Here is a 1,153,433-nt window from a genome sequence, read left to right as displayed (position 1 = left end):
TGGGATAGTAACGCTGAGAACGGCGTTATCGGCACTGGCCATGTTGGTGGAGTACTCGAAACAGCGCAACAAGGAACACAGGTCTCGCATGGAGGCCCAGTCATTGGTGGTGAAGTGGTGCTGTTCCGCCGAGCGACTCACCCGTGCGTGCTGCAGCTGAAACTCCACTATCGCCTGCTGCTGCTCGCACAGTCTGGCCAGCATGTGCAAGGTGGAGTTCCACCTTGTGGGCACGTCGCATATGAGGCGGTGAGCGGGAAGGCCGAAGTTATGCTGCAGCGCTGACAGGCGAGCAGCAGCAGGGTGAGAACGCCGAAAGCGCGCACAGACGGCCCGCACTTTATGTAGCAGCTCTGACATATCGGAGTAATTTTTAAGGAATCTCTGCACCACCAAATTCAGCACATGCGCCAGGCAAGGGATGTGCGTCAAACCAGCTAGTCCCAGAGCTGCTACGAGATTTCGCTCATTATTGCACACCACCAGGGCGGGCTTGAGGCTGACTGGCACAAACCACTCATCGGTCGGTTGTTCAAGGCCCGTCCACAGCTCCTGCGCGGTGTGGGGTTTGTCCCCCAAACAGATAAGTTTTAAAACTGCCTGCTGTCGTTTACCCCTGGCTGTGCTGAAGTTGGTGGTGAAGGTGTTACACTGACCGGATGAGGAGCTGGTAGAGGATGTGGAAGCAGAGTAGGAGGAGGAAGCAACAGGAGGCAAACTGAAGCGCCCTGCAATCCTCGGTGGTGGAAGGACATGCGCCAAACTGCTATCCGCCTCAGGCCCATCCGCCACTGCATTTACACAGTGTGCTGAACCATAGTCAGGTGCACCTTGCCACAGATGGCGTTGCGCAGTGCACACCTGATTTTGTCCCCTACTTGGTTGTGCAGGGAAGGGATGGCTCGCCTGGAAAAGTAGTGGCGGCTGGGCACGACATACTGTGGGACAGCCACCGCCATAAGGCCTTGAAAACTATCCGTCTCCACCAGACAGAATGATAGCATTTCAAAGGCCAGTAATTTAGAAATGCTGGCATTCAGGGCTAGGGATCGCGGGTCGGTAGGGGGGTACTTTCTCTTCCTCTCCAGCATTTGGGAGATGGAGAACTGAATGCTTCTGTAGGACATTGTGGAGATGCTTGGTGACCCAGGTGTTGGTGATGCTGGCAGATCCTCTGTTTGCGGGGTGGCACTGTCACTCCAGAGATGGATGAAGAGGCTAAGACTGCAGCACAAGAGGAAGCAGGAGGAGCCAGAGACCTTTCTTGGTTTTTGAGCTGTCTACTCCACTGCAGCTCGTGCTTTGCACTTAAATGCCTGGTCATGCAGGTTGTGCTCAGGTTGAGAACGTTTATGCCTCGCTTCAGGCTCTTATTGCACAGCGTGCAAACCACTCGTGTCTTGTCGTCAACACATTGTCTGAAGAACTGCCACGCCAGGGAACTCTTCGGAGCTGGCTTCGGTGTGCTCGGTCCCTTGCTGCGGTGGGCAGTAGCAGGCGTACTGTCTAGAGGACGGCCGCTCCGCTTTTGCACCCTGCTCCCTCTTCTGCTGTGCTGGTGGCTTTGTGCGACCACCGCCTCTTCCTCCGAACTACATAGGTCACTCGCATGACCTTGATTCCATGTGGGGTCGAGGACCAGTCTTCACCCCTGCCCTCCTTTTTGGTCTGCACACTTTCGAAAGCCCCAGCAGTTGGCACCTGTGTTTCGTCATCATCCGAGACGTGCTGAGATAGTCCTCCCATGTACTCATCTTGAAAGATAAGTGGTTGGGCATCGGTGCACTCAATCTCTTACACTTCTGGGGCAGGGCTAGGTGGATGGCCCTGGGAAACCCTGCTAACAAAGTCATCAAAAAGCAGAAGAGACTGCTGCATGACCTGGGGCTCAGACTGCTTGGCTGATTTGCAAGGGGGTGAGGTGAAAGACTGATGGACATCGGCTGCAGGTGCCAACTGTGGTCTTTCAGCAGGAGACTGGGTGGGAGACAATGTGAAGGAACTGGATCTACTGTCAGCAACCCAATCTACTATCGCCTGTACTTTTTCAGGCCTCACCATTCGTAGAGCCGCATTAGGCACGACCAAATATCGCTGCAGGTTCTGTCGGCTACTCGCACCTGAGGAAGGGGTTTTACTTGTGCGTGTAGCTGGCACAGATCGACCACGACCTCTCCCTGCAACAGGAGCTCCACCAGCAGCACCACGACCTGGGCCACGTCCCTTATTTGACGCTCTCCTCATATTTCTCGAATTTAGGATCTTGTCCTAAATGGGTGTTTAATTAATAGTAGAATAGAACGACAGTATGTAAAGGGTGTATCTCACACGGCCTGAACCAGACTAGGCCTCAATTAAAGATTTGTTTGCCCAAAATGGCTGTATTTCAAATGCCTGAATCAAAAACCTGTATTTAAAGGGTGTATCTCACACAGCCTGAACCAGACTAGGCCTCAATTAAAGATTTCTTTGCCCAAAATGGCTGTATTTCAAATACCTGAATCAATCCCCTGTATGTAAAGGGTGTATCTCACACGGCCTGAACCAGACTAGGCCTCAATTAAAGATTTCTTTGCCCAAAATGGCTGTATTTCAAATGCATAAATCAAACCCCTGTATGTAAAGGGTGTATCTCACACGGCCTGACCCACTGTAGGCCTCAATTAAAGATTTTTTTGCCCAAAATTGCTGTATTTCAAATGCCTGAATCAAACCCCTGTATGTAAAGGGTGTATCTCACACGGCCTGAACCAGACTAGGCCTCAATTAAAGATTTCTTTGCCCAAAATGGCTGTATTTCAAATGCCTGAATCAAACCCCTGTATTTAAAGGGTGTATCTCACACGGCCTGAACCAGACTAGGCCTCAATTAAAGATTTCTTTGCCCAAAATGGCTGTACTTCAAATGCCTGAATCAAACCCCTGTATGTAAAGGGTGTATCTCACACGGCCTGAACCAGACTAGGCCTCAATTAAAGATTTCTTTGCCCAAAATGTCTGTATTTCAAATGCCTGAATCAAACCCTGTATTTAAAGGGTGTATCTCACACGGCCTGAACCAGACTAGGCCTCAATTAAAGATTTCTTTGCCCAAAATTGCTGTATTTCAAATGCCTGAATCAAACCCCTGTATGTAAAGGGTGTATCTCACACGGCCTGAACCAGACTAGGCCTCAATTAAAGATTTCTTTGCCCAAAATGGCTGTATTTCAAATGCCTGAATCAAACCCCTGTATGTAAAGGGTGTATCTCACACGGCCTGAACCAGACTAGGCCTCAATTAAAGATTTCTTTGCCCAAAATGGCTGTATTTCAAATGCCTGAATCAAACCTCTGTATGTAAAGAGTGTATCTCACACGGCCTGAACCAGACTAGGCCTCAATTAAAGATTTCTTTGCCCAAAATGGCTGTATTTCAAATGCCTGAATGAAAAACCCCTGTATGTAAAGGGTGTATCTCACATGGCCTGACCCACTGTAGGCCTTAATTAAAGATTTCTTTGCCCAAAATGGCTGTATTTCAAATGCCTGAATCAAACCCCTGTATGTAAAGGGTGTATCTCACACGGCCTGACCCACTTTAGGCCTCAATTAAAGATTTCTTTACCCAAAATGGCTGTATTTTAAATCTCTGAATCTAACCCAAATGTATTAAGGGTGTATCTCACAATGACATATGCAGCAAAGGCTGCCAAATAAACTTTTTTTTGCCCAAACAGATGTTTGTTTAATAACTCATAATGGCAGCAGTATATAACCCATTAATTTCAAATGTGCTTATGCTGCAAGGCCTGAAATATTGTGTATTCTGCCCCAAAAAAGGTGTTTATTAATGAAAGAATATAAGCCCTGTATATACAGGGTGTATCTCACACGGCCTGACCCACAGTAGGCCTGAATTAAATATTGGTGCACCAAATGGCGGTATTTCAAATCTCTGAATCTAACCCAAATGTATTAAGGGTTTATCTCAAAATGACATATGCTGCAAAGGCTGCCAAATAAACTTTTTTTGCCCAAACGGGTGTTTGTTTAATAACTCAATATGGCAGCAGTATATAACCCAGGAATTACAAACGTCTTATGCTGCAAGGCCTGAAATATTGTGTATTTTGACCCAAAAAGGGTGTTTTATTAATGAAAGAATATAAGCCCTGTATATACAGGGTGTATCTCACACAGCCTGACCCACAGTAGGCCTGAATTAAATATTGGTGCACCAAATGGCGGTATTTCAAATCTCTGAATCTAACCCAAATGTATTAAGGGTTTATCTCACAATGACATATGCAGCAAAGGCTGCCAAATAAACTTTTTTTGCCCAAACGGGTGTTTGTTTAATAACTCAATATGGCAGCAGTATATAACCCAGGAATTACAAACGTGCTTATGCTGCAAGGCCTGAAATATTGTGTATTTTGACCCAAAAAGGGTGTTTTATTAATGGAAGAATATAAGCCCTGTATATACAGGGTGTATCTCACACAGCCTGACCCACAGTAGGCCTGAATTAAATATTGGTGCACCAAATGGCGGTATTTCAAATCTCTGAATCTAACCCAAATGTATTAAGGGTTTATCTCACAATGACATATGCAGCAAAGGCTGCCAAATAAACTTTTTTTGCCCAAACGGGTGTTTGTTTAATAACTCAATATGGCAGCAGTATATAACCTAGGAATTACAAACGTGCTTATGCTGCAAGGCCTGAAATATTGTGTATTTTGACCCAAAAAGGGTGTTTTATTAATGAAAGAATATAAGCCCTGTATATACAGGGTGTATCTCACACGGCCTGACCCACAGTAGGCCTGAATTAAAGATTTGTGCACTAAATGGCGGTATTTTAAATCTCTGAATCTAACCCAAATGTATTAAGGGTGTATCTCACAACGACATCTGCATCAAAGGCTGCCAACTAAATTTTTTTTGCCCAAACGAGTGTTTGTTTAACAACTGAATTTGACAGCAGTATATAAGCCTGTAATTTCACACGTGCTGATGCTGCAAGGCCTGAAAATAGTGTTTTTTGGCAAAAAAAAGTCTGTTTTTAAAACCACAGAAAATGATGGGTATATTTCTCGCTTAAATTGCACACTGACTAATCCAGATGTTGTATATTGCCAAAAAAGTGTTTTTTTGGTAACAGAATATGAAAGCTGTGTATATATTAAACTTGAATTTAACGCTTGCAGATCAGGAAAATAGTGTTTTTTGGCAAAAAAAAGGGTGTTTTTAAAACCCCAGAAAATTATGGCTGTACTTCTAGCTTAAATTGCACACTGACTAATACAGATGTTGTATATTGCGAATAAAATAGTTTTTTTGGTAACAGAATATGAAAGCTGTATATATTAAACTTGAATTTAACACTTGCAGATCAGGAAAATAGTGGCTTTTGGCAAAAAAGTGTGTTTTTAAAACCCCAGAAAATGATGTCTGTATTTCTAGCTTAAATTGCACACTGACTAATCCAGATGTTGTATATTGCCAAAAAAGTGTTTTTTTGGTAACAAAATATGAAAGCTGTATATATTAAACTTGAATTTAACACTTGCAGATCAGGAAAATAGTGGCTTTTGACTTATTAAAGTTATTTTTTTTTCAGTCAATGGGCTCAGGGCAGGAAAAAAAAAATTGTGCCCTGCACCCACAAAACACAATGTATGTAGATCGCTGAGTTAGATTCAGATTTTGAGCAAAGATTCTCTCCTATTCTCTCCCTGAAATCACCAGCCGCATCCTCTTGCTACACTAGTAACAGCAGAGTGATGTGCAGCGCTACGTGACTCCAGCTTATATAGAGGCTGGGTCACATGCTACACTGGCCAATCACAGCCATTCCATTAGTAGGCATGGCTGTGATGGCTTCTAAGGTCAGACAGTTAAGCGCCAAGAAAACGCCGAACACCGAACCCGAACTTTTACTGAAATGTTCGGGTTCGGGGTCTAAAAATCCTAAAGTTCGGTACGAACCCGAACTTTACAGTTCGGGTTCGCTCAACCCCAATCTCTGCCTTTTAACACCTTGTATGCCACAATCAATGCTGATTGTAAGATACAAGGAAGACAGGGGAACCCCTTTAATGCATGAGCCACAGTACACCTGCAGGAGCAGCATCTGCCAGAATGAAAAATCATATTCACACTACTTCTGGTAATAAAAGCTCTGCAAAAGGTTTGTCCCGCTCTCCTTGGCAATTATGTAGCACTGTCAGCAGTTCTGCTTGGTCAACACTGCTGACAGAATCCCTTTAAATATGCAAAAGTAATGTTAAAAAAGAATGCAATATGTTTTTAAAAAAGTGTCAAAGGACCCTGCTTAAAGGACCCTGCATATAAAAGTAAAGTTACCTTAAAACTTTTCTTCTCTTACTCTTTCAATTGATGAGTCCATAATTGTAACAGCCCCCCTAGTTCCCAATATTTCGCCCCCTGAACGCTTTCCCGCCTTTATCCTCATTATAATACTTTTGTTTTCACAGCCACTTCAGCGCCTATTCCCCGCCCCCTTATGCAAATAACCTGCATTAGTTCTCAGTCTTTCTTCCTAAGTCTCGCGCATGCCCTCTCCTGAATTTTTCTGTAACCAATCATATCGTTCCTTTTCTGTATCCTCCCCCTCACGCCACAACGTCCTAGAAAGTTCACAACAATCCTGTTCCTTAGCCATAGTACATCCGGCGCGAGAGTTCCTACCTCACTGCGATCAACTGTTACGCTGGGTTCAACGTAAATGGCGTTGCGTTCCAAAACAAACGCAGCCTCGTTTTCAGGTTTGTAATTACTGCGCATGCCCGAGATTTCTGAACTGTAGGCGTTTCTCAGGCGGAGTAGAGGAACTTGACTCCAGAAAGATATGACTCCTTGCGGCTGCTAGTAGTAAGATATGACTCTTTTGGTCTCATTTACATATGTGGCGGGAAATAAATAAAAGATGATTTAATAGTTATACAGGCGGCAGATTTAAATGTAATTAAGATATTTGTTATTGGGGAGACGTACTAAAGATTTTGGAATGATTATTTAGATAGGTGAAGTCCAGGTGACAGGTTCTCTTTAAGTTCTTCCTAAAAATGTGCTGTGCTGGTGTATTATGCTCCTAATTTATAAAGAGGCACATGCCTCTTAATACTGTTAGAGCAGTCTTAGAAGGTCTGTGTGACAGACACTGAAATCTACACTAGGAGCTGGCCTAGATTTCAGTAAGCATTCTTAAATATGCTAAGTCTTCGCCTATCAGTGTATTTTCATTCATTTGAAACAATAAAAACAATTTGAAATAATAAAAAAAATATGCTAAGTCGAGTAAGGGCTCTTTCACACTTGCATTGTTCTGTTCCGGCATAGAGTTCCGTCGTCGGGGCTCTATGCCGGAAGAATCCTGATCAGGATTATCCCCATGCATTCTGAATGGAGAGAAATCCGTTCAGGATGCATCAGGATGCATCAGGATGTCTTCAGCTGCGCTTTTTGCTCCGGTCAAAAATCCTGAACACTTGTCGCAAGGCCGGATCCGGAATTAATGCCCATTGAAAGGCATTAATCCGGATCCGGCCTTAAGCTAAACGTTGTTTAGGCGCATTACCGGATCCGACGTTTAGCTTTTTCTGAATGGTTACCATTGCTGCCAGGACACTAAAGTCCTGTTTGCCATGGTAAAGTGTAGTGGGGAGCGGGGGAGCAGTATACTTACCGTCCGTGCGGCTCCCGGGGCGCTTCAGAGTGACGTCAGGGCGCCCCACGCGCATGGATGACGTGATCGCATGGATCACGTCATCCATACGCATGGGGCGCCCTGACGTCATTCTGGAGCGCCTCGGGAGCCGCACGGACGGTAAGTATACTGCTCCCCCGCTCCCCACTACTACTATGGCAACCAGGACTTTAATAGCGTCCTGGGTGCCATAGTAACACTGAACGCATTTTCAAGACGGATCCGTCTTCAAATGCTTTCAGTTCACTTGCGGTGTTACGGATCCGGCGGGCACTTCCGGCAAATGGAGTACACAACGGATCCGGACAACGCAAGTGTGAAAGAGGCCTAAGTCCCACACTTGCCCAACCCAATTTTTAAAAAAAAGTGTAAAAGTTTTTTTTTTCAAAAGATCGTGACTCTTTTCACAAGCTTTCACAAACTATTCCTATGTGTGACACTAGTGTGAAAGAGACATCTGTCAGAAAAGAGTATTTTGTTAACTAAATATTCATAGAGAAGTTTGTTATACAATTTTTGACAGTCTTTCTTTTTTATTTCAACGGTATTATACCACTGAAAATGAAATACAACATACTGTACTTCTGTAGAGAGATAAACTCCTATATAGATAGGTAAGCGATTGTTAATTTCTTGCGATTGTTAATTTCTTGCCGATCTGTTAGCGAAATAGTAGATTAGTAGTATTAGGATAATAACATTATTTATCGTCCTCTTAACAGGCCTAGATAAAAATGCCCACAGAATAACATTGCACTTTGAATGTAATCTGTAATGCTCTAATTGAGTCACTCATTCCCCTTCCCTCTCTGGTCAGAAGGATGATGTTGCTGCGAAAGTCAATCAAGGCTGTTTTTTGTGCTAAAAGTCCAAACAGGACTTCCAGGATAGGAAGTAGACAGGAAGTCGAATACATGGAGTGACTTCAAAAGATTATATTCAGAAAACTATCCACCTATTTAAAAAATAATATCTACATAGAATATTAAAGGGGACCTGTCACGTTAGACATGATGTTGAAGCTGCAGGCAGCATGTTATAGAGCAGAAGGAGGTGAGCAGATTATTTCTGCTTATTCCCGGCTTTGAAGTCCAGGAGATGGTCCTATCAGTGATTGACAGCCTTCCCTCTATTGCAGATAGCTGTCAATCACTGATAGGACCGCCTCCTGGACTTCAAAACCCAGAATGATCGGGAATATAAATTAGTTAATTACAAGTTTTGCTAAATCTTGTCCTATAGAACTATATATCAATCTAGAACATGCTGCCTGTAGCTTACATTGCATTCTTGTGGCGACAGGTGTCCTTTAGCATACACGCTGTTAATATGTAAAAAAATAAAATAAATCATGGTAGTGTCTCATTAGGGAGAAGGCAGAAAAAGTGAAAATGTATATAGGGCTGTATTCACACCAAAAGTTTTATTGCTGTTTTGTATACGGGCTGTTATGGTATATTTTATTTATATATATTGAGACTTTTATTTTGTAATTTTTATTTCATGTAAAATATGTGTTTACACCGTTTTACCTTACTTTTCACACATACACCGCATAACAGGCATTATCTAGTTATGCCCTAAATGTCTGGCAACATGGCCAGACAATTTTGGGGGTTTATCAATGGACACGGGCCTGTGAGTTTATACATTTTATGGCCGTTGATTGTGTCACAGGGACTTATGTGATGAAATCAAAGTCGGCTCCCCCCGTATTAGCCCTTGTGTGTCACAATCAGTGTAGTTCCTGACATGCAAAGAGTAAATGGCAGAGACTAGAGGTTTCTCTGATATCCACCATTAGAGCCGGACTGCAGCTGTATATTACAGCCATGGCTCTTCTTGTGATTGTGTGTGCACAACAGCAATACTCAGGCAATCAAAATTTTCTCCCTGCTGATCATGACAAGCATACTCGTCATCTCTCTTCAACTAGTTAATAATACATGCTGAAGATTTATAATTGGAGCAAAAAACAACCAACTATTTGCTGCTGAAGAAGAAAATCAAGAGCTCAGATATCACAGTTTTTCTCTGCACTGTTATTCTTTTCCCTTTGCAGCAGCTTAAGGGGCGGGGGGTTGGGAGGCACTGGCTCTCCTTAAAGGGGTTTGCCGGTTTGCATAAACATCCTTTAAAATAATCATTTTTGTCATGTATTTCCTTTGCCTTTATTGCTCCTATCTTCCCTTCTGGGCATTTGTTAGGGTCAGTGCTGGAGCTGCGGCACAGAAAAGAGAAGTGCATCATGGGTTTGGTTGGATACAACAATAAGAAAAGCTACATGCAGGATGGAAACAAACCAGAGCGATCTGTTAACATTGGGAAAACGGGTCAGGAGAGTCCAAATTGAAAAAGAAAGAGCTTGAGCATATCTGTTAGAAACCATAGTGATCCCAGAAAACCCCTTTAAGATAGTACTTCTCTGAAGCTGCATCCAAGGCATCACCCTCCGCCAGCCAGCATCTGACTCCACACAGATGTGGGACAAGCAACCTGGAATAGCTGTCGGGAGATGGATATATGGCCTGGCTATTTTCCCTTGTCATGTTCCAAGGCTTGTTAAAAAGTCAAACGTTAAAGGGGTTGGCCAATTTTTCTAACATTGTATGAGTCCATACTGTATGTTATTTAAGGTTTTGAAAATGACCTTTTTCCTGAAGTTTTTCTAATTGTTTTGTGGGGTCGCATCGCCAGATTTAAACATTGGCTGTGCTGTTTGCGGCACCTTAAAATAGCATCATATATTGGATATCTAGCTTCATCCACCCGTCCATTCCGCTAGTTTATGTCCTTCATTGTACTGCGCAGACGCCAGAGAAAGGGTTCTGTGCATGCCGATCCGACTCCTGCTCCGCTTCACGTCTGACTGCGCAGACTTCCGATGAAGCGTGCAGCTCAGGAGAGTGCGCTGGACGCAGGAGGGAGTTTACAAGGTGCATGTGCTTAAAAGCTTCATTGGGAGTCTGCGCAGTCAGACATAAAGAGGCGGAGGAGTAGACTGGGCATGCGCAGGACGCTTCCTCTGGCGTCTGCCCAGAACAATGAAGGATGCAAGTGAGCAGAGCAGAATGGACAGGTGGATAAAGTTAGGCTTCCACTATATGACGTCATTTGAAGGTGCCGCAAACATAGCCAATGTTTACATCTGGAGATGAGACCACAAAACAATTAGAAAAACTCCAGGAAAAAAGGTCATTTAAGCAATCAACACATTAAATAAGATACACTACGGACTCATAAAATGTTGGAAAAGTGTCCAGCCTCTTTAACTAATATGGAGCCAATTCCAACAGGTGGCAGTAAGAGAAGGCTCTCCGTCAGATACCTCTTTGCCTGTTGCAGCCGAAAAAGCTAAACATATCTGTAGCATACATAGATAAGAAGGGGTCCATTAATTAGTTACTATGTCAAAACAATGCATGGGATATACAGTAACTAGCCACTGCTCATATAATAGCAAGAAATCACAACCGTAGCTGTTCTCATCCTTGCTGCATGGTTTAAATAGTTTTACATTTACTGGCAATGTCCCAGATGAAGAAGCCTCAGATTGTGAGCTGCAAAGTTAGCTAACGAAGGAATTTCAATTACTCCTGATATTTTCATCAATCAAAAGGAGTTTTCTTCTCCATCAATCATTTCCGAGCGCCGTGACATAATGAAATTTAGATCACTCTGAATTACAGAGAGATCAGAATATTGTATATAGTAGCACAAGGGGAATACAGAAACTGATGGATTAATCATTCTGGTAATAATTTATGATAAAATAATTATGGTTTGTCTATGAATACTGAGATGGACAAACACAGTAATCAAAGGGGTTGTCCGGGTCCAGGGCTGAATGCGGATATAAGCTCCCCTTCACTACTGATACCCGCCTCTAAAACCACCAAGAACATCGCTACACCCCGCCCATTTGTGCTGGTGACGTCACCCGGCTCCCTGCTAGGCGGAGGGCTCCCCCTAGCACACTGATGTGAAGCCTGGTATGTCACCGGCTCACAACAAACAGACGCGATGCAGCCAAGGGGAGCATTGGAGCAAGGAAATGCTCAGATGCTCCACTCCTACATGGAGTGAAGGGGAGCTTATATCCGTGTTAAGCCCTGAACCCAGACAACCCCTTTAAGGGGTGTACTGTGGAGCAAAGGAAACAGTAAAATCATAGTATATATTGCGTCCCTGTCAATTTCCCTCCCCCACATTGATGGGTCATCTATACTCTCAATAGTTTAAAAGAGTATCATGAACTTGGACAACATGTCATCGCATCCATATTCATATAGAGTAGACTTTCCAAGAACTCCTTAAAGGGAATGTGTCACCGATCATTTTTTTCTGCCACGTAAAACCAGAGAGTGACACATATTTTCTTTATACTCATATTTTTTTCTAAGCTATTTTTATTTTCTAATTGCAGATTTTTTTGTTTTATTTCTTGAACATGATCATGGGGACGGCCATCTTGCCTGAGCTGTCCTTAACAACATTTAGAGATATGCTTTACAGCAGTCACCATGAGCCATAGACACAATAGACAGGAGTCCAATGACTATGGGAGATTTTTGTAGGCATGCCCTGTCACCTGTGCAGAGGTCAGGAGGGAGTAGATAAGCCATGATATCACCTATTGTGAATGATGGATCATGTCTTATCTATACAGAGGTGATATCTGTTATTTTAATTCTGCTTGTAATGATAAGGAGATGACTACTGAAAAGTGATCTGCACAGACCAAGAAGGAGTGCCTATTATTAGGCTTAGTGGCCAGTGCAGAAACTGCAGGACTGTATTTTTCTTAACATACAGGTAGTGACATGGAAAATAATTAAAAATAACATGACTAAAAATATTTTAAATATGTTTAACATAAAAACTTGATTAAGAAATAGTTCATTTTCGGATGACACCTTCCCTTTAAAGGGGTTGTATGCTTTTTATTATTGATGACTTATCCGAAGAATAGGTCATCAATATCAGATCAGCAGGGGGGTCTGAATCCGGAACCCCCGCCAATCAGCTGTTTGAAGAGAAGACAGCGCTCATATGAGCACTCCCTTCTCTGCTCTGTTTACCTACTCACCACAGCAATCGCAGTGGTGAACAGGTGTAATTACAAGTATGGCGTGTCCATTCACTTCTATTGGACGGCTCTGTAGTATTCTCTTGAAAAGACGGAGCTATCCCATAGAAGTGAATGAGGACGCCATACTTGTAATTACATCAGCTCACCACTGCAATTGCTGCGGCGAGCAGGTAAACAGAGCAGAGAAGGGAGTGCTCATATGTGTTGCCATCTCTTCGAACAGCTGAATGGTAGGGGTGCCGGGAATTGGATCCCCGCCGATCTGATATCGATGACCTATCCTGACGATAGGTGATCAATAGTAAAAAGCGGACAACTCCTTTAAAGCCAGGTTCATTAATGCGGTCAAAACAATGAGTGGATATAAGAGGTCTTTCCATTAGACCTTATGCACATGACAGTATAATAGATCCACATGGTCCAGATCTGTACTATATACTGAGACATGCAATGGTGCTTTATGTCGAGTTAATTTGGAATTTGCAAGGGGTAAAAAAACTTTCTAGAATGTAGACCAGGGGTCTCCAAACCCCGGCCCGCGGGCCACAACCGGCCCGCTTGTGCGTTCGATCCGGCCCGCCCGCAGCTGACAGGTTGCAGGAACGAAAGCCGCACAACCGCCCATGCTGTCACGCTGTGCTTTTTGATTGGCTGCTGGGACCGCCGATGTCCCGGCAACCAGTGACGTCACAGGTGCGGCACCTCCCCTCTTCCCGCCCGCTGTTTGAAATAACAAATCCACGTGTGTAGCAGCGGGCGGGAGTCGGGACTCAGGAGTCCAAGAAGAAAAAAAAAAGAAGAGGAGCAGAAGCCGGCTACAGCGGAGGCAAGTGTTGCACAACGCTGATGGGGACACAATGGGGAACGCTGACATTGCTGTGCTGCGCTGATGGGGACACAAGCTGCTGAGGACACATACTGATGGGGATATTGCTGTGCTGCTGGGGACACTGCTGATGGGGACTTTGCTGTGCTGATGGGGACATTGCTGTTCTGATGGGGACACCGTTGATGAGGACACGGGTGTCCCCATCAATGGTGTCCCCATCAGCACAGCAATGTCCCCATCAGAGGTGTCCCCATCAGCGATGATGGGCACACTGCTGATGGGGACAATTCTGTTCTGATGGGGACATTGCTGGGGACACCGCTGTTTGGCACACTGCTGATGGGGACATGGGTGTCCACATCAATGGTGTCCCCATCAGGATAGCAATGTCCCCATCAGCGGTAACCCCATAATCGATGTCCCCATCAGCACAGCAATGTCCCCATCAGAGGTGTCCCCATCAGCGGTGATGGGGACACATGCTGCTGGGGACACCGCTGACAGGGACATTGCTGTGCTGATGGGGATGTTGCGGTGGACACTGCTGATGGGGACATTGCTGTTCTGATGGGACATTGCTGGGGACACCGCTGATGGGGACATGGGTATCCCCATCAGCGGTGACCCATCATCGGTTTCCACATCAGCACAGCGGCGTCCCCATCAGCAATGATGGGGACGCTGCTAATGTGGAAACTGCTGATGTGAACATTGCTGTGCTGATGGGGACATTGCTGAGGACACCGCTGATTGGCACACTGCTGATGGGGACAAAGGTGTCCCCATCAATGGTGTCCCCATCAGTACAGCAATGTCCCCATCAGCGTCCCCATTCTGATGGGGACATTGCTGTTCTGATGGGGACACCACTGATAGGGCACCGGGTGTCCCCATCAACCGCGTCCCCAAAGGCAGTGTCCCCATCAGTGGTGTCCCCATCAGCTGCTAATGGGGACTCCGCTGATGGGGACATTGCTGTTCTGATGGGGACATCATTAATGGGGACATTGCTGTGCTGATGCTGACATTGCTGTTCTGATGGGGACATTGCTGTGCTGATGGGGACACCGCTGATGGGGACATTGCTATGCTGATGGGGACACCGCTGATGGGGACATTGCTGTGCTGATGGGGACAACGCTGATAGGGACACGGGTGTCCCCATCAATGGTGTCCCCATCAGTGGTGTCCCCATCAGCACAGCAATGTCCCCAACAGCAGCGTCCCCATCAGTGGTGTCCCCATCAGCACAGCAATGTCCCCAACAGCAGCGTCCCCATCAGTGGGTGTCCCCATGATGGGAATATTGTTTTTCTGATGGGAATATTGTTTTTTTGATGGGAATATTTTTTTTTTTATGGGAATATTGCTTTTCTGATGGGGACATTGCTGTTCTGATTTGGCCATTGCTGTTCTGATGGGGACACCGCTGATAGGGACACGGGTGTCCCCATCAATGGTGTCCCCATCAGCCGCGTCCCCAACAGCAGTGTCCCCATCAGTGGTGGCCCCTATCAGCTGCTAATGGGGACTCCGCTGATGGGGACATTGCTGTTCTGATGGGGACATCGTTGATGGGGACATTTCTGTGCTTAAGGGTGACACGGCTGATGGGGACATTGCTGTGCTGATGCTGACATTGCTGTGCTGATGCTGACATTGCTGTGCTGATGGGGACATTGCTGTGCTGATGGGGACATTGTTGTGCTGATGCTGACATTGCTGTGCTGATGCTGACATTGCTGTGCTGATGGGGACATTGCTGTGCTGATGGGGACATTGCTGTGCTGATGGGGACATTGCTGTGCTGATGGGGACATTGCTGTGCTGATGGGGACATTGTTGTGCTGATGCTGACATTGCTGTGCTGATGCTGACATTGCTGTGCTGATGGGGACATTGCTGTGCTGATGGGGACATTGCTGTGCTGATGGGGACATTGTTGTGCTGATGCTGACATTGCTGTGCTGATGGGGACATTGCTGTGCTGATGGGGACATTGCTGTGCTGATGGGGACATTGCTGTGCTGATGGGGACATTGCTGTGCTGATGGGGACATTGGTGTGCTGATGCTGACATTGCTGTGCTGATGCTGACATTGCTGTGCTGATGCTGACATTGCTGTGCTGATGGGGACATTGCTGTGCTGATGGGGACATTGCTGTGCTGATGGGGACATTGCTGTGCTGATGGGGACATTGCTGTGCTGATGGGGACATTGCTGTGCTGATGGGGACATTTTTGTGCTGATGGGGACACCGCTGATAGGGACACGGGTGTCTTTGCGTTGTTTTGCTAAAGTTTTTTCTCTTTTGTTCTCAGTCATATCATGCTGATTACAAAAACGATCCATGTAAAATATATACATTTAATTTAATACATAACTGATTTTTTTTTCCGGCCCCCGAATACTTGTAAAATCTTCAATGTGGCCCTCCTGTTGAAAAGTTTGGAGACCCCTGATGTAGACAGTCCGAACTAAGGGAGTAATGTATCACTAAGTCACTATTTGGCCTTTATTGGAGTGTCTGCTTGGTGTGAAGTCATTTTTTTTACAATAAATTTATAAAATGTTCAGAGCTGATAAATTCCCTTTAAATTTGTCGCACAAAATACATGGATATTTTAGTCTAAAGCAGGGGGCTGGAGAACACTTGTCTTTTCGCAAAAAGGTAGCCCTGTCCACAAAACATCTATCTGCCCCTTAGTAAATGTAAACTGCCAGGCATAGCACAAACCACAGTAAAGATATGTCATAATTTGGCACAAATGCTTACTCCATCGACAAAACAGGCAAAATCACTGGCTGTCTAAAGATGGCTCAGGCTGCATGAGAAATCTGATGCATGGCTAGACACTTTTGTCTAACTTTATATTACTTATTGTTTGGCTTACTTACTTTTAAGCCATGCCTTCTTTTCTATTAAGCTACGCTCCATTTTCCATTAAGTTATGCCCCCTTGATGGTGCAGTGGATTATTCGTTTTGGCTTTCTTCATAAATATGCCTAAATACGTTGCACCAAATTGCATCAAAAATATGCCAGTAACACCAGATTACAGGTACACCACAATAGTAAAAGAAAAAGAAAAAAAAAACAATAAATGAAAAAGAAAGAAATTTATGGGGGGTGCTTTCTTCAGTATGTACATGGATTTAACAAACTCCATCTAAAGTAGGGAGCAGTCGCAGTACCTTCTTTAACAAATCCTCCAAATGTGAACATACACTTAGCTCCTGCTCCTGATGAAGGGACGTGCCTGTCCCGAAACGCGTTGAGCCGGATTTTACATGTATTGCAATAAAGACATTTGAAGAGAAGCACCCGTGTGATTGGCTGCCTTCACCCTTTAAAATCCTTGAAGCGATCCAGGCTGGGGGGGTGTTTGGTTCACAGGTGTATTATGCTTATCCTGGTGAACCGCCCCCCTCGTGAAGTGAGTAAATAAATAAGTCTACGATACTACAGTATTTTTATTATATATACTCGTATCCTTTTAAACAGATTTTACCTGCTTTATACAAACCATTCGCCCCACTACACCACACTATGTCGTGTATGACACTACAGATTACGGTCTCTTAGGCACTTGAGACAAAATTTAGTGTACTTATGCTCATCTATTCTGAATTAGTTCCTACCTTGCGTGTATATCCTTTTATATATATATATATATATATATATATTTTTATATATTTTTATATCTTATATATCATATTTTATATTTTTTATATATATCCATACATCTTTTACTACACTCTTTTACAAATTTTAAGTGGATGTAAGATCCACTGTAGACCTAAGCAACCTGACACTGACCTACCACTATTGGCGCTAAAAAGGGTTTCCCCAAGAACAGGCGAGACTGGGGTGGTACCCTTACCCACCAGTCCCCCTAGTTCGGCATACTCTCATATCCTTTACAGGCAGACACTCTTGTCGACCTGACAAACCCCGAGCAGCCTTTAGTATCTAACACTCCACTTTCTTTCCACCCAACTCCTACAAACCCGAGGTGCCTCAAGTTTTTCAGATCTAGTGGAATCCCTTCCAACAGATCTGTCAGACCCTCAAAACTTTCTCTCTCTCTTATAGAACATACACTTAGGCCCTCTTCACAGAAGTATATTATGGGCACATTTTTGCCCTAGGTCCCTTTGATTGATGCTGTGAGTTTGGGTTAAAGGAGTTGTCCGGGAACTAAAAAAATGAAAATACTTAAATATTACTTTAGTATAAATATATTCCCAAATATATTTTATTAGCTATAATGTCTGGTTTTGTCTAGGAAGCAATCATTAGGAGAAATAAAATGGCCGCCGTCCTATTAGTACACACAGAACCTGTCCTAATCATACAGCAGGACAAGTTACTTCACAACATTGAGGTAAAGAGCTGCCTCATCCTCCTCTCTGCTCTACTTGTCAGGGGTTATGGTCCTGAATACAGATGATAAGATCTTCAGTAGGAATTGAGTTCATGAGGAGGACGGACAGGACAGACTGTGGTAATGTGGGGCTGTGGTAATGGAGACTGCACACAAGTGCTGTTGCTCATTATCTACACCCCTACCTCCTCTCTGTACCTTATGTCTTCTCATAGACTCCATTCCTACAGAGATTCATCTGAAGATCATATAAAACTGTATTCAGGATCATAATTCCTGACAAGTAAAAGAGGAAGATGGCGTAGCTCTTTAACTTGTCTTCCTGTGTAATTAGGACAGATTTTGTGTGTACTAGTAGGATGGCGGCCATTTTATTTTTCCTACTGATTGCGCCCCAGACAAAACGAGCCATTATAACTAATGAAAGGTATTGGGTAATATATTATCACGGTCGGCGTGACTATCACATACGTGACGCAGAGGGAGGGAACAAGGAAGGCCCTGCCCAAGTGAGAGGGAAGGTGGTGACCCCTGACTCACCTAGCGGCTGGCACCTGGCTGCCCTGACGTCCCTAGACGGGTTCCTCACCCGTACGCCGATCACGTGCCTAAAGCCCTGGCTTTCCCTAAGCTGAGCCCTAGATAGTGAACAGGGCGGTGGGAACACTAGTCCGCACCACTAGCTCTAAAGGAAAACACCAAGGGAAGGACAGACAATACAAACTCAACATATAATCCCAGGTGGGCGACAACAGGAGACAACAAGAAGCCCAACAGGGATCCGGAGGGTAGCACTCTGGAACGACAACCAGGATTCACAACTCCAGTGGGTCAGTATAGATGTCCAGGCAGGAAGCTCTATAACTGGCAACTAGAGAAGTGTGAGGGGAGAATATAAGGAGGTTGGGAGTGGCAGACAAGAAACAGCTGAGGAGGAGAAGCTACGGATCCCTGATTGAGACAAAAAGGATAGCAAGGCAAACACAGAAAACAATCACTAAGAAACAACGTGATCTTTAGATATAGAGCGCGCAGCCACCCGCTGCGACCTCCTGACCCCGGGTATAACGGAGTCAGACGTGGCTCTTGATACCCTCGTGACATATATTTATAATGAAGTAATATTTAAGTATTTACATTTTTTTAATTCCCGGAGAACCCCGTTGATAGCCCCGTGGTGAGGCTGATGCCATTGCCCAAAATACAAGCACATAAATATGCCTGTAAAACCCCTCTGTAAAACTAGCCTTAGGTCTCCTTCACACACACTCTATTTTTCCAGTTCTAAACACTAGTAAGCATTTTTCATGGTGTTTATATACAAAAGGTTTCAGTGGCCTTTTTTTTTTCTCTGGTATTTTGATATACTGTATGTCCTAAAGAGAGGTTAAAGGAAAACGCCTGAAAAAACATCAAGCGCTATAGCATGTTGCTTACAAAAAAGCCAGAAAGACAAAAGATGCCTCCAAATTAACAAAAAAAATAGGAGCAAAGAAAATGCTTGTGTGTCCTGCTTCTAATATTTCCCACAGACCTTTAGCTAACATCTGGACATCTGGTTGGTTTACAGCAAAAAAAGCACAAAAAGTAAAAAAAAAACATCACTAAAATTGTAAAAGTGCATGATAACGCCAGCAAAAGCAGCCTTAGGGCTCATGCACATGACTGTTGGTGTTTTTATGGTCCGCAAAACAAGGATGCCGGCCTTGTGCATTCTGCATTTTGCCTTTTCCATCTGGTCTTTTTACTGGAAACTTCAACGGAGGCTCTGAATGTAGCCTTCGATGCAGATGTGAAGGGGGACTTACAAGCGTTTTTTTCCCGTGCGGAAAAACTGCATCATTGTACTGGGACCGCAGAGTACAAGGCTTGGCTATGCCTGGCGCTCCCATAGAAAATGAATGGAGTGACAGTGTGCATGCACAACCTGCCGCTCCATTAGGATGGGGGAACAGGACCCCTGTTCTCATGATTGGTGGGGGTCTCAGCAGTCCCCAGCGATCAGCCAAAATCGGGAGTGAATCATACCAAAAGAGAGAAAGTATAAAAGACAGATACGACTTCAGTTTTTTTTTTTAACCACTTCAGATCTGCCCGTTGACTATAAACGTCTGGGTAGTGGTTGTTTATCTCTGAATGGACGTTCTGAAACGTCCATTCACAGATTGCAGCTGTCAGTGACAGCAGGGCACCCCAAGGAGAAGGCAGGGACAGTTCCCAGGTGTTCCTGCCTTCTAGATCGCTGTATACATAGCGCTCACCGAGCTATACGCTTCCTGTCCCGACCCGATGGTCATGTGACCGCAGGGGCCGTGAGAGTGCAGGAGCTGTCGGGTCTTTCACAGACCTCGATCAACTCTGCACGGAGGCTACTATGTCAGCCCAAGTTACAGGAGAAATCAATAGTGGGGGAAAAAAGTGACGTTAAATGTCCCCCAGAGGTCTTGTATGACTTAATGGGGGACGCAAAGTGTAAAATAAAAAATAAAAAAATAAAGTGTTTTATAAAAAAGAATAAAAAAAGGTTTCACATGTAAAAAAAAAAAAAATTCCCCAATTAAGTAATTTAAAAAAACGTTAAAAATAGAAAAAATAAAATAAAATAGACATATTTGGTATTTCCGCGTTCGTGACAGCCGGCTCTATAAATATATCACATGATCCACCCTGTCCGATAAACACCATAAAAAAAAAAAAAAAAAAAAAAAACTGTCTAAAAAAAAGCAATTTTTGTCACCTTACATCACAAAAATTGCAACACCAAGGGATCAAAAAGGCGTATGCCCCCCAAAATAGTACCAATCAAACCATAACCTCATCCCGAAAAAATTGGGACCATACCTAAGACAATCGGTTAAAAAAGAAGAAAACTATGACTCTCAGACAATGGAGACACTAAAATATGTTTTTTTTTTGCTTCAAAATTGCTATTATTGTGTTAAAGTGAAATAAATAAAAAAGTTGACATATTAGGTATTGCCACGTCCGTAACAACCTGTTCTATAAAAATATCACATGCCCTAACCCCTCAGATGAACACCGTAAAAAAAATTAAAATAAAAACAGTGCCAAAAAAGCAATTTTTTGTCACCTAACATCACATAAAGTGCAACACCAAGCGATCAAAAAGGCGTATGCCACCCAAAATAGTACCAATCAAACTGTGACCTCATCCTGAAAAAAATTAGACCCTAACTAAGACAATCGGTCAAGAAATAAAAAAGCTATAGCTCTTAGACTATGGAGACACTAAAACATCATTTTTTGGGGGTTTAAAAAATGCTATTATTGTTTAAAACTTAAAAAAATTAGAAAAAATATACATATTAGGTATTGCCACTGCTCTATAAAAATGTCACATGACCTAACCCCTCAGGTGAATGCTGAAAAAATAAATAAAAACTGTGCTAAAACAACCAATTTTTTGGTCACCTTGCCCCATAAAGTGTTATAATGAATGATCAAAAAATTGTACCAATAAAAACATCAACTCTTCCTGCAAAAAACAAGCCCCTGCTCAAGACGATCAGCAGAAAAAGAAAAAAATATGGCGTTCAAAAATTGGAGACACAAAAACATAATTTTTAAATTTTTATTCTTTATTATGTAAAACTGAAACAAACAAACAAAGTAGACATATTTGATATCATTGCGTCCGTAACAACCTGCTCTATAAAAGTAGCACTTGAGCTACCTTGTCAGATGTATATTGTAAAAAATAAAAATGGTGTCAAAACAGCCATTTTTTGGTTACATATGTACCCCAAAATAGTACCAATAAAACTGGCACCTTATCCCCTAGTTTCCAAAATAAGGTCACTCTTTAGGGGAGTTTCTACTGTAATGGTGCATCAGGGGGGCTTCAAATGGGACATGGCATCTAAAAACCAGTTCAGCCAAATCTGCCTTCCATAAACCATATGGCGCTCCTTTTGTTCTGTGCCCTGCCGTGTGCCCTTACATCAGTTTATGACCACATGTGAGGTGTTTACCAGGGTAATAAATATTACGTTTTGTTTGGCTGTGAACCTTCGATGTGTTAAATAAAAAAATGGATTGAAATGGAAAATCTGCCAAATAAGTGAAATTTAATCTCCATTTTCCTTTAATTCTTGTGGAACACTTAAAGGGTTAACAAAGTTTGTAAAATCAGTTTTGAATAACTTGAGGGGTGTAGTTTCTACAATGGGGTCATTTATGGGGGGTTTCCACTATGTAAGCCCCACAAAGTGACTTCAGACCTGAACTGGTCCTTAAAAAGTGGGTTTTGGAAATTTTCTTAAAGGGCTTCTGTCACCCCCAAAACCCTTTTTTTTTTTTGGGTTTGTTAAAATCGTTATTTAACGACTATTCCCTATATAGGTATTTTACCTTTGCCTGTGGCTTCTTTTCATTAAAAAACGATTTTTAAAAAAATATGCTAATCACTTCACTACCAGCAAGTAGGGCGTCTACTTGCTGGTAGCCGCCGCGAAAAACCGCTCCCTCCTCTTGTTGATTGACAGGGCCAGCAGTGCTCTCCTCCTCCGGCTGGCCCTGTCAGCATTTCAAAAATCCCGCGCCAGTCTTCATTCGGCGCAGGCGCTCTGAGAGAAGGAGGCTCGCCTCCTCAGCACTCCCTCAGTGCGCCTGCGCCGATGACATCTTCTCTTTCGGTGACGTCATTGGCGTAGGCGCACTGAGGGAGTGCTGAGGAGGAGGGGGCGGTTTTTTGCGGCAGCTACCAGCAAGTAGACGCCCTACTTGCTGGTAGTGAAGTGATTAGCATATTTTAAAAGATCGTTTTTTAATGAAAAGAAGCCACAGACAAAGGTAAGATCCCTATATAGGGAATAGTCGTTAAATAACGATTTTAACAAGCCCAAAAAAAAAATAAGGGTTTTGGGGGTGACAGAAGCCCTTTAAAAAACTTAAGAATTGCTTCTAAAATTCTAAGCCTTGTCCTAAAAAAATTAAATGATATTTACAAAATGATGCCAACATAAAGTAGACATATGGGGAATGTTAATGTCACGACAGAGGGGAGGGATACGTGCTGCCCTAAACTCCACCCCACCTCTGTCCCTGCCTACTTGCACGGCCCGTCCTAACCGACGGCGTACAACTTGGCAGCAGTACCTCACTTAGATATGTGCAGGGGCCTAAGAAGATAAGAGGAATACCGTAACAGAGTAAGGGTCCATTCATACGTCCGCAAAATGGGTCCGCATCTGTTCCGCAATTTTGCAGAACTGGTGCAAATCCATTCATTTTTAATTGGGGCCGGAATATGCTGTCCACATCCGCATTTGCGGATCCGCACTTCCGCATCCGTGCTTCCGTTTCCGCAAAAAAATAGAACATGTCCTATTCTTGTCTGCAATTGCGGACAAGATTAGGCATTTTCTATTATAGTGCCGGCGATGTGCGGTCTGCAAATTGTGGAATGCACATTGCCAGTGTCCATGTTTTGTGGATCCGCAATTTCCGGATCCGCAGAACACTTACGGACGTGTGAATGGACCCTTAGGCAATCCAAAGTCAAAGCCAGGCGGTCACGCAGGTACACAGGGAACAATACAATAACGAGGTCAAAACACAATCCGGAGTCAGAAGCCAAGAGGTCACGTCAAATCCAGGGAGGTCACAAGGTCGAGGTCAAAAACAGAGCCGAGGTCCAAGAACACAGAAATGCATAATAGGAAACTGCTAGTCTGGTTGCTATGGAGATGAGGATGCCGGCCGCATCCTCGCTCTTCTTTACTAGCGGGATGCCGGCGGCGCTGCAGAGGGGAAGCTTGTCGCCAGCTCCCCGTTACAGTTAAGTAATAAATATTTTATGAGGTATTACTTTCTGTTTTATAAGCAGTAAAATAGAAATTTTGAAAATTGCTAATTTTTCTACATTTTGGGTAATTTGGGGATTTTTTCATAAATAAGTGTAGTCTTTACTCTCAGATCTAAGTGTAGAGTCTATACTCTCAGATCTAAGTGTAGAGTCTATCCTCTCAGATCTAAGTGTAGAGTCTATACTCTCAGATCTAAATGTAGAGTCTATCCTCTCAGATCTAAGTGTAGAGTCTATCCTCTCAGATCTAAGTGTAGTCTTTACTCTCAGATCTAAGTGTAGAGTCTATCCTATCAGAACTAGGTGTAGAGTCTATACTCTCAGATCTAAGTGTAGAGTCTATCCTCTCAGATCTAAGTGTAGTCTTTACTCTCAGATCTAAGTGTAGAGTCTGGCAAAAAGAAAAAATGTAGGCGTGCTCAAACCCTGTTGCACCGAGCACGGACCATGCCGGGAACCACAGCGTAACTTAAGTAAAGGAGAGAGAAAAGTCCAGCTCGATTAAAATGTTACCTTTACTTTTCAGTGCAGATTAAAAGCCAGTTACACTCCAGTCACTGTGTAACTGCTTTTAATCTGCACTGAAAAATAAAGGTAACATTTTAATCGAGCTGGACTTTTCTCTCTCCTTTACTTAAGTGTAGAGTCTATATTCTCAGATCTAAGTGTAGAGTGTATACTCTCAGATCTAAGTGCAGAGTCTATCCTCTCAGATCTAAGTGTAGAGTCTATCCTCTCAGATCTAAGTGTAGAGTCTATCCTCTCAGATCTAAGTGTAGAGTCTATACTCTCAGATCTAAGTGTAGAGTCTATACTCTCAGATCTAAGATTAGTCTTTACTCTCAGATCTAAGTGTAGAGTCTTTACTCTCAGATCTAAGTGTAGAGTCTATCCTCTCAGATCTAAGTGTAGAGTCTATACTCTCAGATCTAAGTGTAGAGTCTATACTCTCAGATCTAAGTGTAGAGTCTATACTCTCAGATCTAAGTGTAGAGTCTATACTCTCAGATCTGAGTGTAGAGTCTATCCTCTCAGATCTAAGTGTAGAGTCTATCCTCTCAGATCTAAGTGTAGAGTCTATACTCTCAGATCTAAGTGTAGTCTATCCTCTCTGATCTAAGTGTAGAGTCTATAACTCTCAGATCTGAATGTCAACTAATTTACCTGAAGCTGATTTGTAAGATGTCATAGATTGCTAAGGCCTGAAAGCCTCACATTGCTGCTGACCTCTGTGTGGTCATTGCGGCTGACCTCTGAGCAGTTCCTCCCATCAATTGCCTGCTTGCTAGAGGAGTGGACCGCAGCTATTACATGCAGCGATCTCTTCCTCAATATAGGGATGAGCGTCCTTTTACTTATCATTGTTTGCCATGGCGTGATCTTTTACTTATCATTACATGGCGTGATCTGCTGCTGGCAAACAAGGATTTTTAAACATGTTAAAAGATCCCAATTACCACATAATCGGTGGCAGTATTACACTGCCAGATGATCGTTAATGAGCGTTATTAAAACGCTCGTTAGTGATCATTTTAGCGATTATCTATTGGTGTAATAGGGCCTTTAGGCAAATAAAAAATCAGCAACCGATTAACAAATACTTATGGTACATTAAAAACCTGTGCTATGTGGGACACCACCTTTATATATACGTAGCTTGCTGAATTTTCCAAGTGCTGATTTTATAAGTGCATTGGAGATATTCAGGAGATACTCAGGAGGTAATCTGGAGGTGGATACAATCTAAACAAGTAAGATTTATTTGTTTAAAATCTTGCCCTTCTTTACAATGGCAGACCTGGTTCTGTGCAGGAATTGTTGTGCTTTTATTTCAGATTCCACTCTTCGGAGGTTTGGATACTGTCTGATCTGGAGACAGCTCTCCATAATGCAGCAGGAAATGCCTTTTTGAAATATGAGATTTGTAAATTAACCGTTAAACAAACTCAGGCTGAGAACGTTGCAATTCCACTGCCACAGAGGCCCCCTAGAAATGGAAGATGGGTTACTGCAGGTTCTGGTAGACTGAGAGTTGTGGATAGAAGACATGTCCCACAGTCTGTGGCTCTCCATAATTCATTTGCAGCACTTTCAGAGTGCAAGAGCAACATGGAGGATGGCTCAAGCACAGTGGGTGAGGAACAATCATCTCCAATGCCTAAAGTATGCAAGACTGCAGCCAAAGACAAAAAGTGTCACGGCTGAGGATGGGGGAAATCCTCAGCCGTGCGATGCCAGGTGCTGTAGGCCTACTCGGCCAGGAGAACAGGATAGGGAGCAGGTCACCTCCTAACAGCGTCCCTACCCTGACCCTAACTCCTAACTGCATGGGCCGACCTTAAAGGTAGGAGGACCCATGCGCAGGAACCTCGGAGCCCTATCTTACCCTCCGCAGATCCCTGCGCTAGGAGTCAGGGTAAGACGACCTACTCCTCCTAGACGCGGAGGAGCAGGAGTCTCACTGGCCAAGCTGTTGGGAAAAAGGGGAACACAAACAGTTTTACGGATATGGCAGGCGAACTATAAGTTCCTCCAACCTGCCACAGCCTTGCTGACTGGATCCCTGAGCAACAGGAATCCAGAACCGTAAACTGCACAAAACACATAAGAAAGTCCCAACAAAACATCACATAGACATCACACACAACCTAACATAAAGTAAATGTGACATATGGTTTTATGAACCACAAGGGTGGCTCTCACAGGCAGTTGGTAAACACAGGAGGCTGCTATCAGCAAGCATGCTGAAGCAACCTCAAGGCCTGCAAAAGCAGTGAGGCTTTATAGGCCAAGAAGCCACACCCCACAGTCGGACACACCCAGTGATCACACACACTAGGAAGGGGATTAACCCTTCCAACACCAGGGAAGGGAAAACACCACTTAAAGGGAACGTGCACACAATAACATAAAACACAGTGCACACATCCACACATCACACACAAAACCGCATGCGCAGCGTAGCGAGCTGCATGGCACAGCTCAGCCTGCTACGCTGCCACATACATACTGTTGCCAGCGGCAACCACAGGTGAGGCCAATACCACAGCCCTCACCTGTGATTGAACACCAATGAAAACCGCTGACAACCACATGCGGTTCAGGAGTCACGGTCATAGCCATGGCCGTGACACTCCCACCCCTCAAAGCCCCCCCACCAAAAAAAGACACGTGAGGGACTCAGACAAGGGGATAGGAGAAGGGGGCGTCCACTCTCAGTGCCGGTTCTAAAAAGGGGTCGCTGTCAGCTGCATCCTCTCCCGGCTCACACTAGCCAGTCCAACGAGGACTGCAGCCCGCACCAGCAACAAAGAGAAAAGAACCACTGAGAGATGGACGAGGGGACTCTCCACTCACGTCCCCACTCCAGTCGCTGCCAGCAGACACTCCTAACCAGCAAGCAGCCGGACCACCTACGGAGTGCTGCCAGCAAACGACCAGAGATGGGAACATGGAGAGGGACGAGGGATCCCCAACACGGACACGGAAGGTAAGGTGGCGGGGAATAAGCCACCAACCGTGCCGTTAACGGAGAACCCCCAGGAACGCTCTCCCTCCGGAGAACGCGCATGCAGACCACAAGCGTATGGCACTGCATGCTGCACCCTCTTTCGAAGGTATACATAAACACCACGTGTAATAAAATATCAGGGGACGCCAAACGAACACGGTGAGGAAGTGGCGGGGAAAAGCCACTCACCGTGCCGTCAGCGGCGAAACCCCCAGAACGCTCTCCCTCCGAAGAGCGCGCATGCACCCCATCTGTAGACGGCGGTACATGCTACACCCTCTTTCGAGGGAAGCATACTCCCACCCCTCAAAGCCCCTCCCAACAACAAAAGGGGAAAGTTGGTGAGGCATAAAAAACAGTGGGAGGGGGGGAGGGGAAAGACAAACAAAAGGGGACACCAACACGGACAACGGTGAGCGAGGAATGGCGGGGAATGCCACTCACCGCGCCGTAAATGGTGAAAGCCCCATAACGCTCTCCCTCCGGAGAACGCGCATGCACCCCATCCGCAGATAGCGGTGCATGCTTTACCCTCTTTCGAGGGAAGACCATGTGAGGAGCCTTTGTGGTTCATACTGTCACGGCTGAGGATGGGGGAAATCCTCAGCCGTGCGATGCCAGGTGCTGTAGGCCTACTCGGCCAGGAGAACAGGATAGGGAGCAGGTCACCTCCTAACAGCGTCCCTACCCTGACCCTAACTCCTAACTGCATGGGCCGACCTTAAAGGTAGGAGGACCCATGCGCAGGAACCTCGGAGCCCTATCTTACCCTCCGCAGATCCCTGCGCTAGGAGTCAGGGTAAGACGACCTACTCCTCCTAGACGCGGAGGAGCAGGAGTCTCACTGGCCAAGCTGTTGGGAAAAAGGGGAACACAAACAGTTTTACGGATATGGCAGGCGAACTATAAGTTCCTCCAACCTGCCACAGCCTTGCTGACTGGATCCCTGAGCAACAGGAATCCAGAACCGTAAACTGCACAAAACACATAAGAAAGTCCCAACAAAACATCACATAGACATCACACACAACCTAACATAAAGTAAATGTGACATATGGTTTTATGAACCACAAGGGTGGCTCTCACAGGCAGTTGGTAAACACAGGAGGCTGCTATCAGCAAGCATGCTGAAGCAACCTCAAGGCCTGCAAAAGCAGTGAGGCTTTATAGGCCAAGAAGCCACACCCCACAGTCGGACACACCCAGTGATCACACACACTAGGAAGGGGATTAACCCTTCCAACACCAGGGAAGGGAAAACACCACTTAAAGGGAACGTGCACACAATAACATAAAACACAGTGCACACATCCACACATCACACACAAAACCGCATGCGCAGCGTAGCGAGCTGCATGGCACAGCTCAGCCTGCTACGCTGCCACATACATACTGTTGCCAGCGGCAACCACAGGTGAGGCCAATACCACAGCCCTCACCTGTGATTGAACACCAATGAAAACCGCTGACAACCACATGCGGTTCAGGAGTCACGGTCATAGCCATGGCCGTGACAAAAAGGAGAAGGTGAGGACTGATAGTAAGCAGCTGTTGGTGGGCGATTCCATCATAAGAGGTGTGAAGTTTGAGGAGAATGGTGTTGTGAGATGTCTCCCTGGTGCTACCGCTAGCAGGGATAGACGACGGATCCTTAATATTGTTAGGAAAGCAAAGCAGGAAAGGGAGGTGGATGTTATTGTCCATCTTGGGACAAATGATCTGGCTTGCAATGAGCTTTCAAAGGTGAAAGAAGCTTTTCACACACTTGGAAAGGATATACGGGAGGTTGCATCAACTGTTTCATTCTCTGCAGTTTTGCCTGTCCATAACCTTCAGCATGACAGCAAGATGCGCATTAAGGAATTCAATGTATGGCTTGGTGAATGGTGTCTGAACCAAGGGTTTGGCTTTGTGTCTCATGTTAGCTCTTGTTGGAATGGAAAAGAACTGTACAAGAAAGATGGTTTGCATCTTTCTCTCAAGGGAACGAATGTCCTCGGTGAACAGTTCCAAGTATTTGCTAAGGAGCATTTAAACTAGGAAAGGGGGGCAAAAGAGTGATAATCCAGCAGTCCGACTGCCCCCCGGAACAATGCCACAAGATGCCAGTAGCACAAAGGTTAAGAAATGACAAGCTCAGATTCTTGTCTACAAATGCTCGCAGTTTAGGGAATAAGATCAATGAACTTGAGGCTATAATGGCATCTGAGAATATAGATGTAGTGGCTGTTACTGAGACGTGGTTCTATGGGAGCAATGACTGGGATATAACAATACCAGGGTTCTCTCTATACAGGAAAGACAGAGAAGGCAAGAAGGGGGAGGGGTGGCCCTGTATGTGAAAGATAGCATAAAATCTAATTTGATACAAGTTAGCAAGAACAATTTAGAGTCAGTTTGGGTTACCTTGCAGCTTGATAATCATAAGGTAACTCGTGTAGGTGTGATATATAGACCACCTAGCCAAGTCAAAGAATTAGATGATCTACTAGTTGAGGAAATAGCTAAAATGACATTGAAGGGGGAAGTTATCAGTATGGGAGACTTCAATCTTCCTGATGTAAACTGGAAAACCAAAATAGCTAGTTCTGCCAGGAGTACAGATATTCTAAATTCCCTACTGGGATTATCTCTACAGCAAGTAGTTGAGGAGCCAACCCGGAAGAAGGCCATTTTAGATTTAGTATTCACAAATGGGAATTTGGTATCTGATATTACTGTAGGGGAAAGCTTGGGATCTAGTGATCACCAGTCAGTGTGGTTTACTATAAGTTCAGTGACTGAGTCACACCACACAAAAACAAAAGTTTTAGATTTTAGAAAAACAGACTTTTCTAAAATTAGATTAGTGGTATACGAGTCCCTATCAGATTGGAACAGTTTAATTGGAGTCCAGGAGAAATGGGACTACTTAAAAGTGGCACTATTGAAGGCAACAGAAAACTGCATTAGGCTTGTCAGTAAAAGCAAAAAAAGGAAGAGACCACTGTGGTACTCAGCAGAAGTGGCCAAAATCATTAAAGGGTTTCTATCACTTCGTTTCACCTATTGAGCTTTCAGACACTAGCGATCCGCTAGTGTCTGCTTTATCTAACCATCCTAATATAAGAGCTTATTGTCCTGCCGTTTAGCTAAAAAAATAACTTATATAGATATGCAAATGAGCCTCTAGGTGCTATGGGGGCGTGATTAGCACCTAGAGGCTCCGTCTACCTTAACAAACTGCCGCCGCCCAGCGCGTCCCTCCAGCCCGCCCATCTCCAGCTGAAGCGATCCTCTCCGTGCGCGTCTCTGTTCTGCGCATGCGCAGTGAATGTCTGATCGCTTCCCTGCTCAGACATCTCCACTGCGCCTGTTCCTCGGAGCACTATGACGTCATCGGCGCAGGCGCAGTGGAGATGTCTGAGCAGGGAAGCGATCAGACATTCACTGCGCATGCGCCGAATACGAGGAGCATCGCATTCCGGAGGAGATGGGCGGGCTGGAGGGACGCGCTGGGCGGCGGCAGTTTGTTAAGGTAGACGGAGCCTCTAGGTGCTAATCACGCCCCCATAGCACCTAGAGGCTCATTTGCATATCTATATAAGTTATTTTTTTAGCTAAACGGCAGGACAATAAGCTCTTATATTAGGATGGTTAGATAAAGCAGACACTAGCGGATCGCTAGTGTCTGAAAGCTCAATAGGTGAAACGAAGTGATAGAAACCCTTTAAAAACAAAAAGATAGCATTTAGGAATTATAAAAAAAACGAGGATGACAGGCAAATTTATAAGATTAGGCAGAGAGAGGCCAAACAAGTTATAAGAGCTTCTAAAGCACAGGCAGAAGAGAAATTAGGATGAGGAGTTGCAGAGGTGGCGCTTAGTGGGTGCCATATGTAAGGAGCAGCGGTATCGCGGCAGAACCACACAAATCCGCCGCAGAGGGAAGACAAGTTAATATATTAAGATACTGCGCTGAAGGACAATTTTATGCTGATGAATATTGCTATACAGGTATTGCAACTGAACACAGACTGGCATGCGAAGATGTATCACTATACAGGTGTTGAGCCGGTTCAGAGACCGCTTACCTGTAGTGAGAGCTTCAGTTTGCGTGCTTCTGTCTGTGTCCCTGTAGTTTTGGTAAAGCGATTATTTTTTCTTTTTTCCTTTCTTTCTTTTTTCCTTTGGTTGTCAGTTCGTTTTTTCTTTCTTCTTTATGCTTTGAATCAGATGAGATACTCCAGCTGCAGGATGGGTCGGCGTGCTGCCTCGTGCCCCGGCCGGTGGCGCGCTGCTGCCGCAGGTGGAGGTGTGTAAAGGGGAGTGGTTGGCGCTCACTTGGAGTTAGTTCGTGACGTCACTACAGCGGTCATACAATGACCAACAGGTACCAGGTATCTCTCCAACGCGTTTCGAACAGACAGCGCAGTATCTTAATATATTAACCAGAAGAGAAATTAGCTCAGTCAGGGAAAAAAGGCGATAAGGCATTCTTCAGATACATAAATGAAAAAAGGAAACTAAAACAAGGAATTACAAAATTAAAAACAAAAGAAGGAAGGTATATGGAAGAAGATAAAGAACTAGCTGACTGCCTCAATGAATACTTCTGTTCAGTTTTTACAAAGGAAAATGAAGGTAAAGGACCTCAGTTAGGAAAGAAGACTAATTAATCTTTTTATGCATGTGTCTTTACAGAGGAAGAGGTTCTAAGTCAACTGTCTAAAATTAATACAAATAAGTCACAGGGGCCTGATGGGATACACCCAAAGCTATTAAAAGAGCTCAGTGATGAACTAGCAAAACCATTAACAGATTTATTTAACCAATCACTGGCAAAGGGAGTCGTCCCAGAAGATTGGAAATTAGAAAATGTTGTGCCCATTCACAAGAAAGGTAGTAGGGAGGAATCGGGCAACTATAGGCCAGTAAGCCTAACATCAATAGTGGGGAAATTAATGGAAACCATACTTAAGGAGAGGATTGTGGAACATCTAAAATCCCATGGATTGAAAGATGAAAAACAACATGGGTTTACTTCAGGGAGATCATGTCAAACTAATCTTATTGATTTTTTTAATTGGGTGACTAAAATAATAGATGCCGGAAGTGCAGTAGACATCGCTTATCTAGACTTTAGTAAGGTTTTTGATACTGTCCCACATAGAAGGTTTATCAATAAATTGCAGTCTTTGGGCTTGGACTCCCATATTGTTGAATGGATTAGGCAGTGGCTGAGGGACAGACAACAGAGGGTTGTAGTCAATGGAGTATATTCAGACCATGGTCTTGTTACCAGTGGGGTACCTGACGGATCTGTTCTGGGACCCATATTGTTTAATATCTTTATCAGCGAAATTGCAGAAGGCCTCGATGGTAAGGTGTGTCTTTTTGCTGATGACACAAAGATTTGTAACAGGGTTGATGTTCCTGGAGGGATACACCTAATGGAAAAGGATTTAGGAAAACTAGAGGAATGGTCGAAAATCTGGCAACTAAAATTTTATGTTGATAAGTGCAAGATAATGCACCTGGGGCGTAAAAACCCAAGAGCAGAATATAAAATCTGTGATACAGTCCTAACCTCAGTATCTGAGGAAAGGGATTTAGGGGTCATTATTTCAGAAGACTCAAAGGTAGGCAGACAATGTCATAGAGCAGCAGGAAATGCTAGCAGAATGCTTGGGTGTATAGGGAGAGGAATTACCAGTAGAAAGAGGGAGGTGCTCGTGCCGCTCTACAGAGCACTAGTGAGACCTCATTTGGAGTATTGTGCGCAGTACTGGAGACCATATCTCCAGAAGGATATTGATACTTTGGAGAGAGTTCAGAGAAGAGATACTAAACTGGTACATGGATTGCAGGATAAAACTTACCAGGAAAGATTAAAGAACCTTAACATGTATAGCTTGGAAGAAAGACGAGACAGAGGGGATATGATAGAAACTTTTAAATACATAAAGGGAATCAACAAGGTAAAAGAGGAGAGAATATTTATAAGAAGAAAAATTGCTACAAGAGGACATAGTTTTAAATTAGAGGGGCAAAGGTTTAAAAGTAATATCAGGAAGTATTACTTTACTGAGAGAGTAGTGAATGCATGGAATAGTCTTCCTGCAGAAGTGGTAGCTGCAAATACAGTGAAGGAGTTTAAGCATGCATTGGATAGGCATAAGGCCATCCTTCATATAAGATAGGGCCAGGTGCTATTCATAGTATTCAGTATATTGGGCAGACTAGATGGGCCAAATGGTTCTTATCTGCTGACACATTCTATGTTTCTATGTAGCAGTATGGACTACTCAATGTACATGGACTACAGCACCATACATGGCCGCCATATGACTCGTTCAACTGAAAATGGGTGAGCTTTAATTAAAAACGGGTGCAAAGGAAAACTTGCCTAATTGCCCAAATCCAAACTAAACAAGTCATTATAGGGCAATTTAGATGAAAACCTGTGGGTGATCAAGAATCATGAACTAAATATACTTTCTACTTGGTACCAGCTTTTTTTAAACCTACAATTCACCTAAAGAAAAATATAACAAAAATCATCGGCATAATATTAAAATATTATTTTAGAAATCTTTGCATTGTCCTTATATTATATGTGAATAGTCATTTCTCCTTGAGCCAACCAATGGTCCTTATCCCTGGGCTTACAGTGGATATAAAAAGTCTACACACCCCTGTTAAAATGTCAGGTTTCTGTGCTGTAAAAAAAGATAAATCATTTCAGAACTTTTTCCACCTTTAATGTGACCTATAAACTGTACCATTCAATTAAAAAACAAACTGTAAATCTTTAAGGCCTCTTTCACACTTGCGTTGTCCGGATCCGGCGTGTACTCCACTTGCCGGAATTACACGCCGGATCCGGAAAAACGCAAGTGTACTGAAAGCATTTGAAGACGGAACCGTCTTCCAAATGCGTTCAGTGTTACTATGGCACCCAGGACGCTATTAAAGTCCTGGTTGCCATAGTAGGAGCGGGGAGCGGGGGAGCGGTATACTTACAGTCCGTGCGGCTCCCGGGGCGCTCAAGAATGACGTCAGAGCGCCCCATGCGCATGGATGACGTGATCCATGTGATCACATGATCCATGCGCTTGGGGCGCCCTGACGTCACTCTGGAGCGCCCGGGGAGCCGCACGGACGGTAAGTACACTGCTCCCCCGCTCCCCACTACACTTTACCATGGCTGCCAGGACTTTAGCGTCCCGGCAGCCATGGTAACCACTCTGAAAAAGCTAAATGTCGGCTCCGGCAATGCGCCGAAACGACGTTTAGCTTAAGGCCGGATCCGGATCAATGCCTTTCAATGGGCATTAATTCCGGATCCGGCCTTGCGGCAAGTGTTCCGGATTTTTGGCCGGAGCAAAAAGCGCAGCATGCTGCAGTATTTTCTCCGGCCAAAAAACGTTCCGTTCCGGAACTGAAGACATCCTGATGCATCCTGAACGGATTTCTCTCCATTCAGAATGCATTAGGATAATCCTGATCAGGATTCTTCCGGCATAGAGCCCCGACGACGGAACTCTATGCCGGAAGACAAGAACGCAAGTGTGAAAGAGCGCTTAGGTGGAAGGAAGAAAACAAAAAAACTAAAATAATGTGGTTGCATAAGGGGATGTAGCTGTGTTCAGAAGTAAGCAATCACATTCAAAAACATGTTAAATAGGAGTCAGCATACACCTGCCATCATTTAAAGTGCCTCTGATTAACCCCAAATAAAGTTCAGCTGCTCTAGTTGGTCTTTCCTGAAATTTTCTTAGTCGCATCCCACAGCATAAGCCATGGTCCACAGAGAGCTTCCAAAGCGTCAGACGGATCTCATTGTTAAAAGGTATCAGTCAGGAGAAGGGTACAAAAGAATTTCCAAGGCATTAGATATACCATGGAACACAGTGAAGAAAATATGGCACAACAGTGACATTACCAAGAACTGGACGTCCCTCCAAAATTGATGAAAAGACGAGAAGAAAACTGGTCTGGGAGGCTACCAAGAGGACTACAGCAACATTAAAGGAGCTGCAGGAATATCTGGCAAGTACTGACTGTGTGGTACATGTGACGACAATCTCCCTTATTCTTCATGTCTGGGCTATGGGGTAGAGTGGCAAGATGAAAGCCTTTTCTTACGAAGAAAAACATCCAAGCCAGGTTACATTTTGAAAAAACACATCTGAAGGCTCCCAAAAGCATGTGGGAAAAGGTGTTATGGTCTGATGAAACCAAGGTTGAACTTTTTGGCCATAATTCCAAAAGATATGTTTGGGGCCAAAACAACACTGCACATCACCAAAAGAACCCCATACCCACAGTGAAGCATGGTGGTGGCAGCATCATGCCAAGGGGCTGTTTTTCTTCAGCTGGAACTGGGGCCTTAGTTAAGCTAGAGGGAATTATGAACAGTTCCAAATACCAGTCAATATTGGTACAAAACCTTCAGGCTTCTGCTAGAAAGCTGAACATAACATAGTAACATAGTACATAAGGCCGAAAAAAGACATTTGTCCATCCAGTTCGGCCTGTTATCCTGCAAGTTGATCCAGAGGAAGGCAAAAAACCCTGTGAGGTAGAAGCCAATTTTCTCCACTTTAGGGGAATAAAAAATTTCTTCCCGACTCCAATCAGAATAACTCCCTGGATCAACGACCCCTCTCTAGTAGCTATAGCCTGTAATATTATTACGCTCTAGAAACACATCCAGGCCCCTCTTGAATTCCTTTATTGTACTCACCATCACCACCTCCTCAGGCAGAGAGTTCCATAGTCTCACTGCTCTTACCGTAAAGAATCCTCTTCTATGTTTGTGTACAAACCTTCTTTCCTCCAGACGCAGAGGATGTCCCCTCGTCACAGTCACAGTCCTGGGGATAAATAGCTGATGGGATAGATCTCTGTACTGACCCCTGATATATTTGTACATAGTAATTAGATCTCCCCTCAGTCGTCTTTTTTATAAAGTGAATAAACCTAATTTTGATAATCTTTCAGGGTACTGTAGTTGCCCCATTCCAGTTATTACTTTAGTTGCCCTCCTCTGAACCCTCTCTAGCTCTGCTATGTCTGCCTTGTTTACAGGAGCCCAGAACTGTACACAGTACTCCATGTGTGGTCTGACTAGCGATTTGTAAAGTGGTAGGACTATGTTCATATCACGGGAATCTATGCCCCTTTTGATGCAACCCATTATCTTGTTGGCCTTGGCAGCAGCTGCCTGACACTGGTTTTTGCTGTTTAGTTTGCTGTTTATTAAAATTCCTAGATCCTTTTCCATGTCAGTGTTACCGAGTGTTTTACCATTTAGTATGTACGGGTGACTTGCATTTTTCCTTCCCATGTGCATAACCTTACATTTATCAGTGTTAAACCTCATCTGCCCAAGCCTCCAGTCTATCCAGATCCCTCTGTAGTAGTATACTGTCCTCTTCAGTGTAAATTACTTTACACAGTTTAGTGTCATCTGCGAAAATTGATACTTTACTGTGCAAGCCTTCTACAAGATCATTAATAAATATATTGAAGAGAATAGGGCCCAATACTGATCCCTGAGGTACCCCACTAGTAACAGTGACCCAATCTGAATGTGTACCGTTAATAACCACCCTCTGTTTTCTATCATTGAGCCAGTTACTTACCCACATACAGATGTTTTCTCCCAGTCCGAGCATTCTCATTTTATATACTAACCTTTTATGCGGTACAGTGTCAAATGCTTTGGAGAAGTCCAGATATACGACATCCATTGATTCGCCGCTGTCAAGTCTAGAACTTACCTCCTCATAGAAACTGATTAAATTAGTTTGACATGACCGATCCCTCACGAAGCCATGCTGATATGGCGTTATTTGCTTATTTCCGTTGAGATGCTCTAATATAGCATCTCTCAGAAAACCTTCAAACAGTTTACCCACAACAGATGTTAAACTTACCGGCCTATAGTTTCCAGGCTCTGTTTTTGGCCCCTTTTTGAATATTGGCACCACATATGCCACACGCCAATCCTGTGGGACATTCCCTGTCAGTATAGAGTCTGCAAATATCAGAAATAAGGGTCTGGCTATGACATTACTTAATTCCTTTAGGATACGGGGGTGTATGCCATCCGGTCCTGGCGATTTGTCTATTTTAATCTTTTTAAGCCGCTGATGTACTTCTTCCTGGGTCAGACAGGACACTTTTAATGGGGAATTTATTTTTGCATTCTGCATGTCATCTGACAATTTATTTTCCTCAGTGAATACATTGGAGAAAAAAATATTTAACAGCTTTGCTTTCTCCTCGTCGCTCTCTGCGACTCCCCCCTCATTACTCTTTAAAGGGCCAACACCTTCAGCTTTATACTTTTTAACATTTATATAATTGAAGAACATTTTAGGGTTGGTTTTACTCTCTTTGGCAATTAATCTCTCGGTCTCTAGTTTGGCCGCTTTTATTTGTTTTTTACATGTTCTATTTTTTTCCTTATAGTTTTTCAGTGCTTCCGTGCTACCCTCCTGTTTTAGTGTTTTATATGCTTTCTTTTTGTCATTTATTGCTTTCTTTACAGTTCTATTTATCCACATTGGTTTCTTTTTGTTCCTTAACCTTTTATTACCATACGGTATGTACCTCTGACAATGAGTTTTTAGGATGTTTTTAAAGATATCCCATTTTGTGTCTGTATTTGTGAGGACTTTGTCCCAGTTAGTTTGGCCTATGGCCTCTCTTAGTTGGCTAAATTTAGCCTTTTTGAAGTTTGGTATTTTTGTTCCTCCCTGTAGAAACGCTCTTTTGAATGATAATTGGAAGGTTATTACTTTATGGTCACTATTTCCCAGGTGTCCCCCGACCTGCACGTCTGTTGTTCTGTCAGGTCTATTGGTTAATACTAAGTCCAGTATGGCCGTCCCTCTAGTCGGGTCCTGAACCAGTTGGGAGAGGTAATTGTCTACAAGAGGAACTTCATATTTCAACATGACAACGACCCAAAGCATAGATCAACAAAGGTATGGCTTCACCAGAAGAATGGCCCAGCCAGAGCCCAGGCCTGAATCTGATTGAAAATCTGTGGGGTGATCTGAAGAGGGCTGTGCCCAGGAGATGCCCTCGCAATCTGACAGATTTGGAGTGTTTTTGCAAAGAAGAGTGGGCAAATCTTGCCAAGTCAAAATGTGCCATAGACTCATACCCAAAAAGACTGAGTGCTGTAATAAAATCAAAAGGTGCTTCAACAAAGTATTAGTTTAAGGGTGTGCACACTTATGCAACCATATTATTTTATTTTTATATTTTTTCTTCCCTCCAAAAAGTTCTGAAATGATTTATCTTTGTCTAATTTTTTTTACATTACAGAAACCTGACATTTTAACAGGGGTGTGTAGACTTTTTATATCCACTGTATGTATAATATGCTATGACTTTTATACTGACTGTGCCTTTACTATTAGTAAATATCATAAAGCTAATGTTATGGCTCATAAACAAATAATAAAATGTAACATAAATGAAAAATGTCAGTGTCACTGGTTAAGTTGTGGGTTGCTGGATTTGGACGGTAATTTTACAGTTTAGCATAAAATAAGCAATAGCACCTAAGCTTTATGAATTTTACCTTGAGTCCATGAGTGTCAGTACAATCCTATAGTTAATCATTAGTATATAAATAAGGGGTCAATTTAGACTCGGAGGTGTTTGTACGCTGCACGGTTGTGAACTGCGCTTAGACTCACACATGGCATTTGGCAGAAAATTTCATGGCATCTTATGTGTTTTTGTGCCCAAAACTCTGCAGTCAGACATTAAAGTCTGTCGTGAAATATAAAACACGCTTAATACAAAGCATTTTGCTTTATGGTATTTTTGCTACGTTTTCGGGCTCAGCGGCGTCTTTTTTTTTAAAACGCAGTATAGCTTTTTTCTCTACTGAACTTGAAAAATTACAAATAAAAAAATGCATGTTACAAATGCAACAAATTAAAAAATGCCAGCAAAACATGTTGTACATAACATTAGGAGAAAAGTTGTTTTCTTTATTTATTTATTTTTACAAGCATTTAAAAACACAAAAAAGCAATAGTGAGTAGATTTACGTCAACTGTCAAAAAAAATAGTGTTCATTTTGCCAGAGCAGGTTAAGAAATTAAAGCTGAGCTATAATCGGTTGCCATGGGCAACAAAGCACTTTTCTTCTTTTAGGGTGCTTCCACACTTAGTTTTTTTGTTGCTTGTTTGTAAAAAGACAGTTTTTTGAAGTGGTGTTTTAGTCGCACAATCTTTTTACTTGCAATTTTTTTATTTAAGAAAACGCCATCAAAATGCCACACCGAGAGCATGCTGCCATTTGACAAAAATGCCAAGGAACACAAAAACGCCAGGAAACTGCCCTAAAATGCCACTACAAAAAAATTGCAGCGTTTGTAGGGCTTTTTTAATTTCCTATGGGCAAACATGTAACTTTTGGTCAGGGTGGTTTTTGCCCCCCTCCCCCCCCCCCCCCAATAAATAAATAAATATTATAAAATAAAATAAATAATAAGGCAGGTAAAAATGATTTCTGAAAAAAAAAATAAAAAAAAAATATGGGGGAGATTTATCAAAAATGGTGCAAAGGAAAACTGGCTTTGTTGCCCATCGGCAACCAATCAGATTGATTCTAAAAAATGAAATGCGGAATGTGATTGGTTGCTTTGGGTACCAAAGACAGTTTTAATAAATGAAGCTCCTTTGAATAGCCCTCATCGTTTATCTATTATGTATATTTCATATAAATCTATTATCTATATAGTCTATCATTTATCTCATTTCTATTAAGCTATTATACTTCTATATATTATCTATCTAATGTCTCTCTCTCTCTTCTTTATCTATCTCATATCTATTTGTCTCGTCAATCTCCAATCTACCTCACATCTCTGTAATCTATCTAATATCTATCTATCTCTTCTTTATCTATTATCTATCCCATATCTATCTATCTAATTTCTATTTAACATCAATCCCTCTCTTCTATCTAATATCTATCTATAATATATCTATGTGTCTATTATCTATCTCATATCTGTCATTAATCTCTAGTCTATCTCATATCTCTCTGTAATCTATCTACCCCTCTCTTCTATTATCCATCCATCTATTATCCCTCCATCTATTATCTATCTATCTATCTATCTATTATGCCTCCATATTATCCATCTATCTATCTATTATCTATCTATCTATTATCCCTCCATCTATTATCTATCTATCCTTAGATTATCTCTCTCTATGTTTGTAACCAGAAATTAAACGAGTAAATGTTATCATTTTGAATGTACTGCTATAATGTCATCCCAATTATAACAGCGCCAAATTTTCTTTCCCATTTGCCCTCAAATCTTCGTTAAGTTCCAAAACGCCCAATTTACTCATGGTAACTTTCGAGGTCATTTTATTCTTTACTTTGTGGATAATTACATCATTTCTAAAAGAATCACAGTCAACCAATCAACTACCGTTGACTTAATGATTTAAAAAAAAATATAATATGAACATCTTAAAAGCATAGAAGTCAATGCAAGTAGCACTGCAGCCCCTTGGCTCATGAATCTGTGGAGAATCAACTATTCACTTGAAATGAAATTTGCTAAAAAAAATTGGCACTTTTTTTTTTTGCCTTGCTTGGTGGAAACAGGGGGTTTACAGAAGGAATTTTCCACAGGATGTTTTGCATAAAAAAAAACCATGCAGCACATGATGAGAAATAGTGCCAGCCATGCACACTCTTGTATGCCATGAGGATTCATTCCTCCTCGATGATACTGCACAATGGCCACAAGCAGCAGGAAAGCTCCTGCAGCAAAGTGAAGAAATGAATCCCGGGCTGTGGCGTTCTAGACACGAGGCTGCCCTCACAGAACACACATTGGTTCTATGCAACAATGATTCTAGGGGAGAGCGGCCTCATCACAGACACAAGGTGGAGCGCGGATCACTCCGCCGTCTCTGCTTGGGAGTCCATTTTAGGTCTACCGAAACCAGGACAATCCCCGGATGTAACTGTCATGGCCGCCAACGGTGACTCGGGCAGCATATGAAGGGGGGAAAAAATGCAAGGTAATTTCAATTTCAGCCCGGGCGCGGGCGCCGCACCGGGGCATTGGGAGACGGCATTTGCTCGAGGGACAGGGCGGGATTTTTGCCTCAGCGGGTGAGGTGGAAAGTTCGGTTGACTTTGTAATAGTGGACGTGGGCGGAGGGGGGGAATGTCGGGCGGAGGGGGAACGGTTAAGTAGTGCCCGCTTAAAGTTAGCGAAAGTTGAGAAACTTAGCGGCGGCGGGAGGGGGTACGGGGAGGGCAGAGGGGGGACCCCGAGCGCTGCCCGCATGGCTGACGCCCCATGAAATGGCCGCACTCTTTTCTGTGTGATCAGTCACATGAGCAGGGGTTGCAGTGTCCCTCCGCCTGGCTGCTGCTCCCCACTGCTTCTCCTCTTACACTTCCCTTCTCTAATCCTTCTCTCCTTCTTCTGCTGAACCCAATCTTCTCACAATGGCTGCTTTCTGTTGCTTCTAACCCCACTTGCATGCATGGGTTGTGTTTTTGTGGTAGTCTCCCCCATGCATTGCACAATGTCAGTGCACCCCCCTCCCTCCTGCAGCCATTATTTGCTATAGCAATTTTTAACCATAAAGATGTAATTGTATGTCATTTGTGTAAACTGTATGAAGATTTTAGACATTCCAGTGCACAAGTGTTTTTTTTTTTTTGTTTTGTTTTTTTGCTATGTAGCAATGGCTGCTGTGCTGTAGTTGTCATTCTGAAAATATGTCCTGTCAAATAGTTGGTTTGCAACCTATTGAGTCATATTGGGTTGTGGGGCGCCTTTCCTTGAACCCCTCCGCCCCCCCATAGCTAAAGTCGAGAATAATGGATGCCATAGACAGCGATTGCTTTAAAATTGCATCACATCATGCTTTCCCTTGGTTTCCTTTCCCTCAAATGCAAAATTTGGGTTTCCGGCCCCCGTTAAATAATTGAGTTGGGAAGGGGGCGTCCCCTGCATTACATGTAGTGGGGAGTCTTACAGTGCCCCCCATTAGAAGGTTGAGTTGGGAAGGGGGCGTCCACTGCATTGCATGAAGGGGGAAGGGAGTCTTATAGTACCCCTCATTAGAAGGTTAAGTTGGGAAGGGGGCATTACCTGAAGGGGGAAGGGAGTCTTACAGTGCCCCCCATTAGAGGTTAGAGTTGGGTAGGGGGCGTCCCCTGCATTACATGAAGTGGGGAGTCTTACAGAGCCACCCCCCATTAGAAGGTTGAGTTGGGAAAGGGGACATCCAATGCATTGCATGGAGGGGGAAGGGAGTCTTATAGTCGTCCCCCCCCCCCCCCCCATTAGAAGGTAAGGTTGGGAAGGGGCGTCCCCTGTATTACATGAAGTGGGATGTCTTACAGAGCCCCCCATTAGAAGGTAGAGTTGGGAAGGGGGTGTCCCCTGCATTACATGAAGTGGGATGTCTTACAGAGCCCCCCATTAGAAGGTAGAGTTGGGAAGGGGGCGTCCCCTGCAAAGGGTGAAAGGAGTCTTATAGTCCCCCCTTCCCCATTAGAAGGTTCAGTTGGGAAGGGGGGGGGGGGGTGTTCCTTGCATTATGTGAAGTGTGGAGTCTTACATTGCCCCCCATTGGAAGGTTGAGGGAAGGGGAGTCACGTGCATTACATGAAGAGGTTATCCAATGGCTTGCAAGATGAAGAACGTACACTGAAGCCTCCCTCGTATCAAGACCAGATTTTTAGTTTTGCCATATATTCTGTATAACGGTCATCTTCCCCGAGAAGATCACTGTACGATGCAGTTTTGGGTGGCCTCTCAAGGTTCACTGTATCTCTTTTACCAGTTGTGACAAAAGTGTGTGTGTGTGTGTGTATGTATATATATTTATTACACCGTTGTGCAGAATTTGAGGGGGGTCTCATTTTAGGGAAAGTGAAGGATAAGCCACCCATTGATTTCCATGGCTAGTGTAGGTTATTGGGAGTGTTGTAGTGCAGGAAGTGGATCTAGGGTTCGGGTGGTGTCACCCCCTTCCCCCATTGGCCTGAAGGGTACAGCATTTATTAAAACCATTGAACACCTGTTAAGTGAAATGGCTCAGAGGAATTAACATTTGCTTCTTCTTGCATGTGTGTCAGTGTGCAAAGTGCACTTTATCTAGAACTGGCCAGGGTTTAGTGCAATAGTAGAGTCGTCTATTAATGAGCAGGCATTTTCTGTTTCTTGTTCATGGATGACGTTTCCTACTTTGCAGCTTTTGGTTTGAAAAATTAACCTGTTAATGCAGCAGCAGTCGTCGTCGGCGGCAGAAGTCTCCTTTTCTTTAGCAAAGTTTACAGCAAACTACTGGGTCTTTCAGCTTAGTATGTCAGCTAGTAATGGGTCTTACATCCCGCACCCCCATCATACATACGTGTCCAGATCGCCTCCATTTTGCCAAAATGATAACGAGTACGGTAATATAATATGATTGGCTGTGCTCAACGGGTCTCAAAATTATTTCTTGGTGACCCCCCCCCACATACATCTGTTTACATCATTATGACCCTATTCCCCAAATCCTTAGCTTCTATAGTTGGCTTTAGTAGATTCCCTTACAGACACTGAACATGCAGCGCAAGTCTTTGTACACTTAGCATTTATTTTTGGTCAAGGATGAGGTGTGATTTGAATTGGAGTTGGTCGTAGTCAAGTCATCGGCATGACATTGTTATCAAAGTCATTTCTTCGTGACCACTCAATGGATGCTTTCTATAGGATTAGTAAGCTGTTTAGAAACCCCTACATTAGTAACCTAAGGGCGGGAGGGGGGTGTATGAGGGATTTTATACATGGACTATGAAACATAAACTATATAGTAAAAGATGGTATAATAATAATATAAAATGCCTAAGTATAACATTAATAGACGATTGTAGGTGAGACTGCACTGGGGGCTTGCCCATTGTTGGTCAGTTCTGGTATAATGCCATAGTACAAACGGTCAGTATTTTGAATTAGTATTTGTACCTGACCTAGCTAGACTAGGCGGGATGTCTGACGGTGCAAGGCTAACACTAGCTTTTAAAAAATAAGTAATAAGTAAGTACGGTATAAATAATAAAATAAATACATAAATCAAAAAGATCTGTTTTCCCTTGCTAACACTGACGGCATGTGGTTACATTCCCTCACAAGACTCCGTCACAGTGCACTTGAACATAGTAATCAGGAAACATACAATGTATAATAACACCGCTCCTTTAATCATAGCCTTTGATGCCTGAAAGGTACTCTGATGATGTCACTATGGGCACTTTTTTTTTTTGTTATAAAATGAAGAGCCAATGGATATTGTGTTCCTGCGTTTTTTTATATAATACTTACAATGTAACAGTACAGACCAAAAGTTTGGACACACCTTCTCATTCAAAGAGTTTTCTTTATTTTCATGACTATGAAAAGTGTAGATTCACACTGAAGGCATCAAAACTATGAATTAACACATGTGGAAATATATACATAACAAACAAGTGTGAAACAACTGAAAATATGTCATATTCTAGTTCTTCAAAGTAGCCACCTTTGCTTTGATTACTGCTTTGCACACTCTTGGCATTCTCTTGATGAGCTTCAAGAGGTAGTCCCCTGAAATGGTCTTCACTTCACAGGTGTGCCCTGTCAGGTTTAATAAGTGGGATTTGTTGCCTTATAAATGGGGTTGGGACCATCAGTTGCGTTGAGGAGAAGTCAGGTGGATACACAGCTGATAGTCCTACTGAATAGACTGTTAGAATTTGCATTATGGCAAGAAAAAAGCAGCTAAGTAAAGAAAAACAAGTAGCCATCATTACTTTAAGAAATGAAGATCAGTCAGTCAGCCGAAAAATTGGGAAAACTTTGAAAGTAAGGGCTATTTGACCATGAAGGAGAGTGATGGGGTGCTGCGCCAGATGACCTGGCCTCCACAGTCACCGGACCTGAACCCAATCGAGATGGTTTGGGGTGAGCTGGACCGCAGAGTAAAGGCAAAAGGGCCAACAAGTGCTAAGCATCTCTGGGAACTCCTTCAAGACTGTTGGAAGACCATTTCAGGGGACTACCTCTTGAAGCTCATCAAGAGAATGCCAAGAGTGTGCAAAGCAGTAATCAAAGAAAAAGGTGGCTACTTTGAAGAACCTAGAATATGACATATTTTCAGTTGTTTCACACTTGTTTGTTATGTATATAATTCCACATGTGTTAATTCATAGTTTTGATGCCTTCATAGTCATGAAAATAAAGAAAACTCTTTGAATGAGAAGGTGTGTCCAAACTTTTGGTCTGTACTGTATGTTTTAGCCAGTTTTACATTTAAGAAACAAAAATGTAAAAATAAGAAGTTAGAAAGTGATAAAAATGGTATACGTTTTTCTAACTTTATTGACGCCTATCTCAGTCTCCACAGCATCATTTTTCCTTAGCCCACTCTCACACGGTCAGTATTTTGCATCAGTAATTGTAAGCCGAAACCGAGAGCGGAACCTGCAGAGAAAAAGTATAATGGAAAGATTTGTGCGTTCACAAAAACTGATGAAAAATACTGACGAGTGTAAGTCAGTCAAGAAAGTTATGCAGTGCAGGTTGAGGGTAGCTGTCGATGAAGTAAGAAAAATGTATAGAATTTAGATTATTTTCTAGATTTGTTTTTACATGTTTTTTTCTTGCATATAAAACTGGCCAAAACACACATTGCAAGTATAATAAAAAAACAACCAAACAATATTCATTGGCTCTTGATATAAAAGAAAAAAAAAATGACTTTGTTCATAGTGACATCATCATAGTAACTCCCAGGCAGCATAGAAGTGGTGTTATACATTGTACGTTTCCTGCTTGGGCCGAGTTCACATCACTGCTATATTTTTCCATTGTTTTCTGCTTTGTTAGAGGAGCAGAACCACGGACGTGTTGGATATAGGACAGAACTGACCCGAACAGATACCATTGACTACAATGGAGTCTAGTCAGTTTCCATTCGGAATTTTTTTTACCAGACTAAAAAGCCCTTCATGTAAGACTCTTTCATCTGATCTTTTTGATGGAATCTGCCCCGAGCGGAGCCTTCAACATGGATGTGAACTTGCCCTATGTTCAGTTGACTGTAGTGTAGGGGTGTATACTACATGCTTTGTTTTATAAAGAGCAAAATGGGTATTTTGTTAAATCCCATTTATGTATTTTATTTAAAAAATAATAATAATTTAAACCTTGCCTTAGACATCCCGCACAGTCTAGCTATGCCAACTAGTGTTATAGTTTACTTGCAAATTAGTGACCTTCAAGATGCTTAGCACGTCGTTGCTGGGTGGTGATGGCTTTGCTGGGGGGCACTCGCGTTTCTCACTGCTAAGATTTGCTTGTCGATCCAAGTGATTTCTTGGATGTTTCATTTTGCAATATGTATCCCAGTATCTCTTGTCATCCCGTGACAAATGCTTTGGCTTTGTTTTTTTTTTTTGTTTTTGTTTTTTTATTATTATGTTAGGAAATGATAATGCCTTTTCTTATTTTCTACGTTGCTGCTTTTATTTTTATATTTTTTTTTATATGAAGAACTTGTTTCAGTGAAGTTGGGCCGGTCTACCACTGCTTGTTAGTATTTCTGTCTTGCTTATTTTTTGAATTGGCCTAAGCTTTAAATGATCAATGCAAGCTTTTGAAGTCGTCAGTAAATTTAATAACAAATGCGGGGGCGAGGGTGGGGACATCCTCCTTTATAAATATGTTTAAAGCGTTAATGTCTTTCTCCCCCAACAGGTTTTCAAATGTAAAATGCGCATCTCATGATTCATTTTTTTACTGAAAGCATGTCAGTTTTTGCTGGATACTAATTCCGTCTCTGCACAGGATTGAGTTAAAAATGTAGATTGTATTTAATCTGTAAACGCAGTTTAAAGAAAAACAATAAGTCAGTGATTATTAATTTTATGATTTTACAATTCTATTCATTTAGTCTTCTCTTTTATGTCACACATACATTTTGATTATATATTTTTTTTCAGTGTATTTTGCTCTTCCATTCATAATTTTGTCACAATCTTCGTTATCGGACAATCGTGATTTAGAGTATGAATAAATTGCTGTAATTGTTATAGATATAAATCATCGCTTTACAAAATGCACCTAAGCTAATTAAGTGGATGGAGGAGAGCTTCATGTCGCTGTACCACCAGTAATCATTAAAACTTCTGCTTAAGTGTTGATGGATAAAGACTAATTTCCTTAGGCTGTATAGTTAAAATATTCTCGAAATATGTCAGCAGTAAGACATTGCTTAGTGTGGGCCCAATAGCTATAAACATTGTAATATCATTCAACTTGGTTAATTAGTCAACTTTGTCACTTAATTGATCTTCGTGTTTTGTTTCTTTCCCTATGTAGGTTCTCCATCCTTAGAAGAAGTATAACTGGAGATTTATGAAGAGCATGATGTTTTCTTAGGTAAGTGATGTTTGACTGTACAATTTTATATTTTTAGATTTTTTTTTTTTTCTTGCAACTTTTTTCTCTTATATGTTTTCTATGATTATTTATTTTACTGTTTTATACCTATTGAGTACAGTAACTTTATTTTGAATTGTATTTTATTACTGTATGTTAATATAGTATGGTATGACACTTTATTATTGTTTTAATTAATTAATTTTTTTCTTTCTTAATTTGCAAGGGTGAATTGAAATCAAGGATTCACAACACATCCAACCTTCTTAAAAAAAAAAATCAGCCTTTTTATAATGAGATCACCAAATAAAGACTTTTTTGGTGACGTGGAAGGAACTTCATCTTCAAAAGATGCTATATGGGACTTCAGCGGAGGCGCTTTTGCTACTGGGGAACCAAACACTCTGTCCTCATCGTTTTCACTAAATGAAAGGATCATGCATGGAATAGAGGAAAACACAGAAGCCTCAATAAATCTGTCACAGGAAGATGTTGCTTTAAGCGACATGGTTGAGACGGCCTCCAAGTCGCCATGCAAGAAACAGACAGCCAGAAAATCATTGGCTAAAGGAAATCTAAATGACCTCGGCAGTCTCGATGAGGAAAATGCAGACATTAAAACAGAACCAAACCTAGATGACGATTCTGTCAATACATCTGCAAAGGTCCTTCACTTCTTTTGCCAGAAATGCAAAAACGGAATTCGGTATAGTCCCAACGATCTTCAAAAACACTTTCTTATAAGTCACAACGGAGAGCTGCCACTCTATCCCTGTGAAATGTGTAACGTCACCGCAAATGATTTTCAGGCCTTTAAACAGCATAGAAAAACTCACCGGAGTGCACTGGTAAAATGTGAAATCTGTAACAATGACTATTTATATACCTTGTTGGACTTAACAAAGCATTTCACAGTCAAGCATTGTGTTAATGGCCGCTTCAACTGTTCAAAATGCAGATTTTCTACCATAGATGTTGGAACGTTTGTTCAACACATTCACAGACACAATGGAATAGAGTACGCTTGTCAAAAATGCAATCACATCAGTTACTCTAAAATAGAGTTTCAGAGACATCTTCAGGGACACAGTACCATTTTACCATTTAGCTGTCAGTACTGCAGTTACAGTGCTATGCGGAAAGACTTTATAGTGAAACACATTTTAGCAAGGCACAGAGAACAGATTCACACAAGAGACGATATTGTACACGACAGTTCTAAGGCACAGATGGCCCAGCCAAATGCCGGAGTGAAGCTGGTCTTAAAGAAATATCAGCCTGAAAGTCAGGATAATTCACCCTGGAGGCATGACCCCGTCCAGGATAAGATTGGAGACGGTAACGATAACACTAGCGGGTTTCAGCATAAATTCTTAGAGAAAAACCAACTTCCAAAAGACTTTCCAAGATATAACACTGCATCGGAGCAAACTGTAAATGACGGACTGTCTTCTGTGACCACAATCAAGTGTAACAAAGACGATGCAAGCACTCAGGGTAACATGGGCCTCTTACAAAATGCCGTCCATGGCCCAACTGTACTGATGGTGAAGAACAATAAAATTACAGTGCCAGCAAATTACACTGCAACCTTCGTGGGCTACAAGATGGTCAACGGGAAACAAAACCTTGTTATTAAATTATTGCCGACAAATAAGCAGGCAACAAATACTACCCAACCGTCACCATCACCTCAGTCATCAAACAGTTTGCCGCGTTTCTCTCAGGGCTCTATGCACGGATCATATGGGTCACCTAACACTAATCGGTCAGTGCCATCGTATAAACCACCATCAGTTCCGGCTTCTACACCTGCGGCTCCAGCAGACAGACAACCTGGGACATTACGAAACTTAACAACGGCACTTGGTTCTCTGATGGCGAGGAAAAACGAATCGATGTCTAAGCTAGCTGCTTCAGCTAGCAGGCAACATTATAATGAACCAATACATAAAAATGTAAATACTGTCAATAAAAGGAATGCGCCCTCTGCTTCTGATTTTGTGCAGAAGATTAAAGAAGAGCCGGGTGAATACAACATAAACGAGCAGCAGTTTTTCGACAATGATCACACGTATGAATCATCCAGCGATAGAATAAACCCATCTTCTGGATCATCTCGCCTAACCATAGACCCAACTACTGGTTTCTTGGTCAGACCCCAGCAGAATGACGTCAGTGGGCCAAAACCTAAGATCTTTTACGGCAACAAAAACTTTAACACAATGTTGCGTGCTTCAGCACCAAGTGGTCTTGGGAATTTCTCTGGAACAAGTCCCAACTATATTTCTAAAAATGACTTTTTACTAAGAAATGCTCAAATGAACGTCAGAATGCCAAGGTTAGCAGAGATGAATAAGCCTGAAAATATATCCTTCATGCCAAGAATTACATCAGTATTCTCTTTACAAAATCGGCCATCGGACCCAAAACCGGTTGCAAAAAATACTTACCTACACAACATGCTGCAGGACAATAAAAGGTTAAATGATAAATTTGGCATGGCTAACTCCCAAAGCCCACATCCTGTCAGTAATGCCTTTGCTTTTCCAAAGCAACCGCTGTCAAGCTCGGTACAACCCTTGTCGACCCCTATTGCAAAATTTGACAGCCATCTACAAAATGGTAATTCACCTTCAGCTGTATTTTTAAAACAGGAACCAGTATCTCCTGGATCCAGTATTAAACCTACTCACCCCTCAAGAGTAAGTGAGCTTCTGAAAACGCACTCTGATGCAATAGTTAACCAGCAACTGGCAAAAGACAAAATGAGCTGTGTGGCAAAACCTTCAAGCGGTCCAACACCTTTACAGCTATATCATAATCCACAACTTTCTGGAATGTCACAAGGAAACCCTATCTTGTATCCTTCAGGTTCTAATAGGTTTGTGCTGCCGATCGTACCGACCAGCCAATCTGGCTTGAAAATTATTTCAAGTCAGACAAATGCGTCCAGCTCTGCAACATTTTCTGCTAGCAACAGATTTAATGCTCCAGTCATGGTCAATACAAAACCTGGCATGGTATTAACCATCGCCAATGGACCTTTTGGTACCATACGAAATGTGACCAACGGAAGCCCGCAGGTGATTGGTACAGTGAACAATTTAGGCAAAATGGCCCTTCCTAGATTACCACGCCCTACTGTACCCCATGTTTTTAAACCAAATGTGAGCACTTCAAATATTCCTGCTAATATTGTTTCTGGTTCGGCTGTAGGAGGTAAGCTTCCAATAAACTTAAATGTCCTTCAGTATTGTTTAAATTCAGATGGTTCGAGAACACAAGCTGGGAGTTTAGAAGCGAATAAACATCCTGACTCACTCCAGAAACAGCCAGTGTATGCCATCTTACCTGATGGAAAACAAGCAGTACTTTTGAATTATGTTTTACCAAAAACTGTGTCTACAAATACCCAGAAACCTGTTCAACTGAACCGAACCAACCAGAAACTCCTACCAAAGAAACCTGATGACATGCAGCAACCTGCTGTCTTGAAGAGAAGAAGTGAACTAAGTCTTACTCCGTCGGCATCAGTTAAGGAGGAGGACATCAGTGCCCTTGATGGATATGGGGGTAGTGGATCTACAAACAAATTGAGCAATTTAGATTATTTGCAGAATAAGCATGCAGAAAGAAATCCTTGCCTGAGATCTAGTTCTAGTGCTCCTCAAACAGAAGAATCTTTATCAAACGATGATTCACTTTCACAACCTTCTTCATCAGGTGTTTCAAAGGTATCTAAAGTGAAATGTAAGCAAAGTAACGTGAATCTGTCAAACTTTAAAAATAAGAATTGTAAACGAAGGATATCAGATGCTGGCAGCTATGAAGCCGACTTTGAGTTTAAGACGAAGAAAAGAGTGGTTGATGTCTTGGTGGATGTACCACGAAAGCAAATGCTTCATAGAAAATGTAAGGCAAAGTCTTATGCAGGTGAAGTGGAAGTGGAGAGTCTTCCAGAGGATCTGACACCAACACCTCCTAAGGAAGTTGTAAGGACATTGAGACTTTATCCTTTCAACCCTAATCAACCTATAAAGTATCCACGAAGGGATCAGCCAGTTGTCGTGTTGAACCATCCAGATGCCGATGTTCCCGAAGTTGTTAACTTGATGAGAACCATCTCAAAATTCAATGGACATGTTCTAAAAGTGTCACTTTCCAAAAGAACACTTGAAGCCCTTTTAGAGTCAAGGCTGTTGAATTGTGCTGATGGACTAACTGGAAGACGTCATCGGCGGGCAAAACCCGTGAGCCCCGTAAAAGAGAGATTTGTTCTTAAGTTAACCTTAAAGAAAACAAGTAAGAACAATTACAAAATTGTGAAAAATACACCTCCGAACAGGCTTCAAGCAAAATTCAACTGCTGGTTTTGCGGTCGAATATTCGACAATCAGGATGAATGGGTTGGACACGGCCAAAGACATCTAATGGAAGCCACAAAAGATTGGAACACCTTGTTTTAGCAGTTTTACACTTGACTTTAAGACTACCGTTGTGGTTTCTTTCCTTTTTCTATAACTCAATGAACATTGATGTGTCCCACACAATATTTTCAGCTCGAGAATCCAGTCTGATATGTTGCTGTTCAACATGTACTGCACACATGCAGTCCCCCCCCCCCCCCCCCCCTATTTCTGCTTTGGAAGTTTTTCCCTGTTTTTTGTAATTTTTTTCCCCCCATTTTTTTTTTATGACACTTAAAATGTATGCTCTGTGAATTGTACAGTAAACAACAGATTTTCAGTCTTTTTGGCATGTGTAGTATTGAGTAACTGGAAACGACAAGGGAGAGTGTTTTAAGTATGTGGTTGATAAATCCAATGTTTGTAGATCCAACGGTGCACAGCTTGTTTACAAAGCCATGTATAAATGTGTGAAATCTGCAGTTGTGGTACATATTCAGGTGTGTACTGTGTACATTCTTACAGCATTGTCTTATAATGTCCAATGTACACGTTTCCTTTTTGAGAAAATTGTATACCAGTACTACCTGGACGGAAAGCCTTGAAAAAGACAAAGCATTCAAAAAAATTTTCACGTATAATTTTTTTTTTATACAAAATCGGGTAATCTAATGACTTTTTTTTTTTGATCTGTAAATAAAGCATGATTTGCCAATAAATTGATATGCTTACATTGATAATTTTTCATGGATATTAAAAGTGAACTATTGTGGATGGCTGTATATATGCATCTTGTTATTTTTGCCAACCTATTGTTCAAATGCATTTTTTTTTTTGTTTTTAGTTTGTCTATTAAAAATTATCATGTTTTTAGTCTTAAAAAAAATTGCCAGAGTGCTGATTCAGTATTCTGTGTGTTTTTATTTATTTTTATTGGATTCAGGTGATATTTTGTGTTTGCAAATATTTTTCATTCTGAGTTAGTATTTTCTGACATTGTTAGGCCAATTTTACAGTTAGTTTTTTTTAGTTACCAAAAGTTTGAGTAGAAACAAGCAGATTTCCTTTTCCTGATTCGAGCATTGCTGCCTACTAGGATGCATTGGGTGACTATATATGCCGTGCAGATAATCCACTGCGTGAAAAAGTGCCAAGCCCCGTTCCGGACAGCAGAGACACGGAGCATTAACATGACCTTAACACTACAAAATCACAGTGACAACTTTATCTCACTGAGATTTTGTAGTAAAAAGGTCACAAAGGCACGGAGCATTATTAATCATGTTAATGCTCCGTGTCTCTGCTGTCCGGAACGGAACTTGGCTCTCTTTCACGCAGTGGATTACTCACACGGCATCTGCTCGTGTGAAAGAACCCTTAGGAAAATCATATGGGAATAAAGTCTCCTATTCTATGGTCTCATAAATTTGCAAATCAATTGGGAATTTAGGAAAAAGTATTTACTCATTACTATTACTGGGTACTTACACTATTTAATTAGTGAAAATACGAAGACCATGTGTACTGTAATATATTGTCATAATAAAGTTAGTTGAAGTACTGACAAACATGCACATGATGTAACCTTTTAAAGGGGTTCTCCGGGAATTAAGAAAATGAAACTACTTAAATATTACTTTATTCCCAATTACCTTTCATTAGTTATAATAGCTCATTTTGTCTATAGAGCAATCATTAGGAGAAATAATATGGCCGCTGTCCTATTAGTACACACAAAACCTGTCCTAATCACACAGCAGGACAAGTTACTTCACCACACTGAGCTAAAGAGCTGCCTCATCCTTCTCTCTGCTCTACTTCTCATGGATTATGATCCTGAACACAGATAAGATGTTCAGCTGAATCTCTGTATGAATGGAGTTCATGAGGAGACATGAAGTACAGATAGGACAGACTGTGGTAATGTGTGGCTGTAGTAATGAAGACTGCATTGGCGCTGAAACAATTACTCGATTCAATCGAGTAATTCGACACAAAAAAATCCTCAATGCAAATTTTTGGCATCGAGGATTCGTTTGTGTCATGTGACCAAGGAGTGGAAGTGAAGCGCTTGCTATTACTCACGCTCCATGGTCACCTGCAATGTCTTTTGACTGCTTGTGTACTCCAATCATGGCAGGGTCTCCCTCTCGCCTTCAAGTACAATGTTCCAGAGAGCAGGCAGTTGCACGGACACCTAGGCTGTAGTCCGCACAGTGCAGGCAGTGCGCAGAACACCTCAGGATTGGAAACTGCATCTCAGAGCCAGTCTATCAGGTGGCCAGTGACACCAGCTCAGTGTTCCTCCTCCATTGCTGCCCGAGATGAAGAGCAGAAAACGTGCCCTGCCACGGCCAGAAGAGTGCGGGGTCTGGTTAGACGCTACTCTGCTTAAGAAGAAATGCCACCAGGTGACAAGCGCGTTCATATACGACAATGTTAACGGGATGTTGCTGTTCATGGCTGGTTAGGTCTGGTTGTAATGTACCAGCGGGGCCACTAGGCTGGCATGTATGTGTAGGGAAGGAAGGTGGCACCATCCTGTGGAGGAGACTGAGAGCCATGGTGTCTGGACCTATGCACTCGGCTTGCAAGTCACAGGCTGCTAAGCTGGTCTTCTGGAGATGGCAAGCAATATGGCGACCTGGGTGTATGACAAGTACAGCCTTGCATGTGGTACTCTTCACTCAGCGTTTTCCATGCTAACTAAAATTCCCCACTGGCATAGATAGCGCTGTCCTTAGTGCCCTATTGTTTCCTGTCAGTAGTTGTAGAGGTGCCCAGTATTATGGTGTACCAGCTAGATGTGCCGTACCTGAGGGCAGCAGAATCTAGTGACCCTGCACCTCAATCCGAATCTCTGTTGGCAGCATATAAGGCCAGACAGCCACTAGTGAGCGTGTATCCATAACGAAGTCCCGTGTTGACCTCGCCTTCTCTCACAGGATCGCACAGTATTAGGGTACATTCACACCACCAGATTTATGGGTCCACTAAGTGTGGAACAGGTACGGACCCATTCATTTTAATGGGGCCGCAAAAAGATGCGGACAGCACACCGTGTGCTGTCCACATCCATAGTTCCGTTGCACAGCCCCGCCAAAAATATAGAGCATGTCCTATTCTTGTTCGCAATTGCGGACAAGAATAGGCATTTCTATCATAGGGCAGACTGGTGCGTTCCGCTAAATTTAGAACGGACACAGCCGGTATCCCTGTTTGCGGACCTGTTTTGGTCTTGTGAATGTATGGGTATACTGAAGGCACTGGGGGATAGTGGAGCTGATGTCACTGGGGGAAACTGATGCACTTGGGCTGATCGCTCAGGGGGGAATGAAGGGCCGGGGGTCTGATGAGTTTTTATAAAGGAAAACAGTCTATTAATATATTTTTTATTATTACTCGATTGATTGTCATTAGGACAGGTTTTGTGTGTACTACTAGGATGGAGGCCATTGTATTTCTCCTAATGATTGCTCCCTAGACAAACCGAGCCATTATAACTAATGAAAGGTATTTGGGAATATATTTATAATAAAGTAATCAAGTATTTTCAGTAATTTTATTTTCTTAATTCCCGGAGAAGCCCTTTAATACATTGTTCAAATTTATTTTTTATAAGCAAAAACCCTTATTAAGCCAAAAATAAATAAAAAATACAAGAATGAAAAAAATCTCTTTACACATTTTATGTTACTTATGATTTTTCATTCCTTGACTAATCAAGTAACATTTTATAGAACTAGTAGGCTTAAAAATAAACTGCCTTGTACGTCATGTTTCCAGCTGTTTTTACCTGGGGCATTCTTCAAGGTTTCATTTTTCTATAAAAGACCATAGGGAAGATTTATCAAAACTGACAACCAACCGCAGCACAGCTTTAATTTTCCAAGAGCAGAGTACAGAATGAATACCGCTGTGGTTGCTATGGGCAACGAAGGGAGTTTTTCTTTTAAACAGTTTTGATACATGAGGCCTAGTTTTATTGAGAGGCTGTGAGGAGGGTATGAGTGAGTTTTTAAAAAATATTTTTTGAAATCTATTAAAATTATATGAAAAAAAAAAAAACATAGATGGCTACTGTGGATGTAATGTTTTGGACTTTGCACAGTTGTTTGACACTGTCCCTCCTGCCTAATGGGTGGAACAAGGTCTATTGGTTTAGATTGCTTAGTACCTACTTTTATTGAAACGTGCTTCACGATGGACTGTATCTAGGGAGATGTGTTGAATGGTTCCTACTCAGAATGGTCACCAGTGCTCTCGCCCAAGAATCAGTGCTGGGTCAGATATTACTTAACTTATTAATGATACAGAGGATGGTATTAATAGCACTGTTTCCATTTTTTCAAATGACACCAAGATATGTGGTAGTGTGCAATCTAAAGAAGGTGTCCATAAACTATAAGCTGACTGGGACACTTGAGTGTTTGGGCATCCACTTGGCAAATTCAGCATGGATGTAAATTTATGCATCTGGGTACTAATATTCTCCTTACATCATATGTCCAAGGGGAAGTAACACTGGAAGAGTTCATTGACTTAAGGTGGATTTAGACGGGAATATTCTGCAGCTGATTGTTGGGATGGAAGCGTTCTTTCCCGACAGTCGGCTGCTCGTTCATTACATGCAATGATCTTCACAGTACGAGGACGGGGATCGCTATAGCCATCCCTCGTCTTCGTACAGAATCATGGCTTCTGTGCAGCAGATCACTGTTTAGACCGCACGATCTGCTGCCCAGAAACTATGATCGGTGATGCCTGCATGAATGACAGGATCACCAGAAGAACAATCGCTTGTTCATCGGGTTATCGGCGGCACATTTACATGGGCAAATTGTCAGGAACGACTGTTCACACTGTTTGAAATAGTTTTTTGTCCATCCGAAAGAGGACATTTCTCCGGAAAGCAGTCGGATCCCATCGGTTCATTCCCAATAATCTGGACGATTATTGTTTTTTGTAAATGCAGCTTAAGTAAAAATGTCAATCAGCTGCTTCTAAGGCTAGCAGGATACAAAAGCGGCATGTTCTTGGGAGACAGGGATGTAATGTTAACACTTAAATGATTAGTATGGCCTCATGTACAATATACAGTTCTGAGGGCCAGGTCACACAAAGAGTGCTGTGGTGTAAGTGCGAAGAAGAGCAACTAAAGTAATAAGGGACCCAGAGGATTGTCATTATGAGAAAAAATTTAAATACAGTTTATTTAATCTCGAGAATGACGCGATTAATCTATATAAATGACCCATACAAAAAATACAGTGAAAAGCTGTCCCATATAAAATCCCCTCAGAATACATGAAGGCCCTGCCTTTGTCTGGAGGAAAAAAAGCTAAATCTCCTGAGGTAATAAAGCAACTGTGCTGTATTTTTTTTTTTCATCCGTACTATGTAATCGTACAACTTTTTATTGCAAGTAAATAACACAAATCACTGTAGGAGTTGCAGGAAAGCAGCTCCTATCGTGCCTGCGACGGCTATGACTAATTAAGGGCTCATTCAGACAGCCATATGTTTTGTTTGAAAATGCAGAACGGGTGCGGACCCACTCATTTCAATGGGGTTGCAAAAGATGCGGACAGTACACTGTGTGCTATCCGGCATCCGTTGTTCCGCTCCGCAAAAAATATAGAGCATGTCCTATTCTTGTCTGCAGTTGCAGAAAAGAATAGGCATTTTCTATGAGAGTGAAGGCCATGTGCTGTCTGCAATTTGCGGGACGCAAAACACATACGGCCGTCTGAATGAGCCCTAAGGGTAGGTTCACACTTCAGTTAAACGGATCCAGGAGGCTGTTCTGGCAGAGTGAAGTTCACCTAACTGGATATAGCTCTACACTGCCGGACCCCATTGACTATAATGGGATCCAGCCGTTTTTCAGCATACGTGCCGGTTTTCAACCAGACAAAAACCACTGTGTGCAAGGTGCTTGTCCGGCCGAATGCTGACATTTTGGTGGAAAGCAGACAGATCCCATTATGTTCAATAGGGTCTGCAGTTGAACAGCTGGATCTGGCGATCTCCGGCGGGCTGTATAGTATTTATATAGCTCTACATCAAGGTATACTTGTTTAATTATATCAATGAGATTTTGTCATAACTAGCAAGATCTCACTGCTTTACAAAGTATACAGTTCAGCATGATGGGTGTGATGTAAAATACTATTTTCTTTATTTCTATTTCTTTGTACTTTGTTTCATTTTGAGATTTTTGATATAGTGTGCATTTAAAAAGCTTTTAATATTCCAAAGTGACTTATCCCAGGTTTTTATTTGTTTGGGTCCGAGTGCTGAGACCCCCACTGATATCTAAAGCAACGAGAAAGTGCATTCAGACAGAGCTCTGTCTCTCCCCACTATTAGAGATGGACTCATAGGGGGAGATTTATCATAGATCGGCATTTTACACCCGTCTGATAACCCCTGCCGGAGGATGCGCCTAATTTATGGTGGAGTCCTTGTGCCTAAACAGAAATCTACGACAGCTCTGAGCTGTCTTGGATTTCAGTCTTCGTTTACACCATATATACAGTACAGACCAAAAGTTTGGACACACCTTCTCATTCAAAGAGTTTTCTTTATTTTCATGACTATGAAAATTGTAGATTCACACTGAAGGCATCAAAACTACATGTTGAATTATATACATAACAAACAAGTGTGAAACAACTGAAAATATGTCATATTCTAGGTTCTTCAAAGTAGCCACCTTTTGCTTTGATTACTGCTTTGCACACTCTTGGCATTCTCTTGATGAGCTTCAAGAGGTAGTCCCCTGAAATGGTTTTCACTTCACAGGTGTGCCCTGTCAGGTTTAATAAGTGGGATTTCTTGCCTTATAAATGGGGTTGGGACCATCAGTTGCGTTGAGGAGAAGTCAGGTAGATACACAGCTGATAGTCCTACTGAATAGACTGTTAGCTGCTTTTTTCTTGCCATAATACAAATTCTAAGTAAAGAAAAACGAGTGGCCATCATTACTTTAAGAAACGAAGGTCAGTCAGTCAGCCGAAAAATTGGGAAAACTTTGAAAGTAAGGGCTATTTGACCATGAAGGAGAGTGATGGGGTGCTGCGCCAGATGACCTGGCCTCCACAGTCACCGGACCTGAACCCAATCGAGATGGTTTGGGGTGAGCTGGACCGCAGAGTGAAGTCAAAAGGGCCAACAAGTGCTAAGCATCTCTGGGAACTCCTTCAAGACTGTTGGAAGACCATTTCAGGGGACTACCTCTTGAAGCTCATCAAGAGAATGCCAAGAGTGTGCAAAGCAGTAATCAAAGCAAATGGTGGCTACTTTGAAGAACCTAGAATATGACATTTTCAGTTGTTTCACACTTGCTTGTTATGTATATAATTCCACATGTGTTAATTCATAGTTTTGATGCCTTCATAGTCATGAAAATAAAGAAAACTCTTTGAATGTGCCTGGTTGCTAGCTGTGCCCTTGCAACTCCCTATCCATCGCCATGCTCATGTTTCAGAAAGTGGTGAGGGTGGAGAAGAAAGACCCCTTGTGACAATTTGTTGCAACTGGCGTTTAAAAAGTAACAAACACAGGTTTGCGACTTTTTTTTTTACACCAGAAAACTGACGTTGGGGAAATGATACATTCCTCCCATAAACATACCATTGAGTCCATCTTCAGTGGTAAGGAGAGACAGCGCTCTTTGTGACCCCTTCTTTCTCATTTTAGCAAGCAAAGAAAACCTTTCATATGTCTTTATTTTTTTAAAGTGAACAAAGATGAGGGAAGGTCATTCAGCTCAACACTAAACCACTTTGCAGGTTCCAAATCCCTGGAAAATGATAAACAGTGCACGGAGAAGCAACTCCGGAAACGGTCCAGTACCAATAGGAGAAATCCAGCACTGCGTCTTAATAAAACAATTCTTTATTGGTCACTTCTTAAAAAGATCCATAAAGTCCGAATTCACATGCATGTGAATTCACACTTTATGGATCTTTTTAAGAAGTGACCAATAAAGAATCGTTTTAGTAAGATGCCGGATTTCTCTTATCAGTATTTTTAAAAGCACAGGTACACTTTTTTAAGAACACATTGTTATTTGTAATTAAAACATACACATATGCCCCATGATAAGTTCTCTTTTTAATCTGTACTGTGTAGCTTTCATGTCTTGGAATGTCATAAGTCAAAAATTGGAGGCCTAAGAACTCTTGCTGTTTGAGCGATTCGTGCTTACCACACGTTTGAAGATCTTTGTGAATTTATACGTGTACCAGATTAGACATTGCCTTTAAGTTTGTAGCATTTGAATAATTTTCAGTGTCTCAGATTTCACTCAATGACACGGGGCCCAGACTTGTCCCAGCCGTATTATTTATTCCCAAGTGTCATACTCTGTTTGTGTTTGATGGATGTAGCAGTTTTTGTGTAAGTGAATAATGAATTGGTCTTGTTCTATAATCTTTTTGACAGATTAGATACAGTTCCTAACTTGTAAGAATAGTTTATGCTGCTGTTTGTTTCCCACAAAATGCTTTAGTACTGATGTTGTACATGAGTAGCAACAATAGTGCAGCTCTCTAAATCTTAAGTACTAATATTTACACTGGATAAAGAGGATACATTTATATCAAATAGTCTGTCAAGGGATCCAAATTGGGAATCGTGAACCCATAGAATCCTGGAGAAATCTAATTGAAAAAATAGTGCAAGTTTTAATGTGATTGAACAAATATGTTTATATGTGTTCAAAGTATAAACTTGCCTTATTTTAAATTATTTTCTTAGAATAATACAGGTTCATAACACTAAATATTATTAGTTCAGTAGAAGAAAACATTTCAAATATGTATAAATGGTTTCAAAACTGATACAAAAAAAAGGAAGCTGAACAGAGTAATGTGCTTGAAGGCTGTTTGGCTTCCTGGAACAAACAGTTCATGTTGTGTTGTACAATGTTTCTGTATACAGAACCAGATAGAGCAGAGATCTGCAACCTCCGGCACTCCCACCTGTTCTGAAACTCCCAGAATTCTCTGTTCACTTCTATTGGAAATGACAAGAACAACCGCTTAACTGTGCATGCTGGGAGTTGTAGTTTCACAGCAGCTGAAGGTTGCTGATCCTGAGATAGAGCATGCCACAAAATTTGTGCTGAATCCAATAGTAAAAAACAACAACTGAGTAGTACAATTATAAGGGCTCTTTCACAATTGCGCTTTTGTTTTCCGGCATAGAATTCCGTCGTCGGGGCTCTATGCCGGAAAAATCCTGATCAGGATTATCCCCATGCATTCTGAATGGAGAGAAATCCGTTCAGGATACATCAGGATGTCTTCAGTTCAGGACCGGAACGTTTTTTGGCGGAGAAAATACCGCAGCATGCTGCGCTTTTTGCTCCGGTCAAAAATCCTGAATACTACGCATCGACGGATCCGGAATAATAGCCCATTGAAATGTATTATTCCGGATCCGTCCTAACATCTTCAGTTGTTACGACGCAACGACTGATCCGGAAGTTGCGTCTGTGCCAGGAAGTAGGAAGGACTTGGCTGGTGCGAAAAGAGACTGATCCGGAAATCCTGAAGCCAACATCAACGTTTTTTTTCCAGATCCGTCGTACGGATCCGGCCCCATACCGGATCCGTACGACGAATCCGGAAAAAAAACGTTGATGTTAGCTTCCGGATTTCCGGATCAGTCTCTTACCAAAAAAGCCGGAAAGACGCATCCGGAAAGAAAAAAATTATGCGTTCTTATGCGTTTTTCCGGATCCGGCGTGTAATTCCGGCAAATGGAGTACACGACGGATCCGGACAACGCAAGTGTGAAAGAGGCCTTAATTTTGTGGCATGCTCTATCTCAGGATCAGCAACCTTTAGCTGCTGTGAAACTACAACTCCCAGCATGCACAGTTAAGCGGTTGTTTTTGTAACTTCCAATAGAAGTGAACAGAGAATTCTAGGAGTTTCAGAACAGGTGGGAGTGCCGGAGGTTGCATTTGGCCTCCATTGATAAAAAGAAAAACAATAATTGTATTGACCTAGGTAGGCTGTCCATTCCATACCACACCAGTTTTATTTTTTTTTAGTTTTGTATTTTATCTTTTCATAAGAAATCAGTCATTCATGAAATGTTTGCTAAATAAAATGAAATGCAAAAATGTCATTTTTAGGGTCCTTACACACATTAATGTTTTTGCTGTGTTTTTTTTTTGTTTTTTTTACAGTGATAAGTGCATGCATTTTTCAGCTACTTGTGTTATTTTGCCTCTTTCAGGGCTGGTTTTTGCAAGCTGTGTTTGCACACTAGCTTCAATGGCATTTTACCCCTATAAAGGAGATGTCAAAACACCTAAGAAATAACACAAAGAGCTCCAGCATGCTGGACAAAGGACACCACCTAATAAACAAAAACGCCAGGAGCAAAAAAAATTTATAAAATGCTTGTACATTCTGTTTTTCCTATTTCCCATAGACCTTTAGCTAACAGCTAGAGCTGGTGTTTTTACTGCAAAGAATGCACCAAAGATGCAGATCCAAACAGCAAGATGTGTGTGAATGCACCCTTGAGAAAACAATTCTAAAAATTCAAAATTAAATATACAGTATAATTGTAGTGGGCATCCTTTTTTAGTTTTTTTAGTGCTTTAGTGTGGTAAAATGACATCTTCAGGTTTTGCTTTCCAAATCCTTAAAGGGGTTGTCCAACTGTTAAGAATCTCCCCAAGCCCTAAATTTGATAAAATAAGAAAAGATCCTATACTCGCCACTTGATTCCCTGCCATTTCCAGTGCAGCTCCTCTGGTCTGTGTTTACACAGCTGCAGTGGTGATGTAGCCGTATACCTCAAATGACAGCTGCAGCCAATCGCCGGGTTCAGTGGTCTTGTGCTGTATACCCCCGACACCTATGATTTGCTGCAGCAGTGCGGTAAACAGAACATCATTGCTGCAGGTAAGTAAACAATTTCCAGCAGGGAGGATTAAGTAGTAAGAAAATGATTTTTTATTACATTTCGGGGCTTTATGAGATAAGTAAACGTTTACGTTTTTTTTTACAAATGCTTGACCTATGAAAAGTATCTATTGTTTATGGTATCAGTATTGCACAAACTGTACATCATAGTTTGTGAAAGTTTTTTTATGCACCATGCTGTACATTGATATTGTGGTGATCTGGCAGGGACAGCTGTTGTATATAAAGGACATCATGTCCTACAAAAAAAAAAACAACTAGGGATTGTAAACCATTATGGCTGTTGGAATGCAGGGATGTTGAAATGTAAAAAATAAAATAAAAGGGGTTATAGGGCAGAAATAGCTAGAAAAACATGTTAACGTGTAGAAATGGTCGGTGGAGAGAGGACACAATTTTGTCTGAAAAATGTCAGTTGGATGTCCCAACTATTAGCAGGATGTTAAAGGTCTTGTCTCACTTCAGTAAGTAGCATTTATCATGTAGTGAAAGTTAATACAAGGCAGTTACTAATGTATTGTGATTCTCCATATTGCCTCTTTTGCTGGCTGGATTCATTTTTCCATCACATTGTTCACACATCGCAATCTGTTGCAAAGAAATGAGGACTTAATTTGCTGCATGGAAGATCATTTCACTAGATGACCAAGCGTTCTGCAAGCACGTTTACACAGGCAGATTTTTGGGAACGAGCGTTCGTAATAACTTCATTTCCCGATAATCTGCCTGCCAGTTGTGCATGTAAATCTAGAAATAGTCATTTAAAAACCCTCCATTTCTTTATTCTTAGCCAATTTTGGCGGTAGGCCAATTATTTTTTTTGCATTTTTGTTTCCCCTCCACCCCCCAGCCTTTCAAGAGCAATAACTTTTATAGTTTCCCATTCACATAGACAGCTTTTTTTTTTCATTTTCTTTTTTTTTGGTGTGGGACAAGTTGTGTTTGGTAATGGCACAATGTAATTTACATTATTTTGTATTTAAAAGCAGGAAATAAATTCTCTGTGGCGTGGGATTAGAAATGACAATCTTAGGCCTCTTGCACACAAACGTATTTTCATTCCGTTTCCGTTCAGTTTTTTTTGCGGACCGTATATGGAACCATTCATTTCAATAGGTCAGCAAAAAAAACGGAAGGTACTCCATGTGCATTTATTTACGTATTTCCGTTCCGCAGAAAAATAGAACATTACGGACAAGGATAGTACTGTTCTATTAGGGCCAGCTGTTCCGTTCCGCAAAATACGGAATGTACACGGATGTCATTCGTATTTTTTGCGGATCCGTGTTTAGTGGACCGCAAAATACATACGGTTGTGTGCAAGAGGCCTTACTCTGTGGGTCAACGTGATTATGGCGATGCAAAATGATATAGTTTTTGTTTATACTACTTAAAAATCCTTTAAAAAATTTGGGGGAAGCGTGAGGTGAAAACAAAAACTATAAAAATATAACAAATTATCATTATGATTTTTTTTTGTCACCGTTCACCATTTGTGATAGTTTTATTTTTTTTAACCGTTCATTTTTTAAATTAGAGGGATAATGGTTTAAAAGTAATATCAGTAGGTATTACTTTACTGAGAGAGTAGTAGATGCATGGAATAGCCTTCCTGCAGAAGTGGCAGCTGCAAATACAGTGAAGGAGTTTAAGCATGCATGGGATAGCATAAGGCCATCCTTCATATAAGATAGGGCCAGGGGCTATTCATAGTACTCAGTATATTGGGCAGACTAGATGGGCCAAATGGTTCTTATCTGCCGACACATTCTATGTTTCTAAGTCAAAATTGACCATAGCATCTCAGGAGTTAAATGACCGGGATCGGAGTTATTCAAGATCTTAGTAATTGCGGCTAGATGTCAGCTGCCACCCACTCTTTTTAGAGCAGGATCATCTGGTGAGCTTGCTCCATACATCCCTCCCACACCTTGGTCATACAATTACATCAAGGTGTGGTTAAGGTCATTGCTGTGTGACACTGTCTACTTTAGGCGACTTTCATCTGGCTGTGTTTAGGTCTGCATTTTGCATCAGTATTTCTAAGCCAAAACCAGGAGCTGAACCTAAACAGAGAAAGTGTCATGAAAAGAATTGCACCTCTTCTGTTTTGGGCCTACTGCTAGTTTTGGCTTATAATTGTTTATGCAAAATACTGACCAAAATGCCGCATTGTAAAAGTACCTTTGGTGATGCTATCTTTGGTTTTCTCCAGACATGTGTTTTACTATATAGTAAAACTGTATGTTTGCCTTGTATGCCTGAGATTCTTTGAAAATCTTGTGTTTGGCTCTCGGGGTGAACTTGCTAAGAAGGCCTGGCCTAGGCAAGTTGGTAATTGTTGGTAAATCTTTTCAACTTTTAGATGATATTCTTACAGTAAAATGAATGTTCAATTGTTTAGCTATATTTTTAAAATCCCTTCTGCGACTTTCTTGGCTTTGTGATACTGTAACTAAATTTAAATAATAAAGACCAACCCAAACGGCCCAGATTTACTAAGTTTAAAGATGAAGTAAGCTTAAAGAGGACCTTTCATGCCATTTTTATTAAGGGAGAGGTATACCTGTACTTGCGGGGTAAAAAATCAAGCAGGGTGGCAGCGTCAGGGGGGGGGGGGGGGGGTACCACCCCGCAAGTACAGGTATATATCTCCCTTAATAAAATTGCATGAAAGGTCCTCTTTAAACAGGCTGTCAAGGCCTCTACCAGGTTTATCACAGGGGCTCAGGCTGGATAATAAATCCATTGCAGGGGTAAACACTTTCCTCTGACTCTATACCAACTATTGGTTGACAGACAGATATTTTTATTTTTTTTTAACTAAAGAATTATGTTGCAATTTTGTTGCAAAATAGCGCATTTAGGCCCTTCCCGTTTCCTGCGGAGCCCCACACCCTCATCAAATATGTCGGGGGAAAAAGTGAAGAAACCCTAGATGTGCCAAATGGCTCCACTTTTTAGACTGATTTTTGGCACATTAGTAAATCTGGGCCAATGTCAGAAGTTTTTAATCAAGATCACTAAAGCATTTGTTTAAATTGTTTCGTTTGAAAAATATTTTGCATAATCTAAAAGAGAAATTTGAAGAGGTTTTCTGGCTGCTATTTTATTTTTGTAGAAAAAAACATAGCCAGAATGCAGAATTTTTTTTTACAAAAAGGTCATACTTGCCTCACTGATCCCCCTCACTATTCCCTTTCTGATGCATGTTGGGTCCCTCTCTGAGCTCTGCTTATTGGTCCTTTTCAACACAGAAAAATGTGGCTGTTCAGCCAGTCACCGACCGCAGTGATTGGCTAAGCAGTCATGATTCTCTGTCAAGAGGGTCCGTAGGTAGAGACCTTTGTAGGAACAGGAACAGATATGACTTATCTGACCATTTAAAAAAAAAAAAATTCTTGGAAGGACAAACTAGACAAAATTTAGAGGCAAATTCCACAGGCACAAGTGGCAATTGTGAATTTTTCAAAAAAAATTTTGGGCAAAGTCAATATTTTATTTTATTTTGTTCAATTCCATAATCTTTGTCTTCCTAAAAAGTCTGGGGCTCACTCCCCTTTTCTAAAATTCACATCCCCACCTATCCCTTCTGTTGAATTTGATAGACTTATGTATTTATTTAAATTTTTAACCATATTAACTAATAATTATTATTATTTATTTGAAAACGCCATTATTTCCATCGGTTTACACATACATAATATATAAAAATCCAAATATAATAAACATGAAATGATTAATGATCAAACTGGTACAGAGGGAAAGAGGACCCTGCCCGTGAGAGCTTACAATCTACAAACTGTACTATGTATACTGTTTGATTGATGAAAAAACGTTACATGTGGTGTCTTTATGTTTTCACCATTACTATTACACCATTACTATATCTGTCTGATTCTGACTTTATTTTTGGCCTGCTCATACTTGCATTGCTGCTGAACCAAAAAAATGTGAATTCTTTTGTTAAACGAGCGACTATTATTAATTCTCTAAAGAGCTTGGATTATGTCCTAGTATTTACTGCTCTCCAGATATACTGTACATCAGTGATTATAGGAATCTCACATACAGGCCAATGGGTATAGATTTTTTAAATCCTTCTAGTGTGCTAAAGATTCATGTCTGCCATGCAACAGTGTTAAGTGGATGGCAGAACAGCCCAGAGCTGATTTATGATGAAATTATAAAGTGTTGCTCTATATTTTGAATTGAAGATAGTAGCTTCTTGACTTGTCTTCCCTTCTTCTGATATCCTCAGGAGCTGCAGTAATATAAATATTGTACTTGCTCTGAGGTTGCCATGGTAACAGAACTCCTCCGAGCATGGACATTCCTGTCATGTGACTTCTAGTCTTATAAATATGGTAGTATTAGTGGTCATGAAGCGGGGGGGGGGGGGGGGGTGCACATTTAATATGTTGATGGCGGAACGATATGTTTCAGCAATATTTGGATTATGTAGTATAAAGGAAAAACATTACTCTTAACATTTTAGAACCTCTTCCTGCACTGTGTCATAATAGTGAGGCATGGAGAGCAGGTACAAAGCTAGGGTAGGTGCATACTGTGACGAATACCACACCTCGTGCCCGCTTGACGTCACCTACGTCGAGCTCACGAGACGCGGTATGGCCATGGGTTACCAAAAATGTGATGTTACGCCCTCCAGAGGAGCAGGTAAGGTCAGCTTGGTACAGTTTACACATACACCACCTGTCCACGCTGGCACAGAGAGGCAACAAGCTGAGAGAGCCTTTTCACGGTCGCAGTGAAAACAGTGCTGTCTCAGCTCGGATAATCTGCCACCAGCTTCTCGTTTGATATAAGCCCGGTCCGCTAACGAGATTATATAGGGTGAGAAACCAACCCGCGGTAGCTTATAACTAGGCCAAAACACGGACGTGGGGATTCGTGATCGAGATACAAGACAGCACTAGATTAAATTATATATTTAATCGCCGTAAGGGCACACTAGATATAACACAATATACACAGAGAATATATACAGTGGTCTGATACAGGTTTTATGGGTGCAGCAGGGTTAAGCAGATTAAAAGTCAGTTACCGGGTAAGATGAAAGTTCCTTTGGGTTGTGAGGTGTTCTTAGCTGTAGTCACATGAAGGGCCGTGATCTCAGCTAGTTCCTGAGTCTCTCTAAACACATTACACGATGTGACCCTTCTTCAGAGAAAGACACCGCCCTCTGGCTTGCATGAGATTATGACCTGTAGCTGGCCGCTCCCCTCCCCGCCTATGGGTAGGGTCCACCCCTCCTTCTCTGGTGCTGGGAGCAAATGACCCATAGGGCTCATAGCCCCAGACCAGAATGTCGTAGGAAGATGGTTCTGGCTACAACTAGAGTCCAAACATGGTACCGGTATTTGGTTTATGTGGGGAGATATGGATAGCTCCCTTCCCTGCCACCCCCCCCCCCATCAAACAAAGACCATGGGCATGTACATCGTGGCCACCAGGACACAAATATGTATCCGGTTTGCGCCTGCGATGGCCGGGCGATTCATAATTCCTTATAATATGTGGGTGCCAACATGTCTGGGAGGTAGCATTGATCCTGGCAAGAGCTGATACCTCCTGCTGGGGGGTTTTCCTGCAGGATTTAGCTTGCCTCCAAACTGGCTGATTGAGGTGTGACATTCTCTACCTGGGGCCTCTTTGAAGCCTGGACCCCTGGGGCTTTCTTTCTTGCTAGCTGACAATCAGATGGCTGGGGGGTGGGAACTTATTTTGCATGTACACGGATGTACATGCCAAAAGGTGAATCAAATGACAATCAGGGCTGCCAGTAAATATTAATCCATTTTCCTCACACACACTTACGCCTAGATCTTAATATTCTGTTCCGCATAGAAACAGAATACCGAAATCACTGGTTCTGGCATAAGCCGGACACAGCCGCACCTGCAGATGTGCATGTAGCATAAGCAGTGGTGTGCAAGTTCAAATCCCCTACTGGGATTGAAAAGCAAAATCTTAGAGAAAAGATAAAGACCCAGATTTACTAATGTGCCCGTGCCAAAAATCTGTCTTGTAGTAAGCCAACCAATAGCTGGTATAGAGTCATAGAAAAGTGTCTATCCCTGCACCAGATTTATCCTCCAGCCTGAAACCCTGTGATAAATCTGGTGCAGGTCTAGACAGCCGGTCTAAGCTTCCACCATCTTTAGGATTGTTAAATCTGGGCCAAAGTGTATTAAAGGTTAAAAAAAAAAACAAGCCCTTTTCTCCCCGTACATTACTCTATTCATACTTCCATTGGATGGAAGTCCAATGAATCCATTGTAAGTCACTAACGTCTGTTATGGATCCATTGTAAGTCACTAACGTCTGTTATGGATCCATTGTAAGTCACTAACGTCTGTTATGGATCCATTGTAAGTCACTAACGTCTGTTATGGATCCATTGTAAGTCACTAACGTCTGTTATGGATCCATTGTAAGTCACTAACGTCTGTTATGGATCCATTGTAAGTCACTAACGTCTGTTATGGATCCATTGTAAGTCACTAACGTCTGTTATAGATCCTTCATAAGTCACTAGCGTCTGTTGGGCACTGCTGGTTGCCGTCACTGACGTTTTAGTGGAAACGTGAACAGGTCTTATTCCTGGAAAAAGAAAATCAGAAAAAAATATATATATTACTGTTGCCTGCGTAATAGTCTTAGTAATAGTTTTTAGTCCTCATTTCTACTGCGCTTTAAATTCACTATATTTAAACATCGTTGACTTTCCGGCAGTGGACGGATTCCTTGCATTGTAGCAATGGGCTCGCAGCAAACGGTGTACGGGCAGGAGCACATATAGCTGTTCCTTCCTGTGTGCCCTCAGCTTGGCTAAATGCTGTGCCAGGATTAGCGGAGCGGGCACAGGCAGAAGCAGCTATGTGTGCTCCTTCCTGTACATGGTTCACTGCGGGCCGCATTGCCACAGTGCTAGGAATCTGTACTCTGTACACTGCTGAAAAGTTAGAGATGTGCTATTTTAGTGAATTTAAAGCACAGTAGAAATCAGGACTTTGGGGGACAATTTCGTTATTAAAAAGGCAAAATCTGTTGATAAAGTATATTAGAAAAAAGATTTTTAGGGCATTTGTGACAAAAAAAAGTTAAATAAAATTTATTTTAATAATTTATTAAATTATTTAAATAATTATTAACCTCTAGGTACCCCAGAATAAAACCAATGAAAATGTCAGCTACAGGCCCTTCTAAAACTGCCAAAATGTTGATATTCATCAAGTTTTACAACATAACTGAGACTTATTGTATACAGAACCAACTATGATATATGTAAAATGTTACCTATAGATATTGTTGTCAATGCAACTTACTTGCTTTTATTGTTCTAGTATACATATATGCAAGATATGTTTTCTTTATCAATGATGAAAACACCAATAAAAATTACTTTGATCTAAAACTGCCAAAATGGGCCTTTGCCTTAGGCCTCTTTCACACGACCATTTTTTTTTCCGTTTACGGGCCGTTTTTTGCGTTCTGTATACGGTCCGTATACGGAACCATTCATTTCAATGGTTCTGCAAAAAAAAAAAGTACTCTGTATGCATTCCGTTTCCGTATTTTCTTTTTTACGTTCTGTTGAAAGATAGAACATAAAATTGAATCAGCCAGCACTCACGGGATAGGAGCAATCTCCACTAGTAATGTAGAAGAAATCCCAGCAGTCTTCGTGTCTTAAAAGTATGCTGTTTTTTTATTGCATCAAATCAAATCGATATGTCCTACACCCAGGACGCGTTTCGGCAAGCATGCCTTCATCAAGCATGCCTTCATTGTCCAAATAACTAGGATAAAAGAAATGACCGGTAGATTTGAGGAGAGGGGATAACCTCACTCAATTTTGAGGAAAACGTACAAAGAATCAGATAAAACTGTGGCTATAAAACCATCTAGATTAGCATTTGTGCACAAGTATCATCCCTGTAATCAGAGGTTTGATAATATTATATGCAAGCATTGGCACTTGTTGGGGAAAGCATACCCCTCGATTGAGGAATTTAAAAATCCACCTCTGATATGTAACAAAAGAAACCTTAGTTATAGGGATAAACTTGTGCACTCTGATTTAGGGAGTACGAAAGTGACATTAAAACAACGGGTCCCGACAACACAGCGTAGGGGCACTTTTCCATGTTTGCACTGTCTTCAGTGCTCCCATATAATTAGGGGTTCCACCTTTCATCCCCCTCATAATGGACGACCATTCCCCATAGAGGGTTTTTTCACTTGTGAATCCACTAACGTGGTCTATTTGATAAAATGTCCTTGTGGCCTGTTATATATAGGGAAGACGACACAAACAATAAGGGATCGCATTGGAAAACATAAATCAACAATTAGAACAAAAAATCTTATGTTACCTATCCCGTTTCATTTTGATCAGTGCAAGCATACTACAGCCCAACTTAGATTTCAGATACTTGAACAGATTAAAAGACCAAGGAGAGGTGGGGATATTAAGAGGCTATTACGACGCCGAGAGGCTTATTGGATCCATACGTTGGACACTTTGTATCCAAGGGGCCTAAATAGGGACTCTGAGATTATGCATATTTGAGATGCGATTTATTTATAAGACTTATGATCATATTATATTCATATAATTTTTTTCATATATATATTTTTTTCAGACATCTACGGTCCATTGAGGGATCCCACACCTGATAATATGGTATTTGGCTATATTTACTCAGGTTATTTTGGTTCATGTGTTTTCCTTGTCCTTCTATATACAGCTGAGTTAATCATGTGATGGGTTTAATTAATTAGTTCCGCCCCTATGGGCAAGACGTCATGAGAGGCGGCACATTATTTCATTATATATACCTGTATTGTCTGAGTTTATTTTCACCCGTTGATGAAGGCATGCTTGCCGAAACGCGTCCTGGGTGTAGGACATATCGATTTGATTTGATGCAATAAAAGAAAGATAGAACATGTCCTATTATTGCCCGCAAATCACGTTCCGTGACTCTATTCAAGTCAATGGTTCCGCAAAAAAAATGGAACACATACGGAAATGCATCCGTATGTCTTCCGTATCCGTTCGGTTTTTGCGGAACCATCTATTGAAAATTTTATGCCCAGCCCAATTTTTTTAAATGTAATTACTGTATATGCCATACGGAAAAACGGAATAGAAACAAAAAACGGAACAACGGATCCGTGAAAAACAGACCGCAAAAGACTGAAGAAGCCATACGGTCGTGTGCAGGGGGCCTTAAGCGGTTAAACACACAGGGGGGATTTTATCATTCCTCCTCTGCCAGATTTCTTTACTCGCAACTGGCATTTTTATGCCACCTGTGCAGGTTTCCAAAAAGGGAGTGTGGACATCACCATTGGCCCTGGCACATTTATAATTATGTATGCCAGAAATTGGCGCAAATAATCATTAGAAAATACACCAGCTACGGGCTGGAGCAGATTTCAGTCTGGCTCACAGACTGCTGGAGGAGGCATTTAATTTATGATGAGGCCTGCAACTTGTCATTAAAGTGGTTGTCCGAGTTCAGAGCTAAACCCGGACATATCCCCTTCACCCAGGCATCGTGCAGGGCAAGGGCTGTTTTGGTTATATTTTTACACTGCTACCGGTGTTTTACAAACTCGGGCAGCCCTGAAGCCCGCTCATTAGTGACACTGACATCACCAGGAGCACTACTAGGCGGAAGCCTCCACCTAGGAGAGACCCAAAACGTCCCCGGATCTGCTGAAAAAGCCTTTGCCCTGCGCGATTAAGCACAGGGCAAGGGAGAACATCGAAGCATGAAGCTGTCTAGGTGAAAAAGGGGATCTGAACCTGGACAACCCCTTTAAATGCCTGCTCCAGGCAGTGCAGTGCCCCTCAAGGGATAGGATTTTTCTTCTGTGAGCTTTTGAATGCTATTTTATTTTCTTTCCTGCGTCTGCACTGATGTTTTTTTTTCTTTAAAAATATCATTGCCTAATTATGGCGATTGTGTCAGGAACTAGGGTTTCAGGTGTATTTTTTTCCTAGTTAAGGCTACATGCACACGACCGTATGTGTTTTGTGGTTCGTCCGTATGTCATCCATTTTTTTGCGGATCAATTGTAACAATGCCTTCCCAAAATGGACAAGAATAGGACATGTTCTCTTTTTTTTGCGGGGGCTACAGAACGGACATACTGATGCGGACAGCACACGGTGTGCTGTCCGCATTTTTTGCGGACCCATTGAAATAAATGGTTTCACATCCTATCCTCCAAAAAACGGAACAGACGCGGAAACAAAATAAGTTCGTATGCATGTAGCCTAAGGGTACTTTCACACTAGCATTAGAGGAATCCGGCAGGCAGTTCCGTTGCCGAAACTGCCTGTCGGATCTGGAAATCCGTGTGCAAATGGATACCATTTGTTTCCGGATCCGTTTGAAAAATGTTTTCTTTGGCCAAATACCGTAAAAGTGACTGAACTGAAGACATCCTGATGCATCCTGAACGGAATGCTTTCCATTCTGAATGAATTAGGACAAAACTGAAGCGTTTCCTAGGACGGAACTCAATACCGGAAAACTTTAACGCTAGTGTGAAAGTAGCTATATTAGGTTTTCATATGTTTATTATTAGTTTTCTTTTTATTTAATTTTTTACTACAGTCTCCTATTGTACAGACAAGGCTCATTGAGTGTTGTGCATATAGAGGTAGGGAAGGCAAATTATAATAACACGGTCACTGCCTTCTTGACTGGGTGCGGTGCTGTCTCTGACATCCAGGTTGCTGCATGTGTTTTCCAGTGCAGCGTGAATGCCCTTTGTTCGCTTGTTATGGAGGTGAAACCTAGAATACACCTTGAGATGTTTTTAGTGGAATCAGTATTAGTAAATGTACTGTATACAACTGGAAAGGATCCAGGAAAATATATTTATGACTTAAAGGGGTTGTCTCACTTCAGTAAGTTGCATTTACATGTAGAGAAAGTTAATACAAGCCACTTACTAATGTATTGTGATTGTCCATATTGCCACCTTTGCTGGCTGGATTCATTTTTCTATCACATTGTACACTGCTCGTTTCTATGGTTACAGACAATCAGCGGTGGACATGCTTGCACACTATAGGAAAAAGCATCAGCCTCTCTGGTAGCCGGGACCGTAGGATTGCACATAGACTGGTGCTTTTTCCGATATTGCAGCGTGGTCTGTAACCATGGAAACGAGCAGTGTACAATGTGATAGAAAAATGAATCCAGCCAGCAAAGGAGGCAACATGGACAATCACAATACATTAGTAAGTGGCTTGTATTAACTTTCTCTACATGATAAATGCAACTTACTGATAAAATCTGATGCTTTACATGCTGTTATTATACTCAAAGGGGTTCAAAATGGTTGCATAAATTGTTTGTTGGTCATGAGATAAAGAACTACATTACTCCGTCCTATAAACCTAATTTCCATGTTTCCTACTTTAGTGAATGCAGCCTACAGTGTATACAGTGGGTGCTTTCACTCCGGTTGCCATGGCTACAGCTATGGTTCATGGATATATGTATGCACGTAAATCTATTTTCTCCTCTCCTCTATTCTGGATATATTAATTATTCAATACGACTTATTACATGTGTGAAGTTTACAAAGCAAGTAGATGCATTTTCTCAAAAAATAAAAATTAAAAATTAAAATAGAGATCTGTACTTGCTCCTGATGTAGCCATGAGACCTGGAAAACGATGCTAGATAGAAATTAGGGCAGGGTGATATTTATTAAAGATGGTGTAAAGGAAAACTAGCTTTATTGCCCATAGCAACCAATTAGATTCCTCCTTTCATTTTCCTAAAGAGCTCTGAAAAATTAGAGGTGGAAGCTCATTGGTTGATATGGGCAACGAAGCCAGTTTTCCTTTAAACCAGTTTTGATACCCCCCCCCCCCCCCCAGGGTTGTATTGGTTTATTTATGAACTGTTACACACATTTCTGTAAAGTGTTTTTAAATTCTATTTATATATATTTTTGTATTAGGCCATACACAAAACATATTCCCATCCCTGCCCACCCAATTATCATCACAACTGGGGGGGTCACAAACAAAGGTACTTTATTACCGAGAGTTAAATATTGATGGCCTAGCCTCAGGATAGGTCCTCAATATGACTTCCATGGTGGTCGGAACAGCTGTTTAAGGAGGCCGAATCGCTTAGACTAGTGCTGTGACCTGAACATAATTATGGGGGCGGCCATCTTGCCTGAGCTTTTCTTAACAGCATTTAGAAAGCATTAAGAAAATTGCTTTACGGCAGCCCCATGGGCCATAGACACAGTGGTCTGGAGGGGACCTCATTGACCTCATATGAGAGAATTTTCTAGGCGTCTTCTGTGACCTGAGCAGAGGTCATTGTACACAGAAAGAAAAGATAAGCTTTGACAATCGCCCATTGTGAATTGAGGATCCCATCTTATCTATTCACAGAGGTGATATCATTACAGGCAGGATAACAGTGACAGATAAGCACATAACTGCAGTTAAGTGATCTGTACAGACCAAGAAGTGGCGCCTATTATTAGGCTTAGCGGCCAGTACGAAAACTATGATTTTATGTTTTTTTTTTAGGTACTTATTATATTTTATTGACATAAATAACATCAATTTTTTTTTTACATTTATTTAAAAACATAATAATGTGATTTAAACAATAGGTCATTTTCTATTGACACATTCCCTTTAAGAGAATGGCCTGGTACTTCTGAATTTGTGTTTTTTTTTTTTTTTTTTATCTCTGCATTTTGAACCCCTTACTTTTTTCGTTGTTTTGTCAACATAACTTTATGAGGGCTTGTTTATTGTAGGAAGCATGTTTTTTTTTTGTTTTTTTTTAACGGCGCCATTCTGGGGTTCATGCAATGCATTATTTAACTTTTTATTTTTTTGGGGGGTGGAAAACATTAGCAATACTGCCATTGTTTTTTAGGTTTTGTTTTTATAGTGTACAGTATAAATTTATTCTGAAGGTCATTATGATAAAGGTAAATGTATCGTTTTTTTCTTTCTAATTCATGGGATAACTTTATTTTATTTTATATTTTGTTGTAAAATAACTTTTATTTTTCTGTCAGTGAGGCTGGGGAGACTACTTGTAGTTTTCATCGGTACCATTTTGGGGTACAGGTTTTTGGACCACTTTTTTATTCAGTTTTTTTGGTAGGCAGGATAGCTATTGTAATACAGTGCAATACTTCTGTATTGTAGTGAATTATGACAGTGTAAAACTAACAGGCAGCCTGTTAGCATCTGGTTCTGCTATTGTTAAGCCTTTGGATGTTATAACAACCCATCAGTACCCAACAATCATCTTGTGGCAGTCAGTGAGGAGGTATCTCATTATATTGCATCATTGCATTATATACAAGAAATAATGCTTTTTTTATCACAATTTGATGGAAAGCATATACAATGGGTTCCTGAATGGTCAAGTATAGTCCAATAAAGTGCTATATTACTGCCCCATACAACTGGTAACGTGCATGGAACTGCAGTACAGGTGGATGCCTGAGCCGTTAGGGTTTTTTCTCATTGCTGATATAAGGTTCTCTATGGGAGACTGTATCTTAGAGGAGAAAAATAAAATTTTTAACCTGGATCCAATCCTTTCCTATGACTAAACGTACTTGTCAAGGACTTTTAAAAAAAAGCTATGTCAATGCTAAATATCATCTGCCAATGGACCTGGGAAAGAGAGGAGCCCAGGTCATGTCTGGCAGATCACCCAATTACATCTTTAAAAGTAGTCGGCAGTAGAGAGCTAAAGGTGGTCATAAATGCTCAATATTGTGTTTGGTCTACAGCCATCTAATCCAACTCCCCCATACACACTCATTTTGGCTGACAGTGTATGTGTTTTCAATGGGGAGAGAGAAGAAAGCTGCTGTCAGAAAAAAAGGATTGGCCGGATAAATTCAGTTCACATGATCCTTCTCTTCACCGACATCATCTGTTGGCTGAGAGCCTGGATCTCCCCATATTCATTAGATTGTTGGCTAGTCCGGCCAAAAAACAATTAATGTATGCAGTGCAAAAATATTACACTCTTCTGAAATATGCACGTTATGTAAATGGTATGCTTTCTGTGAAGAAGTCTTTTACCTTGTAGGTTATTATGTAATGTGTTTTTAACAGATGCATCTGCAGGCTGCGACGCTAAAAACAGCAGAGAAAATGCCATTCAGATATTTGCCTTTTCTTCCTCACATCAGTAAATCAGAAAGTTGGTTTGCATTTAATTACATGTATTTGAGAAAAAGAATAGGATATTACCATTGATTATAAGTTGTCACACTTTGTCCCAGATCTTACCAGTCTCTTTATCGATAAGCTGCTTCTTAGAAAAGGGAAATTTACACTGATCAGAAAAGTAAATTGTTCTTATTTTTGGGAAAGTTTTCATTATTAGCTGAACAAATGAAATAGGATGGCCGATTATTAAAAAATGGCAGGGACAGAATAATAAAAAGTTATTCTCAGTCTTGAATCCCCTCCATTTTAGCAGCATCTTCTTTGCTGGGCTTTGTTGTTCTCAATGCAGCGATGACACTACTGTATATCACATGTGACTACTACAAGCTGTCACTGGCCTCAGTGGTGTTGTGCCATGTATCGCCGAAGCATGGCTGCATTGTTTAAAAAGTTTTTTCAAAAATACAAAAATGTAAAATAAGATAAAACTAAACAATAAAAAATAAACACTATAGGCATCACTGTGTCTCAGAATACATTTTCTATTAAAGTATTATTTCCATACAGTGAATGGAGTAATGGAAAAAAAAAAATCAAAATAGCTGATTTGCTATTTTTTGTCACTTTACCTTCCCTAAAAAATTAAATAAAAAGTGATAAAAAATTTATAGACTCCAAAATGGGATTTCAATAAAAAAATACACGCATCTGTAGACCTAACTATAAAAAACTTATAGGGGTCAAAGCTGTGGTATTGTTGTCATTTTATGGACCTAGAGATATTTAAGGGGGAGGTACAGCATTTAGGTCACCGCATGGAAGTAGCGGAAAAGACTGAAGGGGCCAGATTTATCATTACTCTGACAGCTCACTCCACTTTAACAAATGGCTAAAGGTTTTAGCCAAGTCAGATTTATGATCGGCCCTTTAAGACTGTGATAAATGTGGTTTGACGGTAGCAGTTTATCCGTCAGTAAGCAGCTTTACAAAAGTCGCACGTCTTTACTAAAAGTCGCATGTTCTTGTAAAAAGTCGCATAAGATAAGCATGGTCCGCACTGAAGTGGTTTTGCGCATTTTTTTGTGACTTTTTGCGACTTTTTAAATGGTCTCAATAGTAAATCTGTCTAAAGATTAATTTACATAAGAAAACACACCCACTTTCAGAAAACTGGCGAGCATAGTGCAGAGCCAATAAAAGTCGCAAATTTATGCGCAGTTTAAGTGATTGCGCAAAATTTTGCAACTTTTTCACTCCATTATTCTGACTTGAGCTAATGATAAATCTGGCCCAAGATCTTTTGGAGAACCACCTTGATGACCATCAAAAGGTGATTGAAGCTCACTTCCACCATATCTCTCAGCTTTTGTTTCATTTGCATGACCTTGACAACTACTACTGAAGGAACAACTTGCGGATCCGGTGTGTACCTAACAGCATATCCGCTGGGGATTTAGTCTACTGTAAAGACTTTATTTGGCTTTCTTTTGAATGATTCCCTACCTCTGTCTATTGAATCGGATTGTTTACACAGGGCTTTGGGCCCACAACCGGCAGATAACCCAGGGTTATTGTGTGTCAGGTCCATTTTTTTCAAAAAGAAGCAGGCTATTTTGAGGGCTGCAAGACAGTCTGACAATATGGAGGTAGGGGGTGCTAAAGTCCATCTTTTTCTAGATCAGGCGTGCTCAACCTGTGGCCCTACAGATGTTGAAAAACTACATTCCTGCACCGCCTACTGCTATCAGTCTTCAGCAGGGCATTGGGGGAGTTGTAGTTTTACAACAGCTGGTGGGCCGCAGGTTGGGCATCCCTGTTCTAGATCTATCACGGAGAACCCTATAGCATTGCAGAGCCATTCGCCCTATCCTCACACTCCAGATGGAGTTACCTCTTTTAACTTTCCACAAGAAGGATGGCCTAACTTTGATATTTTGTGACCTCGATGGCCGTCCCTAAATTTCATGGGTCATTTTAATTTCTTATGGCTGCTCTACCTGATAGGCCTTCCTTGCCTGCTCCCATCTTTCCTCCAGTTAGGGAGCAATGGTAAGAAGTCTCCCCCCGTACCTACAAGCAGAAAAATAACCCATGAGACCATCTTCTCCTGTCGTTGTGAGCACCTTGCTTTGAGATCCCCCTCTAGGAGGCTGACAGACAGTCATTGACTACTTGTTTGAATGTGACTACTTAATCCTTTTGTGTGAGAAGGTTTTTTTATGTTGCAATGGTTAATATGCTCCTCGTGACACCTCCTCAGAGGTTTCGCAGGTGTAGGTCATGATAAGAGGTACATACAGAACATGCCTTGTGCTCCTTAACTCTCTAGGCTATGTTTCATATAAAAAGTTTTTATCAGATCTGCACTGTGCTATCAGTTTTACAGAAATATGCTTCTGGAAAACTTGTACCGTGGATCTTCTCTCAGGTCTTCAGATTTGTACAAACATCATGTACAAACCCTGCAGTCAGTCACTGGAATCCATTTACACAGACGGCCAAATACATCCAGATCCCTTCCTGAAGTCGCTTCTAAATAAACCAGAACATAGATCTCATAGTGAAGTACTACCACTCTAGAATAAACAAAAAAGGATTTATTATACTCACGAATATGAAAAATTTATGCGCATATCATAAAAGTCTGTAATCACAGCCTTTTAATCCAGACTCAACAGACTTGGGTTTTGCATCGCTTCATAAAAAAGGCATTCCCATTCCTCTGCCTGTTAAATTCTTTAAAACCTTTAGATCCATCAATTTTATTCGGGCTGGGTCATCCCCTCAGTTGGGTTTTAAGTTCCTTGGCCAGAGGTGAGTTGGGTCTACCTGAGCTTCTGTCATACCATAAAGCTACCATGCTTTCTTATGTCTTGGACTGGTTGCATAATGGGTCCTCTTAGAGTTGGGTTCAATTTGAGAGAATGGAGGTGGGATCCCCTTTAACTGAGCTGCTTTGGATGAACAAAGTAGATAGACCTTGGACTTTGCCTCCACTGGCAGTGAGCGTATTGTGGGATAAATTTGTGGTTTGTTTGGGTCTCACCACTTTCCCTGGCCCTATGACTCCTATTGTTAACAATCCTAGTTTCCCTTTGTTAATCAGATGAGCCAATCTCTTAGGTCTCTGATTGTCAGAAGGGCCTTGGGTGCAGCATTACACCCAATGGAGTCATTACCAGGAGAAGAGGATGGGGAGTCTGGTTGCAATATGCCAAACTTTGTAGTTTTCGCTTGTCCCTGTGCCCAGTATCTACATTGTATATGGATCTCACAGTATTTGAATCCTTATGTTTACAGTCTTCTCCTCCTGTTCATATCGTGTCTCTGATATACGGGCTACTCCAGGGTGATGTGGGATCTCCTGTATCTCTACCTTTTGTGGCTTCTTGGGAGAGGGAACTGAATAGGTCCCTTTCTCCTGAGAAACGGTCCAAGGAGTTAATACTGGTATATATGTTCTCTATAAGCTGTTTGTAATAAGAAAAGATGTTTAAAATGCTATCTTGCTGGTACAGGATCCCTGCGGTCTTACATTCTTTTTACCCAAATTACCTGTATATTTGTTGGAGATGGGTACAATGACTCATATTTGATGACAGTGCAGCTGGGTTGAGTTTTTTTCTACAGAAAAACCCTTTGGTCATCCCTAGACATTGGAAATCCCCTATCGTCCCCCCACTAGGGAATTGGGTTATATTTTCAAGATGAATTAACCCCTGAAGATCTGGGGCAGGTTGACCAGTATCTTAAAGAGGACCTTTCACCGATCCTGACATTGTGAACTAAGTATCATGACATATACAGCGGCGCCCAGGGATCTCATTGCACTTACTATTATCCTTGGGCACCGCTCCGTTCTCCCGTTATGTCCTCCGATATGTTTGGGGACTAAGTTGGTTATAGTAGGCGGAGTCTGCCCCTGTTCTGCGGGCTTCTCCTTCTCCTAGGCTGTAGCGCTGGCCAATCGCTGGTTGGAATCTGGGTGCTTTCAGAAAGTTCCTAGGACCACCACATTGTCCTAGAATTTTATCTTATGGTCCTCAATGCCTGTTTTCTTCCTTCCAGTCCCCGTGTTTTTCTTGACCTCTTGTCCTTTCTCTTGTGTCCTGTCCTTTTCGATTGTTTTTTGTTTTGTTTGTTGCATACCATAAATGTTTAATTACATACAGCTTTGGATACTAATCATTCGTCTGTATGTTCAAGTCCAATCTGCTGTTATGCCATATACTTTTTGGCTATTGGATGTATATTCAGTTGTCATTCATTGTATTTGTACAATAAAAGCTATTGAACAACGTAATATTTTGGCCAATTTCCTTTGGATTATGACAATCTAGAGGATGTGTGGCATATGGTACCATGGACCCATTGCCCACCATCTGCTCATCTTGCATTCAGAATAACTCCCGCCAAAGAAGACACGAACTGTGTTGTGTCACGGGTAATAAAGGGGACATCCTGGAGACTAATTCCCCATTTTATACAGAAGTAGCTGAGTTGAATTATTAATTTGACAGAACTGTTTCTGATTTAGGGATTTTTTTCATGGGAGTGTAAGTAATGTAATAGAGTTATCTTTAGTAAAAAAAAAAATGTAAATGGAAAAATCTGCTCTGTTACATCATTATGTGTAAGGAATCAACATTTTTAGGCCTCTTTTACACGAGCGTGACGGATTAGGTCCGGATGCGTTCAGGGTGCCTTCACTGAAACTCGCACCATTTTGCAAGCAAGTTCAGTCAGTTTTGTCAGCAATTGCGTTCAGTTTTTTCTGTGCAAGTGCAATGCATTTTGATGCGTTTTTCACGCGCGTGATAAAAAACTGAAGGTTTACAAACAACATCTATGAGGCCCCATTCACTGAAGCCCCATTCACTTCTATGAGGCCAGGGCTGCGTGAAAAACGCAGAATATAGAACATGATGCGTTTTTCACGCAACGCAGAACTGATGCGTGAAAAAAACGCTCATGTACACAGACCCCATGAAATGAATGGGTCAGGATTCAGTGCGGGTGCTATGCGTTCACATCATGCATTGCACCTACACAGAAAACTCGCTTGTGTGAAAGGGGCCTTGTTCTTTTTTTTTATGTTTATTTATTGGTTTACTTATTCTTTCAGCATGAAGTTTGCATTTGATCCAAGATTCAGTTCACCAAACCTCATACCATATGTCATGTGGTCAAACAATGTTGGCCCCTTGCCTGGTGGCAACTTTCTCTGTACAAAAGGCCTCCTCTGGCACAATGACGTGATGAGTCAGATGTTTAAAATGTTTCCAGAGAGGGTGTGGGACCTGCTACTGTGTGAATGACATGAAAATGTTTGGAAGTTCAGACATCATGAAGCACTCATGCTTCCAAAGTCATCTGCCCTGTAAAATATGCTATGTATGGACATTTTTAAATCATATTTTGTGGTTACATATATATATATTTTTTGGATACATATATTATTTTTTTTGCCCTCTCCTTCCAACCGCACATCCAAGCCCTTTCCACCGCCTCCAACTGAAAAACATCTCCCGCATCCGCAGTTTACTCAACTTTGAGTCTGCGAAAATGCTTGTGCATTCCCTCATCATCTCCTGTCTAGACTACTGCAACATCCTCCTCTGTGGCCTTCCATCTAGCACTATCCCATCATCTATTTATCCCCAGGACTGTGACTGTGACGAGGGGACATCCTCTGCGTCTGGAGGAAAGAAGGTTTGTACACAAACATGGAAAAGGATTCTTTACGGTAAGAGCAGTGAGACTATGGAACTCTCTCCCTGAGGAGGCGGTGATGGTGAATTTACTAAAAGGAATTCAAGAGGGGCCTGGATGTATTTCTGGAGTGTAATAATATTACAGGCTATAGCTACTAGAGAGGGGTCGTTGATCCAGGGAGTTAGTCTGATTGGAGTCGGGAAGGAATTTTTTATTCCCCTAAAGTGAGGAAAATTGGCTTCTACCTCACAGTTGTTTTTTTTTTGCCTTCCTCTGGATCAACTTGCAGGATGACCTGCTGAACTGGATGGACAAATGTCTTTTTTCGGCCTTATGTACTATGTTACTCTCGCACCCGTCCAATCTATCCTCAACTCTACTGCCCGGCGAACCACCTCTCACCCTGGTATTCCTCTGCCTCTGCCAATCCCTTCACTGGCTCCCCATTGCCCAGCGAATTCAGTTCAAAATACTAACTAATACATACAAGGCCGTCCACAACCTGTCCCCTCCCTACATCTCTGAGCTACTTTCCCGATACATCCCCACACGCAATCTCTGATCCTCACAAGACCTCCTTCTCTCCTATTATCATCTCTTCCCGCAATCGCCTCCAAGATTTCTCTTGTGCATCCCCCACACTTTGGAACTCGCTACCCCAACATATCAGACTCTCACCTACAGTGGAATCCTTCAAAAGAAACCTGAAAACCCACCTCTTCAGACAAGCCTACAACCAGTGACCCTGCTGCCTCTATACCGCCATGACCAACTTCACCCTCTCCTACTGTGTCCTTCTCCCATACCTTGTAGATTGTAGGCTCTTTCTCCTTCTGTACCAGTTTATAACTCGTCTTATTCATGCTTAGTGCAGTTGTCTGTATTATGTACAGGTGAAACTCGAAAAATTAGAATATCGTGCAAAAGTCCATTTATTTCAGTAATGCAAATTAAAAGGAATTGCATTAATGCAGCTTAAAATGAGAATTTTGTGAAAAGGTTCAATATTCTAGGCTCAAAGTGTCACACTGTAGTCAGCTAATTAGTCCATACCCCCTGAACAAAGGGTACCTGAAAATTGTGACTTTGGGGTTTCATAAGCTATAAGCCAAAATCATCCAAATTATAACAAATAAAGGCTTGAAATATCTCGCTTTGCAAGTAATGAGTCGATCTCATATGTTAGTTTCACCTTTTTAAATTGCATTACTGAAATAAATGAACTTTGCGCAATATTCGAATTTTTCGAGTCTTACCTGTATGTCCACCCCTTTTCATATGTACAGCGCTATGGAATGAATGGCGCTTTAATAATAATAATCCTGGGGACTCACATTGTCCACCAGCACATATAATTACGGACCTCTCAGAAGGACTGGCAGTGACATTGCTCCACTCCAGTCTTCAGTTTCTATATACAGTACCTATCTGAATGGGTTTTGTAGTGGGTACTCTTTTCCATGCCCTGAAGTTTTGAAAATAGAACCACTGCAAACTATAAAGCCTGATTATTTGATATTGTGCAGTTTGGATTAGACTCTTTTTGTTAAGTTTCCAAATCATGCCCCTTTCACACGTCTGGAATAGTGACAAGATGTTCAGTGGAGGGAGCTCGAAGTCCATTTTTTTTCCCTCTGTCATCCGTATTCCACGGGCAATGCTAAGCTGAAAATTAATTTCAAGAGCATCTCCTACCAATGGTCCATAAAAACCAAGGACCAAATACGGATGGCATCCATATTGCGTATGTGCTTTTCACAGACCCATAGACTATAATGTGCATGACAAAAATACAGTAGGCCATGCTTCCGTGGTGTTACTGCAGACTCATGGTCCATGGAAAACCACTGATGTGTGAATACACTTATTAAAGTGAATGGATGCGTGAGTGTCATGTGTGACATAGGCTCTGGAAAAGCATGCAGTACCGAGGCTGGATGCCTCAACATTTTACAATGCAGAAAAACTATAAAACAAAATCAGATTTAATGCTACACACAAGACTACAAAAAATAAGCATGCCATGTAACTACATTCAAAGCAAAAATTAAGGTAAGGTGGATTCTCCATAAGACTGGTTTCACAAATAGCGTTCTTTTTGGAAAAAAGCTGCAGTTTTTCATGCAGATTTTTAAGCCAAAGCCAGACGTGGGTTGGAAGGGAAAGAGAAATATAAAGGGTGGACTTCTTCTTGCTGGATCCACTTCTCGCATTGGACCAGACTGCGGTTTCTTAAAAACCTGTGTAAAACCACTCTTTAGAATAGGGTTGTAGCTGCCAAACCTTATTGTTCTCTCTTATTTGTATTGTGCCAGCTGATATTCTTAAAGAGTAACTAAACTTTTGAATACATTTTTGTTAACATGTCCCTAATGCCCGAACAACAGTTTTTGTAATATACTTTATTAATGTATTTTTAATACACTTTTCCCTCCATAAAGCGCACATTTCTTTGTGCGCTTAAAATTGACCTTTTAGTACACCGCTGACACTTTATCAATGGGGCCGCAGTGCAGGGAGTACGGACAGGAGCGCATATTGCTGCTCCTGCCTGTGCCCCCTAGAGGTTTACTAAATGCTGGCATATCACATGGGTACTCTGTAACCATGTGCTATGCCAGGATTAGCTGAACGGAGCGGCGCCTGCTTAGCTAAGCTAAAAGTTCTGCATGTCAGCTCCTAGCTTAGTGAAGCAGGCACAGGCAGGAACTGCTCCACTCAGCTAATCCTGGCATAGCACATGTTTAGTAAACCTGGGGGGGGGGGCACAATGTGTGCTCCTGCCTGTACTCACTGCGCTGTGGCCTCATTGAGAAAATGTGTTTCCCATACGCCGCTGAGAAGTCAGCGGTGTACTGAAAAGTCAAGTTACTCTTTAAAAGGTGACATGACAACCATTTTTCGAAGTTAGTGATTGATGTGACACTGCCGGCCTGCCCGCTTCTTTGATAGTGAATACTGTTGGTGATTAGTTTAGCAAAGTAGCACCACTGCTGGTCCTGAATTGAACAAATTTTACATGTGACTGCCACTGTGACCGGGCCCGATGTAGTGGGGGCATTAATGACTGTAACCCACAGGGACAAAAATACCACCATAAGGTAGCATGTGTGTGTCATCCACAAATCCCTATAACAGTGCATCAACCTCAGATCCCCCATAACTGAGTCCTCCGCAGATCCCCCTATAACAGTGCATCATCTGAAGATCCCCCATAACAGTGCATCATCCACAGATCCCACATAACAGTGCGCCATCCACAGACCTCACCCGCATTTTGGTGCATTCCATTTTGTTCAGTTCAGTTTTGTCCCCATTGACAATGAATGGGGGACAAAACTGAAGCGTTTTCTTCCGCTATTGAGACCCTATGATGGATCTCAATAGCGGAATTGAAAAAGCTAGTGTGAAAGTAGCCTTACACTGTCAGCATTGATTGCATAGTTCCAGATTGGGTAGGGACATACCCCCAAGTGGTGACACCTAGATGGACCTTTATTGCAGACCTCTGGCAGTTCATTAACTTCTAGTAGGATTGCTAGAGGATTGGCACAACAGAGTTATAAGAATAGATGCTCCAGAATTGTTATTTCATGGGGAATGTAAGTAATTACTAAAACAGACATGTTAGGAGATTTTATAGGTGAAATGTGTAACTAGCAAGTTTCTAAATCACTTCATTTTAAAAACATCTACCTGTAAAAAAGCTGTAAAGTCGTGGTCACTAGCGATCTCATTTCCACCTAAGTTGTCAAGTTATAAAGATCTACCTCTGTTAACAAAGACAGAGAAGATGGCTGAGAGGAGGTGGGGACTTGCCAGAGCTAGCTAAGATCGTGAGCCTGATAAAACTGCTTCTATACTTCTTCAGAATATCACAGGAGCCTATTGCTTTTCTGTAAGTGTGATCTCTCCATCCTTTTCAGCTTTCTGAGCTCCCTAGACAAAAACATAGTGGGAAGTGAGGTCACTGCATACAGTACTGGCAGAAGGGAGATGCCCTTGCTTCTACGAGAAATGCATCTAGCTGTGCAGCTGAATCAGGGAATAATATGGCTAAAAGAGACTTTAGGGAAGCCCAAACATAACTGTGATAACTTATGATTGTACAAAGAAGCCATTATGCAATTATTTTTTTTGAAAACTCAGATATGTTTTAAGTTTCTTGCTCAATCATATGAAGTATCCTGAGAACCATTATACTTGGTACAACAAAACTGATTTTGTTAAATTACTGTAGATGATATCACTTTAAATCAGGCATGCTCAATCTGCGGCTCTCCAGCTGTTGCAAAACTACAACTCCCATCATTCCCGGACAGCCGACAGCTATCAGCCTACAGAAGGGCATGGTGGGAATTGTAGTTTTACAACAGCTGGAGGGCCACAGGTTGAGCATCCCTGCTTTAAACCATCACTTTAAACCACTTTTAAGTACTAATGTTTAATTACTGTAGATGATATCACTTTAAACCATTTTAAGTACTAATATTTCAGACACTGCACAGTTTTTTTTTCTTCTTGTTCCTGGCGAACTATAGTAATATGGTCTATATGGTTATTTATATACCTGTTTTGTGTATACCTACCTAGGCCGTGAACAAGGCCTAGGTATTGGACCGAAACGTTGGCCGAATTACGAGATGTTGCATGGATAAAGAAACACAAAATTAAGCACATTTATGAGTGCCATGGTTATTGCATTAATATTTAACGGAACTTATCCTACCGCAGAGCGGTATAGATAATAATTCCAAAACGGTAAACAACAATTCCTGTGGTTAGCACTGGTGTCTTGCGCTGGGGTCCTGGGTTCGAATCAGACCTAAGACAATATCTGCATGAAGTTTGTATGTTCTCCCCGTGTTTGTGTGGGTTTCCTCCGGGTTCTCCGTTTTCCTCCCACACTCCAAAGATATACTGACCTTAGATTTTGAGCCCCATTGGGGACAATGTGATGCTAATGTCTGTAAAGCGCTGCAGAACATGTCAACGCTATATAAGTGAATATAATAAATAAATCACACAGTGCAAAAAAGGGGATGAGTAGGATGCATCAGTATAGGCCCAACGGCCGTTTGGGTTTCTCCGAAACTTTTGAGGGTTCACCAATAAAACACACACGGCTTGCTTTAAATTGGATTTATTGTGCGCACAAAAGGAATATGTTAGAAAACGTATATACAGAAATCTAGGTCAACCGCCCTTGCTCTTGGACAAATACATATATATATATATATATACACGAATCAAGGGGCCGTTTTGGCATATTTCCAGTTTCACAAATCCTTTGAGGCTTCTCTTGTCGACATATAAAGTTTCCTCTGTGACGTAACAGTTCTGCAAATAGCTTAAGAAATTCTAACACCCTGTTTTAACCTTGTTGAGTCTTTTGTGTTGTTTTGGCTGTCAATTAGTACCAGAGGAGTCTGCCGGTGATTTTCAATAATTTCTGCGACGCTGTGAAATTTCTGTACAAAGAAAGAAAAGGCAGCTAACATTACAAAAGTGCATTTATGACCGCCAATAAAATGCAAAGTCAGATCTTATCTTACTATTACATCTTACCATGTAGATGCTTAACCCCCCCCCCCCCCAATTGTTAACAGGTTTTTTTCCATTAAGAGGGCCTGCCACTACTCCTGACTTGCCTATTCTAGTGAATTCGTATCTCCATGAAATAACAATTCTGGGGTATCTTGTTTTAGTACAATGCACTGCGCCATCCCTCTGTTATTCCTCCTGAAAATGTATGAATAAATTGACAACTGTGTGTTACCATTGACCATGTCCTTACTCAGTCTGACAAGGTTAGTCTGAATAAAGACACAGTCCACCGACAAGACGTGAAGCCCAGATGTGAGTGTGGTAATACATTTCTCAGGATGAGTAACATAGGGATGGCCCAGTGCAAAGTTCTAAGTAATTCTACTCAGATTGTTTTTTCACGGAGAACTCAAGTTTTTATAAAAACAGACATGTCAGATGTTCTGCCTGGTTCTCTCTAAGCACGTTGTCTGGTTTTGAAACTCTTAAAGTGCTCATGCACACAAACGTATTTGCTTTCCGTGTCAGTTACGTTTTTTTTGCGGACTGTATGCAGAACCATTCATTTCAATGGGTCTGTAAAAAAAAAACTGAAGTTACTCCGTGTGCATTCCATTTCCGTATGTCCGTATTTCTGTTCCGCAAAAAAAATAGAACATGTCCTAAAATTGTCTGCATTATGGTAAAAGATAGTACTGTTCTATTAGGGGCCAGCTGTTCCGTTTTGCAAAATACGGAATGCACAACGGACGTCATCTGTATTTTTTGCAGATCCGTTTTTTTGCGGACTGCAAAAGACATACGGTCGTGTGCATGAGCCCCTATTTAAATTCTCTATTAGATAATGATCACTGAATTACTTGTGGAGGGTTGCTAGTGTATTTTATTTCTTTAAAAAAGCACAGATGACTTCAGTGATCACTATGCAATGCCCCATTTTGCCTGCGGGGGTGCTGCAGTGGATTTAAAGGGGTTATCCAACCCCTGAAATGCCCCCTCCCATATGCTCGGGCCCCTCATACACAATGTACTAACCCCCCTTCCCAGGACCTGCGTCGCTTCTGAAGCCCTCACGACCTCTGCTGCGGGCCTGGACATATGGGGAGCATTTCAAGGGTTGGATTACCCCTTTAAACGCTTTCTTCTAGGTTTCCTCATGGATTACAGATAATTGCTGGTGGTCCCAGCAGCAGGACAGCCTGTAATTGCTTTCAATAAACTCTTGAAAAGCCAAAAGTTATAGTAAAAGCAGACAACCAATTTAAAGAACGCTAACATTAATCCATTATTAAAGCTGTCAAAGGTCTGTTTCCTTGCCTTGTTACATACACCACCTACTGTCAAACAGTATATGTGATCAAGGGCCTGATCCTCTATTTGTTCACTAGGATAAGTGGTGCCAGAGGTGTCTAGTAGCTACTCATCCCTTCGCCCACCATTGAAACAGAATAGAGGTTGGTTCTGTGACTCCTAGTCAAGCAGCTTGTAGCCATCCATCATAGGTCAGTCTTGATCTAGTTATCACTGGAGTGAGATGTGCCTGATTTTTTAAGAGATGTGGTTCTCAATAAATTTGGTGCATCTCAGGCCCTAGCCATGGAGATGAGCTATTATTTATTTCAGATTCTGGTATAAGTTATAGTAAATTTGCTGGGCTGTGGAAGGTCATGCTCCTTCTGCTAAGCCTCGCCCATACCATGCCCGTTTTTCCAGAAACATGGCATGAACCCACAATCAGGGTGTTGCACGGTATTTGCACTGGGGTAGAGAGGGTTTCTGTAAGGATAGATGGACCCCTCCCCCGGTCTGAACCACTCTTAATATATACATTTACATTTGGCTTATTATTATTGTTTGTTTGTGAGGGCCCATTTCTTGATTTTTCTAAATTTCGTTTTTACCTATTTATGATAAAAGTTACATTTTAGAGTTCATGCCGTCTGTGCCTCATTCTAAAATAGCATGACTCCAATTATCTTGGCATAATGTACTCAGTGATTTTGACGTGGCGTGAACCCCCAAAAAGTTACACATATTTTGCAGAAATGGCGCTTGCACACAACATTTTGACGCCACTGATAAATTTGGTTGTTAAAATCCCCCCTCAATGTGCTCAGCTGCTCTAAGCAATTTACATTAAACTGATTTTCTTTAACCCGTAGAGTACCCCCGCCCTCGTGACTTAAGGACCAGTGCCGTAAATGTATGGCGGGCTGATCGGGCAGGTGCAGGAGCTGCGCCCACCCGATCAGCGGCACAGACCCAGCAGTTACTGACAGCCGGGCCCCTGCTGCATACGCTGGCATTGGTGAAAACAAAGCTGACCGTGGCATGCAGTGGTGGGGACCCGATGGCAGAGAAGGCAAGCTCGATGCCTTCCATAGGCATTGGGGCTTGCCTTCTATGGAAGCCTGTGAAATCCAGCCACTTAGGCTGGGTCTCACAGGCAGGCTGTCAGCATAAAAGCTGACAGACAATGCATTACAATACAGATTGTAATGTAATACATTGCAGAGGGGATCAGACCACAGAAGTTGAAGTCCCAGAGTAGGACAAAAAAAAAGTGTTTTTCATAATAATAAAAAAAAGAAAGTTTCAAGTAAAAAAAAGAAGAAGAATCCCAAAATAAAACACCTAAAATTGTAAAAAAAACAAAAACACAAAAAAAACCCAGACATATTGGGTATTTCTGCGTCCAAAATGACCAACCGGCTCTATAAGAATATCACATGATCCATCCCCTCACCTGAACGCCGTAGAAAAAATAAAATAAAAACTGTGCTAAAACAATCATTTTTTTGTCACCTTACACCACACAAAAAGTGCAACACCAAGGGATTAAAAAAGCGTTTGCCCCCCAAAATAGTACCAAACAGTCACCTCATCCCACAAAAAATAAGCCCCTACATAAAACAATCTGGCAAAAAATAAAACCATGGAGACACTAAAACATGATTTTTTTTGTTTCAAAAATGCTTTTATTGTGTTAAAAGTGAAAAAAATATAAAAGTTGAGGTATCGCCGTGTCCATAACAATCAGGTCTATTTAAGTATCACATGATCTAACCCCTCAGGTGAAAACCGTAAATAAAATGAAAACTGTTTCAAAAAAGTGAAAAAAGTGTAATACCAAGTGATCAAAAAGTCACACGCACCCCAAAATAGTACCAATCAAACATTCATCTCATCCCACAAAAATTGAGACCCTACCTAAGACTATCACCCAAAAAAAAAAAAAAAATATGGCTTTCAGAATATGGAGACACAAAAAAAAACTTTTTTCGAAAATGCTTTATTATGTAAAACTGAAACAAACAACAAAAAAAGTTGTCATATTTGGTATTGTCGCGTCCGTAACAACCTGCTCTATAAAAGTAGCACATGATCTAACCTGTCAGATGAAAATTGTAAATAACAAAAAAGAAAAACAGTGCTAAAACAGCTATTTTTGGTTACCTTGCCTCACAAAAAGTGTAATATAGAGCAACCAAAAATCATATGTACCCTAAAATAGTACCAACAAAACTGCCACCTTATCCCGTAGTTTCCAAAATGGGGTAACTTTTTTGGAGTTTATACTTTAGGGGTGCATCAGGGGGTCTTCAAATGTGACATGGCAACTTAAAGGATAACTGTCATATTTTCACTCAAAATAAAATTTTCATATATGTTGTTGCTGCTGAGGTGATAATCCATAATCACTAATTATTGTGTTCACATACCACTTGTTTAATAAGATTCTGTCCAAAGCAACCCCTCCTCAACAGACTTCTTTCTGACTATCTTCTCAAGATGGCCGCCGATGCCCTTACCCTGAGGCTAAGACCTCCCTCCCTAACTACCCAGAATTCAGTCGGCTCTTCTCGGGAACGCGCAGCCTCACTCCAACCAATCGGCTTTCTCCAGACTTAAACACGCCCTGTTTCTCCTGAGTAGTGTCGATCGCGAATATTCTAATTGCAATTTTTTTTTAAACGAATATCCTAATCGCTAATTTTTATCGTGAATATTGGCACTATCCCAGTCCAACGGGAGCGCGCATGCAGCGTTCGGGGCTGCCCACTACTACGTCCTGCGTCTTCTGTATATAGAAGATAGAGAAGATAGGAGACGGAGGACACCTAGCAATACTGTTTTAGCTGCTCCTCTTAAATGCCTAGGGGAGGAAATAACATGCTGCAATTACTAGGTAATTCAATACCTATACAAAAGTATTAACTAGGGAACTAAGGTAAACTTAGTCAAATCCATCCAATTACATAAAAAAAAGACAGTTACCCTTTAAAATTATCCCAGTGAAATCTGCCCTCCAAAAACCATATGGCGCTCCTTTGCTTCTGTGCCCTGCCGTGTGCCCAGACAGCAGTTTACACCCACAAATGGGGTGTTTCTGTGAACTACAGAATCAGGGTAATAAATATTGAGTTTTGTTTGGCTTTTAACCCTTGCTTTATTACCCGAAAAAAATGGATTAAAATGGAAAATCTGCCAAAAAAGTGAAATTCTGAAATTTCATCTACATTTTCCTTTAATTCTTGTGGAATACTTAAAGGGTTAACAAAGTTTATAAAATCAGTTTTGATTACCTTGAGGGGTGTAGTTTCTAAAATGGGGTCATTTATGGATGGTTTCTATTATGTAAGCCCCACAAAGTGACGTCAGATCTGAACTAGTCCTTAAAAAGTGGCTTTTGGAAATTAAGAAAACTTTCAAGATTTGCTTCTAAACTTCTAAGCCTTCTAACGTCCCCAAAAAATAAAATGGCATTCCCAAAATGATCCAAACATAAAGTGGACACGTGGGAAATGTAAAGTAATAACTATTATATGATGTATCAATATCTGTTTTCAAAGCAGAGAAATTGAAATTTGGAAAGTTGCAAATTTTTCCAATTTTTTTGTAAATTTGCTATTTAAAAAAATTAAAATTAAAAATAGTAACTGAAATTTACCACTATCATGAAGTACAATCTGTCACAAGAAAAAAAATCTCAAAATGGCTTGGATAAGTAAAAGCGTTCCAAAGTTATTACCACATAAAGCGACATGTCAAATTTCCAAAAAACAGCCTGGTCCTTAACCCTTTCATGACCAAAGGTCATTGATGCCCCAGTGTCCAGGTCAAAATTTACAAATCTGACATGCGTTACATTATGTGGTAATAGCTTTGGAACACTTTTATTTATCCAAGCCATTCTGAGACTGTTTTCTCGTGACACATTGTACTTCATGACAGTCATAAATTTGAGTCAATATATTTCACCTTTATTTATGAAAAAATCCCAAATTTACAAAAAAAAAAGTAAAATTCGCAATTTTCAAAATTTCTATTTCTCTGCTTCTAAAACAGAAAGTGATACCTCATAAAATATTTATAACTTAACATTCCCCATATGTATACTTTATGTTGGCATCATTTTGGAAATGTCATTTTATTTTTTTAGGACGTTACAAGGCTTAGAAGTTTAGAAGCAATTCTTAAAATATTGTGGGGCTTACATAGTGGATAACCCCCATAAATGACCCCATTGTAGAAACTACACCCCTCAAGTTACTTAAAACCGATTTAGCAAACTTTGTTAACCCTTTAGGTGTTCCACAAGAATTAAAGGAAAATGGAGATGAAATTTCTAAATTTCCCTTTTTTGGCAGATTTTCCATTTTATTACATTTTTTTTATTTAACACATTGAGGGTTAACAGCCAAACAAAACTCAATATTTATTACCCCGATTCTGCGGTTTACAGAAACACCCCACATGTGGTCGTAAACTGATGTAAGAGCACGCGGCAGGGCGCAGAAGGAAAGGAGCGCCGTATGGTTTTTGGAAGGCAGATTTTGCTGGACTGGTTTTTAGATGCAATGTCCCATTTAAAGCCCCCCTGATGCACCCTTACAGTAGAAACTCACAAAAAGTGACCCTATTTTGGAAACTACAGGATAAGGTGCTAGTTTTATTGGTACTATTTTGGGGTACATATGATTTTTACAAAAAAAATTGCTGTTTTGGCACCGTTTTGTTATTCTTAATATTTTACAAGATTTATCTGACAGGGTAGATCATGTGCTATTTTTATAGAGCAGGTTGTTACGGACGCAGTGATATCAAATATGTCTACTTTGTTAGTTTTTTTGTTTCAGTTTTACATAATAAAGCATTTTTTTCAAAAATAAATTACGTTTTTGTGTGTCCATTTTCTGAACGCCATATATTTTTTATTTTTCTGCCGATCGTCTTGTGCAGGGGCTCGTTTTTTGCAGAAAGAGTTGAGGTTTTTATTGGTACCATTTTTGGGTACATATGATTTTTTGATCGTTCATTATTACACTTTATGGGGCAAGGTGACCAAAAAATTGGCTGTTTTGGAACAGTTTTTATTTATTTATTTTTACAGCGTTCATCTGAGAGGTTAGGTCATGTGACATTTTTATAGAGCAGATTGTTACGGACATGGCAATACCCAATATGTATACTTTTTCTTTATTTAAGTTTTACACAATAATAGCATTTCAGAAACCCCAAAAATTATGTTTTAGTGTCTCTATAGTCTGAGAGCCATAGCTTTTTTTATTTTTTGGGCGATTGTCTTAAATAGGGTATCATTTTTTGCGGGATGAGATTTTTTACACAGTTTTTATTTTTTATGGTGTTTATTGGACGGGGTCGATCATGTGATATATTTATAGAGACGGTCGTTACGGATGCAGTGATACCTTTATATGTGTGTTTTTTGTTCGTTTTTTTGCATTTTTTTATAGGAAAAATTTAGGATTTATTTTTTTAATTTACATTTTTATTTATTTATTTTTACTTTTATTATTTTCACATTTTTTTTATCAAGTCCCTCTTGGATCTTGAAGATCCAGTGGGGCTGATGGTTGTACTATACTTTGCAATGCGCTTGCATTGCAAAGTATAATACTACCAGATTTCCTGTAGGTGGCAACACCGGACGCCTTTGCAAAGCGCCCGGTTGCCATGGCAACCATCGGGCGCTGTAATCGCAGCGCAGCAGCCCCCATTGTGGAGAGAGGGAGTCCCCTCCCTCTATTAACCAGGGATTACAGCAGAGTGTCAGCATAGAGCTGACACTCGCTGCGGATGGCGGCAGCTCAGGAATCGAGCCGCCGCCATCAAACACAGCAGGGGGACCGCATCGGGGGCAGGGGGCACAAATGGGGCATGGCTGGAAACGGTGGGTACGGCCAGCATGGAGGGGGCACAGATGGGGGCAGGATAAATGTATTGGGGGCAGGGAGGGGGCAGGGCACGATACATGGATGGGGGGGCGGGGACGAATCGCATCAGGGGCAGGCAGAGGCAGGGCTCACGGTGGTGGTGGGGGCGGTTGGAGGCGCACAGGAAGGGGGCACAGATCGGGGGCACCAGGACACATTACCTGATTTCAGGCTCTGATCTGCAGAGTGCAGATCAGAGCCTGAAACCGGCATTTTAGCACTGCCGCGATCCGATTGGTTAGTCTGCACAGACTAACCAATCGGATCGATTGCCGGCAAGGGGCCACTCTGATTGGTCCCTTGCCGGCATTACTGGACTGTATGATGTCCGTGACAGCAGCAGAGCAGGGGCAGGAGCTTTAATCCAAGCGCTTTGCAGTGCTTGGATTAAAGTACTGGCTTGACGTTTGTACACGTGGAAGCTGCACGGGGCATGTGCAAATATCACGTATATAAACGGATTGCAGTCGTGAAGGGGTTAAGGTGAAAAATGGCAGGGTTCTGATGGGGTTAATTTACCAATATCATTTTGGAAAAACAAAGTAAGTATTGTATTGGACTGTAGCTAGAAGTAGTTCTTAGATCTTATAGAAATATAGAAGTTTATGTACCTCTTCTCCGCTCTTCTCTCTCCCCAGAGCATACTGTCGTGTAGCTTCAATGTATCGCACTGGAATGTTATACACTCTCCTGTTGTAAAATACTACAAGGGTGAAGGGCTGCTTGGAGTCTTGTCCACTGCTTTTTCTCACAAGGAAAGACCCGTCCTGTTAGAAATTAAGACATCGCTGTAATAATCTTTCATTATTTTTGCTACTTAGAATCTTAAAGTGAACCTATCACCACCCCTGACGTCTGTTTAAGGAAACCTTTCCCCGTTATATAACAATTCTGGACTATGTTTTCTTAGAACTCTGTGTTGTGATGTTCCTCTCTTATTCCTCCTGGATAAAAAACGGTCCTCAGTAGCTGATGCCTTTTAACCCCTTAGTGACCGGCCTGCTTTGGACCGCGTGACCAAGCAATTTTTTGTTTTGTTTTTAATGGCACCATTTTGGGGTATACAAATCTCTGATTAACTTTTATTAATTCTTTCTGGGGGGATGGAAAAACACAGCATTTCTACTTTTACATTTAAAATTTTGCAATGGTCACTTTGCTCCACAAGTAACAAGATAACGTTATTCTTTGGGTCAGTATGATTACAGCGATACAACCCTTTTTTTTCTTTCAACAAAAAAGTGGGGAAGTTAGATTTTTGCAGGCTAAGGCCTCATGAACACGACCGTTGTTTTATTCCGTGTCCATTGTGCCGTTTTTCGTGATTTTCGCCGCACCCATTGATTTTGAAAACTCGGCTAATGCACCGTTTGCCATCTGCGTCCGTGATTCCAGTCAGTCAAAATAATATATAATGTCCTATTATTTTCGCGGAAAACGGTTTGCGGACCCATTCAAGTCAATGGGACCGCTAAAAAACGCGGAGGCACACAAGATTGTCATCCACGTCCGCGTCCGTTTTTTTCCTATCATTTGCATGGCAAACCTGTCTTAGACTTTTTTTTACTTTCCTTTATGTCTGGTGATCTTCCAAAAATAAAGGAAGACACACGGAAACAAAAACAGAAACGGATCACGGAACAACGGAACCCCATTTTGCGGAACAGAACACAACAACGGTCGTGTGCATGAGGCCTAACTTGTAGTTTTCATTGGTATCATTTTGGGCAATATTTTAAAATTTGAATAGCTTTTTATTCCATTCTTTGGGTGATACAGCAATTTTGGCTTTTTTTTTTTTCTGTGTTCACTGTGCAGGATAATCTGTATGATAACTCTATACTCTGGGTCAATACATATATATTTTTTTGTTATATTACTTTCGCAGAATGAAAACTTTTTAAAACTGAAAAAGTTTTTTGCATCATCACTTCTCAAGGCCTATAACTTTTTTTAATTTTTCTTTTGACAGAGCTGAGTGGGGGCTTGTTTTTTGTCAGACAACTTGTAGTACCATTGGTACCATTTTGGGGTACACAAGACATTTTGATTGCTTTTATTCCATTTTTTTGTGTGACATATAGACAAAAAACAGGAATTCTGGCTTTTTTTTACAATGATCACTGTGTGGGATAAATTGTGATTATATAGTTCGTGTCATCATACCAAATACGGGGGGCTGTTATTTTTTCATTGTAAAACTTTTTTTTTTTCAGGAAAAAAGGTGGAATTATCTTAGGAATTTTTTTAATCCACTTCATTAAATTTTTACCACTTAATAGTTCTAAAAGGGGGACTCTGACATGCGATTGTTTGATCGCACACATAATACACTGTACTACTTATATAGTACAGTGTATTAAGAGCTATTAAGCCATGCATTCACTGAAGGTAGACCTGGGAGCCTTTAAAGGGGTTATCCCATGACTAATGTTAAAAATGAAAATCAGACATCATATTTTACATGACAATCTCCAAATAAATAAAAAACAAAAACAAACAAACAGCAGGTGGCGCTATACAGAGACATTTTATTGAATAACTCAGTGGCTATGCTAAATTTTTAATTACATGCAATTACAAAAGTATTCATATCCAGGTGCTGGTTTGAAAACTGTAGAATATTTTACGTGGGACAACCCCTTTAACAGAAACCATGCAAAGAAATTGGCACCCCAAATGTACCTTTGAGGACTCACACTTTTTATCTTCTTTAGTTATCTACTGGCTACCACAGTAAACAGATTTTTTTCCTTATTCCTCCTAGATACTTATGAATAAATTGACAACTGGGAATTTCCATTTTCCTTGTCAAAGTTTTTTTTTCCCCACAACACTTGAAAATATATTCCTAACATTTTTTGTAAGAACAACAGAGGGAATGGTACACAGTTCTAAGAACAGATGCTCCAGAATTATTGTATAAAGAATACTAGTGTTTACTAAAATAAAAGATGACAGGTTCTCTTTAAAATGCACCTAAACTTTTTTAAATATATTTCATCTTTTATTAATATAGGTAAAAATAGCGAACTCTGTAATATATTTTAATAAAGAAGTTCTAGACTTGACAGCGGTGAATCAATGGATGTCGTATATCTGGACTTCTCCAAAGCATTTGACACTGTACCACATAAAAGGTTAGTATATAAAATGAGAATGCTCGGACTGGGAGAAAACGTCTGTATGTGGGTAAGTAACTGGCTCAATGATAGAAAACAGAGGGTGGTTATTAATGGTACATACTCAGATTGGGTCACTGTCACTAGTGGAGTACCTCAGGGGTCAGTATTGGGCCCTATTCTCTTCAATATACTTATTAATGATCTTGTAGAAGGCTTACACTGTAAAATATAAATTTTTGCAGATGACACTAAACTGTGTAAAGTAATTTACACTGAAGAGGACCGTATACTACTACAGAGGGATCTGGATAGATTGGAGGCTTGGGCAGAGAAGTGGCAGATGAGGTTTAACACTGACAAATGTAAGGTTATGCACATGGGAAGGAATAATGCAAGTCACCCGTACATACTAAATGATAAAACACTCGGTAACACTAACATGGAAAAGGATCTAGGAATTTTAATAAACAGAAAACTAAGCTGCAAAAACCAGTGTCAGGCAGCTGCTGCCAAGGCCAATAAGATAATGGGTTGCATCAAAAGGGGCATAGATGCCCATGATGAGAACATAGTCCTACCACTTTACAAATCGCTAGTCAGACCACACATGGAGTACTGTGTACAGTTCTGGGCTCCTGTAAACAAGGCAGACATAGCAGAGCTGGAAAAGGTCCAGAGGAGGGCAACTAAAGTAATAACTGGAATGGGGCAACTACAGTACCCTGAAAGATTATCAAAATTAGGATTATTCACTTTAGAAAAAAGACGACTGAGGGGAGATCTAATTACTATGTATAAATATATCAGGGGTCAGTACAGAGATCTCTCCCATCATCTATTTATCCCCAGGACTGTGACTGTGACGAGGGGACATCCTCTGCGTCTGGAGGAAAGAAGGTTTGTACACAAACATAGAAGAGGATTCTTTACGGTAAGAGCAGTGAGACTATGGAACTCTCTGCCTGAGGAGGTGGTGATGGTGAGTTCACTAAAAGAGTCCAAGAGGGGCCTGGATGTATTTCTGGAGTGTAATAATATTACAGGCTATAGCTACTAGAGAGGGGTCGTTGATCCAGGGAGTTATTCTGATTGCCTGATTGGAGTCGGGAAGGAATTTTTTATTCCCCTAAAGTGAGGAAAATTGGCTTCTACCTCACAGTTTTTTTTTTGCCTTCCTCTGGATCAACTTGCAGGATAACAGGCCGAACTGGATGGACAAATGTCTTTTTTCGGCCTTATGTACTATGTTACTATGTTACTAAGTGCCTGTTTTTGCATTTATTTCCCTCCTCTCTGCCCCTGCGCTCTTCACCGTCTCTGAATTGACTAATCAAATTTATACATGGGTGCATCATCTAGTGATAGATTTATCTAACCCCAGAGCTGGATAATATTTCACCTAATCATCTAGATCTGGGGTGAGATAAACCACTCAATAGTAGCTGCTGCTGTGTCTCATATGTTTCTTCCTTTTGTCTTCCTGCAATTACCCTCTTCAAAGATGTAAGGAAAGGGTTGTGTACTTTAGGTTGGGGGGGGGGGGGGGGGGTAAATGCAGATATTTGTATTTAATTAATTATATTACAGAGTTCACTATTTAGGACTATACTTTTAAATCATCATCATCAAAAAAAAAAAAAGTTTAGATATGATGTAAAGGGAATCTGATTTTTCTGATATGCAAATGAAGCCTCAAGGTGCCCAGAGGGGCGTTATTACTCCCCTCTAGTGCCCAGTGACGCCCCCCTGCAGTGCCAGCCCGCCTTTCTTCCAAGCCCAGCACGCCTCCTAAGAAATAAATGTAATCCTACATACTTGCCGAACGGCGCCGCCCCCTCCACTACGTCATGTAATTTATTCACCGCACCATCCTTGCGTCCTCCTTTCTTGGCCTCCGGAATTCCGCGCAGCCGCAGTATCGCTGAGTGCCTGCGCCTGTACAATACTCCTGCTCCTGAGGGCAACAGCGCTCGGATTACGTCACTGGGCTCGGCGAATGCTCAGTGACACTATTGAGGCTGTTGCCCTCTGGAGCAGGAGTATCGTACAGGCGCAGGCACTCAGCGATACTGCGGCTGCGCTGGATTTCGGAGGCCAAGAAAGGAGGACGCAATGATGGTGCAGTGAATAAATTACATGACGTAGTGGAATAAAATAAAGAAGACACATGCTGGAATGAAGGTACTTTATTGCACATTACTATGTTAACAGTTGCTCAAAATAGGTGACAGATTCCCTTTAAAGTGGTTGTCTCCCTTCAGCAAATGGTATTTATCATGTAGAGAAAGTTGATACAAGGCACTTACTAATGTATTGTGATTGTCCATATTGCCTCCTTTGCTGGCTGGATTCATTTTTCCATCACATTATACACTGCTCGTTTCCAGGGGTTGCAGCCACCCTGCAATCCAGCTTCAGTGGCCAAGCTTACATTCTAAAGGAAAATACTTTTTCCAATAGTGTGCAAGCACGGCTACCACTTCTGGATTGCAGGGTGTCCGTAACCCCTGGAAACAAGCAGCGTATAATGCAATGGAAAAATGAATCAAGCCAGCAAAGGAGGCAATATGGACAATCACGGCACATTAGTAAGTGCCTTGTATCAACTTTCTCTACATGATAAATAGCATTTGCTGAAGTGAGAAATCCTCTTTCAACACACATAGAACCAATACCTTGGAAGTAGCAGTCAGAGCATCTTCTGCTTTGCGTCGGTCACATGATGAAACATACCACTCTTTATTGAGGACATCAGCATCCTGCAAGGCAAGAACATACCATATTTATTGGGCTACGTTATAAATATGGGCACAATGTGACCAATATGCTATATGAGGCATACCAGGACATTAATATACCACATTATTAGATGTTGAAAATGATCTTGCATATGCATATTAAATATATCATATATTGCTGCCTTTTACAGTGTTTCAAGGCCCTTGGGTAATGTGTAAAACTCAATGACTGTGCCCCTTTCAAGTAGGCGTTCAGTAGAAGTCTAAGCTCATGTTAGAAAATGTATGTAGGAGTACTCCTCTTGGGAACGTATGCCTGTACACAGGTTTCTTTGGTAAAAATATTCACAAACAACTATAATTATTCAAGTTTCCTCCCAAGGAGTTAGTGGTGTAGTGACATATTAATGCTGTTTATGTGCTCAGTAAAAGCAAGAAACCAATGCGTATGGTTAATCATTATCGAGCCCGACGTAGACCTGTGAGAGTGGAGAACATCTTACTTGCACTGGACTTCTAAAGGGCAACGAAGGAAGATGCGGAAAGTCACAAGATATGCATTCAGTTATTAGGATTGATTTGTTTTTATAGTAGTGGACATTGAGGCAAAATGCAGGTCTGTGGTGCTGCTTATATTCGTTTTTTCTTTTTCTTTTTTGTCTTCAGGAGATCTGGTATTTTTTACAGAAAGAATTGTGTAATCTGTGGCTTTATTCCGTAAGGACTCATTGGGAAAGAGTTAGGTAGCGGGGTGGTCGTCTCTGGGATCGACGAGCACACTATCGAGCACAGATTCCAGGCAACCTCAGTTTTCCATCAACTGTCCAGATTTATTGTCAGCGGGTGGTACATAAAATAAAAACATAAAACAAAACAAAGTTCTATGCCTGTCCGGCTCTAACAATCAGGGACTCCTGACTAACCTGGTGCCAGCCTAACACTGGGCACCAAATATAACCATATTATTTGTACCACCTGCTATGCTCTCGGAGACTCCCAGCAGTCCTGTGTAGAGATGGCCTTACGGTTCGCCAGGCGGTCGTTTTGCAGCGAACTTTGCTCGTTCGCGGTTCGCCCGAACATGCGAACATATGGCGATATTCGCGCCCGCCATATTCTTTTACATTGTGAAGAACTTTGACCCATGGCACATCCACCAGGTGGTACAGGACAGCCATTTGAGACGTTTCAGCACATGGACATACCCCCTACCTTATAAATAAACCTGATCTGGCCGCCATTTTACATTCAGTCTTTTGCCAGTGTAGGGAGAGGTTGCTGTGTGGAGCTAATAGGGCCACAAAAGTCATTTTAAGGACTGGTATAGGTGTGCTATCGATAGGTGTGATACACAGAGGGGTGTGATATACTTATAATATACTTTTATAATGAGTCAAAAACACATAGATAGATCTATATAGTGATCACTGATCATCGTATGCCACTCTATGCCTGTACAGTGGCATATGTCAGAGGTATAAGTCGTGACATCCTCCTGACATATACCTCTGATGCACACTGCAGTTTGATTGCACTCTTAATTCTCCACATTTTCTTTTCTTACTTGTTCCACTGTACTGCCATGACGACTTGGGCCAGGTATATAACGCGTTGAAACCTCAGGAGGTTCTGCATGATATGAAGTATAAATATGTTAGCATTTTAATACATAATTTCTGACTACATTAGATACCTTTATGAATCAACTAAAGTGTAACTAGACAAAAATTTTCATGAATTTAAGTGAAACAACTTTAAAACGTATTTCTAAGTAATGCATTGATTGATGTAAAAACAAAAAAAGACATCATATAATACATGACCATCTCTTTCAAACAAAGCTAGAACCAGCCCTGTACCTTACATGGACCCAGAGATCTCCCCATTTATTGCTCTACTAATACAATACAATACAAAAAAAAAAGAAAAAAAAAAAAGTAAGATTTGTTTGATTTAAAGTTACAAATTTTTTTTTTTTTTTTTTTTCTCCTCTTTAAAATGGCAGACTTGGTTCAGTGCAGGAATTGTTGTGCATTTATTTCATGTTCCACTCTTTGGAGATTCGGATGCTGTCAGATCTGTAGACAGTTCTCCTTACTACAGCAGGAAATTGCATTTTTGAAAGCTGAAATATTTAAATTATCTGTTAAACAAACTCCAGCTAGGACTGCTGCAATGCCACTGCCACAGAGGACCCCCAGAAATGGCAGATGGGTTACTGTAGGTTCTGGAAGTCTTAGAGTGGTGGATAGAAGACATGTCCCACAGTCGGTGGTTCTCCATAATTCATTTGCAGCACTCTCAGAATGTAAGGACAATATGGATATGGACTCAAGCACAGAGGGTGAGAAACCATCGACTCTTATGTCTAATGTATGCAACAAAAAAGATAAAGTGAAGTCTCAAAGGAAGCAGCTGTTGCTGGGTGATTCAATCATAAGAAGTGTGGAGCTTAAAGAAAATGGTTTTGTGAGATGTCTCCCTGGGGCTACTGCTAGAAGAGATAGAAGACGTATTATTAATATTGTTAAGCAAGCAAAGCAGGAAGGGGACGTGGATGTTCTTGTCCATCTAGGGACAAATGACCTGGCTTGCAATGAAGTGTCAGAGGTGAAAAAATCTTTTATCACACTTGGTAATGACGTACAGGATTTTGCATCCACCATTTCATTTTCTGAAGTTCTGCCTGTGCATAATGTTCAGAATGATAGGCAGAGGCGCATAAAGGAGTTCAACATATGGCTTGGTAAATGGTGTCAAGAGCAAGGATTTGGCTTTGTTTCTCATGATAGCTCTACTTGGAATAGAAAGGAACTGTACAAAAAAGATGGTTTGCATCTTTCTCTCAAAGGAACAAATGTACTTAGTGAACAACTCCAAGAATTTGCGAAAGAGTATTTAAACTAGGAAGGGGGGGCAAAAGAGTGAAAATAAAAGAGTCCAATTGCCCCCCGAAACAATGCCAGAATAGGTCAGAAGCACAGAGGTTAAGAAATGATAAGCTCAGAGTCCTGTCAACAAATTCTCGCAGTTTAGGTAAAAAAATCAATGAACTTGGGTCAATAATGGCATCTGAGAATGTAGATTTAGTGGCTGTTACGGAGACATGGTTTAATGAAAGAAATGACTGGGACATAACCATACCAGGGTACTCTTTATACAGAAGAGACAGAGAAGGCAAGAAAGGAGGAGGAGTGGCCCTGTATGTGAAAGATAGCATTAAATCTAACCTAATACAAGTTGGTGAGGCCAACATAGAACCAGTTTGGGTTACGTTGCAGTTTGCTAACCATGCAGTAACTCGTGTAGGTGTGATATATAGACCACCTGGTCAAGTTAAAGAACTAGATGATCTACTAGTTGAAGAAATAGCTAAAATGACAATGAAAGGAGAAGTTATCATTATGGGAGATTTCAATCTTCCAGATATAAACTGGAAAACCAAAATAGCAAGTTCTACCAGGAGTACAGGTATTCTAAATTCCCTACTGGGGTTATCTCTACAACAAGTGGTTGAGGAGCCAACCCGGAGGGAGGCCATTTTGGATTTGGTATTCACAAATGGGGATTCGGTATATGATGTCATTGTAGGCGAAACCTTGGGATCTAGTGATCACCAGTCAGTGTGGTTTAATATAAGAACTGTGAAAGAGTCCCACCACACAAAAACAAAAAAGTTTTAGATTTTAGAAAAACAGACTTTTCAAAAATGAAATTAGTCATAAATGAGTCCTTATCAGACTGGAACGGATTACATGGAGTCCAGGAGAAATGGGACTACTTAAAAGGTGCATTATTAAAGGCAACAGAAAATTGCATTAGACTTGTCAGTAAAAGCAAAAAAAGGAGGAGACCACTTGGTACTCAGCAGAAGTGGCCCAAATCATTAAAAATAAAAAGCTAGCATTTTGTAATTATAAAAAAACCCAGAGCAATGAAGATAAGGAAATTTACAAGATTAGGCAGAGAGAGGCCAAGCAAGTTATAAGAACTTCTAAAGCGCAGGCAGAAGAAAAACTAGCTCAGTCTATGAAAAAAGGGGATAAGACATTCTTCAGATATATAAATGAAAAAAGGAAATTAAAACAAGGAATAACTAAATTAAAAACAAAGGACGGAAGGTATGTAGAAGAGAATAAAGGGCTAGCCGACTGCCTTAATGAATACTTCTGTTCAGTTTTTACCAAAGAAAAAGGAGAAGGACCTCCACTAGAAAGAATGACTAATAAATCGTTTGATGCATGTATCTTTACAGAGGAAGATGTTCTAAGTTTGCTGTCTAAGGTGAAGACAAATAAGTCACAGGGGCCTGATGAGATACACCCAAAATTATTAAAAGAGCTTAGTGGTGAGCTGGCAAAACCGTTAGCAGATTTATTTAACCAATCATTAGTAACAGGAGTCGTCCCGGAAGATTGGAAATTGGCCAATGTCGTGCCCATTCACAAGAAAGGTAGTAGGGAGGAATCGAGCAACTATAGACCAGTGAGTCTGACATCAATAGTAGGCAAATTAATGGAAACCCTATTAAAGGATAGGATTGTGGAACATCTAAAATCCCATGGATTGCAAGATGAAAAACAACATGGGTTTACTTCAGGGAGATCATGTCAAACAAATCTTATAGATTTTTTTGACTGGGTGAATAAAATAATAGACGGTGGAGGTGCAGTAGACATCCCATATCTAGATTTTAGTAAGGCTTTTGACACTGTCCCACATAGAAGACTTATCAATAAACTGCAGTCATTGAGCATGGACTCCCATATTGTTGAGTGGATTAGGCAGTGGCTGAGTGACAGACAACAGAGGGTTGTAGTCAATGGAGAACATTCAAAACAAGGTCATGTTACCAGTGGGGTTCCACAGGGATCTGTACTGGGACCGATTTTGTTTAATATCTTCATAAGTGATATTGCAAAAGGCCTCGATGGTAAGGTTTGTCTTTTTGCTGATGACACAAAGATATGTAACAGGGTTGATGTTCCTGGAGGGAAACGCCAAATGGAAAAGGATTTAGGAAAACTAGAAGAATAGTCAGAACTCTGGAAACTGAAATTTAATGTGGATAAGTGCAAGATAATGCACCTGGGGCGTAAAAACCCAAGGGCAGAATATAGAATATTTGACACAGTCCTGACCTCAGTATCTGAGGAAAGGGATTTAGGAGTAATTATTTCAGAAGACTTAAAGGTGGGAAGACAATGTAATAGAGCAGCACGAAATGCCAGCAGAATGCTTGGATGTATAGGGAGAGGTATAAGCAGTAGAAAGAGTGAAGTGCTTATGCCGCTGTACAGAACACTGGTGAGACCTCACTTGGAGTATTGTGCGCAGTACTGGAGGCCATATCTCCAGAAGGATATAGATACTCTAGAGAGAGTTCAGAGAAGAGCTACTAAACTAGTACATGGATTGCAGGATAAAACTTACCAGGAAAGGTTAAAGGACCTTAATATGTATAGCTTGGAAGAAAGAAGAGACAGAGGGGATATGATAGAAACTTTTAAATACATAAAGGGAATCAACTCGGTAAAGGAGGAGAGCATATTTAAAAGAAGAAAAACTACCACAAGAGGACACAGTTTTAAATTAGAGGGGCAAAGGTTTAAAAGTAATATAAGAAAGTATTACTTTACTGAGAGAGTAGTGGATGCATGGAATAGCCTTCCTGCAGAAGTGGTAGCTGCAAATACAGTGAAGGGGTTTAAGCATGCATGGGATAGGCATAAGGCCATCCTTCATATAAGATAGGGCCAGGGGCTATTCATAGTATTCAGTATATTGGGCAGACTAGATGGGCCAAATGGTTCTTATCTGCCGACACATTCTATGTTTCTATGTTACTAGATTTTTTTCAGACTGGTAGCTCAAGGGGATCTCTCCCTGTAACCGTCACAGCTTCTAGCAGAAGATATGGCTGCTGGCAGTTGAAGGATAGAACTGAGCATGTGCAAGCTCCTCAGTAAGTGGACGTGCACATTACTATACAGATTATTAATATCACAAATGAAGCATTTTTGTAACCGAAAGTAAATAGCAAAATTAACAATTTACATACTAAATTAAAGAGGTTGTGCAGGCAGTTTCTATTAATGACCAGTCCTCAGGATAGGTCATCAGTATCTGATCGACAGTGGTCTGACACCCGGGACCCCCACAATCAGCTGCTTGTAGAGGAGCACTACTGCCTCTTCACTACACTGCACATCTTCTCGAAAATGCAGTGTAATCACAAGTACTCACTCCATTCACTGGAGTGGAGCGAGTACTTGTAATTACACTGCGCCACCGCTGTAAGGGAGACAACGTGTAGTGTAATGAAGAAGGAGCATCGCTTGCATGGAGAACCTCCTCCTCTTCAAACAACTGATCAATGGGGATGCCAGATGTCGGACCCCCACAGATCAGATGTTGATGACCTATCCTGAAGATAACTCATCAATATATACCGCCTGCACAACCCCTTTAAGTTAAAATAGCATTTTATGATAGCACAACCCTTTAAATTAAAGTTTCTCCTAGTTTGTCCTACTTTTTTCTTGTACACATTAAAATTGGGTTTCATTTGTGTAGAATTGTGAATTTTAAATGGAGCATTTTTTAGAATTTTAAATAAAGTCTTGACTTTATTATATGCATTAAAAGAATATTGCTTAGATATTTTTTCAGTTCTTTAGGCCGACCAGAGGAATCCACCCTCCATCTATGGAGCACACGACCACTTTGTTATCGTAGGACATATCATCAATAAGGTTATTTGTAAATAACCCAACAGAACCTAGGTGCAGATAATTGGCTCCATAAACATTCTAAATAGAAGCATCTTCTCCTGGAGCTTTCAGCCCATTATTATGTCAGTACCTAAGCCCGCCCATGTTTGTGACTGCTAGATTGAAAGTAGAGCTTTTTCTTAAAAAACAAAGAGACAAAAAAAAACACACACAACAACCAAAGGATCGGTGGCTCATTTGTTCTGGTGGTCCCAGCAGTTGGACCCCTGGGTCCAGACATTGATAAGCATTTATAAGCTATATTTTTAGCGAATCCGCAAAACACGGATCGTGTCCGTGTGCTTTCCGCAATTTGTGGAACGGCACGGACAGCCATTAATATAACTGCCTATTCTTGTCCACAAAACAGACAAGAATAGGACAGGTTATATTTTTTTTGCGGACCACAGAACGAAGCAACGGATGCGGACAGCACACGGAGTGCTGTCCGCATCTTTTGCTGCCCCATTGAAGTGAATGGGTCCGCATCCAAATCGCAAAAACTGCGGCTCGGATGTGGACCAAAAAAACATTTGTGTGCATGAGGCCTTTTTCATCAAAAAACCTCTGTACATGGAGATTTGTCATAGATTTCACCCTGTGCTTAGCATCCGTGTTAGGAATCTGCACCATAAAATGACATTGAAACCCACACCACAGATCAGTTTCCAGTGCAGAATTTCCTTTGCTGTGTGGATGAAATGTTATCTACTTTCCCTGAACTGTAATGAGCCACAGACAAATAGGGATATATGTAATAATCATTGAGATTAACACAGACAATACGGTGTTAACGTGTGCAATTTGACAACATATGACATGCAACAAAACATATTACAATGTGTTACAGCACATCACAACAGTTCTGGCAGTTTTTTCTTTGAAGTCTGAGTCACTGGAAACTACGTTGTGATGTCATATATTATGTAACGGTTGTATTGCTTCCTGTTATGCTGTTTGCTCTACAAGTTAGACCTGTCTTCTAGAATCTCCTGACATTTAGGCTGCAATATTCTGGAATGCAACAGGATTTTATTTTGCAGATGCATTATTATTATTATTATTATTATTGTTTACTATAATCCGTACTGCCAGAGGTCCGCTCCGACCCCATTCACTATAATGGGGCGGGCCAGAGGTCCGGCCACAGCTCGGCAAACATGCCGAGAGGCGGCCGGAATAAAAGTACAACAATGTGAAAGTAGCCTTAGGGTACTTTCACACTAGCGTTATTCTTTTCCGGTATCGAGTTCTGTCCTAGGGGCTCAATACCGGAAAAAAACAAATCAGTTTAATCCTAATGCATTCTGAATGGAGAGCATTCCATTCAATATGCATCAGGATGCTTTAGTTCAGTCACTCTTACGGTATTTTGGCAGAGTATATACCACAGCATGCAGTATTTTCTCCATCCAAAATTCCAGAACACTTGCCGCATCTGCGCAAACCTTTAAAAATGTGAAAATAATAAATACCGGATCCGTTTTTCCGGATGACACCGGAGAGACGGATCCGGTATTTCAATGCATTTGTCAGACGGATCCGCATCAGTCTACAAATGATATCCGTTTGCATACAGATTTCCGGATCCGGCAGGCAGTTCCGGCAACGGAACTGCCTGCCGGATCCTCACAACGCAAGTGTGAAAGTACCCTTACTCTAGTCTGGGACGTGTTTCAGAGCTGAATACACAGCCTGATAGAACGTTGAAAAGAAAATAATAAAGGTTTTATTAGAGTACTTGGTTAAAATTGGGGTAAGTATATATCAAAAAAGGGTTAAAACCAAGCGATACCCACTGTAGAGAGGGGAAAGTAAATGACCATCTACATGTGAGGAAGCCTGGAAAAAGAAGCCCGTGTATGATGGCACATGCAGTGCTGTTGAGGACTACAAACAGGGGCTTGAAAAAGGTTCACTAGCGGCAGAGGAAAGGATTAGTAGCTAGTATAATATCCTGCTCCTCTGCCGAAACGTTATAAACTAGATAGGAGGAGCGACGTGTCTTGTGAGAAGCTAAACGAGACTGTGTATACAGCGTGTATAGGTGTAGGTGGAATAAAGCCCTCAAAAGGGACAGTATCCACTGAATATGCAAAAGAGCCCTGCTTCGCGAGCCAATGCCAAGGCAAATACTGAAACTTGCCCTGCCTAGTGAGCTATGTCTACAGTTTACGTAAGCTCAACGCGTTTCTACGTGGCCCAGGTGCACCACGTGTCACCAGGAGTGATTTAACTAGAGTAATGCCTTTAAACAACATAACAGCCGCACTGTTGCGTGCCGGCTACCGGCGCTGTGATGGCCGTGTTTCAGAGCTGACAGATCCCCTTTAAGAACAGATGCTAATGTGAACAGGGCCAGCGCATAGCTCCATTTTTTTGAGTAATGGCACCTGTCCCATCATGGTTATCTCAGCTCCTGAATTACCCAGAATGTTCCTTGCATCTCTCCATGCCCGAATTCAGATCGGGTGGGAGAACAAAATGACACGGACATGATAAACTAGTTTGTACATGTTCTGTACAAGTCATATCATGTCATTTTAGTCACAATATAAAATAGTGAAAAGGCACTTACTTTGTATTGTTATTACATTGGGTTTATGGAGAGGTAATGGTAACCTGGAATAAAAAATGTATGCATTTACTACATTTATTAATGCTCATGAAAAGTAAAAAAAAGAAGACTTTTGTTCCGTTTCCCACAGTTTTCTACATCTGTAATACATCAAGTTGTAGCCCCGTTACATGGAGAGTGAATAAAGCCGGGGATTTCAAGATTTATTAATACCAGATTAATGGAATTTCACACATTAAAATTGGACAAAAATACAACTCTTTTATTCTAGATTTGATTTTATGTCTCCAGTAAATATAGTCGGTGCATAGCTCATGTCTTAAGTGCATTTTAAGCCCCTAGTGATGCAATTAAATTTAGGACAAGCTACATTTCCCCCCCTCTGTGTTCCAGCAGTCATAACTTATAACTTTCTTTCCCCCTTCAATGTAGCTGTAGGAGACCTTACGTTTTACAGAATGAGCTGTAATTTGTATAGGAACCATCCTGGAGGTATGTACTGTAATGTATTTGTATTTATTTGTGGGGGAGGGTAGAATGAAAATCTACAATTTCCCTACTGTTTTGAGATTTATTTTTACAGGATTCACTGCGAGGTATAAATAAAGGGGCAGAGTTACTAATTGCAAGACACTGTAAGCTTAGACAGTCTGAAACTGCGCTCAGGTTTGCTACAAGAGAAGAAGGCATCACAATTTCGGAGTATTGTTTTGGCACCCAGAGGTGCACTTAGGCCACACCCATTTCCAGTGAAGTCATTCCCCTTTCTGCTGAGTGCAATGCATGGACGCTGTACCAAAAAACCTTTTAATAACAAATCTGCTCCAATATGTAAACTTTATTCTGTTTGTCTTTATAATTACAATAGCAAATTTATATAGTTTTAATATGTTTTGCTACACAATAAAAACATTTATTTTTAACAAAGTAATTTGTATTCTTGCATCATTGGTACCATTTTGGCGAACATACGACTTATTCTTGTATTTGAAAGGCATGACAAACAGAAAAAATCTATTCTTTGGTTTGTTTTTACATATTTTAGTACAAGTTGCAGTGACACCAATTATGTGGATTTTGTTTTTCTTTTCAGTTTTTCCCCCCAAATTATATATATATATATATATATATATATATATATATAATTTTTTATTTATTTATTTTTTACTGTAAAGGGCATCTGTCAGCAGATTTGTACCTATGACACTGGCTGACCTGTTACATGTGCACTTGGCAGCTGAAGGCATCTGTGTTGGTTCCATGTTCATTTGTGCTCGCATTGCTGAGAAAACTGATGTTTTATTATATGTAAATGAGCCTCTAGGAGCAATGGGGGCGTTGCTGTTACACCTAGAGGCTCGGCTTTCTCTGCAATTGCTGCACAACTCCATCTTGATTGACAGTGCCAGGCATGATGACATTTTCACTGCCTAGTCCTGTCAATCAAAGTGCAGAGGGTACGACAGTTGCAGAGATCGCTGAGCCTTGTAATGGCAATGCCCCCGTTGCTCCTAGAGGCTTATTTGCATATATTAAAAGATAACACCGCGCAACAATGATTTTGCTACTGAGAGAAAAACCATGTGATTTATACTAACATGAGCGCGCCGATTCCAAATATGAACTCGGAATTTGCCTGACACGTCTAGATTTTAAGTTATACATGCAAAGCCTATTCAGTTATAATATTAATGCATTATACTGGAGATAATCCAATGGACATGTCCAGACCTGTCCGGACGCACTCAGGCGGATGTCAGCAGTAAGTATATAAGGCAAGCTGGACAGATTTTGATAAAGTGATCTGTTATAGTGCTATCAGTTTTGAAACTTAAGGTGGATAAACGCAAATGTGTTAATGATTCAGACAATTTCTGCTACATATGTGGCAAATACACTACTTATGATCAGCGCAAGAATCTGACAAAGCGAATGGGTCTTGCTTACAAGTATTACTTTGACTGTAAAATTGGAGATCAAGATAAAAGCTGGGCACCTCATGTTTGTTGCACTGTGTGTTACTCTGGGCTAACGCAGTGGCTGAATGGTAAAAGGAAAGGAATGGCTTTTGCAGTACCTATGGTTTGGCGTGAGCAGAAAAATCACCATTCAGACTGTTACTTTTGCATGACTAAAATCGCCAGATATTCAAAGAGAAACAAGTCACAAATTGTGTATCCTGACTGAGTCTGCTCTTAAACCAGTACCACACAATGTAGAGAATCCAGTGCCTGCCCCTCCCACAGCAGGAACGGCAATTGAAACAGACGGTTCTGATCCTGATGAAGAAGAAGATGTTGATTGTCACAATGTATTTCCTGATCCAGAACAACTGGAAGGTCAGCCGCACTTGCTGAGCCAATCAGATTTAGATGATCTGGTAAGAGATCTGTCACTATCTAACAAAAAGTCAGAACTGCTAGCTTCTAGACTTTAGGACTGGAATTTGCGACAACGAGGCACCACAACTTCACACTTTCGGCATCGACACACCAAGTTACCTGCATACTATGCAATGGAAAGCGATGTCTGTTTCTGTACTGATGTAAATGGTCTTATGATGGAGTTAGATGGTACACATGTTCCCGATGAATGGAGGCTATTCATAGACTCTAGCAAAACAAAGTTTGAAAGCTGTCTTGTTGCACAATGTAACGAAAAAGCATCTGTTCCATTGGCTCATGCGGTTGGAATGAAAGAGACCCATGCTTCTATGGAGTGTGCTGACCTGAAAGTGGTAGCACTGCTGCTTGGCCTACAGTTAGGGTACACAAAGCATATGTGTTTCTTGTGCCTATGGAACAGTCATGATGACAACCATCATTACAAAATGAGACAGTGGCCTCTCAGAGTCGACTTTTTCCCACCCAATTTGAGACACGTAAGTGACGGACATGGAGAGCGGTTTCATAAAGATATTTCTACAATGGGGAACAGGTATTAAGACCACTGGAATCCCAACATGATGGGGGACTACTGCTAGTTTTTGCAATGGGAAAATATGACCGTTCACAAACGCAAAAGCAGATACCTGAAGTACTTTTAACAGTACTGGGCCTTGCTCAAATAAGACTTTTAAACTGAAAAACTAGACTTTTTTTAACGTTATTCCATTACATTTTCATACACTGTTTACTTACACAAACTCTGATGTAGATCAGGTAATTGTTGGAGTAAAACTCGTTCTGTTCAAAATTATTCAATGCTTTCCAAGTGCTTAATTCATTTAGGCATAACTTATGCATAGCAAAATTTTGTGACGTGTTACAACCATTCTGACTTCGGATTTGTAATCTGCACACTCGATTTAGTATAGGACAAATGTTTTTTGCCCAGTAGCTGACGAAACGTTTTTTTTTTTGTTGCATGGTGTAATTTTTCGCAGCAATGCGGGCATAGGTGAACATGAAACCAACACAGATGCCTTCACCTGCAGATGCAACAAGTCAGCCAGTTTCATAGGTACAAATCTGCTGACAGATACCCTCTAAAACCACTTAGATGCCACAGTCAGCATTGACAGCGGCATCTGAGGGGTTAAACAACCTGGTTGTGGAGTCAATTCTAGGTAATGGGAGCTAAATGTCATGTATTTACCAATCCTAGCGGTTGCACTATTCGTGCTCCACTGGCATTCCTCTATCGCTGTGCCAACCAGCCCTCCTGACAGTGAAGCTGGCCGTCCTATCAGGGAGCAAGGATGCCGGACCAATCAGTATAGTCACCGATGTCATGTGCTTCCCGAAGGCAGGCCATTTAAATAGAGAACTGCTGGCCACAGTTGCCTATGATCTGTTTTTTTGCCTCACGTGCTTAGTTTGTGTTTCTTGTGGATTCCTGGACTTCTGACCTTCTGCTCATTGGTGATTTCACTTCAGACTGCTGATTCTGGTTCTGATGTTACCTCTTAGTTAGCCTTGCTTGATATATGACGCTGCATTTCTTTCTTGTTTTGAAGGTGTTCTCTGGTTTTGCCTTAGCCTGTCTGACTTCCTCTTTTGTCTTCCCTAAGTAGGGCCTACGTATTTAGGTCAGGGACTGTTGCCCATTTGGTGGTCGGCGTTTACGGCTGATTGTCCAAGTATTTAGGGACAGTGGTGTGAGTGGAGGTCAGGTCTGCACTGTTCCCTATCTGACGTGACACTGAACTGCAGTAAGCCGACACAGGCACTTCACAGTGGATGGATTCTTCTGCTTCTGGCCCTGTCCACTGTGTTCCGGTGCTAGCAACTGCTGAAAATAGCTGTACCACGTTCTGAAGCACCACTGAATTAATATTGATGACCTATCCCCTTTAATATTTTGTGTTTGTCACAAATGAACATCAGTACAGGTTTCGGGTATGATTTTACTGTGGTGACAGAATGACTTACTTATGCGGCATTGGTGGCACCGGTGGAGGCTCATTTCCTGCACTATGTATTCTTTGGCGTTGCATAACTTGGGGCTTGTCTGTAATAGAAAATTTCTGTTGATTTACCTTATTCTATGAAAACACATTACGAAAAAACGAAAAAAAAATTCTAAAAGTAACTTGACATCCAGGAGGAAATGGGTTGACAATGATGTCCTTCTTTATTTTGACCAATTCCACATATCGTTGAATCTCATGCTATACTCTAATGACCTGTAAGGAGTTATGTGGAAAAAACTGCTTCTCAGAAGTCACACTATTCTGACAAGTATGTTATTACATGCCACCTCCAGGAGCATCCAACACGTGTGCAGTGAGGAAAGGTGTACTCGACTTAACTTCATGAGAGCATACTTTGGAGATGGCTTGTGATGATGTCAAGTTGTTACTGTCCTGGATAACAATATAGTGGTGGTTTGGGGACTTCATGTAATGGTTTTGGTTATGGAAGCAGGTCTCTCAAAGTAAACTAACGTCTCGACTAAACTAGATGGCATCTTATGAACATCAGATTTGTGTCTATTATAGTTTAGTTTGCCGGATACGGCACTTTTAAAGGTTGGTGGATTGTTTCTACATACTCTTATTTTATATAGCTAGACTATATATAAAGGTTATTCAATATACAAAGAAAGAGCTATGGCTTAATATGTAGAAAATACAGTATGAATTTAAAAAACACTTTGTAGTGACTCTCTCCCCTGTCATTTACTTTATAGGACAGGGCTAGAACACTAGTTTCTCTAAAAACCACTTTTATTTCTATTAGTTGAGGATTAGATTTTCCTTGTTTAAAAGAGTTGCCCAGGATTTTGAAATTGATGGTCTATCCTGAGGATAGGTCATCAATATCAGATCAGCTGGAGTCCCTCATCCCACACCCCTGCTGATCAGCTGTTTTGAGCAGTTCTGATGCAGGAACTACACAGCTACATCCATTGTATAGTAGACGGAGATGGTAACTGCAGCACTTCCCCCATTCTCTTCAATGGGAGTTGTGCTGCAGTTACCAGCTCTAGTCACTACACGATGGACGGAGCCGTGTAGTGCAGTTGCTGGAGCTACAGCTAAACAACTGATCGGCGGGGTTTTGGGATGTCAGACCTCAGCAGATCTGATATTGATGACCTAGCCTGAGGATAATCAATAAAACCCCTTTAAGGGTGGAGAGCAGCTGCAAAGATTGTTACTCACTCTAAAGCACTCAATAGGTTTCCCTTTAATTCATTTCATTATCAACCAATACTTCATATCCATTAAGTGCTGCTGGGAAATTTTACAGTTGCTGTCAGGCTCCCCCCACAGATAACTCTTGTTTGCAGCAGAAAAACATAGTGTGGTCATCTTATTATTGGGGGATCCATCTAACAGAAATGGATTCCCAAGGCAGCATGTTACAAAGCATGAGCACAATAAATACCTGTTATTTGAGACCAATTGTTCTAAAATTAAACGGGTTTTGCACCTGTTCGGGAGGTTATGCAACCCCCTTCTTTGGCAGACCTGCTAAGGGAAGCATACTAAGCTGCTTCCAGGAGACAGGCTTCCCGGCTTTGAAATCTCTGCTTGGCTCCCAGGATGTAAACTTCCATTTTGATGTTGTTGCAGCCAATTGCCCTTCTTGTGTCATGTGACCATTTGACTCAAGGGGAGCAGGTCACTGCTGAAGCCAGCGATTGGCTGCAGCAGTGTCAAACGGAAGTCAACATCAGAGCAGAGCAGCAGAGAGGCCGAGACTGGGAAGAGAAGGAGTGGGAGCCAGCACCGGGAAGCAAGTAAGTATGCTTTCCTTCACAGGTCTACCGGGAGGGAAGGGGGGGGGGGGGTTGTTTGTCAATGCACACACACACCCTTTCCCGAAGATGCACAACCCCTTTATGGTGGTTTTGAAGTGAAATATTGCAAATACACTCAATCCATGTGAGCACCACTTTAATTGAGAGTTAGGGCAACAGAAAATAGTTTATTTTAAAAATATTTCATATTAATATGTATACCATTTGTTCGGTTAGTAAATAGGCAGAAACATGCCTAGCTAAATATTGAAAATTAACTTACCAATATTGCTATTAATTTCCCTTTGGGGTAAAACCGGCACCATGTTCTTAAAATAAAGAAATACAAATTTATTAATTTTTTTTTCAAGTGTAATTCTTGCCATTATACATACAGTACATGTATACCTGTATATTGCTGGCAGCTCTGAAACTACTACTCCCAGAGAGTCGGCACAGCACAATGGGAGTTGTAGTTTGAGAACAGCCATACAGCCAGTGGTTGCAGATCTCCATTTTTCATCAGACGCTGAGCACTGCAGTGCTGGAATAGTGGCCGTGTTCATAATGGCAGCCTATTAATATCAAGGCACGCATCCTTTCAGAACATTAGTACATTGCTTGGTTACAAAATCACCATGGAAACCTCTGCCAGAAAAGCAGGGAGGGGTGACCACCAGCCAATCAGAACTGCCGAGGTCTTCACTGGCTACATATTTAGAATTCCGTGCAAGACAGTGGATTTTTTTTTTCTTTTTAGTAAATACTTTACACTCACTTTTCAGAGCAAGTAGCAATTAGAATTTTTTTAAATAAATCGATCAAGAATATTTTACATTTAGATAAAAAACTAATCTAAATAATCACTGTAGTCTGTGGTTTGATGTACATTAAAGCAAGACAATCTTAGGCTCTGTTCAATCTGATTTTCAGAAGTATATGCTATAGGCATAAAAAAATAAAATAAAATAAACAAGGTAGACCAGAATGCATGCTTTTTTTAAAGGGAATGTGCCATCTTTATTTTTTTCTGCCAGTTAAAACCAGATAGCGACACATATCTTTTTTTTTTCTAATCTGTTTTATTTACTGATTGTCGTTTTTTTATTCTACTTTCTAACGATTATCATGGGGGTGGCCATCTTGTCCGAGCTGTTTTTTAGAGATGCTTTACAGCAGCCACCATGGGCCATAGACACAAGGGACTGGAGGGAACTCATTGAGTCTTCTATGCATGGTCTGTGACCAGAAGTCAATGTATAAGGAAGCTATAACCATCACCTGTTGTGAATGGTGGATCCTGTGTTAGCTATATCTCGCTATATCTCTGGTGGATCCTGTGTTAGGTATTATCGGTGATTGTATTCATGCCTTTGATGATAATGAGGGTTTGGCTCCTTTGAGAAAAGGAACATATTTTATTCCACTGTGGAAAGCCTTTTCTTATTTCAGCATAAAACTTGCACAAAGTGAGGTCTAATCATATCAAGGTTAAAACAGCAGAAACCTGGGGGCTATGGCGCCCGCTCAGCTTCTGAGTGGGTGCCATGTTTAAATCTTGGACTTACGCTGTACATGTATGATGGAGGTCTGGAAGGAGTTAAGAAAGACCATCTAAGTTTACATTGTCTTACTATTAGTATCCGCTATGCTGACTTCCAGCTCTCTCCTCAGTTTGTGGCAAAAATACTACTACAGCCCATAAACTTCAACAGAATTTTGGCGCAAGGATAACATTTTGATGCATGAACAGAATTCTGGTGCACAGACGGATTTTTTGGCACATGGACATCATTTCGGCGTAAATCTTGCATAAGATTTATGACATGCCAAGCTTATAAGGGTCAGTTGCCTGCACTGGATCTCTCCATTTCTCCCTGGATCTCTCCGTGCCAACATCTGGTTTGTAGTGGATTTTGGGATGTTACTGGGTCACATGCTGCACGGGTGACCACTGCATGTTGATGTGGGGAGAACCAGGACCTGCAGAGCCTGCAGTGTAGCGATGGAGCCAGAACTTAGCAGCGGGGATCAGGTAAGTATAAACAATGTGGATCCACTCTGGGGTCTGTAGAAAATCTCTACAAAAGGTGAACAACTCCTTCAAGACTGATTCGTATTCTTAGACAGTGCAAAGTTCGATAGTATTAGTAAATCTGCCCCAATGTTTTTTTTTTGTTTTATATATAAAAAATGCCTACAATATAGTAACTTGTATTAGGCTGCTAGAGGTTTTATTTAAGGCGCACTGTGCTTCATATATTATCACCTTTAGATGGGTGCCAGGTTACTATGAACTTTTAATATAATAATAATCTTACCGGTTTCTGTAGAAAGTTTGTAGGTGGTTTAGGCCTTCTAGAGAAAAAAAAGGGACAAAACAGTGTAGTAACTCTAAATCTAAAGTATTTTATTTGTGTTTCATTCCTTTTTTTATCTTCTCATTTATGCCAAACTTACACATTTCGGGGAGAAGGTGAAGGCTTGGGTTTAAAGGGTATTTCTGGTACTATTTAAAAACATAATATATTAGTTCAATGGTACAAGCAAATCATAATAATAATAATAATAATAATAATAATAATTAAATTAAAAAAAAACACAAACAGGCTGCATATGCCCAATTGCTCAGTGTATGATCAGGTACTGGACTATCAAAATATCTATTTTTTCAGGACTGCTGGAGTTTTTAAAAAAAAAATTGTATTCCAAAATAAATACAATTTGACCCAGTGGATGCCAGATTAGAGAACGTTGCTGCATCTATGTTTAAAAAGATATAGATATAATGCTGTTATAAACTCTTTGATTGCTTACTCTAGAAAGCCCTAAAAAAAAAATCAACAGCTAGAAATACCAGTATTTTCTATCCCAGCAAAAAATTAAGCTCTATCTCATGATATAAAATGGGTTAAAACAGTATAAATTATGTAAGGAAAAATAGAAGTGCAGAGAGAGCCATCACAAAGAGTAGCAGCTAGGTAAAGGACTCTGCAGAAGAAAAATGGGGAATTTTTAATAAAGACTGTTTAGAAAGTTGCTTAATTTTGCAATTAGGAAGCAAATAAAATAATAAAAAAGTGCCCATCGCCATGAATTTAAAACAGAGTTGGGATACTTACAATCTTCACATACTTCATATTCGTCCTGATCCTTAAAAAAGTTGAAGATATCCTGATATTACATTTAGGAATTTTATGAAACTTTGAAGGAACATATACAATGTAAACATGCAAGTACAAACGTGATTAGTAAAACGTCATGGCTGTTTGTGCAGGCAATCATTTCAAGTCACGTGCAGATGGTTAACCCTGGTAAAGGAACATTTTATAGTGTACCTCCAGTAAAAAATTAACAGTTTCTTTTAAAAGCTCAAATGTTGTGTTGCACATTGTTCCTTTTTTACCTAATTCACTAAAAGGAAGTTGTAATCATTGTCTGTCTTGCTACATTTAACAGCTTCAGCCTGGTCACAGTCACTGTTTCTACAAGCCTGCTAGCTCACATTAGTACATTCCTATACAATGCCTGCTAAAAATGTCATGTAATTACAGCAGCATTGGCACCGAGTCAAGCAAAGTTCCCTCTACAGACAGACAGTTTGCAATTCCCAGGTGGGCAATATGTTCCTGCTATATTATCAACCTAGCTATCTGCTCATGCATTTGAGCTCAGCGGGGAGGAAGTAAAGGGCTGCAGTAATTAAAGACTTCTCCTTTGAAATAGAGTGTGTACCTACAACTGCGTGAAGCCACCAAGCAGCATAGAAAAACAACAATGTAGATATACAGGGGCAGAATTACAATTGGAAATGCACCTGTTGTACACTTTCTTGTAAGCATTTTACTTTGACAAGGGATATGTCTTCACTGTAAAGGGGCATAGCTTCATGGGAAAGGGCATGGCCTAAATGCAGCTCTGAGGCAAAATTTTGGTGAATGTGTATAAAAAAGGCAAAATCACCTTCTGCATTTCCCTTGTGCTATATAATATATATATATATATATACACACACACATACATACAGTGGGATGCGAAAGTTTGGGCAACCTTGTTAATCGTCATGATTTTCCTGTATAAATCGTTGGTTGTTACGATAAAAAATGTCAGTTAAATATATCATATAGGAGACACACACAGTGATATTTGAGAAGTGAAATTAAGTTTATTGGATTTAAAGAAAGTGTGCTATAATTGTTTAAACAAAATTAGGCAGGTGCATAAATTTGGGCACCATAAAAAAGAAATGAAATCAATATTTAGTAGATCCTCCTTTTTCAGAAATTACAGCCTCTAAACGCTTCCTGTAGGTTCCAATGGGAGTCTGGATTCTGGTTGAAGGTATTTTGGACCATTCCTCTTTACAAAACATCTTTAGTTCATTCAGGTTTGATGGCTTCCGAGCATGGACAGCTCTCTTTAAGTCACACCACAGATTTTCAATTATATTCAGGTCTGGGACTGAGATGGCCATTCCAGAACGTTGTACTTGTTCCTCTGCATAAATGCCTTAGTGGATTTTGAGCAGTGTTTAGGGTCGTTGTCTTGTTGAAAGACCCAGCCCTGATGCAGCTTCAGCTTTGTCACCGATTCCTGGACATTGGTCTCCAGAATCTGCTGATACTGAGTGGTATCCATGCGTCCCTCAACTTTGACAAGATTCCCAGTCCCTGCACTGGCCCCACAGCCCCACAGCATGATGGAACCACCACCATATTTTACTGTAGGTAGCAGGTGTTTTTCTTGGAATGCTGTGTTCTTTTTCCTCCATGCATAACGCCCCTTGTTATGGCCAAATAACTCAATTTTAGTTTCATCAGTCCACAGCACCTTATTCCAAAATGAAGCTGGCTTGTCCAAATGTGCTTTAGCCCACCTCAAGCGGCACTTTTTGTGCTGTGGGCGGAGAAAAGGCTTCCTCTGCATCACTCTCGCATACAGCATCTCCTTGTGTAAAGTGCGCCGAATAGTTGAACGATGCACAGTGACTCCATCTGCAGCAAGATGATGTTGTAGGTCTTTGGTGCTGGTCTGTGGGTTGACTTTGACTGTTCTCACCATTCGTCGCTTCTGTCTATACGAGATTTTTCTTGGTCTGCCACTTCGAGCCTTAACTTGAACTGAGCCTGTGGTCTTCCATTTCCTCAATATGTTTCCTAACTGTGGAACCAGACAGCTGAAATCTCTGAGACAGCTTTCTGTATCCTTCCCCTAAACCATGATGGTGAACAATCTTTGTCTTCAGGTCATTTGAGAGTTGTTTTGAGACCCCCATGTTGCTACTCTTCAGAGAAAATTAAAAGAGGAGGGAAACTTACAATTGACCCCCTTAAATACTCTTTCTCATAATTGTATTCACCTGTGTATGTAGGTCAGGGGTCACTGAGCTTACCAAGCCAATTTGAGTTCCAATAATTAGTTCTAAAGGTTTTGGAATCAATAAAATGACAACAGTGCCCAAATTTATGCACCTGCCTAATTTTGTTTAAACAATTATAGCACACTTTCTGTAAATCCAATAAACTTCATTTCACTTCTCAAATATCACAGTGTGTGTTTCCTATATGATATATTTAACTGACATTTTTTATCGTAACAACCAACGATTTATACAGGAAAATCATGATGATTAACAAGGTTGCCCAAACTTTCACATCCCACTGTATTTATAAAAAAAATGGTACCCTAACAAAGTACAACTTGTCTTGTTAAAAACAGGACCATATACAACCATGCTGAGATAAGAATAAAAAAATATATAGCAAAAATGCAGAAAGTCAAATAATAAAGTATCTAGGTTCCAAAGGCCAAGACTGGGTCCTGGAGGTGTAAAAACACAAGCAAAGAGATGCAGTCTTTAGGTAATAATTTCAGTGAGGTTACCTACTTAGCTTCTGGTACAGCTATTAGTTTAAAACACATTGTCAGAATCTCAAGGTAAGATTGAATGGGGTTAAATGAAACAACGTGATACCATTGTCTATGATAAATGAAGCCAGTGGCTTGTATACATACCAAATATGATGGAGAAGTTACTTTAGGGAGCAGTCCCCTAAAAATACATAGAAATTGAAAATTTGGTTTTATTCAGTTATACTTGGATTTTGATTATTATTGTATAACTAGATTAGGCTCTTTTCTCATCCGTGTTTGAGGCTCCACCAACCATAGTGTAGAGATGAACAGAGCCTTGTGCTCCGCTTTCATATCAGCAGTAATGATTTCTGTAGTTTTCTATCATAAAATAATGGAAGCACCAGATCTGATACATAAACTAATGGCGTCAGATGGACCCCATTGGCTATTATGGGGCGTGATGGGTTTCTGTTAAGGAGTCTGGCATTTTACTGGACAAAATGGTCCTGTAGGGTATGTTTGACGGAGGCCCCTAATGGAGCAGGGGATGTGATCTCAGCCTTAGATCTTAAAAATAGATCTTAAAAATAAAAATTTAAAAGAATTTTTTTTTAAAAAGTGCAATCAAAACTTTCCTAAGTTTTAAGCAATATGCTATGGAGCAAGAGAGTGGTACAGTTATAGGGGCACTAAGAGTAAGGCACCATTTGCAGAGCTGTTCATCACAATCTATTATGCTCTGTTATCAGCCATTAATTTTTTTTGGAGATGTATAAACTCCTAGTCAGAATGTGCCTTTATTTCCATCCACAGGCAGCATTCTGGTGCACATGTGAGGCCCGGGCTATATCAGCCAGTCTTGGGTGGGGCTCAGAGCTCTCTCTCTCTCCTCCCACTGTATGCATGGTCACATGCTGGAGGTTACTGGGAGATTGCTTTGAGTCTGACCTTGCGCGCCTGTAATTCGCCCACTGGCTCCTGGTATTGCCCATACGGGCCAGGTAGGTTTAGCGTTAGGTCCCGAGCTACTTGAGAAACCTTGGCGCGGTGCTCGGGCTCAGACATGTCCTCCACCATAGGATATGTTGGCTAATCTCTCAATTTTACACCAGTACGGGGGTTAGTAAGACCGCAGAGTGCACCTGTCTTTGTTTTTGTTATATTATTTTTACTGTTTATCACATCCACACATTTGCTATCCTGTGTAGGATGTCCATTGTGGTTCTTGTGGTCTGCTGCATTCATCCTCCATTGTATGCATTTTTGCTGGGGATTGCCATTAGCAGCGGACCACAAGTGCAGGATCTGCCCCCCCTGTATAGATGCACTACTGCATATGGGGTTGAGCACTTCCTGCTTTTTAGTTAGCACCCATCTTATGTCTATCAATCCTCCAATACGAAGCTGTGTAGAGACTCTAAAAGGTGTCCATACACCTTCCATAGCTGTCAGCTAAACTCTCTCTCTATATATACACATACATGCATACATACATACATACACACACACACACACTTGGCTTTACCTAGCATGCATGTGTTTTTAATGGGGAAAAAGGAGACAGAGGCGGCCAGATGCCTCCGGAGAACAAAAGGATTGGGTGATTAGATTCAACATATTTGATCCTTCTCTCCCCCCCGAACATCAACTGTCAGAGGAGTTTCTGGAACTCCCCATACACAATAGATTGTGCACTACCCCAGACATGTACATGTCATGTTCTGGCCATTCACTCCAGATAGAGAAGGTATGGTTGGCAGGAACAGGGCTAACCACTTTGTTCCTGTTCTCTTGATAGGTGTGGGCTGAACCTATTTCCTGCCAGGAGATTGAGTTTCTGAGTAGAGAGTGTGGAATTAGGAAGCACATGCCTGAGCTCCTACTCCAAGAGACTGTATCCAGTTCCCCTGTGAGATTAACACTCCAAAGAGAACATCAAATCAAGAACACTGCTTCCAAGAAGCCCCAGTGTACTTAGACAGCAGAGTGATCAGCGAAACCACAGCTTTACAGACACTGCTGCACGTGAGGGACTACAGATCAGACTACCATCACCTAGCTAATAACCAGGCCATACTACCTTCAAGCCTGAATCCCACAGTGTATTATACCTATAACCACAAGTGCTTGCTAGTGCCATTTAATAGCCACACAACCAGCCACCATACCTCCTCATCTGATGCCAGAATCTGCACTTTGTACTTAATACTGCTGGATATGCCACAAGTTATATTTTGCACTACACTGCGTGCAGAATTATTAGGCAAATGAGTATTTTGACCACATCATCCTCTTTATGCATGTTGTCTTACTCCAAGCTGTATAGGCTCGAAAGCCTACTACCAATTAAGCATATTAGGTGATGTGCATCTCTGTAATGAGAAGGGGTGTGGTCTAATGACATCAACACCCTATATTAGGTGTGCATAATTATTAGGCAACTTCCTTTCCTTTGGCAAAATGGGTCAAAAGAAGGACTTGACAGGCTCAGAAAAGTCAAAAATAGTGAGATATCTTGCAGAGGGATGCAGCACTCTTAAAATTGCAAAGCTTCTGAAGTGTGATCATCGAACAATCAAGCGTTTCATTCAAAATAGTCAACAGGGTCGCAAGAAGCGTGTGGAAAAACCAAGGCGCAAAATAACTGCCCATGAACTGAGAAAAGTCAAGCGTGCAGCTGCCAAGATGCCACTTGCCACCAGTTTGGCCATATTTCAGAGCTGCAACATCACTGGAGTGCCCAAAAGCACAAGGTGTGCAATACTCAGAGACATGGCCAAGGTAAGAAAGGCTGAAAGACGACCACCACTGAACAAGACACACAAGCTGAAACGTCAAGACTGGGCCAAGAAATATCTCAAGACTGATTTTTCTAAGGTTTTATGGACTGATGAAATGAGAGTGAGTCTTGATGGGCCAGATGGATGGGCCCCTGGCTGGATTGGTAAAGGGCAGAGAGCTCCAGTCCGACTCAGACGCCAGCAAGGTGGAGGTGGAGTACTGGTTTGGGCTGGTATTATCAAAGATGAGCTTGTGGGGCCTTTTCGGGTTGAGGATGGAGTCAAGCTCAACTCCCAGTCCTACTGCCAGTTTCTGAAAGATACCTTCTTCAAGCAGTGGTACAGGAAGAAGTCTGCATCCTTCAAGAAAAACATGATTTTCATGCAGGACAATGCTCCATCACACGCGTCCAAGTACTCCACAGCGTGGCTGGCAAGAAAGGGTATAAAAGAAGAAAATCTAATGACATGGCCTCCTTGTTCACCTGATCTGAACCCCATTGAGAACCTGTGGTCCATCATCAAATGTGAGATTTACAAGGAAGGAAAACAGTACACCTCTCTGAACAGTGTCTGGGAGGCTGTGGTTGCTGCTGCACGCAATGTTGATGGTGAACAGATCAAAACACTGACAGAATCCATGGATGGCAGGCTTTTGAGTGTCCTTGCAAAGAAAGGTGGCTATATTGGTCACTGATTTGTTTTTGTTTTGTTTTTGAATGTCAGAAATGTATATTTGTGAATGTTGAGATGTTATATTGGTTTCACTGGTAAAAATAAATAATTGAAATGGGTATATATTTGTTTTTTTGTTAAGTTGCCTAATAATTATGCACAGTAATAGTCACCTGCACACACAGATATCCCCCTAAAATAGCTAAAACTAAAAACAAACTAAAAACTACTTCCAAAAATATTCAGCTTTGATATTAATGAGTTTTTTGGGTTCATTCAGAACATGGTTGTTGTTCAATAATAAAATTAATCCTCAAAAATACAACTTGCCTAATAATTCTGCACTCCCTGTAAGTAAAGATAGACTTTTATAGGTTTATATTCTTCGCCTTTCCGTGATACAACATCTCATCAGGGCCACTACCACTCCCATCCTCTATGTCAGCTCCTCACGGGCTCGCTGCATTTGTTAGCCGGCAGGGTCAGCCAACAATATTCTAATGTGTATGAAGGCATTAAGTCTTTCTTATCTTAGGTTTCTTTCTATTGTCCCCAGGCTGTGGAGAGGCTAACTGTGTTGTTCTTCAGTTTTTGCCTCCGTGATCAAATTGTTGTTTAGTTTTTTTGATTGCCAACCATCATTTCACTAATGGTGACCAATGTCGGCTTTAATATTCCTTCACTAGAACATTGAAAGCAAGTGCAAACAAAGGAGTTTTTTTTTTTTTAATGCTATAGGCGAAAAAGTTGTCAGCATCATACAAGACCAGTTGCAGTAACTACATATTTAATAGCCTTATGTACCTTTTAGGTGGAGAAGGAGTTGTCTGAAAAAGAAAATGGCAATTTTCCATTATAGAAAGCATCAATCATGAACACAATTATATGGCTGATGTACTTTTCAATATATTACCTCATTTTCCGGGACTACATACAGCTCTGAAAGAAAAATCTAATTGTGAGTAGAAGCAAATAAGAAACCACCTTGTTTTAGACAAGAGAATCTCCATGATGGAAGCTCAAATACATCCAGTATTAGCTATTAATTTGCTGTCTGATCCCTGGTTTATGCACGATAGACATCCAGACCTGTTATGGAATTGCTACAGAAGCAGTTTCCTAATATACACCTAGAACCAGAGATGTTTTTCAGTACAGTAGCCTACTGCTCATACTGAACTGGTAACTGCAGAAAGATAGCATTCACAACTGTTTCCCATCCCTTCTACCAAATACAAGTTGACCGCGGTGGTTTACGCCAGCCTCTTATCAGTTAATGAAACAGTGAAAGCGGGTGCCATCAATTGTACTAGAAATGGGGCACTAATATGTGCCAAAACTGCTGTTAGGCCTCATGCACACAATGGCATGTACTTTGTGGTCTGCAAATTGCAGATTCTCAAAATGCGAATACTGTCCATGTGACAGCCGCCTTTTTTGTGACCCTTTGACTTCAATGGGTCCATGGCCTGCACAAGTATAGGACGTGTTCTATCTTTGTGCGGAATGGACATAAGGATGCAGAAAGCTTGGATCAACCTCAGGATAGGTCATCAATATTAGATCATCTGTTTGAAGAGAAAGCTTGTGCGCTGCCTTCTCTGCTCTGTCGGCCTGCTCGCCGCTGACCGCGGCAGTGAGCAGGTGTAATTATGTTTCCACCTTCCTATTCACTTCTATGGGACGACTCTGTCCTACGCACTTGAACAGGAAGGAGCTGCCCCATAGAAGTGAATGGGATGGCTGAGATGTAATTACATCTGCTCACCGTTACGATGTTGATGACAAGCAGGTAAACAGTGAGGAGAAGACAGCGGACAACCCTTTTAAAAGGCACATTGTACCCCATCACCATTATAAGTAGCTTGGGCAAAACCAGTTGATAGTACAAAGAACATTAAACCCAGAATTTTTTGTAAATCCAGAAATTGCAATCTCACTCCTCAGTGGTGCACTACGTTGTTGCCTATTGTGCCTACCCGTCATCCTGGCATTTGAAAATGCTTTGACGGTTTTTTGTCTCTAAAAGACAAATTTATAGCTAATAATAAAAGGAGACTCCACCGCTTGTATTGTATGGATGAAAATATAAATACAAACGTATTTTTCAATCCTGTATCTGTAACACTATTGGTATATGCGAATAGAGTAAAATACTTTATTCAGACCCCACGAGGGGGAGCTCTTGATTCAAATATAGAAAGGAATTACTGTGGGCTGCCATGTTCACACAGGGAAACAGACTGCAGGAAAGAAACTTTGCATCTAAAATCCAAGATTTTGTACTTTTGTGACCGCCGCTGATCAGGTGTGCAATATTTCCACTGTACAGACTATGCTCAGATGAAATCATTTGTGATCTTACCATCTTCTGTTTCAGGTGGTTGCATGGTGGGAGACCTTATAGGAGTCTGGGGCATGGGTTTGGTCTGTCTGTTCACTGCTGGAGCTATAATTATATAATAAACAAGTATTATTTGTACATTGCATGTCACTTATGGGTTAATCTTGGGGTATGGTACAGTATAGTAACGGTATGTTATTTTGAAGTATAATGGTAGTATTTTTTATTTTGTCTAATAAAACAGTGCAAGGACCATTTTCTAGGGATCCATGGGCCTTGAACAAGCAGTGATTGCATACTTACCAACATTTAAGTTGGTAAATTCTGGGCATTTAAAACACGCCCCTGGGAACATCCAATTCCACCCAGGAACGCCCACTTATGGATGAGGTTAACATTAGCACCATCCATTTTCGACCTGGTACAGCCTGAATTTGCCAGGACTGTTTCTGACAATCAGATACAGTCCTGTCATATTCAGGACAGGGGGAAACTATGTGAATGTAATAAATAAAGGGATTGCCCATCAGTTATATGTGGTGGTGGAGGTGCAAATTTACAAAAAGAGGTCATCTGCATTGTCCAAGGACCATATTACAGCTCATAGAGTCATGCGCTCCATGCAATGAATACGTACATATGTTCATGCTGGAGAACTGTGAACTATGTACCGTACATATGCCTATTTAGGGCAAATAGATGTCAAAGTATGTCATCTCCTGCCTAGAACTCCCCTCTGTGAGTGAGATAACAGAACTCAACTCAATCATATGTAGCATGACCGCTATGACAAAGTGTGCCTTGTTATACTTGTCTATAGTTCCCTGCATCTTTCGATATTCTGCCCATTAAGGGCAACACAAAGTTGACGAAATTAAAGTGAATTTTACAATTATGCATAATTTACTTGTCAGGGTGTAGAAAGCTCTTACGTTTTTTCACGGGTTCCTTGGTCGGTTCAATATAACTTTCCGATTCTGGTACAATGTAGTTTTCCTAAAGCAAAATCAATACAAACAATCAGGGAAAGAGGATAAAAAAAATTATTTAAAAAAAATAAGTATATATATATATATATATATATATATATATATATATATATATATATATATATATATAAAAAAAAACAATGGCAGCACCGTCCTAGATGTAAGCTGGTGGGTGCAATACAAAATAGAAAGGATGGGCAGCACTCCAAAAAGTAAAATATAAGAAAACTTTATTTACCCCAGTGGGAAATGCGCGACGTTTCGGCTCCAAAGGTTCTGGTTTGGAGCCGAAACGTCGCGCATTTCGCACTGGGGTAAATAAAGTTTTCTTATATTTTACTTTTTGGAGTGCTGCCCATCCTTTCTATTTTATATATATATATATATATATATATATATATATATATATATATATATATATACACTGCTCAAAAAAATAAAGGGAACACTTAAACAACACAATGTAACTCCAAGTCAATCACACTTCAGCGAAATCAAACTGTCCACTTAGGAAGCAACACTGAGTGACAATCAATTTCACATGCTGTTGTGCAAATGGGATAGACAACAGGTGGAAATTATAGGCAATTAGCAAGACACCCCCAATAAATGAGTGGTTCTGCAGGTGGTGACCACAGACCGCTTCTCAGTTCCTATGCTTCCTGGCTGATGTTTTGGTCACTTTTGAATGCTTGCGGTGCTTTCACTCTAGTGGTAGCATGAGACGGAGTCTACAACCCCAACAAGTGGCTCAGGTAGTGCAGCTTATCCAGGATGGCACATCAATGCGAGCTGTGGCAAGAAGGTTTGCTGTGTCTGTCAGCGTAGTGTCCAGAGCATGGAGGCGCTACCTGGAGACAGGCCAGTACATCAGGAGACGTGGAGGAGGCCGTAGGAGGGCAACAACCCAGCAGCAGGACCGCTACCTCCGCCTTTGTGCAAGGAGGAACAGGAGGAGCACTGCCAGAGCCCTGCAAAATGATCTCCAGCAGGCCACAAATGTGCATGTGTCTGCTCAAACGGTCAGAAACAGACTCCATGAGCGTGATATGAGGGCCCGACGTCCACAGGTGGGGGTTGTGCTTACAGCCCAACACCGTGCAGGACGTTTGGCATTTGCCAGAGAACACCAAGATTGGCAAATTCGCCACTGGCGCCCTGTGCTCTTCACAGATGAAAGCAGGTTCACACTGAGCACATGTGACAGATGTGACAGAGTCTGGAGACGCCGTGGAGAACGTTCTGCTGCCTGCAACATCCTCCAGCATGACCGGTTTGGCATTGTGTCAGTAATGGTGTGGGGTGGCATTTCTTTGGAGGGCCGCACAGCCCTCCATGTGCTCGCCAGAGGTAGCCTGACTGCCATTAGGTAACGAGATGAGATCCTCAGACCCCTTGTGAGACCATATGCTGGTGCGGTTGGCCCTGGGTTCCTCCTAATGCAAGACAATGCTAGACCTCATGTGGCTGGAGTGTGTCAGCAGTTCCTGCAAGACGAAGGCATTGATGCTATGGACTGGCCCGCCCGTTCCCCAGACTTGAATCCAATTGAACACATCTGGGACATCATGTCTCGCTCTATCCACCAACGTCACGTTGCACCACAGACTGTCCAGGAGTTGGCAGATGCTTTAGTCCAGGTCTGGGAGGAGATCCCTCAGGAGACCGTCCGCCACCTCATCAGGAGCATGCACAGGCATTGTAGGGAGGTCATACAGGCACGTGGAGGCCACACACACTACGGAGCCTCATTTTGACTTGTTTTAAGGACATTACATCAAAGTTGGATCAGCCTGTAGTGTGTTTTTCCACTTTAATTTTGAGGGTGACTCCAAATCCAGACCTCCATGGGTTGAAAAATTTGATTTCCATTTTTAAATTTTTGTGTGATTTTGTTGTCAGCACATTCAACTATGTAAAGAACAAAGTATTTCAGAAGAATATTTAATTAATTCAGATCTAGGATGTGTTATTTTTGTGTTCCCTTTATTTTTTTGAGCAGTGTATATATATATGTATTAATGCGGTACACCTATCAAACCGTAATGTAGGGTTGGCCTGGCCCTCCTGACTACCAGAGGATCCTCCACTGAGAATAGGCTCTAATACTGTAATGGGCCCCAAAGGTCCAGAAGGCAAAAAACCTATTTGGATGTTTTTGGAGCCAGTCACTTGACACTAGGGTCTATTACTCGAATTCAAAACCTATTAGACTTTAAAGATAGATAATGTAGGGATTGACCCACGAGAATAATTTCCTCTGGTAGGCCTAAGGAACCCCTGTCCAACACCACTGTAATCCCGGTGCAGTAAGGTGAGCTCCAGGAGGACAAAAATCTCTCTTAGAGCAGAAGGGCAAGAAAGATTTTTATTTTGCAGTGCTGCAACCTTGATGGCATCCATTTCTTATTGCTCAAAGAACTTTGCAAAAATAGTTTATTACGCAGCTCCTATGCAGACCAGTGTGTCGCCATGGTTACAACAATCCCCTGTGTTATCTGAGCCTGCAGTCACGTGATGTTCTCTACCACCTCATTTGCTCTCTTCCATGAAGGGACATATCTCGTGCATAATTGCTGTCAATGCAAAACTGATTGCTATTACATGATTTTCATATGTACTGTTTTGTGAGGGTTATGCTATAAAGTTTGATTAAATAAAATCAAGTTTATTGTATTTTTTCTTTTGTGTCTTTAAAGGGATTTTCAGGGACTTTGTACATGATAGGTCATCAATATCAGATGGGGAGGGGGGCGGGTATGCCAGTTGGCAACATTTTTTACAAGGTGCAGTACTGAAACTACACTGCGCCATCCACTGTGTAGTGTCCGGGCCTGGGTACTGTAGCTCAGCAAGAAGTCAAGCATATGGCCTTTTTGATTGAAATAAACATGCAGTCTCTGATAAAAGGTAAGACTGATGGCCGAACCAACAGTATTATTATTGCTACTATTATGGATATTAGGGTATTTCAGTTCTAGTAAAGTCATTATTAGAGTTGAGTGGACACCTGGATGTTCGGGTTCGACGGGTTCGGCCGAACTTCAGAAAAAAGTTAGAGTTCGGGACCCAAACTTGACCCCGAACCTGAACCCCATTAAAGTCAATGGGGACCCGAACTTTTGAGCACTAAAATGGCTCTAAAAATGTCATGGAAAGGGCTAGAGGGCTAGTGGTTAAGACCATGGCAAGTGCTCTGCAAACAAATGTGGATAGGGAAATGACTTAAAATAACATAAAATACGTACAAATAAAAAATAATCATCTTGATCTAGGAGGAAGAGGTCCATATGGAGTAGGAGGTTGAGGAGGCGGTGGATGTGGTGGTATAGGTGGAAGCGGCGGTGGAGGAGGAGGAGGTAGCCTACACTGCTTTTTGGTTTTAAATTTATTTTTTAAATTAGGGTACACCCCAAAACATTGGGAAATATAACCTGTGATAATCCCCTCCAGTCGTGCTAAACACACATTCAGACAATACACTGGCTGCAGGGCAGACCAGCACCTCCAAGGCGTAAAGGGCAAGCTCAGGCCATGTGCCAAATTTGGAGACCCAGAAGTTGCAGGGGGCAGACCCATCAGTCAGTTCGTGTAGGCGTGTGCACACATACTGCCCCACCATGTCGCACGTCCCCGTGATGTTCACGATCCAATTGGATATCTGCTCTATCAACTTTCGATGTTCTTTTCTGCGCCTACCATGTTGATCACGGTTAGCGGCGAATCAGGGTTCCACGCCGGAGAGGGAGCGTGAGAAAGAGAGACCACATCCAAGGGAGATCAATAGATGAAATTTTATTGTGATCGAGCGGAAATGTGGGAAAAGTTATTAAAACTGAAGAATCGAAGGAAAGGAGGGGGGCGTGCGGCAATTACCCACTCCCGACTTGGGGAGGTAGTGACGATAAATAACAATACAGGACTCTTAATATGCCCTGTTATTGGAATGATTAATAAAAAATTATAGTGACTGTCACTGGGGTATTTAGGATTTTGAAACGTTAGACAGGAGAGGCCCTGCTGCCGCTTTGTTAACTCTAGATGACTTCTGCCTGATCGCACGTCACCGTGACGTCCACGATCCATTTGGATATCTTCTCTATCAACTTTCAATGTTCTTTTCTTTTCATCTCTACCATGTTGATCACGGTTATCGGCAAATCAGGGTTCCACGCCGGAGAGGGAGCGTGAGAAAGAGACCACATCCAAGGGAGGTTAATTTTTTTTAAATTAAATATGATCGAGTGGAAAAGTGGGACAAATTATTGAAGCGCAAATGTGGGACAACTTGTTAAAGTTTAAGCATTGAATGAAAGGAGGTGGCGCGCATCAATTAAAAAACAATTTTTAAAATTTAATTCCGTCACCTATGCAGAGCAGAGGTTTCTATACGTAAAAATTGGTAAAATGTCACCTGACAATGTAACAGACGATTTTTTTAAATTTATGTCCCTATCACCTATGCAGAGCAGGGGTTTACAGCAAAAATGGTCAAATGTCACCCAAGAATGTAAGACAAATTAGTGAAATGTTTTTACCTGTCTACTAGGTAGAGCAGGGGTATATCACACCCAAAAATTGGTGAATTTCACCAGAAAATGTATCAGACAAATTAGTTAAATTACATCAAATAAAATAAAATACGTACAAATAAAAAATAAAATAAACTTGATCTATGAGGTGGAGGTCCATATGGAGTAGGAGTTTAAGGAGGCGGTGGACGTAGCGGTGTAGGTAGAAGCGGCGGTGGTGGAGGACGAGGTAGCCAACACTGTTTTTTTGTTTTAATTTTTTATATATATTTTTTAATTAGGGTACACTCCAAAAGAGTGGAAAATATCCAAAACACAACAATGAGCAATTGCGCTGTAGTATAACAATGGCTGGTTAAGGCCGGTATACATGTCTATTCTGCACAAGGTACGGGCAAGTTCTGTGGGGTCCATGCCTGGTTCATTTTAATGAACGTGAGCTTGTCCACATTGGCTGTGGACAGGCGGCTGCGCTTGTCTGTGATAACGCCCCCTGCCGTGCTAAACACACGTTCAGACAATACACTGGCTGCAGGGCAGGCCAGCACCTCCAAGGCGTAAAGGGCAAGCTCAGGCCATGTGCCCAATTTGGAGACCCAGAAGTTAAAGGGGGCAGAACCGTCATTCAGTACGTGTAGGTGTGTGCACACATACTGCTCCACCATGTTGCTGAAATGCTGACTCCTGCTAAGACATTCCATATCAGCTGGTGGTGCTGGTTGTTGTGGCGTGCTGACAAAGCTTTTCCACATTTCGGCCATACTAACCCTGCCTTCTGAGGTGCTGGTGGTGCCCCAGCTGCGTGGGCGACCTCTTCCTCCTCCTCTGCCTTCACCTTGTGCTTCCACTGTGTCCCCGCTGTCAGGTGGGAATGACACCAGCAGCGCGTCTACCAGCGTGCGCTTGTACTCGCACATCTTACGATCACGCGCCAGTGACGGAATTAAGGACGGTACGTTGTCCTTGTAACGGGGATCCAGCAGCGTGGCCACCCAGTAATCAGCACAAGTTAGAATGTGGGCAACTCGGCCTAGACACTGCAGCATGCAATCGCTCAGGTGTGCCAGGCTGCCCAGAGGCAACGAAAAGCTGTCCTCTGTGGGAGGTGTATCGTCTATGTCCTCTGTATCCCCCCAGCAATGCACCAGTGATGGCCATGAGCTGGTTAGGGTGCCACCCTGCTGTGAGCACAGTTCCTCCTCCTCATCCTCCACCTCATCATCCTCCAGAACTGTGCCCTGGCTGGACAATTGGTACCTTGGCTTTGTGGGTGCAGGAACCCACCCTCGGAGCCACTTGTGAATGACTGGCCGGAAACCCTATGAAATGATCCCTCTTCCTCCTCCTATGCCACATCCTCTTCCATCATCGCCAGCAGCGTTATTTCAAGGAGGCATAGAAGTGGGATAGTAACGCTGAGAACGGCGTTATCGGCATTGGCCATGTTGGTGGAGTACTCGAAACAGCGCAACAAGGAACACAGGTCTCGCATGGAGGCCCAGTCATTGGTGGTAAAGTGGTGCTGTTCCGCAGAGCGACTCACCCGTGCGTGCTGCAGCTGAAACTCCACTATCGCCTGCTGCTGCTCGCACAGTCTAGCCAGCATGTGCAAGGTGGAGTTCCACCTTGTGGGCACGTCGCATATGAGGCGGTGAGCGGGAAGACCGAAGTTACGCTGCGGCGCTGACAGGCGAGCAGCAGCAGGGTGAGAACGCCGAAAGCGTGCACAGACGGCCCGCACTTTATGCAGCAGCTCTGACATATCAGGGTAATTTTTAAGGAATCTCTGCACCACCAAATTCAGCACATGCGCCAGGCAAGGGATGTGCGTCAAACCGGCTACTCCCAGAGCCGCTACGAGATTTCGCCCATTATCGCACACCACCAGGCCGGGCTTGAGGCTCACTGGCACCAACCACTCATCAGTCTGTTGTTCAAGGCCCATCCACAGCTCCTGCGGGGTGTGGGGTTTGTCCCCCAAACAGATAAGTTTTAAAACTGCCTGCTGTCGTTTACCCCTGGCTGTGCTGAATTTGGTGGTGAAGAGGATGAGGAAGCGGAGTAGGAGGAGGAAGCAACAGGAGGCAAAGAGAAGCGCCCTGCAATCCTCGGTGATAGAAGGACATGCGCCAAACTACTATCCACCTCAGGCCCAGCTGCCACTGCATTTTCCCAGTGTGCTGTTATGGAGATATAACGTCCCTGACCGCGCTTACTGGTCCACGTCCGTAGTTAGGTGGACCTTGCCACAGATGGCGTTGCGCAGTGCACACCTGATTTTTGTCCCCCACTTGGTTGTGCAGGGAAGGGATGGCACGCCTGGAAAAGTAGTGGCGGCTGGGCACGACGTACTGTGGGACAGCCACCGCCATAAGGCTTTTAAAACTCTCTGTCTCCACCAGACAGAATGACAGCATTTCAAAGGCCAGTAAATTTGAAATGCTGGACTCAGGGCCAGGGATCGCGGATGGGTAGGGGGGTACTTCCTCTTCCGCTCCAGTGTTTGGGAGATGGAGAGCTGAACACTTCCGTGGGACATTGTGGAGATGCTTGGTGACCCAGGTGGTGGTGTTGCTGGCAGATCCTCTGTTTGCGGGGTGGCAGGTGCCACTGTCACTCCAGAGGTGGATGAAGAGACCGAGACTGCAGCACAGGTGGGGAAGGGTAAACAGATACACACCAGTGGGGACAACAGACAGAGCAAGGTACACAAAATAATAAATAAGGGTGGCTCACACAGACAGTATTATTCAGCCCAGGAGCAGAGCTCCACACCAAGCTGACTAACAAAACCAAACTGACACTCAGGCTCCACCACACCAACATATAGGAGGCCTGAGGTCACACCCACCACACCTACCAAGCACACCTTAACCCCGTGCACACCAGAATGGGAAGGGACACACAACTTAAAGGGGAAGTGTCTAAACAACATGTTGCCACCGGCAACAAGCATGCACGGCAAAAGTGTCACGGCACACACCAAAGGCCGTGACACCACCTAACTAACAGACTGATGAAAGTATTTTTCTGGGTGACTGGGCTCAGGGCAGGGTAAAAAGATTGTGCACTGCACCCACAAAACAAAATCCTGGTAGATCGCTGAGTTAACAAGCACTTCTAATTAAAGATTCTGTCCTATTCTCTCCCTCACAGCAGCAGCATCCTCTCCCTACACTAAGCACAGCAGAGTGACGTGCAGCGCTATGTGACTCTAGCTTATATAGAGGCTGGGTCACATGCTGCACTGGCCAATCACAGCCTTGCCATTAGTAGGCATGGCTGTGATGGCTTCTAAGAGCACAGAGTTAAACGCTTGTTGATTGGCTGCTCTGCAGACTTTCAAAAAGCACCATAAAATAGCCGAACACCGAACCCGAACTTTTACTTAAATGTTCGGGTTCAGGTCCGGGGTCCAAAAATCCTAAAGTTTGATACCAACCCGAACCTGATTGCCTTGCATTTTGTCATGACAGGTCCTCTTTAAACATCCAGTATTCATACCAGTTATACCAGTAATGAATAACTTAATTGGGAATGTGATTTAGCATAGGGCAAGAGAGGAAAACTTCCTTTTACCTAGAGGAGCACCTTCTATGTCCGAGAGTAAGGGGTCAGTGGTAGAGTCTCCATGGATATGGATAAATCTATTTATACTAGTGTAGTCATTGTATACTACTACACTCTGCCTAATAAACAAGTTCCCTGACCAGGCCCTAGAAAGACCCTTTAAGCCAATTGAGAACAAGGGTAATTTTAGTCTTTGGACCAGCCAGTTTAGTAATTTTTCACATGCGTCAGTTTAATGGACATAAAAAAGTGAAATCTGATTAGTTGCTATGGGCAACTACTTTACACCAGTTTGATAAATGTGCCCCTTTATTTTCCAAAGGAACTGTCCACAATGAAAGGAGGAATCTGATTGGTTGCTATGGGCAACTAAGCCAGTTCTACTTTACACCAGTTTGATAAACGACCCCCAAAGTTTTGATATGTTGGGCTGACTAGCATTTATTTTGCCTGAATAATGTAGATTTCTTTTAATCTTATTTTTATATCCATGTTTTTTTTGGCTCATAGACAGAAAAAAATTACTTATTTTTCTAGCAATCATATAGGATTAAAGTGAACCTGTCAAGTTGAAAATTTTATTTGAGCAGCAGGCAGATTGTTATATAACAGGAGGAGCTGAGCAGATTATATATTATATATATATATATATATATATACATATATACACACAGGGTGGGCCATTTATATGGATACACCTTAATAAAATGGGAATAGTTAGTGATATTAACTTCCTGTTTGTGGCACATTATTATATGTGAGGGGGGAAACTTTTCAAGATGGGTGGTGACCATGGCGGCCATTTTGAAGTCGGCCATTTTGAATCCAACTTTATTTTTTTCAATAGGAAGAGGGTCATGTGACACATCAAACTTATTGGGAATTTCACAAGAAAAACAATGGTGTGCTTTAATGTAACTTTATTCTTTCATGAGTTATTTACAAGTTTCTGACCACTTATAAAATGTGCTCAATGTGCTGCCCATTGTGTTGGATTGACAATGCAACCCTCTTCTCCCACTCTTCACACACTGATAGCAACACCTCAGGAGAAATGCTAGCACAGGCTTCCAGTATCCGTAGTTTCAGGTGCTGCACATCTCGTATCTTCACAGCATAGACAATTGCCTTCAGATGATACGAGATGTGCAGCACCTGAAACTACGGATACTGGAAGCCTGTGCTAGTATTTCTCCTGCGGTGTCGCTATCAGTGTGTGAAGAGTGGGAGAAGAGGGTTGCATTGACAATCCAACACAATGGACAGCACATTGAACACATTTTGTAAGTGGTCAGAAACTTGTAAATAACTCATGAAAGAATAAAGTTACATTAAAACCAAGCACACGATTGTTTTTCTTGTGAAATTCCCAATAAGTTTGATGTGTCAAATGACCCTCTTCCTATTGAAAAAACAAAAGTTGGATTCAAAATGGCCGACTTCAAAACTATATATAGTTTTATAGGAAAAGATTCAGTAAAACTTGTCTTAATTTATTTATTTACATTCCTGCTCATTCGGGGCTTCGAAGTCCAGGAGACGGTCCTATCAGTGATTGACAGCTTTCCCTATATGACTGTGTATACAGAGAGAGCTGTCAATCAGTGATAGGACCGCCTCCTTGATCTCAAAGCCCAGAATGAGCAGGAATTTAGAATTAATAAGTTACAATTTTACTGAATTTTTCCCCCACAAAACTATATATCAATCTGCTCGGCTTCTCCTGCTCTATATCATGCTGCTTGCAGCTTAAACACCATGTTCAACTTCCCTTTAAGCTCAAATATATTTTTCTTTTCTTTTTGTCTCATGTAAATGTTTATATAATGACATGTCCAATTTAGCAAAATCAGGATTTGGCTAGCGCTGCGACAGCAATTTGGATGGGGAACATTTTTTTGGGGGTCAGTTATTTTTATTTTTTATTTATTTTTTTACTTTTTTTTATACTCTGTTCTTCAAAAGGTCATAAAAGAACATTAGAGGACCTTAAAATTATTTTCCACTGTATTTTTCAAGGTAACTGCATTTTTTTTGTGTTTGTTAAACGGGAAAAAGGAACGTTTAACTTTTATTTATTTAATCTTTTTAAACACTTAATAACTTTCTTAAGGTTTTGTAAAACCTTTTTTTTTACTAGTCGATCTTTTCATTGCTTACACAGTACACCGCAATTTGGACAAAGCTGCAAGATGGCATGCAGGTAGACGGATCAACGTGAACAATGAAGAGGCCACAGCACTTGCACAAGCACTGCTGTCTCTTCAAACAACTGATTGGGATGGGGAAGGAAATGTGCTGATAGCTGGACCCTCACTGACTTTATAGTGCCTTGAAAAAGTATTCATACAGCTTCAGCTTTTCCACATTTTTTCACGTTACACACACAAACTTAAATATATTTTATTGGGATTTTATGTGATAGAACAACACAAAAGTAGAAAGTATGTGTGAAGCGAAAAAAAAATACATGGTTTTCAAAATTTGTAATAAATACAAATCTAAAAAGTGTGGTGTGCATTTGTATTCAGCCCCCTGTACTCGGATACCACAAAAAAAAAAAAAAACAGTATGACCAACTGTCTTCAGACATCACCCAATTAAGCCTCATTCACGCATCAGTGTTTCATGGACGTGTGCTGTACGTGTTCTCCTCGGACAGCACACATCCCTATTCATTTTAATGTGTGTATTCACACATCAGTGTTTTAGCACTGTCCGTGGATTCTTGTTTTTAGCACAGATGCATACTCTGTTTTGTTCGTGTTCACAGATCCATCACGCCTATTATAGTCTATGGAACAATGAAAGAAAACCGGCACTCCCACAAATCTTTGCTGGTGATAGATTTATTGGTCACTCATATGACGCGCGGCGTTTCGGCACTCACAGGTGCCTTTTTCAAACAAGAAGTGAGCAGCAGTGCCGCGCGTCATATGAGTGACCAATAAATCTATCACCAGCAAAGATTTGTGGGAGTGCCGGTTTTCTTTCATTCTTCTGATTTTGGTATTACCTCCACACAAACCGAGCACCCCTCAACCAGTACGCTGTGCCGCCTGACTTCATTACACAGTATTATAGTCTATGGGTCCGTGAAAACCATGGATGACATCCGTGTTGCATCCGTGTTTCACGATGAAAAATTATTTTTCATCTGTTTAGCGTCAGTGAAACACGGACAGCAAAAAACGGACACATGGACCCTTCACGGACAGCTTCACGGATGCATCACTGACCACCTGCTCACGGATTTGAGCATGAACACGGACGTGTGAATAAGGCTTTAGTAAATAGAGTCCACTTGTGTGTAATTAGTTCTCAGTATACCTACAGCTGTTCTGTGAAGGCCTCAGAGGTTTGTTAGCAGGGGCATAGCTATAGGGAAAGCGGCTGCTTTGGGGCCGAAACTCAAAAGGGACCCACCCAGGAGCAGGGAGGACTAAAAGATTTTATTGTCAGGACCCCCTTAAACAGTATTATACAATAAAATTATATATAGTGACGCTGTAGGAAACATACTGAGTGGTTGCCAAGCCTTGTCTGAGAGAGCGATCAATACTAGCCACAAGAGTGGGAGCAGCATGGGAGTGGGGGTTGCAAAGAAGTTGCTGAGGAGGGGGCTTCAAGATTTTGCTGTGGGGCCCAGTCATTTCTAGTTACACCACTGTTCGTTAGTGAACATTAGTGATCAAACAGCCTCATGAAAACCAAGGAACATACCAGACAAGTCAGGGATAAGCTTGTGGAGAAGTGTAAAGCAGGGTTCGGTTATAAAAAAAATATCTTAAGCTCTGAACATCTCATAGAGCACTGTTTAATCCATCATCTAAAAATGGAAGGAGTATGGCACAACAGTATACCTACCAAGACATGGCAGTCTACCTAAACTGATAGCCCAGGCAAGGAGAACACTAATTAATTAGAGAAGCAGCCAAGGGGCCCATGGTCACTCTGGAGGAGCTGCAGAGATCCACAGCTTAGGTGGGAGAATCTGTCCACAGGACAACTATTAGTTGTGTACCCTACAAATCTGGCCTTTAAGGAAGAGTGGCAAGAAGAAAGCTATTTTTGAAAAGCAAGCCATAAGAAGTCCTGTTTGCAGTTTGCCATGTAGGGGACACAACAAACGTGCGGAAGAAGGTGTACTACTCAGATGAGACCAAAGTTACACTTTTTGGCCTAAATGCAAAACGCTATGTGTGGCAGAAAAATAACACTGCACATCACCCTGAACACACCATCCCCACCATGAAACATGGTGGTGACAGCATCATGCTGTGGGGATGCCTTCTTCAACAAGGAGAGTAAAGTTGTTAAGAGTTGAAGAGAAGATGGATGGAGCTAAATACAGGTCAATCCTGGAGGAAAACCTGGAGGAAAACCTGGTAGAGGCTGCAAAAGACTTATGACTGTGGGAGAGGTTCACCTTCCATCAGGACGACCCTAAACATCCAGCCAGAGCTACAATGGAATGGTTTAGATCTGAGCACATTCATGTGTTAGAATGGACCAAGACTATTTCCACCAAATCTGACGGAGCTTGAGCGATTCTGCAAAGAAGAATGGGCAAATATTTCAGCCTCTAGATGTGCAAAGCTGGAAGAGACATATCCCAAAAGACTTGCAGCTGTAATTACAGTCTTACAAAGTATTGTACTGAATACAAATGTAAGCCACACTTTACAGATTTTTTTTAAATTTTGAAAACCATGTATCTTTTCTTTTCTCCTCACACATACATTTTAGTTTGTAGGGGTAGCATGAAAAAAATTGAAAAAGTTTAAAGGGGTATGAATACTTTTTCAAGGCACTGTGTATTGATCGCCTGACCTGAGGAGTGGCCATCAATATTCTGAAGACCTCTTTAAAACCCTCTGCGTGTAGCAGATATTTAAAATTTTGACGCAGGACATGCATAAAACCTTCATTATCTTATAATTGTACCAATTGCTGTAGAGCTCGTAGCCTTATACCTCGTCATCACAGTCCGGTTGTGGTGGTATGCTTGCTGGTTTTCTTAAGACTGGTGGTGGCATTGATGTAGGGGGATGTCTGGGCTTCGGCAGTGGTTTGTTTGCTGTAGGCAGTCGATTGGTAACTGGTGGTGGAGGCTGCTGGTGCCTTGAAAATAGCTCATGTGGTTTGGGTGGTGGCCTCATATGCATGTTCATTGGTTCTGTTTTTTGTTTATCTGTTCAGGAAAGAGGTAAAACGGAGTTATTGCTACAAGTTAACTGAAACAGCACAACAGCTAATGGTCTATAAAGTAAATTATGCAGAAAAAACAACAATATAAATCAAAAAATGCACCAAACGGATATGCCACTGACTATACTGGCTAGTCATAAATACAGATATTAAAAGCTGAGACTTTCGCCAATATATTCCTGTCAGGAAAATATCGGAGCCCTTCATGCACCACGTCACGGTCACTCAGCATGGCAAAGGGTCCTACCACTACGCTAACTATGGTGTGAACAAGGTCTGAAGGTGATGTAATCCAGCTCACAGCCAGGCTTCCACACAAACGCCTAGCAGGACAACTAGTGCAACGTGAACAAAGCCAGGCTGCAAGCCACACCCATATCAGACCCTGTGATGGAGGTGCAAAAGAGTGTTTAAATGCCAGGTGAAGGCACATACACTACATATAAAACAAGACAAAAACACAGAAATATAGTGGCAATACTGGAGGAGCTGCTCCATCACAGGGTCTGATATGGGTGTGGCTTGCAGTCTGGCTTTGTTCACATTGCACTAGTTGTCCTGCTAGGCGTTTGTGTGGAAGCCTGGCTGTGAGCTGGATTACATCACCTTCAGACCTTGTTCACACCATAGTTAGTGTAGTGGTAGGACCCTTTGCCATGCTGAGTGACCGTGACGTGGTGCATGAAGGGCTCCGATATTTTCCTGACAGGAATATATTGGCGAAAGTCTCAGCTTTTAATATCTGTATTTATGACTAGCCAGTATAGTCAGTGGCATATCAGTTTGGTGCATTTTTTGATTTATATGATTGTATTTACATCCGTACAATGCTCCGTTTTGTGTAGGATGCTCTTGTGGTGCATGTGGACCGCGCCGACATCCTCCACTGTATGCATTTTTTGCTGGGGATAGTCGTTCGCTGCGGTCCACATGCGGTGGGGCTGCTCCCCCAATGAAAAACACGCTACAGTGTTAGGGGTTGAGCCGCTCCTACAGAATTGCCACTATATTTCTGTGTTTTTGAAAAAACAACAAAACAAAAAAAAAATTACCTGAAATGTGCTATGGACATCTTTGAGGGCATTTCTTTATGATTGCATTGATAAGAATTTAGCTGAAATGAGTGCCTATGAGCGGTCAGGAAAGTACAGATAAGGGCCACAGCAGCTCTTGCGCGGATTTCAGCGAGAAGGGGACAGAACAGTTTGCAGTGTCAGAGAAAACTGCATTAAAAAACACAGTTTTTATGGAGTTTTTTGTTGCAGATTTGCTGTTTAAATTAATAACCCCATAGAAGTCTATGAGAAAAAACACCATATACAAGGTGCAATTGACATGCTGCAGATTATAAAATCTGCATGGCACGTACATTTTTTCACATGTACGAAATACGCTACATGTAAATGAAATTTGGCAAATCTTTTTCACTTTTGTACTACACCGTGTTTTTTTCTGCATAAAAATCAGTGCGGAAAAACCACACAATCTTCAATGTGTGTTCGCATGTAGCAGATATACTGTACTGCAGATTTGCATGCGGCATATCCTCAATGTTTTACAGTACCGGCAAAGTGGTTCCGATTTTCAAAAATATCTGGAGTGCAGTTTTAAATATGCAGCATGTCAATTTATGCTGTGGATTGCCATCGTGGATTTCACCCTTTGCAATGCGTAATGTGAAAACTGCACCAAATCCGCGACAAATCCTCGTGCAACGCGTGGATGTTGCCAAATTTTGCTGCGGAAAAAGAGGAAATCCACAGAGGAAATTCCTCCTTATTTGGCCATATCTTAAGGCTATAGAGGTCAAACAGGTGAACCTTATTAATAAAGACCAACTGGAAAATTTGTTTTAGCCCAAAATAATTACAACTTAGGCTACTTTCACACCTGCGTTCAGGTGTCCGCTCGTGAGCTCAGTTTGAAGGGGCTCACGAGCGGTCCTGAACGCAGCCGTCCGGCCCTGATGCATTCTCAGTGGAGGCGGATCCACTGAGAATGCATCCGCCTGCCAGCGCTCAGCCTCCGCTCCGCTCAGTGAGCGGACACCTGAACGCTGCTTGCAGCGTTCGGGTGTCCGCCTGGCCGTGCGGAGGCGAGCGGATCCGTCCAGACTTACAATGTAAGTCAATGGGGACGGATCCGCTTGAAGAGGACACCATATGGCTCAATCTTCAAGCGGATCCGTTCCCCATTGACTTTCAATGTAAAGTCTGAACGGATCCGCTCAGGCTACTTTCACACTTAGAAAATTTTCTAAGTTATAATGCAGACGGATCCGTACTGAACGGATGCGAATGTCTGCATTATAGGAGCGGATCCGTCTGATGAAACATCAGACGGATCCGCTCCGAACGCTAGTGTGAAAGTAGCCTTAATAAAAAAATAAAAAAAGGCCTTTAGGGTCCATTCACACACGCGGGCAAGAATAGGACATGTTCTATTTTTTTCGAGAACGGAATTGCGGACCCGGAAGTGCGGGTCTGGAAATGCGGATCCGGACATCACAAAGTGTGGCCCCATAGAAATAAATGGGTCCGCAATTCCGTTCCGCAAAATGCGGAACGGAATTGCGGACGTGTGAATGGACTTAAACCTGTCACTTGGATTTTGTGTATAGAGCTGAGGACATGGGTTGCTAGATGGCCGCTAGCACATCCGCAATACCCAGTCCCCATAGCTCTGTGTGCTTTTATTGTGTAAAAAAAATAAATTATTTAATACATATGCAAATTAACCAGAGATGAGTCCTGTCCCTGACTCATCTCACATACAGGACTCATCTCACATACAAGACTTATCTCAGGTTAATTTGCATATGTATCAAATCGGGGTTTTTTACACCATAAAAGCACACAGAGCTATGGGGACTGGATATTGCGGATGTGCTAGCGGCCATCTAGCAACCCATGTCCTCAGCTCTATACACAAAATACCAGTGACAGGTTCCCTTTAAAGGGGTTCTTCAGGTCTCTCTAACTTTTGATCATGAGGGTAAAATCTCTTCCGATTACCTCAGTGCAGAAGCACATGGCATGCTGGGAGATGTAGTTTTGCAATAGCTGGAGAGCCTTAGCTTGGCCATCCCTAGTATAGACAGAGGGGCTCATCAACTCATTGGCACATCAAGTGGCTGCTCCTGGTACTGCAGCTCATCTCATGCACTTGAACCGTGCACAGCGGCTAGTACTGACAGTATTAGCAGATATGAAAAAATAAATAAATCAGGGGACCTTACACCTACAGCATGGTCAGCTTCTCAAAACTAGATCATGGGAGAAGCTGGAAGGGGTATGATAGCAGATAGGGAGTCACATATTGTATGCATAGTGTTCATTGCTTAGAGTAGATAACTGTACGGGTCTATAGAAGCAGACCATATTGGTGGGAATAGTGGTTTTAGCTAGTATCTGATTGGGGACCCCCCGCCGATCAGCTGTTTGAGAAGCAAGCGGCGCGGCCTTCTCTCTGTTCACCAAGCACAGTGCCATACATTGTACAGTGGCTGCTGTTGGTACTGCAGGCCATGAGACCGATGAACATAATGTCAGTGGCCGAGGCAAAGCTTTGAGAAGGCCGTGGCAATACTGCGGACCCCCCCCCCCCCCCTCCCCCTTCCCGATCAGATATTGATGAACTATCCAGAGAATATCTCATCATTTCAAAAATCTCGGAAAATCCTTTTAAATAGAATACATTGTGTATTAATTTTTCTCACTGAAGATACCTGCATATCCATTATTCGCCATCATGACCTTAAAAGATGGCGTCACATGCTTGTCATTGGGTGGAGGTTCATAGCTGCTATCGTCAGCCTCCTCTGTGGGCACGACATACTGTTCTGTATCAGAGTGCTCATCGGGGCTGTCATAGTCACTTCCCTTTATGAAAGACAAAAAATAAAATAGCATTTCAAATTCTGAAGATTGAATAAGAGAAATGAGAAGTCGTAAGACCCATTAATACAACCACCTAGTAATCTGGTAATTCAGTCCCATGTTATTCCTCCTAGAAATATATGCATAAATTGACAACCGGGTGTTGCCAGTTGGGTCTGTGTCCCTATACATTCTCACATGGCCAAATCAGTGCTGCCAGTACGACAAGGGGAAAGGTAACATCCAATTGTCCATTTAGTCCTATGTTTCCAGGAGGAATGGCACAGCAGGAATTACTGAAATATACGTCAGGAGTGCCGATAGCTTCTGTTTAAATGAGAATATCAGTCTAACCGCCGTGAATTACAAATATGAACAGTACATTTATGTGCTGCAGTTTATTTTTTTTAGCCCTCAGATAAGGGGCCCAGATCACTATGTTTTATTTTCCTACTGCCCCCTGTTCGCCCGCTATCAGCGCTTAGAGCTATGGTGAAATACACGGTCAGGACTTGTGTGCCATGCAAACATCATGGGGAGGACTCATGAGCGCATGCACAGCAGTCCTGACAATGGATTTCAAAGCGGCTCTGTGCCCTGACAACGGGGCAAAGGGTGCCAGTAGGAAAATAAAAAGAGAGATCTGGACTCCATATCTGCAGTACTTCTCGTGTAATACTGTGGTACTAATGGTCCAAAATCGAGGTGACAGATTCCCTTTAAACTGGTACTTGCTTTCCTGCAGTTCAGCCTCTTCTTTGCTCCTGATCAGGTTTACTTTAGAATATCTTCAACTGCTAGGCTCATATTTTTAACTCCTGGAAACCCCTTTAAAGTTTTTGGTCATTTTAGGACCAAAAGGTTAATTACAGCAAAACACCTTTTAGGCCTTTTTGTACCAGGTCATTTCTTACTTAAAGGGAACCTGTCACTGGTATTTTGTGTATAGAGCTGAGGACATGGGTTGCTAGATGGCCGCTAGCCCATCCGCAATACCCAGTCCCCATAGCTCTGTGTGCTTTTATGGTGTAAAAAAACTGATTTGATATATATGCAAATTAACCTGAGATGAGTCCTGTATGCGAGATGAGTCAGGGACAGGACTCATCTGAGGTTAATTTGCATATGTATCAAATAGTTGTTGTTTTTTACACAATAAAAGCACACAGAGCTATGGGGACTGGGTATTGCGGATGTGCTAGCGGCCATCTAGCAACCCATGTCCTCAGCACTATACACAAAATCCCGGTGACAGGTTTGGAAAAAGATGGATGCTTTTATCAAAAAAAGTGCCCTACCTGTCCCTAGGTTGTGTATGGCATTGCAGTTCAGCCCTGTTCACTGCAAATGCTGTTTCTGGAAGAAAACAATGTTTTTCTCGAGTCTTGTCTATTAGAGATAGTACTTTAAAGCTAAAAATCTAATTATGTTGGCAGAACATGTGAAAATCATTCCAGCCAGTGATTTGCTGCTGTGGTCACATGGTTCTGGACAACACGTTACTACTTGTATAAAGAAGTAAGCCTTGGGCAGCATAAGAAAGAGGTGCCTGGCACATGTTCCAAATAACAAGTGACTTCCCTCCATTTGCCTGAGATACAATACATACTTTACTGCAAGCTACAACAAATAGACATTTCAGCTGCAATAGATATCATTCGGCATCTTCACTGCGATTTGCCTAAGATACACCGCAAGTTATATAATATATACTTCATTGCAAGCTACAAAAAAAATATATTATACTTTGTCTGCAATACATATCCTTTGGCATTTATACCATATATGCGAGCTCTGCATCAATAGTAATGTTAAGACGTTTCTTATTGATTTTTTGATCACAGATTATTGATATCATTTAGGCCTCCTGCACACGACCGTATGGCTTTTTCAGTGTTTTGCGGTCCGTTTTTCACGGATCCGTTGTTCCATTTTTGTTTCCGTTGTGTTTCCGTTTCTGTTCCGTTTTTCCGTATGGCATATACAGTATACAGTAATTACATAGATAAAATTGGGCTGGGCATAACATTTTCAATAGATGGGTCCGCAAAAAACGGAACGGAAACGGAAGGCATACGGATGCATTTCCGTATGTGCTCCATTTTTTGGCGGACCCATTGACTTGAATGGAGCCACGGAACGTGATTTGCTGGCAATAATTGGACATATCTTTAAACGGAACAGAAAAACGGAAATATGGAAATGGAGAGCATACGGAGTACATTCTGTTTCTTTTGAGGAACCATTGAAATTAATGGTTCCGTATACGGAACTCAAAAAACAGCCAGTAAACGGGGGGAAAAAACGGTCGTGTGCAGGAGGCCTAACAGTATTATTGCTGATTTTTACATAGAAAAACAGACCATAAATGACCCTATTACAAAAGGGGTAAGTACCCACCCAAAAATTTGGAACAAAGTAACGGGCCACCTAATCAAATAACTCGGTACAAGCTCCTGAGTATATTCAGCAAAAAACAGAAAAATGGAGCTCATACAGTACCATTATAAAAATATATACATTTTTATTGTAACCTGATTAAAAAAAATATATAAGCCATTAAAAAGAGGAAGGAAAGTGACAGAAATAACGTCCGGACGAAAGCACGCCAAAACACGCGTCGGGGTAGCGCCATCCTGGTTAGTTCTGCACACTACCTATTGGAGGCGAGTCTCTTCTCTAGCTTTGCTGGTTCCGGGTTATTTTTGCACTTGGTTATTACTTTATATTCACCCCAGCTTAGGTACTCCTTTGTGCTAGAATTTTTAACATCTTAGGTAATATGGTTAGCATTACTGAGACTCATGTCTTATATGAATAACTTATCTACCATAGCTTAAACGTGCTGTAATTATATTGTATTGAGATACGCTTATTACCTTTTTGGTATGTGTCCAGGATGGCGTTTTTCCTGTCACTTTCCTTTCTCTTTTTAATGGCTTATATATATTTTTAATCATGTTACAATAAAAATTTATATATTTTTAGAATGGTACCGTGTGAGCTCCATTTTTCAGTTTTTTGCTGATTTTTACAATAGATTTATTCACAGAAACGCCTTTTTACAGAGACATTTTAAAATATGGATTGATAGACACTCAATAATTGCTACATCAGTATTATCCGTTATCCAGTATTATTATAAGATTATGTTACATATAAAGAATCAATTATATGTTTAATAATAATAATAAATATATATATATATATATATATATATATATACATACATACACACTGCGTGCAGAATTATTAGGCAAATGAGTATTTTGACCACATCATCCTCTTTATGCATGTTGTCTTACTCCAAGCTGTATATTTCCTTTGGCAAAATGGGTCAAAAATGGGTCAAAAGAAGGACTTGACAGGCTCAGAAAAGTAAAAAATAGTGAGATATCTTGCAGAGGGATTCAGCACTCTTAAAATTGCAAAGCTTCTGAAGCGTGATCATCGAACAATCAAGCGTTTCATTCAAAATAGTCAACAGGGTCGCAAGAAGCGTGTGGAAAAACCAAGGCGCAAAATAACTGCCCATGAACTGAGAAAAGTCAAGCGTGCAGCTTCCAAGATGCCACTTGCCACCAGTTTGGCCATATTTCAGAGCTGCAACATCACTGGAGTGCCCAAAAGCACAAGGTGTGCAATACTCAGAGACATGCCCAAGGTAAGAAAGGCTGAAAGACGACCACCACTGAACAAGACACACAAGCTGAAACGTCAAGACTGGGCCAAGAAATATCTCAAGACTGATTTTTCTAAGGTTTTATGGACTTATGAAATGAGAGTGAGTCTTGATGGGCCAGATGGATGGGCCCCTGGCTGGATTGGTAAAGGGCAGAGAGCTCCAGTCCGACTCAGACGCCAGCAAGGTGGAGGTGGAGTACTGGTTTGGGCTGGTATCATCAAAGATGAGCTTGTGGGGCCTTTTCGGGTTGAGGATGGAGTCAAGCTCAACTCCCAGTCCTACTGCCAGTTTCTGGAAGACACCTTCTTCAAGCAGTGGTACAGGAAGAAGTCTGCATCCTTCAAGAAAAACATGATTTTCATGCAGGACAATGCTCCATCACACGCGTCCAAGTACTCCACAGCGTGGCTGGCAAGAAAGGGTAAAAAGAAGAAAATCTAATGACATGGCCTCCTTGTTCACCTGATCTGAACCCCATTGAGAACCTGTGGTCCATCATCAAATGTGAGATTTACAAGGAGGGAAAACAGTACACCTCTCTGAACAGTGTCTGGGAGGCTGTGGTTGCTGCTGCACGCAATGTTGATGGTGAACAGATCAAAACACTGACAGAATCCATGGATGGCAGGCTTTTGAGTGTCATTGCAAAGAAAGGTGGCTATATTGGTCACTGATTTGTTTTTGTTTTGTTTTTGAATGTCAGAAATGTATATTTGTGAATGTTGAGATGTTATAATGGTTTCACTGGTAAAAATAAATAATTGAAATGGGTATATATTTGTTTTTTGTTAAGTTGCCTAATTATTATGCACAGTAATAGTCACCTGCACACACAGATATCCCCCTAAAATAGCTAAAACTAAAAACAAACTAAAAACTACTTCCAAAAATATTCAGCTTTGATATTAATGAGTTTTTTGGGTTCATTGAGAACATGGTTGTTGTTCAATAATAAAATTAATCCTGGGGGGCGGAGCTTGCCAATGGCAGAGCGAGCAGTGCGCATTCAGAGCTCCTGACCATCTCCGGCAGTTTTTCAGACTACAGGTCACAAGCGACTCACCTTCCGCCATGAAAAACAGAGGGAAAAGAACCTCATCCACACCAGCACCGGTGGACCGAAAATCAGGCGCCATGGAGCGATATTTAGCGTCCAGCTCCCAGCCGGCAAGTGGCGCCAAGACAGCCATGAGACCCAAGATGGCGGACGCACCTCATGGTGAGAAAACAGCGGCGGCCGCCGCAGCAGCATCCCCTGCCCCAAGCCGATCACCGCCGGGCACACCGATCACACGGTCATATGCAGGGGCAGTTCGCAGCCCGTCCTCAGCGGCTCCTTCCTCGCCTGCCATGACAGAGAGCAGGCTCTCCTCACCCAGCTCCTCACCGCAGTCCCACCGCTCACCAAGCTGCCCAGACACTGACATGCAGGCGATACCGTCCTCACAAGAGGAGGAATGGGACTGGAAAGTCCATCTTAAAGCTCTGCCCACAAAGCATGAGCTGAATGATCTTTTTATTAAGCTTGAAGCCTCACACAAGCAAGATATTGCTGGCTTACATACAGATATCAAGCAAGTAGGCCACAGAGTGGAGGATGTGGAAGCTATCCAAGAACAAACCCTCCAGACATTGGAGTCTCACCAACAGATCCTGCAAGATCACACAGGTCAGATACAGGACATACTAAGTCACCTTGATGACATAGAAAACAGAAATAGGAGAAATAATCTCCGCATAAGGGGAGTCCCAGAATCTGTTCTCCCACAGGACCTGGATCACTGGGCTCAAGATCTATTTGCCAAGTTACTTAACAGAAGCCCAGATTCTCTGGTCGAAATTGACAGGATTCACAGAACCCTGGGTCCGAAACTTGCAGATCCAGCTCGCACACGTGATATAGTGTGCAGAATTCATTTTTACAAAGAGAAGGAGGAGATCCTTAAGGCCTCAAGAAATATGATGCCAAGTCTTCCGGATTACCCCGGAGTACTCATTCTGCCAGATTTAGCTAGGCGTACGCTTATGTTAAGGAAAGCTCTCAAACCTTTATTGATCCTCCTTAAGGACAATGATATTATATACCGCTGGGGCTACCCCTTCCAGCTCTTCGCCAGAAAAGATGGTAAGTCCGCCACTTTCAAGTCCATCACTGACCTTCAGAAGCTATTGGACGTTTTCAATTTACCATCTGTCAACCTTCCAGATTGGCCCAGACAAAAGGAATTGGTTCCTGTGCCGCGCAGAGACTCTTGGCAGACGGCGCTCCCAAAACAGCAGAGGCCACCTAGAAGATCCCGTTCACCTAAAGACTGAACTGTCTAGCTATTGTGAGGTTCCAGCCTCTAGTTGCAATCTGTTTTTCTTTCCAAGGAAGCCTAATTACATAGGCTCTTTAGAATGCTTCTAACATAATACTAAATGTTCTCACAGTTTAATTGTGACCTGTTATAACCACTTATCTCATTGCTTACCCGGAGACAAGTCGGGCAGCCGTAGCGCCCTTGTCTTCTCTTACCCCCACTAGGTTCTACAGCACCCACTGAGTGTTGTATATGACGAATAGTCATAACTTAGTGACCGTTGAACCGATTGTTTGGTTCCTATTACCCCTCAGATCATTATTGTCTGTTCACTGAAACCTAAGCGTTTCCTAATTGTATTATCTGTTTGTCTTACGTCTTCCCTCTACTTTCCCCCTTGTGTGTAATCTTTCCTTGCATCCTTAACCCTTACTCCTTTCATTCATCATGGCGGGATTGTTATCGTTTAGCTCCTTTAATGCCAGGGGCCTCAACAAGCCTGAGAAACGCAGTCAAATCTTATACCGGTTTCATAAAAAAAGGATCATGATAGCGATGATTCAGGAGACTCATTTCAAAACTTCATCCATCCCAAATTGCAGAAACAGGTACTACCACACCTGGTTCCATAGTTCACACCCAGATAAAAAAGCAGGTGGAGTCTCCATAGCTTTCCACAAAGCCTTCCAGCACAAGGTTTTGGCCTCTGACATTGACACTAAGGGGCGCTATATATTTCTTAAGCTTGCATTTAATGATCAAGTATTTACTGTTGCTAATTTGTACTTCCCTAATCAGGGCCAGGCCTCCTTTGGAACCAAGATGTTGAGAAGACTTGCTAGCTTCGCCGAGGGCTCACGTATTATTTTAGGAGGTGACCTCAACATGACCATGAACCCAGAGCTTGATTCTTCGGTGGGTAAGTCCACGATCTCTCCCACGTCGTTACGTAAGTTCAGAACAGCACTCACATCCCTCAGGTTGGTTGATCTTTGGAGGGTCTTGCACCCGGGTGTCAGAGATTACAGTTACTACTCTGCAGCACATAACACATACAGCAGACTAGACCACCTCTTCGTATCGCAGAGCTTCCTGGATCTTGATCCCCGATGCTCGATCGATTCTATGATATGGTCGGATCATGCGCCGGTATTTGGATTATTGTCTCCAATTCACACATCTCCTCGCTCATTTACTTGGAGATTAAACGATAATCTACTAAATGATGCGGTTTGCTCGGCAGCTATAAAAAAGGCCATTGCTGATTTTGATGCTGACCATCGATCGGATACCACTGCTTCTCCTCTAAAATGGGAAGCACTCAAATGTGTGGTAAGAGGCGTGTTTATGTCCCATGGGTCTCGGCTTAAAAGAGAAAGGACACATAAGTTAACCACGCTTTTTAAAGAACTGGAGGCCAAAGAGTCCATTAATAAAACCTCTGCGTCAGATTCTCTTAAAGCTGAACTTTCCTCCATTAGACAACAGATATTAAAAATTCTAGATCAGAAATCTCTTTGCATGAGAGATAAGATTAAACGAGGTTACTACGAGTTCGGTGACAAATGTGGGAAATGGTTGGCGAAAGCTTTACATCCACGTATCCCGCTCACACATATACCCTCTTTGAACATAGGCTCGAGGGGTCAGATACATGCACCGCTTGAAATTGCTAGTGAGTTCCGGTCATATTACTCAGACCTATACAATTTAGATCACACACATACATCAGGCCCGAGATCGTCATCCCAAAACATACAAAATTATCTATCCCAATTTGGCCCCCCGAATTTACCGAATGATGCATCTACTGGTATGGAGGAGGATTTTTCTTCATCAGAGCTCTTGCATGTCATTAAGGACCTCAAAAATGGGAAGAGCCCCGGCCCTGATGGGTTATCTGCACGTTTCTATAAATTCTTCATAGAGGATCTGGCCCCCATTCTCCTAGATGCATTTAATTCTATATCAGCCACATGCCCCTTTCCATCTCAAACCTTACAGGCCCATATTACAGTCATCCCCAAACCAGACAAGGACCATTCCCTTTGCTCCAATTATAGGCCCATTTCCCTTCTTAATATCGACCTGAAATTATTTGCTAAAATTCTGGCCTTAAGATTACATCCCCACATACCAAAATGTACCCATAGAGAACAAGTGGGATTTGTCCCAGGACGAGAGGCCCGTGACAACACCATCAAATCCATAAGCCTGATATCTAAAGCTAAACAACTAAAGATTCCCATGTGCCTTCTTTCAGTAGATGCGGAGAAGGCATTCGACAGGGTCAGTTGGCACTTCCTAGAAAGGACCCTGATTCATATTGGGATTGGTCCTAAGATGATAAATAGAATCATGGCCTTGTATTCTGGCCCTACCGCGCGGGTTCGTGTCAATGGTGTCCTGTTGGATTCCTTCCCTATCTCAAATGGAACACGGCAGGGATGTCCTCTCTCTCCGTTTCTTTATATTCTTGTTATGGAATCTCTAGCGAATGCCTTGAGAGCCAATGACGCAATTAAAGGCCTTCACATTGGCAATATAGAACATAAACTATCACTGTTTGCAGACGATCTCTTGATGTACTTAACAAACCCTAGAATCGGCCTTCCCTCAGTACTAAAGGAATTTCAGATTTTTGGGAAGTTATCCAACTTCAAGGTCAATGTCCAGAAGTCTGAACTTTTAAATATTTCTCTCCCTTCTCGAGATGTCACTGCACTCAGAGATTCATTCGCTTTTAAATGGGCCTCAAGTAAGCTTAAACACCTGGGAACTTACATCTCTTCTGACACTTCCCACTTGTTTAAACTCAACTTCCTCCCTATACTCCACACCATTGAAAATAACTTACAAACTTGGTCAGCTTTAAATGTTTCATGGTTTGGCAGAATAAACACCTTAAAAATGGACGTTCTACCCAGACTTCTTTATTTATTCCAGACAATCCCCTGTCGGATCCCAGCCTCTTACTTCACACGTTTAAGGAAACTCACTTCTCGTTTTATATGGGGTAGATCCAAAGCCAGGTTGAGCTACAATCTTATGATCAAGTCCAAGGAACACGGAGGCACAGGCTTGCCTAACTTCCTATCATACTACAGAGCAGCTTTCGCCAACTGCGTGATTGACCTTACCCATAATCTTGAGGGAAAACTTTGGGTTGAACTAGAACACACTCTAGCCCCTGGTCTTATCCCAGGCGTTTTCTGGTATCCGACAAGTACACTGACTCAAATGCCCATTCAAAGGTTATCACCTTTTCTATCTTCTCTAGTACACATTTGGATCAGGTTCGCCTCTACAACTCGAATGGTTACGATCCCTGGCCCTCTCACAAAACATATCTGGTCATCCGTTGATGCCAGCCGCACTGTTAGCTCTACCAGCCCTCAGCTTACATGCCAGACCCCAGATTAGAGTCAAAGATATATACTCAGTTAGAGGGTTGAAAGATCTTAAAGACCTAGGCCATATTATACCTGACTCACCAGGGCGATGGTTTCACTACCTACAATTACGCAGTTTCACTGGATCTTTGGCACCCGGTATGCAACTTCAATCCTCAGTGACTGATTTTGAGAAACTATGCCTAGCTTCCTCTGCTCCTGGGCATTCTATATCTCTTATATATGCCATTCTGAACTCGGGAGAGATCGGGGATGACACAGAAGAGTTCCCTTCCCCAACTAAGAAAATTATGCTTTCATGGGAATCTGAGTTGGGATATCCTCTCACACCTGATCAATGGAAAAGATCTCTCCTTTTCACCCATAAATCTTCAATTTCCTGCAGGATTCAGGAACTTAATTATAAGATTTGGTCTAGATGGTATAGGACCCCGGTTAAACTTAACCAGTTTTATCCTTTGGTTCTAGACACGTGTTGGAGGTGTTCGAAAGATAGAGGCACTATGCTACACATCTGGTGGGAGTGTACGGGAGTAGCAACACTATGGAATGACATCTTCAAGCTACACGAATATTTGTACAAAATCCATATCCCTATGTCGCCCCAGATAGCTCTCCTTTCAGTTTACCCGGGCAGAATTAGGATAGTCAAGAAGGGCATTCTTAGATTTTTTGTTATAGCAATGCGTCAAATAATTCCCAGAGCGTGGAGATCACCAGATAGTCCCCTTAGGATCACTTGGGTTAATGCTTTGGACTCTCTAGCACGTCTAGAGGAGCTGGGAGCCGAGGATCAAGGTCTTGGAGTCGCTCACTCTAAACAATGGGAGGCCTGGTACCAGTTCCGTGCATCAGCAGGTTTCTCGGGTTGGTTGTCCTCAGGATCTACCACTTAAAATATTCTATCCAGTCTGACTGCAGTCATAGCTTATATAGATTGCCAATTCAATCTCATTCCCCCCCCTCCCTCCTTACCCTTACCCCCGGATCCCTTGTCTTGTCTCCCCCTGTTCTACCTCATCCGTCTAATATTGATGTTTGATGACTCTTTTTTCTTTGTACTGACTTGATATGTACTATTGTAATACCCACAAAATACATATACTCAAATGTAACTAGCTCATACTGCATGTTTTAAAATGTATATGGTTTTCAATAAAAACAAATTGAACCATAAAATGAATCCTCAAAAATACAACTTGCCTAATAATTCTGCACTCCCTGTATGTATGTGTGTATATATATATATATATATATATATATATATATATATATATTATATATATATATATATATATATATATATATATATATACACACACACACACACACACACACACACACACACACACATATACATACATACATATACACACACACACACACACACACACACACACACATTTCACTTTATGTTTTAAAGTGTAAAGTGTTTGCGAACCGCACGTTCGAGACGGGCCCCATTGACTTTAATGGCAGGCAAACCTGAAAAACCTTCAGGTCATATTTGCAGCCACCAAATACTTACTAGAACAAATAGTCCCACAACATGAACAGTGACATACCAGAGGGGGATCATTGGCAAAAATTCCCATAAAAAAATATGTATTTTAATTCAGGGGCCATTTTTATGCGTCTTAAAAGGGAAACTCTTAAAAATGTGGCCTTCTGGAGCCTAGAAATTTTTTATTTTAGGCCACGGGACTACAGGCCCCAAAAATAAGGCATTCACCTGACAGAAAAGAACTTGTGATGAGGTGGCTGGAGGTACATTAGGCGGTCACTGGATACAAATTGTACTGTAGGCCAGTATAGGCCCCAAAAATTAGACATTCACCTGACAGAAAAGGCCTTTTATGCCGCTGTATATACATAAGATAAGGACTTCTGTGTGGTGGCAGATAGGTGTACACTAGCATGAGGAAATTCAATTACACGTGGTCGTCACAGGTGTCGAATTCCTCCGAGATCCATGCCTCATTCATTTTTAGAAATGTGTAGTAGTCCACACTGTCGTGGGCTAGGCGAGTTCGCTTATCGGTCACGATTCCCCCTGAAACGCTGAACGTCCTTTTGGACAGGACACTCGACGAGGGGCAAACCAAGAGTTCCATGGCAAATTATGCCAGCTCTGGCCACAGGTCAAGCCTGCACACCCAGTAGTCCAGGGGTTCCTCGCTTCTCAGAGCATCCACATTAGCCGTTAACCCGATGTAGTCGGACACCTGTCTGTCTAGGCGCTCCCTGAGGCTGGATCCGGAGGGCGGCTGTGGGTTGGCTGCAAGAATGATCTCATATTCGAAGTGACCAACACCTCTTCAAACGCCCTCTTTTTGCAGGCGCGGTAGGATTGGTACCCGCACCTGTTTCGCTGTGGGTGGAAATTCCTCTGCCAGCACCCGCAACAGCAGAATGCAGCATCTCTCGCAGCAAGGCTTTGAAATGCTGCATTCTGCCAGCCCTCTGTGATGCTGGTAACATGTCCGCCATTTTGTGTTTGTATCGGGGGTCTAAGTATGTTGCCACCCAGTACTGGTCCTTGCCCTTTATGCTTTTTATACGGGGGTCCCTCTTCAAACACTGGAGCATGAAGGCCCCCATTTTCACTAAATTGGTAGCGGTGGAGCACCCTGGCTCCTGCTCATTGCCCAGGAGAATGTTGTCCTCGATCTCCTCCCCCCTGCTACGGACAACACCAGGGATCCACAAAAAGTTTATAGCCTGCTCTTCTTGCTCCTCCTCCTCCCCCCAGCCACCATCCTCCTCTGACTCCTCTTCAGACTCCTGCTGACTTGTCTCAGATGGAGTTAGCCCCCCCTGGGAATTCATTCAGCATTGCCACTTCCTCATCTTCCTGCTTCTGGTCGGCTTGATCAATGACACGATGCAATGCACGCTCCAGAAAGAAGGCGTAAGGAACAATGTCACTGATGGCACCCTGGCTGTGACTGACCAGTTTGGTGATTTCATCAAATGGCCGCAGAAGTCTGCAGCCACTGGCGCGGTGAAAAGAAACCAAGCTCCCCAGACCTGTCCTGCTGCAGAGTTCGTACAGGTAGTCGTTAATGGCATGTTACGGCTGGAGCAGCCTATCAAGCATATACAAGGTGGAGTTCCAGCGCGTGGGGCAGTCACAAATCAGACGTCTTACGGGCAAGTGGTGTCGACACTGAATGTCAGCAAGGCGAGTCATGGCCATGTAAGATCTTCTGAAATGGCCAGAGATATTCCTGGCCTGCCGCAAGACGTCCTGGACCCGGGGTATTTGGCAACGAATCGCTGCATGACTAAGTTCAGGACGTGTGCCATGCGCGGCACTTGTTTTTGCCCTGCTTCAGTGCGCTCAGCAGATTGGCACCGTTGTCGCACACCACTTTACCAACTGTCAAATTGAGCGGGGTTAGCCACTGATCGGCCTCTGACCGCAGAGCTGAAAGCAGTGCAGGACCAGTGTGGCTCTTGTATTCCAGGCACAACAGCAGCACAGCATGGCAACGTCTCACCTGGGATGTCGAATAGGTTCTGGGGAGCTTGGGGGCGCAACGGAAGAGGTGGTAGCAGTGGAAAAGGAGGAGTCAGCTGAGGAGGCGATGGAGGATGGAGTAAGAGGAGGAGGAGGAGAAGTAGAGGCAGGCCTGCATGCAATCCTTGGCGGTAACACCAAATCCACACAGGTGCCATGGGTTACATGCTTGACGCTAGTCAGAAGGTTCACCCAGTGGACAGTAAAAGTTATGTACCTTCCCTGCCCGTGTTTACTAGACCACGTGTCTGTGGCCAGATGTATCTTGGCACGACACTGTGTGCCAGAGATATATTCACTTGCCGCTTATTGTGGCCATATAGCTCTGGGATGCCCTTCTGGGAGAAATATTTCCTTCCGGGGACCTTCCATTGCGATGTGCCAACGGCCCAAAATTTTCTAAAGGCCTCTGAGTCCTCCAGTTTACATGGCAGTAGTTGGCGGGCTAGCAGTTCCGACAAGCCTGCTGTCAGCCATTGGGCAAGAGGGTTATCCGGCGTCATCAACTTTTTACGCTCAAACATTTGGGCGACAGAAGCCTGCCTTCTGCCAGATGAACACGACGACGGCACGGTGGAAGGTGAAGTGGAGGACAAATGGGAGGAGAGAGGAGAAGGAGAAGAGGCAGGACGTGGAGCGCCACGAGTGTGGCTTTGTGGGTTCTGACAGCGTTGCTCCCACTGGGCTCGGTGATGGGAGGCCAGGTGCCTTCTTAAGGCGGTCAGCCCTAGGTTAATGTTGGGCTTACTGCGACTTATGTGTTGACAGCACAGGCTGCAGATGGCAACACTATTGTCAGCAGTTAAAAACACGTTAAAAAAAAGCCCACACTGAGGAGCCATGTGCCGGCATCCTGGGAGCGCCAGAAGTTACCATGCATGGTGGATGGCTCGCTCCAGATACATTTGCAGTCTGCTTTTTGCCTCCTGTGCCCGGCGAGCTCTGCCTGCTTCTCCTCATTCTCCTCCCTCTCTGCTGCTCCGTCTCTCCCTCTGAACTCCCCTCCTCTTCCTCTCTTGTGGGCACCCACGTGATGTCCATCGACACGTCATCATCGTCACCTTCACCACCACTAATATTTGAGAACTCGGAGTAGGCAGCAACAGAAGGGACCTTCCTCCTTGGGCTGATCTGGGTACTGTCGTCAGACCGCTGGGTGGCGGCTGTTGCTACCTCCTCTTCCTCATCCGATGTCAAAAATGTCTGTGCATCGGTAAGGTCTGGGAATGGATGGGAAAACAATTCCTCTGACTCGAGTGGAGGGGCTATGGTGGTGGTGGTTCTGGTGTATTTGGGGGTGCACACAGCAGAGTGAGGAGGGTGCAGATACAGAGGATGAGGAGGGTGCAGAAGCGAAAGGGTGAGTAAGCCACTCAACCAACTCTGGTGCGCCCTTTGAAGTTATCGTACGCACCTTCTCCAACTTCCCACTTAGGCTCCGGCCTGGTGCACCTGCCCTACCACTAGCACCCCTGCGGAACGGCCTGCCTCTTCCTCTCCCGGTCATTTTCAAAATGACCTTGTGCCTAAGTCCCTAGAGATGAGCAGTATTTTGTGGAAGCAGGTATATAGAAGGCCTCAATCAATATTTTGTGGAAGCAGGTATATGGCCCCCCTTAATCAGTATTTTGTGGAAGCAGGTATATCGCAGCCCTCAATCAATATTTGGTGGAAGCAGGTATATCGAGCCCCTTAATCAGCATTTTGTGGAAGCAGGTATATCACACCCCTCAATTCTTTTTTTTGCCACAACAGTTATATCACACCACCCTGTTTATTTGGGGCAACAGGTATATCACAGCCCTCAATCAGTATTTTGTGAAAGAAGGTATATCACACCCCTCAGTTTATTTTTGGGGCAACAGGTATATCACACCCGTTGCAAATAGTTGTTCCAATAGCGCTTGTCCCTCTATATAGCTGCGGTATCGCATCAGAACCGCACACAACTGGTGCACAATACAAATGCACTATAATATACTTTTTATGTTAGAAAGTATATTATAAGTATTTCACACCCCTCAGTATAGAACACCTATCGATAGCACACCTATAACCAGTCCTTAAAAGGACTTTTGTGGCCCTATTAGCTAGCGTTTGGTGTCCCTAACAGTCTGTCCCTGCTCCACAAAGCAACCTCTCCCTACACTGGCAAAACACAATGTAAAATGGCTGCCAGATCGGGTTCTTTGATAGGGTGGCGGTGTGTCCATGTGCTGAAACGTCTCAATTGGCTGTCCTGTCCCACCTGATGGATGTTGAAATAGATTGTTAAGGTTGCACTCGTTGTCCAGTCTCTGAGGTGCTTCAGTGGAGTGGATATGATCTGGTTAAATAGTAGTAAGAGAAAAACCACCGCACACTCAAGGTTATCATGCAAATAACAATTCTTTTATTCTGACATATCCTACAATGGGTACATAAGTAATAACTGAGAGATGCCAATATTGTCACGAACGCGCATTCCCACTGTCCAACGGGGGTCCTCCTTTCTGCCTACACTCTTCTTTCGTGACTTATGTGACCAAGGGCGGGAGCGACCGAAACGTCATTAAGACTTGGAGTCACAATATTGGCAGCTCTACATTATTACTTATGTACCCATTGGAGGATATGTCAGAATAACCCAAAAATTTTTTGCATGATAACCTTGAGTGTGCGGTGGTTTTTCTCTTAATACCACCTGATGGATGTGTCATGGGTTAAAGTTCGGTGTAATGCAAAAGAATATGGCGCAGGCGGACATCGCCATATGTTCGCATGTTCGGCGAATCGCGAACGCACAAAGTTCAGCGCAAAAAGACCGCCGGGCGAACCGCAAGGCCATCTCTAGTAATGTCTAAGTGCAACTTCTAGGTGGAGGTGTGCCTGTTGTAGGAAGGCGCAAGGGTCCGTCATTGATGGAAGGTACGGGTCACTGAGGTTCCTGGCCTCTGTGAGATAGGAACCGGTAATTTTGTGTGTCAGCGGCATCTAGTGCTCGCTGACACTGTTTTACTTAGTGTGGCTGTAAAGCTAATCCGGGCCGGTTCTCATTGGGAGCAGCCAAAGATCAGGGTGGGTGGCTGTTCCCCACGTCCAGGCCAGGTTTTGGGCTAGGTTTAAAAACCCAGCCAGCAGCTCAGCTGGGTGTGGTATGATCCTCCAAGTGATAGTGGAGCTGTGGAAGCTCTGTGTTTTTGGAAGCTGAGGAAGATCCGCCATGCTGCAAGGCTGAGAGCCACATGAGAGCTGCCTGCTGGGAGTCAGGCGCCCTAAAGCCTGCTGTGGTCTGCCAGGTGATTTATGTTGTTCTGGGGACTCTTTCTGTGTGAATTAACACCAGGACCCTGTAAAGCATTGTTTTTTCTTTTCTGTGTGAATAAACACTGGACTTTTGTTTTTCAACCGTGGTCTTGCCTCTGTATTGCGTCCGCTTACCTTGCCTACCAGAGCAAATCCCTACACTGTCACTATCCATACATTTAATTTACTTTTGGCAGTGGGTGATCCAATTGTCAGAGCACCTTCTGTGAATCCAGAGTTTTAGAAGGGTAAGCCACTATAACGTGTATAAACTTGTATCGGTTTCAATATATAAGAATTGTTCTTACAAAGTCATCGCCCCATTCGTCATCGTCTCCATTTGGTGGACCTGGAGATAAAAACCACAATATGTTATAGCGAGAAGAAGAATAGAGAAAAAAAAATCAATGAAAGATTCTTTTACCTGTCTGGTAGTCTCTTTTTGGGACAGTCGGTGGAGTTGGCTTGCTTTTCATACTACAATAAGACATAATGGATTAAAACCAGCAAATTCATCAAAGTAAGAGAAAAACCGGCAAAAGTAGCATAAGAACATAAAAATGCTACATTATATGGTTTAGGCCAAATGCCAGACAGATACACAATCAGTGCAATGCGAAGCGTGTTAAATATGCGGTTAGTACAGTAGGTGAGGCTAGTAAAACAAATAGACAATGAAGCAGATTTATCAACATTGGAGATGACCTTCCGATCATTATCAGTTCTCTCCTTAGGCCTGTATTGCACCAATTTGTATTACACATTTTCTGACCAATCATTGGTCAGATGGCCTATTGCACACACACACACACACACACACACACACACACACAACTATTGGTCTGATTGGACAGATAATCTGTTGGTGTAATACAGGCCTTAGGAGAATACTGGCAATTATCAGCGGGTGGGTAGGGAGAGCTGGAGCTCAAAATAACCTTGACTCTTTTCAGGCAGCCATGGCTCTTTTCAGACCTGGACTACAATAATGATGGCTTTCTATCAGCTACACTTATTTTGGCCACTATTAAGTGACTGTTACTACCTTATGCTGTCAAATAGAAGAAATTTTGTAATATATCTTATCTGAAAAAAAGCCTCTCTCTCTGACTCTCCATTATTTACTGCTAAATCTGTTTTCAGAGACCGAGATGGACTGTCTGGTCACTGAAGGATCAGATTACATGCTGCCCATGAAAGTCTATGGAAACGGGAGGGGAATAGTGAGCTGCTAAAGAGAGAAAGAAGCATTTTTCTCTTCAAACACATTACAAAGTTTTCCATAATTTTCCTGTATCATTTATTTATGCAAAGTTCATTGAAAGGTTTGTGACTATTTAAGATTTTTTTTACTTCTGTTTTTCTTATTTTTAGTCATAACCACATGGCTATTGTCTAGTAACTTGCACTGTTGTTATAAAAAGCGCATCAAGTGTCTGCATTGGCCTCCACTCATAATCACATGATTCTAAATCCTACAACCTTTACATGATTACAGCGTGGCATTATACACTCATTGACAGAAAAAATGCACCAAGAAGGAATTGTTGGAATGGAATGAAACTTTCTAGGTTTGAATGTAATGATGAGATATGTACAGTATGTGATTACAGTATTATAGCAAGTTTATTGGAGAAAAGGAGGCTCTAGGACCCTGTTGGACTGCCTCTGGCCTGGATACAGGATGAGATATGGTTGGACATGAAGGCATACAGTTTCTGTATGGTATCCTGCTGCACATTTGCCCATAGATGTTTTAGCTGGGCCTGTAGATCCTGTGCACTAATAAGTTGCACAGGATTGAAACACCTCCTTGACCTGCCTGGTTGCCAGATTTATCGCCAATCCAGCATTTGTGGGACCAGCTGGGATGCCAGCTTCAACATGAGGCTTCCATACTCAAACGTTGTCAGATCACTAACAGAACCTGGATTCATCACTAAAGAGGATTTTACGATTCCAGTCTGTAGCAGGCCAGTTTTCTCATTTACTATACCACTGCAAACAAACGAGACGGTGGTTGGCTGTCAATGACAGGACACATAATGGGCACCATGACACCAAATTTCCTTCTGCTAAGCACCTGGAAATGGTTTGGTCAGAGATAGCTGTGGGTAATGATAGTGCCGCCTGCGTGTGAATAGTGGACAACGAAACTGTGGGAGCTGCTCATGCTTGTCAGAGGATCAAATGATCTTCACTACTGGTGGTTGCCAAGCCTTCTCACCATGTGTCCGTGCCCTCATGTAACCACTGCTCCCAACATCTAACAGCTAGGTCAGAACGGCCTAGATGGCAGGCAATTTATCGAAACAACCATCCTGCTGCTCTCAGTCCAATGATGCCTCCATCTTAAAATCGATCAACTGGACAAAATGTCTTCAAGTGCATCTGTAATAGAGGCATGTCTAGCAGTCGATGATTTCTCACAAAGAGGTACACTACCCAGAAGTAGCCTCCGAAAGCCTTCTTACAGAGCAGCAGGGGAAGCACTTTTATGCCCTGATGTGGCAAGACCCAGTGTCTAATCAGTCCACACCTGTAATAAATTACATATCTGCCTGAGACATTATTGCAGCAATCTGATATTTCTACTTTTCACAGTCTTCATGAGACCACAGTTGTTTCAAACTGGGATTCCTGTGGCCCTCCAAGAAATATTTTTATCCGCTATCTATACAGGACAGTATATACAGTGGACATGTTCTCTTTCAATTACCGTACCTCTTTACCTTTGTTGTCATTATTGTACACAGGACATATCATTAAGATCTATTATTTATACCAACCCCATGAGAAATAGACCCTAGTGGAAAGTAAATGGCTCTAGCTCCTGCTTCATATGGGGTCTTCTGTTGGACCTTTGTGGCCCATTATTGTGCCAGAGACTGGACATTCTGGAAGATGTTCATATGTATGGGAAAGCACACCTTAGTTTTGTCTGGTGGAAGATTATTTGGACTCCAATGTTATCCTTATTTGTTCACGAGATCAGAGGCCTATACAAGAGCAGGGTAGGCCTATTGCAACCCAAATATATCCCCACTCGTGTTTTATGTCAGCTTGCATCACACTCTTCACATTGAGACTGTGCTTATTCATCCCTTCCTTCCCATCATTTGAAGGATAGAAAGCAGAGTAGCCAACATCTCTTTTTGCCATCAAATGCTTTTGTAGATGAGAAGCCATGTACCTTAGTAGGGGTCCACCTTTCACTAGACCCCAGAGCAGCTGCCTATATAAATCTCTCCAAAAGAGCACCCCTTTATATACCCCATATTTCCTGTGATAGATTATTAGTCCACTATATATTATGCCTACTGGCCAGTTTCTTCTCATCCCCAAAGAAGACCACTTTTCAATGTCATTTGGGTGGTCGTCTCAAACAGGTTTTAGTGTATGTAGCATACAGTACTTGCCAACTTTTAACCAGAGTTGTTGACAAGACGACCCTTTTCTTGGACCACGCCCCTTTTTTACAAGTCATGCTCCTTTTTGTGATAAACCCCCCCAGCACTCATTGCCCATTGGGGGCTGGCATTGCACCTGATGATTCAGCAACCCGGAGTGCATACTAGTAAAGTGCATGGAAGGCTTCTCCGTTGAGAGCCTCCTGGACATTCCGGGAGAGTTAGCAAGTATGTTACATAGGATCCACATTTGTAGATGAAATAAAACATTTAAGTGCACCGGTTTCTTACAAACAACACAGAACACAAAAAGAGGAGGAGGTAAAGCAATCAAAGTGCAGATTGAAGCATGCAAGGATTGATTTTCCATACCGATCCCATGTATCTTTCCCAGTTTTACAAATTAACGCCACCTGATCATTTTGGAACCTAAATATTGAGGGACAGAGACAGAGCTTACACCCATAGACTGCAGAACCATGGATCAAATTAAGACTAAGAAAAGATAGTAAACAATAAGGAGCAGCGTTATCAACTTTCTTAAATTTTTTTTTTTTTTTACTAAATATCATTGACACCCAACAATTTTTTCTACCAGCAAATGGGAAAAATAAAAATTGTGACAACTATAAGCAATATGCATTTATAGCTCAGAATACTAGAAATAACTGTCAAGTGCATAATAATAAAAAAAACTCTTAATAATCTACAGACAGTCTTCCATAAATCTAGAGGCAATCATTTTTATGGCCAATCCTTGAATTCATGGTCTGATGACAACCCTATTAACTTGATGCTGAGTAAATCAGTGGCTGTTCAAGAATACATTTCTCTGCGAACACTATTTTAGAATGGTCATAAAGAGAAGATTTACGTAAAAATTATCTTTTACTGGTTCTAAGTTCCACCATACCCTTTGTTACCTACTGAGTTCCGATGGCAAGGTATCTCCTGCTTGTTCAGTGACTCAAAAGAGCTTGGTCTGCTGATTTGCTTTTTGGGAAGTTAAAGGGGTATTCCGGCTACATTAACATTCCCTATCCACAGGATAGGGGATAACTATTAGATTAGTATTGGTTTAAGATTAGGATTAACTATTAGGATTGATGGGGGTCCCAGCAGCGGCAGAACCCTCACCGATCTAATAGTCATCCCCTAACCATGTCCCCCATTTACTATAGTATTAACATTTTATAAACAGGGTCAGTACCAGTTTAAGAGCTTGAAGTATAGCAAATCCTTTCAGAAATATATTAAAGTGGTGCACTGGGTTTTTGACTAAATTCTAACTTTCAGAAAAGCTGTGAAAGGAAGATAATTTCACTACTACTCATCATTCCTTTGCACTGCCGATTCTGCAATCTGCCCTGGGCTCACATGACTGCCTGACCGGCTGCAGGTTTTCCCGCTGATGTCTTGAATTAATCTGTTGCTGTGTTTTCCTGTACAGTTGCATAATGGGCATGCAGCTGAACAGGAATAACAGCTGCATAATGGGCATGCAGCAGGAGCACATCCGGTTGAGACATCAGTGGGGGGCCTGCAGCCAGTCTGATTGGTGGGGTCTGACTCAGTATCTCCGCCAATCGGTTCTTGAAAGAGGCTGCTGCATTTGGACGCGGCAGCATCATCCTTTACCTGTGATATCATGTTCAGTGGTCGCATGGCATTTGTGCATCTCCGTCCTATTCAAGTCAATGGGATTGAGCTCCAGTACCAAGCACAGCCGCTATACAATGTACAGTGCTGTGCATGGTATACTATGAAGTAGCCTCAGCGCTTGTTTGAGCACTATAGCCCCTTCAAACAGCTGATCAACCCGGATGCCAAGATTCATACCCCCAGATCAGATATTGATGACCTATCCTGACTAAAGGACATCAATATTTAAATTCTGGAAAACCCCTTTAATTAAATCAATATACGTAAATAATCACTTTCACTGCGAGTGCAAAGCACAGTTTGTTCTATTTTGGTTCTATCAGAACAACACTCTGATTATTCGATATTTTTGGGATTTAATGTAAAAAATGCTACATGGAGATTAAAAAGGGCTGGTTGTGAAATTACATAATCCTAAAAAACAGCACTAAGAAAGGAAATGAAAAGTGATACATACATGAAATAATGTTGATACGTAGTACAAGGCAGAATCTGAACAGAACTGCTATTTACATCTTATAGATGGAATTTTTGTATTTTGACCAACATGATGTGTTTCCAACATTTTGGATTTCAGGAGAACATATATATTTTAATCTATTATCTCATATCTATTTAACGAATCTAGCTCATTATCTCACTCTCGCTACAAAAAAAAAAAAAAGAAAAAAAATCTTCAGCACTCCCGAAAAGGAATTTTGTGGTTATGCTTTTGGGGCACACTACCTATTGTTGGCCAAATACATATAAACCAATGCTGATTTGTGTGGTACTCTATAAATTAATTCCACACAAAAGAAAAAATGGCACCACACATTTATTTTGTACAAAATTTAAAAACATCTTTAGTCTATCTAAATATCATAAATAGTTTAAAAGCATACCCACAGCCTGGGACATAAACGACATGTCATAAACTGATGCTGCTTCTCTTCTAAGATCCCTTCTAATACAAAAGAAAAAAAAACAAAAAAAAACTATCCGCAGTGGAAAAACCCATCCGTCTAAGGAAATTGCAAGGCTATGAGGGCTTTGCATAAATAAATCAGAAAAAAAACTATAAAAAAAAAAAAATTTGATTGACAACCTCTCAAATACTGTTGCATCAGATCCACAGACACCCGACCTCTACCCTAAGTACATGCATAAAATAGCAGCTACTAAATAAGCAATTAGCAAAAGATGCCTAGAAAGGAGAATACACACCAGGGTGCTGGGAGCAGTAGTACCCCGCAGGGTGCTATTATATGCACGTACTTGGGGTCATGGTTGCCAACCAAAATGTTTCTTCTTTCTGGACAACTTATCCAAAAATCACGGATAACCGACATTTTTTACGGGCAAAATGGAAAGCCATATTAAATGATAAAGATTATAAGTAATACATGTCTATAGCATATAGTGATAACACCTCATTACCAGTATTTATTGTGAGCTGTAAAATGATGATAATTACCACCAAAATAATCTAGTGAAGTACCACCAGCCTTAAAAAATAAATAAATAACAGAAACATGTATTTTTTCTCACAGACACAGCAAAAAAGTCGTCTATTTTTGTGGACTGTCCTGCTTAGGGCTGAGGTCGGGTGCCTGTGGTTCTGACGCAAAGGTATTTGAGAGGTTGCCAATACTTTTGGATTCAATTAATGGTGCCCCAAAAATTGAATTTGCATAAAAATAAAAAGAAGCATTTCTCAAAATAAGAAGACTACATGGTGGAATGCTTACTTTGAATCTGATTTTGGAGGTAACAGACTCCCTCCTGGGATTTCCTGGGCTACAGATACTGACGACTTACCCTCGCGACTCCCGGCATCCCTACCGATCAGCTGTTTTGGGCAGACGCAGTTTTGGAAACGATAGAGTGAAAGCAGAAGGTTCCGTACATTGCGTATTTCCCGGCATCTGTGTGCGTACTAATCAGCAGTACAATGGCATGGCCATCACAACAGGTATAAGGCTGTGCTCAGTAGACTATATAGTTTCCGGCATTGCAATTGCCTGAAACAACTGATAGGTGGGCGTGCTGGGTGTTGGACGCCCACTGATACAACCCCTTTAATAACAGTTTTTATACTACTGGTTGTATTAATGTAATTCATACTATGGCCAGTATATAATGAGGAAGGGGGGGGGGGGGCTTGTCTAATGTGGGGCTATAGGAATTCTAGCTACGGATCCGGCTAATACTTGAAACAATGCCATAGAGAGGATTATGAAAATTGTTTTTTCTACTTTGATATTGATCCCATTCCTTTGTACCGTTTGGTTGATCCCTATAGAGTAGGACAAAATGAATTCCGTATGTGTATTTTCAGTGTATTTTAGTTGTGATACTTCTGCTCCAAAAATTGCAACATAAATCTGTTTCGCACGAAGGACCAGCAAGATAAGACAGGAAATGTGGTCAGGGCGATGGCGCTCCCATTCATATTACTCACTGCCTGACATAATTTTGCAGCCTTAAAAACATGGACTCATTATCAGGCGGATATATAGAAACGAATCCGCCCTGCAATGTACTGCCTGCATTTGTTATCAAAAGCCACATTCAAATAGACTATCAATAAAAGAGGATCGCCCTGTAACCTAAATGTATTCTTAAAACAAGAGCATGTGGACATCATAGTTTGGGTTCCCAGTTTCAGGATATATGAGAGACTGAAATGCTAAAATGAGTTGACATCTTGTAACATAGTACATAAGGCCGAAAAAAGACATTTGTCCATCCAGTTCGGCCTGTTATCCTGCAAGTTGATCCAGAGGAAGGCAAAAAAAATACCACATTTATCCTGTAGAGGCCACTGCAGGACAAACGTGCAGCTGCTGACTGGTCACCAGTGAGTCCTCATTTAGAAGCAAGGTTATCTAGAACTGATCCTGTTTAGTAACATTATAGTAATATAATAACGGAGATCCCATGTTGAATGAAAAGTAAAAGAAAAAATATTTCTTAGTTCGGACATTATTTGATAAAATGACTTACTTCTTCTTGATTTTTTTAAATAGCCCGGATTCATTTTTCTTTATGTCACTGACAATTCTCTGGAGCTGCCTACGAGGAGAAGAAAAGAAAAATCTGATCAGTTGCTGTTATCATTAGATTATGGGTTTATCACCTGTGGACAAACTGAGTTGCGGCAGATATGTGAAGAGATTTATTTTGCGGCAGTTTTAGTTTGCACTAAATTTATGATTTGTTAAATGGGTCTAAGGGCTCTTGCACACGACCATGTGCCCCCCCAGTGGCCGTATTGTGGCCCGCATATGGCGGGTCCGCAATACACGGGGCACTGGCCGTATGTATTCCGCATCACGGATGCGGACCCATTCACTTGAATGGGTCCGCAAATCCGGAGATGCGGAACGGAAGCACGGAACGGAACCCTACGGAAGCACTACGGAGTGCTTCCATGGGGTTCCGTTCTATGCTTCCGTTGAGCAAAAGGATAGAACTTGTCCTATCTTTTTGCAAAACGGACGGATCGCAGACCCCATTCAAGTAAATGGGATTGCTATCCACATGCGGTTGGCCCACGGTCGGTGCCAGTGCATTGCGGACGTTCGTGTGCAAGAGACCTTAATCTGTGATGTTCAGAGATGAGCAAGTTGACTCAGCGAATTTCCAAAAATTTGGGTCGAAAACTGAATCCAAAATGGGTGAATTTCTCAAAATGGTGTCAGCCATTTTTCAGATTAGAAGACAGGAAGCCGGGAGATCACATGAACCCATAGGGTTAAAAAAAATTAGATAATGCTGTGCGTTATTACATAATAATAATAATAATAATAATAATAATAGTAATGTTTATTTATATAGCACCAACATATTCCGCAGCGCTTTACAGTTCAGGGGTTCATGTACAAACAGTCAATAATTGCAACAAGAGGAATGAGGACCCTGCTCACAAGAGCTTACAATCTAATTAAATTGGCTGTTTGTTACCATTTTATCACTTTGACATTACTTCGCATTAAAGAGCTTAGAAAGGATTTGGATAAAATCTTAGGCTATGTTTTTTTTTTGCGAATCCGCAATTTGCGGACCGCAAAACACATACGGTCGTGTGCATGTAGCCTTAGGAGAAGCCTGGTAGAGTCCTGGGAGTCAAAAAATTAAGAGTTGGACAGCGCACCTAATAAGGAGATGGTGGATTCACACCTCCTAGGAAAGTGGTAAGCTTTCCTTAAAATAACGGATAATCCAAATAAAAAAAGAAAAATGGAGATAGCATGTACCGTTGAGGTGGTCAGGACGTGCTGTCCAGGGGCAGATTTGCCATAGACCTTACGGGGACATTTTTAGAAAATGGTGAAGGGAAGATGCAGCAAAATACACCACTAAAATCCCTATTTGCAACGCTCTGCAGCATAGGCCTTTATACCATCAGAATGAGACGCATCTTTTTGTAGCACCTTATAGCTGGTATAGTGTTTGCCCAAAATAGGCGCCAAAAACTGTCTAACACTGTGATAGAAAAAAAATGCAGAAAGTAGACGCAGACAAAAATCTGGTGCAATTGTTGCTGAAAAAACCTTGGGCCAGATTTATCATTACTCTGACAGCTCACTCCATTTTAACATATGGCTAAAGTCAGTTTTAGCTAAGTCAGATTTATGATCGGCCCTTTAAGACTGTAATAAATGTGGTTTGACGGTAGCAGTTTATCCGTCAGTAAGCAGCTTTACAAAAGTCGCACGTCTTTACGAAAAAGTCGCATGTTCTATTAAAAAGTCTCATAAGATAAGCATGGTCCTCACTGGAGTGAAATTGCGACTTTTTTGCGACTTTTTAAATAGTCCCAATAGTAAATCTGTCTAGAGATTCATTTACATAAGAAAACACGCCCACTTTCAGAAAACTGGCGAGCATAGTGCAGAGCAGAAAAAAGTCGCAAATTTGTGCGCAGTTTTAGCGTTTGGGACTTTTTGGGGGACTTTTTCACTCCATTATTCTGACCTGAGCTAATGATAAATCTGGCCCCTTGTGTCTAGATTGTTGTAATTGAAAGAAAATTAGGGCCAATTCACTGTATATTTGGTGCAATATACCCAAAAAGTACACATCCAGCTGTGCAACATGTGACATTAGATTAATATATATATATATATATATATATATATATATATATATATATATATATATATATATATATATATATATACACACACATACATACAAAAAATTAAAAAAAACATTACGTCAAAACCAGGACAGGACTGAAAAAAAAGTGAAAAGTAAACTCTTTCCTAGATGCTGCACTCCATTTACAATCCAATCCAGACAATGGCTCCAAAAACTGCATCGAAATGGCACATGAGAAAGTACCCAAATGACATGAAAGATCGGTGGAGAGCATGCCTAATGGACATAAAGCGTGTATGCACAATTGCACACTGTGCTTATTAAGAGTGGAATTTTGCGTTATACGGTACCAGGTAGGTAGACAAGATTTTCTAAATCTCATGAACACGATCCAGAAATTTTCCATGCAGATATTGACTTGCGGAGCAGATTTTGAACTTTACAGCATGTAGATTTCACCCTTTGCAATGCCTCAAAATCAGCAAGTAACGTTTGGTGCGGAAATGCAGTGAAAACCACAAAAAAATCCACTCGCAAAATCTGCATAAAACTACACTGCCATGTGCATACGCCCAAAACCTAGGTTTACAAGTTTTTATAAACTGTAGTTTTGGGCATTTCTCTTTTCTGGCTTTGGCTTAAAAAACTGCACCAAAAAACCTGAATGTGGAAACACCGCCTGAGAAGAAAGCTGCCTTCATGACAAACATCTGGCAGCGTGCAGGAAATATATTTTTGGAAATGAAAGAAAACCATTCAGTTATAGTTGATGGTCAGAAGCAGACTGCTCTAAGGCTTCCTTCACACATGCTTTTTTTTAAATCACTGAAAAAGGCCATAAAAACTGGTTGCATTAATTTTTCACAATGCCTGCTTTTTATGGCTTTTTAGGGGCAAAATATGTTTAACCCCTTAAGGACCTAGGACGTACCGGTACGCCCTATTTCCCGAGTCCTTAAGGACCTAGGACGTACCGGTACGCCCTATTTCCCGAGTCCTTAAGGACCGAGGACGTACCGGTACGTCCTGACTTAAAATCGGAACTCCGGCGCCGCAGGGGTTAATCGGAACGGGATTTCGGCTGAAATCATTCAGCCGGCATCCCGTAACAATGCAGGGGGGGGTCATTTGACCCCCCCGTATCGGCGATCGCAGAAAACCGCAGGTCAATTCAGACCTGCGGTTTTCTGCGTTTCCGGTCCATTCGGGTGTCCTGTGACCCGATGAACCGGAAAAAGACTGCGATCGGTGGCGTAATTATACACCACCTATCGCAGTCCGAGGATTTGGAGAGGCGGTGCTGGCCCTGGTGCTGAATGCCGCTGTCCAGGGTGCTGATTGGTGCAGGGGAGAGAGGCGCGAGATTCAAACTTCCTGCGCTCCTCTCTCCCCTCCTCTTCCTGTCCAGCACCCTGACCGTGCAGCACCGTCCAGAACGAGCTCCTGTGTCCCCCTAATCGGCATCCATCACCCTCCTGCACCCATCGCCACCCAGGTAGGTTAGGGTCAGTGAGGGAGAGGCACCGTTAGGCAGGGAAAGAAGGGAAAAGTAAGTTAGAAAAAAAAAAAAAAAAGTACTTTTATTCCAAACTTCCAAACTTCCATCTAACCCTAACCCAGACCCCTCCTGCCACTTGCCCCCCCACCCACCCCCCACCAGCCACTTCCCCCCCCCCCACCTGCCTCCCCCCCCCCACCTACCCCCCACCAGCACCCCCCACCCCCCACTCACCACCACTTTTTTTTTTCTGCGTGCGCTGACTGGCCGGCACTTTTTAGCGTCCGTCCACTGTTAGCGCATCGCCCGCCCCACCACCCCACCGACCGCTGATCAGCGTTGTACCGCTGATCAGCAAGTTTTAACTTTTTTTTTTTCTAACACTTGCCCATTTTTTTGCCTGGACTTTTTAGTACGCGAACACCCGTTGCCCCCACACACACGCACATATAATAAAGTTTGCCACACACGCACACCTACACGCACACACACCCATGGCCCACCGGATGTTCTCGGCCGAGGAGGCATACGCCCAGATTGCCTCCGACTCTGAGAGCCCCAGTGAGGATGAGGATGACCCCACATTCCTTTTGTCATCCGCATCCTCCTCATCATCATCTGATGACGATGAGCCACCAAGGCGGCGGAGACGCCGCCAGGCGGAGCCAGGGGCCCCACATGCTAGGGATCCTGTGGCCCACCCTAGTACGAGCCGCCCTGGGGTTCGTACTGGTTTCCCGGCCCACCAAATAAGTCCACCGGAGCCCCCTGCCGATGAACTTAGCTGGTGTCCCCCAGTGGACTTTGAGCCTGAGATTCCGGATTTTGCTGGCAATCCTGGAATCCAGATTCCCACAGTGGGGTTTACTGAAATAGACTATTTTAGTTTTTTTTTCAGTAACTCACTGGTGAATTTGATGGTGGAGCAGACGAATCTGTACGCCCAACAGTTCGTCGCTCAAAACCCAGGCTCAGTTTTGGCTAGACCCGGTGGCTGGACGCCGGTCAGTGCAGCCGAAATGAGGACATTTTGGGGCCTCGTGCTGCATATGGGTCTAGTCCAAAAACCCAGTGTCAGGCAATACTGGAGTGGGGACATACTCTACCAGACCCCACTGTACAGTATGGTCATGATACGTCACCGGTTTGAGGCCATCCGGAAATGTCTGCATTATTCCGATAATGCAGCATGTCCCCCCCGAAGTGATCCTGCCTATGACCGGCTGTATAAGATACGGCCGGTCATCGATCACTTTGGGGCCACATTTCAGCAGGCCTACGTACCTGGAAGGGAGGTCGCGGTTGATGAGTCTCTCGTTGCGTTCAAGGGGAGACTCAGTTTCCGCCAATACATTCCCACAAAGCGGGCGAGGTATGGCGTGAAGCTATACAAAATTTGTGAGAGTGCCTCAGGGTACACTTACAAATTTCGTGTGTACGAGGGGCGAGATTCCCGTATTGAACCCCCAGAATGTCCCCCCACTCTGGGTGTTAGCGGGAAACTCGTGTGGGACCTTATGTACCCACTGCTGGATAATGGTTACCACTTGTACGTGGATAACTTTTATACCAGCATTCCCTTGTTCAGGTCCCTTGCCGCCAGATCCACGTTCGCTTGTGGGACCGTGCGGAAAAATCAACGCGGCCTCCCTGCCTACCCCCTCCAGGTACCTATCCCCAGGGGTGAGACCCGTGCCCTTACCAGTGGAAACCTGTTGCTGGTCAGGTATAAGGACAAGAGGGATGTCCTTATGCTGTCCACAATCCACGGTAACGGCACCACCCCTGTCCCTGTGCGAGGTACCGCGGCAACGGTCCTCAAGCCCGATTGTATCGTCGACTACAATCGGTATATGGGAGGAGTTGATCTCTCTGATCAAGTCCTCACGCCATATAACGCCATGCGCAAAACCCGGGCATGGTACAAAAAAGTTGCGGTCTACTTGGTACAGGTTGCCATGTACAACTCTTTTGTACTATCCCGAAGCGCTGGCAGCACAGGGACATTCCTCCAGTTCTATGAGGCAGTCCTCAAAGACCTGATCTTTTCGGACCGGGAAAGAGCAGGCCGGAGTACCTCGGGAATTGGAGGCGCCCGGATCGTCCCTGGCCAACACTTTCCAGGTGTGGTCCCCCATACTGGAAAGAAGGGACGAACCCAAAAAAAGTGCAGAGTGTGTCACAAGAGGGGGATACGGAAGGACACCACTACTCAATGTGACACTTGCCCCGATCATCCGGGCCTCTGCATTATCAATTGCTTCAGGGAGTATCACACTTCCATGGAGTACTAAATTTTTATAATCCTCAACAGTCCACTAGAGAACATAAAACACTATGGCTCTCAGACTTTGGAGACACGGAAACAATTTTTCTTTCCCCAAAAAATATTAGTTTTAGAGCAGGCATCCTCAAACTGCGGCCCTCCAGATGTTGTAAAACTATAACTCCCAGCATGCCCAGACAACCTACAGCCATCAGCAGGGCATGGTGGGAATTGTAGTTTTACAATATCTGGAGGGCCGCAGTTTTAGGATGCCTGCTTAGTGTCTCCAAAGTCTGAGAGCCATACATATTGGGCATCGTCGCGTGCGTAAAAGTCGTCGCTATAAAAATAACTTTTGACCAAACGCCTCGGATGAACGGTGTTAAAAATATAAAATAAAAACTGTGCCAAAACACCAATTTTTGGGCAAAATTTCAATTTGAATCCATTTTGCCGGTAATAAAGCAAGGGTTAACAGCCAAACAAAACTAAATATTTATTGCCCCGATTCTGTAGTTTGCAGAAACACCCCATATGTGGTCGTAAATGGCTATATAGCCGCACGGCAGGGCATAGAACGAAGGGAACTCCATATGGTTTCTGGAAGGCAGATTTTGATGGACAGTTTTTTTTTTGACACCATGTCCCATTAGAAGCCCCCCCTGATGTAGCCTAGACTAGAAACTCCAAAAAAGTGACCCCATCTAAGAAACTACACCCCTCAAGGTATTCAAAAGTTACTTTACAAACTATGTTAACCCTTTAGGTGTTCCACAAAACCAAATAGTGAATGTAGAAACAATTTTAGAATTACATTTTTTTGTTACATTGCCTCAAAAAAGACTAATATAGAGCAACCAAAAATCAAATTTACCCCAAAAATAGTCCCAAAACAACAACCACCTTATCCCGTAGTTTCCTAGATGGGGTCACTTTTATGGAGTTTCTACTCTAGGGGTGCATCAGGGGGCTTGAAAGGGTACATGGTGTCAATAAACCAGTCCAGCAAAATCTGCCTTCCAAAAATGACGTTCCCCTTCTTCTATGTCCTGCCGTTTAGCCAAATAGTAGTTTACGACCACATATGGGGTGTTTTTGCAAACTACAGAATCAGGGCAACCCATTTTGAGTGTTGTTTGGCAGTTAACCCTTGTTTTACTCCTGGAAAAAATTGATTATATTGGAAAATTTTCCAAAAAATAGAAATTTCAAAATTGTTTCTCCATCTGCCATTAACTCTTGTGGAACACCTAAAGGGTTAACAAAGTTTGTAAACCCAGTTTTGAATACCTTGAGGGGTGTACTTTCTTAGATGGAGTCACTTTTTTGAAATTTCTATTCTAGGGGTGCAACAGGGGGCTTCAAATGGGACATGGTATAAACAAAACCAGTCCTGCCAAATCTGCCTTCCAAAACCCATATGGTGTTCCCCTCCTTCTATGTGCTACCGTTCGGCCAAACAGTAGTTTACGACCACATATGGGGTGTTTTTGCAAACTACAGAATCAGGGCAACCCATTTTGAGTGTTGTTTGGCAGTTAACCCTTGTTTTACTCCTGGAAAAAATTGATTATATTGGAAAATTTTCAAAAAAATAGAAATTTCAAAATTGTTTCTCCATCTGCCATTAACTCTTGTGGAACACCTAAAGGGTTAACAAAGTTTGTAAACCCAGTTTTGAATACCTTGAGGGGTGTACTTTCTTAGATGGAGTCACTTTTTTGAAATTTCTATTCTAGGGGTGCAACAGGGGGCTTCAAATGGGACATGGTATAAACAAAACCAGTCCTGCCAAATCTGCCTTCCAAAACCCATATGGTGTTCCCCTCCTTCTATGTGCTACCGTTCGGCCAAACAGTAGTTTACGACCACATATGGGGTGTTTTTGCAAACTACAGAATCAGGGCAACCCATTTTGAGTGTTGTTTGGCAGTTAACCCTTGTTTTACTCCTGGAAAAAATTGATTATATTGGAAAATTTTCCAAAAAATAGAAATTTCAAAATTGTTTCTCCATCTGCCATTAACTCTTGTGGAACACCTAAAGGGTTAACAAAGTTTGTAAACCCAGTTTTGAATACCTTGAGGGGTGTACTTTCTTAGATGGAGTCACTTTTTTGAAATTTCTATTCTAGGGGTGCAACAGGGGGCTTCAAATGGGACATGGTATAAACAAAACCAGTCCTGCCAAATCTGCCTTCCAAAACCCATATGGTGTTCCCCTCCTTCTATGTGCTACCGTTCGGCCAAACAGTAGTTTACGACCACATATGGGGTGTTTTTGCAAACTACAGAATCAGGGCAACCCATTTTGAGTGTTGTTTGGCAGTTAACCCTTGTTTTACTCCTGGAAAAAATTGATTATATTGGAAAATTTTCAAAAAAATTGAAATTTCAAAATTGTTTCTCCATCTGCCATTAACTCTTGTGGAACACCTAAAGGGTTAACAAAGTTTGTAAACCCAGTTTTGAATACCTTGAGGGGTGTACTTTCTTAGATGGAGTCACTTTTTTGAAATTTCTATTCTAGGGGTGCAACAGGGGGCTTCAAATGGGACATGGTATAAACAAAACCAGTCCTGCCAAATCTGCCTTCCAAAACCCATATGGTGTTCCCCTCCTTCTATGTGCTACCGTTCGGCCAAACAGTAGTTTACGACCACATATGGGGTGTTTTTGCAAACTACAGAATCAGGGCAACCCATTTTGAGTGTTGTTTGGCAGTTAACCCTTGTTTTACTCCTGGAAAAAATTGATTATATTGGAAAATTTTCCAAAAAATAGAAATTTCAAAATTGTTTCTCCATCTGCCATTAACTCTTGTGGAACACCTAAAGGGTTAACAAAGTTTGTAAACCCAGTTTTGAATACCTTGAGGGGTGTACTTTCTTAGATGGAGTCACTTTTTTGAAATTTCTATTCTAGGGGTGCAACAGGGGGCTTCAAATGGGACATGGTATAAACAAAACCAGTCCTGCCAAATCTGCCTTCCAAAACCCATATGGTGTTCCCCTCCTTCTATGTGCTACCGTTCGGCCAAACAGTAGTTTACGACCACATATGGGGTGTTTTTGCAAACTACAGAATCAGGGCAACCCATTTTGAGTGTTGTTTGGCAGTTAACCCTTGTTTTACTCCTGGAAAAAATTGATTATATTGGAAAATTTTCCAAAAAATATAAATTTCAAAATTGTTTCTCCATCTGCCATTAACTCTTGTGGAACACCTAAAGGGTTAACAAAGTTTGAAAAAACAGTTTTGAATACCTTGAGGGGTGTAGTTTCTAGAATGGGGTCATTTTTGGGAGGTTTCTATTATCTAAGCCTCACAATATGACTTCAAACCTGAACTGGTCCATAAAAAGTGGGATTTTGAAGATTTCTGAAAATTTCAAAATTTGCTTCTAAACTTCTAAGCCTTGTAACATCCCCAAAAAATAAAATATCATTCCCAAAACAATTCAAGCATGAAGTAGACATATGGGGAATGTAAAGTCATCACAATTTTTGGGGGTATTACTATGTATTACAGAGGTAGAGAAACTGAAAATTTGAAATTTGCTAATTTTTCAAAATTTACGGTAAAAATTGTATTTTTTTATGCAAAAAAATTAACTTTTTTGACCCAATTTTAGCAGTGTCATGAAGTACAATATGTGACGAAAAAACAATCTCAGAACGGCCTGGGTAAGTCAAAGCGTTTTAAAGTTATGAGCACTTAAAGTGACACTGGTCAGATTTGCAAAAAATGGCCTGGTCCTTAAGGTGAAAATGAGCCTGGTCCTTAAGGTGAAAATGAGCCCGGTCCTTAAGGGGTTAAAAGGGTTTTTGTTTAATTTTTCTCATATAGAGGAGGGTGCCTGGAGGAAGCCAAAGGTGAAATGCACGTTGGGATATTTGATTTCTGTACTATTGGAGCCTCTCTTTATGCCATTTGTAAAGATTTCTTTTCACCTTACAGCACGTATTTCTCCATATGTATTTTCAGATAGAGTCATAAAATACTCCAGACTTATTATGGTTACGGCCAGACGTTCAGGTTTCCTGATGCAGTTTTGGAAGCCAAAATCAGAAAGTGGATCATAATATGAAAAAAAAAAAAAGGGTTTAAAAAATGGTTTTGGCTTCTAAAACAGCATGCAGAATCCTGAACACGTGGCCGTACCCAGTGGCGTACCTGCATGAGACTGCGACTGCTATAAGACCCGGAGGGGGGGGGGGGGGGGGACAGAACTTGCTCTTCTCTACCATGTGTGAAAACACTGCATTTTCACACAGCCGCCACTGGGGAGCTCAATACAAAGATTATTATAGCTCCTATGGTAGAGGTATAGATTCCTAGTCACTGAGCTCCCCCTAGTGGTGGCTGCAGGCAGCCAGCTAGCTTTGTAATGGATGAGAAGGAGGAGATTTATCAAGGTATTTTTCTGGTGTAAAGACATGGAGAAATATGGTGGTCAGAATGAGTGCCATATATTTGAAGCGTCTGTTCCACTTTTTCTGACATAAAAGTTGGATAAAGTGGTCAAAGGCCAAAGGGAGGTATAGGATAAGCTCAAGACACCTATACCTCAGCCTCCCTTGCCGAGGTCGCTTGTAGATGGTAGGTCAGGCTTCTTGGTCCCCAAAAGGATGGTACTGAGGCTTCCCAGGTAAATTAGAAGTCTTTTTAATGAGAAATAAAAGCCCAACGTGTTTTGGGGTGAAATCCCTTTTTGTCGGTTTGCTCTTGAAAAAGGGATTTCATCCCGAAAGACGTCAAGCTTTTGTCATTAAAAAGACTTCTAATTTACCTTGGAGCCTCGGTACCATCCTTTTGGGGACCAAGAAGCCCGACCTACCATCTACAAGCGACCTTGGCGGGGGAGGCTGAGGTATAGGTGTCTTGAGTTTATCCTATACCTCCCTCCCCGGTAAAGTCAGTCTTTTACCATTTTATGAAAATCCTTCTATACACCAACGATCATCGATCGTTTTATAGTGGTGTATACGAAAGGAAAAATTTTATATATTTTTTTTATATATATACCTACTTTTATTTATACCCAAATATCCTGATTGGTTTATAGATTCTCGCCTTACCCTCCATTGTCAATAATCGTTGACAACTATAATTTTATAATCTCCATCCTAAAAACAGTCCTTGTGGCGCCCCCTCGGTACTCTCAGGATCCCCCTGAAAGAGCACCGCAGACCATTCTCTCACTCATTCAGGTCAAGGAGGCGGTCCTATAAGTGATTGACAGCCATCTCTGTATACACAGTCATAGAGAGGAGGGTGTCAATCACTGATAGGACCGCCTCTTGGACTGCAAAGCCCAGAATGAGCAGGAATATAAATGAATAAATTACAAGTTTTAATGAATCTTTTCCCATAAAACTCTATATCTATCTGCTCAGCTCATCCTGCTCTAAAACATGCTGCCTACAGCTCAGACACCATGTTGAATGTGATAGGTTCCCTTTAAACAGTATTAGAAGAATCTGCTCCCATACATTTAGCCAAGAAAAAGTTTTGCCCAATGTAGGCTTGGCCATTGTGAAGGCTTAGTCATCAAAGTGTATGGTCACAGGATCAGGTTTCCAGATACAGTTTTGGAAGCCAAAATCAGGAATGGATCATAAAAGAAGTGAAAATATAAAGGACAAATACAACCTTTCCTCTTTTTGAATTCAGTCCTGGATTAGGCTTCCAAAACTGCATCACGAATCCTGACTGGTGGCCGTACCACCCTTAGGCCTCTTTCACACGGACGTTGTGGGAAAAGGTGCGGGTGCATTGCGGGAACATGCGCGATTTTTTTCGCTCGAGTTCAAAACATTGTAATGCGTTTTGCACTCGCGTGAGAAAAATCTAGCATGTTTGGTACCCAAACCCGAACTTCTTCACAGAAGTTTGGGATTGGGATCGGTGTTCTGTAGATTGTATTATTTTCCCTTATAACATGGTTATAAGGGAAAATAATAGCATTCTGAATACAGAATGCTTAGTAAAATAGCGCTGGAGGGTTTAAAAAAAAATAAAAATTAAATTAAACTCACCCTAGTCCACTTGCTCACGCAGTCCGGCATCTCCTTCTGTCTCCTTCTTTGCTGATTGCAGGAAAAGGACCTGTGGTGACGTCACTCCGGTCATCACATGGTCCATCACCATGGTAAAAGATCATGTGATGACCGGAGTGACGTCACCACAGGTCCTTTTCCTGCAATCCTCAAAGAAGAAGACAGAAGGAGATGCCGGGCTGTGCGAGCAAGTGGACTAAGGTGAGTTTAATTTTTTTTTATTTTTTTTTAACCCCTCCAGCGCTATTTTACTAAGCATTCTGTATTCAGAATGCTATTATTTTCCCTTATAACCATGTTATAAAGGGAAAATAATAATGATCGGGTCTCCATCCCGATCGTCTCCTAGCAACCGTGTGTGAAAATCGCACCGCATCCGCACTTGCTTGCGATTTTCACGCAACCCCATTCATTTCTATGGGGCCTGCGTTACGTGAAAAACGCACAAAGAGGAGCATGCTGCGGTTTTCACGCAACGCACAAGTGATGCGTGAAAATCACTGCTCGTGTGCACAGCCCCATAGAAATGAATGGGTCATGATTCAGTGCGGGTGCAATGCGTTCAACTCACGCATCGCAGCCGCGCGGAATACTCACCTGTGTGAAAGGGGCCTTAGTGTTCTTATAAATCGGAGTCCATCACGACGTAAGGGTAAGCAGGTCGTACATGAGACACAGAGCGACACATTGCAGACGATCAGTCATTAGTCAGAATAAACGAACCAATTAGAACCAGATTATAAAAAATAAATAAAAAAAGCCTGGTCCTTAAGTAAAATGGCTAATGACCAGCCAGTTGTACCATAAACATCTCATTTCGGCCTTCAACTCGCAAAATTTTCTAGCTAGTAATCAGTTTTTCGATAGGCAGAAGTCTCCTGTTTGCTCTAGTTTTTCAAACAATAGTGGGCCTAAATCGTCCTCTGGGACAGGGTTTCTTCTTATGGTGAACCCCCCCATTGATGTTAAAGAGGTTGTCTGTTTTCAGAAGGAAGGACCAGACAACATTTGGGAAGTTCCTGCAATAAGGAGTAGTGATTGGCTGTAGTGATCACGTGTTGCTAACATGACTTTTCTGGAGTCAGGTAAACAGAGCCCAGATGAGAGAACCAGAACCGTGGCGAAGGGTCAGCTAGATAAGCGATGATCTATTCTTTATTGCAGGTACATCCCAAGTGTCATCTGGTTTCCTCCTGAAACTTGACTTCCCCTTTAATGCTGTCTGAACAGGGTTCAATTTTTTTTCCTCCCGTCTAAGCTATTCTTGCTCTCAAAATTTGCTTCACAGAAACCCAAAATGGTAAAGTGAACTGATACTAATACGCTTATAGGGGGGGGATTTGCTGTAGGGGGATTTTTAAAGTACGCCTTGTTATAGCACGCCTTGCCATAATTTACGCCAAGCTTATCAAACAATTACACACTGATAAGTTTGGTACATCTAACACTTTTTCTAGGGGTGTTACTGTAGTTTTTTTCACCACCCCCGTACTGAAAACAGATAACGATTACACCATTTTCTGTGGCTTTTCAAAAAGTTACATTTCGTAAGTCTGGTGAACACCTACCTGTCTAGCAAACTACGCCCGCTGTCCTACCTACTTATTAAAAGTCGGGAGAACATTGTCAAATTACACGTCACATTTTCTTGCAAAAATGATATATGGTCAAATATACTATGTTCTTACGGCAGAAAACCAGTGTGCAAGCATCGATAAATTCTTTACAGAAGCAAATATAAATATTAAAAAATGATGCCAATTTTCTTATTTATATATTTGCATCTCTCAGAGATTTCATAAAAAGTTCCAGTGAGTGATATCAGTAGATTATTAGAATTCATTTATTACAGTATGAGGGTATTTATATCTATCGATGGTTACACTACAAACATGAGGATACAATAGAGATATTCTGCAGACTGTTGCCACTACATACAAACCCAATGAACCATGATCTGAAGTCCCCATCTGCGGGCCGTTTACGTACAGCACTCACTGTGGTCCGGCAATACAACTGATGGCAGCATTCTGGTTTGAAAACACTGGTATATTTTCAGAAGACACAACAGCTGTCATCAACCTAAAATGCTATTATCACTGTGCAACGAGTCGTGTTTCGTCAGGTTTTTTTTTTATATTCCAGGAACATTAGCAAATAAACAAGTTCATGCGAAGGTTGTGGAAATGACAAACCATACATACAGTCAGTGTTGGACTGGGGTGCCTAGGGCCAACCAGTAAAATTTATTTTGGGGGCCCACCGTACAGATACATTTAAATATTACCTGCTCACACAGCAGCAAGATGCTGCCAGATGATTGAATGTGGGGGTCCCTGCAGCAACTTTGAGAAGGTAGGTCCTGGGGAGAAGAGGATACTGCAGCTTTCCTCTATACCAGGGGTCAGCAACCTTTGGCACTCCAGCTGTTGGGAAACTACAACTCCCAGCATGCTCCATTCACTTCTATGGGAGTTCTGAGAACAGCCAAGCAAGTGTGCATGCTGGGAGTCATAGTTTCACCACATCTGGAGTGGCGGGTTGAGGGGCTGTACATTGAATATATGTATGTAGTGCAGTAAGTCTACTTTGTTATGTGCCACTTGTGCAGGGGGTGGGGGGACTAGGGGCCAACCTTGCTCAGGGGCCCACCGGGGGATTTTACCTGTACCCCTGCGGGCCAGTCCGAGTCTGCATACAGTGCAGAATGGTGTATTCAAAGGAGATAACATTCACATCTATTTTACCAAACTGAAAACACTAACACTTAAAGGGGTTTTCTGGGTTCAGAGCTGAACCCGGACATAGCCTTATTTTCACCCAGGCAGCCCCCCCTGAGGCTAGCATTTCATGCTCCGATGAGCCCTTGCCCTGCATGATCTAGCGCAGTGCAAGGGAGCGCTTTTGTTTATCATAACACACTGCGGGGCGGAAGTTTGTTCGGTGACGTCACCGGCTCTGATGGGCGGGCTTTAGCGCTGCCCTAGCCGTTTTACTGGCCCGCCCATCAGTGCCGGTGATGTCACCGGGCTTCCTGGCAGCCCCATGGAGAGCCCCGGTACGTCACCGGAACTCCTGAAAATGCTGACTCCAATTAGGATAATAGAATCAACACCTTTGACCCCATGCTGGGTATAATTACCAGATGTTGATTCAGTTACATATTTATTCCCAGAGAATTCTTGTACAGTCACTCAGAATTGAGAAAGCTCGTTGGAAGAACGAGTTAAATGTTTTCAAGAAATCTACAGTAAGTCCAGTTGCCTTGATTTATTATTTACAGATGTACGGCGTCATAGCAACCAATGATGCTGTGCACTCCTGCACTCGGCAGGGCGGGTTTTCACGAACCGTATGTGTGAATGTGGCCTAAGACAGAAAGATGTGCACAGGACGTACAGATTTCACCTTTATGTATGGCCAAATAGGGAACTGATCCCACTACTAGGGTTCTGTGCTATGTACCTACAGTCGTGGCCAAAAGTTTTGAGAATTACATAAATATTGGAAATTGGAAAAGTTGCTGCTTAAGTTTTTATAATAGCAATTTGCATATACTCCAGAATGTTATGAAGAGTGATCAGATGAATTGCATAGTCCTTCTTTGCCATGAAAATTAACTTAATCCCCAAAAAAACTTTCCACTGCATTTCATTGCTGTCATTAAAGGACCTGCCAAGATCATTTCAGTAATCGTCTTGTTAACTCAGGTGAGAATGTTGACGAGCACAAGGCTGGAGATCATTATGTCAGGCTGATTGCGTTAAAATGGCAGACTTGACATGTTAAAAGGAGGGTGATGCTTGAAATCATTGTTCTTCCATTGTTAACCATGGTGACCTGCAAAGAAACGCGTGTAGCCATCATAAAGGCTACACGCATGTAGCGTTGCATAAAAATGGCTTCACAGGCAAGGATATTGTGGCTACTAAGATTGCACCTCAATCAACAATTTATAGGATCATCAAGAAGGAAAGAGGTTCAATTCTTGTTAAGAAGGCTTTAGGGCGTCCAAGAAAGTCCAGCAAGCGCCAGGATCGTCTCCTAAAGAGGATTCAGCTGCGGGATCGGAGTGCCACCAGTGCAGAGCTTGCTCAGGAATGGCAGCAGGCAGGTGTGAGCGCATCTGCACTTTTGGAAGATGGCCTGGTGTCAAGAAGGGCAGCAAAGAAGCCACTTCTCTCCAAAAAAAACATCAGGGACAGATTTATCTTCTGCAGAAAGTATGGTGAATGGACTGCAGAGGACTGGGGCAAAGTCATATTCTCCGATGAAGCCTCTTTCCGATTGTTTGGGGCATCTGGAAAAGGGCTTGTCCGGAGAAGAAAAGGTGAGCGCTACCATCAGTCCTGTATCATACCAACAGTAAAGCATTCTGAGACCATTCATGTGTGGGGTTGCTTCTCATCCAAGGGAGTGGGCTCACTCACAATTTTGCCCAAAAACACAGCCATGAATAAAGAATGTCACCAAAACACCCTCCGACAGCAACTCCTTCTAACAATCCAACAACAGTTTGGTGAAGAACAATGCATTTTCCAGCACGATGGAGAACCGTGCCATAAGGCAAAAGTGATAACTAAGTGGCTCAGGGACCAAAACGTTGACATTTTGGGTCCATGGCCTGGAAGCTCCCCAGATCTTAATCCCATTGAGAACTTGTGGTCAATCCTCAAGAGGCGGGTGGACAAACAAAAACCCACTAATTCTGACAAACTCCAAGAAGTAATTATGAAAGAATGGGTTGCTATCAGTCAGGAATTGGCCCAGAAGTTGATTGAGAGCATGCCCAGTCGAATTGCAGAGGTCCTGAAAAAGAAGGGCCAACACTGCAAATACTGACTCTTTGCATAAATGTCATGTAATTGTCGATAAAAGCCTTTGAAACGTATGAAGTGCGTGTAATTATATTTCACTACATCACAGAAACAACTGAAACAAAGATCTAAAAGCAGTTTAGCAGCAAACTTTGTGAAAACTCATATTTGTGTCATTCTCAAAACTTTTGGCCACGACTGTATATAGGTTCTGGTGTGATTCTGGAATGTATCATCTATATATTTTTATTTTAGGATTGTAGATTTTTTTATTCCATTTTCTGTTCATGATTTTTTGCTCTGCTTGAGAAAACGCAAATGTCAGCGTGCAAAGCATTTTTTTTTTATTGTGTTTTTGCATGGCGTTTTTTGTACCAATGTATTTTCCCTGACTGATCTATAGAGGAACTGACGTTACATACTTTCTTTAAAAAAAAAAATAATAATAATATAGAAGGCATACAAAAAAATGTCATGATAAAAAGGTCAGGTGGTAAAACACACTATATGGGCAAACATGGTCCTTTACACGGTGACCTCTCAAATCAATGTTTGTGTAATTCTACATGGTAGAATGAGAAAGACTCCGTGTGCCCCCATCTATTGGCTCAGAATTTTCAGAATTGTGTAAACTAGACAAAAGCAGCAGAATTGAAGTAAAATATACTTTTGACACAGTAACATGTATTATGTGAATCCTTGGCCAAACCTGTTATGTCTACGTCACTGCATGAAATATCATGACTATACTTCCTTCTAACATTTCAGACCACGTTACACTCAAAATGTCATTATAATACAGTATGACTAAAGGCCCCTTTACATTGCTTAAATTTAGCAGATGATTGTTTGGAAAGAAGCATTCCTTCTGGGTTTTTGCACTCCTAGATGTCATGATCACGTTTGACTATGACCTCTGAGGAGTTAAAGGGAACCTGTCACCAGGATTTTGTGTATAGAGCTGAGGACATGGGCTGCTAGATGGCCGCTAGCACATCCGCAATACCCAGTCCCCATAGCTCTGTGTGCTTTTATTGTGACTCATCTGACGTACAGGACTCATCTCAGGGTAATTTGCATATGTATAAAATAGTTTGGTTTTTTTACACAATAAAAGCACACAGAGCTATGGGGACTGGGTATTGCGGATGTGCTAGTGGCCATCTAGCAACCCATGTCCTTAGCTCTATACACAAAATCCTGGTGACAGGTTCCCTTTAAGTGTATGCGATCGAGGTTATCGTTGATCGCATACCTTAACCCCAGTGTCTGCTATTTAAAACAGCAGGCACTCGGTGGCTATGGCACCCGCAAGTGGGAGCCATCTTTAAAGACCTGACCTGCGCCGTACATGTACAACAATGAACGGTAAGGGGTTAACTGATCTGGCAGGCTGTAACAGCATGCCATAGTTTACCAGATGGCACAACAGGACACTGTGATGCACCGTCAGAGCCCATTGACTATAATGAGATGAATGAGTCAATGGGCATCGGATCCATTTAAAGGGTTTCTATCACTTCGTTTCACATAATTAGCTGTCAGACACTAGCGATCCGCTAGTGTCTGCTCTGCCAAACCATCCTAATATAACAGCTTTTGGGGCAGCCGTTTTGCTAAAAAAAAGAACTTTTATTAATATGCTAATGAGCCTCTAGGTGCTATGGGGGCGTCATTAGCACCTAGAGGCTCCGTCTACCTTCACAAACTGCCGCCGCCCAGCGCGTCCCTCCAGCCCGCCCATCTCCTCCAGAATGCGATCCTCCCTGTGAGCGTATGTATTCGGCGCATGCGCAGTGAATGTCTGACCGCTTCCCTGCTCAGACATCTCCACTGCGCCTGCGCGATGACGTCATAGTGCTCCAAGGAACAGGCGCAGTGGAGATGTCTGAGCAGGGAAGCGGTCAGACATTCACTGCGCATGCGCCGAATACAGGCGCTCACAGGGAGGATCGCATTCAGGAGGAGATGGGCGGGCTGGAGGGACGCGCTGGGCGGCGGCAGTTTGTGAAGGTAGACGGAGCCTCTAGGTGCTAATGACGCCCCCATAGCACCTAGAGGCTCATTAGCATATTAATAAAAGCTCTTTTTTTTGCAAAACGGCTGCCCCAAAAGCTGTTATATTAGGATGGTTTGGCAGAGCAGACACTAGCGGATCGCTAATGTCTGACAGCTAATTATGTGAAACGAAGTGATAGAAACCCTTTAAGTGAATGGGTCCGCATCCGTGATGCAGAATGCCCACGGAACGGCACCCGTGTATTGCAGATCCGCAAATGCGGTCCGCAATACGGCAACGGGGTGCACACGCCCGTGTGAAAGAGTCAGTTTCCAATTTTGAGATTAATCATGTATTAGGGACTTTTCATTACTAGGTATTGATATGTGATTTGGCTTTTTGATTCCCTATTAGCAGTATATTATTTATTATGTATTTTAATCAAGTTTAATAAAATTGGATGTATTAAAGGAACTTAGTCTACTCTTGTTTTTTGATAGTATCATTGAGATATAGAGTGTTTCAGTTAGCTGTATTAACTTTATATTTGGATCGATTTTGGTGATAATTACTGTATATGTGAACAGAATATTAAAATCAATGGGTACGTGTCACGACCTATCGCAGACCCTGTGGTGCCTGAGGTCAGAAGGTCGCAGCGGGTGGCTACTCACCCGATTTCAAGGGATCGCTCCATGACCTAGTTGTGGGAATGGATTCCGGTCCAGGTTTTCCTGTTTTGGTTTACTATCCTTTTTGTCCTTTCTAGGTTTCGGCAGTTTTTCCTTTCAGCTGTTCTTGGTCTGCCACTATTTAGTCTCTTTTCCTACTTCCTTTGTTGCCAGATATAGACCTTCCTTTCTGGGTATCTATTCTGACCTCAGGTGGCGTTGCTGTCGAGCTTTCTGGAGCTGTTGGAACAAGTGCGGTTGGATCTCCTGTTCTCTCCAGTTTCTGTCCTATTGTCTGCTGTCTCCCTTCGGCGATTATATGTGGTGTTTGTATTGTTTGTCCTTTGCCTGTTGTTACCCTAGGTGTCAGTGGTGAGGACTAGCGCTCCCACCGCCCTACTCACTACCTAGGGCTTATTTCAGGGTAAGACAGGGACGAGGCACATGATTGGCATACGGGTGAGCAACCCGTCTAGGGACGTCAGGGTAGCCAGGTGCCAGTGTTAGGTGACTTAGGGGTCACCACGCCTCCCTCTCCCTTGTGTTAGGGCACCCGGTCTCCCTTACCTCTGCGCCGCACGTCTGGTACCTGCCTTACCAGACGTGATAGTACGTGTACTGTCTGCAAAAAATGTAAACAAGGCCTTAGATTAAATACTGCATGCCTACAAGAACTGGATTCTATATATGGGAGTCTACACAACCAAACACCAGACAAATCCAACCGGTTTTGTTGACCTTTCCTGAATTTGCAGGTGCTCATTAAAAAAAAACAACACACTTGTCACTGTAATTTTTCTCAGTTTATATAGTTTTAAATGAACTTAAGTGTTGCGAGATAACTGTGCGGTCCCCGGACTATGCAGAGATTGCAGCTTTGTAATCTTTCTGATTTTCTCTCTCAGTGCCAGCAGATTCGTAATTATATATAGTCTGGCACCGAAAAAATGTGTGGCCTCAGTTAGTATAGAATTCCCCTGCCTCTCTTTCGGTTGAGAATCACAGCTGCAAAATTCTTACAGTTATTACCAGTATCACCAAACCTACGTCATGATGCCGGTTTAGGTTCATAAATGAGAATATTGGAAAGTTAATTTATTTTTTTGCTACTGAGGAAAAAAAACAAAAAAAACTTATAAGATTAAAAAAATAATAATAATTTCCCCTTCTTCCCCAAAACAACACCATGAGCTGATTCTGTATAAGGGATTATCCAGTGATCGATAATGATGACCTATTCCAGTGATGGCTAACCACCCGCACTCCAGCTGTGGTGAAACTATGACTCCCAGCATGCTCCACTCATTTCTTTGGAGTTCTGAGAACAGCCAAGCAAGTGTACATCTTGTGTATACATCACATTGGCAGGGGTCTGAGTTGGAATGTGACCAGGGGCCGATTATCCATAGACCTTACAGGGAAATTTCCCGGTTGGGCCAACGACCACGGGGCCGCCTGAGCCCTCCTCATGGCCGGGCCGGTGAAAGTTTTTCGGGATTTTGTTTTGTTGTGCTGCTGCGGCAGTATTTTGTGATTGACTGTGATATTTGGCTCTGTTGGGGTGGTATAATGTGCCACAATGTGGTATTGCTTGCCCTGCCTTTCATCAATTTGGACCCAACTACAAAGCGGTGCCACTTTAAGTTCCCAGTCCGTCCTTGTGCGTGACATCCACTTTATTTTCTTCTGACCATGGGTCAGTGGAAAAAGAATGGAGACATTTCCTACTTCATTCATTTTACGCACTTATATAGCACTACTATATTCCACAGCACTTTACAGACATTATCATCACTTGCTGTCCCAGTGGGGCTCGCAATCTAAGTTACCTATCAGTATGTCTTTGGAGTGTGGGAGGAAACCGGAGAACCCGGAGAAAACCCACTCATACACAGGGAGAAGATACAAACTCCATGCAGATGTTGTCCATGGTCAGATTTGAACCTAGTACCCCAGTGCTGCAAGACACCAGTGCTAACCACTGGGCCACCGTGCTGCCCTACTTTGGTCCATATTGCAGACCAAACACCCCCAATGAAGTCCACGAGTCCGTGAAAACCACTGACAGAACATGGACATTGTTAGGAGATGCTCAGATGAAACACTGACCATTTTGTCACAGACATAATCATTGACAGGGACGTGTGAAAGGCCTTGAGCTGCTGCCATGCTATACTGTACTTTGTCAGTTTCGACTTGAAAAAAAAAAAAGACCATGAAATTCTGTTGAGTTTTCAAGTATTTTTGAAGTTGTATTTTTTGTCACATGACAATTTACTTGCATTTTTTTTTCAAACATTTCCTATACATTTTCCTATAGAGAAGTCTATTCGAAGACATCTGCAAAAACATCACATCCAGAGCATGCATATTTATAGGGCATTTTAAAATTTCCTATTGGCCAACACATAACATACAAAAGTGATGTTTTTGCAAAAAAGATGTAGTGTGGAACCACCCTCAGAGGGTTTTCTAGGAATTAAATATTGAATGTGTCCTAAGGCTAGGTCATCCATATCATATCAGTGGTGGTCTAACTCCTGGCATCCCTCTGCCAATCAGCTGTTTGAAGGGACAGCAGTGTTTGAACAGTATATCAAGCACAGTGCCGCACATTGTATAGTGGCTGTGCTCGGTATTGCAGCTTAGTCCCATTCACTTAAATTAGACAGCGCTGCACAAAGGCCATGTTAAGAATGGATGCGACATCGCATGTCGAGAAAGAGGTCGCGGCACTCACCCAATTGCTGTGATATCTTCAAACAGCTAATAGGAATCGCCCCCCGACGATCACATATGGATGACCTATCCTGAAGATAATCAGTAAGGCCTCATGCACAGTATGTATTTTGCAGCCCGCAAAAAATGGATCTGCAAAAAAATACTGATGACATAATAGGACATGTTCTATTTTTTTATGGAACGGACATATGGAAACGGAATGCATATGGGAGTACCTTCCATTTTTTTTGCGGACCCATTGAAATGAATTGTTCCGTATACGGTCCGCAAAAGAAATGGAACGGACACGGAATGAAAATACGTTCATGTGCATGAGGCCTAAGGGTGCCTTCACATGTTGTGGAAAATTCTGCAAGAAAATCAGCAGGATTGTTCCAGATCTTTTGGTGTGAAGTACGATGCAGATTTCCTTTGTTGCTGTTACACCTAGAGGCTCTAATCTCTCTGCATCCGCTGCACCCTCTGCACTTTGATTGACAGGGGTCCGCGATCTGCTTCCGACGGTCCACGCATCAAAAAAGTAGTGCATGCAAGTAAACAGGTCAGCATCCATGATGCGGTGCACAAACGGTCGGGGCCCATATATTGCGGACCTGCTGTTCGTGGGCTGCAATATGGGCACAGGATGACAACGGTCATGCGCATCTACGGTAGTCCGTACCCCTTGAGTGAAACTCTGAGTAGAGTATATATTTTTACCATCTTTTATGCCCAAGGGCTCATGCACACGAACGTATTTTCTTTCTGTGTCCGTTCCGGGGTTTTTTGCGGACCGTATGTGGAACCATTCACTTCGATGGGTCTGCAAAAACAACGGAAATGACTCAGTTTGCATTCTGTTTCCGTATGTCCGCTTGGCAGTTCCGCAAAAAAGTAGTGCATGTCCTATTATTGTCCGCAAATCATGGTCCGTGGCTCCATTCAAGTAAATGGGTCCGCACAAAATACGAAATGCATACGGAACACATCCGTATGTCATCTGTATTTGGCGGATCCATGCCTACTTTGCCCATGTGTTTACTGTTTGTAAACATTACTGTACATTACAGTAATAACAAAGTTCCTGTTTCCGTTTGCGATCCGCAAAAAAAAAGGATCGCATAATGAAACCATACGGATATGTTTTGTGGCATAACTGAAAGAATGTGGCCACAAAACAGAAAAAAAAAAAAAACTCAGATACTGAACAACGGATCCGTTAAAAACGGTCCACAAAACTACAATGGTCGTGTGCATGAGCCCTAAGGGTGCGTTCACACTTTATTTATTTGATCAGTTATTTCCATCAGTTATTGTGAGCCAAAACCCGTATTGAAGCCTCCTCAGAGATAAAGTATAATGGAAAGATCTGCACCTGTTCTGTGTTTTTGACCCTCACCTGATTTTGACTCACAATAACTGACCAAATAACTGAAGTGTGAACTCAGTCTAAGGCCTCATGCACACGACCGTGGTGCGTTTTGCGGTCCGCAAATCGCGGATAGCGTCCGTGCGCCTTCCGCAAACGGACAGCCTTCAATGTAAATTCCTATTCTTGTCCGCAAAGCGCGGACAAGAATAGGACATGTTATATTTTTTTTTAGCGGGGCCACGGAACGGAGCAACGGATGCGGACAGCACATGGAGTGTGAATGGGTCCGCATCCGAGCCGCCAAAATGGTGGCTCGGATGCAGACCCAAACAATGGCCGTGTGCATGAGGCCCTAAGGCTACATGCACACGAACGTATTTTGTTTCCATGTCCGTTCCGTTTTTTTTTGCGGAAAGGATGCGGACCTATTCATTTCAATGGGTCCGCATCAGTATGTCCGTTTTGTAGCCCCACAAAAAAAAAAAAAATAGAACATGTACTATTCTTGTCCATTTTAGGTATTGTTACAATGGATCTGCAAAAAAAAATAAAAAAAATGAAAATGATGGCATACGGATGTCATCCGTTTTTTTTTTTTTTGCAGATCCGCTATTTGCGGACCGCAAAACACATACGGTCGTGTGCATGTAGCCTAAAACTGGTAAATGTAAGTGAATATGGCCGGGCTGATGAATGATGTTAAAATGCAGTGTTCAACAATATTTTTGCACAGGTGTTAAAAAAACAAAACAAAAAAAAACCACTGTCTTGTGACTTATGCCAGTTTTGCATTCGTAAATGACCCCAATGGTTTCAGTTATTTCAATGGGGAATGTAATCTACACAGAAATCCACAACAAAATCAGCGCCTGTGTATTTTCTGTAGGGCAGTACCGCAGCACACATATGAAGCTGTAGGTACTGCACACAGTGCTGTGCACAGCTCTACCACCTATTGCTGTATTAACTTTTTTTTTTTTTTTTTTACTAGCATTCCCACACACTGCAAATCATTACACTTCCGCAGCAATTCATGGTAAAACCGAAAGCATTTTTTTTTGCCACGTGATTCACAAGCATGGCACATCCACACCATCTGAATATCCACTTACTACATTGTTACATAAGGACTAGTGTTGAGCGAACTTCTGTTTTCAAGTTCGGCGTACAAGGCTCGGGATATCTAAGAATTCTGTTATGGATTCTGCTACCACGGAATCCATAACGGTGGTAGCAGAATCCATAATGGAATTCCTAGATAACCCGAACCTTGTACGCTGAACTTTGAAACAGGAGGAGTTCGCTCTTCCCTGATAAGGATGTAAGATAAAACAAATTAAGAAATAAAATGCAACAAAGTGCAATAAATAATAGAATATATAAGACACAAAAGTGGAGGAGGTGAGGAATGAATTAAAACAATTTTATATTAATAAAAATGCTGAAAATCATCACATGCCTTATCAAGTATGTGCGCTACCTTGCAACCAAAGAGAAAATCTTATCACGCTGGTACAGGACTCCAGATAAGACCTGTTTCTATAAACCTGGAGCCCCAGATGTTTGCTGGAGATGTCACAAGGAAAGGGGTACATATTCTCATATCTGGTGGTTTAATATAGTTAAAATCAGTAATCAGATCTGCCAGACTTTCTTCCCCTGCACCCCTGAATTACCTTTACTCCCTCCTGGTGTTGAGGGAGTGAGCCCTCATAAAGCATCACTCTTTTCTGCTCTTAATGGCAGCAGCCAGAATACTTCTACCAACCCACTGTCTCTCCTCTGAGACCCCCAGCGTGGAACACTGGGTTTACAAAGTAGACCAGATTTATAGACTCGAAGAAATTTCCCATTGGGAGCAGCGTTCTAGATCCACCTTTCTTCAGATCTGGACCCCCTGGAGGAGTTATAGGCAATTCTCTTAGTATTCATTTCTGATTTATCCTTCACCTCATCTACCTGCATCACGGTGACCATACATTAGAATTTATCCAGCTCATAACACACTATAAACGTTCCTAGCTATCCATGCCTTACTTTCATTTCTGGTTTTACAGTAGATTGTATCTGTTTATTGCCTGACCTGACTAGCTTACACCGGTCACTCTATGTATTTGCCATTTTCACTTGTAATTGTACTTTTCCTATTCATATTTGTGATGTGTAATTGCACTGTCTATGGCTATTTACAAACATATGATAAAACAATAAAAATTGTTAATTGAAAATAAATAAATAAACCTTTACAGTACGCGATTTGTCAGCCTATTGTGAAAACTCTGCGATATCATTGCAATATCTGAATATTTTTAGTAAATGGAAAAAAAGAAAAACTTTAAAAACACAATTACAAATCAACGTTACCTTTCATTCACACACCTGACTTTTAGGGTCCATTCACACGTCCGTTGTTTCTTTCCTGATCTGTTCCGTTTTTTGCTGAACAGATCTGGACCAGATCTGGACCCATTCATTTTCAATGGGTCCTGAAAAAAAACGGACAGCTCAATGTCAGATTTCTTTTCAGGACCCATTGAAAATGAATGGGTCCAGATCTGTTCCGCAAAAAACGGAACAGATCAGGAAAGAAACAACGGACGTGTGAATGGACCCTTAGGCTACGTCCACGCGACGTCATTTGTCGCGCGACAGATAGGGCACAACTACACTGCAGCATTTGTAGCGCAACATTTTGTTGCACTAATGTCGCGCGACAATTTTTATAATGGCAGTCTATGGTGTCGCACTGCAACATACTGCGACGCAACAGTCGCAGAAAAATCCATGTTGCAGTGCGACACCATAGACTGCCATTATAAAAATTGTCGTGCGACAAATGTCGTCGTGTAGACGTAGCCTTACCAGAGGCTTTCAACCCTACATCCAAGGTCTTTCCACGTATCGTTACTGCTCATTAGGCTCCGCTACTCACTTGTACGCTGATGGACATGCTGAGTCCTTCTAGACCATGCAGCTAACGATTGAATAGTAAAATCCAAATCTCCTCACCTGAACTTATCTCCAGCTGGGGCAGTGATCCTATTCAGTTTTTCCATATTACTATGAGCTGTAAGAACCATAGACTATGACTGTCGGTGTCCTACAATGGACCGGGAGCTCCTGAAGAAGGTCCCATACACGGTGTGAGCTGCTGGGTGCTCTCCTCTCAGTAGCGTTTAGAACTCACATTTCATGGGAGAAGTAAAACTTGCTCGTTCACATCGTCAGGTCTCAAGTTTCTATTGTCACATGACTTTTTTTTTTTTTTTCCCCAGCTCATGAATAATCCTAGACAAACATTCAGGCTTTTACCTTTGTGGGTGTGAGCCTGGAGAGGTTTTTTTTTTTCTGCTGGTGCATAATTATGGACTGGTTTCCTCATACAATTCTCACATCGGCAACGCCCCAATTCTGTTTAATATATCGGGTAAAGGTTCATTTCTCATTACAGGAAAAGTTTTATAAAGATACAAATAAACAATGTGCTAAAATATTTTATTTGATCTAATTTAGGGGGCGTCTGTCAGCAGATCTGTACCTATGACACTGGCTGACCTGTTACATGTGCGCTTGGCAGCTGAAGGCATCTGTGTTGGTCCCATGTTAATATGTGCCCGCATTGCTGAGAAAAATGGTGTTTTAATACATGCCATTTCTCCATTCTCTTCATGCAGAAAATCCGCACGCAAATCCACACCAATTGATGCGGATTGTCCACACGGATTTCCCTGTGAACACCTGTGGTTTTCAGTGCGGATTGCCCGCACATAAATCCTGAACACGTGCATTTACTCTTGAGGGTGTGTTCACATGGCTAAAATCTGGCACTAATCTGCTACTGATTCAGCAGCAGAAAATGAGCATTTTCCACAGCTAAATCCACAATCAAAACTCACCAACAGTTTCCCCATCGGGGGAGATTTATCAAAACTGGTGTAAAGGAAATCTGGCTGAGTTGCCCATAGCAACCAATCAGATTCCACCTTTCATTTTTCAGAGCTCCTTTGGAAAATAAAAGGAGGAATCTGATTGGTTGCTATGGGCAACTAGGCCAGTTCGACTTTACACCAGTTTGATAAATCTCCCCCACAGTGTAAAATGGTGGTGGGGTTTTCAGTAGCTGATTTGAAAAAGGCTTGAGAAGTGACATGTTAGTGGATTTCATAGAAGTCTTTGGGGAAGCAGAGAATCTTCAACCAAATACTCTTCTATAACAGATTTTTTTGCCACTAATTTTGCTGTGTGAACTTACCCTTAAACAGCTGATTGGTCTGACCCCCACGATCAGATATTGATGGCCTACCTTTAGAATAGGCCATCAATATTAAAATCCTGCACAATCCATTTAAGGGGTTCTATGCGCATACTGAATTTTTAGCAAGTACCCGCAGCTGGCTTCCATAAACAGAATATTCATACTTTCCTGCTGGCTGCCACTCCGGCCCTCTACGATGCCTCCGCTGTGTCAAAGTTTCTGTGCTGTCATTGGCTGCAGCTGAGCATATGACCACGCCCATGCAGCGCCAGATGTAAACTCTCCAGCGACTGGAACTTGAACACAGCGGAGGCGCCGCAGAAGACAAGAGCGGCGGGGAGCAGTTAAGTAGGAGTCTTCTGTTTACAAGAGCAAGCTCTGGACACTTACAAAAAAAAAAAAATCTGTATTTCCGGAGAATCCCTTTAAGGATCTGCTTATTTTTCAAGAAACAGCACCGTGGATATGTCAAATATGTCTGAGATAACAATACCCCTTTATATATGGCTGTATGCATGAGACCTTAAAGGGGTATTCTAGGATATTAAGGGCTCATGCCTGTGGCCGTTGCCCTGCCATGCTCGTATTGCGGCACACAAATGGCAGATCCGCAAAATATGCGGGCACTGGCCGTGTGCTCACCGCATCACCAATGCGGACCCATTCACAGAGAGAAACGTTCTATTTTTTTTTTTTCAAGTTGAATAGGTCTGGATCCATCTGCGAAATCTGCATGGATGTTGCCTGTGCATTGGGGACTGCAACGCCCGTGTGCATGAGCCCTAATAGTGATGGACTATCCACAGAATAGGCTGGGAGAACTGCATCCTTCTCAATGTTTACCTGCATGCCTTCACCTTTTTATGCCACTCGCACACGTCGCAGAATACGTGCATTTTTTCTGCGAGGATTCCCGTGCGGAAAAAAACGCAGCGTATTACAGTACCAGCAAAGTGGATGAGATTACACTCATCTCGTGTACACTTTGCAGATTTTTTTATGTGCTAGAATTGCAGATTTCCCGTGTGCGTGAGGCCTTAGTCATCAATGTCATAAAACCGGACATCCCCTTTAAAAGAAAGAAAAGGCTTACTAGTTTCGTCCTGGTGCCTGGTATTGCAAGGCCGCAGCCATACAGTATATACAGTCGTGGCCAAAAGTTTTGAGAATGACAAAAATATTAGTTTTCACAAAGTTTGCTGCTAAACTGCTTTTAGATCTTTGTTTCAGTTGTTTCTGTGATGTAGTGAAATATAATTACACGCACTTCATACGTTTCAAAGGCTTTTAGCGACAATTACATGACATTTATGCAAAGAGTCAGTATTTGCAGTGTTGGCCCTTCTTTTTCAGGACCTCTGCAATTCGACTGGGCATGCTCTCAATCAACTTCTGGGCCAATTCCTGACTGATAGCAACCCATTCTTTCATAATCACTTCTTGGAGTTTGTCAGAATTAGTGGGTTTTTGTTTGTCCACCCGCCTCTTGAGGATTGACCACAAGTTCTCAATGGGATTAAGATCTGGGGAGTTTCCAGGCCATGGACCCAAAATGTCAACGTTTTGGTCCCCGAGCCACTTAGTTATCACTTTTGCCTTATGGCACGGTGCTCCATCGTGCTGGAAAATGCATTGTTCTTCACCAAACTGTTGTTGGATTGTTGGAAGAAGTTGCTGTTGGAGGGTGTTTTGGTACCATTCTTTATTCATGGCTGTGTTTTTGGGCAAAATTGTGAGTGAGCCTACTCCCTTGGATGAGAAGCAACCTCACACATGAATGGTCTCAGGATGCTTTACTGTTGGCATGACACAGGACTGATGGTAGCGCTCACCTTTTCTTCTCTGGACAAGCCTTTATCCAGATGCCCCAAACAATCGGAAAGAGGCTTCATCAGAGAATATGACTTTGCCCCAGTCCTCAGCAGTCCATTCACCATACTTTCTGCAGAAGATAAATCTGTCCCTGATGTTTTTTTTGGAGAGAAGTGGCTTCTTTGCTGCCCTTCTTGACACCAGGCCATCTTCCAAAAGTCTTCGCCTCACTGTGCGTGCAGATGCGCTCACACCTGCCTGCTGCCATTCCTGAGCAAGCTCTGCACTGGTGGCACTCCGATCCCGCAGCTGAATCCTCTTTAGGAGACGATCCTGGCGCTTGCTGGACTTTCTTGGACGCCCTGAAGCCTTCTTAACAAGAATTGAACCTCTTTTCTTGAAGTTCTTGATGATCCTATAAATTGTTGATTGAGGTACGATCTTAGTAGCCACAATATCCTTGCCTGTGAAGCCATTTTTATGCAACGCAATGATGGCTGCACGCGTTTCTTTGCAGGTCACCATGGTTAACAATGGAAGAACAATGATTTCAAGCATCACCCTCCTTTTAACATGTCAAGTCTGCCATTTTAACCCAATCAGCCTGACATAATGATCTCCAGCCTTGTGCTCGTCAACATTCTCACCTGAGTTAACAAGACGATTACTGAAATGATCTTGGCAGGTCCTTTAATGACAGCAATGAAATGCAGTGGAAAGTTTTTTTGGGGATTAAGTTAATTTTCATGGCAAAGAAGGACTATGCAATTCATCTGATCACTCTTCATAACATTCTGGAGTATATGCAAATTGCTATTATAAAAACTTAAGCAGCAACTTTTCCAATTTCCAATATTTATGTAATTCTCAAAACTTTTGGCCACGACTGTACACATATTATATGAGTCATATGACGCAATCATACCCGTGGGCTGTGTACCCATTCCCATACATTTCTAGGTTTACATTACTTTAACCTTGAGGTATTTGTTCACCGTATCTTGTTCTGACGCAATCCAGGACAATAGATAAAGAACAAATAATAACACCATATCAGTTCAGAAACTACTTAGGCGAGGCTCACATCTCCGTTACATAAATCTGGCAGTCTATCCCAGGAGAGGAACGGACTACTAGAAATCCCGTATCCACTATAATGGGATCCAGCGGGTCTGCCGTAAATACTGGCTTTCTGCCAGAAAAATACCACTGCATGCAATCCTTCATGTAGGAAACCCACCAGATCCTCGCTGGATCCCACAATAGTAAATGGGAATCTGGGGAAGCCCAGCAGTGTCCAGCTATGCCAGATACTGGAAATCTGTTCCTCAGCACACAAGTAATGCCGATTGTGTCAGGATCTGTTCTGGAAAAACTTGATGTTTTTTCATGAAAGTTCAATAAATTTTTTCTGCAAATGCATTGTGTTTCCATTTTTTCCTTCTGGATTGCATACGTTTATAGCAGTGAAGGCTATACGGTACAAAGAATATATTAATGTGAAAATCATCTTTGCTGTAAAAAAAATACAAAAATATCCTCTTTGTTGCCCGTAGTAACGAATCAGAGTGCAACTTTCATTTTCCAAGACTACTAAAAGAAATGAAAGCTATGCTGTGATTGGTTGCTCAGGCGAGACGACTATGCAGGACCCTGTCCCTGCCTATCAAGAAGGAGATGGAGGGGCTGGCAGAGGAACTGGGGGAGCAAGGGTGCACAGAGAGGCTTGGGCCCACCCTTGGTGCACTTAGCTGCTTATTTGCATATGGATTAGAAGTACTTCTGCTCCAGAATGAAGCAGGTATCATTACATTTAGATGAGCTAGTCCTCCAAGGCACGGTGCCTGGTTTAACAGTGAATTTCCCAATGACAGATTTCCTTTAGGATGGCTGTAGATTGTGGGATGACGCATACTGGTTTGACTACATTTAATAATAAGACGTCTTCAGCAATTCCAGAATGTGAATCATCATGAAAATATATAAGTGGAAGTTAAAGGAACACTCCAGGCAGAACCAATATCCTGTGCTATGCCTAGTACCCTTAGAGGGTGGAGCATGACACAGATTGTTCATTTGAATCTCTGCCCCTTGGGCCATGCACTATGCACAGTATATCAGTCTTGCCTACAGTATTAGGCTACATGCACACGACCGTATGTGTTTTGCGGTCCACAAATTGCGGATCCGCAAAAAATAACGGATGACGTTCCATATGGCATCCGTTTTTTTTTGCGGATCCATTGTAATAATGCCTATCCTTGTCCGCAAACTAGAAAAAAATAGGACATGCACTATTTTTTTTGCGGAGCAACGGATCGGACACGGAAACAAAATACGGTCGTGTGCATGAGGCCTTAATAGAATAAAAAAATCCGTTGCTTTGACTTTTTGTTTGTGGGCTAAAAAGATAGAACAGGTTGCCCATTATGGTCTATCTGCCCAGCCTTGTAGATAATGAATTGCCCAAAAATATCATGGTATAGTCCATTTATTAAGAATATATTAAACATGATTTTTGACTGTCTATGTGCAGGCCTGTTGCCGTGAGCTAGGGGCCCTATAGTTGCCGGTCAGCTAGGGGCCCTATAGTTATAGGGGGAGATTTATCAAAACTGGTGTAAAGGAAAACTGGCTTAGTGCCCCTTAGCAACCAATCGGATTCTACCTTTCATTTTTCTTAGCTCCTCTGGAAGATGAAAGGTGGAATCTGATTGGTTGCTATGTGCAACTAAGCCAGTTTTTCTTAACACCAGCTTTGGTGAATCTCCACCATAGAGTCTAGAAGGTAAAGGAGCTTAACCTCTTACGGTACAGGTACGCCCTGTGTATTTCCGATCACTGCCGCGCGGCGTGCGGTGATCGGAACGGGGTTTCTGCTGAAATCATTCAGCAGGCACCCTGTGACAATACCGAGGGGGGTCCTGTGACCCACCCGTATCGGCGATTGCTGCGGATTAACCCCTTCTATGCCGCGGTCCGCGCTGACCACGACATAGAAGTTGTTTGTGGTTGAGGGAGCGCATCGAGTCCCCGCGCTGCTGTGACGGGGACCCGATGCGTGACAAGGCAGCCCGATTCGGTGCAGAGGTTGCCCAATGCCTTGCACGGCATCGGGACCTGCCTTCTACGGGAGCCGAGGAGATCCACCTCAGGCTGGGTCTCCTAGGCAACCTGTTAGTGTATGACTCAATGTCATACACTAACAGGCAATGCATTACAATACAGATGCATTGTAATGCATTGCAGAGGGGATCAGACCCCCAAAAGTTGAAGTCCCAGAGTGGGACACAAATAAAGTAAAAAAAAAAAGTAAAAAAAAGTGTTTTCAATAAAAAAAAAGAAAGTTTCAAGTTAAAAAAAGAAAAAACGCCCCTTTCCCCTAATTTTATTTTAAAAAAACAACAAAAAAACCACACATATTAGATATTACCGCGTCCGTAACGGCCGGCTCTTTAAATATATCACATGATCTACCCCGTCCGATAGACACCATAAAAAAATTAAAAAAAACTGTCAAAAAAAGCCATTTTTGTCACCTTACATCACTAAATCACTAAATCACCTTACATCCCCCAACATAGGACAATTGCCCTATGAGACTATTGAGAAACTAAAACATGATTATTTTTTTTTTTTTAAATATTAGTATAAATAAAAAAAAGTAGACATATTAGGTATCGCCGCATCCGTAAAAACCTTCTCTATAAAAATATCACATGACCTAACCCCTCAGGTGAACACTGTAAAATAAAAATTATAAAACGGTGTCAAAAAAGCAATTTTTTTGTCACCTTACATCACAAAAAGTGTAATAGCAAGCGATCAAAAATCCATATGCACCCTAAAATAGTACAAATCAAACCGTCATCTCATACCGAACAAAAATTTGCCCCTACATAAGACAGTTGCCAAAAAAACAAAAACAAACTATGGCTTTCAGAAAATGTAGACACTAAAATATTTATTTTTTCAAAAATGCTTTATTATATGAAACTGAAACAAACAACAAAAAAAGTAGTCATATTTGGTATTGTCGCGTCCGTAGCAACCTGCTCTAAAATACCACATGATAAATGTTGTAAATAACAAAAAATAAAAACAGTGCCAAAACAGCTATTTTTTTGTTACCTTGCCTCACAAAAAGTGTAATATAGAGCAACCAAAAATCATCTGTACCCTAAAATAGTACCAACAGAACTGCAACCTTATCCCATAGTTTCCAAAATGGGGTCACTTTTTTGGAGTTTCTACTCTAGGGGTGCAAAATTATCCCAGTGAAATCTGCCCTCCATATGGTGTTCCTTTCCTTTTGTGCCCTTCCGTGTGCCCGTACAGCAGTTTACGACCACATATGGGGTGTTTCTGTAGACTACAGAATCAGGGCATTAAATATTGAGTTTAGTTTGGCTGTTAATCCTTGATTTGTTAGCGGGAAAAAATGAATAAAATGGAAAATCTGCCAAAAAAGGGTTAACAACGTTTGTAAAATCAGTTTTTAACACCTTGAGGGGTGTAGTTTCTATAATGGGGTCATTTCTGGGTGGTTTCTGTAATGTAAGTCTCACAAAGTAACTTCAGACCTGAACTGGTCCTTAACCCCTTTAGGACTCAGCCTTATTTCACCTTAAGGACCAGGCCATTTTTTGCAAATCTGACCAGTGTCACTTTAAGTGGTGATAACTTTAAAACGCTTTGACTTATCCAGGCCATTCTGAGATTGTTTTTTCGTCACATATTGTACTTCATGACACTGGTAAAATGAAGTAAAAAAAAAATCATTTTTATTTATAAAAAAATACCAAATTTACCAATAATTGGTAAAAAATTGCAAATTTCCAAGTTTCAATTTCTCTAATTCTTTAATACATAGTAATACCTCCAATAATAGTTATTACTTTACATTCCCCATATGTCTACTTCATGTTTGGATCATTTTGGGAATGATATTTTATCTTTTGGGGATGTTACAAGGCTTACAAGTTTAGAAGCAAATCTTGAAATCTTTCAGAAATTTTCAAAAACCCAATTTTTTGGGACCAGTTCAGGTCTGAAGTCACTTTGTGAGGCTTACATAAAAGAAACCACCCAAAAATAACCCCATTCTAGAAACTACACCCCTCAAGGTATTCAAAACTGATTTTACAAACTTTGTTAACCCTTTAGGTGTTCCACAAGAATTAATGTAAAATAGAGATACAATTTCAAAATTTCACTTTTTTGGCAGATTTTCCATTTTAATAATTTTTTTCCAGTTACAAAGCAACAGCCAAACCAAACTCAATATTTATGGCTCTGATTCTGTAATTTACAGAAACACCGCATATGTGGTCGTAAACCGCTGTACGGGCACACGGCAGGGCGCAGAAGGAAAGGAATGCCATACGGTTTTTGGAAGGCAGATTTTGCTGGACTGGTTATTTTGACACCATGTCCCATTTGAAGACCCCTGATGCACCCCTAGAGTAGAAGCTTCATAAAAGTGACCCCATCTAAGAAACTACACCCCTCAAGGTATTCAAAACTGATTTTACAAACTTTGTTAACCCTTTAGGTGTTCCACAAAAGTTATTGGCAAATGGAGATGAAATTTCAGAATTTAAAGTTTTCGCAAATTTTCCATTTTAATCCATTTTTTCTAGTAACAAAGCAAGGGTTAACAGCCAAGCAAAACTCAATATTTATGGCCCTGATTCTGTAGTTTACAGAAATACCCCATATGTCATCGTAAACTGCTGTACGGGCACACAGCAGGGCGCAGAAGGAAAGGAATGCCATACGGTTTTTAGAAGGCAGATTTTGCTGGACTGGTTTTTTTTACACCATTTCTCATTTGAAGCCCCCCTGATGCACCCCTAAAGTAGAAACTTCAAAAAAGTGACCAAATTTTAGACACTACGGGATAGGGTGGAAGTTTTGTTTGTAATAGTTTAGGGTACATATGATTTTTGGTTGCTCTATATTACACTTTTTGTGAGGCAAGGTAACAAGAAATAGCTGTTTTGGCATCATTTTTATTTTTTGTTATTTACAACATTCATCTGACAGGTTACATCATGTGGTATTTTTATAGACCAGGTTGTCACGGACGCGGCGATACCTAATATGTATACTTTTTTTAAATTTATGTAAGTTTTACACAATGATTTCATTTTCAAAGCAAAAAAATATCATGTTTTAGTGTTTCCATAGTCTGAGAGCCATAACTTTTTCAGTTTTCGGGCGATTACCTTGGGTATGGTATGATTTTGGGGACATGGCACTTCTTCTTTACAATGACTTCTCAAGCCACAGGCCAAATTGTTAGGTCAGTTTTGCATTCTAGTCTGACTATTGTAGTAACCATATGTTGGATGGATTTCAGGGAATTAAGTGTCTTAGGAAAGTGATAGTTCTGTATTCCATTTTGCATGTTCCACACAGTGCCTTATTGTTTGTACCTATGAGCAATGCTGTTTTCATAGCCAGTATAAACATGAATCTCTTCCGTCTTTTAAAATCCCTTCTTGTTGCATTAAACATGACTTTATTTTTGGATCGTACACTGATGCAGTACTGTTCCAGCATGATTTCCATCTGAAATTATACTTGATACATCTGTAAAACTCTTTATTAGAGATAGGAAAGTAAATTTTAAAATTTGGGAATTCAAAACAAAATTTCCAAAACAAATTTTTATGTGATTCACTTCAGGAGAATCGAGAGAGAGAGACTTTTGCAGGCGTATGTTTCTTAATAATTGGCACATCTCACGCCAGTGCAGGACAAATTAAGACGGGCATACACAACACCTATCTTAATAAGTTTCCCCTAAAAACTTGATTTAAATAGGTAATTTTTTGATGACACACTCCCTTTAACCGCTTAACACACCATGACCTGTACGTCATGAGAATTAAGGGTTGTATGGTGCTGCCCTGAGCTCGCTCCATACTAGTGATGAGCGGGAGGTGCCATATTCGATTTCGCGATATTTCGCGAATATTCGAATAAATATTCTTATTATTTTCGTCGAAATCGAATATTCGTAATTATTTAATTTTTCGCGAATAATATGCGATTAAAATAATCGTACGATTATTTTAATCTTATGATTTTTTTTTTCTTTTCCTATGGCTAGGCTAATATGTGTACTTTACGAAATTTCTTAATATTGCTCTAACTTCGTCTTTTAGAATATTCGGAATATTGCTCTAACTCCGTCTTTTAGAATATTACGAATATTCTAAAAGACGAAGTTAGAGCAATATTAAGAAATTTCGTAAAATACACATATTAGCCTAGCCATAGTCATAGGAAAAAAAAATAATCATAAGATTAAAATAATCGTACGATTATTTTAATCTTATGATTATTATTTTTTTTTCTATGGCTAGGCTAATATGTGTATTTTACGAAATTTCTTAATATTGCTCTAACTTCGTCTTTTAGAATATTCGGAATATTGCTCTAACTCCGTCTTTTAGAATATTACGAATATTCTAAAAGACGAAGTTAGAGCAATATTAAGAAATTTCGTAAAATACACATATTAGCCTAGCCATAGTCATAGGAAAAAAAAAAAAAATCATAAGATTAAAATAATCGTACGATTATTTTAATCTTATGATTTTTTTTTTTTTTTCTATGGCTAGGCTAATATGTGTATTTTACGAAATTTCTTAATATTGCTCTAACTTCGTCTTTTAGAATATTCGGAATATTGCTCTAACTCCGTCTTTTAGAATATTACGAATATTCTAAAAGACGAAGTTAGAGCAATATTAAGAAATTTCGTAAAATACACATATTAGCCTAGCCATAGTCATAGGAAAAAAAAAAAAATCATAAGATTAAAATAATCGTACGAAATTTTTTTTCGAATAAAAATACGAATATTCGATTTCGCGAATATTTGGAGCTATATTCTAAATATTCGCGAAATCTCGAAATTGCGATATTCGAGAAAAAAATTCGAAATTCGAATATTCGCGCTCAACACTAGCAGTGACTGGGAATGGATATGACTCAAATCCCTCTGCTCTCTGACCAGAGCCCCGTGGTGAAATTCAGTTACCATGACAGCCTGGGTCTTAGTGAAGTCTGTCAGTGCTTAGAGGCATCCAATAAAATTCCCTAAACTGCAAAAGTATTCTAGAAGAATGCATATCCCCTAAGGCAGTGATGGGGAACCTTTTAGAGACCGAGTGCCCAAACTGCAACCCAAAACCCACTTATTTATTGCAAAGGGCCGACATGGCAATTTACCCTGAATACCACAGTCCAATATAGTGTATCTTCCATGTACTTTATCATTTAGCTATAACAACCTGCCTACATTCAGTGCGCTGCCTGCGCTGTTCATAGTGCGCCCTGCACTGATGAATGGCAGGAAAAGTCTAAGGCATATTGGTACACCATAGACTTTTTTCAGGGTTCGGGTGCCCACAGAGAGGGCTCTGAGTGCCGCCTCTGGCACCCGTGCCATAGGTTCGCCATCACTGCCCTAAGGGAACTAAAAAGTACAGTAAAAAAAAGTTTTTTAAAACCCCCCACAAAAATATAAAAATTTGAAATCACATCCCTTTCAGAATTTTATATATATATATATATATATATATATATATATATATATATACAGTACAGACCAAAAGTTTGGACACACCTTCTCATTCAAAGAGTTTTCTTTATTTTCATGACTATGAAAATTGTAGATTCACACTGAAGGCATCAAATCTATGGCATCCACACATGTGGAATTATATACATAACAAACAAGTGTGAAACAACTGAAAATATGTCATATTCTAGGTTCTTCAAAGTAGCCACCTTTTGCTTTGATTACTGCTTTGCACACTCTTGGCATTCTCTTGATGAGCTTCAAGAGGTAGTCCCCTGAAATGGTTTTCACTTCACAGGTGTGCCCTGTCAGGTTTAATAAGTGGGATTTCTTGCCTTATAAATGGGGTTGGGACCATCAGTTGCGTTGAGGAGAAGTCAGGTGGATACACAGCTGATAGTCCTTACTAAATAGACTGTTAGAATTTGTATTATGGCAAGAAAAAAGCAGCTAAGTAAAGAAAAACGAGTGGCCATCATTACTTTAAGAAATGAAGGTCAGTCAGCCGAAAAATTGGGAAAACGTTGAAAGTAAGGGCTATTTGACCATGAAGGAGAGTGATGGGGTGCTGCGCCAGATGACCTGGCCTCCACAGTCACCGGACCTGAACCCAATCGAGATGGTGTGGGATGAGCTGGACCACAGAGTGAAGGCAGAAGGGCCAACAAGTGCTAAGTATCTCTGGGAACTCCTTCAAGACTGTTGGAAGACCATTTCAGGGGACTACCTCTTGAAGCTCATCAAGAGAATGCCAAGAGTGTGCAAAGCAGTAATCAAAGCAAAAGGTGGCTACTTTGAAGAACCTAGAATATGACATATTTTCAGTTGTTTCACACTTGTTTGTTATGTATATAATTCCACATGTGTTAATTCATAGTTTTGATGCCTTCATAGTCATGAAAATAAAGAAAACTCTTTGAATGAGAAGGTGTGTCCAAACTTTTGGTCTGTACTGTGTATATATATATATATATATATATATATATATATATAAACTATAAACAAAAATATAATAGGTATCACCACATCCAAAAATGTTTGAGCTATTAAAATCTAACAATATTTATCATGCATGGTGAACGTCGTAACTAGGGATGAGCGGACCCGTGGATGTTCGGGTTCGGCCGAACTACGGGTCAAAGTTCGGGTTTGGGACCCGAACTTGACCCGAACTCGAACCCGAACCCCATTGAAGTCAATGGGGACCTGAACTTTGGTGCACTAAAATGGCTGTAAAATAGTCGTAGTAAGGGCTAGAGGGCTGCAAAAAGAAGCAAAAACAGGGGTAAGAGCAGGACAGTTGCCCTGCAAACAAATGTGAATAGGGAAATGACTTAAAATAACAAATCTTGAACTAGGAGGCGGAGGTCAAAGTGGAGTAGGAGGTTGAGGAGGCAGTAGACATGGCGGTGTAGGTGAAGGAGGTGGCCAACACTTTTTTTTTTTAAATAAATTTGGGAAGACCCGAAAACATTGGGAAATAGAAAAGAGAATGCAAAGAGAAAGTGCGCTGGAGTATAACAATGGCTGGGTGCAGCCGGTATACTCGTCTACTCAGCACAAGGTACAGACACGTCCTGTGGGATCCATGCCTTGTTTATTTTAATGAACGCGAGCTTGTCCAGGTTGGTTGTGGACAGGCGGCTGCGCTTGTCGGTGATCACCCCCCCTGCCGTGCTAAACACATGTTCGGACAATATACTTGCTGCAGGGCAGGCCAGCACCTCCAAGGAGTAAAGGGCAAGCTCAGGCCATGTGCCCAATTTGGAGACCCAGAAGTTGAAGGGGGCAGAACCGTCATTCAGTACGTGTAGGCGTGTGCACACATACTGTTCCACAATGTTGCTGAAATGCTGCCTCCTGCTAAGACGTTCCATATCAGCTGGTGGTGCTGGTTGTTGTGGCGTGCTTACAAAGCTTTTCCACATTTCGGCCATGCTAACCCTCCCTTCTTAGGTGCTGGTGGTGCCCCGGCTGCATTGGCGACTTCCTCCTCCTCCTCTGTCTTCACCTTGTGCTTCCACTGAGCCCCCACTGTCAGGTGTGAATGCCATCAGCAGCGTGTCTACCAGCGTGCGCTTGTACTCGCACATCTTCCGATTACACTCTAGTGACGGAATTAAGGACAGCACGTTGTCATTGTGGCGGGGATCCAGCAGGGTGGCCACCCAGTAATCAGTACTGGTTAGAATGTGGGCAACTCGGCGGTCGTTGAGCAGGCACTGTAGCATGTAGTCGCTCATGTGTGCCAGGCTGCCCAGAGGCAACAACAAGCTGTCCTCTGTGGGAGATGTATTGTCTGTGTCCTCTGTATCCCCCCAGCCACACTCCTATGATGCACATAAGCTGCTTTGGGTGGTACCCTGCTGTGAACACGGTTCATCCTCCTCATCATCCACCTCCTCCTCATCCTGCAGAACTGTGCCCTGGCTGGACAGTTGTGTACCTGGCCTCTGTTGGTGCAGGAATCCACCCTCCGAGCCACTTGTGAATGACTGGCTTGATAACCGTGGAAATTATCCCTCTTCCTCCTCCTTCCTCCTGTGCCACATCCTCTTCCATCATCACCCGAAGTGTTTTTTCAAGCAGACATAGAAATGGGATAGTGACAGCGTCATCGGCACTGGCCATGTTGGTGGAGTACTCCGAAACAGCGCAACACAGCACACACGTCCTGCATGGAGGCCCACTCGTTGGTGGTGAAGTAGTGCTGTTCCGCAGAGCGACTCACCTGTGCATGCTGCAGCTGAAACTCCACTATTGCCAGACAGACGAGCAGCAGCAGGGTGAGAAGGCTGAAAGCACGCACAGACGGCCCGCACTTTCTGCAGCAGCTCTGACATATCAGGGTAATTTTTCAGGAGCCTCTGCACCACCAAATTCAGCACATGTGCCAGGCAAGGGATGTGCTTCAAACCGGCTAACCCCAGAGCTTCTGCGAGATTTCACCCATTATTGCACACCACCAGGCCAGGCTTGAGGCTCAGCGGCACCAACCACTCATCGGTCTGTTGTTCCATGCCCGTCCACAGCTCCTGCGCGGTGTGTTTCCCCTTCCCCCAAACAGATGAGTTTCAAAAGAGCCTGCTGTCATTTCCCCCTGGCAGTCTTGAAGTTGGTGGTGAAGGTTTTACGCTGACCGGATGAGGAGCTGGTAGAGGAGAAAGCGGAGGAGGAGGAGGCAACTAGAAATGTCCTGCAATCCATGGTGGAGTTAGGACATGCGCTAAACTGCTATCCGCCTCAGACCCAGCTGCCACTGCATTTACCCAGTGTACAGTTAGGGAGATATAACATCCCTGCCCGTGCTTACTGGTCCACGTATCGGTAGTTATGTGGACCTTGCCACAGATGGCGTTGCTCAGTGCACACCTGATTTTGTCCGCCACTTGGTTGTGTATGGCAGGGATGGCTCGCCTGGAAAAGTAGTGGCGGCTTGGAACCACGTACTGTGGGACAGCCACCGCCATAAGGTTTTAAAAGTCGCTGTCAGAAGGAATGATGGCATTTCAAAGGCCAGGAATTTTGAAATGCTGGCATTCAGGGTCAGGGATCGCAGGTGGGTAAGGGGGTACTTCCTATTTCTCTCCAGTGTTTGAGGGATGGACAGCTGAACGCTTCCATGGGACAGTGTGGACATGCTGGGTGACGGTGGTGGTGTTGCTGCCACATCCTCTGTTTGCGGGGTGGCAGGTGCCACTGTCGCTCCAGAGGGGGAGGAAGAGGCCAAGACCACAGCAGAAGACGGAGCAAGAGGAGCCTGAGATCTCTTGTGGTTTTTCAGGTGTGTACTCCACTGCAGCTCGTGCTTTGCATTTAGATGCCTGGTCATGCAGGTGGTTCTCAGGTTTAGAACATTTATACCTCGCTTCAGGCTCTGATTGCACAGCGTGCAAACCACTCGTGTCCTTTAGTCACCACATTGTCTGAAAAACTGCCACGCCAGGGAACTCATTGGAGCTGGCTTTGGTGCGCTCAGTCACTGGGTGCGTTGGGCAGTAGCAGGCATACTAGCTAGGGGACGGACACTCTGCTTTTGCACCCTGATCTCTCTTTTTGCTGTGCGGCTGGCGCCTTTGTGACCTTCCTCTGAACTGCACACGTCACTCACATGACCTTGATTCCATGTGGGGTCTAGGACCTCATCATCCTCCACATCATCTTCCACCCACTCTTCACCCCTGCCCTCCTTGCAGGTCTGCACACGGCAGAAAGCACCTGTGTTTTGTCATCATCAGAGACGTACCCCCAAGTGGCATTACCACTCCTACATCCTGCTTCTGTCTGTATATGCAATAAGCATGTCATCTTGTCTGGACTCAACTTTATTTCTACACTATCCAGGTAAGGCGCACCTTGACACGTGCAACACAACATCTTCAGGGATATTGTGGCAACTTCTGCACCACCCTGGCAATCCTACACCTGGGTACCAACAGTTCACTTAGAGGGAGCCTTGTGCTTCAGTTGCTGGAAGGCAACTGGCGTCACGACTATTTGCTCTAACAGAGGGACATATAATCGTAAAAACCCCTTAAAGGGTAAGGGATACCACAAACGCTGAACCCGTCCGTTGCAATAAGTGGTTGGGCATCAGTGCACTCAATCTCTTCCACTTCTGGGGCATGCTAGGTGGATGGCCCACGGAAACCTCGCCAGCAGAGTCATCAAAAAGCATAAGAGACTGCTGCATGACTTGGGGCTCAAACTTCTTGGCTGATTTGCAAGGGGGTGAGGTAAAAGACAGATGCCCATAGGCTGCAGGTGCCAACTCTGCGGTTTCAGCAGGGGACCGGGTGGGAGACAATGTGAAGGAACTGATGGCATCCAATCTACTACCGCCTCTACTTGTTCTGGCCTCACCATTCGTACACCGGTATTTGAGTCTACAAAATGACGCTGAACATCCTGTCGCCTACATGCACCTGAGGAAGGTGTTTCATTTGTGCGTGTAGTTGGCACAGATCGACCACGTCCTTTCCCTGCAACAGGAGCTCCACCAGCAGCACCACGACTGGTGCCACGTCCCTTATTTGATGCTCTCCTCATTCTTTGAGGTACCCACCGAACTAACAGACAGATTAACTATATTAATTTCCCTTTCATATATGCAGTGCAAGTGTACCTCACACCAAAAATGGGAATATGTCACCCACTAAACTAACCAACCGATTAACTATATTAATTTCCTTTTCACATATAAAGTGCATGTGTATCTCACACCAAAAATGGGTATATGTTACCCACCGAACTAACAGATGGATTAACTATATTAATTTTCCTGTCATGTATGCAGTGCAGGTGTACCTCACACCAAAAATGGGAATATGTCACCCACCAAACTAACAGACGGATTAACTACGGTATATTGATTTCCTGGTCACGTATGCAGTGCAGGTGTACCTCACACCAAAAATGGGTATATGTCACCCATCGAACTAACAGACGGATTAACGATTATATTTTTGTATCAGGGGTACAAAAATGCTGCATTGCGCCCACAAAAAATTACTATAGGTCACCCACAGAATTAACAGCCAGATTTATTATTATATTTTTGTGTCAGGGGTGCAAAGCTGGTGAGATGCACCCACAAAAAATAATTATAGGTCACCCACAAAACAAATAACCAGATTCCTAAAACTCTCCCTCGCTTCAGCTGCCTGCTTACCATCCCTGCACTACTCATAGCTGATGGGCAATGCTACACGTGATCCAGCTTTTATAGAGGCTGGGTCACATGATGCACCGGCCAGTCACAGCCATGCCATTACTAGGCATGGCTGTGATGGCTTCTAAGTGCCCACAGCTTAAAAGCTTGTTGATTGGCTGCCCTGCAGCCTTTCAAAAGCTTTATTAAGTGCCCGAACACCGAACCCAAACTTTTCCGGAAAAGTTCGGGTTCGGGTACGAGTACTGAACTCGCAAAGTTCGGTACGAACCGGAACTTTACAGTTCGGGTTCGGTCAACACTAGTCGTAATAGAAAAAAAAATTGCCAATTTGTTGTTTTTTGGTCGTGTTGCCGCCCAATAAAAAGGGATTAAAAAGTCATATGGTACCAATAAAATCTACAGCCCTCACACAGCTCTGTAGATTGAAAAATAAAAAGATTATGGCTGTCAAAATATGATGATGTAAAGAAAAAAAGTTGTAAAAAATATTACAAAATAGATAAATTTAGTATAGATGAAATTGTATCGACCCGCAGAATAAAGTTATCATGTCGTGAATACCGTAAACACAAAACCTAAAAAACAATGGGAAATTTTTTTTTCCAATTTAATTCCACAAAGAATGTTTTCACCGTTTTACATTAAAAACGATGGTAAATTAAAATGGTGCCATTAAAAAATACAACTTGTCCATTAAAAAATAAGCCCCATACAGCTATGTGAACGGAAAATTAAAAAAACATTATGGCTCTTGGAAGGTGGGGAGTAAAAAACGAAAATGCAAAAAAGGAAAATTGGCCTGGTCTTTAAAGGGGTTGTCACAGCTCAGCAAAAGGCATTTATTAGGTAGAGAAATTTAATACCAAGGCACTTACTAATGTATTGTGATTGTCAATGTTGCTTCCTTTGCTGGCTAGATCCATTTTTCCATTACATTATACACTGCTCGTTTCCATGGTTATGACCACCCTGCAATCCATCAGTGGTGGTCGTGTTTGCACACTATAGGAAAAAGCGCCGGCCTATTTAGTGGGCGTGCACATAAGCTAGTGCTTTTTCCTATAGTGTGCAAGCACTACCACCACTTCTGGATTACAGGGTGGTCGTAAACCCTGGAATCGAGCACTGTATAATGTGATGGAAAAATGAATCCAGCCAGCAAAGGAGGCAATATGGACAATCACAATACATTAGTAAGTGGCTTGTATTAACTTTCTCTATATTATAAATGTCATTTGCTGAAGTGATTCAACCCCTTTAAGAGGTTAAGGGACTCTCAAAGTTTCTAATTGTATTGCTAAAACTCTGTTAGAGAGACTGATGCCCTTTGGCCAATCAGAATGGCCTTAAGAGCTTAAGATTTTATTTCTAGTTTTGTTAATTTTCACTGCTAGTGGGTCCAGCATTCCTTAAAATGGTTGTATCACCTCAGACATGGTGGCATGTCACTAGGATATTGCAGGTACAGTAGGTGTGATTCCCACCTCTGGGACCTGCATCTATTTCTAGAATGGGGCCCCCAAAGTGAACGAGACCACGCCACACAAGCGACGCCAACGTTTCATTCACCTCTATGAGACTGCCTGAAACTCCCATAGAAATGAATAGAGGGCAGCCACGCATGCACTGTGCACTCTCCTCCACTTTGGGATCCCCACTGTAGAGATAAGTGGCACCCGCACCTATCTAACATTATTGTCATATCCTAGCGAGGTGATACAACCCCTTTCATATTCTTTTTTTTAGGGCAATGACTGCAAATATGCAGCTTCCAGTGCTTCAGAAATGGAGAATGTGACACTTTAGTCATCAGGAGAGGTGAGGGTGCTGACAGTCAGACCCCCTCAAGTTAGGCTGAGTTAACATCACCCTTTATTTTTCTGTTCTTCTGATCTGTCAGAAAAAAAATAAAGAAAAAACGGATCCTGTAAAAAAAAAAAAAGAAAAACGATCCTGAGCATAAGTTATGCACATTTGGCATCCGTTTCCGTCTGAGATCCGTTATTTTAGAAAAAAAAGTCATAATAGAAGAACCAAAATATAAACATGCACACGACCGGTTGTATTTTGCAGTCCAGAAAAAACGGATCTGCAAAAAATACGGATGACGTCCGTGTGCATTCCGTATTTTGCGGAACAGAACAGCTTGCCCCTAATAGAACAGTCCTATCCTTGTCCGTAATGCGGACAATAATAGGACATGTTCTATTTTTTTTGTGTAACAGAAATACGGACATACGGAAACGGAATGCACACGGAGTAACTTCCATTTTTTTTTGCGGACCCATTGAAATGAATGGTTCCGTATACGGTAAGAAAATACGTTCATGTGCAAGAGGCCTAAGACATTTATGGCATATTCAGTTGAGATGCCTTAAAGGTCTGTAAATGGAAAACCCCTTTAAGAGCCCTTACCTCCCTTTGCATGCCCGTTTAAACCCATTATAATGAAATAGCTATTTTAAAGAAATTCTTTCTTTTTAATGGAATGGGTTTTACTGGCAGGAAGGTATTGGACTTGCAGTAATGGCTACAGGTCAGGGCTTACATCTTCTTATCAGTGATGCAGCTGGTTGTGGAGCCGATGATGCCGTTAGCAGCTCTTTCTGAATCCACGGCTCACTGACCACATCAACTGAACATTATTTTTCTCATCCTGTCTACTCCCAGGTGTAAAGCTGAAGTTTTCAATAGCGGAAGGGAAACCATTGATGCAAAACTCGCCCAAGTAACTGCGAGCACTACCTGAAGAAAGCAGAGGTGTAAGACAGTTTCACTGGAGTAAAAATACTTCGTACTCATACATGTATCAGTCAGACTGGCCCTGTCCGCTCTCCTGACATGTCTGTTTTTAGTAAATAATTTTTCAGCATTCACTGAAAAATAAAAAAATAAAATGTGGTGCATCTTGTCTTAACCCTTTCAGGACTATTATTATTTTTTCATTTTCATTTTTCCTTCCTCATCTTCCAAGATTTATCTTTTTTTTTTTCATTTTGTGTTCACACAGCCGTACAAGGGTTTGTTTTATTGTGGAGCATGTATTTTTTAATGACCCTTTTTGTTTTATCAGCTTTTGTATTGGAAAATGGAACAACAAATGGGCGTGAAAATGGAAACAGATGGCAATTGTGCCAAGCATTTTTGGGTTTTATTGTACGAGTTTCACTGTTCGCTAAAAATTACATGACAACTTTATTCTGCAGGACAGTACGATTACAGCAATACCAAATTTATATCATTAATTTAATTATGTTTTAGGCCTCTTTCACACGACCGTATGGCTTTTTCAGTGTTTTGCGGTCCGTTTTAAACGGATCCGTTGTTCTGTTTTTTGTTTCCGTTGTGTTTCCGTTTCGTTTTTCCGTTCCGTTTCTCCGTATGGCATATACAGTATACAGTAATTTCATAGAAAAAATTGGGCTGGGCATAACATTTTCAACAGATGGTTCCGCAAAAAACGGAACGGATTCGGAAGACATACGGATGCATTTCCGTATGCATTCCGTTTTTTTTGCGGACCCGTAGACTTTAATGGAGCCACGGAACGTGATTTGCGGCCAAATATAGGACATGTTCTATCTTTCAACGGAAAAACGGAAATACGGAAACGGAATGCATACGGAGTACATTCTGTTTTTTTTGCGGAACCATTGAAATGAATGGTTCCGTATACGGACCGTATACGGACCGTATACGGAACGCAAAAAACGCCCCGCAAAACAGGAAAAAAAAACGGTCATGTGAAAGAGGCCTTAATCTTTAAAAAAATAAAACCTTTGAAAAAAATAACTGTTTTCTTTTAACCCCTTCAAGACCAAGCTAGTTTTTACTATAAGGCCCAAGCCACATTTTGCAAATCTGTTTCATTTTATGTGGTAATACCTCGAACGCTTTTACTTATATAGGCGATGCTGAGATTGTTTTCTCGTGACATATTGTACTTCATGCTAGTGGCAAATTTGAGTCAATATGTTTCACCTTTATTTAAAAAAAAATTCTAAATTTACAGACAATTTGGAAAAATTCACAATTTTTGAAGTTTGAATGTCTCTGCTTTTAAAGCAGATTATGATACTTCATAAAATAGTTGTTACTGTACACTCCCCATATGTTCACTTTATGTTATAAATGTAATTTTTTTTTTTTTTAAGACGTTAGAATGCTTGGAATTTTAAAAGCAATTCTTAAAATTTGTAAGAAAATTTTCAAAACCCACTTTTTTAAGGACCACTTCAGTTATGAAGTCACTTTGTGGGGATTACATGGTAGAAACCACCCATAAAATTACCCCATTTTAGAAACTACACTCTTCAAGTTAAGCCTCTTTCACACTACCGTATGGCTATTTAAGTGTTTTACGGATCCGTTGTGTTTCCGTTTCCGTTCCCTTTTTCCGTATGGCATATACAGTATACAGTAATTACATAGAAAAAATTGGGCTGGGCATAACATTTTCAATAGATGGTTTCACAAAAACTGAACGGATACGGAAGACATACGGATGCATTCCCGTATTTGTTCCGTTTTTTTTGCGGACCCATTGACTTGAATGGAGCCACGGAACCTGATTTGCGGGCAATAATAGGACACGTTCTATCTTTCAACGGAACGGAAAAACGGAAATACGGAAACGGAATGCATATGGAGTACATTCATTTTTTTTGCAGAACCATTGAAATGAATGGTTCCATATACGGAACGCAAAAAACGGCCCGCAAAACTGAAAAAAAAAAACGGTAGTGTGAAAGAGGCCTTATTCAAATCTGATTTTACAAACTTTGTTAATCCTTTAGGTGATCCACAAGAATGAAAGGAAAATGGAGGTGAAATTTAAAAATTTCACCTTTTTTGCAGATTTTCCATTTTCATATTTTTCCCTGTAACACAGCAAGGTTTAACAGCCAAAGAAAACTCAATAATTATTACCCTGATTCTGCAGTTTACAGAAACACCCCATTATATGGTGGGTGGTAAACTGCTGTTTGGGCACACGGCAGGGAGCAGAGGGAAAGGAGCGCCATATGGGTTTTGGAGAGCAGATTTCACTGGGATAATTTTAAGTTGCCATGTCACATTTGAAGACCCCCTTATGCACCCCTAGAGTAGAAACTCAACTACGAGATGAGCTGACAGTTTTGTTGGTACCATTTTGGGGTACATATGATTTTTGATTGCTCGATATTACACTTTTGTGAGGCAAAGTAACCAAAAAATTTCAGTTGCGGCACAGTTTTTATTTTTTGTTTTTTATGGAGTTCTCCTGACAGGATAGATCATGTGTTGCTTTTAGAGAGCAGGTTGATACGGACACGGCAATACCAATAATGTGTATTTTTTTTGTTGTTTCAGTTTTACATAATAAAGCATTTTTGAAAACAAAAATAATGTTTTTGTGTCTTCATTTTCTGAAAGCTAAATTTATTTTCTTTTTCTGCTGATCGTCTTGTGCAGGGGCTGACATTTTTATTGGTTCTATTTTTGGGTACATATGATTTTTTGATAATTCAATATGACACTTTTTTGGGGGCAAGGTGACCAAAAAATTGCTATTTTGGCACAGGTTTTTTTTTTTTAACAGTGTTCAACTGAGGGGGTAGATCATGTGATATTTTTATAGAGCAGGCTTTTACGGATGTGGAAATACCTAATATGTCTACTTTTTTATGTATTTCAGTTTCACACAATAAAAGCATTTTTGAAAAAGAAATCATGTTTTAGTATCTCTATTTTCTGAAGGCCAATTTTTGGAGTTTTTGGGCGATTGTCTTATGTAGGGGCTCATTTTTTGCAGGAAGAGATGAATGTTTGATTGGTATTATTTTGGGTTGCATATGACTTTTTGATCGCTTGGTATTACACTTTTTGTGATGAAAGGTGACAAAAATTTTCATTATTTTTTAAGTTTTATTTTAATGGTGTTCACCTTAGGGGGTAATTCATATAATATTTTTATAGAGCAGGTCATTACGGACGTAAAGATACCTAATATGTCTACTTTTTTAAATTTATTTCAGTTTTACACTATAAAAGCATGTTTTAGCATCTCCATTTCTGAAGGCCATATTTTTTTAACGTTTTGGACCATTTGGGGCTCATATTTTGTTGGAAGAGATGACGGTTTTATTGGCACTATATTGGGGTACATGTCTTTTTGTTAGCTTGGAATTACACTTTTTGTGATGTGTGGTGACAAAAAAATTGCATTTTTGGTACATTTTAATTTTTTTTATTTACGGCGTTCATCTGAAGTGGTAGATTATGTGACATTTTTATAGAGCACGTTGTTACGGATGCAGCGATACCTAATATGTCTGTTTTTTTAATTTATTTTTGCATACACTATTTTATGGTGAGGGGGCTTTTTTTTTATGGTGTTCACCTGAGGGGTTAGGCAATGTGATATTTTTTATAGAGCTGGTTGTTATGGACATGGCAATACCTAATATGTATACTTTAAAAAAAAACAAAACAGTTTTACACTATAAAAGCACTTTTGAAGAAAGTGTCTCCATTTTCTGAAAGCCATATTTATATATTTTTTTTTGGATGATTGTCTTAGTAAGGGTCTCATTTTTTACTGGAAGAAATGACGGTTTGATTGGTACCATTTTGGGATGTGTATGACTTTTTGATCGCTTGGAATTACACTTTGTGATGGTGACAAAAAAAATTGAATTTTTGGCACCGTTTTTTTTTTTTTTACTGCTTTCATCTGAGGGGATAGATCATGTGAAGTTTTATAGAGCAGATGATTACGGACGTGGTGATACCTAATATGTCTACTTTTTTTTACATTTATTTCAGTTTTACACAATAAAAGCATTTTTGAAGAAAAATAAATCATGTTTTAGTGTATCCATTTTCTAAAAGCCATATTTGTTTTATCTTTTGGGCGATTGTCTTTGACAGGGTCTCATTTTTTGCGGGAGACAAGGGTTTGATTGGTACTATTTTGGGGTACATATTTCTTTTTGATCGCTTGGAATTACACTTTTTTTCTCAGTTTTTTTTTTTTTAAGGCGTTCACCTGAGGTGGTAGATTATGTGACATTTTTATAGAGCACGTTGTTACGGACTTGGCGATACCTAATATGTATGGGTTTTTTTTGTTTGTTTTTAAACACAATTTTATGGTGAGGGGGCTGTTTTTTTTTTACTTTAAAATAAAAAAAATAATTTTATATAAAAAACACTTTTTTCCCCACTTTTTTTTTACTTTTTATATTTGTCCCACTGTGGGACTTCACCTTTTTAGAGTTTGATCCCTGTTTCAATTCAGTACAGTACATTCTGTATTGTACTGAATTGAACTGTCAGCGTCTTATATAGTAAGACGCTAACAGTTGCCTAGGAGACCCAGCCCTCAGGCTGGATCTCCTGGGCTTTAGTAGCTGGCATTGGGACTGCCATGGCAACCATCGTCCCCCTGTCAGCGCACCACGGGGGGCCGATGGAGTCAAAGGCAGCCCTCTCCCTCTGTAAACCCTGCACGTGCCGCTGTCATCACTGCATGTGAAAGGGTTAATCCGCCGGCATCACTGTATACAGCGATCCCGGCGGATGCAGCAGGGGCCCATCTATCAGTAACAGCCGGGCCCGTGCTGCGAATCGTGCACCCACCCGATCACATCACGTACATGCGCGTGACGATCCGGCAAGAAGCCGCATTCCCTAATGTACATGTACGTGAAAATGCGTGAAGGGGTTAATAACGATTTTCTGAGAGCCATAATTTTTTTTACTGTCCACAGAGCTGTGTGAAGGCTTGTTTTGTTTGTGGGACAAACTGAAGTTTTTACTAGTACCTTTCTGAGGTACATATCACTATAACTTTTTGATCACTTTTTATTAAATTTTTGGAGTTTGGGGGCAAGGTGATCAAAAAACAGCAAGTAGGCCATTTTTATTTTTTTTCTATTATGGCGTTTACCACGCAGGAAAATATATTTTAATAGTTAGGACATTTTCAGAAGCCTCAATACCAATGAGGTTTTAGTTTTTTTACATTATTTTACATTGTAATTTTTAGTCCCCTCTGGGGACTTGAATATGTGATCTTCTGATTGCTTATCCCATAGACTTAATTAGTATTCTATTGCATGTGCTGAGACCCTTTTAAACAGCTGATCAGCAGGGGTGCTGGAACCCGGACCCCTGCCAATCTGATATTGACGACCTAATTTGAGGATAGATCATTGCTATAATCAATCACATTGCACAACCCCTTTAGCAGCCCTATACTGTAGATTATGTGAGGGTTTGCCTCTATGACCTGATTTCAGGTATGTAACAGAAAGTATCCAGGAGGGAAACATAGTGTCTCGTGTGAATGCTGTCACGTGTTAACATAAGGCATGCTATTTTTCACCCCCCCCCCCCTACACAAACAAATTAGTACTTTTGGGGCATTGGTGTAATTGCACCACCAGTTCATCTTCTCTACATAGCCCTGTCTCATTAACATAAGTGCAAATCAATTTCCCTATCTGGAAAAAAAAGTTAAATATTATCTTATTTAACTAGTGTGTGCAAACAAAATGACCCTTGGGAGTGAGCTGCTTGCCTTCATATGACTATATTTGATGTCTGGAGGCTGGGTACAGAAGTCATTATGTGATATGCTGGAAAATTTCAAGTCTTGTGCTTCCTGCATGCATGAAATGCGTTCTAGAATCAGATTCTTAAAGGGAACCTGTCACCGGGATTTTGTGTATAGAGCTGAGGACATGGGTTGCTAGATGGCCGCTAGCACATCCGCAATACCCAGTCCCCATAGCTCTGTGTGCTTTTATTGTGTAAAAAAAAATCTTAATTTAAGGTTTAGAGTGGTATAAAACAAAAAAGAGCCGGACTTGCCTTCATCGATTCTAATCTGTTGCTTCCGAGTCCCTGCTTGTCTTTGCTTCCTGGTCCCTCTCAACACACAGGAAACGTCCACTCAGCCAATCACTGTTGGCAGTGGTGACCCATTCCCGCTTTTGATTGGCCGAGCAGGTATTTCCTGTGTGTTGAGGAAGCAAACACCAGAGTGGATCCGAGGAGTCTTGGAACGGGTGGGGATTGGTGGAGGTGAGTATGACTTCTTTTGCTTAATTTATGTACTCTGAGCATTTTAAAAATATTTCCTGGAGAATACCTTTAAGATAGGAGTGGGAAAATGCACAAGAATCAAAGGGGCTATCAGGAGTAAAATATTGATGACCTTTCCTTTTCAATATTGGATCGGTGGAGGTCCAACTTGCTCTGGTGAGAGTTGTGGCCTCTTAGGCCATTGATGTCATGTTCCTTGGTCACATGGCCTATGTGCATCTCAGTCCCATTCCAGTCCTGGGCTTCAATACCAAGCACAACTACTATATAACTTATGGCTTTGTGCTTGGTATGCTGTGAGGAGACCGCTGTTCTCACCAGAGCACCAAAGTCTCTTCATACAGCTGATCAGCATCAGCATCAGATATCAGGATAGGTCATCAATATTGTATAGCCAGAAAACCACTTTAACTTGTCACCATGGGTAAAAGAGTACCATCTAATGCCAGCTGGCATCTGGGTCACAGTCATACGACAGATACTTGACACTTGATACTGTAATTAGTGGAAGGAGTTTTTCCAGCCTTATGTAAATAATAAGAGTATAATGAAGTTAGGCAAAGTGCTGAGAGCGTTATCCTGACATAGCCCCATATTATAGGTCTACCACAACAGATGCCTTTGCCTTTTCTTTGCACAGTCCGTAATGCGGTGGAATACACTGGTATATTATAGGTGCAGTAGTATAATAAGAAAAGTTAATAAAGTTTAATAAAAAAAAAAGCCTGGATTCCTTTTACACTAGCTATTCTGCCCATTAACAAGCACTGATTGATGATCACAACTTGACGATCAGCACTCATCAGCCACATTTATATGCAACAGGGGCAAACAGTCGGTAATACGACTGTTTCTTGCCATACAGCATAGTAGGCAACAGTGTCGAATTTGTAGGTACTTTCCCTAATATTAAGAGACCCTTCTTGCAAATTTGGGCTGTCCCACACCAAAAATGGATTACATGCCCCAAATTGACCAATGATAATGTTGGTAGGTATGATACAGTATCCATTTGTCAGCAGCATGTCTGCAGGGGGGCGAGGATTTTTAGTGCCGCCTATAACGTGGTCAGCGGCATGTTTACACAGGGCAAAAATTAGACTTATGATCGTTCGTTCCTTATCACTGTCCCATGTAAGAGGGCCCTGAGACACATTTTCATTACTAACACTGATGTTTTTTTTACCTAGTGTTTCCGTGTCCAGACATTATCAGTATTAGGCCTCATGCACACGAACGTTTTTTTTCACGGTCCGCAAAAACAGGGTCCGTAGGTCCGTGATCCGTGACCGTTTTTTCGTCCGTGGGTCTTCCTTGATTTTTGGCGGATCCACGGACATGAAAAAAAAGTCATTTTGGTGTCCGCCTGGCCGTGCGGAGCCAAACGGATCCGTCCTGAATTACAATGCAAGTCAATGGGGACGGATCCGTTTGACGTTGACACAATATGGTGCCATTTCAAACGGATCCGTCCCCATTGACTTTCAATGTAAAGTCCGGAGTCCCTTTTATACCATCAGATCGGAGTTTTCTCCAATCCGATGGTATATTTTAACTTGAAGCGTCCCCATCACCATGGGAATGCCTCTATGTTAGAATATACTGTCGGATATGAGTTAGATCGTGAAACCTCATTTCCGACAGTATATTCTAACACAGAGGCGTTCCCATGGTGATGGGGACGCTTCTAGTTAGAATATACTACAAACTGTGTACATGACTGCCATCCGATCTCTTACAGGGGGCCGTGATCAGCACAATTAACCCCTCAGGTGCTGCACCTGAAGGGGTTAATTGTACTATCATATCCCCCTGTAAGAGATCAGGGCTGCCAGGCAGCAGGGGGCAGACCCCCCCCCCCTCCCCAGTTTGAATATCATTGGTGGCCAGTGCGGCCCCCCCCCCCTTCCTCCATTGTAATAAATCGTTGGTGGCACAGTGTGCGCCCCCCCTTCCTCCCTCTATTGTAATAATTCGTTGGTGGCACAGTGTGCCCCCCCCCCCCGCCTCCCCCCCCCTTCCTCCCTCTATTGTAATAATTCGTTGGTGGCACAGTGTGCGCCCCCCCCCCCCCCTTCCTCCCTCTATTGTAATAAATTGTTGGTGGCAATCATTGGCCCCCCTCCCTCTATAGCATTAACAACATTGGTGGCCAGTGTGCGGCCTCCCATCTTGCGCCCCCCCCCCCCCCCCGATCATTGGTGGCAGCGGGTTACTAGCAATAGTACAAGATTCATACTTACCTGGGAGCTGTCATGTTCGTGTCCGGCCGGGAGCTCCTCCTACTGGTAAGTGACGGTTCATTTAGCAATGCGCCGCACAGACCTGAGGCTGTCACTTACCAGTAGGTGGAGCTCCCGGCCGGACACGAACATCGCAGCAGCAGGTAAGTATTAATCTTCTACTATTGTACTATTGCTAAGTAACCATGGCAACGAGGACTGTAGTAGCGTCCTGGTTGCCATGGTTACCGATCGGAGCCCCAGCGATTAAACTGGGACTCCGATCGGAACTCCGCTGCCACCAATGATGATGGGGGGGAGGGGGGGGGAGATGGGAGGCTGCCCACTGGCCACCAACGTTGTTAATGCTATAGAGGGGGGGGGGCAATGGGGGGCGCACACTGTGCCACCAACGATTTATTACAATAGAGGGAGGAAGGGGGGGGGGGCGCACACTGTGCCACCAACGAATTATTACAATAGAGGGAGGGGGGGGGGGCCGCACTGGCCACCAATGATATTCAAACTGGGGAGGGGGGGGGGGGTCTGCCCCCTGCTGCCTGGCAGCCCTGATCTCTTACAGGGGGATATGATAGTACAATTAACCCTTTCAGGTGCCGCACCTGAAGGGGTTAATTGTGCTGATCACGGCCCCCTGTAAGAGATCGGGTGCTGCCAGGCAGCAGGGGGCAGTCTTGTACACAGTTTGTAGTGTATTCTAACTAGAAGCGTCCCCATCACCATGGGAACGCTTCTGTGTTAGAATATACTGTCGGTTCTGAGTTTTCACGAAGTGAAAACTCAGCTTTGAAAAAGCTTTATGCAGACGGATCTTCGGATCCGTCTGTATAAAAACTAACCTACGGCCACGGATCACGGACACGGATGCCAATCTTGTGTGCATCCGTGTTCTTTCACGGACCCATTGACTTGAATGGGTCCGTGAACCGTTGGCCGTGAAAAAAATAGGACAGGTCATATTTTTTTCACGGCCAGGAAACACGGATCACGGATGCGGCTGCAAAACGGTGCATTTTCCGATTTTTCCACGGACCCATTGAAAGTCTATGGGTCCGCGAAAAAAAACGGAAAACGGCACAACGGCCACGGGTGCACACAACGGTCGTGTGCATGAGGCCTTATAAAAACATGGGCGATTTCTTCCAAAAACAGTGCCACGTTTGTCCAATGGCTATGTATGGCATTACAGCCCAGACCCACTTCTATGCAGCTTAGCTGCAACACCAGACACCACTGATAGAAGATGTAATGCTGTTTTTGGAAGAAAGAAGTCATGTTTTTCTAATTCTTAACTTTAAGGAGGTTTTCCGGGACTTACAGTGCCTTGAAAAAGTATTGATACCCCTTGAACTTTTCCATATTTTTTAACATTACACCCACAAACTTAAGTGTATTGTATTGGGATTTTATGTGATAGACCAACACAAAGTAGAAAGTACCGTATTTTTCGTCCTATAAGACTCATAAGACGCCCATAAGACGCACCTAAGACGCACCTAGGTTTTTGAGGTGTGCTTTTGGTTGGTTTTGAACTAATGGTGGTCTGTGGATGACACTATTATGGGGGATCTGTGGATGACACTGCTATGGGGGATCTGTGGATGACACTGCTATGGGGGATCTGTGGATGACACACTGTTATAGGGGATCTGTGGATGACACTATTATGAGGGATCTGTGGATGATACTGTTATGGGCAATCTAGGATGACACTGTTATGGGGGATCTGTGGATGGCACTGTTATGGAGAGGGGGATCTGTGGATGGCACAGTTATGGGGATCTTTGGATGGCACTGTTATGGGGAGGGGGATCTGTGGATGGCACAGTTATGGGGGATCTTTGAATGGCACTGTTATGGGGAGGGGGATCTGTGGATGGCACTGTTATGGGGGACCTCTAGATGGCACTGTTATGGGGAGGGGAATCTGTGGATGGCACTGTTATGGGGAGGGGGATTTATGGGTGGCACTGTTATGGGGAGGGGGATCTGTGGATAGCACTGTTATGGGAGGGGGATCTGTGGATGGCACTGTTATGGGGGATCTGTGGATGACACATATTAGCATCATGCTGTATATGTGTCATCCACAGATCCCCCCCATAACAGTGACCCCCAATACACCGGGCCCCTCCTCTCACAGCAGTATTTATATGTAAACTGTAATCCTTAACCTCTTCTTAACTTTAGTTAAAGTAGCGCTATCCCGTGTACTACTACTTACTATCAAGCTACCGTACCGTAGCAGGCAGAGCGGCCGGCAGCGAAACGTCACTCACGTCACGCGCCGGCTCTGCCTGCTTCATTCATAAAGTGGGAGGAGCATGCGCGGGACGTGATTGAGTGATGTTACAGCTGCCGGCCGCTCTGCCTGCTATGGGAGCTTGATAGTAAGTAGTAGTACACAGGATAGCGCTACTGTAACTAAAGTCTAGAAGAAGATAAGGATTACAGTTTACATATGAATACTGCTGTGAGCGGCGGGGCCCGATGTAAGAGTACAGTGACTGCACCGGGCCCCGCCGCGATTCCAGCAGTTGCCGGCCTCCAGCCCCTCCTCCCTCCCCCTGATACATCGCCGCGCTGTGCACCATCACAGCTGGTGATGTATCAGTGTTAGCGATGTAAAAATTGCAGCATTCGCCCCATAAGACGCACACTCATTTCCCCCCCACACTTTTTTTTGGGGAAAAAGTGCATCTTATGGGGCGAAAAATACGGGTATGTGTGAAGTAAAAAGAAAATCATACATGGGTTTTAAAATTTATAATAAATAAAAATCTGAAAAGTGTGGTGTGCATTTGTATTCAGTCCCCCCTGAGTCAATACTTTGTAGGACCACCTTTCACTGCAATTACAGCTGCAGTTCTTTTGGGCATTCAGTTCAGGTGGACAGCCATGTCTTAGTAGGTTTGCAGCTGTGCCATGCTCCTTCCATTTTTGGATGATGGATTGAGCAGTGCTCCATGAGATGTTCAGAGCTTAAAGGGTTTCTATCACTTCATATGACATAATTAGCTGGCAGACACTAGCGATCTGCTAGTGTCTGCTCTGGCCAACCATCCTACTATAATCACTTGTGGGGCAGCGGTTTTGCTAAAAAACTAACTTTTATAAATATGCTAATGAGCCTCTAGGTGCTATGTGGGCGTCATTAGCACCTAGAGGCTCCGTCTACCTTCATACACAGCGGCCGCCCAGCACGTCCCTCCAGCCCGCCCATGTCCTCCTCCGTGTGACGCAGCGGCCGAATTCTCGCGCATGCGCCGTGCGCGGCTGTATTCGGCGCATTAGAGATGTCTGAGCTCGGAGCGGTCAGACATTCAATGCGCAGGCTCATTAGCATATTTATAAAAGTTAGTTTTTTAGCAAAACCGTTGCCCCACAAGTGATTATAGTAGGATGGTTGGCCAGAGCAGACACTAGCAGATCGCTAGTGTCTGCCAGCTAATTATGTCATATGAAGTGATAGAAACCCTTTAAGATATTTTTTATAACTTAATCCTGCTTTACACTTCTCCACAACTTTATCCTTGACCTGTCTGCTGTGTTCCTTGGTTTTCATAATGCTGTTTGATCACTGTTGTCCGCTAACAAACCTCTGAGGCCCTCACAGAACAGCTGTAGTTATACTGAGAATAAATTACACACAGGTGGACTAATTATGTGACTTCAGAAGGCAATTGGTCACATTGGATTTTATTTAGTGGCATCAGAGTACAAGGGGCTGAATACAAATGCATGCCACACTTTCAAACTTGTATTTATTAAAAAAAATTTAAAACCATGTATCATTTTTTTTCACTTCACATACACTTGCTACTTTCTTTTGGCTTATGACATAAAATCTCAATAAGATACATTTAAGTTTGTAGGTGTAATGTAAAAAAATGTAGAAAAGCTTAAAGGGTATGAATACTTTTTCAAGGCACTGTATATACTAATACTCTATCCTTAGGACAAGTTATCAATATCTGATCATTTGGGGCTGACTCCTGGATGCTGTTGGTAAGGATCTCTTTATAGTATACCGTGCGCAGCGCCATAGATTGAATAGTATGCTTGGTATTGCATCGCAATCCCGTTCAATTAAATGGGACTGAACTGCGCAAAGGCCATGTAATCAATATATGTGACATTAAAATCAGAGGAAGAGGTCACAGCGCTGTCCTGAGCAGCTTGGCCCCTTCCAACTGTGCTGGAAGTTGGACCCCCATAATCTGATATTATTAACCTATCCTGATCCTGAAAAACCCCTTTAACAGTAATCAGGTAATGGTGGAAAAGTAGCTGTCAGAAATTTCTGGCTTTTCTGCAAAGTTCTGAAGTTTCTGAACACTTTATGACATTTTAAAGAACATTAGAAATTCAAACATTCCAGTAAGATTGATGGTCTAGACTGCAGTGCTAATCAGATGGAAATGAAATGCTAATGAGGCATCAGCAGATCGATGCATATTCATTCCATATTTACTTCCGTCCCTTATTCTTAATTCAGCTGTTAAGAGCAGTAAGACATTTCCACTTATACTTTAACCCTAAATGTGGCTAATGTAGTAGAAATGTTTGAACGAGTTTTAAAGAGCAGCTGTCCCCTCTCCTGACATGTCTGCTTTAGTAAAACCTTGTATTTCCCCATGTAATCACAATTCTGCAACATCTATTCTTATGATTTTATGTTGTGCCATTCCTGCTAGAAGTTATGAATGAATTGCTAGCAGTTTACAATGATGGTCCAGCTGGGTGTTACCAGTTGGGGGGGGGGGGGGGGGGGGTCCATGCACAGTATGACACTGGCAGCACTGATTGGATAGTGACAGACTATGCAGGAACACACCCACAACTGGTAACACTTACCTTGACCTTCACTGAAAATTCATAACTTCTACCAGAATGGCACAGCATAGAGTCATACAAATAGTTGCTCTAGAATTATTAACTGTAGCAGTACCTAAAACAGACATGTCAGGAAAGGTGACAGGCCCCCTTTAAAAGTTTTGTACCAGGGGCGTAATTTTTTTTTTAAAAATGAAAAACTTTGCAGGGGACCCAAACCTCACAGACAGCTCTGACAAATTTGATCCCTCCTGATCCTGCCACCTCATACAACCCCTCTCCATGCAAAAACATGGTGCATATACCTGCTGATTAATCTGGCTTAGGATACAAAATGCCCTGTGTTGTTCGAAGTAGAGAGGTGGAAGGAAAAATAGTGGCGCTAGACACCACCGAACATCTTACTTTATTATGCATTTATGGAAGATAATTGGTGTAAATACATGGATGAAACTATCCCATACAGCTCAGAATCCCAGGCTTTCCTTCACACAGTACACAACAAATTTCTAGCTGCCTGCAGCCTCCATTTGAGGGCCTATTACATATGAATATAGACAGCTACTACTGATTTTATAGAGGACCTTTCACCTGGATAGCTTTAATCTAATTATTATCCTACCTTATAGTGTGGCCCCCACTGATGTCTTGGCACTTCTTATTTTTTCTAAAGAACCCCTCGTTGTCTACAACCTCTCCAGTGGACAAGATATTGAAGGGATCCACGGAAAACTCGAGAGTCAACTATTTTCATGATCTCAAATTTCAAATTATTGGCTGTAAAGGTTCCACATATTTTTTCAACAAAGACCTATGGACACATTATGAATTTTCAGAGCCTGAGGAAGCTCAAGACGAAAAGCTACAGGATTAATAATGGCCATGATCTTATATGTGCCGATAAACCTTGGACCCAACTTCCAGGAAGGTACCTTCAACTTAATGTTTCTTGTGGACAGCCACACAGAATCTCCCACACTTAGGTCCTGACCATTCATACGTTTCCTGTCAGCCACACGTTTATATTTGTTGCCCATATTTTTCAAGTTATTTTGAATTTTTCGCCATATAGATGACAATGATGACCATAAACGTTGTTCCTCAGGGATACCAGAAGTATTAGAACCAGAAAATGTGCCAAACTGCGGGTGAAATCCATAGGCCTCCAAAAAAAGGGTGACTCACCAGTGGACTCCTGACTACGATTGCTTATGGCAAACTCTGCCAACGACAAAAAGGAAGACCACTCCTCCTGGTTCTCAGATACAAAGCATCTCAAGTAAGTCTCCAGACTCTGATTAGTGCGCTCCGTCTCTCCGTTCGACCGAGGATGAAAAGCCAAAGAAAAGGACAGTTGAATTCCCAGACGAGTACAGAACGACTTCCAGAATCTGGAAACAAACTGAGTCCCACGATCTGAGACCACGTCAGAGGGAATGTCATGAAGTTTCACAATGTTGTCAACAAATACCTGTGCAAGGGTTTTAGCAGTAGCGATCAACTACCACCAGAATAACAGTCTTTCCTGAAGAATTAGGTATATCAGTGATAAAGTCAATGGATACATGAGTCCATGGTCTGGACGGAATGGGTAAAGGAAGTAAAGATCCAGAAGGTCGAGTATGTGTCACGAGTCCGGTACGTCTCCCTGTGCCTCTAACAACTTCACCTCAAGGTCCGGGTAGAGGGTGGATATCACCACCCCTTTAGACAGTATGGGACTCAGGTTTTTAAAATCACCACCTCCAAAGCGTCCGCCTTGACATTCTTAATCCCAGGACGATAGGTGATAGTGAAATTGAATCTGCTGAAAAACAGGGCCCATCTGCATTGTCTTGGATTCAGTCGTTTCGCCGACTCCAGATAAGCCAGATTTTTGTGATCAGTGAATACCGTGATCGGATAAATCGCCCCTTCCAACCAATGACGCCATTCCTCAAAAGCCAATTTAATGGCCAGCAACTCTGTTACCCACATCAAAAATTTTCTCAGCGGGGGATAGTTTTTTCGAGAAAAATGCACATGGTCGCTATCAGGTGATGGACCCTGTGACAAAACTGCTCCTACCCCCACCTTGGATGCGTCCACTTTCACAATAAACCGTTGTGACACATCTGGCTGCACCAATATGGGAGCAGAGGAGAAGCATTCGCAGAAAAGGCTTGCAATGCCGAATCAGACCATACAGAGACATCCGTCCCTTTCTTAGTCATGTCCATTAAGGGTTTTACTATTGTCGAATCATTCTTAATACATTTTCGGTAATAGTTGGTAAATCCTAAAAAACGCATAAAAGCTTTCAGATTTTTGGGTCGATCCCAGTCCAATACAGCACAGACTTTGTCAGGATCCATTCGAAAACCCGAAGATGGCAGCAGGTAGCCCAAGAACTGCATCTCGTGTACCGCAAAAACACACTTCTATAATTTTGCGAACAATTTATTATCCCTTAGAATCTGTAACACCTGTCTCACATGATTATAATGTGTTTCCATGTCAGGAGAATAAATAAGAATGTCATCCAAATACACGATCACAAATCTCCACACCAGGTGATGAAAGATGTCATTCACAAAATTTTGGAAGACCGCGGGCATTGGTCAACCCGAAAGGCATGACCAGGTTCTCAAAGTGCCCCTCAGGAGTTATAAAAGCCGTCTTCCATTCATCCCCTTCCTTGATCCTAACCAGATAATATGCCCCCCTAAATCCAACTTGGAGAACACATTGGCACCAATAATCTAGTTTAAAAAATCGGGAATCAAAGGAAGAGGGTAAGGATCACGGATAGTAATCTGTTTGAGTTCACGAAAATCCAGACATGGCCGAAGACCTCCCTGCAGCCACTGGAGACATATGTGCCCTTTCTTCAAACTCTCGGCAATATATTCTCTCATCTTTCAGGTTCAGAAAGATTATACAACCTAGATTTAGGCAATTTAGCCCCGGGAATAAGATTGACAGGGCAATCATTTTCCCGATGGGGAGGTAAATCCTGACATCCACTCTCAGAAAACACATTGGCAAACTCTGATATAAAAGAGGGTTCAGCCTTAGTAGTAATCACAGAAAAGGATGTATTGAGACAATTATCAATGCAATAGTCCCCCCAATCCAGAATCTGCCTAGCTTGCCAATCGATAGTTGGATTATGCTTGGTAAGCCACGGTAAACCCAGAACCATAGGTGCAGGGAGACCTTCCAAGATAAAACACAAGATAACTTCTTGATGAAAGTCACCCACTCTTAATCTGATATCATGCAAAACTTGTAACAAGCACCTCTGAGTAAGAGGGGCAGAATCAATAGCAAATACAGGAATGTCTTTTTTTTAATGTACTTGGTCCCCGTGCATGCGGACAAACTGAGCATCAATCAGGTTCACCCCGGCCCCACTGTCGACAAATACCTCAAGTCCCACTGTTTTTGACTCTAGCGCCACCTCGGCAGTCAGGAGAAATCGGGTACTACCAGCAAAGGACAAATGCACATTCTCTGACTCCCCACTAACACCTCTGATAGTCAGATGGGATTTAGACGCCCCTTTTTGTTTCTCTTTTTGCTGCTGAATGCTTGGACATATATTGACAAAATGTCCCCTATGACTGCAGAAAAAACATACTCCCTGCTTGCGACTCCTACTTTTGCAAGCAGATCCCGGAGTCGCTCCCCCTAATTGCATGGGTTCATCCCCAGGTATAAGTTCAGGAGTCTCTTCACCCAAAGCTTCAAAGGAATGCGGTACGTTATGTAATAGAACGTCCTGAGAGAGTGGACCCTCAGATCTCTCTCTCAGGTGTCTATCAATACGTACAGCCAAAGACATAGAGGCTTCCAAAGGGTCAGGATTCTCATGAAAGGCCAAAGCATCCTTTAGCCTCTCAGATAATCCCTGACAAAACTGGCTACGGAGAGCTGGATCGTTCCACTCAGTATCCGTAGCCCACCTCCTAAATTCGGAACAATAGATCTCTGGCGAACGCTCTCCCTGACGCAGGCCATGTAATTTAGTCTCAGCCAGGGAGGTTAGGCCGGGTCATCATAGATGAGACCTAACGCTCCGAAAAATGCATCTACTGATCAGAGAGATGTGACCCGGTCGGCAGAGAAAAAGCCCAAGACTGGGTGTCCCCTTTAAGCAACAAAATAATCATACCCACTGTCTGTCTCCCGTCCCCAGATGAGTGTGGACGCAACTTAAAGTACCATTTGCACGCTTCCCTGAACCAAATAAAATTATCACTCCCCCCCCGAGAATCTATCCAGGAGAGCAACTTTAGGTTCAGGACAGGTCAGGTAACCACTACTAGGATCAGCCAACAGTGGTCTCTGCATCTGTGAGACGGTCGAGCAGAGGTCATCCACCTCCAGAGACAGCCCCTGTAGCTGTCCGGTCAGTGCAGCGATAACATCCATGGCTGAACTGATACAGACAACAAAATGACGGTCATTCGGCGGTTTATAATGTAACAATCAGTGTGGGGGAAAAACTCCACACTAAACACAGGATGGAAGGGGAACAGTAACTGGGCCTGGAAACTAGGGAAGGAACAGGTGACCTTCTGCACAACCCTAATCCGGGCCCTAACTACCTATCAATATGAATAGACCTTAAATGTAGGAATATCCATATGCTGTATACCTAGGCCCTTATAACCCTATAAGGCCCTGGAATGAGGTTAGGACCAGAGAAAACCAATTCCTCCCCAAATGGACGAATGGAAGTCTCTGTCTCAGGCCCAGATACAAACAACAGGGAATATAACAAACACAAAACAATAAGAAAAGACAAGACTTATCTGAAAGTAGAAAACTGGCAACTCCAGAAGCACCACAGAGTACATCCGACCAGCTAGTTAAATAGCAGGAAGAAAATCTATAAACCGCACCTCCAAGAGTGAGAAGCGGCTACTTATGGGAAAGGCAAATCACCAACAAGCAACACCTGAAACAAGGGGTGTGGCGTTCACCAAAACACAGACACAATAAGATCCACAGTGAACTTGTCAATTTAACCCACGAGTTGACAGTCTCTCTGATCTCCTGGTACCTGCCACGGGAATGTCCGTGACAGTATGATTGCTACTACCAAATATACACTTAGTCCTATTTACAGATTCCTAGTCACAATGCGCATCGTCACTATTTATGGTTCGGATTCCTTGGATCCGGCTTTTCCCTTCTTTATGTGTTAGGCTACTTTCACACTAGCGTTTTTATTTTCCGGCATAGAGTTCCGTCACAGGGGCTCTATACCGGAAAAGAACTGATCAGGCATATCCCCATGCATTCTGAATAGAGAGTAATCCGTTCAGGATGCATCAGGATGTCTTCAGTTCAGTCGATTTGACTGATCAGGCAAAAGAGAAAACCGTAGCATGCAGTCTCCACTATTCCCGCAGGTGCAGTCTCATTAAGCTCTCACGTGTATATGATGTAGATGTGCATGAATGTGTAGTGGCGCGCTCTTGCATGTGAGATTGAGCCGCTGAAAACTAGCACACAGCAGCGGGGCACTGGAATGGTGGGGACTACGTTCTGGGGTCCGGCATTGAGGGAATGAAAAACTATCATGCAAATGAGAAAAGGCGGGAAAGGGGGAGCGGCAAGCTTGACTTCAAGTGAGAAAGCTGCTGCCCTCTTGGCTTGAAGGCCACAATTTGTATAGCGCAGGCAGTTATATATAATAATAAATCAGACTTTTCAGTCATCAAACAGCAAAGACGCTAAAAACTTTGGAATCATTCTACAGATGACAATAAGGTCATGTTGACGGTTTAATATACGTTTTCTAGGTGACAGGTTTCCTTTAAAAATGCCATGCGGCAAAACACGTTATATCGGCAAAAACTACCCAAAATACCTCTGGCATTTTAGTAGCCATTTTTTGCCAAAAGAAAGACACACAGCACAAAACTACATGTGGTATCACCCTAAATGGAGCAGGAAGTTTACTTCTCTCCTGGGTTGCTCCCGGTGGTCACATCCTTGCGGCTACCTAGGAAGTGGGTTGCTCAATTGACTACTGCAGTATATGAAACTAGCCCTGATATTTTTTCTCCTCATGCTTCCTACTTGATATCCTGAATTGTCCCCTGACTCACAATTGTCATTAATAAACCATAATGATAAAACAAAGTCTAGTAATAATCTGATATAGTCTATGGCCTCATGCACACGACTGTGGTGTGTTTTGCGGTCCGCAAATCGCGGATCCGCAAAACACTGATGGCGTCCGTGCGCATTCCGCAATTTGCAGAACGGCACGGACAACCTTTAATATAAATGGAGAACAAGATGCAAAAATAAGCCGCACTCACCATTCGTGTTCACGCTTCTTTATTGCAGGGCATGTTGCGGGGGCAGACTCACATGGAGTATCAATCCACAGCGACGGCCGTTTCGCGGTATGACCGCTTCCTCAAACAGCCGGAGGAAGCGGTCATACCGCGAAACGGCCGTCGCTGTGGATTGATACTCCATGTGAGTCTGCCCCCGCAACATGCCCTGCAATAAAGAAGCGTGAACACGAATGGTGAGTGCGGCTTATTTTTGCATCTTGTTCTCTATTTCATTCTGTTCAAGCCCTGCACCCCGATTTCTTGGACGGTCGGATTAGGCCAGGATTGCGTTCCTTCAATTCCAGGTGGGAGGACGGTGCCCTCAGTACCTCTTGTTATGTGCTGTTTAATATAAATGCCTATTCTTGTCCGCAAAGCGCGGACAAGAATGGGACATGTTATATTTTTTTAGCGGGGCAACGGAGTGGAGCAACGGATGCGGACAGCACACGGAGTGCTGTCTGCATCTCTTGCGGCCCCATTGAAGTGAAAGGGTCCGCATCCTAGCCGCCAAAACGGTGGCTCGGATGCGGACCAAAACAACGGCCGTGTGCATGAGGCCTATTGCTGAAGTCTGCATCTAGTTTTTCCTGCACTGAAGCTTGATATACTTGGGCCATTGTTCAAAACTGAGCTGATTTTAGGATTTAATATTTTTATCGTTGACTTTGAAGTTGAAGAAAAACCATTGAAAGGCCAATGAATTGAACAACTTCCTTTTCTTCAAATAGGCTTTCTTAGATGGTAATTGAAGACAGACTTGAAATGAAAGAACATCTGTTGAAGATGCAGATCTGATTTGCCTGTTGTAAAATTGCTGAGACCGATAGACCAAAGAGTGTCTACAATGACCTAGATATGGGCAGAGAACCATGGCAGATGTGGCTGTAATATAATCAAAGTCAAAATGCTGATGTCGAACAAAAATTTAATCTTGAGCTTATACTTGTTAAATGCTATGTTTAGCCCAAACCAAGCGTCTTCGATGGACCTAAAGATCAACCCACCATTCCCTGTATTTAATGTGAAGCTCTCTGTGAGGGGAACTACCTTGGTCCAGGGAAGGAACCCCAGAGTCTCACAGAACCATGGCTGAAGAGCACTGAGATAGAACCTACAAATTGTCCTATAACCCAAATGTACATCACTGGGGGAGTATTTTATTGTTAATGTCCTTTCTAACTTTTTTCTGTCTAGTTCTCGTCTATTACCACAACACAACGACAATTTTATGTGTAAACACATTGAAGAATATATAACATTCAGGGTGAAGGCCATATCTATGAAGCCCCAATGCCATTCTTCTTGACACAAATTAATATACTGTATTAAGAAATATATGTGGGACTTCAGAATCGCACAAATCGCAAATCATTTATGAACATTTTCCACCACTTTAAAGGGGCTGTCCACTCTTTTACCATTGATGGTCTATCCTCAGAGTAGCCCATCAGTCTCTGATCGGTGGGGGTCTGACACCCTGAACACCCACTGACCAGCTGTTTCAGAGTAGCTCTGGCACTGGAAGTCAGCACTTAAACTATGCAGCTCAGTCCAAAGTGTATTGAAGAAAATGGGAGCAGCGCTGCAGTTTCACAATGGGTGGAGTTGTGTAATGCTGGCACTACTGGCTGAAGTGAAGGGTGTCGGACCCCCAGCGATCAGTTATTGATGGACTATCCTGAGGATAGGCCATCAATAATAAAGGAGTGGACAGTCCTTTCAAGATTTCTTTTTCACACATTTAAAAAAATTAATAAAAAAACACTCAAAAACATTAAAAAATGCATGAAACTTTTTCAAGCCAAAGAAATCGCAAGAAAAAGCAATGTGTGAAGAAAGTCTTATACTTAAAAAAAAAAATGCCAGAAAATTACCATTGTTATTAACCTATGCAAGATTTATCAACAGGTTGTGTATCCTGTCGATTTTGGCACATGCTGCACCCTGGAGATATTTATTAAAACTGGTGTAACGGAAAACTGGCTTAGCTGCCCATAGCAACCAATCAGATTCCACCTTTCATTTTCCAAAGGAGAACTAAAAGTGGTCCCCATGTTGTAGGTGGATTTAAATTGACACAAGGCAAGGCCAACACATGTAGGCAGGGGCAACAGAAGTAGGCGGGGCCAGCAATACTGTAGTGTAGAACAAAATACCGCCCCTGCAGAACCAAATACCACAGTGCTGCACAATATACTGCCACCCATGCCATAGTATGAAAGGGTATCAACGATGGCAATACAGTTTAATCCAGGAGGGCACCAGCGGCAGCTGGCCAGATGCATAAGTGTCTGATGCTCCTAGATTAATTAATGATGAGAGCATCAGATCTTTGTGTACCTGGCTGGTGGCCATGAGGAGGGCTCGGGTGGCGCCGTGAGCAACGGCACACTGGGAAATTTCCCTGTAGGGTCTATGACCAGTTCACTCCTACAAATATATTAGGGATTCATTTTATGCAAATTACTTATATTATGTGTAAAATAATTTTAATTAAAGGCTCATGCACACGCCCCATCTCAATGGGACTGCACACCCGTGTGTTGCCACATCTTTTTTACGGCCCTGCAAAAAAATAGAACATGTCCTATTCTTGTCTGTTTTGCGGCCAAGGATAAGACATTTTTACAGAAGTAAAAAAATGGTGCCTTGCAGTTGGCTGGGATCCTTGTTTTGCGAATCCACGATTTGCGGACTGCAAAACACGGCCGTGTGCATTAGCCCTAAGGGTCCATTCACACGTCTGAAGATGGGTCCGCATCCGTTCCGCAATATCGGGAACGGGTGCAGACCCATTCATTCTCTATGGGTCCGGAAGAGATGCCTAAAGCACACTATGTGCTCTCCGCATCCGCATTTCTGGAGCGCGGCCCTGAACTTCCGGGCCGTGGCTCAGCAAAAAAATAGAACATGTCCTATTCTTGACCGCAATTGCGGACAAGAATAGGCAGTTCTATGGAGGGTGCCGGCCGGGTGTATTGAGGATCCGCAATACACTACGGACGTGTGAATGGTAAGTCTGTAATTAGACCACACATTTGCCGATTTTATCTCCAGAAACATTAGTAGTAAAAAAGTATTTTTTCTTATAAATTTACTTTCATGTGCGTTTCTTCTAAATATGAGATGAACTTCCTCTTTCTACCACAAGATAGAGCTATATGCTTTGTAAAAAGTCCATGTGTTGAAATGTGACTTCAAATTGTTGACTTTTGGATTTTATTCATTAATTTTAATTTTACGCCGCAACCCGCAGCATACAGAGCAATCTATATTTTTTACATTATTTTTCATAATACAATGCTACAGGTGGAATCACACAATTTTGGGGCTGATAAATTGATGAGACACGGGTGAGCCTGGAATCACGCACTGTATAGATGTGTTTGCTGTTTTTTTTTTACATGTCTGGGGCCAGATGTTGCTGTCTTAATTCATTTTTCCATTGCATTATACACGGCCTGTTTCCAGGGGTTACGGCCGCAGCTAATGCGCAAATGCGAGGTAGCCAGGACAGACGCTGCTGCGCATGCGTGCCTATATGTTCTTCCATAGTCCCAACCACCAGAGAGGCTGACACTTTTTCCTATAGTGTGCAAGCACGACCATCACTTCGGATTACAGGGTGGTCGGAAACCCTGGAAACGAGCAGTGTATAATGCGATGGAAAATGGATCCAGCCAAGAAAGGAGGCAATATGGACAATCACAATACATTGGTAAGTGCCTTATATTAATTTTGTCTACATGATAAATACCATTTGCTGAAGGGCGACAACCCCTACTTTCACACCTGCGTTTAGGTCGGATGCGTCTGGTATGTGCCCAGACGGATCCGCACCTATAATGCAAACGCTTAGATCCGTTCAGAACGGATCCGTTTGCATTACCATGAACAAAAAAAAAAAAAAAAAAAAATTTTTATTTTTTTTTGTTCATGATAATGCAAACGGATCCGTTTTGACTTTACATTGAAAGTCAATGGGAGACGGATCCGTTTGAAAATTGAGCCATATAGTGTCATCTTCAAACGGATCCGTCCCCATTGACTTAGGCTACTTTCACACTAGCGTTCGGGTGTCCGCTCGTGCGCTCCGTTTGAAGGGGCTCACGAGCGGCCCCGAACGCATCCGTCTGGCCCTAATGCATTCTCAGTGGAGGCGGATCCACTGAGAATGCATCCGCCTGCCAGCGCTCAGCCTCCGCTCCGCTCAGTGAGCGGACACCTGAACGCTGCTTGCAGAGGCGAGCGGATCCGTCCAGACTTACAATGGAAGTCAATGGGGACGGATCCGCTTGAAGATGACACAATATAGCTCAATCTTCAAGCGGATCCGTTCCCCATTGACTTTCAATGTAAAGTCTGAACGGATCCGCTCAGGCAACTTTCAGACTTAGAAAATTTTCTAAGTAATAATGCAGACGGATCCGCTCCGAACGCTAGTGTGAAAGTAGCCTTACATTGTAAGTCTGGACGGATCCGTTTGCCTCCGCACGGCCAGGCGGACACCTGAACGCTGCAAGCTGCGTTCAGGTGTCCGCCTGCTGAGCGGAGCGGAGGACAAACGGTGCCAGACTGATGCATTCTGAGCGGATCCGCATCCATTCAGAATGCATTAGGGCTGGACGGATCCGTTCGGGGCCGCTTGTGAGAGCCTTCAAACGGAACTCACAAGCGGAGCCCCGAACGCTAGTGTGAAAGTAGCCTAGTGCTGGAATTTTTTTTCCTGTTTTTATGTTGTGAGTTTTCTATGTTTAGTATTCCTATGATATTAGCAAATTATATCTGTCTATGAACTTGCTTACTATGATCCTGAGTTTTATAATTCTTTCTATTGTATTATTATCATTAAAGAAGACCTTTCACAGGACACATTTAACTTCATTTACACCAGTTTTCTGTTGCAAATGAAGCCAGAAATCTATGGAAGCTCAGAGCTGCTGTAGATTTCTTTTTAGGCGTACGGATTCCATGGATTACCAGAGGATGCGGCTAATTTATGACGAGGTGCAGCACAGGGGAGATCAAGCGCCAGTCTTGATAAATCTCCCCCATAGTATTTCATGAGAATAAAATACCAAAGTAAGGGCACATGCACACAACCCTATGTATTTTGCGGTCCACAAAAAATGGATCCGCAAAAAATACAGATGACGTCCGTGTGCATTCTGTATTTAGCGGAACGGAACAGTCCTATCCTTGTCCGTAGTGTGAACAATAATAGGACATGATCTATTTTTTTGGCGGAACTGACATACGGAAATGGAATGCACAAGTTGCAAATTGCGGTCCCCAGTGCACGGAACGGCCGAGCAATGGCTGTGTGCGTGAGGCCTAAACCAGGTGTGGGTTAAAAAAGCAGAACAGGTGCAGATCTTTCCCTTATTCCTTATCTCCGTGTAGGCTTCACTACTGGTGGTAGGCTCACAATAACTGATGGAAATAACTGATCAAATAACTGAAGTGTGAACTCGGCCTTACTTGTCTTGCACATTCCACTAGTTACCTTGTACTTCTGAGTTACACAGAATATCATAATTCAAAGCTACGTCCTGTATGTGAACTATCAGCATCAGATTACTTGTCTTGTGAAGATTATTAATTATCTCAGCTCCGAAGCCTCCAAAGTTGTGAATGCAGTTCTGTAATACAATGCAAGCTGGAGTTCAGGACTGATAAAAGATAAGTGGGGTCATTTATCAAACTGGTGTAAAGTAGAACTGGTTTAATTGCCCATAGCAACCAATCAGATTCCACCTTTCATTTTTGTTAGCTCCTTTGGAAAATGAAAGGTGGAATCTGATTGGTTGCTATGGGCAACTAAGCCAGTTCTACTTTATACCAGTTTGATAAATAACCCCAAAGGATTGTAATATCAGATCCCATAGGGCCCATAAGAAAACGTAGTTAGGGCCCCCATTAGATTTGTGACAAATTTACAACTTTTTTTTATTATTAAAGAGCATCTGTCAGCAGATTTGTCCCTATGACACTGGCTGACCTGTTCCATGTGCACTTGGCAGCTGAAGACATCTGTGTTGGTCCCATGTTCATATGTGCCCGCATTGCTGAGAAATATGATGGTTTATTATATGCAAATGAGCAATGGGGGCGTTACTCTTACATCTAGAGGCTCTGCTCTCTCTGCAACTGCCACGCCCTCTGCACTTTCATTGACAGGACCAGACAGTGAAAATGTCACCACCTCTGGCCCTGTCAACAAAAGTGCAGAGTACACCACTGTTCAATATATTTACAAAGTGACCTGACTTTTTTTTTTATTTAGATAGATGGTTATGTAGATGAATATAAATTTTAATGTTTTGAAAAATAATATGCTTGAGAGACCGTAGTTAGAGAGCAGCTTGTGGTCATCTGCCTGCAAAATATATAATCTTTTTTAGATCAAGAGGAAGTAGCACTTCCGATAAGTGATTCTTAGGTGAGGTCACTAAGCCTGAATATAAGGCCGTGATCACTTAGTGTCTGCAATAAATAAATTATACATGTAAATTGTAAAAATTGTGTTCCGTTAAAGGGACAGCGCCCTTCTGTGTGTGTGTGTGGGGGGGGTTTGCACCTCTTGGCTGCACCCAAAAATTACCTTATTTTTCTGTTTCTGTTCCCCTGCCTTGTTCCACAAGCCATAATTCTTTGGTGTTTTGTAGGGCGAAATGTACTTTCTAATTACACCGTTTCACATTGCATACGACGTAGTGGGAAGCTGGTAAAAAAATATCTGAATTGGGGAATGACATCCTAACTACATTCTCTGGATCAGTACGATTACAGCAATACCACGTTTCTTTAGTTTTTCTTGTTTTTTTTAAAAAATTTTCTTTGCATCGCCCTTTTCTGACCCCAATAACTTTTATATTCATATATCTACTAGCAGAAGGACCTGGCTTTGCATGGGTATATTTCATCTTTTTCATTTAATGTTTGTGTGTTTTGTTAAAAGATATCGACAGTATCCACTATATCAGTGACATCTACAGTACCCCGTTCCTTTAGGCCTCTTTCACACGGGCGTTGCGGGAAAAGGTGCGGGTGCGCAATTTTTCCGCGCGAGTGCAAAACATTGTAATGCGTTTTGCAGTCGCGTGAGAAAAATCGCGCATGTTTGGTACCCAAACCCGAACTTCTTCACAGAAGTTCGGGCTTGGGATCGGTGTTCTGTAGATTGTATTATTTTCCCTTATAACATGGCTATAAGGGAAAATAATAGCATTCTTAAGACAGAATGCATAGTACAATAGCGCTGGAGGGGTTAAAAAAATTAATAAATAATTAAACTCACCTCAATCCACTTGCTCGCGCAGCCGGCATCTCTTCTGTCTTCTTTTTTGCTGTGTGCAGGAAAAGGACCTGTGGTGACGTCACTCCGGTCATCCCATGGTCCGTCACATGATCTTTTACCATGGGGATGGATCATGTGATGACTGGAGTGACGTCACCACAGGTCCTTTTCCTGCAATCAGCAAAGAAGGAGACAGAAGAGAAGCCGAGCTGCGCGAACAAGTGGATTAAGGTGAGTTAAATATATATATATTTTTTTAACCCCTCCAGCACTGGGTCCCTATTCAGTGCAGGTGCAATGCGTTCACCTCACGCATTGCACCCGCGCGGAATACTCGCCCGTGTGAAAGGGGCCTGAACAGTGACCTCCACAGTGGCCTGACCCTTAACAGTAAGGCCCCTTTCACACGAGCAAGTTTTCCGCGCGGGTGCAATGCGTGACGTGAACTCATTGCACCCGCAATGAATCCGGACCCATTCATTTCTATGGGCTGTGCACACGAGCGGCGATTTTCACGCATCACTTGTGCGTTGCGTGAAAATCGCAGCATGTTCTATATTCTGCATTTTTCACGCAACGCAGGCCCCATAGAAGTGAATGGGGCTGCGTGAAAATCGCAAGCATCCGCAACCATGTGCGGATGCGGTGCGATTTTCACGCACGGTTGCTAGGAGACGATCGGGATGGGGACCCGATCATTATTATTTTCCCTTATAACATGGTTATAAGGGAAAATAATAGCATTCTTAATACAGAATGCATAGTACAATAGGGCTGGAGGGGTTAAAAAAAATAAAAAATAATTAAACTCACCTTAATCCACTTGTTCGCGCAGCCGACATCTCTTCTGTCTTCTTCTTTGAGGAATAGGACCTTTGATGATGTCACTGCGCTTATCACATGGTCCATCACATGATCCATCACCATGGTAAAAGATCATTTAATGGACCATGTGATGAGCGCAGTGACCTCATCAAAGGGCCTATTCCTCAAAGAAGAAGACAGAAGAGATGCCGGCTGCGCGAACAAGTGGATTTTGGTGAGTTAAATTATTTTTAATTTTTTTAACCCCTCCAGCCCTATTGTACTATATATTCTGTATTCAGAATGCTATTATTTTCCCTTATAACCATGTTATAAGGGAAAATAATACAATCTACACAACACCGAACCTAAACCTGAACTTCTGTGAAGAAGTTCGGGTTTGGGTACCACATTCAGTGTTTTATCACGCGTGTGCAAAACACATCGCACCCACGCGATAAAAACTGAACAACGGAACGCAATCGCAGTCAAAACTGGCTTTGCCGCAACGCATCCGGACACGATCGTCTGCAAGGGGCTTAAGGGTGGAAATAGGTCAGGCTTTCAGACTCTGTCCCCTGTCTGGCGCAGGGCCCAAATGAACATAGGGATGTCTTTTTGAACAACTCACTCTCAGACAGCAGCACTGTGCTGTCTGAGCGTGAGCTGCAGGGAGAAAGTCACCCTCCCTCCCACCCCTGCAGCTGACAGAAATAGATTTTTACCTTCATTTTTTTCAATGAAAAAATCCCATCGGCTGTGGAGTGGGAGGGGGCATGGCCTAACCGGGTCGGGGCTTAGCGGTACTTAGGGGCGGGGTTTTTAAGCCCGTCTTTTGAGGGTGGCCTGAATGGTCACCCTACCTACCCCCTTAACTGTCACCTTTACAGCTCTCCTCTCCCTTAAGAGTGTCATCCACAGCTCTTTAAAGATGACCTACAGCAGTGAAGAAAAATGGCTGGGTTGTTATGGAAACCTGGTGTAAAACTGTGTGTATGTGGAGACTAAGGCCCTGCGAGCTTCTATTGGCTGATAAGGGTCATGTGACCAGGCTTCTAATGGCTAATGCATTTTTTTGGGAATATCTCAGGAACTGTACGTACTAAAGAGCTGAGACCTGGTCTAAAACCTTTCCAGACACCTGATGTACCTGTGTGCCAAATTTCGTGATTGTAAATGCGACGGTGCAAATTCCTTTAGCGGACATACACACATACATACACTTAGCTTTATATATTAAATGAAGCTGTGTGAGGGTTGTGTTGGATGATATGTATTCTTCATTGATACCATTTTGGAGTATGTGCGACTTTTTGATCAAGTTTTATAAAAAATTTTGGGGATGGTGAAATGACAAAAAGACAGCAAATTGTCCATTTTAATTTTTTCCCCCCATTATGCCGTTCACCGGATAAATACTTTTATATTATGGGCATTTTGGGATGCAGCAATGCTAATGAAATTTATTTTTTTGGGCTTAATAGGAACTGTGCTATGGGTGGCCTCGGTGCCTTCAGAAGGCATGAGGCTGCCATAGCAATCAAACGTCTCCCTAGATCTCATCGTCGGTGAGCCGCTCAGTCCCGTGAATTGACTGCTCAGATGCTGTAGTCGAGATAATATCGATCACGGACTCTGTTACCAAGTGCTTGAGGGTACTTTCACACTAGCGTTTTTCATTTCCGGTGTTGAGTTCCGTCACAGGAGCTCAATACCAGAAAAAACTGATCAGTTTTAGCGTAATGCATTCTGAATGCAGAGAAATCCGTTCACTATACATCAGGATGCATCAGTTCAGTCCCTCTTACGTTTTTTTGGCCGGAGAAAATACTGCAGCATGCTGCAGTTTTCTCTCCGGCCCAAAATCCTGAACACTTGCCGGAATGCATTAATTTCCATTGAAATGTATTAGTGCTGGATCCAGCATTAAGTGATCCAGCAAAACATGCGCAGACCTTTAAAAATGCAAAAATAGATAAATACTGGATCCGTTTTTCCGGATGACACCGGAGAGATAAATCTGGTATTTCAATGCATTTGTCAGACGGATCCGCATCTGGATCCGTCTGACGAATGCCATCCGTTTGCGTCAGGATTGCCGGATCCAAAAGGCAGTTCCGGAGACAGAACTGCCTGCCGGAATCCTCTGCCGCAAGTGTGAAAGTACCCTTAGACAAAAATTTTAACTGCACCGCCCATGCCAAATTCTTCCCTCCAGTCAGAGGTGTAATTTGACCAGCATGTACTTTCTTTGGTAATGGTGTCTTCTTACGTGGCCCAATGGTCTTTGGGCCCTCTCAAGCTCCTGAGCCCGGTAGTGACTGCTACCTCTGCACCCCCTATAGCTACGCCCATGGGGCTATGTCAATCTGAGGATATTTAAAAAGAATGGTAAAATATAACATAATGATAAGTGCAGCACAGATTGAAAACATTAGACTTTACATTATTTTTAAGTCTACTTCTTTCTACGAAGATAGATATAATAGCCAATGGGGATCAACTAAGAATAGTTTCTCTTTTCTGTTTGTTGAAATGTCTGCCTTTTAAAGGCTATTAATAGCTGAAGCCATTTTTCATTATTGATTAACATGTATTTTGGCCTAAAACATATTTGTAAAAGACTTTTAGTACAGATTTTACTTCTTTGGCTTCTGTAGCTTCTATGTTTTACAGTATAAAACAAGCTGCAGAAAGCATTCTGTGAGAAATCTTTAAAGCTTGCTGTTTGATGGCTCATTCCCCAGTCCCGCTATGACCTTTCTAATGATCTTCTAAGCTGATTTACGCCCACATCAAACATCAACCTGTTAATTATTTTTTAATGTAAATTAACCCCCTTAAGAACCACCCACTGTCTTTTGTGGTCTCTGTTTTAGATTGGGCTGAACCCTTCTGTGAGAACTCCTGCTCCACCAATGAACTGCAACTAATTGCTCTGGTCCCTAGAGCAGTATTTTGATCTACAGCTAGGATCAGAGGTAGTTCCAATCCTAACTGTTAACCCTTTGATTGCTATAGTCAGTAATCCTAGCATGATCAAAGGGGATTTCCCTCTCTGAGTGGGTGTCAGTGATCTGATCAGAGGCTGGGTAAGACCTCTGCAGTCAGCCCTGGGGACCCAAAAAGGGCGCCAGGACTATAACTTCAGCTATCCTGCTGTTAGGGCACACTAGTGTTGCCCTAACCAGTCTGTGCCTTAGAGACCATACAGGAGTATGCTAATACTTTCTAAGTATAAAATAATTTTGCAAGACAGTAATTCCTTAATGGTATTATTAAAAAAAAAAAAAAAAAAAAAAAGTTATAAGCAATTTTGAAATAAAAAAAACTTGCAAAATAATAAAAAGACTCTGTTTTAGAAAAAACAAGGTGCACACTTTACATAAAAACAACCCCCCCCCCACACTTAGGTATCTACCTGACTGAAATAACCTTAACAACTCATTTGACAGGTTATTCAGTGTGAAATATGTACAGTGTAAACAATAATGTAAAAAAATGTCAAAAATAGTTTTTTTCTACTGTATATTTACAATGCAAACAATGTATATAAAATACAAACAGGACCAAAAAATGCAATTTCTCTCACATAAGGCTACTTTCACACTTGCGTTGTTAATTCCATTAGATTTGGCAGAGGATCTCTATACCGGAATTATACGGATTTTGCACATCAGGATGCATCTATTCCGTTAGGATACGGTTGTGAGAAATCATAACAGAAAAAAATGGATCCGTCACTAAATTAATTCAAAGTCATTGGGTGACAGATCGATTTTTTTAGGCTCCATAAAAAACGGATCCTTCACCATTGACTTAGGCCTCATGCACACGACCGTTGTTTGGGTCCGCATCCGAGCCGCCGTTCTGGAAGCTTGGATGCGGACCCATTCATTTCAATAGGGCCGCAAAAGATGCGAACAGCACTCCGTGTGCGGACAGCATCTGTGGCTCTGTTCCGCGGCCCCGCTAAAAAAATATAACATGTCCTATTCTTGTCCGAGCTTTGCTGACAAGATTAGGCATTTATATTGCCGGCGCCCGTTCCGTTCCGCAAATTGCGGATGGCAAAAACGGGCGCCTTCTGTTTTTTGCGGATCCGCGGTTTGCGGACCGCAAAAAAGGCACGGTCGTGTGCATGAGGCCTTACATTGTTTTCAGTTCCAGATCCGTTTTTTTTTTTCCATTTTTATGACTGGACATAAAACCGCAGCTTGCAGTGGTTTTGTGTCCGGTCAGAAAACGGAATGCTGCCAGAACGGAAGACAACCGGATGCATCCTGAACGGATCTCTTTCCATTCAGAATGCAGGAGGACTAAACGGAAAGTTTTTTTTTTTTACCGGTATTGAGATTCTCTGCCAGATCTCAAAACTGGAAAACAACAACGCAAGTGTGAAAGTAGCCTAAAACTATTCCTTTCACAGACATGTCAATGAAAAAAATTAAGAAAATTTAACTTGGAGAGGCAAAAAACTGAAAAAAATATCTGACATTAAATTGTTAATAATAGTAAAATGGCTTGGAAGCTATCCCTCCACTTTAAATTATGAAGCGCAAAAATTAATGTAAAAATGTTTAAAGGGAACCTGTCACCTGCAAAACGCATATTAAACCGACCACAGTACCTTACAGTATCCCCCAGTGTGTTGCTAATCATATTTTTCTTTGCTCTTTGCGTTTCTTCATACTTGTTAAAAACGTTGTCTTAATGCGCGGTACGCTGCCTGTTACAGCGCGATCCTCACTCACCCGCCTACATTTTGCTGACTGCGGATGCTCCAGTTTGATTGCGCGCGCGCACGGCCGTCACGCTGTAACAGGCAGCGTACCACGCATGCGCTAGAAGAGCGTGATCCCGGCAGCATGTCCATCTAATTGTAGAGGAGGGGTAAGGGGCAGGCTTAGCTTTACCTGAAGCAAGGAGGCTGCTGCCCCCTTGACTTCAAGCCTGACTCAGAGACAGCGCCAACCGACATTAAAACAATGTTTTTAACAAGTATGAAGAAACGCAAAGAGCAAAGAAAAATATGATTAGCAACACACTGGGGGATACTGTAAGGTACTGTGGTCGGTTTAATATGCATTTTGCAGGTGACAGGTTCCCTTTAAGTAAGCTCGTAGATAAGCTTACCGACAATCCCTGTCTGTATGTCCTGTTAGGGCATATGGACATCTTAGAAGAGGAAGGATCCTACCTCTAAGGGCCCATTCACTTCATTTACCATCTGCGGATTTATAAGATCTTGCAGATGCCGTGACATTCCTATGAAGTTATAAAAAAAAACACAAGCATGCAAGGCTGCAGTACCATTCATATCTTACTAGATAAGAGCAGGACAAAAGCCATCCTATTCTCTATTCTCAGGGTTCAGATAACAGTGCAGCTCCTCTTGTAAATGTATGAGAAGAAGGAAGAGAGAGGGAGCATCACACAAACCTAGGAAAGGGAAGAGTGATCTGAGCCCGCACCTCTACCCAACAACTGTACTGCTGGAGGACCTAACCTGGGGCAACCAAGTCAGTGAGTGCCCATTGACTTTAAAATTGGCAGAATCATTGTCACCCATGCATTTTTAGATACCTGTATTTAAGAACATGAAGTAAAGAGGAAGTCTATGCTGAGACAACCCCATTAAATAATATAATTTTGGCTCCCTGGAGCCACCTCTAGGTGGCGCTTAGAAGCTAACTGCATTCTTTTCCCACTGAAACGAATAAAACATCTGTATGCAGTAAGCTCCGATACTTCTCCCACTGAGGACAGTACAGAGAATTTGGAGCTCTTGTATCAGAAAAAATAGATCTCTGACTACTGTAGATCTATACACACTTCTTCACCAAGAGGGGGCAGGATTATATATTTATCATTTCTTTGTAAGACAGAACGTAAGGAACTTGGGGGTCATTTACTAACCAGAAATATGCCTATATTAGACATATTTCTGGTGCAGATAGCAGCGCAAAAATCCTTTGTGCCCCTGCAACTTTTCCTCACTCATGCCAGGTCTAAAAAAAGTGGACGTGGCATGGGTGGGGAAGGGGATGGGCCGGTAGGCTTGTCTTATTTACCGTTTTATATGCCTGGTTTAGGCGTAGAAAATGGTCGAAATCTATCTAATTTTAGAGAACCCCTTTAGGTGTGAAGGTAGCCTTGGAACCATGACCCCTGTTAAAAGCCTACTGGGCACCATTGGAGAATTCAGTGTGCAGTGACACATATGATGGTAGCCGTAGATTTTCTAGTATTTGTTGATAAGAGAGATATATTCGCTCAGCTGTTTCAGCTAAGCCATTACCAGACCACATAAAAACTATTTAACATAAAAACATGTAAAATGAAATGATGGCTCCGTGTTTAATCCCATGACCTCATCTACATCTCAGGCGAAGATGAAGGGGCAAAGTAATTGGTTTAAATTACAGCTTGCAAGAGCAATCATTTTATGTTTAATTCCGTACATGCATTTCTACCCTTCCGCTCACTTTTATGAGCAGAAGCTGTTTGATGGCAGGATGGCAACATAATAGTTCTCAAATAAATAAAATTATTATAAAATACGAGCGCTATTGCATATCAAACAGGGATTTCAAATTGGTCTTGTCTATATTAACCCACTTGTAATCAGGTTAATCTACCATTAGGAAATGGTTGCACCTGAATAATTACTGTCAATGGATATGACTCAAAAGAGCTAAATTCATCTAGGGCTTAAAATTTTATTATTTGGTGGGGGTCTACGTTCTTACAGAACACAACATAAATGGTATTGGTCTCCTCTTTTTACTGAGTTGTTTTACAGTACAAAACAAGCTGCAGAAATCATTCTGTGATACATTTTTAGGCTAGCTGTTTGATGGCTCAGTCTCTAGTCCCTCTGTGACCTCTCCTGAATGATCTTCTAAGCTGATTTGTGCCCAAATCAAAGTTCAACCTATCAAAAATGGTAATTAACATGGAAAATAATGGCGGAGAAAAGACATGTCCATCAAGTTCAACCTGGAGAGAGGACATAGCTAAAAGGAAGGGGAAGGATAAATTTAAAATGTTTTTCTGAGATTTTTTTAACTGATAACCTATTCTCTGGATAGTAATAATTGGAAAAATGCACAGCACTCCTCCGTTTTCATAGAAAATTCCAGTGACTTTATTTAATAAAGCAGCATACAATTGCGACGTTTCGACTATAATAAGTCTTTATCAAGCAGCTGCTTGATAAAGACTTATAGTCAAAACGTCGCAATTGTATCCTGCATGCAATCTGTGACGGTAACACCAAATCCACACGGGTGCCACGGGTTGCATGCTTGACAGCCGTCAGAAGGTTCACCCAGTGGGCAGTAAAAGTTATGTACCTTCCCTGTCCGTGTTTTCTAGACCACGTATCTGTGGTCTGATGTATCTTGGCACCAACACTGTGTGCCAGAGATACATTCACTTGCCGCTGAACAGGGCCATATAGCTCTGGGATGCCCTTCTGGGAGAAATATTTCCTTCCGGGGACCTTCCAGTGCGGTGTGCCAATGGCCACAAATTTTCTAAAGGCCTCTGAGTCCACCATTTTATATGGCAGTAGTTGGCGGGCTAGCAAGTCCGACAAGCCGACGGTCAGCCGTTGGGCAAGAGCGTTATCCGGCATCATCAATGTGCTGGCATTTTGGGAGCACCAGATGTGACTGTGCATGGTGGATGGCTCGCTCCAGATACATTTGCAGTCTGCTTTTTGCCTCGGGTGCAGTGCGAGTTCTGCCTGCTTCTTCTCCTCCCAATCTGCTGCTCCATCTCTCCCTCTGAACTCCCCTCCTCTTCCTCTCTTGTGGGCACCCACGTGACATACATCCACACGTCATCATCCTCACCTTCACCACCACTGACATTAGAGATCTCGGAGTAGGCAGCAACAGCGAGGACCACCCTCCTCGGGCTGATCTGGGTACTGTCATCAGACCGCTGAGTGGTGGCCATTGCTACCTCCTCTTCCTCATCCGATGCCAAGAATGGCTGCGCATCGATAAGGTCTGGGAATGGATGGGAAAATAATTCCTCTGACTCAAGTGGAGGGGCTATGGTGGGGGTGGTAGTGGTGGTGTCTTTGGCGGAGCACACAGCAGAGAGTGAGTAGAGTGCTGATACAGAGGATGAGGAGGGTGCAGAAGCAGAAGGCTGAGTGAGCCACTCAATCAACTCTGGCGTGTCCTTTGATGTAATCGCATGCACCTTTTCCAACTTCCCACTTAGGCTCCGGCCTGGTGCACCTGCCCTTCCCCTACCACCCCTGCGGAATGGCCTGCCTCTTTCTCTGCCTGTCATTTTCAAAATGAGCCTGTAACAAAGTCCCTATAGAAGAGCAGTATTTGTGGAAGCAGGTATATAGAACCCCTTAACAGGTATATCACACCAGTTGCAATTAGTTGTTCCAATAGCGTTTGTCCCTCTGTATAGCTGCGGTATCTCAGCAGATCCACACACAACTGTTGCACAATGCAAATGCACTATATTGAAATAATATTATAGGTATATCACACCCCTGCCTCAATCAGTTTTTTTGTGGGGAAACTGGTATATCACACTAGTTTCAATTAGTTGTTCCAATAGCGTGTGTCCCTCTATATAGCTGCGGTACCTCAGCAGAACCGCACACAACTGCTGCACAATACAAATGTACTATATAGAAATTATATTACATGTATATCACACCCCTGCCTCATTCAGTTTCTTTGGGGGCCACTGGTATATCACACCAGTTGCAATTAGTTGTTCCAATAGCGTTTGTCCCTCTGTATAGCAAGCGGTATTGCAGCAGACCTGCACACAACTGCTGCACAATATAAATTCACTATAAAGAAATTATATTATAGGTATATCACACCCCTGCCTCAATAATTTTTTTGGGGGGGCAACTAGTATATCACACCAGTTGCAATTAGTTGTTCCAATAGCGTTTGTCCCTCTGTATAGGTACGGTATTGCTGCAGAACCGCACACAACTGCTGCACAATATAAATGCACGATATAGAAATTATATTATAGGTATATCACACCCCTGCCTCAATCAGTTGTTTTGGTGGGCAACTGGTATATCACACCTGTTGCAATTAGTTGTTCCAATAGCGTTTGTCCCTCTGTATAGCTGCGGTATCTCAGCAGAACCGCATACAACTGCTGCACAATACAAATGTACTATATAGAAATTATATTATAGGTATATAACACCCCTGCCTCAGTTTTTTCGGCGGGCAACTGGTATATCACACCAGTTGCAATTAGTTGTTCCAATAGCGTTTGTCCTTCTGTATAGCTGCAGTATCGCTGCAGAACCGCCCACAACTGCTGCACAATACGAATGCCCTATGTATAAATTATATTATAGATGTTTCACACCCCTGCCTCAATCAGTTTTTTTGGGGGGCAACTGGTATATCACACTAGTTGCAATTAGTTGTTTCAATAGCGTTTGTCTCTCTGTATAGCTGCGGTATCCCTGCAGAACCGCACACAACGGCTGCACAATACAAATTTACTATATAGAAATAATATTATATGTATATCACACCCCTGCCTCATTTAGTTTCTTTGGGGGGCAACTGGTATATCCCACCAGTTGCAATTAGTTGTTCCAATAGCGTTTGTCCCTCTGTATTGCTGCGGTATCTCAGCAGAACCGCACACAACTGCTGCACAATACAAATGCACTATAAAGAAATTATATTATAGGTATATCACACCCCTGCCTCAATCATTTTTTTGGGGGGGCAACTAGTATATCACACCAGTTGCAATTAGTTGTTCCAATAGCGTTTGTCCCTCTGTATGGCTGCGGTATCTCAGCAGAACCGCACACAACTGCTGCACAATACAAATGCACTATATAGAAACTATATTATAAGTATATCACATCCCTGCCTCAATCCGTTTTTTTGGGGGGCAACTGGTATATCACACCAGTTGCAATTAGTTGTTCCAGTAGCGTTTTTTCCCTCTGTATAGCTGCGGTATCTCAGCAGAACCGCATACAACTGCTGCACAATACAAATGTACTATATAGAAATTATATTATAGGTATATCACACCCCTGCCTCAGTTTTTTACGGCGGGCAACTGGTATATCACACCAGTTGCAATTAGTTGTTCCAGTAGTGTTTGTCCCTCTGTATAGCTGCGGTATCTCAGCAGAACTGCACACAACTGTTGCACAATACAAATGCACTATAATATACTTTCTATGTTAGAAAGTATATTATAAGTATATCACACCCCTCAGTATGTCACACCAATCGATAGCACACCCATACCAGTCCTTAAAAGTACTTTTGTGGCCCTATTAGCTAGCGTTTGGTGTCCCTAACAGTCTGTCTCTGCTCCACACAGCAACATCTCACTACACCAGCAAAAGATTTTATGTAAAATGGCGGCCAGATCGGGTTTATTTATAGCGTCTCAATTGGCTGTGCTGTCCCACCTGACGGATGTGTCATGGGTCAAAGTTCGGCGCAATGCAAAATAATATGGTGCCGGCGGACATCGCCATATGTTCGGCGAATCACGAACGAGCAAAGTTCGCCGTAAATCGACCGCTGGGCAAACCGCAAGGCCATCTCTAGTAAGCATATAATAGTTAAAGCAACTTAATTCCAGCTAATTTGCAGGAGTATTATACTTTAAATACAGTAAAGTAGAAAAGAATTTCAATACAAGTTGAAACATAAAACAGTGTACACAAGTCAAATGTATACAATACAAGTTATTAAGTATAAGACAAGCAGTTTTCGAAGGAATTTAACTTATTAGTTGCACGTGCAAACATCCCTTAATGCCATTAATTGTTATTAACTTCTCTAATAATACTTTGAAGTGTAGGTACCCTTTCTTGTTTCCAACAGGAAGCAATTTTTATTCTGGTGGTAAAAATAATATGAGCAGTTATAGTTTGTAAGTGAAAAGGAAGATTGTTTAAGCCTATAGAAAGTAAAGCCAACAAAGAAGATGGCGGAATTTGTTGAGTACCCAGGTAAGATATAAGGCCAAAGACCTGTTTCCATAGCTTGAAAAGAACTGGAGAAAACCACCATATATGCATATAGGTGCCATTAGATGAGTGACATCTCCAGCGTTTGGGTGAGATATCTGGAAAGATGTTATTCAAGAAAACTGGTGTATAATTCCAAAAATTGAATATTTTTATAGCATTTTCAAAATGTGCTATATTTTTAGACATTATAGAGGTGATTGTAAAAGATTCAAGCCATTGATCGGATGTAATGGATAGTTGTAGTTCTAATTGCCATTTATTTTTTAAGTGGCTTAGAGGATCTACATATTGCTCTTTTAGAAACTGACATCCTCTGGAAATACCTCTATTACATAAGTTGTTAGATAGGATCCAGATTTTTAGTTTGAAATTATCAATGTTAGTGTTGGGGACCACATATGAACATAAAAGATGTCTAATCTGAAGTTATTTAAAGAAATCTTTTGTTGGTATGTTGAATTGATCTCTAAGAGAAGAAAAGCTAGCAAACACTTCTATTTAGAAAGACCTTCTGATTTCCACAGCGAGAGAGATAGTTTAGGTATAGCAATTTCACAAATATCTAGAGGAGAGTCTTGTAGTGTACGGGGTAATAAAGAGGCATTGTTTGGGGTGATTCTCCAAATATGGAATATTGCTTTGAGAGTTAGGAGATTGGTTGACATTGAAGTTTCAAAGAAAGCTATAGTAGTCAAATATTGTAAGAGCGTGTGGGTATGCATAATGTGTGATTCAATTTGAACCCATTTTTTAGATATGTCTTTGGAGAGGAGAGCTCTCATTTGATCTAGAATTATGGCTTGGTGATAGTGGTGAATAGAAGGCGTATTTATACCTCCCAAACTATTATGGAATATAAGAATAGAGGATTTGATTCTGGGTTTTCTTTCCCCCCATAAAAAATTGGAGATGAGGGAATTCAATTTAGCAGTATATGGTTTAGGAAGACAGATTGGGATGTTTCTCATGAAGTAGATGATCTTGGGAAATATATTCATTTTTATAGCTGCTTGTCGACCTAGCCAGGAGAGGTTTTGGAGTTTTAAGGATGATAAGCTAACTTTAATGGTGTCCAGTAGAGGGATAAAGTTATGTTTGCATAAATTAGATGTGGGATAGGCAAGTTTAAATCCTAGGTACGGTATGGAAGTTTTTGCCAAGGTGAAATCGAATATATTTTTAATATAAGAAAGGGTGGAGTTTGGAAGACCTAAACTTAGGATCTGCGATTTATTCATGTTGACTCTGTAATATGAGGCTGAGCTAAAGGAATTAATAATATAGTTAATAACTTCTAAGGCTGTCATAGGGTTAGATGTAATGATTATTACGTCGTCGGCGAATAGGTCAATACAGTGTTCTATGTGGCCAGTTTTGATCCCCGATATCAGAGGGGACGATCTAATATGTTCCGCAAAGGGCTCCAACACCATGGCAAAAATAAGAGAGGATAGGGGGCATCCTTGGCAGGTACCGTACCATTGGATATAGGGAAATGGCAGGAGAGGAAGCCAGATGAATAAACGAATGCAGAAAGCGTTGTATAGAGTGACCAAATTGCTGTCAGGAATGCACCTGAGATGCCAAGTTTTGTCAGGACAGCTCTGATGTAGTTCCAGTGCACTCTATCGAACGCGTTCTCCGCATCCAAGGATAGAAGCAGAGAAGGCGCCCGTGAGCTCCAAACCACATCCATCAGATCGATAAATCTGAGGACTGAAGATTTTTATGAAACCTATTTTGTCTTTATTTATAATTTTGGGTAAAATTTAAGCAAGTCTGCAAGCTAGGATTTTAGAAAATATTTTTAAGTCTGTATTTAGTAAGGATATAGGTCTAAAGTTTGAGGGTCTATCAGTAGATTTGTCGGGCTTGGGTAGGGTTATAATTAAAGCTTGAAGCATGTCAGTAGGTATGCGACCAAATTGTATAGTGTGGTGAAAAGTACGTTGGAAATAGGGGGTAAGTATGCTAGCATAATGTTTGTAGTACTCATTAGTCAGACCATCAGGACCCGGGGTTTAGTTTAGTTTTAGAGTTGAGATAGTTTGCAGTATTTCGTTCAGGGAAATTTCTTTGTTGAGAGTGTCTAGCTGACTATCAGTAATCTTAGGGAGGGATATGTGGTCAAGAAATGTATTGATATTTTCAGCTCTTGGGTGTGGGCCAGAGGAGGAATCTCTGAGATTGTATAATTCTCGATAGTATTTTGCAAATTCCTCAGAGATTTGTTTTGGATTAGGAATTTTATTGCCTTGACTATCAAGGATAAAGGGAATTCTAGATTTAACTTCCTTAGCTTTAATTCTTCTGGCTAGTTTATTAGCTTTGTTTCCTTGAATGTAATGGTTTGCTTTTATCCTACGTATTTGGAAATCATAATAGTTTTGGAGGGGTAGGTACAATTGGAAACTGACTTTTTATTTATTTCAGGAGGGTATCATTGTGAAATGTATTTTGGAATTCCTCTTCTAGTTTATTAATTTTGGCGGTTAGGGAATCTATGATTTCTGATCTTTTCTTTTTCTGAATAGAAACCATTTTTAGGAAATGACCCTATTATATACTTTATGGGCACCCCATAGGGTCGTGTCTGAGATCATGTTGTTGTCATTAATTTGAAAGAACTCCAATAGAGTTGATGTATTAGTCTTTTGTAAATTGGTATTGTTTAGGAGGGAATTATTTAGGCGCCAGGGAGAAGAATACGGGAAATTAAACTGTTCCTTTATATCTGAAGTAATAGGAGCGTGATCAGACCATATTATGGAAAGAATAGATACTTTCATTACTTTTTGTAAAAGCCATTTATCAGAAATAAATAAATCTGTTCTAGAATAAGATCTGTGAGGGTTTGAAAAAAAAATTGTGAAATCTTTCTCATTGACATGAAAAACTCTCCAAATGCCAAATAATCCTTCAGAATGAAGTAGGGTTTGACATTTTAATGGGGCTTCATCAGGATGCGAGGGTTTTTTGTCTAGCATAGGATCGGGAGTAATGTTAAAGTCTCCACATATTAGTAGCGATCCTTCTTCGATTTCTTCAGTTATATTTAGTACTTTTCTAATAAAACGTAGTTGGTTTAAATTGGGAGCATATACGTTTACTATTGTGTAAGCCTTATTGTTAAGGGAACAGACCAAGATGATAAATCTGCTCTCCTCATCAACAATCTGTTTATGCAGGTGAAATGCAATGTTATGTTTGAATCCTATAGTCACCTCTCTGTCATGCCTTGCCCTGTGAATGTGCGGAGATCTGCCAGGCTGGCTACACATGTCTGACTCTTCTCTTTGTTTTGGTTTGGGTTTGAGCTGGATCCACCTTCCCTCAGGTGTACTGGGTTGATTGATAGCGGGGCTATTTATTCCTCCTTCTCCCAGTGGCCTGTGCGGGTTATAGTTCATTCCTGTGGGCTTTGGATGTGTTGTGGATCGTCTGCTCCAGCTCAGCTGGTGTCTTTTATCTAGGCCTCTAGGGAGACGCTTGCTTCCTCCTGTTTGAAGAAGCAGGTCGCCTCTTCCCCTTTCCCTACTGCTCAGGGTTTTCCCAGGGTATATAGATTTAGGCACGAGGGCATGTGCATATCCACCATAAGGGTATGCACATGTGCACAGCAGTATAGAGAAAGCCTTAGGGATCGCTAGGAGGTGACCCTTTTCTCCCTAGCTTTTGGGCCTACTAAATTGTTCTGGTTGTTTTCCCTCTGTTTGGTTATTTCCCTGCTTACCTACCTACCGTGACACTCTCTTTTTGTGGACAGCATGGGAACAATAGATGTGAGGAAATTGTGGATTTTGTAAACGGTGGGAGTCAAGTTTGTTGAACTGGATCACACAAATTTCACACTTTTGCTTTTTTATTTCAGCCCATGTGAAAGATCTTTTAAAGGGGCTATTGAGTCCCTTCACATTAAATGATAGAATTTTGATACTCATTTTGTCCAAAAAGCGAAGGGTGCCAAGACACATGAAAAAACAACATTTGACATAAAATATAAAATATAACCTTGAAATGAGATATTAATATAGACGATAAGTCTCAAAAAATGTAACTGATGATTTTTCCTTGAGTTCCAGGAATTAAAGGTAGGGTGAGCTGATGTCTTCGGTTTCCTTAGATGGATACCTGGATCTTACTGAGTCGTTGACTTGCAGTTAGAAAACTGAGGAGAAAAAGCAAACAAACAGAACCACAAAAACCATAAAACATGTAGAAAGTCAAGTCTATAGATCATCTTCACGTTGTGGAGGGAGTGAAATAATGGATATAAAGCACTGGTAATAGTAAGTGTTGAGTTCTTCACGAGGGGAAATTAAGGTGATGTTTCTCACCAAGTAAGTGCATTATAAGCAGAACCTGCATATTGCAAGAAGGTAAAGAACATAGAAGGAAATTACACTAATTTCTTGGATGATGAGCCCACTTTTGTCCACTCTTGGGATAGTGGGGTATGTTTTTTCTTAGGTGGAGATCTAGTGGATGACTTGTTCTCTTCCTCTAGGTTTTCCAATTCCCAATTTTGATGGTTGCATCTGCCTCTTTTGGAGTAAGGAAAGTGTGCATAACTGCATTTCTGCGTACAATTAGTTTTACCGGAAAACCCCATTTGTAGGGAATATCATGTTGTCTCAGGATTTTAGTGCTGTTTGCAAACTCTCTGCGTCTTGACAGTGTGGCAGGAGACAGGTCTGAGAACAGAGATGGGATTTTTCTGGGAAAAAGTTTTCAAGAGAGTTTCTTTTACATGATAATAATGTAATCTTGCCAAGACATCACGTGGAATATGTACTGACAGGGTTTTGGGCTTGGGAATTCTGTGAGCCCTGTCTATTATTAGGTCCCTGTCTGATGAATCCGGCAGATATGCCACTATTAAATCTTTTAAATATTCCTGTAGTTGTGAATCTGGTACTGTCTCTGGTATATTTCTAAAGCGAACGTTGTTCCGCCTAGAGCGGTCTTCTAAATCAGCTAGTTTCAATTTGATAGTAGCGATTTCCTCTTCCATTGCATTATTAGAGTCCACAAGATTGTTATGGGCTGTAACAAATTCTTCCATTTTATCTTCTAAATGCGCAGTGCACTCACCTATTGCCACAATGTCCACATGTATAGCAGATATAGCTTGCAATAGCTTGTGTCAGGGCCAGATATTGGGAAAAATATTAGCGAAAACAATTATATTTTTTCCATAATTTATCCACACTTTGCCTATAAACGGTGTCTGCAGTGAATTGTCACATCTGTGCTGCAATAGCGCGTGTCAGGGCCAGATATTGTAAAAAATGTTAGCAAAAACAATTATATTTTTTCCATAATTTATCCACACTTTGCCTATAAACAGTGTCTGCAGTGAATTATCACATCTGCGCTGCAATTGTGTGTGTGTGTGTCAGGGCCAGATATTGTGAAAAATATTAGCGAAAACAATTATATTTTTTCTATATTTTATCCACATTTTTCATATAAACGGTCCCTTATAACATAACATTTATTTGAAGAAGGCGAGCATTAAGGGATGGGAAAGTGGCCGTGTTGCTGATGGTGCACGCAGAGGCCGTGGCCCTGGGCGTGGTGAAACTGTGCCTGCTGCCAGAGCACAAGAAAAACAATCATCCAAGATACCTAGCTTTATGTCCCAGTTTGCAGGGCGGCGCAGGACACCACTCTTGAAGTCAGCCTAGTGCGAGCAGGTGGTCGGTTGGATTGCTGCAGATAGTGCTTCCAGTCGGTTAAGCACCACCCTGTCTTCCACCAAGTCCAGTCTCAGTAGCCAGGAGTTTGGTCCACACAATCCTCACCCTGATCCTCCTTCCTCCCAACATTTACAGTCTGGCCAAACAAGTGATCACACACTCGGATATTCCGAGGACCTCTTTGCATCGCCATTAATTGATTTGGCCCTCTCGCCAAGCACGCTTGAAGAGGGACCTGAGATCTTGTGCCCCGATTCCCAACCTCTTGAGCATCCAGAGTCACAAGAACATGACGCTGGGGAGCGGCAATTTGTGTTTAATGAGGTGGATGATAATGAGACATAGTTGCCAATGACTCAACCGCAATTATTGTCTCAAGAGGTTGAGGAAGAGGATGAAACACAGTTGTCAATCACTGAGGTTGTGGTTAGGTCAACAAATCAGGAGGATGATCAGAGTGAGAAAGTGGAAGAGGAGGTGCTAGACAACGAGGTCACTGACCCAACCTGGGACGGTGGCAACAAGTCGAGCAAGGACAGCAGTACAGAGGGGTAGGGATCTGCAGCACTGCAACAGGCTGAAAGAGGCAGTGGGGTGGCAAAAGGTAGAAGGCGGGCACCACCGAACAGGCCCACAACTGTTCCACGGAGCACACCCTTGCGTAAATCTCCCTTGCCAAGGCAGTATGGTGCTTTTTTGAGGAAAGTGCGGACGACAAAAAATAGTAGTTTGCAAACTGTGCCACACCAAAATGAGCCGGGGTGTGAACACTAGCAACCTCACCACCACCAGCATGATCCGCCACATGGCATCAAAGCACCCTAATAGGTGAGCCGAACGCCTGGGTCCACAATCTGTGTCTGCGGGTCACACCACTGCCTTTTCTTCCCCTGTGTTACGTGCTGGCCAATCCCCTATACAAGACCAGACCCGGATGCCTCTCGCCCTGCACCTGGACCTTTGCAAGCACTATCAGCAACCACATCCACTTCCCTGTCCCAGCGCAGCGTCCAAATGTCATTACCCCAGGCATTTGAACGCAAGCGCAAATACCCAGCCACCCACCCACAGGCCATTGCACTAAATGCGCAGCTTTCCAAATTACTGGCCCTGGAAATGTTGCCATTTAGGCTTGTAGACACTGAGGCCTTCCGCAGCCTGATGTCGGTGGCCGTCCCTCGTTACGCAGTCCCCAGCCACTATTTTTCAAGGTGTGCCGTGCCAGCCTTACACCAACATGTGTCCCTTAACACCACACGTGCCCTGACCAACGCAGTTACTGGGAAGTTCGACCTAACCACGGACACATGGACAAGTGCTTTCGGCCAGGGACACTACATTTCCCTGACGGCACACTGGGTAAATGTTGTGGAGGCCGGGAGCGACTCATACCCTGCGAAGGCACAGGTGCTACCGACACCAAGGATTGCGGGCCCCAATTCCATCAGGGTTTCCACCACCACCTATGTTAGTGGCTCCAACCCCCACTTCTCCTCCTCCACTTCCACCTCTGAAGTATCCGCGTTCAGCACCAGTCAGTCATCAGTTGGTAGCTGGAAGCAGTGTAGCACTGCAGTGGGGAATCTGCCTAGGTGACGAACAGCACACCGCCGCAGAGCTGTGGCAGGGGATAAGAGACCAGACTGAGCTGTGGCTCTCGACACTCAACCTAGAACCAGGCATTGTTGTGTCTGATAATGGCCGCAACTTGGTGGCGGCTTTGGAGCTGGGCAACCTTAGACACATCCCATGCCTTGCCCACGTATTCAACCTTGTGGTTCAGCAGTTTCTAAAAACATACCCCAATTTGCCTGAGCTACTGGTGGAGGTGTGCCGCGGGTGTGCACATTTCCACAAGTCACCGACCACTTTAGCCGGTCTGTCAACGCTGCAGCAGCACTAGAAATTGCCAGCTCACCGGCTGTTGTGCAATGTGAGCATGCGCTGGAACTCCATGTTCCATATGTTGGCCAGGCTTTGTGAGCAGCAGAGGGCAGTGGTAGAATATCAGCTGTAACATGGTCGTTGCCTTTCCAGTCAGCTTCCGCTATTCACAAGCGAGGAGTGGGCATGGATGTCTGACCTCTGTGAGGTTTTACGCAACTTTGCAGATTCAACACAGATGGTGAGCGTCGATAACCCTATTATCAGCGTCACCATCGCACTTCTGTGTCTTCTCAAACACTCATTGCTCACACTTAACGACGACGCTGTGCATGTGGAAGAGGTGGAAATGGGGGAAGACATTACACAGGTTGATGATAGCCAGACCACCCTAAGTTCGTCTTCTCACCGCAAATTGGAGGCTGAAGAGGAGGAGCAGGAGACGGTTGCCTCAGCTACAGAGGGTGTTCTTTCTGCGTGGGTGGCAGAAGAGGAGGAAGAGGATGAGGAGATTGGGAGTGATCCTCCTGATGACAACAGCGAAGTCTCGCCTGTTGGTACTCTGGCACACATGGCTGACTTTATGTTAGGCTGCCTTTCCCGCGATCCGCGCGTTATACGCATTTTAAACAAAACGGATTACTGGTTGTTCACCCTTCTCGACCACCGCTACAAAGAGAACTTCTCATCTCTCATTCCTCTGGTGGAGAGGACGAGAAAAGTGGTGCAATACCAGAAGATCCTTGTTGGAAAATTGCTCCAAAAATTTCCATCTGACAATGCTGGCGGCAGAGTCCGTACTTCCTTGGCCAATCGAGGAGGGGAGACAAGGGGAACACACAGCAGTTCCAACAGAGGCAGGAAAACACTCTCCAAAGCCTGGGACAGTTTAATGACACCCCGCCAGCAACCTTACCCTGATGTGCGGCCTACTGCCACAAGGACAGAAAAATTTTGGAAGATGGTGAAGGAGTACATAGCAAACCGTGTCAGCATCCTCAATGATCCCTCAGTGCCTTACTGGGTGTCCAAGCTGGACACGTGTCACGAACTTGCGCTCTACGCTTTGGAGGTGCTGGCCTGACCTGCCGCCAGTGTTTTTTATGAGCGTGTATTTAGTGCTGCTGGTGGTGTATCAACCTGTCAACTGAAAATGCTGACAGGTTGACTCATATAAAAATTAACAAGGCCTGGATTGACCATGACTTTTCGACTCCACCAGAGGAATGCTGATGAACATAAAGGCACTTTACATGTGTTGTTTTTAATGTAGTTAATAGACTGTATTCCCATGTTTCCCTTCCACCTCCTCTTACTCTTCCGTCATATCAACATGCATTGCTTATTTGTCACATATAATGCCCTCGCATATATGTCCTTCGAATAAAATTTTTTTTAGAGGGTCCGCTCACCATTAGGCCCTCAGATCTAATTTTTTACAGGGTCCGCTCACCAGCAGGCCCTCACATATAATTTTTTAGAGGGTCCGCTCACCAGCAGGCCCTTACATATACTTTTTTAGAGGGTCCACTCCCCAGCAGGCCCTCACATCTAATTTTTTACAGGGTCCGCTCACCAGCAGGCCCTCACATATAATTATTTACAGAGTCCGCTCACCTGCAGGCCCGCAAATCAAATCTTTTACAGGGTCAGCTTACCTGCAGGCCCGCAACTCAAATCTTTTAAAGGGTCAGCTCATCTGCAGGCCCAAACCTAAAGTCTTTTACAGTGTCAGCTCAACTGCAGGCCCGCAACTCAAATATTTTACAGGGTCAGCTCACCTGCAGGTCCGCAAATCAAATCTATTACAAGGTCAGCTCACCTGCAGGCCCGCAACTCAATGTGAATGAGGCCCTTCTTTATGTGATATACAGGTTGTATCGGAGTGCCTCTTCCTTGAAATTTTTGGCAGCACCTGCACTATATACAAGTAAATATACAGGAAAGAATGTTTTCAATCAAGTTTTCCTATAAAATCTATTTTTTACTTTGGTTTTGTGCGTAAAACCTTAATTAGATTGTGCGCCTGGTGATCACTTTAAGGCCCTTTAAGCAGCATCAGCAGCAGCATGGTGATAAAAATTAGTGGCAAGGTGACATTGTGTGGAGATGGCAGCATGAGGAGGCCACATAGTGGCACAATGACTGAGTCTGGATAAAAGACTAAGGCCACAGATTGTTTAGAAAGATGCAGATGGAAAGAATCTGTGGAGCTGTATCACGGTCACCTGCAGATTAATGCAGACCAGGGGCGTAGCTATAGGGGAAGCTGCAGATTTGGGTCCCTGACTCAGAAGGGGCCCATCCATGAGAAGGAGGACTAAAGGATTTTGTCAGGGCCCCCTCAACAGTATTACACAATGAAATTATATACAGTGATAGTATAGACAGTGTATAAAACTGATGGAACAGCTGCCGGCCATGGTCAAAAAAATTACTGTGGGATGGAGCCCCATTCAAAAATTTGCTCTGGGGCCGAGTCATTTCTAGCTACGCCACTGATGCAGCCCACCCAACCCAGTTGGGTTTATCGATTCCAAAACCTTAATTAAATTGTGGGCCTGGTGATCACTTTAAGGCCTTTTAAGCAGCATCAGCATTAGCATGGTGATAAAAATGAGTGACAAGGTGAAATGGTGTGGAGATGGCAGCATGAGGAGGCCACATAGTGGCACAATGACTGAGTCTGGATAAAAGACTAAGGCCACAGATTGTTGAGAAAGATGCAGATGGAAACAAATCTGTAGAGCTGTATGACGGTCACCTGCAGATTAATGCAGCCATCAAAATCAAGTTGGGTTTGTTGTTTCCACCTCAGCTCACCAGCAGGCCCTCACCTAAAATCTTTTACTGGGTCAGCTCACCTGCAGGCCCACAACTCAAATCTTTTACAGGGTCAGCTCAGCTGAAGGCCCTCAACTTAAATCTTTTACAGGGTCAGCTCACATGCAGGCCCTCGCATAGAATTTTTTAGAGGGTTAGCTCAGCTGCAGGCCCTCGCATATAATGTTTTACAGGGTCAGCTCACCAGCATGCCCAAACCTACAATCTTTTACAGGGTCAGCTCACCTGCAGGCCCGCAACTCAAATATTTTACAGTGTTAGCTCATCTGCAGGCCCACAACTCATGCTGCCTTGCTTTGAAGTAACTCCAACATTAAACAAATCGCAGCCAATAATGTGTGATAATGCAACAACAAACACCAATTTGAGAGCACACATATTCAAAATATCAAATTTTATTATATACCATGATTACTTTTAGACACAATAAAACCCATAAGTGACAGATTATGCAGGAGAGAATATGGAAACAATGTGTGTCCCCCGATTGCACTGAACTGGTAAGGACACAAAGGCAATAACATCAAATTATAACCATCATGGTTAAGTAACAACAAACACTGCCCGAATCCTACACCCACCCAGCATCCATCAATAACACTCAAACTCAGAGGGCACAATGCCTAACTGTGTAATAGAGACAAGTGCCTGCACCCCCGGCCGGGAATGCTAACAGCAAGTCCCCAACACACTATTACTCTTGAGTAGCCTAATAGCATAAACATACATGGACACAACTGTGGGGATACCAACCAGTGATCAGGAGACACACTACCCCGATGTTATTGCCTTTGTGTCCTTACCAGTTCAGTGCAATCGGGGGACACACATTGTTTCCATATTCTCTCCTGCATAATCTGTCCCTAATGGGTTTTATTGTGTCTAAATGTAATCTTGCTTTGAAGTAGTAGCCTTAGCAGTTTATCAGGCTCCCTCTCCGAAATCGAACAATGATTCCCCGTTACCTGTGGTCACCATGTTAGGCGCATAAAAGAACATTGAAAGTTGATAGGGAAGATATCCAAAATGATTGTGGACGTCACGGGGACGTGCGATCAGGCAGAAGTTATCTAGAGTCAACAAAGCAGCAGCAGGGCCTCTCCTGTATAACGTTTCCTCATCCAAAATACCGCAGTGACATTCCCTGTAATTTTTTATTACTCATTCCAATAACAGGGCATCTTAAGAGTCCTGTATTGTTATTTATTGTCACTACCTCCACGAGTCGGGAGTGTGTGATTTGCGCGCCACCCGCTTGCCTTCCTTGGATGTGGTAGCCATTTCTCAGGCTCCCTCTCCGGAATCAAACACTGATTCCACGTTACCCGTAGTTTACAATGGTTTTGAGCTAACAATTACATCAAAAGTTGATAGCCCAGACATCCGAATGGATCGTCGCCGTCTTGGGGACGTGCCATCCGCCCCAGGTTAACTAGAGATATCAAAGCGGCAGCAGGCCACCGCCCATAATGTTTTAGATGGTCAGATCAGCAGGCCCTTGCTCCTAATGTTTTTGAGGGTCACAAGCAGGCCATCAATCATAATTTTTAAAGGGTGTGTATGATGCCCTCCTTTTTGTGTATCGGAGTGCCTCTTCCTTGTAATTTTTTGCAGCACTTGCTCTTTTTATACAAGTAAATATTCAGGAAAGAATGTTTTCTATCAATTTTTAATCTAAAATAGTTTTTTTCCCCTTTGTTTTGTGCGTATTATTGCCATTATGTAAAAGTGGCGTACTTTTTGGAAAACATAGTTCTCAGCAGCGACCAGAGAGTCCAAGATGCATCCATACATCCTCCCCATGTTGTCACAGAACCATTTTGGTGGTGTTACCAACAATTTCTGACATTTTCTTATGAACCAGGCACCCTTCCCTATTGAGAGCAGGGGGTACCTGGTTTAATGCTCGGGTTCTCCCATTGACTTCCATTATACTCGGGTGCTTGGTCGAGCACCCGAATATCACGATGTGTTCGGCCCGAGAACCCAAGCACTACGGTGCTCGATCAACACTAGTAAAGGTCTATCATCAGGTTAGACAATCACTAGCTGACTGCAACACTCCACACCCCCACTGGTAATTTTTCTGCAGTAGCTCTGGTGCTGTAAATCGGTGTTGGAACTACACAGCACTATCCATTCTGTAGTGGGGATGGTTACTGAGAGCAGAACTGCAGTAACCAGCTCCATCCACTACAGAATAGATGGAACTACTGTATGAAGTTCTGGCACCAAGCTATCGCAGACTAACTAATTGGTACGTGTACAGAGTGCTGGACCCCCACCAATCAGATATTGATGGCTTATCCTTAGGATAGGCAATCACTTTTAAAATCCTGGACAACCAGTTTGACCATACATATTGTTTGATATTAGTCAGTGAATAGGTTTATGTGTGTAGTAGATACTACTATTGAAACTTTTTGAAGGGTGTACCCTTCCAGTACATTGTTACAATGGTTTCCTCCTCCATTCCTAATGTATAATACATACTTGGAGTGAGGACAACTCTCGTCTCGAGCTATCTGGAGGCCCCCTTCAAACGTAGTAGCCACATACTCTGTCTACATTACAAAGTTGTTAACTTCAAGGAAATGAAAGATCAGCAGACATATAGGAAACATACCATGAAGTCTTTTCTTTGGCTTGAATTTTATGCATGGTCTCTATGTCCGTCATATGTCAGTATTCATGAGATTAAAGTTGCTGTAATATCCCACCGTTGTCAGCCTCGGTGCACTATGATCCTCTCGACCGTCACAAATAAATGAGTGCCAGATTCTCTTGATAAATTTGTAACTAGATTCAGTGGAGCTTTGCTTCATACTTCCTCATTTTGGTATGTTAATGATTAAGTGAACCCAAACTAATTCTATCATGAATGGAGCTCTATTTAATCTACTTGTCGGTTTTGCTGTAAATTTAATTCCTGGTAAATCTCTACTGTCTCAGTTGGTGTTTCTTCTAATTACAACAAAATAATAATCTAAAAAATTTGAGCTGACTGGCTTATCTACCGTGGACCTTATCATAGTGCCAGGTAGGAGTGTGTAAGCGAATTGCTTTGACAATGAACAGTGCTATTCAGATGGTAATAGTAGAGCCCTCCATCTTCAGTGTATGCGCTAGCCCATACAAAATTATGTGAGAGTCATTTTATTGTGTGTGTCCACACCTCTGATTTGGTACCCCACTCGAAGATGGCACAGTAATTGAAGTGGACACAGCAGAGTTTAAATGAAAATAACTTTACTCCGACTGTGGCACCATGTGTAATGGTTACTGACATTGACACTTGGATTAGTGGTACAGGCTCAACTGGGTACAACTGGTGGCTACAATTAATGGCACACAGCTTGGCAGTTACAGGCTCTAATGGAAACACCATTTTTTGGGTTACAATTTCTATTAGGCATACCACTTAACTGTTACATCCTCTGTGGGACTCGCCAGATAAATCATGGTATATAGTAACTATTGGCACTCTCTGGTTACTTGGTCACTGTTACAGGCAAGGGTGACTCAGCTTCCAAACATGCCACAGTACAGGACCACACTGGAAGTGTGGTAAGAAAGCAGTCCAGTTCCAGGTGAAGGAGCTGGAAGTTGTTTGCAACTGGTCCTCAGGAACTACTGACTCACAGATCTCCTCCAGATGTTCACTGTCATGTTTGTATAATCTATTACTTGTCTCACACTTTTCAGGTTCTCTGTACAATCCCAACATTTGCAACAAAAATGTCCAGTTAACTCCACCGGTGCTTCAACAGTTCAAGAGCACAGCAACAAGTGGAGAGTTAGTTAAAAGTAAAAATTGTCAAAGGTCACATTTACTAACAGGGTGTATACTGTTTTTGTTGTGACTATGTGGCTGCTAATTCAACAGTTAATCATTCCAAAAATATTTGCTGTTGTAACACAGACCATTAGGATCCAAAACTTTTTCAAAAATACAGAAAAGCTTTCACATGATCCAAATGAAAGCATAATTCAGGTAATATATTTCTCTATGACAAAGTCTCAGTAAATGGATTGGACATGCACAGCTAGTGACTGGTTGACTGGCCCACCAGAGTACCAAGAGGGTTCTCTGGTGGGCCCATGTTCTGGTACCATAGTGGGCTCCAAAGGACCAGGAGAAAAAAAAAACATTTGGAGCTGCCTTTGGAGATAATCACTTCCCACCAGGGTCTATTGCTTTAAATCAAAACCTATTAGACTTTATTGGCAATACAGGGGTTGAACCCCTCCCAAAATTTTTTCCTCTAGTAGGCACCAGGAATCTCAGTCCAACACTGGCTAGTGATGTCACTCGCCATTGCTAGTTTGCCACCATTCTGAAGATATGTTAAGGAAAAGGAGTTGCAAGAGTTGGATTAGTATTTTTTTTTTATGTATACCAACTAATCTTTAGTCAAGGCTGAGGCTGGGGGTAGAATTACGGATTGTGACAAACAATTTGGTCACCGATACAGCTTCAATAGGCATTTTGACTTCATAGACTATTAAATGGTAAATATGCCCAGTTATAATGTGATAAGTCCCATACTCAAGTGATGAAAAACTAGGTAGAGTTCAGTTTAGACAGTGGGCTGAAATACTCTGTGGGAGCAACTTTAGGACCAATAGTTACTACTGATGTTTCCCTTAATTTTAGGTCAGTGTATAAATGTAAAATGGCTTCACTAGCTTTATTAGGATAAATGAATCAGTCACTAATGAAGTGCAAAGTGCTATAATTCACATTATTGTTCACTTGCTAATGATGATTCAGCATTCACCTATCTGACTGCAAAAAGGACTGCAGTCTTGTGGTTAACACCATTGACATACCTTAAGGAACGTCAATCCAACACAGGGAATTAGGTACAACTGGCCTCAATGAGTTTTACTCATAGTCCACATGACAAACAGGTGGTCACATCTCATCGTATACCCCGCAGTTCTACTAGTAAGTATTCCTATACAGCAGAAGTCTTATATATATATACACTGCGTGCAGAATTATTAGGCAAATGAGTATTTTGACCACATCATCCTCTTTATGCATGTTGTCTTACTCCAAGCTGTATAGGCTCGAAAGCCTACTACCAATTAAGCATATTAGGTGATGTGCATCTCTGTAATGAGAAGGGGTGTGGTCTAATGATATCAACACCCTATATTAGGTGTGCATAATTATTAGGCAACTTCTTTTCCTTGGGCAAAATGGGTCAAAAGAAGGACTTGACAGGCTCAGAAAAGTCAAAAATAGTGAGATATCTTGCAGAGGGATGCAGCACTCTTAAAATTGCAAAGCTTCTGAAGCGTGATCATCGAACAATCAAGCGTTTCATTCAAAATAGTCAACAGGGTCGCAAGAAGCGTGTGGAAAAACCAAGGTGCAAAATAACTGCCCATGAACTGAGAAAAGTCAAGCGTGCAGCTGCCAAGATGCCACTTGCCACCAGTTTGGCCATATTTCAGAGCTGCAAAATCACTGGAGTGCCCAAAAGCACAAGGTGTGCAATACTCAGAGACATGGCCAAGGTGAGAAAGGCTGAAAGACGACCACCACTGAACAAGACACACAAGCTGAAACGTCAAGACTGGGCCAAGAAATATATCAAGACTGATTTTTCTAAGGTTTTATGGACTGATGAAATGAGAGTGAGTCTTGATGGGCCAGATGGATGGGCCCGTGGCTGGATTGGTAAAGGGCAGAGAGCTCCAGTCCAACTCAGACGCCAGCAAGGTGGAGGTGGAGTACTGGTTTGGGCTGGTATCATCAAAGATGAGCTTGTGGGGCCTTTTCGGGTTGAGGATGGAGTCAAGCTAAACTCCCAGTCCTACTGCCAGTTTCTGGAAGACACCTTCTTCAAGCAGTGGTACAGGAAGAAGTCTGCATCCTTCAAGAAAAACATGATTTTCATGCAGGACAATGCTCCATCACACGCGTCCAAGTACTCCACAGCGTGGCTGGCAAGAAAGGGTATAAAAGAAGAAAATCTAATGACATGGCCTCCTTGTTCACCTGATCTAAACCCCATTGAGAACCTGTGGTCCATCATCAAATGTGAGATTTACAAGGAGGGAAAACAGTACACCTCTCTGAACAGTGTCTGGGAGGCTGTGGTTGCTGCTGCACGCAATGTTGATGGTGAACAGATAAAAACACTGACAGAATCCATGGATGGCAGGCTTTTGAGTGTCCTTGCAAAGAAAGGTGGCTATATTGGTCACTGATTTGTTTTTGTTTTGTTTTTGAATGTCAGAAATGTATATTTGTGAATGTTGAGATGTTATATTGGTTTCACTGGTAAAAATAAATAATTGAAATGGGTATATATTTGTTTTTTGTAAGTTGCCTAATAATTATGCACAGTAATAGTCACCTGCACACACAGATATCCCCCTAAAATAGCTAAAACTAAAAACAAACTAAAAACTACTTCCAAAAATATTCAGCTTTGATATTAATGAGTTTTTTGGGTTCATTGAGAACATGGTTGTTGTTCAATAATAAAATTAATCCTCAAAAATACAACTTGCCTAATAATTCTGCACTCCCTGTATGTGTGTGTATATATATATATATAATTTATTTTTTTATAACTGGCCATGCATCTCTATAGTGTAGTGGTTAAGGTTCTTGGCTGTAATGTAGAAGGTTGTGAGTTCAAATCCCGCCAGAAGCTTTTCATAAATAGAGGCTAAATTAGATTTAAATACACTGGGTGTCCCAAAGCACTGACTCCATATATGGACATAGCTATATATAGAGTCAGAGCAGGTACTCCTAAGCTGAACTAGAGTACCGACACCCTCCCCTCTTCAGAGCAGGGGGTACCTGGTTTAATGCTTGGGTTCTCCCAAGCAAAGTGTTCTACTCGAGCACACAAGCACTTTGGTGCTCGATCAACACTAACTAAAATGATACTAATATATAGAGGGGGTTAACCATATTTCACAATTGATTTATGTACTGAGTTTGGTTCTGGTGCTCTATTTATGTCATGAGTTTAGTTCCGTCATGATGAGGTAAATTACAAACCAGGATAATCACTACCCTGATTTTACAACCCAGGCCTTTTACTATACTCAAGATCCTATATGTTATTCTGGATTGCTATTTTCACCTTCCCTTTCATATAAAACTCACACAAGTACTAAACACCTTTACCATTACTGAATCATATATGAAAGATATAGTTTTATACATACAGTAGCTATTCTCCAATATGTGACTATGGTAAAAGTTCTATTAAAAGTACAATTTTTGTAATCTAGGTTATATACACATTTCATAATAGATGAATCCTAGAAATACATAGCAAAATGCTTTGTTCCATAGTCTGGAATCTACTGACGTTTCAAAATGCAAAAATAAGCTCCTGCCTATGCAGCTGCTAGACACTCACATCCTATTGTACCAGGAGCCCAATTACACAGTACTAGTTGTTGACATAGCCTAACTGAGTCACACACATGAAGACAAGGCCTTTTATATGTATTAGGGCCTATGAACGTCATAGAGGAGAGTGCTCTGCTTGGAAGCAACTTCTATGAGCCAGAATGCTCTTGCAGGTTTGCACCATCCAGGTATTATGTTATCTGAATGGTCAGCATGTAGTAGTGTCCACAGCTTCAAAAACAGCATGGTTATAAAATCTTCTTTATATGGCGTAGGGGGAAGGACACACTGTTCTAATAGCAAATTGAATATGATACTTCAGCCCTATGAACATTATATACCTCATACAGCATCAACTAAGGCAAATACTTTTACCATTAAGTGAGCAAAACAGTTTTTGCTCAGACTAGAAATTTTAGATTAATGATAGGAAGAAAAATGAAAATCTATTTATTGAAGGCAGCAACTGGAATCTGACCTTGATACATAAACTTTCATGTCATTGCATTGTATTGTGTTCTTTGAAAAGTGTGTTTTTTAGACACTGTTCTGTTTCTGGTTTTGTTCTGTTGGACTGTCTATAGACGTTTTGTTGAGTCATTCTTCTTTAGGACCAACTTGTGGCACAATTGATGTTTTTCTGATAATTTTACTTAGTAGTCATCTACAGAAAAAGGTTTTATAGCAGGACTATGAATGAACTGGTTCTGTGGGCCGTTCCCTACAGGCTACGGTAAAAATATCACAGTGCACTTAGATATAAGTTTTTAGATCAACAAGGTGGGAAAAAATAATCAGAAATGCTTCACAGTATAGTGATTTAGTTATTGTTTGTGTTGATGATCCTTTAGATTATTTTACCATTGACTATTACTATTTACTGCTAATATTTTAGTTAGATGCACAGGATGGTTGATGCACCAGACAGGGTGCTCTCAGTTTTAGCAGCGTCACCCCGCTGCTGGGAGAAGAGAAATATGGAAAAAGAGTAGACTGGGCACACCTTGGATATTGGAAACTCCTATTTATTAGTTAATGAGTATTTAGGGATAAGAACACCAAAATATAATAGAAGTCACTATCACACTATTGGACAACATACATATTGAGACTTCTGCGTATCAGTGATCGGGATGAAGCTGAACTGGTCACCGCCGCGATGTTGGCAGACCCGACAGCCTCACTCCAGTCCCTGCATAGGCAGAAAGTATAAATTATATAAATATTTGGATTTTAATAAAAAACAGTGTATTAACAGTATAATATGATAATAAAATGCAGTGGCAAATAAAATACGGTGTGGTATCGATATAATATAATTCAGGTGACAATATAAGAATTTATGAATATATGAATATATAAAAAAGGAAATTCGTTGATCCTGAGGATTTCCCAATGTCCAAATGGGCCAAGATGCCCACAGGTTCGTTATGGCGATGTAAATGGACAAGGTGATGTTGTAATTAATACCAACATAAAATCACTTGATTTGTTCAGTCATTAGACCAGCGGCGTCCCGCTAGCGGTCTGAAATAAATCCGACAATTGGACAGTAGTACAAATAGGAACGTTCTTACCGATGCTGGAGGTTTCTCGCAATGGAGAGAACCCTCTGCCGTCTGTCGAAACTTGATCCCGGTTTAACTGCAGTCGGGTAGAACTCACAGTGGGTACTATGGATCACCTGTTAGCAGTCGAATCACTGCACGAGGTCCCGCTTGTTTGAGTCCAAATGAAGTATCCCAACCTTCCGGGTAGAGGTTTCAGATCAGCTGTGTTTGGTAACTCGGCTCAGAATTGTTCCTCTATGAAGTCAATGCGGTGCACTCGCATGTAGTAGAATTGGGGGGTCAGACCACTGTGAGTTCTACCCGACTGCAGTTAAACCGGGATCAAGTTTCGACAGACGGCAGAGGTTTCTCTCCATTGCGAGAAACCTCCAGCATCGGTAAGAACGTTCCTATTTGTACTACTGTCCAATTGTCGGATTTATTTCAGACCGCTAGCGGGACGCCGCTGGTCTAATGACTGAACAAATCAAGTGATTTTATGTTGGTATTAATTACAACATCACCTTGTCCATTTACATCGCCATAACGAACCTGTGGGCATCTTGGCCCATTTGGACATTGGGAAATCCTCAGGATCAACAAATTTCCTTTTTTATATATTCATATATTCATAAATTCTTATATTGTCACCTGAATTATATTATATCGATACCACACCGTATTTTATTTGCCACTGCATTTTATTATCATATTATACTGTTAATACACTGTTGTTTATTAAAATCCAAATATTTATATAATTTATACCCTCTGCCTATGCAGGGACTGGAGTGAGGCTGTCGGGTCTGCCAACATCGCGGCGGTGACCAGTTCAGCTTCATCCCGATCACTGATACGCAGAAGTCTCAATATGTATGTTGTCCAATAGTGTGATAGTGACTTCTATTATATTTTGGTGTTCTTATCCCTAAATACTCATTAACTAATAAATAGGAGTTTCCAATATCCAAGGTGTGCCCAGTCTACTCTTTTTCCATATTACTATTTACTATTATTTTTTATGATGAGTACTGTCTAACATACTAAACTGGCCATAAAATATTGGATGCAGGGATTCTGGGTTATTTCGTGTGGTAATGAATTGATGCTATAGTGTTAAGCTTATAGGAAAACGTATCTCAGCTTGTCACTAAGAAGTGATCCAGCTGATAGACGATCATAAGGCGCAATTACCACAACCCGGTACAGGATACATCAAAATTTATTATGAGACAACGCGTTTCGGGGTCTAGACGGCCCCTTTATCAAGTCTGTGTCACCCTAATTTTATGTGCAGCTGGGTGTATACTGCCTGGTTTCTTTTAAAAATGGCACATGTCCGTACCTTGTCCTAGTTGCAATAGGTGTAGCGGTGTTACCGCTATGGTCCTGTGTGCGGCACGTGTGGAAAAGGCGCGTAGGCAGAGACCTCTGTACCGGGTTGTGGTAATTGCGCCTTATGATCATCTATCAGCTGGATCACTTCTTAGTGACAAGCTGAGATACGTTTTCCTATATATATATATCCGAGTGGCAACCTGGCCTTCGCCTCAAGGGGTCTCCTGACGCATCTGGCAGCACCGACCTGCGACTTTTATACCTTACAGCCCACCTGCAATACGGTTGCACTCAACTCCGGTGCAACCAAAACAGGTGAGTCTATCGTATCCACCAGCTCTTTGAAGCAAGCTGTTGTACCTCGATTTACTTACCCTATGAGCGCCTCTCTCACCCTTTGGCCGTTACTTCACTATAGTGTTAAGCTTGACAGGAATTATTTTATATGCTGACCCGAGGATTATGAGGATGGAAAAAAGAGCAAGGGTCCAGGGCCCCCACCACATATGGTCTAATATTCCTGCAGTTGGAATGTATGCACTGGTTTCATGGCTGGAGAGAATAGGAGGCAGTGAGGGGGCCCCTAAAAATACATAGGCAGAAAGTGACAGCTAAAGTGAGAGAGAAAGTAATTACATATTCTGCAAAGAATGCCGGGGATTGCAATTTAGGACGCTATACGAACCACTTATAAACCAGAAATTAAATGGTCACTGTTATTTCACACAGCTTTTCATAAATCCATAGTACAGGTGAATATAGGAGATTTTGTAATATATCTTATCAGAGAATAATGCCTACTTCTCCAGTGATCAGCTGTTTTCTTCATACCACTTTCCTAAACTAACTTTCTCTCTGAAATTTGTGATAAATCTGAAGGATCAGATTACATCTATGGCAAAGGGAGACAGAAAGAAGCAAACAGAGAGAGAAAGACACGACAGAGCAGATTACACAGGCAATAGTAAGTGTTATATTTGCCACAAGTGCTTTATTCACATCAATACTACTCAGTTCTTCTCAGTTATGTCCTATATAGTACTTCTAAGTGATTCTTAGTGAGTGAGAGAGTGTTAGGGAGTATAATCTCCTGTTCCTATATGTAGTCTATGGGCAGACATGATGAGCAGCTCAGAGGAAACTGAGAATTAGAAAATGGATCAGAGAACTGGAAAATGGATCAAAGAACCAACAGTTCCAATGAATAAAAATGCTACTAAAACATAACATGGAGAATGAAGAAAAACTAATTTCAAAATATTGAAGGTGTTTTTAATTTCTGTGGGGATCTTTAGATTAAAAAAATAAACAGAACTGGTGGGTAACCTCAAATAAGACTTAACTAATCATTAAAAATACCCAAAAAGATTGCTCACCACAGTACAGGACACTTATAGCAAATCACTCAATGGTGAAAAAGTACAAAATTGCTATATGTAGTGCCAACAAACCTAAATGGGAGCAAAGGAGTGGGAGGGGAAGGGAGACTGGGTCTCTTTCTCCTATTGATCCCTCCCTATATGTTTACACCTCCTAAGTTGTCGACACCAATAAATGACTTACAAAAGTGAGTGCCCGTGCCAATTCTGCACGCAAAGTAGAACACCGAAAAAGGGAGGAGGCTGGCACAAATAGATAAATAAATATAAACTTTATTGAGGTCTCAACACGAGACAATATAAGATAAAATACAGATGAAGGATGGTATAATGGTGGGTATAAAACACACTGGACAAGATATATATATATACACGGCACCACTAGTATAAGGACATATTTCATAAGATTAAAAGTATCCAGACTCATTGAATCATATAAATAGCATAATAAATAACATGAACTAGATACCTACAGAATATATAGAGGCCAAGCCACGATTAACAAGCCAGAATGAAGATCCAAGAAAGGTACAAGGAATGTAAAGTGCATAGTGCAATAATACATAGGACCTGGATAACTACAAATAAACTGACCACAATGGAGCCATGGCATAAGTACCTGAGTGGTAAACCGGAACCCCAACGCGCGTTTCACGTAAAGCTTCTTCACGGGGAAGGTATGTGTGGGTGTGTAGTGCCAACAAACCTAAATGGGAGCAAAGGAGTGGGAGGGGAAGGGAGACTGGGTCTCTTTCTCCTATGGATCCCTCCCTATATGTTTACACCTCCTAAGTTGTCCCTAAGTGTCCCTACGCTGCGCCATGTGACGGCCCAGTTTCGTCAGAGAAGGGAGCAAGCGAGGGAACTATGTTTGCACACTAAGGGAAATACTATAAATGAGCCCACAATAGCAAGCAAAATACAGCTATATCCCAAAAACACACTGCCTGACGCGTTTCATTGGCTTAGTGCCAATTCATCAGGGGACTTGAATAGATGAAGTACAACAATACAAAGTAGTCAATAAAGTGCACAAAGCAAAATAGTTAAGAGATAAAGTGCAAACAGCAGCCAAAACTTAGCTTAGCAGCAGCGGCAGAGGTGCCATCTGATCAAAATAATGGAGTGTTTCGTCCTCATAGCACAGACCTCTAGTTTCTTTGAAGCTGATAGTCATCCAGCCGGGCTTGTGGCAGCAGCGTGTGGCAGCAGCGCATATGCTAGTGTGCAAATGAGCCTTTTAAAGGCAAACAAATTGCACATAAGCCGCATCCCATCCGGCACATGACCCGTCACGTGATTAGAAAGCCGTGACCTCACAGTCACATGGGCAATCACGTGATCAATGTAGGTTTCAAAGAGTTAACAAAGGTATACAAGGAGCACACTACTTCCTGGTGGGAGGTTCAGTCCCTGGAGAACTACATTAAACATCAAATAGTTCCCAGGGGCCTAAGAATAACACTTACACCAGCAAGTAGATGTAGAAGCTTGAGTTTAATCAGTAAATGGGAGGAGGAGGCTACAAATTGTTCCCTCCGATTTATGCAATTACTTCTGGAAGAGGAGAAAGTCACTTTTGAGACACTTGAGAAAACCCTAAAGGATCAAATAGAAATTACACAGAAATTTAAACAGGAACCTGAGTATGCAACTAAGAAATCACAATTGAAGAGCTCTCTGGAAAAATGTCAGTATCATTTGAAGGAGCGGAAGCACAGACAATTTAATCGGGATCTACTGGACTTCCGCGACAATAGGGTCTATACAACTATTGTTCGGACTCCTAAGCAACAGAATAAAAAACAAGAGTCTGATATCTCAACAAGTGATACTGAGATTTCCAAAGGACAAAGGGGAAGAGGAATCGAGGCAGAGGGAGAGGTCGGGCAAGGGGTAGGGGGGTAGAGGGGGACAAGAAAATAGCAGCCAGTGTTTTTTAGATCAAGGGCTGCCTTAAGACCTGCGGGGATGCAACTCGCAGAAATCTCGCCGACCCATACCTAATCGATACCTTCCATCAATCTAGCCAAGTATTAAATCTGTCCTCTGTTATTTTGCAACCCGCTGAAATAGGGGTCCTAAGTAAGGGTCTGTCGTATGTACCCACTCAGGCCTTTAATCTCTTCAATTGGATAAAAGATCTTTATTTATTTGCTAGAAAACTGAGATGGCACAAGCACTTTCAGCTAGTGAATAAAAGGGAAAGCAGGGAACTAGGGGTCCCACAGGACATCCTATAGGACGTACGTCTCTTGTATAGCTTAGTGGATAGTGCCCCCCAGGAAGGTAGGGGTCATTTCACTTCACTGAAGAAAAAAAGTACAAGGATACCACCGATAGGGGACCCTTCCTGTATTGATGCATTTGTAAATCAGGTTTCTGTTGATCTTGAAAGACTTTCACTAACTCAGGGGAGACTCAACTGCACAAAAGAGGAATCCAGGGCCCTAGGGAACTTGGAAATAACATGTGCGAGTATATAGGGCCCGCCCCCTTCTTGCCATACTGTACTAAAAATAATTAAAACAATAAACACTTATACTTACCTCCTCTTCCGGCCTGTGTCCCACTCTGTACGGCTCAGGCGGCGTGCTGACGTCATCGTGCCGCCTGCACTGGCCTGGAGCCTATCAGAGGAACAGGTACTAGGCCTGCAGCCTATCAGAGGAACGGGCAAGGGAGACGCCTCTCCCCTGCTCCTCCGCATCATTCATCTGTATCGCTGTCCTGAGGACGGCGATACAGATGAATATGGAGATGAGTGCTTCCACAATGGAAGCACTCATCTCTCCCTGCCACTGCCACCGCCGCCTAGCCTGGAATGTTTCACTGGCCCCCCGCCCACCTGGATCCGCCAATGCATACATCAGAGATACGGGTGACCTATTAGCTAGATTGGAGGGGGTCTTTTTGGATGAAGACTCCCTGCTTGTGTCTATTGATGGAGAGGCCGTGTAGTCCTCTATCCCACACCACCTTGGGTTAAAAGCGATTGAGTCTTTCCTGAGTACCAGGGGTTGCCAGTTCCAGGCACATAACATTTTCATGTTACAAATACTTGAGTTTACCCTCACTTGCAATTATTTTCTTTTTGACAGCACCTACTTCCACCATCTCAGGGGCTGTGCGATGGGGAGTCCTTGTGCCCCATCGTACGCGAATCTGTTCCTGGACTGGTGGGAGAGATGCATAGTCTTTTCTGAAACCCCCCACCCACTTACAGTGGATATTGTAATGCGGGTGAGATTTATAGATTATATCTCTGTCATTTGGCGGACGACTAAGGAGGTATTTAGAGATCTGCTAGTCACCCTCAATACGAAAAATATAGGTCTTGGTTTTACCTCCGAAATTGTATCTAATTCGCTCCCCTTTCTGGATATTTTGATAGAAAGGGACCCAGGGGGGCAAATTCAAACCAAGACCTTCAGGAAACCTACATCTACAAACTCATTCTTGAAGTGGGATAGTTATCATCCACAACCTCTCAAAAGGGGTATCCCTGTAGGGCAATATCTGAGAATGAGAAGGAATTGTTCTACATTGAGGGATTTTAAAGAGCAGGCAGCATATTTACGCATAAGATTCCGTGAAAGGGGTTACCGGGATCAGGACCGGCGCTTCCATAGAGGCAAGGTGGGCAATTGCCCCCGGGCCCCCGAGTCCTTAGGGGCCCCCCTGCGTCGGCCCGCAACTAACTTTAGGCAGGACAGTCACACGGAGATGAGCGCTTCCATTATGGAAGCGCTCATCTCCAGTCATCTGTATTGCCGTCCTCAGGACAGCGATACAGATGGCTGTGCGGCAGGGGAGGGAGAGGTGTGCCCCTTTCCCTTCCTCTGATAGGCTGCAGGCACTAGACCGGAAAAGGCCTGCATCGCATCGCTGCCAAGGAGGTAAGTATAAGTGTTTTTTTTCTTTTTTTTTTTCTGTACAATACTGGTGGCTACTGGCAAATGATAGGGGGGGCCCTATGGCTAGTGGCACATGATAGGGGGGGCCCTATGGCTAGTGGCACATGATAGGGGGGCACTATTGCTAGTGGCACATGATAGGAGGGCCCTATGGCTAGTGCCACATGATAGGGGGGCCCTATGGCTAGTGGCACATGATAGGGGGGGCCCTATGGCTAGTGGAACATGATAGGGGGGGCCTTATGGCTAGTGGCACATGATAGGGGGGCCCTATGGCTAGTGGCACATGATAGGGGGGCCCTATGGCTAGTGGCACATGATAGGGGGGGCCCTATGGCTAGTGGCACATGATAGGGGGGGCCACCTATGGCTACTGGCACATGTTGACGGGGGGCTCAGGCTACTGGCACATGATAGGGGGGCCCTATGGCTACTGGCACATGATAGGGGGGCCCTATGGCTAGTGGCACATGATAGGGGGGGCCGCCTATGGCTACTGGCACATGTTGATGGGGCTCAGGCTACTGGCACATGATAGGGGGGCCCTATGGCTACTGGCACATGATAGGGGGCACCTATGGCTACTGGCACATGTTGATGGGGGGCTCAGGCTACTGGGACATGATTGGGGGGCATCTATGAGGGCACATTTTACTGGCACATTATTGGGGGACATCTATGGGGGCACTTCTTACTGGCACATTATTGGTGGCACTATAGGGGCATCTACAGTCGTGGCCAAAAGTTTTGAGAATTACATAAATATTGGAAATTGGAAAAGTTGCTGCTTAAGTTTTTATAATAGAAATTTGCATATACTCCAGAATGTTATGAAGAGTAATCAGATGAATTACATAGTCCTTCTTTGCCATGAAAATTAACTTAATCCCCAAAAAAACTTTCCACTGCATGTCATTAAAGGACCTGCTGTCATTAAAGGACCTGCTGAGATCATTTCAGTAATCGTTTTGCTAACTCAGGTGAGAATGTTGACGAGCACAAGGCTGGAGATCATTATGTCAGGCTGATTGGGTTAAAATGGCAGACTTGACATGTTAAAGGGAGGGTGATTCTTGAAATCATTGTTCTTCCATTGTTAACCATGGTGACCTGCAAAGAAATGCATGCAGCCATGATTGCGTTGCATAAAAATGGTTTCACAGGCAAGGATATTGTGGCTACTAAGATTGCACCTCAATCAACAATTTATAGGATCATCAAGAACTTCAAGGAAAGAGGTTCAATTCTTGTTAAGAAGGCTTCAGGGCATCCAAGAAAGTCCAGCAAGCGCCAGGATCGTCTCCTAAGGAGGATTCAGCTGCGGGATCGGAGTGACACCAGTGCAGAGCTTGCTCAGGAATGGCAGCACGCAGGTGTGAGCGCATCTGCACGCACAGTGAGGCGAAGACTTTTGGAAGATGGCCTGGTGTCAAGAAGGGCAGCAAAGAAGCCACTTCTCTCCAAAAAAAAAACATCAGGGACAGATTGATCTTCTGCAGAAAGTATGGTGAATGGACTGCTGAGGACTGGGGCAAACTCATATTCTCCGATGAAGCCTCTTTCCAATTGTTTGGGGCATCTGGAAAAAGGCTTGTCCGGCGAAGAAAAGGTGAGCGCTACCATCAGTCCTGTGTCATGCCAACAGTAAAGCATCCTGAGACCATTCATGTGTGGGGTTGCTTCTCATCCAAGGGAGTGGGCTCACTCACAATTTTGCCCAAAAACACAGCCATGAATAAAGAATGGTACCAAAACACCCTCCAACAGCAACTTCTTCCAACAATCCAACAACAGTTTGGTGAAGAACAATGCATTTTCCAGCACGATGGAGCACTGTGCCATAAGGCAAAAGTGATAACTAAGTGGCTCGGGGACCAAAACGTTGAAATTTTGGGTCCATCGCCTGGAAACTCCCCAGATCTTAATCCCATTGAGAACTTGTGGTCAATCCTCAAGAGGCGGGTGGACAAACAAAAACCCACTAATTCTGACAAACTCCAAGAAGTGATTATGAAAGAATGGGTTGCTATCAGTCAGGAATTGGCCCAGAAGTTGATTGAGAGCATGCCCAGTCGAATTGCAGAGATGTCATGTAATTGTCGATAAAAGCCTTTGAAACGTATGAAGTGCGTGTAATTATATTTCACTACATCACAGAAACAACTGAAACAAAGATCTAAAAGCAGTTTAGCAGCAAACTTTGTGAAAACTAATATTTTTGTCATTCTCAAAACTTTTGGCCACGACTGTACTGAGGCCACAAAGAACGGTTATTTTATATGGGGGCTCTGTATAGGGGCATTTTATACTGGGATACATTGTGGTGGGTACTATGGGGAAGGGGGGAGAGGACTACTATGGGGTCATCTACGGGGGCACTGAGAAGGGGTATTTTATGCTTACAAATTATGAGGGACACTGAGGGCATCTACTGGTGCACTATATATCGGGCATTTTATACTGGTACATTATGGGGGGCACTAGGGAGGAGAGGAGCACTATGGGAGCATTTACTGGGGTCACTATATAGGGGTATTTTATACTGGCACATTATGGGAGCACTATGGGGACATTAGCTCAACTAGGGGCATTACAAGGGGGTATTTTTTGCACTGTCACATTATAAGGAGAATTATTTCTACTGGGGGGGCATTATGGTGGGCTTTATTACTCCCCCATGGTATGACCCCCTAGTAGCAGCACCATCCTCTCCCTGCTCTGCTATTCCTCTGCCCCTTCTCCAAATTCTTATTATGAAATCTTTCTCATTAGGATAAAACGCAACATCAGCTCCGCCGAGCCCCCGGCCAAAGTGTGGAAGTGCCGTCCGAGATCACCAAGGGCCAAGCCAAGTAACTGTAAGTTTTCATATGAATTATGTTTATGTTATACACATATAGCCTACACTGTGCCCCACAACATACAGTTTACCGCTACACTGTGCCCCAAAATATACAGTTTCTTCTGTAAAAGTCATCAAGTGTCATGGGGGGGCCCCTTATTGTTTTACGCCCCAGGGCCCCATTTCACCTAGAACCGGCCCTGACCGGGATTATATTTTGAGGAAGGCGTACCCGAGTGCCTTAACTAGTGATCGCACGGAACTCCTGCACCCCAAGAAAGATCAGAAGGGGAAATACTCTATTCGTCTGATAGGTACATATGATGGGGTACTGATGAGGTGAGGAAGATAATCTCCAGACATTGGGGTATCCTCAAAGTTGATACTGACATTAGTGATATGATAGTGAAGGCACCACAAGTCACTTACAGGAGAGGACGCAATTTACGTGACCATTTTGTTCACAGCCACTACAGTGGGACACCCAGAAATAATGAGGGATGGCTACATCCAGTCCGTGGGCGTTACAGCTGTAGTGGCTGTGTAGCCTGTCCACACATTATCCAAGGTCGCACCTTCACTAGTAATGTTACACATAAAAAATATACCATCAGAAGTTTCATTAATTGTCGATCAAAGAAGAGTGGGCGAACACCTGGAGATATGCGTCATAAAAGAGATACTCCTCTGGCCAAACATGTTCAATTTGTACATGGAGGTGAGTTTTCTAAGGCATTGTTCATGGGGATTGAATCTATCCCCCCCTTCAAAGAGGTGGCGATTGGGAGAGGAGGGTACTGCAGAGGGAGACCTGGTGGATTTTTTTAGCTCAAAACTATACAACCTAAGGGGTTTAATGACCAACTTCTCTTTGGTTGTTTCATTTGACTTCACCAGGTGCTCCCCCTGTGGTGCTGTCCAAAGTTGGTGTTTCACCTCACTGGAATCCCTTTGATTCACTTTGCTATAAGGACTGTTTGGTCCTATTATATTGAGTATTCCTGCCATACTAAGCCTTTATTCAGACCGGGCAGTAGTTACTGTATACTGCCTTGGTCTATTTGTGTTTGGATTGGCGCTGGAATTTATTTAGCGCCACTTTGCAGCATCACTGAAGGGGAGTGCCTGGTATATTACAGACACTCCCTATATTCATCCTGTGATTGCTGCTCTGGCCCCCGTTTGATCACGTGATGGCCCATGTGACTGTGAGGTCACGGCTTACTAATCACATGACGGGTCATGTGCCAGATGGGATGCAGCTTATGTGCAATTTGTTTGCCTTTAAAAGGCTCATTTGCACACTAGCATATGTGCTGCTGCCACAAGCCCAGCTTCAAAGAAACTAGAGGGCTGTGCTATGAGGATGAAACACTCCATTACTTTGATCAGATGGAGCCTCTGCCGCTGCTGCTAAGCTAAGTATTGCTGTACTTCATCTATTCAAGTCCCCTGATAAATTGGCCATAGGCGAATGAAACGCCTTGAGCAGTGTGTTTTTGGGATATAACTGTATTTTGCTTGCTATTGTGGGCTCATTTATAGTATTTCCCTTGGTGTGCCAACATAGTTCCCTCGCATGCTCCCTTCTCTGACGAAACTGGGCAGTCACATGGCGCAGCGTAGGGCCACTTAGGGACAACTTAGGAGGTGTAAACGTATAGGGAGGGATCAATAGGAGATAGAGACTCAGTCTCCCTTCCCCTCCCACTCCTTTGCTCCCATTTAGGTTTGTTGGCACTACATATAGCAATTTTGTACTTTTTCACCATTGAGTGATTTGTAATAAGTGTCCTGTACTGTGGCGAGCGTTCTTATCGCCTCCTTTTGGGTATTTTTAATGATGTATTAAAAGTTACCGTATTTTTCGCTTTATAAGGCGCCGCTCCCCCCCCCAAAAGAAGTATCAGTGTGGAGGGAGGAGGCGGGGACACTCATGGCTGGGCCGGTGCAGTGACTCTACTCTAATACACCGGGCCTCGCAACTGTTAAATACATTCAATCCGATCTATATCTAAATGTATACCGCACTGTTCGGTACTTACTGTCCGGCAGCTCCCTCGGTCATGCGCCGCCTGCCCCGCCTGCCGCAGCTCCATCCTCATGCGCCGCCTGCCGCAGCTCCCTCGGTCATGTGCCGCCTGCCCCGCCTGCCTGTTCATTCATAAAGTGAGATAAGGGGGCAGGTGGCGCATGAGGAGGGAGCTGCCGGTCTGCGCCGTCTTAATGCTATACTTACGGTACTACAGTAAGTACTGAACAATGCGGTATACATTTAGATATAGATCGGATTGAATGTATTTAACAGTTGCGGGGCCCGGTGTATTAGAGTAGAGTCACTGCACCGGCCCCGCCATGAGTGTCCCCGCCTCCTCCCTCCTCCCCCCATCAGTGTCATCCACAGATCCCCCCCATCAGTGTCATCCACAGATCCCCCCCATCAGTGTCATCCACAGATCCCCCCCATCAGTGTCATCCACAGATCCCCCCCATCAGTGTCATCCACAGATCCCCCCCATCAGTGTCATCCACAGATCCCCCCATCAGTGTCATCCACAGATCCCCCCATCAGTGTCATCCACAGATCCCCCCATCAGTGTCATCCACAGATCCCCCCATCAGTGTCATCCACAGATCCCCCCATCAGTGTCATCCACAGATCCCCCCATCAGTGTCATCCACAGATCCCCCCCATCAGTGTCATCCACAGATCCCCCCCATCAGTGTCATCCACAGATCCCCCCCATCAGTGTCATCCACAGATCCCCCCCATCAGTGTCATCCACAGATCCCCCCCATCAGTGTCATCCACAGATCCCCCCCATCAGTGTCATCCACAGATCCCCCCCATCAGTGTCATCCACAGACCCCCCCCATCAGTGTCATCCACAGATCCCCCCCATCAGTGTCATCCACAGATCCCCCCCATCAGTGTCATCCACAGATCCCCCCATCAGTGTCATCCACAGATCCCCCATCAGTGTTGTAACGGACCGTTTCAGCAGACAAGGGGTTAAAATCCGTTTAGGCGATGTGCCCCTTTCTGAGAGACAGAGCACAGCTACTGCAGAACACCAAACCCCCGAACTGGATACAAAATAGCACTCCAAACTGGAACCTCACGAATAGCTGCTAGCAGACGAATAGGAATCAGCTTACACTCCTGGCAATCAGTCTCTAACAGCATACAGCGGATCCCCCCCAATAACGAGACAAGGCTCCGTGTTGAGGGTCAAGCAGTGGTCTGAGGTGCTGGCAAACCCAGCCTGTTTTTTATTACAGTTTTTGCAATTACAGGTCCGCCCACAGGGAGGTATAAAACAACCAAGCCCATCTGGTGTACACGCCCCTAGGGGACCAGAATGAAGACTTGTGACATAGGACAGATATGCAGCACTGTAGGATACACAGAGACAATACATCCCCACAATGCATCATGGTTTCCTCCTCTCTGCCCTGGAGACACCCGAGGCGTAATCCAATTATCTCTCAAGACAAAGAGAAATCACCAATACACATGTGCAGACAACAGGACAGACATCACCCTTTAAACACACAATGGGACAATGGCACAATAGAAACACACCCAGCATTTTCCTCCCAAGCTGACAAGTTACACTTATTATAAATTGTTACAACTTTGTGAGTTTACATTGGCCATACATATAACTTACATCAATTTAAACAGTATAACTTGGGGACAAACCTATCCAAAATTCACTTGAATAGGTTCAGGGGTTTAAAAGTTAGTATGGGCCATAATCCTGAGGCAAGAGGCTGATAAACAGGCCTCTCCAAAACCCAGTGGCGAGGTTGGTTTCGCCACAAGTGTCATCCACAGATCCCCCATCAGTGTCATCCACAGATCCCCCATCAGTGTCATCCACAGATCCCCCATCAGTGTCATCCACAGAGCTCCCATCAGTGTCATCCACAGATCCCCCATAACAGTGCATCATCCACAGATCCATCATAACAGTGCGGCATCCACAGACCACCATTAGTTCAAAACCTACCAAAAGCACACCTTTTGGTTCAAAATATTTTTTTCTTATTTTCCTCCTCAAAAACCTAGGTGCGTCTTATAAAGCAAAAAATACGGTAAGTCTTATTTGAGGATACCCACCAGTTCTGTTCATTTTTTGTATTTATAATTGGGTACCCAATATTTTTCCTTGGTTATCATTAGTGCCCATTATACTGCTGTGGTTAATTCAAGATCTTTAGATGAATCCTTTAACACATTATTTGAAACAGTTACTGGTAATAGCTTAAAAGTAAGTCTGTCATTCCTGTAGCCTGTTTTTAACTGTTTGCATCGCTGTCCTAATTTTTGTCATTGTCAAATATTCCTTTATGTCCTGATCCCTCTTCTTTTGGCCCACAAAACAGTTTTTTTTATAAATATGCAAATGAGAGTAAAAGAGCCAAAGGGGTTGTACTTATGTACAAAATGTCACAGTGCGGTTCACTGTGACAGTTTTGACCGTGTAGGCTAGCTGCATGCCCTCTCGCGTACTGGCTGCAGGCTGTCTCCTGTGTATGCTGGTTGCTTGGGGCTGCGTGCTGGCTGTGGTGTCTTGTGTGAACTATGCCCGTGTTTGTGTGTACTCCCCGTGTCTGCATCTCTGTGCAGTTCCTGTCACTGTTGCCGTGTATGCTGGTTCTGCGATGGGCGCTGGCTGTGGCCTTGTGTGTGAACTGTGGCCTGTATTGTTTGTTCTATGGTTCTGGTTATCCTAGTTCTGATGGGGTTAACATTCCCTTATCTGTTCCTGGGTGTTTCTTATCAGGTGCCCTCGTTAGGCAGCTATTTCTATCTGTGTGCTGTGCGGCTTGTGGTCAGTCTATCTTATGCTTTTTTTGGGTGTAGCCACTTGCTGCTGACCCAGGGGGTTTTGCCAGCTGCCCTTCTGTGTGGTGTTGCCTGGTATTGCATTGTTGTTGTTGTCTTGTCCAATGTTCTGTACCTGTTTTGTGGTGATGTATAACCACAGATGTCCATGCCTTGTACCGGGACCTTCCTGGAGGTGTGACCAGTGAGCCCTCCGCCCAGTTCATCCCCCACCACCAGGGGCTCTGTGAAGAACGGGGCCGATGCACTTGGTTCTGTGGTAGTGCTACCATTATTGCCTAACCTGCATATATTTTACTATCATGTTCCTTTATTACATGTGTAATAAAGTATTCTGTTGGTTTCTGGTCTGAATCTTGCCTGTGTCCTGTTTGCAAGACGTCCCGAAGGTCTGCATTGGGCCTCCAGCACATGACACAAAGGAGCCCAACCATGTTCATTAGAACGGAGCCCTGCTTCTCTCCATGTCCTACCGTACTCAACATTATCATGCCTTGTGTGGACACACATCTCCTTACTGCCTGCGCAGTCTGTGCCCTTCTGTGGCCAGTAGTTTCATCTACTGAACTGCACATGCTCCAGAAGGATATACAGTTCAGTGGATGAAGTCACTGACCGCAGAAGGGAGCAGACAGCGCAGGTGCAGACATAAAGGTGATGTGTATCTATGCAAGGCATGATGATGAAGAGGAGGGTAGGAGGTGGGGAAAGGAAGAGGAGGGGAGGAACGGTGCTTCAATCTAATGGGCTTTTTTTATCCTCATTTGTATATTTATACAACCTGTTTTTTGGGGCCATAAAAAAAGAGGGATCAGGACATAAAGGTATATTTGGAAATGACATTCGGAGAGGTACAGTGGGATGCAAATGGTTAAAAACAGGCCGCGGTGGTGACAGACTCACTTTAAAGGAAAATTCTCTAATGGTACGGCATGTTGGATTTCCACATGCCTGATATTTTTGTTCTCACAGGAGATAAGATTCTGCAAGAGGTGTCTCACAGAGACTTTTCTTCCCTCTCCCCATTGAGAACCTATGCAAGTTCCCTCAAGCTGAGCATGCATATATATGGGGGAGTCAACCGGAAGAGCTGTCTTTAGTGTTGATCGAGCACCAAAGTGCTTGGGTGCTCGAGTAGAACACTTTGGGATGCTTGGGTGCTCTACAATGCACCTGAGCACAATGGAAGTCAATGGGAGAACCCGAGCATTAAACCAGGCACCCCCTGCTCTGAAGAGTGGAGGGTGCAGGATCCCACTGAGGTCTATGCTGTACAGTGGGGGAATCCCCCAGTTTGAGTCCGTGCTTAGGAGTCCCTGATCTGACTCTATATATTTTAAATTAATATTTTATTTTTTAAAAATACAAAAAGAACATACATGTAATAACTACATATAAGATTAATACATCTATCTTTACAGAATTGTATATCACCAAATCTATATCACCGTTTATAATTTTCCTCATACCGGCCCCCTCCCGCCCAAAAAAAAGAAAATGGAACTCTCTCTCTCGTCTCTCCCCATCCCCTCCCCTCCACACCCCATTCCAACCTCCATCTTAATAAATTTTTTAGCCATTCAGCCCACATACTCTCAAACCTCCACCTTTTAGCATTTGTGGTTATATGTAGTCTCTCACAAGCCAACGAGCATTTGATCAGACTGGACCACATATTTATTGTTGGTACTGTTTTCTCTGTCCATTTTCTTACAATACATCTCCTAGACTGAAATAAAAGTTTAGTTATTAAAAATTTCCCGGAATCGCCTATATGCTCCACCAAACCCAGCACACATGCCCTAAAGGTTCGGGGATGTCTACTTTAAAAAGTAACTTAATATGGCTAAGTACTTAGTTCCAGAAATTTTGGAGAGATTGGCACTCCCACAGTAAGTGTACGTCATCAACTCCAAATACCAATACCGTCATCAACACCTAAATACCTTATTCTTATAATATTTCATAAGTTTGGCAGGGGAGTAGTATAGACGATGTACTAAAAAAATATTGGATAAGCCTATGTGCTGAGTTCTGGGAGGTCTTAATTATTACTTGGAATATTTTACACCACCCTTCAGAATTTATCTGTTCCACTCTCCCATCCCATTTTCCCATATTAATCTCCGCACCTTGTCTTTCCCTTATTTCTTTGGACAAGATATACATATTTGAAATTCTTCTCCTACCTTTAATCATTTTTGAAATTACCTCGACTGTTGATGGGGGTGATGTAACTATTCTTTTTCCTATCAAAGATTGTCTAAGAGCCGCTCTAAGTTGAGAATAATAGAACCAATCTTTATTTACAAGACTATTTTTGCATTACGGTCTTCAAATCCCATTATTTCGCCATTTCCCCATATCTGGCCAAGAGTGCTGATTCCGTGTAACTGCCAGAACCTCTTATCAATACCTAATAATTCTTTTAAATAATAGTTTCCCAAGAGCAACGTGTCATCATAGTAATCTATCTTTTCCCATAGTTGTCTAATGGTTTGCCATGTTTTGTACATGAGTTTCATAGTAGGGGATTTATTAAACTGGGGATGCAGGTGTATACCAGCTTCTAGTATTTGGCATATTCCAGGAGGGGTAACGTTTTTATATAGGCACTTTAAGACTGAGTTATAAAGTTGGGATTTACTCCAGTCCAGACAATTTTTAAACTGTTCTGCCAAAGCATATGCTTGTAAATCAGGAATTGCCAGACCACCTTCTCCCACCGGCAACTGTAACAGTTGTAATCGCATTCTTGGCCTTCTACCCCTCCAAATTAAATCACTCAAGAGACTCTGTATTATCTTATAGTATTTTTTTAGGAATTTCAATTGGGGAATTCCATAAGATATGGTTTATCATTGGAAGTAGACACATCCGAATCAACGATATTCTACCAGACATAGACAGGGGTAATTATTTCCAAATACGTGTCTTATTTCTAATTTTAGCTGTTGTAGGAACTAAGTTTAGTTTTATATAGTCTTGCGGGTGAGATGATATCTGTATTCCCAAATACTGCAGACTCTCTCCCTCTTTTATAATCTTTAGGCAGCCAGGGATAAAATCCCAAATTGGGTCTAACGGGATGCAGGCTAATTTGTTCCAGTTAATGGACAGGCTGGCCACCTTCCCGTAACGCTCAAATGTCGCAATTACTCGGAGCAAGGAGTCATGAGACCCTGTAAACAACATTAAGTCGTCCGCATACAAAGAAATTTTTTCCTCGTGCTGACCAAATTTAAAACCCACTATATTCTTATCCTGTCTTATCAGGGCAGCAAGAGGTTCCATTACAATAGCAAAAAGAAGCAGAGATAATGGACACCCTTGTCCTACCCCTCTCTTGATTGGGTCTGATATCTCTCTGTTTACTGTAATTCTTGCTTTTCTGTCTGTATACAGAAGCTCAATCCAGGCTATGACGTTATTCCCAAAACCCATTTTCTTTAAGGTGGCTACCATAAAAGGCAATTCTACTGTGTCAAAAGCCTTACTCACATCTAGTGAAACCACTAATCGTTGACCCGTATTGGTGACTCTTATTTGCATATTTATATAACACCTTCTGATATCCTCTGATATAGATTTATCTGGCATAAAGCCTGTTTGATTGCCATGAATTACCGTATATATCACTTCTTTCAATCTAATAGCTAGGATCTTCACCAAAAGTTTATTATCCGTATCTATTAGAGATATCGGACGATACGAGTCAAGTTACTCTGGGCTTTTCCCTATTTTCAGGATCAGAGTTATCAGAGCTTCTCGTAGAGAATCAGGTAATGTCCCACTCTCCCTTGAAACTTCCCACATTTCCAGGAGCATGTGGGACAACACTCCACTGAAAGTTTTATAGACCTCAAAAGGGATTCCATCTAGACCTAGAGACTTGTTCTTCGGTATGGAACTAAGGGCCTCATTGATTTCTTCCAACGAGATCCCTACTTCCAATAGTTCTCTCTGCGGCTCCGAAAACTGTTTCAATTCCCCAGAAACCTATTTATTTTCACTATATTACCTTTCCTTTGTACGAATAGATGTCCGCAAAATATTCTCTAAAGAGCTGAATTATATCGTCTTGTTCCAAGACTACCTGTCCATTGTCATTCTCCAGTTGGAAAATATAGTTGTTACTTCTCTGTGTTTTTATCAATGATGCTAACCGTTTCCCTAGTATATGTCCCTGAGTATAGTATTTTTTTTAACATAATTTAGTTTTTGATGTTCTGCTAACAGATATAATTCATTATTATAATTAGTCAAAGGAGGAATGTAAATGTTAGCGATTATGCAGGGTTTATTTTCTAGTAGTCAGTCAAGCAACAAATATCTACCTTCATTATCTACTACTACATCATTTATTTTTATTTTAATAGCCTTATGTATCAAGATACTTACATCCCTAGAATAGGATGAGTATAGAGTATGGAATGCGTGCTGTATCCATGGCTTATCCACAGTGGTAACAGTATATTTAGTCAAGTGCATCTCTTGAAGACAAATAATAGCAGGGAGAATTTTTTTAATAACATTAAATATTGCCATTCTTCTCACCCCCGTACCTAATCCTCTAACATTCCAAGAAACAATCTGCATATTATATCAATTCAATGTATAATCAGATAGGGCAGGGTGTTCAAGAGGGAAGGGGAGGGAAGGAGAAAGAGAGAGAGAGAGAAAAAGAAAAAAAAGGAAAAAACCTTTGACCCAGTGGGCACTAGCCCCTGACTCTCTTCCATGGCGTTAGCCCCCCCTCATCCCCAATCCCATCCGTATAATTAGACAATTTATCCTCAATCCATGCTTTGCTATCTTCCGGGGAGTCAAAAAACCAGACTTTATCCTGCCATTGAACACGTAACCTGGCCAGGAACATCATTGAGTAATTTGCATACTTACTACGCAATTCTTTTTTAATCTCTAAAAAGCAGGTTCTCTCTTGCCTAGTTTCCTTCGCATTGTCTGGAAATAACATGACTGTAGCCCCATTGCAATCTAACTTTCCCTTCTTCCTAGCTCTACGTAAAATGTCATCTCTATACTTAGCCGACAACAGCTTGATTAATATTGCTCTGGGTTTTGTAACCGGAGGGGGCGGTTTGGAGGGGAATCCTTTAATGTTGAAACCTCCTGACCAAATTGGTCTATAAACCAATTCTGGACAAATATAGACACATCCCCTCCCTCCACTCCCTCCAGAAAACCCACACATCTCAAGTTAGTCCTTCTGGATCTTTTTTCCATGTCCAGTAGTTTATTTTTGATGTCCCTATTCTCTGTTTGTAACTTATCTTTATTTTGGGTGATTTTCTGTAACAAATCCTTTGTACCTGATATTCTTTTTTCGGCCTCTTCCAATCTATCCTTATATTTGTGCAAATCTGCCCTGAGCAGGCTGACCGACTCTCTGACATTCCCCACCTGGAGAGAGAGGTCCATGATTGACGAGTTACATTTTTTGATTTCTTGAAATATGTCCTGTAAACTAGGGGTATACGCTCCTTTGTGCTGACCATCATCTACTGCGAGCGTGTCCACTGCAGATCCTCTTTCCCCAAATGGGGAGGCCCCCTCCAACTCCCCACAGGCAATATCATGTCCTTCATCCTCTTCATACTGAGTCGGAGAGCCCTCCCTTTCTTGGTTCACATCTCCCTTCTGTATCACACTTTTAGGTGAACAGGATAATCTGTTCATACTGATTATAAGTCTTCATCCCCGGAGAAACAGAGGCATCAATTTTGGCAGGAGCCTTCCCTTTCCTACTCCCCCCTTTATTTGCCATATTGAACTGATATCACTTCCTACTTCCTATCTACTTAACCCCTTCCCTCCACATGTATACCACTGTAATAGACAATTCTAACCATAAGAAATGTTTGGGAAACCACGACATCAATTCACTTAAATGTGTTTACTTCTGGCTCAGTCACAAATTAAAATATCTGAGGTTGTCTAAGGCTGTTGATACAACCTGTGACTAAACCCCCCAAAAAAAGGGAAATAAAAGGGCCACACAAGATGCTCAAAGCACGTCCAGGCACATTACATGGGGAGGAAGCAGATTAAAGGGGCCGTTATACACAAGGACAACATTCCAGTATGTTCCAAAAATCAGCCCCCTTCCAAAGAAAACCATATATGGGGAAGTGTTCTCCAGCCTCTTCCCTCGAAAATCCTCCTCCATCAGTCTTTCCTCTCCTCCTGCAAACCAAGTTGTTAGTTTGTTAAGAAATAATAGTTAGCAGGTTATTCGGCTCTCCCCTATGGCCTATATTAATAGTTCCACTCTTCCACAATCCAACATGCGATATAAATAGGCCTTTATTCCCATCCACCATGGATCCTGAAGGAGCAGAAGGTTAACTAATACATGTTACAGGGCATAGGCACATCTCAGCTCCACTCGTTACTGCCGTATCATACAACAGAGAGGCGTTAATTGTCTAGTTTAAAAATCAACTTATTGAATGGAGAATTAGAGGTTAATAGTTGTTAGTCAGATGCCTGGTTTTAGCAGAAGCAGAAGATTTATTCATTGGGGTAAAGCCAAAGTTCACAGACAGAGAATCAATTCTCAAAAGCGGGGTAGTGATGAATTACCGATCTTTCACCGGACACTCAAATAGATGAATCCAGCAGGCAGCAAGGGTGACACATTTATGACCAGCTCTAGTTTCACAGACTCGGAACAGATATGAGCCCGCATCAGAGCCCCTGTCTCTTTAAGCAAACACTGAAAACACCGGTCCATTAACCAGCCACCATTGAGGTATCTTTAACTCCTTTCACCCGACAAGGCATAACTCAGCACGGCAGCCAAACTCACTGTGAAACCGAAAACCCACCCCGCTCCTTCCACATTCAAATAATCTCATCACCACCGTCCGTGCAGGGGGATCGCAGGTCCAACACAGAACCAGATAGGATGTTCATTCCGCCCGATCTTCTACTTATTCAAGCCCCACATGAGCGGGTGTACGGCAGACACTCCATAGCAGAGGCGGCCCCCCACCTCTGAGCGGCTTAACTACTGGCAGTCTCTCTGCGTATCTTCCAGATGACTGTCATAGCTCAGGAGGTGCTGCGCTCCAGGGAACGAGTGGGGAGGTGGAGCCTAGCATCAGACGTCCGACGCTCTCACGCACATCTCTGTCTGACTCCATATATAGCTATGTCCATATATGGAGTCAGTGCTTGGCGACACCCAGTGTATGTAAATCTAATTTAGCCTCTATTTCTGAAAAGTTTCTGCCAGGATTTGAACTCACAAGCTTCTAGATTAGAGGCAAGAACCTTAACCACTCAGCTATAATGCTGAATGATCAACTGTGTCAAAAAAAACTCATAGTAGTTTCTCATGTAGTAAGTATTCCTATACAGCAGAAGTATTATCTTATATTTTAACCGCAGGTTAACATGCAGCTCTATAGCGTTGTGGTTAAGGTTCTTGGCTCTAATGTAGAAGGTTGTGAGTTCAAATTCTGGCAGAAACATTTCAGAAATAGAGGCTAAATTTATTTAAATATATATACAGTACAGACCAAAAGTTTGGACACACCTTCTCATTCAAAGAGTTTTCTTTATTTTCATGACTATGAAGGCATCAAAACTATGAATGAACACATGTGGAATTATATACATAACAAACAAGTGTGAAACAACTGAAAATATGTCATATTCTAGGTTCTTCAAAGTAGCCACCTTTTGCTTTGATTACTGCTTTGCACACTCTTGGCATTCTCTTGATGAGCTTCAAGAGGTAGTCCCCTGAAATGGTTTTCACTTCACAGGTGTGCCCTGTCAGGTTTAATAAGTGCGATTTCTTGCCTTATAAATGGGGTTTGGACCATCAGTTGCGTTGAGGAGAAGTCAGGTGGATACACAGCTGATAGTCCTACTGAATAGACTGTTAGAATTTGTATTATGGCAAGAAAAAAGCAGCTAAGTAAAGAAAAACGAGTGGCCATCATTACTTTAAGAAATGAAGGTCAGTTACTCAGCTGAAAAATTGGGAAAACTTTGAAAGTAAGGGCTATTTGACCATGAAGGAAAGTGATGGGGTGCTGCACCAGATGACCTGGCTTCCACAGTCACCGGACCTGAACCCAATCGAGATGGTTTGGGGTGAGCTGGACCACAGAGTGAAGGCAAAAGGGCCAACAAGTGCTAAGCATCTCTGGGAACTCCTTCAAGACTGTTCGAAGACCATTTCAGGGGACTACCTCTTGAAGCTCATCAAGAGAATGCCAAGAGTGTGCAAAGCAGTAATCAAAGCAAAAGGTGGCTATTTTGAAGAACGTAGAATACGACATATTTTCAGTTGTTTCACACTTGTTTGTTATGTATATAATTCCACATGTGTTAATTCATAGTTTTGATGCCTTCAGAAAACTCTTTGAATGACAAGGCGTGTCCAAACTTTTGGTCTGTACTGTATATATATATAATGTGTTTTCAACCATAATATATTTACATATATTATTATATATTTAGAATATATGTAATATATTATTATATATAATTATAATATATGTAAATATATTATGGCTAAAAACATAAGTAGTAGTTTCCCACATATTATGAATTCATAGATATCAGAAGTATGAATATATATACATTATTTTATTTATTATATATTTTTTGTAATTACACATTTATTTTGTGCCATACATTTTTTACAATTACAAAAAAAAATATTAAATATATAAATTTAATTTAGCCTTTATTTCTGAAATGTTTCTGCTGGGATTTGAACTCACAACCTTCTACATTAGAGCCAAAAACCTTAACCATTACGCTATAGAGCTGCATGTTAAATATAAAATGATACTTCTGCTGTATAGGAATACTTACTACATGAGAAACTACTATGAGGTTTTTCTGACACAGTTTATCTTTCAGCTTTATAGCTGAGTGGTTAAGGTTCTTGCCTCTAATGTAGAAGGTTGTGAGTTCAAATCCCAGCAGAAATAGAGGCTAAATTAGATTTAAATACACTGACTCGAGCATCACGCTTGAGCACATGCGGTGTTCGGCTGAACATCACGATGCTCGAGTCAAAATGGTGTTCGGCCGAGCATGCTTGATCAACACTAGCTGTCTTCTAAATGAGCATTCAGATAGCAATTATACAGGATGTATGGTCACCGTTGGATATCCGAAGGATATTGCTAGGTATATTTATGGTGGGATTGCTGCCTACAGAAACTTCTGTTATATCTACACTGCGTGCAGAATTATTAGGCAAATGAGTATTTTGACCACATCATCCTCTTTATACATATTGTCTTACTCCAAGCTGTATAGGCTCGAAAGCCTACTACCAATTAAGCATATTAGGTGATGTGCATCTCTGTAATGAGAAGGGGTGTGGTCTAATGACATCAACACCCTATATTAGGTGTGCATAATTATTAGGCAACTTCCTTTCCTTTGGCAAAATGGGTCAAAAGAAGGACTTGACAGGCTCAGAAAAGTCAAAAATAGTGAGATATCTTGCAGAGGGATGCAGCACTCTTAAAATTGCAAAGCTTCTGAAGCGTGATCATCGAACAAATCAAGCGCTTCATTCAAAATAGTCAACAGGGTCGCAAGAAGCGTGTGGAAAAACCAAGGCGCAAAATAACTGCCCATGAACTGAGAAAAGTCAAGCGTGCAGCTGCCAAGATGCCACTTGCCACCAGTTTGGTCATATTTCAGAGCTGCAACATCACTGGAGTGCCCAAAAGCACAAGGTGTGCAATACTCAGAGACATGGCCAAGGTAAGAAAGGCTGAAAGACGACCACCACTGAACAAGACACACAAGCTGAAACGTCAAGACTGGGCCAAGAAATATCTCAAGACTGATTTTTCTAAGGTTTTATGGACTGATGAAATGAGAGTGAGTCTTGATGGGCCAGATGGATGGGCCCGTGGCTGGATTGGTAAAGGGCAGAGAGCTCCAGTCCGACTCAGACGCCAGCAAGGTGGAGGTGGAGTACTGGTTTGGGCTGGTATCATCAAAGATGAGTTTGTGGGGACTTTTCGGGTTGAGGATGGAGTCAAGCTCAACTCCCAGTCCTACTGCCAGTTTCTGGAAGACACCTTCTTCAAGCAGTGGTACAGGAAGAAGTCTGCATCCTTCAAGAAAAACATGATTTTCATGCAGGACAATGCTCCATCGCACGCGTCCAAGTACTCCACAGCGTGGCTGGCAAGAAAGGGTATAAAAGAAGAAAATCTAATGACATGGCCTCCTTGTTCACCTGATCTGAACCCCATTGAGAACCTGTGGTCCATCATCAAATGTGAGATTTACAAGGAGGGAAAACAGTACACCTCTCTGAACAGTGTCTGGGAGGCTGTGGTTGCTGCTGCACGCAATGTTGATGGTGAACAGATCAAAACACTGACAGAATCCATGGATGGCAGGCTTTTGAGTGTCCTTGCAAAGAAAGGTGGCTATATTGGTCACTGATTTGTTTTGGTTTTGTTTTTGAATGTCAGAAATGTATATTTGTGAATGTTGAGATGTTATATTGGTTTCACTGGTAAAAATAAATAATTGAAATGGGTATATATTTGTTTTTTGTTAAGTTGCCTAATAATTATGCACAGTAATAGTCACCTGCACACACAGATATCCCCCTAAAATAGCTAAAACTAAAAACAAACTAAAAACTACTTCCAAAAATATTCAGCTTTGATATTAATGAGTTTTTTGGGTTCATTGAGAACATGGTTGTTGTTCAATAATAAAATTAATCCTCAAAAATACAACTTGCCTAATAATTCTGCACTCCCTGTATACTATATGTCAGATAATTCTCATGGTATATATTTACGAAGATGGCATCCCGTTAGATGCACTTTTTTTTACACAGATATACAGATTTGACTTATATAATTTTATAACCAGCTGAGCATGCGCACTATAGCAGTCATACAGTGATGGGTACTCACGGTTGGTAAAGTATGTTGAACTTATTCAGCTCATCAGTTGTCATGTTCTAAAAGAAAAAAAAATGGAAGGGTTACTTACAGGGTTCACAGAGTGACACACACTCACACTCACAGACCTAGGCACATGTTCTCAATCCAAAAAGAACAGAATGAAAGCTTCAGTGGTCACCCATGGTATCATAGGGTACAGGGCACTGTCCTGCTCCCAGGCTAGCTTGTTCTATTCCTTGCATGTCCTGAAGCTCAGGTTGGCACTGTCCTTTTTACTGTCCTTTTCCATGGACACAATAACCTTGCACAGGGATATCCATCTCCTTAAAGGGGTTATGCCTATAGTGCATGGCAATACCTTTATAACAAAGCTAGAACCGTGCCTGTATCTCAGATGGATCCAGAGATCTTCTCATTCATTGCTCAAATTGCTCTGCTAAATTTATTTCAGCCTGGCAGCTCGAGGGATATGTCCTTTCTGCAGCAGCTCTCTCCCTGTAACTGCCACAGCTTCTAACAGAACATATGCAATGAGCAGGACCGTGGTACGGTTAGGCGGACGCCAAAATTATGCAGTGGGTCCGGATATGAGTATAATAGTCTATTGTTTTTGTTCGTGACGCCAATTGCAGCGTGCGCAGGGTACAGTCTCAGGGCCCTTTAAGGTGTTGCAACTCACGTACCAGGTGAGGAATGCCAGAGTGGTATAATGTCTCTGTGTAGTAGTAGGTATAGTGTCAACGGTGTCTCCTACCTTGGTACGGCTGGACTCCTGGATCCTGGCTCACTTGCAATAAATGAGTGTGTTGCTAGTAGGAGTAATTGAGGGTTTTGGTAGCAATGAATGAGATCCAGACTTCAAATATAATTCAACTTGTCTTTACTGGAGGCAGTATTAATCCATTTGAGGTACAGCAATAGTCTTTGGGTCCCAGCAGGTATTGGCAATGTATGGCAGGGATCAATATCTCTTCTGCTCCTACCATGTGCCTGGAGAATATGGCAGGAATCTATATCTTCTGCTCTGTCTATCTTCTGCTGTGTATGGGACTGACTTGCTGAGGAGGAATTTGTCTTCTCCTGGTCTCTGGATAGTACACAGTTATGCTCACAGGGAATGGTTCGTCCTGGAGATCTGGAGATGGCTGCTTGCTTGTCACCAGTTGAGGCTGAAGGCTCAGACTGGGAATGGTGATCTTTGGTCTCAGCCGAGACTCGATCCTGGGTTGGGATCCCTAGAACTGGGAGCTCCTACCAGCACAGCCTTCCCCTAGCAGGGGTGGCTGGCACACTAACTGTAACTTTCTTTTCCTCCCGATGAGGCAGGATGTGGGAACATTCCACACCTCCTCAAAGAGGGGGGAGCTAAACTGGAATGTACTATTCCAGTCTAGAAATGCTAAACTGTTACTAAGGACCTGCTGACACATTGCTGCCACCTGCTGGTGTACATGGAAATCACAGCAAAATACATGTAACAGGCTTAGAAAATGCACATTTGTGAGGAATATTAAATAAAATCACATTAGATGACAAGGCACATGTTACCAACAAATAGTAGCGGGGAAAAAGAGTTTAGTAACATAACTCTGGGATGTTACACATACAGCTGATGACAGTTGAAGATTTAAACTGAACTTGTGCCACAGCCAAAGTGAGGTGGACAAAAAAATAAGGAAAAGAACAAACAGCAGGTGGCGCTTTACAGATACATATTATTGAATAGCTCAGTGGCTATAATAATTTTTTTAATGACATGTAATTACTAAAGTATTTAGAGCCAGGTGCTGGTTTGAAAAACGTGGGATATATTACTTGTGGCACAACCCGTTTAAGCACTGCAACATTAGCAAACAGCGCACTTTTGCCTTATAACATATGGCAGTATTCTCAGGAGCCACATTTGCTTACTGTAAATATTATTGTGCTCTAGTGGCACCAGGGATGTCATAGCATTACCAGAACTTGGTGCTAGTGTTACAACCATATCACTTCATATCGGTGGCAAACTAGAGTTATACGCTGTTGTTTTGGTCATATTATTACTAGGCATCTACCTCTTTAATATCCAGAATTGCTACAATCTGCTTTTAGTAAAGGTGGCTTGTGACCTACACAAGATATCTGCTATGAGGTGATTATACAGTATATACTATCACTGCGGGGGGGGGGGGGGGGGGGGGGGCATTATGCTACAGTGGTCTAATTGGGGGGAGGGCATTATATCTACTACCACTATGGGGAGGGACCATTATATATACAACCACTATGGGGGGCATAATATATACTACCACTATGGGGGGGCATTATATATACTACCACTATGAGGAGGAGTTGAAAGCATTATAAGTACTACCATTATACTTCTAGGGGGAGAGAATTAATCCATGTGCATTAGAGAAAAACGCCTGGCACAATATGGAGATGTGGAAAAATGTTCATGTTCAAAGCAAAGTGGGGCCCGTCATTAGGGTTGCTACGGGCCCTATGGTTACTTATTGAGTGCTTCAGTGCATTAGATAATATCTTACACATACATGGAGTCACATCGGCGCATATATTGTCACATAGATGCACATACTATCTCTGTATGGCTGTGTTCCTTAATGTGTGACTCTCCAGCCGTTGGAGAACAACAACTCCAAGCATGTAATGTCACATCAGGTATTGTTGTGAGGTTTTATAACTCAGAAGAGAAGATAGATAAAACAATTTCCACGCGGTTCAGAATTATCCAGTATTTGGGCTCCTGAACTTTAGAACGTTACAGTTTCTAATAAACTTGAACTATGGACTGGGAATTTCCGCTTTGCGATGTCAGTTTATGGCAGCCCAGACGCTTGAAATTTCCTCAGTGTTTTTACATAATGGGAAGGAAATTGTAAGTACTAATGTCATGCAAGTTTACAGTAGCAGCTGCTTGCCCCAGGGAGAAGACGCTCAAGGCGTCTTGTACCACATTACAAATGCTTCAATGATTAGATCCAAAGAACAACAGATGGGATACAAACTTTAATTAATCTCAGGTGGCTTTTTTTTATGTTTGTTAACAAAGATGTAAAAACTCCATTCCGCAGCTAAAAGTAAATCTCACAATGGCAATGGAAGGCCCTCGCCCTCCCGGCTCCGGTCTGACAGCTGTAATTGAAGTTTATATAATGTTTATGATGCATGGTGACAAGTCAGCAGTTCTGAAATCATAATGGAGGCTTTGTGGGAAGGATTGTCTTTTACATTTTTAGATTTTGTACATTAATTGTGCAGCTTTCCAACTCAGTTAGAGGTTTTGGAGGTGGTATAATTACCTTGCAGTCTGCAAACATCGCACTGTCAGGAATGAAATATGATGTAGTAGGAGTAATCGCTCTGTATTGCCTTCCTTAAATGGTTGCTAATAAACCCGGCGATACGTTCCTTGAAGAACAGTGACTATAATGGAGCTACACCTTTAGGTATTGATGACTTATCCTCTGGATAGGTCCTTGGTATAAGATCGGTGGGGGTCTGACACTTGGAATGGAACTGAGCTCACTCCATTACCACTGCACGGTTGACGGAGCCCTATGCTTCCAACTCCATCTACTGTTAAAGGGCATCTGTCAGCAGATTTGCACCTATGGCACTGGCTGACCTGTTACATGTGCGCTTGGCAGCTGAAGGCATTAGCGTTGGCCCCATGTTCATATGTGTCCGCATTGCTGAAAAAAAATGACGTTTTGATATATGCAAATGACTCTCTGGGAGCAACGGGGGCGTTGCCATTACTACTAGACGCTCTGCATTCTCTGCTGCTGCCCTCTGCACGTTGATTGACAGGACCAGGCAATGAAAACGTCATCGTGTATGGTCCTGTCAATCAAAGTGTAGTGGGCACTGCGGTTGCAGAGAGAGCAGAGCCTTTAGGTGTAATGGCAACACCCCTGTTGCTCCTAGAGGCTCATTTGCATATACAGTACAGACCAAAAGTTTGGACACACCTTCTCATTCAAAGAGTTTTCTTTATTTTCATGACTATGAAAATTGTAGATTCACACTGAAGGCATCAAAACTATGAATTAACACATGTGGAATTATATACATAACAAACAAGTGTGAAACAACTGAAAATATGTCATATTCTAGGTTCTTCAAAGTAGCCACCTTTTGCTTTGATTACTGCTTTGCACACTCTTGGCATTCTCTTGATGAGCTTCAAGAGGTAGTCCCCTGAAATGGTTTTCACTTCACAGGTGTGCCCTGTCGGGTTTAATAAGTGGGATTTCTTGCCTTATAAATGGGGTTGGGACCATCAGTTGCGTTGAGGAGAAGTCAGGTGGATACACAGCTGATAGTCCTACTGAATAGACTGTTAGAATTTGTATTGTGGCAAGAAAAAAGCAGCTAAATAAAGAAAAACGAGTGGCCATCATTACTTTAAGAAATGAAGGTCAGTCAGTCAGCCGAAAAATTGGGAAAACTTTGAAAGTAAGGGCTATTTGACCATGAAGGAGAGTGATGGGGTGCTGCGCCAGATGACCTGGCCTCCACAGTCACCGGACCTGAACCCAATCGAGATGGTTTGGGGTGAGCTGGACCGCAGAGTGAAGGCAAAAGGGCCAAAAAGTGCTAAGCATCTCTGGGAACTCCTTCAAGACTGTTGAAAGACAATTTCAGGTGACTACCTCTTGAAGCTCATCAAGAGAATGCCAAGAGTGTGCAAAGCAGTAATCAAAGCAAAAGGTGGCTAGTTTGAAGAACCTAGAATATGACATATTTTCAGTTGTTTCACACTTGTTTGTTATGTATATAATTCCACATGTGTTAATTCATAGTTTTGATGCCTTCATAGTCATAAAAATAAAGAAAACTCTTTGAATGAGAAGGTGTGTCCAAACTTTTGGTCTGTACTGTATATATATTAGACCTATTGGCCTAACATTTCCCCTGATGTAGGACTGTTTATAGTATAAAACATTTGGCCTCTGAGGAGAACCATAATGCCTAATGTGCCCACTAAGACTTGAACCACCAAGCTTTGTACCCTCACTAACATACTGCAAATACATTTCTGATGTTACCATGCCCTCCTGTGGAGTGACTGCATGTATATATTGTACGCTGCACAGTAAAGTTATGTGTTTGCTGCAAATAATTCACAACCCTATGTCTGCCTTTTAACTTGTCATCAAAAGAACCCATGGGGGGAGCACCCCCCTCCCCACCCTCTAGGCGTTCTTCTTTATGGATTACATGCCAGATCAATGGCGGACCCACCAGCAGGATAATCTGTCATCAATCTCTCATTGGGGTCCTTCTAACAAACAGGGACACCTTTTACTTTGAAATATACTGTGCCTATATCTACATGATACAATGTATCTAAGTTTTGACACTATTGCAATTTAATTTGACTTTAATTTAATTAGTCCTAGCCTTATAGTTATCATTTATTTTTGGTTGTACATTATGGTTTTAGAACATATTATTGTTATTATTAGAAACTGCATAAAGATGCTCAGTTATTTTGTATCTTTTCACTGTATTCTTGCCCCAAACATTGCACACTGCTGACATCTAGTGGTCAATTACAGATATGGAATTGATGTTCACTGAATACGTATTTGAGACTAGTTCACACTTGCCTGCAACCCATTCAGTAAACGTAGAGGTTGTGCAGTGCTACAATACTGAGGATAGGTCAACAATATCAGATTGGCGGGGGTCTGACTCCCGGCATCCTCGCCCATCATTCACTTTAATGGGACGAATAGTTAAAATTACACTGCATCACTTCTACAAGTGAGATGACACGCAGGTAATTTTTGAAGCTGAACAGTGCTTGCACGAGCGCCCCTACAGCTTCAAACAGCTGATCGGCAGGGGTGCTGGGGTTCGGACCCCAGACGTTCTGATATTGCTGACCTATCCAGACTAGGATAGCTCATCAGTATTGTAACACTGCACAACCCCTTTAACATAGAACCTGCAAACTCAATAATTGAAATTTCAGGTGTCACTATCCCCACTATGTCCCTATATTAAGGATCAGCAACCTTCGGCACTCCAGCTGTTCAGAATCTACAACTCCCAGAATCCTCCTTTCATTTCTATGGGAGTTACTAGAGCAGCCGAGTAAGTGTGCATGCTGGGAGTTGTAGTTTTGCAACAGCTGGAGTGCCGAAGGCTGCTGATCGCTGCGCTATATGATACTCACAGAGGTCGAAGAAGGTGAGATATGGGGGGCTGCTTGGTAGATGTGTAAGAAAACTGGTTGTCACCTGCTCCTCCACAGGGTGAAAGGAAAAAGTATGGTAAACTGCTAGGATATACCATCACTTACTGATTGGTCCCACAGCTGCCCCTCCTCCAATCCTTATAATAAGCTCTAGTAAATGGAGCAGCATTACAGATCTCTTCACCAGTGGCCACAGGTGCCATTATGCTGGAAAAAAAGTGTGAAGAAGCACCAGTGCTGTGGTGTTGTCATTCTTAGGGTAGGTGGGGGTTTGCGCGGTGGACTAACCATAGGACCCCCAACCAGTATGTGTGCATAATCTATCATTTTCCAGCCAATGCAGAATACAAAGCACAATGCCCCCAGATTTCTGATGAATTAACTTTTTTTAAGTGCAAAACATTTAACAAAAAAAATTGGAATAAAAAAGCCATCCTTGGCCTAACTTTTTTTCTGACTTTAGTGCCAGTAAAGTGTTATGGGCGCTTCATAAATATGGCTTTCATTCTGAACACCATATTTCTCAAGGTATTCATGCTATACAACTGGAATAAATACATTGATAAATCTGCTTGCCATCTACAGTATTTCCAAGCTGGCTGCCTCCAGCCACCACTAGGGGGAGCTCAGTGCATAAGAATTTGGGCACAGTCAATCGACTGAAATGGAAGCTGTAATAATCTGTTTGCACTGAGCTTCTCCTAGTGGTGGCTTTATGAAAATGCAGTGTTTTCACACCAGGAAGGAGTTCAGCACTGGGCTGTCCCTCCCCTCCAGCTTTTTTTTTTTTTTTTTTTTTTTTAAGCAATGTGGCATTTACATTGTGTAATGTGAATAAAGCTTTAAGGAGTCAGGATGGATTTGCTTCAGCCTGCAGGGCTGAATTTTGGTATGGAAAGAAGATCCACAATTATCACTGATGACCTCCATCCAGGTGTAACTACCATAGTGGCAGATCATGCGACTGCTATGGGGCCCAGGGTAAGAGGGGACCCAGTCTTAGTTGGGGATATCTCCTTTTCTACTTGAGGCGAAAACTTGGTCAGGACTCTAGCCTCTAAATCAGGCATCTTCAAACTGCGGCCCTCCAGCTGTTGTAAAACTACAACTCCCACAATGCCCTGCTGCAGGCTGATACTTGTAGGCTGTTCGGGCATGCTGGGAGTTGTAGTTTTGCAACAGCTGGAGGGCCGCAGTTTGAGGATGCTTGCTCTAAATGAACAACTTCTAGCAAATAAGGCAGTGGAAAAATGGCCCAAGGGTCATTAAAAATGGTTTAGGCAGAAACCCTTCTGTCCTGTGTGGGGGGGCCTGGTGTGATCTTTACTATGGGGCCCTTACTTCTCTATGTACGCCACTGCCTCCATCATTAGCAAGATGAAGATTCTGCCAAACTCTTCCTCCTATCTCAGCTGCCTGGTCCTGGGAGGAGTGGAATATTGAGAATATCTATGGTTACATTTAATAGTATTCTGCGTACAGTGTTTAACACGTAATGATTTTCTTACTCTAAAGCCATGCCTTTTACATGAGCTGATCAATGGCCAAATGGAACATTCATCGCCCTTAGACATAATGGGGCACATGTATAAAAGGTATTGCAGACTATCGGTGTAATACACAGTACAACCTGCAATAATATCTTGAACTGTGTACAGGCTATAGATCCACTATGTAAGGCAATTGTCCAAATAAAATATCAATTTTATTCATTTTCAAAGCTTATGAACACCTGCAGTACAGCATACAGAGCTATAACAGGATAGAATTCATAATACTCCAAATTCATCTGAATTAGGTCCCATATGAAAGAGGTTTTCAGGGTTACTGATTATGATGACCTTTCCTTAGGATAAGTCATCAATATCAAATCGATGGAGGTCCAAAATACGGCACCAGCAGTCAGATTAAAGGTTCCAAGAGTTTGGAGCAGTCAGTTTTTTGGGGGGCTCCAACTAATGTGAAGGCCTCCTCCACCACATACCAGGAGTCATTTAGTAAGACTCGTACACTGCCACCGAGTGCGGATAGCACACAGACATTCATTTCTATGGATCTGCAAAAAAATGTGCTATCTCAATCCCTATGTTCATTCCATAAATTATAGGACATGTCCTATTCTGTTCCATATTGTGGATGAGAATAGTCCTTTCTATTAATGTGACTGAGAAAAATACAGAGCTCATAGCATAAATGCAATGCAGCACCAGAACCAAATTCATAACATAAATCCAGCACCAGAACCAAGCTCATAGTATAAATCCAGCACAAGAACCAAGCTCATAACATAAATACAGCACCAAGCTCATAACATACATACAGCACCAGAACCAAGCTCATAACAAATCCAGCACCAGAACCAAGCTCATAATATAAATATAAATACAGCACCTGAACCAAGCTCATATTATAAATATAAATACAGCACCTGAACCAAGCTCGTAACATACATACAGCACCAGAACCAAGTTTGTAACTAGAGATGAGCAAAATTTTAAAAAATTCGATTTGGTCAGTTCACCGAATTTTCCAAAAAGATTCGATGCAAATTTATTTGTGGCTATTTCCTGGCTGCAGAGAGCCTTTATAGTGGTGTAGAACCCTGTGCTTTGCAGTCACACGCATAGGGAGTCTGCTGTGGTATTGAAACAATACTGTGAGTCAATATGACATGCAGATGACAGGCGTAGCTCTTAGAATCACTGCACACTTCACTTATTTGGGCAGTGACGGGGCCAAAACTGACCAAATAACTCAAGTGTGAACTCAGCCTTACAGGTCGATGTTAGCGTCAAGAAAAAGCACACTCCTTTTACACCATCATAAGCTGATTCCACATAGATGTCTACAGAACCTGTTCTATTAAACGCTTATACAAGTAGAGCCCCCCGACAGAGTGGAGAGGGTGTCAGCAGTAAGTTTGTGCTGACGTCACTGATTATTTTGCCCTTCCTCTGATCTGTCAGAACAATAACCCACAAAAAACTGATCCTGTCTGTTGAGCATCCGTCTTCACTCGGTCAGCATTTTGTCAGTAATCCATCAGTATTGCTAAAGCCAAAAAAAACAGGAGTGGATCCAAAACAGAGATGACATGTGAATAGAATTCTGATGGGACCATACAGGACTTACAGCTGCTACATAGACAGGATTCAATGTGCGTCTCATTTTTTCTTCTTTCTGACAGATCAGAAGGAGGGTCGAATAAATGATGAGGTCAACCAGGCCAAAAAGGCAAAATAGTGGCCCAGTCATGAAGTGGGGAGGGTGGAAACAGCATGAGAAGTCCACAGAGTGGCCCAATGACATAGTGGTGAGGTGGTGGCAGCAGCATGAGGAGACCACAGAATGGCCCAGCGACATAGTGGTGATGTGGCAGCAGCATGAGGAGACCACAGTGTTGAGGTGGCAGCAGCATGAGGAGACCACAGAGTGGTGAAGTGGCAGCAGCATGAAGAGTAGAGATGGCCTTGCGGTTCGCCCGGCGGTCGTTTTGCGGCAAACTTTGCTCATTCGATTCGCCAAACATGCGAACATACGATATTCGCATGCGCCACATTTTTTTGAATACTGCCGAACTTTGACCCATGACACATCCATCAGGTGGGACAAGACAGCTAATTGAGATGTTTCAGCACATGGACACACCCCCTACCCTATAAATAAACCCAATCTGGCAGCCTTTTTACATTATGTTTTTTGCCAGTGTAGGGAGAGGTTTCTGTGTGGAGCAGGGACAGACTGTTAGTGACACCAAACGCTAGCTAATAGGGCCACAAAAGTCCTTTTAAGGACTAGTATAGGTGTGCTATCGATAGGTGTGACATACAGAGGAGTGTGATATACTTATAATATACTTTCTATGTTAGAAAGTATATTATATTATAGTGCATTTGTATTGTGCAGCAGTTGTGTGCAGTACTGCAGCTAGATAGAGGGACAAACGCTATTGGAATAACTAATTGCAACAGGTGTGATATACCTGTTGCCCCCCCCCCCCCAAAAAAAATGGATTGTGGGGTATGATATACCTATAATATACCTTCTAACATAGAAAGTATATTAAAGTGCATTTGTATTGTGCAGCAGTTGTGTGCGGTTCTGCTGAAATACCGCAGCTATACAGAGGGACAAACCCTATTGGAATAAGTAATTGCAACAGGTGTGATATACCTGTTGCCCCCCCAAAAAAATTGATAAAGGGGTGTGATATAACTGCTTTCACAAAATACTGATTGAGGCCTGCGATACACCAGCTTCCACCAAATATTAATTAAGGGGTTTGATATACCAGGTTCCAGCAAATACTCATTATTAGGTTCTATATACCTGTTACGGTAGGTGAGGGAAGGGAAGCAAACCAAATACAACAAAAGCAACAAAACACCAGGCTAGGCCCCAAAGCTAGGGAACAGGGAAAGGTCACCACCTGACAATCCCTGAGCCTTTCCCTGACTGCTGACGACATGAGCAAATCCTTAAGGTGTAAGTGCTCATGCGCTGGAACCTTAGCCTAGCTGAAACTGTAACAAACCCTCAACTAGGGAGCTGGAGATAAGACGACCGGTTCCTAGCGCTAGGTGCAGGAACCAGCGTCTACCTGAGGCCTAGCCAGAACACACAACAAAAGAGAAGGAGTAGGCCTTAGCTTAAGACGGACGGGGAGCAGGAGATCCACCAAACACCAGCTGAGAACTCCAGAAGCAAATTTAAACCACAAGAGCTATAGTGAGAGGCGGGTATAAATAGTACCACTAAATAGCTAATGAGCAGAACCTGTGGGGAGGTGGGATCCTGCCCAAAACCACAACAAAGAGAAACAGAACAATCTGTCAGACTCACATGCAGCAAGTCTGTCAGATCTTCTGAGGCCTCTCACAGGGCAGGGCATGATAATACCTGTTTCCACAAAATACTGATAGAGGGTATTGATATTCCGGCTTCCACCAAATATTGATTGAGGCCTGCGATACACCGGTTTCCACCAAATATTGGTTAAGGGGTTTGATTTAACGGCTTCTAGCAAATACTCATTATTGGGTTCTATATAACTGTTTCCACAAAATACTGATACAGGGTATTGATATACCGACTTCCACCAAATATTGATTGAGGCCTGCGATACACCTGCTTCCACAAATACTGCTCTTCTATAGTGACTTTTTCACAGGGTCATTTTGAAAATGACAGGCAGAGGAAGAGGCAAGCCATTCCACAGGGAAGGTACGGGTCGGGCAGGTGCACCAGGTCGGAACTTATGTGGGAAGTTGGAGAAGGTGCGTGTGATTACGTCAAAGGAAACACCAGAGTTGGTTGAGTGGCTCACTCAGCCTTCTGCTTCTGCACCCTCCTCATCCTCTGTATCAGCACCCTCCTCACTCTCTGCTGTGTGCACCCCCAAAGACACCACCACCACCATAGTCCCTCCACTCGAGTCAGAGGAATTATTTTCCCATCCATTCCCAGACCTTACCGATGTGCAGCCATTCTTGGCATCGGATGAGGAAGAGGAGGTAGCAACGGCCGTCACCCAGCGGTCTGACGATGGTACCCAGATAAGCCCAAGGCCGGTGGTCCCCGCTGTTGCTGCCTACTCCGAGATCTCTAATGTTAGAGGTGGTGAAGGTGACGAAGATGACGTGTCAATGGACGTCACATGGGTGCCCACAAGAGAGGAAGAGGAGGGGAGTTCAGAGGGAGAGACGGAGCAGCAGATAGGGAGGAGAAGGACGAGAAGCAGGCAGAACTCGCAGTGCACAAGAGGCAAAAAGCAGACTGGAAATGTATCTGGAGCGAGCCATCCACCAAGTCGCGGTAAGCCCAACACTCACCTAGGGATGACCGCCTTAAGAAGGCACCTGGCCTCCCATCACCGAGCCCAGTGGGAGCAACACCGTCAGAACCCACAAAGCCACACTCCCGGCGCTCCACATCCTGTCTCTTCTGCTTCTCCTTCTCCTCTCTCCTCCCATTTGTCCTCCACTCCACCTTCCACCGTGCCGTCGTCGCATTCATCTGGCAAAAGGCAGGCTTCCGAACGTAAAAAGTTGATGACGCCGGATAACCCTCTTGCCCAACGGCTGACCGTCGGCTTGTCGGAACTGCTAGCCCGCCAACTACTGCCATATAAACTGGTGGACTCTGAGGCCTTTAGAATTTGCTGCCATTGGCACACCGCAATGGAAAGTCTCCGGAAGGAAATATTTCTCCCAGAAGGGCATCCCAGAGCTATATGGCCATGTTCAGCGGCAGGTGAATGTATCTCTGGCTCACAGTGTCAGTGCCAAGATACATCTGACCACAGACACGTGGTCTAGCAAATACGGACAGCGAAGGTACAAAACTTTTACTGCCCCCTGGGTGAACCTTCTGATGGCTGTCAAGCATGCAACCCGTGGCACTCGTGTGGATTTGGTGTTACTGCCACGGATTGCATGCAGGCCTGCCTCTTCTTCTTCTCCTCCTACTCCATCCTCCGTCTCCTCCTTAGCTGACTCCTCCTTTTCCACTGCTACTGCTTCTTCCGCTACACCCCCCCCAGCTCCCCAGAACCTATTCGACGTGCCAGATGAGACGTTATCATCCTGTGCTGCGGCTGTTGTGCCTGGAAGCCAAGAGCCACACCGGTCCTGCACTCCGTGTAGCTCTGCGGTCACAGGCCGATCAGTGGCTAACCCCGCTCAGTTGGTAAAGTGGTGTGCGACAACAGTGCCAATCTGCTGAGCGCGCTGAAACAGGGCAAAATGACACATATGCCGTGCATGGCACACGTCTGAACTTAGTCGTGCAGCGATTCGTTGCCAAATACCCCGGGGTCCAGGACATCTTGCGGCAGGCCAGGAAAATCATTGGCCATTATAGAAGATCTTACACGGCCATGGCTCGCCTTGCTGACGTTCAGCAACTACACCACTTGCCCGTCAGACATCTGATTTGTGACAGCCCGAAGCACTGGAACTCCACCCTGTAAATGCTTGATAGGCTGCTCCAGCAGAAATGCTCTGTTAACAACTACCTGTACAAACTCTGCGGCAGGACAGGTTCTGGGGAGCTTTGTTTTTTTTTCACTGCGCCAGTGGCTGCTCATGCACGACGCATGCAGACTTCTTCGGCCATTTGATGAGATCACCAAACTGGTCAGTCGCAGCCAGGGCACCATCAGTGATATCGTACCTTACGCCTTCTTTCTGGAGCGTGCATTGCGTTGTGTCATTGATCAAGCCATCGAGGAGTAGGAGGATGAGGAAGTCGCAATGCTGAATGAATTCCCAGGGGGGCTACTCCATCTGAGACAAGTCAGCAAGAGTCAAAGGAGAATGGTGCCTGGGGGGAGGAGGAGCAAGAAGAGCAGGCTTTAAACTTTTCTGGGATCTCTGGTGTTGTCCGTGGATAGGGGGGGGAGACCGAGGACGACATTCTCCTGGGCGATGAGCAGGAGCCAGGCTGCTCCACCGCTTCCAATTTAGTGCAAATGGGTGCCTTCATGCTCCACTGTAAAAAGCATAAAAGGCAAGGACCAGTACTGGGTGGCAACGTACTTAGACCCCCGGTACAAACACAAAATGGCGGACATGTTACCAGCATCACAGAGGGCTGTCAGAATGCAACATTTCCAGGCCTTGCTTCGAGAGATGCTGCATATCATTTGTGCTTTATTCAAGAGGGGGGATTTCGTTAGCCATGTTTTAATCCAAAATTGAGTAATACGTATATATTACGTATATGTTTTTAATCCAATTTTATATTTTTAGTTCTTTTAAACATATGTATTTGACATGTATTTGTACTGGCCTGCAGTAAAATTCATATCCAATGACCATCTAATATACCTCCAGCCACATAATCACTTGAGGTTTTCTGTACTGTGAATGCATAATGTTTGGGGCCTGCACTCCACTGGCCAGCAGTAAAATTGATATCCATCGACCATCTAATATACCTCCAGCCACATAATCACTTGATCTTTTCTGTACGGTGAATGCATAATTTTTAGTGCCTGTAATTAATTGGCCAACAGTAAAATTGTTATACGGTGACCGCCTAATGTACAACCAGCCACATTATCAATTGTTCTTTTCTGTACGGTGAATGCATAATTTTTGGGGCCTGCAATCTAACTGGCCAACAGTAAAATTGTTATACGGTGACCGCCTAATGTACCTCCAGCCACATAATCACTAGATGTTTTCTGTCCGGTGAATGCCTAATGTTTCGCCTCATTAAAATACATATTTTTTGTGGGAATTTTTGCCATATTGTCACAGTCCATGTTGTGGGACGATTTGTGCACTTCTAGTAAGTATTTGGTGGCTGCAATTGCGTTCACGAATCGTCCCGGCCGATGTTCATCCATCACTAATGAAGAGACCACAGAGTGGTGAAGTGGTAGCAGCATGAGGAGACCACTGAGTGGTGAAAAGGCAGCAGGATGAGGAGACCACAGAGTGGCCCAGTGACATAGTGGTGATGTGACAGCAGCATGAGGAGAACACAGAGTGGTGATGTGGCAGCAGAATGAGGAGACCAAAAAGTGGACTAGTGACATAGTGGTAATGTAAAGATGCTTGACTTTATCAGTCTAACGGGTGGACAACAGGAGGCGCACTTACGCAACTGGGTATTTTGCAATATTCAGTTTATTAGTAGACAACGCGTTTCAGGGTACTTCTGACCCCTTTATCAAGTCAAAATATTTTTTTTATATATCAATTTTTTTTATCTTTTTATATATCAATTTTTTTATCTTTTTAGATTCTCACACGGCTGTTGTCTGGTATCTTGTACATCATGATACCAGACAACAGCCGTGTGAGAATCTAAAAAGATTAAAAAAATGCATAAAAAATGAAATGTTGACTATATATATATATATATATATATATATATACAGTACAGACCAAAAGTTTGGACACACCTTCTCATTCAAAGAGTTTTCTTTATTTTCATGACTATGAAGGCATCAAAACTATGAATTAACACGTGGAATTATATACATAACAAACAAGTGTGAAACAACTGAAAATATGTCATATTCTAGGTTCTTCAAAGTAGCCACCTTTTGCTTTGATTACTGCTTTGCACACTCTTGTCATTCTCTTGATGAGCTTCAAGAGGTAGTCACCTGAAATGGTCTTCCAACAGTCTTGAAGGAGTTCCCAGAGATGCTTAGCACTTGTTGGCCCTTTTGCCTTCACTCTGCGGTGCAGCTCACCCCAAACCATCTCGATTGGGTTCAGGTCCGGTGACTGTGGAGGCCAGGTCATCTGGCGCAGCACCCCATCACTCTCCTTCATGGTCAAATAGCCCTTACTTTCAAAGTTTTCCCAATTTTTCGGCTGACTGACTGACCTTCATTTCTTAAAGTAATGATGGCCACTCGGTTTTCTTTACTTAGCTGCTTTTTTCTTGCCATAATACAAATTCTAACAGTCTATTCAGTAGGACTATCAGCTGTGTGTCCACCTGACTTCTCCTCAACGCAACTGATGGTCCCAACCACATTTATAAGGCAAGAAATCCCACTTATTAAACCTGACAGGGCACACCTGTGAAGTGAAAACCATTTCAGGGGACTACCTCTTGAAGCTCATCAAGAGAATGCCAAGAGTGTGCAAAACAGTAATCAAAGCAAAAGGTGGCTACTTTGAAGAACCTAGAATATGACATATTTTCAGTTGTTTCACACTTGTTTGTTATGTATATAATTCCACATGTGTTAATTCATAGTTTTGATGCCTTCAGTGTGAATCTACATAGTCATGAAAATAAAGAAAACTCTTTGAATGAGAAGATGTGTCCAAACTTTTGGTCTGTACTGTATATATATATATATATATATATAGTTGCAAGAAAAAGTATGTGAACCCTTTGGAATGATATGGTATTGCAACAGGACAACAACCCAAAGCATAGAAGTAAATCAACAACAGAATGGCTTAAACAGAAGAAAATACGCCTTCTGGAGTGGCCCAGAGTCCTGACCTCAACCCGATTGAGATGCTGTTGCATTACCTCAAGAAAGCGATTCACACCAAACATCCCAAGAATATTGCTGAACTAAAACAGTTCAGTAAAGAGGAATGGTCAAGCACTATTCCTGACCGTTGTGCACGTCTGATCTGAAACTACAGGACATGAATCTCTGAATAAATGAATGCATAAAATATAATATACACAGAGTGGTGAAGTGGCAGCAGCATGAGGAGACCACAGAGTGTTGAAGTGGCAGCAGAATAAAGAGACCACAGATTGGTGAGGTGGTAGCAGCATGAGGAGACCACAAGGTGCTGAAGTGGAAGCAGCCTGAGAAGACCACAGAGTGGCTCAGTGACATAGTGGTGAGGTGGCAGCAGCATGAGGAGACCACAGAGTGGCCTAGAGACATAGTGTTGAGGTGGAAGCAGCATGAGGAGACCACAGAGTGGCCCAGTGACAGAGTGGGTAGGTGGTGGGCAATACCAGCACCAGCTGATGATGGTGGCTGAAAGTAGGAGCACCTGGCTGCAGGTGTGGCATTAGGCAGTTGGCAGCATCAGAATAGTAGCTGAATCAGGTAGCCAGAAGAGACAGGTTGTGTGGCACCATGGATGATCTAGTCTGATGCATCAGGCATTGGTGTTTGAAAATCCTGGCTTTTCCACGCCTGATTCATTTTTGACAGGCGAGTTCTCCTTGGGGTAACTATGGCCCCTGCCACACTAAACAGCCGCTCTGATGCCACACTGCTGGCCAGGCAGTTTGGCTGCCCAATAGTCCAGGGGATCTTTGATGTGGGGTGGCAGGGTGCACTCCAAGTATGCCACAACCTGCTGGTTTAGGTTCTGCTCTATGTCTACCTGCTGCTGCTGGTGAGTAGTTTCTTCAGTAGGCGTGAAAACTGCTCATTAGCGACTCTAGACTTTAGTTGCTGCTGATAGGGCTGGAACTGCTCCTGCCCCGCCAGCAGCCATGGCAGTGGAACGTGAGCGCAGAGGGAAAGTTTGTCCTCCCTTTCAGTGGTTGTGAAAAAGACCCCCATTTTGGTCCAGTAGCGAGGGTCTAACGTGGTGGAGAGCCAGTAGTCATCCCTCTGGCAAATGGTGACACTTCGACTATCACTACGCAAGCAAGTGAGTATGCATCGGGCCATTTGCGCAAGTGACTCTGAGGGACTCCCTGCCTCCATCTCCACTGCATACTGCCATGGTGAGTCTGCGTCCTCTGCCTCATCTTCCTCATCACCCTGTAGCTCCTCTGGCTGCTTTTACTGCTCCTCCTCTCCTGCCACCTGTGTAGAAAGACCACCCATTTCTCTACATATTGCTTGTGCTCGAATGTCCTCCTCCTCTAGTTCAGCCTCCACAGAGCTTATGTGGCCATGAGATGTAGTCGCCACGTCTCCTGTCCCCTGGCCAGCCAGATTTAGCAGCATCTGTTCCAGGACATGAATCAGTGGAATGACATTGTTCATCCCATAGTCCTGTCGACTGACAAATAAAGTGGCCTCCACAAATGGCCCGAGCAAACGGCAGGTGTCACGCGTGAGCTGCCACTGGCTAACATCGAAGTTACATAGGGGAGTACCTCTGTCCACCTGTATCATCAAGAAATGGTTTATGGCCTTTCTCTATTCATATAGTCGGTCCAACATATGGAGGGTGAAATTCCAACAGGTGAAAATGTCGCATATAAGCCTATGTTGCGGGATGCCGTTCTGCAGCTGCAGCTCAAAGAGGGTGTGCTTTGTGGTGTATAAGTGGCTAAAGTGCATGCAAAGTTTCCTGGCCATTTTTAGGATGTCTTGCAGATGGGCAGAAGACTTCAGGAACCGCTTGACAACCAGATTAAACACGTGTGCCATGCAGGGCGCATGGCTCAGCCCTCCTTGACGCAGCACCGATACCATGTTCTTCCCGTTGTCGGTCACCATGGTTCCGATTTTGAGTTTTCGAGCAGAAAGCCAGGATTCGATTTCTTGATGAAGGACGAGGAGCAGTTCCTCCCCTGTGTGACTCAGTTCGCCCAGGCAAACGAGGTGCTGTGCCCTGCATATGTGGCATGCTTGTGGGGCACTATGAATTGTCCCTGCAGTGGAGGCTGAGGACACAGTGGAGGATGATTAGGCAGAGGCGGACATTGTCGCAGGACCAACAGCGTGAGATCATGGAGGCTGAAGCGGCGTCACCTGGCCAAGTTGCTGGTGTGGCTGGGCAGGAACCACATTTACCCAGTGGGCCGTAAAGGACATATATTGTCCTTGACCGTAGTTACAGCTTCATACGTCGGCGCTGCTGTGCACTTTGGCAGACACCGACAGGCTTAAGGACTGGCCCACCTTCTGTTCTACGTGTGTGCAGGGCTGGTACTGCCTTTATGGCAAAGAAATGACAGCTTGGGATTCTCCATCTCAGCTTGGCACAAGCCATCAGTTCTCTGAAAGGTGCAGAGTCCACCACTTGGAAAGGGAGTGACTGCAGCACCACCAAAATGAAGCCTATTTAGGCTAATAACCTCACTTGTCCCATATATTAAAACTTAAAAGCTCACATTCACTTATATCTAGTAAGTTTTTAATCTTAGTTTAAAAACTTACTAGATATAAGTGAATGTGATTTTTTAAGTTTTAATATCTGGGACAAGTGAGGTTATTAGCCTAAATAGGCTTCATTTTGGTGATTTATATAAACCCTTTCCAGATAGGGTCGTGTTTGTTTATTGTAAGACTGCAGCACCAGCAACTTGGCCAGGAGAACATTCAGCTTCTGTGTCGTTGGATGAGTGCATGAATACTGTTGTCTCTTGGCAATCGCTTTGGTGATCGAATGCTGATGGAATGACTGACGAAGAGTAGGAGGAGGAGCAGGAGCATCAGGACCAGCAGATGACGTTAAGGACAGACAGCTCCCTTTGGCTGAGGTGTTGGAGCCTTGACTGCATGAAATTGGATGCATGCCACTGGGTGATGCAGCTGTTGCTGCGGCAGGCTGGACCACCACATCGGAGCCAAGGTTCTCCCAGGCCACTTTATGGTGATGCTGCATGTGTTGACGCAGGGCCGTGGTGCCAACATTGGCACCCTAGCCACGCTTAACCTTCTGTTCACAAATCTGGCAAATGGCCATGTTCACTTCCTCTGGCGGCCTGAGAAAAAACTGCCACATCGCCGAGTATGGCATTTTTTCCACCAACACTCCACACTGACAGCCTGCTACCACTGCCTCCATGAACCGCTACTTTCTGGGTCGCAAGGCTCTTGAGAATCAGGTGGTCTACCCTGGGCATGTTTGGCTCCCGACCTCCCACTGCTGCCACCATGGTGACTCACAGCCACTCTGCCCCCCTGCTGGCTCAGCTGCTGCCTCACGCGCAGGCTGCCACCGTCTTCTCCTGATGATGATGATGAAGCCCCTTCTTCACCCGGCTCCCAAGTACGATCAGCTACATCATCATAATCATCCGCTACTGTCTGCACGTCACTGATGTCCCCGCCCCAACTGTCTCAGGGCCAGGAGCCTAACCGCTTGCAACACCTGCTCCCATGCGCCTCTCCTCATCACTACTTGCCCGCCTCCCGGAGGAAGAGGCGGATGTCTCCTCCAGATCCTCCAGTAGCTTCTGACTGTCCTCTAGTAGCTCGTCCTCACTGAAAAGTGGAGCCAAGCCTACGGCATGTAATACTTCTCGCGCTGAGGGAACTGAAAATGACAGAGGAAGGTTCAGGACAGGTGGGATTACAAGGCCTGCTCCTGGGCCATGCCAACAAAAGCGTAGTGTCAGATGAACTCACCGACTCTTGGCTGGGGGTGTTTGATGCCACTTGCGACAAACTCGAAGACCAAGTCAACCATTCAAGCACAGCTGCTAGATGACACCGGGAGCTCAGGCTTCTCGCTGCGACTACTGCTGCCATCCCCCCTTCTTCTGCTGCCTGCGACAGAAACATTTTGGCCACTGCCCATTCCCTTTGAAGGGTCTGTCATCTGTCTGTCTGACATATTGTATGATAAAAGAATTAAGTTAATTAAAAAATAATACCCCCCAAAAAAGGCTGTAGTACAATGTTACTTCACCGCTGAACAGCAATTAAGACATATATATATATATATATATATATTTGTTTCTGATTAATAAACCCCCCCCCAAAAAAAACACAATTCACTGCAGAATGGCAATTAAGACGTATTCTTTTTCCTATTTCTATACCCCCAAAAAAGAAATATAACAATTACAATTCACCGCAGAACGGGTGATGGGACGTACGTATATTTTCTTTTTCTACATCACATAAATGACTGTAGTATAATGTAACTTCACCGCTGAGATTATATATATATATATATATACACACACACACACACACAGTGTATATCTACAGTAGATACATTGAAGCCCAAAGGCTTAAATGTTGAATTTAGGGTAACTGGAGGTATGGTGGATTAATGCCCTATCCTCTGTTGCTTATGGCTTTGCATATCCATATTGCGATTTTAAGTGAATCTAATATATGTTATATATAATCACAAGTTTGTAAATAATGCCACAATATGAATTAACTTTGTGATATATTTGTAAACAGGAAGGCTGTTATGCTGGGTTATAGATTGGCTGGACACAAATGTATGTAACAAGGAAGATGCTTAATATATTTGCATTTGCCCACAAGATTGCCCTTAGATAAAATGGTGGAGATCTGCTGCGCGTCGGCAGAAAGAGGATGCTCGATGACGCATGGGTGAGCTGGGTGCTGATTGGTCCACGGGCACTTTCGAGTGCGCTGGGCCGACGCTGCACAGGTGTCCGGCGTCGCGATCGTGTGGTCTCCGCCCTGAGTGACGCGCATCAGATATGTGCCGCCTAGTAGGAGGGAGATGGGTTTACACATGCGCATCAGACATTGGAAGACGCGCTGAATGCAGCGTGAGTTACCGCGACTTAAGATGAAAGTTTAGTCTTCCTTAGTCGACATTTGCAATATAGCTATAATCTCCCAGCAAGGTATTTTTTAACATATAGCTTTTTAATGCACCTTGCACTTTATTATATTGTTATTATAATTGCATAAAGCTAATGTCAAAATCACTGTTAGGATACATGGATTGTTATTGTATGCACATGGGGCGTTTTGTGTCCCTGTTCACATTAGAATGTGGTTTGAAAATAAATGAATTGTAACATTAGCAAAGGGGGAGTGCACATTTTTTATAGGATGTTTAATTAATTGTAATTGATTACAATATGCATATATACCAGCACTATTGCACTTTATGTTTCACTTGGCTTGAAAAAGGTTCTGAGAGAGAACCGAAACGTTGCTACTAGGGATGAGCGAACCCACACTGTATAGTTCGAGTTCGTACCGAATTTTGGGGTGTCCGTGACACGGACCTGAACCCGAACATTTTCGTAAAAGTCCGGGTTCGGGTTCGGTGTTCGGCGCTTTCTTGGCGCTTTTTGAAAGGCTGCAAAGCAGCCAATCAACAAGCGTCATACTACTTGCCCCAAGAGGCCATCACAGCCATGCCTACTATTGGCATGGCTGTGATTGGCCAGTGCAGCATGTGACCCAGCCTCTATTTAAGCTGGAGTCACGTAGCGCCGCACGTCACTCTGCTATGATCAGTATAGGGAGAGGTTGCAGCTGCGACGTTAGGGCGAGATTAGGCAGATTAACTCCTCCAAAAGACTTCATTCTGTGATCGATCTGCAGCTGTGGATCATTGAAGTGCTATTATTGACTTGCTCACTTTTTTGAGGCTGCCCAGAGCGTTTTTAGATCACTTTTTTTCTGGGGTGATCGGCGGCCATTTTGTGACTTGTGGTGCGCCAGCACAAGCTATCACCAAGTGTATTTAACCATCGATAGTGTGGTTATTTTGTGCTATATCCTACATCAGCTGCAGGCTGAGCCTGTGTCACCGAAGTGCATTTAACCATCAACAGTCTGGTTATTTTTTGGCCATATACTACATCAGCTGCAGGCTGAGCCTGTGTCACCGAAGTGCATTTAACCATCGACAGTCTGATTATTTTTTGGCCATATACTACATCTGGTGCAGGCTGAGCCTGTGTCACCCAAGTGCATTTAACCATCAACAGTGTGGTTATTTTTTGGCCATATATTACATCAGGGGCAAGTTGAGCCTGTCACCCAGCGCCTAAAAAATAGACCTGACATTTCTATTCAACCAAATCTGTACTGTTTTAGCTGGTCAAGTTATTTGTAGTGACCGTAAAAGCACACTTTTTTTTTTTCTGGGTTGAAAAACCATTCCCAAATTTGCCATTCTCAAAATAACTAGTTTCTGGTATTTGAGGCCTACTTGAAATCTATCCCAAAAAGAATATCTTACATTGAAGCTAGTGATAGTGTCATTCAGAAAAACCTAAGACACACGCTAGCGTGCTGATAGAAATCTGATTCTGTGATTAAACCTATACCTGTCACACAGCGCAAAAAAAAACAGGCCTCACATCTCTATTTAACCAAATCTGTACTGTTTTAGCTGGTCAAGTTATTTGTAGTGACCGTAAAAGCACACTTTTTTTTCTGGGTTGAAAAAACATTCCCAAATTTGCCATTCTCAAAATAGCTAGTTTCTGGTATTTGAGGCCTACTTGAAATCTATCCCAAAAAGAATATCTTACATTGAAGCTAGTGATAGTGTCATTCAGAAAAACCTAAGACACACGCTAGCGTGCTGATAGAAATCTGATTCTGTGATTAAACCTATACCTGTCACACAGCGCAAAAAAAAACAGGCCTCACATCTCTATTTAACCAAATCTCTACTGTTTTAGCTGGTCAAGTTATTTGTAGTGACCGTAAAAGCACACTTTTTTTTCTGGGTTGAAAAACCATTCCCAAATTTGCCATTCTCAAAATAACTAGTTTCTGGTATTTGAGGCCTACTTGAAATCTATCCCAAAAAGAATATCTTACATTGAAGCTAGTGATAGTGTCATTCAGAAAAACCTAAGACACACGCTAGCGTGCTGATAGAAATCTGATTCTGTGATTAAACCTATACCTGTCACACAGCGCAAAAAAAAACAGGCCTCACATCTCTATTTAACCAAATCTCTACTGTTTTAGCTGGTCAAGTTATTTGTAGTGACCGTAAAAGCACACTTTTTTTTCTGGGTTGAAAAACCATTCCCAAATTTGCCATTCTCAAAATAACTAGTTTCTGGTATTTGAGGCCTACTTGAAATCTATCCCAAAAAGAATATCTTACATTGAAGCTAGTGATAGTGTCATTCAGAAAAACCTAAGACACACGCTAGCGTGCTGATAGAAATCTGATTCTGTGATTAAACCTATACCTGTCACACAGCGCAAAAAAAAACAGGCCTCACATCTCTATTTAACCAAATCTCTACTATTTTAGCTGGTCAAGTTATTTGTAGTGACCGTAAAAGCACACTTTTTTTTCTGGGTTGAAAAACCATTCCCAAATTTGCCATTCTCAAAATAACTAGTTTCTGGTATTTGAGGCCTACTTGAAATCTATCCCAAAAAGAATATCTTACATTGAAGCTAGTGATAGTGTCATTCAGATAGCCTGATTCTCTGCTATAACATGAAGACAGATTCTGCGCTGACATAGGGCCAGATTCTCTGTTACGGGACCGCTCTCCTCTGCCTGGGTGCCTGGGCCTAAATGTGTGACAGTGGCCTGTTCCAGTCGTGGGTGACGTGAAGCCTGATTCTCTGCTATTACATGAAGACAGATTCTGCGCTGACATAAGGCCAGATTCTCTGTTACGGGACCGCTCTCCTCTGTCTGGGTGCCGGGGCCTAAATGTGTGACAGTGGCCTGTTCCAGTGGTGGGTGACGTGAAGCCTGATTCTCTGCTATGACATGAATACAGATTCTGCGCTGACATAAGGCCAGATTCTCTGTTACGGGACCTCTCTCCTCTGCCTGGGTGCCTGGGCCTAAATGTGTGACAGTGGCCTGTTCCAGTGGTGGGTGACGTGAAGCCTGATTCTCTGCTATGACATGAAGACAGATTCTGCGCTGACATAAGGCCAGATTCTCTGTTACGGGACCTCTCTCCTCTGCCTGGGTGCCTGGGCCTAAATGTGTGACAGTGGCCTGTTCCAGTGGTGGGTGACGTGAAGCCTGATTCTCTGCTATGACATGAAGACAGATTCTGCGCTGACATAAGGCCAGATTCTCTGTTACGGGACCTCTCTCCTCTGCCTGGGTGCCTGGGCCTAAATGTGTGACAGTGGCCTGTTCCAGTGGTGGGTGACGTGAAGCCTGATTCTCTGCTATGACATGAAGACAGATTCTGCGCTGACATAAGGCCAGATTCTCTGTTACGGGACCTCTCTCCTCTGTCTGGGTGCCGGGGCCTAAATGTGTGACAGTGGCCTGTTCCAGTGGTGGGTGACGTGAAGCCTGATTCTCTGCTATGACATGAAGACAGATTCTGTGCTGACATCAGGCCAGATTCTCTGTTACGGGACCTCTCTCCTCTGCCTGGGTGCCGGGGCCTAAATGTGTGACAGTGGCCTGTTCCAGTGGTGGGTGACGTGAAGCCTGATTCTCTGCTATGACATGAAGCCAGATTCTGCGCTGACATGAAGCCAGATTCTCTGCTATGGCATGAAGAGACTGATTCTCTGCTGACATGAAGCCAGATTCTTTGCTATGGCATGAAGAGACTGATTCTCTGCTGACGTGAAGCCAGATTCTCTGCTATGGGACCTCTGTCCAATTGATATTGGTACATTTTTATTTTTTTTATTTTTATTTTAATTCATTTCCCTATCCACATTTGTTTGCAGGGGATTTACCTACATGTTGCTGCCTTTTGCAGCCCTCTAGCTCTTTCCTGGGCTGTTTTACAGCCTTTTTAGTGCCCAAAAGTTCGGGTCCCCGTTGACTTCAATGGGGTTTGGGTTCGGGACGAAGTTCGGATCGGGTTCGGATCCCGAACCCGAACATTTCCGGGAAGTTCGGCCGAACTTCTCGAACCCGAACATCCAGGTGTTCGCTCAACTCTAGTTGCTACATGACATGTGTGAAAAAATAGCACATTTTTTTCATCTTTAAAGGAGTGCTGCGGATTTTTATTTTTTTATTATTATTAATATATATATATATATATATATATATATATATATATACACTGCTCAAAAAAATAAAGGGAACACAGAAATAACACATCCTAGATCTGAACCAAAGTGCTTGTGTGCTCGAATAGAACACTTTGCTTGGGAGAAGCCAAGCATTAAACCAGGCACCCCCTGCTCTGAAGAGGGGAGGGTGTCGGTACTCTAGTTCAGCTTAGGAGTACCTGCTCTGACTCTATATATAGCTATGTCCATATATGGAGTCAGTGCTTTGGGATACCCAGTGTATTTAAAGGGCTTCTGTCAGCCCATTAAAGCGTTTTTTTTTTTTTTTCTTTACTAATAATCCCTACACTGCGATCTCAGCATACATAAGCTAATTAATGATTTTCGTTCAGTAGAATTTGCTAAAAATCGATTTTTATAATATGTAAATTACCTTGCTACCAGCAAGTAGGGCGGCTACTTGCTGGTAGCAGCCGCATCCTCCGATCGTAATGACGCCCCCTCCGCATTGTGATTGACAGGGCCAGGGAACGGAATCGTTCTCTGCTGGCCCTGCCTGTTTTCATTCAATATCTGGCGCCTGAGCCGCGGCCGTATCTATCTTCAATCTGCGCAGGCGCACTGAGAGGTGGCCACTCACTCGGCCGCTCGCTCCTCAATGGGCCTGCGCCGGGTGTAGATGTGACGTCATCAGCGCAGGCGCATTGAGGATGGAGCGGCCGAGTGAGTGGCCGCCTCTCATTGCGCCTGCGCAGATTGAAGATAGGTACGGCCGCGGCGCAGGCGCCAGATATTGACTGAAAACAGGCAAGGCCAGCAGAGAACTATTCCGTTCCCTGGCCCTGTCAATCAACAAGCGGAGGGGGCGTCATTAGGATCGGAGGATGCGGCTGCTACCAGCAAGTAGCCGCCCTACTTGCTGGTAGCAAGGTAATTTACATATTATAAAAATCGATTTTTAGCAAATTCTACTGAACGAAAATCATTAATTAGCTTATCTATGCAGAGATCGCAGTGTAGGGATTATTAGTAAAGAAAAAAAAAAAACGGTTTAATGGGGTGACAGAAGCCCTTTAAATCTAATTTAGCCTCTATTTATGAAAAGCTTCTGGCGGGATTTAAACTCACAACCTTCTACATTACAGCCAAGAACCTTAACCACTACACTATAGAGATGCATGGCCAGTTATAAAAAAATAAAATAATATACACTGCTCAAAAAAATAAAGGGAACACAAAAATAACACATCCTAGATCTGAGTTAATTAAATATTCTTCTGAAATACTTTGTTCTTTACATAGTTGAATGTGCTGACAACAAAATCACACAAAAATTAAAAAATGGAAATCAAATTTTTCAACCCATGGAGGTCTGGATTTGGAGTCACACTCAAAATTAAAGTGGAAAAACACACTACAGGCTGATGAACTTTGATGTTATGTCCTTAAAACAAGTCAAAATGAGGCTCAGTACTGTGTGTGGCCTCCACGTGCCTGTATGACCTCCCTACAACGCCTGTGCATGCTCCTGATGAGGTGGCGGACGGTCTCCTGAGGGATCTCCTCCCAGACCTGGACTAAAGCATCTTCCAACTCCTGGACAGTCTGTGGTGCAACGTGACATTGGTGGATAGAGCGAGACATGATGTCCAATTGGATTCAGGTCTGGAGAACGGGCGGGCCAGTCCATAGCATCAATGCCTACGTCTTGCAGGAACTGCTGACACACTCCAGCCACATGAGGTCTAGCATTGTCTTGCATTAGGAGGAACCCAGGGTCAACCGCACCAGCATATGGTCTCACAAGGGGTCTGAGGCTACCTCTGGCGAGCACATGGAGGGCTGTGCGGCCCTCCAAAGAAATGCCACCCCACACCATTACTGACCCAATGCCAAACCGGTCATGCTGGAGGATGTTGCAGGCAGCAAAACGTTCTCCACGGCGTCTTGAGACTCTGTCATGTCTGTCACATGTGTTCAGTGTGAACCTGCTTTCATCTGTGAAGAGCACAGGGTGCCAGTGGCGAATTTGCCAATCTTGGTGTTCTCTGGCAAATGCCAAACGTCCTGCACGGTGTTGGGCTGTAAGCACAACCCCCACCTGTGGACGTCGGGCCCTCATATCACCCTCATGGAGTCTGTTTCTGACCGCTTGAGCAGACACATGCACATTTGTGGCCTGCTGGAGGTCATTTTGCAGGGCTCTGGCAGTGCTCCTCCTGTTCCTCCTTGCACAAAGGCGGAGGTAGCAGTCCTGCTGCTGGGTTGTTGCCCTCCTACGGCCTCCTCCACGTCTCCTGATGTACTGGCCTGTCTCCTGGTAGTGCCTTTATGCTCTGGACACTACGCTGACAGACACAGCAAACCTTCTTGCCACAGCTCGCATTGATGTGCCATCCTGGATAAGCTGCACTACCTGAGCCACTTGTGTGGGTTGTAGACTCCGTCTCATGCTACCACTAGAGTGAAAGCACCGCCAGCATTCAAAAGTGACCAAAACATCAGCCAGGAAGCATAGGAACTGAGAAGTGGTCTGTGTTCACCACCTGCAGAACCACTCCTTTATTGGGGGTGTCTTGCTAATTGCCTATAATTTCCACCTGTTGTCTATCCCATTTGCACAACAGCATGTGAAATTGATTGTCACTCAGTGTTGCTTCCTAAGTGGACAGTTTGATTTCACAGAAGTGTGATTGACTTGGAGTTACATTGTGTTGTTTAAGTGTTCCCTTTATTTTTTTGAGCAGTGTATATATATATATAGATAAAATCATACTTCTGATATATATGAATGCATAATATATGGGAAACTACTACTGATGTTTTTAGCCATAATATATTTACATATATTATAATATATTATATATTCTAAATATATAATAATATATGAAAATATATTATGGATAAAAACTTACATACAGTCAGGTCCATAAATATTGGGACATTGCCACAATTCTAACATTTTTGGCTCTATACACCACCACAATGGATTTGAAATTATGCGCTTTAACTGCAGACTGTCAGCTTTAATTTGAGGGTATTTACATCCACATCATGTGAACGGTGTAGGAATTACAACAGTTTGCATATGTGCCTCTCACTTGTTAAGAAACCAAAAGTAATGGGACAGAATAATAATCATAAATCAAATTTTCACTTTTTAATACTTGGTTGCAAATCCTTTGCAGTCAATTACAGCCTGAAGTCTGGAACGCATAGACATCACCAGACGCTGGGTTTCATCCCTGGTGATGCTCTGCCAGGCCTCTACTGCAACTGTCCTGACAGTTCCTGCTTGTTCTTGCGGCATTTTCCCTTCAGTTTTGTCTTCAGCAAGTGAAATGCATGCTCAATCAAATTCAGGTCAGGTGATTGACTTGGCCATTGCATAACATTCCACTTCTTTCCCTTAAAAAACCTCTTTGGTTGCTTTTGCAGTATGCTTTGGGTCATTGTCCATCTGCACTGTGAAGCGCCGTCCAATGAGTTCTGAAGCATTTGGCTGAATATGAGCAGATAATATTGCTCGAAACACTTCAGAATTAATCCTGCTGCTTTTGTCAGCAGTCACATCATCAATAAATACAAGAGAACCAGTTCCATTGGCAGCCATACATGCCCACGCCATGACACTACCACCACCATGCTTCACTGATGAGGTGGTATGCTTAGGATCACGAGCAGTTTCTTTCCTTCTCCATACTCTTCTCTTCCCATCACTCTGATACAAGTTGATTTTGGTCTCATCTGTCCATAGGATGTTGTTCCAGAACTGTGAAGGCTTTTTTAGATGTCGTTTGGCAAACTCTAATCTGGCCTTCCTGTTTTTGAGGCTCACCAATGGTTTACATCTTGTGGTGAACCCTCTGTATTCACTCTGGTGAAGTCTTCTCTTGATTGTTGACTTTGACACACATACACCTACCTCCTGGAGAGTGTTCTTGATCTGGCCAACTGCTGTGAAGGGTGTTTTCTTCACCAGGGAAAGAATTCTTCGGTCATCCACCACAGTGGTTTTCCGTGATCTTCCGGTCTTTTGGTGTTGCTGAGCTCACCGGTGCGTTCCTTCTTTTTAAAAATGTTCCAAACAGTTGTTTTGGCCACGCCTAATGTTTTTGCTATCTCTCTGATGGGTTTATTTTGGTTTTTTTTCAGCCTAATGATGGCTTGCTTCACTGATTGTGACAGCTCTTTGGATCTCATCTTGAGAGTTGACAGCAACAGATTCCAAATGCAAATATCACACTTGAAATGAACTCTGGACCTTTTATCTGCTCATTGTAATTGGGATAATGAGGGAATAAAATGGGGGGGCAGAGAGTAAATAAATTGTGTTTTAGCCAGCGTGAGCCATGCTAAGCAGAGCAATTTGATATAGGAATCAAGTAAACACTAGAGGAGCAGTCACTGCTAGGAGCCAGCGCACTGTGGAATTAACAATGTGCACTAAAACAAAGCACGGAAGACTCTAAGTGGCAACATTGCAAATAGACATACAGTTAAAACTGAAGGTCGCCCTCTAGTGGTATTACTTAAGTATAATATCCTAATTACAGATGGATGATAGCCAGTGACATAGCAGGCACAGCTGATAATTTTAATGTAGTTCCAGTTAATTTTATGGACAAGTAATAAATGTTAAATTTTAGTATCAAAATCACAAGTGGTAACCTAGAGACATTAATGGTCTAGTGACCAATTGTAAATAAGTAGATTGCCACGTCTCAACACTTGTTATAGGGTCAAATGTAAATTGAGTAAATGAGGGAATAACACACACCTGGCCATGGAACAGCTGAGAAGCCAATTGTCCCATTACTTTTGGTTCCTTAACAAGTGGGAGGCACATTTGCAAACTGTTGTAATTCCTACACCGTTCACCTGATTTGCATGTAAATACCCTCAAATTAAAGCTGACAGTCTGCAGTTAAAGCACATCTTGTTCGTTTCATTTCAAATCCATATATATAGAGCCAAAAATGTTAGAATTGTGTCGATGTCCCAATATTTATGGAACTGACTGTATATGTTTCTGCTGGGATTCAAACTCCCGACCTTGTACATTAGAGGCAAGAATGTTAACCACTACACTATACAGCTACATGTTAACCTGCACAGAAATATAAGATAAGTCTTCTGCTGAATAGGAATACTCACTACATCAGAAACTTCTATGAGGCCCCCCAATCATGTGCCAGTAGTAGTACCATATAAAAAAAATAAACACTTATACTTATCTCTATCAGGCTGGCAGCGATGCGATGCAGGACTCTGTATAGCTCAGGCGGCGCGATGGCGTCATCATGCCGCCTGCACTGGCCTCTGATAGGCTGCCGCAGCACTTCCATCTGTATCGCTGTCCTGAGGACGGCGATACAGATTACTATGGAGATGAGCGCTTCCACATTGGAAGCGTTCATCTCCCTGTGCCCTGCCGCCGCCCCCCACGTCACCAGTGGCCAGCCGGGCTCAAGAGGCAGCTGCCTTGGGCCCCCTAGGAGCAACTGGGCTCGGGGTAGCTGCCCCTTTTGCCCTGCATTAAAGACGGCCCTGCTCATAACATAAATCCAGCAGCAGAACCAAGCTCATAGCACATTCTAGCACCAACTAACTAACCTCATACCCTGGGACAGTAATGAATCCAGTTCTCATAAACTCAAGGACACTTGTTATCACTGAAACTAGGGTTTCAACCTCATAAGTTCCCCCTCCCCACCGTAGACCTAGGTACTGTGAATTAAGACATGAAATGAAAAGGACATATCGGAGATAGTGACATTGTTGTACGTGCAGCGTGAGATTTGATCAGGTACATCTGGCACTATGATAAAGATCTAGAAAGAAGAACACCTATTACAAGACAACAGAACGAGATAATCTTCTATATTATGCATTTTACAGTCCAGTCAGGTACGAAGGAGAAGAATTTCGGACAGCAGACACAGCTAGTGCCCTTTGGCTGCCCTTCGGGTGCACACAGCATGGTGTAAGACACAAGAATGAATCCATCCTAATACATTCAAGCTGTTAGATAGTGACTACTGATGGGCATCGGAGAAGGCTTTAACTCCACATTGTCTGTAGAGATGTGTTTGTTGGCTCAGTATTTTCACCTTGTCCTCAAGGATGACACACAAGCACTGGTATTACCTGCTAGGTATAGTATGTAGATCGTGCTCCCTCACTGTAATAGCATCTGCACTTTCTCCATGAGACAGTCCAGGATCTAACGCGTTCTTCGGAGGTTAGCAAGTAATATTTTATAGCAAGTCAGGATATAGAGATCTGCTGTATATGCAGAATGTATTCCTTATTCCTGGTCAACACAAATACTACCCTCATGTTGCTACAGCCCAGTAGGTTACTGCTTTGGGATTATTTATGTTACTCACAAGTAGCCTATGGGAATGCATTACTTTATTTTCTTTTACCCATTAAAAATCTATACTAAAACTTATTATTTTCTGATTGTGTATTTTTAATGATTACAGGGACTACCATCTAGCCTAAATAGCCACAACACATGGACATCTCAGGCTCATGTAGGGTCCTTTGATACGGACCATTGTTCAGACTGGCCTGTGTAAAAGGTGCTGGTAATCACCCAATGAACTAGCAGATGTTTGCAGGTGATCCTGTTGATCTGCTGGCACCAAAAATTCTGTGCAGTAGATTGTACTGTCTAAACAATGATAGGTTGTCCAAGAATAATGATTTTCTATGGAGACAAATACAGTGGAGGTGATTGCTGCATGTAAATGCCACCTTCATCTCCGTTGTTGATCAGGCAACACCTGCTTTATTCAAGATAATCTGCTTGATCATCGGTTTATGTAAACTAGTGTTGATCGAGCACCAAAGTGCTCGGGTGCTCGGGTCAACCACATCGGGATGCTTGGGTGCTCTACCAAGCACCTGAGCACAATGGAAGTCAATGGGAGAACCCGAGCATTAAACCAGGCGCTCCCCGCATCTGAAGAGGGGAGGGTGTCTGATTCATAGGAAAAGGTCAGAAATTGAGGGAAACGCCACCGAAATGATTCGGGAACAGCATGGGGAGGATGTCTGGATGCATCTTGGAATCCCAGGTCGCTGCTGGGAACGATATTGTCCGAGTAGTACGCCACTTTTACAGACTGACAATAATACGCACAAAACGATCAATTTTAGAGGAAAAATTGTTAGGAAACATTCTTTCCTGTATATTTACTTGTATATAAAGTGCAAGTGCTGCCAAAAATTACAAGGAAGAGGCACTTCGATACACCCTGTATATCACATAATGGAGGGCCTCATTCACATTGTGGTACAATTGTTCAGGTAGTGGGACTCCTACACTCATAAAGCCTATGCAAGTGAAAGGGCTGCCAAAAATTACAAGGAACCGGCACTCCACTACACCCTTTATTACACATAATGGAGGGCATCATACACCCTTGAAAAATTATGATAGATGGCCTGCTGGTGACCCTCAAAAACGTTAGGAGCAAGGGCCAGCTTGGTGACCCTCTAAAACATTAGGGGTAAGGGCCTGCTGCATATCTGAGCTGACCGTCTAAAACATTATATGCGAGGGCCTGCTGGTGAGCTGGTCCTCTAAAAGATTGTAGGTGAGGGCCTTCTGGCAAGCTGACCCTCTAAAACATTATATGTGAGGTCCTGCAGGTGAGCTGACCCTCTACAACATTAGGAGAGAGGGCAGACTAATAAGCATGTTGATATGATGGAGGAGAAGGATGAGAAAAGAAAGATTGAACCATATACCCTTTTTTGTGGTGAAAGGGGTACATGGGAATACAGTGTATTCAGTACATTATAAAAAACACATTTAAAGTGCCTTTATGTTAAGCCGCTTTCCTCTGGTGGAGTAGAGAAGTCAGGGGCAATCCAGGCCTTGTTCATTTTTACAAGAGTCAACCTGTCAGCATTTTCAGTTGACAGGCGGATGCGTTTATCAGTTATTATGCCCCCACCAGCATTAAATACCCGCTCTGACAAAACGCTGGCGCCAGGGCAGGCCAGCACTTCCAAGGCGTAGAGCGCCAGTTCGTGCCACGTGTCCACCTTGGACACCCAGTAGTTGTAAGGCACAGAGGGATCATTGAGGATGCTGACACAGTCTGCTACGTACTCCTTCACCATCTTCCAAAATTTTTCCCTTCTTGTGACACTAGGCCGCGCATCAGGGTGAGGGTGCTGGCGGGGTGTCATGAAACTTTCCCAGGCTTTGGAGAGTGTTGCCCTGCCTCTGTTGGAACTGCTGTGTGTTCCCCTCGTCTCCCCTCCTTGGTTGTCCAAGGAACTACATACTCTGCCGCCAGCATTGTCAGCTGGAAATTTTTGGAGCAATTTTTTCACAAGGACCTTCTGGTATTGCACCATTTTGCTTGTCCTCTCCACCACAGGAATAAGAGATTGAGAAGTTCTCTTTGTAGCGGGGGTCGAGAAGGGCAAACAACCAGTAATCGGTGTTGTCCAAAATGCGGAAAGCGCGTGGGTCACGGAAAAGGCAGCCTAACATAAAGTCAGCCATGTGTGCCAGAGTCCCAACAGACAAGACTTTGCTGTCCTCATCAGGAAGATGACTCTCAATCGCCTCATCCTCTTCCTCCTCTTCTGCCCATCCACGCTGAACAGATGGAATTAAACCTCCATGGGTACTACCCTCTGTAGCGGAGGCAACCGTCTCCTGCTCCTCCTCCTCTTCATCATCATCCAATTTGCGCAGAGGAGACATTTCCTCCTCTTCCTCATCTTCTACATGCAAAGCGTCAGCCTTAATTGCGAGCAGCGAGCGTTTGAGTAGACACAGAAATGGGATGGTGACTCTGATAATATCGTTTATCGCCGCTCACCATCTGTGTTGATTCCTCAAAGTTGCGTAAAAAAAATCACAGAGGTCAGACAGCCATGCCCACTCCTCGCTTGTGAAGAGCGGAAGCTGACTGGAAAGGTGACAACCATGTTACAGCTGGTAATCCACTACTGCCCTCTGCTGCTCACAAAGTCTGGCCAACATGTGGAATGTCGATTTCCAGCGCGTGCTCACGTCGCAAAACAGTCGGTGAGCTGGCAATTGTAAGCGCTGCTGCAGCATTGACAGACCGGCGGAAGCTGTCGATGACTTGCAGAAATGGGCACACACGCGGCGCACCTTCACCAGTAGCTCAGGCAAATTGGGGTAGGTTTTGAGAAACCGCTGAACCACTAAGTTGAAGATGTGGGCTAGGCATGGGATGTGTGTGAGCTTGCCAAGCTCCAAAGCTGCCATCAAGTTACGGACATTATCAGACACAACAATACCTGGTTCTCGGTTGAGTGGCGAGAGCCTCAGCTCAGTCTGGTCTCTTATCCCCTGCCACAGCTCTGCGGTGGTGTGCTGTTTGTCACCTAAGCAGATCAGCTTAAGCACGGCCTGTTGACGCTTCCCCACTGCAGTGCTACACTGCTTCCAGCTACCGACTGATGGCTGACTGTTGCTGCAAGAGGATAATTCTGAGGTGGAAGTGGAGGAGGAGGCGGAGGAGAAGTGAGGGTTTGAGCCACTAACTTAGGTGGTGGCGGAAACCCTGATGGAATTAGGGCCCGCAATCCTTGGCATCGTTAGCACCTGTGCCATCCCAGGGTATAACTTGCTCCCGGCCTCCACAACATTCACCCAGTGTGTCACTAGGGAAATGTAGCATCCCTGGCCGAAAGCACTTGTCCATGTGTCAGTGGTTAAGTGGACCTTCCCAGTAACTGCGTTGGGCAAGGCACGGGTGATGTTACGGGACACATGCTGGTGTAAGGCGGTCACGGCACACCGTGAAAAACAGTGGCGGCTGGGGACTGCGTAATGAGGGACGGCCACCGACATCGGGCTGCGGAAGGCCTCAGTGTCCACAAGCCTAAATGGCAACATTTCCAGGGCCAGTAATTTGGAAAGTTGCGCATTTAGTGCTATGGGCTGTGGGTGGGTGGCTGGGTATTTGCACCTGCGTTAAAATGCCTGGGGTAAGTATATTTGTATGCTGCACTTGGACACAAAAGTGGATGTGGTCGCTGATAGTGCTTGCAAAGGTCCAGGTGCAGGGCGGGAGGCATCCGGACCCGTGCCTTCGACAGGGGATTGGCCAGCCTGTAACACAAGGGAAGAGGAGGCATTGGTGTGACCCGCAGACACAGATTGTGGACCCAGGTGTTAGGCCCACCTATTACGGTGCTTTGATGCCATGTGGCGGATCATGCTGGTGGTGGTGAGGTTTCTAGTGTTCACCCCCCTTCTCATTTTTGCTCGCCTTCTTCATATTAAATGTTATATCTGCTTGAAAGTATGTCACGTGTACAGTAGCGTAGGATTTGTAAGTGTATGCACAAAAAATAAAAAAAGGTATTTGGGATGTGGAAATGTCACACAGGAACTATCCTGCAGATAATGTTGCTGATGTCAGCAGCCACTAATAAAAAATTACAGGGAATGTCACAGGTATTTGGGATGTGGAAACGTTACACAGGAGAAATACCGCAGACAATGTCGCTGATCTCAGCAGCGGCTAATAAAAAGTTACAGGGAATGTCACAGGTATTTGGGATGTGGAAACATTACACAGGAGAAATACCGCAGATAATGTCGCTGATGTCGGCAGCGGCTAATATAAAATTACAGGGAATGTCACAGGTATTTTGGATGTGGAAACGTTACACAGGAGAAATACCGCAGATAATGTCACTGTCCGCAGCGAACACCGTCGACAGAAAAAGTACACTAGATGTCACAGATATTTTTGGGATGCGCACACGTTACACTGGAGAAATACCGCAGATAATGTTGCTTATGTCAGCAGCGGCTAATATAAAATTACAGGGAATGTCACAGGTATTTGGGATGTGGAAAGTTACACAGAAGATGTACCCCAGGTAATGTCACTGTTTCGCAGTGGACACCGTCTACGAAAAAAGTACACTGGATGTCACTGATATTTTTGGGATGTTCACACGTTACACAGGAGATGTAGCGCAGCTAATGTCACTTTCTGCAGCGGCCTAACTATTGCTGATGTCAGCAGCGGCTAATATAAAATTACAGGGAGTGTCACAGGTATTTTGGATGTGGAAACGTTACACAGGAGAAATACTGCAGATAATGTCGCTGATGTCAGCAGCGGCTAATATAAAATTACAGGGAATGGCACAGGTATTTGGGATGTGGAAACGTTACACAGGAGACGTAGCGCAGATAATGTCGCTGTCTGCAGCGGCCTAACTATTGCACGCTATTTAGCGCAGGAAGCACTAAAAATAGATATTGCTGCCACACACAACAGTCCTTAAAAGGATATTTGGATCTGTAAAGTTTTAGTAATTTAGCGCAGGTTGTGCTAAAAATATATATTGCTGCTGCCACACAACAATAGTCCTTAAAATGACTTTTGGGTCTCTGACAAGTTTTTAAACTTACAAATTTTTTTTTACTCCCTACACTATCTTTCCCTGCAGCACAGCTCTCCCTGACTAATACTGAGCCGAACACGTGTCATCGGGTGCTATATAGCACCCGATGACGCATTCCGGCCAGCCAATCACTGTAATGCCAGTAACCAACATGGCTACAGCATTACAGTGAAGGGCAGTACTTACCTGCACGTTTATTGGCTGCATAGCAGCCAACATACGTGCGGGGTGGAGACTCAAGCATTGCGCTCGAGCACATGCAGTATTCAGCCGAATACCGCTATGTGCCAAGCATCGAGATGCGCGAGCCGAACTGGTGTTCGGCCGAGCATGCTCGATCAACACTAGTGTAAACAGCTCATTAATCTCTTTGAGTCCGTGTTGTGGGTATACTCTGTGATGTCTGCAGTAGACACTGTTCAGAGAGGAGTAGTGATGATCGAGCATGCTCGGCCGAGTACCGGTTTGGCTTGAGCATTGCTATGCTGGGCAGATCCGAGCGCTCTGCCGAGTACCACATGTGCTTGAGCGCCATGCTCGAGTCTCCTCCCCGGACGTTTGGCGCCTTCTAAGCAGCCAATAAACATGCTGGTAAGTATTGCCATCACTGTTATGCCATTAGACATGTTTTCTACTGGCATTACAGTGATTGGCTGGCCGGAACACGTCATCGGGTGCTATATAGCACCCGGTCACGCGGGTTCGGCTCATTGCGAGTCAGGGAGAGCTGCTTTTAGGAAGGGACAGAGCGAGTGTAGAGCGAATTTGATCTCAAACCTTTCAGAGACCCAAAAGTCCTTTTAAGGACTATTGTTAGAGGTGGCAGAAAAATTTATTTTGGGGGAATTATTTTTTTGTGTCAGGGTGACCGTTAGTGACATTCATTTTCTGCATTCTACAAACTCTGCTTGCTGTGACCAGTGAGAATCAAATCAGCACTGATATCTAACTTAATATACAAGCAGTCTCTAATCTTTGTGGTTACTTATCGGCGCTGCAGATCCACCAAGCGACGTGGGTAAAGTTCGCTTCACAGTCAAAGTTCCAATAAATGTTGATCGCGCTGCCTATGAGTGTAGGGTTCCAATCGCAGATTCTTATTCCAAATGCGCAGTTGTTTCACCTTGTAGCCAAACAATCGGTTACCAGAGGCTGGTGCACTCACGTACACCTGCACCCTAGAGGGAAGTTATAACACAAAGCCGGCAAGGGCCAGCAGTATTCTGACACAAAATTTTGCCAACCTGTGCCACACCAAAATGAGCCGAGGTGTGAACAGTAGCAACCTCACCACCACCAGCATGATCCGCCACATGGCAGCCAAGCACAGCAATAAGTGTGAGGAACGCCTGGGTCCACAATCTGTGTCCGCGGGTCACACCACTGCCTCCTCTTCCCCTATGTTGGGTGACGACCAATCGCCTGTCGAAGGCGCAGGCCCGGATGCCTCCCGCGCTGCACATGTATCAGCGATCACATCCACTTCCCTGTCCCAGCGCAGCGTCCAAATGTCTTTACCCCAGGCATTTGAACGCAAGCGCAAATACCCAGCCACCAACCCACTTCTGTGTCTACTCAAACGCTCGCTGCTCACAATTAAGGCCGACGCTGTTCGTGGGGAAGAGTTGGAAATGGGGGAAGAAGACATGACCCTGGGTGATAGCCAGAACACCCTCAGTTTGTCTTCTCAGTGCGTATTGGAGGAGGAGGAGCAGCAGGGGACGGTTGCCTCCGCTACACAGGGTAGTAGCCATGGAACTTTAATTCCATCTGTTCAGCGTGGGTGGACAGAAGAGGAGGAAGAGGATGAGGAGATGGACAGTCATCCTCCTGATGACAGCGAAGTCTTGCCCACTGGTACTCTGGCACACATGGCTGACTTCATGTTAGTCTGCCTTTCCCGTGACCCCCGTGTTATATGCATTTTAGATAACAGGGATTACTGGGTGTTCACCTTCTGGACCCCCGCTACAAAGAGAACTTCTCATCTCTCATTCCTCCGGTGGAGAGGACGAGCAAAATGGTGTTATACCAGAAGTTCCTTGTTGACAGATTGCTGCAAAAATTTCCATCTGACAGTGCTGGCAGCAGAGTCCGTACTTCCTTGGGCAACCCGAGGTGGGAAGACAAGGGGAACACACAGCACTTCCAGCAAAGGCAGGGCAACACTCTCCAAGGCCTGGGACAGTTTTATGACTCCCCGCCAGCACCCTCAACATGATGCACGTCCTGGTGTCACAAGGAGGGAAAAGTTTTGGAAGATGGTAAAGGAGTACGTAGCAGACCGTGTCAGTGTCCTCAGTGATCCCTCAGTGCCTTACAACTACTGGGTGTCCAAGCTGGACACGTGGCACGAACTGGCGCTCTATGCCTTGGAGGTGCTGGCCTTCCCTGCCGCCAGCGTTTTGTCTGAGCGGGTATTTAGTGCTGCTGGTGGCATTATAACAGATAAGCGTATCCGGCTGTCAACTGAAAATGCTGACATGTTGACTCTTATAAAAATGAACAAGGCCTGGATTGCCCCTGACTTCTCCACTCCACCAGAGGAAAGCCACGACTGAACATAAAGGCACTTTAAATGTGTTGTTTAGAATGTACTGAATACTCTGCATTCCCATGCACCCCTTCCGCCACAAAAAAGGGTATATGGTTGAATCTTCCGGGGGGCACTTGATACTGGCACATGGGGGGAGGGGGGTTGGTACCTGACCTGATACTGGCACCTGGGGGGGGGGGGAGGCACCTGATACTGTGGATGGCACTGTTTAGGGGAGGGGGATCTGTGTATGGCACTATTTAGGGGAGGGGGGATCTGTTGATGGCACTATTTAGGGGAGGGGGATCTGTGGATGGCACTGTTTAGGGGAGGGGGGATCTTTGGATGGCACTGTTTAGGGGAGGGGGATCTGTGGATGGCACTGTTTAGGGGAGAGGGATCTGTGGATGGCACTGTTTAGGAGAGATGGATCTGTGGATGGCACTGTTTAGGGGAGGGGGATCTGTGGATGGCACTATTTAGGGGAGGGGGATCTGTGGATGGCACTGTTTAGGGGAGAGGGATCTGTGGATGGCACTGTTTAGGGGAGGGGGATCTGTGGATGGCACTATTTAGGGGAGAGGGATCTGTGGATGACACTATTTAGGGGAGGGGGATCTGTGGATGGCACTATTTAGGGGAGGGGGATCTGTGGATGGCACTATTTAGGGGAGGGGGATCTGTGGATGGCACTATTTAGGGGAGGGGGATCTGTGGACGGCACTGTTTAGGGGAGAGGGATCTGTGGATGGCACTGTTTAGGGGAGGGGGATCTGTGTATGGCACTGTTTAGGGGAGGGGGGATCTGTTGATGGCACTGTTTAGGGGAGGAGGATCTGTGGATGGCACTGTTTAGGGGAGGGGGATCTGTGGATGGCACTGTTTAGGGGAGAGGGATCTGTGGATGGCACTGTTTAGGGGAGAGGGATCTGTGGATGGCACTGTTTAGGGGAGGGGGATCTGTGGATGGCACTATTTAGGGGAGGGGGATCTGTGGATGGCACTGTTTAGGGGAGAGGGATCTGTGATTGTCACTATTTAGGGGAGGGGGATCTGTGGATGGCACTATTTAGGGGAGAGGGATCTGTTGATGGTACTATTTAGGGGAGGGGGATCTGTGGATGGCACTATTTAGGGGAGGGGGATCTGTGGACGGCACTGTTTAGAGGAGAGGGATCTGTGGATGGCACTGTTTAGGGGAGGGGGATCTGTGTATGGCACTGTTTAGGGGAGGGGGGATCTGTGGATGGCACTATTTAGGGGAGGGGGATCTGTGGATGGCACTGTTTAGGGGAGAGGGATCTGTGATTGTCACTATTTAGGGGAGGGGGATCTGTGGATGGCACTATTTAGGGGAGAGGGATCTGTGGATGGCACTATTTAGGGGAGGCGGATCTGTGGATGGCACTATTTAGGGGAGGGGGATCTGTGGACGGCACTGTTTAGAGGAGAGGGATCTGTGGATGGCACTGTTTAGGGGAGGGGGATCTGTGTATGGCACTGTTTAGGGGAGGGGGGATCTGTTGATGGCACTGTTTAGGGGAGGAGGATCTGTGGATGGCACTGTTTAGGGGAGGGGGGATCTTTTGATGGCACTGTTTAGGGGAGGGGGATCTGTGGACGGCACTGTTTAGGGGAGGAGGATCTGGGGATGGCACTGTTTAGGGGAGAGGGATCTGTGGATGGCACTATTTAGGGGAGGGGGATCTGTGGATGGCACTATTTAGGGGAGGGGGATCTGTGGATGGCACTATTTAGGGGAGGAGGATCTGTGGATGGCACTATTTAGGGGAGGGGGATCTGTGGATGGCACTATTTAGGGGAGGGGGATCTGTGGATGGCACTATTTAGGGGAGGGGATCTGTGGATGGCACTGTTTAGGGGAGGGGGATCTGTTGACGGCACTGTTTAGGGGAGAGGGATCTGTGGATGGCACTGTTTAGGGGAGGGGGATCTGTGTATGGCACTGTTTAGGGGAGGGGGGATCTGTGTATGGCACTGTTTAGGGGAGGGGGGATCTGTGGATGGCACTGTTTAGGGGAGAGGGATCTGTGGATGGCACTATTTAGGGGAGGGGGATCTGTGGATGGCACTATTTAGGGGAGGGGGATCTGTGGATGGCACTATTTAGGGGAGATGGATCTGTGGATGGCACTATTTAGGGGAGGGGGACCTGTGGATGGCACTATTTAGGGGAGGGGGATCTGTGGATGGCACTATTTAGGGGAGGGGGATCTGTGGATGGCACTATTTAGGGGAGGGGGATCTGTGGATGGCACTATTTAGGGGAGGGGGATCTGTGGATGGCACTATTTAGGGGAGGGGGATCTGTGGATGGCACGGGGGGGGGGGGCCCATACATTTTTTTTGCTATGGGGCCCATGCATTTCTAGCTACGCCCCTGTATGACATTCCCTGTAATTTTTTTGTACTCGTTCCAATGACAGGCTCTCTTAAGAGTCCTGTATTGTTATTTATCGTCACTACCTCCCTGAGTCGGTACTGGGAAATTTGCACGCCCCCGACTGCCTTTCTTGGAAGTGGTAGCCGTTGCCATCCCTCAGGCTCCTTCTCCGGAAGCGAACCCTGATTCCCCATTACCCATGGTCACCATGGTAGGCACAAAAAAGAACATCGAAAGTTGATAGAGCAGACATCCGAATAGATCGTCAACATCATGGGGACGTGCGATCAGCTTAGAAGTTATCTAGAGTTAACAAAGCGGCAGCAGGCCCTCACCTACAATTTTTTACACGGTCAACTCAACGTCCGTTCCTCTTCCAAGTTCATTATCATCAGATGATAGTCTGGTCAACACAATCGTAATCACCGGGGGTCACGTAACTAATTAGCACGGAGGAGTGTCTTTTGTAATCGGAATGAGCCACACAAATCGACTTGATCCACGCGCTCAAAACGGCCATGCACCACCACCCACAGAATCGCGAAATAGGTATCAATCTGTCAATCCTTTCTGTGTCCGGGCCGGGTGAGGCTTCTTGTGCATAGTCAAATTAAGCCGCAGGCTCCACTCCTGGTGGTGCCCTTCCATCAATTAGTTTAAGTTTCAGCTTTGCAACCATACTCCCCCAGAACCCAAAGACTTTAGTTTCCCAGAAAATGCTCGGCGGGAAATGGGAATAAGTTGTTGATTAATTAAAACGTTCGTGGAAAAAAAGGTTTCGGCTATGGTTCGGCTTGCGCCAGTACAAGAATTTCACCTCTACAGGTACAATACGGATGCCACCGGCCGTTCCTCTTCCAATGAGTTTAGTTTGATCGTCCAAGAGTCCGGTCAACACAATCGAAACCACAGGCCGTCCCTCTTATTCATGGCCCCAGTTCCGAAAATCACGAAAATTTTTGTCTGAACTTGCTCTTTATATAAAAGTAAATATACAGGAAAGAATGTTTCCTAACAATTTTTCATCGGGGTGCTCGATCATCACTAGAGAGGAGGAGAGAGAGAGCTGACCTGTATTCATCCATATTGGTAAAGCTTACCTGAGGTTTCAGAAGTTTGCCTAACGGCTGTGCTTCTTTGTACAATCATAACTGTGAAGGAAAAGTCCTTTTTTGGCCTTCACTAATGTATTTTCAGTCTAATTATTCACCTTTTTCGATGCACAGTTAGATCTATTTCTCTCACAAGCAGAGGGCAGCTCCTATCTGTTGAATCTGCCAGCCCTGTCCTGCTGTGACACTCTTTCTCTTACTTCCCACTACTTTTGTTTTAAGCTCCTGAGCTCACAGAACAGATAAAGAGGCGGAAATCACACTTACAGAAAAGCAGGACATTCCTGTTATTTTCAGAAGCAGTTCTTTCATCAGGCTCAAGATCTCAGCTAGCTCTGACATGCCTACACTTCCTCTCTGCTGTCTTCAGTGTCTCTATTACTAGGGACGGACCTTGCCTGATAACATGCGGTGGATTGCTAATTAGGTGGAAGTGAGACCCCTAGTGGCCATGACTTTACAGCTTTTTTTCAGGTGGATGCAGGCACATTTTTTAAATGATATGATATAGAAATTTGCTACATACACCACTCTATATTGAATTAAATGAAATTGTGTCAAAGTACAGTGACTATTTAAGATATCATCCTGTTTTATAATTGAAATATAGTCCTGCAGTTGGAGAATAATGAGATGACAGCTGACCTGACCTCAGTGTATGCAGCACAAGCTGAAAAACTATCTCTACAGATTGAGAAGATTGGTTGAGCAGGCATCTCCTGCCATTTTTGTGTGTAGAGCCAGGGCCAGGTACCAGAAAACTTGATTTTGATTTTCTGATGATGCTTTCCCTGTAAGATTTGCCTTTCATCAAAACCATTGTACTATACTGTATGTATTGTATGCCTTTGTATGTACATTATATAGAATATAGAATTATATATTATATATAAGTAAATCATTTATTTTAGATATTTGTATCTATAACCTGACTTCTAACTAATCTGCCAATCATCACTGTAAGCACTGTATTATGAACAATAATTGTGGTTGGGGTGGCATTTAAAGCAAACATAAAGTACAAATCCTGAAGAAGTAAATCTTATAGTATATGCAACTAATAGACTTTACAGGGGTTTTCCGGGAATTAAATCTTGATCACCCATCCTCCCGATAGGTGATCAGATTGGGATGGGGGGGGGGGGGGGGGGGGTCTGACTTCTGACTGTACATACTATACCAAGAACTGCACCATGAATTGTATAGTGGCTGTGCTTGGTATTGCAGCTCAATCCTATTCACTTGAATGGGACTGAGCTGCACTATGGCCATGTGACCAATGGACATGAGGTAGTCAAAGGCATAGGAAGAGGCCTATTTAAACATTTGATTGTCAGGGGTGTGAGGGGAGTTGGATTTCCAAAGATCTGATATTAAACTATCCTGAGAATAGGTCCTCAATATGTAAATCCTAGAAAAACCAAAGAGTTTGTTGAATGGTAATTAAATTGTTCATTCTGATCAATGGAAATATGTTTTATCCATCTGTGCATGGATATAGTATTCTAGTTTATGAACTCTGATTCAAGAATGTAGCTAAGCGTCCATGTGATAATGATAATTTCAATTATGAGAATTATTTCCCCGTAGAAAATCATTCACATCATTGCAACCATATGTCCATGCAATCACTTATCCAACAAGCCTCTGGGTAATGAAAATTATTGGAACAGTCATCGGACAAGGGAGATGTTCCACCTCCACCAGTTTCTGCCTATCGTTGATGCATCTTCTATAATTGAAGGGCCCATTATATTAATTTTCATGTTGTGAGATAATAACATATCATCAGCCTGATCGTTAAGCATTTAAGGTGCCTCACATTAAGCTTTGCATCCTGTGTATATGAAGAGGGTTCATGATTTTTTAATTTCAGTGAGCACTTCATGCCTGACATATATAGACATAGTGACCTAGTTGACAAGAAAATGTATATATAAATGATGTGCCTATATTTGTTCTCAGTGATAGAAGTCTAATGGCTGATGTGTCCTAGTTCTTCAGCTCAGTTCTCAATTTTACACTTAGCATGAAACATTGATTATTACTCTGAAGCACTGCAGTATATATGTCGTGGTTTTATTTCCAAACAGTTCAATGGAATGAATCAACCAAAGATGACATTTTGTTAATCGTATATTTTTTTTTTATATATTTACTTTTTTTTTTTTTTTTTTTACTATTCACGCCAAAAAGAACGTTGAAATATTGCAGTTTACACACTGGCCACTAGAGCAGACACAGCAGGCTGACACTGTTTTCTGTAGCTCTCTTATCAGGTTTGCTGTATAGATTGGGACAGATTGCACAGAGTCATCTCATTTTTATTAAAGGGTTGGTGATATAATGACAGCACTATTGTAAGGTGGAGACAGAGCCCTCCTTTAAAGAGGTTTTCTGGGACTTAAAGGGTTTATCTCGCACTTACTAATGTATTGTGATTGTCCATATTGCTTCTTTTGCTGGCTAGATTCGTTTTCCCATCACATTTTTCACTGCTTGTTTCCATGGTTATGACCACCCTGTAATCCAGCAGTGGTGGCCATGTTTACACAATATAGAAAAAAGCTCAGGCCTCTCTGATGGCCAGAACTGTGGGAGTCCGCACTTTCCCCTATAGTGTGCAAGCATGGCCACTGCTGATGGATTGCAGGGTAGTTGTAACCATGGAAACAAGCTTTTATACCGCCATCGCTGAAAAGGGGGTGGGGCGTGGGAGGGTCCACATGTTTGTAATAATTGAAGCCACTTTTCTGGCATTAACAATGACTGAAATCTATGCCACGTATGAGCTGGAGTAAATCTCAATTTAGGTAAATGTACTGCCAGAGGATATGATTAATTTATAATAGGGTGTGCGCCTCTGACAGCACAGAGGGGATAGCAAGATGCTGGTTTTGATAAATCTCCACTTTTGTGCTTTGAATATTCAATATTTCAAGACCTCTGCTTTTTGCCAGTAGATGAAAGTATAAGTGTACTAGCATCATTAATCACTCTCCTGATACAACCAGGGGCCTGGCCAGTGAAGAGCTGATAGGGTATGTTTCTTGAACGTTGGGTTCCAGGGGGCTAGTGGGGCATGTTCTGCAGATGTTGGGTACCTCTAAGCCTTGGCCATTTTATTTAGATACAGGACTAAAGGAGTGAGGGGGGTCTTTGCCTTAGGTGAAAGACTAGGATACTACTACGTGACGAAACTCATGGTTCTATTGGCGCAGTAAAGTAAAATGCAGAGTGTGCTCCCAGTTTTCATATAGACAACATTTTGTGCTTCATTCTTATGGAAAGACTGTGGCTATTCCTTTTTTCTGCCTTTATATCAAGCTTATAGGTTTAAATAGGAGTGACAAAGTGTTTTAATATTTTCAGGTATAATGTAACCGGTAAGACCCCAATGAGTTCATTGACCCAATCTGGATATTGCTGCAATCTATCTATTGTTGTGGAGGCGACTCTGTCCTGATACCAACAAGAAGGAGTTTATAGACTATGTGGTCTGCTATTCTAATAAGGAAACGAGGGGAAAAATCACATATGGAGCATCTATCTACTATCTATCTACTGTCTATCTATTTCTGTTTGTCTATCTATCTTTCCATCTATCTGCTATCTGGAAGCAGATCGGCAGTTGTGTTGCCAAGAAATGGTGCCTTTTTATTTCATGGCATTACCGTCTTTTAGTTTAATTTCTTATACTCCTTGAATACCCCTTTAAATGACAGCTATTGGCTTTGCATATATTTATTTTTTGCACTTGAAAATGTTTCATGTGTCTTTATGGGATGCCATTAGTGTAGGATGTATCTCTATGTGACCACCGTTGGTAGCAGAGTACAGCATTCAACTATTTCTGGCAGTCCCTCGGAGAATGAATGGAGCGGCAGGGAGCATGCTCAAATCTGTCGCTCCATTAGGATTCTCAGGATCACTGGTCGGCTCCCAGCAATCAGTTAGCTATTCCCTATCTTATGCGTAGAGGATAACTAGCTTCCATTCTTGGCACAACAATGTAGAACAATGTAACTACGCTTCACATCGCTTTAGCTTTCCGTTCGATGGTTCCTTTATAGTGATAACATTTCCCACCATCAGCTTTCTACGTGCCCACCCATCTGTGCACATGGGAGATATTTAGGGTAGGTAAATATTTTGCTGTGTGGTTTGGACAGAGGATGTTGTCTGCAGATTACCAGTAAATCCATGCAAGAATACTGTCATTCTTACTCAGTGCTACGCTTCACTGCAGACAAAGCAGGTGCATGCAAGATAGTAGTCAAACTAGTTCCTCCTACAAATGACCTTCTTAGGGTTTAGCTTATTAGAGAGGTAATGACTAATGGGGCAGTTTTGGACTGTTGTTCCTGGGGCCCAGCAGAGGTCATTATTCTTGAGACCCAACCCAAAGTTTTACAGGTTTTGAATAAAAGAAATGGACCCTAGTGACAAGTGATTGGCTCCAAAGGCAGCTCCAAATTAGTTTTTTTTCTTTTCTCCAGGATTTTTGGGGCCCATTATGGTACCAGAGCTTGGGCCCACCGGAATGTCCTCTGGTACTTTGGTGGGCCAGACCGACCTTGAATGGAGGTAAAACAGAAACCGACTGGGCATTAGATGAATTTTAGCAGATTTAGGCAATCTAATCTTATTAGAATGAGCATGCTCAACATTAGGCCAAAAAGGGATTGGTTTGTTGGATTTCAAGATGGCTGATCCTTTGTTTCCTTGGTAAAGAAGTGGCATCAGAAGTGTCTAGCAGTGGCTTATATTAGCAGTAAAGAAGCAGCTACTGTATCTCATGGCCATAAACTAGTGGAGCCTAGAAGAGTGTTCCATTTCTCTTCTTAAGGCCCCCTTTATTGGGGCAATTATCAGGAAGGAACATTCCCAGGAACACTTCTTCCTGACAGGGGCAGATTGGCCATAGACCTTACAGGAAAATTTCCCGATGGGGCGATAGCCCTAGGGCCGCCCAAGCCCTCATCTTTGCCTTTGGCCAAGTACATAATAATCTCTCTCAGTGGTAATTGACTCTGTGAGAATCAGGTACTCATGTACCCAGCCAGAGACCGCACATGCCCTCCTGAATTCTTCTGATGTAGCTCACATCTCACTTCCTAAGCCCCTGGCCCATATCTTAATCAGAGACAAATGGAGAAGGACAGACAGTGCAGGTAAGTATAATGCTTCTAAAATTGCTAAGTAACCATGGCAGCCAGGACTGCAGTAGCGTCTTGGCTGCCATGGTAACCGATCGGAGCCCCAGCGATTAAACTGGGACTCCGATCGAAACTCTCCACTGCCACCAATGATGGGGGGGGGGGATTTTAATTAGGGGGGGGAGAGGGGAGGCCGCACTGGCCACCAATGAATTTAATACTGGGGAGGGAGGGAGGGGGGCCGCACTGGCCACCAATGAATTTAATACTGGGGAGGGAGGGGGGGCCGCACTGGCCACCAATGAATTTAAAACTGGGGAGGGAGGGGGGTCTGGCCCCCTGCTGCCTGGCAGCACCTGATCTCTTACAGGGGGCTATGATACGCACAATTAACCCCTCAGATGCGGCACCTGAGGGGTTAATTGTGTGGATCACAGCCCCCTGTAAGAGATCGGGTGCTGCCAGGCAGCAGGGGGCAGTTATGTACACAGTTCTTAGTATATTCTAACTTGAAGCGTCCCCATCACCATGGGAACGCCTCTGTGTTAGAATATACTGTCGGATCTGAGTTTTCACGATGTGAAAACTCAGATCTGAAAAAGCTGTTATGCAGACGGATCCGTTCTGAACGGATGCAAGCGTTTGCATTATAGGTGCGGATCCGTCTGTGCAGATACCAGACGGATCCGCACCGAACGCAAGTGTGAAAGTAGCCTAAATCACCTTTTCTGGGCAGAAGATCATGCTATCTAAAAACAGCGATCTACTGCCCAAAAACATTGATTCTTTATTGGGACAAGCGATCACATGAGCATTCCCTCATCCACATACAGTGGAGGTGATTGCTGCATGTAAACGCAGCAGTCATCTCCTCCGATGAGCAGGCAAATATCGAGAACTACCAAATCGCTCCAGAAAATTGCCTGCTGTGTTGGCCTATGTAAAGGTGTTTTTGGGTATGTTCGCATGTTGGATTAAATTAGATAATTCATGGTTTCAGACCCTATTTTCTAATCTTATGCATGGCATGCTTCAGATTGGCATGCTTCAGATTAGTTCTCAAAGGATAGCCATAAAAGAGTTATTATAGATAATATAGTAACTGCCAGCCTAATTATACCATTTTTTCCAGATTAGTGTTTCCGACTCTAGATGTCACAATATGATGGGTGTTGTTGTCCGGATAGAGATTGGAACTCTTCCTATTCTATCAAGCTGCTAAATAACAAAGGCTTATTTTATTCTTATTTGCGGCTATTTTTACTAATTAATTTGTTTCCTGCTTCTGCTGACTACTACTCAGTTTGTGTCCTTTTTGTATATTTAATGGGACTTGTTTCCGTTTGCTGAGCTTTGAATGCCTTTATTAAATGACATCAAAACAATTCATTAGTAATTTCTCTTAGAACAGGGATGAAAGGAGTCAGCGTACCCGCAATGCTCCGGTGCTGCGTATAATATCTCGCTATCGAATTTTAAGTGTCAGATTCTTGGACCAAAAATTTATATTTTGCAGAAATTAAGCATTAATCTGTTATATACGGAAGTAGGAATTTCAATGGTAATTATCATAATAACAAATGTTAATATGGAGTGTGCTGCGATGAAACAGCATATACCATCTGTTGGCGGGGAGAGTGCCAGCTTATGGAGGGAGCCCACGTGACCCATTCTTTTGTATCAAGCTGCTATGCAACAAATAAAGTATTACCGTGGAAAATGCTTTTTATGAAGCAGATGATTCAATTAGTGGCTGGATCAACATAGAGATCAGATTCTGCACATAAACATCATGGACGGTAATGGGCAACTGTACAAAGACTATAAAAAAAATCTTGCAGCCCTTAAAAACAGGAAGTGTTTTGTGCAATCCAGTATTTTTCAGTTTGTAACCCTTACTATACAGGAATAACACTGAATGTGAATTACTGATGAACCCATGGACGCAAGAGGTGAGCAAAGATTACAACGGGACCCCGTTTTGGTGTTAGTTAAAGAGAGACTATCACCATGTAATTCACTGTTAATGCATTGTCGGGCTACTTCAACTGAATGTAATGATGGCTTTCACTTTTCTGGAGAAAAAATACTTTTAATCCATATGTAAATGAGCAGTACAGTGCACTGAGAGCAGGTGCACCCTTGCTTCTCCTGCTTCCTCTGCTATCCCCGGGAGGTCCAACAGTGGGTAATACTGTGGTCAGCTTGTCATCAGTGAAGGTTTCTGCCCAAGAGTGAATGGTGGACAAGGGGCTTGTTTGTCCCTTATTTTCAGGATCTTTCCGTTAATTCCCCACACTGTTGTACCTGTGCAGAAAGGACCATTGTACATGTTCTCAAAACCCAGGATGCAGCCAATCATGGCTGTGGTCTCTTTATCCAGGGACCTCATAAATGAGCCAAGTTCTGCCGCATTATTACATTGTCATAGATTACAACAATTAGCAATAATATTATAACCTCCTAATATTATGTAGGTCTCCTCATGCCATAAAAACAGCTCTGACCTATTGAGCTACGGACTCTGCAGAACTTTTGAAGGTGTCCTGTGATATCTGGCATCAAGATGTTAGCAGCAGATCCTTGGAGGCCAAGTTAACAACTTGAACTTTCTGTTGTGCCTTCAAGCCATTCCTAAACAATTCACATGATGTTTGTGATGAAAATGTGATTTATCAGACTAGGTCACCCTTTTTATGTTGCTCCATGATTCAGTTCTGATTCTTATGAAGAGCATAGGCATTGTGACTGGTCTGAGGCTACGCCTGACCAGCAAACACTGGGGGGGGATTTTATCAAGCCCCGCACTACAGAACTCTGGTCATAAAATAGGGCCTTGTGACCCGTTTGTGCAAATATGTTTTGACTTTAATTTTTTTTTACACCTTTCACTCCTGTACTGAAGCATGGGTGGGAAAGTGGACATGTTTAGCTATGGCAACTAGTTTCACTCTAGATTTAGCACTTTGACTTACAAAAGTTACAAACTCACTCCAGTAGGGGGTGGAGTAGAAAAATTGGAGTAGCATCTCTAGACAAAAGTGTTAGGTTTAAAGATTTCACTAATTTAACAATGTGCGACATTTAATAAATTTGCCGCAAAGTACTCAAGCAAAGCTGAATTCTAATATTATCTTCATGATAACTTTCCTCCTACATGTTCGGACACCTTTCTATCACAGCCATCAGTAACATTTTCAGCAATTTCTGGTACACTAGCTCTTTTGAGTCTTTGCTCCCTACACACATGAATGAACAGTGGGTAACCAATATCCCATTGCCGGTTTACCAGTTCTCCTTCATTATACCCCCTTTTAGTAGGTATTAACCACTGCATACTGGGAAAACTCCACAAGAACCTTGAATGACATGAACTTCGATTACTACCATATACAGTACAGACCAAAAGTTTGGACACACCTTCTCATTCAAAGAGTTTTCTTTATTTTCATGACTATGAAAATTGTAGATTCACACTGAAGGCATCAAAACTATGAATTAACACATGTGGAATTATATACATAACAAACAAGTGTGAAACAACTGAAAATATGTCATATTCTAGGTTCTTCAAAGTAGCCACCTTTTGCTTTGATTACTGCTTTGCACGCTCTTGGCATTCTCTTGATGAGCTTCAAGAGGTAGTCCCCAGAAATAGTTTTCACTTCATAGGTGTGCCCTGTCAGGTTTAATAAGTGGGATTTCTTGCCTTATAAATGGGGTTGGGACCATCAGTGGCGTTGAGGAGAAGTCAGGTGGATACACAGCTGATAGTCCTACTGAATAGACTGTTAGAATTTATTATTTAATTATAATATTATGGCAAGAAAAAAGCAGCTAAGTAAAGAAAAACGAGTGGCCATCATTACTTTAAGAAATGAAGGTCAGTCAGTCAGCCGAAAAATTGGGAAAACTTTGAAAGTAAGGGCTATTTGACCATGAAGGAGAGTGATGGGGTGCTGCGCCAGATGACCTGGCCTCCACAGTCACCGGACCTGAACCCAATCAAGATGGTTTGGGGTGAGCTGGACCGCAGAGTGAAGGCAAAAGGGCCAACAAGCGCTAAGCATCTCTGGGAACTCCTTCAAGACTGTTGGAAGACAATTTCTGGGGACTACCTCTTGAAGCTCATCAAGAGAATGCCAAGAGTGTGCAAAGCAGTAATCAAAGCAAAAGGTGGCTACTTTGAAGAACCTAGAATATGACATATTTTCAGTTGTTTCACACTTGTTTGTTATGTATATAATTCCACATGTGTTAATTCATAGTTTTGATGCCTTCATAGTAATGAAAATAAAGAAAACTCTTTGAATGAGAAGGTATGTCCAAACTTTTGGTCTGTACTGTACATTCCACCTTGTCATGGCTAAACAGTATCTCTCTCTCTCTCTCTCTCATATATATATATATATATATATATATATATCTGTCTGGACGTTCTTTATGCATGACCAAACGATTGGACCGATCTTCACGAAATTTGGCACACAGGTACATCAGGTGTCCGGGAAGGTTTTAGACCGGGTGTCAGCTCTCTAGGACGTACTGTTCCTGAGATATTCCTAAAATATGACCTGCATTAGCCAATACAAGCCCCCAACTGCCATGCACACGGTCACATGTCCCTTATCAGCCAATAGAAGCTTGCAGGCTCTTAGTCTCCACATACACACCGTTTTATTCCAGGTTTCCATAACAATCCAGCCATTTTTCTTCACTGCTATAAATCAGCTTTAGGCTAGGGCTACACGACGAAATGCACAGCTCAGCAGACAGTATCACACAATAGACTTAGATACACAGCAGACAGTATCACACATGATAGGATTAGATACGCAGCTCAACAGACAGTATCACACAGGATAGGATTAGATACACAGCTCAGCAGACAGTATCACACAGGATAGGATTAGATACACAGCTCAGCAGGCAGTATCACACAGGATAGGATTAGATACATAGCTCAGCAAGGATTAGATACACAGCCCAGCAGACAGTATCACACAGGATAGGATTAGATACACAGCTCAGCAGACAGTATCACACAGGATAGGATTAGATACACAGCTCAGCAGACAGTATCACACAGGATAGGATTAGATACACAGCTCAGCAAGGATTAGATACACAGCTAAGCAGACAGTATCACACAATTTAGGATTAGATACACAGCTCAGCAAGGATTAGATGCTCAGCAGACAGTATCAAACAGGATAGTACTAGATGCACAGCTCAGCAGACAGTATCACACAGGATAGGATTAGATACACAGCTCAGCAGACAGTATCACACAGGATAGAATTAGATACACAGATCAGCAGACAGTATCACACCGGATAGGATTAGATACACAGCTCAGCAGACAGTGGGGCGGGGTGCTGTAGAGATCACTGTATGGGGGAAACTGTCGATCTTTTAATGACACACAGAAACATTAAATGAAATAGATTAAATATACCCATGCGAAGCCGGGTCCTTCTGCTAGTCTCTTAAATACATAAAAAGAAGTTTGTCTATCTGTCTAGACGTCTCTCTGGACGTTCTTTATGCGCAATCAAACGACTGGACCGATCTTCACCAAATTTGGCACACAGATAGATCAGGTGACAGTGAAGGTTTTAGACAGCTCTCTAGGACTTACCGTTCCTGAGATATTCCTAAAAAATGACCTGCCTTAGCCAATAGAAGCCAGCGAACCTTTCACTTAAATCCGATCTGCCATTTACATGGTCACATGTCCCTTATTAGCCAATAGGTCCTACTCTAGGTTTCCATAACAACTGATCACAGGTTTTAGCAGTTTGCAGGTCCTTAAATATTCAGTCATATGATGTATGACTGTACAACTACACTGCTACATGCATGGGGGGCAGAGGCCACTATAACGGACGGGCGCTGTGGCGTTCACTGTTAAAAGGGCAGTCACTATGAAGGTCACTGTTAAAGGGGTGGTCACTGTTAAAGGGGCAGGCACTGTGGAAGTCACTGTTAAAGGGGCGGGCACTGTGAAGATCACTGTTAAAGGGCGGCCACTATTAAAGGGGCAGGCACTGTGGAGGTCACTGTTAAAGTGGGGGGCCACTGTGGAGGTCACTGTTAAAGGGGCGGTCACTGTTAAAGGGGCGGGCACTGTGGAGGTCACTGTTTAAGGGGCGGACACTGTGGAGGTCACTGTTAAAGTGGCGGACACTGTGGAGGTCACTGTTAAAGGGGCGGACACTGTGGAGGTCACTGTTAAAGGGGCGGACACTGTGGAGGTCACTGTTTAAGGGGCAGGCGCTGTGGAAGTCACTGTTAAAGGGGCGGCCACTCTAAAGGTTATTGTTAAAGGGGTGGTCACTGTTAAAGAGGCAGGCACTGTGGAAGTCATTTTTAAAGAGGCGGGTACTATAGAGGTCACTGCTATGGGGGAAACTGTTGATATCTTTTTACGACACACAGAAACATTAAATGAAATAGATTAAATATACCCATGCGAAGCCGGGTCCTTCTGCTAGTCTCTTAAATACATAAAAAGAAGTTTGTCTATCTGTCTAGACGTCTCTCTGGACGTTCTTTATGCGCAATCAAACGACTGGACCGATCTTCACCAAATTTGGCACACAGGTAGATCAGGTGACAGTGAAGGTTTTAGACAGCTCTCTAGGACTTACCGTTCCTGAGATATTCCTAAAAAATGACCTGCCTTAGCCAATAGAAGCCAGCGAACCTTTCACTTAAATCCGATCTGCCATTTACATGGTCACATGTCCCTTATTAGCCAATAGGTCCTACTCTAGGTTTCCATAACAACTGATCACAGGTTTTAGCAGTTTGCAGGTCCTTAAATATTCAGTCATATGATGTATGACTGTACAACTACACTGCTACATGCATGGGGGGCAGAGGCCACTATAACGGACGGGCGCTGTGGCGTTCACTGTTAAAAGGGCAGTCACTATGAAGGTCACTGTTAAAGGGGTGGTCACTGTTAAAGGGGCAGGCACTGTGGAAGTCACTGTTAAAGGGGCGGGCACTGTGAAGATCACTGTTAAAGGGCGGCCACTATTAAAGGGGCAGGCACTGTGGAGGTCACTGTTAAAGTGGGGGGCACTGTGGAGGTCACTGTTAAAGGGGCGGGCACTGTGGAGGTCACTGTTTAAGGGGCGGACACTGTGGAGGTCACTGTTAAAGTGGCGGACACTGTGGAGGTCACTGTTAAAGGGGCGGACACTGTGGAGGTCACTGTTAAAGGGGCGGACACTGTAGAGGTCACTGTTTAAGGGGCAGGCGCTGTGGAAGTCACTGTTAAAGGGGCGGCCACTCTAAAGGTCATTGTTAAAGGGGTGGTCACTGTTAAAGAGGCAGGCACTGTGGAAGTCATTTTTAAAGAGGCGGGTACTATAGAGGTCACTGCTATGGGGGAAACTGTTGATATCTTTTTACGACACACGGAAACATAAAATGAAATAGATGAAATATACCCGTGCGAAGCCGGGTCCTAATGCTAGTCTCTTATATATATATATATATATATATGAGTTTCTGTCTGTCAGTCTGGACGTTCTATATGCACGATCAAACGACTGGACCGATCTTCACCAAATTTGGCACACAGGTAAATCAGGTGTCTGGGAAGGTTTTAGCTCTCTAGGATGTACCGTTCCTGAGATATTCTCAACAAATGACCTGCATTAGCCAATAGAAGCCAGCAAGCCTTTCACTTAAATCCGAGCTGCCATTTACACGGTCACATGTCCATTATTAGCCAATAGAAGCTCGCAGGTCCTACTCCAGGTTTCCATAACAACTGATCACAGGTTTTAGCAGTTTGCAGGTCCTTAAATATTCAGTCATATGAGGTGTGTCAGTTAATATAAGTTTATATTTAATTTATCCAGGTTTTCATAACAACACGGCCATAAATAGACTGTACACATGGTCACATGTCCCTTATCAGCAATACCTGACCAAGTAGAATACATAATGAAAGGGGTACAATACATTCTAACCCATAATTATTTTGTATATGATTCAGATTTTTTCCTCCAGATGAGGGGTACCGCCATGGGCACCAGGTTCGCCCCCAGTTATGCCAACTTGTTTATGGCACAATGGGAGGAGCAATATATAGCACCCATACTGGGGACGGAGCTGGTGCTCTGGCGAAAATTTATTGATGATGTGATCTTCATCTGGCAGGGAACAGAGGAACATCTAGTATCATTTCTGGATTATATAAATCAGAATGAAAATATAAAATTTAGTTCAAAGGTTGATAAAAAACAAATAGAATTTCTGGATCTGACTATCATAGTGGAAGATGAAAAATTGATTTGTCAAACATATCAAAAAGAGATAGCTAAAAATAGCTATATTCTCTATACAAGCTGCCATCTACCAAGATGGCTGCTGAATATCCCTAAGGGACAATTTAGGAGGCTACGGCGCAATTGTACAAAGGAAGAGGACTATATTAAAGAAGCTATATCCATGAAGGAACAATTCTTGACAAAAAAATATCCCTTACAACAGGTCGAGAAAGCCTTAGTGGAAGTGAAAAACATGGATAGAAAAATATTCTTTGAGGAAAAAACAGGGACCAGAACAGAAATTGACCCCAAAATAGGGGATCCAATTAGGATTGTCTTACCCTATAGTGGACAATATAGGAAGATTGAAGCCATTATTCAAAATCACTGGCATCATATTACAAATGACAAACTAATAGGACCATATCTAACTAATGGCCCACAAATAGTATTTACAAAAGCACCTAACCTGGCCCTTAAAATAGCACCGACTGTAAAAAATAAAAAGAACAATACACAAAAAAATGATTTTAACCTAAAGGGATTTTACAGGTGCAATACTTGTAGCAATTGCAAAAATACAAAATTTCCCGAAAAAGACAAGTATAATCTCCTCCACATCCAATACATTCTCACATGAAATTGACACATTTCTATCATGCAACACATCAAATGTCCTGTACATAATCGAATGCCCCTGCAAAAAACAATATATAGGGCAAACGAAAAGGTTACTAAAGGTCAGGATTGCAGAACATATGACTAAGATCAGAACAGGATATGAGAAGCATTCATTGTCCAAGCATTTTAAATATCACCACAATCAGGACCCCTCCCAATTAAGGTTTATGGCATTTGAAAAAATAGATATACATTGGAGGGGAGGTGATCACATCTCCAATATGTCAAGACAGGAAGCGAGACGCATATATGATTTTAACACCCTGTTACCTGAGGGTCTTAATGCAGATTTTGAAATATTCGGTTTCCTGTGATTCAAGGGGTGGGTGCCCCCTGCGGACGAGACATCGGTGTTTAGCTGTATTATCAGCACCCCAATCTCTCCTTCGCTGGGGGCCCCCACCTCCATACAACATTATGAATATGAATCACAGATGAATTCTGATTAATTTTAGCTAAATTATTATTTTAGTCAGATTTTAGTATTACATACAGAAGAGAGTCGTAAATAAAATATATATTTTAATGATCTTATAATAATCGTATAAAATTCTTATTGATTTTTAATAATCTTATAATAATCTTATAGAAATGTTTATCGATGTAGAATAATCTTACGAAAATTTTATCGAAAATTTTTATTATAGAAATATGTAATGCATCCCAATTAGGTCTGTTTAATGTAGATATTGTGACATAAAAGGAATAAGAAGTATATTTAAGTTAAGGAGAAACAATGTTGAATATCCCAGTTTAAGAATATAAGGAAGAATTCGAAAATCACCTCATTCCAAACCAGATTTTGAAATGAGCCTTAATTAAGTAAAAGAGGTGTAACCCGTCAGGGTATATAAGGAAGCAATGGAGGATCTCATAACCAGCTACTGAGGAAGAGGTCAGAGACCTTGAAACGCGTATAGCGGATGGGATCCTTATATTGAAAAAGACACCTCATCATATTGGAAATATCAGCTGATCAACACGCAAAGTTACGGACAAAACCGCATAGACGGCAGTCGATACCATCCCTGACTCCTTACAGGAACCTTGAACCAATTAACAAGCAAAGATTCCTCTGACGTCTTGATCACGAGGAACGCTGGTAAGACGCAGGACGCCAGCAACACGTGGGACGCACATCAGCAAGTTGTGAGCAGGCTTTCAACTACCGTAACGACACTGCGGATACTAAGCATCGGAAGATACCCCATACTGTTGCAAGGAAGCCGGGTGAGTGTACTGACCTGTGGTGGGACGCTGCCACAGGCAGAGACGTACAAGCCGGACCTCAAATAGTGAGTACTTGATTGCTTATACTCACTGATACACCGCATAAGACTGAGGATAGTCCTTCCCAATAGTGTATTATAAGATTGAGACTCTCTGAAGCACCAGGAACAAGGCTTTAGCACTTATATGAACACATGTGATTTTTATATATATGTTTTAAAGGTTTTTTGATATATATCTGAAATCATTATTCTCAACAGACCGTGATATTTTACAACAGACCGTGATATATTTTTTATTTTATTGTAGGTATGGCATATTGTTATGAATTATTGTAATGACTGTTTAATAAATGAGTTATGATTATAACAAACCAGACCTGATGTATAGCGACAGATATTGAGTGCCAACTATAATACATACATTTCTAAATTTACTATTGTGGTTAGGGTGAACCACACCTTAGTGAGAGCACCTGCCCTGGTAATTAGAAGGGTGAGCCACTATAAATCCCTACAATTTACCTTATCAGCAATAGGTCACAGTTACAGTGGCAGACACTGTGGAGGTCACTGTTAAAGGGATGGGCACTGTGGAGGCCACTGTTAAAGGGGCGGGCACTGTGGAGGTCACTGTTAAAGGGGCGGGCACTGTGGAGGTAACTTTTAAAGGGGCGGGCACTGTGGAGGTAACTTTTAAAGGGGCGGGCACTGTGGAGGTAACTTTTAAAGGGGCGGCCACTGTATAAATCACTGTTAAAGAAGCATGCACCGTGGAGATCACTGTAAAAGGGGCAAGCACTGTGGAGGTCACTGTTAAAGGTGTGGTCACTATTAAAGGAATGGCCACTGTGGAAGTCAGTGTGAAAGGGGCGGCCACTGTGGAGGTCACTGTTAAAGGGGTCGGGCATTGTGGGGGTCACTGTTAAAAAGGTAGACACTGTGGAGGTCACTATTAAAGGGATGGGCACTGTGGAGGTCACTTTTAAAGGGGCGGGCACTGTGGAGGTCACTTTTAAAGGGGCGGGCACTGTGGAGGTCACTTTTAAAGGGGCGGGCACTGTGGAGGTCACTTTTAAAGGGGCGGGCAATGTAACTTTAAGTCAAAATATGCCAGGGGTATGAATAATTATGGGCAGCACTGTACGTAGATCGTGACGATGTGCTCCCTCACTGTAATAGCGTCTGCACTTTCTCCATGAGACAGTCCAGGATCATTCATTGACAAGAAAAACATAATGCACCCAGATAGAAATGTCAATGTCATGGCAGGACTTCCGCCATTTATCAGCAACCTACGAGTGTGCAGGATCTACAGGCCTAGCTGTAATGTCTGTGGGTAAATGTGCCGCAGGATACCATATAGAAACTGTATGTCTCTGTCACGGGGTAGCGTCACGGATATAAAGATAGAGCGGAGGTGCACCCCCTGAGCTGCCACCCGGTCCCCTGTCCCTGCCTACTTGCACCACCCGCCCTAGGAGAGAACTTACGAGAGAAGAAGGCGCATGGCCTTAAATTAGTGAGGTTAGAAGACCCCTGAGAAAGGATGGCCCCCACACCATCCTCTGAGGCATCAACCTCCACCACAAAAGGTTCCTCGGTAACGGGCTGAACCAAGACTGGAGCCATCTGAAAACAATTTTTAAGGGTATCAAAGGCCCGACAGGCCTCCAACGACCAGTTAACCAGATCAGAACCTTTTTTAGTTAAGTCAGTAAGGGGCTTTGCAATAACAGAAAAATTCTTTATGAATTTACGGTAAAAATTGGCGAATCCTAAAAAGCGTTGGAGTGTCTTACCCAGTCTTGGATAGCCTGAACCTTACTGGGATCCATTTTAAATGAATGAGGAGTAAGAATATAGCCGAGATAAGGAATCTCTTGAACTCCAAACACACATTTCTCTAATTTAACGGACAGATGATTCTCCCTGAGGATTCTAAGAACAGATCTGATGTGAGACACATGAGAATCCCAGTCAGGTGAAAAGACAAGAATATCATCAAGATAAACAATCATAACTTTGCCGATGAGTTCTCTAAAAATGTCATTCATGAAATTCTGAAACACAGCTGGGGCATTGCAAAGACCGAATGGCATAACAAGATACTCAAAGTGTCCCTCTGGAGTATTAAAAGCAGTTTTCCACTCATCTCCCTCCTTAATACGAACTAGGTTATAGGCTCCTCTCAAATCAAATTTAGAAAACCACGAAGCACCCAAAATCTGGTTAAACAAATCAGGAATCAACGGGATGGAATACTGATTCCTAATAATGATTTTATTCAAATTTCTATAGTCAATGCAGGGCATTAGAGACCACCGTCCTTCTTTTTAACGAAAAAAAATCCTGCTTCCAGGGGAGAGGTGGAGGGCCTAATATGTCCCTTCTTGATATAGTCTTTGATGGCCCTGTGCTCAGGACCGGAAAGATTATAAATCCGTCCTTTAGGAAATTTGGACTCGGGTACCAAGTCGATAACACAGTCATAAGACCTATGGGAGGGAGAGTATCTGTCTCAGTGGTGGAAAAAACATCTGAATAATCAGAAATAAAATGAGGAATAATATCAGAAAACCCCAGCTTGAACTACGGTTAAGCAAGAACTACAGTTAGGCCCCCATCTCTCTAATTCGCCCGAACTCCAGTTAATGACCAGATTGTGTTGCTGAAGCCAGGGCATACCAAGGACTACCTGAACAGGAAGATTCTCTAAAACAAAGAAAGAACATTTCTCTGAGTGGCAGACCCCCACAGACAGGGTAACCTCCGGAGTACAGAGTTTTACCGTGCCCCCTAGCAGGGGGGTAGAATCGATGGCGACAACCTGGATCGGGGTGGACAATTCTAGTATAGGAATTCCCATTCGTTCAACAAATTTGCAATCAATAAAACTAAAAGCTGACCTTGAATCCACAAAGGCATTTCCTGACCCCTTTAAGACTCCAAAGGCAATAGAAACCGGCAACAATAATTTACTTCTTACCACCTCCGGGAGTACCTTGTCCTTAGATCCTTCAGACTTGGATGACTTTCCAGAAGGCGGAGCTTTAGGACACTGACGGATCCAGTGGTCGGGATCCCCACAATAAAAACAAGAGCCCCGACGAAGGCGTAGCTCTCTCCGCGTCATCCCGAGTTGCATGGGCTCGTCCGAGTGGGCCTCCATCTTGGGTTCAATGGGGGAAACCTCAGGTTGAAGAAGGGTATGAGGAGAAAACAAATGCTCTCGCTGTCTCTCTCTGATCCGTCTATCTAGTCTGATGGCTAGCGTCATGGTCTCCTCTAAAGAGTCAGGACAGGGATAACAAACCAACATGTCTTTTAACTTCTCAGTCAAGCCTGCCCTAAATTGACATTTGAGCGCTGGTTCGTTCCAACCCGAGGGAACGCATCACTTGCGGAACTGCGTACAATAATCCTCCACGGGACGATTCCCCTGAGTGAGGGCCTTAAGATTAGATTCTGCCACAGAGGCTCGGTCTGGTTCATCATAAAGAACCCCTAACGCCTGGAAAAAGAGGTCCACAGAATTAAGACAAGGGGAATCCGTAGGCAAAGAAAAGGCCCATTTCTGGGGGTCCCCTTGAAGCAGGGAGATGATAATACCAACCCTCTGTGGATCAGGACCAGAGGAGTGAGGACATAGTCGAAAATAAAGTTTACAGCTTTCCTTGAAAGCTAAAAAACTTCGGCGGTCGCCCGAAAACGGATCGGGTAATTTAATGTGTGGTTCCACCTGAACGGTGGCGGGAGCAAGAATGGGGGGAGTTCGCATGGTCTCCTGAACCTGTAGTCTCTCCCCAAGTTCCTGTATTATTTGAGCAAGACCCTGCACATCGGTGAGGCTCTGTAGAGGGTCCATGCTAAATTAAGGCCTGTGATTCTGTCACGGGGTAGCGTCACTGATATAAAGATAGAGCGGAGGTGCACCCCCTGAGCTGCCACCCGGTCCCCTGTCCCTGCCTACTTGCACCACCCCAGGACGCAACTGGGCGACAGTCCCTGACCTGAGTAAGTGCAAGCAGAGAGATAGACATAGCAGGGAAGCGGACAGCCAATGAGAGGTAGCACTCGAGCGGACAGAGAGGTGGAACAAGCAAGGTACCACCAAAAACAGAAGGGTGAGGTGGGTCAACTAGCCGGGGTCAGTCCAGGAGGTCACGTCAGTACGAGGGTGGAGACAGAGACAGATCCGAGAGCGGGACGAGGTCAAAATCCGGGAGGTCACGTCAGTACAAGAGAAGAGGCAAAGACAAAATCCAAAAGCAAGCCGAGGTCAAAATCCGAGAGGTAGCGTCAAGGTTCAGGGAGCAGGCAGAAGAGGTGTCAGGAAGCAGATCAAGGGTCAAATCCAAAGGTAAGCTTAATAACAATAATAATACACAGCCTAAGGGACCAAAATCACAGGCAACCTGTAGCCAGCAGGTTGCCTGTATTTATAGTAGGGAGTGAGGGTCATTTGACGTGGCCAGCGTCACATGACCGACAGACAGACAAGTCGAGCACCAAGTGATCAGCTCGGCGCTCAAGGCAGACCTAGGAGCAGGGAGCCTCCCAGCTAGCAAAAGCAGCCCTGGAAACGAGGCCGAACACAGATCCTCGCTTCCGAAGCTAAGCAGCAGGTCTGCGGCTGATGGGAGACCGAGTGCGCCTTCGGCGTCCCGTTACAACCTCCATGTCCAACCATGTCTCATTTTGTATCCTGACTAGAAGCAGCCCAACAGGGTCCCAGAGCCTCCTTTCAATTGTACAGTTTTCCCCAAAAAATTTCTCCTTTTGCCCTAATATTGTATCACTTTCATATCTCATCATAACATTAACACTTAGAAAGTTTCATTCTATAACAACAAGCAACTACTCCTTGGTGCATTATTTATTATCCGGGGTCAGTAAATCATTCTCATCACTGACTATACAGTATGTAGTTCATCATTTGGATGCCAGAAATTTCTTCTCAGCCACACGGTAGAACCACCTGTGGTGCAGAAGCTTCATTTACATTTGGCCCTTAGCCGCTGAAGGCCCAGAAGCTATCCTCTACCATAATAAAAGTGCTGCGTTATGAGTGACCTCTCTGGAGCTATCACTTTATATAAGCTCATTATATAAATCAATTCTTTGTGTTTATAGTGTAGTTTTAAGAAATTTTGTATCATGAAAAGAAATTATTTTTACAGTCCAGTAAATAGTGACAACCAGAACACTACTACTATGCTCCTGCATTGGTTCATCATAAAAAGTAGGGTAACATAAAAGCAGATGGGTTACCCTAAGAAACCATTCAGGTCTTTGCGATCATTTTTAATAACACCCAAAAATACTTCCACCTTTAGATGGACTGTCTCTACTTTTGGTACAAACTCCACCATATCTTTTTTGCCCTTAAAATATTCCTTGGCGAAGACTGATCAAAAGATCTCCATTATATCCGCCATGTACCTGAATGACCAGACTGGTTACCACCTGCATATTAGACCATATAGTTAATAATATGACCCTCTTTGATCATCAGAAATAATGGGAAGCATCTCATCTAACATTACTCTTAAGATTTCTCCTAAATTAAGTTCTATGAATGAATTATAGAATACCAGAAATACTTGCTATAAGTAGCATGATGGCAGACCTCCCAAGTGTCCCTCTTTTGGAGGAACAGTCCCTCTTTTTGACCCAAGTCCCTCTGTCTCTCTTTGCTCCTTATATGTCTCTTTTTTGATGTTAGATATATATTTGCATTATTATATTCACAATATTGACCCAGAAAGTGTTTCTCTGGTTCCTCTCTGTATATTTGAGCCCATTCAGGTATATTATTTTATTTTTTGATGCAGTTGGGAGTTTTGAAATCTCTATATTCAAATTATTTTGAATATAGAAAACTATTGAAGTGTATAGATTTGCAGGGATAATATAGATCTTCTACACAATGAACCATAAGTGTGCCCCTTTGCCCATCTAAAAAGCTGGGAATCGGAGGTATGTGATGGGTCAGTGCTTTATACTATTACTTAGCAGTACTGGGGTCCTGGGTTCAAATCTGACCAAGAGTCCATTTATTTGGGCCAATGATCGCTTCTTCCTGATCATCAGCCATTTGTTGGGCATATAAAATGTCAGCATATCTCCCAGTGTATACAGGGAATGTACTGGCAACAATAGGATGAATTGGGAGTGAATGATCATTCATAATAACGATCGTTCATCCCCCTTTTAGTTTGCAAATGTAATTTCCACTGTGCAGATCCACTTGTTATAGCGTTGATCAGCACTCGTTTTGTGACTCCCTCTGGAGACAGTATTTTATATGAGTGGTGATAATTATAGATGAGCGAACCGAACTTGACGAAGTGGAATTCGATCCGAATTTCAGAATAAATTCGATTTGCACCGAAGTCGAATTTCCTCGAGCTTCGTGGTAACGAATCATATTTTTTCCTAAAATGGCTGCTGCACGTGTGTCACGAGGGTGTCAAGAACCACGCCTGACTCCGTTATACCCGGGGTCAGGAAGTCGCAGCGGTTGGCTGCGCGCTCTATGTAAGATAGGGCTGTTTCCTTATGGTAGCTTTCTGGGTTTGCTTTGCAACCCTTTTTGGCTCACTCAGGGATCCGTAGCTCCTTCTCCTCAGCTGTTCCTTGTCCAGCACTCCCAACCTCCTTATATTCCCCTCTCACACTTCTCTGGTTGCCAGATATAGAGCTTCCTGCCTGGACTTCTATACTGACCGACTGGAGCTGTGTTGCTGCGTTCTCTGGTTGTTGGTCCAGAACGTTACCCTCCGGATCCCTGTTGGACCTTTGTGGTCTGCTGTGGTCGCCCACCTGGGTTTATGTGTTTGTCTGTATTGTCTGTCCTCTCCCTGGTGTTTCCCTCTTAGTGACAGTGGTGCGGACTAGCGATCCCACCGGCCTGTTCACTATCTAGGGCTAATTTTAGGGAAAGCCAGGGTTTAGGCACTTGATCGCCGCACGGGTGAGGAACCCGTCTAGGGACGTCAGGGCAGTCAGGGGCCAGCCGCAAGGTGAGTAAGGGGTCACCACCTTTCCCTCTCCCTTGGGCAGGGCTTTCCCTTTTCCCTCCCTGTGCGCGACGCCGGTCATTACAACGTGTTAGGACATGGAGCAAAGAACTCTGGGAATGAGGGATCACCCACAATGCCATGCATGCAGTCAATCAGTAGCCATCCAGCCCCTGTGATGTCACAGCCCTATAAATAGCCACAGCCATCTTGAATTCTGCAATTTTGCAGGGAGAGACGTCAGCAGGCGCTAGGGACATTGCTAGGAAAGACTTCATTGTGCTGAAAAATCGATTTACAAGTTCAGGGAAAGATTATTCAAGGTGTAGGGAAAGGATAGGGAGGCATCATCTACACTATACAAGGAGAGCAAGGTGCAATAAGAGAGTATACAGCCTGGGTAATAGGAGATATTCTTTTACACCTTGCTGCACTTACTGGGGATCCAAATTGCAGCTATACAGCTGCTTTTAGGTTGTTTGCACTATATGATACATCATTAATTCTAGCAAACCTTGCTTGTGATTGAGGTGCAAGTTCTGCATGATACAGCCATTTATGGGGTGTATTAACAGGAAAGATAAGTGCGTTCTATTAGCTGTTCTGCGTTGATTTTACATAGTTTTACTTTTTTTTGGGGGGTGTATTAATAATAATAATAAAAAAGGAAAAAATATGTTATAATTGCTGTTCAGCGGAGAAGTTACATTGTACTACAGCCATTTACTTGGTGTATTAATAGGATAAGATACGTATGTCCTATTAGCCGTTCTGAGGTGAATTTTGATTGTTTAACTTTTTTGGGGGGTTTATTAATAGTAAAAACAATATGTCTTGATTGCCGTTCTGCGGTGAAGTTACATTGTACTACAGTTATTTACGGGGTGTATTAATAGGAAATATACCTCCTACTGCCACATCACCACTCTGTGGTCTTCTCATGCTGCTGCCACCTCACCACTTTGTCCCTGGGCCACTCTGTGGTCTCCTCATGCTGCTGCCAGCTCACTGCTATGTCACTGGGCCACTCTGTGGTCTCGTCATGCTGATACCACCTCACCACTCTGTGGTCTCCTCATGCTGCTGCCAACTCACCACTCTGTGGTCTCCTCATGCTGCTGCCACATCATTACTCTGTGGTCTCCTCATGCTGCTGCCCACGGACGTACCAAGACATATAGACGTCCCCGCGACAGTGAGGTGGCTGTGTTGTTTCTGGTACTGGCCACACCCTTAACCTCCAGGTGTTGCAAATGTGGTCATTTAACTTTCCCTATTAGTAGTTGTTTCTCACACAATGCTGTGCAGTTTATAGCTTCAGTTGGACCTGTGGATAGCTGGTGTTTTGATCTCAGCTGAGTTCCTGGTGCTGCCATAGCTTCTTGGAAGTAAGGTGTTACCTTTCCCTTTGTATTTTGGCTTTTCTGTTTGTTGCATTTCTTTTTTTTTTGTATTAGGCCTTAGGGAGACTCCCGTTCATCCTTCCTTTTGGAGGAACAGAATGTCTCTTTCCTGTCATTAGTACCAGGGTCCTTTCGGGTTAGATGGAACTTTAGGTATTCCTGTGTATGAACTCGCCTACCACTGGGGTCTGGTCATACTGGTAGTCAGTTAGGGATTTCATTAGGGTTTTCACTAGGAGAAGTCCATCTTCCGTCCCTAGTTTTCAGGCTTTATTTCCTTTTACCTTTCCCTCCTATGTTCAGTGTGGGGTTTCCCTCCCACACTAGAGCAAGACACCGCCTCACCACTATGTCACTGGGCCACTCTGTGGTCTCCTCATGCTGCTGCCACCTCATAACTATGTTATTGGGCCACTCTGTGGTCTCCTCATGCTGCTGTCACCTCACCACTATGTCACTGGGCCACTCTGTGGTCTCGTCATGCTGCTGTACCTCACCACTATGTCACAGTGCCACTCTATGGTCTCCTCATGCTGCTACCTCAACACTCTGTCATTGGGCCACTCTGTGGACTTCTCATGCTGTCCACACCCTCCCCACTCCATGACTAGGCCACTATTTTGCCTTTTTGGCCTGGTTGACATCATAATTTATTTGTCAGAATGAAGGAAAAATGAGACACACAACGGATCCTGTCTATGTAGCAGCTGTAAGGCCTGTATGACATGGTTCCATCAGAATTGGCTTATGATTTGGTAGCCAAAAGCAGGAGTAGGTACAAAACACAGAATACATGCAAATATTCTCTGTTTTGGATCCACTCCTGTTTTTTTGGCTTTAGCAACAGTGATGGTCAGTTCGCAGTGTTCGGCAGCGAACACATGCGAGCTGCCATCTTTAGTAAGGTAGACTCACCCGTCCGGCAATGCACAGGTAAACCCTTACCTGTGCCTGTGCTGGGAGCAGGTCTGAAATCAAATGCAGTCACAGGGATCAGGCAGTTCCGAGAACAGCCCGATGAAGGCCCCCGGCGGCTGTTATGGAACTGCCTGCTCCGGGTGACTGCATTTGATTGATTACTGACATAATGCTGACCGAGTGAAGGCGGATGCTCAACAGACAGGATCCGTTTTTTGGGGGTTATTGTTCTGACGGATCAGAGGAAGGGCAAAATAATCAGTGACGTCAATACAAACTTACTGCTGACACCCTCTCCACTCTGTCAGGGGGCTCTACTTGTATAAGCGTTTAATAGAACAGGTTCTGTAGACATCTATCTGGAATCAGCTGACGACGGTGTAAAAGGAGTCCACTCTTTAACACGATAGCAGGATCTTGGGCCTCTGCACGGTTCTTTATACCTGGCGCTAACATTGACCTGAAAGGCTGAGTTCACACTTGAGTTATTTGGTCAGTTCTGGTCCCATAATTTCCCAAAGAAGTGAAGTGTGAAGTATTTCTTAGGCTACTTTCACACTAGCGTCGGGGTTCCGCTTGTGAGCTCCGTTTGAAGAGTCTCACAAGCGGCCCCGAACGCATCCGTACTGCCCTAATGCATTCTGAGTGGATGCGGATCCGCTCAGAATGCATCAGTCTGGCAGCGTTCAGCCTCCGCTCAGCAAACGGACACCTGAACGCTGCTTGCAGCGTTCGGGTGTCCGCCTGGCCGTGCAGAGGCAAGCGGATCCGTCCAGACTTACAATGTAAGTCAATGGGGACGGATCCGTTTGAAGTTGACACAGTATGGCTCAATTTTCGAACGGATCCGTCCCCCATTGACTTTCAATGTAAAGTCTGGACGGATCCGTTCAGGCTACTTTCACACTTTTCACATTTTTTTTAAACTATAATGCAGACGGATCCGTTCTGAACGGATCCAAATGTCTGCAATATAGGAGCGGATCTGTCTGTGCAGACATCAGACGGACCCGCTCTGAACGCTAGTGTGAAAGTAGCCTAAGAGTGTCATCTGCAGGTCATACTGACTCACAGTATTGCTTCACTTCCACAGCAGACTCCCTCTGCGTGTTTCTGCAAGGCACAGTGTTCTACACCACTATACAGCCTCTCTGCAGCCAGGAAATAGCAGTTTTTTTTTTAACACGATTTGCCACAAATAAATTCGGATCGAAACAAATCCTTTTGGAAAATTCGGCGAACTGACCGAATCGAATTCTTGAGAAATTCGCTCATCTCTAGTGATAATTTCTGTGCTGCGCTGCAGAATATGTTGGTGCTATCTGAGCAAAAGGAAATACAGTATATAACTAAGATTACAGAAACAACCCCTCCTGAAAATTTACATAGCTCAGTCCTTTGAATCCAGAGGAAAAAAAGCAGACTGGTTTGGGAGCTGCACTTATACAAACAACGCGAGTGAGCATTCGCATGTTTGATTTCAAATGTGTGTTTGTATTAAGTGTGTGACTTTAGATTACGTGACTTGAGATTCAGCGACTTTTGGAGGGGACTACAGTAAGTTAGATTCTTATCACTGCACTACCGTATTTTTCACCCTATAAGATGCACCGAGATTTTTGAGGAGGAAAATAAGAAAAACATTTTTTTGAACCAAAAGGTGTGCTTTTGGTGGGTTTTGAATTAATGGTGGTCTGTGGATTACACTATTATGGGGGATCTGTGGTTGACACTGTTATGGGGGGATCTGCGGATGGCACTGTTATGGGGGAATTTGTGGATGGCACTGTTATGGGGGGGAATCTGTGGATGACACATATAGCATCTTATGCTATGTGTCATCCACAGATTCCCCCCCATAACAGTGTCCCTGTGTAGTGTGAATGACCCCCAATACAGAGGGTGGGGGCCGGCATCTAGTTTTGTAATGTCAGCGGTGCCCGGTGCAGTCACTGTATTCTATTGCATCGGGCCCCGCTCACTGTAGTAATCCTATCTATAACTGTAGGCATTGTTTAACAATAATCTTCAATACATCCATTAACCATTAATCTTTACTTACTAACGTCCGTATCAGGCAGGAGGCCGGGCCGGCACTGGCAGCGTAACTCACTACGTCACGCGCCTGCGCCGCCTGCGCCGCCTGCTTCATTCATAAAGTGGGCGGAGCAGGTGCGTGATGTAGTGAGTTATGCTGCCAGAGACTGCCCGCCCGGCCTCCTGCCTGATACGGACGTTAGTAAGTTAAGATTAATGGATGTATTGAAGATTATTGTTAAACAATGCCTACAGTTATAGATAGGTTTTCTACAGTGAGCGGGGCCCGGTGCAATAGAATACAGTGACTGCACCGGGCCCCGCTGCCATTCAAAACTAGATGCTGGCCCCCAGCCCCTCCTCACTCACCACTGATACATCCGCTGGCTGTGCTGTGCTGCATGCGGTCGGCGGTGTATCATTGTAAACTGCAGCATTCACCCCATAAGACGCACTGCAATTTCCACTTTTGGTGGGGGAAGTGCGTCTTTTCGGGTGAAAAATACGGTATATTGTATTTTTTTCTCTTTTTTTGCGTAATCCCCATTTAGTTTGTGTTCCATTATTGACTGCGCAGTCCAGTGCACATTTTTCTAATGTATTCAGTCGTGGAACAGCTGTTTGAGGGTGCATATCTTTGTTCAAAATGTGAGCAAATTGCCCATTTGAAATCGCACATCGTGTATCTAAGCGGGCAAGTTTTGAACACTGAGAAGCATTGGCAATTTGGAACAGAGTTTGCTGCTCACTGAGCAAGCACTCTATAGGGTAGATGTGGGGGAGGGTGGTAGCGAGGAGGCTTAGGAAAGTGAGGTAGCTAGCTGGGTAACAGTTAGAAAGCGGGGTAGAGGGAAGAGTGCCAGGGAGGCTAGCCATGATCTGACACACCCCAACAAATTTGCAAGGTTGGCAGATGAGGCGGATGTCAGTTCAGGGAGAGCACTGCTGCAGCCAGACACTTCCTCTGCCAGTCAGGGGAATGTCAGCTCCAGTAAGCAGGGAACCAGGAGAGCAGGGCAGGCCAGACAGGTACTGGTAGTGGGAGACTCCATTAGTAGGGGTACAGATAGGGCGATCTGTGACAAAGACCAGTATTGTTGAAAGGTGTGTTGTCTTCCTGGCGCTCGAGTTCGATACATCGCGGATCAGGTTGACAGATTACTGGGATGGGCTGGAGAAGATCCAGCGGTCATGGTCCATATCGTAACCAATGACAAAGTTAGAGGAAGGTGGAGCGTCCTGAAAAATAATTTTAGCGATTTGGGTCACAAGCTTAGGGCAAGAACCTCAAATGTAGTATTTTCAGAAATACTACCTGTACCACGAGCCACACAAGAACGGCAGCGGGAGATTAGGGAGGTTAACAAGTGGCTCAAGAACTGGTGTAGGAAGGAGTAGTTTGGTTTCCTGGAGAACTGGGCCAACTCCTTTGTCGGCTACAGGCTCTATTGTAGGGATGGGCTGCACCTCAATGGGGAAGGGGCAGCTGTGTTGGGGGAGAAGATGGCTAGAAGGTTGGAGGAGTGTTTAAAATAGGGACAGGGGGAGGGTAATTACCCTATAGGAGGGGAAGATAGTGCAGATAGAGACTGGGGCAAGGTAATGGGACTGGGGGAGGAATGGAAGGAGGGACTAGAACAGTTCAGAAGGAAAAGTGTACGGTAAAAAATATACATAAACCTCTTAATTGTATGTATACTAATGCTAGAAGCCTGACTAATAAAACTGGGGAACTGGAATTAGTGATGTGTGAGGAGGACTATGACATAGTGGGAATAACTGAGACATGGCTGGATGATAGCTATGACTGGTACAAGGTTACAGTTTGTTTAGAAAGGATCAAAACTGGAGAGGAGGAGGGGTTTGACTTTATGTAAAGTCCTATCTAAAGCCCACAGTCCGAGAAGATATACAGTAAGTGAGGGACATGAACATGTGGAGTCACTGTGGGTAGAAACACATGGAGGCAAAAACAATAATAAAATGCTGCTAGGAGTTTATTATAAACCACCTAATATACCAGAGTCCACAGAAAATCTACTACTAAACGAGATAGACGAGGCGACAGATCATAATGAGGTGGTTATTATGGGGGACTTCAACTACCCAGATATAGACTGGGAAACTGAAACCTGTATATCTCATAAAGGAAACAGGTTCTTGGCAATAACCAATAACCATTACCTTTCCCAACTAGTTCAGGACCCGACTAGAGGGACGGCCATACTGGACTTAGTATTAATCCAATAGGCCTGACAAAACAACAGATGTGCAGGTTGGTGGACACCTGGGAAATAGTGACCATAAAGTAATAACCTTCTAATTGTCATTCAAAAGAGTGTTTCTTCAGGGAGGAACAAAAATACCAAACTTCAAAAAAGCTAAATTTTGCCAACTAAGGCTACTTTCCCACCTGCGTTCAGGTGTCCGCTCGTGAGCTCCGTTTGAAGGGGCTCACGAGCGGCCCCGAACGCATCCGTCTGGCCCTAATGCATTCTCAGTGGAGGCGGATCCACTGAGAATGCATCCGCCTGCCAGCGCTCAGCCTCCGCTCCGCTCAGTGAGCGGACACCCGAACGCTGCTTGCAGCGTTCGGGTGTCCGCCTGGCCGTGCGGAGGCGAGCGGATCCGTCCAGACTTATAATGGAAGTCAATGGGGACGGATCCGCTTGAAGATGACACTATATGGCTCAATCTTCAAGCGGATCCGTTCCCCATTGACTTTCAATGTAAAGTCTGAACGGATCCGCTCAGGCTACTTTCAGACTTTTCTAAGTAATAATTTCTAAGTAATAATGCAGACGGATCCGTTCTGAACGGATGCAAACGTCTGCATTATCGGAGCGGATCCGTCTGATGAAACATCAGACGGATCCGCTCCGAACGCTAGTGTGAAAGTAGCCTAAGAGAGGCCATAGGCCTAACTAACTGGGACAAAGTCCTCAAAAATAAAAATTGGATATTTTTAAAACCATCCTAAAATCTAATTGTGAGAGGTACATACCTTATGGAATAAAAAGTTAAGAAACAAAAAAAAAACAATGTTGATAAATAGAACTGTAAAGAAAGCAATAAATGACAACATTTAAATCACTAAAACTGGAGGGTAGCGAGGAAGCACTGAAAAACTATAAGGAAAAAAATAGAATATGTAAAAAACAAATAAAAGCAGCCAAACTGGAGACCGAGAGCTTAATTGCCAAAGAGAGCAAGACTAATTTAATCAGTTTCTATGAGGAGGTAAGTTCTAGACTTGACAGCGGCAAATCAATGGATGTTGTGTATCTGGACTTCTCCAAAGCATTTGACACTGTACCACATAAAAGGTTAGTATATAAAATGAGAATGCCCGGACTGGGAGAAAACGTCTGTATGTGGGTAAGTAACTGGCTCAATGATAGAAAACAGAGGGTGGTTATTAACGGTACACACTCAGATTGGGTCACTGTCACTAGTGGGGTACCTCAGGGGTCAGTATTGGGCCCTATTCTCTTTGATATATTTAATAATGATCTTGTAGAAGGCTTGCACAGTGAAATATAAATTTTTGCAGATGACACTAAACTGTGTAACTTAATTAACTCTGAAGAGGACAGTATACTACTACAGAGGGATCTAGATACATTAGAGGCTTGGGCAGATAAGTGGCAGTTGAGGTTTAACACTGACAAATGTAAGGTTATGCACATGGGACGGAAAAATGCAAATCGCCCATACATACTAAATGGTAAAACACTGGGTAACATTGACATGGAAAAGGACCTAGGAATTTTAGTGAACAGCAAACTAAGCTGTACAGGGAGTGCAGAATTATTAGGCAAGTTGTATTTTTGAGGATTAATTTTATTATTGAACAACAACCATGTTCTCATTGAACCCAAAAAACTCATTAATATCAAAGCTGAATATTTTTTGAAGTAGTTTTTAGTTTGTTTTTAGTTTTAGCTATTTTAGGGGGATATCTGTGTGTGCAGGTAACTATTACTGTGCATAATTATTAGGTAACTTAACAAAAAACAAATATATACTCATTTCAATTATTTATTTTTAATAGTGAAATCAATATAACATCTCAACATTCACAAATATACATTTCTGACATTCAGAAACAAAACAAAAACAAATCAGTGACCAATATAGCCACCTTTCTTTGCAAGGACACTCAAAAGCCTGCCATCCATAGATTCTGTCAGTGTTTTGATCTGTTCACCATCAACATTGCGTGCAGCAGCAACCACAGCCTCCCAGACACTGTTCAGAGAGGTGTACTGTTTTCCCTCCTTGTAAATCTCACATTTGATGATGGACCACAGGTTCTCAATAGGGTTCAGATCAGGTGAACAAGGAGGCCATGTCATTAGATTTTCTTTTTATACCCTTTCTTGCCAGCCACGCTGTGGAGTACTTGGACGCGTGTGATGGAGCATTGTCCTGCATGAAAATCATGTTTTTCTTGAAGGATGCAGACTTCTTCCTGTACCACTGCTTGAAGAAGGTGTCTTCCAGAAACTGGCAGTAGGACTGGGAGTTGAGCTTGACTCCATCCTCAACCCGAAAAGGCCCCACAAGCTCATCTTTGATGATACCAGCCCAAACCAGTACTCCACCTCCACCTTGCTGGCGTCTGAGTCGGACTGGAGCTCTCTGCCCTTTACCAATCCAGCCACGGGCCCATCCATCTGGCCCATCAAGTCTCACTCTCATTTCATCAGTCCATAAAACCTTAGAAAAATCAGTCTTGAGATATTTCTTGGCCCAGTCTTGACGTTTCAGCTTGTGTGTCTTGTTCAGTGGTGGTCGTCTTTCAGCCTTTCTTACCTTGGCCATGTCTCTGAGCATTGCACACCTTGTGCTTTTGGGCACTCCAGTGATGTTGCAGCTCTGAAATATGGCCAAACTGGTGGCAAGTGGCATCTTGGAAGCACTATTTTTGACTTTTCTGAGCCTGTCAAGTCCTTCTTTTGACCCATTTTGCCAAAGGAAAGGAAGTTGCCTAATAATTATGCACACCTAATATAGGGTGTTGATGTCATTAGACCACACCCCTTCTCATTACAGAGATGCACATCACCTAATATGCTTAATTGGTAGTAGGCTTTCGAGCCTATACAGCTTGGAGTAAGACAACATGCATAAAGAGGATGATGTGGTCAAAATACTCATTTGCCTAATAATTCTGCACTCCCGGTAGAAACCAGTGTCAGGCAGCTGCTGCCAAGGCCAATAAGATAATGGGTTGCATCAAAAGGGGCATAGATGCCCATGATGAGAACATAGTCCTACCACTTTACAAATCGCTAGTCAGACCACACATGGAGTACTGTGTACAGTTCTGGGCTCCTGTGAACAAGGCAGACATAGCAGAGCTGGAGAGGGTCCAGAGGAGGGCAACTAAAGTAATAACTGGAATGGGGGGACTACAGTACCCTGAAAGATGATCAAAATTAGGGTTATTCACTTTAGAAAAAAGACGACTGAGGGGAGATCTAATTACTATGTATAAATATATCAGGGGTCAGGAAAGAGATCTCTCCCATCATCTATTTCTCCCCAGGACTGTGACTGTGATGAGGGGACATCCTCTGCGTCTGGAGGAAAGAAGGTTTGTACACAAACATAGAAGAGGATTCTTTACGGTAAGAGCAGTGAGACTGTGGAACTCTCTGCCTGAGGAGGTGGTGACGGTGAGTACAATAAAGGAATTCAAGAGGGGCCTGGAGGTATTTCTGGAGGGTAATAATATTACAGGCTATAGCTACTAGAGAGGGGCCGTTAATCCAGGGAGTTATTCTGATTGCCTGATTGGAGTCGGGAAGGAATTTTTTCCCCCCTTAAGTGGGGAAATTTGGCTTCTACCTCACAGTTTTTTTTTTTGCCTTCCTCTGGATCAACCTGCAGGATAACAGGCCGAACTGGATGGACAAATGTCTTTTTTCAGCCTTATAAACTATGTTACTATAAAATGGAAATATGTTTGTCATACAAGGAGCAGAGGGCTCCTTATAACACAAAGTGGCTCATCAGCACTGTATATAACAGGCTAATTGCCCCATCTCTTCTCCACAGGGAAGCCAGAATGCAGGCAAAACGGAAAGTAACTGAAAATTGTTTAAATACCAGATTCTGTAAGAAATGTGAATTTGTTTGAGGATGTTGCACATTTTTTTCAGCATTACATTTATAACAAAATCGCTGTTTTTAACTTTTGTTTCCTCAACCTCATCTGTAGAGATGCGGGGCTCTCTGCTTACACATCAATTTTAACTTAAAGAGGACCTTTCGCCACTCCTAATATGTCTGTTTTACAATATAATTTTATTTCCCATGCAATAACTATTCTGGAGCATATTTTTATATAACTCTATTTTCCTCAGTTATTACTACTATAAGTTTATTAATTAAACTGCCACTGGGTGTTACCAGTGAGGTTTATGTAGCCTGCAAAGTCTGGCATTGTCCAATGAGCGCTACCAGTGTGCAGGGACATACTGTATCGCCAACTGGAAACAGCCAGATGCAGGTTCATTGACCCCTTAGTGACAAAACAAATGTTTTTTTTTGTTTAGTTTTTTTTCCTCATCAAATTCCAAGAGCTATAACTTTTAAAATCTTCCATCAATGTAGCTATATGATGTATATTTTTTGCAGGACAAGTTGTAGTTTTTAATAGCACCATTTTGTGGTACACATAACTTATCAATTAACTTTAATTAACTCTTTGTGGGAGGATGGAAAAAAACAGCGATACTGCTACTGAGTTTTTATGTTCTAAATTTTGTGGCATTCGTTTTTTTTTTCCATCAATAAAATGATAACTTTACTGTTTGGGTCAGTGCAATTACAGTCAATCTTCTGATCACTTTTGTAATACACTGTACTGCATATGCAGTATAGTGTATTATACTGTCAGCATACTGACAGGCATTATTAGGCTGCGCCTCTGGCATGCATCGCAGGCAGGCCTGGGAGCCTTAATTAGGTCTCCCGACTGCAGTCTACAGACATTGGTACCCCACAATCTCATTTAAACCACAGGGTGTTGATGCCTGAGAAGGAGAGCCTTTTGTGTATGGAAAAAGGAGAACCCCCTTCCTCTAAACCACTAACATGCGGTGGTCGCTATTGACTGCAGCACCTAACCTAATCGGCACGGATCGTTGCTTCTGCTGATCCAGGCAATTAAAGCAGGAGCCCGGCTATCATGTAAGAGCCATGCTCTTGCTCTGCACTGTGCAGTGCTATGACTGGGCTGCCATAAAAAGGTGGCGGCCTAGCCTATCACCGTTAGTGACCACCAATGTGCCTTTTTACAGTGGTCACTAATGAGTTAATAAACTTTTAGTAAAAATAAGTAAGGAACAGAAAAGCAGAGTAATGAAAAGATGCTCTAGAATTGTTGTTGTACAGTTCTTTCTCTCTGCTTTTGCAAACCATAGTACTGTCTGGGTTATTGTGTCTGAGTGCCCTGAAATAAAAACACTTCTCAGTCTATTTGTAACATGCCACCCAAGAAACGTGCTTTTGAAATACGTTCGTTTCTTTAGGCCTCGTGCAAATAGCAAAGCCATGTGCACAGAGGCTCTCCAGCGGCACTCAGAGTCCCTGCCTCTGTACCACCATATGGTGCTTTCTTATGGCACTGTCTTTTAGGACAGAATACCCCCGTAGTGCAACATCTGATGGACAAGGGTGCACCTAACCTTTCTGCTGCCTGAGGCGAAAACTGAAACGGCGCCCCAACCCCCCAATGCCAATTTCCTAACCTAACCCCTTCCCTCCAGCCCTACTGTTAAAGACATACTTGGAAAACATTACATACAGAGCTACAGAACATACAGGGTAATACAGCGCCAGATACTTTGCCTACTGTGCTTCCCAATACTATACTGCAGAAACAGGTAATCCCCCTTCCTCTTGCCCCTACCTGGTACTGCCTGAGGCAATCGCCTCACCTCGCCTCATTTGTGGTGCATCCCTGCTGATGGAACATGCTATGGTTCCATAGAAACTCACGAAAAAAAGTATGTATTCCTCTGTATGAAATCGGATTTCACCATGCTCCATTAAAACTAACATGGACGTTTAGGAAAAATATCTGATGGCTTCTAATAATTGTAAATCCGCAGAACAGAAAAGTCGTAAGATCATTTGCAAACGGTAAAGAAAATTAAAGTACATTGGAGTAGAATTAGTGCATACGGCACTGCTGCAGATACATTGTATTTCTCCCTAGTAGCAGTTAAGAAGCGATCCGTTCTGTCAGTGTTCTTATATCATCTCCAGAAGTCATCCAGTATGTTACCAGTGCCCCATGCATTATGTATTACCCGTCACACACTTCCCAATAGGCTGACAGCGGGATCTGACCTTGTTTCTTCTACTTGTAATATAATGCTTTTCAATACATAATAGTTTTAGTGCTGGAAATGAAGTGATTGGGTCACAGGAAACAACATGTTTATACATTGACGAGTTCTTCCTGAGGTCCGGAGAGGGGGGTGGGGATCGCTTCGTCCTGGTAAACGCTTACATTAGCTGCCTCTTTAATGCGGATAGCCCCTGCACGCCCGGGGCATGGGAACTGTTTGGAGAATGTCTGAATTGACAGACGCTGTATAAGCAGCTGCTGGATTATATACTAACCGCTGAGAAAATCTCATTCAGAAAATTGCAGAAAGAAAATAAGCTAGGCAAAGGAATTCAGGATACGTACTGGTCACAGCTAAGTATTTGCCAATGTTGGCAAATGCAAATGTATTTCCGACGAGAGCAAAAATCATTGACATTGCATTTTACTTAAAAGCATAATTAAAAGAGTTTTACAGGTGTTCAATATCGATGCACTTTCCCCAGGATAGGTCAATATCTGATCGATGGGGTCTGACTCCCGGCACTCCCACCGATCGGCACTTTGAAGAGGTGGTGGCCTCCTCACAGCTCACCATTCGTAGCGCCGTTTATTTTTTTTAGCGGCCCAAGCCCATTCACTTGAATGGGACTAACGTGCAAGTGGGCTACGTGACCAATGAACGTGATGTCACTGACCTCGGAGCAGACTGCATGCTGACGAGTGCCACAGCCTCTTCAAACAGCTGATCGTCAGGAGTGTCAGGAGTCGGACCCCCAACAATCTGATATATATATATATATATAACCTATCCTAGTTTGCATACAAATATAATTAAAGGGGTTTTCTGGGTGTTCAATATTGATAGACTGTTCTCGGGATGTCATCAATATCTGATCGGTGGGGGCCTGATTCCTGGCACTCCCACTGATCAGCTTTTTGAAGAGGTTGTGGCCTCCTCGCAGCTCACCAAGCTCACCAACCCTCTCCAATTCCCTACCATTGGCATACAGACACAGAACCGGTCCCCATTGATCTTCCTTTTTATGGCCCAGACTCAACATGCAGGAAACACCAGGAAAGGTCCCTTTCACTCAGCCAATTACTGTCTATAAAGCAGGTCACCGCTAGGGGCAGCAATGGTGGATTGGTCAAGGTAGGTATGTTTTTTTTTCTTTTCCTTTTTTTTTTAACCCTTTGTGACCTTTTTTAAAATTCCCCTGAAAACCCCTTTAAGAGTCTTTTTACGTTAGGATTATAATGATAAATGTGGCCTTTGTGCCTTATGGGGTGATTGTACTCCATTTCTACTGCTTGCATAGTATCACCCCAATAGTACTCTATGTAATATTAAGGAGATTACCCTGCACTGTATAAAAAATGCTGTTGCTCCTGGGCTGTATATAGTATTGCAGCTCAGTCCCATCCACATGAATACCTGATCTGGCCATCTATACTCACAAGGGGCCATACCAATAGAATGTATTCCTACAGCACTAAAAGTATATGTCCTTTAAGAGGAATGTTAACACTTAGCTGCCAATTTTATTATGCATTTTCAGGAGGAATAATAGAGGAGTGGCACAATACATAGTTTTAAAGAAAGATACAATACAAAGGTCTATAGGGTATGGGTTTCCAGCACAGATTCTTCAGTAGAACCAAAGTAGAGACAACAGTAAAAGCTCTCAATTTCCTTGTTGTTTATCTAATTTATACATTTAGGGGGAAAAGGAGCCTGCAGAATCCAGCAAAACACAAAAAAGTATAATTTTTTTTTACAATGGAACACTATGGTGATGGATAACACCGTATGAAACATCCATTTAATGTATATGTTTTTGTATATGTTAAACGTAAGGCAAAAACGTCATGTGAATGCAGCCTTAGCTGGTTAATGCCGGTATTCACAAGTAGTGATTGCATCCATAATACTCATTGCATATATAGCGTACTTATAGATGGCATAGCAACAATGAGTGGAACCCAGAAATGGAGAAGACACACGAGTAAAAAACCACTGTGGGCGGTATGCAAAACAATACAAGGGAAAGTTCATGATGTGTGACCTGAATGCAGTATTTTAATGAGTAGGTGGCATCTAAGGCATAGGTTAGAACCATTGTGGTTGTCAGCCTCCAGGCCGGACAACCCCTTTAAGTGTATAAAATGAATCAGCATATGAATTATGGGCAGTAAGGTGGCTCAGTAGTTTAGCACTTGTTCCTTGCAGTGCTGGGGTCCTAGGTTTGAATCTGACCAAGGACAACATCTGCATGGAGTTTGTATGTTCTCCCCATGTTTGTGTGGGTTTCCTACGGGTTCTATGGTTTCCTCCCACACTCCAAAGACATACTGATATGGAACTTAGATTGTGACCTCCATTGGGGACAGCGAGTGATGATAATGTCTATGCTACACTGAACAAAAATATAAACGCAACACTTTTGGTTTTGCTCCCATTTTGCATGAGCTGAACTCAAAGATCTGAAACATTTTCTACATACACAAAAGACCCATTACTCTCAAATATTGTTCACAAATCTGTCTAAATCGGTGTTAGTGAGCACTTCTCCTTTGCCGAGATAATCCATCCCACCACACAGGTGGGGCTTATCAAGGTGCTGATTAGACAGCATGAGTGTGCCTTAGACTGCCCACAATAAAGGACACTTTGAAATGTGCAGTTTGATCACACAGCACAATGCCACAGATGTCGCAACGTTTGAGGGGCCGTACAATTGGCATGCTGACTGCAGGATTGTCTACCAGAGCTGTTGCCCGTGCAATGAATGTTAATTTCTCCACCATAAGCCGTCTCCAAAGGCGTTTCAGAGAATTTGGCAGTACATCCAACCAGCCTCACAACTGCAGACCACGTATAACCACACCAGCCCTGGACCTCCACATCCAGCGTGTTCACCACCATGATCGTCTGAGACCAGCCACCCGGACAGCTGCAGCAACAATCGGTTTGCATAACCAAAGAATTTCTGCATAAACTTTCAGATACCGTCTCAGGGAAGCTCATCTGCATGCTCGTCGTCCTCATCGGGGTCTGGACCTGACTGCAGTTTGTCGTCGTAACCGACTTGAGTGGGCAAATGTTCACATTCGATGGCGTCTGGCACGTTGGAGAGGCGTTCTGTTCACGGATGAGTCCCGGTTTTCACTGTTCAGGGCAGATGGCAGACAGCGAGTGTGGCATTGTGTGGGTGAACGGTGTACTGATGTCAACGTTATGGATCCTGAGGCCCATTGTTGTGCCATTCATCCATGACCATCACCTCATGTTGCAGCATAATAATGCACGGTTCCATATTGCAAGGATCTGTACACAATTCCTAGAAGCTGAAAACATCCCAGTTCTTGCATGGCCAGCATACTCACCGGACATGTCACCCATTGAACATGTTTGGGATGCTCTCGATCTGCATATATGACAGCGTGTTCCAGTTCCTGCCAATATTCTGCAACTACGCACAGCTATTGAAGAGAAGTGGACCAACCTGATCAACTCTATGCGACGGAGATGTGTTGCACTGCGTGAGGCAAATGGTTGTCACACCAGATACTGATTGGTTTTCTGCCCCCCCCCCCATTAAGGCAAAATGGTGCACATTTCAGAGTGGACTTTTATTGTGGGCAGTCTAAGGCACACCTGTGCAATATTCATGCTGTCTAATCAGCATCTTGATACGCCACACCTGTGAGGTGGGATGGATTATCTCGGCAAAGGAGAAGTGCTCACTAACACAGATTTAGACAGATTTGTGAACAATATTTGACAGTAATGGGTCTTTTGTATATGTGGAAAATGTTTCAGATCTTTGAGTTCAGCTCATGCAAAACTGGAGCAAAACCAAAAGTGTTGCGTTTATATTTTTGTTCAGTGTATATATGTGAGTAAAGTTGCTCCAACAAAGCAGTCATTTATTATGCCGTATGGCCCTGTCTAGAAATCTGCCAAGGTTTAACAACCAGAGAGTTCACAGTGAGAGACTACATGTACACGTCAGGGACATCATGTCATCAAAAACAAAAGACTGAAAACTTCAAACTTATTCTGAGGCATTTTAAAATGCATCAAGAGTGTGACCCTGAATTATTGAGAATTAGAGTCGCTGACTGTGTTAATGTGGGAATCCAAGGAGGCGAAACAATGAAACGGCATGCTCAATGTGAGATTAAGTGGATTTGAGTTTCACTACATTCTTTTGATCATTGATCCAATCAGACTCTATTCTATATACTTTTATCATGTTTTTGGTTTATTGTTTATCTGTTTGTTACTTATTTATGACTTTATTATTATTTATTTTTACCTATTTATTACCTAATTATTATTACTTATTTATTACTACTTATTATTACTGATTATTACTTATTATTACCTAATTATTATTACTTATTTATTATTAATTATTTTGTGTTCTTTCATATGGATTTTGAAGGTTTGGATTATTTATATGGATGATTCAAGAGGAGAAAAAAATGGATCAAGAAGATAACTTTATCGTGCAACTTCTTTTCCTCAAGTCAATTTTTGTAGTTTTATTTATTCTGTCTTTTGTCACATTTTTTAGCATCTAGTTTCAATTGTATTCTCATTTTTACGCACATGGAGTGTATTTTTTGCTCGCATTGCTGTGTACTATGGGGCACATTTATTAGGACCGGCCTTTTAGACAATATAGATTGTGTCTGGATCTGTTCAGGGAAAAACTGAAGGTTTTGCACGCTAGTGCAGTCAGTTTTGCCTGCGATTGTGTTCAGTAGTTCAGTTTTTTCTGCGCGGGTGCAATCAGTTTTGATGCGCTTTTCACAATTACAAATCTCCTAGCAACCATCAGGAAAAACGCTTTGCATTCAGACTGCAATACATTTTTCACGGAAGCCCCATTCACTTTTATGGGATCAGGGCTGGGTGAAAAACACAGAATATAGAGCATGCTGCGATTTTCACGTAACGCAGAGATTATGCGTGAAAAACAATGCTCATGTGCACAAACCCATAGAAATGAATGGGTCAGGATTCGTTGGGGGTGCTATGTGTTCACTTCACGCATTGCACCCGTACGGAAAACTCGCTTGTGTAAAAGGGGCCTTATAGTTAGGGACACATATACATATTTTTTTTCCTCATTGCTTAAAAAAATGTTCTGTAATATTAGGAAGTATTATACATTCATTGAAGATTTAGCATCATAGGGCTGACGGTGTAACTGATGAAATTGTTCTTCCACATGCATAACTATTTATAATGTTCTAACATCTTATTATTGACCTATCATTGATGGTTACTTGTGTGCTTTGCATGGTTGGGTATAAGTGCTTGTGGTTTAAAATGCATTATATGCAACCAGTCACCTGTACTTTTGTCTGAGTGGTTCCTGGACAGATTCTCAAAAACCTTTTAAAACTCTGTAGCTATGGAAACATTACATGGGCCGCCTGTACGGACAGCGTGTCATGTGACATGCTAATTTTATCTTATGTTATACAGTGGTGCCTGAAAGTATGTGAACCCTTCAGATTTTTCTGTATTTCTGCATGAATTTAACCTAAAACTGCATAAAATTTTCACTAAAGTCCTAAAGGTAGATAAAGATAACCAAATCAAACAAATGAGTCAAACATATTAGGATTGACAATTTACTTATTGAAAATGATCCAATATCACATGTCTGTGATTGGCAAAAGTATGTGAACCTTTAGGATTGGCATGTTAAATTGGAGCCAGGCATTCTGATGACAATGGGATGACAATCCGGTGCGAGTGGTCGACCTGTTTCACCTAAAGAACTGTCTTCACAACACATTGGTGGAAATGCATCATGGCATGAACAAAGGATGTTTCAGAGGACCTCAGAAGAAGTGTTTTTGATGCTCATCAGGCTGGAAAAGGTCACCTCTAAAGAGTTTTAGGTCAAATGTATGCAAAAATTTAGAAAATTCTGAAGGGTCGGGAAACTTTCAAGCACCACTGTATATATCCATTTTTTTAAAGGTGAGATCTGGCTACTCCTTGCATCCCCCCAGCTCAATTTTGTCACTGAACTAACAGATCATAGTCCAAAGGTGGGTGGATTGGCTGCCTGTATCACTAGTCACATTTTCTGCACCACATTTGTTAGCACGTGCTGCAACTCTGCCTGTAGTGTTAGTTATAATATCCTGCCATCTATGCCAAGTTGTAACTTGCGGGGAAGGGCATGATGCCTTCTGTGGGATCTTTGGATGACATGGAATGTAATGGCAAGGAGGCAAAGGCAGTTCAGCAACTTAAACTCAGTACTCAGACATGAAAAGCAATAGACCGTATTTACACAGCTCATATGCTTGCTGTCGCAGTTGCATATGCTTGGCAGTTACTAGTGTTGAGCGAATTGAAGTTAACGAAGTGGAATTCAAACTGAATTTCAGGAAAAATTTGATTCGCCACAAATCTAAACTTCTTGATGCTTCGTGGTAACAAATACATTTTTCCTGAAATGGCGGTAAAAAACAAGACAACACCTCATCCATTTGATCGCGGAGAGGCATTCGCTGTAATCTTAATTGAAGAATGAAGTAAAATAAAGAAAACGCATCAATTCTCACGTGCGCTGACGTTTAATGTCACCACATCATCACGCTGGGCGGGCGCAGTGACGCCAACAGTGATGATGTCACTGAGCACGTCCAGCGCCAGGATGTGGTGACATTATCACATCAGTGTGCACGAGAATTGGCTCGTTTGTTACGAAGTAATTCGTAACGAATCAAATATCTTTTAGAAGTTTGGCGAAGCATCCAAATCGAATTTTTGAAAACATCGCTTATCACTAGTAGTTACTCAATTATGCTCAATCCTTAGTTACTGTATGTACAGCACATGACAGAAGTAATGCAGAAGATGGCAGAAACAGCTCAGGATCATACTTGTAGCATAGACACTAAACTAAGATCTGGTCAAGCAGCCAAGGGGTTATCCTCAGAATAAGTGGTAAATGTATGATTGCTGTGAGTCGCACAGCTGAGATCCCCCACTGATAACTAGAATGGTAGTCCCTCAACCCCATTCTGGAATGGAGTGGTGGTCACACCTATCTATTTAGTGTCTAGAGGGAAGGAGACAGCTGAGTACTGAAATTGTCATTCCCATAGACCTTGAATAATAGAGCAGTAATGTGCATGTTTGACCACTTCTCCATTGAGAGCTCGAGACCCCATTTCTAGTGATTAGTGGGATCCCAGCAGTTGGACAATCAGCGATCATCCATTTATCACTTATACTCTTCATAGGTGATAAATATTGGAATGGTAGAATGACCCCTTCATATCATTCCTTAAAGGGAACCTGTCACCTGGATTTTGGGTATAGAGCTGAGGACATGGGCTGCTAGATGGCCACTAGCACATCCACAATACCCAGTCCCCATAGCTCTGTGTGCTTTTATTGTGTAGGTAAAAAAACCGATTTGATACATATGCAAATGAACCTGAGATGAGTCCTGTCCCTGAGATGAGTCATGTACAGGACTCATCTCAGGTTAATTTGCATATGTATAAATTCGTTTTTTATACACAATGAAAGCACACAGAGCTATGGGGACTGGGTATTGCGGATGTGCTAGCGGCCATCTAGCAACCCATGTCCTCAGCTCTATACCCAAAATCCAGGTGACAGGTTCCCTTTAACAAACACCTCCTTGTCTATAATAATGGGTTCTGAGAAGGATAGTACCTCACATTCTGAATTTTGGAGTCAATAGTTGATAAGTCTCTTTCTTTTGATATCATACTGAGAATCGAGTTCTGAATGAATACATCGTAGTTAGCATCTCATCAGACTTACCAAAAAGGTGTAGCCATTTAATCCCAATTTCTCCAGCACTCCTATACATTCCTGGATTCCACACTGAAATATAATCACACACAAGGATCGTCGGTCAGTCTGTGCTCCTTCTCAGAATTTGATTATAAGTATTTTTATTGTAATGACTTTTTTCAAATAAAGCTTATTGCAGATAGGACCCAACTCAACAACAGTGCAACGTTGATAGGGCCTGCGCTGCCGGAGGAGACATTTAATTTATACGTTTCTTGGCTCCTCTAGTCCTCCATGCATCGGAAAGAAATCTGTGGAAATTTCAGTCATTATTTACTCTGGCATAAATAATGATGAATTAGCTGGGGCCGATGGTCCCACCCTCGCAATGCCCTGACTCTGCCATCGCTGTGTGCCCTTTTTGAAGACTTTGCAAGGACGGAGTAAAATGAAGATTGTGACTAGAAAAGTCATAACTGCATTGAAAAGGCAGAAATACACAGTTTTTTTGCACACTAAAAAGAGGAGTAAGGGGAATGATGAATTTCTCCCCTAAGTCTTATTAAAGGAAGACAGGCAAAACTGATATACTGTGGAGATTTGTCTAGTTCACGCCCTGACACAGGGATTCTCTATATAGTGTTTTTTGAATTCATGCAAAGGCCTTGCACTTGGCATAACACAGTGTATAAAACTGCCCAGAGAAGAACAATACAATATGCAAAATGCTTACAAATTGCCATGTTCCGTTCCTTCTAAATGAGAAATGAAGGTGATAAAGGCAGGAACAATTGACTTATCAACATAGTGTGCTTTCTGAAAAGTGATTTCTGGAAATAATACTGTACATTATCATATTGACTGACATTATATGTTCTTCTGGACTTGATGTGAGCTGTGTCATAGTCAAGTTATTAACTTTTACTCTAGTTTATTTCCACTGAAAATAAATGGGATCTATTGACTGGTTATCATGATCTTTTTTTTTTTTTTTTTTTCTTTAAATAAAGGGTACCTGTCACGTTGAACATGCTGTCTGATCTGCAGGCATAATGTTAAAGAACAGAAGGAGCTGAACAGATTAAGTTTTGTGGGTAAAGAAAAAAACAGGATTTTTTTTTTCATTGTTCAATTTAATTAAACTAGCATATACAGGTGAAACTCGAAAAATTAGAATATCGTGCAAAGTTTATTTTAGTAATACAACTTAAAAGGTGTAACTTAAATAATATATGAGATAGACTCATTACATGCAAAGCGAGATATTTCAAGCCTTTATGTGTTATAATTTGGATGATTATGGCTTACAGCTTATGAAACCCCAAAGTCACAATTTTGAGGTACCCTTTACTCAGGGGGTACGGATTAATTAGCTGACTACAGTGTGACACTTTGCGCCTAGAATATTGAACCTTTTCACAAAATTCTAATTTTAAGCTGCATTAATGCAATTCCTTTTAATTTGCATTACTGTGAAATAGACTTTTGCACGATATTCTAATTTTTCGAGTTTCACCTGTAGGTGATCTGCACTCCAATACACAGGGTTGAGCAATAAGTTAGGGTACTTTCAATAAGTTAGGATTACCAAGTTAGGGTACTTGGGGCGGAGGATTCTGGCAGGCAGTTCCGTCACCGGAACTGCCTGCCAGATCCGGCAATCCGAACGCAAACTGATGGCATTTGTCAGATGGATCCGAATGCGGATCCGTCTGACAAATGCATTGAAATACTGAATCCGTCTCACCGGTCTCATCCGGAAAAAAGGATCTGGTATTAATTTTTTTTGCATTTTTAAAGGTCTGCGCATGCGCACACCGAAAAGCTGGATCAGTTTTGCCGACACACTTAATGCCGGATCCGGAACTAATACACTTCAGAGTAAATTAATGCCGGCAAGTGATCAGTATTTTTGGCCAGAGAGAAAACTGCAGCATGCTGCAGTATTTTCTCCGTACAAAAAACGGGACTGAACTGATGCATCCTGAACGTAATGGTCTCCATTCAGAATGCATTAGGATAAAACTGATTAGTTTTTTCCGGTATTGAGCTCCTGTGATGGAACTCAATACCGGAAAACAAAAATGCTAGTGTGAAAGTACCCTTACCTGTGAGTATTTACCTTTTCTATTTATGCTATATCCACACAGTTGGAATTTTTTTGTTATTGTTCTATTTAATTAAACCAGAATATAGGTATTAGTACACCAATACACAGGGTAGAGCAACAATTTACCTGTGAGTGTTAACATGAAAATAAGCATCAGACCTCAATCGTCCCTTTCTGTTTATTCTATATCCATGCAGTTGGAATTTTATTTTTCATGGGATTATTCAATTTAATTAAACCAGCATATAGGTGATCAGTTCACCAATAAACAGGGTAAGGCAACAATTTACCTGTGAGGGTTAACGTGATATTAAGGGCCAGGTCTTAATCGTCCATTTCCATTTATTCCATTTACACACAGTTGGAATTATATATATTTTTTTATAGGTTCAATTTAATTAAACCAGTATATAGGTGAGGTGATCAGTACACCAATACATAGGGTGGAGCAACAATTTACCTGTGACTGTTAACATGATATTAAGGATCAGGTCTCAATCGTCTGTTTCTGTTTATTCTATGTCCACATAATTGGTATTTAATTTTATTTTGGTGGGTTTAATTTAATTAATCCAGCATATCGGTGATAATTACACTAATACACAGGGTAGTGCAACAACTTACCTGTGAGTGATAACGTGAAATTGATTGTCAGGCCTGGCCTAGAATTTTTTTTTTTTGGGGGGGTTGTTCAATTTAATTAAACCAGCATATACGTGATTACTACACCAATGCACAAAATTATCTGTGAACTAATTTAGGCCTAAATCCCTTTCCGTTTAATTCTGTTCCCACATGTTTCCAATCCAAATTTTTTTTTGGGGGGTTGCTGAAATTATTAAAATCAGCATATACATGATTACTACACCAATGCACAGGGTAGCGCCCAATATTATCTGAGGGGGCTGGCTTTGGAAAGGCGCAACATTATCATTGAGGAGAAAGATGATGAGATTGTGGATTGGATGGCTCAGTCCTCCTCTCAGTCGCAGTAGGATGAAATGGTGACTTTGGAGTCTGATACCGTGCTGTGGAGCAAGGGGTCACAGCGTTCCTCCTGCTCCTCCTCTTTGCAACCCCAGAGAAGGATTTCAGTGAAGCCCTCTCAGTCATCACTGCCTCTTACTATTGGGGGTGCCTTCTTTTTTCCTAAGAAGTGTCCAGAAAACCCTGCCACATTCTACAGCAGATAGTCAACAGAGTCTCCCTTTTGACAACTTGTGTGAGAGCTGTGACTGTTTGGGCTGCCCTGAGGAGGAGGTTGGGGAGGAGGATGGTGACCTCATGTATAGCTGTGTTGCCGTTGGTGGTAATAGTGGCACCTGTATCCAGAAAGGTTGAGGACTCTGATGACAGTTTTGTGCTGGATAGGACCTGGGAGCCGGATCAAGGTGCTGAGGGGGAGGCAACATCAGTGAAAAAAGGCAGTGGGAGAAGCAGCAATAAAGAACAGAGGCGATGTACCTCCCAAAGAACAGCCAGGGCCATGTCTGCTGTGGGATCTGGTGATGCCGTTGACACAGTGGGTAGGTTAGGCCCAAAACGTGCCAGAGCTAAGCCAAGCTTGGCTGCCTGTATCTCTGTGCAAGAAACTCCAGTATAGAATTTTTTCTCCACAAGGCAGGCACATAAAAGCCATGAAAAAACTTTTCTTCACCAGCATCAAGTTATCTAGAAGCTGAACTCCTACCTGGCCACATTGCTGGTGGCACACTCGTATATTGTAAAAGTGCCTTGCACTCTTACATGGCAGAGAACTGGGGGCACTTCTTGCGATTCTCTCACTGTGCGGCAAACTGCACTCCATGGTGGACACCTGTAGCAGTTGTTAAGGGCAGAGACAGTACATGTCTTTCAAGGTCCAGCAAAATGAACAGGTCCCTTTGACCCCATCCATTGTATCGGCCTGACTCCCACAGCAAGCACTTATCCACCTCCTCCATGTCATGTTCATGCTTATGTAATAGGTGGCAATGAAGAAGGAGTAAGAAGAACAGATAACGCATCTTGCTATCCGCCCTGTAGCTGTTGGGGACCCACAATGAGCAACTCCCATAGGGAAGGAGGAGGTGCTGCCACTTGAGGAGGAGGAGTTGGAGGAGCAATAAGATCATGATGATGAAGGTGACACCAACCACTACACCCAATCGTCTCAGTGAGGGGCAGGTGTGGAAAGAACTGGCTCTTTGGGCATACTGGCTAGAATGGCGACCTGTATGCTCTCTTGCTTACGCAGTGACAGGCGGATCGGTGACATCAAGCAGTCTGATGATTACTCTTAGGCCTCCTGCACACGACCGTATGGCTTTTTCAGTATTTTGCGGTCTGTTTTTCACTGGTTCGTTGTTCCGTTTTTTGTTTCAGTAGTGTTTCTGCTTCTGTTCCGTTTTGCCGTTCCGTTTTTCCGTTTGGTTTCTGTTTCTGATCAGTTTTTTTTTGTGGATCGCAAATGGAAACGGAAGCATACAATAAAGTTTAAACAGTAAGTACATAAAAAAATTGGGCTGGGCATAAAATTTTCAATAGATGGTTCTGTAAAAACGGAACGGATACAGAAGATATACGGATGCATTCCGTATGCATTCCTTTTTTTTTTGCGAACCCATTGACTTAAATGGAGCCACGGATCTTTATTTGCGGGCAACAATAGGACATGTTCTATGTTTGAACGGAACGGAAGTATGGAAATACGGAAACAGAACGCATACGGAGTACCTTGCATTTTTTTTGCGGATCCATTGAAATTAATGGTTCCGTATACGTAATGCAAAAAAAGGAATGTAAATAGAAAAAAAAAACGTTTGTGTGCAGGAGGCCTTAAAAGGAGGACGCATTATTTTATAACCAGGAAACACTGTGTACCCAGCTTGCCACAGGTCACGGCGAGCAGATGTCTGCCGCCAGCATTTCTGAAAGGGATGCCCCTCTCCGCCCCCTGCAGAGTCGCCAACTTCTCCTCAATATGATGCAGCAGTCTTTCCACCTGCCATGCCAGGCTGAGGCCAGTCAACAAGACAACAGCTCCTGCCTCAATGCCCTGGTTCGGGCTTACCTAAACTATGGCCAGTTTCTGGCACCTACCATGTTCCCTGACTGACCCCATGGATTTCTGGGCAGGCAGACTGGAACAGTGGCCCAACTGGTACTGAACACTCTCTTTCTTCTTTGGTAGTCATGGTGACACCCAAATGGATCAAGTTGTCCTCCGCCAGTATCCAAAACATTACTTTTGTCAAAATTAACCAAGCCTGGATTGGGGAGGACATTCACACTCCTCTGGCTGAGGCCTATGAATAGATTTGGCCTTGCTGGCGGTGCCCCATTTTGCCACTGCTGTGACCTGCCAACCTTCATGTTCTGCATGGTTGCTGCCTCCATCAGGCCACCACCTCCAAGAGTCTGATATATTGAAGAGCTTTCAAAAGAATGGTCTGATGCATAGATGAGCTGGAGAATGAGTGGTCTAATAGATAACAGAGCTGGAGAATGAGTAGCCTAATAGATAACAGAGCTGGAGAAAGAGTGGTTCATGTAATGCATGGAAAGACATAGTCTACCAGAGTGACTCAATGTACATATGTTGCAAAACTCAGAGCTTGCTGGAAAATGCCTGTGTTTAGGTTACATCACTGCTAAAATGAAAGAAGGCTCTTACATTTCTACATTCAACGGCTCTTAGCTGTGCTTGGTTAAATCAATAGTAATGTTTGAAAATTGTGTGTTATTGCTTTGGCGGTTAGCTTGGGGCAGGTCACGAAAATGCAATAACTCAAATGTAGATATTTTTGGAGAATCTGAGTGTAGGTAAAGTGCAACAATACATAGTAATAGAGCCAAAGACCCCATGCATATAACTGTGTGTAGATCTTAGCTGCAATGGCAAGGGTCTGCTATATAGTTCCCACTCACTGCTATAGAAGAACTTTTTTCCTCAATGTTTTTTTTTAATGAAAATCCATCATAAATGTAGTATGCACGATTGCAAGCAAAATTAAAAAAAGCATTGCTTCAAATGCAGAATACTCTGCTTCAGGGAAGCACCACGGAGTGCCTATGTGCCCATATGCAGATATATACAAGTACAAGGTCATCTGCTTCTTGCAGTTTTGAACTAATGTGCAAAGAGGTATCTCCTAGGGAAAGAGAATCATCTTGCTAGCGCTACTTTCTGAAATGGGTTCCCTCTGAGTCAGTCCGACTGTATATATTTTTTCCCATGGAAAATTGCTAAAAAGTCTCCATACATGGCTGATCTGACACAGACAGAATCCCCCCATGCAGGACCAATACATGGGTTCCTGCTTTTCAATAGTTAAGAATAGAGCACACCCTTATGGTAAGTTTGTTCCTGGTCATGACACACCATGTAAATACTTTACTCTGTAACCCTGTATGTGCCATTAGCCATTTATCTCCTTTCCTAAGGAACATAATAAGGTGACAATAATAGTAAATACTGTCAAAGTCTTCCTTTTTCTAAATAAAATCCAGAATGGGTTAATAAAAATGAAGCATTTTCCAATCTCAATAATCCCCAGCCGGGCTACTCCTGCCACTTCCTCTATGTCAATATCAGATTGGTGGGGGTGTTGGAACTCCACCAGTCTGACACTGATGATCCTAAGATAGGCTATCAGTGTCAGATCAGTGGGGGTCCACCACCCTGCACCCCTGCCAATCAGCTGCTCGGAAGTAGCTCCAGCACCAGAAATAGTCACCAGAACTAGACAGCTCTGTCCATTGTGTAGAATTGGCTGCAGCGCTGCAGTAGCCAGTTCCGTCCACTACACAGTGGATGAAGCTATAGAATTCAGGTGCTGACACTACTGCTAAACAGTTGGCAGGCGTATGGGATTTCGGAATAGGTCACCAATTTTTAAATCCCAGAAAACCTTTTATAGGAAAGGTAATTTACATTTGTTCGATGGATATCCCAACCCCTGGTCCCTCTGGTGAGCTGAATGAATAGTCTGTAGCACTCCAAGGAGATTCAGTTTTGTAATGTTAGGAAATTTAAATCCCTAAGATACCCTTTCTAATTAAAAGGGGTATTCCCATCTGAGACATTGATGGATTACCGCTAGGACATGCCATCAATGTCAGATAGGTGCAGCTCCTACCTCTAGGACCTGCTCCTCTTTCCAGAATTGGGCCCCTAAAGAGCGAGGAAAGCATCCTATTCTCTGTTCTCCACTATAGGACTTCCAAAAATAGCCTTACCTACTTACCTTAAGGCCCCTTTACACTGCCCAAACATCGGGCAGATCATCGCTACCAAGCATTCATAGGAACACTCCTTGGGGATGATCTGCCAGTATAACGATGCCACTGTTTACCCATTCGCTCATTCATATTTGGATCTTTTATATGGTCACCCAAATTATTGCGCTGTTTAGACAGCACAATCTGCTGCCAAACAATGATTCTGTATGTGGATGAGCGATGGCATTAGTGATCACTCCTCCCCATACTGTAGAGGACATCACTGCATGTAAAAGTAGTGTTCTCCTTTACTGATGAGCAGGCGACTGCCGGGAAAGGCACGCTTCCCGACAATTGTCTGCTTCATTGAGCAGTGTAAAAGGGCCTTTACTTAACAAAAATTCTAAAATAAATATTTTTGACAAAAACAGGATTTAAACAATAGGTCATTTTCTGATGACACATTCCCTTTAGGTCTTTCAAAAGCACAATGGGTTAATGGGTTTTAACAATGTATATAACTCAAGTATCCAAAAAAACTGATGTGTGAATAAAGCCATTGACTTTATAGGTCAGTGCACTGAGAGTACGGCCACACTGTCAGGTTCCTGTATACACATTTGGAAGCCAAAATAAGGATTGAATAATAAAAAGAGAGAAAGTATACAGGACAGATACAACTTCTCCTCCTTTTTAATTCACTCTTGGTTTCGGTCTCCAAAACTGCATCAGGAAACCTGACCGTGTGTCTGTACCCTAAAATGGCTAAAAAGCTGAAGAAAAATACATGTGAATAACCACAAAGGGTCTATTCAGATGCTAAGGTACGGTTAAAGACTGCCTCAAAACCGAAATTGAACAAATAAAAATGAGTGCGGTTCTACAGCGATTCGCCTTGGTTTTGTGATTTTCTGTAGTGGAACATATTACTGGGCCATAGTCTTTAACTTGCCGATAGCATCTTCCTTTGGATTACCTATGTATATGGTAGGTCTTAGGCCCCTTTCACACAAGCGAGTTTTCCGCGCGGCTGCAATGCATGACGTGAAAGCTTAGCACCCGCACTGAATCCTGACCCATTCACTCCAATGGGGCTGTGCACATGAGCGGTGGTTTTCACGCATCACTTGTGCGTTGCGTGAAAATCGCAGCAAGCTCTATATTATGCTCTTTTAACGCAACGCAGGCCCCATAGAAGGCAAGCAAGTGCGGATGCGGTGCGATTTTCACGCAAGGTTGCTAGGAGACGATCAGGATGGATCTTTATTATTTTCCCTTATAACTTGGTTATAAGGGAAAATAATAGCATTCTTAATACAGAATGCTAAGTAAATTAGGGATGGAGGGGTTAAAAAAAAAATTAAAAAATTAAACTCACCTCATCCACTTGTTCGCGCAGCCCGGCTTGTCTTCTTTCTTGTTCTTTGAGGACCTGGGAGGAAAAGGACCTTTGGTGATGGACCATGTGATGAGCGCAGTGACTTCATCAAAGGTCCTTTTCCTCCCAGGTCCTCAAAGAAGAAGAATGAAGACGAGCCGGGCTGCACGAACAAGTGGATGAGGTGAGTTTAATTATTTATTTTTTATTTTTTAACCCCTCCATCCCTAATTTAAGCATTCTGTATTAAGAAAATAATACAATCTACACCACACCTAACCCAAACCCGAACTTCTGTGAAGAAGTCCTGGTTCAGGTTTGGGTACCAAACATGCAGATTTTTCTCACGTGCATGCAAAACACATTAAAACGCTTTGCACTCGCGCAGAAAAATTGTGCAATTTCCCGCAACAAACCCGCATTTTGTCCGGCCCTCACACGTGACGCCTGTGTGAAAAAGGCCTAAGACTGATCAGGATCCTGATCAGTCTTAAAAATGCCTGATCAGTCAGAAAAATGCATTGAAATGCCGGATCCGTCTTTCCGGTGTCATCCGGAAAATGGATCCGGCATTTATTTTTTTCACCTTTTTTTCGGTCTGCGCATGCGCAGACTGGAAGGACGGGTCCGGCATTCCAGTATTTTGAATGCACTAATACATTCCTATGGATAAAAATGCCGGATTCGTCATTCAGGCAAGTCTTCAGTTTTTTTCGCCGGAGATAAAACCGTAGCATGCTGCGGTATTATCTTTTGCCTGATCAGTCAAAAAGACTGAACTGAAGACATCCTGATGCATCCTGAACGGAATGCTCTCCATTTAGAATGCATGGGGATATGCATGATCAGTTCTTTTTCTGCATTGAGCCCTTTTGACGGAACTCAGTGCCAGAAAAGAAAAACACTAGTGTGAAAGTACCCTTAGAGATGTTGTTTTTAAACCTTCTGTTTTTTATCACACCCGTGAAAAACGCATCAACATGCATTGCACCCGTGCGGAAAAAACTGAACGCAATCGCAGACAAAACTGACTGAACTTGCTTGCACAATGGTGCGAGTTTCACTGAACGCACCCTGAACGCATCCGGACCTAATCCATATTGTTCGTGTGAAAGAGGCCTTATCATTTGTGTTGACTGCTAAAAAAGGACAATGTTTTCTATTTCAATGAAAACAGCAACAAATTTAAAAAAATGTTTTCTATGAATTTTTAGTTACCGGATGGAGTAGAGTTAACACTCCTGTTTTCTGAGATTTCTGAGTTGTGTTATCTAATCTAAGCAAACACCTTCAATTGCTTTTCAATGCCTTTTGTCTCAAGATAACGCGATGAGTTAAGAAATTTGAGTTAAGAGCCGGAGTGCTAACCCTGCTCCATCTGTAAACAAAATACCCCTTTGCTGTAACGTGTAAGTCCTATCAGTTATATGAACTATGATGAAATGCGAGCAGTAATCTCTGGACCGTCCATTCGATCATTTATGCATATCAATATAACGTCAATGCGTTCTCTTTGGATACTTGAGTTCTATACATTGAGTTCTATGACTGTTCTATTTCCAGAAAGGTCGCTGTATGGTTTAAAGGACTAATTCATGGGCCCAGTGGATCATGAACCTAGATCTTTGGCATCATTACCTTACAAAGTTACAGCATGGTTACTGCAGTGCTACAATGTATCGGCTCTGTTTACAATACAAAGTTCAGATCTCTCTAATGCAAGCGGCATCCGACCTTCATTCCCATAATTCTGGGCCTCTTGCAGTAGGCAGTACATCACGTTCTTACCTGCTTAAAAAGATCTGCAACTTGTGAAGTTGTCCAACTTTCAAAGTCTTCCCGGAATGGGAGTTTAAAAGCCATGGTCTAATCTAGAGATTTGAAGGGATTCTATTAAATACAGTAGTATGTGCTCAGCTGCTCTTAGAGATTTACTAATTCTCAAAGAGGAAGTGTCCTTAGCTGTCTAGCTGTGTGAAACACAACTTAACCCCCACGCTGCCAAAGTGCTAGCCCCAAGTCAAACATTACGTTAAACCAGTTAAACAACATAATTTCGAGAGAGCTCAGATTTCAGAATATTTATGTTTTCAGAAACGAGTCACAATAAACTCCAAATGTTACAAGAACGTCTTGTAAAAGTCATGTTCTCCTTTGCAATCATTGACTTGATCTAATTAATCTAAAATAAAGCCAAAGCAATTTTCCAAATAAGCTTGATTAAATATATCCTATCATAATGTGTACACAGCTCCCATGCAGACTTATGCATTACAAACCTTTTGTAATCGGATTCTCCAGTCCTGGGTTACTCTGCTACTTCTGCTCCCCTACTGCATGTGAGTTTAGCAGACTCAGTAGTCTAATTGAGTGAAGTAAGAGCGCATTCTCATGGCTGTGTAAAGACAGATCCATGAATAATGAATAACACAAGGATGGCTTCCATGCTCTATCCGTTTTTTTATTTTTATTGAATGGATGAGACATACAGATCTGTTTAAAAAAAAAAAACAGATGCGTGAATAGCCCCATTGACTTTATAGGCCAGTGCACTAAGGGTACGGCTACACGGTCAGGTTTCCAGATGCAGTTCTGGAAGCCAAAATCAGGATTGGATCATAAAAGGAGAGAAAGTATAGAAGACAAATACGACTTCGCCTTCTTTTTTAATTCACTGGTTTTGGCTTTCAAAACTGCATCAGGAAACCTGACTGTGTGTCCATACCCTAAAATGGCTAAAAAAATGAAGAAAAATACATGTGAATAACCACAAAGGGTCTATTCATATCCTGAGGTATGGTTAAAGACCGCCTCAAAACCGAAATTGAACAAATAGAAATGAGTGCTGTTTTTTAAGCGATTCGTCATGGTTTTGTGATGCAATTTGCTGTAATGCGTTCCATCAGAGTGGCCAGTTACCTCATCACCAAATTGTGAAAGCCACAGACCAAACAAGGATAGCATCTTTGTTGTATCTGAGATTTTCGCAGACCTAGGCGCTATAATGTGTGTGAGGGATACGTAATCGCGGACAAAAATAGGGCATGCCCCGTTGTGTCGCCACAAACCCAGAGTCTGTGGAAAACCACTGATGTGTGAAAGAGGCCTAAGACTTCATAGTTATGTTATTATTTAAAATGTAAAAAAAAATATTAAATTCTTAAAATCAATTAGAAAAATGTAACATTAAAAACTGAATGTAAAAATCACAGCATGGATAATATATTTTAATTACAAAATTTCCGTAGGAACTACCCTCAGGCAATTGCAAAATTGTTAGATTCTCCATTTTACTTTATCATTTTGGATTTTTTTGCAGTAAGGAGAGTAGCTTTGTGAAGCAGCTCTCATTCCCCCTGCTCAGCACTAAATCCCAGCATAATCTCAAGCACCTATAAACAAACATCTCAGTTACTTAAATTAAAGGGGTTTTCTAACTTTTTTGTATTTTGATGACTTATCCTCAAGATAGGTCATTAGTATCTGGTCGGTAGAGGTCCAAGACCTGGGACCACTGACAAACAGCTGTTTGAGGAGTGCTGTGGTCTCCTCACAGGTTATGAAGGCTGTGCTTGGTATCGCAGCTCAGTCCCATTCGCTTGAATGGGACTGAGCTGCCCCTAGGCGACGTGACTGATGAACATGATGTCACTGGCCTATCATGGTAAGCTGTTAGAAGGTCACGTACTCGCTGAAGTGCCGTTGCCTCCTCAAACTGCTGACGCCGGATGAGATACTGATGACCTATCCAGAGGATAGATCATCCATATAAAAAAGTCAGAAACCCCTTTAAGTTAGCTGAGTGCAACCAAATGCTCTAAGGGTGCTACTACAAGTTCAGGTTTTTTAATGCAAGACCAGGTGCCGATTTAAAAAAACAGGAGAAGCTTTATATGTCCCTAATACTTTGTCTTTTTTTTTATGATCCACTCCTGAATAGTTCTACTCATTAGTGCTTTGTCCTGTCTGTCAGAGCTTTTACAATCTTTCCTGCTTACGGTTTTTGCAAATAATAATAATAATACACTATTAAATTGCAAAATGTACAAAGTGTTATACAATCATTAATTATGCCTCAGGACATGAAGGTGTTGAAAACCATTACACGTGAATTATAAAATGCACGGATGTCACATAAAATTATGTTCATAGACTCCTAAAGCAATACAAAGCGGATATAGTTCTATAAGATGTATCCTGCAGTGGTGGCTGTAGCTCCCATCCTGAGAATCTGCCATGTCCACATTTCACATAGAAAACAGTAGTTCCTCTATTTGATGTCACCGAAATAAAGAGTGAAGCAAAGACAAGTGCAGTATGAGTCAGCAAAAGGGAAATCCGACATCAGGTGCTACTAGTTAATACAAGATCTTCGTATGGTTGTATGATATGACATATACTGTGATCAACTTATACAACGGTAAGTTGATCACAGCAGCCTTTACTTACATGCACTTTACTCACGCATGCTCCTCACATATTGGTGGCACCCCTGTAGATAACCAGTGCTAAGGGCGGAAATATACCATAGTTGTATAAGTTCCTACTCCCCATTTGTAACCTCCGCTGCTCCTGTGCTGACAGTTCTGTAGTCACCGCTTAGCCTTTGTTTTCAATGATGGCGGATATGGGCTTTATTCTGAGTTTGTGTATGGAGTCATTCGATTTCTTTGTACAATCTTGCACTTCACTAACCTATTTAGGTGGTTTGTGAGGCTGTTTAACTCCTTCACCCACCTGGATGTATAGTTACATTACATGCGAGGAAGGATTATGTGGAGCACGCTCAGGAGCTAAGCTTGCTCCATATATGGTGGGTGGTGGCTGTGTTATACAGCTGACATGTAGGATTGGAGAGAACGCCGTCCTTAGCCATTTAACCAATTGCCACTGCGACCAGAGCAATTAGACCTCTGACTACCCTCCATTCTCATTCCTTAGGAGACAACGTACAAACCCTCAGACAGAAAAATATAAAAACTATGGGGCACATTTATTAAGACCGGCATTTTAAATGCCGGTCTTAATAAACCTCTAAGCTGGAGGAGGATCCGCTGACGTTCTGAAGAGGTGCTGGCCTCTTCATAACTTCGGCAGATCCTCGGCCAGTTCTAAATGTAAGACAGCTTCCTTGTCGTCTTACGTTTAGACCTTTTTCTACGCCTAAACCACCGCCTTCACCTCCCACACCACGACCACTTTTTTAGACCTGGCATGAGTGGGGAGAATTTAGGCATACTTCAGATTAATAAATGACCCTTGGAAAGTAGGGAGGAAGAAAAAACAAAAACGTTAAAGTTGGCTTAATTCTGAACGTCTTTGTAACACCCACCAGGGTTTACCCTTAGGCTCCATTCAAACGTCCGTGGTGTGTTGCAGACCCGCAACACACCCGCCCGGCACCCCTATAGAAATGCCTATTCTTGTCCGCAAAATTGCGGAACGGATGCGGACCCATTTGCGGACGTGTGAATGGAGCCTTAGGCCTCATGCACACGACCGTTGTGTGCACCCGTGGCCGTTGTTCCGTTTTCCGTGATTTTCTGCGGACCCATTGACTTTCAATGGGTCCGTTGAAAACTCGGAAAATGCACCGTTTGTCATCCGCCGCCGTGATCCGTGTATCCTGTCCGTCAAAAAAATATGACCTGTCCGATTTTTTTGACGGACAGCGGTTCACGGACCCATTCAAGTCAATGGGTCCGTGAAAAAACACAGATGCACACAAGATTGGCATCCGTGTCCGTGATCCATGTCCGTAGGCTACTTTCATACAGACGGATCCGAAGATCCGTCTGCATAAAAGCTTTTTCAGAGCTGAGTTTTCACTTTGTGAAAACTCAAATCCGACAGTATATTCTAACACAGAGGCGTTCCCATAGTGATGGGGACGCTTCTAGTTAGAATATACTACGAACTGTGTACATGACTGCCCTCTGCTGCCTGGCAGCATCCAATCTCTTACAGGGGGCTGTGATCCGCACAATTAACCCCTCAGGTGCCGCACCTGAAGGGGTTAATTGTACGTATCATAGCCCCCTGTAAGAGATCAGGGGGGCTGCCAGGCAGCAGGGGGCAGACCCCCCTCCCTCCCCAGTTTTAATTTCATTGGTGACCAGTGCGGCCCCCCCCCGGCCCCCCCTCCCTCTATTGTATTAATATCATTGGTAGCCAGTGTGCGGCCCTCCCTCTATTGTATTATCATTGGTGGCCAGTGTGCGCCCCCCCGGCCCCCCCTCTATTGTATTAATATCATTGGTGGCCAGTGTGCGGCCTCCCCTCTCCCCCCCGATCATTGGTGGCAGCGGAGAGTTCCGATCGGAGTCCCAGTTTAATCGCTGGGGCTCCGATCGGTAACCATGGCAACCAGGACGCTACTGCAGTCCTGGTTGCCATGGTTACTTAGCAATATTAGAAACATCATACTTACCTGCTGCGCTGTCTGTGACCCGCCGGGAGCTCCTCCTACTGGTAAGTGACAGATCATTAAGCAATGCGCTGCACAGACCTGTCACTTACCAGTAGGAGGAGCTCCCGGCCGGTCACAGACAGCGCAGCAGGTAAGTATGATGCTTCTAATATTGCTAAGTAACCATGGCAACCAGGACTGCAGTAGCGTCCTGGTTGCCATGGTTACCGATCGGAGCCCCAGCGATTAAACTGGGACTCCGATCGGAACTCTCCGCTGCCACCAATGATCGGGGGGGGGGGGAGGGGAGGCCGCACACTGGCCGCCAATGATATTAATACAATAGAGGGGAGGCGGGGCACACACTGGCCACCAATGATAATACAATAGAGGGAGGGAGGGGGGCCGGGGGGGGCCGCACACTGGCCACCAATGATAATACAATAGAGGGAGGGAGGGGGTCCGGGGGGGGGCGCACACTGGCCACCAATGATAATACAATAGAGGGAGGGATGGGGGGCGGGGGTTAGGGGCGCACACTGGCCACCAATGATATTCAAACTGGGGAGGGAGGGGAGTCTGCCCCCTGCTGCCTGGCAGCCCCTGATCTCTTACAGGGGGCTATGATACGCACAATTATCCCCTTCAGGTGCGGCACCTGAGAGGATAATTGTGCTGATCACAGCCCCCTGTAAGAGATCGGGTGCTGCCAGGCAGCAGGGGGCAGTCATGTACACAGTTCGTAGTATATTCTAACTTGAAGCGTCCCCGTCACCATGGGAACGCCTCTGTGTTAGAATATACTGTCGGATCTGAGTTTCTCGATCTAACTCAAATCCGATGGTATATTCTACCATAGAGGCGTTCCCATGGTGATGGGGACGCTTCAAGTTAAAATATACCATCGGATTGGAGAAAACTCCGATCCGATGGTATATTAACTCCTGACTTTACATTGAAAGTCAATGGGGGACATATCCGTTTGCAATTGCACCATATTGTGTCAACGTCAAACGGATCCGTCCACATTGACTTGCATTGTAAGTCAGGACGGAATCCGTTTGGCTCCGCACGGCCAGACGGACACCAAAACGACTTTTTTTTCATGTCCGTGGATCCTCCAAAAATCAAGGAAGACCCACGGACAAAAACACGGTCACGGATCACGGACCAACGGAACCCCGTTTTGCGGACCGTGAAAAAATACTGTCGTGTGCATGAGGCCTTAGAGTTATCTTTTAGATGCATCTGTTAAAAGTTAACCAGAGAAGGGGTTAGTGAGAGAAGGGGCGCTCTAGGGTTTTATTCAATATTTATGGTGTAAAATATTCACTCTTTGGTCCCTGAGTTGGGATCTGAGTGACTGCAGCTGTATTGTGAAGCTGTGATCATTTACACATCTCCTGCAAAAACATTTTGTGATGTCATAAATCCTCTTAAATGCATGTTGTTCCCAGTGAATGCATCTTTCACATTGCACCACCAGAGGAAAACTTGACATGTCAGTTTTCTTCCTCCAGGTTGTGACTCGGATGAATCTGTTTCTAACACTCCTTGTGTAAACAGTCATAGACTGTCAACCTCAGTAAGTCTTCTCTGTGCAAGCATCACCAAAGAGTACACGCACATCAATTGTTTACAGCCCTTGTACCCCAGAGCAGCCGTCTTCCATCATTACCAGTGCTGTTCACTAGATGCGATGTTCACTGCCATCACTTACTGAACGGGAGAAGTAGTTCATTTATCTGTATAGCACTTTGCTCTTCTATTAAATTGTTCATGGGTTACTATGAGAAATTGCACCAAACCTGGCAACCTATATTAACCCAAACTCTGCTCTCTGTTAGGCTCGGTTCATTCACATTCAGCATAAAAGATACATTTCCAGATGTGCCCATAGACTTTCATTAACCCAATGATTTGCATACATTTGGCTAGTGTATAGCAGGCGGTGGCCAGCGTCTGGGGTATCCCTTACTTTTTAAGAGGTTTTTACGATATATGTAACATTGATAGAGCAAGTTGTCGTGACGCCAGTTGCATTGAAGCAACGAGGGCATGGATTGCCAGAGTGGTGTAGCGTGAACTACAATCTCCCTGAAGGTGTTGTATGCACGTGTCACGGTGCTCCTACCTGGATATTCTTGGATCCCAGACGTGGTCGTCCGAAGCAGTGCAAAGGGAGTGATTAACTTGGATGATGAAGGAATAATTGAGTCCAGACTTATTAACGTTGAACACAGCTTTACTTGAATAAACTTGTATCAAGGAACAATCTTCCAAACTTTATCTTGGTCATCAGCAGATTTAGGCTTAACTTCTGGCAGGCGAACACAATCAGCTCTGCTAAATCTGTACTCACTCAGCTCTGCTATGTTGGCTGGATTAAATAGGAACTTTTCCTTTCTGCTTTCTTCTGTAGGCTGCAACTTAGCTTTCTGTAGTCTGACTCTGTTTCTGTCTTGATCTGTATATTTCTCTTATCTTTGTCTTTAGTTCTGACTCTCTTTATCTTTATCCAGGGAACCTTTCTTCCTGGCTTAGGCCTCATGCACACGGACGTTTTTTTTCACGGTCCGCAAAAACGGGGTCCGTAGGTCCGTGATCCGTGACCGTTTTTTCGTCCGTGGGTCTTCCTTGATTTTTGGAGGATCCACGGACATGAAAAATAAGTCGTTTTGGTGTCCGCCTGGCCGTGCGGAGCCAAACGGATCCGTCCTGAATTACAATGCAAGTCAATGGGGACGGATCCGTTTGACGTTGACACAATATGGTGCCATTTCAAACGGATCCGTCCCCATTGACTTTCAATGTAAAGTCTGGAGTCCCTTTTATACCATCGGATCGGAGTTTTCTCCAATCCGATGGTATATTTTAACTTGAAGCGTCCCCATCACCATGGGAACGCCTCTATGTTAGAATATACTGTCGGATATGAGTTAGATCGTGAAACCTCATTTCCGACAGTATATTCTAACACAGAGGCGTTCCTATGGTGATGGGGACGCTTCTAGTTAGAATATACTACAAACTGTGTACATGACTGCCCCCTGCTGCCTAGCAGCATCCGATCTCTTACAGGGGGCTGTGATCAGCACAATTAACCCCTCAGGTGCCGCACCTGAAGGGGTTAATTGTACTATCATATCCCCCTGTAAGAGATCAGGGCTGCCAGGCAGCAGGGGGCAGACCCCCCCCTCCCCAGTTTGAATATCATTGGTGGCCAGTGCGCCCCCCCCCCCTTTCTCCCTCTATTGTAATAATTAGTTGGTGGCACAGTGTGCGCCCCCCCCCTTCCTCCCTCTATTGTAATAATTAGTTGGAGGCACAGTGTGCGCCCCCCCCCCCTTCCTCCCTCTATTGTAATAAATCGTTGGTGGCACAGTGTGCGCCCCCCCCCCCTTCCTCCCTCTATTGTAATAAATCGTTGGTGGCACAGTGTGCGCCCCCCCCCCCTTCCTCCCTCTATTGTAATAAATCGTTGGTGGCACAGTGTGCGCCCCACCCCCTTCCTCCCTCTATTGTAATAAATCGTTGGTGGCACAGTGTGCGCCCCCCCCCCCCTTCCTCCCTCTATTGTAATAAATCGTTGGTGGCACAGTGTGCGCCCCCGATCGGCCCCCCCTCCCTCTATAGCATTAACAACATTGGTGGCCAGTGTGCGGCCTCCCATCTCCCCCCCCCCCCCCCGATCATTGGTGGCAGCGGGTTACTAGCAATAGTACAATAGTAAAAGATTCATACTTACCTGGGAGCTGCGATGTCTGCTTCCGGCTGGGAGCTCCTCCTACTGGTAAGTGACAGTTCATTTAGTAATGCGCCGCACAGACCTGTCACTTTCCAGTAGGTGGAGCTCCCGGCCGGACACGAACATAGCAGCAGCCGGTAAGTATGAATCTTCTACTATTGTACTATTGCTAAGTAACCATGGCAACCAGGACTGTAGTAGCGTCCTGGTTGCCATGGTTACCGATCGGAGCCCCAGCGATTAAACTGGGACTCCGATCGGAACTCCGCTGCCACCAATGATGGGGGGGGGGGAGATGGGAGGCCACACACTGGCCACCAATGTTGTTAATGCTATAGAGGGAGGGGGGCCGATGGGGGGCGCACACTGTGCCACCAACGAATTATTACAATAGAGGGAGGGAGGGGGGGCGCACACTGTGCCACCAACGAATTATTACAATAGAGGGAGGGAGGGGCCGCACTGGCCACCAATGATATTCAAACTGGGGAGGGGGGGGGAGGGTCTGCCCCCTGCTGCCTGGCAGCCCTGATCTCTTACAGGGGGCCGTGATCAGCACAATTAACCCCTTCAGGTGCCGCACCTGAAGGGGTTAATTGTGCTGATCACGCCCCCTGTAAGAGATCGGGTGATGCCAGGCAGCAGGGGGCAGTCTTGTACACAGTTTGTAGTGTATTCTAACTAGAAGCGTCCCCATCACCATGGGAACGCTTCTGTGTTAGAATATACTGTCGGTTCTGAGTTTTTACGAAGTGAAAACTCTGCTTTGAAAAAGCTTTTATACAGACGGATCTTCGGATCCGTCTGTATAAAAACTAACCTACGGCCACGGATCACGGACACGGATGCCAATCTTGTGTGCATCCGTGTTCTTTCACGGACCCATTGACTTGAATGGGTCCGTGAACCGTTGGCCGTGAAAAAAAATAGGACAGTTCATATTTTTTTCACGGCCAGGAAACACGGATCACGGATGCGGCTGCAAAACGGTGCATTTTCCGATTTTTCCACGGACCCATTGAAAGTCAATGGGTCCGCGAAAAAAAAACGGAAAACGGCACAACGGCCACGGGTGCACACAACGGTCGTGTGCAGGAGGCCTAAAGAGGCACTTGACTTAGACCTGTGGGCCCAGCAGAGCAAACAGTTCACTGCTGGCTGGAACACAATCTTCCCCTTGCAGTGGGTGCTCTAGGCTTCTGCAGGCTCCTCTAGGAGGGACGAGGGCCTGCTGCTTCCCCTTACCGGGGGTAAGCTGCACACACAACCTCTCCCCAAGGAAGGGAAGGCTAGACACAACCTCTCCCCTAGGAGAGTAGATTAGACTGACCTCCTCTCTAGAGGGCTTGAATGGACTAGAAGGCTCCACTCCAGGGAAACTGGCTCTGCCAAGATTGCTGCCATCTGCTGGTAGACCAGGCACATTACACTTTAACAGTTTTTTGCAAAGAAATACATATACATTAAGCAGGATATGGCAATAAATATGCAAGATGATACAGGATCAACCGTAGGAGATAGTAGAGGGGGCACAAAAGGTGGTAATGCCACTCTGGGGCGTTACAAGTGTATATGCAGTGAGACCCTGAGGAGACGGGAGTGGAAATGGCCCTGATGAGGTGTTGTGTTAGGGTCTACTGCTTCAGGCTGTTGGTCCCTGGAGATCAATGCAGTGGAAAGGTGGTTTGAAGAATCAGGCCAGAAGTAAAAGTATGAAAGTGTCTCTTTACTTATTTTACATCTGGCAGTCGTAGGGACAAAGTGCAGTTTTGGTCACCAGGTGATGAGGTTAGGTGGCTGGTTAGGTGTTTGACTGGCCTGGAAGAGGTCTAGGTGATGGATATTTGAGCCGTAGTCCCTCACCTGCAGCAGGGTTTATAAAACTCTGTTTTTGCTGATCACTCTGCTGTCTATGCACACTGAAGCTTTCTTGAAAGCAGTGTTCTCGATTCTGATACTCTTCCTGGAGTGAAGGTCTTACAGGAGACCCCTTGAAGTAGGAGCTCTGGCATGTGCTTGATCTCTTCTCCCTTTCTAGACTCAAACTCCCCATGCTAGCAGGAAGTAGGACCAACCCACTTATACCAAGAGGGGAGGAACAGGGTGGTTAGGAACCATCGCAACCATTGCCAACCATACCTCCCATGCTGGTATATACGGCAGAACATTACATTATACATAATGCTGATACCCCCAGGTCTGGGGTACTGCATATACCTTTGCCTGTTTTGAAAAGTTGTAGTTGTAGTCAACTATGATTTTTAATACAATGTAAAAAATATACTGTACTATGCAATGCATTGTCTATTATTTATTCCATTGGTGTCAATGTCCAATATAAACAGTTTAAGGCCTCTTTCACACTACCGTATGGCCATTTCAGTGCTTTGCGGTCCGTTTTTCACGGATCCGTTGTTCCATTTTTTGTTTCCGTTGTGTTTCCGTTTCTGTTCCGTTTTTCCTTTCCGTATGGCATATACAGTAATTACATAGATAAAATTGGGCTGGGCATAACATTTTCAATAGATGGTTCCGCAAAAAACGGAACAGAAACGGAAGACATACGGATGCATTTCTGTATGTGTTCTGTTTGTTTGCGGACCCATTGACTTGAATGAAGCCACGGAACGTGATTTGCGGGCAATAATAGGACATGTTCTATCTTTAAACGGAACGGAAATACGGAAATGGAATGCATACGGAGTACATTCCGTTTTTTTTGCGGAACCATAGAAATTAATGGTTCCGTATACGGACCGTATACGGAATGCAAAAAACGGCCCGCAAGACGGAAACAAAAAACGGTAGTGTGAAAGAGGCCTAAACCTGTTATTGGTGTATACTGCACCCGCAAAAGTTGCTAATTGTGATTTGCTAATTAGTTCATATTTTTCTCAAATGATGGAAAGGTAGGTGTGGTCATCAAGAAGATGTAGTATAAGCAACATTTATCAAGATAAAAGGTAATGATGGTGCACATATTGCACCAGATATCTGATTGGTGGACGTCTGGCACCCCCACCGATTAGCACTTCGTGGCAGCTGCTGACACCGGAAACTAAACAGTAGATGGAGCTGAAGGCAGAAGGCTCCATCCACAGGGTAATGTCATTGCCAGTGTACTTCAGCTCAAATCACTCCAGCTATCTTCTTTACTTGCACTGGCATAAGATACACTACTCACAAAAAGTTAGGCATATTTGGCTTTCGGGTAAAATGTATGGAAAATGTTAAAAGTTCACACTACAGTGATATTATATCATGTTTAAGTAGAAGCAGCAATAGTGATTTCCTCATCTCAAACAATTTATTGAAACAAAAGCCAACACCATGTCAGGAATCATCCTGCTACGTCTCTTTAGTTCAGATTGTCTTGCCCTCAAGTTCTCCCTCAGTTAAGATGGTGGATTGTGTCTCAGCTGGGTGCCATCTTACTTCCTGTTTCACATTTAAACCTCTCAAGCCTGTTACTAATTGCTTGAGTATTGTGTTTAGCTTCTGCTCGTGCAGTCCTCTTGCTTGGAACTAGCTCTCTGGTTTGTTCCTCCTACTTGCGGTTTACCCTGCTACTTTGTGAAGACCCTGCTACCTCTTGTTGCCGACCCGGATTGTTTGACTACATTCCTGTGCCACCTGCCCTGACCCATTGCTCGTCTGACCTTGGCTCTGCTGCATTCTTCAGTCCTGCACCGTTGCTACCGGTAACGGCTCCCCCTGCCTGGCTCTGCTGCATCCTTCAGTCCTGCACCGTTGCTACTGGTAACGGCTCCATCTGTCTGGCTCTGCTGCATCCTTCAGCCCTGCACCGTTGCTACCGGTTACGGCTCTGCTACATCCTTTAGTCCTGCAACCTCCTATTCAAGACTCCAGTGTTTCCTATGTACAGGCCTCGTCCCTGCCATTGGATTCCAGCAGTATTCCACTGGTATTGTGACACACCAGTGGTGGGTATATCCCCACCAAAAATGTCAATGTCTCAAAAACATGTCATGTGGCCTTGAGCATCAATTACAGCTTGACAACGATGTCTCACGCTGTTCACAAGTCGACTTATTGTCTGGTGAGGCATGGCATCCCACTCTTCTTGAAGGCCCTCAGGTTATTGAGGTTCTGGGGTACAGAGTTACGAGCCACTTCACGGTGACTCAGCTGATCCCATAGGTTTTTAATGGAATTCAAGTCTGGAGAAAGTTCAGGCCACTCCATTTGAGGTATCCCTGTTTCCAGCAGCCATCCCTAATCATCCCTAGTCATCCATGAAGATGAAATTAGGCCTGTGTTGTTCATGCAGAGGCACAATGACTGGATTAATGATGTTATTCAAGTAGTATGGGCTTGTCACTGTACCATTCACAAAGTATAGGGAAGTTCTGTTTGACTAGACCAGTGATAGGCAAACTGCGGCTCTCCAGATGTTGCAAAACTACAACTCCCACCATGCCCTGCTGTAGGCTGAAAGCTGTAGGCAGTCTTTGCATGCTGGGAGTTGTAGTTCTGCAACAGCTGGAGAGCCGCAGTTTGCCTATCACTGGACTAGACACACCTGCCCACACTGTAACACCACCACCACCAAAGGTTCATCTAGTGACAACAGTGGCTGATGCATAGCTCTCCCCTTGATGTCTCCAACATCATTGGTGGCCATTAGTGTTGAGCGAGTACCAAAGTGTTTGTGTGCTCAAGTAGAACACTTTGCGATGCTCGGGTGATCTACTCACTCACGACATTCTGTATTAGAGGCAAGGCACTTAACCACTTAGCTATAATAGCTGCATAGCCAGTTACAAAAATAAAATAAAAAAATATATATATATATATATGACTTCTACTGTACTGTACTTCTACTGAGACCTATACAGTAGAAGTCTCATATTATTATTATTTTTTAAGTGACTGGCTATGCAGCTATATAGTGTAGTAGTTAAAGTTCTGGGCTGTTATGCAGAAGCTATGAGTTAAAATCCTGTCACAAACTGTTTTTTGTATAGGTCTTAGTAGAAGTACAGTACAGTAGAAGTTATATATATATATATATATATATATATATATAATATATACAGTACAGACCAAAAGTTTGGACACACCTTCTCATTCAAAGAGTTTTCTTTATTTTCATGACTATGAAAATTGTAGATTCACACTGAAGGCATCAAAACTATGAATTAACACATGTGGAATTATACACATAACAAACAAGTGTGAAACAACTGAAAATATGTCATATTCTAGGTTCTTCAAAGTAGCCACCTTTTGCTTTGATTACTGCTTTGCACACTCTTGGCATTCTCTTGATGAGCTTCAAGAGGTAGTCCCCTGAAATGGTTTTCACTTCACAGGTGTGCCCTGTCAGGTTTAATAAGTGGGATTTCTTGCCTTATAAATGGGGTTGGGACCATCAGTTGCATTGAGGAGAAGTCAGGTGGATACACAGCTGATAGTCCTACTGAATAGACTGTTAGTATTTGTATTATGGCAAGAAAAAAGCAGCTAAGTAAAGAAAAACGAGTGGCCATCATTACTTTAAGAAATGAAGGTCAGTCAGTCAACCGAAAAATTGGGAAAACTTTGCAAGTAAGGGCTATTTGACCATGAAGAAGAGTGATGGGGTGCTGCGCCAGATGACCTGGCCTCCACAGTCACCGGACCTGAACCCAATCGAGATGGTTTGGGGTGAGCTGGACCGCAGAGTGAAGGCAAAAGGGCCAACAAGTGCTAAGCATCTCTGGGAACTCCTTCAAGACTGTTGGAAGACCATTTCAGGGGACTACCTCTTGAAGCTCATCAAGAGTGTGCAAAGCAGTAATCAAAGCAAAAGGTGGCTACTTTGAAGAACCTAGAAAATGACATATTTTCAGTTGCTTCACACTTGTTTGTTATGTATATAATTCCACATGTGTTAATTCATAGTTTTAATGCCTTCATAGTCATGAAAATAAAGAAAACTCTTTGAATGAGAAGGTGTGTCCAAACTTTTGGTCTGTACTGTATATATATTTATTTTATTTTTATTTTTTTGTAACTAACTATACAGCTATTATAGCTGAGTGGTTAAGTGCCTTGCCTCTAATGCAAAAGGTTGTGAGTTTGAATCCTGGCAGAAACTTTTCTGAAATACAGGCTAAATTAGATTTAAATACACTGGGTGTCCCAAAGCACTGACTCCATATATGGACATAGCTATATATAGAGTCAGAGCAGGGACTCCCAAGCCGCCGACTCACACTGAGGGATTCCCTCACTGTACAGCGATCTGCTGCATAGAAATAGAGGCTAAATTAGATTTAAATACACTGACTCGAGCATCGCGGTGTTTGGCCGAGCATAGCAATGCTTGAGCCGAACTGGTGTTTGGCCGAGCATGCTCGCTCAACACTAGCGGACATCATTTCTGCTCAGCGTGAATCCAGCGTGAACAGCACTGAGGCCCACTGGTTCCTCGTCGAGCCATGCAGATGATGCCTGTGGTCAGGTACCCATGCAGGTCGTCTAGCACGCAGACCATGCTGATGTAAATGGTTTTAAATGGTCTGACGTGACACTTGGGTGTCTCTCACCTCCCTTAAATGTGCCTGTGGCATTCATCATCCGGTTCCACAGGGCATTGTTCACAATGAAGCGGTCATCAGTATGGAATGTGGCCAAAGGACACCCACTTCTACTATATGCTTTCTGTGACTCTTCCAGTCCTACTGTATCTCTGTTGCAACCTACTGATGACAGTCTGTGACACTCTAAGCTCAGTGGCCACTTCCGTCTAAGAACATCCTGCTTGAAGCATCGCAATGGCGAGGTACTGTTGATCAATTGTTAGGTGCCGTCTTGGTCTCATGATGTAAAATGTGAACAGCATGATAAGGAAGGACTGTTTAAATACCAATTCTAAATGAAACAGGAAATTTATTGGGCGATTCATGGATCAAGCACCTGTTATTAATTTTGCCATTAAGCTCCTTGTTAGAGAACAGCAAGTTGTGCAAAAAGTATTGAAACATTGAACAGTTGGACATGTGCATTCAAAAGTTTAGAGATGGTCACATTAAGTTCACCTGTAAAGGTTAGAATGCATTTTAGGTTTATCCTGAAATTTCACCCACAAGCCAAATATCCCTAACTTTTTGTGAGTATTCAGTATATACAGCATTGCAGTGTGGAACCTAGCAGGCAAGGCAGTAGATGTATGGCTGTGTAGGGGTAGCAGTAGTGGCACCAGTAGCAGCGGCAGCAGCTGTACAGTATGTGACCTGATGTGCCGTATTTGTAACCGATTTTGGAAAAAGGGCACAATTGCCCACAATATCTGAGGCAAAAAAATACACTGCTGGTGGCACAGAAAAATAAGCTAATTTCTATACTAAATAAAAAAGATTGGGAACTGCACATAGAGTACTGTTTCCTTCAAAGCTGATGTGCAGTGCAACACAGTCTGTATACACTCACCTAAAGAATTATTAGGAACACCTGTTCTATTTCTCATTAATGCAATTATCTAGTCAACCAATCACATGGCAGTTGCTTCAATGCATTTAGGGGTGGGGTCCTGGTCAAGACAATCTCCTGAACTCCAAACTGAATGTCAGAATGGGAAAGAAAGGTGATTTAAGCAATTTTGAGCGTGGCATGGTTGTTGGTGCCAGACGGGCCGGTCTGAGTATTTCACAATCTGCTCAGTTACTGGGATTTTCACGCACAACCATTTCTAGGGTTTACAAAGAATGGTGTGAAAAGGGGAAAACATCCAGTATGCGGCAGTCCTGTGGGCAAAAATGCTTTGTGGATGCTAGAGGTCAGAGGAGAATGGGCCGACTGATTCAAGCTGATAGAAGAGCAACGTTGACTGAAATAACCCCTCGTTACAACCGAGGTATGCAGCAAAGCATTTGTGAAGCCACAACACGCACAACCTTGAGGCGGATGGGCTACAACAGCAGAAGACCCCACCGGGTACCACTCATCTCCACTACAAATAGGAAAAAGAGGCTACAATTTGCACGAGCTCACCAAAATTGGACTGTTGAAGACTGGAAAAATGTTGCCTGGTCTGATGAGTCTCGATTTCTGTTGAGACATTCAAATGGTAGAGTCCGAATTTGGCGTAAACAGAATGAGAACATGTATCCATCCTCTGATGGCTACTTCCAGCAGGATAATGGACCATGTCACAAAGCTCGAATCATTTCAAATTGGTTTCTTGAACATGACAATGAGTTCACTGTACTAAAATGGCCCCCACAGTCACCAGATCTCAACCCAATAGAGCATCTTTGGGATGTGGTGGAACGGGAGCTTCGTGCACTGGATGTGCATCCCTCAAATCTCCATCAACTGCAAGATGCTATCCTATCAATATGGGCCAACATTTCTAAAGAATGCTATCAGCACCTTGTTGAATCAATGCCACGTAGAATTAAGGCCGTTCTGAAGGCAAAAGGGGGTCCAACACCGTATTAGTATGGTGTTCCTAATAATTCTTTAGGTGAGTGTATATGTATGTATCTAACTGATCCTATCCTATTCTATCCTATCCCTAGTGCTAAAAACCCATCTTTGTTTTGAGTAATTCAATCTGATGTAAATGTATCTACCCATTCCCAAATTCTGTCCCTTTAAGGCCCTCAAATGGCTGGCATGTATGTCTAATTGGTGTGTATGTGAAAGACATATCCTATCACATCAGTGGCTGAACTCAGAATGGCAGCTCCGCTTGATACCTTACATAGTGCCTAATAGACCAGTCAATATCCTCCCTCCTGATTGCTGCGAGGCTGAGTGCAAGTCAGCCGGGGCCCTGCCTGGGCCTGTTATCCTCTGTCTTCATCTTCCCTGCCCTGTTTCCCTCATAAGTGTACTGAATTTAATATGTAAAATGGCAGGCACTGTCTTGCGTGATTCACCCAAACCGAATCATCAAAACTTTGGCTTCGTTTGGAAGTAGAATTCTTTATTTTTTAAGTCTCTTTTTTGAGAAATTCTTATTTTTTTTAAAAAGTCTCTTTTTTTGAGAAATTCTCAAAGAATCAGATTAGTTCATAATCAATTAGCTCATCTCTATTTGTGTACATTTCTGTTTGATGATATTTGTCAAATGGAATGGCGTCACTTTTGCCACCTCCCATGGTGATTTTTGCGGCTATCCATATTGACATCTTCAAAGCAAGTAGTGTTTGCCGATTACTAGTGATGAGCGAAGTTATGAAAAATTACTTTGTCACGAAGCGTATTCCTTGGTATGTAGTTGGCGCAATGTCAGGGAACAGCGATCGCACTGCCCCCCCCACATCGTTGAACCCCCATCAGATGTCTCATTCATCTCTGATTGCGGCATCTGATTCTACAATTGTGGGCTTTCATCGTTAATCCGGTAAAACCCCCCCAAAAATCATACACACCTTATCCATTTGCTCTTGGAGAGACTGTTGCGGCCATCTTGATTGAAAACACTGTGCGAAATCTAGCGCGGTGACGTGATGACATCATCACGCTGGGTGCAGTGATGTCATCACTAATAATGTCACCATGCCCATTCAGCGCACTGGTTTGGTGATGTCACACGTCAACCTACGGGAGATTTTACATGGTATCTTTAATCAAGATGGCTGCAATGGCCTCTCCTCAAGCAAATGGATAAGGTGAGATGTTTTTTTATGCCACCATTTCAGGAAAAATAGTTTCGTTACCATGAAGAGCTAGGAAATTCAACTCTGCGGTGAATCGAATTTTTCCTGAAATTTGGATCGCAGTCAATTCAATTCGTTCAACACTACCAACTACAATAATGTATTGTCCAAAAAAACATTGTTTAGGAATGTACATAGACGATGTCATGGGAACCGAGCAGATCAGAAGCATGTAGGGTGTGCTCAGGCATACAATGTTTGAGTTGTGCACTGTTTGCCCTATATATTGCAGTATTTATGTTATATATGTTGCACTGGTGTGATGACTACATTATTAGGAAGGTGAAAGGTCACTGCTATTGATTTTGTGCTGTGCAGCACGGATTACGCTGCTATTGTGCAACATTATTAAGCCTGCCTTAATCCTTTGCTTTTTTGAAGTTACTGATGATGGCTGTTATTATGTCTGTTTATCTGTAGTACTGTTTGTATTGTTATATTGCATGAGACACTGTAATGCTAGATTGAGGCCACTAGATAGCTGGGAAGAGAAAGGGAAGGCAGTGTGTGGAAGAATGCCACATGGTGTGCAAGCGCAATTTGCTGAACACAGTCCTTGGGTTTTAAGTCCTGGAGAGCACATTCGTGCCTCAGCTGAAAGGTCCCGTAGAGTAGGGATGCAGTTGGAGTGAGTGTCACACTGAGAAAGTGACTAGCTAGAAGGCTAGGAGTCCTAGAGGTGGTGATGCTGGCAGGTAAGGTTGGGAGCTCCTACGTTGCTGAGAAGGGTGAGAGCCACCAAGGTGCCAAGCCGGTTGGAATCTGCTGGAGGAGTGTGAAGTAGGGCAGAAGGTGCCAGATACACAGAAACTGTATCTCCACAGAGACAGTGCATTGTGTTCCTGTGCTGCATTACAGCTACTGTATATCACGGACTGAATGCTGGTTGGAATGAACATTTCCTTCTGCCTCAAGCCAGAGACCATTGCCATCATGGTACATCATGTTTTTTTGCATCAAGCAGGATAGCAGGAGTTGTAACTGTTAAGAATCTGTGCTGTACATTTCGTAACCGCCAAGCTCGTGCCTAATCAGAGATGATGTTTGCTGTTCTGCTACCAGCCTTGTGTATGCTGTCCATTACTGTGCCAACCTTAGCAGGTTAGGCCTAACACCACACCTGACTTACCAACTTGCCTAGAAATGTGCAGGAAAAGTTGGAAAATCAGGAGTTACTGTGGTGGGTGCAAAGATAACAGTGACACCTAGTTCCTTGTGCCTAAGGGCCCCCAAACACCACTATTATAAATGACATACGGTAGATGGGGGGACCTGATACCAAAGCACATGAGCTTCAAATGGTAAGGTAAGTATATAAGTTTTTTATTTATTTTATAGGTTTAGGTCTACTGAAATATTGGTTATTCCTCTCTAAAGACTAGCTACACCTTTGAAGGCATTTTTATGATTGCATTTTTACTTATTTTGGGCTAAAAATACGTTTTTCAATTGGTCTTTATTAAAAATGTTTTGTCATTTCTGGGATACAAGGGTTAAAAATGAGTCTGTTTGCAAGCTGTCATGGTCTGTTTTCTCTGAATCCCGTTAGTGTTGGTAAATTCAGTATTAGGCCTCATGCACACGGACGTTTTATTTTGCGGTCCGCAAAACGGATTTCCATTGTTTCGTGATCCGTGACCGTTTTTTTGTCCGTGGGTCTTCCTTGAATTTTGGAGGATCCGCGGACATGAAAAAGTCGTTTTGGTATCCGCCTGGCCGTGCGGAGCCAAACGGATCCGTCCTGACTTACAATGCAAGTCAATGGGGACGGATCCGTTTGACGTTGACACAATATGGTGCAATTGCAAACGGATCCGTCCCCCATTGACTTTCAATGTAAAGTCAGGAGTCCCTATTATACCATCGGATCTGAGTTTTCTCCAATCCGATGGTATATTTTAACTTGAAGCGTCCCCATCACCATGGGAACGCCTCTATGTTAGAATATACCATCGGATTTGAGTTAAATCGTTAAACTCAGATCTGACAGTATATTTTAACACAGAGGCGTTCCCATAGTGATGGGGACGCTTCAAGTTAGAATATACTGAGAACTGTGTAATAACTGCCCCCTGCTGCCTGGCAGCACCCGATCTCTTACAGGGGGCTGTGATCCGCAGAATTAACCCCTCAGGTGCCGCACCTGAGAGGTTAATTGTGCGTATCATAGCCCCCTGTAAGAGATCAGGTGCTGCCAGGCTGGAGGGGGCACCCCCCTCCCTCCCCAGTTTTAAATTCATTGGTGGCCAGTGGGCCCCCCCTCCCTCCCCTGTATTACTGTACATTTATTGGTGGCCAGTGGGCCCCCCCTCCGTCCCCCTCCCCCTCCTAATTAAAATCCCCCCCCATCATTGGTGGCAGTGGAGAGTTCCGATCAGAGTCCCAGTTTAATCGCTGGGACTCCGATCGGTAACCATGGCAACCAGGACGCTACTGCAGTCCTGGTTGCCATGGTTACTTAGCAATTTGTAGAAGCATTATACTTACCTGCGAGCTGCGATGTCTGTGACCGACCGGGCGCTCCTCCTACTGGTACGTGAAAGGTCTGTGCAGCGCATTGCTCATAGCACAGACCTGTCATTTACCAGTAGGAGGAGCACCCGGCCGGTCACAGACATCGCAGGTAAGTATAATGCTTCTAAAAATTGCTAAGTAACCATGGCAACCAGGACTGCAGTAGCGTCCTGGTTGCCATGGTTACCGATCGGAGCCCCAGCGATTAAACTGGGACTCCGATCGGAACTCTCGCTGCCACCAATGATGGGGGGGATTTTAGTTAGGAGGGGGAGGGAGGGGGGGCCCACTGGCCAGCAATGAATGTACAGTAATACAGGGGAGGGAGGGGGGGCCCACTGGCCACCAATGAATGTACAGTAATACAGGGGAGGGAGGGGCGCCGCACTGGCCACCAATGAGTTAAATACAGGGGAGGGAGGGAGGGGGGCACACTGGCCACCAATGAATGTACAGTAATACAGATCCGACAGTATATTCTAACACAGAGGCGTTCCCATAGTGATGGGGACGCTTCAAGTTAGAATATACTACGAACTGTGTACATGACTGCCCCCTGCTGCCTGGAGTGAAAACTCAGCTCTGAAAAAGCTTTTATGCAGACGGATCTGCGGATCCGTCTGTGTGAAAGTAGCCTACGGCCACGGATCATGGACGCAGATGCCAATCTTGTGTGCATCCGTGTTTTTTCATGGACCCATTGACTTGAATGGGTCCGTGAACCGTTGTCTGTCAAAAAAATAGGACAGGTCATATTTTTTTGACGGACAGGAAACACGGATCACGGCCGCGGATGAACAACGGTGCATCTTCCGAGTTTTCAACGGACCCATTGAAAGTCAATGGGTCCGCAGAAAATCACGGAAAACGGAACAACGGCCACGGATGCACACAACTGTCGTGTGCATGAGGCCTTACACAATGAATCCAAAACTGGATTTGTTGTGGATTGCGGCGCAATCAATGAATCCGGGTTCAGATTCATTGTGTAATACAGTTTGGCATGCCCCACTAATTACAGTAGCAGCACATCCGTGAGACTCGCATAGTCCTGTGTTACTGGTGGATATCTTGACGCAGCTACAGCAGAGCCAATACTGTATAATACACCAACGGAGATTGGAAACTCATGATTTTTATTGAAAAAATCACAAAGATTCGGATTCGTCCAAAGCAGGACAAATCCGAATCTACCAACACTAAATCCCATCATCTGATGGCTCATGTCTAGATCTTATCTCTAATCTCTTGACCTCATAAACACTTGTTTAAGCCATGTTCTTATCAGTTTAAGAATTGAGCTATAACGAATGTGATAAGAAGAGCTGCACATGAGCCGTCAGATGATGGCATTCAAAGAACAGACTAGGACACCTTGCAAAGAGATTGGTTTTAACCCTTGTATCTCAGAAATGGCTGAACATTTTTAATAAAGACCAACTGAAAAAAATGATTTTTAGCCCAAAATGATTAAAATGCAACCATTAAATAAATTGCCTTAAAGGTGTCCACAGCCTTTAATAGACCAAAATAGTGGGGTAAGATGGCAGTAAGGTGACTGAAATAAAGTTAGTTCTCCAAGAGAATAAATAAATCACTGCAAAGGTGCACTACAATATATGCAAATGAAAATACAAGGCTAAACCCTCACGCTAGATGTTAAAATGAGACTCTAGCCAATATATTCAGTTCAAGAACATATCAGAGCCCGCGCACCCCATCAAGGTATCTCAGTGTAGCGCGGGACCTACCGCTAAACCTACCTATAGTGTATGAACACTGTCTGATAGGTGCTAAGGTCCGACTCACAGCCAAGCTTCCACAAACCTCCAAAGTAAGATCACAAATATAATGGGAGTAGGGAGGAGGCTGTGAGCCCCACCTATAACAGGCTAGTGTGACACAGGCTATCAGGTGAACCAGAATGTTACCAAAGATAATAAATGGCACATTCCATACATATGGAGACAAATCACTCAACAAAGTGGCCTAAATGGGAGGAAATGCTCAGAACCCCAAATAATGTAGCGTATTTATAACCGGGGGAGCAAAACCTCCACATGTGATCTGCTGCAAATGGCAATCCCCAGCAAATAATGCATACAATGGAGGATGCCGGCAGCGGGCCACATGTGTCCGCGCCAACTGAAATACCTTGACGGGGTGCGCGGGCTCCGATATGTTCTTGAATGGAATATATTGACTAAAGTCTCATTTTAACATCTAGCGTAAGGGTTTAGCCTTGTATTTTCATTTGCATATATTGTAGTGCACCTTTTCAGTGATTTATTTATTATCATAGTCTAATCCTCACATTATTCCATATTGTGTAGGATTTTCTTGTGCCACATGTGGTCCGCTGCCGACATCCTCCATGGTATGCATTATTTGCTGGGGATTGCAGTTAGCAGTGGATCACATGTGGAGGTTTTTCTCCCTGGTTATAAATACGCTACAGTATTTGGTGTTCTGAGCATTTCCTCCCATTTAGGCCACTTTATTCAGTGATTAGTTCTCTAAGAGGCCAAGACAGTAACTATTATCAGTCATGGCTGGGTAGTTTTCTTAACAACATCTGCTTTTGTTTACTTTTCACTTGACTTTACTACAAAAGTGAGAGGCTTTTAAACTTCTGTACTTTTGGACTGGTTCCCAGTGCTACTGGGCTCATAGCGCTTGCATGTTTTACTATGATTGTAGCAATGTCAAAAACTACAGGAAGTTTGTGTGCCCCTCGGCTGTGGAGCACGGCTTGTCTGACGAAATCTGGTTTGGGAAATATCACTGCTAGTTTATACACTCAGCTATTTGTGTTTGCACAATATTCTGTGGTAAAATGCAAATTTTACAGATGGGAATAAATTACAGAGGAAAATTCTTTTAGGAAGTTTATGATTCATGTCGGCTGGTTTGCCTATTTCCACTTTTGCATGACCATGTGAGGAAGTCAGTGTTGGACTGACAAGCCTTAGGCCCTCCGGAGGAAACAATTCGAAGGCCTCTTTCACACGGGCGTCGCGTGTGAGGGCCGGATAGGATGCGGGTGCGTCGCGAGTGCATTGCGGGAAAATCGTGCGATTTTGCCTGCGAGTGTGGTGAGTTTTGTATGCGATTGCGTTGTGTTCTTCAGTTTTTTCCGTGCGAGTGCACCCAGACTTCTTCACTGAAGTTCGGCTTTGGGTTTGGTATTCTGTAGATTTTAATATTTTCCCTTATAACATGATTATAAGGGAAAATAATAGCATTCTTAATACAGAATGCTTAGTAAAATGTAGATTGAGGTGTTCAAAAATAAAAAAAATTAACTTACCTGTTCCAATTGATCGCGCAGCCGGCATCCTCTTCTTGCTTCTTCTTTCAGGACCTGCAAAAGGACCTTTGGTGACGTAATTGCGCTCACCACGTGGTGAGCGTGGTGATGTCAGCGTAGGTCCTGCTGAATCTATCTTCATTCAGCAGGACCTGCGCTGACGTCACCGTGCTCACCACGTGGTGAGCGCGATGATGTCACCGAAGGTCCTTTTGCAGGTCCTGAAAGAAGAAGCAAGAAGAGGATGCCGGCTGCGCGATCAATTGGAACAGGTAAGTTAATTTATTTTTATTTTTGAACACCTCAATCTACATTTTACTAAGCCTTATTAAGAATGCTATCATTTTCCCTTATAACCATGTTATAAGGGAAAATAATACAGTGAATACACTTTAATGGGGCCCGGGGTTGCTTTCATCCCTATCATCTCCTAGCAACCATGCGTGAAAATCGCACCGCATCCGCACTTGCTTGCGGATGCTTGCGATTTTCACGCATACCCATTCATTTCTATTAGGCCTGCGTTGCATGAAAAACGCAGAATATAGAACATGCTGCGTTTTTCACGCAACGCAGAACTGATGCATGAAAATAAACGCTCATGTAGACAGACCCATTGAAATGAATGGGTCAGGATTGAGTGCGGGTGCTATGCATTCACGTCACGCATTGCACCCGTGCGGAAAAATCGCTCGTCTGAAAGGGGCCTAAGTCTCTCTCTGTGCACATCCACTTTTCTCTACATCCTAAACTACGCTGTTAACATTGTTCACGCAGGTCAGATCATTGATACATTCTGTTACTTATGAATCTTCCCAAAATAATTGTCCTTCCAGATCTTCTGCAATTCGGACAGTCTTCTGCTGGACCTTTTGGGGCCCGTTATCGGCACTGAACTTGGCCTGTGCGTGCACGGTTCTCTCCATTTGCTTCTTTAAAACTTCTGAAAATAGCAGAGTTTGCATTCTAGGCAATTTTTGACTAACATTCTATGGATATGCCATAAATGTCAAGGTGGGAATATTCCTTTAAAGAATCTGCTGCTAGTATCTTGGTGCCTGATCCTACAGGGCACCTTCAGAGATCTTTTGGAGTCAATGCCTCAACATGTTAGAAGTTTGGCTGCATGAGTAAGATAAACACAATATTGGGCAGATGGTTTTAATGTTATGACTGATGAGTGTATGTACTAAATATGTATACATATTGTACATGTAAGTTTTGTAGCGTGTCGCTCATAGCAACAAATTATTTCACATTTCCAATCATGCGCTGAACAAAATGGAATGTGATTGTTATGGGGAACACCAACTTTCCCTGCTTGAGGGTTAAAGGGGCTCTCCAGGATAAGGCCCCATTCGCATTACTGTTTTTTTGGTCTGCGTCTGATCCGCATTTCTTGGGGCAGCAAAAAGCGTGGAAGCACACTGGGTGCCGTCTGTATCTGTAGGTCTGTTCTGTGGCTGCACAAAAAAAAAGAACATGTCCTATTCTTGTCCATTTTGCAGACAAGAATAAGCATTATTACAGTGGGGGGGGGGGGGGGCCTGCGAGAAATACAGGATGCACATCCATATTTTGCAGATCTGTGATTTGCATAACCGCAAAATAGACACAGTTATGTGAATGTAGGACAAATATAGTCAATGGTCTGAGATGGATTCAGTTGATTAAAATAGGTAAAAAGTTAGTACAAAGATCTAAATTGTGACAGGTTTAAAAGAATATATCAGCAGCATTCCAGATCCGATGTAAGTGTATACACAGCTATGCGAGAGTTATTTTCAGCGAACCAGTGCCTGCTGGCGTCCCACCTAAAATTGGCTATCTGGTCGCTGTTACCTTTCTGGAGGATCGTCGGTTCTTCTATGTGGGTGTCTCCGCACAGGATCCTCTGTGTGCTGTGGATGCTTAGTGCGGTTATGGATAGACAGGGCCGGCAGCGCGGTTGCAGATGGATGCGATGACCGCGAAGGGCTGCTGTTTGTGGATCGGTCTGTCGATGCGAATGTTGCTGTCTTTTCCTATGGTCAGAGGGCTGCTGACTGTCTGGCGTTCTTGCCACGTGCGGTAGTTTAGCGTGCGCTTTAATTCCCGGTGTTGTCAATGGACGGAGGCAGCCTGATGGTGCAGGGGAGTTTGGAAGTGCTTCCCAGGGCTTGGATAACCATACGCGTTTCGAAGGATTGCAGCCTTCTTCATCAGTCTGTCGCATCGACAGACCTATCCACAAACAGCAGCCCTTCACGGTCATCGCATCCATCTGCAACCGCGCTGCCGGCCCTGTCTATCCATAACCGCACTAAGCATCCACAGCACACAGAGGATCCTGCGCGGAGACACCCACATAGAAGAACCGACGATCCTCCAGAAAGGTAACAGCGACCAGATAGCCAATTTTAGGTGGGACGCCACCAGGCACTGGTTTGCTGAAAATAACTCTCGCATACCTGTGTATACACATACATCGGATCTGGAATGCTGCTGATATATTCTTTTAAACCTGTCACAATTTAGATCTTTGTACTAACTTTTTACTTATTTTAATCAACTGAATCCATCTCAGACCATTGACTATATTTGTCTAATATTTAAAGTTCTACATACCATGATTCTGGACTTATAGCCCAATACAGGGTGTTTTATCATCACATTTTCACATTATTTTTCTTTTTCTTTATTCATTTATCCATTCATCTATTTTACACCACCCACTCCTCTCCCTGTACATTGGGAGTGACCTATATTGATAACTTTTTTATTACTACCCAAATAAATATAGTTTTTTATCATATACACACTATCCCTTGTCCTTTGTTGATATCTGCTGGTGACCTCATATAGAGTGCCTGTCTTCCTATGTTCCTATACGCCTGCCTTTTCTGACTGGGTGAGTCAGCTTAGACACGTGCACCTTGCATATTGCCCAGACAGGAGAGCCACCGTATTCCCTCCAAACAAGTTATGTGAATGTTGCCATTAAAAAACATGGAAGCTTAATTCCAAAATCAGCCCCATTCCTGTCCATAGGTTATGTCTGGTATTAAAGCTCAGCTTTATTGAAGTGAATGGGGCTGAGCTGTAATACCGCATACAACCTGTAGACACATGTGGCGCTGTTTTTGGAAGAAAACAGAAATGTTTTTCTAGTCCTGGAAAACTCCTTTAACATATCAGTGGGACAGTCACATGCTCAAGTTTTCCTTCCATCCATATTGCTCGGATAGTTTCTCAAGGTCAGAAAAGGAGATTTTCGTTTTCAGTGTCCGTACCTCTGGACTGTGTCATATAAAACAACCACTACTTGAATTTATTGGCGGTATGTGATACTTTAAATTGCCCAAGTTGTGATGACTGTCGATAATTTTCTGAATTCTTGTATTTTAATGTTGCCATCTGTGAAGTTTTATCATCTGCTGGAAGTGCGTCATGTGATTCAGTGGTCCTGGGTGTATGAAAAAAAATATGCTGTGTCCTCTCAATAAAAGGTTATGGCGCAGCTGAAAACAAATTACAAACTGGAGGACTATTAAATGTATGCAGAGCTGACGTCGCATATAAATGAAAATTCTTGACAATTTCATCCAGCCTATCAACCTTTTATAGGTGTGTCATTATAGTGTTCCTAAGTTCCAAAAAGTTTGTTCAAGGTTGGCACGGTCAACAGATAAGTTACCACAACTGGTGTCATTACCCTTTGGAGTCTTGTAGAATTGCAAACAATTTTATGCAGTAATTGAAGTGAAATCACAATTATATAAAAAAAATGCATGTAAGATTAAAAACTCAAAATTCACAGAATTAAAAATAAAATTTTGGACTGTACTGTATTTCTTTTACATTTCAGCAGTACTGTACTGTTGAAAATGAAATACCAAATCATTGTTCTTCTCCAGCAGTTGGCACAGAGAGAAAAAACTCCTGTATAGACAGGTAACCAATTATCAGTTTATTGCTGCTATTAGTTGAAGATGTTATCTGCAAGGTAATCCTCATAATGGTAGATGTAGAATTGGGATAACAGGATGACAGCTCTATCGTTCTCTTGATAGGCTTAGATAAAGAGGTCCACAGAAGAACATTGAACTTATTAGCGTAATGTGTGATACTCCCATTGAGTCACTCATCCTTTCCCTCTGTGGTCAGAGTGAAGGGTCTGTGTGTCATATATCATTAGATAACCTATTGTTTAAATCATGTTTCTATGTTACACATTTTTTTAAAGAATTTGTAATTTTCATGTCACTACATTAAAAAATGTATATACTCCTGCAATTTTTACAGTGGCTACTAAAGGATTTTCTGTTCTGAACAGGTAACTTTTTAGCAGTCATCTTATTATTATCACAGGCAGAATTACAATGATTGATATCACCTCTGTATAGATAAAACAGGATTCACTATTCACAATAGTTAATATCACAGCCATAAGTAGAAATTTCTGTGCCTCATAACAATTTTTTGAATGTTGCCCCCCTCCAGCAACTTCATCGCAACCCCAGCAGGTATCTGCCAAAAATGGCGTGGGATCACCTTATGACCAGACCTGCGGTGGTGATCATACTTACCTGATCCGCAACACTGGGTTCCTGCTCCACCGTCGACTCTGCAGGTCCCAGGTCTCCGAGGAAGTATGGACATATTTAAGACTTAGTGGTCAGTTTGAAAACTGCATTTTAGAATTTTTATTTTATATAGATAGTGGTATGGGGGAAAAAAATAAAAAATTCTAAAAAGGGTTAATTACTCTTACCGGTAATTGGATTTTCCAATAGTCTCCCCAACGGCGCTCAACAGGAGGAGGGTGTCCCCGCCCCCTGGGCAGGAAACAACACGGAAGCTGAAGTTTAAAAGGCCTCCTCTCCTTACCTAAGTCAGTAAATAACAAAGTACATGGTAGAGATGCCAAACAAAAGTTCATATATTAATTCATATACAAAAAAACTAAGAGACTGAAACTTCAGAGGAAGTTTTGTATAAGGGAGGGAAATCCCAGTGCCGTTGGGGAGGCTATTGGAAAATCCAATTACCGTTAAGAGTAATTAACCCTTTTCCCGGCGCCGCCCCAAAGGCACTCAATAGGAGGATTTACAGAAAAATAAACTAGAGAGGGGGGGGGGCTACTGCAGAAAGGATTCTCCGTGCCACTTTTCGGTTGGCTTTGTTTGCAAACAGATCCATGATAGGCATGCCCCATTTCTCTGTGATTTGATGAAATACCTTGGTGTGTAAAGACCACTCGCCCTCCTTCAGAGTTTGTCTGCTGAGGAAGTCTGCTATTAAATTGTTGCTCCCTTTCAGGTGCCGTAAGAGACAGCAGGTGGTTTTCTGCCCACAAAAATATTCCTCTTGCCACTGATGCCAGGGCTTTGTTTTGGGTACCGCCCTGTCTGTTTAGGTACTCCACGTAGGTAGTATTGTCCGAGAGGACTCTTATGTGACCAAGGGGCCTTTTTGCTTGAAGTGGTAGAAGGACCTTGTGAACCGCCGTGAGGTCTCTTAAATTTGAAGAGGCGTTTGACATGGATTGGTCCCAGATACCTTGAACCACCAAGTCTTTGGTATGACCTCCCCAGCCTCGACTGCTGGCGCCTGTAGTAACCACGAGCTGATCTTCCTGACGCCAAAAGACTCCTAATTGTAGATTTTTCTTTACCTTCCACCAGGCCAGAGAGTACTTCACTTGAGGTGGAATAACGACTTTTTTGTCTAAAGTCCTTTTGTTGCCGTCCCAGGAATCCAGAAGAAAAGCCTGTAGAATTCTGGTGTGGCTTTTTGCCCACCTGACTGCGGGAATTGTTGTTGTTAGCGATCCCAATATGGTCATAACATTCCTGATGGTCGAGGTTCTTAACTCGCTGAAACGACTTACTTTTTGATACAGGGTTATCTGCTTCTCTTCGGGGAGGAAGGACATTAATGAGCAGGAGTCGAGGAGGACTCCTAAAAAGACCTTTCGCTGAGAAATAGCGAAATCAGATTTTTTAAAATTTTTAACCCATCCTACTTCTGAGAAAGTAGTTTGAACAATGCTTAGATAGGAGATGAGACGGTCTTCTGAGTCTGCTGCAATCAAAAAATCATCCAGGTATGGGACTATAAGGATACCTTGTAGATGTAAATGAGCTGTTACCTCTGCGATAACTTTTGTAAAAATTCTTGGGGCTGATGCTAAGCCAAAGGGGAGAGCCTGAAATTGGAAGTGACTGAGTTGGCCTCTTAAAAAGACTTCAATTCTTAGGAATTTCTGATGGTCTCTGGATATGGGCACATAGTAGACAACTTGCAAGTCCATAGTTACCATGTAACAAAACTGAGGCAGAAGATTTTCTGTCGATCTGATGGTTTCCATTTTGAACCTCTTGTAGGTCAAGGATCTGTTTAGATTTTTTAGGTTTATGATTAGTCTGAAAGAGCCTCCTGGTTTCTGGACCAAAAATACTGGGGAATAAAATCCCTGTTGATGTTGGTGCTCCGGAACAGGAAGCAGGAGTTCTTTTTGGATCAGGCTCATTATTTCGGATTCCAGACAGTTGTTCTTCCTTCCTGGGTAATAGATTGTTTACAACGAAATGATGTGGTGGGTAAGAATAGAATTCTAGCTTTAATCCTTCTTGAATGGCGGCAAGTATCCAAGGAGAGGTTCCCATTTTTTCCCAGCTTGGAGCAAAAATTTTTAGTCTTGCCCCCACCTGACCTCTGGCATCATTGGGAGGATTTTGATGACTTCTCTGGATTGAAAAGGAAACCTTTGCCTCTACCTTTCGAAGCCTGCCATCTTCCTGAGGATTCTCTCCTTTTCTGGTCCCCTCTGGACTTGTTTGGGAACGAAAGGACCGTCTCTGGTGAAAATATTTTGGCTCCGATGGGAAACCTCTTTTCTTATCGGATGCTTTTTCTAATATGTTGTCCAAGACTGAGCCAAAAAGTCTATCCCCCTCGCAAAGGATCGAGCAAAGGCAAACTGCCTCTTCGAACCTGTATCCCCTGACCAGGATCGAAGCCACACAGCTCTGCGGGTGGCATTCGATATAGCTGCAGATCTTGAAGAAAGCTTTACCAAGTCTGCTGAGGCATCCGCTAAAAACATTTGAAGCTTGTTTAAGTACTGGGATGCCAGGATCTCTTCTCTGGGAGTACCTGCCGCCAAATGACCTTCTAGTTGAGATAACCACACAGATAAGGACCTTGTGGTGCTAGTTGCTGAAATACTAGGCCTGAACATGGCTGTGTTCGTCTCCCAGGCTCTTTTCAGCAGGCACTCGCATTTCTTATCCATCGGGTCCCGGAGTAGACCCATGTCTTCAAACGGGAGTGATGACTTCTTTGAAATCCGAGCCACTGGTGCATAAATTTTTGGGGTCTTGTCCCAAAGGCTGGAATCAGACTCTGCAAACTGGTATTTTCTTTTAAAATAACCTGAAATAGGCGTACGTTTTCCAGGATCCTTCCACTCTCTGGATATGAGTGATTTTATATTATTGTGGATTAGAAATACCCGTCTTTTCCTCTCCCCCAGACCCTGGAACATCTGGTCTTGTAAGGATACGCTTTCTTTGGTATCTTCCAGGTTCATAGTGGCTCTTGTAGTTTTCAAGAGACCCTGGGTGTCTTCTGGGAGAAATAATGGTCTGCCCGACTCATATTCTGAGGAGTCAGAATTGTTACTGGAGGTAATCTCTCCTTCATCTAACTCCAGCCCATATGACAGGGAGCCAAAAGATCTATGGGAAGTAGAGGCCTGAGGAGATAAAGGCGGCAGCCTGGATTCCACTGCTGCATTCACTTCTTCTTTAATAATATTGTTCATAAAATCCAAAATAGAGGGGATTCTTTGGATACAATCTTTTCCGTACACTTTGTACATGATGATTTCTTGCCCTAAGGGAGAAAGGATTTCCGGCAAATAGCAAATTTTTTGCGGCTTGATTAAGCCCCTGGTGCCTTGGCAATGGAGGTTTCTCTGCCCTAAGAGTAATCACAAGAAGGGATTAAATGGAACTAGGTTTAATATAAGAGATTCCCCCAGCACCAGGCACCCAGGGTGAAAAGTGCATAACCCAGATACAGAGAGGAGGCTTACCGGGCTAAGGGCGACTGAGGCTGGATCCATTGGCTTGCGGGCAGCATCCAAATCGATAGGAGCCGACATCACCAGAGCCGGACACACCGCAGGAAATGCCAGCGTTCCCGGCTCTTTCAAATGCTGGCATTTGGCGTGACGTCACGGCGCACGTCCGCACCTGATGCCGTGAAGATGTCATCACACAAGCCATTTTAGCCAATAAGGAGACTCTCCCTGCTCTGGACACGGGAAGTCTCCGCCCACAGCACGCCTACTAAGATCATGCCTTGCTCCGCCTTCAGGGAGCAAGCGACTGGAGCCCGGGGCTGCCTTGCAATGAAGGACTTAAGCCGGAGGATGGAGAAGGCAGGCACCGCGTCCCCGAGGCCCCCTATCCTGTGCATGGCCCTCCCAGAATCTGGGGAAGAGACCAAACCGTGCACCAGGGGCGTAGCTAAAAATGACTGGGCCCCATAGCAAAAAATTTTTACGGCCCCCCCTCCCGGATCTCCCATCCCCACATACCTCTCGGACCTCCCACCCCTTCCAGAGCTCCCACCCAAACACCTCTCCAGGACCTCCCACCCCAACATCCCCACACCCATCCTAAATCTCCCGTGTATCAGCACTAGATACAGTATATACCCCTTACTCTCCCTAATACCCAAACTACACAAGATACATATCCCTACCTTCTGTCTAATACACATACACACCCCACGATATGTACTTTCACCTTCTTGTGTTACAGACCCCTGTACAATTTAACAATCTTCTTTAATACACAGACATTTAGATTCATACATTTCCTACACTGGCATAAATGTACTAACCATCTGTTAGCTATCTTCAGAAATAAACAGCTCAGGAATGGCTCCGGTGAATAAGGTTACAAGCTGCTGGGGACTACACCCCGGTCATGAGGAGCGAGCGGGAGCCGCCGCCGGCCGTACTGAGGGGAAACAGAAGCAGCCAGTGACAGTGACTGTCGAGATATGGAACTGAGCGGAATGGCGACCACAGTGAAACAACGGGAATAACGGAAGGCGACTCTGAGCAAGGTGAAGATAGGTGGCTGTGTCTTCGCCATCAACCACACTATTAAATAATGCAGCTGCCAGCTGGTATCCTGGCTAAATATCGTACATGGGCTTTGGACACACCGCTACAGTCCACACTCCCCAGCCAGAGCCAGCCCTCACCTCTGTCACTTGAACTGTACATCTGCGCGCCAGCCGTCCACACTCCAGCAGCGCGCAGCTTTGCTGTACACTCCCAGTCCACCTCCTCCACTTCCGGCCAGTAGGACTAGTCAGAACTGCCGCCCAGACTGCGGGACCACTCCATCTCTGCCTCCGGCCGCCCCTATCGCACCGCCACTCACCACATGATTTTTATTTAAAAGGGCCCCATAGCCATTGCTATGGCTGCTATGGCGATCCCTACGCCACTGGGTATGTCCTTTCTGCTGCAGCCCTCCACCTGCAGCTATCACTGTTTCCAACAGTAGATAGGGCTGATGGCAGTAAAAGGATCCATGAACAAGTCTGACCACCTCAGTAGGTGGACGTGCACATTACTATACAGATTTAACAGCAGAGGGCACCATGCTATTTATTTTTTTACTCACTTATTTTCATGATAAATACTCGTTAAATTAAAGTAAAGAGAGTATCTCAACGGAAGCTTTTTTTTTTTTTTTACAAGAGAATGTAAATGACAAAAGGCACTAGTTTTGTGTGTTTAATTATTTTAATATAACATTTATTGGTGGCAAAACACAATTCAAAGGCATCTACTCCAATCCTCTCTGCCTCCCCTGTGGCTTGCTGCATTAAACTGACTGAGCCGCTTTAGGACACCCCCACAGAAGATGATTTGCAGTGAAAAAATCCACAACAAATCCATGACAATATCCGTATGATTTACATGGGTGTTCGTTTAGGATTTTGCTGCAGATTTGCCACAGATTTTACCTTGTGTATTTCATAGGGTTAAATCCACACCATAAAGGGACATGCTGCAAATTAAATATTCACATTGCAGCTAAGCTTACGCTGCAATTTTTTTTTCCATAGTGCGTGTACAGTGGCTTAACTAGAAATGACTGGGCCCCACGGCAAATTTTTGAATGGGGCCCCCCCACAGCAACTTCTTTGCAACCCTCTCCTCCTGTGCAACCCCACTCTTGTGGCTAGTCAAGATCGCTCTCTCAGGCGAGGCCAGGCAGCCACTCCGTCCCATTCCTACAGTGTCATAGTATAATGCTGTTGAGGGGGCCCTGACAAAATCTATTAGCCCTCCTTCTGTGTGGACCCCTTCTGAGTTTGGGCCCCAAAGCAGCTGTTTCCCCTGCTTCCCCTATAGCTATACCCCTGTGCGTGTATGAGATTTCTTAAAGCCACCATAAAGAAAAATGTATTGCATATTAATAACCAGTGGCGTACATAGAGAAGTAAGAGCCCCATAACAAAGATCAAACCAGCCCCCCCCCCACACAGGACAGAAGGGTTTCCGCCTAAACCCCTTTCAAATACCCTTGGGCCATTTTCCCACTGCTAATTTGCTAAAAGTTGTTCGTTTAGGGAGTAGAGTCCTGACCAAGTTTTCACCCCCAGTAGAAGAGGAGTTGAACCCAATTAAGACTGGGCCCCTCCCGGCACCTCCCCAACGGCACTCAACAGGAGGAGGGTGTCCCCGCCCCCTGGACAGAAAACAACATGGAAGCTGAAGTTTAAAAGGCCTCCTTTCCTTACCTAAGTCAGTGTTGTTTCCTGTCCCCGGGTCGCGCGGAAGCTCCTCCTGTTGTGTTCCAGGAACTTTTTGTTGGTGCACGGCAGTGGCGTAGGGATCGCCATAGCAGCCATAGCAATGGCTATGGGGCCCTACGCCACTGGGGGCCCAGGCCGCCGGCTGAGGATGTTTTTTTAAAAAAATCATGTGGCGAGTGGCGGTGCGATAGGGGGCGGCCGGAGGCAGAGATGGAGTGGTCCCTCAGTCTGGGCGGCAGTCCTACTGGCCGGAAGTGAAGGAGGTGGACTCGGAGTGATCAGCAAAGCTGCGCGCTGCTGGAGTGTGGACGGCTGGCGCGCAGACATACAGTTCAAGTGACAGCGGTGAGGGCTGGCTCTGGCTGGGGAGTGTGGACTGTAGCGGTGTGTCCGAAGCCCATGTACGGTATTTAGCCAGGATACCAGCTGGCAGCTGCATTATTTAATAGTGTGGTTGATGGCGAAGACACAGCCACCTATCTTCACCTTGCTCAGAGTCGCCTTCCGTTATTCCCGTTGTTTCACTGTGGTCGCCATTCCGCTCAGTTCCACATCTCGACAGTCACTGTCACTGGCTGCTTCTGTTTCCCCTCAGCACGGCCGGCGGCGGCTCCCACTCGCTCCTCATGACCGGGGTGTAGTCCCCAGCAGCTTGTAACCTTATTCACCGGAGCCGTTCCTGAGCTGTTTATTTCTGAAGATAGCTAACAGATGGTTAGTACATTTATGCCAGTCTAGGAAATGTATGAATCTAAATGTCTGTGTATTAGGGCTCATTCAGACGGCCGTATGCTGTCCGCAAAAATACTGAATGCTATCCGTTTTTTTGCGGATCCGCAAAAAAACGGATAGCATTCAGTATTTTTGCGGACCCATAGACTTCAATGACGGGGCCATGTCCTGATTTTCACGGACAAGTATAGGACATGTTTATTTTTTTTTTGCGGAACTGTGGAATAGAAAAGGGCCCCATAGAAGTGAATGGGTCAGCATCTAATCCGCAAAGAAACGGATCCGCATTTTTGCGGATAGCATACGGCCGTCTGTATGAGCCTTTAAAGAAGATTGTTAAATTGTACAGGGGTCTGTAACACAAGAAGGTGAAAGTACATATCGTGGGGTGTGTATGTGTATTAGACAGAAGGTAGGGATATGTATCTTGTGTAGTTTGGGTATTAGGGAGAGTAAGGGGTATATATCTAGTGCTGATACACGGGAGATTTAGGATGGGTGTGGGGGTGGGAGGTCTAGGAGGGGTGTGGGGATGTTGGGGTGGGAGGTCCTGGAGGGGTGTTTGGGTGGGAGCTCTGGAAGGGGTGGGAGGTCCGAGAGGTATGTGGGGGTGGGAGATCCGGGAGGGGGGGCCCGTAATTTTTTTTTGATATGGGGCCCAGTCATTTCTAGCTACGCCCCTGGACATTCCCTTTAACAAAGGCCCCCTGAGTTCTGATAGGGAGAACTGCAGCAGAAAGGACACACTCCCTGAGCAGCCAGCTTGAAAGAAATCTAGCAGAGCAACTGGAGCAATGAATGGAGAGAGCTATGGATTCATGTGAGCTTCAGGGCTGGTTACAGCTTTTTTTACATCAATCATGGCATGACCCCTTTAAATGTAGGTTTAGCGCTTCTTTAATTGGGTGTCTGTGGTTATAGAACCCTATGTTCTATGTGTCTGTGGAGGCGTATGCAAATCTGACAAATTAATCATATGCAGATTTCGATGTAACTTACAATAGCCACATGCCACATTTACAATAGCCGGATAATAGGTGAAATGAAGAAAAACATGTAAAATAAAACTATCATTTGCCAGGGTATTTCTGCATGGTAACCTCCCCGCTTGTGACACAGATACATGACCCAGATTGTCCGTCTTGCTGTTGCAGGAAGCTGCTCCGTTTTGGTACATAGGGGAAAACAGAAAAGCGTAAAAAGAGCTAAAGTGCACATTGAGATGAATGTATAGAACAGATGAGCTTTGTTTCCATGAAGCAGCAGTTGAATTTCACATTCGACAATCTGTCTCCTCCTTCTCAGAATCTTCTGTTTTCTTACCATCTGTTGCTAATCTTCCCTCTGTGGGCTTGTAGCGCTAGTCTGTTTCTGGATTTTGAACTAGATAATAATTAGAGATTTGGGACCCTGTACAGAAAAAAATAACATTTTCAAATCATAAAAGTTGAGAGGAGGATGGGCCGAGCAAGGCACAAAAAAAGAATGGCAAAGACCATGTAAAGGTTAGGCGTCCAAATTAGGCTCCTCTCACATCTGTGTACTTTAAATCTGGCAGACCGTTCCGGTAGAGGATCAGCCTAGCGGAGTTCACCGAATCTGGCATAGCTGAATAGGGCCGTGTATTACCAGATCCCCATTGACTACAATGGGATCCAGCTACGTTCCGTCATAAATGCCGACTTTTGCCGGGCGACTTTTTGTTGACATTTATGCAAAAAGCAGCTGGAACCAATTGCAGTCAATGGGGATTCGGTGGTGCACAGACCTATACAGGGAGTGCAGAATTATTAGGCAAGTTGTATTTTTGAGGATTAATTTTATTATTGAACAACAACCATGTTCTCAATGAACCCAAAAAACTCATTAATATCAAAGCTGAATATTTTTGGAAGTAGTTTTTAGTTTGTTTTTAGTTTTAGCTATTTTAGGGGGATATCTGTGTGTGCAGGTGACTATTACTGTGCATAATTATTAGGCAACTTAACAAAAAACAAATATATACCCATTTCAATTATTTCTTTTTCCAGTGAAACCAATATAACATCTCAACATTCACAAATATACATTTCTGACATTCAAAAACAAAACAAAAACAAATCAGTGACCAATATAGCCACCTTTCTTTGCAAGGACACTCAAAAGCCTGCCATCCATGGATTCTGTCAGTGTTTTGATCTGTTCACATCAACATTGCGTGCAGCAGCAACCACAGCCTCCCAGACACTGTTCAGAGAGGTGTACTGTTTTCCCTCCTTGTAAATCTCACATTTGATGATGGACCACAGGTTCTCAATGGGGTTCAGATCAGGTGAACAAGGAGGCCATGTCATTAGATTTTCTTCTTTTATACCCTTTCTTGCCAGCCACGCTGTGGAGTACTTGGACGCGTGTGATGGAGCATTGTCCTGCATGAAAATCATGTTTTTCTTGAAGGATGCAGACTTCTTCCTGTACCACTGCTTGAAGAAGGTGTCTTCCAGAAACTGGCAGTAGGACTGGGAGTTGAGCTTGACTCCATCCTCAACCCGAAAAGGCCCCACAAGCTCATCTTTGATGATACCAGCCCAAACCAGTACTCCACCTCCACCTTGCTGGCGTCTGAGTCGGACTGGAGCTCTCTGCCCTTTACCAATCCAGCCACGGGCCCATCCATCTGGCCCATCAAGACTCACTCTCATTTCATCAGTCCATAAAACCTTAGAAAAATCAGTCTTGAGATATTTCTTGGCCCAGTCTTGACGTTTCAGCTTGTGTGTCTTGTTCAGTGGTGGTCGTCTTTCAGCCTTTCTTACCTTGGCCATGTCTCTGAGTATTGCACACCTTGTGCTTTTGGGCACTCCAGTGATGTTGCAGCTCTGAAATATGGCCAAACTGGTGGCAAATGGCATCTTGGCAGCTGCACGCTTGACTTTTCTCAGTTCATGGGCAGTTATTTTGCGCCTTGGTTTTTCCACACGCTTCTTGCGACCCTGTTGACTATTTTGAATGAAACGCTTGATTGTTCGATGATCACGCTTCAGAAGCTTTGCAATTTTAAGAGTGCTGCATCCCTCTGCAAGATATCTCACTATTTTTGACTTTTCTGAGCCTGTCAAGTCCTTCTTTTGACCAATTTTGCCAAAGGAAAGGAAGTTGCCTAATAATTATGCACACCTAATATAGGGTGTTGATGTCATTAGACCACACCCCTTCTCATTACAGAGATGCAGATCACCTAATATGCTTAATTGGTAGTAGGCTTTCGAGCCTATACAGCTTGGAGTAAGACAACATGCATAAAGAGGATGATGTGGTCAAAATACTCATTTGCCTATACGCAGTGTACAGCTATGCTGGATATGGTGACCTCCAGCAGGCTGTTCCTCTGCTGGAAGAGCCTGCCAGATTCATAAATGCAGATATGAAAATAGCCTTAACGGAGACCCCCAAATGACGGGAAAGGAGTTGTGTTTTCAAAACTACATTTTTAAAGGGCACCTGTCAGCAGTTTTGTACCTATGACACTGGCTGACCTGCTACATGTGCACTGTGCTGAAGGCATCTGTGTTGGTCCCATGTTCTTACAGATGTAGCAGGGTTAACACACAAACTCTTAACTCAAATTTCTTAACTCATCGTGTTATCTTAAAACAAAAGCCATTGAAGGAGTTTGCTTAACCCATTTAGTTTAGATAACACGTCTCATAAAGCGTGTGTGTTAACTCTACTACATCCATATGTGCCTGCATTGCTGAGAAAAATGCTGTTTTATTATATGTAAATGAGCCTTTAGGAGCAACAGGGGTGTTGCCATTGCACCTAGAGGCTCTGCTCTCTCTGCAACTGCTGTGCCCTCTGCACTTTGATTGATAGGACCAAGTAGGATGATGTTTTCGCTGCTTGCCCCTGTCAATCAAAGTGCAGAGGGCGCAGCAGTGTGACACCCATCATCTGTTCAATAAAAGAGAGAGACTTTATTTTTACATAACCCCACCGTCCTGGTTATTGGCCTCCATTCAGGGCCGGTGCAAGGATTTTTGCCAACACAAGCGAAGCTACATTTTGGCGCCCCCCCCCCCCTCGCATCTCACCTGGCCCTGGTCCCGTCTGCAGCAGCTGGCTTCTCCTCTGTGTGGTCCTGGTATCTTCTCTCTGCTTCAGACAATTGCTGGTTTGAGGACCGTATTTTTCGCCCTCTAAGACACACCTAGGTTTTCGAGGAGGATAATAAGAAAAAAATATTTTCCATTACACCTCAGGTCAGCTAACAGCCCCAATCAGACCCCCAATGTTAATCAGACATCAGATCAGACCCCCATGTCAGACATCAGCCCCCCATGAAAGCCATCAGCCCCCCATGTAAGCCATCATGCCGCCATGTAATCCATCATGCCCCCATGTAAGCCATCATGCCCCCCATGTCAGCCATAAGCCCCCCATGTCAGCCCTCAGCCCCCCCATGTCAGCCCTCAGCCCCCCATGTCAGCCATCAGACCCCCATGTCACATTTCTCCCCCTCCATGTCAAATCACCCCCCTATGTCACATCAGCCCTCCATGTCACATTTTTACGCCCTCCCCTAGGGTGCGCCGTAAGGCAGCCGCTTGGTCTGCCTTATGGTAGCACCGGCCCTGCCTCCATTCCCGACTGGAACCCCTGTTCTCCTGTCTTGCTCCCTGCTGCTCCCCGAACATCAAGGGCAGTGGTGTAACTAGAAATGACTGGGCCCCACAAGAAATATTTGAATGGGCCCCACCCAACAGCTTCTTTGCAACCCCTTTCTCCCGTGCAACTCTCACTCCTATGGCTGGTCTCTCTCTCTCAGACAAGGACCGGGCAGACAAGGCAGTTACTCCGTCTGTTTCCTACACATATATACTGTATGTCATGTATATAGTGTCACTGCATATAATGTCATTGTATAATACCGTTGAGGGGGCCCTGACAATAAAATCTTTTAGTCCTCCTCCTGGGTGGGCCCCTTCTGAGTTCAGGCCCCAAAGCAGCCTCTTCCTCTATAGCTACGCCCCTGATCAAGGGCATCCCAGCCATCACCAGGCAGTAGACTCCAAAGTCTAGGCTGTGCTCCGAGGAGGAGAAGAAGGATTGTGCCCTTCACATTACTGCACGCACGGCCTACAACGACCCTCATTGCCACCTCCATCACTCCTATCCTTCTTTCCACCCTTCACTCCCACGACTCCCCTGCTGTTTGGCGCACCGCACATTCATCATGGGATAACCCGCTTTAAGTCCCTCTAAACAGCACTAGTTCACGTAATGTGGTTGGAGTAACAGGCATGAGGCAGGAAGAGTAATGGCGTGGTCACATTAATCAGGGTGAGAACAAACACATCACTGATACATGAAATGTGAATGATACTTGATAAGGATATTACAGCTCCAGAGCTACGTTCTTGCAAAGCTTTTACATCAAAGATCCTGCTCAGGTATGAGGTGAATGATTTCTTCTGGGTCTACCAGCATGGAGCAGAGGCGGGCGTCTTGTAATGGGATTTCTGCTAGTTCTTTTTTTTATCCTTGTACAAATTTACTATGCTGTGTACATTAAAAACACCCCAGAAACCCACAACCACAGCCGTGGAGCTATATTTTAGCATTCATTTAAATTATGAATCTGTCCCACAGAGACAGTTCCCAAAAGGATGAGGAAGAACATTCAAAGTTATTTCTAAGCCTTCAGACACCATGGAGAGAGTGAAGCAATAATAGGCGAAACACTTAGCAACAAACAGAAAGCGGAGCCTCCACGAGAAATCACAAGCATCTCCAAGGAGTCATAAATAACAGGGAGACTGTACAAAGTATGACAGTGAGAAGAAAGGGAACAACATCAGTGAAATGGAGAGGCGCTCTTTATTTTATCCTGCGACAAGGACAACGCATTCTCAAACAAACATGCTTTTACCTTACAACAATCTTAGACGCATCAATCTCTCCTCTGACAAATTATCAGCATGCTCAAAGGGGTCATAACCTAGCAAAAAGTACAAAGGCGCCGCAGGAGCATAAAACTTGAAAAAGAGCACAATGTATTCAGTGATAAAGTATTCGGAGGTGGAATACAAATTATGTTTTTTTTTTTTAGAGGACCATGCTTATGCTTGTTAAACACTCCTTTATATGGCACTGAATGCGGTCAGGTAGACTCCTGATCCTTGAGGTGGGATGGGGAACCCACCAATTTTTTACTATCCTTAATTCACAAAACTTTGGACATTACAGTAAAATTTCAGAAGCTTTGATCAGTGGACGTCCAATTGCTGAGACCCTCATGATCTTTGAAACCAAGAGGCAGAAGCGCTCATTCGAGAGCTGTGCCCCTTTGGCTGTGATTGGATCACTCGAATCTCCTTGGTTAGACGTGGTCAATGGTGTATGGGATAGTAGAAGTCTACGGCTAAGGCCTCATGCACACGAACGTTTTTTTTCACGGTCCGCAGGTCCGTGATCCGTGACCGTTTTTTCGTCCGTGGGTCTTCCTTGATTTTTGGCGGATCCACGGACATGAAAAAAAAGTCATTTTGGTGTCCGCCTGGCCGTGCGGAGCCAAACGGATCCGTCCTGAATTACAATGCAAGTCAATGGGGACGGATCCGTTTGACGTTGACACAATATGGTGCCATTTCAAACGGATCCGTCCCCATTGACTTTCAATGTAAAGTCCGGAGTCCCTTTTATACCATCAGATCGGAGTTTTCTCCAATCCGATGGTATATTTTAACTTGAAGCGTCCCCATCACCATGGGAACGCCTCTATGTTAGAATATACTGTCGGATATGAGTTAGATCGTGAAACCTCATTTCCGACAGTATATTCTAACACAGAGGCGTTCCCATGGTGATGGGAACGCTTCTAGTTAGAATATACTACAAACTGTGTACATGACTGCCCCCTGCTGCCTAGCAGCATACGATCACTTACAGGGGGCCGTGATCAGCACAATTAACCCCTCAGGTGCCGCACCTGAAGGGGTTAATTGTACTATCATATCCCCCTGTAAGAGATCAGGGCTGCCAGGCAGCAGGGGGCAGACCCCCCCCCCCTCCCCAGTTTGAATATCATTGGTGGCCAGTGCGGCCCCCCCCCCCCCTTCCTCCATTGTAATAAATCGTTGGTGGCACAGTGTGCGCCCCCCCCTTCCTCCCTCTATTGTAATAATTCGTTGGTGGCACAGTGCCCCCCCCCCCCGCCTCCACCCCCCTTCCTCCCTCTATTGTAATAATTCGTTGGTGGCACAGTGTGCGCCCCCCCCCCCCCCTTCCTCCCTCTATTGTAATAAATCGTTGGTGGCAATCATTGGCCCCCCTCCCTCTATAGCATTTTCAACATTGGTGGCCAGTGTGCGGCCTCCCATCTTGCGCCCCCCCCCCCCCCCCCCCGATCATTGGTGGCAGCGGGTTACTAGCAATAGTACAAGATTCATACTTACCTGGGAGCTGTGATGTTCGTGTCCGGCCGGGAGCTCCTCCTACTGGTAAGTGACGGTTCATTTAGCAATGCGCCGCACAGACCTGTCACTGTCACTTACCAGTAGGTGGAGCTCCCGGCCGGACACGAACATCGCAGCAGCAGGTAAGTATTAATCTTCTACTATTGTACTATTGCTAAGTAACCATGGCAACGAGGACTGTAGTAGCGTCCTGGTTGCCATGGTTACCGATCGGAGCCCCAGCGAATAAACTGGGACTCCGATCGGAACTCCGCTGCCACCAATGATGATGGGGGGGAGGGGGGGGGGAGATGGGAGGCTGCACACTGGCCACCAACGTTGTTAATGCTATAGAGGGGGGGGGGGGCAATGGGGGGCGCACACTGTGCCACCAACGATTTATTACAATAGAGGGAGGAAGGGGGGGGGGGCGCACACTGTGCCACCAACGAATTATTACAATAGAGGGAGGGGGGGGGGGCCGCACTGGCCACCAATGATATTCAAACTGGGGAGGGGGGGGGAGGGTCTGCCCCCTGCTGCCTGGCAGCCCTGATCTCTTACAGGGGGATATGATAGTACAATTAACCCTTTCAGGTGCCGCACCTGAAGGGGTTAATTGTGCTGATCACGGCCCCCTGTAAGAGATCGGGTGCTGCCAGGCAGCAGGGGGCAGTCTTGTACACAGTTTGTAGTGTATTCTAACTAGAAGCGTCCCCATCACCATGGGAACGCTTCTGTGTTAGAATATACTGTCGGTTCTGAGTTTTCACGAAGTGAAAACTCAGCTTTGAAAAATCTTTTATGCAGACGGATCTTCGGATCCGTCTGTATAAAAACTAAACTACGGCCACGGATCACGGACACGGATGCCAATCTTGTGTGCATCCGTGTTCTTTCACGGACCCATTGACTTGAATGGGTCCGTGAACCGTTGGCCGTGAAAAAAATAGGACAGGTCATATTTTTTTCACGGCCAGGAAACACGGATCACGGATGCGGCTGCAAAACGGTGCATTTTCCGATTTTTCCACGGACCCATTGAAAGTCAATGGGTCCGCGAAAAAAAACGGAAAACGGCACAACGGCCACGGGTGCACACAACGGTCGTGTGCATGAGGCCTAACTCTGCCTCTCTGTGGAGAGCTGAGCAGAGCCCTTCACAGTGACTGGGGTACTTTCACACTTGCGTTTTTCTTTTCCGGCACTGAGTTCCATCAAAAGGGCTCAATGCCGGAAAAGAACTGATCAGGTATATCCCCATGCATTCTGAATGGAGAGTAATCCGATCAGGATTCATCAGGATGTCTTCAGTTCAGTCTTTTTGACTGATCAGGCAAAAGATAAAACCACAGCATGCTACGGTTTTATCTCCGGCCAAAAAAACTGAAGACTTGCCTGCGCAGACCGGAAAAAAGGTGAAAAATATAAATGCCGGATCCGTTTTGCCGGATGATACCGGAAAGACGGATCCGGCATTTCAATGCATTTTTATGACTGATCAGGCATTTTTAAGACTGATCATGATCCTGATCATTCTTACAAATGCCATCAGTTGGCATACGTTTTGCCGGATCCGGCAGGCAGTTCTGGCGATGGAACTGCTTGCCGGATCTCTCTGCTGCAAGTGTGAAAGTAGCCTAAAAGCACGTCTACCTGTTTGTTTAAACAACTGGTGAAGGGTTTAGCACCTGGATCCCCACTGATCAAGGCTTCTAACAAGTTACTACATACAGTATGATGTCAAAAGGTTTATGAAATGGTAATTAGGAGTGAATTAAGATTGGTTTGGATGGGAAAAACTTGCTAGGGGTCCCTATGCCACTTCAAGGACCACCCCTATCACAACCACATAAAAGAGAGTTTGACATGCATAATATTTCCCTCTCTTCTGACATCCATTGAAACATCAGTAAAGGGAGCTATGCTTATGCATGTCCATTCTCCTACTCTTTTTGTCGTAGGTTGAAGGATAGAACTGTGCATGTATGACCGCCTCAGCCAGGTGGACAGAGAAATAAGGCCGGGTTCACATCAGCGTTATTGAATTCCGTTATAGATTCCGTTATAACGGAATTCTAGGACAGAATGCAAAACAGAAGCCTTTAAGAGGCATTCCGCTTTGCTCCGTCCTAATACATGTCTATGGAGACACATAACGGTTCAGTTTGTTTCCGTTATACATTACAGAAAAAATAGTCCTATTGACAGGACTATTAAAGGCTTCCGTTTTGCATTCCATCCTAGAATTCCTTTATTTTCCGTTATAACTCAGTTATAACGGAACCTATAACGGAATACAATAACGCCAATGTGAACCCGGCCTCAGGAAAATACAAAACAGCAGGTGGCGCTATACTGATACATTTTATTGAATAGCTCAGTAGCTATACTAAGTTTTTAACTACATGCAGTAATACAAAAGCATTTAGAGCCAGGTGCTGGTTTGAAAACTGTAGAATATTTTTTTTGTGGGACAACCCTGTTTTGCTAGTAAAATAACTATTCCAGCAAAATTGAACCAAAGTTGTTCCAATGCCACTTTGTGTGGCCTCAACCTAAAGGTATGTTCACATGAGGCATATTTTTTTACATTTTCCAAATCGAAATCTGCATCAAGAAATGCTTATCAACTGCCCGCTAACTATAAGTAAAGCATAGGGTGGGGATTTTTGACCACATGGATTTGGAAAAATAGGATGAGCATGTTCGTTCTTGGCGTGGAACCTGCAACAAGTGTCCACCGGGTGGTGCTAATCAGTACTTAACTTCATGTAACTGAAAAGTTACTGACACGGTGGGAACTGGACAGAATTTAGGTCCCACCATGTAGAAAAATGGCACAGCAGTCAGTCTGCAGTGGGATTTCACAAATTACAGGCAAGCAGTGGCGACTCTAGGATCAATATATAGGGGGGCACAGAAGATACACAGTCAAAAATGGGGGGGCACTAATAATTTTCACCAGCTAATACTACTGAAAAATACTAAAGCAGCCGCTTCCCCTGCACCCGTGGGGGCAAGGAATGACCTGGGGGCAATTGCCCCCCCTTGCCCCCCTGTAGTGACGCCACTGCAGGCAAGGCTGTGATCAAGGTCAACTTTGAAGTGCCATGTAGGGATGATTATTTCATCCGAGTTCTTCAGTAGCGAGGGACTGGCCCTGCTGCTCAGGAGGTCCCCCCTGTCAATCTCGTGCCTATGCCACTGCTCCGAATAGCTCTGAATACCCCGAGGTATACTGGTGCATGCACAGTCGCTGCCCTGGTAGCAGCATCTGAGCCTCTACACTTGCGTCGCTCCTCTGAGCAGTGGCGCAGGCTGAAAATTGACAGGACAGGCGAGATAACCGAGCGGGAGGGGGGACCCTCTTGTACGAATCAATTTGATCCTCTCTAGTGCTGTGGGTTTCTCTATCATCTTTGAGGGACCACCTTAACACTGCTTGAAGACCAGGGTGTCGATCATGAAGAATACTAGTTTGTAAGTAATATGATAAGAGATATGTGCATAGACAGAAGGACAACAAGGCAAACTATTGCTCTTTTGGATGCCTTAGGGTACTTTCACACTTGCGTTGTTTGATGCTGGCAGGCAGTTGCCTGAACTGCCTGCCTGATCAGGAAAACTGTATGCAAACGCATGTCATTTGCAGACTCATCCGGAAAAACGGATCCGGTATTTATTGTTTTTCACATTATTAAAGGTCTGCGCATGTGCAGACATGGAAACCGGTTCCGTTTTACCGGAACACTTGATACTGGATCCGGCATTAATACATTTCAATGGCATTCAGGCAAGTGTTCCGGAATTTTGGCTGGAGAAAATACCTCAGCATGCTGCAGTATTTTCTCCGTCCAAATACCGTAAAAGGGACTGAACTGAAGACATCCTGATGCATACTGAACGGATTGCTCTCCATTCAGAATGCATTGGGACAAAACTGATCAGTTTTTTTCTGGAATTGAGCCCCTAGGACGAAACTCAATACCGGAAAACTTTAACGCTAGTGTGAGAGTACCCTTAGCTCTGCAAGGATTTTCAGACATTCTCAATTGTGGTATATTAATATAAATGCATATCAGGACGTATCTCCAATGGACACAAGCCACACAACTGCTATTGGGGCCCGGTGGATGGAGGGCCCAGCGCTGAACTCCTTCTTTCTCTTCAGGACGTAAAAGCACTCAATTTTCATATAGCATGGGGGAACTCAATGCAAAGAGATTATTTCAGCTTTCAGTGAATGGTAACTGTTAGGGCTGCAACGATTAATCGAAGTTATCGATAATATTCGATAACGGGATTCATTGTCAACGAATTCAGTTATCGAATAATCTGCCGATTCGTTGTTATCTGGGGCGGGAGCGGGCGGTCAAGGTCCTTAATCGGCAGTAACTTTTACTTCAACTTTAAATCAGCGCATCTTTATTAACTTACAATGAAGCTCCGGTAACAGGCAGAGCGGGCGGCGGCGTTACGTCACTTAATCATAAAGTGGGCGGAGCAAGCGCGTCACATGAGTGAATGACGTTACGCTGCCGCCCGCTCTGCCTGTTACCGGAGCTTCATTGTATTTGTAAGGTAATAAGGATCATAGAGCTGATTTAAAGTTCAAGTAAAAGTTACTGCCAGTTAAGGAATAGTCTGAATACTGATGTGGCCGGTGTATTGGGAGATCTGTGGATGGCACTGTTATGAGGAGGAGGATCTGTGGATGGCAGTGGTACTGTTATGGGGAGGGGGATCTGTGGATGACACATATAGCATAAGATGCTATATAGTGTCATCCATAGATGCCCCCATAGCAGTGTCATCCACTGATCCCCCTCCCCATAACAGTACCACTGCCATCCACAGATTCCCCTCCCCATAACAGTGTCATCCACAGATCCCCTCCATAACAGTGCCATCCACAGATCCCCCATAACAGTGCCATCCACAGATCCCCCATAACAGTGCCATCCACAGATCCCCCCATAACAGCGCCATCCACAGATCCCCTATAACAGTGTCATCCACAGATCTCCCATAACAGTGTCATCCACAGATCCCCCATAACAGTGTAATTCACAGATCCCCCCATAACAGTGTGTCATCCACAGATCCCCCCCATAACAGTGCCATCCACAGATCCCCCATAACAGCGCCATCCACAGATCCTCCATAATAGTGTCATCCACAGATCCCCCATAACTTGTCTTTTTTACATTGTAATGCTAAATTTTAATAATTATGTAACTCCTAAATTTGTTTTAATATGGCCTTTGAACATCATTTTTCAAGTAAAATCATATAAACCCCTTTTTTGTCATTTAGGTGTTTTTCCCAATTAATCTATGAAATTATCGACAACTGATCAATTATTCAAATAATCGTTAGCTGCAGCCCTAGTAACTGTATAAATGCACTGAGCTCCCTCTAGTGGTGGCTGCAGGCAGACATTAATGAAGGGAAGCAGATTTATCAATGTGAATACATTGAATAATATGGGGGTCAAAATAAACGCTATGTTTATGAAATACCTGTTCCATTTATTATGAAAAAATTTGTCAGAAATCATAGGTATTACACTTTGACTTGCCTGGGAGTGATTGTCATATGCCTATAGGAAATTGGGTGGGGTGAGGGTGAACATACTAAATTTTGCTATGGGGCCCTATGAGATCTGTGTACTCCCCTGTGTCTTGCTGCTTGGCCATGATTTAGATGCATTTTTAAAATGTTTTAAATATTAGGACAAAACCACTCCAGGAGGTCGATGGTATAAAAACGAAAAAAAAAAAAAAACATCCCTAAGCATGCAATATTTAAAGAGCTAACAAAATGATCAACATCGTGTGACCTTTTGATAAAAGCAAATAACAGCAACATTACCTCAGGCAAAACTGACTTAAAAAATAACTCAGATGAAAGAGTCCCCTCATAAACCTTCAAAATGGGGCAAGTGGGCTAGGAAGAGGTCGATGGCTGATCATCTACTGTGGATCATTGCGGTCTGGTTCTTGTTGGAAAGCGATGGAGCTTCTTTCATCATCATTTGTCTAATTGCATCAATTTGCAAATTTTTGGGATTTATGCTCATTACCTACGCATAGGAAACACATTACACATTACATTACTAAACACAAAAATGTTTGATGTACAGATTTCCATCGTGTGCTTACATGTAACTGGGGCGAGAGTCTTACTGTTGCTATAGAATTGAAAGAACATCTGTTAAGACATTTGCTGTTATAAAATATTTCTGGTAAATGTAGAAAATATCTTTGCAGATGTACAGGATCTGGTACAAACAAACCACCAACTTGGCAGGAAAACACGAATAAATGGGTGGTGTTAATATAAAAAAAAAAAACAGCTGCCAGTGGAAGAGTTGGCACAGTTGGCATTACAACTGATATCATGGAACTAGTCAGAACACCACTGTTGGTTCCTATCAAAAAGAAACCCAAACTGCTCCATATTTCCTCTTCCTTTTACCACTATGAGGTTAAATTTAAAGGAATAGTCTTGTATCTTTTGGAAAGGAAGATGGGGGCAAGCCGGAGAAATTTCCTGATGGAACTTGGCAGGAAAAGGGGCTTCCAAATCGAAAGTGAATTAAGGTAGGAAGGAATGTTGGGTGCGTGTTTCTGCAGGTCTGAAGGCCATGTATATATGTCTGTATTGGATCAATTAGCAGACTGCAGGCTTAAGTTTAAGGTAAAAATGAAGAAAAAATCCAGCCTCTAAAACTTTCTTGGATGTCACTTAAATTACAAAACAGGACGCAAACACAAATGACTTGTTTCGATCAGCAACGTGGTCTTAGTGATAACATATGATTATGTTATGACTAAGACCACGTTGCTAGTCGAAATGTGTCAGTTATATTTCTATGATGTTTTGTTATTCATGTGACCACCAAGAAAATCTTCTTCATCTTTACTTGCAATGGTAAGCCAGACAATTGCGTTCTTCTATTGGACTTGGTGAGCTGGATTGACATTTTTCTTTGCTTAAGTTTATAGCAGTTTACATTCTGTCTATAAAGCAGCAGACACAGATGAGGCAAATGTATCACATACCGGCGTTTTCTATGATATATCCTGCGCTGCCGGAGAATGAGCCATGACCCTTGCGCACCTTCACCGTGCCCCCTTATCAGGAAAGTGGTGAGGGCTGTGTAGAAACACCACTTGCACCTAGATGTACAGTACAAAATTTTGGACACACCTTCTCATTCAAAGAGTTTTCTTTATTTTCATAACTATGAAGGCATCAAAACTATGAATTAACACATGTGGAATTATATACATAACAAACAAGTGTGAAACAACTGAAAATATGTCATATTCTAGGTTCTTCAAAGTAGCCACCTTTTGCTTTGCACACTCTTGGCATTCTCTTGATGAGCTTCAAGAGGTAGTCCCCTGAAATGGTCTTCCAACAGTCTTGAAGGAGTTCCCAGAGATGCTTAGCACTTGTTGGCCCTTTAGCCTTCACTCTGCGGTCCAGCTCACCCGAAACCATCTCGGTTGGGTTCAGGTCCGGTGACTGTGGAGGCCAGGTCATCTGGTGCAGCACCCCATCACTCTCCTTCATGGTCAAATAGCCCTTACTTTCAAAGTTTTCCCAATTTTTCGGCTGACTGACTGACTGACCTTCATTTCTTAAAGTAATGATGGCCACTAGTTTTTCTTTACTTAGCTGCTTTTTTCTTGCCATAATACAAATTCTAACAGTCTATTCAGTAGGACTATCAGCTGTGTATCCACCTGACTTCTCCTCAACGCAACTGATGGTCCCTACCCCATTTATAATTCAAGAAATCCCACTTATTAAACCTGACAGGGCACACCTGTGAAGTGAAAACCATTTCAGGGGACTACCTCTTGAAGCTCATCAAGAGAATGCCAAGAGTGTGCAAAGCAGTAATCAAAGCAAAAGGTGGCTACTTTGAAGAACCTAGAATATGACATATTTTCAGTTGTTTCACACTTGTTTGTTATGTATATAATTCCACATGTGTTAATTCATAGTTTTGATGCCTTCAGTGTGAATCTACAATTTTCATAGTCATGAAAATAAAGAAAACTCTTTGAATGAGAAGGTGTGTCCAAACTTTTGGTCTGTACTGTAGGTGCAATGGCATTTAAAAAGTTGCAAACAGAGTCCCCCTAGAGCAGGCATGGCCAACCTGTGGCTCTCCAGCTGTTGTAAAACTACAACTCCCACCATGCCCTGCTGTAGGCTGATAGCTATAGTCAGTCTTGGCATGCTGGGAGTTGTAGTTTTGCAACAGCTGGAGAGCCTCAGGTTGGCCATCCCTGCCCTAGAGTGTTCTAATACCAAATATTGACCAAGTGAAGGAAAGAAAAAAGGGTATAAAAAAAAAGAAGGAAAAGGGAAGAGTTACTGTCCTTTCACTGATTTTTTGAGAATTCATAGTGACATGTCGGAAGTTTGGATTGTGGGGATCCCACCAATAGATGAAATGCTTAGCTGAGCGATGTGCCCCGTCAACTCTTATTGAATTCTCATAGACTCTTAATCAATGGGGTCATTGGCTGCCATTGTTTTCCACTGTATAACATATTTGGCGGAGCGTTGAGGTTTTCAGAGCCAACAAAGTTACAGTGAATGTAGTCTAAATTCGTTTTATTATCATTTAGTTTTTATCTGTACTATACTAGCATTCCTGTTAACAAAGGTACGTTCATCAATACTTTGTCTACTAACTGGGGATTGGATCCCAGAAGGAGGAGAGTAAATTTTTTCATTACCCTTCGGCAATCTGCATGTTACTCTCTACAAGCCAGAAAGAAAAGCTGCTGGAAACAGTAACATTTCTTCTGAATGACTTGGTTCCCGATCTGTAATACTGTACAACTGTGTGACCACCCACAGCTTCCCTAAGCAAAAACAGCTGGGAGTTTCAGCAGTCAGACCGGCGGCAATTAGCTGATCACCACAGGGGTTGGGGTTGTTGGATCAACGCTTTTAAGTAATTTATATAATTTTTTGAACAGTAAATAATTTTGGAGATAGACACTTTTTTAAAAATCGGTTTTTAGTATAATGATCCTTATGACTTCCAATATAAATATCTTAAACATTTCCAGACTTTGGCTCAAGGATGAATCAAAAACTGCACCAAAATTCAGAACAAGGGCTAAATCCCATTAGTAGTTTTTACCTGTCAGAACAATAACCTGAAGAAAGCAGGTCAAGTTGTAACTTGCTGTTTATAATGTTGCAGCATCTGTTATTTTGTACATTTTTATCTAGAGTTTTGTCTTTTTTTTGCTGTGTTTAGCTGAAGGAGCTTTATATATTTTGTTCTTTGTGCCAAATAGCAGACACAGCTGTACAGGTATCGGGGGAGCACTGCGATCAGCAACTCTAGTGCTTCTCCTACCACAATGTTAGATCTGGATATGGCAGTATTCCCAGTCTTGCCGCCTGTGTAACGAATTAACAATTAATGTGAATATTTTATATAATGTAGACAAACCACAGGAAACAGCCGTTCTATCTTCAACTGATGTCTTACAACAGGAAAAATCATAACGGGCTGTGGTACTTACTGGAGAATGTGACAGGAATACATGTCCGTTCTTAACAAACAACAAACATTAAACTGAAGCTGAACATCTTTCGATGTGAATATGTGTGTATATATAGATATATATGGTGGGGTTTCGCTCTGGTAGATAGGGTAAGCGGGCGCAGTACAGAGGCAAAATACAAGTTCTTGAATAAAAACATCAGTGTTTATTCACACTTGAGGCAATTGCACAAAACAGCACGTAACTTTGAAGTCTTTGTGTTAATTCACACGCAATGGAAAGTTCATATAACATAAGTCACCTTGCTGGCAGTTCTGCCTCCAGTAGTCCACAGCAGGCTTTAGGGGGTCTGTTTTCCCAGCGTGCGGCTCTCAGCCCTCCAGCACGGCACAAAGCCTCCGATCCCAAAACAGAGACATCCCTGCTGAACCCAGCTGCCAATTTAAGGACAGCCAGGTGCTGCCAAAACCCGGACCGGCACTTAAACTCCGGTCCGGTATTAGACCTCACCTGGCTGCCCAGGTAATGGACATCTTGCCGTGATGCCGGGACCGTGCTCTTCTCTGTTACAGCGCGATCCCGGCTCCCTCACTCACCGCCTTCATTTTGCAGACTGCGCATGCGCCGTTCAGTTCCATCGAGCTCGCGCCTCGTCTTTAGCGTGAGTGTGATCACTGGCTTGCATTCTCCAGCGCCTGAAGCCAGTGATGGAACTGAACGGTGCATGCACAGTCTGGAAAATGAAGGCGGTGAGTGAGGGAGCCGGAATCGCGCTGTAACAGGCAGCGCGCGGTGCATGCGCGAGAAGAGCGCGGTCCCGGCATCGCGGCAAGATGTCCATTACAATGTAGAGAGGAGGGGTAAGGGGCGGGGTTATCGTGCCTTGAAGCAAGGAGGCTGCTCCCCCCTTGACTTCAAGCCTGACTTGGAGTAGGCGCCAACAGACATTAAAACTGCGATTTTAACAAATATGAGGTCCGGTATTTGACCTCACCTGGCTGGAAACCAGCCCAGCCGCACATGCTGGGAGGAAAATACCTGCGTTGCCAGACACAATCCCTCACTGTGTCACAATATATATACAGTGGATATAAAAAGTCTACACACCCCTGTTAAAATGTCAGGTTTCTGTGATGTAAAAAAGTGAGACAAAGATAAATCATTTCAGAACTTTTTCCACCTTTAATGTGACCTATAAACTGTACAACTCAATTGAAAAAACAAACTGAAATCTTTTAGGTAGAGGGAGGAAAAAATATAAAAATAAAATAATATGGTTGCATAAGTGTCAACAACCTTAAACTAATACTTTGTTGAAGCACCTTTTGATTTTATTACAGCACTCAGTCTTTTTGGGTATGAGTCTATCAGCATGGCACATTTTGACTTGGCAAGATTTGCCCACTCTTCTTTGCAAAAACACTCCAAATCTGTCAGATTGCGAGGTCATCTCCTGTGCACAGCCCTCTTCAGATCACCCCACAGATTATCAATCAGATTCAGGCCTGGGCTCTGGCTGGACCATTCCAAAACTTTAATCTTCTTCTGGTGAAGTCATTCTTTTGTTGATTTGGATGTATGCTTTGGGTCGTTGTCATGCTGAAAGATGAAGTTCATCTTCATGTTCAGCTTTCTAGCAGAAGCCTGAAGGTTTTGTGCCAATATTGACTGGTATTTGGAACTGTTCATAAATCTCTCTAGCTTAACTAAGGCCCCAGTTCCAGCTGAAGAAAAACAGCCCCTTGGCATGATGCTGCCACCACCATGTTTCACTGTGGGTATGGTGTTCTTTTGGTGATGTACAGTGTTGTTTTTGCGGCAAACATATCTTTTGGAATTATGGCCAAAAAGTTCAACCTTGGTTTCATCAGACCATAACACCTTTTCCCACATGCTTTTGGGAGACTTCAGATGTGTTTGCTTGGCTTGGATGTTTTTCTTCGTAAGAAAAGGCTTTCATCTTGCCACTCTACCCCATAGTCCAGACATATGAAGAATACGGGAGATTGTTGTCACATGGACCACACAGCCAGTACTTGCCAGATATTCCTGCAGCTCCTTTAATGTTGCTGTAGGCCTCTTGGTAGCCTCCCAGACCAGTTTTCTTCTCTTTTTATCAATTTTGGAGGGACGTCCAGTTCTTGGTAATGTCACTGTTGTGCCATATTTTCTCCACTTCACTGTGTTCCATGGTATATCTAATGCCTTGGAAATTCTTTTGTACCCTTCTCCTGACTGATACCTTTTAACAATGAGATCCCTCTGATGCTTTGGAAGCTCTCTGTGGACCATGGCTTTTGCTGTGGGATGCGACTAAGAAAATGTCAGGAAAGACCAACTAGAGAAGCTGAACTTTATTTGGGGTTAATCAGAGGCACTTTAAATGATGGCAGGTGTATGCTGACTCCTATTTAACATGATTTTGAATGTGATTACTTAATTCTGAACACAGCTACATCCCCAGTTATCGGAGGGTGTGCACACTTATGCAACCACATTATTTTAGTTTTTTTTTGTTTTCTTCCCTCCACACAAAGAGTTCAGTTTGTTTTTCAATTGGGTGGTACCGTTTATAGGTCACATTAAAAGGTGGAAAAAGTTCTGAAATTATTTATCTTTGTCTCATTTTTTTTTACATCACAGGGGTGTGTAGACTTTTTATATCCACTGTATATATATATACTGTGGGATCCCTCCTGTATGGAAATTATTATGCTTTCATCTAGTGTTGTGCCTAGGATGCACAACATTATCTGGTAAGGTGCTATTACCTTTATCCTCCAATCTACACACCTAGGTATTACACTAGGAGAGTCCCCTATATACTTTTTTTTTTATTATCTATAATTGTGTTTATTATCCCTGTACTGTGACATCACTGTGTTTATTATCCTGTACTGTGACATCATTGTATTTATTATCCTGTACTATGACATCACTGTATTTATTATCCCTGTACTGTGACATCACTGTGTTTATTAGTGATGAACGGCAGGGGCAATATTGGAATATCGCGAATATTTGGGCAAACATTCGTCATATATTCGCGAATTCGAGATTATTTTCTTGATTGCGAAAATCGGCAATGTAATATGCGCGTATTGTGCGCGCAATACAGGCATGGGTCACTGTTGCTACATTTTTCAAGCTGCTAGAAGTTTCCTGAGACTGGAGAAAATGGTTGGCATGGCAGAACATTACAATAGTTTATATGCAGATAGAGTGCTCCAATATATTCACGATTGCGCAAATCGGAAATTAATGATGCGCATATTTTGCGCAATACGTGGAACTTCACATTTTAGCAGGTCTGACTACATATTAGTGATTGGTGCACTAAGTATTGTTGTGAACTTGTGACATCACAGCACTATGTCTGTAACATGTATGTATAGACAGCAGAATCTATCACCTACACTATACAGTCAGGTCCATAAATATTGGGACATCAATTCTAACATTTTTGGCTCTACACACCATCACAATGGATTTGAAATGAAACGAACAAGATGTGCTTTAACGACTGTCAGCTTTAATTTGAAGGTGAACGGTGTAGGAATTACAACAGTTTGAATATGTGCCTCCCACTTGTTAAGGAACCAAAAGTAATGGGACAGAATAATAATCATAAATCAAACTTTCACTTTTGAATACTTGGTTGCAAATCCTTTGCATTCAATTACAGCCTGAAGTATGGAACGCATAGACATTACCAGACGCTGGGTTTCATCCCTGGTGATTCTCTGCCAGGCCTCTACTGCAACTGTCTTCAGTTCCTGCGTGTTCTTGGGGCATTTTCCCCTCAGTTTTGTCTTCAGCAAGTGAAATGCATGCTCAATCAAATTCAGGTCAGGTGATTGACTTGGCCATTGCATAACATTCCACTTCTTTCCCTTAAAAAACTCTTTGGTTGCGTTTGCAGTATGCTTTGGGTCATTGTCCATCTGCACTGTGAAGCCCCGTCCAATGAGTTCTGAAGCATTTGGCTGAATATTAACAGATAATATTGCCCGAAACACTTCAGAATTCATCCTGTTGCTTTTGTCAGCAGTCAAATCATCAATAAATACAAGAGACCCAGTTCCGTTGGCAGCCATACATGCCCACACCATGACACTACCACCACCATGCTTCACTGATGAGGTGGTATGCTTAGGATCATGAGCAGTTCCTTTCCTTCTCCATACTCTTCTCTTCCCATCACTCTGGTACAAGTTGATCTTGGTCTAACCGGTCCATAGGATGTTGTTCCAGAACTGTAAAGGCTTTTTCTAGATGTCGTTTGGCAAACTCTAATCTGGCCTTCCTGTTTTTGAGGCTCACCAATGGTTTTCATCTTGTGGTGAACCCTCTGTATTTACTCTGGTGAAGTCTTCTCTTGATTGTTGACTTTGACACACATACACCTACCTCCTGGAAAGTGTTTTTGATCTGGCCAACTATTGTGAAGGGTGTTTTGTTCACCAGGGAAAGAATTCTTCGGTCATCTACCACAGTTGTTTTCCATGGTCTACCGGGTCTTTTGGTGTTGCTGAGCTTTTGGTGTATAGAGCCTCAAATGTTAGAATTGTGTCGATGTCCCAATATTTATGGACCTGACTGTATCACTATTTAACTTACACTGACTATCTCCCACTAACTATCTGTATTATATATATAAGCTAACTAACTAACTAACTAACTAACTATCTAATGTAATTAAACAGTAAAGCACAGAGCACAGCAATAACACTGCTGTCTCTCTCCGAACTCCATAAAACTACAGAAAATGGCTGCTGGGGAGGTTCTTATATAGTAAGGGGTAGGCAACTTTCCTATTGGTTGCTAGGATGTTGCTAAGCTCAGACAAAGACATTGCAGCCTTCTCATTGGCCCAAAAGCAAGAAGGGAGCTTACTGATGAAAAAAAAAATCTAGAATATTTGAGAATACGAATATATAGCACCATATTCTAAATCTTCGCAAATTCTCGAATTGGCGACATTTGCGATTAAAATTCAAGATTCGAATATTCGCGCCCAACACTAGTGTTTATTATCCCTGTACTGTGACATCACTGTGTTTATTATCCTGTACTGTGATATCACTGTGTTTATTATCCTATACTGTGACATCACTGTGTTTATTATCCTATACTGTGACATCACTGTGTTTATTATCCTGTACTGTGACATCACTGTGTTTATTATCCTGTACTGTGACATCACTGTGTTTATTATCCTGTATTGTGACATCACTGTGTATATTATCCCTGTACTGTGACATCACTGTGTTTATTATCCTGTACTGTGACATCACTGTGTTTATTATCCCTGTACTGTGACATCACTGTGTTTATTATCTCTTTACTGTGATATCACTGTGTTTATCCCTCCGCAGGATTTTTGTTGCTAGTCTTCCCAAGCTATTGTTTTGTTTGAGTAGTCTCCTAGGCATTGCTCCCGGTTGGCCAGAATCCTATTCCACACTGATGAGAGGCAACATCCCGAAACAGTTGTCTGTGGATAGATTACTGGCTTAGGTTCTTTCCGTTGTCACGTCCTTAAAGTTTGTAACATAGGGATCGATATGGTGGATTTGGTGATCACTTAAATGGGGACACCCCTTTGCTTGGTTTTCCTTCCCTGGAGGGATATCTGGCTTTTACTGTGTTGAAGACCCATAACTGGGGCTCAACAGTTATTTATAATATTACAGTTTCCCAGAGAGCTTTGCACTTTGGATTGCTGCGTCAAGACTCTTAAATGAGGCTCCACAGTATTTTTTTTTATAGCTGGTACTCCCATGATCAGCCATTGTTTTGTTTCAGTATTATCCCTGTATTCGAACATCACTGTGTTTACTATTCCTGGACTTTGACATCATTTTACCATTGTACTGTGACACTGCTGCAGCCAGTCACGAGCCTCAGTGCTATATGGCACATGACCAGTGATTGGCCGTAGCTGTGACATTAAGGCCCCTTTCACACGAGCGTGACGGATTTGGTCTGGATGCGTTCAGGGTGCGTTCAGTGAAACTCGCACTATTTTGCAAGCAAATTCAGTCAGTTTTGTCTGCAATTGCGTTCAGTTGTTCAGTTTTTTTTATGCGTTTTTCATGCGTGTGATTAAAAACTTAAGGTTTACAAACAACATCTATTAGTAACCATCAGTGAAAAACACATTGCATCCGCACTTGCTTCACTGAAGACCCATTCACTTCTATGGGGCTAGGGCTGCGTGAAAAACTCAAAATATAGAACATGCTGCGTTTTTCACTCAACGCAGAACTGATGCGTGAAAAAAACGCTCATGTACACAGACCCATTGAAATTAATGGGTCAGGATTCAGTGCGGGTATTATGCATTCACGTCACGCATTGCACCCACACGGAAAACTCACTCCTGTGAAAGGGGCCTAAGTGTATGGGTTTTTCATCAATAGAACCAAACAAACAAAGCCCAGTGGGCAACCTCTGTGATAACTGGCCCAGACTGAAGCAAACTGATGATTCATATAGAGCATTCAGATTGGCTGAGCAGTAATGTGCTACATTATTACTGTCTGAGTAGGAGTGTGCTATGGTTGGCTGAGCAGTAGTGTGCTATGACTGGCTGAGCAGGAGTGCACTATGACTAGCTGAGCAGTAGTGTGCTACATTATTACTGGCTGAGTAGGAGTGTGCTATGACTGGTTGAGCAGTAGTGTGCTACATTATTACTGGCTGAGTAGGAGTGTGCTATGACTGGCTGAGCAGTAGTGTGCTATGACTGGCTGAGCAGTAGTGTGCTATGAATGGCTGAGCAGTAGTGTGCTATGACTGGCTGAGCAGGAGTGTGCTATGACTGGCTGAGCAGGAGTGTGCTATGACTGGCTGAGCAGGAGTGTGCTATGACTGGCTGAGCAGTAGTGTGCTACATTATTACTGGCTGAGTAGGAATGTGCTATGACTGGCTGAGCAGTAGTGTGCTATGACTGGCTGAGCAGTAGTGTGCTATGACTGGCTGAGCAGTAGTGTGCTATGAGTGGCTGAGCAGGAGTGTGCTATGACTGGCTGAGCAGGAGTGTGCTATGACTGGCTGAGCAGGAGTGTGCTATGACTGGCTGAGCAGGAGTGTGCTATGACTGGCTGAGCAGGAGTGTGCTATGACTGGCTGAGCAGGAGTGTGCTATGACTGGCTGAGCAGGAGTGTGCTATGACTGGCTGAGCAGGAGTGTGCTATGACTGGCTGAGCAGGAGTGTGCTATGAGTGGATGAGCAGTAGTGTACTATGATTGGCCAGACAGCTATGTAGACAGGTGAATAACTGAGATCTATACAGTTGTAGGAGAGGTTTAGTGTTTGTTCAAGGAAGTGTCATTTCAGTGGTGTCATGATTACTGCTTATAGGCTTTGTCCCATCAGGGACAAAGCCTGCTGAGACAAAAACAAAGATTTCCTACAGCAAATGCACCAGAATACTGGCTGAGACCGAGTAACAATTCTGTGCAAACGCCTTACACCACGTATATTAGGGATTTTGGACACTTTTGCCTTTGTGTTCACAAAGAGCACGGCTTAGTGGAAAGTGGGAGTTTCTAAAGATGTGACAATATGGCACAAATTAACCTAACTAATAGGTGTATAGCACACTGTGTTTTTTTGCTGTTTTACGATAATTTTCATGTGGTTTCTGCTATGGTCAGTGGTTTGTATTTAGTAATGGCTGGCCAGATGTTTTGTGTGCAATTTTAACCATATTTATTGCAGCTTTTTAAAAAGTCACAAAAAAAGTTGTTATCGTACTCCAGTAACATCCAGTCCAGTGGTAGCATCAAATATTTGCTAAATTTGCATTATACATTACCCCCAAAATCTCCATTTAAATATTAGACATTATTAGTAAATCCACTCAATGGTGTGTTATTTCACTATTTGTTCTGTGGAGCAGAAAGGACTAAAATTGGGCTAATTTCTGTCCAGTGCATTCTTTTCTCTCTTTCTTAGGCCTCATGCACACGACCGTTGTGTGTTTTGCGGTCCGCAAATTGCGGATCCGCAAAACACAGATGGCGTCCGTGTGCGTTCCGCAATTTGTGGAACGGCACGGACAGCCATTGATATAACTGCCTATTCTTGTCTGCAAAACGGACAAGACTAGGACAGGTTATATTTTTTTTGCGGACCGCATTGAAGTTAATGGGTCCGCATCCAAGCTGCTAAAACTGCGGCTCGGATGCGGACCAAAACAACGGTCGTGTGCATGAGGCCTTACAAGAAATGAACATTCTCTAAACTTAGAGTCTAAAGCAACTGCAGAAAAAAATTGTTATTTGTGAGAAAAGCTTTTTAAAAACATCACCCAGGATTGAAAGCGTTGCCTAGGAGGAATAAATATATAGTAAAATATTAATATTTTCATGACTTTTTACGAACTCATTAAGAATAAGAGAAATGTGCCCAATTTGTTCTTGCTGGCAGGTTAGATTTACTCGACAAGAGAGATGGTTGAGGAGAAATAGAAGCTCCTTTCAATAATAAAAAAAAATCAGTACAAAAGTTTAAAAAATTCTATTCGGAATCTGCAGCAGCTACACATCTTAGTTGGATGTGGGAGATTCATAAATTAACAAGGACTCCTGTTGTCCAAAAGCTGTTCTGTTAATTATTCATTATTTACTAAGAAATTCGCTTGTACATAAAATAGCAGCGTACAATTATCCTGGCTCAGTAATCTGCTGTTTAAAAAGAGGGAAATTATAGAGATTAGAAATACGTGTGTTGCCAGCTGCTGATTTAAAGCCTGTAACTCTCAGAAAACTCTTCCACCAATCACACCTGCTGTCGATTTGCACGGCATTATGGGACTTTTGCATATATAAAGTGAACACAATTTTAAGTTAGTGGTACATAGTAAGAATGCAAAGTGCAGATATGGAAAATCGACTACAATAAGTAAAAAATAGCGTTAATGTAGCTGTTAACTTTTTTTTAATCAAAGATAATGGCCGATCATTTGGTAGTAATTTTACCCTCTCTTCTCCAGTAGAACCAAATGGGTTTTGTTCAGGGGAGTTCAGATGTCAAATATATCAGAAAAATCCTGTCAGTTTTGGAGGTGGGGGCCATGCTTGGTTTGCCGAAGTCAAGGTCGACCATTACTACTTTTGATGCTGAAAAAGCCTTTTACAGTGTGTTTTGGTCATGGCTTTTTCAAGCACTGGTTTGTTCAGTCAGCAGGGTTTATGCAAATGAGGAATTCCTGCTGATTATACAAATCAATTCTAACAGCCCTGCTGATTGGACAAATTTATTCTGTAGAATCTCTTCACTAGTGAAAAGGAAGTACGTTTAGGACAGATGTTTTTTTTTTTTATTCCACTGATGATTTGATTTTCTTCATAGATCCATTTATCCTCGTACTAGTGACCCAGAAGAAATTTGAGGAATATTCAGGTTACAAAATAGACAGGTTTAAGTCAGAGGTATTTTTTTGTTTTCCTTTTGGATCCAGCAAATAATGTAAGGTGGGTGCCAACAGGGAGCTTTGGAAATTGGCACTAATTATTTCACATATTTGGGAATCCATATTGCATATTCTAAGATATATAATTTGATTTTATTCAGATAACATTTAAAATTAAATACTAATTGACTAGTTATACTTTGAATTCAGATTCAAGAATAAAATATGCTTAACAAGGCTAAGTGAATAAAATATTTACTAAATGTGATAAACACATTTACATACAGGGTAAAAGTAGGTAACAAACAATCACTTGGCCTATAAGAACAATGCACTCCCATTGCCACGCTACTAACATGGTACATGGCCAACGCCCCATGATGATACAGAGAGAGAGAGAGATAGTCAGATGACACCATATTATCTGATTGATGCTATCAGTGGAGCTTAGAGCTTTGTCTTCTGCATAAAACTTTTCTAACTGAATAGCCCCTTCAATTCAGGATGTCCAGTGTGCAGTATGCATGTTCTAAGCTATCTAACCACTCAGGAATACAGGGTTTACAGAAAAATATGGGTCTTGTGTATGTTATACTACATAACTCACTACATTAAAAGGAATATCATTACATTAAAGGGTACACTAACAAATACTAATTAAAGAGAACTAACCAATAAGAATTATTACTAAAATAACACTTATAAAACCTCCCCTTATTGCTTTTGCAAAATTTAACTAACTGATTAAATGAATCAATTAAAATGATTAGCTTTGCTTGATTTCTATAGCCCTTACAAAATCTGTAAATGCTACTATATATAATCTGTCATGCATTTGGAGGTACATCTGTGATTGGGCTTTAGGTTATAACAGGTTTTCTAATGTTCAGCTGTCTAAATTTTCTTATGTTGTGTAGATTGGGCTTCTTGTTGTTTCATGGTTTATATGGCGTTTTCTCAGTAGCTTTACTTGGTAGTCTATTTTGAATATAGGAAGCTGTCATTATTGCTTCAGCCCAATATGTTGTTGGTAGATCTGCGTCAAACAGCATACTTCTGCTTTCACAGACAGTTCAATTCTTTGTTAGAGATGGCCTTGCGGTTCGCCCGGCGGTCGTGATTCGACGAACTTATGGCGATGTTTGCCGGCGCCATATTCTTTTGCATTGCGCCCAACTTTGACCCATGACACACACATCAGGTGGGACAGGACAGCCAATTAAAATGTTTCAGCACATGGACACACCCCCACCCTATAACAGAACCCGATCTGGCAGCCATTTTACATTCTGTGTTTTGCCAGTGTAGGGAGAGGTTGCTTTGAGGAGCAGGGACAGACTGTTAGGGTCACCAAACGCTAGCTAATAGGGCCACAAAAGTCCTTTTAAAGACTGGTATAGGTGTGCTATCGATAGGTGTGATATACCGAGGGGTCTGATATACTTATAATATACTTTCTAACACAGAAAGTGTATTATAGTGCATTTGTATTGTGCAGCAGTTGTGTGTGGTTCTGCTGCGATACTGAAGCTATATAAAGGGACAAATGCTTTTGGAGTAACTAATTGCAACTGGTGTGATATACCTGTTGCCCCCCAAAAAACTGATTGAGGGGTGTGATATACTTATAATATACTTTCTAACATAGAAAGTATATAGTACATTTGTATTGTGCAGGAGTTGTGTGCGGTTCTGCTGCGATACCGCAGGTATATAGAGGGACAAGTGCTATTGGAACCACTATTTGCAACGGGTGTGATATACCTGTTACCCCCCCAAAAAAACTGATTGAGGAGTGCAATATACCTGCTTCCACAAAATACTGATTAAGGGGTTTGCTATACCTGCTCCCACAAAATAATGATTGAAGGGTGCTATATACCTGATTCCACCAAATATTGATTAAGGGGTTCTATATGCCTGCTTCCACAAAATACAGATTGACAGGTACGATATATCTGCTTCCACAAAATACTGATTAAAGGGTTTGATTTACCTGCTTTCACCAAATACTGATTAAGAGGTTTGATATACCTGCTTCCACCAAATACTGACTGAGGCCTGCGATACACCTGCTTCCGGAAAATATTGATTAAGGGGTTCTATATACCTGCTTCCACCAAATACTGATTGAGGCCTGCGAGATACCTGCTTCCACAAAATACTGATTGAGGGGTGTGATATACCTGCTTCCACAAAATACTGATTAAGGGGTTTGATATACCTGCATCCACAAAATACTGATTGAGGGGTGCGATATACCTGCTTCTACCAAATATTGATTAAGGGGTTTTATATACCTGCTTCCACAAAATACTGATTGAGTGGTGTGATATACCTGCTTCCACAAAATACAGATTGAGGGGTGCGATATACCTGTTTCCACCAAATACTGATCGAGGCCTGCGATATACCTGCTTCCACAAATACTGCTTTTCTCTAGGGACTTTGGCACAGGGTCATTTTGAAAATGACAGGCAGAGGAAGAGGAAAGCCATTCCGCAGGGGTGGTAAAGGTCGGGCAGGTGCACCAGGCGAGAGCCTAAGTGGGAAGTTGGAGAAGGTGCGTGCGATTACGTCAAAGGAGGCACCAGATTTGGTTGAGTGGCTCACTCAGCCTTCCACTTCTGCACCCTCCTCATCCTCTATATCTGCACCCTCCTCACTCTCTGCTGTGTGCACCCCCAAAGACACCACCACCACCACCACCATAGCCCCTCAACTCGAGTCAGAGGAATTATTTTCCCATCCATTCCCAGACCTTACCGATGCGCAGCCTTTCTTGGCATCGGATGAGGTACCTAGATCAGCCCAAGGAGGGTGGTCCCCGCTGTTGCTGCCTACTCCAAGATCTCCAATGTCAGTGGTAGTGAAGGTGACGATGATGACGTGTCGATGGACTTCACGTGAGTGCCAACATGAGAGGAAGAGGAGGGGAGTCCAGAGGGAGAGACGGAGGAGCATATAGGGAGGAGAAGGAGGAGAAGCAGGCAGAACTCGCAGTGCACAGGAGGCAAAAAGCAGACTGCAAATCTATCTGGAGCAAGCCATCCACCATACAGGGTCACTTTTTGCACTCCCAGAACGCCGGCACATGGCTCTGCAGTGTGGGCTTTTTTTAACGTGTCAGCTGCTGACAATAGTGTTGCCATTTGCAGCCTGTGCTGTCAACGCATAAGTAGCGGTAAGCCCAACACCTGGGCTCCCATCACCGAGCCCAGTGGAAGCAACGTCATCAGGACCCACAAAGCCACACTCCCGGCGCTCCACGTCCTGGTTCTTCTCCTTCTCCTCTCTCCTCCCATTTGCCCTCCACTCCTCCTTCCGTAGTCGCGTTCATCTGGCAGAAGGCAGGCTTCCGTGGCCCAAATGTTCGAGTGTAAAAAGTTGATAATGCCGGATAACCCTCTTGCCCAACGGCTGACCGCTGGCTTGTCGGAACTGCTAGCCCACCAACTACTGCCATATAAACTGGTGGACTTGGAGGCCTTTAGATAATTTGTGGCCATTGGCACACAGCAATGGAAGGTCCCCGGAAGGAAATATTTCTCCTAGAAGGGCATCCCAGAGCTTTATAGCCATTTTCAGTGGCAAGTGAATATATCTCTGGCACACAGTGTCGGTGCCAAGATACATCTGACCACAGACATGTTGTCTAGCAAACACGGGCAGGGAAGGTACATAACTTTCACTGCCCACTGGGTGAACCTTCTGACGGCCGTCAAGCATGTAACCCATGGCACCCGTGTCTATTTGGTGTTACCATCACAGATTGCATGCAGGCCTGCCTCTTCTTCTCCTCCTCCTACTCCATCCTCCATCTCCTCCTCGGCTGACTCCTCCTTTTCCACTGCTACAGCCTCTTCCTCTGCACCCCCCAAGCTCCCCAGAACCTATTTGACGTGCCAGGTGAGATGTTGCCCTGCTGTGCTGCGGCTGTTGTGCCTGGAAACCAAGAGCCACACCGGTCCTGCACTGCTTTCAGCTCTGCAGTCACAGGCTGATCAGTGGCTAACCCCGCTCAATTTGACAATTGGTAAAGTGGTGTGCGACAACAGTGCCAATCTGCTGAGCACGCTTAAACAGGGCAAAATGACATGTGCATGGCACATGTCCTGAAGTTAGTCGTGCAGCGATTCGTTGCCAAATACCCCAGGGTCCAGGACGTCTTGCGACAGGCCAGGAAAGTCTCTGGCCATTTTAGAAGATCTTAAACCGCCATTGCTCGCCTTGCTAACGTTCAGCGGCGACACCACCTGTCCCTCAGATGTCTGATTTGTGACAGCCCGACGCACTGGAACTCCACCTTGTATATGCTTGATAGGATGCTCCAGTATCAACGATCCGTTAACAACTAACTGTATGAACTCTACAGCAGGACAGGTTCTGGGGAGCTCATGCGCGACGCATGCAGACTTCTGCGGCCATTTGATGAGAACACCAAACTGGCCAGTCGCAGCCAGGGCGCCATAAGTGACATCGTACCTTATGCCTTCTTTCTAGAGCGTGCTTTGTGTCATGTCATTGATCAAGCTGTCGAGGAGCAGGAGCTGGAAGATGAGGAAGTCGCAATGCTTAATGAATTCTTAGGGGGGTTGACTCCATCTGAGACAAGTCAGCAGGAGTCTGAAGAGGAGTCAGAGGAGGACCGTGCCTCGGTGGAGGAGGAGGAGCAAGAAGAGAAGGCTTTGAGTGGGACTTTTCGGGGATCCCTGGTGATGTCCGTGGCTGGGGGAAGGAGACCGAGGACGACATTCTCCTGGGCGATGAGCAGGAGCCAGGGAGTTCCACCGCTTCCAATTTAGTGCAAATGGTGGCCTTCATGCTCCAGTGTTTGAAGAGAGACCCCCATATAAAAAGCATAAAGTGTAAAGACCAGTACTGGGTGGCAACGTACGTAGACCTCCGGTACAAACACAAAATAGCGGACATGTTACCAGCATCACAGAGGGCTTGCAGAATGCAGCATTTCCAGGCATTGCTGTGAGAGATGCTGCATTCTGCTGTTGCAGAGGAATTTCCACCCACAGCAAAACAGTTGCGGGTACCAATCCTACCGTGCCTGCAAAAAGAGGGCGGTTTGAAGATGTGTTGGTCACTTCGGATATGAGATCATTCTTGCAGCCAACCCATCGACAGCCACCATCTGGATTCAGTCTCAGGGAACGCCTAGACCGTGTCCGACTACATCGGGTTTACGACCAATGTGGACACTCTGGGAAGCGAGGAACCCCTGGACTACTGGGTGTGCAGGCTTGACCTGTGGCCAGAGCTGGCACAATTTGCTATGGAACTCTTGGCTTGCCCCTCGTTAAGTGTCATGTCTGAAAGGACGTTCAGCGCAGCAGGGGGGATCGTGACCGATAAGCACGCTCACCTAGCTCACGACAGTGTGGACTACCTCACATTTCTAAAAATTAATGAGACATGGATCTCGGAGGAATTCAACACCTGTGACGACCACATGTAATTGAATTTTCTTATGCCAGCCCACACATATCCACCACTACCCAGAACAAAGAATGGTCCTTGTAGTATGTATATACAGCGGCATAAAAGGCCTTTTCTGTCAGGTGAATGCCTAATGTTTGGGGCATCTACTGCAGTGGCCTACAGTAAAAATTTTATCCAGTGACCACCTAATGTACCTCCAGCCACATAATCGAAAGTTCTTTTCTGTCAGGTGAATGCCTAATTTTTGGGGCCTGTACTGTCCTACAGTAAAATTTTTATTAAGTGAACGCGTAATGTACTATGAGCCACATAATCAGGTGAATGTCTAATTTCTGGGGCCCGTACTCCCATGGCCTAAAATTTTATTTTTTCTAGGCTCCAGCAGGGCACATTTTTGAGAGTTTCCTTTTAAGACGCATAAAAACGGCCCCTGATTAAAAAAAAAATTTTGTGGGAATTTTTGCCATTGATCCCCCTCTGGTATGTATCTGTCCATGTTGTGGGACTATTTGTGTACTTCTGTAAGTATTTGGTGGCTGCAAATATGACCTGAAGTTTTTCAGGTTCGCCTGTCATTAAAATGAATGGGGTCCGGCCGATGTTCGTCCATCACTATTCTTTGTTTCTGCAACACCGTTTTGTTCGGGATTGTATGGTACAGTAGTCTGGAATAAGATTCAATATTTTTTTTAAATGATTTGTGTATTCTCACTTGTGTATTCAGTTTCATTGTCTCCACCTACAATCTTTGGCTTTTCCCCCAAACTTGTTACTTACTTCAGAGAGATATTCTTCGAGTTTCTGTGGAACGTAATTTTTACTATGAAGCAAAAAAAATAAAAAAATAAAAATTGTATACCTTAAATAATAATTAAAAGTGAGAAAATATCTTTTCTTTCCGGGGTTACTGTAGTCATCTGTGTATTAAAGGGGTTCTGGAGCGACGCTGCCTTCTCAAACAGCTGATCGGCGGGGGTACCGGGTGTCGGACCCCTGCCGATCAGATGTTGATGATCATAGGCGTGCGCAGCCTATTGCATTTGGGTGTGCACCCTAAAGCACAAACACACACCGCGCGCGTGTGTATATGTATGTATGTATGTATATATATATATATATTATATATATTCACACACAAATACACTAAGGGGTATCAGGGTACATTATTATACAGGGGTGATAGAACTAAGGGGTATCAGGGTAAATTATACAGGAGTAATATAACTGAGGAGGGCTATCAGGGACATTATACAGGGGTAATATAACTTATATTATATAAGTTATATTACCCCTTCATCATGTCGCCTGAGATAGCCCTCCTCAGTTATATTACCCCTGTATAATAATGTACTCTGATACCCCTTAGTTTTACCCCCTGTATAATTTACCCTGATCCCTCAGTTATATTACCCCCTGTATAATGTCCCCGATAGCCCTCCTCAGTTATATTACCCCCTGTAATTTACCCTGATACCCCTCAGTTATACTGTATCATATAACTGAGGGGTATCAGGGTACATTATACAGGGGTGTAAATTAGGAGGGGTAGCAAGCAGCAGGGAACATACAGGGCAGAGTTCCAGTGGTGTAGCGTGGGTTGTCAGCACCCGGGGCAAGCCAAGTATTGCTCCCCCCCAACCTTTGGACACGCCCCTTTTTACAAATAATACAGTACATGTCACCTACAGTCCTATGTAACACCACAGATGACACAGTGATCTCTCTGAGTACATATAATGTAGTAGATGGGTATGAGGCCCCAGAATTCAGAACACGTACAGTATGACCTGAAGTCTGGGGCCAGGCTTCGGCAGTGTGGGCCAAATCCTAGAGCAGTGATGGCGAACCTTTTAGAGACCGAGTACCCAAACCGCAACCCCAAAACCCCCTTATTTATCGCCAACACGGCAAGTTAACCTGAATCCTACAGTCCAATATAGTATATCTTTCATGTACTTTATCATGTAGTAGCTATAATAGCCTGTCTACATTCAGTGCGCTGCCTGTGCTGTTCATGGTGCGTCCTGCGCTGATGAATGGCAGGAAAGGTCTAAGGCATATTGGTACACTCAGACTTTTTCCAGGGTGTGGGTGCCCACAGAGAGGGCTCCGAGTGCCGCCTCTGGCACCCGTGCCATAGGTTCGCCACCACTGTCCTAGAGCCACCGCCTGCTCCAAACAGATATGTGGATGGACATTAATGTATGGTGTCAGGGGCGTAACTAGAAGTGACTGGGCCCCACAGCAAATATTTGTAAGGGCCCCTCCAGCGCGCTTCGCACCTCCCTCCTCCTTTGTAAACCCCACTCCTTTGGCACAGTGTAGCGGTATACTGTATATTGTGGGGTACAGTGTAGCGGTATACTGTATATTGTGTGGCACAGTGTATGCTATGTGTGTATAACAAATATATTCTACATGATAACTTACAATTACTTGGCTTGGCCCTTGGGGATCTCGGACGCCACTTCAACACTTTGGCCGCGGGCTCGGTGGAGCTGATGTTGTGCTTTATCCTAATGAGAAAGATTTCATAATAAGGATTTGGAGAAGGGGCAGAGGGATAGCAGAGCATGGAGAGGCTGGTGCTGCTACTAGGGGGTCATACCATGGGGGAGTAATAAAGCCCACCATAATGCCTCCCCAGTAGAAATAATTCTCCTTATAATGTGACAGTGCAAAAATACCCCCTTGTAATGCCCCCAGTTGAGCTAATGTCCCCATAGTGCCCCCATAATGTCCCAGTATAAAATCCCCCTATATATTATGCCCCCAGTAAATTCCCCCATAGTGCTCCTCTCCCGCCTTCCTGCTAGTGCCTCCCATAATGTACCAGTATAAAATGCCCCATATATAGTGCCCCAGTAGATGCCCCTCAGTGTCCGGCCTCTGATAGGCTGCCGGCCTAGTGTCCCCCATAATGCCCCCCAATAATGTGCCAGTAAGTGTCCCCATAGATGCTCCCCCATCATGTGCCAGTATCAAGTGCCTCTCCTCCCCCCACATGTCCCAGTATCATAGTGCCATCTCCCCCCCTGATTTGTTAGTATCATAGTGCCAAACCCCCCCATGTGACAGTATTAAGTGCCTCTCTCTTCCCCCCCCATGTCCCAGTATCATAGTGCCATCTCCCCCCCAAAAAAGTGGCAGTATCAAGTGCCTCTCCCCCCCATGTGCCAGTATCATAGTGCCAAACCCACCCATGTGCCAGTATCAAGTGCCAACCCCCCCACATGCCAGTATCAAGTGCCTCTCTCCCCCCACCCATGTGCCAGTATCAAGTGCCAAACCCCCCCTCCCACGTGCCAGTATCAAGTGCCTCTCTCCCCCCCATGTCCCAGTATCATAGTGCCACCCCCCCCCCCAAAAAAAAAGTGCCAGTATCAAGTGCCTCTCTCTCCCCCCATGTGCCAGTATCAGGTGCCAGTCAACCCCTCCCCCCCATGTGCCAGTATCATAGTGCCAAACCCACCCATGTGCCAGTATCAAGTGCCAAACCCCCCCTCCCACGTGCCAGTATCAAGTGCCTTTCTCCCCCCACCCATGTGCCAGTATCAAGTGCCAAACCCCCCTCCCACGTGCCAGTATCAAGTGCCTCTCCCCCCCCATGTCCCAGTATCATAGTGCCATCCCCCCCCCCCCCAAAAAAAGTGCCAGTATCAAGTGCCTCTCTCTCCCCCCATGTGCCAGTATCAGGTGCCAGCCAACCCCTCTCCCCCCATGTGCCAGTATCAGGTGCCTCTCTCCACCCATGTGCCAGTATCAGGTGCCAACCCCACTCCCCCATGTGCCAGTATCAAGTGCCTCCCGCTCCCCTCATGGCAGTAACAGTCAGGTATTAAAAAAAAATATTAAACACTTATACTTACCAAGTTACCTCCATGTCAGCGATGCGATGCAGCCTCTTCCTGTGTCCTGCCCTGTATGTCCATATATGGAGTCAGTGCTTGTATTTCAGAAAAGTTTCTGCTGGGATTCGAACCCACGACCTTCTGTACCAGAGGCAAAGCAGCTAACCACACAGCCATAAGAGCTGCCTTGCTGTTGCTGACTGAAAAAATATGAGACTTCTACTGTTATAGCAGGCTAAGTGTACATCTATACACATGATAGCTGCCCCAACACACCCAGCACTGCTATATCTATATATGACAGCTGTCCCAGCACACTCAGCTCTGCTATATCTCTATATATGCTAGCTGCCCCAGCACACCCAGCTCTGCTACATCTAATACACATGACAGCTGCACCAGCACACTCAGCTCTACTATATCTCTATATATGACAGCTGCCCCAGCACACCCAGCTCTGCTACATCTATATATCTATATACAGTAGATAGATATATAGAGATATAGCAAAGCTTAGTGTGCTGGGGCAGCTGTCATGTGTATTGATGTAGCCGAGCTGGGTGTGTTTGGGCAGCTGTCATGTGAGATATAGTAGAGCTGAGTGTGCTGGTGCAGCTGTCATGTGTATTAGATGTAGCAGAGCTGGGTGTGCTGGGGCAGCTATCATATATAGAGATATAGCAGAGCTGAGTGTGCTGGGACAGCTGTCATATACAGATATAGCAGTGCTTGGTGTGTTGGGGCAGCTGTCATGTGTATAGATGTACACTTAGCCAGCTATAACAGTAGAAGTCTAATTTTTTCAATCTATAGCAATGCAGCCCTTATAGCTGTGTAGGTAAATGGTTTGCCTTTGATACATGGTACATGGAGGTTGTGGGTTCGAATCCCAGACACATCAGGAGACAGTAAGATTAGATCACATTAGCGAGGGGGCCTGGTCCGCTGCAGCTGCTGCTGTGAAGGGGCCCTGAATCAATCATATTTAACTAACTTGAAAATAAACTGTTACACACTGCCGGGGCGCCGGGCCCCTTGGCAGCCGCTTCCCGGTTAGTTACGCCACTGTATAGTGTATACCATTATATGTAGAGTACAGCAGCACATACCTGTTACATCCAGTGACGTCTCCTGTGATGTAGACCTTCCTCAATGTCTTCATTCGGAGATAAGACCGCCATGATACCTTCTTTCAGCCGCGTCTCTCCAGAGTTTCACAGAAAAATGTTTAGATTTCTCACTTTGGCTATCATCCTCAGATAACAGACCTCCCCTCCACCCGTAGTGCCCATAAGTATAATGCCCTCTGTATAATTATAATATATACTGGCCCCTCTGTGTAATTATTATTCTTAATATTATAATGGCCCCCTCTGTATTAGGCTCCATTCACACGTCCGCAGAATGTGTCCGCATCCTTTCCGCAATTGTGCGGAACGGGTGCGGGCCATGCATTCTTTATGGGGACAGAATGGATGCGGAAAGCACACAGTGTGCTCTTCGCATCCGCATTTCCAGAGCAGCCTGCTGAACTTCCGGTCCGCGGCTCTGGAAAAAAATAGAACATGTCCTATTCTTGTCCGCAGCTGCATGTAAAATAATATCACCCCTGCTGCCTTCAGCCCCTCCAGTATACAGTCCCATGTAAAATACATCACTCTCTCTGCCTTTAGCCCCTCCAGCATACAGTCCCCATGTAAATAATATCACCCTTCCTCTCTTCGCCGCCTGCCTTCAGCCCCTTCAGCATACAGTCCCATGTAAAATACATCACTCCCCGCCTTCAGCCCCTCCAGCATACAGTCCCCATGTAAATAATATCACTTCACCCCCCTCTCTTCAGACCCCTCTAACATACAGTCTCCAGTACAAGGATTATTCCTCCTCTCTTCAGCCCCTGCAAAAAGACCCCCAAGTACACATAACAGTCAATCTTCTCCTCCACATACTGACCTGCAGCTTCTGCTCCTCTCTCCAACAACGTGCTCTGTTGAATCTCCTGCACATCTTGAGGAGCTGCCCCCTGTATGATGAGACTCCGCCTCTTCCTCCGATCATCATACCTCCCTGGAGCAAATCCATTCTAGTGCTGTACTGTCTCATAGGCTTCAGACCACTCACCTGAAGCCTATGTAAAGGATGGGATCGGGAGTTGGCAGATGGCAGTGCAGCATGGAAGTGATGATTAGGGTGTGCCCAGGCACACCCCGTGCACACCCCCGTGCATATGCCTATGGGATAGATCATTAGTTTAAACAAACTGCAGAACCCCTTTAAGTTAAGTGGCTGCTCTGATCCTGTGGCACTATTTTTAGGAAATGTTTTTCTGGACATTTTCCATTTAAGCCAGCTTGTACATTTCATCACCTGATTGCATTGGTCTATTTTAACACCTTCAGCATGCTGCTCTTGTTTGGCTGTACACACACTATCTTTGCATTTTATTTTTTGTGTTTTTAATGTTTTCCTTCTGCAAGTGTGTACCCTTGTTTTGAGATGACGCAGTGGTTATTCTTAAATGTGACATCAATGCCCTGTCCCGTGAGTTTCTTCACAGACAACAAATTACTTTCAAAACTAGGGAGTATACAGCACATCCTTTACTGGAATCCTTCTGCTTTGTGTTGGGGAGACCTAACCATGAATGTAGCCATCTCCTATTCCTTCTGGAGTCATATACTGACCATTAGCTAGGATCACTCTGTCTTACTTTGGTCAAGGTAAGAGAAGAAGTTTTTGCCATTTGTCGTGACTAGTTGCCCCAGAGTCTATACACCATGCATGTTTTGATGTACTTGAATTGATAATATAGGCAGCTAAAGTGCTTGGAGTGGAACTTTCTTTGCTGACAGCACTTTTAACTCTTTGTTGATCACTCGGCCTTTTTAGCTGATTCATTCGAGCCTTCCAACTTCTGCAATCAGCTTTCAGATTACCTGTTTTCATGCACACAAAGCACTGATTTGTCTTCTTTAATTGAGTTTTGCTTGAGACTAGATCATGTGTCTTTAATGCAGATTCTGCTCTGTGATTGTTATTTACGTTTTCTGATTTTCTCTTGGACTCATCTACAAGCTTTCCTTTAGCATACTCCAGAGTGAGCTCATTATCTGGACGTGCATCTATTGTGGTCATAAGTGTGTCATAAGTTTCTGGAAAACCGCTGAGCAACAGTGCAGCAGCATGAAAAACTTTTTTTTTTTTTCTTCAGTACCTCGCAGGTGCTCTACAATTTCTAAGGTATTTCTTATGTAGTCCTACATGTTCTGGCCCTTGCTTTGCTTAAAATTCTACAGTTTAATCATTACATAGAGCTTGTTGCTGAGATTCATTCTTTCATGCACTTTCTGTAGCTCCTCCCACATCTCTTTTGCAGTTTCACATTTACATATGTGCACAATCTGATCATCATCTATACTGAGGGAGAAAGTGCAAATGTGGAGCGGCAAATTTGTAACATTTACGATAAACATGGGAACACACCCTGAAAGTAACTAACCAGTCCTGCAGCATTAGAATTTGATCTGGTAGTGGAAGGATGGGAACTAGGTGAAATGATTGGTTCCCAGTGGGGAGCCCAGCATTTCAAAGCATGGTAATACTTGCCTTTTGGTTCAATTTTTCATTTAGATAGACATTGCTTGGCCTCCAGAAGGTCTTGTTGTAATGTTCTTGCAGGGTGCTTCCAGCAGAGGGAAGCATCACTCTTGCTGCACAGTGCTCGATGAATATAGTCAGAACAAACCACTTTGAATCTTCTGGAAGTCTGTGGATTCTTCTTTTTCTGTCTACCCAGGACCCTGGATCAAGTTCAAATTTGCTGGCGCCTTGTACAGTTACCCTTGAAGTGCTGCTTTCCTCTTTTTGTGTACATATACTGTACAATGAGAGAGATTTACAAAGCTAAATGTGCCAGGATTCTGCCTTAATTTGTGCCCAAAAGCTGGTGTACAGTCGTGGCCAAAAGTTTTGAGAATGACACAAATATTAGTTTTCACAAAGTTTGCTGCTAAACTGCTTTTAGATCTTTGTTTCAGTTGTTTCTGTGATGTAGTGAAATATAATTACACGCACTTCATACGTTTCAAAGGCTTTTATCGACCATTACATGACATTTATGCAAAGAGTCAGTATTTGCAGTGTTGGCCCTTCTTTTTCAGGACCTCTGCAATTCGACTGGGCATGCTCTCAATCAACTTCTGGGCCAATTCCTGACTGATAGCAACCCATTCTTTCATAATCACTTCTTGGAGTTTGTCAGAATTAGTGGGTTTTTGTTTGTCCACCCGCCTTTGAGGATTGACCACAAATTCTCAATGGGATTAAGATCTGGGGAGTTTCCAGGCCATGGACCCAAAATGTAAACGTTTTGGTACCCGAGCCACTTAGTTATCACTTTTGCCTTATGGCACGTTGCTCCATCGTGCTGGAAAATGCATTGTTCCTTCACCAAACTGTTGTTGGAAGAAGTTGCTGTTGGAGGGTGTTTTGGTACCATTCTTTATTCATGGCTGTGTTTTTGGGCAAAATTGTGAGTGAGCCCACCCCCTTTGATGAGAAGCAACCCCACACATGAATGGTCTCAGGATACTTTACTGTTGGCATAACACAGGACTGATGGTAGCGCTCACCTTTTCTTCTCCGGACAAGCCTTTTTCCAGATGCCCCAAACAATCAGAAAGAGGCTTCATCGGAGAATATGACTTTGCCCCAGTCCTCAGCAGTCCATTCACCATACTTTCTGCAGAAGATCAATCTGTCCCTGTTTTTTTTGGAGAGAAGTGGCTTCTTTGCTGCCCTTCTTGACACCAGGCCATCTTCCAAAAGTCTTCGCCTCACTGTGCGTGCAGATGCGCTCACACCTGCCTGCTGCCATTCCTGAGCAAGCTCTGCACTGGTGGCACTCCGATCCCGCAGCTGAATCCTCTTTAGGAGACGATCCTGGCGCTTGCTGGACTTTCTTAGACGCCCTGAAGCCTTCTTAACAAGAATTAAACCTCTTTCCTTGAAGTTCTTGATGATCCTATAAATTGTTGATTGAGGTGCAATCTTAGTAGCCACAATATCCTTGCCTGTAAAGCGATTTTTATGCAACGCAATGTTGGCTGCACGCGTTTCTTTGCAGATCACCATGGTTAACAATGGAAGAACAATGATTTCAAGCATCACCCTCCTTTTAACATGTCAAGTCTGCCATTTTAACCCAATCAGCCTGACATAATGATCTCCAGTCTTGTGCTCGTCAACATTCTCACCTGAGTTAACAAGACGATTACTGAAATGATCTCAGCAGGTCCTTTAATGACAGCAATGAAATGCAGTGGAATGTTTTTTTTTGGGATTAAGTTAATTTTCATGGCAAAGAAGGACTATGCAATTCATCTGATCACTCTTCATAACATTCTGGAGTATATGCAAATTGCTATTATAAAAACTTAAGCAGCAACTTTTCCAATTTCCAATATTTATGTAATTCTCAAAACTTTTGGCCACGACTGTACATGCCTTGTAACACTTTAATTGTGTGTGTTTTATGCATTTTTGTGCTTCACTAGACAAAAGGGTGTGGCTTATGAATTTGGTGCACAGTTTGGCATACTTTTTCTAAGTTTTCACAGTGTAAATATTAGACATTTGGAAATGTGTCCAAATATATGTAAAAAAAAAAAAAAGCAGTTAGCTTAGGTGCATAATTTAAAGCTTACCAGAACTGCAATAATATTATCAGATCTGTACAGGCTTGACTCTGACTAAGTTAATTGAAGAGGTCATTCTGTACTTTTGGTAGTGCTAGTGCATGGTTGTGCAGTCCAGTCCCATTCACTTGAATGGGATTGAGCTGCATTGAGTTGTAATCCTCCTGGCTACCAAATCAACCAAACAGTTCCAGAGATTTTGTCATAGGTGGAGGTGAGGGGCATTCAGCCACCAGAGGGAGACCTCTCTCTCCAATTGACCGCTCACATGCTATGCTCTCAATTGAATATGACATCTGAGGCATTAAACATCCGTTATCAGAGTTGTCTCCGATCATGGAAACTGGCAGCAGGCACGTGTCATCTATGGTGTTCACTCAGCCAGGCACAGCCACTACAAAAACAGTGGTGCTGTTCCTGATGAACAACAAAGGGAGCGCAGTTGCTGTATACATATACTAACCCCTTCCTGACATCCACCATATATATGCACAGCTTATGCCGGATCTTTAAAGATGGCACCCACTCAAGAGCTGTGCAAGCACAATAGATGATGGTGGGTACCTGCTGGCAGTTCCCATGATCAAAAACAGCTCCATCTAATACCTCAGATGCCATATTCAATTGAGACCATGACAGAATGGACCCCTGTAAAAAAAAAAATCGCAGGAGCTGTTCAGTTGCTTTGGCAGCCAGCAGCCTTGTAAAGGCTCCCAGGCCTGTCATAGTAAAGTTCATACTGAGCCCTGCTTCAAGAGGGCTTAATAGGACTAGAGAGATTTTACCACAGACTGCAATGGTAATATGCGGTCTAAAGATTGCGTGTTGAAGTCCCCTAGGGGGTATAAATATGAAAGTTAAAAAAAATATATAAGAAAAACTTACTTTAGAAATATTGCTCTTCTTGCACCCAAGCTCCAATCCTTTCTGGGGCTCGCTGCTTTGATTGACAGGGTCAGGCAGTGGTAAAGCAGCCAGGTAGGATCTGGCCACAGAAATGAGTGGAGCATGTGTGCAACAAGAGCAATAGTGATGTTTTCATTGCACCAAAGGCCTAATTTGCATATTAAAAAAGCATATTATAACTCTGGAATGAAGGTTTGGATCAAGATGAGAGAGAGGGAGAACCTAACACAGCAATATGTGTTTCTCAACAATATATATGCATTGTCTAAGTGGTATTCATTTTCATTATGAAGAGCCCATGGTATGCTGAGTTTGTGTGTGCAGTATTGTAGGCCAGGCGATGTCCTTCTAAGTTGCTGGGAGAGATATTCAAATTTGCTTTTCTAAACCTATCTGATGCCGGCAGATGCTAGACATGATAATTTGCATATATTTTGCTTAGAAATCCAGAGGGGTGTTGTCTAAACTACAATACTTGTCATGTGTATCAACTGATCTCCATAATATAAATACTACCTACTCATAGGTTCTCCTTGAGGCATTGCAACTTGAAATGCTGTTCTCATCTGCTTTGTACTGTTTAAGGGCTTTTGTCCGGAAAGAACTAGTTATAGTTGTGAGACTGACTTAGCTTTTTTTTTTTTGCATTGCTGATTAACCACCTCCGGACCGCCTAACGCAGGATCGCGTTCCGGAGGTGGCAGCGCTGCGCACAGTCACGCATAAACGCGTCATCTCGCGATGGCCGAGATTTCCTGTGAACGCGCGCACACTGGCGCGCTCACAGGAACGGACGGTAAGAGAGTTGATCTCCAGCCTGCCAGCGGCGATCGTTCGCTGGCAGGCTGGAGATGTGTTTTTTTAACCCCTAACAGGTATATTAGACGCTGTTTGATAACAGCGTCTAATATACCTGCTACCTGGTCCTCTGGTGGTCCCCTTTGTTTGGATCGACCACCAGAGGACACAGGTAGCTCAGTAAAGTAGCACCAAGCACCACTACACTACACTACACCCCCCCCCCCCCGGTCACTTATTAACCCCTTATTAGCCCCTGATCACCCCTGATCACCCCATATAGACTCCCTGATCACCCCCCTGTCATTGATTACCCCCCTGTCATTGATCACCCCCCTGTAAAGCTCCATTCAGATGTCCGCATGATTTTTACGGATCCACTGATAGATGGATCGGATCCGCAAAACGCATCCGGACGTCTGAATGAAGCCTTACAGGGGCGTGATCAATGACTGTGGTTATCACCCCATATAGACTCCCTGATCACCCCCCTGTCATTGATTACCCCCCTGTCATTGATCACCCCCCTGTAAAGCTCCATTCAGATGTCCGCATGATTTTTACGGATGCACTGATAGATGGATCCGATCCGCAAAACGCATCCGGACGTCTGAATGAAGCCTTACAGGGGCATGATCAATGACTGTGGTGATCACCCCCCTGTCATTGATTACCCCCCTGTAAAGCTCCATTCAGATGTCCGCATGATTTTTACGGATGCACTGATAGATGGATCCGATCCGCAAAACGCATCCGGACGTCTGAATAAAGCCTTACAGGGGCATGATCAATGACTGTGGTGATCACCCCCCTGTCATTGATTACCCCCCTGTAAAGCTCCATTCAGATGTCCGCATGATTTTTACGGATGCACTGATAGATGGATCCGATCCGCAAAACGCATCCGGACGTCTGAATGAAGCCTTACAGGGGCATGATCAATGACTGTGGTGATCACCCCCCTGTCATTGATCAACCCCCTGTAAAGCTCCATTCAGATGTCCGCATGATTTTTACGGATGCACTGATAGATGGATCGGATCCGCAAAACGCATCCGGACGTCTGAATGAAGCCTTACAGGGGCGTGATCAATGACTGTGGTGATCACCCCATATAGACTCCCTGATCACCCCCCTGTCATTGATTACCCCCCTGTCATTGATTACCCCCCTGTAAAGCTCCATTCAGACGTCCGCATGATTTTTACGGATCCACTGATAGATGGATCGGATCCGCAAAACGCATCCGGACGTCTGAATGAAGCCTTACAGGGGCGTGATCAATGACTGTGGTGATCACCCCATATAGACTCCCTGATCACCCCCCCTGTCATTGATTACCCCCCTGTAAAGCTCCATTCAGATGTCCGCATGATTTTTACGGATGCACTGATAGATGGATCGGATCCGCAAAACGCATCCGGACGTCTGAATGAAGCCTTACAGGGGCGTGATCAATGACTGTGGTGATCACCCCATATAGACTCCCTGATCACCCCCCTGTCATTGATTACCCCCCTGTCATGGATTACCCCCCTGTAAAGCTCCATTCAGACGTCCGCATGATTTTTACGGATCCACTGATAGATGGATCGGATCCGCAAAACGCATACGGACGTCTGAATGAAGCCTTACACGGGCGTGATCAATGACTGTGGTTATCACCCCATATAGACTCCCTGATCACCCCCCTGTCATTGATCACCCCCCTGTCATTGATCACCCCCCTGTCATTGATCACCCCTCTGTAAGGCTCCATTCAGACATTTTTTTGGCCCAAGTTAGCGGAATTTTTTTTTTTTTTCTTACAAAGTCTCATATTCCACTAACTTGTGTCAAAAAATAAAATCTCACATGAACTCCCCATACCCCTCACGGAAACCAAATGCGTAAAATTTTTTAGACATTTATATTCCAGACTTCTTCTCACGCTTTAGGGCCCCTAGAATGCCAGGGCAGTATAAATACCCCACATGTGACCCCATTTCGGAAAGAAGACACCCCCAGGTATTCCGTGAGGGGCATATTGAGTCCATGAAAGATTGAAATTTTTGTCCCAAGTTAGCGGAACGGGAGACTTTGTGAGAAAAAAATTAAAAATATCAATTTCCGCTAACTTGTGCCCAAAAAAAAAAATTTCTATGAACTCGCCATGCCCCTCATTGAATACCTTGGGGTGTCTTCTTTCCAAAATGGGGTCACATGTGGGGTATTTATACTGCCCTGGCATTCTAGGGGCCCCAAAGCGTGAGAAGAAGTCTGGTATCCAAATGTCTAAAAATGCCCTCCTAAAAGGAATTTGGGCCCCTTTGCGCATCTAGGCTGCAAAAAAGTGTCACACATCTGGTATCGCCGTACTCAGGAGAAGGTGGGGAATGTGTTTTGGGGTGTCATTTTACATATACCCATGCTGGGTGAGAGAAATATCTTGGTCAAATGCCAACTTTGTATAAAAAAATGGGAAAAGTTGTCTTTTGCCAAGATATTTCTCTCACCCAGCAAGGGTATATGTAAAATGACACCCCAAAACACATTCCCCAACTTCTCCTGAATACGGCGATACCACATGTGTGACACTTTTTTGCAGCCTAGGTGGGCAAAGGGGCCCACATTCCAAAGAGCACCTTTAGGATTTCACAGGTCATTTACCTACTTACCACACATTAGGGCCCCTGGAAAATGCCAGGGCAGTATAACTACCCCACAAGTGACCCCATTTTGGAAAGAAGACACCCCAAGGTATTCCGTGAGGGGCATGGCGAGTTCCTAGAATTTTTTATTTTTTGTCACAAGTTAGTGGAAAATGCTGATTTTTTTTTTTTTTTTTCATACAAAGTCTCATATTCCACTAACTTGTGACAAAAAATAAAAACTTCCATGAACTCACTATGCCCATCAGCGAATACTTTGGGGTCTCTTCTTTCCAAAATGGGGTCACTTGTGGGGTAGTTATACTGCCCTGGCATTCTAGGGGCCCAAATGTGTGGTAAGGAGTTTGAAATCAAATTCTGTAAAAAATGACCTGTGAAATCCGAAAGGTGCTCTTTGGAATATGGGCCCCTTTGCCCACCTAGGCTGCAAAAAAGTGTCACACATCTGGTATCTCCGTACTCAGGAGAAGGTGGGGAATGTGTTTTGGGGTGTCATTTTACATATACCCATGCTGGGTGAGAGAAATATCTTGGCAAAAGACAACTTTTCCCATTTTTTTATACAAAGTTGGCATTTGACCAAGATATTTATCTCACCCAGCATGGGTATATGTAAAATGACACCCCAAAACACATTCCCCACCTTCTCCTGAGTACGGAGATACCAGATGTGTGACACTTTTTTGCAGCCTAGGTGGGCAAAGGGGCCCATATTCCAAAGAGCACCTTTCGGATTTCACAGGTCATTTTTTACAGAATTTGATTTCAAACTCCTTACCACACATTTGGGCCCCTAGAATGCCAGGGCAGTATAACTACCCCCCAAGTGACCCCATTTTGGAAAGAAGAGACCCCAAGGTATTCGCTGATGGGCATAGTGAGTTCATGGAAGTTTTTATTTTTTGTCACAAGTTAGTGGAATATGAGACTTTGTATGAAAAAAAAAAAAATAAAAAAATCATCATTTTCCACTAACTTGTGACAAAAAATAAAAAATTCTAGGAACTTGCCATGCCCCTCACGGAATACCTTGGGGTGTCTTCTTTCCAAAATGGGGTCACTTGTGGGGTAGTTATACTGCCCTGGCATTCTAGGGGCCCAAATGTGTGGTAAGGAGTTTGAAATCAAATTCTGTAAAAAATGACCTGTGAAATCCGAAAGGTGCTCTTTGGAATATGGGCCCCTTTGCCCACCTAGGCTGCAAAAAAGTGTCACACATCTGGTATTGCCGTACTCAGGAGAAGGTGGGGAATGTGTTTTGGGGTGTCATTTTACATATACCCATGCTGGGTGAGAGAAATATCTTGGCAAAAGACAACTTTTCCCATTTTTTTATACAAAGTTGGCATTTGACCAAGATATTTATCTCACCCAGCATGGGTATATGTAAAATGACACCCCAAAACACATTCCCCACCTTCTCCTGAGTACGGAGATACCAGATGTGTGACACTTTTTTGCAGCCTAGGTGGGAAAAGGGGCCCATATTCCAAAGAGCACCTTTCGGATTTCACAGGTCATTTTTTACAGAATTTGATTTCAAACTCCTTACCACACATTTGGGCCCCTAAAATGCCAGGGCAGTATAACTACCCCACAAGTGACCCCATTTTGGAAAGAAGAGACCCCAAGGTATTTCGTGATGGGCATAGTGAGTTCATAGAAGTTTTTATTTTTTGTCACAAGTTAGTGGAATATGAGACTTTGTAAGAAAAAAAAAAAAAATCATCATTTTCCGCTAACTTGTGACAAAAAATAAAAAGTTCTATGAACTCACTATGCCCATCAGCGAATACCTTAGGGTGTGTACTTTCCGAAATGGGGTCATTTGTGGGGTGTTTGTACTGTCTGGGCATTGTAGAACCTCAGGAAACATGACAGGTGCTCAGAAAGTCAGAGCTGCTTCAAAAAGCGGAAATTCACATTTTTGTACCATAGTTTGTAAACGCTATAACTTTTACCCAAACCATTTTTTTTTTACCCAAACATTTTTTTTTTATCAAAGACATGTAGAACTATAAATTTATAGCAAAATTTCTATATGGATCTCGTTTTTTTTGCAAAATTTTACAACTGAAAGTGAAAAATGTCATTTTTTTGCAAAAAAATCGTTAAATTTCGATTAATAACAAAAAAAGTAAAAATGTCAGCAGCAATGAAATACCACCAAATGAAAGCTCTATTAGTGAGAAGAAAAGGAGGTAAAATTCATTTGGGTGGTAAGTTGCATGACCGAGCAATAAACGGTGAAAGTAGTGTAGGTCAGAAGTGTAAAAAGTGGCCTGGTCTTTCAGGGTGTTTAAGCACTGGGGGCTGAGGTGGTTAAGCATGTTTAAAAGACAGGAAAGCATCACTGCCCATTTGATGTGTTAAAGTAATTAATTTGTGCTGTTACACAGCAGCAAGTAGGTATAATTATAGTTCTCTACTGTTCACTTGACCATACATCAACTGTATAGGAAAAACAGACAACATCTTTAGCAATTTTTTTTCACCATTTTGATTTAACATCATATGAACCAGAGAAACCTCCAAAGTAACAAAGTAACATTCAACTGAAAGCGAGACAAGAGAATCTCAACATCCCCAAAAACTTATATCTCTCTCAAAAAAATTCAAGCTAGTTCTCACTATAGAAGAACAAGAGAACCAAAATTCCTCAAGAGAAACTTATGCATGGTTGACGTGCCTTGTGGGGTTCTCTTTGGGGTGCTCTTTATCATTAGGGAGACCAAAAAAACATGCATGAGTATTGTATGCCTGGCAACACTACTCTTGGTTTCTGGGAAGAGAATATCGCATATCTTAATTCTTCTGGCATTAGATAGGATATGCCCTCTTTTCTTTTTTTTGTCAGGCAAGCTAATTTGCATAACTTAACTTTCTGTGAAAGATATTCAAATTAGCTTTTCTTCCAAAACAGCAAAGAATGCTAATTGTTTCTCATGCCTGCTGAACTAAGATATGTGATTTGCATATACTTTTCCTAGAAACCAAGGGTATTGTCGCCTGGCATACAATACTCATACTTATTTCTCTGTCTCTCTAATGATAAAGATCACCTTAAGAGTACCACACAAGGTCAAGTAAGATAAGTCTTTCTTGAGACATTCTAGTTCTTTTGTTCTAGAAAAAAAAACTAGTGTGCATGTTTCATTAAGAGAGGTATAAGCTTTCTCTCCCTTTCAGTTGAAAGTTGCTTTGGAGGTGTCTTTGTCTTAAGTTGATCCAAAATAGGGAAATTAAGTTGACGAAGGTGTTGTTTGTTTGCTATACTCATGATGTTTCCTCAGGTGAACAGGAAGGAGCTATAATTATACTTGCTACTGCACAGCAAGTAGGTAAGCAGAACACAGCAGACTGGCAGTAATGCTTCCCTGCCTTTCAAACAGGCCTATGGAGCAAAGCTAGAAAATAGCTAAGCCAGCCTCACATCTTCAACTAGTTATTTCAGGACAAAATCCCTTAATCAGCAAAAAGCACATGAGAACAGCTTTTCTAGTTGCAGACCTCAGGGGAAACCTCTAGGTGGGTACTATTTATATTATGGAGACAAGTTGATATAAGTGAAGACTATTGTAGGCTAGACAATGTGCCTCATGATTTCTGGGTAAAGTATATGCAAATTATCATGTCTAAATTAAATATCTTTCCCAGAAACCAGTAGGTGCATCGCCAGGTCTACAATACTGTGCACACATACTCAGAGTAACAGGCGCATTGCCTGGCCTATAATACTGCGCAAATGTACTTGGCATAGTAGGGGCACCATCTGGCCTGCAATACTGCATATGAGCTCTCCATAATGAGAAAAAGTACCACTTAAACAATGCATATATATTGTTGAGAAACACATATTTGCATTCTAGGCTCTCTTCTCTCTCAGGGGCATTGCTCGCTCTACAACTACCATGCTCTCGGGACTTTTGACAGGGCCAGGCAGTAAAAACAACGTGATCCAGTGCCATTCCTGACAGGCAGCCACATCATGATAATAGACCGCAGAAGAAGGCCTTCAAGGGCCGAAATGTTCGGTCGCTATATCTATTGAATGTGATCACTTTAAATATCCTATGCTATAACTGGATCATGAACTTTATGTGATGTAATACCAATAAAACATTATTAACTGCAGATAAAAGAGACTGTGTGCTGCAATTCTCTACTATGTGAAAACAACGTTACACCTGGTCCTGTGAAAGTGCAGAGGGACGCGGCAGTTGTAGAGAGAGCTGAGCCTCTAGGTGTAACTTAACTCCCCTGTTGCTCCTAGAGGCTCATTTGCATATATATTAAAGCATAATTTTTCGCGGGAAATGCAGACACATATGAACATTGGACAAAGATTGATGCCTTCAACTGCCAAGCGCACAGGTCAGCCATTTTCATAGGTACAAATCTGCTGACAGATGCCCTTTAACCCCTTAGGGACTTAGGACGTACCGGTACGCCATGTTTGCCGAGTCCTTAAGGACTCAGGACGTACCGGTACGTCCTAACTTTAAAACGGCATTGCGGCGCGGCGGGGGTTAAACGCAACAGGATGTCCGCTGAAATCATTCAGAGGGCATCCTGTCACAACGCCGGGGGGGTCATGTGACCCCCCCGCATCGGCGATCGCCGCAAACCGCAGGTCAATTCAGACCTGCGGTTTGCGGTTTTACCTTATCCGGCGGGCGGCGGTGCCATCGAGTCCCCATGCGACTGTAGGGGAAACCCGATGGCATGGAAGGCAGCGCGATGCCTTCCTGAGGCATCGCCGCTGCCTTCCTGTGACGTGCTTGTGAGATCCAGCCCCCTGGATCTCACAGGCCGGAAGCTGTATGAGTAATACACACAGTATTACTCATACATATTGTTGAGCGAACACCTGGATGTTCGGGTTCGAGAAGTTCGCCGAACTTCCCGGAAATGTTCGGGTTCGGGATCCGAACCCGACCCGAACTTCGTCCCGAACCCGAACCCCATTGAAGTCAATGGGGACCCGAACTTTTTGGCACTAAAAAGGCTGTAAAACAGCCCAGGAAAGAGCTAGAGGGCTGCAAAAGGCAGCAACATGTAGGTAAATCCCCTGCAAACAAATGTGGATAGGGAAATGAATTAAAATAAAAATAAAAAAAATTAAAATTAACCAATATCAATTGGACAGAGGTCCCATAGCAGAGAATCTGGCTTCGCATCAGCAGAGAATCAGTCTCTTCATGCCATAGCAGAGAATCTGGCTTCATGTCAGCACAGAATCAGTCTTCATGTCATAGCAGAGAATCAGGCTTCACGTCACCCACCACTGGAACAGGCCACTGTCACATATTTAGGCCCCGGCACCCAGACAGAGGAGAGAGGTCCCGTAACAGAGAATCTGGCTTCATGTCAGCACACAATCAGTCTTCATGTTATAGCAGAGAATCAGGCTTCACGTCACCCACCACTGGAACAGGCCACTGTCACATATTTAGGCCCCGGCACCCAGGCAGAGGAGAGAGGTCCCGTAACAGAGAATCTGGCTTCATGTCAGCACAGAATCAGTCTTCATGTCATAGCAGAGAATCAGGCTTCTTGTCACCCACCACTGGAACAGGCCACTGTCACATATTTAGGCCCCGGCACCCAGGCAGAGGAGAGAGGTCCCGTAACAGAGAATCTGGCTTCATGTCAGCACAGAATCAGTCTTCATGTCATAGCAGAGAATCAGGCTTCACGTCACCCACCACTGGAACAGGCCACTGTCACATATTTAGGCCCAGGCACCCAGGCAGAGGAGAGAGGTCCCGTAACAGAGAATCTGGCTTCATGTCAGCACAGAATCAGTCTTCATGTTATAGCAGAGATTTAGGCTTCACGTCACCCACCACTGGAACAGGCCACTGTCACATATTTAGGCCCCGGCACCCAGACAGAGGAGAGAGGTCCCGTAACAGAGAATCTGGCTTCATGTCAGCACAGAATCAGTCTTCATGTCATAGCAGAGAATTAGGCTTCACGTCACCCACCACTGGAACAGGCCACTGTCACATATTTAGGCCCCGGCACCCAGGCAGAGGAGAGAGGTCCCGTAACAGAGAATCTGGCTTCATGTCAGCACAGAATCAGTCTTCATGTTATAGCAGAGAATCAGGCTTCACGTCACCCACCATTGGAACAGGCCACTGTCACATATTTAGGCCCCGGCACCCAGGCAAAGGAGAGAGGTCCCGTAACAGAGAATCTGGCTTCATGTAAGCACAGAATCAGTCTTCATGTTATAGCAGAGAATCAGGCTTCACGTCACCCACCACTGGAACAGGCCACTGTCACATATTTAGGCCCCGGCACCCAGACAGAGGAGAGGTTCATTCAACTTTGGGTTGCCCCGCAATATAATGGTAAAATGAAAATAAAAATAGGATTGAATGAGGAACTGCCCTGGAGTACAATAATATATTGTTAAGGGGAGGTAGTTAATGTCTAATCTGCACAAGGGATGGACAGGTCCTGTGGGATCCATGCCTGGTTCATTTTTATGAACGTCAGCTTGTCCACATTGGCTGTAGACAGGCGGCTGCGTTTGTCTGTAATGACGCCCCCTGCCGTGCTGAATACACGTTCAGACAAAACACTGGCCGCCGGGCAGGCCAGCACCTCCAAGGCATAAAAGGCTAGCTCTGGCCACGTGGACAATTTGGAGACCCAGAAGTTGAATGGGGCCGAACCATCAGTCAGTACGTGGAGGGGTGTGCACAGGTACTGTTCCACCATCTTATTGAAATGTTGCCTCCTGCTAACACGTTCCGTATCAGGTGGTGGTGCAGTTAGCTGTGGCGTGGTGACAAAACTTTTCCACATCTCTGCCATGCTAACCCTGCCTTCAGAGGAGCTGGCCGTGACACAGCTGCGTTGGCGACCTCTTGCTCCTCCTCTGCCTTCACCTTGGGCTTCCACTTGTTCCCTTGTGACATTTGGGAATGCTCTCAGTAGCGCGTCTACCAACGTGCGCTTGTACTCGCGCATCTTACTATCACGCTCCAGTGCATGAGGTAAGGTGGGCACATTGTCTTTGTACCGTGGATCCAGCAGGGTGGCAACCCAGTAGTCCGCACACGTTAAAATGTGGGCAACTTTGCTGTCGTTGCGCAGGCACTGCAGCATGTAGTCGCTCATGTGTGCCAGGCTGCCCAGAGGTAAGGACAAGCTGTCCTCTGTGGGAGGCGTATCGTCATCATCCTGTGTTTCCCCCCAGCCACGCACCAGTGATGGGCCCGAGCTGCGTTGGGTGCCAGCCCGCTGTGAACCTGCTTCATCCTCATCCTCCTCCACCTCCTCCTCATCCTCATCCTCCTCGTCCTCCAGTAGTGGGCCCTATCTGGCCACATTTGTACCTGGCCTCTGCTGTTGCAAAAAACCTCCCTCTGAGTCACTTCGAAGAGACTGGCCTGAAAGTGCTAAAAATTACCCCTCTTCCTCCTGCTCCTCCTGGGCCACCTCCTATTCCATCATCGCCCTAAGTGTTTTCTCAAGGAGACATAGAAGTGGTATTGTAACGCTGATAACGGCGTCATCGCCACTGGCCATGTTGGTGGAGTACTCGAAACAGCGCAACAGGGCACACAGGTCTCGCATGGAGGCCCAGTCATTGGTGGTGAAGTGGGGCTGATCCGCAGTGCGACTGACCCGTGCGTGCTGCAGCTGAAACTCCACTATGGCCTGCTGCTGCTCGCACAGTCTGTCCAGCATGTGCAAGGTGGAGTTCCACCTGGTGGGCACGTCGCATATGAGGCGGTGAGCGGGAAGGCCGAAGTTGCGCTGTAGCGCAGACAGGCGAGCAGCGGCAGGGTGTGAACGCCGGAAGCGCGAACAGACGGCCCGCACTTTATGCAGCAGCTCTGACATGTCGGGGTAGTTGCAAATGAACTTCTGCACCACCAAATTCAGCACATAAGCCAGGCAAGGGATGTGCGTCAAATCAGCTAGTCCCAGAGCTGCAACGAGATTTCGCCCATTATCGCACACCACCAGGCCGGGCTTGAGGCTCACCGGCAGCAACCACTCGTCGGTCTGTTGTTCTATACCCCGCCACAACTCCTGTGCGGTGTGGGGCCTGTCCCCCAAACATATGAGTTTCAGAACGGCCTACTGACGTTTACCCCGGGCTGTGCTGAAGTTAGTGGTGAAGGTGTGTGACTGACTGGATGAGCAGGTGGAAGAAGAGGAGGAGGAAGCTGAGTAGGAGGAGGAGGAGACAGGAGGCAAAGAATGTTGCCCTGCGATCCTTGGCGGCGGAAGGACGTGCGCCAAACAGCTCTCCACTTGGGGCCCAGCCGCCACTACATTTACCCAGTGTGCAGTTAGGGAGATATAGCGTCCCTGGCCGGGCTTACTGGTCCACGTATCTGTGGTTAGATGGACCTTGCCACAGATGGCGTTGCGCAGTGCACACTTGATTTTATCGGACACTTGTTTGTGCAGGGAAGGCACGGCTCTCTTGGAGAAGTAGTGGCGGCTGGGAACAACATACTGTGGGACAGCAAGCGACATGAGCTGTTTGAAGCAGTCTGTCTCCACCAGCCTAAATGACAGCATTTCATAGGCCAGTAGTTTAGAAATGCTGGCATTGAGGGCCAGGGATCGAGGGTGGCTAGGTGGGAATTTACGCTTTCTCTCAAATGTTTGTGAGATGGAGAGCTGAACGCTGCCGTGTGACATGGTTGAGATGCTTGGTGACGCAGGTGGTGGTGTTGGTGGTACATCCCATGTTTGCTGGGCGGCAAGTGCCAACGTCCCTCCAGAGGCGGAGGAAGAGGCCGAGGCGGCGGCAGCAGCAGAAGAGGCCGAGGCGGCAGCAGCAGAAGAGGTAGCAGGGGGAGCCTGAGTGACTTCCTTGTTTTTAAGGTGTTTACTCCACTGCAGTTCATGCTTTGCATGCAGGTGCCTGGTCATGCAGGTTGTGCTAAGGTTCAGAACGTTAATGCCTCGCTTCAGGCTCTGATGGCACAGCGTGCAAACCACTCGGGTCTTGTCGTCAGCACATTGTTTGAAGAAGTGCCATGCCAGGGAACTCCTTGAAGCTGCCTTTGGGGTGCTCGGTCCCAGATGGCGGCGGTCAGTAGCAGGCGGAGTCTCTTGGCGGCGGGTGTTCTGATTTTGCCCACTGCTCCCTCTTTGTCTTTTGCTACGCTGTTGGCTCGGTCTCACCACTGCCTCTTCCTCCGAACTGTGAAATTCAGTGGCACGACCTTCATTCCATGTGGGGTCTAGGACCTCATCGTCCCCTGCATCGTCTTCCACCCAGTCTTGATCCCTGACCTCCTGTTCAGTCTGCACACTGCAGAAAGACGCAGCAGTTGGCACCTGTGTTTCGTCATCATCAGAGACGTGCTGAGGTGATATTCCCATGTCCTCATCATCAGGAAACATAAGTGGTTGTGCGTTAGTGCATTCTATCTCTTCCACCCCTGGGGAAGGGCTAGGTGGATGCCCTTGGGAAACCCTGGCAGCAGAGTCTTCAAACAGCATAAGAGACTGCTGCATAACTTGAGGCTCAGACAGTTTCCCTGATATGCATGGGGGTGAGGTGACAGACTGATGGGCTTGGTTTTCATGCGCCATCTGTGCGCTTTCTGCAGAAGACTGGGTGGGAGATAATGTGAACGTGCTGGATGCACTGTCGGCCACCCAATTGACTAATGCCTGTACCTGCTCAGGCCTTACCATCCTTAGAACGGCATTGGGCCCCACCAAATATCCCTGTAAATTCTGGCGGCTACTGGGACCTGAGGTAGTTGGTACACTAGGACGTGTGGCTGTGGCAGAACGGCCACGTCCTCTCCCAGCACCAGAGGGTCCACTAACACCACCACGACCATGTCCACGTCCGCGTCTGCGTCCCTTACTAGATGTTTTCCTCATTGTTACCATTCACCACAATAAGAAAATATTATTCGGGCCAATGTATTGAATTAAAATTCAGGCCTTTTTTTACAGACACCTAACACTGTCTGGCTATCTATTTAGGTACCGTATTACACTAATACAGGCACACCAGTAATGACAGATTTAGCTGAATACAAATGTGAGGCCTATTTTTTAGGCGCTGTGTGACAGGTATACGTTTAATCACAGAATTAGACTTGTATCTGCACTGTAGCGTGTGTGTTAAGTTTTTCAGAATGACCCTATCAGCACCTTGAATCTAATATACCCTTTTAGGGATAGATTTAAAGTAGGCCTGATATAGCAGAAACTACTAATTTTGAGAATGGCTAATTTGGGAATTGTTTTTCAACCCAGAACAAAAACTGTGCTTTTACGGTCACTAAAAATAACTGGAACAGCTAAAACAGTACTGATTTGGAGGAATATAAATGTCAGGCCTATTTTTTAGGCGCTGGGTGACAGGCTCAACTTGCCCCTGATGTAGTATATGGCCAAAAAATAACTACACTATTGATGGTTAAATGCACTTGGGTGACACAGGCTCAGCCTGCACCTGATGTAGTATATGGCCAAAAAATAACCACACTATTGATGGTTAAATGCACTTGATGAAAGCTTGACCCTGATGTAGGATATAGCAAAAAATAACCACACTATTGATGGTTAAATGCACTTGGTGGTAGCTTGTGCTGGCGCACCACAAGCCACTAAATGGCCGCCGATCACCCCAGAAAAAAGTGACTGAAAAACGCTCTGGGCAGCCTAAAAACAATGAGCAATTGAATAGAAGCAGTTCAATGATCCACAGCTGCAGATCGATCACAGAATGAAGTCTTTTGGAGGAGTTAATCTGCCTAATCTCGCCCTAACGTCGCAGCAGCAACCTCTCCCTATGCTTGAATCAGCAGAGTGACGTGCAGCGCTACGTGACCCAAGCTTATATAGAGGCTGGGTCACATGCTGCACTGGCCAATCACAGCCATGCCAATAGTAGGCAAGGCTGTGATGGCCTCTTGGGGCAAGTAGTATGATGCTTGTCGATGCTATGATGCTTTGCAGCCTTTCAAAAAGCGCCAAGAAAGCGCCGAACACCGAACCCGAACCCAGACTTTTACGAAAATGTTCGGGTTCGGGTCCGTGTCACGGACACCCCAAAATTCGGTACGAACCCGAACTATACAGTTCGGGTTCGCTCATCCCTACTCATACAGCCAATGCATTCCAATACAGAAGTATTGGAATGCATTGTAAAGGGGATTAGACCCCCAAAAGTTCAAGTCCCAAAGTGGGACAAAAAATAAAGTGAAATAAAGTTTTCCCCAAAAAAAATCAAAAGTTTCAAGTAAAAATAAACAAAAACTTAATTTTCCCCAAATAAAGTTTTAAAAAAATTGTAAAAAATAAGAAAAAAAAAAAAAGTATACATATTAGGTATCGCCGTGTCCGTATTGACCGGCTATATAAACATATCACATGACCTAACCCCTCAGATGAACACCGTTAAAAATACAAAATAAAAACTATGCTAAATAAACCATTTTTGGGCACCTTACATCACAAAAAGTACAACAGCAAGCGATCAAAAAGGCGTTTGCCCACCAAAATAGTACCAATCTAACGTCACCTCATCCCGCAAAAAATGAGCCCCTACCTGAGACAATCTCCCAAAAAAAAAAAATAACTATGGCTCAGAATATGGAGACACGAAAACATCATTTTTTTTGTTTTAAAAATGATATTATTGTGTAAAACTTACCTAGTATGTATACTTTTTTTTATTTATGTAAGTTTTACACAATATCATTTTTAAAACAAAACAATTGATGTTTTAGTGTCTCTATATTCTGAGTCATATTTTTTTTTATTTTTTGGGAGATTGTCTCAGGTAGGGGCTCATTTTTTGCGGGATGAGGTGACGGTTAGATTGGTACTATTTTGGTGGGCAAACGCCTTTTTGATTGCTTGCTGTTGTACCTTTTGTGATGTAAGGTGACAAAAAAAATTGTTTATTTAGCACAGTTTTTATTTTTTATTTTTTACGGTGTTCATCTCAGGGGTTAGGTCATGTGATATTTTTATAGAGCCGGTCGATACGGACGCGGCGATACCTAATATGTATACTTTTTTTTTTATTTATGTATCGCCGCGTCCGTATCGACCGACTCTATAAAAATATCACATGACCTAACCCCTGAGATGAACACCGTAAAAAATAAAAAATAAAAACTGCTAAATAAACCATTTTTTGTCACCTTACATCACAAAAAGTGTAATAGCAAGTGATCAAAAAGTCATATGCAACCCAAAATAGTGCCAATCAAACCATCATCTCAGCCCGCAAAAAAATGAGACACTACCTAATATAATCGCCCATTTTCTTTTGTTTCAAAAATGATATTATTGTGTAAAACTTACATAAATAAAAAAAAAGTATACATATTAGGTATCGCCGCGTCCGTATCGACCGGCTCAATAAAAATATCACATGACCTAACCCCTGAGATGAACACCGTAAAAAATAAAAAATAAAAACTGTGCTAAATAAACCATTTTTTGTCACCTTACATCACAAAAAGTGTAATAGCAAGCGATCAAAAAGTCACATGCACCCCAAAATAGTGGCAATAAAACCGACATCTCATAATCGCCCAAAAAACTTAAAAAATTATGGCTCTCAGACTATGGAAATACTAAAACATGATTTTTTTTTGCTTAAAAAATGAAATCATTGTGTAAAACTTACATAAATAAAAAAAGTATACATATACATAGGTATCGCAGCGTCCGTGACAACCTGGTCTATAAAATTATCACATGATCTAACCTGTCAGACGAATGTTGTAAATAATAAAAAATAAAAACGGTGCCAAAACAGCTATTTCTTGTTACCTTGCCTCACAAAAAGTTTAATATAGAGCAAGCAAAAATCATATGTACCCTAAACTAGTACTAGCAATACTGCCACCCTATCCCGTAGTTTCTAAAATGGGGTCACTTTTTGGGAGTTTCTACTCTAGGGGTGCATCAGGGGGGCTTCAAATGGGACATGGTGTCAAAATAAAAGGTCCAGCAAAACCTGCCTTCCAAAAACCGTATGGCATTCCTTTCCTTCTGCGCCCTGCCGTGTGCCCGTATAGCGGTTTATGACCACATGTGGGGTGTTTCTGTAAACTACAGAATCAGGGACATAAATATTGAGTTTGGTTTGGCTGTTAACCCTTGCTTTGTAACTGGAAAAAAATTATTAAAATGGAAAATCTGCCAAAAAAGTGAAATTTTGAAATTGTATCTCTATTTTCCATTAATTCTTGTGGAACACCTAAAGGGTTAACGACGTTTGTAAAATCAGTTTTGAATAACTTGAAGGGTGTAGTTTCTTAGATGGGGTCACTTTTATGGAGTTTCTACTCTAGGGGTGTATCAGGGGGGCTTCAAATGGGACATGGTGTCAAAAAAAAATGTCCAGCAAAACCTGCTTTCCAAAAACCATATGGCATTCCTTTCCTTCTGCACTCTGCCGTGTGCCCATACAGCGGTTTACGACCACATATGGGGTGTTTCTGTAAACTACAGAATCAGGGCCATAAATACTGAGTTTGGTTTGGCTGTTAACCCTTGCTTTGTAACTGGAAAAAAATTATTAAAATGGAAAATTCTGCCAAAAAGGTGAAATTTTGAAATTGTATCTCTATTTTCCATTAATTCTTGTGGAACACCTAAAGGGTTAATGACATTTGTAAAATCAGTTTTGAATACCTTGAGGGGTGTAGTTTATAGAATGGGGTCATTTTTGGGTGGTTTCTATTATGTAACCTCGCAAAGTGACTTCAGACCTGAACTGGTCCCTAAAAACTGGGTTTTTGAAAATTTCTGAAAAATTTCAAGATTTGCTTCTAAACTTCTAAGCCTTGTAACTTCCCCAAAAAATAGAATATCATTCCCAAAATGATCCAAACATGAAGTAGACATATAGGGAATGTAAAGTAATAACTATTTTTGGAGGTATTACTATGTGTTTTAGAAGTAGAGAAATTGAAACTTGGAAATTTGCAATTTTTTTTACAAATTTTTGGTAAATTTGGTATTCTTTTATAAATAAAAATATTATTTTTTTTTACTTAATTTTACCAGTGTCATGAAGTACAATATGCGACGAAAAAAACAGTCTCAGAATGGCCTGGATGTTAAGAGACACTGACCTGAGAAAATAGGCATGGCTTTGTTGGCATAGCTGGGTGCATATTAGGGTTGTTTGGAGGGTTGCAGATTTGTTGTGGTCAATATTTTTTTTTATTAACATCTCTTTAATATATGTCTTTCAGAGATTCAGTGACTCATATTGTGGCTGAGAACAACTCTGGGGATGATGTGCTGGAGTGGTTGCAAACTACAAAACTGACTAAAGCAAATCCATACCAGATTCTGGATATCTCTTGGTTCACAGAGTGCATGGGAGCTGGATACCCCATAAATATTGAATGCAGGCATCGGCTGCAGGTAAAGCTCATTACCATAGATGTCCCCAGTATCAGTGACATTTCTATCATATTTCTTTTCTCCTTTTTATATCAGTTTTCACATTTTGCGCATTTGTAAAGTTACCTAGAGATGACGAGTGTAGTATCCATGCTGTAAATCTAGATGAATGAATTTTTCTGTTAAGCCATGTTAACATGATGTGGATTTCCCATAAGTACATCCAGGCTCGGACTGGCCCACTGGGGAGGCGGGGGATTCCTCTGTAGGCCCCCAGTCTCCTGCGGAGGAGTAATTATTTCTCTTGTTTCTCAGGAGAGATTATTGTAGCCACTAGGTGGCAGTATCGCACAGTGTTGCAGCCACCTACTGGTGTAAATTATATAGGAGGCCCCGCAGCATCTTCTAAACTTCCCAGCTGCTGGCAGAGAGGTAGGAGAGAACATGTCTGGCCATCATCCTGCCCTCCCTGCTGTCAGAATACTGTGGTTGCTGGAGAGAAGGACTAATTTGCGGTGCTGGGCTGATTTCTCAGGTGTGTGACAGTAGTGAGCTCTAGGAGACTGTAAGGGGGAAATAGGGGATTCGTTAAGGTAGACTCAGATCTGTGTATGTGTGCTGCTCTCTGCAGAGTTCAGAGTGACATTGGGGGGACTCTGCCCTAGGTCCCCCCAATGCCTCTGCTTTAGGTGCACCCCCATTAGTGCCACAGCTCCAGATGCCCCCCAATGCCCCCACTCTAAATGCACCCCTAATATTGCCTCTTCTCCAGTTGCCCCCCTAATACCTCTGCTCCAGGATCACCACTATTACCCTGCCTCAGGCAACCCCATAAATGCTCCAGATGCCTCCACTTTAAATGCACCGCTAATATTGCCTCTTCTCCAGTTACCTCTGCTCCAGGATCCCCACTATTACCCTGCCTCAGGTGACCCTAATGCCTCTATTTCAGTTATGACCCTCTGTTTGTGCCCTTTGCTTACGTTGCTCCTCTAGCACCTTTGCTGGGGCTTTGTTAAAGGTTATGACCTGCAAAGGGGGTTGGATTTATGACAGAAAAATTCTGCACAGTGCGTCACATTCTCCAGTATTAACATGTATGGCTTGCATGGCGGCAGTGATGATATTCCGTATTTACAGGCATCACTGCTGCCATGTAAAGAGATACTGGTGGAGTGGTGGAGGATTTAAAGGGGTTGTCCAGTTATCCTCTCCACACCATAGGGCATAACTATATGATTAGTGGGGTTCGATTCTGCGACACCCACTGATCCCCCTTTTTGATGGTGTGGCAGGCCACACATATGCCCTGCTGCTCTATTTATTCTCTTTAGGACCACTGGAAATAGCCAGCGCCGTACTCTGCCATCTCCAGTGACCCCATAGAGAATGGATGGAGAGGCAGGGCTTATGCTCAACCTGCCACTCAATCAAGAAGGGGGATCAGTGGGGGCTACAGCGTTCAGACCCCCACATATCACTTAGTTATCCCCGATCCTGTGGATAGAGGATAACTAGAAAAGTGGACACAGATCCTTTAACAGGCGAGCATTTCTATTTTGGTTTGATACATATTTTGGGCCAGATTTTTTATTTTTTTATTTTTATTTTTTACACCCAAAGAAAACCTTTAAGGATAGGGAATGTGAAAAGGTCCAACAGCTATGACACGACAGGTGATAAGCAGTGATGGCCAGTTCGCAGTGTTCGCCGACGAACACATGCGATCTGTCATCTTTATTCCCAAGTCCTTTCCTCTGCATCGCCAGACTTGGGAATAAAGATGGCAGATCGCATGTATTCGTCGGCGAACACTGCGAACTGGCCATCACTGGTGATAAGTGTCTGATTGATGGGAGTCTGACTGCTGGGACCCCCATGATCAAGGGAACGTTGTCTTAAGACCCTTGTGTACATAGATTGGTGGTAATGTAATTGAATGTCTCAGGACCCCTTTTTTTTATGATCAGTGGATGTTCCAGCAGTCAGACCCCAGCAATCTGATATTTATCACCTATCCTGTAGATAGGCAATAGGTCATTACGGTAGGACAACCCTTTTAATTATAATGTAGATTATGTACAATATGAGGAGGTTAAAATTTGGTAAATTTCATGCCAGACATTTATGTTTAAAGGGGTTAAAGGGTTTGTCTCACTTCAGTAAATGGCATTTATCATGCAGTTAATACAAGGCACTTACTAATGTATTGTGATTGTCCATATTGCCTCCTTTCCATCACATTATACATAGCACGTATCCGTGGTTATTACCACCGTGTAATCCAGCAGTGGTGACCGTGCTTACACACTATAGGGAAAGGCTTGACATGCTCATAGGCCAACACCTTTACCTATAGTGTGCAAGCACGGCCACCGCTGCTGGATTGCATGGATAAATGCTGTGTATAATGTGAAGGAAAAGAGTCAATATGGACAATCACAATACATTAGTAAGTGCCTTGTATTAACTTTGTCTACATAATAAATGCCAATTGCTGAAGTGAGACAACCCCTTTACGTGCTACACTTAAAGGGGTTGTCCGGGTTCAGAGCTGAACCCGGACATACCTCCATTTTCACCCAGGCAGCCCCCCTGACTTGAGCATCAGAGTAGTTCATGCTCCGATGCTGTCCTTTGCCCTGCGCTAAATCGCCGGTGACGTCACCAAACACACCGGTGACGTCACCAAACACACTGCTGGGCGGAAGCTTCCGCCCGGCAGTGTGTTAACTTATTGCAAACAAAAGAGCCCTTGCCCTGCGCGATCTAGAGCAGGGCAAGGTAGTGCATCGGAGCATTATATGCTCCACTGCTAACGTCAGGGGGGCTGCATGGGTGAAAATATGTCTGGGTTTAGCTCTAAACCCAGACAACCCCTTTAACAGGGTTAGGCATAAATGTCTTGGTGTGTGCATTGCTTGTTTCCTATGTGTGATTGGTGTGTGCTATATATGATCTATGTATCAGTGGTGTATGTGTAGCATGTGACATATGCATCAGTGGCATGTGAGCCATGTATAAGTTTCTTGTGTGCCACATGTGTCCAATGAGTGATTGGCATGTGGGTTGTTTATGACTGACTTAAGTGCAGATATCCATATATGTGTAAATTCTGCCACATGTATGTTTGTGCATTTTGCTGTGAATGTCTGCCATCATACTTCATCTTTAATATTTCTGTTATCACTGTATAACTGGATGTTTTGCAGTCTGCAAATTGCTGTTCTGCAAAACATGGATTCAGGGTATGTGCATTCCACATTCTGCGGAACAGAACAGCCGGCCTCTAATAGAACAGTCCTATCCTTGACTGTAATGCCGGCAATAATAGGACATGTTCTATCATTTTGCAGAACGGCCATGCGGACAAACAGACACGGAGTGCACACGCAGTCTTTTTTTTTTTTTTTGCGGCCCCATTGAAGTGAAGTGAACGGTACAGACATGAAAAAAAGTTAGTGTGCAGGAGCCCTAAGGTGGGCCCCCAGAATGAGTTACACTGGTGGGCCCTAAGTACCCCAGTCCGACACTGAGTACATCTGTCATAGGTTTTGCTAAATACGAGCAGCAGAAGTTTGAATCTCAGATATTTGTGAGGATCACTCAGCAGATCCACATGCAAGTTAGCCGCAATGTAATTCAATGGAACTAATCTATACATGTTTTGTGTGCAGAATCCGGGGTCTTAATGCACATACTGTGGAATTTAAAGTGTTTGTTTTTCCTTGCAGATTTTTTTTTTGGGGGGGGGGGGCATGTAAACAGATGTCAGAATCCTAAATGTATAAACATAGCCTTAGGCCTGTTTCACACAATCAGTATTTGGTTAGTATTTGTCAGCCAAAATCAGGAGTGAACCTACAGAGAAAAGGTATAATAGAAATATTAGTGCCTCTTCTGTGTTTTGGACCCACTTCTGGTTTTGGCTTACACAAATACTGATGCAAACATACTGACCAAATACTGACCGTGCGTCACCAACTTACCTGCGCCGCAGTCTGGGGCTCGGGGACTGCTCACTGTGTAAGACGCGCTGCCCAGCCATGCCCTGCTGGTAATGTGCCACCTAGGCCACGCACCTTAGCGAGGTGTCACTTAGGCCACACCCTCTTATTGCCTGATTAAGCCATGCCCCCTGGTGATGCTTTGCTTAAGACACACCCTCTGGGGATGCGAGTGCACATGCTGACTAGTGGAGATTAGTAGTTATTTGTATCACCCGTGTATGTTTGTGGTGCAGGAAGAGTTACTGCTCAGCCTGACTATCTCAGGACTCCTTGTTTTAGTCTAATGGACCTATCAGGTTCTGATCCAGGCACTTGGTGCTCTATTTAAACCACCTGCTGGCAATAAACCCTTGCCAGTTATAGGTTTTCCCTTGCTGTGCTCCTGTGAGTTTTTGGATTGTTGCCATTTGGATTTGACTTCGGCTTGACTTGGACCTCTCTCTCTGCAATTTTGTACCCTGTTTCCTGTCCAGTTTTGACCTTGGCTATGTGTGACCACCCTCCTTTCTGTTATTTGGTACTGTATTGACCTCCCTGATTTGACCTACTTCTGTACGACCCTTCTCTGTAAGCTTGTCTGTTTTGGGTTCCAGTTGTGTGAACAGGTCCCTGCAGTTTTTACCATGGGTGCTTGCTTTGGCTCTCTGCACTTACCAGCATAGGGATGGTCGACCAGTTGTGGATTCCCTGCTTAGGGTTTGTTCTGCAAGTTGGCAGGGATAGCAGGTTAGGTTCCAGTTAGGGCTCACTGTGTGAGTGTGTCTCCCTGTCTTCTTCAGTCATGACACAGTGTGAAAGAGGTATTACTGTAACCCCCCTACCCCCCTCCTATAATGCACAAGGACTATCTAAATGGACAAGCACAGTGCACAACAGAACTATACGAAACACACACAATGTTGTCTGGAGTTAAAGGTTTAACACATCAGAGCCAGGCCCTCAATCAGAAGTTTTGGAAAACCCCTTTAAGGTCTGGTCACTGCTATAAAGCATGGTCGATAAATCCTGGCCATTAAAGAGGTTTTTCAGGATTTTGTTATGATAGGCCATTAATATGAGATCGTCACCCCCATCGATCAGCTGTTTGAGGGCTCTGTGGCACTCACCAGAGCTCTGGTGACTGTTGTGGTCTCCTCACAGGTTACCAAGTGCAGCACTGTTCATTTGATAGTCGTTATGCTTGGTATCACATCTCAGCCCCTATCACTATCGAACTGAGCTACGCCTAGGCCATGTGACCGATGTACAGTGACGTCACTGGCCTGGGAGGAGTCTTAAGCACTAACGGAGCGAAGTGGCCTTGACATACAGCTGATCGATCGTCAGAGGTCCTGACAGCAATATAAAACCATGGTGTTACTGCTTTCATAGAAACGTTATAACATCTTTAATTACAAGCATGTTATAGACATTACTATTATTTTGTTCACTTTGTTCTTGCATGACCTGAAACGTGACACGTCCTAGAGATCGTCTAGTACAGACTCACATGTCCTCCAAGTGTTACTGTACAGACTGTTTTGTACAGTCCAATTAGTGATTATAGTTCCAGGCTGTGTAGACTACCAGTAGACTACCTACCAGCAAGGAGAAAAGTCTGTTTTTTCAAACATATACAGGAGGAATACCAGAGAAACGCCACAACATGTCATGAAGAATATAATTATCTACTAAACCAGACATGGAGAGCTGGTCTACCTGATGGGGGAGGCTAAAGAACCAGCCTCCTGGTTCCTTACAGGCTCCTGAGATGTTACACAGTACTGAATATCATCCAACCTTCCAAGAATTTCAGATAATACATTTACTTATTTGAGTGCTATATGACTGCTAACATACTGTTGCCCATTGACTGTATTCATACATAAATGTTCCCTTCAGCAGCTGCTCTTCCCACAGGTCCCATATAGGCAGAGGTCTACTGTGCCTACAGGTAAAACCAGTCATGGTAGACTGTAAAACATCCGGTGTAACTAAAAGCTGGCAGAAGACATACCGTAACTGAATGAAATATATACCGGTGTTTTCTTGTTTTATATTTTAGCCCTTGTTCTTCTTTCTATTCTTCTCCTCCCTTTGATATCATGCTCCTATTACTGCTATACTGGCGAAACCTTTGTGCTCTACTTCTCCAATGGAATATTTGCAAACAAAAGGTTTTTTACAGTCGGTAAAAGAGAAAGAACACACCATATGGAGCCATCGCTTTCAGGCTTAGAACAATTGTGAGCCTTGAAATGTGTTTTATTTCTTAGCTACATGAAGCTGCGTTTCACACTTGTGTAGGACCCGCTGAGGAGAAAATAATTTAAATACATTCATGCAAATGGAGAACAAAACTGTAATCTGAATTCACCTTAATATGTCGATGAGCAATTGTGTAGAAATTCAGGCAAATACGCCGAACATTGTCAAAAGAACGTGCAAAGATCTTTCTGGGACTTTAAGCATCACCCTCTGGCCTTGCTGTCTTTGGATTTACCGTGTCTTGTCTGTTCTTTTTGAAGTTTGTAAACTTTCAATACTCGGAGGACCATTGTGCCAGAAACACTGGATAGCATCATATGCAATGCAAATTAACAGTGGATCTTCATTTCCCTACAACAGCCGGTCTTATTAATATGGTAATAAGGTCAGTAGTCCCATGCAGGGTTGGCACATGCCTTAAGAAAGTTTTGAACATAACTTTATTTTTTTTTACCAGTTTGGTTTGAAAATTTAATGCAATATTTATATGCAAGATATTATGCAAATATGTTACGTGAAATAATAAAACAAATACTACTACTGTCTTATGATCAATAGAGTATCCTAAATTACTCGCATGTAGAAGTGGGTGTCAGGGGCCGATTGGCCATAGACCCTACAAGGAAATTTCCTGGTGGGCCAATGCCCAGGGGTCCCACCAGCTCAACTCATGGATACCAGCCAGGTACATAAAGATCTAATGATCTCAGCATTAATTAATGTAGGAGCATCAAGCACTTAAGCACCTGGCCAGCAGCTGTAGGTGGTCTCCTGAATTCGACAGTTTTATATTGTACCATAGGCGGCAGTATTTTGTTTGCGTTGCATTGTGGTACTTTGTTCTGATGGGGCAGTATTTTGCTCTGCACTACAGTACTTCTGGCCCCGCCTACTTCTGTTGTCTCTGCCTGTGTGGCTCCTATCTGCTTGTGCAGCCCTGCTTTCTGTCAATTTGAACCCTATTTCATATAGAAGTAATGGGCCATTGTATATATAACATAATCATTGGGCCCTTCTGAGGGTAAAAAGGGATCAATTCCCATCCCTTGCAGAAAAGAATGTTGGGGTATACACTAGTATTTAGTTCTCTTCCCCTACGCTAATGTTGGTGAACCTGAATCCATGTGCAAGTTTCATTGACTAGTTCGGCAGTGGGGCTAATCCAAGCTTGGTCCCATAGCGGCTGCATGTTTATTTTCATTTATTTTATTTTATTCTGTTCTTGTGTGCAACTGTCCTATGGCTTTCCAATACAGAACCTTCACTGACACCTACCCTGAGTTGCATTGTGCACTGCTCCCTGGGGGTCAGCACTCTGGTTCAGTTCTCTTCTGAATGGCAGCAATTTAGATGGTTGTCCTTACAGTTATCACCACAACTACCTCTCCACATTATATACAATCTGTACAGTCTCCTACAGACCGTGGTATTTTTTTTCCTTGCCACACACACAGTATGGCTAATAGTATTACAAGCAACAGACTTGCCTCTCGTAGGCATTTCAGGGGATGTCTAGTCTTTATCATATGCCCAGGCTCTTTCCCAGGCAAAGTTTGTTTCCAGGATACATTAGCTAGGCAGCTCTTTTCTACCCCTATGCTTATGTCTAAACTCCTCTGTGGTGGTCAAAAGTTTTCCTATCTAAGCTTTGAGGTTGCACACCTCTACTTATAACTAGCTGCATGCAGGAATAGTAGTGTCTGTCAGGTTCAGCTTTCTCTCATGTCAGGCATCTCTGGTATCTCCTGAGTCTGCCATAATGCTTCCCAGCATTCCTGTTCATCCTCTCTGGGGAGCATGTATTGTAGCTAGTAGAGGCTGCCAGCCATGTGGCCCTCATGCTGACCCCATGACTCAGCCCAGCAATCCAGGCAGTTATCTCTTTCACTGCCACCAATGTGCCAAAACATACCACACTAGATACTTTTGTAACAGTGGAGCCCAATTTTAACAGTGCATTTCTCACTGTCTCCAGTGGAGCTCATCTTCAGTGCCCCTCACATCCTGCCCCCAAAGAGGTTACTCACCGTCTCAGGCTGACTGCAAACTTTCCCACCAATATACAACTTTGTTCAAGGCCTATGTGTAACATCCCAGAGTTATGTTACGAAACTCTTTTACCCCGCTACAACCTGTTAAGTGTATCTGCAGCACGCCAGACCTACAGGGTATTGCGATTGTGATGTCACTGTTATGGGCAATCGAGGGTTACTCCCTGTATTGGAGGACCCTGGGAAGGCATGCGGCAGTGAAGGAGAGGCTGACACAAAGTTCCTCTGGGGCACACTCTGTATGTAGGGACCAGGCCTGATGGTGGATGAGGTGCCCTGGATGTTACAGGTATTTTGAGTGCCTGGGGCAAGGTCCCTTTTAGGATCGTGACGCCAGTGCCTGTAACGGTGGCACACCGATTTATAGGAGCAGTAATTGACGTACACAGATGGTATGATGAACCAAACGTTGCTTTACTTAAAACAGTCCAAACTTTGTACATACAGTTGGTAATGATGCAGTCCCTTTTATCATATATTCCACAAGCAGGCTTACTTTCAATAATGGCAGGTATAATCTTGCAAGATACTTGAAGGGTATACAATTAATGCTTCACAGACCAGGCTGCACTATCTCCACAGCTATTCTGTCTGGCTGTATCCCAAGGCCCGGATGCCTAAATGCTGGCTTTAATCCTTGGTAAAATAATATTCCTCCCGTATTGACCCTTGCTTCTATTTTATAGTACCTCTGCCCATCAGCTTAATTATCTGAGCTGGTTGTACTGTCCTTGCTTTATATGCCGGTGTCTGCAGGTTTCTCCCAGGTTTCTCCCTCTTCTCTTGGGGTAATCTTCTGAGCTAACTGTGGCTCACTTTATCAACAGAAGGCTAGAGTTCTTCACTAGCCTCCTGGTAGCAACTAGAAGCGTGGACTATCTAGCTGCATGTCAGGAGGAGGCCCTCAGCATATCTCTGGCTAAGATGCCCTCTCACTTCTGTCTCCACAGACTCCTGACTACAGACTTCTGACCCCTCCCTGTCTGGGCCTGAACATTTATACTAGGGGCTCTCTATCTCCCTCTAGTGTCTAGGATGCCTAACTACACCCTCATAGGCCTGCTATGCATGACACAGGGGAAACATTGCATACAAAAACACACAGAAAATACAGTAAAATGCATGGTTAAATATAACATCACTGTTCCTTAGGAGTAGGAGTAACACATGACCCTTGTGTAGTGCCCACCCCTACCTAGTGGGACACTACATATCTGCATTCTCATCCTGTGTAATTTAACATCACATCCTCACTAATGTGCATTGAAAGCCTTGTAAATCATACTTTTCTGTAATTTCCATGTACACCAGCAGGTGGCAGCAATGTGTCAGCAGGGCCTTAGTTCAGTTTAGCATATCTAGACTGCAATAGTACATTCCAGTTTAGCTCCCCCCTCTTTGAGCAGAGTGGGCTCGCCCATGTCCTGCCTCATGGGGAGGGAAGGAAGCTCAGTTAGTGTGCCAGCCACCCCCGCTAGGGGAAGGCTGTGCTGGTAGGAGCTCCCAGTTCTAGGGATCCCAACCCAGGATCGTGTCTCGGCTGAGACCAAAGATCTTCATTCCCAGTCTGAGCCTTCAGCCTCAGCTGGTGACAAGCAAGCAGCAACCTCCAGAACTCCAGGAAGAACCACACCCTGTAAGCTAACTGTGAGTACCGTCCAGAGACCAGGAGAAGCCAAATTCCTCCTCAGCTAGTCAGTCCCATACACAGCAGAAGATAGACAGAGCAGAAGATACAGATTCCTGCCACATATTACAGAGCCATAAGCAGACGACTAATCCTGCAAGAGAGCTCCAGGCACATGATAGAAGCAGAAGAGATAGTAATCCCTGCCATACATTGCCAATACCTGCTGGGACCCAAGACTATTGCTGTATCTCGTGTGGATTAATGCTGCCTCCAGTAAAGACAAGTTGAATTATATTCCAAGTCTGGATCTCATTCATTACTACCAAGTACCTCAATTACTCCTACTAGCAACACACTCATTTATTGCAAGTGAGCCAGGATCCAGGAGTCCAGCCGTACCAAGGTAGGAGGCACGTTGACACTATACCTACTACTACACAGAGACATTATACCACTCTGGCATTCCTCACCTGGTACGTGAGTTGCAACACCTTAAAGGGCCCTGAGACTGTACCCTGCGCACGCTGCAATTGGCGTCACGAACAAAAATAAAAGACTTCTATATCCATATCCGGACCCACTGCATAATTTTGGCATCCGCCTAACCGTACCACGGTCCTGCTCATTGCATATGCACATAGGAAATTTCATCTACTTCAGTGCAATAGTGAAACAAGGCACATTATCTTGCTGGCATCTCATACTAGCTTAAAGGCACAGTACATACAGTATAGGGAGGCATAATGCAATAAACATAACATAATATATACAGTATATTATAGGGGCATTCTTCATAGTTGCATACAGTAACAGTTCAACATCCACTCCACAACCAACCCTTTCCTCCCTTATATTAAAGGGATTCTGTCACCAGGTTTTACCCCTGACAGCTAAACATATGCTGATGTTCAGGGCGTCTTCACGATTCCTAATGTGGGCTTATAAATGTCATCTGTGGGCTTATTTAGCTAAAAAACAGCTATTACTACCCTGTCAGTCAAACAAATAAGGTGCCCAAGGGGATGTTAATGGATGCAAGGTGCCAGCCGCACCCGCCGCCCTTCGTGCCCAGCGCCGCCTTTCCAGACTTCTGCGCCGCCTCCTAATCCTCTGTGCCGCCTCTCACTCTCCCTCCCTTCCCCCTCCTTCTGACGCCCTGAACCTCAGCATATGTTTAGCTGACAGGGGTCAAACCTGGTGACAGAATCCCTTTAAGTTATACCTGAGGTATGTGGATGATGTGTTCAGGGCATGGTCAGGGACCGAGGTCCTATTTATGGATTTCGTCAAACAATTTAACACCGTAAATGCCATAAACATGAAATTCACATACACATATGGAGGTGACAGGTTAGAGTTTCTGGATGTCCTCATATCCACACGAGGGGGGGGGGAAATAGTTGGTTGCCGAGGGCTATCGCAAGCCCACGGCAACTAACTCTCTGTTACAGTTTTCTAGCTACCACCCGATTCACGCAAAACGGACTGTCCCCTATGGTCAGTTTGTCAGACTGCGGCACATCAATGGGACCGAGGAGGGTTTCAGGAGACAGGCTCTGGACCTAAGGGGCTATCCCTCAGCCCTATTGAATGAAGCCCTTTCTAGGGTTAATAATGTGAGTTCAGGAAAATCAGCAGAAAGACAACAAGTTAAAAAAAGAAGGGCGTATTACTTCAAAACCTTTTGTTTACTCATTTAAGTTCAGTCCGATGGCGGACCTTATTAAAAAAGTAGTGAGGACCCACTGGGAGTCGCTGAAACAGGACGAGAGCTTGGAGAGTATATGGGATAGTCGCCCATTAATTGCGTTTAGAAAATGTCATACTCTGAAGGACAGGTTGGTTCGTAGTCGCTTCACTGTACGTGGGGCGACTACGTGGCTAGACAGCTTTCAGCCTAAGGGCAATAGACGCTGTGGAAACTGTTCGTTCTGTGCCTTTAACCCCCAGTGGGACGTGTTGTCCTTTGGGGGTTTGAGGCACAGGGTGAACACATTGATTATTGCCGAACAAAGTTTGTGGTGTATGTAATATCTTGTATATGCGGGAGATTCGCAGTATGTTTGAGAGGTTCCGTGAACATCTAAATACCTTAAGTACTGGCAGAGGGGTCCCCCGTCTTATACAACATGTGAACGAGGCCCACGGTGGAGATCGTAGAGTCCTGAGGTTTGCAGGAGTGGAGGTAGTGCCACCTCCACCACAAGGGGGCGACAGAGAGCGGGAACTACTGAGGAGATAAGCGACAGGACCCCTGGGACTTAATGAAAAATTGGACATGGGAGTGTTTTTGTAGATTGTTTTTCTGTGTGGGTTTTGGGTATCAGGCTGGCATTCTTTTGTGTAAAGGGTCTGTGGATATATGTGGTGCACTCTGGTCTTTATTGTTAGTATCCTCCCAGTATAGGGAATGACGACCTCACCTGTGGGCAGGTTGAGCACCAGGTGTGGTATTAAGACCTGCATTGCACTCACATACAGACTGAGGCCAGAGGAAGCGCATACAAGCGCGAAACGGCTGTTGCCGATTTTTTACATTTGAATTCTATGTTGTCTGTCCCGCTGACCCAGTTTTTAACAATGGAAGAATAAAGAAAGTTTTGTACATCCAAAGGTAAGTGCCGCAATTTCCTTTCTGTTGTCCACTGGATTCTTGAAGATATTTGCCTGTCAATGCAGAGCACCACTGGACGATTCATTATATAGCAGGTAGTGAAATATGTCAGATGAAAACAATGGGAGTCAATTGACAGAGCAATTTCAAAATTACAGTTTATTAAGTATATAATAAAAACCTAGTTTAAAATATACGTAGTTTTCTGATGATACTTTCATCATTTTTTTAAAATAAATTTATAGTTTAATGATCAGAAAGCTGAGTATTATATCACTTGCATAATATGTTTCCTCAAAAGTAATTAACATATGAAGTGTTTACACCATAGAAGCCTTTGTAAAGGACATTCTTCAATTTTGCTTTTCGGCTTTCGATCCTTGGTGAAGAACTCTATAAATTCTTGACTGCTTTTTAATCTTGAGAGGTCATAGCACCCAGTGCACATTATGAGTACGGTCCCAAGGTTCTATTTCATTTCTATGATCAGTTCATCAAAGCAATGTTTTTCAATGCTACCTGGGACTTTTTTCATTTCCTTTGATTTTTCCTAAACGGCACAAATAATTTTTTGTGTCCCTGAAAGTTTTCATTACAATAGCTGGGTTGCACGGTTTTATAACAGATGGTTGAGATTTTCACAGATTGTATTATACCAATTCATAGGATTTATTGGACCCTGTTTTAGGACACAATAAGCCATGAAAATATAAGTTTGAAATATTATTCAACTTAGTAACTTTACTAGCAGAATGGCTGTGCAAAAAAATCTGAAAAAGTTTATTGTTCAGTGGTGAAAATGTGGATGTGTTCTGTTTCCCTTAGTTATAGGGGGTGACCTATGTGTATCTGTGATAGAGTTCTATAAGTTGAGTGTAAAATTGCAATGTCTACTGTATGTGGCCAATATTATATTTTGAAAGGACAATCCTTTAGAAAGGGATTTTCCCATTGAAGAAGTGGCATATTTATTTAGATAGGTGGTCATTACTCACATTGGTCTTGGTCCCATTTAGGCTCACAATTTAAGTCCAGCCTATCAGTATAGTTTTCTTGGAGAACAACTGATGTACCCAGAGAAAACCCTTAGAAAACAAGAGGAGAAAATACAAACTCCATTCATAGGTTGACCTTGTCTACATCAGACTCAGGACCTGGGTACTGCAAAGCAACAGTGCTAAACCTTAAGCCACCGCACTGCCTGCAGGGTATGCCATAAATGTCTGATAGGTACTGTAGGAGAACTTGACCCCTACTGCACCAGAAGAAGTAGCTGCAGGTTGTTTCATCCAGATGCCTATATTTTCTAATTTATTTTTGTATGCTGATGGATACATTGGCCCTTGTATAGGTTTTTGGGCCCCACATATACCATATTTTTTGCATCATAAGAAGCATTTTTCCCCCCCAAAAGTGGGGGAAAATGCCCCTGCGTCTTATGGAGCGAGTACTAATGAGCACTTCCATTATGGAAGCGCTCATTACTACCGAAGGACGAGGAAGCGGTAAAGGCTCTGTACTCACCGCTTCCTGGTCCTCGGCTGTCGGCTGTGCAGTGGGTGCGCACAGCGTGAGGGTGCTCTGTGACCTCATGCTGTGCGCGCCAGTACACTGCACAGCAGACAGCAGGAAGAAAAAGATCACGGACGGTGAGGAGCAGCGGTGGCAAGGAGCGGTAAGTGTTTTTTTATTTTATAAAACATGAGGCTGCTAGGGGCTGATCTGAGGCAATGGGGGTGATGGGAGACATAATGGCTGAATGGGGGCTGATGAGAGGCATAATGGCTGATAATGGGGGCTGATGATAGGCATAAGGGCTGATAATGGGAGTGATGAGAGGCATAATGTTTGATAATGGGGGCTGATGAGAGGCACAAAGGATGATAATGGGGGCTGATGAGAGACATAAGGGATGATATCGGGGCTGATAAAAGGCATAATGGGTGTGATGAGAGGTATAATGGCTGATAATGGGGGCTGATGAGAGGCATAATGGCTGATAATGGGGGCTGATGAGAGGCATAAGGCTGATAATGGGGGCTGATGAGAGGCATAAGGGATGATATTGGGGCTGATAAAAGGCATAATGGGTGTGATGAGAGGTATAATGGCTGATAATGGGGGCTGATGAGAGGCATAATGGCTGATAATGGGGGCTGATGAGAGGCATAAGGCTGATAATGGGGGCTGATGAGAGGCATAAGGGATGATATCGGGGCTGATAAAAAGCATAATGGGAGTGATGAGAGGCATAATGGTTGATAATGGGGGCTGATGAGAGGCATAAGGCTGATAATGGGGGCTGATAAGAGGCATAAGGACTGATATGGGGGCTGCTGAGAGGCATATGGGCTGATATGGGGGTGATGAGAGGCATAGGGGATAATATGGGGGCTGATGAGGGGCATGGAGGCTGATGAAAGGCATGGGGCTCTTATCTGAGGTCTAATTGGGGGTCATTTACATTGGGGTCTGATCTGAGGTCTTATTGGGGTCTGATTAACATCGGGAGTCTGATTAGTGGTCTGATCTGAGGCGTAATTAAAAATATTTTCTTCTTATTGTCCTCCTCCAAAACCTGCTGCTAGCACATCTGCAATACCCAGTCCCCATAGCTCTGTGTGCTTTTATTGTGGAAAAAAAACAATTTAATACATATGCAAATTAACCTGAGATGAGTCCTGTCCCTGAGGTGAGTCAGGGACAGGACTCATCTCAGGGTAATTTGCATATGTATCAAATCGTTTTTTTACACAATAAAAGCACACAGAGCTATGAGGACTGGGTATTGCAGATGTGCTAGCGGCCATCTAGCAACCCATGTCCTCAGCTCTATACACAAAATCTCGGTGACAGGTTCCCTTTAAAAAATTATCCTTATGATATATCCTCTTTTTGTGCCTCGCTCAACATGTGGCATAGCTTAGCAGGAAGAAGGCTTGGCTTTAAGTGCACCAACAAGGGCCAAAAGTGCAGCAAAATTTTGGCACAAGGTCAGCCAACCACTAGGTGGTGTAAAGTTAGTCTGTGTCTAAAGATATACAAAATTTATCATCCAGCATGAGCCACTTTGTTAAATTTGGTGCATCTTTGAATCAGATTATTTTTATAAATAATTTTGAATACATACAAAGAAGTAAAATTATGGATTATGGAACTTCAAAAATTACCCTCATGAAAATTACCCCAAATAGCAGAAAACAGAAAAATAGAAAACTGTAAAAAAGAAAAACTTGAAAAACACTCACAATAGTGCACACATTCCACAACACCACCCCTTTTCTGTAATATTACTTTTCACATGCATTAAAATGGCCAACCACTATTTTGCTGTGTGTTTTCCATATTTCCTAAAATACATATCTTAGGGTCACTGGTCAAGAGTGCAGACAATGCCTCATTAATAATTCCTATAATCTCGTGCAGAGCCTGCGGGGCAGCGATAAAGCCGGAACCCAGCAGGGAGGATCAGGTAAGTATAATCACCAATCTGGCTCTGGCCACGCTATGGGGGTGGTGGTGGTGGGTTCTGTAGAAAAGCTCCTGGCTCCAATTCATCTGGGAATCTAACTTCTGTTCGTTCTGTTGTGTGAACATACTCAGAGTTTAAAAATTATTTCTTCTAAGCCAAACAACCACTTTAAGGTGTGAATTTGACAAACACCTACCTGTATAGGGAAGAGATCTAACAGTAAGTAATAAACAAGTCATGTATAATATATGGTATGAAGTGACCTATTCATTTACTTTATCCTGCATCTATATATGTATAATATGATAGACAATTGTTGTAGAAGGAAAAAGCACATCAAGTACATTCACACAAGTGAGATACATATAATCTTCTTGTTATATGCTATATTCTAATTTCTTCTACTATATTTGTCACATTACTATATTAGTTCATTTAAGAGATAACTGGGAATCACTGGCCTTTCAAATTTCAGATTTCTGTCACTAGTGGCGGTAACAATGTTGCAGGCTGAGAAGTTGGTGTTGATTTTAAAGGTGTTGATTAGTGACAAGAAGGTGTTGGAAAAGTCACATTTACTTCTGCTATAGCCATATGGGCATTGAATGCTCTGTGTGCCCCAATAGAATGCCGTGAAACTGCAAAGCCAAACATTGAGTATTTATATGTAATGAGTACAGACATCTTGAGCTTTTTTAACTATACTGTGCTTGAAGTTGACTTAAAGGTGTTGTCCAATGCTGGGGCTGTTATCTTTTATTTTTTTTGAAGAGGCAGAGAAGCTATTAAAATAACAAAAAAAAGTAATACTTACCATTTTTAACCCCTCCGTTCCAGAGCCATCTCTCTGATCCTTCACGCTATAAAAAAAATCATTGTCCTCAGTGGTCTCTGCTCCATATAACTCTGAAAGCAGTGATTGGTAAAGCCAAAAATATGATGTTGTGAGGCAGTGGTTGGCAAGTAGTAACAACAATGGTGAGAGGAGAGGTAATCTGCTTCGTAGCCAAAGTGCCAGGGGAGAAGCTGGATCCCTGAGAAGAAGAATCAGTAGGGTTAGGCCTCTTTGACACGGGCGTTGCGGGTGACGTGCAGGAAAAGATGCGAGTGCATTGCGGGAAAACGCACGATTTTTCCCCGCGAGTGCAGAGCATTTTAATGCGTTTCGCATGCGCGTGAGAAAAATCGGCATGTTTGGTACCCAGACCCGAACCCGGACCGGGTTTGGGTTAGATGTTGTGTAGATTTTATTATTTTCCCTTATAACATGTTATAAGGGAAAATAATAGCATTCTTAATACAGAGTGCTAAGTAAATTAGGGATGGAGGGGTTAAATTTTTTTTTTTAATTAAACTTACCTCATCCACTTGAGCCGCAGGCGCAGCCCGTTTTCTCTTCTTTCTTCTTCTTTGATGACCTGGGAGGAAAAGGACCTTTGGTGACGTCACTGCGCTCATCACATGGTCCTCAGCCTCAATTAAGGAACTCAAATTAGAAGTGTGGGTTTTGCAGGTACTTTCACATTAAATAAAGGCACAAAAGTCATGGTTACTGACACATCTAGCCCATCCTGAAAGAGGTAAGAAAGAACCCAAGGGTGACAGCAAAAGACTTACAGAAGACTCTACAAACAGGAAATACCTCTGTTCATGTATCCACTATTTGAAAACCCAAACAAGAATGCTGTTCATGGAAATACACCACAAAGGAAGTCCATGGTTATCCAAAAAAACATTGCAACCTATCTCAGGTTTACACAAGACCATCTGGATGTTCCACAATACCTCTGTAGAAATGTTCTATAGATGATAACAATAAAAGTGGAACATTTAAGCACAAATGTGCAATGCTTTGTTTGGTAGTAAAAGAAAGGTGCACACCAATGCCAAAACCTCACCCAAACTGTGAAGCATGGTAGAGGGAGCATCATGGTTTATGGTTGCTTTGCTACCTCATGGCCTGGAGGCCTTCTGATCATTGAGTGAGCAATAAATTGTATGGTGTGTAAAAACTTTTTACAGGAAAATATTAGGACAGGAGTCCATGACCTCAAATTGAAGAAACATTGGGGAAATGTATGACAATCACCGAAACTAACACAAGCATATCAACTAAAGAATGATTGAAAAAGAAGAAGATTTGTGTTTTGGAATGGCCAGGTCAGAATTATGACTCTAACCCTATGGAGATGCTGTGACATGACATGAAGCTATTCCAAACGCTGAACATGAAGTGAGACAGCTCTACTCTCACTAGCAGCACGCTCCCAGGAGAGCGCTCCTCACACAGACTTGAAAAAGGGGCCCTATGTACCCCGAAACGCGTTGTCAATAAAAGATTAATACTAACGTTCAATCGTCCGGTCGTGTTTTGTGCCTACAAGCTATTAATCTTGAATCGAGACAGAAACAACACTGCTGTTCCCTCCTGTATGACATGAAGAGGACTGTGCCCACAAGGGATTCCAGAAATATTGGTGAATTAAAGGATATTTGCAGGGAGGAATGGTTTAAAACTACTACTCAACATTGTTCCAATCTGATTTTCTGTTACAGGAAATGTTTAGTGAAGGTGATTGCTGCTAAAGAGGATGCAAAGGTCATAAAATTCAAGGGTTCAGTTACTTGTGCTCAATAAAAGACATGAACGGTACAACTGTTTGCGTGTTATTAGTTTAGTTCGATGGTGTTTTTCCTCTATTTGTCACTTCCCAAGGGTTCACTTAGCTTTTCTTGCAACTGTAGCATTGATCACATACAGTTGTGTTCCAAATTATTCAACCCCCAATGCTGTAAAGGGTTTTAGGGAATTTAGTGTACATTTGTAATTGTGTTCAGAATGAAATCTTACAAGGACTTTTTAAAGAACCAAATGCAACTAAAATTACATCAATTGTTTTTGTAATACAGTATTAAATGTTTTTTTTTGTGATTTCTTCATTGACACAATTATTCAACCCCTTAAAGACTACCACTCTTAAGAACAGAGGTTCATTCAAGTGTTTTCGATCAGGTATTGAAAACACCTGTGGATGTCAAGGAGCAGCAATCAAGCATAATAAGCACCAATTAGGCAGATTTAAAAGGACTGTGATACTCAGCTCCTTCTAGACATTTACTGGTGTGTTTACAAACATGGTGAAGTCAAGATAATGGTCCAGGAAGACAAGAGAAGAGGTGATTTCTCTTCACAGGAAGGGCAATGGCTATAAGAAGATTGCAAAGATGTTAAACATACCAAGAGACACCATAGGAAGCATCATTCGCAAATTCAAGGCAAAGGACACTGTTGAAACGCTACCTGGTCGTGGCAGAAAGAAGATGCTGACTTCGACTGCTGTGGGCTACCTGAAGCTCAAAGTGGAGAAAAGTCCCCGTGTGACTGCTGAGGAACTGAAAAAAGATTTGTCAGATGTGGGTACTGAAGTTTCAGCTCAGACAATAAGGCGCACACTGCGTAATGAAGGCCTCCATGCCAGAACTCCCAGGTGCACCCCCTTGCTGTCTCCAAAGAATAAGAAGAGTCGACTGCAGTATGCCAAAAGTCATGTGGACAAACCACAAAAGTTTTGGGATAGTGTTCTGTAGACTGATGAAACAAAATTAGAACTGTTTGGGCCCATGGATCAATGCTATGTTTGGAGGAGGAAGAACAAGGCCTATGAAGAAAAGATCACCTTGCCTACTGTGAAGCATGGCAGGGGGTCAATCATGCTTTGGGGCTGTTTTGCTTCTACAGGTACAGGGAAGCTTCAGCGTGTGCAAGGTACCATGAATTCTTTTCAGTACCAGGAGATATTGGATGAAAATGTAATGCAGTCCGTCACAGACCTGAGGCTTGGGAGACGTTGGACCTTTCAACAAGACAATGATCCCAAGCATACCTCCAAGTCCACTAGAGCATGGTTGCAGATTAAAGGCTGGAACATTTTGAAGTGGCCATTGCAGTCACCAGACTTAAATCCGATTGAGAACCTCTGGTGGGACTTAAAGAAAGCAGTTGCAGCGCGCAAGCCTAAGAATGTGACTGAACTGGAGGCTTTTGCCCATGAAGAATGGGTGAAGATACCCGTAGATCGCTGCAAGACACTTGTGTCAAGCTATGCTTCACGTTTAAAAGCTGTTATAACTGGAAAAGGATGTTGTACTAAGTACTAAGATTGAAGGTCACTTGGGGGTTGAATAAAACTGATAATGATGTGAGCACAGAAAAGACATTTGTGGTTATTTCATTATAAATGTTATGTTATATTTGTCTGACTTACAAGTGCCTCTTTGATTTAATTGTAAACAAGATGACTGAAATGATCAAAATCAATGTCAAACTGGCCAAAACACTCAATTTCAGTGGGGGTTGAATAATTTTGAACACAACTGTAAATATAGTTGCAAGAAAAAGTATGTGAACCCTTTGGAATTATATAGATTTCTGCACAAATTGGTCATAAAATGTGATCTGATCTTCATCTAAGTCACAACAATAGACAATCACAGTCTGCTTAAACCAATAACACACAAAGAATTAAATGTTACCATGTTTTTATTGAACACACCATGTAAACATTCACAGTGCAGGTGGAAAAAGTATGTGAACCCCTAGACTAATGACCTCTCCAAGAGCTAATTGGAGTGAGGTGTCAGCCAACTGGAGTCCAATCAATGAAATGAGATTGGAGGTGTTGGTTACAGCTGCCCTGCCCTATAAAAAACACACACCAGTTCTGGGTTTGCTTTTCACAAGAAGCATTGCCTGATGTGAATGATGCCTCACACAAAAAAGCTTTAAGAAGACCTACGATTAAGAATTGTTGACTTGCATAAAGCTGGAAAGGGTTATAAAAGTATCTTCAAAAGCCTTGCTGTTCATAAGTCCACGGTAAGACAAATTGTCTATAAATGGAGAAAGTTCAGCACTGCTGCTACTCTCCCTAGGAGTGGCCATCCTGTAAATATGACTGCAAGAGCACAGTGCAGATTGCTCAATGAGGTGAAGAAGAATCCTAGAGTGTAAGCTAAAGACTTACAAAAGTCTCTGGCATACGCTAACATCCCTGTTAGCGAATCTACGATACATAAACACTAAACAAGAATGGATTTCATGGGAGGATACCACAGAGGAAGCCACTGCTGTGCAAAAAACACATTGCTGCACGTTTACAGTTTGCACAAGAGCACCTGGATGTTCCACAGCAGTACTGGCAAAATATTCTGTGGACAGATGAAACCAAAGTTGAGTTGTTTGGAAGAAACACACAACACTATGTGTGGAGAAAAATAGGCACAGCACACCAACATCAAAACCTCATCCCAACTGTGAAGTATGGTGGTGGGGGCATCATGGTTTGGGGCTGCTTTGCTGGACGGGTCTGGACGGATTGCTATCATCGAAGGAAAAATGAATTCCCAAGTTTTTCAAGACATTTTGCAGGAGAACTTAAGGAAATCTGTCCACCAGCTGAAGCTCAACAGAAAATGGGTGTTACAACAGGACAACGACCCAAAGCATAGAAGTAAATCAACAACAGAATGGCTTAAACAGAAGAAAATACGCCTTCTGGAGTGGCCCAGTCAGATTCCTGACCTCAACCCAATTGAAATGCTGTGGCATGACCTTAAGAAAGCGATTCACACCAGACATCCCAAGAATATTGCTGAACTGAAACAGTTCTGTAAAGAGGAATGGTCAAGAATTACTCCTGACCGTTGTGCACGTCTGATCTGCAACTACAGGAAACGTTTGGTTGAAGTTATTGCTGCCAAAGGAGGTTCAACCAGTTATTAAATCCAAGGGTTCACATACTTTTCCCACCTGCACTGTGAATGTTTACATGGTGTGTTCAATAAAAACATGGTAACATGTAATTCTTTGTGTGTTATTAGTTTAAGCAGACTGTGATTGTCTATTGTTGTGACTTAGATGAAGATCAGATCACATTTTATGACCAATTTGTGCAGAAATCCATATAATTCCAAAGGGTTCACAAACTGTATATAAGATATGCATATATAATTATTTCTCCCTGTATACATATATCTTTCTACATACATTGCATGGTTTTTATTTATTTTATTTTATTTTATTATTTTTTGACCTTTTTTTTTCTAATAACACTTTCTGGAAATCCCTAGAGCAAAACGTAGGCACATTTTGTACTCTTTAATATCTGTACATGTGGAACATATCCAAAGGGATTTTGAGCAGCTAGTTAAAATGGTCTGTCTGAATCCTAAAAAGGGATTTAATGGAACCGTTTCTTGATTTTAGTTAAATATCAGTCATAAGCTACTTTTCCTAAAACGGTTTAGATCCTAAATTCCCTGGGAAGTAATGAAGTATTTCGCATGAGGGATATGAGCATATATTTCTGTTTTAGGACTTCTGTATAGATGACTGAGGTCTAAGTTTTATGTTTTTTTTTCCAATATACGATCAAAATGAAAGTGGAATGGTGTGCTAGGCAAGGATTTATAGAGAAGCCATATTTTAGAATGTGTAGTGCTTTTCTGTGGTTCGAGCAATGGGGCACACAAATAAAATCTTCCAGCATCTTATGTAGAACTGGGAACAGTACATTGCTTTGAAATTATGTTAATCCTGAAACCTCCTGTGTTCTCTCCTCCGCCCTTTCTCTCTCTACTCATTTCCATACACTTTCAATCCTTTCACACATAAATACCCATTGCAGTGAATTTTAGGGTTTGAGAAGAGCTGCATTAAACATTTAAAATTGTATTTTGCTTTTTCTACTAGTCTTAGTGGCATTTTCATTTTTATTTGATTTTTATAGGACGCATTAGATTTAAATGAATGATCATAAAATTATAAAATTGAACTAAGGCTGTATGCTCACTGTATGGTGGCAAGTGAAGTACCCAGTGGCTCTCTTCTGTGGAGATATTCTCCTTAACTTCTATCTGTCCAATGCACAGAAGAGGACTCAATAGTGGAAGTGGTCATGTGAGTAAATCACATGACCGCCACCATCTTGAAGGCCAAGGGGGCGATGCCATCCGCAGGACTTGAAATGAGGTGCTTCAGTATGGAATAAGGGGACTAATATTTTTATTGCCAGTACACAACAGTTTATGGCACTTTAGAAATTTTAGCAAACCCTTTTAACCAGGGTTAAAAAGCTAGGCTCTCAAAAGATTTGAAGTCCGAGCCCCAATGCATGTGTGCCAAATTTTTGATCTGACGATTTCCCCCACCCCAGCACCAAAGGCCCACTATAGTGCCCCCAATAATATTAAGGCCCCCTATAGTGCCCTCAGTAATAATAAGGTATATACTAATAATAAGACTTTCCTATAGTGCCTCCAGTAATAAGAAGGCCTCCTTATAGTGTCCCCAGTAGTAATACAATCTTCTAGAGTGCCCCCAGTAGTAATATAGCCCCCTATAGTGCTCACCAGTAGTAATAAAGCATCCCTTTAGTGCCCTCTAATTATAATGCCCCTTATTGTGCCCTCAGTAGTAATAATGCCCCATTTAGAACCATTAATAGTAATAAGCCCCTTATAGTGCCAAAAGTAAAAATTAGGTGCTCCTGTTAGTGCCTCCAGTAGTAATAAGCCCTGTATATATGGTCCCCAGTAGCAAGTAGGCCCACTCATGGTGCCCTAGTAGTAATAATAAATAAGGCCCTCCTATAGTTCTGCCAGTAGTAATAATAAATATGGCCCTTCTATAGTGCCCTGAGTAATAATAAGGCCCCCCCTATAGTGCCCCCAATAGTTATTAAGTTTTGGAATTCAGTTTTGGGCTCCAAATACTATAAGTTATATAGAAATGCTAGAAAGGGTTCAGAGTCTGGTGACCAGATTATTAAATGGGATTGTGGACTGTCTTATAACGAGAGGCTTAAAAAAATCGGCCTTGTTCAGCTTAGAAAAAAAGACACCTTAGAGGTAAACTCATTTACATGTATAAATATATGTGTGGTCAGTGCAAAGAACTGGCACCCAATTTATTTGTACTAAGAACTTTATAAAGGATCAGGAGACATTCTTTACATGTGGAGGAAAAGCAAATTAGACATCAAGACAAGAAAAGATTCTTTACAGTATGAGCAGTCAAAACTATAGAATGTCCAACCCCAAGATGCAGTAATGGCAGATACTATGCCAACATTTTAAAAACAGCTACTTGCTTATCTAATAGCAGATAGCATAACGAGTTATAATTCATCAAGATAGGTTGAACATGATGGACTTGTGTCTTTTCAATCTATGTAAAGCCGAGTTCACACTCCAGTTATTTGGTCAGTTATTTCCATCAGTTAGTGTGAGCCAAAACCATTAATGAAGCCTAATCAGAGATCAGGTGTAATGTAGCTGTTCTGTGCTTTTGACCCACATCTGGTTTTGGCTCACAATAACTGATCAAAATAACTGAAGTGTGAACACAGCCTTACTATGTAATAAGGACCTCTTGTTGTGCCCTCAGTAGTAATAAATAGTGATGGACAAACATCGGCCGGGACGGTTCGCGAACGCAATCAAATGTTCGCGAACCGCAAGTTCGCGGCGGGCCCCATTCACTTTAATGGCAGGCGAACATGAAAAACCTTCAGCTCATATTTGCAGCCACCAAATACTTAGAAGAAGTGTACAAATAGTCCCACAACATGGACAGTGACATACCAGAGGGGGATCAATGACAAAAATTCCAACAAAAAATATGTGTCTTAGGCTACTTTCACACCTGCGTTAGGTGCGGATCCGTCTGGTATCTGCACAGACGGATCCGCTCCTATAATGCAAACGCTTAGATCTGTTCAGAACGGATCCGTTTGCATTACCATGAACAAAAAAAAACAAAAAAAAAATGTTTTTATTTTTTTTTGTTCATGATAATGCAAACGGTTTGAAAATTGAGCCATATTGTGTCAACTTCAAACGGATCCGTCCCCATTGACTTACATTGTAAGTCTGGACGGATCCGTTTGCCTCCGCACGGCCAGGCGGACACCCGAACGCTGCAAGCTGCGTTCAGGGGTCCGCCTGCTGAGCGGAGCGGAGGACAAACGGTGCCAAACTGATGCATTCTGAGCGGATCCGCATCCACTCAGAATGCATTAGGACTGGACGGATCCGTTTGGGGCCGCTTGTGAGCCCCTTCAAACGGAACTCACAAGCGGAGCCCCGAACGCCTTAATCAGGGGACATTTTATGTGTCTTAAAGGGAAATGTGCCCTGTTGCGCTACCTAAATGCACTATATAGAAAGTATATTATTGGTATATACCACCCCTTCAATCACTTTTTTTTTTGGGGGGGGGCAACTGGTATATCACACCAGTAGAAATTATTTGTTCTAATAACGCTTGTCCCTCTATATACCTGCGGTATCGCAGCAGAACCGCACACAACTGCCGCACAATACAAATGCACTATAATATACTTTCTATGTTAGAAAGTATATTATAACATTGTACAAGGAAGGCAATCCATTAGAATATACATAAAGACAAAACATAACCTTTAATAATGTTACTATTAAATGATATCCCACAAAATGAAAATAAATTAAATGATTAAAGCAAAAAGCATAGATGTGGAGGCAATAACAAGTGCTCGGCGGCACTAAATCAGGTGCTTGGTGGCACCAAATCAGAAACCATATGTCCTACCACAATCCGGGGGGTTCCAGTGCACATCCATGAATCCCGGAGGGAAAGCAAAAAACATCTATCCCTAGGCTAGATGATGATGTGGTATTGAAGGACAGGGTTGGCAAAGAACTGTCCCTGATATTGCCCTACAGGGGGGTGCTATTCTGGCCCTGATAGCCTAATCACAGACCACCTGCCCTGATAAGAGTGACCCTGTCCGGAACCTTACTCTATATAAAAATGGCCCTAGTAAGCCCCTAGCCCCTGACTTCCGGGTGATCACTATATAGATCTATCTATGTGTTTTTGACTCATTATAAAAGTATATTATAAGTATATCACACCCCTCTGTGTATCACACATATCGATAGCACACCTATACTAGTGCTTAAAAGGATTTTTGTGGCCCTATTAGCTAGTGTTTGGTGTCCCTAACAGTTTGTCCCTGCTCCACACAGCAACCTCTCCCTACACTGTCAAAACACTGAATGTAAAATGGCGGCCAGATCAGGTTTATTTATAAGGTAGGGGGTATGTCCATGTGCTGAAACTTCACAATGTAAAAGAATATGGCGGGCGTGAATATCGCCATATGTTTGCGTGTTCGGTGAATCGCGAACGGGCAAAGTTCACAGCGAAACGACCGCCGGGCGAACCGCAAGGCCATCTCTAGTAATAAAGCCAACCTTCAGTACCCCTGGTAATATTAAGGCCTCCCTATAATGCCCAAGTATTATGGAACCCCTAAATGGCAAGGGGGAAAAAAATCACTCACCTGACTCCCGTTCCACCAACTGTGACGTGGTGCATGTCTAAGGCCTCCTGCATCCACCTATCACGCTGCCTGCACCATTGATATGTCTTCTCGTAGGCTTTAAGCCTAATGGTTGTGGCCTCTGAGGGTGAACCGCAGAGCAAGGAGCCATCGGCTACCCACGCCCAACCACAGTATTCCACTGTATCAACGCTGTGTGTATGCCGAATCAGTTAATTGTAGAGCTTTGGTTTGGAGCCCTAGACAAAACTTATGGGGCTCAAGAACAAAATATTTGAGGCTAGGGAAGTAAGTATATAAATCACAGAAAAAAATGCACCAAACGGATATGCCACTGACTATACTAGCTAGTCATACAAGTAGATATTAAAAGCTGAGACTTTTGCCAATATATTCCTGTCAGGAAAATATCGGAGCCCATCATGCACCACGTCACGGTCACTCAGCATGGCAAGGGGTCCTACAACTACGCTAACTATGGTGTGAACAAGGTCTGAAGGTGATGTAATCCAGCTCACAGCCAAGCTTCCACACAACCGCCTAGCAGGACAACTAGTGAAATGTGAACAAAGCCAGACTGTAAGCCACACCCATATCAGACCATGTGATGGAGGTTACCAGGTGCAAAAGAATGTTTAAATGCCAGGTAAAGGCACATTCACTACATATAAAACAAAATCACAGAAATATAGTGGCAAATATGGGGGAGCTGCTCAAACCCCAAACACTGTAGCGTGTTTTTCAGGAATATATTGGCAAAAGTCTCAGTAGTATATCCGTTTGGTGCATTTTTTTCAGTGATTTATATAATTATATTTTCATCCGCACAATGCTTCATTTTGTGTAGGATGCCTTTGTGGTGCATGTGGACCGCGCCGGCATCCTCCATTGTATGCATTTTTTTTGCTGGGGATAGTCGGTTACTGCGGTCCACATGCGGTGTGACTGCTCCCCCAATGAAAAACACGCTACAGTGTTTGGGGTTTGAGCAGCTCCCCCATATTTGCCACTATATTTCTGTGATTTTGCTAGGGAAGTAAGGGAAAATTTCTATTCAATGCAATATGGGTTGCACATCTTAAGCTCTAAGTACCTCAACCTATTTACACACATATGCATCACTATAGTCTGGGTACCTCATATGCCGCCATCATCCCACTGAGTTTACTGTTGATTTAGTTCAAGTGTCTATCAGGTTCAACGGCCATTTCTGTCCCATACTCATTGAAATTTGCAGCCAACTAGGTCTACACCAGCCTAATTACCTGTCAAAATCACACCTGGGCACCTTTATTCTACTCTGTATTCACCAAGAGAATTAGTTACCTAATGAGGTATCCAAGTGCTTGGAAATATGCAGAAGAGCAGGTTGTCTTTGGTGTGTAGATGGAGTCACCTGTTCCTGAGGTGAAGAAAGAAAAAATACTTTATTCCCTCAGTATAGTGTCGTACTAATTGGCTCCCAAGTGCAAACAGCCTGCAAGCTACAGAAAGAGCATTTAAATATTGAAAACGTAGCGGAATGTTTATAAGATATATAAGATGTCCCTAGAAATTAGGGTAGCACATAAGGAATTTTACAGGGTGGCACAAATAGTGGCATTATTTCTGAAAAATATAAGTTTTTATAGAAAAAAAATGATAACATTTAAAGGGATTGTCCCATGGAAAATATTCTACAGTTTTCAAACCAGAACCTGGATCTCAATACTTTTGTAATTGCGTGTAATTAAAATTGTAATATAGCTACTGAGTTATTCAATGAAATCTATCTGTACAGTGCCACCTGCTGTTAGTTTTTTTCTTATTTCCTTGTCCGTCTTACTGAGAAGTCCGCACATGCTCAGTTCCATCCTACTGCCTCCTGAGCTGTGATAGGGAGAGAGCTACAGAAGAAAGACACGCCTGAGAAAGGACACACCCCTTGAGCTGTCAGCTTGATGTAGTAGGGCAATTGGAGCAATGAATGGGGAGATCTCTGGATCCGTGTGAGGTACAGGGCTGGTTCTAGCTTTGCTTGAAAGAGCTTGTTGCGTACTATGATGGTTTTCATTTTTTACATTAATCAGGGGATAACCCCTTTTAGAATAAACAGAATAAAATTGCTCCATGTATCAATAATAGCAATATTTTGCTTCGAACATTGCAAGCTCCACAACCATTTATACTCCCATAGAGAATTAATCCAATAATAAATGAATGGAGCAGCATTGCCTATGCTATCCATTTCTTACCAGGCCCCAGTTTTTGTGATTGGTGGGGATCCAAGAGGTAGGACAACCATCAATTTGTTATCTCTATCCTTCATTTATTGACCTAAATGTTAAAAAAGAAAGCTCTATTCCCATATTTTGGATGGGAAAAAGGAGTTCTGTAGACGAGAAGTGATGAGCGGCAGGGGCAATATTCGAATTTGTGATATTTTGCAAATATTTGGGCGAATATTCGTCATATAATCGCTAATTCGAGAATTCACGATTATTTTCTTGATTGCGAAAACCGGCAATGTAATATGCACGTATTGCATGCGCAGTACAGGCTTGGGTCACTGTTGCTTCATTCTTCAAGCGGCTAGAAGTTTCATGAGACTGGAGAAAATAGTTGGCACGGCAGAACATTACAATGGCTTTATATGCAGATAGAGTGCTCCAATATATTTGCAATTGCGCAAATCGGCAATTAATGATGAGCATATTTTCGCGCAATACGTGCAACTTCACATTTTAGAAGGTCTGACTACTGTGGGGATTCGCTCTGGTAGACAGGACAAGCAGATGCAGTATAGAGTCAAAAAAAACTTCAGTGTTTTATTCACACTTATAGCAACAAAACAGTATGACAACAGTTTTGGTGTTCGTTCACACCTAGACAGTTCATACAGCAACACAGTCACCTGTTATCCTAGGTGTTAGTTCACACCCGATCGGCATTGCTCAGGACAGAGCAATTCTCCCAAACTCAGGCCTCCAGCCTATCACACGGCTCAGATCCCAATCCAGCGATTGCCAGAGCTCCTCTGTCAGAGAGAGGAAATCACACCCAGCTGACACTGATGGCTGGGTTTTTTATAGGACAGTCAAGACCTGGCCTGGAACGTGGGGGATAGTCACCCACCCAGCACTTTGACTACTCCCAGTAAGACCCATCCCGGATCAGCTATACAGCTATACTAAATAGCTAGGTGTCAAACAGCAACTGCTGCTGACACATGAAAACTGGCTCTTACTCCACCAAGGCCAGGAACCTCTGTGACACATACCTTCCATCAACAATGGACCGTTGCGCCTTCCTACACTACATATTACTGATTGGTGCACTAAGTATTGTTGTGAACTTGTGACATCACAGCACTATGTCTGTAGCCAGTGGCGTACCGCCCATAGAGGCAGACCACGCCATTGCTATGGGGCCCGCGGCACTGGGGGGCCCGGAGCTCAGAGAAGGCTCCGCCCACACTATTTGGCCCCGCCCACTCATGGCAGCCTATAGCGCTATGCGGCTGCTCTGCTTTTATGACGAGCCAACTATTCTTCCGCAATCGGCCCTGGAGCGCATGAAAGGCCCCGTCCCCTACTATTTTTATGTACGCCCCTGCCCCGGGCCACTTCCCTGCTCCCTCCAGTATCTGACCTGACCGCTGTCTATTTCCGGCCTGAGCGCGGTGAGTCGCTGTCACGATGAGCCGCATCTATCATGAGGGTGTCGGGAGACTGACAGCTGGGCTGTTCTAGAGGTATGGCTGTGTGCTGGGGCAGCTGGGCTTATAGGAGGAAGTGTTGTCTGGGCGAGGGGGCTGTACACAGGGGAGAACTGGCCCTGCCCTGTTGACTGGGCACATATAGCTAAGGAAGCATCCAGCCATACACTGTAGTGTAACCATAGTCTTCTGTAGTGCAGACCTGTGCCAAAGATGTGTGTTTGCCCACTGGCATTGTGTTACATGGACACCTGCTGCAGCCCACCACCCTCCAGTCTGTATGCTTATGCTTCAGATGCATGGCCCAGAGGTTTGCTGAACTTAAAGGGGTATTCCAGTAATAAATTGTCCCGGATGTGGGTCCTGGTGACTTTGAATTTAGCTGCAGGGTACATGCTAATCCCCCACCCTATTCTGGTGATCAGTGACCACACCATTCCCAGCAGTTATCGCCTGTCCAATGAATAGGTTATAATTTATCACTGGAATACCCCTTTAAGCCCCTTACACACCATGTTTTATGATGTGTGTGAGTATAGGAAAGTGTTTTTTTTGTACATTTTTCAGAAAAAATTGTTGTTAAGTCCAGCTTCCCATAAAAGAAGTTCTTTATTGATATGGAATAAAATCCAGACATCAATTACATGTACAGTGTGTACAGTCTACGCGTCTCTGACTCCAAACATTTGGATCCTTCTTCATGTCATGAGGAAGGATCCAAATGTTTGGGGTCCGAAACGCGTAGACTGTACACACTGTACATGTAATGTGCTGGGGGTGACGCTAGGGATGCTAATTTCCGACACTACCTACTATTGGCTGCACCCCCCCACTAGGCATAAGTATTATCTGTATGCGGTGCCCGGGCATTTTGGTAGGCATAATAGGGGTTAGATAACCCCTTTGACCCTTAGGATACCGGAGTTTTTTTCCTTTTTTTCAATTTTCATTTTTCTTCCCTATCTTCCTTGAGCCATAACTTTTTTATTTTTCCATTCACATAGCTGCATGAGGGCTTATTTTTTGCAGAACAAGTTGTACTTTAATATGGCATACAATGTAGTGGTAAGCGGGCAAACAATTCCAAATGGAGTGGAATTGGCAAATGGGGATGTGGTGGGGGAGTGGCCAGGACAGGAGGTGGGAGGGACCAGGTGTGGGTAGTGGGTGGAGTTAGGGGGCCCAATTCAGATTTTTGCTATGGGGCCCAATGATTTCTATGTACGCCCCTGTCTGTAGCATTTATGTATGGACAGCAGAACTTATCATACTACCTAACACCCTGCACTGGAACCTACCAGCTACACTATATCACGATCTAACCTACCCTGACTATCTCCCACTAACTATCTGTATTATATATATAAGCTAACTAACTATCTAATGTAATTAAACAGTAAAGCACAGAGTACAGCAATGACACTGCTGTCTCTCTCAGAACTCCATAAAACTACAGAAAATGGCTGCTGGGGAGGTTCTTATATAGAAAGGGGTAGGCAACTTTCCTATTGGTTGCTAGGGATGTTGCTAAGCTCAGACAAAGACACTGCAGCCTTCTCATTGGCCCACAAGCAAGAAGGGAGGTTACTGATGAAAAGAAAATCTAGAATATTCGAGAATACGAATATACAGTATAGCACTATATTCAAAATCTTCGCAAATTCTCGAAGTGGCGATATTCACGATTAACATTAGTGATTTGAATATTCGCGCCCAACACTAGTGTTTTGTTTGCGAATATTCTAATTGCGAATTTTTATCGTGAATATTGGCACTTCGAGAATATCTAGAATATAGTGCTATATCTTCGTAATCGTGAATATTCTAGATTTTTTTTCATCAGTACCCATGATCCCTCATTGCTTCTTGCTTGTGGGCCAATGAGAAGGCTGCAATATCTTAGACTTTAGGAGTAGTGTTGATCGAAAATTTTTGTATTTTGAATTTTCCGATTTGCCGATTTTTGCAATCAAGAAAATAATGACTGGAGATCACAAATTCTCGAATTTGCAAATATATGACGAATATTCTCTGGACACACATCATTATATATGTGGAGTTGGTGCTGTAAGTATTCGATGAGACACCGTGAAAAGTTTTCGCTAATGCTGGGTTTTACTGGTAATATTCTACACGCAGGACATGCATTTCAATTAAAGATGAAGGAGACGGAACATCCAGAATCTTTTCTGCAATCGGCTGCAATATTAAAGGAATACCATCAGTGAAAACTTCAAATATAGGAGATGATAATGAAACAGAATGGAAAAAGCTAAGACACAGCTGAACCCAAACTTGAACTGAAAAGTCTGCTGGTTCAACTTTTTGTCTAAAATGTATGCCTTCATTTTCAAGCAGATAGTTATAGATAAAATGCACAAAAAGCTGACATTTTGCCATGTGTGCCATTTAAGCGCGGCTTAATGGGCAGACAACATATATTCATGGGATGAAGCAGCAGAAAAAGTGGGTGCTATTGAAGGGAATATATAATTATTGGAAAGTTTTTTTTTTTTTCCTTTCATAGACATTCATACCCAGAGCACAGGTATATGCCAAACATGTCTGATAGATGTAGAACTCTGGGATATGCACCTATCTCCAGATCAGGAATCCCGGTTGGGCTCAGTGATCACGTACCGTTCCTGTAAAGGTCAAGGTCACTGCAATATTGTAATAGGTTCCTATTAAAGGGGTGTCCGGTTTGCATTTACATCCTTTAAAATAATCATTTATGAAGGCAGCTGTAATTTTGTAATGTATTTTTTTTTCCTTTTATTGCTCCTATGTCCCGTTCTGGGCTGTGGTCACATGACCATGACCATGCAGCTCTTTCTTGTTTCCTGTGATGATATTTTCATGGGCGGGGCAGTGATAGTGGAGTGTCTATATAACTATCTGGGTGGGAGGAGCTATAAACTAGCTAGGCGTTGTTAGGGGCGGTGCTGGAGCTGGTGCAGAGAAAGGAGAAGTGCATCATGGGTTTGGTTGGAAATAGCAACAGGAAGTTTTACATACATAATGGAAACAAACCAGAGCAATTTGTTTACATGGTGAAAATGGGTCTGGAGAGTACAAATTGAAAAAAAAAAAGAGCATGGAGAAGTACTGTAGACAAGGTAAGCAACTACATGAGTATATTTGTTAAAAACCATAGTAATTTCAGAAAACCCCTTTAAGGTCAATGCACTAATAATTTCTTCCTAAATTTATGGATTATTTCTTAAAAACTGTTTTCACTTATTAACCTACTGTATTGTCCAAATCTAACCGTAATAAAGGTGTCATCCTATACGATGTCCTGCTATGAAATTGCCCTTTAACGAAGGCCTTGACATGGTTGATTATATAAATAATTTTTAATTGGCTTTCCACTTTTAAAGGTCACCCAATATTTACAGCCATATTATTAGCCATTTTTCCTGTGCTGCAGATCACTTGTTTTTGAAGGTTAAACAAGTTATAATTTTATTCATTTTTTCAGAGTCCGTGCACATTTATTCTGTATTATTTGATCCTCACTACTCACTAAATTTTCATTGTTGCACTTGTACTCAAGCAGCATGCAGCCATGAGTAATATTTCTAATGCAGTATATTACTGAAGTCTCAAGTGCTCCTTAAGGGCCTTTTGTTATTTTTCTTCCATTTATTTAAATGAAAAGCTGTTCTACCTTTCTGATTTTCTGCATGATTAAACTGCCTTTAGCTAAATTCACAAAAAAGCCAATCATTTAAGTAAGAAATAATTTCTAGATTAGGTGTAAATGTGATTAGTATCATGTCATTATAATTTCCAATAATTAGCAGAGTTGATTTAGCGCTGCACCATAGGCATATGGGTACATTATGCAGTGTCCACCTGTGGCCAAACATGCGGTTGTGATACTGGCTCAGCAGAACCAATTAAAACAGTGCAGCATAAAATACTGCTACCCACTCCACAATATGTATCATTGTTCTGAGGACTGCAATACAGTTGAATTCAGGAGCGATGGTCAGGTGCATATGTGCTTGATTCTCCTACATAAATTAATGCTGAGAGGCTGAGAGCAACAGATCATTATGTACCTGGCTGATGGCCATGAGGAGGTCTTGGGTGGCCCTTTTTTTCCAGGGCCAGTTTAAGTTCCCAGCCTGCCCCTTCACATGGAATGCCCAATGTTTGAGCCACAGGCCCCCGAAGAGTGGAACAGAGAATGGAAGTGGTAGTGGCTCTGGCTGCAATAATTTTTCACTATGGCAATCACAGGGAACACCCTTTCGTTTCACACCCTAATGTTGGGTCCCCTGCCTGATGTTAGTTGGGGTGCCCTTGGTGTTGTGATTTTGATGTGGGTGTAAGCCAGGAGATGTAGGGGCAGGGGCCAGTGAATGGTGGTGCAGTTAGTAACCAGGTCAGTTGTAGAACATAAACAAGTCTTTTTTTTTTTACCAAAGTTAAAGTGGGAGTTGTAGTACATATGTGTTGAGAGGTCCAGGAGCCTGTAGGTGGAGGAAAAGAACAATCTGTGGTGTCAACTATTATTTACACTTGTAGAATGACCTACTCCACAGGTTGGTGTCAGCACTGTGAGGGAAACTATTCAAACTTGGTGGAAGGGTTTGGAGAGAGATATTGAGAAGCAAGTCAGAGGTCTCATTTCTAAGTGGGCAATATACAACAGGCAGAAGGCAGGAGGGGCTTCATTGGATGATATATGTAAACAGCGCTTGTGGTGCTCATTCAGTATGATACAAAAGAAGTATGGAAAGGAGGCTTTTGATGCTTTCAGCACATATCAAGGGAGCATTATCCTTTATACATAGGGAATTACCATTGGGGTACTCACCTAAGATAGTAGTAAACTAAGATACATGCGAGACTGGGAAAAGCATCTGAGATGGGAATTTGGTAAACGTGAATGGGATCAGGCTATTGACTGGACCTGTAAGAACCAGATTGCAGTAATTAAGAAAATACACATGCACTTATAATCTCTCCACTAAAGATGAGTAGATTTAGCTCACGGAACACATCATTTTGTTAGAAAGTTTGTGGACTATACACAGACTTGTTCCACATGTTTTGGACATGTGAGGAGATCAAAGGTTTTTAGGATTATATCTTTGGGTTGATCTCTAAAATTGGAGAATGGGAGGTGTTCCCTTCAACAGAGGTGGCTCTTTTAATGTTGATTGTCTGCAACAGGGCAGGGAGTGGGTATCTATGGTATTTGCATTCTAGATGACGATAGGAGCTCTTTATTGTCATGCTAGAAATGCATCTGGTTCCAGAGAAAATACTTACGCTCAATATGAGTCAGGACTCGGTAGTCCCAAAAGGCAATTTATCAAGATAGATAGAAACCTTGGACTACGGCAAAGTCATTGATCGGTAGCTACATGCCCCTGGAGTGAGCATAATTTTTTTCTCTTCTTTTTCTGTTTCTCATCTTTAGGATAGTAGGTTGATGATTAATAAGGATTCTTAAATTGTCTGTGGTACATGTGATTTAATACTGTTGTAATATACAATTATATTTAAAAAAGTTTGCCATGTTAGTTTTTTTTTTTACTTACGAGTGAGCGACTTCTTCACTGCGACCCTTCTTGTGTCCTGTATGGGGACCATCTACGATACTTTGACAAGATCGCAAAAAATTAACCTACTGTAATTTTATTTTTTATGTTCACCAGAACATAGACTGGGAGCAGCTACTGTCACATAATAATACAGAGGATAAATGGGAGAGCTTCAAATCCACATTGAGTAATTGCACTACAAAATGTATCCCTTTAGGTAACAACAAGTATAAACGGCTAAAATTAAACCCCCCATGGTATACAGCTACTGTAAAAAGAGCAATAAAAGACAAAAAGAGGGCATTTAAAAAATACAAATCTGAGGGGTCAGCTGTAGCGTTTGAAGATTACAAAGGGCTTAATAAAATCTGCAAAAAGGAGATAAAATGAGCAAAGATACAAATCGAACAGCAGGTAGCAAAAGAAAGCAAAAGAAATCCCAAAAGGTTTTTAAATATATAAGTGCTAAAAAAAATAGGTCTGGGCAGGTAATGGTAAAGTCACTGAAGATAAGAAAAAGGCCGAGTTTCTAAATAGGTTTTTTAGCTCTGTATATACAAAAGAAGAGAAAGGAGCTGATATCTGTGGCGCCGGGGTTGTTAGTACATCCAGTGATATACTCAATTGGCTAACTGTAGATATGGTCCAAGAGAAGTTAAATAGGTTAAATGTGACCAAAACTCCGGGTCCAGATGGATTACACCCAAGAATGCTTAAAGAGCTCTGTTCAGTCATTGCTGTGCCCCTGTTTATAATTTTTAAGGATTCTCTAGGGACTGGTACAGTGCCAAGTGATTGGCGCAAGGCAAACGTGGTCAAGGCAAACGTGGTGCCCATATTCAAAAAAGGATCAAGGTCCTCAACAGGTAATTATAGACCAGTTAGTTTAACTTCTGTTGTGGGAAAAATGTTTGAAGGAATATTAAGGGACCATATACAGGAGTATGTGACTATAAATAATATTATAAGTGATAACCAGCATGGGTTTACCAAGGACAGAAGTTGTCAGACTAACCTGATTTGTTTTTATGAGGAGGTGAGTAGTAGCCTGGACAGAGGGGCAGCTGTGGATGTAGTGTTTCTGGATTTTGCAAAGGTTTTTGATACTGTCCATCATAGACGCTTAACCTCTTCAGGACACAAGGCGTACCGGTACGTCCTGTGTATTTCCGATCACCGTCGCCCAGCGGGCGGTGATCGGAACCCGGTACCTGCTAAAATCATTGAGCAGGCACCTTGGCTAAATGCGCGGGGGGGTCCCATGAAACCACAGGTCAATTCAAACTTGCGGTTTGCGGCTTTACCTGCGGATTGCGGCGGCCATCAGGTCCCCATGCGGCTGTAGGGGGGACCCGATGGCATGGAAGGCAGCCCGATCCATGAAGTATTGGAATGCATTTTAAAGAATTAGACCCCCAAAAGTTCAAGTACCAAAGTGGGAAAAAAATTAAGCGAAAAAAAAAGTTGAAAAAAGAAAGTTTTCCCCTCAAAAAAATCAAAAGTTTCAAGTAACAATAAAAAAAACGTCATTTTCCCCAAAAAAAAAAAAAAAAATTGTTAAAAAATAGGGGAAAAAAAAAAAGTATACATATTAGGTATCGCCGCATCCGTATCGACCCTGCTCTATAAACATATCACATGACCTAACCCCTCAGATGAACACCGTAAAAAATAAAAAATAAAAACTGTGCTAAATAAACCATTTTTTTGTCACCTTACATCACAAAAAGTACAACAGCAAGCAATCAAAAAGGCGTTTGCCCACCAAAATAGTACTAATCTAACCATCATCTCATCCCGCAAAAAATGAGACCTTACCTAACATAATTGCCCAAAAACTGAAAAAACTATGGCTCTCAGAAAATACTACACTAAAACATGTTTTTTTTTTTTTAAATGATATTATTGTGTAAAACTTACATAAATGAAAAAAAGTATACATATTTGGTATTGCCGCATCCGTATCAACCGTTTCTATAAAAATATCACATGACCTAACCCCTCAGATGAACACCGTAAAAAATTTTAAATAAAAACTGCTAAATAAACCATTTTTTGTCACCTTACATCACAAAAAGTGTAATAGCAAGCGATCAAAAAGTCACACGCACCCCAAAATAGTGCCAATAAAACCGTCATCTCATCACGCAAAAATCATACCCTACCCAAGGTAATCTCCCAAAAACTGAAAAAATTATGTCTCTCAGACTATGTAAACACTAAAACATGATTTTTTTGTTTAAAAAAAGAAATCATTGTGTAAAACTTACATAAATAAAAAAAAGAATACATATTAGGCAACCTGGTCTATAAAAATATCACATGATTTAACCAGTCAGAGGAATGTTGTAAATAACAAAAAATAAAAACGGTGCCAAAACAGCTATTTCTTGTTACCTTGCCTCACAAAAAGTGTAATATAGAGCAACCAAAAATCATATGTACCCTAAATTAGTACCAACAATACTGCCAACCTATCCCGTAGTTTCTAAAATGGGGTCACTTTTTTGGAGTTTCTACTCTAGGGGTGCATCAGGGGGGGCTTCAAATGGGACATGGTGTAAAAAAAAACAGTCCAGCAAAATCTGCCTTCCAAAAACCGTATGGCATTCCTTTCCTTCTGCGCCCTGCTGTGTGCCCGTACAGCAGTTTAAGACCACATATGGGGTGTTTCTGTAAACTTCATATTGAGTTTTGTTTGGCTGTAACCCTTGCTTTGTTACTGGGAAAAATGGATTAAAATGGGAAATTTGCCAAAGAATTGAAATTCTGAAATTTCATCTCCATTTGCCAATAACTCTTGTGGCACAACTAAAGGGTTAACGACGTTTGTAAAATCAGTTTTGAATACCTTGAGGGGTGTAGTTTCTTAGATGGGGTCACCTTTATGGAGTTTCTACTCTAGGGGTGCATCAGGGGGGCTTCAAATGGGACATGGTGTAAAGAAAAACAGTCCAGCAAAACCTGCCTTCCAAAAACCGTATGGCATTCATTTCCTTCTGCGCCCTGCCGTGTGCCCGTACGACCACATATGGAGTGTTTCTGTAAACTACAGAATCAGGGCCATAAATAATTTTTTAATAGAAAATCTGCCAAAAAAGTGCAATTTTGAAATTGTATCTCTCTTTTCCATTAATTCTTGTGGAACACCTAAAGGGTTAACAAAGTTTGTAAAATCTGTTTTGAATACCTTGAGGGGTGTAGTTTATAGAATGGGGTCATTTTTGGGTGGTTTCTATTATGTAAGCCTTGCAAAGTGACTTCAGACCTGAACTGGTCCCTAAAAATTGGGTTTTTGAAAATTTCTGAAAAATTTCAGATTTGCAAAAAATGGCCTGGTCCTTAAGGTGAAATAAGGCTGTGGTGTCCTGAAGGGGCTAATAAGTATAATAAGGTCTATTGGTTTGGAAAATATAGTTTGTAATTGGATTGAAAACTGGCTGAAGGACCGCGTCCAGAGAGTTGTGGTCAATGATTCCTATTCAGAATGGTCCTGGGTTATAAGTGGTGTACCCCAAGGCTCAGTGCTGGGCCCTTTATTATTTAATTTATTTATTAATGATATTGAGGACGGGATTAATAGCACCATTTCTATTTTTGCAGATGATACTAAGCTGTGTAGAACTGTACGGTCTATGGAATATGTCCACAAACTACAAGCTGACTTGAACACTCTGAGTGATTGGGCATCAACTTGGCAAATGAGGTTCAATGTGGACAAATGTAAAGTTATGCATCTTGGTAGTAACAATCTCTGTGCTTCATATGTCCTAGGTGATGTAGCACTAGGAGAGTCACTTATAGAGAAGGATTTGGGTGTCCTTGTGGATTGTAGATTAAATGATAGTATACAATGTCAATCAGCTGCTTCTAAGGCCACCAGGATATTGTCATGCATTAAATGAGGCATGGACTCGCGGGGCAGAGAGGTAATACTACCACTTTACAAAGCGCTGGTGTGGCTTCATCTGGAATATGCAGTCCAGTTCTGGGCACCAGTACATAGAAAGGATGCACTGCAGCTGGAAAAAGTACAGAGGAGAGCGACTAAAATTATAAGGGGCATGGAGTGTCTTAGTTATGAAGAAAGATGAAAAAAAATGAATTTATTTAGTTTTGAGAAGAGACGTCTAAGGGGGGACATGATTAACCTGTACAAGTATATAAATGGGTCATACAAAAAATACGGCGAAAAGCTGTTCCATGTAAAATGTGCTCAAAAGACAAGGGGGCACTGCCTCCGACTGAAGAAGAAAAAGTTCAGTCTCCAGAAGCGTCAAAGCTTCTTTACTGTAAGAACTGTGACTCTGTGGAATAGACTTCCTCAGGTTGTGGTCACAGCAGGAACAGTGGACAGTTTCAAAAAGGGTTTAGACAAATTCTTAAAAGTAAAAAACATAAATGCTTATGAAAACGTGTAGAAATCTGAGTCTCACTTCCTTCTGGGATTCGCGTCCCCATCTATCCCTTGGTTGAACTTGATGGACGTTTGCCTTTTTTCAACAGTATTAACTATGTAACTATGTAACCATTCCCTTAAAGGGGCTGTGAAAGAATTCAAGGGGGTGTTTTGGAAAACCCTCTTACTGGGCTGAACCTCTAAAGGAAAGATTAGTTAACTGCTTCTTGGGGCCAGCTCCATGTTCCATTTCCTCCAGGCCTGCAATGCTCCTCTGGGATCCCTCAGTGACAACATCTGGTTTGACATTGCCAGTGCCCGGCTTTCTTTTACTTCATGACAAATTGTCACATGACATTGGGGAGCCGGTCACCGCCAGTTATTGGCTGTGGTAATGTCAAACTGGATGTTGACAACAAGGGAGCCAAGAGGAGCATCGCAGGCCTGGAGTAAAAGAAACTGGCAGCCAGCGATTGGAAGCAGGTCGGTCAGCTTTCCTTCAGAGGTCCAGTCCAGTAGGAGGGCTTGCCAAAACTCCCCCCCTTCTTGCACAACCCCTTTAAGTATAACAAACCCATTCTACTAATCTGTAAAATAACACACTCAACTGACTGTAACTTGCTGCCATTCATTTTCTATCACACGCTTTACCACATATCAGTTTTGAAAAGCTCCAACATAAATATATTTAAGGGCAATCACCAGTGATTGTCCTGTCTCATAAGTGTAGTTAATTGCGTGAAATTGCAAACCTCTTCTCTAAGCCCACGGGGATTATAATTGGAGCAGATTCATAGAGAATCCATTCTATTTGAGACGTTATCCGGGCATTGGTGAATTTCTCTACGACAAGGAGAACAGGTTACAAAACATTCGATTTTTATAACATTGCTGTTCTTAGGTGTATTTATTTTTTTCACTTCAGGTTCAGCAAGATTGTTCTGCCAGCTTCAATCCGCCTCTCTCTTCATCATGCGTCCATGTGTCTCCATATGCGTGTCAGAGACGGACTCCGCTGCAAGACATCAACAGAATATTCACGGTAATAATTATTGGCTACATGGTCATCAAAGCTGCCTGCTAAAAATAATGATATAGCAGGCAGCGGAGTGGAAAAAAAGCGAACTCAGGGGTCAGGTTTATACTGGTGAAATAGAATTTCATTGTGATTTTCTAAGCCACGTCTCAGCTGTGACTGGTACTGGCAGAAATATTCCATTTAATTGCATAAGGCTTATCTGGGCAGGATTTTAAAAACACTTGGGAATCAATAGCGAAAATGATTTCTGCATTGTTCCACTACGTTGTTATTATTCTACAGTCATATAAAATTTGATATTTGCTTGTCCCTAATCTTATTGTAATCATTCCAACATGTCAACTTTTGAAATGACATTTAAATTCAAGCCATAGAACGATTTTCCCCCACCCAGTGGTTTTTCTGCATCCTGATGGGCTTCAAAACCATAGGTAATGTTCGACTGTAGCAACATGGAATGGTGTTCCTTGTCAAACGTATACTTATTACAGCTATCTGGATCATTTTACAGTTATTGAGTGCTTGCAGAAGGCAATGGTTCAGCCACTGATAATCTGGAAGATTACTACTTTAAGACGTCCTGGTGTTCAGGCTTCTGAAAGACTGTGGATAAGTAGTCGTACTTGCTATGCAAAGCTGGGACATGTTCTGCGTTGCGGGATATTGAGGTCACAGCACGCATGATTTGCTTTGCAAATAAAAACAGATTTATGGGGACAAGACCAATTTTCCTATTCTCTAGTAAATGCACCCAGAGCCATTTATATTATTATCGGGTTGTACATTAGATGCTTTATGTTGGCACATGATAGACCCGCCGAGTAGGAGTTCAAGGCAACGGCAAGCAATCGTCCTGTGGCCATAACACCTCATCAAAGAATTTGATGCTGCTATCTTCTAAGCAATTTAGCATTTATATATGATGTAAAATTTAATTACAGACATAAAAGGGCAATTTATTCCAGCCTTTGTGAGCTCCTTGGTATATTTTGTTCTTTCAATAAACTGATTTTGTTTAATTCTAATGTATTGTGCGGACCATGTTACATTATAATGAGCGGCATTGATTTCCGACAGCTTGACTCATTACTGTGCTGTACCTTTTTAGTAAAACCAGCGCGAGCACTTGAAAAAAGCCATGCAATAAGTGGATGACTTGGAAAATAGTAGATTACTGCTGACAATTCTTGCCAAATTATAATTGCAATGACTGTAAAGGCAATATACTGTATACACAGTACATCTGATCTCGTATGTGATGCATCGTTTGGATATTTCATCGAGAACTGACATATTCTAACTCCCTTTGGTCCATCACCAAAATACTGAGCGGGACTTGGGCAAATCAGTAGACAGTCAATGTAACTTTAATAACTAAGGCAAGCAGAAACTATCAAGGCAAATAAAATCTACGGATACAAAATGAGGGCCGGACTGGGATTATGAAGCAGCCCTGGCACACAAACCGTACCAACCCGCATATGAGATAGTGTGAAAAAAAAAGAAAAGCGCAAGAAAGAAATGCCTAATTACTTGGTCAGGGACATACGTTACTCACCCCAACAGCAACACATGCTGAAACCAGGCTGCAGGGGCGTGTGAGTGGCAGGATGATATAAGGCTACTTTCACACCTGCGTTTAGGTCGGATCCGTCTGGTATGTGCCCAGACGGATCCGCACCTATAATGCAAACGCTTAGATCCGTTCAGAACGGATCCGTTTGCATTACCATGAACAAAAAAAATAAAAATAATAATAATTTTTTTTTTTTTCATGATAATGCAAACGGATCCGTTTTGACTTTACATTGAAAGTCAATGGGAGACGGATCCGTTTGAAAATTGAGCCATACTGTGTCAACTTCAAACGGATCCGTCCCCATTGACTTACATTGTAAGTCTGGACGGATCCGTTTGCCTCCGCACGGCCAGGCGGACACCCGAACGCTGCAAGCTGCGTTCAGGGGTCCGCCTGCTGAGCGGAGCGGAGGACAAACGGTGCCAGACTGATACATTCTGAGCGGATCCGCATCCATTCAGAATGCATTAGGGCTGGACGGATCCGTTCGGGGCCGCTTGTGAGAGCCTTCAAACGGAACTCACAAGCGGAGCCCCGAACGCTAGTGTGAAAGTAGCCTTAGTAGTTGCAGTACTCACAGTTTTGACCGTCCCTGGGATTCAGTGATGGGAAGGGTGCACCTTTTCTTCCCTATGGGGACACTCCGGGTTTGAGGTCATCCTGATGACGGTTGAGGTGCCTTTGGTTTTGATAGTTTTGAGGTGCAAGGAAGGGTCCTGGTTGTCGTGATGCCAACACTTTCTAGTGTAGTGTTTGTGCAGGAAGTAATAATGAGGCAGTGGTGCAAAAAAACTGTTCTTTACTGAAGAATTCAAATGCAAACATATCAGGATGGATCTTATCATGCAATTGACTGGCAGTTGTTCACAAAATGCACTTTCCACAGATGTTATAGGTTTCACGGCTGCACAGGTAGTTAATAGGCCACAATGTCTCTTTAAAGTAGTCTTCCTTACTCTGTATTTCACTAGCTGACTCTGACATAAGCTTCCAGACATAGGTGTATAATTTAGATAATATGATGCAACTAGAAGCCAGTCACTTCATGGGAGGGAAACTCTTCGGAACCTATTTTGAACAGGTTGGGGTACTTACAGTACACATCCACAAAACCTACCCTTTCTCACAGTGGGCCAAACTGTTATTTGGTATGCTCAGACACTCCTGAAAATCAATGCCATAGAGTCAAAAAGTCCTTCTAGACAGGTTATCTCTACTGAGCTTTCTCTACACCTCCTTCTTTAAAAGGGTTGTCCGAGCTATTTTTACTTATGGTAATGTGACTTATAACTTACTTAAAAATACATTTGTAATTTATGCAGTGTTTCTGCATGGCCGATGTGGATCACGTGACCCCTGACGTCATCCACCAGGCTCCTGTGATGATGTCTCGTGTACAGGCTTATCCCTGCCTTAGGGTGTGGCCCAGCTCTGTACATGAAACGTCAGAGCTTGTGTGCCTGCCCTCCTCTCCCTGCCTCTGGCTGCCGGCCGGCTCCTGTGAGGGATCGCACATGCGTGATTCCTACCAGTGTCGGCAGCCATGTGAAATCATTACTGCAGACAGATACTGCCAATCAGTCACCAACCCCCCCCCCCACGTAAATTGATGCTCTTGAGGGAATATATATAGATGATCATCTATATATATAGAATATATATATAGATGATATATATAGATATATACAGTATGTATATATGTATATAGAGAGATAGATCAGTAAACATATATCTCTATATACATATATACAGATGATATATATATATATAGATATATATATATAGATATAGATCAGTAAATATATATCTCTATAAACATATATCGATGATATATGTGTGTGTATATATATATATATGGACTTGGGAAGGGTTCTGTGAGAGGACCGAAACGTTGTCTTTTTTGACATGTGTGAATAAATTGCACATTTTTTACTTGAAGGAGTGCTGCGGATTTTCTTTATCCATTGATTCCGTCCTACATCGAGGGACTACCGCGGGCACCCATACAATTACAGCTGTATCTGAAGGAGTGCTGCCTGACCTTCTCCATGAATGTATATATATATGTATATAGAGATCTATATTTACTGATCTATATCTCTATATACATATATACACTGCCTGTCCAAAAAAAGTAGCCACCAAAAACATAAAGGTCGAATTCGCTGTGGCATTGTTTCGATAAGCTTCTGCAATGTCACAAGATTTATTAGCATCCAGTGTTGCATTCATTTTTCACCAAGATCTTGCATTGATGATGGTAGAGTTTGACCACTGCGCAAAGGCTTCTCCAGCACATCCCAAAATTTCACAATTTGAGCCAGATGAATCCTGGCATTGTCATCTTAGAATATGCCCATGCCATCAGGGAAGAACAAATCTATTGATGGAATAACCTGGTCACTCAGTATGTTCAGGAAGTTAGCTGACCTCATTCTTGGAGCACATATTGTTGCTGAACCTAGACCTGACCAACTGCAGCAACCCCAGATCATAGCACTGCCCCCACAGGCTGGTACAGTAGGCACTAGGCATGATGGGTGCATCACTTTATCTGCTTCTCTTCTTACCCTGATGCGCCCATCACTCTGGAACAGGGTAAATCTTGACTCATCAGACCATATGACCTTCTTCCATTGCTCCAGAGTCCAAATGTTTATGCTCCCTAGCAAATTGAAGCCTTTTTTTCTGGTTTGCCTCACTGATTAGTGGTTTTCTTACAACTATACAGCTGTTCAGTCCCAATCCCTTGAGTTCCCTTCGCATTGTGCGTGTGGAAATGCTCTTACTTTCACTACTAAACATAGCCCTGATTTCTACTGTTGTTTTTCTTTGATTTGATTTACCAAACATTTTAGAGATCACCGATCACGATCATTCAGGATTTTTTTTCCTGCTACATTTCTTCCTCGAATACGATGGGTCCCCACTATCCTTCCAGTTTTTAATAATGTGTTGGACAGTTCTTAACCCAATTTTAGTAGTTTCTGCAATCTCCTTAGGGCTCTTTCACACCTGCGTTCTTGTCTTCCGGCATAGAGTTCCGTCGTCTGGGCTCTATGCCGGAAGAATCCTGATCAGGATTATCCTAATGCATTCTGAATGGAGAGAAATCCGTTCAGGATGCATCAGGATGTCTTCAGTTCCGGAACGGAACGTTTTTTGGCCGGAGAAAATACTGCAGCATGCTGCGCTTTTTGCTCCGGCCAAAAATCCGGAACACTTGCCGCAAGGCCGGATCCGGAATTAATGCCCATTGGAAGGCATTGATCCGGATCCGGCCTTAAGCTAAACGTCGTTTCGGCGCATTGCCGGAGCCGACATTTAGCTTTTTCAGAGTGGTTACCATGGCTGCCGGGACGCTAAAGTCCTGGCAGCCATGGTAAAGTGTAGCGGGGAGCGGGGGAGCCGCATACTTACCGTCCGTGCGGCTCCCGGGGCGCTCCAGAGTGACGTCAGGGCGCCCCAAGCGCATGGATCACGTGATCGCATGGATCACGTCATCCATGCGCATGGGGCGCTCTGACGTCATTCTGGAGCGCCCCGGGAGCTGCACGGACTGTAAGTATACTGCTCCCCCGCTCCCCGCTCCTACTATGGCAACCAGGACTTTAATAGCGTCCTGGCTGCCATAGTACCACTGAACGCATTTGGAAGTACCACTGAACGCATTTGCTTTCAGTACACTTGCGTTTTTCCGGATCCGGCGGGCACCTCCGGCAACGGAAGTGCACGCCGGATCCCAACAACGCAAGTGTGAAAGAGGCCTTAGGGTACTTTCACACTAGCATTTTTTTTTTTTCCGGCGCTGAGTTCCGTCCTAGGGGCTCAAATCCGGAAAAGAACTGATCAGTTTTATCCTAATGCATTCTGAATGGAGAGTAATCCATTCAGGATGCATCAGGATGTCTTCAGTTCAGTCTTTTTGACTAATCAGGCTTTTCAGAAAACCGTAGCATGTTGTATTTTTACCTCCGGCCAAAAATCCTGAACACTTTGACTGAACGCCGGATCCGGTTTTTTCCCATTGACTTGCATTAAAGCCGGATACGGCGCCGTGTGTTCAGTCAAACCGGATCCGGCTTTTGCATGTTAAACCCGAAAAATTTGAAAAAAAAGTTAAAGTCCATAAATGGCGGATCCGTTTTTTCCAATGCATTTTTTCATTGTGATCAAAATCCTGATCAGGATTCAAATGTAATCTGTTTTCACACGTTTTTCCGGATCCGGCGGGCAGTTCCGGTGTCGGAATTGAACGCCGGATTTAAACAACGCTAGTGTGAAAGTAGCCTTAGATGTTTTCTCTGCTTGATGCATGCCAATGATTTGACCCTTCTCAAACAGACTAACATCTTTTCCACGACACCGAGATGTGTCTTTCGACATGGTTGTTTAAGAAATGAGAAGCAACTCATTGCATCAGTTGGGGTTAAATAACTTGTTGCCAGCTGAAAGATAATCGCCCATGCAGTAATTATCCAATAGGAGGCTCATAACGATTTTCTTAGTTAAATCCAGGTGGCAACTTTTTTTTGGGACAGGCAGTGTATCTATATATATCATCTGTATATATGTATAAAGAGATATATATTTACTAATCTATATCTCTATATACATATATCGATGATATATATATATATATATAGAGAGAGATATAGATCAGTAAATAAATATCTCTATATACATATATCAATGATATATAGATATACATGTATATAGAGATATAGATCAGTAAATCTCTCTCTCTCTCTCTCTCTCTATATATATATATATATATATAATCAATATATGTATATACAGATAGATCAGTAAATATATATCTCTATATACATATATCGATGATATGTATATAGACATATATATTTTCTGATCTACAGTACAGACCAAAAGTTTGGACACACCTTCTCATTCAAAGAGTTTTCTTTATTTTCATGACTATGAAGGCATCAAAACTATGAATTAACACATGTGGAATTATATACATAACAAACAAGTGTGAAACAACTGAAAATATGTCAAATTCTAGGTTCTTCAAAGTAGCCACCTTTTGCTTTGATTACTGCTTTGCACACTCTTGGCATTCTCTTGATGAGCTTTAAGAGGTAGTCCCCTGAAATGGTCTTCCAACAGTCTTGAAGGAGTTCCCAGAGATGCTTAGCACTTGTTGGCCCTTCTGCCTTCACTCTGCGGTCCAGCTCACCCCAAACCATCTCGATTGGGTTCAGGTCCGGTGACTGTGGAGGCCAGGTCATCTGGCGCAGCACCCCATCACTCTCCTTCATGGTCAAATAGCCCTTACTTTCAAAGTTTTCCCAATTTTTCGGCTGACTGACCTTGATTTCTTAAAGTAATGATGGCCACTCGTTTTTCTTTACTTAGCTGCTTTTTTCTTGCCATAATACAAATTCTAACAGTCTATTCAGTAGGACTATCAGCTGTGTATCCACCTGACTTCTCCTCAACGCCACTGATGGTCCCAACCCCATTTATAAGGCAAGAAATCACACTTATTAAACCTGACAGGGCACACCTGTGAAGTGAAAACCATTTCAGGGGACTACCTCTTGAAGCTCATCAAGAGAATGCCAAGAGTGTGCAAAGCAGTAACCAAAGCAAAAGGTGGCTACTTTGAAGAACCTAGAATATGACATATTTTCAGTTGTTTCACACTTGTTTGTTATGTATATAATTCCACATGTGTTAATTCATAGTTTTGATGCCTTCAGTGTGAATCTACAATTTTCATAGTCATGAAAATAAAGAAAACTCTTTGAATGAGAAGGTGTGTCCAAACTTTTGGTCTGTACTGTATATAGAGATATATATTTTCTGATCTATATCTGTGTGAGCTAGGAGATGATCATGTGATCAGTGTTTGCATGCAAGGTTAGGTTGTGCAGAGCAAGCACTGCAGTGCAGGGGGCGGGGAAGGGTAGATTATTCACGCCCACAAATATTCATGAGGCAGAGCTCAGGCATGGTTGGTACACGCCCCCACAGCTTTGCTGCAGCATGTAAACAAAGCATGAATAACAGAACTATGCACTATAGGTGTAAGAAATCAAGCTAAACTACTGTATATGTAAGTCCTGATGAGTTTTATAATGTTATTTTTTTCATTACTCGGATAACCCTTTTAAACCTGGTTTGCTTCTGTAGATGTTCTGAACCTGTCCTGGTCTTGGTTAGGTAGGTTTTTGTCAGCACTACATCTTTGCATCTCTTCTCTTTGTTCTGACTCCATGAGACTCATTAGACTAAATTCTGATTTCTGACTAGAATGTTCCTCCCTCTCTATATATAGAGGGTGATACCAACACCATCTAGTGGTGGCTGTGGATATGGCCTGTTATTACTATATATATATATATATATAGATATAATCGTGTGAGTACGGATGGGTGGCGCATGCACGCACCATGTTTCTTGCCTCCGAACCAGATCTCGTGGTTTTCCAGCTCCTGGTGAGACTTGACTATGGACTACAAAGAGATTTTTAATTTTTTTTTTATGCACAATTGATTTTTTCTGTACACTTGATTAATTCACTAATGATGATCATACCACTTTATGGATTTTATGAACTAGATAACTCAAAACAAATGATGACTTTTTGTAATCATGTCACAAATTGAAGAGACACTTTATAATCATGCATTTTTAAAAATTTTTAACTGTAATCATGTTTTATTTGATTTGTTTGATAATCATGCAATTATGTTACACGTGATTGACACCAGTATTTATATATCCTATATGGCACATGTTATCACAGCTTGACAAAGGCTCCATTGAGTAGAGCTGAAACGTTGCTGCTAGATGGGTTAATAAACCATCCACTTTTTTTCAATCAACATATTCTAAACCCTATAACTTTTCATATTTACATCTATGAAGCTGTATGAGGACTCTATTTTTGCAGGGCGATCTGTATTTTTTAATGATACCATTTTGGGATGTGTATGACTTTTTAATCACTTTTAATTACATTTTTTGAGAGTAACAGTGACCAAAAATCAGCAAATCACCCATTTTTACTTACTACAGTCCTCGGGGCCCACCTACCAGTCATAATTTGAGATAATCCCACAGAATGAATAGCTTTGGTAAATCCTGATACATTGAAACTAATTATATCACCTGCTCAATACTAAGGAAATCCTGAAAACCTGACCTTTAGGTGGCCTCTGAGGACTGGAGTTGAGGGACACTGCCGTACAGGATAAACACTTTTATATTTTAATAGTTTGCATGTTTTGCAACACAACAATACTAATCACCTTTACATTTTTTGTGAAAGGGGGTGATTAGAATTTTTATACCTTTCTGACTTTATACATTTTTTATAAACTTTTTTTTTACTTTTTGTTTTTTTACATTTATTGTTAATCCCTCTAAGGGACTTTAACATCTCATGTCTGCTTCTGCTATAGACAGCAGTGATTTATCATTGAAGTCTATGGGAGAATCACTATGTTCCTTTTAAACCCCGCCACAGGCATCGCTTGATAGGAACTTACAGTATCTATGACAGGCCTCGGAGCCTTCAGAAGGTCTAAGGCTGCCATAGCAACCAAACTGCTGAGTGGTCATCATCTTAAAAGATCCAACATCTGCCGTACAAGGGGTTCATTTTCTGACCTTTCTTCCAGAGTAACAGTATAGAAGCAATGAGGCTGGTTGTGACTGGAATGTTTGGGCTTCTGAGAGAATCTAGCCCTGCCCTCACATCATTCTAAGTACTAATATTGTCCACCAAAACAACCCTTACTCTAAATTCAACACACATACTGTTCTGTTACTGTATTGTTAGATGGTTTAGGACCTGTGATGACATCATCACAGGTCCCTGAGCACTCTTAACATTGGAACTGCACTTCTATCAGTGTTGTGTCCTGTACTCCAAGGTGGGTAAGGACCTGTTATGATGTTATCATGGGTCCTTGAGCGCTCCTAACCTTGGAAGTGCACAGTGCAGTTCATTTACTCAGAGGGGTTAAAGGTGGTAAGAACCTGTGATGATGATGTCATCACAGGTCCTTGAGCTGTCATATACTTAGAACTGCACTCATATTGCAGGATTTGTATCATGAGTGCAGTTCCTGTTTATTTATGTCAGAAAGGCCTGTACAAAATCGTATAACAATATCATGCTAAGGGTGGTGCATGTATGCAGGGAAGTGGGCAACAGTGAACTCTAGTGCAAACAGGAAGCCACAAGGTGATATATTGTTCTATTTTTTTTTATAAAAGAGGTAAACATTTATGCCAAAGTTGGCCCAGTTTACTGGATATATTAAAATACTTTATTTACTTAACTTTATTAACTTAACTTTCAGATATACATTCTATATTTGTCACCATCAAGCGATGGCGGCAAATATATTGGAGTAGCAACAAAAATTGAATCTCTCATCCTTCACTTAGTCATTTTTACTCCTTCTGGATCTTTATCTTGCAGTGAAAATTTAGGAAAGACGTAGATTAAATACAGCCGTGATTATTTACCAAATACTTTCTTTCATTTATCATTTTAATATGTACGTGTGTTTTCTAAGGCTTTGAATATTTTACGCTACACTGCCAAGATAATTTATACTTTCTTAGTTGGCATCAAGGATTTAGATTTTACACATGAATCACTGCCAATTACCAATATTACCTGTAACTATAGCATTCTGCTTGGCACATGGATGTTTTATGTGTACTTCTCTGATTTGATCTATTCTCTATAAATGCCATGTTTTGTTACTTTACACAAGCAATAATATACGTTTTGTCCTATTATGTGTATCAAGGATCCTATATGCATTATAATAATAATAATAGTTATTTATATAGTGCCACCATATTCTGCAGCACTTTTTAATTCACTTTATAATACAGAAGAGCAAAGTCAGCTGAACCAGCCATTTTTGGCTAGACCATCTATCTGATGTGTATGGGGATGTTTCACGTAAAAAAGGATCATGCATTTCTTATTTCAATATCTGATCCTTTTCTTCTTAACAGAGATAAGTTGCCACTGGAGGTGTTGTTGAGGTGGTGGCCTGTGTCCACCTCTGCCACGCTCTCCAGAACTGGCACGGGTGGAGTGCTGCATTTCTCACCCGACCCTGTATCCTGCTTTACCTGTGATCTGGATTCGCGGGTCCTTTTCTGCCATCTGCTGTGGCCCAGGCCGCTGGAGCTCCAGGTACCAGCTGCTCTTCTCCACTGTTGCAGGTTTAGGCCTCATGCACACAGCCGTTGTTTGGGCCCGCATCCGAGCCGCCATTTTGGCGGCTCGGATGTGGACCCATTCACTTCAATGGGGCCGCAAAAGATGCGGACAGCACTCCGTGTGCTGTCCGCATCTGTTACTCCGTTCCGTGGCCCCGCTAAAAAAATATAACATGTCCTATTCTTGTCCGCGCTTTGTGGACAAGAATAGGCATTTATATTGAAGGCTGTCCGTGCCGTTCCGCAAAACACACCACGGTCGTGTGCATGAGGCCTTAGGTCTGCACTCATCTGCCAACCCTGCTCCTTAGGCAGCCTATGGCTGGCTATTCCTGGCTATTTAACCCCTTCTACCCCAGACCTGTTTTCACCTTCCTGCCCTGCCCATGTGTCAATTTATGTGATAATAATTTTGGAACGCTTTTACTTATCCAAGCCATTCTGAGACTTTTTTCTCTGACATATTGTACTTCATGACAGTGGTAAATGTGAGTCAATATGATTCACTTTTTATTTATCAAAAAAATCAAAAATTTACCAAAAATTTTGAAAAATTCACAATTTTCTAAATTTGAATTTCTCTACTTTTAAGACACTTAGTAATACCTCATAAAATTGTTATCAGTCAACATTCCCCATATGTCTACTTTATGTTGGTATCATTTTGTAAATGTCTTTTTATTTTTTTAGGCACCAATTCAGTTATAAAGTGATTTTGAAGGGCTTACGTAATGAAAATCACCCATAAATGATCCTATTTTAGAAACTACACCACTCAAATTATTCAAAACTGATGTTACAAACTTTGTTAACCCTTTAGGCGTTCCACAAGAATTAAAGGAAAATAGAGGTGAAATTTCAAATTTTATTTTTTTGGGCAGATTTTTCATGTTGATCAATTTTTTTTCTTGCAACACAGCAAGGATTACAGTGCCCCCTTAACAGTGACATCCACAGTGCCCCCTTAACAGTGACATGCACAGTGCCCCCATAACAGTGACACCCACAGCAGCCCCATAAGTGACAACCACAGTGCCCTATAACAGTGACATCCACAAAACTCCCATTACAGCGACATCCAGAGAATCCCCAGTGCCATCTAGATTGCTTCCAGCGCCAGAGTGTCCCCAGTGCCATCCAGAGTGCCCCCAATACTATTTACAGTGCCCCCAGTGACATCCACAGCATAGCAATCAGCCTCTGTGACTCATGCACAGCGCTTACATTGCACTGTGAACGAGTCAGTACAGACAACACAGAGAAGGCTGTACACTCAGAAAACGGCAGGTGGTCCCAGCGCATGTGCACTAGTGTGCAGACGTCGGGACCAGGTAAGGCTGGCAGGAGGTTGTGATGTCAGTGATGACGCACCGTCTCCTGCTCCAGAGAGGAAAAAAAGAAGACTGCGAGTGACCGGAAGAGCAGAAAAAGGCTGAAGGAGCGATCACATGACAGTAAAGAGGATCCAAAACAACGCTGCTGATCCTGGGGGTTAAGTATTACTGTAATGTTCTTCCCTCCACAGGTAATTTTAATGGGCTAAATTTCAAGTAGGGGCCAGAGAACCCCTTTAAGGCACCTTTACTAGTGGGAGGGTGCCTGAGCTTGGCTTCCTAGTTTCTAGTTATCGGTGAATGTGCAATTATCTTTCTGACTACCCATGTACTCCTTCCTGACTACCGACTCTGACTCTCCCCTTCCTGCCCTAACCTTTGACTGTTCCACGTATTACTCCATTTCCCCCCTGACTCGACCTTGGACTTGACTCTTGGATATGCTAGTACACTGCCTGCCCTGACCTCAACCCATCTCCAGACTATGCATATGGCCTGACCCTTTGGTGCTTCACACGGGTGGATTTGACCACCGTGGGTAAGCTGAAAACGACACCAGGACCATCTCAAGAGGTGGATCACCATCTGCAAAGACGCAATCTCTGTATAGAAGTTACAGGGTGCGGACCCATTCCCTTCAATGGGGCTGCAAAAGATGTCCTATTCTTGTCCGTTTTGCGGAGAAGAATAGGCATTTCTACAATGGGCCGCCTGTTCCGGACCGCAAAAAACAGAATTGTCGTGTGCATGAGGCCTATCTGTTTCTAAGATTTGAACATTGTTGTCATTAACCCCTTCCCGAACTGCACCGTAATAGCACTGCGCTGCGGGAAGTGACTTCCTGACCAGCGCCGTACTGCTACTGCGCGCTGATCGGGTGGGTGCTGGGGTCCAGCAGTCACTGACAGTGATGGCCAGTTCGCTGTGTTCGCCCGAGAACACATGCGGGCTGCCATCTTAAATCACAAGTTCGGCGATGCACAGGTAAGTCCTTACCTGTGCCTGCGCCGCGAGCCGGTACAGCCCGATGAAGGCCCCCGGTGGCTGTTCTCGAAACTGCCTGCTCCCGGTGACCGCATTTGTTTCAGACCGGCTCACGGAGCAGGCACAGGTAAGGGCTTACCTGTGCATCACCAGACTTGTGATTTAAGATGGCAGCCCGCATGTGTTCGCGGGCGAACACGGCATACTGGCCCATCACTAGTCACTGATAGCTGGGCCCCTGCTGTATGCGCTGGCATCGGTGAAAACACTGATGCTGGCGCATTAACCCTTGCTGTGCTGACTGACTACGGCATGTGTGGGGTGTGTGGAGAGAGATCGCTCCCTCCCAGTCCCCATCGGGTCTCTGTGCTGCGGTGACGAGGTCTGCCTTCCATGGGAGCCTGTGAGATCCAGCCCCCTGGATCTCACAGGTAAGCAGGCTGTAAGTGTATTACACTGAGTAATACACTTACAGCCAATGCATTACGATACAGATGTATTGTAATGCATTGCATAGGGGATCAGACCCCCAAAGGTTATAAAACAAAGTTAAAAAAGTGTTTTACATAATAAAAAAATAAATGTTCCAAGTAAAAAAAAACACCCTTTTCCCATAATTAAGTTATAATTAAGTTATAAAAAATTGCAAAAAATAGAAAAAAAATAACCATAGACATATGTCCGTATCGACTGGCTCTATAAAAATATCACATGATCCACCCCATCAGGTGAATGCTAAAAACTGTGCCAAAACAGCCAATTTTTGTCATCTTCCCTCACAAAAGTGTAATATCCAGTAATCAAAAAGTGATATGTCTCCCAAAATGTTACCAATCAAACTGTCATCTTATATCTCAAAAAATGAGACCCTACTTAAGACAATCGCCCAAAAAAGAAAAATAAATTTCTCTCAGAAAATGGCAACACTAAAACAAAATGTTATTCTTTTCAAAAATGCTTTTACTGTGTAAAACTTAACAAAAATGAAAATAATAGACACATTTGGTATCGCCGCATCCGTAACAACCTGCTCTATAAAAATATCACATAAAATGCCCCCCCAGGTGAATGCTGTAAAAATAAAAAATAAAATGTTCCAAAACAGCCATTTTCTGGTCACCTTGCCTCACAAAAAGTGTAATACCAAGTAATACCCAGTGTAAGGGTACTTTCACACTTGCATTGTGAAGATCCGACAGGCAGTTACGTCGCCGGATCTGCCTGCTGGATCCGGAAATCCGTGTGCCAACGCATAGCATTTGTAGACGGATCCGGATGCGGATCCATTTAACAAATGCATTTAAACACCGGATCTATCACTCTGGTGTCATCCGGAAAAAAGGATCCAGTATTTTTTTCTTTTGCGTTTTTAAATGTCTGCGCATGCGCAGATCGTAAAACCGGATCCGTTTTGCCGGAACACTTGGCGCCGGATCTGGCATTAATGCATTTCAATGTAAAATAATGCTGGATCTGGCATTCCGGAAAGTGTTCCGGAATTTTGGACTGAGAAAATACTGCTGTGGTATTTTCTCCGGCCAAATACCGTTAGAGTGACTGAACTGAAGTCATCCTGATGCATACTGAACGGATTACTCTCCATTCAGAATGCATTAGGATAAAACTGATCAGTTTTTTTCCGGTATTGAACTCCTAGGATGGAACGCAATACCGGAAAAGAATAACGCCAGTGTGAAAGTTAAGTGTTGATAAAGTCGTATATACCCCAAAATGGTACCAATAAAACCGTCACCTCATCCTACAAAAAAATGAACCTCCACATAAGACAATCTCCCAAAAAAAAACTAATGGCACCCGTAAACCAATTCATCAAAATCTGCGCTGCAAAAGCCATATGGTGCTCCTTCTTTTCTGAGTCCTGCCATGTGCCCCCACAGCAGTTTACCACCACATATGGGGTGTTGCCGTATTCAGGAGAAGATGGGTAACAAATTATGTGGTGCCTTTTCTCTTGTTACCTCTTGTGAAAATGAAAAATTTGGGGCTAAATCAATACTTTATTGGAAGAAATAAGACCTTTCATTTTCACCGCCAAGTGTTTCTAAATTAAGTAAAACTCTTCTGGGGTAAAAGTGCTCAGTACATCCCTTAATAAATTCTTTGAGGGGTGTAGTTTTCAAAATGGGGTAACTTTTTGAGGGTTTCCACTGTAGCGGTACGTCAGGGTCTCTTCAAATATAAAATGGTGCCCAAAAACCATTCTAGCAAAATCTGCCTCCAAAACCATATGGTGCTCCTTTCCAGTGGTGTCCACAGCAAATTTTTGATTGGGCCCCCCATCCCTCCAGAAACTTGGAAACCCCCTTCTCCCGTGCAACCCCCACTTCTGTGGCTAGTCAAGATCGCCCTCTCAGACTAGGCCCGTCAGCCGCTCCGTCACTGTATATATCGTCATTGTATAACATTGTTGAGGGGGCCCTGACAATAAAATCTTTTAATCCTCATCCTGGGTGGGCTCCTTCTCAGTTTGGTCCCCAAAGCAGCCGCTCCCCCTGCTTCCCCTATAGCTATGCCCATGCTCCTTTCCTTCTGACCACTGACACATGCCCCTAGAGCAGTTTACCACCACATATGGGGTATTACTGTAAACTGCAGAATCAGAGTAATGCATATTGAGGTTTATTTGGCTGTTAATCCTTGCTGTGTTGCAAGAAAAAATTCAACATGAAAAATCTGCCAAAAAAATGAAATTTGAAATTTCACTTCTTTTTTCCTTTAATTCTTGTGGAACGCCTAAAGGCTTAACAAAGTTTGTAACATCAGTTTTGAATAATTTGAGTGGTGTAGTTTCTAAAATGGGATCATTTATGGGTAATTTCCATTACGTAAGCCCCCTCAAAATCACTTTATAACTGAACTGGTGCTTAAAAAATGGTTTGGGAAATTAGAAAAATTGCTTCTAAATTTCCAAGCCTTCTAACGTCCTAAAAAAAACCAAAAGACATTTACAAAATTATGCCAACATGAAGTAGACATATGGGAAATGATGACTGATAACTATTTTATGAGGCATTACCATCTGTCTTAAAAGTAGAGAAATTCAAATTTAGAAAATTGTTTCCAAATTTTTGGTAAATTTGGGATTTTTTCATAAATAAAGGTGAAATATATCGACTCAAATTTACCACTGCGATGAAGTACAATGTGTCACGAGAAAACAGTCTCAGAATGGTTTGGATAAGTGAAAGCGTTCCAAAATTATTACCACATAAAGTGACACATGCCAGATTTGCAAAAAATGACCTGGGCTGGAAGGTGAAAACTGGCCCTGGGTGGAAAGGATTAAACAAGTGTCGTTTGTCCTTAAGATGTAGGTACACAGCTGAGTCCTGACCGCAGGTGTATTTCCATCAGCTGGTGCAGCTGCATTTTTTCCCCCAATGTACAGGTCTTGGCACTCCTCACTGCACTGGACTGCATACAAGATATTGCACTTCTTGCTCTGCGTTGCAGCGTTGGGTCTTCTGGGTGAACCAGTTCCTGCTGCCTTAGTATATTGTTGGGTTTAAAGCAGACAGTGATGCAATGTTCATAAAAAATTATTTTGAGTTTTTCAGACACTCCAGCTCAGGGGTGGACTGGGAACTTAATGTGGCCCTGAAAAACCTAAAAGGGACCCCATGTTGTAGGCAGGTCCAAATTGTCAGAAGACAGGGCAATCCAAGCAGACAGTTTCTGCAATACCACAGTGTAGCACAAAATACTGCCCCACCAAATATCACAGTGCAACAGAAAATACCTGTGCCACAGTATTCAATGGTATCACCGTCCAGATGATTAAGTTATATTCAGGAGGGCACCTGTGTCCGTTGGCAAGGTGCATAAGTACATGATGTTCCTAGCATTAAATAATACTGCGGGCATCAGATCGTGAGGCCCATTGGGCATTTGCCTAGCGGGAAATTTCCCTGTAGGGTCTATGGCCAGTCCGACCTGGCCCCAGCTATATACATAAGAACCAAGTTCTTCCATCTGTCCTGCTTTGCACCTTCACTGGACATTCGTTCCTCCTCTTTTCTCAGTTTCAACAGGCCCAGTTCTAAATCAACACTATCCGACTATTGTGTCTGCTCTAGTGACCAGTGTGAAAAAGTTATGGATAGTCACAATAAAAAATCCCATTAGTAATGCATTTTTATATCATTTACATCTAAGGCTAATTTCACATCTGCATTTTCCTTTCCAGTTTTAAGATCTGCCAGAGGATCTCAAAACCGGAGTAAAACGCTTCAGTTTTGCGCATTCCATTCCGTTTCGCGTTTTCCCATGCTGCACACAAAAACTCTGTAAGCGATACTGATCAAGACGAATCCCAATGAGACACAATGTAAGTCAATGGTGCCGGATTAGTTTTTTCGACTGTCTTGTTTATTTTGGAGATAATACAACTGGATCCGTTATGAACGGATGCAAACGATTGTATTATTGAATGGATTCATTTTTGCTGATCCCCTGACGGATCCAGCAAAAACACAGATGTGAAAGTAGTCTAATCTCATTAACAACATACTGTTAGGGCCCTTGCACACGACCGTATGCCCTCCGTGAGTGGGCCATATGCCCCGGAGCGGCATTGATCACAAAGATGCTGTGCACGTCGGGCTGCCCGCGGGACTATTGTCCTGCACTCATATGATCTTATGAGTGTGGGACAATAGCCCCGTGGGCGGCCCGACGTGCACAGCATCATTGTGATCTATGATGCTGTGTGATCCTGTGCGATACGGTCGTGTGCACGGGCCCTTAAAGAGCACTATAGTAAAAGTAACAGTGTGCTTCAGCTGAACAGGGCGGAGGCGTTCATTCTGTCACTCCGCACTTATTCCTGGTCTCCTCATTATACAAACAAATTTAAAAAAATCTGATTAAACCTCCAGTCATTTTAAGAGCATAAGGTGCAATGTGTTTGTCATGTATAACTGCTAGTTCAACACACCGGGTACGTATAAACCTGGCATTGATTTGGCAATGCTATTTTATTGCAGCTATATTTTTCGGAAATCTATTTCTAAACTAGTGTGCCCTCTGGACATAGAAATGAAAGATGCCTAAAGAAGGCCCAGATTAACATCACCCCTGTGAAAACTGACAAATCTGAGCTGTAAAAAGTTGTTACTGTTCCCATCACCTTAGAGACATGATTCATAGGCTGGTATTCACAAGGCTGACCTCCGGACACTGCACATCCGTGAAACATATGTTTACTCTAGGAAAGGTCATAAGCATCAGTGCGAATTCAATCCTACCTGCTCACCTTCAGCTTGACATCTGCAGGTAATACAGGCGTGATTAATTGTACAACCTTTTACGTGACAGATGATATTTTTATTATTTTAAGGAAAAAATTGGAATATAAGTTGTTAAAATATGATATTTAATATATTAATGTAACACCCCTTTTGACAGCCCACGGTAGGCTTGGTGTATGGTGGTTCTCACTTCACTACGGTGCAGTGTTTCCACCCAAATCTTGCTTGGAGCTCTATGGGATAGCAGGAGGGTCTTCCTCTTCTGCCAAGGGTTGACTTGGGAAACCGCTGCCCAGCTCAGTACACACTCCCCCCAGGAAGGAGCTAATTAATCAACAGGTTTATTTTGGAAAAGGTGAACAATGGTGAAGAACATAAAGATAATATAACAAAAAGAACAGAGCACAGATGCAATTCTGTCTAAGGGAGACCCCAGGTGAAGGGGCTTGGTTAGCTTTAACAGTAAACAGTGATGGTGAGCAAACTCCCTCCTTTAATGGACAAATACAGTATAACTTCCCAGCTATCTACTCCTAGCACTCATATGCTATTAAATGAGTTATCAAATCCCTATAATGATCCCCAGAATGCCCAGCATACTTAACTGATCCCCGGCACCCGACTCCCTCCGGATCCCTGCACGGCTGTGGCTGCATCTTCCCGTCGCACAGATCAAAACATCTGCTGACGGGGGGAGCAGCCAATGCCAGGCTGTAACGGTGACCAGCCTCCCTAGAGTCACCCATGATGACCCGCAGGGAGATGCAGTGGCAGCCGTGCAGGGATCCGAATGGACGCATGTGCCGGAGAACAGGTAAGTATGCTCTAGAGGTGGGGCCAAGGCATTCTGGGGGTCATTATAGGGATTTAATTACCCCTTTAACTCATGTCTAACAATAAACCCAGTCTGAATTTCAGGGGCTGGTTGCGGAAACCTTGGCGCACCAATGTTGGTGCACTTACAATTGTCCTGTCCGAGAACCATCTGAGGGCTGCAGCATTCTGAGGCTTGGATGGATGTGGAGTTAGTGGCAGGATCCTCCTGGGATGCAGGGCAATTCTTCTCCTGGAATGCAGGCTGTATTGTGGATGTAACACAGTAGCTGGACTCTCTTCTTGCACACAAGATCCACATATGATGTCTGGGCTGGATTGTACTGTCTTTCCTTAAGCAATGCTCACATCTGTTTGTGTCTCTCTATCTCCTGGCCATGCTGCTGTCTCTAAGATGGCTGCTGCTCCACTTCATTCTTTAGCCTTTCCTCCTGGTCGCCCTGCTATTGGCTGCAGGGAGGGTCAAGTGCTCATTGGATTTGTAGTCCACTTCACCTCCAGAGAATCAGCACTAATGCCTGCTGCTGTGAGTCTCTGCTTGTAACTGACAGAAACAGCATTTGCTTTCTCTGCAGGGTTTACACTCTCCCCCTGGTGAGTCACAGGTAGTGCCAGAGCACAAAGTGAAGACTCACCATCTCAAATGCCACCATGTGGGAAAGCACCCTGATTAACAATGCAATCAGTCACACACACACACACACACTGTTTCCAGGTCACATAGGCACAGGAGTGAAATATGGCCACATGTTAATACAATTTGGGTGTATCACTCTGGGGACATCAGTAGTATGCCCCATTCTATCATAAGTTAGCATTATTGGGGGCCTAGGGTTCAGTCTGGGATGAATGTGTAAAGAATCCTCCTCCTCGACCCCTAACTCTTGACTACAGATGAGCGAATCAAATCCCACGAAGTGGAATTCGATCCGAATTTCAGGATCGCACAGGATTTCGGCTGATATCTTCAAGCAAAATGGCGGCAGCCGACCCGTCGCTAGCAAATAGAGGTGGTATGTTTGATTAAAAAAAAAATGTATCGTTAATTTTACACTCAGATGCCGCGATCATGTATGAATGCGGCATCTGAGGGGTACAATGATGGGGGCGACGCTATTACAAAAAAATGCGCTTTGTGACGAGTAGTTCGTCACGAAACAAATTTTTGGGTGAAATTCGGCGAATCAGCTGAATTGAACTTTTAAGAAATTCGCTCATCTCTGCTCTTGACCTTAAGGCTCGGGCTCCATCATGACTATTTCTTCATCTGGTGGCTCTGGTGGAGCTGAAATCTGGTGGAGCTGAAATCTGTACTTGTGTTTTCCGGATAGTCCGCATCAAGCGAATTGTAACGGTCACGTCCACACACACACAGGGGGAAGGGTAGTGACCACTGCGCTCCACCCTCACCCCTGGCCCTGCCTACTTGCCTCACGAGTCCTGATGACAGGGGACAACTGGACGGCAGTCCCTAACTTAGGATATGTGCAGGGAAGACAGACAAGACAAAATACGGAACATGAACGGACCGGGTCAGAACCAAGAGAGCTACGCAGTACAACGGATTAAGCAAAGAATGGTCAGGAGAAGCGGGGGTCAAATACCAGGAGAGTAGCGAAGTACAAGAGGAGTCCTAAGAGAGTAGTCAGGTGGGAGCCGAGGTCACAATACCAGGATGTATGCGCGGTACAGGAGGAGCAGGCAGAGGATCGTCAGGGAACAGGATCAGGTAAATATTCAGTAGTCCAACAAATAGCCAGGAACCTAGAAATTAACAGGCAACCTGTAGCCAGCAGGCTGCCTGTATTTATAGTGGGGAGTGAGGGTCATGTGACGTGGCCAGCATCACATGACCGACAGACCAACCAGTCGAGCACCGAGTGATCAGCTCGGCGCTCAAGGCAGACTAGGAGCAGGGAGCCACCCAGCTAGTAAAGCCGCCCTGGGAATGAGGTCAAACACAGAACCTCATTCCAAAAGCTAAGCAACAGTTCTGCGGGCAATGGGGACCGAGTGCACCTTCGGAACCCCGTGACAGTACCCCCCCTTTTACGAGGGGCCACCGGACCCAAGACTTCAGGCGATGGCTTTTCAGGGTGTTCTAAATGAAATTTACGAACCAGTCTAGGAGCATGAACCTCCCTGGCAGGTACCCAAGATCTCTCTTCAGGTCCATACCCCTTCCAGTGAATCAGATACTGCAAGGAGTTACGCACCTTCCTGACATCCACTATTTTAGACACGACATACTCGACAGCATCATTAACAAGAACCGGCGGAGGCGAGGCTTTCGATGGTACTACCGGTTCAAAATATTTTTTAAGTAGAGATTTATGGAACACATTATGAATGTGGAATGACTCGGGCAGCTCCAACCTAGATTATACCGGGTTAATCACCTCCGTGATCTTATATTGACCAATAAAACGAGGAGCAAATTTTCTAGAAGCTACCTTGAGAGATAGATTCTTGGAGGACAACCATACTTTATCCCCAACCTGAAAGTTCACCCCCCTTGAACGTCTCCTATCGGCCTTGAGTTTTTGAGAACTTTGAGCCTTTTCTAGGTTTGATTGAACCCGGGCCCAAACTGTGCACAGTTCAGAGGAGAGTTTATCAGCTTCAGGGTTAGAGGAGGAGACGGACGACCCAGAATGAAAACGGGGATGAAAACCATGGTTACAAAAGAAAGGGGAGACCCCAGCAGAAGAATTGACACGGTTATTCAGAGCAAATTCAGCCAACGGAAGGAATTTGACCCATAATTGCTGGTCATCAGCAACATACAACCTCAGGAATTGTTCCACAGACTGATTAAGGCGTTCATTACTGATTAAGGCGTTCCCATTACTCTCAGGATGGTAGGCGGAAGAAAAAGACAACGAAATTTTACATCTTTGACAGAAGGCCCTCCAGAATTTGGACACAAACTGCACACCCCTGTCCGAAACAATATTTTCCGGGATGCCATGTAAACGAACAATCTCTCTCACAAAAATAGACGCAAGGTTTTAGCATTCGGAAGTTTAGACAGGGGAATGAAATGAACCATCTTGCTAAACCTATCGACCACTACCCAAACCACAGTCTTACCCTCCGCCAGCGGTAGGTCAGTTATAAAGTCCATCGAGATATGGGACCAGGGTCTACTGGGAATGGGTAAGGGTCGTAGGTTACCAGCAGGGCGAGTCCTAGGTGTCTTAGACCTGGCACAAACCTCACAGGCTGACACGTAGGACTTGACATCCCTGGTCAGAGTGGGCCACCAATAAGATCTAGAAACCAGATCCTTAGTGCCCTCAATACCCGGATGTCCACAAAAGGCAGAATCGTGACACTCACCCAACAGCTGGAGACGAAATTGTACGGGAACAAACAACTTATCTGTTGGGGTGGATGCCGGTGCCAGATGTTGTTTAGCCTTAATGCGAGCCGAGATATCCTGGGTTAGAGCCGCTAAAAAGATGTTTGCTGGTAGGATGGATTCAGGCGGCGTCTCAGTGGGTTGAAAAGCATGGAAGCTCCGAGATAATGCGTCTGCCTTCACATTTTTACTTCCCGGCCTGAACGTAATGGAGAAATCAAAACGGGTAAAAAACAGAGCCCATCGGACTTGTCGGGGATTCAACCTCTTAGCGGACTCGAGAAACATTAGGTTTTTATGGTCAGTGACAACAGTTACTCGATGCCTTGCCCCCTCCAAAAAATGTCTCCACTCCTCAAATGCCCATTTAATGGCCAACAGCTCCCTATTCCCTATGTCGTAGTTTCTCTCCGTGGGAGAGAATTTCCTAGAGAAGAAGGCACACGGTCTCAGGTTAGTGAGGCTAGCAGGACCTTGTGAAAGGACTGCTCCTGCGCCGTCCTCGGACGCATCCACCTCCACAATAAAGGGTCTCTCCTGATCAGGCTGGATCAGAATGGGAGCGCTACTAAATGCCTTTTTTAATGTTTCAAATGAAGAAATGGCCTTGGTAGACCAATTCTCCAAATCCGCCCCTTTCTTAGTAAGGTCGGTCAATGGCTTAGCAATTACAGAAAAATTCATGATAAATTTACGGTAGTAATTAGCGAAACCCAAAAACCGTTGTAAAGCCTTTAAGGATGAAGGCCTTACCCATTCCTTAATTGCTAAATCCTTACCAGGATCCATCTTAAAGGAGTGAGGAGTCAAAACATGCCATAGAAACAGTATCTCCTGTACACCAAAGACACATTTCTCTTGCTTAGCGGATAGCTGGTTCTCCCTCAACACCTCTAATACTTGTTTGACATGGGACACATGAGATTCGAAATCAGGAGAGAATATCAAAATGTCGTCAAGATAGACAATAATAAATTTACCTAAGAACTCCCTAAGAATATCGTTCATTAAGTTTTGGAACACAGCTGGGGCATTGCTGAGTCCAAAAGGCATCACCTGATATTCAAAGTGTCCTATCGGAGTATTGAACGCTGTCTTCCATTCGTCTCCCTCCTTGATTCGGATTAGATTGTATGCCCCTTTCAGGTCAATCTTGGAAAACCAGGTTGCCCCCAAAACCTGGTTAAATAAATCCGGATTCAATGGGAGAGAGTATCTATTTTGGACAGTGATTTTATTTAATCTCCGGTAATCAATACAAGGCCTAAGACCACCATCCTTCTTTTTAACAAAGAAAAACCCTGCTCCCATAGGAGAGACTGAAGGTCTAATATGCCCTTTAGCAAGGCTCTCTTTAATATAATCCTCCATAGCCTTGCGTTCGGGCCCTGAAAGATTATAAATTCGACCTTTAGGAAATTCGGCACCCTCAATTAGCTCTATGGCGCAATCATAAGGTCTATCGGGGGGTAGAACCTCTGGAGTAAGGGACGAGAACACATCAGAATATTCCTTAATAACAGAGGGTAATGTATTAGACCTTACTGAAACCCCAGCCTGGACCACGGACAAGCATGAGTCACACTTGGGTCCCCATTTCACCAACTCTCCTTTGGACCAATCAATTGTGGGGTTATGTAAACGGAGCCAAGGCAACCCTAGTACCACCTCAACCGGTAGGTTCTCCAGGACTAGAAGAGAACATCTCTCAGAGTGGCACACACCCACGGACAGAGAAATTTCAGAGGTACATGACCTCACCGTACCACCAATCAGGGAAGTAGCATCAATAGCCATGACATGGATAGGTGTAGGTAAAGCAAACATTGGAATACCCAATTTACAAGCAAACTCAAAGTCAATAAAGCTGGCCGCTGAACCGGAGTCAATAAAGGCCTTACCCGGCCAATTATTAACCCCCAGAGAAATTGTTATGGGTACCAAAAGCTTACCTTTAGAAAAATCAGGGTGTACCTGGTCTTTAGGTTGTCTTGCTTTAGAAGACTTGTCAGAGAGATCCCTCTTAGGACACTTGTTGATCCAATGGCCAGGATCTCCACAGTAGAAGCACTCTCCGCGTCTGCGACGAAGATTACCCCGGGTCATGCCGACCTGCATGGGTTCCTCGGTGGAGACCTCAGTGTTGTCCCTGGAAAAGGCCTCTGGCTGGACCACCATCTGAGAACAGAACTGTCGTTCTTGTCGTCTCTCTCTAACTCGTCTGTCAAGTCGGACAACTAGGGTCATCATCTCCTCTAAGGTCTCAGGAATTTGGTAATTGACCAATAGATCTTTTTAATTATCAGATAGACCAGACCTAAACTGACTCTTCAGGGCTGGTTCATTCCATCCTGAGGGGACACACCACCGTCTGAATTGGGTGCAATACTCCTCCGCAGGGAGATGGCCCTGAACCAGTGCCCTAAGAGCTGTCTCGGCTACCAGGGCCCTGTCTGGTTCGTCATAGAGGGTACCCAGGGCCTGAAAAAACCCCTCCACAGAAGTTAGACAACTGGCCCCAGGAGGTAACGAAAATGCCCAGTCCTGGGGATCACCCTGTAGTAGAGAAATGATAATCCCCACGCGTTGGCTCTCGGGACCGGAGGACACGGGGCGCAAACGGAAGTAGAGTTTGCAATTCTCCTTAAAGGAGAGAAACCTCTTCCGGTCTCCAGAAAAGGGTTCTGGGAGCTTGATCTGGGGTTCAAAATATGGACTGGAGGACAGAGGAGTGGAAGAACCTTGCCCTAACTCACAAGAACGGAGTTTCTCTCCTAGCTCCTGCACCCTCTGTGTAAAGTTAGAGACATGGTCAGTCAGGGTAGTAAGAGGATTTATGATACAGTGGTTATTGGGCCTGTTAATCTGTAACGGTCACGTCCACACACACACAGGGGGAAGGGTAGTGACCACTGCGCTCCACCCTCACCCCTGGCCCTGCCTACTTGCCTCACGAGTCCAGATGACAGGGGACAACTGGACGGCAGTCCCTAACTTAGGATATGTGCAGGGAAGACAACAAGACAAAATACGGAACATGAACGGACCGGGTCAGAACCAAGAGAGCTACGCAGTACAACGGATTAAGCAAAGAATGGTCAGGAGAAGCGGGGGTCAAATACCAGGAGAGTAGCGAAGTACAAGAGGAGTCCTAAGAGAGTAGTCAGGTGGGAGCCGAGGTCACAATACCAGGATGTATGCGCAGTACAGGAGGAGCAGGCAGAGGATCGTCAGGGAACAGGATCAGGTAAATATTCAGTAGTCCAACAAATAGCCAGGAACCTAGAAATTAACAGGCAACCTGTAGCCAGCAGGCTGCCTGTATTTATAGTGGGGAGTAAGGGTCATGTGACGTGGCCAGCATCACATGACCGACAGACCAACCAGTCGAGCACCGAGTGATCAGCTCGGCGCTCAAGGCAGACTAGGAGCAGGGAGCCACCCAGCTAGTAAAGCCGCCCTGGGAATGAGGTCAAACACAGAACCTCATTCCAAAAGCTAAGCAACAGTTCTGCGGGCAATGGGGGACCGAGTGCACCTTCGGAACCCCGTGACACGAATGATCAAGACTGTCCTGAACAAAGGGTCTGTGGTTGCTTACCCATCCATAGTCTAGACTCCATTCGTCACTTGAATCACTGTCACTTCCTTGAGTGGGAACACTTGGACTGATCCCTCGTTGGTGATGATTTCTCCTCCTCGGAGGCTGGGGGGGTTGACTTCGATCCCTCTGGTTGTGATCGTTGCCATTAGACAGTCTGACCCACAGGTAACAGGTGCTTGCGATGATAGGTTTTGATGGTCCTACTTTCACTCTCAGGCTTCACTCAGTATGCTGGAACACCAGGCAGCTTTTCTACCACTACATAGGGTTCTGGTCAGCCAATCTGTAAGGATCCTTCAATTCCTCCTTTAATTGAGACATATATTTCAGCTATGTCTCCCCAGATGATTGGTCAGGTGATACTTCTAAAGTAATATCCACTAGTCTAGCTTCCTTCCCGGACATGAGAAAGTAAGAGAAGTACCCGAGTCCCGACTAATTTTTGGTGCAATTGTAGGCATATAGAACTAGCTGACTTATGTGCCATTTCCAGTGCCCTTTCTGCATCGGGTCTACTGTGCCCAACATGTTGAGAAGGGTATGATTGAACCTTTCCACTTGAGGATCCCCTTGAGGGTGGAAAGGTATGGTTCTAGACTTCTTGATCCCGCAGATCTCATGCAACCCCTTAATCAGTCAGCTCCCAAGGTCTCTTCCTTGGTCAGTATGGATGTGGTCTGGCAGTTCATAATGTACAAAGAACTTCTCCTACAATGTTTTGGCCACAGTGACTGCCCTCTGATCTTTGGTGGTGTAGGCTTGGGCATAACGTGTGAAGTGGTCAGTGACCACCACCAATACATTAGTGACATTACCCTTGTCGGGCTCAATAGAGAGGAAATTAATGCACACTAGATCTAGCGGACCCTCTCTGGTGATGTTGACAAGACTGGGCAGAGTCTTTCTCAGAACACACTATGCACAGGACTTGCAGTAACCCCTTAATGTTGTCTTCCAATTTTGGCCAGTAGAATCTGCCTTGAGACCAGTTGTCTTCTCAACCCCAAGAATCATTCAGAGCCTTCAGGACCACGTTCCTGAAACAAGCGTAAAGCACCAGCTGTCTTCGGATCTCTCCAGTCCGCCGTTTGGTCATCTGATAAAGTAGACCATTCCTCACTTCTAGGAACTCCACATGGCGGGTAACCAAGATGGACTCCTCTGTCTTCAGAGCTTTCCTCTCAGACCCCTTTTTACTGACCAGCGGACCAACCCCACAGACGAATCTTCCTTTTGTGCCTTCTCCATCTGGTCTCTGGCAGGGACTCAGCATTCATGCTGGAAAAACAGGGGTGGAAGGGCTTCTGCTGAAACCCCTAAGAATCTGAGACAGCCACGTTTGGGGATAGTCTTGATTTGATGTTGGAGACACGCTTTCAAATCAGGGGCTGGGACCTCATCCATGCTTCCTCTTCATAACATGGTAGGGGCTTGGGGAAATGGCATATGGCATTAGCATCAATGAGTGGATCCTGGACGGTACTTCAAGCTGAAATCATACACAGGTGTTCCATAGCATCCAGCTTGACTGTGGTTCTCACGTAGGTTAATGGGTTGTTGTCTGTATGGACTTTAAAATGCACTCCATAGAGGTAGTCATGCAGCTTGTCCACTACTGTCCACTTTAACACTAGGAACTACAGCTTGTGAGCTGGGTAGTTGCGCTCACTGAGAGTCAGCCCTCCACTGATGTAGTAGTTGATTGCAGAGAACCATTATGTTCCTGATACAGGACGGTTCTGAGCCCCTCAAAGGAAGCATCCACATGCAGCACATATGGCTTGTTGGGGTCTGCATAAGCCAACACCGATGCCTGTGTTAGGCAGGACTTCAGCTTCTCAAATGCTTCATCACAAGCAAGCGTCCACCTTTCTCCAAAGGTTTTTTAACCTTGAAGTAGGCCTGCCTAGCAGTCTTTTTGGAATGAGTGGTCCCTCTTGGATGAGGATATCCCTGGGTGAGAGAAGTCAGAGGTTTCGCAATCTTCAAATACTGTGACACAAATCTTCGGTAGTACCCACAGAATCCTAGAAAAGACTTGAGCTCCCCCAACTTGGTAGGCTTGGGCTTTTGGACTACAGCTTCCACTTTGGCTCTGTAGAGATTCCCGCTAATGATGAGTCCCTATTTCACAGCGTTCTGGCAGAACCAACATTTGTCGAGGGAGAACTTGACCCCAGCTTTTTTAACCTGATCCAGCACCTTGAACAGTTTCTGGTTGTGCTAGGGTTTGCCCAAACACAATCAGGTCATCTAAGTAGAGAAGTACTTCCTGGAAGTTGATATCTCCCATCACCTTATTCATGCACCTTTGGAATGTGGCAGGAGCACCCTTAATTCCTTGGGGCATCCTCTCGTACTGGTAGAACCCTATGGGGCAAATGAAAGCAGCCTTCTCTTGATCCTCTTTACTCATAGGTATCTGTTAGTAGCCACTCCGGAGATCCAACACAGTAAACCACCGAATGCTCTATAAGCAATCAAAAGCTTCATCAATCCTGGGCACCGTATATTGGTCAGGGACTATGCATTACTCCTTGTGCAAGGCCCAAAGCCCAAAGCCCAATCTCTCAATGAGAAAGCAGCACCATGTTCCATCATGCCTGCTACTAGCAACTCCTTTTCTTCCTCTGTCAGGTCACTACCTTCAAAGCAGGGATGAAAATATTCAAGGAGGATCTCCACTCTCTTCGCCTCTTCCTTTCTCACATAAGCTGCTAGACAGGCTGGGTAAATAGTGAGAATCTACGAATAATTGTCTCCCCGACTTCTCGGCACCACTATGCTAGTGTACAGAAGATGTTTGAATTCGTCCCCACTCAGGGGCGACTAAGGTTATGATAGGTATCTCTTTCTCCACTCCAGCAACTGTCTTCTGGGAACTGTAACATAACAGACACATATAATCAGTATGGTTAGCTATGTTCACTCAGTGCCAGAAGTCTAGCTAGCAAAATGGGGGAGCTGGAGGCTATGGTACTAGAAGAACACATAGATGTAGTTGGTGTGGCTAAGACATGGTTGGACTCTTCGCATGACTGGGCTGTAAATATTGAGGGTTGTACACTATTTAGGAAAGACAGGGTCAATAGAAAAGGTGGTGGCGTGTGCCTGTATGTGAGGAGTGATCTGAAGACAAGTGTGAAAGAGGCAATTGTGGGTGAGGATGGTGAGGATGTGGAAACCTTATGGGTGGAATTTCAAAGGGATATAAACACTGAAAAAATAATACTTGGTGTAATCCATAGAACCCCTAACATCACAGAGGAGATAGAAACACAACTGTATAACCAAATAGAGCGGGCTGCATAGGCTGGTACAGTGGTCATAATGGGAGATTTTAACTTCCCAGACATTGACTGGGGTCAGGATTCTGCCTCAAAAGCTAAGGGGCAATGCTCTGTTGAATCTGGTAATTTCTAATGATGCAGAGCTTGTTGGAAATGTTACTGTTCAAGAAACACTAGGTAATAGTGACCACAATAAAATTATATTCCCCCTAAACTATAAGAAGCAAACTCTGTCAGGCAGAGCAAAAACAATGAATTTTAAAAAGGCTAATTTCCCTGGGTTGAGGGCAGCATTTCAGGGCATAGACTGGGAGCAGCTACTGTCACATAATAATACTGAGGATAAATGGGAGAGCTTTAAATCCACATTGAGTAACTGCACTAAAAAAAATTATTCCTTTAGGTAACAAGTATAAACGTCTAAAATTAAACCCCTCATGGCTTACAGCTACTGTAAAAAGGTCAATAAGAGACAAAAAAAGGGTATTTAAAAAATACAAATCAGAGGCGTCAGCTGTAGCATTTGAAGATTACAAAGGGCTTAATAAAATCTGTAAAAAGGAGATAAAATTTGCAAAAATACAAAACAAACAGCAGGTGGCAAAAGAGAGCAAAAAAATCCCCAATTTTTAAAAAATATATATAAATGCTAAAAAACCAAGTTATTTGTAGTGACCGTAAAAGCACAGTTTTTGTTCTGGGTTGAAAAACTATTCCCAAATTTGCCATTCTCAAAATTAGTAGTTTCTGCTATATCAGGCCTACTTTAAATCTATCCCAAAAAGGATATCTTAGATTTAAGGTGCTGATAGTGTCATTCTGAAAAACTTAACATACACGCTACCGTGCAGATACAAGTCTAATTCTGTGATTAAAGGTATATCTGTCACACAGCGCGTAAAAAATAGGCCTGACATTTCTATTCCTCCAAATCAGTACAGTTTTAGCTGGTCAAGTTATATTTAGTACACCGTAAAAGCACAGTTTTTGTTCTGGGTTGAAAAACTATTCCCAAATTTGCCATTCTCAAAATTAGTAGTTTCTGCTATATCAGGCCTACTTTAAATCTATCCCAAGAAGGATATCTTAGATTCAAGGTGCTGATAGTGTCATTCTGAAAAACTTAACACACACGCTACCGTGCAGATACAAGTCTAAATCTGTGATTAAAGGTATATCTGTCACACAGTGCGTAAAAAATAGGCCTCACATTTCTATTCAACCAAATCTGTCATTACTTGTGTGCCTGTATTAGTGTAATACGTACCTAAATAGATAGCCAGACAGTGTTAGGTGTCTGTAAAAAAAGGCCTGAATTTTAATTCAATACATTGGCCCGAATAATATTTTTCTTATTGTGGTGAACGGTAACAATGAGGAAAACAACTAGTAAGGGACGCGGACGTGGACATGGTCGTGGTGGTGTTAGTGGACCCTCTGGTGCTGGGAGAGGACGTGGCCGTTCTGCCACAGCCACACGTCCTAGTGTACCAACTACCTCAGGTCCCAGTAGCCGCCAGAATTTACAGGGATATTTGGTGGGCCCCAATGCCGTTCTAAGGATGGTAAGGCCTAAGCAGGTACAGGCATTAGTCAATTGGGTGGCCGACAGTGCATCCAGCACGTTCACATTATCTCCCACCCAGTTTTCTGCAGAAAGCACACAGATGGCGCATGAAAACCAAGCCCATCAGTCTGTCACATCACCCCCATGCATATCAGGGAAACTGTCTGAGCCTCAAGTTATGCAGCAGTCTCTTATGCTGTTTGAAGACTCTGCTGCCAGGGTTTCCCAAGGGCATCCACCTAGCCCTTCCCCAGGGGTGGAAGAGATAGAATGCACTAACGCACAACCACTTATGTTTCCTGATGATGAGGACATGGGAATACCACCTCAGCACGTCTCTGATGATGACGAAACACAGGTGCCAACTGCTGCGTCTTTCTGCAGTGTGCAGACTGAACAGGAGGTCAGGGAGGAAGACTGGGTGGAAGACGATGCAGGGGACGATGAGGTCCTAGACCCCACATGGAATGAAGGTCGTGCCACTGACTTTCAGAATTCGGAGGAAGAGGCAGTGGTGAGACCGAGCCAACAGCATAGCAAAAGACAAAGAGGGAGCAGTGGGCAAAATCAGAACACCTGCCGCCAAGAGACTCCGCCTGCTACTGACCGCCGCCATCAGGGACCGAGCACCCCAAAGGCAGCTTCAAGGAGTTCCCTGGCATGGCACTTCTTTAAACAATTGCAGTATCCCAGGGGGTCAGTAGCCGCTTTGGGTATGCGGGGAGTCGTAGTGCAGGGCAACCCACTAACCTGGGATTCACTGTCGTCTTCAATCTGGGTAAATACTGGAACAGGCAGTTCATAAATGTCGTGACGCCAGTGCCAATTGAACGGTGACACACCGTGTAGTGATAGGTGGAATAATGGAGGAGTCCAGGTATTCATACAACAGGTCAACTTTACTGCATGGATTTGTAGTAGGCTGAACAGCCAGAGAATACAGTTCCAAAGTTATTCCACACTTTACCATACAGTTAACAGTAGTGGTTCAGGCTTTTACTTACAACAAGGTTAACTTCGAGACAGGCCTACTAGGTTCAGGGATTCCCTCTTATGCTACTTGCAGCAATATCCTCAAGGTCCGGACACCTAATTCCTGGTGATAACCCTTGAGCAAATAATTGGTAGAGGTCTTCTTCCCTCCTGATGGCAGGCTCTATCTCTTGAGTTCTTCAGGTATAACTAACCTGGGAAGCTGGGTGGGTATGACCCTCCACACCAGTAGTGCAATCTCTGCACTCTTAACTGAGCCCTGAATCTCTCAGCACTCTCTCCAGAAACTTCTAACTGACTTCCTAGGCTAGGCCCTAGCCTATTTATACTGAACTGGGGGCTCCCTCTGCTGGCTGGAATAAAGATTTCCTGCAACAGGCCTAACTGGCTTAAAGGGAAATACACATTACATTCTAGCAGTGTCGGGTAACCTACCCGTATGCTGCACACCCCCAGACTTTAACGTGAGTAAGGCCTCGTACTCACACACCTTCCTGAACCGGCATAACATAGTACATAACTTAAGCATTACATTATAAATATAATAGATAATTATTTCACACAGAAAAACATAACATTAGTAACTTCATGACCAAATGACGCAAGGGAAAGGGGCGTCTTCTTGCTTCTTAGGCACGGCCGCTGACCTGGCACAGCGGACTTAAGGTGAACCAGGTTAGTCCATTTTTCTTTGGTTGCAGTGTAGTAACGGAACTACCCAGGGGTTTCCTGTGGGTGTATCACAGGCAAGGGCTCACGTGGAGGAGTCCATTCTTGCGCACAAATGTCAAGCAAGGTATTACCAGTAGCAACTGCTCGGGAGGAGACACCACCAGTATAGTCAAAGTCTCCTAAACGGACTGGCGGACGTCCCCTGGTCATCCGGGTGGACCTTCTCAACACAGGGGTCTCCTCCTCCCTTAGCAACGAGGTAGAAGAGAGAGGAGCAACAGGAGGGTCTCCATCAGTGAGACCTTGGTCAGGAACAACAGGAACAACAGGAACAATAGGAACAACAGGAACAACTAGATCCACTAGAGGGGAAACTGGATCCGGGGCATCTTGAACCGGCTCTTCTGGAGGTGAAGATACAGTAGGTGCCGGAGCAGGCACCAGCAAGTTCAACCATGGTGTCAGAAGCCAATGCATGGGATCAGCGTCATACCTTAGATTACTGACAGCCTGCATAGGATCCTCGGGCTGTATTGATGACTCTGACACAGGGGATTCAGATCTAGAACTCTCGGCACTGGGTTCTGGTGTCAGGCAGAGCTTTAACCGGTTTCTGTGTACAATTTGGGATCCCTTGCCTTCCCGGGTGATCTCATAAGTATGAGTCCCAACATTTGGGATTGCAGTGACAACATAGGGACTTTGCTCCCATTTACTGTCCAGTTTACTTGTACGGCGGTTATTTTTTAACCATACCACAGCCCCTATTGTCAAGGGTTCGGCATGGGCTGCCTGATCATAGTCTCTCTGCTGTCGGTCTCTAACATTGTCCATCCGTTCCTGAACAATGGCTTTGGCTGCATTCAATCGCCTTTGGTGCTCAGCAACCCAGTCGGTATTAGGTAATGGGTTGATGCAATCAGGTACATGTATGTCCAAGGAGTGATCAGCAGGCAATGTCCCTTGGCGCCCAAACATCAAATAAAAAGGGGTATACCCAGTGGAACAATGGATGGTATGATTGTACGTGAACATGAGCTGTGGCAACAGATTAGGCCAATCTCCTCTGGTTTCAGGAGGTACGGCCCTCAGCATCTCTATCAAGGTCTGATTTATTTTTTCACATAATCCATTACCTTGAGGATGGTAGGCCGTTGTCCGGATCTTCTTACAGTTGTGTAAGCGGCACAGTTCATGGAACAGATGGGACTCAAAAGCAGGTCCTTGATCGGTGAGGATCTTTTCTGGACATCCGTAGGGCAAGAGGAAATGCTTCCAGAACAGTTCGGCTGTAGTCTTGGCTGTCTGGTCTCTCACAGGCACCGCTACAACAAACTTAGTGAAATGGTCAATATTAGTCATGGCATAAGCATACCCTGAGCGACTAAGCTCCAGTTTCACATGGTCGATGGCGACAAGTTCAAGAGGACGGGTACTTACAATGGGTCTCAGTGGTGCCCTCTGATCATGGTGCTCACTTCGTTTTAAGGCACAGGCTACACACTCCCGACACCACTTCTCAATGTCTTCTCTCATGCCCACCCAGTAAAACCGCTGGCGGATATTAGCCTCAGTCTTTTGGACCCCAAAGTGACCGGATTGATTGTGGTACATCTCCAACACCATACCTGCATCTCGTCGGGGTATGAGAATCTGGTGTACTCTTTCGTTGGACACTGGGTCTAGGCTTCTCCGTAGCAATAGGCCCTTTTGTATGAAGAGTTGATGGCGCTGTCTCAACAGTTTGATGAGCTCAGGATCTGCACTCTTACGCCGAATCCTCTCAGGGGCTCTGCCACTAGTAATGAAGTCCAACAACTCACCCAGCACTCTACTTTCAGACTGTAGTTTCACCCACCTTTCTTCTTTAGGTTCAGGCCTACTGGAGGGTGAAGGAACTGCAGCTCTGTCATTGGTAGCTCGAGCCTGATCCTGTTGAGCAAATTTGTTATAGAAGGCCGGCATCTCTACATCTTCCCAAGCATCTCGCACATCATCAGGAGCTGTCTCTGTGGGAAGCCTGGATAAAGCATCAGCATTATCATTAGTACGTCCAGCACGATATTTTACAGAGAAATCATAGTTGGCGAGGCGAGAGGCCCATCTCTGCTCCAAGGCCCCTAATTTAGCTGTATTTAGATGTGCCAGAGGGTTATTGTCAGTGAATGCAATGAACGGGGTGGCGGCTAGATAATCTTTGAATTTTTCCGTCACTGCCCACACTAATGCCAGGAACTCTAGTTTGAAGGAACTATAATTCTGGTCATTTTTCTCAGCTCCTTTCAGGGAGCGGCTTGCATATGCTATCACTCTCTCTTTTCCCTCTTGGATTTGGGCTAACACAGCTCCCAGGCCTCGCTTGCTAGCATCGGTATAAAGATGGAAAGGCTTGCTATAATCTGGATAACCTAACACAGGAGGCTCGGTCAGTTTCTTTTTTAGCAATTGGAACGCTATCTCTCTTTCCTCATTCCACTCAATGGGCACAGGAGTTCTAGGACTTTTCTTGGGTTGCCCCCTCAAGAGTTCCTGGAAAGGATCAGCTATTTGAGCAAAATGGGGGATAAACCGTCTATAGTAGCCTGCAAAACCAAGGAAACCCCTCACTTCCTTGACGGTAGTAGGAACCGGCCAATTACGGACAGCCGCTAACTTATCAGGGTCAGGTTGCACGCCCTCTCCGCTTACCACATGCCCCAGGTATTTTACTGCAGGTTTGAGCAAGTGACACTTGGATGGCTTTACCTTCAAGCCATATTTGATAAGGATTTCAAATAATTCTGCTAAATGTTTCAGATGGTCTTCATATGTTTCTGAGTACACAATGACGTCATCTAGATACAGCAGCACTGTTTCGAAGTTTTTGTGACCCAAACACCGCTCCATTAGTCTCTGGAAAGTTCCTGGGGCATTACATAGCCCAAACGGCATACAATTGAATTCGAACAGGCCCATGGGAGTAGTGAAAGCAGTCTTTTCCCTATCTGCAGGAGCCATGGGTACTTGCCAGTAGCCACTGGTCAAGTCCAAGGTGGAGAAATAGGCAGAGGAGCCCAGAGCAGTTAGTGACTCCTCAATGCGGGGCAGTGGGTATGCATCTTTGTGGGTTATTTGATTAATTTTCCTATAATCCACACAGAAACGGATACCACCATCCTTCTTCTTTACAAGGACCAGGGGTGCCGCCCACGGGCTACGGCTGTCCCGGATTACATTAGAGTCTTTCATCTCTTGGATCATTTCCTTTACAGTCTGATATGAAGTAGGCGGTAAAGGTCTGTATCTCTCCTTGATAGGAGGATGAGAGCCAGTAGGTATGGTGTGTTGTATGGCACTCACCTCTCCATAATCAGTGGCATGCTTACTGAAGGCCTGGTGGTGCTCCTTGACAAGCTGAAGAATCCCTTCTTGTTGATGTTGGGGGGTAGTCTCGTCCCCTACATAGAGCTCTTCCCACCAGGGCACTTGTGGCTGGGTCACCGGCGAATGTCCGCTGACTGCAGCTGGCAGCTTTTCTGTCACTGGAAGACGAATGATGTCTTGGAAGGACACCTGGGACAGCTGAGCAACAGGGTAATGCTTAGTAAGCGCAACAGGATGATCACTCAGGTTAATCAGACGGACAGGTACTTTACCTTGGGAGACGTTCACCAGGCACTTGGCAGCTCTCACATAAGGGTAATTCTCCATCTGGATTGGTTCCACCAGGGCTGGATAATCTCGGCCTTGGACTCCCAGGACAGCACGACACCATAAGAGAGTTTGAGAATTAGGAGGCAAAGTCACAGGCTTAATATCACGAATCTTGGCAGTACAAATTTCTCCTTTCCCATTAGCAAACCTCTGCTGGGCACTTAACACAGTAATAGTCTTCTGAATCACCCTCTTGGTTGCAGAGGAAGCAGTGGGCAAAGTCTGGTGTAATACGGCCAGTATTTCCGAATAACAGTTTTTGAAGACATTAGTGCCTAGAATGACAGGGTGTCCTCTTCTGTCGCCGGCCTGTACTACTATCACACCCTGTTGCGGTAAGGTTACTTCTCCCACCTGCAGGGTGGGTTCCCAGTATCGATTGCTATTTAGAATTAGTGACTTTTAAAAATACCTTTATTAGTGATAAAGTGGGTATAGGTATGTATATATAACAACAGAGTGTGCTACAATTTCAAAAGGATTAAATATAAATTTCTTTTGACAGGGGAGTAGTGACCCCTAAACAGAACATATATTAGTGATACAAAATGTCGGTAGACTTAGACAGTTCGAGGATCATATCAAAAATGAGACAGGGTCTGAGGAAAGGGCAGGGCAGACACAATGCTTACCCTAAAACAGCCCTAAAAGACTGCTCAGCCCAGGGTAACCTCCTGATGGTGGGGGTTCCCTGTCCCCGAACCTAAGACTAACAAATCCCTAGATTGACCCTAGCCAGGGAAAAAATAGATGGTATGCAAAAACAGTAATGGGGATAAATCGGGAATGGAGGGTGGTTCAAAATAAATGTGGTCACCACCTGCCCATTTCCGAGAATCAAAAATACAGGTTATACAGACAGTATCAGAGTGGAAGGGGGTCCAGATACTGAGGAGATCACCATTCCACTCCAAAATACAATACGCACGTTTTAAAATATGCACATCTTATTACATCCACCTCGACGCGTTTCACCTGTAAACAATCAGGCTCATCAGGAGGTAGGTAGAAATTTGGACTAGGTCCAGCTAAGATATAGATGTGATCGATGATACAAGGGCGATAGTGTAAATAGAATGATACTTAGCTACAGATGTTCAGTAGGGAAGGCTTAGATACAGCATTACCAGAAGGCATGATGATTATAGCCACAATGGAGATACCTAAAACAATGTATATATAAAAAGAGGACACTTAGATATAGAGAAAAAAACTCATCACAGCTCAGGGGATAGCAGTCACAATAAACAAAAAAAAATTTATTTCGAGATCTATAAAGACTTACATGATATTAATGCTGGCCATTAGCTCCCCCAGTAGCCTGTGTTGGGCCCAGGTGCAGAGCCAGTGGAAATTCAACCCATTTATACGGTCTGATTCATGCGTCCGGGCGCCGGAAGAACACTTCCGGTTTCCTGGAACGCATGGTGGAACGCAATGGGGCTTCCGGCCTACGTCACTTCCGGCGCCGTGGAACGCATCGTGAACCGCATATGGCTCGATGCCGGCGCCGGAGGACAGCAGGGGCCATGCTGTTCAGGTGAATAGGAGCACAGGGGGTTTGTATATTGTTATTAAGAGCTATGAAAAACCATGTCCAGAATACAAAAAAGTGCCAACCGATAAATGATGTAACCTGGGGGCACAGGAGACCCTCAGGAACAGCCCCCCCCAAAAGACAAATATGTATCACACAACGAACGATATATAATAATAGCAGATGTCAATCATGATACAGACTACATAGAAACCTGCCTCTAGAATAATATTGATAAGATTAAGAGGTGACAGGTAGTATTTAAAGATATGGGGAGTCAATTTTTTATACCCCATTAATAACATAGTGCTTTTCGCACTGATAGGCGCAGAAGCCATGGGTCACATACCAGTAATACTGAAAACAATTACTCAGGACCGTCAATATTAACACAGACAAGGAGGATATTAAATAAAACATGCAAAATTGAGTCTTTCATTGAGACCGAGGGGGGACTGGGATTGAAAACGATAAATCCAGGAGGACTCTTTTTGAAGAATCCTTCTGTCCCAGTCGCCCCTCCTCTCAGAAAAGGGGACCACCTCCAAAACCGAAAAACGAGCCAGCCTCACATCACCTTGGTGGCAACTATTAAAGTGATGGGCCACAGGAGTATCTTTGGATTTTTTAATATCATTTAGATGTTCACAGATTCTTCTCCGTAATTCCCTCTTAGTCTTGCCAATGTAGTCCAATGGGCAACTACACTGGCAAATATAGACTACGCCTTTGGTTTTGCAGTTGGCGAAGTCACGGATCGCAAAGGATCGTTGAGTCACCGAGCAAATTATTGATCTAGATGTGTTGATGGAATTGCAAGCTTTGCAGGAACCGCATTTGAAAACACCGAGGGGCCTACGGTCTAGCCAAGTGCCTTCTCTCTTTGGGCCCTCATAATGGCTATGGACTAGCCGGTCTCGTAGGCTTCTCCCTTTGCGGTAAGTTACCTGAGGATAACTCCTAATTACCTGTGTGAGGTCAGGGTCCATAGTTAAAATTGCCCAGTGCCTTCTAAGTATGGATACCACTTCCCCGTTCCCAGAGTCAAAGGTGGAGATGAGACGTATCAAATTATCATCCGTGTCTCTACTTCTTGGTATTAGAAGTTCTTCTCTTTTCTTTGACTCTGCGAACTGAAAGGAGTCCCTCAGGATCTTGGAGGGATAACCCCTTTCTCTCAATCTCTTCCTGAGTTTTCCTGACTCTTGATAAAAGTTACCTCCCGAGGAACAATTCCTACGAACCCGCAGGTATTGTCCCCTTGGGATCCCCTTTTTGACCGCGGTAGGGTGGTAGCTCTCCCAGTGGAGGATACTATTGGTTGCCGTGGGTTTCCGGAAAACCGAGGTGTTTAAGGTACCCTCCACTTTAGTCACCACCACGTCCAAAAAGGTGATCTGTTCTAGTTGGGTTTCATAGGTAAAACTCAGGCCGATGTCATTATGATTGAGGGTATCGATAAAGCTGTGAAAAGCTGGAATGCTTCCTTCCCAGATCAAAAAGACATCGTCAATATAACGAGTCCAAAAAGAGATGTTTTCACTAGGGGTGCACCGAAATGAAAATTCTGGTCCGAAACCGAAACCGAAAATTCAGGATGCCCTTGACCGAAAACCGAAACCGAAACCGAAACTGCCTTTTTGCACAAATACTTTTAAAATACTTTTTTTTTAATGATTTTATTAATAATTCTTTTTCATGAATGAAATTCATCTGTGGGTGGCGCTGTTATGGAGAGGGGGATCTGTGGGTGGCGCTGTTATGGAGAGGGGGATCTGTGGGTGGCTCTGTTATGGAGAGGGGGATCTGTGGGTGGCGCTGTTATGGAGAGGGGGATCTGTGGGTGGCGCCGTTATGGAGAGGGGGATCTGTGGGTGGCGCTGTTATGGAGAGGGGGATCTGTGGGTGGCGCCGTTATGGAGAGGGGGATCTGTGGGTGGCGCCGTTATGGAGAGGGGGATCTGTGGGTGGCGCCGTTATGGAGAGGGGGATCTGTGGGTGGCGCCGTTATGGAGAGGGGGATCTGTGGGTGGCGCTGTTATGGAGAGGGGGATCTGTGGGTGGCGCTGTTATGGAGAGGGGGATCTGTGGGTGGCGCTGTTATGGAGAGGGGGATCTGTGGGTGGCGCTGTTATGGAGAGGGGGATCTGTGGGTGGCGCTGTTATGGAGAGGGGGATCTGTGGGTGGCGCTGTTATGGAGAGGGGGATCTGTGGGTGGCGCTGTTATGGAGAGGGGGATCTGTGGGTGGCGCTGTTATGGAGAGGGGGATCTGTGCACTGTTATGGGCATAACAGTGCACAGATCCCTTTCCCCATAACAGTGCACAGATCCCTTTCCCCATAACAGTGCACAGATCCCCCCTCCCCATAGCAGTGCACAGATCCCCCCTCCCCATAGCAGTGCACAGATCCCCCCCTCCCCATAGCAGTGCACAGATCCCCCCTCCCCATAGCAGTTCCATAGACCGATCCCCCCTACCCATAACAGCCCCGGCCCTGCTGCTCACAGCATCTTTATTTTACCTTACAATCGTGAGGCTCCAGTAACTAACAACTCTGCAGGCAGAGCGGAGGGCGGCGTAACGTCACTTACTCACGTGACGCACCTGCTCCGCCCACTTTATGAATGAAGGAGGCGGAGCAGGCGCGTCACGTGAGTAAGTGACGTTACGCCGGCCTCCGCTCTGCCTGCAGAGTTGTTAGTTACTGGAGCCTCACGATTGTAAGGTAAAATAAAGATGCAGTGACAAAGTAAACCGCCCGCCCGGCGCCCGCCCGCAGATGGTGGGTGACAAATCCCACACCCCATATTTTCGGCCGATATGTAACAATATCGGCCGAAGTGGATTAGGTGCATTTTCGGCCGATATTTTCGGCTGCCGAAATTTCGGTGCACCCCTAGTTTTCACTCCACCAGGGGTGCTGATCTGGGAAGACGACGGTATCCTCCCACCAGCCCAGGAGGAGATTCGCATAGGTGGGGGCACAGGAATTCCCCATTGCGGTCCCCCTGAGCTGGTGGTAGAAGGAGCCGTTAAACAAAAAGAAGTTATGAGTAAGGATATATTCCAGTAATTGCAAGATAAAACCATTATGTGCAATAAACTGGGTTCCTCTCGTATTTAAAAAATAATTCACAGCTATGATTCCTTTATCGTGTGCAATAGAGCTTACACCACTCTGAGCACTAAAGTCTCGGTGACTGATTCTGAGATATCATCCTCTGATCAGGAATTCTCTGATTCAGAGACTACCGGTGTATCCTATACACGAGGAACTATTAGAGGAGGTCGTTATTCAAAAGGGAGAGGATCAGGTCAAAGATGGAGAGGACCAAGGGGGCAGAGAGGCAATTACTGGGGGGGACGGGGATCCGGAAACAAAGGATCTGGACCACCAGGACCTCAGTATCGTACGCAAATGGACAATCCCTCCCAATATATTTCCTATCAAGGCCTGCCTCCAAACAATACTGCAACTGTTGTCGCCCCTATAGTGGATCTCAACCCTCCTTCATCTTCCTCTTCATCTTCCTCTGCTTCTTTTTTAGCCAAGGGCCAGGCCGCCTACCAACTAAGGGACCGCAGTCGAAACAACTAACAGATCAGCTGCAGGTAATTAATCTGTCAGAGTACAACCTGACCCCCACTGAGACCAGTTTACTCCAGAAGGGCCTGTCCTTTGTGCCGACAACCAAATATGACACCTTTACCTGGGTAAAGGACCTGAATTTATTCGCCAGAAAATTGAAATGGCACAAATTCTTTAAAAATTATAATAAAAAAACATGTCTGGAGCTGGGAATCAGCCCAGATGATTTCCCAGACCTTCAAAATCTGATGGATCTCTATGAAGAGGGAACCAGGGTCCCGGGAAAAGGTCCTTTTACTGAATTACGGCCACGAAGCACCAGGTTGCCACCTCCTGTTAGTACAGAACATATTGATATCTTTTTACGTCTCGTCATTGCCGACATCGAGAAAATACAGGGTATGCCCCTTCACTCAAATCTTTCGGCACCAGAGTTTCAGGCTCTGAGAAACCTTGAAAACAACAAGGATTTGATTATCAAACAATCAGATAAGGGTGGCAATTTGGTGCTTCTGGACCACCACAAATATCAATTAATGTGTTTGACATTACTGAATGACAAAAACAACTATAAAAAAATCCCTGTGGACCCTACAGAGGTATTCCTCATTGATCTTGCGGGAATCCTCAATCAGGGCCTTCAACAGGATGTCATCAGTAAGACTGAATTTGATTTCCTCCTTCCAAAAACCCCCCAAACGGCCACTTTTTATTGCCTTCCCAAAATTCATAAGGGGATACATCCCCTGAAAGGCCGCCCCATCGTTTCGGGCATCAACTCTTTGACACATCACGGTGGAATCTACCTTGATAAGGTACTCCACGACTTTGTCTCGAGTTTACCATCGTTCACCCGTGATACCATGGATTTTCTCCGTAAAATTGAAACCCTCACGATAAATCCGAAAAGTATCTTGGCAAGCATCGATGTGGAATCGCTTTATACCTCGATTCCACACGATAAAGGAATCATAGCTGTGAATTATTTTTTAAATACGAGAGGAACCCAGTTTATTGCACATAATGGTTTTATCTTGCAATTACTGGAATATATCCTTACTCATAACTTCTTTTTGTTTAACGGCTCCTTCTACCACCAGCTCAGGGGGACCGCAATGGGGAATTCCTGTGCCCCCACCTATGCGAATCTCCTCCTGGGCTGGTGGGAGGATACCGTCGTCTTCCCAGATCAGCACCCCTGGTGGAGTGAAAACATCTCTTTTTGGACTCGTTATATTGACGATGTCTTTTTGATCTGGGAAGGAAGCATTCCAGCTTTTCACAGCTTTATCGATACCCTCAATCATAATGACATCGGCCTGAGTTTTACCTATGAAACCCAACTAGAACAGATCACCTTTTTGGACGTGGTGGTGACTAAAGTGGAGGGTACCTTAAACACCTCGGTTTTCCGGAAACCCACGGCAACCAATAGTATCCTCCACTGGGAGAGCCACCACCCTACCGCGGTCAAAAAGGGGATCCCAAGGGGACAATACCTGCGGGTTCGTAGGAATTGTTCCTCGGGAGGTAACTTTTATCAAGAGTCAGGAAAACTCAGGAAGAGATTGAGAGAAAGGGGTTATCCCTCCAAGATCCTGAGGGACTCCTTTCAGTTCGCAGAGTCAAAGAAAAGAGAAGAACTTCTAATACCAAGAAGTAGAGACACGGATGATAATTTGATACGTCTCATCTCCACCTTTGACTCTGGGAACGGGGAAGTGGTATCCATACTTAGAAGGCACTGGGCAATTTTAACTATGGACCCTGACCTCACACAGGTAATTAGGAGTTATCCTCAGGTAACTTACCGCAAAGGGAGAAGCCTACGAGACCGGCTAGTCCATAGCCATTATGAGGGCCCAAAGAGAGAAGGCACTTGGCTAGACCGTAGGCCCCTCGGTGTTTTCAAATGCGGTTCCTGCAAAGCTTGCAATTCCATCAACACATCTAGATCAATAATTTGCTCGGTGACTCAACGATCCTTTGCGATCCGTGACTTCGCCAACTGCAAAACCAAAGGCGTAGTCTATATTTGCCAGTGTAGTTGCCCATTGGACTACATTGGCAAGACTAAGAGGGAATTACGGAGAAGAATCTGTGAACATCTAAATGATATTAAAAAATCCAAAGATACTCCTGTGGCCCATCACTTTAATAGTTGCCACCAAGGTGATGTGAGGCTGGCTCGTTTTTCGGTTTTGGAGGTGGTCCCCTTTTCTGAGAGGAGGGGCGACTGGGACAGAAGGATTCTTCAAAAAGAGTCCTCCTGGATTTATCGTTTTCAATCCCAGTCCCCCCTCGGTCTCAATGAAAGACTCAATTTTGCATGTTTTATTTAATATCCTCCTTGTCTGTGTTAATATTGACGGTCCTGAGTAATTGTTTTCAGTATTACTGGTATGTGACCCATGGCTTCTGCGCCTATCAGTGCGAAAAGCACTATGTTATTAATGGGGTATAAAAAATTGACTCCCCATATCTTTAAATACTACCTGTCACCTCTTAATCTTATCAATATTATTCTAGAGGCAGGTTTCTATGTAGTCTGTATCATGATTGACATCTGCTATTATTATATATCGTTCGTTGTGTGATACATATTTGTCTTTTGGGGGGGCTGTTCCTGAGGGTCTCCTGTGCCCCCAGGTTACATCATTTATCGGTTGGCACTTTTTTGTATTCTGGACATGGTTTTTCATAGCTCTTAATAACAATATACAAACCCCCTGTGCTCCTATTCACCTGAACAGCATGGCCCCTGCTGTCCTCCGGCGCCGGCATCGAGCCATATGCGGTTCACGATGCGTTCCACGGCGCCGGAAGTGACGTAGGCCGGAAGCCCCATTGCGTTCCACCATGCGTTCCAGGAAACCGGAAGTGTTCTTCCGGCGCCCGGACGCATGAATCAGACCGTATAAATGGGTTGAATTTCCACTGGCTCTGCACCTGGGCCCAACACAGGCTACTGGGGGAGCTAATGGCCAGCATTAATATCATGTAAGTCTTTATAGATCTCGAAATAAATTTTTTTTTGTTTATTGTGACTGCTATCCCCTGAGCTGTGATGAGTTTTTTTCTCTATATCTAAGTGTCCTCTTTTTATATATACATTGTTTTAGGTATCTCCATTGTGGCTATAATCATCATGCCTTCTGGTAATGCTGTATCTAAGCCTTCCCTACTGAACATCTGTAGCTAAGTATCATTCTATTTACACTATCGCCCTTGTATCATCGATCACATCTATATCTTAGCTGGACCTAGTCCAAATTTCTACCTACCTCCTGATGAGCCTGATTGTTTACAGGTGAAACGCGTCGAGGTGGATGTAATAAGATGTGCATATTTTAAAACGTGCGTATTGTATTTTGGAGTGGAATGGTGATCTCCTCAGTATCTGGACCCCCTTCCACTCTGATACTGTCTGTATAACCTGTATTTTTGATTCTCGGAAATGGGCAGGTGGTGACCACATTTATTTTGAACCACCCTCCATTCCCGATTTATCCCCATTACTGTTTTTGCATACCATCTATTTTTTCCCTGGCTAGGGTCAATCTAGGGATTTGTTAGTCTTAGGTTCGGGGACAGGGAACCCCCACCATCAGGAGGTTACCCTGGGCTGAGCAGTCTTTTAGGGCTGTTTTAGGGTAAGCATTGTGTCTGCCCTGCCCTTTCCTCAGACCCTGTCTCATTTTTGATATGATCCTCGAACTGTCTAAGTCTACCGACATTTTGTATCACTAATATATGTTCTGTTTAGGGGTCACTACTCCCCTGTCAAAAGAAATTTATATTTAATCCTTTTGAAATTGTAGCACACTCTGTTGGTATATACATACCTATACCCACTTTATCACTAATAAAGGTATTTTTAAAAGTCACTAATTCTAAATAGCAATCTATATAAAACCCACGTGATAAAAAAATCTAACAAAAATCTAATTATAAGACAATGGGTTCCCAGTATCCATGAATCTTTACTGGTTTGCCATTGCTGGCGATAATCTCCACCCAGGATTCAGGCGGCTGGGTTAATTGGTCGGTGTCCCAGAATCTTTCAAAGGCGGGCAGCTGAATAGTAGTGACCTGAGACCCAGTATCTAATAGGGCTTCAAAGGGGACCCCATTGATCTCTATATTGATTTTAGGATGGGATCCTACATACCGGGGCATCCAATTTGGATCCTTTGGACCTATTGTTCTACCTCCCGAGGGGTGGTCCTCAGCCTCGAGGGTAGCCCGTTTAACTGCCAGCAAGTGGATTCTGTGTGTCCCACCTTTTTACAGTATTTACACACGGGCCGCTTGCGATCTCTATTACGCCTCCCAGGATCCCTGGGGTGAGTCTCTTGGTATGGAGGTGGGAACGGCCTAGGAGGTGACAAGAACTCTTCCTCTGACATTATGGGTTTTTCCCATTCCTCTATTTTCTGCACACTCTCTCTAGACTTTTAGTGAGGTGATTTACTTGCTCTGTCAGCATGGCGATAGTATCGGTAGCTGAAGCTTGAACAGCTTGACCGGCCTCAGCTTGGTTAGTGATAAGCGGTTTTGGCCTGCAGGCTGATGACTCAGGTGGGGTGCTCAACTCCGTAGATACTGCTGACCCCAGAATTTTTATTGCCAGTTCTTTAAAGTCCAGAAAGGTACTGTTAGGGTGCTGGGCGGACAGCATCTTTAATTGGGTCCTTATTTGCTCACTCGACACCCCGGTGATAAATTGTTCCCTCAGGGTCTGGTCCTGATTATCAGCCTCCTTGGGATCTATCTGGATTACAGCCCCTAAAGCCTCCTGAAGTGATAGGGCATAGTCACGGAGGGACTCACCGGGCTTCTGTTTCTTGCTAAAGAAGTGCATCTTTATCTCTGAGGCAGTCCTGGTTTCAAAAGTGGCCCTGAGGCGGGTGAATATCTGCTCTAGAGTACTCCGCTCAGCAGCAGGCCAGGATAATACTTCTCTGCGGGCAGCTCTCTCCAGTTGTGCTAGCAGGATTTCCATTTGCTGGTCGGCATTTATGGGGTACAGTTTGAATAATGCCAGCAGCTTTTCTTTAAAGTCTCTTAGGGTATGGGTCTCTCCTTTATAGCGGGGAAACCATGGGGCCCCAAAATAGTAAGGCATGGTAAAGGGCATCATGCTCGGGGCTATAGGATGATTAGGAGCCGCAAGCTCTCCCGGGGCCGGCTGCTCGGGAACTCCCGGTTCTGACATGTTAGCTTATTACGATGTGGCCGCTGGCGACTAAAGGGGCCGGAACAATCCCCTTCCCTCCGTTTACAAGTCCTTACCGGTATCGCCGGGTTTGCGCAGTCCAAATCTCGAGAGACTCCGGACGTCCTGAGTACGCGGTGACGTAAAAGAAGCAGTGCCGCGGCGGTGCGATGATGAAGAGGGGCGGGATTCTCTGTGTCTTTGAAGGGATCCGCCCACGAAGGTCCTCAGCAGCGCGGGAAACTTTACTCCAGGCGGCCGGTGGCCATCTTGGTCACCATTCCCTGACAGCAAGCAGGGTTGTTGACAAGTGAATAAATTGTAATCCACAACACAATTTTCTTTTCCTGGGGGTAGCGCAACACAGCACAGCGCCTCCGAATCCTCCCAGGCACACTTGTAATCCACCGACTTGGGAATAAAGGGTACGGTCCTTGCAATACGGTGGTGGAATAGTTAAAGCACACAGTTCACACTTCTCTGCACTCCAGAAGCATGCGGATTCTGTTCGTGACGCCAAAAAGAGCGATGCAGTATCCCAGGGGGTCAGTAGCCGCTTTGGGTATGCGGGGAGTCGTAGTGCAGGGCAACCCACTAACCTGGGATTCACTGTCGTCTTCAATCTGGGTAAATACTGGAACAGGCAGTTCATAAATGTCGTGACGCCAGTGCCAATTGAACGGTGACACACCGTGTAGTGATAGGTGGAATAATGGAGGAGTCCAGGTATTCATACAACAGGTCAACTTTACTGCATGGATTTGTAGTAGGCTGAACAGCCAGAGAGTACAGTTCCAAAGTTATTCCACACTTTACCATACAGTTAACAGTAGTGGTTCAGGCTTTTACTTACAACAAGGTTAACTTCGAGACAGGCCTCCTAGGTTCAGGGATTCCCTCTTATGCTACTTGCAGCAATATCCTCAAGGTCCGGACACCTAATTCCTGGTGATAACCCTTGAGCAAATAATTGGTAGAGGTCTTCTTCCCTCCTGATGGCAGGCTCTATCTCTTGAGTTCTTCAGGTATAACTAACCTGGGAAGCTGGGTGGGTATGACCCTCCACACCAGTAGTGCAATCTCTGCACTCTTAACTGAGCCCTGAATCTCTCAGCACTCTCTCCAGAAACTTCTAACTGACTTCCTAGGCTAGGCCCTAGCCTATTTATACTGAACTGGGGGCTCCCTCTGCTGGCTGGAATAAAGATTGCCTGCAACAGGCCTAACTGGCTTAAAGGGAAATACACATTACATTCTAGCAGTGTCGGGTAACCTACCCGTATGCTGCACAATGTGCTGACGACAAGACCCGAGTGGTTTGCACGCTGTGCCATCAGAGCCTGAAGCGAGGCATTAACGCTCTGAACCTTAGCACAACCTGCATGACCAGGCACCTGCATGCAAAGCATGAACTGCAGTGGAGTAAACACCTTAAAAACAAAGAAGTCACTCAGGCTCCCCCTGCTACCTCTTCTGCTGCTGCCGCCTCGGCCTCTTCTGCTGCTGCCGCCGCCTCCGCCTCTTCCTCCGCCTCTGGAGGAACGTTGGCACCTGCCGCCCAGCATACATGGGATGTACCACCAACACCACCACCTGCGTCACCAAGCATCTCAACCATGTCACACGGCAGCGTTCAGCTCTCCATCTCACAAACATTTGAGAGAAAGCGTAAATTCCCACCTAGCCACCCTCGATCCCTGGCCCTGAATGCCAGCATTTCTAAACTACTGGCCTATGAAATGCTGTCATTTAGGCTGGTGGACACAGACAGCTTCAAACAGCTCATGTCGCTTGCTGTCCCACAGTATGTTGTTCCCAGCCGGCACTACTTCTCCAAGAGAGCCGTGCCTTCCCTGCACAACCAAGTGTCCGATAAAATCAAGTGTGCACTGCGCAACGCCATCTGTGGCAAGGTCCACCTAACCACAGATACGTGGACCAGTAAGCATGGCCAGGGACGCTATATCTCCCTAACTGCACACTGGGTAAATGTAGTGGCGGCTGGGCCCCAGGCGGAGAGCTGTTTGGCGCACGTCCTTCCGCCGCCAAGGATCGCAGGGCAACATTCTTTGCCTCCTGTCTCCTCCTCCTCCTACTCAGCTTCCTCCTCCTCTTCTTCCACCTGCTCATCCAGTCAGCCACACACCTTCACCACCAACTTCAGCACAGCCCGGGGTAAACGTCAGCAGGCCGTTCTGAAACTCATATGTTTGGGGGACAGGCCCCACACCGCACAGGAGTTGTGGCGGGGTATAGAACAACAGACCGACGAGTGGTTGCTGCCGATGAGCCTCAAGCCCGGCCTGGTGGTGTGCGATAATGGGCGAAATCTCGTTGCAGCTCTGGGACTAGCCGGTTTGACGCACATCCCTTGCCTGACGCATGTGCTGAATTTGGTGGTGCAGAAGTTCATTCGCAACTACCCCGACATGTCAGAGCTGCTGCATAAAGTGCGGGCCGTCTGTTCGCGCTTCCGGCGTTCACACCCTGCTGCTGCACGCCTGTCTGCGCTACAGCGTAACTTCGGCCTTCCCGCTCACCGCCTCATATGCGACGTGCCCACCAGGTGGAACTCCACCTTGCACATGCTGGACAGACTGTGCGAGCAGCAGCAGGCCATAGTGGAGTTTCAGCTGCAGAACGCACGGGTCAGTCGCACTGCAGAACAGCACCACTTCAACACCAATGACTGGGCCTCCATGCGAGACCTGTGTGCCCTGTTGTGCTGTTTCGAGTACTCCACCAACATGGCCAGTGGCGATGACGCCGTTATCAGCGTTACAATACCACTTCTATGTCTCCTTGAGAAAACACTTAGGGCGATGATGGAAGAGGAGGTGGCCCAGGAGGAAGAGGAGGAAGAGGGGTCATTTTTAGCACTTTCAGGCCAGTCTCTTCGAAGTGACTTAGAGGGAGGTTTTTTGCAACACCAGAGGCCAGGTACAAATGTGGCCAGACAGGGCCCACTACTGGAGGACGAGGATGAGGAGGTGGAGGAGGATGAGGATGAAGCATGTTCACAGCGGGGTGGCACCCAAAGCAGCTCGGGCCCATCACTGGTGCGTGGCTGGGGGGAAACACAGGACGATGACGATACGCCTCCCACAGAGGACAGCTTGTCCTTACCTCTGGGCAGCCTGGCACACATGAGCGACTACATGCTGCAGTGCCTGCGCAACGACAGCAGAGTTGCCCACATTTTAACGTGTGCGGACTACTGGGTTGCCACCCTGCTGGATCCCCGGTACAAAGACAATGTGCCCACCTTACTTCCTACACTGGAGCGTGATAGGAAGATGCACGAGTACAAGCGCACGTTGGTAGACGCGCTACTGAGAGCATTCCCAAATGTCGCAGGGGAACCAGTGGAAGCCCAAGGCGAAGTCAGAGGAGGAGCAAGAGGTCGCCAACGCAGCTGTGTCACGGCCAGCTCCTCTGAGTGCAGGGTTAGCATGGCAGAGATGTGGAAAAGTTTTGTCACCACGCCACAGCTAACTGCACCACCACCTGATACGGAACGTGTTAGCAGGAGGCAACATTTCACTAACATGGTGGAACAGTACCTGTGCACACCCCTCCACGTACTGACTGATGGTTCGGCCCCATTCAACTTCTGGGTCTCCAAATTGTCCACGTGGCAAGAGCTAGCCTTTTATGCCTTGGAGGTGCTGGCCTGCCCGGCGGCCAGCGTTTTGTCTGAACGTGTATTCAGCACGGCAGGGGGCGTCATTACAGACAAACGCAGCCGCCTGTCTACAGCCAATGTGGACAAGCTGACGTTCATAAAAATGAACCAGGCATGGATCCCACAGGACCTGTCCATCCCTTGTGCAGATTAGACATTAACTACCTCCCCTTAACAATATATTATTGTACTCCAGGGCACTTCCTCATTCAATCCTATTTTTATTTTCATTTTACCATTATATTGCGGGGCAACCCAAAGTTGAATGAACCTCTCCTCTGTCTGGGTGCCGGGGCCTAAATATGTGACAGTGGCCTGTTCCAGTGGTGGTGACGTGAAGCCTGATTCTCTGCTATAACATGAAGACTGATTCTGTGCTGACATGAAGCCAGATTCTCTGTTACGGGACCTCTCTCCTCTGCCTGGGTGCCTGGGCCTAAATATGTGACAGTGGCCTGTTCCAGTGGTGGGTGACGTAAAGCCTGATTCTCTGCTATGACACGAAGACTGATTCTGTGCTGACATGAAGCCAGATTCTCTGTTACGGGACCTCTCTCCTCTGTCTGGGTGCCGGGGCCTAAATATGTGACAGTGGCCTGTTCCAGTGGTGGGTGACGTGAAGCCTGATTCTCTGCTATGACATGAAGACTGATTCTGTGCTGACATGAAGCCAGATTCTCTGTTACGGGACCTCTCTCCTCTGTCTGGGTGCCGGGGCCTAAATATGTGACAGTGGCCTGTTCCAGTGGTGGGTGACGTGAAGCCTGATTCTCTGCTATGACATGAAGACTGATTCTCTGCTGACATGAAGCCTGAATCTCTGTTATGGGACCTCTCTCCTCTGCCTGGGCCTAAATATGTGACAGTGGCCTGTTCCAGTGGTGGGTGACGTGAAGCCTGATTCTCTGCTATGATATGAAGACTGATTTTGTGCTGACATGAAGCCAGATTCTCTGTTACGGGACCTCTCTCCTCTGTCTGGGTGCCAGGGCCTAAATGTGTGACAGTGGCCTGTTCTTGTGGTGGGTGACGTGAAACCTGATTCTCTGCTATGACATGAAGACTGATTCTCTGCTGACATGAAGCCTAAATCTCTGTTATGGGACCTCTCTCCTCTGCCTGGGTGCCTGGGCCTAAATATGTGACAGTGGCCTGTTCCAGTGGTGGGTGACGTGAAGCCTGATTCTCTGCTATGACATGAAGACTGATTCTGTGCTGACATGAAGCCAGATTCTCTGTTACGGGACCTCTCTCCTCTGTCTGGGTGCCAGGGCCTAAATGTGTGACTGTGGCCTGTTCCAGTGGTGGGTAACGTGAAGCCTGATTCTCTGCTATGACATGAAGACTGATTCTCTGCTGACATGAAGCCAGAATCTCTGCTATGGCATGAAGAGACTGATTCTCTGCTGATGTGAAGCCCGATTCTCTGCTTTGGGACCTCTGTCCAATTGATATTGGTTCATTTTTATTTTTTTTATTTTTATTTTAATTCATTTCCCTATCCACATTTGTTTGCAGGGGATTTACCTACATGTTGCTGCCTTTTGCAGCCCTCTAGCTCTTTCCTGGGCTGTTTTACAGCCTTTTTAGTGCCGAAAAGTTCGGGTCCCCATTGACTTCAATGGGGTTCGGGTTCGGGACGAAGTTCAGGTCGGGTTCGGATCCCGAACCCGAACATTTCCGGGAAGTTCGGCCGAACTTCTCGAACCCGAACATCCAGGTGTTTGCTCAACTCTAGAAGAGACGTCTAAGGTGGGACATGATTAACCTATACAAGTATATAAATGGGCCATACAAAAAATACGGTGAAAAACTGTTCCATGTAAAATGCCCTCAAAATACAAGGGGGCACTGCCTCCGACTGGAGAAGAAAAAGTTCAGTCTCCGGAAGCGTCATAGCTTCTTTACTGTAAGAACTGTAAATCTGTGGAATAGACTTCCATAGGACGTGGTCACAGCAGGAACAGTGGACAGTTTTAAAAAGGGTTTAGATTAATTTTTAAGAGTAAACAACATTAATGCTTATAAAAACGTGTAGAAATCTGAGTCTCACTTACTTCTGGAATTCACGTCCCCACCTATCCCTTGGTTGAACTTGATGGACTTGTGTATTTTTTCAACCGTATCAACTATGTAACTTCCCAAACCACGAGTCCAGATAATGGTATGGTCACATCCGATCGGTGTTTCTTGTACGCTATCCACTGCAGCTTGATACGCCTAAGTTATGTAGAGGTGCCAGCATCTACATAACTTAGGGGCACGATCTGGCGGCCGTTCAAGATTAAATCTATGCCAGCTCCCTTGCAGGCATAGATTTAAATCATTTTGTATGCCAAAAACAGAGGTAGAAGATAGTGAATGTAACAGGCCCATGCCACATTCCCTTTTCTCGGAACTCGAGAAAAGAGGTGTAAGTGGTGTACACAGGGAAAAGGCACATATTTTGCAGCAAAACAACGTTGCAACAAAATCTGCGCCTTAAATACGCTACAAAGTGGCGTATATTTGTTTAGAAATGACCCCCCATGTGTAGAGCATATGTGCTTTTAGCACATTTGGGGTTACTGGCGGTGATTTTGTGTACCTTCAACCCCTTTAAATTTTATTGCAACTGTGAAAATTGAAAGATACTTCCTTCTCTAAACCAGGAAATGCTGAGTTTTTTCATTGACTGGAATTTGATTCACCTTTTGCTGAACTAACAAATTTAGCAGTCTCTTGGAGCTATATCTACCGCAAGGGGGACTGGAGCCCTCTTGATCATTGCCAGATGCTACATGAATGCCCTTCGTCCCCATTAACTATAATTGGGACCAGCGAAGATCCGGCCGCAACCTGGCAAATATACAGAGAATCAGCAGGACTAAAATTGTCAGTATCTCTGCTGGTCCCCATTATAGTTAATAGGGCTGTGAGGCTTTCAGGTAGCGTCTTGCAATGCCAAATCCAGATCCCTGCTGGAACAGCCTGACAGATCTTTTTGCCGCTAGTGTGAAATTAGCCTTAGAGGGGGTTGCCATTTGGACTTTTAAGTCCCCAGTGTACCGAAGTATGCTGTCACCTTGGTGAAATAAAGATCCAAGATCCATGGAATAATCTATCAAAACCTCTATCGTTACTAAAGTAAAATTGGAGCGCTCCAAAGGACATTATATAAGAGCTGCGCTACCCGAGCGACGTTCAAGCCAAATAACATGCACCGTCAAGAGCAGGCGACCACGTGGGACGCCAGCACCGGAGATCACAGCGAGTAACGGCAATTTTTTTATATAGCAAACACGGAGGTAAGATGCATCATACTGTCACCCTATGAGCAGAGGAGACGTATTTCCACACTATACCACCAACTGTGAGTAATATATGGAAAGACTGGCCATAGCGAGTGACAGAAAGCCGCTTTACAATTTATGATTGTCCACAAGTGTGGAACATATGATATATATATATTGTAGGAGAGTACCTGGGGTGGTGGTAAACGGGAGGTACGTGCCAGCGGGGGTCCTGGCCCCGCTGGAGTAAGAGCCGGAAAAGTGCATTTTGCAGCGGTTACGCTGTTAACAACGGATCCGGGCCGGCTCTTATTGGGAGCAGGCAGATATGCGGGCGGGTGCCTGTCTCCCCACGGTCCAGGCCAGGTTTTGCAGGGAAGGGTTAAAACCTGACCAGCAACAAGGGTGTGGTGCACAGTGTGGAGCTTCTGTGTTCTCTGGCTGTGAGAGTGAGGAGTGGAGGTGAGCTGGGCTGCGTGCTGAGGCCTGTAAAGGAGTGTGCAGGGACCCGCAGCTGAATCCAGGAGGGATCCATGTCCTGTGGCTAGGAGCCGGACCCATGGACTTACTTCCCCAAGGAGAAAAGGTGACATTACTCCTGGCTTTAAATAGACTTTGCTTTATGTGACTGAAACAGGCCTCAAGCAGCCTGCAGCAGGAACTTGCTGTGTTTGAACTATTATTTTGCTGTGTGTGACCACCCTCCCTGTGAACGGCACCGTCTTTCACAAATATGCACCGTGTGAATAAACAAAGCATTGTGTTTTACACTAAGACCGGTCTGTGATGCCTCTATACTGCACTCGCTACCACTGCCTACCAGAGCGGATCCCCACAATTGGTGGCTTCAGCGGGCAAACAGCAGTGAGGCCGAAAAATTGTGTTGTTTGAACTGTACGTCATATATTAAGCCGGCAAGTTTTGTGGCTCCAGATAAGATGGAGGAAGCCATTAGACACTTGGTGCAAAGTAATGAGGAGGCTACTCGGAGACATGAGGAAGCCCTGAGAGACCAGCGGCAGTTAAATAGTCTACTGGCCCAGCAACTGGCGACTATGCAGGAATCCATGCGTGTGTTACAACAACAAGCCGTCCCAGGGGGAACCGCAGTCCTACCTGCTGCCCGGGATAAGGTGCGCTCAGCGTTAAGAAAGATGGGCCCCGAGGATGATATCGAGGCGTTCCTGATGGTCTTCGAACGCACTGCGGAACAGGAAAGGTTACCTGCAGAACAGTGGGCCGAAGTAGTAGCACCATTTTTAGTGGGAGACGCACAAAAGGCCTACTTCGACCTCAGTCAGGAGGAAGCCAAGAGCTATAAGAGGCTGAAGGGGGAGGTGTTGGCTCGTCTTGGGGTTAATACCTATGTGCGTGCACATCGAGTCTACCAGTGGGCCTTCTCTGAGTCCCGGCCTGCTCGGTCCCAGGCCTATGACCTGTTACACCTAGTAAAAAAATGGCTGCAGCCTGAGACATTGAGCCCCTCGCAGATGGTGGAACGGGTGGTGGTCGATCGTTTGGTGCGGACCCTGCCAAGGGCCATACAGCGCTGGGTTGGTCAGGGAGACCCCGGCAACCTGGATCAGTTAGTAAGCCTAGTCGAGAGGTATGTGGCGACCCAGGACTTGGTGCGGGACTCAACGCAGGTACGGGAATCCCGTCAGGCTCCCTCACAGGCTAGGGATCCGGAAAAAGGGACCCAACCACAAAGGGGGGGGGGGGGGGAGGCTAGTCCTACTCCAGGGAAGAGAGACCGGGGAGGGACCACGGGGATTCAATGTTGGCACTGCCACGGCCTGGGACATAGGGCAGCGAACTGTCCTCAAACACCTGAACCCATGGACTGCGGGTTCGCTCGCCGGTCCTCTTTCTTTGCCCGGCCTGTATGTACCGCAGATGCCTGGCCGGACGCCGATATGCCACCTCTGTGCCAAGTCTTGATCGATGGGCATCCGATTAATGCTTTGCTGGACTCTGGGAGCCTGGTAACCCTAGTGCATGAGTCCTTAGTGTCTGAGACACTCCCAGAGAAGCAAACCCTGTCCATTGTCTGTATCCATGGGGATCGCCGGGAGTACCCCACTGCCAGGGTTACCATGTCCGTGTTGGGCAAAGAGGTGCAGCATGTCGTCGGAGTGGGACGCCAAATCCCTTATGCCGCCATACTGGGAGGGGATTTTCCTTTATTCTGGACTCTATGGAAGAGCGATATGCCTTCCCTTAGGGACAGACGACAATCTGGCCCAGTGCCCGAGGATTCCGATGCGGGGATACCAGCCGTAGGGGTCACCACATCACCTGTAGAGTGTCATCCCGATAGGTTTCCCCTAGAGGTGTTGGCAGGCGAATCCGTGGAAACCCCGTCCATCCCGGACCTGGAGGTATCCCGTGACACGTTCGGGACCGCCCAGCTCCAGGATCCGACATTATTGCGGGCGAGGGAAGGGGTGACAGTGGTAAATGGGGTGGCTCAGCACCCAGGGGCCGACTCGGTGTTTCCCCATTTAGCTTTTAACCAGGACCTGCTGTATAGGGTGGACAAAGTGCAGCACGAGGTAGTGGAGCAGCTGGTGGTACCCCAGCCATACCGCCATGTGGTACTGGACTTGGCCCACTCCCACGTGCTGGGAGGACACTTGGGCGTAAAAAAAAACCAAGAGCGGATTCTGCAAAGGTTCTATTGGCCCGGGGTTTATGAGGAGGTCAAAAGGTTTTGCCAATCCTGTCCAGTGTGTCAGATGACGAGCCCCCAACCCCACTATCGCAGTCCCCTAGTACCCATGCCCATCATTGAGGTCCCCTTCGAAAGAATAGTGATGGATCTGGTAGGCCCCATAAACAAGTCGGCCAGAGGGCACCAGCATATCTTGGTGGTCTTAGACTATGCCACCAGATATCCTGAAGCGATCCCACTACGTCATACTTCAGCTAAGCTCATAGCTAAAGAACTCATGGGCATGTTCGCAAGAGTGGGGATTCCAAAAGAGATCCTGACCGACCAGGGGACACCCTTCATGTCTAAGGTGACGAGGGAGCTCTGCAAGCTTTTAGGGGTTAAACGGTTACACACATCCGTATACCATCCTCAAACCGACGGACTAGTGGAGCGCTTTAACAAAACCCTAAAAACTATGCTTAAAAGAACCGTAGCCAAAGACGGAAAGGATTGGGACTTGTTGCTGCCGTACGTATTGTTCGCAGTGCGAGAAGTGCCCCAGGCCTCTACGGGATTCTCGCCCTTCGAGCTATTGTACGGTCGACGGCCAAGAGGGTTGCTGGACATCGCTAAAGAGGCGTGGGAGCAACAGCCCACCCCACACAAGAGTATTATAGAGCATATAGAAAAAATGCAGGACCGTATCGAGACAGTCCTACCAATCGTCCGGGAACACATGGAGGCCGCCCAACTGGCACAGAGCCGGGTATACAACCGGAGTGCCCAGGTCCGGACATTTAACCCGGGTGACCGGGTACTGGTGCTAGTCCCCACCATTGACAGTAAGTTTTTGGCACGGTGGCAAGGTCCCTACGAGGTGAAAGAGAAGGTAGGGCCAGTGAATTACAAGATATCCCAGCCAGGCCGGCGGAAGCCAGAACAGGTATATCATGTAAATTTACTGAAATCGTGGAGAGATAGGGAGTGTCTCATTGGGGACGGCCCAAGCACTGTCTTGTCTGCGGGGAAGATCCCAGCTCCACCCGAGGTCCCGGAGGGCACCTCCACGGTAAAGATAGCGGGTGGTCTGTCGACCAAACAAGCTCAGGAAGCCAAAGAGTTGGTGAGTCGAAATAGGGACGTGTTCTCTGAGCTTCCTGGTCGAACTTCGGTAGTCCGACATGACATCGTCACCGAGCCCCACGTCAGGGTACGGTTAAAGCCGTATCGTGTACCGGAGGCCCGGCGACAGGCCATTTCAGAAGAAGTAAGGTCGATGTTGAGGTTAGGGGTGATTGAGGAGTCAAGGAGCGAGTGGGCCAGCCCCATAGTCCTCATCCCAAAACCTGACGGTACTCTGCGCTTCTGCAATGACTTTAGAAAGCTCAACGAAGTGTCGAAATTCGATGCCTACCCCATGCCCCGGGTAGACGAGCTCATAGAACGGCTAGGGAAAGCTCGCTATTTCTCGGTCCTCGACCTCACAAAAGGATATTGGCAGGTGCCTCTCACGGAGGCGGCAAAGGGGAAGACTGCCTTTGTCACCCCCGAGGGGTTATTTCAGTACCAAGTTTTGCCCTTTGGCCTGCATGGCGCTCCAGCCACCTTCCAGCGATTGATGGACGTCATACTACGGCCCCATCGTCCAAATGCTTCGGCATATCTAGATGACATCATCGTGTTTAGCCAGGACTGGGAGAGTCACCTGCCCAAGGTACAGGCCGTAGTCGATTCACTTAGAAAAGCCGGACTGACGGCCAACCCAAAAAAATGTTCGATCGGGTTCGAGGAGGTCCGGTACCTGGGATACGTGATTGGGCGGGGAGTTGTCAAACCCCAGGTAGACAAGGTTGAGGCGATCAAGAGCTGGCCCAGACCTCTTACCACCAAGCAAGTACGTTCGTTCCTAGGGATGATAGGATATTACAGGCGCTTTATCCCCAACTTTGCCACAGTAGCGGCCCCATTGACAAGACTTTTAAAGGGGAGGAAGACTGTGATGGTCCGCTGGGATGAGCAGGCGGAAGAGGCGTTCTCCCGTTTGAGGTCGGCTCTGTGTGGGTCCCCGGTTTTGGTGACACCAGACTTCACACGGGAATTTGTCGTTCAGACGGACGCCTCTGGAGTGGGCCTAGGGGCAGTACTCTCTCAGGAAATCAGTGGGGAGGAACACCCTGTTGTCTTCCTGAGTCGCAAACTCACCCCAGCGGAAACCAGGTACAGCGTGATAGAGAGAGAATGCCTGGCCATTAAGTGGGCCCTCGAGTCCCTTAGGTACTATCTGTTAGGGAGAAGGTTCCGTCTGGTGACCGACCATTCCCCTCTTCAGTGGATGAGCCGGGCCAAGGAGGGGAGTGCCCGGGTCACCAGGTGGTTCTTATCCTTCCAGAATTTTAGGTTCAGTGTCGAACACAGGGCAGGCCGCTTACAGGGGAATGCCGATGCCCTGTCCCGGGTACACTGTTGTACGTGTGTCCAACCGCTCAGGATTGAACAGGGTGTGCAACCCTTCAGGATTGAACAAAGGGGGGGGGATATGTAGGAGAGTACCTGGGGTGGTGGTAAATGGGAGGTACGTTCCAGCGGGGGTCCTGGCCCCGCTGGAGTAAGAGCCGGAAAAGTGCATTTTGCAGCGGTTACGCTGTTAACAACGGATCCGGGCCGGCTCTTATTGGGAGCAGGCAGATATGCGGGCGGGTGCCTGTCTCCCCACGGTCCAGGCCAGGTTTTGCAGGGAAGGGTTAAAACCTGACCAGCAACAAGGGTGTGGTTGTCAGTGTGGAGCTTCTGTGTTCTCTGGCTGTGAGAGTGAGGAGTGGAGGTGAGCTGGGCTGCGTGCTGAGGCCTGTAAAGGAGTGTGCAGGGACCCGCAGCTGAATCCAGGAGGGATCCATGTCCTGTGGCTAGGAGCCGGACCCATGGACTTACTTCCCCAAGGAGAAAAGGTGACATTACTCCTGGCTTTAAATAGACTTTGCTTTATGTGACTGAAACAGGCCTCAAGCAGCCTGCAGCAGGGACTTGCTGTGTTTGAACTATTATTTTGCTGTGTGTGACCACCCTCCCTGTGAACTGCACCGTCTTTCACAAATATGCACCGTGTGAATAAACAAAGCATTGTGTTTTACACTAAGACCGGTCTGTGATGCCTCTATACTGCACTCGCTACCACTGCCTACCAGAGCGGATCCCCACAATATATATATATATATATATTATATCACCAAAGTAGCTTTAAGCACATGAACTTTTACTCTGTTTCCTAGGAAAGGACGGATTGAAGAGATCTTTAAACTGAATAAAGAATGGACATTATATATTAAAGTGTCTTCCGTCATCACTCCATACGTTATAGATAGGTGACTTTATTAATATTTGACCAAATATTACAATACAGCAAATATATATTGGGTTCTGAGCGAATCATCGCTTTTGCTGTTTGCCATTCATGTAAAATATCACCAATCCAGCAACCATTGCTCCAAACTATAGCAATATTGGGGTGGCTGCATAACCGACAAACAACATATTACGATGATTTCAGTCATTTTATAATATACTTTACCTTTTTTGTTTTAGTTTTTATATTTTTATACGGTATATTTTTTGTTGTGTAATCTTGATGCTTCAAGTATTTTAATGGGGATGTGTATACCTGAAATGTGATAGAATACATAGGGTGTTTACAATAAACAGTTTGCAAATTTATAAGTCTCTGGGTAATCCTAGATGAAGTGTGCCTATCTACAGATTTATATACTGGTGACAAATTATGTTCCTGACCTGTTGTGATAATTTGAACCATGGAGATAGTAAAAGATTTTTAAAAGCTAGGGCTTCAGTATAATTTTTTCAGAGTCACTAAAACCTCAAGTTTAGTGAAAAAAATTATGATATTTGTTTTTCTCTTCTTCTTTGTTTAGGATGCCCTTGATACTTTGGCAGAAAATTATGAGTTTTGGGAAAATAAAGGTCCCCTTGTGGCTTTCCGGAGAGCCTCTTCAGTTCTGAAATCACTTCAGTCTCCTATTGTGTCCATTAAAGACTTGAGAGGTTTGCCACTCTTAGGGGATGAGATGAAACATATCATTGAGGTAATTTTTAACAACAGGTTTCCTACTCAACGGCGGACACGCAGAGTCACAACACATGTTTACATATACATACACCATATATATGCAACACACATATACATCATATACATGGTGCACATACATAAATACAGCATATATACACTGCACACACATACCACCCAACTTTTAAAAAGCCGTCTGTGAAAGACGTGAACAGTCTTACCAGACCCTTTGTAGATACTGGGATAGGTCCGTGATGACAGGAGCCGGAGACACTGGATGTATGCCGTGCGGGAGCTTGTGGATCTGCCGTGTGGCCGTGTAGATGGAGCACTAGGACTGGTCCTATGTGACCCTACCAAAGGTGGAGAGGGCTATTATACTTCTACCTATCTACACGGAGCACTCGCCTTAGAAAGGGCGACCCCGTCCGATTTGCCAGTGCAAAAAATAAAATTGCTTCCAATGGTCTCCCGACGTGGCGCGTTTCTGTCCGTGACTCTTCAGGGGAGTGAATGCAGGAAGATGACGGATAGATAGCCACAGGTATCAGACCTGAGGCTAAGTAAACACTGGGAGGGGAACAAGCAGTAGAGGCTTGTATCCGCTATCCCAGGGTGGTGGGATGCAGTCTTGCACAGGAGGTGTAGTCCTATGCTGGACGGTCAGGGGGATGCAATGATCCACTATCAGATGAGTCCCCTCTGGTTGGGGGAAACAACAATATAAACCAGCCGCAGTAGTATACCTAGGTAGTGGGCTTTAAATATTCGCGCTCCGTCTCCGTCGCACCTCCTCCTCACTGACGTCATCAGAGTGCGACGTCACACTGGAGCGGCGCGACTTACCCGGTCACGAGACCCGCGCGTCAGGAGAACCTGGGCCGGAGCATCGCGCACAAGGCCAGACACGGACGCAGCCAGTGACGTCACACGCCGGCGACACCACGTGGGATGGGCGGTACTAGCGGCAGAGGATGGGCGGAACTATGGATCTCCCAGCCAATGTCAATGGGCTGGTGATCACGTGGGATGCAAAGTGTATGCATCTCCCTGGTAACGATGAGGATATAATGCCGTGAGTCGGCTAATGGCATTTAGCGCAGGAAAAGAGGTGACAGGTTGAATAAGATGCAGACAATGTTAAAATAATTGCTGACTGGGTCACATAAAGTAAGGTGATCCGCAGACAATGGTGCGCATAAGTGATATAAACGGCGTGCAATCAGAGCACAGCAAATAGTCGTATATTGCGCAGTTGGGATGGCATAAATGCATGTGGATGCGCATTAGAGGCGCAGCCACAGCATGATGTACAGTCAGGTAGTGCGCAATAGGGTTATACAGATATCAACCCCAAGTCGACTGTGGAGACAATGCGTCTCTGAGGACGCATGCGCACATATTTTGGTGGAGATATGCGCAAGGGAGGACGCATGCGCACATTTAGGGATAGAAATATGCACAAAAAGCATGCGCAGAGGCGCATGCGCAGTTTGAGAGATGGAGATATTAGCGCACTTATGCGTGTAAACCCCCCCCCCAATATTTAGTAGACAGACGAGGCATTGCAGTGGACATGAACGTAATATATCAGAGGAAACAAGTGTAGTTTAATCTTTCGTTCATGCCACCTGGTGCTGCTGTCTTCAGATTAAAGATCCAGCGTGCTTCACGTTGGAGGAGGTTCTTGTCCCAGTCTCCCCCTCTTGGTGGGGGTTTCACGAGGTCAATGCCCATGAACTTTAGCCGAGCATTACCGTTGTGATCGGTGTGCACATGTTTAGACACCGGGGTGTCTCTCTTGTGTATGACATCCCCCATGTGTTCACCAATCCTCCTCCGAAATTCCCGTATGGTCTTGCCAACGTATTCCAGACCACATTCACAGAGGATGCGATATACACACCTCTAGATTTGCAGTTGATGAAGTGTGGAATGGGTAGATGTATCCAGTTCCCCCCTATAGTTCTTGGTGATTTTGATATCCAAGAACGGTAGACTAGTTGGATGTGTATCCATAGGAAACCCAATGCAACAAACTCTCTTCTGAGATGGGAGAGCAGCCATCCTCTCCCACTCAGGAGAGGGATACCAAGAGGGCAGTATCTTCGTCTGCGCAGAAATTGCTCAGACAAGAAAGATTTTGTGGCACAGGCAGCTGACCTGAGGGCCAGATTCTACAAAGGGGCTATCCTTATTATACCCGGAGATCCGCCTACAAGGCAGCTCTTGCGCGACAGAGACCCACCTTACTAACCACTAAACAGCCGAGTAACTCTGTGACCAAACTGTCACGAGTAATTACTACTTTTGACAGAGGTTCAAGCCAGGTCAAAAAGTTTTTACAATGTCATTGGGGGATCCTTAAAATGGACCTCGACCTTCAGGATGTACTAGGAGGCAACCCGCAGATTACGTACAGACGCGGCACTAACCTACGTGATAAATTGGTCCGCAGTCATTTCTCGTCTATCGGGACACATTCAACATTGCTGCGGTCCAAATTAGTAGGCAGTCACAAATGTGGCAGCTGTGTTGCCTGCAAGCATATCATGACCACTAAATCCTTTACCAGCTCGGTCACGGGCAAGACGTATCCCATTCCACACTTCATCAACTGCAAATCTAGAGGTGTGTATATCGCATCCTCTGTGAATGTGGTCTGGAATACGTTGGCAAGACCATACGGGAATTTCGGAGGAGGATTGGTGAACACATGGGGGATGTCATACACAAGAGAGACACCCCGGTGTCTAAACATGTGCACACCGATCACAACGGTAAAGCTCGGCTAAAGTTCATGGGCATTGACCTCGTGAGACCCCCACCAAGAGACAAGAACCTCCTCCAACGTGAAGCACGCTGGATCTTTAATCTGAAAACAGCAGCACCAGGTGGCATGAACGAAAGATTAAACTACACTTGTTTCCTCATATATATTACGTTCATGTCCACTGCAATGCCTCGTCTGTCTACTAAATATTGGGGGGGGTTTACACGCATAAGTGCGCTAATATCTCCATCTCTCAAACTGCGCATGCGCCTCTGCGCATGCTTTTTTGAGCATATTTCTATCCCTAAATGTGCGCATGCGTCCTCCCTTTGCGCATATCTCCACCAAAATTTGTGCACACGCGTCCTCAGAGACGCATTGTCTCCACAGTCGACTTGGGGTTGATATCTGTATAACCCTATTGCGCACTACCTGACTGTAATGCGCATCCACATGCATTTATGCCATCCCAACTGCGCAATATACGACTATTTGCTGTGCTCTGATTGCACGCCGTTTATATCACTTATGCGCACCATTGTCTGCGGATCACCTTACTTTATGTGACCCAGTCAGCAATAATTTTAACATTGTCTGCATCTTATTCAACCTGTCACCTCTTTTCCTGCGCTAAATGCCATTAGCCGACTCACGGCATTATATACTCATAGTTACCAGGGAGATGCATACACTTTGCATCCCACGTGATCACCAGCCCATTGACATTGGCTGGGAGATCCATAGTTCCGCCCATCCTCTGCCGCTAGTACCGCCCATCCCACGTGGTGTCGCCGGCGTGTGACGTCACTGGCTGCGTCCGTGTCTGGCCTTGTGCGCGATGCTCCGGCCCAGGTTCTCCTGACGCGCGGGTCTCGTGACCGGGTCAGTCACGCCGCTCCAGTGTGACGTCGCATTCTGATGATGTCAGTGAGAAGGAGGTGCGACGGAGACGGAGCGTGAATATTTAAAGCCCACTACCTAGGTATACTACTGCGGCTGGTTTATATAGTTGTTTCCCCCAACCAGAGGGGACTCACCTGATAGTGGATCATTGCATCCCCCTGACCGTCCAGCATAGGACTACACCTCCTGTGCAAGACTGCATCCCACCACCCTGGGATAGCAGATACAAGCCTCTACTGCTTGTTCCCCTCCCAGTGTTTACTTAGCCTCAGGTCTGATACCTGTGGCTATCTATCCATCATCTTCCTGCATTCACTCCCCTGAAGAGTCACGGACAGAAACGTACCACGTTGGGAGACCATTGGAAGCAATTTTATTCTTTGCACTGGCAAATTTTTGTAGTTTTAGGGATTAGGTCCAAGATAGGGGCAGGCTACCGGACGGGGTCGCCCTTTCTAGGGCGAGTGCTCCATGTAGATAGGTAGAAGTATAATAGCCCCCTCCACCTTTGGTAGGGTCACAAAGGACCAGTCCTAGAGCTACATCTACACGGCCACACGGCAGATCCACAAGCTCCCGCACGGCATACATCCAGTGTCTCCGGCTCCAGTCATAACGGACATGTCCTATCCCAGTATCTACAAAGGGTCTGGTAAGACTGTTCACGTCTTTCACAGACGGAGCAGATTTATTGTCTCTACCAGCCACAGGGTACCATTAAGTTGGCCCGTTTTTGTATCTATGTCTGTATTGTGTAGTGAGTCTTATTATTCTGCATATTCAAGACCTCATTAAAAGTTATATTTTAAAATAATCATACTCCCCCCTCCCCTTCCGCAGGGGCCCATTTTCTGCTAAGTATTATACATGTAGTTTTTGGCGGAAAGGACAAGCGGATGTGGAAAGCATATAGATCTTCCATGTGCTTTCTGCATCCGTATATATGCCCGTTCCGCAAAAAAATAGAACCTGTCCACATAATGCGGACCACTGACCCATTGAAGTCAATGGGCTCACAAACAAAAAATGTGGACAGCACACAGACCACATCAGTTTTTTTGTAGATTGCCGTTTGCGGACCACAAAATGGATACAATTGTGCGCATGGGACCTTAACAAGATTGTGGGATTGGAGGAGGCCTACACTTATTGTAAAGTATATACAAGGCCAATATTAGGAGCAATCCAAAACTGAAGCTTCTTACGGATGTTTAAAGGGTGTTCACTTTGATGCTGACTCTCATATATTAAGGAAACCTTAGTAGCAAATGCTTCTAAAAGAGATTATCTCCATTATATGGCATCCATTAGAGAATGCCAGAACTGTTCTCTGCTTCTAGGATTAACCTAAATTCCTGGGTCCCAATGTAAATCTTCTACATAGACCCATTCTACCATAATCCATGTATAATGCTCTTGTCTCTTTATGTTGGAGAGATACCTTTAGCTCCAAGATCCATTTGCATATGCTACCAGTGCACCCCTTATAGCTACATCTACCTGATCTTGATTTAATATGAAGGTATGCATGGTTACAGCATGGGCTCACTGACTGCAATGGGTGCCATATTATGGCTCCATACACCTTGGGGAATATATAGAGCTGTAATATGTCCATGTGCAATAGGCTTTTCCGAGATTTTGATACTGATCGGTGGGGTTCCGACACCCAGGAACCCTGGCAATCAGCTGGGTGAGAAGGCACTGGCGCTGCGGCCTTATCCATGCTTACCAAGCACAGCGCCGTACATTGTATACTGGCTGTGCTTGGTATCGCACTCAGGCCCACTCACCTCTATGGGGCTGAGAGCGATACCAAGCACAGTCGCTATACAATGTACGCATTGTGCTTGGTAAGCACGCAGAAGGCAGTGACGCTCACAGGAGAGCCGGTGCCTTCTCAATACAGATGATCGGTGTATAGGTCCTCAGTATCAAAATCTCAGAAAATCCCTTTAAGGTTTCCTAAAATTTGTGCAATGGCAGACTACAAAAAGCAGAAGACTACCTTTAATTGAAAATTCATGATCATTTTTTATAAAGTAACATGTTGGAACTTTTTATTTTTACATTTTTTATTTGTCACTAAATATTATGAAAGGATAATATAGAGCAGTTCACCTTTTGATATTGATGACCTATCCTCTGGATAGAAGATTGGTGGGGTTGATGGATGAAGCCTAGAAGTCGAAGGCTCCATCCACTGTGTAGTGGCCATGCCAGGGTACTGCAGCTCAGCTCCGCCCCACCAATCTGATAATGATGACCTATCCAATGAATTCCATCGATATCAAAAAGGTGGACAACCCCTTTAATTATGTGACTGAATAATATGTTTTATATTGTTAGGAAATCCTCGAAGAGGGAAAATGTTGGCGAGTTCTAGAAGTGGTGAATTCGGAACGATATAATGCATTTAAGGTATTCATTCAATTATTTATCATTCATTATCATTAATTTACTAGTAAATGTAATTAAGTTTAGTCATATATTGGCAGGTTATATTTGATAAAGTGTCAGGAGGTTTCTGATTTCTAAACATGATTATTAACGACTGTGCCGAAGTTAATTCCGAAAAAAATGTCTGTCATTCAGGGAATAGTAATATCATAATTTGTACAGTGAAAAGCTGCGTGGACATATTACAGGTCGATGCGTTTATAATATAATAAATAAATAAAAAATAATATATATATATATTAAATATTTATTGCTGGAGGGTAGAATGGATCCTGTCCTGTTACAGGAGAAAAGTCTTTCCCAAAGCTTGGATGGAGATATAATGCACCCATATGCATGTGTCCTAAGGGCGAGTTGACACAAAATATTTTCAATGGGAATTTTGATGCCAATCTCCCATTGATTCCACCAGCAAAACTGCATGGTAATTTACACAACGGTTGTGATTTTAAAAACTGGGTGTGAAAAAAAAGCTACATGTTCATGTTCCATCATTAGTTATGTGTTCCACATCGAATCCAAAGCTGCCATGTAAATAGGATCAAAAACTGCACCAAAAGACACATCAAATATCATGTGACCTTATTTTTTAGTACTGAAAGAATTCTCAGTGTGAACTCACCCTGAGGCCTCATGCACATGACCATATTTTTTTGTGGTCCGCAAACCACGGATACTGGCTGCCATTTTTTTCCACTATAGAAATGTCCTATCCCTGTCCACAAAACGACTAGAATAGGACATGTTCTATCTTTTTTTGTGGGCGGCAGAACGGTTCTATAGATGCAGACAGCACATGGTGTACTGTCCACATTTTTTGCAGCCCCATTAAAATTAATGGGTCCGCAATCGGTCCTTCAAAATGTGGTTTGGATGTGGATAGAGATGAGAGGAGATCTCTAAAATTCGATTCGGCTGCTTTCGCAGAATTTTGCAAACAAATTCTCTTTGCGACTAATTACTTTGTCGTGAAGCACATTGCTTAGTAAATAGCGGGTACAATGACAGGGAACAGCGATTGCGCCAACCCCATCATTGAACCCCTCAGATGCTGCGTTCATAGCTGATTGCGACATCTGAGATCCGTATTAAAGCATTTTACTATTTGCAAATTAGAAAAAAAAAATCACACTTACCTCATCCATTTTTTATCGTAAAGAGGCCGCTGCCACCATCTTGCTTGAATATCCAGCGCGGAATCTCACGCGGAGCGTGATGACGTCATGGGATCTTCACGCAAGATGGCCTTGGCGGCCTCTTTGTGCGCAAATGTATGAGGTAATTATGATTTTTCAAATTTTTTACCGCCATTTCAGGGAAAATGTATTTGTTACCACGAAGCATGAGGAAATTTGGCTTTGCAGCAAATCAAATTTCTCATAAAAAATTCGGATCGAAGTCCACTTCGTGAACTTCATTTCGCTCAACACTAGATGTGGACCAAAAATACGATCTTGTGCATGGGGCCTAAGCAGTCTGGACTAGCAGTAAATGGACTTCATTCACTTAAAGTGTAGCCAACACAAAAATTGGCAAAATTTGGTCATTCCATTTTATCTCTTTCTTTAAATGCTGTGTGCCAACCAGTATGGATCCTAGCAGGGGTGTAACTACCATAGCGGCAGACCATGCGACTGCTATGGGGCCCAGAGTAAGAGGGGGCCCAGTCTTAGTTGGCATTATCTCGTCTTCTACTGGGGGTGAACTTGGTCAGGACTCTACCCACTAAAGGAACAACTTTTTGAAAATAAAGCAGTGGAAAAATGGCCCAAGGGTCATTGAAAAGGGTTTAGGCAGAAACCCTTCTGTCCCGTGGTGCAGCATGGTTTGATCCTTGCTTTTTTGTTATTTGCATTTTATGGAACCTATGTAAAAATGATCACATGAACAGGAAATATACAATTGTAGATCATTTATTGACTCAATGATAGATGTCAAAATGCCCTATTAGGACACATGGAAAGCAAGAATTTGCAAGGAAAAAAATAAAAAAAGGAAAAAAATATGAATGTAGAGGAAAATCTCAAAAATTAAAAACAACTTTATAGTGATTTCAATTTACATGGCGGTCTAGCCCTTTATTTGAATGCTTTCATGTTCTGTATGACAGAATTAGTTCCAATATTATTTTCTCTGCTGATGTTAATGAAACTGCGTGCTGTATTCTGATGGAGCCTTAAAAAATAATAAGTGGAAAATAATTAAAAATACCAGATATAAATCTCTCTTAATGAGAAATGCAATAACGTGTCTGGAGGAAATGTACCAAGCCTTTCTTAATAAGGATGGCCAGTATTATGGTTAAATTACTTTGGAACGTTGTCACTTTTTTTATTGCAGTCGACTCCTGCCGTCTACTACAAAGAAAATATTACTTTGCAGACAATCACTGGAAATACTGCATCCGTAGCATAAAAATTTATTGACTCTGGCTTTTGAAACTATAAGAAACATATTGAGAAAAGTAAATTTGCATCTGATCATTCTTGGATATGATCCAAGTGCAAGTAAAATCTATTTTTTGGCAAAATAAAGTGTTTCTATTTTCATATCTTGTTATAGAATGAAAAGGAAATTCCATCCATGGAGACGTTTTTAAGAAAATTGTAGATGACTGTTTAAAAGAAATGTAAAAATATGTATTAAAAAAAATGTATTACTTTTTTATGTATGACTATTCACATAAAAAAAATCTATCCACACTGCCCACTAAAGCAGTCACAAAAACCCTAATTAGACTTACCGGTAATTCTGTTTCCTTGAATCCACCATGACGGCCACAGCTGGATTGACCCCTTGACATCTGTAGGGGCAGGAATACACAGAGACAGAAAGTTTAAAAGCCCCCCACCCACTCTCTTCCCTCAGTGTTTTTTTTTTTTTGAGTATTCTGGTTTTTCTGGTGGAGTGGACTTTGACTCTGATAGGACCTGAGAGACCCATTAAAGAAAGCCTGTCACCTGGATTTTGGGTATAGAGCTGAGGACATGGGCTGCTAGATTGCCGCTAGCACATCCGCCATATCCAGTCCCCATAGCTCTGTGTGCTGTTATTGTGTCAAAAAAACGATTTTATAGATATGTAAATTAACCTGAGATGAGTCCTGTCAGAGATGAGTCCAGCGTTCTCGGACTTTGAGCCCAGCCTCGCCCACTGTGAAGGAGCCCAGCACCGCCCCGCATCCTCCGAATCTCCTCCTTGCTCCCCGACGTCACAAAGCTAGAGAGCCATAATCTTGCGATGCGCGAGCTAGCGCATGCGCAGTTCGTTCCCTGATGCTGTGGCACAGGGAAGGAACACTATGCTGCCACTGCGCATGCGCTAGATCGCGCATCGCGACATTACGGCGCTTATAGCTTTGTGACGTCGCTCTAGCTTTCTGATTGGGGTACATTTACTATTACGCCTGTTTCTTTTTATCAACTGTAGCACACTCTGCAAGATTTTTGATAAAATAGCGGGACTGTAGAAAGTGGTCTAAAACCGTCTTAGGGGAGTTGAGGAAAATTCTATTTTGTAACCATTTTCCACGATGTCTAAAGCCCAGGGATTGGATGTTATGAATTTCCACTATGTCAGAAATTTTCTCAACCTCCCTCCTACTCTGGCGTCATTGTTTTTTGTCCTGCTTATTTTGGGCATTAAGGAGGAACCCCCTATCTTTACCTCCTTTCTGATAGCTCCAGCACCCTGTTTTTCCTTTTCCCCTATAGGGTTTGGACTGCGAGTTTAATGGACGAAGGGGTCTCTTTTTACTCTCCCTTTCATCTGGAAACCCATTCTTTTTATCAGCCGCTTTCTCAAGTATTTTATCTAGTACAGGACCGAATACACATTCGCCTGAAAAAGCAATGAAGCACAAATTCGCTTTGGAAGTCCTGTAACCCCCAGGATTTCATCCATAGGTCCTGTTTAGCTGAATTAGAAAGAGCCGCATCTTTGGCTGCGAATCTAACTGATTCAGCGGAGGCGTCTGCTAAAAAAGCAGTGGCGGACCTAAGAAGGGGAATGGAGTGTAAAATCTCCTCCTTAGGTGTCTTGTTTTTTATGTGATTTTCTAGCTCATTGAGCCAGAAATACATGGCACTAGCCACTGAAGTTGCGGCAATATTTGTCTTTACTCCAAACATGGAGGCTTCCCAGCATTTTCTCAGGAGGGCAGCTGCTTTCCGTTCCATTAGGTCATGTAACTGCGATGAATCCTCAAATGGCAGGGTAGTTTTCCTAACAACTTTTGCCACCTGGATATACATTTTTGGGGTGTCATTAAAAGTCTTAGATCAAAGAGTAGTCTATTTATAAATTCTTTAGAAACTCCCAACCTCTTAATAGCGTTGATTGAACCCGAACTGTAAAGTTCGGGTTCGTACCAAACTTTAGGATTTTTGGACCCCGGACCTGAACCCGAACTTTTCAGTAAAGAAAAAACGCTTTGGGCGATGATGGAAGAGGATGTGGCACAGGAGAAGGAGGAGGAAGAGGGATCATTTCCAAGGGTTTCAGGCCAGTCATTCACAAGTGGCTCCGAGGGTGGGTTCCTGCACCCACAAACGCAGGTTACACAATTGTCCAGCAAGGGCAGAGTTCTGGAGGATGACAAGGTGGAGGATGAGGAGTAGGAGATGGAGGAGGAGGAACCGTATTCACATCAGGGTGGCACCCAAACCAGCTCATGGCCATCACTGGTGCGTGGCTTGGGGGATACAGAGGACACAGACGATATACCTCCCACATAGGACAGCTTGTCGTTGCCTCTGGGCAGGCTGGCACACATGAGCGATTACATGCTGCAGTGTCTCCGCAACGACCGCCGAGTTGGACACATTCTAACTTGTGCTGATTACTGGGCACCCACGTTGCTGGATCCCCGTTACAAGGACAACGTACCGTCCTTAATTCTATCACTGGAGCGTGATCATAAGATGCGCGAGTACAAGCGCACGCTGGTAGACGCGCTGCTGGTGGCATTCCCACCTGACAGCGGGGGCACAGTGGAAGCATAAGGCGAAGGCAGAGGAGGAGGAAGAGGTCGACAACGCAGCTAGGGCACCACCAGCACCTCAGAAGGCAGGGTTAGCATGGCCGAAATGTGGAAAAGTTTTGTCAGCACGCCACAACAACCAGCTGATATGGAACATCTTAGCAGGAGGCAGCATTTCAGCAACATGGTGGAGCAGTATGTGTGCACACGCCTACACGTACTGAATGATGGATCTGCCCCCTTCAACTTATAGGTCTCCAAATTGGGCACATAGCCTGAGCTTGCCCTTTACGCCTTGAGAGTGCTGGCCTGCCCTGCAGCCAGTGTATTGTCTGAACGTGTGTTTAGCACGGCAGGGGGTGTTATCACAGACAAGCGCAGCCGCCTGTCCACAGCCAATGTGGACAAGCTCACGTTCATTAAAATGAACCAGGCATGGATCCCACAGGACTTGTCCGTACCTTGTGCAGAATAGACATGTATACCGGCTTTACCCAGCCATTGTTATACTCCAGCGCAATTGCTCATTGTTGTATTTTTGATATTTCACACTCTTTTGGGGTGTACCCTAATTTAAAAAAAATAAAAAAAAATAATAAAAAATTTATTAAAACCAAAAACGAGTGTTGGCTACCTTCTCCTCCTCCACCGCCGCTTCCACCTTCACCGATACGTTCACCGCCTCCTTAACCTCCTACTCCATATGGACCTCCACCTCATAGATCAAGATTATTATTTTTTATTTTTACGTCCTTTCACTAATTTGTCTGATACATGGTTGGGTTACATAACCCAAATTTTTGCCTGTGATATACCCCTGCTCTACATAGTGGAAAGGGAAATACATTTCACTAATTTGTCTGTTACATTGTTGGGTGACATTCACCAATTTTTGGCTGTGATATACCCCTGCTCTACCTAGTGGACAAGGAAATACATTTCACTAATTTGTCTGATACATAGTTGGGTCACATTCACCAATTTCTGGCTGTGATATACCCCTGCCTGGGGCCGCCATGCATCCTATCCGCATGGGGGTCCAGGCAGTTACTGGTGTGCTTGATTCAGTTGTGGTGGTGTGGACTGACGGTGTTCCTTCCAGCAGCCGTGGCAGGTAAGTGACCATGGATCCCGGTGCCCTTGATCCTGTGGGTATTATTTGCCTCTGTGTTGCTTTTCACTGTCTTCCCTTTTCCTTGCATCTAGGCCGGTGGAGACTCCTGTTCACCCGTATCTTGGATGAACAGGTCATCTCAGTCCTGTCTCAGGGATCATCAGGGCGACTCAGGGTCCTAGGTTCCTATGTATGAGCCCTCCTAACATCTGGGTCCGCTCATACGGTTAGGAGTCAGGGCTAGGATTAGGGTGGAAGTAGGAGGTGCTCTGCTCCCTAGGCCTAGTTGTTATCCCCGTTTTCCCATCGGTGTTCAGTGGAGAGTTTTCCCCCACTCCCCACCGTGACAGGGTGCCTCCTCATCCATGTCCTCTGCGTCAGAGGAGGTTGGAGCAGATAATCTTGGTTTTCTAGAGGAAGGCATATGAGGAATTGGCATATGGGAGGCCAGGGAAGATCTAATTTCATCCTGAATCATTGAATTTACTTCCATGAGGATAGATGGTTGCTCTTCCTTTAACAAATCATTGATGCAGGATTTGCATAATTTCTCTTTGGAACTCTCTGGGAATTTTTTTTGCACAAGTGAAACATTATGTGTATTTAGATTTAGGTTTAGATTCCATCACTCCCTATAGAAAAAAGAAGAGCAACCAGGTATCAGACCCAAAATAATTTGCAAAAGCTTGGTAAAAACAAAGAACTTCTAGATTCCCCACAGGGGTACTCACAGAAGGAGTAGCTGAAGATGGGGCTAAGCTAACCATACGGGTTCCCGGAGCCTCTGGAACTGACATGCTGCCTGAATCTGTGAGGACAGCAAAGCCAGGATCGCCTGCTCCCTTTCACATGGAGCGGCATCAGACGTCATCAGTTAGTGCCAAAGGCACGCTGACACGCGCGCGTATGTCCCAAAGCTTCTTGATCCGGCACAAATGTCAGCTGGCCCAAAAAAACGTTGCATGCAATGTTTTTTGTTCGACAGAAAACTGGCATTTAGGCCTCATGCACATGACCGTTGTGTGCATCCGTGGCCGTTGTGCCGTTTTCCGTTTTTTTTCGCGGACCCATTGACTTTCAATGGGTCCGTGGAAAAATCGGAAAATGTACCGTTTTGCAGCCGTGATCCGTGTTTCCTGTTCGTCAAAAAAATAGGACCTGTCCTATTTTTTTGACGGACAACGGTTCACGGACCCATTCAAGTCAATGGGTCCGTGAAAGAACACAGATGCACACAAGATTGGCATCCGCGTCCATGATCCGTGGCCGTAGGTTACTTTTTATACAGACGGATTCGAAGATCCGTCTGCATAAAAGCTTTTTCAGAGATGAGTTTTCACTTCGTGAAAACTCAAATCCGACAGTATATTCTAACACAGAGGCGTTCCCATAGTGATGGGGACGCTTCTAGTTAGAATATACTGAGAACTGTGTACATGACTGCCCCCTGCTGCCTGGCAGCACCCGATCTCTTACAGGGGGCTGTGATCTGCACAATTAACCCCTCAGGTGCTGCACCTGAAGGGGTTAATTGTGCATATCACAGCCCCCTATAAGAGATCAGGGGCTGCCAGGCAGCAGGGGGCAGACCCCCTCCCTCCCCAGTTTGAATATCATTGGTGGCCAGTGTGTGCCCCCCCCCCCTCGGCCCCCCCTCTATTGTATTAATATCATTGGTGGCCAGTGTGCGGCCTCCCCCCCCGGCCCCCCTGGCCCCCCCTCTATTGTATTAATATCATTGGTGGCCAGTGTGTGGCCTCCCCTCCCCCGCCCCCCCTCTATTGTAATATCATTGGTTGCCAGTGTGCGGCCCCCCCTCTATTGTATTAATATCATTGGTGGCCAGTGTGCGGCCTCCCCTCCCCCTCCCCCCCTCTATTGTAATTTCATTGGTGGCCAGTGTGCGGCCTCCCCTCTCCCCCACCTTCCTGCCCGATCATTGGTGGCAGCGGAGATTCCGATCGGAGTCCCAGTTTAATCGCTCTGGGGCTCCGATCGGTAACCATGGCAACCAGGACGCTACTGCAGGCCTGGTTGCCATGGTTACTTAGCAATATTACAATATTAGAATCATCATACTTACCTGCTGGGCGGCTGCTGCGATGTCTGTCTCCGGCCGGGAGCTCCTCCTACTGGTAAGTGACAGGTCTCTGCGGCGCATTGATCTGTCACTTACCAGTAGGAGGAGCTCCCGGCCGGAGACAGACATCGCAGCAGCCGCCCAGCAGGTAAGTATGATGCTTCTAATATTGTAATATTGCTAAGTAACCATGGCAACCAGGCCTGGGTCCTGGTTGCCATGGTTACCGATCGGAGCCCCAGCGATTAAACTGGGACTCCGATCGGTACTCTCCGCTGCCACCAATGATCGGGGGGGAGCTTTTAATTAGGAGGGGGAGGGAGGGGGGAGGGCCCACTGGCCACCAACGAGTTAACTACAGGGGAGGGAGGGGGGGCCCACTGGCCACCGAGTTAACTACAGGGGAGGGAGGGGGGGCCCACTGGCCACCAATGAGTTAACAACTACAGGGGAGGGAGGGGGGCGGGCCGCACTGGACAACAAAGAGTTAACTACAGGGGGGGAGGGGGGCCGGCTGCACTGGCCACCAATGAGTTAAAAACAGGGGGGGGGACTGCCCCCTGCTGCCTGGCAGCACCTGCCAGGCAGCAGGGGGCAGTCATGTACACAGTTCTTTTAGTATATTCTAACCTGAAGCGTCCCCATCACCATGGGAACGCCTCTGTGTTAGAATATACTGTCGGATTTGAGTTTCACGATCTAACTCATAACCGACAGTATATTCTAACATAGAGGCGTTCCCATGGTGATGGGGACGCTTCAAGTTAAAATATACCATCGGATTGGAGAAAACTCCGATCCGATGGTATAATAGGGACTCCTGACTTTACATTGAAAGTCAATGGGGGACGGATCCGTTTGCAATTGCACCATATTGTGTCAACGTCAAACGGATCCGTCCCCATTGACTTGCATTGTAATTCAGGACGGATCCTTTTGGCTCCACACGGCCAGGCGGACACCAAAACTACTGTTTTTTCATGTCCGTGGATCCTCCAAAAATCAAGGAAGACCCACGGACGGAAAAACGGTCACGGATCACGGACCAACGGAACCCCGTTTTGCGGACCATGAAAAAATACGGTCGTGTGCATGAGGCCTTATGCTGGAAATCTTCCGGATCACCAACAGACCTCATTGCATTCAATGGGGATCCGGCAGTAAAGTAGAGGATTCGGCTCTGTGCCGGAACAGCCTGCCGGATCTCCTAAACAGAGATGTGAATGCAGCCTTGCTGTGCAGCCTAGATAAGGTAGGATAACACCACTATAGAAAACGCTTGGTATGCATCTCCTCTGGTCTATGGGGAAGGGGCACCCTGCTGCACTGTTCATACAGGAAATGCATGAAGTGTATGTCAATATGGTTGCCCAAAATTAAATAGCTACGATATATATATATATATATATTTTTCAAATCCAAGCACATTACTTATCATCTGTATTTTAAAAAATCAAATTAATAAAACTAAAATGAAATCACACATAACGATCCCTTTAAAAGTACAGTACATCACAAAATAGGTAGAGTGGCCTTTGGGCCCCTTAAGGCATTAGGGCTTGGGTCCTTTGTTCTTCTGTACAAGCTTTAGCTACACACCAGAATACGGTAACCTGCAAGAGTGTTCGACTCTTTCCAAATATCCCATTGAGATGTGCAGAGCAGCAGCATGTATGCCCCACTTTCATTCTTCTCAGCAGTGAGTTGTGTAAAGTGGGACTTGGGTCTCCCATACTAGTGATAGTGTCCCAGCTTTGGGGACCCTAGAAATCTATAATTTATCACCTAAGTAATAAATATTGTTAGTGACAAAACTATTTTAGTGCTCCAGTCAGGGGCGTAACTATAATTCATAGGGCCCTATAGAAAATTAAGATGGAACCCCTATCACCTAGGCCAGTGATGGCCAACCTTCGACACTCCAGCTGTGTTGAAACTACGACTCCCAACACGCTGCATTCATTTCTATGGAGTTCTGATTACAGCCAAGCAAGTGTGCCTCTTGGGAGTTGTAGTTTTAACACAGCTGTTTTGGCGGAGGTTAGCCATCACAGACCTAGGCTAAGAAAATTAAACCAAGTAAGTAGAAAAAAATTAAAGGTGTGTAATAGCACAATATATCAGAAGATCCACATTATAGCAAAAAGTCACCATATTGTTATTCCCCACAAAAAGCTACAATGTTCTTGCACTTGATTGGGCCCCCCAACCTCTCAGATCCATAGGCAGTACTTTGGCTATAGTACACGCCCTTGGCTCCCACCACCGTATATAAGTAAATGAACAGTTAAAGGGATTTTCCAAGACATTTTATAACTGATGACCTATTGTCTGGATTGGTCATCAGTATCTGATCAGTGGGGGTTTGATACCCAGAACCCCTGCTGATCAGCTGTTTAAGAAGGCAGCGGTGCTTGCAGTAGTGCCATGGTCTTCTCCTAGCTTTTCCCAGGCAATGTGACATCACGTTCATCGGTCACGTGGCCTAGGTGCAACTTGGCGATGCCAAGCACAGCCACTATACAATGTACAGTGCTGCGTCTGGTAAGTAGAGAAAAGGCTGTGGCATTACTGAGAGCGCTGCTGACTTCTCAAACAGCTGATCAGTGGGGGTCCCAGGTGTTGGACCCCCCCGATCAGATACTGATAACCTATCCATGGGATAGGTCATCAATACAAAAGCTCTTGGAAAAGAGAAACACAAGAGACATTCATTCACGCAATATCCCTCACACTTTATCACCGGGGGATTTTCATTATTCTCCTGACATGTCTGTTTTAGTAACTACTTGAATTCCCCATGTAATAAAAAATCTGGAGCTTCTATTCTTATGATTCTATGTTTTGCCATTCTTCTATTATTCCTAATCGAAGTTCAAGAATAAATTGCCAGCAGTATACAATAAAGGTCCAACTTGGTGTTACCAGTTGGGTGTGTGTCCCTGCACAGTTTGCCACTGGCAGCACTAATTGGACAATGTCAGACTTTGCAGGGAGACACCCCCAATTGATAACACTCAGTTGGACCTTTAGTAGGAATAATAAAGGAATGGTGCAATATAAAGTCATTAGAAGAGATGATCCTGAATTGTTATTACTTGGGGAATGCAAGTAGTAACAACAACAGACACGTCAGGAGAGGCGACAGGTCCTCCGAGATACTCTAAAGGATATAGCACTCGGAGTAATAAGCTAGTGGGTGCCTGTCAGTGGCAAAGCTAGAACTTAATGGGCCCCACAGCAAATTTTCTACGCCCACCCTCCCCCCTCTGATATTGATGACCTATCCTGAGGACAGGTCATCAATAGTAAAAAACTTGTATAGCTTACCGTATATACCGCAGCTATATAGAGGGACAAGCGCTATTGGAACAACTAATTGCAATGGGTGTGATTTAACTGTAGATAAAGAAAAAAAAATGATTGAGGGGTGTGATATACCTATAATATACTTTCTAACATAGAAAGTTTATAGTACATTTGTTTTGTGCACCAGTTGTGTGGAGGTTCTGCTGTGATACCGCAGATATATAGAGGGACAAGCGCTATTGGAACAACTATTTACAACAGGTGTGATATACCTGTTGCCCCTAAAAAAACTGATTGAGGGGTGTCATATACCTTCTTCCACAAAATACTGATTGAGGGCTGCGATATACCTTTTGCCCCAAATAAACAGGGTGGTGTGATAAAATAATTAAGGGGTGTGATATACTTGCTTACACAAAATATTGATTGAGGGGTGCGATATACCAGCTTCCACAAAATATTGATTAAGGGGTTCTATATACCTGCTTCCACCAAATATTGATTGAGGGCTGCGATATACCTGCTTCCTCAAAGTACTGATTAAAGGCTTTGATATACCTGTTTCCACCAAATATTGATTGAGGCCTGCAAGATACTGACTTCCACAAAATACTAATTATGGGGTTCGATATAACCTGTTTCCACCAAATATTGATTGAGGCTTGCGATATACCTGCTTCCACAAAATACTGATTAAGGGGTTTGATATACCTGCTTCCACAAAATACTGATTAAGGGGTTTGATATACCTGATTCCACAAAATACTGATTGAGGGCTGCGATATACCTGATTCCACACAATACTGATTAAGGGGTTCGATATACCTGCTTCCTCAAAGTACTGATTAAAGGGTTCGATATACCTGTTTCCACCAAATATTGATTGGGGCCTGAGAGATACCGGCTTCCACAAAATACTAATTAAGGGGTTTGATATACCTGCTTCCACCAAATATTGATTAAGGCCTGCGATATACCTGCTTCCACAAAATACTAATTAAGGGGTTTGATATACTTGATTCCACAAAATACTGATTGATGGCAGCGATATACCTGCTTCCACAAAATACTGATTAAGGGATTCGATTTACCTGTTTCCACCAAATATTGATTGAGGCCTGTGAGATATCATCTGCTTCCACACAATGCTGATTAAGGGGTTCGACATGCCTGTTTCCACTAAGTATTGATTGAGGGGTGTGATATACCTGCTTCCACAAAATACTGATTAAGGGGTTTGATATACCTAATTTCACAAAATACTGATTGAGGGCTGCGATATACCTTCTTCCACAAAATACTGATTAATGGGATCAATTTACCTGTTTCCACCAAATATTGATTGAGGCCTGTGAGATATCTGCTTCCACACAATACTGATTAAGGGGTTCGATATACCTGCTTTAACAAAATACTGATTGAGGGCTGCAATATACCTGTTTCCACAAAATACTGGTTGAGGGCTGCGATATACCTGCTTTCGCAAAATACTGATTAAGGGGTTTGATATACCTGCTTCCACAAAATACTGATTGAGGGCTACAATATACCTGCTTCCACAAAATACTGATTAAGGGGTTCGATATACCTATTTCCACCAAATATTGATTGAGGGGTGCGATATATACCTGCTTCCACAAAATGCTGATTAAGGGGATTGATATACCTGCTTCCACAAACTACTGATTGAGGGCTGCAATATACCTGATTCCACAAAATACTGGTTAAAGGGTTCGATATACCTGCTTCCACCAAATATTGATTAAGGCCTGCGATATACCTGCTTCCACAAAATACTAATTAAGGGGTTTGATATACTTGATTCCACAAAATACTGATTGAGGGCTGCGATATACCTGCTTCCACAAAATATTGATTAAGGGATTCGATTTACCTGTTTCCACCAAATATTGATTGAGGCCTGTGAGATATCATCTGCTTCCACACAATACTGATTAAAGGGTTCGATATGCCTGTTTCCACAATATACTGATTGAGGGCTGCGATATACCTTCTTCCACAAAATACTGATTAATTGGATTGATTTACCTGTTTCCAACAGATATTGATTGAGGCCTGTGAGATACCTGCTTCCACACAATACTGATTAAGGGGTTCGATAAACCTATTTCCACCAAATATTGATTGAGGGGTGCGATATACCTGCTTCCACAAAATACTGATTAAGGGATTGATATACCTGCTTCCACAAACTACTGATTGAGGGCTGCAATATACCTTATTCCACAAAATACTGATTAAGGGGTTTGATATACCTGCTTTTACAAAATACTGATTGGGGCTGCAATATACCTGTTGCCCCAAATAAACAGGGTGCTGTGATATAACTATTGTGGCCCAAAAAATTATTGAGGGCTTCGATATACCTGTTTCCACCAAATATTGATTGAGGCCTGCGATATGCCTGCAAAATATTTAGGGGTTTGATATATCTTCTTCTACAAAATACTGATTATGGGGTTTAATATACCTGTTTCCATAAAAAATTGATCGAGGGCTGCGATATGCCTGCAAAATATTTAGGGGTTTGATATATCTTCTTCAACAAAATACAGATTATGGGGTTTGATATACCTGCTTTAACAAAATACTGATTGAGACCTGCTATAAACCTGCTTCCACAAAATACAGATTAAAGCGTTTGACATACCTGTTTCCCCCAAATATTGATTGAGACCCGTGATATACCTGCTTCCACAATATACTGATTAAGGGGTTTGATATACCTTCTTCCACAAAATACTGATTGAGGGCTATGATATACCTGCTTCCACAAAATACTGATTAAGGGGTTCGATATACCTGTTACCACCAAATATTGATTGAGGGGTGCGATATACCTGCTTCCACAAAATACTGATTAAGGGGTTCGATATAACTGTTTCCACCAAATATTTATTGAGGCCTACGATATACCTGCTTCCACAAAATACCAATTAAGGGGTTCAATATACCTGTTTCCACCAAATATTGATTGAGGCCTGTGATATATTTGCTTCCAAAAAATACTGATTTAGGGCTGCGATATATCTGCTTTTACAAAATACTGATTAAGGGGTTCGATATACCTATTACCAGTGATCATTTTAAAAAGAAAGATTACAGTGATCGGTATAGGTTTGCTTTTTCCACCACTTACTCTGTCCACTGCCCCTGTATTAGTGATATTATTAACAAAAATTGGAACGTCCTTAAGAACGATGGTGTAATAGGGGATCTGATTCCACACAAACCCCCCTCATATTCAGAAGGGCTCCAACTGTTAGGAATAAGATCGTACATGGATGTCCTAATAAAGAAAAGGGATCCCGCATCCATCGGGATGTGTTCACATGGTGAGGCTTTTGCATAGGATGTATAAATAGGGCCAAGGAAGACAAGAAAAACATCAATACGAGTATGTTGACGTCAACATCAAAACATAAGGAGTGTAAAATAAAAGGGAATCTGTCATGTGAAACAGCGGGGGTAATCTACTTGTTAGAGTGCCCCTGCAAGACACAGTATATAGGTCGTACTCTAAGAAAATTAAAAACCCGCATTGCTGAACACGTCCGAAACATTAAGAAGGGTCTGGAGACCCACAGTGTTTTGGCGCATTACAAAAAAGTGCACCAGAAAAATCTGAGCGGTTTAAGATTCTGTGCCGTTGAACTGGTGCGGAGACACTGGAGAGGGGGAGACCCTGTTAAACAGATAAACAAAAGAGAAGCAGAGTGGATATATGAGATGGGCACCCTCCTACCACACGGCCTTAACATAGAATGGGATAATAAGGCAGCTTGTATGTCATAATCGCAGGCTGCACAGTTTGTGCAAACTCTGTCATATTTTAACTTTTTTGTATTGCCAATGCGAAGCGCATAGGGATAATGTTCGCAATTTGTTTTTTATCTGATATTGTGTATGATTGTGTATGACACATTCTATGTTTCTATGTTTCTATTGATTTTTGTATTATGGATGTTTTTAGTGTTGTTTGTATTTAATGCATGTCACCCGCCCTCCGGACCAATCGGAAGTTGGGTGTTGCCCTAGAGCAATTTAGGAAGGATATTTATCACTGAGTCTGAGGGAATTCAGTTCCTCAACCCCTGACGAAGCCTTAGGCGAAACCCGGGTCGGGTGTGATTTTATGAAATGTCTTTTATCACATGGACTTTGTAAGTACAATAAATTGGATACTTACTTTTACCACTTGGGTATTGCGCTATGTGTCTCTTTGTCTTGTGAAGGAATTGGTGCCGTATATATTGAAGTTTTCGGTTGGTATCAAGACGCTGCAGGAGACGTCCATAGGAGTGGATTTATAACAGCTGCCTGCTGGAGCGTGTGTTGAAGTCTGCATTGTGTCTATTACTGCTGGTATCAGCGCGGTCCCTGCAACTACTTGTGAAGGAGTTTGATATACCTGCTTCCACACAATACTGATTAAGGGGTTCGATATGCCTCTTTCCAACACATATTGATTGAGGAGTGCGATATACCTGCTTCCACAAAATACTAACTAAAGGGTTTGATATACCTGCTTCCACCAAATATTGATTATGGCCTGCGATATACCTGCTTCCACAAAATAATGATTAAGGGGTTTGATATACCTGCTTCCACAAAATACTGATTAAGGGGTTCGATTTACCTGTTTCCACCAAATATTGATTGAGGCCTATGAGATGCCTGCTTCCACACAATACTGATTAAGGGGTTCGATATGCCTCTTTCCACCAAGCATGTTTTTCAACAGTTTATTTTCAGCTTTTCGCACAAGCTTGTGGGAAGTGCCCCGCTTTTGGGCATCCGGTTTCAGCTGCTCCTCGCTCGGCTCTGCTGCAGCAGATGTAGGAGTATCACCATTCTCTTTCTGGCTCTCCTCCTTTGACCCTTCTGAAGCCTTCTTCAGTTGCTCTGTGAAGACAGCTAGTCCCTTCTCTAACATTTCTAGGGAGCGTGTGGAGAAAGAGAGACACCATCCTCCTTTTTGCAGATGTACTGTCTTGTCAGGTCATCTACAACTGTCTGGATATGGGCTTCAGACAATCTGCTGACGTCACCCGACTTATTTCTCATCTCGTCAGATATAACTGTCTGGTCACTACTAGCAACCACCTTAGTTTCGCAGGACCTTGACATGGTAGCTTCACTCTCTGAGTTGGTCACAGCACATACGTCACATATACTGCTTGTGTCATTATTAATTCTGACCTCTAGGGGCACCGATGAGCTAATCCCCACCTGGGACACTTCCTTAGTTACCATAAAACACTGTGGAGACTGCATATCCAACTCTGGTACGTGCAGTGCACCCTCTTGCCCTACCATATTTTCCTGCATATTCAAACACTGAGTTGGAGCTGTGCTTTGCTCCACACTACTTATATGCACTTCTTCAAATCTTTTGATCAAGTCATATAGATCTTCATGAAAAATAGCAGATGAAGAAAATAAAGCTTCATCATCTTTTACATTTTTACCACCAGGGGGCGCTTCTCCCCTGGCCACAACCTGCAACAGAAAAGGCATGTTATCAACATCAAATATTTCACATGACATCCCCCTTTCATTATGCATTTCCGCCAACTTGGCACAATCACCTTGCACCTTATCTGCACCATTGTTTTTAATGGTCACTTCACTTAAAGGATTAGGTACCAGTTCTGCAGGAATTTTGTCACTGACTGCAGAAGTGTTTCCACTTCCCCACAAGTCACGGAACAATGAGAAATCAAGGCCTAAAATTCACTCATATATGAGCATATACTGTATATAACATCAAGTTCACAAGTCCCAGTTCTCACTGGAGTCTCACACTGAGTGAGAACCACCGGATAGTCCTTATTATCCTCATGACTGTCCAGCCCCTTTATCACTTTATCAGTCTCAGGTTTCACTATCGTGCTACCTCTTACCCGGGCTAGCATAGGATCTCTGAGTTTTGCCAGCCCAAACCTAGCTTTTGTTAAGGGCAATTTAGGCAACACAGTAACCTTCTCCCCTGCAGACTCCTGTGGGGGAGCAACCACAACAGGCTTACCCGCCTGTTCAGACACTGCTTTTTTCACATTGTCACATATTTTTGTAGCAGTTTCTCGACTGTGTGTCTTACCCCATACCGGCCCAGCAGGTAGCAACTGCCACCGGCCCACTGTCACAGGGTCTGCCACACAATCAACAGGAATGTTCTTACCCCCTAATGTCACGGGTTCGGCAGTCTCGGGAGACGAGGACACTCCAGGGACATCTCTACCGAGATCACCATCCTTCTTCTGGACTTTGGAAGCCTGCTCCTGGTTCCTGGTACCACGATCACCTGCAGAATCCATGATGCAACCGTTGCTACTGGAAACGCCCTGGCCTTGAGTCCAGACTATTCCCGGATGGTCACTCCAGCCACACCCTTTAGGACTCTGTGCACATTTGCAGGAAATATTGGAACTCCGGAGAGCCAAACCGCTCTCCACCTCCTTTTCTACCCGTTGGTTGCACATATCTTTGTCTCCGAAACTCCAACCACAGAACTTGAAGCACTCTTGCCGCTCCATATCTGCCAAAAGAATGGAAAGTTCTTGCCCAGTATGAACTCTACCCTCAGGGTCTCGCATTTCAAGAGCTCCCACTTTACGGAGCCATAGTCCGTCACAAAGGTCAGTGACACCGTAGTTTTTGTCTCTGGCCCCCTTGTTACAAAGTCCAAAATTTCAGGCAGGACCCGAAACACTTGCTGGCGGGAGTCTAGAATGACCCCCAGCGGGATTCCCCCGATCACTAACTCGCAGGATTTCTCCCACGGGCTATACCATTTTGCAGCCATTTTCACTGATCAGTCTCTCGTACTGGGCTTCTGGCCCTTTAAGATCCACACAGCAATTTCCTTTGCAACCCAGCAAAAGAATGTCCAGAACAGCAAGGTTGCTGCCCTTTGCTGCGATGTTGTTGCTCCTAGCAACCACTTTGCCTCTTACTTTAATCTTCTACATATACACAGTGAATATAAAAAGTCTACACACCCCTGTTAAAATGTCAAGTTTCTGTGATGTAAAAAAATGAGACAAAGATAAATAATTTCAGAACTTTTTCCATCTTTAATGTGACCTATAAACTGTACAACTCAATTGAAAAACAAACTGAAATATTTTAGGTAGAGGGAAGAAAAAATATAAAAATAAAATAATATGGTTGCATAAGTGTGCACACCCTTAAATTAATACTTTGTTGAAGCATCTTTTGATTTTATTACAGCACTCAGTCTTTTTGGGTATAAGTCTATCAGCATGGCACATTTTAACTTGGCAAGATTTGCCCACTCTTCTTTGCAAAAACACTCCAAATCTGTCAGATTCTGAGGGCATCTCCTGTGCACAGCCCTCTTCAGATCACTCCACAGATTTTCAATCGGATTCAGGTCTGGGCTCTGGCTGGGCATTCCAAAACTTTAATCTTCTTCTGGTGAAGCTATTCCTTTGTTGATTTGGATGTATGCTTTGGGTCGTTGTCATGCTGAAAGATGAAGTTCCTCTTCATGTTCAGCTGTCACCGCCAGCTCTCTGAGAAGCTGTGGCAGACGTTCTTCTGTACCTCTTGCATGATGTTATTTGTTTTGGTTTCACTTTGTTATCTCTTTTCCTTCTCCCAGCTGTCATCTATTTACACTGATTGCCTCCCTTTTATATTCCCTCCCATACTGCCTCACTTTGCGGTTTATACTACTTCCTGGATTGTGTTCACTGCAAGAGGCTGCAACTGCTGGTTCCTCAGATAAGTCTTTTCCTTTATTTGTGTTTCCGTGCTGGCTTGATTCTAGGTGACCCTGACTCCCTTCGTATTAAGTGCAGGGAGCCGGTGGTCGTGTCTCCTCACTGTTATAGGGTTTTCAGGTGTCACTCAGTCTAGGTACGAGGGCATGCAATTATCTATCATAAAGATCTTTGCATGGGCAAAGCAGTCAGGGAGAGCTCTAGGGGTTTTCTAGGGCTCACCCATATGTTCCTTAGTTTGGGATCAAGTCAGTCGGATGTTTATTTATAACTTCCAGTTTTCTGCAACACCATCCGTGACATTATAAACCGCCATAACCGTCTTAAGCATGGATCCGGTTTCAGCCTTGATTGACCACATGCAGGGTCTTTCACTGGAGGTAGCAGATCTCCGTAAAACTGTGTCTCAGTTTCAGGTGACCGGTTCTGCTTGCGTTCATGGAGTTTGTTCCGAGCCTAAGATCTCGCTTCCGGATACGTTCTCCGGGGGTAGTGAGAATTTTGTTAGTTTTAGAGAGGTTTGCAAACTCCATTTTCGCCTACTTCCCTATTCCTCTGGTGATGAGGAGCAGAGAGTGGGGATCATCATCTCGCTGCTCAGGGATAACGCTCAGTCTTGGGCCCCTTCGCTGCCGGTGGGGGCACGGCCCCTCCGATCGGTGGATGAATTTTTTGTAGCCCTGGGGCAGATATATGATGACCCGGATCGTATTGCTCTGGCTGAATCTAAACTGTGTCTTTTATGCCAGGGTAAACAGTCTGCAGAGATATATTGTTCAGAATTTCGGAGATGGGCAGCTGATACTGGTTGGAATGATGCTGCACTCCGAAGTCAATTTTGCCATAGTCTTTCGGAGGGATTAAAAGATGCATTTGCCTTTCATGAGAGACCTGCCTCCTTGGAGTCTGCCATGTCTCGAGCTGTTCGTATTGACAGGCATCTTAAAGAGAGAGGAGAGATCACTCCTTCCTGTCATATTCAGTTCAAGGACAGTGGGGCGGTCTCATTCAGTGCGCAGGGGCCTCAGCCTCTCTCAATCCCCTCTGAGGAGGAGGCCATGCAGCTGGGTTTGCTTGCCTCTGATAGTAGAGGATTCAGCTCTCAGAAGAGGGTTTGTTTCTGTTGTGGAGGTATAAATCATTTGGCAAATGTTTGCCCCTCTAGGAGATTCAGGGAGTTTTCTGAGGGTAATAAAGAAACAAAAAGAAAAAAAACCCTCTTAAAACTTTCCATCTGTTACTATTGGCAAGGTTTAATGCGGAAATTGAAGGTTTGCCATTTGCTTGTAGTTCCCGTTTTGTCCTACCTGCCAGGGTGGCGCTAGATAGCAAGAACATTGTTTGTGAGATTTTTGTAGATAGTGGAGCAGCTGTCAATCTCATTGATAATCAATTTGCTATAACACATGGTTTCCAGGTATGCACTTTGGGAAAGGATATACCTGTTTTTGCTATCGATTCCGCTCCACTTTCTCAAAAATCGTTAAAGGGTATAGTTCACAATATCCGTTTGACTGTGGGTGATGCTCATGTTGAGGATATGTCATGTTTCGTCCTAAGCGGATTACCTACTCCTCTAGTGTTTGGGGATACCCTGGCTCACTAAACATAACCCCACTATTGATTGGCAAGCAAAGCAAATAAATGGTTGGAGTGACTTTTGCAGAGAGAATTGCCTCATGGCGTCTCTTTCAGAGGTTTCTACCAAGACTGTACCATCTTTTCTCTCTGAATTTTCGGATGTGTTTTCAGAGAGTGGTGTCCAGGAGCTGCCCCCTCACCGGGAGTACGATTGCCCTATTAATCTCATCCCAGGCGCCAAGCTGCCAAAATCACGTTTATATAATCTCTCCCAACCTGAAAGAGTCGTTATGCGTACTTATATCTCTGAGAGCCTGATAAAGGGACACATCCGACCCTCAAAGTCACCTGTTGCCGCTGTTTTTTTTTTTGTTAATCCAAACCATGTCTGGATTTCAGGGAGCTGAACTGTATCACAATTCGTGACCCTAATCAGCTTCCTCTGATCCCGGACCTGTTTAACCAGATTGTTGGGGCTAAAGTTTTTTCTAAGTTGGATTTAAGAGGGGCATACAACCTAGTCAGGGTCAGGGAAGGGGACAAATGGAAGACGGCCTTCAATACCCCTGAGGGCCATTTCGAGAATTTGGTTATGCCCTTTGGTTTGATGAATGCTCCAGCCGTCTTCCAACATTTTGTGAACAGCATTTTTTATCATTTAATAGGGAAATTTGTACTGGTGTATCTAGATGACATTTAGATTTTTTCTCCTGATTTCAAAACTCATAGGGACCACCTACATCAGGTCTTGCTCATTCTGCGGGAGAATAAATTGTACGCTAAACTGGAAAAATGTGTGTTTGTGGTCAATTTCTGGGTTTTCTTCTCTCCGCTTCTGGTTTTCGCATGGACCCTGAGAAGGTCCGCGCTGTGCTTGATTGGGAGCTTCCTGAGAATCAGAAGGCGCTGATGCGGTTTTTGGGTTTTTCCAATTATTACAGGAAGTTAATTTTGAATTATTCCTCTGTTGTTAAGCCTCTCACTGATATGACTAAAAAGGGGGTAGATTTTTCCTCATGGTTGGTAGATTCGCTTAAGGCCTTTTCTAGTATCAAAGAGAGTTTTGCTTCCGCTCCCATCTTGGTACAACCTGATGTCTCTCTGCCTTTCATTGTTGAGGTGGACGCTTCTGAGGTGGGTGCGGTCTTGTCTCAGGGTCCCTCTCCTGCCAAATGGTGACCGTGTGCCTTTTTCTCAAGGAAACTCTCCTCCGCAGAGAGAAATTACGATGTGGGAGATAGGGAGTTGTTGGCCATCAAATTAGCTTTTGAGGAGTGGCGTCATTGGCTAGAGGGAGCCAGACACCCTATTACCGTGTTTACCGACCATAAGAATCTGGCCTTCTTGGAATCAGCCAAGCGTCTGAACCCGAGACAGGCCAGATGGTCTTTATTCTTTTCTAGGTTTAATTTTGTTATCACGTTCCGCCCTGGGGTTAAAAATGTGAAGGCTGATGCCCTGTCACGTTGTTTTCCGGGAGGGGGGAACTTTGAAGACCCGGGTCCCATTTTGGCTAAAGGGGTGGTCGTCTCTGCTCTTTATCCTGATTTGGAGGCAGAGGTTCAGGCAGCCCAGGCAGAGGCTCCTGATCTTTGTCCTCCTGGGAGGTTGTTTGTGCCTCTCGCTTTACGACACAAGGTTTTTAAGGAGCGCCACAATACTGTCTTTGCTGGGCACCCATGGAGTAGAGCCACAGTGGATCTCATTGTTCAGAGATTCTGGTGGCCGGCTCTTCGTAAGACGGTTGAGGGTTTTGTGGCAGCCTACGAGACCTGCGCTCGTGCCAAGGTCCCTCATTCACGGCCATCTGGTTCTCTCCTCCCGTTACCCATTCCTTCCCGTCCTTGGACGCATCTGTCCATGGACTTCAATACGGACCTGCCTCGTTCCTCGGGGAAGACTGTGATTCTGGTAGTAGTGGACTGTTTTAGCAAAATGGCGTATTTCATTCCCTTTCCTGGGTTACCCAATGCTAAAACGCTGGCGCAAGCATTTGTTGATCACATTGTCAAATTGCATGGCATTCCATAAGGCCCCCCAGTAGAAATAATTCTCCTTATAATGTGACAGTGCAAAAAATACCCCTTTGTAATGCCTCAAGTTAAGCTAATGTCCCCATAATGTGCCAGTATAAAATACCACTATATAGGGCCCCCAGTAAATGCCCCCATAGTGCTCCTCTCCCCCCTTCCTCCTAGTGCCCCATAATGTACCAGTATAAAATGCCCCATATATCGTGCCCCAGTAGATGCCCTCAGTGTCCCCCATAATTTGCAAGTATAAAATACCCCTTCTTAGTGCCCCCGTAGATGACTCCATAGTACTCCTCTCCCCCCTTCCCCATAGTACCCACCATAATGTGTCCCAGTATAAAATGCTACTGTACAGATTTCCCCATATAAAATACCCCTTCTTTGTGGCCTCAGTAGATGCCCCTATAGTGCCCACCCATAATGTGCCAGTAATAAGTGCCTCCATAATGTGCCAGTAATAAGGCCCCCATCATGTGCCAGTAATAAGCCCCCCATCATGTGTCAGTAATAAGCCCCCATCATGTGCCAGTAATAAGCCCCCCATCATGTGCCAGTAATAAGCCCCCCCATCATGTGCCAGTAATAAGCCCCCCCATCATGTGCCAGTAATAAGCCCCCCAATCATGTGCCAGTAATAAGCCCCCCAATCATGTGCCAGTAATAAGCCCCCCATCATGTTCCAGTAATAAGCCCCCCCATCATGTTCCAGTAATAAGCCCCCCCAATGTGCCAGTAACAAGAGCCCCCCTAATGTGCCTGTAAAACTATTGTAAAAAAAACAAACACTTATACTTACCTCCATGTCAGCGATGCAGGCCTCTTCTGGCCTGTGTCCTGCGCTGTATGGTTCAGGCAGCGCGATGACGTCATCGCGCCGCCTGCGCCGGCCTCTGATAGGCTGCCGGCCTAGTGCCTGCAGCCTATCAGAGGAAGGGGAAGGGACACGCTTCTCCCTCCCCTGCCCCGCCGCAGCACAGGCAGATGACTATGTAGATGAGCGCAATGGTAGCGGTCATCTCCCTGTGCCCGGCTGCAGCCGCTCAGTTGGGGGGGGCACAGTGTGATGTAGGGCGGCCGTGGCCCCCCATGGCCCCCCCCTGGCGACACCACTGGAAGCCACCGACCCATTCTGGAAGTCCTGAAGATGCGAACATCTGCAGAACTTCCATAGGACCCAATATCTACAATTATAAACCTGTAGTTTGTGTCAGCCAAGGCCAACAAAACTTCTGAGATTTTTTTTTATAATTATAGAGTCGGGACCCTGAGTTCGGTGGCTTCTTAACCCGTATGTGCTTCCCATCAAGGTCACCTATACAATTTGGGAATTGCGCCCTCTCCTGGAAGACCTGGGCTATATCAAGTCACTGCTGCCTGGTTGGATGTGGCAGCACCGAAGCTTTTGGTCTTAACCAAATGGTGGCACATGTAGCCTGTACCACGCCAGAAATTGTGGAGGTCCCCATTCTAAACTCAAAATGTGAGCATGAAAAAGAATAGCCAGTCACCAGATATCTGAAAAACAAAACAAAAACAAAAAAACATTAGCACCAAGAATACACAAAATATTACATGTTGAAAAATCTTCAGCATTACTTATAAATATTTCATGGCAATGTGTCTTGCAAGTTGAAATAAAATTATACCATACAACAAGATTGGGACTCAATACATTATATTCAAATACACTTTAAAGTAAGGAAAATCGTTTAGCTATATCAACTTCCAGACTATTAGCATATACACACAGGTGACATATCCTCATCATTACAGACAGGATAAAAAACAAACAAAAAAAACTGCGGAACTTTAATATGGTCTGACAAAGAAATTACTTGGTAGTACACCAAAGTACACTATAAAAATTGACAATGGGAAAAGCACACACAGTTTCTTACTGTAAATTTACAATATATAATACATGTTGTAATACTATTAAGTACTTATACATAGAACATGTAATGTTCAGAATACACAGGCCATAGACCAAACAGCTAGGTATTGGTAAACAGTCGGTCATTCATGTATGGGTCTGATAATATAGTCTTACCTTAAAGTAATAATTAGACGTTCTTCAGGTGACACACTCTGCCGCATCTTGGTGTCCTGGAAAGTCAAGGCAGGCTGCAACTCCCCCAACAGCCGATCAAAGGTAAGCCACCGACATGCGGCAATAATTAAAGAACTTAACAGTGTGCGCACGGAGGTAACAAATTGACCTTTGCAGGCCCGCTGTGAAATTATAGGATGCACCCACATCCGCTTCCTCCGCGGTTCCTCCTCTATCATTTCTGGCCGCTCTCCAAAACAACGGACCAGCCAGTGCAAGAACACATGGTCAGTCGATAAGGAGAAAGTGGACATCCTGCAAAGGAAAATCCAAAAACCCAACACACAAGCAAGCCAAACAATACAATCTCCACCAAAAATGGAGCTTTCCCAACAAAGAAAATGCATGCTGGGGATTTTTATATATGTTTGCAGTGACCAGGTGACTCTAGAGGATGGTTCCGTTTTTTTTCACTCGCGTTAAAAACGCATGTAATCCGCATGTCACCCGCACTGAAAAAAATGCAATAACGCAACACAATCGCATACAAAACGGTCAGCATACGCAAGCATATATCAAAAGGAGAATCCCTGCATCACTCCCTGCCTCATCAGGTCCTGCCTTAGACATTTTATCAGGCTATTTCTAGTGTTTTTTAATCTTTTATAATGATTTTTATCCAACAGGTGTTCACATCTATCTTTGGAGTGGGACTGAAGACTGCAGAAAAGTGGCACAGAATGGGTTTTAGGACATTAGAAGATATCAAAACTAAAAAGGATTTAAAGCTTACAAGAATGCAGAAACATGGTAATCTTCGCTTATTGTAAATATTACTTGCTACTTTCCATATGGGGTCCACAATTAAAAAACATCTAGTAATGTATAAGCAAAGCCTTTAGTGCAACAGTTGGTATAGTGTCAGAGGTGAAAATGAGACATAAATATGGCTCTCATCCCTGCATCACTTTATTTCTCACAACTTTTAAAAATTATTCCACAGTTCTGAGACTTTTTATGCAACTTCGAAAATTGTGTCCTGCAGAACGTCATGCTGTGCCTTTCAGTAACCTCGCAAGACACATCCTACAGCTGCTTTGACAGCTTATAACTATATATAAGTGCCCATTTAGTTTTCCATATCTTAAAGTGTATCTGTAATGTGGTGCTGAAAATTCACACATCCATCACTCGTCCACTAAACATATATCATTTTATCAACTTCTTAGTCTAGCATAATGGCATGTAGAACATAAGCTACAACAAGAAAGAACAAATACGACGTCAGTGACTTCAGATCTGCTCATACTTCTCTGGTTCAGGTGTAGCGGTCAGGGGATGAAGTGACTGCAGGGCAGGGTTCAAATACAGCACAGCAAACGAGGAGGCTGAAGCAGATACCAACTTTATTAAATAACAGAATATAACGGCCGGAAAATTGGATTAACAGTATTGTGCCGATGCACCAGGGGCGCAATCCACAAATGACAGGAACAGTGTTAATAAGTTTACATAAATTTACAGGAAGGATAACTGAACTTTGCATCTACCAAATATGCTACAACCAGCAAGCACATAAAAATACAGGCTACTCTCCTCTATTATTTTCCTGTCTGAACCCTGACGCTCTGACTAAAGTATCCTGTTCTATGACCTATCACAGATTAGCACCGGTGCACACTCACAGTTCTGTGGGCAGCTGCTTGTCTTGGTCTGGTACGTGGAGGCAGGTGTAGACTGGCTCCTGATCCGGTCACTTGCTTGTACCAGCGCGGTCTTTTCCTCTCTCTGTCTAGATTACAGGTACAGGCATCCACATAGTTCGGCTCTGACAGAAGTACCTGTCCTAACACTGGTCTCTGAATTGAACGATATCACTCCTCTCGGACACACTTTACAGTCTCTGTTGTCCTCTCCCACAGCAGCCAGAATATCTATGTTGTTCTGTCCCACAGAAGCCTGGAATAATCACTTTACAGTCTCTGTTCACATCAGCAAGGACACCACACTCCAGCCAGGAAGACACACACCAGACTGAGCCTGGGAACTTGAAACTCCTCCTACATCCTCTGGAAAAAACAACTTCATTTCTCTCTTACTCAACGACACAGCGGCCTCTTGTGACTGGAGGAAGGTATCACAGTCTGTGTGAAACCTTATCACTAGCAATACAGGGCAATGTAAATTGGTGTTTCTAGGGGCTGACCCTTACACAGGTAATTTTGGGCTTCAGGACATCACACAGTTTAGCTAACTTTTGCACACATTTGTTGAATGTGACCCTCTGGTTCAAGAAAATAAAAATTACATGAACTGAGAAACTAACAGAACACTTACACCGTGACCTCTTCATCTTTTTAGTGGCAGACCCAATGATTCCTGGGCTCCTCTTTTGTCATCCACTGCTTCTGTGACTATCTGGTGCACACTGGACATCAGTAGTCCAATTCACTTCCTACTTCTCCAGCCCTGCTCTTGGATTGACTAGCACTGTTTTCACGTGAGCAGTGCCGGCCAATCCAACGTCAGCAGGAAGTGTCTTGGACTACCAAGGCACTCAGTGAAAAGGTGCAGCCATTTTAGGTGGCAGAAGAGGAGCCCTGACATTGACAGATCTGAAAAAAAAAAATAAAATGGGGGGAACCAGGTAAATATTTGTTCCCTAGTTAATGTGATATTTTTTTTCATGAGCCAGAAAATCACCTTAAAGGGGTTATCCCATGACTAATGTAATAAATTAAAATCAGACAGCATATAGTACATGATGACCTCTTTCTAAAAAGCTAGAACCAGCCCTGTACCTCACATGGGTCCAGAGATCTCCACATTCATTGCTCTACTAGATTTATATCAAGCTGAAAGCTCAAGGGGAGTGTCTTTTCAACTGTAGCTAGGGGGTGTGCCTATGCCCTCCCTATCACAGCTCAAGAGGCAGTTGAAGGATGAAACTGAGCATGTGCGGCCATCTCAGAGAGCAGGACAAAGAAATAAGAAGAAAAACAAACAACATGTGTTGCTATACAGATACATTTTATTGAATAATTCACAGGCTATACTGAATTTTTTATTATATGCAATTACAAAAGTATTCAGATCCAGGTGCTGGTTTGAAAACTGTGTAATATTTTTTGATGGACAATCCCTTTAACTGCTGTAACTTAATAATTTGTTAGGCTAGCAACATGTGGCTTTTTTGGTAATATTAAAAAAAAAATTCATATCATATGGCAGGCCCGTCTCATTCACCATTTTCTACACCTGTTTTAGGCATAGAAAAAAGGTCTAAATGTAAGACAGTTCGGAAGCAATCCACTATAATATCAGTATCGGTATTGTAGACATAGTTAAAAGAAGATGGTATGTTCCAGCATCCAATTTCCAGATAAATGCAGTCTTTATTTCACCCAGTAAAAACAATCCAAACAGCAAAGGATACAGAACACACCTAAGCGTTTCAGGGGTATAGCATGCCCTTACTCATGGTTACATGCTGGAATATACCCTCTTTTTTCATTTCATCCATTCATTGGGTCCAGAGGAGCCTGCAGGTGATCTGTACTTTTTGTGTCTTGTAAACATAGTTGAATTTTATCTCCAAAAACTGAATAGAAATCATGATCAGATAACCCATCAAACTTTTAGATTTTAGATAAGGCACAGTCTGTATGCCTCTGGCGGTCATCAAATACCTCTAATTGACTGATCTGGAGGGAAATTATGAAAATTCAGCTTTTGACAAAGCTTAACTTACCTAAACACTGGCATTCTGGAGATACTTCACTCTCCTCTACTATCCCACGGCTAAAGCCTTTGCTGATCATGACATGACTATCATTGGCATACCATTTGACAAGCAGCCTAAGAAATACTATAGTAGTTGATGCTTCTAGTAATTGCTATGCTGGCTGCAAGGTTGTTAATATCAGAGACACCCAGTTACCATGTTACCCTGGCCCAAGCAGGCTTCAGACACTGCCTAGTAATAAACCAAAATGACAATGTTCAGGTAAATAAAACTTTTTTGGCAGTGTTGAGGTACACATGGTACATGGTTATCCCAAAATAGAAACCTAGCACCTATCCAGAGGATAAGTGATGTCTCTGTTCAGTATGGGTCCATGTCCATCATCTGACCGGCATGCCACGCCATACAAAGTCTATGGGCCTCCTGAAGAAAAGCTGAGTGCACTGCTTGGCTATCTCTGAGAGCCCCATAGAGCTAAAAGGAGGAGCAGCACACGTGCTCAGTCGCTGTTCCATTCATATCTCTTTATTCAGAATTTTCATTCTTTGCCCACAATTATACTTTAAGAAGTCATATCACCGTGTGACAAGTAGGATCATGACTCAGCCTCCCATTATATCTTATTCACTTGCAGGACTACTTTACTATGAGGACATCACTAGCCATGTATCAAAGATGGAAGCGGATGCGGTAGAGCACCTGGTGAAGAATATTATTTGTGAATTTGTGCCAGATGCAATTGTGACAATCACTGGCGGCTTTCGAAGGTAATGTGATACTGACAAGATTTTCATTGCAACAACAACAGACATATTTCCAGAACTTGGCAGCAATTTATTAACCTTGTACATGCGCCGCTGATGAACAGATGTTTCATAACAATATTATTCAACATTTGCACATAGCAATTCTAGAATACATAAAACCCGTTCAGGTTGTTTACAAGGCCAGAATACAATATTGTTCTGTTCTGCATGAAAGGGCATCTTCTGTTAAGCAAATAACCCCAAAACAACATAAACTTATACGGGAAAAAAATTAACAATTAAATCAATTTCCTAGATTAAAATATTTGCAAAATATCCGGAACATGTATATTGTGTTTTCGATGAGCAATTTAAATTTACAGAATTTAGTGGTCACCAAAGTTGGCTTCAGTGAGGCCCAATTTCCTACTCTGTCAATGTCAAACAGGTGTCTAGGAAGCTGGGATAGGGGGTTCTTATACTGCGGTGTGATTATAAGCGGTCCCTGCATCAGGGTGGTCCCAAAGATGTTTTTTTCCCCTAACAAAATAAATAAATAGAGGTTGTCCCATAGCAAACGGCTCTGGCAATCAGCTAATAAACAACAGTATTTCTGTGGAACGCTATAAATGGCCACACATTTTCCATTTAACACCCACTTTAAATACATTGTCTAGGATGGTGGCCATTCAATTTAATGTCTAAACATAGTAACATAGTTTATAAGGCAGAAAAAAGACATCTGTCCATCCAGTTCAGCCTGTTATCCTGCAAATTGATCCAGAGAAAGACAAAAAGATCCCTGTGAGGTACAAGACAATTTTCCCCACTTTAGGGGAAAGAATTTCCTTCCCGACTTCAATCAGGCAATCAGAATAACTCCCTGGATCAATGACCCATCTCTAGTAGTGATGAGCAGCACAGGCAATATTCGTTTTTTCTATATTTCGTGAATTTATGGCCTAATATTCGCCATAAATTAGCAAATTCTAGAATTTGTGATCTCCAGTCATTGTTTTCTTGATTGCGAAAATCAGCAATGTAATATGCGCGTATTGCGTGCGCAATACAGGCATGGCTCACTTTTGCTACATTTTTCAAGAAAATAAAGAAGGACTTTGGGAATACTTTATTTGGGTTTGGGACTATGGGGCAAATAGGGATTCAGAAAAACAGACAGCAAATGACATTTTTTTTCAAAGACGAAAGACAAAGACACTAATTCTTATCACAGCACACTAATCCCTATCACAGCACACTAATTACTATCACAGCACAGTAATCCCTATCACAGCACAGAAAAACAGACAGCAAATGACTTTTTTTCCTTCAAAGACAAAAGAAAAAGACATTAATCCCTATCACAGCACAGTAATTCCTATAGATGATGGGAGAGATCTCTGTACTGACCCCTGATATATTTATACATAGTTATTAGATCTCCCCTCAGTCGTCTTTTTTGTAAAGTGAATAACCCTAATTTTAATAATCTTTCAGAGTACTGTAGTCCCCCTATTCCAGGTATTACTTTAGTTGCCCTCCTCTGAACCCTCTCCAGCTCTGCTATGTCTGCTTTGTTCACAGGAGCCCAGAACTGTACACAGTACTCCATGTGTGGTCTGACTAGCGATTTGTAAAGTGGCAGGACTTTGTTCTTATCATGGGCATCGATACTTGATTGTGTCAATTTTTATAGAGAGGGAGCTGCTTTTTGCATCTAATGGATGGGGTCTAAAGTGCACATGGCTAGGGGTCTGTTTTTGACTAAGTTTGCCACTCAGTGGGTAACTAACGTTTCCAATAACTGATTCCAGGAGACCACATTAAATTTTCACTTACAAAAACAATTGCCCTGGGCCACCAGAGACGCTTCACTTACAGCAATAGAACAGAAATACAGTAGTTTTTATTCTCAATTATATCCTTTTTTTTTTAATGGACAATGAATATATGTTACACGACAATTATTTCATGTTCAATGGGGATTTTTTTTCTATCGGATTAAGGGAGCCCCAATGGGCTTAAAATTATTTCCTTCTATGGCTATTTCATTTGTGGTCTGGTGGGGATAGAATTTTATGATTTAGCCCCAATAATCTTTTTTGTTCACAGATGGTCTAGTGCAATCGTAACATTGATGACCCTCTTCTGGTGTGGACCATCTATGTGACGGTCGTACCAGACATCATACCGTACATCAATAATAACAAAGTTAATTCAAGACTTCAGAGGACTTGAGTGCATTTTGCATTTTTATAGCCAATTTTTTTTATTGCTGGTTTTATGGAACCATACTGCCAGAAAAGATTAAGTGGCTATTTTGACCCCCCTAAGGAATTCATCTTTCGAAAAATTTGACATTTTAAGCTTTTGACTTTACATTTTTCTTTATAAAGGAAAAAAAAAAAAGAGTGTTTTTATCTTTCACGTGCAAAAAAAAAAATGCTAAATATAACTGAAATTAATACCTATATTTTGTATGTACGTTTGTATATTTTACACACACAAAGTCTGCTATACTATTGCCAAAACTAATACATTTTTTATTTTATTTATTTTTAAATTCCATTGCTATAACTCACAATTATAGTTATAACTGTTTGTTTGAGTCTTTATATATTAATTCTTTTAATTTTTTTAATACCAAAAAGTGAATTAACCCCTTCCTGCTGCAGTCAGGGCAGGGAGAGGTTCATTTGCAAACAGCAGGATCACAGTTCACTGTACAACCAGCAGGGATTGTGCCCATTGTCACGGAACCATGAACCAGACGTACAACAAGGGATAAGTGAAAATAAGAAGGCTTTATTGAAAATAAAGCTGTAAAGCAAAAGTCCAAACGGATGGCGAAACCGAAGCAGAGTCTTTGCGAAGCCAGAGGTCAGGAACCAGAAGGGTAGTCAGACGAAGCCAGGATCAGGAACCAGCAGGGTAGTCAGACGAAGCCAGGATCAGGAACCAGCAGGGTAGTCGGACGAAACCAGGATCAGGAACCAGCAGGGTAGTCGGACGAAACCAGGATCAGGAACCAGAAGCAGCAGCAGTCTAGAAGCATGTGAACACAGGAGGACCAAGCAAGGAACTGAAGCCACAGACCTCCTATATATATGAGCTAGGCATCCAGCTCCTCCCAGTGGGAAGGAGGAGCCGCAGGGTGGGAGGCTACAAGAAACCCAGAAACCAAGATGGCCGCCAGCACATGTCAAACGAAGGAGAACAGCAAGAAGGTAAGACCATGACAGTACCTCCCTCTCAAGGGCCCCTCCTCCGCGGAGTAAAGAACGGTTTCTGATGGAAGCGTGCGTGGAAGGCTCGGAGCAAGGCAGGAGCATGGACATCTGCGGAGGGAACCCAGGAACGCTCCTCTGGACCATAACCACGCCAATGGACCAAAAACTGCACCCGACCGCGGACCAGGCGTGAGTCCAGGATATTGCTCACCTCATACTCCTCACGATTACCCACTTGGACCGGACGAGGCCGAGGAACCGAGGAAGTGAAACGATTACACACCAGTGGCTTCAACAGGGAGACATGAAACACGTTGGAGATCCGCATGCCAGGAGGAAGCGCAAGGGCATAGGCTACCGGGTTTACCCTGCGAAGCACTCGGAAGGGACCAACAAAGCGAGGCGCCAGCTTGGGAGTGGGCACTCGAAGGTTGAGGTTGCGGGTGGACAACCATACACGGTCTCCGACCTGGTAGGAAGGAGCAGGCGCTCGTCTGCGATCAGCCTGGAGTCTCTGGCGCTGCGCAGAGACCTCAAGGGACTTCTGGATAAGTACCCAAGAAGCACGTAGGACTGAAAGGTGATCCTCCACAGCTGGAATATCCTGGGGAGAGAATACCTCCGGCAACACGGCAGGTTGGAACCCATAATTGGCCATGAAGGGAGACGTCCCAGAGGAAGAGTTCACCGCCGTGTTCCTGGCAAACTCAGCCCAAGGCAGGAGGTCAACCCAATTGTCTTGGTGATCGGAGACATAGCAACAAAGGAATTGCTCCAAGGCCTGATTGGATCGTTCTGCGGCCCCATTGGACTGAGGGTGGTAGGCCGAGGAGAAGGAGAGATGAATCCCCAACTGGGAGCAAAAGGCGCGCCAGAACCTGGACACAAACTGACTCCCCCGATCCGACACAATCTCCTTGGGCAAACCGTGCAACCGGAAGACCTCCCTGGCAAAAATCGTGGCCAACTCTTGTGCAGAGGGTAACTTCTTGAGAGGAACACAGTGGCACATTTTGGAAAACCGATCCACAATCATGAGAATGACCGTATGGCCTCGGGATGCAGGGAGGTCCACAATGAAATCCATCCCCAGGTGTGACCATGGGCGCTCCCCGGTGGCTATGGGTTGCAGAAGGCCCAACGGAAGGTGCCGAGGGGACTTACTCTGGGCACAAACGGAGCATGCCGCTACATATGCGGCGATGTCGGAACGTAGGGAAGGCCACCAGAACAGACGTGAAACAGCCCAGGACAGCTGATTCTTTCCAGGATGCCCCGCGGTCTTGGAGTTATGGTAGGTTCGCAACAACCGAGTGCGCAACTCCTCAGACACAAAACATCTGCCGTTGGGTCTCCCAGAGGGAGCACCAGATTGAGCCGCCAAAATCTGCTCACCCAGGGGAGAGGTCAGGCTGGTGCGAATGGCGGCCAAGATCTGATTCGGAGGTATGACCGAAGTCGGAATCGACTCCTCCCTGGACAGCTCGGAGTACTGCCGTGATAAGGCATCCGCCCTGATGTTCTTGGAACCGGGTAGGTAGGAGACCACGTAATTAAAACGTGACAAGAACAGAGCCCATCTGGCCTGACGTGGTGTCAATCTCTTGGCCTCAGAAAGGTAGGTCAGATTCTTGTGGTCCGTCAGGATGAGGACCGGAACCACCGAACCCTCGAGCAAGTGCCTCCATTCTTTAAGGGCCTGCACGATGGCCAATAACTCCCTGTCACCAATCTGATAGTTGCACTCCGCGGAAGACAGTTTCCGGGAGTAAAACCCACAAGGAAGCAGAGGACCCTCTGGTGTTCTACGCTGAGACAGAAGGGCGCCTACTCCCGTCTCAGACGCGTCCACCTCGAGGACAAAGGGCAACCCAGGGTTGGGATGCGACAGAATCGGAGCCGACACAAAGGCGGACTTTAGAGCCTCAAAAGCTCGGATGGCCTCGAGCGGCCAGACCTGGGAATTACTGCCCTTCCTGGTCAGATCCGTGAGAGGCTTGGCTAGCATGGAAAAGTCCCTGATGAACTTCCGATAATAATTGGCGAAGCCCAAAAAGCGCTGCAGGGAACGAAGACCACTGGGCTGGGGCCACTGTAAGACAGCCGAAACCTTCTCAGGATCCATGGAGAACCCCGCAGCGGAAATGATGTAACCTAAGAAGGTTACCTGGGATCGGTGAAATTCGCATTTCTCAAGCTTACCGAACAGCTTGTTCTCTCGTAACCGTTGCAACACTCGTCTGACATCCAGAATGTGGGCCTCCATGGATTCAGAATATACCAAGATGTCATCCAAATAGACCACCACACACTGCTGCAACAGGTCACGGAAAACATCGTTGATGAATTCCTGAAAGACTGCGGGCGCATTGCACAACCCAAAGGGCATAACCAAGGATTCATAATGACCGGTCCTGGTGTTAAACGCGGTCTTCCACTCATCGCCCGCCTTGATCCTTACCAGGTTATATGCCGCCCTCAGGTCGAGTTTGGTAAAGACCGTGGCCCCCTTTAAGGCGATCGAACAGCTCGGAAATCAAGGGTATCGGGTAAGCGTTCTTGATCGTGATGCGATTGAGACCCCTGTAATCGATGCAAGGCCTCAACTCACCGCCCTTCTTTTTCACAAAGAAAAATCCAGCCCTGCCGGGGACGAGGATTTGCGAATGTGTCCGCGTGAAAGCGCCTCCCTCACGTACTCCTCCATGCCTCATTCTCCGCTACCGACAGTGGATAGACTTTGCCACGAGGAGGAACGGCACCAGATTGTAACTCTATGGCACAATCGTATGGGCGGTGCGAAGGTAGGGCAACCGCGCGCACCTTATCGAATACATCCCGGTACTCCTCGTATTCAGGAGGCAACAGAGAGTCCGAGGAAGTACACAGCAACTTGACAGACCCATGGATGCAACTAGCCCCACACTGCGGTGACCACGAGAGGATCTCGGCCGATCTCCAATCGAAAGTCGGATTATGCTTCCGGAGCCAGGGGTACCCCAAGACCACCGAGTAGTGTGGAGACGAAATAACCTGGAGGCAGACCGACTCTCTGTGAACGGCACCAATGGCTATCCCCACTGGAAGGGTCTCATGAGTCACGCGTGGCGGCAGAAGGGGTCTGCCGTCTATCGCCTCAAGAGCCAGTGGGGAACCTCGAGCCTGCAGAGGAATGGAATTGGCGGCAGCGAACACATTATCAATGAACAAACCACCAGCACCAGAGTCCACCAACGCCTGGGTCGTCACCGAGCCCCCGACCCAGGAGAGGACAACAGTGATCAGTGGTTTGTCAACACGGGAAACCGGGGACGAGGAGACTCCACCCAAGATCTGCCCCCGACAGGATCTCAGGTGCGAGCGTTTCCCGGACGGTTCGGACATGCCAACCGAAAATGCCCACCGAGACCACAGTACATGCATCGGCCCTCGCGTCTCCGGAGTACCCTCTCCCCCTCGGACAGGCGAGCAAACCCCAGCTGCATGGGTTCACCCCCAGACAAGTCATCCCCAGGAGGCGTGGGAGGAGAGGGAGGCACGGGTGGGACAGCAAACGTAGGCGCCAATCTGTTAGAAAACCTCCGAAGGCTCTCCTTAACCACCTCCGGACCGCCTAACGCAGGATCGCGTTCCGGAGGTGGCAGCCCTGTGCAGAGTCACGCATATATGCGTCATCTCGCGATGGCCGAGATTTCCTGTGAACGCGCGCACACAGGCGCGCGCGCTCACAGGAACGGAAGGTAAGAGAGTTGATCTCCAGCCTGCCAGCGGCGATCGTTCGCTGGCAGGCTGGAGATGTGTTTTTTTTTAACCCCTAACAGGTATATTAGACGCTGTTTTGATAACAGCGTCTAATATACCTGCTACCTGGTCCTCTGGTGGTCCCATTTGTTTGGATCGACCACCAGAGGACACAGGTAGCTCAGTAAAGTCCCACCAAGCACCACTACACTACACTACACCCCCCCCCGTCACTTATTAACCCCTTATTAGCCCCTGATCACCCCTGATCACCCCATATAGACTCCCTGATCACCCCCCTGTCATTGATCACCCCCCTGTCATTGATTACCCCCCTGTAAAGCTCCATTCAGATGTCCGCATGATTTTTACGGATCCACTGATAGATGGATCGGATCCGCAAAACGCATCCGGACGTCTGAATGAAGCCTTACAGGGGCGTGATCAATGACTGTGGTTATCACCCCATATAGACTCCCTGATCACCCCCCTGTAAAGCTCTATTCAGATGTCCGCATGATTTTTACGGATGCACTGATAGATGGATCCGATCCGCAAAACGCATCCGGACGTCTGAATGAAGCCTTACAGGGGCATGATCAATGACTGTGGTGATCACCCCATATAGACTCCCTGATCACCCCCCTGTAAAGCTCCATTCAGATGTCCGCATGATTTTTACGGATGCACTGATAGATGGATCCGATCCGCAAACGCATCCGGACGTCTGAATGAAGCCTTACAGGGGCATGATCAATGACTGTGGTGATCACCCCATATAGACTCCCTGATCACCCCCCTGTAAAGCTCCATTCAGATGTCCGCATGATTTTTACGGATGCACTGATAGATGGATCCGATCCGCAAAACGCATCCGGACGTCTGAATGAAGCCTTACAGGGGCATGATCAATGACTGTGGTGATCACCCCATATAGACTCCCTGATTACCCCCTGTCATTGATTACCCCCCTGTCATTGATTACCCCCCTGTAAAGCTCCATTCAGACGTCCGCATGATTTTTACGGATCCACTGATAGATGGATCGGATCCGCAAAACGCATCCGGACGTCTGAATGAAGCCTTACAGGGGCGTGATCAATGACTGTGGTGATCACCCCATATAGACTCCCTGATCACCCCCCTGTCATTGATCAACCCCTGTCATTGATCACCCCCCCTGTCATTGATCACCCCCCTGTAAGGCTCCATTCAGACATTTTTTTGCCCAAGTTAGCGGAATTATTTATTTTTTTTTCTTACAAAGTCTCATATTCACTAACTTGTGTCAAAAAATAAAATCTCACATGAACTCACCATACCCCTCACGGAAACCAAATGCGTAAAATTTTTTAGACATTTATATTCCAGACTTCTTCTCACGCTTTAGGGCCCCTAGAATGCCAGGGCAGTATAAATACCCACATGTGACCCATTTCGGAAAGAAGACACCCCCAGGTATTCCGTGAGGGGCATATTGAGTCCATGAAAGATTGAAATTTTTGTCCCAAGTTAGCGGAACGGGAGACTTTGTGAGAAAAAAAATTAAAAATATCAATTTCCGCTAACTTGTGCCAAAAAAAAGAAATTTCTATGACTCGCCATGCCCCTCATTGAATACCTTGGGGTGTCTTCTTTCCAAAATGGGGTCACATGTGGGGTATTTATACTGCCCTGGCATTCTAGGGGCCCCAAAGCGTGAGAAGAAGTCTGGTATCCAAATATCTAAAAATGCCCTTCTAAAAGGAATTTGGGCACCTTTTGCGCATCTAGGCTGCAAAAAAGTGTCACACATCTGGTATCCGCCGTACTCAGGAGAAGTTGGGGAATGTGTTTTGGGGTGTCATTTTACATAACCCATGCTGGGTGAGATAAATATCTTGGTCAAATGCCAACTTTGTATAAAAAAATGGAAAAGTTGTCTTTTGCCAAGATATTTCTCTCACCCAGCAAGGGTATATGTAAAATGACACCCCAAAACACATTCCCCAACTTCTCCTGAATACGGCGATACCACATGTGTGACACTTTTTGCAGCCTAGGTGGGCAAAGGGGCCCATATTCCAAAGAGCACCTTTAGGATTTCACAGGTCATTTACCTACTTACCACACATTAGGGCCCCTGGAAAATGCCAGGGCAGTATAACTACCCCACAAGTGACCCCATTTTGGAAAGAAGACACCCCAAGGTATTCCGTGAGGGGCATGGCGAGTTCTAGAATTTTTTATTTTTTGTCACAAGTTAGTGGAAAATGCAGATTTATTTTTTTTTTTTTTTTCATACAAAGTCTCATATTCCACTAACTTGTGACAAAAAAATAAAAACTTCCATGAACTCACTATGCCCATCAGCGAATACCTTGGGGTCTCTTCTTTCCAAAAATGGGGTCACTTGTGGGGGTAGTTATACTGCCCTGGCATTCTAGGGGCCCAAATGTGTGGTAAGGAGTTTGAAATCAAATTCTGTAAAAAATGACCTGTGAAATCCGAAAGGTGCTCTTTGGAATATGGGCCCCTTTGCCCACCTAGGCTGCAAAAAAGTGTCACACATCTGGTATCGCCGTACTCAGGAGAAGGTTGGGGAATGTGGTTTTGGGGTGTCATTTTACATATACCCAGCTGGTGAGAGAAATATCTTGGCAAAAGATAACTTTTCCCATTTTTTTTTATACAAAGTTGGCATTTGACCAAGATATTTATCTCACCCAGCATGGGTATATGTAAAAAGGACACCCAAAACTAGTGTTGAGCGAACAGTTTCGAGCATTAGTTCGGGGTCCGTACCGAATTTTGGGGTGTTCGTGACACGGACCCGTACCCGAACTATTTTCGTAAAAGTTTGGGTTCGGGTTCGTCGTTCGGCATGTATTTTGGCGCATTTTGAAAGGCCTGCAAAGCAGCCATTCAACATGCATCATACTACTTGCCCTAAGATGCCATCGCAGCATGCCTACTATTGGCAAGGCTGTGATTGGCCAAGTGCAGCATGTGACTCAGCCCTCTTTATAAGCTTGTGCGCACGTCGGGACGTGCTCACTCCCTCAGGTGAATAGAACAGGGATAGACGCAGCTGATGCTAGGGCGAGAATAGGCAGGGATAATTGAATAACTGGAAGCAAATTTCTCTCCTCCACCTGTGATTCATCTGAACAACTGCAGCTGAGCTGCTTTTTTGATAGGGATTGGCTATTTTTAGAGTGGCCAGAGTGATTTTTCCATCCACATGTACCTGGGCTGATAGGCGGCGGCCATCTTGGGACTAGTGCTGCAGCACAATCTCTCCCAACGTCCATCAATCACTTGTAATAGTGGTCTGTGCCATAGAAATCCTACATCAGGGACTTGGGTGTGCTTGTGTCACCCCTACTAATACCAGTCCACCTGTAATCAATACAGTGAAAAGCCATAAAGTATTCCAGTGAGGGAATTTTTTTTTTATTTAAAAAAGGCCAAGTTAGTTTATCTGGCGTTCAATATACTAGATACAGTTAGGCCTGCGTTTCATACATCTGGAATTAGCAAACTAATGTGCTGGGGTTGGGAAAACATATATGTACCCATACTAGAATCTGTCAAAGAAAGCGGTACTCACATATAACAGTCATTCCATCTGTAATCCATACAGTCAAAAGACTGAAAGTATTCCAGTGAGGGAATTTTTTTTATTTAAAAAAGGCCAAGTTAGTTTATCTGGCGTTCAATATACTAGATACAGTTAGGCCTGCGTTTCATACATCTGGAATTAGCAAACTAATGTGCTGGGGTTGGGAAAACATATATGTACCCATACTAGAATCTGTCAAAGAAAGCGGTACTCACATATAACAATCATTCCATCTGTAATCCATACAGTCAAAAGACTGAAAGTATTCCAGTGAGGGAATTTTTTTTATTTAAAAAAGGCCAAGTTAGTTTATCTGGCGTTCAATATACTAGATACAGTTAGGCCTGCGTTTCATACATCTGGAATTAGCAAACTAATGTGCTGGGGTTGGGAAAACATATATGTACCCATACTAGAATCTGTCAAAGAAAGCGGTACTCACATATAACAGTCATTCCATCTGTAATCCATACAGTCAAAAGACTGAAAGTATTCCAGTGAGGGGATTTTGCTTATAAAAAATAATATATTTCATTGTGGTGCGAGTTGAATCGCAACAATGAAGAAAAATACTATTAAGGGACGAGGACGCGGTCGTGGTGGTGTCCGTGGAGCCTCTGTTGCTGGTAGAGGACGTGGCCGTTCGGCCCCAGGCGCACACAGTAGGGAACGAACTCCCTCAACTAGCCGGCAGAATGTACCGCAATATCTCGTGGGGCCCAATGACGCTCTTAGGATGGTAAGGCCTGAGCAGGTACAGGCATTAATCGATTGGGTGGCCGACAGTGCTTCCAGCACGTTCACCACATGGTCTTCCACCCAGTCTTCTGCGGAAAGCGCACAGGTGGCACCTGAAAACCAAGCCCATCAGTCTGTCACATCACCCCCAAGCATATCAGGGAAACGGTCTGAGCCACAAGTTATGCAGCAGTCTCTTCTTCTGTTTGAAGACTCTGCTTCCAGGGTTTCCCAGGGGCGTCCACCTAGCCCTTCCCCAGTGGAGGAAGACATACCATGCACTGACGCACAACCACTTATGTCTCCAGATGAAGAGGACATGGGAATACCACCACAGCAGAGTCACCGACTCTCTGATGATGACGAAACACAGGTGCCCACTGCCGCGTCTTTTTGCAGTGTGCAGACTGAACAGGAGGAGGTCAGGGAGGGAGACTGGGTGGAAGACGATGCAGAGGACGATGAGGTCTTAGACCCCACATGGACTGAAGGTCGTGGCGATGACTTTCACAGTTCAGAGGAAGAGGTAGTGGTGAGACCGAGACAACAGCGAAGCCAAAGAGGGAGCAGGGGGCCAAAGCAGACGAGCCGCCGCCCCCAGAGTTCGCCTGCTACTGGACATCGCCAACAGGGACCCAGCCCCACAAAGGCAGCTTCAAAGAGTTCCCTGGCATGGCACTTCTTTAAACAATGTCCTACCGACAAGACCCGAGTGACTTGCACGCTCTGCCATCAGAGCCTGAGGCGAGGCATTAACGTTCTGAACCTCAGCACAACCTGCATGACCAGGCATCTACATGCAAAGCATGAACTGCAGTGGGGTACACACCTTAAAAACCAGGCACTCGCTGAGGCTCCCCCTGCTCCCTCTACCGCTGCTGCCTCGGCTTCCGCCTCGAGAGGAATGTTGCCACCTGCCGAGCAGCAAACAGAGGATGTGCCACCGACACCACCACCACCGCCACCGTCAACTAGCGTCTCCACTATATCACACAGCAGCGTTCAGCTCTCAATATCTCAAACCTTAGAGAGGAAGCGCAAATTCCCCCCGTCACCCTCGAGCCCTTGGCCTGAACGCCAGCATTTCTAAACTGCTGGCCTTTGAAATGCTGTCATTCCGGCTGGTGGACACAGACAGCTTCAAACAGCTGATGGCCATGGCTGTCCCGCAGTATGTGGTTCCCAGCCGCCACTACTTCTCCAAGACAGCCGTGCCTTCCCTGCACATGCAAGTGTCCGATAAAATCAAGTGTGCACTGCGCAACGCCATTTGTGGCAAGGTCCACCTAACCACAGATACGTGGACCAGTAAGCACGGCCAGGGACGCTATATCTCACTAACTGCACACTGGATGAATGTAGTGGCGGCTGGGCCCCCGGCGGACAGTTCCTTGGCGCACGTCCTTCCGCCCCCTAGGATCGCAGGGCATCATTCTCTGCCTCCTGTAGCCTCCTCCTCCTACTCGGCTTCCTCCTCCACTGCTTCCACCAGCTCATCCGGTCAGCCACACACCTTCACCACCAACTTCAGCACAGCCCGGGGTAAACGTCAGCAGGCCATTCTGAAACTCATATGTTTGGGGGACAGGCCCCACAGCGCAAAGGAGTTGTGGCGGGGTATTGAACAACAGACCGACGAGTGGTTTCTGACGGTGGGCTCCAAGCCAGGCCTGGTGGTATGCGAGATAATGGGCGAAATCTCGTGGCAGCTCTGGGACTAGCCGGTTTGACGCACATCCCTTGCCTGGCGATGTGCCTGAACTTGGTGGTGCAGAGGTTATTCACCACTACCCCAACATGACAGAGCTGCTGCATAAAGTGCGGGCCGTCTGTGGCGCTTCCGACGTTCACATCCTGCCGCTGCTCGCAGGTCTGCGCTACAGCGGAACTTCGGCCTTCCCGCTCACCGCCTCATATGCGAGTGCCCACCCGGTGGAACTCCACCTTGCATGCTGGAGAGACTGTGCGAGCAGCAGCAGGCCATAGTGGAGTTTCAGTGCAGCACGCTCGCGTCAGTCGTACTGCCGAACAGCACCACTTCACCACCAATGATTGGGCTCCATGCGAGACCTGTGTGCCCTGCTGCGCTGTTTCGAGTACTCCACAACATGGCCAGTGGCGATGACACTGTTATCAGCGTTACAATACCACTTCTATGTCTCCTTGAGAAAACACTTAGGGCAATGATGTTAGAGGAGGTGGCCCAGGTGGAGGAGGAGGAGGGGGATGAGGGCTCGTTTTAACACTTTGGGCCCAGTCTGTTCGAAGCAGTGGCTCAGAGGGAGGTTTGTTTTAAGCAGCAGAGGACAGGTTCACAAGTCGCCAGCCAAGGCACTGTACTGGAGGACGAGGAGGAGGAGGAGGTGTGAGGGGGACGAGGATGACGCAAGTTCACAGCGGGGGTGGCAGCCCAGGCCCATCACTGGGTGCGTGGCTGGGGGATACGGTGGACGATGACGATAGCCTCCCACCGAGGACAGCTTGTCCCTTACCCATGGGTAGCTGGCCCACATGAGCGAATATATGCTCCCAATGCCTGCGCAAAGACAGCAGAGTTGCCCACGTTTTAAGTGTGCAGACTACCTGGGTGGCCACCTGTGGATCCCCGGTATAAGACAATGTGCCCACTTTAATTCCTGAACTGGAGCGCGACCGTAAGATGCGCGAGGTACAAGCGCACGCTGATAGAGGCGCTCTTGAGAGCATTCCCACATGTCACAGGGGGGAACAGGTGGAAGGTGAAGGCAGAGGAGTGGCAAGAGGTCGCCAACGCAGCTGTGTCACGGCCAGCTCATCTGAGGGCATGGGTGGTTTGCCATGGCAGAAATGTGGAAAAGTTTTGTCTCCACGCACAGCTATCTGCACGAACCTGATACGGAACATGTTAGCAGGAGGCAGCATTTCACTAACATGGTTTTGAACAGTATGTCGACACCCTCCACATCCTGACGGATGGTTCGGCCCCATTCAACTACTGGGTTTCGAAATTGTCCACGTGGCCAGAGTTAGCATGTTATGCCTTGGAGGTGCTTTCCTGCCCGGCGGCCAGCGTTTTATCTGAACGCGTATTCAGCACGGCAGGGGGCGTCATTACTGACAAGCGCAGCCGCCTGTCCACAGCCAACGTGGACAAGCTGACCTTCATAAAGATGAACCAGGCATGGATCCCACAGGACCTGTCCCTCCCTTGTGCAGAGTAGTCCTTATTAACTGCCTAAAACATGTCTTGTTGTGCTACGGGCCACTTCTTTATTTGATACAAATTTTATGAAACCCACAGTTGAATGAAACTCTTCTCTGTCTGGGCGCCGGGGCCTAACCAGATGAAAGTGGCCGGTTAAACTAACGGGTGACATGAAGCCATAACCTCTGCCATGCTACCTCTGTCTTCTGTCTGGGTGCTGAGGCCTAAGTCAAATAAAGCGGTCTTCTGCTGTGCTGGGGGATATGAAGCTAATCTCTGACCTCTCTCCTCTGTCTGGGTCCAAAGGCCTAAATCACTGAAAGAGGCCTTCTCCTGTGGTGTGTGATATGATGCCAGAATATGTGCTGTGGGGCCTCTCTCCTCTTCCTGGGTGCAGGGGTCAAATAAACTAAATTGTGGCCTACTCCTGTGGTGGTTGATATGATGCCTGATTCTCTGATGTGGAACCTCTCTCCTCTGTTTGGGTGAAGGGGTCAAAGTAACTAAATGGTGGCTTCTCCTGTGGTGGCTGATATGATGCCAGAATATGTGCTGTGGTGCCTCTCTCCTCTTCCTGGGTGCAGGGGTCAAAGTAACTAAATGGTGGCTTCTTCTGTGGTGGCTGATATGATGCCAGAATATGTGCTGTGGGGCCTCTCTCCTCTTCCTGGGTGCAGGGGTCAAAGTAACTCAATGGTGGCTTCTCCTGTGGTGGCTGATATGATGCCAGAATATGTGCTGTGGTGCCTCTCTCCTCTGTCTGGGTCCAAAGGCCTAAATCACTGAAAGAGGCTTCTCCTGTGGTGTGTGATATGATGCCTGAATATGTGCCTGTGGTGCCTCTCTCCTCTTCCTGGGTGCGGGGGTCAAAAGTAACTCAATGGTGGCTTCTCCTGTGGTGGCTGATATGATGCAGAATATGTGCTGTGGTGCCTCTCTCCTCTTCCTGGGTGCGGGGGGGTCTAAAGTAACTCAATGGTGGCTTCTCCTGTGGTGGCTGATATAGATGCCAGAATATGGTGCTGTGGTGCCTCTCTCATCTTCCTGGGTGCAGGGGTCATAGTAACTAAATGGTGGCTTCTCCTGTGGTGGTTGGATATGTCTGGTGCTGTGGTCAAAATAATAGTAAGTGACCTTCTCCATTGGTGGGTGACTTTGAAGCCTGATTCTGTGCTATGGGACCTCACTCAATTAATATTGTTTAATTTTTAATTTATTTTATGTTAACTCATCATTTCCCTATCTACATTTGTCTTTGCAGGGGAATTTAACTACATTTTGCTGCCTTTTGCAGCCCTCTAGCCCTTTCGGGTGTGTTTTACAGCCTTTTTAGTGCCCAAAAGTTCGGGTACCCCATTGACTTCTATGGGGTTCGGGTTCGGGATGAAGTTCGGGTCGAGTTGGATCCCGAACACCCGAACATTTTTCGAAGTTCGGCCGAACTCGTCGAACCCGAACATCCAGGTGTTCGCTCAACTCTACCCAAAACACATTCCCCAACTTCTCCTGAGTACGGAAGATACAGATGTGTGACACTTTTTTGCAGCCTAGGTGGGCAAAGGGGCCCATATTCCAAAGAGCACCTTTCGGATTTCACAGGTCATTTTTTACAGAATTTGATTTCAAACTCCTTACCACACATTTGGGCCCCTAGAATGCAGGGCAGTATAACTACCCCACAAGTGACTCCATTTTGGAAAGAAGAGACCCCCAAGGTATTCGCTGATGGGCATAGTGAGTTCATAGAACTTTTTATTTTTTGTCACAAGTTAGTGGAATATGAGACTTTGTACGAACAAAAAAAAAAAATAATCATCATTTTCCGCTAACTTGTGACAAAAATAAAAAGTTCTATGAACTCACTATGCCCATCAGCCGAATACTTAGGGTGTGTACTTTCGAAATGGGGTCATTGTGGGGTGTTTGTACTGTCTGGGCATTGTAGAACCTCAGGAAAAGGACAGGTGCTCAGAAAGTCAGAGCTGCTTCAAAAAGCGGAAATTCACATTTTTGTACCATAGTTTGTAAACGCTATAACTTTTACCCAAACCATTTTTTTTTTACCCAACATTTTTTTTTTACTCAAAGACATGTAGAACAATAAATTTAGAGCAAAATTTATATATGGATGTACGTTTTTTTTGCAAAATTTTACAACTGAAAGTGAAAAATGTCATTTTTTTGCAAAAAAATCGTAAATTTCGATTAATAACAAAAAAAGTAAAAATGTCAGCAGCAAAGAATACCACAAATAGAAAGCTCTATTAGTGAGAAGAAAAGGAGGTAAAATTCATTTGGGTGGTAAGTTGCATGACTGAGCAATAAACGGTGAAAGTAGTGTAGGTCAGAAGTGTAAAAAGTGGCCTGGTCTTTCAGGGTGTTTAAGCACTGGGGGCTGAAGTGGTTAAAGGAAGGTCTCTCCCTGAGTCTGGTGTCAATCAAAATCAGGAAAGAAATAAGAGACTCGAGCTCCACTGGTAGGTCCTTAGCTGCAACCTCATCTTCAAGGCATCCGAGAGACCATGAGAGAAAGCAGCGACCAGAGCCTCATTATTCCAGCCCACCTCTGCTGCCAGGGTACGAAACTCAATGGCGTATTCAGCTAGGATCGTGAACCCTGTCTGATGGACATAAGGAGCTTCGCAGCAGAGGCAGCACGAGCCGGCACATCGAATACTTCCGAAGAGAAGCAACAAAACGGAAAACTCGGCAACCACCGGATTGTTGTTCTCCCATAAAGGGCTGGCCCAGGCCAAGGCCTTGTCCGAAAGCAGCGAGATCAAGAAGCCCACCTTTGATCTCTCAGTGGGAAAGGCATGTGGCAGCAACTCGAAATAACTGCCCCACCTGGTTAAGGAAACCTCGGCACTGAGTTGGCTCTCCCCAAAGCGCTGTGGAAGAGGGGGCAGAACGGTCATACCCCGAAACACGCAGGTGCAACAACAGGTGTCGGGGTAGACTCTGGCGCAACCACCCGGAGCGGCAGTAGGAGCGGGCCAGGAGCGACAACCGACCATCGGCAAGGGAGCCGAAATGAGCCGTGCGTTCAAAGCAGGGTTTGCCACGCCACAGCGAACGACCCAACAGGTGATCCTGCTGATCAAGTCTGGCAACCAGCGTGGGGTAGCGAGGATGGCCCTGTACCGTCAGAAATCTCATGGCTAGGTCTAATGTCACGGAACCATGAACCAGACGTACAACAAGGGATAAGTGAAAATAAGAAGGCTTTATTGAAAGATAAAGCTGTAAAGCAAAGTCCAACGGATGGCGAAACCGAAGCAGGTCTTTGCGAAGCCAGAGGTCAGGAACCAGAAGGGTAGTCAGACGAAGCCAGGATCAGGAACCAGCAGGGTAGTCAGACGAAGCCAGGATCAGGAACCAGCAGGGTAGTCGGACGAAACCAGGATCAGGAACCAGCAGGGTAGTCGGACGAAACCAGGATCAGGAACCAGAAGCCAGCAGCAGTCTAGAAGCATGTGAACACAGGAGGACCAAGCAAGGAAACTGAAGCACAGACCTCCTATATATATGAGCTAGGCATCCAGCTCCTCCAGTGGGAAGGAGGAGCGCAGGGTGGGAGGCTACAAGAAACCCAGAAACAGATGGCCGCCAGCACATGTCAAACGAAGGAGAACAGCAAGAATGTAAGACCATGACACCCATATTCCAGGATAGTCTGCCTCTGCTGACTTTCTTAGTTGACAGGCCTGTCAATGTGATTTCATGCCAGGAGACCACTTCAGCTAGCCTCCAGAATCTTCACTGTGACCACAGCTGTCTATTGACAGCACGATCACAACAATCTGCAGCACCAGAGGGCCCCAGCAGATCATAATATAACTGCCTCTTTTATACAGCGGTTTACAGTTAACATCTTACAACCCCGATCTATGAAGCTGTGCATCTGTAAGCTTTATTCGCTCACCACCATCTGCTGTAGTATATTTTTTTGATTTGGAGTTGAGTTGCAACTTGTAAGGTGTAGACCTCTATGTTCTGGAACCACTGTCTTGCAATACTAATGCTGCCATCTGCGCCAGAAATACACCTAATATAGGCGTATTTCAGTATAATAAATGACCCTAGTAGTATATACAGCAGTGTACTGATATGTGAGGTACGAGCTATAATTTATACCTCATACCTCACGTATCAGTACACTGCTGTATATTTTATATATCTTAACATACTGCATTTATTATAACTCGTACCTCACATATCAGTACACTGCTGTATATTTTATATATCTTAACACACTGCATTTATTATACCTCATACCTCACATAGTACACTGCTGTATATACAATATACCTGTACACATTGCATCTATTATACCTCATACCTCACATGTCAGTACACTGCTATATATACTCTATATATCTTAACACACTGCATGCATTATACCTAATACCTCACATATCAGTACACTGTTGTATATACTGGCCAGGAACGGGTAATGGGAGGGGCTATGAATGGGGCATGGGGGCCCATTTTAAATTCTTGCTATGGAATCCAGTGATTTCTATGTACGCCTCTGACTCCACATCATGGACCTCAATCCCTTTTGACAGAAAGCAAAATAAAAGTAAAACCACTGACACTAGCTGTCCTGTTTTCAGTACTGCATAGATCCAACTATGTAATGACATAAAAAAGATCACTTACAGATATGTACATATTTTGAATCATCAGGATCCAACTTTAGAAAATATCCTGAGGGAGAGCTGCAGTTGTGGCAAGAAGAGGGCACACTTGGGTAACTCTCTCACTAGTCTCTATTCAGACAGTGTTCATACTACAATGCAGTTTTCTCAAAAAGGACTTTGACAAGCGTCGAGGTAAAACATGCAATCTTTTTAAATTCCCTGTAAAAAAAAAAAAAGACTAATTTGGAAATTCACTAAATGATCACCATTTGACTGCTAATCCCATCACACCGTAATAAAGGAATCATTTTATTGAAAAGTGCTGTAATCAACTCATCTGTCTATTGAGATGCTGATTTTGACCCTTTACCGCCCTAAAAATTCTTTTTTCACTGGACATTATGTGGTATTGAGGGCAGAATGATGGGGGAAAATTTGATTTAAAAAAAAAAGAAAAATAATTATCAAAAGGCCACCACATACTAGAACAAACTGAAAAGGTCTGAAGACTTTCCATATGCATTGTATAATATTACTGTATATTACTGTATTTTTTTTGTACTTTAAACCAGGGGATGGATTTCAGAATAGTACATTGTGGTAGTTTGGTAAATATTTATAAAACATGCAAAAATAATGATGTACTATTACTATTCCTCCATAACAATAACGCTCATTTATTTATTAGTACAGAGGCTCGGTCTTTCCTTGCCAACAGATGTGTGTGCATTATTTAGTAGCTTATCATCTACTTGCTCAGAAGTAACGTTGGCAACTGATGTTTATTTACCTCTGCTCGATAACGGGGACTAATATTACATCTATGTTTTGCCTTTCTATTATCTTGATAGATCATGTTGATTTTCTCTACTATTACAGAGTTGAGCTGTAACTGGCAATGAGGGAATGAATATATACAATTGGAGATTTCTGTTGATACATATTATTCAAATTTATAAGGACTTGGGACCAAAGCGAGATCCACACACACAGAAACATTCTCATTCTAGCTTTTTGAACCTTTGCCAATAGTATCAGTATACATGAGTAAACTACTAGAAATGTCTCTCCAAAGGCTAACACGGGACATAAATGCTGCATGTATAATTTGTTATTCAGTATTTGTTCCTATCAGTATGGAATTAGATATATGAAAAAAATGCAGAATCGTAAGGGGCCCATAGTGAAACAAACGTGGGTCCCTATCCTCGGTTTACTTTTAAAGGGAAAGTGTCACCGGAATGTTATACTCTTCCAGTTAAAACCAGATAGTAACACATATCCTTTTTTTATAATCTGTTTTCTGATTAAAATCTAATTTTCTGATTAAAGATTGAGGATTATGTGGGTGGCCATCTTACCTGAGTTGTTCTTAACAGCATTTAGAGATGTGCTTTACAGCAGCCAAGATGGGCCATAGACACAATAGACTTGAGGGCCATAGACACAATAGTCATTGACTTTTATGGAAGAGTTTTTAGTAGGCAAAACGCCAGTAATGTAATATGCGTGTCAACACCCAAAAGACCACCAAATACATAACCACAGAAACATATATTATATTAAATTCAATCTTTATTGATAAAAAATGTCTGGCGACATAATTGTGGACAGATTGTATACATAGCAGTGATTACAGGATAATTCTGCGACAATAAGAAGGGGTCACTCCTTACAAAAACTCCTGCTGGCGGTAATACAGGTTTTACAAAAAATATGCGTAGTGGCAATAATATACTGGTCAGGTAAGTGTAATTTGCCTATACTGGTCTAAATAATACTGTGTCATGTACACTTGAGCCATAGAGTCCAACCTTGGAAATTCAATGACCATGCATGCCATAATGTAGTAGCTAAATGCATGGTACAAAAGTATGTACTCTATGATTCAAACTCCACACAAAATACAAATTGTAAAAACCTATGTCTGTAGGCTTAGATAATAAAAAAAAAGTAGTGTCTGCGCCAATGGCAGCACCGCAAATGACCTGCAAAAAAGACCCCTCTGGTAGTCTATAGCTACACTAGTGGACCTCTGTAGAGGTCTACACTATAGCACCAACCATGCTGAGTTATATATTAACATAATAAACCTAATGCATACTTAAATAAGGGCAGGGGCGCAACAGCCATATTAGAACAAAAGATAGACACTTACATGCCACAGAATAAATGCCAGGAGTGCAAGGAGATCACCCACCCCGATGCGCGTTTCGCTAATGCTTCCTATTGTTAGGCAGAGGTCAGGTGGGAGTAGATAAGCTGTCATATCACCTATTGTGAATGGCAGATCCTGTTTCAATGGGTGATACCTATGTGGGTGATACCTGTCATTGTAATCTTGTCTATGATGATAAGCAGATAACTGCAGTATAAAGTGATCTGCGCAGACCAAGAAGTGACGCCTATTATTAGGCTTAGTGGCCGTTGAGAAAAATGAAGGATTGTATGTTTTTTAATATACATATTGACATGGGATATTAAAAATAACATTACTAACAATTCTTTAAAAATATGTTTAACATAAAAACATGATTTATACAAAAGGTCATTTTCTGATGACATGACACATTCCCTTTAAGTTTTTCAATATTAATAACATACATGCTGTTTCTTTAAGATTTGCCAATTTATTCTTTGTGCCCTTGGCTGGATGAAGGAAAAATTGACCACGTATGTTCTGCATAACCTGGATATAGAGAGTCTGGAATTTAGTAATGCATGTAACCATGTTGAGTGAAGCAAAGCATTCAAATCCGAATCAGTTTTTCCTAAAATGGTGGCTGCACGTGTTACAAAGTAAAAGTAAGAAGCCTGGGAACGTGAGATCACTCATAATGCTGTGCAGCCAGCCAATCCGCAGATAGCCATTGTAATGGATCTCCTGGCACCCCGACTGGGTACCTCCGTTGATGGATGCTCCTAGTGCTTCCCGAGGACTCCAAGCACTCCACTTGACACCGTAAGCACTGCCGTCTTCTACCCACCCTGGACCTATGGCAAGGTTTCCAGGTTCCAGTGGGTGAACCTCTCTTCTTTCAGAGAGTGATGCAGGAACAAGCTCTTACAAGAGCTAGGGATTATACTCTGGAGAGTATAAGGATTATAGCAATCCCCAGAGTGTAGTTCTCCAATCCTCCAAACATGAGCCCAGACTTCATGAAGGGTAGAGCAGGACCCTTTAATGGGGCAACATGTTAGCCTTTTATGCAGGTCTTCCAGCAAGGGACACTCCCATAGGGGACCTTGTGGAAGACTGAGACAGTTTCTTACATAAACCAATCACATGCAGTTACAGGCAGAAAACACCCACCTGTGATACAATTAATCAACACAATGGGATAACATAATCACTAACAGGCAGAAACTACCCATTTTCCCTTTGCAGAATAATTAGCCGAAGGAGGGGGGGAGGGGTCTCCATGGTTCCGTCACAGCCATCTAGTGATGGACGAACATCGGCCGGGACGGTTCGCGAATGCGATCAAATGTTCGCGAACCGCAAGTTCGCGGCGGGCCCCATTCACTTTAATGGCAGGCAAATCTGAAAAACCTTCAGATCATATTTGCAGCCACCAAATACTTAGAAGAAGTGCACAAATAGTCCCACAACATGGACAGTGACATACCAGAGGGGGATCAATGACAAAAATTCCAACAAAAAATATGTATCTTAATGAGGGGACATTTTAGCTGAGGTAACGCAGCAAAACCGCAAACCAATGCTGCACTACCCAAATGCACTATATAGAAAGTGTATTATTGGTATTTACACCCCTGCTTCAATAATTTTTTTTTTGGGGGGGGTCAACTAGTATATCACACCAGTAGAAATTATTTGTTCCAATGTCGTTTGTCCCTATCTGTAGCTTAGGTAACACAGCAAAACCACGAACCAATGCTACGCTACCCAAATGCCCTATATAGAAAGTATATTATTGGTATATAACACCCCTGCTTCAATCAGTTTTTTTGGGGGGCAACTGGTATATCACACCAGTAGAAATTATTTGTTCCAATGGCGTTTGTCACTATCTGTAGCTGCGTAAACAAATGCTGCACTACCTTAATGCACTAAATAGAAAGTATATTATTGGTATATCACAACCCTGCTTCAATCAGTTTTTTTTGGGGGGGGGGGGGGGCAACTAGTATATGACACCAGTAGAAATTATTTGTTCCAATAGCGTTTGTCAGCAAAACCGCACACAACTGCTGCACAATACAAATGCACTATAATATACTTTCTATGTTAGAAAGTATATTATAAGTATATCTCGCCCCTCAGTATGTCACACCTATCGATAGCACACCTATACCAGTCCTTAAAAGGACTTTTGTGGCCCTATTAGCTAGCGATTGTTGTCCCTAACAGTCTGTCCCTTCTCCACACAGCAACGTCTCCCTACACTGGTAAAAGACTGAATGTAAAATGGCGGCCAGATCGGGTCTATTTATAAGGTAGGGGGTGTGTCCATGTGCTGAAACGTCTCAATTGGCTGTCCTACACCACCTGATGGAAAACCTACAAAAGGGCACTGAAAGCTGATGAACTAGAAAAATATTATTTTATTGGGTACATAATTAAAAGCATACATGGAGATAACAGTCAAATGCACGAAAGTGCAGCACAATCCTGGGAGAGCTGGTAGAGTACAAAAAATAGTAAAAAGACAGAAGTGACCCGGGTAGGGATGTATCTAAATAAGGCAAGGTTACCATATAAAATATATGTTGAAGGGATACCCACTATTGATGGGAGTATATATAATCTCGTCAAATATAAAGTGCAAGTGCAAGCCTATATCTAAGCAAAGGAGAGGAGAAATAACCCTTCAATGTGGGTCCCTGAACACATATATATGCATATACCTATTCAAGTAGTCTGAGCGGGTAAATAAAGTGCATGTGCAAATCACATAACAATTTATAAGAGAAAACACTTGGTGAGTGTTTGGTCAGAAAAACACAAGACAACCGCAGAAGTTTAACAGGTAAGTAGATGAACAGGAATGAGGTCACATACCGTATGTAAAGTGATGGTAAGTCCACAGGAAGACTGCACACCCCGACGCGCGTTTCGATTTGAAACCTTCCTCTGGGGGTACAGTCTTCCCACTGGAGTAGTCCCTCTTAAACAGGTGTTCCGCCAATCAGGATCCATTACTCGGACACGTGAGTTCTGAGGCACAGGTGGACCGCGCGGTGGCCAATCGCGCAGGTACAGCTGCGCCTATTCGCTCAAGGACCTTACGTGACGTCAACAACGTCATAATCTCGCGGTATGTTCAAAGGTAGCCGATATTACAACTACATCTATTGCTCAAGGACCTTCCATGACGTGATAAACGTCATGCTCTCGCGAGATACTCAGCGGTCACGTAGTAGTCAGTATTATAACCAACAGGGTCATACAGGCGGATCACATGATCGTGAATTACAGTCACATGTTTCTACAATGGTTCAAAACGTCATCCAGAAGGGGAGGACACAAGTAGGCACGTCACGAAGTGTAAACAGGTGAACATAGGCACACGATAATGCACCTGTGTATTCATAAAATTATGATACACAGTAAGTGCATAAAGAAAGATGATAATTTGGCGAGGTCACGTGAGTCGCGGCTGCATAGTCTCTCCAAAAGGGTGGCAGCCTATACCGGATACCCACACAAGGAGAGACCATGGCCGCGAGTCACGACCTCAACAAATAAAATTACATATATCAAGAAAAATAGTGCAATTATATATGTGTATGTATAATAGTGCAATGTGCACAACGTAATAAACAAAGTGAAGGGTTGAACTAGGTAAAATGAGTCACAGCGATATAATCTCCCAGCAGTGCGGCAGCCCAAATAGGTCGCCCAATGGGGGGAGAGTGCATGGCAAGGAGTCAAAACTAAGCTCTGAAAAAAATGATTTTTTGCTAATATATTTATAAATGCATAGTGCGAATTCATAAAAAATTGGATGAAGTAAAATGAGTCACGGCCACGCAGTCTCCCAACAGGGAAATACCCAATAAAGGGAGACTGTATGGCCGGGAGTCACAACCAAACCCAAAGTGGAGAAAAAAAGGGGAAGAGTTATTAATGTACTGAATAAGTGCATTGTGCAAGGTACAAAATATTATAGGTGATGGAAGAAAAGAGTAATCAATAGGTGAAAATGGTACACATGTGTGACATACATATATGGACCTAAGGGAACAATACATATATGTCATTCGTAAACCATAGAGAATGATGATATAAAAACACTGGAAAAAGAAAAACGTGAAGTGACATTTCGATCCTTCAGATTGCATCATTGATGACGTAGATGGTCCAATAAAGCATGCTCAAGATACTTATGGAGAGCGTAGAAATACATTTAATGACCTATGATAGAAAAACATTATTAATAGCGGGACTCGCCAGTGGGAAGATACATAAAACATACTTATGAACATGGGATCCTATCAAAGGAAAAAGAGTTAAAAAACAAAAATGTATAAAACATTTATGTTGTTAAAATGTAAAATTACATGTTCACTGTAGGAAAGGGGCATACGACAGGGCATCATTGAGGCCCTTTGGTTGTTTAGTATCCAGGGTCCAAATCCACTTTGTTTCTAATTGGGCCAATCGTTTCATTAAGTTACCACCGCGCATACCTAAATCAATGTGGTCAATGCCACAGACTTTCAGGGATGAGGGGTCGCTATCGTGAAAGCTCTTAAAGTGTCTGATGGATGTGTCATGGGTCAAAGTTCTTCACAATGTAAAATAATTTTGCCCCGGCGGACAGCGCTATATGTTCGCCCGTTCGGCGAATTGCGAACGAGCAAAAGTCGCGGCGAACCGCAAGGCCATCTCTACAGCCATCCCCTGTGATGTCACAGTCCTATAAAACCCTCATCCTGCACGGTCTCCGCCATTGTCCTGTGAGCTGAGCATAGGTAGAGATGTGGCAAGTTCTCATTCACTAGGGACAGTGTTGCTGAAAATGAATAATAGAAGAATATTGGAGGACAGTGCAGGGAGACTTATTCTGCGTCAGTTTTATTTATTTATTTCTACATTTCCCTATTCCTACATTAGCCGGATATGTAATTCAATACCAATAAGATGGAAGCCTTTATTTTTCCAGAGCCAGCGTGCGAATAAATACCATACAGTCTGAACAGGTCCTAATGATTAGAGATGGCCCGAACTATCCGACGGCGAACAGTTCCCGGCGAACATAGCTTGTTCGCGTTCGCCTCTGCCGGGCGAACACATGCGATGTTCGGTCCGCCCCTATACATCATCATTGAGCAAACTTTGACCCTGTACCTCACAGTCAGCAGGACACATTCCAGCCAATCAAGCAGCTACCCTCCCTCCCAGACCCTCCCACCCTCCCTGCACTCATCCATTTTTAGATTCATTCTGAAGCGGCAGTCTTTAGTGAGAGGAGGAGACTGTAAGCTGCTGATTTAATTGGGAAATATCGATGAGCTATGCTAGTGAATTCAGTTGTCCACACTCCAGTCCTGAAAGACCTCATCTTGATCTTCTGCTGTAAGGACAGCGTCCTGACAGCACCCCAAAAAGCCCTTTTTAGGGCTGTCAACATTAGTCTGCTTTTTTTTTTTTTCCTTTATACATATTGCAGTTGCCTGGCCTGCCTGTGTGTGAGGAGCTGCAGGCCCACAGACTGTAGTGTGCCCACTGCCAGTGCTCACCCCTGTCATTCCGTGTGGCACAGGACTTTGCTTAAAAAAAGGCACTTAATTTTTACACTTTAATCTAAGGTTAGTTGCCTGCCAGTGTGTGTCAGGCTGACTTCCACTGACTGTAGTGTGCCCACTGCCAGTGCCCACCACTCATACCGGCTGGCACAGGACTTTGCATAAAAAAGGCATTTAATTTTTACACTTTAGTGTAATTTCAGCTGCTTGCCTGCTGCTAGTGTGTGTCAGGCCGACTTCAACTGACTGTAGTGTGCCCACTGCCAGTGCCCACCCCTGTCATCCCGTGTGGCACAGGACTTTGCTTAAAAAAAAGGCACTTCATTTTTACACTTTAATCTAAGGTTAGTTGCCTGCCAGTGTGTGTCAGGCCGACTTCAACTGACTGTAGTGTGCCCACTGCCAGTGCCCACCCCTGTCATCCCGAGTGCACAGACTTTGCTTAAAAAATAGGCACTTAATTTTTACACTTTAATCTAATGTTAGTTGCCTGCAGTGTGTGTCAGCTGACTTTCCACTGACTGTAGTGTGCCCACTGCCAGTGCCCACCACTCATACCGCTGGGCACAGGACTTTGCTTAAAAACGGCATTTAATTTTACACTTTAATGTAATTTCAGCTGCTTGCCTGCTGCTAGGTGTGTCAGGCCGACTTCAAACTGACGGTAGTGTGCCCACTGCCAGTGCCCACCCCTGCCATATCCGAGTGCACAGGGACTTTGCTTAAAAATAGGCACTTAATTTTTACACTTTAATCTAAGGTTAGTTGCCTGCCAGTGTGTGTCAGGCTGACTTTCCACTGTACTGTAGTGTGCCCTCAGCCAGTGCCCACCACTCATACCGGCTGGCACAGGACTTTGCTTAAAAAAGAGCATTTAATTTTTTACACTTTAATGTAATTTCAGCTGCTTGCCTGCTGCTAGTGTGTGTCAGGCCGACTTCAACTGACTGTAGTGTGCCCACTGCCAGTGCCCACCCCTGTCATACCGAGTGGCACAGGACTTTGCTTAAAAAATAGGCACTTAATTTTTACACTTTAATCTAAGGTTAGTTGCCTGCCAGTGTGTGTCAGGCTGACTTCCACTGACTGTAGTGTGCCCACTGCCAGTGCCCACCACTCATACCGGCTGGCACAGGACTTTGCATAAAAAAGGCATTTAATTTTTACACTTTAGTGTAATTTCAGCTGCTTGCCTGCTGCTAGTGTGTGTCAGGCCGACTTCAACTGACTGTAGTGTGCCCACTGCCAGTGCCCACCCCTGTCATACCGAGTGGCACAGGACTTTGCTTAAAAAATAGGCACTTAATTTTTACACTTTAATCTAAGGTTAGTTGCCTGCCAGTGTGTGTCAGGCTGACTTCCACTGACTGTAGTGTGCCCACTGCCAGTGCCCACCACTCATACCGGCTGGCACAGGACTTTGCTTAAAAAAGGCATTTAATTTTTACACTTTAATGTAATTTCAGCTGCTTGCCTGCTGCTAGTGTGTGTCAGGCCGACTTCAACTGACTGTAGTGTGCCCACTGCCAGTGCCCACCCCTGTCATACCGAGTGGCACAGGACTTTGCTTAAAAAATAGGCACTTAATTTTTACACTTTAATCTAAGGTTAGTTGCCTGCCAGTGTGTGTCAGGCTGACTTCCACTGACTGTAGTGTGCCCACTGCCAGTGCCCACCACTCATACCGGCTGGCACAGGACTTTGCATAAAAAAGGCATTTAATTTTTACACTTTAGTGTAATTTCAGCTGCTTGCCTGCTGCTAGTGTGTGTCAGGCCGACTTCAACTGACTGTAGTGTGCCCACTGCCAGTGCCCACCCCTGTCATACCGAGTGGCACAGGACTTTGCTTAAAAAATAGGCACTTAATTTTTACACTTTAATCTAAGGTTAGTTGCCTGCCAGTGTGTGTCAGGCTGACTTCCACTGACTGTAGTGTGCCCACTCTGCCGGGCCACCACTCATACCGGCTGCACAGGACTTTGCATAAAATAAGGGCATTTAATTTTTACACTTTAGTGAAATTTCAGCTGCTTGCCTGCTGCTAGTGTGTGTCAGGAGCCGACTTCAACTGACTGTAGTGTGCCCACTGCCAGTGGCCAACCACTGATACCGGGTGGCACAGTACTTGCCGATAAGATAAGGCATTTAATTTTAGACAGTAGTCTAAATTCAGTTTGCTTGCCTGCTGCCAGTGGGTGTGTCAGGGCCTCTTCCACTGACTGTAGTGTGCCCACTGCCAGTGCCAACCACTGATACCGGGTGGCACAGTAGCTTGCCGATAAATAAGGCATTTAATTTTTAGACAGTAGTCTAAATTCAGGTTGCTTGCCTGCTGCCAGTGTGTTTCAGCCCTCTTCCACTGACTGTAGTGTGCCCACTGCCAGTGCCAACCACTCATACCGGGTGGCACAGTAGCTTGCCGATAAATAAGGCATTTAATTTTTACACTTTAGTGTAATTTCAGTTTGCTTGCCTGCTGCCAGTGTGTGTCAGCCCGCTTCCACTGACTGTAGTGTGCCCACTGCCAGTGCCAACCACTGATAGACCGGGTGGCACAGTAGCTTTGCCGATAAATAAGGCATTTAATTTTTAGACAGTAGTCTAAAATCAGTTGCTTGCCTGCTGCCAGTCAGTGTGTCAGGCCCTCTTCCACTGACTGTAGTGGTGCCCACTGCCAGTGCCAACCACTCATACCGGGTGGCACAGTAGCGTTGCCGATAAATAAGGCATTTAATTTTTACACTTTAGTGTAATTTCAGTTGCTTGCCTGCTGCCAGTGTGTGTCAGGCCCGCTTCTACTGACTGTAGTGTGCCCACTGCCAGTGCCAACCACTGATACCGGGTGGCACAGGCAGCTTGCCGATAAATAAGGCATTAATTTTTACTCTTTAGTGTAATTTCAGTTGCTTGCCTGCTGCCAGTGTGTGTCAGGCCCGCTTCCACTGACTGTAGTGGTGCCCCACTGCCAGTGCCAACCACTGATACCGGGTGGCACAGTAGCTTGCCGATAAATAAGGCATTTAATTTTAGGACAGTAGTCCTAAATTCAGTTGCTTGCCTGCTGGCCAGTCAGTTGTGTCAGGCCCTCTTCCACTGACTGTAGTGTGCCCACTGCCAGTGCCAACCACTCATACCGGGTGGCACAGTAGCTTGCCGATAAATAAGGCATTTAATTTTTACACTTTAGTGTAATTTCAGTTGCTTGCCTGCTGCCAGTGGTGTGTCAGGCCCCGCTTCTACTGACTGTAGTGTGCCCACTGCCAGTGCCAACCACTGATACCGGGTGGCACAGTAGCTTGCCGATAAATAAGGCATTTAATTTTTAGACAGTAGTCTAAATTCAGTTGCTTGCCTGCTGCCAGTAGTGTGTCAGGCCCGCTTCCACTGACTGTAGTGTGCCCACTGCCAGTGCCAACCACTGATACCGGGGTGGCACAGTAGCTTGTCGATAAATAAGGCATTTAATTTTTACACTTTAGTGTAATTTCAGTTGCTTGCCTGCTGCCAGTGTGTGTCAGGCCCGCTTCCACTGACTGTAGTGTGCCCACTGCCAGTGCCAACCACTGATACCGGGTGGCACAGTAGCTTGCCGATAAATAAGGCATTTAATTTTTAGACAGTAGTCTAAATTCAGTTGCTTGCCTGCTGCCAGTGTGTGTCAGGCCCGCTTCCACTGACTGTAGTGTGCCCACTGCCAGTGCCAACCATTCATACCGGGTGGCACAGTAGCTTGCCGATAAATAAGGCATTTAATTTTTACACTTTAGTGTAATTTCAGTTGCTTGCCTGCTGCCAGTGTGTGTCAGGCCCTCTTCCACTGACTGTAGTGTGCCCACTGCCAGTGCCACCACTGATACCGGGTGGCACAGAGCTTGCCGATAAATAAGGCATTTAATTTTTAGACAGTAGTCTAAATTCAGTTGCTTGCCTGCTGCCAGTGTGTGTCAGGCCCACTTCCACAGACTGTAGTGTGCCCACTGCCAGTGCCAACCACTCATACCGGGTGGCACAGTACCTAGCACGCGTAGTACCACTTATCTAAAAAAAAAATGACAGGCAGAGGCAGGCCACCCCGCAGGGGCCGTCGTGGTCGTGGTGCTGTGATTTCCACTGTCCCTGGAATAATGCCCAGTTTTCAGAGGCCACGTACCCTGAACCCGAAAAATTCAGAGGACGTAGTTGACTGGCTTAGACAGGACACCCAATCTTCAACAGCTTCCGCTAAGAACCTTGACGCACCATCCTCCTCCAACTCAGCTTCGGTCCACCTGCTCTCAAGTTACCACGCACCCGCCCGTCGCCACTACCACCACAGCCACCACAGCCGCTTCACTTGATCCGTCAGAGGGAGTTATTTACACATCAGTTGGATGCAATTAGTGATGCGCAAACCATTATTGCCAGATGATGTAGATTACGGGGATATGTCTCAGTCAGGCAGGGATTACACACATGGACGTACAGTGTGATGATGATGATGTTGTACCCGCTGCTGCTTCCTTTGCTGAGGTGTCAATACAAGTGAAGCGTTGATGATGACGATGTGTCCACGATGCCACTTGGGTGCCTGCTCGAAGAGAAAAGAGGGGGAAAGTTCTGAAGGGGAGACAGAGAGAATGAGGAGACAGTTGGGAAGCAGGGGGAGGGTCGTCGCAAGGAGTTAGTGGCACAGTCAGACAGCATGTATCGGCACCTGGGGGGTCAGCCAGACAGCACGCCAGTCAACGCATGCTGTTGCCACCACTAGAATGCCGTCCATTGCAAAGCTCAGCAGTGTGGCATTTTTTTTTGTGTGTCTGCCTCTGATAAAAGCAATGCCATTTGCAACCTGTGCCAAAAGAAACTGAGTCGTGGAAGTCCAAACACCCACCTTGGTACAACTGCTTTGCGAAGGCACATGATCTCACATCACAAACGCCTATGGGATCAACAACATGAGTACAAGCAGCACACAAACTCAAAGCCACCATGCTCCTCCTGGTCCTGCATCTTCAGCCACGTCAACCACTGCTGTCCTCCCTGCCCCCTCTCAACCACCCGCCACTCCATCTCTCACCTTCAGCAGTTCCTGCTCATCTGCCCACAGTCAGGTGTCTGTCAAGGACATGTTTGAGCATAAGAACCAATGTCACAAAGTCACCCCCTTGCCCGGCGACTGACAGCTGGCTTGACGGAACTCTTAGCCCGCCAGCTTTTACCATACCAGCTGGTAGAGTCTGAGGCCTTCAAAAAATTTGTCGCTATTGGGACACCACAGTGGAAGGTACCCGGACGAAATTTTTTTTCAAAAAGGCAATCCCAAACCTCTACCATGTCATTGAAAAGGAAGTCATGGCATCTCTGGCATACAGTGTTGGGGCAAGGGTCCATCTGACCACTGATACCTGGTCTGCAAAGCACGGTCAGGGCAGGTATATCACGTATACTGCGCATTGGGTCAACCTGCTGACGGCTGACAAGCATGGAATGCGTGGCTCTGCAGCGGAGTTGGTGACACCACCACGACTTGCAGGCAGACCTACTGCCACCCTCCTCTACTCCTTCTCCATCCTCTTTAATTTCCTCCTCGGCTGAGTCCTCTTCTGCTGCGGCGTCTGGCTGCACATCAACTGATTCCCCCCAGCTCCCCAGGGGCTATTCCACATCCCGGATACGACAGTGTAACGCTATCTTGGGTTGACTTGCCTGAAAGCAGAGAGCCACACAGGACCAGCACTCCTGTCCGCCCTGAACGCACAGGTGATCAGTGGCTGACCCCGCACCAACTGGAGATCGGCAAAGTGGTGTGTGACAATGGAAGCAATCTGTTGGCGGCATTAAATTTGGGCAAGTTGTCACATGTGCCGTGCATGGCACATGTGTTGAATCTCATCGTACAAACGTTTTGTGTCTAAGTACCCAGGCTTACAGACGTCCTCAAGCAGGCCAGGAAGGTGTGTGGCCATTTCAGGCGTTCCTACACGGCCATGGCGCACTTTTCCGATATTCAGCGGCGAAACAACATGCCAGTGAGGCGCTTGATATGCGACAGCCCGACACGTTGGAATTCAACACTCCTAATGTTCGACCGCCTGCTCCAACAAGAAAAAGCCGTCAACGAGTATTTGTATGACCGGGGTGCTAGGACAGCCTCTGCGGAGCTGGGATTCTTTTTGCCACGTTACTGGACACTCATGCGCAATGCCTGTAGGCTTATGCGTCCTTTTGAGGAGGTGACAAACCTAGTCAGTCGCAACCGAAGGCACCATCAGCGACCTCATCCCCATTTGTTTTCTTCCTGGAGCGTGCCCTGCGAAGAGTTCTGGATCAGGCTGTAGATGAGCGTGAAGAGGAAGAGGAAGAGTTGTGGTCACCATCACCACCAGAAACAGCCTTGTCATCATCGCTTGCCGACCTGCAGCAACGCTGGAAGAGGAGTATGAGGAAGAGGAGTCAGAGGAGGAATGTGGCGGCTTTGAGGAGGAGAAGACCAACCACAGCAGGCACCCCAGGGTGCTCGTTGTTGTCACCTATCTGGGACCCATGGTGTTGTACGTGGCTGGGGGGAAGAACAGACCGTCAATGACATCAGTGAGGACGAGGAACGGGAAATGAGAAGCTCTGCATCCAACCTTGTTCAAATGGGGTCTTTCATGCTGTCATGTCTGTTGAGGGACCCACGTATAAAAAAGGATAAAGGAGAACGATCTGTACTGGGTGACCACGCTACTAGACCCCCGGTATAAGCAGAAAGTGGCAGAAATGTTACAAAATTACCGAAAGTCGGAAAGGATGCAGCAGTTCAAAACCAAACTAAAAAATATGCTTTAACACAGCTTATAAGGGAGATGTCACAGCACAACGGGAATCTAACAGGGGAAGAGGTGAGTGTAATCCTCCTCCTACCACGGCGGCAAGGACTGGACGATTTAACAGATGTGGTTGTTGATGGGAGGACATGCGGAGCTTTTTCAGTCCTACTCATCGCCACAGCCCTTCGGGATCCAGCCTTAGAGAACGACTCGACCGACAGGTAGCAGACTACCTCGCCTTAACAGCAGATATCGACACTCTGAGGAGCAATGAACCCCTTCACTACTGGGTGTGCAGGCTTGACCTGTGGCCTGAGCTATCCCAGTTTGCGATAGAACTTCTGGCCTGCCCTGCTTCAAGTGTCCTGTCAGAAAGGAGCTTCAGTGCAGCAGGAGGCATTGTCACTGACAAGAGAAGTCGCCTCGTCAAAAAAGTGTTGATTACCTCACCTTCATAAAGATGAATGAGGCATGGATCCCGAAGGGACTGACAGTGGGGGATACGTTTGACTAACAAAAGGCCTGATTACATGCCTTGGCCTCAAAATGGTCCCCACGCTGCTGTATTTAATGTCTGCATACCGGATGACTTTCGTGAATTCTCCACCACCAACTAGGGTTCAAGCCGTAATGTTTTAGTCACTTTTCTGCCTGGAAAACATAAATTTTTCCAGGCCGCTGCTACAATAGCGTCTGCAACAGTGCCATTATTTTTCAGGCATGTGTACATGCCTAATTTTTCTGTCCTATGGTGCAGCACTGTGGCTGCAAAAACAAACCAAAAAAAAAAAGGCACATACAAGTGTCAATTCCCTTCGTGATCGTTACCTTGTTGTGGTGAAGGGGCTTGCGTATCACAATGAAGCAATCATCATCACCTCTATAAAAGTGTGTTGGCAATGTTGCCACACCCCAGATGATAAGGCCGTTGCTTCATTATGGTCAGACCAAAAGCGATCGGGTGGCCACGCTACTAGACCCCCGGTATAAGCAGAAAGTGGCAGAAATGTTACCAAATTACCAAAAGTCGGAAAGGATGCAGCAGTTCAAAACCAAACTAAAAAATATGCTTTACACAGCTTATAAGGGGGATGTCAATGGGGGATTCGACAATGGTTAATCAATTCGACCGGATAGGGTCCGTAACAGGGATTAAACTGATAGCAATAGTACTAGTTAAGACACCACTCATATAGGGTGTCACAGCACATTGCTCTGTGCACGCGCAGTGCCCCAATTTGGGAGTAAGAGGACCGACCAAGCTGCTTTTTCCATCTCCCCGGTTCCTGAAATCAATTCAGTTTAGTGTATGAGAGTTTGGTCTGTCACTGTGAAGGCAGTCGAAGGTACCCGGCCTAAATTTTTTTCATAAAAGGCAATTCCTGATATGGGACGTAACAGGGATTAAACTGATGAGAATAATACTACAGAAAATACCACTCATATCGGTGGAGGGAGCCAGCGTTTTTTTAACCATCTCCCCGTTCAAAAAATCTATTTAATAAATGGCCCCCAGATTGGGGATGTTAGAGGGATTAAACTGATGAGAATAGTACTACAGAAAATACCACTCATATCGGGTGTGACAGTAAATTGCACGGCGCAGATGCAGTCACCGTGGTTTAAAACAGAGTGGAGGGAGCCAGCGTTTTTTTAACCATCTCCCCGTTCGAAAAATCTATTCAATAAATGGCACCCAGATTGGGGACGTTAGAGGGATTAAACTGATGAGAATAGTACTACAGAAAATACCACTCATATCGGGTGTGACAGTAAATTGCACGGCGCAGACGCAGTCACCGTGGTTTAAAACAGAGTGGAGGGAGCCAGGTTTTTTTTTAACCATCTCCCCGTTCGAAAAATCTATTCAATAAATGGCACCCAGATTGGGGACGTTAGAGGGATTAAACTGATGAGAATAGTACTACAGAAAATACCACTCATATCGGGTGTGACAGTAAATTGCACGGCGCAGACGCAGTCACCGTGGGATTAAAACAGAGTGGAGGGAGCCAGCGTTTTTTTAACCATCTCCCCGTCCGAAAAATCTGTTTAATAAATGGCCCCCAGATTGGGGAGTCGGGGACGTTAGAGGGATTAAACTGATGAGAATAGTACTACAGAAAATACCACTCATATCGGGTGTGACAGTAAATTGCACGGCGCAGACGCAGTCAATCGTGGATAAAAACAAAGGGGAGGGAGCCAGCGTTTTTTTAACCACCTCCCCGTTCGAAAAAATCAATTCAATTGACCTTTCGGGGACCCTTGGTGTTGTACGTGGCTGGGTGGAGGAAGAAACCTTCAATGACATCACCGGGAACGTGGCTAGCTTGGTATCCAACCTTGTGGCAAATGGGGAGTTTGCGGTTGTGCAAATGAACTGTTTGCGGTGCATTAAAAGGGGAGTTTGGTCTGTCAATGTCTGTGATGCGGGCGTAACCCTTACACTACCTGATCGATACAACATCATACCTGATCGTATACACACACTGGATGTTTTAAAGCACGTTATTCCAAACAATTTAGGAATGTTAGTTGATTTTATGCCCTTTATGGATTAAAACCCGACTCTGCGTCCACTACGTAATTTTCCATGGGAGTTTTGCCATAGATCCCCCTCCGGCATGCCACAGTCCAGGTGTTAGACCCCTTGAAACAACTTTCTCATCACTATTGTGGCCAGAAAGAGTCCCTGTGGGTTTTAAAATTCGCCTGTCTATTGAAGTCTATGGCGGTTCGCCCGGTTCGCCAGTTCGCGAACATTTGCGGAAGTTCGTGTTCGCTGTTCGCGAACTGAAAATTTTATGTTCGCGACATCACTACTAATGATGGCCATCCTCATCTTTTGCTGGCTTTCCTTCTTCCAAATCATCCTTCAAAGTCTCCCTGTCCTAGAAAAGTTAGCAAGATGGAGAGAGAGGAGGAGCTGGATGTTCCTGATATATTCTTACCAATATTAGATGATGCGGAAAAGGAGGAAAAGCAGATGGCAGAAGAAGGGCTCCCACCTTTAGGGCAGGAGAGCGCTGGGGTTGGAGAAGTGGGTATGCCAGAGCTGATCAATATTCTCTTTTTACTGTTAAATAACCTGCAGGAGATTGCAGGCAAGAACGGCAGCAATATGCATATTGTCCCCCCATCTAAAGGTGCATTAAAGGTTCTACCCAGCCATTAACAAAGAAGACTGACTATACAATGCAGTCTTTATTATTATTATCATGAAAGGCAGCTGTGGGCTAATTGGCCACGCAGTTCTTCACTTCAGCATGTGTGGGCCATACCCTAAGGTCTCTTTCACACTGGCGTGCACGGCCCGTGGTCGTGCTGCGGCCCGCAAAATGCGGGCCGCAATGCACGAGCACAGCCCGTGGGGCAGCCGCAGCGGATCGCGGACCCATTCACTTGAATGGGTCCACGATCCGGCCGTTGCGCAAAAAGATAGGACATGTTCTATCTTTTTGCGGAACGGAAGTACGGGACGAAACCCCACGGAAGCACTCCGTAGTGCTTCCGAAGGGTTCCGTTCCGTGGTTCCGTACCGCACCATTCCGCATCCGTGATGCGGAATGCCCACAGAACGGCGCCCGTGTATTGCGGCCCGCATTTTGCAATACAGCAACGGGCTGCACACGCCAGTGTGAAAGAGGCCTAAAGCAGAGTGGCCTGGGTATACCTGATTTATAGTGAATTGCTAATTTATTTGAGAAGTTGCCCAAAACTTCGCTCATCTGCAATGATTTACGTGGTTAATGTAAACATAGAATGGTTGCAAAAAGATATGTGTCCAACAAGTTCAACCAAGGGATAGAAGAAGATGTGGTTGAAGGAAAGGTGAATGAGAAGCCACAATTTTACCTGTTTCTATAAGCATAAACTCTAAGCATAAACTCTAAGCACCCAGCCTGTTCCTAGGCCAGTGATGTCATGTTCAGCGGTCACATGGCCTAGATGCAGTTCAGTCTTTTTCAAGTGAATAGGGTTGAGCTGCAATAACAAGCCGAGCCTCTATACAATGGATGGCTGATCGGCGGGCGTGCCTGGTGTTGGACCCCTGTCTAATCTGATATTTGATGACCTATCCTGCTAATAGTAATGAATGCATCATGCACTTCACAAAAAGCCTGAATGTGACCGTTATAGCCTCATAGCTTCCTATTGATTTAATAATATGCCAAGATGCTTTGACTGGGGCTTTCAATACACCACACATGATTTTAACGGTAATGTAGCCCAGCCCGACCTTTCTTCCATTAATCCCAGACCTTCTGCCTTGTCTCCATTTAAAGCATAACACAACCATTATTAATATTGGATTCTAAGTTATGTCTGCTATCTGTTCTGTCATTTCTGTGGCATCCTTTGGAAACTAACTTATTGAGCTATGGCATTTTTAGATAGTGTGTTTTTTCTTAAGCAATAGCAAAAAGTTTAAAGGGGTTCTCTGGTAATGATTTAAAATGTTCGCAAGCAACCTGTCCTAGAATGGGAGTAGGACTGGTTACCTCCACTTGCAGAGCTGCCTGATTGGTGGGGCCTCGCTACACCCTACACTGCTGTGAAAGAAATGGTAATGATGTGATCCTGCCTACAATATACCATTATGGCTGAGCAGCCTGACAGGAAAACCAATGTAGTACATGCAAGTCCTGGAGTGTAGTGTTTAGCGAGGACCCGCACCCTCACCCCCATAGGCAGCTCTGAACATGGTGGCAAACAATCCTGCTTACTTTCTAGATGAGGTTCCTGGCTGCCATTTTAAATCATTCCCAAAGAACCTCTTTAAGGTGTGGAGAAACTTTTGTAAAAGCTTGAAAATTTTTACTGAAAGCTTAGCAATTTTTCTAATGTAAAAAATGTGTCAGCTAAATCTCTAATAAATTATTTTTTTCTTCTCCTGGATGTGGTGTCTGTCTGTCTCAGGCTATTTACAAAATGCTTCAGTTTTGTTCGGCACCAAAAACCATGTAAAGCAATGGCGCCTGATCCGTTTGATTAACAATGGTTTTAGTGACGGTTCCGTTTTCTTCATTTTCAATATAATACAATCGGATCCTTTCTGACTGGATGCAGCCAGTTGTATTATTATAATGGAAGCATTTTGCTGTGGTTTTGCGATCTGAAAACCAGAAAGCAAAAACACAGATGTAAAAGTAGCTTTACCAGGCAGAACAGGAGTCAGGGGAGAAAAAATATGTCTGATGCATATTATTATTGTTGCATAATAACATTGTGAATACGATAATATTTTTATTAGTCTGTATATATATATATATATATATATATATATATATATATAGAGAAGAAAAAGTCCAGTGGGAGCACCAGCCAGCATGTGGGTGCAAGGTCCAACGTAGGGTAACGGCAATCCCCAATGGTATAGAGAACAAAGAAGTAGGACTGCACTCCAAGATAGTGATAAAATCAGCAAGTGGTTTATTCACCCATAAAATGGCAAGTCTTGCGACGTTTCGGCTCACAAGAGCCTTCCTCAAGCATGGTAACAGTGAAAGTGAGAGCATTATAAAGGCATTTACAAAGTGTCCAACCCATAAGGGTGTGGTTACAATCAATTACAATTGCAAACATACGATGCATAGCAATACAAATAAAGTGCATGTGCATAAAGTGAGCAGTGGTATACAATTCATGACTAAGGGATGCCATCCCTACAAAGTGTATTAAAATGTATGTGATACTTCATCTAAGCTAAAATCACAATTATATAGGTGATAATATGATGAAGGTGGATCACAGAAGTCAAACCGTAGGAAGCAATGGGGCCCGCACATACCATGGCGTTCTTTGTGCGTCTCCAGGTCCTCATTGCGCATGACCACACTGACATCATCCGATGCATCACAGTGTAAAGGTCAAGCGCTCGCGCTCTGCCTGGGTCGACATGAGAGCGCCATTTACATAAGGGAAAGACACCTAAGGTTACGTACAGGTTATCTATTTAACTGTTGTCCACACGGAACAATCATATCTCCGACCGCTGCAGGGATCTCCTACATATATCAGCAAATGGACAGGGGTCCCGTCCAAATGGGCGGGACACCTGACCAAAGCGCCACTAAAAGCACAATTGCCAAAAAAATAGCAGTCGTAGAGGGATGATCCCTCAATTGTACCAACAACCTTATCTTGTTAAAATATAATGACATATCTGGAGTAACGCATTGATAAAAGAACGCTGATGTCCACCTCGGGTCGCATAGCTTCCAAAGGGTCTAATTCTAGGATCCACATCCAATTTAGTGAAAATATAAAATCCTAAAAAGCAGAGAAAAAATATTTTAGTTTCAAAATAGATCTTTTTCATAATTGTAGATAAATCTTTCACGGTTATCAAGCACCAATATACAAAAATGAGAAAGACAAAGCGCAAACATTCCAAGGGACCGGGGGTCAGCCACAGATCCTAGGTCTCTCACCTGAACTCAATATTGAGACCCCTGGGATGCAGGCTATCCAGATCATATATCCAGCGTAACTCTCTTTTCTTCAAGAGTGTCAGGCGATCACCACCTCTTCTAGGAAGCCTGACCTGATCAATAATCCAGCATCTTAGATCACGCTCGGAGTGTCCGAGGGATCCAAAATGTCTGGACACTGGTAGGTCAGTACGTTTCTTCCTTATAGAATTCCTGTGGTTATTCAACCTTACTTTCAATTCTGTGGAAGTTTCCCCGACATATAATAGGTTACAGGGACAAGCCAACACATAAACTACATATGACGAGGAACAGTTTAGATGGAACTTTATCGGATACTCTTTGTTGGTAAGCGGGTGTGTGAAAGATCTAGTTTTACATATATATCGACAATTGACACAACCGAGACACGGATAACATCCAAGTCCCGGCTGTGTCAATGTCCGCTGTATGCTGGTTTTCTTTGGACCTGCATCCGCTCTGACCAAGTGGTCTTTAAGATTTTTGTTTTTACGGTACGATAAAAGGGGGCGGAAGCTTAAACTCTGGTACATCTTTAATAGACCTGCTTAGGATACCCCAGTTGTCCTTCAGGATACGTCCTATCTCCATACTACATCCAGAATATGTGGACATAAATGGTATCCTCTGAGTTTTTTTAGAGGTGGTATGTGTTATTTCAGTATTCATATGTAGGATTTTGTTCTTATGTGCATCTAATAATCTGCGAGGATAACCCCGCTCCCTAAACTTATCTGACATCGTATCCAGTGTAGTCTCCAACTCAGTGTGGTCTGAAACAATGCGTTTCGTACGGAGGAACTGCGAATGGGGGAGGTGTTTAACCAGGCTGCGTGGATGATTGCTTTCATAACGTAGGATAGTATTTCTATCTGTCGATTTGACATATAAGCCTGTGCCAACCATACCATCAATTAGCTTGACGTTCGTGTCTAGAAATGACAATTGCGTTTTAGAGTATGATATAGTATACTGAAGATCAGGATCTATATCATTCAAATATGTGTGAAACTCCCTCAATTGTAGTTCAGTGCCCGACCACAGTATACTATATCATACTCTAAAACGCAATTGTCATTTCTAGACACGAACGTCAAGCTAATTGATGGTATGGTTGGCACAGGCTTATATGTCAAATCGACAGATAGAAATACTATCCTACGTTATGAAAGCAATCATCCACGCAGCCTGGTTAAACACCTCCCCCATTCGCAGTTCCTCCGTACGAAACGCATTGTTTCAGACCACACTGAGTTGGAGACTACACTGGATACGATGTCAGATAAGTTTAGGGAGCGGGGTTATCCTCGCAGATTATTAGATGCACATAAGAACAAAATCCTACATATGAATACTGAAATAACACATACCACCTCTAAAAAAACTCAGAGGATACCATTTATGTCCACATATTCTGGATGTAGTATGGAGATAGGACGTATCCTGAAGGACAACTGGGGTATCCTAAGCAGGTCTATTAAAGATGTACCAGAGTTTAAGCTTCCGCCCCCTTTTATCGTACCGTAAAAACAAAAATCTTAAAGACCACTTGGTCAGAGCGGATGCAGGTCCAAAGAAAACCAGCATACAGCGGACATTGACACAGCCGGGACTTGGATGTTATCCGTGTCTCGGTTGTGTCAATTGTCGATATATATGTAAAACTAGATCTTTCACACACCCGCTTACCAACAAAGAGTATCCGATAAAGTTCCATCTAAACTGTTCCTCGTCATATGTAGTTTATGTGTTGGCTTGTCCCTGTAACCTATTATATGTCGGGGAAACTTCCACAGAATTGAAAGTAAGGTTGAATAACCACAGGAATTCTATAAGGAAGAAACGTACTGACCTACCAGTGTCCAGACATTTTGGATCCCTCGGACACTCCGAGCGTGATCTAAGATGCTGGATCATTGATCAGGTCAGCTTCCTAGAAGAGGTGGTGATCGCCTGACACTCTGAAGAAAAGAGAGTTACGCTGGATATATGATCTGATAGCCTGCATCCCAGGGGTCTCAATATTGAGTTCAGGTGAGAGACCTAGGATCTGTGGCTGACCCCCGGTCCCTTGGAATGTTTGCGCTTTGTCTTCTCATTTTTGTATATTGGTGCTTGATAACCGTGAAAGATTTATCTACAATTATGAAAAAGATCTATTTTGAAACTAAAATATTTTTTCTCTGCTTTTTAGGATTTTATATTTTCACTAAATTGGATGTGGATCCTAGAATCAGACCCTTTGGAAGCTATGCGACCCGAGGTGGACATCAGCGTTCTTTTATCAATGCGTTACTCCAGATATGTCATTATATTTTAACAAGATAAGGTTGTTGGTACAATTGAGGGATCATCCCTCTACGACTGCTATTTTTTTGGCAATTGTGCTTTTAGTGGCGCTTTGGTCAGGTGTCCCGCCCATTTGGACGGGACCCCTGTCCATTTGCTGATATATGTAGGAGATCCCTGCAGCGGTCGGAGATATGATTGTTCCGTGTGGACAACAGTTAAATAGATAACCTGTACGTAACCTTTAGGTGTCTTTCCCTTATGTAAAATGGCGCTCTCATGTCGACCCAGGCAGAGCGCGAGCGCTTGACCTTTACACTGTGATGCATCGGATGATGTCAGTGTGGTCATGCGCAATGAGGACCTGGAGACGCACAAAGAACGCCATGGTATGTGCGGGCCCCATTGCTTCCTACGGTTTGACTTCTGTGATCCACCTTCATCATATTATCACCTATATAATTGTGATTTTAGCTTAGATGAAGTATCACATACATTTTAATACACTTTGTAGGGATGGCATCCCTTAGTCATGAATTGTATACCACTGCTCACTTTATGCACATGCACTTTATTTGTATTGCTATGCATCGTATGTTTGCAATTGTAATTGATTGTAACCACACCCTTATGGGTTGGACACTTTGTAAATGCCTTTATAATGCTCTCACTTTCACTGTTACCATGCTTGAGGAAGGCTCTTGTGAGCCGAAACGTCGCAAGACTTGCCATTTTATGGGTGAATAAACCACTTGCTGATTTTATCACTATCTTGGAGTGCAGTCCTACTTCTTTGTTCTCTATATATATATATATATATATACACTCACCTAAAGAATTATTAGGAACACCATACTAATACGGTGTTGGACCCCCTTTTGCCTTTAGAACTGCCTTAATTCTACGTGGCATTGATTCCACAAGGTGCTGATAGCATTCTTTAGAAATGTTGGCCCATATTGATAGGATAGCATCTTGCAGTTGATGGAGATTTGAGGGATGCACATCCAGGGCACGAAGCTCCCGTTCCACCACATCCCAAAGATGCTCTATTGGGTTGATATCTGGTGACTGTGGGGGCCATTTTAGTACAGTGAACTCATTGTCATGTTCAAGAAACCAATTTGAAATGATTCGAGCTTTGTGACATGGTGCATTATCCTGCTGGAAGTAGCCATCAGAGGATGGGTACATGTTCTCATTCTGTTTACACCAAATTCGGACTCTACCATTTGAATGTCTCAACAGAAATCGAGACTCATCAGACCAGGCAACATTTTTCCAGTCTTCAACAGTCCAATTTTGGTGAGCTCGTGCAAATTGTAGCCTCTTTTTCCTATTTGTAGTGGAGATGAGTGGTACCCGGTGGGGTCTTCTGCTGTTGTAGCCCATCCGCCTCAAGGTTGTGCGAGTTGTGGCTTCACAAATGCTTTGCTGCATACCTCGGTTGTAACGAGTGGTTATTTCAGTCAACGTTGCTCTTCTATCAGCTTGAATCAGTCGGCCCATTCTCCTCTGACCTCTAGCATCCACAAGGCATTTTTGCCCACAGGACTGCTGCATACTGGATGTTTTTCCCTTCTCACACCATTCTTTGTAAACCCTAGAAATGGTTGTGCGTGAAAATCGCAGTAACTGAGCAGATTGTGAAATACTCAGACCGGCCCGTCTGGCACCAACAACCATGCCACGCTCAAAATTGCTTAAATCGCCTTTCTTTCCCATTCTGACATTCAGTTTGGAGTTCAGGAGATTGTCTTGACCAGGACCACCCCCCTAAATGCATTGAAGCAACTGCCATGTGATTGGTTTACTAGATAATTGCATTAATGAGAAATAGAACAGGTGTTCCTAATAATTCTTTAGGTGAATGTATATATATGTATATTTTAGCCTAGTCAACAGTAATCAACATTTGCATTCACCGATACAGATGGAGAGCTGATTATTTTCTAGATTTTCATATTAACAATATTTTCTAGGTTATGGGATTAACCTGGTCATTCGGAGCACTGACCATTAATGGGGTTATCCAGGAATTATCCTCAGAATAGGCCATCATTATCACATCAGCGGGGGTCCGAGTCCCAGCATCCCCATCGATCAGCTGTTTCAGGGAGCCACCGTGCTCACTTCAGAACTGCTGAGCGCTGTGGGCTCCCGGCAGCTTTCCAAGCACAGCATTGTACATTGTATAGCGGGTGTGCATGGTATAGCAGCTCAGGCCCATTGACTTGAATGGCGTTGAGCTGCAAGTAGGTCATGTGACCAATGTACGGTGACATCACATGTAACAATAACGCCTTTAAGCACACAGAACCCCCATGATCATAGGTCTTGGGCAGCTGCCAATGCTGCGAACTATACAGTGGATGAAGCCGGAAGCAGAAGGTTCTGTCTATTGTGTCGTGGGTCATACCAGAGTACTTAAGCTCAGCTGCCGTTCAATCGAATGTGAGCTGGGCTACAGTATGCTGGCATCGAAAGCTACATGGAGGACAGAGCCTTCCATTAACTGTATAGTATCTGGCCCCAGCCCAAAACAGCCGATCATGAGGGCACTGAGTGTCAGACCCCCACCAATCTGATACTGAAAACCTATCCTGACGATAGGTCATCAATATCGAAGTCCCGTAAAATACTTTCAAGGAAGAAGCATGTAGTACCTGTGTCTCTTTACTTCTGAAATATGGTGCCTCTATGTGCCACTTTGCCACTAGGGGAGACTACCTCTATGGAATACCTCTAGGTTATATCTTACATATTTTTTTCTGAGTCCTACAGAAGTACAGTAGGCCTCCATAGACTTCTTATTATGGCTCTGTAACAAGTTGTAAGGAGCTATAATTTGGCTGTGTGCATGAGGCTAAGGCAGCTCTTGGTGCAATTCACCAATGCCGTGGAGTAATTTGGTGCTATATAAAAGGAAATAAAGAGAAAGATAACTAATATATAGTATTAGGGTACTTTCACACTAGCGTTTTTCTTTTCCGGCGCTGAGTTCCGTCCTAGGGGCTCAATACTGGAAAAGAACTGATCAGTTTTATCCCCATGCATTCTGAATAGAGAGCAATCCGTTCAGGATGCATCAGGATGTCTTCAGCTCAGTTTTTTTGACTGATCAGGACAGAGATAAAACCGCAGCATGCTACGGTTTTATCTCCGGCCCAAAAAACTGAACACTTGCCTGAATGCCGGATCCGCCATTTTTTTCCATAGGAATGTATTAGTGCCGGATCCGGCATTCAAAATAAATGTAAAAAAAAATAAAATGTCGGATCCGTTTTTCCGGATGACACAGGAAAGAAGGATCCGGCGTTTCAATGCATTTGTAAGACGGATCAGGAGCCGGGAAAATCGCCTGCATGGAAGAAGATAAGAGGCTGATAATCTGAGCCAAATGACGTAGGGAGATTCGGGGAAGCCTCAGCGTATGCCGCAACTCCTTGCAGATGGCTCTGACCTTCGGTCCTGGAAGACAAAGAGTCTGTGTGGTGGAATCCACCACGAAGCCCAAGAATTCCATGGATCTGGAAGGTCGAAGAGATGACTTCTCGGTGTTGATAATAAAACCTAGGTCCGTGAGTAGGGAAATTGACATTTGCAGCTGAGTCAGAAGGATGGAGGGGCACTGGGCCAATATAAGAATATCGTCCAGGTAAATTACCAGACGAACACCCTGGAGACGGAGCCACGCCACCACCGGTTTCATCAGCTTGGTGAAACACCAAGGAGCTGAGGAAAGGCCAAACGGGAGGCAAGTGAACCTCCAAACCTGTCCGTTCCACAGGAATTGAAGCAGATCCCTGGACGGCGGAGCAATAGGGACCGTCAGGTAAGCATCCTTCAGGTCCAACTTCACCATCCAGTCATCTGGGATAAGAAGATCCCTGAGCAGGTGGATGCCTTCCATTTTGAAATGGCGGTACCGAACAAAACGGTTGAGGTTTCTCAGATTTATCATGGGTCGAAACTGACCCCCTTTCTTCTCCACCAAGAAGATGTCGCTGATGACTCCCCCATCGGGGTTTAGGGCACGTTCCACAGCCCCCTTCCGAGAGACTGAAGCTCCGCGTCTAAGCAATGTTGGGCCCGTCCCGAAAGAAACCTTGGGCGTGGATTTGGGAGGAACAAAGGTGTGTCTATTAACTCTATATGAAAACCCCGGACCGTGGAGAGGACCCACGGGTCGGACGTGATATGGGACCAAGCATTCAAAAAATGATGGAGTCTACCCCCTATGCAATGGGTTGAAAAAGACAGTAGATTCTGGTGACTCACCGAGAGGGCGTCTTGATCCTGAATAACCTCTAAAGGACCTGGATCTTCCGGCGGATCCTCTGGACGGAAAGAACGAGGACTGTTGTCTTTGGTCCTGGAACGCCGGGCGCTGATTGAAAGGGCCTCAACCGCTGCCACGGGTCTGGAAGTGGGCACGGCCGGACAGACGGCCCCTGAAACTGCCGGCCCTGGAAGAGACTCTCCCATGAAATACTTTCCGCATGGAACTCTGCGCCTTATCCAAGGCTGTAAAAGCACCGACAAATTTGCCCAGGTCTTTTATAAAGGTATCACCAAACAGGAGCCCCTGTGCCTCCTTGCCAGACTCAGTAAGAGCCATGTTGGATAACTTAGGTTCAATCTTAATGAGGATAGCCTTGCTCCGTTTAATGGAAAGTGAAGAATTCACGTTTCCTACCATACAGATGGCGCGCTGCGTCCAGCCACGAAGCTCATCTGGGTCAATGGGAGTGCCCTCCGATCTGGCCGACTCAGCCAACTCACAAATTTTGGTCAAGGGACCTAAGCAATCTAATAGCTTGTCCTGGCAGGCACGTAGTGCTGAATCCAGGCCCCTGCGGGGATTAAAGCCAGTTTTGGCTAAAAACTGGACCATCTTGGGGTCCACATTAGGGGTTTCACAAAACTTGTTTGGGACAAGGGGGCGTGGGCACTCCGCCCTCAATTTGTTACGTGTCTCCTTAGACAGAGGCTTCCTAACCCTGTCCTCCAAATAACGAGCCACATGTGGGGTGGGCAACCACTCCGCTGACCTCGGGTGATGTAAGCTGTCCGGGTCAAATAAGGGTTCGCCCAAAGGGTCCGTAAGGGAAGTAAGAGCCGACCCATTGGCCTCCAGGGCAGCACTAGTTGACGGGCGTGACAGAGGGGCTTCAGATATGAAATCGTCATCCTCCACTAGGACCCCCTCAAGGTCAACATCAGAGGCACTCTGGCCGTCACTCAAAGCCTCCTCCTCGGACTCTAACTCTGAGTCGGAACTAGGGACGGGCTGAGCCCGAGCGGATTTCCAGGGGCGCGCTTTTTTTCGCCTGGCGTGGGCAGGCTCTTTTGCGTGAACTAAGCACGCCATCCTGTGATAGAGCTAAGCTATCGGATCTAGTATTTCTGGAGACATCAGTGGTAGGAAGGATAGGGGCAGGGGTCTGAGCCCTTAATGCTTGGGAGATAGACTGGGAGATAATGGAGGACATGGAGCCCATAGCATTACTAATAGCATCTGCAATGGATTTTTGCAAGGCAGAAGACTGGGGCAGAGCAGGAGAGGGGCTGGAAATGGTACCTGTCGGTGCAGGGGTAGGCACCAGAGCAGAGGAAACCTGCAAGGAGGAAGGCACAGAGGGGGGGGACCTGTACTGGTGAAGACATGGTGGGAGTTAGTCACTCCAGTAGAAGAACAGTACCGGAATGAACCGTAGCAACGAACAGCCGATGGCAAGATGGCGCCGATGCAGAGACTCCGCCTCCGGCGCTCGCAAGAACAAGGTCACCACACCCCCTTCGCGGCAAACACAATGAAGCCGGCGCAGAAGGGAGTACCAAGATGGCGCCCGAGAATCCCGGCCACCGAGAGGACGGGAGCAGCAGCCGAAATCTCGCAACTCGCGAGATTTCGGGAAGAGGAGCGCACGGAGCTAGAACTAAGAAGCAATGGCGCCGGAGGCGCCGAGGTAAGCTACACCAAAGGGGGGGGGGAGAACGGCCGGATACAAGAAATCCCGCACAGGGCGGGTGGGAAAGGACGGCAAGAGCGGCCGGAATTAACCCAGGGGATCAAGAAGAAGAAGGGCAATCAAATAATAAGACAATAGAAATATGAGAACAATGGCAATAAAACAATATATAACAATAGAAATAAAAATATCCAATTAGAATACAGGAAAAATTACACAAACCCCCCTGAAGAACAAAATTCTAGGAGAAAAAACAATAAAAAAGGTGTAGAAAAAACGATAGGCCTGAGCCAAAAAGTTATACTTATCTGCCATGGACAGCAGCAAAGAAAGAGGAAGAGTTCCGGTGGGAGGTTCTATTTATGGACTGGACTATGGGAGGGGTTATCCCTTTGGGATGGTCTGTTGGTTCATTTTTTTGTGGGTTTTTTCTTTGCTGCTGTGGATTTCAGTAAAGAATGAGAATGCAATATGAGCCTCCGGGTCGTGACATAAAATTAGAAACCAAAGTAGCCAACTGAATATACCACATACATAAATACAGTCATGGCCGTAAATGTTGGCACCCCTGAAATTTTTCAAGAAAATGAAGTATTTCTCACAGAAAAGTATTGCAGTAACACATGTTTTGCTATACACATATTTATTCCCTTTGTGTGTATTGGAACAAAACCAAAAAAGGGAGGTAAAAAAGCAAATTGGACATAATGTCACACCAAACTCCAGAAATGGGCTGGACAAAATTATTGGCACCCTTAACTTAATATTTGGTTGCACATCCTTTGGAAAAAATAACTGAAATCAGTCGCTTCCTATAACCATCAATAAGCTTCTGACACCTCTCACCCGGAATTTTGGACCACTCTTACCTATCAAACTCCCCCAGGTCTCTCTTATTGGAAGGGCGCCTTTTCCCAACAGCAATTTGAAGATCTCTCCAATGGTGTTTAATGGGATTTACATCTGGACTCATTGCTGGCTCCTTCAGAACTCTCCAGCGCTTTGTTGCCATTCATTTCTAGGTGCTTTTTGATGTATGTTTGAGCTCATTGTCCTGTTGGAAGACCCAAGATCTCGGACTCAAACCCAGCTTTCTGACACTGGGCTCTACAGTGCGACCCAAAATCCGTTGGTAATCCTCAGATTTCATGATGCCTTGCACACATTCAAGGCACCAAGTGCCAGAGGCCGCAAAACAACCCCAAAACGTCAATGAACCTCCACCATATTTCACTGTAGGTACTGTGTTCTCTTCTTTGTAGGCCTCATTCCGTTTTCGGTAAACAGTAGAATGATGTGCTTAACCAAAAACCCTATCTTGGGCTCATCTGTCCACAAGACATTTTCCCAGAAGTATTTTGGCTTACTCAAGTTCATTTTTGCTAAATGTGGTCTTGCTTTTCTATGTGTTTGTGTCAGCACTGGGGTCCTCCCGGGTCTCCTGCCATAGCGTTTCATTTCATTTAAATGTCAACGGATAGTTTGCGCTGACACTGATGCTCCCTGAGCCTGCAGGAGAGCTTGAATATCTTTGGAACTTGTTTGGGGCTGCTTATCCACCATCTGGACTATCCTGCATTGACACCTTTCATCAATTTTTCTCTTCTGTCCACTCCCAGGGAGATTAGCTACAGTGCCATGGGTTGCAAACTTCTTGATAATGTTGCGCACTGTGGACAAAGGAAAATCTAGATCTCTGGAAATGGATTTGTAACCTTGAGATTGTTGATATTTTTCCATAGTTGTGGTTTTCAAGTCCACACACAGTTCTCTTCTCCTCTTTCTGTTGTCCATGCTTAGTGTGGCGCACACAGACTCACAATGCAAAGACTAAGTGAACTTATCTCCATTTTATCTGCTTTCATGTGTGATTTTTATATTACCCACACCTGTTACTTGCCCCAGGTGAGTTTAAATGAGCATCACATGCTTGAAACAATCGTATTTATCCACAATTTTGAAAGGGTGCCAATTATTTTGTCCAGACCATTTTTGGAGTTCGGTGTGACATTATGTCCAATTTGCTTTTTTTCCCTCCCTTTTTTGGTTTTGTTCCAATACACACAAAGGGAATAAACATGTGTTTAGCAAAACATGTGTTACTGCAATACTTTTCTGTGAGAAATACTTAATTTTCTTTAAAAAATTCAAGGGTGCCAACATTTACAACCATGGCTGTATATACCTGAATATACCACACATAAATATATACCAGAAGTGAATATACTGTACACACCATCATATAACAGCAGTGAGTATACCCGGGGTGGGTTTGGTATTTCTGGGGCCTCAAGCAAAATTGCGTGGGAGCCCTGATCCAAAAATATTTTTTTAGAGCAAAATACAACATTTACCCACCTTGTTCAAAGGCCACGTGATGTCAATAAGCTTAGCTAGCCTAGTAGATGATGGGACAGTCTGCAGTCACTTGGAGTGTTTATGCATGAATTGGCTGGGCTTATCCTCTGCTCTGTGCTTCAGGTATGGTCAGGGACTGCAGGCAACATCTATCACATTACCTGTGCTCAGAAAGTTATCACTGTGTTATCTGTGGTTTTACATAGGACTGAAGATAACATATAGTACATTATCTGTACTCAGAGAGTTATCACCGTGTTATCTATGGTGTTACATAGGACTGCAGGTGACATCTACTACATTATCTGTACCCAGAGACTTATTAATTTGTTATCTGTGGTGTTACATAGAACTGCAGGTTAACATCTACTACATTATCTGTACTCAGAGAGTTATCACTGGGTTATCTGTGGCTTTACATAGGACTGCAAGTGACATCTACTACATTATGTGAATTTTGGTCATGATGCTACATTGCTTCATGAACAGAATGCAGATAGTGTATTATCATGTATCTGAAGTCATATGCAACACCACAGATACAGATACAAATACAGAGAGCATTCTCTATACAAATAATGTAGTAGATGTCACCTGCAGTCCTATGTAACACCACAGTCATAACTCTAGGTATAATCACTGTGTTATGTGTGGTGTTACATAGGACTGCTGGTAACATTAGCTACATTATTTTTACAGAGAATAATAACTTGTTACACTTGTTACATAGTACTGCAGATACCTACATATGGCAGTTAAAGGGACCTCCGCCAAGATATTACCAGTGACGGTTCCCTGACAGTCCACAACTAAGGACACAGATACAGTTGTAAATTATGGCGGAGCCCCCTGACAGGCGGAGACCCCATGCAGTTGTGTAGTTTGTGTGGTGGTAAAGATTTCCACAAAATATACCACACACATACTGTAAATACTGTATATACCAGCAGTGAATATACTGTAGCACACACACCAATATACTGTACACCAGCAGTGAATATACCGCACACATCAATATATACTAACAGTGAATATACTGCACATACCAATGTAATGTATACCAGCAGTAAATATACCGCACACATCAATATCTGCCAGCAGTGAATACAGTATATTGCAGAGGCCAATATATTTTGTAGCAGTGAATATACCACACACATCAATATCTACCAGCAGTAAATATAACGCAAATACCAATATATGCCAGCAGTGAATATACCACACACGAGTATCAGTTAATATACCACACACAACAATATATACTAGCAGTGAATATAATGCACACATCAACATATACCAGCATTGAATATATCACACACATCAAAAATATACCAGCAGTGAATATACCACACATGTCAATATAAACCAGCAGTGAATATACCCCATAAATCAATATCTACCAGCAGTGAATATACTGCAGAGGCCAATATATACCAGCAGTGAATATACTACACACATCAATATCTACCAGCAGTGAGTATACCACAAACACCACTATATACCAGCAGTGAATATACCGCACACATCAAAATATTCCAGCACTTAATAAACCGCACACATCAGTATATACCAGCAGTGCATATATTGCAAGTGAATATATATGAGCAATGAATACTGTATATTGCACACGCCAATATATACCAGCAGAAAATATTCTATACATGAATATACACTCACCTAAAGAATTATTAGGAACACCTGTTCTATTTCTCATTAATGCAATTATCTAGTCAACCAATCACATGGCAGTTGCTTCAATGCATTTAGGGGGGGTGGTCCTGGTCAAGACAATCTCCTGAACTCCAAACTGAATGTCAGAATGGGAAAGAAAGGTGATTTAAGCAATTTTGAGCGAGGCATGGTTGTTGGTGCCAGACGGGCCGGTCTGAGTATTTCACAATCTGCTCAGTTACTGGGATCTTCACGCACAACCATTTCTAGGGTTTACAAAGAATGGTGTGAAAAGGGAAAAAGATCCAGTATGCGGCAGTCCTGTGGGCGAAAATGCCTTGTGGATGCTAGAGGTCAGAGGAGAATGGGCCGACTGATTCAAGCTGATAGAAGAGCAACGTTGACTGAAATAACCACTCGTTACAACCGAGGTATGCAGCAAAGCATTTGTGAGGCCACAACACGCACAACCTTGAGGCGGATGGGCTACAACAGCAGAAGACCCCACCGGGTACCACTCATCTCCACTACAAATAGGAAAAAGAGGCTACAATTTGCACGAGCTCACCAAAATTGGACTGTTGAAGACTGGAAAAATGTTGCCTGGTCTGATGAGTCTCGATTTCTGTTGAGACATTCAAATGGTAGAGTCCGAATTTGGCGTAAACAGAATGAGAACATGTATCCATTCTCTGATGGCTACTTCCAGCAGGATAATGCACCATGTCACAAAGCTCAAATCATTTCAAATTGGTTTCCTGAACATGACAATGAGTTCACTGTACTAAAATGGCCCCCACAGTCACCAGATCTCAACCCAATAGAGCATCTTTGGGAAGTGGTGGAACAGGAGCTTCGTGCCCTGGATGTGCATCCCTCAAATCTCCATCAACTGCAAGATGCTATGCTATCAATATGGGCCAACATTTCTAAAGAATGCTATCAGCACCTTGTTGAATCAATGCCACGTAGAATTAAGGCAGTTCTGAAGGCAAAAGGGGGTCCAACACCGTATTAGTATGGTGTTCCTAATAATTCTTTAGGTGAGTGTATATGAGCACTTTATATACCGCACATACTCATACATACCAGCACTAAAAATATCACAGCAGCAACTCAGACCAATTTCCACACCCACTTTGCTTTTTCTAGAACAATATCAGCCTGCCACATTGGCACTGGCTGTCACATGTGACTCAAATGTCCTTCCCTTTGTCTTTGCCCACCCACTTCTCATTTCTCGTTAGAAGATTTCAGGAGCCAGATCATAGAGTACAGGGAAATAATGCCATCCTATTGGCCACTGCACCTGTCACCCCTGTGATCATGTCTAAACTACAAGTCATAGGTGGACCATGAACAGCAGGTTTGCCTGACTGCTGGACTTGCTCTGTGCACAGGCTCTAATAGAGGCTACCAATCCCTCAAACTCATTATAATTAAGATGCCTATATCTGCTGGTTTGCACCTACCTGCCAGGTAATGGGCATAAGGGTTTGTGGTCTAATTGAGAGATAAGTAACCAACAAGCCTGTTCAAGCACTGAACTCTTGCTGCACCTGGCCTGCAACCCCTGACTTGACCACATTACAGGCATACAGAAGTACAGTGGAGGCTTATGGCCGGGTGCTGTGCCCTTATACAGTATCCTAATATTCTTCTTCTATATATTATATACATATATGTGTATGAACAGATGACAAGCTAGGTAAAAGCCGGCATATTTTGCTCTACTGTATATGTAATGTATTATTCTTTATGATTGGCGAGCACCATAGTGGCGACCAATATTTGATAAAACAATCTGTTATCGCTACCATAAATTTTGAGCTCTTACAGAAAATATTGCAAGAGGAGGAAAGTTAGGGCAAATCTTGCAAACTTGTTTTACCGTATTCCTGCACCATGTGAATATTGTAATTATTTCTCTACCTTTCCCGGGACTCCTGCGGTGAGAGATCCCTACTGTTTGTTTCATGTACACAGTATGAACTCCAGATACTCCTGAACAGAATTTTTTTAGGATGCGAAATATCTCATGCAGAAAATAAATTCAGCACGGACTGGCCACTTTTATGTGCTGCCATGAACATCGGGTTAATGTTTTGTAAGGATTGTATAGAGATGCCCTTTAAAACTTTGCTCTTTGGCTTTACATAAGTAGAGTGCTGGCCAGAAGTGACAGAATTTTTCTACCGCTGATCTCGATGCAGATCCTTGGCAAATGCTCTGCAAAATCAGGAATTTTCTGCAGATTCACTGTGGGATTCACACCTATACATTGAAAGGGTAGAATAGTATTTAGATGACATAATGAGCATGCTATGGATTAGAACACCTGCAGCAGTCTCGTTTTCCAGCTACATGTGGATAGCATTTTTAAACACCTATCCGCTAGTGATGAGCGGGAGGTGCCATATTCGATTTCGCGATATTTCGCGAATATTCGCATGAATATTCGTGTTATATTCGTCGAAATCGAATATTCGCAATTATTCCAATTATCGCGAAATTATTTTTTCGCATATTTCGAAAATTTATCTTGATAGTATAAGGCAACGTTCCTATGCTAATGACTATGGCTAGGCTAATATGTGTATTTTACGAAATTTCGTAATATTGCTCTAACTTCGTCTCTTAGAATATTACGAATATTCTAAAAGACGAAGTTAGAGCAATATTAAGAACATTTGCAAAAGTCGAAATTGCGATGCGAGTAATATAACACGAAATAGTCGCATGAAGATTTCAACTTAGCACAGCTATATTCCATATTCTAGCCTAATATGGAATATAGCTGTGCTAAGTTAGCACTGCTATATTCCATATTAGGCTAGAATATGGAATATAGCTGTGCTAAGTTGAAATCTTCATGCGACTATTTCGTGTTATATTACTCGCATCGCAATTTCGACTTTTGCAAATGTTCTTAATATTGCTCTAACTTCGTCTTTTAGAATATTCGTAATATTCTAAAAGACGAAGTTAGAGCAATATTACGAAATTTCGTAAAATACACATAGATTGTATTTAAGCTAATATACTGCTATAGTAATAATTTTTAATAGTGTACATATTTTACAAAACTTAAGTTCAGAAGAGGCAAAAAAAAATTACAGGAAAAAAAAGGGATTATAGCACTATATTAGCTAAATTACAATCTATATGTGTATTTTACGAAATTTCGTAATATTGCTCTAACTTCGTCTTTTAGAATATTCGTAATATTCTAAGAGACGAAGTTAGAGCAATATTACGAAATTTCTAAAAGACGAAGTTAGAGCAATATTAAGAACATTTGAAAAAGTCGAAATTGCGATGCGACTAATATAACACGAAATATTCGCATGAAGATTTCAACTTAGCACTGCTATACTCCATATTCTAGCCTAATATGGAATATAGCAGTGCTAACTTAGCACAGCTATATTCCATATTAGGCTAGAATATGGAGTATAGCAGTGCTAAGTTGAAATCTTCATGCGAATATTTTGTGTTATATTACTCGCATCGCAATTGCGACTATTGCGAAATTTCGTAAAATGCACATATAGATTAGATTGTAATTTAGCTAATATGGAATATAGCAGCAAGTTGAAAACGCCACTGACTGGAGCAGCCAGGAAGCCAGGAATCCAAAGGACAGGTAAGAACAACTTTAGGGAAGTGGGAAAGAAAAAAATATAATAAAAAAAAAAGAAAAAAAAAGAATATTCGATTTCGCAAATATATAGAACTATATTCTAAATATTCGCGAAATCTCGAAATTGCGATATTCGAGAAAAAAATTCGCAATTCGAATATTCGCGCTCAACACTACTATCCGCATACATTGTACTATTTTTTGCATCTGTAACACAAATCTGCAGCAATCTGCCATGCCTGAACTCACTCTTACAGTGACCATCTGGTTCCTAGGAGGCAGTGAGAATCTTTGGGGCACCTTGTTGATTTTAGTGGTTCTGGAAATATACAAGGGACATCATGATAATAAACCTTTTATATTAACACTAGAGATGAGCGAATTGAAGTTGACGAAGTGGAAATCGATCCAAATTTCAGGAAAAATTTAATTTGCACTGAAGTCGATTTTCCTCACGCTTCATGGTAACCAATCACATTTTTTCCTAAAATGGCTGCTGGACATGTGAGGACATGAAACAAGGAACTCTGAGAACGAAGGATCACCCACAATGCCATGCATGCAGCCAATCAGCAGCCAGCCAGCCCTGTGATGTCACAGCCCTATAAATAGCCTCAGCCATCTTGGATTCAGCCATTTTCCAGTGTACTTAGTGCAGGGAGAGACGTGACAGGCACTAGGGACAGTGCTAGGAAAGACTTTATTGTGCTAAAAAAAACGATTTAGAAGTTCAGGGGAAGATTATTCATAGTGTAGGGAAAGGATAGGGAGGCATTATCTACACTATGGTATGCTGACTGTGTAGTGGTCAGGGGAGGAAGAGACCGCAGGGCAGAGTTCAAATACAGTATAGCAGACGAGGAGGCTGAAGCAGATACCGGCTTTATTAAATAACAAAATCTAACGGCCGGAAAATCGGTTTAACAGTATTGTGCCGATGCACCAGGGGTGCAATCGACAAATTACGAGAACAGTGTTAACAAGTTTATACAGATTTACAGGAAGGGTAACTGATACGTGATATACTAAATGCTCTCCAACCAGCAAACACATAAAAATACAGGCTACTCTCCTCTGATATTTTCCTGTCTGACCCCTGCTAACCAGGGCACATTTCTATAACGCTCTGACTAAGAAATCCTGTTCTAAACCCTATCGCGGATTAGCACCGGTGCTCACTCACAGTTCTGGGCAGAGATCAGTCATGTCACATTCTCCCACGACGTAGCTGCTTGTCTTGGTCTGGTAAGTGGGAGCAGGTGTGATCTGGCTCCTGATACAGTCGCTTGCTTGTCCCAGCGCGTTGTCTTTTCCTCTCTCTTTCTCTTTCTAGATTGCAGGAACAGGCATCCACATCAGTTCAGCTCTGCCAGGAGTCTCCGTCCTCTGCCTCGGCCTCGCTAACCTATAGCACATTAGCCAGGCCCCATGTCCTGTCACAAGTCTCTCAATTGGACGACAGCACTCTTCTCAGAATTACTTTTTAATCTCTGTGGCTCTGTCCAACAGCAGCCCATGTCCCAGCTCACATCAACCAGGAAAAACACACACCAGCACAAGCCTGGGAACTTGAAACTCCTCCTACATCCTCTGGGACCAAAAACTTCATTTCTTCATAACTCAAAGACACAGCGGCCTCTTGTGGCTGAAATAAGTAATCTCAGTCTGTGTAAAACATTATCACTAGCAAGGCAATGTAACTTGGTCAGTCTAGGGACTGACCCTTACAACTGTCCCTCACAGATGATGTTAGGGGAAAGAAGGATTGGGCATGTTGCATTTTAATGCCTGATCCTTTTGTTCTCAAAAGAGCAGAGAAGTTTGCCAAGGGATTTCTCCCCTACCCCCAAGCCAAACATGCATGAGTACAGGGGAATCAGTAAGACTCCCAGTCGAGAGCTATTAAAGGTGTATGGGTACATTGATTTAGAAGTTCAGGGAAAGATTATTCATAGTGTAGGGAAAGGATAGGGAGGCATTATCTACACTATAAAAGGAGAACAGGGTCCAATAGGAGAGTGTACAGCCTGGGTAATAGGAGCGATTCTATTACACCTTACTGCACTAACTGGGGATCCAAATTGCTGTTATACTGCTGCTTTTAGGTTTGCACTATATGACAGATCAGTAATTCCAGCAAACCTTGCTTGTTATTAGGGTGCAAGTGCTGTGTGATACAGCCATTTATGGTGTGTATTAATAGGAAATATACGTATGTCCTATTAGCCGTTTTGCTGTGAATTTACATTGCTATACATTTTTTTGGGGGTGCATTAATAGAAAAAAAATTGCCGCTCTGCGGTGGTTACATTGTATTACAGCTATTTAAGGGATATATTAATAGGAAATATACGTATGTCCTATTAGCAGATCTTCGGTGAATTTCCATTGTTATCCATTTTTTGGGGTGTATTAATAGGGAAAAAATTTCTTAATTGTCGTTCTGCAGTGAAGTTACATTGTACTGCAGCCCTTTACAGGGTGTATTAATAAGAAATATACGTACGTTCTATTAGCCATTCTGTGGTGAATTTCCATTGTTCTACATTTTTTGGGGGGGATGTATTAATAGGAAAAAAAAAAAGTCTTATTTGTCGTTCTGTAGTGAAGTTACATTGTTCTACAACCATTTACGGGGAGCATTAATAGGAAATATACGAACGTCCTATTAGCCGTTCTGTGGTAATTTTACATTGTTATGCATTTTTTTGGGGGAGTTGTATTAATAGGAAAAAAAATACGTCCTAATTGCCATTCTACGGTGAAGTTACATTGTACGACAGCCATTTACGGGGTGTATTATTTTACTTTTAGTATAATTATTTTATTATACAGTATGTCAGACAGACTAGTGACTAGTAGCAACAGAAGAAGGGGGGTGGCAGCAGGAGTCGCAGTGAGAGGCCAGAGCTCCCAGTGTCATCTAGTGGTGTCTTGGCCAGCTTGAATGGTTGACTCGGTCTTCGACTTCGTCGCAAGTGTCATCAGACACTCCAAGCCAAGAGTTTGTGGGTTCCTCTTATACAACGCTTAGTTGGCATACCCCGTGAGCAGGCCCTGTGCCCCCAACTGTCCTCAACCTGCCTCTGTCATTTTCTGTTCCCTCAGTGCGAAAAGTATTATATGTCATCGGCTTGGCTCCACTTTTCAGTGAGGACGAGCTACTAGAGGACAGTCAGCAGCTACTGCCCAACCAAAATCTGGAGGAGACATCTACCACTTCCTCCGGTAGGCGGGCAAGTAGTGATAGTGAGAGTCGCGTGGGAGCTGGTGTTGGGAGCGGTCAGGCTGCTGTCCCTGAGACCATTGAAGGGAACATCAGTGACGTGCAGACAGTAGCGGATGATGATGTAGCCTATCGCACTTGGGATCCAGGTGACGAAGGGGCTTCATCATCATCATCATCATCAGGATAAGAGGGTGGCAGCTTGCGCATGAGGCAGCAGCTGAGCCAGCAAGGTGGTAGCGTGGCCGTGAGTCAGCAGGGTGGCAGCAGTGGGAGGTCGGGATCCAAACGTGCCCGGGGTAGACCACCCGCTTCGCAGGAGAATACCTGCCCGGAAAGTAGAGGTGCAGGGGCTCACGGAGGCAGCGGTAGCAGGCAGTCAGTGGGGAGTGTTGGGAGCTGAAGGTGCTCCTGGCCAAGTTGCTGGTGCTGCTATCTCTCCCTTTCCAAATGGTGGACTCTGCATCTTTTAGAGAACTGATGGCTTGTGCCGAGCCGAGGTGGAGAGTCTCAAGCCGTCATTTCTTTGCGAAAAAGGCAGTACCATATGTAGAACAGAAGGTGGGCCAGTCCTTGAGCCTGTCAGTGTCTGCCAAGGTGCACGGCAGCGCCGACGTGTGGAGCTGTAACTATGGTCAAGGACAATAAATGTCCTTTATGGCTCACTGGGTAAATGTGGTTCGTGCCCAGCCACACCAGCAACTTGGCCAGGTGACGGCACTTCTGCCTCCACGTTCTCATGCCGTGTCCTCAGCCTCCACTGCAGGGACAATTCACAGTGCTCCTCCAGCATACCACATGTTCGGGGCATGACGGTGTCACGCTGTTCTGCACCTAGTTTTCCAGGGCGAACTGAGTCACACAGGGGAGGAACTGCTCCGAGTCCTTCATCAAGAAATCGAATCCTGACTTTCTGCTCGACAACTCAAAATCACCATGGTGTCCGACAACGAGAAGAACATAATGTCGGCGCTGCTTTAAGAAGAGCTGAGCCATGCTCCCTGCATGGCGCACGTGTTCAATCTAGTTGTAAATCGGTGCCTGATGTCTTCACCCCATCTGCAAGACAAAACTTTGCATGCACTTCAGCCACTCGAACACCAGAAAGCATACCCTCCTTGAGCTGCAAAGGCAGAACGGCGTCTCCCAACATAGGCTGATATGCAACGTAACCACCGGTTGGAATTACACCCTCAATATGTTGGACTGACTATATGAACAGAGAAAGGACGTAAATGATACAGGCGGACAGAGGTACTCCCCTGTGTAACTTCGATGTTACCCAGTGGCAGCTCCAGCGTGACACCTGTCGTTTGCTCAGGCCCTTTGAGGAGGCCATTTTATTTGTTGACGGGATGAACAATGTCATACCACTGATTCATGTCCACTCTGTGGTCTTCTCATGCTGCTCACCCTTCCACACTCTGTCTATGGGCAACTCAGTGGTCTCCTCATGCTGCTGCCACCTCAACACTCTTTATTGGGCCACTCTGTGGTCTCCTCGTGCTGCTGCTACCTCACCACTATGTAACTGGGCTACTCCATGGTCTCCTCATGCTGCTGCCACCTCACCAGTCTGTGGTCTCCTCATGCTGCTGCCAACTCAACACTGTGTCACTGGGCAACTCAGTGGTCTCCTCGTGCTGCTGCCACCTCAACACTCTTTATTGGGCCACTCTGTGGTCTCCTCATGCTGCTGCCACCTAACCACTATGTAACTGGGCTACTCTATGGTCTCCTCATGCTGCTGCTACCTCACCACTCTGTGGTCTCCTCATGCTGCTGCTACCTCACCACTCTGTGGTCTTCTCATGCTGATTACTCACCAAATGCTGACCGGGTGAAGGCGGATGCTCAACAGTTTTTTGGGGGTTATTGTTCTGATGGATTAGAGGAAGGGCAAAATAATCAGTCATGTCAACACAAACTTACAGCTGACACCCCTTGTCCACTCTGTCAGTGGGGCTCTACTTGTATCAGCGTTTAATATAACAGGTTCTGTAGAAATCTATGTGGAATCAGCTGACAACAGTGTAAAAGGAGTGTGCACGGTTCTTAATACCTGGCGCTAACATTGACCTGAAAGGCTGAGTTCACACTTGAGTTATTTGCTCAGATTTGGCCCCGTAACTGCCCAAATAAGTAAAGTGTGCAGTGATTCTAAGAGCGACACCTGTCATCTGAGTGTCATACTAACTCACAGTATTGTTTCACTACCACAGCAGACTCCCTATGCGTGTTTCTGCAAGGCACAGTCTTCTACACCAATATACAGACTCTCTTCGGCCAGGAAATAGCTGTTTTTTAACAAGATTCGCCACTAATAAATTCAGATCAAATCAAATCTTTTTTGAAAATTCGGCGAACCGACCAAATCAAATTTTTTTGAAATTCACCCATCTCTAATTAACACATTAATTTGGTCCCTACAGCTGGCTGTCCACATAAGATAGCTGTCAGTGGAAAGCCAATTTGTTTGACAGCTATTTCTGCCGACATAAATGTATTCTCGGTCAAGTGTTCGTGTTTATTTCAGTGGAGAGAGGGAAAAAAACTTCTGCCAGTCACCTCTGGCTTTTCTTCCAGCAGAGCATATTATGGGACATGTCATTTCCCTGTCATCTGCCCTGAACTGGCTGAATCCAACCCCATGTAATCACCGAGGTGGGTAGCTGGGTGCATTTCAAACCAATTGGAGAGTAAGTAAAACATGTAGTTGCGGCAAGTCCTTCAGATCTGGAGGCTTTTTTTTTGCAGCAGCAGCAGCAACAGCTTTCTCACTGGGAAAATATTTGTAAGGAAGATCATGGGACCCTCACTGTTATGTCCATGTACCTTAAAGGGAGTCTGTAAGCAGTTCTGACCATGCAAAACTGCTGACAGTTAGTTTTGAACTAAGGACAACAGTACAAACATACCTTTCGTGGAGCTTTTATCATCAGGAGTAGTGAGAATATGAACTTTTATTCTGCCAGATTCTGCTCCTGCAAGTGTCAAGTGCTCCCTTACATTGAGCTGCTTCACAGTCTCTCTGCTCTGAGTTACAGCTGTAGGGCTCTCCTAGCTAGATGCTACAGCTGTCATTCAGGGCAAAGGGTTTGGCGGTGAAACAACCCAGTGCAGAGGGTACTACCGGTCAGTTGCAGGAGCAGAACCTGGCAAAATAAAAGTTCATATTTTCACTACTGATAATAAAAGCTCCACAAAATATTTGTCTTGCTCTCACTGCTATTTAACAAGCCATTTGACATGACAGGCTCTTTAGAAGTATAAAATATATAAAAACACATTATTAAAACTTTGTATGGATTCTAGTTTACAAAATCATTGCTGCTGATGTAACATTGCCTTATGCAAACTGTGCATAGCTATCATCCACACTGCTGATATTGTAAATCCTTTACTTTTCTTGTGCTGCAATATATAGACTTTTCACCAATTTTCCCACCATTCACTCCCAAAGTGAAAATTTACTTTGCTCCTTTTTGGAACCTGTATATGGTTCATATGTACTACACAGTCCTGTGAACTGACAGCTCGGCTGTGAGGCCTCATTCACACTTCCGTGTCAGTGCTCAAATCCGTGAGAAGGTGGTCAGTGATGCATCCGTGAAGCTGTCCATGAAGGATCCGTGTGTGGTCCGTGTGTCCGTTTTTTTGCTGTTCGAGTGTCACTGACCTTGCAAGGCTGAATTTTTATTTTCTAAGCATCTCTTCCTAATGATCAATGAATCACAGATGCAACACAGATGTCATCCGTGTTGCATCCGTGGTTTTCATGGACCCATAGACTATAATGGGCGTGATGGATCCGTGAACACGGACAAAATAGAGCATGCATCCGTGCTGAAAACACAATGGTGGTAAAAATTGTGGCCTCCCTGTGCAGCAGAACATTCAGTGGCCAATAATCACATGATCTTGAAATTTCGACCTCAGTTTTACTTACAAAATTGTGCGACCATCTGGAATCCAGCTCAGTTCTGAATATATCTTTATGTCTAGAAGGAGAACAGAACGTTTCCTGGAAATTTTCCTTTAATCTTCATCTTTCTTCGAATTTCATCTCAACATTGCCCAGGATTGGAGATGATGTTTGTAAGCCAGAAGCATGAAGATCATGTTTTATGCTGAAAACACTTGTCTTGACTAACAAAATACCTATCTTTACCGCATCCAGTTATTGCCCCTTTTCTGAAATTGCTGCTTTGATTTGCTTTTCAAAGAAAACACGTTCCCTCTTGACAAGGCATCAGTTTCATTGAAATCTCTAAGAGGGTCTCCAGGGGTGAAGTTTGGGCTGGGGCTCCTTTAATGTAATGTCAAGCACTTAAAAAGGTCCGTGTCACCCGCATGTCACTAATTGTTTCAACTAGCCAGCTGAACTCTGGAGATTAGGCTCCATCAAAACTGCATTATGCATCAATTTGTCCCTAATATCCATTATACATGCTCACTTTGAATCTGCTTCGTCTTGATCCCAGGACAAATATAATTGATTCTATCGCATTGAAAATGCCAGCATTTCAAGAATAAACAGGATTTAATAAGCAATGATGCTGTACATTGAAACTCCATTTGTAATGTAGCCGGGTGCTGAAGACATGTGGACTCCAAGCCTCTGTGCAAGAACAGATTTTGAAAGAACTTTGCCTCAGGCGATAGAATAAAACAAAATATATCTGAGGTTTCTTCTGTAGGAAATGTAGGGTGAACAGCTGTATTGCCTAATTAGGGAATAGGAGGAGAAACCCTCGCGTGCATAAGAAAATAACATTTTTGTAATCTTTCTGCTTCGATAATCAATTAATTACATTCTGTGTGTTTTTTTTTTTTTTTTTTTACAATTTTACATTCCAATACTTTAATCTGCTGGTGTGCTTAGAAAACCATTGTAAATAGACTAAGCGGAGGGAATTAAGGTTGCAAGACGGCGCACGCAATCTGTTCTGGATGCTGATCTGTACGTGAAACATATGGATGGTTTAGCATTGGTGCATTGATAGAAATATGAAAACTTGGAGTAAAAAACTTTGTATGGAGTTAAAGAGGACCTTTCACCGGTCCTGACATGCCTGTTTTAATGTAGTAACAATTCTGGAGCATCTATTCTTATGTCTCTATGTTGTGCCATTCCTTTATTATTTGAACTAGACGTTATGAATGAATTGCTAGCAGTCTGCAGTAAGGGTACAGAGGGGCGGTAACCAGTTGGGGGTGTGTACCTGCACAGTCTGAAGTAAGGGTACAGAGGGGAGGTAACCAGTTGGGGAGGGGGGTGTACCTGCACAGTCAGAAAATGGCAGCACTGATTGAATAGAGTGAGTCTTTGCAGGTACACTCCCCCAACTGGTTACCGCCCCCCTCCTACCCTGAGGCCTCTTTCACACGGGTGTTGCGGGTGACGTGCGGGAAAAGATGCGGGTGCGTTGCGGGAAAATGCGCGATTTTTCGCCGCAAGTGCAAAACGTTTTAATGCGTTTTGTACGCGCGTCAGAAAAATTGGCATGTTTGGTACCCAGACCCAAATCCGGACTTCTTCACAGAAGTTCGGTTTTGGGTTAGGTAGTCTGTAGATTTTAATATTTTCCCTTATAACATGGTTATAAGGGAAAATAATAGCATTCTTAATACAGAATGCTAAGTAAATTAGGGATGGAGGGCTTAAAAAATAAAAATTAAACTCACCTCATCCACGCTGCACAGCTTTTCTTTCTTCTTCTTTGATGACCTGGGAGAAAAGGACCTTTGGTGATGTCACTGCGCTCATCACATGGTCCATCACCATGGTGATGGAGCATGTGATGGACCATGTGATGAGCACAGTGGCGTCACCAAAGGTCCTTTTCTCCCAGGTCATCAAAGAAGAAGGAAGAAGACGAGCCGAGCTGTGCGAACAAGTGGATGAGGTGAGTTTAATATTTTTTTTTTTAACCCCTCCATCCCTAATTTACTTAGCATTCTGTATTAAGAATGCTATTATTTTCTCTTATAACCATATTATAAGAAAAAATAATAATGATCGGGCCCCCCATCCCGATCGTCACCTAAAAACCAATGCGTGAAAATCGCACCGCATCCGCACTTGCTTGCGATTTTCACGCAGCCCCATTCACTTCTATGGGGTCTGCGTTGCTCGAAAAACGCACAATATAGAGCATGCTGCGATTTTCACGCAACGCACAAGTGATACGTGAAAATCACCGCTCATGTGCACAGGCCCATAGAAATGAATGGGTCCGGATTCAGTGCGGGTGCAATGCGTTCACCTCACGCATTGCACCCGCGCGGAAAACTCGCCCGTGTGAAAGGGGCCTTACTGAAGGCTAATATCAATTCATTCATATCTTCTATTAGAAATAACAAAGGAATGGAACAATATAGAGCCATAAGAATAGAGGCTCCAAAATCGTTATTACATGGAGAATGCATGAAGCTATTAAAACAGGCAGGTCAGGAGTGGTGACAGCCTCAGGTCCTCTATAAAGTAAAAAAGAAAAAAAGAAACATAGTGTAGTTTTCTCTCCACAAAAACAGTCCCACTCCTGTCTATGGGCTGTGTTTGGTATTGCAACTCATCTCCATTTACTTGAATGGAGAATTTCTGCAATACCAAACACAGCCCGTGGGCAGGGGTGGTTCTGTTTCCGTGGAAAAACTTCTCTTCTAACCCCAGATAATCCTGATAAATGAATATGTTTGGAGATAAGTGACTCAGTTCTAAAATTTGGTAATTCTACCTGAATTTTCCAAAAAGCTCTGATTCGAATGAACCCACATTTTTGTGATTTGATTCAGAGAAATAAGAGAGAGAGAGAATTTTCTAGGCAATTTACTCAGACTAAAATTGAATTGGCCCGGCCCATTTGGCTGAATCAGACAAGTATTGAACTTTAAAGGGCATCTATCAGCGGATTTGTACTTACAGTATGAAACTGGCCGACCTATTAAGGCGGGTTCTCATTAGCGCTAGGAATTCCGTCGTAGTGTTCCGTTATAACGCAATATAATGGAATTTTAGGACGGAATGCAAAACGGAAGCCTTTTTAGAGGCATTCCGTTTTACTCTGTCCTAACACATGTCCATGTCAGGACTTTCTTTTCCGTCATGTATGAAGGAACAAAACAGAACATTTATTTGTGCCCATAGACATGTATTAGGACAGAGTAAAACGGAATGCCTCCTAAAGGCTTCCGTTTTACATTCCGTCCTAAAATTCCGTTATAGTGCGTTATGACGGAATTCCTAGCGCTGGTGAGAACCCGCCCTTACATGTGCACTTGGCAGCTGAAGGCATCTGTGTTGGTCCCATGTTCATATGTGCCCGCATTGCTGAGAAAAATGGTGTTTTAGTATATGCAAGTGAGCCTCTAAGAGCAACGGGGGCGTTGTCATTACACCTAGAGCGCCCTCTCCCTCTCTCACCATTTAAAAGGGCTGATCAGCTATCTGAAGGGGCTGCTGCGCTAGTGTGACAGCTGCATTCTCTTCAATGTTTACCTGCATGCCGTCTACATTGTGGTGGCGGTGCAATGTAATTACAAGTGTTCTTCCCATTCATGTGAATGTGAGATAAAGCTGTGACTTCCTGTGATCATGTCATCGTACGAGAACCGGCGTAGGAGGTCATGGTGATATCATCATGACTGTCTGCACCAGGACCCAGCAACTCAGTCCACAGGCTGGAGAACGCTTGTGGCCTGCTGTGCAGAGGATGGAAAACAGGGAAGTATTCTATATTTGTTTTTTAAATTGTCAGCACTACTGGACAGATTTTCCCCCCAGTCTGATATTGATGACCTATCCCGAGGTTAGGTCATCAGTATCATAAAACTGGAATACCCCTTTAAGGATCGAGCTCATTGGTAAATGTGCATATATGAAATGGCAGAAGAGACTCTGCCCGAATATATTTGAGAAGTTGCTTAACTCTTAAAAACAAAATGAGGTTTGTAGATCTAAGAAGACACAAGGCAATAAAGCTCCTCACACTAATGTAAATCCCCTTATCCCATTTTCTTGGGCACAAAATAACTATAATTTTTTAGTTTCTGCATTTTATAGTGAAATAAATGTCGGACTATATTTTGCTCCTTTAACTAAATATTTGTTGCGCCTACGTTCATGCTTGTCACAGAGGAACAGGCGTTCACATTTTAGATTCCTCAGCAGATTATTATTATTATTTTCATCTATCTAACAAATTCCACTGATAGCAATAAATGTCAGAAAGTTATTTCAGCAGAGACAAGAGAATCTTTTGTACAAGAAGCAGGATATTGCCTGGATTAATATGCTCCCGTTTCCTGGCCTGAACGCTACATAATACCTTGTTCCCAATGAGACTGTTTTGGGGCAAAGAATATTTACTAGGAAAGTTTCAGAATAGTTGTAAATGACATTTAGTACATATTGGGCTATTATGGTGTAAGGCCGGTGCCATCAAGTATTTCTGGGCCTCATACAATCATAGATTTTGCCCCCTCCATTCCTTAATGACCAATAACTTAAGTATGTCATAGCTTTCAAGGGAGTATATGGGGTCAGCTCAGGAGCTCCACATATGGTGGGTACACAGCTGACATCCACCTGCAGCAATTGGTATCGGAGTTAGCTCTGATCCTGGGCATTTAACCTGGTCAATAGTGACCACAGCATCAGAGATGGGAGACTGAGAGAGGGAGCTCTCTATGTCCCCTGATTGCTCCCCCCTTCCACGCAGTCATGGGTGCATATTAGTTGTCATTGCAGCCAAAGGCCTTCTGAAGGCAGAGTGTAATAGGATGTTGGTAAAGTCTGAATTGGGCCCCATGCCGTGCCCTTTAGCACTACCCACCTCTAGCCCCTCGCACTACCTGCCTATCTTCTCCCTCCCTCTTCTTTTGCACCAACAAAGAAAAAAAATCTTCTCAACCACCAACCAGCTATTCATGCATTGCAAGTCCGAATTTTTATCAACAGCCTTTACTCACCCCATTATAGACTGCTACCTACCAGACACTTTCCCTCACCCACCATCATGAACTACTGCAGTCTTGTCTTGTTCCTCCATGAACTGTATCTGACTGCAACTGTGTCAGGCCTCCCATGAACTAGAACCCCTTAGACTACATGCACATCCATCCGCATAGGTTCCGGCAAAAATAAAGGGCAAAAAAAAAAACGCTGCAAGGAACGGTATTTCATCTGGCATACTACCTGTACTCATGCCGGATCCCGACGGACCCAATTATTGTGAATGCAGGATTAGGCAATTTCTGATTACCTTACCCCATTAACCGTACCCCCTGCTGTTGCCATTTCTATAGTGTGCCATCCTTCCCCCATGGACTGTGCCTGCCTCATACCTTCTCCCTCAAGAAATGCTGTCTGCATCTATTTCGCCCTTTTCTCTTTCTCCTCTCCCATTGCTGACTTACTGCTGTGTCTCTGTATCAAGCTGTTACTGTGGTAGAGAGCAGTCAGGGCCTGGGGCAGATCATTACAGCGCTGGACTGGTGACGCTGCTGGATCAGGTCAGGTTGGGACCATTCAGTCACAATGTGATGCATGCTGGCAGAGAACCAGATGCTGGATCCTGGTAGAGAACAGCACCCTAGAACTACTGCCGGCAGTGTAAAACAGGCCTAAATGCTGAAAATGAGTGGGCAATATATGTAGAGGGTAAAAGAGGAGAGGACTACAACTCCCAGCATGTTCAGGCTGTTATTATGGAACACAAGTTGACATTACAGGGAGAGGGTATAAGAGAACTAGAACCGCCAGCATTACCAGACTGTTATTATATGGTATTACTGGACATTATAAGAGGAGAGAACTACAACTTCCAGACTGTTATTGCAGGGCATCAGTGAACATTACATAGAGAACAGTAGAACAGAACTACAACTCCCAGTTTTTCTAGGATGTTTTGGGCTTTCCCAGGATACCAGGAACAGCAAAGAAGCTCCTCCCCCTCACATCATGACATCTCACAGGTCCTTCACCACTTTTCCTTCTCCACTGCTGAGGTCCTCTTTCTGTACTGGTCACATGATGATGACATCATCACAGGTCCTTTAACATACCTCCCAACCATCCCAGATCCGGCGGGACAGTCCCGGATTTCAGTGGCTGTCCCGGTACGGGGGAGGTATGTCCCGCTTTCTGGCAGCTGTCTCTGCGTCCATAGAAAGCAGAGACAGTTGCCTGTATTATGATGAAGCAGAGAGCCGGAATCGGCTTCCGACTTCATCATTCCTCCCCCCTGCCAGCTCTCCACTCCTCTGGTCAGTGTGGGGGCGGGGGCGGCTGGCAGTCAGCCTTGGCTTCGCCTCCTTTACAGACTAGAGCAGCCGAAGATCTCCTGCTGCTGCTTGGAAGAAGGTAAGTATGTGGTGTTATTTTTTTTTACTTCCTGAGGGGCACAATGTGGGCATATTACTGGGGGCATAGTGTGGGCATATTACTAGGGGCACAGTGTGGGCATATTACTGGGTGGCACAATGTGGGCATATTACTAGGGGGCACAATGTGGGCATATTACTGGGGGGGGCACAATGTGGGCATATTACTGTGGGCACAATGTGGGCATATTACTGGGGGGGGGCAATGTGGGCATAATTCTGTGAAGACACAATGTGGGCATAAATACTGTGCGGTGGCATAAAGCGGAAATAATTACTATGTGGGGGCATTGAGGGGACTGGGTAGGATTAGGTGTATAGTTATGTTTTGGGCAGAATTAGAGGCGTGGCATAGTGCAGAAAAAATTTGCGCACTATGTGTCCCTCTTTATTCGTTTGCAAAGTTGGGAGATATGCTTCAACTAAAAATCAGTAGTTTAGATGTCGCACTAAGGAAACTTGGACACCAAAATAGGTGCACCTGTCCAAACGAGAACACTTACTCGAATAAAAAGGTGGAAAATTGATAGTAATGCGCAGAGCACTCCAAGAAATCCGGGACCATGTGATTTTACAGATAATACAATTTAATTTGTTTGTGCTATTGGTCAGCAATCTATAAAATCAATAAAAGGGTAGCAGCATAGAGTGTAGACAAATATTTAACTCTATATATAATAGCAACACAATAAAGATATTAACAATACATTAAGTAGCAGCCTAAGTAGCAAAGATACGAGACAGTGCAAATGATCAAAAAATGACAGATAATATTCGATAAAATATTCGACCCAATGTCCATATAAGGGGTATAATACCCTAGAGAAAGTCGATGGAAAAATCGATCCTATCGAAAGTTCTGCAGAGCAACGTTCAATTAGCTCCAATAAATTTCGAGACCAAGACCAATATTCATATGATGGTTTCCCCACACCTGAAAGCAGCGGCGTCCCGCTAAAGCAGGGTGGGTAGCGGCGTCCCGCTACTAAACAACTTGCAAGTAATTTTTACCTTTAAGTCGACTTAGACTACATCCCCCACTTTTGTTGCACTGAAAGACCTATTACCAACCATCGACTGCCATTGACCAGAGGTGAACTGTTTTAAATCGACGAAAGTTAACAACACAGCACTTTCGTGGTTTAACAAACAGAAGGCCGGTAACCATTGGCCTAGGTGGTGACGAAAAATCCACCAGCGTGGTCCTTACCAGCAAGAACCTCCCGATAATACAGTGCTGCAACAACGGAGGCACGTTTGGGGAGCGATAATATCCCGAGGTCTGGCCGAAGGTCTAAGTCGATTTAAAGGTAAAAATGACTTGCAAGTTGTTTAGTAGCGGGACGCCGCTACCCACCCTGCTTTAGCGGGACGCCGCTGGTTTCAGGTGTGGGGAAACCATCATATGAATATTGGTCTTGGTCTCGAAATTTATTGGAGCTAATTGAACGTTGCTCTGCAGAACTTTCGATAGGATCGATTTTTCCATCGACTTTCTCTAGGGTATTATACCCCTTATATGGACATTGGGTCGAATATTTTATCGAATATTATCTGTCATTTTTTGATCATTTGCACTGTCTCGTATCTTTGCTACTTAGGCTGCTACTTAATGTATTGTTAATATCTTTATTGTGTTGCTATTATATATAGAGTTAAATATTTCTCTACACTCTATGCTGCTACCCTTTTATTGATTTTATTGATTGCTGACCAATAGCACAAACAAATAAAATTGTATTATCTGTATAATCACATGGTCCCGGATTTCTTTGAGTGCTCTGCCCATTACTATGAATTTTCATGCTTCAAAGAGGCTGAGCTCTGTATTCCTGCCCTGATCACATGAGGATGACATTATCATAGGCCCTTTTCCACATCATTCTTGTCGTTTTCACAGTTAGCTATGTAAGTGGAATATTGAGGGGTGAGCCTTTCACAGCAGGGCCCCTCCCTCCATGGGTCCCATACCAGCTGCATGGTCTGCCTCTATTAGAGGTACACGATACCAGGAGGAAACCCATGCAAACACAGGACTAACATGCAGACTCCATGCAGATGTTGTCCTTGGTTAGATTCGAAGTGAACCTAGGATCCCAGTGCTGCAAGGCACCAGTGCAAACCACTAAGCCACCATGCTGGTACTTATGTTATTTACAAAAATGTTTATACAAAAGTATTTTCAACAAGCGATCACAGATTCAAGTCTCTTTAGTGAGACTAGAAGTTAAAAATTATTTTATAAAGTTTTTTTTATTTTTTATTAAAAGCCTCACAGTGTTTAAAAATGAAAAAAGAAAAATTCAATTTATCATGTCATAAAAGTAAATAAAACAAACATAAGTATGTAAACTACCTTACTAGTATGTAAACATAATTAGTATAGAAACTGTGCAGTATCTGAAAATATCAGGTTATTATTCACATGCTGCACTGAACACCATTGAAAAATAAAAATAAAATTCCAGTGCCAAAACTGATGTTCTCTGGTAACCTCGCCTCCCACTCCCCCCAAAAAAAAACTTGGTAAAAAGGGATAAAGGGTTGGAAAAAAAACTAAACTTCACCTCACGCTGTGAGCTGGTGAGCCGTCACACAGCTCAGTTATTGGAAAAATTATGGGTGTCAGAATATGGCTACACAAAGCAAATTTTTTAAAAGAATTTTCATTTTTAAGTGTTAATATGGAGTGAATACTTTTTTTGAAAACGGTTACCTACTACAAATTATTGCTTTGTTCACCTAGCAAAGAAACATAAAGACATAAAAAGCTCCACATAGGGCAAAAACATTTTCCTCAAGCCAAATACAATCATACACAAAGGTGTCGGCATGAACTTCATGTCTAATAACAATCACAAGGTGCGTCTTATCAATAGAGCTGAGTGGGGAGAAGCTGGAGGGCTCAGCTCAGCAGACTCTTCTCTAATGCCTGACTCTATACAACTATAAAGGAGAATAAATAAAAATCTAGAAAAGAAAAACTGTCTTTGTTACCCATAACAACCGATCAGAGCACAACTTTTGTGTTGTGATTGGGTGCTATGGGAAACAAAGAAAGTTTTTGTTTTAGACAGTTTTGTAAATCTTTCCCCATGTTTTTTTCTGAAACATCACAGTATTTCAAATGTGGTTTTTTTTTTGGACGGAGGCTGTCATCATTTCATCCTGCCTGTAGTTAAGGCCGCAGACTCCTTTTTGCACGTCCACAGCCTAGTCACTAACACTGGAGTGGGGCAGTGCATGTGCAAGTTCAAGCAACAAAGTATTGGTCCAACAACAGGATAAAAACAGCTCCTTTTATTGAAAAATCACATAAAACAATTCCTGTACTGCACTGCCAGATACTACTAATGCGTTTCTATCATACAGTTGATCTTACTCATGGTAATTGTATGATCGAAACTCATTAGTAGTACCCGGAAGTGTGGCACATGGATTTTTTAAATGTGATTTTTAAATAAAAGGAGTTGCTTTTATCCTGATGCTGAATGAATACTTTCTGGCTTGGATTCATCAGGTTGTTGGAACAGGATCCGTGCATTCGATTTGCAACCAGCTGGTGATGGACAAGATCCTCCATCAGTGGCCATTTTCAGGGCGCAGCTATGGGAAGCAGGTAACCAGACTTGCAAATAAACATAAATTAGGCATATTAAACCATCGGACGTTGCCACTGATGATGTCTTAATAATGTCTATTACTAGCTGCATGTATGTGCTGTTGCGCAGTGAACCGCTGGTTCACTGCTGAAGGGTTAATGCTATCGTTCACACTTAAAAAACAAAAATGTTGAAATGTTTACTGAGATGATCCGTGCACTGTGTATCCTAAAAGGTCATATATGGGTGGGAGATGCTTAACTGGCAGTTCTTAGTTGTCAGGAGAAAGGCTAGCCCTGCCCTTCCCCCAGCTTGTAGCATAGAGAGTTCATAGAAGAGGTAGAGTGAAGACCTACTTTGGCGTGTTCTGGCATGTAGGCCCTGCTGAAAATTCTTGTCCAGGAAAACACCATTCCTGAGAGTGGAAAACTGCCTGAGGGCAACTTTGCTAAGGACTATCCCTTGTGAGAGGAAAGTATTGAATTATTACAGAGAACAATAAAGGCCATGTTGGATGGACAGTAAGCTAAATGTACATTTTTAGACTTTAAAGAGTAACTAAAACTTCTAATATATTTTATTAATCAATTTTGTATTTTTACTACACTTTTACTTCCCTAAAGCGCAGAAAAATGAGTAATCACACAACCGGGGTGTATACCAGTCAAAAATGTGTAATATCAATAGGCACCAACTAGAAAATTGTCAAAATTGTCAAATGACGACATTTTTCTGCTATGGAAGGGGCACATTGATGAATTAGAACACTTTGTTAATACCCTTAACATCAATACTGTGGGACTGAGATTTACATCAGATATAAGAAAGGACACAATTAATTTTTTGGATATCACTATCACTAGAAGTGCCGAGGGGGAAATACAAACCAAAACCTTTAGAAAACCCATGGCTACAAATTCCCTCCTGAGCTGGGATAGCCATCACCCCTTTCCCTAAAAAAGGGTATCCCTACCGGGCAGTACTTGCGACTGAGGAGGAATTGTTCCACCCTGAATGACTTCAGACAGCAAGCAGGTGACCTACGGGAGAGATTTCGGAATAAAGGGTACCCTGAACCTATCCTAAAAGAAGCATATCAAAAGGCCCACTCCAAAAATCGAACGGAGCTTTTGCACCCTAAAAAAGGACAAGATATACCTAACCTTATACGCCTGATAGGGACCTTTGATGGTGCGACAAAAGTGGTGACAGGTGATATCCAAACACTGGGGCACCCTACAATTGGACCCAGATATCAAACAGGCCATCGCAATAACCCCACAGATCACTTACCGAAGAGGCCGTAGCATACGGGACCGTGTAGTCCATAGCCATTATAGTGAAACCAATGAGGGAATGGGCATGTGGCTAAAACCACTGCTGTGATGTCATCATTGCAGCGGATGTGTTGCATGCCCATATGTCACCAAGGGCCGCGTCTTTAGAAGTAATGTCACGGGCAAGGTCTACACAATTAGGTCTTTCCTCAATTGTCGCTCGAAAGGAGTTGTCTACAAGGCCACTTGCCATATGTGGGTAAAACCACTCAACTCCGCAGACGAATTGGGGAACACCTTGGAGATATGAGACATGGGAGGGATACTCCCCTAGCAAAACACATTGAGCTTAGCCACAATGGCGATCTCTCTGGAATTTCCTTCATGGCCATTGAACAGGTTTCCCCCCTCAGAAGGGGGTTGTGATCAAGATAGGAAAATCCTGCAGAGAGAGGCCTGGTGGATTTTCGAATTAAAAATGGTCCAACCCTTGGGTTTAAATGAGCAACTAACATTCAGTTGCTTTATTGAAGAAACTAAGTCATTTCGGCAGGAGTCCTAGCGTGTGAAACTCACACCTTCACAGGCTGTGGACCACTGCCTGGACCCTTGATGGTACAATATATCTCTTATGTGTCTTGTACTGTAACCAACACTATTATATATCTTTTTGATCTGGGTGAGTGTCCTTGGCTACGGCTAACTAGTTATCCAGATGAGTTACAATTTTTCTTCATCAGTTGGCTGTCATGTCAGCCTGCTACTGTAATACCCTAATGCGTTCTTTCTGACAACCCAGAATCAATGATGATCTGGCCTAAGATTTGGGCATTGAAACGTGTTGGGTAAGTGCGCCTGGTATCTTTTATGTATGTACCCGGGGTGTTTGCAATTCCCTGACGAAGCTGGGCCATCATCGCCGTTACTGTTGAAGGGACACCCAGGGACATACAGAGAGGGTTTGAATGAGAGTTAGAATATAGGGAGTTATAGGGGAAGAGACCCAGTATCTGTCTCCCTCTTGACCTGCACCCCCATTCTTCTAACTCTACCTCTCAGCAATTGTTTATCTTACAACTGCCTATATCTTTACCATTCTGTGTGGCATGGACACTGAAGCATGCATGCTTTTTAATTATTTCATTTGTATATGGGCCTATTATATTCGGTTTTATTTTAAAAAATTACGTTTTAAAGGCAACCTACATTCTTGTGATTTTTACACAAAAAGAAGAACCCCTTTCTTGAAATTAGTTTTGGGTTAGATTTGAATGAATAGACCTGCAGATTTGATTTGGGTACGAATAAATTCGACCCGAATTGAAAGTGTGCGCAGATTGTCCTGAAAAGTGGTATATGACACTGGTTTAGGTGGCCTCCTAGAACCGTATCTAGCCCCTTTCAAGCTCTTTAATGCCAAGACAGCATTTGTAATGTCAAGATGACAATGGCTATGGGTAAACGGTTGTAGACGGTGGTAACAACCTGTTTAATAACACTCTGCACTGTCGGATTCTACTTTTAAATTAAAACATGGTACACAAATGATCCCTTTTTTGGTGGCAGATGCCTTCTTCTCTGTCTTCTAACCTGTAAAATGATGACCATTATTCAAGAGATTTGTCCAAATCAAAACACAGAAGATTCTGATTCATCCGGAATCTGAATGTTTGGGAAGTTCAAGATAAATTTAAATAGTTTAGAAACAATTCACTAGTTGTGTGCAATATTTTAATGGCAATTTTGCCCCATGTGGCCACACCCTGATAGCATTTTTCTGTGAGGGGCTCAGCTGCAGTACCAAAGACAGTCCATAGGCAAGAGTGGTGTTGTTTCGGGAAGAGAGGGGACATGGTTACCAAATCTTATAAAACCCCCTTAGAGGCTATGTGTGATGTCACAGCGGTGAATTACGCTACTGAGTTTATTAATTTACCCCATAAAGTCACATTCACCAATTTCTGAAGACAGAATTATGTTAAATTACTCCCACAGTTTTCCAACACCCCAATATTTCATAATACAATTGCTATCACCACCTATACTTGTCTAGGCAATAGGGGACACGTTTCCACATTTTCTCAGTACCAATTAGTCACAATAAAACAGGTCATCTTAACGGAACATAAAATTCTGTTAATCAATACAGGTAAAGATTTTCCCTTCGAAAGAGTAAGGTCTGCACGACTTCAAGGAAGAGACTTATGAATATTTTCGATTTAATACACAATAGTGCAGTGCGATACTAAAAGTAATTGTCAGATAAAAAGACAAAAAAAGATACGTACAGTTACAATGCATTCAACAGTTTGTGAAAATAAAGGGGATAAAAGAAACAGAATAATAGCTTACTGATGTGCAGCTGTGATATCCTGGCTGACAGCTGAAATATGGATCCCCAACGACTGACAATGACCCTCAGTTTTCCGGGCAGTTTAAAGAGGACCTTGGGTCCAGACATTATGAAATAAGTAGGGGGTTGTGTAGGACATAGTGCAGACATGTAAGATCACTTACTAGCTTATCTGTCCAGCGCTCCATTCCCCCGCTGTGCCCCCCTTTTCCCGCCTGTTATGGAAAGGGATATCATCGGTACAGGGAGGAGGAGACTGCCCGGTTTGGGCGCCTCCTTCTCCCTGACTGTAGCGCGGTCTAATCACAGCCAGGGAGAAAAAAAAAGCTCAATGCCATTAGTATTTCAAAGATATACGTTGCCTGATGATAATTGCTCAAAGTGAAAGTAAGATGTTCACATCTAGGCAAACAGTTAACCCTTTATGACAAAAATGGCTGAATATTTTTTAACAAAGATCAGCTGTTCAGGCAGTACGAGGTCTCTTTAAATCAGAGAGCCCGCGCCGCCGCCAGGACAAGCTGCCGCCTGCTGCTCGCTCTGCCCTGACGGAGTCTGGCTGGCTCACAGTTAGACAGTGAGTGAGTCGTGCAGGAGTCGGGCACATTGTGTGGAATCTGGCCGGCATGGACACACAGGGGTGACTGAGGTGGCGGGGGGGGGGGGGGATGTCTGATAAAGTGGGGGGGATGTCTGGTGAAGGTGGGAGGGGGGGGGGACTAAATAATCCACTGTCCACTGGAACAGGGGAGGGGGATCACTTAAAATTACACAGGGGGATCAGAGGGGGGAATCAAAATGACACAGGAGGATCAGAAGGGGGTACTAAAATGGTAATGCTCCACTCTGATTCTCCTGTGCCATTTTGATTCCCCCTGCTGATCCCCCCGTGTCATGGAAAAATAAGACATCCCTGAAAATAAGACCTAGCGCATCTTTGGGAGAAAAAATTAATATAAGACTGTCTTATTTTCGGTGAAACAGTGGTAAATACTGTAGGTCTATAATATGTTGTTGTAGGTGGTCCAAAAGCGAGTCGATTAATTATAATAATTGGATACCGGTAAATAGAAGGATAACTGAGGTATTTAGAACTGCTAGTTTGGAGTGGTCGCCTGATATACTGAAGTCAAATATGGCCACCATCAGCTTCAGGATTTTTAATCAAGGAAAAATACTTAAAATTTCTACCACCTTTTTCATAGAATGTAAAGTCCATTGAAGTTTCCAGTAATTAAATACATCATCTGCAGATAAATACCTAGCTCAGGCAGCTTCAATAACATGCATTATTAAACATCCCTCAATTCCTTTCTTCTAGTTCTTATTTCAGCCATTATTTAATTACATCAAAGTTATGCACACCTCCTTCATAGAGCAGAGCAGCGCAAATTAAAACTGGAAGCCAGCTTTCATAAAGGTTTTTAATTCTCTGTTAACCAAATGTGTAATGGCAGCAAGCTGGACGTTGATTTGTCTGGGGCCCACATTTCTTGCATTTCGTTCATAATAAAGATGAATGACGCAGGATTTTCTGTGCATATGGCCTATGTTTGGTTTTTACTTCATGGGGTTATCCCATTGAAATTATATACCACCTTTCAATGTCAAGGTAGGTGAAAAATGTTAGACTAGTGGGGCCTCGAGAACGAGGGGTCCCAGAGTGCCCTCTCTGAATGGAGCAGTAATACCGGTGGTTAGCTTGTCAGTCCACGGCTTCATTCCCTTCTATATGACTGCCATAGACGGCACTCCATCAAACCTATACAAGTGAATGACGAGGTGGTTTGACATTAATAATAATTTTTCCGGATAATCCATTTAAACGAATGCTAAACCTAGAAATGGATCCCACTGTTTGTCACTCTGCAGCATGCTCCTAGAAATCCAGTCCTGTAGAAATCTGCAGAAAACATCAGTTACTCATCCGTTCCATTTTTGGCTGGTGAATGGGTGAAGGGGTTATGGCTCAAATATCTTTTCGTTCTACTGCAGACAGGACCCAGGATTGTGGGGAGGAAGAAAGTGGGGGAGCATGGCTGAGCTCCTGGGACACAAAAGTGTAGAGTGTTATGGCAGCAGGTGTGGAACCACTGGGTCAACCAACAGATATGACATAGGGCTACCCCTGCATTATCCTGCCAGTACCCTGATATTCACCTTTAACTCCTATACAGACATCTGAACCTCTCTGCCGGGGAGCCATCAGGCTGCTACCACCTGGAGTAATTTCTGTGTGGTTCACAGCTGACCCCCAGGGGTCAGAGACACTGGTGAGGGGTTCTGATCGGGTAAAACCATAGTCAGGGACAGGCCGAGGTCAGGGCAGGCAAAGTACCAGCAATCTGATACACAATACAAGTTCTGGGTCGGCAGCTCAGAGTCAATGTTAAAAGGGGTTATGCCATGATTAATGTAAAAAATGAATTCAGATATCATATAGTACATGATAATATCTTTGTAACAAACATATAACCAGCCCTATACATACCTCACATGCATCCACTGATCTCCCCATTCATTGCTTCGATTGTTCTGGTAGATTTATTTCTAGTGGGCAGCTTAGGCTACTTTCACACTAGCGGCAGGACAGATCCGGCAGGCTGTTCGCCCTTTCAGATCCGTCCTGTCACTATTTTGCCGTGCCGCCGGACTGCTGCTCTATCCCTATTGACTATAATGGGGACGGGGTGGAGCTCCGGCGCAGCACGGCAGTGCATGGCGAGAGGCCGCCGGACTAAAAGTACTGCATGTCTGACTTTTTAGTCCAGCGGCCTCTCACCGCGCACTGCCGTGCTGCGCCGGAGCTCCTTCCCCGTCCTCATTATAGTCAATAGGGACGGAGCCGCAGTCCGGAGGCACGGTGAAATAGTGTCAGGACAGATCCGACAGGGTGAACAGTCTGTCGGATCCGTCCTGCCGCTAGTTTGAAAGTACCCTTAGGGAACATGCACTTTCACAGGGGTGTGTCCTTTCTACTGTGGCTGATGGTAGTTAAAGGAAGGAACTGAGAATGTGCTTCAATCTCATTGAGCAGGACAGAGAAATTAGAAAAAGAGCAAACAGCAGGTGGCGCTGTACAGATAGATTTCAGTGAAAAACTCAGTGACTATACAAAATGTTTAAATTTAGTATGCAATTACAAAAGTATTCAGATCAAGGTGCTGGTTTCAAAATTTTTAAATATTTTTTCATGGGACAACCCCTTTAAGTGAGATGCAGGTCAGACAGTGGAGGGTCAATATTCAGGAAACAGGCAGAAGTCAGTACACAGGCAGTTGGACAAATAAAGCACACCTTTGAAGGAACTAGACAGGCTAAGTAACCTATTGCTCAGGCACCCTCACTGCCAGTATTCTAGCAGTGTAATTTGTTACACCCTAACTCAGTTGCATCTATATATTTGGAACTTTTTCATTATGGGAAACTGGTCATATGATCTCAAGACTAACTCCTTGCTCTAATGTGTAAACAGGAACTTGGTCTCTCCCCTGTGGCTGACTTCCTGTGAACTACCAAATGGCATCATCACCAATCAAATCCCTCCTGGCAGCTCTCAGGCCCCTCACCTCCTTTCATGTTACTCTATAAATCACTGTATTCTGTTAACGATATCATGTATCCCCTATCTAAAGGACCAGGAGTGCAGAATATAGTAGGTATGTGTATACAGTGATTAGCTGCAGTTATATTAACCTACTGACTCCCACTGCCTGTCTATACTGTCTGTGTGTACTGACTCTCAAGTGTCGCTCTATGGGATGTAGTTTCACGCTGGTCTCCCTGCCTCCTGCATGTACTGTGAGAGCTGACGGGGGAGAGAGGGCAGACGGGCACAAGCTGCATCACCTAGAAGAACATGGAGACCCTGCAGTGTGAGGGGATCGCAGCTGTGTCACTAATCTGTCATGGCTGCCATTACAAAGAGCAGTGCATTGTGCTCGGGCTCCACCCACTCTGAAGGCATGAAGGGGAAATATAGGATTCAGTAAAAAAAAACATATCTGAGGGGAGAAGGAATCAAAATGGCTGCCAACCTACAAATTACTCATCAATTTAAACAGGGCTTACACAAGGCACACACAAAAGACTCTATATGGTTCTTTACTAATGGCCTATCTGGCAGTGTATAGGTACATTAAAAAGTACTTCTTTAAGTTGCCTGAGGTGGCCAGCAGCCATAGGCAGGGGTGAACTAGGGTGCATGTGCGCTGGCTCCGCACGTGCACCCTATAGACAACGGGAAGAGCTTGCTGAGACCTGCAAGAAAACAACACATATACGATTCTGGCGGCTGGTGGATAGCTGAGGAAGGCCAGCAGGTCCAGACTGTGCCTGCCCAGGGGAACATAGAGAAGATTTCTTTATAGTTTTCTAATTTTCATTTTACAATTTTTTGTGCATTGTCTTTAGAATATCTATCTATCTATCTATCTATCTATCTATCTATCTATCTATCTATCTATCTATCTATCTATCTATCTATCTCATATCTATCTATCTCATATCTATCTATCTATCTATCTATCTATCTATCTATCTATCTATCTATCTATCATGCATACAGTATACACCTACACATGTTCTTGACATAAGGCCCATTTACACGGGCCAACGTTAATGGAAGGGCCAACTATCAGATGGTCATAAGGAGATGTACCGTTTTCCCATGTACAGTTTTCCCATGTAAAGGGACTTATAGACAAAAAAATAATTAACATCTTTCAGCCAATAATTACGAGGCCCAATTTCCTCATTCACTTGAATGTTTGGTTTTGCAAAAATTGCACGTTAGTTTCCTGTGAAGTCTATCTTAGATGTGATCTGATCCTTTTTTAATCCTGATGACTTCCATAGGTATTAGGCTACTTTCACACTGCCGTTTCTGGGTCCGCCTGTGAGATCCTTTTCAAGGCTCTCACAAGTGGCCCAAAATGGATCAGTTCAGCCCCAATGCATTCTGAATGGATAAGGATCCGCTCAGAATGCATCAGTTTGCCTCCGTTTAGCCTCCATTCCGCTCTGGAGGCGGACACCAAAACGCTGCTTGCAGCGTTTTGATGTCCGTCTGACGAAACTGAGCCAAACGGGTCCATCCTGACTTACAATGTTAGGCTACTTTCACTTTCCTATAATGCAAACGCTTGTATCCGTTCAGAACGGATCCGTTTGCATTACCATGAACAAAATAAAAAATAAATTATAATACATTTTTTTTTTTTATTCATGATAATGCAAACTGATCCGTTTTGACTTACATTGAAAGTCAATGGGAGACAGATCCGTTTTCAATTGCACCATATTGTGTCAGTGAAAACAGATCCGTCCCCATTGACTTACATTGTAAGTCAGGACGGATCCGTTTGGCTCCGCATCGTCAGGCGGTCACAAAAACGCTGCAAGCTGCGTTTTGGTGTCCACCTCCAGAGCGGAAAGGAGGCTGAACGGAGGCAAACTGATGCATTCTGAACGGATCCTTAGGGTACTTTCACACTAGCGTTTTTCTTTTCCGGCATAGAGTTCCATCACAGGGGCTCTATACCGGGAAAGAACTGATCAGTTTTATCCCCATGCATTCTGAATGGAGAGTAACCCGTTCAGGATGTCTTCAGTTCAGTCATTTTGACTGATCAGGCAAAAGAGAAAACCGCAGGATGCTACGGTTTTATCTCCGGCGAAAAAAACTGAAGACTTGCCTGAATGCCGGATCCGGCATTTATTTTTTATTTTTTTTGAAACATGAAATTTTTATTGAGTTTTTCCAAGTTTAAGAAATAATGACATTTGGTACAAATCAAGCAAAGATTACATACAAAGTCATAAGGGAGTTTGGGGAGGGGAGAGGGAAGGGGAGGGGATGAGGGGGAGGGGGAGGGAGGGAGGGGGGGTTGAGAAGGAGGAGGGGGGGGAAGGGGGGGAGGGACAGAGGATAATAAAATCACATGAAATAGATGAACCAGATATAATGATGTTATCGCGCTGCAGGAAAATATGTATTCCGGTCCCAGGTGGATGATACAAGGGTGTCAGCCCCTCTCCTCGACAGCCCGAGGGTACGGTCCTCCTAGACCCCCTCCTCTAGAAAATTTAAGGAGATAGGCAAGATAGTGAAGCACCCTTGAGAATGTTATAGTAAAAAGGTTTTATTCTACTTACAACAGGTCAGTAGACAAAAGGCATAAAATTACAAAATGATCGTCACGTTCCTGCCCGACCCGGGTTTCGCTACCTCGCTTCTTCAAGGGCGATGACTGAGCATGCTCACACACGAGCCCTTTAAGTAGCCCAGCTGTCTCATTATTCAAGCGGGTGTGGTTCCGATCCATATAAAGTGTTTTCAATATAACAGTTTTACAACATATAACACAGAGTTCCATTCATTAGTTCATTAATACAATCACTTTTAAAATATAAAAATACACATAAAAATACATACTGGTGTAATTGTTATTGCCAATTCATAAATAAGCCCTTTCGGGTTACCGCTCATAGCCAAACTCAATATATAATTTAATTAATAAATAAATACAGCCCCTTTATATGCATATATCCCCCACAAGATCTTCTATTGTCCTAAACCTATTCCAACTCATTCTGTTATAGTAGTCCTATCATCCTATGTATGTCATCCACTCTTACAATGTTGTACAGGTATTCTCCCCCTACTCCCGGAGCGTCATTCATCTGGTCTCCGCCCCCTCCTAGAGCGTCACTCCACAAGACGCCATCCGATCCTGGGGCGTCACTCAGGTAGTCTCCACCCACTTTTGGAGCGTCACTCAGAAGGACGCCACCCACTCCGGTAGCGTCATTCAGGTGTTCTCGACCCCGCCTCCACCTCTGACGTTCCTATCACAAGACGTCATGGTCCAATGGAGCAGCCAGAATAACTGACGTCACCCAAAGGTCCTTAGGAGGCCGGGTAGAGAACAGCAAAAAAACGCCACCGGTAAGATCGTTTTACAGTAAGCATGGTTTAAGGTCAAATTCAATGTTAAGCCCTCTGGGTTGTAGGGTTCCTAGCTGGTAAATCCACTCCACCTCTTTTCTATTGATTTGTGCCAGCGAGTCCCCTCCGCGCCAGTGGGGCTTAACAGTTTCAACTCCGGCAAATTTTAACCCTTGCGGATTCTTTCCATGTAATAATTTGAAGTGTGCTGATACACTGTGGGTCATTAGGCCTTTTTTGATGTTCCGTAGGTGTTCTTGTATTCTGACCTTCAACTTCTTAATTTTCCGTCCCACGTACTGGAGCCCACAAGGGCATTCCAGTACGTAGATTATGCCCTCATTTTCGCACGAACAATTGTTCTTTATACGGAATTCGACCCCATTATTTTTGGACATAATATGTTGGATATTTATTTGACGATCTTTGGAGTTCCGATTCCTACAACCTGCACAAAATCCACACCAGGTAAATTTTCCTTCTTTTTTCACCTTTACATTAGCTGGGGGTATGGCACTACGTACAAGTTTCTCTCTAATGTTAGTTGCTTTTTTAAAAATAAAAGAGGGATTCGCGGGTATCATTTTTCCTATTGTTGGATCATTTTTCAAAACTCCCCAGTTCTTTTTGACCATTTTTTTGATATCATCTGACATGGAGCAGAATTTAGTCACAAATGAAAATCTGTAGTCCCGATTTTCCTTTTCCACTATTCCTTTTGTATGTTCCTTTTTTCCCCTTGTTTCTATCTCTACATTATGTATGCATGCATCCAAATCAGCCTCATCATATCCTCTCTCCACAAATCTATTTTTTAACACCCCACATTGTGTTCTATATTCACTCTGTTCTGTACAATTACGGGACATCCTCTTGAACTGTCCTTTCGGAATGTTCCTGAGCCATGGGCCGTAATGACAGCTCTTCATATCAATATAGGAGTTCACATCTGTTTCTTTAAAATAGGAGCTAGTAAGAAAACGCCCATCTTCCATCCGGATGCATAGATCAAGAAAATTAACGCTGGTATTGCTGATTTCCCCCACAAATCGTAGATTCCAACTATTATGGTTCAATTGGGAGATGAACGACTCGAGTCCCTCCCTCCCTCCCACACTAGGAGACAGTCATCAATATACCTCCTCCAGAAGGTCAATTTGCCCCCTGGAGTGTCTGCTCCCAGTGTGGGAAGGATGAAGCTCTCCTCCCAAGCCCCCATAAAAATATTAGCAAAGCTGGGGGCGAATTTCGCCCCCATCGCAGTGCCAATGCACTGTACATAATATGAGTCTTTGAACCAAAAATAGTTGTAATCGAGGCAATAGCTGAGGCATTCTAAAATAAAGTTACCCTGTTGGTTCCCCATTTTTACATCATTTCTGATTCTCTTCTCCACCGCCTCCATTCCCAATTTTTTGGGGATAACTGTGTACAGGGATGCCACATCAATTGTGGCCATCCATGTGTTCACAGTGGGGGGATTTAGATCTTTGATAAGCTCCAGCACAGACCCAGTGTCTTTCAAATGGGAGGGGTTCTGCAGGACGTATCCTTGTAAGTAAAAGTCGATGTATTCCGTGACTCTGCACGTCAATGAATTAAGCCCCGAAATTATCGGTCTCCCCGGGGGGTCTACTGGATTTTTATGGACCTTGGGCAGATGATATATCACCGGCACCAAGGGAAAAGGGATGGTAAGATAGTTAAACTCTTTTTTATTTAATATTCCTTTAGTGAGGCCCCCTGTTAGTATACCATCAAGAACCCGTTTATATTCCTGGGTGGGGTTGTTTTTCAGTTTCTTATAAGTGGTTATATCGGACACCAGTCTTGCCATTTCGGCCTCATATTTTTCTTTGTTCATTATGACCACCCCTCCCCCTTTGTCTGCCGGCTTTACAATTATATCCGGATTTTTTTCCAGATCTTTGAGAGCTTTTCTCTCTTTGTAGGTGAGATTATATGTCACCTTCTCCATATTCATCTCTTCCAGCTCTTTAAACAATCCAGTTTTAAATGCCTCCACACATTCATTGTTTGGGTTTTTCGGAAAAAACTTTGATTTTTCTTTCATTTGAGTATGCAGAATCACTTCCTTGTTGTCATCTGAGTTAGCAATCCCCACCACAGGGTTCGCACTCTGAGGTGCGGGGTTGTTAATCCAGTATTTGGCCATATTTAATTTCCGGATAAATTTATGTATATCCAGAAATGCCTCAAATTTGTTAATTTTCTGGCTAGGTGCATATTTTAGGCCCTTGTTTAGGACACTCATTTCCCCCTCTGTTAGGATATGGCTGCTTAAGTTGAAAATTCCTTTTAGATCTCCTTGCTCCTTTTTATTTTGGGGCTTATTCTTCCCTTTTCCCCGTTTTCCTCTACTAGACTTCTTTTTTGTAGGGTCCTCATTATCTGTTCTTTTATTTCTCCTTCTCTCTGTACTCTTTTTATGCTCTGGTGGGGAAAATTCTGCTCACCTTGTGGTTTTGGATTTGGTCTACTCCCCTCACAGTTATCCCTTTTTAATTCATCTCCGTAGCTACTACCTCCGTAGTGGGCTCCTTTATCAAAATGGCTAGAATCATAGTTACCATTATAACCATAACTATAGTCATCTTGTGATCTCCATTTCGGTTTTCCTTTGTACCCTCCCCCTTGGTATGGCTGTCTGTACGGTTGTCTGTATTGTTGTTGTCCCCTATATCCATTATTTTGTCCATAATTTCCACTGTATTGCCCTCCTCTATATCCATAATTTTGACCCCAACCTTGTTGACCTCTTTGGTTATATTGATAGGACTGAGTTTGCTGGTACCTATTATCGGACCATTTTCCAAACTGTGGCTCATGCATTTGTTCATTATCCCTATTGGGCTGATAAAGGCGCTCTTGGTTCCTAGGTTCATAACCAAAATTGCGCTGCGGTATATACTCATTGGCTTGTTGATTATAATTATTTTTAAAAACCTTTTGTTTCCCAACTCCATTTTCTGATTTCCTAAAACCTCCAGTGTAGTTTCCTGGATTAGGATTACTTTCACTGTTTTCACCCACAGGTGCCGGATTTGACATAGTTTCCTCTACATTTTTTTGTTTATTTTTCCATTTATATACCATATTCATTTTATAATCATTACAGATTTTGGCATATTTCTTTTGTTTCTTACTCTTTATATCTTTTTCAGATTTTAAAACGGATTCTTGACATTGTTTGCTGCATTTCTCATATAACTCCTTATTTGCACTTTTCATCGGTTTAATCTCTTCTTGTAGTTCATCTATAGCATTATTAATCTTCCTTAGTTTGCCTTTGCGAACTATAATAATATATTGCATAACTTTCCATGCACATTCATTCATTACTTTCTCCCAGCCCACTAGGTCTTCCTCCTCTTCAGTTACTAAAGGCAGTTGCCATCTCAGACCCTCCGGGATCCTGCCTTCCATAAGAAACCGTTCTAAGGAGGCAATGTCCCAGGTGGTTCTAATTTCTCTAGTGAACTCCCTTTCTAATTTCACAAACAGTGCTCGCATGCTATCTGACCCATTATCGGTATCACTAGGAGTATCACAAAAAGCATCAAGATCACATTTAAAAGTCGCTCTGAAATCAAAAATGTCCATGTTGCTAGCAGGACTTGACAACCTACAAACACAGGTAAAATACAGATAAAACAGAAAGTCAGTCCTGTGTCCCAACACGGACAATTACTTGCGCTGCTGCTGGTCCCGAGATAGTGTGGTAGGTTTCACACAGGCAAAATCAAAGTCAATAGGTTTTGGAACCGCGCTGCAGGAAAATATGTATTCCGGTCCCAGGTGGATGATACAAGGGTGTCAGCCCCTCTCCTCGACAGCCGGAGGGTACGGTCCTCCTAGACCCCCTCCTCTAGAAAATTTAAGGAGATAGGCAAGATAGTGAAGCACCCTTGAGAATGTTATAGTAAAAAGGTTTTATTCTACTTACAACAGGTCAGTAGACAAAAGGCATAAAATTACAAAATGATCGTCACGTTCCTGCCCGACCCGGGTTTCGCTACCTCGCTTCTTCAAGGGCGATGACTGAGCATGCTCACACACGAGCCCTTTAAGTAGCCCAGCTGTCTCATTATTCAAGCGGGTGTGGTTCCGATCCATATAAAGTGTTTTCAATATAACAGTTTTACAACATATAACACAGAGTTCCATTCATTAGTTCATTAATACAATCACTTTTAAAATATAAAAATACACATAAAAATACATACTGGTGTAATTGTTATTGCCAATTCATAAATAAGCCCTTTCGGGTTACCGCTCATAGCCAAACTCAATATATAATTTAATTAATAAATAAATACAGCCCCTTTATATGCATATATCCCCCACAAGATCTTCTATTGTCCTAAACCTATTCCAACTCATTCTGTTATAGTAGTCCTATCATCCTATGTATGTCATCCACTCTTACAATGTTGTACAGGTATTCTCCCCCTACTCCCGGAGCGTCATTCATCTGGTCTCCGCCCCCTCCTAGAGCGTCACTCCACAAGACGCCATCCGATCCTGGGGCATGAAGACTACCTGAGTGACGCCCCAGGATCGGATGGCGTCTTGTGGAGTGACGCTCTAGGAGGGGGCGGAGACCAGATGAATGACGCTCCGGGAGTAGGGGGAGAATACCTGTACAACATTGTAAGAGTGGATGACATACATAGGATGATAGGACTACTATAACAGAATGAGTTGGAATAGGTTTAGGACAATAGAAGATCTTGTGGGGGATATATGCATATAAAGGGGCTGTATTTATTTATTAATTAAATTATATATTGAGTTTGGCTATGAGCGGTAACCCGAAAGGGCTTATTTATGAATTGGCAATAACAATTACACCAGTATGTATTTTTATGTGTATTTTTATATTTTAAAAGTGATTGTATTAATGAACTAATGAATGGAACTCTGTGTTATATGTTGTAAAACTGTTATATTGAAAACACTTTATATGGATCGGAACCACACCCGCTTGAATAATGAGACAGCTGGGCTACTTAAAGGGCTCGTGTGTGAGCATGCTCAGTCATCGCCCTTGAAGAAGCGAGGTAGCGAAACCCGGGTCGGGCAGGAACGTGACGATCATTTTGTAATTTTATGCCTTTTGTCTACTGACCTGTTGTAAGTAGAATAAAACCTTTTTACTATAACATTCTCAAGGGTGCTTCACTATCTTGCCTATCTCCTTAAATTTTCTAGAGGAGGGGGTCTAGGAGGACCGTACCCTCCGGCTGTCGAGGAGAGGGGCTGACACCCTTGTATCATCCACCTGGGACCGGAATACATATTTTCCTGCAGCGCGGTTCCAAAACCTATTGACTTTGATTTTGCCTGTGTGAAACCTACCACACTATCTCGGGACCAGCAGCAGCGCAAGTAATTGTCCGTGTTGGGACACAGGACTGACTTTCTGTTTTATCTGTATTTTACCTGTGTTTGTAGGTTGTCAAGTCCTGCTAGCAACATGGACATTTTTGATTTCAGAGCGACTTTTAAATGTGATCTTGATGCTTTTTGTGATACTCCTAGTGATACCGATAATGGGTCAGATAGCATGCGAGCACTGTTTGTGAAATTAGAAAGGGAGTTCACTAGAGAAATTAGAACCACCTGGGACATTGCCTCCTTAGAACGGTTTCTTATGGAAGGCAGGATCCCGGAGGGTCTGAGATGGCAACTGCCTTTAGTAACTGAAGAGGAGGAAGACCTAGTGGGCTGGGAGAAAGTAATGAATGAATGTGCATGGAAAGTTATGCAATATATTATTATAGTTCGCAAAGGCAAACTAAGGAAGATTAATAATGCTATAGATGAACTACAAGAAGAGATTAAACCGATGAAAAGTGCAAATAAGGAGTTATATGAGAAATGCAGCAAACAATGTCAAGAATCCGTTTTAAAATCTGAAAAAGATATAAAGAGTAAGAAACAAAAGAAATATGCCAAAATCTGTAATGATTATAAAATGAATATGGTATATAAATGGAAAAATAAACAAAAAAATGTAGAGGAAACTATGTCAAATCCGGCACCTGTGGGTGAAAACAGTGAAAGTAATCCTAATCCAGGAAACTACACTGGAGGTTTTAGGAAATCAGAAAATGGAGTTGGGAAACAAAAGGTTTTTAAAAATAATTATAATCAACAAGCCAATGAGTATATACCGCAGCGCAATTTTGGTTATGAACCTAGGAACCAAGAGCGCCTTTATCAGCCCAATAGGGATAATGAACAAATGCATGAGCCACAGTTTGGAAAATGGTCCGATAATAGGTACCAGCAAACTCAGTCCTATCAATATAACCAAAGAGGTCAACAAGGTTGGGGTCAAAATTATGGATATAGAGGAGGGCAATACAGTGGAAATTATGGACAAAATAATGGATATAGGGGACAACAACAACACAGACAACCGTACAGACAGCCATACCAAAGGGGAGGGTACAAAGGAAAACCGAAATGGAGATCACAAGATGACTATAGTTATGGTTATAATGGTAACTATGATTCTAGCCATTTTGATAAAGGAGCCCACTACGGAGGTAGTAGCTACGGAGATGAATTAAAAAGGGATAACTGTGAGGGGAGTAGACCAAATCCAAAACCACAAGGTGAGCAGAATTTTCCCCACCAGAGCATAAAAGGAGTACAGAGAGAAGGAGAAATAAAAGAACAGATAATGAGGACCCTACAAAAAAGAAGTCTAGTAGAGGAAAACGGGGAAAAGGGAAGAATAAGCCCCAAAATAAAAAGGAGCAAGGAGATCTAAAAGGAATTTTCAACTTAAGCAGCCATATCCTAACAGAGGGGGAAATGAGTGTCCTAAACAAGGGCCTAAAATATGCACCTAGCCAGAAAATTAACAAATTTGAGGCATTTCTGGATATACATAAATTTATCCGGAAATTAAATATGGCCAAATACTGGATTAACAACCCCGCACCTCAGAGTGCGAACCCTGTGGTGGGGATTGCTAACTCAGATGACAACAAGGAAGTGATTCTGCATACTCAAATGAAAGAAAAATCAAAGTTTTTTCCGAAAAACCCAAACAATGAATGTGTGGAGGCATTTAAAACTGGATTGTTAAAAGAGCTGGAAGAGATGAATATGGAGAAGGTGACATATAATCTCACCTACAAAGAGAGAAAAGCTCTCAAAGATCTGGAAAAAAATCCGGATATAATTGTAAAGCCGGCAGACAAAGGGGGAGGGGTGGTCATAATGAACAAAGAAAAATATGAGGCCGAAATGGCAAGACTGGTGTCCGATATAACCACTTATAAGAAACTGAAAAACAACCCCACCCAGGAATATAAACGGGTTCTTGATGGTATACTAACAGGGGGCCTCACTAAAGGAATATTAAATAAAAAAGAGTTTAACTATCTTACCATCCCTTTTCCCTTGGTGCCGGTGATATATCATCTGCCCAAGGTCCATAAAAATCCAGTAGACCCCCCGGGGAGACCGATAATTTCGGGGCTTAATTCATTGACGTGCAGAGTCACGGAATACATCGACTTTTACTTACAAGGATACGTCCTGCAGAACCCCTCCCATTTGAAAGACACTGGGTCTGTGCTGGAGCTTATCAAAGATCTAAATCCCCCCACTGTGAACACATGGATGGCCACAATTGATGTGGCATCCCTGTACACAGTTATCCCAAAAAAATTGGGAATGGAGGCGGTGGAGAAGAGAATCAGAAATGATGTAAAAATGGGGAACCAACAGGGTAACTTTATTTTAGAATGCCTCAGCTATTGCCTCGATTACAACTATTTTTGGTTCAAAGACTCATATTATGTACAGTGCATTGGCACTGCGATGGGGGCGAAATTCGCCCCCAGCTTTGCTAATATTTTTATGGGGGCTTGGGAGGAGAGCTTCATCCTTCCCACACTGGGAGCAGACACTCCAGGGGGCAAATTGACCTTTTGGAGGAGGTATATTGATGACTGTCTCCTAGTGTGGGAGGGAGGGAGGGAGGGACTCGAGTCGTTCATCTCCCAATTGAACCATAATAGTTGGAATCTACGATTTGTGGGGGAAATCAGCAATACCAGCGTTAATTTTCTTGATCTATGCATCCGGATGGAAGATGGGCGTTTTCTTACTAGCTCCTATTTTAAAGAAACAGACGTGAACTCCTATGTTGATATGAAGAGCTGTCATTACGGCCCATGGCTCAGGAACATTCCGAAAGGACAGTTCAAGAGGATGTCCCGTAATTGTACAGAACAGAGTGAATATAGAACACAATGTGGGGTGTTAAAAAATAGATTTGTGGAGAGAGGATATGATGAGGCTGATTTGGATGCATGCATACATAATGTAGAGATAGAAACAAGGGGAAAAAAGGAACATACAAAAGGAATAGTGGAAAAGGAAAATAGGGACTACAGATTTTCATTTGTGACTAAATTCTGCTCCATGTCAGATGATATCAAAAAAATGGTCAAAAAGAACTGGGGAGTTTTGAAAAATGATCCAACAATAGGAAAAATGATACCCGCGAATCCCTCTTTTATTTTTAAAAAAGCAACTAACATTAGAGAGAAACTTGTACGTACTGTAGTGCCATACCCCCAGCTAATGTAAAGGTGAAAAAAGAAGGAAAATTTACCGGGTGTGGATTTTGTGCAGGTTGTAGGAATCGGAACTCCAAAGATCGTCAAATAAATATCCAACATATTATGTCCAAAAATAATGGGGTCGAATTCCGTATAAAGAACAATTGTTCGTGCGAAAATGAGGGCATAATCTACGTACTGGAATGCCCTTTGGGGGTCCAGTACGTGGGATGGACAATTAGGAAGTTGAAGGTCAGAATACAAGAACACCTACGGAACATCAAAAAAGGCCTAATGACCCACAGTGTATCAGCACACTTCAAATTATTACATGGAAAGAATCCGCAAGGGTTAAAATTTGCCGGAGTTGAAACTGTTAAGCCCCACTGGCGCGGAGGGGACTCGCTGGCACAAATCAATAGAAAAGAGGTGGAGTGGATTTACCAGCTAGGAACCCTACAACCCAGAGGGCTTAACATTGAATTTGACCTTAAACCATGCTTACTGTAAAACGATCTTACCGGTGGCGTTTTTTTGCTGTTCTCTACCCGGCCTCCTAAGGACCTTTGGGTGACGTCAGTTATTCTGGCTGCTCCATTGGACCATGACGTCTTGTGATAGGAACGTCAGAGGTGGAGGCGGGGTCGAGAACACCTGAATGACGCTACCGGAGTGGGTGGCGTCCTTCTGAGTGACGCTCCAAAAGTGGGTGGAGACTACCTGAGTGACGCCCCAGGATCGGATGGCGTCTTGTGGAGTGACGCTCTAGGAGGGGGCGGAGACCAGATGAATGACGCTCCGGGAGTAGGGGGAGAATACCTGTACAACATTGTAAGAGTGGATGACATACATAGGATGATAGGACTACTATAACAGAATGAGTTGGAATAGGTTTAGGACAATAGAAGATCTTGTGGGGGATATATGCATATAAAGGGGCTGTATTTATTTATTAATTAAATTATATATTGAGTTTGGCTATGAGCGGTAACCCGAAAGGGCTTATTTATGAATTTGCAATAACAATTACACCAGTATGAATTTTTATGTGTATTTTTATATTTTAAAAGTGATTGTATTAATGAACTAATGAATGGAACTCTGTGTTATATGTTGTAAAACTGTTATATTGAAAACACTTTATATGGATCGGAACCACACCCGCTTGAATAATGAGACAGCTGGGCTACTTAAAGGGCTCGTGTGTGAGCATGCTCAGTCATCGCCCTTGAAGAAGCGAGGTAGCGAAACCCGGGTCGGGCAGGAACGTGACGATCATTTTGTAATTTTATGCCTTTTGTCTACTGACCTGTTGTAAGTAGAATAAAACCTTTTTACTATAACATTCTCAAGGGTGCTTCACTATCTTGCCTATCTCCTTAAATTTTGTAGAGGAGGGGGTCTAGGAGGACCGTACCCTCCGGCTGTCGAGGAGAGGGGCTGACACCCTTGTATCATCCACCTGGGACCGGAATACATATTTTCCTGCAGCGCGGTTCCAAAACCTATTGACTTTGATTTTGCCTGTGTGAAACCTACCACACTATCTCGGGACCAGCAGCAGCGCAAGTAATTGTCCGTGTTGGGACACAGGACTGACTTTCTGTTTTATCTGTATTTTATAATGATGTTATCGATTACAAAAGGTACAGTTTCATAAGAAACATCAGTATTTAGTGATAATAACAAAAATCAAGAAAAAATAAAGTAAAGTGGTACACTAATATGGATACTTCACAGCTATAAAATGATTCATAAGTTTGACATCACAAGATGTTATATATAAGATATGTTTTCTTGTGGAATGCCAGTTAGGTCTCAGTTATATAACTAAGGAGTTTGCTGGATAGGATCCAGCATGGAAGATGCTATTAAGCCAGGTTTCCCAGTGTTTGTAAAATTTATCTTTTTTAAATAAAGCAGAGGCAGCCACTCCTTCGTACCAACAGTTATCTTCAACCTTTTTTATAATTTCAAGATTATTAGGAATGTGGTTGGATTTCCAATGGGAGGCGATAAGTTGGCGTGTTGCAATACATAGATGGCCAAAAACAGTTCTAAAATGAAGAGGAATGGTCTCAATACCTATAAAAAGAAGTGCCAATTGTGGTGAAGGTGTAATTGGTATTTGACAAATTTTTGCAAAGATGTGGAAAGCTTTTAGCCACAAGGAATTGATCGGGGGGCAGTCCCACCAACAGTGGAGGAAGGTTCCTTGTGGGTGTCCACATATCCAACATTCAGGGGAACTATCTGGGAATAGCCTATTTAATTTTGTCGGGTGATAATACCACCTGTATAGGATTTTCCTAGATATTTCTAAATGGGAGATGCATCTTGAGATATTAGATATTACATCGAATGTGGGGGACCATTGTTCTGTGGATAAATTAATGGATAGATCTTGAGACCATTTGGACTTGATTTCTTGTAAGGGGTCTACTGATGGAGTGATAAGGACTTCGTATGTTTTGGATATCCCTTTTCGATTAATGTTTTGATTTAAGAGCCATCTTGTGAAAAAAGTTGAGGATGGATTATTGTTGTTCCGTTTTTGAGGTTGGGTGAATATTCTGTTAGCAATGGCGTGTCTGATTTGGAGATATTTATAAAAATCTCTTGCGGAGAGTCCATAGCACTGTGAGAGTTCCGAAAAGGGTTTAAGAATGTCATTTGTGAGAAGATCATTGATGTTACATAAGCCCTTCTCTTTCCACGTGGAAATGTCTAGATCTGGAATATAGGATTCTAATATTGAGGTGTTATACTCTTGAAGGGGTATATCAAATAATTGACGTTTATTGGCGACTGTGTCCCAAACATTGAAGATAGTCTTAATAGTTGCCAAGGTACTATTAGGGTGAAACTTGAAAAGAGACATAGCTGTAAGAAGGTCTTTTAGAGGGTGTTTACCAAAAAAATGTTTTTCTATACGAGACCATTCTTTTTGCTGATCATTGTGCCATAGGTGTTTTAATTGGTCTAGGATTGTGGCCCTGTAGTATTGTATGATTGATGGACAATTTAGACCACCTTCTTTTTTAGGAAGGTAGAGAATGTCAGCTTTTATTCTGTGGTATTTACCCCCCCAAATAAAATGTAAAAGGGATTTTTGCAAATCCTTAAGATATTTGATGGGGATTGGGATAGGAAGATTTCTGAAATAATATAAGATTTTGGGCAAGATGCTCATTTTTATAACTGCAATTTTGCCTAACCCGGAAATACCTTGTGTCTTGAGATTTGTTAGTTTAATCTTGATATCCTGAAATAAGGGGATGTAATTAAGAGTAAATGTTTCACTAGGAAGTGCTGTCAGGTTAATCCCTAGATAGGGTAGAGATTTTTTAACCCATTTAAATTGAAAGGTTAGTTTTAGAGTCTTAACAATTTTCTCCTGTATTCCCAAATTTAGGATTTAAGATTTTGTGGTGTTGATTTTGTAATAGGATGCCTTCGAGAAGGATGTTAATATATTACAAGTGTAGGGAAGAGAGGTGGTGGGATTGGATAATAGTAAAAGAACGTCATCAGCGAAAAGGCCTATGCGATGGTCTTTATCTGAAATTGAAATGCCACTAATATGGGGGGATGATCTGATATGACTGGCTTGTGGCTCCATTAAAAGGGCAAAAATTAAAGGGGAGAGGGGGCATCCCTGTCTGGTACCATTTGAGATGGGAAATAAATGGGATTTAAATCCAGAGGAGTAGACAAAAGCTTGGGGTGATGAATATAAATTTAATATACCAGATAATAGGGGGCTATTAAATCCAAATTTTTTCAAGACTGAGTGGAGGAATCCCCAGTGAACCCTGTCGAACGCCTTCTCCGCGTCCATCGAGAGGAGCATGGAAGGCGTACGACGGGTATGGGCTATTTCAATTAGGTCCAAAAAACGTCTCATTCCATCTGATGTTTGTCTATGTTTGACAAACCCGACCTGATCTGAATCTATGAGACTTGGTAATATATCTGCTAAGCGATTAGCTAAGATTTTGGAAAATAATTTTAGATCAGTATTTAAAAGAGATATTGGTCTAAAATTGGCGGGTGTGTTAAGGGCCTTCCCAGGTTTGGGCAAAGTAATTATTATTGCTTGAAGCATTTCTGTAGGGATTCCCTTATCGTGCATCATGTGTTGAAAACAGGAAAGTAAGTGGGGAGTTAAGATATGAGAAAAGGATTTATAATATTCATTTATAAAGCCATCTGGGCCCGGGGATTTGTTTATTTTGAGGGTGGAAATAGTGTCAAGTATTTCTTGTGAAGAAATAGGTTTATTTAAAAATGAAAGTTGATCTGGGGATAAAAGGGGAAGTGATAAGTTATTCAAAAACAAGTTAATGTCTTCTGTGGTTGGTTGGTGGGAGTTTAGGTCATTTTTTAAATTATAAAGGGAGTGGTAATAGTTAGCAAATTCTTCAGCAATTTTAAGAGGGTTAATTATTTTATTCTTATTGGAGGACCACAAGAAAGGAATTCGGGAATTTGCTGCTTTGTTTTTAAGTTTATTGGCTAGCATTTTGGAGGCTCTATTCCCTTGTCTGTAAAATTGTGCCCTGGATTGTCTGAGATGTCTTTCAAAGTTGTTTTGCATGAGTAGATATATTTCATGTCTGATGCTGATTTGTTGAGAGATATGGGAGGTTGGGGATTTTTGGTTATCTTTTTTCCAAAATTCTAAGTCTGTCATGTATTTCTTCTAATTTGAGCATTCTTTTCTTTTTTTCCTCTGAAGAATATTTGATAAAAAGACCTCTGATTACCGCTTTGTGGGCGCACCATATTGTTGTTGGGTTAATCTCAGAATTAGTGTTAAGTTCGAAGTAATCTGTTAGTGCCTTAGATATTAATTCCTTGTAATGTTTATTTGATAGTAAAAGGTTATTTAATCTCCATGGTGAAGAATGTTTGAGATTAAAAGTTTCTTGAATGGAGAGTGTAATAGGGGCGTGGTCAGACCAAGTAATCAGGCCTATCTTGGAGTCCACTACCTTTTGGAGTAGCCATTTATCAACCAAAAAGAAATCTATCCGGGAATATGAGTTGTGTGGATTTGAAAAAAAAGAGTAGTCTGATTCCGAGGCATGAAGTGACCTCCAGGCATCAAACAGCTCTTCCTTGTGGCATAGATCTTTAAGTTTATAGTTGTCTTTCTTACTTACAGGAGTAGATTTGTCAATACGGGGGTCCATTACCAGATTAAAATCTCCGCAGATGATGATGGAACCTTTCCTTTGGGTTGAGACGGACTCCAAGATAGACCTAATAAAACTTTTTTTAGAATTAGGGGCATATATAGACACTATAGTGTAAGGTGAGTTGTTAACCAAACATGTAACAATAATAAATCTACCCATTGGGTCTACATCAAGAGATAAGGTTTGAAAGGCGATAGCAATTAATACACCCCTTTTCTTATTGAAGGCATGTGAAAACATAATAGTAGGAAAGTCTTTATGACTAATTCTGAAGCTGTCTGCTTCATTTAAGTGCGTTTCTTGTACGCAGAATATATCACAACCCAATCTGTGGGCTTCTTTCCATAGAAATGAGCATTTGGCAGGGCTGTTAAGGCCCTTAACATTTAAGGAAGCAATTCGTAAGACCATAATGTGTTATCAGGAAAGAAGTCCGCAGAGGGGACCCAAGTACAAAAAATACCTGCAGTAGCGAGATGATCAGTAGAATATTAATGTACCATAAACAAGTAGTATTAAACAAAACTGTGAAATAGTGTAAAACTAAAAAAAGAAATATAAGAGTAAGGTAGTAAAGTCCGGTTCTAAGTGAACCAATGCGACCCCAGGTCGCTAACATGACATGGGAGGTGGTGGTAAAGATTAAAGTGTTAATCTTCTTTTAACATTTTCAAACCAGTCTATTACTATTATTAGAGTCAGACTGATAATAGAGCAGCTGTAATGGCACTAGCCAAAATTTGAAATGGTTTCTCATTTTGGAGATGTAGAAGATTTTGGAGAACCAACTACTGTCCATTCCTGGGCAAGTGTGTGGTGTTTTTTCTTTGGTGGGCTTCTCGGTTCTTCTGGATCCTTAATGAGAGCGTTTTTGGATAGGAAGTTCATTGCTTCTTTTGGAGAAAGTAGCACCGAGGTGCGTCCGTTGAAGTGAACTATAAGCTTGACTGGGAATCCCCATTTATAGAGAATTTTTTGCTCTCTTAGAATTTGTGTGGTTTTAGTGAATTCCCTGCGTCTAGCTAGGGTGGCAGGTGAGAGATCTGTGTATAGGGAAATTTCTTGAAAGCGTTCAGGAAGATTAGGCTTTTTGGCTGCAGCTTTGAGAATTGAGTCCTTGATGTGGTAATAATGGATCCTTGCTATAGTGTCCCTGGGCAGGGAAGCTGGGATAGACTTAGGCTTAGGAAGCCTGTGGGCTCTATCTATTAATAGATCCGCATTGGAAGCTTGAGGTAGAAGAGCTGAGAACAAATCAATCAGGTATTCCTGCAGCTGTTCGTCTTTTACTGCTTCTGGTATGTTTCTGAATCGAATGTTGTTCCTTCTGGATCTGTCTTCAATATCTGCCAGTTTTAGCTTAATAGCAGCTATATCCTCTTCGGCAGAGTTATGAGCGTCCACAAGGCAATTATGAGCTGTTGTAAACTACTCCATCTTCTCCTCTAGATGTGCCGTGCGGTCGCCTATAGCAGTAATGTCTGCCTTAAGATCATTGTTAAGGGACGCTTTAAGATCAGACAGTAGCTCTTTCATTACTTCTAGAGTTATAGGGCCCGCATTAGATGATTTCTCTGCACCCATAAAATCTGGGTGTACAGGGGATGAGGTAGAGGAGTGTGACTTGCCTTGCGATTTGTTCGATATACAGGACGGTGATCGGTCGGCTGGTGAGTTATGAAGAGGACCGCAGGCAGGAGCAGCTTCATCCCGCGTGGGGCTTAGGGACTCCCGCGATCTGGCGCCATTTTGGAGCGATGCCGGGCTGAAGAAGCTTGTAAGTTTAGCCGGAGTTCCAGGTCTTCTTTTGCCCCTCGGCATCTTGAGCATGACGTTTGACCCCTTTAGCTGATAGGGAAGTAGTAAGGCTAGTTATTTCTTCTGTAAAGAAGTCCTTTGAGCCGCTTTTAGACTGTAGGTCACGGAGCTACACAGACATGTGACCGCTCCTGGTGCGCTCCAAGCCACCCCATTCGCATTTTTTTCCATAGGAATGTATAATGCCGGATCCGCCGTATTTTTTTTCTCTTTAAAAATGAGAAAAAAATAAATACCGGATCCGTTTTGCCTGATGACACTGGAAAAACGGATCCGGCATTGCAATGCATTTTTCTGACTGATCAGGCATTTTTCAGACTGATCAGGATCCTGATCAGTCTGAAAAATGCCTGATCAGTCAGAAAAATGACATGCGTTTGCATACAGCAACGCATGTCAACTGAACTGCCTGCCGGAATCAAACAACGCAAGTGTGAAGGTACCCTTATCCATTCAGAATGCATTGGGGCTAAACTGATCTGTTTTGGTCCGCTTGTGAGAGCCCTGAAACGGATCTCACAAGCGGACCCAGAAACGCCAGTGTGAAAGTAGCCTAAGTCAATGGGGACGGATCCGTTTTTACTGACACAATATGGTGCAATTAAAAACGGATCCGCCTCCCATTGACTTTCAATGTAAGTCAAAACGGATCCGTTTGCATTATTTATTTTTTTGTTCATGGTAATGCAAACGGATCCGTTCTGAGCGGATACAAGCGTTTGCATTATAGGTGCGGATCCGCACCTAAAGGCAGGTGTGAAAGTTAGGTATACTGAAGATCGCCGGTCCCTGCCAAAGTTTCCCAAAGCCACCTAAAAATCTTTCTATTGACAGCTTAATATTGTACGTTGTGTTGCATTGCAGCTTCTGAGGCAGGGCGACTTTTCAGGTTGGTATGGTCTGCAGAGGATATATTATCAGCAATTTCCTCTTTGTCTACATTTAAGGTGTTCAGAAATGATAAGATTTGGACAGCCAAATAGAATGTGTTTTGTGCAGTAAATTGTAATGAGCATCAAGAGCCACCCCTAAACAAAGAAAGCCATTACACGACTAGTTACTGTAATTTTATTTCCAATTTGACCTGACAGGCAATGTTCTTTACCTAACTCTTGAAAAAAGCTTTCTGAACGGTAAACTTTAAACTTTCCATTTCCTATTGTAAAGATTTTACATGTGTCTAGGACCTCAAAGAATGCTAAAAATTTGATATTTTCTTGCTCTCCATTATATCTGTTTCTCGGCAGAGCACTTCATATTTGTCATTAGATGGCATGGTTTCTTTATGTAAATACGTGTCATTTTCTGTCTGCTGGAAGAAAAAGTAACATCGCAAAAAGCACTTTATTTCGGTACTATTTATCTACAAAAGAATGGAGCAGTCATTGACTAAACTCTCAATATTGCCTCAATTGACGGAATGATGGAACTTTCTGCGCCTTTCAATCTTTCAGCGGAACACAATCAATTTTGTTTGCTTTGAACATTTAACATTACAATTCGTCAGAAACGCAGTCCCAGGCAATTTCACTTTTTCTGTTGTGTAGGGCCACAAGTGTTAGAAAACCCAGTCAGGTACCTTCTGGCGGTACAGAGCAGTCTCATGCCTAATAACTGTTCTGTCATGGATTTGCACAAACGCATCCATTCAGATAAGGCTACTTTCACACTGGCGTTTCTGGGTCCTCTTGTGAGATCCGTTTCAGGGATCTAACAAGCGGCCCCAAAATGGATCAGTTAAGTCCCAATGCATTCTGAATGGATAAGGATCCGCTCAAAATGCATCAGTTTGGCTGCGTTTGGCCTTAGTTGCGTTTTTTAGACGGTCACTAAAACGCAGCTTGCACGTTTGACGCTGCACGGATCCGTCTAGACTTACGATGTAAGTCAATGGGGACGGATCCGTTTTTCACTGACACAATATGGTGCAATTAAAAACGGATCCGTCTTGACTTACATTGAAAGTCAATAGGGGACGGATCCGTTTTGACTTAGACTTTTTTTTGAATGAATAATGCAAACGGATCCATTATTAACGGATACAAGCGTTTGCATTATTCGTGCGGATCCGTCTGTGCAGATACAAGACGGATCCGCACAAAACGCGAGTGTGAAAGTAGCCTTATACAACCGTCTGCATCCATTCAGAACGGATCCGTTTGTATTAATTTTAACATAGCCAAAACGGATCTGTCTTGAACACAATTGAAAGTCAATATGGACAGCTTTACTGTACATCAGGGATTGGTTGGCAGATCCCTCTGCTATCTAGTGTCTATAAAGGTTGTCATACTCTGGCATCTTTTATTGTATGACAGATCTATCAGATAATTTTTGCCTTCATATTGGATGAAAGCAACAAACCTAGTGTGAACAATACCTTACAAGTCACTGTTTAAAGAAACCAGCAACCTGGATGTTCTAAAAAAAAAGAACAAAAAAAAAAATCAATTGTGTCACTTCAGCCTGTTCTGAATGAACACTGTGCTGTGTAGTCCAACTGTATAGAAGAATTCTGCGGCCTATGGTCCATTTTAAGTCAATGAGATGCATCACAAAACTGATATCATAGCCATCATGGATCCTTTAATAAACAGAAGCCAGGATGTGAAAGCTAGGCACCTTTGGTATACAAATAGAGATGGCCTTGCGGTTCGCCCGGCGGTCGTTTTGCGGCGAACTTTGCGCGTTCGTGATTCGCTGAACATGCGAACATATGGAGAAATTCGCACCCGCCATATTCTTTTACATTATGAAAAACTTTGACCCATGACACATCCATCAGGTGGTACAGGACAGCCAATTGAGACATTTCAGCACATGGACACACCCCCTACCTTATAAATAAACCTGATCTGGCCGCCATTTTACATTCTGTGTTTTGCCAGTGTAGAGAGAGGTTGCTGTACAGGCTGTTAGGGACACCAAACGCTAGCTAATAGTGCCACAAAAGTCATTTTAAGGACTAGTATAGGTGTGCTATCTATATTTGTGGTCGAGGCCACAGAAAAATAGGATATGCGAGCTGAGGGGGAAAGAAGCTTAGTAAGGAAACTAACTGATAGCTGGTGGTGTGCCCTTAGCCATGAGCGCGGGTAGGCCTATAAGGGGGCATACCCTAGGAGAAAAGGAATAAATAAGGGAGGGAGGGAGGGGCACCGGAAGCACACGCAGGGTGTGAAACACCCCGTGCGAGTTATAAGCGCACCTGCGCCCCTCCCACAGATGCGGGCTGATTAACTCAGCCCTCTAATTTGTGGTCGAAGCTACGGAAAAATAGGATATGCTAGCTGAGGGGGAAAGAAGCTTAGTAAGGAAACTAACTGATGGCTGGTGGTGTGCCCTTAGCCATGAGCGCGGGTAGGCCTATAAGGGGGCAAAAAACCAAACGTAGGAGAATATATATATATATATATATACATATATATATTATTATTTTTTTATTGTAAATTCAGAGAGCATGCAAGCTCAAAGGGCCAGATGACAAAAGGCTTTTGATATCTCAGCATGAGGATTAGGAATGTACCGGGAAAAACAGGACTTCCAACGACCCATTTTCTTAATGACATGTCCGGGCACCCCGTGCTTCGAAGCCGTGGAGGCAGCTCCGATTCTGAAGGAATGCCCGGATATGGCGGCAGGATCGAAGCCTAGGCCGGAGGCTAAGGACCGTTCGTGGGAAATGAATTGGGAAGAGGTTAAAGGACTGAAGACGGGAGACGGAAGATAAAGTGGTTGTGCTGCCATTCTAGCTGGCCCTTTGATGGACCCCTGTTTCTAGAGAAGGTGCTGGTAAACTCTCCTGGTCTCAGGAAGCCGTAAAAAATTAAATATATGGCGGCTTTGATGATGATGATAGGTTATGGCCCAAAAGGATTCCCGTCTAGTGAGGTGGACAGTTTCCTGAAAAGGTCACCTGACGGGGGCGGTCTCCTTACTAGATTTCTGAATACCCCCAAGGGTAGCTTTAACTGCGTGGGAAGAGAATATTGACGCGCTACCAGGGCACTCGAGCATGGAATAATGCTATACTCCCGACAAGTACAATCTAATGGTGCTATAGGAAAGCTTGAGTTCCGTTTGACAATAAGCCAGAAATGCCAGAATGTAGGAGATTTTGTCGGTGTTGTTCCCGGAATAAGAAAGCGAGAATTTGGTGAAAACTTTCCATGCGGTTGTGTAATTTCTGGCTGTATTGGCCAACAGGGATTTGTGGATGAGGGCCTTGGCGGCTTTGAAGTGCCTGCTCAGTCCATTGTCAGTGTGTGGAAGGCTGGTGGGGTTAATCCTATTCGGTCTGCTTCTGGCACCACCTGAAAGAAAGCGGGAAAGTAGAATCATGACAGAGGATCGGCTGCTAGATTCTTGGAACCCTGAATATGTTGACAGAGGACATGGAAGTTGTGATACAAGGAGAGCCAGACCAGTTTGCGTACAAAGGACATGACTCTGGGGGATTTGGACCTACCTTTGGCGAGGATTTCTACTAAGGACTGATTATCAGTCACAAAAACAACTGGGGAATTGGCCCAACAACTGCCCCAAAGCTGAGCGGCTGCAACTATGGGGTCAATTTACAAGAGGGGCAAAGATCTAAGGGCTTCCTTGTCTAACAGGATTTCGGACGGCCATGGACCTGCGAACCAATGTTTGAAAATTGCGCTGGAGGCTGCGGCGTCCGAAAAGACAGTAGGAAAGGCGGGATTCTATTGTGGCACAAACAGGGAAACACTGTTCCATTGGGACAAGAATTCGTCCCACATGGACAGGTCGGCTAAGGCCTGGGAGTCCAAGTGCACTGGGGAGTCCTGATCTATGGCCGTGGGCAATAGCTGAAGCAACCTAGAGATGAAGGCCCTACCTTGGGGCATAACTCTTGTGGCAAAGTTTAGCATGCCTAGCAAGGATTGTAACTCTGTTTTAGTGAGGGTATTAGAAACTAGCGATTTGGAGATGGCATCTTTGATTTTTGTGAGCTTCTCCTCTGGCAGCCGTGCCTCCATTTTTACAGAGTCCAGGACGATGCCTAGGAAGGTTACAGCCGGGGCGGGGCCCTCTGTTTTTGAAGATGCAACTGGAACATTTAGATTTGAAAATAATTGTAAAAGGAACGCTAGCCTGTCAGGTAGACGACCCGGTGCTTTAACTAAGAGAAAATCGTCCAGATAGTGGATAACCATTGGGCAGTGGCAATGGTTAACCAACATCCAGTGAAGCGCTTGGGCGAACTGGTCAAACAAAGGACTGTTCTTGGAACCGAAGGTCAACCTGTTGGCGAAATAATACTTATCCTGCCACTTGATACCGTAAAATTTCCAGAGCTGAGCCTGGACAGACAGGAGCTTGAAGGCATCAGCGATATCGACTTTTGTTAATCAAGCTCCCCTGCCTGCCAGCAGGATCAGCTGAATGGCTTCATCCACTGAGGAATAACGCATAGAAAACTCCTCGGATGGAATTAGGGAGTTGAGGCTGGGTATATGAGAACCATGAGGTGCGGACAGGTCGTAGATTAAACGCTTTTTATTTGTAAATTTTTTTGTGACAAACCCGATGGGACTGACTCTCCAGTAATCAAAAGGCACTGAGGATAGATCATCAGTTAAAACAAAGTGCAGAACCCCTTTAACTTTAATAATTTAATTTATTTTCATTTTGAGGGATATCTTTTCCATTCACACGTCCGCAAAATGGGTCCGCATCCGCTCCGCAATTTTGCGGAACGGGTGCAGAGCCATTCATGTTCAATAGGGCCGGAACGTGCTGTCCGCTTCCGCATTTGCGGATCCGCACTTCCGCATCTGTGCTTCCGTTTCCGCCAAAAAATAGAACATGTCCTATTCTTGTCCGCAATTGCAGACAAGATTAGGCATTTTCTATTATAGTGCCGGCGATGTACGGTCCACAAATTGCGGAATGCACATTACAGACTTGTGAATGGACCCTCATAGTAAAATTATTAAAGGTTACGTTTTATCTTCATGTATATTCTAATGGATTGCCTTCCTTGTACAATGTTATAATATACTTTCTATGTTAGAACGTATATTATAGTGCATTTGTATTGTGCGGCAGTTGTGTGCGGTTCTGCTGCGATACTGCAGGTATATAGAGGGACAAGCGTTATTGGAACAAATCATTTCTACTGGTGTGATCTACCAGTCGCCCCCCCCCCCAAAAAAAAAAACCTGATTGAAGCGGGGTGTTATATACCAATATACTTTCTTTATAGTGCATTTGGGTACTGTATAGTGCATTTGCGCATGTGCGTACGCGAAAATTATATTGCTGATATTTCGCATTAAAAAAATAATAAATGGAGATCGCAAATTCGAATAATACATCTGGCATGTTGTGGGACTATTTGTGCACTTCTAGTAATTATTTCTGGGCTGCAAATATGAGCTGAAGGTTTTTCACGTTCGCCTGCCATTAAAATGATTGGGACCCGCCACGAACTTGCGGTTCGCGAACATTTGATCGCGTTCGCGAACCGTCCCGGCAGATGTTCGTCCATAACTATATACAAATGTGTTTACGCTAGGCATATTGACTAATGGAGATTACAGAAGAGGTACAACGTGAAGCTGTTATTCCTCAATCCAAAGCTAAGCGCTACATAAACACTTCAGGGACCCTCTTCCTGTCTGGTACTTGAACTGATCGCACGGCTACATTTACTTTGTTGAGTTTCTAGAGACTTGAGGTACACTTGGCATATCTGCTGGAAAAAAAAACACACAGATGGACCCTATTCATGTTCTTTAGTATTTTGCCTGCAGCCATTAGCGTTAACAAAGCGTCTAGACTCAGGAGTACTAAGTTTATTCCTAAAATCCTTTATATTGTTTGCTGTCCTTATTTTACAGACTTTGGCATTCAATCTTAGTGAAAAATGAGATCCAAAGAAGTAATTGATTTTTGTTTATCTAACACTACAGAGGAAAGACATTTATTTAAGCCACCATTAGGAACCATTGATAAACCTCCCAAATTATCTGCCTCCCAATGCCTTTGAAGTACTGTACAGTATGTTTGTGCCGTGCCATAGAACTAATCAATAATGCTATATGAAAGGATTGTCCAACATTTTGCAAGGGATGGCCTATCCTCAGGATAGATAAACACCAAAAACGAATTTCACTAAACGATATAATTGTTAACCATATACTGATTGACACAAAAAAAACAATAAAGGTATATAGAAATAAACAATGATATACAATACCGCTGCCACTAAATAATCATGGTTCAATAATCAATGTTATTAAAATCAAAATTCATATATGTGATTGACAAGACACAGACATGTTAAAAACAATATAAAAACACAGAGGTGGTGGTCTGTAGACAAAAAGGAGAACTAAAGTGCTTGTGCATACGGTACATAAGTGGTGGTTGGGGCAGTTGTAATCACAATATATGAAAACCAAACCAGTTAAGGAATAGGTAAGAGTTCAGATCAGTAACATGATTGTATAAGGTGACTGTACTATGACATGATAAAGTAAAAATACTAGTGTATAAACATGATTACTGGAGAACTGGAAATCAATAGGTTAAAATATGGAAATATAATTAAATACAGATGGAATAAGTGATACCAACCAGCAAAATAAGTGCTTTACACAGGCAGACCACCACCACACCCTGATGCGCATTTCGCGGTCAAGCTTCCTCAGGGGGCTTTCATCCTCCACTAGGCATATAGGCCACCACTATCTAATCAGCGGGGTCCAAAACCCTGCACCACCGCTGATCAGATGTTTGAGTATAGCTCCTGTACTACACAGCTCTGTCTAATGTGTAGAGGACAGAGATGGTTACTGCAGTGGAAGTGCAGCGAATCCTTGTGGGAGGCGGTGTAGAGGATGGGAGTGGGAGTGGCCCTGAAGTCATGTCATGGTGTCCTACCTCAGGCCTTGCTGCCTGGGGTCTGTTGCAGTGAGAGTTATAGCACTGAAGTATGAGGCCAGAGTTGAAAGTAACTAAGTCCTTTTACCATAATGTAGAACTTGAAAATACATACAGTAGCAGCAGGCTTCATTGCAATTCTTCGCTAGCACCAGCTCAGGAGGTATGGTGGCAGGTTGGATGGCTGCAGTTCTGCACTTCTATGTTGCTGGCTTAATGTTGGTTGTTTGGTGGTCAGGGTGTTTTTAGCTGTAGTCCCTCCCCTCACAGCACTGTCACAGTTCACTCTAGGATCCCAAGGCTTCACTTGAGTCCTTCAGTTCTTGAGAGTTGGTGCTTTACGAGCTACTTCCAAACTCTATGGCAGGACAGGCATAATTTGGATCCTACACTTTTTGGGAGCCGATTCTCTATAAGCTGCTTCCTCACTTCCCTACTATCTGGACAGGACCTTTCTCTTCCCCTCTTCACCTAACTCTGGACTATAGATTCCTGAACTACACCAGACTTACCCCTCCTGGAAGGTAGTCGGAACAGCTCACTCTATTAGGAGGGGTGGAATAGGGTGGTTAAACCCTGTCACAGCCAGCCATTGCCAATCAATACCTTCTCCTGCTGGATAAAATGACATAGTACATGTGACATACATAAAATTACATAGAATTGCATATAAGAACACAGCAATTAAAGAAAACAATAGTAATACCCACAGGTTTGGGGAATTACACAGTGGACAGAGCTGTGTATTTCCAGCACCAACTTCCAGTGCCAGAGCTACACTGAAATAGCTGATCAGTGGTGGTGTGTCACACCCCGGAGCTGCCCTAAAATAGCTTTGGTGCGCAGTGTCGGACTAAGCGTAGGTCATCAGTATTAAAATCCTGGAATGCACCTTTAAGGTTCTTGCACACAAACTTATTTTTTGTCGGCATTCAATCCGCATTTTTCAACGGGGCTGCAAAAGAGGCAGACAGCACACTATGGTGTGCTGTCCGCATCCGTATGCCCGTTCTGTTGCATCCATAAAAATATAGAACATGTCCTATTCTTGTCCGCATTACGGACAAGGAGAGGACTGCTCTATTATGGCGCGGACGTTACGTTCTGCAAAATGCGGAACACACCTGGCCGGTATCCATGTTTTGTGGATCTAGAATGTGCGGACCGCAAAACTGGCTGTGGTTATGTGCATGAGCCCTAATTCAAAAGTAAAGATCCTTGCATGTGTCGTGTACTACCATGATTCCCCTCCGTTTCAGCTCCTGGACCCATGGTAATGAGACAATCTCCAGTAGATGCTCATTTTAGGTAAGAACATAAAACACAAATCCAGCTCTCCCAAACTTTTTCACAGTGAAGTGTCTATTAGACCTACCAATCATGCAGGTGATTGTCAGGAGAGAATCATTCCTTCCTAGCAATCGCCTGCTCGCTAGCGAAGGAGATTATTGCTATTACATGCAGCAATCGTTATGCCATCACTTGTCCCCAGACTCCCCACACTGTCTAGTTGTTTGCCGGCAGCAGATCGTGATTAGACGGCACAATCTGCTGCTGGCAAATTGTGATCTTTTAGCATGCTGAAAGATCACGAATGCCCGATGAACATTTGCTCAATAATCGGGTAATTGGCAGCAGTATTACACTGCCAGATGATCGCTAACAAGCGTTACTGCGAACACCCGTTAGTGATCATCTGGCAGGAAATGCAAGTGTAATACAGCCTTAACGGAGCATGCTTACTCCTGGAGGATCAGGTTTCCAGAAATGTAGCACAACAAAACCGGCACCAGAAGCAGTCTAATAAAATCCATGATTTATTTTTTGAAATAAAAAGTTAGAAGGGTTTTCCAGGATTTTTTGTACTGATAGATAGATCTGGATAGATCATCAGCAGTGATGGTCAGTTCGCAGTGTTCACCAGCGAACACATGCGGGCTGCCATCTTTAGTAAGGTAGACTCACCCGTCCGACGATGCACAGGTAAGCCCTTACCTGTGCCTGTGCCGGTAGCCGGTCTGAAATCAAATGCAGTCACCGAGAGCAGCTCGATGAAGGAGCCCGGCAGCTGTTCTCGGAACTGCCTGCTCCCGGTGACTGCATTTGATTTCAGACCGGCTCCCGACACAGGCACAGGTAACGGCTTACCTGTGCATCGCCGGACGGGTGAGTCTACCTTACTAAAGATGGCAGCCCGCATGTGTTCGCTGGCGAACACTGCGAACTGACCATCACTCATCATCAGTATCTAATCAATGGGGCTCCGAAATCCCAGGACTCACCATCAGCTGTTTTGAGAAGGCTCCTTAAATATACAGGAGCCCACTCCCTGGTGTTTGTGTTTTGGCTACAAGGCCTTAGGATCCATTCACACGTCCGTATGTGTTTTGCGGATCCGCAAATTGCGGATCCGCAAAACACGGACACCTGCAATGTGCATTGCTCATTTTGCGGACCGCACATAGCCGGCACTCTCATGGAAAATGCCTTTTCTTGTCCGCAATTGCGGACAAGAATAGGACATGTTCTAATTTTTTGCGGAACCGAAGTGTGTGGATACGGAAGTGCGGATCCGCACATGCGGATGCGGACAGCACATTCCGGCCCCATTGAAAATGAATGGGTCCGCACCTGTTCCGCAAAATTGTGGAACGGATGCAGACCCATTTTGCGGACGTGTGAATGGACCCTTAGGCCCCATTCACACGTCCGCAATTTCGTTTCGCATTTTGCAGAACGGAATTTCGGACCAATTTCATTTCGCATTTTGCGGAACGGAATTTCAGACCCATTCATTTCTATGGGTAACAAATCGTTTTCCCTAAAATGACGGCTAGAGTTATCTCACCACACCACATCCTCTTGTTCGCACAGAGGCAGTCAGTTTCTCTCTTGAGTGGAAAAGTCCTGCCCAAGGACCTGCGCTGAGCGTGATTGCTAGCAATTCGTGACAAATTAATTTGTAACTAATCAAATTTTAAACAATCTATATTACCTCCATTTATTTCTTTAAATGGCATATTTGTACCTATGAGACTGGCTGACCCGTTGCATGTGTCTTAGCACACTCTATCTCTCTATGTGTAACAGCAACGCCCCCATTGCTCCTAGAGGCTCATTTGCATATATTAAATCCTCATTTTTCTCAAAAATGCAGGCACATATGAACATGGGACCAACACAGATGCCTTCAGCTGCCAAGCGCACATGTAACAGGTCAGCCAGTGTCATAGGTACAAATCTGCTGATAGATGCCGATTAAAATGTCATGAAAGTATAAAAATGTTAGAAGTTTTTTTTTCTCCTTTACTATTAGACAAGTGCTTTCTTATCCGCAGTTTTAAGTGGGTTGGATATACACCCACATTTCTTATTATACTGTAGGTACCATAAGTGGCTAAATATCCTACATAGGAGGTATTACAGTTAATGTAGCTTGTGAGAAAGCTACATGACACTTATGAACCCTTTAAACATGGCGCCCACTCGCGCATGCAGCGGGTGCCATAGCCGGCAGGTCTCTGCTGTTTCAATAATGCCGATCGCAGGCACTTAACCCTTTAGATTCCATGGTCAAGCGTGACCACTGCATATAAATAATGAAAAACCTGGAAGCCTGCGCTCTAAAGAGACCCAGCTTATTAGAGTTGCAGTTCCTATGTTGGCCTGCAGACCACTGGTTGTTCAATTTTAGAGGATAAATTGTTAGGAAACATTCTTTCCTGTATATTTACTTGTATATAAAGTGCAAGTGCTGCCAAAAATTACAAGAGGCACTCTGATACAACCTGTATATCACATAAAGGAGGGCCTCATTTACATTGTGGTACAATTGTTTAGGTAGTGGGACTCCTACACTCATAAAGCCTATGCACTAAGAGAAAGGGCTGCCAAAAATTACAAGGAACCGGCACTCCAATACATCCTTTATTACACATAAAGGAGGGAGTCATACACACCCTTGAAAAATTCTGATTGCTGGCCTGCTGGTGACCCTCTAAAACATTAGGGGCGAGGGCCTGCTGCTGATCTGACCATCTAAAACATTAGGGGTGAGGGTCTGCTGCTGAGATAACCATTTAAAAAATTGTGTGGGTGAGTGCCTGCTGCCGAGCTGACCATCTAAAACATTATGGGTGAGGGCATGTTGATATGATGGAGGAGGAGGAGGATGAGAAATGGGAGATTGAACCATATATCCTTTTTAGTAATGGAAGGGGTGCATGGGAATACAGTGTATGCAATACACCATAAAGACCACATTTAGAATGCCTTTATGTTCAGCCACTTTCCTCTGGTGGAGTGGAGAAGTCAGGGGCAATCCGGGCCTTGTTAATTTTTATAAGAGTCAACCTGTCAGCATTTTCAATTGACAGGCGGATGCGCTTATCAGTTATTATGCCATCAGCAGCACTAAATACACGCTCTGACAAAACGCTGGTGGCGGGGCAGGCCAGCACCTCCAAGGCGTAGAGCGCCAGTTCGTGCCACATGTCCAGCTTGGACACCCATTAGTTGTAAGGCACACAGGGATCACTGAGGACGCTGACACGGTTTTCTATGTACTTCTTCACCATCTTGGTTGGCCAAGGAACTACATACTCTGCAGCCAGCGTTGTCAGCTGGAAATTTTTGGAGCAATTTTTCCACAAGGACCTTCTGGTATTGCACCATTTTGCTCTCCACCACAGGAATGAGAGATAAGAAGTTATCTTTGTAGTGGGGGTCGAGAAGGATGAACAACCAGTAATCAGTGTTGCCAAAATGCGTACAACGCGAGGGTCACAGGAAAGGCAGCCTAACATAAAGTCAGCCATGTGTGCCAGAGTCCCAAAAGACAAGACTTTGCTGTCCTCATCAGGGGGATGACTCTCAATCTCCTCATCCTCTTCCTCGTCTTCTACCCATCCAGGCTGAACAGATGGAATAAAACTTCCAACTTCCTCTGCAGCGGAGGCAACCGTCTCCTGCTCCTCCTCCTCCTCATATCCAATTCGCACTGAGAAAACGAACTGAGGGTGGTCTGTCTATCACCCTGTGTACTTTCTCCCCCAATTTCCACTTCTTCCACATGCAAAGCGTCCGCCTTAATTGTGAAAAGTGAGCGTTTGAGTAGACACAGAAGTGGGATGGATACTCTGATAATAGCGTTATCGCCGCTCACCATCTGTGTTGATTCCTCAAAGTTGCGTAAAACCTCACAGAGGTCAGACATCAGTGCCCACTTGTCGCTTGTTAAGACCGGAGGCTGACTGGAAAGGTGATGACCATGTTGCAGCTGGTATTCCACTACTGCCATCTGCTGCTCACAAAGCCTGGCCAACATGTGGAACGTTAAGTTCCAGCACGTGCTCATGTCGCGCAACAGTCGGTGAGCTGGCAATTGCAAGCGCTGCTGCAGCATTGCCAGATCGGCAGAAGCTGTTGATGACTTGCGGAAATGGGTACACACGTGGCGCACGTTCCCAAGTAGCTTAGGCAAATTGGGATAGGTTTTGAGAAACTGCCTAACCACTAGGTTGAACAAAAATGCACATGGTCGCTATTTACCAGGTGATGGGTCCTGTGACAAAACTGCTCCTACCCCCACCTCGGATGCGTCCACTTCCACAATAAACAGTTGTGACACATCTGGCTGCACCAATATGGGAGCAGAAGAGAAGCATTCCTTAACAGCAGAAAAGACTTGCAACGCAGAATCAGACCATACAGAGACATCTGTCCCTTTCTTAGTCATGTCCGTTAAGGGTTTTACTATTGTCGAATAATTCTTAATAAATTTCAGTAATAGTTGGTGAATCCTAAAAACCGCATAAGAGACTTCAGATTTTCGGGTCGATCCCAGTCCAATACAGCATGGACATTCTCAGGATCCATTCGAAAACCCGAAGATGACAGCAGGTAGCCCAAGAACTGCACCTTGTGTACCGCAAAAACACATTTCTCTAATTCTGCAAACAATTTTTTTTTCCCTTAGAATCTGTAACACCTGCCTCACATAATTCTGATGTGTTTCCATGTCAGGAGCATAAATAAGAATGTCATCCAAATACACGATCACAAACCTCCCAACCAGATGATGAAAGAGGTAATTCACAAAATGTTGGAAGACCGCTGGGGCATTGGTCAACCCGAAAGGCATGACCAGGTTCTCAAAATGCCCCTCAGGATTATTAAAAGCCATCTTCCATTCATCCCTTTCCTTGATCCTAACCATATTATATGCCCCCCTTAAGTCCAACTTGGAGAACACCTTGGCACTAATAATAACGTTAAACTAATCGGGAATCAAAGGAAGAGGAATAGTAATCTGATTGAGTTTGTGAAAATACATGGCCGAAGACCTTTCTTCAAACTCTTTGCAATATGTTCTCTCATGGCCTGCCTTTCAGGTTCAGAAAGATTATACAACCTAGATTTAGGCTATTTAGCCCCGGGAATAAGATTGACAGGGTAATCATATTCCCGATGGGAAGGTAAATCCTGGCATCCACTCTCAGAAAACACATCGGCAAACAATATAAAAGAGGGTACAGCCTTAGTAGTAACCACATTAAAGGATGTATTGAGACAATTATCAATGCAATAGTCCCCCCAATCCAGAATCTGCCTAGCTTTCCAATCGATAGTTGGAGTATGCTTGGCAAGCCACGGTAAACCCAGAACCATAGGTGAAGGGAGACCTTCCAAGACAAAACATGAGATAACTTCTTAAGTCACCCACTCTTAATCTGATATCATTTAAAACTTGCGACAAGGACCTCTGAGTAAGAGGGGCAGAATCAACAGCAAATACAGGAATGTCTTTTTTTAATGTACTTGGTGATAAACCGTGCATGCGGAACAAACTGAGCATCAATCAGGTTCACCCCAGCCCCGCTGTCGATAAATACTTCAATTCCCACAATTTTTTACTCTAGCGCCACCTCGGCAGTCAAGAGAAATCGGGTTCTACCAGCAAAGGACAAATGCACATTCTCTGACTCCCCACTCACACCCCTTTTTGTTTCTCTTTTTGCCGCTGAATGCTTACACATATATTGACAAAATGTTCCCTTTGACCACAGAAAAAACATACCCCCTTCTTGCGACTCCTACTTTTGCAAGCAGATCCCGGAGTCGCTCCCCCTAATTGCATGGGTTCATCCCCAGGTATAAGCTCAGGAGTCTCTTCACCAAAAGAGTCAAAGAAATATGGTACGTTATGTATTAGAACGTCCTGAGAGAGTGGGCCCTTAAATCTATCTCTCAGGCATCTATGAATACGTACAGCCAAAGACATGGCTTCCAAAGACTCAGGATTCTAATGAAAGGCCAAAGCGTCCTTCAGCCTCTCAGATAATCCCTGACAATACTTGCTATGGAGAGCTGGATTGTACCACTCAGTATCCATAGCCCACCTCCTAAATTTGTAACAATAGATCTCCGCCGAATGCTCTCCCTGACGCAGGCCGCATAATTAAGTCTCGACTAGGGAGGTTCGGTCTGGGTCATCATAGATGAGACCTAAAGCTCCGAAAAATGCATCTACTGATCGGAGAAACTGTGATCCGGTCGGCAGATAAAAAGCCCAAGACTGGGCGTCCCCTTTAAGCAACCAAATAATCACACCCACTCTCTGGCTCTCGTCCCCAGATGAGTGTGGACACAACTTAAAATACCATTTGCACGCTTCCCTGAACCGAATAAAATTATCACAACCCCCGAGAATCTATCTGGGAGAGAAACTTTAGGTTCAGAACAGGTCAGGTACCCACTACTAGGATTAGCCAACAGTGGTCTCTGCATCTGTGAGACGGTCGTGCGGAGGTCATCCACCTCCAGAGACAGCCCCTGTAGCTGTCCGGTCAGTGCAGCGATAACATCCATGGCTGAACTGATACAGACAACAAAATGACGGTTATTAGGCGGTTTATAATGTCACGATCAGTGTGGGGGAAAAACTCCACACTAAACACAGGAGGGAAGGGGAACAGTAACTGGGCCTGGAAACTAGGGAAGGAACAGGTCACCTCCTAAACAACCCTAATCCGGGCCCTAACTACTTATCAATATAAATAGACCTAGAAGGTAGGAATATTTATATGCTGGATACCTAGGCCCTTATAACCCTATAAGGCCCTGGAATGAGGTTAGGACCAGAGACAACCCATTCCTCCCCATATGGATGAATGGAAGTCTCTGTCTCAGGCCCAGATACAAACAACAGGGAATATAACAAACACTAAACAATACGAAAAATCAAGACTTATCTGAAAGTAGAAAACTCACAACTCCAGAAGCACAGGAGTACAACCGACCAGCTAGTTAGAAGGCAGGAAGAAAATCTATAAACTGAACCTCCAAGAGTGAGAAGCCGCTACATATGGGAAAAGTAAATTACCAACAAGCATCACCTGAAGCAAGGGGTGTGGCATTCACCAAAACACAGACACAATTGGATCCACAGTGAACTTGTCAATTTAACCCACGAGTTGCCAGTCTCTCTGATCTCCTGGTACCTGCCACAGGAACGTCCATGACAGTGTGCTAGGCATGATATGTGTGTTAGCTTGCCGAGCTCCAAAGCCGCCACCAAGTTACGCCATTATCAGACACAACCATGCCTAGTTCTAGGTTGAGTGGCGAGAGCCACAGCTAAGTCTGGTCCCTCATCCCTGCCACAGCTCTGCGGCGGTGTGCTGTTTGTCACCTAAGCAGATCAGTTTAAGCACGGTCTGTTGCCGCTTCCCCACTGCAGTGCTACGCTGCTTCCAGCTACTTACTGATGTCTGACTGGTGCTGCAAGATGATAATTCAGAGGTGGAAGTGGAGAAGGAGGCGGAGGAGGAGAAAAGTGGGTTGCAGCCACTAAAAGTAGATGGTGGCGGAAAACCCTAATGGAAGTAGGGCCCGCAATCCTTGGTGTTGGTAGCTCCTGTCCCATCCCAGGGTACAACTCGCTCCCGGCCTCCACAACGTTCAACCAGTGTGCCATCAGGGAAATGTAGCGTCCCTGGCTAAAAGCACTTTTCCATGTGTCAGTCGTTAAGTGGATCTTCCCAATAACTTCGTTGGTCAGGGCACGGGTGATGTTACGGGACACATGCTGGTGTTAGGCTGGGACTGCACAGCGTGAAAAATATTGGCAGCTGGGGACAGAGTACCGTGGGTTAGCCGCCTCCATCAGGCTGCGGAAAGCCTCAGTGTCCACAAGCCTAAATGGCAACATTTCCAGGGCCAGCAATTTGGAAAGGTGCGCATTTAGTTCTATGGTCTGTGGGTGGGTGGCTGGGTATTTGAGCTTTCATTCAAAGCCCTTAGGTATAGACATCTGTTTGCTGCGCTGGAACACAGAAGTGGATGTGCTAGCTGATGATGCTTATGAAGGTCCAGGTGTTTGGCGGGAGGCATCCGGCCTGGCCTGTTTCTTGGACAGGGGATTGGCCAGCACGTAACACATGGGAAGAGGAGGCAGTGGTGTGACCCGCAGACACTGGTTGTGGACCCAGGCGTTCAGCCCACCTATTAGGGTGCTTTGATGCCATGTGGCAGATCATGCTGGTGGTGGTAAGGTTGCTAGTGTTCACTCCCTTGCTCATTTTGGTACGGCACAGGTTGCAAATGACAATTCTTTTATCGTCTGCACTTTCCTCAAAAAAGCGCCAGACTGCAGAACACCTACCCCTTGGCAAGGGAGATTGCCGCAAGGGGGTGCTCCGGGGAAGAGTTGCAGGCCTTCTCCCTTTTGCCACCCCACTGCCTCTTCCAGCCTGTTGCGGTGCTGTGGATCCCTTACCCTCTGTACTGCTGTCCTCGCTCGGCTTGTCACCTTCCCAGGTTGGGTCAGTGACTTCATCGTCCCGCACCTCCTCTTCTACTTCCTCACTCTGGTCCTCCTCCTGACTTGTTGACCTAACAACAAGCTTAGTTATTGACAACTGTGTCTCATCTTCATCATGAACCTCTTGAGACACTAATTGCGGTTGACTTATTGGCAACTGTGTCTCATCATCATCATCCACCTCGTGAAACACTAATTGCCGTTCCCCACCGTCATCTTCTTCTGACTGTGGATGCTCCAGAGTTTGGGAATCAGGCAACAAGATCTCCTCATGTCCCTCTTCAAGCAGGTTTGGCGAGAGGCCCAAATTAAGGAATAGCGATGAAAACAGCTTCTCGGAATATCCGAGTGTGGGATCACTTGTTTGCCAAGACTCTCCATGGTGGGTGGAAGGAGTATCAGGGTGAGAATTCTGTTGACCAGACTCTTGGCTACTGAGACTGGACTTTGTGGAAGACACGGTGGTGCTTAACCTGGTCGCACTGGTCTGTCTTCGAGAGTGGCGTCCTGTGCCGCCCTGCAAACTGGGACATGAAGCTAGGTATCGTGGATGAGTGTGTTTCTTGTGCTCTGGCAGCAGGCACAGTTTCACTGCACCCAGGGCCACGGCCTCTGCGTGCACCATCAGCAGCACGGTTACTTCCTCATCCCTTACTGCTCTCCTTGCGCATATTAAATAGTATATACTGTATGCTTGCAAGTATGTCACGTGTACAGTAGTGCAGGTTTTGTAAGTGTATGGGCAAATAAAGTGCACAGAATGTCACAGATATTTTTAGGATGTGCACTTGTTAAACAGGAGGTATAGCGCAAGTAATGTCGCTGCCACCACCACCTAATAGAAAATGACACTGAATGAATGTCACTGATATTTAGGATGCACACACGTTAAACAGGAGGTATAGCACATGTAATGTCGCTGCCACCACCACCTAATAGAAAATGACACTGAATGAATGTCACTGATATTTAGGATGCGCACACGTTAAACAGGAGGTAATTAATGTCACTGATATTTCGGATGGGCAAACGTTATACAGTTGATGTATCAGAGGTAATGTTGCTGCCACCAGCAGCAAAACAATTAGACTGAATGTCACTGATATTTCGGATACGAAAACGTTATACAAGAGATGTAGCGCAGGTAATGTAACTGTCCGCAGCGGACACCGTCTACGGAAAAAGTACACTGGATGTCACAGATATTTTTAGGCTGCGCACACATTACACAGCAGATGTAGCGCAGATAATGTCGCTGTCACCAGCGGCAAAAAAATGACACTGAATGTCACTGATATTTTGGATGCGCTAATGTTATACTGGAGATGTAGTGCAGGTAATGTCACTGCCACCAGCAGCAAAAAAATTTGACTGAATGTCACTAATATTTCGGATACGCAAACGTTATACAGGAGATGTAGCACAGGTAATGTCACTGTCCGCAGCAGACACCGTCTACAGAAAAAGTAAACTGGATGTCATGGATATTTTTAGGCTGCGCACACGTTACACAGTAGATGTAGTGCAGACAATGTCACTGTCTGCAGAGGCCAAACAATTGCAAGTTATTTAGCGCAAGTTGCGCTAAAAATATATATTGCTGCCAGATACAACTATAGTCCTTAAAAGGAATTTTGGGTCTCTAACAAGTTTTAGCAATTTATCGCAGGTTGTGCTAAAAATATATATTGCTGCCACACACAATAGTCCTTTAAAGGACTTTTGGGTCTATAACAAGTATAAAAACGAAAATATTGCTATTTCAATCCCTACACTATCTCTCCCTTCTGCTGCAGCTCTCCCTAACTAATACTGAGCCGAACACGTGTCACCGGGTGCTATATAGCACCCGATGACGTGTTCCGGCAAGCCAATCACTGTAATGCCAGCAGCCAACATGGCTACGGCATTACAGTGAATGGCAGCACTTACCTGCAGGTTTATTGCAATTTTGCCCAATCTTTTCAGATCACTGGCTTTTTTTCCAATGCGTCATGCAGGAGACCATCAGCATAACTTTTAGATCTCAATCTTTCATATAGAACCTTTACATTACATTACAGAATATCCCATATTGGAAGTAGTTGAGATTAAGGAGAAATTTCTCTAATGATATTATGTTTTCCAAAGAAACACAGATGCGTCACAGGCACTACAACCTCCAATATCTTCCCCAGTAGTCAGAGCAAGCCCTGCTATTCTCAAAGAGTCACAACATCCTATTGTCACACTAATCACTGCAAGCGACCCACAACTCTTCAAGTAGTCATAACAAGCCCCTCTCATAACTTTCCCAGTAGCCTTAAGAGGCCTTTCATCCACTCAGGGCCAGTACCCAGCATACCTGGGCAAGTGCCAGGGCGCACTGCCACTGGAGTAGCTATAGGGATCGCAGTGGTCGCAGTTGTGACTGGGCCCCTAAACCAGGGGGCCCCACAGGGCACCAGTGGCACTGTAATTTTCGCATTATAAGATGAAGTGCATCTTATAAAGTAAATACTAGTGAGGTCTTCCATTATGGATGCATTAACTAGTCTGCAGGAAGTGGGGAAGTGAAGTGTTGCGAGCGCTGTACTCGTCCTTCCTCCGGGCTACGCTCCTCTGTCCGGACTGCCTATAGCCTCATGATGTAGCACATGCACTATGACCAGACGCTGCAGGCAGTCAGGTGATTGGGCAGTGCGGGCTCAGAGAAGATGAAAGAGAGTGACTGTAGGGGAGAACGCCAAATCGGGAGAATGGCGGCGGAGCAGGAGAGGTAAGTTAATTTATTTATTTTAAAGTCTGATCTGAGGTCTGATACTTGGGAGGGTCTGACATGGAGGTCTAATGCGGGTCTGATCTGAGGTCTGAAATGGAGGCCCCGGCTCATACGGAGTCCTGATCTGAGGTATCGTATGGAGGTATAAAGTGGGTCTGATATGACTGACATCTGATATGGGGGTCTGATCTGAAGTCTGAAACTGGGTTCTGATCTAAATTCTGATATGGGGGTCTGACATGGATGTCTATAGGGGCTCTGATCTGAGGTCTGATATGGGGGGGTCTAACATGAAGGTCTCATGTGAGGTTTAATATGGTTGTCTAATCTGAGCATCTGTTATGGGGTGTGAGGATCTTATATGTACTTATACACATTATAAGGGGGTAGTTTTTGTACTGGTGCACATGCTCTGCCCATTGTATTTGGCAACATCTATAATACACACATTTTTATTGTCGTTTTTGTAGTGCAAAATGCCACAAGGTGGCCCACTGAGACTTTATCTCCCAAGGGCCCACATAAACCTGGAGCCAGCCCTGCATTCACTTCCCTGGTAGTAGCAGTAGGATCCTGTCTTCATCCTCCCTAGTAGTCACAGCAGCCGCACATCTTCAGGAGTTACATCAGACTCTCACCACACTAATGACAGCAGCCCTGCACTTTCCCAGTAATTTCCCATAGTATTCACAGCAGCTTCCCAATTGTGAGCATAGAAGGGCCATCGCCTTTTTGGGGCAGGACTTCTCCAGCCCTCTTCCCTCCCAATAGTCACAGCAAGTCTCCTCCAGCCTTAGCATAGTACACCGCTAAGCCCTTTGCTAGCAGAAGTCTACATGTAAAAAGCCTGTTGTTGACTGATGTTTGTTACTTCTTGCATCATTCTCAGCTTACAGACTTGTCATTATCAGTGCTTCTACAGTGAGAAAAGGGGCTTGCTTCCAGAATTCAGCACTATGCATTCGCCACCAGGTGAGCACTGAATGCACACATGGCTGGGAATAAAATGCATCTGACAGGTTTCCTAGTCGCTATAATACTTTTAGGTCTTCTATGGTTAAACCAATCCAAAGTATATTCTATGTTCTAACTGGACTTAACCAGTACATAATATTGTTTCGATAAAATTAATATCCAGAATAAGTGTAGACACATCCAGTGCTTATTAAACGTTGCATTCTGTGACATGGCACCCAACAGTAAAGGTGAAGCAGGATGTAGCAGAACATAAAAGAAGAATAACTGTGGAACAGGTTGTACACAAATAAAACCGTTTTGTCAGCTGGAGCATTACGGTGACAATGTGTGTACTAAATCCTAGCATTAAACAAAGATTTACATGGATACATTTTCACACCGCTCTGCCGATGAATATTTTTGCAATAAAAGTCATCTGCCTCCTTGCCCACATGATTAATAGATTCCACTTCACTAGCTCATATTTTAGCTTTCAGTGCAGAAAGAATTCAGAGTGCATCTAAGGAATACAAGGAACGGCTTGTGATTCACAGCCATGGAGCGCATGCATGATAGTGAACATCTTCTCTTCCATTCCATGCTCACATACATCAAAGTTTATATAGTAGAGCCGGAATGAGTTGCAATCCATACTAGACGTTATCTTGCTTAAAAGTACTGCTTTGTAAAACATCTTTATTTGATCTGGGCAGCAGGCTAGCTTATAAAGGTCTTCTGCTAAAGGTCACTCCTTTCCAGCACCGTGGGTCCGGTCCCTGGGGCTTCAAGTCCCTGTTGGACCAGAAGTGATAACGTCATGATGTCTGTCATTCACATGACCACTCAGCCAATCATTGGCTTCAGTGTTCATGTGTGCATGATCAGCATGGGATCGCTGAGGCCAATGATTGACTGATCGGTCATGTGAATGATGGACTTTATATAATCACTAGAGATGAGTGAACTTTTCAAAAATTCGATTCACCGGTTGGCCGATTTTTTTGGGAAAAATTCGGTTTGATCAGAATATATTCGCGCCGAATTTAGTAAAAAAAACTGCTATTTCCTGGCTGCAGAGAGCCTTTATATTGATGTAGAACACTGTGCCTTGCAGTAACGCGCATAGGGAGTCTGCTTTGGTAGTGAAATAATAGAGTGATAATACATAGAGTGAGCAGATGACAGGCATTGCTCTTAGAATCACTGCACACTTCACTTATTTGGGTCACGGGGCCAAAACTGACCAAATAACTCAAAATTAAGGGACATTAGGCTACCCGACACCACTCTGGCATTCCTACACCTGGGTACCATCTATCACTACATCACTAAAAGGGGCCCTGTGCCCTTGTTGCTTTACTGCAACTGCGTCACGACAAATATGTACTTCAAGGGACCCCAAGTAGTGCGCCCGACGACTGCATTTTGTGTTCACGAACAGGACTCAAACAGGTTAAGAACAGGAACAATCTACAGTATGTGCCCCTACCAGAAGTACAAAAAAACCTTTAAAAATGACTTTATTACATTTACTGCGGAACGGCAGGCGCAAAACTGTGCACGCCGGCATCCATAGGGTTAATCCGCCATTTGTATGAGCTACGGCGCAGTTTCTTCTTGACCCAGTCAGCGCAGGAAAGAAGCGGAACGCCCCTATCTGGAGCGGGAAGGTCTAACCCTGCCCACAGGGAGCGATATTACGGTTCAAGTAGAGGAAGTGGAAGCCACTCCTTCATCACCAGTGTGTGCTAGCCAGAGAGGAAACAAGATGGCACATCCTTGTCAGCCAAAATAAGGCGGCATGTGTTAGGGTGATGAAGTGCCCGAGATGCTGGCAGCACCCAAAGAGATACGCGTCTCTCAAGTGCAACGGCCCCTGAAAGGTAAAGAGGTGGAATTGCCTGTGCCAGCTGGCGGAACAGATCGGACAAGTCCTTGGTGAAAACACAGAAAAGAAGTTCCAGCATCCAGGGTTGTATATGTTGCCGTTATCTTTATTTGTCTTCGGTTAAAATACAGCTATAGAGACATAACCCAGGTTATGAGTAAGAACTAAGTTCGAAACATGTTAACCAGGCGGTGGAGGGAGTTCATGTCTGTATAGCTGTATTTTAACCAAAGACAAATAAAGATAACGGCAACTTTTTTTCTGTGCTCTCTTGTCATGTCTTGTGTGCTGAGGAGATCGAATGCAGATGGAGAAGATGAAAAAACACATGAATGTTTTCAACTTACTGAAGCTGCTTGATTTAATTGTGAATAGATGGTAAAGGCAAAGTCTGCTGGTGTGTTGTCATCAGCGTCTTCATTATGTTTACTGCTGGACCCACGACAATGTAATTCGGTCCATACCGCAAAAGGAGGTCTACAATCACCCAATTTTCCCGAAGAAAACATGGTTGAAATAAAAAAAATTCACCAATGAAAGGATAATGGAATTCGGTTCATACAGAAGAAAGTCTACAATCACCCATCAATTTTCCCCAAAAAAGCCTGTTTCACATAAAAAATGTCACCACAACCTAAATTCGGTCAATACCGCGAAAAGGGCTTCACCACATATAACTGCAGCGCTGAATGGCAATTAGGCCCTAATGTTTCTCTACTTTTACACAACACAAAAGGCTTTTCAACAGATTAGTGCAATGCTGGATGGCGAATATATTTTTATTTTGCCACAAATACACGGCAAACAAGGCTGTAGAATATATCACTGCACCACACAAGGGCAATTAGGCCCTAATTTTTTTCTAATTTTACACAACACAAAAGGCTTTACAACAGATAAGTGCAATGCTGGACGGCGAATATATATTTTTTCCCGCCACTAATATACTGCAAACAGGGCTGTAGAATATATCATTGCACTGCACAAGGGCAATTAGGCCCTAATTTTTTTTATATTTTTACACTACACAAAATGCTTTTCAACAGATAAGTGCAAAGCTAAACGGCGAATATATTTTTATTTTGCCACTAATACACGGCAAACTGGGCTTTAGAGTATATCACTGCACCACACAAGGGCAATTAGGCCTTAATTTATATCAACTTTTACACAAAAGGCTTTTCAACAGATAAGTGCAACGCTGAACTGCAAATATATTTTTATTTCGCCACTAAATACCTGGCAAACTGGGCTTTAGAATATATCACTGCACCCCTGAGCGGCAACACGCTTTTCAACAGATAAGCTGGACGGCGAACATATTTTTATCTCGCCAGTAATACACAGCAAACTGAGTTTAGAATATATCAGGGCACCGCAGAACGGCAATTAGGCCCTAATTTTTTTCTACTTTTACACAAAAGGCTTTTCAACAGATAAGTGCAACGCTGAACTGCAAATATATTTTTTTTTCGCCACTAAATACCTGGCAAACTGGGCTTTAGAATATATCACTGCACCCCTGAGCGGCAAAGATATTTTTCCTTTTTCCACTAATACACGCCAAAAAGGGCATTAAAACAAATAACTGCACCACTGAGCGGCAAAGATATTTTTCTTTTTTCTACTAATACACGGAAAAAAGGACTTTAGAACACATAACTGCACCACTGAGCGGCAAATATATTTTACTTTTGTCACTAATACAGGCCACAAAACGCTTTACAACACATAACTGCACCTCTGAGTGGCAAATACAGGTAAACCTGGAAAAATTAGAATATCGTGCAAAGTTCATTTATTTCAATAATACAACTTAAAGAGGACCTTTCATCAGAATCAAGTATGTAAACTGAATATACATACATGGAGAGCGGCGCCCAGGGATCCCCCTGCACTTACTATTATCCCCGGGCGCCGCTCCGTTCTCCTGTTATAGGCTCCGGTAAAGTCATAGTTAGGCTCCACCCATTTGAGCCTGCCGGCGTCTCTTTCTCCTATGTTGTAGCGCTGGCCAATCGCAGCGCTCAGCTCATAGCATGGCTAAGAGCTGAGCGCTGCGATTGGCCAGCGCTACAGCATAGGAGAAGGAGACCGCGGCAGGCTCAAATGGGTGGAGCCTAACTATGACTTTACCGGAGCCTATAACAGGAGAACGGAGCGGCGCCCGGGGATAATAGTAAGTGCAGGGGGATCCCTGGGCGCCGCTCTCCATGTATGTATATTCAGTTTACATACTTGATTCTGATGAAAGGTCCTCTTTAAAAGGTGAAACTAACATATGAGATAGACTCATTACATGCAAAGCGAGATATTTCAAGCCTTTATTTGTTATAATTTGGAAGATTATTGCTTACAGCTTATGGAACCCCAAAGTCTCAATTTTGAGGTACCCTTTGCTCAGGGGGTATGAATTAATTAGCTGACTAGAGTGTGACACTTTGAGCCTAGAATATTGAACCTTTTCACAAAATTCTAATTTTAAGCTGCATTAAAGGGAACCTGTCACCAAAAGAACGCTTACTAAGCTGTTAATAGTACCTTATAGTGCTGCATAGTAGTTTCCTAATGCACTTTTTCATAGTTTAGCCGCATCTAGCCTCCTTGACAAATCAATGTTTTATTCAGCCGCTGCCCCCTGCTTCAAGTCAGGTTTGAAGTCAAGGGGGCAGCAGCCTAGGCGTCTCCAATGCTGCTCTCCCCGCCTCCCGCTGCCTTTATTGACACGCCGGATCTCAGTGCCGGGACCGTGCTCCCAGCCCGCATGCGCAGTAAAGGGCTGCTGTAGTGCAATTCCTTTTCATTTGCATTACTGAAGTAAATTGACTTTTGCACGATATTCTTTTCGAGTTTTACCTGTATATTTAACTTTTGCCACTAATACACGACAAAAAGGGCTGTAATTTTTGCCCTTAACCACACAACGGTTAATAAGCCCTTTTTTCCCACTAATACAAGCCAAAAAATGCTTTAGAACATATAACTGCACCGCACAAGGGCAAATAAGACGTAGAAGTATTTCCTTGTAATAATCCCTGTTAATGCCTGTATCAAACAGCACTTGCACCCTAATAAGTACGGTCTGATGGAATTACAGAGCTGTATAATGGCAATTTAGATCCCCAGTCAGTGCAGTTAGGTGTAATAGAAATGTTCCTACTACCAAGGCTGCAACCTCCCCGAGTGAACCCTGTTCAACAGAAATGCTGTGCAATGATTCCTACCTATCCTTTCCCTACACCTTGAATAATCTTTCCCTGCACTTGTAAGGCTACTTTCACACTTGCGTTCGGGGTTCCGCTTGTGAGTTCCGTTTAAAGGCTCTCACAAGCGGCCCTGAACGGATCCGTACAGCCCCAATGCATTCTGAGTGGATGCGGATCCGCTCAGAATGCATCAGTTTGGCACCGTTTGGCCTCCGTTCCGCTCAGCAGGCGGACACCCGAACGCAGCTTGCAGCGTTTTCGTGTCCGCCCTGGCCATTCGGAGCCAAATACAATGCAAGTCAATGGGGACGGATCCATTTGACGTTGACACAATATGGTGCAATTGCAAACGGATCCGTCCCCCATTGGCTTTCAATGTAAAGTCAGGAGTCCCTATTAATATACCATCAGATCGGAGTTTTCTTCAATCCGATGGTATATTTTAACTTGAAGCGTCCCCATCACCATGGGAACGCCTCTATGTTAGAATATACCATCGGATTTGAGTTAGATCGTGAAACTCAGATCCGAAAGTATATTCTAACACAGAGGCGTTCCCATGGTGATGGGGACGCTTCAAGTTAGAATATACTAAAAGAACTGTGTACATGACTGCCCCCTGCTGCCTGGCAGCAGGAGGCAGACCCCCCCCTCCCTCCCCTGTATTTAACTCATTGGTGGCCAGTGCGGCCGGCCCCCCCTCCCTCCCCTATATTTAACTCATTGGTGGCCAGTGCAACCGCCCCCCCCTCCCCCCCTGTTTTTAACTCATTGGTGGCCAGTGCGGCCGCCCCCCCCCTCCCTCCCCTATATTTAACTCATTGGTGGCCAGTGCGGCCGGCCCCCCCTCCCCCCCCTAATTAAAATGACCGACCCCCCATCATTGGTGGCAGCGGAGAGTTACGATTGGAGTCCCAGTTTAATTGCTGGGGCTCCGATCAGTTACCATGGCAGCCAAGACGCTACTGCATTGCTGGCTGCCATGATTACTTAGCAATTTTAGAAGCATTATACTTACCTGCGATGTCTGTGACCTGCCGGGCGCTCCTCCTACTGGTAAGTGAAAGGTCTGTGCGGCGCATTGCCTATAGCACAGACCTTTCACTTACCAGTAGGAGGAGCGCCCGGCAGGTCACAGACATCGCAGGTAAGTATAATGCTTCTAAAATTGCTAAGTAACCATGGCAGCCAGGAATGCAGTAGCGTCCTGGTTGCCATGGTTACCGATCGGAGTCCCAGCGATTAAACTGGGACTCCGATTGGAACTCTCCGCTGCCACCAATGATGGGGGGTTGGTCATTTTAATTAGGGGGGGAGGGAGGGGGGGCCGGCCGCACTGGCCACCAATGAGTTAAAAACAGGGGGGGGAGGGAGGGGGGTCTGGCCGCACTGGCCACCAATGAGTTAAAAACAGGGGGGGGAGGGAGGGGAGGCCGGCCGCACTGGCCACCAATGAGTTAAAAACAGGGGGGGAGGGGGGGGCGCACTGGTCACCAATGAGTTAAATATAGGGGAGGGAGGGAGGAAGGGGGGGCCGGCCGCACTGGCCACCAATGAGTTAAATACAGGGGAGGGAGGGGGGTCGCACTGGCCACCAATGAGTTAAATACAGGGGAGGGAGGGGGGGGGGTCTGCCCCCTTCTGCCTGGCAGCACCTGCCAGGCAGCAGGGGGCAGTCATGTACACAGTTCTTTTAGTATATTGTAACTTGAAGAGTCCCCATCACCATGGGAACGCCTCTGTGTTAGAATATACTGTCGGATCTGAGTTTTCACGAAGTGAAAAATCTGATCTGAAAAAAACAGTTATGCAGACGGATCCGTTCTGAACGGATGCAAGCATTTGCAGTATAGGAGCGGATCCATCTGTACAGACACCAGATGGATCCGCTCCTAACGCAAGTGTGAAAGTAGCCTAAATCATATTTTTTTTAGCACAATTAAGTCTTTCCTAGCACTGTCCCTAGCACCTGCAGACATCTCTCCCTGCACTAAGTACACTGGTAAATTGCAGAATCTAAGTTGGCTGCCGCTATTTATAGGGCTGTGACATCACAGGGCTAGCTGGCTGCTGATTAGCTGCATGCATGGCATTATGGGTGATCCTGCCTTCCCAGAGTTCCTTTCTGCATGTCCTCACACATGCAGCAACAATTTTACGAAAAAATGTGATTTGCTACCACGAAGCGCGAGGAAATTCACATTCGGTGCAAATCTAATTTTTCCTGAAATTCGGAACGAATTACACTTTGTCAGTGTCGGGGGGAATCCGAAGACCCTTTCCATCTCCGCGCTCCATCATATGTGGTAAAATCTTTATTGAAGTATTTTGGTGGAAAAATAAATTTTATTCAGCGTTCAGCGCTGCATTTATATGCGTTAAAATCTTTTGTCACTTATTTCGGTGGAAAATAAAATTGTATTCAGCGTTAAGCGCTGCACTTATATGCAGCAAAATCTTTTGTGACTTATTTATGTGGAAAAAATAATTGTATTCAATGTTAAAGAGGTTCTACAGTTTGTTTAAACTGATCATCTATCCTCTGGCTAGATCATCAGCATCTGATCGGTGGGGGTCCGACACCCAGGACCCCCGCCGAACAGCTGTTTGAGCGCCGCGGCCTTCTCATTGTTTACCGCAGGCCCAGTGACATCACGACGTCACATTCAAGTGAACAGAACTTAGCCGCGCCCAGGCCAGTTGATACAAATCGTGACGTCACTGTTCCTGCGGCAAACAGTGAGAAGGCCACGGCTCCTGGAGCACCGCTGCCTTCTGAAACAGCTGATCGGCATGGGTGTCGGACCCCCGCCGATCAGATGCTGATGATCTATCCAGAGAATAGATCATCAGTTTAAACCAGGGATGCTCAACCTGCGGCCCTCCAGCTGTTGCAAAAGCTATCGTCCTACAGCAGGGCATTGTGGGAGTTGTAGTTTTACAACAACTGGAGGGCCGCAGTTTGAGCATCCCTGGTTTAAACAAATTGCAGAACCCCTTTAAGCGCTGCACCTTTATGTGGTAAAATCTTTTGTGACTTATTTTGCTGGAATTTTTTTTTTTATTCAGCGTTAAGCGCTGCACTTATATGCGGTAAAATCTTTTGTGACTTATTTCAGTGGGGAAAAAAATTGTTTTCAGCTTTCAGTGCTGCAGTTATATATGGTAAAATCTTTTGTGAATTATTTTGGTGGAAAAACTAATTTCATGCAGCGTTCAGCGCTGCAGTTATATGTGGTAAAATCTTTTGGGACTTATTTCAGTGGAAAAGCTAATTTCGTTCAGTGCTCAGCACTGCAGTTATATGTGGTAAAATCTTTTGTGAATTATTTCGGTAGAAAAAAAAATATTCCACCTCCTCCATTAACTTCCTCCTCTCTTCATGCTCATTCACAAAACACACACTGACTTGACACCACACCCAGCTATATACTGTATATAAGTGGTGCCAGAACCACCTAGGGGCGCAAAAAGGTAAATGACACTGCCAGCCTGTTAACTCCTTAACTCCTTTTTTTTTTTTTTGTTTCGACGCACCACAGGTATGGGGAGGGGGGTGGGGGGATAAGGGGAAAGGAAAATGAAAAAAACTCTTTTTGTACTGTAATTTGTTTTTATATCTCAAGTAATAAAGATAATTAATTAATAACTCCTTAAGGACCGGGCTCATTTTCATCTTCAGGACCAGGCCATTTTTTGCAAATCTGACCAGTGTCACTTGTGGTGATAACTTTAAAACGCTTTGACTTATCCAGGCCATTCTGAGATTGTTTTTTTGTCACATATTGTACTTTATGACACTGGTAAAATGGAGTAAAAAAAAAATCATTTTTATTTATAAAAAAATACCAAATTTGCCAAAATTTTTGAAAATTAGCAAATTTCCAAGTTTCAATTTCTCTACTTCTATAATACATATTAATACCTACTAAAATAGTTATTACTTTACATTTCCCATATGTCTAATTCATGTTAGGATCATTTTGGGAATGGCATTTTATTTTTGGGGGACGTCACAAGGCTTAGAAGTTTAGAAGTAAATCTGGAAATTTCTCAGAAATTTTCAAAAACCAACTTTTTAAGGACCAGTTCACTGAAGTCACTTTGTGAGGCTTACATAATAGAAACCACCCAAAAATGACCCCGTTATAGAAACTACACCCCTCAAGGTATTCAAAACTGATTTTACAAATGTTGTTAACCCTTTAGGTGTTCCACAAGAATTAATGGAAAATAGAGATACAATAAAAAAAATTCACTTTTTTGAAAGATTTTCCATTTTTAGATTTTTTTTTCCAGTTACAAAGCAAGGGTTAACAGCCAAACAAAACTCAATATTTATGGCCCTGATTCTTTGGTTTACCGAAGCACCCCAAATGTGGTCGTAAACTGCTGTACGGGCACACGGCAGGGCACAGAAGGAAAGGAATGCCATACGGTTTTTGGAAGGCAGATTTTGCTGGACTGTTTTTTTTTTACACCATGTCCCATTTGAAGCCCCCCTGATGCACCCTTAGAGTAGAAACTCCATAAAAGTGACCCCATCTAAGAAACTACACCCCTCAAGGTATTCAAAACTGATTTTACAAACGTTGTTAATGCAATGAGCAGGACACTGGGTCATTGGGACTGCTATGCAGTGGGTCAGATTTAGGTGTAACTAAGTTCGTGACGCCAGTTGCAGCTTGCGCAGGTACTGTAGAAGGGCCCTTTAAGATGGTATGAGCACACATACTAGGTGAGGAATGCCAGAGGGGGATATTGTCTCTGTATTGTGTCAACGGTGTCTCCTACCTGTAGTACGGCTGGACTCCTGTATCCTGGCTCACATGCAACAAATTGAGTGCTGTAAATAGGAGTAATGGAGGAATGATGGAATTCCACACAGAAGATAGGGTCCAACTTGTCTTTACTGGAGAGTATCTTATGCAGCTTTAGATCCATACAATTTTACAGCAATAGTCTAGGGTCCCAGCAGGTATTGGCAATATGTGGCAGGAATTATATCTATATTCTGCATCTGAACATACACCTTTAAGAATCTGGCAGGTATCTGTCTTCTGCTCTCTCTATGTTCTGCTTGGTTTGGGCCTGACTAGCTATGGAGGTACTTATCTTCTCCTTGAATTTTGGAATCTGTTACTTACAGGACTGCTCGCAGGGAATGATGGTTTCTTCCTGGAGATCTAGTAGTTCTGAAGATGGCTGCTTTCTTTGTCATCCAGCTGAGGTAAGGAACTCAGGCTGGGAAGGTTGCTTTGGGCCTCAGGTTAGGCCTGAATCCTTGGTTGGGATCCCTGTTTCTGGGAGCTCCTATTCACACAGCCTACCCCAACAGGGGGTGGCTGGTACACTGCCTAGAACTTTCTATCCTCCCTCTGAAGTAGGATCTGGGAACATTCCACTCCTCCTCAGATAGGGGGAAGATAAACACTGGAATGGTATATTCCAGTCTAGGTATACTAACTGGCCTTATTCTGTCTACATATTGCTGCCACCTGCTGGTGTACATGAAAATTACAGCAAATATATAAAATACAGACATAGACATGGCAATGTACATTGAGATTGCATCAGATGGAAATACATTAACACTGGACATTCTTGTAGCAGGGATACAGAGATTTTAGTGACATACTCTGGGATGTTACATTAACACTTTAGGTGTTCCACAAGAATTAATGGAAAATAGAGATACAATTTACAAATTTCACTTTTTTGGCAGATTTTCCATTTTAATATTTTTTTTCAGTTACAAAGCAAGGGTTAACAGCCAAACAAAACTCAATATTTATGGCCCTGATTCTGTAGTTTACAGAAACACCCCATATGTGGTCGTAAACTGCTGCACGGGCACACGGCAGGGCGCAGAAGGAAAGGAATGCCATACGGTTTTCGGAAGGCAGATTTTGCTGGACAGTTTTTTTTTACACCATGTCCCATTTGAAGCCCCCCTGATGCACCCCTAGAGTAGAAACTCCAAAAAAGTGACCCAATTTTAGAAACTACGGGATAGGGTGGAAGTTTTGTTGGTACTAGTTTAGGGTATATATGATTTTTGGTTGCTCTATATTACACTTTTTGTGAGGCAAGGTAACAAGAAATAGCTGTTTTGGCACCGTTTTTTGGGGGGTTATTTACAACATTCATCTGACAGGTTAGATCATGTGTTATTTTTATAGAGCAGGTTGTCACGGACGCGGTGATACCTAATATGTATACAATTTTTTTATTTATGTAAGTTTTACACAATGATTTCATTTTTGAACAAAAAAAATCATGTTTTAGTGTCTCCATAGTCTGAGAGCCATAGTTTTTTCAGTTTTTGGGCGATTATCTTATGTAGGGTCTTATTTTTTGCAGGATGAGATGACGGTTTCATTGGCACTATTTTGGGGTGCATATGGCTTTTTGATCGCTTGCTATTACACTTTTTGTGATGTAAGATGACAAAAAATGGCTTGTTTTAAAACGTTTTTATTTTTATTTTTTTACGGTGTTCACCTGAGGGGTTAGGCCATGTGATATTTTTATAGAGCCGGTCGATACGGATGCGGCGATACCTAATATGTATACTTTTTTTTATTTACGTAAATTTTACACAATGATTTCATTTTTGAAACAAAAAAAATAATGTTTTAGTGTTTCCATAGTCTAAGAGCCATCGTTTTTTCCGTTTTTGGGCGATTATCTTGGGTAGGGTATGATTTTTGCGGAATGAGATGCCGGTTTTATTGGCACTATTTTTGGGTGCGTATGACTGTTTGATCGCTTGCTATTACACTTTTTGTGATGTAAGGTGACAAAGAATTGTTTATTTAGCACAGTTTTTATTTCTTTTTTTTATGGTGTTCATCTAAGGGGTTAGGTCATGTGATATTTTTATATAGCCGGTCGATACAGACGCGGCGATACCTGATATGTATACTTTTTATTTATTTATGTAAATTTTACACAATGATTTCATTTTTTAAACAAATAAAATCATGTTTTAGTGTTTCCATAGTCTGAGAGCCATAGTTTTTTCAGTTTTTGTGCGATTATCTTAGATACTGTAGGATCTCATTTTTTGCGGTATGAGATGACGGTTTGATTGGCACTATTTTTGGGTGCATATGCCTTTTTGATCGCTTGCTATTACATTTTTTGTGATGTAAGGTGACAAAAAATGGTTTATTTAGCACAGTTTTTATATTTTATTTTTTACAGTGTTCATCCGAGAGGTTAGGTCATGTGATATTTTTATAGAGCTGGTCGATACGGACGCAGCGATAACTAATATGTATACTTTTTATTTTTATTTATGTAATTTTTACACACTAACAGCTTTTTTTTATTTTTATTATGTTTTAGTGTCTCCATAATCTGAGCCATAGTTTTTTTTATTTTTTGGGCGATTGTCTCAGTTAGGGGCTCAATTTTTGAGGGATGAGGTGACGGTTAGATTGTTACTATTTTGGTGGGCGTACGCCTTTTTGATTGCTTGCTGTTGTACTTTTTGTGATGTAACGTGACAAAAAAATGTTTTATTTAGCACAGTTTTTATTTTTTTTACTTTATTTTTTGTCCCACTTTGGGACTTCAACTTTTGGTGGTCTAATCCTTTACAATACATTCCAATACTTCTGTTTTGGAATGCATTGGCTGTATGAGTAATACTGTGTGTATTACTCATACAGCTTCCGGCCTGTGAGATCCAGGGGGCTGGATCTCACAGGCTCGTCACAGGAAGGCAGCGCGCTGCCTTCCATGCCATCGGGTCCACCCTACAGCCCCACGGGGACCCGATGGCACCGCTGCCGCCGCCGCCCGCAACATGGAAAGCCTCAAACCGCAGGTCTGAATTGACCCCCCCTGGCATTTATCCAAGGTGCCTGCTCAATGATTTGAGCAGGCACCTTGTTCCGATCACCGTCCGCCGGGTGGCGGTGATCGGAAATACACAGGGCGTACAGGTACGCCCTGTGTCCTTAAGTACCAGGACATCAGGGCGTACCTGTATGCCCTGTGTCCTAAAGAGGTTAAAGGGAATTACGGCATGATACCACAATACATTTGATATGACATTTAGCAACAGTTCAAAGTGCCCACATATAGCACATAGTGGGACACTGCATCAAGATGAATCAGGTGTGGATCAGCCAGGATTTCCACACACCAATGCCTGATGCATTAGACTAGATCATCCATGGTGCCACACCAACAATTTGACAAAAGAGACCGCTTTCTTCTGGCTACCTGCCTCAGCTACTATTCTGATGCTATAACAAAAAAAAATGTGGAACCAGTTATCACAAAATATACAAACTTTATTTCAATAATGTATATAAAAACTGGAGAAAAAAAGGGCAAGCTGACAAAGGATATACAGAGAAACGAGGGGCAACACCTCATTGGACGGCCATGTACCTCTGCAGAACTGTGATAACAGTCTCCGGATACCAAGTTGTATGCTGTGTCTCGAAATATGCCTCACAATAGAGGATCATAAATCTCCTAAAATTAGGGAGTATACAGTCAGGTCCATAAATATTGGGACATTGACACAATTCTAACATTTTTGGCTCTATACACCACCACAATGGATTTGAAATGAAACAAACAAGATGTGCTTTAACTGCAGACGGTCAGCTTTAATTTTAGGGTATTTACATCCAAATCAGGTGAACGGTGTAGGAATTACAACAGTTTGCATATGTGCCTCCCACTTGTTAAGGGGACAAAAGTAATGGGACAGAATAAAAATCATAAATCAAACTTTCACTTTTTAATACTTGTTTGCAAATCCTTTGCAGTCAATTACAGCCTGAAGTCTGGAACGCATAGAAATCACCAGACGCTGGGTTTCATCCCTGGTGATGCTCTGCCAGGCCTCTACTGCAACTGTCCTGACAGTTCCTGCTTGTTCTTGGGGCATTTTCCCTTCAGTTTTGTCTTCAGCAAGTGAAATGCATGCTCAATCAGATTCAGGTTAGGTGATTGACTTGGCCATTGCATAACATTCCACTTCTTTCCCTTAAAAAACTTTTTGGTTGCTTTTGCACTATGCTTTGGGTCATTGTCCATCTGCACTGTGAAGCGCCGTCCAATGAGTTCTGAAGCATTTGGCTGAATATGAGCAGATAATATTGATTGTTGACTTTGACACACATACACCTACCTCCTGGAGAGTGTTCTTGATCTGGCCAACTGTTGTGAAGGGTGTTTTCTTCACCAGGGAAAGAATTCTTCGGTCATCCACCACAGTTGTTTTCTGTGGTCTTCCGGGTCTTTTGGTGTTGCTGAGCTCACCGGTGCGTTCCTTCATTTTAAGAATGTTTCAAACAGTTGTTTTGGCCACGCCTAATGTTTTTGCTATCTCTCTGATGTTTTTTTTTTTTCAGCCTAATGATGGCTTGCTTCACTGATAGTGACAGCTCTTTGGATCTTATCTTGAGAGTTGACAGCAACAGATTCCAAATGCAAACAGCACACTTAAAATGAACTCTGGACCTTTTATCTGCTCACTGTAATTGGGATAATGAGGGAATAACACACACCTGGCCATGGAACAGCTGAGAAGCCAATTGTCCCATTACTTTTGGTCCCTTAACAAGTGGGAGGCAATTATGCAAACTGTTGTAATTTCTACACCGTTCACATGGTTTGGATGCAAATACTTTCAAATTAAAGCTGACAGGAGGGGCGTGGCCTAGCGGAGTATGTGAGTGGACGTGCGGCACGGAGCTCCTCTGCTACCTCGGCCATTTATCCGGATAAACTCCTGAATCCAGTTGATTTTTTAGGTATACCCTATCAGTAGAACCGCGGAGGATTCATCTGCGCTGGTGTGAAGGCGAAATCCGAGCACCATGACCCGCAAAAAAGAGCAGAAAAGTTTGGAGAAGGAGAGCCAAGATGGCGCTGGCGCCACTCCGGGACGCCCAGGCCGCGTCATGGATCTCCAGAAAGGTGCGGCAGCTAAGCTAGAGAAATATGCCCGGCTGTCATCTGAGACCCCTGTGAAAAACACCCAGAGAAGGCCTGCAACTAAAGGTGGGCTATCTGAGGAGGACTCTGATATTGAGGGACATGATCCTGGAGACATTGTGGCGGCAAGATCTAGCCGTTTTGACATCCTGGCTACTGTGAGTGACTCCCTAGCCCCAGCAGCACATGATTCTGATACAGAGGAACCTACCTTGAGGGATGTCATGAAGGCTATATCCAGGTGTGGCAGGTCGCTTAACACCCTTAACATGCAGGTGGGGGCAATTAAGGAGGATATCTCCATAGTAAGACACGATATGCGGAAGTTAGCAGACCGCACGGCTGCCCTGGAAGGTCGGATGGGTGAAATGGAGGATACCATAACACCTCTGAATGCAAGCATGAGGAACTATTCCATGAGACTGGATGCCATTGCTGCTAAGCAGGATGATCTCGAAAACAGATCCCGGCGAAACAATGTGCGTGTGGTGGGGGCACCGGAGAAAGTGGAAGGGGGAAACCCAACTGAATTTTTTGAATCCTGGCTGAGGGACAACTTTGGCGCAGACGTCCTAACCCCTTTATTTGCTGTGGAGAGGGCTCACAGGGTCCCTATGCGTCCGTTACCACCAGGTGCCCCGCCGAGGACAGTTCTGATCAAAATCCTGCATTTTAGAGACCGGGACATTATTCTGAGAAAAGCACGAGAAAAGCCAGATCTGTCAGTGGATGGACATAAAGTAGCACTCTTCCCGGATTATTCCCAAGAAGTCCAGAAGCGGAGAGCTAAATTTGCGGATGTGAAGAGACGTTTAAGGGCGCATGGGGTGTCATACTCAATGATGTACCCGGCCAAGTTGCGTGTAGCTGCAATGGGGAACACGCATTTTTTCGAGGATCCCAAGGAGGCGGCAAGATGGATAGACCAACACGAGAGGCAGTTGGCGGCGGATCATGAGTGACACAAATGTTGAGGAGAGCTGTGGTGTTTACTGAATCAGGTTATATGATTGATGTGGCCTGGTTGTGTCTGGGTGTGAATGCTCAGAAATGCTGTTAAACGGGATGTGGATATGTAAATGGAGATTCTGTTGTAATGTCATTGGAAAACATAATGTTAGGGGTATAATCTTCACTTATTCTGGTCACACTTATGTCTGTCCGAGGAGCAAAGAGAGGGGAGGTTTTTGTGCACACGTTTAATGTGCTCATTGTATGGTAATTGTATACCCACGTTCTGTTATATCGGGTAGGAACTACTCCTGTCTATCTGAGACAAAAGAAGAGAGTTTAGACACTCGTCTGCCTTTAATAACGGGTTTTGTGTTTTCTTCCCACAGGCCTTTTATAGGTGATATAGTGGGGCCCGTTATAGAGGTGGCCGTAGTGTTAAGTACTAACGTTTACAATGTTGAGGGGTTTTTTTTCAGGGAGGGGGGGAGGGAGGAGGTTATGTTTTATTTGAAAGCACACACTGTATATGAACGTAAAGGTATTGGTCTGCTGACTGTATGTAAGATGGGCTACTGCTGTATAGGCTCACCGGGTGCTAGAAACCTAATAGATATATTTGTGTACTTCCTGATATCTAAGTATGGCGGGGAGGGTTAATGTGCTCAGTTGGAATGTGCGCGGGGTTAAGGATGTCATAAAAAGACGAGCAGTTATGGATTGTTTAAATCAACATCAGCCGTTGGTTTGCTGCATGCAGGAGACTCATCTCACCTCTGACCAGATTCATCTGCTTACTCCTAAGTGGGCAGGACATTGCTATCATTCCACTTTCTCGTCCTATGCAAGGGGGGTGAGTCTCCTGATACACAGATCAATTGCATTCTCTTGCATCAATAAAAAAGTAGACAAAGAGGGGAGGTACGTGTGTTTACATTGTGTGATATATGCAACTACTTGTATTCTGGTGGGTGTGTATATCCCGCCGCCGTATTCACCTGGGGTGCTTAGAGAAATATTGCAATTTATAGCGGATATGCCTGACGCTCCTGTATTATTAATGGGGGACTTTAATAATGTTATTAATTATAACTTGGATAGGATGGGGGTGGGTCAAGCTTCCCATACAAATGGAATATCTCCTTTTGGAGTTTTGATGCAGGAGGCTATGATGTTAGATTTTTGGAGGCTAAAGAATCCATCTGTGAAACAATTCTCTTGTTGTTCAAGTACTTATAATTCACTATCTAGGATCGACCTCATTGTTGGAAATGCACTTATGGGGCAGTATATGGGAGCCATACAATATCTGCCGCGCAGGGTTTCAGACCACTCACCGGTGGTAGCGGCGCTGGACTTTAGTGCATCACGTAAACGTGGTGGTGGGGGTTGGAAGTTTAATCCTTACTGGCTGCCTCTCCTGCCGGATGCTGGGGGAATTGGTGTAAAACTGGTAGAATTTTTCCAAATTAATCTTCCGTCCGCGTCTAGATTGATAGTATGGGAGACTATGAAGGCATTTTTGAGGGGTCTGCTCATTGCAGAAGTCAATAAAAAGAAATCTGAGTCTAGAGCGCGCACGCAGAAGTTAATTGCGGAATTGGAAGGAGCAGAAGTAGAATATATTTTGAGACCACAGGAGGAGACTAGGGATAAATTGAAGGAAGCCCAGCAGAAATTAAATGACCGGTTATTAGAACAAGCAAAAAATAAACGTTTTTTCCAGAAGCAGTCCTTCTATGAGGAGGGGGAGAGGGCAGGTAGACTTTTGGCATTGGTATCTAAGGCTCAGTTGCAGTCTACGTACATTGCGGCCCTAAAAGACGTACATGGTGTTGTTCAGAAAGAACCGCCTAATTTGCTCCAGGTCATGCACTCATTTTATTCTACACTGTATAAATCACGGCTGAGTGTTTTAGACACAGAGATCGATCTTTTTCTGCAGCCCCTGAAATTAGGCACGTTATCAAATGAACATAGGGCGCAGTTGGATGGCCCAATTACCATGCAGGAGTTGGAAACCGCATTAAAAACAATGTCCAATAATAAAGCCCCAGGTAGGGACGGCCTGCCGGCTGAAGTATACAAGCGATATTCTGACATTTTACTTCCCCAGTTGCTGGAGGTCTGTAATGAGGCTAAGCTGCAGGGACGGCTCCCTGGATCCATGAATGAAGCAGTCATTGTTCTCTTGCCTAAACCAGGTAAAGATATACTTGAAGCCGAATCCTACAGACCCATTTCTTTACTCCCAGTTGATGTTAAACTTTTAGCAAAGGTGTTAGCAAATCGTCTGAACTCAGTGATAACTACTCTAATATGTCAAGATCAAGCAGGTTTTATGCCAAATATGTCAACAGCGGTTAATATCAGGCGTCTGTTCCTGAATATTCAAGCAGCACATGTCCACACCTCGACCGCGGCGGTCGCATCTCTTGATGCGGCCAAAGCGTTTGACAGTGTGGAATGGCGCTATTTATGGCTAGTGCTCAAGAAAATGGGTTTTGGAGCCGAATTTATTTCCTGGGTTCAACTGTTATATGCATGTCCTAGAGCGACTGTGAGGGTTAATGGCGATTTGTCTGACCCATTTATGCTTTTTAGAGGTACGAGACAGGGGTGTCCACTGTCGCCGTTACTTTTTGCGGTGGCAGTGGAGCCCCTGGCAGAGGCACTGAGAATGTCAGCTACGGTCAAAGGTCTCCAATACGGACATAGAACAGAAAAAGTGGCGTTATACGCTGATGATTTGCTCCTATTCATAGATGACTGGAGGACTTCTCTTCCTGCTGCGATGGAAATCATTAATCGATTTGGGACCATGTCAGGATTAGTCATCAATTGGTCAAAATCCGCCCTTCTACCCCTAGATAGTGAGAGTACTAGGCCCTTATCTGATACAGGAGGGTTGCAAGTAGTGTCATCCCTAAAATACTTAGGAGTGTGGGTTACTACGAATCTGAATGATTATGAGCGTCTGAACTTAGTACCAATGCTAGGTGAATTCAGGATGAAGATAAAGGCCTGGAGCAAATTACCTTTGTCAGTCATTGGTCGTGCCAACCTCTTGAAAATGATACTAATGCCAAAACTCCTATATCTCCTTCATAACGCGCCGGTTTGGATTCCGTTAAGGTTCTTTCATACTATAAATGCAATTTTCAGAGACTTGATTTGGAGGGGAGGTGTGCCGAGGATTAAACTTTCAACCCTGCAGAGACTTAAAACACAGGGAGGTTTGGCGGTGCCAGATCCATGGTCCTACTATATTGCAGCCCAGTTGCAACATCTTAGGGGATGGGGAGACGAGTCTAGACTGAATAGTTCAGGCCGTATTACTCAGCATTTAACATTACGCACTTGCTTATTGTCTGCTTTGGAGGATGGATCTTTTAGTTCCCATGGTGCTCAATACCCTGTGTTATCCATGATACATAAAATATGGTGGAAAGCTAAAGAGAAATTGAATATTTCGGGGTATATTACACACACGCCTATATGGCCAAACCATTTATATCCTGAATTGGATAAGGTTAGTGGAGTACAGCAGTGGAGTCAATATGGGCTGAGTAAGATGGCTCAACTGTTTGTGGGTGGGGCACTGAAAGGTTTTGAAGTGTTAAGGCAGGAGTTCAGCATCCCCCATAGATGTTTCTATGTATATCTACAGTTGAGACATGCTATTCAGACCCAAGAAAAGAGGGGAAAGATACGGCAGGCAGCTAGATGTGTTATCAATGAATATACTGCACGAGCAGGGACCACTGGTGGGGTGATTTCACTTTATTATAGCGCGCTCAGGGAGGAGATTGATAAATCCAATCCATTACAGCTGTATGACAAATGGAAAAAGGATATTGAGGGCTTGACGGAGGAGAATTGGGAGAAGACACTCAAGGATTTACCAACATTGTCACTGAGCGAATCTTCTAGGATTTCTCAATTGTATCTTCTACATAGGGTTTATAGAACACCTACATTACTGTTAAAAATGGGCTATAGGAATGATGATAAGTGTCCACGTTGTAATGTATCGGGTGCAAACTTGATCCATTTAATGTGGAACTGCCCACGGTTAAGGAGGTATTGGGTGGAGGTAATGGAATTCATCAATAGAGTCTTTCAGGTGGATTTGGAGGTTAACCCGTTAATTTGTTTAATGGGCCTTGTGGAAGTGCCTAGGGCTATGGGAAAAAGGAGAATGGCTATTAAGAGAGTACTATACCAGGCAAGAAAGTGTATAGCATTTCACTGGATAGATGAGATGGCGCCCACCAGCCAAGAAGTAGTGAATAGGGTACATGCATTGATTAAATTGGAGGAATATGTCTACTTGAAAAGGGATTCAAAAAAAAAATTTGAAGCAGTTTGGTCTCCATGGATCTCATATTATGAGCTGTCTTAGAGATGACTGTATACTTTGAATGGAATGAAAGGTTTAAAGGATAATTGATATGGGTGAATGGTAGACTGTTGGATGATGATTGATATTCAAATGCTTACGTCATAGAGTTATGTGTGGATAATAAGAATCTATGAAGTTATACGGTCCGCCCCAGAAGATGAAAAGGTGATGCCTTAAAAAAGAATACCATGAACTTGCATTTATGGACCATACCTTGAACTCTTCTTTCAAGTGACTGTGCTTTGGGAAAGGGGGATGGGATGGAGGGTGGGGGGGAGGAGGGGGGAGGGGTTATAGTTGTGTATTTGTTTAATGCACTTTCTTGTAAAACCAAAATAAAAATTACTTGATTAAAAAAAACAAATTAAAGCTGACAGTCTGCAGTTAAAGCACATCTTGTTCGTTTCATTTCAAATCCATTGTGGTGGTGTATAGAGCCAAAAATGTTAGAATTGTGTCAATGTCGCCACCTCCAGACTCTATCATTGTGCCACTCTATCGCCTACTTATGCTGACCCCACCTCCAGACTCTGTCATTGTGCCACTCTGTGGCCTACTCATGCTGCTGCCACCTCCATACTCTGTCATTGTGTCACTTTGTGGTCTCCTCCTTATGCTGCTGCTGCTGCCACCTCCAGACTCTGTCATTGTGCCACTCTGTGGCCTCCTCCTTTTGCTGCTGCTGCCACCTCCAGACTCTGTGATTGTGCCTCTCTGTGGTCTCCTCTTGATGCTGCTGCTTTTGCCGCCACCTCCAGACTCTGTCATTGTGCCGCTCTGTGGCCTACTCATGCTGCCGCCACCTCCAGACTCTGTCATTGTGCCGCTCTGTGGTCTCCTCATGCTGCTGCCACCTCCAAACTATGTCATTGTGCCACTCTGTGGCCTCCTCCTGATGCTGCTGCCGCCACCTCCAGACTCTGTCATTGTGCCACTCTGTCGCCTACTCCTGCTGCCGCCACCTCAATGCTGTGTCTTTGTGACGCTCTGTGGCCTACTCATGCTGCTGCCACCTCCAGACTCTGTCATTGTGCCACTCTGTGGCCTTCTCCTAATGCTGCTACTGAACCACCTACAGACTCTGTCATTGTGCCACTCAGTGGCCTCCTTATACTGCTTCCACCTCCAGACCCTGTCATTGGGCCACTCTGTGCTCTCCTCATGCTGCTTTCACCTCACCACTATGTCATGGGTCCACTCTGGGGACTTCTCATGCTGTTCCCACCCTCCCCACTTCATGATTGGTCCACTATATGGCTTTCGACCTAGCAGGAGTGGGTAGAAAGCACAGAAGACATGCAGATATTCCATTCACGTCTCATCTCTGTTTTAGATCCACTCAGTTTTTTTTGCCTTTAGCAATACTGATGGATTATTGAGTAAATGCTGACCGAGTGAAGGCATATGCTCCACAGACAGGATCCATTTTTTCTGGGTAATTGTTCTAACAGATCAGAGAATGGGGAAAATGAATCAGTGACGTCAACACAAACTCACTGCTGACACCCTCTCCACTCTGTCAGGTGGCTCTACTTGTATAAGCGTTTAATAGAACAGGTTCTGTAGACATCTATGTGTAATCAGCTGATGACGGTGTAAAAATAGTGCGCTTCTTCTTGGCACTAACATCTACCTGTAAGGCTGAGTTGATACTTGAGTTATTTGGTCAGTTTTGGCCCCGTGACCACTGTGACACAGTTAGAGATTTGGTCTGGGAAAACAGGTATTTTCCTCCCAGCATATGCTGCTGGGCTGATTTACAACCAGGTGAGTTCAAATAGTGGACTGGATTTCAGTGCCGGTCCGGGTTTTGGCAGCACCTGGCTGTCCTTAAATAGGAAGCTGGGCTCAGAAGCTATGTCTCTGTGTTGGGATCGGTGAGCCTTGTATCTGGATGAAGGCTTGCTACCTGTTTGGCATGAAAACAGGTTGGTGCTGCTATGCTCACGGACTCTTTAAGGCAGAGTTGCCGCATAGTGTGAATTACCACCAACAACGCAAGGTGACTTTTTGCTTGTTTATGACTGCTTGTTTTGTCACTTGCCTAAAGTGTGAATAAAACACTGAACTGTTTGATCCAAAGAACTTGTTGTTGCTTCTATACTGCATCTGCTAATCCTGTCTACCAGAGCAAAACCCCACACCGCCCAAATAAGTGAAGTGTGCAGTGATTCTAAGAGCGACGCCTGTCATCTGCATGTCATACGGACTCACAGTATTATTTCACTAACAAAGCAGACTCCCTATGCATGTTACTGCAAGGCACAGTGTTCTACACCACTATAAAGGCTATCAGCAGCCAGGAAATAGCCGTTTTTTAACGCGCTTTGCCGCAAATAAATTCTGATCAAAGCAAATTTTTCTGAAAAATTCTGAAAACTGCCCGAATCGAATTTTTGAAAACTTGTGAACTTGTTTCAAAGTGACTGCATAACTTTGACTGCTGTTAGATTGTTTTGGATGAAATAAATGGTGTGTTCTGTCTTCATACACGTTCACACAGTGTGCAGTCTGACATTCAACATAAACCATTCTTGTCTTCCAAATAAGAGGGCTGTTCTTTGTAGTCTAACTTGTTTATTGGTAAAACAGTAAGAATACAAATAACATGAATAAGTATATAGCATAGCATGTACTCTAACATTTGCATAACACTGAAGCACATGGTAAAATGGCTACCTAACATAGGACTTCATGTCTAACACCTAACAGTTATAATAACTTCCCTGAGTAACAATGATTACTAGCTGAACAGCTCTGCATAACATAATGTCCCTGAAACAAAGATAGATCTCTCACCAGATATGATTTCACAAGGATGCTGGAGTTTAAGAAGGAGATATGCAGAAGGACAGCTCTGCTGATGTTTCCTGGTGACTACATGGTTCTCTTTCCCAGGATGCTATTCACTCCCACAATGCTTTGCACCACCCACAATGCAACAGTCTTTGTAACAGGAAAAACAAAATGTAATATAACTTAACACCGCTAGATGGGTGCTATAACCACACTAATCACTGCAGAAATAGCAAAATTCTGGCAGATGTGATTTAGAGTCATTTTCCCTAACACAGTGATTTTGACTTTTAATCCCTGAAATCTGTGAGTCTGTCATTGCCAACCCCACCACAAGCACACGGTCCGGGGACAGCAGTTTATAATTACTACTCCAATATAGGGGGTCATTGGCTCGGATGGTTGCACATAAATTTTTGACTATATGATATTTCATTCATAATGCCATTAAGTAACCCAAACTTTTCCACTATGCAGCAACATCCCTGGTCAAAATAGCATAATTAAAGGGAATGTGTCATTAAAAAAATAGCTACTGTTTAAATCAACTTTTTATATTTTTTTTGGTGATTTGTATGCATTTTATTTATATTAAAAAGAATCCTAAAAGTTTGCAGTGTTCACTTTTGACACTGATACTAATTAACAAATTTTCAAGCACCTTGCTCCAATCTGTGGTATATGGGAGAAAGCAAAGTTCTTTAGCCAAATGAAACCTTTTACATTGGATCACGTCATGTGGGATGATTGTGCGATGCCTTCTGTTCGTTGACATTCCAGTTATAGCCTCTTGTGGCAAATTGAGATAGACATAATACATGAACTGATAGACCTTGGTTTATCACTCTGGTAGATCACTATCTGCTTAGGTTCAGATGTCAGTACTGTTCAACATTGCCTGTTCTGCTGGTTTGTAGAACAACAATGAACTGGAATGCCAGTAAGAGTGAACAGAGGCAAACCTCTACACGGACAGAAAGTCTGATTAGAGGAATGGCACGTAGTGAATCATTCTGTACTGCAAGTGAAATTGGACTCTACATCCTGAGCAAACAGTATCTACACAAACCATCAGACGGCATTTGCACAACATTGAGCTATGAGCCAGATGTCCTACTACAAGTGCTCCATTGACTCAACACCCCGCTCTCAAAAGATATCATAGTGCTCAGCAAGATGGCCTTGGAGGCTGGAATAGAGGTCTATCCTCTTCAGAGATGAGTCTCATTTTTGTCTCAGATGCAATAACAGCTGGAGATCTGTCTGGAGAAGAGGTCTTCACAAGGGAATGTCACACCCGTCCTACTCCCAGGATTATGATGTGGGATGGCATAATGTACAGTAGCCAGACGCCTCTAGTCTTCATTTCAGTTAGACCAGCAGATTGGCATTGCATTGATTTGGTTGTGAAACCAGTGGTACAGCCATTTCTCCAAAGTCTCCAGTTGTACAGCCATTTCTCCAAAGTTTATCAACAGGACAATGCTCTGCTGCATGTTGCATTACTATTATGAGCAGCCTATGTGGCCTAAACATGCTATCATGGTCTGTAGCTTATTTGGACTTGTCTACCATCAGGCATTTCTGGGATGTCATTGGTTGGTAATTGCGAAGGGAGCTGCCAGCAGCGGTTCTTAATGATTTGCATACCCATCTGCATTCAGTATGGTAGAACATTCCTCAGACAACCATTAATAACCTCATTGATAGCATGTACATGTACATGCTTGTATTTCTACACGTCACTCTCATTCCTGATCCTGAATTAATCAAGATGTTTTGAATATTTTTCTTTCTATATATATATTTTTAAATAATTTGCATATCATTACCATGTATTGATCCTGTGATTACCATAATTCCACGTCTTTTCCTTCTTGGTTGCAATTTCAATGTTTACCAGTGTATGATTATATAAAATCACAACATTCCAAATAGGTGATGTACCACAGCTCCCCCTTTCCCCTTCCCTGCAAAGTGACCTATGCATAGGTCACAGAGCATGTCCACAACACTTTCTAATAGAGTCATTTCCAGCGTACAGTTTTGTTTTGTTCATCTTGCTTCTGTAAAGCATATCTCTGAATGTTGTTAAAGAGGACCTTTCACCACTCCTGACATGCCTGTTTCATGCATTCCCCATGTAATAACAATTTTGGAGCATCTAGTCTTATGTCTCTATGTCATGCCATTCCTTTATTATTTCTACTAGAAGTTATGAATGAATTGCTAGCAGTCTGCAGTAAGGGTACAGAGGGGCGGTAACCAGTTGGGGGTGTGTACCTGCACAGTCTGAAAATGGCAACACTGATTGGATAGAGTGAGTCTGTGCAGGTACACCCCCCCCAACTGGTTACCGCCCCTCTGTACCCTTACTGCAGACTGCTAGCAGTTCATTCATAACTTCTAGTAGAAATAATAAAGGGATGGCACAACATAGAGACATAAGAACAGATGCTCCAGAACTGTTATTACATGGGAAATGTATGAAACTATTAAAACAGACATGTCAGGAGTGGTGAAAGGTCCTCAGCAACTTAGGGAGAATGGTCGCCTCGTAATCATGTACAGAAAATAAAGTACACATGTCATGATCTAGTTTTAGATAGTAAAATACTGTAAAGATCAGTTATACATTCCTTTTAAGATACAGTCCACTTTAGATGGTTTCTAGTGCAACCCTGTGGACCAATTGACTACTAGTCATTGTGTAACCCACTTTTTGTACTATAAGGGTTGATATTTGCCTTAAAATGTGTAAGAATTACCTAGTATTACAAAGTGTTTGCCTTCCTCTGCTTCTCTTTGTGTCGAAATCTCCGACTGTGTTTTTCAGGTTCAAAAGCTGCTTTGACATATACATTATTTGATGTTTTCTTTATTCTTCTCTGGATAACATTAAGTGAAAAATGTGTCTTTTACGCACGAATTCCAGCCTAACTTAAGAGCCGAGAAACCTTCTGATAACGGGTCTCAGCAGGACAGAGAGAACGGCATAAGGACATGTTATGTACAGTACATGATAATGGAATACAAATAGTACATTGGTTGCAAGAATGCCGCATGCTATCGTTCTTTATATACAATGACTGTGTATAGAGGACATGGAAGTAATTTCCAAGGGACGACTTCACCTTGTCTCTCCCTCATCCACTTTTGTTTCCTCTAGATGCAATTAAAGTCCTTCAACCGCTTTGTCTTCCATTTAGCTTTTCCTCATTTGTGCCACTTGAGAAGCTTGATATTCAATGGCATGCGCAAAATGCTCTCAAATGAGTGTTCATCTCGTCCTAGCTACTTTGCTAGACTGATGTTTCAGTGTTAATTACCATCCTGGCATTTTCTGAACTGACTGACAGTGCAGCAGAGTACAAGGAAGTTCTTGCTTTGTACTTTCTAAACCTCTTTGCGTCTAGTAAAGCAGCAGCAGCAAATGACAGAAATTCTGTTACGTTGCCGTAATTAGAGGCTCCATTTCTCTCACAGACATAACATATGCAGAAAGTGGAAGAGAATAAAATGAGACGGCAGTGAAAGGAAGTTCTGTGAAGCTTTTTGAAGCATGCAGAGGTAGAAAGGCTCATAATCAAAGACTGACAATGAGAGAGCAGTGTGAACCATTGAAGCTTCGAGTTGCTTGCATGGATGGCCTGTTGACAACTACAACATCATAACTTAATTTCAGTAGATATATTGATTTTAATTAAAAAATAAGCATCTACTTGCAAGATTACATTAATTGTACAGTGAAATATAAGCAGAAAATATAGCTGGTACCATAAGTAATGCATATGCAGCTAGACCATCATTGGACCCAACCAAGGGTGCTTCTAGGCTATTTGCAGCCTGAGGATAAAAAGTTAAATCCTCCCCTCATCTTCCGTAAAATGGGTCTGGAAAATACTAGTAGATGCGATTTGTCAAGATTTCACCCACTGTAAGAACACGAACACAAGGCACGTTCATGTCCCAGTCAGGTTGCGGGCGTACTGTGGTCAAGAACCGTGTGGTCAATTAGCCTGCAGCTGCCTTTTATTTAACTAATGAAGACTGCACCTTTTATACAGCGGCGCCTTTAACAGTGAAGACTGACTAAATAGGGTGTTCTTCATAAGTTAAATGAAAGGCAGCTACAGGCTAACTGGCAGTGCGGTTCTTGACCGGAGCATGGCCGCAAAACTGACCAGATCACGACCGCGCTGTGTGGTCATACCCTAATACATTGCAGATTTTTCATCTGCAATTTCACAACAAAAATCTGGAGAGTGTCTTCCACTTGTGAACATATCCTAAGGGCCACTGTATACAGGGCCTTGAAAAAGTATTCATATCTCTTTTCCACATTTTATCACATTACACCCACAAACTTAAATGTATTTTATTGGAATTTTATGTGCTAGACCAACACAAAGTTGCAAGTATGTGTGGAGTGAAAAGAAAATTATACATTGTTTTCAAAAGTTTTAATAAATAAAAATCTGAAAAGTGTGGTATGCATTTGTATTTAGACCCCTGTAATCTGATACCCCTAAATAAAATCCAGTGTGACCAATTGCCTTCTGAAGACACCTACTTAGTAAATAGGGTCCACCTGTGTGTAATTTATTCTCAGTATAACTACAGCTGTACTGTGGAGGCCTCAGAGGTTTGTTAGAGAACATTAGTGATCAAACAGCATCATGAAAACCAAGGAACACACCAGACAGGTCAGGGATACAGTTGTGGAGAAGTGTAAATCAGGGGTAGGTTATAAAAATACCCAAGCTCTGAACATCTCATGGAGCACTGTTCAATCTATCATCCAAAAATGGAAGGAGTATAGCACAACAGTAAACCTACCAAGACATGGCTGTCCACCTAAACTGACAGCCCAGGCAAGGAGAGCACTAATTAGAGAAGCAGCCAAGAGATCCCCACCATGAAACAATGTGGTGGCAGAATCATGCTGTGGGGATGCTTTTCTTTAGCAGGAACAGGGAAGCTGGTCAGAGTTGATTGACAGATGAATGGAGCTAAATACAGGACAATCCTGGAGGAAAACCTGGTAGAGGCTGCAAAATACTTGAGACTGTGGTGGAAGTTCACCTTCCATTAGGACAACAAACCTAAACATAGAGCCAGAGCTACAATGGAATGGTTTAGATCAAAGTATATTCATGTGTTAGAATGGACTAAAGTCCAGACCTAAATCCCATTGAGAATCTGTCGCAAGACATTAAAAAAATTACTGTTCACAGAAGCTCTCCATCCAAATTGACTGAGCTTGAGCTATTTTGCAAAGAAGAATGAGAAAGGTATCAGCCTCTAGATGTCGAAACCTGGTAGATACGTACCCCAAAAGACTTGCAGCTGTAATTGAAGCAAAAGGTGGTCCTACAAACTAGTGACTCAGGGGGGATGAATACAAATGCATGCCACACTTTCCAGATTTTTATTTATTAAAAATTTTGAAAACCATGTATCATCTTCTTTTCACTTTAAACATACTTGATACTTTGTGTTGGTCTATCACATAAAATCCCTACAAAATACATTTAAGTTTGAGGGTGTAACTTGAAAAAAATTTGGAAAAGTTTAGGGGTTATGTATATTTTTTCAAGGCACTATATATAAGCTCTTTTTGGTGTGGTTTTATAACAGTTGACAAGGTTTTGCCTGATGGTGTGTCATGGTGTATTCCCTCTTGCCATTGCTCTCTTTGGTCAGTGCAGTGAAGGAATGACACCCAATATTACCTGTAGCTACCTGTAGCTAGGGCTCCTTCCTGATCGAAGTTTTGGTGCCCTTGATGTTAAGTGTCCATGTGGGTGCAAGGCAGATCTTTAAATGGTGCATGCACATGGTGTTAGGAGAGTCAGTAATCAGGCCACATTAACCAAATGAAGGTGTATCTTTACTGTGTACAAAATAGGAGTTGAAGTACATTGAGCAATTAACAAATTTTTCCAGATTTCCAAGCATGAGCTAAACAGATGTTTACAACAATGACCCTCAGATTACTCTCTTGCTACAGTCTCTAGTACTGGGAGCTCTGTCACAATGTCCACAATCTGCACAACAGCGTGCGGTTAAAAATTATATGACTGGCCAAAATAGTAGCTGAAATGTACAGGATATCTGAACTTGTAATTCTCCACTGCAGAATGGTCTGAAATTCTGTATGCTGATCACCTTGCTGGCTAAAACATTCAAGCTTCTGTGATCACTAATCTGTGGTGCATTGGGTGTCTTAACTTGTTTCCCCTTTGCAGCAGCAAAGTCTGTAATGCTTTACTCTGGTTACTTTGCTGACACTCTCTCTCACTGCAACCATGACAATTATTCAAAAGATTCCCTCTCTTTCTGTGATGGTAGCAGAGGACATACGGGGATATGTTAATCTCCAAAAGCATTGAAGCTGAATGCCTGAGAAGAGGAGCACATAATGTCCACTCCCTGCCTCCTCCATGCTCGTCCTCACACTCCCTACTCCAAGAACATTAACTAGAATATTTTTCTGAAACTTGGACTGGACCAGGATAGTTAATCCTGGAACATTCTGAGCACACAGTGCATTACATTAAATGAAGTGCAGAACACTACCATAACAGAATTGCAGAGTCCCCTTTCCACTGGGGTACTGCACTTGCAATCAGAGAAGGCAATTCTCACCTCATAGATGGCGCAAACCTTAGAGTCAGTTTCCACAAGACTGACCTATTGCATGCTAGGAGATACATATTTTGCTTTAGGCACATGCTATGAGTACCTTTACCATTTGATGCTATGAAGTCACTAAATGCCCCCTAGAGAAGCATTGCCAAGTTGTTGACACTGTGAGTGGCCCACAATGAAAGAGTGTGGGGAAATATCCTTATAAAATATAACCTTTATATGATATACATTAAAATATACACCTGAAGATGCATCACAATACAAAACATATAGTCAAGGGGTTCTGGGTGGATACCCCACTGCTGGTAGAGAAAAAAGACAAAACTTAGCACTGATACGCATAGGTGAATGCTAACAGTATAACCCAACCAACACAAGTATAACATGTATTGGGGTTCCAGGACGGATACCCCACTTCTGGTAGGACAAGAATATTAGATGTAACTGCTGCGCCGGTGTGGACACAGACAGTCTTACCTGACCGACCAGATGACTAGGATCAGCGTGGTAGGGGAGTCAGGCCTGACGGAAGGGAGTGTAGACAAGAAATACAGTCATGAGAGTATGGATGCTGTGCCCTATATCACCCTATATACTTGGTAGGATTGGGGCCTGCTCCCATGCTGCCTGTCTACACAGAGCACTCGCCCTGAAAAGAGCGACCCCGTCCGGATACCTGTCCCTAGTTATGGACCTGAACCCTAGTCTAGTAAACAAACATAAAAAACACAAAGCGACTACAGGCCTCCCGACGTGGCACGTTTCTGTCGTGTCGACTCCTCAGGGGGATAAAATGCATGTAGAGACAAAACGAAAAGTATACCGTCTATGACCGCAAGTAGCAGTCAAACATATGCTGCAGTTGGACGGTTACATGAAAGACTAGACCCAAGGTTCAGAGTCAAAGTCTAGGGGCAGGCATCCATGGTGCAGGATTGCCATGCTACAGAGGAATAGATGCTTCTCTGCTCCTTGGTGTGTAAGGATCTGGTGGTCCTCACTGAAGGTAGTATCCCTAATGTTAAGGGGGTTCATCAACCTATACCAGCCACACTGACACATACCTTCATGGTGTTTAAATAGATCCCCAGCGCGCCTCTTCCAGGGAGACCGCCCTGTCAGCATCGGCGTCGGCGTGTGACGTCATGCGCATGCGCCGTGACGCACCAGACGCCGCCGCCGATACCACATGATTACGGCGACCAATCGGATCAGGAGGCGGAGGGAGAGAGCGGTTACCACGGAGAACATGTCAACACAAGGTAACCTCACAGTACGTCCCACGATGGAGGCGTCCGTGACAACGCTACAAAGCAAGATCGTAGCAAATTGAAACTGACATTTCTTGCAGATTCGCAGCAACAAGAACTAGATAGAAAGAGCTGGACACAATACCAGGTTGTTTTGGAAAATTGTGAATTAGTAGTATGTCTCCTATATGTGCATCCCTTCCAGAGGAATAGGATGCCACCATAGGATTGAGCATTACTATTGTTGAGGAGTAAGCTTAACCAATATCTATATAAAGCACCCATAGTCCAGCCTTTCATTCAGGCCCAGGGGTGCAGATGTTTTAAGGTGGAATATCCATCGGGATTCTTGCTGAAGCAGACATTTGTCCCAGTTGCCCCCTCTCACAGGCGGTTTGACCACATCAAAACCGAGGAACTTCAGAGAGGCTCTACCATTGTGCACAGTATGGACGTGTTTAGAGATTGGGGTATCTCTTTTGTGTGAGATGTCCCCCAAGTGCTCCCCTATCCGCCTCCTGAATTCCCGTATCGTTTTGCCTACATATTCAATCCCACATTCACACTGGATCCGATATAGGACCCCTCTGGATTTACAGTTAATGAAATGCGGGATTGAATATGTCTTGCCTGTGACATTGCTCACAAATGACTTGCTAACCTGTATGCGTTTGCACGCTATACAATTTCCACATCTATAACAACCCACAGTTCTACATCGCAACCAGGTGGTCTTGGTGCGATCGGGTGCATAGTGACTATGCACTAGCTTATCACGTATGTTCGGCCCCCTACGATAGGTTATTTGTGGTTGGTCACCTAAAACGTCTTTTAAGTCAGGGTCCATTTTGAGGACTTGCCAATGGCGCCCCAAAATCTGCCTGACTTGTTTAGACCCCCTATCGAAATTGGTGATGATTCTCATGACCTTAGTGGGTGGAGTGGATAGTTGATTGGAAGTGAGCAGTGAGCATCTTGGTCGGGACAGGGCTTTCTGGAATGCCGATCTCAACACAAAGTCGGGGTATCCCCTGGACAAAAATCTCGTCCTCAGATCAGCTGCTTGGCGAATAAAATCATGCTTGTCTGAGCAGTTGCGTCTCAGACGCAAGTACTGACCTCTAGGAATTCCACTCCTGAGTGGGAGAGGATGGTTACTCTCCCACCTCAGGAGGGAATTCGTAGAGGTGGCCTTCCTATAGATCGACGTGTCCAGTTCACCCTTCGCGTTCCTGGAGATTTTAATATCCAGGAATGGCAAGGTCGTGGGGTGCGACTCACAAGTGAAGTGCATGCCAATATTGTTCTGATTGAGATGCTGGACGAAGGCTTCAAAGGTCCCCTGATCTCAATTCCAGAGTATGAAGATGTCATCTATGTATCGCGCCCACAAGCCAATTTCATAAGTGTCAAGAGCCTCGTCTTCCTTAAAAACGATGGTCTCCTCCCACCAGCCCAGGAATAGATTAGCGTACGATGGGGCGCAGGGACTCCCCATCGCAGTACCCCTGAGCTGGTGGTAGGTCCTCCCATCAAAGGTGAAGAAATTACGTGTTAACGTAAACTCAAGAAGACGCAGGACAAATTGGCTGTGGGCGCGATACTGACATCCCCGTGACCGAAGGAAATGTTCTACTGCCCTGAGGCCCAAATTATGTGGTATCGAGGAATAAAGGGCCTCAACGTCAATACTAGAAAGGAGACAGGTCTCCTCCAATGTCAGACCCTCCAAACGCTTAAGGAGGTCGGTGGTATCTCTGACATGGGAGGGGAGAGCCGTGACAAACGGTGCCAATATCCGGTCGATGTAAATACCCAGATTCTGGTTAAGATTGTCCACCCCCGAAACAATGGGTCTCCCCTTCAGAGGACTAACCCCCTTATGCACTTTGGGGAGACTGTAAAATGTAGATTTACGGGGATGCAGGGGAAAGAGAAAAGCAAATTCCTCAGCATTAATGATATTGGTAGCTTTCGCTTCATCCAAAATAATTTTAAGTTCACGCCTATATCCCTCGGTGGGGTCATTATACAGAACTTCATACGTCCCTGTGTCTGATAGTATATTCCTACACATATTCTCATATTGCGCCGCGTCCATGACCACGACATTCCCCCCCTTGTCAGCGGGTTTGATGACTATGTGGTGGTCATCAGCTAGTGAAGAAATAGCAGTGGTCACGGACTCGGCGCAGTTGGAATGATGCGTGGACACTCTGAGGTCCTCTAGATCCCTGGTGACCATGTTTAGAATACATCTATACATGACACTTCGTTCGCAGTGGGTGGCATCTTGGTACTTTTCACTTTTAGATTAGTAAATGGACCGTTACCCTTGGTAGTGTCCTCATTGGAGTTCAAGGACTGTAGTAGTTGTACATCCTTAAGTAAGTCAGTAGGAATCCCCAATTCAAGACATTGGCGACGGTCCATTAATCTAAAGTGTTTATGCCACCTTAACTTGCGAATAAACAAATTAATATCTTTGACAGATGCAAATCTGTCAAATTTTGGGGTGGGTACAAACGTCAGGCCTAGTTCTAGGGCTTTAGTCTCATCGATACTGAGGACACGTGATGAAAGGTTTAAGACTTGTGGTCCCAAAACTAATTCGGAGGTTTCTGTGTGCGACTGCGTAGCGGATATTCCATAGTTTGATTGAACTGGCCTAAAAAACGGTTATCCTGGCCTCTGTATGAGCCACGACCTTTACCCTTCCTGTACCTGCCCCTATTGGGGTGTTGACTCACTTTAGGGACAGTTTCTCTCTCCGAATCGGAGTGGTCAGTTTCAGTAGAAGATCTCTCAGAATTGCTTGGTACAGTATCTCTTCTTGTGTTACCAAGAGAGGAATATATACGGTTTTCTTTAAAATCTGAGAGATCTCTAATAAACTGCCGGTGTTTCCTTTCTTTTAGGTGATATTGATATTTTTCTAGGGTAAGTTGGAGCTGCTTTTCTTTGTTCTGGAATTCCGCTTCCTGTGAAAAAGTCTGTACAACCTCCGTGTATTCTATCAATTTCTGACTAAGGGTGGCTAGATTAGCTCTCTCCTCATCCAGCAGAAGCCTCATAAGCCTGAGGGAACTATTTGTGGCTTCCTGCTCCCACTTAGTTAAGAAGCCGGGATGTTGTCGTAGACGAGCCGCTGGGAGGAGAGAGATACGCAGCCCCCTTGGGACAATGTTATTTTTAATGTAATTGTCCAGACTTTGCACCTCCCACCAGGACGTAATCTGTTCTTTATAGACCTGGGTAAGATCTACAAAGGCGGTTTGAAAGGATGGTAAGTACTTTTTCTGATTGAACTGTTTATCAGAGAATATATCCTTGGCCTCATGTAACCAGTTCTCTGCATCAAATCCTGTCGCTAGGAATCCTGCCATATCAGTGGGGATGATAGATATCTGATTGAGACTATTTGTGACAACAATCCCATTGATATTTCAAGATTTCAAAGCTGTGAGTGGCCCACAATGAAAGAGTGTGGGGAAATATCCTTATAAAATATAACCTTTATATGATATACATTAAAATATACACCTGAAGATGCATCACAATACAAAACATATAGTCAAGGGGTTCTGGGTGGATACCCCACTGCTGGTAGAGAAAAAAGACAAAACTTAGCACTGATACGCATAGGTGAATGCTAACAGTATAACCCAACCAACACAAGTATAACATGTATTGGGGTTCCAGGACGGATACCCCACTTCTGGTAGGACAAGAATATTAGATGTAACTGCTGCGCCGGTGTGGACACAGACAGTCTTACCTGACCGACCAGATGACTAGGATCAGCGTGGTAGGGGAGTCAGGCCTGACGGAAGGGAGTGTAGACAGGAAATACAGTCATGAGAGTATGGATGCTGTGCCCTATATCACCCTATATACTTGGTAGGATTGGGGCCTGCTCCCATGCTGCCTGTCTACACAGAGCACTCGCCCTGAAAAGAGCGACCCCGTCCGGATACCTGTCCCTAGTTATGGACCTGAACCCTAGTCTAGTAAACAAACATAAAAAACACAAAGCGACTACAGGCCTCCCGACGTGGCACGTTTCTGTCGTGTCGACTCCTCAGGGGGATAAAATGCATGTAGAGACAAAACGAAAAGTATACCGTCTATGACCGCAAGTAGCAGTCAAACATATGCTGCAGTTGGACGGTTACATGAAAGACTAGACCCAAGGTTCAGAGTCAAAGTCTAGGGGCAGGCATCCATGGTGCAGGATTGCCATGCTACAGAGGAATAGATGCTTCTCTGCTCCTTGGTGTGTAAGGATCTGGTGGTCCTCACTGAAGGTAGTATCCCTAATGTTAAGGGGGTTCATCAACCTATACCAGCCACACTGACACATACCTTCATGGTGTTTAAATAGATCCCCAGCGCGCCTCTTCCAGGGAGACCGCCCTGTCAGCATCGGCGTCGGCGTGTGACGTCATGCGCATGCGCCGTGACGCACCAGACGCCGCCGCCGATACCACATGATTACGGTGACCAATCGGATCAGGAGGCGGAGGGAGAGAGCGGTTACCACGGAGAACATGTCAACACAAGGTAACCTCACAGTACGTCCCACGATGGAGGCGTCCGTGACAACGCTACAAAGCAAGATCGTAGCAAATTGAAACTGACATTTCTTGCAGATTCGCAGCAACAAGAACTAGATAGAAAGAGCTGGACACAATACCAGGTTGTTTTGGAAAATTGTGAATTAGTAGTATGTCTCCTATATGTGCATCCCTTCCAGAGGAATAGGATGCCACCATAGGATTGAGCATTACTATTGTTGAGGAGTAAGCTTAACCAATATCTATATAAAGCACCCATAGTCCAGCCTTTCATTCAGGCCCAGGGGTGCAGATGTTTTAAGGTGGAATATCCATCGGGATTCTTGCTGAAGCAGACATTTGTCCCAGTTGCCCCCTCTCACAGGCGGTTTGACCACATCAAAACCGAGGAACTTCAGAGAGGCTCTACCATTGTGCACAGTATGGACGTGTTTAGAGATTGGGGTATCTCTTTTGTGTGAGATGTCCCCCAAGTGCTCCCCTATCCGCCTCCTGAATTCCCGTATCGTTTTGCCTACATATTCAATCCCACATTCACACTGGATCCGATATAGGACCCCTCTGGATTTACAGTTAATGAAATGCGGGATTGAATATGTCTTGCCTGTGACATTGCTCACAAATGACTTGCTAACCTGTATGCGTTTGCACGCTATACAATTTCCACATCTATAACAACCCACAGTTCTACATCGCAACCAGGTGGTCTTGGTGCGATCGGGTGCATAGTGACTATGCACTAGCTTATCACGTATGTTCGGCCCCCTACGATAGGTTATTTGTGGTTGGTCACCTAAAACGTCTTTTAAGTCAGGGTCCATTTTGAGGACTTGCCAATGGCGCCCCAAAATCTGCCTGACTTGTTTAGACCCCCTATCGAAATTGGTGATGATTCTCATGACCTTAGTGGGTGGAGTGGATAGTTGATTGGAAGTGAGCAGTGAGCATCTTGGTCGGGACAGGGCTTTCTGGAATGCCGATCTCAACACAAAGTCGGGGTATCCCCTGGACAAAAATCTCGTCCTCAGATCAGCTGCTTGGCGAATAAAATCATGCTTGTCTGAGCACTTGCGTCTCAGACGCAAGTACTGACCTCTAGGAATTCCACTCCTGAGTGGGAGAGGATGGTTACTCTCCCACCTCAGGAGGGAATTCGTAGAGGTGGCCTTCCTATAGATCGACGTGTCCAGTTCACCCTTCGCGTTCCTGGAGATTTTAATATCCAGGAATGGCAAGGTCGTGGGGTGCGACTCACAAGTGAAGTGCATGCCAATATTGTTCTGATTGAGATGCTGGACGAAGGCTTCAAAGGTCCCCTGATCTCCATTCCAGAGTATGAAGATGTCATCTATGTATCGCGCCCACAAGCCAATTTCATAAGTGTCAAGAGCCTCGTCTTCCTTAAAAACGATGGTCTCCTCCCACCAGCCCAGGAATAGATTAGCGTACGATGGGGCGCAGGGACTCCCCATCGCAGTACCCCTGAGCTGGTGGTAGGTCCTCCCATCAAAGGTGAAGAAATTACGTGTTAACGTAAACTCAAGAAGACGCAGGACAAATTGGCTGTGGGCGCGATACTGACATCCCCGTGACCGAAGGAAATGTTCTACTGCCCTGAGGCCCAAATTATGTGGTATCGAGGAATAAAGGGCCTCAACGTCAATACTAGAAAGGAGACAGGTCTCCTCCAATGTCAGACCCTCCAAACGCTTAAGGAGGTCGGTGGTATCTCTGACATGGGAGGGGAGAGCCGTGACAAACGGTGCCAATATCCGGTCGATGTAAATACCCAGATTCTGGTTAAGATTGTCCACCCCCGAAACAATGGGTCTCCCCTTCAGAGGACTAACCCCCTTATGCACTTTGGGGAGACTGTAAAATGTAGATTTACGGGGATGCAGGGGAAAGAGAAAAGCAAATTCCTCAGCATTAATGATATTGGTAGCTTTCGCTTCATCCAAAATAATTTTAAGTTCACGCCTATATCCCTCGGTGGGGTCATTATACAGAACTTCATACGTCCCTGTGTCTGATAGTATATTCCTACACATATTCTCATATTGCGCCGCGTCCATGACCACGACATTCCCCCCCTTGTCAGCGGGTTTGATGACTATGTGGTGGTCATCAGCTAGTGAAGAAATAGCAGTGGTCACGGACTCGGCGCAGTTGGAATGATGCGTGGACACTCTGAGGTCCTCTAGATCCCTGGTGACCATGTTTAGAAATACATCTATACATGACACTTCGTTCGCAGTGGGTGGCATCTTGGTACTTTTCACTTTTAGATTAGTAAATGGACCGTTACCCTTGGTAGTGTCCTCATTGGAGTTCAAGGACTGTAATAGTTGTACATCCTTAAGTAAGTCAGTAGGAATCCCCAATTCAAGACATTGGCGACGGTCCATTAATCTAAAGTGTTTATGCCACCTTAACTTGCGAATAAACAAATTAATATCTTTGACAGATGCAAATCTGTCAAATTTTGGGGTGGGTACAAACGTCAGGCCTAGTTCTAGGGCTTTAGTCTCATCGATACTGAGGACACGTGATGAAAGGTTTAAGACTTGTGGTCCCAAAACTAATTCGGAGGTTTCTGTGTGCGACTGCGTAGCGGATATTCCATAGTTTGATTGAACTGGCCTAAAAAACGGTTATCCTGGCCTCTGTATGAGCCACGACCTTTACCCTTCCTGTACCTGCCCCTATTGGGGTGTTGACTCACTTTAGGGACAGTTTCTCTCTCCGAATCGGAGTGGTCAGTTTCAGTAGAAGATCTCTCAGAATTGCTTGGTACAGTATCTCTTCTTGTGTTACCAAGAGAGGAATATATACGGTTTTCTTTAAAATCTGAGAGATCTCTAATAAACTGCCGGTGTTTCCTTTCTTTTAGGTGATATTGATATTTTTCTAGGGTAAGTTGGAGCTGCTTTTCTTTGTTCTGGAATTCCGCTTCCTGTGAAAAAGTCTGTACAACCTCCGTGTATTCTATCAATTTCTGACTAAGGGTGGCTAGATTAGCTCTCTCCTCATCCAGCAGAAGCCTCATAAGCCTGAGGGAACTATTTGTGGCTTCCTGCTCCCACTTAGTTAAGAAGCCGGGATGTTGTCGTAGACGAGCCGCTGGGAGGAGAGAGATACGCAGCCCCCTTGGGACAATGTTATTTTTAATGTAATTGTCCAGACTTTGCACCTCCCACCAGGACGTAATCTGTTCTTTATAGACCTGGGTAAGATCTACAAAGGCGGTTTGAAAGGATGGTAAGTACTTTTTCTGATTGAACTGTTTATCAGAGAATATATCCTTGGCCTCATGTAACCAGTTCTCTGCATCAAATCCTGTCGCTAGGAATCCTGCCATATCAGTGGGGATGATAGATATCTGATTGAGACTATTTGTGACAACAATCCCATTGATATTTCAAGATTTCAAAGCTGTGAGTGGCCCACAATGAAAGAGTGTGGGGAAATATCCTTATAAAATATAACCTTTATATGATATACATTAAAATATACACCTGAAGATGCATCACAATACAAAACATATAGTCAAGGGGTTCTGGGTGGATACCCCACTGCTGGTAGAGAAAAAAGACAAAACTTAGCACTGATACGCATAGGTGAATGCTAACAGTATAACCCAACCAACACAAGTATAACATGTATTGGGGTTCCAGGACGGATACCCCACTTCTGGTAGGACAAGAATATTAGATGTAACTGCTGCGCCGGTGTGGACACAGACAGTCTTACCTGACCGACCAGATGACTAGGATCAGCGTGGTAGGGGAGTCAGGCCTGACGGAAGGGAGTGTAGACAAGAAATACAGTCATGAGAGTATGGATGCTGTGCCCTATATCACCCTATATACTTGGTAGGATTGGGGCCTGCTCCCATGCTGCCTGTCTACACAGAGCACTCGCCCTGAAAAGAGCGACCCCGTCCGCATACCTGTCCCTAGTTATGGACCTGAACCCTAGTCTAGTAAACAAACATAAAAAACACAAAGCGACTACAGGCCTCCCGACGTGGCACGTTTCTGTCGTGTCGACTCCTCAGGGGGATAAAATGCATGTAGAGACAAAACGAAAAGTATACCGTCTATGACCGCAAGTAGCAGTCAAACATATGCTGCAGTTGGACGGTTACATGAAAGACTAGACCCAAGGTTCAGAGTCAAAGTCTAGGGGCAGGCATCCATGGTGCAGGATTGCCATGCTACAGAGGAATAGATGCTTCTCTGCTCCTTGGTGTGTAAGGATCTGGTGGTCCTCACTGAAGGTAGTATCCCTAATGTTAAGGGGGTTCATCAACCTATACCAGCCACACTGACACATACCTTCATGGTGTTTAAATAGATCCCCAGCGCGCCTCTTCCAGGGAGACCGCCCTGTCAGCATCGGCGTCGGCGTGTGACGTCATGCGCATGCGCCGTGACGCACCAGACGCCGCCGCCGATACCACATGATTACGGCGACCAATCGGATCAGGAGGCGGAGGGAGAGAGCGGTTACCACGGAGAACATGTCAACACAAGGTAACCTCACAGTACGTCCCACGATGGAGGCGTCCGTGACAACGCTACAAAGCAAGATCGTAGCAAATTGAAACTGACATTTCTTGCAGATTCGCAGCAACAAGAACTAGATAGAAAGAGCTGGACACAATACCAGGTTGTTTTGGAAAATTGTGAATTAGTAGTATGTCTCCTATATGTGCATCCCTTCCAGAGGAATAGGATGCCACCATAGGATTGAGCATTACTATTGTTGAGGAGTAAGCTTAACCAATATCTATATAAAGCACCCATAGTCCAGCCTTTCATTCAGGCCCAGGGGTGCAGATGTTTTAAGGTGGAATATCCATCGGGATTCTTGCTGAAGCAGACATTTGTCCCAGTTGCCCCCTCTCACAGGCGGTTTGACCACATCAAAACCGAGGAACTTCAGAGAGGCTCTACCATTGTGCACAGTATGGACGTGTTTAGAGATTGGGGTATCTCTTTTGTGTGAGATGTCCCCCAAGTGCTCCCCTATCCGCCTCCTGAATTCCCGTATCGTTTTGCCTACATATTCAATCCCACATTCACACTGGATCCGATATAGGACCCCTCTGGATTTACAGTTAATGAAATGCGGGATTGAATATGTCTTGCCTGTGACATTGCTCACAAATGACTTGCTAACCTGTATGCGTTTGCACGCTATACAATTTCCACATCTATAACAACCCACAGTTCTACATCGCAACCAGGTGGTCTTGGTGCGATCGGGTGCATAGTGACTATGCACTAGCTTATCACGTATGTTCGGCCCCCTACGATAGGTTATTTGTGGTTGGTCACCTAAAACGTCTTTTAAGTCAGGGTCCATTTTGAGGACTTGCCAATGGCGCCCCAAAATCTGCCTGACTTGTTTAGACCCCCTATCGAAATTGGTGATGATTCTCATGACCTTAGTGGGTGGAGTGGATAGTTGATTGGAAGTGAGCAGTGAGCATCTTGGTCGGGACAGGGCTTTCTGGAATGCCGATCTCAACACAAAGTCGGGGTATCCCCTGGACAAAAATCTCGTCCTCAGATCAGCTGCTTGGCGAATAAAATCATGCTTGTCTGAGCAGTTGCGTCTCAGACGCAAGTACTGACCTCTAGGAATTCCACTCCTGAGTGGGAGAGGATGGTTACTCTCCCACCTCAGGAGGGAATTCGTAGAGGTGGCCTTCCTATAGATCGACGTGTCCAGTTCACCCTTCGCGTTCCTGGAGATTTTAATATCCAGGAATGGCAAGGTCGTGGGGTGCGACTCACAAGTGAAGTGCATGCCAATATTGTTCTGATTGAGATGCTGGACGAAGGCTTCAAAGGTCCCCTGATCTCCATTCCAGAGTATGAAGATGTCATCTATGTATCGCGCCCACAAGCCAATTTCATAAGTGTCAAGAGCCTCGTCTTCCTTAAAAACGATGGTCTCCTCCCACCAGCCCAAGAATAGATTAGCGTACGATGGGGCGCAGGGACTCCCCATCGCAGTACCCCTGAGCTGGTGGTAGGTCCTCCCATCAAAGGTGAAGAAATTACGTGTTAACGTAAACTCAAGAAGACGCAGGACAAATTGGCTGTGGGCGCGATACTGACATCCCCGTGACCGAAGGAAATGTTCTACTGCCCTGAGGCCCAAATTATGTGGTATCGAGGAATAAAGGGCCTCAACGTCAATACTAGAAAGGAGACAGGTCTCCTCCAATGTCAGACCCTCCAAACGCTTAAGGAGGTCGGTGGTATCTCTGACATGGGAGGGGAGAGCCGTGACAAACGGTGCCAATATCCGGTCGATGTAAATACCCAGATTCTGGTTAAGATTGTCCACCCCCGAAACAATGGGTCTCCCCTTCAGAGGACTAACCCCCTTATGCACTTTGGGGAGACTGTAAAATGTAGATTTACGGGGATGCAGGGGAAAGAGAAAAGCAAATTCCTCAGCATTAATGATATTGGTAGCTTTCGCTTCATCCAAAATAATTTTAAGTTCACGCCTATATCCCTCGGTGGGGTCATTATACAGAACTTCATACGTCCCTGTGTCTGATAGTATATTCCTACACATATTCTCATATTGCGCCGCGTCCATGACCACGACATTCCCCCCCTTGTCAGCGGGTTTGATGACTATGTGGTGGTCATCAGCTAGTGAAGAAATAGCAGTGGTCACGGACTCGGCGCAGTTGGAATGATGCGTGGACACTCTGAGGTCCTCTAGATCCCTGGTGACCATGTTTAGAAATACATCTATACATGACACTTCGTTCGCAGTGGGTGACATCTTGGTACTTTTCACTTTTAGATTAGTAAATGGACCGTTACCCTTGGTAGTGTCCTCATTGGAGTTCAAGGACTGTAATAGTTGTACATCCTTAAGTAAGTCAGTAGGAATCCCCAATTCAAGACATTGGCGACGGTCCATTAATCTAAAGTGTTTATGCCACCTTAACTTGCGAATAAACAAATTAATATCTTTGACAGATGCAAATCTGTCAAATTTTGGGGTGGGTACAAACGTCAGGCCTAGTTCTAGGGCTTTAGTCTCATCGATACTGAGGACACGTGATGAAAGGTTTAAGACTTGTGGTCCCAAAACTAATTCGGAGGTTTCTGTGTGCGACTGCGTAGCGGATATTCCATAGTTTGATTGAACTGGCCTAAAAAACGGTTATCCTGGCCTCTGTATGAGCCACGACCTTTACCCTTCCTGTACCTGCCCCTATTGGGGTGTTGACTCACTTTAGGGACAGTTTCTCTCTCCGAATCGGAGTGGTCAGTTTCAGTAGAAGATCTCTCAGAATTGCTTGGTACAGTATCTCTTCTTGTGTTACCAAGAGAGGAATATATACGGTTTTCTTTAAAATCTGAGAGATCTCTAATAAACTGCCGGTGTTTCCTTTCTTTTAGGTGATATTGATATTTTTCTAGGGTAAGTTGGAGCTGCTTTTCTTTGTTCTGGAATTCCGCTTCCTGTGAAAAAGTCTGTACAACCTCCGTGTATTCTATCAATTTCTGACTAAGGGTGGCTAGATTAGCTCTCTCCTCATCCAGCAGAAGCCTCATAAGCCTGAGGGAACTATTTGTGGCTTCCTGCTCCCACTTAGTTAAGAAGCCGGGATGTTGTCGTAGACGAGCCGCTGGGAGGAGAGAGATACGCAGCCCCCTTGGGACAATGTTATTTTTAATGTAATTGTCCAGACTTTGCACCTCCCACCAGGACGTAATCTGTTCTTTATAGACCTGGGTAAGATCTACAAAGGCGGTTTGAAAGGATGGTAAGTACTTTTTCTGATTGAACTGTTTATCAGAGAATATATCCTTGGCCTCATGTAACCAGTTCTCTGCATCAAATCCTGTCGCTAGGAATCCTGCCATATCAGTGGGGATGATAGATATCTGATTGAGACTATTTGTGACAACAATCCCATTGATATTTCAAGATTTCAAAGCTGTGAGTGGCCCACAATGAAAGAGTGTGGGGAAATATCCTTATAAAATATAACCTTTATATGATATACATTAAAATATACACCTGAAGATGCATCACAATACAAAACATATAGTCAAGGGGTTCTGGGTGGATACCCCACTGCTGGTAGAGAAAAAAGACAAAACTTAGCACTGATACGCATAGGTGAATGCTAACAGTATAACCCAACCAACACAAGTATAACATGTATTGGGGTTCCAGGACGGATACCCCACTTCTGGTAGGACAAGAATATTAGATGTAACTGCTGCGCCGGTGTGGACACAGACAGTCTTACCTGACCGACCAGATGACTAGGATCAGCGTGGTAGGGGAGTCAGGCCTGACGGAAGGGAGTGTAGACAAGAAATACAGTCATGAGAGTATGGATGCTGTGCCCTATATCACCCTATATACTTGGTAGGATTGGGGCCTGCTCCCATGCTGCCTGTCTACACAGAGCACTCGCCCTGAAAAGAGCGACCCCGTCCGCATACCTGTCCCTAGTTATGGACCTGAACCCTAGTCTAGTAAACAAACATAAAAAACACAAAGCGACTACAGGCCTCCCGACGTGGCACGTTTCTGTCGTGTCGACTCCTCAGGGGGATAAAATGCATGTAGAGACAAAACGAAAAGTATACCGTCTATGACCGCAAGTAGCAGTCAAACATATGCTGCAGTTGGACGGTTACATGAAAGACTAGACCCAAGGTTCAGAGTCAAAGTCTAGGGGCAGGCATCCATGGTGCAGGATTGCCATGCTACAGAGGAATAGATGCTTCTCTGCTCCTTGGTGTGTAAGGATCTGGTGGTCCTCACTGAAGGTAGTATCCCTAATGTTAAGGGGGTTCATCAACCTATACCAGCCACACTGACACATACCTTCATGGTGTTTAAATAGATCCCCAGCGCGCCTCTTCCAGGGAGACCGCCCTGTCAGCATCGGCGTGTGACGTCATGCGCATGCGCCGTGACGCACCAGACGCCGCCGCCGATACCACATGATTACGGCGACCAATCGGATCAGGAGGCGGAGGGAGAGAGCGGTTACCACGGAGAACATGTCAACACAAGGTAACCTCACAGTACGTCCCACGATGGAGGCGTCCGTGACAACGCTACAAAGCAAGATCGTAGCAAATTGAAACTGACATTTCTTGCAGATTCGCAGCAACAAGAACTAGATAGAAAGAGCTGGACACAATACCAGGTTGTTTTGGAAAATTGTGAATTAGTAGTATGTCTCCTATATGTGCATCCCTTCCAGAGGAATAGGATGCCACCATAGGATTGAGCATTACTATTGTTGAGGAGTAAGCTTAACCAATATCTATATAAAGCACCCATAGTCCAGCCTTTCATTCAGGCCCAGGGGTGCAGATGTTTTAAGGTGGAATATCCATCGGGATTCTTGCTGAAGCAGACATTTGTCCCAGTTGCCCCCTCTCACAGGCGGTTTGACCACATCAAAACCGAGGAACTTCAGAGAGGCTCTACCATTGTGCACAGTATGGACGTGTTTAGAGATTGGGGTATCTCTTTTGTGTGAGATGTCCCCCAAGTGCTCCCCTATCCGCCTCCTGAATTCCCGTATCGTTTTGCCTACATATTCAATCCCACATTCACACTGGATCCGATATAGGACCCCTCTGGATTTACAGTTAATGAAATGCGGGATTGAATATGTCTTGCCTGTGACATTGCTCACAAATGACTTGCTAACCTGTATGCGTTTGCACGCTATACAATTTCCACATCTATAACAACCCACAGTTCTACATCGCAACCAGGTGGTCTTGGTGCGATCGGGTGCATAGTGACTATGCACTAGCTTATCACGTATGTTCGGCCCCCTACGATAGGTTATTTGTGGTTGGTCACCTAAAACGTCTTTTAAGTCAGGGTCCATTTTGAGGACTTGCCAATGGCGCCCCAAAATCTGCCTGACTTGTTTAGACCCCCTATCGAAATTGGTGATGATTCTCATGACCTTAGTGGGTGGAGTGGATAGTTGATTGGAAGTGAGCAGTGAGCATCTTGGTCGGGACAGGGCTTTCTGGAATGCCGATCTCAACACAAAGTCGGGGTATCCCCTGGACAAAAATCTCGTCCTCAGATCAGCTGCTTGGCGAATAAAATCATGCTTGTCTGAGCAGTTGCGTCTCAGACGCAAGTACTGACCTCTAGGAATTCCACTCCTGAGTGGGAGAGGATGGTTACTCTCCCACCTCAGGAGGGAATTCGTAGAGGTGGCCTTCCTATAGATCGACGTGTCCAGTTCACCCTTCGCGTTCTTGGAGATTTTAATATCCAGGAATGGCAAGGTCGTGGGGTGCGACTCACAAGTGAAGTGCATGCCAATATTGTTCTGATTGAGATGCTGGACGAAGGCTTCAAAGGTCCCCTGATCTCCATTCCAGAGTATGAAGATGTCATCTATGTATCGCGCCCACAAGCCAATTTCATAAGTGTCAAGAGCCTCGTCTTCCTTAAAAACGATGGTCTCCTCCCACCAGCCCAGGAATAGATTAGCGTACGATGGGGCGCAGGGACTCCCCATCGCAGTACCCCTGAGCTGGTGGTAGGTCCTCCCATCAAAGGTGAAGAAATTACGTGTTAACGTAAACTCAAGAAGACGCAGGACAAATTGGCTGTGGGCGCGATACTGACATCCCTGTGACCGAAGGAAATGTTCTACTGCCCTGAGGCCCAAATTATGTGGTATCGAGGAATAAAGGGCCTCAACGTCAATACTAGAAAGGAGACAGGTCTCCTCCAATGTCAGACCCTCCAAACGCTTAAGGAGGTCGGTGGTATCTCTGACATGGGAGGGGAGAGCCGTGACAAACGGTGCCAATATCCGGTCGATGTAAATACCCAGATTCTGGTTAAGATTGTCCACCCCCGAAACAATGGGTCTCCCCTTCAGAGGACTAACCCCCTTATGCACTTTGGGGAGACTGTAAAATGTAGATTTACGGGGATGCAGGGGAAAGAGAAAAGCAAATTCCTCAGCATTAATGATATTGGTAGCTTTCGCTTCATCCAAAATAATTTTAAGTTCACGCCTATATCCCTCGGTGGGGTCATTATACAGAACTTCATACGTCCCTGTGTCTGATAGTATATTCCTACACATATTCTCATATTGCGCCGCGTCCATGACCACGACATTCCCCCCCTTGTCAGCGGGTTTGATGACTATGTGGTGGTCATCAGCTAGTGAAGAAATAGCAGTGGTCACGGACTCGGCGCAGTTGGAATGATGCGTGGACACTCTGAGGTCCTCTAGATCCCTGGTGACCATGTTTAGAAATACATCTATACATGACACTCCCATGTCAGAGATACCACCGACCTCCTTAAGCGTTTGGAGGGTCTGACATTGGAGGAGACCTGTCTCCTTTCTAGTATTGACGTTGAGGCCCTTTATTCCTCGATACCACATAATTTGGGCCTCAGGGCAGTAGAACATTTCCTTCGGTCACGGGGATGTCAGTATCGCGCCCACAGCCAATTTGTCCTGCGTCTTCTTGAGTTTACGTTAACACGTAATTTCTTCACCTTTGATGGGAGGACCTACCACCAGCTCAGGGGTACTGCGATGGGGAGTCCCTGCGCCCCATCGTACGCTAATCTATTCCTGGGCTGGTGGGAGGAGACCATCGTTTTTAAGGAAGACGAGGCTCTTGACACTTATGAAATTGGCTTGTGGGCGCGATACATCGATGACATCTTCATACTCTGGAATGGAGATCAGGGGACCTTTGAAGCCTTCGTCCAGCATCTCAATCAGAACAATATTGGCATGCACTTCACTTGTGAGTCGCACCCCACGACCTTGCCATTCCTGGATATTAAAATCTCCAGGAACGCGAAGGGTGAACTGGACACGTCGATCTATAGGAAGGCCACCTCTACGAATTCCCTCCTGAGGTGGGAGAGTAACCATCCTCTCCCACTCAGGAGTGGAATTCCTAGAGGTCAGTACTTGCGTCTGAGACGCAACTGCTCAGACAAGCATGATTTTATTCGCCAAGCAGCTGATCTGAGGACGAGATTTTTGTCCAGGGGATACCCCGACTTTGTGTTGAGATCGGCATTCCAGAAAGCCCTGTCCCGACCAAGATGCTCACTGCTCACTTCCAATCAACTATCCACTCCACCCACTAAGGTCATGAGAATCATCACCAATTTCGATAGGGGGTCTAAACAAGTCAGGCAGATTTTGGGGCGCCATTGGCAAGTCCTCAAAATGGACCCTGACTTAAAAGACGTTTTAGGTGACCAACCACAAATAACCTATTGTAGGGGGCCGAACATACGTGATAAGCTAGTGCATAGTCACTATGCACCCGATCGCACCAAGACCACCTGGTTGCGATGTAGAACTGTGGGTTGTTATAGATGTGGAAATTGTATAGCGTGCAAACGCATACAGGTTAGCAAGTCATTTGTGAGCAATGTCACAGGCAAGACATATTCAATCCCGCATTTCATTAACTGTAAATCCAGAGGGGTCATATATCGGATCCAGTGTGAATGTGGGATTGAATATGTAGGCAAAACGATACGGGAATTCAGGAGGCGGATAGGGGAGCACTTGGGGGACATCTCACACAAAAGAGATACCCCAATCTCTAAACACGTCCATACTGTGCACAATGGTAGAGCCTCTCTGAAGTTCCTCGGTTTTGATGTGGTCAAACCGCCTGTGAGAGGGGGCAACTGGGACAAATGTCTGCTTCAGCAAGAATCCCGATGGATATTCCACCTTAAAACATCTGCACCTCTGGGCCTGAATGAAAGGCTGGACTATGGGTGCTTTATATAGATATTGGTTAAGCTTACTCCTCAACAATAGTAATGCTCAATCCTATGGTGGCATCCTATTCCTCTGGAAGGGATGCACATATAGGAGACATACTACTAATTCACAATTTTCCAAAACAACCTGGTATTGTGTCCAGCTCTTTCTATCTAGTTCTTGTTGCTGCGAATCTGCAAGAAATGTCAGTTTCAATTTGCTACGATCTTGCTTTGTAGCGTTGTCACGGACGCCTCCATCGTGGGACGTACTGTGAGGTTACCTTGTGTTGACATGTTCTCCGTGGTAACCGCTCTCTCCCTCCGCCTCCTGATCCGATTGGTCGCCGTAATCATGTGGTATCGGCGGCGGCGTCTGGTGCGTCACGGCGCATGCGCATGACGTCACACGCCGACGCCGATGCTGACAGGGCGGTCTCCCTGGAAGAGGCGCGCTGGGGATCTATTTAAACACCATGAAGGTATGTGTCAGTGTGGCTGGTATAGGTTGATGAACCCCCTTAACATTAGGGATACTACCTTCAGTGAGGACCACCAGATCCTTACACACCAAGGAGCAGAGAAGCATCTATTCCTCTGTAGCATGGCAATCCTGCACCATGGATGCCTGCCCCTAGACTTTGACTCTGAACCTTGGTTCTAGTCTTTCATGTAACCGTCCAACTGCAGCATATGTTTGACTGCTACTTGCGGTCATAGACGGTATACTTTTCGTTTTGTCTCTACATGCATTTTATCCCCCTGAGGAGTCGACACGACAGAAACGTGCCACGTCGGGAGGCCTGTAGTCGCTTTGTGTTTTTTATGTTTGTTTACTAGACTAGGGTTCAGGTCCATAACTAGGGACAGGTATGCGGACGGGGTCGCTCTTTTCAGGGCGAGTGCTCTGTGTAGACAGGCAGCATGGGAGCAGGCCCCAATCCTACCAAGTATATAGGGTGATATAGGGCACAGCATCCATACTCTCATGACTGTATTTCCTGTCTACACTCCCTTCCGTCAGGCCTGACTCCCCTACCACGCTGATCCTAGTCATCTGGTCGGTCAGGTAAGACTGTCTGTGTCCACACCGGCGCAGCAGTTACATCTAATATTCTTGTCCTACCAGAAGTGGGGTATCCGTCCTGGAACCCCAATACATGTTATACTTGTGTTGGTTGGGTTATACTGTTAGCATTCACCTATGCGTATCAGTGCTAAGTTTTGTCTTTTTTCTCTACCAGCAGTGGGGTATCCACCCAGAACCCCTTGACTATATGTTTTGTATTGTGATGCATCTTCAGGTGTATATTTTAATGTATATCATATAAAGGTTATATTTTATAAGGATATTTCCCCACACTCTTTCATTGTGGGCCACTCACAGCTTTGAAATCTTGAAATATCAATGGGATTGTTGTCACAAATAGTCTCAATCAGATATCTACCAAGTTGTTGACAACAACGCTATTCTATGCTTGCTGTTTTGTTCTTACCTATATTGTCAGCAGGTAGTTTTCTTTACAGGTAGTTTTCTTTTCTCACCAGGTTTTGCTGGAAAGGGGAGTCCTGTGTTGGTTCTTACTATCCAGTAGCAAGGGGATGGAACCAACCAAGACTGAGCCCCCTTTCTCCAAAAGTCTCATGGCAGCCGAATTGTTTCTATCAATAAAGCAGGCGATGTTTGCTAACTAACTGGACCCTAGGAGGATTAACATTGGAGGAAGAGCCACAACAGGCCCTGACTGTGACCGCAATCAACTAGCCATCTACTTTTGGCCGGCGTCTACCTAATGAGTGGCATATCTGAGCTACACTCATCTATTGCACGTGGATGATCGTCCTGTCGGACACTATATAAAATGAATGCTGGTCCATGACCTATGTGGTCTTGTTGCATTATATACTGCATTCAGATTTACACCAAGTACCCCCCTGGACACAAAACCGTCCTTGAGTCCTTGATTGCATGAAACAACTGTTCACCCAATCTGGGGGTGCGATACTTGATCTGCCTCCTCCTCCTCTTAGTAATATCATCTGGTTCATTTTAATCATTGAATGTGAATTGACACCATTATATCCCGAACAGTGATTTACACCCGCCTCACGGAGGCCTCATTATATCATGGGTCCCCGTCCGTTCTGTTTTTGCTTTAACATCTATTTAAATATATAGACTCATTTACCCCCTGATGATCCCACACCGTGGGGGAAACGCGTTGGGGTTTACTGTATAATATTGTTTGTGATATCAAATATTATCATAATAGGGTGTCTTTTAGTTGTCCGTCAAGTGCACCGTGTACCTCTTGTTGTCTATACATCATCAGGGTTGTATACATAGGGCACTTTTTGTGTTTGTCTTGTCTGTCTGTCCATGTAGGAGTCCACCATTAGGCTCTAATCCACCAGCTGACACAAAATTTAGGGTATAATAGGAGCTGGTAGCCAAGATTCGAGGACAGGGAGTCCCCACCATTAGGGGCCCTCCCTGGGCAGAGGGTATAGCTTTAGGGTGTTTATATATAGGGAGAGTCTCCCCACCCATAACTAGCTTACCCAGCCTTCTTGTGGATTTACCTACTATAGGTAAATATTGTACGTCATTTTTGTATAATTATGATTAAAAGTATAATTTTCTTTATAAGGGTTACCTTCTTAGCTGGACTTTAATACTATTCACCTGTTGACCCACCGTATAAATACCTTATCCATATTTGCTGGACTATTAGATGTTTGCTAACTAAACAGAGAAAGGCAAGTATGATGAATAAGTACGAAATGAATAAATATATAACTCCAAGTGGAGGCTCACCTTAGTGGGTTGTGCTGGAAATAGGCACTACTCTATTATAAGCTTGTCAAGAAGAATCCCAGACGGTAGATATGCACCCACGGATGTAAAACTTCTCACTAGAGGTGCTTGGGCTCCCAAAAAAGGTTAGACATGCCTTGGAGAAATCATCCCTTGGCGAAAAGAACCAAACCTAACTCGCATTCTGTCAATAAATTGCTCGGGTCGCATTTTGGAATATTCTTATGGGTGTATTAGCAATAAAACGACGCATTTCGGGGATTTACGTCAGCATTTTATTACCTGATGAAGGGGAAGTAAATTCCCTAAAAGCGTTGTTTTCTTGCTAACAAAACCCAGAAGATTATTCCAAAATATGACCCAAGCAATTTTTTGACGGAACATGAATTAGGTTTGGTTCTTTGCGCCGAGGAATAATTTAACCAAGAATTGTTTCTATAGTATGTATTGCCTTGTTGGTAGTTCAAAAAAGTATTGGACAGAAGTCAACATATCTGCAAAAAAAAAATCTTCTACTTTGTTTGATCCTACTGGCGTGCTACATCTGGAAGTCATTACACTGCCATTCCCTGCCATTAGCCTGCAGTGCGGTATAATATACCAGTGGGTTTGGTGATAACGAATGTAAAGTAAATCTATAGGAACAGAATTTACAAGACTATAATTGGAACACTCATGTTTCCTCAGTTATATCACACTTGGAGGAAACTGTGTCACAGATGTACGAATTTCCTGCAAAGAAAAAAGACCAAACGTTTTGGCACCAAAAAGTACAATGAAGGAAACCAATAAAGCTTCTGTGACTTGATTGGCAAAAGTAAAGAGCACAACACGACTTTGTCAAGTATTGTTCAAAGGAATCTGTGGGAGGTGATCCAAAGATATCCAAACTCAAAGTTTCAGGTCAGGAGGTAAATCAATAGTTGCAGAAAGTTGGCAAAACAAACTTGATGGAATCTATATAGAAAAAGTCTCTCTGTGGCACAAAGACCTCTCTGCTGTGCTACGCACTGGGAAGCTCAGGTTCATGAAGAAATCCTACGTGTTTACAGTGATGAAAAAAGTGATGAACTGATGAGCATGTCAGATGGGCTGCTCTCCAAGAGGGCTTCGATGCCTTAATGCAATGGATTTATTTCAGAATCACAGCAAGGCTGAGCATTTGCCAGGTGTAGACTCCCATAGTCATTGCAAGGGGCGCAGCTGCCAAGATGTGAAATCTATTTCCAGGCATACTTTGCTGCCAGGCAGGTATCTCTCCATGTGTCACTCACAGCTCAATCTACATCAGCGATTCCAGCCAGGATACAATCATGTGTCCCAGTACAAGGCTGGATGTGTCACAATGTATAGGTTAAAAAAAGTCTAAAAAGTGAAAGAAAGACTATTTTGGCAAGGAGGACGTAAGGTGGAAACCATCATGTAATGAAACAAATCTCAGCAGAACGTATCTAATAGCTGCAATACAACTGTAAAAATTTTATATACGGTACTATATTAACCACTAAAGGACAAAGCCAAGTTTGGACTTAAATGGATTAAAAAAGATTAAGAGGCACATTTATTAAGACCAGCGTTTTAGACGCCAGTCTTAAAACCCCCCATAGCTCGTAGAGGAGCCGCCGAGCTCGTAGAGGAGCCGCAAGCAAGTGCGGATGCGGTGCGATTTTCACGCATGGTTGCTAGGAGACGATCGGTATGGGGACCCGATCATTATTATTTTCCCTTATAACATGGTTATAAGGGAAAATAATAGCATTCTTAATACAGAATGCTTAGTAAAATAAAAAATAATTTAACTCACCTCATCCACTTGTTTGCGCAGCTCGGCTTCTCTTCTGTCTTCTTCTTTGATGCCCAGGAGGATGCTCACTGCGCTCATCACATGGTCCGTCACATGCCACACCCACAATTTTAGGCCTGGCGTGAGCCGGGCGAAGTAGGGTCTGTGCCTGAAATACGCCTAATTTAGGCGATTTCAGTATAATAAATGTCCACAGGCTGTATGTGGTATTGCAACTTAACCCCATTTACTTCAAAGGAGCATAGCAGCAATATCAGACCCAGATGAAGGGCAAGTATGAAGCTGTTTTTGGAAGAAAGTAGGTATGTTTTTCTAACCGTACTCAACGTCTTTAATCTTTTTATGCATTTTCATATACATTAATTTGTGCTTCATGGCTGCACAATCACCACGGGAGACTGGCTGTAACAGACAGGCGGGGTCCCACTGCAATGGGCAGGATTTGTAGATAACTCTGACCCTGGTCATTTAATCACTTAGATACTATGGTCAAAAGCGACTGTGGAATCTAAGGGGTTTGTCAGGGGTTTGTTTTTTCAGGGAAAATTCGATTCGCAGTAAAGCCAAATTTCCTCATGCTTTATGGCAATTAATCAATTTTCCCTGAATGGTAGTAATGCAAAATCCCGTGCTCAATGACCTATGACGTTACCACGCAGGCCACGCGTGATTTAGCACTAGATCTTCAATCAAGATGTCGGCAACGGGCTCTTTGTGGTAAGTATAAATTTATAATTTTTTTTTATTTACAATGTATTATTGCTTTCAGATGCCGCAATCAGCTATGAACGAGGCATCTGAGGGGTACAATGACGGGAAGTGGTGCAATTGCCGCTCCCTGTCATTGCACCCACTACTTACAAAGAAATGCGCTTCATTACAAAGATTTTTTTTTTGTAACATTCAGCAAAGCAGCCAAATAGAGTTTTTCAATACTTCTCATCTCTACTTATTAGGCCATGTCAGAGTAATTCTGACAGGTACAATATACTTTATATAAGTGATCAGTGTAATAGAGGTTCAGGTCTCCTGATGGAACAAAAAAAAATTAATTGATAAATTGTGTAAAAATATTTCTTAAAAAAAAAAGGAAAAAAACAAAAAAAGTTTTACTCATTTAGGCTGGGTTCAGACCTGAGCGTCTTTGATATGCGCGTTTAACGCGTTTTTGACGAGCGTTTTTTGCAATAGTAAACGCGCGTTTGACGCGCGTTTGTGTGATTGACTGCAATGTCCTATGGCCACAAACGCGCGTCAAAACGCCCCAAAGAAGCTCAAGTACTTGTTTGAGCGTAGGGCGTTTTACAGCGCGTTTTTCAGCGCTGTAAAACGCTCAAGTGAGAACCAGGGCCATAGGGAAGCATTGGTTTTCATGTGTTGAGCGTTTTACAGCGCGTTTGAACGCGCTGTAAAACGCTCAAGTGTGAACCCAGCCTAAAATGCTTTCTTGTGACAAAAGTAAAAATAAAAAGGTACACATAATTGGTATTTAATTAGTATGTCTATAGCCAGCTAAGCTAAAAAAAATTATGATATTAATCAACCTGCAGGGTGAACACAGAAAAAAATTTAAAAACAATAACAGAAATTCTGTTTTTGCCCACCCTGCCTCCCAAAAAGTTCTCCTGTCCATTATGTCTGTGGTCCATGTAGCAGCTCCTACACGGGGTTGGCGCGTTCCATGGAGTAGGGTTTTGGATGCATCAGCATGCCATTAGTCCATGTAATTTAGGCACAGCCATAAAATACCACCTATATACAACTTCTGTGTATGCAACTTCGCAAAGAGCCTTGATTACAATATTCTATTGTTTTGTAAATCCAGGTCCTATGCAGTTCTAAGTATCTCCACGGCAACAGACTTCAAACAAACGCTATGTAGACTGATTCTGCAAGTTTGTTAAGAAGAAGTAAGAAACAGATGCAAGGATGTATGACTGCAGGGCCAGACTAAATATTGTTATTTGTAGCATGCCACTAGGCGGAAAGACATGTCCATATAACAAAGTCTGCATAGGACCTGTACACATGGTGGTAATCATACTTATCGCTGTTGCTTGGTTCCAGCTCCATAGTTGTCCCTCTGGCTCGGCAGGTTCTGGGTCTCCCCACATTAACATCTGGCTTGATGCCGGGTCACATGACCACTGCAGCCAATGACTAGCCGCATCTGTGACATGTCACTGGGTCACGTGTTGAGTGGCTGGTCACTAGTGTGGTCAGTCATTGGCTGCAGTGGTCACATGACTTGGTCTCAAAATGAATGTTGACACAGGGAGACCTGCAGAACCAGAGAGCAGTAATGGAGCCGGAGCACAGCGGTGGGGATCGGGTAAGTATGATAACCACTGCGTGAACAACCCCTTTAAATTTGTATGTATGAGCATATTTTTTTCAAGCAATTTTTGTGGCCAGAGAACCTTTTAGTAAATATGCAACAATGTATTCTCGGACTGGAGCCTATGTAAGTAGATAGGATCTATTTGATCGTCTGTATTTCGTGTTAACCCCATTGGGGAGGAATTTTCAAATCTAACGGTGAATTGATCTCCAATAGCAGCCAATCAGATTAAATTTCTCATTTTTCTGGGGGGGGAAAAGAAATCTTATTGGTAACTCTCCACGTTTCCATTGTAGTATAAATCCCCCTCATTGTGTATGTACATGTTGCCACTTGCTTTCCCAGCAATGGTATGTAGTATAATCCTCACCTCTTGAAATGTCAAAGAAGATTATGTAGTTAGGTCAGTAATCAGAAAAAATCCTGTGTATTCAATCTTCTATAGTTTCTATATATTGCGCGTCTGGTGTGTCATTTCATTTCCTCTGCAGCCTCATGCAAAATGAAGCCTTGAAAGTATTTTTCCTTGAGATCTAGATTACTTGCTTTGATAAAACACAGAATTCACATAAACAATTTCACACTTAGCGACCCATAGTCTTCGGGGAGAAGAAATGTAATTTCTTATTTCTTGTATTCTTGTCGATTTATATGTCAATGTAACAGCTTCCTGTTAAAATGATCTAACAATAGAGCCTGTTGTCCTTCCCTATAGCGGTTTTATACATGTTTATCTCCTAGCTAGAGCTGTCACGCACCCATGAGAGACGTCGATACAGCAGATTTAATTTATTTTATGCATCTCCATCTTCCAGACACTATAAGCGGCTTCATTTCCAAATGGTCATTCACACCCGTTAAATGCTCTCTTGATGTGCCTATTGTTTGTGTTTGTGCCATCAAGAAGAACTTGAGGAATGGAAGGTAGACATTTGTTTGGAGATGAAGGCAGAAGATATTTGCTAGAAACAATATTTTTGGGCTGTTTGATCTATAGTGTGTTGCTTATTTATTTGTATCTTTATATAAGATTCTTACAAAATATTTTTGAAAATTTGAACTTCTAAGTCTACTTTCACACTAGCGTTGTTTTAATCCGGCGTTCAATTCCGACACCGGAACTGCCCGCCGGATCAGGAAAAACGTGTGAAAACGGATTACATTTGAATCCTGATCAGAATTTTGATCACAATGAAAAAATGCATTGGAAAAAACGGATCCGCCATTTATGGACTTTAACTTTTTTTTCACATTTTTTGGGTTTAACATGCAAAAGTCGGATCCGGTTTGACTGAACACACAGCGCCAGATCCGGCGTTAATGCAAGTCAATGGGAAAAAGACCGGATCCGGCGTTCAGTCAAAGTGTTCAGGATTTTTTGCCGGAGGTAAAAATACAGCATACTACGTTTTTCTGAAAAGCCTGATCAGTCAAAAAGACTGAACTGAAGACATCCTGATGCATCCTGAAGGACGGACTCTCCATTCAGAATGCATGGGGATAAAACTGATCAGTTCTTTTCCGGATTTGAGCCCCTAGGACGGAACTCAGCGCCGGAAAAGAAAAACGCTAGTGTGAAAGTACCCTTAAATGGTTTTCTTTGCTAAAAACTAGAGAGGAGCGAATAGTTATGATGACAAATATATCTGACAACACCAGACACTGCAATTGTCATGGCTAGTGATGAGGGAATCGGTTCTACACAAGATTCGACCTGAATTTTATAAAAATGATTAATTTTGGGGAGTGAGAGATAGAGAGAGAGTGGAAGAGGAATAATATTAATATATATTTTTCAAAAAAGTGAAAGAGAAGAGAGAAATATATGAATCCTAGGAGACCTCAGAGTGTCATACACAAATTTTCAAGCCAATTGAAGCACTTTTGATTCGGGTGAATTTTGGGGAGAGATGGAGAAAGAAAGAAAGAAAGAAAGAAAGAAAGAAAGAAAGAAAGAAAGAAAGAAAGAAAGAAAGAAAGAAAGAGAGAGGGAGAAAGATAATATTAGTAAAAAAAAATGTAAAAAGTGAGAGACAAGAGAGAACATAAATGCGTTTTAGAAGATTTCAGAGTGTCATACATAAATTTTCAGGCCAATTAGAGCACTTTTGATTCAGGTAGAATCAATTGGGCGCATATTGTCGAATCAAACCGAAGTTAAATTTTGAGCGATTTGCTCCTCTCTGCTGAAAACTTTTCTACAGTCTTTCCCATTGGTCACGTGACTACATCAGCACTTTAGCCTGCCAGTTCAGTCATTCAGCACTCTGACATTAGGGACTGGTGATCATTGTCTCTCACCATCAGTCCCTGAGGTTACAGTACTAGACACACGCACAGTAGTCAGCGTCAGTGATGGCCAGTTCGCATTGTTCGCCCGCGAACATATGCGTGCTACCATATTTTTTCACAAGTCCGGCGAGGCACAGGTAAGCCCTTACCTGTGGCTGTGCGCGAGCCGGTCTGAAAACAAGTCAGCGGGAGCAGGCAGTTCCGAGAACAGCTACCGGGGGCCTTCATCGGGCTTTTCTCAGAACTGCTTGCACCCGGAGACCGCATTTCATTTCAGACCGGCTCGCGGACAGGCACAGGTAAGGGCTTACCTGTGCCTCGCCGGACTTGTCAGTAAAGATGGCAGCCCTGGTCAGCGTGTCACAGCAACATGTGACTAAAATACCTCCCCATCCTGGTTTCTCTTCTTCCTCTCCCTGTTCAGTGCATGTGCAGTGCAGTCAAGATGTATACAACGTACACACCTGTGCCCTTCAGTTTCTACATGACACAGTGCAGTTAGCCTAAGCAACGAAAGTGAGGGGAATGCAGGGAAAAGAAATGGAAGAATTTTTTAGAAGGAAAAAATGCCCCTGTAACATGCAGAGAATATTTAGACCTGTTCACTTCATTGGCATTAGATTGGAGAAGAGAATCCCGTGGTCCTTTTACTATATTCAAAAGCAGGGGGCAGCACATCTGATCTCTGGAGCTGCTGTCTACCTGGTTACATGTAAGGCTACTTTTACACTGGCGTTTTGGCTTTCGGTTTGTGAGATCCGTTCAGGGCTCTCACACGCGGTCCAAAAACGGATCAGTTTTGCCCTAATGCATTCCGAATAGAAAAGGATCCGCTCAGAAAGCATCAGTTTGCCTCCGTTCCGTCTCCATTCCGCTCTGGAGGCTACTTGCAGCGTTTTGGTGGCCGTCTGACAAAACTGAGCCAAACGGATCCGTCCTGGCACACAATTTAAGTCAATGGGGACGGATCCGTTTTCACTGACACAATCTGGCACAATAGAAAATGGATCCGTTCTCCATTGACTTTCAATGGTGTTCAAGACGGATCCGTCTTGGCTATTTTAAAGATAATACAAATAGATCCGTTCTGAACGGATGCAGACGTTTGTATTTTCTTAATGGATCCGTCTGTGCAGATCCATGATGGATCCGCACCAAATGCGAGTGTGAAAGTAGCCTAAGATGATCTGACCTTACATTTAAGGGAGCTAAAACAAGTTTTTACATGAAAAACCCCTTTTATTAGCTAAAAATCAAGTACATTTTTTATTTTCTAATTGTAGAATTTTTTTAATTTACTTTATTTTAATGATGATGGGAAATCTGTGTAAAATTGACAAAAGTGATGCACACTTTTGATAAATTCACTGTGTAGTTTTTGTCCATGCACCAAGCTACCTCTAGGGATGTGTGCACATCAACAACAAGAATTTGTGGTATAATATGAGATTTGAACCCAGGACCCCGGCACCGCAGGACAACATTAGCCATGGACCCATGGTACTCAGAGAACCAACATGTCTATGTGTTGCGTATTCTGTATATACTAGCTAAAACCCAGAGAGGTACACAGAAATCAGCCATCATTGCATAACTTTGCTTGAAGGGGGCTCCTTCTTCCTCAGTAAATTCTATTGCTGTGCAGCTGTTCTTTTGATGCATCACACCCTTTGTGCTTGTGCAGTACTCCAACAGAGGGTCACCGCCAGGGGCAGATTGGGAATTTAAAGTGGCCCTGGAAAAAAATAATAAAATGGCCCCATTTTTTAGGTGGGTTCAAACTGACAGAAGATGGTCCGAAACAGGTAGTCGAGGACAACCGAAGTAGATGGGCCCTGCAATACTGTAGTTCAGCACAGAATACCGCCTCAGCAGAACCAAATACCACAGGACAGCACAAAATACTGTCGCCATCACCACAGTATTCAACTGTATCACTATACAGGACAGGACAGTAATACAGTTGAGTTCAGGAGGGCACCTGTGGCCATTGAGCATCAGATCATTTTGTACCATCCATGGGGCTTGAGTGACCCCCTGGGCATCGGCCCACCTGGGAATTTCCCTGTAGTGTCTATGGTCAATCTGCCCCTGATGACCGCAAAAAGGTTGGTTGTTCTAATGTTGAATTGTTAAGTGAAAAGTTGAAATTTATTGCATTTGTGTACTCAGTAGTATTGTATGGATAGGTCACGGTTAACAATCTTGACAACCCTTTAGGTTGCAAAGAGATGCACATGAGTCCACCCCTAGTCAATGTTGGGAGTAAGCAGTAAAGAGTCTAGGCTAGCTGTTCTACAGAGAGAGCTCCTCAGTTCTAGGCCTGAGTCCCAGAGAACCATCATCTCTGAGACAGTTGCAGCTTTATCCAAAGTGCTCCAGAGAGAGAGAAAAAGAGAAGGAAGGCTATTAAGACTACTTTCACATTAGCGTTTTTAGCAGATCCGTCATGGATCTTCAAAAATGCTTCAGTTACAATAATAAAACCGCATGCATCCGTCATGAACAGAACCGGTTGTATTACAGTATGTCTTCTATAGCCATGTCTTGAACATCATTGAAAGTCAATGGGGAACGGATCCGTTTTCTATTGTGCCAGAGAAAACGGATCCATCCCCATTGACTTACATTGTGTGCCAGGACGGATCCGTTTGGCTCCGCTTCGTCAGGCGGACAGCAAAACACTGCAGGCAGCGTTTTGGTATCCGCGTCCAGAGCAGAATGGTGACTGAACGGAGGCAAACCGATACATTCTGAGCGGATCCTCTTCCATTCAGAATGCATTAGGGCAAAACTGATCCAGCCTAAGGTTGTGCAAAGAGAGTTTAGAAAGACAGAAAGGAGTACCTAAAGCCCCTACATTGCTGCTATTGTGGAAGGACTGTACTGTGTTATATGCCTTGGAACTGCCTTGATACTATTGAATTAACTACTGCTCCTATTCTACACTTAAGTAAAGAGACATCTACTGTATTTATTTGCACCAACTGCACCATTTGAACAACTTTTATGTTCCTGTACTGCATTCTGAAAGCCAATCTTTATTTTTGGGGTCTCGTCTGGCTTCTGAATGACAGTTTCAATGTAACTACTAGCATTGAGGGAATCCGATTTTAGGATAAATTCGATTCACTGCGAAGCCGAATTTCTTTGTCTTTTGTGGTAGCAAATCGATTTAACCTGAAATAGTGCAAAAACAAAAAAGATCATACTTACCTGCTCAAAGGGCTGGCCACCGCCATCATGCTTGAAGATCTCGGCCGATATTCTGTTAGCGGTGACATACGACGTGCCCGTTGCGAGCAAATGGAGCAGGTAAGTATGATTTTTTATTTTACACCATGTTATGTACATCAGATGCCACAATCATGTATAAACATGGCATCTGAGGGGTAGAATGACAGGGGTGGGGGTATGGCGCTCTAAGCAACAGAATGAGGGGGGCGTTGTGGCTAGAGATGAGTGAATTTCTTAAAAATTCGATTTGATCAGTTCGCCAAATTTTCTGAAAAGATTCGATCCGAATTTATTTGTGGTAAATCGCGTTAAAAAACTGCTATTTCCTGGCTGCATAGAGCCTGTATAGTGGTGGAGAACACTGTGCCTTGCAGTAACACGCATAGGGAGTCTGCCGTGGTAGTGAAATAATGCTGTGAGTCAGTATGACATGCAGATGACAGGTGTGGCTCTTAGAATCACTGCATACTTCAGTTAGTTGGGCAATCATGGGGCCAAAACTGACCAAATAACTCAAGTGTGAACTCAGCCTTACAGGTCGATGTTAGCGCCAAGAAGAAGCGCACTCCTTTTACACCGTCGTCAGCTGATTCCACATAGATGTCTATAGAACCTGTTCTATTAAACGCTTATACAAGTAGAGACTCCCGACAGAGTGGAGAGGGTGTCAGCAGTAAGTTTGTGCTGACGTCACTGATTATTTTGCCCTTCCTCTGATCTGTCAGAACAATAACCCACAAAAAACGGATCCTGTCTGTTGAGCATCCGGTCACATATATATATATATATATTTTTTTATTTCTACACCCCAAAAAAAGAAATATGACAATCACAATTCACCGCAGAACAGCTAATGGGACGTACATATATTTTCTTTTAATACACCACATAAATGGCTGTAGTACAATGTACAGTACCTTCACACCTGAATGGCAATTATGAGATATATTTTTTTTATTTTTTTTTCATATTAATACACCCCCTAAAAAAAGTAAAACAATGTAAAATCAACACAGAACAGATAATAGGACGTACGGATCTATCCTATTACACCCTGTAAATGGCTGTATCACACAGAACTTGCCCCCCAATCACAAGCAAGGTTTGGTGGAATTACTGATGTGTCATATAGTGCAAACAACCTAAAAGCAGCAGTATAACACCAATTTGGATCCCCAGTAAGTACAGCAAGGTGTAATAGAATCGCTCCTATTACCCAGGCTGTACACTCTCCTATTGCACCCTGTTCTCCTTTTATAGTGTAGATGATGTCTCCCTATCCTTTCCCTACACCTTGACTAATCTTTCCCTGAACTTCAAAATCGATTTTTCAGCACAATGAAGTCTTTTCTAGCACTGTCCCTAGCGTCTGCTGACGTCTGGCAGAATCCAAAATGGCTGAGGGTATTTTTAGGTCTGTGACATCACAGAGCTGGCTGGCTGCTGATTGGCTGCATGCATTGCATTTTGGGTGATCCCTCATTCCTAGAGTTCTTTGCTCCATGTCCTAACACGTGCAGCAGCCATTTTAGGAAAAAATTCGATTTGTTACCAAGAAGCGCGAGGAAATTCTGATTCGGTGCAAATCAAATTTTTCCTCAAATTCAGATCAAATTCCACTTCGTCAACTTCGATTCGCTCATCTCTAGTTGTGGCGCAATCGCCGCTCCCTGTCGTCATTGCACCCACTATTTACAAAGAAATGCGCTTTGTCATTTGTCACAAAGCAATTTTTTTGTAAAATTTGGCAGCAATTTTTCAATACTTCACTCATATCTAGTAAATACACAAATGCTTAGACTATTGAGATGTAGCAGAGTGCATCAGATTACTACATGGAAGTTCCCACATGGCTTCTTCAGTGATCCCTCCTATAATAATGGCTGTATTTTTCTGATTATTGGAAAACAGATCTGAATCAAATAAAATAAAAATAACCCCTAAATCACTTAAAAACGGAGAGCAGTATAACAGCGCACTCTATTAGAATTATAGCTGGGAGATTATAGCTCCTGGCCTAACTTCATAGCTCTGCAACCTTTATATCTGTGTCAGCATTGTGCTGCATTTCCAAAGACAGCTAGATGAGTTACTGTCTTTATATTTTTACAGGGGCTATGCAGGCGGAAAAAAAAATGCAAGAAAATAATATTTTTATTTATATAAGCATCTTTTACTAATAGCTGATATATGTCGGCATATGTATAATGGATTTTCTCAGATATCATCAATTGTCCCTTTTTAATACTGTTTTTGAGTTATGGGTATGGTAATATAGAGTTTCCTATTTAGCTCTCCCTTTCCGATCTAATAGCTGAAATCAGCTGCTTCATTGGTATTTCCTGTTAGCCCCAGGCTTCTAGAGGCGCTACTGTATAATATAAGTCATCAGAAGAAACATGGTTTCCATTGGAATATATTGTTCTGGGTGTGCGACCTTTACTCAATCCAAGCAAGTTGCAGATGATTGCATTTCTAACGTTATGCTGATGCTAGGAAAGTTTTTTGTTCAAAGACCCCCCACCAGCGCTAAAAGGGGTATTCCCATTTGTATGCTCTAAATTGGTTCGGGTTTCGCAACTGTGACCTGCTCCTATCTGAAGAACAAGGCCTAAAGGGAATGAAGAGTAAGCCACACATGGTCAACTTACTCCTTGGGGACTATCAAGAATAGCCGAGTGTGCTTGCTTGGTTATTATCATATGTCCCATTGCAGTTAATGGAGAGGACACCACTTGTATGCAGTGTGCTCGCTTTTCACAACAGGGCGCCATTTTTGAGATAGGAGCATTGGACATTTGGACTATTGGACATTTATGGCATATCCCATCGACATCTCATAAATGTCCCAGATGCGAATACTCCTTTAATCCTGCCCTGCTCCTACACAGCAATAGAGCAACAGTGATTCTGCCTCATGTGCTAGAGGCGCCATGCTGAATGGCCATCATGGTTCAGTTATTCTATGAACAGGTAATGGCTCTTGTGGAAAGGGGGTTCGATGAACATTGAAGGTCTATGACAACTCCACGCTAGTCATTAGAAAAATAGCACTTCCCAAAGTCTTGACATGTAAAGTTATTCCATCGTGACCATCCATTTTCAGATTAAAGTCTTATGGGCAATAAGTTGGTTGCAGATGTTTCAGCTTTAGAAACCCTTGATGATGAGGTGTTGTGTGTCACCAGTTGACTCTGTGACCAGCCATACAATTTTCCTCCAGCAGCCTCTATTTTAGTAGTACTCAGCTCTGGGTTATGGAGGGGATCAAAAGCAGATAACCTTCTTTACGATGTCCACCTTCCCTCATAATGGTTATTGGTATAAAACAGCCCTTTTAAAAAGTGTGGAAATCCAATAGCGTCACCCAGCAGCTGTGGCTACTGCTTCTTAGTGGGGAATCCAACTTTTCAGTGTTCATTGGGGTACATCATTAATAATTTAGTTTGAAAGTTCCCTTAAATGGTTAATTTTTCAGATTTTTGCAAATTTTAACATTTGAAACCAAGTCTGGTGTACCTGTTGAATACCATGTCTGGTGTACCTGCTCCCCACTGGCTCCCTTTCGCAGTCTTCTGGTCCTTGTTTGTAAACTTCTAAAAGGACGGGGTCATATGGAGCCAATGACTGGCCTCAGCAGTGACGTGTCTCCAAGCAGCATGTGACCCAGCAGTAATATGTCGGACAGGGACTGCTGCAGCAGTGCACGCAACCAAGTCCACCTAGAGTCTACAAACAGGGACTGGGAGAGCAGTGAAGGGAACTGGAACGGAACGGTGGGGAGCAGGATGTTTGATTTTTTTTTCTACAGGTACATCAGGCTGGACATCAAATTTAAAAATGTGCAAAAACCTCTTTAAAATATACTTACAGTGGGGGCTATTTATATTATTGGAGTTTTATGAAGGATGGGCAACCTTGTTTACTTCTCATAGAAAAAAATAATTACGGTAATATTTGTATTGTAATAAAGTATTGTGCTTTATGCTTACATGATCCCCCAGAAAAATCCACTCGTCCTTTACCAATGTACAAAATAGCCATTTATAGACTGAGCCGTTTTATGAAATCATTATAACTTAGCTGAGCTGTCTATTTTCCCAGGCGGGAATGTAAAAAAGATTCACAATGTTGGCTTTGTTCTATTCTGGAAATCTATAGTCACTTGTGTTACAACTTCATCCTCTTTTATTTTCTGCTTTATAAAATATATATAGAATATGTTTTATATTTAGATTAGAACTAGTGGGTATTTTCATGGGCCTTGGTAATTACATTTATGAGGGTCCTTAAATTTTCTTTTTTATTTGGTTTTAGTACCAGCTGTGGTCACTTCCACAACTTCACCATCAGACATGCAATGAGGACTATAAAGTAGAGGTGATTTGTGCTTAGTATAGGAAGTACAGGGCTTTATGCTCAGAATCAGCACATTCTTTAGGAAGCATTGTAAATATGCCTTGAACCCCTACTGTGCTCTCTCTTTCGATAATGTGTTTTTCATGATGTACCTTTATTATATTTGTTTTGTGCATTTTTCGCTGTTATTAAGAATAGAACATGAAATAAACATAAGATATAACTAGAGGATTGTATAAGAGTTCGGAGTTGTAGAAAATATTTTTTGTCTATTATATGATAGTATTATTTCATTGTTCTATGGTATTTTTTACTACGCCATTGCATGATTATATCATCCAGTCACTTCATGCCTGTATCATTTGGTTACTGTCTGGCAGTATTATTTATGCACTGCATGGTGGCATTTTGTGACCCATGTATGGCACTATTATGCCGTCATTATTTAGTAGTATTATTCTTCCACTGTAGGGTGGTTTTTTGTCTTTCACTATATTATTTAGTCATTGTATGGTGGTATTTTTCATTCTCTATATGGTGGAATCATTCAGTCACCGAATGCTGGTATTATTAATTTATTGTTTTAAAGAGGACATTTCACCTCTCCTGACATGGCTGTTTTAATAGCTTAATACATTCCCCATGTAATAACAATTCTGGAGCATCTATTCTTATAGCTCTGTGTTGTGCCATTCCTCTATTATTTCTACTAGACGTTATGAATGAATTACTAGCAGTCTGCAGTAAGGGCACAGAGGGGCGGTGACCATTTGGGGGTGTGTACCTGCACAGATTCACTCTATCCAATCAGTGCTGCCATTTTCAGACTGTGCAGGTACATCCCCCCAACATGTTACCTCCCCTCTGTATCCTCACTGCAGACTGCTAGCAATTCGTCCATTAATATTTGTCTATGATTTGACTGTATTATTTAATTGTTCTACTTAATTTTTTTGCCACACCATTGCATGCTTGTATTATCCAGTTATTGTATGACACTATCATTGCGTTACTCTATGGCAATATTATGCAGCCACTGCATGGTAATATTTTTTAGTACCTGTATAGTGCTGTTATGTGGTCATTATTTTAAAGTACTGTATAGTAACATAGTACATAAGGCCGAAAAAATACATTTGTCCATCCAGTTCGGCTTGTCATCCTGCAAGTTGATCCAGAGGAAGGCAAAAAAAAAAAAAACTGTGAGGTAGAAGCCAATTTTCCCCACTTCAGGGGAATAAAAAATTCCTTCCCGACTCCAATCAGGCAATCAGAATAACTCCCTGGATCAACGACCCCTCTCTAGTAGCTATAGCCTGTAATATTATTACGCTCCAGAAATACATCCAGGCCCCTCTTGAATTCCTTTATTGTACTCACCATCGCCACCTCCTCAGGCAGAGAGTTCCATAGTCTCACTGCTCTTACCGTAAAGAATCCTCTTCTATGTTTGTGTACAAACCTTCTCTCCTCCAGACGCAGAGGATGTCCCCTTGTCACAGTTACAGTCCTGGGGATAAATAGATGATGGGATAGATCTCTGTACTGACCCCTGATATATTTATACATATTAATTAGATCTCCCCTCAGTCGTCTTTTTTCTAAAGTGAATAACCCTAATTTTAATAATCTTTCAGGGTACTGTAGTTGCCCCATTCCAGTTATTACTTTAGTTGCCCTCCTCTGGACCCTCTCCAGCTCTGCTATGTCTGCCTTGTTTACAGGAGCCCAGAACTGTACACAGTACTCAATGTGTGGTCTGACTCGAGATTTGTAAAGTGGTAGAACTATGTTCTTATCACGGGCATCTATGCCCCTTCTGATGCAACCCATTATCTTATTGGCCTTGGCAGCAGCTGCCTGACACTGGTTTTTGCAGCTTAGTTTGCTGTTTATTAAAATTCCTAGATCCTTTTCCATGTCAGTGTTACTGAGTCTTTTACCATTTAGTATGTACGGGTGACTTGCATGATTCCTTCCCATGTGCATAACTTTACATTTGTCAGTGTTAAACCTCATCTGCCACTTATCTGCCCAAGCCTCCAATCTATCCAGATCCCTCTGTAGTAGTATACTGTCCTCTTCAGTGTTAATTACTTTACACAGTTTAGTGTCATCTGTGAAAATTGATACTTTACTATGCAAGCCTTCTACAAGATCATTAATAAATATATTGAAGAGAATAGGGCCCAATACTGACCCCTGAGGTACCCCACTAGTGACAGTGACCCAATCTGAGTGTGTACCGTTAATAACCACCCTCTGTTTTCTATCATTGAGCCAGTTACTTACCCACATACAGACGTTTTCTCCCAGTCCGAGCATTCTCAATTTATATACTAACCTTTTATGTGGTACAGTGTCAAATGCTTTGGAAAAGTCCAGATACACGACATCCATTGATTCGCCGCTGTCAAGTCTAGAACTTACCTCCTCAAAGAAACTGATTAAATTAGTTTGGCATGACCGATCCCTCACGAAGCCATGCTAATATGGCGTTATTTGCTTATTTCTGTTGAGATGCTCTAAGACAGCATCTCTTAGAAAACCTTCACAGGTTTACCCACAACAGATGTTAAACTTTACCGGCCTATAGTTTCCAGGCTCTGTTTCTGGACCCTTTTTAAATATTGGCACCACATTTGCCATGCGCCAATCCTGTGGTACATTCCCTGTCAGTATAGAGTCTGCAAATATCAGAAATAAGGGTCTGGCCATGACATTACTTAATTCCCTTAGGATACGGGGATGTATGCATTCCGGTCCTGGCGATTTGTCTATTTTATTCTTTTTAAGTCGCTGATGTACTTCTTCCTGGGTCAGACAGGGCACTTTTAATGAGGAATTTATTTTTACATTCTGCATGTCATCTGACAGTTTATTTTCCTCAGTGAATACATTGGAGAAAAAAAATTATTTACCAGCTTTGCTTTCTCCTCGTCGCTCTCTGCGACTCCCCCCTCATTACTCTTTATAGGGCCGACACCTTCAGATTTTTACTTTTTAACATTTATATAATTGAAGAACATTTTAGGGTTAGTTTTACTCTCTTTGGCAATTAATCTCTCGGTCTCTAGTTTGGCCGCTTTTATTTGTTTTTTACATGTTTTATTTTTTTTCTTATAGTTTTTCAGTGCTTCCGTGCTACCCTCCTGTTTTAGTGATTTATATGCTTTTTTTTTGTCATTTATTGCTTTCTTTACAGTTCTATTTATCCACATTGGTTTCTTTTTCTTCCTTAACCTTTTATTCCCATACGGTATGTACCTCTCACGATGAGATTTTATAATGCTTTTAAAGATATCCCATTTTGTGGCTGTATTTTTATCTTTGAGGACTTTGTCCCAGTTAGTTAGGCCTATGGCCTCTCTTAGTTGGCTAAATTTAGCTTTTTTGAAGTTTGGTATTTTTGTTCCTCCCTGTAGAAACGCTCTTTTGAATGATAATTGGAAGATTATTACTTTATGGTCACTATTTCCCAGGTGTCCCCCAACCTGCACGTCTGTTGTTCTGTCAGGCCTATTGGTTAATACTAAGTCCAGTATTGCCGTCCCTCTAGTCGGGTCCTGAACCAGTTGGGAGAGGTAATTGTCTTTGGTTATTGCCAAGAACCTGTTTCCTTTATGAGATATACAAGTTTCAGTTTCCCAGTCTACTGTATATCTGGGTAGTTGAAGTCCCCCATAATAACCACCTCATTATGATTTGCCGCTTTGTCTATCTCGTTTAGTAGTAGACTTTCTGTGGACTCTGGTATATTAGGTGGTTTATAGTAAACTCCTATTAGTAATTTATTACTGTTTTTAGCTCCATGTATCTCTACCCACAGTGACTCCACATGTTCATGTCCCTCACTTATATCTTCACAGAGTGTGGGCTTTAGACAGGACTTTACATAAAGGTAAACCCCTCCCCCTCTCCGGTTTTGACGATCCTTTCTAAACAGACTGTAACCTTGTACATTAACCGCCCAGTCATAGCTATCATCCAGCCATGTCTCAGTTATTCCCACTATGTCATAGTTCTCCTCACACATCACTAATTCCAGTTTCGCAGTTTTATTAGTCAGGCTTCTGGCATTAGTATACATACATCTGAGAGGTTTATGTATATTTTTTACCCTACACCTTTCCTTCTGAAATGTTCTAGTCCCTCCTTCCATTGCTCCCCCAGTCCCATTACCTTGCCCCTGGTCTCTATCTGCACTATCTTCCCCTCCTATAATGTAATTACCCTCCACCCCAGTCCCTAGTTTAAACACTCCTCCAACCTTCTAGCCATCTTTCTCCCCAGCACAGCTGCCCCCTCCCCATTGAGGTGCAGCCCGTCCCTACGATAGAGCCTGTAGCCGATAGAGAAGTCGTCCCAGTTCTCCAGGAACCCAAACTCATCCTTCCTACACTAGTTCTTGAGCCACTTGTTAACCTCCCTAATCTTCCGCTGCCTTTCTTGTGTGGCTCGTGGTACAGGCAGTATTTCGGAAAATACTACCTTTGAGGTCCTTGCCCTAAGCTTTTGATTATAATTATAATTATAGCACTGTACAGAAGCATTTTTTTCTTTCACTGAATGATGGTATTATTCAGTCATTGTATGGTGGTGTTTTTCAGTCTCTAAATGGTGACATCATTCACTCACTGTATGGTGGTATTACTCAGTCATTATTTTGTTCAGTCATTTTATCTTGGTATTATTCAGTCATTAGACTGTTAAAGTAATGGGTGAGCACACTGCATTTGGACTTAGCAATAAAAATTTTTTAAATCAAACAATGGGTTTACACGTGTATGTCTTAAAATAAGAATATAAAACACTATAAAATCCTGGAAAATAAAATACAATGGAATACAGTATACTCGGTAAAACTCGGCTCAATAAGGTCCACACAATAGATGGATACTTGTCATTAAGGTCAATTTCCAATACGATCAACTGTTTGTATGATTGTGGGTGTCCTAATGTGGATAAATGTAGCATACAGATGGAATCCTATATGGATGTGAACCAATATATGCAGTATGTCTCCGTTTTCCGGTTCCTGAGCCTTTCTTAAATTGTTTCAAGATGTTATTATATTGCCGGCAGTTCTTAAGTATTCATTCAAAGTCACTGCATTAATGGGTAGAGTTCCTCTTACCATCCTCGATGTTTGTAGTGGTTCGGGCGAGGGTCTGGCGGCGCACGATAATGCCGGCGTCACGCTCAGTTCACCTCAAGCCTACTGCCCCGAATTCTCGCGGGAGTTAGGAAGAGACTCACGTGTCTATGTCGTCCGTACCTTTTAGTCTTCCGGTACCAGAGGAAGGTGCCTTTTTAGTCCGTGTATGGTTTGTTCCAATGGTCTTTCCTATATCACGAGGTTCCAATTTTCATAGCGTGGCCACGCTTATGGTTGCGGAGGTGCTCTGTACAGGTGTCCGATCAAACCCAGACGTGTTTCGGGAACAGCTTTCCCTTCATCAGTGGTATCGAGACACCTGTTACCCTCCGCCTTTTATTTCCCAAGGAGCACCCAAACTGTGGAGAACTGGATTTCCTATTTAGAATGAAGGCTCTGCATGCGGTTTTGTGTATGCGTTTTTCATGCGGTTTTTCCGTATATATGCGGTTTTTGGGATACATAATCCTTTCATTATTGTGGACTTATGGTATGAATATATTTCTTGTTCATGATTGCTTTGCCAAGATATACCACTTTAAAATTTCTCATTATATATTTTCACGATTTTAGCTAAATAACCTTATGGTTATGCTTTGACTCTATTTATGGATTTATTTAAAATGTGATACAATTATCATATACATTTATTAAATGATGAATAAAAAAACTAATAAAATAATTAAAATAGTTAAAATAGGCAGATAAATACATCTTATATCACATATACATGGAGTCTGTCCCATATTCCAATACCATAACACGTTTAGATCTTACATTCGTGGTCTTTAAACAAAGTCGATACATGATATAAGTGAAGTGAATGGATGGGATCGGATGTTAGTTGAGTTGTATGGGGCTGGGGGCCCCAGTTCGAGTCACCGACGCAGTGCCGATAAACAGCCAAACTGCGGCGATGAGTCAGCTCTGGGGCACCCAGCCTACAAAAACCCAAAAATCTCAAGTTCGGCGTTGAGACCCGCTGGTAGCATTGATCCGAACTCATAGATACGTCTTGATTCTGTCATGGACATCTGCTTGATATAATTTCCTCCACGCCAGTGTACATCTACCTTCTCCAGTGCCATAAAAACCAGATTGGACTGATCCTTGTTGGGGACATCTCTATAATGTTTAGATAAACAATGTTTATCATATTCTTTGCGTATATTGGATATATGTTCCGCCAGTCTGGTTTTTAAGGGTCTTTTTGTCCGTCCTATGTACTGTCTTTTACATGGACACTGGATCAGGTAGATGACACCTACAGTATTACAAGTAAGACATTCCTTAATCTCCCATTTATAGGTATTTTGAGTGGAGGAAATTGTTGTCATTTTTAGGTATTTGACAACAATTTCCTCCACTCAAAATACCTATAAATGGGAGATTAAGGAATGTCTTACTTGTAATACTGTAGGTGTCATCTACCTGATCCAGTGTCCATGTAAAAGACAGTACATAGGACGGACAAAAAGACCCTTAAAAACCAGACTGGCGGAACATATATCCAATATACGCAAAGGATATGATAAACATTGTTTATCTAAACATTATAGAGATGTCCACAACAAGGATCCGTCCAATCTGGCGTGGAGGAAATTATATCAAGCAGATGTCCATGACAGAATCAAGACGTATCTATGAGTTCGGATCAATGCTACCAGCGGGTCTCAACGCCGAACTTGAGATTTTTGGGTTTTTGTAGGCTGGGTGCCCCAGAGCCGACTCATCGCCGCAGTTTGGCCGTTTATCGGCACTGCGTCGGTGACTCGGACTGGGGCCCCCAGCCCCATACAACTCAACTAACATCCGATCCCATCCATTCACTTCACTTATATCATGTATCGACTTTGTTTAAAGACCACGAATGTAAGATCTAAACGTGTTATGGTATTGGAATATGGGACAGACTCCATGTGTATGTGATATAAGATGTATTTATCTGCCTATTTTAACTATTTTAATTATTTTATTAGTTTTTTTATTCATCATTTAATAAATGTATATGATAATTGTATCACATTTTAAATAAAGCCATAAATAGAGTCAAAGCATAACCATAAGGTTATTTAGCTAAAATGGTGAAAATATATAATGAGAAATTTTAAAGTGGTATATCTTGGCAAAGCAATCATGAATAAGAAATATATTCATACCATAAGTCCACAATAATGAAAGGATTATGTATCCCAAAAAACGCATATATACGGAAAAACGCATACACAAAACTGCATGCAGAGCCTTCATTCTAAATAGGAAATCCAGTTCTCCACAGTTTGGGTGCTCCTTGGGAAATAAAAGGCGGAGGGTAACAGGTGTCTCGATACCACTGATGAAGGGAAAGCTGTTCCCGAAACGCGTCTGGGTTTGATCCGAGACCTGTACAGAGCACCTCCGCAACCATAAGCGTGGCCACGCTATGAAAATTGGAACCTCGTGATAGAGGAAAGACCATTGGAACAAACCATACACGGACTAAAAAGGCACCTTCCTCTGTTTGGTACCGGAAGACTAAAAGGTACGGACGACATAGACACGTGAGTCTCGTCCTAACTCCCGCGAGAATTCGGGGCAGTAGGCTTGAGGTGTACTGAGCGTGACGCCGGCATTATCGTGCGCTGCCAGACCCTCGCCCGAACCACTACAAACATCGAGGAAGGTAAGAGGAACTCTACCCATTAATGCAGTGACTTTGAATGAATACTTAAGAACTGCCGGCAATATAATAACATCTTGAAACAATTTAAGAAAGGCTCAGGAACCGGAAAACGGAGACATACTGCATATATTGGCTCACATCCATATAGGATTCCATCTGTATGCTACATTTATCCACATTAGGACACCCACAATCATACAAACAGTTGATCGTATTGGAAATTGACTTTAATGACAAGTATCCATCTATTGTGTGGACCTTATTGAGCCGAGTTTTACCGAGTATACTGTATTCCATTGTATTCTATTGTATTTTATTTTCCAGGATTTTATAGTGTTTTATATTCTTATTTTAAGACATACACGTGTAAACCCATTGTTTGATTTAATTAAATTTTATTGCTAAGTCCAAATGCAGTGTGCTCACCCATTACTTTAACAGTCTTTGCACCTATTTACTTAGAGGGTGGGTGTCCCTCTTATTTGGGTTAGTAGCACCTATTCCATTAATTCTCTTGGAGTCAGCCACCATCTTGAAACTTATTATTCAGTCATTATTCATGCAAGGTAGTATTATGGTGTTTTTGGTAGGATGGTATTATTTGGTTAATATTAGTTTAAAGGTATAATCCGATATGTCTCAGACAAGATAAAAAATATTTGAAGGTGTGGAGAAGGTGGAGCTCATACAAAAAAAAAAGGATGTCTAGTCTTGAAACTGTAAAGGGGTTATCCCACAAAAATTACCTGTCATACACAGACAGGGTGATAAATATTGAATTGTGGTGTGAGGGTCAGAGCCCCTCTCTGAATGAAGCGGTAGTATGGATGTTGGTACAACGCTTCATTCCCTTTTATGGGGCTAACATAGACACTGGTCCATCAGTCCTATAGAAGTGAATGGAGGGGTGAACTGATCCATTCAGACTCGGTGACCCCAGCATTTGGTCCTAATGCAATCCATTATACTGTGGATAGGTGATGTCATTTTTGCGGAGTAGGTCCTTTAAGGAAATTTGCATATTAACAGAGCAACTCAGTACACCAGCCCATTGTGTAAAATCTAGTTAGATTTTTACAGTCCCTCTTTACTGCTATAATTAAGGAAAGCGATCCAGTAAAATTGTAGAAAGCCAATTATTGATTATTATGTTAACCTTATGCACGTCAGTGTTTAATGTATAACTTCCAATAAAACATTCATCCGTACAAGTTTTCCCGACCATTCAAGATATTTTACACCCATCAGCACATGGTGTAAATCATTTTAGAGAATGCTGAGTGGGGCTCTTCGTGTGGATCAATGTGATGCATTTTATGTACTACTCATCTCACTATCTACGGAGAATCATTGCAAACACCATCCCCTGAGGATACTCGTATCTGCTCACCTCCAGTCTAAGAATAGATTGCTCAGAAGGATCCTACTGAAATATCTTGGTACACGGCGCTTGGCTACAAGTTCTTTGTAGGTCCCTGTTTAACGTTCTAATTCAGTTTGTTACATTAAATTACTAATCTGAACCTTGGTTGAAAAAATAAATCTTACATAAAGATAGGGAGAATGGTTGGTCATATATGTTTACTTGCCACCAGACTATTTGGTGCACCGGTCTGAGAACTTCCTCTGGAGATTACTGCTGATGAACACCCAATCCTTAGACAGGGATTTTTTTCTCTAGAGGATCTGTTTGCTCTCCTCACATATTCATTCTAATAAATACTTGCAAATCTCATAACATAGTAATTCTAAAGCACCTAGTCTAAGAACTCTAGAGTTGTGCCATTCCATTCTTATTCCTCTTGGAAATGTATCAACAAATTGACAGCTGTGTTTATCATTTACTTTGTCTGTTGTGTGCGTCCCTACACAGTCATACACTGTACAATCAGTGCTGACAGTGGCAGACTATTAAGGGGCACCCTTATACATATGAACATAATATATTTTAAAGGGAACCTACACATTGAACATTGGTGTATAATTTGCAGGTAGCATGTTATAGAGCAGCAGTTGCTGAGCAGATTAATATATAGTTTTGTAGGAAATTATTCAGTATAATGTGTATTTTATTAATTTCCTTGATCTTTCTATACTTATCAGTTCAGTGGGGGCTCCAATACAATGACTTACAGCCTTCCATGTATGACTGTACATACAGAGATAGACTTTAGTTACTAACAGGACTGCCAACTGGACTCCTAAGCCTAGAATGAGCAAGTATTTAAATCATTAAATACAAGTGTAACTCTTATAGATAGGGACAGAAACAGAAAGTGAGCCCTGACCTGGAACACATACCGCTTTCCCTACCTACTTGCAGTACGAGCCCTAGGTAGCAACACCGCAACTAGTCGACGGTCCCTACACTACTAAGGTGCAGAGACACACAAACACCAAGAGACAAACACAACACACAGGAATAGTCGTACGTAAATGGGTCAGAACCAGGCGTACAATGCAGTACCAAAACGGGAGACAGAGAGAAGTCAAAAGACAAGCCAAGGTCAGAACCAGACGGATGCACAGTGCAAATCACGTGAGACAGAGAGTGGTCAAAAGACAAGCTGAGGTCATCGGAACGAGCAATCCAATAAGCACAGGAACCAATCTAACGAGTCAGCGACTATCACTGGCACTGGTTATAGCCAGGAAGGGGTTTAAATAGAGCTCAGAGTTCCAGGATCAGAACCTGATAGGTCATGATTCGGAGCTCCAATAGAACACTAACATAGTATATAAGTTTATAAGGCTGAAAAAAGACATCTGTCCATCTATTTCGGCCTGTTATTCTGCATGTTTATCCAGAGGAAGGCAAAAAAAAAAAAATTGTGAGGTAGAAGCCAATTTTCCTCACTTTAGGGGAAAAAAATTCCTTTGCGACTCCAGTCAGGCAATCAGAATAACTCCCTGGATCAACGACCCCTCTCTAGTAGCTATAGCCTGTAATATTATTACACTCCAGAAATACATCCAGGCCCCTCTTTAACTCTTTTAGTGAATTCACCATCACCACCTCCTCAGGCAGAGAGTTCCATAGTCTCACTGCTCTTACCGTAAAGAATCCTCTTCTATGTTTGTGTACAAACCTTCTTTCCTCCAGAGGCAGAGGATGTCCCCTCGTCACAGTCACAGTCCTGGGGATAAACAGATGATGGGAGAAATCTCTGTACTGACCCCTGATATATTTATACATAGTAATTAGATCTCTCCTCAGTTGTCTTTTTTCTAAAGCGAACAACCCTAATTTTGATAATCTTTCAGGATACTGTAGTCCACCCATTCCAGTTATTACTTTAGTTGCCCTCCTCTGAACTCTCTCCAGCTCTGCTATGTCTGCCTTGTTCACAGGAGCCCAGAACTGACTAGATCACGTGTGGTCTGACTAGTGATTTGTAAAGTGGTAGGACTATGTTCTTATCACGGGCATCTATGTCTCTTTTGATGCAACCCATTATCTTATTGGCCTTGGCAGCAGCTGGTTTCTACAGCTTAGTTTGCTGTTCACTAAAATTCCTAGGTCCTTTTCCACATCAGTGTTATCGAGTGTTTTACCATTTAGTATGTACGGGTGATTTGCATTATTCCTTCCCATGTGTATAACCTAACATTTGTCAGTGTTAACCTTATCTGCCACTTCTCTGCCCAAGCCTCTTATCTATCCAGATCGCTCTGCAGCAGTATACTGTCCTCTTCCGTGTTAATTACTTTACACAGTTTAGTGTCATCTGCAAAAATTTATATTTTACAGTGCAAGCCTTCTACAAGATCATTAATAAATATATTGAAGAGAATAGGGCCCAATACTGACCCCTGAGGTACCCCACCAGTGACAGTGACCCAATCTGAGTGTGTACCGTTAATAACCACCCTCTGTTTTCTATCACTGAGCCAGTTACTTACCCAAATACAGACATTTTCCCCTAGTCCAAGCATTCTCATTTAATATACTAACCTTTTATGTGGTACAGTGTCAAATGTTTTGGAGAAGTCCAGATATACGACATCCATTGATTCGCCAAGGTCAAGTCTACAACTTACCTCCTCATAGAAACTGATTAAATTAGTTTGACATGACCGATCCCTCATGAAGCCATGCTGATATGATGTTATTTGCTTATTTTAATTGAGGTACTCCAAGATAGCATCTCTTAGAAAACCTTCAAATAGTTTACCCACGACAGATGTTAAACTTACCAGCCTATAGTTTCCGGGCTCTGTTTTTGGATCCTTTTTGAATATTGGCACCACATTTGCTATGTGCTTGTCAGTATAGAGTCCTTAAATATCCGAAATAAGGGTTTGGCTATGACATTACTTAAAGGGGTTCTCCGGTCCAAACCTAATAATTGCTGGCAAAATCTAACCTGTGGAGAGAAGGTTAGTGCCCTTATACTTACCTTCCACAGTGCAGTCAGTTTGGAGATCCACCTCCCGGTCACGTGGTCCTGATGGATTTTCTATCTTCCGGCCAAAGTCTGTCTTCTTCTCTTCCTGTCTTCTCTTCCTTTCTCCAGCAGGAGACGGATCGTCACGAGTGACGTCACTGCCTCCTGCTGAAGAAAGCGCCAGCCGGCAGTCTTCACAGCGCACTAGGCTGAATGCTAGTGCGCATGTGCAGGACCACCGACTGGCCGTCAGTCTCTGTATCGTACAAGCTTCTATGTGAAGCCTGTACTGACTCCTGCACAGCGCGATGTAAGCGCTGTGCAGGAGTGACAGCATAGCGATCAGCCACAGAGGCTGATCGCTATTCTGTGCATGTCACAGGGGGCACTTTGGATGGCTAACAGGGGGCACTGGATGGCAAACAGGGGCACTGGATGGCACAAGGGGTACTCAATTGCAAACGGGGCAATGGATGGCACAAGGGGGCAATGGATGGCACAGGGGGCAATGGATGGCAAAGGTGCAATGGATGGCAAACAAGGGGGCACTGGATGGCACAATGAGGGCACTGGATGGCACAAGGAGGGCACTGGATGGTACAATGGGGGCAGTGGATGGCACAAGGGGGCAATGGATGGCACAAGGGGGGCACTGGATGGCAAACAGGGGCACTGGATGGCAAACAGAGGCACTGGATGGCAAACAGAGACACTGGATGGCAAACAGGGGCACTGGATGGCACAAGGGGACAATGGATGGCAGAATGGTGGCAATGAATGGCACAACAGGGGAACTGGATGGCACAAGGGGGCAATTGATGGCAAACAGGGGCACTGCATGGCATAGTGGGGGCACTGGATGACACTAGGAGCACTGTTATGGGCGCACTGTGGATGTCACTGTTATGGGGGCACTGTTTATGTCACTGTTATGGGGGCACTGTGGATGCCACTGTTATGTGGGCACTGTGGATGTCACTGTTATGTGGGCACTGTGGATGTCACTGTTATTGGGGCACTGTGGATGTCACTTATGGGAACACTGTGGACGTCACTGTTATGGGAACACAGTGGACGTCACTGTTATGGAGGCGCTGTGGATGTCACTGTTATGGGGGCACTGTGGACATTACTGTTATAGGGGCACCGTGGACGTCACTGTTATGGGCGCTGACTATAAGTGATAGGGCTCATGGATCCACTAAATAAGGTTACTGTCCGTGTGAGATTCACATATTTTTTGCAGTCTATGGGTTTTAGATCTGCATTATGCGGACCAGAATAGGACATGTTCTATCTTTCACAGAGCTGGCATACGGATGTGGAAATCACATGGACGTCATCAGTGTGTTTTTTACATCTGTATGTCAGTTCCAGTAAAGACAGAACATGTCCTATTCTGGTCTTCAAAATGAGTACCCCAAATCCATAGAACTCAATAGGACTGCAAAAAATGTGGATCGCAAAATGGATACACGGTCGTGTGCTTAAGGGTTTAGATACACAGCTCGCCAGGCAGGATGATACAAGATGGCATTAGATACACCACTCAGCAGGTAGTATCATACAAAATGGGATTAGATACACAGTTTAGCAGGCTGTATCATAGAAGATAGGATTAGATATACACTTCAGCAGGCAGTATCATACAAATTGGGATTAAATACACACTTAAACAGGCAGTATCGCACACAACTGGATGTGTATCAGCAACATATACAGGATAGGATTAGATACATATATGTTTGGACACGCTTGCTGATTCTAGCTGTTTATCACACTCTGGAGATAGTGAGGGAAGAGCCTGTGGATGGTCAGTGATGGTATTAGATACAAAGCTTAGCAGGCTGTATCACACAGGATAGGATTAGATACACATGTGAGGGCAGAGCCTGTGGACAGTCAGTAATGGGATTTAGACACTAGGTGAGAAGTAGATTCATGTCTGGGTATTAGGGGCATATGTATGCATGGTGAGGGGTGTTAGGAGCACATAAAAAGAATTTCGATTTTGGGACTGGACAACCTCTTTAATTCTCTTAGGATACAGGGTGTACACCATCTGGTCCCAGTGATTTGTCTATTTTAATCTTTTTAAGATGCCGTTGTACTTCTTACTGGATCAGACAGGGCACTTTTAATGGGGAATTTACTTTTATATTCAGCATTTCATCTGACAGTTTATTTTCATCAGTGAATACCGTGAAGAAAAAAATATTTAGTAGCTTTGCTTTCTCCTCATTGCTCTCTGCAACTACCCCCTCATTACTCTGTAAAGGGCTGACACCTTCAGATTTATACTTTTTGCCATTTATATAATTGAAGAACATTTTAGGGTTAGTTTTACTCTCTTTGGCAATTAATCTCCCGGTCTCTAGTTTGGCTGCTTTTATTTGCCTTTTAAATAATCTATTTTTTTCCTTATAGTTTTTCAATGCTTCCTCGCTATCCTCCTTTTTTGTCATTTATTGCTTTCTTTACAGTTCTATTTATCCACATTGGTTTAGCACAAATAAATAGAACAGTTGAGCACTGAGCCCACTGCTAGTCTCCTCCAGTACACTCTGGCTGTGAGGAGAAAGACCATTGCATCCTGTTGCTAAGGATGCTGTCGTGTCACCATGAGGGTGGCTTAGCAGTATGTCTCTCCCAGCGTGGCCGCCTCGAAGCCAGAGATTGCACGACTTGAGCCTGTACAAGAGAGTTTGTGACAACAAGTTTTATGAAGTTTTCAACTTAATAATGGTATAAAAAATTTGATCCTTAATGGTTGATAACTTTTAATGGGTAATTGAAAAGATGACAAAACTGCAAACTTTTAAGACTACTCAGGTCTCTTCTTCAGGCATGTTATACCAAACTATTTGCAGATGTACAAATTTCTACTACAACATAACACAGGAATAATGAGGTAGTTGAGACAAGTGATGTAAAGCAGATCAATATGAGTAGAGGAGTAAACTGTTGTATCAGTAAACAGTTTTATCAGCTACAGATAAGGAGTGGGAAAGTTTTATTGTCCTTTGATGTATCCAATCCATGAATTTAAAGAACCCTGATACATAAATTCCTTAACAGATGTAGAAGGACATAAAGTCATGTGCCATGATGCAAAGATATTTTTAATTTTATTATTTAAATATCTGCTCATTTTAAGCTTAGGAGTCCAGGACCACCCACTGGAATCATAAGCAGAGAAAGAGCAAGGAAATAAAGGAAATACAAACTATACTGATTTTTTTTCCCTTCAAAACGATATATCTGCTCAGCTCTTCCTGCTCCATAACATGTTGCCTGCATTTTGGACTGCATGTGGAAAGTGACAAGGAAAGTAATACTAGTAACTTTCACATGAAAATTTGCTGAACTTTTTATGACTATTTTGTGCTGTACTTGATGAGTTTAGGAAAATTAACAGAAGGGTTAGAGAAAAATAACTTTTAGTCAAGAGAAGTAAAACACAATATTTCTTCAGAATGCTCTGTGGTTCTGAGCAATTCCTTCTCAGAATGGAGTTTAGCAGATAGTAGTATCCTCAGAGGATGGTGATTAAGATGATTCTGTGTAGATGTGTACAAGTACATAACACGCATTATATCGATCCATTCCTAGAGAGCCTCTCCCACGGTTATCTACAATGAATACGCTATGTGTTGATAGATGTATAATATCTTCAACGGTCAGGAAAGAATGCTGAAACTAATGTTTATTGTAAATTATACATGAAATACACACATGCATAAAAGTTAACCTAGCAATCAATAAAAAAAGGGCCAGCATCCAGCCACGGTCAACTCCCTGGACAAGTGCAGTACATACATTTTTCTATAGGGGTAGACATAAACATGCAAAGCTAATGCAGCGCACACAATACCCAGTTGTGTTACACTTGTATGAACCATAGGCTGGTGTTTGTGTCTAGTGTCTTCAATGTGCCCTATGCTTCAAAGCCAACAGGCAGTAGCCTTCCATCATAGTAATAAATACAATATGGGGAGCAGACCATCTATAGTTTAGTATATGGGGTCTAGGACACACAACTCCCACCAATGGTTTATACCTGTTTAGACCCCCTAACCCAATACTTTGTACACCACTGTTTACAATGAATATATTTTTATTTATTTTTTTAAAAAGGGAAAGAGCAACATTTTATAATTCTAAGATGAATTGTCAGTCCATGACGGGCTATCATTTGATATATAATTTATAAAAAGTATTCTAATAAATCTTTGGTCTGCCTAAATGTCAAGCCTATAAGAACCGTAGCCCAACTCATTGATGCATTTGATGATCCCATCCTTTACCATTGGAATCTTCATACATAACGACTTGAAATTACTATTGGTGTCCTCATCAATCTTATTTTCGCGTCCACAGTTGGCAGTTCTTGATTCTGAGAGCATACATTTCTGAGCTGTATGCAATGCTGCCTGTGCTGACATCAATATTTCATCCTTGTCACACTATCTGTTATATGCACCATCCCCTGTTATATTTCTGTGAAAGGCATAAAATGAACACACAGAAGATAAAGCAGCATTAAATTCTATTATTCACTCTGCCTCCCTTAAAATTTCTCGGGGTCACTGTGTTTATAGAGTCCTAGATCACCAGCCTTTGCAGACGAGTAATTCCATTTGTTTCAAGTAATACTGAAAACTCTAAATTCGGAGCAGAAATCCAGGAGTATTTAATGCAAGACTCTTCAGCTGGTCATAAAAGAAAGGACTTTTTTTATAGAATGAAAATGTTGAAGCAATGGTACATAATACAAGACAGTTAATCGTAACAAGTAATGATGTGGTCTACAGAAATATTCTCATCCAGGGTGCTTTATGTGTCTCTCATGAACTGTGGTCCATGCCCTATGAGACTGCAGGTCTCAAGTGGAGGATAATGGTTGGGGATGAAGATAATGTGCAGATGAAATGCAGTTTTACATCTCAACCACATAAAACTGCAATGTGGCTGGAAATGTCGCATCCCCCCCATACGCCTGGGCCCCTCACACTAATTCTACTTACCTAGCTCACCACTCCCTGCGCCGCTCCTGGTGGGGGGGGGGGGAGGGCAGCCAATGGCAAGCGGTGACATATACGAGCCTCCCTAGCATCACTCATGATGCTAGGGAGCCTCGTCCCCATCTCCGCCTGCCATTGGCTGCTTCCTCCCGACACTGGATGTTTTCATTTGCGCATGGAGAGAAGCAGAGGCGGCTGTTCGGGGACCCAGTGTGAGGGGCCCGGGCATATGGGGGGGGGGGCATTTCTAGCCTCGGATAACCCCTTTAAAGGCTATGGACACCTTTCGGGGAATTTTGGCCTAAAAAATATATTTTTTCAATTGGTCTATATTAAAAGATTTTTAGCCGTTTTTGAGGTACAGGGGTTAAAAATCTGTCTGCAGAGTATCACTTCTCAGTCTCATCAGCTGAAGCATTATCTCTGGTCTCTTGACTTCCTAAACACTCATTTAAGCCATATTCATATCAGTTTGATAAGAGTTTAGCTATAAGAGTGTTTATGAGGTCAGGAGATCAGAGATAAGAACTCCACATGAGCCAACTGAGAATTGATTTTTTAACCCTGTTTTCAAAAAACACTGAAACTTTTTAATAAAGTCCAATTAAATAATGATTTCAAGCCTAAAATGAGTAAAATGCAGCAAGATAATGCCCTGAAAATATTCATAGCCATTAAAAAGGTTTTCCCAGAAGCTGCACTTATCACATACAGTATCCACAAGATAAGTAATACATGTAAGTGTCTGATCGCTGGAGGTCTGACCACTGAGTCCCCATCGATCAAAAGAATAAAGGTTCCTTTTTCCTGTTAGAACAAAGGGGTCAAACATGCAATGTGCAGTTCCTTTTAAAGTCTGTCAGACTGCTAAAGATATCCGAGTCCTGTATTCGAATATCGAACAGTCCATACCATAGACTTTGCATGGAGCAGCATCTATGTTTGACAACCATCAGTTCAACAATTTGACATAAGAACTCCAATTCTTTGTTCTTCTGATTGTGGGGATCCGAGCGGTTGGACACCTAGGGATCAGACACTTATCACTTATCCTCTTTCTGGGAAAATCTCTTTAAGGAAGTTTCAGATCAATTCTATTCCGTTGATTTGGCATCATAGATACGAGTACCAGTAAGGCCACACATATTGACTGCTTTTTGGACATTTCATTGGAAAAATGTTCCTTCAATTAAAATTGTTCCTTTTTTTCCCCAAATGCTTGATTATGATTGTGTGATTGCTGCAGCTAAAGCCACGTGACAGTGCTAGTTTCCATTTTATTAGCCTAACATAGTCAAAATAGTGACTTAATCTTAATTGTGCCAATTGTAATATGTAGCATGTGATATCAATAGTACACATGACTGCATTACTGTGGTGTTTCTCGACATGCATTGCTTCTAGACATATACTACTCTGAATGCCTTGTTGCCAGGGGTGGGGTTCAAATTTTTAACAACAGGTTCCCTTTCCTGCCTACTCATACCCTACCCTGCCAAATGATGAAAGATTGTACTAACAATGCAGTCACTGTAATACATTTGTTCAAGTCAGAAGACACGGTGCAGAGAGCTGCAGAGCTGATCACTGTTAGGGTCTTAGAAAATCAGGAGAACAAGCCTAAAGGTATTGTATATGCCCCCGTCCCACACCAAAAAAAATGTTGTATACAAAGACCAATACTACCAATGATACCTATCACGGTCAGCGTGACTATCACATACGTGACACAGAGGGAGGGAACAAGGAAGGCCCTGCCCAAGTGAGAGGGAAGGTGGTGACCCCTGACTCACCTAGCGGCTGGCACCTGGCTGCCCTGACGTCCCTAGACGGGTTCCTCACCCGTACGCCGATCACGTGCCTAAAGCCCTGGCTTTCCCTAAGCTGAGCCCTAGATAGTGAACAGGGCGGTGGGAACACTAGTCCGCACCACTAGCTCTAAAGGAAAACACCAAGGGAAGGACAGACAATACAAACTCAACATATAATCCCAGGTGGGCGACAACAGGAGACAACAAGAAGCCCAACAGGGATCCGGAGGGTAGCACTCTGGAACGACAACCAGGATTCACAACTCCAGTGGGTCAGTATAGATGTCCAGGCAGGAAGCTCTATAACTGGCAACTAGAAGTGTGAGGGGAGAATATAAGGAGGTTGGGAGTGGCAGACAAGAAACAGCTGAGGAGGAGAAGCTACGGATCCCTGATTGAGACAAAAAGGATAGCAAGGCAAACACAGAAAACAATCACTAAGAAACAACGTGATCTTTAGATATAGAGCGCGCAGCCACCCGCTGCGACCTCCTGACCCCGGGTATAACGGAGTCAGACGTGGCTCTTGATACCCTCGTGACAATACCACTGCACAAGGCACAAATATTACTGTTACACCCTGAACAATTACATGGTGACCATTACTGAAAGACCAGAGACCAGTACTACCACCATATAGTGACCAGTGTTGAGCAAAGTTAAGCATTTGAAGAAGAATTAACGAAGCCGATTTTTCTCACGCTTCCTAAACTGGAGGCTGCATGTGTTACAAAGTAAATGTAAAAAGCCTGGCAACACGAGATCACCCATAATGCCGTTCAGCCAGCTAATCCACAGGTAGCCATCCCCTATAAAACCCTCATCCCGCGCGGTCTCCGCCATTGTCACTGTGTGCTGTCCACATCCGTAGTGTTCTGTTCCACAGCCCCACAAAAAAAGATAGAGCATGTCCTATTCTTGTCCTCAATTGCATTTCTATCACAGTGCCAGCCATGTACGGTCCGCAAATTGCGGAACGCACATGGGCCGGTGTCCGTGTTTTGCAGATCTGTCTGAATGAGCCCTTAATCTGTTATTTTAGTGATCCAGTTAGTATACCTCAGTATTAAAGGCAGGTGTAATATATCGCAGCGTGCATCACTGTGAAGTGCACAAACATTCATAGCTACGGTAATCCGTTCTGTTAGCGAAACAGTTACTGTGTACCACTATTAAAGGCAGGTCAAATATACCTCCATGTGCATCACTGCTTTTTCAGTGTCACCATATACCAATTGCAGAGGCCAGTAGTACATAGAACCTGTTGCAATGTTGGCTACTGCCTACAACAGTCCCGCTGTTTTGGGTGGAAACGGGCACCATATGCCTTAGGCTACGTTCACATCACCGTTCAGCCTTTCCGTTCTCCTGCTCCTAAACGGAAAGGACGGAAAAGGCACATAACTGACGCCAAACTGAGTCAAACTGAGCCCTTAGGACCCCATAGATTATAATGGGGTCCGTTATGTTTCCGCTCAGAAGATGATTTTTAAGCGGAGACAAAAGTTGTGCATGCAGGGCTATCTTCTGAGCGGAAACATAACGGACCCCATTATAATCTATGGGGTCCTAAGGGCTCCGTTTGAATCAGTTTGGCGTCAGTTATGTGCCTTTTCCGTCCTTTCTGTTCTCCTGCTCCTAAACGGAGCAGGAGAAAGGAAAGGCAGAACGGTGATGTGAATGAAGCCTTAGCCCTCTTCTCCTTTCCTGCCCGTGTCCCACATTGCTTCTGAAGGCCTCAACCTGCACTTCCCAGGGAAAGTCTTCCCAGCTCTTAAAGGGCCAGTGTGCGTCCTAGTTTCCTCCAGCCAATGCTTTGTCACTTGAGGGTATTTTAGGCAATCAGAGATGAACGCGTCATTGCAGATGCTACTTACAAAGAAATGCCCTTCGTGGCGAAGTAACTCGACAGGAAGTGTATTTTTTGTAAAATTCGGCAAAGCAGCCAAATCGAATTTTTAAGAACTCTAACATATTATCTTCAACCCCTAACTAGTTTTACCCCATGTACATACTGTATGTTCTCTTGAATCCCCTATAGCTGTACATTTCAAAAATCTATTTAATTAGTTCTATAAGAAATTATATATATTATTATTATTTAATTTTTTTTATCATTGAAGACATATTGACAAATGGATACAAGGACCAGCGAGCTTTAATTGTTTCAAGTTTATATGACCTTTTCACAATTCTAAGTGCTGGGTCAAATTTATGCCAGACTGAGACACCGGTCTACAATGATTATATCAGTTTATTGCTTCTGTCATCCCCAGGGAAACATATTATAATTCCCAGCTGAAGACCTCTTTTTAGGGCTTGTCACTGTTAATCCAGGATTAGTTTTATCAGATGATTCTTGTTCTAGAGAGAATTAAATGCTCATTTGTCTCTGAGAAAAATAATTCCCTAATAAATGTTATTATTAACACCGGGCACGTAGAAACTAATTGTTCGATTTTCTTGTTTCATTATTTTTTTTTAAAACAGACAAATTAAAAACTGAAATTACCAGAAATTATTAAATCAATACCAGTTAGGGTGGGTTCACATCAGCGTTATTGATTCCGTTTTTGTTTTTCATTATAACATGGTTATAACGGAAAATAACAGCATCCATAAGACGGAAGTCAAAATGGAAGCCTTTAAGAGGCATTCCATTTTTATCCGTCATGATAGAAGTCTATGGGAATCATAACGGATCCGTCTGGTTCCCGTTATGCAATACGGAAAATGAAGTCCTGTCCGTTATGATTCCCCTAGACTTCTATTACGCCTTTTAAAGGCTTCCGTTTTGCATTCCGTCATAATACAAGTCTATGGGCAGCATAACGGATCCGTCCTGGTTTCCGTTATGCAGGACTGGACTCCTGCTTAATGGAATCCAGGATGGATCCGTTATGCTGCCCATAGACTTGTATTATGAAGGGTCAAAACGGAATCCATAATGCTGATGTGAACCCACCCTTAGTCTTTTTTCTACTAACATAATACACACGTCAGTAAGAGGCTTTAGAAACAGCCCAAAAATTCTATAAATTTGGTCTTGCTGTAATTGCAGTGCCTTAAAGGGGTTCTCTCACTTCAGTTAGTGGCATTTGTCATGTAGATAAAGTTATTACAAGGCAGTTACTAATGTATTGTGATTGTCCATATTGCTGGCTGGATTCATTTTTCCATCACATTATACACTGTTCGTTTCCATGGTTACAGACACACTGTAGGAAAAAGCGTCAGCCTCTCTTGTGGCCAGGACCATGGGAGCGCACATAGGCTGGTGCTTTTTCCTATATTGTACACGTTCACCACTGGTGGATTGCAGGGTGGTGTGCAACCATGGAAACGAGCTGTGTATAATGTGATAGAAAAATGAAAGAAGCCAGCAAGGGAAGCAATATGGACAATCACAATGCATTAGTAAGTTCCTTGTATTAACTTCTCTACATGATAAATGCCACTTACTGAAGTGAGACATCCCCTTTAAAATGCTAAAACCATAGTGGAATTATGTTTTTTTTTACGTTTCACCTCAAAAAGGTTTTATTCACATTTTTTAGTACAAGATATAGAAAACTAAATGGTGCCATCAAAAATACAACTAGTCCCACAAAAATGAGACCTTATAAGGTTATGTGAACGGAAAAGTTAAATAAGTTATAGATCTTGAAAGACAGAGGAAGCAAAAACCAAAAAAGCAAATATGAAAATGAACCTGGTCCTTAAGGGGTTCATCTACTTTGGGGCAGGAGAATCCTCTGCTTTAGGCCTCGTCCACATTTTCGTGTCATTGATACGTCCGTGAAAAAAAGCGTACGTGTTTCATCCATGAAGATGTCCGTGAAGGATCCGTGGTTGGTCCGTGTATCCGTTTTTACCATCCGTGTGTCAATTCACTGACGTTGCTCATCTGAAAATGTATTTCCAAAGTCTTCCGTGAAAAACGGATGCACCACGGATGCCATCCGTGGTGTGTCCGTGATTTTCACGGACCCATAGACTTTAATGGACGTGCTTGGTCTGCATCACGGATCAAAGTAGTGCATGTCTCTGTGATTTTTTTACGGACCCACGGTCAGTAAAAAAATATTGAAATGTGAACAGACACATTTAAATCAATTGGTATGTGTCCTGTCCGTAGAAAATGCGGCAGGACGCGTCAGTGAAAACCGGAAATGTGGACGAGGCCTTAGGTTTGAACTTGTTATAAGATTAGGTAACTAGCTAGTCCATTCCTTTATAAAAGATTTGGGATTTTCAATAATTACTGCACTAGTTTTGGTTTCTTCGGGATTTGTCTCTTCCTAAAACTCTCATTGTTGTTGTTTTCCCTTGGCAGCAAGCCTACAGCCTCTGCATCTCCGGCAACTCTGTCTTTGCAGACCTTTTTTCAGTTTCTTCCACAGCTCTTTATTTCAACTTCCAAATATTTTGTTTTTGCTGTTGACTTCCACTAACCACTTCGGCTATTTCACTTGATGTTTAGTCTTGTGTCTCTATTTTTGAAAGATTCTGGGTTATTGACACTACCGTAGCTATGTACATCTCAGGCACATGTAGGTAAACAACCTCATTATGTTCTTTCTGGGAATAAGGAAATAATGATAAGCAAATATCATTAAAAAAGCACATTTAAAGGAAATATGTCATCAGAAAATAACATACCGTATTTTTCGCCCTATAAGACGCACATGGGTTTTTGAGGAGGAAAATAAGAAATAAAAATTGAACCCAAAGGTGTGCTTTTGGTGGGTTTTGAACTACCGTAATGGTGGTCTGTAGATGACACTATTATGGGGGATCTGTGGATGGCACTGTTATGGGGGTATCTGTGGATGCCACTGTTATGGGGGCATATGTGGCTGGCACTTTTATGGGGGATCATTGTGGGGGCAACTGTGAATGGCACTGGTATGGGGGCATCTGTGGATGACACATATATAGCATCTTATGTGTCATCCACAGATCCCCCATAACAGTGTCCCTGTGTAGTGAATGGGGGTCGGCATCTGTTTCTGTAATGGCAGCGGGGCCCGGTGCAGTCACTGTATTCTACTACACCGGGCCCCGCTCACTGTAGTATACGGTAATCATATCTAACTTGTGGGTATTGTTTAAAGTATTCCAATCATCTTAAATCTAGCGCTGTACTACTTACAACTAACTTATTGGCAGTCAGGAGGCCGGGCGGGCGCTCGCAGCGTAGCTCACTACGCTCACTGCGCCTGCGCCGCCTGCTTCATTCATAAAGTGGGAGGTGCAGGCGCAATGAGCGTAGTGAGCTACGCTACGAGCGCCCGCCCACCCAGTGGGGTTGCAAAAGGGAGAAGTCAGCCCACACCAAACAGTCCCGCAACTGAGCACCCCTATGCGTAAATCTACCTTGCCAAGGGGTAGGTGTTCTGCAGTATGGAACTTTTTTAAGGAAAGTGCCGACGACAAAAGAGTGGTAGTTTTAAACCTGTGCCGTACCAAAAGGAGCCGGGGCGTGAACTCTAGCAACCTCACCACCAACAGCATGATCCGTCACATGGCATCCAATCACCCTAATAAGTGGGCCTGGGTCCACAATCTGGGTCTGCGGGTCACACCACTGCCTCCTCTTTCCCTGTGTTACACACTGCTGGCCAATAGCCTGTCGAAGGCGCAGGCCCGGATGCCCCTCACCCTGCGCCTGGACCTTCGCATGAATAGTGATGAGTGGAAGGGGTCATATTCGAATTCGCGATATTTCGCGAATATTTTGTAGAATTTTTTTTTTCCAATCTGGACTTCAGATGAGAAAAAAATTACAACTATTAGACAAAGAAGATTATAGCACTATATTAGCTAAATTGCTCTATATTCGTTTTTTTCGAATATTTGCTATATTGCTATATATTCTTGTTTTATAATATTACGAATATTTGAAAAAAAATTATATATTCGATATAGTGCTATATATTAGTTTTTTAGAATATTCATAATTTTTCCCATTTAAAGTTGATTCCTCCCTGCTTCTTGCTTGTGGGCCAATGAGTCATTGGCCCACAAGCAAGAAGCAGGGAGGAATCATGTTTTTACTAGGAAATTGAAAAATTTGTGATAAAAATTTGCATTACAGAAATTCGCAATAAAAAATCTTGAATATTCGGTAATACGAATATATATCACTATACTCTAAATATTTGCGAATTTTCAAAGTACCTATATTCGCGATAAAAATTCGCAATCCGAATATTCGTGATCAACACTACGCATGAACCATCTGCAACAACATCCTCTTTCCTGTCCCAGTGCAGCGTCCAAATGTCCATAACACAATCATTTAAACGAAAGAGAAAATACCCACCCACCCACAGTCCATAGCACTAAATGCGCAACTCTCAAAATTACTGGCCCTTGAAATGTTGCCATTTAGGCTTGTGGACACTGAGGCCTTCCGCAGCCTGATGTCGGGGCCGCCACTATTTTTCATGGTGTGCCGTGCCCGCCTTACACCAGCATGTGTCCCAGAACATCACCCGTGCCCTGACCAACGCAGTTACTGGGAAGGTCCACTTAACCACGGACGCATGGACAAGTGATGGTGGCCAGGGAAGCTCAATTTTCCTGACGGCACACTGGGTGAATGTGGTGGAGGTCAGGAGTGAGTTGTACCCTGGGATAGCACAGGTGCTACCCACGCCCAGGATTGTGGGCCCTATGTCCATCAGGGTCTCCGCCAGCAGCTATGTTACTGGCTCAAACCCTCACTTCTCCTCCTCCTCCACTTCCACCTCCAGCAGCAGTCAGCCATTAGTCGCTAGCTGGAAGCAGTGTATCACTGCTGTGGTTAAGCGTCAACAGGCCGTGCTGAAGTTGATCTGCTTAGGGGACAAACAGCACACCGCCGCAGAGCTGTGGCAGGGTATGAGGGACCATACCTAGCCCACGTCTTAAACTTGTGGTTCAGCGGGTTATCAAAACGTATCCCCATTTGCCAGAGCTACTAGTGAAGACACGTGTGTGCCCATTTCCGCAAGTCATCCACAGCTTCAGCCGGTCTGTCAACGCTGCAGCAGCACTTGTGGCTTCCAGCTCACCGACTGTTGTGCGACGTGAGCATGCGCTGGAACTCTACATTCCACATGTTGGGCAGGCTTTGTGAGCAGCAGAGGGCAGTTGTGGAATACCAGCTGCAACATGGTCGTCGCCTTTCGAGTCAACTGCCACTAATCACAAGCGAGGAGTCGGCATTGATGTCAGACTTCTGTGAGGTTTTAAAAACTTTGATGAATCCACACAGATGGTTAGTGGCGATAACGCTATTATCAACATAACTATCCCACTGCTGTGTCTACTCAAACAATCGCTGCTCACAATTAAGGATAACGCTCTCAATGTGGCAGACGAGGAAATGGGGTAGGACATTACACAGGGTGATAGCCAGACCACCCACAGTTCGTCTTCTCAGCGCAAATTGGACCATGAAGAGGAGGAGCAGGAGGAAGACAGTTGCCTCTGCTACAGAGGGTAGTACCCATGGAACTTTAATTCCATCTGTTCAGCGTGGATGGGCAGAAGAGGAGCAGGAGGATGAGGAGATGGAGAGTCATCCTGATGTCGACATCGACATCTTGCCTGTTGGTACTCTGGCAAATTCATGTTACGCTGCCTTTCCCGCGACCCTCGCGTTATACGCATTTTAGATAACACGGATTACTGTATGTTCACCCTTCTTGACTCCCGCTACAAATAGAACTTCTCATCTCTAATTCCTGTGGTGGAGAGGACAAGTAAAACGGTGCAATACCAGAAGGTACTTGTTGAGAGATTGCTCCAAAATTTTCCATCTGACAACGCGGCAGGCAGAGTCCATACTTCCTTAGGCAACTGAGGAAGGGAGACAAGGGGAACATACAGCTGTTCCAACAAAGGCAGGGCAACACTGTCCAAGGAATGGTACACTTCCATGACACCCCGCCAGCAACCTCACCCTGAAGCGCGGCATAGTGGTACAAGGAGGGAAAAGTTTTGGAAGATGGTGACGGAATATATAGCAGACCGTGTCAGCGTCCTAAATGATCCCTCAGTGCCTTACAACTACTGGGTGTCCAAGCTGGACATGTGGCACGAACTTGTGCTCTACGCCTTGGAGGTGCTGGCCTGCCCTCCTGCCAGCGTTTTGTTTGAGCGTGTATTTAGTGCTGCTGGTGGCATTATAACAGATGAGCATATCCGCTTGTCCACTGGCAATGCTGACAGGTTGACTCAGATAAAAATGAACAAGGCCTGGATTGCCCCTGACTTCTCAACTCCACTAGAGGAAAGCTGATCTGATGATGGACATAAAGGCAATTTCAATCTATCATTTATAATGTACTCAATTTACTGTAGTGTATTCCCATGCACCTTTTCCACCACAAAAAAAGAGTATATGGTTGAATCTTGTTTTCTCCTCCTCCTACTCATCCAGATTGTATATATTCCCTCCACTCTCATTTTTTTAATAGGGTCAGGTCAACTGCAAGCCCTCAACAAAAATTTTTTTATTGGGTCAGCATGCACTCAGATATAATGTTTTAGAGCGTCAGCTGTACAGCATGCACTCGCATATAGTGTTTTAGAGGATCAGCTCACCTGAAGGCACTCGCAAATAATATTTTACTGCATCAGCTGAACAACATGCACTTGAAAATAATGTTTTAGAGCGTCAGCTCACCTATAGGCACTTACAAATAATGTTTTAGAGCAACAGCGGAACAACATGCACTTGAAAATAATGTTTTAGAGCGTCAGCTGTACAGCATGCACTCGCATATAATGTTTTAGAGCATCAGCTCACCTGCAGGCACTCACATATAATGTTTCACAGTGTCAGCTCACCAGCAGGCACTCGCATATAATGTTTTAGAGCATCAGCTGACCAGCAGGCCCTCGCCCCTAATGTTATAGAGGGTCAGCTCAGCAGCAGGCCCTCGCATATAATGTTTTACAGGGTCAGCTCAACTGCAGGTCCTCGCATATAATGTTTTACAGGGTCAGCTCACCTGCAGGTCCTCGCATATAATGTTTTACAGGGTCAGCTCAACTGCAGGACCTCGCATATAATGTTTTGCAGGGTCAGCTCAACTGCAGGACCTTGCATATAATGTTTTACAGGGTCAGCTCACCTACAGGCCCTCACCTAAAATCTTTTACAGGGTCAGCTCAACTGCAGGCCCTTGCATATAATGTTTTACAGGGTCAGCTCACCTGCAGGCCCTCACCTACAATCTTTTACAGGGTCAGCTCACCTTCTGATGACGACAGCAAAGTCTTGCCTATTGGTACTCTGGGCACACATGGCTGACTTCATGTTAGACTGCCTTTCCCATGACCCACGCGTTATACACATTTTAGACAACACGGATTACTGGGTGTTCACCCTTCTCGACCCCCACTACAAAGAGAACTTCTCATCTCTCATTCCTCTGGTGCAAAGGACAAGCAAATGGTGCTATACCAGAAGGTCCTTGTTGAAAAATTGCTCCAAAGTTGATAGGGTAGACATCCAAATGGATCGTCGCCGTCACGGGGACGTGTGATTGCCTAGAAGTTATCTAGAGTCAACAAAGCGGCATCGGGCCCTCACCTACAAGTCCAGTCTCAGTAGCCAAGAGTCTGGTCAACACAATCCTCACCATGATGGCACACTGGGTGAAAGGGATTTAGGAGTAATTATTTCAGAAGACTTAAAGGTGGGAAGACAATGTAATAGAGCAGCACGAAATGCCAGCAGAATGCTTGGATGTATAGGGAGAGGTATAAGCAGTAAAAAGAGTGAAGTGCTTATGCCGCTGTTCAGAACACTGGTGAGACCTCAGGAGTATTGTGCGCAGTACTGGAGGCCATATCTCCAGAAGGATATAGATACTCTAGAGAGAGTTCAGAGAAGAGCTACTAAACTAGTACACGGATTGCAGGATAAAACTTACCAGGAAAGGTTAAAGGACCTTAATATGTATAGCTTGGAAGAAAGAAGAGACAGAGGGGATATGATAGAAACTTTTAAATACATAAAGGGAATCAACTCGGTAAAGGAGGAGAGCATATTTATAAGAAGAAAAACTACCACAAGAGGACACAGTTTTAAATTAGAGGGGCAAAGGTTTAAAAGTAATATAAGGAAGTATTACTTTACTGAGAGAGTAGTGGATGCATGGAATAGCCTTCCTGCAGAAGTGGTAGCTGCAAATACAGTGAAGGAGTTTAAGCATGCATGGGATAGGCATAAGGCTATCCTTCATATAAGATAGGGCCAGGGACTATTCATAGGATTCAGATATGTTGGGCAGACTAGATGGGCCAAATGGTTCTTATCTGCCGACACATTCTATGTTTCTATGTTTCTATGTTGTGGAGGCCTGGAACAAGTTGGCTGCTGGCACCAAACTTGCCCTCCAATAGATCCTTGTTAACGGAAAGTGTACTCATTCCAATAACAGGGCCGCTTAGGAGTGCTGTATTGTTATATATCGTCACAACCTCCCCGAGTCGGGAGTGGGTAATTGCAGCGCGCCTGCTGCCTTCCTTGCATGCTTGAGCTTTAATAACTTGACCCACCTTCTTGACGAACCCTGATTACCCGTTACCCATGATCACTATGGTAGGCGTAGAAAAGAACATCGAAAGTTGATAGGGCAGACATCCAAATGGATTATCGCCCATAGGTTATCAAGAGTCACCAATGCGGCAGCAGGCACTTGCCCCTATGTTTTTAGATGGTCAGATGAGCAGGCCCTTGCTCCAAATGTTTTTGAAGGTCACCAGCAGGCCATAAATCATAATTTTTCAAGGGTGTGTATGATGCCCTCCTTTATGTGTAACAAAGGGTGTTTTGGAGTGCCGGTTTCTTGTACCACAATGTGAATGAGGCTCTCCTTTATGTGATATACAGGCTTTTTGAGAGAGCCTCTTGCTTGTAATTTTTTTCAGCACTTGCACTTTATATACAATTGAATATACTGGAAGTAATTTTTCCTAAAATATTTTCCTGTAAAATTAATTTTTTGGGGGGTTTTGTGCGTATTTTTGTCAGTCTGTAAAAGTGGCGTATGTCCCCATGCTGTTCCCGATCCATTTCGGTGGTGTTTCTTTCACTTTCTGACTTTTTTTTAATGCACCAGGCACCCTCCCCTCTTCAGAGCAGGGGGTGCCTGGTTGTCTCCGATTGACTTCTATTATACTCGGGTGCTCAACCGAGCACACAAATTTAGCAATGTGTTCGGGCCGAACACTCGAATACTTTAGTGCTTGATCATCACTAGTGATTATGTGGCTGGAAGTATATTAGGCGGTCAGTGGATAACAATTTTACTGCAGGCTAGTGGAGTACAGGCCCCAAACATTAGGCATTCACCGGACAGAAAAGAACAAGTGATTATGTGGCTGGAGGTAAATTAGTTGGTCAGTGGATCACGATTTTACTGTACGCCAGTACAGGCCCCAAAAATTAGGTATTCACCTGACAGAAAAGAACAAATATCTATGTGTCTGGAGCTACATTAGGCAGTCACTGGATAAAATTTATACTCTAGGCCACTGGAGTAGAGGCTCCGAAAATTAGGCATTCACCTGACAGAACAGACCTTTTATGCCGCTGTATATATATATAAGACAAGGACCATTCTTTGTTCTGGGTGGTGGCAGATATGTGTGGGCTGGCATGAGGAAATTCAATTACACGTGGTCGTCACAGGTGTTGAATTCCTCCGAGATCCATGCCTCATTCATTTTTAAAAAGCCAGGTGAGTGATCAGTCACGATCCCCCGTGCTGCACTGAACGTCCTTTCGGACAGGACACTCGATGAGGGTCAAGCCAAGAGTTCCATGGCAAATTGTGCCAGCTCTGGCCACAGGTCAAGCCTGCACACGCAGTAGTCCAGGGATTCCTCGCTTCTCAGAGTGTCCACAGTTAACCCGATGTAGTCGGACACCTATCGGTCTAGGTGTTCACTGAGGCTGGATACGGAGGGTGGCTCTCGATGGGTTAGCTGCAAGAATGATCTCAAATCCGAAGTGACCAACTCATCTTCAAACCGCCCTCTTTTTGCAGGTGCGATAGGATTGGTACCCACACCTGTTTTGCTGTGAGAGGAAATTCCTTTGCCAGCACCCGCAACTGCAGAATGCAGAATCTCTCGCAGCAAGGCCTGGAAATGCTGCATCCTGACAGCCCTCTATGATGCTGGTAATATGTATGCCATTTTGTGTTTGTACCAGGGGTCTAAGTACGTTGCCACCCAGTACTGGTCCTTGCCCATTATGCTTTTTATACTGGGGTCCCTCTTCAAACACTGGAGCATTAAGGTCCCCATTTGCACTAAATTGGAAGTGCCCTGGCTCCTGCTTATCGCCCAGGAAAATGTCGTCCTCGGTCTCCTCCCCCCAGCCACGAACAACACCAGGGATTCCGGAAAAGTTTAAAGTCCCCCTCAAAGAATTCTCTTCTTCCTCCTCCCCCTCCCCCCAGCCACCATCCTCCTCTGACTCCTCTTCAGGCTCCTGCTGACTTGTCTCAGATGGAGTAGCCCCCCTGGGAATTCATTCAGCATTGCGACTTCTTCATCTTCTAGCTCCTGCTCCTCGATGGCTTGATCAATGACACAACGCAATGCATGCTCCAGAAAGAAGGTGTAAGGTAGGATGTCACTGATGGTGCCCTGGCTGCGACTGACCAGTTTGGTGATCTCATCAAATGGCCGCAGAAGTCTGCAGGCGTTACGAATGAGCAGCCACTGGCGCAGTGAAAAGAAACCAAGCTCCCAGAACCTGTCCTGCTGCAGAGTTCATACAGGTATTCAGTAACGGCACGTTGCTGCTGGAGAAGCCTATGAAGCATATACAAGGTGAAGTTCCAGTGCGTCGGGCAGTCACAAATCAGATGTCTGACGGGCAGATGGTGTCATCGCTGAACGTCAGCAAGGCGAGCCATGGCCATGTAAGATCATCTAAAATGGCCAGAGAGTTTCCTCGCCTGCCGCAAGACATCCTGGACCCCGGGGTATTTGGCAATGAATCGCTGCACGACTAAGTTCAGGACGTGTGCCATGCATGGCACGTGTGTCATTTTGCCCTGTTTCAGCACGCTCAGCAGATTGGCACCGTTGTCGCACACCACTTTACCAACTGTCAAATTGAGTGGGGTTAGCCACTGATCGGCCAGTCACCGCAGAGCTGAAAGCAGTGCAGGACTGGTGTGGCTCTTGGCTTCCAGGCACAACAGCTGCAGCACAGCATGGCAATGTCTTACCTGGCACATCAAATAGGTTCTGGGGAGCTTGGGGGGGGGGGGGGGGCAGCAGAAGAGGCGGTAGCAGTGGAAAAGGAGGAGTCAGCCGAGGAGGAGACGGAGGATGGAGTAGGAGGAGGAGAAGAAGAGGCAGGCCTGCATGCAATCCGTGGCGGTAACACCAAATCCACACGGGTGCCACATGTTACATGATTGACAGCCATCAGAAGTTTCACCCAGTGGACAGTAAAAGTTATGTACCTTCCCTGCCCGTGTTTGCTAGACCACGTGTCTGTGGTTAGATGTATCTAGGCACCGACACTGTGTGCCAGAGATATATTCAATTGCCGCTGAACGTAGCCATATAGCTCTGGGATGCCCTTCTGGGAGAAATATTTCCTTCCGTGGGCCTTCCATTGCAGTGTGCCAATGGCCACAAATTTTCTAAAGGCCTCTGTGTCCACCAGCTTATATGGTAGTAGTTGGAGGGCTAGCAGTTCCGACAAGCCAGCGGTCAGCCGTTGGGCAAGAGGGTTATCCGGCGTTATCAACTTTTTAGGCTCAAACATTTGGGATACTGAAGTCTGCATTGTGCCAGATGGATGCAACGACGGCACTGTGGAAGGTGGAGTTGAGGACAAATGGGAGGAGAGAGGAGAAGGAGAAGAGGCAGGAAGTTGAGTGCCGGAAGTGTGGCTTTGTGGGTTCTGACGGTGTTGCTCCCACTGGGCTCAGTGATGGGAGGCCAGGTTTCTTCTTAAGGCGGTCGTCCCTAGGTGAGTGTTGGGCTTACCGCGACTTATGCATTGACAGCACAGGCTGCAGATGGCAACACTACTATCAGCAGCTGACACGTTAAAAAAAGCCCACACTGCGGAGCCATATGCCAGTGTCCTGGGAGCGCTAGATGTGACCGTGCATGGTGGATGGCTCGCTCCAGATACATTTGCAGTCTGCTTTTTGCCTTCTGTGCACTGCGAGTTCTGCCTGCTCCTCCTCCTTCCCCTCTTTATCTGCTGCTCCATCTCTCCTTCTGAACTCCCCTCCTCTTCCTCTTTTTTGGGCACCTATGTGACGTCCATCGACAAGTCATCATCGTCACCTTCACCACCACTGACATAATAGATCTCGGAGTAGGCAGCAACAGCGGGGACCACCCTCCTTGGGCTGATCTGGGTACTGTTGTCAGACCGCTGGGTGGCGGCCGTTGCTACCTTCTCTTCCTCATCCGATGCCAAGAATGGCTGTGCATTTGTAAGGTCTGGGAATGGAGATGAAAATAATTCCTCTGACTCGAGTGGAGGGGTTATGGTGGTGGAGGTGTCTTTGGGGGTGCACACAGCAGAGAGTGAGGAGGGTGCAGATACAGAGGATGAGGAGGGTGCAGAAGTGGAAGGCGGAGTGAGCCACTCAACCAACTCTGGTGCGCCCTTTGAAGTTATCACACGCGCCTTCTCCAACTTCTCACTTAGGCTCCGGCCTGGGGCTCCTGCCCGACCCCTACCATCCCTGCGGAAAGGTCTGCCTCTTCCTCTGCCTGTCATTTTCTAAATGACCCTCTGTTAAGTCTGTAGAGAAGAGCAGTATTTGTGGAAGAAGGTATATCGCAGCCCTCAATCAGTATTTGGTGGAAAAAGGTACTGTATTTTTCGCCCTATAAGACGCACCGGCCCATAAGACGCACCTAGGTTTTTGGGGAGGAAAATAAGAAAAAAAAATTGTTAACCAAAAGGTGTGCTTTTGGTGGGTTTGGAACTAATGGTGGTCTGTGGATGACGGACACTGTTATGGGGGGGATCTGTGGATGATGGACACTGTTATGGGGGGGATCTGTGGATGACGGACACTGTTATGGGGGGATCTGTAGATGACGGACACTGTTATGGGGGGATCTGTGGATGACGGACACTGTTATGGGGGGATCTGTGGATGACGGACACTGTTATGGGGGGATCTGTGGATGACGGACACTGTTATGGGGGATCTGTGGATGACGGACACTGTTATGGGGGGATCTGTGGATGACGGACACTGTTATGGGGGATCTGTGGATGACGGACACTGTTATGGGGGGATCTGTGGATGACGGACACTGTTATGGGGGGATCTGTGGATGACGGACACTGTTATGGGGGAATCTGTGGATGACGGACACTGTTATGGAGGATCTGTGGATGACGGACACTGTTATGGGGGGATCTGTGGATGACGGACACTTATGGGGGATCTGTGGATGACTTGACACTTATGGGGGGATCTGTGGATGACGGACACTTATGAGGGGATCTGTGGATGACAGACACTTATGGGGGGATCTGTGGATGACAGACACTTATGGGGGGATCTGTGGATGACAGCCACTGTTACAGGGGGGGGGGGTCTGTGGATGGCAGTGTTATATATGTGCCATCCACAGACCCCCCACCCCATAACAGTGCCATCCACAGACCCCCCACCCTATAACAGTGCCATCCACAGACCCCCACCCCTTAACTGTGCCATCCACAGATTCCGTGTAAACCCCCCCCCCGCCGCCGCCGCCCCCCCCCAGTATACAAATATAAAATGTATTATTGAATTAAAAGTTATTAAACATGCCCCCCTCACTCCTAATTGTACCGTATATCCGAATTGCTTGTGTATAATGCCGGCAGGCAGGACGGGCGGCCGGCGCATCACTCACTGACGTCACTTGCCTGAACCGCATGCTTCATTCATAAAGGAGGCGGTGCAGGCACGTGACATCAGGGAGTTACGCTGCCGCCCGCCCTGCCTGCCGGCATTATACACAAGCAATTAGGATATACGGTACTATTAGGAGTGAGGGGGGCATGTTTAATAACGTTTAATTCAATAATACATTTTATATTACAATACCGGAGCGGTGGGGCGGGGCTATAGTACAGTGACCGCACCGCCCCACCGCTATTGCCGGCCCCCAGCTCCTCCTCCCAGTCCCTCCCCCGGCCCCCGCTCCGTACATCGCATCCAGCGATGTAAAACTGCCAGCATTCGCCCCATAAGACGCAGGGGCATTTTCCTCCCATTTTTGGGGAGGAAAAAGTGCGTCTTATGGGGCGAAAAATACGGTATATAGCAATAGCACCCCTCAATCAGTATTTAGTGGAAGAAGGTATATAGCACCCCTCAATCAGTATTTGTGCGCCCCCAGAAGAAGGCAGACGCCGAAAAAACGTGCGTTGGGGTGTACGGCTCTCCTGAGGAATCATCTCCCCCTTACTTCATGGGTAGGTTTATGGGATTCTATTGTCAGTAATATGAGGGCATTGTGTTTGCTTTTGCACTTTGCACTTTATCTCTGTTAGGAGGTTTGGGAAGCATACATTGATAGTGATTCACTGTGACTGCCAGTTTATTGTTTTACTTTTCTGTATACAATTTAGGTAGTTGCATATGCTTTTTGACATTTTCCCTTATTTTAGGGTTTAATATATATCTTACCTTTGTGTTGCACTACCTCTTTGTATTGCTACCTTTCGATTTAACACTAACAAGACAACTTCTGGTGCAATTTATTTATTTATTTATTTTTTGTGTCAGCCCCACCTGATCACTTATCTTCCCTTCCACCTCCAGGGACGTTTTAGCATTTTATTACAAGCCTCCTTTTATATACATCTGTGTTATACTATTCCTCAGGAGTGATTCGTACCACATCTTTTGATATACTTTTGTGTCTTTTGTCATATTTATGTATTTAACAAAATTACTGATTATTTTAGCCTGTTTAGTCTCAGTTTGCTTTTTAGGATCACTGCTATACCTAGTAGGTTAAAAAAATTCACGAATTTGTCTGTTAGATTTTCAGGTGAAATTTACCAATTTTTGGGTGTGATATACCACTGCTATACATAGTAGACAGGTAAAAAAAAATCACTAATTTTACTGTTACATTTTCGGGTGAAATTCACCTATTTCTGGGTGTGATATACCACTGCTATACCTAGTAGAGAGGTTAAAAAAATTCACAAATTTGTGTTACATTTTCAGGTGAAATTCAACAATTTTTATATACCACTGGTCTACCTAGTAGACAGGTTAAAAAAATTCGCTAATTTGTCTGTTACATTTTCAGGTGAAATTCACCATTTTTTGGGTGTGATATACCACTCCTATACCTAGTAGACAGTAAAAAAAAACAACAGGAATTTGTCTGTTACATTTTCGAGTGAAATTCACCAATTTTTTGGTGTGATATACCACTGCTATACATAGTAGACAGGTAAAAAAAATCACTAATTTGTCTGTTACATTTTCGGGTGAAATTCACCTATTTCTGGGTGTGATATACCACTGCTATACCTAGTAGACAGGTAAATGGAGCTACATTCCCCTGATGAAGCCACGTTCAGTGGTGAAACATGTTGGGGGAGCTCTAGCCTTGAAATTTTAGATTAGGTTAGGCAGGATTTCTGTCGCGGCGAGGAGTAACTGCAGACTCCTCTAAACCGCGACCATAAATGGTGGAGAGTCATGTTTAAGATAGACAAAGACGAAAATAATGATTGGAAACGACTGATTAGGTGACCTCTTAACATAAATTCCATCAAGGCGGAAAAAGCGTACCGCTAAAATACAAAGTAAAAGGTTGATGGATGTATGTTATGGAGGCAGAATATATGGGTGAATTGAACCCTTAGCTCTGCCTATAGAATCCTGCTATACCTAGGATTTTAAAGTTTTCCTTTGTTCTCCCGTTTTATGTTATATTACTTTTAATAAATGAAACTAAATAAACGTTATGTCTTAAGATGACCAGAAACGGGAGCTTACTAGTCTAGGAAACTAGACTATTTGAATTATATAATTTGAATTTCCTGGGTCTAAAGGGTCTTTGAAATACTGTGAATACATCTAATGTACTTTTTAGTAGTTAATGATTGTATATAATTAATTAGATTATAATCAAATATCCACATGACAGGTTCCCTTTAAATTTCATCCATTGATCTCCCTTGCATTTTGTCTCTCTTTCTCACCGCCTCCTCAACCTCCTACTCCATATGGACCTCGTCCTCCTAGATCAAGATTATTATTTTTTATTTTTACGTATTTTATGTTATTTAAAGTCATTTCCCTATCCACATTTGTTTGCAGAGCACTTGCCATGCTCTTAACCACATTTTGATGCCATTTGCAGCCCTCTAGCCTTTTTCATTTTTACAGCCATTTTAGTGCTCAAAAGTTCAGGTCCCCATTGACTTCAATAGGGTTCAAGTTCAGGTCAAGTTCGGGTCCCAAACTCGAACTTTTTTTGTGAAGTTCGGCCGAACCCGTCAAACTCGAACATCCAGGTGTCCGCTCAACTCTAGTGTTGAATATTCTAATCGCAAATTTATCGCAAATTTTATCGCAAATATATTACATTGCCGATTTTCGCAATTAAGTAAACAATGACTGGAGATCATGATTTCTCGAATTTGCAAATTTATGGCGAATATTCGGTCAAAAATTTGCAAAATATTGCGAATTCGATTATTGCCTATGCCGTTCATCACTACTCATTTCTCCAGATCCATTATTCCTGTCTTTATAGCACAGATTAGACTCCTGCTTCTAACGAGATGTAAGTGAGACTTGAAGTAGAAATGGAAATAAACAATTCTTGTACCGCTTGCTGATGTTAATACAAACATAATTACAATGACATTGGTATTATATTCATGCAAACTGCATATACGCACCAGAGGCCATACACAATACTTTTTGCACTGCAGGGGTTGCTAAGACTATTTGAAAGCATAATTTATCTTGCTACAAAGGTTACATAAATTAACATATAAATGCCTATAAACTAGCAGACAGTGGCTTCTCAGTATTTTCTAAAGACAAAATGGAGTCCCCTGAGCAGTGTACAAAGAACCTATTTTTCTTTTCTAATTTCTGGTGTACTTAAGACTTTATTCTGCTTTATCTTATTCCTCCTACCTGGTACAAGTGTATAAGCATTAATAAGAGACAAGAAAATTGCATCGATTTCATTATATTCCCATAAGGTTTGGTGCTGTAATGCTTAAAGGCTATACTTAAATAAGAAGATTATTAGGGATTTGAGCATTTCTGAAATAAAACCTTATTAAGCAGCAAATAGAGATGAGCGAATCGAAGTTGACAAAGAGGAATTCGATCCGAATTTCAGGAAAAATTTAATACGCACAGAATCCGAATTTCCTCATGCTTTGTGGTAATAAATCGTATTTTTTCCTAAAATGGCTGCTGCACGTGTTAGGACATGGAGCAAGGAACTCTGGGAACGAGGGATCACCCACAATGCCATGCATGCAGCCAATCAGCAGTCAGCCAGCCCTGTGATGTCACAGCCCTATAAATAGCCTCAGCCATCTTGGATTCAGCCATTTTCCAGTTTACTTAGTGAAGAGAGAGACATTAGCAGGCGCTAGGGACAGTGCTAGGAAAGACTTTAAAACTTTTATTTTGCTGTATAGAAGGATAGGGATAAATCATTCCACAGTATTGAAGCAGAACAGGGTTCAGTAGGGGAGTTTACAGCCTTGGTAATAGGAACAATCCTATTACACCTTTCTGCATTGACTGCGGATCCAAATTGCCATTATACAGCTCTGTAATTCCAGCAAACCGTTCTTGTTATTGGGGTGCAAGTGCTGTTTGATACATCCATTAACAGGGTTTATTACAAGGAAATATTTCTACATATTATTTGCCCTTGTGCGGTAAGGTTATATGTTCTAAAGCATTTTTTGGCTTGTATTAGTGGGAAAAAAAGGGCTTATTAGCCGTTGTCTGGTGAAGTGAGAAAATTACAGCCGTTTTTGGTGTGTATTAGTGGAAAAAAATATATATATTTGCCGTTCAGCAGTGCAGTTATATGTTCTAAAGCCCTTTTTGGTGTGTATTAGTGGCACAAAAAAAGTATTTGTCGTTGTGTGGTGAAGAGAGAAAATTACAGCCTCGTTTGGCATGTATTAGTGGCAAAAAATATATATTTGCCATTCGGCGGTGCAGTTATTTGTTCTAAAGTCCTTTTTGGTGTGTATTAGTGGAAAAAAAAAACAATATATTTGCCGTTCAGCGGTTGTCACGGTCTCTCCTGTGAGAGAGGTGAGAAGATCGGATAGATTTGCTGCACGTGTGGCTATCTGACAGGTCTCTCTGTTTTCCTCTATGTATGTTGTTTGGCAGGATCTCACCTCTCCTCAGGTGCCGCTCGATATCAGTGATGAGGCTCTATTTAGATCCGTCTCACACTGCTGACCATGCGGTTGATAGTTGCTAGTGCTGGTTTGTCTTGGATCTCCTGTTTCTCCATACATCTCTAAGCTAAGTACTTGTTGCCTTCACTGTTTCTTATTATCTGGTGTGTGCTGTTTCTAGGCCTCAGGGAGACGCAGGTTCCTTCATTCTGGAAGGAACCAGCTGTCTCATCCCCTGCTACCTATCCTAGGGCTCGTCAGTTTAAGCAGGGCTTTAGGTATCCCGTGTATGAGTATTTCCACCATCAGGATCTGCTCATACTGGCAGGAGTCAGGGAAAGCCTAGGGATTACTAGGAGGTCACCATCCCTCTTTCTTAGCTTTTGAGGCCTAGATTGTTGTCTATTCGTTGTGGTGTGTATTTGGTGTTTTCCCTTCCTCTTAACTTGTGACATTATCAACCGTCCAAACTGTTATCCTTTGTTTTATCAGTGTAGCTGTGGATACTAAGCACTAGAAGGGATGGTGGCTCACCTGACTGAATCTATGGAAATAGGTGCTCAAATCTTGGACTGACACCCTAAGTCAAATGGAGAGATTAAATAAAGAAGGAATAAGATTGGCACACTGGTATCTGGAGGTTGATAAATAGATACAATATTTATTTAATGGGTATAGATGTGGTAATTAAAAATGTTAAAAAAAAGTATTTTAATAAAAAATATGGTGAAAAGGTAAAAAGAAGAAGGTGGACAAAGTTGGTAAGTCAATGGATCTCTGAGTGTAATCAGAGAATCAAAAGGTCCAAAGCAGAATCAATTGTTCTTAGATGGTGATCTGAAAATAGTCCGGTATCTGATAATTCCAGAGAGGTAATAGAGATGGCTGCATAAAAATGAAAGTCCCTCAAATATGGAAATGAATAATAAGTATAGTTCCACAAGGATGTATACAGTTGATATAGATGTTAAAAAATGAACAGTTGATATAGATGTTAAAAGATGAACAGTCTTTTGCTGGTATGGATAAAGTGCTTATGCTGATGGTATTTAGTCAGAGATCTCATGTATAAATATATATACAGTCAGGTCCATAAATATTGGGACATCGACACAATTCTAACATTTTTGGCTCTATACACCACCACAATGGATTTGAAATGAAACGGACAAGATGTGATTTAACTGCAGACTGTCAGCTTTAATTTGAGGGTATTTACATCCAAATCAGGTGAACGGTGTAGGAATTAAAACAGTTTGCATATGTGCCTCCCACTTGTTAAGGGACCAAAACTAATGAGACACTTGGATTCTCAGCTGTTCCATGGCCAGTTGTGTGTTAGTCCCTCATTATCCCAATTACAATGAGCAGAAAAAAAGTCCAGAGTTCATTTCAAGTGTGTTATTTGCATTTGGAATCTGTTGCTGTCAACTCTCAAGATGAGAACCAAATAGCTGTCACTATCAGTGAAGCAAGCCATCATTAGGCTGAAAAAACAAAACAAACCCATTAGAGAGATAGCAAAAACATTAAGCGTGGCCAAAACAACTGCTTGGAACATTCTTAAAAAGAAGAAACGCACCAGTGAGCTCAGAAACACCAAAAGACCTGGAAGACCATGGAAAACAACTATGGTGGATGACCGAAGAATTCTTTCCCTGGTGAAGAAAACACCCTTCACAACAGTTGGCCAGATCAAGAACACTTTCCAGGAGGTAGGTGTATGTGTTTCAAAGTCAACAATCAAGATAAGATTTCACCAGAGTGAATACAGAGGGTTCACCGCAAGATGTAAACCATTGGTGAGCCTCAAAAACAGGAAGGCCAGATTCGAGTTTGCCAAATGACATCTAAAAAAGCATTCACAGTTCTGGAACAACATCCTATGGACAAATGAGACCAAGATCAACTTGTACCAGAGTGATGGGAAGAGAAGAGTATGGAGAAGGAAAGGAACTGCTCATGATCCTAAGCATACCACCTCATCAGTGAAGCATGGTGGTGATAGTGTCATGGCGTGGGCATGTATGGCTGCCAATGGAACTGGTTCTCTTGTATTTATTGATGATGTGACTGCTGACATAAGCAGCAGGATGAATTCTGAAGTGTTTCGGGCAATATTATCTGCTCATATTTAGCCAAATGCTTCAGAACTCATTGGACAGCGCTTCACAGTGCAGATGGACAATCACCCAAAGCATACTGCAAAAGCAACCAAAGAGTTTTTTAAGGGAAAGAAGTGGAATGTTATGCAATGGCCAAGTCAATCACCTGACCTAAATCCGATTGAGCATGCATTTCACTTGCTGGAGACAAAACTGAAGGGAAAATGCCCCAAGAACAAGCAGGAACTGAAGACAGTTGCAGTAGAGGCCTGGCAGAGCATCACCAGGGATGAAACCCAGCGACTGGTGATGTCTATGCATTCCAGACTTCAGGCAGTTTTTGACCGCAAAGGATTTGCAACTAAGTATTAAAAAGTGAAAGTTTGATTTATGATCTTTATTCTGCCCCATTACTTTTGGTCCCTTAACAAGTGGGAGGCACATATGCAAACTGTTGTAATTCCTACACCGTTCACCTGATTTGGATGTAAATACCCTCAAATTAAAGCTAACAGTCTGCAGTTAAAGCACATCTTGTCCGTTTCATTTCAAATATATTGTGGTGGTGTATAGAGCCAAAAATGTTAGAATTGTGTTGATGTCCCAATATTTATGGACCTGACTGTATATGTTAGCGGGCCATACATCTACCAGCAGTGGCGTCCCACTGTAGCTGGGATGTGCTCCGCTAGAGTTACCTGTCTGGAGGGTGTTCTGAAGCTCCAGGCGGCCCGTGCAAGGATGTCCTTTTCGCACAGCTTGGAATGTCGGCGTCCCACGTGTTCTATGTGCGCGCTTGAGGTCCGTCAGCGGTTGAATAGGGAGAATGGTCATGTGTGCCGTATCTTTAGACGTTGGCGGAGGTACGCTGGCAGGGAATAGTCCTTACAGCGGTGATCATCAGGCAAAGTTGCGCTGAGCCTTGTAGTCCTCCTGTTGATTTTGTAGATTATTTGGCAGACTGGCAGGGCAATCCAGACGCGTTTCAAAGTCACCTGACTTCTTCCTCAGTGGTAACCCGTATCTTCTGCCAAAATCTCTAAAATGGTTTATCCTGGAGGTGTGGAAAAAATGGAATGGATTCCATATAAAATAGTAACGTGGAATGGATTCCATATAAAATAGTAATGTGGCCCCCAGTCTGCCAATAGTTTTCTATGTCGGAATAAATGTTGGGAAACAGATAAAAATACTAAAAATCATATATACAGAGTGGGAGTATATGAACAACAATGTATGTAAAAAGATGATGTTCTTTGTTTTAAAAAATATATATATAATTTTTGTTGTTTTGAAGAAATAATAAAATGTGGTTCATATGGGAAATAGCTAATAAGTAAAAGTGGTGTAATATTCTTCTAGTATTCTAGGTAAATTTCATAGTAGGGATTGATAGAGGTTCAGAAATTGATAGTGTGATGGGGAGGGCCCATAGTTGAGGGAGGATCAGAGTGCTGGTAAACAGCAGGACTCTGATCTGCCATCAGGCACAGGACCCCCACCCAGGGGGTCATAGAAAGCCAAAAAGTTCCAGTTCAGCATTTAGGCCCTCAGGTAAGAGTGTGTTAAATTCGAATATGTGTTTAGATTGCAGGCGAGACATCTTCATAATTGTAACAGTCCTACAAGCTCACCTGAGTCTGAGGACCGCTTGCTGGGGGTAGGAGTGGAGCCCAGTGGCAAGGACCGCAGGCAGGTAGTAGGTGCAGGAAGTCTGGCAGAGGCGTAGTTGGTAGGCAGGCGGTGGGTCAGGGCAGGCGGCAGTAAGCGTGGTCAGACAATCCGGATGGCAACGGTGGTAGCAGTTCAGTAGGTAGGGATAAGGCAGAAGAGAAGTCGGTAGGCAGGCGGTGGGTCAGGGCAGGCGGCAGTAAGCGTGGTCAGACAATCCGGATGGCAACGGTGGTAGCAGTTCAGTAGGTAGGGATAAGGCAGAAGAGTAGTCGGTAGGCAATTCCTGGTCAGCAGTGGACTTCCAGCAGTAGCAAGAGCAACAGATGAGGAGAAGCTTGATCAAGGCTCAGGAGCTCAATAATCAGCAAACTGGAGTGCAAGGGGCTGGACTTATATAGGGAAGTACCAGGTGTGGGGAATCAAGGGTAATGAGCAAGGCTTGGCAAGACTGAGGTTAACTAATAGGCTTCAGGGAGGAATGTCCAGAGAAAACGGTAGCCTAGTAAGCAGGGCTACCGCCTGGGACGTGGCTGGTCACGGGTTCGAATCCCGACAGTACTCCCCCCCTTCCAAGGTGACCTCCGGGCACCGCAGGGGCAGGCTTACCGGGGTGCCGTTGGTGGAACTCTTTTACCAGTCTGGGGGCGTGGACATTTTCTTCTCGCTCCCAGGAGTTATCCTCGGGAGGGTTACCCTCCCACCCAATTAGGTATTGTAGTCTTCCCCGGTGGATCCTGGAGTCGAGAATCTTTGCGACAACGTATTCTTCTTCACCCTGTACCCTCACGGGTGGTGGAGGGGGAGAGTGGCGGCCTGTGAAGGTGTTCTCCACGTATGGCTTGAGGAGAGAGCAATGAAAGACAGGGTGCACCCTAATGGAGTCCGGAAGGTCGAGCCGGAAAGTGACCTCATTGATTTGTGCGGTGATCCGGAACGGACCCATGTATCTTTGGGCAAATTTTTTGGAGGGGACCTTCAATCTGAGGTTCCTGGTGGACAGCCACACCTTGTCTCCCACATGGAAGCCCGGGGTGGGTTTGCGACGTCTGTCTGCTCCCTGTTTAAAGCGCCTCTGGGCAAGCTGGAGGTTGTCTATAATGTTCTTTTGTGCCTCCTGTAGGGTTGTTAGGCGTTCGGCCACTGCTGGGAGGGTGGAGGCGACGGGTAGGTGGGGAATGAACACCGGGTGCGAGCCTGTGTTAGCAAAGAAGGGGCTGTGCTTGGTTGAGCTGTGCTCAGCATTGTTGTAGGCGAACTCGGCCGTGTGGAGATGATCAAGCCAGTCATCCTGCAGGTGGGAGCTGAAACAGCGTAGGTATTGCTCTAGGGTCTGATTAGTTCTCTCCGTCTGCCCGTTTGACTGAGGGTGGAAAGCATAGGACAGGTTCACTTTAACCCCGAGCGCCAGGCAGAAGTTCTTCCAGAACTTTGAGGCAAATTGTACGCCTCGGTCGGAGACCACGTCGTCCGGGATCCCATGCAGCCTGAAGACCTCTCTGAGAATAAGATCGGCCGTCTGTTTGGCTGTGGGTAGGCCTTTGTAGGGGATGAAATGGGCCATCTTGGTGAGACGGTCGACCACGACCAGGATGGTGTTCATCCCTTTTGAAGGAGGAAGGTCTACCACAAAGTCCATGGAGATCGAGCCCCAGGGGCGGGAGGGAATCGGGAGGGGTTGTAACAGACCCACGGGAGAGGAACGAGGAGTCTTATTGCGGGCACAGACCGTGCACGAGGAGATGTACCTCTTGATGTCCTCCTTGTATGTTGGCCACCAGAAGGAGCGGGAGAGAAGCTCCTGGGTCTTTCTTGTGCCAAAATGGCCGGCCACCTTGGAGTCATGGTTGAGTTTGAGCACTTCGAGCCGTGCGATTTCTGGTACATATAGTTTCAGGTCCTGATGAAACCAATGACCGTTCTTAAACGTAAGGCTGACATTGCCTGTGGGGTGGGGTGCCTGTAAGGCTGACATTGCCTGTGGGGGTCATTTTCATATCCTTCTTTGATTGTGCCCAGGAGTTCTTTAGAGTAGGTGGCCCCTACGACCCTTCTCTCGGGTAAGATGTTATTTTGGCCCTTGTTATTCTGTGAGGGCTCGGAAAACATTCTGGAGAGGGCGTCAGCCTTGCCGTTTTTTGATCCAGGGCGATAGGTGATGAGATAGTTGAAGCGGGAAAAGAATAGGCTCCATCTGGCCTGTCTGGCTGAGAGTCTCTTAGCGCTGCGGATGAACTCGAGGTTCTTGTGGTCAGTTAGTACGATTATGGGGTTGGTGGCTCCCTCCAGCAGGTGTCTCCACTCGGAGAAGGCATCCTTGATCGCCAGTAGTTCTTTGTTCCCGATGTCATAGTTCTTCTCGGAGGGGGACATCTGGCGGGAGAAATATGCGCACGGGTGTAATAGCATCCTCTCCCCTGTCCGTTGTGACAAAACTGCCCCCACCGCAGAGTCTGATGCATCCACTTCGACTGTAAATGGGAGCTCGGGGTTCGGGTGGATTAGGATTGGGGCAGAAGTGAAGAGGAGTTTCAACTTGGTGAAGGCCTCCTGGGCCTCGGGTGTCCAGGAGAAGGGGACTGCCTTCTTGGTGAGTTGGGTGATTGGTGCTATGACATTGGAGAAGTACCGGATAAACTTCCGATAGAAGTTGGCGAAGCCAATGAATCTTTGTATCTCCTTCTCGTTTTTCGGAACGGGCCAGTTCATCACAGCTTGGACCTTCCCCGGGTCCATACTTAGGCCCTCTGGTGAGATGATGTATCCGAGGAACTGAGTGGTGGTTCGCTCAAACTCGCATTTCTCTAGCTTGATATAGAGAGAGTTCTGTCTGAGTCTCTGCAGTACCCTGCGGACGTGTTCGCGGTGCTGCTCGAGGTCTTCAGAGAAGATCAAGATGTCGTCCAGGTAAACGACAACAAACAGATCCAGCATGTCCCTGCGGACGTCGTTAATGAAGTGCTGGAAGGTGGCGGGAGCATTGCAGAGTCCGAAAGGCATGACCAGGTACTCGAAATGACCATAACATGTCCGGAAGGCGGTCTTCCATTCGTCCCCAGGGCGGATTCGGACGAGGTTGTAGGCCCCTCGAAGGTCGAGTTTGGTGAAGATCTTCGCTTCCCGGAGTCTCTCAAGGAGTTCAGAAATCAGTGGGAGCGGGTACCGGTTTTTTACGGTTATGTCATTAAGCTTTCTGTAGTCTATGCAGGGACGCAGGGAGGAGTCTTTTTTCTCTACGAAGAAAAAGGGGGCTCCCGCGGGGGAGGTGGAGGGCCAGATGAACCCCTTCCTCAGGTCCTCGTCCAGGTACTCTTTCAGAGCCTTGAGTTCAGGCTCTGAGAGGGAGTAGATACTGCCAAAGGGTATTTCGGCCCCTGGCAACAGTTCTATAGGGCAGTCGTAGGGTCGGTGTGGTGGCAGCTTGTCTGCGTTTTTCTTGTCGCAGACATCCTGGAACTCGCGGTATTGAGTGGGTAGCAGATCCTTGACAGATAGTTTAGAGATGGTGGTGTCTTCGGGTGGAAGGACGGGTTTGTGGGAGCAATTTAGCGTGCAGAACTCGGATGGGAATCGTATGCAGCGGGTTTCCCAGTCCACCAAGGGGTTGTGGGTGGCCAACCATGGGATGCCCAAGATCACTGGGAACTTCGGGGAAGCGATCAGAGAGAAGTGGATCTTTTCACGGTGATCTGGTTCTATGAGGAGTTGTAGTTCGGTGGTCTCGTGAGTGGCCGGCCCCGAGGAGAGTGGGGATCCGTCGACGGTTTCCAGGTCAACGGGGGCTGCCTTGATTGTCAGTGGAATGTTCTTTTCGCGGGCGAAGGTTAGGTCCATGAAGTTGCCTCCCGCCCCGGAGTCTAACATCGCTGAACAGGGGAGTTGTCGCCCCTCAATGTCGATGAGGATGGGGATGATGAAGTGGGATCCATGAGCCGCCGTGTTGTTATTTTCAGGGGCTGCTGGCGGGGTTGGAGTCTGTGGTTGCTCCTTTAGCTCCGTGACGGCAATAGTCTTTCGGATCTTATGAGGACATTTGATGGCAAAGTGACCCGGCTCCCCACAGTAGAGGCAGAGGTTTTCGGCCAGCCTTCTCTCCTTCTCAGCTGTGGATAGAGACCTACGTAGAGCGTCGACCTGCATAGGTTCAGTTACTGACTGGGGGTCGCGCTGGGCGGTGGAAGAGAAGCAGTAAGTGGGTCTGTGGTCCGAGGACCAGAGTCTTTCTTTTTTCCTCTCGGAGAGTCTTTGATCTTTCCGGATGCATAACTGAATGAAGTCATCCAGATCGTCCGGGGCCTCAACTCTGGCGAGTTCGTCCTTTATTAATTATGACAGGCCTCGCCGGAGTTGGCTTCTCTGTGCCGCTGGGTTCCAGGTGGTGTCTGTGACCCAACGGCGAAACTCGGCGGTGTATTCGGCGACGGAGCGTCTCCCTTGCCGCAGACCATGTAGTCGCGCCTCGGCTGTCGCACAGCGGTTGGGGTCATCGAAGACTTGGCTCATGGCGGTGATGAAGTTGTTTAGGTTGTCCAGGAGCTGACTGTTAGTCTCCACGTATGGTGATGGCCATGCTAATGCTTCATCCGTCAGGAGATTGACCACGAATAGCACCTTCTTTTTCTCGGTGGTGAAGGGGGCCAGGTACATCTGAAAATAGATGCGGCATTGGTTTAGAAACCCCCGATACTGGCGTCTGTCGCCGCCGAATCTTGATGGGAGTGGCATGCGGGTGTCTGCGGCCGCGCCGCGGACGTCCAGGTGTTGCCTCTGTAGTTCAATAATCTCCCTTTGCTGGCTTTGGACTACGCCTTGGAGCTGGGCAAATTTCTCCTGATATGTAGTACCAAATTCTTGAAGTTCGGAGACCTGCTTACGCAGAGTGGCCATTGCGGACTCTATAGTGGGGCTGATTATTCTGTAACAGTCCTACAAGCTCACCTGAGTCTGAGGACCGCTTGCTGGGGGTAGGAGTGGAGCCCAGTGGCAAGGACCGCAGGCAGGTAGTAGGTGCAGGAAGTCTGGCAGAGGCGTAGTTGGTAGGCAGGCGGTGGGTCAGGGCAGGCGGCAGTAAGCGTGGTCAGACAATCCGGATGGCAACGGTGGTAGCAGTTCAGTAGGTAGGGATAAGGCAGAAGAGAAGTCGGTAGGCAGGCGGTGGGTCAGGGCAGGCGGCAGTAAGCGTGGTCAGACAATCCGGATGGCAACGGTGGTAGCAGTTCAGTAGGTAGGGATAAGGCAGAAGAGTAGTCGGTAGGCAATTCCTGGTCAGCAGTGGACTTCCAGCAGTAGCAAGAGCAACAGATGAGGAGAAGCTTGATCAAGGCTCAGGAGCTCAATAATCAGCAAACTGAAGTGCAAGGGGCTGGACTTATATATGGAAGTACCAGGTGTGGGGAATCAAGGGTAATGAGCAAGGCTTGGCAAGACTGAGGTTAACTAATAGGCTTCAGGGAGGAATGTCCAGAGAGGACGGTAGCCTAGTAAGTAGCCTGTTTTGTGATGAGAGGGTGACTTTTGTGCTGGTGGATTGTGTCTCTGATTTTTGTAGTCCTGGTTCAGTTGGGGGTGTCTGTGTCTCAAATTGTATTGGTGGGCAATTGGGGAGGGTGAACGTTGTATTTGTTTCAATGGTGATCGTGATAGTTGTCGAGTTCGTATTCTGTGATGTGGTGGTGTGCGGTCTAAAAAAGGCTCCTCCCTAAGTGTTTTAAATCGATTAGTGACTGGAACCCTATATCTTAATTGAGTGTCAGGATCATTGGGTTCATAATTTTGTGTCGAGTATTTGTCATTATTCTTGTGGTGCTGGGAGGTTTCTGTATTGTTTTTATTTTTCTTAATTTTTTTGTCCATGATTTCCCACTCCAGTTTATCCAGACCATTACATAGTCTGTCTTGCCAGATATTAAATTCCTCATTTCTTGGTAATTTTTCCATTTTCTCTTTCATTTGGTTAATTTTTAGTGAGATTTCTTCTAGAATCTGGGTTCTCCTTTTAATTACCAATCTGGTTAATGTTTTTGATTGGTCCAGTAGGAGAGCGTCCCATTCTCTATTAAAATCGGTATTCTGAATAGTCTTGAGCAGGGTTTTTAATTAAACGTAGACCTTTTGGGACTCTGTCTTGGTCTAAATATTGCTGTAATGATCTAATTTCCCATCTCTGTTTCAATTGTCGATGTAGGAGTGTTTCTACTTCCCTGAATAGGTCTGACATAGATCTGTTTCTGGTTATGTCTTCTTGTGTTGCATCAAAGATAAATGTTTCTACTTTAAGTCATTTATTTTCGGCATGATTACAGATATCCATATTTTCAGATCAGGGAGCACACCACAGATTGGGTGATGTAATAAATAAGCACTAGAAGGGATGGGGACTCACCTGACTGAATCTATGGAAATAGGTGCTCAAATCTTGGACTGACACCCTCAGTCAAATGGAGAGATTAAATAAAGAAGGAATAAGATTGGCACACTGGTATCTGGAGGTTGATAAATAGATAAAATATTTATTTAATGGGTATAGATGTGGTGATTAAAAATGTTAAAAAAAGTATTTTAATAAAAAATATGGTGAAAAGGTAAAAAGAAGAAGGTGGACAAAGTTGGTAAGTCAATGGATCTCTGAGTGTAATCAGAGAATCAAAAGGTCCAAAGCAGAATCAATTGTTCTTAGATGGTGATCTGAAAATAGTCCGGTATCTGATAATTCCAGAGAGGCAATAGAGATGGCTGCATAAAAATGAAAGTCCCTCAAATTTGGAAATAAATAATAAGTATAGTTCCACAAGGATGTATACCGTTGATATAGATGTAAAAAAAATTACAGTTGATATAGATGTTAAAAGATGAGCAGTGTTTTGCTGGTATGGATAAAGTGCTTATGCTGATGGTATTTAGTCAGAGATCTCATGTATAAATATATATATGTTAGCAGGCCATACATCTACCAGCAGTGGCGTCCCACTGTAGCTGGGATGTGTTCCGCTAGAGTTACTTGTCTGGAGGGTGTTCTGAAGCTCCAGGCGGCCCGTGCAAGGATGTCCTTCTCAGAGGCATTGAAAGAAAAATTTGTTGCCAAACAATACCCCATAGGAAATATAGAAACTTCCCTCTCTAAAGTGAACAAATTAGATAGAAAGTCCTTCTTTAAAACATCAGGCATCACTCAACATACCAGTGAAAAGGAAAATAACATTAGTCGAATCATCCTACCATTCAATGCTAATTTCAAAAAAGTAGAACAGGTCATTAAAAAACATTGGCATCACATCTCTAAAGACAAAACAATAGGCCCATATTTAAGAGATAACCCACAGATCATATACACAAAAGCCCCTACCTTGGTTTAAAGATAGCCCCCACCATCAAACCACACAAGAAACAGGAACACTCAATAAACAGTTGGCTAAAATTGAAAGGCTTCTATAGATGTGACAAATGTTGTAATTGCAAAACCACAACATTCCCAAAAAAACAGAAAGTATCCTATCCACAACCAATACACACTCACACGAAATAAGGGACTTTATGACTTGCAACAGCACGGACGTTGTGTACATTATACAATGCCCGTGCAAAAAACAATACATTGGAAGGACCAAGAGGACTTTGAAAAGACGAATATCAGAACACATCAACAACATAAGAAAAGGCTATGAGAAACACACACTTTCCAAACACTTTAAAATATTCCACAACAAGGACCCCAGTGGTCTGACGTTTGCAGCACTAGAAAAAGTAGAAAGACACTGGAGAGGAGGGAATCATATTATGAAGATGTCTCGCCTGCAATCTAAACACATATTCGAATTTAACACACTCTTACCTGAGGGCCTAAATGCTGAACTGGAACTTTTTGGCTTTCTATGACCCCCTGGGTGGGGTTCCTGTGCCTGATGGCAGATCAGAGTCCTGCTGTTTACCAGCACTCTGATCCTCCCTCAACTATGGGCCCTCCCCCCATCACACTATCAATTCCTGAACCTCTATCAATCCCTACTATGAAATTTACCTAGAATACTAGAAGAGTATTACACCACTTTTACTTATTAGCTATTTCCCATATGAACCACATTTTATTATTTCTTCAAAACAACAAAAATGATATATATATTTTTTAAAACAAAGGACATCATCTTTTTACATACATTGTTGTTCATGTACTCCCACTCTGTATATGTAATGCTGCAGAACCCCAAGCAACCAGGCAAAGATCTGAACAAACGTGGATTTATTGAAAACACAGCAGTAAAGTCCAAGCCAGAAATCATACAGAAATAACGTAGTCCAAATAATAACCTCTGTGGAAAAACGTCAGAGAAAAGCCAGACCAAGCTAAAGTTCATACAGAAGAGTCCGTGAAACCAAATACCTAAGGATGAGACGGTGAAGTATCCAAGGATCCTAAATACTGGAGAGATCTCTGGACAAAGCGGGAATCCAAAATCTTATTGACCTCAAATTCCGGCTCCCTTTGAACCTCCACCGGAGATGGAGTTCGAATGAAGGGAGCTGACTCAGCCGCCGATTTGAGCAGTGAAACATGAAAGGTGTTCACTCCTCGAATCGACGGAGGAAGAGCAACCTTGTAAGTCACCCGGTTAATTTTTTGTATAACCGGGTATGGACCAATGAATCTAGGCCCCAGTTTGGCAGATGGTTGACGTAACGGGATGTTTCGGGTGGAGACCCACACTTGATCTCCTACCTTAAACTCTTGCTCCGTAGTGCGATGGCGGTCAGCGAATTCTTTCTGTTGCGCCACCGCCTTACAAAGATTCCGCTGCGTCAACAACCAAATAGGCTGTCTATCCTGGAACCATTGATTCACCACTGGACAGTCAGTGGAGGCCCCTGCCAGAGAGGAGAGTCTTGGATCCCTGCCCCCCACGCACCTGAACGGATACATCTTGGTAGAGGCATGTTCAGAGTTGTTATAAGCCACCTCAGCAAAGGGGAGGTGAGCTACCCATTGCTCCTGGCAGTCTGACATGAAACACCGGAGATACTGTTCCAGGGTCTGGTTCGTTCTTTCTGTCTGCCCGTTAGTCTCTGAGTGAAAACCAGATCAAAATGACAGCCTAATCCCTAGATGGGAGCAGAAGGAACGCCAGAAACGGGAAATAAACTGAACTCCCCTATCTGAAACAATATCCTCCGGAGCCCCGTGTAATCGGAAGACATGTTTCACAACAGATCTGCCAGCTCTCCAGCCGACGGCAATCCAGAAGGTGGAATAAAATGAGCCATTTTACTAAAATGATCTACCACTACCCAAATTACCATATAGCCGGAAGACCTAGGCAGATCCGTTATGAAATCCATAGACACGTGGGTCCACGGGGCCGAAGGAATGGACAGAGGAAGCAAAGTACCAGAAGGGGCGGACCGAGACGGTTTACAGCAAGCACAGACTCTACATGCTTGGACATAGGCTTTGACATCAGAAAGCATCTTGGGCCACCAGACATGACGTTTACAAAGGGATATGGTTTTCTTTATCCCCGGGTGCCCAGCCGACTTAGAATTATGCAATTGTTGCAAAACCCTGAGTCTGAAACTTGGCTGGAGAGCGCTTCCGAGAGAAAAAGACACAAGGATGAAGCCTCTCAGGATCTCCAGAGTACTGAGACAGAACCGCCCCCACTCCGACCTCAGAGGCGACAACCTAGAGGAAAAAAGGTTGAGAAGTGTCTGGATGAGTGAGGATTGGAGCTGAGCAAAAGGCTTGCTTTAGCGTCTCAAAGGCTTCGCTAGCCTCTTTCGTCCACTCAGAAGGGTTAGTGAGAGGCAGCACTACCGCAAAAAACTTCTTAATAAATTTGCGATAGAAATTGGCGAAACCTAGGAAACGCTGTAATCCCTTCAGATCTCTAGGCTGAGGCCAGTCCAGGACAGCTAAGAGTTTGGAGGGGTCCATCGCCAATCCTCGTTCAGAGACTATATACCCTAGAAAAGGCAATTCTTTCACTTCAAACAAGCATTTCTCGAGCTTGGCGTACAAGTGATTCTCTCTCAGCCTCTGGAAAACCTGACAAACATGATCCCGGTGAGTCTGCAAGTCTGATGAGTAGATTAGTATGTCATCTAAATAGACAACCACGAATCTTCCCAAGAAATCCCGAAGGACATCATTGATGAACTCCTGGAAGACTGCGGGAGCATAACAGAGACCAAAAGGCATCACAAGATACTCATAATGCCCGTCTCTAGTATTAAATGCGGTCTTCCATTCGTCACCCTTACAAATACGTATTAAGTTGTACGCACCCCTCAAATCAAGTTTGGCAAAAATCCGGGCCCCTGCCACCTGAGCAAACAAATCTTCAATAAGTGGAAGGGGGTACCGATTCTTCACCGTAATTCGATTGAGGGCGCGAAAATCAATGCAGGGTCTCAATCCGCCGTCTTTCTTCTCCACGAAAAAGAATCCTGCCCCTGCGGGAGAAGTGGATGGTCGGATGAAACCCTTATCGAGATTCTCCTTTATATGTTCCCGCTGGGCCTGAATTTCAGGCCCAGTCAGATTATACAGATGCCCTCTGGGTGGCATGGTACCTGGCAACAAATCAATAGGACAATCATATGGCCTATGAGGAGGTAACACATCATCCCCTTGTGGGCTAAACACGTCTTGGAAGTGATAATTGCATTTGGGTAAAGCACTCAGCACTTCCGTGGATGCAAGTGGCAACACCGGGCAAACACACCTGGTGAAGCAGTCAGAACTCCACTTGCAAATTTGTCCGGAACGCCAGTCCACAACTGGATTATGAAGTCTCAACCAGGGGAGGGCCAAAATCACAGGAGTGGATGGCATGTCCAGGGTTAAAAGGTTTAAGACTTCCCGGTGACCAGCCCCTACCGTTACCTGCAACCCAGGTGTCATCCACAACAACCACCCTTCTTGAAGGGGAGACCCATCCACAGCGGTGACGGAAATGGCTTCTCCAGGTTTGAAGACTGGGATCTGTAGTCGTTGGACCAGAGAAGAGTCAATGAAGTTACCGGCAGCTCCCGAGTCGAGTAAGGCGGAGATAGGATGGTTCTTCCCTTGCCACTCAATAGTAATAGGTATGAGAAGACGACTTCTTTTAAGAGGAGGCAGCAGAGTACCTAGTGGATTCTCCTCAATCTCCACTAGGCTTTGTCGTTTCCCGACAATAGTAAAGGACATTTCTTTAGTCGGTGCCTAACTCCTCCACAATATAAGCAAAGACCCTCGTTCTGCCGACGAGCCCTCTCTGTAGGGGTAAGACGCGAAGACCCCAGTTCCATGGGTTCCTCAGACAGTTTACTGGGTCGTGGAGATGGGGTGGAAGAAACTGAATGAGAAGCCCGCTCCAGACGACGTTCTCAAATGCGACAATCAGCGTCGATTGCTTGTTGGATTGCCACATCTAGAGATGATGGAGATGGTAGAGATAATAGTAGACCTTTAGCCAGTTGGTAAAGGTGGCCCAGCGACGGAACTCTGCAGCAAATTCTTCCGTTGTGCGTCGTCCTTGTTAGAGGTGTTCCAGTTGAGTCTCAGCAGTTCGAGTGCGATCTGGGTCGTCATACAAAACCCCCATAGCATGAAAGAAGGCCTCTACTAAGTCAAATGCTGGATCCCCTGTCTGGAGGTTAAAAGCCCAGCGTTGCGGGTCCTTCCTCAAAAGAGACATCACTATGCCGATCCTTTGTTTGGTATTACCCGAGCATACAGGGTGCAGTTCAAAGTATAAGCGGCAGGAGTCACGGAAGTTGAGAAACTCCTGCCTATTACCTGAAAAAAACTCAGGTAGGGGTATCTTGGGTTCCACTGGGCGTTCTGCTGAAGTTGGGTGGGGCAAACCCTGGCCTCCCTGGAGGAGGATTTAAGCTCGTCCCCCGACTGTTGCCAGTTGTGCATGGATCTTATTAATATTCACAGCAGAGATGTTTGTCCTGTGTTGGACCAAGCGGTTCGCTGCTCCGGTCAATTCCACTAGCTGCTGTTGGATACGATCCATGATAACTGAAAGTTGGGGCTCACTGTTCTGTATTGCTGCAGAACCCCAAGCAACCAGGCAAAGATCTGAACAAACGTGGATTTATTGAAAACACAGCAGTAAATTCCAAGCCAGAAATCATACAGAAATAACGTAGTCCAAATAATAACCTCTGTGGAAAAACATCAGAGAAAAGCCAGCCCAGGCTAAAGTTCATACAGAAGAGTCAGTGAAACCAAATACCTAAGGATGAGACGGTGAAGTATCCAAGGTCCGATCCGAGGCCACACACGGTGCAACTGTAGAGCAGAGACGAGGTTTCCAGAGGAATTCACTAGATGGAGACACACAGAGTTCATGCATGGAACAAACTTAGTGAATCTGAGCCAGTATACTGCCAGGTTCTAGAGACAACAGTGAGCACTGAGCAGCCAGGGAGATCACCTTTTAAACACCTGCTGGCCAATCACAGAGTGCTGCTTGTCAGAACCTCATAGGTCATGCGATGATCCTACTCATTAGCACCTGCGCAGCAAATCCCTAATCAACTTTGAATTTGTGCACAGATGCTTTACCTGCCAGTGGCCGACGTAGCGCATAAAATGCACGCACACTCGGCTGCGCATTCCTTTGTGAATCACCCCTTGGGCATGCACGCGGACGCCCAACAGACTCGGCACGGGCACGGGATTGTGCCAGCATGGACGCCAGAACTGAACCCGCAGGAGACACCGGAGGCAGGACCGGCCGCGACGTATTGCCATCAGCCCGGCAAGTCTGCCTCGGAGATCCTCAGAGATCCCCTCGGCCCTCCCCTCCAGCGCCCATGCGGACGCCCCACCGTATCTGCCCGCAAGGGAACCAAAACCGCAGACTCCCTTACAGTATATATGATTTTTAGTATTTTTATCTGTTTCCCAACATTTATTCCGACATAGAAAACTATTGGCAGACTGGGGGCCACATTACTATTTTATATGGAATCCATTCCACATTACTATTTATATGGAATCCAGTCCACTTTTTCCACACCTCCAGGATAAACCATTTAAGAGATTTTGGCAGAAGATACGGGTTACCACTATTTATACATGAGATCTCTGACTAAATACCATCAGCATAAGCACTTTATCCATACCAGCAAAAGACTGCTCATCTTTTAACATCTATATCAACTGTTAATGTTTTAACATCTATATCAACTGTATACATCCGTGTGGAACTATACTTATTATTCATTTCCATATTTGAGGGACTTTCATTTTTATGCAGCCATCTCTATTACCTCTCTGGAATTATCAGATACCGGACTATTTTCAGATCACCATCTAAGAACAATTGATTCTGCTTTGGACCTTTTGATTCTCTGATTACACTCAGAGATCCATTGACTTACCAACTTTGTCCACCTTCTTCTTTTTACCTTTTCACCATATTTTTTATTAAAATACTTTTTTTAAACATTTTTAATCACCACATCTATACCCATTAAATAAATATTTTATCTATTTATCAACCTCCAGATAACAGTGTGCCAATCTTATTCCTTCTTTATTCAGCTATGGATACTGTTTCTGCACTGGTTGATCGTATGCAGGGGCTGTCTTTGGAGTTGGCTGTTGCACAGTTTCAGAGACCACAGGCGGTGGGTACCAGCTAGGTTTTCCGGGGGAAGTGACAACTTTGTTCGATTCAGGGAATCGTGCAAATTATATTTCAGACTGTGTCCTAGCTCTTCTGGGGACAAGAGTCAGAGAGTGGGGATTATTATTGCGTTGCTGAAAGGTGACGCTCAGTCTTGGGCTTTCTCTTTGCCGACTGGTTCACAATTCCTCCGGTCGGTAGATTAATTTTTCAGAGCTCTGGGACTTATCTACGATGACCCAGATCGGGTTTCCCTGGCTGAATCTAAGTTGCATTGCTTGCGTTCAGCTGAGTCCTATTGCTCTGAATTTAGGATGTGGGCAACTGATATGGAGTGGAATGACCCAGTTCTCCGTAGTCAATTTTGTCAAGGACTGTCTGAGAACCTGAATTTGCACGCAAATCCAGAGTCATTGGAGGCAGCCATGTCTCTGGCGGAGCGTATTGATAGACGCCTGAGGGAGAGATCTAAAGTTCCTCTCGCTCGGGACGTAATATCATACAGGGAAGCGGTCTCTTCTGACACTCTGGGTAAAGAGATACTCAAGCTTGTGCCTGGTGATTAGCCAATGCAATTGGGTCAGGTCACACCTGGACCAGGTGATAAAAACTTTAGGGTTAATATAAGACTTTGCTTTTTCTGTGGTCAAGGAGGACATTTTGTTAACGTATGTCATTATGTTAAACATCAAGGTGAAAAGGGGAAAAAAACTTCCAAATGTGTCTAGTCCCCTTCTCACTCTTGGTAGTGTGGATGGGGAAGTTGCGAATGTACTTTTGTCTTTTATCGGTAGTACCCGATTTCTCTTGTCGCAGGGTTCTTCTCCCTAGCAAATGGCGCCTTTGTGCTTTTTTATCTAAAAAACTCTCTTCTGCCGAAAGAAATTATGATGTAGGTAATAGAGAGTTGTTGGCCATTAAATTGGCTTTTGAAGAGTGGCGTCTTTGGTAGGAAGGAGCGATTTATCCCGTTACGGTAATTACTGATCACACAAATCTGGCCTACCTGCAGTTGGCTAAACATCTGAACCCAAGGCAGGCCAGATGGTTGTTGTTTTTTACTAGATTTAATTTCATTGTCACTTATCGTCTGGGATTAAAAACGTCAAGGCGGATGCCTTGTCGCGTAGCTTTCCCGGTTCCTGGGGGGGGGGGGGTGATTCAGAGGATCCTGCTCCAATATTGGCTGATGGGGTGGTTATATCCGCCTTTTATCCTGAACTTGAGGCAGAAGTGTTGGAGGCCCAGGAAGAGACACCCAATTTCTGTCCTCCAGGGAAGTTGTTTGTCCCTTCGGAACTACAACACAAGGTGTTTAAGGAACATCACGATACTGTTCCTACGGAACACCCTGGGAGCAGATCCACTGTGGATCTCATTTATTGAACATTCTGGTGGCCAGGGTTACGTAAATGTGTTGAGGGCTATGTGGCAGCTTGTGAGACTTGTGTGCGTGCTGAGTTGGCTCATACTCGGCCTTCAGGATCTCTACTTCCCTTGTAGGCGGGCAACTAGTGGTGAGGAGAGTGGCGTGGGGGCTGGTGTTGCGAGCGGTCAGGCTCCTCACCCAGGGACCATTGAGGAGGACATCAGTGACGTGCAGACAGCACTCAATGATGATGATGTAGCTGAATGCATTTGGGAGCCAGGTGAATTAGGAGCTTCATCATCATCGGGAGAAGAGGGTGGCAGCTTGCCCGTGAGGCAGCGGCAGAGCCAGCAAGTCGCTAGCATGGCCGGGAGTCAGCAGGGTGGCAGCAGTGGGAGGTCAGGAGCCAAACGTGCCTTGGGTAGACCACCCGCTTCGCTGGAGCCTACCTGCCCGGAAAGTAGTGGTGCAGGGTCACAGGGAAGCAGCAGCAGTAGCAGTCAGTCAGTGCGGAGTGTTGGGGGTAAAATCACCTACTTAGCGGTGTGGCAATTTTTTGTTAAGCTGCCGGAGGAGGTGAACATGGCCATTTGTAGAATCTGTGTGCAGAAGGTGAAGCGTGGCCAGGGTGCTAATGTTGGCACCACGGCCCTGCGTCAACATATGCAGGGTCACCATAAAGTCGCCTGTGAGAACCGTGGCTCTGATGTGGTGGTCCAACCTGCCCCAGCAACCGCTGCATCACCCAGTGGCACGCATTCAGGCAGTCAAGGCTCCACCACCTCAGCCGTCAAGGCTCCACCACCTCAACTTTATCTTGGTTCCAGCAGGCGTTAGCATTAACTCTGGCAGGCAAACAATCTCAACTCTGCTACATCAGTGGCTCCCTGGCTCTGCTGTGCTAACAAGCTTAAATGGAATCTTTGCTTCTTACTTTATGCTGCAACTTCACTCTCTGTAGTCTGACTCTAGATCAATACAGGGAAGTATTCCGCCTTGCTGATGAGGCCTTAGGCTTTGGCCTCAATATCCAGCAGAGCTGAAGGTTCTCTAGCTGGCTTAGGCAGGACACGTCCAGCAGGGACGAGGACCTGCTTCCTCCCTTGGCAAGGGATGACTCTCAACTCCACTCTAACTAACTAGTCTCCTCCTCTCCTTAGAGAGTAAGTTTAGAATGGAAAGAAGGGTTCCATCCTCTGCAACATTAGCACTGCCATGTTTGCTGCCACCTCTGGTGAACCAGTCACATTACACCTGAACATAACCTTTACTTAATCACTTGCCTCAGAGTCATCAGTACAGTTCATTTATATGGTAAAGATGATAATCCAAATATTATCTCAGCTGTAATCCTAGTAACAGGCTTTACAATGGGTTTCTTAAGATTTTGCTACAATAGGCAGGAATGGTTCTTTTTTATATCTGTCTACACTAAGTCCACACTCTAGCACTCAGGTACTGGATATAATAACTTGTTAATCAGCAATCCACAGGGCAGTCTCCCTAACAGCACTCAAAAACCTCCATTATTTGTACAGGATGCTTTCATATACTCTAGTTCACAATGTCCATAGAGGCATGTGGTAATAGACAACTTTGCGCCTAGTTGTCCGGCTGTGTCCAGGTGCTTTTAGGCTTCTCCCGGTCACTGGTGCTGTGGAGTCCATGAACTAATGCTGCTTCTACCTCCACTAGATTTGCTCTATATCCATACATTGACTCTTTGGTCCATGCTAGGTATCTGTAAGGAATTTGTCCACACTCCCTCAGCTTGATCAGGGCCAAGTGGCTAAAGTGGCAGCTACATATTGGACTTTTCCTGTTCACACCTACATTATTAGCAAATCCCAAACTATATATATATATATATATATATATATAGTGCAAGCACCACCTAGGGGTGAATGGATGTAATGACACTAAAACAGCCTGCTATGAGGAATTGATACAATAATACATTTGAAATATATATATATATATATACAGTACAGACCAAAAGTTTGGACACACCTTCTCATTCAAAGAGTTTTCTTTATTTTTTTATGACTATGAAGGCATCAAAACTATGAATTAATACATGTGGAATTATATACATAACAAACAAGTGTGAAACAACTGAAAATATGTCATATTCTAGGTTCTTCAAAGTAGCCACCTTTTGCTTTGATTACTGCTTTGCACACTCTTCGCATTCTCTTGATGAGCTTCAAGAGGTAGTCCCCTGAAATGGTCTTCCAACAGTCTTGTAGGAGTTCCCAGAGATGCTTAGCACTTGTTGGCCCTTTTGCCTTCACTCTGCGGTCCAGCTCACCCCAAACCATCTCGATTGGGTTCAGGTCCGGTGACTGTGGAGGCCAGGTCATCTGGCGCAGCACCCCATCACTCTCCTTCATGGTCAAATAGCCCTTACTTTCAAAGTTTTCCCAATTTTTCGGCTGACTGACTGACCTTCATTTCTTAAAGTAATGATGGCCACTCGTTTTTCTTTACTTAGCTGCTTTTTTCTTGCTATAATACCAATTCTAACAGTCTATTCAGTAGGACTATCAGCTGTGTATCCACCAGACTTCTCCTCAACGCAACTGATGGTCCCAACCCCATTTATAAGGCAAGAAATCCCACTTATTAAACCTGACAGGGCACACCTGTGAAGTGAAAACCATTTCAGGGGACTACCTCTTAAAGCTCATCAAGAGAATGCCAAGAGTGTGCAAAGCAGTAATCAAAGCAAAAGGTGGCTACTTTGAAGAACCTAGAATATGACATATTTTCAGTTGTTTCACACTTGTTTTGATGCCTTCAGTGTGAATCTACAATTTTCATAGTCATGAAAATAATGAAAACTTTGAATGAGAAGGTGTGTCCAAACTTTTGGTCTGTACTGTATATATATATATATATATATATATATTTATATACAGTGGATATAAAAAGTCTACATACCCCCTGTTAAAATGTCAGGTTTCTGTAATGTAAAAAAATGAGACAAAGATAAATTATTTTAGAATTTTTTCCACCTTTAATGTGACCTATAAACTGTACAACTCAATTGAAAAACAAACTGAAATCTTTTAGGTAGAAGGAAGAAAAAATATAAAAATAAAATAATATGGTTGCATAAGTGTGCACACTATTAAACTAATACTTTGTTGAAGCACCTTTTGATTTTATTACAGCACTCAGTCTTTTTGGGTATGAGTCTATCGGCATGGCACATTTTGACTTAACATGATGTGCCCACTCTTCTTTGCAAATACACTCCAAATCTGTCAGATTGCGAGGGCATCTCCTGTGCACAGCCCTCTTCAGATCACCCCACAGATTTTCAATCGGATTCAGGTCTGGGCTCTGGCTGGACCATTCCAAAACTTTAATCTTCTTCTGGTGAAGCCATTCCTTTGTTGATTTGGATGTATGCTTTGGGTCGTTGTCATGCTGAAAGATGAAGTTCCTCTTCATGTTCAGCTTTCTAGCAGAAGCCTGAAGGTTTTGTACCAATTTTGACTGGTATTTGGAACTGTTCATAATTTCCTCTAGCTTAACTAAGGCCCCAGTTCAAGCAGAAGGAAAAACAGCCCCTTGGCATGATGCTGCCACCACCATGCTTCACTGTTGGGATGGTGTTCTTTTGGTGATGTGCAGTGTTGTTTTTGCGCCAAACATATCTTTTGGAATTATGGCCAAAAAGTTTAACCTTCGTTTCATCAGACCGTAACACCTTTTTCCCACATGCTTTTGGGAGACTTCAGATGTGTTTTTGCAAAATGTAGCGTGGCTTGGATGCTTTTCTTCGTAAGAAAAGGCTTTCATCTTGCCAGTCTACCCCATAGCTTTGACATATGAAGAATACGGTAGATTGTTGTCACATGTACCACACAGCCAGTACTTGCCAGATATTTCTGCAGCTTCTTTAATGTTGCTGTAGGCGTCTTGGTAGCCTCCCAGACCAGTTTTGTTCTCGTCTTTTCATGAATTCTGGAGGGACGTCCAGTTCTTGGTAATGTCACTGTTGTGCCATATTTTCTCCACTTGATGATGACTGTCTTCACTGTGTTCCATGGTATATCTAATGCCTTGGAAATTCTTTTGTACCCTTCTCCTGACGAAGGCATGCCAAAATGTGCGTCGTGGTAGCGCCATCCTGGTTTGCACACAGTATCTTGGGTGAGTTTCATGTAGCAGTTTCTATGACTTTTATGTATGGGAATGCATGTGATTTTGGTACTATATTACTTCAACCTCCTATTTAACCAGTGTTGATTGTCATTATGGATACTTGACACTTGTTATTGCTGCATCATATATATTATTTGGGACATACCCGTATAATAAATAAAAAAATTCAGCATGATTTTGCAATATACTCTCATATTTATTCTGTGTGCTGCCAGGATGGTGTTTTCTTCTGCCACCTTTCCTTTTAATGTGACATTTGTTTTACATATTTTGTGATTAATAAAATACTATACTTTTTATGTGCACTTTTTGAGCTATATTATTTGCTTAAGTCTTTTTCTCTGCTTGGGAGCTTGTACCAGGATATTTAGTAGCTGGCCCCCCTAATTAGCCACAATACTTATTGGTGTACTACGGGTGAAGTTTTGGCATGTGGGCCACTCTTGGTCTTCGTTCTGCATTTATTTCTGTCATTGGGACACTCTGTGGTCTCCTCATGCTGCTTCCACCTCACCACTATGTCATAGGTCCACTCTGTGGACTTCTCATGCTGTTCCCACCCTCCCCACTTCATGACTGGGCCACTGTTTTGCCTTTCGGCCTGGCTGACATCATCATTTATTTGACCTTTCTTCTGATCTGTCAGAAGGAAGGAAAAATGAGACTCAAACGGATCCTGTCTATGTAACAGCTGTAAGGCCTGTATGACATGGTTCCTATTTTGCATCAGAATTGGCTTATGATTTGGTAGCCAAAAGCAGGAGTGGGTACAAAACACAGAATAGATTCAAATATTCCATTCATGTGTCATCTCTGTTTTACATCCACTCCTGTTTTTTTGGGCTTTAGCAATACTGATCGGTTACTGACCAAATGCCGATCGAGTGAAGGCGGATGCTCCCCAGACAGGATCCGTTTTTTGGGGGTTATTGTTCTGACGGATCAGAGGAAGGGCAAAATAATCATTGACGTCAACACAAACTTACTGCTGACACCCTCTCTACTCTGTCGGGGGGCTCTACTTGTATAAGCGTTTAATAGAACAGGTTCCGTAGACATCTATGTGGAATCTATGTGGGACGACGGTGTAAAAGGAGTGCACTTTTTTTTCTTGACGCTAACATTGACCTGAAAGGCTGAGTTAACACTTGAGTTATTTGGTCAGTTTATGGCCTATAACTGCCCAAATAAGTGAAGTGTGCAGTGATTCTAAGAGCGACACCTGTCATCTGCATGTCATATTGACTCACAGCATTATTTCACTACCACAGCAGACTCCCTATGCATGTTACTGCAAGGCACAGTGTGCTACACCACTATACAGGCTCTCAGCAGCCAGGAAATAGCCGTTTTGTTAACGCGATTCGCCACGAATAAATTCTGATCCAATCAAATTATTATTTTTTTATTCGGCGAACCGGCCGAATCGAATTTTTTTGAAATTCGCTCATCTCTAGCAGCAAAGTAACAGACTTTTCTTGCCTTCAAATCCTGTTATTTAGGCTTTGTCCCATGACAACTGAATCAGCAGTAATATCAACATAAGTTAAAAGAAAAACAAACTTTATAATCTATTTAAGGAACCTGCAAGTTCTCAAACTGCAGCTTCATTAGATCATTTGCTGATGTAGCCTTCATAAAAATACAAAAGAAAAGTGGACTTAAAGGGAACCTGTCACCGGGATTTTGGGTATAGAGCTGAGGACATGGGTTGCTAGATGGCCACTAGCACATCCGCAATACCCAGTCCCCATAGCTCTGTGTGCTTTTATTGTGTAAAAAAACCAATTTGATACATATGCAAATTAACCTGATATGAGTCCTGTCCCTGACTCATCTCCTGAGCAGGACTCATCTCAGGTTAATTTGCATATGTATCAAATAGTTTTTTTTACACAATAAAAGCACACAGAGCTATGGGGACTGGGTATTACGGATGTGCTAGCGGTGATCTAGCAACCCATGTCCTCAGCTCTATACACAAAATCACGGTGACAGGTTCTCTTTAAGGGCATCTGTCAGCAGATTTGCACCTATGACACTGGCAGACCTGTTGCATGTGTGCTTGGCAGCTGAATGCATCTGAGTTGGTCCCAGGTTCATATGTGCCCACATTGATGAGAAAAATGATGTTTTAACATATGTAAATGAGCATCTAAGAGCAATGGGGGCATTGCCATTACACCTAGATGCTCTGTTCCCTCTGCAACTGCCACACCCTCTGCACTTTGATTGACAGGACCAGGCGTAATGGCATTTTCTCTGCCTGGCCCTGTCAATCAATTTGCAGAGGGCATGTCTTGGGTCCCTCAATGTAAACCTTCAGTTTGACACAGTGGTGGTCTGCTCCCCTTGTGACACATGACCATATGACATAAGTGGATGCCGGTCAGTGAATGAGCCGGGACCCATTGTTGTCTCAGATGTCTAGAAATCACTCCACAACCCCTTTCCCTTAACCTTGTACTGACATCACTGTGTTTATTATCCCTGTACTGTGACATCGCTGTGTTTATTATCCCTGTACTGTGACATCGCTGTGTTTATTCACCCTGTACGGTGACATCACTGTGTTTAATATCCTTGTAACATAATGCACAAAGGGGACGCTGCCTAGTGTACTAATATCCAAGGGAACCTCAGATAGGCTATAAGGTGAATAGTGTTGTGCAGACCAGTCACAACACTAATAAAGAGAGAAGTGCATCCCGGCTGGGAAAGTGTCCAGGCTGCTACGTTTGTTTGCCAGATACAAAACAAGGGAATCTGGAGGAGACAATAAAGGAACTCTGAAGAGAAGCAAACAACAGCAAGCTGCACTGACAACTTCGATAAAAAAGTTTATTTAAAAAAAGTACAAACAAATAAAATAAAAAATAAGTACTAGTAAATATGTACAAAGTACAGGCTCTGATGAAGGTAGCGGCCCCTTACTGAAATGTGTAGCTAGTACTTATTTATTTATTATTCCTGTACTGTGACATCACTATGTTTATTATCCCTGGATTGTGACTTCATTGTGTTTATTAGGGATAATAAACACAATGCAGTCACAATACAGGGATAATAAACACAGTGATGTCACAGTACAGGAATAATAAATAAATAAGTACATCACTGTGTTTATTATCCATGTACTGTGTGTCTGAGCACCTTCAGCTCAGCTGGATGAAGAAAGCAGAAACTACAACCTCCAGAGTTCCAGGAAGAAAGCATCCCCTGAGAATCTATCTGTGAGTCAAGTCCAGGGACCTAGGAGAAGCCTATTCCTCTTCAGCTAGTCTGTCCTCCACACAGCAGAGGTCACATTTAAAGCAGAAGTATTTATTCCTGCCAATCATTGCCAAAACCTGCTAGAACCAGAGACCAAAGCTGTATACTGTTTGGATTCAAGTTACTCCAAGTAAAGAAACGTTTGAACTTCATCTAAATGTCTGGATCTCATTTACTCTGCAAAATTCCTCTATTACTTCTACTATCACTACACTCAAATTTATTGCAAGTGAGCCAGGAGCCAGGAGTCCAGCCGTACCCAGGTAGGAGACACCATTGACACAATTATCACTATCCTACAGAGACATTAGAGGCCATAACACCACTCTGGCATTCCTAGTCTGGGACGTGATTTATAACACCTTGGAAGGGCCCTGGGATAGTACCCGACGCACGCTGCAATTGGCGTCATGACAAATACCGAATTTTAATAACCCGTATGCTGGCCATTGCATATTTTGTCGTCACGAACAGGATCGAATTGTGTGCCTAAGAGGATCGAATTGTGTGCCTAAGAGGGTCGAATTGTGTGTCTAACACTACTACAAGGCCTAAGAATTGTGTTAAAATCCCGAAAATTGACTTTTATTACTTTTGCTGAGGGACCAAAAATGCTGCATTGTGCACGTCAGCACTCCAAGGGTTAATCCGCAATTTTTCCCTAATGGCGCAGTGTCTTCATTGCCTTCAAGAACGCAAAAATGATGACTACGCACTCCTAGAAGCGGGAAAACTAAAGCCTGCCCACCAACAACTTTGCAATGTGAGCCAAGGGAGTGAAGACTCCTCCCCATGGGCTCCACCCTCACTTCCTGCATTCATCCTGACTGAGGAGCCGTGGAAGATGGCGCTCCCAAAACCAAAGTGGGATCAAATGGCTGTGCGAGGAGAACTTGTCTATGAGACTCACCCACCGGAGATCGGGGTCTCCCAACTCGTGAGGAGAGCTGGCCCCAGTACCTTTGGATTACCCCCAGAGGCTGTGGATTATTCGTCTGGTGGCGAGATGGCCACCGCCGCTGATGTAAAGATGGCCACCGTTCTCAAACCTGCTCCTGCGAAAGATGACATCCATCCAGCAGTCCAGATCCCAAAGGCTGTGGATCCATCCGTGACGGCTGAACCTACAGACAAAACGTCCTCCAAGATGGCCGCCACCCTCAAGCCTGCTCCCATGGAAGCCATCGACAAGGCTACGCAAGCCCTGGAGACATCACCGTCAAGAGCTCTATTGTCATCGCCAGCGACCGACGTCCCGGCCCAGGAGCCAGCTGCGTCCTCGGAGGAGTTGACCGCAGTTCCGAAGACAGCCGCGACCGCCAAAGATGACCTGCAGGAGGCACCGGAACCGGCCGCTCGGCCGTGACATCAGGTAGTAGCCATCCCACTCCCTGAGACCCCGGTCCAACCCTGTAGCTGCCCCTGCACCACGCCCTGTGGTACCCGACTCATGCATTAGGCCCAGAGAGGCCCTGCTCTACATGCACGCTGGCGCAGCGGAGGCGGCAGGAGTTATCACTCCTCCGCCCAGCAAGACCGAACCCAAACCAAGTCATCTTTCTTAACCCCAAAGTCCCCCTCGAAATCACTTGCCATGTCCAAAGTCAGTGGGAAAATTAGACGGCAGTGGAGGAATGGGTTAAGCAAGTCCTGGACGACCCCCAGCCCGGCAATCCTAAACTCGCCCGGCGCACCGAAACGGTGCTGTGGTTTTCCGTGGAAAGTGGAGTGGGCTTCCTGCATGACAATTATTTGGGAGCCAAATTATTCGTGGGCCGCCGCTCTGTCAAGCGTAACTATCTGCTGCAGGCCCACCACAATCTCTATTTTGGGGTTAGAATATACCTCGATGCGGTCCGCTCAAGGCCCATTTGCCGCAGGAGTGACCCTTTAGGCAAAACCTCTAACCCCTGCTACTACCCCAGAGACCTGGCAGGAAGACCCAGGCTCTGCTGGGAGGGTCCGGTGCTTACAAGAGGCCCCGGATGGCCAATTGCATTTCAGGGAACGGGCACAACCTGACCCAGAGCTCCTCTTCCCTGACCTGGCTGCACCCCCAACACTACTGGTGGGTCAGATCAATAACTCTATACTAACTTTTAACCCCAGGGTGCAACCCTATGTTTTACCATGGAAGCTCCCACAGGCACCCCCAGTTTGCCTTCCAGAGCCTCTTCAGGCAGAGGTTTTACCCACCTCTGCACCGGCAAGGGATTCCGGCTTGCAGGATGTTGCAGCTGCAATCTCTAAACTAACTGCTCAGCTAGTACCAAAAAACCCCACCAGAGGGCAGTGGCACACAACAACAGCTGAAACACTTAATTATCAAAAGCAGGAGCGCCCTCTAGTGAGCTTCAGCAGCTCTAGCAGTGAGGTGGACCTGCAAGTCCTTCTCTAAATTATTTGATCCTGTTTAGAGATGGCCCGAACTATCCGACGGCGAACAGTTCCCGGCGAACATAGCTTGTTCGCGTTCGCCTCTGCCGGGCGAACACATGCGATGTTCGGTCCGCCCCCTATACATCATCATTGAGCAAACTTTGACCCTGTACCTCACAGTCAGCAGACACATTCCAGCCAATCAGCAGCATACCCTCCCTCCCAGACCCTCCCACCTCCTGCACAGCATCCATTTTAGATTCATTCTGAAGCTGCAGTCTTAGTGAGAGGAGGGAGACTGTAACTGCTGCTGATTTAATTGGGAAATCGATAGCTAGGCTAGTGAATTCAGTGTCCACTCCAGTCCTGAAAGACTCATCTGATCTCTGCTGTAAGGACAGCGTCCTGACAGCACCCCAAAAAGCCCTTTTTAGGGCTGCAACATTAGTCTGCTTTTTTTTTTTCCTTTATATACATATTGCAGTTGCCTGGCCTGCCTGTGTGTGAGGAGCTGCAGGCCCACAGACTGTAGTGTGCCCACTGCCAGTGCTCACCCCTGTCATTCCGTGTGGCACAGGACTTTGCTTAAAAAAAGGCACTTAATTTTTACACTTTAATCTAAGGTTAGTTGCCTGCCAGTGTGTGTCAGGCTGACTTCCACTGACTGTAGTGTGCCCACTGCCAGTGCCCACCACTCATACCGGCTGGCACAGGACTTTGCATAAAAAAGGCATTTAATTTTTACACTTTAGTGTAATTTCAGCTGCTTGCCTGCTGCTAGTGTGTGTCAGGCCGACTTCAACTGACTGTAGTGTGCCCACTGCCAGTGCCCACCCCTGTCATCCCGTGTGGCACAGGACTTTGCTTAAAAAATAGGCACTTAATTTTTACACTTTAATCTAAGGTTAGTTGCCTGCCAGTGTGTGTCAGGCTGACTTCCACTGACTGTAGTGTGCCCACTGCCAGTGCCCACCACTCATACCGGCTGGCACAGGACTTTGCTTAAAAAAGGCATTTAATTTTTACACTTTAATGTAATTTCAGCTGCTTGCCTGCTGCTAGTGTGTGTCAGGCCGACTTCAACTGACTGTAGTGTGCCCACTGCCAGTGCCCACCCCTGTCATACCGAGTGGCACAGGACTTTGCTTAAAAAATAGGCACTTAATTTTTACACTTTAATCTAAGGTTAGTTGCCTGCCAGTGTGTGTCAGGCTGACTTCCACTGACTGTAGTGTGCCCACTGCCAGTGCCCACCACTCATACCGGCTGGCACAGGACTTTGCATAAAAAAGGCATTTAATTTTTACACTTTAGTGTAATTTCAGCTGCTTGCCTGCTGCTAGTGTGTGTCAGGCTGACTTCAACTGACTGTAGTGTGCCCACTGCCAGTGCCCACCCCTGTCATACCGAGTGGCACAGGACTTTGCTTAAAAAATAGGCACTTAATTTTTACACTTTAATCTAAGGTTAGTTGCCTGCCAGTGTGTGTCAGGCTGACTTCCACTGACTGTAGTGTGCCCACTGCCAGTGCCCACCACTCATACCGGCTGGCACAGGACTTTGCATAAAAAAGGCATTTAATTTTTACACTTTAGTGTAATTTCAGCTGCTTGCCTGCTGCTAGTGTGTGTCAGGCCGACTTCAACTGACTGTAGTGTGCCCACTGCCAGTGCCCACCCCTGTCATCCCGTGTGGCACAGGACTTTGCTTAAAAAAAAGGCACTTCATTTTTACACTTTAATCTAAGGTTAGTTGCCTGCCAGTGTGTGTCAGGCCGACTTCAACTGACTGTAGTGTGCCCACTGCCAGTGCCCACCCCTGTCATCCCGAGTGGCACAGGACTTTGCTTAAAAAATAGGCACTTAATTTTTACACTTTAATCTAAGGTTAGTTGCCTGCCAGTGTGTGTCAGGCTGACTTCCACTGACTGTAGTGTGCCCACTGCCAGTGCCCACCACTCATACCGGCTGGCACAGGACTTTGCTTAAAAAAGGCATTTAATTTTTACACTTTAATGTAATTTCAGCTGCTTGCCTGCTGCTAGTGTGTGTCAGGCCGACTTCAACTGACTGTAGTGTGCCCACTGCCAGTGCCCACCCCTGTCATACCGAGTGGCACAGGACTTTGCTTAAAAAATAGGCACTTAATTTTTACACTTTAATCTAAGGTTAGTTGCCTGCCAGTGTGTGTCAGGCTGACTTCCACTGACTGTAGTGTGCCCACTGCCAGTGCCCACCCCTGTCATACCGAGTGGCACAGGACTTTGCTTAAAAAATAGGCACTTAATTTTTACACTTTAATCTAAGGTTAGTTGCCTGCCAGTGTGTGTCAGGCTGACTTCCACTGACTGTAGTGTGCCCACTGCCAGTGCCCACCACTCATACCGGCTGGCACAGGACTTTGCTTAAAAAAGGCATTTAATTTTTACACTTTAATGTAATTTCAGCTGCTTGCCTGCTGCTAGTGTGTGTCAGGCCGACTTCAACTGACTGTAGTGTGCCCACTGCCAGTGCCCACCCCTGTCATACCGAGTGGCACAGGACTTTGCTTAAAAAATAGGCACTTAATTTTTACACTTTAATCTAAGGTTAGTTGCCTGCCAGTGTGTGTCAGGCTGACTTCCACTGACTGTAGTGTGCCCACTGCCAGTGCCCACCACTCATACCGGCTGGCACAGGACTTTGCATAAAAAAGGCATTTAATTTTTACACTTTAGTGTAATTTCAGCTGCTTGCCTGCTGCTAGTGTGTGTCAGGCCGACTTCAACTGACTGTAGTGTGCCCACTGCCAGTGCCAACCACTGATACCGGGTGGCACAGTAGCTTGCCGATAAATAAGGCATTTAATTTTTAGACAGTAGTCTAAATTCAGTTGCTTGCCTGCTGCCAGTGTGTGTCAGGCCCGCTTCCACTGACTGTAGTGTGCCCACTGCCAGTGCCAACCACTGATACCGGGTGGCACAGTAGCTTGCCGATAAATAAGGCATTTAATTTTTAGACAGTAGTCTAAATTCAGTTGCTTGCCTGCTGCCAGTGTGTGTCAGGCCCTCTTCCACTGACTGTAGTGTGCCCACTGCCAGTGCCAACCACTCATACCGGGTGGCACAGTAGCTTGCCGATAAATAAGGCATTTAATTTTTACACTTTAGTGTAATTTCAGTTGCTTGCCTGCTGCCAGTGTGTGTCAGGCCCGCTTCTACTGACTGTAGTGTGCCCACTGCCAGTGCCAACCACTGATACCATCTCCCCGTTCGAAAAATCTATTCAATAAATGGCACCCAGATTGGGGACGTTAGAGGGATTAAACTGATGAGAATAGTACTACAGAAAATACCACTCATATCGGGTGTGACAGTAAATTGCACGGCGCAGACGCAGTCACCGTGGATAAAAACAAAGGGGAGGGAGCCAGCGTTTTTTTAACCATCTCCCCGTTCGAAAAATCAATTCAATTGACCTTTCGGGGACCCTTGGTGTTGTACGTGGCTGGGTGGAGGAAGAAACCTTCAATGACATCACCGGGACGTGGCTAGCTTGGTATCCAACCTTGTGCAAATGGGGAGTTTGCGGTTGTGCAAATGAACTGTTTGCGGTGCATTAAAAGGGGAGTTTGGTCTGTCAATGTCTGTGATGCGGGCGTAACCCTTACACTACCTGATCGATACAACATCATACCTGATCGTATACACACACTGGATGTTTTAAAGCACGTTATTCCAAACAATTTAGGAATGTTAGTTGATTTATGCCCTTTATGGATTAAAACCCGACTCTGCGTCCACTACGTAATTTTCCATGGGAGTTTTGCCATAGATCCCCCTCCGGCATGCCACAGTCCAGGTGTTAGACCCCTTGAAACAACTTTCTCATCACTATTGTGGCCAGAAAGAGTCCCTGTGGGTTTTAAAATTCGCCTGTCTATTGAAGTCTATGGCGGTTCGCCCGGTTCGCCAGTTCGCGAACATTTGCGGAAGTTCTCGTTCGCTGTTCGCGAACTGAAAATTTTATGTTCGCGACATCACTAATCCTGTTGTATAAAGACCACAGTGTGGACTGGTCCTGAAAACTGAGAGACCGTTGGCCAGTTTTGTTTTACTCCGTTGCCGTTAGTTACAGTCTCAGCTGGATGGCCACATTTGTCAGGACTCCCCCCATCTTCAACAATTGTTTACATCCCAGTTTGCATATTGTTTTATCCCCTTTCTCAGGTTATTTGAGAGCCTCATGGAACTAAGGTTCTCAGTTTTGCTGCTATTTTATGTGCTTTTATCTACTGTTTTATACTGGATTACAATTAACTCTGTTGTTACCCGTGGATTACAATTAACTTTTGTTTGTTTCCAGAGGATTCCAACTTTAAAGCACTTCAAGAAAAAGGACTCAAGTTTTATTCGAGCATATTATGATAATATTGATTGCACTAATAAAAGCAAAATGTTTTTGCACTGTTTTTCCCAACAGGTTTACACGTTATGCACTGTTCAAGTACTTATGCCCATTGTATGGACTCTTTTACAGGTGCCAATTTTGAAATTGCACTAACTTTTGCACTTAGCCAGATCAGTAGCACCTTGCTTCTGTGTCACTTCGCTTTGCAGCTCTGTTCTCTTTATACAGACTGCCTCTGCGGACGCTAATACTTATGGCCCACTCTTGGTGCGCGGGTAGGACAAGTGGTAAGTCCCAGGCAGGTCCAGAAACTACAAGGGTATCCCCCCTGCTTCGCAAATAGTTAGGGGAGTAATATACCCCTCCTTCCTGTTTGTTATGTGTGCCAGGATTTGTAATGGGAATACTAAAGCCCCCATCCTGGTATGTCTTCCAGGAGTTTCATGGGATTATTATACCCTCCTCCTGTGACTGCCAGAAGCGTTTGGAGAAGCTGATATCTCCCCCTTCTGTGTCTTTGCCTATGGTATGGTGCCTCCGCCTTAGAGCCATTTAGCTACCCTTAGTCACCATTAGTGTTGAGCGGAAGGTGCCATATTCGATTTTGCGATATTTCACGAATATCCACATGAATATTCGTCTTATATTCTTCGAAATCGAATATTCGTCATTATTGTATTTATTGCGATTAATATGCGATTTAATCATTCGCAAATTGCGATTTTTAAGCTTAGAATTAGAAGTTATATATATAACTTCTAATTGCCTTATAACGTAATAATAAGGCAACTTTCCTATTCTTTAATCTTGGAGATGTAGATTTAACACGAATATAGCGCTATATTCTTTGTCTTTGTTAATAAAAGAATCAAGATAGCGAAGTATTCTTTATTCTACATCAACGAAGATAGCGAAGTATTCTACATCAACGAAGATAGCGAAGTATTCTACATCAACGAAGATAGCGAAGTATTCTACATCAACGAAGATAGCGAAGTATTCTACATCAACGAAGATAGCGAAGTATTCTACATCAACGAAGATAGCGAAGTATTCTACATCAACGAAGATAGCGAAGTATTCTACATCAACGAATATAGCGAAGTATTCTACATCAGCGAAGATAGCGAAGTATTCTACATCAACGAAGATAGCGAGTATAATTGCATTTGCAATGTGCCGGACCGTGGGTGCAGTTACACGGACACCAATTATGCAGTGGGTCAGGATATGTGTATAATAGTCTATGGTTTTTGTTCGTGACGCCAATTGCCGCGTGCGCAGGGTACAGTCACAGGATCCTTTAAGGTGTTGCAACTCACGTACCGGGTTAGGAATGCCAGAGTGGTGTAATGTTACTGTTTGATAATGGTAATAATGTCAACGGTGTCTCCTACCTTGGTACGGCTGGACTCCTGGATCCTGCTCACTTGCAATAAATGAGTGTGTTGCTAGTAGGAGTAATTGAGGAACTTGGTAGCAATGAATGAGATCCAGACTTCGAATATAATTCAAACTGGTCTTTACTTGATGCAGCAGTAATCCATGTGAGATACAGCAATAGTCTTGGGTCCCAGCAGGTATTAGCAATATGTGGCAGGAATTACTATCTTCTGCTCTGTCTATCTTCTGCTGAGTATGGGGACTGACTAGCTGAGGAGGAATTTGGCTTTTCCTGGTCTCTGGATGGTACTCACAGTTATGCTCACAGGGTATGGTTCTTCCTGGAGTTCTGGAGGTGGCTGCTTGCTTTCCACCAGCTGAGGCTGAAAGGCTCAGCCTGGGAATGGTGATCTTTTGTCTCAGCTGAGACAAGATTTTGGCTTGGATCAATAGAACTGGGAGCTCCTACACGCACAGCCTTCCCCTAGCCGGGGTGGCTGGCACACTAACTCTAACTTCCTTCCCCACCCATGAGGCAGGATGTGGGCGAGCCCACTCAGCTCAAAGAGGGGGGAGATAAACTGGAATGTACTATTCCAGTCTAAAAACACTAAACTGAACTAAGTCCCTGCTAAACACATTGCTGCCACCTGCTGGTGAACATAGAAATTACAACAAATACATTTAACAAGGATTTTAATGCACATTAGTGAGGATGTGATGTTAAATTACACAGGATGACAATGCAGATACACTTAACAGGTTGTAGCGGGGTAAAAGAGTTTTGTAACATAACTCTGGGATGTTACACATTGCAATTCCAGCTTTGGCGATTTTGCTATAGGTGGTATTGGTAGAATTAACTAATAAAGCAAATATAGTACTGTATGTCAGAATAGTGCATTATAAAAGTTGGATTCGCAATGCGGTTAATAATAGCAAATATTATCGCATTGCGATTACAACTTAGGCGATTTTGATAATGGTGGTATTGGGAGAATTAACGGTCGGATATAACGAATATAGTACTATATCTAAGAATAGTGGATTATAAAAGTTGGATTCGCAATGCGGTTAATAATAATAGCAAATATTATCGCATTGCGATTACAAATTTGCACTGCTAGATTCCATATTCGTTAACTTCGTTAATTCTAGCAAGCTGACCCATTCCATTAGAGACCCAGCAGCAGCTACAAGTTAAAATCGCAATGCGATTAATATAACTTGAATTAATCGCATTGCAATTTCAACTTAGACCTGATTTACTAAATTACTTTAAATTAGCGACGATGACGAATATATTTATTAGTCAAAACTAAATATTCTCCATCTTCGGTAATTCAAGAAAGCCAACCATTGTAAACCAGGTACAAGTTAAAATCGTTATGCGATTTATTCAAGTTATATTATTCGCATTGCGATTGCAACTTGATTCTAACATCCGACAGTACATTCTAGCATGGAGGCGTTCCCATGGTGATGGGGACGCTCCATGTGCACGGGAAGTAGATAGAGGCGGCAACGGGCACTGACTTGAGCAAGCAGGGAGCAAGGAATCCTCTCTTAAAGGTACTGCTTTTGGACAAAGCTAGGGTAACAATAAAAAAAATACTTTTTTCGAAATAACGAATATATAGCACTATATTTCAAATATTCGCGAATTAGCAAAGTGCCGATATTCGCTTAAAAATTTCGATATTCGAATTTTTGCGCTCAACACTAGTCACAATAGTGATCGTGCTATAAACCTTAATTTTTACTTTGGTGCAGGGAAGGGAATACAGGATAAAGCCACCCTTCTATTTGCGGGCACTTCATTACACAATAGTGGGATTACAGAGTAAAGATGCCCCCATGCTTTCTTTGGTATCGTTGGACAATACTTCAAAGTCAGTCAGTAGTGATTGCTTAGTGCAGACTGTTGGTTCACTGGGTATACCGAGAGGGAAACTGTTAATAAGACACCCTACTCATGCGGGCAGGAACCTTAGGGTAGCCGTTATATGTTTGTCTTTGTATGTCTTTATGTGTACTTCATGCAGCACTTTGTATTAAATTGGGTACCCCAGAGCTTAATCCTCTTATCCTAAGCACAAGCCGAGGTCGTAAGGGGGAATGTAACACCCCAGAGTTGTGTTACTACACACCTCTACCCCACTACTATCTTCTAAGAGCCATTATAATGTCATCAGATGTAATTTATATTATGTCTTCCACAAATGTGCATATACACCTATGTTAAATGCAATTGTTCCTGTAACTTGCCTGGTTACCAGTAGGTGGCATCAACACCTTGGCAAGTACATAGCTTAGTGTTTAGTGAATCTAGGCTGAAATGGAATATTCCAGCTTAGCTCCCTCTCTGTGAGCAAAGTGGGCTGTTCCCGCATCCTGCAGCATGGGTGGAGAAGGAAGTTAGAGTCAGTGTAGCCTCCCCCTGCTAGGGGAAGGCTGTGTGATAGCATTCAGGAGATCCTCCTGCATAGGGACGATAGCAAGGACCTTGTCTCGGCTGAGACTTGGTCATATACCCAGTCTGAGCACCTTCAGCTCAGCTGGATGAAGAAAGCAGAAATTACAACCTCCAGAGTTCCAGAAAGAAAGCATCCCCTGAGAATCTATCTGTGAGTCAAGTCCAGAGACCTAGGAGAAGCCTATTCCTCCTCAGCTAGTCTGTCCTCCACACAGCAGAGGTCACATTTAAAGCAGAAGTATTTATTCCTGCCAATCATTGCCAAAACCTGCTGGGACCAGATACCAAAGCTGTATACTGTTTGGATTTAAGTTACTCAAAGTAAAGAAACGTTTGAACTTCATCTAAAGGTCTGGACATAATTTACTCTGCAAAATTCCTCTATTACTCCTACTATCACTACACTCAAATGTATTACAAGTGAGCCAGGTGCAGGAGTCCAGCTGTACCCAGGTAGGAGACACCAATGACACAATTGTCACTATCTTACAGAGACATTATAGGCCATTACACCACTCTGGCATTCCTAGTCTGGGACGTGATTTATAACACCTTGGAAGGGCCCTGGGATAGTACCCTGCGCACGCTGCAATTGGCGTCATGACAAATACCAAATTTTAATAACCCGTATCCTGGCCATTGCATATTATCCCTTTAATGTGTTTATTATCTCTGTACTGTGACATCACTACAGTATGTTTATTAGTCCTGTACTGGGAGATTACTGTCTTTACTATGTCTGTACTGTGATATCACTGAGTATATTATCCCTGTGCTGTGACATCACTGTGTTTATTATCTTTGTACTGTGACATCACTGTGGTTATTATACCTGTACTGTGATATCACTGTGTTTATTATCCCTGTACTGTGACATCACTGTGTATATTATCCCTGTGCTGTGACATCACTGTGATTGTTAACCCAGTACTGTGACATCACTGTGTTTATTATCCCTGTACCATGACATCACTGTGTTTATTATCCCTGTACTGTGACATCACTGTGATTATTATCCCTGTAATATGACATCACTGTGTTTATTATCCCTGTACTGTGACAACACTGTGATTATTACTGTGAAAACACAGTGATTATGATCCCTGTACTGTGTTTGTCATCCCTGTACTGTGACATCACTGTGTTTATTATCCCTGTACTGTGACATCACTGTGATTATCTCTGTACTGTGACATCACTGTGTTTATTTTCCCTGTTCTATGACATCACTGTGTTTATTATCTGTCAGTTTCCATTGTATTGATTTCAGATTAAAAAAAAATTGTACTGCTGACAATCACAGATTTTAGGTGCTTGTTTTTTGGGTAACTGGTGGCATCTTTCACATTGTTATTCCTGGATATTTACCCCAAACTTTGGTCTGTGTAAATGGCTAAACATTCCTAGCTTTATTATTTTTGCTTCAAGTCAGCTTTCTATATTGTTTATGGTTGAAAAATGTATTTTTCACCAGCCTACAAGATTTATATAGCTGTTAAAAACAGGAGAGGTTTCATGTGACAAATACTCCATTATTTAAACACGTTTCCATTTGTTAAAAAATAATTACCCTGTTCAGCCCTATTGTTAATTGTAAGCCTGGGCTTTTTATATGCTCCGGTAATGATAACTGTGGTCTAACTGAGATAATTTTAGCACTAGGGCTGGAAATGTAATCATAGGTTTGTGATAATTTGTTCATGCTTTAGTGGTGGTCAACCTGAGCTTACAAATGTGTTATACCCGTATTTCCCATTGTAATCATTTTCATTACGCATGGGACATTACTCATGGTATATTATTAAAATGAACATTTTCTGCAATACGGAAAGTACAAAACTAAACCAATAAAAAAGGACATTTTCATTCAATATTTAAAAAATTATATAGAATAACTTCTGATAGTCCAGGATTCTAATAATCTGTTTTTTTATCTATATATATCTGAAGATAAGGGCTTATGCACATGACTGCATCCGTTTTGCGGTGCATGCTGCCATTTTTTTTTTCACACTCCTGTAGAAATTTCCCATCCTTGTCCGCAAAATGGACAAGAGTAGGACCTGTTCTATTTTTTTCTGAGGCTGCGCAACGGACGTGCAGATGCGGACAGCACACAGAGTGCTGACCACATCTTTTGCGGCCCTGTTGAAATGAATGGGTCCGCCTCCGATCCGCAAAAAATGCTGATCGTATGTGGACAGAAACTACAGCCGCGTGCATGATGCCTAAAGGACGAGATTTATCAAGACCTGTCCATGCTTTGCTGCTATTGATATCCCCAGTGTTGCCAAAGGATTGGGCCTAATTCATGTCGTACAGGCCTCGTCATAAATTAATCACAAACTTCAGCAGTCCATGTGCCTAAACTGAATTGTATGGCACCTCCAAATTGGCTCCCCTTATGTCATGACAAATGGTCAAATGATGCAAAGGGATGCAAAAGTCTTCGTTGTGGCCAGTGATTGGCTGTGGCGATGTCAAACCGGAAGTTGACATCGAGGGAGCCCAGCAGAGCATCACAGGCCTGGAAGAGAAGGAGCGGGGAGTCAGCACCAGGAAACAGGTAAGTCATCTTTCCTTTACAGGTCCGGCCAAGTGTGTGTGCGGGGGGGGGTTGCCAAATAAAAAAAAAACATTCTTGCACAACCCCTTTAACTAATCCATCTCTGGTAATATAGTTAATGAAAAACAGAGAAGAGGGGAATGCAGCTGCACGTTCTCTCCTCAAGGCTACATGCACACAGTGTCATTTTTTCATGGCCATTTTACAACCAATTGTGCATCCATTTTCTGCTCATCTGTACGTTTTTAATGGCCGTTTTGCATAAATTTCTTTAATGACCATTAAAAATGGATAAATTTCATTGTAATTATTTTTTTTGCAGCAAAAAAAATCACTCACCTCATCCACTTGCAGACGCAGAGGCAGTCGCTCCTCTCTTGATTGTGAAGGATCTGTGCTAAGCATCACAGCGTCCTCCAAGCATGATCACGTGGTGACGTCATCACGCTGAGCGCATGTCCTTCACAATCAAGAGTGAAGTAACTGCCTCTGTGTCTGCAAGTGGAGGAGGTTAGTGATTTTATTACTCGGGCTCGGGCTCAGACATGTCCTACACCGTAGGATATGTTGGCTAATCTCTCCATTTTAAAATCAGTTTGAGGGTTTAGTAAGACTGCAGAGTGCACCTGTCTTTGTTATTATTTTGTTATATTGTTATATTGATTTTATTACACTCCTAAAAGGCCATATTGAACTAGCGTTCCCGTTTTTAACGGCTGTTGAAAACGTTCCGATTGATTTCAATGGGGTCCGTCTGGCCGCTATTCACTGACTGTTAAAAGTCCATGTAAATAGCACCATGAACTTAAATTGTTGCTAAAAATGGACATTTTTAACATTCATGTGCATGTAGCCTAATTATGTGTGTGTGTGCAAGGTTGCCTGTTTTGAGAAAGAGAGAAATCTGATTGTTTCCCATCTGTAACCCTTTGTTTCCACATGCTCTGTGTATGATCTCTCGCTCTTTCTCCGTCTTTTTCATCATATCATTAATCTCTACCCTGTACTGTATAACCTTCTTGTGGCTATAACTGCGACTATAAACCAGTAGCCTGGTGCCGATGTCCTCTTTATCATCCCAATAGGAAATTATTTTCAGAAACACTAAATGATATCTATTTTGCATTCATATCACGCTTGCAAATAATTGTACGTACAAAAAAAAAATTCTCACAAACAGGCTTCTGACAGAAATAGCATATTCTAATTATTTTCAGATGGTACCGGAGCAAATGATCTGCACTCGAGTGAATCTGATTTGAAAATGGGCATCTAAAAGCGATGATGCTGATCCTCTTCCCAGTTGAAGCAAAAGCAAATGTTTTTAAGAGAAAAAAAAAAGCCCCCCAGGAATCTATGTTCAGGAATATCACAATGCCTTCTGATGCCGTACTCTCTTACCCATGAATGGTCTGTTAGCAATAAATTTAAATGAAGTAATAATTTCCTTAGTGTTTCGTTATCTCATTTTTATTTGTAACTATTTTTAATTGCGGTCAATTGAGCCCTTGTCACTAAAATCATTGGATAGTGTAGCAAAATGCCTTACAATCACCTATTAGGTGCCGGATTTTCAATTATTCTGGATTATAAATGGTTCATAGAACTTTATTATTAAAGGAGTCAGGATAGGCCATCACTATCAGATTAGTGCTTCTACTAAGTAGACAGCATGCAGACAGACGGACCTAATAGGTCACAGTGCTCTAGCGACTGTTGATCGGTGGGGGGTGCCAGTCTGATTTTGATGGCCGAACAATATTCTTAAACCAGAAAACTCTGTTCTCATTTCGTCAGAACCTCACGTGGTATTCCCTGACATATACCATTGACAGAAGGCTCCAATGTATTCTACCGACCCTCCCTTTAACCACTTAGATGCTACAAACAGCTTTAAGTGCAGCATCTAATGGGTCAGATCTTAGTTATCTCAAGTCCCGGTTATTGGAGACAGTGTAATACAGGCTGGCACCTGCAACTGATGCGTGGGCGCAGCTCCTGACTGCACCGTAATAGCACGGCCGCTCGTGCGCACCACTGCCCTGAATGTAGTTCTATAGAGAAATATTCAGGACTGTAAAGGGTTAAATAAATAGATTACAAGGTATTCTGTGTCTGCTCCTACAGAACTATATGTCCATCTGCTCAGCATCTCCTGCTCTGTAACCTGTGACTGCAGATCAGACAATATGTTCAATGTGACACTTTCCCTTTAAATAAACTTAAAGGGGTTCTCCCGGAATAATGACATTTTGTCAAGCGTCAGCAGCCAGCCTATCGGAACAAAATATTAATACTTACCTGCTCCCTGACGCTCTGGTTCCCCGCTCTGCCTCTGATGTGTCCTTGTTCCGATCCCCGCAGTGTTGACATCCGCAGCTGCATGGGCATGGTCACATGCTCTGCTGCAGCCAGTTACTGGCTTCAGAGGTGACATGGTCACATCAGCTACGTCACTGCTAAAGACCTTTTTTTTTTTTCATTCATATACATATACAGTGCTGTGGAATATGTTGGCGCTGTATAAACGAATAACTAAATGGTCTAAGCGCAGTTCAGTAAAACAGAAGCAACTATGGTGTTATTCAGGCACTATGTAACACTCTTAGATAAGCACAGTGAGATACTGTCATGCTGTCACCGCCGGCCCTGGGAGAGATCTTAGAAGTTCAAATACAGGGAGTGCAGAATTATTAGGCAAGTTGTATTTTTGAGGATTAATTTTATTATTGAACAACAACCATGTTCTCAATGAACCCAAAAAACTCATTAATATCAAAGCTGAATATTTTTGGAAGTAGTTTTTAGTTTGTTTTTAGTTTTAGCTATTTTAGGGGGATATCTGTGTGTGCAGGTGACTATTACTGTGCATAATTATTAGGCAACTTAACAAAAAACAAATATATACCCATTTCAATTATTTATTTTTACCAGTGAAACCAATATAACATCTCAACATTCACAAATATACATTTCTGACATTCAAAAACAAAACAAAAACAAATCAGTGACCAATATAGCCACCTTTCTTTGCAAGGACACTCAAAAGCCTGCCATCCATGGATTCTGTCAGTGTTTTGATCTGTTCACCATCAACATTGCGTGCAGCAGCAACCACAGCCTCCCAGACACTGTTCAGAGAGGTGTACTGTTTTCCCTCCTTGTAAATCTCACATTTGATGATGGACCACAGGTTCTCAATGGGGTTCAGATCAGGTGAACAAGGAGGCCATGTCATTAGATTTTCTTCTTTTATACCCTTTATTGCCAGCCACGCTGTGGAGTACTTGGACGCGTGTGATGGAGCATTCTCCTGCATGAAAATCATGTTTTTCTTGAAGGATGCAGACTTCTTCCTGTACCACTGCTTGAAGAAGATGTCTTCCAGAAACTGTCAGTAGGACTGGGAGTTGAGCTTGACTCCATTCTCAACCCGAAAAGGCCCCACAAGCTCATCTTTGATGATACCAGCCCAAACCAGTACTCCACCTCCACCTTGCTGGCGTCTGAGTCGGACTGGAGCTCTCTGCCCTTTACCAATCCAGCCACGGGCCCATCCATCTGGCCCATCAAGACTCACTCTCATTTCATCAGTCCATAAAACCTTAGAAAAATCAGTCTTGAGATATTTCTTGGCCCAGTCTTGACGTTTCAGCTTGTGTGTCTTGTTCAGTGGTGGTCGTCTTTCAGCCTTTCTTACCTTAGCCATGTCTCTGAGTATTGCACACCTTGTGCTTTTGGGCACTCCAGTGATGTTGCAGCTCTGAAATATGGCCAAACTGGTGGCAAGTGGCATCTTGGCAGCTGCACGCTTGACTTTTCTCAGTTCATGGGCAGTTATTTTGCGCCTTGCTTTTTCCACACGCTTCTTGCGACCCTGTTAACTATTTTGAATGAAACGCTTGATTGTTCGATGATCACGCTTCAGAAGCTTTGCAATTTTAAGAGTGCTGCATCCCTCTGCAAGATATCTCACTATTTTTGACTTTTCTGAGCCTGTCAAGTCCTTCTTTTGACCAATTTTGCCAAAGGAAAGGAAGTTGCCTAATAATTATGTACACCTGATATAGGGTGTTGATGTCATTAGACCACACCCCTTCTCATTACAGAGATGCACATCACCTAATATGCTTAATTGGTAGTAGGCTTTCGAGCCTATACAGCTTGGAGTAAGACAACATGCATAAAGAGGATGATGTGGTCAAAATACTCATTTGCCTAATAATTCTGCACGCAGTGTAGACGGAGGACTTAGGAGTCTATTTGACAGATCTCTCTTGTTTTCATTGTTGCTGACAGGTTTCCACCCCTTTGCAGATGCTGCTCATTATCAGTCAGGTGGCTCTTTATATGTTCAGCCTCTCACTTGTTTCCCTGCGGCTGATAGCTCTTCTGTGGAGTGCTCTGCTTGTGTGGTGGTTCTCCTTTTCCCGTTCATCTCAAGCTTAGTCCTTTCCCTTTTCTTGGTGTGTCTGTCCTGACTAGGCCTCAGGGAGACACTAGCTCCTTCAGTTTGGAAGGAGCCGGTTGCCTCTTTCCCTGTTCCCTAAGCTGAGGGTTTGGTGCAGTGTTTAGCAGTCTCATGTTCCGGTGAATGTGTATTTCTACCATTGAGACTTGCACATGTTGTTAGCAGCTTAGGGAGAGTTTCAGGGAATGATAGGAGGTGACCTCTTTATTCCCTAGGTTTGGGGCCTAGTCTGTTGTTGTTTAGTTGTGGTTCCCTTTTGTTGTCTTTCCTTCCCCGTACTTCCCGTGACACATGCTGGTGACAGATTCTCTTTAATTAGCAATCTCTTTACACGGGACAACGATCTAGCAGATTGACAGGATAGAAGCGTTTCTTCCCGACAATCTGCTGATTGCTAGCGGAGGGGACCGGTGCATTTACATGCAGCAATCTCCTCCAGAGTATGGGGAAAAGCGATCGCTAATGCCATCGTTCTTCCCCATACTGACTCATTGTTTCCCAGCAGCAGATTGTGGCTACCCAGCACAATCTTCCACTGGGAATTAATAATCTTTTGTGCTGAACAAAAGATACAATTACCTGATGAACAAGCATTTTGCCTGTTCATTGGGTAATCGGCGGTGCATTTACACCGCCAGATCATTGCTAATGAGCGTTACTAGTAATCTGTTCAATTGTTGGCCCGTGTAAAGGGTACTTTACTGTAAAGAATCCTTTCTCATATTGAAATCACCTTTCCTCCAAACATAAAGAATGTCCCCTAGTGCTTTGTAACATGTTTGGCATAAAATTGGTTATGCCAGATCCTTGTATTGACCACACATGTATTTATACATGTTAATAAGATCAACGGCAGAAGTTTAATGAGAGCTGAAGAAGATCACTATGGGATCTGATTTATTGCTTTGTTCTGCATTGGCCAAGTACTTCTTCCCCACAGTGTGTGTTATTGATGAATATGCTTTTTAGGATTAGGGCACTAGGGTGTTACAAAGTCCTCTTCAGCCTTGGCATCAGGGTATTTGTCATGTGCTGTCTGTGTGCACAATCTATTGACACAGGGGCTGTTTGTTTAACATAACCGTTCAGGACGTAACCAATGATTCAGGAAATAAAGGCCTACTGACATGAGCTGACTGATTGAACCATAAAATCACAATCATTGCCTGCTCACCAACAGAGGTGAATACTGCATCTACATGCAGCAATTTCCCCCACTGTATAAGGATGACAGATCACTACTGTAATTAGTCGTTCCATAAAGAACAATTGTATCTGAGCAGCAGATCCCTGTGTACACAGGACAATCTGCTGCCAAGAAAATATGATTTTGGTGTCCACGTTAACTGTGATTTCACATGAGCGTTTGCTCATTCATCAGGTAATTGCACCAAATTTGCATGGCCCAATTGTCAGGAATAAGTATTCCTGCAAACATTTATTCCCAATAATTGGCTCTTGTAAAGGAAACTTAACAAAATCAAGACAAGGGAGAGAAGTGCAGGAACAAGAACAACTAGAAAAGCTACAATTTCTGGGGAAATTGTGTGAAGTGTTCTTGCCTCCACCAGTAGTCTACTACTGGAGTGGGAGGAGTAACTGGGTGGAGTGGCTGGAGTAACTGTGGAAAGGTTGGACTAGGCAGAGTAACTTTATGGAGTGGGCAGAGTAACTGTGTGGAGTGTTTGGAGTGAGTAAAGATAGTAAACATTACACTAACCAATTGATTGATCAAATTTAAAAAGTGCATATTGAAGCTTGATAGAGTGAGAAATGCATTTCAACTTTTATTTATTTATATAGCACATTTAATCGCAATGTTGTTGCCCAAAGTGCTTCACAGTTACATTAAAACATACATTTATAAAAACATTAGCAGACAATTTGTGTAGGTGGGCTTGAAAATGAGGGAGTGGTAGCAGATTAGAAATCATGTCCTGATTTTTCAGCTCACACTCTAGCTTTTGTCACTCTGCTGGCTGATCACACACCTGGGTTCCTATGGCAACTCACTCTACAACAAGGGCAGAGAAGAGCAGTTAAAAACAAACTGCTCCAATTTGCTCACTTCACTGGCGGTTGTCATCTTTAAACTATAAATCCTACAGCAAAGAGCTTTATATTGTGAGAATCACAAGACCCATACCTACATTTTGATGCATAGTATGTCTCTTAAATATTAAAAATGAAGGCACAGTCACAGTTTAGAAATTGCAATTCAAATTGGAGGTGGCTAGAGTGGAGTTTCAATGAATGTCAATGGGCGGCGTGAGTTGCAAATAAATGCTCATATTGTGAAAACTTTTTAGTGATTTAAGATTTGTGTAGGTGGGCTTTAAAATGAGGGAGTGGTGGCAGTTTAGTAATCATGTCATGATTTTTCAGCTCACACTCTAGCTTTTGTCAGCTCCCACTCTAGTTTTGAACATTCCACCATTCATTCCTATGGGACCAATTTCGCCACAAAAATGCTGATATTTCGTAAACCATTAATCGAAACGTTCCACAAAGTAATAGCACACCGTTTGGGAACAGTCCACACGTTTCGGTATATTACTGTCTATGTAGTGTAAAAACTGTGGCTATAATAAGAATATATATGTGAGATAACAGTAAGTGGTCTTGCCATGCAAGAACACTTAATAATAAGGTATATGTCAGCAAAGCTTGTTTTTACAGAGTTCGATTTTTACTTCAGCATTTTTTTTTCAATTCATCATGTTACATATGAAATAATACATATGGAAATGCACTTCATGCAATCAAACATGACAAAATATTTGTAGTAGAGGAATTAATTGTTCCCTTTAATCAACAGGGGTAAGGATGTTGGCCACGATGTGGATCTCTTAATTACATGTCCTAGAAGAGGAGCTGAGAAAAATATTTTGCACAACACCATCAATGTACTAAAAAATCAGGTAACACATCCAAAGTATCTATCTATTTATCTATCTAGAAAAACCAGCAGCACAGTCAATAAGGAAAAGGGTGAAATCCCTCAGGGGCCCTGGGCAACTGGTCCACTGAATATCCAACAAGCGAAAGATGAGGCAGCACAGTAATCACATGATTAAAGGTCATATACAGTAATGATTACATGATTGTATAAAAAAAAAAAAATCGAAAGAAGTGCATAATCTGGATCATAACAATAAATCATTTAGGACGTGATCTACGTGTACATGATTCCCATAGGGTGATGTTAAAAACAGTGAAGTATGTATATCAGTTCATAAAAACAATTCATCTGAGGCAAGATGATGTAATCAGCAGCATTAGCTAACATGATTACATAGTGAATAGAAAGGCATATATACATACATCAAAGTGTCACCATGTTGGTTCTATAGACTAAGGGGCACAATTATTAAAACCAGCTTTAGTTTTTAATAAAGTTTAGTTTTAGATGCCAGTTTTAATAAAGCCTCTTCGCTGGCTGTGGATCTGTCACAATTATGTAGTGACACCGGCCTCTCCAAAACTTCGGCACATCCAGCGCCAGTTCTAAATGTAAGACAGCTTCTGAGCTGTCTTACATTTAGACAATTTTCTACGCCTAAACCAGGTGTAGAAAATTATGAATGAGACAGGCCTCCCGGCCCTTCCCCGCCCACAGTTTTAGACCTGCCGTGAGTGGGGCAAAGTCACAGATATAAGTGCAACTAACCATTGCCCCGCCATCTGCACCTGATATATGCCTAATTTAGGCATATTTAAGTATAGTTAATGACCCCCTAAGCTCGTAGTGTGGTGTATAGCCACACGCATGCGCAGGTTATGCCAGCGTGTAAGATAATGCGCCAGGCATGTCACCCGCCCACCGCACATACGCGGAGTCACCTGGTGCATCACAAGAGTATCCAAGAAGCGGTGTCCATGGTGACCGTAACCAATATCATTAGTCCATAATGAGACCATCGCCTATGAATTACAGAGCCTGTATATAAGGGACAGCAGCAGAGGTTAGGATTAGAGGGTTGCCATGGAGAACACCATGAGCGGGGTATATCATAGGCAGCAGAAATAAAAACCGATACCAGTGAGGGGTGTAAACCCCACTATTCTCCCTTTGTCCTGCAGCACAAAAGGTGGTCATAGGAACCATAGCCACCTATCAAGTACAGACCCATGTTTAATTGGCAGTGCTGTTTAATTGGCAGTGCGGGGCAGTAGAGACACTGGGCAGATTCCCTCATGACACTAGTGCCCATAATCCAGTCTGGTGGAGGGGCACATTTATATGTACCCACATCAGGTGAAAGGCAACACCGCTTAGATGATAAAGAGAAGAAAGATGTGAATGAAACCGCTCCTGGGCCAGGGGACACAGGGTCCGGAAAAGAATAAAAAGGGTAAGTATATTGTAACAATAAATACAAAACAGGAACCCTTCTGATGGTGTTGTCTACAGAACTTGACACTGATTAAAAATGGAAAAATAAATAAACAAATAAACATGAGAGATTAAGAATGAGGACCTGGCATGATATATTACATCCTAACAGCTCAGAGGACTAGGGAGATTACCATACATGGACCGCCGAGAGACGCCCCACTAGTCATACACCCCAAGTTTAAAATCCACATTTAACCCATGTGGCTTAAGCGTGTTGAGTTTAAAAATCCATCTAAGCTGTCTGTGAAGCTACCAGCTGTCTCCGGCACGCCCATAGACATGAATGGGGCGCAACGCCGATGAGGCGAGGTGAGGCGATTGTCTCAGGCAGCACCAGATAGGGAGAAGTGGGGGGCAGCTGAAAGGACTTGGGCAATGAGTGTTTTCATTGTGGAAGCATTCATGTCTGCATATTCAACTGTATCGCTATATTAACCAGTATGTTTTGTAGCACTATATGTAATGTTTTCCAAGTATGCCTTTAACAATAAGACTGAAGGAAAGGGGTTAGGTTGAGAATTTGGCAGCAGAAAAGCTAGATGGACCCCTGGGTGCACATTTACAGCCAACTGCTTCTTCCATTTCACGGGGCCTGTACGGAGTACAGGACCACTGTTCTAATGATCACTGGGGGTACCAGCAGTAGGATCCCTACTGATCTAATAGTTATCCCCTATCCTAATGACTTTCTCTAACCAGAATAGCCCTTTTAGTTATTAGGTCATATATTGTATCTTGGGAGCCAGCAGAAGCTTGAAAGCAGCTACGTAATGTGGGTTAATGGAGAAAATAATGTAAAATAACAAAAACAGCAAAGCAGAACAAAGTAGAAGCAGAATGTCATGTTAGGTTTCACCTGTTCTCTCTCCCTGCTTCTAGTAGTAAGCTGCCATGCACAATTAATTTTCTGTGAACTAATTTCTTTCCAAGGGTCGTCTTCTTTTTTATGATATAATTGAATCAACATTTGATGACACAAAGCTCCCTAGCAGGAGAGTGGATGCTCTCGATCATTATCAGAAGAGTTTTATAATACTGAAACTTTTGAAAAAAGAAGTTAAGGCTCAAATCCCAAGAGATTATGGCTGGACAGAGCCTGAAGATACTTATCCTAGAGACTGGAAGGCTGTTCGGGTTGACCTAGTAATATCTCCACAAGAACAATACGCCTTTGCACTCCTTGGATGGACAGGCTCTCCGGTAAGTTATAAAACTGTATTATTTTATGTACACTTGAAACATCAGATTAGTACACATTATCCAGCTGAATTAAGAACATCCATGATCAGTAATTGAACAGTATAAGCAATCTATTTGCAGTTGTAACCCTCCTATACATGTTTATGTGATTGATAAGATCATCTTTCAGTAATATTTTCACCACACACTTTGAGTTATGCATAGAGGGAGTATACACAGTACTATTAAAAGAAAAAAAAAATTCATGAACCCTGAGTTCACTTTGCTACAGCATGAGGACTAACTTCTCACTTGCTACCTTCAACTTTAGTTTATTTCCAAGTAAACATTACAGTTGCAGCAAACGTGATATGTTTACTATTCACAGGAACATTGATGAATATGACCCAATCCACTCATGACTCAAGGATAAGGAACAATCTCAGCAAACCTGAGATCTACAATCTATTAAATCTCTACATCATTAGCGATAGATAGTTATTTGATCAGCTGATATAAGGGTTGGAATAGTGGTGCAGAACTATAATGAATTCATAAAGGAGGCAGAAAACTGACCTTCTGTCCAAAAGTATTACTGAAGGGTCAAGGGAGCCCAGTTTCCCGAAATATAGAAGAAAAAAAATTGCTCCATAATTAAAATGGTTGTCCAGCACTATTATTTTTTTAATATATGGCTCATGGGGGTGGGTTAAAAAATAAAATAAACCATACTTACCCGTTAACAATCGAATGCCAGGAAAGGCTTGGCCAATTACTGGCTGCACTGTTAATGCATCAAAGCCAAAGGTTGGCATTTCCATTGTATTGAGCCGGGACCAGGAAGTGGAGAGCAGTGGGGACCAGAGTAAGGACCAGGAAGTGGACAACAGTGGGGACCAGAGTTAGGACCAGTAAGTGGAGAGCAGTGGAGACCGGAGTTAGGACCAATAAGGGGAGAGCAGTGGGGACCAGAGTTAGGACCAGGAAGTGGAGAGAGCAGTGGAGACCCAAACAGAATTAGACTGACAGTGGTGGGGAATCACAAAGAGTGGTCATGTTTTTTTTGTTAGTTTTATTTTTTTTCTCAACTTCCCATAAGCCACTTAAGCCCCATATAACTGGACAACCCTTTTCCTAATTTTTTTCTGACTCTCTGTTAACAGAAACATGACAAAAAATGCCTTGTGATCAACAATCCTTCCAAACCATTTTTTTCATCTACCGAAACATTACAAATCCTTAGCTAACCCTCCAGGTGACCCAATAATTTCAGGTATAAGCTCCATTTCCAGCAACCTGCCTCAGTATCTAGACATCATTTTAGAGTAATTGGTCACCTCCCTCCACAGATACCTTAGAGATCTGGACAACCTATACAGGGATTGCAAGAATACACCAGAAAGATTACATCTTGGTCACTCTAGATATTAAACAATCAATTGGACTGCAATGCATTCATTACTTCCTCAGGGATGAATCCTGGAAAACCAGATAAATTTTGAGCTCATATTATTGAGCAATTATTTCCTCTTCTACAGTGAAATTTTCGATGTAGCAGTTGGTACCACAATGAGTACCCAAGTAACACCAAGCTTCGCAAATTTATTTATGGGTCACTTCACAGCTCTACATAATCTAGAAAACTTATACTGTAATAACATTGGATCTGTTATTGATGACAAGGGATGAGCGAACCCGAACTGTATAGTTCGCGTTCGTACCGAATTTTGGGGTGTTCGTGACACGGACCCGAACCCGAACATTTACGTAAAAGTTCGGGTTCGGTGTTCGGCGCTTTCTTGGCGCTTTTTGAAAGGCTGCAAAGCAGCCAATCAACAAGCGTCATACTACTTGCCACAAGAGGCCATCACAGCCATGCCTACTATTGGCATGGCTGTGATTGGCCAGTGCAGCATGTGATCCAGCCTCTATTTAAGCTGGAGTCACATAGCGCCGCACGTCACTCTGCTCTGATCAGTGTAGGGAGAGGATGCAGCTGCTGTTAGGGCGAGATTAGGCAGGGATTAACTCAGCAAAAACACTTAATGAAGTGATCGATCTACAGCTCTGAATCATTCAACTTCTGCTAGTTAATTGCTCACTGTTTTATTTTTTTTATTTTAATTCATTTCCCTATCCACATTTGTTTGCAGGGGATTTACCTACATTTTGCTGCCTTTTGCAGCCCTCTAGCCCTTTCCTGGTCTATTTTACAGCCTTTTTAGTGCCGAAAAGTTCAGGTCCCCATTGACTTCAATGGGGTTCGGGTTCGGGGCGAAGTTCGAGTTGAGTTCGGATCTCGAACCCGAACATTTCCGGGAAGTTCGGCCAAACTTCTCGAACCCGAACATCCAGGTGTTCGCTCAACTGTATTGATGACCTATCCTGAAAACCGGTCATCAATATCTGTAGCCCAGTTAATCCCCTTTAATTCTGTTACTGTACATATTAGCAATCAAATAAATTTCAGAAAGAATTACAGTATTTTTCATTCTCACTCCCTAGAATAATATAATGTAAAGTGAAGCTGACTAAACAAATTACTTTTGCATGAAAAATTGCCTGTGTAGAAGAAACATGTCTTCATTTAGGACATACCTGGTGCAACCCATCTTTGTCTTATGTTATTACAAGGAGCTGTTTAGAAACACAAATATAAGGCAATCAGTATATACCCCATTCTATTACCATCAAGAAACCCTGATTAAATTGTAAGTTCTTGCAAGAGGAAATGGAATGTGCCTCTAGAGCTCTGTCTTACACAATGTTATTATCATTTACTCCATAAAAATGAAATCCTGCACATGTACAGAATCGCACCCTCCCCTAAACAGATGCAGAACTGTGCAGGCTGTAATAAGCAGAATACACTCCACAATTAGACGAGAGCAGGCAGGCAGGCAGAACTAACATGAGCCAGCAAAAGTGATATTGTGTTTTCCACAATCAATTTCCATAGTTATTTACATCGAAATAACTATAACTGCTGTTTGTTTAGGGAAGGAGGGGAAGAAAATCAGTGAAATATTCATTTTAATCAGTGCAGCGTTGTACTGTGATCTTATTTTTATGTATTTTAGTATCTATCTCATCTATCTATCTGTCTGTCTTTCTGTCTATCTATCTATCTATCTATCTATCTCTCTAGCTCTCTCATATCTATCTCTCATATATATCTCATATCTATCTATCTATCTTACTAAAATAGAAAATGAGGCAGCACTCCGATTATAGTGAAAAAAGCAGTGACCTTATTTTTCACCCATAGCAAAGAAGGTTACCGCTTTTTCGCAATTTTTTGAGTGCTTTCTAATTTTTTGTTCTATTTTTTTTGGAAATTTAAAATCATGTTCTCTGAAGGATTTTGCACCCACAATTGTTTTTTTCTGGTGCTGCTTACATATTCTTATCTATCTATCTATCTATCTATCTATCTGACTATCTATCTACTGTATCTGTCTATCTACACAAAATGACAACACTGGAAAAGGAAAAGAAAAAAAAAACAAGGTGCAACCCAAAGGGGCCTTGACTATATCCCAACAGATAAAAAAAAGCAAGAAGGCAGCACACTCCGAAGTGCAAAAAAGTAAGCAAAAGGTATTTTATTCACCTATGTGATCGCGACGTTTCAGCTCAACAGTCTTGAGAAAGGCTCTATCTATGCACAAATTTTTTTTTTTGCAGAACTCCAAAAAGAGAAAAGTTTATTTATTCTTCCATATACAGAAAATGGCAGTGTTTCAGTCCTATCACAGGAACTTTCTGAAATTCTGCCATATTTTGCATTTTTGTATGGATTGGGAACCTGGGATATAGATAGATAGATAGATAGATAGACACAATTTGAAGCTTTAAGAAGGTCAGAATTCTTGCCAAGAGCCACAAACAGGATATTAACATTTAGGAATAAGTCACATTTATTAATATTCTGGCAAAAAAATTTACTGGCAAAAAAAAATAAAAAATTACGATGTGGATGTAGTGAATTTTACCTAACTTGACTGTTCTAGTATAGCAAAAGAGAAAATTAAATAAAAAATAAACTCCCTCTAGGTTCTATTTTTTTCTCCTCTGAACTTATCTCCTCCATGACTGCCACTATGGTCAAGATTAATACATTTTACACCACTCTATTGTTGATGAGGTCCTAAGACATAGAATGAATTAGGACAGTGCTTAAAGGAGTATTTCCACCTTAGACAATTATGTTATCCACGGGATATGCCATAAATGTTTGATAGATGCAGGCTTAACCTCTGGGACCCACACCTATGTTCAAGATCTTCTGACCCATGTAAAGACTGGATGGAAAGTTGGCCAAATATGAGCCTCTCTTTCTGTTTTCTCTTTGTGGGAGTTTTGAAAACAGTTTAACTTGTCCCAGAGTTAAAACCATCATCTATGAGACATTTATGGCATATCCTGCAGATAAGAGTAAGCCTTTCCTAATTTCTACTTCTAAAACCTAATGTACTTACACAATCATGTTTATTCTAAGTTCTAACCTATAATACATTGCTGGGTCACAACTCTGAGTGAGGGTCCATTTCACTAATTATGTTTTCTCTTAGAAACACTGATTTCTCAAAGACGTGGGGGATGTCTCATTGTAAATATTTCGATTGTCCGAAGTACTGGTGACTTCCATACTGTACTGCTTTACAGAAAGGGTTAACAACTAAAATACAATGTGTAATATGTAATTTAGTAAAGTTACTTACCTAGTTACTGTCCATATAGGGTTGGAGAACTAAGGCTAGTAACAACCAGTACCAGAGGCTAAGGAGGCCAAAAGGTCCCTCTAAGAAGACCAGTGCTGTAAATGATGCATCATAGTTGAAGGTCTTGATAGAGAGTTATGGTCTCTGGTTGTTATACCATAGAAATCTCTTGGCTACTGCATCATCAAACACAGCCCCAAATCTGCATTGAGTGAAATTCAAAAAGGGGAGAGTAGGTTCACAAATGGGGGTGTCCCTATGGGAACATGTGGTAGTCCTCATAAAAGGGAGATATCAATGACAGGAAAAAATGTTTCTGCACCAAGATGCCACCTCTCAAAAGTTTGCAAGCATGGTGTATTTACTTTAAGTACCTTTTGCGAATAGCAGCCTAATCCCCTATACAATATACTCATCACCATCATCAAAAACTTCATAATTATTTTCTTCAAGGAAGTTTAATTTTCCCTTAGCAAACATTAATTCATTGTCTTGCAGTTATTTCCCAGCCTCCGTGACACACCATCCATCATTAACATCTATTTCTGCTCCCTGGACTGCCTACAGGAATCTGCAAGCCTCTCTGATATCAAGAGGTTATAATATTCAGCTAATTAATTTCATTTTAAATGAGATTTTCACCTTGGAACACAAGTCTTAAATGAATGTTTAGTTTTTTTGTAATTTTTTAAATTTTTGTAAAATTGTAATTAGAAGTAGATAAATATATTAGGTCCTTAGGTCATTGCCGTCTTTCTAATAGTTTGTAGCTACCTCCAAGTGCTACCAAAAGTGAATTTGTATTTAATTTAATATTTTTGTGTTTGATCCTCCTGTAGGTAATTTTTGCTCCTTAGCACTTTACTGGAGAGCTATTTAAAGTTATAGAGTTCCATCTTCTTTTGGTTGTCACGTGTAACATGGTACAGAAGTATAAGAAAAAACTGCTAGTGCAAAAACATTTCCATTTCCCAGCCAATGTTTTAGAATTTACTTATATATTTCGAGGATTTTTACTATGTCACCTATCTTGTGAAAGGACAAGGGTAGGTGACAAGAGTGGAGAAACCTCCTAGACGTGGACAACCTGCTAAAATGATGCCAAATTTAAAAATCTAAATAACTGTTGACTTCTCTAGTCTGAACTGAAGTAATTTCTCATGACTTTGATACAACAAACAGACTTCACAATATGGAATACAAGAGCATAAACCAATCGTCTCAAAGAATATATCATACAGGCAATAACCGGCTTGATAATGTACAAGCCTTTTAGGTATTGGAAAATATGTTCAAGTAGAACACATTAAACAGGCCCCGTCATCTCTCTTTTTTTTTTTTATATATTTTATTTTTTATTCCTTTCATAATACAAAATTAAAATGCAATTTGACAATACAAAATCTGAGTTCATCAATATACACTCTACAAAGACAGTCATCATAATAAATATAAATCACTATAAACAGAAGCAGTACAAAAATAGTAAGTAATCTGTTCTATTTTGGGGGATTACCAAACTCCCCTCTAAGCTCCATATTACTTATGCTCAGACCTCTCATTGTCTATTCAAATTATCCCCCACCTTAAATCCACCCCCCCGATCCCCCCACCCCATGATGGCTGTCTCGGTGGGCATGGTAAACGATCCCCCCTAAGGGGTATACATTATTTTTCATCTCTCTCCTCCCCCCACCACCCCATCCCCGGCCGGGCGATGGCACCGCCCATCAGCGACTGATTCTGCTACTTATTGCATATTCCTCAAACCTCTCGATCTTTACCAATAGATTTTTCCACTCAATAATATTGGGTGCTCTTTTGGAGCCCCACTCCCTTGCGATAATAACTCTTGCCGCCATAAGACCTCTTATCCAGACCCTTTTATTCCTTTTTTCCCTAATTGATAATGGGATACTGCCCAGGACAGCCACTTCCGGTTTCAGTGAGAGGGATATTAGGGACTCTGCACTTAGGAGACCAAAAACCTCTCTCCAAAAGGATTGCATTTTTGAACAGCTCCATATCAGATGCATATAGTCGGCAGCCTCTTCTCTACATTTCCAACTGCTTGATTTTTGTTCTTTGTAAATCTTACTTAGCAGTAATGGTTTCATATATGTTCTATGGATAATATTAAAGTAAATTATCCTAAAATTACTAGAAATCGTTGCCCTTTTTATATTTTTATATATATTCCCCCATTCTAATGTGTTTAATCCTATATCCTTTGCCCATTTTTACTCACTATTAAACTTTACTATTTTACCCAACCCCTTACTTATTATCCTATACACTTGATAGATAGTGACCCTGGTTATCGTGCGTTGATAACAAAAATCTATAAATTCATGTTTTGTTGTGGTAAAATATTCCCTATTTTGTGTAGCTTCAAAAGCGTGTTTTAGTTGGTAATACCGAAACCGACTCATTGAGTCTAAATTTATTCCCGGGCATAACTCTTTTAGTGCTCTTATTTCCCCATTCTTAACTAACTGTGATACATAAATGATACCATACTTCTCCCAATACTTGTATTCTGCAATTAATTGAAATTCTCTCATATTGCTATTACACCACAAAGGTGAAAAATGTGAAGTATTCAAGATTCCTAGTATTCTTTTAATTTTTCCCCTAGCCAAATCAACCATTCGACATATTGCGCACTTTTTCCCTTTATTTTTAATAAATCCTGTCTCTAATATGCTAAATATATTATATTTTGGGCCGTTAAAGCCCCTTTCTAGATATTCTTTTATATTATTTACCCCGGATTTTAGCCACTGGACTTGAGAGGCCAAATAATATCCCTGAAAAAAGGGAACCGATAGCCCTCCATCCTCTTCCGCTAACCAAAGATATTTTTGTTTTAGTTTTACCCTTTTTCTTTCCAAGATTAAGTCATTCAGCAGCCTTTCCAGATGGTTGAAGTAACAGTCCTCTATCCAAACTGGACAAGCTGCCAAAATATACAAAATCTGGGGAAGTAACACAATTTTTATTAATGCAATTCTGTCGATAACCTTCTGCCAAACGCTTATTTTACTTTTACATCTAATTAACAAAGGAGAGACCTTTAATTTTGTAAAGTCTAGGATACTTGCACTCAGTTTACACCCAAATATTCAAAGGAATCCATAGGTTTTAATACCCTGATTTCTGTAGAATTCGGTAGGGGTGCCTGATCAAGCGGTAACAATACTGATTTGGCCCAGTTGATTTTATATCCTGAGATATCACTGAACTTATTTATTAGTTCAATAAGATGAGACAGCTGAGATGTTGGATTCTCCAAGAAAATTAAAATATCATCTGCATACATACTTATCTTATCAGAGGTCCCATTCATACCAATACCTTTAATCGTTTCATCCAATCAAATTTTAGCTGCCAGCGGTTCTATAAATAGAGCAAAAAGTAAAGGGGAAAGAGGACATCCCTGTCTTGTTCCTCTATACAACTCTATTTGCTCAGACCATACTCCATTAATATTTATTCTAGCTTTGGGGTGGTTATATAGAATCTGGACCCACTTGATAAAGTATTGGCCCAGATTCATCCTATGCATTACTTTCCATAGATATTCCTACTCCACCCTGTCAAACGCCTTCTCCGCGTCTAATGACAGGATGGAGCGGGAGCCTCCCCCCTCTTCGACCTGCATATTCAAAAAATCTCTACGTATGCTGGATTGTACCAATTTCTTGGGTATAAACCTAGTCTGATCTGGATGAATTAGCCTGTCAATAACTCCCTTTAATCTATTAGTGAATATTTTTGCGCAAATTTTATAGTCTGTATTTAACAGAGAGATCGGGCGGTATGCCCCTATCTCTCTTTAATCCTTACCCTTTTTTAGAATAAGTGTGATCACATCTTCAGATAGAGATAAAAGGAGTTCACCAGTCTGATAGGTTTTGTTTAAGACCTGTAGTAACATTGGCAAGATTATGTCTCCATACTGGCGATAGATTTCAAACGGGAGCCCGTCAGTCCCTGGAGAGGAATTTCCCCGGATGGTCTTGACAGCCTCAGATAATTCCTTTAAATCTATAGGCCGATTTAGTATTTTACATTTCTCCTCTGTTAGTTTAGGGAGATTAATGTTCTCCAAGAACTTTTCAATGTCTCCATCCTGCTGCTTATTGTTATTTATATATAAGGTTTTATAGTACTTAACGAACTCCCGCTCAATCTCCTCCGGGCACATAGTAACCACCCATTTTCCAATATGATATTTTTTATTCTATTGATATTTTTGGGGTTTTGGATCAAAGATGATAAAAGATTTCCAGGTTTCCCAGCCTGAGAGAAGTATTTGGCTCCTGTAAAAAAAAACTATGTTGTGCTTTTTCTAATAGATAAAGATAGAGTTCGTATTATTGACTATCTCTCCCTGTAGGGACTGGACCCTTCTTTTAAAGGCTAGTTATTTTGCCGCATATTTTTTTTTTTCCAGTTAATTTTGGCTATATAAACTCCACGCAAAAACGCTTTAAAAGAATCCCATACAAACTGCATAGCTGCCGACGGAGCATTCTTTTTTTTTTTTAATCTGTTATATAGAAGACATATACAAAATCAGACCATCCAAAGGTCCATATTACAATGATCAACAATGTACTAACATTTTACCCCAAATACCCACCCCCCCACCCATTGGAGAAAGAGAGAGAGAGGAGAAAATAAAAAAATAAAATAAATGAAACACCTCGGCCCTAGTTCAACCATTTTTTCCATATTTTGTCAGTCTTTTCAGTTCTATCACTATATCTCTCGGACACCCGTTCCAGTTTAATCAAGTTAACAACTGCTTCTTGCCACTGTCCCACTGAGGGGGATCTTCATTTACCCATTTCCGAAGTATGAGAAGTCTAGCTTGAAATAGTACTTTACTTAAAACCAGTCACATTTCTTTGTTTAGTTTAAGATGTTCTGCAGCCCCTAGAATACAAATTACAGGGTCTTCAAAAACTTGAACACCCAGAAATACTGATGTAATCTCTACAATCTCTTTCCAATAACTAAAAAGTTTAGGACATCTCCAAAAACAATGTATAAGACCAGCCTTCTCACCCTTACATTTTGGGCACTTATCCGAAGTTGTAACCCCCATTTTCTTTAACGCCCAAGGAGATCGATGTGACCTATGAACTATAAAAAACTGGGAGATTTTGTGTGAGGCCCTTTCCAACACCTTAATAAAGCTTCTAAGGGCATCATTCCATTTTTCTTCCGTAAAAGACGGGAGCTCTTTTTCCCATTTTCCTCTGGCAAGTATTGTAATCCGTTCTTTTTTTGCATCCATCAAAATCCCATATCTTTTTGCCGATGTTCCTCTTTTTTCTCCTCCATTAGTAAATTTATCTATTCTATTTGATTGTTCCCTTCTATATTTATCTAAATTTGCTGGTATCCTAACAGCCTTTTTAAGCTGAAGATATTTATAACTATCCTTTTGGGGGATCCCAAACTCCATTACCAAGGTGCCAAAATCCTACAGTTTATCTTCCTCAAATACTTGACCTAAATATTTTACACCCTTTTTATCCCAGTCTATATAAGGCCTAATCCTTTGCACTTACTTTAAATTAATATTTTTCCAAATGGGTGTATACTGCAAATACCCTTTACTATCCAATATATGTTTAACTTCCACCCATATGTATTCCATTATATTCAGTATTCTATTTCCTATAATATTTTTCCCCAGTATTCCTGACTCCAACACCTCTAAGTGATTCATGTCCCCACTCCACCCCATTTCATTAATTCCTCCCTCCCGACTAAACCATTTAACCTCTTCAGGACATAGGGCGTACAGGTACGCCCTTATGTCCTGGTACTTAAGGACACAGGGCGTACCTGTACGCCCTGTGTATTTTCGATCAGCGCCGCGCGGCGGGCGGTGATCGGAACCCTGTGCCCGCTCAAATCATTGAGCAGGCACTTGGGGAAAATGCGCCGGGGGGTCCTGTGACCCAACCATGTATGCGATCGCAGAAAACCGCAGGTCAATTGAAGACCCGATAACCCGGAACAGGATGGTGATGGTGGTGTGATTTTACCCCACCAATCACCATCCTGCGATCCTGAGTGGTGATGGTGACATCACCTCTCAGGATCGCCTCTGATTGGTCTGTGGGCGGTCCGGCGGGAAATTCAAAAGATGCAGGCGCTCCTCTCCTCCTCCTTTTGTGTTCCGGAGCCGGAGGAGAGAGGAGCTGCCTGCACGTCGTCCATCGGTGCCAGAATCACCCCATCTGTGCCCCCCAGGACCCGATTTGTGCCCCAGCACCCCCCATTTGAACTTCAGGTACATAGGGAAAGCATAGGGAAAGTTTGGGTTGGACAGGGAAAATAAAGGGAAAGTTAGTTTGTAAAACTTTTATTGCATCACCCTAAGTTAGGGTGTCTGGGGTCCACAGCACAGCTGTGTGACCCTAGACCCCCCAGGGGTGCTGCCGCTTGCCCCCCCCCTGCCCCCCCCCTGCCCCCCCAAACTTTTTTGGGGTGCAGGATTTTTTTATTTATTTTTGTGTACGCTGACTGTGGCCGGCACTCTTAGCATCCGGCCACTGTTAGCTCATCGCACACCCCACCGCTGATCAACTTTGGACGGTTGATCAGCGGTTTTGAATTTTAGAATTTTTTTTCCCACATTTCCTGCCCTTTTTTTTAGTTAGTTTTTTTTTTTCCTGTTAGTTTTAGGGTGAGTTCGTGAACACCGGTGCCCCCACATACACGCACACCAAATAAAGAGTTACACACACGCACATACAGACACACACTCCCCTATGGCCCGCCGGACGTTCTCAGCCGAGGAGGCATTCGCCCAGCTTGGCTCCGACTCCGAGAGTCCCAGTGAGGACGAGGATGACCCCACATTCCTGTTGTCATCTGCGTCCTCCTCATCATCTAGCGATGAGGATGAGCCCCCAAGGCGGCGGAGACGCCGCCAGGCGGAGCAAGGGGACCGCCATGTTAGGGACCCTGTGGCCCACACTAGTACGAGCAGCTCTGGGGCTCGTACTGGTTTCCCGGCCCACCAGTTAAATCCACCGGAGCACCCTGCCGGTGAACTAGTCTGGTGTAGCCCAGAGTGATACAAGCCCGTGATTCCTGATTTTGTAGGCCAATCAGGAATCCAGATTTCCACAGTGGGCTACACTGAATATTACTTTTTTTGTCATTTTTTCAGTGACCCACTGGTAAATCTGATGGTGGAGCAGACGAACCTGTACGCCCAACAGTTCGTTGCTCAACACCCGAGCTCCTTTTTGGCCAGGCCCGGTGGCTGGACGCCGGTCAGTGCAGCCGAAATGAGGACATTTTGGGGCCTTCTGCTTCATATGGGCCTGGTCAAGAAACCCAGTGTCAGGCTGTACTGGAGTGGGGACGTCCTATACCAGACCCCACTTTACAGTTCGGCTATGACACGCTCCCGGTTTGAGGCCATCCGGAAATGTCTGCATTATTCCGATAATGCAGCATGTCCCCCCCGAGGTGATCCTGCCCATGACCGTCTGTATAAGATACGGCCGGTCATCGATCACTTTGGGGCCAAATTCATGGAGGCCTATGTACCTGGAAGGGAGGTCGCGGTTGATGAGTCTCTCATTGCGTTCAAGGGGAGACTCATTTTCCGCCAGTATGTGCCCTCCAAGCGGGCGAGGTATGGCGTGAAGCTATACATAATTTGTGAGAGTACCTCAGGGTACACTTACAAATTTCGTGTGTACGAGGGGCGAGATTCCCGGATTGAACCCCCAGAATGTCCCCCCACTCTGGGTGTTACCGGGAAACTTGTGTGGGACCTTATGTACCCACTGCTGGATAAGGGTTACCACCTTTACGTGGATAAATTTTATACCAGTATCCCCTTGTTCCAGTCCTTTGCAGCCAGATCAACGTCCGCTTGTGGGACCGTGCGAAAAAATCAACGCGGCCTCCCTGCCCACCCCCTCCAGGTACCTATCCCCAGGGGTGAGACCCGTACCCTTACCACTGGAAGCCTGTTGCTGGTCAGGTATAAGGACAAGAGGGATGTCCTTATGCTGTCCACAATTCATGGTAACGGCATCACCCCTGTCCCTGTGTGAGGTACCGCGGCAATGGTCCTCAAGCCCGATTGTATCGTCGACTACAATCGGTATATGGGAGGAGTTGATCTCTCTGATCAAGTCCTCAAGCCATATAACGCCATGCGCAAAACCCGGGCATGGTACAAAAAAGTTGCGGTCTACTTGGTGCAGGTTGCCATGTACAACTCTTTTGTGCTGTCCCGAAGCGCTGGCAACACAGGGACATTCCTTCAGTTCTATGAGGCAGTCCTCAAGGCCCTGATCTTTTCGGACCGGGAAAGAGCAGGCCGGAGTACCTCGGGAACTGTAGGCGCCCGGATCGTCTCTGGCCAACACTTTCCAGGTGTGGTCCCCCATACTGGAAAGAAGGGACGAGCCCAAAAAAAGTGCAGAGTGTGTCGCAGGAGGGGGATACGGAAGGACACCACTACTCAGTGTGACACGTGCCCCGATCATCCGGGTCTCTGCATTGACGGTTGCTTCAGGGAGTATCACACTTCCATGGAGTACAAAATTTATATCCCAATTTAGCACTGGCATTGGATAAAAAAAACTGGTTCTCAGACTTGAGACTATTAAAAGTAGACATATTAGGTATCGCCGCGTCGGTAATAATCTCCTCTATAAAAATACCCCATGACCTAACCCCACAGATTAAGACGGTCCTGAAAAAAAAAAAAGAAAAGTGCAACAAAAAAAGTTTTTTTTTTGTCACCTTACATAATAAAAAGTTTAATAGCAAGCGATCAAAAAGTCATATAGCCCCCAAAATAGTGCCAATAAAACCGTCCGCTCATCCCGCAAAAAATGAGCCCCCACATAAGATAATCGGATAAAAAAATAAAAATAAAATGACTCTTAGACTTTAGAGATACAAAAATATTTTTTTTGTATCAAAAAGGATAATATAGTCTAAAACCTAAATAAATGTAAAAAAAGTAGACTTATTAGGTATCGCCGCGTCCGTAAGAATCTCCTCTAAAAAAATACCCCATGACCCAACCCCCCAGATTAACACGGTCCAAAAAAAACGGTGCAAAAAAAAATTTTTTGGTCACCTTACATAACAAAAAGTTTAATAGCAAGTGATCAAAAAGTCATATAGCAAAAAAAAACATATGTTTTTTCATCTTCTAGTTAAAAACATGTACAAAAACAAGGTGGATAGAGACCTTTAATCATTGCATAACAGCATGGATATTTAGTCCACAATTTTTATGCCAAATAATGTTACATCAGTTCCTTCTAGTGTCCAAGTACTAATAAAATGTCTGGGGCCGCAGGGGCAATATGTGAGTGTTGGTGGGCCAATGGAGGTAGTAGTAGTTTAACTGACGGTTAGCAGCGCTCCCTGGGCTGGCGTGCAGTGAATTGAAGGACAGCACCAGTTCCATCGGGGCACACTCGGTTGTCCAGGGAATCCCACCAGATGAGGTGCCCTTGGTGGTGTGAGTTTAAGGTGCCGTGGAGGCAGGGTCCCTGGTGTTCGTGACGCCAGCCCTGTAAGGTGCAAAGAGGTGATAAGTTCGTACAATAAGGAGACCAGTTCTCTTAACAAATTTTCAGTACTTTACTGAAGCTGATCCCAAAGTGTCACGGCCTTTGATGTGGTGGCTGGTGTGTGCACTTCCCCTTTAAGTTGTAGGCTTCCCCTGTCTGGTGCTGTAAGGGTTATCTCCCTGATTGGGTGTGGTCGCTTTGGGCTATTTAGCTTCTACTTGAAGCTTGTAGCTCAGTGTTCCTCCAGGCTTGGTGTGTGCTGGTGGTTCACTGCTCCTGGCTTTCCCATCTGTCCAGTGAGGGTCACCCTTGTGGTCATCAAGGTCATCTAGGTCTTCCCAGCTCATGTGTGTTTCCTCCTTGTCTTCGTTCCCCTTCTGGTGTGTTGTTTATGGTGAGGGTTTGAGTTGGAGGTTTGTTGTACGTCTTGTTTATTGTTGCATGTCTGGGATGTTGTTGATGTTTGTCCCTGCATGTGTGCAAGACGTTTCCCTTTGTGTGTGTTTCCTCCGCTAGGGGGCTGGTTTCCTGGAGGGGTGAACCATAAGCCTGTATGCAGCTCTGCTTGGGGCTGCCATGCACTGTGTGAGCATGGGGGGGCTCTGGCAGAGTTGGTATACTGGATTCCTGTGTGGGTTGTTTTTACTGTGACCTGCTGTGTGTTCGGGCTCCTATACTTATGCACGGGTTCCAGTTGTGGAGGCTTCGGCAGGTAAGTTAGTAGTCTTGTTGTTCTTACCTGCCGATCTTCTAGCTCTGTATGGGCTTCCCTTTTCCCTGCTGCTAGGCCATTTGAGACTCCTGTTCATCCTGGTCTGGGAAGAACAGGTTGTCTCTCCCCTGCTCCTATGTGAGGGATTATCAGGGCGACTCAGGGCCATAGGTATCCTGGTATGAGCCGTCCTACCATCCAGGTCCGCTCATACGCTAAGGAGTTAGGGTGAGGATTAGGGACGTTATAGGAGGCAACCTGCTCCCTGATTCCGGCGTCCTGGCCTAGGTGCTTACCCTTTATCCCTTTACATTGTATGGTGGGGGGTTTTCCCCACTCCCCACCGTGACAAAAGGTCATCAATGTGCGCAAAAGATCTCCTGTCTTTGGTTATAGTGGGCAGCTGGTAGCTTAGAATTTCTCCACCTAATGCAAAAGAGACTGATAAATGACAATTACCTTCCTTTGCAAATAGTCTCACTCCCTCTCTGTGTTGCCTGGATCTTCTGTAATATATGGGCTGGTACATGGAACTAACTCTGCAGTTTTGATAACTGCAAAATGGCTGCTGAGATGCAGCTTTTCCTCAGACATCACACTATCCTATTACTTCTTCTTCTCAGTGTGCAGGGCGGAGTCAGCACTGGGAGGTTTGTTAGAACCTCCTCCTCCCTGTGCAACTTTATGGGAACTCAGGCACAAGCACATTTTCATGAAACACAATTAGAGTTGAGCGAACACCTAGATGTTTGGGTTTGGGGAGTTCGGCCGAACTTTTAAAAAAAGTTCGGGTTCGGGACCCGAACTTGATCCGAACTTGGACCCGAACCCGAACCCTATTGAAGTCAATGGGGACCCGATCTTCACTTTATTTTTTTCCGTTCATTATTTTTCCAGGCAGCAGGGGGCCGTTATGTCCACAGTTTTCAGTATATTCTAACTTGAAGCGTCCCCATCACTATGGGAACGCCTCTGTGTTAAAATATACTGTCGGATCTAAGTTTTCACGATCTAACTCAAATCCGATGGTATATTCTAACATAGAGGCGTTGCCATGGTGATGGGGACGCTTCAAGATAAAATATACCATCGGATTGGAGAAAACTCCGATCCGATGGTATATTAATATTACCCGAACATCGAACCCGAACTTTTACTGAAATGTTCGGGTTCGGGTGCCGAACACCATAAAGTTTGGTACGAACCCGAACTTTACAGTTCGGGTTCGCTCAACCCTAAACACAATCACAATATTAAGCAGTGTGTTTCAGGATGCTGCAGTCCCATGTTCATATGTTCCCACATTGCTGAGAAAAATTATGTTTTAAAATATATAAATGGACCTCTAGGAGCAACGGGGGTGTTTCTGTTACTTCTTGAGGCTCAACTCTCACTGCAACTGCTGCGCCCTCTGCACTTTGTTTGACAGGACCAGGCAGTGTAAATGTGATCACTCCTGCCTGGCCCAGTCAATCAAGGTGCAGAGGATCCAGCAGTTGCAGAGACAGCGGAGTCTCTAGGTGTAATGGCAACGCCCCTGTTGCTCCTAGAGGCTCATTTGCATACATTAAAACTTCATTTTTCTCAGCAATGTGGGCATATGTGAACATGGGACCAACACAGTGCCAAGCGCACATGTAACAGCACAGCCAGTTTCATAGGTACAAATCTACTGACAGATGCCCTTTAAATGGGTTATCCCCTGATTGATGTAAAGAAAATAAATGTACCTTACATGGACCCAGAGATCTCTCCCCATTTATTGCTTCAACTGCTTTGCTATTTATTTTAAGCTAGCAGAAAAATTTGCATGTCTTTCTCTGGGAAGGGGGGGTCTTTTCTCAAGGGACATGTACTATCTGCTGCAGCTCTCTCTCTCTCTCTGTAATTGTCACACCTTCTAACAGAATATCCAGCTGGTGGCATTTGGAGGATAGAACTGAGCATGTGCAACCACCTCATTGATGTAAACTTTAGAAATAAGGAAAAGGGAAAACAGCAGGTGTCGCAGTATACTTGCTAATTATTGAAAAAACAGTATTCATTTTCAGGTTCTGGATTGAAAAATTTCAAATATTTTAATATTTTTTGTGGGGCAATCCCATTACAAAAAGGACTATTAGGACACATATATCACCCTTAAATAATAAAATTTGCATGTAAATAGCAATAGTGCTAAAATGCTGAAAAATATTGTTTAACCAAGTAAAGACATCACACCAGGATAATTCTGATTTATTTCTGAGCCTTGTAGAAAATGCACAAAGTAGGTATGAGATGGGATTAAAATGCATGAAATAACTGTGGCTCTCCTCCGATTGCTGCTTTTTAATGTTCTAAATTAAGAGTGAAGAGGCGAATCGTCTTGTCAAGTGTTAATCCTTGCAGTCCAATTATTTTTAATACAGAGCTCAGACAATTTATCAGGTATGGTATTTAATCCGGGTTTATATGCTCATCTATAATCTAAACCGCTTCCCTAATACCCACATTCTAACGCTGTGAAGACAGAAATTGTATATTCTGTGACATTTGTTTGGTGGAAACTCATCATATTACCGCTGCTGATAAGCCGTACAATAGCTTTAAGAAAAATGAAATGTGTTCTTTGTTTTTCCTTAACAGCAGTTTGAACGAGATTTACGGAGATATGCTTCCCAGGAGAAAAAGATGATGCTGGATAACCACGCTCTGTTTGATAAAACCAAGGTAGTAAGAAATAAAGAAATAAGTATGTTTTTGCTTGGTTCTCATTTTATTCTGTGAAGTGTTAAATGTAATTAATGATTGCTAAAAAATTCTCTTAAAGGGGATGTGTCATCAGAAGATGACCTATCGTATAAAACTTGTTTTTATGTTAAACATATTATTTAAAGGGGTTCTCCGGGAATTAATAATATAAAATTACCGGAAAAAAATTAAATATTACTTTTAAAATAAATATATTCATAAATACCTTTCATTAGTTATAATGGCTCGTTTTGTCTAGGGAGAAATCATTAGGAGAAATAAAATGCCTCCGTCCTATTAGTACACACAAAACCTGTACTGATCACACAGGAGGACAAGTTCCTTCCCAACACTGAGCTAAAGAGTGGTGTTAATCGAGCATGCCCAGCTTAACACCAGTTCGGCTCGAGCATCTTGATGCTCGCCACATGGCGAATACTGCATGTGCTCGAGCGCAATGCTCGAGTCTCCTCCCCATATGTTTCTTGGGTACGCAGCCAATAAACATGCAGGTAAGTACTGCCCTTCACTGTAAGGCCGTAGCCATGTAGGTTACTGGCATTACAGTGATTGGATGGCCGGAACGCATCATCGGGTGCTATAAAGCACCTGATGACACATGTTCGGCTCAGTGTTAGTCAGGGAGAGCTGTGCTGAAGAAGGGTAAGATAGTGTAGGGAGTGATTTTTTTTTTTTTGCATGTTAAAAAACTTGTCAGAGACCTAAAAGTCCTTTTAAGGACTATTTTTGTGTGTGGCAGCAGCAATATATATTTTTAGCGCAATCTGCGCTAAATTACTAAAACTTTACAGACCCAAAAATCCTTTTAAGGACTATTGTTGTGTGTGGCAGCAGCAATATATATTTTTAGCGCAACCTGTGGTAAATTGCTAAAGATTTACAGACCTAAAAGTAGAGATTGCCTTTTGGTTCGCCCGGCGGTCATTTGCTCGTTCGCGGTTTGACGAACAGGCGAACATATGGCGATGTCTGCCAGTGCCATATTCTTTTGCATTGTGCCGAACTTTGACCCATGACACATCCATCAGGTGGGACAGGACATCCAATTGAGACATTTCAGCACATGGACACACCCCCTACCCTATAAATAAACCCGATCTGGCTGCCATTTTGCATTCAGTCTTTTGTCAGTGTAGTGAGAGGTTGCTGTGTGGAGCAGGTACAGACTGTTAGGGACACCAAACGCTAGCTAATAGGGCCACAAAACTCCTTTCAAGAACATAGAAAGTATATTATAATGCATTTGTATTGTGCAGCAGTTGTGTGCGGTTCTGCTGTGATACCGCAGCTATACAGAGGGACAAATGCTATTGGAACAACTAATTGCAACTGGTGTGATATACCAGTTGCCCCCCAAAAAAACTGATTGAGGCAGGGGTGTGATATACCTATAATATACTTCCTATATAGTGCATTTGTATTGTGCAGCATTTGTGTGCGATTCTGCTGAGATACCACAGCTATAAAGAGGGACAAACGCTATTGGAACAACTAGTTGCAACTGGTGTGATATACCAGTTGCCACCCAAAAAAACTGATTGAGGCAGGGGTGTGAAATAACTATAATATAATTTCTATATAGTGTAATTGTATTTTGCAGCATTTGTGTGCGATTCTGCTGAGATACCGCAGCTATACAGAGGGACAAACACTATTGGAACAACTAATTGCAACTGGTGTGATATACCAGTTCCCCCCCCCCTAAAAAAAAAATGATTGAGGCAGGGGTGTGATATACCTATAAAATACTTCCTATATAGTGCATTTGTATTGTGCAGCATTTGTGTGCGGTTCTGCGAGATACCTCAGCTTTACAGAAGGACAAACGCTATTGGAACAACTAATTGCAACTGGTGTGATATACCAGTTGCCCCCAAAAAAACTGATTGAGGCAGGGGTGCTATATACCTATAATATAATTTCTATATAGTGCATTTGTGCAGCAGTTGTGTGCAGTTCTGCTGAGATACCGCAGCTATACAGAGGGACCAATGCTATTGGAACAACTAATTGCAACTGGTGTGATATACCAGTTGCCTCTGTAAAAAAAAAAATGATTGAGGCAGGGGCGTGATATACGTACCTATAATATAATTTCTATATACAGTCCTGATCAAAAGTTTAAGACCACTTGAAAAATGGCAAAAAAATCATATTTAGCATGGCTGGATCTTAACAAGGTTCCAAGTAGAGCTTCAACATGCAACAAGAAGAAATGAGAGTGAGACAAAACATTTTTTGAGCATTCAATTTAATGAAAACAACAAATAAACTGAAACAGGCTGTTTTTAAGCTGATCAAAAGTTTAGGACCACATGCCTTTAAAAGGCCAAATCTGTGCAAAGATGTGGATTCATTGTCATTTTCTGTCAGGTAGTCACACGTTGTGATGGCAAAGGCAAAAAAACTCTCCCTTTTTGAACATGGTCGGATTGTTGAACTGCATAAGCAGGGTCTCTCACAGCGCGCCATCGCTGCTGAGGTGGGACGCAGTAAGACAGTCATTTGGAATTTCTTAAATTCTTAAATGATCCTGAGGGTTATGGAACAAAAAAGTCAAGTGGAAGACCCAAAAAATTTTAATCAGCACTGAGCCGGAGGATCCAATTGGCTGTCCGTCAAGACACTGGATAATCCTCGACCCAAATTAAGGCCCTTACTGGTGCTGACTGCAGCCCCATAACTTCAGACGGCATCTGAGACTGAAGGGCTTCAAAAACAAAAAACGTCTTCAAAGACCTCGTCTCCTTGAACGCCACAGAACTGCTCGTTTGGACTTTGCAAGAGAGCACCAAACATGGGAGATTCAAAGGTGGAAGAAAGTTTTATTCTCTGATGAGAAAAAATTTAACCTTGATGGTCCTGATGGTTTCCAACGTTACTGGCATGACAAGCAGATCCCACCTGAGATGTTTTCTACGCGCCACAGTGGAGGGAGCACCATAATGGTCTGGAGTGCTTTTTCCTTCAGTAGAACAATGGAGCTTCAGGAAGTGCAGGGGCGTCAAACGGCCGCTGGCTATGTCCAGATGTTGCAGAGAGCATTCCTCATGACTGAGGGCCCTCGTCTGTGTGGTAACGACTGGACAACACTACAGTACACAATGCCTGCAGGACAAGGGACTTCTTCCAGGAGAATAACATCACTCTTTTGGCCCATCCTGCGTGTTCCCCTGATCTAAATCCAATTGAGAACCTTTGGGGATGGATGGCAAGGGAAGTTTACAAAAATGGACAACTGTTCCAGACAGTAGATGGCCTTCGTACGGCCATCTTCACCACTTGGAGAAATGTTCCCACTCACCTCATGGAAACACTTGCATCAAGCATGCCGAAATGAATTTTTGAAGTGATAAACAATAACGGCAGAGCTACTCATTACTGAGTTCCTGTTTGGAAGTTGGATTTCTGTTTTGGGGGGGTTTAGTTTTTTTTTGGAGGTGTGGTCCTAAACTTTTGACCAGCTGAAAAACAGCCTGTTTCAGTTTATTCGTTGTTTTCATTAAATTGAATGCTCACTCCCATTTCTTCTTGTTGCATGTTGAAGCTCTACTTGGAACCTTGTTAAGATCCAGCCATGCTAAATATGATTTTTTGCCATTTTTCAAGTGGTCCTAAACTTTTGATCAGGACTGTAGTGCATTTGTATTGTGCATCATTTGTGTGCGGTTCTACTGAGATACCGCAGCTATACAGAGGGACCAACGGTATTGGAACAACAAATTGCAACTGGTGTGATATACTAGATGCCCCCCAAAAAACTGATTGAGGCAGGGGTGTGATATACCTATAATATACTTCCTATATAGTGCATTTGTATTGTGCAGCATTTGTGTGCGGTTCTGCTGAGATACCGCAGCTATACAGAGAGACAAACGCTATTGGAACAACTAATTGCAACTGGTGTGATATACCAGTTGCCCCCCAAAAAAACTGATTGAGGCAGGGGTGTGATATACCTATAATATAATTTCTTTATAGTGCATTTGTATTGTGCAGCATTTGTGTGCGGTTCTGCTAAGATACCGCAGCTATACAGAGGGTCCAACGCTATTGGAACAACTAATTGTAACTAGTGATATACCAGTTGCCCCCCAAAAAAACTGATTAAGGCAGGGGAGCTATATACCTATAATATAATTTCTATATTTCTATATAGTGCATTTGTATTGTGCAGCATTTGTGTGCGGTTCTGCTGAGATACCGGGAATAATTTTTTGGCCCTATAGTCCACTGGCCTGCAGTAAAATTGATATCCATTGACCATCTAATATACCTTCAGCCACATAATCACTTGATCTTTTCTGTACTGTGAATTCCTAATTGTTGGGGCCTCTGAGAAATTCAACTCCTGTGTCGACCACGTGTTCTTAAATTTCACCTATTGTCATTTGGGGTTTATTCAAGAAGGGGCATTTCATTAGCCATGTTTTTTATTAAAATGTTATATTTTTAGTTCTATTGAACATATGTATTTGACATTTATTTGTAATGGCCTGCAGTAAAATTGATATCCAATGACCGTCTAATATAACTCCAGCCACATAATCACTTGTTCTTTTCTGTACATTGAATGAATAATTTTTGTGGCCTGTATTCCACTGGCCTGAAGTAAAATTGTTATCTAATGACCATCTAATATACCTCCAGCCACATAATCACTTGATCTTTTCTGTCCGGTGAATGCCTAATGTTTGGTGCCTGTACTCCCGTGGCCTAAAATCTAACTTTTCTTGGCTCCAGCAGGCCACATTTTTGACACTTTCCCATTAAGATGCATAAAAATGGCCCCTCATTAAAATACATATTTTTGGTGGGAATTTTTGCCATTGATCCCCCTCTGGTATGTCACTGTCTATGTTGTGGGATGATTTGTGCACTTTTTCTGTAGACGGTGTCCGCTGCGGACAGTGACATTACCTGGGGTACATCTCCTGTGTAACGTTTTCACATCCGAAATACCTCTGACATTCCCTGTAATTTTTATTAGCCGCTGGTGACATCAGCGAAATTATTTGTGGTATTTCTCCTGTGTAACGTTTCTACATCCAAAATACCTGTGACATTTCCTGTAATTTTATATTAGCCGCTGCTGACATCAGCGACATTATCTGTGGTATATCTCCTGTGTGACGTTTCCACATCCCAAATACCTTTTTTGCGCATACACAAATCCTATGCTACTGTACGTGTGACATACTTTCAAGCATATATAACATTTCATATGAAGAAGGTGAGCAGTAAGGGACAGGGAAGCGTCAGTGATGCTGATGGTGCACGCAGAGGCCGTGGCCCTGGGCGCATTGAAATTGTGCCTGCTGCCAGAGCACAAGAAAAACAATCATCCACGATACCTAGCTTAATTTCCCATTTTGCAGGGCGGCGCAGGACAATGCTCTCAAAGTCAGATAGTGGTCGGTTGGAATGCAGCAGATAATGCTTCCAGTCGGTTAAGCACCACCCTGTGTTCCACCAAGTCTCAGTAGCCAAGAGTCTGGTCAACAGAATCCTTACCCTGATTCTCCTTCCTCCCACCATGGAGAGTCTTGCCAAACAAGTGATCCCACACTCGGATATTCAGAGGAGCTCTTTTCATTGCCATTCTTTTATTTGGGCCTCTCAACAAGCCTGCTTGAAGAGGGACATGAGATCTTGTACCCTGATTACCAAACTCTTGAGCATCCACAGTCACAAGAATATGATGGTAGGGAACGGCAATTAGTGTTTCACGAGGTGGATGCTGATGATTAGATACAGTTGCCAATAAGTCAATGGCAATTAGTGTCTCAAGAGGTGGATGTTGAGGATGAGACACAGTTGTCAATAACTGAGGTTATTGTTAGGTCAACAAATCAGGAGGATGACCAGAGTGAGGAAGTGGAAGAGGAGGTGATGGACGATGAAGTCACTGACCCAACCTGGGAATGTAGCAAGCCGAGTGAGGACAGCAGTACAGAGGGGGAAGGATATGCAGCACCGCAACAGGCTGGAAAAGGCAGTGGGGTGCTAAAAGGGAGAAGGCAGGCCACACCAAAGAGGCCCGCAACTGTTCCCCGGATCACACCCTTGCATAAATCTCCATTGCTATGGGTTAGGTGTTCCGCAGTCTGGTGCTTTTTTGAGGAAAGTGCGGATGATAAAAGAATTGTCATTTGCAACCCGTGCTGTACCAAAATGAGCAGGGGTGTGAACACTAGCAACCTCACCACCTCTAGCATGATCCGCCACATGGCATCAAAGCACCCTAATAGGTGGGCCGAACGCCTGGGTCCATAACCAGTGTCTGCGGGTCACACCACTGCCTCCTCTTCCCCTGTGTTACGTGCTGGCTAATCCCCTGTCCAAGACGCAGGCCCGGAGCCTCCCACCCTGCACCTGGACCTTTGCAACCACCATCAGCGACCACATCCACTTCCGTGTCCCAGCGCAGCGTACAAATATCCTTACCCCAGGCATTTGAACGCAAGCGCAAATACCCACCCAGCCACCCACCCACAGGCCATAACACTAAATGCGTAACTTTCCAATTTACTGGCTCTGGAAATGTTGCCATTTAGGCTTGTGGACACTGAGGCCTTCTGCAGCCTGATGTCGGCCGCCATCCCTCATTACGCAGTCCCCAGCCGCCACTATATTTCACGGTGTGCCGTGCCCGCCTTACACCAGCATGTGTCCCGTAACATCACCCGTGCCCTGACCAATGCAGATACTTGGAAGGTCCACTTAATCACTGACACATGGACAAGTGCTTTTGGCCAAGGATGCAACATTTCCCTGATGGCACACTGGGTGAACGTTGTGGAGGCCGGGAGTCAGTTGTACCCTGGGATGGCACAGATGCTACCGAAGCCAAGGATTGTGGGCCCTAATTCCATCAGGGTTTCCGCTACCACCTACGTTAGTGGTTCCAACCCCCACTTCTTCTCCCCCACTTCCACCTCAGAATTATCCTCTTGCAGCAACAGTCAGCCATCAGTCGGTAGCTGGAAGGAGTGTAGCACTACAGTCGGGAAGAGTCAATAGGCTGTGCTTAAGCTGATCTGCTTAAGTGACAAACAGCACACCGCGGCAGAGCTGTGGCAGGGGATAAAGAGACCAGACTGAGCTGTGGCTCTCGCCATTTAACCTAGAACCAGGCATGGTTGTGTCTAAAAATGGCTGTAACATGGTGGAGGCTTTGGAGCTTGGCAAGCTCACACACATCCCAGTCCTAGCCCACGTCTTAAACTTAGTGGTTCAGCGGTTTCTCAAAACCTACCCAAATTTGCCTGAGCTACTGGTGAAGGTGCGCCGCGTGTGTGCCCATTTCCGCAAGTCGTCGACAGCTTCCGCCGCTCTGTCAATGCTGCAGCAGCGCTTACAATTGCCAGCTCACTGACTGTTGTGCGAAGTGAGCACGTGCTGGAATTCGACGTTCCACATGTTGGCCAGACTTTGTGAGCAGCAGAGGGCAGAAGTGGAATACCAGCTGCAACATGTTCGTCGCCTTTCCAGTCAACTTCTTTACAAGCTAGGAGTGGGCATGGATGTCTGACCTCTGTGAGGTTTTAAGAAACTTTGAGGAATCAACACAGATGGTGAGCGGTGATAACGCTATTATCAGTGTCACCATTCCACTTCTGTGTCTACTGAAATGCTTGCTGCTCACAATTAAGACCGACGCTTTGCATGTGGAAAAGGTGGAAATGGGGGAAGACATTACACAGGTTGATAGCCAGACCACCCTCAGTTCATCTTCTTCTTCGCAAATTGGATGATGAGGAGGAGGAGCAGGAGACGGTTGCCTCCGCTACAGGGGGTAGTACCCATGGAAGTTTAATTCCATTTGTTCAGCGTAGATGGGCAGAAGAGGAGGAAGAGGAAATTGAGAATCATCCTCCTGATGACGACAGCGAAATCTTGCCTGTTGGGTCTCTGGCACACATGGCTGACTTTATGTTAGGCTGCCTTTCCCATGACCCACACGTTTGGACAACACCGATTGCTGGTTGTTCACCCTTCTCGACCCCCACTACAAAGAGAACTTCTCATCTCTCATTCCTGTGGTGGAGAGGACGAGCAAAATGGTGCAATACCAGAAGGTCCTTGTGCAAAAATTGCTCCTAAAATTTCCAGCTGACAACGCTGGCGGCAGAGTACATAATTCCTTGGGCAACCGAGGAGGGGAGACGAGGGGAAGACACAGCAGTTCCAACAAAGGCAGGGCAACACTTTCTAAAGCCTGGGACAGTTTCGTGACACCACGCCAGCACCCTCACCCTGATGCGCGGCCTAGTGTCACAAGGAGGGAAACATTTTGGAAGATGATGAAGGAGTACGTAGCAGACTGTGTCAGCGTCCTCAATGTTCCCTCTGTGCCTTTATAACTACTGGGTGTCCAAGCTGGACACGTGGCACAAACTGGCGCTCTACGCCTTGGAGGTGCTGGCCTGCCCAGCTGCCAGCGTCTTGTCAGAGCGGGTATTTAGTGCTGCTGGGGGCATAATAACTGATAAGCACATCCGCCTGTCAACTGAAAATGCTGACAGGTTGACTCTTATAAAAATGATCAAGGCCTGGATTGCCCCTGACTTTTCTACTCCACCAGAGGAAAGCGGCTGAAGATAAACGCACTTTAAATGTGTTTTTTATAATGTACTGAATATACTGTATTCCCATGCACCCCTTCCACCACAAAAAAGGATATATGGTTCAATCTTTCTTTTCTCGTCCTCCTCCTCTTCCATTATATCAACATGCTTATTAGTCTGCCCTCGCTCCTAATGTTGTAGAGGGTCAGCTCACCTGCAGGCCCTCGCATATAATGTTTTAGAGGGTCAGCTCACCAGCAGGCCCTCACCAACAATCTTTTAGAGGGCCAGCTCACTTGCAGGCTCTCACATGTAATGTTTTAGAGGGTCAGCTTACCAGCATGCCCTCACCTACAATCTTTTAGAGGGCCAGCTCACCTGCAGGCCCTCACATATAATGTTTTAAAGGGTCAGCTCACCAGCAGGCCCTCACCTACAATATTTTAGAGGATCAGCTCACCTGCAGGCCCTCGCATATAATTTTTTGAGGGTCAGCTCACCAGCATGCCCTCAACCATAATGTTTTACAGGGTCAGCCCACCAGCAGGCCCTCGCCTACAATCTTTTAGAGGGTCAGCTCACCAGCAGGCCCTCGCATATAATGTTTTTGAGGGTCAGCTCACCAGAAGGCCCTCAACCATAATGTTTTAGAGGGTCAGCTCACCTGCAGGCCCTCACCTACAATTGTTTAGAGTGTCAGCTCACCGGCAGGCTCTCACCTACAATCTTTTAGAGAGTCAGCTCACCTGCAGGCCCTTGCATGTAATGTTTTAGAGGGTCATCTCACCAGCAGGCCCTCAACCATAATGTTTTACAGGGTCAGCGCACCAGCAGGCCCTTACCTACAGTCTTTTAGAGGGTCAGCTCACCAGCAGGCCCTTGCATATAATGTTTTTGAGGGTCAGCAAACCTGCAGGCCCTTAAACATAATGTTTGACAGGGTCAGCTCACCAGCAGGCCCTCACCTACAATCTTTTAAAGGGTCAGCTCACCAGCAGGCCCCCCGCATATAATGTTTTTGAGGGTCAGCTCACCAGCAGGCCCTCAACCATAATGTTTCACAGGGTCAGTTCACCAGCAGGCCCTCACCTAAAATCTTTTAGAGGGTCAGCTCACCAGCAGGCACTCACCTACAATCTTTTAGAGGGTCAGCTCACCTGTAGGCCCTCACCTACAATCTTTTAGAGGGTCAGCTCACCTGCAGGCCCTCGCATACAATGTTTTTGAGGGTCAGCTCACCAAGCAGGCCCTCAACCATAATGTTTTACAGGGTCAGCTCACCAGCAGGCCCTCGCCCATAATTTTTTCAATGGTTAGCTAAGCAGCAGGCACTTGCCCATAATTTTTTCAATTGTCAGCTCAGCAGCAGGCACTCGCCCCTAATGTTTTAGAGAGTCAGATCTGCAGCAGACTCTCACCCCTAATGTTTTAGATGTTCAGCTCAGCAGCAGGCCTTGGACTTCGCAGCAACGACTTGGGAGTCCAAGATGCATCCAGACACTCTCCCCATGCTGTTCCTGAACCATTTTGGTGGTGTTTCCATTAATTTCTGACCTTTTACTATGAACCAGACACCCTCCCCTCTTCAGAGCAGGGGGTGCATGGTTTAATGCTCGGGTTCTCCTATTGACTTCCATTGTGCTCGGGTGCTCGGTAGAGCACCCGAGCATCCCAAGGTGTTCGACCCGAGCACCCGAACACCCGAGCACTTTGGTGCTCGATCAACACTAGTAAAGAGCTGCCTCATCCTCCTCTCTACTCGGCTTGTCAGGGATTATGATCCTGAATACAGATGATAACATCTTTAGCTGAATCTCTATAGGAATGGAGTTCATGAGGAGGCATGAAGTACAGAGAGGAGGGTGGGGGTAATGAGCAGCAGCACATACATGCAGTCGGCTACATTACCATACCCCCACATTACCACAGTTTGTCTTGTCCGTCCTCTCTTTACTTCAGCTGTATCCACATGAACTCCGTTCCTACAGAAATTCAGGTGAAGATCTTATCAGCTATATTCAGGATCATAATCCTTTAGGGTCACGCTCACACATGGAACATCATTACAGCTTCTGTGAAATGCTACGTTTCGGGGCAACCCCCCCTGTATTCTCAGGCATCATGATGCTAATCCCCTCCGGATGCTGTGTCTCTAAAGTTTGTCACTTTATAAGTACTTTTCTGGACATTATGCACTTCATGGACTAATCCTGGATCTGTGTTATAAGTCTTCATTACATTGTTTTCTATAAGGATTAAAGTAAAAACTCGTATGTAAATTGTTGCAGTTTTGACACATATTTTCGTATATTAGATGGACTGTCATTTGTGGGTTAGAGGGAGCCCATGCACGACGCAGAATGGGTCCCAGTGGTAAAAGTTGTCCAACCACTTTACCACTAGTGTTGGGCGCGAATATTTTAATCGCAAATATTAATCGCGAATATCGCAACTTCGAGAATTTGCGAAGATTTAGAATATAGTGCTTTATATTTGTATTTACGAATATTCTAGATTCTTTTTCATCTAAACCCATGATCCCTCCCTTCTTCTTGCTTGTGGGCCAATGAGAAGGCAGCAATGTCTTTGTCTGAGCTTAGCAACATCCCTAGCAACCAATAAAAAAGTTCCCTTACTATATAAGAACCTCCCCAGCAGCTATTTTCTAAAGTTTATTGCAGTTATGAAAGAGACAGCAGTGTTATTGCTGTGCTCTGTGCTTTGTTGTATTACATTAGACAGTTAACTTATATACACTCACCTAAAGAATTATTAGGAACACCATACTAATACGGTGTTGGACCCCCTTTTGCCTTCAGAACTGCTTTAATTCTACGTGGCATTGATTCAACAAGGTGCTGATAGCATTCTTTAGAAATGTTGGCCCATATTGATAGGATAGCATCTTGCAGTTGATGGAGATTTGAGGGATGCACATCCAGGGCACGAAGCTCCCGTTCCACCACATCCCAAAGATGCTCTATTGGGTGGAGATCTGGTGACTGTGGGGGCCATTTTAGTACAGTGAACTCATTGTCATGTTCAAGAAACCAATTTGAAATGATTCGAGCTTTGTGACATGGTGCATTATCCTGCTGGAAGTAGCCATCAGAGGATGGATACATGTTCTCATTCTGTTTACGCCAAATTTGGACTCTACCATTTGAATGTCTCAACAGAAATCGAGACTCATCAGACCAGGCAACATTTTTCCAGTCTTCAACAGTCCAATTTTGGTGAGCTCGTGCAAATTGTAGCCTCTTTTTCCTATTTGTAGTGGAGATGAGTGGTACCCGGTGGGGTCTTCTGCTGTTGTAGCCCATCCGCCTCAAGGTTGTGCGTGTTGTGGCTTCACAAATGCTTTGCTGCATACCTCGGTTGTAACGAGTGGTTATTTCAGTCAACGTTGCTCTTCTATCAGCTTGAATCAGTCAGCCCATTCTCCTCTGACCTCTAGCATCCACAAGGCATTTTTGCCCACAGGACTGCCGCATACTGGATGTTTTTCCCTTTTCACACCATTCTTTGTAAACCCTAGAAATGGTTGTGCGTGAAAATCCCAGTAACTGAGAAGATTGTGAAATACTCAGACCGGCCCGTCTGGCACCAACAACCATGCCACGCTCAAAATTGCTTAAATCACCTTTCTTTCCCATTCTGACATTTAGTTTGGAGTTCAGGAGATTGTCTTGACCAGGACCACCCCCCTAAATGCATTGAAGCAACTGCCATGTGATTGGTTGACTAGATAATTGCATTAATGAGAAATAGAACAGGTGTTCCTAATAATTCTTTAGGTGAGTGTATATAATTCAGATAAGGTAGGGGGAGATAGTCATTGTAGGTTAGATTGATCTATAGTGTTAGCTGATGTCCATACATACATGCTACAGACATAGTGCAGTGATGTCACAAGTTGCACGTATTGCGAAAAAATATGCGCAACTTTAATTGCCGAAAATTCGCAAGCGCGAATATATTGGAGCACTCTATCTGCATATAAAGCTATTCTAATGTTCTGCCGTGCCAACGATTTTCTCCAGTCTCAGGGAACTTATACCAGCTTGAAAAATGTAGCATAAGTGACCCACGCCTGTATTTCACGCGCATTACGCGAATATTACATTGTCGATTTTCGCAATCAAGAATATAATCGAATATTTTTGATTGCAAAATATATGAAGAATATTCTACAAAATATTTGCGAAATATCGCGAATTCGAATATTGCCCCTGCTGCTCATCGCTATTTACCAAATGTCTTTCATGCCTTTGATATACCGTATTTATATTTTTTTGAGTGTGAAAACATAAATCCTAATAGACCCTAACAATGCCACAGGGGCCTGAATATCCAAACAACAAGCTGATGGGGATGGCCCAGGTCCTATATTTGTCCCTGGTCGGATGGCATCATCTTTTTTTGCTGTCATATTCGTAAAGATTTAAAAAAAATATATAAAGTTTGACACAAGAAAATAATATTTATTGGCTATTATGCAGATTGAAAAGTAGGCTTTGTAAGGCAAATGAACACTTCACCATAATAACATCCTCACTGAAGAAAGTATATTGAAGACACTAAACTTCATTTGTGCATCTTGATAACTTTCTGTTTAATTGACAACCTTAGCTCTGCTACATTTGTAGATAAACGATCCATTACTAGACTCTTTATTGGTGTAGCAAGACTAATTGGTTTATCTATAGACTCTTTTTGTGATTTAAGAAGATAATTATGGTTGCTAATGAGGAACAAGCGATTGACAAGATGCACTAAAAGCATTTTACAGCTTATAATGTATTTGATCCCTGCCCTTTTTTATTGTGATGGCATACAGAGTTTCTGATTCATAAATTATTATAATATGCCAACAATCAGAGCTGCGTACTCGACAAGCTTGACTAACAGATTTGCTGATAAAACAATATGGGAATTTTTGTGGCATTACGGAATAGAAAGCAGAATACTTTCATAATTAGCTATACTGAATCCTGCCCAAAAGAAAGAAGTCACTGTGCTGAGCTGGTCAGTTAATCAAGGCCTCGCTTGCTATTGGAGAATGGGCACCAGCTTGTCTACATCCAAAGGGTTAGAATTCGTTAAATTAATAAATAAGCATTGTTCCCCTCACCAATGCCCTGCCTCTGCTGTTGTGATGCTGATCCAATCCCCACTATTCTCCACTTCCTGGACCTAATAGCAAGCACGCGCTGTAAAATGTAAATCATTTTGAATTGGTAGTGGCCAGGGTACAATTGGGCCATAGACCCCAGAGGCAAATTTCCCAGTGGGCTGCTGGCCGGGTACACATGCAGCTGGCAGGCGTCCACAGGCTCCCACCTGAATTCAACTGTATCAACATCCTCTGAATAAAGATACAGTTAAATAGTGCAGTAGGGGGTGGCAGTATTTTGTGCTGCACTGTGGTATTTGGTTCTGCTGGGGCAGTATATTATGCTGCACTAAGGTATTGCTCGCTCTGCCTTCTGTTAATTTTGACCATCCTACAACATGGGGCCACTTTTATTTTATTTTTTGGCAGGGCCACTTTAAAGGGGTTGTCTAGGTTCAGATCTAAACCCAGACATATCCCTGTTTTCACCCAGGCAGCCCCTCTGATATGAGCATCGGAACATTTCATGCTCCGATAAAGCCTGCCCACTAGTGCCGGTGATGTTACTGGGATCACTGCTAGGCGGAGGCCGAAGTCTAGCAGAGACCCGGTATGTCACCAGATCGCTTTTTCATCTGAATGAAAAGTTGAATAAAAGAAAGAGGACACATGCTGGAATGAAGGTACTTTATTGCACATTGCTATGTTAACGGTTTTATATGGTCAAAATAGGTGACAGATTCCCTTTAAGTTCCCAGTCTGCCCCTGGAACATTGCCCCCCCACCTCCCCCTTCTTGCTTTCTGTATAATACATCACTATGTATGACCCCCAGAATGTAGCAAAGAACTCCTCAATCTGCATAATGGTGTCACATTGTTATAAAAGGATTAGATAATACATTGTAACAGCTGCTTGTCAGAAAGGTATAGGGGGTGATAATTGGAGGACAATAAAAGCAAGATAACATAGTCTTTTAAGGACTTCATGGACCAATACACAGGGCAATGACCAGGAATAGAGTTGAGCGGACACCTGGATGTTCGGGTTCGGCAGGTTCGGCCGAACTTGAAAAAAAAGATTCGGGTTCGGGACCTGAACTTGACCCGAACTTGACCCAGAACCCCATTGAAGTCAATGGGGACCCGAACTTTTGAGCACTAAAATGGCTGTAAAAATGTCATAGAAAGAGCTAGAGGGCTGCAAAAGGCAGCAAAATGTGCTTAAGAGCATGGCAAATGCTCTGCAAACAAATGTGGATAGGGAAATGAATTAAAAAAACATAAAAGACCTTAAAAAAATAAAAATTAGGAATGATGTAGGAGGAAGAGGTTGAGGAGGTGGTGAATGGGCGGATGTGGCCGTGTAGGCTCACGTGGCGGTCTAGGTGGAAGCGGCGGCGAAGGAGGAATAGGTAGCCAACACAGATGTGTGTTATTTTGCATTTTTACATAGGGGTATCCCCCAAAATATTGGGACATATAAAAAAAAATAAAAAATAAAAAAAGAAATGCACTTGAGTACAAGGATGGATGGTTGAGGCTGTTAGAACTGTCTATTCTACACAAGGTACAGACAAGTCCTGAGGGATCCAAGCCTGGTTCATTTTAATGAACGTGAGCTTGTCCACGTTAGCTGTGGACAGGCGGCTGCGGCTGTCTGTAATGACACCTCCTGCCGTGCTAAACACACGTTCAGAGAGTACACTGGCTGTTGGGGCCGGTTGTTGCGGCGAGGTGACAAAGCTTTTCCACATGTCGGCCATGCTAACCCTGCCTTCTGAGGTGCTGGCGCTGACACAGCTGCGTTGGCGACCTCTTCCTCCTCCCCTGCCTTCGCATTGTGCTCTCATGAGCGCGTCTAACAGCGTGTGCCTGTAGTCGCGCATCTTCCGATCACGCTCCAGTGAGGGAATTAAGGACGGCACATTGTCTTTGTAACGGGGATCCAGCAGGGTGGCCACCCAGTAGTCAGCACACGTTAAAATATGGGCAACTCTACTGTCATTGCGCAGGCACTGCAGCATGTAGTTGCTCATGTGTGCCAGGCTGCCCAGAGGTAAGGACAAGCTGTCCTCTGTGGGAGGCGTATCGGCTGCATCCTCCGTATCCCCCCAGCCACGCACCAGTGATGGGCCCGAGCTGCGTTGGATGCCACCCCGCTGTGAACATGCTTTATCCCATCCTCCTCCTCCTCCTCCTCCTCCTCCTCCTCATCCTCCTCCTCCTCCAGTAGTGGGCCCTGGCTGGCCAAATTTGTACCTGGCCTCTGCTGTTGCAAAAATCCTCTTTCTGAGCCACTTCTAAAAGACTGGCCTCTTCCTCCTCCTCGTCCTGGGCCACATTCTCTTCCATCATCGCCCTAAGTGTTTTCTCAAGGAGACATAGAAGTGGTATTATAATGCTGATAACGGCGTCATCGCCACTGGCCATGTTGGTGGAGTACTCGAAATAGCGCAACAGGGCACACAGGTCTCGCATGGAGGCACAGTCATTGGTGGTGAAGTGGTGCTGTTCCACAGTGCGACTCGGCCGTGCGTGCTGCAGCTGAAACTCCACTATGGCCTGCTGCTGCTCGCACAGTCTCTCCAGCATGTGCAAGGTGGAGTTCCACCTGGTGGGCACGTCGCATATGAGGCGGTGAGCGGGAAGGCCGAAGTTACGCTGTAGAGCAGACAGACGAGTAGTGGCAGGATGAGAATTTCTGCACCACCAAATTCAGCACATGCGCCAGGCAAGGGATGTGCGTCGAACCGTCTAGTCCCAGAGCTGCAACAAGATTTTGCCCATTATCGCACACCACCAGGCCGGGCTTGAGGCTCACTGGCAGCAACCACTCGTCGGTCTGTTGTTCTATACCCCGCCACAACTCCTGCGCGGTGTGGGGCCTGTCCCCCAAAGACATCAGTTTCAGAACGGCCTGCTGACGTTTACCCCTGGCTGTGCTGAAGTTGGTGGTGAAGGTCTGTCGCTGACCGGATGAGGAGGTGGTAGAAAAGGAGGAGGAAGCCGAGTAGGAAGAAGAGGCAACAGGAGGCAAAGAATGATGCCCTGGGATCCTTGGTTGCGGAACGACGTGCGCCAAACAGCTCTCCGCCGGGGGCCCTGCCGCCACTACATTTACCCAGTGTGCAGTTAGGGAGATATAGCGTCCCTGGCCGTGCTTACTGGTCCACGTATCTGTGGTTAGGTGGACCTTGCCACAGATGGCGTTGCGCAGTGCACACTTGATTCCATACGATACTTGGTTGTGCAGGGAGGGCACGGCTCTCCTGGAGAAGTAGTGGCGGCTGGGAACGACGTACTGTGGGACAGCAAGCGACATGAGCTGTTTGAAGCTGTCCGTCTCCACCAGCCTGAATGACAGCATTTCAAAGGCCAGTAGTTTAGAAATGCTGGCATTCAGGGTCAGGGATTGAGAGTGGCTAGGTGGGAATTTACGCTTTCTTTCAAAGGTTTGTGAGATGGAGAGCTGAACGCTTCCGTGGTGGAGATGCTTGGTGACGGAGGTGGTGTTGTTGGTGGCACATCCTCTGTTTGCTGGGCGGCAGGTGCCAACGTTCCTCCAGAGGCGGAGGAAGAGGCCGAGGCAGCCCTTTCTTGGTTTTGAAGGTGCTTACTCCATTGCAGCCCGTGTCTCGCATGTAGTTGCCTGGTCATGCAGGTTGTGCTAAGGTTCAGAACGTTAATGCCTCGCTTCAGGCTCTGATGGCACAGCGTGCAAACCACTCGGGTCTTGTCGTCAGCACATTGTGTGAAGAAGTGCCATGCAGGGAACTCCTTGAAGCTGCCTTTGGTGTGCTCGGTCCCTGGTGACGGTGGCCAGTAGCAGGCGAACTGTTTTGGCGACGGCTGCTCTGCTTTTGCACCCTGCTCCCGCTTTTGCTACGCTGTTGGCTCAGTCTCACCACTGCCTCTTCCTCCGAACTCTGAAAGTCAGTGGCACGACCTTCATTCCATGTGGGGTCTAGGACCTCATCATCCCCTGCATCGTCCTCCACCCAGTCTTCCTCCCTGACCTCCTTTTCGGTCTGCACACTGCAGAAAGACGCAGCAGTTGGCACCTGTGTTTCGTCATCATCAGAGACGTGCTGAGGTGGTATTCCCATGTCCTCATCAGGAAACATAAGTGGTTGTGTGTCAGTGCATTCTATGTCTTCCACCCCTGGGGAAGGGCTAGGTGGATGCCCTTGGGAAACCCTGCCAGTAGAGTCTTCAAACAGCATAAGAGACTGCTGCATGACTTGAGGCTCAGACAGGTTCCCTGATATGCACGGGGGTGATGTGACAGACTGATGACCATGGGTTTCAGGCGCCACCTGTGCGCTTTTTGCAGAAGACTGGGTGGGAGATAATGTGAACGTGCTGGATCCACTGTCGGCCACCCAATTGACTAGCGCCTGTACTTGCTCAGGCCTTACCATCCTTAGAACGGCATTAGGCCCGACCAAATATCGCTGTCGATTCTGGCGGCTACTGGGACCTGAGGTAGTAGGTTCAGTAGGACGTGTAGCTGCACCAGAGGCTCCACCAACACCACCACCACGACCATGACCGCGTCCCTTATTAGATGTTTGCCTCATAGTTAGCGTTCACAAAGCAAATTAAAATTGGTTAAGTCTGTTAAAAATAATTAACAGCCAATAAAAACCCTGATGTAGGGTATTGCACTCAATTATTTTTTTTTAAACTCTACAGTCGTGGCCAAAAGTTTTGAGAATGACACAAATATTAGTTTTCACAAAGTTTGCTGCTAAACTGCTTTTAGATCTTTGTTTCAGTTGTTTCTGTGATGTGAAATATAATTACACGCACTTCATACGTTTCAAAAGCTTTTATCGACAATTACATGACATTTATGCAAAGAGTCAATATTTGCAGTGTTGGCCCTTCATTTTCAGGACCTCTGCAATTCGACTGGGCATGCTCTCAATCAACTTCTGGGCCAATTCCTGACTGATAGCAACCCATTCTTTCATAATCACTTCTTGGAGTTTGTCAGAATTAGTGGGCTTTTGTTTGTCCACCTGCCTTTTGAGGATTGACCACAAGTTCTCAATGGGATTAAGATCTGGGGAGTTTCCAGGCCATGGACCCAAAATGTCAACGTTTTGGTCCCCGATCCTGCAGCTGAATCCTCTTTAGGAGACGATCCTGGCGCTTGCTGGACTTTCTTGGACGCCCTGAAGCCTTCCTAACAAGAATTGAACCTCTTTTCTTGAAGTTCTTGATGATCCTATAAATTGTTGATTGAGGTACGATCTTAGTAGCCACAATATCCTTGCCTGTGAAGCCATTTTTATGCAACGCAATGATGGCTGCACGCGTTTCTTTGCAGGTCACCATGGTTAACAATGGAAGAACAATGATTTCAAGCATCACCCTCCTTTTAACATGTCAAGTCTGCCATTTTAACCCAATCAGCCTGACATAATGATCTCCAGCCTTGTGTTCGTCAACATTCTCACCTGAGTTAACAAGACGATTACTGAAATGATCTCAGCAGGTCCTTTAATGACAGCAATGAAATGCAGTGGAAAGTTTTTTTGGGGATTAAGTTAATTTTCATGGCAAAGAAGGACTATGCAATTCATCTGATCACTCTTCATAACATTCTGGAGTATATGCAAATTGCTATTATAAAAACTTAAGCAGCAACTTTTCCAATTTCCAATATTTATGTAATTCTCAAAACTTTTGGCCACAACTGTATATGACAGCGGTATTTTTGGCCTAAATTTCACAGTAATTTCTGCACGTCTAATCCCAGATGTGCAGTATATCAGAGGGTTTTTTCACCCCAGTAACCAAAAAGCCGTATTTCTGGCCAAAATGTGACAGTCACTTATGCACGTCTAATCCCAGATGTGCAGCATATATTAGAGGGTTTTTTCACCCCAGTAACCAAAAAGCCGTATTTCTGGCCTAAAAAAGACAGTCATTTATGCACGTCTTATCCCAGATGTGCAGTATATCAGAGGGTTTTTTCACCCCAGAAACCAAAAAGCCGTATGTCTGGCCTAAATGTGACACTCACTTATGCACGTCTTATCCCAGATGTGCAGTATATCAGAGGGTTTGTTCACCCCAGTAAGCAAAAAGCCGTATTTCTGGCCTAAATGTGACAGTCACTTATGCATGTGTAATCCCAGATATGCAGTATATCAGAGGGTTTTTTCACCCCAGTAAACAAAAAGATGTATTTCTGGCCTAAATGTGACAGTCACTTATGCACGTCTAATCCCAGATGTGCAGTATATTAGAGGGTTTTTTTTTCACCCCAATAAGCAAAAAGATGTATTTCTGGACTTGCAGACATGCAGATAGCCTGTGCTGGTGCACTATCGTTGCATAAAATGGCTGCCGATTATGTATTGATATTGACAAACTGAAGTAAAAAAAAGTTCGTTTTTAGCAGTAGTTGGCTCAGGGCAGGCTTAAAAAAATTGTGCACTGCACCCACAAAACACATTTGCTGTAGATCGCTGAGTAAAAAAAGCAGTTCTTGATAAGATTTCTCCCTGATCTCTCCCTCACAGCAGCTGCAGCCTCTCCCTACACTAATCCGAGCAGAGTGACCGGCGGCGCTACGTGACTCCAGCTTGAATAGAGGCTGGGTCACATGCTACAGTTGGCAAATCACAGCCATGCCAATAGTAGGCATGGCTGTGATGGCCTTTGGGGCAAGTAGTATGACGCTTGTTGATTGGCTGCTGTGCAGCCTTTCAAAAAGCACCAAGCAAGCGCCGAACACCGATCCCGAACTTTTACGTAAATGTTCGGGTTCGGGTCCGGGTGCCGAAAAACCTAAAGTTCAGTACGAACCCGAACTTTACAGTTCGGTTTCGCTCAACTCTAACAAGGAACAAAACGCTCATTTCTGATCATTACTGTAAGAACAGTAAAAAAAAAAATGCATCAAAGCGCAGTAACCCAAATACACCAGTAGGGTGATAGAATGCTGTAGGTATTGCCCTCACCTTTAGGAGTGGTGCATGTCCCAGGCACAACTCTGATTAGAGCATGTAGATTTGAAAATCCAGCTGCTGCACCTTACCCTCGGCTGACAGCAGGAAACCCACCCCTTGTATATGGAAACAGGTTCAAATGGAAAAAACATGAGGCGCTGCTGGCAGGAGGTACCTCAAGATTATGCAAGATGATTGAATTAATTTTGTTTTTAATGGCTATGCGTTTCAGCACTGAACCTGTGACCCAATGAAGGCACTAGTTCAGTGCCAAAATACATTGTCTGTAAAGATATAATTTATTTAATAGAAGAAATAAACATAGTTCCAGCACTTCAGTTGCATTGTGTTGCCTTCTTCTTTATTATGGTGACCAATTTGCAACATGTAGAAAAATCAAAACATTCCAACACCAGTTAACGCGTTTCGGACAAACCGTCCTTAGTCACAACTTATAAAAAAAATGACTAACTTAAAGGTGTATATATATATATATATATATATATATATTGTATATATACCTTTGAGTTATATACCTTTGAGTTAGGCATTTTTTATAAGTTATGACTAAGGACGGTTTGTCCGAAACGCATTAACTGATGTTGGAATGTTTAGATTTTTCTTCATGTTGTAAATTGGTCACCATAATAAAGAAGAAGGCAACACAACCAAACTGAAGTGCTGGAACTACGTTTATTTCTTCTATTACCAAAGGTCGTACCTGACTTGCTCCGTGCACTGGGGGTTAAGGACTATTATCAGGTGAGCTGGAGTTTAATTATAAATAATTTATTTAATAACTTCTGGACCGGTTTGAAGTTCCTTTTCCCATTAACGCCCATTGATTTTGACTGTTTTTCCTTTTGGACTCCATTACCTGCACACTTACCTGCAGTTTCACTTCCCCATGCAAATTCATTGTTTCTTGGCAGCATATCCCTCCTTACACAGGGCGATATGCTGCCAACAAATTATTATTTTTTCATACCTCATCGGAAGGATCGGAATGGGTTTACTAGTTTTTGGATGTTCTGTGATTTTGCATAGGGCAATTATCAGGAATGAGCATTCACATGAAGGCTTGTTCCCAATAATTGGCCCAATAGTCTGCCTATGTAAAAAAAATGGCCCTTAGAATAATAAAAAATAAATAAATGATAAAATCAATGTCATTGAAATCTAGTCAAAATTAATTGAATTCACTGAATAGTGGTGAATCAACTAAAACATAATTACATAGACCAGGCTAAGGGTACTTTCACACTTGCGGCAGGACGGATCCAACAGGCTGTTCACCCTGTCGGATCCGTCCTTCCGCTATTTCGACCGTGCCGCCGGATCGCCGCTCCGTCCCCATTGACTATAATGGGGACAGGGGCGGAGCTCCGGCGCAGTACGGCAGTTCGCGGTGAGAGGCCGCCGGACTAAAAAGTCGGACATGCAGGACTTTTAGTCCGGCGGCCTCTCACCACGAACTGCCGTGCTGCCCAGGAGCTCCGCCCCCGTCCCCATTATAGTCAATGGGGACGGAGCGGCATTTCGGCAGCACGGCGAAATAGCGGAAGGACGGATCTGAAAGGGTGAACAGCCTGTCGGATCCGTCCTGCCGCAAGTGTGAAAGTAGCCTTAAAGGAAGTCTTTTAGCATTTTTTATTTTATTGTTTGCATTCCATAGCATCGTTGTGGGAAAAAAATATCTTTGATCAAATACACAAATTAGCAGTTTCGAGCACTAACGGTGGATCAGAGCCCCTCAGAGCTCCAAAGTGCCATCCATCTGTAAATTTAGCCACCCTCTTCTGAATCCTGTTCATGCCTAGCCCCATAATCTTGCACAAGCGTCATTCGCCAGAGTTCTGATGAATGGCCAGTACAGCCTTTTGTTCTTGCCCAAGAGCTATAATGCGTATGTGCCAGAATTCTAGTGCATTCCCATACAGACAAAAGCTGGAGTGGGCAGGCACCAGAATTCTGGAGCATGGAGCTTACACAAAATTATTAGGCTAGCCGTGAGCAGGATTCAGAATCCTGACCCTGTCAATCACAGGGAGAAGTGGATAAATTTGCAGAAGAACGGCATTTCGGCATTCTGGGGCTCCAGACTGCTCATTTGCATTTTTGAACAAAGATGTTTTTCTCCACAATGCTGTAACAGATTGCCAAACAAGAGGCACTGCTTGGAATATTTCGGAAAGCCCTTACAGCTGCTGTGCTTAGGTTCATGGGCTGAAAACAGCTGGAAGACTCCCTTTGAAGTGCTTTTTAACAGGCTTAGGCCTCTTTCACACTACCGTTTTTTTTCCGTTTTGCGGGCCGTTTTTTGCGTTTTATACGGTCCGTATATGGAACCATTCATTTCAATGGGTCCGCAAAAAAACCAGAATGTACTTTGTATGCATTCCGTTTGCGTGTTTCCGTATCTACGTTCCGTGCAAAGATAGAACATGTCCTATATTTGGCCGCAAATCACGTTCCGTGGCTCCATTAAAGTCAATGGGTCCGCCAAAAAAATGGAATGCATACAGAAATGTATCCGTATGTCTTCCGTATCCGTTCCGTGTTTTGCGGAACCATCTATTGAAAATGTTATGCCCAGCCCAATTTGTTCTATGTAATTACTGTATACTGAAAAACGGAACGGAACAACGGAACCGAAACGGAAACACAATGGTAACAAAAAAAGGGACAACGGATCCGTGAAAAACGGACCGCAAGACACTGAAATAGCCATACGGTAGTGTGAAAGAGGCCTTAGGATAAGGGCACTTTTTTCAGGGGATAAGCTTTCATATGCTCATTCCCAATAATTGCCCTGGATAAATGTGCCTTTGAACACCCAATAAATGATCAAACGTTTATTCCTCAGGCGATTGCATCTTTCATGTGGCACATAAAACATACTTTCTGGGCAACACATTGTCCTATATAAACAGGGATCTGCTGCTGGCACAATGAAGCCATATGGAGATGAATGATCACAGTAGAGATCATTTATCCCCAAAGTGAGAAGATGATGAATAGTGTTGATCACGAATATTCGAATTGCGAATTTTTATCGACAATATTTGGACTTTGAGAATTTGAGAATATTTCGAATATAGTGCTATATTCGTAATTTCAAATATTCGAGATTTTTTTTTAAACAGTACACATGATCCCTCCGTGCTTCTAGCTTGTGGGCCAATGAGAAGGCTGCAATATCTTTCATTTTAGGAGTAGTGTTGATTGCGAATTTTCATAATGCGAATTTTCGCAATCAAGAAAATAATGACTAGAGATTACGAATTCTCGAATATATAGCGAATATTCACCCAAATATTTGAATTCGAATATTGCCCCTACCGCTCATCACTAATGATGAAATACAGCTATCACTTACACTCACAAACAGTTATTGGGAATGTTTGGTTTGTTTCTGATAATTGCCTGAACATCAGCTGATGTATAAGGACCTTTATACCCGAATGTTAATTAAAGGGGTTATCCCCTGACCAATGTAAAAAATGAAAATCAGACATCATATAGTAAATGACAATCTCTTTCTAATAAAGCTAGAACCAGCCCTGTAACTCCCATGAATCCGGAGATCTCCCCATTTATTGCTCTGCTAGATTTATATCAAGCTGACACCTCAGGGGGAGTGTCTTTTCTGCTGCAGCTCAGGGGGCGTGTCTGTGCTCTCCCTATCACAGCTCAGGGGGCGTGTCCATACTCTCCCTATTACAGTTCAGGAGGCAGTTGAAGGATGAAACTGAGCATGTGCGGCCATCTCAGTGAGCAGGTCAGAGAAATAATAAAAAAAAAACAGCAGGTGGCGCTGTACAGATATATTTTATTGAATAACTCTGTAGTTATGCTAAACTTTTAATTACACTCAATTACAAAAGTATTCAGATCCAGGTGCTTGTTTGAAAACTGTGGAATATTTTTCATGGGACAACCCCTTTAAGGCCCTCTTACATTCACTGATGCTCAAACGATTAACCGAATGTTCACGAAATTTGTCTGATCATGAGTCAAGCAGATGGCACCACTTACCTGCAGCTATTTTACAAAAATTGAACACTTACTGCAAAGTTTCTCTGCACAGTACAGCTGATAGCTGTGGTTTATTACCGTACCTAGGGACAAACTGTGATCAGTTTATTTTCGGGGTATTATTCCAACAAAAAAAGATTGTACTAAATTGATAATTGCCCATAATTTTGAATAAAACAGTTTGTTTTTCAAGGGGGATTCAAACCACATAAGAGAAACATATGACTGATTTTAGCTCTTTCTTATCTAAAATGTCCAATAAGAATATCATCAACAACAACAACAACCAAGAGAAGCTGAGTAGATAGAAGCTGAGAAATAAAAATAACTGCATATTAATCCAGGCTTCATCTAAACCACAGGGAATTGAATTTTTAGCGATAAGGCTTTTATTAGATTATTTCTCAGGTTGTAAGCAGCAGACTCCAACTTTTTCTAATATATTTTTGTGTAGGAGTAAGGAGGAAAGAGGGTATGGGAGGTATTGCCGCAAGTCAAACTGGATACTGCGGATAGTGTCTCTGCTATTATTCTGTTTGTTAGATCTGCAGATTGCTGTATTATTGGATCACTTACTGCTCACTGACAATTTTACCATGGATACAGAAATACAAGCCCGGCCTAAAACATTGGTACTCAATAAAATGTATCAAGTCCTGTAAACTGATTTTCTTCAATTGAAAAAATGGGGGTGGCAAAAACTGGAGTAACATCTCTAGACAAAAGTGTTATCTTTAAAGATTCATCCAAATGATCAAAAGATGTGTGACGTTTAATAAATTTGAGACAAATTACGGCAAGGCAGACTAAAACAAAACTGACTTCAAAAATTCCCCTCGTGATAAATCTGTCCCCAGAAAATTTTGCCCTGGTTGACACTAACTAACAAGAATAGCGTGGTGTTAAACAGGCAGGAAGTGCTCAAACCCACATGCAGTTGTGCATATATATACAGGGGAGCAAATCCCACACTTGTGGCCCGTTGCTAATGGCGATCCCCAGCAAAAATGCATACAATGGAGGATGCCCGCAGTGGACCACAAGTACCACAAAAGACATCCTACACAAGATAGCAATTATGTGGATGTGATAACCAATATAACAATCTAATAAGGTGCACTCTGCGATCTTCCTAAGCCCTCAAACTGATGTTAAAATTGAGAGATTAGCAAACATGTCCTACCAGGAGGACATGTCTGAGCCCGAGCACCGCGACAAGGTTTCTCAAGTAGCTCGGGTCCTAACACTCACCTACCTGAGCCGTATGGGCAATACCAGGGGCCAGTGGGCGAATTACAGGAGTGTGAGGACCGACTCACAGACAACTCACCAGTTAAGGCTACTTTCACACTAGCGTTATTCTTTTCCGGCATAGAGTTCCGTCAAAAGGGCTCAATACCGGGAAAGAACTGATCAGGCATATCCCAATGCATTCTGAATGGATAGAAATCCGTTCAGTTTGCATCAGTATGCCTTCCATTCAGTCACTGTCAGGCGTTTTGGCCGGACATAATATCGCAACATGCTGCGGTATTACGTCCGTCCAAAATGCCTGATCAGTCGCCGGAATGCCGGATCCGGCATTAATTCCCATTGACTTGCATTAGTGCCAGATCCATCATTGCAAAACAACTGAAGGACGGAAACTGTGAAAGAGACTGCAAGACGGATCCGTCCCCCCGCATGACAAGCGGAGAGACGGATCCGTTCTTGCAATGCATTTGTAGACGGATCCGCACCCGGATCCGTCTACAAATGCTGTCAGTTGTCACACTGATCGGCGGATCCGGCAGGCAGCTCCGACGACGGAACTGCCTGCCGGATCCGTAAATCCATATGCAAATGGATATCTTTTTTTTCCAGATCCGGATACGAATCCGTTGAAATACCGGATCTGTCTTTCCTGTATCATCCAGAATAATGGATACGATATTTAATTTCTTTCAAAGCTAGAAAGAACTGCGCATGCGCAGACCGGAAAAACAGATCCGGTGATGCGGCAATTTCCGGAAGACTTGGTACCGGATCCGTCATTAATAAATTTCAATGAAAATTAATGCCGGATCCGGCAAGTGCGGTAGTGTTCCGAAATTTTGGCCGGAAAAAATACCACAGCAAGCTGCGATATTTTGTCCTTTCATTCCTGATGCATACTGAATAGATTGCTTTCCAGTCAGAATGCATTGGGACAAAACTGAAGGGACTGTAACAACCCTAAGGCCATTCTAGGACATTTTGTTAATTTCATAACCTTATAAACAACCCTCAGAAATTATGCTTGTAATGTGTTTAAGTGGTGTTGAAATTATTCTAAGTGCACCTTCCACTGACTTGTAGATTCCTCACTTAATACATAAATGGTGCTGAAAGCTTCCAATGTTGTCCATCAATTATCTTCTCAAGTTTGCACCTTATGCAGCGTGTTCTGTTTAACCTCAAAACCAAAACTCTTTCTGTGAATTTTTTATACTAAAAAATCAGTCTAATGACATAACTATTTAACACATATTGCAGGATTTACAACCTTTATCTCCAAGTGTCACTGAATCAAAAATAATTTCTTAAGAAGGAGCGTGAAATGAGTATTGTATTTACACTTCAAAGCATTTCAAAGGAGGACGGCATCTACCTTGAAGAAATTATTTTTTTTACATTTCATTTGATTTGCAAAATATACTGTTCTTTAAAGTTTACAATGATTAGTTCAGTCTTAACCTAGAAAGGCAAAGGCAGTTTCCGATGTTCTCTTCAATTGTTGTGTCATAGGATGACGGTTGACTTGGCCATACCCTTATATTGTTCCACAATCACATACTATATTTTGTTAGCCTTAAGGTCCCTTTACATGGTGTTTATCTGGTCAATTATTGGGAACAATGCTTGTTCCAGAAAATAGGCTGCTGAACACAAAATTAATGAGCAAACGTTCAAAATACTTGAGATTGCAAGAGACAAGAGATTAAGGTAGTCATCCCTTGTCCCCATCCCAATTATTGCCTGATCTATCTGCACATGTAAATAGGATAAAATTTGACCACATGTGCAGATTTTAGCATGAACAAACAACAATCAAATGTGCACAGGAACCTCTTGACTGCACATGGTGTTCAGTGTTAAAATCCAAAATGGTCCATTCTTTGTTTCCATTAGAGATACAGTCACTGCCAGAGGTTTTGGTAGCAGTGTATTCTGCACCTAGCATGCTCAGTTGGCTGAGTGAGCTGTTCATGCTTGTCACAGAGTTGGTAAAAATGCGGTAGCTGCTGGCTGAACAAGCTATTTCAAGCACTCCAGTTGATTTGGTTATCACAATTATTTACAAGTAATACCTGGACCAGTCACCACTTCAAAGACCTAGTTATTTCAGCATTTCAGCTATATTTTTAGGTCCGTTACAAAATTATATGCCCTAATGAAAAAGTATTCAATCACGAATCTAACTCCCTGGTTCATTGTACCTGCGGAAATTGATTAGTAGGCTACACATCCTGTCCAAACATACACATTTGAACACCTGGGTGGTGCTTACCAATGACTGTGTCACGACCATGCTCATGGTCGTGACTCCTGGACCCGCATGCTGTTGCCGCGGTTTGGTCTTGTTTTAATTTACAGATGAAGGCTGAAGTATGTGGCCTCACGTGTGGTTGCCGCTGGCAACATGATGTTATTTGCAGTATAGCGGTCTGAGCTGTTGCTAGGCAGCTTGCTGTTTAGGGCATGCGGTTGCACCTGGCAACCTGTCTTTGTAGGTGTGCCTTTTGTCTGTATGGTGTGCACTGTGACATTTTCCCTTCACTTGTGGTTGCTCGCGGTAACGTGTGGTGTTGTGTGCATGTGGTGGCAGTGTCTCGGCCTTCTGGCTGATTCCCAGGACATGGTTGCCACGCATGCCGTTGCCGGCGGTAACAGGTGGAGTGTGTTGTTTATGTGTAGATTTCGTTCTTTGCCTGGTGTAGGAAGGGTTAACTCCCTTCTTAGTGTGTGAACACTGGGTGTGTCTGTGTGTGGGTGTGGCTACTTGGGCTATTTAGCCTCTGCTGGATGCCCTCTAGCTGAGGGGTACTTAAGCCATGTTTATGCTTGAGTCATCCTCCTGGTCTCATATATCATCTATCCAGTGAGGGCCACCCTTGTGGTCATAAGTTATGTTTAGACATTGATCTTCTTATGTTATGCTATGTCTAGTGGTGTCTCTATGTTATTGCAGCTTATGGTTTCTGGGTTCCTGTGTGCTTTGTGTGTGTGCTGTGTCTTTTTGTGTTTGGTATGGACATTAGCACTTCTGCACGGGTTCCAGTGTGTGTGTCTGTGGCAGGTAGGTGTTGTACTAGTTTCACTACCTGCCATTGCCATCTGCTGTATTTAAGACACCATTCCCTAGTAGAAGGTGCCAGAGCTTTAGGTTCCTAGTCTATAATTAACCATTGAATGTTCCCCATTCCTTGCAGCTTAGCCAGTGAGACTCCTGTTCATCCGTGCCTAGGAGGAACAGGTCGTCTTACCCTGCTCCTAGTTCCAGGGCTATCCTGAGGGCTAGTAGGGACCCTAGGTTCTGGAGTATGAGCCCTCCTACCATCAGGGTTGGCTCATACAGCTAGGAGTCAGGGTCAGAAGTAGGGATGCATTAGGAGGTGACCTGCTCCCTGTTTCCTGTCCTGGCCCAGCAGCTACCCTTTATTATTGATACCGCACGGCTGAGGGTTTCCCCCACCCTCAGTCGTGACAGACTGAGACTTTATTACTGTACCTTATTCATGAGGTTTAACTGATAAACCGTGTCCTAAAAAATACTATGAATAACATTTCAATAATACAACATATTCAGATCTAAATGGATTATCAGATCTGTCAGAATATTGGATGTTCAGAACCTAAAAGTACCCATATTTCGGCGTCAATAGCTGTTGATCAGACACTTGTTTATTCGACAGCTATCTGTCCTCATGCACATATACACTGTCCGATGCTTCTTGGGGAGAGTGGGGACCTCTCCATAAATCTAATTAAACCTCCATTACATTGCTGGTTGACCCTGCCGAAAATGGTGGGTTTGGGCAATAATACACTAATGTGTACTGGGGGGCCTTTAAGGTAACCATACACATTAGATGAATGCAGAACAAACTGCCAAATTTTTTGGGACCAGCCGACCATCTGATTTGTCTAGGAGTGTCCTGACGTGGCAGATGGAGCAATAGTTATTAAGTTAACCAAACAAACATTTGAAAATATTGAAGGTGTATAGCCAGCTTTAGAATGCTGGATAAGAGGGTAATTTTATGTCTAGAAATTTGTAGTATTGTTGTGTGAAGTGCTTTGTGCTAGATTACCAGATGTAATGGACAGGGGGTGTGGACCCACTGTACCAACTAATCTATTTGGCTTTGGGCTAACTCTAAGTTCATTATCCTGGCTGTCCATTGGTTTTCACCCTTTAAGCCACCAGGCCACTACCTCTTAAAATAGTCCCGGTGTAGTCAGGCAATATTCATAGTTAGCAGGAAGGCCGAGGTCAGATCAGGCAGAGTTGAAATGTAAAACAAAACACTGCAAAAAATTGGTGCACTACAATGGTAAATGCAATTGACAATATATGGCTAAACCCTCACTCTGATATAAAAAATTTGACTTTCGCCAATATATTCTTATATCAAGAACATACCAGAGCCCGCGCACCTCGCCAAGGTCTCTCATAGTGGCACGGGATATAAGATATAAGAATATATTGACAAAAGTCTCATTTTTAATATCAGAGTGAGTGTTTAGCCATATATTGTCAATTGCATTTACCATTGTAGTGCACCAAATTTTTGCAGTGTTTTGTTTTACATAATCAATCACATCCACACATTTAGCTATCCTGTGTAGATTGCTCTTGTGGCACATGTGGTCCATTGCAGGCATCCTTCATTGTATGTATTTTTGCTGAGGATTGCTGTTAGCAATGGATCACATCAGCATTTGGGGTTTTGAGCATTTCTCTGCCTCTTGAGTCCACTTTGCTTTGTCAGTTTGTTTGTATATGTGTACCTGGAGTTGTGAAAACTCCAGATTGAGTATTATTTAGGTGCACCCGTGTAGGCTGCGTCACATGACTCAGTGATAGGTAGGACTCATAGCCTCCTCCCTCCTCCCATTGTATGTGTGACTTCATGCTGGAGGGAACTGTAAGTCGATTGCTGTGTGTCGGACCTTATGCTCCTGCAATAGCCCATACGGCCCCTGTAATTGCCCATATGGCACAGGTAGGTTAGCGTTAGGTGCCGTGCCACTATGAGAGACCTTGACGAGGTGCGCGGGCTCCGGTATGTTCTTGATATAAGAATATATTGGCGAAAGTCTCATTTTTAATATCAGAGTGAGAGTTTAGCCATATATTGTCAATTACATTTACCATTGTAGTGCACTATTTTGTTTTACATAATCAATCACATCCACACATTTAGCTATCCTGTGTAGGATGTTCTTGTGGCACATGTGGTCCATTGCAGGCACCCTCCATTGTATGTATTTTTGCTGAGGATTGCTGTTAGCAACAGATCACGTGGGTAGGATCTGCTCCCCCAGTTATAAATGCGCAACAGCATTTGGGGTTTTGAGCATTTCTCTGCCTCTTGAGACCGCTTTGCTTTGTCAGAGTTCAAATGTATCCAAGAAAAAGTCTAAGGTCAGGTGGTAATAGATCAATATGGGAAACAGGCTAAGGTTATGGCAAGCTGCGGAGAATCGGTTGTCAGTCAGAAGTTTGGTGCATGGGCAATCAGAAGAATGCACCTTCAATGGTTAATTAGAGACTAGGAACCTAAAGCTCTGGCACCTTCTCCTAGGGAATGGTGCCTTAAATACCCAGAAGGGAGCTTTGATAGGATGGGGAAGACTAAAGACTAGAGTTGAGCGAACACCTGGATGTTCGGGTTCGACGAGTTCGGCCGAACTTTCGAAAAATGTTCGGGTTCGGGATCCGAACTCGACCCGAACTTCATCCCGAACCCGAACCCCATAGAAGTCAATGGGGACCCGAACTTTTGGGCACTAAAAAGGCTGTAAAACACACCCGGAAAGGGCTAGAGGGCTGCAAAAGGCAGCAAAATGTAGTTAAATCCCCTGCAAACAAATGTAGATAGGGAAATGATGAGTTAACATAAAATAAATAAAAATTAAACAATATTAATTGGAGTGAGGTCCCATAGCACAGAATCAGGCTTCAAGTCACCCACCAATGGAGAAGGTCACTTACTATTATTTTGACCACAGCACCCAGACAAAGGAGAGAGGTCCCACAGCAGAGAACCAGGCATCATATCACCCACCACAGGAGTAGGCCACCATTTAGTTACTTTGACCCCTACACCCAGACGGAGGAGAGAGGTTACACAGCAGAGAATCAGGCATTTAGATCACCCACCACAGGAGTAGGCCACCATTGAATCAGACCCCGGCAACCATGTCAGATGGCACAAGCATAAGCTTTATATCAATCAGCACAGGAGAAGGCGACTTTGACAGACTTTGACCCCTACACCCGGACGGAGGAGAGAGGTTTCAAAGCAGAGAATCAGGCATTTAGATCACCCACCACAGGAGTAGGCCCCAATTTAATGGGACCCCGGCAACCATGTCAGATGGCACAACCATCAGCTTCATATCAATCAGCACAGGAGAAGGCGACTTTGAAAGACTTTGACCCCTACACCCAGACGGAGGAGAGAGGTTTCACAGCAGAGAATCAGGCATTTAGATCACCCACCACAGGAGTAGGCCCCCATTGAATCAGACCCTGGCAACCATGTCAGATGGCACAACCATCAGCTTTATATCAATCAGCACAGGAGAAGGCGACTTTGAAAGACTTTGACCCCTACACCCAGATGGAGGAGAGAGGTTTCACAGAAGAGAATCAGGCATCATATCAACCACCACAGGAGAAGCCACCATTTAGTTACTTTGACCCCTGCACCCAGGAAGAGGAGAGAGGCACCACAGCACATATTCTGGCATCATATCAGCCACCACAGGAGAAGCCACCATTGAGTTACTTTGACCCCCGCACCCAGGAAGAGGAGAGAGGCACCACAGCACATATTCTGGCATCATATCAGCCACCACAGGAGAAGCCACCATTGAGTTACTTTGACCCCCGCACCCAGGAAGAGGAGAGAGGCACCACAGCACATATTCTGGCATCATATCAGCCACCACAGGAGAAGCCACCATTTAGTTACTTTGACCCCTTCACCCAAACAGAGGAGAGAGGTTCCACATCAGAGAATCAGGCATCATATCAACCACCACAGGAGTAGGCCACAATTTAGTTTATTTGACCCCTGCACCCAGGAAGAGGAGAGAGGCCCCACAGCACATATTCTGGCCTCATATCACACACCACAGGAGAAGGCCTCTTTCAGTGATTTAGGCCTTTGGACCCAGACAGAGGAGAGAGGTCAGAGATTAGCTTCATATCCCCCAGCACAGCAGAAGACCGCTTTATTTGACTTAGGCCTCAGCACCCAGACAGAAGACAGAGGTAGCATGGCAGAGGTTATGGCTTCATGTCACCCGTTAGTTTAACCGGCCACTTTCATCTGGTTAGGCCCCGGCGCCCAGACAGAGAAGAGTTTCATTCAACTGTGGGTTTCATAAAATTTGTATCAAATAAAGAAGTGGCCCGTAGCACAACAAGACATGTTTTAGGCAGTTAATAAGGACTACTCTGCACAAGGGAGGGACAGGTCCTGTGGGATCCATGCCTGGTTCATCTTTATGAAGGTCAGCTTGTCCACGTTGGCTGTGGACAGGCGGCTGCGCTTGTCAGTAATGACGCCCCCTGCCGTGCTGAATACGCGTTCAGATAAAACGCTGGCCGCCGGGCAGGAAAGCACCTCCAAGGCATAACATGCTAACTCTGGCCACGTGGACAATTTCGAAACCCAGTAGTTGAATGGGGCCGAACCATCCGTCAGGATGTGGAGGGGTGTGCAGACATACTGTTCAACCATGTTAGTGAAATGCTGCCTCCTGCTAACACGTTCCGTATCAGGTGTCGGTGCAGATAGCTGTGGCGTGGAGACAAAACTTTTCCAAATTTCTGCCATGCTAACCCTGCCCTCAGATGAGCTGGCCGTGACACAGCTGCGTTGGCGACCTCTTGCCACTCCTCTGCCTTCACCTTCCACCTGTTCCCCTGTGACATGTGGGAATGCTCTCAAGAGCGCCTCTATCAGCGTGCGCTTGTACTCGCGCATCTTACGGTCGCGCTCCAGTTCAGGAATTAAAGTGGGCACATTGTCTTTATACCGGGGATCCAGCAGGGTGGCCACCCAGTAGTCTGCACACGTTAAAACGTGGGCAACTCTGCTGTCGTTGCGCAGGCATTGGAGCATATATTCGCTCATGTGGGCCAGGCTACCCATGGGTAAGGACAAGCTGTCCTCTGTGGGAGGCGTATCGTCATCGTCCACCGTATCCCCCCAGCCACGCACCAGTGATGGGCCTGGGCTGCCACCCCGCTGTGAACTTGCGTCATCCTCGTCCCCCTCCACCTCCTCCTCCTCCTCGTCCTCCAGTACAGTGCCTTGGCTGGCGACTTGTGAACCTGTCCTCTGCTGCTTAAACAAACCTCCCTCTGAGCCACTTCGAACAGACTGGCCCGAAAGTGTTAGAAACGAGCCCTCATCCTCCTCCTCCTCCTCCACCTGGGCCACCTCCTCTAACATCATTGCCCTAAGTGTTTTCTCAAGGAGACATAGAAGTGGTATTGTAACGCTGATAACAGTGTCATCGCCACTGGCGATGTTGGTGGAGTACTCGAAACAGCGCAGCAGGGCACACAGGTCTCGCATGGAGGCCCAATCATTGGTGGTGAAGTGGTGCTGTTCGGCAGTACGACTGACGCGAGCGTGCTGCAGCTGAAACTCCACTATGGCCTGCTGCTGCTCGCACAGTCTCTCCAGCATGTGCAAGGTGGAGTTCCACCGGGTGGGCACGTCGCATATGAGGCGGTGAGCGGGAAGGCCGAAGTTCCGCTGTAGCGCAGACAGGCGAGCAGCGGCAGGATGTGAACGGCGGAAGCGCGCACAGACGGCCCGCACTTTATGCAGCAGCTCTGACATGTTGGGGTAGTGGTGAATGAACCTCTGCACCACCAAGTTCAGCACATGCGCCAGGCAAGGGATGTGCGTCAAACCGGCTAGTCCCAGAGCTGCCACGAGATTTCGCCCATTATCGCATACCACCAGGCCTGGCTTGAGGCCCACCGGCAGAAACCACTCGTCGGTCTGTTGTTCAATACCCCGCCACAACTCCTGTGCGGTGTGGGGCCTGTCCCCCAAACATATGAGTTTCAGAATGGCCTGCTGACGTTTACCCCGGGCTGTGCTGAAGTTGGTGGTGAAGGTGTGTGGCTGACCGGATGAGCTGGTGGAAGCAGTGGAGGAGGAAGCCGAGTAGGAGGAGGAGGCTACAGGAGGCAGAGAATGATGCCCTGCGATCCTAGGGGGCGGAAGGACGTGCGCCAAGGAACTGTCCGCCGGGGGCCCAGCCGCCACTACATTCATCCAGTGTGCAGTTAGTGAGATATAGCGTCCCTGGCCGTGCTTACTGGTCCACGTATCTGTGGTTAGGTGGACCTTGCCACAAATGGCGTTGCGCAGTGCACACTTGATTTTATCGGACACTTGCATGTGCAGGGAAGGCACGGCTGTCTTGGAGAAGTAGTGGCGGCTGGGAACCACATACTGCGGGACAGCCATGGCCATCAGCTGTTTGAAGCTGTCTGTGTCCACCAGCCGGAATGACAGCATTTCAAAGGCCAGCAGTTTAGAAATGCTGGCGTTCAGGCCAAGGGCTCGAGGGTGACTCGGGGGGAATTTGCGCTTCCTCTCTAAGGTTTGAGATATTGAGAGCTGAACGCTGCTGTGTGATATAGTGGAGACGCTAGTTGACGGTGGCGGTGGTGGTGGTGTCGGTGGCACATCCTCTGTTTGCTGCTCGGCAGGTGGCAACATTCCTCTCGAGGCGGAAGCCGAGGCAGCAGCGGTAGAGGGAGCAGGGGGAGCCTCAGCGAGTGCCTGGTTTTTAAGGTGTGTACCCCACTGCAGTTCATGCTTTGCATGTAGATGCCTGGTCATGCAGGTTGTGCTGAGGTTCAGAACGTTAATGCCTCGCCTCAGGCTCTGATGGCAGAGCGTGCAAGTCACTCGGGTCTTGTCGGTAGGACATTGTTTAAAGAAGTGCCATGCCAGGGAACTCTTTGAAGCTGCCTTTGTGGGGCTGGGTCCCTGTTGGCGATGTCCAGTAGCAGGCGAACTCTGGGGGCGGCGGCTCGTCTGCTTTGGCCCCCTGCTCCCTCTTTGGCTTCGCTGTTGTCTCGGTCTCACCACTACCTCTTCCTCTGAACTGTGAAAGTCATCGCCACGACCTTCAGTCCATGTGGGGTCTAAGACCTCATCGTCCTCTGCATCGTCTTCCACCCAGTCTCCCTCCCTGACCTCCTCCTGTTCAGTCTGCACACTGCAAAAAGACGCGGCAGTGGGCACCTGTGTTTCGTCATCATCAGAGAGTCGGTGACTCTGCTGTGGTGGTATTCCCATGTCCTCTTCATCTGGAGACATAAGTGGTTGTGCGTCAGTGCATGGTATGTCTTCCTCCACTGGGGAAGGGCTAGGTGGACGCCCCTGGGAAACCCTGGAAGCAGAGTCTTCAAACAGAAGAAGAGACTGCTGCATAACTTGTGGCTCAGACCGTTTCCCTGATATGCTTGGGGGTGATGTGACAGACTGATGGGCTTGGTTTTCAGGTGCCACCTGTGCGCTTTCCGCAGAAGACTGGGTGGAAGACCATGTGGTGAACGTGCTGGAAGCACTGTCGGCCACCCAATCGATTAATGCCTGTACCTGCTCAGGCCTTACCATCCTAAGAGCGTCATTGGGCCCCACGAGATATTGCGGTACATTCTGCCGGCTAGTTGAGGGAGTTCGTTCCCTACTGTGTGCGCCTGGGGCCGAACGGCCACGTCCTCTACCAGCAACAGAGGCTCCACGGACACCACCACGACCGCGTCCTCGTCCCTTAATAGTATTTTTCTTCATTGTTGCGATTCAACTCGCACCACAATGAAATATATTATTTTTTATAAGCAAAATCCCCTCACTGGAATACTTTCAGTCTTTTGACTGTATGGATTACAGATGGAATGACTGTTATATGTGAGTACCGCTTTCTTTGACAGATTCTAGTATGGGTACATATATGTTTTCCCAACCCCAGCACATTAGTTTGCTAATTCCAGATGTATGAAACGCAGGCCTAACTGTATCTAGTATATTGAACGCCAGATAAACTAACTTGGCCTTTTTTAAATAAAAAAAATTCCCTCACTGGAATACTTTCAGTCTTTTGACTGTATGGATTACAGATGGAATGACTGTTATATGTGAGTACCGCTTTCTTTGACAGATTCTAGTATGGGTACATATATGTTTTCCCAACCCCAGCACATTAGTTTGCTAATTCCAGATGTATGAAACGCAGGCCTAACTGTATCTAGTATATTGAACGCCAGATAAACTAACTTGGCCTTTTTTAAATAAAAAAAATTCCCTCACTGGAATACTTTCAGTCTTTTGACTGTATGGATTACAGATGGAATGACTGTTATATGTGAGTACCGCTTTCTTTGACAGATTCTAGTATGGGTACATATATGTTTTCCCAACCCCAGCACATTAGTTTGCTAATTCCAGATGTATGAAACGCAGGCCTAACTGTATCTAGTATATTGAACGCCAGATAAACTAACTTGGCCTTTTTTAAATAAAAAAAATTCCCTCACTGGAATACTTTCAGTCTTTTGACTGTATGGATTACGGATGGAATGACTGTTATATGTGAGTACCGCTTTCTTTGACAGATTCTAGTATGGGTACATATATGTTTTCCCAACCCCAGCACATTAGTTTGCTAATTCCAGATGTATGAAACGCAGGCCTAACTGTATCTAGTATATTGAACGCCAGATAAACTAACTTGGCCTTTTTTAAATAAAAAAAAAATTCCCTCACTGGAATACTTTATGGCTTTTCACTGTATGGATTACAGATGGAATGACTGTTATATGTGAGTACCGCTTTCTTTGACAGATTCTAGTATGGGTACATATATGTTTTCCCAACCCCAGCACATTAGTTTGCTAATTCCAGATGTATGAAACGCAGGCCTAACTGTATCTAGTATATTGAACGCCAGATAAACTAACTTGGCCTTTTTTAAATAAAATAAAAATTCCCTCACTGGAATACTTTCAGTCTTTTGACTGTATGGATTACAGATGGAATGACTGTTATATGTGAGTACCGCTTTCTTTGACAGATTCTAGTATGGGTACATATATGTTTTCCCAACCCCAGCACATTAGTTTGCTAATTCCAGATGTATGAAACGCAGGCCTAACTGTATCTAGTATATTGAACGCCAGATAAACTAACTTGGCCTTTTTTAAATAAAAAAAATTCCCTCACTGGAATACTTTCAGTCTTTTGACTGTATGGATTACAGATGGAATGACTGTTATATGTGAGTACCGCTTTCTTTGACAGATTCTAGTATGGGTACATATATGTTTTCCCAACCCCAGCACATTAGTTTGCTAATTCCAGATGTATGAAACGCAGGCCTAACTGTATCTAGTATATTGAACGCCAGATAAACTAACTTGGCCTTTTTTAAATAAAAAAAATTCCCTCACTGGAATACTTTCAGTCTTTTGACTGTATGGATTACAGATGGAATGACTGTTATATGTGAGTACCGCTTTCTTTGACAGATTCTAGTATGGGTACATATATGTTTTCCCAACCCCAGCACATTAGTTTGCTAATTCCAGATGTATGAAACGCAGGCCTAACTGTATCTAGTATATTGAACGCCAGATAAACTAACTTGGCCTTTTTTAAATAAAAAAAATTCCCTCACTGGAATACTTTCAGTCTTTTGACTGTATGGATTACAGATGGAATGACTGTTATATGTGAGTACCGCTTTCTTTGACAGATTCTAGTATGGGTACATATATGTTTTCCCAACCCCAGCACATTAGTTTGCTAATTCCAGATGTATGAAACGCAGGCCTAACTGTATCTAGTATATTGAACGCCAGATAAACTAACTTGGCCTTTTTTAAATAAAAAAAAAATTCCCTCACTGGAATACTTTATGGCTTTTCACTGTATGGATTACAGGTGGACTGGTATTAGTAGGGGTGACACAAGCACACCCAAGTCCCTGATGTAGGATTTCTATGGCACAGACCACTATTACAAGTGATTAATGGACGTTGGGAGAGATTGTGCTGCAGCACTAGTCCCAAGATGGCCGCCGCCTATCAGCCCAGTAACATGTGCCACAAAATGGTCTGCACAACCTTTTAAAAAAATAGCCTTGGACTGTGCTGCTAAATCGCTATTGGTCTGAATCCCAGGTGTAGATGTCTGACTTGTTTGGAGCTTTGGAATGCACACTGTGGCAGCTTCTGCTGCAGCACTACAAGTCGCAAAATGGCGGCCGGCGGTCAGCCCAGGTACATGTGGATGGAAAAATCACTCTGGGCACTCTAAAAATAGCCAATCCCTATCAAAAAAGCAGCTCAGCTGCAGTTGTTCAGATGAATCACAGGTGGAGGAGAGAAATTTGCTTCCAGTTATTCAATTATCCCTGCCTATTCTCGCCCTAGCATCAGCTGCGTCTATCCCTGTTCTATTCACATCGGGAGTGAGCACGTCCCGACGTGCGCACAAGCTTATAAAGAGGCTGAGTCACATGCTGCACTTGGCCAATCACAGCCTTGCCAATAGTAGGCATGGCTGCGATGGCATCTTAGGGCAAGTAGTATGATGCATGTTGATTGGCTGCTTTGCAGCCTTTCAAAATGCGCCAAAATACATGCCGAACGACGAACCCGAACCCGAACTTTTACGAAAAAGTTCGGGTTCGGGTCCGTGTCACGAACACCCCAAAATTCGGTACGGACCCGAACTATGCTCGAACTGTTCGCTCAACACTACTAAAGACGTGTGTGCGCTGGCCTTTTAAAAACTGAAAGGAGAACACAGTTTTCTCTCTGCAACAGATGAGCTGGGTAGCAGCAAGCACATGGGACACCAGTGGCTCAGCCCGTGTGGCAGAACCATAACCAGTGGCAGAAGAGACCACGAGGGTCCGGGCCTCTGGTGAAGCTAAGAGAACTAGGTAAAGTGAGGCGGCACCCATGCCTACTCAGGGGAGTGGGACAGCAGCGGGAACAGGCCATCATAACACCAGGAATGTTGAACAAATAGGTCCTAATACAAAATTATTCTTGTTTTAGTTCTTTTCCTAATGGGTGTTTTCTTGTCCTTCCTTTTTTTATATTTTTATTCTTTACTGCCAGATCATAATGTGGTTCATTTTTTTCCCCCTGTAGGTTAAAACATTATATTACTTGTTTTTTCAACCGTGAGAAAAGCATTCAACTGAATAAAATAATTTATATTAACACTGGTCGGGAGTGCATTTACTCAGCAGTATACTTGTAGTAACAAAGGACAAGGGCACAAGCAATAAATAAAACCGTTGCCTTGTGCTGGTATTTAATGCACATGTATTTCATAGAAAAAAGGTCACGTGCACTTGAAAGGCCTGCAACAAAATGCATTTGACATAAGCTTAAAAGGCATTCCTAAAGGAATACCATATTCTGCTTTAGTAAGTGTACAGGTGTATATTAAAATTTCAGCAATTTCTGTTTCATTCCTATCTTAAAGAGCTTTTTCGATCTTAGGTCAAATATTAAAGGATATTAGAAAACAGTAATTATAATTTTTTCCCTGCTTTCTTACAAACCTCGCATTTCTCTGACTTTCTGGCTGCAGAAACGCCCTCCCTCACTGGCTTAAATCATACATGCGCTTTTAGTTCTACCCTAATTGTATCAATTTCTAACTGGTAAAGCTTTTCTTTTTGTCTTTCCATAAAGTTGACAAGGTAGACATCCTGGATATTCCTCAGTGTTCCGCACCAGAGTCTTTGACACACAGAGACTACTCCAGTAGGTAGTGGCCCGGTGGTTCCCCTGCAGCAAAGTCCAGAAACCAGTATAGGGGTTCAAGGGTGAATACTAGTACCACCCCAGAGCTCCCACATTCCAAACACATACTTGGAGTCTTGGGTGACATTGAGTGAGTAAAGGCCCCGTTACAAGCGCTAATTATAGGATATGAATGTTTCCCCATCACCTGATGAATGAGCATTGTTAAAATGGCAGCCAAGATCAACATTTCTGAGCAGCAGATCACCCTGTGTAAACAGTGATCTGCTTCCTAGAAACAATGAATCTGTATGGGGACAAGGAGTCGAGGTGGTTGATTGCTCGTTCCCAGCGGAGGTGATTGCTACAGGCAAGTGTCTGGATTACACTGTCTGTTCCCGATAATTGCCTGGTCAGTCAATGGGTGCAAAAGGGTCTTAAGTGTGTGTTTTAGATACAGAGATGATGTGACTGATGTGAATGATAGCTCTATGCAATATATAGGTAGTAAAAAGAAATAAAACATTTAATCTATACCTGTACTCCACTGTTCTGGATGTCTCTATTCTCACTGTAATTTTGCTAGTCAAATGGTTAACCACGGGAGAAGGACCTTATATTCAGACACCCTAGGTGACCCATGGTATTCATGTAAATCCTGTTATTTTCCAATGTCCTAAAATGATGATGGAGTTTGTTCTTAGAATAACTTTTTTTTTGTATATATGAGATATTACTGATGAGAACAATTCATATATTTGCTTTTCGTCTCCAACCTGCCTACAGTGAGAGTCAATCTATTTGCTTTGCTTGTGAGTTGAGAGGCTAAATTGGAGCCCCACAGAGTTTTATATATATGAGTTGTAAGCTTATTTACTGAGATCATGCCAGTAAATGTATTTTATGCATTCCCCCACTTTATAGTAAAGGCCTGAATACAAGATCATGCATTTTGTTCATTCGCACGAAAACATATTGAATATTTTTTTTTTCCCAGTTCTATTAACATTTTATGGCACCATCTGTCAATTCAGAAACAACTTCAAAGTTGTGATTCCCAATGATACATACATACATACTGTATAGCATCTGTACCATGTAAAGCTTTCCAAGGTAGACATTTGAAGCATGTATACCCCATACAGTGAAGTTGTCTGTGCCCTTTGGACTTCATAACTGTTTTCCTCTTCTCTGACTTGTACCCCATTGTGTACATTTGATGGGCACATTAAATTAGGAGAGGAGATTTTGGTAATAACTTGATCTCTTATAGTAGAATGTAAGAAAATTATATGATCTATACATACAGGTGCATATTTATTAAGACCGGCGTTTTAGACACCGGTCTTAATAATGTCCCATAGCTGGCGGTGGTTCCGCCGAAGTTATGAAAAGATGCAGGTCTCTCCATAACTTTGGCGCATCCAGCGCAAGTTGTAAATGTAAGACAGCTTCCAAGCTGTCTTACGTTTAGACCTTTTTCTATGCCAAAAACAGGTGTAGAAAATGGTGAATGAGGTGGGCCTGCCGGTCCGTCCCCTTCCCTGCCGATGCCATTCCCACAATTGTAGACCTGGCATGAGTGGGACGAAGTCGCTGATATCGGCGCAACTAACTGTGCCTGAAATACGCCTAATTTAGGCATATTTCAGCATAGGAAATGACCCACACAATGTTTAGTAGAACCCTTAAAATCAGAACAGAAAATGTTCTTTTTCAGACTAATTCTCCTGAACTACTGACATCAAGAAAACTGGTAGTGCTCTCCTAGTGTCCCTGATGTCAGGCAATCTCGGCAGCTTAGTAAATAGAGGCGGAGCTTAGTATGCAATTTTCTAGGTTTTTATTTTAAACAGCACCCAAACCTTTTACAGGGCAAAGTGTATCTATTAATGATCTACAGAACTGAGCAGTAACAGATTCAACACAACCTAAACGTAGGAGATGCAACCATCGAAGACAGGCAAAGTACTCATTCATCTGGTGAAATGATTGTTGGTGCAGACACCTCAGTCGTCCTTTCTGGGCAGCAGAATGTGCTATTTAAACAGCACTCTCCTGGCCAAAAACTATGGCAGTTGCCATCGCTCATCCCCATACAGTGGAGGTGATCGTTGCATGTATATGTAGCTCTTCACCTCCACTTATGAGCAGGCAATTGTCAGGAAGGAAAGCCCACCCATAGATAGTGTTGAAGATGCCCTCAATCGGGGCTAATTACGTTTGCTCTACTGCTCCAAATTGTTCTGATCCTAGGATTTTACATGCATGGAAGAACCCACACTGACACCAGGCAAGGGTCAAAGCAGTTCTCCTTTATTACAGGAAGTAGAGCAGTTTATATAGACATCAAAGAGGCATTCCCCCTGAGGTTCGTGGCAATGTTACAATGGCTGAAATATGAAAATCTGAAAAGAAATAACACTTGGCATCTGCGCATTGTGCATTGTTTTACTAACTCTCGTATGTTAACTATGTAAATATCTAACTATAGGGGCCATATTGTAATGGAATCTTCACTAACATTCTGTCACCTCACATTCTGTCAATGATTTGGCCACATATAGACAGCAAAATACCATTGAGCTGTGAACCTATAACTAGTAGAAGTGAATAGTTATATGTATAGAAATTGCTAACATGGAAACTCATTTTTTTACTGCCTATAAAATGGTTGCAGCTCTTTTTCAAGTCACAACACCATCTACCTAACAAGCCTTCTAAGCACTATCAAACTCTCCTGAGATTTTGTCTTATATGCTCCAGGCTCACTTTACATCAGTAGCGGAAATATGGGTTGAGAGTGCAGATACTGTGAGAAGCTATGAAATTCTGATAAGTAAGAAATACAGTAGTCTATAAGTTAATGTAACACAATAAGCATACCCAAGTATTAGCAGAACTCAACTGGAAGCTTGCTAAACAGCAGGCAGGTTCTTATAGGAGGTAATCTGACTGCCAGAAAGACCAAGTTAGCATGTGACAAGTACTGAAGTGAATGATGACTGTGCTTCTCCCATCATTCCTGCAGAAGAACATCTCCAGAACCTCATATCATCATCATTACAATCCTCTTAAACTTGTAGACTTGATTGCACAGTTATGTCTTCAGATGGCACCCAAGGGTCTTAGGCTTTATCTGAGCTATATCTTCAAATGGCTTCCAGGAGCCACATACGATATCTAACGTATGTCTTCTAAGGTCCATATAGTGCAACTGATTAGTTATTTTTGACAATTCCGTATTCCTTATACCACCTCATATCTGGTGGTACATTACACCAACATTTTGAACCAAATAAAATTGTTGTATTTTATGACTTTTCTTAGTTCTACAGGTACCCCTTTTTCTAGACTCTTTTACACAAATTACAACATGATTTTTAACAGATTTGCTCATGTAGTTGCTTACATTATGTCATCTTTTCCATATTTTTTTTAATTTTTGACGGTCCTGCCCCGTTTTCACCATGTAAACCAATCCTTCAGGTTTGTTACATCCGGTAGGTAGCACTTCCTGTTGTTGCATCCAACCAAACCCATGATGCACTTCTCCTTTCTCTAAAATCACCGAATATTCAAACACACACATATAATGTAATTTGATGATTTATTGATGCAATTTAATACAAAACTCGTTGAATAACATTATAAAAAGTTTAGCAGCAATACATGAGATGCCATGACAAAGATACTCTCCCCAAGGTTATGGTCACATGTTAACTATAACTCACACGAGTATACACAAAAGTCCTCCTGGAAGCGTCAGCGAAACGTGCGTCGGGGTTCCGTGGTCTCTCCAAGTTTTCGGTCTATATATAAAACTCCTCATAATGATCTGGTGTTATTTTTTGGCATTTTATAACATATGTAGCAGTAGCCTGGTGCCCAAGTGGGGTGTGTTATGGTAATTTTTTTTGCCTTAAATATTTGGGCTACTTTTTGAATGTGTGTTCCTAAAGCCATGTACAGAATCAGGGTGGAGTATATAAGTGTAGCACACTACCGATTATAGTGGTCACTATACATTGACTTTTGTCTATACCCGTGTGAGTTATAGTTAACATGTGACCATAACCTTGGGGAGAGTATCTTTGTCATGGCATCTCATGTATTGCTGCTAAACTTTTTATAATGTTATTCATTGAGTTTTGTATTAAATTGCATCAATAAATTATCATTTTACATTATATGTGTGCTTTTGAATATTTGGTGATTTTAGGTATGGTGTCGCACATATTGCACCAATTGGGGTTTTGTAATATTGGAGATTCTTTTTTACTTCTCCTTTCTCTGTCACAACTCCAGCACCGCCCCTAACAACGCCCAGATAGTTTATAGCTCCTCCCACACAACCAGCTACATAGATACTCCCTTATCACTGCCCCTATTGCTGCTTTGCCACGCCCATGGACATAACATTACTGGAAATAAATAAAAAGCTGCATGGACATGGTCATGCGACCACAGCCCAGAACGGGAGATAGGAGCAATCAAGGTAAAAGAAATACATTACAAAATTAAAGCTTCCTTCATAAATGATTATTTTTACAATATATTGATACTCATTGGAAACCCGTTTTAAAAGTGTTAAAGTAAAAAAAAATATTGAACATCGATATGCAGATTCCTTTAGCTTGTCTATGAGCATCATATTACTACTGTATTTTGTATCTTTACTGTAGAGACTTATCATATTGTGGACAACATGGAGTCTTGGATCTCACTGAAACCCTTTACAATTCTCCTTTAAGTCGTCATAATTTTCATATTCAACATTATTAATTTGCCTGCTATATTAAATAGTTGGGAGGGCGCATCCTTCATGATTAGGTGGTGAAGAGCTTGTTTCTCTGGTTGTCTTTCATTGCCTAAGCCTCGAGCTATTTGCTTGCACAGTTAAACAGACTTTTTATGCCTTTTTAAGTTAGATGTAATAGTCTTGTTTTGGCAGTCTCCGCTCTAAGATTATATGGTTATAACAGGGAAATAGTCCGCCCCGAGAACATTTTGATAAATTAAACATTCCACATCTGCAACGCTTCCTTCAGATGTCTGCAATAATGACTGAGACGGGCCATAAAGATATACGCAGGTTATAATATTGATTTCCAACTTGATATGTGTTGCTCATGTAGCTCGTTGCCACAATTAAATACTATCACATTGCAGACATAATAGCAGATGCATATTCCTTCATTACCTGAGTGATTCCCCGGCCTTTATCATGTTTCTGCAGCAAGCAGTTGTGCTTTGAATTGAGTTATTTGTTTGTCTTCGCACCTGGTTGAAGGGAACATTACTGTAATTAGTTTACGTTCCCCCTTGAAGTGAGAAATGTGTTAGAATTCCAAGACAGTTTGGTCTCTTATCTTAATTTATTCATGTATTAATTTTCAAAGGAGAATGTTAAAGGAGCCCTCTACTTTTGGACAACACATTTTTAAAGGGGTGTCCAAGATTTGAACAGTTTGGACAACCCCAAATTTTAATGGGTTTTCTCCTTGCTGCAAGTTTCCCATATGAGTCTTTATTATAATGAAGTCTTTGTGTCTATAAATATTTTTTCAGTAAGTGTTGCAGGCATCCAGCCGGCCCTCCATCAGTCTGTGCTACATATGCGTAGAATGGAGGCCTCAAAAGTATTTGAATCAGCCCGCCTCTGAAGTGTGGCTTATAACTTCTTCAACTTTAACAAAGGTGTAAAGATACTGATGCGTTTCAGCTCTATACAAGGCTTTTTGTAATTTACAGGTGGAGCTGAAACGCATTGAGCAGTGATCTTTGACTTGAAAATGTTGCAAGTTACATGTTAGTGCCTGTCTATTTTTTGTCCTATTTAGGGACCTGTAGGATATACAAAATCAGGGAATGCTTCCATTGTGATCATCCAGCATTTAGTCACCTTTGATATATTAATAATAAAGACTTAACTTTTTACTAATGCAATAGAGCACAGCAGCCCAGGATACGGGTGTTTAAAGTTCTGTATTTTGTCGTGACGCCAATTGCAGCGTGCGCAGGGTACTACCCAAGGGCCCTTCCAAGGTGTTATAACGTACGTCCCAGATTTGGAATGCCAGAGTGCTGTAATGGCCTATAATGTCTCTATAGGGTGATGATAATTGTGTCAACGGTGTCTCCTACCTGGGTACAGCTGGACTCCTGGCTCCTGGCTGACTTGCAATAAATTTGAGTGTAGTGATAGTAGGAGTAATAGAGGAATTTTGCAGCAGAAATGATGTCCAGACCTTTAGGTGAAGTTCAAACTTTTCTTTACTGAAGATAACTGGTATCCAAGCAGAATACAGCTTTGGTCTCTCGTCCCAGCAGGTTTTGGCAATGGTTGGCAGGAATAAATCTTCTGCACTTTAAATGTGAGCTTGCCGGATAATTTGTCTGCTTAGTAGCTCTGTAATCATTGGCAGGAATTTATCTTCTGCACTTCTCTTTATCTTCTGCTTTGTGGGGACTGACTAGCTGAGGAGGGATATGGCTTCTCCTAGGTCTCAGGACTTTAATCACAGATAGTGTAACGGTCACGTACGGGAGGATAGTGACCACTGCGCTCCACCCTCACCCCTGGCCCTGCCTACTTTCCTCACGAGTCCTGATGACAGGGGACAACTGGACGGCAGTCCCTAACTTATTATACGTGCGGGAAGGACAAACAATACAAATAACGGATAGTGAACGGACCGGGTCAAAACCAAGAGGACAACGCAGTACAGAGGGATAAGCAAAGAAAGGTCAGGAGAAGCCGGGGTCATAAATACCAGGAGAGTCGAGAAGTACCAAAGGAGTCCGCAAAGAATAGTCAGGTGGAAGCCAAGGTCAATATACCAGGAAGGATGCGCAGTACAGGAGGAGAAGGCAAAGGATCGTCAGGGAACAGGATCAGGTAAGTACACAGGTATCCAACAACTGCCAGGAACCTAAATTAACAGGCAACCTGTGGCCAGCAGGCTGCCTGTATTTATAGTGGGGAGTGAGAGTCATGTGACGTGGCCAGCGTCACATGACCGACAGACCGACCAGTCGAGCACCGAGTGATCAGCTCGGCGCTCAAGGCAGACCTAGGAGCAGGGAGCCTCCCAGCTAGCAAAGCCACCCTGGGAACGAGGTCAAACACAGATCCTCGCTCCCGAAGCTAAGCAGCAGGTCTGCGGCTGATGGGAGACCGAGTGTGCCTTCGGCACCCCGTTACAGATAGGCTCTCAGGGAATACTTTCGTCCTGGAACTCTGGAGGTTGTCTGCTTTTTTCTCATCCAGCTGAGACTGCAGGGCTCAGTCTGGGGATATGATCAATGTCCTGGCCGAGACAAGACCCTGGCTTTCTTCCCTATGCAGGGGATCTCCTACACATGCACCCTACCCCTAGCAGGGGGTGGGCTACACTGACTCTAACTTCCTTCTCCTCCCATGCTGTAGGATGTGGGAACAGTCCACACCTCCACAGAGGGGGAGCTAAGCTGGAATAATCCATTCCAGCCTAGATATACTAAACTAGAACTTGTATCTTACCAATGCATTGCTCCCACCTGCTGGTCAACCTGGAAAATTACAGGAAAACATACATTTAACAGTTTTAGATGCACATTTGTGAAGACATAATGTAAGTTATATCTGATGACAGTGTAAAAGCTCTTAACAGATAGTAGCGGGGTAGAGGCGTGTAGTAACACAACTATGGGGTGTTACATTAATCCTGGGTAACAGCAGGTATTGTAGGCTGGAGTGGAGCTCATAATTCTGCAGACTTCAGAGGTAAAATTCCCCATCCTGTGGGCCTCAGTGTCTGAACAAAGTTTGGCCTGGTGATTTTCATTTTTGAAAGAGTAATCTTTACAGTATATACACTACTCACAAAACGTTAGGGATATTTGGCTTTCAGGTGAAATTTATGGAAAATGTCTCAATAACTTGTCATGTGGTTATGAGAATCAGTTACAGCTTGACAATGATGTCACATGCTGTTCAGAAGTCGACTTATTGTCTGCTGTGGCATGGCATCCCACTCTTCTTGAAGGGCAGCCCTCAGGTCATTGAGGTTCTGGGGTACAGAATTACGAGCCTCTACACGACGACTCAGCTGATCCTATAGGTTTTCAATGGGATTCAGGTCTGGAGAAAGTGCAGGCCACTGCATTTGAGGTACCCCAATCTCCAGCAGCCATTTCCTAATGATGCAACCTCAATGAGCTGGCATTGACTGTAACACCACCACCAAAGGCTCATCTGCTGACAACAGTGGCTGATGCATAGCACTCTCCTTGACGTCTCAAACATCAGTGGAGGCCATCATTTTTGCTTAGCGTGAATCGACTTTCATCAGTGAACAGCACTGAGGCCCACTGGTCCCTCATCCAGCGTAGATGCTCCTTGGCCCATGCAAGATGATGACACCTGTGCCTGGTGGTGTGGTCAGGGACCCTTGCAGGTTGTCGAGTAACGCACAGACCACGGTGATGTAAACGGTTTCAAATTGTCTGACGTGACACTTGGGTGCCTCTCACCTCCCTTAAATGTGCCTGGAGTTGTGTGGAACTCATCATCCAGTTCCGCAGGGCATTATTCACAATGAAGCGGTCATCGGTGTGGGATGTGGCCAAATGATATCCACTTCTATACATTTCTGTGACTCTTCCAGTCTCTCTGTATTTCAGTTGCAACCTGCTGATGACACTCTGTGACACTCTAATTCACACCTGCGTTTAGGTCGGATCCGTCTGGTATGTGCCCAGACGGATCCGCACCTATAATGCAAACGCTTAGATCCGTTCAGAACGGATCCGTTTGCATTACCATGAACAAAAAAAAATAAAATTTTTTTTTTTTTTTTGTTCATGATAATGCAAACGGATCCGTTTTGACTTTACATTGAAAGTCAATGGGAGACGGATCCGTTTGAAAATTGAGCCATACTGTGTCAACTTCAAACGGATCCGTCCCCATTGACTTACATTGTAAGTCTGGACGGATCCGTTTGCCTCCGCACGGCCAGGCGGACACCTGAACGCTGCAAGCTGCGTTCAGGTGTCCGCCTGCTGAGCGGAGCGGAGGACAAACGGAGCCAGACTGATGCATTCTGAGCGGATCCGCATCCACTCAGAATGCATTAGGGCGGATCCGTTCGGGGCCGCTTGTGAGCCCCTTCAAACGGAGCTCACAAGCGGAGCCCCGAACGCTAGTGTGAAAGTAGCCTAAGTTCAGTGGCCACTTCCGTCTGAGAACATCCTGCTTGAAGCCTCGCAATGGCGAGGTACTGTTTATCAATTGTTAGGTGTCATCTTGGTCTCATGATGTCAAAATGTGAACAGCATGATGAGGAGGACTGTTTAAATAGCAATTCGAATTGAACCAGGACATTTATTTGGCGATTCATGGATCAAACACTTGTTGTAAATTTTGCTGTTAAGCTCCTTGTTAGAGAACAACAAGTTGTACAAAAAGTACTGAAACATTGAACAGTTGCACATGTGCATTCAATAGTTTAGAGAAGGTCACAATAAGTTCAGAGTGCATTTTAGGTTCATCCTGAAATTTCACCCACAAGCCAAATATCCCTAAATTTTTGTGAGTAGTGTATAATAATCCAAAGATAGAATTAATAAATCTTTGTTTGGATTGGATTACCGTACTTTTAAGACCGGAAATGAATAATGTAGTTGAATATGGAATGCTCCTTTAAGAGAAATGTGATGAGTCTTTACCGCCATTTTCTTTTCCGAATTGTAGCCACATTTCTGCTCACAGGGGCCCTATGATTGTAAACTATAATAAATTGATAATCTTTTCTATTCAGGGGTCAACACTATTTAATTTTGCATGGCATAGCAACTTGGATCTTACAGATAATTTTGTCATAGTGTTCATTGTAATGTACTTAGTGCAAAGCAGAGTTGTTTGTATAGAGATTACTTCATTCTCTATTGCCTGTGAGAACTGGAAATGTGTTTTTATTAAAGCCCCAGTAAGCAGCATTAGCAAGTCAAACAGCATAACAAGTCCACAAATAAATGGAGATAATGAGGTGCACAGAGAACAAAATAGACATCTAATAGGAAAAGTATCCATGCGTGCTTTTCACTAAATGGATACCAATGACCTGCGATGGTTAATACTGTTGTGTTGGTTATTACATTCCTAACATTTTATCTTTAAAAAATTATCAGACAATATTGGTATTTCATGTGTGAGGTTTCACCTCTTTCATAATTCCTATTAGGGCACATGGATTTCAGAGAGCAGGAAGAGGGAATATTCATCTTGAGATCCCACTGTATGAGCAGAGTGAAGCGTTGCTGATAAGCAGCAGCGCATGCACAGTGCTCCCTTCACTACTTTCAGGACTCCATTCTCATTGGGACCTGGACCTAGCGACATGCCCCCATTGTCTGAGATGGAAAAAAACCTTTAACAAGCATGAGACCATCCTGTTACAAGGATGGCATGGTGACATGATCCAACACCAGGGAGGACACCATTTTTCTCCTTGTATGGAGCCCACTCTCCTCTATGTCCACTTCTGCAAAATCGTAGGCTATTATAACATTATACTATATTTTGTAGCCAATTTCAATTGAACTGTATGGAAACCCTAAGTGAAGACATTTGTATTCTTAAAGGGGTATTCCCATCAGGGACATTGATGGCATGTTGGTAGGATATGCCATAATCCCATACATGTCTTATAGGCTTAGGTCCAAGCGCACTCTGCTTTTTTAGGAACTCCCATAGCAGTGAATGGAAAACAAGCGGCACATGTGCGGCCACCCCTCCATTTCCCACTATGGAACTTGTGAAAATAGTTGAGTGCTGGCCTGGATACTTTTAGAAGTTTCATAGCAGTGAATGAAGTGGTGGCCACTCATAGGCCCCTTGCTCTCCATTCACAGCTATAGGAATAAAAAAATAAAAAAAATGCTGTAGCTCGATTATTTTCAGAAGTTCCATAGCAGTGAATGAAGAGGACGCTGTGCATGCGCAGAGTCCACTCTGTTCACTGTGGGGCCCCATTCCTGAGATAGATATTGATATGCCCTAAATGTCCCTTTAACTTACAAGGGCCATCTAACTGTGTATACCCCTTTTATCAAACTTTTCATGACAATGTAGAGAGTTATTCCTTTTATGCATATCTGACACTGAGCCTACACAAGGATTAACTAGAAATTATTTTTGAAACCAATCTTTTAGCAAATAACGAAAACAGATGGGAAAAATCACTGGGAAATTTACATTTTAAATATATCATTGTTAAGTAGAGCTCCTCTCATCTCAGATAATGTCTTTCAAAGACACATCAAAGCGCAGTGTTTCGCCTCTGCAATAATTTTCAATGCTAAATAAAATAGAAAATTGCACGAGTGAGTAGAGGAGGAAGACAAAAATAAGATTACAAGGTAATTACACTGAGCAGAGCGTACATAGTGTTTCCTAAAGACATGGATACGGCTATTACAGTAAACAAGGAAAATCTGCCAACCTACAATATGTAGACATCATTACATACATAAAGATATATCAGCATATGAGCTGTCGGGCTATATATCTCTTCTATGTGTCTTTCTTATATATCTTTATTCATAACCCACATGTTTAACCCTTTCCCACAAACAGTGAATATTCATTATAAATAAGGGTGAGCCTTACATTGGTTGACATCATTACCGTATTCTCTGTAGGCCACCTCTTTCCATATGGTATATTTCGATACAGTGTACAAACCACTTATACCACCCAGAGTCTAATTCTCAGAGGCATATAAAATATATCTGGCCCCGTGCCATATACCACTGAGACCAGCGATATGCCGCATCGGCCATGTACACAGTCGAGTCACATTATTATGAACACCAGGTAATATTCTGCGTAACCGCCATGTGCAGCATGGGCAGCAGCTAGATGGGTTGGGGGTGACTCAATAAGGTCCTGGTAGGTTGTCCCAGGTATTCTGACTGCAAGGCATCCCACAGCTGCCAGAGGGTGCATGGAGGGATCTATAGAGTGAACATGAAGATCGGGGTGGTCCCACAGATGGACAGGCGAGTATTTTTTCAACAGATATAGCAGTCTGGGGTTGACCATTAAAAAAGTCTCTAAACCTGGACAACCCCCTTAGGCCTTGATCACATTTCCATGTCAGTGCCACGTCCGTGAAAAAAAGCGTACATGTTTCATCCGTGAAGCTGTCCGTGAAGGATCTGTGTGTCCATTTTTACCATGCGTGTGTCATCTGTAATTCACTGACATTGCTCAGCTGAAATTTTTTTTCCAAAGAACCTACTATTAGTCTTCAGGGAAAAATGGAAGCAACGCGGACACAACACGGATATGTGTCAGTGATTTTCACGGACCCATAGACTTCAATGGGCGTGCTTGGTCCGCATCAGGGATCAAAGTAGTGCATGTCCCCGTGATTTTTTTACCGACCCACGGTCAGTAAAAAAATATTGATGTGTGAACAGACACTTTTAAATCAATGGGTACCTGTGCTGTCCGTGGAAAATGCGGACAGCACATGTCGGTGAAAAACTGAAATGTGAACAAGGCATTAAGCAGTATTTTTAGACTCAAAAATGTGCAGGGACAGACGTGGGAAGGCGCTAGGGACAGCAATAGGAAAAACCTCATTGTAAAAAAAAAAAATGAAAAAAAGATTTACAAGCGCAGGGAAAGGATAGGGAGAAATTATTTCACAGCATCTTAGTGCAGGGAGAGACATCAGAAGGTGCTAGGGACAGTGCCAAAAAAGCGATTTACAAGTGCAGGGAAAGAATAGGGAGGAATCATTTCACAGCATCGTAGTGCAGGGAGAGACATCTGGGGCAGTGCTAGAAAAACCTCATTGTGAAAGAAAAAACGATTTACAAGTGCAGGAAAACACTATTTGGGGATCCAAATAGCCATTATACAGCTCTGGCATTCCAGCAATTTGTTCTTGTTATTGGGGTGCAAGTGCTATGTTGAAAAGCCTTTAGTGGCTTATATCTGTGGAAAAAAAGCGTTCAGTGTCCTATTTCAGTACAAAAAGGAAAAAAATATACACACTTCAAAGTTGCATTTATTTGTGGTAAAAGAGTTTATTGGCCTATTTCAGTACAAAAAGAAAAATATATTCTCAGTTTACTTCTGCAGTTATATGTGGTGAAAGCGTTCAGTGTCCTATTTCAGTACAAAAAGGAAACAAATATACACACTTCACTGGTGCATTTATTTCTGCTAAAAGCGTTTAGTGGCCCATTTCCGTACAAAAAGAAAAATATATACGCACTTCACTGGTGCAGTTATTTGTGGTAAAAGCGTTTACTGGCCTATTTAAGTACAGAAATAAAAAAATATACGCACTTCACTGGTGCATTTATTTCTGCCAAAGGCGTTTAGTGACCTATTTCAGTACAAAATGAAAAATATATTCTCAGTTCAGTTCTGCAGTTATATTGTGTTAAAATCGCTTAGTGGCCTATTTCAGTACAGAAAGAAAAATATATACGCACTTCACTATTGCAGTTATTTGTGGTAAAAGCGTTTTTCTGGCCTATTTTAGTACAGAAAGAAAAATATATTCACTTCACTGGTGCATTTATTTCTGCTAAAAGCGTTTATTGGCCTATTTCAGTACAAAAAGAAAAATATATTCTCAGTTCACTTCTGCAGTTAAATGTGTTGAAAGTGTTTAGTGGCCTATTTCATTACAGAAAGAAAAAGATATAAGTACTTCACTGGTGCATTTATTTGTGGTGAAAGTATTTAGTGGCCTATTTCAGTACAAAAAGAAAAATATTTTTGTCGCTTTTAGGGGTGTTTTAACTTGCTTTTAATTTATTTAGTTCAGGTAAAAGTATGTCAGACAGAGAAGTGCAAGGCCATGCACAGAGGAGTGGCAGAGGCATAAATGTTTCTGGCGCAGGCAGAGGTCGCAGCAGAGTAAGGGGGCTTGACAGCAGGAGTTGCAGCGAATGGCCTGAGCTCCTGGTGTCATCTAGCGGTCTTGTCTTGACCAGCAACCTGGCGGTTCTTGTTTGGTTAAATTGTTCATTCACTTCATCCCAAGTGACATCAGGCACCCCCTGCCACAGTCAGTGGGTTTGTCAGACACAACCCTTAGTTGGCATGGCCTGGGAGCAGGCCCTGTGCACTTACCTGTCCTCAACCTGTCTCTGTCCTTTTCTGTTCCCTCACCCAGAGAAGTATTATATGCTGTGGGCTCAGCTCCACTTTTCAGTGAGGACGAGCTACTCGAGGACAGTCAGCAGCTACTGCCCACCCAAGATCTGGAGGAGACATCCGCCGCTTCCTCCGCTAGGCGGGCAAGTAGTGATGAGGAGAGTGCTGTGGGAGGTGGTGTTGCGAGCGTTCAGGCTCCTGACCCAGAGACCGTTGAGGAGGACATCAGTGACGTGCAGACAGTACTCGATGATGATGACTTAGCTGATCTCACTTGGGAGCCGGGTGACGACGGGGCTTCATCATCATAAGGAGAAGAGCGCAGCAGCTTGCCCATAAGGCAGCGGCTGAGCAGCAAGGTGGTAGTATGGCTGGGAGTCAGCAGGGTGGCAGCAGTGGGAGGTCGGGTGCCAAAAAATAATCGCAAATTCTCAAATTCGCGAATATATGATGAATATTCGTCCAAATACTTCTAATATTTACCCTGCTGCTCATTACTAGTCAACATATGCAGCGTCCCCAGACAGTGGCCTGGGAAAACCGTGGCTCCGATGTGGTGGTCCAGCCTGCCACAGCAACCGCTGCATCACCCAGTGGCACGCACCCGGTTTCAGCCTGTCAATGCTCCACCACCTCAGCCGAAGGGAGCTGTCTGTCATTCCAATCTTCTGCTGGTTCAGATGCTCCTGCTCCTCCTACTCCTTGTCAGTTATTCCATCAGCAATCGATCACCGAAACGACGGCCAAGAGATAGCAGTATGCGTACACGCATCCAACATTGCAGAAGCTGAACGTGCTTCTGTCCAAGTTGCTGGTGCTACAATCCCTCCCTTTCCAAGTGGTGGACTCTGCACCTTTAAGAGAACTGATGGCTTGTGCCGAGCTAAGGTGGAGAGTCCCAAGCCGTCATTTCTTTGCGAAAAAGGTAGTACAATCCCTGCACAAATATGTAGTACAGAAGGTGGGTCGGTCCTTGAGCCTGTCGGTGTCTGCCAAAGTGCACGGCAGCGCCAATGTGTGGAGCTATAACTAAGGTCAGGGACAGTACATGTTCTTTACGGCCCACTGGGTGAATGTGGTTCCTGCACAGCCACACTAGCAACTTGGTCAGGTCATGACGCTTCCGCCTTCACATTGTCACGCTGTTGGTCCTGCGACATTGTCCGCCTCTGCCTCCACATCCTCCACCATATCCTCAGCCTTCACTGCAGGGACAAGTCACAGTGCCCCTCCAGCATACCACATGTGCAGGTGAATAAAGTCACACAGGGGAGGAACTTCTCCGTGTCCTTCGTCAAGAAATCAAATCCTGGCTTTCTCCCCGACAACTCAAAATCGGAACCATGGTGACTGACAACGGAAAGAACATTGTGTCGGCGCTGCGTCAAGGAGGGCTGAGCATTAGCCCTGCATGGCACACTTGTTCAATCTGGTTGTCAAGCGGTTCCTGAAGTCTTCCACCCATCTGCAAGACATCCTAAAAATGGGCAGGAAACTTTGCATGCACTTCAGCCACTCGTACACCGCAAAGCACACCCTCCTTGAGCTGCAGCGGTAGAACGGCATTCCCCAACATAGGCTCATATGCGACGTTTCCACATGTTGGAATTCCACACTCCATATGTTGGACTGACTGTACGAACAGAGAAAGGCCATCAACGATCTATTGATGATGCAAGCAGATAGGAGTACTCCCCTGTGTAACTTTGATGTTAGCCAGTGGCAGCTCCGGCCTTTTGAGGACGCCACATTATTTTTCAGTCGCCAGGACTACGGGATGAACGACGTCATTCCACTGCTTCATGTCCTGGAACAGATGGTGGTAACAATGGCTAGTCAGGGGACTGGAGATGTGGCTCCTAGATCTCATAGCCACATGTGCCCAGTGGGGTCTGAACTGGAAGAGGATGGGGAGGACATTGGAGCACAGGCAATGTGTAGCAAAATGGGTGGTTTTTCTACTCAGGTGAAAGAAGAGGAGGAGCAGGAGCAGCTAGAGGAGCTACAGGGCGTTTAGAAATAGGAGACAGATGACCCTGAATCACCTTGGCAGTATGCAGTGGAAATGGAGGCAGGGAGTCCCTCCAAGTCACTTGCACAAATGGCCCGATGCATGCTCACTTGCTTGCGTAGTGACAGCCGAATTGTCACCATTTGATGGAGGGATGACTTCTGGCTCTTCACCTTGTTGGACCCTTGCTACTGGTCTAGAATGGCGGCCTTTTTTACACCCACTGACAGGGAGGACAAACTGAACAACTACAGAGACATCCTATGTGGTCAGTTGGCCGCTGCCTATCTGCGCCTTCATCCATCCTCTCGCAGGTCTGACCGGCGGAGTGTCATGCCCTGCTCGGACGGTGTGCGGAGGTCTGTCAGATTGGCAGCACGTGTCTAACCTTTTGTTTGTTTTGGAATCATGCTGGATCCGCCTTCCTTCAGGTGCTCTGGGTGGGGTCATTGGCTTAAATTGCCTTCACTTCCAGAGGGCCGTGCGGGTTATAGAATTCAGTCTGGCCTTGGATTCAAGGAAGGAAGGATTGTCTGTTCCAGCTCAGATAAGTTTGGTTTCTGTTTGTGTTGTTTGCGGTCTAGGCTATTTGTGTGTCTTCTGCCCCTTCTCCCCTTTCACCATCTCAGGGATTCTAGGGTGTTTGCAGTCCAGGCACGAGGACACATCATTCCTACCATCAAGGTCTGAATGTGGGCTTAGCAGCATAGGGAGAGAAGTCAGGGATGTGCTAGAAGGTGACCTTTCCCCAGCATCTAGCCTAGACACTTGTGTATTTGGTTGTCTGTGTATCTGAGATCCTGTCCGCTGTGACAGGGAGCCCTCTGTGCTCACGTTCTACAGCCAAGGCTACTGGGGAGGGGTGGGGTGGAAGGAGCAGTACCAGTCTCTAGTCGCTGATGAGTAGATTTATTCACCCGCATAGTGAAGAAACTACTCACCGGCAGCAGCAGGTAGACCTGGAGCAGGACCTGAACCAGCAGCACCCTGCCAAACCACAGTTAAGATCCGCTGGACTACTTGGCAACCAAACTGGATTTGTGGCCGCAACTAGCAGTTTGCCCTGGAATAGCTGTCCTGCCCGCCAGTAGTGTGGCATCAGAGTGGGTGTTTAGTGCGGCGGGGCCATAGTTACCCCAAGGAGAGCTCACCTGTACACCCAAAATGTGGAGAGACTGACCTTTGTCAAGACGAATCAGGCGTGGATCAGCCAAGATTTCCATCCACCAATTCCTGATGCATCAGACCAGATCATCGATAGTGCCACACCGACACTTTGATAAAAGAGACCGGTTTCTTTTGGCTACCTGCCTCAGCTACTACTCTGATTCTGCCACCCTTCTGATGTCACACATCTGATGCCAAGTGCTCCTTCTTTCACCCACCTTCGTCACTGGGTACTTGTATTGCCACCCACTGCCCCACTCTGTCACAGGTCACTTTGTGGTCTCCTGATGCTGCTGCTGCCATATCCACACTATGTCACCTTGCCACTCTGTGGTATTCTGATGCTGCTGCTGCCATATCCACACTATGTCACCTTGCCACTCTGTGGTATCCTGCTGCTGCTGCCACCTCCACACTATGTCACCTTGCCACTCTGTGGTATCCTGATGCTGCTGCCATCTCCACTCTATGTCACTTTGCCACTCTGTGGTATCCTGCTGCTGCTATCTCCACACTATGTCACCTTGCCACTCTGTGGTCTCCTGATGTTGCTGCTGCTACCATCTCCACACTATGTCACCTTGCTACTGTGTGGTATTCTGATGCTGCTACTGCCATCTCCACACAATGTCACCTTTCCACTCTGTGGTATCCTCCTGATGCTGCTGCTGTTGCCACCTCCAGACTCTGTCATTGGGCCACTCTGTGGTCTCCTCATGCTGCTTCCACCTCACCACTATGTCATAGGTCCACTCTGTGGACTTCTAATGCTGTTCCTACCCTCTCCACTTCATGACTGGTCCACTATTTTGCCTTTCGGCCTGGCTGACATCATAATTAATTGGACCTTTCTTCTGATCTGTCAGAAGGAAGGAAAAATGAGACGCACAACGGATCCTGTCTGTGTAGCAGCTGTAAGGCCTGTATGGTCCCATCAGAATTGACTTATGATTTTGAAGCCAAAAGCAGGAGTGAGTGCAAAACACAGAAGACATGCAAATATTCCATTCACGTGTCATCTCTGTTTTACATCCACTCCTGCTTTTTTGGGCATTAGCAATACTGATGGATTATTGAGCAAATGCTGACCGAGTGAAGGCGTGTGCTCCCCAGACAGAATCAGTTTTTTGTGGGTTATTGTTCTGATGGATCAGAAGAAGGGTAAATTAATCAGTGACGTCAACATAAACTTACTGCTGACACCCTCTCCATTCTGTCGGGGGGCTCTACTTGTATAAGCGTTTAATAGAACAGGTTTTGTAGACATCTATGTGGAATCAGCTGGCGACTGTGTAAAAAGAGTGCGTTTCTTCTTGGCGCTAACATCGACCTGTAAGTTTGAGTTCATACTTGAATTATTTGGTCAGTTTTGGCCCTGTGACAGCCCTAATAAGTGAAGTCCTGAATGTCCGACTTTTTAGTCCGGCAGCTTTCGCCGTGCACCGCCGTGCTGCGCCGGAGCTCCGCCCCCGTCCCCATTATAGTCAATAGGGACGGAGCAGAGGTCCGGCGACACGGCAAAATAGCGGAAGGACGGATCCAACATGGTAAACAGCCTGTCGGATCCGTCCTGCCGCAAGTGTGAAAGTACCCTAAGAGCGATGCCTGTCATCTGCATGTCATACTGACTGACAGTATTATTTCACTACCAAAGCCTACTCCCTATGCGTGTTACTGCAAGGCACAGTGTTCTACACCACTATAAAGGCTCTTAGCAGCCAGGAAATAGCTGTTTTTTAATGTAATTTGCCGCGAATATATTCGGATCGAAGCAAATTGTTCCCGAAAAATTGGGCGAATCGGCAAATCACATTTTTTTTAAATTCGCTCATCTCTAGCCATGTCCACAATCCATCGAAACCTTATTTGCATGAAAGGCATGACTTTGAGAACAATTTTCGGAGGTGACTGACGCTATTTAAATGTTACAAAATAGTAGAGGGTTAATAAACAGGTGAATTTTGCAAAGTGCGCTTATAATCAGCCAGGCGAGATAATTAAGAAATGACTTAGATAAGCATTTATCACTGAGCCCATTTGCACCTGTCACTAAGATATTATGTTAGCACAGGGAAAGATAACTTATTAGCAATAATGCAAATGCAAATAAAGTTTAATGAGTATCTGCTGCCTTCATATAATTAAAGTTTTAATAAAATGCCAGAATTAGTAACAAGTGACAGAGATAAGCAGCAAGTTAACGTCTTCATATTCATTAGCAGAAGTATGGATATCACCTATTTAATGTATAGAAGTGGAAGCTTTTAATGAGTTCTAAAGTGTGTGCAAATTCATTGGGTTGGAAGTTTTCGAGCTATAATGAGTATGAAGAAGCACCAAAAGATGTATAAGAAATCTGCTAAATGGAGTACCGTAACTAACCGGTTACCATAACAATACACCACGAGCTGAATTAATCGGGGAACTTTCCAGGATGATAGGGTGATGATATCAATTAATTAATGAACGGTAAAAGTGCATTGAGTTGTTGTTTAAAGCATTTGTTAGATCTACCAGAAAGATGTACAGACAGTCAAGGTGTTAATTAGTGTTACAAGAACTATACTGACGCTGGTACTAGACTTGGAAATCAGCCCTGTACTTCTTAGGCTATTTTCACACTCGAGTTTTGGGCGGATCTGTCATGGATCTGCAAAAACTGATCTGTTACAATAATACAACCGTATGCATCCGTCATGAACGGATCCGTTTATATTATCTGTAACATAGCCAAGACGCATCCATCACGAACACCATTAAATGTCAATGGGAGACGGATCCGTTTTCTATTGTGCCAGACTGTGTCAGAGAAAACAGATCCGTCCCCATTGACTTAAATTTTGTGCCAGGATGGATCCATTTGGCTCAGTTACGTCAGAGCGGAATGGAGACTGATCGGAGGCAAACAAATGCATTCTGAGCGGATCCTTTTCCATTCAGAATGCATTAGGGCAAAACTGATCCGTTTTGGACCGCTTGTGAGAGCCCTGAACGTATCTCACAAACGGAAAGCCAAAGCACGAGTGTGAAAGTAGCCTTACACAGAAAACCGTATTCTTTACAGAACTGTTGCTATGGGCTATCATTTGACCCCGTTGAAGTGGCAATACCACCTAGTTCAGGGATGTCATACTTGTGACCCTCCAGCTGTTACAAAACTACAACTTCCATCATGCCCAGACATCTTACAGCTATCAGGGCATGCTGGGAGAGAGAGGAGTACTAAGGATGGGGGGCTGTCTGCCCCTGGTGCCAGCTGTCAAGAGGGTGCAGATGGAAGATGGAAGTGGTCCTCACTGATCACGCTCAGCCCCATGTGCACCTTCTCTAATCCAGGCCCGCCACAGCGTTGACATCATGATGTGTGCGTCACTGCTCCACTGGGCCAGGCTAGAGGAGAGAAGGAGCACAGGATGATGAGTGCCCTCAGGAAGTGAAAGGACCACCAGCTTCCCATCACTCCAGCAATGACAGGTATGTGAGGGGGCCACTGGGGGTCATTATACTGTATGGGGTATTTCTGAGAGTCATTATACTTGAGGTCATTATACTGTGTTTTTTTTTTTTGGGGGGGGGGGGGTCACTGGAGGTGATTATACTCTGTGAGGGACCACAGGGGAACAGTATACTGTATGGGGCAGCCACTGGGATCATTATGCTGTGTGGGGGCCATAGAGGGACATTTTACTGTGTGGGGTCACAATGGTGCATTATACACTGCTCAAAAAAATAATTAATTAATTAATTAAATATTTTTCTGAAATACTTTGTTCTTTACATAGTTGAATGTGCTGACAACAAAATCACACAAAAAAAAAAATGGAAATCAAATTTTTTAACCCATGGAGGTCTGGATTTGGAGTCACACTCAAAATTAAAGTGGAAAAACACACTACAGGCTGATCCAACTTTGATGTAATGTCCTTAAAACAAGTCAAAATGAGGCTCAGTAGTGTGTGTGGCCTCCACGTGCCTGTATGACCTCCCTACAATGCCTGTGCGTGCTCCTGATGAGGTGGCAGACGGTCTCCTGAGGGATCTCCTCCCAGACCTGGACTAAAGCATCTGCCAACTCCTGGACAGTCTGTGGTGCAACGTGACGTTGGTGGATAGAGCGAGGCATGATGTCCCAGATGTGCTCAATTGGATTCAGGTCTGGGGAACGGGCGGGCCAGTCCATAGCATCAATGCCTTCGTCTTGCAGGAACTGCTGACACACTCCAGCCACATGAGGTCTAGCATTGTCTTGCATTAGGAGGAACCCAGGGCCAACCGCACCAGCATATGGTCTCACAAGGGGTCTGAGGATCTCATCTCGGTACCTAATGGCAGTCAGGCTACCTCTGGCGAGCACATGGAGGGCTGTGCGGCCCTCCAAAGAAATGCCACCCCACACCATTACTGACCCAATGCCAAACCGGTCATGCTGGAGGATGTTGCAGGCAGCAGAACGTTCTCCATGGTGTCTCCAGACTCTGTCACATCTGTCACATGTGCTCAGTGTGAACCTGCTTTCATCTGTGAAGAGCACAGGGCGCCAGTGGCGAATTTGCCAATCTTGCTGTTCTCTGGCAAATGCCAAACGTCCTGCACGGTGTTGGGCTGTAAGCACAACCCCCACCTGTGGACGTCGGGCCCTCATATCACCCTCATGGAGTCTGTTTCTGACCGTTTGAGCAGACACATGCACATTTGTGGCCTTCTGGAGGTCATTTTGCAGGGCTCTGGCAGTGTTCCTCCTGTTCCTCCTTGCACAAAGGCGGAGGTAGCGGTCCTGCTGCTGGGTTGTTGCCCTCCTACGGCCTCCTCCACGTCTCCTGATGTACTGGCCTGTCTCCTGGTAGCGCCTCCATGTTCTGGACACTACGCTGGCAGACACAGCAAACCTTCTTGCCACAGCTCGCATTGATGTGCCATCCTGGATAAACTGCACTACCTGAGCCACTTGTGTGGGTTGTAGACTCCGTCTCATGCTACCACTAGAGTGAAAGCACCGCCAGCATTCAAAAGTGACCAAAACATCAGCCAGGAAGCATAGGAACTAAGAAGTGGTCTGTGGTTACCATCTGCAGAACCACTCCTTTATTGGGGGTATCTTGCTAATTGCCTATCATTTCCACCTGTTGCCTATCCCATTTGCACAACAGCATGTGAAATTGATTGTCACTCAGTGTTGCTTCCTAAGTGGACAGTTTGATTTCACAGAAGTGTGATTGACTTGGAGTTACATTGTGTTGTTTAAGTGTTCCCTTTATTTTTTTGAGCAGTGTAGTTTGTGTGTGGGGGGCTACAGGGATCTTATGGCTGGGTGGTGAGGAACATCCCCTGATTGGACACTTGCATAGTGAAGGGGGTGTTTCACTCCACCCAAGCAATGATACTGGGCTTTAATCACTGCCCCTCTGCCTAACGGCAATGATATCTCTGCAAAGCAGGGGACTAGGAAGGAAAGCTGCATCATGTTGGATTCAAATTATTATTTTTCGTATGTGGATTGCCAGAATAAAGACCAAATACCTTAGGTACGCCACTGCTGGAAGCTGGTTTTCCAACAGCTGGAGGGCCATGACAACCATGACCTAGTTGAACTCTTGAATTGTAATGTAACTGTTGCTAGAACATGCCAGTATTGCTATAATTAGAGATGAGCGAATCAAAGCTGACGAAGTGGAATTCAATCCGAATTTTAGGAAAAATTTAATTCGCAATGAATGCGAATTTCCTCGCGCTTCGTGGTAAAAAAAATCGCAATTTTTCTAAAATGGCGGCTACACATGTGAGGACTGAGGAAATGGGGCAAGGAACTCTGGGAAGGCGGGATCACCCATATTAACATGCCTGCATGCAGCCAATCATCAGCCAGCCAGCCCTGTGATGTCACAGCCCTTTAAATACGGCAGCCATTTTAGATTCTGCCATTTTCCAGTGTTCAGAGTGCAGGCAAAATGTGTGAAGGTGCTAGGGACAGCAATTGGAAAAACCTCTATGTTTAAAAAAAAAAAATGAAAACAGGATTTATAAGTGCAGAGAAAGGATAGGGAGGAATCATTTCACAGCATCTTAGTGCAGGGAGAGACGTCAGAAGGCACTAGGGACAAGTGCAGGGAAAGATTATTTGGGGATCCAAATAGCCATTATACAGCTCTGTCATTCCAGCTATTTGTTATTGGGCTGCAAGTGCTATGTTGAAAAGCCTTTAGTGGCTTATATCTTAGTATCTTATATCAGTACTACAAGAAAAATATATATGCATTTCACTTCTGCAGTTATTTCTGGTGAAAGTGTATATGGGCATATTTCAGTAAAAAAACTAAAAAATATATGCACTGCACTGTTGCAGTTATTTCTGGTGAAAGAGTATAGGGGCGTATTTCAGTGCTACAAGAAAAATATATACGCTCTTCACTCTTTAAGTTTTTTCTGGTCAAAGCGTATAGGGTCGTATTACAGTGCAACAAGAAAAATATATTCTCAGTGCATTTCTGCTGTTAATTCTGGTGAAAGCATATAGTGGCCTATTTTAGTCCAACAAAAAGAATATATGCTCAGTTCACTTCTGCAGTTATTTCTGTTGAAAGCGTATATGGGGCATATTACAGTAAAAAAAGAAAAATATATACGCACTGCACTGTTGCAGTTATTTCTGGTGAAAGCGTATAGGGGCGTATTACAGTGAAAAAAGAAAAATATATACGCATTTGACTGGTGCACTTATTTGTGGCAAAAGCCTTCAGTGGCCTATTTCAGTACAGAAAGAAAAATATATACACACTTCACTGGTGCATTTATTTCTGCTGAAAGCGTTTACTGGCCTATTTCAGTACAAAAAGAAAAATATATTCTCAGTTCACGTCAGCAGTTATATGTGTTGAAAGCATGTCTGGGAGTCAGCAGGGTGGCAGCAGTGGGAGGTCGGGAGCTAAATGTGTCCGGGGTAGAGCACCTGCTTCGCAGCAGCCTACCCACCTGGGAAGTACTGGTGCAGGGGTTCACGAAAGTAGCGGCAGTAGCAGGTAGTCAGTGTGGCGGTTATATGTGCTATATTGTATTTCAGTACAAAAAAAAAAATACATTCTCAGTTCCCGGCGGTGGCGGTTATATGTCTTGAAAGCATTTAGTGGCCTATTTCAGTACAAAAAGAAAAATACATTCTCAGTTCACGTTGGTGGTTATATGTGTTGAAAGCATGGCTGGGATTCAGCAGGGTGGCAGCAGTGGGAGGTCGGGAGCCAAACGTGCCCGGAGTAGAGCACCTGCTTCACAGCAACCTACCTACACGGGAAGTAGTGGTGCAGGGGTTGACAGAAGTACCAGCGGTAGTGTAATGACCGACGACACGCACAGGGAGGAAAACAGGGAAAGCCCTGCCCAAGGGAGAGGGAAAGGTGGTGACCCCTAACTCACCTTGCGGCTGGCACCTGACTGCCCTGACGTCCCTAGACGGGTTCCTCACCCGTGCGGCGATCGCGTGCCTAAACCCTGGCTTTCCCTAATATGAGCCCTGGATAGTGAACAGGCCGGTGGGATCGCTAGTCCACACCACTATCACTAAGAGGGAAACACCAGGGAGAGGACAGACAAAACATACAAACACATACACCCAGGTGGGCGACCACAATAAACCAAAAAGGTCCAACAGGGATCTGGAGGGTAGCGTACTGGACCAACTACCAGCGAACGCAGCAACACAGCTCCAGAAGGTCAGAATAGATGTCCAGGCAGGAAGCTCTATCTCTGGCAACCAGAGAAGTGTGAGAGAGAAATATAAGGAGGTCTGGGAGTGCTGGACAAGGAACAGCTGAGGAGAAGGAGCTACGGATCCCTGAGTGAGCCAAAAGGGTTTGCTAAGCAAACCCAGAAAGCTACCAAAAGGAAAACAGCCCTATCTTAAATAGAGCGTGCAGCCAACCGCTGCGACTTCCTGACCCCGGGTATAACGGAGTCAGGCGTGGTCCTCGACACCCTCGTGACAGTACCCCCCTCTCTACGAGGGGCCTCCGGACACTCAGGACCAGGTCTCCCAGGATGAGAGGCATGAAAAACCCGAACTAACCTGTCGGCGTTTACCTCAGACGCAGGAACCCACATTCTTTCCTCGGGACCGTAACCTCTCCAATGCACCAGATATTGAAGAGAGCGGCGGACCCGACGAGAATTAACAATTTTGGATATATGAAATTCTAGGGTACCATCCATGACAACAGGAGGGGGTGGCAGCGGTGATGGTTCTAGAGGTGGAACATATTTTTTGAGTAACGACTTATGAAAAACATTATGAATTTTAAAAGTCTGAGGTAACTCCAGGCGAAAAGCCACGGGGTTGATGATGGCTACAATTTTGTAAGGGCCAATAAACCTAGGACCCAGTTTCCAAGAGGGAACCTTCAATTTAATATTCCTAGTAGACAACCACACATAGTCATTCACTCCTAGGTCCGGACCTGGCGACCGTCTCTTATCAGCCATGCATTTGTATTTACCTCCCATATTTTTTAAGTTAGCTTGCACCTTCTGCCATACCGATGAAAGAGATGACGAAAACCGTTCCTCTTCGGGAACCCCAGAAGACCCCCCTCTTTGAAAGTACAGAATTGGGGATGAAAACCATATGCACCAAGAAATGGTGACTTGCCAGTGGATTCCTGACGACGATTATTTATGGCAAACTCAGCTAACGGTAAATATGATGACCACAACTCTTGGTTTTCAGACACAAAACATCTTAGATATGTCTCAAGGTTTTGGTTGGTACGCTCAGTCTGTCCATTCGACTGAGGATGGAAAGCAGAGGAAAAGGACAAGTGTACCCCCAAACGAGAACAAAAAGCTTTCCAAAATTTAGAAATAAACTGGGTACCCCGATCCGAAACAACATCGGAGGGGACCCCGTGAAGCTTCACGATTTCACTGACGAATACCTGAGCAAGAGTCTTAGCATTAGGTAGTGCGGGTAACGCAATGAAGTGTACCATTTTGCTAAACCTGTCCACTACTACCAAAACAACTGTTTTACCCGCAGACAAAGGTAAGTCAGTGATAAAATCCATTGACAGATGTGTCCACGGTCTATTGGGAATGACGAGTGGTAATAGAGACCCTGCAGGACGTGTATGTGAAACTTTTGCGCGCGCACAGGTAGAACAAGAAGACACAAAATCCAATACATCCTGACGCAACCTTGGCCACCAAAAATGACGAGACAATAGTTCCAAGGTTGCTTTACTACCCGGGTGCCCAGCAAGTGCCGAATTATGATGTTCCTTTAATAATTCGAAACGTAAGTTCAACGGTACAAACAATTTCTCTGAGGGGCAAGAGACCGGGGCGTCCCCCTGGGCCTCTAACACCTTCCCCTCCAAAACAGAGTGTACCGCAGAAACAACCACTCCTCTTTGAAGAATGGGTACCGGATCACTCACATTACCCCCTCCAGGGAAACAACGAGATAGTGCATCAGCCTTGGTGTTCTTTGCCCCAGGACGATAGGTAATCACAAAGTTAAACCTGGTAAAAAATAGCGACCACCTAGCCTGTCTAGGGGTGAGACGCTTAGCTGATTCGAGGTACAGAAGATTTTTGTGGTCCGTAATTACAGTGACGGGGTGGACTGCCCCCTCTAAGAAATGACGCCACTCCTCAAACGCAAGTTTAATAGCTAATAGTTCCCTATTGCCAATATCGTAGTTCTTTTCTGCTGCAGATAGTTTTTTAGAAAAGAAAGCACAAGGACGCCATTTGCCAGGAGACGGACCCTGAGACAGCACCGCCCCCACTCCCACCTCTGACGCATCGACTTCAACAATAAAAGGCTGAGAGACATCAGGTTGGACCAGTACAGGTGCTGAGGTAAACCTCTCTTTTAGAGAGGAAAAAGCAACTTTAGCGGCGTCAGACCATTTAGAAAAATCAGTCCCCTTCCTAGTCATGTCAGTAAGCGGTTTTACAATAAGTGAATAATTTTTAATGAATTTCCTATAGAAATTCGCGAAGCCCAAGAACCGTTGTAGTGCTTTGAGGTTCTCAGGAAGATCCCAATCTAAAATTGCCTGGACCTTCCTAGGATCCATACGGAAACCTGACGCAGATAAAAAATAACCCAAGAATTGTATCTCCTGAACGGCGAAGACACATTTTTCAATTTTAGCATATAATTCATTCGTCCGTAGGACCTGCAGTACTTGTCTGACATGCACCTCATGTGTTTTCAGATCGGACGAATAAATTAAAATATCATCTAGGTATATTACCACAAACCTGCCGATTAGATGACTAAAAATGTCATTAACGAAATGTTGAAAGACGGCAGGAGCATTGGTCAGACCGAAAGGCATAACTAGATTTTCATAATGCCCCTCAGGGGTGTTAAACGCTGTCTTCCACTCATCCCCCTCCTTAATACGAATCAGATTGTAGGCACCCCTAAGATCAAGTTTGAAGAACCACCTAGCACCCGCAATCTGATTAAACAGGTCAGGAATGAGAGGAAGAGGGTATGGGTCTCGGATGGTTATCTGATTTAATTCGCGAAAATCTAAGCAAGGATGCAGGCCCCCATCTTTCTTTTTAACGAAGAAAAACCCTGCAGCCACGGGTGAAGAAGAGGGTCTGATGTGTCCCTTAGCCAAGCTCTCGGAGATATAATCTTTCATGGCTTGTCTCTCTGGACCCGAAAGATTATATAACCTGGTCTTGGGTAATTTTGCGCCGGGAATAAGGTTAACCGGGCAATCATAAGGACGATGAGGTGGTAACTTCTGACAACCCTTTTCAGAAAAAACATCCTCAAAGTCCGAAATAAATGTAGGTTGGGTAGTTATGGAGGCGACTAAGCAATTGCTATTTAAGCAATTTTCTCTGCACTGCTCACTCCACTCCAATATCTCCCTGGCCTGCCAATCCACCACTGGATTGTGCGCTACCAACCAGGGAAGACCCAGCACTACCGGAGTGGGAAGCCCCTCCAGAACATAACCTGAAAGCATCTCGTTATGGTGGTCCCCTACCCGAAGGTGTAAATTATGAACCATGTGCGTGAGGTTTCTCTGAGACAGGGGAGCAGAATCAATAGCGAATATGGGAATGGGTCTCTGTAAGGTACAGAGAGACAAACCCAAAGTGCGGGCAAAATGGGCATCTATCAAATTTACCCCTGCTCCACTGTCTAGAAAGAAAGAAATAGTCTCCGTCTTATCACCAAAAATAATAACCGCTGGCAACACAAATTGAGATGTACGTATGGAGGAAACGTATACCCCCCGGCTGACATCCTCCACACAGCCTGGGTTTAGTAGTTTTTCCGACGGTCTTTTGTTTCTGAGGAAAGAAGGACAGACATTAATGAAATGACCCCTCTCCCCACAAAAAAAACAAACCCCACGCCTACGGCGAGCCTCAGGAGGACGGACCTGACGAGTAGTTCCTCCTAGCTGCATAGGCTCGCCTAAGTCCGTACAGACTAACTGCTGCTTGGGAGGGGTTACCAATTGCTCCGGTTTTTTCAACCTGACCCTAAGGCGTCTATCAATTCGGATAGAAAGGGACATAACCGCATCAAGGGAAAAGGGGGTCTCATATAATGCAAGCGCATCCTTAACCCTTTCGGATAACCCAGAGCAGAACTGACTCCTGAGAGCCGGGTCGTTCCATTGGGTATCCGTAGCCCACCTACGGAATTCAGAGCAATACTCCTCTACCGGCCGCTCTCCTTGTAAGAGTCTCCGTAATCTTGATTCAGCCAGGGCGACTCGGTCAGGGTCATCATATATGAGACCCAAGGCCCCAAAAAACTCATCCACTGACCGAAGAGCCTGGGAATCAGTAGGTAAAGAGAACGCCCAGGACTGCGGATCCCCCTGCAGCAGGGAAATAACAACCCCCACCCGCGGATCTTCATTACCAGAGGAGTAAGGGCGCAGTTTAAAATATAACTTACAGGCCTCACGGAATGTCAAAAACTTGTCCCTTCCCCCAGAAAATCTGTCAGGGAGAGGGACCTTGGGTTCCGCAACAACCTGGTTACCAGTAGCAACCGCTGGGCTTGCAGTCAGTTGTAATTGCTGCTGTTGCTGGAGGACCGACGCCTTCAATCCTACCACCTCCAAAGACAGGCCATGAAATTGTTTGGACAGAGCAGCAATTTGATCCATACTGGATTCTAAGTAGGTAAAAAAAATTTTTTTTTTTTTTTTTTTTTTTACCTACACAAAATAATGGCCAGAGATAATGTAATGACCGACGACACGCACAGGGAGGAAAACAGGGAAAGCCCTGCCCAAGGGAGAGGGAAAGGTGGTGACCCCTAACTCACCTTGCGTCTGGCACCTGACTGCCCTGACGTCCCTAGACGGGTTCCTCACCCGTGCGGCGATCGCGTGCCTAAACCCTGGCTTTCCCTAATATGAGCCCTGGATAGTGAACAGGCCGGTGGGATCGCTAGTCCATACCACTATCACTAAGAGGGAAACACCAGGGAGAGGACAGACAAAACATACAAACACATACACCCAGGTGGGCGACCACAATGAACCAAAAAGGTCCAACAGGGATCTGGAGGGTAGCGTACTGGACCAACTACCAGCGAACGCAGCAACACAGCTCCAGAAGGTCAGAATAGATGTCCAGGCAGGAAGCTCTATCTCTGGCAACCAGAGAAGTGTGAGAGAGAAATATAAGGAGGTCTGGGAGTGCTGGACAAGGAACAGCTGAGGAGAAGGAGCTACGGATCCCTGAGTGAGCCAAAAGGGTTTGCTAAGCAAACCCAGAAAGCTACCAAAAGGAAAACAGCCCTATCTTAAATAGAGCGTGCAGCCAACCGCTGCGACTTCCTGACCCCGGGTATAACGGAGTCAGGCGTGGTCCTCGACACCCTCGTGACAATTAGCAGTCAGTCGCTCGCTCCTCATCCACCTTTATGCGCACTACACGCTCCAGAGATCGTGCACCTGTCACCCCGCGGCCGCTACCTCCTTCATCTTAATCGCGCAACATAAGGACAGGAATAGAAATCAAATAAAATCAAATAATTTCTTCTCAAAACACCTGTTTTATTTTAGTGTATAGATCCCTTGAGACCATATAGCCACACTAGGTTCCCCGATAACAGCAGCTCACTCCACTGACTCTATAATTATTCCACATACATAAGTCAGCCCATAACATTCTAATGTGTATCTAGAATATGATACACATTCTCTCTGACTTAACATTATGTAACAACAAAATAAATTGAGGTGTAAAGCCAATACATCATGGTAACCGGCATCTACTTCCCTTGCAATCTACGTACGAGAAACATACTCGACTCTGCCTTCAGAATCCCTATTAGGCAATGTCACTCACAGTAAACACACCTCCAGCCCCCACCCTCAGCCTGCGTGCCAAAACAACTGTTTTTAAAGCAAGCATTGTAATGTATTGTCATACCAGATTGTCCTGATGAAGAGGGATTTTCTACCCTCAAACAAGTAGACTTTTCTGTAAATTAAACTACCTATTCACCCCATTGGTGACATTAGTCTGGATTACTCCAAGCAAGCGCTGACAAAAGCGGTTAACAATCGTTTTTATTTTCCTCCTGATATTCCTGTGTACACCTCTCCCAGCAAGGCACCACTTAGTGACTGCAGCCAGGGATACGCTGTTCTGCTGGTCGGCTAGTAACAATTACCAGCAAGGCTCTCCAAAGTGGTTGTGACTCCTCATAACCCTCGACAGTAAGCGTACCCTAACCTTATTTACCTTTCACCATATGCACTGACACCGCACATGTGGCGCTGCCTCCTTCTCCTTTTATCTTCCTACTCATGCTGCTGCCACCTCCACATTGTGCCACTCTGTGGCTTTTTCCTAATGCTGCTGCTGCCGCCACCTCCAGACTCTGTCATTGTGCTGCTCTGTGGTCTCCTCATGCTGCTGCCACCTGCAGACTCGGTCATTATGCTGCTCTGTAGTCTCCTCATGCTGTCTCCACCTGCAGACTCGGTCATTGTGCCACTCTGTGGCCTCCTCATACTGCTGCCACCTCCAGACTCTGTCATTGTGCCACTCGGTGGCCTTCTCCTAATGCTGTTGCTGCTGCCACCTACAGACTCTGTCATTGTGCCACTCGGTGGCCTCCTCATACTGCTTTCACCTCCAGACCCTATCATTGGGCCACTCTGTGGTCTCCTCATGCTGCTTTCACCTCACCACTATGTCATAGGTCCACTCTGTGGTCTCCTCATGCTGTTTCCACCCTCCCCACTTCATGACTGGTCCACTATTTTGACTTTCGGCCTGCCTGACATCATCATTTATTTGACACTTCTTCTGATCTGTCAGAAGGAAGGAAAAATGAGACGCACAATGGATCCTGTCTGTGTAGCAGATTTCAGGCCTGTATGGTCCCATCAGAATTGGCTTATGATTTGGTAGCCAAAAGCAGGCGTGGTTACAAAACACAGAAGACATGCAAATATTCCATTTACGTGTCATCTCTGTTTTTTATCCACTTTTTTCTGGTTAATTGTTCTGACGGATCAGAGAATGGGGAAAATGAATCAGTGACGTCAACGCAAACATACTGCTAACACCCTCTCCACTCTGTCGGGGGGCTCTACTTGTATAAGTGTTTAATAGAACAGGTTCTGTAGACATCTATGTGGAATCAGCTGACGACAGTGTAAAAGGAGTGCGCTTCTTCTTGACGCTAAGATCTACCTGTAAGGCTGAGTTGATACTTAAGTTATTTGGTCAGTTTTGTCCCCGTGACTGCCCAAATAAGTAAAGTGTGCAGTGATTCTAAGAGCGACGCCTGTCATCTGCATGTCATACTGACTCACAGTATTATTTCACTACCAAAGCAGACTCCCTATGTGTGTTACTGCAAGGCACAGTGTTCTACACCACTATAAATGCTCTCTGCAGCCAGGAAATAGCCGTTTTTTTAACACAATTCGCCGCAAATAAATTTCGATGGAAGCAAATTTTTCCAAAAAATTCGGCGAACCGGCCGAATCGAATTTTTAAAGAATTTGCTCATCTCTAGCTATGATGTTATGTTTATGCATGTTGTGATGATATGTGATCAGGGATGAGCGAACCCGAACTGGAATGTTCGGGTTCATACAGAACAACGTGTGGTCTGGGCCCCCGAACACAGACTTTGCTGCAGAAGTCCGTGTTCGGGTTCGGTGTTCGGATGCTAAATAAAGGTTGGGCACATGTACTGTATACCTCGTTGTCAGTAAAAGCCAGGAAATTCTATAGAGGACTGAGCTACTGTACTCTCTGGAGACAGGTCTAGCATTTATTCCTGCAAGAACTAGCTTGATAAGAGGAAGTTGACACTGGAAAGAAGGGTACAACACCTCAGAGATAAACTAGGGCAGTAGAAGCCGAATACAGCAGAAAAGGAGCCGGAGCTGGGGAGTAGAAAGTAACCATCTAGGGGGTCATTTATCATTTCAGGTTGTTTTCATGTCAGTTTTAAGTCTGTCCTGCACCAGATTTATGAGCTGACGCACCTTAATTATATATGTGGCGTGAGTGTAATGAAGTTTACACCTTTAGTTGTAAAAGTAGACCACCAGGTTGCCTGACGTGGGTTGTAAAATTTTGCAAAAAGTAAATGAACCATAATCCAGATACAATCTCACTTTTAGCTCCTAAATATAGACCACTGTGAAAAGTGTCAAGGATCCCAAAATGTCGCAAAAATGTTGCAGTTGCCATCCATGACTTGCAACTTTTTTTTACGCCACAAAACTGACATATCTGACCCTTCAAGTCTGTGCTCAGGGGCTCGTTGCACGTTTGGCTGACAGTTATTTGACAATTATATTCTCTGACTCTCCTCTGCACATTTATGCTTGGTTTTGCTGCTTCTCGACATTTTATCTTCCACTAGAATATAAGGATTAGGTGTTAAAATTCAAAGAGTCCGATCTTTTTCTCCTCCATCATCCTCTTACATAGTTACATAGTTGTTAAGGTTGGAAAAGAAAAAAGTCCATCAAGTCCAACCTGTAATCCTGCTATATCGGTCCACGGAACAAATCCCTGGATCAATGTCCATCTTCCTTTTAAAAAGGGGTTGGGCCAAAGGGAAAGGGTGTGTAGAACATGATTTCTATACATTGTCATAAGCTTCAATCTTATTTTGAATTAAAAAGTCATCTAAACCTTTTTTGAGCCCATCTACAGTATTTGCTGTGACCAGCTCCTGCGGCAGGCTATTCCAGAGATGCACAGATCTTACTGTAAAGAATGCTTTTCGTCTCTTATGACTGAATCTTTTTTTCTCCAGGCGTGGGGAGTGGCCCCTTGTTGTTTGAGGCGGTTTAACACAGAATAGCTTCTCTTGATATTTTTTGTATTGTCCGTTTATATATTTATACAGGTTAATCATGTTTCCCCTTACACATTAGACTATCACCAAGTCCCACCAAAAATTGTGGGTTCAGCCAACAATAGCATAATATTTACAGTATGGGGACCTTTAGCTGGTAGATTTAAAGGGATTTTGCAACAAAACACATTGTACAATTTTCAAACCAATACCTGGATCTGAATACTTTTGTAATTGTTTGTAATTAAAGTTTTAGTATAGCCAGTGAGCAATTCAATGAAATGTATCTACTGTATATAGTGCCTCCTGCAGTTTGTTCTTTTCCTTATTTCTTGTCCACCTCACCGAGGTTGTCACACACGCTCAGTTTAAATCTTCAACTGCCACCAGCCATATCTAATATTAGAAAGCAGAAAGGACATGCCCCTGAGCTGCCAGGTTTAAGAGAATCTAGCAGAACAATTGCAGCAATGAATGGGGAGATCTCTGGATCCATGGGAGGTACAGGGCTGGTTCTAGATATGTTAGAAACAGATTGTAATGTTCTACATAATTTTCATGTTTTACATCAGTCATGGCATAACCCAAGGTGTATTCACACATAGCAGACATGTTACAGAACCACGTGAGCTTCAAAGCCTAGATGTGAAATCTGAAACCATTCCCCCAATCATCTTTATGGTTAGTTAAAATGGATACCTCTTATTAAAAGTGGGTAACAGGACATTTTATAATCCTCCATCTTGAGGGCTGGACTCCTAGCAGTCTTGTGCCACTTGTTCAATGCAGGTGTTATAAGTGCTAATTATTAGTGATGAGTGGCAGGGGCTATATTCAAATTTGCAATATTTGATCAATATTTTGTAGAATATTCGTCATATATTCGCGAATATTCGAAAAAACCCGAATATATAGCAATATATTCAATACAGTTTTTAGAATATTCGTCATTTTTCATCATTCATCTGAAGTGAACAGTACACATGATTCCTCCCTGCTTAGGGTGTCAGGTTCCCAAAAAAACAGTTCTTATCTGTCCGGGCTCCCTAGGATTTCAGCCCGCTCCAGTCAGTGCCAGTTGCCGTGTGCATGGAGCGTCCCCATCACCATGGGAATGCCTCAGGGTTAGAATATATCATCGGATCTGAGTTTTCACGATCTCACAACAGCGAATAGTCGTGTTCACTTCAGATGGAAAAAAAATGACGAATATTCAAAAAAACTAATATATATTGCTATATATTCATTTTTTAGAATATTCGGCAGTTTTTTCCATCTGAAGGGAACAGTCATTGGCCCACAAGCAACTTAAGCAGGGAGGAATCAAGACTTCAGATGGAAAAAAATGACGAATATTCTAAAAAACGAATATATAGTACTATTGCTATATATTCTTTTTTTTCTCTACCAAGCACCCGAGCACAATGGAAGTCAATGGGAGAACCCAAGCATTAAACCAGGCACCCCCTGCTCTGAAGAAGGGAGGGTGTCTTGTTCATAGTAAAAGGTCAGATATTGATGGAAACACCACTAATATGTTTCTGGAACAGCATGGGGAGGATGTCTGGATGCATCTTGGACTCCCAGGTCGCTGCTGGTAACGATGCTGTCCGAGTAGTACGCCACTTTTACAGACTGACAATAATACGCACCAAAATCGATTTTAGAGGAAAAATTGTTAGGAAACATTCTTTCCTGTATATTTACTTGTATATAAAGTGCAAGTGCTGCCAAAAATTACAAGGAAGAGGCACTCTGATACAACCTGTATATCACATAAAGGAGGGCCTCATTCACATTGTGGTACAATTGTTTAGGTAGTGGGACTCCTACACTCATAAAGCCTATGCACTAAGCGAAAGGGCTGCCAAAAGTTACAAGGACCCGACACTCCAATACACACTTTATTACACATAAAGGAGGGCACCATACACACCCTTGCAAAAGTATGATTGCTGACCTGCTGGTGACCCTCTAAAACATTAGGGATGAGGGCCTGCTGCTGATCTGAGCATCTAAAACATTAAGGGGGAGGGTCTGCTGCCGAGCTGACCCTCTAAAACATTTTGTGGGCGAGGGCCTGCTGCTGAGCTGACCATCTGAAATATTTTGTGGGCGAGGGCCTGCTGCCGAGCTGACCATCTAAAAAATTTTGCGGGCGAGGGCCTGCTGCGAAGCTGACCATCTAAAACATTATGGTTGAGGGCCTGCTGCCGAGCTGACCATTGAAAAAATGTTGTGGGCGAGGGCCTGCTGCTGAGCTGACCATCTAAAAAATGTTGTAGGCAAGGGCCTGCTGCTGAGCTGCCCATCTAAAAATTTAGGGGTGAGGGTCTGCTGCTGAGCTGACCCTCTAAAACATTAGCGAGGGCAGCCTAATAAGCATGTTGATAAGATGGAGGAGGAGGAGGACGAGAAAAGGAAGATTGAAACATATATAACCTTTTTAGTGGTGGAAGGGGTCCATGGGAATACAGTGTATTCAATTCACCATAAAAGCCACATTTAGAGTGCCTTTATGTTCAGCCGTTTTCCTCTGGTGCAGTAGAGAAGTCAGGGGCAATCCAGGCCTTGTTCATTTTTATAAGAGTCAGCTGGTTAGCATTTTTGACAGGTGGATGCGCTTATCAGTTATTATGCCACCAGCAGCACTAAATACACGCTCTGACAAAACGCTGGGGCAGGGCAGGCCAGCACCTCCAAGGCGTAGAGTGCCAGTTCGTGCCATGTGTCCAGCTTAGACACCCAGAAGTTGTAAGGCACACAGGGATCACTGAGGATGCTGACACAGTCTGCTACGTACTCCTTCACCATCTTCCAAAATGTTTTCCTCCTTGTGACACTAGGCTGCGCATCAGGTTGAGGGTGCTGGCAGGGTGTCATAAAACTGTCCCAGGCCTTGGAGAGTGTTGCCCTGCCTCTGTTGGCACTGCTGTGTGTTCTCCTCGTCTCCCCTCCTCGGTTGGCCAAAGAACTACGCACTCTGCAGCCAGTGTTGTCAGCTGGAAATTTTTGGAGCAATTTTTCCACAAGGACCTTCTGGAATTGCACCATTTTGCTCATCCTCTCCACCACAGGAATGAGAGATGAGAAGTTCTCTTTGTAGTGGGGGACGAGAAGGGTGAACAACCAGTAATAAGTGTTGGCCAAAATGCATACTACGCGAGGGTCCCAACCGACAAGACTTTGCTGTCCTCATCAGGAGGATGACTCTCAATCTCCTCATCCTCTTCCTTCTCTTTTACCTATCCAGGCTGAACAGATGGAATAAAACTTCCATGGGTACTTCCCTCTGTAGTGGAGGCAACCATATCCTGCTCTTCCTCCTCCTCCTCATCATCCAATTTGCGCTGAGAAGATGAACTGAGGGTGGTCTGGCTATCACCCTGTGTACTTTCTTCGCCCATTTCCACCTTTTCCACATGTAAAGCGTCCATTGTAAGCAGCGAGCATTTGAGTGATTAGCACGAGTATATATTTTGCTCTGCATGCATGTTGGTACTTGTAGTCCCTGGATTCAATGAAGGCCATTTTGGCACCACAGAGATATAAACCAAAAGGAGCCCAGCATGCATGTGGAACCTACACCTCCTGAACTTCATGGTCGCTGTCATTGCACATAACAGGTGATCTTATTGTTAGGTTCCCATCTTATAGAGATCGCCTTGACGTGCGGCAGACGGGCTGAAATATTTTTGTACAAAATATATTTGCCAAGCATCTCTAATTTTATTAGCATAGCATCGGCAAAGTAATATGTTTTTGTACTTTATTTGGTTTGTAGAGTGCTGTTGCACTATGTGTTGTTCCATTGTAAGCAGCAAGCGTTTGAGTAGACACAGAAGTGGGATGGTTACGCTGATAATAGTGTTATCGCCTCTCACCATCTGTGTTGATTCCTCAAAGTTGCGTAAAACCTCACAGAGGTCAGACATCAATGCCCACTCGTCGCTTGTGAAGAGCGGAAGCTCACTGGAAAGGCGACGACCATGTTGCAGCTGATATTCCACTACTGCCCTCTGATGCTCACAAAGCCTGGCCAACATGTGGAACGTGGAGTTCCAGCGCGTGCTCACGTCGCACAACAGTCAGTGAGCTGGCAATTGCAAGCTCTGCTGCAGCGTTGCCAGACCAGCGGAAGCTGACGATGACTTGAGGAAATGGGCACATATGCGGCGCACCTTCACCAGTAGCTCAGGCAAATTGGGGTAGGTTTTGAGAAACCGCTGAACCACTAGGTTGAACACGTGGGCTAGGCATGGTATGTGTGTGAGCTTGCTGAGCTCCAAAGCCTCCACCAAGTTACGGCCATTATCAGACACAACCATGCCTGGTTCTAGGTATAGTGGCGAGAGCCACAGCTCAGTCTGGTCCCTTATTCCTTGCCACAGCTCTGCGGCGGTGTGCTGTTTGTCACCAAAGCAGATCAGTTTAAGCACGGCCTGTTGCCGCTTCCCCACTGCAGTGCTACACTGCTTCTAGCTACTGACTGATGTCTGACTGGTGCTGCAAAATGATAATTAACAGGTGGAGGAGAGGTGGAGGAGGAGAAGGGGGGTTGCAGCCACTAATGTAGGTGGTGGCGGAAACCCTAATGGAAGTAGGGCCCGCAATCCTTGGCGTTGGTAGCACCTGTGCCATCCCAGGGTATGACTTGCTCCCGGCCTCCACAACGTTCACCCAGTGTGCCATCAGGGAAATGTAGCGTCCCTGGCCAAAAGCACTTGTCCATGTGTCAGTCGTTAAGTGGACTTTCCCAATAACTGCGTTGGAAAGGGCACGGGTGATGTTATGGGACACATGCTGGTGTAAGGTTGGGACTGCAGACCGTGAAAAATATTTGCGGCTGGGGACAGAGTACCGCGGGACAGCCGCTGACATCAGGCTGCAGAAAGCCTCAGCGTCCACAAGCCTAAATGTCAAAATTTCCAGGGCCAGTAGATTGGAAAGCTGCGCATTTAGTGCTATGGCCTGTGGGTGGGTGGCTGGGTATTTGCGCTTGCGTTCAAATGTCTAGGGTAAGGACATTTGTACGCTGTGCTGGGACACGGAAATGCATGTGGTCGCTGATGGTGCTTGCGAAGGTCCAGGTGCAGGGCGGGTGATTAGCCAGCACGTAACACACGGGGAGAGGAGGCAGTGGTGTGACCCGCAGACACTGGTTGTGGACCCAGGTGTTCGGCCCACCTATTAGGGTGCTTTGATGCCATGTGGCGGATCATGCTGGTGGTGGTGAGGTTGCTAGTGTTCACGCCCCTGCTCATTTTGGTACGGCACAGGTTGCAAATGACAATTCTTTTATCGTCCGCACTTTCCTCAAAAAAGCGCCAGACTGCGGAACACTTACCCCTTGGCAAGGGAGATTGACACAAGGGGATGATCCGGGGAACAGTTGCGGGCCTGTTTGGTGTGGCCCACCTTCTCCTTTTTGCCACCCCACTGTCTCTTCCAGCCTGTTGCGGTGCTGCGGATCCCCCCCCCCCTCTGTACTGCTGTCCCCGCTCGGCTTGCCACCTTCCCAGGTTGGGTCAGTGACTTCATCGTCTAGCACCTCCTCTTCTACTTCCTCACTCTGGTCATCCTCCTGACTTGTTGACCTAACAACAACCTCACTTATTGACAACTGTGTCTCATTCTCATCATCAACCTCTTGAGACACTAATTGCGGTTTACTTATTGGCAACTGTGTCTCATCATCATCATCCACCTCAAGAAACCCTAATTGCCGTTCCCCACTCATCTTCTTCTGACTTTGGATGCTCCAGAGTTTGGGAATCAGGGCACAAGATCTCCTTATGTCCCTCTTCAAGCAGGTTTGGCGAGAGGCCCAAATTAAGGAATGGTGATGAAAACAGCTCCTCGGAATATCCGAGTGTGGGATCACTTGTTTGCCAAGACTATCCATGCTGGGTGGAAGGAGTATCAGGGTGAAGATTCTGTTGACCAGACTTTTGGCTACTGAGACTGGACTTTGTGGAAGACAGGGTGGTGTTTAACCGACTGGAAGCATTATATGCTGCAATCCATCTGACCACCTGGTCGCGCTGGTCTGACTTCGAGAGTGGTGTCCTGCACCACCCTGAAAACTGGGACATGAAGCTAGGTATCGTGGATGAGCGTGTTTCTTGTACCTTGGCAGCAGGCACAGTTTCACCGCGTGCAGGGCCACGGCCTCTGCATGCACCATCAGCAGCACGGCCACTTCCCCATCCCTTACTGCTCGCCTTGCGCATATTAAATGGTATATATGCTTGTAAGTATGTCACATGTACAGTAGCGCAGGTTTTGTAAGTGTATGCGCAAATAAAGTACACAGACGCAAACGTTATACAGGAGATTTAGCGCAGGTAATGTAACTGTCTGCAGCAGACACCGTCTACAGAAAAAGTACACTGGATGTCACAGATATTTTTAGGCTGCGAACACATTACACAGGAGATATAGCGCAGAAAATTTCGCTGTCACCAGCGGCGAAAAAAATTACACTGAATGCCACTGATATTTCGGATGTGATAAGGCTCTACTGGAGATGTAGCGCAGGTAATGTTGCTGCTAGTAATGGACAAACATCGGCCGGGATGATCGCGCGAACTTGATCAAATGTTCGCGAACCGCAAGTTCGTGGCGGGCCCCATTCACTTTAATGGCAGGCGAACCTGAAAAACATTCATTTCATATTTGCAGCCAGCAAATACTTACTAGAATTGCACAAATCGCCCCACAACAGGGACAGTGAGATCAGGGGAGGGCTGGCAGCCTTAGTCCTGGGGGGCAAATCCAGTCAAGTGGCCCATAGCACCACTCAATCAGCTCGCCGTCCACACCCACCTTTTCCTTGTTTTATAACGGATTTTTATGTTATGAAGCAAGACAAATATGATACAATGTGGTTTAACATAATTTAATTGTAATAGCAAAAAATGATCTACAGTTTTAACAAGTGGAAGGCTGAAAAGTCAGCCTGAATTTGTGGGAGGGGCATCTTACCTTCTTAAGCTCCAGCCCCCAGCTCCTCAGGGCGCTTCTGTTCACAGCTGGTTAGGGAGTCGCTTGCTCTGGTACTGCATCCGTGCACGTTGTGAGTTGCTTTCATCTACTTCGTTTCATTTTCATACATTGCCGTTCACGTCTTCAGGAGAGGTAAATTCTGTGCCATACTTCCGGCTCCCTGAGTCGGCGTGCGTTCTAGCGTGGAACGCATGCCTATACACATTCCTGCCCCAAGTTGTTTCTTGTTTTGTCTGTCTCCTTTCTTTTCCCCATCCAACTCCCTCCCGAGGCAGCAGGGGGGGGCAGGGTCCGGCCCACGGGTCCCCCCCCTCCACACGGCCTCCCCCGTCCCGTCTTTACTTAGGGCTCCGCTGCAGCCCGGCGTGCATTCCAGCGTGGAACGCACGCCGGAAATCCGCCACCAGGCATAAGCTCCAGGTCGCGTGGTCGGCGTGCGTTCCAGCTTGGAGCGCACGCCGGAATCCCTCCGCCGGGCCTGGGCCTGGTCAAATGTTCGGCGTGCGTTCCAGCTTGGAGCGCGCGTCGGAGTCCCTCCGCCGGGCCTGGGCCTGGTCACGTGTTCGGCGTGCGTTCCAGAGTGGAGCGCACGCCGGAATCTTCATTTAGGCCCGGCAGATCCATGCGACGTGGCGGCTCCAGTGCGGTGGCCCCAGCCTGGGTTAATCCTGTCCCCACGGGGCCCTCCCCCTCTCGAAACAAACACACCTTGATTCTGGCCCCACAACCAGGTCTCCCGCCCTACGTACTACTTAGGACGAGTGGTCCCCGTCCCCCAGTCTGCTGGTCCGCATGGTCACCCCCCCTGCCATTCCATTTCGAACCAGGCAAGCCTGGCACCCCTGTCAAAACAGGCTATACGTAGTAGGGGTATCTAGCCCCTGGGCAACAACGGCCCACGTCCACAAACAGCCGCAAAAAAAAAAAAACCCTCGGTAGGTCCCAACCACAAGCCATCGCATACGCACTAGGCGAGAGGAAGACAAAGTTATCCTCATTTCCTCTTAAGGGTCCATTCACACGTCCGTAAGTGTTTTGCGGATCCGCAAAACACGGACACCTGCAATGTGCGATCCGCAATTTGCGGATCCGCACATCACAAACACTATAATAGAAAATGCCTTTTCTGGTCTGCAATCGCGGACAAGAATAGGACATGTTCTATTTTTTCCAGGAACGAAATTGCGGATCCCGAAAAAATGGATCCCGAAAAAATGGATCCCAAAAAAACGGATGCGGATCCCGAAAAAATGGATCCAGGAAATGTGGATTTGCATCCGTTCCAGCCCCATTGAAATTGCGGAACGAATGCGGACCCAAATTACGGACATGTGAATGATAGCCTTAGGGAGAGGGCCCCGGGGGCCCTGCTGGGCTGGAAGGGTCGCTAGTTTTAGCACGGTGTTCAAAGAAACCGGGGTCTCACCACGAGTAGGCCAGGTCATCATTGCACGCCATACCCATCCAGCGGTCACTAAACGCTCACTGCAGTCATCTATTCTATGGTGGCGACAGTGCCATGTGTTATATGTATGTACTTCACGTTATATGCTGCTGTCTCATCTACTGGTTCGCCAGGCTCATACCTACTTCTGTCTCCTGGATCACCCAGGCTCACACCTACCTCTGCCTCCTGGATCGCCCAGGCACGCACCTACCTCTGCCTCCTGGATCGCCCAGGCATGCACCTACCTCTGTCTCCTGGATCACCAGGCTCATACCTACCTCTGCCTCCTGGATCGCCCAGGCACGCACCTACCTCTGCCTCCTGGATCGCCCAGGCACGCACCTACCTCTGCCTCCTGGATCGCCCAGGCACGCACCTACCTCGGTCTCCTGGTTCGCCAGGCTCACACCTACCTCTGCCTCCTGGATCGCCCAGGCACGCAACTACCTCTGCCTCCTGGATCGCCCAGGCACGAAACTACCTCTCTCTCCTGGTTCGCCCAGACTCATACCTACCTCTTTCTCCTGGTTCGCCCCAGGCTCATACCTACCTCTGTCTCCTGGTTCGCCCAGGCTCATACCTACCTCTGCCTCCTGGATCGCCCAGGCACGCAACTACCTCTGTCTCCTGGTTCGCCCAGGCTCACACCTACCTCTCCCTCCTGGATCGCCCAGGCACGCAACTACCTCTGTCTCCTGGTTCGCCCAGGCTCACACCTACTTCTGTCTCCTGGTTCGCCCAGGCCTGTCATCCTCCCCAGTTATGTTCTCTTTTCTTTCCGAACTTTATGGATTTGCCCTCTCAGGAACGTGTCCTGACCGTTCACTGGTACGAGATTTTGGACCAAGGTCAGGTGACCCAAGACATCGGTACAGGTAATAGCCTCTAAGCCCAGGTACGTACCCAGACCGACACAAGCCTTCTCGTAGGCACCGGTCGTACTACGTTCTGGTCACATATAGTTATTGCATATTTTTCCTGGAACAATCTGGTTATGTATTCCCCTGAATCACTCGGGTCTAAGTATTGGCCTGAATCGCTCAGGCTTCTGTATTTTTCCCTGGTCTCTCAGTGGGTAGGTAGTGACCAGGTCCACCCAGGTCCAAGGTAATGCCCGACCACCCAGGGTCCGTCATCTTCACCAAAGGCGTATGTAATCGCCTGATTCGCTCAGGACTCCATGTTGCCTGAACCGCTCAGGATCCAATGTATTTGCCTGAATCGCTCAGGTTCCATGCATCTGCCTGGAACGCTCAGGGGTTTTCAGCAGGGTCCGGCTGGTTCCCGGTTACCCGGTTTGTGTCCTGCATGTCTGGATTCCGTTTCCTGCAGGTCTCGTTGCATGCAGCACGACTTCGGGCCCTTATTCTGGCAGTTCAGGTCACCCAGCAGTTGGCCATGGCGCCCAGGCTGCATCCTGGATCTCCGTCGCTTCATCCCAGTGCCACCAGATCGCACCTCTCTCCGGGTCTCGTACCAACGCAAGCTTATTCTCATGTAAGCAGGGCCTCAGGCCACCGGAATTTCGATCCATCCTCAATTGTGTCGCAGGGCTCCTCCGTGTCCGGTCACTCCACGGTTCAGGTAAGGTCCAACCGAGTGGCGGCTTTACGCTCCTCCGCAGCTCGGAGCCTTCCTTTATTCATCACGAGCCTCCATCCCTAGGTCTATCGCCGGAGAGTTGGCAGCGCTGTCCGTTGATTCGGGTAGGTTGCGATCCCTTATATACCATGGTCATTCCTGTTTCCTTTCCACTCTCGCCGGTCACTCGACCACTGCTCAAAAGAAAAAAAAAAGAGAGAGGGAAGTATATGTATGTGTACTCTCCTGAATATCTCAGGGTGTATTTTCCTGAATCGGGTTTCATATATTTCCCTCATTAGCTCAAATTTTCACGTATTTCCACGATTCACCCAGGTCTCAGTTCCCTGAGTCGCTCGGGTTTATGTATTTCCCTGAATCGCTCGGGCCATGTATGTTCCTGGATCGCTCTGGGTTATGTATTTCCCCGAATCGCGCAGGTTTGTATTTTTCTGTCTCTTCAGGTTGACTGTATTTCCAGGTTGTATGTATTTTCCTGATTCTCTCAGGTCACGTATTTCCCTGAATCGCTCAGGTCTTATTTCCCACAGGTTGTACGTATTTGCCTGATTCGCTCAGGTCTTATTTCCCACAGGGTGTACGCAGTGGCTTGAATCGCTCAGGATCCAATATATTTGCCTGAAAACGCTCAGGGGTTTTCCCATACCATCAGGAAACTAACAAGCCGGTGTCAAGATTTACGAAGTTTTTCCAGGTCCCACTCGCAGGGTGGCTTGGACGATGTCTCCTACACCCTGGCGTTCATAGCCCACTGTCACCGCAATCTCAGGCTGTCATTTAACACCATCGGGCTGTACCTAGCGGGGATACAGCACTGCGCCATGCTTCATAATCCAAATAGAGGTTCCTTTTCTTCAGTGCAGACAGTCAAGGTGGCCCTTGGGGGGATCCAGAAGTGCGGGGATGCCCCTACCGGCCGTAGACAGCCTGTCTCCGGCAAGATGTTTAGGCGACTCTCGTCCGCGCTGGATGGACTTCCTTTTGGGCACTCTCCTAGTTTGATTATTAAGGCAGCCATGTATCTCAGGTTTTACGGGTTCCTCAGGCCAGGTGAGTTCACCAGCACCTCCCCTAAACGTCAGGGGTTGCAGGTGCGACAGTTGTCCTGGGCCCATGACCATTTTGTCCTCTAGCTCCCTTCCACGAAGGCCAACCAGCATGGACCACCCTCGGAGGTCAGGTTTTTTAAAACCTCCAACAATTGGTGCCCAGTCATGGTCCTCCGTCAATTGCTAGCCCTGTTGCAAGATGCCTCCCCAGAGGCCCCGCTGCTTCCTTGGCGTGGGGGGCCCGTGACGTCAATCCAGTTTGTGTCCCACATCAGAACACTGGCCTCAGGTCTCGGGTATAACCCGCTGGCCATCACAGGACACTCGCTCCGAATCGGAGCCGCGTCCTCAGCATCAAAAAACGGGGTCCCGGCGCACGTGATTAAATGCATGGGTAGGTGGCGCTCTTCTTGCTTCATGAGATACATCCCGAACCCGCATGTTGAGATTTCCCAGGCATTTTGTAATCTTGCTCTCTGAGTGGTATTAAAGGCTTTTGGTCACTACTCTGCTTTCCTCGTTTATTTTGCCCACTACTAGGCTTACCCTCGCTCCTGGCTTCCGGCACAACACAGCCAGCTAGGTCAGGGGAAGCGCTTCACCCACTCATCACAGTTAAGCCTCTCCCATAAGTGGAAGGCTGAAAAGTCAGCCTGAATTTGTGGGAGGGGCATCTTACCTTCTTAAACTCCAGCCCCCAGCTCCTCAGGGCGCTTCTGTTCACACCCACCCACCCCCCCTGTTCTCAAACACTCCCCTTAGGGTACGCCCACTACTAGGCTTACCCTCGCTCCTGGCTTCCGGCACAACACAGCCAGCTAGGTCAGGGGAAGCGCTTCACCCACTCATCACAGTTAAGCCACTCCCATAAATGAACTTTGTATGGACACAATACACTTTCAAAAAATACAGAAGCCAGAGAAATAAATATCTGTATAAAACTTTTAAACTAAATATTTGATCAAATGGTTAGCAAAGACCTCATCAAGGAACAACTTTGACAAATAATTTCCAATACATCTGAAAACTGGACCTGTTCCAGAAGATCTCTCTCCACTGACATGATCATTAGAGCATCAAGCAGTTCTTGTCCCATTGTGACTCGCAGTCGGGTCTTGATGAGTTTTAGCTTGCTGAATGCTCTCTCACATGACACTTGTGTAAAAGAAAGGGTCAACAGGTACTCATAGGTGATAGAAAGATTTTCATAAGCTGCAGAATAAAGGTTGTATTTTAACAACAACCTGTGACAGCAAAGAAAGCACTGCTTGCAAGAACCGCACTTTGATTCCTTTTGTACCTCACCTAGTTTGTCAGTAGGTGGAATCCAGTGATTAATCTCCTCCTCCTCCTCCTCCTCCTCATCATCAAGAATTATTTCCATCTGTGTCTCATCTTCAGAAAGAAATCCTGTAAGACTTGGAAATAAGTTGGCAAAACTTATTAATTCAGTTTTGAGATAACATTCATTTACTTTGGCCAACTTAGAAATTCTCTCTAGTGCCCCTCCATCTAGCACTTTGGGATCTGTCCTAATTCTCTGAAAAGTGCGAGGATCCAGGTAGTGGAAATCCATGACCAATTGCTTATTTTCTGAAAATCTCTCTGTCATGCTTTGTATGATTTGGTCCAGATTTGGTCTGAACACACTAGCTCGAAAACATTGCATTTCATCTTCTGGTCGTTCATCATGTGAAGACTCTCCATCCATGCGTTTTTTTCGTGCCACTCTTCGAACTGGAAGCATAGTCTCGACTTCCAACGAGTTGAGAACATCACTTTCATCCATCAACTCATTTGTTTTTATTGCAAAGTGTTCAGCCTTTTGTTTAAGATTGTTGAAATCAATTTTTTTCAGTTGCTCAACTGCACGTTCGACCATTTGCCATGCTACCTTGAAGTCAAGTCCACTGGTTTGTAGATATTTTGAAACTGGCCCTATAACATCAAAAACCTGTAAAAATATGTTTGCTGTAAGGATAATCCTAAACTGACAAAGATTGTGAAAAAGGGATGAGGCCTCAGAAGTTGTTTTCGATTCAAACAAGTTACTCTGGGAAATTACATATAAAACTTCAAGGGTGTCTAAATAAAGAGAATGTTTTTCACCAAAAATCCAGTTAAGGGCCTTTTCTTTTGCCCACCATCTTGTCTCTCCAATTTTTTGTAACTTTAAAAGTTTGTCCTGTCCATGTCTTCTATCCAGTTGGTCTTTCCAGATATTCATTCTTTTGTGGGAGTCTCCAATAAAGGTTGCCAAGCGATTTAGGAGACCAAAAAATTTTTTAGATTCCAATACTTGACAGCAATCTGAGACACACAGGTTAAGGATATGACTATAGCACCATATATAAACTGAATCTGGTACTACCTTTGCAATCTGTGCACGTAGTCCCACATATGCACTCCTCATATTTGCTGCACCATCAAATGATTCACCGGCAATTTTTGGGAAATCTAATCCAAGTACATCAAAGCAGGACATTAGAGGTTCGTGAAATCCCTTTCCTGTAGCATCTTTAACAGGGAGAATCGCCACAAGCCGTTCTTTAATGGCATCATCTTGCACATATCGCACAACTACTGTTTCTTGATCTACAATTCCAACATCTTGTGTGGAGTCAACCTGTATACTGAATCGTTTCTCTCCGATTTCAGGCACAATTAAGTTTTTCATGCATCGAACTATTGCTGCAAATACTTTCTTTATTGTATTATTGGACAAAAATGTCACAAGAGATCCACGTCCAGTTGAATGTTTTCCTGATGTTTTTCTGTCTTTTAATCGCCGTTTTCTTTTTTCACTGTCCTGAACACATTTATCAAGGTGATTTTTAAGAGGGATATCATACTGTGATAGAAGTAGGACAATTTCCAGAAAGTTCCCATGGTTTATTTCAATGTTATTTAAATTGTACAGTGATTCATTAGTGCCATGGGCACGAAATGGCAATCCCTGTTTTCTGAGGAGTTTTACAATATTAAATATACGGTTTAATACCTCAATATTTTGTAGTATCTCCTTCTTTCTTCTGGAGACTTGAGCCTGATTTATTAATGTGTCAATGCTTCTATTCGTTTTCATGGTAAAATAAGCACTAACAGCATCACAATGACTTTTTGAAGATTCGTGCTTATTTGCTGCCTGAACAACCAGTAGTGAATGAGGAAGAGGAATTTGAAAAGGCAATGCATATGCTGCAAAAAAATGCTTCTAACTTTCGATCCTTTATCTTACAACTCAGCCATGAACGCTTAATACGATCCCCATTGGACTTCTTGCGGTAATAAAAGTCTGCTTCTTGAAAAGGAAGATCTGCGCATTCAGTCCTGGTTGGCTGAAAGGGGTGTTTTTCAACAAAACACATTTTTTTCTGCTATAGAACATGCAGGAGGAAGACTAAAAGATATTTCTGATGGATCTCTTATAACACTTTCTGACATGTCTTCAGGTGTGATACATTCTAATTCAGGAAGGTCTTCAAAAACATCTGGGTCATTCATCTGTGCTTGCTCTCTGCATTCTGACACCAGCTCCTCCTCAATCACGTGTTCTTCTGTTTGTGGGCTCACCTCATCTTCGACAGACACAACTGGCATGGTTGAAGGAGCACTTGGGCCGGCAGAAACCTCATCAACAGGAATTATTGGTTGTATACCACCAGCCTAAAACAAAATTTATTTTTTGTCAACCTATTTTAATCTCCCTAACAAAGTTCTAGATGTAACCAAGGAACTTAAGAACTCCATGCATGGTAACACAAAAAAAAATAAAAAATCATGCAAACAAAGGATATAAAAATCATACTTACCTTACATGTAAGATTTTATATGATTTCAAATAAGTTAATATATAGCTTAAAAAAGTTAAACTGATCACTATGGAAAGTCAAGTATGGACACTCCTTGATAATCCATCATGAATCTTAACAAACGTAAAACTTCATCATGCACATCGCACATGCCAACAGACTACCGTTTATGTACTCGAGAAATTTTTGTGGCTCCATGCTAGTTTAAATTTTGTTCACATTGAATGCGGGGCAATATCGAGTTACCGGTAGTGCTAGTGTACTTAGCTTTACGTTGACCGCGATACTGGGTACACACACGGACAACAGCGGGCTGATTTAGAATACAGTGCAGCTATTGCTGATGACTGCCACCTATAGGTACCCTTTCCATGTCACTGTTGCAGCGGTGGCTGTAGTGAGCCACAAGTAGGAACACTAGCTGGCGAGATAATGCTAACCGAATGTGCCTGCTGCATTCAGGCATTGTCATCTAATAGCTTTGGAGCTGGGCTTGTGCACTGAGATGCAGAGAAGTAGGTACCGTAAATGTTTAATTGTTACAGGATCTTTGCCTAGGTAAAACAAAATAAGAAAAATCACAGGATTTTATTGCCCCAAGTTTTACCCTTGACTTATCCAAGGGTAAAAATGCTGCCATTAGAACAATAATCATGATAATAGGTGAAAATCAAAATTCAAAAAGAGCAATAATTATTGGGTCAATGAATATATATAAGGGAAAGAACAGTAAACGCCATGATCTCATCCTACAATATTGATATGAGATCATGGCGTTTACTGTTCTTTCCCTTATATATATTCATTGACCCAATGATTATTGCTCTTTTTGAATTTTGATTTTCACCTATTATCATGATTATTGTTCTAATGGCAGCATTTATACCTCGGTCTCTTTCTCACGTTTGCTTTGATTTTAGTTTATAAAGGTTTTTTTGACTTTGTCAATTTGCGTGGGAACACCGCCTCATGTCTCCTCCTCCCAGGTGATACTCATTAACCTGGGGTTAGTTTGGTATACAAAAGGAGGTGCTCCCATTTCATATGCATGCTTGTCATGAGGAAGGACCCACATACCTAAGAGGTCTGAAACGCGTATTTTGTTTCATGTACACTTGTTAACGGATTTTACTTCGCTGGAATAAAAGCTATTATACTTCATCTGAAGTGAGCCGGATTTCTCTTTTTTCTGCTTTGGACTTTCACCGCACCCAGGCGCGGCATCCGTGCACCACAGGTGATTCTACCATTGCAGGTGAGAGCTGCCTTACAACTTTCTATTCTGCTTTCCCATAGGGAAGCATTGGGAGGCTATTGCGCATGCATGGCTTCATAGAGATGCTTTGAATCAATGCATTTCTATGAGGAGTGTTTAGCGTGATTGCCAGTGTTGAACATTGTGCAATACTGGACTAGGAAACACCTCTAGTGGCCGTCTGATGAGTGGCCGTCTGATGAGTGGCCAGTAGAGGTGTTACTTGGCAGTAATGTAAATACTGCCTTTTTTTCTGAAAAGGCAGTGTTTACAGTAAAAAATCTAGCAGAGACATGCTATAGACACCAGAACTACTACGTTTAGCTGTTGTGGTTCTGGTGACTATAGTGTTCTTAATATAGAGAAAAAAATATATTTAAAAAATCAGCACAAAAGTATGACATAAAATGGCTGTATCATTGTTTTACAAATGAAAAAAGCACAACTTTTGACACATATATAATATTTTGCAGATTACTTTTTTTTTTACAATTTGCAGATAGTACTGTACTACTAACCCCTCCATCCCCCTTCTCCATCCCCCCCTTCTCTAACCACCCAGCATCCTTACTCACATAAAACAATATATATATAATATAGCTTACAGTGAATTACTGTAAATACTTACAGTTCTGAAGACTCCAGCAGGCTCAGGATCAGTGCTCTGGGCAGCTGGGCTCAGGGATGGAAGTGGACACCGCTCTCCAGTTTAGGACAGAGACCGGGACTCACCCTAGCGTTGCAGTGCCTCCTTGTGATGTCACGGTGTACGCAAAGGGCGGGGGAGATCGTGAGGAGGAGCAAGCAAATACTGTATTTTTTGCCCTATAAGACGCACCGAGGTTTTAGAGGGGGACAATGAGAAAAACATATTTTTCATTATACCTCGGGTCAGACCACCAATCAGACCCCCAATGTTAACCAGACCTCAGCTAACAGCCCCAATAAGATCCCCAATGTTAATAAGACCCCAATAAGACCTCAAATCAGACCCCCAATCAGACCTCAGCTCAGACCCAAATATGAATGACACCCAATCAGACCTCAGAGCCCCATGCCTCTCATCATCCCCCAGCAGCCTCTCCATCAGCACCCAGTGCCTCTCATCAGCCCCCAGCAGCCTTTCATGATCATCAGCCCCTCATCTGCCCCCAGTGCCTCCATCAGCCCCCAGCAGCCTCCATCTGCCCCAGTGCCTCCATCTGCCCCCAGTAGCCACTCCATATGGCCCAGTGCCTCTCATCTGCCCCCAGTGCCTCCATCTACCCCCAGCAACCTCTCATCTACCCCCAGTGCCTCTCATCTGCCCCCAGCAGCCTCTTAATCAGCCCTCAGTGCCTCTCATCATCCCCCAGCAGCCTCTCCATCAGCACCCAGTGCCTCTCATCAGCCCCCAGCAGCCTTTCATGATCATCAGCCCCTCATCTGCCCCCAGTGCCTCCATCAGCCCCCAGCAGCCTCCATCTGCCCCAGTGCCTCCATCTGCCCCCAGTAGCCACTCCATATGGCCCCAGTGCCTCTCATCTGCCCCCAGTGACCTCTCATCTACCCCCAGTGCCTCTCATCTGCCCCCAGCAGCCTCTTAATCAGCCCTCAGTGCCTCTCATCTGCCCCTAGCAGCCTATTCATCAGCCCTCAGTGCCTCTCATCTGCCCCAGCAGCCTTTCATGATCATCAGCCCCTCATCTGCCCCCAGCAGCCACTCCATCTCCCCCTAATGCCTCCCATCTCCCCCCAGTGCCTCCCATCTCCCCCCAGCAGCATCTTCATCAGCCGTCAGTGCCTCTCATCTGCCCCAGCAGCCTTTCATCTGCCCCCAGCAGCCTCTCACCTGCCCCCAGCAGCCACTCATCTGCCCCCAGCAGCCACTCCATCTGCCCCCAGTGCCTATCATCTGCCCCAGTGCCTCTCATTTGCCCTCAGCAGCCTCTCATCTGCCCCAGTGCCTCTCATTTGCCCCAGCAGCCTTTCATCTCCCCCAGCAGCCTTTCATCTGCCCCCAGCAGCCTCTCATCTGCCCCCAGCAGCCTCTAACCTGCCCCCAGCAGCCACTCATCTGCCCCCAGCAGCCACTCCATCTGCCCCCAGTGCCTATTATCTTCCCCAGTGCCTCTCATTTGCACTCAGCAGCCTCTCATCTGCCCCAGTGCCTCTCATTTTCCCTCAGCAGCCTCTCATCTGCCCCAGTGCCTCTCATTTGCCCCAGCATCCTTTCATCTCCCCCAGCAGCCTCTCATCTGCCCCCAGCAGCCTCTCATCTGCCCCCAGCAGCCTCTCATCTGCCCCCAGCAGCCTCTCACCTGCCCCCAGCAGCCACTCATCTGCCCCCAGCAGCCACTCCATCTGCCCCCAGCAGCCACTCCATCTGCCCCCAGTGCCTATCATCTGCCCCAGTGCCTCTCATTTGCCCTCAGCAGCCTCTCATCTGCCCCCAGTGCCTCTCATTTGCCCTCAGCAGCCTCTCATCTGCCCCAGTGCCTCTCATTTGCCCTCAGCAGCCTTTCATCTGCCCCAGTGCCTCTCATCAGCCCCCAGCAGCCTCTCATGATCATCAGCCCCTCATCTGCCCCCAGAAGCCACTCCATCTGCCCCCAATGCCTCTCATCTCCCCCAGTGCCTCCATCTGCCCCCAGCAGCCACTCAATCTGCCCCCCAGTGCCTCTCATGATCTCATCAGCCTCCCAGTCCCAGTTGGGAGTGCCTCAGTCTCATCAGCCCCTGCCCCCCCACCACCAAATAAACCTCTCCAGACTCCACAGTCATCAATTCATCAGCCCCCCCAACAAAGCAACCTCTCCTCTCCACAGTCATCAATTCATCAGCCCCCCCCCCCCCAAGCAACCTCTCCTCTCCACAGTCATCAATTCATCAGCCCCCCCCCAAAGCAACCTCTCCTCTCCACAGTCATCAATTCATCAGCCCCCCCCCCCCCCCCCAAAGCAACCTCTCCTCTCCTGGCTCTCCACAGTCATCAATTCATCAGCCAGCCCCCCACCACCATTGAGTCTGTCCCAACACAGCAACATGACATCCTACAAAAACCCACTTTTCCTTCTGCTCCTGCCTGGGCTGGAACTGGGAAGAACGCTGGTGGCCAGGCTCCGCCTCCTCCACTCTGCTCCTCTCTCCAGCGGCAGCGATCTGCTGTCAGCTGCAAGGCTGCGCACAGCTGTGTGACGTCACTCACACAGAGCGCAGCCCTGCACACAGACACAGCCGAGGACCAGGAAGTGTCGGGGAGTAAACTTCAAAGCCTTCACCGCGGCTTCCTGGTCCCGACCGGACGGTGCCTGCGCTCAGTCTGTGCTCAGACAGCGCAGCGGGCAGCGGCCGTTTTAAGTGCTTTAGGGCGGCCGTCCCAGCCCGCCCCTGCAGTTAAAATTTTAAAAAAAATTTAAAAAATTAGTTGAAGACGGCCCAGCAGCCGTTTTTTTAGGGCAGCCTGCCGGCCTGGGGGGCAATTGCCTCCCTGCCCCCCGGCCCAGCCCGCCCCTGAGTGAGATACCAGAGGGGGATCAATGTCAAAAATTCCCACAAAAAATATGTATTTTAATCAGGGCCATTTTTATTTTAGACCACGGGAGTACAGGCCCCCAACATTAGGCATCACTGGACAGAAAACATCAAGGGGCAGATTTATCATTAGCTCAAGTTAAAATAATGGAGTGAAAAAGTTGCTAATTTTTGCGCAATCAGTAAAACTGTGCAAAAATTTGCAAATTTTATTGGCTCTGCGCTATGATCGCCAGTTTTCGGAAAGTGTTTTCTTATGTAAATTAATCTCTAGACAGAGTTACTATTGCAACTTTCACTCCAGTGAGGACCATGCTTATCTTATGCGACTTTTTAATAGAACATGCGATTTTTTCGTAAAGACGTGCGACTTTTGCAAAGCCGCTTACTGAAGGATAACCTGCTACCGTCAAACCACATTTATTACAGTATTTACATAAGACAGGGACCATTTTTTGTTATGGGTGGTCGCAGATATGTGTGGGCTGTCATGAGGAAATTCAATGAAACGTGGTGTTGAATTCCTCTGAGATCCATGCCTCATTCATTTTTAGAAATGTGAGGTAGTCCACACTGTCGTGAGCTAGGCGAGTGCGCTTATCAGTCACGATCCCCCCTGCTTCGCTGAACGTCCATTCAGACAGGACACTAGTGATGAGCGGCAGGGGCAATATTAAAATTTGCGATATTTCACAAATATTTTGTAGAATATTCGTCTTATATTCGTGAATTTGCGAATTCGAGATTATATTCTTGATTGCGAAAATCGGTAATGTATTATTTGCGTAATGCGTGCAAAATACCGACGTGGGGTAGGAAACTTTTCTATTGGTTGCTAGGGATTTTGCTAAGTTGTGACAAACTCTTCTCATTGGCCCACAAGCTACGTAGAAGAAGGGAGGGATGATCACCTGATGTGTACTGTGTTGAAAAAAAAACAAAAAAAGAATATTCAACATTACGAATATATAGCACTATATTCTAAATATTCGCAAATTCTCAAAGTGACGATATTCGCAATAAAAATTTGCTTTTTGAATATTCGCGCTAAACACTAAAGGACACTCGACGAGGAGCAAGCTAAGAGTTCAATGGCAAATTGTGCCAGGTCTGGCCACAGGTCAAGCCTGCACACCCAGTTTGGAAGGTTCCTGGCTTCTCAGAGCATCCACATCGGCCGTTAACCCGATGTAGTCGGACACCTGTCGGTCTAGGTGTTCCCTGAGGCTGGATCTAGAGGGCAGCTGTCGATGGGTTGGCTGCAAGAATGATCTAATATCCGAAGTGACCAACACATCTTCAAACCGCCCTCTTCTTGTAAGTGCTGTAGGATTGGTACCCACAACAGTTTTTCTGTGGGTGGAAATTCCTCTTCCAGCGCCCGCAACAGCAGGATACAGCATCTCTCGAAGCAAGGCCTGGAAATGCTGCATTCTGACAGCCCTCTGTGATGCTGATAACATGTCTGCCATTTTGTGTTTGTACCGGGGGTCTAAGTACTGTACATTGACACCCAGTACTGGTCCTTGCCCCTTATGCTTTTTATACGGGGGTCCATCTTCAAACACTGGAGCATGAAGGCCCCCATTTGCACTAAATTGGAAGCGGTAAAGCGGCCTAGCTCCTGCTCATCGCCCAGGAGAATCTCGTCCTCGATCTCCTTTCCCCAGCCACGGACAACACCAGGAATCCCAGAAAAGTTTAAAGCCTGCTCTTCTTGCTCCTCCTCTTCCTCCTCCCCCCAGGCACCATCCTCCTCTGACTCCACTTCAGACTCCTGCTGACTTGTCTCATTCAGCATTGCGACTTTCTCATCTTCCTGCTCCTGCTCCTCGAAGGCTTGATAAATGACACAACATCATGCATGCTCTAGAAAGAAGGCATAAGGTATGATGTCACTGATGGCATCCTGGCTGCGACTGACCAGTTTGGCGATCTCAGCAAATGGCTGCAGAAGTCTGCATGCGTCGCGCATAAGCAGCCACTGGCACGGTGAAAAAAAACAAGATCACCAGAACCTGTCCTGCCGCAGAATTCGTACAGGTAGTCGTTAGCGGCACGTTTCTGCTGGAGCAGCGTATCATGCATATACAAGGTGGAGTTCCAGCGCGTCGGGCAGTCACAAATCAGACATCTGACGGGCAAGTGGTGTCGCTGCTGAACGTCCGCAAGGCGAGCCATGGCTGTGTAAGATCCCCTCCAAGTAACGTATTTTTCGCTTTATAAGACGCACCTGATGATAAGACGCACCTAGGTTTTTAAGAAGGAAAAGAAGAAAAATAATATTTTGAACCAAAAGGTGTGCTTTTGGTGGGTTTTGAACTAATGGTGGTCTGTGGATAACACTATTATGGGGGATCTGTGGATGACACTGTTATGGAGGGGATCTGTGGATGACGCACTGATTTGGGGGCATCTGTGGATGACGCACTGTTATGGGGGCATCTGTGGATGACTCACTGTAATAGGGGCATCTGTGGATGACACTGTTATGGGGATATCTGTGGATGACACTGTTATGGGTGCATCTGTGGATGACGCACTGTTATGGCGGACCTGTGGATGACACTGCTATGGGGATCTGTGGATGGCACTGTTATGGGGGTATCTGTGGATGACGCACTGTTATGGGGGCATCTGTGGATGACACTGTTATGGGGATATCTGTGGATGACACTTTTATGGGGATATCTGTGGATGACGCACTGTTATGGGGGGATCTGTGGGTGACGCACTGTTATGGGGGGGATCTGTGGATGACGCACTGTTATGGGGGATTCTGTGGATGACACACTGTTATGGGGGGATCTGTGGATGACACTGTTATGGGGGAATCTGTGGATGACACTGTTATGGGGGAATCTGTAGATGACACTGTTATGGTGGAATCTGTGGATGACACTGTTATGGAGAGTATCTGTGGATGACACTGTTATGGGTGTGATTTGTGGATGACACATATATATATATATATGTGTGTGTCATCCACAGATCCCCCGATAACAGTGTCCCTGTGTAAACTGGTGTTGGAATCGCGGGCCGGTGTAGTCACTGTATTATATTACACTGGTCCCCGCTCACAGCAGTCTTTATTAAGTTTAGTTATGGCTGGGAAGCTGGAGCTAGTACTCACTATCAAACTACTGTAGCAGGCAGGCAGGCTGGCCAGCAGCGTAACGTCACTCACTCCGTCACGCGCCTGCTTCTCCTACTTTATTAATGAAGCAGGCAGAGCAGGCACGTGACGGAGTGAGTGATGTTACGCGGCCGGCCTGCCTGCCTGCTACGGTAGTTTTCACGACGGAGTCAGCAGAGCAGATATTTGTGGGCAGTGGCCAGCAGGGCTCAAGAGGCAGCTGCCTAGGACCCCCCAGGAGCAACTGGGCCGCTGCCCCTTTTGCCCCGCGTTAAAGACGGCCCTGGCTGCCACACACAATAGACCTTAAAAGAACTTTTGTGTCTATAACAAGTATAAAAGCTAAAATATTGATATTTCAATCCTTATACTATCTCTCCCTTCTGCTGTCCAGCTCTCCCTGACTAATACTAAGCTGAACACGTGTCATTTTGGTGCTATATAGCACCCGATAAAGCGTTCCGGCCAGCCAATCACTGTAATGCCAGCAGCCAACATGGCTACGGCATTACAGTGAATGGCAATACTTACCTGCGCAGCAGCCAACAAACGTGCGGGGAGAAGACTTGAGCACACGTGGTATTTGGCCGAACACCGCGATGTAGAAACATAGAAACATAGAAACATAGAATGTGTCGGCAGATAAGAACCATTTGGCCCATCTAGTCTGCCCAATATATCTGAATCCTATGAATAGCCCCTGGCCCTATCTTATATGAAGGATAGCCTTATGCCTATCCCATGCATGCTTAAACTCCTCCACTGTATTTGCAGCTGCCACTTCTGCAGGAAGGCTATTCCATGCATCCACTACTCTCTCAGTAAAGTAATACTTCCTGATATTACTTTTAAACCTTTGCCCCTCTAATTTAAAACTATGTCCTCTCGTAGCAGTTTTTCTTCTTTTAAATATTCTCTCCTCTTTTACCTTGTTGATTCCCTTTATGTATTTAAAAGTTTCTATCATATCCCCTCTGTCTCGTCTTTCTTCCAAGCTATGTGCCGAGCATCGCAATGTTCGAGCTGAACTAGTGCTCGGCCGAGCTTCTCACCCAACACTACTTATTATAGTATCTATCTTCCATATTTTTTTTTAAGTTATTATTTTACCTATCGTTAATACATTTTTATTATTACTGTTTGTTTAACTATCAATAATACATTTTTGTTAGAAATGTTTTTTAACCTATCTTTAATAATTGCTTTTTATAGATGTTATATTATTAAATCATTACATATAACAGACAATCACACAAAGGCTGTATGTGTCACAAAGAGGGGGAGGGGATGGTGCACTACTGACTCCACCCACACCCCTGTCCCTGTCTACTTGCGCTATCCGTCCTAACAGAGGATGGAGCACAACTGTGCGGCGTTTCCTAGCCTTGGTAAGTGCAGAGGGACAAACAAGACTGACAAACATAGAATGGTCAACAAGTCGAGTAAGAACTAGGAGATCACTACAGTACCAGGTGGATAAGCAAAGACGGGTCAATAACATTCCAGAAGTCAAAAACCAGTAGAAGCAAGAAGACATAAGGAGCAACCAAGGACGGAGATGATAAACGAGACGGGAGTCAATAGCCATGGAATCACACTGAAGAACTCAGGAAAGGACCTTATTCACAGGCAACCTGTGGCCAGCAGGTTGCCTGGATATATAGTGGGGAAGAGGAGTCATGTGACAAGGCCAGCGCCACATGACTTATTCCCCTGCAACCAGCCGAGCATTTAGCTTGGCGCTCGGACTCCTTACAGTTGCCATGAGAGTGGAGGACGTAGACCGCGCTAAGGAGGTGAGTGCGGCCAGGTCCTCCCCGCCCCCCATTGCTGTGGAGATGAGAATGTCCTCGCGCCATACCAGCTACAGAGTGCCGGAGGCACTGAGGAGGGGGAACGTGAAGCCGGCGCCTTGTGACAGTATGCCAACAGCCTATTCATGAGACAGGTACAGTCAGCATACCTTACAATGGCAGTCTTGTGCACTATGATACAACTAACAGTAATCACACCTCAGATAGACCTCATGGGCTATGATATTGCCGGACCAGTTCTACATCTGACTAAGAGCCAGTAAGCCTCAAAGTTGCTTGATTTAAGTTGGATAGCTTGGGGGGACCTGCGCACCTAGATCATTATCATTAGGGTGACAAAAATTTGTAAATTTTTTTGGGGATGCCAGCAAACTCTTCTCTCACGGCTTAGGAGGGCTACATGAAAATTTTCAGTTTTCTAATTGTCGTAATATTATATTCAATAACCTTTCTATACTTTTTTGTCATGTAAACTCATTTGCATAAACTTAAATATGGGAAAGACATGCAAATAGTGTTTCAGCTAGCTAATTTGCTAATTCTGATAATTTGCATGTCTTTCCCATATTTAAGTTTATGCAAATAGTTTACATGACAAAACAGTATAGAAAGGTTATTGAATATAATATTAGGACAATTAGAAAACTGAAAATTTTTATGCAGCCCTCCTAATCAATGAGAGAAGAGTTAACTGGCATCCAATTTTTTTTTTTACAATTTTTGTCACCCTAATGATAATGATCTAGGTGCACAAGTTCCCCCAAGCCATCCAACTTAAATCAAGTAATTTTAATGCTTACTAGCTCTCAGTCAGATGAGAGCTGGGTTTGAAGGTCTCTTAGTGCACAAGACTGCCATTGTAAGGTATGCTGACTGTACCTGTCTTATGGATAGGTTATTGGTTAGCACATACAGTACCTGGCTTTTGGCATACAGCATTTGTGTAATTGTCTCTTTATTATATTCTGATCGCTGTGAGACCTCAGCACACGTTTTGTCAAGTGCCTTTTGTGTGTGCACGTCTCCTGACAGATCCCTTCCACCCGAGGAGTAGATTATTATTATTATTATTTATTATTAAAGCGCCATTCATTCCATAGCGCTGTACATATGAGAAGAGGTATACATACATAATACAGACAATTGCAATAATCATAAATAAGACGAGTTACAAACTGGTACAGAAGGAGAGAGGGCCCTGCCCGTGAGGGCTTACAATCTACATGATGAGTAGCTTATATTAGTAGTTCGGAGACAGCACACCAGAGTCAGCAAGTAGCTTTGTATTCAATCTTTATTTTACCAGTGGTATAATCTCATAACATTTATTGCTTATAGCAACGTTTCGGGCCCAGTTCGGTGCCCTTTGTCAAGCTGTGAGGCCGGTCATAATATTCCCTCGGCGTTAATTTTGCGTGCAGTATGCACATATTACATTACTGATTTTCGCAATTGCGAATATTGCGAATTTGAATATTGCCTATGCCGCTCATCACTAGTGGCGGCGCCCAAGGGAAAGGAGAGGCGAGTATCTGTATAAATTTGTGGTCTGTATGAATTTGGAGGCTGATTTGGGGTCTAATCTGGGGTCTGTATAAATTTATGCGTTGATCTGGTGTCTGCATTAATTTGTGAGATGATTTGGGGTTTAATCTGAGGTATGTATAAATTTGTGGGCTGATCTGGGGTATATATGAATTTATGGGTTGTTTAGGGTTTATTCTGTGGTCTGTATGAATTTGGGGGCTGGCCTGAATTTAGAGGCTGATCTATGTCTGTATTAATTTTACGGTCTGGTCTGGGGGTCTGAATTAATTCTGGTGTCTGGTCTGGGAGTCTGTATTAATTTTGGGGTCTCATCTGGGGTCTGTATTATAAAGGGATTGTCCAGCATGTGAACGTTATTTTTGAAAACTGATTGGAATACCACAAAAAAAAGTAGCAATACCTCTCGCCTTCCACTGTTCTCACCACTAGGGAGCTCTTGACTTAATTCCCAGGTGTGGCCTGCTGAAGTGAAGCTCAGGGGCAGTGAGTGTGAAACACATATGTGCTGTACAAGTGATATACTATACACATTACACTCCTGTTGTCATGAACTTACCTGTCCGGGCTCACTGTGGTCTCTGGTTTCAGCGTGGCTGTGTCTGGGGAGATGCACTGCCAGGCCACGCCGCCAGTGACTCAATTGCATCCCTAGAAACAGAGACCGATGCTTTCTCCCCGCAGCTTGCATGTGTTGGGGGAGATTGGCAATGAGCTGAGTGATAGCCCAGCTTCTGTGTGGATTGTATCCTGTCCTATAGAGTGCCAAGTCCATGGACCTATTGGCACTCTATTAAAATTCCCTCCTGGCTATACACCTTTGCCAGTGATAGTCTCTGACTCACTAGCTGTATTCCTAGTTCCTGTTCATTTGGCTTGGCTTGCATTTTTGACCACTCTTTGTCTAAGGTATTGGTACTGAGTTTCTCATCTGGTTCTGATCGCGGCTTGGCTTTTTGACTACTCTCTGTGTCTCGATTTTGTACTTTCTTGTCCTGCTGGTTGTGACCCTTCATCTTTTTGTATTGTTATGTCCCTTGATAATGTTTGTCTTGCACCTTAGCAGAGTAGGGAATGTCGACCAGTTGTGGACTTACTACCTAGAGCTTGCACTGCAAGTAGGCAGGGGAAGTGGGCGGGGATCCAGTTAGGGCACATTGTCCGTGTCTGTCCCTACCTACTTACATGGCACCTGTCACACAGAAGTGCGGGGATCCTGTGTGGGCTGTGATTACTGCACTTCACTGCTCTGTATACATCTATATGTAGCCTGTGCATCACGTAGTACAGCTGCTGCCTCCTTGCTGCATGGTATGCTGAGACTTGTGTTGTCTCTCTAGCTGGAGACTCACAGCACAATTCAGAAATTAAATGAATTAATGTTACTGATGATTTATATTTACTTGTGAAATTTCTTATAAACCTACGGGTATTATTGCAGTAATGTAGTATTGTCTTAGTAGTTCAAATAAATAGCTGATTAACAATAATTTTTTTTTAGAATAGTGTATTTGAAATGAACACAGGAAATTTTTTGTATGTGTGGCCCATATATCCAGCCAAGTTTGAGACCCCCTGCTATAAAACATATAACAACACCCTCATGCTATATATAAAGTAATTTTATTTTCCACCCGTTTCTGGCATCTCTGCAGTCTTTGTATAGGCTTGCCTTTCATTATTTATTTCATAAAAGAATAATACTTCGGTAATTTCAATTCGGCCCAATTTTTCCTTTTTACTGGATCCACTTAAACCTAGAAGATAATTGAACGAGCTCATAAAGGTAAAATATACGATGCAGAGTCGGAAAAATATATGTAGAAAAAAAAGACAATAAATATGATAATCAGGCTTTGGGAACACAGCGCACAGGATTACAATGCCTACACATTACAAGTTCTAAACATAAGTCATAGACTCGTTTAGCATAATACATAATCGCTTAAGCAAAAGAAGAAAAAAAAAACTCTCAGCTTTCTTCTATGTGACTCGTACAATCGCTCCCCTGTAGCTAAAGCCATTTATTTTTTTACAGCTTTCTTTATGCTTGTCCAATATTTTAGCGTTCAACAAATTGTTATAGTTTAGAAAATGGAGCAGGGTCTAAGTTCAAGTTTTTACTTACAGTGCTCCATTTATTTCTCAATATTTTTCCCCCATCCTTAGGCTGAAAGAAGATAGCTTTGGGCTGACGGCATAAATTACATTTAATAACTGTGCATCTTTCAAGCCTGCAAGAGACAGTCGCTGTTCTTCCAGGTCTTATTAAAAATTCCTTTCAAATCCGCTTTGTCCATATTAACACAGTGTATCATTTATGTTTGGCTGGTACTCTTCGGAAATGCTTAAATATTTTTTTTTTTTTTACGGATCCTGCCTGAAATATTGTTTGGGGAGTAAATTGATTGTGTAACCCTTCAGATACAATTGAACTATACAAGGAAGTGAAGCAATATCTTCAAGGCATTTTTTAACCTCATTGTAGAATTACCGCTAGTTGTGGTAGCCATAAGCTTCCAACTATCAACACAACAGAGAGAGAGAGATTTAAAGCGCTTTCGATTTGGGTAGATTTGATTTGCACCTGAATCAAATTTCATGGCTGATTCGAAAAGTATTCACTTATGTCACCCAAATGAACCAAAATACACCTTTACAAGGAAATGTGTCAGAACTAAACTTGTGAATTTAAGTACAGTATTCTCTCCGAGAACTGCTTATTTCTGACAACCTTGTGCCATACGTAACCACACAACACATATGTAGTCATAGTATACAATAGTAGTATTGTAGTTTTTCATGAATGCCTAGTAATTTGACTGGACCATATCTTCTACCTTTGAACTCTCTTTGGACCTTGGACTTCATAATAATTTAATAGATTTGATGTATTAATGCATTTAATATGTATTTTCTAAATTTTTGGTCAGATTTCTATACAGTTTATGCATATTGTTCCCATCAGCCTGCATTTTTTGGAGTAAGAGGAGATACATTGAAGAACATTTATCAAGACTGGCATTCCCATACACCTGTGCACCAGAGTGAGATGTACCTAATTTATTAAGAGTCAGATGCTTCATAATAAATAAGTCGCTTCTCTGGCAGTCCGTGTATCAGAAACTGAAGTCTATGCCAGTTTCTGGCGTAAATGATAGTAAATCCGATGGGCCAAGCAAAGGTCTACTTCTCCCACTAAGTCCCGTCCATTTTTCATGCCACTTTTAAAAATTGTTGAAAACCTCTCTGATGGTGATGGACAAACATCAGCCGGGACGATTTGCTAACGCGATCGCGCGAACACGATCAAATGTTTGCGAACCGCAAGTTTGTGGCGGGCCCCCTTCACTTTAATGGAAAGCAAACCTGAAAAACCTTCAGGTCATATTTTCATCCACCAAATACTTACTAGAAGTGCACAAATCGTCCCACAACATGAACAGTGACATACCAGAGGGGGATCAAAGGCAAAAATTCCCACAAAAAATATGTATTTAAATCAGGGGCAATTTTTATAAGTCTTAAAGGGAAACTCTCAAAAATGTGCCCTGATGTAGCCTAGACATTTTTTATTTTAGGCCACAGGAGTGCAGGCCCCAAACATTAGGTATTCACCGGACAGAAAACATCAAGTGATTATGTGACTGGAGGTATATTAGACGGTCAATGGATATCAATTTTACTGCAGGGCAGTGGAGTACAGGCCCCAAAAATTATGCATTTACCGTACAGAAAAGATCAAGTGATTATGTGGCTGGAGGTACATTAGTGTCACCGCCAGTTCTGTGAGAAGGTCTGACAGACATTCTTCTCTACCTCTTGTATGACGTTCTTTGTTTTGGTTTCACTTTCTCCTCTCCTTTCCTTGGAGTAGGAGGAGGAGAAGAAGAGGCAGGCCTGCATACAATCCGTTGCGATAACACCAAATCCACATGGGTGCCATGGGTTGCATACTTGACAGGTTCACCCTGTGGGCAGTTAAAGGTTATGTACTTCCCCTGCCCGTATTTGCTAGACCACGTGTCTGTGGTCAGATGCATCTTGGCACTGACACTGTGTGCCAGAGATACATTCACTTGCCGCTGAACGTGGCCATATAGCTCTAGGATGCCCTTCTGGGAGAAATATTTCCTTCCGGGGACCTTCCATTGCGGTGTGCCAATGGGCACAAATTTTCTAAAGGCCTCCGAGTCCACCAGTTTTTATGGCAGTAGTTGGGCGGGCTAGCAGTTCCGACAATCCGGTGGTCAGCTGTTGGTCAAGAGGGTTATCTGGCGTCATCAACTTTTTACGTTCAAACATTTGGGCCACGGAAGCCTGCCTTTTGCCACATGAACGCAACGACGGCACGGTGGAAGGTGGAGTGGAGGACAAATGGGAGGAGAGCGGAGAAGGAGAAGAGGCAGGACATGGAGCGCCGGGAGTGTGGCTTTGTGGGTTCTGACGGTGATGGGAGGCCAGGTGCCTTCTTAAGGCGGTCGTCCCTAGGTGAGTATTGGGCTTACCGTGACCTATGCGTTGACAGCACAGGCTGCAGATGGCAACAATATTGTCAGCAGCTGACACGTTAATGAAAGCCCACACTGCGGAGCCATGTGCCAGCTAGTGTTGGGCGCGATTTTTCAAATAGCGAATATTAATCGCGAATATCGGCACTTTGAGAATTCGCGAATATTTAGAATACAGTGATATATATTTTTCACAAAAAAGAGAAAAAAGTGCTTCTCAGCAAAATTAACATCGCTTCTCAGCGCAATATTTAGTGTACGACCCCCTATGCTACATGCTATATAAGAGGCATTAGTGTACGTTTTGATCAAAAGGCATAAGCCCACTCACCGCGCCATCAGTAACCTCCCTTCTTGCTTGTGGGCCAATGAGAAGGCTGCAATGTCTTTGTCTGAGCTTAGAAACATCCCTAGCAACCAATAGGAAAGTTGCCTACCCCTCACTATATAAGAACCTCCCCAGCAGCCTTTGTATGCAGTATTTTGCAGATCTGAGAAAGACAGCAGTGTTATTGCTGTGCTCTCAGCTTTCCTGTGTCATTACATTAGATAGTTAGTTAGTTAGTTAGTTAGTTAGTTAGTTAGTTAGCTTATATATATATAATACAGATAGTTAGTGGGAGATAGTCAGTGTAGGTTAGATAGTGATACAGTGTAGCTGATGGGTTCTGCTGTCCATACATACATACATACATAGTGCTGTGATATCATAAGTTCACAACAATACTTAGTGCATCAATCACTAATAAGTAGTCAGATCTCCTAAAATGTGAAGTTGCATGTATTGCACCAAAATATTCGCATTATTAGTGCCGATTTTGCAATCACAAATATATTGAGCACTCTATCTGCATATAAAGCTATTGTAATATTCTGCCGTGCCAACCATTTTCTCCAGTCTCAGTAAACTTCTAGCAGCTTGAAAAATGTAGCTGTAGTGACCAGCGATGCGCAGGTAAGCCCTTGCCTGTGCCGGGAGCCGGTCTGAAATCAAACGCAGTCACAGGGAGCAGGCAGTTCCGAGAACAGCCGCCGGGGGCCTTCATCGGGCTGTCCTCGGAACTGCCTGCTCCCGGTGACTGTGTTTGATTTCAGACCGGCTCCCGGCACAGGCACAGGTAAGGGCTTACCTGTGCATCGCCGGACAGGTGAGTCTACCTTACTAAAGATGGCAGCCCGCATGTGTTCGCTGGCGAACACTGCGAACTGACCATCACTGATAGTGACCCACGCCTGGTATGTTAGTGCCTTATATAAATGACGTGATTTTTTTGACTGCTATTCATGTATTGGGTCAATTTTTATTCATGTATTGGGTCAATTTTTGTCTGAGGCTTAATTATTAGGCTTGGTTTTCACAGAGTGGCAGCCAGATGTGGTCAAAACCATAATCACATACTGTGGGCAAGGTTATCAATTAGAGGGTTAATCAATCATGCTAATGGTTGCATGGTTCTGTGGGTAAAACTGCAGTATTACTTGCAAAATTATGAGATTAGCCAAAGCAAGGAATGCAGCAGTTGTTGCCAAAGTGACACTTGGCCATTGTTTTATATTGTGAATTCGACGATTTTAGAATGAATAAGCTTACACAGGCTAAGTGAATAAAATATATTTACTAAGTGATTAAATATGAGGTAAAACAGGCAAATCATATACAGAGTAGTAAAAGTAAATAATGATCACTGGCCTACACATACAATATGGGGTGGGACTCCGGTTACCATGTCGTAGCACATGGCTGACACCCCATGGTCATACAAGAGATAGGGATAGTGTTTCAATCAACATCCTACCTGGATGAAGTTCTTCAATGAAGTGCAAATTAATTGTGTGTGCAAACCAGGTTTAAACACTTCCGCCTCTCCTCCAGTGTGCAGCATGCATGTCTCTGAGGTAACCACTCAGGAATGTGGCCTTATCAGCGCCATGGATGTTGTGTATGCCTAATTATTCCTAACTCACTATATTCCAAAGAACATCATTACAAAAAATACCGAAGATAATATAAAAGGGACAGAATTAAAGGGAACTGAACCAATCACTACTTAATTAAAGGGATTCTGTCACCAGGATTAACGATATGTAGATATTTATATGTGCCCATTAGTCTTCATGCAGTGTTTCCAATGATCCCTCTGTTTATGCTCTGTGTGCCTTATATTCTTATAAAAAGCGATCTTATTCATATGTAAATCACCTCTGTCAGGAGCCCAAGGGGTTGTCCCACGATCTCCTGGAGCCCAGCCGCGCGCCCATCGATCCGGAGCCCAGCACTGCCTACTACTTAATTTATTCACTGCACTATCCTGACGTCATGTAATCTCTGCTCAGTAGTCTCGCACAGGCGCAGTGGACAATGTCTGCGCCCGTGCGGACTACTGGCACCCGCTTCAACTTGTCCACTGCGCATGCGTCGGCTCACTGCACACCCCGATCAGACCGGAAAAGACTCTTTCTCTGCGTAAGTCGGTCCTAGGCGGAAGAGTCTTCTGGCAGCAATCGCTCCTTTGACAATTTTGACCGACTTGCGCAGAGAAAGAAAGTTTTTTCCGGTCCGATCGGGGTGTGCAGGGAGCCGGCGCATGCGCAGTAGACAAGTTGAAGCGGGTGCCAGTAGTCCGCATGGGCGCAGACTACAGTGTCCACTGCGCCTGTGCGAGACTACGGAGCAGAGATTACATGACGTCAGGATAGTGCAGTGAATAAATTAAGTAGTAGGCGGTGCTGGGCTCTGGATCGATGGGCGCGGCTGGGCTCCAGGAGATCGTGGGACAACCCCTTGGGCTCCTGACAGAGGTGATTTACATACGAATAAGATAGCTTTTTATAAGAATATAAGTCACACAGAGCATAAACAGAGGGATCATTGGAAACACTGCATGAAGACTAATGGGCACATATAAATATCTACATATCGTTAATCCTGGTGACAGAATCCCTTTAAAGTACTCCTACAACACAGTCATACATTTGGGGCACAGAAACAGAGCTGAGACTTCCTTTGCAGTATGTGTGTTGTGTGGCCCAGGCTGGGGTTTCAGACTCCCTTCACGTTGTATGTCCCTGATGAGAATGGAGGTCAGTATTATAAATGGACATGCAGTAGTTGGAAGGACCTGTTACAAATGTATATATTGGGGCTTTGTTACGCCTCTTGGTGTAACGTTTTATATCTTCATAAAACCAAATGATTAAAAATATATTTGCGTAAATGATCCAGATGTTAAGAGAAACTGTCCCCTCTTCTGACATGTCTGTTTTCCCAACTACTTGCATCCCCCATGTAACCACAATTCTGACTATGTTGTACCATTCATTTATCATTCCTTCGAAAAGTTATAAACAAATTGCTAACCATTTGCACTAATGATCCAGATGAGTTTTTCTAATTGGGGGTGTGTTTCTGTATAGTCCGACATTATCCAATCAGTGCTGCCAGTGTCTGACTGGGCAGGCCACCCCCCCAAAATTGGTAACACTGAGCTAGACCTTTATTACAAACTGCTACTAATTAATTTATAACTTTTAGCAGGAATAATAAAAATAGATACAACATGGAGCTATAAGAATAAATGATCCATAATTATTACATGGGGAATGTAAAAAAGTAACCTATCACATCTAAAACCGACGTCGGAGAGGTGATAGATCTAACAGCAATATTTCACATGCACTTTGCCCAAAAAAAAAATTTTTGTGCTCCGTCCTAACATATCAGTTGAGCCCAGGGCACGTGTACCCTTTGGACTGTAAGCACGCTGGCTGTTGCGAATGTCCTTGCACCTGTATACATTTCATTCTGATTGAAGCTGTGTCAGTAACAAGCTCCACTTGATCTCGGTTCCATGATCATTTTGTGCGGTGGAATCATTAGCGAGGTGGCCTTTGTTCTCCACTTCATAAGTGAAGCACCTCAGCCTTTAAGCCTTTTAAATGCATCACGTTTTACATAATTTGATGCTCCAAATATAAAGGTAACAGAATTTGCTTTTATACTCTGAAATTAGGGAAATGTAATAGTGAAGGTAGGAAATGATGGAATAAAAAACAGAGCATCACCAGCTACGTCGTGCTTTTTATTTTTATACGGCTGCTTTTTAACTCACGCTGAGTCTAATCAGAAAATCTAAGATTTCTGAGTTGTTTTCCGTTTGGACACAGCAGTCACCGGGATCCAAAAGCAAGATAACCACATAACGTCAAGCCATCTTCTGCTCTCTCGATCTATTAAAACCCTTTTTATTTTAGTCACAGCCTGTGCTTGACTCAAGCCGCGCTGTTGAGCTTAATTTAGCCTATTTATAGCAATATGTCCAGTGAATGAGAAGTCCAGAGAAGGGATGCAGATAAAAAAAAAAAACTCTGCTAACAGTCAAATTTCTTTCATGTATCCAACTATTTCCAGCGTAAAAATTAATGACAGCTTTCATTAAGTTAGGACAAGTGTGGGTACGGAGCGGATTGCTCTTCATTTGTGTTGTGAATTGGAATTATGAATTGAATTAAACTCCTCCAAAAATGTGTAATGGCAAGGCACTATGATTCGTCACCTTCATCAGACTCACTGAAACGTGCATCCCTTATTTGTTTTTAATATGTTTTTTTTACAAAATTGTTTTTATCGGAAGCTCCGTGCAGCACACTGTTTTTGCTGTCTCAGCAACCAGTTTCATCATTATCCCTGTACTGTGACATCACAGTGTTTATTATCCCTGTACTGTGACATCACAGTGTTTATTATCCCTGTACTGTGACATCACAGTGTTTATTATCCATGTACTGTGACATCACAGTGTTTATTATCCCTGTACTGTGACATCACAGTGTTTATTATCCCTGTACTGTGACATCACTGTGTTTATTATCCCTGTACTGTGACATCACTGTGTTTATTATCCCTGTACTGTGACATCACAGTGTTTATTATCCATGTACTGTGACATCACAGTGTTTATTATCCCTGTACTGTGACATCACTATTAGAGATGAGCAAATTTTTCAAAATTTCGATTAGCAGATCACCAATTTTTTTTGGGGGGGGGGAAATTGGGTTTGATCCAAATTTATTTACAGTGAATTACGTTAAAAATGTCTATTTCCTGGCTGCAGACAGCCTTTATAGTGGTGTAGAACACTGTGCCTTGCAGTAAAGTGCAAAGGGAGTCTGCTATGGTAGTGAAATATTACTGTAAGTCCGTATGACATGCAGATGACAGGCGTCGCTTTTGGAATCACTGCACACTTCAGTTAGTTGGGCAGTCACGGGGCCAAAACTGACAAAATAACTCAAGTATGAACTCAGCCTTACAGGTCGATGTTAGCGCCAAGAAGAAGTGCACTCCTTTTACATCATCGTCAGCTGATTCCACATAGATTTCTACAGAACCTGTTCTATTAAACGCTTATACAAGTAGAGCCCCCCGACAGAGTGGAGAGGGTGTCAGCAGTAAGTTTGTGTTGACATCACTGATTAATTTGCCCTTCCTCTGATCCAATAACCCACAAAAAAACTGATCCTGTCTGTGGAGCATACGCCTTCACTCGGTCAGCATTTGCTCAATAATCTATCAGTATTGCTAATGCCAAAAAAAACCAGGAGTAGATCTAAAACAGAGATGACACATGAATTGAATAATTGCATGTCTTCTGTGTTTTGTACCCACTCCTGCTTTTGGCTACCAAATCATTAGCCAATTCTGATAGGACCATACAGGCCTTACAGCTGCTACACAGACAGGATCTGTTGTGCGTTAAATTTTTACATCCTTCTGACAGATCAGAAGTATGGTCAAATAAATCATGTCAGCAGCAGCATCATGAGAAGGCCACTAAGTGGCACAATGACAGAGTCTGTAGTTGGCAGCAGTATGAGGAGGCCAACGAGTGGCACAATGACAGTATCTGGATGTGGTAGCATCAGGAGAAGACCACTTAGTGGCACAATGACACAATGTGAAGTTTGCAGTATCAGGAGAAGGCCACCGAGTAGCACAATGACAGAGTCTGGAGTTGGTAGCAGTATGAAAAGGCCACCGAGTGGCACAATGACAGAGTCTGAAGGTGGCAGCAGTATGAGGAGGCCACCGAGTTGCACAATGACAGAGTCTGGAGTTTGCAGCAGTATGAGGAGGCCACCGAGTGGCACAATGACAGAGTCTGGAGGTGTCAGCAGTATGAGGAGGCCACCGAGTGGCACAATGACAGAGTCTGGAGTTGGCAGCAGTATGAAGAGGCCACCGAGGGGCTCAATAACAGAGTATGGAGGTGGCACAATGACAGAGTCTGGAGGTGGCGGCAGCAGCAGCATCATCAGGAGAAGGCCACCGAGTATCACAATGATAGAGTCTGGAGTTGGCAGCATCAGGAGAAGGCCACTAAGTGGCACAATGACACAGTCTGGAGTTGGCAGCAGTATGAGGAGGCCATCGAGTGGCACAATGACCGATTCTGGAGGTGGCAGCAGTATGAGGTGGCCACCAAGTGACACAATGACACAGTCTGGAGTTGGCAGCATCAGGAGAAGGCCATCGAGTGGCACAATGACACAGTCTGCTTGGATCATCAAGAAATCGTTGATGGCCTTTCTCTGTTCATATAGTCGGTCCAACATATGTAGTGTGGAATTCCAACAGGTGGAAACGTCGCATATCAGCCTATGATGCCGTTCTGCCTCTGCAGCTCAAGGAGGGTGTGCTTTGCGGTGTACGAGTAGCTGAAGTGCATGCAAAGTTTCCAGGCCATTTTTAGGATGACTTGAGGAACTGCTTGACAACCAGATTGAACACGTGTGCCATGCAGGGCGCATGGCTCAGCCCTCCTTGACGCAGCACCGACACAATGTTCTTCCCGTTGTCGGTCACCTTGTTTCCTATTTTGAGTTGTCGGGGAGAAAGCCAGGATTCGATTTCTTGACGAAGGACACGGAGCAGTTCCTCCCCTGTGTGACTCCATTCGCCCAGGGAAACGAGGTGCAGAACAGCTTGACACCACTGTGCCCTGCACACGTGGTATGCTGGAGGGGCACTGTTACTTGTCCCTGCAGTGGAGACTGAGAACATGGTGGAGGATGAGGAGGCAGAGGCTGACATTGTCGCAGGACCAACGGCATGACAACATGGAGGCGGAAGTGGCGTGACCTGGCCAAAATGCTGGTGTGGCTGTGCAGGAACTACATTCACCCAGTGGGACATAAAAGACATGTACTGTCCCTGACCGTAGTTACAGCTCCACACGTCAGCGCTACCATGCACTTTGGCAGACACCGACAGGCTCAAGGACTGGCCCACCTTCTGTTCTACATATTTGTGCAGGGCTGGTACTGCCTTTTTCGCAAAGAAATGACGGCTTGGGACTCTCCACCTCGGTTCGGCAAAAGCCATCAGTTCTCTGAAAGGTGCAGAGTCCACCACTTGGAAAGGGAAGGACTGCAGCACCAGCAACTTGGACAGGAGCACATTTAGCTTCTGCGCCGTTGGATGAGTGCACGCATACTGCTGTCTCTTGGCAATCGCTTCGGTGATCGATTACTGATGGAATGACTGACGAGAAGTAGTAGGAGGAGGAGCGGAAGCATCTGGACCAGCAGAAGATGGGAATGACAGACAGCTCCCTTCGGCTGAGGTGGTGGAGCCTTGACTGAATGAAACCAGGTGTGTGCCACTGCATGAAGCAGTGGTTGCTGCGGCAGGCTGGACCACCACATTGGAGCCCCGGTTCTCCAAGGCCACTTTATGGTGACGCTGCATATGTTGATGCAGGGCCGTGGTGCCAACATTGGCACCCTGGCCACGCTTCACCTTCTGCCCACATATTCTACATAAGGCCATGTTAACCTCCTCCAGTGGCTTAACAATAAACTACCACACCGCTGAGTACGGGATTTTTTCCCCAACAGTCCGCACTGACTGCTACCGCTGCTGCCTCTGTGAACCCCTGTACCACTACTTCCAGGGCAGGTAGGCTGCTGTGAAGCAGGTGGTCTACCCGGGGCACGTTTGGATCCCTGCCTCCCACTGCTGCCACCGCTGCTGACTCCTAGCCCTGCTACCACCTTCCTCACGGGCAAGCTGCCACCCTATTCTCCTGATGATGATGATGATGAAGCCCCTTCTGCACCCGGCTCCCAAGTGCGATCAGCTACATCATCATCGAGTTGTGTCTGTACATCACTGGTGTCCTCCTCAACGGTCTCTGGGTCAGGAGCCTGATCGCTCACAACACCACCTCCCATGCCTTTCTCCTCATGACTACTTGCCTGCCTAGCGGAGGAAGCAGCGGATGTCTCCTCCAGATCTTGGCTGGGCAGTAGCTGCTGACTGTTCTCTAGTAGCTCGTCCTCGCTGTATAGTGAAGCTGAGACAACAGCATACAATACTCCTGTGGCTGAGGGAACAGCAAAGGACAGAGGCAGGTGAGGGCACAGGACCTGCTCTGAGGCCATGCCAACTAAGGGTTGTGTCTGACGAACCCACCGACTGTTGGCTGGGGGTGTCTGATGTCACTTGGGATGAAATAGATTACTGAGTTAACCAATCAAGAGCCGCTGAGTTGCTGGTCAAGACACGACCGCTAGAACAAACCAGGAGTCGCAGGCCTCTTGCTGCGACTCCTGCTGCCACGCTTCTTACTCTGCTGCGACCTCTGCCTGCGCCAGAAACATTTAGGCCTCTGCCACTTCTCTGTGCATGGCCTGGCACTTCTCTGTCTGACATACTTTTAGCTGAACTAAATAAATTAATAGCAAATTAAAACACCCCTAAAAGCGATGAATATATTTTTCTTTTTGTACTAAAATTGGCCACTAAACGCTTTCACCACAAATAACGGCAACAGTGAAGTGCGTATATATTTTTCTTTTTGTACTGAAATAGTGTGGGCCACTAAGCGCTTTCACCAAAAATAACTGCAACAGTGAAGTGTGTATATATATTTTTTTGTACTTAAATAGGCCACTAAACGCTTTCACCACAAATAACTGCAACAGTGCAGTGCGTATATATTTTTCTTTCTGTACTGAAATAGGCCACTGAACGGTTTCCCCACAAATAACTGCAACAGTGAAGTGCGTGTATAGTTTTCTTTCTGTACTAAAATCGGCAACTAAATGCTTTCACCACAAATAACTGCAAGAGTGAAGTGCGTATATATTTTTCTTTCTGTATTGAAATCGGCCTCTAAACGCTTTCACCACAAATAACTGCAATAGTGCAGAGCGTATATATTTTTATTTCTGTACTGAAATAGGCCACTAAACGCTTTCACCACAAATAACTGCAACAGTGAAGTGTGTACCGGTATATATTTGTACTGAAATAGGCCACTAAACGCTTTCACCACAAATAACTGCAACAGTGAAGTGTGTACCGGTATATATTTTTCTTTCTGTACAGAAATAGGCCACTAAATGCTTTTACTTCAAATAACTGCAACAGTGTAGTGCTTATCGGTATATATTTTTCTTTCTGTACTGAAATAGGCCACTAAATGCTTTTACCACAAATAACTGCAACAGTGAAGTGCGTATATATTTTTCTTTCTGTACTGAAATCGGCAACTAAACGCTTTCACCACAAATAACTGCAACAGTGAAGTGCGTATATATTTTTCTTTTTGTACCGAAATTGGCCACTAAACGCTTTCACCACAAATAACTGCAACAGTGAAGTTTGAAGTGCGTATCGGTATATATTTTTCTTTCTGTACTGAAATAGGCTACTAAACGCTTTCACCACAAATAACTGCAACAGTGAAGTGCGCGTATATAGTTTTCTTTCTGTACTAAAATCGGCAACTAAATGCTTTCACCACAAATAACTGCAACAGTTAAATGCATAAATTTTTTTCTTTCAGTATTGGGCCCTATTCTCTTGTAGAAGGCAAGCATAGTAAAGTATCAATTTTCGCAGATGACACTATACTGTGTAAAGTAATTAACACTGAAGAGGACAGTATACTACTACAGAGGGATCTGGATAGATTGGAGGCTTGGGCAGATAAGTGGCAGATGAGGTTTAACACTGACAAATGTAAAGTTATGCACATGGGAAGGAATAATGCAAGTCAACTGTACATACCAAATGGTAAAACACTCGGTAACACTAACATGGAAAAGGATCTAGGAATTTAAATAAACAGCAAACTAAGCTGCAAAAAACTGTGTCAGGCAGCTGCTGCCAATAAGATAATGGGTTGCATCAAAAGGGGCATAGATGCCCGTGATAAGAACATAGTCCTACCACTTTACAAATCGCTAGTCAGACCACACATGGAGTACTGTGTACACTTCTGGGCTCCTGTGAACAAGGCAGACATAGCAGAGCTGGAGAGGGTCCAGAGGAGGGCAACTAAAGTAATAACTGGAATGTACAGTACCCTGAAAGATTATCAAAATTAGGGTTATTCACTTAAAAAAAAGACGACTGAGGGGAGATCTAATTAATATGTATAAATATATCAGGGGTCAGTACAGAGATCTCTCCCATCATCTATTTATCCCCAGGACTCTGACTGTGACAAGGGGAGATCCTCTGCATCTGGAGGAAAGATGGTTTGTACACAAACATAGAAGAGGATTCTTTACGGTAAGAGCAGTGAGACTGTGGAATTCTCTGCCTGAGGAGGTGGTGATGGTGAGTACAATAAAAGAGTTCAAGAGGGGCCTGGATGTATTCCTGGAGTGTAATAATATTACAGGCTATAGCTACTAGAGAGGGGTCGTTGATCAAGGGAGTTATTCTGATTGCCTGATTGGAGTCGGGAAGGAATTTTTTATTCCGCTAAAGTGGGGAAAATTGGCTTCTACCTGACAGTTTTTTTTGCCTTCCTCTGGATCAACTTGCAGGATAACAGGCCGAACTGGATGGACAAATGTCTTTTTTCGGCCTTATGTACTATGTTACTATGTTACTGAACTAAGCCACTAAACGCTTTCACCACAAATAACTGCAACAGTGAACTGCGTATATATATATTTTTAGTACTGAAATGAGTCACTAAACGCTTTCACCACATATAACTGCAGAAGTGAACTGCGTATATATTTTTCTTTTTCCACAGCTATAAGCCACTAAAGGCTTTCCAACATCGCACTTCCACCCCAAGAACATATTGCTGGTATGACAGAGCTTTATAATGGCTATTTGGATCCCCAAATAATCTTTCCCTGCACTTGTAAATCGCTTTTCTAGCAGTGTCCCTAGCGCCTTCTGACGTCTCTCCCTGCACTAAGATGCTGTGAAATGATTCCTCCCTATCCTTTTCCTGCACTTGTAAATCGCTTTTCTAGCACCATCCCTAGCGCCTTCTGACGTCTCTCCCTTCACTAAAATGCTGTGAAAAATGATTCCAGCCTATCCTTTCCCTGCACTTATATATCGTTTTTTTTTTTTTGTAACAATGAGGTTTTTCCTATTGCTGTCCCTAGCGCCTTCTCACGTCTGTCCCTGCACTCCGAATGCTGGAAAATGTCTGAATCCAAGATGGCCACCGTTTTTATAGGGCTGTGACATCACAGGGCTGGCTGGCTGCTGATTGGCTGCATGCATGGCATTATGGGTCATCCCGCTTTACCAGAGTTCCTTGCCCCATGTCCTCACATGTGTAGCCGCCATTTTAGGAAAAATTGCAATTCGTTACCACGAAGCGCAAGGAAATTCGCATTCGTTGCAAATTAAATTTTTCCAGAATTTTTGATTGAATTCCACTTCGTCAGCTTCGATTCACTCATCTCTAATCACTATGTTCATTATCCGTGTACTGTGACATCACTGTGTTTAGTATCTTCGTACTGTGACATCACTGTGTTTATTATTCCTTTACAGTGACATCACTGTTTATTATCCCTGTACTGTGACATCACTGTGTTTATTATCCCTGTACTGTGACATCACTGTGTTTATTATCCCTGTACTGTGACATTACTTTGTTTATTATCCCTGTACTGTGACATCACTGTGTTTATTATCTCTGTACTGTGACATGACTGTGTGTATTTCCCCTGTACTGTGACATCACTATGTTCATTATCCATGTACTGTGACATCACTGTGTTTATTATCTCTGTACTGTGACATCACTGTGTTTATTATTCCTGCACAGGGATATCACTGCATTTATTATCCCTGTACTGGATCCTTGATTAGTTATAATACTGTTGTGCAGTGAAACACCTTTCTTAAATGCATTTTTATTAGTGTATGGTTGTTCTTAGGTCACCATGTGCAGTACCTTTGTGAAGCCTTTCAGTTTAAAGCCCAGCTGACCTCTTTTCTTAATTTATAAAAATTAAGTAGTTATTATTGCCCCCCCCCCTCACACATGCACACTTTTAGACTAAAGGTGGATTTACATGGCCCGATTGTCCTGCAAATGCTCTTTCCTCACAATCTACCCATCTAAATGTGCCGCCGATCACCTGATGAACGAGACAGATTGGGGGTCTGATTGGGGGGGTCTGATCTGAGGTCTTCTGCACATCAAGTGTCTGATCTGAGGTTTGATAGAGATTGAGGGTCTAATCTGAGGTCTGATAAAGTTTGGGGTGTGATCTGAGGTCTGAAGAAGATTGTGACGGTCTGATGTGGGGTCTGAAGATTGGGGGCATGATCCTGGGCCTGATTCCTTCTCTAGTTGCGTCTTATAAAGTGAATATATGGTAGACCACAAATACTGCTTACTATAGTTTTCCTAATTACTAGTGATGAGCGGCATAGGCAATATTCGAATTCGGGATATTTCACAAATTGTTGGCCGAATATTCGCCATAATTTCGAGAATTTGTGATCTCCAGTCATTGTTTACTTGATTGCAAAAATCGGCAATGTAATATATTTGTGATAAATTTGCGATTAGAATATTCAATACTATTCGCGAATACGGATATATAGCACTATATTCAAAATATTCGCAAGTTCTCGAAGTAGCAATATTCGTGATTAAAATTCGCGATTCGAATATTCGCGCTCAACACTACTAATTACAAGACGAAGGATAAATTGAAAGCGAAGAGCTCATGTAGCCAGCCCTGATTAGTCATGATTAGGAAATACACTTCAATTAATGATAGTTTAAGTATCCTTGGTTCTGCTGCCACTGGGTTTTAGTGGTATTGATTATCAATGTCAACATATAAATATAGGAAGCTGCAAATCAGAGCGCATGGCTTTCTCTCTGCATTTGTTCTGCACTAAGTGTAGTTAATGGTCATGTTTACAGCCACAGAAGCATTATTTGCAGTCACTGAAATAACAGAATTGATTGGCACGGAGAAGACAAGGGAGTGCCAGCTGCTCTTAAGCATTTTATATAAGCTTGATTGATGCTGATTTGAGATCAGCTATAAGCTCTTTGAATGACACTCTGGAAATGTCAAAAAATGTAGACGAAGACTCACAATTCATTATTTTGTTCCTCCGCCAGGAAGGCGTAAAGAATAGTACTGATTGGAATCTTCAAATAAACACCTTCGCCATATGGATGAAGAACGTAGTAAAACAAGAATGCAAAAAATAATGTCAAATGAATTTGCTTAATGGCAAAATGAGTGTATTTGTCCGTTCTTGGTTCCATAACAACTTCCTGAATGGATATGCTGAAAAGCACTAACAATAATACCACCCCCTATTGCAACTAAGCATGATGCCACATAAAATATCTTAAGGAATAAGGCTGAAAGAGGAAATGTACAGTGCTCAGGTCTTAAAGGGGTTGTCCAAGTTATATATTTTTTTCATAGTATGTTTCTAATGAAGGAAATGGTTTTCAATTTACTTACTTCATCTGCAGTGTCCCCATTCTCCTAGTTAGCTGACCATCACCTTACCTGTGATGTCAGCTTCTTTCTCTGCTGTGATGATGTTCTGTGCACAAGCCTGCGGGAGAAGGAGGAGCAGGTCTGCCTCTGTGCATGGGACATCACTGTGAGGGCTGTGCTTTTTGGAGCAACAAGCCACACCCCGTGCACTGCCTGATCTGCTGGCCACACACCCTGAACTGCCCGATCTGCTGGAATAGCTGTCTTCCCCGTGTTTCCCCTCCCACTGGATTTTTCAGCAAAGTTTAACACCTCCTACTGTCAGCAGCGCAGACTCAGGGTTGGAGGCTCTGCCTCAGGTACTGAGCACTGTCAGGGTTTCCTCTTCTCTAGGCAGTGAAGAGACAAATGCTGAGCACAGGCTCTTCCCTCCTTCCTTACCCTGCAAACACAAAGCTGACAAAAAACAGAGGATTTCTATCCTCTGTACTCTTCTGCTGGCTGTGGGGAAGTGTCTGCAGAGCACTGTACAAGGACAGGTAGGGGGAAGATCCTGTGTGTATCAGCAATGTCATTGTACTGTGCAGCTGGGACTTGTAGTCCTACACATATAACATGCTGCAGAGTATCCCAGCAGTCAGACTGCAGGCAGGGCAGCAGTTTTATTCACTCCCTTTGCAGAGCAGAGGGAGGGGAAAGGCAGTCTTTGTAAACACCCTCAGAGATTGTTGTTACACCCCCCACAGCTCTGCAACTGCATGTAAACAAAGGGCAAGAACAGAAGTAGTTAGATGAGTAAATATACTTTTTTGTGCCTAAACCTTGCTTAGCTTATGTGTATATTGATGACCGTCAGATTTACAGTGCTTTATTTTTTTTATATAACTCGGGCAACTCCTTTAAACACCATATTCAGGAATTTAATTCATCATGAAATGGTCGCTGCCTGAGGTGCTTCAAACTGTATGCCTACACATATATACTTGATTGATTTCCATAAAAAAAAAATGTATATGAAATATGACCCTCCCTTCTGAAATCATTCACATCCATTCAGCGTAGTCAGTAGGGGTTAAATTACTTCCTTGCCCTTTTGTCAAGGGGCCATTTATTGGGTGCAGCTACAGTACGTGCACTAGTTCAGCTTTAATATGGCACTGTACTGAAGCTCTCATCTAAAAAGGTCCTTCCATCCTTTCTTCCTTCCTTCTAGAGATAAGCAAATCGATTCTAATAAATATAATTAATTTCAAAAATCAGACTAATTGAGCAGAGAGGGGCTGGCTCTGCTGCTCAAGAGACTTCCCTCTCCCTCTTGATTGACAAAGACAGAAATCTCGCCTGGCCCTGTCAATCCCGTACCTGAGCTGTTGCTCCGAGTACCTGAGCAGTGCAGATACCCACAATGCATGAGCCACTAACGCCTGGATACACCTGGAAATGGAGCAGCACATGCACAGTCTTTATCTGTAGGCAGCAGATTCTATGCGTTTTAGACATGCGTAATCAGAGCAAGATTTACAGGACTAGGCAAGATGTCTGTCCCTGTCAATCACACGGAAGGAAGGAATCTGATTTTTTTTCCAATGAATTTAATTCATTAGAATCAATTTACTTATCTCTACTTTCTCCCTTCCCACCCTTATTTCCTCCCTCCCTCCCCTCCTTCCGACATTTCTTCTATATTTTTGATAATTAACATATTTCATTTTATATCAGTAGGTCTAATAACATAATTTCATAAGTACTGTATTTTAAACACACAGCACACATTGCATTGACATCTGCCATAATTGACTTACAGTATGTATATAATCTGTGCCCATGATACAAAATGATCAAGATCTGAGGTGGCCTGGATAGTGACAATTGTTGCTACAGGAAGTGGCATGAAGGAAACCATATGGAAGACTACAAATGGTTCTCACTGGTGAAGTGCCCCTAGTTTGCAGGTCATGGACATTACACAATGTTGAAGCACAGGCGTTATCATATAGAAAAAGGTAGAAAGCCATCTAGTAGACCAACTGCTTAGAATGGGGTAATGCAATGACATTTTGTTAAGTAACATCTCTAACATGAACTGGTGTGTAACAATTACAGTCTATATAAAAACAGTTGTGTGAAAGAAATGGGTTGAAATTTAAACTACCATACGTATGTGTAGCCCCATTCCCAATTTAGTTAAGATAATACAGTTGCAAGAAAAAGTATGTGAACCCTTTGGAATGATATGGATTTCTTCACAAATTGGTCATAAAATGTGATCTGATCTTCATCTAAGTCACAACAATAGACAATCACAGTCTGCTTAAACTAATAACATACAAATAATTAAATGTTACCATGTTTCTATTGAACACACCATGTAAACATTCGCAGTGCAGGTGGAAAAAGTATGTGAATCCCTAGACTAAAGACATCTCCAAGAGCTAATTAAAGTGATGTGTCAGCCAACTGCAGTCCAATCAATGAGATGAAATTGGAGGTGTTGGTTACAGCTGCCCTGCCCTATAAAAAACACACACCAGTTCTGGGTTTGCTTTTCACAAGAAGCATTGCCTGAAGTGAATGATGCCTCGCACAAAAGAGCTCTCAGAAGACCTACGATTAAGAATTGTTGACTTGCATAAAGCTGGAAAGGGTTATAAAAGTATCTCCAAAAGCCTTGCTGTTCATCAGTCCACGGTAAGACAAATTGTCTATAAATGGAGAAAGTTCAGCACTGCTGCTACTCTCCCTAGGAGTAGCCGTCCTGTAAAGATGACTGCAAGAGCACAGCGCAGACTGCTCAATGAGATGAAGAAGAATCCTAGAGTGTCAGCTAAAGACTTACAAAAGTCTCTGGCATATGCTAACATCCCTGTTAGCAATCTACGATACGTAAAACACTAAACAAGAATGGATTTTATGGGAGGATACCACAGAGGAAGCCACTGCTGTCTAAAAAAAAATATTGCTGTATGTTTACAGTTTGCACAAGAGCACCTGGATGTTCCACAGCAGTACTGACAAAATATTCTGTGGACAGATGAAACCAAAGTTGAGTTGTTTGGAAGAAATACACAACACTATGTGTGGAAAAAAAGAGGCACAGCACACCAACATCAAAACCTCATCCCAACTGTGAAGTATGGTGGTGGGGGCATCATGGTTTGGGGCTGCTTTGCTGCGTCAGGGCCTGGACAGATTGCTATCATCGAAGGAAAAATGAATTCCCAAGTTTATCAAGACATTTTGCAGGAGAACTTAAGGCCATCTGTCCACCAGCTGACGCTCAACAGAAGATGGGTGTTGCATCAGGACAACGACCCAAAGCATAGAAGTAAATCAACAACAGAATGGCTTAAACAGAAGAAAATACGCCTTCTGGAGTGGCCCAGTCAGAGTCCTGACCTCAACCCGATTGAGATGCTGTGGCATGACCTCAAGAAAGTGATTCACACCAGACATCCCAAGAATATAGCTGAACTGAAACAGTTCTGTAAAGAGGAATGGTCAAGAATTACTCCTGACCTTTGTGCACGTCTGATCTGCAACTACAGGAAACGTTTGGTTGAAGTTATTGCTGCCAAAGGAGGTTCAACCAGTTATTAAATCCAAGGGTTCACATACTTTTTCCACCTGCACTGTGAATGTTTACATGGTGTGTTCAATAAAAACATGGTAACATTTAATTCTTTGTGTGTTATTAGTTTAAGCAGACTGTGATTGTCTATTGTTGTGACTTAGATGAAGATCAGATCACATTTTATGACCAATTTGTGCAGAAATCCATATCATTCCAAAGGGTTCACATACTTTTTCTTGAAACTGTATGTTGCCGGTGTACTACTTATAACCATATAACCCTTTTACTAATTGCATATTACAGCAATGATCAGTTTTATTCTTTTTGTGTTTTGCAGCACATTTTTATGAGAGCCAGAACTGAACAAGACATCTTTGACCATCTTGGCCTGGATTACGTGGAACCAGGGGACAGGAATGCATAAATTTGGCATTAGTTTATAAATAAAGTTGTCCATATTGTCCAGAGGTTAATGTTGGGCTAGGAAGCTTTGAAGCAGTTGTCCAGCAAATAAGAGTAAAAAAAAAACCTCAACATGGCCTAATTTAATAAAATAAGTCATATTTACCTTATGGATACCCTCCACTAATTTTCCAGCACTTCATAGCTCTTACCAGTCACTCTCTACTACTGGTCCCTTAAAATGCAGGAAATAACTGCTCAGCCAATCACAAGAGGAAGCAGAGACCACCAGGTGGACCGTGAAGCATCGGAACAGGAGTGACGGGGCATAGGTAGGTTGAGTATGACTTATTTTGTCACTTTATACCATGTGGAGCCTCATTAAAAAAAATGTACATGGTCGAACATAAACTTTAATATGTTTTTTGCAAGCTTAGATACACAACAGGCAGCTTGGTATCTGCATGGTTGTCCCAATTCGTGGACCTTCAGAGATGAAAGACTTGCTGAGAAAATGTTAGCCTTTGTAAGCATGTTTTAGAATATGCTTAGACAAACAACCTGATGTTGATCTCTGTATTTTTTTATTAGGTTTGACTTCATTGTTTGCTCCTGTTCTTTACCCTTTCCTACTATGTTATTCCCCCTTCGCTTGTAGATTGTAAGCTTTTGTGGGCAGGGTCCTCTCCCCCTCTGTACCAATCTGTTAATACATAGTTTTTTGTATTTTTATATTATGAATGTGTAACCACCTCTTGATGTACAACGTCATGGATGTAATTGCGCTTTCAAATAAATAATACTAATAATAATAATATGTAGGGCACCTGCACCAAAAATATGCCTAATATAGTCGTATTTCTGATCGTAAATGACCCCAAGGTTTATTAGATGACCGGTGTAAAGTATAAGTGAAAGTACATTCACACAGCTAGAAAAACAGTCAACCCTTTGTGACAGATCGGTTCAATATTTTTAATAAAGACCAACTGAAAAAATGAGCCCAAAATGAGTAAAATGCAATTGTGTAAAAATTGCCCCCGAAGGTGTACATAGCCTTTAAGCTCCCAGCATTTCATCCTGCAGAGGCCTGAAAATGAAGACATATTGAGTATTAGATATTGAATATCAATAGTTTCTAGATATATTCTTTAACCTGGCACCACAATCAAAATGGGGCTGGTTGGTGCTTCTGCCAGGATGGCAGCAGTTTGTGGTCCATGTAATATAACAGAAAAAGATACTTGGTAAACGGGACTAGCTATTAGTTTCCAAAATTGAGGGGTAAAAGGATCATTGCTCCAACTTTCTATCTCCATGGTCTCTGCGTGTAGCTGTGGCACCATTATCATGCTTGCTTTTTGTTCACCTTTCAATTGTCATGATTTTTTGTGGTTCACATGCCAGGTTTATTGATATCCTTTAATATTATTACTTTTAATATCAATTTTCTTTGACATTAATTTTCTTTTAAAATACAGTAGAATAGATCACTTAAGGATTTTTTCAGCTCAGCAGCTCTGCCCTCGCAAAGGTTTGAAGTGTTTTTCCAGCTAATGGTACATAACTGCTACTATATTTATCTGCTGCAAACTGCACTAATTTCTGTTATTTTCTTTTGGATATTATTTTACATCATAATATTATGAGCACAACCATAGCAGGTTCACAATCTTTACAATAAAGCACAATGAAAATAAAAAAAATATTTTCAGCAATTTATTTCAAGCTTTTTTTATGCTTTCACAGTTATGCTCTGTATTGTTTTCTTTTTGTGTGTATCTATGCGTCATTGTAGAGTGAAGGTGGTAATAGATTATTTTATCATCTATAGGCAAACAAAGCATGAGCACTTTCATTAAGGACAGGACATTAATTCCACATATTTTCTTACCCTTTTGTATTGATGGTTTATTTTTTTTGTTTGTAACTAAAAATGACTAAAATATATTTAAAGGCTTTGAATAGTGTTGAGCGAAGTTATAGAAATTTCGATTTGGCTGCTTCACCAAATGTAAGTGGGTGCAATGAGAGGGAACGGCGATTGTGCTGCTCCCAGTCCATTGTACCCCTCAGATGCCGCGTTCGTCACTGATCGCAGCATCTGACTTATATTTAAGTCTGAAACATGCAATGCGACAATAAACTGCAATATAGAGTCCAAAATTGCATAATAATAACAAGTGCTACACTATAAGTGCGAGATACTTGGCAAATTGTTTTGTACAAAATTATTTGAGCCCGTCTGCCGAGCGTCAAGGCGATCTCTGTTAGACGGGTTCCTACGCTAAATTCTACCTGTTAGGCGCCATAACGGCTACCATACACTTCAGGGAGTGAGGTTCCACATACCTACGATAATTTTACCTGTTAGGTGCCATGACGGCTACCATACACTTCAGGGAGTGTAGGTTACACAGCAGGCCCACTCCACGACATCACCGGCGCCAAATGGCTACCAAGGACTGCAGTGAGAGTCCACAAACTATCCCACTCCTGGTGCCATGGCTTCAGTGAGTGAAGGGGAGCAGGCCTGACTATGTACTAACACTAATTAAAATCAGCCAATAGGGCAGACAGGGTGGTTAGGAGTGCATGACTGAGGAGGCAGCCACACCTCCAGTACAAACTGCAAAGAAAAACCTAAAAAGGGGGTCAGTCAGCACATACCAAACCACAGAAGCACATTGCTAAGGCAGGGAACAACATTGAAAGACAGAAACATGCAATGCGACAATAAACTGCAATATAGAGTACAAAATTGCATAATAACAAGTGCTACACTATAAGTGCGAGATACTTGGCAAATTGTTTTGTACAAAATTATTTGAGCCCGTCTGCCGAGCGTCAAGGCGATCTCTGTTAGACGGGTTCCTACGCTAAATTCTACCTGTTAGGCGCCATAACGGCTACCATACACTTCAGGGAGTGAGGTTCCACATACCTACGATAATTTTACCTGTTAGGTGCCATGACGGCTACCATACACTTCAGGGAGTGTAGGTTACACAGCAGGCCCACTCCATGACATCACCGGCGCCAAATGGCTACCAAGGACTGCAGTGAGAGTCCACAAACTATCCCACTCCTGGTGCCATGGCTTCAGTGAGTGAAGGGGAGCAGGCCTGACTATGTACTAACACTAATTAAAATCAGCCAATAGGGCAGACAGGGTGGTTAGGAGTGCATGACTGAGGAGGCAGCCACACCTCCAGTACAAACTGCAAAGAAAAACCTAAAAAGGGGGTCAGTCAGCACATACCAAACCACAGAAGCACATTGCTAAGGCAGGGAACAACATTGAAAGACAGAAACATGCAATGCGACAATAAACTGCAATATAGAGTACAAAATTGCATAATAATAACAAGTGCTACACTATAAGTGCGAGATATTTAAGTCTGTAATGAAAAAATAAAAAAATAATACTTACCTCATCCATTTGATTGCTAAGAGCCCACCACCGCCATCTTGATTAAAGATCCATGGCCAAAGCTCTTGCAGCACGTGAAGACATCATAATGTCGGCCGGCCTGGTGACGTCATACCTCACCGTGCACGGGATTTCAAGCAGGATTTTCAATCAAAAAGGTGGCGGCGGGCTCTTCGCGCTCAAATGGATGAGGTAAGTATGATTTTAAAAAAATAATTACCCCATTTCATGGAAAATCTATTCGTTGCCACGAAGCACGAGGAAATTCACCTTCGTGGTGAATCGGATTTTCACTGAAATTTGGATCAGAGTCCACTTTGCAAAATGGCCGCCAGCAACTTGTCTTAGATTGTGAATGGGACTGGTTGCCTCTACTTGCAGAGCTTCCTAAGGGTGTGAGGGCCTCACTACACATTGCATTGCTCTACAATGGATGGTAATGATGCGATCCTGCCTATGATATGCCACCAGGATTGAGCAGCCTGACAGAAACACTCACCAATATTACTACATGCAAGTGCCGGAGCATAATGTGCAGTGAGGCCCCGTCTACTTACAGCTCCTAGGCAGCTCTGCAAATTGTGGAAACTCTCATGGTATGATGTCTAAACAAGGAATCAAACCATGTTGTCTGCAGTGCTCCAAATCTTAAAATTTAGTCTAGGGGTAAAACAACGAGAAGACATTACTCAAGGTAGTATTTGAGCCTTCCTCCACCTCTTAACAACTCCAAACCACAGAAGACCCTCTCTTTATTAGCCAAGCCCTGGGTGTCACCCTTACAACCTTAAAATACAAATAAGCCAATAGGAATGTGACATGTGGTTTAGCAAACAGTGACATATATCCTCATAGTATGCATCTGAATACAATTAGGGTACTCCAGGCAGGAAAACCAGCAGAGGAATTCCTTGTCTAGATACGTGATGTCCCCTCTGTAGCCATCTAGCTTTTATACCAAATATTGCAACCTACCGTAGGTATTTCCAAGATGTAATTATGTTTAAAGTAATCCTAGTATATCATTTTCCTTCTGTTAAACATAATTTCAAATCTTGGATCTCAAGGTTCACCTCTCCCAGCTACATTTACCCTTCTAAAATGTAGGGTAGAGCCATTTACCAGGAAGCGCACCCTCTGGATCCACGTTATAATCACTTCCTGGCATTACCTATATACAGAGGGTCTCACCTAGAGTTGAGCGGACACCTGGATGTTCGTGTTCGACGGGTTCGGCCGAACTAGAGAAAAAAGTTTGAGTTCGGGACCCGAACTTGACCCTGAACCCAAACCCCATTGAAGTCAATGGGGACCCAAACTTTTGAGCACTAAAATGGCTGTAAAAATGTCATGGAAAGGGCTAGAGGGCTGCAAATGGCATCAAAATGTGGTTAAGAGCATGGCAAGTGCTCTGCAAACAAATGTGGATAGGGAAATGACTTTAACATAAAATAGGTAAAAATAAAAAATAATAATCTTGATCTATGAGGACGAGGTCCATATGGAGTAGGAGGTTGAGGAGGCGGTGGATGTGGCGGTGTAGGTGGAAGCGGCGTGGAGGAGGAGGTAGCCTACACTGCTTTTTGGTTTTAAATTTTATTTTTTAAATTAGGGTACACCCCAAAACATTGGGAAATATGACCTGTGATAACCCCCTCCAGTCATGCTAAACACACGTTCAGACAATACACTGGCTGCAGGGCAGGCCAGCACCTCCAAGGGGTAAAGGGCAAGCTCAGGCCATTTGCCCAATTTGGAGACCCAGAAGTTGCAGGGGCTGACCCCTGTCAGTCAGTTCGTGTAGGCGTGTGCACACTTACTGCCCCACCATGTCGCACGTCCCCGTGATGTTTACGATCCAATTTGATATCTGCTCTATCAACTTTCTATGTTCTTTTATGCGCCTACCATGGTAAACACGGGTTGCGGGGAATCAGGGTTTCAGGCCAGAGAGGGAGCGTGAGAAAGAGAGACCACATCCAAGGGAGGATTAATTTTTTCAAATTTAAAATTATAGAGTTGAAATATGGGAGAAATTATTAAAGCATAAAAGTGTGACAACTTTTCAAAGGTTAAGCATTGAATGAAAGGATGTGGCGCGCATTAATTACTGAATAATTTATTAAATTTTATTCCCTGTCACCTATGCATAGCAGATGTTTATTCACGTTTAAAATTGTATAATGTCAAGAATGTAACAGAAAAATTATTAAAATTTATTAAGCTGTCAACCAGGTAGAGGAGGGGTATATTACATCCAAAAATTGGTGAATTTTACCAAAGAATTTAACTGACAATTTTTTTTTTAACCTGTCTACTAGGTATAACAGTGGTACATCACACACCAAAGTTGGTGAATTTCATCCGAAAATGTAAATGACAATTTTTTTTTTTTTAACCGGCCTACTAGGTATAACAGTGGTACTATACACCCAAAAATTGGTGAATTTCACCAGAATATATAACTGACAATTTATTTTTTATTTTTAATGGTCTACTAGGTATAGCAGTGGTACTATACACACAAAAATTGGTGAATTTCACCCGAAAATGTAACTTACAAAGTAGTGAAATGATATAAAATAAAATACGTACAAATAGCAATTGCACTGCAGTATAACAATGGCTGGTTAGTGCCGGTATACATGTCTATTCTGCACAAGGTACAGACAAGTCCTGAGGGATCCATGCCTGGTTCATTTTAATGAACGTGAGCTTGTCCACATTGGCTGTGGACAGGCAGCTGCGCTTGTCTGTGATGACGCCCCCTGCCGTGCTAAACACACGTTCAGATAATACACTGGCTGCAGGGCAGGCCAGCACCTCCAAGGTGTAAAGGGCAAGCTCAGGCGATGTGCCCAATTTGGAGACCCAGAAGTTGAAGGGGGCAGACCCGTCATTCAGTACGTGTAGGCGTGTGCACACATACTGCTCCACCATGTTGGTGAAATTCTGCCTCCTGCTAAGACGTTCCATATCAGCTGGTGGTGCTGGTTGTTGTGGTGTACTGACAAAGCTTTTCCACATTTCGGCCATGCTAACCCTGCCTTCTGAGGTGCTGGCGGTGCCCCAGCTGCGTTGGCGACCTCTTCCTCGTCCTCTGCCTTCGCCTTGTGCTTCCACTGTGCCCCCGCTGTCAGGTGGGAATGCCACCAGCAGCGCGTCTACCAGCATGCGCTTGTACTCGTGCATCTTAAGATCACGCCCCAGTAAGGAAATTAAGGACGGTACATTGTCCTTGTAATGGGGATCTAGCAGCGTGGCCACCTAGTAATCAGAACAATTATATGGAATAGTGGTAACCTTTAATAATTAACTTTTATTAATGACAATAATAAAATAAATGCCCTTAGATAAGGTGCAGAATATAGAGAGGAGAGGGGTGAAACCACCCTACTCGTGGTGAATATACTTAACTCCTAGGGAGGGGGTGGGGAAGAAGGAAGGGGATGCTGGGTCTCAGCCCCTAGTATTACCCTGGTCAAGGGCCCTATTCCTATACACCGCAACCTCCTATACAGCCCCTAATATGTCCCTAAGCAGTGCTCTGACTGCCCAGCTTCGTCCTGAGGGGGAACGAAAGTGGGGGGGAGGAGATCCCTAGAAGCAGATGAAGTACACCACCCACAGGTACGCTCCCAGGTCCCTGGAAGCGACTGTGAAGGAAACACTAGACCAGGTGAGGATCTGTGTCCTGAGAGAAATGATGTGTTCGGGTGTCACACGGTGATCACCCAACACAATAATAGTAATTCCTGCTGAAAGAATCAGAAACCATACGGTGGCCCGACGCGTTTCTCTGTTATGTTACAGTTCGTCAGGGGCCCACAGGAATTGATATCAGCAGCAGTATCAGTAGCCTACCCTCAGATGGGGGCAAGTCACCAGGATTTCAAACAAACAAACTGTGCTCAGCAGTAGATGAGAACACCAACTGATATGTATCGTTCCACCTTCACACAACTCCCATAGTGTGGCAGTATAGCATCAGCCGCAATCACAAATGGGGGTGGAAGGAATATAACTTATCTCGTTACTTATCTCGTCAGGAATAGCCGGTCAGTGGACCTGTTCCCACGATACAGACTGGTTCCAGTTCCTCACCAGTCTGTGTGCTGGATCCCGCGTGTGGCAGTGCAGCAAAGGACGCCAGCACCGCTGCACCATTTAAGCCGTCGGCGTCATCAATGATCCGCCCATCATCCCGGTCAGGTGACCCATCACGTGACCACAACGTCATGGTCACGTGGGGCGTCATGTGATCGCAGGTCCTGCGACCATAATAAGACAGGGAGAAATTAGCAGGGGGATTTATATGGTAAACGGGCGTGCTTACAATGTTTAAGTCACAGCCGCTGGCCCCCTATACTGGAGTCTCATTAGGGTAGCTGAGTAATTGAGTCCCCATAAGACTAAGGGCAGAGATATTGTGTGGGGATGCCCTACAGGGATAGGGAAACCCCACACTGTAGCAGGGATGAATGAAATTCCATATTCATTCAAATAAGCGGTGCGCCGCTGTCATCCACACCAGGAGTGGCGCGGCGTCACCCAGAGTATTTTGGCCGGTGGAGATCAAAAAGGATATAACTGTGCAGTTAGACTAATTCACCTATTATGTTATACAGGGGGGAAATAGTTTGATGCACTTCAGGCGCTGTTGCACACTTCGCAACAGCATACCTGAAGTATGTGATGTCATGTCAGAAAGCCACATAATGGCAAATATTGGCATGTAGCTGCGCAGGAGGTAGGGGATTAGCTCAGATAAAACAACTAGCACAGGGACTTAACGAACAACTGCCACGCCAGGGAACTCCTTGGAGTTGGCTTTGGTGTGCTCGGTCCCTTGCTGCTGTGGGCAGTAGCAGGCGTACTGTCTAGAGGACGGCCGCTCCGCTTTTGCACCCTGCTCCCTCTTCTGCTGTGCTGGTGGCTCTGTGCGACCACCGCCTCTTCCTCCAAACTACATAGGTCACTCGCATGACCTTGATTCCATGTGGGGTCCAGGGCCTCATCGTCCTCAACATCATGTTCCACCCAGTCTTCACCCCTGCCTTCCTTGTCGGTCTGCACACTTTCGAAAGCCCCAGAAGTTGGCACCTGTGTTTTGTCATCATCCGAGACGTGCTGCGATGGTCCTCCCATGTACTCATCTTGAAAGATAAGTGGTTGGGCATTGGTGCACTCAATCTCTTCCACTTCTGGGGCAGAGCTAGGTGGATGGCCCTGGGAAATCCTGCTAACAGAGTCATCAAAAAGCCGAAGAGACTGCTGCATGACTTGGGGCTCAGATTGCTTGGCTGATTTGCAAGGGGGTGAGGTGAAATACTGCAGGTCCCAACTGTGGTCTTTCAGCAGGAGACTGGGTGGGAGACAATGTGAAGGAACTGGATCCACTGTCAGCAATCCAATCTACTATCGTCTGTACTTGTTCAGGCATCACCATTCGTAGAGCCGCATTAGGCCTGACCAAATACCGCTGCAGGTTCTGTCGCCAACACACACCTGAGGAAGATGTTTCACTTGTGTGTGTAGCTGGCACAGATCGACCACGTCCTCTCCCTGCAACAGGAGCTTCACCAACAGCACCACGACCTGGGCCACGTCCCTTATTTGACGCTCTGCTCATATTTCTCGAATTTAGGATCTTGTCCTAAATGGGTGTTTAATTAATAGTAGAATAGAACGACAGTATGTAACCAGACTAGGCCTCAATTAAAGATTTGCTTGGCCAAAATGGCTGTATTTTAAATACCTGAATCAAACCCCTGTATGTAAAGAGTGTATCTCACACGGCCTGAACCAGTGTAGGCCTGAATTAAAGATTTCTTTGCCCAAAATGGCTGTATTTCAAATGCCTGAATCAAACCCCTGTATGTAGAGGGTGTATCTCACACGGCCTGACCCACTGTAGGCCTGAATTAAAGATTTCTTTGCCCAAAATGGCTGTATTTCAAATGCCTTAATCAAACCCCTGTATGTAGAGGGTGTATCTCACACGGCCTGAACCAGTGTAGGCCTGAATTAAACATTACTTTGCCCAAAAGGGCTGTATTTCAAATGCCTGAATCAAACCCCTGTATGTAGAGGGTGTATCTCACACGGCCTAACCCACTATAGGCCTGAATTAAAGATTTCTTTGCCCAAAATGGCTGTATTTCAAATGCCTGAATCAAACCCCTGTATGTAGAGGGTGTATCTCACACAGCCTGAACCAGTGTAGGCATAAATGAAAGATTTATTTGCCCAAAATGGTTGTATTATAAATGCCTGAATCAAAGCCCTGTATGTAGAGGTTGCATCTCACACGGCCTGAACCAGTGTAGGCCTGAATTAAAGATTTTTTTGCCCAAAATGGCTGTATTTCAAATGCCTGAATCAAACCCCTGAATATAGAGGGTGTATCTCACACGGCCTAACCCACTATAGGCCTGAATTTAAGATTTCTTTACCCAAAATGGCTATATTTCAAATGCCTTAATCAAACCCCTGAATATAGAGGGTGTATCTCACACGGCCTGAACCAGTGGAGGCCTGAATTAAAGATTTATTTGCCCAAAATGGCTGTATTTCAAATGCCTGACTCAAACCCCTGTATGTAGAGGTTGTATCTCACACGGCCTGACCCACTGTAGGCCTGAATTAAAGATTTCTTTGCCCAAAATGGCTGTATTTCAAATGCCTTAATCAAACCCCTGTATGTAGAGGGTGTATCTCACACGGCCTGACCCACTGTAAGCCTAAATTAAAGATTTCTTTCCCCAAAATGGCTGTATTTCAAATGCCTGAATCAAACCCCTGTATGTAGAGGGTGTATCTCACACGGCCTGAACCAGTTTAGGCCTAAATTAAAGATTTCTTTTCCCAAAATGGTTGTATTTCAAATGCCTGAATCAAACCCCTGTATGTAGAGGGTGTATCTCACACAGCCTGAACCAGTGTAGGCCTGAATTAAAGATTTCTTTGCCCAAAGTGGCTGTATTTCAAATGCCTGAATCAAACCCTTGTATGTACAGGGTGTATCTCACACGGCCTGATCCAGTGTAGGCCTGAATTAAAGATTTCTTTGCCCAAAATGGCTGTATTTCAAATGCCTGAATCAAACCCCTGTATGTAGAGGGTGTATCTCACATGGCCTGACCCACTGTAGGCCTGAATTAAAGATTTTTTTTGCCCAAAATGGCTGTATTTCAAATGCCTTAATCAAACCCTGAATATAGAGGGTGTATCTCACACGGCCTGACCCACTATAGGCCTGAATTAAAGATTTCTTTGCCCAAAATGGCTGTATTTCAAATGCCTGAATCAAACCCCTGTATGTAGAAGGTGTATCTCACATGGTCTGAACCAGTGTAGGCCTGAATTAAAGATTTCTTTGCCCAAAATGGCTGTATTTCAAATGCCTGACTCAAACCCCTGTATGTAGAGGGTGTATCTCACACGGCCTGACCCACTGCAGGCCTGAATTAAAGATTTCTTTGCCCAAAATGGCTGTATTTCAAATGCCTGAATCAAACCCCTGTATGTAGAGGGTGTATCTCACACGGGCTGAACCAGTGTAGGCCTGAATTAAAGATTTCTTTGCCTAAAATGGCTGTATTTCAAATGCCAGCAAGAACCTCCCGATAAGACAGTGCTGCACCAACGGAGGCACGTTTGGGGAGCGACAATATCCCAAGGTCTGGCCGAAGTTTCAGTCGATTTAAAGGTAAAAATTACTTGCAAGTTGTTTAGTAGCGGGACGCCGCCACCCACCCTGCCTCAGCGGGACGCCGCTGCTTTCAGGCGTGGGGTAACCATTATATGAACATTGGTCTTGGTCTCGAAATATTGTAGGCTAATCGAACGTTGTTCTGTAAGAACTTTGATAGGATCGATTCCCATCGACTTTCTTTAGGGCTACATACCCTCCATATGGACATTGGATCGATTATTATTTTTTTATCTAATATATTATCGAATATTATCTTCAATTTTTGATTATTTTTTCTGTCATGTATTCTTATGCTGCTATTCAATGTATTGTTGCAATTTTACTGTGTGTATATAACTATATGATTATACTGTAGTATATTTGTCTACACTCTATGCTGCTACCCTTTTATTGTTTTATTGTTTTACCTATTGCTGATTGATAGCATAAATAAATAATAGTATATTATCCATTCAATCACATGGTCCCGATTTTCTTTGAGTGCTCTGTCCATTACTATTCACAGATAGAGCATTACTACCGCACAATATGGGCATAACTATTGTGATTGGGCACAATGTGGATATTATTACGGGGCACATATCTGGACATAACTACTGTGAAGGTTGTACAATGAGGGCAATGCTATTGTGAGGTCGCACAATTTTTTTAAGTACTGGGGGGGAGTCAGAGAAAGGACCCGCCCTGGGTGCCAAACACCTTAGGCACGCCACTTAATCTGCCATTATAAGATTCACCTTCTTGAGATGCCTATCACTCACCAGAAAAGCCTTAACCCACCTACTATTGGGATAAAAACTGGTATTTACCCACTTATTAATATTTCATATAGTGTCACATTCCAGCAGTACAATGATACTAGCTCCTCCTCAGTAGCAGTAATATAAAGCATATAATTGGAAACTTTGGACCATTTTGCACATTTGATACAATAAATTCATCATTTTTACAGCTGCCATATGGTGATTAACAAACATATTGTCCCAGTTGTCCTTTAAAACCCCATAAGTCCAGTAACTATGACAATGAAGAAACTCAATATAGTTTCCTTGAGTTAGAGATGTATTTGTAATGGCTGTCATATGTCAAGGTGGGTTCTCCTTCAAACTTCACCAGTGTTGGAGTGGTTAGCTGCACCTTGAAATTACCAGCAAATCTGGGATCCAGACATTTCCTTATGTCTTTTAACACATGCTCAATTATCAGGTTTTAGGGAATAGTAAAGCCACTGTCTCCATTGTTCCTCTTTAAAAGAGCTATTATTTTATTTGTTTACTGTATACCAAGATTTGAATGGCATTACAGATGTGCTCAAACTCTGCCCAATACCACAGCCTGTTTACTATACAAAGTATAGACTGCTTCCCTGTATCTCACTGGTGTCTCTGATCATCATGGGTCAGAATCCACAGACCATAACAAAAGGTGGTAACTTAAGATCAATATGCAGCATCTCAGCCTGTTGTAGATAAAATAGCCCTGTCCTAGAAGCTTAGCCCAAGAATATCTCATACGGTGACAAGAAGACGTTGACATGATCCTTAAAGAATACAGAACAATGGAGATGCATTCTATGATACCATTACATTATTTCATTGTTACAGTATATTTTTCCACTATACCCAATGTTTCCATAATTTCATGCATTACTACTTTAGTGAAATTAGTTCCATTATCCATCATCTCTGGAACCCCATATTTACATATCACCTCAGCCTATATCTTCTTTAGCTGTAGCGGTGGCTGCTGCTTTCGCTTCAGGCCAGGTCCCTGAATATCCTGAAAAGAGATCAACACAGGGAAGGAAATGTTCATACGGTCCCACCTTTGGTAACTGAATGTAGTCAATATGTAGTCTCTGAAATGGGTAAGATGACTTGGGCATATGCCTCCCTGGAACTCCAATAGTTCTCCGACCATTGTTACAGGCACACATTATACAACTTTGGACTAACCTGGTGGAAGCATTGTTAAGTCCCGGAACCATCCACCACTGAAGCAAATCATACATTCTCTATCTTGATTTCCCCATGCTCTAAATCCATCCTCTTTGGGTAGAGTGTCCTCTGAAAGCAGAGTTTCCTACCAACCCTCCAGAGTCTATTCTCACTCATCACTAGTCCCTTTTCCTTTCATTGATTCCCTTTAGCCTCTGTAGCCAGTTTCTGGAAAGGACTACTAACCCTAAACTGGACTAATTTGCATCTACTTACAATAAACTTCAGTTACAAGCTTAGTGTGAACTTGTACTTGTAACCACTTCTATCTCCTCGGGTAGCATCAGGGCATCAAACAACACTCTCAAACCTTAAGCATTATTGATGGACTTTCCTGTGGATCCAGCAAAATCTCTGCTCCTCCAGATAAGAATATAATAATGGATGATACCAAAGGCATATGTAGAATCTATGGTAATGTTGACAGTCTTACCCTCAGCCATCCTACCAAATTTTGCCTCCTGCACTGCCTTTGCTAGAGGGAGTGGTACTTACTAGTGTTGAGCGAACAGTTCGAGCATAGTTCGGGTCCGTACCGAATTTTGGGGTGTTCGTGACACGGACCCGAACCCGAACTTTTTCGTAAAAGTTCGGGTTCGGGTTCGTCGTTCGGCATGTATTTTGGCGCATTTTGAAAGGCTGCAAAGCAGCCAATCAACATGCATCATACTACTTGCCCTAAGATGCCATCGCAGCCATGCCTACTATTGGCAAGGCTGTGATTGGCCAAGTGCAGCATGTGACTCAGCCTCTTTATAAGCTTGTGCGCACGTCGGGACGTGCTCACTCCCGATGTGAATAGAACAGGGATAGACGCAGCTGATGCTAGGGCGAGAATAGGCAGGGATAATTGAATAACTGGAAGCAAATTTCTCTCCTCCACCTGTGATTCATCTGAACAACTGCAGCTGAGCTGCTTTTTTGATAGGGATTGGCCAGAGTGATTTTTCCATCCACATGTACCTGGGCTGACCGCCGGCCGCCATTTTGCGACTTGTAGTGCTGCAGCAGAAGCTGCCACAGTGTGCATTCCAAAGCTCCAAACAAGTCAGACATCTACACCTGGGATTCAGACCAATAGCGATTTAGCAGCACAGTCCAAGGCTATTTTTTTTAAAGGTTGTGCAGACCATTTTGTGGCACATGTTACTGGGCTGATAGGCGGCGGCCATCTTGGGACTAGTGCTGCAGCACAATCTCTCCCAACGTCCATTAATCACTTGTAATAGTAGTCTGTGCCATAGAAATCCTACATCAGGGACTTGGGTGTGCTTGTGTCACCCCTACTAATACCAGTCCACCTGTAATCCATACAGTGAAAAGCCATAAAGTATTCCAGTGAGGGAATTTTTTTTTTATTTAACCACCTCAGCCCCCAGTGCTTAAACACCCTGAAAGACCAGGCCACTTTTTACACTTCTGACCTACACTACTTTCACCGTTTATTGCTCGGTCATGCAACTTACCACCCAAATGAATTTTACCTCCTTTTCTTCTCACTAATAGAGCTTTCATTTGGTGGTATTTCATTGCTGCTGACATTTTTACTTTTTTTGTTATTAATCGAAATTTAACGATTTTTTTGCAAAAAAATGACATTTTTCACTTTCAGTAGTAAAATTTTGCAAAAAAAAACGACATCCATATAGAAATTTTGCTCTAAATTTATAGTTCTACATGTCTTTGATAAAAAAAAAATGTTTGGGTAAAAAAAAAATGGTTTGGGTAAAAGTTATAGCGTTTACAAACTATGGTACAAAAATGTGAATTTCCGCTTTTTGAAGCAGCTCTGACTTTCTGAGCACCTGTCATGTTTCCTGAGGTTCTACAATGCCCAGACAGTACAAACACCCCACAAATGACCCCATTTCTGAAAGTACACACCCTAAGGTATTCGCTGATGGGCATAGTGAGTTCATAGAACTTTTTATTTTTTGTCACAAGTTAGCGGAAAATTATGTTTTTTTTTTTTTTTTTTTTTTTCTTACAAAGTCTCATATTCCACTAACTTGTGACAAAAAATAAAAAGTTCTATGAACTCACTATGCCCATCAGCGAATACCTTGGGGTCTCTTCTTTCCAAAATGGGGTCACTTGTGGGGTAGTTATACTGCCCTGGCATTCTAGGGGCCCAAATGTGTGGTAAGTAGGTAAATGACCTGTGAAATCCGAAAGGTGCTCTTTGGAATGTGGGCCCCTTTGCCCACCTAGGCTGCAAAAAAGTGTCACACATCTGGTATCTCTGTATTCAGGAGAAGTTGAGGAATGTGTTTTGGGGTGTCTTTTTACATATACCCATGCTGGGTGAGATAAATATCTTGGTCAAATGCCAACTTTGTATAAAAAAATGGGAAAAGTTGTCTTTTGCCAAGATATTTCTCTCACCCAGCATGGGTATATGTAAAATGACACCCCAAAACACATTCCCCAACTTCTCCCGATTACGGAGATACCAGATGTGTGACACTTTTTTGCAGCCTAGGTGGGCAAAGGGGCCCATATTCAAAAGAGCACCTTTCGGATTTCACAGGTCATTTTTTACAGAATTTGATTTCAAACTCCTTACCACACATTTGGGCCCCTAGAATGCCAGGGCAGTATAACTACCCCACAAGTGACCCCATTTTGGAAAGAAGAGACCCCAAGGTATTCGCTGATGGGCATAGTGAGTTCATGGAACTTTTTATTTTTTGTCACAAGTTAGTGGAATATGAGACTTTGTGTGAAAAAAAAAAAAAAAAAAAAAAATAAGCATTTTCCACTAACTTGTGACAAAAAATAAAAACTTCTAGGAACTCGCCATGCCCCTCACGGAATACCTTGGGGTGTCTTCTTTCCAAAATGGGGTCACTTGTGGGGTAGTTATACTGCCCTGGCATTTTCCAGGGGCCCTAATGTGTGGTAAGTAGGTAAATGACCTGTGAAATCCTAAAGGTGCTCTTTGGAATATGGGCCCCTTTGCCCACCTAGGCTGCAAAAAAGTGTCACACATGTGGTATCGCCGTATTCAGGAGAAGTTGGGGAATGTGTTTTGGGGTGTCATTTTACATATACCCATGCTGGGTGAGAGAAATATCTTGGCAAAAGACAACTTTTCCCATTTTTTTATACAAAGTTGGCATTTGACCAAGATATTTCTCTCACCCAGCATGGGTATATGTAAAATGACACCCCAAAACACATTCCCCAACTTCTCCTGAGTACGGCGATACCAGATGTGTGACACTTTTTTGCAGCCTAGATGCGCAAAGGTGCCCAAATTCCTTTTAGGAGGGCATTTTTAGACATTTGGATACCAGACTTCTTCTCACGCTTTGGGGCCCCTAGAATGCCAGAGCAGTATAAATACCCCACATGTGACCCCATTTTGGATAGAAGACACCCCAAGGTATTCAATGAGGGGCATGGCGAGTTCATAGAAATTTTTTTTTTTTGGCACAAGTTAGCGGAAATTGATATTTTTAATTTTTTTCTCACAAAGTCTCCCGTTCCGCTAACTTGGGACAAAAAATTCAATCTTTCATGGACTCAATATGCCCCTCACGGAATACCTGGGGGTGTCTTCTTTCCGAAATGGGGTCACATGTGGGGTATTTATACTGCCCTGGCATTCTAGGGGCCCTAAAGCGTGAGAAGAAGTCTGGAATATAAATGTCTAAAAAATTTTACGCATTTGGATTCCGTGAGGGGTATGGTGAGTTCATGTGAGATTTTATTTTTTGACACAAGTTAGTGGAATATGAGACTTTGCAAGAAAAAAAAAAAAAAATTCTGCTAACTTGGGCCAAAAAAATATCTGAATGGAGCCTTACAGAGGGGGGGGGGGGGGGGGGGGGGGGATCAATGACAGGGGGGTGATCAATGACAGGGGGGGTGATCAATGACAGGGGGGTTGATCAATGACAGGGGGGTTGATCAATGACAGGGGGGTGATCAGGGAGTCTATATGGGGTGATCACCACAGTCATTGATCATGCCCCTGTAAGGCTTCATTCAGACGTCCGGATGCGTTTTGCGGATCGGATCCATCTATCAGTGCATCCGTAAAAATCATGCGGACATCTGAATGGAGCTTTACAGGGGGGTGATCAATGACAGGGGGGTGATCAGGGAGTCTATATGGGGTGATCACCACAGTCATTGATCATGCCCCTGTAAGGCTTCATTCAGACGTCCGGATGCGTTTTGCGGATCGGATCCATCTATCAGTGCATCCGTAAAAATCATGCGGACATCTGAATGGAGCTTTACAGGGGGGTGATCAATGACAGGGGGGTGATCAGGGAGTCTATATGGGGTGATCACCACAGTCATTGATCATGCCCCTGTAAGGCTTCATTCAGACGTCCGGATGCGTTTTGCGGATCGGATCCATCTATCAGTGCATCCGTAAAAATCATGCGGACATCTGAATGGAGCTTTACAGGGGGGTGATCAGGGAGTCTATATGGGGTGATCACCACAGTCATTGATCATGCCCCTGTAAGGCTTCATTCAGACGTCCGGATGCGTTTTGCGGATCGGATCAATCTATCAGTGCATCCGTAAAAATCATGAGGACATCTGAATGGAGCTTTACAGGGGGGTGATCAGGGAGTCTATATGGGGTGATCACCACAGTCATTGATCATGCCCCTGTAAGGCTTCATTCAGACGTCCGGATGCGTTTTGAGGATCGGATCCATCTATCAGTGCATCCGTAAAAATCATGAGGACATCTGAATGGAGCTTTACAGGGGGGTGATCAGGGAGTCTATATGGGGTGATCACCACAGTCATTGATCATGCCCCTGTAAGGCTTCATTCAGACGTCCGGATGCGTTTTGAGGATCGGATCCATCTATCAGTGCATCCGTAAAAATCATGCGGACGTCTGAATGGAGCTTTACAGGGGGTTGATCAATGACAGGGGTGTAATCAATGACAGGGGGGGTGATCAGGGAGTCTATATGGGGTGATAACCACAGTCATTGATCACGCCCCTGTAAGGCTTCATTCAGACGTCCGGATGCGTTTTGCGGATCTGATCCATCTATCAGTGGATCCGTAAAAATCATGCGGACATCTGAATGGAGCTTTACAGGGGGGTAATCAATGACAGGGGGGTGATCAATGACAGGGGGGTGATCAGGGAGTCTATATGGGGTGATCAGGGGTGATCAGGGGCTAATAAGGGGTTAATAAGTGACGGGGGGGGGGTGTAGTGTAGTGTAGTGGTGCTTGGTGGGACTTTACTGAGCTACCTGTGTCCTCTGGTGGTCGATCCAAACAAATGGGACCACCAGAGGACCAGGTAGCAGGTATATTAGACGCTGTTATCAAAACAGCGTCTAATATACCTGTTAGGGGTTAAAAAAAACACATCTCCAGCCTGCCAGCGAACGATCGCCGCTGGCAGGCTGGAGATCAACTCTCTTACCTTCCGTTCCTGTGAGCGCGCGCGCCTGTGTGCGCGCGTTCACAGGAAATCTCGCCCATCGCGAGATGACGCATATATGCGTGACTCTGCGCAGGGCTGCCACCTCCGGAACGCGATCCTGCGTTAGGCGGTCCGGAGGTGGTTAAAAAAGGCCAAGTTAGTTTATCTGGCGTTCAATATACTAGATACAGTTAGGCCTGCGTTTCATACATCTGGAATTAGCAAACTAATGTGCTGGGGTTGGGAAAACATATATGTACCCATACTAGAATCTGTCAAAGAAAGCGGTACTCACATATAACAGTCATTCCATCTGTAATCCATACAGTCAAAAGACTGAAAGTATTCCAGTGAGGGAATTTTTTTTATTTAAAAAAGGCCAAGTTAGTTTATCTGGCGTTCAATATACTAGATACAGTTAGGCCTGCGTTTCATACATCTGGAATTAGCAAACTAATGTGCTGGGGTTGGGAAAACATATATGTACCCATACTAGAATCTGTCAAAGAAAGCGGTACTCACATATAACAGTCATTCCATCTGTAATCCATACAGTCAAAAGACTGAAAGTATTCCAGTGAGGGGATTTTTTTAATTTAAAAAAGGCCAAGTTAGTTTATCTGGCGTTCAATATACTAGATACAGTTAGGCCTGCGTTTCATACATCTGGAATTAGCAAACTAATGTGCTGGGGTTGGGAAAACATATATGTACCCATACTAGAATCTGTCAAAGAAAGCGGTACTCACATATAACAGTCATTCCATCTGTAATCCATACAGTCAAAAGACTGAAAGTATTCCAGTGAGGGAATTTTTTTTATTTAAAAAAGGCCAAGTTAGTTTATCTGGCGTTCAATATACTAGATACAGTTAGGCCTGCGTTTCATACATCTGGAATTAGCAAACTAATGTGCTGGGGTTGGGAAAACATATATGTACCCATACTAGAATCTGTCAAAGAAAGCGGTACTCACATATAACAGTCATTCCATCTGAAATCCATACAGTCAAAAGACTGAAAGTATTCCAGTGAGGGGATTTTTTTTATTTAAAAAAGGCCAAGTTAGTTTATCTGGCGTTCAATATACTAGATACAGTTAGGCCTGTGTTTCATACATCTGGAATTAGCAAACTAATGTGCTGGGGTTGGGAAAACATATATGTACCCATACTAGAATCTGTCAAAGAAAGCGGTACTCACATATAACAGTCATTCCATCTGTAATCCATACAGTCAAAAGACTGAAAGTATTCCAGTGAGGGGATTTTTTTAATTTAAAAAAGGCCAAGTTAGTTTATCTGGCGTTCAATATACTAGATACAGTTAGGCCTGCGTTTCATACATCTGGAATTAGCAAACTAATGTGCTGGGGTTGGGAAAACATATATGTACCCATACTAGAATCTGTCAAAGAAAGCGGTACTCACATATAACAGTCATTCCATCTGTAATCCATACAGTCAAAAGACTGAAAGTATTCCAGTGAGGGGATTTTTTTTATTTAAAAAAGGCCAAGTTAGTTTATCTGGCGTTCAATATACTAGATACAGTTAGGCCTGCGTTTCATACATATGGAATTAGCAAACTAATGTGCTGGGGTTGGGAAAACATATATGTACCCATACTAGAATCTGTCAAAGAAAGCGGTACTCACATATAACAGTCATTCCATCTGTAATCCATACAGTCAAAAGACTGAAAGTATTCCAGTGAGGGAATTTTTTTTATTTAAAAAAGGCCAAGTTAGTTTATCTGGCGTTCAATATACTAGATACAGTTAGGCCTGCGTTTCATACATCTGGAATTAGCAAACTAATGTGCTGGGGTTGGGAAAACATATATGTACCCATACTAGAATCTGTCAAAGAAAGCGGTACTCACATATAACAGTCATTCCATCTGAAATCCATACAGTCAAAAGACTGAAAGTATTCCAGTGAGGGGATTTTTTTTATTTAAAAAAGGCCAAGTTAGTTTATCTGGCGTTCAATATACTAGATACAGTTAGGCCTGCGTTTCATACATCTGGAATTAGCAAACTAATGTGCTGGGGTTGGGAAAACATATATGTACCCATACTAGAATCTGTCAAAGAAAGCGGTACTCACATATAACAGTCATTCCATCTGTAATCCATACAGTCAAAAGACTGAAAGTATTCCAGTGAGGGGATTTTTTTTATTTAAAAAAGGCCAAGTTAGTTTATCTGGCGTTCAATATACTAGATACAGTTAGGCCTGTGTTTCATACATCTGGAATTAGCAAACTAATGTGCTGGGGTTGGGAAAACATATATGTACCCATACTAGAATCTGTCAAAGAAAGCGGTACTCACATATAACAGTCATTCCATCTGTAATCCATACAGTCAAAAGACTGAAAGTATTCCAGTGAGGGGATTTTTTTTATTTAAAAAAGGCCAAGTTAGTTTATCTGGCGTTCAATATACTAGATACAGTTAGGCCTGCGTTTCATACATCTGGAATTAGCAAACTAATGTGCTGGGGTTGGGAAAACATATATGTACCCATACTAGAATCTGTCAAAGAAAGCGGTACTCACATATAACAGTCATTCCATCTGTAATCCATACAGTCAAAAGACTGAAAGTATTCCAGTGAGGGGATTTTTTTTATTTAAAAAAGGCCAAGTTAGTTTATCTGGCGTTCAATATACTAGATACAGTTAGGCCTGCGTTTCATACATCTGGAATTAGCAAACTAATGTGCTGGGGTTGGGAAAACATATATGTACCCATACTAGAATCTGTCAAAGAAAGCGGTACTCACATATAACAGTCATTCCATCTGTAATCCATACAGTCAAAAGACTGAAAGTATTCCAGTGAGGGGATTTTTTTTATTTAAAAAAGGCCAAGTTAGTTTATCTGGCGTTCAATATACTAGATACAGTTAGGCCTGCGTTTCATACATCTGGAATTAGCAAACTAATGTGCTGGGGTTGGGAAAACATATATGTACCCATACTAGAATCTGTCAAAGAAAGCGGTACTCACATATAACAGTCATTCCATCTGTAATCCATACAGTCAAAAGACTGAAAGTATTCCAGTGAGGGAATTTTTTTTATTTAAAAAAGGCCAAGTTAGTTTATCTGGCGTTCAATATACTAGATACAGTTAGGCCTGCGTTTCATACATCTGGAATTAGCAAACTAATGTGCTGGGGTTGGGAAAACATATATGTACCCATACTAGAATCTGTCAAAGAAAGCGGTACTCACATATAACAGTCATTCCATCTGTAATCCATACAGTCAAAAGACTGAAAGTATTCCAGTGAGGGAATTTTTATTTTATTTAAAAAAGGCCAAGTTAGTTTATCTGGCGTTCAATATACTAGATACAGTTAGGCCTGCGTTTCATACATCTGGAATTAGCAAACTAATGTGCTGGGGTTGGGAAAACATATATGTACCCATACTAGAATCTGTCAAAGAAAGCGGTACTCACATATAACAGTCATTCCATCTGTAATCCATACAGTCAAAAGACTGAAAGTATTCCAGTGAGGGAATTTTTTTTTTATTTAAAAAAGGCCAAGTTAGTTTATCTGGCGTTCAATATACTAGATACAGTTAGGCCTGCGTTTCATACATCTGGAATTAGCAAACTAATGTGCTGGGGTTGGGAAAACATATATGTACCCATACTAGAATCTGTCAAAGAAAGCGGTACTCACATATAACAGTCATTCCATCTGTAATCCATACAGTCAAAAGACTGAAAGTATTCCAGTGAGGGGATTTTGCTTATAAAAAATAATATATTTCATTGTGGTGCGAGTTGAATCGCAACAATGAAGAAAAATACTATTAAGGGACGAGGACGCGGTCGTGGTGGTGTCCGTGGAGCCTCTGTTGCTGGTAGAGGACGTGGCCGTTCGGCCCCAGGCGCACACAGTAGGGAACGAACTCCCTCAACTAGCCGGCAGAATGTACCGGAATATCTCGTGGGGCCCAATGCCGCTCTTAGGATGGTAAGGCCTGAGCAGGTACAGGCATTAATCGATTGGGTGGCCGACAGTGCTTCCAGCACGTTCACCACATGGTCTTCCACCCAGTCTTCTGCGGAAAGCGCACAGGTGGCACCTGAAAACCAAGCCCATCAGTCTGTCACATCACCCCCAAGCATATCAGGGAAACGGTCTGAGCCACAAGTTATGCAGCAGTCTCTTCTTCTGTTTGAAGACTCTGCTTCCAGGGTTTCCCAGGGGCGTCCACCTAGCCCTTCCCCAGTGGAGGAAGACATACCATGCACTGACGCACAACCACTTATGTCTCCAGATGAAGAGGACATGGGAATACCACCACAGCAGAGTCACCGACTCTCTGATGATGACGAAACACAGGTGCCCACTGCCGCGTCTTTTTGCAGTGTGCAGACTGAACAGGAGGAGGTCAGGGAGGGAGACTGGGTGGAAGACGATGCAGAGGACGATGAGGTCTTAGACCCCACATGGACTGAAGGTCGTGGCGATGACTTTCACAGTTCAGAGGAAGAGGTAGTGGTGAGACCGAGACAACAGCGAAGCCAAAGAGGGAGCAGGGGGCCAAAGCAGACGAGCCGCCGCCCCCAGAGTTCGCCTGCTACTGGACATCGCCAACAGGGACCCAGCCCCACAAAGGCAGCTTCAAAGAGTTCCCTGGCATGGCACTTCTTTAAACAATGTCCTACCGACAAGACCCGAGTGACTTGCACGCTCTGCCATCAGAGCCTGAGGCGAGGCATTAACGTTCTGAACCTCAGCACAACCTGCATGACCAGGCATCTACATGCAAAGCATGAACTGCAGTGGGGTACACACCTTAAAAACCAGGCACTCGCTGAGGCTCCCCCTGCTCCCTCTACCGCTGCTGCCTCGGCTTCCGCCTCGAGAGGAATGTTGCCACCTGCCGAGCAGCAAACAGAGGATGTGCCACCGACACCACCACCACCGCCACCATCAACTAGCGTCTCCACTATATCACACAGCAGCGTTCAGCTCTCAATATCTCAAACCTTAGAGAGGAAGCGCAAATTCCCCCCGAGTCACCCTCGAGCCCTTGGCCTGAACGCCAGCATTTCTAAACTGCTGGCCTTTGAAATGCTGTCATTCCGGCTGGTGGACACAGACAGCTTAAAACAGCTGATGGCCATGGCTGTCCTGCAGTATGTGGTTCCCAGCCGCCACTACTTCTCCAAGACAGCCGTGCCTTCCCTGCACATGCAAGTGTCCGATAAAATCAAGTGTGCACTGCGCAACGCCATTTGTGGCAAGGTCCACCTAACCACAGATACGTGGACCAGTAAGCACGGCCAGGGACGCTATATCTCACTAACTGCACACTGGATGAATGTAGTGGCGGCTGGGCCCCCGGCGGACAGTTTCTTGGCGCACGTCCTTCCGCCCCCTAGGATCGCAGGGCATCATTCTCTGCCTCCTGTAGCCTCCTCCTCCTACTCGGCTTCCTCCTCCACTGCTTCCACCAGCTCATCCGGTCAGCCACACACCTTCACCACCAACTTCAGCACAGCCCGGGGTAAACGTCAGCAGGCCATTCTGAAACTCATATGTTTGGGGGACAGGCCCCACAGCGCAAAGGAGTTGTGGCGGGGTATTGAACAACAGACCGACGAGTGGTTTCTGCCGGTGGGCCTCAAGCCAGGCCTGGTGGTATGCGATAATGGGCGAAATCTCGTGGCAGCTCTGGGACTAGCCGGTTTGACGCACATCCCTTGCCTGGCGCATGTGCTGAACTTGATGGTGCAGAGGTTCATTCACCACTACCCCAACATGTCAGAGCTGCTGCATAAAGTGCGGGCCGTCTGTGCGCGCTTCCGCCGTTCACATCCTGCCGCTGCTCGCCTGTCTGCGCTACAGCGGAACTTCGGCCTTCCCGCTCACCGCCTCATATGCGACGTGCCCACCCGGTGGAACTCCACCTTGCACATGCTGGAGAGACTGTGCGAGCAGCAGCAGACCATAGTGGAGTTTCAGCTGCAGCACGCTCGCGTCAGTCGTACTGCCGAACAGCACCACTTCACCACCAATGATTGGGCCTCCATGCGAGACCTGTGTGCCCTGCTGCGCTGTTTCGAGTACTCCACCAACATGGCCAGTGGCGATGACACTGTTATCAGCGTTACAATACCACTTCTATGTCTCCTTGAGAAAACACTTAGGGCAATGATGTTAGAGGAGGTGGCCCAGGTGGAGGAGGAGGAGGAGGATGAGGGCTCGTTTCTAACACTTTCGGGCCAGTCTGTTCGAAGTGGCTCAGAGGGAGGTTTGTTTAAGCAGCAGAGGACAGGTTCACAAGTCGCCAGCCAAGGCACTGTACTGGAGGACGAGGAGGATGAGGAGGAGGAGGTGGAGGGGGACGAGGATGACGCAAGTTCACAGCGGGGTGGCAGCCCAGGCCCATCACTGGTGCGTGGCTGGGGGGATACGGTGGACGATGACGATACGCCTCCCACAGAGGACAGCTTGTCCTTACCCATGGGTAGCCTGGCCCACATGAGCGAATATATGCTCCAATGCCTGCGCAACGACAGCAGAGTTGCCCACGTTTTAACGTGTGCAGACTACTGGGTGGCCACCCTGCTGGATCCCCGGTATAAAGACAATGTGCCCACTTTAATTCCTGAACTGGAGCGCGACCGTAAGATGCGCGAGTACAAGCGCACGCTGATAGAGGCGCTCTTGAGAGCATTCCCACATGTCACAGGGGAACAGGTGGAAGGTGAAGGCAGAGGAGTGGCAAGAGGTCGCCAACGCAGCTGTGTCACGGCCAGCTCATCTGAGGGCAGGGTTAGCATGGCAGAAATGTGGAAAAGTTTTGTCTCCACGCCACAGCTATCTGCACCGACACCTGATACGGAACGTGTTAGCAGGAGGCAGCATTTCACTAACATGGTTGAACAGTATGTCTGCACACCCCTCCACATCCTGACGGATGGTTCGGCCCCATTCAACTACTGGGTTTCGAAATTGTCCACGTGGCCAGAGTTAGCATGTTATGCCTTGGAGGTGCTTTCCTGCCCGGCGGCCAGCGTTTTATCTGAACGCGTATTCAGCACGGCAGGGGGCGTCATTACTGACAAGCGCAGCCGCCTGTCCACAGCCAACGTGGACAAGCTGACCTTCATAAAGATGAACCAGGCATGGATCCCACAGGACCTGTCCCTCCCTTGTGCAGAGTAGTCCTTATTAACTGCCTAAAACATGTCTTGTTGTGCTACGGGCCACTTCTTTATTTGATACAAATTTTATGAAACCCACAGTTGAATGAAACTCTTCTCTGTCTGGGCGCCGGGGCCTAACCAGATGAAAGTGGCCGGTTAAACTAACGGGTGACATGAAGCCATAACCTCTGCCATGCTACCTCTGTCTTCTGTCTGGGTGCTGAGGCCTAAGTCAAATAAAGCGGTCTTCTGCTGTGCTGGGGGATATGAAGCTAATCTCTGACCTCTCTCCTCTGTCTGGGTCCAAAGGCCTAAATCACTGAAAGAGGCCTTCTCCTGTGGTGTGTGATATGATGCCAGAATATGTGCTGTGGGGCCTCTCTCCTCTTCCTGGGTGCAGGGGTCAAATAAACTAAATTGTGGCCTACTCCTGTGGTGGTTGATATGATGCCTGATTCTCTGATGTGGAACCTCTCTCCTCTGTTTGGGTGAAGGGGTCAAAGTAACTAAATGGTGGCTTCTCCTGTGGTGGCTGATATGATGCCAGAATATGTGCTGTGGTGCCTCTCTCCTCTTCCTGGGTGCAGGGGTCAAAGTAACTAAATTGTGGCTTCTCCTGTGGTGGCTGATATGATGCCAGAATATGTGCTGTGGGGCCTCTCTCCTCTTCCTGGGTGCAGGGGTCAAAGTAACTCAATGGTGGCTTCTCCTGTGGTGGCTGATATGATGCCAGAATATGTGCTGTGGTGCCTCTCTCCTCTGTCTGGGTCCAAAGGCCTAAATCACTGAAAGAGGCCTTCTCCTGTGGTGTGTGATATGATGCCTGAATATGTGCTGTGGTGCCTCTCTCCTCTTCCTGGGTGCGGGGGTCAAAGTAACTCAATGGTGGCTTCTCCTGTGGTGGCTGATATGATGCCAGAATATGTGCTGTGGTGCCTCTCTCCTCTTCCTGGGTGCGGGGGTCAAAGTAACTCAATGGTGGCTTCTCCTGTGGTGGCTGATATGATGCCAGAATATGTGCTGTGGGGCCTCTCTCCTCTTCCTGGGTGCAGGGGTCAAAGTAACTCAATGGTGGCTTCTCCTGTGGTGGTTAGTATGATGCCAGAATATGTGCTGTGGGGCCTCTCTCCTCTTCCTGGGTGCAGGGGTCAAAGTAACTCAATGGTGGCTTCTCCTGTGGTGGCTGATATGATGCCAGAATATGTGCTGTGGTGCCTCTCTCCTCTTCCTGGGTGCGGGGGTCAAAGTAACTCAATGGTGGCTTCTCCTGTGGTGGCTGATATGATGCCAGAATATGGGCTGTGGGGCCTCTCTCCTCTTCCTGGGTGCAGGGGTCAAAGTAACTCAATGGTGGCTTCTCCTGTGGTGGTTAGTATGATGCCAGAATATGTGCTGTGGGGCCTCTCTCCTCTTCCTGGGTGCAGGGGTCAAAGTAACTCAATGGTGGCTTCTCCTGTGGTGGTTAGTATGATGCCAGAATATGTGCTGTGGGGCCTCTCTCCTCTTCCTGGGTGCAGGGGTCAAAGTAACTCAATGGTGGCTTCTCCTGTGGTGGCTGATATGATGCCAGAATATGTGCTGTGGTGCCTCTCTCCTCTTCCTGGGTGCAGGGGTCAAAGTAACTCAATGGTGGCTTCTCCTGTGGTGGCTGATATGATGCCAGAATATGTGCTGTGGGGCCTCTCTCCTCTTCCTGGGTGCAGGGGTCAAAGTAACTCAATGGTGGCTTCTCCTGTGCTGATTGATATAAAGCTGATGGTTGTGCCATCTGACATGGTTGCCAGGGTCTGATTCAATGGGGGCCTACTCCTGTGGTGGGTGATCTAAATGCCTGATTCTCTGCTGTGAAACCTCTCTCCTCCGTCTGGGTGTAGGGGTCAAAGTCTTTCAAAGTCGCCTTCTCCTGTGCTGATTGATATGAAGCTGATGGTTGTGCCATCTGACATGGTTGCCGGGGTCCGATTAAATTGTGGCCTACTCCTGTGGTGGTTGATATGATGCCTGATTCTCTGATGTGGAACCTCTCTCCTCTGTTTGGGTGAAGGGGTCAAAGTAACTAAATGGTGGCTTCTCCTGTGGTGGCTGATATGATGCCAGAATATGTGCTGTGGGGCCTCTCTCCTCTTCCTGGGTGCAGGGGTCAAAGTAACTCAATGGTGGCTTCTCCTGTGGTGGCTGATATGATGCCAGAATATGTGCTGTGGTGCCTCTCTCCTCTTCCTGGGTGCGGGGGTCAAAGTAACTCAATGGTGGCTTCTCCTGTGGTGGCTGATATGATGCCAGAATATGTGCTGTGGTGCCTCTCTCCTCTTCCTGGGTGCGGGGGTCAAAGTAACTCAATGGTGGCTTCTCCTGTGGTGGCTGATATGAAGCTGATGGTTGTGCCATCTGACATGGTTGCCGGGGTCCCATTAAATTGGGGCCTACTCCTGTGGTGGGTGATCTAAATGCCTGATTCTCTGCTTTGAAACCTCTCTCCTCCGTCCGGGTGTAGGGGTCAAAGTCTGTCAAAGTCGCCTTCTCCTGTGCTGATTGATATAAAGCTTATGCTTGTGCCATCTGACATGGTTGCCGGGGTCTGATTCAATGGTGGCCTACTCCTGTGGTGGGTGATCTAAATGCCTGATTCTCTGCTGTGTAACCTCTCTCCTCCGTCTGGGTGTAGGGGTCAAAGTAACTAAATGGTGGCCTACTCCTGTGGTGGGTGATATGATGCCTGGTTCTCTGCTGTGGGACCTCTCTCCTTTGTCTGGGTGCTGTGGTCAAAATAATAGTAAGTGACCTTCTCCATTGGTGGGTGACTTGAAGCCTGATTCTGTGCTATGGGACCTCACTCCAATTAATATTGTTTAATTTTTATTTATTTTATGTTAACTCATCATTTCCCTATCTACATTTGTTTGCAGGGGATTTAACTACATTTTGCTGCCTTTTGCAGCCCTCTAGCCCTTTCCGGGTGTGTTTTACAGCCTTTTTAGTGCCCAAAAGTTCGGGTCCCCATTGACTTCTATGGGGTTCGGGTTCGGGATGAAGTTCGGGTCGAGTTCGGATCCCGAACCCGAACATTTTTTGAAAGTTCGGCCGAACTCGTCGAACCCGAACATCCAGGTGTTCGCTCAACTCTAGTACTTACCTGACAACATCAGTTTGGGTAGTGACAGCATATCTTGTCCATGATGATCCATCTTTCAAGAACCTGGAACCATTGACAAGAAACTCAAAGTTTGGGTTATTAATTGGACCTAGATGTACATATAGTTTGCATTTTTCATGTCCTCTATATTCTTTGGATACAAATACTCTATTAACCCACCCTCCTACCAAAATGTTTTTTTTTTCCTTTTAAAATGCTTCTTATTGCAGAGTTCAGTATAGTACAACATCTAACAATCAAACTGGAAAGAATGAGGAAGGGAGTTTTCTACTTGGAAAGACTTGAGTTAGACATATGTTTACTGTGAGGTTGTTCAAGTGTTTCACTCAGTACATATGAGAACATTAACTTTAAAGAAAGGCTGTTACTACACTGGAGAAATCTCTGGGTTTGATCTAGATACAATAGTTTGTAGAACATCTTGTTCTTCTTGAGTTAATAAGACGGCTGCATCCTGTCTATAGTATTTACATCACCCTCTGGGGTGTAAACTCGTATCCTAAATCAGTTCTGCTTTGTTGTTTAACAATGCACTAGTCCTAACCAGATGTCCCAACATACATGTAACATGTAACACACAATGCAAACATAAAACAGACAAAAGGCCCATTTCACACCTAAAATTATGTATTGGAGCTCCTAATAAATATGCACATTTGTTAGAGTCTCTTTCCTCATCCCTTCAAATTAAAACTAATTTAGTAAGAAGCCTCTATGTCCTGACATTCATGAGGTATAGCTGTGAAAAAAACAACTTATAATTCTAATTTCAGAATAAGAATAATCAAAAAATTCCAAAATAAGAATAATCACTAAATTAAAAAATTAGGCTACTTTCACACAAGCGTTTTGGCTTTCCATTTGTGAGATCCGTTCAGGGCTCTCAAAAGCGGTCTAAAACTGATGAGTTTTGCCCTAATGCATTCTGAATGAAAAAGGATCCGCTCAGAATGCATTAGTTTGCCTCCGTTCAGTCACCATTCCGCTCTGGAGGCGGACACCAAAATGCTGCCTGACACAATCTGGCACAATAGAAAATGGATCTTTCAATGGTGTTCAAGACGAATCCGTCATGGCTATAGAAGACATAATACAACCGGATCCATTTATGACGGATGCGTGCGGTTGTATTATTGTAATGGAAGCGTTTTTGCAGATCCATGACGGATCCGCAAAAAACGCTAGTGTGAAAGTAGCCTTAGCTAATTTTTTTTACCATATGGATTTTCTATAACCCAAATTCTTTTTTTGATATCTGATTACAATGTATAAATATTAGAAGTGTACTCTTTAGATTCTCAACTTCACAAAAGGTACCATACACCACACCCTACATTTCATACATTTCTCATTACACAGTATATCATAACGCAATGGTAAAATCTTCATCTCTTAGGAAGGAAAACAAACATCTTAATTATTTTCATTAGATTCAAATCCATAAACCTCACATGAGACCGGATTAACCCATTCCTTGATTTTTTTTTTTTTATTAAAGTCCTAACATACCTCCATCCATGTCACTTACTTTCTACAATTCTACAACCTACAGAACCACATATCCATGCCTCAACTTTCATTTTTCCTCTTTTCAAAAATTTTCACCACTCATTCCCCAGCTTTTTTTTTTTCACTATATCTTGCAGTGGTCAACCCTCCCATCCTACATCACACAATTCACTAAGCTTGGATGGGTTTGTACCCACAGACATATTTGGATGTAGGCATACCCATGGCATTAATTAATTAATTTCAGGAGATGAGCAGTCTCCTGTGCAAGATTTCCAGACAAAAGACAGGTCACACAGACGCACTATTGGAAATAATCACACAGCAGTTCCAGTACGCCCTATCTAAAAGACAGGCCACATAGATGCATACATTTGAAAACATTCACACAACAATTCCAGTAGGCCTTTCTCCAGAACACAGACAATGTATTTTTGGGAAGATCACTAAGCAATCCCAATCATATGCCCCGTCCCTATAGGACAGACACAGCACAAAGCACTCCCTGGAAGAAAATGCAAAATCCACAGAGCCACTATAATCCACAGCCACTTAGAAATACCCAGGTCCTTCGTCTACTCTGCAGACACTTTCACACAGTCAAAACTAAGAAATCAACTATTTGATCTTATACAATCTTATATGCCAACCAACACACTCTTAATTGATCCAAAAGTCTTGTGACATGACATGTAGTTTATGGATTTAATTTGCTATTACTTGAATTTGCACTCATCATCCATCCCTAATATAGCGTAACATATACAGACCTTAAAGGGAATCTGTCACCTATTTTGAGCCTATAATACTGTTAACATAGCAATGTGCAATAAAGTACCTTAATTCCTGCATGTGTCCTATTGAGGCTGTTGCCCTCTGGAGCAGGAGTATCGTACAGGCACTCAGCGATACTGCGCCTGCGTGGGATTTCGGAGGCCAAGAAAGGAGGAAGCAAGGACGGTGCAGTGAATAAATTAAATGACGTAGTGGAGGGGGCGGCGCCGTTCGGCTCCGATGTGGGAGTACATTTATTTCTTAGGAGGCGTGCTGGGATTGGAAGAAAGGCAGGCTGGCACTGCAGGGGGGCGTCACTGGGCACTAGAGGAGAGTAATAACGCCCCTCTGGGCACCTTGAGACTTAATTTGCATATCAGAAAAATCACTTTTTCATCTGAATGAAAAGTTGAATAAAAGAAAGAGGACACATGCAGGAATGAAGGTACTTTATTGCACATTGCTATGTCAACAGTATTAGGCTGCGTTCACATGGGCGAGATTTCCGCGCGGGTGCAATGCGGTAGGTGAACGCATTGCACCCGCACTGAATCTGGACCCATTCATTTCTATGGGGCTGTTCAGATGAGCGATGATTTTCACGCATCACTTATGCGTTGCGTGAAAATCGCAGCATGCTCTATATTCTTCGTTTTTCACGCAACGCAGGCCCCATAGAAGTGAATGGGGTTGCGTGAAAATCGCAAGCATCCGCAAGCAAGTGCGGATGCAGTGCGATTTTCACGCATGGTTGCTAGCTGACAGTCTATAAACTGTATTACTTTCCCTTATAACATGGTTATAAGGGAAAATAATAGCATTCTGAATACAGAATGCATAGTACAATAGGGCTGGAGGGGTTTAAAAAAATAAACTCATTAACTCACCTTCTCCTCTTGATCTCGAAGTTCCCGGTCTCTTCTTTACTTGAGTTGTGGGCTAAAGGACCTTTGAGTTGAGTTTACTGATGAGTTGTGGGCTAAAGGACCTTTGGTGACGTCAGATCTCATGCTCCAATCACATGGTACATCACCACGGTACATCACCCGCGCGATAAAAACTGAACATCGGAACGCAATTGCAGTCAAAACTGACTGCAATTGCATTCCTACTCGCGCGGTTTTGCCGCAACACACCGGGACGCATCCGGACCTAATCCGGACACGCTCGTGTGAACCCAGCCTTATAGGCTCAAAATAGGTGACAGATTCCCTTTAAAGTGTATGTACAACTTTGGGGGCAATTTTTTTTATTTTTATTATTGCATTGTACTCATTTTCAGCTAAAACACATTTAAATTGGTCTTTATTACAAATATGGAGTCCTTTTTTTTCTGTACAGAGCTGAGATGCTCTAGTAGCACACTTTGGATTTTATCTCTTTTCCATCAGTCAGGGAGCTGACGGACTCCTTATCTCTGCTCTCTGACTCTATAAACACTCATTATAGCTCAATCCTTATCTCACTGATAAGAATGTGGCCTAAATAAGTGTCTATGACCTCTTAGTAATTTAGAGATAAGGGTTATTAGGTGACCAGCACAAGTTGAAGGTGTAAGTGCAATTCACACAGCTAGAGACAGTTATCTCTTTGTGATAGAACAGCTCAATATTTTTTATAAAGATCAAATGAAAAGATGATTTTTAGCCCAAAATTACTAAAATGCAATCAGAAAAAAATGTGTCCCTGAAGGTGTACATAGCCTTTAACTTAACGTCACACACACACACACTTCATACTACACAAACTACTATGGTCTCACTATTCCTGAATACACACACCTTGACTGGCCTAGGGTTCTTTTCTGGAATATATTTGAACGGTCACTGATTTTCCACACAGCTTTCATTAAGCTTTCCATAGCACAAGAAACCACAAGAAACCCTGCAGTCCCATCATCTAGGATTGTCTTTGTTTACCCCCCCCCCCCCGTCCCCGCTTACTAGTTACTTTTCCAACATAGGAGCAACTCCATAGGAGGAAGATCACATTACACATATCAATGTCAGTCTATGAAGAAGGGAAGAAGTGAGATGGGGCACACATAGACCAGCAAGAGCCACATGGCCAGAGATGAAACAGTTGCCAGAAAGTGTTATTCCTCGTGTAGACACTGTATTATTGATTATTGTAAACTTCATCCAAAGGTCAGTTACACCTTAAACATTACACAGTAAATGAGTTCCTTCAAACAACGCTCTGCAATCAGTTAGTACAATTACAGAACTTATTTCATATATAATCAAATTGATCACAGAAGAATCTCTCAGCATATATTACCAAACTATACAGTGGCCACCAAAATATATCCAGACTATGGATTGAATCAAACAGGGACAGATATTCTACCTGAGACCATCAAAGCATGTAATCACATGTAACTGTTACACATATAGGCACAGACACACATACACACAGCATCATAGCATGTTATCATATGTAACCATTACACAGGTATAGACACACATATACACAGCTCACACACTCACATATACACAGCACCACAGACAAGGGTATCTATTGATTCCAAGGAGTCACAGAAAGAAAATACCTGGAAATATGATATTAACCCCTTCACGACCGCAATCTGTATATATATGTGATAGCTGCACATGCCCCGTGCAGCTACCACGTGAATAGACGTCATGGCAGCTCTTTAATCCAAGCGCTGCAAAGCGCTTGGATTAAAGCTTCTGCCCCTGTCCTGCTGCTGTCACGGACAGCATACAGTCTAGTAATGCCAGCAAGGGGCCAATCAGAGTGGCCCCTTGCCGGCAATCGATCCGATTGGTTAGTCTGTGCAGACTAACCAATCGGATCGCGGCAGTGTTAAAATGCCGGTTTCAGGCTCTGATCTGTGCTCTGCAGATCAGAGCCTGAAAGCCGATAGTGTTCCTCATGCCCCCCGATCTGTGCCCCTCCAAGCCCTTAGTGCCCCTCTGTGCCCCCCCATCTGTGCCCCGACGATCTGTGCCCCTCTCCTGCGCTGATGGCATGAGGTCCGCCCCCTGCATTAATTTTCTAGCCGCCCCTCCTGCCCCAGCCTTCCACGATATTGTGGGCAGCCTCCCGAACCCCCCCTTTCCAGCGCAGCCCCCCCCCCATTCCCTGCTGTGTGCGATGGCGGCGGCTCCATTACTGAGCCGCCGCCATCAGCAGAGAGTGTCAGCTCTATGCTGACACTCTCCTGTAACCTCTATAGATGCCGCGGTTGCGGCATCCATGGGGTTAACAGAGGGAGGGAGCTCCCTCTCTCCACCATCGGGGCTGCAGCGCTGTGATTGCAGCACCCGATGGTTGCCATGGCAACCGGACGCTTTGCAAAAGCGTCCGGTTGCCATGGCAAAGGCGTCCAGTGCTGCCACCTACGGGCAATCTGGAAGTACTATACTTTGGAATGCAAGAGCATTGCAAAGTATAGTACAACTATCAGCCCCACTGGATCTTCAAGATCTTCAAGATCCAAGAGGGAACTGATAAAAAAAAGTGAAAATAAATAAATAAATATGTAAATAAATAAAAAGAATTGCCTTTTCCTATAAAAAAAATCAAAAAATCAAATAAAATACACATATTAGGTGTCACCGCGTCCGTAACGACCATCTCTATAAATATATCACATGATAGACCCCGTCCGATAAACACCATAAAAATAAAATAAAAAAAACAGTGCCCAAAAAGCTATTTTTGTCACCTTACATCACAAAAAGTGCAACAGCAAGCGATCAAAAAGGCCTATGACCCCCAAAATAGTACCAAACCGTCACCTCGTCCCGCAAAAAATGATACCCTATTTAAGACAATCGCCCAAAAAATAAAAAAGCTATGGCTCTCAGACAAAAGATACACTAAAACATCATTTTTTGGGTTTCAAAAATGCTATTATTGTGTAAAACTTAAATAAATAAGAAAAAGTATACATATTAGGTATTGCCACGTCCGTAAAGATCTCAGTATCTGAGGAAAGGGATTTAGGAGTAATTAGATCTCAGTATCTGAGGAAAGGGATTTAGGAGTAATTATTTCAGAAGACTTAAAGGTGGGAAGACAATGTAATAGAGCAGCACGAAATGCCAGCAGAATGCTTGGATGTATAGGGAGAGGTATAAGCAGTAGAAAGAGTGAAGTGCTTATGCCGCTGTACAGAACACTGGTGAGACCTCACTTGGAGTATTGTGCGCAGTACTGGAGGCCATATCTCCAGAAGGATATAGATACTCTAGAGAGAGTTCAGAGAAGAGCTACTAAACTAGTACATGGATTGCAGGATAAAACTTACCAGGAAAGGTTAAAGGACCTTAATATGTATAGCTTGGAAGAAAGAAGAGACAGAGGGGATATGATAGAAACTTTTAAATACATAAAGGGAATCAACTCGGTAAAGGAAGAGAGCATATTTAAAAGAAGAAAAACTACCACAAGAGGACACAGTTTTAAATTAGAGGGGCAAAGGTTTAAAAGTAATATAAGGAAGTATTACTTTACTGAGAGAGTAGTGGATGCATGGAATAGCCTTCCTGCAGAAGTGGTAGCTGCAAATACAGTGAAGGGGTTTAAGCATGCATGGGATAGGCATAAGGCCATCCTTCATATAAGATAGGGCCGGGGGCTATCCATAGTATTCAGTATATTGGGCAGACTAGATGGGCCAAATGGTTCTTATCTGCCGACACATTCTATGTTTCTATGTTTCTATGTTTCTCTATAAAATTATCACATGACCTAACTCCTCAGATGAACGCTGTAAAAATAAATAAATGAAAATTGTTCCAAAACAGCCAATTTTTGGGTCACCTTGCCCCATAAAGTGTAATAATGAATGATCAAAAAATCATATGTACCCAAAAATGGTACCAATAAAAACCTCAACACTTTCTGCAAAAAACGAGCCCCTGCACAAGACGATCGGCAGAAAAATAAAAAACATATGGCGTTCAGAAAACCAATCCAGCAAAATCTACCTTCCAAAAACCGTATGGCATTCCTTTCCTTCTGCGCCCTGCCGTGTGCCCGTACAGAAGTTTACGACCACATGTGGGGTGTTTCTGTAAACCGCGGAATCAGGGTAATAAATATTGAGTTTTGTTTGGCTGTTAACTCTCAATGTGTTAAAGAAAAAAAAATTATAAAATGGAAAATCTGCCAAAAATGTGAAATTTTGAAATTTCATCTCCATTTTCCTTTAATTCTTGTGGAACGCCTAAAGGGTTAACAAAGTTTTTAAAATCAGTTTTGAGTAACTTGAGGGGTGTAGTTTCTACAATGGGGTCATTTATGGGGGTATCCACTATGTAAGCTCCACAAAGTGACTTCAGACCTGAACTGGTCCTTAAAAAGTGGGTTTTGGAAATTTTCTTAAAAATTGTAAGAATGGCTTCTAAACTTCTAAGCCTTGTAACGTCCTAAAAAAATAAAATGACATTTCCAAAATGATGCAAACATAAAGTAGACATATGGGGAATGTTAAGTAATAAATATTTTATTAGGTATGACTTTCTGTCTTAGAAGCAGAGAAATTGAAATTTGGAAAATTGTGAATTTTTCCAAATTTTTGGTAAATTTGGGATTTTTTCATAAATAAAGGTGAAATATATTGACTCAAATATATGACTATCATGAAGTACAATCTGTCACGAGAAAACAATCTCAGAATGGCGTGGATAAGTAAAAGTGTTCCAAAGCTATTACCACATAAAGTGACGCATGTCAGATTTGTAAATTTTGACCTAGACACTGGGGCATCAATGACCCTTGGTCATGAAAGGGTTAAGCAAGTAAGAAGGCAAAGTAAGAATAAGTATCTAACTAAGGCCTCTTTCACACTTGCATTGTTGGGATCCGGCATGCACTTCCGTTGCCGGAGGTGCCCGCCGGATCCGGAAAAACGCAAGTGTACTGAAAGCATTTGAAGACGGAACCGTCTTCCAAATGCTTTCAGTGTTACTATGGCACCCAGGACGCTATTAAAGTCCTGGTTGCCATAGTAGGAGCGGGGAGCGGGGGAGCGGTATACTTACAGTCCGTGCGGCTCCCGGGGCACTCCAGAATGACGTCAGAGCGCCCCATGCGCATGGATGACGTGATCCATGCGATCACGTGATCCATGCGCTTGGGGCGCCCTGACGTCACTCTGGAGCGCCCGGGGAGCCGCACGGACGGTAAGTATGCTGCTCCCCCGCTCCCCGCTACACTTTACCATGGCTGCCAGGACTTTAGCGTCCCGGCAGCCATGGTAACCACTCTGAAAAAGCTAAATGTCGGCTCCGGCAATGCGCCGAAATGACGTTTAGCTTAAGGCCGGATCGGGATCAATGCCTTCCAATGGGCATTAATTCCGGATCCGGCCTTGCGGCAAGTGTTCCGGATTTTTGGCCGGAGCAAAAAGCGCAGCATGCTGCGGTATTTTCTCCAGCCAACAAACGTTCCGTTCCGGAACTGAAGACATCCTGATGCATCCTGAACGGATTTCTCTCCATTCAGAATGCATTAGGATAATCCTGATCAGGATTCTTCCGGCATAGAGCCCCGACGACGGAACTCTATGCCGGAAGACAATAACGCAAGTGTGAAAGAGCCCTTACTGTGGCTTTTATGCATTCCAAGTTGCTCAATATCATCATTTCTCTGTGATCCTCTCTCTGGACAGCTACTGGAATCCCAGACACAGAGCCCCCAAAAACTGTCATGGTACAATTTTTGTATGATTTCTAAACAAGGGATCTAACCATGTTGTCTGCAATGCTCCAAATCTTAACACTTAGTCTAGGGCTAAATGAATCAGAAGACATGAATCATGGTGGTATTTGAGCCTTCCTCCACCTCTTCTATGTCGAAATGGCAGAAGACTCTTTCTTTATTCGCCAAGCCCTGGGTGTCACCCTTACAACCTAAAAATACAAATGAGCCAATAGGTATGTGACATATGGTTTAGCGAGTGACATATATCTTCATAGTAGGCATCTGGACACAATTAGGATACTCTAAGCGGGAAAACCAGCAGAGGAATTTCTTGTCTAGATACATGACATCCCTTCTGTAGCCATCGAGCTTTTATACCAAATATTGCACTCTAGATACAGTGGGGGAAATAATTATTTGACCCCTCACTGATTTTGTAAGTTTGTCCAATGACAAAGAAATGAAAAGTCTCAGAACAGTATCATTTCAATGGTAGGTTTATTGTAACAGTGGCAGATAGCACATCAAAAGGAAAATCGAAAAAATAACTTTAAAAAAAAGATAGCAACTGATTTGCAATTCATTGAGTGAAATAAGTATTTGAACCCCTACCAACCATTAAGAGTTCTGGCTCCCACAGAGTGGTTAGACACTTCTACTCAATTAGTCACCCTCATTAAGGACACCTGTCTTAACTAGTCACCTGTATAAAAGACACCTGTCCACAGAATCAATCAATCAAGCAGACTCCAAACTCTCCAACATGGGAAAGACCAAAGAGCTGTCCAAGGATGTCAGAGACAAAATTGTAGACCTGCACAAGGCTGGAATGGGCTACAAAACCATTAGCAAGAAGCTGGGAGAGAAGGTGACAACTGTTGGTGCGATTGTTCGAAAATGGAAGGAGCACAAAATGACCATCAATCGACCTCGCTCTGGGGCTCCACGCAAGATCTCACCTCGTGGGGTGTCAATGGTTCTAAGAAAGGTGAAAAAGCATCCTAGAACTACACGGGAGGAGTTAGTTAATGACCTCAAATTAGCAGGGACCACAGTCACCAAGAAAACCATTGGAAACACATTACACCGCAAAGGATTAAAATCCTGCAGGGCTCGCAAGGTCCCCCTGCTCAGGAAGGCACATGTGCAGGCCCGTCTGAAGTTTGCCAATGAACACCTGAATGATTCAGAGAGTGACTGGGAGAAGGTGCTGTGGTCTGATGAGACCAAAATAGAGCTCTTTGGCATTAACTCAACTCGCTGTGTTTGGAGGAAGAAAAATGCTGCCTATGACCCCCAAAACACCGTCCCCACCGTCAAGCATGGGGGTGGAAACATTTTGCTTTGGGGGTGTTTTTCTGCTAAGGGCACAGGACAACTTATTCGCATAAACGGGAAAATGGACGGAGCCATGTATCGTGAAATCCTGAGCGACAACCTCCTTCCCTCTGCCAGGAAACTGAAAATGGGTCGTGGATGGGTGTTCCAGCACGACAATGACCCAAAACATACAGCAAAGGCAACAAAGGAGTGGCTCAAGAAGAAGCACATTAAGGTCATGGAGTGGCCTAGTCAGTCTCCGGACCTTAATACAATCGAAAACCTATGGAGGGAGCTCAAGCTCAGAGTTGCACAGAGACAGCCTCGAAACCTTAGGGATTTAGAGATGATCTGCAAAGAGGAGTGGACCAACATTCCTCCTAAAATGTGCGCAAACTTGGTCATCAATTACAAGAAACGTTTGACCTCTGTGCTTGCAAACAAGGGTTTTTCCACCAAGTATTAAGTCTTTTTTTGTTAGAGGGTTCAAATACTTATTTCACTCAATGAAATGCAAATCAGTTGCTATCTTTTATTTAAAGTTATTTTTTCGATTTTCCTTTTGATGTGCTATCTGCCACTGTTACAATAAACCTACCATTGAAATGATACTGTTCTGAGACTTTTCATTTCTTTGTCATTGGACAAACTTACAAAATCAGTGAGGGGTCAAATAATTATTTCCCCCACTGTATATCCAAGATTTAAATATGTTTAAAATAATCATACTATATCACAACCAGTCCTGCTCACATTCTAGGATTCCACGTACTTCTCCTGCCCTGACCTTGGCATGTCCCTGACTACAATATTGCCTAACCCCTCAGTGCCAAGCACCAGTGTCTCTAACCCCTGTGGGTCAGCTGTCAATCACGCAGAGACTATTCCAGGAGATATTTGCCTGTTGGTTCCCTTGCAGTGAAGTCCAGATCCCTGTGTAGGGGTTAAAAGGTTATTAACAGGGGACTGCCAGGATAACGTCCATATGATTAGCCTTAAGTCAAATCTGTTGGTTGGCACAGTGGGTTCACACTGATCCGTAACGTAAAGTTAGACTAGACAGTCTAAAGGTGCGCCAGATTTATCATACAGCATAAGCCACTGTGATAAAAGCTTATTTCTGTCTTACTGTCACTGCCGTCACACATACTCTTTAAATAAAAAAGTCAATGCCCTGAGGGTTTTCCAATGTTTAATAACCAAAAATCCCAATAATATTATCAGGAACTCTGTCCTTATATGTAAATGTATTCAGTCTTTAAGTGTTATTTAACATCCAGCTTCTATCATTAGCATTCCACTGAAGGTTAAGAGCCCTCCATAACTTCTCCTTAGTTATAATTGATGATTCTGACATTGTAACCTGAAATACTTGAGCCATTGTGACCAATATAGAGCAAGATTTGTTACGTTTCTCCCGCTATTAAGTTCTCGCTGTCATCTGTCATGACGCTGAAGTTTAATCACAGAGACAGCTCCTTGAGTTCTCTATGGAAGCCTTGTATTACATGTAATGTATTAATCCTCTAATGAGCCTCCATTCACCAAGGACATCTATCTGTATAAAAAGTAAGGTCATTTAGTAAGTATTAATTTGTCACTTTTAGATTAAAGGTGATTGAGAACGTCGGCTCTTACAAACTCATTTTCTTTAACAATGGAGCTTCTGAAACCATTGAAATGATTATAACATTTTGTACATTGGGAATAAGTGGAACATGGACGACAATTATCCTCGGGAACAATAGGCTTCTCTTTCAGCTACAGTGGAGGTGCTATTATGAGATAGGATGTGACCGCTTTAATTGCTTCCCTCTTACAGTGCAACAACAGGTTGATTAATCTATGGATTTTATGTATCATGCGATGCTGTGACAGACAAAATTTAACAGGGCAAGTGTGCATTTGACGCCATTCAAAAGGCAATGACTTGACAAAATAACCGTAGGATGTGATATTCCTCCAATGTCAAAATATATTGTGTCTCGTAATCTCTGTAACCTTGTTATTTTTTCTAGGAATGATTTTGCAGCAATCTGAATAGTAATTGTTTAAATCTTTACCTGTTTGAAATGATACATTCGATTATATCTATTAATGAATACCTTCAGTCCAAAATGAAATTTTGTTCATATAGCAAAAAAAAACAATTTGTGCTCCCCGCTATACGGACAATATAGGTCCGTATATATATCTTACAGCACCAAGGTACAGAATTTAGATAAAGTTGCTAGGGTAACAAAATGAGTCTTTGTCCTGAATGAAAAGCGAAGGAATGACTCCCAGCCATAGAAATTGAAGAGTGGAGCTTGTACTGTAGTTTTCCAAAAAATACTGTTGACCTATACAGTGGCCGAGTGATAATGACATAATTGAATCCTTTGGAGAGAGCAGCTTATGAGCCTTAAAGGGCTTCTGTCACCCCACTAAACTCTTTTTTTTTTTTTTTTTTTGGGTACTTATAATCCCTATACTGCGATTCATCCATACATAATGTAATTAATCATTTTGGTTCAGTAGATACTGCAAAAAACATACTTTTATAATATGTAAATTACCTGTCTACCAGCAAGTAGGGCGGCTACTTGCTGGTAGCAGCCGCATCCTCCTATCATAAAGACGCCCCCTCCTCATGTTGATTGACAGGCCCAGCGAATGCGTTCATTCTCTGCTGGCCCTATCTGCATTCAAAATCTGGCGCCGGCGCCGTACCTATCTTCAGTCGGCGCAGGCGCACTGAGGGGAGGACGCTCGCTCGGCCGCTCCTTCCTCAGTGCGCCTGCGCCTGGTGTAGATGTGACGTCACCGGCGCAGGCGCATTGAGGATGGAGCGGCCGAGCGAGCGTCCTCCCCTCAGTGCGCCTGCGCTGACTCAAGACAGGTACGGTGCCGGCGCCAGATTTTGAATGCAGACAGGGCGCGTAGAGAACGAGCGCGTCCGCTGTCCCTGTCAATCAACATGAGGAGGGGGCGTCTTTATGAGAGGAGGATGCGGCTTTATGAGAGGAGGGGGCGTAGACAGGTAATTTGCATATTATAAAAGTATGTTTTTTGCAGTATCTACTGAACCAAAATGATTAATTACATTATGTATGGATGAATCGCAGTATAGGGATTATAAGTACCCCAAAAAAAAAATATAAGAGTTTAGTGGGGTGACAGAAGCCCTTTAAGTTTAGTAGAACTGATTAAAGGCTAAATATAACAACAGCAATACCAGAATGTTACGGGATAACTATTGGAGATATGGAAAAATGTCCTAGCACTTGAGGAGGCCCAGTGACTGCTTTGCTATATAAGGGAATAAGAGAGTTATCTCTGTGCTGTGATGTCAAAGTGTATTATCATCATACTGTGACAACAATATGTGCATTATCCTTATATTCTGGTGTGATGACATCAACTCTGCTAAAGTTACCCATGAGCCTCCTGCTGATCCTCCCTGGCTGGGCCTGGCCACTGAGCCCACTCTGTTCCTCGTGCAGGCAGCAGCCTGATTGTTAGTTAGCCTTGCCTCCTATACCCATTGAGACTGTGCGCCATACAGCTCTGTGCGCATGTTCCAGTCTACACCAGATGATGGCTGGCAACCCTGGGGTACATCAGGCACCATCCCCAGTGGGTGGGTACCTGAGCACTAAAATCTCCTAGCATACTAAGACCCTGCAAAGGTGTTTTGTTATATTGTGTGACAGTATACCGAGCTTTTCCCAATTCCTGGCTCTGTTCCACCTCTGCCTTACCTGACCTATGCCTGATTAACTTATTGACCCTTTGCTGACTACCCTGACCTCAGTTTTAATTCATGGATTTGCCCGAACTCTGTCTATCCCTGTACTGTGACATCACACTGTGTTTATTATCTCAGTACGATGGCATCACTGTGTTTATTACTCCTGTATAGTGACATAATTGTGTTTATTATTCATGTACTGTGACATCATTGTGTTCATTCAAAATAAAAAACGGAGCACAAAGGCACTTTTTAGTGAAGCACAGCAAAGTAAAGAGATGGTGCCACCCACCAAAAGTTACGGTATGCCTACCATAATGTTGCAACAGACACAACTCTGGTGTGACCACATAGTATAGATATGTGATTAATGCTCTAGCCTGGTCCATGTTCCCACCAGGTTCCATCTTCAAACACCTATCTTAAATTTTTAAGGCACATTAGTTATTTTTTAATTTGCAATTTGCAATTTTGTCATTACCATTTCTTTTTTCTCTGCTTCTATTAAACAAAATATCCTCATAGCATCGTCACTGATAAGTCACACATTCCTTCAACACCGAATCCTCTTCCCCCTCCTCTCTTATCCGCTTCCCCCTCCTTTTTTTACTCATACTCCTTGTTCATTTTCTGTACTGTGACATCACTGTGTTTATTATCTCTGTACTGTGACATCACTGTGTTTATTATCCCTGTATTGTGACATCACTGTGCTTATTATCTATGTATTGTGACATCACTGTGTTTATTATCCCCATACAGTGACATCACTGTGTGTATTATCTCCATACTGTGACATCACTGTTTGTATTATCCCTGAACTGTGACATGATTGTGTTTATTCAAAATAAAAAACGGAGCACAAATGCACTTTTTAGTGAAGCACAGCAAAGTAAAGAGATGGGGCCACCCACCAAAAGTTATGCCTACCATAATGTGGCAACAGACACAACTCTGGTGTGACCACATAGTATAGATATGTTATTACTGCTCTAGCCTGGTCCATGTTCCCACCAGGTTCCATCTTCAAACAACTATCTTAAATTTTTAAGGCACATTCGTTATTTTTTAATTTTCAATTTTGTCATCACCATTTCTTTTTTCTCTGCTTCTATTAAACAAAATATCCTCATAGCATCGTCACTGATAAGTCACACATTCCTTCAACACCGAATCCTCTTCACCCTCCTCTCTTATCCACTTCCCCTTCCTTTTTTACTCATACTCCTTGTTCATTTTCTTTACTGTGACATCACTGTGTTTATTATCCCTGTATTGTGACATCACTGTGCTTATTATCCATGTATTGTGACATCACTGTGTTTATTATCCCTATACAGTGACATCACTGTGTGTATTATCCCCATACTGTGACATCACTCTGTGTATTATCCCCATACTGTGACATTACTGTGCTTATTATCCCTGTACTGTGACATCACTGTGTTTATTATCCCTGTACTGTGACGTCACTGTGTTTATTATCCCTGTACAGTGACATCACTGTGTTTATTATCCCTTTGCTTTGACATCACTGTGTTTATTATCCCTGTACTGTGACGTCACTGTGTTTATTATCCCTGTACAGTGACATCACTGTGTTTATTATCCCTGTACTGTGACATTGTTATGTTTATTATCCCTGTATTGTGACATCACTGTGTGTATTATCCTGTACTGTGACATCACTGTGTTTATTACCCCTGTACTAGTTTAGTGCTCTCAATAAGAGAAACAAAATAAGAGTATTGCAGGTTTGATACCTTTTAATGGCTAACAAAAATAGAAGTAATGATGTTACATAGCGAGCTTTCGAGACATCACCAGTCCCTTCATCAGGCGTCCTAGAAGAATATATGAAGAAACAGCAATATATACAGTGGGATGCGAAAGTTTGGGCAACCTTGTTAATCGTCATGATTTTCCTGTATAAATCGTTGGTTGTTACGATAAAAAAATGTCAGTTAAATATATCATATAGGAGACACACACAGTGATATTTGAGAAGTGAAATGAAGTTTATTGGATAATGAAGTTTATTGGATTTACAGAAAGTGTGCTATAATTGTTTAAACAAAATTAGGCAGGTGCATAAATTTGGGCACCACAAAAAAGAAATGAAATCAATATTTAGTAGATTGCAGAAATTACAGCCTCTAAACGCTTCCTGCAGGTTTCAATGAGAGTCTGGATTCTGGTTGAGGGTATTTTGGACCATTCCTCTTTACAAAACATCTTTAGTTCATTCAGGTTTGATGGCTTCCGAGCATGGACAGCTCTCTTTAAGTCACACGTCAGATTTTCAATTATATTCAGGTCTAGGGACTGAGATGGCCATTCCAGAACGTTGTACTTGTTCCTCTGCATAAATGCCTTAGTGGATTTTGAGCAGTGTTTAGGATCGTTGTCTTGTTGAAAGATCCAGCCCCGGCGCAGCTTCAGCTTTGTCACTGATTCCTGGACATTGGTCTCCAGAATCTGCTGATACTGAGTGGAATCCATGCGTCCCTCAACTTTGACAAGATTCCCAGTCCCTGCACTGGCCACACAGCCCCACAGCATGATGGAACCACCACCATGTTTTACTGTAGGTAGCAGGTGTTTTTCTTGGAATGCTGTGTTCTTTTTCCTCCATGCATTACGCCCCTTGTTATGGCCAAATAACTAAATTTTAGTTTCATCAGTCCACAGCACCTTATTCCAAAATGAAGCTGGCTTGTCCAAATGTGCTTTAGCCCACCTCAAGCGGCACTTTTTGTGCTGTGGGCAGAGAAAAGGCTTCCTCTGCATCACTCTCACATACAGCATCTCCTTGTGTAAAGTGCGCCGAATGGTTGAACGATGCACAGTGACTCCATCTGCAGCAAGATGATGTTGTAGGTCTTTGGTGCTGGTCTGTGGGTTGACTTTGACTGTTCTCACCATTCGTCGCTTCTGTCTATCCGAGATTTTTCTTGGTCTGCCACTTCGAGCCTTAACTTGAACTGAGCCTGTCGTCTTCCATTTTCTCAATATGTTCCTAACTGTGGAAACAGACAGCTGAAATCTCTGAGACAGATTTCTGTATCCTTCCCCTAAACCATGATGGTGAACAATCTTTGTCTTCAGGTCATTTGAGAGTTGTTTTGAGACCCCCATGTTGCTACTCTTCAGAGAAAATTAAAAGAGGAGGGAAACTTACAATTGACCCCCTTAAATACTCTTTCTCATAATTGTATTCACCTGTGTATGTAGGTCAGGGGTCACTGAGCTTACCAAGCCAATTTGAGTTCCAATAATTAGTTCTAAAGGTTTTGGAATCAATAAAATGACAACAGTGCCCAAATTTATGCACCTGCCTAATTTTGTTTAAACAATTATAGCACACTTTCTGTAAATCCAATAAACTTCATTTCACTTCTCAAATATCACTGTGTGTGTCTCCTATATGATATATTTAACTGACATTTTTTATCATAACAACCAACGATTTATACAGGAAAATCATGACGATTAACAAGGTTGCCCAAACTTTCGCATCCCACTGTATATATATACAATAAGAATAGAGATATGGGGGAATGAATGTAACATCATTACTTCTATTTTTGTTAACCATTAAAAGGTATCAAACCTGCAATACTCTTATTTTGTTTCTCTTAATGAGAGCACTAAACTATTTTTCTATTGGCTAACACAGTACCAGACTTTTTCCTTTTTCTTTTATCCCTGTCCTGTGACATCACTGTGTTTATTATCTCTGTACTGTGACATCACTGTGTATATGACCCCTTATCGTACAAGAAGCGCAGTACACCATATTTAACTCTTTTATTTCTTTTCTCACTTCACATTTGTACAGCTTGTATCTATTAGAAGACAAGCTATCTATGAAAATAGTTCTTCGGCACTCAAACTCTTTGCTGCTTCATCTGTCTCTTTTCTGTCTTGCAAGTATTTTGTCCTATCTACATTGTTACATAATAATCTGTCCTAGTTTATGATGTGCTGTTTGGAAAGAGATATTCTGAAGAAGAGAAGGTAGATTTCATCAGAGCAGACATTCGCTCACTGAAGTCGTCCCGCTAACAATGTAGCTGACAGGTAATCTACCAATCCCATTCAGCAAGGAAATTGATTCTACAGTGCTCCACACAGCGAGTCAAAGACTGAAAAGAAATGCGAGTTTGAATGAAAGATCAAGGGGCCTTGCACCTTTCTGCTAATAACTATTCTGTCCCAATAAATAAGAATGACTTACAAATTGCATGCAGCTCTGACTTCTTATGAGTTTGACATACTCGTCCTGCTTCCTATAAACAAAAGGCAGCGGGCCAGAAAGAAAAATGAAGTCGCCTATTGAGGTATTGATCATTTGCTGAAATGACCTTGCTATGTCCCAGCCCTAAAGCTTGCGAAAAAAGACAAGTATGCCACAAATCATATGAGTAAATGCGAGTTATAATATTTTTCAATTGGAAAAATGAACAAAATATTATATCTAAAGTACCAGAATGTCCTGAAAGGTTTATGGCTCAGGCAGTTAGGCTCATGCTTGCAGCTGTATTACAGCTCCTTACAACCTTCATGTTGTACGGAGCAATAATACTGTATATCACCCACAGAGTGCTAGGGGACCCTTCTGTGCTTCCATATGTAATAAGATGCCATGCAGAGTACCTGTGGATTCATAGTTCATACTCTGTGAATGCAGCCCTGCCGTAGGCATGAAACCTAATAGCTGACCAGCATTTTGGCGCTACTTTCAAGGGTATATTAAGGAATGGCATAGAGAGCAATTTTCTATTATATTCTTATTGTTTGAATTGTTCTTTTAGTGGGAGGATCACCTTATTGTTAACATTCATAGCCTCTGGGATTTTACAGAAGTTTTCCAAGATTGTTAAACTGATGAACTATCCTCTGGATAGACGTTCAGTTAGTAGATGACAGCAGCATTAATTCTTTATTACTTATTAATCCATGATATAAGTACAAAAACTACCAATAAAAACAGCAACGTTTCGACTACGGTGTAGTCTTTGTCAAGCTCAGTATACAGTGCTTACTCCAAACATTTATACTATACATGTCACCCCCTCTGGTTCACACATCACTAATCACAATAGATATCTGTTAAACCTCCACCCCCCACTTGGAAAACTACCAATGGGGTCATACCTGCAAGTAATTAACAAACTTATGTACCTATGTTCAATTATCAAGGTACCTACTCCACCAATGAAGTGCTGCTCTACATACAAATTTACGCTATCCTCTGGATAGGTCATCAGTATCTGATCGGTGGGGGTCTGAGACAGAACCAGTGCTCAGTGCTGCAGCTTTCCTTCAGCTCACCAAGCACAGCACCATACATTGTATACTGACTGTGCGGTGGCCAGGAACAGGTGGTTTAATGTTCTGTATTTGTCGTGACGCCAATTGCAGAGTGCGCAGAGTATTATCACCGGGCCCTTTAAAGTAACTCACGTCTTAAGTTAGGAATGCCAGAGTGGTTTGATTGCCCACAATGTCTCTGCATGCTGATGAGAATGGTGTCAACGGTGTCTCCTACCTGGATTCGGTTGGACTCCTGGCAATAAATTGAGTGTAGTGATAGTAGGAATAATAGAGGAATTTTGCAGCAGAAATGATGTCCAGACCTTTACATGAAGTTCAAACTGTTCTTTGCTGAAGATAACTTGTATCCAAACAGTATGCAGCTTTGGTCCTTGGTCCCAGCAGGTTTTGGCAATCATTGGCAGGAATAGAGGCTTCTGCTTTGAACTGTACCTTCTGCTTTGTGGGGACAGACTAGCTGAGGAGGAATGGCTTCTCCTAGTTCTCTGGACTTGACTCACAGATATTTTCTCAGGGGATGCTTTCTACCTGGAATTCTGGAGGTTATTTGCAACTTTCTGATTTTTGTCATCCAGCTGAGCTGCAGGGCTCAGACTGGGAATTTGATCAAATCTCAGCACGAGACTTGGTCCTTGCTGTCTTCCCTATGCAGGGCAAACTAGAACTCGTTCTAACTGTTTTTTTCCTCCCTTGCTGCAGCATGTGGGAACATCCACTTCTCTTCAGCAGGGGGGCAGAACAGAACAGGATCGTTCCACTCTGAACGGCCATTACATTAATACTATCTCTTCCAATGATGCTGCCACCTGCTGGTCAACCTGGAACATTACAAGGAAAAAAATTACATTAACATGGTTTTATGCACATTTGTGAATGACATCATGTAAAATCACATCAGATGACAATATAATGGCTCCTAAAGGAGTAGAGGAGTGCAGTAACACAACTCTGGGGTGTTACAACTGTGCTTGATATGAGGCAGAGCTGCGCCTAGGCCATGTAACCAGTGAACATGATGTCATATGGCCTAGCCAAAACAATGAGAAGGCCTGGTTGGTGGAGGTCTCCGGTGTCAAACCCCCACTGATCAGATAGTGATGACCTATACAGAGGATAAGTCATCAGCTAAAAAATGTCGGTAAGCCCCTTTAAGTTCACCACAATTGACTTATTAATAAGCTATAGGCTGTTGTTTACTGCAAGCTTTGGTCTGTCAATAGACTCTGGACTGTATATTGCACTAAAATAACTTGTGCTAATAGAATGCATACAATAGCATAGCAAGCAGAGGTATGCAGAGTCAAACTCTTCTGCCGCACAAGACACCAGTATTATAAATGGCACATGGTTGGTTTGGACCTTACACATTTTTAACTGGATTTATAGCTTTTGGTATGTGAATACCTCAAAGTTCTATGTGTTTTGTACCACCCCTGTGAGCATAGACCTACTGTCTCAAAGTTGAGTATAATGGCCGCTCTGGAAAATGGTCATGTGATGCTCCCCTTCGGAAGATATTGCATCCTCCAAAATTATTTCCTTTACTAGATTTCTGGTCTGGTCTATGGACCAGTACAATGAGAGAGCTACTTTGAATGCACCCAGAACTATTTGTCTCCATGGCCCATGCACAATCTCTTGAATCTACCTTATCTGCGCAAGTGCCAGTAAAGCAAGTAATTCTGGCACCATTCAGGGGACCTCCCCATCCTGGGGAGCAGAAGTGACATCAGAGTCCATAGACCAGACCAGAAACCAGGTAAAGGTTGTGATGTCAACTGATGTAGGAATGTTCTGATGAAGACTGTCAAATGATTGGATCCCAGAGCGGCCCATCCAAGCAACTTCAAGACAGTAAGTATCTTGGAAACTTTCTATTGCAGCCAATATTTGATTTATTAAGGTGGGTTTCTGGGTTATGTTGAGTTCCAGAAAGTTCCTCTTTAAGTCCAGTTCAGTAAAGCAGTGGGAGGTCTAGCTGTTGTGGTTGTAATTGTAATATGGACTCTAAGATGTCTCTACATGGCTTCATAGTTTGGAGATATTCTCCACTGGATGTTAGGAAGTCAATGCAGCAGACAACATCTTTTTTTTTTTGTAAATTTGAGTTGCAAGAAGGTACAGCATCGGTCTATAGATTTACATTCGTACCATATTATGTCATCTTACAACTGTACTTGTATAGAACTGTTATACAGCCATATATACGAGCCCTTAGTCTGCCACGTTACCAGCTGTGGGACATTGGTGTCATGTCGGCCATACTAAATAAAACCCTTTGTGGTCCCTTGGTTTCTCTACCAAATTTGCAGATCTCCTGTCACTTGCTGTCTTTTCTCCTATCAAATGCATTATTATCGAGTCTCAACTTACCTTCTCCTACTAGATCGTTTTGTAATTTTGTACTTTTATGACCAGAGTTGCAAAGCGGTAGATGAGAATTTAATTCTGTTGTCTCTTTGATGTTTTTCCTAATGACTACGAACCCGGCTAATCTCAATACATGAATACTTATCTCATTACTTCAGCTGGATTTTCTCAAAGTAAAAAAAATACGTTGTTCTCTTTTGCATAAAATACCATAAATTCTTTGTTAGCCAAACTCAATCAATATAAATTGAGCACACCTGCAGCAAAAAGCTCTCCTAATGTGCACTAAAAGTGAAAGCCTCTGATTTTATAATCAGAACTTCTCTTAAAGTAACTGTCCGGCATTCTGCTCCCACGACGCTCTGATTACGTATTCATCAACATCTGCATACCTACCAAAGCTTTGGAGACATTTTTTAACTGGCATTGCTCTTAATAAAATGAAGCCTTATGCTGTGTTATATGTGTAAAACTATGAAGAGTTATATCCTTAAATGCTCGCAGCTCACAGTGTCCATCTGTTGATCTGGAAACCATCACTGGAAGTAACACATTTCTAATCTACTAATAAAATGCTAAATTACGACCTGATAATAAATTCATATTTAATACCCATACCATGCTCAAAATACTAAGCATGTGCTAGGCCAGTAGCAATAGCAATGTGTCCTCTGCAGTAATTCTACTTGTTTTATACTGTAATAAAGAGGAATATATATTTTTTTTCTGTTTGCTCCTGGACATTAGTAGGGTAGACCCTAATGTAACTTCTACCACTACTTGCCAGACGCTAAGGTTGTACATTGTTCACTACTTTTGAAGGGAATCAAACTGTTTGCATAGACACATAGCTGTGGCTCACCTGATCAAAATGCTGTTTTTCTTTTGCTGATCCGAGGCTCTGTTCCAGAGTTATGATACTTTTTCTTAATATGCCAAATTAAAACTTTGGTGCAATGAGGGCATCACCGTTGATCTTGATGCACCCTGGCTCCACACCTTTCTGTGGCCAGCCCCTCCCTAGTTGTTTTGTCACTGCCTGGCTTCATGAAACAAAGCAGCCATGGAGGGCTGACCCCTGAAAGGAGCGGTACTTGGGTGCAACAAGAACAATGGTAATGCCCTCATTGCACCAAAGGCCTAATTTGCATATAAGAAAAAGTATCATAACTCGGGAATTGAGCCTTGAATCAATAAAAAAGCTAAGTTTTAAGGTGAACCACAGCTATGTGTCTATGTGAACAGTTTTAGCCTAGCTTAGAATCTTACATTTTACACAAAGTCCCGTGATGTTGATTATCTGACAGTTACGTACAGTATAGCCCTCCTTTCTGAACTCCTGATAGCTCATAAGTACTCACTATAGCTAAATTCTTATCAAACTGATACCAGTATAGCTTAAATTTGTGTTTATGAGCTGTCAGGAGGTCAGAGATGAGGAACACAAACTGCTGAAGATTTTTAATGAAGACAAATTTAAAAAACATTTTTTCAGCCCAAAATTAGTAAAGTACAATAATATAAAAATATCCCCAAAGGTATTCATACTCTTCAAACCTGCCTGTATTGTTTGCTGTACCTTTCACTCATTATCACTGGTTCCCCATAAGGCTGGGAGCATACACAATTTAATTACTGTAAGGGCACCATGCACTGCCTCACAGACCCCATTGGGTCATGCATGAAGGGAGATATTCTCCACTAGAAGCAATGGAGTTTGGTGGAGGATGCCATTATTTTTATGATCAGTTCACTCAGAAATGCAAAGACATCAGAAGCAGCCTACAATGCATTCAGAAAGTCTTCAGTCCCTTTATCCTTTTTCACATTTTGCTATGTGAAAAAGTGCTAAAATAAAAAATAATCTAATTTTGTCCCTATCATTTTGCAGTCAATCCCTCATAATGCGAAAGTGAAAACTGAATGTTAGAAATATTAGCTAATTTTTTTGAAAAGTAAAAATTACTATGACATAAGTTGACATAAGTATACAGACCCTTTATCTTTGGCAGTGATTACAGCCTCCAGTATTCTTGGGTATGATACCACACGGTCTGCACATCTGGACTTGAGGATTTTCTGCCATTCTTATTTGCAGATCCTCTCAAGCTCTGTCAGGTTGGATGGGGACAATCAGTGGACAGCCATTTGTCTCTCCAGAGATGTTTGATTGGGTTCAAATCAGGGCTCTGGTTGGGCCACTCAAGGGCATTCACAGAGTTTTCCCTAAGCCACTCCTCTAAGGTTTCTTGGCCGAGTGCTTAGGGTCAATATCTTGTTGAAAGGTGAAGCTTTGGCCCAGTCTCAGGTCCAGGACACTCTGGATCAGGTTTTCATTAAAGGGCTTCTGTCACCCCCCAAACACCAATTTTCAGTCTTTGACTTAATATATTTGCTAATGTACGCAGATTCCATATATACCCCTCTTACCTCTGTCTGTGCTGTAATTTCAGTAAAAATCTTACTTTTTCTTCACTACCAGCAAGTTGGGCGGACTTCCGGATGTAGGGCTGACGTCATCGGCGCAGGCGCACTGAGGAAGGAGCAGCCAAGCGAGCGTCCTTCTCTCAGAGCGCCTGCGCCGAATGAGGACCGGTACGGCGCAGGCGTGGGATTTGAGCTGCAGGCAGGGCCAGCTGGAGGATGAGAGCGCTCGCTGGCCCTGTCAATCAAGGGGAGGAGGGGGCATTTTTTCAGACAGAGAATGCGGCGGCTACCAGCAAGTCCACCCAACTTGCTGGTAGTGAAGAAAAAGTACGATTTTTACTGAAATTACAGCACAGCCAGAGGTAAGAGGTGTATATATGGAATCTGCATACATTAGCAAATATATTAACTCAAAAACTGAAAATTGGTGTTTGGGGGGTGACAGAAGCCCTTTAAGAATATCTCTGTACTTTGCTCTATTCAGCTATCTCTAAACCCTGACCAGTCTCCTTGTCCCAGCTGTTGAAAAACAACCCCATAGCAATATGCTGCCCCCACCATGCTTCACTGTAGGGATGGTATTGGGAAGGTAATGAGCAGTGCCTTGTTTCCTCTAGACATAATGCTTAGAATTGAGGCCAAAAAGTTCAATCATGTTTTCACCAGACCAGAAAATCTTGTTTCTCACAGTCTTAGAGTCCTTTATGTGCTTTTTCAGAAACTCCAGGCGGAATTTCAGTCTTTTACTGATTTTACTGAGGAGAGGCTTGTATCTTGTTATTCTACAATAAAACCCAGATTGGTAGAGTACTACAGTGATGGTTGACCTTCAGGAAGTTTCTCCCAACTGCACACAGTGGTGGTGGTGGTGGGGAAGGGGGTGTAATTTATCATGAGGGGAAAATGTGAAGTCAGTTTTGCTTGAGTCTGCGTTGCAGTACTTTATTCCACATTTATCAAATGTCTCATGTTACTTGATAAATTTGTCATATCCTTAGAACCAACACTTTTGTTTAGAAAAGCTTCTTCAGCTTTTCTACTTCATCCTCCTCCAGGAGTGAGATTGCTACTTTTTTGCGATAAAAAAAAAAAAGTCTCAAAGATAAATCTGGAGTGAAACTCATTAAGATAGTGGTGTAAAAATGCAAAAAGCCACAACATTTTATGCAACCTAGTGCAAAAAGTTGCAAAAGTCCTATATATATTACAAAGAGCAGCGTGCTGATGTGAGAAGTTCAAGGTATAATAGATGCAGTATATGCAGATATATGTGGTCAGTTATATATTATGGCTATTGTGTGAGACACATGAGGTAATAGTGGAAATATTGCAGGGGCAATATTCGAATTCGCTATATTTTGCAAATATTTTGTAGAATATTCATCATATATTTGCAAATTTGAGATTATTTTTTTGATTGCGAAAATCGGCAATGTAATATTCACGTAATGCGCGCGCAATACAGGCGTGGGTCACTTTTGCTACATTTTCCAATCTGCTAGAAGTTTCCTGAGACTGGAGAAAATGGTCGGCACGGCAGAACATTAAAAATGGCTTTATATGCAGATAGAGTGCTCCAACATATTCGCAATTGCGCTAATCGGCACTAATGATGAGAATATTTTGGCGCAATACATGAAACTTCACATTTTAGCAGGTCTGACTACATATTGCTGATTGGTGCACTATGTATTGTTGTGACATTACAGCACTATGTCTGTAGCATGTATGTATGGAGAGCGGAACCTATCACACTACCTAACACTATATCACTTTCTAACCTACACTGACTATCTCCCACTAACTATCTGTATTATATATATAAGCTACGTATCTACCTATCTATTTAATGTAGTGTGGAAAGCACAGAGCACAGCAATGACACTGCTCTCTCTCTCAGAACTTTAAAAAACTGTAGAAAATGGCTGCTGGGGAGGTTCTTATATAGTAAGGGGTAGGCAACTTTCCTATTGGAACTGCTAGGGATGTTGCTAAGCTCAAACAAAGACATTGCAGCCTTCTCATTGGCCCACAAGCAAGAAGCAGGGAGGGATCATGGGTTCAGATGAAAAAATATCTAGAATATTCGAAAATACAAATATATATCACTATATTCTAAATATTCACAAATTCTCGAAGTGCCGATATTCACAATTAATATTCGCGATTCGAATATTCGCGCCCAACACTAGTTGTAACTGGAATTGAAAGGGTTAACCAAAAATGGCGGAGAAGAGATCTATTGTTTAAAATAAATAGGTGTGAAGTTGAGTGGATCTATAAATTAGAAACACTACAACCGCAAGGACTTAACATTGAATTCGATCTTAAACCTTGCTTGATATGATAGATCTGTCCTGTACTATTTAATTTGCATGTTAACCTGGCTTCTCCGCTCTATGAATAATAGTAAGTGGAGGAAACTCCTTAGTGGTTGGGGAAGAATATGTGACTGGAGGAATGAATGAGATTTTATGAATGAAAAAAGTGTGATTTTCTATTGGTTGAATTTAACCATGTGATCGGGAGAGTTCTTTGTATAGAACTTTGTGTATTACTGGGAGACTCTTGAGGGGAGAAGATTTCTACTAATGAAACCATATGTAACTATTAGTTAAATTTAACCATTTTAACCCCTTAGGGGCGCATGACGTACCGGTACGGCATGTTTCCCGAGTCCTTAACCCCTTAAGGACACAGCCTTTTTACACCTTAGGACCAGGCCATTTTTTGAAAATCTGACCAGAGTCCCTTTAAGTGCTGATAACTTTAAAACGCTTTGACTTATCCAGGCCGTTCTGAGATTGTTTTTTCGTCACATATTGTACTTCATGACACTGGTAAAATGAAGTCAAAAAAATTATTTTTTTTGCACCAAAAAATACCTAATTTAACAAAAGATTTGGAAAATTTGCAAATTTCAAAGTTTCAGTTTCTCTACTTCTGTAATACATAGTAATACCCCAAAAAATTGTGATGACTTTACATTCCCCATATGTCTACTTCTTGTTAGAATTGATTTGGGAATGATATTTTATTTTTTGGGGATGTTATAAGGCTTAGAAGTTTAGAAGCAAATCTTGAAATTTTTCAGAAATTTACAAAAACTAAATTTTTAGGGACCAGTTCAGGTCTCAAGTCACTTTGCGAGGCTTACATTATAGAAACCACCCAAAAATGACCCCATCTAAGAAACTACACCGCTCAAGGTATTCAAAACTGATTTTGCATACGTTGTTAACCCTTTAGGTGTTGCACAAGAGTTATTGGCAAATGGGGAGGAAATTTGAGAATTTCATTTTTTTGTCTAATTTTTCATTTTAACCCATTTTTTCCACTAACAAATCAAGGGTTAACAGCCAAACAAGACTGTATCTTTATTGCCCTGACTCTGCCGTTTACAGAAACACCCAATATGTGGCCGTAAACTACTGTACGGCCACACAGCGGGGCGTAGAGTGAAAGGTGCGCCGTATGGGTTTTGGAGGGCTGATTTTTATGGACTGGTTTATTTACACCATGTCCCATTTGAAGCCCCCTGATGCACCCCTAGAGGAGAAACTCCCTAAAAGTGACCCCATCTAAGAAACTACACCCCTCAAGCTATTCAAAACTGATTTTACATACATCGTTAACCCTTTAGGTGTTGCACAGGAGTTATTGGCAAATGGCGATGAAATTTGAGAATTTCATTTTTTTGCCTAATTTTCCATTTTAACCCATTTTTTCCAGTAACAAAGCAAGGGTTAACAGCCAAACAAGACTGTATCTTTATTGCCCTGACTCTGCTGTTTACAGAAACACCCCATATGTGGCCGTAAACTACTGTACGGGCACACAGCGGGGCGTAGAGTGAAAGGTGCGCCGTTTGGTTTTTGGAGGGCTGATTTTGCTGGACTGTTTTTTTGGCACCATGTCCCATTTGAAGCCCCCCTGATGCACCCCTGGAGTAGAAACTCCATAAAAGTGACCCCATCTAAGAAACTACACCCCTCAAGGTATTCAAAACTGATTTTACAAACTTTGTTAACCCTTTAGGTGTTGCACAAGATTTAATGGAAAATAGAGATACAATTTCAAAATTTCACTTTTTTGGCAGATTTTCCATTTTAATATTTTTTTTCCAGTTACAAAGCAAGGGTTAACAGCCAAACAAAACTTATTATTTATGGCCCTGATTCTGTAGTTTACAGAAACACCCCATATGTGGTCGTAAACTGCTGTACGGGCACACGGCAGGGCGCAGAAGGAAAGGAACGCCATACGGTTTTTGGAAGGCAGATTTTGCTGGACAGTTTTTTTTTACACCATGTCCCATTTGAAGCTCCCCTGATGCACCCCTAGAGTAGAAACTCCAAAAAAGTGACCCCATTTTAGAAACTACGGGATAGGGTGGCAGTTTTGTTGGTACTAGTTTAGGGTACATATGATTTTTGGTTGCTCTATATTACACTTTTTGTGCGGCAAGGTAACAAGAAATAGATTTTTTGGCACGTTTTTATTTTTTGTTATTGACAACATTCATCTGACAGGTTAGATCATGTGGTAATTTTATAGAGCAGGTTGTCACGGACGCGGCGATACCTAATATGTATACTATTTTTTTTATTTATGTAAGTTTTACACAATGATTTCATTTTTAAAACAAAAAAAATGTTTTAGTGTCTCCATAGTCTAAGAGCCATAGTTTTTTCAGTTTTTGGGCGATTATCTTAAGTAGGGTCTCATTTTTTGCGGGATGAAATGACGGTTTGATTGGCATCTATTTTGGGGTGCATATGACTTTTTGATTGCTTGCTATTACACTTTTTGTGACGTAAGATGACAAAAAATGGCTTTTTTTACACCGTTTTTATTTTAATTTTTTTACGGTGGTCATCTGAGGGGTTAGATCATGTGATATTTTTATAGAGCCGGTCGATACGGACGCGGCGATACCTAATATGTATACTTTTTTTTTATTTATGTAAGTTTTACACAATGATTTCATTTTTGAAACAAAAAAAATCATGTTTTAGTGTTTCCATAGTCTAAGAGCCATAGTTTTTTCAGTTTTTGGGCGATTATCTTGGGTAGGGTATGATTTTTGCGGGATGAGATGACGGTTTGATTGGTACTATTTTGGCGTACATGCGACTTTTTTGATCACTTTTATTACCTTTTTTGGGAAGTAAGGTGGGCAAAATTTCAATTTCATCCTAGTTTTTTATTTTTTATTTTTATGGCGTTCACCGTTCGGGTAAAGTAACATAACCGTTTTATAGATCAGGTCGTTACGGACGCAGCGATACCAAACATGTGTAGGGAATTTAATTTTTTTCATTTTTAATCAGTGATAAATGTGTTTTTTGATTTTTACTTTTTTTTCACTTTTTTTAACTTTTTTTTTGACCCAGACCCACTTGGTTCTTGAAGATCCAGTGGGTCTGATGTCTGTATAATACAGTACAGTACAATATATATTGTTCTGTACTGTATTTTACTTACACTGAACAGATCTATGCTTTTAGCACAGATCTGTTCAGCACCATGGACAGCAGGACGCCTGAGAGGCGTCCTGTTGCCATGGGAACCTTCCCCGTCTGCTCAGAACTGCGCAGACGGGGAAGGGTAAGCACAGGGCTGAGGGGGGCTCTCTGGGGGCTCTCTCCCTCTCCCATCGGGGGGCTGCAAAGGCACAGCAGCCCCCCGATGGGAGAGGGAGGGAGCTCCCTGCGCTGTTAACCTTTTCCATACAGCGGTCCGTACGGACCGCTGTATGGAAAGGGTTAACGGCTGACATCGCATCGCAGATGTCAGCCGTTTATACCAGGGTGCCAGCAATGTGCTGGCACCCTGGTATCCCCACTAGAAACCAACGATTATACAAGGGGAGGCGGGCGGGGGATCGCGATCCCGCCTGCCGCACCGCCCGCCTCCCGCACCGCCCACACTGCCCGCAACCCTCCCCCTGCACCTCCCACCGGGCTAAAATCACTCGGGGGGTGCAGGGGGAGGGATACAGATCTATTTTAGGAATACTAAAGTTTCTGATCCCCGCGGTCAGGGACCGCAGGGATCAGAAACTGCAGAAATCGCAGCAAACCGCAGGTCTGAATTGACCTGCGGTTTGCCGCGATCGCCGACATGGGGGGGTCACGGGACCCCCCCGCGCATTTAGCCTAGGTGCCTGCTCGATGATTTGGGCAGGCACCGGGTTCCGATCACTGCCGGCCGGGCGGCAGTGATCGGAACAACACATGACGTACCGGTACGTCATGTGTCCTTAAGTACCAGGACATCATGACGTACCGGTACGTCATGTGTCCTTAAGAGGTTAAGGACCCATGATGTACCAGTACGTCATGGGTTTAAACCGCGATTGCGGCATGGCGGGGGTTAATCGGGACAGGATGCCCACTGAAATCATTCAGCGGGCATCCTGTCACAACGCCGGGGGGGGTCATGTGTCAATTCAGACCTGCGGTTTGCAGCTTTACCTGCGTTTGCGGCAGCGATCGGGCGGTGCCATCGGGTCCCCATGCAGCTGTGGGGGGGACCGGATGGCATGGAAGGCAGCGCGATGTCTAAGAAAGGCATCGCGCTGCCTTCCGGTGAAGAGCCTGTGAGATCCAGCCCCCTGGATGTCACAGGCCGGAAGCTGTATGAGTAATGCACACAGTATTACTCATACAGCCAATACAGAAGTATTGGAATGCATTGTAAAGGAATATACCCCCCAAAGTGGGACAAAAAATAAAGTGAAATAAAAAGTTGAAAAATAAAGTTTTCCCCCCAAAAAAATTAAAGTTTCAAGTAAAAATAAACAAAAACGTAATTTTCCCCAAATAAAGTAAAAAAAAATTGGTAAAAAATAGGGGGAAAAAAAAGAATACATATTAGGTATCGCCGCGTCCGTATCGACCGTCTCTATAAACATATTACATGACCTAACCCCTCAGATGAACACCGTAAAAAATAAAAAATAAAAACTGTGCTAAATAAACATTTTTTGTCACCTTACATCATAAAAAGTACAACAGCAAGCGATCAAAAAGGCGTTTGCCCACCAAAATAGTACCAATCTAACGTCACCTCATCCCGCAAAAAATGAGCCCCTAACTGAGACAATCGCCTAAAAAATAAAAAAAACTATGGCTCAGAATATGGAGACACTAAAACATGATTTTTTTTGTTTGAAAAAAGCTGTTATTGTGTAAAACTTACATAAATAAAAAAAAAGTATACATATTAGGTATCGCCGCGTCCGTATCAACCGGCTCTATAAAAATATCACATGACCTAACCCCTCAGATGAACACTGTAAAAAATTTAAAATAAAAACTGTGCTAAATAAACCATTTTTTGTCACCTTACATCACAAAAAGTGTAATAGCAAGCGATCATAAAGTCACATGCACCCCAAAATAGTGCCAATAAAACCGTCATCTCATCCCGCAAAAATCATACCCTACCCAAGGTAATCGCCCAAAAACTGAAAAAAATATGGCTCTCAGACTATGGAAACACTAAAACATGATTTTTTTTGCTTCAAAAATGAAATCATTGTGTAAAACTTACATAAATAAAAAAAAAGTATACATATTAGGTATTGCCGCATCCGTGACAGCCTGGTCTATAAAAATATCACATGATCTAACCTGTCAGATGAATTTTGTAAATAAAAAAAAATTAAAACGGTGCCAAAACAGCTATTTCTTGTTATCTTGCCTCACAAAAAGTGTAATATAGAGCAACCAAAAATCATATGTACCCTAAACTAGTACCAACAATACTGCCACCCTATCCCGTAGTTTCTAAAATGGGGCCACTTTATTGGAGTTTATACTCTAGGGGTGCATCAGGGGGGCCTCAAATTGGACATGTTGTAAAAAAAAAGTGTCCAGCAAAACCTGCCTTCCAAAAACCGTATGGCATTCCTTTCCTTCTGCGCCCTGCTGTGTGCCCGTACAGCTGTTTACGACCACATATGGGGTGTTTCTGTAAACTACAGAATCAGGGCCATAAATATTGAGTTTGGTTTGGCTGTTAACCCTTGCTTTGTAACCGGAAAAAAAAATATTACAATGGAAAATCTGCCAAAAAAGTGAAATTTTGAAATTGTATCTCTATTTTCCATTAATTCTTGTGGAACACGTAAAGGGTTAATGAAATTTTAAAATCAGTTTTGAATACCTTGAGGGGTGTAGTTTATAGAATGGGGTCATTTTTGGGTGGTTTCTATTATGTAAGCCTCGCAAAGTGACTTCAGACCTGAACTGTTCCCTAAATATTGGGTTTTTGAAAATTTCTGAAAAATTTCAAGATTTGCTTCTAAACTTCTAAGCCTTGTAACATCCCCAAAAAATTAAATATCATTCCCAAAATGATCCAAACATGAAGTAGATATATGGGGAATGTAAAGTAATAACTATTTTTGGAGGTATTACTATGTATTATAGAGGTAGAGAAATTGAAACTTGGAAATTTGCAATTTTTTACAAATTTTTAGTAAATTTGGTATTTTTTTTTATAAATAAAAATTATTTTTTTTAACTTCATTTTACCAGTGTCATGAAGTACAATAATATAAGTCAAAGCGTTTAAAAGTTATCAGCACTTAAAGTGACACTGGTCAGATTTTCAAAAAAATGGCCAAGTCCTTAAGGTGAAATAGGGTTGAGTCCTTAAGGGGTTAATAACTATATAGATAGCGGTTTATATGGATAAGAGGAAGGAGTACTAAGATTTGATAAAAAAGAGATATACAGTCAGGTCCATAAATATTGGGATATCGACACAATTCTAAAATTTTTGGCTCTATACACCACCACAATGGATTTGAAATGAAACAAACAAGATGTGCTGCAGACTGTCAGCTTTAATTTGAGGGTATTTACATCCAAATCAGGTGAACGGTGTAGGAATTACAACAGTTTGCATATGTGCCTCGCACTTGTTAAGGAACCAAAAGTACTTGTTAAGGAACCAAAAGTAATGGGACAGAATAATAATCATAAATCAATTTTAATTTTTTAATACTTGGTTGAAAATCCTTTGCAGTCAATTACAGCCTGAAGTCTGGAACGCATAGACATTACCAGACGCTGGGTTTCATCCCTGGTGATGCTCTGCCAGGCCTCTACTGCAACTGTCTTCAGGTCCTGCTTGTTCTTGAGGCATTTTCCCTTCAGTTTTGTCTTCAGCAAGTGAAATGCATGCTCAAATCGGATTCAGGTCAGGTGATTGACTTGGCCATTGCATAACATTCCGCTTCTTTCCCTTAAAAAACTCTTTGGTTGCTTTTGCAGTATGCTGTGGGTCATTGTCCATCTGCACTGAGTTCTGAAGCATTTTTCTGAATATGAGCAGATAATATTGCCCGAAACACTTCAGAATTCATCCTGCTGCTTTTGTCAGCGGTCACATCATCAATAAATACAAGAGAACCAGTTCCATTGGCAGCCATACATGCCCACGCCATGACACTAGCACCACCATGCTTCACTGATGAGGTGGTATGCTTAGGATCATGAGCAGTTCCTTTCCTTCTCCATACTCTTCTCTTCCCATCACTCTGGTACAAGTTGATCTTGGTCTCATCTGTCCATAGGATGTTGTTCCAGAACTGTGAAGGCTTTCTTAGATGTCGTTTGGCAAACTCTAATCTGGCCTTCCTGTTTTTGAGGCTCACCAATGGTTTACATCTTGTGGTGAACCCTCTGTATTCACTCTGGTGAAGTTTTCTCTTGATTGTTGACTTTGACACACATACACCTGTGGAGAGTGTTCTTGATCTGGCCAACTGTTGTGATGGGTGTTTTCTTCACCAGGGAAAGAATTCTTCGGTCATCCACCACATATGTTTTCTATGGTCTTCCGGGTCTTTTGGTGCTGCTGAGCTGACCAGTGCGTTCCTTCTTTTTAATAATGTTACAAACAGTTGTTTTGGCCACCCCTAATGTTTTTGCTATCTCTGTGATGGGTTTCTGTTGTTTTTTTCAGCCTAATGATGGCTTTCTTCACTGATAGTGACAACTCTTTGGATCTCATCTTGAGAGTTAACAGCAACAGATTCCAAATACAAATAGCACACTTGAAATTAACTCTTGACCTTTTATCTGCTCATTGTTATTGGGATAATAAGGGAATAACACACACCTGGCCACGGAACAGCTGAGAAGCCAATTGACCCATTACTTTTGCTCCCTCAACAAGTGGGGGGCACATATGAAAACTGTTGTAATTCCTACACCGTTCACCTGATTTGGATGTAAATACCCTCAAATTAAAGCTGACAGTCTGCAGTTAAAGCACGTCTTGTTGGTTTTCATTTCAAATCCATTGTGGTGGTTTATAGAGCCAAAAATGTTAGAATTGTGTTGATGTCCCAATATTCATGGACCTGACTGTATGGTGTATTTTAAGGTAGTTTTATTGAGTGAGTTTCATGTGATGTTTGCAACCATTGAATAGGGGTTTGCCCCTTTATTTTGAGCATATAAATGGAACGCCCTAATGAGGGTGTAGTATGCGCTCCTGATGAAGCGAAAGCGAAACCTAGGTCGGGCTGAGTTACGAGGGTTGATATAATTTTACGATATGCCTTTTATTCTGCCACTCTTGTGAGTATAGTAAACATTTATTCATTTTACCTTTGTTGGTGGTTCTTCACTATTTGCGCAAATTTGATCTCCACAGAAGGAATGACTTGAAAAGTGAAAGTTCCCTGTGGTTTATCGATGATAGCCTATATCTAAATGTGTTTTCTGGCTCGATCTTGAGAAGGATACCTCCTGGACGCTTCAAGCAGCGCACTCCTACACTAAGACTTTTTTACGCATCATGTGAAATAAGCCCACTTCACTTTGGGACCTGCAGCGCATTTAATAGGCAACATAACCAAGAAATCTGTCTTTTTAAAAGTGGTTTTAACTGTCTGTAGTACTATATATATGAGCACAAAACATGAGTAAAAGTAGGGAATCGGGTGCAAATAAAGAAAAAGGAGGAGGATCTCCTCTTACCACTACATTCTAGTCTCAGCGGAGAGCTCATCCTACAGTCCTTCTCCATGCTCTTGGGGTTGAAGGACCTATCATGATGCTCTGGATAGTTCTTTTACTAGATGTCATCCTGGCAGATGATCCTAACCTGGGAACTACACCATGCTCTGTGCAGTTCCTTTACTAGATATACAGGACCTGTGATGCTGAAAATGATGTCATCATAGGTCCTGGCAGATGCTCCTATCTAACCTGGGAACTATACCATTCTTTGTGCAGTTCCTTTTTTTTAAAGTACAGAACCTGTGATGACATCATCACAGGTCCTTTAGGTTTCTCCACTGATAGGGATAATATGCTGGAGCTGGACAGTAAAGTGTGTAATTAGGAAGCGCTGCCTTTGCTTCACTGTATGCCCCTTTTCCCCCACGGGGCCCACAGCAGCTCCATGGTCTGCCTCTATTGGAGGTACACCACTAGCTCCTGGTCACTTCTCTTATCAAGGCCCTTTTCCCTTGATTACTTACATTGGTGGGGTGGCCAGCTTGAGGGAAAGTTCTGTCTGTTCCCATCTTCTTCCATTTAAGAAGTATGGAGGCCACTGTGCTCTTGTGAACTTTCAGTGCAGCAGAATTTATTTCTACGCTTTTCTAGGTCTGTGCCTGCACACAATCCTGTCATCTGAGCTCTACAGGCAGTTATTGCCTCCTCATGGCTTGGTTTTTGCTCTGATATGCAGCTGCGAAACCTTATATAGACAGGGCTGAGTCTTTTCAAATCATGTCCAATCAAGTGAATTTAACACAGGTGGAAATCAATCAAGGTGTGGAAACATCTCAAAGATGATCAAGAGAAATGGGAGACCCCCAGAGCTAAATGTCAAGTGTCATAGAGGCATGAATACATCTGTTCATGCTAAATTATTCCTTTTTAATAAATTTAAAAAAAATAGTAAACTTCTGTTTTCACTTTCTCATTGTGGAGTATTGAGTGCAGATTGATGGGGGAAAACTTGAATTTTTAAAAATAATTTAGGCTACTTTCACATATATGTTTTTGTTGTCCGGTTTTGAGATCCGGCAAGGGATCTCAAAACCAGAGCAAAACACATCTGTTTGATTAGTACAATCAGCTGCATCTGTTCAGAATGGATTCAGTTGTTGTCACGGATGTTGTAGGGGAGAACACCAAAAGACAACAAGACGGAAGGGAAAAGACACTAGGCCTCACCGCTAGGGAAGGAAAAGGGTCACCACCTATGAAACCCAGCTCTGGCCCTAACTCCTATCCGTATGGGCACCTCTCGATGGTAGAGATGCCCATACACAGGAACCTAGAAAACCCTGGTGGCCCTCAGATGCCCTAGACTTATGACAGGGCAGAGACAACCCGCTCCTTCCCTGGTGAAGGAACCAGCGTCTCACTGAGGCCTAGTAAACAACAGGGGGGGGGGGGAATACAAAACACAACAATCGGAACACTTAACTTCTAAGGATGATGGATGATGGATGATCAGGACTTCAACTAGAACCACACTCCAGCTCTTCCAATACCAAATGAAGCTATCCAGAGCAAGGAGTGATGGGTGGAGTCAAACTAAATAGGGGAAGGTAAAGGTCACATGATCCACACCTGAACAGGAGGTGTGGACATACAAGCAACACACAGACAAAGTGAAACCAAAAGATGCTGTCAGATCACTAATGAGCAGATAATCTTTCAGATCTTCTCAAACCTGTCACAGTTGTATTATATGAAAATGAACATGCCGGATCCGGCACAAAAAAACATTGTAAGTCAATGGGCGCCGGATCCATTTTTCTTCGTGCTTGCAGCAGTTTTGTGTCTGGCATGGGAATGCAACAAGTCAAAACGGAATGCATTCTGGTGCACTCTGTTCTGGTTTGTTCAGTTTTGTGCCAATTAACAATGAATGGGGACAAAACTGAAGCGTTTTCCTCCGAGTTTTGAAATCCTCTGCCGGATGTCAAAACCGGAAAGGAAAATGCAGATGTAAAAGTAGCCTTATTTTGGCAGAAGTCCACAAATTAACAAAATGTGAAAAAAGAGAAAGGGTCTGAAGTCTTTCCAAATGCACTGTACACAGAGCCCAAGGTATCTTTTCCTAGATAAACAAATAAATGAAATATTATCACCCCTTATCTAGTTAATATTCACTTGTGTGGACATGCTTTTATTATTGGAAGTGATGTCATGTTACCTATGTATGTGTTAACTCTACTAAGCCGTGCTCCTCATTGGCTAGGAGTAAATAATTTATTAACACTCCTGTCTGATGGGTAATAGCTGTAGAATCAGGCTCACATTTCTCTACATGTATATACAGATTTAAATATGCTCATGGGAAACATTTTTAATTTACAGGTGCAATCAGACAATCAGAATATATTTGGCGCTTGATTAATGTTTCAAAACAGCTCCGCTCCTACCAGCTGCCGAGGATGATAATATAAAAATTACCATATTACATACAAGCTAATTAACTTTACGCTCTTTCTCCGCAACCTTTGGTGTCTGTTTTCAAACAATTGTGTGCATGGCAGAAGGTTAATTGTTATTTTTCTTGAAAGACATGAGCAAGCATGTACTTTGACCCCTTTAATAAATGAGCTAACTTGTTGGATCCCTCTATGGGAAATCATCTGTCGTTCATGTTGTCAGATGTTTGTAAACGCGACATAGTTTTTTTTTTTTTTTTTAAGCTGGCCTGAAAAAGTAACTCTCTTGGGAATACTTTTCAGTTTTCCAGCTGAATGGTTATTTTTTCTTGTTTTTAGACACTTCGCTTTAGGTGGTATTTTAGCTGTGGGCAGTTGGTGTAGTCAGACATATTGATGGACCCGTTGGAACTACTGTTAGGTTGGTAGCAGCGCGTGACTGAGCTTCAGTTTTCTGTATCCTTGTCAACTGTTTTACAGACCTCATTCACAGAAAGGAGAAGGGCTGAATTGCTGATTGAAGTGTAATTCCACATAAGGAGAATGCCAGCTCTCAGATGCCCAATTTAGAACTAAGGGCAGGAGATTCTTCTGGGAAGCTAGGGCAGCCAGTTGTTAAGCAGCACATTTAAGAAGCAGCATCCCTATTAAGCCAGGCATAATGCCTGGCAGGGACGATCCCGCTGGTCAAAATTATACCTGCCCCGTGAAAGTTTTATGCAAATGAGGACTTCTGTGCACTGAATTGTAGGGGCTACAGTACTGACTATGCCACTTGGTTCACTGAAGCCCTCATTTGCAAAAATAATATTTTTTTCTCAGGAACACCGGAACCAATTTTCATAAGGACAGGTTTAATTTTAATCAGCAGGATCAGCCCTACCTTTCAGTATGTCTGGCTTAACAGACATGATCCTGCTGACAGCTGCTCTTTAAGGCACTACTCCATTCATTCTCTATGGAACGGCCAGAGATAGTTGAGCACTGTACTCAGCTACAGTGCTCTCATAGAGAATGAATGGAGTGGCAGGTTGTCCATCAGAGTAGGGAAACAGGACCAACGTTCTTGGGATCGGTGGGCATCCTATTGATCAGACCGCATTGAGTAGCTTGTTATAGCGAATAGGAGATAACATAAATTTGGCATAAACTCTTTAATTAGAGATGAGCGAGTTTCTAAAAAATTCTAGTCGGCCGATTCGCCAAATTTTTCAAAAGAATTTGGTTCGATACAAATTTATTTGTGGCTAATTGCATTAAAAAACGGTTATTTCCTGGCTGCAGAGAGCCTTTATATTGGTGTAGAACACTGTGCCTTGCAGTAACATGCATAGGGAGTCTGCTGTGGTAGTGAAACAATACTATGAGTCAGTATGACATGCAGATGACAGGCGTCGCTCTTAGAATCACTGCACACTTCACTTATTTGGGCAGTTACGGGGCCAAAACTGACCAAATAACTCAAGTATGAACTCAGCCTTACAGGTCAATGTTAGAGTCAAGAAGAAACGCAATCCTTTTATACCGTCGTCAGCTGATTCCACATAGATGTCTACAGAACCTGTTCTATTAAACGCTTATACAAGTAGAACCCCCGACAGAGTGGAGAGGGTTTCAGCAGTAAATTTGTTTTGACGTCACTGATTATTTTTCCCTTCCTCTGATCCATCAGAACAATAACCCCCCAAAAATGGATCCTATCTGTGGAGCATCCACCTTCCTTAAGTCAACATTTGGTCAGTAATCCCATCATTATTGCTAAAGCCCAAAAAAACAGGAGTGGATCCAAAACAGAGATGACACGTGAATGGAATATTTGCATGTCTTCTGTGTTTTGTACCCACTCCTGCTTTTGGCTACCAAATCATAAAGCCAATTCTGATGCAAAATAGGGACCATGTCATGCAGGCTTTACAGCTGTTACATAGACAGGATCCGTTGTGCATCTCATTTTTCCTTCCTTCTGACAGATCAGAAGAAGGGTCAAATAAATGATGTCAGCCAGGCTGAAAGGCAAAATAGTGTCCCAGTCATGAAGTGTGGAGGGTGGGAATAGCATGAGAAGTCCACGGAGTAGCCCTATGACATAGTGATGATGTGGAAGAAGCATAAGGAGACCACGGAGTGGCCCAATGACAGTGTGGAGGTGGCAGCAGCATCAGAATGCCACAGAGTGGCGCAATGACAGAGTGTGGAGGTGGCTGCAGCAGCTGCATCAGGAGGAGGCCTAGGGTGGCATAATAACAGTGTGGAGGTTGCGGCAGCATCAGGAGACCACATAGTGGCAAGGGGACATAGTGTGGAGGTGGCAGCAGCATCAGGGGACCACAGAGTGATCCGGTGACAGAGTGGGGAGGTGGGGGGCAATACTAGTACCACCTTAAGATGGTGGGTAAAAGAAGGAGCACTTGGCATCAGATGTGTGGCATCATCAGAATAGTAGCTGAGGCAGGTAGCCAGAAGAAACCAGTCTCTTTTGTCAAAGTGTTGGTGTGGCACCATGGATGATCTAGTCTGATGCATCAGGAATTGGTGGATGGAAATCCTGGCTGATCCACGCCTGATTCATCTTGACAAAGGTCAGTCTCTCCACATTTTGGGTGGACAGTGCTTTTCCAGGGCAAACTCGTCCAGTTGCGGCCACAAATCTAGTTTGGCTGCCCAGTAGTCCAGCGGATATTCAATAACGGCTGGCAGGGTGCACTCTAGGTATGCCACCACCTGCTGGTTCAGGTTCTGCTCTACGTCTAGCTGCTGGTGAGTAGTTTTATCACTAGGTGGGTGAATAAAGCTGGTCATCAGCGACTGAAGACTCAGACTGCTGCTGATAGAGCTGGTACTGCTTCTGCCACCCCAACTCTACCCAGCAGCAATGACGTGAGCGCAGAGGGCCCCTCCTGTCAGACCTGCGAGAGGATGGACGATGGTGCAGATAGGCAGTGGCCAACTAACTACATAGGATGTCTCTATAGTAGTTCAGTTTGTCCTCCCTCTCAGCAGGTGTAAAAAAGGCCCCCATTTTGGACTGGTAGTGAGGGTCCAACAAGGTGGAGAGACAGAAGTCATCCCTCTGCCGATTGGTGACAATTCGGCTGTCACTACGCAAGCAAGTGAGCATGCATCGGGCCATTTGTGCAAGTGACTCGGAGGGACTCCCAGTCTCCATCTCCACTGCATACTGTCACGGTGTGTCTGGGTCCTCTGCCTCGTCTTCCTCATCGCCCTGTAGCAACTCTGGCTACTCCTGCTCCTCCTCTCCTGTCACCTGTGTAGAAAAACCACCCATTTCGCTACACATTGCTTGTGCTCTAATGTCCTCCTTCTCCAGTTCAGCCCCCACAGGGCTCATGTGGCCTTGAGAGCTAGGTGCCATTTCTCCAGTCCCCTGAACAGTCATATTTACCAGGATCTGTTCCAAGACATGAAGCAGTGGAATGACATTGTTCATCCTGTAGTCCTGGCGATTGACAAATAACGTGGCCACCTCAAAGAGCCTGAGCAAACGGCAGTTGTCATGCATGAACTGCCACTGGCTGACATCGAAGTTACACAGGGGAGTACTCCTATCCGCTTGGATCTTCGTTTATTGCCTTTCTCTTTTCGTATAGTTGGTCCAACATATTGAGTGTGGAATACCAACAGGTGGAAATGTTGCATATCAGCCTATGTTGGGGGATGCCATTCTGTCGCTGCAGCTCAAGAAAGGTGTGCTTTGCAGTGTACGAGTGGCTGAAGTGCATGCAAAGTTTCCAGGACAGTTTTAGGATGTCTTGCAGATGGGTGGAAGACTTCAGGAATTGCTTGACAACCAGATTGAACACGTGTGCCGTGATGGGCGCATGGTTCAGCCCTCCTTAACGCAGCGCCGACAAGCATGTTCTTCTCATTGTCGGTCACCATGGTTCCGATTTTGAGTTGTCGCGGAGAAAGCCAGGATTTGATTTCTTGATGAAGGACACGAAGCAGTTCCTCCCCTGTGTGACTCAGTTTGCCCAGGCAAACGTGGTGCAAAAGAGCGTGACACCGTTGTGTCCTGCACATGTGGTATGCTGGAGAGGCACTGTGAATTGTCCCTACAGTTGAGGCTGAGGAGGCAGAGGCGGACCAACGGCGTGAGAACATGGAGGCGGAAGCGGCGTCACCTGGCCAAGTTGCTGGTGTGGCTGTGCAAGAGCCACATTTACTCAGTGGGCCATAAAGGACATGTATTGTCCCTAACCATAGTTATAGCTTCACACATCGGCGCTATAGTGCACTATGGCAGAAACCGACAGGCTCAAGGACTGGCCCACCTTCTGTTCTACATACGTATGCAGGGCTAGTACTGCCTTTTTGGCAAAGAAATGATGGCTTGGGACTTTCCACCTTGGCTAGGCACAAGCCATCAGATCTCTGGAAAGGGAGGGACTGCAGCACCAGCAACTTGGCCAGGAGCACATTCAGCTTCTGCGCCGTTGGATGACGGTGATCGATTGCTGACGGAATGACTGACGAGGAGGAGGAACAGGAGCATCAGAATCAGCAGATGATGGGAAGGATAGACAGCTCCCTTCGGCTGAGGTGGTGGAGCCTTGACTGCCTGAAATCGGGTGTGTGCCACTGGGTGATGCAGAGATTGCTGCGGCAGGCTGGACTACCACATCAGAGCCACAGTTCTCCCAGGCCACTTTATGGTGACACTGCATATGTTGATTTAGGGCCGTGGTGCCAACATTGGCACCCTGGCCACCGTTCACCTTCTGCCCACAGATTTTACAAATGGCCATGTTCACCTCCTCTGGCGGCTTAACAAAAAAGTGCCACACCGCCGAGTAGGTGATTTTACCCCCAACACTCCACACTGACTGACTGCTACCGCGCTGTTTCTGTGAACCTCTGCACCACTACTTTCCATGTAGGTAGGCTCCTGTGAAGCGGGTGGTCTACCGGGGCACGTTTGGCTCCCGATCTCCCAGTGCTGCCACCCTGCTGACTCCCGGCAATTCTAGCGACTTGCTGGCTCCGCCGCTGCCTCACGGGCAAGCTCCCACCCTCTTCTCCCGATGATGATGAAGCCCTTAATTCACCCGGGTCCCAAGTGCGGTGAGCTACATTATCATTATCATCGAGTATTGTCTGCATGTCACTGATGTCCTCCTTAAGGGTCTCTGGTTCAGGAGCCTGACCGCTCGCAACACCAGCTCCCACGCCACTCTCCTCATCACCACTTGCCGCCTACCTGATGAAGCCTCCACCACATCTTGGCTGGCCAGTAGCTGCTGACTGTCCTCTAGTAGCTCGTCCTCGCTGTATAGTGGAGCTGAGCCCACAGCATATAATACTTCTCGGGCTGAGGGAACAGAAAAGGACAGAGGCAGGTTGAGGACAGGTGAGGACACAGGGCCTGCTCCCGGGCCATGCCAACTAAGGGTTGTGTCTGACAAACCCACCGACTCTTGGCTGGGGGTGTCTGATGTCACTTGGGACGAAGTGGATGACCGAGTCAACCATTCAAGAACCGCTGGGTTGCTGGTCAAGACACGACCGCTAGATGACACCGGGAGCTCAGGCCTCTCACTGCGACTCCTGATGCCACGCCACCTTACTCTGCTGCGACCTGTGCCTACGCCAGAAACATTTAGGCCTCTGCCACTCCCCTGTGCAGGGTCTGCACTTCTCTGTCAAACATACTGTGAAATCAAATAAATAAATAAAAAGGAAATTAAAACACCCCAAAAAAGTCTGTAATTTTCTCACTTCACCAATCACCACACAACGGCTAATAAGCCCTTTTTTTCCACTAATACACGCCAAAAAGGGCTTTAGAATATATAACTGCACAGCTGAACGGCAAATAGGCAGTTATTTTTTTCCACTCATACACGCCACAAAAGGCTTTATAACATATAACTGCACTGCTGAACAGCAAATATATATATTTTTTGCCACTATTACACGCTCAAATGGGCTTTAGAACATTTAACTGCACCACTGAATGGCAAATATATATTTTTTTGCCACTAATACACACCAAAAAGGGCTGTAATTTTCTCACTTACCACACAACAGCAAATACTTTTTTTTGTGCCCCTAATACACACAAAGTGCTTTAGAACATATAACTGCACCGCTGAATGGCAAATAGGCCCTTATTTTTTTCCACTTATACAAGCCACAAAAGGCTTTAGAACATATAACTACACCACTGAACGGCAAATAATATATATTTTTTTGCCACTAATAGATGCCAAAAAGAGCTGAAATTTTCTTACTTCACCACACAACGGCTAGTAAGCCCCTTTTCCCCCCCACTAATACAAGCCAAAAAATGCTTGAGAACATATAACTGCACCACACAAGGGCAAATAAGACAAGACAAGAAATATTTCCTTGTAATAAACCCTATTAATGGTTGTATCAAACAGCACTTGCACCCCAATAACAAGAACGATTTGCTGGAATTACAGAGCTGTATAATGGCAATATTATATAATTGGATTGTTCCTATTACCCAGGCTATAAACTTCCCTACTGAACCCTGTTCTGCTTCAATGCTGTGTAATAATTCCTTCCTATCCTTTCCCTGAACTTCTATACAGAAAAATAAAAGTTTTAAAGTCTTTTCTACCACTGTCCCTAGCACCTGCTGATGTCTCTCCCTGCACTAAGTACACTGGAAAATGGCTGAATCCAAGATGGCTGAGGCTATTTATAGGGCTGTGACATCACAGGGCTGGCTGCTGATTGGCTGCATTCATGGCATTGTGGGTGATCCCTCGTGCCCAGAGTTCCTTGCTCAATGTCCTAACAGCCATTTTAGGAAAAAATGTGATTCGTTACCACGAAGCGTGAGGAAATTTAGATTCGGTGCAAATCAAATTTTTCCTGAAACTCGGATCGAATTCCACTTCGTCAACTTTGATTCGCTCATCTCTACCTTTAATGTGTATATGATTAGTGGAAACAGTCCCTTAGAAATAATGGCTCAGGGAGTATTACCACTACTCCATTCAAACTTCTCCTCACTACAACTGTACACTGTTCTAGTATTTGGACCCCCAGTCTTCCTCACAGTCCAATATTAGATACTGCATTTTCTAGAATTGTTCTCATTGTTTTCGGTAAAGTCGAACATTCCTATTGCCATTTCACTGTGTTGTCTCCCTAGCCTTTAATTCGCATGTCACACTTTGAGTTTCCTGCTGTCTCTGTTCCTAATGTTTTCTGTGTTTGAGTCTTTGCCGCAGGGGCCGTAGAACTTATAATTACTCTTGTCACTGTAGAGGACTTCTGCTAGGATGTCAGCCATGGTGATTTCGCGACCTCACTAAAAACTTTGGTAAACTTGCAGTTTTGAGCTGTTCTGGAGCTGCTGTTAAATATGCACATGAACGAACAGCAAGGAGCTGCACATTGGATGGAGCTGTGTAGTTCCTGCTGCTCTAAAACCTCTGATTAGTAGTGATACTGAGCGTCGGACCCCTGCCGACCTGATATTGAGAGCTTAAAGGGAACCTGTCACCAGGATTTTGTGTATAGAGCTGAGGACATGGGTTGCTAGATCCCCGCTAGCACATCCACAATACCCAGTCCCCATAGCTCTGTGTGCTTTTATTGTGTTAAAAAACCGTTTTGATCCATATGCAAATGACCTGATATGAGTCCTGTGTCCGGAGATGAGTCCAGCGGAAAGGAGCCCAGCACCGCTACGCGTCCTCCGAATCTCCTCCTTGCTGGCTGACGTCACAGAGCTGGAGCGCCGAAATCTCGCGATGCGCGAGCTAGCGCATGCGTAGTTCGTTCCCTGTGCTGATGCCAGCACAGGGAATGAACATGATGCCGATACTGCGCACTGCGTTTTGATCCATATGCAAATGAACCTGATATGAGTCCTGTGTCCGGAGATGAGTCCAGCGGAAAGGAGCCCAGCACCGCCACGCGTCCTCCGAATCTCCTCCTTGCTGGCTGACGTCACAGAGCTGGAGCGCCGAAATCTCGCGATGCACGAGCTAGCGCATGCGTAGTTCGTTCCCTGTGCTGATGCCAGCACAGGGAATGAACATGATGCCGACACTGCGCATGCGCTAGCTCGCGCATCGCGAGATTTTGGCGCTCCCGCTCTGTGACGTCAGCCAGCAAAGGAGGAGATTCGGAGGACGCGGGGCGGTGCTGCGCTCAGAAAATTGGACTCATTTCCGGACACAGGACTCATATTAAGTTCATTTGCATATGGATCAAAACGGTTTTTTAACACAATAAAAGCACAGAGAGCTGTGGGGACTGGGTATTGTGGATGTGCTAGTGGCCATCTAGCAGCCCATGTTCCCAGCTCTATGCAAAAAATCCTGGTGACAGGTTCCCTTTAACCTGTGGATAGACCATCACTATTAAAATCCTGAAATACCCATTTAAGGACCATGTCCACTGGGTAGACAAGCCATGCATACGTGCCACTCTTGTTTTGGCATATGATTTACATATATGTTTTACCTATTTCAGCTTTGTAATGGCATTTCTTTTTTGCTCTTTAATACTAGTAAAATAACAGTAACAATAATGGCGAATGGAACATAACAATCCCCACCACATTGCTTTTAAGGCAAATATGCTGCACTGATTCATTTATTTATGTGTTTATAGGGGTCAAAACTCTTTTCTTATACAGTGCTCCAAATCCTCTGTGAAGAGATAAAAAGATTGTAGCTGCCTGCAACCACCACTAGAGGGAGCACATTAGCTTACAGCATAACTGAACTCCACAATAACACAATATACTGTAGGCTTTTTAGCTCCCCCTAGTGCTGGCTGTAGATATTTACGCTAGATCTAAGTAATTAGGACACAATTTAGCGAAATCCGGATGTGCCCTCCGTAAAGCGGTTTTCCAGGAACACTAACATTTTAGACAACAGCAAGAATTGTTGTAAAATAACAATTACTCATCTGTTCACTTCCACTTTGTTCCAGGGCCGACGATTAGGTACACCCTGTGGGTCTTTGTTTTCTGCACTGCATTGATAGGTCACCAACTCCCTCATGTGATCACTGCTGTCTCAGTGGTCATGTGAGGTAGTGATGAACGGCAGGGGCAATATTCTAATTTGCTATATTTCGCAAATATTTTGTAGAATATTCGTCATATATTCGCGAATTGCAGGATTTTACTAAAGTATGACGTAAAGTCATGATTTTATTAAAGACACGGAGGCGAGTATTGCTTTAACCTTTCTTTACTTCTACCATAGCAGCAAAGAGAAAAAATGGTACACACAGTGGAAACCATAGTAACAAGCTCCTCCCCTTATCCCTGTATATCAATCCTTGTCTGCCTGGGATCTTCCTCTTTCTTTGCGCCTCAACCAACGCTGTTCCAAACCGAAACGCCTTACGCTGAAACAACGAAGTAACTAAATAAACTCTTGAAACCTGTCGGTCTGGACCGCAACCAACGGACATCCGACCGGACCGGAACTGTGTAGCTCAAACGCTTGAAGTCGTTAGTCTCTCAACCTAGGAGAAAAAAGGATATAAAGAAAAACGTTCTATGACCATAATTCAGTGCATCCGAAACTGTAGGATTACATGCAGAAAAAATACTAACAATCTCAGTATCTTGACCATAGGGTAAACAGACATTACATACTCACTCAGACCCAACCAGGGTGGGTTCAGGGCGGGCAATACTCGCCTCCGTGTCTTTAATAAAATCATGACTTTACGTCATACTTTAGTAAAATCCTGCAATTTTATAACAAGACACGGAGGCTCATATTGCTAGTTTAAAGCTGAGCCACTAAAGAATCAAAAGCGTGTGATGCCGGTCTAAAGTAAAACTCGCGGAATGTGGAAGTCCTGGACCAATCCGCCAATCTCATAACATCTTCTAAGCGAGCTCCTGATGTAGTCATTGAAGTAGCTGCCGCACTGCGGACCGAATGAGCCGTGAAAACGGCCGTATCAATCCCGGAAAGGGAAAGAACCCACTTCACCCAGCGAGATAAGGTAACGCTGGTGACCGGTGCAAAAGGGCTGCGAAAAGAAATGAATAAGTGGGGAAGAGAAGGCGACCGCAAAGGACAGGTTCTATCTTCATATTCGCGCAAACAAGCCACAGGACATAGTTGTGGTGAAGCCGGAAAACGTGGATAAGAGACCGAATGGATATTGGTCTTAGTGCGTCGGGAAATATTAAATTGAACCCCCTCCGGGGTGAAGGATCTAGCGTCCCAATCCAAAGCCCGTACGTCCGACACTCTCTTACAAGATATAAGACAGAATAAAGTCACCAGTTTGGCTGATAACTGACGCAAAGACAATTGAGCATTAGAGGGCCAGTTGATTAAAAAAGTTAAAACACCGGAGACATCCCATGTAGATGAAAACCGTGGCCGAGGAGGTCGGGCCAAGCGTGAACCTTTGAGTAAACGACAGACCAGGGGGTGCTGTCCCGCTGGACGTCCATCGAACCCGTTATGCCAGGAGGAGATTGCTGACCTAAAGACATTGATGGTACGATAAGCCTTTCCCGCCTCAAAAAGTGAGGACAAAAAGGCTAGAATGGAATTTACAGGAGCCTCAACGGGATCCAAAGTCCGCTCGAAGCACCAGCGAGACCAAGAGCCCCAGGCGGCTCTATAAGCTCGCCTTGTTCCGGGTGCCCAAGCGCAGTCCAATAAGAACCTAGTTGTTCCTGAAAGTCCAGCGCCATCTCCTGGACTCCCGAAATCTTGCAGGCCAGGAGACGTAACGATCCGTTCTGTAGGAGTGGATGAAATTCTCCTGCAGGTCCTAGAAGCAGAGACAACTGATCGGGAAGCAGGAGCGGAAAATCCACCAGAAGTTCCAGGATCTGAGGGAACCATGACTGAGTTCGCCAAAACGGCACAATCAGAACCAGGTTCGCCAACTGCTGACGAACTTGAAGGAGTACTCTCGGGATGAGTGCGAAAGGAGGGAACGCATACATCGGAGCGTGTCCCCAGTGTTGAAGTAAAGCGTCTACCGCTTCCGCTAAGGGATCCGGCCTCCAGCTGAAAAACCTGGGCAGCTGGGTATTCAACCGGGAAGCGAAGAGGTCGACTGCAAAAGGACCCCACAGAGAAGAAATAGCAGAGAAAACCGTCTCGTCTAGTCTCCAGTCGCTGGAGTCCGAGATGTAGCGTGAACTCCAGTCCGCTAAGGTATTGTGAAGGCCCGGAAGGTATTCTGCCACCACAGAAATGTTCCTGTCGAGACAGAACTCCCAAAAGTCCTTCGCCAAATGGGTGAGAACTACCGACCGTGTTCCCCCCATGCAATTGACATACCTGACCGCTGATATGTTGTCCATGCGGAGTCTGGCTGTACTGACCACCCCATTGGCAAAACTGCGAATAGCGAACGACCCTGCCAGAAGCTCCAGGGCGTTGATGTGAAGCCGGGATTCCTCCTGTGACCAAGGACCGCCCGTGGAAACTCCACTGCAATGTGCTCCCCACCCGTGAAGGCTCGCATCGGATTCTATGATCAGATCCGGTTGGGGACCCACAATTGCCCTGCCATTCCAGACCGATAGGTTGTGGATCCACCACCTCATCTCGTCTTTTGTTTCTGCATCCAGTGTGACAAAATCTGCGTAAGAGGCCCCCGTCTGAAGATGAGCGATTTTGAGGCGCTGCAACGCCCGATAATGGAGGGGGGCTGGAAAGATGGCCTGAATGGAGGAGGCCAAAAGTCCGATTATCCTCGCCAAATGTCGCAAAGATATCTGAGGCAGTTGAAGGACATGCCACAGCTCCTTGCGGATTGCCTTGATTTTGGAGAGGGGAAGACTGAGGGATAACTCTAACGAGTTCACTTGGAACCCCAGGAACTCCATCGACCTGGCAGCGGTCAGACAAGACTTCTCCCGGTTGACGATGAACCCCAGACTGGAAATAAGTGAAACCGTCATGTTAAGGGTTTTTCAGTAGAAGAGAGTGTGCTTGGGCCATGATCAAGATATCGTCTAGGTAGACGATTAGGCGGACACCCCTGCCGCGGAGCCATGCCACCACTGGGCGCATGATCTTGGTGAAGCACCAGGGGGCGGAGGATAGGCCAAACGGAAGGCAGGTGAAGCGCCAAGTCTGACCGTTCCAAAGGAACCGAAGTAGGTCTCTTGAAGAGGGAGACACTGGAACCGTGAGGTAAGCGTCCTTGAGATCTATCTTGGCCATCCAATCGCCAGGAAGAAGCAGATCTTTCAACAGATGGATGCCCTCCATCTTGAAATGCCGATACTGCACAAAAGCGTTTAAAGCTTTCAGATTGATCACAGGGCACATCTGGCCCCCTTTCTTTTGCACCATAAAAATACTGCTGATCACTCCCCTTTGATTCTCTGGTGCGCGTTCGATCGCGCCTTTTTGTAGAAGATTCGACAGCTCCCTTTGAAAGAGGGACTGAGTCGAATTGGACTGCGGTATTGGAGGGGGAGCCGGGATAAAACTTGGATCGGCAATCAGATCTATTGTGAATCCCTGCACAGTAGAAAGAACCCATTGGTCGGAAGTTATGCTTGGCCACACATGAGAAAAGAACCGGAGTCTGCCTCCGACATATTGGTCTAAAAAAGGTAAAGGACGAAGAATAGGACTTACCATATGGTCGACGTGAGTTTGGATTTCCTCTGAAACCGCATGATCGGAAGGGGGTGCCTCGCGATGGAAAAAAGGCCGGCTGGTGTCTTTGATCCTGGAGGGATGCTCTATATGTAAAGGAGCCTCTGCCGGAACCCCGGGCATGAAAATTGGAACGGCCGGACAGTCGGCCCCTTGAACTGCCGGCCCTGTTAGAAAAACGCCCCTGAAAGACTCGACGCATCGATGTCTGGGCCTTATCGCGAGCCGTAAAGGCTCCTACATACTTTCCTAACTCCTTAATGAAGGAGTCGCCAAAGAGCAACCCCTGGGCATCTTTGCCCGCTTCAGTTAAAGCCAAGTTAGACAACTTTGGCTCGATTTTAATCAGTATAGCCTTACGCCTTTCAATGGCGAGTGAGGCATTGACATCACCGGCTACACAAATGGCCCTCTGGGCCCAACCCCTCAGTTCTTCAGGGTCTACCTGGCTACCTGCCGCTTTGGCGGACTCAGCCATGTCGAAAATTTTCGCTAAAGGACCTGTAATGTCCAGTAATTTATCTTGGACTGCCTTAAGGCAGCGTCCAAACCTTTTCGGGGATTAAAACCCGTTTTTGCCAAAAATTGGACCATCTTTGGGTCCACTGAGGGGGTTTCACACACTTTGTGTGGTATCAAGGGACGAGGGCACTCTGCCCGCAACTTATTACGCGATTCCTTGCTAAGAGGATTGCGTATGCGAGATTCTAAATATTGCACCACATGCGTGGCGGGCATCCATTCCGCAGAACGGGGATGGTGCAGTTCATCAGGGTTGAACAATGGTTCCCCGGAAGGATCCTTTAAGAGATCCTCCGCTGACCCCTGGTGTAGTAACGGGGTATCCGGGCCTACATTAGGTGTTGGGTCTACATTGACATCCGCCAAATCGTCCTCAGAATCATAAGTCAAATCATTGACATTATCATGAGCCTCCTCCCTCGACTCTCTATCAGAGTCTGTCACTGGCTCAGGTAGAGACCTGGCAGTTTTCCATGCCCGCGTTTTTTCTGCCTGGCGGGTGCAAGCTCTTTTACGCGAACAAAGCGCGTTAATCTGGGATGGGGATGGCCCATCATTCTGAGATGTTCTGGAGGCAATATGTAATGGCCCTGGAGGCGGGATCGAGCCCTGGGCCGCGGTGCTAGGACGAGCCAAAAGGGCCTGAGAAATTGACTGGGTCAATGCAGAGGACAATGAACCCATAGCGGTTATGATGGCATTAGAAATGGACCTTTGTAGTGCCAACTCATGATCATCCGGGTGAAGCACCTCGGACCTCCTATCCTGATTAGGGGAAACCTGTTCTACAGGGGGTGGCTCACTAGGGGCCACAGAGGCAACAGAATTTTTTCTGATGGACATGCTGCAGGAGATGGCAGGAGTTAGTCACCCCAACCAGAAGGCAGCAGATATTGCCCTAGGAAGAAGAAAAAAGAGACAGCAATGTAGTACCAGTACAAGCAAAAGGCATATATAGGTGGATTTACAAAGGCACTGGTACTTACAAAGCAAGAAGCAGAAGAAACAACCGCAAGGATGTCAGACAATCGGAGCGATACTATCCGGTGTGCGTTCAGAGCGGGTAACTGACAGAGACGCCGAAATCTCGCGAGATCTCGGAGTCCGCAATAGGCCAATACAGGAACGGCGCCCGAAATCTCGCGACGCGAGACTTCGGGCGGAGAAGAAGGAGGAGAGGACAGGGAGCGCGCGCAAAATGGCGGACGCAACCTGAGGTAATAGGGACACGAATATAACAATAAGACAACGCGGATCACGCCGAGAGGGCGGAAAGGCCGCTAGGTTCACTAAAAATGGGAAATATATAACCCTAGAGCGCCATAGGGAACAAAAGAGTACAACCTGTAGGGAAAAAACTATAATATGGAACAAAGGCTATCGATAATAACCTAGCAAGTGGGGTTAACGAAAACACACTAGAACCCAGAAAGGGTATTAAAAACTAGTTAATAATAGAAAAAACCAAACCCTAAGCAGTGCTACAGAGCTGGAGTGTACTTATCTGCCTGGTAGCAGCAAAGAAAGAGGAAGATCCCAGGCAGACAAGGATTGATATACAGGGATAAGGGGAGGAGCTTGTTACTATGGTTTCCAATGTGTGTACCATTTTTTCTCTTTGCTGCTATGGTAGAAGTAAAGAAAGGTTAAAGCAATATGAGCCTCCGTGTCTTGTTATAAAATTCGAGATTATATTCTTGATTGCGAAAAATGGCAATGTATTATTCGCGTAATGCATGCGAAATACCAGCTTGGGTCACTTATGCTACATTTTTTAAGCTGGTATAAGTTTCCTGACACTGGAGAAACTAGTTGGCACGGCAGAACATTAGAATAGCTTTATATGCAGATAGAGTGCTCCAAAATATTTGTGCTTGCAAATTTTCGTCAATTAATGATGCGCATATTTTTTCGCAATACGTGCAACTTGTGACATCACAGCACTATGTCTGTAGCATGTATGTATGGACAGCAGAACCTATCACACTGCCTAACACCCTGCACTGGAACCTATCAGCTACACTATAGATCAATCTAACCTACACTGACTATCTCCCCCCAACTATATGAATTATATATATAGGTTAACTGTCTAATGTAATAACACAAAGCACAGAGCACAGCAATGACACTGATGTCTCTTTCATAACTGCAATAAACTTTAGAAAATGGCTGCTGCGGAGGTTCTTATATAGTAAGGGGCAGGCAACTTTCCTATTGGTTGATAGGGATGTTGCTAAGCTCAGACAAAGCCCTTTCATTGGCCCACAAGCTAGAAGAAGGGAGAGATGATTACCTGATGTGTACTGTGTACAATATATATATATATATTCGTCATTACGAATATATAGCACTATATTCTAAATATTCGCAAATTCTCGAAGTGCCGATATTCGCGATAAAAATTAGCTTTTCGAATATTCGCACTCAACACTAATGTGAGGTAGTCGGTGACATCACTGAAGCACTGGTCTGCTGCAATGATGTCGTTTAGTGCTAAGACTAGAAACTCTCTGCAGTGATTACATGGGATAGTAGGGCCCCATAGCCATTGCTATGGCTGCTATGGCGATCCCTATGCCACTGGCACCACTGCTCCAAGGTGACACCAGGGTTCTTGTTCTTCAAACGTTTATCATTTTAGATGAACCACAGCCACAGTTCAGTACAATGGACTGGAATAAGCCAACTCAGACATGATATGAGGCTACAGCAATAACTCTACGGAAAATTTCTCCACTGACGGTTTGTCCCAGATCCTATTAGCTGCAGATCCCTCAACTCCAGGGACAAAAAACTGACTGCACTGCTGCCCGTCATGTCGCCTGACTGGTGGGAATAGACCCCAGTCCTACACTAGCCACAGCACAAGTGGGTGACACCACGCCTCCACACATCAGCGTCTCTAGGTTGGTCATTGAAGCTAACATGTTATCCTTCCCTATCAATCAAGGCAACTTCATGCAGATACCCCCCAGCACCATACTGAAAGAAAGGTATGAGTCTATCAGCATGGCACATTTTGGTTTGCCAAGACTTCCCTACTCTTCTTTGCAAAAACACTCCAAATCTGTCAGATTGCGAGGGCATCTCCTGTGCACAGCCCTCTTCAGATCACCCCACAGATTTTCAATCGGATTCAGGTCTGGGCTCTGGCTGGGCCATTCCAAAACTTTAATCTTCTTCTGGTGAAGCCATTCATTTGTTGATTTGGATGTATGCTTTGGGTCGTTGTCATGCTGAAATATGAAGTTCCTCTTCATGTTCAGCTTTCTAGCAGAAGCCTGAAGGTTTTGTGCCAATATTGACTGGTATTTGGAACTGTTCATAATTCCCTCTAGCTTAACTAAGGCCCCAGTTCCAGCTGAAGAAAAACAGCCCCAAAGCATGAGGCTGCCACCACCATGCTTCACTGTGGGTATGGTGTTCTTTTGGTGATGGGCAGTGTTGTTTTTGCGCCAAACATATCTTTTGGAATTATGGCCAAAAAGTTCAACCTTGGTTTCATTAGACCATAACACCTATGCCCACATGCTTTTGGGAGACTTCAGATGTGTTTTTGCAAAATGTAGCCTGGCTTGGATGTTTTTCTTCTGAAGAAAAGGCTTTCATCTTGCCACTCTACCCCATAACCGAGACATATGAAGAATACGGGAGATTGTTGTCACATGTACCACACAGCCAGTACTTGCCAGATATTCCTGCAGCTCCTTTAATGTTGCTGTAGTCCTCTTGGTAGGCTCCCAGACCAATTTTCTTCTCGTCTTTTCATCAATTTTGGAGGGACGTTCAGTTCTTGGTAATGTCACTGTTGTGCCATATTTTCTCCACTTCACTGTGTTCCATGGTATATCTAATGCCTTAGAAATTATTTTGTACCCTTCTCCTGACTGATACCTTTTAACAATGAGATCCCTCTGATGCTTTGGAAGCTCTCTGTGGACCATGGCTTTTGCTGTGGGATGCGACTAAGAAAATTTCAGGAAAGACCAACTAGAGCAGCTGAACTTTATTTGGGGTTAATCAGAGGCACTTTAAACGATGGCAGGTGTATGCTGACTTCTATTTAACATGATTTTGAACGTCTGTAAGTGGGTAAGTAACTGGCTCAATGATAGAAAACAGAGGGTGGTTATTAACGGTACATACTCAGATTGGGTCACTGTCACTAGTGGAGTACCTCAGGGGTCAGTATTGGGCCCTATTCTCTTCAATATATTTATTAATGATCTTGTAGAAGGCTTGCATAGTAAAATATCAATTTTCGCAGATGACACTAAACTGTGTAAAGTAATTAACACTGAAGAGGACAGTATACTACTACAGAGGGATCTGGATAGATTGGAGGCTTGGGCAGATAAGTGGCAGATGAGGTTTAACACTGAGAAATGTAAAGTTATGCACATGGGAAGGAATAATGCAAGTCACCCGTACATACTAAATGGTAAAACACTCGGTAACACTGACATGGAAAAGGATCTAGGAATTTTAATAAACAGCAAACTAAGCTGCAAAAAACAGTGTCAGGCAGCGGCTGCCAAGGCCAATAAGATAATGGGTTGCATCAAAAGGGGCATAGATGCCCGTGATGAGAACATATTCCTACTACTTTACAAATCACTGGTCAGACCACACATGGAGTACTGTGTACAGTTCTGGGCTCCTGTAAACAAGGCAGACATAGCAGAGCTGGAGAGGGTCCAGAGGAGGGCAACTAAAGTAATAACTGGAATGGGGCAACTACAGTACCCTGAAAGATTATCAAAATTAGGGTTATTCACGTTAGAAAAAAGACGACTAAGGGGAGATCTAATTACTATGTATAAATATATCAGGGGGCAGTACAGAGATCTATCCCATCATCTATTTATCCCCAGGACTGTGACTGTGACGAGGGGACATCCTCTGCGTTTGGAGGAAAGAAGGTTTGTACACAAACATAGAAAAGGGTTCTTTACGGTAAGAGCAGTGAGACTATGGAACTCTCTGCCTGAGGAGGTGGTGATGGTGAGTACAATAAAGGAATTCAAGAGGGGCCTGGATGTATTTCTGGAGTGTAATAATATTACAGGCTATAGCTACTAGAGAGGGGTCGTTGATCCAGGGAGTTATTCTGATTGCCTGATTGGAGTCGGGAAGGAATTTTTTATTCCCCTAAAGTGAGGAAAATTGGCTTCTACCTCACAGGGTTTTTTTGCCTTCCTCTGGATCAACTTGTAGGATGACAGGCCGAACTGGATGGACAAATGTCTTTTTTCGGCCTTATGTACTATGTTACTTATTGCTTAATTCTGAACACAGCTACATCCCCAGTTATATTATTTTAGTTGTTTTCTTCCCTTCCCTTTTGTTTTCAGTTTGTTTTTCAATTGAGTGGTACAGGTTATAGGTCACATTGAAGGTGGAAAAAGTTCTAAAATGATTTATCTTTGACTCATTTTTTTACATCACCGAAACCTGACATTTAAACAGGGATGTGTAGACTTTTTATATCCACTGTACATGTCATATAAAGTTTGATAAAAAGTTCCTAATAAATTCCCCTGTATAAACTGGTGCACACTCCCCGTTGTCCTTACAAGTTCTCAAAGGAATTGGAGGCTTACCTTAGAATGGGATATATAAATACAATACAGCTAAGAATCCACTAAATGTCCACAGATAGTGCATACTAGGTGAGGCGAATGTCAAACAAGACATCTCCACCCTCTACTGATTACAGGCAAAGCTCAGCTTCTTAGGAGTCTGTGCCTCAAGGTGCTCAAAGCTATGCACTAAGAGACAGTGCATCCTGTTTCTTGGAAGGGGGGTGCGTGTGCAGAATCATATTACATCATCAAGCACAGAGATGCTCAACCTGAGTCCCTCCAGCTGTTGTAAAACTACAACTTCCATCATGCCCTGCTGTAGGCTGATAGATGTATGCTGCCTTGGCATGCTGGGAGTTGTAGTTTTGCAACAGCTGGAGGGCCTCAGGTTGGGCATCCCTGATCTAGTAGATAGGGAGCCTAGGAGACAGTGTGGGGTTCTTTGCATAAATATGGGCAGCCCTCATTGTGGACTACGGCCACTGTGAGTGGTCTTTTAATAAACTGTGCTGTACACGTTATTTAGAAGAAAGATTATTCTGCTGACTCCTGCATATAATATTGATGCTAATTAAGAATTGGAGGTACACTTAACTTGAACTTTTAACGTTTCATTATAATAATCTACTAATTAAAATATAGGCCAAGTTATTTTACTGAAGATTATAAACTAGAGATGAGCAAATGAATTCTCAATTCATAAAAAAGTCTTGAGATTTCTTTTGAGAGTGAGAGCAACACATAACACTCCTTCTAAAAGGGAGTAAAATTACTGCAAAAGAAATGTGCAAACCAGTCTTCTTTCCAAAAATAAAATAAAAAAGGAGCGTCTCATGCCAGCAAACAACTGTTTCATTTTCAGAGCTCAGCAGAGAGAACTAGCTTAATATGGGTCTCCCCGGAATTAAGAAAATAACTGAAAATTACAGAATTACTGAAAATACCTAAATGTTACTTTATTTAAAATATATTTCCAAGTATCTTTCATTAATTTTAATGGCTTGTTTTGTTTACGGAGAAATCCTCAGAGGAAATAAAATGGCCACCGTCCTATTAGTACACACAGAACCTATCCTAATCACAGAGGAGCACAAGTTACTACAGAACACTGAGCTGCTTGAGGGGTCTTGACTGGGGTCTGGGGGGTACTATTGCTCTTTATGGAAAGCGTATAGGTTGAGAATACATGAGGAGTATTGTCAGCCAAGCAATGTTTCTGAAAATTAGCACATCTTACAGTCCCATATACAGTCCCATCTTACATCTACTGGCATCAAAGAGGCTTAGCTTCTTTTCTTTTAAAATTAAAGTTGCATATCTTTGGATTTCTGGGAAAGATATTCAAATTGGTTTTCCTTCTAAATGGAAAAGGAAGCTAAGCCTCTCTGATGCTAGTAGATGTAAGATGGGACTGTACATTGGACTGTATGTCGACGGAGGGAGAGTATAGATGTTATTTACATGGAACTGTACATTGGAGAGGATTAATGGTGTTTTTATAGGACTATACATTGAAGGGGCTGAAGACAGGAGAATATTTACATAGGACTCTATATTAGAGGGAGCAAATTATCTTATTCAGATGGGACTTTATTACGGACTGTAAGAGATCTAGGAGAGAGTAGGTCAGTCAAAGATTTTCTAGGAAAATGCACACAAATCAGTTTGCTTCAAAAAGCTAAAGACACTGAGCCTCTCACCAACTATTCAAAGTTAGTGCTTAGCCTTTCAAACAGGCCTTTAAGCATAATTTATATAATAGCTAAACAAATATCTCATCTGAAAACAGCTTTTCTGGGTGATTTTTTTAGCAATATTTCGTGAATTTTTTGCCTATTATTCGCCATAAATTTGAAAATTCTAGAATTCGTGATCTCCAGTCATTATTTTCTTGATTGCAAAAATCAGCAATCTAATATGTGCGTATTGCATGCGCAATACAGGCGTGGCTCACTTTTGGTACATTTTTCAAGCTGCTAGAAGTTTCCTGAGACTGGAGAAAATGGTTGGCAGCAACTTCCGTGACTGTGAGGAATAACTCCTGATCACTGTAAGTAATTTTACATTACAGCACTGTTTTTGATTACATTTAGCATGCATGGCAGAACAATAGCTTTATCTGCAGATAGAGTGCTCCAATATATTAGCTATTATTATTTTTTTTAAAAGAAAGACAAAGACACTAATCCCTATCACAGCACAGTAATTCCTATCACACTACCTAACACCCTGCACTGGAACCAGCTACACTATATCACTATCTAACCTACACTGACTATCTCCCACTAACTATCTGTATTATATATATGAGCTAACTATCTAATGTAATTGAATAAGGATCCAGATGACTCAGCAGAGCACAGAGCACAGAAATGACATTGCTCTCTCTTTCAGAACTGCAAACAACAGCAGAAAATGGCTGCTGGGGAGTTTCCTATATAGTAAGGGGTAGGCAACTTTCCTATTGGTTGCTAGGGATGTTGCTAAGCTCAGACAAAGATATTGCAGCCTTCTCATTGGCACACAAGCAAGAAGCAGTGAGGGTACTGATGAAAATGAAAAAAAAAATCTAGAAAATTTGCGATATCAAAGATATAGCACTATATTGTAGATTTTTGCAAATTCTTGAAGTGCCGATATTCGCGATAAAAATTTGCGATTAGAATATTCGCGATCAACACTAATAATTAGTTTAGGTACTTGAGAGGCCTTGGTCAGGGTCCAGGGAGTACTATTTCTCCTAATGCCTGGTATGCATAAGCAGTTTTGTAGGCCAGGCAATGCTTGTTCCCCTGGGTTTCTGTGAAAAGTATATGTAAAAAATGTATTGGCATCAAAGAGGCTCACAAATCTTTTCCATTTGGAAGGAAATCAACTTTGAATTTCTATGCCAGAAACCCAAAGATATGCAAATTAGTTTTCCTCCAAAAGAAAAATAAACAAAGCCTTTCTGATGCCAGTAGATGTAAGACGTACTAATTTGCATCATGCCTGGACTAAATACTCGTCACACGCTCTCCATAAAGAGAAATGGTATCCTCAAGAATACAAACCAAGGCCTCTCAGGCTAATCTACTTTTCTTTGCTCACTTGTGATAAAGAAAGAGCTGTTTGATGGTGAAACACTCAGTTTTCTTTTTCTTTGGAGCACACCTCTTTTCCAAAGGTGTTTTATGAAGAGATAATTTTTCTTCCCTTTGAAAGGCAGATTGTTATCCTTCTCTCTGAATTAATTCACACCTGAATTGAGTTTGAATTAGATCCAAAATTAATTTTAAGAAATGTGCTCATCTCAGCTCATTAACCATGTGTCAAATAATTCTTACTGATAGTCGACTATTTTCTTCTATTGACATTAATAAATGTATATGTATGTATGTATTTCTCAATAACATATATTGTGAATGATGTCACCTCTCTAATGTGTGGACGTTGGAATTACAGCTAGCATTCACTCCAGATCCCTTGCAGCAGCTTAATTTGTCTTTTCTACGTGGGTATCCCAGTGTGCACATCAGTGCTAAGTTGCTGTAATAGGGTCAGCCTAGCCTCCAGCTACATTTAATAGGGCAAAAAATGTCTTGTGTCTAAGATAATTTAATTAGTTTTGCGTTCTGTTTGCTTAGCGGAGGTTTGAGAGACAAAAGGTAGATGATTTATAAAATGATACATTCCATCCACAGCCCTATGATGATCTCATCTATTGGTTTTGCTCAAACAATTCCAGTGAAAAATATAAGGACCTTGCTGAAGAAACATAATTTTCTTTGACCTGTCTATAATTAGCTTCTTTTTTTTTTTTTTTATTGCGAAAAATGTAAAACATACATATGAAGTATATGTTATAATGGTAACATTTGGTATGACAAGTGTTAGACAGAGATATTCCCGTTATAATGATAGGATACTTAAAAGTAATAATCATTAAACATAGCAACTTTCACTTTTTCATATTTCACACAGTTTCCACGTTGTTAGTATATTTTTTTTTAGCATTTTTAGCCTTGGAGGGCAAAGGCCTTCATGAAAGGGGGTTTATATAAAGTTTCTATATGTACTCCAGGCACTCCAGCTACATCTAAAGGAGTGAATCCTATGGTTTTCCCAAGCCGAAATCTCCTCAAATGTGTATATACGATCCATTTTCCATATCCATTGAGATATGGAAGGGAGGTCAGTAGATAGCCATAATTTTGGAATTAGGAGATGAGCGACACATAGCATACAATAGAAAAGCCGAGTGGGGGTCCCTTTAGAGGTGGGAGGATTTGATCCCAGTAAAGCCAATTGGGGTGATACTGGAATTACTAACTTACTGTCACAACCAGACAGCTGAGAAGCTCTGACAGAAACCTTTCAGAACTTCCTCCTTGAGTTTCTTTGTTTTGGTTTTCAGTTCATCATCTCGTTGGCCTCTCTCAGCTGTCATGTGTTTGGACTGATTGCATCCCTTTAAATTCCTCCCCATAATGCATTAGGTTCGGCTTATACAACTTCCTGGAGTGTGTGTGCTTGCTGTTCCTAGTTCCCAGTCGTCTGCAAGATAAGTGCTGTATATGTATTTGTGATTTTCTGTCTGCTGGATCCAGGTGACCCTGACTCCCTCCGTGTCTGTGTAGGGAGCCGGTGGTCGTGTCCCCTCACTATTGTAGGGTCTTCAGGTGTTAGATAGTCGAGGTACGTGGATATGCGACCATTCACCTTTGGGGTGTTCGCATAGGCTGAGCAGTCAGGGAGAGTCTGCCAGGTCCATGCAGGGCTCTCCCTTTTGTTCCTTAGTTGTGGATCCAGTGAGTCATTGATTATATTGCATTGTCTTGTTTCCTGTACACCATCCGTGACATTATAAGCCGCCAAAACCGTCTCAAGCATGGATCCGGTTTCACTTTTGGCTGAACGCTTCCAGGGTCTTTCATTGGAGGTAGCTGATCTCCGTAAGACTTTTTCTCAGTTTCAAGTGACCGGTTCAGCTTGCGTTCATGGAGTTTGTTCTGAGCCTAAGATCTCGCTCCCGGATACGTTCTCCGGGGGTAGTGAGAATTTTGTGCGTTTTAGAGAGGCTTGCAAACTCCATTTTCGCCTTCTTCCCCATTCCTCTGGTGATGAGGAACGGAGGGTGGGGATCATTATATCGCTGCTCAGGGGTAACGCTCAGTCCTGGGCCTTTTCGCTGCCGGAGGGGGCACGGCCCCTCCGTTCAGTGGATGAATTCTTTTTAGCCCTTGGTCAGATATATGATGATCCGGATCGTATTGCTCTGGCTGAGTCTAGACTACGTCTGTTATGCCAGGGTAAACACTCCGCAGAGATATACTGCTCAGAATTTCGGAGATGGGCAGCTGATACTGGTTGGAATGATGCTGCACTCCGAAGTCAATTTTGCCATGGTATTTCAGAGGGATTGAAAGATGCATTTTCCTTTCATGAGAGGCCTATCTCCTTGGACTCTGCTATGTCTCAGGCCGTTCGTATTGACAGGCGTCTTAGAGAGAGAGGAGAGATCTCTCCTTCCTGTCATACTCAGTCCCGGGACAGTGCAGCGGTCTCATTCTGTGCGCAGGGGTCTCAGTCGCTGTCAGCCCCTTCTGAGCAGGAGCCCATGCAGCTGGGGTTGATTGCCTCTGACAATAGAAGATTCAGCCCGCAGGGGAGGGTTTGTTTTTGTTGTGGAGGTATAAATCATTTGGCAAATGTTTGTCCCTCTAGGAGATTCAGGCAGTTTTCTGGGAATAATAAAGAAACAAAAAGGAAAAAATCTTTTAAAAATGTTCCGTCTGTTACTATTGGCAGGGTTGAGGCGGAAATTGAAGGTTTTCCGTTTGCTTGTAGTTCCCGTTTTGTCCTGCCTGCTAGGGTGGCGCTAGAGAGCAAGAGCATTTTTTGTGAGATTTTTGTAGATAGTGGAGCAGCTGTCAATCTCATTGATAATCAATTTGCAATAACTCATGGTTTCCAGGTATGCACTTTGGGAAAGGATATTCCTGTTTTTGCTATTGATTCCGCTCCACTTTCTCAGAAATCATTAAAGGGCATAGTTCCCAATATCCGTTTAATTGTGAGTGATGCTCATGTTGAGGATGTGTCATGTTTCGTCCTTAGCGGTTTGCTTACTCCTCTAGTGTTGGGGCTACCCTGGCTCACTAAACATAACCCCACCATTGATTGGCAAGCGAGGCAAATAAATGGTTGGAGTGACTTTTGCAGAGAGAATTGCCTCACGACATATGTTTCTGAGGTTTCTACTAAGAATGTACCACCTTTTCTCTCTGAATTTTCGAATGTCTTCTCTGAGAGTGGAGTTCAGGATTTGCCCCCGCACAGGGAGTACGATTGCCCTATTAATCTCATCCCAGGTGCCAAGCTGCCTAAATCTCGTTTATACAATCTTTCCCAACCTGAGAGGGTCGCTATGCGTGCTTATATCTCTGAGAGTCTGAGAAAAGGACACATACGACCCTCGAAGTCACCTGTTGCCGCTGGTTTTTTCTTTGTTAAGAAAAAAGATGGTTCTTTAAGACCTTGTCTGGATTTCAGGGAGCTGAACAGTATCACTATTCGTGACCCTTATCCGCTTCCTCTGATCCCGAACCTGTTTTACCAGGTTGTTGGGGCTAAAGTCTTTTCCAAATTAGATATAAGAGGGGCATACAACCTGGTCACGGTCAGAGAAGGAGACGAATGGAAGACGGCCTTTAATACCCCTGAGGGCCATTTTGAGAATTTGGTTATGCCTTTTGGTTTGATGAACGCCCCAGCCGTTTTTCAGCATTTCGTGAACAGCATTTTTTATCATTTAATGGGAAAATTTGTATTAGTGTATTTGGATGACATTTTGATTTTTTCTCCTGATTTCAAAACTCATAAGGAACACTTACGTCAGGTCTTGCTCATCCTGCGGGAGAATAAATTATATGCGAAACTGGAAAAATGTGTGTTTGCGGTTCCAGAAATTCAATTTCTGGGGTTTCTTCTCTCCGCTTCTGGTTTTCGCATGGACCCCGAGAAGGTCCGCGCTGTGCTTGAGTGGGAGCTTCCTGAGAATCAGAAGGCGCTGATGCGTTTTTAGGCTTTGCCAATTATTACAGGAAGTTTATTTTGAATTATTCCTCTATTGTTAAACCACTCACTGATATGACCAGAAAGGGGGTAGATTTTTCTTCCTGGTCGGTAGAGGCTCGTAAGGCCTTTTCTAATATCAAGGAGAGCTTTGCTTCCGCTCCCATCCTGGTACAACCTGATGTTTCTTTACCCTTCATAGTTGAGGTTGATGCTTCTGAGGTGGGTGTGGGTGCGGTCTTGTCTCAGGGTTCCTCTCCTGCCAAATGGCGACCGTGTGCCTTTTTCTCGAAGAAACTCTCCTCCGCAGAGAGAAATTACGATGTGGGAGATAGGGAATTGTTGGCCATCAAGTTGGCTTTTGAGGAATGGCGCCATTGGCTAGAGGGAGCCAGACACCCTATTACCGTGTTTACTGACCATAAAAATCTGGCCTACTTGGAGTCAGCCAAGCGTCTGAACCCGAGACAGGCCAGATGGTCTTTGTTCTTTTCAAGGTTTAATTTTGTTGTCACGTTCCGCCTTGGGGTTAATAATGTGAAGGCAGATGCCCTGTCACGTTGTTTTCCAGGAGGTGGGAATTTTGAAGACCCGGGTCCCATTTTGGCTGAAGGTGTGGTGGTCTCTGCTCTTTTTCCTGAATTGGAGGCGGAGGTGCAGGCAGCCCAGTCAGAGGCTCCTGATCTTTGTCCTCCTGGGAGGTTGTTTGTGCCTCTCACTTTAAGACACAAGATTTTTAAGGAACACCACGATACGGTCCTTGCTGGGCACCCGGGGGCAAGAGCCACACTGGATCTCATCGCTCGGAGATTCTGGCGGCCTGTGCTTCGTAAGTCGGTTGAGGGTTTTGTGGCAGCCTGCGAGACTTGCGCTCGTGCCAAAGTCCCTCATTCACGGCCATCAGGTCCTCTCCTTCCCTTACCCATTCCTTCCCGTCCTTGGACACATCTGTCCATGGACTTCATAACGGACCTGCCTCGTTCATCGGGGAAGACTGTGATTCTGGTGGTGGTGGACCGTTTTAGCAAAATGGTGCATTTCATCCTTTTCCTGGTTTGCCCAATGCTAAGACGCTGGAGCAGGCATTTATTGATCACATTGTAAAATTGCATGGTATCCCTTCAGACATAGTCTCTGATAGGGGCACGCAGTTTGTTTCCAGATTCTGGAAGGCTTTCTGTTCTCGCTTGGGGGTTCGCTTGTCATTCTCTTCTGCTTTCCACCCACAGTCGAATGGCCAGACGGAGCGCGTCAATCAGAATCTGGAGACATATCTGCGCTGTTTTGTGTGCGGAGAATCAGGAGAATTGGTGTTCGTTTTTGTCCCTTGCTGAGTTTGCTTTAAATAACCGTCGTCAGGAGTCCTCTGATAAGTCACCATTTTTTGGTGCATATGGGTTTCATCCGCAGTTTGGGACTTTCTCGGGAGAGGGGTCTTCTGGTTTACCTGATGAGGACATTCTCCTCCTCTTTGTCATCTATTTGGCAAAAGATTCAGGATAATCTAAAGAGCATGAGTGAGAGATATAAGCGTGTGGCAGATAAGAGACGTGTGCCTGGTCCGGACCTGAATGTTGGTGATCTGGTGTGGTTGTCTACCAAGAATATCAAATTGAAGGTTCCCTCCTGGAAGTTGGGTCCTAGGTTTATTGGGCCTTACAAGATCCTGTCTGTCATCAATCCTGTTGCCTACCGTCTTGATCTTCCTCAGACTTGGAAGATCCATAATGTTTTTCATAAGTCCTTTTTGAAACCTTATGTTCAACCCATTGTACCCTCGCCTTTGCCTCCTCCTCCGATTATGGTTGATGGGAATCTTGAATTTCAGGTCTCTAGGATTGTGGATTCTCGTCTTGTCCGCGGTTCTCTCCAGTACCTCGTTCATTGGGAGGGTTATGGTCCTGAGGAGAGGATGTGGGTCCCAGTGACGGACATTAAGGCCACTCGTCTCATCAGGGCTTTCCATAGGTCCCATCCTGAGAAGGTGGGCTCTGAGTGTCCGGAGTCCACTCGTAGAGGGAGGGGTACTGTCACAACCAGACAGCTGAGAAGCTCTGACAGAAACCTTTCAGAACTTCCTCCTTGAGTTTCTTTGTTTTGGTTTTCAGTTCATCATCTCGTTGGCCTCTCTCAGCTGTCATGTGTTTGGACTGATTGCATCCCTTTAAATTTCTCCCCATAATGCATTAGGTTGCGGCTTATACAACTTCCTGGAGTGTGTGTGCTTGCTGTTCCTAGTTCCCAGTCGTCTGCAAGATAAGTGCTGTATATGTATTTGTGATTTTCTGTCTGCTGGATCCAGGTGACCCTGACTCCCTCCGTGTCTGTGTAGGGAGCCGGTGGTCGTGTCCCCTCACTATTGTAGGGTCTGCAGGTGTTAGATAGTCGAGGTACGTGGATATGCGACCATTCACCTTTGGGGTGTTCGCATAGGCTGAGCAGTCAGGGAGAGTCTGCCAGGTCCATGCAGGGCTCTCCCTTTTGTTCCTTAGTTGTGGATCCAGTGAGTCATTGATTATATTGCATTGTCTTGTTTCCTGTACACCATCCGTGACACTTACAGATTTTGTTGGCAATGCTGAAGATCTCGGTCCACCACTTCTGTATAAGAGGACACGACCACCAGATATGATAAAAGGAACCTCTTTGTTCTTTACATCTCCAGCATGTGTCCGAACCGTTCATACTGTACATACAAGTGATATCAGGGGACCTATACCAACGAGTTAAGATCTTATAACCGTTTTCCTGGGTTCGGACACATCTGGATGACTTATGAGGTAGCAATAAGAGTTGTGAGACCTCGGCTTGAGAAAAAGCAGTACCTAGATCTCTCTCCCATAGGCCTATAAAAGCCGGTTTGATCAGGGTCACAGGTGTATTTAATTTTTTATAGAGTTGGGATATCAGTTTGGTGTGCCTGGAGTGGTCAACTAATAGGCTTTCGAACCACGTTAGGGGGCGCAAGAGAGCTTCCATAGGGATATGTTTAGCAATAAAAGAACGTAAAAAAGATAATAGGGGAGAAAATGGTTTACAGTCCGGGAAAATATGCAAGATATCTTTATTGTTTAACACTGTACCCTCTTCACCATATAAGGAGAGTATCGGAACTGTGGAGTTCCTAATTGAATAAGGTAAACAATCCCTTAAGTCAAAAGAAGCATGGACCATGATGTCTCTTATCTGAATCAGGGGTGACAGAAGGGGTACAGCGTGTTGTGATGACTGGAGCCACTTCCATGCTGACAGTGTCGACTTTACAATCGGGTTAAGAGGTTTATCCTGGGCAGGGAAATTTCCCATTCCCACCAAGAGGCCTGAGGAGCTCGAGCCAAGATCACTCTGCTCCATGAAGACCCAAGGTTTCCGTATAGGGCATGTTAGCCAGTCAACTACTCTTGATAGTAGGACAGCTCTCCCATATAGCTCTGGATCAGGTAATCCAATCCCCCCTTAGCCTTTAGTCTACAAAGAACATAGCGAGCCAGTCTGTCTATAATTAGCTTGAATTACAGATTAGTCAGGACATCACAATGGGTAGTGTGAATTATTTTATATATTTACTAGCAAAAGGACCCGGCTTCGCATGGGTATATTTGATCTATTTCATTTGCTGTTTGTGTGTGTCGTTAAAAGATATTGACAGTATCCCCCATAACAGTGACCTCTACAGTACCCCGCCCCTTTAACAGTGAACTCCACAGTCCCGCACCCCTTAACACTGACCCATCCACAGTGCCTGGCCACTTTAAAATGGGACCCCCAAAGCAGCCCATTCCCTTAACTTTGACCTGCCCCTTCAACAGTGAGTTTCACAGCACCCCACTCCCTTGATAGTGACCACCTCAGGGGCCCTCCTCCTTAACAGTGACCTCCACAGTACCCCGCTGCCTTAACAGTGACCTCACAGTACCCTGCTGCCTTAACAGTGACCTCACAGTACCCTGCTGCCTTAACAGTGACCTCCACAGGAGTTGCCCCTTTAATAGTGGCCCCTGCCCCCTTAGCAGTGACCTCCACAGTACCCTGTAACAGTTACCTCCACAGCGCCCTGCCCCTTTAATGCTAGGGCTACACGATGACATGTGTTGCGTGACAATTTGTCTCAACTATTTTTATAATGATAGTCTATGGTGTTGCACTGGGTCATTTGACATTCTGCGACTGCGACACGACAGTTGCAAAATATCCATCCAAGATGGATTTTTCTGTGACTGTCGCATTGCAGTCTCAGCATGTCACATGTTGCAGTGCAACACCATAGACAATCTTTATAAAAATTGTCACATGACACATGTAGCAGTGTAGTTGTGCCCTATGTGTCGTACGACTTATTGTCGCGCGACACATGTCATCGTGTAGCCCTAGCCTAAAGCTGACCTACAGCAGTGAAGAAAAATGGCTGGATTGTTATGGAAATCTGGAGTAAAACTGTGTTTATGTGAAGACTAAGGTCCTTTGAGCTGCTATTGGCTGATAAGGGACATGTGACCGTGTGTAATTGGGATATGGCAATTGGGATATAAAGAGAAAGACTTGCAGGATTGTATTGGCTAATGCAGGTAATTTTTTGGGAATATCTCAGGAATGGTATGTCCTAGAGAGCTGTGACCCCTACAAGATTTCTTTCCAGGTAGCAAGGGATGTGTATACCAAGTTTCGCTGAAATCGATGGTTGCGTTTTTGAGTGATCACGGAACATACATATATACATTCTTCTTTATATATATTTTTTACTTTCATATATAGCGCTGACATTTTCCGCAGTGCCTAACTAACATTATAATTAGTGTTGAGCGAGCATGCCCAGCCGAATTGCTGTTCGGCTCGAGCATCACTATGCTCGGCACATGGCGGCACTCGGCCGAGTACCGCATGTTGGCTACTGGCATTACAGTTATTGGCTATATAGCACCCGATGACGCATGTTCGGCTCATTTGTAGTCAGGGAGAGCTGCGCTTTGAAAGGGACAGATAGTGTAGGGAGTGTAATCTCAATCTATTTAGTACAAAAACGTTTCAAAGACCCAAAAGCCCTTTTAACCCCTTAAGGACTCAGCCCTATTTCACCTTAAGGACCAGGCCATTTTTTGCAAATCTGACCAGTGTCACTTTAAGTGCTGATAATTTTAAAACGCTTTGACTTATCCAGGCCATTCTAAGACAGTTTTTTTTCATCACATATTGTACTTAATGACACTGGTAAAATGAAGTCCAAAAAATACATTTTTATTTATAAAAAAAATTGCAAATTTATCAAAAATTAGTAAAAAATTGCAAATTTCCAAGTTTCAATTTCTCTACTTCTATAATACATAGTAATACCTCCAAAAATAGTTATTACTTTACATTCCCCATATGTCCACTTCATGTTTTGATCATTTTTGGAATGATATTTTATTTTTTGGGGATGTTACAAGGCTTAGAAGTTTAGAAGAAGAAGAAATGTTCAAAAACCCAATTTTTAGGGACCAGTTCAGGTCTGAAGTCACTTTGCGAGGCTTACATAATAGAAACTACCCAAAAATGACCCCATTCTATAAACTACACCCCTCAGGGTATTCAAAACTGATTTTACAAACTTTGTTAACCCTTTAGGTGTTCCACAAGAATTAATGAAGAAATAGAGATACAATTTCAAAATTTAACTTTTTTGGCAGATTTTCCATTTGAATAATTTTTTTCCAGTTACAAATCAAGGGTTAACAGCCAAACCAAACTCAATATTTATGGCCCTGATTCTTTAGTTTACAGAAACACCCCATATGTGGTTGTAAACCGCTGTACGAGTACATGGCAGGGCGCAGAAGGAAAGGAATGCCATATGGTTTTTGGAAGGCAGATTTTGCTGGACTGTTTTTTTTGACACCCATATCCCCTTTGAAGCCCCCTGACGCACCCCTAGAGTAGAAACTCCATAAAAGTGACCCTATCTAAGAAACTACACCCCTCAAGGTATTTAAAACAGAATTTACAAACGTCGTTAACCCTTTAGGTGTTCCACAAGAGTTATTGGCAAATGGAGATGAAATTTCAGAATTTCAATTTTTTTGGCAAATTTTCCATTTTAATCCATTTTTCCCAGTAACAAAGCAAGGGTTAACAGCCAAACCAAACTCAATATTTATGGCCCTGATTCTGTAGTTTACAGAAACACCCCATATGTGGTCGTAAACAGCTGTACGAGTACATGGCAGGGCCCAGAAGGAAAGGAATGCCATATGGTTTTTGGAAGGCAGATTTTGCTGGACTGGTTTTTTTGACACCATGTCCCATTTGAAGCCCCCCTGATGCACCCTAGAGTAGAAACTCCAAAAAAGTGGCCCCATTTTAGAAACTACGGGATAGGGTAGCAGTATTGTTGGTACTAGTTTAGGGTACATATGATCTTTGGTTGCTTTATATTACACTTTTTGTGAGGCAAGATAACAAGAAATAGCTGTTTTGGCACCGTTTTAATTTTTTGTTATTCACAACATTCATCTGACAGGTTAGATCATGTGATATTTTTATAGACCAGGTTGTCACGGATGCAGCGATACCTAATATGTATACTTTTTCTTTATTTATGTAAGTTTTACACAATGATTTCATTTTTGAAGCAAAAAAAATCATGTTTTAGTGTTTCCATAGTCTGAGAGCCATAATTTTTTTAGTTTTTGGGCGATTACCTTGGGTAGGGTATGATTTTTCCGGGATGAGATGACGGTTTTATTGGCACTAATTTGCGGTGCGTGTGACTTTTTGATCGCTTGCTATTACACTTTTTGTGATGTAAGGTGACAAAAAATTGTTTATTTTGCACAGTTTTTATTTTACATTTTTTACAGTGTTCATCTGAGAGGTTAGGTCATGTGATATTTTTATAGAGCTGGTCGATACGGACGCGGCGATGCCTAATATGTTTACTTTTTTTTATTTATGTAAGTTTTACACAATGATTTCATTTTTGAAGCAAAAAAAATCATGTTTTAGTGTTTCCATAGTCTGAGAGCCATAATTTTTTCAGTTTTTGGGCGATTACCTTGGGTAGGGTATGATTTTTGCGGGATGAGATGACGGTTTTATTGGCACTATTTTGGGGTGCGTGTGACTTTTTGATCGCTTGCTATTACACTTTTTGTGATGTAAGGTGACAAAAAATGGTTTATTTAGCACAGTTTTTATTTAAAAAAATTACGGTGTTCATCTGAGAGGTTAGGTCATGTGAAATTTTTATACAGCCGGTCGATACGGACGCGACGATACTTTTTTTTTATTTATGTAAGTTTTACACAATAATATAATTTAAAAAAATAATAATAATCATGTTTAAGTGTCTCCATATTCTGAGAGCCATAGTTTTTTCAGTTTTTGGGCGATTATCTTACGTAGGGTCTCATTTTTTGTGGGATGAGATGACGGTTTGATTGGCACTATTTTGGTGTGCATATGACTTTTTGATCGCTTGCTATTACACTTTTTGTGATGTAAGGTGACAAAAAATGGTTTATTTAGCACAGTTTTTATTTTTTATTTTTATGGTGTTTATCTGAAAGGTTAGGTCATGTGATATTTTTATAGAGCCGGTCGATATGAACGCGGCAATACCAAATATGTATACTTTTTTTTCTTTATGTAAGTTTTACACAATAACAGCTTTTTTCAAAAAAAAAAAAAGATGTTTTAGTGTCTCCATATTCTGAGCCATAGTTTTTTTTATTTTTTGGACGATTGTCTCAGGTAGGGGCTCATTTTTTGCGGGATGAGGTGACGGTTAGATTGGTATTATTTTGGTGGGCAAACGCCTTTTTGATTGCTTGCTGTAGTACTTTTTGTGATGTAAGGTGACAAAAAAATGGTTTATTTAGCAGTTTTTTTTTTTAGTTTTTTTTTTACGGTGTTTATCTGAGGGGTTAGGTCATGTGATATGTCTATAGAGCCGGTCGATACGGATGCGGTGATACCTAATATGTATACTTTTTTTGGGGGAAAACTTTATTTTTTTAACTTTTTTTTCACTTTATTTTTTGTCCCACTTTGAGACTTGAACTTCGGGGGTATATTCCTTTACAATGCTATTCCAATACTTCTGTATTGGAATGCATTGGATGTATGAGTAATACTGTGTGTATTACTCATAAAGCTTCCGGGGCCTGTGAAATCCAGGGTGCTGGATCTCACAGGCTCTTCACCGGAAGGCAGCGCGATGCCTTCCTTAGACATCGCGTTGCCTTCCATGCCATCGGGTCCCCCCCACAGCCGCATGGGGACCAATTGCACCGACACACAGCCGCCACAACCGCAGGTAAAGCCGCAAACCGCAGGTCTGAATTGACCTGCGGTTTGCTGCGATCGCCGATACGGGGCGGGGGGGGTTACATGACCCCCCCGGCTTTGTGACAGGATGCCCGCTGAATGGGCATCCTGTTCCGATTAACCCCCGCCGCGCCGCAATCGCGGTTTAAACCCATGACGTACCGGTACGTCATGGGTCCTTAAGCACTCGGGAAACATGCCGTACTGGTACGTCATGCGTCCCTAAGGGGTTAAGGACTATTGTGTGTGGTGACAGACTGGCAGTATTTTATACCTACAGTACCAATTTTTTTTCCCCAGCATTTTCAATACTTTTTATATAGAGTGTGTCTGCAGTAACTTGTGACATCTGTCCAATACCTTCTGTGTGTCAGGGCCAGAGATTCCAGAAATATAATTGAAAATTTCTATATTTTTTCCATCATTTTCAATACTTTTTATATAGAGGGTGTCTGCAGTGACTTGTGACATCTGTCCAATACCTTCTGTGTGTCAGGGCCAGAGATTTCAGAAATATAAGTGAAATCTACTGTATTTTCCGTTTTCCATACTTTTAAGTACATTTTCAATATACTGTGCTTGCTGTGAACTGTGACATCCATGACACATTTTGTGTGTCAAGCGTGCATATAACGTTTAATATGAAGAAGGCGAGAACTAAGGGACGGGAAAGTGTCCGTGATGCTGATGGTTCACGCAGAGCAGTGATGGCCAGTTCGCCGTGTTCGCCCGCGAACACATGCGAGCTGCCATCTTTACTGACAAGTCCGGCGAGCCAGTCACCATGCATCTGATACATGCATCTGATACCAAGGCCGTGAGCAAGGTCCGGAGATAGGACCGAAATGTTGGCCAGTTTATATTACTTATTCCTGGATTGTTTTATGATTAAAAAGCATAATTGATTCAACTCTATATAACGAGTGCCGTGGTTTACCTTTACTACATGAAGAGGATGAGACACAGTTGTCAATCACTGAGGTTGTGGTTAGGTCAACAAATCAAGAGGATGATCAGAGTGAGGAAGAGGGGGTGGTGGACGATGAGGTCACTGACCCAACCTGGGAAGGTGGAAAGCCGAGCGAGGACAGCAGTACAAAGGGGGAAGGATCTGCAGCACCACAACAGGCTGGAAGAGGCAGTGGGGTGGCAAAAGGGAGAAGCCAGGCCACACCAAACAGGCACGCAACTGTTCCACGGAGCACCCCCTTGCCTAAATCTTCCTTGCCAAGGGATGGGTGTTCCGCAGTCTAGCGCTTTTTTGAGGAAAGTGCGGACGACAAAAGAATAGTAGTTTGCAACCTGTGCTACACCAAAATGAGCCGGGGCATGAACACTAGCAACCTCAACACCACCAGCATGATCCACCACATGGCATCCAAGCACCGTAATAAGTGGGACGAACGCCTGGGTCCACAATCTGTGTTGCAGGTCACACCACTGCCTCCTCTTCCCCTATGGTACATGCTGGCCAATCGCCTGTCGAGGGTGCAGACGGGGGTCTACAAAGAGAACTTCTCATCCCTCATTCCTCAGGTGGAGAGGACGAGCAAAACGGTGCAATACCAGAATGTCCTTGTTGAAAAATTGCTCCAAAAATTTCCATCACAACGCTGTCGGCAGAGTCCGTACTTCCTTGGCCAACCAAGGAGGGGAGACAAAGGGAACACACAGCAGTTACAACAGAGGCAGGGCAACACTCTCCAAGGCCTGGGACAGTTTCAGGACACCCCACCAGCACCCTCACCCTGATGCGTGGCCCAGTGTCACAAGGAGGGAAAAGTTTTGGAAGATGGTGAAGGAGTACGTAGCAGACTGTGTCAGCGTCCTCAGTGATCCCTCAGTGACTTATACCTACTGGGTGTCCAAGCTGAACACGTGGCACGAACTGGCGCTCTACGCCTTGGAGGTGCTGACCTGCCCTGCCACAAGCATTTTGTCTGAGTGTGTATTTAGTGCTGCTGGTGGCTGTGACAAACTCCCCTCTTTTGAGGTTGCCACGAGTGCTTGGAGAGGACTACTTGCCCGCCTCTTACCATGCGATTATGGTCCCATGTTGTATGCACCGGTTTTGTGCAGAAAAGCCATGAGTACAGCCAGGCCAAATAGACTTGTACTAACTTTTGAATTCCTGGTCTAATTCGTGCCATTTTGGGATGTGTTAAATGTCTATGTGTATTGTAAAGGGTGGGACATTGTATGTTTGAGTAAGTGATGTCTGTTCCATTGTCTCTCTGTGTGTATTGGCGATTGTCCTCTGTCCTGGAGACAACCGAGTTGTAATTCGATTGTCTCTCAGGACAGAGGGCAATGTTTATTCTCCTGCCTGTGTTGATTATGTTAACCATCGAGTCTATGTGGGTTGTAACCTTTGTGTTATGGGTTAATGTATGGTTGTTGCGGGTGTCTCCCTTGCATGGGAGCAGGAGATAAAAGCAATTGTATTTTTTCAATGTGAGCCTGCCCTGCGGTCACCCTTCCTAGGAAAGCAACCCTTGGCTGAGTGGGTGACAGAACTGTGGACCCTGAGTTGGAGGGAGTTGTGGCTGGACAAAGCGTACCGGGCACTAAAGTGGTATGCCACCCAGCGCAACCCATGGATGACTAACCACTATCTGCCAGAGGGAGAGGATTATATTGGTCCGGGCTTACTGTGGGAAGCCTTTGATGAGGGCGATGACTTTGGATGCCCCACAGAATGTCGGTTCTGGGACATCCACAACATCAGGGAAACCGAGCTGGACCTTCCCTGAGCGGACGACCTTGGGCCAGACCTGATTCATCTAGTCACCATGGAGTGGGAGCTGGAGCAGAGCTACCGTCAACTGTTCAACCTAGCTCAACCACCATCCCTCAGCCCAGAGGATTGCCTGGAAATTATACCCTCTTTTGCCCAACCAACCTCAGAGGTAAACAACCTCATAGACTTGTCCTGGGAGGACCCACAGATGGCAGGTGGAGATGGGACCGAGGTCTCTCTACCAGCCCTACAGGGATTCTGAGCCGCCTGCCCAGATCTCCAGCGGCAGTGCATATCACAGGGAGAGGAGACAACCGTCTCTCTCCCCAGCGGCAACCTGAGTTCCAGGGGGAGGAGATGCTGGGTCCCTCTGCCCTACAGCAACCAGAGTCCTGGGGAGGAGAGGCAACCGGCCTCACCTTCCAACAGAAGCCGGAGATACCGGAAAAAGGGGAACACAAACCCCTCTACACGGGCGCAGATGAGACCGCGGGCTCTGTGCCAGTCCTACAGGGATGCTGGATGGTCGGTCCAGATCCCCAGCCATCTCCGCAGGGATACCAGGAGGAGGAGGTAAGCGAGCCCTCCCCTTCCCAGCTACTTCCCAACCGAGTTCTGGGGGCAGGGGATGAGCCTGCGATGCCCACTGATCCCTCCAGCCGAGTTCTGTTGGCAGGGGATGAGCCTGCGATACCCACTGATCCCTCCAACCGAGTTCTGTTGGCAGGGGATGAGCCTGCGATACCCACTGATCCCTCCAACCGAGTTCTGGGGGCAAGGGATGAGCCTGCGATACCCACTGATCCCTCCAACCGAGTTCTGGGGGCAGGGGATGAGCCTGCGATGCCCACTGATCCCTCCAGCCGAGTTCTGGGGGCAGGGGATGAGCCTGCGATACCCACTGATCTCTCCAGCCGAGTTCTGTTGGCAGGGGATGAGCCTGCGATACCGACTTATCCCTTCCTAGCGGAAGAGCTGGCATCCGGGCAGAGCGCCGCTAGCCTCTGCTCCACCGACCCCTTGTTACAGGACTGGATTGCACCCCCCTCGCCCCAGCAGAAGAGCTGGCATCAGGGCAGAGCGCCGCTAGCCTCTGCTCCACCGACCCCCTTGTTACAGGACTGGCTTGCACCCCCTTCGCCCCAGCAGAAGTGCTGGCATCAGTGCAGAACACCGCTGGCCGCTTTTCCCCAAGTAGCCCCAGCGGTTTTCCTAGCTGCACCAGGGAGACTGAGGATGCGGAACTGTTTCACCACAACCTGGGACCTACAGACCAGTACAGTCCCTGGTGGGTGAGCTACCCTGTTAACTATTTACCGTGGGTGGGCAACTCTGCTAATGTTTCTGTGTGGGTGGGCTTCCCGACTAATCTAGGTACTGACCGACAGGAGGTCAGATACCTGTTTAGTTTTAACCCCAAAGGGAATATATGTGACAAACTCCCCTCTTTTGAGGTTGCCACGAGTGCTTGGAGAGGACTACTTGTCCGCCTCTTACCATGCGATTATGGTCCCATGTTGTATGCACCGGTTTTGTGCAGAAAAGCCATGAGTACAGCCAGGCCAAAGAGACTTGTACTAACTTTTGCATTCCTGGTCTAATTCGTGCCATTTTGGGATGTGTTAAATGTCTATGTGTATTGTAAAGGGTGGGACATTGTATGTTTGAGTAAGTGATGTCTGTTCCATTGTCTCTCTGTGTTTATTGGCGATTGTCCTCTGTCCTGGAGACAACCGAGTTGTAATTCGATTGTCTCTCAGGACAGAGGGCAATGTGTATTCTCCTGCCTGTGTTGATTATGTTAACCATGGAGTCTATGTGGGTTGTAACCTTTGTGTTACATTAATTAATTTGTGTTACCATTAATAAAGTGGGCGGAGCATGGGCCGCGAGGAAGTGAGTCACTGGCCAGCCTGCCTGCAAAATCGGGCGTTCAATAGTGAGTACTAAGGTACGCGGATTGCGCTACCTTGTAGTTTAAATATGGATTGCCTACAGTTAACATATCAATTGCCTACAGTTTAAATCTGAATACTTGTGTGTGTGGAGCCTGGTGTAAGAGTACAGTGACTGCACCAAGCCCCGCTGCGAGTTGCCTCCAGCCCCTCCTCCCTTCCCACTGATACATCGCAGCCTGCAATGTAAAAATGGCAGCATTCGCCCCATAAGACTCACTGCCAAAAAGTGCGTCTTATGGGGTGAAAATTACGGTGTATATATATACAGTGGGGGAAATAATTATTTGACCCCTCACTGATTTTGTAAGTTTGTCCAATGACAAAGAAATGAAAAGTCTCAGAACAGTATCATTTCAATGGTAGGTTTATTGTAACAGTGGCAGATAGCACATCAAAAGGAAAATCGAAAAAATAACTTTAAATAAAAGATAGCAACTGATTTGCATTTCATTGAGTGAAATAAGTATTTGAACCCTCTAACAAAAAAAGACTTAATACTTGGTGGAAAAACCCTTGTTTGCAAGCACAGAGGTCAAACGTTTCTTGTAATTGATGACCAAGTTTGCGCACATTTTAGGAGGAATGTTGGTCCACTCCTCTTTGCAGATCATCTCTAAATCCCTAAGGTTTCGAGGCTGTCTCTGTGCAACTCTGAGCTTGAGCTCCCTCCATAGGTTTTCGATTGGATTAAGTCGAAAAAATAACTTTAAATAAAAGATAGCAACTGATTTGCATTTCATTGAGTGAAATAAGTATTTGAACCCCTACCAACCATTAAGAGTTCTGGCTCCCACAGAGTGGTTAGACACTTCTACTCAATTAGTCACCCTCATTAAGGACACCTGTCTTAACTAGTCACCTGTATAAAAGACACCTGTCCACAGAATCAATCAATCAAGCAGACTCCAAACTCTCCAACATGGGAAAGACCAAAGAGCTGTCCAAGGATGTCAGAGACAAAATTGTAGACCTGCACAAGGCTGGAATGGGCTACAAAACCATTAGCAAGAAGCTGGGAGAGAAGGTGACAACTGTTGGTGCGATTGTTCAAAAATGGAAGGAGCACAAAATGACCATCAATCGACCTCGCTCTGGGGCTCCACGCAAGATCTCACCTCGTGGGGTGTCAATGGTTCTGAGAAAGGTGAAAAAGCATCCTAGAACTACACGGGAGGAGTTAGTTAATGACCTCAAATTAGCAGGGACCACAGTCACCAAGAAAACCATTGGAAACACATTACACCGCAATGGATTAAAATCCTGCAGGGCTCGCAAGGTCCCCCTGCTCAGGAAGGCACATGTGCAGGCCCGTCTGAAGTTTGCCAATGAACACCTGAATGATTCAGAGAGTGACTGGGAGAAGGTGCTGTGGTCTGATGAGACCAAAATAGAGCTCTTTGGCATTAACTCAACTCGCTGTGTTTGGAGGAAGAAAAATGCTGCCTATGACCCCCAAAACACCGTCCCCACCGTCAAGCATGGGGGTGGAAACATTTTGCTTTGGGGGTGTTTTTCTGCTAAGGGCACAGGACAACTTATTCGCATAAACGGGAAAATGGACGGAGCCATGTATCGTGAAATCCTGAGCGACAACCTCCTTCCCTCTGCCAGGAAACTGAAAATGGGTCGTGGATGGGTGTTCCAGCACGACAATGACCCAAAACATACAGCAAAGGCAACAAAGGAGTGGCTCAAGAAGAAGCACATTAAGGTCATGGAGTGGCCTAGTCAGTCTCCGGACCTTAATCCAATCGAAAACCTATGGAGGGAGCTCAAGCTCAGAGTTGCACAGAGACAGCCTCGAAACCTTAGGGATTTAGAGATGATCTGCAAAGAGGAGTGGACCAACATTCCTCCTAAAATGTGCGCAAACTTGGTCATCAATTACAAGAAAC

At 43.7% G+C, this 1,153,433-nt stretch overlaps 3 protein-coding genes across 9 annotated transcripts; 2 read left to right on the top strand and 1 right to left on the bottom strand.

The window, feature by feature from the left end:
• The first annotated feature begins 41,208 nt into the window (after positions 1–41,208).
• Positions 41,209–53,121, top strand: LOC121003887 (zinc finger protein 518A-like). Its single transcript, XM_040435826.1, has 3 exons — positions 41,209–41,432; positions 47,777–47,836; positions 48,063–53,121. The coding sequence occupies exon 3, from the start codon at positions 48,130–48,132 to the stop codon at positions 52,303–52,305; it is 4,176 nt and encodes a 1,391-aa protein (XP_040291760.1). The 5' UTR covers positions 41,209–41,432; positions 47,777–47,836; positions 48,063–48,129; the 3' UTR covers positions 52,306–53,121.
• A 35,168-nt stretch (positions 53,122–88,289) lies between these two features.
• On the bottom strand, positions 88,290–397,869 carry BLNK (B cell linker). Of its 7 annotated transcripts, none has more exons than XM_040434768.1 (24): positions 397,731–397,869; positions 387,280–387,342; positions 301,591–301,637; positions 171,444–171,509; positions 167,163–167,219; positions 163,805–163,857; positions 163,689–163,729; positions 147,021–147,174; positions 143,059–143,276; positions 129,924–129,987; positions 129,013–129,096; positions 127,561–127,586; positions 127,452–127,474; positions 123,352–123,388; positions 120,459–120,489; positions 119,797–119,845; positions 119,658–119,694; positions 117,620–117,665; positions 115,521–115,599; positions 111,148–111,191; positions 103,361–103,425; positions 101,734–101,817; positions 96,545–96,700; positions 88,290–88,619 (listed from the first exon to the last, which is right to left on the bottom strand). In XM_040434768.1, the coding sequence occupies exons 1-24, from the start codon at positions 397,803–397,805 to the stop codon at positions 88,500–88,502; spliced, it is 1,719 nt and encodes a 572-aa protein (XP_040290702.1). In that variant the 5' UTR covers positions 397,806–397,869; the 3' UTR covers positions 88,290–88,499. The 7 variants fall into 7 exon arrangements, with proteins under 7 accessions (XP_040290702.1, XP_040290704.1, XP_040290705.1 ...); XM_040434770.1 differs by having other exon boundaries at positions 119,658–119,691; XM_040434771.1 differs by lacking the exon at positions 167,163–167,219.
• Positions 397,870–447,006: 49,137 nt separating this feature from the next.
• Positions 447,007–1,046,294, top strand: DNTT (DNA nucleotidylexotransferase). The gene is made up of 11 exons (XM_040438269.1): positions 447,007–447,209; positions 493,170–493,344; positions 534,321–534,437; positions 594,724–594,894; positions 600,901–600,972; positions 626,618–626,741; positions 630,311–630,443; positions 902,876–902,978; positions 905,387–905,656; positions 923,281–923,364; positions 1,046,185–1,046,294. The coding sequence occupies exons 1-11, from the start codon at positions 447,007–447,009 to the stop codon at positions 1,046,269–1,046,271; spliced, it is 1,539 nt and encodes a 512-aa protein (XP_040294203.1). The 3' UTR covers positions 1,046,272–1,046,294.
• Positions 1,046,295–1,153,433: the final 107,139 nt, after the last annotated feature.

The sequence above is a fragment of the Bufo bufo genome, chromosome 6 (assembly GCF_905171765.1).
Source record: "Bufo bufo chromosome 6, aBufBuf1.1, whole genome shotgun sequence".
NCBI lineage: Eukaryota > Metazoa > Chordata > Amphibia > Anura > Bufonidae > Bufo > Bufo bufo.
The sequence above is the reverse complement of the archived record's forward strand: the minus strand, read 5'-3'. Positions and strand labels throughout refer to the sequence as shown.

What these genes read in the sequence shown, in the direction of transcription:
- DNTT (XM_040438269.1), top strand. Translation starts at nt 447,007, where the DNA reads ATGGAACTAGTCAGAACACCACTGTTGGTTCCTATCAAAAAGAAACCC. An exon ending in AACGATATAATGCATTTAAG is followed by an intron (nt 600,973 to 626,617) that starts GTATTCATTCAA and finishes TTTATCCAACAG; the next exon opens with GTGTTCACATCTATCTTTGG. An exon ending in ATCACTGGCGGCTTTCGAAG is followed by an intron (nt 630,444 to 902,875) that starts GTAATGTGATAC and finishes TTTAATCAACAG; the next exon opens with GGGTAAGGATGTTGGCCACG.
- LOC121003887 (XM_040435826.1), top strand. Translation starts at nt 48,130, where the DNA reads ATGAGATCACCAAATAAAGACTTTTTTGGTGACGTGGAAGGAACTTCA.
- BLNK (XM_040434768.1), bottom strand. Translation starts at nt 397,805, where the DNA reads ATGGCTTTTAAACTCCCATTCCGGGAAGACTTTGAAAGTTGGACAACT. An exon ending in GGGAAAGATACATGGGATCG is followed by an intron (nt 163,858 to 167,162) that starts GTATGGAAAATC and finishes GTCTTATTGTAG; the next exon opens with TATGAAAAGCAAGCCAACTC. An exon ending in GAGAGAAGAGCGGAGAAGAG is followed by an intron (nt 88,620 to 96,544) that starts GTACATAAACTT and finishes TTCTTTGTACAG; the next exon opens with AAATTTCACAGCGTCGCAGA.